General features: G+C 46.9%; 2 protein-coding genes and 1 pseudogene across 2 annotated transcripts in view; 1 reads left to right on the forward strand and 2 right to left on the reverse strand.

Annotated features, from left to right (window-relative positions):
• Positions 1 to 22,999: 22,999 nt before the first annotated feature.
• On the reverse strand, positions 23,000 to 24,417 carry LOC144818017 (heterogeneous nuclear ribonucleoprotein A1-like; annotated as a pseudogene).
• A 50,558-nt stretch (positions 24,418 to 74,975) lies between these two features.
• PAIP1 (poly(A) binding protein interacting protein 1) lies at positions 74,976 to 620,152 on the reverse strand. The gene is made up of 11 exons (XM_078675041.1): positions 619,724 to 620,152; positions 597,876 to 598,093; positions 509,851 to 510,048; positions 456,495 to 456,607; positions 439,293 to 439,404; positions 404,421 to 404,546; positions 350,664 to 350,770; positions 281,863 to 281,980; positions 230,382 to 230,436; positions 138,490 to 138,583; positions 74,976 to 75,634 (listed from the first exon to the last, which is right to left on the reverse strand). The coding sequence occupies exons 1-11, from the start codon at positions 620,007 to 620,009 to the stop codon at positions 75,547 to 75,549; spliced, it is 1,515 nt and encodes a 504-aa protein (XP_078531167.1). The 5' UTR covers positions 620,010 to 620,152; the 3' UTR covers positions 74,976 to 75,546.
• Positions 620,153 to 792,141: 171,989 nt separating this feature from the next.
• Positions 792,142 to 1,153,433, forward strand: part of NNT (nicotinamide nucleotide transhydrogenase) — a 480,843-nt gene continuing 119,551 nt past the window's right edge. The window contains exons 1-17 of the mRNA XM_078675042.1: positions 792,142 to 792,276; positions 815,948 to 816,144; positions 870,647 to 870,876; positions 872,186 to 872,403; positions 921,786 to 921,873; positions 924,021 to 924,109; positions 924,856 to 925,043; positions 926,516 to 926,649; positions 927,518 to 927,709; positions 940,239 to 940,392; positions 965,691 to 965,852; positions 1,020,657 to 1,020,767; positions 1,051,518 to 1,051,663; positions 1,073,465 to 1,073,660; positions 1,093,225 to 1,093,458; positions 1,134,807 to 1,134,967; positions 1,152,654 to 1,152,833. Of these exons, the coding sequence (XP_078531168.1) occupies positions 815,994 to 816,144; positions 870,647 to 870,876; positions 872,186 to 872,403; positions 921,786 to 921,873; positions 924,021 to 924,109; positions 924,856 to 925,043; positions 926,516 to 926,649; positions 927,518 to 927,709; positions 940,239 to 940,392; positions 965,691 to 965,852; positions 1,020,657 to 1,020,767; positions 1,051,518 to 1,051,663; positions 1,073,465 to 1,073,660; positions 1,093,225 to 1,093,458; positions 1,134,807 to 1,134,967; positions 1,152,654 to 1,152,833 (2,634 nt within the window). The 5' untranslated portion in view covers positions 792,142 to 792,276; positions 815,948 to 815,993. The remainder of the gene's footprint in view (positions 792,277 to 815,947; positions 816,145 to 870,646; positions 870,877 to 872,185; positions 872,404 to 921,785; positions 921,874 to 924,020; positions 924,110 to 924,855; positions 925,044 to 926,515; positions 926,650 to 927,517; positions 927,710 to 940,238; positions 940,393 to 965,690; positions 965,853 to 1,020,656; positions 1,020,768 to 1,051,517; positions 1,051,664 to 1,073,464; positions 1,073,661 to 1,093,224; positions 1,093,459 to 1,134,806; positions 1,134,968 to 1,152,653; positions 1,152,834 to 1,153,433) is intronic.

The raw sequence follows: 1,153,433 nt of genomic DNA on the forward strand, positions 1-1,153,433 counted from the left end.
TAAACTTGCTGTTCTTTACGCAGCGTTCATTTAGAAGCAATAATTGCCTTGCAAAAATTACCTGGCCTTAGTGGTTTATGACCCCCCCGTCCCTCTGCTGAATTTTGGGGCAAGCTTCCTGTTCCAATAAATACTTTCGTAGATTCCCCATAAGCCTTCTCCACCCCTCCAGGCCCCCTTCTAAATGATTGGCAGTTAGAGTATACTCCCGATCTTTTAACCAGGAATCAACCTTGCATTTGTATTCATATAGCCTCTTAATTCTTCTGACTAACTTCCCAGACTGTTCACCCGTGGAGAATCCAACATTTATGGATTTATCATCTGGTTTTGGGTCCAGACTCTGCGTGCTCCTTAATGGATTATGGTCATTTTCTGCTCTAATTGAGATATCAAAGTGATTTAATCTTACGGCCAGACCTATGGATAAAAAGGTATAATCAATAGTCGATACATTTTGACAGGTTGGGGAAATCGACTTCTTATTTCTTAGCTCAAATTCTGACTGAGCGGACACTAAGTTGTGATTTTTCATAAACCATTGATTCCATGATCAGCCTTACCGGTAGAAGCTCCCACAGTGTTCTCCCTCAGCCCCCTAATATTAAACGCTCCAGTAATTGTAAATTCACAATGCATATAATCTAACATAAGGTCTTCAAGGCTTTCAAGAAAGTGATTTCCCAAGTCTATCCTTACTTTCCTAGGAGTATTATAATAACAATTTACCACAATCAGAACCGTTTGTTTGGTATTTGGTTTCAACATTTGGTCAGCCAAACAGTTACTATCATGAGCCGTCACTGTTAGGTTGGCAGCATTCTTGATGAAAATTGATAAACGCCCTGAAGGCTGACCGAATGGACTTAGACGGGAGACCATAGAAAAAAATCTCATAGAAACCTGGTAAGGCAAGGGGGGGCCAATGCCCATGTTTCTTGAAGGGAGAGGATGTCACCAGTGTCCAAATACAGACACCCTTCTTTGCTTCCCAGAAGTCTTTTAAGCCCTGCCACATTCCATGAGATTATTGAGATCTTGGAGTTTGACATACGTACTGAGTGTTTTAGGCCTTACGAAATTTTTTAAGGCCCTCACATTCCAATTCCAGGTCGGTTTATATATACTCCCATCAGGACTGAAACATAAGGCCCAATGATCTATGTGTGGTCTTTGCCACTCGTCCTGCCTCCTGCCCAATTGATTATTTAGGACTAAATCTCACCTCTCTCTGATTATGCGAAGTAACTGGTCAAATATTGAATATATATTTCTAGGGTTCATTGATGGTACTTTAGGAATTGCTCTTTTTAGCAAACATTTTTTTAACTTCTTTTTTGCCCTCCTTGAGATTCTTGTCCCTGCTGTGTTCTCTGCAGCAGTGCAGGATGGGATGCCCGCGGCTAGATCATTTGCAATTCGGGGGTAGCTTAGCCTCAACCTTTTTTCTTGATCCGACTTACCCAGTTGAATCATGCCATCTCTCCCCAACTCTGAACCAACTGTATTAGATTGAATACTTCGTAATTCGTACCCCTGACTTCCCTTCGATGCACAGGCCAGCTCCTCTGATAATGAGCTTTATTCCAGTGAAGATGTATCCATCTTGGAGTTCCTAATATCCTTCGCCAATGCGCTCATTACTTCTGGGAGAGCACTGAGCTTATTACTAATAAGGGAGGCATAGGCATGGTTTGTCCAGACCCAGTACACTTAACTTAAAATCCAGTTGGGGTAATTTTCACCCTATTTCTGCCAGATGTGGTGCAAATGACTGGAGCAGATCTGGACTTCCATTTTACTAGACTGCCATAGGACCGCTCTGGCCATTGTATCCTGCTTGGCACTTATATTCCCCAACGTTGAGATCTGAGACAGGGGAGAAATTACAGCCCTTCATCTCATCAATGGCGTTTGACCATGTGTATTCTCTATTTGCGTTTCCATGGCAGTTAAAAACGGATGCAAAAGATTTCCTTGCTCTTGAACCATGACATTTTCACTTACAATCATTGCTGAGGTAAAAGGTGGAGAGTTTGTGACTGTAGTTGCCAATACGTTAGCTCCTGAAAGAGGTTTCAATTTGATGGGTAAAGGTGAGACGTGATCACTCCCTGCCTCCTGGCTTTGCAGCACTTAAGCAACCACTAAGATTTTATTATTCATTGATTCGCTGGGTTCAATCTTGCCGATCTTGTGGGCCAGGGACAGTGAGGTGGATACTTGGTCCATTTTATCCCTGTTATTAATAATGCTGGAGGCTGTGGTAGGGTTCAAGGCAACCTGCTCCACCAGCTTGAAACTTAGATTGTCTCCGACTGAAACTTCATCTACCAACTCCGGACTTGGTTGTGAACACTGATTACTTGTCCCGCTGCCAAAGGAGAATTCCTGCTGGAGCTGTGCAAGTTGGACTCCAGGGATGGAGAGGGGCATGAGCTAGTCCAAATCGGGAGCAGAACACCATTAACTGATGACAAATCCAAAGGCACGCTGGTCGCCTGAAAATAGTTCCTAATCGTCAATTTTGTAGAGCGGGTCACCCGACCCTCTGTATCAATACAGGTCGCAGGCTGAGCCTACCCTTCCGTTTGATGGAACACCTCCAATTCTGGTGCTGTTGTTTCCATACTAGGCTGCATGAGCTTTCGCCTCCCTATTTAAAATTAAACTAGTTCTTAATGCAATGACTGGCAGGCCACCCCCTATCTAAAGTGGTGTGGTGTTGGGCCTCAGGCCCACATGGTGAGAAAAGACGGACACAGACAGTCTGTAGTATAGTGCGATAACTGGGCCCAGGGCACGTGCGCCCTGCCCTTTTTATTGACAGGGGCACCTGGCTGGTGACGCCTGTGGTGGGTGGGTGTCTAGTGTGGGTTACATCAGCAATGGAACACTAGGGATGTATGACGTTACAACGCCTGCCTTTACAACGCGGTTTTTACATCGCATACCATTACAACGCATAGCGCTTTTGGGTGCTGGATAATGAATAGTTTAATTTACTATTCCAACTCCAGTCCCCGTGGACACAAGGGAAGGTTATTGGATAGTAAATTAACCTATTCCCTATCCTAGAGCGCCCCCCAGCGCAATGTGTTGTAATGGTTTGCGTTGTAATGACCGCATTGTAATGGTAGTGCGTTGTAAAAGTTTCGTTGTAAGTGATGTTTACCAAACACTAGAATGTATCCAGCCAGATACTACATCCCTCCCAAACTTTAATGAAAAAAAAACCAAACTAGTCCAACCTGTAATAAAACACATGAATAACACATAGCACCAAGTGACTCAATTCGGGCCGTCAGCCAGGCAGTGCTGGAGCCTCGGACCGCATGGTCGGGATGTTTTCAGTTGCCTTGGCAATGTTCTTTAGACTGGCTCGGTCTCACGGTGTAGAAAGTCTTTGTATAAAAGTTCTGTGCCGTGCATCTGGAGCTGTGGTGAGATCCACTTTGGATTCGGAGACGATCTCTGTGATTGAGGCCTTCCTGTACAGTGACGTGCTCTGTACCCCTCCTTACTCCTGAGCGACATTCGACTTGCCTCTCTCGCCTGGACTCCTCTGCCACTGGAGCCTCTTGGGTGGCTTTCCTTGCTGGCTGTCATGGGACCGTGTGGACCTTGCAGGGCTTCAAGTGAACCGCGCAAAGGCGTCGCTGAGGAACTGCCAATGGATTCACAGCCAAGTCACTCATGTAACCTCTGAGGGTGTTGTCGTTGTCTGGGCGTGGTCGCCATCCGTACTCGGGTTCTGCGCCTTCCTCTGGCGATCTTGTGGGTGACCAGTCTTCTGCCGTGATCTTTGTGTTTCCGGCGCCTGGCGTGGAGCCGCGGCCGACGCATCTCTCCTCCTCGGACCCCCTTCACAAGGTAACTCCGTCGAGGCCCTTGTCCCCTGGACTCCCAAGTGACCGTATGGGCTGTGCAGGCCGTCTCAAAGGCCACGCTTAGGGGTCGCTGCAGAACTCCCAACAGGTCCACGTCCAAGTCTTGTGTAGTCCTCAAGGGCGGATCTTCCAATGGCTGAGTGTGCTCAACTTCGGCAGCCTGTAGGTTGACTGGGGTGCACAGACTGTTCCTGGGTGATTCGCCTCCTTGAGCTCCGGTTGTTCGGGGTGTGTGTGGATTCACTCGGGTGGTGCGATGCTCCTTGGTGATGATGCACGTGGGAGATGGTAACAGGATGTTAGTTTTCTTCAGTGGGCAGACAGGCGGTGATCTTCTGTCGGGGTGACCTTAGGGAGTGAGGAGGACTTGAGGGACTTCGTGGCACTGCTCCGTTGTCTGCAGGCAGGTGCACTGCGAGGTGTGGTGCTATCAATACCAACCAGTGACAAGTGAGAGGACGGTCGAGCTGCGAAGCTTGGGGCCAGGACGCAGATTGTGCTGCTAGCGGCTTACGGTAGGTCCTCCCGCGGGGCTGTCTACAGAGACGTCTCTGCACCCCGGAAGCTGGCTTGTGGGGATGAACACCTTCCTCCGTGCTGGTGCGAGTCCTTGGTCCCGTCGCTCTCCTCTGTTCCATCTTGCACGTCCGTGGTGGTTGTCTGCCCTGTGGCGTCATGCCACTGTTCATTCCTCGCTTGCGGAGTGGCGTCGTGCCACGCTCTTCTTCTTCCGACTAGGCTTTCACGTGGATGTGGCGTCCTGCCACCTGTCTCATGCTTGCTCCACATGGACATCTCACTGGTCTCGTCGTTCTTGTGACGGCCTTTCCTTCTTTTTTGCTTGCCTGTTGCAGGCCTGTCCTCCTGTCCTTGCATGTGCTTCTTGTGAACTTCCGTTGGCACCCTCCCCTCCTCAGGGATTCACTCTCCTCTTCGCTCGAGGGCGTTGTGCTTGCGCCTTGAGGCTGCGTCGGCTTGGCGGCTGCTTCTTCCTTTCTTCTGGTGCGCTTGTCCGGACTAGTCACTCTGTGTGACAGGCTCCTTTGTTGCTGTGCACTGCGATGTCCGGTCACGTGTCGCTGTGCTGTCAGAGCATCAGTTGCTGTGGCGGCCTGCCACGGGGCTGTGTGACTCCTCTCTTGCCTGTTGTGGGTCACTGCTGACTCCGTCTTGAGGCATTGCGAGGGAGGACACTCTGTGTTACCTTTGGCCCACTGCAGGGCTTCGCTGTGGCGGTGAAGACGTGAACGCTCTCCTACCTGCGTTTAGCAGTGCTTCCTTGTGAAGATGTCTCCGTCTACTGGGCGATCGCCCGTGCGTCGGGTTCACTGGCGCTGCCTTCTGCTCGCATATGACGCGTGCTCCATCTTCTCCTTGGGCACTCTCTTCTGGCATCGGGCGTGCCTGTGCCGTAACTTATGGTTGTAGCTGTACACCGGGAGGGGCAAAGGACGTGATCTCTTCGCCGGTGGAGGCGTTTGGTAGCCACGTGTGGTGCGTGTTCTGCACCAGGTTTCCTTTTCCTCTTGGCATTGATAGCCACCTTGAGACGTTGCTGTTCTGCGAAAATGTCCTTACTGCCCTCGCTTGCTGGGTGCAGAGGGCCACTCTCTGAACGTTCTTCTCTGAGGGCACGTCTTGCTGTGTCTGGTGTAGTTCGCCTCGGCCACTGGATGTGAGCAAGCAGTCTTCCTGGTGGTGGCGGTGCGCACTCTGGGATCTGTTGACTGCTGTTAACGGTTGGTTAGCTGGACGCTGTGCTGTGCTGCTGCTGGTCCGTGGGGGTGCAGTGCGGCTACGCTTGTCCATGGTATGCTGCCATCAGTCATGGTGGGAAGTTGGTGTGCTGGATCGCTCTTTGGATGCGCCGGTGTAGATTCCCTTGCTTGGGTCACTTAGCAATTTTCCCTCACTGATCCTGTCACTCACTGCAGGGTAGTGTGGTGTCAGGGTGTCTCCTCCGGTGCTGCTAAGACTGATGGTCGCAGGGTGCACCAGCTGTCCGCACTGGCCAGGCAGTATATCTATCCCTCAGTGCGTTGCATCTTGGGAGCTGCCAGGTGGTGCTTCAGTCGTCGCTGTGGCTTGCCCTGATTTCTGCAGACTTTGGGACCTGGACGAGAAGGTGTAAAGCTCCGTGAAGTGACTGTCAGTCTGTGGTCACTGTGGAGGAGCTGGGAAGACTGTGTTGGGGTCCTAGGCATTTCCGTGCAGCTCAACCTTGGTCAGCCTTGTGTGCTGGCTCTGGGAGGGGGCGAGTGAGCCGGTGTGCACTTGTTGCATGCAGTCTTGGGCTGGTGGCAGCCTTTGTGGTAAAGAAAAAACAGAATCCTTTGGACTCGATGCAACAAAATTATGATGTTCAATCAATCAGCACTTTCCATGCCACCTAGTACCTATTCACTCATCCATCATATACACATTCAACGGGATTATACCATGTAATTCCCACAAAGAATCATAAATCCTGGAGATACCAAAAATATAAATCGATTTATTGAAAAAGATTTCTCCTTTTTAGGTAAAGATAGTATCAAAAAGAGGGGGGTAACACAGAAACTATATTTTATAAGCACAATACATAATTCATACTGTTATAAAATTAACAATAGTCCCAAAAATTCAATAAACAGTCACATATTAAAATACATTTCATGAAAACACAAAAAAACAAACTTAAAGAGAGTACATAGCTCGGACATTAAATTTGTCATTAGTTTGCTACACATCTGTTTTCCACCAATAATTTAGGCATGGATCCTGGTATCAGCTACTCATTGCTACACTTCGTGTTTTTGTGTAAATATTATGAATTGCCAAGGACTTTTTATTTAAAATCTCTTTTAAAAAAGTTACATTTAATGCAAGTACGTCCCCCTCTTCAGGGGTGGGCAAGCATATTTTTAACCACTATGATACTGAACTAAAAAAAAGATGCAAACAATAACTTTGAATCGGGTGGTCACCCATCCCAGAGGTGAACCTCACTATGAACAACTCCAGGGGAGAGCACACTTCTGCACTCAGAGCCCCATTTGCCCATCTCCCAAGGCGGTTGATTTCTCTTACATGTTCAACCTCTAACTTAGCGTTCAATGCGACCAATGTGAGGTAAATTACATTGTGTGTCGTCCGCGGTAGGTGTCTTGGCACCTGGCTCGTAAGATACAGGACATCACCACTGTACCTATTGTTTCCTGACCCATTTTACCCTGTCTCTGGTAGGAATCACTTTGCAGAGCGATTCAAGATTGAAGAAAAACTTACGTCCAAAGACATCCCCCATCTCACGCCGTTGTTCTCTTCCCCCCTCTGATGGACGTCTGCCACGGGCCCCAGCCGCGTCGCTCCTTCAGTTGCTCCACTCTTTCGTCCCTCGAGGTTGACATGTGTCTCGAAGGCAGGGGAAATCTTGAGAACAAAAAGATCCGTGGCTTCTTCTAACTCTGTGCAGTGGAGGTGCTTATTGGCCAACAGGGAAGCTATGTGAAGGGGTAGGTCCATCTGTATTGTATCTGACGCTCCCTCAGGTCCTTAGCGATTGGCCAAAACTGCTGCCTTCGAGCTAGCGTGGCTTGGGCTAGAAGAGTGAGCATGACGTGTTCTGGAACGTTATCTTGTCTCTGCTTCTCGCTTTCTGGAGGACCATTTTTCACTTTGAAGGAACTGAATTTGGCCAGGACATCTCTAGGCCTCCTATTTTCTCCTTAAGGCCGCTGACCAACTCTATGGACTTGTTCCAACTGGATCTCTGGGCTTCCCTCTCCCAGGACTGTGAAGAGACCCACCATGAATGCTTCTAGGTCTAAGAATGCTTCTAGGCCCTTGCAGCTCTCTTCCAGGCCCCTAACCCTGATATTGTCCCTCCGGTCTTCACACTTGATCGCAGTGGCCATGCATGTTGGCGGAGCTCTCCTCCAGGGGTTTCATGCGATCTGACAGCTCCTGGCATTTTGCTCAAGGTCCAATGAACGTGTTCCAACCGAGTCCACATCCGCCTGCAGAGCCACCAACTTTACTCTCATTTCCGCTTGAACGAGACAGCCTTGATGTCTTCTCGCAGTTCCCTTTTAAAGTCCCTTAATGACGTCAATAGGTCTTCACATGCGAGAGCCATGACTCCTTTAGGCTACGTTTCTCCCTCCCCGTCTGCCCATGCACCAGCTGGGGCGAAGTAACTGGAGACTCTGATGCTGTGGGCCTTCTTCCGTGGCATAGGGGACAGGACATTGGTCGGCTCGGGCCGCCCTCCTGGCATGTGCACAATGTGTAGCTCTACGGGTAGGGGGCACCATAATCTGTGACTCAACGCCGGCCGGTGAGGTCATGAAGATCCCAATTGGTCTCTCAGGGGCCTCACTGAGCTGTCAGCACTCACCGCTTCACAGGAGCTCCTTCTCGCTGGGTGATTAGATGCTGTATGTGGGTAGTCTCATTTGTTCCTGTTCATAGGTGTGGGAGGCCTCTCCCCATGCCTATTGGGCCCTCATTTGCTATGCTGTTTTCCTTCTCAGCGCCATCTTGCGGTCAGATAGTGTCTCATGGAGGTTAGGCAGGCCATTCTGAATTATACCCTCATTGCCAGCGAGTGGCCACCACCGGGGGGGGTGGACATTGAGCCTCCCCCGTTCTCCAAACCCTGTTGGGATCTCCACCAAGCAGCCTGCTTCCCAGCCGTGTCTCCCGGCAGTGCCTCCCCAGGAGGCGGGAAGTCTCAACCGGGGTGCACCGCTCGCTGCATACCGGCCACTCACCGCCACCCTCCTTCACCTCCCAGGCAAACGGTTACTTCAGATTTACCAGGCCTCGCTAGTCGCCGCTCACCTCCTCGTTCATGACATGAACCGTGGCCGCGTCCCTGGTTTGCACGGACAGAAGGGGCCCGCCATTTTGGGCTTCTCTGCGCCGCACTGGCTCCACCACTTTAAGGCTTTGGCAGCATGTAAGGACTCTTGACGCTGCCCTGATGCTCTCGCCACCCAGCGCTTCACCTCGGCTCGGTGTGATTTCAAGTGCCTTTTTAGCATCTTCTACAGGGCCCGGAGCGGATCGGATTCACGTCCGGCACCCATGTTATTTAACATGTATACGGCTGACCTAGGGAAAGAGCTGGACTGATGTAGTCTGGTCCCCCCCTAATTTAAATTTAGTCCGATTACAAATAATTCATAAGTTGATGATATTGTGGTCATGGATAATACCAAGTCGGGTTTGCAAAGGGCATTAAATGCCTTGGGTAGATTTAACAAGTGTCTTGCTCCGCCTTTCAGTTAATACAGAATCTCCCACACGGTGGCTCAAACACAGTGAAGCAGGAGACATAAAACACACCAACACCTAGAAAAGGGTTTTATTTTACAAAATGCAAAGACTCTCTTTTAGAATAAGGCTTTGGGTTTTATTTATGCAATGCTCTCTAAAAGAAAGGTTTTCCCAGATGTCAAATGAACCACATTCAAATGTATATAGAGATATATATTTATAGGCCAGCAATAATAACACACTTCGTAAATCCAACAGTTAAATGCATGAATAATACTAACGAATAAACAAGCAACAAATAGTACTGGACGTCCTGCAAGAAATAATCAGAAAGATATATACACTAAATACATCAAATGATTACTTTGGATGTGCACTCTGACTCATTCACACATCACAAAGAAAACACCTCAAATGATCAAAGCCACTGGCCACACATCACAATGTCAATAATCAAAACTCAACACTTACCTAGTGCAAACACTGCATCTTAGCCCACTCCGGACCGGGGATTTAACAGCCGGGAATAAGAGTCTCAGCAACCCGAGTTCTGATGTACCGAAGTAGACATGTCGATCCCCAGTCGGATTCCAAAATCCCGATTTCTAAGTCAACAACCCTCAGCTTTATAATCTCAAAACATACACTAGAAGGTTCGAATATCTTCCCTTCTGCGCCAAGTAAACTTACTGGAACTGGCCAGCTTCCAGGCAAGCATTCCACGGCAGGAAGGCGGTCCCACATTGCCTCTACATTCTCACATGTTCCAGCCTTTATCTTGACAAAGCTTATGTATGCCTTCCAGGGTACATTAAACAATCTCTCACAAAAACAATCCTTTAAGGTGATTAACCCAAGCAACTTGGAGAGGAGTTGGCCTAACGGCTAGTGCGGTCGACCTCGAATCTGGGGAACTGGGTTCGAGTCTCGGCAATGACGCTTAATCTCCCCGTGCCTAACAAAAATGAATGTGTCCTCAAGTAATGCAACTGGTGCTATGTAAAGCACAATGATACCCGATTCAGGTCAAGTTTGTGCTATATATAACTCTAAAAAAACAATAAAAAAAACTTACAAACACTATGGGGGGCCTGTCTGTGTGAGCAGAAAATCTCAAGCAAGGCAGTCAGAATTCAGGATGACATGAGGTCATGTCAAAGCCAATAGTAAGAACGTCATACTAGTTTTCAATGTACAACACAATGCACATTTGTGCACCACTGCCGATAGCATCACATACTTGATCCCTCAATGTACAACACAGTGCACATTTGTGCAACACAGCTCATAACACTGCACTTCAAGACCAAAAAGTGCATTCCACACCTCTCTCATATGCTTTCAAATGAACATCCCACACATTCTGTTCTTGGCAAGTTGTTCTACTCTGAGACAGCTCCCACTTCAAAACTACGAGAAGAAATTTTCAAGAGAAACAAGGCATATGCAGGACGACGTACATTCAGGCTAGGATAAAATAACACACCAAAGTCAATTAAAGTGATGGTAGTCAAAGGTCATCACTGGGTATCAGACCATAAGAGTGCCCGAGCACTACAACAAGGACAACCATTTATTGGTAAATCAGTCCAAAACTAAAGTTCTGAATTTCGGGGGTTACCGAAGGAAGAAGCTGGCAACTGGAGGGTAAGACCATCACCACCGCAAGGAATTACATGGCTGAATGGTTTAGTGAATCTGGTTCTGCTGTTGTCCACATCAAAGATCTTAATAAGAAAGCAGCAGCTATTACTTATGGAATTGGCTAACTGAATCACTTATTAAGTAGCGCTTCTGCTTCCCCTATTTTAAGAGTATTAAAGGCAACCTTAATCCTGGCCCTGCAGAATGGTCATTTTGCTTATCCTGGCGCACTGGACGATGCGTTGGTGTTATGTCACATTAAAGTATACAAAAAAATATTCCACCAACCACGTTACGTCCGATACTTCAGGTTATGACTTGAGCTAGGGTTAGTAATCCAATCAATAAAGTGTCAGGCATCCATGTTAACATAAGGCCTAGGTGTATTTAGCGGAGATTTGATACGCGGATCGCTGCGAAGTTACAAACAAACTCTGAGAAGTTGTGCTGGTATTCCTGCTGCTCGGGTAGAAATTCTACCCGAGCGGCAGCTTGCGCTCCCGAACCTACCATTCGCGCTCCCGACCTTACCGTTCATGAGGGGGGAAAAACAGTGCTGCACATCGCAAAGCGGAGTTTTCTGAACTCAACGAGCTCCGCGGAGTGCAGAAAACTCCCCGAACGGAGCGAAGTTCACCGCCCAGGCGTAGTTAAAATATTTTAGCAAGTGTAGGATGGCTCCTAAGAATTCACTAAACATCTTTTGAAATCGATTTGCGAAAAACCTGGAAACCCATGGTCTAGACAGCTTAATGAGGCGATTCTGATACCTAAGATTGAGAAGTCCGCCTTCGGGGACTGTGATATCCCATTTAGGACATGGAAGACAGCTATTAACAAGCAAATGAAAAAGAGCCTTCCTATGAACAAGATTTGCGTACCGTTAAACGACTGGTACAGCCCCTAACGGAGTTATATCATGTTGGGAAGCCAGCAAATATTTTTGAGACTTTATTAATGCAAATACTAGGGATCAAATCCTAAGAAGCGCTTGCACTACCAATAAGAGATTTTAATCTGCGTTGAGCAGGCTTAGGGGGTAACATCAACTGTACGCTATGCCACAACTATCGAGAATCATGGTTCCATTTGCTATGCATTTGCCCTGCCCTAGAACATCAAAAGAGATTATTGTTAAAACCTATCTTTATGGCAGAGGGAGTTTGTTCCTGAGCACAGGCATCTTACTTTTGCTTTAGCAGTAGTCCACTTGGGGGGCTAGGGAGATGTGCTAAATTTGTGATTATTTTAAATAAATTATTGGGAAACGCCCAGGCGATAGCCTTTCCACTAAAACAACGCAGTTAACAATTACATCATTCACAGTTAGTACTGAGCTACCTGCTTAGGCTGGGGTGTAAGTAAGAGCGAATTTGGAGAAAAGTGGTCCCCTAGGATGGACGATGACCAATAGCAAAGATTAATCTGTCTTAGAAGGAATATTGGGCATTGGTCCCTACAAGAAAATTACGGAGGGTCTTTTTTTATGGCAATATTTGTTTTTTTGGCTTTCCCTGCTGGAGAGGGAGGTACCAGGAGGGTAGGTCAGAGGTAAGGAGAGGGACAAACTCATCAGGCTCTAAGCTCAAGCAAGTACAATAGATGATTTAAATATAATAAGACTAGAGGGCAATAATCAATCTGTCCCCTTAGATCGTACTGACCCATTGGGCCCTATGGAACGGACTTAGACATTATTGTAATCCGGCTCACCGTAACTATAGACCATATCTGTGTACATATCATTGACTTTTTATTATGAATATTTTATATTGAACATGAATTTTAGTGGATATGAGATTACGTTTTACTTTTATAAAAGAAATTGTGTTTTTAGATTGGGGCAGATCGAGGCATGTTGCACTTTAGTAAGGTATATTGTGCTGAATACTTGAAAAATGTATTATCGCTGATTTTTGTGTTTTTGTACATTTAGATTATTGTTGTGGATTGTTTAATTTATGCTTAATTGGTATGGTTTTAATTAACTATGATAACATTTTTATTACTACTTACATATAGGGGCTATCAGCCATCTTTCTTCATCCATTGGTCTGTTGTGCCATTCACATTTTGCTTTCGCCCACTAAAGCATACCGCATGGAGGATTAGGTCAGCCTACCTAAGCCACTTGTTACTTTCACTGTGAATGCATTTTGCTCTCTCACAAGGAGCACATGCACTCACAAGCTAGTTCCCTTTAGCGCCAGTGTTTTTACTTTATAATTACTTTACTGTTGCCTTGGTGTTTAGAGTCTAATGTAATAGCAGAACGCTTCTGCTACACATTCAGATCCCATATTGGGGTTGTTTTCCCCTCACAAAAGTCCCTGCTTAACTTAAAATGGTGGCTCTACCAACAGTTTAGAAACCGACATTATCAGACCATTTCATGGACATGAAAGGAGGACTCCCATGAGCAATAGCATATACATTACTCCAAAGAGATGGCAAACTTGGAATGATGTGGTTTCCTAATTTCTTGGGTAACCATGACATGACAGGTTAGAGTGTCTAAGCCTGTCTCTACACACCCCTCAATCTTAGTTCACTGACCACCACAACATCCCTATGCTCTCTAACAAAACCGTGTACAACCTTGCTTAACTATCAAACAGTTGTTTATTGGACTGTAAAAGTTTCACTACTCTGTCGGTTAACTGTAAATGTAGTTAGTCCCCCCCTCCCCTTCAGGACGCATCTCCTGAACTGCTTCTCTGTCCTCTGGCGGCACCATCTTGGACAGTTTGCGTGCAGTTGAGCGGCAATTGGGACGCTCATCTACCCCAAAAACAGCAGCCAGGCGCCGACGCACAGTGGGCGTGCTGCCACGTGCCATAGGCAAGCCCGTCTGCGCCCGGCTGGGACCAGGAACTCTGCTTCTTCCACGTCTCCCAGAATGATCCGCTCCTCAGATCAACTCGGAGCACTTCGCCTGTGCTGCGCAGATGCCTGCATCTCGTCATTACATCCCGTTACCATCAATGCCTGCTGTAAAACATGCGGTTTCTCCTAGAATCATAAAAGCCTCTTGGTAAACAGTCTCCCTATATCACGCATTCCGCCCTCAGCTGTCAAAGAAAGGAATAACTGCAGTAGAAAGTGCGCAAAAACTATTTATGCTTTAATAGCATTAACTGTAGGTCACTTAGCTATCAACAACATCTTTATGACTTCTTTCAGACAACACACCCAACGCTATTTTCCTGACTGAAACCTGGTTGAATGAGTTATCTACACCTAATATAATTTCCTCTTTACCATATGGATACTGCATAGTTAGAAGAGACCGCAAACATTTACAATGCAACGGTTTCGCCTTTGGAAAAGTTTAAGCTATTGGCATTGTAAATGACAATTTGTATTTATGTGTTGGTTTTGAAAACAGATAAATAAATGGCATTGTCATTACATTGCAAATAGCTCTAACTTTTCCAAAGGCGAAACCGTTGCATTGTAAATGCTTGTTTTCTCAGGTTGTTCTTGCACTCCTTGTGGTTTTCTCCACTTTACTTGTCCCCTTTCACCCGATGCCTCCTCCTATACATGTACAGCACCATCTGCCCAGGAGCCTCTGTGAGATTATCGTGTTACAAGCGCTGGCATTTGATTTTCGCACGCGTGGCACTTGTACGTGCTCTGATTGTGCCGGGGAATTTCTTGAGATTGATTTATCGGGACAACCACGAGCGTAATCAGTTCCTGGGCCCGCCTGTCTGTTTTTTGCAGTGCCTGTTGCCCCAATCACTACGTATCCGTTATCGGGAGATAAATGCCCGCCCTGCCTCCCTCCCTTGAGGCTCTTTGTACCACCGATCGGCCGGTACCATCGGAACTGAGCGTTTTTGGGCGTAAAATATCGTCATCAATTCTATTGTTGGCCGAACCAGTTTTTTTCTCCCCTGCTTGTCGAGTGATTGTGTTCACAATGCATTCTGGGATACGCAACCATAGAGTGGCGCCTTGACTTGGGGACTGGCGGCGACGGGGAGGAGGCGGTTCATCAGTCGGTTGAATACTCCAACTGAAGTGTAAAACTCCTTTGCTGTGAAGCCGAGGAAGGGTAGGCAGCTAAACAAGCCTTTTTGTCAGGGTCCCTGCTGCCTGAAAGAAATTTAAATGTGCGCAATTGTTCGTTCTGGAAACGTAAAGGGTGCTGTGATTTATTAATGGAATCCCTTGAAGCTTCATGACACTAACTTATTATTTTTGAGTGGTACTGTAAGGGAGTAACCATCTGAAATGTTTTTTACAGAGCTAAAAAAATGCACTCGTACAGTCTGGGTAATAATAAAACCTATTTTTTGGAAGCACTTTTATTATCATAATACTTTTTTGCGCAATTTGTAGCAGCCTATCTTTGGTGATAGCGGGTTCGGGTGTTAACAGAGCACGACAGCAGTCAGGTCCCGGGCCGTGCTGTGATTGGCTGACGTCACGGGGGTGTCCCGGCCGGCAGCCAATCACAGCGCGGCCCGGGAAATGACGTCACTGGGGTGTCCCTGGCCTGCAGCAAATCACAGCGCGGCCCGGGACACACGGCAACAAGGGGCGGGGCTTAAAAAATGACCCAGAAACGCCCCCGAATCGCGTTTTCACTGGAAAACGTGATTGACGGCCAATCTCTTCCAATGGCTAGCCTCCATTTATGGAGCTAGCCAATGGAAGAAGGGGCGGTTCCAAGCCCCCACTCTTGAGATTACATTAGATTACGCAGTTGCAACGCCAGGGCGAAACCTAAAAAAAGGAGGGCAGCATCCCTATTGTCTACAAAAACAGGTTCCAATGTAACACTTAGGAACCTTCCTCCTTGGCAGGCGAAGCACTTCTCTTCTCTGACTCTTTTTCAGGGGTATTAATATATCGCCCGCCAAGTCCTGCCAGTAACTGGTGTTCTACTCTTCCTGACCCGAGGTTGCACTATGGAAGTGTAACCCTTTGTGGCCTACCTAACTCGAAGTGGGCGTCCTTTAACCTTCTGTAAGGTCATCAGAGGATCTAAACTAGATAAACACACCATGGTTGATCTGAAATCTCTAAACTGGTTACCATAAGAGGCAAAGATTAAATAACCAATTGCCTGCATTACCCACAAAGCCATACAGTCCAACACCTTGAGATACATTGCACAAAAACTGCAGAACCTCAAAAAGTACGACTTCCTTCCTGGTGAAACCTCAGAAATGTAACAAAAAGAAAATTTGCAATCGAGCATTCTCGGGCATTGCCCAGAGAATTTGGAATTTCCTACCTCCTGAAATCGAAGTGAACCCTTCGACTGCATCAGTCAAAAAAGAAGTAAAAGTGCTAATGCTGAACACATTTCTGCTCTAGCTCTCATGATCTCTACTCTCCGGGCCCCGGATAAGGCACAGTGACTACACCAGTGTTAACCTCTTGCTGCTATGGCCTTGTTTTGTTGAGCGGTCTGTTGGACTTGGGGTGGTTCTCCACCCTCTCCTTCAGAACTGCCACATCCTGTACCGCTGTCTTAATTGTTATTTGTTACTTTTTGCTGTACATGTTTATTCCTCCTTGACCGTTTGTAAAGTGCTCCGATACCCTTTTGCATCATTTTTGCACTATGTATAACGATATAAATAAAATAAATAAATCTCCCTCCAATGTGGTAGTAAATTCCTTTTGGAGTGTTTTCCTTTTCGGACTGCTGCTATTTCACAGCATACTATATTGTGTTCATTTGAAGCTGTGCTGCATGAAGTTATTCTCTTTTTACTTGTTTCCTTCTTTCTCTTTCCTTTTTTTTTGCCTTCTTTCAGTCTTTATTTTTCCTTCTTACTCATCTTTCTTTCTTCCTTTTTCTTCCTCATTCTCTTTCATCCTTTTGCTATTCCTCTGTACTTTTGTTTCTATCTCTATCCTTCTCTTACTCTTTCCTTCTTTTTCATTCATTCTCTTTCCTTTCCTCTTTCCTTCACTTTTACTCTTTCCTTTTGTTTTCCTTCTTTCCTTTTGCTTTCTCCCTATATTGTTCCTTGTTTCCGTTTTCCTTTTTTATTGCCTTTATTTTTTCTCAAAGGCAAGAGACCTGCAGTCAATGGCAGATTGTATGACTTTTTGAGGTCTGTGTTAGCCATGACCTTTACTAAACCTTTACTAAATTGTGTGTATAACATAGTTACTTACAGTGGTGTTGGACCTGGTCCATTTTGCAGGGTCATTCCTAAACTTTTTTTTGCCTTTCTCCTAGCCTTTTTTCTGACATGGTGTTGGTGGTTTTAGGACTCTGGACACTTTAGCACTGCTGTTCAGTGTAGTGTGTGTGCTCTCTGTGTTAAATATGGTAAGATTGGTCTACACCTGTTTTGCCTATTTAATTTACCTGTCAGTCCCTTGTAAAGTGGTATCTCTTACCCAGGGCAGGCAAGTTAAATGCTACTGGTGGGCTTGCAGCGCTGATTGCGCCACACACCAAAGTAGCCTTTCAAACCTGTCTTAGGCCTCTGCCATTGCAGTGCCTGTGCGTAGTGTCACTGCCGCTGTGACGTGGCACCTAAAGTGTGTGCCATATCCGTGATCTCCTTTTACTACATGTCAGTCACCCCTAAGGTAGACCCTAGATAGCCCTATGGGCAGGGTGCATTGTAGGTAAAAGATAGGACATGTACCTTAAGTGTGTGACATGTCCTGGTAGTGACAAACAGCCATTTTGGTTTCTCACTACTGTGGGGCTGCCCTCCCATAGGAATGCATTGGGGATTCCCTGATAAGTGTTTCAGTGGTAATTCCTGATATGAGAGGAGCAGCTTGGTCAAGTTAGGTATGTTTGAAGTAGTGATAATAAATGCTGTGCAATGGTGTGTGCAGATTTATTATAATTATTTTAGAAATAACACTTTTAGAAGTTGGTATTTCTGTGTGCTATGGGCCTGCCATCCTAATGTGAATTGCATGTCTGGCTTGTGAGTGACAGGGGCTGTGAGGTGTGTGTGGCTTCAGGAGGGGCAGGGTGAGTCAACGCTAGGCTGAATGGGGCATCTGCATTTGGAGTGGTGTGAGGAGAAGTTCCTGATCCCTGAAGAGGATGGTGCCTGCCCTAGTGAATGCTGGCTCCGCCCCCCTGTGGTGTGTCTGATGACGAGCCCCCACCTGACAAAGGGGAAGAGGAGCCTGGTAAACAAAGTGCTCCAATTCGCCCCGAACCAGTAGCATCTGGTTCCCGCATACCTTGCACTAAGGACAAAGGAAAATGTGGTATACATGTAGGGGCTGTGACCATGTTTTTGGTTCTGTGCTTGTGCTTACTTGGAGGGGACCCTCTGCCAGGAGGAACTGCCGCGGGACCCAGCTGCAGCTTCTTGGGGTCCCTGAGTACTGGCCTGCCAGGCTGCGCCCTACTGTGGTCTTCCTAGCACCAAGGACTCTTAATTTTTGACTGCTTCCTAGCCCCTCATGAGCGCATTTATTTTAATTAACCTAATGAAGAGGAGCTGGCGGCGCGCAGTGCACTGCTGCAGTGATAATGTAGGGAAACCCGTTGTGGGGATTCCCTCAAGCTGCCAGTGGGAGAGGCTGGCCACCCCGCGTTTTCTGCATTTTTGGCATATTTCAACAGCGAGAGCCTACCCTGTATTGCCACCGCTTAAGGAGAAGCAGGAGAGAAGAAATGGCCGCCGCATTCACGCGGCGACCAGGAAGCCAGGCAGAGCTGCCTGTTTGTGGGCGGGGCAGGGTGCTCCGCGAGCGGAAAGAAGCAGACGGGAGCCTACCCAGCTCCCATTTGACTCAGAGAAGAGCGAGGCAGAGTTGTGCCGAAGAGCGGGAACCTAACCCGCCTCCATGCACACCAGGAAGAGAGGAGCTGAACCAGAAGACCCAGGCGGGAGCCCAGCCCGCGCTGGGACGTGCGCAGGAGGAAGCCTGGAGCCTCACGGGCTCCATATCAAAATCCCGGGTCCCAGGAGGTGGCCTTGGTGAAGTGAGGTGAAGCTAGGCTGCGTGGAGGAAGGAGGACGGGAATCTACCCTGCCCCCCAGGGCATCCGGGTGAAGAGAGGAGAGGGACGGCAGCTGAGCCTCGCGGGACTCCCATAGTGAAGGGAGAGCTCAGCGTGTGCGCCACCAGCCTGGAGACTGGACGAGTCCTGCTGCAGAGTAGTCCCGGTAAGTGGGGGCTGAGTTGGGAGCACTCGTAGTGCTCCCCACTATCTTTTGCTGTTCTTCACAGCTGCACCACAGTTGCAGGCAGCTGCATTAAGGGGGCACTTTTTGGCTGAGAGTCCCAGAGGGGGGCTCCGACGGCCCATGCAGGACCAGGGCCAATTTCCCCAGCTGCCCCACCTGACAGTGGGTAGCAGCATCACTGCACAAGTTAGTTACAGGGTCCCAGTGGGGCTCACACAGCACAGTGGTGCCAGTGCCATTTCCAGTTGCCCTGCGAGAGGGCAGGCATCTGCCACGAGGGGGCCAGTGATTTTTGGCTAGAGGAGGGGTGAGTGCACCCCGGAGCCCAGCACCATTTTTCCAGTGCCCACATTTTTGCCTGCACAGCTGCACTGCAATTAGCGGCAGCTGCTACGTTTAGCCCTGCACAATTGCACACTTTTGGGATTCTGCAGCATTGGCAGCTGCCCTGACATTTGGGACATAGGGCATGAAGCCCTGGAAAAGGCCGGTAGGCCTGGGGGTCATGTCAGTGTGTGATTGGGGTACACTGGGTTTATGCAGGTGATGCTGATCCCCTAATGTGATGTATACACCCTGATTTATGCCTAATGTGAGTTATGCTTGTGATGCCTATGACATAATGTGTTTATGTTTAGGAGTACTGTGTTCATGCTGGTAAGGCCTAGGGCGTAATGTGTTTATGCTAATGAGGTTTGGGTCTAATGTGATTTATTGCCTAATGTCATGTTATGATATTTCAGGATGGGGTCTAATGCCAATGTGATAATGCTTAGGTCATTATGGTACCAGTAGTTACTGGTCGTGTTCTACATTTACTTACCTGTTCTGATGGTTCTGACCGTGGCCCAATTGGCCTAGTCCTGTATATAACCCTTTTGTGAATATTGCCTGTGCCAGTTGGTACAGTGTAAATGTATGATTAGGTTTCTAATAGGTTTATGATAATACAAAGGCTATTTTTCATATAACCTTGTGTGGAGTTTCTTTTGTAGTGTACCTAGTTTCTTTCTGCTGTGTGTGTGTGTTGCGCAAACGCTTTACACATTGCCTCTGAGATAAGCCTGACTACTCGTGCCAAGCTACCAAGGGGGTGAGCACGGGTTATCTTCAGCGTGTAACTCTAGAGTGGTGGTTTCTGCCTGGCTTTGGCGCAAGCCTTAGCCAACCAGAAATTCCATTTCTAACAAGTGGTATCAGCCACATGTTATCCATTAGTCTGTGGTTGGGGTCATTCAAATTTTTCTTCCATCCACTCCAGCATGCATTAGGGGCAATAAATAATCAACCCACTTCAGGCATTGGCTGACTTTCACGTGGAACACATCCACAAATAAAGTAGTTCCCTTCATTGCCACAAAGCAATGCGTGGTGTTTTTGAGACCCAAAAACCTTTGCCTGTAACAAATGATTTTTTGGGGGATAAAGTTTGGCAAAAACCATGACAAAACATATCAGGAGTTGTAAGAAGGCTGGCAGCCAATGCCAGACTAATTGGTTTTGCCAATGCTTGCTACATGTGGAATGTGCTCTAGGAAACACAGGTAAACTGCACTTTGGCGTAACAGGTCTATATTCAGTTAATAATCCAACTTGTAGTGTCTAACTTAGAGGTGGGATGTTCCTTTTGAGGCTTGGCACAGGCTGGAAAGAGTTGTTTTGTATTATGTATTAACTTGATCCTATCAATCCAATACATATGCACCCTTTTAGTATCAAATGTGTGTAAAATTGCCCTTTTTTCCGCTAAGGTGGGCAGGTCAACAGTTTGATTAATGCAAAAAGTTTATACTAGCTTTAGCAAGACTTGGGACTAATCTATCAATGTGAACCTGAATGAAAGGTTCCTCTACTGCTAACGCCTGTAGCTCACTGATGCGACTCAGAAAGGCGATTGCTATTAAGGAGACCACCTTCCATGGCTAGAACTGGAGACCACAGAGGGGGATGGAAGTGTTGACCCATAAGCCATGTGAAAACTAAATTTAAGTTCCAGATGAAGCATGTGAACGTTTTGGGAGGTATAACCGTTTTAAGTGGAGGTCCCTCTCGGTCACTGCCGCCACCAAATGCAGGAGGCGTGCGTCCCGACCCCTCACTTCAACGTTAGGCTAAGGAAGGACACAGTCTGAGATAGCCCTGGTCGCCCCCTTAGTAGCTTGAGACGAGCAGCCAGGCTTATCTCCAAGGGACGAGTGTTCAGTATGCGCAACAACCCTCACAGTAACCCCACGATGTCATCACAAATAGACTCCACACGAGTATGGATAAAAATTAGTATAATCTTTATATAAGCAATTATACAATACAACCACACGATACAAAATCAACATATACGAATGGGTAGTAGGGGCGTGGCTAAGCCGGCTACAATGGCGGATGAGCTTTACTGAGGCTCCGTGATCGGGCCAGCATATTGCTCGTTTTCCAGCGCCGTTCTGGTCGGATGAAGTGACACCCAAGCGTCGGAAGGCACGCTCTACCCAACGGTGTCCCCAAACCTCGACAAACGGGGACCCTTCCGAGAGAAAAGAGCAGGAAAACCTCACCAGGGTACTCGGCGACAAGATGGCGCCCGCCTGCTCCTGACGGCAATCCCGGAGTGACTGACCCTGAGCCGCATGTCGAGCACCTGCGACAAGACCAGCAAACCACCAGGGGGCATACCGGCAGCGGAAGACGGCCCCCGCATTGCAGACAACCATGGTTAACCCCTGGATTCTGCAGGAAGGCAGCCATTACATGCAGATACGGGGGCCTGCGCGCCATGGCAATCGCAACAGCTGCCACCTGATGCGCACGGCCCTGCGACGCCACTGGGAGAGGGTCTGAGACGCAGTTTACAGCCTGCGAGGCAGACCGACCGACCACCGGCAGGGATCCACAGAATCGCCCTGCGCCGATGCCGCCTGGTTCCAAGATGGCGCCGAGAGCCCAGAGACGCTGTCAAGAGTGAGACTGGTCCCCAAGGAGCATCCAGGGATCCCCAGCGACGACGAATTGGAGGTGAGCGGGAAGATCCCCCTCAGCGGCTGGCAGAGCGAGGGTGAACCCCTACTCCTTCCACCTCGGCAAGACCTTCAAGCACCACAGAGGGACGCTGCCTTACCTTAAGATGGCGGCACAGTAACGCTCCCCGCACCAGCCCATATACTCTGCTGCAAGTAAAGCGCGGGAACTAATTGAGGTGAACCAGGCACTGAGGTGGTCGGACTGGGAGTACTTTGTTTCCCCCGCAGGGGGCCCAAGACCACTCCCCCACCATCTCCACGCACAGCACTCCTCACCTTCACCAGAAGCGCCAAGCCTCCTTCCAAACCTGTGGGGTGGTGGACTGGCAGCCAGAAAACTGAGCCTTCTCCCCCCATTAGATGCCCACTGACCCCCACGATTCATCGCCTCGCCAATCGAAGATCAGCCTCGCACTGAAACCAGTAGATCCTGTGTCGGGACATCACAGAGACAGGCCCCACCTCATAACTCTCGACGACGACTGGGTCCAGTGACACTCACCTTGCCGCCGCAATGGAGAAACCACGAGCATCCAAGCAAACTGCAGTGCCCGAGACCGCCCCAGAAAACATGCCCAACACCCGTACATGGGTCATGTCTAAGGCACTATCAAAAGACACGGAGAGGGGCTCTTTTCAACCAAAGGGAATAGAGTGCCCTAATACCATGTAGTAAAAAAGAAAGGTTTCCCTTTAGGATCGCTTTTCTAGAGAATCAGTCACGCCACATCAATCAACTCACATGCGTGTTAATTCACCATAAAAAACAGAAACAATAATACAATAAAGCACTTGCAAAGAAAAACAACTATGTTAAAATGTGTCACAATATTTATTTCTCATTAAAATCAACAGTAATCCCCAATACACAAATTCATTAAAAAAGATTATTCCCAAAAATATATATATATATTTTTTTTAAAGTCCTCAATTTCTATATTCCTGACATCACTAGCACAATTTACAGGGCAATATACCTGATGTAATGAAAAAATCAAAGACAAACTACAACAGATAAAAAAATATAAGACCTCAGGAATGTACATCTAAATGAACACTGCATTGTATTCAACAGCTGCACTTTTGTTTTAGCGAACTGTGGCTATGAGTCCTGAACAAGAAGGTTCTCCTGTTTAAGCTGCAGTAACTTTTCCGCCTAGGATCATCGCTCCTCCTATGGTAGATTACAGTCCTCCTAATGCACATGGACGACTGTCTCAAAGTAACCTGCAGCTTTCCTGACAACTCCTTGCTCTCCTGCTAAGAACTGTAGCCTTATGGCATCTTATTAAAACCTTCTGCCACCATATCCGCCGCTTCCACCACCAGTTCCACCACCTGCTCCGTAGCCACCACCTCTGCCACCACCACCACCATAGGGACTGCTGCCAGAACTTCGTCCACCACCAAATCCGCTTCCACCCTTCATCGGCCCATAGTTGGATTGCTGTTGGCCACCATAATTTCCGAAATCGTTGTAGCCACTACTGCCCCCATAGCCACCGCCTGCAAAGTTTCCTCCTTCGTTGTAGTTATCGTAGCCTCCGCTACCACCACCACCATATCCTCCAAGACCTTGGCTCCCATAACCACCAGGACTACCACCAAAACCGCCGCTTCTTCCACCACCATAGCCAGAGTCGCCTCCATAATTTCCACCGTCCCTGCCATAGCCGTTGTATCCATCTCCGCCACCGTACCCACGGCTTCCACCTCCACCACCGAAGCCTCCTGGGCTGCTGAAGTTTCCTCCTCCACGACCCCCGAAGTTGCTGCCACCGCCACCACCACCACCACCATTGCCGAAGCTGCTTTCTCGGCCACCACCAAAACTGCTTGAACCACCACAACCTCTTTGAGAACCAGCCGTCTGCATTTCTTGTTTGGAAAGTGCCTTCTTAACTTCACAGTTATGCCCATTGATTGTATGGTATTTCTGAACAACAATTTTGTCGACTGTATCATGGTCATCGTATGTTACAAATGCGAAGCCTCTTTTCTTCCCGCTCTGGTGATCTTCCATTACTTCATTTGTTTCGATCTTTCCGTACTCTTCGAAGTAGTCTCTTAAATGATATTCTTCTGTATCTTCCTTAATCCCCCCAACAACGATTTTTTGACTGTCAAGTGTGCAGCAGGCCTTGCAGAGTCTTCGCGTGACACTGCTCGCTTTGGTTCTACGATACGTCCATCAACCTTGTGTGGCCGAGCTGCCATTGCAGCATCCACTTCTTCCACGCAGGAGTAAGTCACAAATCCAAATCCCCTGGAACGTTTTGTTTGCGGGTCCCTCATTACCACGCAATCGGTGAGTTTGCCCCATTGTTCGAAATGTTCCTTTAAGCTGTCGTCTGTTGTTTCGAAGCTTAAGCCTCCGATGAAGAGTTTCCTCAACTGCTCCGGCTCCTTGGGATCACGGCCGTCCATTGCTGCTTGTGCCGCGAGACGCTTCGATGTTAGTCCATTCGCCCATCAAAATAAAAAAGGAACATTTTCATAGAACTACAGGAGACATATAGACAAACTTTGTCTTCAAAGTGTTATTTCAGATACAAATAGAACAACAGAATGCGAGACATTTGTTTCCCAATCACCATAAAACTGTTGGTCTTTCCGAATATAACAAACTAAGGCGTCGACCTTATTGAAATCATACGAGCCAAACAATGATCTGTTGTTTAATTCTGGGCCCAGAGTACGACGTGGTTGTGGCTTTTTAATCCTACAACGAACGTCCTCCGGTGCCGACTTCCCTTGTATACTGGCGGTGACTCGTATGATTTCAATAAGGTGAAATCGGTGACAATACTGGAAATATACATATCCTGACCAGTGATTAAGAATAAATCAACACCGTGGATCAAATATGAAGAGCTAGTCCCCAGGTGGCACGATTGACCGCAAAAGGAAATCGTTTTAAAGAATTTACATTTTCATGGCAAAAAAAGATTTTATTCTCAAAATTGCAGCACCTTCCTTCTTAAAATTAACTCAAGGAGGACTCTTTCATTTAAGTGCGATTGCACTGGTGATACTATGCATAAGGAGATAAATATTACATATGTCTTGAAGAAGGTGGTTTTATAGATCTAACACCATCGAAACGCGTCGACGCCTTAGTTCGGAAAGACCAACAGTTTTATGGTGATAGGGAATCAAATGTCTCACTTTCTGTTGTTCTATTTGTATCTGAAATAACACTCTCAAGACAAAGTTTATTGTCTATATGTCTCCTGTAGTTCTATGAAAATGTTCTTTTCTTAATTTGCTGGTGTACAAAATTCTTTTTTGGAATAATCTTTTTTAATGAATTTGTGTATTAGGGATTACTGTTGATTTTATTGAGAAATAAATATTGTGATACATTTTAACATAGTTGTTTTTCTTTGCAAGTGCTTTATTGTATTATTATTTCGTTTTTTTATGGTGAATTAACACCCATGTGAGTTGATTGATGTGGCGTGACTGATTCTCCAGCAGAGCAATCATAAAGGGAAACCTTTCTTTTTTACTTCACGTCTAAGGCACCGCAGCCTGACCCATCAATCTCGGACAAACTGGACCAGGTAGTAATGGCTAACAAACACTCCAGGATCTCCATTGAGGAGCGACTAGGCACCCTTGCGACAGACATCAACCTCATACGGGACGACCACCGTAAACTCGCCGACAAAGTGAAGTGGGAGAAGAACCTAGCCGAGTTGCAACCTACCGTCAAGGCGCACCAGCAGACACTGCAAGATGTCCTGAACCGCCTATCCACTATGGAAGAACGTACAAACGACTTGGAAGGTTGTTCGCGACACTGCAACATGTGTGTGCTAGGCCTTCCGGAGGGAATCAAAGGCCCAAACCCGCTGGAATATATGGAAACATGGGTGAAATCCTTCACCCCCATGATGGACAGGACGGCATTTTTCTCCATTGAGCGCATCCACCGAGTTCCGGCTCGAAAACCCCCGGCAGGAGCCCCCCCAGACCGATACTGGCGAAATTCCTACACTTTCGAGACCGGGACGCAGTACTCTGAGCAGCCAGACAAGCAGGTCCTCTGCATGTAGAAAACAATCAGATAATTATATTCCCGGACTACGCACGAGTGGTGCAACAACGAAGATCATTGTATCTGAAAATAAAACGACGACTACGCGCGAACAATATACAATACTCCCTCCTGTTCCCGGCCCGCCTTAAAACCCTCTACAATGGCTCCGCTTCCTTTTTCATGAGCACCGAGGAAGCACATGAATGGGCGGACCACCACTGCAAGCAACAATCCAAATCTGAATCCATGCGAAACCCTACATTCAAATCGCCACGTGCCAGGAGATGCAACTCGAAGCAACAACGCGTGGAGACGAAGGGAAAGCTCGGGAATGGCACCCAAGACTCCCCAAACCTGGAACCTGGAACAAATAATGAAGGAGAGACGCGAGGTCTTACAGGTGGTGATTGACCTGCAGGCTTCTCCCCATACAGAGGATATAGGCCGGGCCCCACATATCTTCTCATCAGACGGGGAGGATGATAGCGACGGAACTCTCGCTAGAACAGACTCAAGTGAACCCCCCCATGTCACCCATTAAGACAGCCTATGTTGGATGGCCCAATTAACCCCCTCCCAGCCTGAGATGGCCCCGCCGACAATTCTACACGACTTCTGGAGCCTGAACTCACTCATTGAGCACACATGACAAAGACTTGACCCAGCACGCTCCAGACGACGCTCAATGATCCTACCAAGGCCCGATCGATGGAACGTCTCGCAAGCAAGTACTGTCACCCCCACCATGTACTGTTGCACGCTCCCTCCTTGAGAGAGTGAGTTTGGACGTATCGTGGACAGGGATGGGTCCTCAGCATTGGGAATGTTTCCCGTCCCCAGTTTCACAGTTTTTTGTCCTATTCAGAGACACCCCACTCCCTCATGGAACTTCACATAACAGGGTGCATGAAACATGCATATGAGAGACAAGGGGCATTATACGTGGTCCTCACACAATAGGTAACCCATTGGTCACGGAGCTCCGGTTGTCACAACCCATTCCAGCGAACGCCAATATTACCCTTTGGCTACAACGACACAGTATGCTGACATCGGCCTCTTAACGATTAACGCCCGGGCTTCCATACACGAGCAAGCGTTATGCCGTATACTCATATACAAAATGCCCAAAATTATATTTTTACAGGAGACACAGCTCACCAACACTGAAATAAGCAAGTTACAGACCAAATGGCGAGGAACCATATGCGCTACATCATATTCTGCCTACGCCCGTGGGGCATTAATATTGGTTCGGTCTGGGACCCCTTTTCAGAAGCTCAGACGGGTGGTGGACAAAGGGTAGATATGCACTACTAGAGGTACTCCTAGACGGGCACTCGGTGCTATTAGGTAATACATACGTCCCAAATGTAGAGCAGGACAGGTTCTGGGATCGCCTCACTGAGGTGCTAGCCCAATTTGCCTCCATCACATGGATTCTAAGGGGCGACTTTAATTGCACTCTAGACCTCACTTTGGACCGCTCCCACCCGCACTCCGCCGCCCAGAAGCAGACCGAACGATTCAAGGCCTGGGTCGCACACTGGGCGCTCACGGACGCATGGAGAAATCACCACCCACAGACTCAACTGTACTCGTTCCACTCCATCCCACACAACCTAAGAGTCTGACTAGATAGATTATTATGCTCAGCGACGGTTCTTCCTAAGGTGCAACACACTGACAACATGGGTAGGATCCTTTCTTACCATGACGCCCACATTCTGCGACTGAATTGGAGACCCACACCCCCCAGTTCCCACATGGTGACTGCCACGGGACAGCCTAACGGCCCCAGTTTTCAAACATGAACAGGGGCAAAGCATACAGGACTACTTCGCTAACAATGCAGGGACAGCGACCTCTGCATTGGTGGAGTGGGACACATTCAAGGTGGTGGCCCGCGGGGACTGTATCAAACAAATAGTAGGGGTAAAGCGGAACTGGCGCTTACTACAGCCAAAAAGCAACTGGCTACCGCCCCTAAGCGTGACGACTTAACAGAAGAAGGAGTGCCACAGATAGCCAGGGCCAAGACAGCAAATCTAGCCACATGCGTCGACTTACGTTGATACATCTTTAGGACATATGAAACCCGGATGCATAAGGAACGGGATAAATCTTAATGGCATGGCTAGCCAAACAAGACACAGAGGTAAACCCCATTACAGAAGTGATAGACCCTCACGGCAATCCAATACGGTCCCAAGATAAGATCTTCTCAGCATTCCATCAGTACTACTCCATCAGTACTACTCGGAAGTCTACTGTCACACAACCCAACCGTGCAGGGCACAATAGACCACTTTCTCGATCCCTGGACGATCCCAAAGATTGGTGGATAGCACAATGTTAGATGCGGCGATACAATCTGCGGATATCACTCAGGCCCTTCACGCCTTAGCCCGCAACAAAGCACCAGGGTTGGACGGGCTCCCCTTGGAATACTACACAACCTTCTCCCCCTTACTAGTCCCCCATCTAGTGGCAATGTTCACCACCGTATTGGAAAAAGGGGAACTACCGAGATCCCGCCGGGAATCCGTTATCGTGACCTACAACTATTGGCCTCTTACTGCCCCTTCACGCTCCTATCTACCAACTGTAAGATTTTTGGGAAGATATTAGCGGATAGATATGCTGAAATCATACGGTCCCTAATCAATCCTGACCAATGTGGTTTTGTCCCGGGTAGGGACACCTCTCAGAACATACGCCTACTATTCCATGTCCAAGATCAAGTAGGTGACAAATTTCCCTGGGCAGCCTTCCTAATCCTGGACCTCGAGAAGGCCTTTGACACCCTCACATGGCAGTATCTCTTCTCGGTCCTGCGACGAATTGGGCCTGGCCCTACCCTCTTGGCGTATACCCAAATCTTCTACACCAAACTAACCTCACGTGTTAGGCTAGGACGCTACACATCGTCGGCTGCCCACTCTTCACCCTTGCTGTAGAACCGCTGGGCATACAGTTGAGAAAAGAGGGAGAACATTTGGGCATCTCCATGGCTGGTGACCTTTTAAGATATATTAGAGACGTTACCGCGGACCTTACACCCATCTGGACAACACTGACAGAGTTTGAGGAAGTATCACAGTGTACCCGCTACATCTAAACCTCCCTCCCCGAGATATCAAGTTGGGCGACCAGAGCATAGCCCGGAGCTCGGACACCCCCTGATACCTCGGGATCCGTCTCTACCACACCCCGACCGACATGTACAAAGGCAATCACCGCAGGGCATTGGCCAGCATCAGGTCATCGATTGGTTTCTGGAAGAATCTCCCACTAGTCCCGATCGGCCGCGTATCTCTCGCCAAAATGATAAGAGTCCCACGGTTACTCTATTATTTCACAAATCTACCAATCATTCCGCCCAGAACATTCTTCCGGGACTTGGACTCACTCCTCAGCTCACTAATATGGGGAACACACAGACATTGGATAGCACTAACGAAGCCGCAATGGCCCACCACACAAGGCGGTTTAGGTGCCCCATCCTTCGAATCCTATTTCCTAGCAACGCAACTACAGTGGCTCTCCTACTGGATGTTTGGCAGGTACATAGCGGAAACGTTCACCATGACTGGTCCAGTGCCCATCCCTGAACTCCGTCGTCTCCTACTACCAGGCACCAAACCCAGAAGCACACACCCCCTACAAGTAGCAGTAGCATGCAAATGCATGTAAAGGATACACCGTATGTCATCAGGGAGACCCTCATACTCTCCACTGTTTCCTCTAGTTGGCTCGCCCAAAAGAGACAGTTATTACACATATAATATGCTTCACACATGGACAGAATGCGGCATCACCGAAATGGAATCGCTATTCGAAGACGGACAACTGAGACCATTCCAACAACTTATAGACGACTATGAGCTCCCCCCTTGCCAGTTTTTACTCCACCACCAACTCCTTGAAAATTACCGCCCGCACCATGACCTCTCAACAGGGGAACCGGCCACACATCCGGTTATACACACAATCTTGTGCATGGGAGTAGGACGACACTTGACCACATGGCTATATAAAGCCATCAGGGAACTTATGAACAGACCCCTAGGGACCCTACGGTCCACCTGGAAAACGAACTGGGATGGCCACTACACGAGAAAGAATGGGAGAGAGCCCTCAAACACCCCAAAAAAGTGCCTCGAAATGCACGATTCAAAAACATACAATGCTACATCCTCCATAGCGCTTATCTGACACCAGCACTCCTCCAACTATTCTATCCCGACACCCAGTTTCTATGTCCCAGGTGCCACTCGCAAGCAGCAGATTTTAATCATATGTTCTGGAGCTGCCCTACCATATTGGCAGCACATCCATAAATCACTCAGAGACCTCACCGGGCTCCCACATTTACACACCTGGGAGGTCTCGCATTAGGTGTCTTTCGGAAGCGGAAACAACACAACTCAAATTTACCTCACTGGTCATCTTATTAGCCAACCGGAATATAGCTATGCATTGGCGGTCCCCCACAGGTCCTCCGATCGTAGCCTAGGAGGGGGCGGTACACAAGTGGGCAACCGCAGAGGAAGAAGCACTAAGAGAGGAAGAGGTGAAAGGAATGCGCGAGCACCCTATATCTATGGAATGGGCTCTACTTTTGAATCACTTTAAACGTTCAATAACCTACGCCGACCCTGAGGGTGACCCACCTGCCCCAAGGGCACCATCGCACTCAACAGATGCCTCGACGCTGCTGGAGCAAAGTCACCGAAGACCGGCTAACACCCTCGCCCAGAACCCACCCGCCGACTCCACCAATCCAGACACCGCCGCCAGCAAACTCAGACAATGGGTCGACGACTGCGCCAACACCCTCGCCCCGCTCAAGTCACCCTCCAACAGCCACACCAGCAAGAAAGCCACCTGGTTCACCTAAGACCTCCATGCCTCCAAACAAACTTGCCGAAAATTGGAGAAGAACTGGCTTCGCGAACGATCACCGGACAGCTACACAGCCCACAAGAACGCTACCCACAAACACCATCAACTCATCAGAGCCGCCAAGAGGGCCTCCTTCAAGGATCGCCTAGACAACGCACACAACAGCAAAGACCTCTTCAACATCATAAAGGTACTCTTCAACCCCAGCACCAACACCAACAACATCCCGCCTTCACACGACCTGTGCGACTCACTGGCCACCTTTTTCCACCGCAAGATCGCAGACATCTACGACAGCTTCACGACCACCCCGACAACCCTCACCCCCACCCCCACGACCACCACCCGCACCAACCACCTGCTCTCCTGGACCAGCGTCAACTACGAGGACACCAGCAAGATCATGAGCACCATCCACTCCGGATCACCGTTAGACCCATGCCCTCACCACATCTTCAACAAAGCCAGCACAGCCTTCGCACCCCATCTCCGGAAAGTAATCAACATCTCCTTCGAAACAGCAACCTTCCTGGAGAGCTGGAAGCACGCCGAGATCAACGCCTTACTCAAGAAACCCTAGGCGGACCCCAAGAACTTCCAATCCATCTCCCTGCTTCCGTTCCCGGCGAAGGTCACCAAGAAAATCGCCAACTGACCCGCCGCTTCGAGGAGAACATCCTGGACCCATCCCAATCCGGTTTCCGCAGCAACAACAGCACCGAAACCGCCCTCATCGCCGCCATCGATGACATCAGGAACCTGCTTGACAACGGAGAAACAGCGGCCCTCATCTTCCTGGACCTATCAGCCGCCTTTGACACAGTATGCCACAACACACTACAAACACGCTTACACGACGCCGGGATCCAAGAAAAGGCCCTGGACTGGACCACATCCGTCCTCTCCGGCAGAACACAGAGCATCCGCCTCCCCCCTTCCACTCCAAGGCCACCGAGATCATCTGCGGCATACCCCAGGGATCATCCCTCAGCCAGACGATGTTCAACATCTACATGGCACCCCTCGCCCACATCACAACCTCAACATCATCTCCTATGCCGCCGACACCCAGCTGATCATCTCCCTCACCAAAGACCCACACACCGCCAAAACCAATCTCCACAAAGGAATGGAGGACGTTGCCGAATGGATGAAAAACAGCTGACTGAAGCTGAACTCAGACAAGACGGAGGTCCTCATACTCGGCCCCACCCCCTCAGCCTGCGAAGACTCCTGGTGGCCGCCAACACTGGGAACAGCACCAAGACTCAACGACCACGCACTCAACCTAGGGGTCATCCTCAACGCCACCCTCTCCATGACCAAGCAGGTCAACACCGTCTCCTCATCCTGCTTCAACACCCTCCGAATGCTCCGCAGGATTTCCAAGTGGATCCCCACCAAAATGAGGAAAACAGTCACCCAGGCCCTCATCACCAGCAGGCTGAACTACGGAAACGCAATCTACGCAGGAACGTCGGCCAAGCTCCTGAGACGGCTGCATCGCATCCAGAACGCCTCAGCACGTCTGATCCTCTACATCCCCCGCCACAGCCACATCACACCCCACCTGAAGGACCTGCACTGGCTCCCCATCAACAAGAGGATAACCTTCAAACTCCTCATCCACGCACACAAAGCCCTTCACAAGACCGGCCCAGCATACCTTAACAGACTCAGCTTCTACACCCCCATCCGCCAGCTCCGCTCACCTCGCCCTCTCCACAGTCCCTCGCATCCGAAGCACTACCGCCGATGGCAGATCCTTCTCCCACCTTGCTGCCAGGACCTGGAACACCCTCCCCACCAACCTACGGCAGACCCAAGACCTACTAGCCTTCAGAAGACTCCTCAAGACCTGGCTCTCCATCAGTAGCAGCACCCCCCTACCCCCTGCGCCTTGAGACCCTATCAGGTAGGTAGTGCGCTTTACAAATGTCTTGATTGATTGATTGATTATGACACTGTGAGCCATACATACCAAACTTCACCTCCCCATTATAAACTGACAGGAAACTAGGCTAACAAATAACACCCAGCCTCCCCCATTCTGTCCTATGGGCAGAATGGCCTTTCAGCAGTGAAAAACGAAATGGAGAGTTTTTCACTGTCAGACCATAACACACACCTCAGTTTATGTTCTGCCTTTTACTTACACAGACCCTGCCCAGGGGTTACCTGGTACTTACCGAAGGGTGCTCCATGTGTTTGTAAAAAGGGAGTCAGGCCTGACAAGTGGTTACATTTGTTACGACTACATGCTAACTTAGCATTCTGTGCGCAGGCCCTACACTGAAGGCCTGAGTTCCCTTCTCTGCGCTCCCTCGCATTACTAGCCCTTGGACATCACCAGGGACTTTTACTAGTAAGACAAACATACCAATCATGGCCAACCAATCACCATGACATTTTGCATAGGGAACTTCTGTACTTTGACACTGATCAGCCGAGGGAAAGTACTCAAAGCTTCCAAATTGGCATCTCTAGGTCTAGAGGGAAAGCAAAAAGTGTAGGGAACTTTAACCAAAAAGGCAAGTTCTGCAATAACAATTTTAAAGCCCTCCATGAAAGCTACAAAATAAGATTTTTAAGAAAGATTTGAGTTCCCTATTCTGCATATACGAAACTGCAGTCAAAAGTAGGAGAATGGAAGTGTATTCTAACCCAGCATTTTGGAGATTTAGAAGGTAGCAATGTATATCTTTAACAGACCTTAAGGTGGTCTTTGGGTTTATTGATGTAGTACTGGACTAACCTTTTCCTGTCTGCTGCATACCAGACACACCTAGGTGGCCTCTGTGCCTCATAGAGAGTTAGCATGCACTCCTCCGGTAGCTTGACATACCCGAATACTAGGGCTTCATGTGCCAGATTGCTAGATTGAGTTGTTTGGGGCCTGAGTGTTTGAGTGGGCTCTGATGTAGAGTAAAATGGTACAGCGTCAGGGGCAAGTTCTCATGTGGGCTGACCGAAATCTCAAGGAGCGTGGAGTACCAAGATTGTCTGGAGTGAGTTGGCGCCAATAGGGTGAGAGTCTTCGATGCCTACTTCATTTTCTTGAGCATGAAGGGAATGACTGGGAGCCGAGGAAAAGTATACACAAATATCCCTGACCAGTTCAACCATAATGCATCACCCACAGACTATGGGTACCGGGAGCGAAGCTGTGCATTTTGCAATTTTTGAGGTGGCAAACAGTCAATTGTCAGGGTGCCCCACTGACAGAAGTACCTGTGAAGAAGTTGTGGGTTCAGTTCTCTTTCATAGACTTGTTGGTGCTTCATGTTTCGCAGGACTACAAAATCGTTGTCCACCCCTGGCTACAGTTCTGCTAACAGATGTATGTTTTTGCAATGCGCTCAATGCCACATCTCCTGAGCCATAGTATACAACTTGACAGTGTCAGCCCCCATCTGATTCTGGATGTTATACATGGCTGTTATATTGTCTGTCTTTATTAGGATTGTTTTGCTCTGGATGAGCTTCAGGAAAACTGGGAGTTTAGATAAATGGCCAAGAGTTCCAGGTAGTTAATGTGAAAGGCCCTAGTATTGTCATGCGATGAAGAACAGCTCCAGGAGTGAGGTGTCAGTGGTAAGGGTCTGTGGAAGAGGGTAAGGAAAGGCATTCAAAGCAACATATTGCTGTTTTACCACAGGAAAGCAAGCTGGGTTTTTGTGTTTGATAACATCTTCTCATTGACTCTTTGTGACCATTGCCTTGTGAGGCACTCCTGAAGCAGATGCATGTGCAGCCTGCAGTGCGGCACAATCACAAAGCCATCATCCCCACCTGTTTCACAACAGTCCTTTCAGGGACAGGACATCCTGTTTGAAAAACAATCAGTAGTTTTGGAATGACATCAGTCCCTGAATGGTCCAAGAAGGGCCGGATTTGGCGGGATTAGAGGTGGGACCTTTTGGCATTGATGGTAAACCCTAGCCTGTGCAGAAGGACTACTGCAATCTGCCCGTATGCCTGGCATTGTTTGCTGTTGCTCTTGATGAGTCAGTCGTCTAGGTACAGAAAGATTTTGATGGTGCTCCTGCCCAGATGCAAGGCTATCGTCGCTACATACTTTTGTGGAGACCCTTGGAGTGATAGTGACTCTGAAGGGCAGAACTTTTAACTGGTAGCTTTGTTCTCTTTCCACAAAACATAGGTTCACTTGTTGAGTTGATGTCCTGCAGTTTGGTCATGTGAAAGTGCTCCGACAGGATGAACGAGTTACTTACGTTCCGCAAAACTATATAGACCCATATAGGCCCATGCACGTCTGTATTGTCACAGAACAGCATCAATGCGGAGCCTGTGGGGCCACCTGCTGGCACCCAGGGAGTACTGCTGAAGATTTTGAAGATCTAGTTTAACGCCTGTGGGAAAAATTAAAAGGTGAAAACTCTGCGGTTAGAAGTCTGCTTCAGAGGTAGTAGTTCAGTAGTCTGAGCTCCAGTGGTAAACTGCATCACTGGTCAGGGCTCTAGTTCAATAGCACCTATGGCAAGGAACGCATGCCTTACTACCAAGAGCACGGATTGGTCTGAGGTGATTTCCTCCCAGTAGAGAAGTAAATACTTTAGTCTTCCCCCAACAGCTGTTATGTGACTGAGAAGGATGGTTTGAGAGTCAATGTTGGAAGGTGAAGCCACCCTGTCTGGAACCACCTTGCCCTTTTGCCTTGGCTGTTGCCGCAATACCACCCTCAGTTGTAAAATTGGAGCTCAGGTGTTCCGAAAAGTCTGCTGCTGATACTGGTATCCCTGTCACCGATTAGATGCTAGGGTTTTTGGGCTGTTGCTTCTGAAAAGTGGATCTTGGCATAGAGGAGTGTAGGACACTCATATACTTTGCGGTATTGGTGGATTTTTTTTGTTTAAAAATAAATAATCTTTTCAACCATCTGATTGACCTGGGGGCTGAAAAGATACTCCCCACAGAATGGAAAAGTCAGAAGGTGCTTTTGTATCGAATTGGTACATTGAAGGAAGGAGCAGGATATTTATCAGGGTATTCGGAAACGGGCACGGTAATGCCTTGGGAAATCCCTAATCTACGAGCACACTGAGCTGGAATAAGGATATTGAGTGACCAGTGGAGTTTGAAATTACTAACGTAAATATTTAAGCCCTGATGAAGTTCTCACTGTTTGGAACGAAACGCATTGGCTGAGCAGTATATGTAAATAAGGAATTATGATCGATAAAAAAAAGAGCAAATAAAGGTTTTGAAAAAACAAGATTGACTGGACTTCCTTACCTAGCGCACACCTCTATTTGCTTTATCGACTACAGATCTGGAACACAGGGGCACCATACAACGGCAGGTGCTGGAGTTATTGTGCGCAGGACTCCCGAATAAACAGAACTAGCGGGAGGTGTAGACTGGAAGGTCCGCCGTTGGGTTCTTTTGATTTGCTTTTGTACCAAGGTCTGATTCCAGAGCCATGTGTGGCGCCGTAGGAGGATGCTAGTGGTGATGCCTCAGGAAGCAGTCCCTGCTGTGTAACACAGCTGATGTTAGAGTTCGAAATAACCTTCCCCAGAGCAACTAGCTCGTCCTCCTAGTTAGCTTCTGGGAGGTGCTTCATGAGCTCCTCCTTTTCCTTTCAATGGTGTCTATCGTAACGGGGGGGGGGTGCCCCATGAAATTAATGTACCAGTGAGTGGTGTCACCATGTCTATGCACTTGCTTTCATTATCAAGGGCTGTAGCATCACCTGTTTCATGTGAATTACAAGTGAATTGAATAGGACCTGGCCCCATATGTAAAGTTGGTAAGTGGTAGAGGATTTAAACCTCATTCCAACCTAAGAGATAATTATTTTGGCCTTTACTGGGGCTGTTTTGAGCATGCCCTTTAACATATAAAGGTACTAGATGGACCTCTCGGCATTTGGATGCAACCTCCACGAGGAAATCATCCTCCTCTTGTATGACGATATGAAGAAAGACTCCTTCAAGGATGCAAAGAAGATACAGGGTTAGCTTACAACAAAGTCTTTGTGCACCCAAACATATTAAGCTTGGTGCATAAGGCTGATGTTCTCATTCCGCTTTCATTCTCAGATTACTACATTGACTAGGAGTGATCATCAATATCCTTGCTTGACCAGGGGCGTGGCTAAGCGGGAATGAGATTGGATGTAGCAGATAGAGCTCCCGTCTGAAGAGCCTCCATCCACCTATATCCTGATGGATAATTACCCCCAGTGTGCCCCTCAGAATACATAGGGACCCTCTAGACAGCGGGCCGAGGTTGTTGAGTCCGAAAGTGGGCAGCAAAGACCGAAAAGAAGAATTGGAGATAGGGGGTCTGAGATCTGTGCTGTCATACCAGGGATGGCGGCAGCGAGTGCTGCGACAGGATCGACCCTGAGGCAGCCAGACTGTCGTTCCTTTCATTGGGACATAGGAGTGGAGGTCCGAGTAAAGCAGGTCGCCGCAATCCAGTGAGCTCAGCCAATGTGACCGGGAGAGGCACAGCTGCTGGAAGAAGTGGACTGGGCCGGCCAACTGGTGGAAAGGCACCCTGCTGTCCCGAGGTGCGTACAGGCTCGGGTGAGGCGGAGGAGGAGGCATGCAGAAGGCTGCCTGCGGTGATCACCACTGATGGACATTACCGACAGTCGGGCGGCCACTCCTGCAGTCGAGTGAGCGCCATCCAGACTCTCGTGTGAGTGACATAGGCTAGGCCCATACCTATGTGGGCCTAAATAGCTGGGGTGCATCCAGAGTATCTTCCCTGTGGGGCCTTGACTACAGGGGCACTAATGGTTGCACCACCTCCCCCACCCAAGAACTGAGTGCCAGGATATCTTCGTGGAGCCTACAATTTGAGGAAGGAGCCCTTGGGATGGTCAATGACAGAAGCCACTATATGGGACCCGTGAGAACACTGGCCCCTAATCAACTGCAGGTGTGGTGCGGCCCAGATTATCGACGATTGAGAAGAGCACTGCACCCCGGGAACCTACGAGTCTCCCTCATGGTAGAGTGCTTGTACCGTTGTGGGGCTTGGATGCGAACTATGTGCTCTATTTGGGGAGAGAGATGCTATGAGCTATATTTGGCCTTGTGTTACCTCAGAGGCAGGCCTCCTCCACCAGCTGGATTGGGCAATTACAGTAAAATCTGAGTGACATTTGTTAAGAGCTTGCGAGATTGGGCGACTAGCTCCCGCCTGGGTGCACTGGGGGGAGAACACCGCCGGCCTCTTCCTGCTGCGGGCCCAACCTGGTGGTGGGATGGATTTAGGGATCCCGGCCTTTGGCAGTGCACTGGGTGCCAAGATTTAACTGAGAGGAGCTTTTCACTGCCTGCAGATAACGATGGGGAAAGTAAACAGGAAGCGGAAGCCAGATGCGTCTGGTCCTGTGGTGACAGTGGGCCCGGCAGAGGTATGGGCGGAACCAGTGACGCTCTGTCCAGAGGATGCCCAAGACCAGAACATGTTATGCTCTGTGATATTATGCAGGCTATTACTGCATCTCGTGAAGCACATGAAACAAAGATAGATGCTACTGGGACTCATCTGAACCTATTAAAAGATGGCCACCGACATCTCACAAAAGGAGTCACAACAGCCGAGCACACATTGGCGGAGGCGGAAGTACCTCCGGAGAGCTCTACATTATGATCAGACTGTCCATTATGGAGGAAATGGTCAAAAAGCTGGAACTTCGAGCTGAAGATAGCAAAAACAGATTACGACGGAATAACGTATGAATCACTGGCCTACCAGAACGGATTGATGGTGATAACATGTTGCCCTACCTGGAGACATGGCTGAGGAAGAAAGTGGCACCTAAGGGGTTCTCTGTGTTTTACGCTCTGGAAAGGGCACATAGAGTGCCGGCCAGCCCGCATCGACTGGGGGCGCACCTGTGCCCAATGGTGGCCAAGCTCCTCTATTACAAGGATCGCAATCACATATTGACCCAGGCAACACTGCGAGGACACATGCAAGTGGACAATAGCACAGGTATGATTTTCCTGGACTTTTTAAGAAAGGTCCAAAATCAATGTTACACCTTTCTAGAGGTTAAACACAGCCTCCAATAGCTGAACATTCCTTATGCTATGTTGTTCCCAGCTCACCTATGAGTAGTTACACCAGAAGGCGTGCATTTCATCAGAACTACTCAAGAGGTATGGGACTGGATAGAAACACAGCCGACGACTGTCTTAGCAGGGACTCTTCGCAGCGGCCCTTAAGACGACGGAAGCAACAGAAAATGGGAAAAGGTGCCCCATCTGGAGAGGAGGCACACCAATAACGTCAATGAATGATCAGGGAGGTGGCAGAAATGCGATGGGCCCACGGTCCTGAAGGAGTGAAAGAGGTAGCCCGAACTCTGACTGTACCAAAGAAATCAGTTCAGCCGAAAGGAAAATGCTACTTACCAGTATGCATCTGTTCTTGGCATGTAGAGCTGCAGAGTCGTACACTTTTGCAATAGATCGCCACCTGGTGTTGGGATCGGATGATTGCAGGTTGTTGTCTGCTTGGAAGAAGTCTTTGTAGTCACGAGATAGGTGACTCCTCCCTTGGACAATACTGTGCATGGTCATCGACTCCATCCTCAGATTGTTTTTCGCCATGATGGGAAATGATGGAGTTAGTAGAAGTAAGAGAAAGGATGTCCATGCGTGTGCATCCAAGTAAGATGAGTACTGGAACGGATACAAGTCCCAGGGAGGCGGGAGGGCGTGTACGACTCTGCAGCTCTACATGCCAAGAACAGATGCATACTGGTAAGTAGCATTTTCCGTTCGAGGCATATGAGCTACAGATCGTACACTTTTGCATCGATTGTGCAGCAGTGTCTCCCCCAGCGGTGGTCGCTTGTATCCGTTGCAGTATTTTGAAACAGTGTTCTAAGTACAGCTTGGCCAACTGCAGCTTGCTGCTTGGCTTGCACATCAACACAATAGTGTTTAGTGAAGGTGTGTATTGTAGACCATGTTGCTGCCTTGCATATGTCTTCTAGTGGTATCTTTCCTAAGAAAGCCATAGAGGCTCCTAGTTTGCGAGTGGAGTGTGCTCTAGGAGGAACCGTTAGTGTACGTTTAGCTTTCTGATAGCATATCTGTATACACTTCACAATCCACCTGGCAATTCCCCCCTTAGAGATGGGGTTGCCTTTGTGTGGGGAGAGAAAGATACGAATAATTGTTTTGTCTTTCTGAAGGACTTAGTCCTATCTGTGTAGTATAACAGGGCTCTTCTAACATCTAAGGTGTGTAAAGCCCTTTCTGCAACAGAGTCTGGGTTTTGGAAAAACACAGGTAGCTCTACTGATTGGTTAAGATGAAAAGGAGTGATAACCTTTGGCAGGAATGTTGGATTAGGCATAAGAACCACTTTGTTAGGATGTATTTGAAAAAATGGTTCTTGTATTGTGAATGCTTGTATTTCACTAACTCTTCTGAAAGAGGTGATGGCAACAAGGAAGGCAGTTTTCCATGTAAGGAACTGCAATTCACATTTGTGTAAAGACTCGAAAGGGGGTCCCATAAGTCTTGTAAGGACAACGTTCAGGTTCCATACCGGAGCAGGGGGTAACCTAGGTGGGATTATTCTTTTTAATCCTTCCATAAATGCTTTGATTGCAGGTACTCTGAAGAGAGATAGATGTTGTCTATTCTATAAATAGGCTGCAATTGCTGCCAGATGCAGGCGTATGGAAGAATAATCTAGATTGGACCTTTGTAGGTGTAGAAGGTAACAAATGATATTTTGGATGGAAGCATCCAATGGAGCAATGTGATTATTGTTACAATATATTACAAATCTTTTCCACTTAGCGGCATAAAATGCTCTGGTAGTGGGTTTTCTAGCTTCTTTAATTCTGTTCATACAGTCTGGTGGCAGGTCTAAGTAAGCAAACTCTAAGACTTCCGGAGCCAGATCGCCAAATTCAGTTGGCTTGAATCTGGGTGTCTTATTTCTCCATGGTTCTGTGTTAACAGGGAGGGCGTGAGCCGTAATTTTTGGTGTGGAGCCAGTGAGAGATCTAGTAGTGTGGTGAACCACGGCTGACGTGCCCATGTAGGAGCTACTAGTATTAGTTTGAGAGACTGTAGTCTGAGTGTGCGCCCTACTAGTGGAATGAGTGGGAGAGGCGGAAAAGCGTAGGAAAATCTGCCTGACCAGTTCATCCATATTGCATTCCCCTCCGACCGTGGGTGTGGAAACCTGGCGGCGAAGGTTGGGCATTTTACATTTTCGTGGGTGGCAAACTGATCTATCTGTGGAGGCCCCCCACATTTGGAAGAATGGTTGAAGAACTTGTGGATGTATTTCCCATTCGTGAATCTGTTGTGACTGTCGACTCAACAGACCTGCTATCTGATTGTGAATTCCTGGAAGGTGTTCTACAGTCAGGTGTATGTTTTGAGGAATGGCCCATCTCCAAATGTTCTGCGCGAGCTGGGACAGTTGTAGAGAGTGTGTCTCCCCCTGTTTTTGTATATAGTACATGGCTGTCATATTGTCCGTCCGGATTAAGACAGCTTTGTTTTGTACTTGCAATTGCAACGTCTTGAGTGCTAGGAAAATTGCTAGCAGCTCTAGATGGTTGATATGGAACATTTTTTGTTGGTTGTTCCATTGGCCTTGTGTCGTATAGTGTAAGAGATGGGCTCCCCATCCCGTGAGGGATGTGTCTGTTGTGAGCACCACCTGTGGAACAGGCTCTAGGAACGGCTGTCCTCTTATCAAGTTTTTGGTGTACCACCATTGCAGAGAGCAATATGTACGGCTGTCTACCAACACCAGGTCTGTGAGCTGACCTTCAGCCTGATTCCACTGTTGTGCTAGACATTCTTGTAGTGGGCGCATTTGCAGTCTTGCATGTGGAACTATGGAGATGCAAGACGCCATCATGCCTATTAGTCTCATGAACACTCTGGCTTGGAGAGACTGCTGGTGTTGAAAAACGGAGACTAAGGTCTGAATGCTCTCTATCCTGGCTGGACTGGGATACGCTAGAGCTGTAGACGTGTCTATGGTAGCTCCTAGATACTGATGAACGTGCGAAGGCTCTAGGTGCGACTTAATTTAGTTTATGGTAAACCCTAAGTCGTGCAGTGTTTGAATTGTTTGCTTTGTGTGTTGGACACATTGACTGAATGATTTTGCTTTTATGAGCCAGTCGTCAAGATAAGGGAAGACATGTATCTGTTGTCTTCTGAGATGTGCCACTACTACTGCTAAGCACTTTGTGAACACTCGTGGTGCTGTTGTGACCCCGAATGGAAAGACTTTGAACTGATAGTGCTGTCCTTGTATGACAAACCTTAAATACTTTCTGTGAGCAGGATGTATAGGTATGTGAAAGTAGGCGTCCTTTAGGTCTAGTGTTGAAAGAAAATCGCCTTGTTGTAGTAGTGGGAGTACTTCTTGCAGAGTGATCATGTGAAAATGATCTGATTGTATGTAATGGTTGAGGGGCCTGAGGTCGAGAATTGGTCGCAGTGTCCCGTCCTTCTTGGGGATTAGAAAGTACAGGGAGTAAACTCCTGTTCCTCTAAAGGAACTACTTGAATAGCATCCTTTTGTAGAAGTGCTAGAACTTCCTGTTGAAGCAGAGTCAGATGGTTTGTAAACATTGGACGCTGCCTGGGTGGTATGTTTGGGGGGGTTGCAGTGAGTTCTAGGCAGTAGCCGTGTTGGATAATTTGTCTCACCCACCTGTCTGTTGTGATGGAATTCCAGACATGTAGGAACTGTGATAATCTTCCCCCACAGGAGTGGAATGCTGTAGGGGAGGCAGAGGGAAGTCACTGTTTGGGAGTGGAAGAGGAGCGGTTGTTGTTATTACCTCTACCTCTTCCCTTATTATTATTATTGTCTCTGTATCCTCCTCTAAAGTAGCCTTTGTTAGAGGAGGTCTGTGTGTGCGTCTTGAAAGATGATGTTGTATCTGCACCGGTTTGCTTAGGGCCTCCTCTATAAAAGGAGTAGAGGAGAGAGAGGAACTTGCGGAGTGATGCTGGACAAGGATATTAGCTTTAGTCACCTTGAGCACACCAAATGTGGGGAATACTTAAATGAAGTTATCTTTGGATGTGATATGGGCTTTGTTAATAGGCTGATTGATCATGAGATCCCATTTCTCCCCACTTCTAATGGTAGAGGGGCAAATACAACGATCAACTTTATAATTATGACTGTAAGACACGGGGAAATGATTCAGAAATATAACACACTTGATAATTCGCTAAGTGATCACTATCCCCTTAGTCTAGTCTTAAAAGCCAGAGTAAAAGCTACACACAGAAAAGCCACACCTGAAACGCGTGTAGAAAAAATTTCTATGGCCATGAAAAATGGATACTCTTTAAAATGGACGAAAATCGTCCCTGACGATTTCTTATACAAACTCATTAAGAGTACTATCCCTCAAATTTATGCCTGTACAGATATAAATACCACCGACCCTGACATTAAAAATTTCTTAATAATCATTAAGCAAATTGAGAACTTGTTATGGGTTGAATTTAAAGGCGCCAAAAAAGTAAAACAGGGATGGTTTGACACGGCCTGTACTAAGGCCTACTCACAATTGAAACGTGCCCTACACGCTACAGTAAAGGATTGCTCCTTGATCCGAGCCTGTAGAAATTCTTATAAGCAGGCGCAGAAAAGAAGGCAAGAGGCTTTAAAAAAGGAAGCATGGGATTCACTGTGCGAAGCTTCTTTGACTAGAGATTCTTCAGCTTTTTGGAAAATTGTTAATGCCCCCTTCCTGCAACATAACACTACAGCTAAAATTGAAATAGCGATACCCGGGAGGGAGTGGGTAAATCACTTCTCACCTTTATATTCTGCTGAGTTGCAAGAGGATAATGCTGCAGAGATAGATTTAGCTGGGCACTCTTTATATTTAAAGAGTGACTCAGCTCTTGATATTTCTGTCATAGAAGTAACTGCTAGCATCAATGCAAGCTTGGGGGGTAAGGCACCGGGGCCGGATGGGGTCCCTTTAGACCTATTCAAAAATAACATAGGCCTTTGGGCACCTATTTTGACACAACTTTTATACTATGCCACGTCATAAATGGGTAGTTCCACTATTGAAAATAATGGAAATTAATCGCTGTGGTCCTGCCTTTTTAGCTTTACAGAAATTGGACAATATCTTAACAATCGTATTTATTTCTTCATTTTTAAAGAATGTTTTTAAATCACGTAAATCAATTGTAACCTAAACTGAGTTGAATAGACTTTTTGGTGCATTGGATGATGTTATGTACTTTTACATTTTTGTTTTTATATGTACTTTTATGGTTATTCTGTCTTAATAACCGAATAAAGAATATATTGTATTGTATTATAAAAGGAGCGGCGAAAAAAACTTCTAGTCTGAGTGGATTGTAATGCACCCATACACTTAGCTGTGATCTACTTCAGGCCCAAACAATTGGCTCTGATTGAAGGGCTGGTTCAAGATGGTAGTTTGTACCTCTGTTTTAAACCCTGAAATGCGTAACCATGCATGTCGTCTGAGTATAACACTAGTATTGACTGCTCTGGATGCTGTGTCAGCTACATCTAGTGCACATTTAATTGAGGCATTAGATATTAATTTGCCTTCTTGTATGAGCTCTGTTGCCTGATCTTTGTATTGATCCAGGAGGTGCTCCATGAGTTTTTCGAAATTGGTGGTAGAGAGCCCTGTCATATCGTGAGAGCAGGGCTTGTGTATTTGCTATGCGCCATATATTTGCAGCCTGCGCAGCAATCCGTTTCCCTGACACATCAATGACTTTGGATTCTTTGTCAGGTGAGGGGCGTATCACCAGAAGTCTGGGAATTAGCTCTTTTCCGTGCATTAGACACTACTAAAGAGTCTAGTGGCAGATGTCCCTTAATATAGACTGGATCAGATGGTGCTGGCCTATATTTCTTTTCTATTCTTGGATTTAATACCCTACAGCGTACCGGGTCTTTAAATATTTCTGGAGCATGTTTAATGACTCCTTTGATCATGGGTAGGATTTGTGTAGACCTTTGTGACTGCTCAAATGTATCGAGTAAAAAATCCTCATCAATGGCATCAGAGTGCATTGAAACTCCGTGGTAAAGGGCAGCTCTATTTAAGAGATGATTAAACCCAATACTGTTTTCTGGAGGGGAAGGTTTTGTTGGGTAAGACTGAGGATCAGGATTGTCAGGCACATTGTGTGGTGGGAAACCATATATATCGTCATCTCTAGGGTATTCTGGATTGACATCTTCATCTACAGGGTATGCATGTGGCTCTGAAAAAACTGTAGGTTCAATGTAAGGAGGGATAGGAGAGGAAGAAGGTGAAGGAGAGGAAGGGTGCATTGGAGAAGTTGCACAATCCTTCTTTTTGGCAGGGACCCCAGGTAGAAGTGGTGTGTCTGCTGGTCTCTTCTTGTAAGGAATAGCTTCCACATGGCCAGTTTTTGGATTGATATGGACTCTCCTTTGCTTAGGATCTGGTCTAAACAGTTCTTCTTCTTGTACAACCTTCTTTGGTGTCGATTTTTTCTGTGCCGATAGGGGTTGTTTTGTGTTTTTTGCTGTAGGAGGCGTTAGAGTCCCGTGGCAAATTTTCTGTGTCGAAGATGGTTTCGGCTTGGTAGGCTTGTTAGAGGGCTTAGGGGTCTCTGAATCAGGCCTTGGAGTCTTTGGTGCCGAGGATGGAGATTTTGGAGTGGAGACAGGTCTCGTTGGCCTTGAGGCGTCGGACTCTGGCTTTCCATCTTTATTTTTGGAGCCGGAGCTTTCTGCGGATCCGGTACAGTTTTCGGCTTTGGCACCGATGCACCTTTTGGTTTGGGTGCCGGAGAGTCTTTGTCTCTGGGCACCGAAGGGCGTTTTGGCTTCGATGTCGAAGAATCCTTCGGTGTCGAAGGATGAGTGTGCTTCGGTGCCAATGGAAGAGGTGGAATTGGCACATGTGGTTTTGTCGGTGCCGAGGCACCGGAAGGCGTAGTTGTTTTCCTCGGAGCCGAGCCCGAAGGCGGGGCTTCTGAGGGTATATTTCGGTGTATCCTGGGCCCCATTGGCGGAGTGCTGACGTTTGCCTTTGGCTTGGGTAATGTCTGCTGTGCAGGGGCAAGAGTACTCACGGGTTGACGAGATGGAATCGAGTCATCGGAGTCCTTTGCCTCCGATATGATCTGGAGATCAGGCGAGTCTTCCTCGGCGACGAGTGGAGTCTCGTCCTCGGAGATGTCTTCGAGTGGATCTTCGCCTTCGGAGATGTCTTCTTCGACGATCTCTTCCTCAAAGACGGCCTCCGGTGCTGATCTGCTCATCTCGTGTCGACGTGCCCTCCGATCCCGAATGGTCTTTTTCGATCGGAAGGATGCACAAGCTGTGCAGGTCGACTCGTCATGTTCCGGCGACAGACGGAGGTTGCAGACCTCGTGATGGTCGCTAGGAGGGAATTTTGCTCGACATACCGGGCATCTCTTGAATGGAGTTCTGTCCATGAGGCGTAGGCCGTACGGCGCCGATAGGCCCAACGGCCCGCGTCGACGCACCGGAATGCGGCTGATGGTGTCGAAAGTATTCTATATCGATAAAGTTTTACAACGTTTTTTCGCTTCGAAGTTGCTGGAAAAGTCTTTTCTAGCCGGAGCGGAAAACTTTCATCCGAACCCAGTGGCTGAAAAAAACAATCTGAGGATGGAGTATGACCATGCGCAGCATTGTCCAAGGGAGGAGTCACCTATCTCGTGACTATAAAGACTTCTTCCAAGATGACAACCTGCAATCATCCGAGCCCAACACCAGGTGGCGATCTATTGCAAAAGTGTACGATATGCCTCGAACATACAGATACTGAACTGCCTATTATTACTCCTGACATGGCGGATGACATCATCTAGTAGGCACTGGAGGGCCCTCTGTTGGGAGCAGCACTGGATGAAGTGGCGAGCTGGCTACATGGTAATATGGAACTTGTTTGGGCCTCTAGCATATATTACTGGGGGCGATTTATGTGCTGTTCCGTATAGGGCAGGGGAGATTGGACTGAAAGCTCTGTCAAGCTGTTGGTCACTTTTCTTCCCTCTTGTCCCCTGTTGTAGTTTTGTGGGTGCACCCACAAATGTATGCCTCCTGGTATAATGTTTGGATGGAAGACGTAGTTCTGTTTGTCCTGGGGAATGGGCGTTGGGGTACTTATGTGTTTATGTTTCTTGAGGGGTTACGGGATGCCTGGCTAGTGCAGGTTTTTATGTATGTGCATGAGGAGAACCGCGCTGCGTGCTGTCATGGGTCAGTGGAGATATGTGAAAGCTCATTCATGGAGCCCACTGTAGCATATAAAATCATGTAGTGGAATTGTAATGAAGAAAGTAGGTCCAGTTCCATGTAGATTAGTCAATGTAGGTTTATTCAGGATAGATTTTGCAATGTAGAAAAGCCCCACCAGAAGCAGCCTTTCTGCTGCTCAGTCCATCCACCAACTGACTCCCTCACTCACCAACATTCCACCGCATCACCACACCAACATTCAATCAACCCAGTCACACAGGCTGAGCAGCAGGTATAAAAGGAATGTCAGGAGGCTGCATACCATGCCCAAACGCAATAAGGTATTTGCATATCTTAACCGTTTGGTTACTAAGGAGGGGGCAGCACTTCAGCGTAGGTTGAGGGGACAAGCTTATTTTACTAATTATTCTGCCTGTGAAAGGGGTACATTGGTGTGGATTAGGCCCAAAGACCTGTTTCAGCACACTGGACACATGTTGGACCCTGAGGGTCGTTACGTGGTGGTGATTGGTAGGTTAGATGGCTGTGATGTTACAATTGGAAGGATTTATGGTCCGAATGTAGACAAGGGGATGTTTTTGGCAGGGCTCTTGAGAGTGCTGGTCCCCTACGTGGTGGGCGTGACCATACTGGGGGTGATTATAATTGTGTTGCAGACCCTATTCTAGACTGACCCCACCCTCACAGCAGGGTTTTTGCAGAGTCCCAAAACCAATTAAACCTTATAGATCCGTGGCGACTGTAGCATGCCAGAGAGCAGGACTATTCTTTTTTTCCCACCTACATATGACTTGCATGTGAGTTTCGATGCGATTCTTTGTACACCTGATGCGCATGAGATGGCTATGTCTAGTGAATATTTAACAAGAACGCTATCGGATCACAAGCCATTGCTCCTTGAGCTAAACTGTGAGAGGAACTGGCCCTGTATCTCAACATGACATTTTAAACCGGAAGCCTTAGAGGACTCTGTGTTTCAGGACAATATAGGAACAGTTCTGAGGCACTCCTGCCGACAATGAGGACTCGACTCTCAGTCTTCTGATAGAATTGGGCACATTTAAAGTGATGATCAGGGGCAAATACATCTCCAAATTGGTGGGGGACCGGAGGACACTGCTGCTAGAGACTAAGGCATCGGAGAAAACATTGATGGATATTGAGAAACAGGCAGACCATAGGGAGGAACAGTTGCCATTACTAGTGGCAAAAGAAAAAGTAGCTGAGCAATTTGAACGGTGAGGTGCTTTGATTACAGGAATTATGTGTTACAGGTGCATGCAGAAAGAGAGCCCACTGGTGCGTTACTGGCATGGTTAGCTAACACAACCAAGAGGGGGTCTGCGATATTAGACATACAGGAAGCCAATGTTGTCATCCTCTACCGACAAGAGGATATTAACCTTGCGTTCCACTCCTCTTTGACGATTTATACAAGAGCAAAGTGACCTGCTCTATTAACACATTTCTAGGGGCACTTACATTGTCAGTTGCGGCCCCTTGAGGGTGGTGGATATAACTCTCCCCAAAGTCAGTGCTACCATAAAAAGCATGACCAGGAATAAGATCCCTGGTACAGACCTGTTAGTGGTGGAGTTTTACTCTACGTATGTAGAAGAGCTCGGTCCCCGTCTGGTGGAGTTATATAACAGAGCAAGGAACAGGGGAGTGCTCCCGGGTTGGGGGAATCATCAAATTGGTATTTATCCCCGAAAAACTCGGCCATCCACCTCCCACTGCAGCACGCCATCGGGGGCCGCTAGCTGCATTCACGGGGAGAAAAAGCATTTGAAATCGGGACTTACCGGCACCGAGGAGTTCCTGTAGAAGATTTCCACACTCCATCGCCGACCATCTTGGACGACTCTCGAGGAGACACCGCGGCGCCCTGTTGGGAAGCGAGTCCTCGATCTACTCTGCCAGGGGATCGCCTAGCGAGTCCTAAGTCGGGCTCGGATTGCCCAGGTGAGGAGCCGACCCTGTATACTGAAAAAACGCCAGCCGGAGTCGATACCGATGCTGGGCCCCCTTTGCCTCCAATGCGGAGCCCCTCCTCCAACCGCAGCTGATGCCGGAGCTGAGACCGGCGCTGCAGAGGCCATCTCCTCCTGTGCCCGTCTTGCCGCCCGTTGATGTCCGCCTCCGAGGCCGGCGCTGTGCTGCATCTCTGCCTGCCTTGACGCGGAGCCGGCCCTCCGCCCACAGGTGAGGCCAAGCTGAAGCCGGCTGTCTGCTGCCGGTGGTTGGGCTCGCCCCCGCCCACCTTTTGATGTTCTGCCCTCACGGCGCCTGGATGAAGAACCGGCTTGCCTGCTCTGTATTATCAGCTGACTGACTGCCACTAACGGTGAGCGCAGCCGACGCCTGATTCCAGCAAGTGGTGAACGCTTCGCCATACTCGGTTGTTGTATCGGGGTGGACTTTACTACCTACTAATCACTACTTGTAGACACCCTGGGTCAGAGGCTGCTTGATTTGAGGGTCTTCTAAACTGCTTGTCTACCCATAGTGAGTTTGCTGGCACATCATAATTGAATATATACTAAATTGCCATATTAATAACGTTGGAAAGGGGACTGATCCTCACCCATATAGTAAGTGAAAGAGGACTGCTCCCTCACCTCCATTGAAACAGAAAGGGACTAAACCAGAACCTTCTCACAACAATGGAAAGCGGACTAAGCCAACAGAAAGGAGACTAGCCAGAAGCCACCTGCAACAACTGAAAGAGCACTAAGACAGAAGCCCAATAGCAACAGAAAGAGGACTAAGCCAAAAGCACATCGCACAAAAGCCAGACGCCCCTACTACAACAGAAAAAGGATTCTTACAGTGGTCATCTGAACATGGGCTTTTATTCTACAGCCTCTACTACAGTCGTTTCAACTTCCGACTGCTCTGGATACCCACCTGCACTATTCTTAGCCAGAGAAAGTGGACCGACCACACCTGCCCTTGCACTCTGCTCCTCGCTATTCATCTAAGGCAGGCCTTCTTGTCACAGTAGCACCTTTCTGTAGGCAAACCTTGATTGTAGGGCAGACCTGCAGACTCATCTTGCCACACAAACCGACCACTGGGGATTCAACATCCTCACTCACCACAGCATGGCTGAGCCACGCTTGATCGCCACGGGAGTCAACTATTACACAGGTATCTACCCTCCAAAACCCATAAACACTTCATCCTGAAAAGTCATCCGGAGACACTGATATCCGACCATCGGCTCTGCGTAACCCAGAGCACCGTCATCAACGACCTCATCTTCCATTCCAGGAAAACGTCTCGCTGGCGTAATGCCTTCTCGAGCTGCCTCAAAGTGCAAGAAACAAGGAACATCCCTCACGGAAAAAAACTCACAATTACTCCGTCTGCTAATCTGTGTGCAGACCTCACCATCACCTAATACAATAGCGGCACTATCCTGATTCAAGGGCCTCCCAAAAACCTCATCAAATTTGCGGACCTCTTCACCCTCCTTAAAAAAACACGTTCATAACCCATCTCAGTTCACGCTCCCACCGGCCCCACCCCGCCTAGTATACCTGGCCCCTCACCAACCACTCCTGCCAGGGACCTCGTCATTGGGCGACCCGGCCCTGCCACCCACACACGCCATCCACAGCGCGCTCCTACCAGAGAACCTAGACCCCCTAGGGATCTCCGCTCCGCCAAACTCCGAAACTCCCCCTAGGACCCACCAAACATGTCAACCCAGCCCCGCAATCACGACTCCTGCATATGCCACCAGAAGCTTCCCTAAACCCTTAACCTCCTGCTGCCGGCCTACTAGGGTTCACAGCACTGATATGGAATCGCCCTGACCCTGAACTCTGGTCTAGCTAGCCTCTCCCATAGGGATGCGGATCGACCTAGCGCCCCCTCATCCAATCCCAATAGCTCACCTCCTACCAGCACCCAGCACCGCCTGAATCCACCTCTTGGCTACCTGCACATACCATCAGAAACTCTCCTTGGCAACTGGACCCCAGCCTACCAGAACATACCTTTCTTAGGGAGATCGATATTCTCCACTGCTGATCCTCAGAGTTAACTTTGAGCATCCACAAATCAATTCTGGACCTTAAGCACCTACTTCGCATCACCGAACTCTCCTTCTCTAACTTATGAATCTCAGAGAATGTGACCCACATCCCCCTCACGATGCCCCTCCTCCACCCTCTGCCACTATCCCTGAGACACTCGCGCCCGCGTAAGCAACCCTGCCACCTCTCGCAGGAGGAAATTCTAGCCCTCCTACACCCCGACAAACCTACCCCTTGCACACCTAATCCCTCAGAACTCACGGAGAAAGAAGTGGATAACCTCCTCAGTAGCCACGACTCTGCCCTGACAACCCCTTGCCCCTTAGACCTGAGGGGAGAACACTATCTGCACGGTTGAATCCAACCCTAACAGATCTGCAACCTTCCGCATCAGAGGGGTAGTCAATAGCAACCTAGCTAAAGTTCCCACCTCCACCTCTACCTTTGACACTCACTCCTACCCCTCCCTAGCCGGCCTCCTTATAAACTGCCAGTCAGCTGTAAAGCATGCATCTGAAATCGCCGACCTCATCCTGAGTCATAAATTGGACCTAAGGATCTTGACCGAATCGTGGCTCAAGGATTCCTCATCTCCCTACCTTGACCTCTTAGTTCCTCCCGACTATAACATCGTAAGGTTGGACCGGCCCTCAAAGAAAAAAGGGGGTGGCATTGCTTGTATCTACCGCTCCAACCTCCTTGTTACGGAACTGCTGGTAGACCCCTAGGACTCCAGTGAATACCTTGCACTCGCCATCTCCAACAATACCGCACAACTGTGCAAACTTCAAATTTTTTACCACCCCTCTGGCAAGAACGACGCCTTTACGGACCTCCTCATGGAAATCATCACAGCCAAGGTGTCCCCAAACTAACGACATTTTCCTTGGCGATTTCAACTTGCATTGGAACGATCCGAAGGACCCTCAAGTCAATGCCATCAGAGACTTCTTGGCCAATCAAGCCCTTATTAACATGAATATGGGACCCCCTCTATATCTACTTAACAGGTCAGGGAAAGAGGAACAACAAATACATAACAATATAACAATATTCCCTCACGACCTACACAATTTTGGAAATGACAACCTCTATACTTTGGAAATTATTATTCAACACAGTATGGGAACATCAACTTTTTTTTATTTGTAATTTTTATTATTTTTTATACGTACAAAATATCATTCATTAGTTTATCTTTTTTACATATACATTTTCAAAGTTCATTTGATAAGACATATAGTGATTCATTTAAGACAATAAAAAACATAACCATTCCATGCAGAGGAAACATATAAAACTTGCGTAATAATTTTGCGCCTCAATCTGCGATCCCTCAGACGCAGAATAAGGAGTGAATGGAGTATGAATGAGAGAGTCTGTTTTTGTGAAATTGTAAGAACTGTTTTAGTCTTATATGTTTTCTCTGCATGGAATGGTTATGTTTTTTATTGTCTTAAATGAATCACTATATGTCTTATCAAATGAACTTTGAAAATGTATATGTAAAAAAGATAAACTAATGAATGATATTTTGTACGTATAAAAAATAATAAAAATTACAAATAAAAAAAAGTTAATGTTGCCATACTGTGTTGAATAATAATTTCCAAAGTATAGAGGTTGTCATTTCCAAAATTGTGTAGGTCGTGAGGGAATATTGTTATATTGTTACCAATCAAGCCCTTACCCAAGCCTGCTCCCTCCCCACTCATTTGAAAGGTGCCACCCTAGACTGGATCATTGCCAAGGAATCAGCGGTCAAACTCATCTCCACTGATCCGTGTGATTGGTCTGATCAACACGCCATCACCTTCCTCCTGCTCAGCACCCACAAATCATCGACACCTCAACTTGTGATTCCCAAACGATGTGTTAGGGATACCAAGAACCTCGACCACAAGAAACTGGCAGCCGTTGTGAGTCTGACCGCCCCCCTACCCCATCCCCCCCACAATGCACATAGGTCACCAACCCAGCGGACCATTACTCCGCCACCCTATCCGACATTCTCGATGACCTGGCACCTTTAAAACTAACAAGAACACAGATCAAGGACAGAAATCCCTGGTTCAGCGGATCCCTCAACAAGGAGAGGAGATCCCTTTGACAGACCGAACGAATCTGGACACAAAACCCCTCTGCAGCAGCACATCTAATACTTCTTCGACAGGCCAGAAATGCCTAAAATAAGAAAATCCTTAGCACTAAAAAAAAAGAATTTTTCAGAACTGAGCTGGAGAACGCCAAAAATCGACCTCGCAAACTGTTTGACTTGGTCAAACACCAATCCATCAAACTAGCTAAAACCGCCAAATCACCTAAACCTCTAATTTCAAGCGAGGAATTCTCCTCTTTCTTCTGTGACAAAATCTTTGCCCTAGGAAATGAACTTAAATCTGCAACCCTCCACCAAAATCAAAAGCAACAAGCTCCACCTCTTCCCTCCGCGTTGTCCTCCCTAACCTCACCCAAATACCTAGGGCACTGGTCCAACTTTAAAACCTATGACGACCATGCTATCTCGAGAAATCCTTCCTCCTTAAAACCAAACAATCACTTTAACGATCCTCTCCCCTCTAACTGCCTAGCTGCTGCTCCTCAGGCTATCATCCCCTCCTGGACCGCAATAATCAACGCCTCCCTCCTACAGTGCTCAATTCCTGATTCGCGCAAAACTGGCCAAGTTGTCCACATCCTAAAAAAACCCACGCTGAACCATGCCTCCGCTGAGAACTACAGACCCATATCCAACATCCCACTCCTTGACAAAGTAATGGAAAAATGTGTGCAACAGCAGCTAAGCTTACACATCAATAACTTTCACCTGCTTGATGACTTCCAATATGGCTTCAGACCTGGGCACAGCATGGAAACCACCCTCCTCCACACATATGATGCATTGCCCCGAACACCGGGGACCACTGCAAGCAATAACATATCAAAATATCATTGACAGACTTTTAATAGAAAACAGTATCCCGACCCCCCTCCCGCCCCTCCCCCCAAGTGTGTAGCTGTTGAACTGAGGACGACATAACTGTACAGAAAGCATACGAGTTGAGCCAGGGCACAGAACCAGAAAATCAAATGTCTGAGTGTTAAGGTAACGAGAGTGCAGCTCCATAGGGCGGCGGGTCTAAATCCAGCCCTCGATAATCGGCCCAACGTTTCCAAATCTTAAAGTGCTTACCAGGGCAGCCCCTGGCCAAGAACACAGGCTGCCTCATACCCATGGAAAAGTCCATATCTTTCATCCAGGCAGCCAGAGGCGAGGGCTGGTGCGCCTTCCAGGCGCGTGCAATGTCTCGTTTGGCCAAGGTAAGGCCCAGCAACAGCAAGTGGCGTTTGTACCTGTTACCTCCAATCCCTACCATAACATGTAGCAACGCCAATCTGGGATTTCGAGGAAGCACCCACGCCAGCACCTCCGACAGGTTCCGGAAGACTCCTACCCAAAACCTCTGTAGTGCCGGACAGCTCCAGACAGTATGCAATAAAGTGCCAACCTCTGCTCCACACCTAAGGCACTCCGGGGAACCCACAATTCCCGCCCGCCATAAGCGCTGCCGTGTGAAGTATGTGCGATGTAAATACTTAAATTGGATCAGGCGCAGATGAGTGGGGATTGCGGCCGTCCGCGGACTAGCCAGAGCTTCATTCCAGTCCTCCTTCTCTAGGTCCCCAATATCCTCCTCCCATTTGGCCTTAAGTCTAGAGAAATCAGTTGAGCTGTGATGGACCAGTGTCTGATAGATGCGTGAGAGCTTCTTGTCCGGCAACTCACCCATAAATAATTTAGCTTCCAGTGGGCTAAAGTCGGGGAGCCGTTCCAGAGCAGCCAGATAGGGCGTCAGGGCGTGACGGAACGGAAGGTATTTATAAAATTGGGTACGGGGCATCGCGAACCCCTCTTGCAGGTCTTGAAAAGACTTCAGAGAGCAGCCTGACATCACATCTCCCAAGGAGGAGATACCAATTGCGTCCCATCCCCGGGAGCCCTGAAGTGCAGACAAGTGGGGCAGGCGACCATTATGCCACAACGGAGTTTCCTGGGTGAGCACGTTCCACCAACCCATTCGGCAGAGCGCCTGCCTCCAAATGTAAAATATGACCTGGGTGGCAGAGGGAAGACAGCGCCGGAGTGTGGCCGAATACAACAGCGTATGGACCGAAGCCGAGCCCATGAGAAATCTTTCAACTGCGTATGCAGGGTCTCCTCTGTCGCCATACCACCAGTCATTTAGGACCAGTATATGCGCAGCCTGATAATACGATAGAACGTCTTAAGTGGCCTGCCCCCCAAGTAGGTGGAGCGGAAACAGATTCGTAATGCCACTCGCGCGATTCCACCCTCCCACAGGAACCCACTCAGCGCCGAGTTGACCAATTGGAACCAGCGCGGTGGAATCCGATAGGGGTGGTTATGTAGCTGATCTACTATACGCGGGAGAGTCACCATTTTGAAGAAGGCTGATCTGCCATAGATGGTCAATGGCATGCGGGACCACACTTTCATGTCCTCGCGCGCACGGTAACAGACTGGGGTCAGGTTACGCTCCCGGGAAGCCGCCGTGTCCTCCTACAAGAACACACCCAGGTATTTCACTTCACCCGACGCAATCTGGAGGCCAGACGCCCACTCCCCTAACCATCCCCGCCCACCCAGCATCCACAATGTGGACTTTGCAGGATTCATATACAGGCCCAAAGTTTCACCAAAAATTTGGAGGATACGCAGCAACGGCAGCCCCGAGCGATCGAGGTCAGTGAGAAAGAACAGCACATCATCAGCGTAGAATGCTATCTTATCTGTAAGGCCCATTGACCATCGGAATCCCTTGAGCTGGGCATCTATGCGCACCCACGCCGCAAGTGGCTCCATAGCGAGCACAAATAGATAGGGAGACAGGGGACAGCCCTGTTGCGTCCCCCGTCAAACCGCGTAGGGGCTCGTGATCACCCCCCCGTCGCGCACCGAGGCAGTGAGGTCCGTGTACAGGAGCCGCACGGACGCCAAAAAGCGTGGGCCTAGATTAAGGCGTTCCAGTGGGGCAAACAAATAGACCCAGCTCAGTGAGTCAAAGGCGCGGTCCATATCGGCAAGGAATAGCGCCGCCAGCTCCCCAAGGGTCCGCCATGCGGAGACGGCTACATGAGCGCGCCAAATGTTATGGCGGGTGGCCCTCTGGGGCATAAAGCCCGTCTGGTCCGGGTGCACTAGCTCTGTGATGTGAGGCTTAAGGCAGTTGGCTAGGACTTTGGGTAGAACCTTGGCCTCGGTGTTTAACAAGGATATCGGGCGATAGGACGCATGGCTCTCCGGGGGCCGGCCCGGCTTCAAAAAGACCACCTATTCTGTATGACGGCAATCCGCCTGGAGCACTCCCCCCTCACGCGCCTCCTCTATCACCGGCCGGAGTCGCGGGCCCAGCTGAACGAAAAAGTGTCGAAAAAACTCGCAGGGGAAACCGTTTGGTCCCGGTGCCTTACCGGGGTTCAACTCACCCAAAGCCGTACCTATCTCGTCATCGGTCTATCCAGCAAATCCCGCACTTCGTCAGACACCGCCAGTGGGGGGAGGTCGTCTATGAACCGCTGGACCATAACGGCCGGTAGGCTCTCCCGCAGCGCGTATAGCTCCTTCTAGCAGAGAGCAAAGCTCTCCGCAATTGCCGGGGGTTCGAGTACCGGCCCGCCCCCGGAATCCACTATCCGAGGCAACGGCTGGGCATGTAGCGTGCCCTGGCATAGGCGGTGTAACATTTCACACGATTTGTCTCCCCACTGGTACACCCGACAACGAGTGGCCAACCAAGCTTGGCGCGCCTCATCCATTAGTACTGCAGTGTACTGCTGCTGGGCCAGCAGCAGTCGCCGCCTGCCCGGGCCCCCGTCCGCCTCCCGACAACCGCGCTCTAAGCTCTCCAGCTCCGCCTCACAAGGTCTTTCCGCCGTTCCCTGCGGGCAGCCGCGCACCACGCAATATCCACGCCACGCATAGTTGGTTTAAGGGCCTCCCAGATGCTAGTCTGAGAGTCAACTGAGCCCACATTGGACTCTAGGTATCGATCTAATTCCAGGGCCATGTGTGCCCTATAGTGTTCTTGTGTCACGTGCCATCCCGACAAACGCCATCTAAACGGCTGCCTGGCCAAACCCGCATTAAAGGTGAGAGCAACTGGTGAGTGGTCGGACGAGGCCCTCGGTAGGATGTCTACCGCCATGATTCTAGAGGTCAGTCCCCGTGGAACAAATATATAACCAAGTCTAGAGAACAAATCATGTGCAGCAGAAAAATACGTGTACTCCCTCCCCGCGCAATGCATGTATCGCCATGTGTCTGTCCAGTCCCGTCGCTAGTGCATGCAATTTAGTGGTAGAGCCTCCCACGTCCCCCCTCCCAGCAGCCGCCCCACTACGCCACCTATCCTTAATCAAATCCATCACGTCGTTCCAATCCCCGCCCACAACAGAGAGGGCATCGGGCATGTTACCCCAGAGGGACATGAGCTTCTCAACTAGGGGCCACTGAAAAGGGGGCGGGGCGTAGACACTACCTAGGGTCACCATGTCACCCCCTATTCTACCCTGTACAAAGACATATCTACCCTGTGTGTCAGTCCAGACCCGCCCATGTACGTAGGAGACCCTGCGATGAATCATGATGGCCACCCCCCTCGAGCCCCTAGTGAAGCCCGAATGATATACCTGTGTGTACCCAAACAGTTGGAGGCACAGTATCTTCGTACCCAGCAAATGTGTCTCCTGGATGAGCAGAACATCCGCCCCTACCCTCTTAGCGTGCTGGAGAACAGCTCCCCTCTTCACCTTGTAGTGTAGTTCCTATTATCCCAATAGGCTCTGCGCATTGGAATAATACCTTCAATAGTATAGGCCTAGACCAGACGTTAACTAGGTCTTCTATTGTCGATATTAGACTTAAAGTTTTGGGTTTGCCAGCTAGCTCAGAGTTCACTAGAAACTTTCTCGAATAGGCAAGGAGGAGTTGAACCTCCCTGGATAGACAAGAAGGGATTTAGTTTCTGACAACCATAGAACATGACAACTTTGCTCTCCCCTAATCAAGAGTGTATCTCCAGAGTCGTGTGAAAACAAAAGACAACTTATTTTACTCAGTCAGTACGTGCATTCTTAGTCTCACCAGATTGTAGAGAAAAGGAAGAGACGGGCGTGTTCAATAAAAGATGGTATTTATTGATCAGTCTCTCTTCTCATACAAGAGAAATGGATCGATATTATCGCAATACTTATGGTTAAGTAAAGTGCATACAATAAAAGCAGAAGTATAAAATAATACTGTAAAAACATTTATATGGTTTCTAAGCCATATGCAGGTTTAAAATGGATAAAATATATATATATATATATACATTTGACTAATCATACTCAACTGGTGTTTCTAACTACGCCTACCCCGGTGTACCTGACCTAAGCCTAATACGTGGGCGGGAATAGAAAGTAGTAGTTTAAGTTAAGTTTGTTTTGCCAAGTGACTGACTCAAGAAGTCTCTGCAAGGGGTTATTCAGTTCTGTACCTGGAATTTAGGATGAATGAGGAATGGTATCTCTCGTCTCTGGTCTCGATATTCCAGGCTGCCTGCGAGGGCTACCCGGAAGCGCCGGAGCTGGATTTCTCGGCAGGAGAAAGCAGCGTCTCGTTCTCAGCGCGTCAGGAAGGCGGGGCTGCGCCAGCGGGGTCTGCTCTGGGCTTCGGCAAGTCTGGCTGCTCCGATCTCGTCACCACCGCGTGTGTTTGCTTAAGGCAATACCGGTAATATTTATACCTGTAAGGTGCCGAGATTGACGTAAGGATGGACATAGATACGTCAATAAGGATGTCATACGACTTGGTCGTTAGCACATTCTTTTGCTGAAGTTCTCGATGAAATCAAAACAATGGCCGCAGGGTTTTTCCCAGGTTGTCATAGGTTTGATTTGTTTTGAGAACTCCGTATGCCTTATCAGGGGCTGGAGGAATATCGCTTGTCTAATTAGATGGCAAGCGTTATGACATAATCAGATAACACGTTCCTGTGCCGTGGTGTGGCTTAATCAGATAACCGTTTCTGCATCATGGGATGGCTGCTAGTTAACTTGTTAACCAGAACAGGGTCAGGAATAGGGGGATCGATACAGAACCTATAGGAATACATCACAACCTTGTCTAGCAACCCACGCACATTCCAGCTCACTATATGCAAGGAACCCAGGCCTACCCGTCCCTCCCTACCCGCGCAGACACAAGACCAAAACATTACATACATGACAATCCTCCTGATGACCCAGCATATACCGTATGCATCCAACAAACACAGCTAGCGCACGCAACTACCTCAACCCAACCCTCTTGCCCCTCACCCCCCACCTCCCAAACATGGAAGCACCTATCGCGGCCAGGTGACGGCTCGGACCCCAACGGGGGACCCTGAACCGCCCCTTCCAATGGATCCCCGAGTGGCATCCCATAGAAACAGGACCCCCACTCCCCAACCCCCCTTCAACTAGGGCGGGCAACCAGCCCACGATACCTGAGCACCTGAGCGTCCACAGTGTCCACCAGCAATGTCCCGAGTGAACGTACGAGCGTTCAAGTCCCCTCTTGCCGCTGTCGATCCGGCGCCGGACTCCCATGGTGCCGCTCAGAGCCCGAACCGGAGCCCCGTCGGAGTGTGATTTGCTGCGGCGGCGCTGCTGACTTCTGAGGCCCTCCCGACCCACTCCACTCGCTGATGAATCCGATTCTCTCCCTGGGGCCGTGGTGACGCAGAGTTTCACTATTTCATCGGTCCACTGGAAGACCTACTCGGGGGACTCAAAGAACAGCGTGCGGGACTGGAAGATGACACGTAGCTGTCCCTCACCACCCCATGTTGTAAATATTTTTGTCCACCCTAAGCGTGGAAGGGTTTACTCAGACATGAGTCCCTTGCTCATTGCACCATCAGGATTCAAGCAAGCCGGGCCGAAGACGGCTGTAATGCCAGAAACCGGTCCCCGGAAGCTTGTTTCCTTCCCAGTGTAAGAATTGGCTTTTGTAGTCTGGTCTGCCCTGTTCCCATGATGCACTGGGCCAGGGACAGACTAATTTGCATAAAGCCAGGTTCTGAGCTGGGATGGGGCAGTGAGCTAAATAACGGTGATGGATCAAGCCCTGATCTCTTGACTGGGTGAGAGTATTCTGCTTAATTCAGAGACTCTGTCCCTCACCACCCCTTGTTGTAAATATTTTTGTCCACCCTAAGCGTGGAAGGGTATACTCAGACATGAGTCCCTTGCTCATTGCACCATCAGGATTCAAGCAAGCCGGGCCGAAGACGGCTGTAATGCCAGAAACCGGTCCCCGGAAGCTTGTTTCCTTCCCAGTGTAAGAATTGGCTTTTGTAGTCTGGTCTGCCCTGTTCCCATGATGCACTGGGCCAGGGACAGACTAATTTGCATACAGCCAGGTTCTGAAACTGGGATGGTGCAATGAGCTAAAAAACGGTGTTGGATCTAGCCCTGATCTCTTGACTCGGTGAGAGTATTCTGCTTAATTCAGAGACTCTGTCCCTCACCACCCCTTGTTGTAAATATTTTTGTCCACCCTAAGCGTGGAAGGGTATACTCAGACATGAGTCCCTTGCTCATTGCACCATCAGGATTCAAGCAAGCCGGGCCGAAGACGGCTGTAATGCCAGAAACCGGTCCCCGGAAGCTTGTTTCCTTCCCAGTGTAAGAATTGGCTTTTGTAGTCTGGTCTGCCCTGTTCCCATGATGCACTGGGCCAGGTACAGACTAATTTGCATACAGCCAGGTTCTGAAACTGGGATGGTGCAATGAGCTAAAAAACGGTGTTGGATCTAGCCCTGATCTCTGGACTGGGTGAGAGTATTCTGCTTAATTCAGAGACTCTGTCCCTCACCACCCCTTGTTGTAAATATTTTTGTCCACCCTAAGCGTGGAAGGGTATACTCAGACATGAGTCCCTTGCTCATTGCACCATCAGGATTCAAGCAAGCCGGGCCGAAGACGGCTGTAATGCCAGAAACCGGTCCCCGGAAGCTTGTTTCCTTCCCAGTGTAAGAATTGGCTTTTGTAGTCTGGTCTGCCCTGTTCCCATGATGCACTGGGCCAGGGACAGACTAATTTGCATACAGCCAGGTTCTGAAACTGGGATGGTGCAATGAGCTAAAAAACGGTGTTGGATCTAGCCCTGATCTCTTGACTGGGTGAGAGTATTCTGCTTAATTCAGAGACTCTGTCCCTCACCACCCCTTGTTGTAAATACGTAGCTGCGCCGGGTACAGCAAAGCATACTGGATATGGAGACCACGAAGACGGGCCTTGGCAGCGAGGAAGGATTGACGCTGCTGCTGCACCAGGCGCGTGTAGTCGGGGAAAATGAGGATGGTGGCGTTCTTGTGCAAGAGAGGTTCCTTCGCCCTTGCCTGCCTCAAGATGGTGTCCCGGTCTGCATAGTTCAGAAATCTAGCTATAATGGGCCGTGGGCGCGCACCGGCAGGAGGCTTCTGCAAAGGGGCCCGGTGGGCCCGCTCCACACAAAGCAGCGGGACAGAGCGTCCGCGGGAAGCCAGCTTTCTAGCCACTGTGGCAAGAAGCGCTCCGCATTATTGCCCTCGCATCCTTCCGGAAATCCCACAAAGCGCAGGTTGTGCAGCCGAGCGTGCCCTTCAACCCTCATGGCGCGGCCCCTCTGCGTCTTCTCCATGGCGGCCACCTTCTTCTTAAGCACGGACACGTCGTCTTCAACTTCGGAAATTCGCGTCTCCGCACCCGTGATCCTCTCCACCGCGTTCCTCAGGTCTTGCCGGATCAGCATCACATCGGAGCCGACGACCCCAATCTTGGCATCAAGTGCGTCTCTCGATTGTGTGATGGCCACCAGCAGCGCAGCGTTTTCTGGCGCAGAGGTCTGCGACCCCCCACTGCCCCCTTGCTGCCTGGCCTGCCTCTGTAAATTTATCCAGAGCCCCTTGCTTGGTAGGGCCACCCCGAGTCATCGTGGCCATAGAGAAGACGGTATGCACCTGGACTCCGCACACCGACACCAACGATCGCTGGTCAACCAGGGGGCAGGCGAGCCAACAGGGTAGGCCCCAGACTAGGACTTCTCCCCCTCAGCAGATGTCTCACTCACGTGGCTGCAGCCAGCTGCCCTTTGACCTCCTCAGCGGCGCAGCCAACCGTCCACCGCGCCAGGAGAATGGCCGCCGACCTCACCAGCAGCACCTCGACGCCGTCTGCACCCCACCGGCACTATCTCCGATTTGTCTTTATACCTTTCTTAATCAAACCATTTGTTCTTTCGACAAATTTGTTAGTCATAGGACAATTTAAAACCGTTTTCTAGTGATTAACAAGTTACTTAATTTCAGTAACCCATTATCTGTAAGAGACAGGATCTAGCCGCAGATTCCTTGCTTTAGAATCATCCCCCACGCCTTCTGTGACTATTTTCCCGATCAAAAATTTAGCCACATACAGAAACTGCTAATTTAAACAGTGTGCTCAAATAAAAGATACCTTTGTGTCCAAAAAATCACTGAATTATAATTCAGTATGTGGATTTCATAAGGAAAACATTGCGATGTAAGTGGACTCAATCTGAAATAATCATTCAGTTCTTATTGCAGTATGTGAAGTCTCATTACTAAATTATGGAGACCAAAGAGGACTCAGTTCGCAGAGCGGGGAAGATCATAAGGAATCTGCAGCTAGATCCTGTCTCTACCAGATAATGCATTACCAAAGGTAAGTAACTTGTTCACCTGATCGAGATATCTAGCCGCAGAGTACTTACTTTAGAATCAAATACCAAAGCATACCATCCATGGAAGAGCATCTGCGAACTGAGACAACGAAAAGCCTCTAACTAGAATAAAACTGGTCTACAACCAGAGAAAAAGACCAGACCTTCATAATAATGTAGGTGAGCAATACCCTGGTTTAGGTATGAATCAAAAACCAAACGAAAATAAACAGCTGAAAAACAGACTCCAGCGCCAAGCAGTAAATAGTAATTTAGAAAGCCACTTATCATGGTAGGTACTTTAAAGAATACAACTGTACTGAAAATAATTCTGCTGAATAAATGCAGTACTATAATATAAACTGATTGGAACTAAGGGTCAGGTAAGAACATAGAAAGAACCGTAAGGTTAGCGAACTAACTATAAACTCCTGCAGTAAGCGCAAACAACACACCGGCTGCAACTAGACAAAGTCATATTGCAACTCAGTTATTTATAAACACTTCTGTGTGGCATAGATTTGCAACTATTGCGGAAAAAAAATGAAAATGTAGCGGCATTATTGCAGCACTTTTTTTAACTTGTAATCATTCCTTTTCAGTCCTACATGAATAGAACCTATTTTAGCAGAGTATTCCACGTTGAAATGGGCACGTTTAAAGTTTCTGCAGCTGCACGGAAGCACAGCTCCAATTCTAATCTCGCGGGAGGGAGAAGTATGTCACCCTGGGATGTTTTAGCACCCATGCATGCACCCCTGCTGGGTCGGGAAGATTATATTTCAGTAAGAACAAGGTAGGGGGTGTGTGGTAGGAAATTAGGTTCAAGAGTTGTTCTTGATGATTTGGGACAAGCATTCTTTAATATCAGCAATGTGGGGCAATTAAGTTACATAAAGGGTATTTTCGAGCCTTTTAAGGGACAGTTTGTTTTTGTAGCTTGATGCATATCCGTTGCAGACAGATATGGGGAAATATTCTGTCTGTCAGGGAGATCCTTCATGACTATATACGTTCTCACAGTAGAGTGTGCATGCAAGTAACAATTCCTCTGGCAAGACCCAGAAACTGAGGAATGATTTGGTGCTGTCCAGCTACATCTACAAGTTAGGGTCATCCAGGAGTCTGAACGAATTGGCCTGAGGCAGAAAGTTCAATTATGCGTCAGGATAGGGTAAGATGGCCAGGAGACAGCTGACCGAAATAGCCTAAGAAAGAGGGTTTCATTATAGGGTAGCATAGTGGTAAAAGGTGAACTGACATGGTCAGCAGCCAGTAGTCGGAATTATTAAGTTAGCAATTACTGAGTATTATGAAGTCATTAGTGCGGTATTCAAACTCAATTTTTGTTTCCATGGAAGCTGCTGGCGTGCTTGTCCCAGCCCTGCGAGCAGTAAACTGTCCCGAGCGCTGCCTCCCCGGCGTACCCAGCACAGGCAAGCAGCGTCCTCAATCTGCCTGGGAATTCTAGCGATAAGAGGGACGCAAGCTTGGCTTGGGGAGGGCAGTGGTCTCTGGGTGGCTGCGCTCCTGCTCGAGGCATGCAGCCGGGACCGGTGGTGGCACTGCAGCTTGCACCATGACTTAAACCGCGAATAATTAACCAATCAAACCCCTCAGGGCTCCTATAAGCTTTGGGAGGTAAAGAAACCAAAGTCTGCACAGCGCCCAGTAGAGGACACCCCAGTCCACTAATTAACTAAATGGCGAAATAAACTGATGTTGGATACCAATGAATTTTTGTTTCTTCGCAATCCTGAACCTGTCATTCCGACATTTTACTACCTTCCAAAGGTTCACAAAGATCTTGACTGTCCCCCAGGGAGGCCTATCGTATCCTCAAAGGGAGGATTAACTGAAAACCTCTCTACATACATTGACTTTTTTCTATCAAGTTTTGTGGTTGATCTAAAGTCCTATGTAAGAGATACCAAACATTTTGTAGAACAGCTTGAACTAATCACTTGGGATACCACGTATGTTTTAATAACCTTAGACATCACGAGTCTCTATACAAGTATCAGACACACACAAGGTATAGAGGCAGTCAGGTATTTCCTGAAAAAAAGACCCGCCAAATACATGGAACATAATACCATGTTGATTGAGTGTTTAGAGTTTTGTCTTACGAACAATATATTTCTGTTCGGTACTGAATTATTTAGGCAAATCTCAGGGACGGCGATGGGAACCTGCTTCGCCCCCAGCTACGCAAATCTTTTCGTGGGCTGGTGGGAGGAGCAGGTGGCCCTAGCAGGGGCAAACACCAAGTGGGCAGAACATGTCGTGGTATGGCGTCGGTATATCGACGATCTCTTCTTGGTGTGGAGGGGCTCCACCACACAAGCTGAAACATTCATTGAGGACTTGAACAATAATAGTCTAAATTTGAGATTCACAGCTGACAATGTTTCAGAGGTACACTATTTAGAACTAAAAATCTATGTAAACGGGGAGAGACTAGAGACGGCCTTATATAGGAAACCCACGGCCAGAAATAGCATACTTCATGCTAAAAGTAGTCATCCCCCCAGCCTGATTCGAAGTATACCCTATGGGGAACTTCTCAGATTGAGACGTACCTGCTCACAGGATTCTGATTTTACAAAAGCTGCAGAAGAATGCGTCATGAGATTCCGCATAAGAGGTTATAATCAGGCAGAATTGGAGAAGACCTATAAAAAGGTAGCCAGAATCCCTAGGAAACATCTACTTGAGAGTAATAAGAAAGACCAATCCTCCGAAATTAAAAACAAGTTTCGTATGATAACGACTTTTTCAGATCAGGCTAACATTCTAAGAAGGGTACTCACAAAAAACTGGCACATTCTCCACACAGACCCCATAATAGGGAAAAATGTCCCTCTGAAACCTTTGATAACCTTCAGGAAACTGAGATCTATCAAAGTTAAAATTGTTCATAGCCATCTGACACCAGTAAAACCCAAAGTGAGGGCGACACTAAAGGATTCTTTCCTTGTGGGAAATGCCGAGCATGTGAGAACAGTAAACGGGTCCTCTCATATAGGATCCCAGGGATGTCCCAAAAGAAGTCCATCAATGAGTTTATCACATGCACGACTCCCTATGTTGTTTACTGTCTTACCTGCCCCTGCGGACTCCAATACATTGGAAGTACGATCAAGAATGTGAAAATGCGAATTTTAGAACACCAAAGAGCTATTACAAACAAGGATATGGCATATCCTGTAGCTCGACATTTCGCAGAAGTACACCAAAGTAACAGGGAGCTGTTACAGTACTTCGGCTTGGATCACATACCTTTAAATCCCAGAGGGGGGGGATCGATTACTGAGTCTACGAAGACTCGAATCGCGTTACATTAGACATGCAAACAAAATACCCACTAGGTCTCAATGGTGGGGAAGAATTAACTGTTCACCTAGGAAGATGATTGGTATACACGACCGTAGAAATGCATGTTCAAGAAAATGTAATGATGATGAACTCTCGTCTCCTTTTGTTTCTGTTCCTGTTTCTAAATCTGAACTTTGGGAAAAGCTGATATTTTGATTGACTTTGATAAAATGTGGGTGGCGAGTAACAAGAACTTTACGATAAAATGGTCAGCACCATTACCCCCTAAAATCAGCAATCATGTTTTGACAATTCCGAAAATGTGAACATGAATGATAATTATGGAAATTTCGATTAATTCTTTCGCCCCTAGTCCGGCGAGGAGTGGTGAAAAGCCGATACACGGCCTTATTCTTCTTCTGTTTTTTGTATATGGACTTTATTACCAGCCTTGATTTATGGTATTTAATACAGTATGCATTTATACCTGGATCAGTAATCACCAGATTGATCGATGTGGTTGTGGTATTGTGCATTTATATATGAATATGTTTGTGCTCTTGTACTGATGAGACGGGCAACTTAACAGCGCTCAGGTAAAGATGCCGGTCAATTGCCGATACACGGCAACATATACTTAATATACCGGCTTTAGCGGTTAATGCTATATCAATGTGAAATGTGTTATTTAACTTTCTCTAAGATGGCCGCTATATCTGAAATGCGCTGAAAGAATTGTCCGTTTTCAGTTACCTGTGAAACAATGCATATATGGCGCCGCCAGACAGTCAAACATGTAAACACTGACGAAGGACTCCGTGTCCGAAACACGTCTATTACACAAGGTTGTGGGCTGAAATAAAATCTTGCCACTTACCCCTGGTGTGCGTTATACATTTCGTGATGGAAATGGTTTGAGCTTTAAAATATATATATATATATATATATATATACACACACACACACATATACATATATACATACACCAATCCTGCTTAGCACAGTGAAAAAATGACTCCGTGGGTTGCGGTATTTATTCCTTTAGTGATGGACGACACGTTTCGGCGGACGTGTCTGCCTTGCTATATATATATGTACATGTTGGTGAGGCTGGCCTTGCCTCACCAACCGGCTGTGCTGAGTCTGTATTTCAGCAGTAGCCTAGCGCAGATATATATATATATATATATATATATATATATATATATATCAAAGTTCCAAAACTGCCCCCAGGCAGAGATGCACTCAGAAGGAAACTCGCTGTAGAAGCGTTTGAGCAGGTAAAACTGATCTGCACACCAAACTCGGCCACAGCAGGATGCCGTCAACAGCCTGACGCGTTTCAGAGCCCTTCGCTCTTTCTTCAGAGGCTTGGCATTACCACGTGCCCTGACACACCCACACTTTAAATTACCCTCCAATGGGCTAGCTTGAATAAGCAAAAACGCACAGTCTTATGGACTTTGTAGTGTGTGTCCTTTATTAACAATCCTGGATGGATGCACTTGTAATTTTCGCTGTATCCGATTAAAAGTTCAAATGAACCTCGGGGTGCTGCACGGTCATAAATCCTTGGTTTTCCTTCCCACATAATGCGCTTGCCTGAATGTCAAGCACATGGCTCCAGTCCCAACGAGGTGATGCATCTCTCGCGGCGGGACTGCCGCGTAACATCAAAGCTCCAAAACTGCCCCCAGGCAGAGATGCACTCAGAAGGAAACTCGCTGTAGAAGCGTTTGAGCAGGTAAAACTGATCTCCACACCAAACTCGGCCACAGCAGGATGCAGTCAACAGCCTGACGCGTTTCAGAGCTCTTCGGTTTGGTGTGCAGATCAGTTTCACCCGCTCAAACGATGATGCCCGGTCTACAAGCATTACCGTTACCGGCCTTGCCCAAGCCCCTAACAACATGTACTGTAGAGACTCATTATAAGGGAGTAAGGGCGCCACTTCTTACCGTAGTGAAGAACATCCACCAAAGGTTTGTAGATAATTCCACTGTAGGAAGCTGGCAATCTAAGAAAACAGCTGGCTTCTATAATACCGCAGCATGCGAGTAACTCATCTTTTTTGCCACATCAATTGAAGTAAGTAAATCTAAAACTGGGGAGGGCCCAAGTCAACGAACCTCACCCAGGTCAGACAGCCAATTTTCCACCATGGGAGGCTGGACAAGATTGTCCAAAGGGTTTTGGCCCCTTATATTCTCTCCTGTACCTACCAAACTGTGCATTCCTTAAACAACCTGTATTGGGGCAGATGGAGAGTTGCTTAAAGTAGATGGCTCCATCGGTGCCACTTATGACTCTGTCCGGCGGCGATGCTTTGACGCCAGTTAGAGTAATTTGTGTGGCATCAATCCGCTCCGCCGTCATTGACTGACCGGAGTTAGACGCTGAAGGTGAAGATCCTGAAGGGCTGTGCACTGGCTCAAATCCGATAACCGGTATCCTCCCCGGCGGGTACACCTTCTGTGCCAGCCCGGCCCTCTGAATCTATCAGGGCAACTCCCACCTCCTTTGGGCTAGAAAGCGCGTCAGAGGGGTAGTGAAGCCCAAAGACTTTATGCAGGTAAATGTAATATTCCTGCATTTGCACTAGAGTTGCCCTGGCTCCAGGATATTAGGGAGGTGCAGGTGGACTCCTGAGTATACACCGTAACCAAAGGTTGGGAGACAGCATCAGAAACGAACATACGTTTTGACTGTTTGCACTTGAGATCCACCCTCAACATCGAAGGCCCCTCTCCCGAACGGCTCCTTGACCAGTCTCTGGACTTCGACGAGGAATAACTATGGCAACGGGCCTCAGATAATGGTAACGCTATAAGTTTTATTTGATGCTGTCTGAACGCCTTCGCCCAAAGACGCTGACAGGAATAACTGTCCTCTGAGGCATGGTGGTCTCCCAGGCACCACAAGCAGATGGCATGAGAATCTGTGATCGACATCTGTCTATCACAAGATCCTCAGGGTGTAAAGCCAGAAGGCATTGCAAAAAGCACACTGGCTTTCAAAATGTGGAGATGGGCCCAAAAACAGCCCTTTGACTGCTTCGGATCCGCGTTACAAGCATGGAAAAGAAGAAACTGACATCAGCGAGTGTGCTATATGATCTCTGTGGGCGTCACATCGCGTAATGATGTCGATACGGAGATGTGCGGGCCCTCTTGAGAAGCACGGACAAGATGTAGAAAAAACAAATTCCAGTCCAGCCTGGGGGAGGATTCTAAAGTAAGGAATCTGCGGCAAGATGTCCCTATCATATAAATTGATATGTCCTTCAAGAAGTCTCTCATAAGGTCAGAGGTGAACTGCATCCCATTATCAGTGATGAGTACCATAGGGATACCGTCACAGAACACAGATAGGCAATTAATTAATACATCTGTAGCAGTGCTGTGCACACTTTTCACACTGATCTATCAGGAGTGATAATCGATCAGCAATAGAACATACTTTCTATGGAAACCTCATCTATGGCCCTATACCATCAAAGGATAAACAGTGGTTTACTAGGAACCCTCACAGGAGAATGAGGGGCTTGTTCACTTCCTGGTTTTGTCACAAGCAGCACAACTGTTAGACAAATTGACCTTATTTTTCACATAGGATTTCAGACCAAGCCACCAGTAACTAGACTGAATCTTAGACATAGACATTCATCTGGATTTTGAGGGGGTAATGAATGTTATCTCTGTAAACCTGAACCTCACTCAAACCCGATAATTCAACAGCCAGAACATGGTCTTCACTTGTAGTTTCTTCCTCACACTCCATTCTTAGTGGCATAGGAGAAACACAATCTTTTGCTGTGTATTCAGTTTCCAGTAGGTACTCTATCTTGAAGTTAAATCCATCTAGATGTAGGAGCTAACCGGAAATTATAGGGCAGCACACCAAAAACCCTTGCACTTAACACAAAGGTGCTAATGGCCTGTCCCGATTATAAACTGAATTCTCCACAGGAAAAAAATGGAATGTCAGACTGCACAATAGAACACAATTGCTTTCCTTTCAACTATGAAGCAGTTGCACTTTGATCCCTTGGGTGCTCAGTAGGTAAAAGCTACAGTGTGTTCCTTTCAATATACAAATTGTGTCAAGCTACCGACCCTTTGGTGCTCGCGTTGATGGTCAAAATTGTGGTTTTAAATGCATTACATTTACTCAAGGAAGAGGTTTTGTGCATAGCTGTTTTTCTTCTAATAAAATCCTGACAATCTTGGTGCCACTGAAAGCGGACAAATCGTTTTATTCGGTTCTGCTTTCTCAGAGATATTTTTTTCCCCACAAATCTTGACGATTCGACTAGTCCCAGGAAAGTCCCTAGTTCTTCCTTGTTGGTACAAGGTAGAGCCTTCACATCTGCCTACACCAGATCAAACTTGGATGTAATTCAATCTTGGTATACGGTATGGCCTACGTATTCTACAGACTGCACTACTAAAAGATTCCAGTCTGTTTTAATGATGATGATGCCAGCCTCTAGCTGTCCTCGTAAATCAATTCTGAGTGACCGATACTGGGCACGTTCAGAGGAACCATAAACCAGGATATTGTCCTGGAAACAAAGGACATTGTACAAACCATCAAGCACATGCTGCATGATTTGTTGAAATACAGCAGCACTGGATGCAGGTCCAGAAGGCATTCTGACGTATCTAAAGTTATGAATGATGTGAGAGGTCGAGATTCAGAATGTAACTCAACCTAATCCTACGCTCAGGATAGATCAAGCGTACTGAAGGCATATTGTGCATTCCTGTAAGCGTCTGTCTGTCTACCCATATTTTGCTGCCAAGATTCTATAGGTCAACACATAGCCTGATGTACTTATTGGCTATTACAACTGGAGCCATTCAATTGTATATGGGTTCAATTAAACCCTTCTGTAATAGCTTGTCTAACTTATCCTTGAGAGGAACTGTATAAGAAAGGGACATTTCTGAACCTTGTAAACAGGTTTGCCATTGGATTATAATTTGATGCACTGTTGGTAATTAGTCAGCAGCCCGAGTTAGTTAGTGAATACCTCGAGAAACTCTTTGCAAACCTCACTACCACAGAAGGAAGTGCCCACCAAGAGAATAAGTTTGATTTTGCTGTGGTGTAGTTTGATCTCTAAATCCCCCTGGTTACCCCAAGTCAGCACATTATATCCTTTCTTGGTTACAAATACCTTTCCAAAAGTGGTTCTGCCCTTTAAGGATATTCTCATCTTCACGATTCCTTCAAGAGAAATCCGGTCCAAATTGTACCTTTAACCCTTAACTGATATCAGGATGTTCAAGAATATATAGGTCTGATTAAATACTTGACTGTCTAGCAATGTTATGGAAAACACAAGTCCGTAACTTTTGTTTTCTTCTAACTTAATCTCATAACTATGCAGATTAATACTCCCATTTATCTCACTAACATGGAAAACAAAATGTTTTTCCTCTTGTTCTAATGGTTCTACAAGGTTAAAACTTCTGTTTTCTTGTTCTCTGCATACTCTTGCAAAATGTATTTTTTCCCCCAACCTGCAGCACTCGTCACTTGCCAATATGGATTTTGGACAAGGTGGTTGCTGATACCAAAGCTGTAGCACTTTACCTTGCCTCTGACGTGTATCAACTTATTGGTAGGCTTCTCATTGTTGGTGACAGATGGTGTCCTTTTACTATTTCCTTAACTGCACTAACAATATCTTAATTTCCCTTACACAGTCCACCGCATGTTCTAGTCCCTTGGAAATGTTGAAAGACTCTTTCAGGTCAAGGTTCTAGGCCAGCAAATTGCAGACTAGCTGATCTCGGGTCAGAGAATCATCCAATGGTCCAAGGTCGCAAGAGTCCCCCAACTACTGCAATATATCCAGCCATTTTTTAATTTTTCCCCAGAACTCCTAGAAAGTGTGCCTTTCACTAACTACATATCTTTACACCAAAATGTTCTTCCAACTTTACGAAAGTTATCTAAAGTACAGCTATTCAATCATCATGACCTGCTCCTCCACCTGTGGGTGGTCCTACAAACTGTCATAAACCTTCCCTCCATGCTCCAACAAGATATGTTATTTATGCAAAGGGTTAAACGTATCTTTTCCAATAGAAATGAGGTATGATTCAAATAATTGTATTGATCATTTCCACTGGATAATGGGTTCACACGATTTATTTAGGAAGAGTGGAGGATGGGACATGCTAGTCGGAGCCATAACTTCACAAGGAGATAAAAGAGAAAAGAGAAACAATAGTCTGTGTAAAATTTGTACTCTCATAAGACTCTAAAGAGCACTGTACTGAAAAAAAGTGATGGGAAAAAGTTGAAGCCCATGACAGGAAAACATCCAATGACTATAGGTTATATAGTACTAGTATCTATTAAAATGCAGCTATTAAATCAGTGCTTTTGGTTCGTCTCAGAGTCAAAAGACAATTCTCTATTACAGTGTGGGAAGGAGTACCAGGAAAAGTTGGCGGAGAGCCCTGCCTACATGGGCCAATGCGGAGTAGGGTTCTGGTGTAATGACAGATGGCTCTTACTAGAAGAGCAGCAACAAGGTGAGGTCCCCAGAGTAGCGCTTCATGAGAGGTTCACTTTGCAAGTGGTATAAGAAGCAGTGAAATGGCAAAGTAGCTTAGGAGAATTGAAGAGCGGTATGAAGTTGTCATGTAGCCTACAGCAGTGAGGCCTGAAAATATGAGCAGCACTGAGCTCAATACAAGTTTTATGAAGAAAAACTCACTAAAGGATGAAAAGAAGATTGTGTTTTCAAGTCACTGCCAACTTTCAAACAAATGACCAGCATATACCAGCCAGTCTTAGCTTCCAAAATTCTATGGAGGACATATAAGGGATGATAGGTAAGAATGGGAGAGGAAGGAAAGAGGTTGGAGAGAACAGTAGAATCAGATTAAAAAACAGGGCACAAAATGTACATAATGAAAATATATAACATCCACGTTAAAGCATATGGTGGAAGCCTCAATCATTGGCAGGTGGAGAGGGTTTGGAGAGTTAAGGGTTTAGATGTGGATGCTCAGGAGGGTCAACCCTGGATTCCATGGGCTCTCCCTTGCCAAGGTACAGTGGGCACGTCTTGAGTGTTCTGATGAAGGTAATGACTGCCTGAGGACTCTGGAGACAGTTGTGGTAGTGGTGTTCGAGGGCGCCAAGCTGGCACTGGAGGTGCGTGTATTGGAGTCAGGGTGAGGGGGCGGAGTGGATTTGTGCCGCCATCTCTAAACTTTACAGGTGAGGAGGTATGGGTGTTTCTAAGGTTATCTCTTCTTGAAAAGTAAGCTCGTGATTCTGTAGAATGCATAAAGGTGAAAATGCGGAGGATGCTCAGCTGGAGATTGTGAGGATGTTCCTGGTGAAAAAACAAACTGTTATGGACAGAATCAAGGACAACAGGCAACTGCTGTACAATGGAGCTCACAATGATCTCAGCTGTTGGTTTCAAAGGCACTGGCCTTGATGAAACGTTTAACATCAGTCTCTGAAGGTGGAAGGTCACTGCCTCGGGGCAAAGATGATTCAACAGTATGGATCGACACCCTTGAAAGAAGTCTTTCTGAGTGTTAACAGAGATACTTTGAGTCAAACAGAATCTTTTGTAGGAGCAGGACTGTAAAGTTGGCACCACTCTAGGCTAGACTTTCTTCCTGACTCTCTCTGAAGCAGTGCTCTTCTTCTGCTTGGTTATAAATCCAGTACTTGTATAGCGCACAAATCACCCCCGAAGGGGTATCTCGGCCCTGGGAGCTGTTGGGAAGTTTAAGCGAGCTATTGCCAGGAGTCGCATGGTGCTGGGCAGACCCCTGCCGCTGTGCCACAACTCAAGTGTGAAAGATCGAGGTGTAGGAACCTTGCCATTGAGATCTAGTGTTGTACCTGTTGCCCTGGGTGTATACATGGCTTTCGGTCCAGATAGTTTAAGGGTTCGAGGCTCAACTCTTCCTGTTCATCCTAAGAGCCCTGTTAGGAGACGGACTCTGGGCTGGTACTGCCCTGTGTGTAAGAGCTGAGGGGTCTACCTCTTCTAGATCGATGTTAATGAAGTCTTCTTGTCCAAAGATGTTGGGTTTTAGGTGAACCATACCACTGCACCTAGCGTCTCACCTTCAAAATGTTTAGTTTTTGTTTATTACAGTAAAGGAGGGAGCCAGAATTTGAAAATGGCCTAGTCATTGCTGGAGAAATGGCAGAGGTTGCATATGCCGTGCTGGTCTAGCCACAAATCCTTGTTGTTGCACGTAAGGCAGAACTAAACAACCATTTTTCCATAACAATCGACCTCCAGTCACTCTAAGAAATAAGACCTGAATTTCATAGAGGAGGCCTACATCAGTGTTGGAAAAGTCTCTGCTAAGCAAAATATTGTTTGAGCTGTACATTTATAAACCAATGCTAAATCTAAAAGATCGGTAACATGAAATCACAACTGCATAGACTTCTAAAATGAAGTCTTAAGACAAATGAAAATAAACTGTTATATGACAATGTGGTACTACACACAAACAGGTCTGGGTTTCTATTTCTTATTAATTTGTCCCATGCTAAAATATCTATTGACGCAAGGAATATTAGGTGGTAGAATCTTCTATTTGGCAACCAATTTTCCAAACTAAATTAAACTATTTAGTTATTGTATTGAAACATCTTTAAACGACATACGTGTTGTAAGTTAAAAAAGGGACTTTATTGTAAAAAACCTTAAAACAAAAACTTTCATGATTTTGTCCTTTGACGAAACAATTACTAAAGTTTCAAGATCTGCTTTTTCAAAGTGTATACAACTATGTAAACTGTAGCCTTAGGAGTTACAGTAAATTCAATAATTATGCTCAAATAATCTCCAGTTCTGCTTTTTTTTTTTAAATAACAATGAAATTGCTTTCAACCCTATAGAACTTTTTCTCTTAAGAAATTCAAGGTGTATACTTTGTAAACATCAGTGATATTTACTTTAAACTGCACACTTCTTTCAAATCAAGTTTTATTGCCATGAAAACATCCTGTTCAAGTAACTGTACATAAAATAAACTATATTATATACATACTAATTTTAAACTTACAAGACCATAAGTATACATTTTTGGCAGGCTCGGCAAAGAGATATGCTATGTGTTGTACCTTCAGTATTGAATCAACTGAACATCACTAATTTTGTTAAACTGTGATAGGTGTCCTTGGGTTACATTCTGCTAAACACCAGGCCTACATTCTGTTTACAGCTTTTTAAGTGTTCACTGTTTCCTCTTCCGCTCTGATTCCAAGCAGAATTTTTCAAATGCTTCTTCAATTTCTGGGTCCATCTCATCATCGTCAAAATAACTGAAAAACAATAAAATAAATGTTAATGAAACAAAAAGAGTCTTTACTTTTTAATGGAGGAACTGTTTATAATTCAAAATGGTCTTCATTTTTTTAAACATTTAGACATACATTGACACCAACTGATTTTAAAGGCCATTCAATATTTTGTCTCACTGCAGGGCTTTCTTTTCATTGATGAAGTCATTGATTTTTGTGTGTTTTGATGATCAATTTGCTTCGGTTTTTTTGTAACACATGAACAAAACCAGTCCTGGAGCCAGACGCCCCATGTAACATACAACATTCTGGGAAGAGCCGTCAGCAATGTACATCAGGGTACAGTCAGCTTCATCAAATCTAGTCACAAATATTCCCAACATTTACCACAGATCTTAGACTGTTTCTGTGAATACCCTATTACTGCATCTATAGGTGCTTCCTATTGGGCACACCAGTCCACCCTCTGCGCCACATGGTTTGTGGGGGGTTAATGTTGGTGGTTCCAAACTCAGGCAATATCTTGTTGCGCAACTCACAGCAGCTTACTCTTGCACCGGGGTCTGCCCACTAGGATTTCCAATGAGGCACTATTTGGCAATAGTGTGATGTGATGTTCCAGAACTTGGGATAAAGTTTTGGAGATTCTGTTCCAGAAGCAAGCTATTAAATAAATAAATAAGTGTATATCAATATATACATACACGAATTTGATGTACATACGGACTGTTCCATTCATGAAGAAAATAGATTAGTCATGACTTGCTCCCTCCCCTTTTTAGGTCGAGCCTTGACAGCACATGCGCTGTCGCAAGACCTGTAGTAAACAGAATATGGAGGGTAATTTCTCCTGCCGCCTGCCATTGGTTAATTTGGCATTGCTCTTAGCTGGCTTATTGTTGGCTGGCGATCCGATAAATCACTTCCGTTTTGTAGGAAGCAGCACCGACCAACTACAGTTTAGTTGCGCTGCCGGGCTGTTATCTTTTCATTTAGGGATTACTTTCTTGTAGAAGCCCAGCACCGCCTGGGCGACTCCATTTTCTAAAGTGAGATGTCACACAGTCCGTGCGCCTACATTACGCGATCGCGCTTCCACACGTCGACCAGTCTCTGCTGTCACGGATGAGACCGGGCAGTACAGTTATTTTCTTTGGTTGTTGAACTGAGGATGGCACGTGGCAGCATGCTGGTACCACTCTTTAAACATGGCAGTTCATCGTTTCATTGTTTTCACATCATTTTAATCTGGTGGGTCTGTGTGCCTACTGCCCAGGCACTGGTGTAGGGAATGCGGGGCTAGAGTTTGAACTGGGTGGCTTTGAACGACGAGCAGTAAGTGTTGGCTGTCTTGTGCCAGTCAGTAGTGCCAACATATTGCAGTGCCATGTAAGCTGGTGTGCATGGATAGCTTTAGGTCCTTTCCATGATTAGGGTCACACTGTGCACCATACCGCTCCAGTGGCTAAATGCAGACACTGAAAACATCCACCTGCCCTTATGTGCACTGCCCAAAATGGCGCTTGTAGCTGTCATGTCATAATGCAGCGCCTCGGCCATGGCCCTCCAGGGCGTGCCTGTTACTAGTAACTCAGTGAACACAAAACAATGATATAGGATCTGGGCTCCTTACAATCCAGCTCGCCTGCATTCATGACAGTGCAAGAAGTAAAGGGAGATGCCTGTGTTCTCAGTTTTTAAAAGACCTGGCTAGCGCCGCGTGTCGAGCACCTTCTGCTGAGGCCTTTGTAGAACAGCGATTTACAGGTTTGAATCACTGTGGTCAGTTCATCCTTTAATCCCGGTAAGGTCAGTAAGTGCTGGAGTGGTACACTCGTTGAATGCAGGGATGAAAGATGGACAACACTAATGCAGCATCATGGCACTACTATTTTCTCAGACCCAGACCATGGGCATGAATTGCTAACTAACTTGGTATACGATCCCAGGAGAAACAATAACGACCACTGGATGCACTTGGCAGGGGTTAAAGTATTGGTTAGCGTGGTTAGATTTCCATCGGGGGGAGTAGGTTCCACTGGTACAGCATGTGCAGTGGCATTGGTGTCCAGAGGGGCCCATGAACCCAGATTATTGCTGTATTTTATAATTAAAGCAGGAGTGTGTGTGTGGAGGGGGGGTTTGTTATCCCTTTTCTTGCACAGGGTCCAGGATGGCACTCTGGTTACGCACCGATAGCTACTATTAAAAACCTGCAGTGAACAGACAGGATCTGGGCGTGTGAAATCGCACCAACAGAGTTCGACACTAAAGCAGCATGCAAAACAACTTCACATAGATATCTTGATTTGAGGAGGTCGCTTCTGGCTGGGTGGAGATTATATATACATGCAGAATCCTTTATCCAAGTACATCTTGGTTAAGATTTTTCTTATTTCTACTTTCACTCATTACAATTTATTCTATGGATGCTGATAATCCAATACAAACTGACCCCTTGGTGTGGCCTTTGGAGATTCAATTAGGGGGTCTGAATGTTGTTAATTGGCACCTGCTTCACCAGACCATCATCTCGGTTTGTGTGGTCAATGGGCAGCAGTTGGGCTTTGCATGTCATAAAACTTATTTGGCTTCTTGCGGCGATAATTGGGGGCACTCCACTTTTACTAAAATTCTCTTAAAACTGTGACCAATTGTTTTGTAAATCTCAAAAGAGTTGATTGAAAAGATGTTTTAAAAAAAAAAGTGAAAGTACACCTAGTATACAGCGTCCTTATATGTTTTCAATTGAGCAAAAACAGTACATACCACGTGCAATTGTCTCCTCATCATTTACCCAGTAGCAGTTCTCATTTCTGGAGACCCACGGTGCCCCAATTACATAAAATGAAAGAAGTCACTTAAAACTCTTAAACTGCTATAGTAAATCGTATGCTGTGATTCGAAGCTTTTCAATTTGATGGAAGTGTAGTTAATACATCACGTTTGAAGGAGGCACAGCAATATACAATTCCTTATAAATCGACTAGATGGCCTGGGAGGATTGGGGGGATTATCACCCTGCTATGCAGGGTTGCTGCATAGCAGTTGCATCTGTTTGTAATGAGGGGCTGTTCAAGAGGTCGCAACCTGCAAACAGTGCCTGCGGAAATGAGGTCAGCTAGACTTTTTGTTTGGGTGAAGTGAAGTCAAATGCCTCTGCTTGGTGGCATGGGGAGGCGGAGAGTCTGCTTTCTTTTGAGCAGACCAGCACTGTAGTTCGCTTTTGTACATGACTGGGGCGACTAAATAAATGCTGTGTTCTGTCCATTGCTTTTTGTTCTGTAGAACAGCGAAACTGAGTCCTGTTTGCTGCTGCCAACTTCCGGCAAGTCAGACGTAAGTGTGGGGGAAATCTCGAGATTCTCAACCGCAACACTGGGCAAGAGGCGCCCTTTTATGTGTCCTCATCACATTCTTTCACGACTTAGGTGAAGCCACCTTTGTGGTGCATGTTCTTTTTGCCTTCCTGTGTCACTGTTGCCCCTTAAAGGGGTTTAGTTGACTTGACCAATACAAGGTTATCATACCTACGAATCCCCAACGCCCCCTCCCTCCTGTGCACCACAAGTACTGGTACTTGCATATATGCATGCATGTGTAAATGCATCTCCTCTTGGCAATGTATGTGCATGCTTGCTTAAGTGCATGTCTGTACGTGTGTCTGTATGTGTGGCGCTGCAGGTGTCTGTGTTTCCAATTGTGTGCATGTCTGTGTTAGCGTTTTACTTTGTATCTGTGCTTGCACATTTGTATGTGTCTATTTGTCCGTCTATGTTTATATTTAAGATTTTTTTTTTGCACATCAGAGGGGAAGGGTGTATTAAAAACACGGGAGCCTTGCTTTATGTGCAGCATGGTGCCCACTTTCATATTTACAAAAACAATAGCTGAAAGTCTTGCATATGCGAGACCTATTGCATTGCAAATGCTTGTTTTTATTGCTTGTTAGCTTTTTTGGATGCATGGAGCATGTTGCTCAAGTCTTTAGGTACTAGAAAATATCAGAAATTACAATTAAGCTGATGCAGATATGGTTAGCAGAAGTACCAATCACAATGTATTATCGAGAATACTAGTGTCTGAAGCTTACTTTGTAGAATAAATGCAGCTTTGGCAAACCTCCTAGGTCACACTGCATTAGCACTATTTCCAGACACAGCAACAGCAATACAATCGAGCCGTTTGTAATCTTAGACTCCTTTAGTTCCCTTACCTTTCTTACTTTAACACTACTGAATTCTTATGCATCAAGAAAAAACAGATGGTTCTTCAATGAATAGCGACATCACAAAATGAAATACCAAGTGAATCCTTTTCACTTTAAGTAATAATTCTTTACAGAGAAACCCTGTTTAGAGATGTTCACTGAGGTAAATGGCAAATAATTACAACAGGAGCTGCCAGTAGACTCACAAGTACAGGAATGACTAATCATTTAAGCACTACAGACACAGACTAGATGTCCTGAAATAAAATTGTATTTTATAGTTGCATCGTTATATGCAGCATAAATATCTACAGTAAGTGCTCAAAGTGTTGGGTGAACATGCAGATGAAGAAAAACTGTCAGAGCCTTTTTTTTGTTTTTTCACACATGTATATAATGGTTTCCACAAGGACAAATGTTCCAGGTTGTTACTAAACAAAGTTCAATCAAAGGCATTTTTATTTCAGCTGGGTAGCTGTCACCAATGTTTTAACCTTGGATAATTTAGCATGTCATCATCCGGACAATAAATTGGAATGAATGAACATGGAAATAGCTGCTGCAGATGGTATTTAGAGTAGAGAGCATATCCATGGAACATCTGAGAGTTCCGTTCATAAAGACGAGAAAAGGATATGCAAACACATTCAAAATATATGAGTGTGAGGTTGTTTGAGAACACAAAGGTATGCATACAGTGACACACAAACTAAAAGGGATTCACAAATAAGTCTGAATAGGCTCAGTTCTAAAATAAATACAGGCGGGATGAGTTGACAGAAGGAAAAAACATGGTGGCTACCAAAAACAGCCAACGTGAACACACAGACTACAGTTCATGTGTTCAATCCTGAGATCAATGCACTTCCCATTTTTAAGTTGCTTAATCACCGACTCCACTCTACTGAGATCAATGTACTCAGCAAGGGTATGGTCTTTAGTTTCTACTGAACATAGTGCTTCTTTCACATTACATGAGGACCTTTTGAAATTCTTTATATGAATCAGACTCATGATGGAACTAAACCAATCTTTTAAATATGTCCCGTTCAACTACTCTTTACGAAAAAGGTGGTCTTTGAACATCCTCAGACATGACCATATAACCATTATGAAACCGGCACACAAGGGTGGCAGAATAGTTGTGACGGGCCAGGTGCTGAAATCATGCAGCAACTTTCCAAGTGATCGCTAATGCCTTTTTTCCGGTAACCCATTACATCAAATTCAAAATGACACCCAATGAATTAGTCAATCTGTTCTAGAGACTCGCAACATCAGCAAAAAGGAATATTGTTTCTCGATAATAATCATCCCAAGACCGCTGCAATTTACACATCGCCCAAAATCAACAAGCATTTGCAATGCAATAGGTCTCGCAGTAATTAAGTTTGAGCTTTTGGCATTGATTAATATTGCAACACTAATTGCAACAAAAGTCAATAAATTGTAGGTCCAAAAAAAGTGTCCTGAGGGGTTTGAAAGCATCTATTCTAGTTATTTTTTATTCTGGGAGGGTGAATCCTTTATCTTATAGACAGCCCGGTGCAGATCCTGGGTCCCATCGACACTCTCCATATGTAATCACCCCACAAAAAATCCATTCAAAATGCACCCTTCTATGCACTGGATATGCTTTGCTATAGGTTATGTAAGCTATAACAAGACGGTAAAGTACCCGGACAGACACAGGAAAGTAATCCAAGTACAAACACAAAGAGAGCTGAGACTGGATAGAGTGCGACAAGCGGGCGGCCTGTAGCTGCTATAAGCATCTATGCACCGTTATGCCAGCCCTGCAAAGTAGGCCACGTTAGACAAAAAGATGTCAGTAAGGCTAAACATGCACAGCAACAAAATAAAAATAAAAAATGCACGCAGAGGGAGAGAACGGTGCCTAAACTGTACATAGGGTTTCCTGGCTAGGGACGGTTGTATCTCACCTAAACATGGCTCCAAATTATAGGTGGCCTTTATTTTTAGGTAGTTAACTGTGCGAGAGCCTATGCATAGTAGCAAATACACGCATATAGGCGATTTGGCGCAAACCGCACTTGCTGATTCCGGCCACTTCTTCACCACCGTCAAGAGGACCGCAACCTTATGTCTGCTTCTCGCTATCACTAGCCTCAAATGGCCCCCAATCCAGCAATCCTGCAGGGCTCATACGGGACTCTACTACCCCCGCAGCAGAGGCAGCTTGTCATCCGCTCCCTCTCCGAACACTCGAGGGGGAGGGGGAAACGGGGCTGGAGGCAGCGATAGGGCAGGGAGTACGGCGAGCACGACTACGAGGGATGCGGGGGGACTACCCGGGAGCATTATAACAAACCACCGACCTGTGCTGGGTTCCCAAACTTAGCCATCTTGCTGCAAGGTCACTCTGCTCCGTGCTGCCAGCTGACCGTACCTCGCTTCTTGCTTGAAACGCTGTCAGACTCTGCCCAACTGCTTCCGTAGTCACTTAACTACCCACTCATGTTGACTATTTTAAAATAAAACTTACTCCCTGCATGCTCATCATACCATGTGAAGTTCCTGCGATGTGCTATGGCCTGGGCAGACGGGCTCCAACATGTGCAATTTTGTCATTCTTGCTGAGGTTAGGCCAGCTTGAATACTAAAGCTCGCCTCGGTATGCAGTGACCTGAAGCTCACAAGTTCGAACCGTTGCAAGGTTCTCAGCCTTCCACCCTTATAAGGATGGTAAAGAGAGTGGTCACATTTTATTTGGTAATAGTAGCAATAGGTATGAGCTAGCTGTACCAGTACTCAGTAAAACTTGCTACTAAAAGCACTATGGAGCAGCAAGTATAGGCTTGGAAGGACCATATAACTGAAAAAACTATAGTACAGAAAACAGTGCTAAATTAGTGCAATGCCTGTACTCTAGACGAACGTCAACATCCAGCTGAAGAATTTAGTGCAATATCAAAAAAAGCTTCTTGAGCACATTTAAAAAAAAAAAAAACCTCTTACTGCCCCCGGAATCCCGCCGCGGCCGCACCGGAAGTCAGGTAAGGTCGCCTGTGACGGGGGCGGGCCGCGTCCGGACCGGAAGAGGAGGCAGGCGGAGGAAATGCGTCTCGCGGCCCGGGGCTCCTGTGAGCGGTGGAGAGCCCCGGGGCCGCCAGTAGGATGTTGCGCAAGTGTTGAAGAGCTGCAGCGTGAACGCTGCGGAGGGGGCACGAGGCACATGCCCGGTGCCTGCCCCTGCTGAGAGCGGAGTCCCCCGAGATTGAGCCGGTAAGTGCAAAAGGGCGGGGGGGGAGGGGTCTCGGTGCACTTGTGTGTGTGTGTGCGTGTGTGTGTGTGTATGCGACGGCAGGGGTGGGTTCTCTGTATGTGTGGGTGCGTGCGTGGGCGATCGCCTGTGTGTGTCAATTGAGCGCTCGTACTTGTGCGCGTGACAGTTTCAAATCGCCTCCAAGGCGATGCGCGCGGCCAGGATTGTCTCCTGGAAAGCAGACACGGCGACAAAAGGTTCTCGGCGAGAACGCGCTTCCGCGCGCTTAGCCGAGACCTAAGAAAAACGTAACCGATACCTGGGCTGCCCAGTTGGCTCAGGCTGTGCCTCTATTTTAGAGCCACTAGGTAAGTATGCAGATTTTTTTTATAAAGACTTATAAAGACTTTGGGCCTGACTTACAATTCGGCAGACTAGTTACTTTGTTAAAAACGTGACGGATATCCTGCTGACATGTTAAAAGCACCATTGGATATAATGCACCTGTAATATGGCGGATGGGATATCCGTCACTTCTATGACAGACTAACCCATCTGCCAAACTCTAAATCAAGCCTTCTGTATCAAACACACAGCCATACCTAAGGGACAGTAAGGATTTAATAAGAATCATTGGGAATATGGTCTCTGACAGTGAAATCTTAGTTTGATTCAACAGAGTCACTTCATATTAGCATCCCGCCACATGACGGCATTCTGAATATAAATATAACTGCTGGACTCTACACCACACCCAGTATGTGTACCCTCCTCATTTATTGTGGAATTACTTGAAATAGCATTCCTGAACAATTATTTTCTTTTTAAAGACATCTACTTTCTCTAGAAGAAGGGAGTGCCTAAGGGTGTGTGCTTCGCACCAATGTTTGTGATTCTATACGTGGACAACTGAGTGTAATCAAATCCTTACACCCACAAATCCGGACTTTGAGAGGATTTGCCGCTGGAAATTTTACATAGAATTAGTCTTCCTCATCTGGAAAGGCAACAAGACTCTTTCTGACTTCATTAACTGGCTCACTCATGCACACCAGCATTTGACTTTCACATTTGAAGACAAGAAAAATAATTTGCGCTTCCCAGATCTTACCAAACAGACATCAGGTGGCAAACTGGGTACCTCATTATATCAAAAATCCACACAGAGAAACACCTTCTTACTATATTGAAGTAATCACGAGAGGCTTTGTGATAGAATGCACTATGGACAATTTCTACACATCAGTAGGAATTGTAAATGGCAAAGTACTTGCAGGAGGCTATCCTCACGAAAAAACAACACGTTTGATGTTCCCGGTTTGGTATCAAGGTCTCTCAAACGAGGCTGGTACTGTCCTAGACCCACGTTTCATACCCCAAGGAGGTCAAAAACACACATTTCGTTTTGTAACATTCAATCTTTAAGCAACCAAATTGGCAAAATTATGAAAAATAATTGGTATGGTCTGAGATTTACTTAACTATTTTCTGAACTGCTCCTTTTATCTTACAAAAGAAGTAACAATCTGAAAGACCACCTGGCTCGTACCTTGACATGACAACGTAAAAAGAATATGCATACGCTGAAGATCATGACCAGTTATGGATTATCCCCAATAATCAGCCAATCTAAATGTCAGAATTGCTCAGTGTGGTTACAAACACCAACATTTTCAACATGGGACCGTAACACATATACTCAAAAAAGAACTAATTGCAGATCCAATAAAGGGATACATGATACTTCGTGCTCGTGTGGACTTCTGTATATCGGACAAACAAAGCAAACATAAGGAGATGATGGATGGAGCGCTGAAACTTTTCAGACACACTCCCCCCCCCCCCCCCCCCCCCAGTCACAGATCTGGGTTGAATTCATCATCATTCTTTAGCTCACTTCGCCACCCCAGTTCAGACCAAGCTTTATGCAAATCAGTCTTGACACTGTGCCTCATGGGAACAGTCCAGCCTGAACTGCCAAGCCAGGTCTTCCCTGGTCCGGAAACAAGCATCCTGGGACCGGTTTCGGGGTAACACCCCTCATCAGCCGGGCTAGCTTGAATCCAGTAGCAAGGTGAGCAAGGGACCCACGTCTGGGCATACCCTGCCAACTTAGGGCGAACAAAGCAAACACAAGGAGAGGATGGATAGAGGGACAAACAACTCGAAGGATCAAAACAGATTATCCAACATAAAAACCGAATTTATCACAAGACAGAAAATGCTTCTCATTTGATCTACTGACCTGTGTTACCATGCCGGGAGGTCGCTATTACTGACCAGGAACTTTAAAGGTCCGCGTGGCTGCTGTTTGGATTTGGACGCAGGCCAAGCATCGTCTTTTATACATAGGAGGAAATACACACATATCCAGGACTTCACATCACTATTAGTTATCTCGGCGAATATTGGAAGGGGCAGGAGGTGCTACATATTGTGCAGAGGCCGTTTCTCATTACTCGAATCCGCAGAATGCTTTTGTTTCAGTGCCTCCTTTACTCTTGGTAGTGGACTGGGTTTTCTCCTTCAAAGATTACGTCCATCATTATCAGTTCCCTGATTGAATTCGAGCAAGTAGAGCATCTGCATTTCCCAGATTGGTGGATTTGCGTTCTCTTAATTACGTCCGTTTTTCAACTACAACAGGCTACTAGTTTGAACCTAAACAGTAGAGTATATGCCCTGACGAAGTTGCGACCAGTAACGAAACGCGTTGGCTGTGTATGTGCATTAGGTAAAATTACCTAAATAAAGAAGAAAAAAACTTTTGGACTAAAAGCATTTGTGTAATTCCTTAATGGGTGCGCTTCCCACCTTTTGTTCAGAAAATGCTTCTCTTGTAGCACATTTTACTATGCACAACCACACTAAAATGGACTTTACTTTGCATGTAGCGAAACAACTACAACTAGCTCCGAGAGGTGGCAATCGATCACAGCTGTTCACAAGATGTCAATGTCATTGGATAACCAAAGGCAATTCTGTGAACGGTTTTAATACACTTCATGAATGGAACAGTATGGTTACAACATGATCCATATTATTCGCTAAGTATGTTTTTTTAATTTAAATCATGCTAGAATATAAGCACGGATGCGATAGCTCTCACATCTCTAACATCTCACAATCATGACACTTGCCCTGCATAATTAATTCTACTAATTTCTAGCAGCATGATAATTTTTTTGTTTCTCGAAAGCAGAAATTAATTTATTTACTCAAAACTCCTGGTCATGATAAACTAGTACTTCCCGCTTTTCTGTTGCATGAGCCTTTGCGTATGTATTCTACTTTATCTCGATCAATGTCAAGACAAGCTGCATCATTCACTTGCTGTCCTAATTGCTTGCGGTCAGACCCACCTCTAACTGGGTGATTAATTCAGGATTCCAACACCAGCACTGTAACATCTTCCCCAGCCTGGGTACCCGCCAATGACTATAAAACACACAGAGCTTAGTATTACACGTCTTTCTTTGTCTACGTGTAACAAACTGCAAATTCAACATTCTAAATAATCCTTCTTTTCAGTCCTCTCTACCACTTACGTCACAGCTCTGCGGAGTCTATGTCTAGGATTTTGTAAAGCACATACCTACCCAAGACTGGGCTTCCCAGCACTAATAGGACCCAGTGAGACGCACACAATTGTAGTTAAACAGATCTTTTTCAGCTGTTTCCTAAAGTTCAACATATTTGTATTTGCTCTAAGCCATGCAAAGTAATGACCTTCATCTCTTGCTCTCCTGATTCTGGGGACCGTCAACAGGGAGAGGTCGTTAGATCTCAGCTCCCTGCCACCTCTGTAAGGGATAATGAGATGGTGAAGGATATTGGTGCTGGCAATATGTTATAGCTTGTGAGAAATACATAAAGCTTTAAATTGTGTCCTTTTGGCAGCCAGTGAAGTTTAGCAAAGGAAGGACGCACTGATTCCCATTAAAAAAGAGCTAACATGACACGGCCACGACTTGGATGTCATTCTCATTCAGTTGCCTTGTTTGCCTGACGTAGTCCTTTTGAGTACTACCACTATGGGTGAAACCGGTGGCATGGGACCAGTAGAATGCTCAATGATATGTTTAAGTAATGATTCAAGTTCTTTTTCAACCGCATCATGGAAAGGAAAAGCAATTTAGCTAGGTCTTAGAGCAACAACAAGAACGTCCTCACTAATTTGCAGCTTTACTTTCACAGTATTAAGCTTTCCTAAACCATGAAACAATGAAGGAACTTGACTTACTATTTGTGGAAAAAAATTCATGTTGTAATTAACAGAATCACTCCCATATCAGCAGCTGAGTAGACAGGCACTTGACGTTGTACCGTGAAGCACATTGATGGGTGCTTGCACCTATGTTTACTTGTGTTTCATTGTTGCTACAAACAAACCTTGACTTTTTAAGTGCATCGATGCAGCCCATGTATACACTTTGGTTTTCCACGGCATAAGTTGAGGTAATGGAGACAATTCATTATATTTCTCCTCATGCATAATGTTTATCGAAGCACCACTGTTGATAATGACAGATATCGAATAACCATTTACTTTGGATGTTTGAACAACCTTGGTGCTTTGGTTGTAGTCTTTTCTTTGACTGACATTTTTCTACACATGTGGCTAGTCCAACATGCGCACTCTTTTCTGAGTTACATATATACATGGCACATCCACCCTCTTCACTTTCACTTGATACGGATATAGAAGAACTGTTTGATGATGATTGCCTCAACTGATATAGCCGCTAGGCCGCCTTGTGGGTTGTGCGTCGAACGTTCCTGCGGCCATTTAGGGCTTATACTGTGACGCATTTGCTGTGCAAACAGTCACAAAATGGTTCTCCTTTCCACAGCCTTTACATATACGTCCTATGGTAGGGCAATGACTTTCAATTGGAAATGGAACTCCACATCTAAAAACAACTTATTTTTACGTGTAGACATCACCTTGTGTCCTTCAGTCTTTGGTTTACTTTTCACACTCATGACTGATTCATTCTGGGCACCTCTGGTCTCCATGTCACCAGTTTGTCCATCGGCACGCCCTTCAGCTCTGTCAGACATTAACAATCACTCCAAACTTAGAGTTTATCTCAGCATTCGTCATCTGAATGAATATGACAAGCATCCATCAATAACTCTTAAACGTATAGCTTCTTTGTCAATAAATGTATTGAACTTACAGTGTTTGACAAGTGTGTTGAGTCGCTCCCCAAATTCATTGATGGTTTCACCAACTTTATGTCATTCTTGACTTAAACTGAATCTTCTGGTTACTCATCCCCTATCTTGCCACCCATTGTAGTGTCTTCCCAGCTAGGGTAGCCACCAATGACTAAGCCACACAGAGTTTAGTATTACATGCCTTTATTCATCTGCGTGTAACTGCAAACTGAGCATTCTAAATCAGTCTTGACTGCATTCCGCTCTAATACTTGCATCACAGCTCTACGGAGTCAATATGGAGCCAAATTTTTTCCATCATTACTAACTTGCAAGACACTAGAAGCACCAATTCCCACAGAGAATACTTTGCCTCCTGCTAATAGTCCTTACCTGAACAATCTGTCTGCTAAATTGTGCTTTAAACTCTGACCACTGTGTTGCTACTGCACACAGTTTTTTAGGGGTTCTCTCCATCCATTGGTTTCCATTAGCTGAATACTTATATAATCTCTTTTTGTTGCAATTATCACCTGCTAAATAATCAAAGGTCAAAACGCCATTGACAGCTAGCAGACTAAGGAAGATTTTTCTTTAATTGAATTCTGAGCGGAAACAATCTAAAATATTTATCCTCTTGTACACAATTAACAATCAACAGTTGGAAAAACAAATATATATGCTCTTTTCACGGTTTTTCTTCATTTGTCATCACCTTAATTCACCGCCTGCATGATTCATTGAGCAACAGGTGTGCACCTAACATACTGAGCACTCACTATATATGTATGGTGCATATAAATATACGTTGTTTACGTATTGTTTAAATGGTTATTCACTCTCTAAAATAATAGTTATTAGGATATTGTTGCACATCTACACTGAGGTAAAGGGGACACAGTGGGCATGGTTGATCTGTAGAAAAGAAAGAAATCCAAATATCCAAGCAAGCATAGAGCACTTGCCCGTCTGGGGTGAGGATAACCCTTTCGAGCATCTCTGTAAATCTAACGCAACATAGTTAGGCTAATATCAACAAATCCTCAGTTTCCCTTTGAATCTGAAACAACCAAACTAGAAACTGACGCTCTCAGAAATTCATTAGTTATGTATTGAATGGAGATAGTCTTTAGTTTGCAAAACTCTTCTTAAACCTAAATCAACTTAGTTGAGTATATAGGTGACTCAGGCCTGAAATCCAGCCTCTAACATAACAAGAGTCCTTAAAACACTATGGTAATGTACAGTTTGTGTACTTTAATTTCACTGTTAAAATACATTTTTGAACATTGTCGATAACTGCCATTGACTGGATAACTAGATCAATAGCCCTGAATTCTGACTGTTGCATTAGAAGTTACTTTCATACCATCCAAGAGGGCCTCTTCCAACTGACCAATAGTGGACATAACTGTCCACTTGCAATACAATATGCAGGCAAATCTGGCTCAGTTTGACAGCAAGGACCCCGTCACCTTAACTTCTCAGAGAGAGTACGAATGGCAAACTGACTAATAGCCATGAGTCTATGTATGGCACAGCTTCAATGTTTTTCTATGTGACCAGAAACAAAGGAGAGTTTTGCGTATGCATAGATTACGGAGCAGTGAACTGAGTTACTATACAGAACCAACACTTGCTATGCTGTATTTTAGACTGGTTAGACTAGAAGAATGGAACAAGTTTGGTCAATTAAGATCACAAGTCATGGCTTTTGGTCTATGCCACAGTTCAACTGCAATGTAAAAATTCATAGGTGTATGCATCTTAGCCCTTGATAAGGATATCTCAATTTATCCTCAGAATAAGGACAAACAAACTGGGGAAAAACAACTTACAGTTTCCGATTTATGTTAGCACACAAAAGGTGTTTAAATAGATACAGTTAGTGGCTATGGTAGCTTGAGGATGGTGGCATTCTAGATGCCTCTTCTCTGTGAGCTCTGTCACTCAGGTTGGTGTTGGCAGGCAATGACTAGTGGGAGCAGTGTCTAAACCTCCAGGGCTCCTGATGAGTGTTATTGCAAGCTGTCTCATTGTTACATCTTAGTGAAGGATCGCCCCCCCCCATCTCCTCTGTTTGCACCAAATGCAACGGTGGTGCAAAGAAGTAAGACACAGTTAGGGCTAGGAAACATGGTAAATTGTAAAATGTATTCAGATCCACAGCTGATTTGGAAGCTGTGGAGAATTGGAAAGTAAGGACATCCACTTTCTCCCTTCCACCCAACCTCACACTGGGTGCGCATGGCTGTTCAAGTCACTGAGCAAGGAGAATAGATGCATTCCTGTTGCTAGACTTCAATGGTCAAAGTTTGGAGGAACGGGTCTTCTACCCTCAAAGAGAGGATGCTCACAGTACACTGTAGAAACCATGGAAAACCCATAAAAGGGTCTGCGCACCCATCTGAGGAGCCTCTGTAAAAAATGTAGAAATAAAGCAACTTTGGAGGACTATTATTAGCCCTAACCGAGCTTCAGGATAGTGCAGTTGGGGCCAATCAGATATAAGAGATAGTGCTGATGGCATAATGAATACTTTACAAAGAAATATTGCATGTTGAGACAAGGGTTGAATCCATATCAACAAAGGTTATAGTGACTAAGGTTAACATATTAGAGACTGAGAGCAGTCCCATGCTAGTGGAGGGGGTTTTACCGACCATCAACAGAAAATTAATGACAGATCTTTGTAATCCAATAATGGGTTGTGGATTTGAATGTATTGTATTGTATTGCGACTTATATAGCGCACGTATCACCCGAAGGTATCAAGGCGCTTGCTTAGGGAACCCGTCCTGGTATTCCCCTGTGAGATACCCCGGCAGGGTATCCACAAGGTGAAAGCCAGGCATCCCGCCGCGAGGGGCCGTAGTGGAGATTAAGCAAGCTATTGCCCAGAGTCGCAGAGTGTGACCCCGTGAGTCGAGTAGGCACCGGAGCGAGCCCGAGACCCGCCGAGGCGGGGAATCGAACCCTGGTCCACGGCCGATCTCAGCTTCCGGGTCTGCCGCCTCTAACCACTGAGCCACGCTTCTCCACTTCTGTGCACTTTGGGGGACCGGTTTCTAAACCAGGAAAATGTAAAGTGCATGAAACAAGAACAAATGGCATGCCTACTGCAGAAGAAGACTAAGAAGCCTTTCTTAATTGGGTGCTGAATCTTGCACAACAAAATCAGGTGACCAGATGCAGGAGAGGTTACCCCTGCATCTGCACATTACCCTGTGACTAGAATGACTACATCCTCACAAATCCCTCCTTTCTGACCTATACAATATCCCAACTGCCTTACCTTCTGGAAATATAGTGAACTATGAGCTCAGCTTGTATTAGAGACAGTGGTTCCCAGTTTAAAATATGCACATTCATAGAAAATGTAACAACTTGAGGCCATTTCTAATCCGAGAGGGCCACAGATTATACGCAAATGCAGACATAAGCATGAAAGACTGATGATTTGTGGTTTCAAAATAAACTGTATACAAACATTATTTTGCTAAACTACTGTGAAACTTCACATATCAATTCTCTGAGTTATCATTTAGTAATATATATATATATATATATATATATATATATATATTTTTTTGTACAACCATGGGCAATGTGAAAATTAATTAAGGGCCCAATTCTCAAATAAAGTCACAGACCCGCATGTGCGGGTATATTTCCAAGCATTGGTACAGATTCACAACTTTCAGGAATTCACAAGCATTACAAAAAGTAGGCCTGGCAATCGTACCAATAGTAAACTTTGGTGAATCCAAATTTTACATGAGCAAATACATGCAGGTATATTTTGCTCATGGGAAAAACTCCGGAGTGAACCCAAAATCACAGAAGCTACCTGTGACAATCCGTGTGTTTGTTTCTGATTTGGTTTAGTCTATAACATCCATGGGTACCAAGGAGTCATATGCCAATGCCATTCCTGGAGGAAAATCCCAACAACACTTTCCTCCCTGGAGCCTGCAGTGCTCTCGATTGTTTTTCATATATGAAAGGGGAGGAGTAATTTAATCACTACATTTAACAACCTGAAGGTCCACCCAAAAAGGTAGCTGCACATCTTCCACCTGAATAATCTCTCGATACTGGTCTCAGCAGCTACTGCTCCAGCAACTTCTCTTTCTGCAGCTGAAGGTAACTCGGACCATGCACATAACTAGCTTGGAAGCTATATTAGGAGGGAGATCCCCTGGAATAAATTATGAAGGAAGTGGATATCTCATTAGAGGCACAAGGAGGACTTCCCTGCCAAAAAGAAATGGTATAACGCTCCCAACATGCCACCCAATACAGCATGACAAAACATCTCATCATGAAACACAACTGTTATCCCTTCACACCTTCCATACCATTACACAAACTATCGTCCAACATCAAGTCTAACATTATCAAGCCCAACCTTATACCAAACACAAACCACCACACACCATACAATAACTTAACACTACAACACCCATCATCCCCATTATTCTAACAGTACTGTATCATTTTAACCACAAGACAAATCACTACACTAAAGAGATCTTAAATGTAAACAGAACAGAAGCGATAGAGTGACAGCAAGTAACTCAATGAAGAGAATCATAAGGGGCCTAGAAGCTTACCACTCAAGACTAGATAATTCAAGACTAAGGAAAAATTATTTAAGTGAGATTTAGGTTCACTGTCAGGGGTACTCTCCCTGAATCAATAAGCAATAGAATATCAGGGTGTATTTTCAGGACCCCCACAAAACACCATGTGACATTTTTCTCATAAAACAAAGGAAAACATGCCTATAACATTTTGGTTCCAAAATATGCATACAAATCAACCAAGCTAAACACCTTACTGAAAGAACATTTAATTTTGTTAACCTTTTTTTATTTTAAACAGTGCATACTCAGGACAGGTTATGAAATTGTCATTGTTATATGGTTCTCTCTGATGTCCATAAATAGTAGAATAGAGTAGCAAATGAAAAAAACACTACCTCAGAGGAGGAATCCTACAGTATATAGGTAAAATGCCCTAACTTAAGCACGAGGTCCGGCCATTATGGTATTCTCTCTAGAGTCCCAATCCTTCAAATAATGATTAGCATATGCATGAACTGATCTCTAGGTAATAGCACCTCATTTTCTGACCAGTAAACTTTAGTCAAACAAAGCAGCAGCGGATAACTTCTGCCTCACGAAATGGGCTAGTGGCCTATCTGGTAGCACAACAATGTTAGAGACTATCCATCTAGCTGTGGTTTATTTCTGATTCTCCATATTCCTATGTAGAGACCTAGAGTTAATTATAAGTGTGTCTGAGATGTGTTATCTAGGAAGTATCTTACAAACCCTTTCAGAATCAAAGCATAAGACTGGTGAAGGAGGGTCTAGAACAAATGGCTTGTAAGGATTACTTCTGATCTAGTGGGAAATCATTAGGCGAGATATTAGACACTGATCGCAGCCAAACATACTTTAACATGGCTAGAACTAAAGGCCAGATTTAGTCAAAGTAAGATAGCTACCATCACTTGTCACAGTCTCAGATCTACCAGCATTTGGAAATATTTTATGCAGAATCACTTCCATTGAAGGTGTATGAGGCGCAAGAGGATGCTTGGATTCTCTGAGCAGTTATTTTGATGGTTCAGGTGGCCTTATTGCAGATATTCAGGAGCTAGGCTCCACACTCCGAACTAGAAGGCTGGTATGGGGAATGTTGCTAAACATCATATAAGGAAGGCCTGACCTGCATGCAATCAAGCAGCAAAGTAACAAAGTGGGGCATGTCTGGATAATACCATAGTCTTGGCCAATCTGTAATAATCAAAATCAATGTTTTACATTGCATCACATTGGGAAGTATAGTGATTAGAATAAAAGAATAGGGAACCTATCACCAAGCAGCCTATTAAAATGGCACTCAATATGGACTTGAGCGGAGAACCTGAACACAAATTAGTGGTATTCTGCATTGTTTCCTGCATGCAACATTTGGTGTGCGCCTCAGACGTGCAAGATATCTTCACCAATTATATTATTTAGCACCCTGTCATGCTCTTCTAAGAGGAAGCTTCCGAGTTTGGAGGATTCTGGTTCTGCAAAGCTTAGAGTTTTACTGCCTACTAAAATATTTGTTTTGTCATCTCCAGATAGACTAGACTTTCCTTCAAAGTACTCTTGATCTAGTTCTCATATTTAAGATAATCATTGTTTTATTGTTAGCTTGCAGGATTAGTGATGCTGTAATTGATCATACTGATTCAGTGCACCAACTACCTTGACCAATGAGGGCTTGTTGTGCGATCTTCCGAGTCCCCTGATCCAGGCATTTCTGTAGTGACTGCATATGTGGTCTGGCAGTGGAGACCAGGAAAATGCATGATGTCTAAAGAGATTGTCGCAGTAACAACACTGAAGCTTTCTTACTGAGAGAGAGCAGTTTTGTAGGTTATATGACGGCCATTCTTCTGAAGGGGACACTTTTGCCAGGTTTGTGTGAACATGGCTTCCAGGTATAGGTCGACAGGTTTCAGTATTAACTTTGAAAGAGTGATCTGTATGTCTAAATCTTAGAGAAACTCCAGGATCACTCTTCAAGACCTGCTGAAGTTGTAGCACTAAAATGCCTATTCACAAGTCAGTTCTCCTGTTCTTCTAGAGTTGCTGATATCAGCACTAAGCACTTGTTAAAACACTCTTTTGCGGACCTTAGGCTTGACAGAAGCCGGGAACATCTCAATCAGCCACTTGGAGTTTAAAAAATTAGTAACAAAGACAACAAGGTTAATATTATCAATAGAGGACAAAAAAACATTGTCCAAACGTGCTCACGGTTGGGCTGTGCTTAATAACTATTAAGTCCTCAAACTTCAACCCTACCTTATGGCACAAACAAAGATTGCCACTAAGGAAAAGTTTTTAAGACTTCAGCTGGGAGTTGGCCCGTTCACCCCATTTCTACCGCCTTGGGAAAGAAAGGGAGGCGAACAGACTTGTCGTCTGTGCACCTTCGGCACGGACAATCTCGTCCACATCATATGTATCTGTAAAAACTTAAAGGACATACGGATCTCCTTGTTGAAACCATTCTTTAATCTGCACAGTGTCAGGTCTTGCAGACAGGCGGTGATGCTGTGCCTTAATCCAACTTTAGTACAGCTCAATTGCCATCTTGTAAAATTCTTTGAACTAACAGAAAAAAGGCTGAAAAATGCACCCTCAGTTGTCATTGACTAGATTCGTTCAACGGCCCTGGCTCTACAAGATCTTGCCTAGTAAAGGTATCTCATGGTTTCCTAAACTGGTACTGCAAATTGCAAGCAGGGCTATCAGACAGCTGTCTCATGCCGCACAGATGCTTCTCATTAGCTCAAAGGGATATATTTTATCAAACTGACTTTTCAGTGACTGAGTATTAATTGCACAATTGATTATTTTTTCTTTTAATCTAGTTATTTTAGTTTTGTAAACTCCTCATTTATTGTAATTTCGATTTTATTGCTATGTGCTATATGCAAGGTTTTAATTAATCAAGCATAATAAATTACTTACTTACTTACTCTTTTGCGGACTTGAGACCGAATGGAAGCATATAGGATTGGTGCTCTGAGATTCCTATCTGGAGCCCAAAACATTTCCAATAAACTTTGCAAATGGGCAGCCAGTAGATGCAATTAACATCGCCCAGTCTTTTTGACGGAAATCTGAGCAAATCTGATTCACAGCTAACTAACACAGAACTTCTACCTCTTACCTATTTGTTGCTGAATTACAGCTCCAGGATGGAACAGTCTAGGCTCGTACTCTTCTTTACTAAGTGGAAATAGTAGCACATCAGTGGTGTCACCAAGGTACTGGCTAGTGCATTTCTCCTCCCAGTGTGCCCAATCACCAAAAGTATAAGGCAAAGCAAAAAGCATTTCCAAAGGGAACTCCTGGCAATCCGCATGAGAAGGCAGGGGTTTACAGGAAGAAATAGATAAAATACAAAATGTAAAGAAAATAGAGACGTGAAAACAAAAAATAAATGACGGCAAGAAAAGGACTAATGGGAACATTTCAGGAAAGAGAAGTAAATCAGTAAAAGAATGAATTAAGAGTGTGAAAGGAACAATGAACAAATCAATCAGGAAGAAATGGGATAGTTTTATATTACGTTACCTACCCTGTAGGCATCTGTTCGTGGTATGCAGCTCTGTACATTTACAAGCTTTAAATACGCCTGCCATCTAGTGTTGGGCTCAAACTGTTATAACTTGTTTTCTTCAACGTCGTCACTAGGAATCAGTGATTCCTCCATAATTAGTGAATGCATATGGGAGTGGACTCCATTCTTACATTGCTTTTCACACAGTAGGTGAGATAAGGTAGGAGTAGTGAGTAGGATAGTAAAGTGCTCATGTGTGTTATGAAAAAAAATGATAGAGTTGAATATCTGTAGCAAACACGGACTTCCATGGAGGCGGGTGGGCGCATGTGAATCTACAGACAGACACTTACAGCGTAAGTAACATTATCTATTTGTAGCATGTGTGGCTGTAGATTCACAAGCTGTGCATCTATTAAATGGTGGATAGCCAGTGGATGGTGCATAGGTCTTGCATAGGGCTGAAACAGAGTCCTTAGGACAATTTGACCTTGTCTTGCCTTGCAAGAATATAGACAAAATAATGTTTTGTGAAGGTGTGTGGTCGGCCCAGGGTCACGTTGAGTAGCATTGAGGGCATCTGTTGAAAGGTGTCTGTTCTATCACCCTCCTACTTCTTCATTCATAGCAGTTGATAATGGCTGGGGGGGGGGGGGGGAGAGGCGGGCACCCGAGAGTCAGGAGACCTGGTCTTCGGCTAATATATAAGAGGCAGGTCGAGAGAATAGGAAGATGGAACAATCACCGCACCAGAAATATTCTCGGTAACTGGAAGAAAAGAAACTGGCCTTGCACGTTCAGCATCGATATGGTGAACTTCTTCAACGTTGTACTATGGATTGGCAGTGACCAAGCCAGAGTTTGGGTTAAATGCGTTGTCGAAATAAATCTCTTTGCAATCTAGTTGTTGAGTGCAAAGTTTTCCTTGGGGTTTGATCCATAATCCCTTGGACATTTTGCCCTTTTACTGAGGGCCTTGCACCAGCCCCGCAAGTGTGGAAGAGGCCGGTTTTGCTGCAGGATTCCCTTAGAGAGATATATATACATTATATATTTTACTTTATGAGCATTTATTCTTGGCATGTACTGCTGTAGATTCACATGCTTTCCATAAACCCGCCATATAGTGTTGGGCTTGAATAATTACAAGTTATTTTGTACCAAGAAGGTTTCTTTGAGTCACGAGGCTGGGTAACTCCTACTATTGGTAATACTGCACATGGTCATCGACGACCTCTTCAGATTGTTTTGTCATATGTGGATGAGAATGTAAGGGTAATATATATCAGCAAAGTGATGTCCGTGCAGTAGTGTGATGTGAGCATATAACGTATATAAACTGCAACCTACACAGGGCTTTTGAAGAGGAGGGTAGGTGCATGTGAATCTACAGCACAACATGCCAGGAACAGATGCTTACAAGGTAAATAATCTGTTCGAGGCATGTGTGCTGTAGATACACATGCTTTGCATAGACTGTACAGCAGTCCCTCTTCTTAGGAGTGGTTAACTTGTGGGGATTGTAATCGTCTGAAAAAAAGAGTTCTCATGACCACTTGACAAACATTGACTTGTTGGCTTTCAAATACAGCCACACAATGTTTTGTGAACGTGTGTGAAGTAGACCATGTTGCTGCTTTGCAAATATCAGCAATAGAAATGTTACCAAAGGCATGGAAGCTCCTATTTTCCTAGTGGAGTGAGCTTTATGAGGAACAGGTACAAGCATTTTAGCTTTTGCATAGCAAGTTTGAATGCATTTAACTACCCATCTTGAAATGTCTGATTTAGAAATTGCCATTCCCATGCGAGGCAGAGCGAAGGCAATAAACAATTGCTTTGTCTTTCTAAAAGTTTAGTTCTGTAGATATAATACATTTGGGCCCTTTTGACATCTAAATTGTGTAATGCCCTTTCAGCAACAGAATCTGGTTTCGGGGAAAAAACTGTTAACTCAATGGATTGAGTAATATGAAAACTGGAAACTACCTTTGGAAGGAACTTGGGATTTGTTCTAAGTACTATTTTCTCCCTATGTAGTTGAAAGAATGGTTCCTTAAGGGTTAATGTCTGAATTTCACAGACCCTTTGAAGTGAAGTGATAGCGATTACAAAGGCGAGTTTCCATGAAAAGTATTGCAATTGACAAGGGTGGAGTGGTTCAAAAAGAGGACCCATGAGTTGTGTAAATACAATGTTCAAATTCCATGCTGGTGCAGGAGAAAGCCTGGGAGGAATGATTCTTTGAAGTCCTATCATAAATGCTTTAACCCCTTTGGCGCTCATGGCGGAGCTGTTCTGTCATGAGCATCGGTTGGGCAATGCGCATGACGGAACCGCTCCGTCACGGACCCACCCGCTCAATAGCACCTTCAGCACAGCACGAAAGTTTGCGCCGCGCAGAAGGGGTTAATAACAGGGATCTTAAATAATGAAAAGTGCTGTCTATTTGGCAAATAGGCTGCAATAGCCGCAAGGTGTAAGTGCATAGAAGTGTATGCCAACCCTGTGGTTTGTAAATGCAATATGTAAGTAATGATTCTTTGTACTTTTGCATTAGGAGCGGTAGTGTTTTGTTTCTGACAGAATATAACAAATCTTATCCATTTAGCTGCATAACACTGCGTTGCTGTGGTAGGTTTGAGAGCCTTATTAAGAATATCCATACATTCTTGTGGTAAGTTTAAGTATCCAAATTCTAAGACTTCAGGAGCTAAACTGCAAGATTAATTTCCTTGGGGTTGGGATGTCTTAGTGTTCCCTGATTCTGTGTGAGAAGGTCCAGGTTGAGGTGAAGCTTTTCGTGTGGAACTAGGGATAGCACTAACAGTGTTAAAAACCATGGTAGGAAAGCCCATGTTGGAGCTATGATTTTCAGAGATGTTTGCCTGAGTTTCCTAAGCACTTACATTAGTGGGAGAGAAGCAAAAGCGTAAACAAATATTCCTGACCAATTCATCCATAGAGCGTTGCCCTTGGATTGTTAGTGTGGATACCAGCTTGCGCAGTTTGGGTATTTTGTTGCAAACAGATATTTTAGTGGGAACCCCCATTTTTGTAAGTATAGTAGAACCACCATGGAGTGGAGTTCCCATTTCTGCACCTGTTGCTACATCCTGCTTATAAAGTCTGCAATTTGTTTGCTTGTCCCTGGGACATGTTCTGGTTGAAGGTGGATGTTGTGATGTGTTACTGATCTCCATATTTTCTGCGCTAACTGAAAAAATTGGAGAGTGCGCGTCCCCTCTGCTTTTGGATTTAATACATAGTGGTCATATTGAATGTTCGAATTAGGACAACTTTGTGTTGTAGGTGAGGTAGGAAGGCTTTCATTGCTACGTGAACAGCTTGCAGCTCTAAGTGATTGATATGGAGATCCCTGTGTTTGGCGTTCCAAACCCCTTGAACTGCGAGGCTTTGGAGAGCTGCACCCCAACCAATTAGGGAAGTTTCTATTGTGAGTATTATTTGTGGAACTAGGTCTTGAAACAGCCGCCCTTTCGATACATTTTGTGGATTCCACCATTTGAGAGAGTGATGCGTGCGGCTGTCTACCAACACTAGATTGTGAAGTTGACCTAGTGACTAAGTCCATTGATGAGAAAGACATTCTTGGAGAGGTCTCATGTGTAATCTGGCATGAGGAACTATTCAAATACAAGATGCCATCATGACTAGAAGTATGAGAAATGTTTTGGCTGAGATCGGACTCCGTTTTTGAAACTGAAAGTGTGCACCAAGAAAGCAGTCACACTCTGTTAGGTAAGTTATTTTACATTTCTTTTATTCTCCTGTATTTTGTCTGCATTTGGGTATGCCAATGATGAATGTTAGTTAAACATGGCTCTTAAGTATGACTGTATGGTAGCTGGTTGTGGATGAGACTTCAGTAGGTTCGTGGTGAACCCTAGTTGATGGAAGGTTAGGGTTTCTTGAGTATTTTTTTTGTAAAGGCTGAGGCTGTTTGCTTTTATTAACCAATTATCTAAATATTGGAAGGCATGTATGTTTTGGCTGCGCAGATGCGCTGCCACTACTGCTAGAAACTTTATGAATAACCTTGGTGCGGTGGTAATCCCAAAGTGAAGAACCTTGAATTGATAATGGTTTCCTTGGAATTTAAATCTGAGATATTTCCTGTGTGCGGGATGTCTAGGTATTTGGAAGTAGGCGTCCTTTAAATCTAAGGAAGCCATGAAATCTCCTTTTTGTAGCAAAGGAATGATCTCCTGTAGCGTGACCATATGGAAGTGTTCTGATATGATGCACTGGTTTAGTGGTCCTGAGATCTAGAGTGGGTGATAGCAACCCATCTTTTTGGGGAGTAAGGAAGTATAGTAAGTATACTCCTGTTCACTGAAACTGTTTTTAAACTGGTTCTATATCCTCAAAAGCGAAATAAGAAGGAGTGCACGAGAACGACAAGAAAAAATGGAGCTGGAACTAAATAACCAACAAAAAAAAAAAAGAAAAAATCATGACTAAAATTGCGAAAGAATTTAACATTTTATCATGGAACGTAAACGGACTCAGAACACCAAGCAGGCGTACGAGAATCTTGGAATATTTAAAGTCAGCAGACAACGAAGTGATTATTCTTCAAGAGACTCATCTCCTAGATGTTGAATGGGAACAAATAATAAAGTCCTTGAATTGGGTGGATACCTACGTTTGCACTAATCAAAATTGTAACGTCAAGGGAATCGCAATACTCTTCAAAAAAAATCGCTCAATGTTAAAGTCATACATAAAGTAGTGGACAACAAGGGCAGATGGGCCTTAGCAAGAGTAAAAATATATGACAACAATTTTATTATAGCTGGCTATTATGGACCAAACACTGATGATCCAAATCCCTTACAAAAATTATATACAGAACTTTTAACTACATCTGACCCAATACTTCTGGGAGGCGATTTTAACATTACTATAGAACCCAAATTAGATAGATCCCCCCAGGAAGACAACCCAACTTACCAAAAATGAGAGAATGGCTAAGCATTTATAAAAATGACCTAGAACTGTTCGACGTGTGGAGAGAGAAAGGAAACAAGGAACACCCCTTTACTCTACATAATAAAAAACTAGGCCACAAGTCCAGAATAGACTATTTTCTGATTAGCAAAAATCTCCACAATAACATCAAAGTTCTAGACCATATGCCAGAACATCTATCCGACCATTCGGCGGTACAATTAACCATACAATCAGAAATAAATAAACCTCAACCTAGATGGACAGTAGATCGCACTCTCTTTTTGGACCCAAAAATAAGAGAAGAACTGAGCATAACTTCAGCCAACTTTTTTGAAGATAATAAAGTAGGCACCTCAGTCCAAACAACCTGGGATACATACAAAGCAATCATCAGAGGTAAACTCATAAGCCTGGGGGCTCATAGATCAAAACTCACTAAACAAGAAATTAGAGATAGGGAAGAAATTATAAGCCAATTAGATGTGCAGATTAACACAGAACAAAACTTGGGAATAAGAAATACATTAGAGATGGAGAGAAAAGAACTAAAAGGAAGACTGGCAGATTATCTAGAAGACAGAGTGAAAGCGAAGTGGGAGGCCAGTAAACTAGCCATTCATGAGTATGGAGAGGGATGCGGAAAATTACTGGCTTGGAAAATTAAAACGGAACGAACCAGAAACGAAGTAGCCAGGATACAATTGAGCAATCAAATAGGCGTAACCTCAGATGAATCTGAAATCAAGCAGGAATTTAAAATATTCTTCTCTAAACTATACATGGAAGACTCCCCCTCCTCCTTAGATCAAATAGAAAAGTATCTTGACTCTCTAAATTTACAAAAATGATCGGAATTAGAAAACGAAGAGCTAAACGCAGAGATAACAACCGAAGAAGTAAAAACGGCCTTGAAATCCTTGAAAAAAGGGAAAGCAGCCGGACCTGACGCCCTACCAAACGAACTCTATCTAGCTCTAAGGGAAATTGTAGCCCCCCCTTTAACAAGATTACTAAACAAAATTTATAGGGAAAATGGTAAAACCCCAGATTCCTGGAATGATGCTATTATCAGTATTATTTTAAAACCAGGGAAAAACCCCACAGTTTGTGAGTCATATAGACCCATATCCCTGCTAAACTGTGATTACAAAATCTTCACACAAATAATAGCAGGGAGACTGGTTCTTGTAATGCCAAAGTTGATACACACGGATCAAAAGGGATTCATAAAAGGGAGGCAAATATCCGAAATTAGGCATGAACTTTTTGCTGCAATCGATATAGCAACTAGTGAAAAAATCCCCCTTACAATAGTAACCTTCGATGCTGCTAAAGCATTTGACCGGGTCAACTGGTCTTTTCTTAATAGAGTCATCAACAAATACAACCTTGGTAAAAATTTTAGTCATCTGATAATTGAAACTTACAGAAACCCAAGAGCAAAGATCTTAATTAATGGAAGCCCAACCAACAACTTCATGATACAAAGGGGAACAAGACAAGGGTGCCCTCTCTCTCCCCTGCTATTTAATTTATACATAGAACCTGTGGCAGACACAATTAGAAACAACAAGTCAATAACCCCCTTTAAACACCAGGAGTGGATCAAAAAGGTGGCGCTTTATGTGGACGACCTAATGATTTTAACAGAAAATTACCAAAATTCCTCCCCAGCAATAAACAAAGCTATCACAGAGTTCGGGAAGGTATCCGGGTACCTGACCAATGAAACTAAAACAGAGTCAATGAGTTGGAATTCACAACAGAGTACCCCACACACTATGGATAAAATAAAATATCTGGGTATAACCATAGTGAAAGATCTTGAAAAAATCCCCCAATTAAATCTCAATAGGATTTCACTTGAGACAAAAAAACTTCTCATGGTATGGGACAAGTTACCCCTAAACATGATTGGAAGATCAAATTTGGTAAAAATGTCGATCCTTCCCAAATTTACCTACCTTTTTAATGTTATACCACTGGAGTTTAAAAGAGACTATCTGAAGAAAATTCAGGGAGACATAACGAACTTCATTTGGGCTTCAAAAGGTTCAAGGATTGCCTGGAATAAAATAAGAAGGAAACAACAACTTGGTGGAATAGCCAGTCCAGACATCGTGGAATATTGTAGAGCTTTCCAATTCAAGAATGCGAGACCGCTTGTGAAAATGCATGAACTTTATCCCCAATTTCTCCAAACATTAACAAACAAAACTGATCATTTCCTGTTTAAATTCGGACATCCTAAATTCTTTAAAAAGATAAAACTAAAGGTTCTAAAAAATGCGGCGAAACTCTGGTATCAAATGAGAAGTTCCATAAATATTCCTTACTACAGCTCCTTGGCCCCTATATGGGACTCTCCAGGCACCACTGAGTGCTTAAAAGACGCCCTAGCAATCCCACTAAGAACGGCAGGAATTGACAAATGGGGTCAACTGATGACAGAAAACTCAATAGTGCCCTGGGAACATCTTACAGAAATTACTAACGGAACACTGTCAAAATTTAAATATTATCAGCTCATAAGCTGGGCAGGTTCTCTGTCGGAGAAAAGAACAGGTAACATAGAAATAGAGAAAGAGATTACCAAAAACTCCCCGTTAAAGAAGGAAATCTCAAAATGGTACTGGGCTCTAATTAGTATAGGAGATGACAACGACTCGATATCGGAATCAGTCTGGAGTGAAGATATCACAGATCCGGAACTTCAAAGTTTATGGCAGAAATCATGTGAAAAATGTTGGACTATTATTAAACCAGCACGTCTAAAGATAAATCACTTGTTTACACTGCATAGGGCATACTGGACTCCCAAAAAACTCTCAAAATTCAAAGGAGCAAGTATAAAATCCTGCCCTAAGTGTGGGCTTGAAAAAGCAGACGATATACACATGTTTCAAAGATGTCCGCGATTGGAAATCTTCTGGCAAGAAGTAGGTAACACGCTATGTCGGATACTGGGATCAAACCTAATAGTAAGTACAACATTAATTATTTTTGGGATATATACCGAGTTTAATGTAAGTAACGAGAGGATAACCAGAAAACAAGAACATTTATTATTTATATTGATACTTCTTGCTAGAAGAGAGATATGCCTGAATTGGGTTAAACCAATACCACCTCTTCATGAGAACTGGCTAAACTCCATAATAACGACCCATAAACTAGACAGGAAGGGAAAACACTCTAAAATATTTAACTTTTGGGAAATTTGGGAAAATCACTGCACTAGTAACATGTAAGATAAATTTGACACCTTTCCAACATGTCCGATGATTAATGCGGTGACAATAATTCAGACGGGAATAATTCCTGCCGAGTGGTCAAGATGGCTAGCTCTCACCCTTTCGCTATTGAATTATTGAATATGGTAAAGGATATAAGAGGACTAAATTTGACAGATCCACCAAAGGGATACTCTACGTAGACGGCAAAGTAAAGAACTAGAGTGAAGGAATAAAAGTGGAAGTCTTAAAGTTTCCCTCTGTACTCCTTATACATTCATGCGCAAAATGAGGAATAAAAAAAAAACAAAAACCTGGTTCTATTGCTCATTTTTAGGTCGAGCCTGGGCACTGCATGTGCTGTTCTCCGAGCCATGCTGTATTGGGGTATGTACTTGAAGCCTCGCCCACTCTATGCCCATATTTGTCATTATCCTTCCTAAATTCTGGCTTCTGATTCGTTATTAGGCTTGTTAGTTCCTCCTTAGTACCGCCGTGTCTTTATTTGTAAGCTCTCTTGAGGACTGGGCCTTTTACTTCAGTTGTAACATGGTACCTCTGCTTGCATCTGTAAGTACTATTTTCTTTAACGAGGTTCTCTTACTGCAGGAGGGTCTCTCATGCGCAGTTGTGACCACAGGCTTGTTTAACTTGTAGCAAACGAGGAGCTCTTCAGCGGCCATGGGAGACAGTTGGGAGCAACTCAACAATGCCTTTAGGAGGTCAATTGTGTGTGATGTAAATTACAGAGTGTTAATTTTCTGAACGAACATCTGTGTTAAACATGAATATGCTATAGGTTTGCTCCTCCGCTCACTTGCTAAAAACCATGACTTCAACAAAGAGCTCCTCCTTTCTCAATTTGTTCCTTTGGGAAATGGATCCAAAAAAGAAAGAAACTCTTTGGCTGCAAATGTCTCTTTGGAGTGGACACACTCTCCTGCAACCACAAGCCCGAACCTGACCGGAAGGTATTGGAGCGCTTTATTTATTCCAAAGTGGCAGCTCACTAGGAAAAGTACAAGGTACAAAATTAAACTCCCTGCTGGGCACAAGATCACAAATCTGGCCATGGCACACGGAATGTGGTTCAGTGTGAAGTGTGTCCGAAGATAAATACACTGGATATATAGACTGTGTTTTCCAAATAATAACAATGTATTATTTTCTAATTTTTTTTTATTTTAATCTTAGTAAAGTTAACTGCCTCATTTAAGGCAGAAGTGCAAGGATTTTAATCAGACTACCTCTTGATTTGCATTCAGCATGTATATTCCGAGTCGATGCATAAACGGATGCACCTTCCATTGTCTTGGTGTGCGAGGTTCCACTCACGATGCAGCGCCAGACGGCAAAAAATACAAGAATTTGCAATGCAATAGGTCTTGAATTTGAGAGAGAATAAGCTATTTGCATTGTAAATGACAATGCTTTTTATTTAGGTCTTAAAAACCAACACATACATAAAAAGGCATTGTCATTTAACAATGCCAATAGCCTAAAGTCTTGCAAATGCGAGAACTATTGCATTGCAAATGCTTGTTGTAGTAGAGCTATTATTCCTTGTAGATTTTAATGTTAAATGTACAGTTTTTGTTTGCGAGGTGGGATATTTGGAGGAGCTGTAATGAGCTCTAGACAGTAACCATGTTGGATAAGAACAATAGTTACTTACCTGTAATCTCCAGTATTGGTGTCTTTCATAGATTCACATGCCTGAATCATTCCCCGTCGTCGGAGTGGAAGTCCCACGGTACATAAAGCAATAATTTGCATATAAGAAACCAAAACCCTTGGTAATAACGAACCAGGAAGTAAAGTAGCCCTAAGCTACAGTGTAAAAAACTTCCACACTCATGACTATCCTAGTCATTTTGTATAGACCAAACTGCAGCCAATAAGGCGCCAGCACCCACCAGAATCATCTCCCCAGAGGCTCAGGCTCTCAGATTTTTTCGCACAGGAGTGAAACTAACGCTATCGCCTGAGGGGAGGTGGGCAGGTGCATGTGAATCTATGAAAGACACCAATACTGGAGAACCACAGATTACAGGTAAGTAACTATTGTTCTTCTCCAGTATTGGGGTGTCTTTCATAGATTCACATGCCTGAATCAGAGTAGATAGCAGTACACACCATCCTGCTCATAGACGCTCCTTGTATCATAGTGCATACGCACGCCTTGCAAACAAGAATCACATGTAAAATAAGCGTCTAAAAGAGCATAGAGGGGGGCGTGGCCAAGATGGCGGAGTGAACGGATGTGTTCTGCCCGAGCTCCCGCGCCCGCCTAGGCCCTGAGCCCTAAACATCGCTTCTCTCCCCCCTAGCCGTTCCAGGCGACCGGGTGTGGGCGAGAAGGCTTCCAGGCACTGCTGAGCGGAACTCCGGTCCTCCGGTGAGCCACGGAGCGGACGGCGGAAACCTTTGCCGCTGGAGCACGGAGCGAGGGTGACGGTGCGGGCCGCATCGGAGACCCGGCGGTAGCGGTGCCGACCCAGAGAACGGAGAGACGGGCCTGAATTAGTCCGGCCGCACGCCGGCGGCTTTGCTGTACAGACCACCGGGGCTGGAGGAGACCTGGCCCGACGCCCAGCGGCACAAACCGGTCTCGGCCCCGCCCCAGAAGCTACGCGAGGCCGCGGCCTCGCCGGAGGAGAGCAGAGGCACGGACCGCCGCCGGAGCGGAGTAGCGGAAGGCTGGACCCTGGCGAGATACCCTGAGAAAGGCGGAGGTACACAGGGGGTCCGGTGGTCGGTGGGCCCGGGCCGGGGGCGCCCTAGCCGCTGCTCCAGCGAAGAGGAGTGCTCTGGACCTGATTCCGCCCCAAGATCTACCTGAGGCCGCGGCAGCGGCCTAGCTGGCGGAGGCCCAAGGCCGCGAGCGTCCAGCATCGGCACACAGTCCGGGGCGGATTTCCGGAGGGCAGAGGTCCCGGCGCACGGTAGACACCGCAACCGGGCCTGATCAGCGAACCCTGAGGTGTGGCAGCTGGACGGCGACGGAGCGGGGCCTTGGCCCCCGACCCCCCAGTTCTGGCCGGCAGAGGTGAGGGGTGGACCGGGTGAAGGTTACTCGGTGGAGCGAGGGCCTACGGAGCACTGCACCGGGGAGATCCTACAGTTTTAGCGACACCTGCCTACTTGAACGCGGCTGGGGGGCGAAAGGCATCGCGGACTTACCGCGGGCGGCACCGGAGTCTGAGGGGCATGACATCGGTGCGGGGCTGACGCCGCAGCACCACCGGGCCCAAGAGACAGAGGCGGAAGGGAACAGTGGCAAGGCGGGGCAGGCCCCTCTCGCAGGGACGGCTGCCGGTGGTGGAGGATCCTTGGTGCCCGCAGATTGCGACTGCGGCCGGGGTGCGGCAGGTCGAAGCATCGGAGCCGAGGGGCCAAGGGCAGGGCCCAGGTCAGAGCTTGCCACGGCCTCGGAGACGGAGGTGAGGAGTGGGCTGGGAGTGAACTTTGAGACACGGGGCCCCAGTGGAGCCCACATTGCCCTGAGTGTGGCTGCTGTCTGAGACTTCTCACACCGGCGTGGTCGGGGGACCACTACAAAGCCTGTTATTCACTGAGAGGGCGGTGGAGTACCATCGGCGGCCGAATGGCGCGGGGCTTTCCATGAGTGACCGGAAGCCGGGGGCCCGAACCTGTGTCGCAGTTTTCATCTCGGACCGGCCCACAAAGCGGAGGTCCGCGCAGGTGCATGCCAGGAACTCCAGCCTGATTAGAGTACGGATTGGCTGGGGGCAGCTGGGGTTCGCACACGAGCAGCGGCACGGTGAGGAGGATGGCCTGGCAAAAGGGCGGCAAGGGTGGCAGTCGCACGCTCACGGACATGCTCAATAAACCGCCCAGCAAAGGAGACAAGACTTCGACACCGTCGGGAGGCGCATGCGGATCTCAAGGAGGGAGCAACGGGGAGCCTCCGGTCACCAGATCCTTTTTAGAGTCCCTGTTCGGGACTTTGAGGGATGACTTTCAGGAGCTGAAGAAGGAGGTGGCCGGTGAAGTGCGGGAACTGCGCAGGGAGGTAGATGGACTTGGAGAGAGGGTTGAAGCAGTTGAGAGCTCCACGCAGCGCCAGGATGATGAGATTACGCACTTGCAGCAGGAGGTACTCCGCCTTAGGGACCAACACATAGACCTTCAATCACACAATGAGGATCTGGAAAACAGAGCGAGACGGAACAACATTAGAGTCCGGGGAGTGCCGTCTACAGAGGAGCACTCCGGCATAGCGGCCTATTTGCAGGACCTGTTTCGCACTGTCCTTGGTGAACCTGCGGATTTCCCTATCAGGATTGATAGAGCTCACAGAGTGGGCCCGCAGCGGCGGGCGAGTGGGCCTCCGCCGGATGTACTGGCTTTCCTTCCTGATTTTCCGCTAAAGGAGCGGATTATGCGCGAGGCGAGGAAGACACAATCAATAGCATTTAGAGGTCACCAAGTGGCGCTCTATCAGGATCTCGCTGCGACCACGCTCCAGAAGCGCAGGGCATTCAAGATTGCGACGGACTTCCTAAGGCAACACGACACGCCCTACTCCTGGGGGCACCCATTTCGCCTAATATTCCGATGGAGCGGGGAATCGCACCAGTTGCGGTCTCTTCAAGATGTTTGCGAAGTCTTAGGGATCACAGCAGAGGAAGAGGAGTCGTCCACACCACGAAGGAGGAGGAGTTCATCTGGCGGTGGCTGGCGGAGAGTCTCGAGACGCAGAACACAAGGGGCCTCACGGAGGCCGGATTCACCTGCGGTCAGATCTGGAATGGCGGACGCAATTCGAACGGCACATGAGACCTCAGAGGTCGAGGGAGAAGTGGCGTTGACCGCATAACTGGACTCCGGGGGGAGATTGACAATGCATTACTGATGGAGCTGGCTTGGGGAGGGGGCGGGAGCGGGATTGCGAGGGTGGGGTGCTGGTGGCAAGTCGCCCATGAAGGTAAATCACCGCAGACCTGTCCGTAAGGGGCAGGCCTGGGACTATTTGAACTATGTAAGGTTACGGGGGTTGGGTTGGGAGGTTCATGTTGGGGGACGGGGGAAGGGGAGACAGGGGTCGGGGAGTTGGGGTCCGGGGGTCTTGGGATCCGGGAGGGGGGAGTTCGGGGTAGCTCGGTCCGGTGTCTCAGTTCTGTTCGCTCAGATTAGCCAGACATTAAGGGCGGATCTGCAGAAGAAGTCGGTGTTTGTCGCCTTTGCTTGTCTAGTGCTGGGAGGTTCCATTAATCTGATATGGCTGGTTTGAAAGTAGTGACTTTGAATGTGAAAGGCCTAAACAACCCCACTAAACGAAGGGCAGTTCTCTCATTGTTAGAGGCCACGCAGGCTGACATTTGTCTGCTACAGGAAACGCACTTGCTGGTGGGTGACTGTCATAGATTGCGGTCCCGTTCCTTCCCCACGCAGTTCTTTTCTTCCCACACCACTAAAACGGCAGGGGTTGCTATATTGGTTTCTAAATCCTTTAGGGGTGAGGTGCTACACAAATTGGCTGACCAAAAAGGGAGATTACTGGCGTACAGGTTTAAGTTGGGGCTCCTGCAATTCACGGTGGGGTCGGTTTACTGCCCAAACGAACGTCAGGAACATTTCCTCCGCACCACATTGATAGACGTCACAGCATCCCCTGACCAACATCTCATCCTGGGAGGGGACCTGAACATGGTGTTTGATTCCTCGTTAGACAGATCAGCACAGCGCTTTCCACAGACGGGGGAACTGTCGTACACCATGAAAACGCATTTAGCTGAACTTGACTTGCACAATCTCTGGAGAGGATTTCACCCTGCAGATAGGGACTACTCTTATTTCTCGCACGCACACAAAACATACGCACGGCTAGACTACTTGCTGGTCTCTGGCCCGGTTCGGGACATGGCCTCTGCCTCTGAGATCGGGGTCATCTCCCTGTCGGATCATGCACCAGTCTCGGGTACCTTTCTGCCCCCATCGACCCCGGTGCAGCGCGGAGTCTGGCGGCTACGGGACGCCCTCTTGCACAAAAAACTTGTGGTGCAGCGTATCACTGAGGCTGTGACTGAATTTCAACTTCACAACGCTAACCCCGAGACCACATTGGCAACTCAATGGGGAGCGCTTAAGTCGGTTTTACGGGGAGAGTTTATATCAGTATCGGCAGCCGAAAATAAGGAACGGAAAGTTAAGCGGGAGGAACTCACGCACAAGGTCAGGGAATTGGAGCGGGTGCATCACCGTACGGGGGCGCCTAGAATCTGGAAACAACTTAAGGCGGCGAGGAAACTTCTGTCGTCTCTAGACCTGGATAGGGCTGAATACGCGGCGCTCCGTCTGAAACACGCTTATTACACAGGGGGGGATCGCTGTGGTCGGTTGTTAGCGGCTAAGCTCAGAATTGCACACCAATGCCGTCGAGTCAAAGAACTTGCGGTGCCGGGCGGGCGCACGGTCTCGGAAGACGCCGATATAGCTGAGGCTTTTCGTCAGTTCTACGCTGAGCTCTACGCGGAGGACGGTACAGTGACTGGGGACCCTGATGAATATCTGGACTCAGTGACTCTCCCGTCCTTAGCTCAAGTACAGACTGACTACCTGGACCGGGAGATTAGGATAGAAGAGGTTATCACGGCGATCGCTAGGCTAAAACTCGGGAAGGCTCCGGGACCGGACGGATATACCACCCTCTTCTATAGGACGTTTTGCACTACCCTAGCTCCAATATTGACCAAACTGTTTAACTCTTTTGACTGCCCAGGCGCTATCCCTCCGGATCTCCTGCATGCCACGGTGTCGGTCATACCGAAGCCGGGGAAGGACAGGGCCCAGTGTGGCTCGTACAGACCGATCTCCCTCCTAAACGTTGACCTAAAAATCTACACAGGGATATTGGCTGCGAGGTTGGCGCAATATCTCCCTGGACTGATTGAATCAGACCAGTCCGGTTTTATACCCGGCAGGCAGACGGTGGATAACACTAAGCGGTTGGTGCATGTAATGGAGAAGGCGTCACGGATCCCTGGGGAGAGGATGCTCCTATCGGTCGACGCCGAAAAAGCGTTTGACCGGGTGCATTGGCCGTATCTTGAGCGAGTGATGGCTCGAATGGGTATAGGGGAGAAGTTTAGGTGCATGGTCTTTAATTGTTATAAGTTCCCGTCAGCGGCAGTGCGGGTCAATGGCTGTGGATCGATGCGCTTTAATATTGACCGCGGCACAAGACAGGGGTGCCCACTATCTCCCCTACTCTTTGCTCTCTACATGGAGCCTTTTGCCCAGAGAGTGAGATGTAATGCGGATGCTACGGGAGTGCGGATGGGGGGTTATACCCACACGGTTAGTTTGTATGCAGATGATGTCATTTTTGCGCTAGAGGATCCGCAGAGGGCTTTGCCCGCGTGTATGGAAGAGCTCGGGGCTTTTGCGAGAACGGCCGGGTTCAAGATGAATATGGGGAAATCCACGGCATTGGATATCTCCCTGACGCCTGGGACGAGACGAGATTTGCAGAGGCGTTACCCACTAAGGTGGTCGCGGGACCATGTGCCTTACCTTGGTATCTTGCTGGCTCCCACACTGCCGGCGATGATAGCGGTCAATTATGAGACGTTAGGCAGGAAGGTGAAGGAGGAACTGGGGAGATGGAACAAGGGGACGATATCGTGGCTGGGCAGGATAGCGGCGCTGAAGATGACTGTGCTACCACAGATCTTATACCTCTTCCGGGCACTTCCGCTGCAACCCCCTAAGGGTTGGATAAGGATGATGCAGACGGCTCTATCCCAATTTGTCTGGCAAGGCCGCAAGCCCCGGATGAAGAGAACATTGACGACCCTAGCGCCGGAGGCAGGGGGGCTGGGAATCCCTGACCTTCACAAATATTTCCAGGCGTCTCAACTGAGGTACCTGGTGGAATGGAGCAGATGGGAGTCGGATAAGCACTGGCTCTTCCAAGATCAGGCGGTGGCGGGTCGACCGTTGCAGGAAATACCATTCCTCCGTAGACAGCACAGACCCCCGAACCTCTACGCCTCACAGGTCACTAGGGTTCCGTCACGGGTTTGGGATGCCACTTGCGAACGGTTCGAGCTTACCTCGTTCCCATCTCCGTTCACTCCTATTGTGGACAACCCAGACTTCACGCCAGGGACAGAACCGGGTGCCTTTGCGCACTGGCGGGAGAAAGGCTGCAGAGCGCTTTTCCATGTGTACGGAGAGGATGGGATCCTCCCCTTTGAGGGCCTTAAAGAGAGTTACCAGCTGGTGGAGGCGGACAGGATGCGATATTGGCAGGTCAGACATTGGGCGCTACATCCACAGGTGCGGGATGCAGCGGACAGGGACCTGCTCCCCTATGAGCGATGGTTGGCGACGCGTGCTTCAGATGCGAAACTCATATCGGATCTATATAAAATGCTACAGCCTCCGACCGTACACATTTATAACCCTGGCCGGGAGAGGTGGAACAGGGAGCTGGGGAGGACGCTGAGTCATAAGGAATGGGAGCAGATCTCATACCGAGCGCGACACTCTGCATATCATGTGGGGCTCACGGAAACCTTCACCAAGGTTTCGACGTACTGGTACCGCACTCCCGAACGCTTGCACGAAATGAACAGGCTCTTAGACACTACATGTTGGCGCGCTTGTGGACACACTGGGACACTGACGCATATCTTATGGGAATGCCCCCTGCTACTGGATTATTGGAAGGAGGTGCTCGATGAAATTGATAAATGTTTTGACATAGAGTTACCTCGTTTCCCAGCATACACCCTACTGGGCCTGCCTAATGCCTTGATGTATCCGTTGAAATCCCGGAGAGGGAGACACATAGCCATCGCCTTGGGCTCCGCTGTGCAGAACATTCTAATACACTGGCGCACTCCCACTGTTCCCTCGATCACGGGTTGGTTGCATAGGCTGTGGCATGTACTGGGCATGGAGAAACTTTCGCTTACATTGGCGGGGGAGATGGACCAATTCACGGAGCTGTGGCAGCCATTCCATACTTTATTGGCCACTGAATTCAGGGAGCTTACGCGCCCCAGATACCTGAGACTCCTTAGACTTACACCACCGATCACCTAAAAGGCCTGTGGGGAATGGATGAGTGGGGCACGCACGTTGGGAACATGATGGGAAAGGGCTTATGTGTTTCCGAGAACTTCCTTGCGCAGCACCGGACTGAGAGTTGGGGGGAGGGAAGGGGATGGGAATAGGGGGTTGTTGGGGTAGTTTGTTACATTAACTGTGAAATACAGTGGGATTGTTCTTTGCTTCCTGGTCGACGCACGACTACAATGCTCGAGGGTGCCACCCATAGAGGCTCTTGCTTAGTTCAGACTGTAGAACCTTGAGGGTGGCGGTGAACTCTAGAGACTACATCAGCATTGATTTCTCATACTAGGTGCTATCTGTTATTGCCTGGTCCTTTTCTTGTTTTACATTGCTGTACTGCTGTATTTCCTTAATAAAAATACTTAAACCTAAAAGAGCATAGAGGAGGAGGGAGAACAGAGGCTCATCTTATTTAAAAATATTGCGAAGCACTGCTCGTCTCATTGAAGTATCTGCATCGCTGGCAGCATCTAAGCAGTAGTGCTTGGTGAAGGTATGCTTGCTGGACCAAGTTGCCGCTCTGCAGATGTGATGGAGGCACACCAGCAAAAAGGGCTGTTGAGGAGACCGCTCTCGTAGAATCCGCCCTTGGCAATGATTGCAATGGCCTTCCTGTTTGCTGATGACAGACTGATTGCTGAGGACACCCAGCGGGCTATGGTCTGTTTGGATACAGCGTATCCTTGACGTATTCTCCCGTATGATACAAATATCTGGTCTGTCTTACGCAATGTAGCAGTTCGTTGAAGATAGAATTTGAGACATCTTCTGATGTCAAGGGAGTGCAAGGCCTTCTCCGCTACCGTTCGCGGATTAGGAAAGAATGTTTTTAGATTCACTGGCTCGTTAAGATGAAAGTCGAATGGAACTTTAGGCATGTAGCTTGGATTGGTACGAAGCACCACTGAATTTGAAGTGAATTGTAAAAACGGAGATTTGATGGTAAATGCTTGAATGTCACTGACTCTACGTGCCGATGTCAGTGCTAGAAGAAGAGAAACCTTCCAGCTAAGGAATTTGAGATCCACCTTATGAATAGGTTCAAAGGGGTGACGCATGAGTTGGGAGAGCACCACATTCAAGTACCATGAAGGAGGTGGACGCCGAACAGGAGGGAACATTCGGAATAGACCTTTGAAGAGTTGTTGAATTATTCTAGTGGAGTACAGAGAATTAGAGCCATCTTGACGGAACCTGGTAATTGCTGCCAAAAACACCTTCAGTGTGGCATGAGACAAGCCAGATTTAGCCAATTGAAGAAAGAACGGTAAGATCTGTTCTGGTTTAGCATGGAGTGGATGTAAATTGGCCGTGAGACACCAGGCACAAAACCTTTTCCATTTAAGTTTGTATGTCTCAAAGTAGCAGGCGCTCTAGCATTGGCTAAAACTGCTTGACAGTCCTATGGGATATCTAGATGGGCGAACTCAACGTGTTGAGGAGCCAAGCTGCTAATTTCAAGGAAGCTGGGTCCGGATGACGAATTTGACCCCTCTGCATTGTCAGAAGATTCGGTATTGGTTGACGTTGTATGGGATTGCACAAGAGAAGTAGAAGCTCGGTGAACCAATATTGGCGAGGCCACCTGGGCGTAATGAGGATGGGGCGACATGGTTGCCGTTTCATTTACCCTGGGAACCAAAGGAATCGGCGGAAAGGTGTACGCATATATCCGAGACCAGTTCATGAGTCCTTGTGGGGAATCCAGCTTGCTAAGTGTGGGCATTTGCGGTTCTGATTCGTTGCAATAAGTCCAGGTCGGGATGACTTCACTCTCGAAAGACTCTGTCCAGAGTCGGTTGATGGATTTCCCATTCGTGATTGGACGCTGTACTTCTGCTGAGAGAATCCGCTAGTGCATTGGACATTCCTGGAACGTGCACTGTCGAAAGATTTTTTCTGTGATCTAGAGCCCAACTCCAAATCTCCTGGGCCTCCTGAGAGAGAGAGAGACCGATGTTGTGCCCCCTTGTTTGTTTAAGTAATGCATACTTGTTGTATTATCTGTCTTGATTAGAACTGTGGAACCTTGTATTACTGTTTGAAAGAACTTCAAGGCCAGAAAAATTGATCTCAACTCTAGCAGATTTATGTGCCATTTCTTTTGATGCATATTCCATTTTCCATTGACAGTCATTCCCTGTAGGTGTGCCCCCCATCCTTCCAGGGGAGCATCCGTGGTGATGGTATACCTTGGAAATTCCATCAGGAATGAACACCCTACCTGTAGGTTTTTCTTTTGAACCCACCAAAGAAAAGCTTCTCTCATGCGGTAAGTTATGGTGATACTGTCATCGAACGACCCCGAAACCTGCACCCACTGGAGGTTGAGTTCCTCTTGGAAATATCTCATCCGAAAACGGCAGTAGGGTATGAGAGGGATGCAGGATGATAGCATCCTTAGGAATGACTTGAACATTCGTACTGAAACGTACTCTTTTTGCCACAAGCTGAGGGCCATGTTGCAAATCTTGAGTTGTCTTTCTTTTGAGACGAAGGCTTGAGTGAGAAGAGTGTCTAATGTGGCTCCCAGAAACAATATCCTCTGCGATGGAACAAGATGTGATTTCTCGAAATTGATTGAGAGTCCCAGAGACTGGAATAGCAACAGGCATCTTTGAACGTGTACTCTTGCTGCTCCTATAGAATTGGCCTTGATAAGGCAATCGTCTGAGTACTGGAAAAATTGAATGCCTTCCAAGCAAAGATGTGCCGCCACTGGAGCTAATATCTTTGTGAACACTCGGGGTGCTGAACGAAGCCCAAATGGGAGAACCTTGAATTGAAAATCCCTGCCAGCCACTCTGAACCTTAAGAATTGCCTGGGGAGGATGGGTACGTGAAAAGTAAGCATCCTGAAGGTCGAGGGTGGCCATGTGATCGCCTTTGGAAAGAAGCGAGAGGATTTCTCGAAGTGTTAGCATCAAGGAGGACAGTTTCTTGAGGTATTTGTTGAGGGCACGCAGGTCGAGGATAGGGCGCCATTCCCCTGACTTTTTTCGTATGAGGAAGAACCTTGAATAGAAACCTCTTCCTTTCTGCAATTGAGGAACTGTTTCGATTGCACCTTTCCGAATCATTATATTTATTTGGGAGAACAGCTCCTTGAGGTGAGCTGGTGGTGGAACTTTTGGAGGTGAATTTGGAGGGGTTTAGACCAATTCTAAAGCGTGTCCTCTGGCCACTACATCCAGGACCCACTTGTCCGTAGTAATTTTGGACCAATTTGAGAAGTAATGGAGAAGTAATATTCTTCCTCCAATCTTTGACCTTGGTATGGGCAGTGGTGGTGGCAGGTCTCATTGCCTTTTGGAGGAATTCCGTCCCCGATAAGAGGACTTTATTTTTCCTTGCCTCGCTGTCCGTATGTTTGTTTCTTATACGGCTGGTATCGCTGGTTACCCATTGAAGATTGGTACGAGGATTGTTGAGAGTAGCCCCCTCTATTAGAATAGGACCCGTGTCCTTTGGCACCCCGAAAGGACGATTTACGAAACTGCAGGTTTCAATATCTTTCGTTATGGCCTGCAAGGCCTCATCAATGTGCTGGCCAAAGAGAAATTCTCCATCGTAAGGCATATCTATTATTTTTGCCTGGACTTCCTGGCGGAAGGATGTTGACTTCAGCCAACCCTGTCTCCTCAGTACTGCTGCACCAGCCAATTGTCGGAAGCCTGTAGATGCCACATCTACGGCTGCATCAATTATCTCCGCAGAAGCGCACTCTCCTTCATGTAATACTTCTTTAGCTTCTGATCTTTCTGGTTCCGGAAGCTTTTCAAGATATGGTGAAATATCCGACCACATCTATCATATCTCCCTAGTATTGCTAGGGAGTTTGCCGCACGGATTGAAGTTGCAGCTATCGTCGACAACTTTTTGCCAATGGAGTCCAGACGTCTGCCATCTCTGTGAGGTGGAGCGGTCACTTGTGAAGATGGGTTTCTGGCTCGTCTCTGGGCTGCTTGAGTGACAACCGACTCTGTCTTAGCTTGTCCTATAAGGCATGCAGGTGATGTGAGAGGCGCTTTAAAAACTTTGTCTACACGAGGTAAGACTGCAGGTAAAGAATTTGGAGTCAACATGATTTTAAGGCCCTCCTTCCAAATAAAATCTATTATTGGGATTGTTTTTACTTGTCTTTGTGGCTGATCTTTAAAGTCATACAAAAACAATCATCCTGTTTAGTTTCTATAGCAATTTGAAACCTCTTTGTTGCTCTTTCCATTACTAGATGGAATCCACAGGCGGAGAGTCCGCAGTATATGGAGCAGTAGGTGATGGGGTTTGCGTCTGGTAATCGTCCCACTCCGACAGTACAGATTTATCATCTACCTCTCCTTCCTCTCTGTCATCATCAGTGGTTATATCTTCCTGCATATTATGGTGGGATTGTGCCAGAGAAGGCGGAATTGTGGAACGTACGTCAGGTGCTGGTGCTGGTGTTGGAGAAGATTGTCTTGAGATTCTTAAGGTTGAAGCAGGTGTTTGAGGCATTGGTGTTGCAGGAAGCGACTCGGCCGATTCAGATGGAGGGAACCGGCGGTAATAGTCGTTCAACATATATTGCAGATTGTTAAAGAGATCTAACGGCATCTTTGCTGTTGGCACCGCAGCAGGGGTTTGATCTAAAGACTCAGGAAGCTGTTCTTCCTCCTGATACTTTATCAGCAGTTCTGAAGGACTTCTGGCCGCCCGTAATCTGTCATCCTCGTCAGATTGTTCATCTTCCTCCTCTTCTGAATCTAGAAGCTGCTCAGGCAATGTCAACGGTGAGAGCCGTTAGAGAAGAGCCTCTTCTTTGCAATAAGGAAACCCCCGTAGACGGAGAGGTAAAGGAGGCAGCAGACCAAACCTGCATATCTTTGCATGAAGAAAGAAGAGGTGTCGACGGACAAACCGTCGATGGTATCATCGACGGGGATATTGTATGTACTGTGGTCCGACGATGAAACAGTGATCTTCGTCGTCGGGGCTAACAATGTCGACGATGTTTTTGACGACGAGGCAATCTTCGTCGACAAAGTCTTCGACGATGATGTAGTAGCGTTGGCGACGGTGGAATTCTCGTTGACGATGCAGCTGTCTACGACGGTGGAATTCTCGTCGACTTAGCTGTCGACGACGATGGAGTTCTCGTCGACAGTGAGGTCGTCGACGGCAAGGTGATCTCCGTCGACGAAAGTCATCCCGTCGACGACATCCTTTTTGTCTTCGACGACAGAACGTTGACGCTTGATGGCAGTATCTTCGTCGACGAGATGGGTCTAATTGAAACTGAGACCATCGTCGACGGTGAGGAAGCCGACGACATTATCATCTGAGGTCTTGGTGATGAGAAAGTAACCGTCGACATGGAGGAAACATCATAGACGGTAACCGTCGACGGAGACGAGGTCTTTTCCTGAGGCAACATTTTCTGTGACAGTCTTTTAGTTGGTAAAGACTTAGCAGACTTTCTCGGGGGCATATTAAGTCCGGATTTTGAAGGTGGAGAAACCTTTTTTGCGGTAGAGGAGCAAGGCAAGCTAGATTCCTTCGTTTTTCTCAACACCTTAGCCCCAGGAGAAGATACCTCTTCCTCAATCTTCCTCTTTCTGGAAGAAATAGTAGACCCCAAAGCCAAACTTCCTACCTCAGATAGAGGATTATCCTGGTCCTTGATCTTCTGCAACCATAGTAAAAGACAACCTTCCCTGTCTCTGAGGGTCTTCTGAGGAAAGGTTCTGCGGATCTTACAATCCTTTACCTCATGGTCTGGATTTTGTGGGGATCTTCTTTAAAAAGCCTAAGCTTCCCACAAGACTTACTGAAGAGAGATTTTGAAGAAGACATTCCAAAAAATAGGCAGAAAACCAGTCAGGTTGAGAAGTACTGAGCAGAGCTCAGGGAGACTCCCTTCACACGATGTGCGGTAGAAAATTTGAGAGCCTGAGCCTCTGGGGAGAACATTCTTGTGGGTGCTGGCGCCTGATTGGCTGCAGTTTGGTCTATACAAAATGACTAGGATAGTCATGAGTGTGGAAGTTTTTTACACTGTAGCTTAGGGCTACTTTACTTCCTGGTTGGTTATTACCAAGGGTTTTGGTTTCTTATATGCAAATTATTGCTTTTTTATGTACCGTGGGACTCCCACTCCGACGACGGCGAATGATTCAGGCATGTGAATGTATGAAAGACACCCCAATACGGAGAATATCTGTTGTGATTGATATCCAAAATAGGGAGAACGTTTGGTAGGGGTTGCGTTTGTGGATTTGGTGAAGTTGGAATAGGGATGTGTAATGAGCTAGTGGCAGCCTCCTTCTTCATTGGAGGCTGTAGAGGAACATCCAAAGCCTCTTGGAAAGATAATTGTTTTTAGAATGAGTGTTTACTGGTTGCAGCACTATTTTCTTAGATCCAGGATGAATGTAGAGCAGTTTTTTTTCTTCAGGTGAACCATTCCTGCATTAGATTAAGGATTGGTCGGAAAACTCAGGATTTCAGTGAAGGAAGCTTCGACTTAGTTGGAGCTGTGGTCAGATCCAAAATTGTATGCTTTTGTTTCGGTGCTGAGACCAATGATCGAAGAGTTGTAGACCCAGAGGTCTAAGAGGTGAAGGCCCCTGCCGCAGGCTGAACTTTCGGAGCCAAGTTGTAGAGCAGGGCTTCCGAGTCAGGTTTTTTGTGCACACCATGGCTTTTTTGCAGTGGTGGCCTGTGAATAGTTCTTATGGTCGGAGCCGATGCTTTGGATCAGGGGTTTGAGAACTTACTGTCTAACGCTTCTGTAACGGCTTAATGCTGGAAGAGTCTTGATCAGATTGGGAATCTGAAATATTGGCTAGTTAGAGATTCCTCTTGTGCTGCCAAAGCTTCTTCGTCATCCTCCTGTTGTCAACCAAAGATATCCGGTACATCGTTTGCTTGCCCAAGCTGCATTATTTGGCGTCGATGGTATGTATAGTAGCAAATCACGCAGCTTCTTTACAGAATTGAATCTCTACATTGATTATTGGTAAACCAGTACAAAATAAAAGTAGATTAGATAGCTCCTACAGTTTCTGCACCTTTTGAAGAACATTAAACTGTATAATAAAACAAATACAGAGGTTATATTAACTAGGAATTGGCTTTGAATATTATGGTAAGTGCGCAGCAGGTGCGCCTAAGGCAAGCCTGTCTACGCTCAGACCACGCTCAGCGCCAGACACTGCTGGCTTCAGGATTCATCTTGGTGGTCATGATAACATATAAAGAAGTAAGCTTTTGGAGGCATCTGCTGCAATTCCAAACTGCCCTGGTTCAATTTTAAGCGACAGTAATGACATCAGGACACAGGCATGTCCTAGCTGTAAACTGAAGCTCATAGACTAAAAAGCAAGCTGCATTAAAATGATGACCCCAGAAACAAGGAAGGACCTATCTGGTCCCAGGAGTAAAAGTCCTACACAAGGGATGGCTTGTGAGTTGTTAAATGCAAGCTCACTAATTAAACACAAATACGAATTTGCGAGCTTCGTAGATTCACACAGCCTCAACCTGATTTTCGTTGTGGAAACCTGGGCCGATGAGACCTCAGGCCAGACTTAGTGATATCCGTCCCATCTGGGTTTTTAATAGCCAGGGAAGACCAATTGGGGGAAAAAAGGCGGGGGGCTGGCCATTATCTATCGAGATCACCTGAAAGCACCATTCAAAGGTATTCCTACAGATTCAGAATGTGAGGTGCTCTCTTTCAAGTTAGCCATCAATCCTGTGTACTCGTTTAAGGGGCTACTAGTGTACCGCCCACCAGGATCCAGAACCAATTTTATTCAAACCACGGGTCAGCTACTTGAACACAAAGTTAACTCAAAAGATTACACTATCCTAGGGGATTTTAACTTTCACCTGGATAACCTCTCAGATAAAGATTCCTCTGCCCTCATGGACTTGGTGACAAGTGCAGGCCTAGAGCAGATCACCTCTTGGATGCCGTCTTTACAGACAGTCCTTTTCTGAAATATAATAACTTGCATCTCCACTGGTCTGACCACATAGCAGTGTTGCGAACTCCAACTCTGTCTTCTTCAACGGGCACTAAGCACTGTCCAGTCAGAAGTCAAAAAAGAAATTTGTGGCATCGCGTGTATAGAACAAATTTCATCACTCACTTGGGTCAGAACAAACCCTGTCTCTCTCAAGACCAAGAGGCAGCTTCACTAGAATATCACAATTGGACAGCACCCACTGAACCCTGGTTCTCAGAGGAACGAAGGCTTTTGAAGAGGCACTGTTGCAGACAAGAAAGGTGCTGGTGACAGCAATATTTTCCCAGGGAGAAAGAAACACAAGATAAAATTGGCACAATATAAAGAACTGATCCATAAAACTAAAATCATTTATTTTTCAGAGAAAATAGAAGGTGCGAAGAATAATTTCAAAGAACTATTTGGGATGGTTCAGAAACTTAGCCATTCACTGGAGACTCAACATAATAAAATAGATAAAGCCTTTTGAAACAGTTTAGCATCCTCTTTTGGCAACAAAGTTTCTACCATCTATGATACTTTTGCCTCACGCTCTACAAACAACCAGAGTACATAGGTCTCAATGTCTGATGCTGAAAGCACAATTCCAACAGTTTCCAACTCACACCTCGATCCTGACCCGCCTCAACTCTTAGATTTTACAACTGTATCCCATGAACAAATCACGAAAATTCACTAAATCTGGTTCATCGTTGGATCCTTGCCCTCCCCAAGGTAATCCATACGGTAGGGGAGATAGGTGCCCATCCACTCAGGGAGGTACTCAACACTGGCATTAAAACAGGGATATTTCCTAAGATGTGGAAAAAAACATCTATCTTACCACTATTAAAGAAGTCAAACTTGGGCGAAACAGACCCGAGAAATTATCGCCTTATCTCTCGTCTGCCTCTCCCAGCAAAAGTCCTTGAGAAACATATGAATCAAGAATTAGCCAGTTTAATGACAACAATCACATTTTGGACTCAAACCAGTATGGCTTCAGGAGCAAGCACAGTACTGAAGTGGCCTTGATCACAGCAACAGAATAAATCAGATGCACGGTTGATAAACGTGGCTCAGCAGCTTTGATATTGCTGGATTTGTCAGCTGCCTTCGATACGGTGGAACAGAGCATCCTAATAAATTGCATTCAGTCAATAGGGATAGCAGGCACAGCCCTCACACTCCTCAGGTCATTCCTGTCAAATTGAGAACAATTTGTTAAAGTGAAGGGTCTTAAGTCACTGTGCTTTAGGCTCCCATGCAGGGTGCCACAGAGCTCATCCCTGAGCCCTACCCTATTTAATGTATATGACACACCTCTGGCCCGATTGATTAAAGCCCGCAGCTTTGAGCTGGTATCATACGCTGATGATACGCAGATCTTTGTCTCTGTCTCGAGCAAAAATGACGACAAGGCCCACAACTTTAATGAGCGTATGAGACATGTGAGCAGCTGCATGGCAGAGAACTGCCTTAAATTAAAACAAAACTGAAGTCCTACTTTTTGGTTCAGATACATCCTTCTGGTCCACCGAATGGTGGCCGGCATGGCTGCAGACTCTTCCCACTCCAGCCACCAAGGCCAAAATTCTTGGGGTCATTATTGACATCACTATCTTTCTCTCATCATATAAAGATGCTCACCTCATCTACCTATTTTACTCTGAAAAATTTGAGGAAAATCTTTCAGTTTATATCAGCAGAATTACAGAAAACATCGGTGGCAGCTCTGGTCCTGTCTAAGCTCGATTACTGTAATCGGTTTCTGGTTGGGGTAAACAAAGCAGTATTGCCGAAACTGCAAGTACTCCAAAACTCTGCGGCACGGTCTCTCCTTGACTTAACCAAATATTCATCTGCCACACATACCCTCAATAACCTTCATTAGTTACCCATGGAAAAGCGTATTAAGTTTAGGGCACTCTGCATCGCCTTGAAGGCACTACATAATCTAGGCCCCGTCTACTTGACAGATCGTTTCCAATGGTATATCACAACACGTACCCTTCAGTCGGCCTCTCTGAAGTAGCGACTCCAGAGATGGGTTGGAAAAAGCTTCATGAGCATCACAACTAGATGGTGGAACAAGTTACCAATAAATCTAAAAAACTCACCCGACCTGCTCTCCTTCAGAAAAGTCCTTAAGACTTGGCTATATACTTTATAACCTCACTCCCAGTACTAGAGCCCTCAGCCAAACTTTCGGTGCGTTTGTGTGTTTAGTTGCCAATCGCCTAGACGCCCTAGGGTAGTAGTGCGCTATATAAATATATAAATAGGTAGAATTGTCTGCTGAGCTTGAAGAGTAAGCCTCAGCCAATAGGAAGGCATCTTGGAAAAACTGGCAGATAGTGTACAGCAAATCAGCTGAATTTCTAACTGCTCTGCTAGTATGATCGGATGCCATTCCTTCTATTAAGATGGTTTCAAACGATTGTCTATTATCTGTGGGTAATAGCTCAACAAAACAATCTGACTAGGTACATAACTACCTTTCAAAAAGAGCAGTAGACTCTGCACCTCTACAGACCAAACGTGAAGTAGTGTACATCTTTGCACCAACTGCATTTATTGTTTACTTTTGTTTACAGGTGGAGTAGCGGAAAATTAACTGAAAACATTGTAGCATCTCTTGGCTTCTTACACTACCAGTAGGGAGGCTTGCCACGCAGAAGAAACAGCACAATATCTGGAGACCTGCAAGTCTTTCCATGTTGGCCTTCGACTGGTTTTACAGAGGACCCAGCCAAGAACGCATGCAATGTGGGTTTCAACAACCCTGGAACTGAGGCCACTAGAGGTATTGCTTGAGCTCTAGGAAGAAGAGTATTGAATACACTTGAGGTATCATACCAGGGAGCAATGCTTCTATATTAACTCTCTTCACAGATCCATTGGTGTCTCCATAAAAGCTCAGAACACCATACATGGGAGACGAAGAGGTGTGGCGCAGCAGCCAGAGCGACTGACTCTGGAGCACAGAACTTGCTGTTCGATTCCTGGCTCCGGTGGCAGCTCAGCTCAGCATCACGTGACTATGGGCTCACTTAATCACCCTGACAGCACCCAGCGCCTTGAAACCCTTAGGGGTGATTAGTCTGTGCTTTACAAATACCACATTTATTTATTTAGACACCCTATAAGCAGGTGAGTCTAGAGTTCTGGCCAAAGAGGTGCTCATATCAGATGATAATGAAGTCTCATCTCTTGCGGTTAGGGAACTGTAACGAGACCCCCACTGACATCCTTTCCCATGAATGCCAGGAATGACATTCGTTCTTCTTTATATTTTGAAGTGCCTCTTCTTGACAATGCCCATTGTTCCTAGATTTGACCATTGCAGGTTGTGATGAGAGATCTGAAGGAGACAGAGAAGCAGCTGGACAATTGCTATAAACCAATGCACTCACTTTGTGATAAATTGTCTGTTGGGAGGCCTCCAGATAAGAGAAATCAACACGAAAACCACGTGTTTGAACTTCTGGACAGAATGTCAATCTTGCTCGCTGTATGCAATAACAAACTGTTTTGGGTATAATCCCCCTGCTACCTACTGTACGTGAGAGAATTACACATCATGCCTGGAGTGGACCACCCCATGCTACAAACAACCATTCATTGCACCAAAAGTACTGTATTGATAACTAATGCTGTAAGTACACACAGCACTGCAAGTTTACACCACTAGTGGGTTACTTGCTAAATAAAAGACGCTGTACTAGGTCAATAAAGACTGGTGCACTAAGATTCTGGTAAAAAAATACAAAGCTATAAAATGTATAGTTTAAGCATGATTATTAATTATTATTATTAAAAAGTTCTTATAGACTGAACAGCTACCCACAATGGGCTTCCTGGCACTGAGAACAAGGGAGGACAAATGAGGGCATTGCACTACTTAAATAGTCAGTCAGTCAGTCAAAAAGCTTTTATTATCGGTAAAAAACCATAAAAAGACAAATACATAATTACAGAAAAAAAGTACACAAATACAGCTATAAAGGAGGATTTTTAGAAGATCATACATTACAATAGTAGAGCACAGTAAGTTCATAAAATAGTTAAAAAATGCATCATGAAGAATTTTTAGATGCGTTAAAGTGTAGTGGCACTCCCTAGCCAAGGTATGTATCGCGAACCATGTTCGTTAGAATGATTAGGCTTCTCCAATATTGGTAGTTTGTGGGCTTTCAGCTTTTAGTTTTGCGCACCTTGAGTACCACATGGACAAAAGGAATCTTGCAGTTGCAAAGACTATCAGGGGCGTGGTGTCATATTTAAGGATTCTAAATACCTCCCTGTAGTTCTTAAGTCCCCTGGACTTACAAAGTTGAATGATCCATTTAGCTCTTACCTTAGAGTAAAAGGGGCAGAAGAGCAGAACGTGCAGATCTGTCTCTCTGCTACTCGCACACCCAGGGCAGGAACTCGCGGTGTGTAGGGCGTTTGACCACTTAAGTGTTACGCCCCTAAGAGGCAGTGAACCATGTCTAAACTGAATGTATAATTTCTTAGCCAGGGGAGGTTGGATATCATCCACACATTTCTCAAAATGGGGATGGGCCTTGATATCCAAAAAAGTGTTTGTCAGCCTACCCATGGAAGAATTTGTTGTTATAAGTTCCATTCGGTAGCGCTTAAGTGCCACACTTAATGATTTCTTAGAATACAGGGCACAGGTCTCCTATGGGGATGACCACAAGTCCCCCCTTCCTAGGGCATGGCAAAATTGCTTGATGTGGTTTAACCAAGGGATTATCCCCACGCTCCCCCTAGACAAAAGATCCCCCAAATCCTCCCTATAACTTAGAGCTCGGGGGTCGACCAAAGGCGTCTCCAATACAGGAGGGGACGATTTGATACAATCTCCTGGATGGGTACCAAACCTAGGTCCAGCCGAAGGGGGATCAGGGGGGTACTCATGGGGAGACTCAGAAGACGCCTAAGAAAGCTATTCTCAGTTAGAGACAGGGGGCAGCACTAACGCAACCCCATTAGTCTGCACCATAAAGCGCTCCTCCTCTCGCCTGAACTTTATAGATTTCCACAGGCGGACCCAGCAGTTTAAGCGAGGTGTCATTAAAAACCTTTAAAATCCCACCAGATGATTGAGCCAGCTTCAGGTTAGCCTTAACCATACGAGACCCCAAGCCCATTCTGTCATTAATTGTGACCCCCAGATAGTAGAAGGTGGACACTCGATCCAGCACCGTTCTGTCCAAGTGGGGGTGAGGGCAATTGGCCAGTTTGGTGTTATAAACCATGAACTTGGTTTTAGAGAGGTTGATCTCCAAGTTCCTCAGTCTGCAGAAGGAGCAGAATGCCTCTAATGTGCGCTGTATGCCGATAGAAGATTTTGACAGTAGAAGGGTGTCATCAGCGAACATTAGGGCAGGTATCTTGCGCCCCGCTAAACTTGGGGAATCCAGGTCTTCTGCTCCCAATAGGTGGTCTATCAACCCGTTGAGGAAAAGGGAGAAGAGCGTGGGGGCCAAGATGCACCCCTGCCTCACTTCCTTTTCCACCGGGAACGTAGCTGACAACTCTCCACTCCTCCGATATCTCACCCTTGAGTATGTACCTTGGTGCATACGTTTAAATAGGTGGCACAAGTAGGCTGGGGCACCCATCTCCAGCAGTATTGCCCAGGCTTATCCCTTTGGACCAGGTAAGACTACTTAAATAATAAAACGATGCATTTTAAACTGTTTCCTAAAGCTCAGTAAATTTTTGTCTGATCTAAGACATATAGGAAGGGAGTTCCAGAGTTTAGCGACCGGGTAGATGAATGGGTCTCTCAATTAGCCGATTTCTTTGCCAGTAAAATTAAAAATATCCAGGCATCCTTTTCACCTCCCGGTGATGTTGTAGTTTCCGGTCTCACTCCCCTCTCACCCTCTTTGGCTGCTGAAGGTCCGGTTCTGTCAAGTTTTCCCTCCCTTTCCCACACGGCTTCGCTGGATCTTCTTATTAAGTTGAAGTCAGGCTCCCCTTTAGATCCCTGCCCGGCTAAATATCTCGCCAAAACAGCGCACGTGATCAATCCCTTAATCAACCCAGTGCTTAATCGTTCTTTTAGCACCGGAGTGGTCCCGCAGGTATGGAAGCAGGCCCTTATTCTCCCTCTGTTGAAAAAGCCTAACCTTGATCCTATGATTTACGCCAACTATAGACCTATCTCTCTTCTCCCTGCTTTTGCCAAGATTGCAGAGAAGCACGTTCATTCTTCTCTATCCAATTTTTTGGAGACTAATGACATCTTGCATTACACCCAGTCGGGCTTCCGGGCAAATTTGAGCACGGAAACTGCATTGCTGGAAGTAACTGAGGTAATGAAGGAGGTTTAGGACTCTCGGGGAAAAGTGATGTTGGATCTCTCGGCGGCTTTCGACACCGTACCTCACAGCCGTCTCCTTTTAAGACTCCGTGAGATTGGCCTGAGGGAGACGATGTTCAGCTGGTTTGAGTCCTTTCTAGCTGATCGCCAACAAACGGTCTGGGCCCCCCCTTACTCAGCTGTAGTGCCGCCATTGGAGGTAGGAGTTCCCCAGGGCTCAATTTTGAGCCCTACTCTTTTTAACGTCTATATGGCCCCTCTGGCGGCGCTGGCCGAGTCCCACGGTGCCCGGATTGTTTCGGACGCCGATGATACCCAGCTCCTCTGCTCCTGTGATAAGAACTCGGAGTTTAACGGCGAAAGTATCAGGGGTTGTCTCTGGGCTGTCTTCGAGTGGTTTCAACTCAATAACCTCAAGGGCAATTCTGATAAGTCAGAGGTGCTTTTCTTCGGCTGCCCTCCCGATGCGGGCAGGAAGTCCTGGTGGCCAGAGGCCATGTTTCCACCTCTAGCCGCCACCTCCGTGGCCAAAAACTTTGGGGTGAAAGTAGACAGTGGTCTCACGTTAAAGCCTCAGATCCTCGGCCTCGTTGGTCAGTGCTTTGGTCTCCTTAAAATGCTTAGAAAGTTCATGCCATTACTATATTATGCCCATAGAAGAACTACTGTCCAAGCACTGATAGGCTCACGCCTGGATTATGCCAATGTGTTATATCTTGGCCTTCCAGAATTCCTGCTATCATGACTGCAAACTGTGCCGAATTCTGCCGCGAGAGCAATTTTCGGTCTTCATCGGAGATCCAGTGCGAGAGACCTCCTAAAGGCCCTCCACTGGCTTCCTGTTCGGAAACGTATTACTTTCAAAGCACCCACTCTAGCATTCAAAGCTCTTCATGGCACAGGCACCAAATATATTAGGAAAAGACTGAACTTTTATTTGCCTTCTCGGTCACTCAGGTCATCTTCATTGGTCTTGGCTTCCGTTACGGCAATAAAACGAGTGCGCATCGGAGGTCGTTCCTTCCAACGTTTGGCGCCACAGCGGTGGAATGCTTTGCCTCTGTCCTTGAGGAAGAACGTCAATCTCTTAGCTTTCAGGAAAGACCTTAAGACCTGGCTTTTTGTACAGTAGGTTTGCCATCTCCTCCCACTTCCGTGTCCTCTTTGGGGTCTAAAGCGCCGGGACACTCTTCGGAGTAGCTGAGCACTATACAAGACACATACTAACATAACATGAACGACCCCCGACTCTTGCTCTCCCGATTCTGGGAACGCCCAGAAGTAAGAGAACATTCGATCTCAGTTCTCTGGGGGCACTGTATTGAATGATGAGATGTTGTAGTATATATGGGCCCGAAGAATGCTTTATCCTATGGTCAATACACAAGGCTTTAAATTCTGTTCTTTTATTTATAGGCAACCAATGAACCCGAGTAAGAGCTGAGCGAGCAGATTGCGTTTTGGGCAGGCCGAGCAAAGTTCTGGCTGCAACAATCTGAGTAACCTGCAGCTTTCTGATGGCATTAGAGGGGCTACCTAGGTAGAGAGGTAGAGTGAATTGTCATTGTCCCGACGGGAGAGTAACAGGCCTTGAACCACCGTTCTATGACAATCCATAGGGTGCTATTTGAGTGTCTTCAGAAGAGACCTTAGGAGGCCAAAGCAGGTGCCTGTAACCTTCTTTGCCTGGGAAAAGGACTCCAAGGCTCTTTACTTCACGTTCGAAAGGGAGGCATGCTGCCAAAGCACAGGCCAGAGGAATTGATCTCAGAGTGACAGATTGTTCCCAGTCATCATAACCACTGTTTTATCTCTGTTTAACTTGAGACAGCGTGTAGCCATCCCGCTGGCCATCTGTTTTAGGCAGGTAGTTATTCACTTTAACGCTGCCCCTATAACTGATTTTTCCTACCCTCTAGCCTAGAATGGAGTGGAAAAGCTTGTCAAAAGCTGCACTCAAGTCCAAAAGAATGAGCATAGCTGTCCCGCCCAGGTCCAGTGTCCTAATGAACTCAGTGTTCAATAATAAGGCTGTCTCCGTACTGCAACCAGTGTGGAAACCAACCTGCGACTGGTGCAGTAGGTTATTGTAATCCAAAAAGTCAGAGAGAACACCATCAATCAAATTTTCTACAGTCTTGTTGACCCCAGGAAGTAGAGAAATGGGTCTGTTATGTTCTGCCTCATCAGGGTCCAGGAAATTTTCTGCAACAATGGGCGAATGAATGCATGTTTTCACGCGTCTGGAACATAACCGCTCTCCAGGGAGAAATTGTAGATGACCATTACGGCAGAAGAAACAGCCTCCCCTCCTTACAATAAAATGTCAATGGGAGCCAGGTCTAAAGGTATACCCGACTTAATGGTATTTGCTGCTCTAAGGATGTCCACCACAGGCCTTTCTACTGTGGCATTGTTTTCTGATTTATTGCAGGGATTTGCTGTCCCTGACAGAGAATCATAAATGAATTTGACCTTTCCTAAAAACTGCCAACTGCTTACAATGTTCCTTAGAGAAATGAGGGCCAGCCCCTGCAATATTTGGTTTTATAAACTCGTTGACAATTGCACATATTTCTTTGGAAGGGCTTGAAGATTGACTGATCCTGTCAGCAAGGTCTTTAAGCCTGGCTCTACGGATAGTGTACTGATACTTTTTCAATGCTTTCTTATAGGCTTCCTTGCATTCCTCATCATACTGGTATCTCCTGCTTCTTTCAAGTCTCTTACATTCTTTCTTGAGCTTTCTTATCTCAGGCGACAACCATTTGACCCTGGTTCTTGCCCAGGGCGTTCTGCTGACCTTCTTAGAGATAAGCATCTCTAGTGTCGAATTAACCCACACTTGGAAGTTTGAATAGGCGATGGCCAACAACGCCATCTAACCTGGGGGTTAGCGGTTTTCCAGCATGTGGTGTCCAATTTGGACCATTGTCTGGTGGGTTTCACTAATGCGCTAGTGAATTTAGGCCCTTCCATTTTAGATATACAGAACGGGATCATGGGATGATGTACTTGTTACCAACAAATGGCCACATCCCACACGTAGCAGTGGGGGTGTGTGTGTGTGTATGGCTTTCCAGAAAAAAACATACAATCCTAATTGTTACAAAATCAAATGAAGCTGAGAATGTCTAAGTGCAATAATGTATGATAACAAAGATACCAGTGTACTTGGAGGTAATATGGTAAAAGGTTTTGTAGGATTTAAAGTCTTCTGAAGCAACATTCATTTCTAAGGAAAACACTCTTCAGGTTTTCTTTTTTTAAAGATGTTTTTAACACAGCAAAAAGTAGACTTTTCTAAATAATGTATTTTTTTTTTTTGAAAAGCAAGACTTTATTGACAATATCCAAGTACATTACATTCAGGCGCCTACAACCCTGAGGCCGGCTGAAAGAGCATCGTACGTACGATAAATAAGCAATGGCGCCGGTTTACTCTGGCTGTGAGCCTCCTACGGAACATTAGGCATGTCGGACTTCCAAAAACCACTATTCTACGGACAATACAGCCGCTTGCATTTTATATTTTATGTAAACAATAAAACAAAGAACTAAAAACATGACTCAACATTGACCGACACAATAGTACTCGTGGATCTCTGTATCAGCTTATCGCCGTTGGGTGTCGCCTCTGTGGGCTGCACTCAAGACTACCCCCCGGTGCGTACACCCCCCCTCAGTTGTACTCACTATGTCGCATACTGTGTAATGCCCTCCTGCACAACATTCCACACTCCCCAACAATTAGACATTGTCTATCTCATCGTCAGAACTATCGCTATCATCCTCTGGCAATGGTTCGCATATGTCCCCTCTGTAGGAGTTCCATTGTAGCCAAACTCCATTCCACTTGCGCGGATTGTCTCATCTTGTATACTGCCCTCTCTGTTATCATGAGCGTGTCCATGTTTCTGATCCATTGCGCCAGCGTGGGGAGCTCCGCCGTCCCCCATTTCTGCGCAATGTCCCGTTTGGCCACCATGCAACCTATCGTGACCCACAGCTTACCATAGTGTGTCAAGTCAGTAGGCCCCCAGACATTTAACAAGCATACCCTTGGGTCCTGTGCTACAGTGGTATTTAGTGTCTGTGCGATGGTACGGAGCACCCGTTGCCAATATCCTACGAGGCATGTGCAGCTCCAGAGTGTATGGAGGAAAGTGCCCTCCCCACCGCACCCCCTCAGACAATAAGGATTATCCGCCCTCTGCAAGTTATGTAAAGCCACTCTAGTGTAATAAATCCTATGTAGGACTTTCAGTTGTACCAGGCGGAACCTAGCTGATATGCCGCCTTCACGTGGGGACGCAATGGCTGCGTTCCATTCAGGTTCGTCAAAATCCCCAAGGTCTTCCACCCATTTATCTTTTAGTTTTCCCAGTGGCTCTGGTAGATTATTGAGCAGTTTACCGTACGTTAGGGACGTCACACCCTCCCGTATATAGTCCGTAAGCAGACGGTCTTCCATCGGGGAGGACTCCGGAGGTGTGGTGCCCGGTGGGATCGCTGCCAGAAGGGCATGTCTGATTTGTATGTATCTGAACTGTTCTGTGTTGCCTAATTCATATTGTTGTTGAAGGGAAATGAACGGGACCACTCCCTCCCTGGACCACATGTCACCCACAGTTGATATCCCAATGGTGTCCCACTGCGTGAAGCCCTTAGTACGTCTCAAATGGCCTAAAGCCTTAGTGTCCCACAGCGGGGTGAGTTTCGTGATGATCCCATCCCAATGTAGTTTCGATTGCGCCTTATACCATAACTGCACTGTGTGTTTGGTGGGCCCTATCAGCTTTGCAGCAATACCCTTGTGATACAGAGGCGCCAACATGCTGTTAGTACTCAGTTGGGCCCGGTCCGCCTGAAACGCCGGGTCGTCCTGTGGGGCGTGGATCCATTTATTGAGAATCTTGAGCTGTGCCGCCCAGTAGTACAACTGCATATTGGGTAATGCAATACCACCGTCGTACCAGCTCCTGTTGAGTTTCGTGTGAGCAATTCTCGCCGGCCGATTCCCCCACAGTAGGCCCGATATCAGTGCAGTCACCTTCTGAAAGTAACTGGGAGGTATTAATGTTGGCGCATTTTCGAGCACATACAGAAAACCCGGCAGTGCCATCATTTTGAACAATGCTGCTCTGCCTAGCAGCGTCAGTGGAAGTCTTTGCCAGTGTTGTACATCATTACGCAGTCTGAGGAGAGGGGGTTGTAGATTACGACTAGAGAATTCTGCCGCATCTCGATGACATATATTCCCAGGTATTTGAAGGATGTGGTTGCCACTTCCAGTGTGCACGAGTCCCTTAAGTTCATAAATTGTTGATTTCGACTAATTAATAGTGTACCCTGACACCCGCCCATGTGAGGTGCAGATGGATAGGAGGTTTGGGATGCTGCTTTCCAGATCTGTGAGATAGATCAACATATCATCAGCGTACAATGACACTCTGTCTTCCCAGCTAAGATCCCACCTGATCCCCCTCAGTAGTGGCGTATTCCGAATAGTGATCGCAAGAGGTTCCAAAACTAGTGCGAAAAGGATGGGCGAGAGTGGGCATCCCTGCCTGGTTCCCCGCGCCAATTGTATATCGCGTGATACGTGTCCATTTGCCACCACTCGTGCTACTGGATCTTTGTACAGTAGTCGGACCCACGCGATAAAGTTGGGCCCAAACCCCATGGAGGTGAGGACCGCGAAGAGGTAGCTCCACTCCACCATGTCGAATGCCATTTTGGCATCCAACGATAGTATCGCTGCCGGTTCCGTCAACAGTGGGGTTCTCGCCAGGACCCCTCGTATTCTACGAAGGTTCAAGGTCGTACTTCTATGTGGCATAAAGCCAGACTGGTCTGGGTGGATCAATTGACCTAAGTGGGGCATGAGTCTGTTCGCCAATAGTTTCGCCAGAATTTTTGCTTCAGGGTTTAATAACGAAATAGGTCTATAGGACGTGCACTCATTAGGCGGTTTGCCCGGTTTCGGAATGGCCACGATAGTCGCCATCCGTTGGTCCGGAGGCAGCGTGCCGTTCTCTCTACTATCCACATACATCTGTAAAAGGGGTGTACTTAGAGAGTCAGACATTGTTTTGAACCATTCGATGGGCACCCCGTTAGGGCCCAGAGCCTTGCCCGGATGGATTGCATTAATAGCCAATTGAATTTCGTCAGTTGGTATGTCGGAATCAAGTTCCCGTATCGCCTCCTCCGTCAACGTTGGCAATGCCACATGCCCCAGGGTGGCTCGGGCCTCTTCCTCCGTCACAGCCACTGTCGGTGTGTACACCACACTGAAGTGATCAGCCAGTGCGTTCACTATGTCCTCCGGTCGTGTGTGCACCCTCCCGAGTGTGTCTGTGATTTGTATTATGTTCCTGTTGCCTCCTTGCTTCCTATCTAGCCAAGCCAGGAGCTTACTGGCTTTGTCCCCAATATCATACACCCTGTGTTTGGTGGCCGCAATGTCCGCCATTGTCAGGCGTCTCATATGATCAGCAAGAAGGCGTTGACTTAACTGTAGGGAGTGGAAATTAGCACAGGAGGGATCCGCCATATGGGCGGTGTTGGCTTTGTCGAGTTTTAGTTCCAGCTCTGACGCTTCCTCCCCCTGTGTTTTCTTGTAGTGTGTGATCGCTGCTATCGCTTGTCCCCGGAATACAGCTTTATACGCTTCCCAAAGTACTGAAGGCGATCCCACCGAAGTTTGATTTTCCTCGAAATAGTGTTGGGTAGTTTTCTGCAGGTCCTAACGAATGGACGGGACTTTGAGATAACCCGGGTAGATTGGGTAAAGCCGTCCACGGGTTATTGCACGGCTGGACAGCGTTAAGGTAATTGGCGAATGATCAGAGATACCCCGCGGCTTTATTTGTGTGTCGTCAACGGTGAGGCGACCGTTCCCTAATGTGAGGAAGTAATCAATTCTGGACAGACTATTGTGTGCTGCTGAGTAGTAGGTGTATTGTAGTTGCTCCGGGTGCAGTGCGCGCCACACATCCACCAAACCCTGTGCCTCCAGAAACCCGCTGAGTTTGTTAGGACCATCCGCATGTGGGCGCCCGGGAAATCTGTCACGGGTGTTGTGTAGTACTGCGTTAAAATCACCCCCTATGATTAAATTCCCTTCCAGGAGTTCTAGGAGGAACTTGCCGAGGTCTGGCAGTGCCACGGCATGTAGTGCTGGTGGGATGTATACCGAGACCACGGATAATGACCTGCCTTCCCATTGGCCACAAACCGCTGCGAAGCGGCTTTGATCATCTACTTTGGTGGATTCAATGATGTAGTGTGAAGATTTTCGCATTAGTATGCCCGTGCCACGCGACCCCGGGGTGAACTCCGCATGCGCAACCATGTGGTAGCCTCGTCTATCCATAGCTCGTGTAGTAGTGCCTATCAGATGTGTTTCCTGTAAAAGGACCAGAGCGGGACCCACCCTCTTAATTCCCTGAAAAACCAGGCCTCGTTTAATCTTGTCGCCCAGCCCTCTGACGTTCCATGACATTATTTGCAGCGGGGCCACCGGGATGAATTTCTCTAGTCCGGCCATGGCAGCGGCTTGTGGCTGGGCCAACCCAGGGTCTTCGGATTCGGGCCACGCCGTTCCCCTCGTGGGAGACTCTCCCTGGGGTGGGCCCACCGTCTCATATATGTGCCAGTGCGCCCTACCAGAGGAGAGACATATGGAGCGACAAAGGTATCATTACGTGTACTGTATAGTGTCCTGCCTCGCTGTGTAGTGCTCATGTCGTGTTGCAACGTGTTGTGTTGAGTCAAACCATTAACTTTTGGAACAAAGTAATCTTCATAAAGAAACATCCCTTCACCCCTAACTATCCCCCTCCCTGCTCCCCTGCTGTTCGGACTTGAACCTGCCCGCCTCCCCAACTTAGCAGAGTGCACTACCCAAACCCCAACCAGTGTACTTGCGCGCCGGGGTGAAGGAGTCTCCGAGGTCAGCAGCCCCTCAGTCTTCTCCCCGGAGGCCCCTCGCCCAGTGTCCAATGGCGAGCCTCAGGTGCGCAGCTCAGCAAGTCCAACAGAATGTAAACCTGGAAGTCATTGTTCTTCGTTGTCTTCTTCATCCGCAGCCTCTCTGAAGGGAGAGCCCTCGTCCAAACCACCTCCTCCCGATGCCTGGGATTCCGGATGATGTCCGGCTGTACGATCTTTCTGCTGCCGGCGGGGTCGCCGAGGGTGAGCGTTCGTTCTCCAGCAGTCCAGCCAGTCCCGTGCAGATTCTGGGTTATCGAAGAACCAGGTTTTATTTTCAGCAACTACTCGCAACCTGGCCGGGAAGAGCATGGAATACGGGATCTCTCTCGCTCTGAGTTCTTTCTTCACCTCGAAAAACGTCCGTCGCCTGCGTGCCACCTCCGCCGTATAATCAGGGAAGAATGCTACCGTGGAGTTTTGGATTTTGACAGGAGGGGATGTCCGGGCAGCTTGCAGAGTGACATCTCTGTCCCTGAAGTTGAACAGTCGGGCTACAATGGGCCGTGGGGCCGCTCCCGGTTTCGGCTGGCCTCCCGGCACGCGGTGCGCCCTCTCCACCGAAAAGAAGGTGGACAGTCCCTTCGGCCGCAGTTCGTTTGTGATCAGGTTCTCCACGTATAAGTCCATGACTCTCACACCTTCCGACTCCGGTACACCTATTATGCGGATGTTATTCCGCCTGTAGCGCCCTTCCTGATCGTCGAGCTTCTCACGTAGGACCTTATTGTCTGTTGCCAGCTTCTCCACCGCCAATTGAAGTTCAGACACATCCTCCACTAGTGATTTTGTTACCACTTCCATGGCGTTGACCTTTTCCGTCATTTTGTGGAAATCGGCTCTAATCAATGTAATGTCGGTCGAAATCGTTCCCACCGTCGTTTGTAGATGTGCCAGGGCCTGCATCACATCATCCAGAGTCGCCTTTTTGCTCCCCGGTACGTCCACGGATTTACCAGCTATCTCCTTTCCGGTCGTCGGGGACACAGCGGGCCTGTCGCAGGCATATCGGTCTATTCGAGTCTGTGTAGTGCCACTCTTCAAGCCTTTCCCCGCCATGTTGGCGTTTCCCGCGGTCCCCGGGCACTCCTGCGACGGAGGACCGCGTCTGCCCCTTTTACGATTTATTTTGTTTGCCGACGTTGCAGCCTGTGTCAGTGGCCGGGCAGGAGGCGTAGTATCTGTCCTGGATCCCCTGCGATGAGAGGACCGTGCCGCTGCCCCGTTATGCCCAGCCGGGACTGCGGAATGAGGAATGCTGGACGTGTCCCGACCCTCGTGCCTATGATAGTTGCCAACAGTCAGTTTCCAAACCAGGGATAGAGTGTCCGTGACCCAGCTCTGTGCATGGGATTATGCTTCCCCCACCGTTTGCATCGCTCAGGGAGTGTCCCGGATATGATTGACTAGGCCTACCAGTTGGATGCAGCCTTATTGTGCGAGGCCCCTCGCCTCCGTGCCCCTAGTCGCTGTATGGGCAGCCGCCCGCTGCTTCGTGGGGTCGATCCGCCCCCAGTCAATCCAGTAAAGAGGTCCCTTTGGCCCCGAATGCCACGTGTCCTGTGATGTCAGTGCCGCAGGCGGGGGCCACAACGTAGTACGGGTGGTGGCCTCAGTCCGCCGAATCTATCTCCAGGCAAGTAGGGCCGGTGTGTTTTGCTTTCGCCCAGTTTACATTCCGCCGGTGATTCAGTGGTTTCAATGTCCGCCACTTTTGGGTCTGGGTGCGGCGTCTGAAGTCTGGACTCAGGCCGGGTCCCGGTAGCACTGTCCCTCGCTCCCTACAAAATGGCGGCACACCACCGTATCAGCAGTCTTGTCAGCGGTCCGCCGTGTACTATCCGGCCGCCGAGGAGCGAGGAAGCGCCAGCCTGTCTTCCCCTCCGCGCACTCGCTCGTGAGCCGGGTCCGGTTCCGCCAGCACTCACCCCGAGTCTCGGCGCTCTCCAGCTGGACGGGTGGTCTGCGGGAACTTCCGGTGCGGGTCCCCCGGGGCAGCTGCACTTCCTGTCGGGCCGGACTACCAAGGCAGTCCCCGGCGTTTTCACGCCGTGGACGCCGCTCCGTTGCTCGGTCAGAAGTCGGCTTTCAGGCGTCGGATAGTCATGCCGCTTACACCCTCTGGCACCGCCTGGTCCTGGGCTCAGGTACCCTCCTGCGGGGATGAAAAAATGTAACGGATGATAGGTCGGATCTTTGGAGAGGCCGCCTCAACCACGGAGCCTTTCCTTTATGCTGCCGCCATCTTCGGCTGCTAGCCACGCCCCCCCTAAATAATGTATTTAAAAAATAAATGTAAGTCTTTTTGCAACACAGTTTCAACCATTACATAATTCACAAGTTATTTACAGTGCAAGTAAACACAAAAGCTTACATGCAACATGCCCTATGAATTGGCTCCAAAACACCTCACACCCTCACAAAATAACATGCACAATAGGTTTTCCCACAAAAAATAAAAAATAAACGCAAACCGTGAACTTACAGATCTCCACCAGCTGATAAATCTGTTCCATTTTCTTCAAATTCCGAAAATAAATCTTCTCTATCAAGCAGCTCCTGATACTTCTCTTGATAGTCTTGAAATATAAATCAAAAGAAAAAAATGAGACTTGTTTCTGCCACATGCCGCACAAAGACAACTTCAAATAGTTCAAAAATATACATCATGCAGAAATGTATAGCGTGCTAGCACCCCTCCAGTCCGGACGCTGAGTAGGTGCGAGTCTTGCACACCTAGGGCCTACTGGGACTACTCGAAAAGCCAGGACTTCAGCTGTAAATGTTAATGTATTTCACCAATCTCAAAATCAACTTTGCAATATAAAGAAACTAGTAATCTGCTCCTACAATATAACAAGAGCCGGACCATCACCCCAGATTATTTATTTTTTTGCCATTTTGCGGACTCCTATTTTTGCTGGCTTTAGAACTCTGTGCACTTAACTCCTGCTAACCAGCGGTAAAGTGCTTGTACGCCTCCTCTCAAGATGATGTATATATACCTTTTATTAATATGTTTCACACAACATATATACCTACATATATAGTTTAGTATCTGCTAGAGACATCTAGTCGCAGATTCCACCTTATCTTTGAATTTCCCAGGCATCAGACTGGATCTGGAATATTGGCTTTCAAGCAATACTCCTGAGCACCAGTAGGTGGCATTGGTCGGCTATGCGTGACATCACAGTCGTCATCCACACCATTATGACATTTGCGTCACCTATATAGGCACCAACTCAGCACACTGACGTTATTTTGTCTTCTTTTCGTGCCAGCCAGCACAGATCCATGAAGAGAGCTACCCTCTGTCACTTTTGACAGGCTTTTTTCGTCATATGGTTGACCCCTTTTTGGTGTGTAGGTTTTTTCCTCATGTCAAAGAACTTCTGGCGTCAAGCCGTGCAGAGCCTGGGGGCGGAGCTAGCTGAGCTGGGAATTGGCCGCGCTGTAGGCGAGCTCTCCCGATCAAGCCACCATCCTTCTTTCATCCTGGGTGTCTAGTCACTGGATGCCGACCGAAACCTACGTGACCTGAGAGAGGGAAGTGCCTACCCTACTCCGCAACTTTTCCCGGTGTTTTAGCCGGCCATTAACAGTACTGTTCCGATCTGTGACGGAGGCCAGGTGAGGACTCCTGCCGATGTGCGTCGCTACATTGGCTCCACGCAAGCCCGAGGCTTTGGGTGCATGAGGTGGGCCCGGTGGGGGAGCTGTAGCGGTGGAGCTCAAGCTGCGCTCTGCGACCCACGGCGGGGAACGCAAGCGCGGCGGCCGCCTCTCCCGGGCCGTCATCCTGTGCACTGCCGCAGCAATACCGCGGACCGCCGCCTTTCCGCAAGAGCTCCGGCGACGACAGGCCTACTTACAACCACGCGCCCCGAGGTAAGAGCGGACCGGAGTGCCTCGTGGCAGAGTGCCCCCCCTCTGGTGCTACCTGCTGCTTTGGGGCGGTGTGAGGCGGCGGGTGAGACGGGGACGCTGGCGTAGAGACGGTTCTTGATGCCATCCTCCACAACGCCGGGGCCTGTGCTGGGACTTGAGTGCGGTAGCCCCCGGCCTGCCACTGGGCTGCATGGGCAATTGTCTCTGTTCCCTTGCTGCGTGAGGGCCTGGACTGTGCAGGGTATAGGTGCTTACTATCCTGCCCGAACTGCCAAGCCATGTCTTCCCTGGACCGGAAACAAGCTTCCGAGGACCGGTTTCTGGCATTCCAGCCGCCATAAGTGTGGCAGGGTATGCTCAGACGTATTCAAGCAAGCCGGGCTGAAGACGGCTGGAATGCCAGAAACCGGTCCTCGGAAGCTTGTTTCCGGTCCAGGGAAGACATGGCTTGGCAGTTCGGGCTGGACTGTTCCCATGAAGCACAGGGTCAGACTGATTTGCATATGGCCATGTCTGAACTGGGGTGGCAGAGTGGGCTAAAGAACGGTGATGGATTCAACCCAGATCTTTTGACTGGGTGTGAGTGTTTGATGGATTCAGATGCTCCGTCCATCACCACCCCCTTTTGTACCGCTTTTGGCCACCATAAGTGTGGCAGGGTATGCTCAGACGTGAGTCTCTTGCTCACTTTGCCACTGGATTCAAGCAAGCCAGGCTGAAGACGGCTGGAATGCCAGACAACGGTCCTCGGAAGCTTGTTTCCGGTCCAGGCAAAGACATGGCTTGGCAGTTCGGGCTGGACTGTTCCCATGAGGCACAGGGTCATGTCTGTCATAGCCATGTCTGAACTGGGGTGGCAGAGTGGGCTAAAAAACGGTGATGGATTCAACCCAGATCTTTTGACTGGGTGTGAGTGTTTGATGGATTCAGATGCTCCGTCCATCACCACCCCCTTTTGTACCGCTTTTGGCCACCATAAGTGTGGCAGGGTATGCTCAGACGTGAGTCTCTTGCTCACTTTGCCACTGGATTCAAGCAAGCCGGGCTGAAGACGGCTGGAATGCCAGAAACCGGTCCTCGGAAGCTTGTTTCCGGTCCAGGGAAGACATGACTTGGCAGTTCGGGCTGGACTGTTCCCATGAGGCACAGGGTCAGACTGATTTGCATATAGCCATGTCTGAACTGGGGTGGCAGAGTGGGCTAAGAACGGTGATGGATTCAACCCAGATCTTTTGACTGGGTGTGAGTGTTGGATCGATTCAGATGCGCCGTCCATCACCACCCCCTTTTGTACCATTAGTTTCCAAGACGGCTTATGATCAGAGACACGTTTTGCTCTGGGTGGAGATCAGGCCTTCTATACGCTTGTCTGTCAACATCACTCTCGTCCAGAGTGCTCAAGACGATCAGGTGCGACCGGGCCTAAGTCATTCGTGCGGCTCTAGACTGGGCATGGAGAGTCTGGTATCCCAAACTTCTACAACTGAGCATCGATCCTCCGATCCGGATGCCCCTTCAGGAAGATCTTCGCAGCACCAGCAGGAAAGGGTCCTCCTCTTGCACCTGTCAACTCTACGTCTTCTAGTGTGGAAATTGTGCAACTGCAGTTGATAGCATTCAACCTTCCTCCCAAAGTTGGAAATGTTCTTTTGGCAGGCAGGAGTCCCTCTAGCAAGACTGTGTACGCCTGCAGGTGGCACAAATTTGTAAAATATTGTACAGAAAGGTCTATTGAATCTTTTAGCTTCCCTTTCTGACATTTTGCTATTTATTTTGACCCTTACCCAGCATGGCTCTGCACTGGGCTCTCTCAAAGGCTACTTTTTGGCCTTACTGCCTTCCTGAAGCTACAAGACCGACGCTCATAATTTAAATCTCCCACTGTAAATAGATTCTTCAAAGGACGTGAACATATTTTCCCACTTTCTCCTTTCATTATGCCTTACTAGGACCTTAATTTGATTCTTACCTTTCTAATGTGTGCTCCATTTGAGCCTCTGCAGCTGCCCTCCAGCTGCTTACTATCAAAACAGACTTTTTTTTAGTCGCTATTACATCTGCCAGGAGGGTGAGCGAAATGCAGGCTCTGTCATCCAAGCCTCCTTACCTGAACATCTTCCCATATAAGTTGGTGCTTTGCATTAAGGCCTCTTTCTTACATAAAGTGGTAACCGCATCACATGTAGGATGATCTGTCACCTTGCCGATTCCAAAGTCTGGACCCAAAAAGAGTATTGTCGTTCTACCTTGACCACACTTAAGAGTTCTGAGTGGACACCCAACTCATCGTGGGGTACGCTGGATCAAAGAATGGTCATGCGGTGCAGCAGAGGACTATCTTGTGATGGGTCATCATCTGCATCAAAATTGGCTAGCAAAAAATCAACCTCCTGAAAGCTTGAGGGCTAATTCTACCAGAGCTAAGGAGGTTGCCAAGGCGTTGCAACATGGAATTCCAGTCCTTGACATTTGTCAGGCAGTAACATGGGCATCCCCGCACATGTTTACCAAGCACTACTGCCTGGACAGTCAAGTCCGCAGGGATGGCCTTTTTGGCTGCTTTGTCCAGCAGGAATTCCTGGTCTAAAGTTGTCCGCAGTCCCTCCGCGGGGATAATATTGCTTGGGTATTTAATCAAAGGTAAGGAATCTGCAGCTAGATGTCTCTATCAGATGGACAATTACTTACCTTCTGTAATGTCTTAACTGGTAGAGACATGAACTAGTGGCAGATTCTTTAATCCTCCCCGCACTGCGGACAGGTTTTTAGGGTCCGGGTCGTACCCTTTCAGGGCCCTAGTTGTTCAAACACAACACTGTCAGTGCACTTCAAGGCTCTGGGCTTCTGGCATGAAAAGTCATGGAAAGTAACTGACGTCAGCGTGCCAACGTGGCGCCTATTTAGGTGATGTAGACGTCACAACAGAGTGGGCGACGTCACAGGAGCCGACTGACGCCACCTACTTTACTGCAAGGGTATTGCTGGAATAAAACAATTCTGGATCCGTCTGGAAAATTCAAAGGTAAGGAATCTGCTGCTAGATTAGGTCGCTACCAGATGAGGCATTACCGAAAGTAACTTGTCCTACGGTGCACATATCTAACCATAATTGCAGACCAGATTGTGGCTAGACAGATGCCTGCTCTTTTCGTGGTGGAAACGTGGCTCCATGCTCAGTCCTCTCCAGATATATTAGATGCCATTCCGAGGGCTATGCAAATACTAGGTGGATAGACGCAGGCTGGCGGTGATATACAAGCTACAGCTACGCTGCAATTTCTCAGAAGTCCAGGTCAGTGTGACCGAAGCAGCCTTTTTCTCCCCTATTATCTCAGGCCGTTGCTCTCTCAATGGCCTGTTGATTTAAAGGCCGACAGGGGCGGCGCCCTTGTTCACTTCGGCACTACTTGATACGATTCCGGCTTTTGCTTTACAACATTCAAATTTTCTAATTTCAGGGGACCTTAACCTACACTTTGATGATCTTACCTCACACAATAATGTAGACTTAATGGAGGACTTAAAATCGTTTCAGCTCCCTCAGTTGGTACAGGAACCTACTCGCAAACAGGGGCACATGCTTGACCCCATTTTGCAAACCCTGTGTTAGTGAAAGTTGAGTTCCCGATTCCTATTGCTTGGTCCGATCACTATTATCCCTTTTCCGATTCTGGATACCCTTCCCCCACTAAAACCAACACAGGCCCAACTCATCAAAACTTGAAATTGGAATAAGATTAGTCAGGTGGCGCTTAAATCTGCCCTGAGCTATAGTCCTCCATGCCTAGAAAACTGCCCACAGGCCGCCAACCTGCAAGCCTCGACATGGTTAGAGGAAGCATTAGATAGGATAGTGCTGGGTAAAATAGAAAATCTCCACTAGACCCGGTCCCTCCAGTGATTTGGAATGTGGGGCTACCAGCACTGGCTTCCAGATTATGTTCTGTGTTTAATCTGTCGAATGAAGCCAGTCGACTTCCGGCAGAGTGGAAACATGCAATGGTGATGAGGCTCCATAAAAAAACCCTCGACACCTTCAGAACCAAAGAACTTTAGCCCCATATCTTCACTCCCTTTCCAAGCAAACCGGGCTGAAAAGCACATCAACTCCCAATTGACAAGAATTCATCACAAAGAAGAATATCCTTTATGAGACCCAATAGGGTTTCAGGCCGCAGTATAGTACGGAATTGGCCCTGCTCTTGGAATCATCGACACTACGTAGGGTGGCAGATGAAGGGAAAACTGGGACTCTTATCATGCTGGATTTTAGTGCTGCGTTCGATACAGTCTTGCACACTGTGTTGCTTGATCGACTGTGGACACAGGGCAGAGCTTTTGACAGGATTGTAGACTTCCTTTATAAGCGCTCGTTCCAGTTATCTCCAAAGCCATATACCTCTTACAATATCCCATTACATTGAGGAATCAGCCTACTTTTTTTAACCTACATCTTTGCCCACTGGCCTATGTTATTGAGTGCCATAGAGTGAAAACGGTATCATATGCTGATGACACTCTGCTTGTTATCATACTAGCTAATGATGATGCTAGGGTCGCAGCAAATTTTAAATCTTGTCTCGCTGACCTAGCGACATGGATGCATGCTGGTTGCCTGAAGTTCAATGTGGATAAAACAGAGGAGCTGGGGGTTGGGAAACAGCCCTCTATCTGATCCTTGGCATGGTGGCCGGCGGATCTGGGACCCACTCTGATCCCAAAACACAAATTAAAAAATCTAGGCATCTTCTTTGACGCACAGCTATCTTTTGAATGTCAGATCAGGCCACAGTGGGCACATGTTTTGGTGTGTTGAGACTGTTAAGGAAGTTTCTGAGGCTAATACCGGCCACAGCAGAAAAAACAGTAACTCAGGCCCTGTTGGTGTCGCGGCTCAACTACTGCAATGTGCTCTACTTCGGGTCTTCCAGAGGCATACTGGCAATGCTGTAAAAAGTACAAACGCAGCAGCCCGGATGCTTTTAAGAATACCGAAATGGACCTCCATTAGCTCCGGTTTAGCTGAACTTTACTGGCTTCCAATTAAACACAGAATCTCATTTTAAGCTATGCGTTTCACGGACAGGACAATGTATCGCAGGGGTCCCAGTTATCTTTTCCCCCTGATCAGGGCTAACACTCCTTCCAGAGCACTTAGATCTAGAGAAGTAGCACTGGCAGTGATTCCCAGAGCACATTGTGCACGACTGGGGGACTGCACCTTTGGTCTACGTGCAGCCAAGCTATGGAACTCAATGCCACTTAACCTAAGACTTGAACAGCCTGAGGCAAGTTAAAAAAAATATGAAGACCTGGCTCTTTAGACAGAGTTAGAAGCCTACTCGCTCGTGACTTTCCTGAACCTGATACTGCTTAGCGTGGGGACACTCCTTCGGCATAACCAGGCACTTTTTTTTTTTTGCCAGTCCATTTATTTGCAGTTTATTCTCAAGCTGTTTTGGCCAAGCTATAAGTACTTGTTGAAGCATGAATTGGAGGAGACACACAAATGTTCTTTTTCAACAATGCATACAAATCAAGCGATAGAGAAGGCCATGAATTTTTGCCATGCATGAGAGCCACGCATGAATGAGGGGTTATTCATGTACCCCTCCATTAGCATATTTTAATGCAGGTCAGCACAAATATAGCGCATACAGTAACCAAATTGCTCCTTATTTATATCATTATCAAAAGGTGTAAATGCCCTAAAAGAAGAACAGCATTTGAGGAACAAAATCACACCAGGTAGATATGAAATATTATGGTCCAACAACTCTAAAATAGTTTGCATCAAATTATTGTACAGGGCTGGAGCAGCCAACACTAATGTATAGCACCTGCCTTCCAGCCTTCTCAAATAGTAGCACAGACCTCAATTAAAAAGACAACAACATAATGCAATAAAAATCCAAGGGAATGCCTAACTGAAGAACCAGGTTTTCCAAGCTCTTGATCTTTCTGGAATTATGGCTTTCTGGATGGAGGTACTTCCGAATTTGAAGAACTTGGCTAGGAGCATTTTGCAGAGTATCTCATAATTTTTTTATTGGTTTGGCGAGTAAGGTACGAGACAATACTGCATATGAAGAAAATTCCATGACTGTCCTCACCAGGCTCACAAGGACATACTTGAGCCTTTGTGCAGCCCGTGCATTTTATCGTTAGTTAACTTTTCTGCATTGTTTTAAGTGAGTAGGTGTACATTGATGCTTGGGTTGCCGGTAAAGGGAAGCATTCGCATCTTTAAGACGGTCTAGAACTCCAGTAGCTAGGGTTCTCTGCAGGTTTGAGACCAACAACTTACTGTTGTGCCTTAGGCCACAAAGACTAACTAGCTTTTCCATAGTTGCTATTTAGACTTATATATACAAATGTTCCTGTTGTAAATGTAATTTACAACCCAAAAATATTTTGTGCATCAATCCCTTCGTTCTTCAGGAACGGTTTCGAAGCATTTTCTTCTGTTGTCACTTTGGGCAATTGTTTCCTACGTTGAATCCACCTTTCTCCATGGTGCATGCAAGCACAGCTCTTCTGTGAACTGTTGCTGGTTTACAATTTCTATTGGACATTCGTAGGCCAGGTTTCCCATTAGATAACTTGGGCTGGAGGTACGAATTAGAGAGGAGAGGCTGTCGGGTATATGGCCATACAAGCTGCTTGTCTGAACTCTGAGATGCTTGCCTTTTGGCATCTGAGAATACGATTTTTCTTGTCAAGGTAAAAGCACCTTTTCCAGGTATAGTTCCAACAGCAACGTGCAGATGACACGGTCACTGGCGAGACAGCGTTCCAAGACTATCAGTGGATCTGGAGAGAGAGGTTGCTCTGCTTTGGGCTGAGGTAGGTCTTTTTATGGGCCTAAGACTGAGTTTCCTCTTCATGGACTGAGCAACCAAGGGGAGGTGGAGGGTTTAAGGGAAATTTAGTAGTAAATGTAGGCACGGGCATAAGAGTTAAGATGAACTTGAAAAGGCACATCATACAATCTACTGCAAATTTCGGATGCATTGTTGGTTGGAAAGTCTCATGGATTTTCATAATTTTCCTCACAGCACTTGATGTTAGATTGGCTATTTTTTACAACTCTCCAGGCACAATTTATGTCTATTGTTTTTCAAATAGGATGTTCAGTTATGCTGTCAGTCTGTGGTGTCGCTGGGGATTTTTTTTTTTATAGATACAGCAATAGGCCTTGGATTGAGTTTGGTATACATCAGTTAATTGTTCTGTACATTTCATTTTACAAATGTTTTTTTTAAAATTTTATATAGTTTTACTGCGTAGTCCACAGTTTACACAGATGTTTGCCTACAACCCTGAGGCCGGCAACATGAAATATACGTAAATTTAGCAAACAGTACACAGCTTTTACGCCTACATCCCAACAATCCGGCAACAATGCATAATTCTTGTGCTACGCGGTTCTTGAGTTTAGCCATTGATCTGATTGAAACGGATACCTTAATGATTATACTGTGTAGACCGTAACTAAACAACAACACGCCCCTTCCTACTCACCTGCTTTTCCCAAATTCCCAGTACAACACCTTACATGCCGTATAACCACGTGGTCGTTGTCGTGATCGGGTCTAACTAAAAGTCTCCCTGCCCACACTTGTCAGCGACTAACCTCCGCCTGCAACCTTGTATGTGAAACCATAGATCATGTGGTGTGGGTGGAGGCACCTAACTGATAATGATATTCGTCATTTCACGTGAGTTGGTCATCTCGAAGGTCGGACCCACCCCGACCCCAGCCAGTTCACGAAGGGTTCCCATATATGAATAGGTCTGGATCTACTAGGCCTTAGTTCCCAATAGTGGGATAGTTGGTCCTTGCCATAAATGGCAGCATTCAACCATGCAGCTATCGTAGGGGGCAGTTGCTTCTTCCAGTGTATTGCCATTTGACGCTTAGCCAATAATAACATGGCCCTGAGTTTGCGAGAACTCTTTGGGACCTCAAACACAAAACCCAACAGTGCTATCAAGGGAGTAGCCTGTGTCTGATTATTTGTGATTTGCCCAATATGTCTAAAGACGTCCGTCCAGAACCGTTCTATCAGTCTGCATTCCCATGATAGATGAGAAAACGTGGTGCCCTGAGCTCCACATCTCCGGCATCTTGTATCTGGATGTATGCCCATGCAGTGCAATTGAGAGGGTGAGCGATATATTCTGCAAAAAGTTGAAGTGGATAAGCCAGTGTGTAATTTGGTGAGAGGTGTTCCAGTTGTGAGCAGCAGAACAGCCATTGCTTGTCTGCGATAGACAGGCCAGTGTCTCTCAACCATTCCGCTTTAGATGCAGGAGAGATAATTGGTGACTCCCCTTACGTTATACTGTAAATGCGCGTTATTCATTTATGAGGAGAGGGTTGGATAGTACATTTTCTAACGCTGGCAGCGCAGGAGGTGCCTGGGGAAAGATCTCATACCTAGCTCGGCAAGCGGCCCTGATCTGGTAATACAAGAGCATGTCTGATGCCGTAGGTGTTTGTGATTTGCACATCTGCTGTAGTGACAGAAACGTTCCTTCTGGGTATAAATCGCTCCCCTTCACCAGTGAGTGAGCCTGTGCCCTTATTGTGGCCGCTTTGTCTGTAAATGGAGATAATTGCATGGAGGGAGCATAAAGTTCCTCGTGGTGAGCCCTCTTCGCAGTCCCTCTCAATGCCCAACGCATTATTTCTACTGTCTCTATTTCCAGGTGTGGTCTCTAATAAGGCTGATATACCGCCGTGTTAAGTGGAATGGGAGCTACCCAATTAATTTCTATCGCCACATGAGGTTGAAACGCTGTTGGGTGCTGCCAGAGGTGCAGGTATTGCGCTTGTGCGCTAAATACGTAGAGCTCAAAATAAGGAGTCCTGGGTAAAGGGTAGTGTCAATAAACTCCTTGAGACTCTAGGCTGTTTTCCCGCCCATACCAATTCAATGATGTGAGAGCGGAGTTTTTTTTAAGGAATGGGTGTTCAGCGGCATCAGGATATTGACAAATAAGTATAGCAGTTTGGGCAGAGTACCCTTTTAGTGATGGCTATGCACCCTATGAAGGATAATGGCAATTGTTTCCATCTATGTATTTTACTCTCTAGCCAATCAATCACTCAACCATAATTGGCTAGCCATATTTCCTGCAGAGACCAGCTTACCCATATTCCTAAGTATTTTATTTCGCCACTAGCCCACTGTATGGGAAAATCCGTTTGAAAAGGAATTGTAGTATCAGTTAGCGGCACTATCATGGATTTTGACCAGTTTATTTGAATTCCAGTTAGCCCACCAGTTCTCTCACGACTCATACAAAGTTTTCCTTGGGGTTCGTCAAGTACACTATCATGTCATCGGCATACATCGATATCAGTAGGACCCTGGATGAAAAATCTATGCTCCTTTCTGTGTGGTGTTGTCTGAGCCTAGCTGCCAATGGTTCCATGGTGATTTCAAACAATAATGGCGATAGAGGGCAACCCTGCCGTTTTCCCCTCGTTATGGCAAATGGTTCCGATATCTGCCCATTGATTAACTCTCGCCATTGGATTGGGCAAATTAGTTGAATTTGCTTAATAAATAAAGGACTAAGTCCCATACGGGTCAGCAAGATGAAAAGAAAATTCCACTCTAAGGAATCAAACGCTTTTGTGGCGTCTAGTAGTGCAGCTGCTGCCTGTAAATGGGGGGCCAGGTAATGTAGGAGCCCAAACACTGTTCTCAAATTGTGGGCAGTCGATCGACCCGGTATAAAACCAGATTGGTCCGGCAGTGCTATCTGTGGGAGCAGCGATTGTAGCCTGTTTGCAATTAAATTGGCATAGACCTTAGCATCTAAATTGATTAGGGACAGTGGGCTGAATCAGGCTTAGCTGGATCTTTGGCAGGCTTCAGCAGGGTGATTATGGTGGTCTCACGTAGTGTGGGGAGCGGGGGGCGGAGGATGGCTGTGTCCATAGCCTCCAAATACATCTGCAGTAAACGGGGGGCAAGGATATCTACATATTCTTTGTAAAACGCTCCAGTTAGCCAGTCTGTTTCCGGGGCCTTGCCTGCTGGCATGCTGTTTATTACCTGCATAATGTCTTGCACTGTGATAGGAAGTTCCATATATTCTCTGGCACCATTGTTAAACCAGGCCAGCGCCACAGTAACCAAGTACTTAACAAATGTCTGTCTGGGAAGGGTTAGATTGAGATGTATATAATTGTTTGTAAAATTGGGACATTGTACTTAAGATTTCCGGCAGCGTTCTAACTACCTCTCCTCCGTCTGTTTGCATTTCGGTGATATATTCTGCTCCCCCAGGTGATCTAAGTAGGCCTGCCAGTGTTTTCCCGGATCGCTCTCCCTCACCATAGCGCCTCCCCTGAGCTTGTTTATGGAAGTATGCTGTTTCCCTCTCTGCCTGAAATTCCATCAATTTAGTCCTAATCTGTGCCATGGATGGGCTCTGTAGTTGCGATCGTTGAAGCTCCCCAAGCTCGCGCTCAAGTCTATGCAGTGCGGTGCATATATCTCGGAGGACTCCCGTTTTAAGTGCTATGCAGTTTACCCTCACTACAACTTTGAATGCTTCCCACAGCGTACCAGGTGACTCTACCGTGCCCTCGTTTAGTGTAAAATAGTCATCAATTTTCCCACGTAGCTCTTCTCGGAAAACTTGGTCTAACAGCGCACCTGATGGGAATCTCCAACTAAATGGTGGAATGTATGGTCCCAGAACTTTAAATTTCAACTGAGTGGGCGCGTGAATAGAGAGTGTACGTGGGAGATGTATGGCGTTAGATACCCACATGTGCAGGTCCTTGGATACCAACCAGAAGTCCAGTCTCGACCACGCATTACGATGATGTCACACATGTGCCTTTCCTGACTGTTGGGTCTAGTGCTCTCCAGGAGTCCACTAAGTGTAGGTCTGCCATAATGTCTGTCAACAGTGCTGCCGCTTTCAGGTGATGTTCACGGGACGCACCTTGCCTGTCAGCCACATCCGAAAGTACTACATTAAAATCACCTCCCCACAAGACTGCCGTATTATTCATTGCTTGAACCTTCTGCCATATATGTTGAAAGAATTTCAGAGTGTCTGTGTTTGGGTCATATGTATTTATTATCACTGTAGGCGTGTTGTATAGTCGGCCTTGAAGCATAATATACCTTCCTTCCATATCTGAGATTGTGTGATGTGTCTTCTATTGGAGTCATTTGCGTTTCAATATTGTGACTCCTCTGGAATAATTAGAGTACCCAGCTTCCACCACCTCCCCCCATCTGTTATTTCTAAGCATACCAGCTGCTGCATTCGTCAGGTGAGTTTCCTGTAGTCAACAGATGTCCACCCTATGTCTCGAAAGATAAGAGTGGATCAATCTAGACTGTATGCGATCATTCAAACCCATAACATTTTATGTGAGACATGTCAGGTGCGTCATAGTAGAAGCATGTAACTTAGGTATTTGTGGCCAGTTAGTGATCTACAATCACTAAGAGCATATGAGGACAGGAGCGCAGTACTGGTATAGTGCGAGTTGTCAATACTCTTTTGGCGACATGTAGGTCAGAACAATCTGGAGCATGCCATTCACAGTGGTTTCCGACATCTTTATACATAACATGGCAGGTCCCATAAATAGAACGCCCCACCCCCTCCCAAACCAACCCCCCCAATCAGGTTGTGAAATTCCCACCTCCCCACAACTAAACAAAAACTCCACAGAAGTGAACACAAGGGAATCATCCCATGGGGGTACATGGGGTCGCAGGCAAGACACCCCTGCACTCCTGGCAATCGTGGCCGAGCACACTTCTTGCTACCTCATACCATAGGACCTATTAGTACTCTGCAGTTCCATCTGTTGTGCAGGAGGACTACTCACGTACAGTCAAACAGCATAAACATACTTGTTGATTCGTGGAGCGGACTGCCACTCTAGACCTCCAAGTTTTAATACCTCTATTAACCATACATAACACTTATCTGTGTATCCAGCATAGTAGTCCTTGCCCTACAGTAATTGTCACTTAGATTATTTTCAGCTTGTGGGTCACTTGTCATCGCTCTTTGCTTTTGCTCCTTAGCCATTTGTTTCGCATATGACAACGCAGCTTTGGTATCCATAAAGAAAGTGGGCTTGCCGTGACCTTGAATCCTTAACTTGGCAGGGTAAATCAAAACGTACTTGGTTGTTGTAAAGTTTTCTTTGAGGGTACGAACTCCCTACGGGCCGCTTGGACTTGTGGCGTGAAATCCGGGTACAGTGCAATGTCATTTCCTTTGTACTGTATGGCCCCCTTCACTCTTGCCAACCTAAGGATCATGTCCCGGTCTCTGTAGTTAAGCACTCTCGCCAGTTTAGATCTCAGCGGTGCACCCGATCGCGGCCTAGGGCCCAGTGTTCGGTGAGCTCATTAGATTAGGAATATGGCGGACAAATCTGGCCCGAAGAGGTCTGTCATCATTGTCTCAATATATTTCTCCATATTTTGTATGTCTGTGGTTTCAGAAATACCTGTGATTCTAATGTTATTCCTCCTCGATCTGGCTTCCAAATCCTCGTTCTTCTGTTTGATGGCACACAGCACCCCCATCCATTTCACGCAGTTTCTTGTCCATGTCCATTCGCCCTTCTTCTGTCTCTGCTACTCTCGTTTCCAAGACGCTCATACGGTCCTCCTGTGTTTCCACCGTTGCGTTATCCTGTCCATTCTCTCTGCGAGGGAGTCCATTTTGGAGTCTATAACTTGAAGACTTGTTTTCAGGTCCTTAAACATTGACCGGATGTCCTCCTCAGGCGGCGGAGTAGTGGCATTTTCCTCAGTTTGAGCCTGCTGGATCGTTTTGCCCTGGCCGTTTTGTTGGTCTTCTTATCAAAGGGTATCCAGGGTTGCCACGTGTCTGGCTTTCCCATTTTGGTTAACTGTGGGTGCCGTGTGGTATTGCGTTCTGTAGCCGATACCAACCCCTGTATACGGCACCTTCGCCAGTTGTTCGGCCCGTCGTTGACCCTCCTACTACTGCTTGGGGTCTGGCGACTTCCCACCGCCCCGTACCATGCAGAAAGTTTGCGTTTGGCAATAGTTCACTCTGGTGCAGGGCACAAACCCTATCGCTTGCTCCTCCTGGTCTCCCGCATTCAGTGCCTTCAAATGTACGCTCTACTGTGCCGTACGTCACTTCCACCGGCAGAGTGGCTTGAATCACCAATTTGTAGTGTCACGAACGCAACCGGGCCACGTTGTTGCTCTCCCTGTCGTTCAAATCTTCACAAATCGCCACAGGCTGATCCGCTTGTTGCTGAGCCTCCCAAGTTCTTTTGCGTTGGGCCTTGTTTAGCACCTAATGCTGGTCCGGCTCCCCTGGCAAGCACCGTTCTGTACAGCTAGCAGCTATAGAAGCGCGCCATTGTTGGCTCCAGTAGTCTTCCATCCAGTAGCGACATGGCCGCTCCCATGCCTTTATTGGGCTACAGCTATACACGTCAGCTTGAGCGTGCACTGGACGGCAGTATCAAGACTATGAGCCTTTCCACTCACTGCATGCTAAAAAAAGTCTTAAATCTGCTTTTTACCGCCCACAATAGCAGCCCCTACGACTACGATCCGTGTTTAAGCATGCAACATTTACCCGGATGTATGGCGACCCTTCTCTGTACTTTTCACGTTTCAAGTAGCAGCTTGAAATTGCCGATCATGTACTCAGGTCCGGCCTTTTAGCTGGTCCGCTATGAACAAGCAAATGCAAAGTTCCTCCTGTGGTCGACCGACGCTCGACTTGATCCGCCGTTTAATCACAACCGCAATACGTAACTGCACTCCATAAAATGGCGGCTCCGTCCACAGTCTTCCCTGCGCATTTCAGTTTAGAGCAGAATGTGTGAGAGAAGTGTCTTTGCCATCGTTTTAGGGCAGATGCTACACTGCGCTGCACCCTTAATACTGTAATGCCCGCACCAGCAGTCACTCCGGGCTCCCGTCTCTGCCCCCACGGTCAGTAGCGCAGTTCTTGTCCGACCGCATACAAACTTTTCCAGCCGCTGTGGCACTTGTTGGATGTCTTTCGAGCACACCATGCACATACCAATGACTTACTATTGTGAAAGTCAGGGATTATGTTCCTGCTGTCTTCGTGTCCTCTCGGCCGACGTGAGTGTTATTGCCTCCGCACAACCAGATGCCTCACAGCACGCTCCGGGGTAGCACTCACCCGAGGTCCCGGCGCAATATGGCGGTCTCGTAGGTAGGCCTCTCACCGCCGCGCGTCTTACCTTGCTCCGTTACCTCAGCGTAACGCGCCCCTCCACTGCCGATGTATTCACAGGATGTTTTTATTCAGTAGGCTCATGATTCCAGGTACAATAAACTGATTTTTATCGGATTAATTGGGCTCGGCCAGCGGAGCCGCTCTAACGCGTGGCCATCTCGCTGCTCAGCGAAACCACGCCCTCACCAGGCACTTTATAAATCTAAACGCATTCAATCGTGTGAGCATACTAATAAGCCTCCTGAGAAGTGTCCACTCATTAACCAGTTTTAAAATAAATACAATCATACTAGTGTTAAAGACGCAAAAAAAGTATACTACTGAAAGTACTGTGGAACATTTCCAAACAGGCTTTATGGTACACAGTGATGTAATAAGTTAAAAGAGCAATATGTTATAAACACTTTATTCTGTTGGCATTTGCCAATAGCACAATACTGTAATCTCCATCCAAATAAGTTTACAGCATATTGTCGAAAATACATGCTGCAGACAGAAAACTTTACTTACCTTTAACACTCGCTTTGTGCCTTTAGTGTTGAACATTAACATATAACCAACACTCCTCTCCAAGAGTTTTCAGGAATCTCAATCAGCCGTAGAAATCGATCAAGTTCAAAACCATACAGCTACACTGAGCTCTGAACCTAATAGTGAAAAACAATAATGTAACAGAATATGGAGCACAGCCTCTATAGCGATCCATGAGGGTGCCTGGACTCAAACATTTCAAATTCCCAAAGACTTAAACCCTTCAAAAAACACAAGTTGTCCACTGACCCTGAGGCTGCGTGTGCTTGTTGCATTAAAACCTATGACTTTATAAGCAGAGTTTGTAGTGCCCCCATGGCTTTTGCTGCATTACCATCTTTCTCCATCAAAAGGAACACATTGAGTCATCTGGTTGGTTTCCCGAGAGAGTGTCCGCTGCTTCGGGGGTGCACCTATTGTTGATATTTATTTTCCTATTTAAGCTAATTTCCACACTTTTTGAAAGCATCTGGAGGAGTGCTCTAGTAATTCCTACTTATCCTCCCAGAAGTATCTGTCATACCTTTAAAGCAACAAAACAGTGTTGGCTATGTGCTACTGCATGCTGGCCTCGAAAGCTCTAACTGGCCAGCAGTATCGATAAACTTTGTCAGGTGGAGGGGCATCCCCTAAGCCCCTTGTGTAAAAAGCCGTACTGCGCGCCATACAGACTACAAATACATCTGGTGAGACATAACCTCTAATGGAGTTTTGCCACTCCGCTTTATACTTTTCCTTGACCCTAGCTGTGACAACTCTTGCCTTGACAGTTTTCGGTGAAGCATTTGTACATGCTCCTGAACACAGGCAGAAATTAGACAACTCTCACTAGGACAGTGTCTCAATAAGGAAGCCACCATCTTCCTCTTCCACATAATGCTTCACCTTATGATGGTCTGTCACACACTGGTTGATTGTGCACTACACCGTGGTATCGTCAGGCAGCAACGCCATAATGGGACATGGCTCCAAAGAAGGGTAGTCTGATTGGTTCATGTTATAGTTGTGCCATGGGTCATCATCTATGGGTGCTGGTTCTGCATAAGAGCTTAACTGATCTGCTGTGGGATCCTGATATGAAGCTGTATGGTGTGGACTGCATAGAATTGTGTTTGGGACTGGGATACAGTTGAGCTAATTCGAGATCATCTCCTCAAATGTGAACCTGCCTTTTTTGGCTTGAGGTTGGCTAGTTAGAGAGATGGCTGTGCTAGAACGTGACCGGAGACTTGGTCTATTCAAATCTTACGTCAGGTTATCAGTCTATCTTTTGCAGACGGTGTTCACTTAGGCATGCGGTCGACTTCTAAGTCAATCTCTGTTCTGAGGCAAGCATGGTAGACTCTTGGCACTGAAGTAGAGTGCCTTTGCAGCAAGGTTCGGAGTTCATGGTCTAGAGCCGTTTCTAGAGCCAAGGCTGACTTTCGGGGCCAAGCGGACTAAGAAGCGGTGGCGGGTGCCAACAATTGAGGTCTCTTTGGAGGCTGATTTGAGTTGGAGGCATGGCTTTCTCTGAAGTTCCTTGTCCTGGAACAGAGGCTATGTTTAAGGTCAAACCTCGGTGAGAAATTCCTCTAAATGTGGTGTCTGAGAACTCAGAGATGTGGCCTTTGTTCTTGGCATGGGTTTCATTACGGGCCCTCAAGAAGCATGCTCTCTTAAGTATGAGCCATCGGAAAAAACATACCTTGGACTCTGTCCTAAGTGCAATTGCTTTGATGTTTGTTCCTCTTTGGCCAAAGAGCAAGGGCTGAGGAGCTCGAAACGCCTTAGGCCTGCCAAAAAGAGATCAGGTGTGTCGGTTGCTGGTTTAATTATCTGTCTTAATTAAAGTGGAATCCTACCGCGAGTGCATCTTCGTTCGAGGGCAACTGCTTATGTGACAAATTAACGGCTAGTCCAGCCGTGAGGATGCACCGCTGCGTGAAGTGGATTTCTGGTGACGAGCAATTGGAGTCACCGACAGAACGGCAGGCCCAGAATGTTTGACTTTTTACTGGGAGCAGCTCAGCAATGTGACATTTGAACTGACCCAATGGGGGTGTTGAACTTTTCATCACTGGCGGAACAGCACCAAACCCTAAATATCCAGATTGGATGGTATGTTCCATTTAATTGTTTCTATACCCTCTGTAATTGTATGCGACCAAAAGTGACAGGGCTAAATAATACTTTGATGTTAATATGTGTAGTGTAACACATTCCAAGATGGCGCTCCACTTTGTGCAGAGGGGTGTAGTCCCTTGTCAATTGCCACTGAATTGTGAGAACTTTATCAGCCGGTCACAAGTAGGGTGTCACGGACACCGATAAAGGCTAAACGCCGAAACGAGTTTGTTCGCTTTATCAATAAAGCCTGTTGAAACTGCCCCCTCCGGAGTGCTGTTTTTCTTCTTTAATCTGCGGAAAACTTGAGTGTTATGTTATGCGGCGTTCCACAAGCCGCTAACAGCACACACCTGTGAGTGCACGGGATACCTGTGTGGAAAACGAGCGAACTTGAATTTTCGCGTGCACCGCCGCAGCTGTTGGGCGTTAAGTGTAACCGGAGGACTGGAGCAAGGAACCGACTCACTTGGATCCCGGGCTGTAATCCGACGTGCATGTCCTGTACGGTGAGCCTTGTTTACATCTGTAACATTGGACAACTAGTGATAGCGGCAAGGCGTCTTGGAGTGAGGCTTTTCAACAGACAGTAAATTGTTAATGTGAAGGACTCTATTCGTGACGCTGCGGCAAAGGATATGTTTAAGCGGCACGAGAACTTGCCAGAATTGACAGCTACAGTGACAGAACCTCAGAGCAATAAACTGAAAGACAAAATGTTGAAAATAGAGAGACTATATGAACGTGAAGTTTGGAAATGGTGGGAGGCAACGAGTTTAACCAGTTACATCGAGGAACATTGTGTGCCCCGAGGCTTGAGAGTGTACACGGTACCGTCCTACGAGCATCCAGACCCCCAACTCCTCACTGATTGGGCGGAACACACAGCCCTGTACTGTGAGGGAACATTAAAAATCCTCGTGAAATATGCCTGGAGTGATAGGGAGAAGGCTTTGGCGGAGCTTAAGATCCTGGAGGAAGACCTGGATAAGGAGGAAGATGCAGGCAAAGTAGAAGAACTTAAGGGGCTGATGAAAGCCCGCCTAATCAAATATGAACAAAAAATCAAAGCAAGAAAGCAAGAGAAGTACGTCCGCGACGAGAATGATTATCTACAGGGGTGGGTACTGACTTTCGCCAAGACATTTGACGCTCCCAGAAAAGCACTCCACCAAAATGCGCAAGCAGCAGCAGACCCCAATGTGGTGACCTCTGAATCCGAGGTTACAGAAAATGACTCCAGTGATGACCAGTCAGATCCCAAGACGAACCAAAGGGGCAGTGTGGTCCCTTTTTTACGAAGAGTTCAAATAATAAGACAATCATGGCTACGAGGGGGGAAAAACAAACCACCGGAGGCCACTGCAGGAAGACCAGAAGAGCAGGGGGCGGCAGGAAGAGCAAGAGCTCAGAATTGGACCAGTCGCAACAAAAAGAAAAAAAACAACAAAGAGTTAGGAGATGCGACCAATTGAACTGTGGTCAACTTAACCAAAAGGAAACTTATGGATATTGAAACAGAACTTCTGAGCCTTGGCTTGATATTCTGTCCAAGCAGTAATCTTGAATATACACAGACACAAATTGACCTCTTCCGCTTTACACGGAAGCTCAAGCTTCATAAATACTTCAAACTGAGACCTCACATTAAAGACTCAATGAACCAAGGAATGAGATTGACAGCAACAGACACACTGAGCAGTAAGGATTTACCAGGCTTGGAAGTACTAGAGTATCGGAGACTGGAGCAGGACTCTAATTCAAGTACTGATATGGCGCAGCGAGCATTACTGCAAGGTGTGGATCAAGAAAGAGAAGAAAGTCATTTCAAAACCATATCTGTTTTTGTCCACCAAATGCCTTGGGATGCGATTGATGTTTTTACTGAGGCTATGACCAATGATCTATTCAATAAGGCTAAAAACCACCAAATAATAAATGGATGCAATATAACTAATGCCCAAAGATTGGCATTACAAGATCTGATGAACGACAACCCCATCATTGTGAAACCCTCTGATAAGGGGGGCAATGTGGTCCTGCTCAGTAGAGAATATTACCAGCAAGAAGCAATCAGACAAATGTCAGATAAAAAACATTATGAGGTAACCTGCAATGAAGTATACAAGCAGAGTATCTTAAAGTACGACTTGATACAAAAATGGTATGATCTCTCGATGATGGGTAGTGATGAACACCTTTTCCTACGGAGCGGCAATCCCATGACTCCTACCTTTTACCATCTCCCAAAACTTCACAAAAATAATATATGTCCACCTGGCGGACCGATTGTTTCATCTATTGATGGCCTAACCGAAAACATGTCCAGATTTGTAGACAATGTTTTGTTCCCTTTTGTTGTAAACCTTGAGTCCTATATTCAAGACACTAAGGACTTTCTGAACAAGATCACTGATATCACCTGGAATTCGGATTATCTGCTGATGGTATTGGACATTACCAGTCTCTATACCAGTATAGAGCACCCTAAGCGAACCATCCCGATCACGCGCTGAATGCTAATTGGCTGTCAACATTCGAAACCAGGAAGTGTTGGCAGCCATTTTGTGCCTCCGTAGAAGTGAGGCTGTAGAAGTCAGTGGAACAAGTGTGCAAAACGTATAAAGGGGGCAGGGTAGAAATACCTTGACCCTCTAGACCTGCTTAGGAGGTCCCACAAAAACATATATTTTTTTTAAACGGCAAAATGCGCGCAGGGTGTGCGGATCCTGCCGTAAAAAAAAAAAAACAATAAAACGAAGCACTGGCTTAGTAATTAGTCCCCGGGGGCCAAATCCTGGGGGAAAAATATTAAATTTACGGGGGGCTCAGATGGGCCCCCCAGCCCCGGGGACCGCAACCCCCCGGGGCTACAAAATAAATGGTTGGGGGGCACAAAGGCCCTCCCCCCAGCAAAATACATGGATGGGGGAGCTCAACGCCCCCCCCCAGCCCCGGAGACCGCTACCCCCGGGGCTTTCTAAAAAGTGGTGGGGGTACTTAAAGGCCCCTTCAAGCCCTGGGGACCACCACCCCCCGGAGCTTTGTGTATTGTGGGAGGGGGGGCCGCTTGGCACCCTCGTGGAGCCATCGAGGGCGCTGTGGACCGCCACTTCCCAGGGCCGGCTCCTGCAGTGTCTCGGGTGCCCACCCCCGGGACACTGCTGTTTGCTATGGCAGGGCAGGAGCCGAGGCTCCCCACCTGTTATACCAAACTTGGTTTGGATTGTGAAAGAGAGAGCAGGGAAAACTGCTCTCTCTTTCAAAATCCAAACCAAATTGCTTTTCCAAACGGTGAGCTGCATGTTAGCAGCTCCCCAAGTGGAAAAGCGATGCCGGCTGGGACCGTGAGGGTATTGGGGCTCCCCCCACTGTCCCAAACGTTACATATAGGCCCCGGGGGATGGGGATCCCGGGGATAATTGAAATTAGTGATAGGTGCTATTTTTTTTACGGTAAAATTAGGAGTAGCGCACCTAGCGCGGCGCTCACGCGGCCACCTGGTGTGCACCTGTTGGATGCATGACTCCTAACCTGTAGGGTCCGCGACTCCAGCGGGTTGGGTGCACGACTCCAAGCAAAAAAAAAAAAAAGTAATATTTTTCAGATATACATCAAGCTTATGTGTTTAGATCTTGGGTGGCTCTAAAAAGAGCTGTTGTGTTTATTGATTTTGGTACCTATAGGTAAGTACCTATGCAGAGTCTAAAGATGATGAGGAAGACTCTGTAAAATGTATATAATCAAGGGGGGGGGGGGTAGGGGGGGGGGAGGAGAAGGAAGTTATGATCCGTTCAGCTTCCTTTGTACATATATCAAGAAATCAGGGGGGGGGGAACGGATCACTTGTCCTGGGTCACCAGGGTTTTTGATTTGTCGGTTGGTGGTATCGATAAAAAACCCTCAATCATGTGCCCAGGCTAAATGACGGTATATCTTGATTCTCCATCTTTATTGGTACGTGGCAGCATCATCATTGGGTTAGTGGTTGTGCTTCCTCCACCCGGAGGTTAACCACTGGTGAAACCAGTAGTGATCAGTGACCAAAAGGAAGGAAGTTACTTAAAAAGCTTCAATGGCCAGAATACAAGGATTTATTAAATCTGGGTTCAGGCTAGATAACATTTTCGGGTGTGCAGTGGAAGAGAAGTTAGGGGTCTTCTGCACTAATAAGTAGCCATTAAAAAGGTCGACATGTTTCTGCCTGTTGTCGCCCAGTAGGGGTCAGTTACACTTTCATCAGGACCCAAAGGAAAAAATTAAAAAATTGGAAAAGTGACCTATATATTATAGGAGTGTAAGTCTGGGTATACTGACCTGACTTATTGAGGTCTGCGAGTACCTCTTGGTCAGTAATTACCGACCTCCACGACTTGTGCTGTCTCTGCCGTCAGGTCCCCGACCCCCTGATTTTTTGATATATGTACAAAGGAAGCTGAACGGATCATAACTTCCTTCTCCCCCCCTTGATACATTTTACAGAGTCTTCCTCATCAGCTTTAGACTCTGCATAGGTACTTACCTATAGGTACAAACATATCTCAATAAACACAACGACAAATCAAAAACCCTGGTGACCCAGGACAAGTGATCGGCCCCCCCCCCCTGATTTTTTTACTCTGTAAAATGCACACCATCTCTCCTATAGATGCCATTCAAATTGAAATGCAGATAGTTGTGGTAAATGGACCCCATCCTATAATCTCGGAGAAAACCAGAAACAGATTTATTGACATGTTTCCTAGCTTTCTCAATCTGTGGCCAAATTGATTGGACCAGTTCCATTTCTGCCTTTGGCATATGTTAGAAAAGACAAAGGCAGTTTGGGGGAAAAGTGACATCAATTCTCTAAAGGGGTCCTTCATAAGCATTTCCAGACCTAACCCAAAGTGCCTAGGTCATTGCCACCACAGTGCACAATTGTGAGGTCAGGGTGTTGGAGATGCAAAAAGGATTTAACCAATAGCATCAATTGATGCCACTTTAACCCTCTCTGTCCAATCCATTTAATGTCTACATTTGGCAAAGCTAGGTCTTTGTCAATGCCTTTGTTTTCTGCATACCTTTGGCTCCAGAAAATATAGCTGTGTCCCACAATCCACACTCTAAGCATCTTGAAGGGAGGTCTAGATGCACTTAGAAGGTGTCTGTATGAGAAATGGCAGCTTGAGAAGTGAGATTTTTCTAAAATGGTGGATAAGATGCAGTTTTGAAAAAAGAAAAGAAAGGCTTGGCTGTTTGACAACATTCTAGTCTGAAAAGTAGGCTGCATGTTTTTGTTTTTTAAAGAAAAGACGTTAAGAAAAACTGTTTGAAAGGAATATTGCATAGAATAAGGTGATATTTTGAAAAGTCAAGCACACTTACTGTTTGGATTAGCAACATTGTGTGCTGAACTTGTGACCTGTGTGCTCAGTTGAGTGTTCCATGAACTGTTACCATGGTAACAGGCAGTAAGCAGATTGGGGGTAGGGTTCAAACTTATGTCAATTGGAAAGGGTTGAAATGTGCAACCAATAGAAATGTGTGTTAGCTTTTGAATTAATGTGGGAAGCAATGTAATTTGATATTTACATGTATATGTGTGCAGAATGAGAGGGAAAGTTTGCCATTTTTTGGTTTTCCTAAGAGCAGTACAGACATTCTGTATAATAAAATATGGTGTGTGACTGACATACTTCTTAATCTACAAATTAATTTGAAAGGTGAGTTAATTATTTGTGAGTTTTTTTATTTATTTTTTACTTATGAAAATTTTATTGTACCATTAACGCGAGCAGGGTACATACATCAAGTGCACATATTCATCGACAATGGACAGCAGCTCAGTATTCATAAATCAACGAACAATAACCACCTTGCCAAAGGTTACATTGCATAGTATAACAATAGTCGCACTTCACCATAAGCAGCTTGAGCATAGGTCATGATGCATAGTATCTCACACATCACGTGACAGTGCGTAATGACAAAGTCCGAGGCGTTGCATCCGTCTAGCAGAGCATAAAAGAGATATCCAGTTAGACAAGTTCAAGGTGAGGTTGAGGCGGCACATGATAACAGATACTCCCGCAGAGGGGCCCAGATGTCCTTAGGCCATGACGATCGTGGCAGGTCCTCTGCGTAAGTTTCCAGCTGATCACGACAGTACACCATATCTTTGAGCCAACCATCCGTGGTGGGGCTCCTCCGGCTGTCCCAGGTAAACAGAACACGCCTTTTTGCCAACAGTAATGCAACTTGGACAAAATTCCCAACCTTCCCACATAGTCTCTGCCCATGACCTAATAGACACAGCGACGGGGTGTTACTCAAGGTCAGACCCGTCATGTCATTAAGAAGAGCTACAACCTTCACCCAATATTGAAGGACTGTCAGACAGTGCCATGCCAAGTGCACAAAGCCCTCCGCCCCCAGTCCGCACCGCCTACATTCATCAGTCGCCCTAAGGCCAGCTTTCCACAGTCTGTGAGAAGAATAATATGTCTGATGAAGAAATTTAAGGTTTATTATGCGAAGATTGCTGTTGGGCATTAGACGCCCTGTGATAGAGCATATTTTTGTCCAGTCCTCTTCCGTTAGAGGGGGGTCTATGTCAGTATTCCAACGCTGCATACACGCTGAAACGTCATGTGAAGTGTCTTTCTGAACAGTCCTGTATAACTTAGTGACCAGTTTTCTTTTTGTGGGGGTCGTTATTACCAGCTGCAGCGCTGAAAGAGTCTCTGGCTCAGCAGGAAAGCCCGGGTAGTGTTCCCTAACTGCACGCCTCAGCCTATAGCATGTGAATTGAAACAGTAGTGTAGGGTTATGTATGTATGCTAGGTCATCCCCTGTTAGATATGTGCCCTCTGGGAACAAGTCGCTCATGTGCGTAATACCTGCTTCTCGGAGTGCTCTGACAGAGCCCGGATCCCGAGCCACTGATAACGCAGCGTGACCTTCTATAGGTAGCGCTGGCGCGCATAAAGGAAGTGTCCGTGTGCGGTCACCTATCGCCTGCCACGCTGCCACTGTGATGTCGAGCGTGTTGATTTCTACTTTAGGAGTGTGCCTGCGCGTATGTGTAAGGATACCTTGCAAGGGGACACTCCGACATGCGGTAGAAAGTCATGCGGTTTGTACCAATAATAGGCGTATTGGACCTGGCAACAAAGGTAGTAAAGGTAGAAATCTGGCGCATTAAACCCACCTCTGTCATATGGGAGCGTCAATGTATGCCAACTAATCCGTGGCTGCTTTGCACCCCAAACAAGTCTCAGCAGTTGGGTTCGCAGCAGTTTAAAAAAATGCTTGGTGAGCGGGACAGGCACATTTCAAAAGAGATACAAAAACTTAGGCAGCACTATCATGTTTAGGACCGCTATTCGGTCCGCCAGTGATAATGGAAGGCACATCCATCCGTCAACCTGTGCAACAAGCTTGGTGTAGGCCACCCCGTAGTTCTCAGAGACAACCGTTTTTGGGTCTCTGTGCACCCACACCCCTAGGTATTTAACCGGGTCTGCAGACCAGACCAGTGGGTACTCAATGACAGGAGAGGTGGTTACCTCCGTCAGTGGGATAATCACAGATTTGTCCCAGTTTATAGTAATGCCGGAAAAAAGACCAAATTTCACGTATTCGCGGAGGACCGGGGACAAGTGCCGATTGGGTTCCCTTATATAGAGGACCATATCGTCCGCATACATGGAAATTGCTACAGGCCGGTTACAAAAGGAGAGAGCCGCCTCTTTGTGTAATTGCCGTACTTTGCAGGCAAGTGGCTCCAGTACAATAGCAAAAAGGAGTGGGGAGAAAGGGCACCCCTGTCGCGTGCCGCGGCCGATCCCGAACGGTGCAGACGTGTCGCCTCCCACTCTGACTCTCGCCGATGGTTCTGCATAGAGTATCTGAATCCACTGGATGAAAAGTGGCGGGAACCCCATTCTGCGGAGTATGTATGGAACTCTCTCTTCTGGCCCTCTTGTTTTGGTCCCTCCCCCACTCCTTCCTCCACAGTTAAAACCCTGGGTGTTAAAATAAATAACCAACTCACCTTACACTCACAAATCAGCTCTGTGGTTTCTTCCTGTTTCCTCACTCTCCGAACTATTCGCGCTGTCTCCCGTTTTTTTCCCCCCCAGGCACTTAAGCTGATCATGTCCGCGCTGGTGATCTCGCGGCTGGACTATGCCAATGCCCTGTACAACGGCATCCCAGCATACAGCCTGCGCAAGCTCCAGATGGTCCAGAACCAAGCGGCTCGGTTGGTGTATGGTCTCCCACGTTTTCACCACTCTACACCCCTCCTTAAGGAGCTCCATTGGCTTCCTGTCAAGGAACGCTCCCTCTCTAAAACCGGCTGTATGGTCTTTCAGGCCCGCCAGGGCACCGCCCCAGCCTTCATCTCCTCTGAGATTAATGAATATGTCCCGGTCAGAGAGCTTCGTTCTTCCGCTAAATCCTTCTTGCAAATCCCGCGCTTTAAACGTAAAAAGTGGGGGGGGGAGCCAACTTTTCAACTTTGGCCCCCACCTTTTGGAACTCCCTCCCCGACCATTTACGATTTGCCACACAATACTCCTCCTTCCGCAAAGACCTAAAAACGTTTCTGTTTAAACAGGCCTTTTCCTTGTAACCTGTTCCTCCTTTCCCTGCACCAGGTTCACTCCGGCCTTAGTTGCTGGACAAACTACTATAGCGCCACAAAACCGTAGGGTGAACGCTGCGCTTTACAAATGTTTTTTAAATTAAATTAAATGTACAGCATGTACCTCCACTAGATCGAATCAAATGCCTTGGCGGCATCTAGGAGGACCGCAACAGCAGGTAGTTCCGTATTTAGGACATGTAGCATGGCAAAGATGGTGCGCAGGTTAAGGGACGTAGATCGATCAGGGATGAAGCCCGCTTGATCGGGTAATACTAAGAGTGGCATAAGCGGCTGTAATTTTGTGGCAAGAATTTTAGCCAGTATTTTAGCGTTCAAGTTAATGAGGGACAGAGGGCGATATGATTCACAACAGTCAGGGGGTTTGTCTTTTTTTAGGAGGGTAATGATCAGTGCCTGTCAAAGGGAGGGGGGGAGCCTGCCCGTCTCATACGCTTCTGCATACATCTCCAAAAGATGAGGAGCCAGAATGTCGGCATGCGCTTTATAAAATTCGGCAGTCAGCCCATCAGGGCCAGGAGCCTTGCCGTTCGGAAGTGATTTAATAGCATCCACTACTGTCTCCACATCCACCGGGAGGCAGAGGTACTGACGATGTGCATCTGACAACCACGCACATGCCACGTCATCCAGATAGTCACTCATGGCCTGGTCGTCCATTCCCACTCTGGAAGTGTATAGCGCGTCGTAAAATTGACGGAATTGCTCCACTATGGCAGCATTCGAGACATGAGCCTGACCACTCGAGTCAACAATGCGGTCAACTCGGAGGTAGCCAGCCCTACACTTCAGTCTCCCTGCCAATGTCCTTCCCGGTCTCCCTCCCTCGCCATATCTCCTGGCCATGTGACGTTTGGATAAGTATTTAACCTCCGTCTCAGCTAGGGTATTATAGTCGTCTGTGAGTTCGTGTACATCGGCAAGGATAGTCGGTGAGGGAGATTGGTCGTATCGAGTCTCCAAGTAAATGTAAAAAAATGTAAATTGATACTTGTATAGCGCACTACTCACCCGCAAGGGTCTCAAGGCGCTTGTACGAATACCGCTGTGGAACCCATCCTGGCTTTCCCTGTGAGGTGTCCACTCCTGGTCACCCCCAAGGTGGAGGCCAGGCATCCTTAGCGTTGTGGGGGCCGTTGTGGAGATTAAGCAAGCTATTGCCCAGAGTTGCAGAGTGGGACTCCATGATTGGAATGGGCACCGAGGCGAGAATTATCAGGTCCGTGGAATTTTTGAGCTCAAGACCCGCCGAGGCGGGGAATTGAACCCTGGTCCCGGGCTAGACCTCTGCATCAGGGTCTGCCGCTCTAATCATTGAGCCACACTTCTCCCACGCAGCTGCCTTTCAAGTGCGGCCAGTCTGTCTCGGATGTCTCGTAGTATCCCCGCATCGTGACTTTGAAGGCCTCCCACAGTGTTCCCTGACTGTCCACAGAACCCACATTGATTTCAAAGTACTCCAGAATGGTTTTTTTTATGGTGTCAGCGTAAATCGGGTCAAGGAGAGCCTCGGCGCGGAATCGCCAAGTAAAGGGCTTGTGTGGTGTGTGAGGTATCCTCAGGGACATGAGTATCGGGTTGTGATCCGACAGTGTCCTCGGAAGGTTATGGACGTCCATTACCCAGTCATATGCCCCCCCACTGAGTAGCCAATAGTCTAGTCTAGACCAGACAGTCGCTGGTGTAATGTGTGTCCCTGCCTTGGTATCGGTGTGCCTGTGTCGCCATACATCCACCAATCCCAACTCCAGCATACCATCCCGCACACATTGAGCAACCTTCACCATCCTCACACTTTGCGGGTTAGATTTACCCAGCAAGGGATCCAGGTAGGTATTAAGATCCCCCCCCCCCCCCCCCCGCAGCATCTCAGTTTCAGGCCAGTCCCGCAATATCCTGAACACATCATGATAGGCAGCTGTGTCATCTACCACTGGGCCATATATATTGATGATTGTCACTAGGACGTTATCCAGCTTCCCCACCACCATTGCCCAGCGACCCTCGTGGTCCGTACTAGTTTGGAGAGCTGTAAAATTCACCCCTCGCTTCACTAAGATTAAAACCCCTCTTGCATAGGATGAGTAAGAGGACGCCAGACGATAAGATGCCCATCTTGTAGCTACCCTGGTTTCTGTCACCTTGGTCAGGTGGGTTTTCCTGCAATAAGGCTAGTTGCACGTTGTGCCTGTCTAACTGTGCCAGTACTTGCCTCACTTTTTTCTGTGTATTAAGCCCCCGGACATTCCACGTAATACAGTTATAAGTGTGTCCTGTCACGTGCCCCATGGTTCCGACTCCAAATAATGCACGGTGTACCAGCATATGATTCTGACCAGTAGCTGCAACAGTATTGTGCTCCATTCTCGATGCGTAAGACCTTTGGCACGGAAGAACAAATCTCGAGGCCCCCCTCCCCCAAGACAGTGCCCGAATAAAACACCCCAACAATACCCAACATGAAGAAACATTATTCCCATTGGGGATCACCCATCGGGGGCAGCGGCAGCTCATCCCACTCCCATGCAAAAGAGGGAGAGGTGCCACCGATATGGCAACAGGTTTCCCACCTCCAGCCCAGAGTGATCAACAGCACGTAAGTGTCCGCAGCGGCCTACAGGAGATAGCAGTATACGGAACCAGAAAAATGCACTCAGTAGTTCCGCCCAGTTCCCCCCTCCCCCCCGACAGCCAGTCTTATATGTCTCTCAGCAGGCTTACGTGCACCCTCTGTATAGCTCACTCTGCAGTATCTGATGTTTGAGAAGCAGGAGAATGCTGCCTCTGTCGTCGCAATGTCTTCGCGTGTTTCATTGCGTGCTTGGGATTCGTGAAGATTTTGCCTTTTTCCATAGTGCCGATTCGCAAGCGTGCCGGATACAGCATGGCATACGGTATCTGTTCTTGCTGTAGTAATTTTTTTAACAGACTGGAATCCTTTACGGGCCGCCTGAACATTCGCAATGAAATCGGGATAGAAGGACAGCGCATTGCCATGATAGTTGACCGAGCCCTTAATTCTGGTGACGCGTAGAACCGTGTCGTGATCCCTAAAGTTGAGCAGACGGCCTCGGAGGGGCTCCTGGTGGGGGGCGCGACGCAAGCGATCTGTGCGCCCTTTCAATTGCAAACAGTGGAGAGAGTTCGTCCTTTCCACAAATGTCCTGAAGCATCACCTCTACATAGTCCTCCAAGCGCCCCACATTTGTCGATTCTGGCAGCCCCAAAATGCGTATTTTATTTCTACGCGATCGCGCTTCAATGTCCTCATTCTTGGCCTGGATTACTGCCAGTAATTTAATAAGGTCGGCCGTCTTCTCTGCCACTTGTTGTAGACCATCTTCCGTGTCCGTGATGCGTTGTTCTGCTTCACCAATGCGCGACGCCTGCTTGTCAAGTTTCGCCGAAAACTGATCCATTCTACCACTCAGGGCCTCTATCTTCCCGTCAATGCCCTGGAGACTGACTTGGATGGCGGCCAGTGCATTCTCAATTGCCGTGGGGGGAGGCGTCGACGCGTCCGGCTCAGAGTCAGAGGCCGCTTTGTGTCCTGCCTTATTCCCTTTACGCAACTCAAAAGTCAGCCGGGGCTGGTTTCTGTCAGGCTTCCCCATTGTGCAAAGAATTATGTAGTGTCTCAGGCGTCCCGTCTATGAATTCGCCCTCCTTTGCCTATCTTGTCTCGTGCTTCGACGACTTGAAAGGCAGAATGTGCGTGCCGTGTCACTGCGGACGATGAGATATCACTACCGATCGTGTTCTGTCCTGCAATTGTCCCCGCCAGCCAAGGAAGCAGTGATAGGAGTCCAGCTCGCCGCACCAGATCGCGCTGCGCCCAGTGTGCTGTCCGTCTGCCAGAGGCCGATGGGCGTTCAGTTCAATGTCCACAGGCCCATGCCCCCAGAGAGTAAGGCCCTCTGCGTGTCCGCCCGAGGCCCCAGCCGGCCGCGCGGCAGGGGAGGCCGCCGATAACGTACAGGGGGCAGCCACGGCAGTAGTCCGTGGTCAAGTCAGCTGGGGACGGGAGGCTAAGCGAGGCAGAGCAGGGAGCAGCAGCGTGAATGAAGGCGCCGCTCGGCCGCACGGCTCAGCGTTGCGCCGCGGCCTGTCTGTATTCCCCGGCGCCGGGGGCTTGCGTGGCTCTGCCTGCCCGCCCCCCACCACTCTGCGTCTCCCGCCACCAGTCCCCGCAGCGGCTGTACCTCGGCAGTATGGCTCCACAAGTCCTCCGGGCAGCAGGACAGCAGTCCGCCGGGCACGCCAACCCCGCACTCCGCCACCAGACACATCCTCCGGCTCGGGGGGACACGCCGGCCAGCAGAAGGCCGCCACCACTCCCGGTCCCGCAGCAGCCACATGGGTCTCGGTTCACCGGAGGCACAGCACGGATCCAGCGCCGCCGGGTATCAGCAGAAAGCGCCAGAGGACAGAGATGCAGTCCCCTACAATATCAGCTCCGATTACCAGGCGGAGGGGAGGATAGATGAAGGATAGATTACGGTGGCTGGCAGAGCTACACTATTGTGCGGCCATCTTGCCGAGCTCCAAGCCACGCCCCCTAATTTGTGAGGGGTTGTATGTGGTGTGTTTGTTTTCAATAAAATTAATGTGAACCTGGTAAAGCCCAGGGAGTAGTCTTGCTTGTCTATAATCACATTGTGAGATTGTGTTCATTTGGGAACCATTGTGAGAGAAGCATTTGGTAACTTCATGTGTTTGTTGACAGCTAACTGCTTTAAAACTTGTAATGATGTAACGTTTTAGTAGCATTAGAAGACAGTCATTCTTTATGTATTTGCAAAATAAGTAAGGCTTCTACAGTACAGTGCAGTTCTAAAATATATGGAATGTGTGCAGTCATCTCACCTGCTCCAGACTAGTAAATGTCTTTAGGTAAAGTGCAAGGGATACTGTTATTTGTCTATAATCACACGGAGTCAGTGTGCATTTGGGAAAATTGTGAGAGAAGCATTTGGGCGCTTCATGTGTTTGCAGACACATAATGCTTAAAAACCTTTTTTCGTTAAGTTTTAGTAGAATTAGAAAATAGTCATTGCTTATTTATTTGCAAAATGAGTTAGGCTTTAACACTAAAATGCAGTACTGAAATATGTGGAATGTGTGCAGTCACCTTAGTTTTTCAAGATCAGTAAATGTGTTTTGATAAAGTCCAAGGGATACTGTTGCTTGTCTAGAATCACACTGTGAGTCTGTGTACATTTGGGAACTGTTGTGAGAGAAGCCTATGGGCACTTCATGTGTTTGCAGATATATAACTGGTTAAAAACCTAACCTGTTACCAAGTTTTGGTAGTATTTGAAAGCAGTCATTGCTTATGTATTTTCAAAATGAGTTCGGTTTTAACACTGAAATATCTAAAATGTGACAAAGGCTGGACATATTGTAATGATGCTCAGTTGGTTTTTAAACAACGTTTGCCAAGCGAATTACCCAATTCTTACCTAATATTTATAAAGCCAAAGTTTTAGGAACATAATTTGGCCTCTGAGGAATTTATTAATATGTATTAATACGATTACTATTGAAGAATTTCAATATAAAGGAGTTCAAGAATACCATTTGGCCAAGAGGAAAGGGGTATGTTTGAATTACGGACTTTTTCTTGCACATTCTCTCAGTATATATTTTAAAACAACAACATTTACAGTGTATATAAATTTACGTTAACATTTTTTCTCTGGAGGAAGCATTTTATATATGTGTGATTTGCGTTATATGTTATGTTATTGAGGATGTAGTCTTGTTTTTTTTTAAACAATCTTATTGTTTATTTTTTTGCCCGCTGTTATGTGACGAGTACGATTGAAATGACTATTTCTAGTGAAATTCAATATATTCTGAGAACAGCTAAAATGGCAAAGAAAATAATTTTTAAAATGTTAAAATTATGCTGTATTGTAAAAAATATCTTATATATTATAACTGTATTTGTTGTTCTTTCACAGATCCCAATTCTAAAATATAAATGTTTAGAAATGTAGATGATGAAAAACAACTGAAAAACAATGTGCAGCATTTTTATTTTTATTACTCTGAAGGTAAGTTTAAATAAGCATTAAAATGCACAACGGCCTCTGTCTGCACACAGGTGAAGAACGGGGACATGGATGGAGTAGATATGTGTGGAAAGATGCTCTGTGGGCGTTTTAAGTTACAGGATAAAGTTAACATGAATACTTAGTGTCTCTGGGGGCCAAGAAACCCACCAGATAAGGGCAGAAAGTGCCAGAGACTTGCATTGCAGAGAGGTATAAAATGGGATAGAGCTCCAGAGCACTTCTCTGCAACACAGCTATATGCTGTTCAATAGAGAGACATAGTGGGCTACTAGGGTCTAGGAAGTATCAGGATTAAAAGAGACTAAATTCTTTAACTTAAAACATTTCACAGAGTGTGTTTGCACATGTTACATGAGGTCCCATTCCTTCCCTTCACAACTCTATAAATATGTCCTATGACTTTGCCAAAACCTAAGTACTTATAAATATACCTTATACCTCTTTGCAGTACTGAAATTACACTACTTATTACTCATATAGTTAAGGATTGGCCTAGCCATTACCCTTAGTACAAGTTAATTTCTTTATATACTAAGCCAGCAGATCTGCAAGAAGCTACTAAGTATTAATAAACCATAGTTCTGCGAGGAGACTGTGAAGGGGAAAGGACCCTTGTTACTCACCAGCGCCGGATCATCTCTTTGCCACAACTGTTCGCCGGACCCGCTCCGCAGGTCCCGCTTCACCTTTGACTGTCTGGGGCTGTGGAGGCTCAACGGGGCTGCGAGCGCAAGAGCAGGGACTCCAGTGTCCAGGAGCCCCTGCGAGGTCAATTGCCGTCACCTGGCCCGCTCTCCCCGGAAGCGCCGCCCACACAGCGCGGGACTGTGATAAACCAGCCCCCCTCCTTCCAACAGGTGGGAAACCATAGTTCTGCGAGGAGACTGTGAAGGGGAAAGGACCCTTGTTACTCACCAGCGCCGGATCATCTCTTTGCCACAACTGTTCGCCGGACCCGCTCCGCGGGTCCCGTTTCACCTTTGACTGTCTGGGGCTGTGGAGGCTCAACGGGGCTGCGAGCGCAAGAGCAGGGAGCCCCTGCGAGGTCAATTGCCGTCACCTGGCCCGCTCTCCCCGGAAGCGCCACCCACACAGCATCAGCACTTAAGCAACCCGTTACCCGCGGGACAAGCGCGGACGAAGCGCGGAGCGAAGCCCGGGCAAAGGGCGGGCCCTCTGTGGCCCTCCGAGGCCTGTAGAGTCTGGTCTGGGCCACAGCTCTTAATTTTGTATTTTGTTTTGAAGCTACCTCTCTTTGATAGTTCTCCGGGGTCAATTATTGTGAGTAAATTGCCAACTGTTATATATTATTACTGGCTGCTTTGTTTTGACCACTGCTGCTGTATAGAATATTTTGTATTAGTGGGATTTTGACCCCTGGCATAAGGATGTCTACTCGGGAAACCCGCAGTAAAGCTGCGGCTAGTGCTTCTAAGTTGACAGGTACCTTAGATAATTTTATTGTGCGCACAAACACTCTAATCGATGAGGGGATAGCCCTCATGGAAAGGAGAGTGTCACAGGATCTTGCTGCAGCGAGGAGGTCATCCTTGGGCCTTATAGCTTCTGCGCACACACCAATTAGAGTTCAATGTACTCCCCAATTGGATTCTATTCAGCCTACACCTGCAAGGCTTTCTACTCCCACCACCCAATCAGTACCCACTGATTCTACCACCTCCCAAATTGCACCACCAACCACTCTAATGGCTATTCCGACTGTTACAAATGATCATGCTATAACACTTGTACTAAAAGGTCTGAAGGAGGGCGCTATCCCCAAAAAATCCCAAACATTAAACAAGGATAGTGCTGATCTATTAGGCATAGTTGATGGGATGGGAATTACTAGTGATCCAATTAGTATGTCCGGTGGGTTAGATGTGGAGAGGGACATTGTGGTTATTTCGGAAAATAATGTAGACGAAGCTGAGGGGCGCAGTGTTTCACACCCCCGACCATTGGGTATCCCTGATGACACAACCTCAACCCCAAGCTTGGCAAACTTTCTTTAAGAGAGTAGCCTGGATGAATCTTCTGACGAGGCTGAAGATAGAAAGGGTATTTTTATGAGCTCTATAACTGAGCTGATTAAATCCTTACTATCCCCATTGTAATCTAGATTGCAAGGCATCGAAGACCAACTGCAGACCCTAAATCTGGAATTAAAAGCGAGACCAAAAATTCCGGCAAATAAGACAACTGGTGGACCGGCACCGGCTGGTGCTGTACCCCCACCGTCCAATACACAAGCAGTAGGGAAAAATTTCACCACAAAAGGGTGCCCGTCAAAAAAACCACCAACCAAGGCTAATACAAATAGTAGTAGCAAACTGCCCTCTACTGTGCCAAGTGTACTCCAGAAAGTAAATGGTCCCACTATTGTTGTCCCCACTCCTGGTCCTAAACCACCTCCATCCCATCCAGCGAATATTAAAATTTGGCGGAGTATTAATTTGCCCCCTGATGCCCATCCTTATGTAATCGTTCTACCTGGAGTTCCTGAGTTACTCCCCCCATCAACTGAATCGTACTGGGCTCTTAAAAACAAAGTTTGCCACTGGTTAGATAGAAATTACCCACTCCCGCCCAACACTCGTAGTAATCTACTTATGTTGGAGAGAGCACCTTGGGTGGGTGAGAATCCAAAAAATCTCCAGGGTGACTGTGTAGTTGTTACATTTGAGGACCCACGTACGGTGGAGTATATTTGTGCTAGATCTCCATGTGAGATCAACTCTTCCATCCCAGTCAAACCTCTCTCCTATTTCTATATGCTTGCAGACCATCGCAGCAATAGGTGGAGTTGGTTAAGGACTCCTAATTACATAAGAAGGGGGTTGAGAGAAGAGCCTTTTCTGGACCATAATGTGAATTATTGGGAGGGGGCGAGAAGAGAGGATGGAGCACAGTACAAAAGAGAGTAGGCAGGCCCCCCTTTGGGATTAATCAGCCCCAGAGGGAATCGTTTGGTCATCAGCACAATCCCCCCTCAGTACCTTGTTCTAATCGTTTTAGTGGCCTGTAAGTAGTCGATTGACATTCGATTCTTGCCCCTGGTCACAAGGTTTTGAGGGAGGAGATAAGGCCACCACAGGTTATATCTACACATGGAGGAAAGATTGATGTGTCTGAGGATAATGTAACCATTAGAAAGATTGAATTGGACTGTCTCCCATCTCCTGTAGCCATTGTAACAACTGTTCCTCTTTCTCCAATTAAGATCATTTCTTGGAACATTGCTGGTTTAAGGAAAAATCTTGAAAATCCAGATTGGAATGATTTTATTGATCCCTTTCATATTTGTTTGTTCCAGGAAACCTGGTGTTTGTCCCCACAATATAAAAACGGTTATTCCACATATTTTGTCCCAGCAGTCTCCATAGGAAAAGGTCGACCCTCAGGTGGCCTGCTTATCTGGGTAAAGGTAGACCTGAACTACACCGTTACCACACATAATACACAGTCCAATGACATTTTGCACATTTCTTTGAAAATCCCACATGGGGACATTGTTCATTTGTTCTGTGTTTATGCAAGAGGGGTTTAGGGTGGTCTAAAATCACAAACTATTGAGCTGTTAGATATAAAATTGTCTGAGCTCCCACCTAGGTCTAAAATCCTGCTGGGGGGCGATTTTAATTGTACATTTGAGCCCCTAGATGAGGAGTTTTTGGGTTTGAATTCTGAAGACTGGAGACAGGCCATACCCCCACTAGCGCTGGCCCCTATTAAGAAGTGGTCTGCCAGAGCAATACAGTTGAATGCATTAGCTTTGGAACATAATTTACGGGCATTAAATGGCCGGACTATTTCTGATCGAGAAGGGGCAATGACCTATAATAGGATAAGCTGCCCTTCGAGAATTGATTATATCTTTTTAGATATCTACTCTTGGGCTAGCTTAAAAGATATGGAAGTCAGGCAGTCCTCAGATAGTGACCACAATCCATTGTGAATGGAAATTAATTGGGCACAAGGGTTCAGTGGGAGTTTAGAGATGGTCACGAAGGAAGTTCTCCCCTCCAACTGTAACCGGAAATTAAGGTGGGATGTGATAAAATGTGAAGAGGAGAAAATTAACAACATTAGGGCCCTAGTTGAAGCAGAAATCTCTAGCCTTGCAGCGGTGGATTGGGGAGAGGTCTCTTCAGCGGGGCACAAATTATTGGGTCAGTATAAAAAATTTACAGACAAAATAGGAAATTTTTTCCTTAAATAACCCCCAAGGAATTCCGCAGTGGCCACTAGACCGCCGAAGGTGAACCCGTGGTATACAGCAGTTTGCAGAGCCAAGAGAAAGGCCATTGGTTCAGCGATAAAATTAAAGGATTCTACGGCAGTAAGACTAGCTAGAAAGGAGTATCGCGGTTCAATTACCTTAGCAAAGAAAAACTGGGAGGAAGAGCACTGGCAGCAGCTTAAAATTGCTGCCAGTGGGAAGAATTCCACTATTTTTTGGAAATTGATTAATACCTTAGACCGGAGGGGTACCGATCCTATTTTAAATCATATTACGGAACAGCAATGGCATGCTCATTTTTTTAAATTGTATAGTGACGTTGCCGATCAAACTCCCTTGTCTTCAACAGTGTGTAGCAATAGCAACCCAGGTTTGGGGTTGACTGGTGTTGATTTGGAGCTGACGGGCAATGAAACGTTATTTTCCCAGCAAGAAGTTAAGACCGCTATTCTAAACATACTTCCAGGCAAAGCAGCCGGCCCAGATGGTCTGCCCGGTGACCTTCTATTACATGATCCCTTAATCTGGGCAAAGTACATAGCTAGTTTAATGACTCTTATCCAGTTAGGCCATCCCGTCCCGACTCATGGAAAGGGGCGGAGGTGATTACGATTTTTTAAAAAGGTAATAGAGAGGACCCTGTCAACTACAGACCAATTAGTCTAATTGATACTATCCAAAAGGTAGTTGGCAGGGTCATTATAAATCGTGTTGAGACATGGATAAGGATATTCTTACCCACTTCCAGGCGGGTTTCAGGCGAAATGTCGGCGCAATGGACCAAGTCTTCCGGTTCTGTGTGGTCTACTGGAAGTCAGTATCTGGCTTTCATCGACCTGAAAACTGCGTTCGATGTTATCCCACGTGCCAAGCTATGGGAGATTTTACAAGCTATGGAGTTTCCCGGCCCCTTGTTGCAACTGGTTATCAAATTGCATGAGGATAACTATGCAAGGATACAATGGGGGCGACAGGGCCAATTGACAGAGAGGGTACCAGTCAGCAGGGGGGTACGGCAGGGATGTGTGATGACGCCGACATTGTTCTCCCTCTTTATAAATGGGGTGGTGGACCATTTGAGGGAGGACCCGGCAGATGCCCCCGTCCTTGCCGGGGAGAAAACCCAGACACTTCTATTTGCTGACGATACCCTCCTGATGTCCAAAACCCCTAAGGGTCTCCAAAAATTGCGTGACCGTTTTTCCCTCTTTTGTAATGATCGTGGGCTAACGGTCAATACCTTGAAGACAAAGCTAATGGTTTTAACTCCAAATAGAAAGGTTAGGAAGGTTCACCTTACTTTGTATGGATCCCCTTTGGAGGTTAACGAATTTGATTATCTTGGGGTGAGGCTCTCCAATAATATGAGTTGGGATTCGCACATTTCAAAAATGGTATTAAACCTTAAAAGGGTTTCTGGTGCAATATTAAAGAACCAGCACCTCTCTATTAGCAGACCGGTCGCCCCTGCCTTGGCAGTTTATGAAGGGAAGGCTTTGTCCTCGGCAGTTTATGGCTCCGAACTATGGGGCGCTGAAAATACTAAGGCACTGGCAATTGCGGAAAACAATTTTATTAGAGATCTAGTCTCACTCCCAGCCCCCACCCCTTTGCTACCCTTATTTTACGATATGGGTAAAAATCGATTTTGGATAAAGTTCAACTAAGGCCGCTGTTGTTTTGGGTGCGCCTTAGAAGAACCGAGGAACTAGCTGGGTATGCTCGATGGCTGGATGAGTTAATAACCCTAAATGTTTCTCACCAAATAAAGTGGCTTAACAACCTTAAGAAACTAGTAAAATCAATAGGCCTGGGGGAGTCCTAAGCGTTACAAGTCCCCCCTGCAAAGCAAATTGTAAAGAAACTATATTGGGATTGGGTTGAGTCTAAGGTCAACAACAACTCAAATCTGGGGACCTTAACGTCGAACTTTCTTATTCATAAACCCTCAATGAAGTTGGAACCATTTTTGGATTTTATACAAGTAGCAAGAGATAGAACCTTGTTCTTGAAATTAAGGTATGGCACATTGCCCCTTAAAAAATTTGTGGAAGGATGGAAGTCTAAGGGGGGGACTGATTTAAAATGCCCAGGTTGCCAATGTCCAGAAGAAACCCTTGGTCATTTTTTGTTTGCCTGTTCGGCCTACAAATCTGTTAGGACTAAATGGTTGAAACCTGTATGTAGAGAGTTGGGTGTAAAAGATCATAGGTCAGCCCTCCGTATCATTACAACTAATGCTGTCTCAATGTATATTATTTGTGGGGTAGCAAAATATCTGGGGGGTGCTTGGATAATACGTTCTAGATTGTTGGGAAATGTATAAAAAATTGTCTATATTATGTTTTTACTTGATTTTTTAAAATTGTTAATTGCGGTTCTGGATGTAATTGTGGTACTTTGGATGGATTGATTTTATATATTTGTATACTTGTACTTTTATGATAAATGTCTATCGAATAAAGTATTACAACTATCAAAAAAAATACACCATAGGATCCTATGTGACCTGAAAAAAGATTTGATTGGTTTATAACATTTCCCATTGTACCTATTGAGGGATCGCAACCATTTCAATCATTCTTCTTTGAGCATCTTTGGAGAGATATCTCTATGCTTACCTCCTGTCACTCTCATGCAATTCTTCAATCAACCAACTAGCAATATGTTCTTATTGTAACAGTCTGCCAATACCTAAGCACTTATGGGGCAGATTTAGAAGAATCCTGTACCAACAATATGTCACTTTTTGTAAAATAGTGATAGCGTAAGACACTCCTTCATATTTACAAGTAGAGGAAAAGGCAACCTGTGTAGCTTTTTTTCTCCTTGTAAATACGACCTCTTCATACACATCACTTTGCATTGAAAGGGCGTTCCAAAAGAGTTGCTGTGGGTGTTTCCACACAACACTCATAGAACAAGACATCTTCAGATTTATCATAAATCTGGACGTGTGTGAATTCTGCACCATCCTCCAATTGATGTAGCAAGGCACAACAAACAGAATGTTTTTCATTTTTCCTAATTTTTTCCTCTTTCAATATATGCTACAATGCACAGCATACATTGAAGGAGAAAAATGCCTTCACTGTTTGTTTTTGTGCAGGAAGTTGTGTCTTCCTGCACAAAAACAAACTCCACATGACACAGACATCATTGCACCATGATGCGCCATGTCACCACATGGCTGCAGTTTAAGCAGCAGTGCAGAGGGAAGCACAGACTTGCAATATATTTATGTACATATGTTGCATGCCTTTGCTTCAGAGGTACCAAAGCACACTGCAGCTAAAGAGCTTACAGTGTCATACTGCAGCACTTCCTTATAGTTCTGCACTTATACATTCACCATACACCATAAATGCATTCTTTCAGTCATAGTCATAGTCAAAATACTTTATTCGGTTTTACAAATAGCAAACCATAAAAGCGATATTTCAACAATAAAAAGGACAATTATATGACTAAAAATATGTACGTTAAACTTGTGCAAGTAATAAAAACATTATTTCAGTCAATTATGCACTACACATACATTCATCTAAACTTTCACACACTATCACACAAATACAGCTCTTTCTTTAACCAGAGTAGTAAGTTCTGATTTTTTGAACGATTTTTGAGGTTTTTTTTTTTTTTTAAAAGGAAGAAAAAGTAAACGGGACGAACAAAACAATGAACTTTAGGGCAAAAAAACCCTCTAACAGCGATGGTTATCAAGTGCCATGCAAACTAAATCGACAGACTGCACCCCGTAGTACAGCAATCTATTGAATTTCACGCAGTGAATTTTTGCGTTTGGTTATTGGGGACGTATGTCTAGATTTGAGCTGGAAGTGGACGCCCCAGAAGTGCTCGGAACTTGCGGTGGTAGACTCTCCTGCCGTCTTCTGCACTCCTCTTTGGCTAGGTTCACTGGATGCATACATTGCAAGTGTTTCAGCATGCTTGCTGTGCCACACAACTATTTTTTGTTGGGGTCTCCATGCGATTATACTGCTTTGCAAATTTTACAAGTTACTTTTGTTGTGTTTACTTTTTTAAGTCCCTCTGGATAAGTAAAACATTTTCAGACGATGGAGACATACTTTTGGGGACGTGGTGGTTCCGGTACGAATCCTTCATTGGACTGTTCAGATTCTGAAGATTCATGCTGTTGTGAAGCCATTTCCTTCAGTGAAAACAAAACCAGGTCTACAATCCCCCAAAAAATGTGGTTCTTCTTAGCACAGGTCTTCTCCCAAGGAAGGTCTAAGAAGAGTGATTGAAATGGGTGGGGTCCTTCAATAGTTAGAATAGGAAGTGTTTTGGACCAATCAAATCTCTTTTTTTCTGGTCACATGGGATCCGCGTAGGGTGCGCACACGCACCCATCGCGGGAGTCGCGCACCCACCACGCCCAACAACTATATGACGTCAAGCGGAACTGCGCGATTGTCGCGTAACTTAATACGCCCATGTCGCGTATGCGCCAGGAGTTGCGTACCGGTCGCATAGCGATCGCACAGGAAAACGTGTACCCGTCGCACACCCTACGCTGATCCTACACAACAATCCTAACATGGCGGCTAAGTTCCACGCAGTGATCGAGAAAGGTACGCGTTGGGTGCACGACTCCCCCAAAAAATTGAAAAAAGAAAATATAAATATATTAAAAATATATTTAAAAAAATGAATTTACTTTTTACATTTTTCTATTTGAAAAAACCATAGGTTTCAGACATGTCATTTGAGATATCATCAGTGATGTCACTGACCAGGTCATGAATGATGCAATGTGTGACATCAGCAGTGGATTACGGGCGCACAAGTTATAGTTAGTACAACTAACTACAACGGAGTAATTTCAATGGTTTTGAACGAGTGAAATGTCCAGCAAACTATAACACCCCATAAACCTATGGTTTTTTCAGTTAATTTCTAAGGTTTTTTTAAATGCTAATTCCTAACTATGACGGGCCTGAAACCTATGTTTTTCTCAGTGAATATATATATATATAAATATATATATATGCAAAAAAGAAGGAGAGAACTCTGGGTAGGTCTCAGTTTAGGTGGAAAGCAGCTCCTGTTAGAGCACTCTTAACACCAGCGACACTCTAGATCTGCTCACCTCAAATGTCTGTTTTTCTATCAAAGTTTTTAAGCATAGGATTAGCACATTGCTATCCACGCCGAGATAGAAAATGACAAAGTCTTTTGCCATTTAAACAGCAAAGTCTTTAAGCATAGGACTAGTACAGTGCAGTCCTTGCCGAGCTGTAAAATAGCAAAAGCCATTTATCACTCCAGGCACAATATTACAGCTTTGAATTGGTAAAATACCAACTCAAGCCAACCTGAAATGAGTAAAAGCAACCCCTGACACAGTGTTTCGCTCTAATTAGAGCTCTTCAGAGAGGTATAGCTTTGTCCAGACACAAGGGAGCACCCAGTATTAAGTCAAAACAATACCCTTTCAGGCATAGAGTGACGCATAAATTATGCAAAATAGAAGGAGAGAACTCTGGGTAGGTCTCAGTTTAGGTGGAAAGCAGCTCCTGTTAGAGCACTCTAAACACCAGCGACACTCTAGATCTGCTCACCTCAAATGTCTGTTTTTCTATCAAAGTTTTGGCTTGAGTTGGTATTTTACCAATTCAAAGCTGTAATATTGTGCCTGGAGTGATAAATGGCTTTTGCTATTTTACAGCTCGGCAAGGACTGCACTGTACTAGTCCTATGCTTAAAGACTTTGCTGTTTAAATGGCAAAAGACTTTGTCATTTTCTATCTCGGCGTGGATAGCAATGTGCTAATATTATGCTTAAAAACTTTGATAGAAAAACAGACATTTGAGGTGAGCAGATCTAGAGTGTCATTGGTGTTGAGAGTGCTCTAACAGGAGCTGCTTCCCACCTAAACTGAGACCTACCCAGAGTTCTCTTCTCCTTTTTTGCATAATTTATGTGTCACTCTATGCCTGAAAGGGTTTTGTTTTGATTATATATATATATATATATATATTTACTTTATATCAATTTTCTAACTATTTTACATTCATAAATATGAAGTATATATTTATTTGCAGTAATAGATTTAAAATGTTAATTTATGTAAAGGAAAATGCTACTTACCAATATGCATCTGTTCTTGGCATGTAGAGCTGCAGATTTCAACACTTTGCATTAGATCGCCACCTGGTTTTGGGCTCGGATGATTGCATGTTGTCGTCTCGGAAGAAGTCTTTGTAGTCCCGAGATAGGTGACTCCTCCCTTGGACGATGGTGCGCATGGACATCGGCTACATCCTTACATTGTTTTTTTTCCGCCACTGGGTTCGGATGAAACTTTTCCGCTCCGGTTTGAAATCTACTTTTCAAGTACTTCGACCCGTAGAAATTTCTTCAAACTTCACCAAACAACCTTGATACCTATAAACATCCATTAGACTTCAACTGCTCAATTCCGGCCGTCGACGCCTACCCAGGGCCGTGAGGCCTACACCTCATGGAAAGGACGCCATTTAAAAGATGCCCCAAGTGTGGAGCAAAATTTACACACAGTGACCATCACGAGGTCTGTAACCTGTGCTTATCGCCAGAACACGACGAATCGAACTAGGGATGAATATTGACCACGAGATGCATTATTTCTTGGGTAAATGAGCACCTTGGGGGCACTGGACTGCATTAATACTGTTTATTGCAATATGAATTCTACAATGAATCTGATATAAGACTTATTTAAAATATGCATATGCATCACCTGACCACCAGAGGTAATGTAATCGGATGTTTGAACTACTTATATTATGCATATTGTCGCATAACTGCCAAATGTCACGTACATTTCATAGTCACTGATTTCCTAGTGGATTGCAGGATAGAACATACACATAAACCAAGGACTAATTAGGGAGGTTCAATGATTTGGTAACTACAGCTATCTATAATTAGATATTATGATGAGTAAAGGAGCATGATTGATTTTAGGGTTTAATCATTCACTGTGGTGAGTTTTTATTAGACCAAGAAAATCGCGTTGTGGCGTAATTATAGAATTTTTATCTTTACATTTGTGATGTAGATTTAGAAACTAATGAGTTTGTCATCACTTTCCTTTGGACACCTTTTCCGATGTCAAAAACTATTCAAACACCACTTGTTTCGGTGTTCTATGCGCTATTTCATACTTAGTGATACTCTTCCAAGATGGCGCTGCCTAAAGACATACACGTCATCGCGCATACGTGGTCACGTGTGTGCTCCAGGGCGTCATCATATTTGTTACCATGGCGCCTGTCGGATACTCGCACTCAAGCACCCGGCGTGAATGGCAGAGTACGCGAATTAGGCGTCTGTCGAGTGACTTAAAGGTAAGGAGAATGGGTTCCATGGGTTTACCGATTCAGTTTAACCCTTGCATACTGCGAGGCTCAATGAGTATGAGACACCCTATTTCACCGCATATAAGACCGGGGTGACAACTCACTAAATTATTATGTTTGTAATTGCGCATGCACCTATAGTCAGTACATTCAATCAGTTTTGTTGGCGCTTGTGACTCCGTGGCAGTACATGTAATCTATGACTGCCGATTGTTCGAGGAACACTTACTTTTATTTAAAGTTTGGTATACTAGACTGCCATTACGTCTGCCTTGCCTGTCTGTTTATACACGGAGCAGCAAGCATTTTAAGCGAATAGTCACAAAACATCTCATTAGTCTTGCATGCACACGTATGTGTGGGGTACTCCGCTGCCCTTACAACCACTAATTTGGATGGTTTCGAGTTTACGCTTTGAATTGCGCTGTAAATAGATTTAGTCGGATTTTTTCATGGAACTTGGTCAGTAAACTTGGGCATTCGACTTTGCATTTAGATTTTGGACTCCTGGTATTTGACCTTTGAATATTGTTCCACCCTTTGGGGATTTCCTCAACTCACGCCACGGGACCATGTGGCTTGGAATTATCGCCGCATGAAAGGTATTTGTCCTGCTTTTTACCAATTTGAGTATAGACCTCCATTAAAAGAGCATTATTTTGCCTACCTATGGTTTGTTGAACTGAGACCAATATAATTTAGTTTTCCTTTAAATTTTACAGAATAATACTAATGACCATACTTGCAGTGTGTGTGTTCTTTTGTGTTGGCCTTTGCAGTACTTTGAGCTATACTTGGCTCTGTCACATAACCTCTGGTGGTTTGGATGTTTTAGGGAGTTTTTAAGGTTCGGTTTTGCACTCCTGATACAGAATTGCATTAATGTATGACTCACTTGTGCTCCTCAGTACAGGAAGAATCACATATACTGCTAAATGCTTGGACACATAATAGACAAACTTTTCACGAGCACATCTTGAATGCTGACGTTTGTAACTGTCAGCCTGTATTGTTTGCACTGCATGTATTTTAATATGTCCTGAAGGCAATGTAAAGTTTTATTTAAAAATTTGTTTGAAAGACAAACTAAGGACGACACAGGGTGTTTTTGCCGCTGCGCACATTTGTCAGCAATGAATTTCAGTTTTGTGCATTAAATTCTTAGGAATTAGTTGTAATCCTGACAATTATCACATACGTTTTAACCTAGCTGTGAACAAGTCGCATGTTCTAATGTGTACAAGAAGCGACGAAACATGTGTCGGCTTGGAAAATATGGACCCCGAACTTCGGGATGTCTGATTAAACAAGAAGAAAAGAAAGAATAAGATCCATCAATTGTTTTGTGTTTTACTTCTGTCTGAATAAGATTGTATTGAACATTTTTGTGTGCTAGGGTACCTGAATTGTGGTATCATAGAGCTTCACGGTGGATCTGTGTGCCCTGGAGGTGACAGAGTGAAGCCAAGTATATGCGCCACCCGTCCGTGCTGACATCAACATTCTCATTTCACGCCCTCATGCACAGAGCATGGAACAACATAGCTGACAGTGTCCTGCATTCTACCTTTTTATACAGAAAGGAGGCCACTTCTTACAACCGGGATCCGAGAGGGTTGAGAGGAATTTGTAGTTAGGGCATCCACCAGAAAGATTGTTACAGATGTTAAGTAAGGATTAGTTACTTACCTGTAATCCTAGTTCTCTTCCAGGGGTATCCTCATCAAAGTCATAAGCATTAGAATATTCCCGCCCATGTGCGGGACCCCGGAAACACTATATTATATGTGCCCCACATATATATATACACACTCATATATAATATATATACATATATATATATATATATATATATATATACATACATATATATATATATATATATATATATATATATATATATAAAAACATGCAATAGCAGCCAAATAAATAACAGAGCTGAAATATGCTGAAAAGAATTTCCACCATACATGAGTAATAAGCATTAGAAAACATGAGAAAAACAACACAAAGTTTGTTTTAGAAACTGTTTTAATGCTCAGAAAGCAGTAGAAATTCTCATAACTCACTGGAAGCATAGAAAAGCTCCCAGGCTGCATTGCAAACACACAGTCTAAAAAGACTGAAAAGCTAACCTGTAGCTACATAGCAATAAACTGACACCGTGCCTTTAAGGCACCCATGACCCCCAGTATCCCATCATGCCTCAGGGGTGACAGGTCCGTTGTTCTTTTCGGAGACTGAAAATAAACCCAGTAACAGATAGGTTAACAATATCTCCTTATTAAAGAACGTCCTTTGCCCGGGGAGGCGGGAGGGTGACTTATGACTTTGATGAGGATACCCCTGGAAGAGAACTAGGATTACAGGTAAGTAACTAATCCTTCTCTTCCAGGGGATCCTCATCAATAGTCATAAGCATTAGAATAGAATAGCGAGCCTCACCTCATCTCCCTGCGGGCAAAGGAATAATAATACAGTAATAACCATATTAAGCCTAGTAACTACTAAGCTCGTACAGGCCGTAGGCTACCCAAATATATTCCTCAAAGGGCTTGTCCTACTTGAGTATCGGCCCTGGAATCAGACTCGAGACAGTAGTGTCTCGTGAAGGTATGAACTGATTTCCAAGTCGCAGCCTTGCAAATCTCCGACATTGGAATGTCGTGCAAGAAGGCTACTGTAGCGGCCTTCCCTCTAGTGGAATGCGCTTTGGGTGACTGCAACAAAGGCTTGCCTGCAAGCTGATAAGCCAATTTTATGCAAGAGACAATCCATCTCGCGATGGACCTCTTGGCCGCTGGAAAACCTGTTCGCATCGAACCATAGTTCACAAAGAGTTGATCCGTTTTCCTAATCCCTTTGGTCATTTCCAAATAAAACTTCAGCACTCTCTTAAGATCTAAGGAGTGAAGTGACCGCTCGGCTGGGGTCGTAGGATTTGGAAAAAACGAAGGGAGTGAAATGGACTGATTTATATGAAAATCAGAAATGACTTTAGGCAAGAAAGTCGGATGAGCCCTTAGGACTACCCTATTATGATGAAAGACAGTGTATGGTTGTTTCGCACAGAGAGCTTGAATCTCGCTGACTCTGCGAGCAGAGGTGATAGCCACCAAAAAGGCCGCCTTCCAAGAGAGATGTTGTAAAGAGGCCTTGTGGATGGGCTCAAAAGGCGGTGACATTAACCTGGATAGAACCAGGTTCAATTCCCATGGAGGAGAAGGCTTTCGCACAGGGGGATACACTTTTTTCAACCCCTGGAGGAAGTCCTTAACCACTGGAACCTGAAAGAAAGAAACCTGATCAGGTGATTTTCTGTATGCTACTATGGCTGACAAATGCACCCTAATAGAAGCGTATTTTAAACCAGCAGTCGCTAGGGAAAGGAGGTATGGCAAGATGACATCCTCCTGTCCTGTAGTCGGATCAAGGTGATGATCCCTACACCATAAGAAAAACCTCTTCCACTTGAACGCATAGGACGCTCTCGTGGAAGGTCTCTTAGCCTCCTTTAAAATGTTCATGCACTCAGGAGGCAAGTTCAAATGTCCGTATTGCAGGACCTCAGGAGCCATGCTGTTAGGTTCAGTGAAGGGAGGTTGGAATGCATTATCCTCCCGTTCATCTTGCTCAACAGGTCCAGCCTGCAAGGGAGTCGTCTGTGTGGACACACAGACAGATGTAGAAGATCCGGGTACCACCACTGCCGCGGCCAATCCGGAGCTATCAGGATCATGACCATGTTCGACCTGCAGAGCTTGGAAACTACTCTCGGAATCAGAGCCAGGGGAGGAAACGCGTAAGCGAATGTCCCTGACCAATCCATCAGTAGAGCATTCCCCTGAATCCCTGGCCGGTGGAACCTGGACGCGAAGGCGTGGCATTTGGAGTTTTCGTCGTCTGCAAACAAATCTATGGTTGGACGACCCCAGCAACGAAAAAGCTCTTCCACGACTTCGTCGTGTAGCACCCAGTCTGGCTGATCTTCGAAGTGTCTGCTGAGTGCGTCTGCTTTTACGTTCAACTCGCCTGGAAGGTGCACTGCCACTACCGTGAGGCCTCGAGAGAGGAGCCAAAGCCAGATTGCCTGAGCCTCTCGAGACAGAGGGCGAGACCTTGTGCCTCCTTGCTTGTTCAGATAGAACATGGTGGTCGTATTGTCCGTCTGAACTAGGACTGAGCTGGACTCTATCGCTGGGAAAAAAGCTTTGAGAGCCAGGAATACCGCTCTGAGTTCCAGCATATTGATGTGGTACGTCTGCTCCTGCGCAGACCACTGGCCTTGAATTTGAAGCGGACCCATGTGCGCTCCCCAACCTTGGAGAGAGGCATCCGTCACTATCGATTGGGTTGGAAGAGGCTGGTGAAAACGAACTCCCACCAGCAAATTCTTTCTCCGTGTCCACCATTTGATGGAATCTTTCGTCGCTTGGGAGAGCTTGATGCAATCCTCCCAAAGGCCTGTCGCCTGTTCCCATTGATCCTCCAGGGCCTGCTGTAGAGGACGCATTCTCAGCCTGGCGGTTGGGATGAGAAAGATGCAGGATGCCATGGAACTCAGCAGGGATGCTACTTGTCGGGCTGTTGGAAGCCGAGATTCTAGCAGAATTCCACATTTCTGGTTCAGGGAAAAAAGTCTCTCCTCCGAAGGAAACGCTTTTCCCACTTTTGTTTCCAGAACGGAGCCTAGGTAGTGAATTGACTGTGTAGGCCGCTGGACTGACTTCTCCAGATTCACATGGAGACCGGACCTGTGCAATTGGAGAAGACACAGATGTAGATCGTGTTTTACCCGCACTGGAGATGGACCTTTTAGGAGCCAGTCGTCCAAGTATGGGTATAGGAAGAGTCCCTTCTTGTGCAGAAAAGCCGCCACCACTGCCATGCATTTGGTGAAGACTCGTGGTGCGGACTTGAGACCGAAGGGTAGCACTGCGTACTGATAGTGTTTGTTCCCTACGACAAACCTCAAGTACTTGCGATGTTGTGGAGCAATTGGGATGTGAAAGTACGCATCTTGCAGGTCCACCGAACACATCCAATCTCCGACTTGAAGATGTGGGCATATTTGGTGAAGAGCCAGCATGCGGAACTTTTCTCTGATGATGATCTTGTTTAGAAGTCGTAGATCGAGGATTGGTCTGAACTTGTCCTCCTGATCTTTTTTGGGGACAGGAAAGTACCTGGAGTAAACTCCCTTTCCTCTTTGAGCGAGAGGAACCTCCTCTATCGCTTGCTTTTGTAGTAGGATTTTTACTTCTCTTCGGAGCAAGCTTAGTTGATGAGGGGAAGCGCTCTTTGGAGGTATGTTCTTTGGAGGAGCAAGGAAACGTAGTTTGTATCCATTGCGCAGTATATTCAGCACCCACTGATCCTTTGTGATGCTGACCCACTCTGCCAGGTGTTCTGAAGCACTTCCTCCCACTGGAGTGGGCAACGGCGCCAGAGGAAGCCACTGCTCAGGCTTTTCCTCCTCTGGTGGTGTTAGAGGATTGTTGATGACCTCCTCTACCTCTGCCAGGTTTACCTCGAAACTGGGGTTTCCCTTGGTTCTTATTTTGGGACCACTGAGGGGTTTGAACCCTCTGTTGAGCCCCTCTCCCCCTGTTGGTCTTTAAGCGGCGCTTGAATTCTTTCTTTTTCTCCAAGCCCACCGCTTTCACTGTGTCCAGTTCCGTCTTCATTCGGGTCATTTCCTCGTCAGCATGTTCCCCGAAGAGAGCGGAACCCGAAAAGGGGAGATTAAGGATGCGATGCTGAGCATCCGGCTTCAGGCCTGTAAGGCGCAACCATGCCGACCTCCTGGCACAAACCCCATGTGAATAGGAATGCGCCGCAAGGACAGCAACATCCGCCGCCGTACTTATCATCTGATTCGCCACCAGACATCCCTCAGTCACAGTCTCTTCAAAATCCTGCTGATCTTCTTTTGGCAGCTTGGTTTTGAACCTTTCCATAGAGTCCCATAAGGCCCTATCGTATCGACCCAGAAGCGCAGCCGCACTAGAAACCTTAAGAGTCGAAGCAGCTGAGGTGCAAACTTTCCGACCCCAGGAGTCCTGAGTCTTGCTGTCTTTGTCTGGCGGGACTGAAGAGGAGCCGGCAACTGCGTGTGTCTTCCTCGCCACTGCCACAATTACAGAGTCTGCTGGAGGGTCAGATCGTACAAAAAACGGGTCAGAAGAGGCCGGTTTGTATTTCTTCTGAATGTGGGCTGGCACCGCTCTAATAGCCGCCGGAGTTAGGAATACCTCATTGACAGGAACCATAATCCCCGGGACTAATGGAAGTAGAGGACGTGAGATCGCTTTCTTGTGTAAAGTCTCAAAAATGACTGTCGTTGTAACTTGAGGGACAGACATTTCAATGCTCAGCTTCTGAGCTCCTCTTTGTAAGACATCCAGATACGTGCCAATGTCATCCACTGGGGAGGCCCTGGACGTAGGACTGTCCGTCAACGTAGGGGGGTAGTCCCTCTTGGAAGACTTAGTAGAAGAGGTAGATGAAGTAGATGGCGTGCGTCGACGTCTACGGTGAACACTGTGCCCCCTCTCTTTTGATCTTTTCGAACGCTCTTCCCGTCTAGGAGAGCGAGATCTGATCCGAGCCGATCTTCTGAACGAGGTTCTTGTCTGGGAGATCGGGACCTTCTGGGAGATCTGGTTGGTGTTCTCACAGGTGATTTGAGCCTGGGAGGACTACGCTTGTCCATCTCCTCTACCAGATCCTGAAGAGGAGACCTGTGCTGTGGGCTGGCATATTCTTGCATACGTTTTGCAGCCCCAGAGTCTCTCCAATGGTCCAAAGACCTGTACCATCTAGGTGATAGCCTGATTCGCTCCGCCGAAGGATCTGGCCGACGCTCAGGAGATTTGCGCACAGGACTTCTGGACTTCGAAGATGCAGTTGAGGAGCCAGAGGACCTTGAAGTGGAATGACGGGAAGCTGACTCCGTTACCATAACTACATCTGAACACCTCGACGTCGAGCGATTTTCCCTCGTCGTCGAGTGCTTTCGGGGAGTCGGCGGATCAAACAATCTTGTCTTTGATTGTCTATGCGAGGAGGAAAGGTCTCTCGACGTCGAGCGGCGAGTACCGGCCGTCGACGGAGCCCCCTCTCTCGACGTCGAACGACGATGCCCAGTCGTCGACAGAAGTCTTTCTCTCGACGTCGAACGACGATGTCCAATCGTCGACGGAGCTCTCTGCCTCGACGTCGAGTGACGATGTCCAGTCGTCGACGGAGGTCTTTCTCTCGACGTCGAACGGTGATGTCCAGCCGTCGACGGAGTTTTCTGCCTCGACGTCGAATGTCTATGCGACGACGGCAGAGGGGTATTGGGCACCCTCGATGCCGAGAGCTGACGAGACACCGACGGAGACTGCATCCTCGACGCCGAGCGACTTTTCCTTGTCGACGGCGGAGGGGTCTTGGTCCTCGACGCCGAACGCCATTTCTTTGACGACGGCGGAGGAGTCACACTTCTCGACGCCGGTCGTCGTCTGGATGACGTCGGCGGAGGGGTGACCTCCCTCGACGCCGGTCGTCGCCTGGTTGACAACTGCGGAGGGGTCTTGGATCTCGACGCCGACCGTCGCCCGGATGACGGCGGCGGAGTTCCCTTCCTCGACGTCGGACATCGCCCGGTTGACGCCGGCGGAAGGGATTTCGACGACGGAGCTGGATCCTTCGACGTCGTCGACGTACCTGGTCTTCTCTTCGACGGCGAGCCCGCCGTCGACGGTAGTTTAGAAGCTGAATGATCCACCGGTGGTTCTTTTCTCAGCGCCGAGCCCGACGCTGAAGGTGAAGGGTGTGAAGACGTCTTTCTGGAAGATGTATGAGTCTTCCTGGAGCCCTTCTTCACCGGAGATCTTCCTCTGGATGACCTATGAGCTAGGCCATAAATGCGAATCCTCTCCCTGTCCTTCAGAGTTCTTCCAGACAGGTGTTCACAATGAGGACAGGTGCCTGGATCATGATCTTCAGGCAGACACAGGATACAGACGTCGTGGTTGTCTGATTTGGCCTTCTTGTTGCCACAAGAAGGACATTTGTCAAATAGTGAAGGCATTCTCAGGAGAACATTTTCACAAAAATGACTGAAAAAGGCAGTATCTTACTTAACTAGATGTAAAATGTCAAGTAAGAGGAAAGAATTGTCAAAGTGAAGTATTTTTCTGTCAAAAACAGAAAAAAATAGTGGAGCTGTGTAACCAGGGTCCTTCTCTGAAGGAGCCGGAAAGAACAACTGACCTATCTGTCACCCCTGAGGCATGATGGGATACTGGGGGTCATGGGTGCCTTAAAGGCACGGTGTCAGTTTATTGCTATGTAGCTACAGGTTAGCTTTTCAGTCTTTTTAGACTGTGTGTTTGCAATGCAGCCTGGGAGCTTTTCTATGCTTCCAGTGAGTTATGAGAATTTCTACTGCTTTCTGAGCATTAAAACAGTTTCTAAAACAAACTTTGTGTTGTTTTTCTCATGTTTTCTAATGCTTATTACTCATGTATGGTGGAAATTCTTTTCAGTATATTTCAGCTCTGTTATTTATTTGGCTGCTATTGCATGTTTTTATACATATATATATAAATGTATATATATTATATATGAGTGTATATATATATGTGGGGCACATATAATATAGTGTTTCCGGGGTCCCGCACATGGGCGGGAATATTCTAATGCTTATGACTATTGATGAGGATCCCCTGGAAGAGAACTCATTGTTCAGAAAGCTACTTCTAACTGCAGATTTCTTACCTTTATACAACAAGCATTTGCAATGCAAGAGGTCTCGCATTAGGAAAGTTTGAGCTATTGGTATTGTAAATGACAAATATTTTATTTATGTGTTGGTTTTAAAAATAGCGAAATTAATAGCTTTGGCATTTACAATGACAATATTTTTAACTTTTGCAAATGTGACACCTATAGCATTTGTAATGCAATATGTGTTGTATTAGGGCAGGCAGAGCGAACATCAAGTGATGTAAGATTATTGTACTAGGGCTAGAGGTGGGTAAGTGGATTGCCAAACCATATCACAAACTATACACAGTAAGTTCATAAAACATTTTACATGTGTAAAAGTGATTTTAATACAGAAAGCATAATTCTTTAATTCCTTTAAAAATAGAGGAAACGGACTTCACACTGCTTGCTGCTTACAAACTAAATATGGAACAAACTTGGCAGTCCCTCAAATTGAGAATCATCTTTCATATTTGAAAAAATTACAACATGTATTATCTGTCTTTCCAAACATGTACAAACAACAAAAAAGGGAAACATTATTTTGGTCTATGTTTGCCCTAGTTCAACTCTCCACCTTACATTTGCTGAAGAAACGGTTAAAATTAATTTGCCTTTTTGCTGCAGCAGTGCATTTTTTTTTCTAATGTGGATGTAAGAGCACTTCCGGGTACCCAACTCCACGAAGAGCTTAAGTGCCGCATCATCAAGGATAGTAAATGTTTGCAGTATAATAACCCTGCTGGACGAACAATAATTTTCCTTTCAGTAACGTGATAATGTTGTTGCTTTGCTGAACTCTGAGTTTTCCAAAGAGGCGAGCCGGCTCTGATTATGAGGCCTCATTGAGTTCGAGCCCCCCAGTCCCTGGCCCACACGCTGCGGAGTGTTGGAGCATCGCAGGTGGCTGACCCTGGAGACTGACGCTGAAAGGCTGCCAGCTAAAGGCAGCCTAGGCGTAGCTGGAGCAGGGCGACACATCCGCAAGTAGCCGCGGATTAAATGGGGTATGAATTCTGGGCACGGAGGCCCTGCCTGTGGCATGCCGAACAGGTCACCCTGAGTAGAACAAGTCAGATCAATAGGACATCCTTTCGATGTAGCATTACAACCTTTTTTTTAAAATTAACAATTCTATTATATGCTCGAATCACAGTTATCGAACAAAAACGGTTAGTTTAAAAAAATCTGACAATTATATGCGATAATCAAACATAAGAAAAAAACGAATGTAAAGCTAATTAAACTGCATGCTAATTTTATAGAAAAGAATTAGGATAGTTTGCGTTAGTGTTTAAATCCGGACTTTAAAACTATACCAGCTGAGAGGAGAGGCGGCCCACTGCGGCTGGGACAGTGCACGCACAGCTAGTAGCCAGAAGGAGGCGTGCTCGCGACAGGCTGAGGAGCGCGCGCACACGTTCCACGCAGCCACAGAGGCCTGGCGCGCACGGCCTCCCTGTGCCGTGTTGCGCGTCGTGGGTCTCGTCCCCTTTTCCTCTTCCGTTTCGAAGACTCTGCTCCTGGTAGTGCCACCCGCCCAGTGTGTGCACCGCGGGGCCTGTTTCCTACGCTGGGGGCCTGCAACCGCCGCTCCCTGTGATGTTAGATGGCCGGAGTACAAGGAGGAAGAGGCGGAAGTTCCGCTGACCGCTCCGGCGCCTACCCAGTAAGTACCGATTCGGGGGTATGGCAGATCTCCCGGTGCATGGGGCGTGTGTGTGTGTGTGTGTGTGTGTGCAGGGGGGGTAGGGGGCGGCGGCGGGTGTATGCGTCCGTGTCTGTGTGTGTGCGTGTCTGTGTGTGTGTGTGTGCAGGGGGGGGTGCTGGGGGGCCGGCAGCGTGTGTATGTGTGCGCGCGCCTGTGTGTGTGTGTGTGTTTTAGGGCAATAAAATGCAAGAGACGCAAAGGGAGGAAATGCATAGAGTTAGTGTGAAAATGGGCAAGTGTGAAAGGAACTTGTCTGCTAAATGTCAATGGAAACGAAAGGACAAAGGTGAACTATAGCATGGAAGCAGTTTCGTTACTTAAAAGCGATTCAGTTACTGAGAAATATACACACGTTTTTGTAAAATCGAAACAAAACGTTTTATGGTTATGTTTGTGTCATGTTCATTATTTGAAAAGGCAAAGATGTGATCATTATTTTATAAAATATCAGTAGTTGTTGAAATTGCATTTTTAATTAAACTGAGAGTCTCAAAATATTATGCATATGCACTTTCAAATTTACAATGCGCATGAATGTGTTTACATATGGTCTCAGGCTTTCATGAGCACTCGTCTGACCTTAATGGTACAGTGTGCATTTAGTCATTATGTTTAATGTAGTAATACTGCTAGTATTGCAAATCGTTATGTTTGTGTTATTTTCATTGTTTATAAAGGCAAGGATGTCATCGTTATTTGCTAAAATATCATTACCTGTTGAAAACGCATTTTTACTTCAACAGAAGGCCTGAAAATATTATGCATACGCACTTTAAGCATTAGCAGGCGTATGAATGTGTTTAGACATAATGTTAAGCTTTTATTAGCACTTGCTTGAGCGTAAGCATGTTGTGCGTCCAGTGAGTATTCTCGACGTAGTAATATTGTTAGTATTGATTGTTTACAAGCATTTTAATTCTAGCAGCTTGTAGTAACATTGCTAACGCCTACTGGACTCCGTCATGTAACCTAGACTCTTTCCTTGTAAGGACTATGTGACTGTCAAGAGCACGCCCGAAGCCTATTTGGAATGCCATATTTACAAAAACATACTCTTTAGTGACTGTGTGCCATCGTACTTGCATACACGCATACACAAACACGCACGCTTACACGCATGTAGCTCCGCCTCCCCTGCTTTCCCATTGGCCCTCCCGCCTCCCGGCCGACCCTCCCTCACGGCCCCTACTTATGACGCCCCCTCAGCGACCGCGCAGCGGGAGCGCCGATTGAGCGCCGAAGGTGCGCCAAAAGTAAGCCCGTCTGTGCCCGTCCGCGCCCAGCGCCAGGACCCCTGGCCCCCACCGTCGGAAGCCGATCCTACGAATCTACGACGCCACCGAACTCATCGCACTCAACACTGGCAGGACCCCGGGTTGCTACCGAGCCACACCGAGACGCACCCACGGACCCTTCAGCTGCCACTCCTGCAAGTTCACCTGCAACCGGACCCAAGCCACACCAGCACCCACCAAGTCGAACAACAGCAGCACCCACCTGAAGTGCATCCTGCTCAACACCCGCTCCGTCCACAGACACGCCGTCGAGCTCTGGAACCTGCTCGACACCACAGCCCCAGACGTCGCCTTCCTCACGGAAACCTGGATGAACGCCTCCTCAGCGCCCGACATCGCCATCGCCATCCCGGACGGCTACAAGATCATCCGGAGGGACCGCGTCAACCAGACAGGAGGAGGCATCGCCATCATCCACAGGAACACCATCCGCATCACGACCAACACCGACGACACCCTCGCACCCGCCGAACACCTGCACTTCCAGATCCACATCAACCCCAAGACAACCCTCAGAGGCACCCTCATCTACAGACCCCCGGGACCACGCACACAGTTCAGCGAAGACATCGCCCACTTCATCAGCCCGCACGCACTCCTCTCCGCTGACTACATCCTACTTGGGGACCTCAACTTCCACCTGGAGAACAACAACGACCGCAACACCACCACCCTGCTGGACAACCTCGCCAACCTCGGACTCAAGCAACTGGTAACCACCCCCACCCACTACGCCGGACACACACTCGACCCCGTCTTCTCATCCAGCAAGGACATCGCCTTCAGCCACGCCACGGGACTCCACTGGACGGACCACAGCTGCGTCCACTTCAGCTTCAAAAGGACCACGCTCCACCATCACCAACAACAGGTCCCCCGCAGAAGCTGGAACAAGATCACAGCCTACCAGCTCGCGTCTTCCCTGAGAAAGAAGCCTCCCACCAGCACAACGAACCCCAGCCAAGCCGCCACCAACCTCACGAAATGGATCAGCGACTGCGCAGACGACCTCGCCCCTCTGAAGACCCCACCGAGCAGACCCGGCAGCAAGAAAGCCCCATGGTTTAACGACGAACTCAAGAGCTCCAAGAAGAACTGCAGAGCACTCGAGAAAACCTGGCGCAGAGACCCAACACCGGACAACATGACTGCCCTCAAGCTCGCCACCCGAAAACACCACCAACTGATCCACGCCACCAAGAAAACCGCATTCAAGGAACGACTGGACAACAACGCACACAACAGCAAGGAACTCTTCAACATCGTGAAAGAGCTCTACAACCCCAACGCCGGAAACAACGACATCACCCCGTCGCAAGACCTCTGCAACTCCCTCGCCTCCTACTTCCACAACAAGATCGCGGACATCCACAACAGCTTCAGCACTCAACCGACGCACGCCACGACCGAACCACCGCCCCCCCACCACCACCCTCCGCGCCTGGACTCCGATCAGCACCGAAGACACCATCCGCACGATGAACTCCATCCACTCAGGATCTCCGACAGACCCCTGCCCTCACCACGTCTTCAACAAGGCCGACACTGTCATCGCACCCCACCTGCGGGACATCATCAACACCTCCTTCGACACAGCCACCTTCCCGGAGAGCTGGAAGCACGCCGAACTCAGCGCTCTACTCAAGAAACCATCAGCCGACCCCACCGACCTCAAGAACTACCGCCCCATCTCGCTGCTCCCGTTCCCGGCTAAAGTCATGGAGAAGACTGTCAACAAGCAACTGGCCGCCTTCCTTGAGACGAACGGCTCCCTCGACTTCTCGCAGTCTGGCTTCCGGGCCAACCACAGCACCGAGACCGCCCTGATCGCAGCTACCGATGACATCCGGGCCCTGCTCGACAACGGAGAAACGGCGGCCCTCATCCTCCTGGACCTCTCCGCGGCCTTCGACACCGTCTGCCACCGTACCCTAGTACAGCGACTCAGCAACGTCGGAATCCAGGAGAAGGCACTGGAGCGGATCATCTCCTTCCTCGCCGGAAGGACACAGAGTATGCCTCCCCCGGTTCAGATCGGAGGCCACCGAAGTCATCTGCGGCGTTCCTCAAGGCTCCTCGCTCAGCCCAACACTCTTCAACGTCTACATGAGCCCCCTCGCAGCCATCGCACGCCAGCACAACCTCAACATCATCACCTACGCCGACGACACCCAGCTGATCCTCTCCCTCACCAACGACCCCACCACCGCCAGAGCCAACCTGCACGAAGGGATGACAGACGTGGCCAAATGGATGACGAACAGCCGCCTGAAACTGAACTCAGACAAGACGGAAGTCCTCATCCCAGGATCCTCACCCTCCGCCTGGGACGACTCCTGGTGGCCCCCCACCCTGGGCAGCGCACCCAAACCAACAGACCACGCACGCAACCTGGGCTTCATCCTGGACTCCTCCCTCTCCATGACCAGACAAGTCAACGCCGTCTCCTCGTCGTGCTTCAACATCCTGCGCATGCTACGCAAGATCTTCCGATGGATCCCCTCCGAGACCAGGAAGACGGTCACCCAGGCCCTCGTCACCAGCCGTCTGGACTACGGCAACTCCCTCTACGCCGGAACCACCGCCAAACTCCAGAAGAGACTCCAGCGGATCCAGAACACCTCAGCACGACTCATCCTGGACATCCCCCGCCGCAGCCACATCTCCGGACACCTGAGAGACCTGCACTGGCTCCCGGTCAACAAGAGAATCACCTTCCGGCTCCTCACCCACGCACACAAAGCCCTACACAACCAAGGCCCAGGATACCTCAACAGCCGCCTCAACTTCTACGCTCCCAAACGCCAGCTTCGATCGACCAGCCACGCCCTCGCCGCCTTCCCCCGCATCCGAAGAGCCACCACAGGAGGAAGGTCCTTTTCCTACCTGGCCGCCAAGACTTGGAACTCCCTTCCGACCCGCCTCCGCCTGACCCAGGACCACCTCGCCTTCAGGAAGCAGCTCAAGACCTGGCTGTTCGAGCAGTAGCGGACCCCCCCCCCAGCGCCTTGAGACCCTCCGGGTGAGTAGCGCGCTATATAAATGCTTTGATTGATTGATTGATTGTTACTTGAAAGACAGCTTTGGAAATAATGATTCAAAGCCAGCTTTGGAAATATTGGTCACAGCGAGCGTGTTCATTGAAAGATAGCCTTGGAAAAACGAAAGCATAATAGGCAAACAAATAAATAATCGTGAATGTTTGGAAATAATGATTGAAAGCCAGATTTAAAAATAATGCTCACAGTGAGCGTGTTAATTGAAAGACAGCCTTGGAGAAACGAAACTGATGAAAGGCTATAGCTTTTAAAAATGCCAACTTTGTTTGCGACTGTAATCAACCTTTAATTTAAACGTACCTTTTTAGTAAAAGCATGTCGGCAAATAAGTAATGGTGTTACTTGAAAGACAGCTTTGGAAATAATGATTCAAAGCCAGCTTTGGAAATAATGGTCACAGCGAGCGTGTTCATTGAAAGGCAGCCTTGGAAAAACGATACTGATGAAAGCGAAACTGAAACTGCACACACGGCAAGCAACCAGCAGCGCGCACCCGCGGTCAAAACTGACAATGAACAGGCGCGCGTCTGACTCGTGTCTACATTCCCAAATACGGCTGACAATGGTTGTCGAGCAGACAGCAATCAATGCTTTCGCATTGAATGCAGGTCGAGCTCGACCTAAAAACCATAGCAGTGCCTCCCCCGGTGTTAGGGGTAAAGAGTGGATTCGGAACAAAGTCCTGCAGAAAGGAGCAGGTAAAGTGCCCTTCCCGGCGGGCCAAACTAGTAAGACAGTAGTGCTGCAAATACATATGCACTGAAGCAAATGTTGCAGTGTAAAACATGCACAGCTAAAGCCAATGCTGCTACAGCAACAAATATTTTGTGCAATGTGTCTCAGTGAAGAAAAAAAACATATTTCAAAGTGTAACAGGACAGGTGAAAAGTGAGTTCTGAAAGAACTTGTTTGTGTTTTTTTTTCCCTCAAACAAACTAGTTAATAACTATAAGTCCAATGTCCAATTTTTATTTGTTTTGGTGTGAAAAAGAACAAATGCTTTTCTTAAATATAAGTTATGTATAATACATTATCGTCTGGAGATTGTATTCTTGTTCTGTCATTGAGTGTATTCAAATAGACTGATTATTGGAAAATGAAGTGAATGATACCCATGAGAAACACTGATTAAGAAAGAAAACTTGAAAAGACGTCAGTAATTTCGGCAAAGAGGACACCTTGGTGCTCAACACCAGGTGGTGTAGGGTGGTCACACCGAGATAGCCTGGAGCTCACTCATATGACAAGCTAAATTAACTACAATGAGAAATGAAGTTTTGAGAGTCAGAAGGAGCAGTGAACAGCTGTAAATGGGTTTGAAAGGCGTGTACATGAGGCATTTGAGAATCAAATGTTAAGGTCTCACTGTGGCATCACAAAAGGTTTGGGGGAGGAGGAAACATGTCAAATCTTTAATTAAATGCATCACAATAGGTAACTTAGAGGAGGACAGTTGGTCTGATAAATGCAAAGAGGACAAAAGGGCAGCCTATTAACCCTTGGAATGCCACAGCAAGGCCTAGCTGGGCTCAACACAAAACTAACAGTCACACATCCAAAAGTATGGCTTGCAATTGGTCTGTGTTGCAGATTTCACAAACTGTAACGCCTTGTTTGTCCCAAAGCCTTGCTTAGACGGACTTTGCAGAGGGACGTCTGGATGAGGGGATGGCATCCACAACCTGCAGAGGTAGACAGAAACAGTCAACTGCTACTACCCAAACTCTACCCATGGAGTGGTAGATTGTGCAGTTTTAGGTGCAAAACCCTTGCCTACTGCTGTGACAGAAGATCCTACAGTAATGGTAGCCCAATGAGAGGATAAATGCTTATGCCCAGAAATTCCAAATATCACACTCTCATGGCCCAATTCGGAGCATAAAAAATAACGAAACTATTACTTACCTGTAAGAATAGTTTAGCAGCCTAGCCTCTTCTGGATTCACAAAATGTGCATATTCCGCCATCAGTGGATGGAGTTGGAAGTGTTTTGTATTTTCTTTTTCCTGTGCTGGGAGGTTGCGAAACCGGATCGCCCGGGTCAGGTTACAAACCCCTTTGTGTGTGTGCAAGCTCTCAGATTATTTTTTCCCCTTTTTGCGTTGTGATTGTGACCGTTTGTTGAATAAGTATAATATTGCTTTTGAGTCAGTATAAAATTGTTTATGGAGCTGAGTGTGCAGGGACACTTGTTGCCTTTAATAATTTGTTTTACTACTTTATATCTATTTAAATACATATTGTCATATATACCCACAAGTGTGTGTGTGTGTATATATGTATATATGTGTATATATATATATATATATATATATATATATATATATATATATATATAGGTTGTGTTACTTGTTTGTTGTAAATGAAGTTGCTGTATTAGCAGAGTATGAAAAGCATAGTAATTTATGTTATGCTTATTACTGTTTTGTTATTAATTTGTTTGTTTATAAGCTACATAGGTAGCTTGTTGTGACCTTTTCCAAAAGGTTACCTGTTGTCATTATAGGACAGATGTAGCATATTTACTATGGTTTGTCTTCTATATATTACCCATGTAATATTCAAAGAGGAGATGTATAGCTTTTTGCTAGTTGTTAGCCCATATAAGTACTTATGTTCTGTGTTTATCTTGAGACTATGTTTTGAGTCTGTCGTAACTTACTTATTTATTTTTACTCGGTCGCCGGGGAGGATGGAATGTCGTATGTGAATCTAGAAGAGTCTAGGCTGCAAAACTATTCTTACAGGGAAGTAATAGTATCGTTTTGCAGCATAGACTTCTTCTAGATCCACAAACTGTGCATAGATTGTGTAGCGCTACTTAGCAATTTGTGGAGGAGGGAGTGAAGTGTAGTTAATGTCCACAGGATGATAAAAATGAAAAATGGTATATTGTACCACTTGTTGCTCTTGTGAGAATGTGTGTTCTTCTGTCTTGTGTACATAGTAGATATTCATATAGCTGCTCTTTTAGGAAAGTATACCTATAATAGATATCGATTTAACTGTTTGGTTAGGAAAGTGTATAGATAAAAACGCATATAGCTGCATGTATATTTTTTGTTCTGGAGAGTACTGAACCACCCATGAATCCCGAAAATGTTGACGCTTTAGTTTGCATATATCAACTTACTTATGGGTATACCAAATATATTAATACTATATTCACTGAAAAAACCATAGGTTTCACACCAGTTATAGTTAGGAATTAGCAGTTAAAAATCCTATTAAATTCACTGAAAAAACCATAGGTTTCACACCAGTTATAGTTAGCTGGAAATTTTACTCGCATAAAACCATTGAAATTCCCACGTTATAGTTAGTTGGACTCACTATAACTTGCGCGTGCAATGCACTGCTGATGACGTCACATATTACATCACTCATGACATGGTCAGTGACATCACTCATGAGATCACTGATGACACCATCCAGTGAATGTGTGTGTTTCTGAAAAATAAATATGTTTTATATATGTAAATGTAAAAGTTGATGGAAGAATAAATGTTTAAATAAGTGTTTACATGGATGTTTAAAAAAAAAAAATTGATTGGTTAACTGGTTTATTAAGTGTATCTTAGTGAATACATATATTAGAGAGTAATGTTTAAATATTTAAATACATGTATTAGTGTTTCAATTTGTGTATAAGTGGCTGCATGGGTTGGTGAGTAGCTACATGTGTATGTATATGGGTTATTAGATGTTTTTCTTAGTATCAGTATGAGTGTTTGTATGGTTTGGTGGGGGTATTACTTAGCACATAGATGCATGAATGACTGACTCTCTCTTTGTATGTGTTTTGAAGACAGCATATGTGCAGGACTGTATGGGTGGACGAGTGTGTATATGTGTGTGTTAGTGAGTGAATGACTGTCTCACTAGTGTCTTTATCAGTAACTACATATGTTTTAATCTAGTATATGTGAATATTGATGTATATAAGGGAGTATGAGTGAGGGATTGTAAGAGTTCCTTTTTAAATTAGTATGTGTTTCTATAAGTGATTGTTTAAGAGAGTAAGTATGTGTAAGTTTCCTTAGAAGTAAAGTGGTAGTGTGTGTATAGCTGTATATGCAAATAAATGGATGTTTAATAGTTTATTTGCATATGTGAGTATGTGTGAGAGTATCTTTTGGATGACTGTCGGAGTGTAACAGGATGTATAGGTGTATCACTACATATGATGAGTGAGTATATGTATGAGTGACTATATAGAACTGTTGGTGAATGAGTGGATGTGTATATAGATGGTGGAATTATTGAATTGGTTGTTGTAACTGGCATGGGCATCTCCATTTTTTTGAAAATGTTAGTTTCTATTTTTGAATATGTGTTTCAAGGGTTACATTACAGTGAAAGGAGGTCTGTCACTCTGTCACAAGGATGGTGTCATCAGTGATGTCATGAGTGATGTCACTGACCATGTCATGAGTGATGTAATTTGTGACGTCATCAGCAGTGCATTGCACGTGCAAGTTATAGTGAGTCCAACTAACTATAACGTGGGAATTTCAATGGTTTTATGCGAGTAAAATTACCAGCTAACTATAACTGGTGTGGTTTTTTCAGTGAATTTAATAGGTTTTTTAAATGCTAATTTTTAACTATAACTGGTGTGAAACCTATGGTTTTTTCAGTGAATTTCATAGGTTTTATAAATGCTAATTCCTAACTATAACTCGTGTGAAACCTATGGTTTTTTCAGTGAATTTCATAGGTTTTGTAAATGCTAATTCCTAACTATATATAGGGCCTCAAACCTATGTTTTTTTCAGTGAATTTCAAAGGCTTTTTAATAGCAAATCTCTATAGGTATGAAATGTAATATTTTTTATAATGAATCCTATATGGTATATTTATGTAATACTATTTTTTTTATGTATATTTTTCCCTTTTTTATTTTTATTTTTTTGCCTTGGTGTGCGTACCGGTGAGCGCACAGGTAAGCACAGTGTTGCGGCGCACACCGGAGCGCGTATCGGTGAGCGTCCCGTTAGCGCCCGAGCGCATACGATCGCGCACCGGGGCGCGTAGCGTAAGCGCGTCGGGTCATGTGACCTGAAAATAACTTTTCATTGGTTGCTAACAGGTTTTTTTTTAAGAAGGAATGAAATCCCCACCCATTTCCTTCACTTCTTCTTTCACTTTTGTGACTGCAAGACCTCTCTTTTTGCTGTCGGCTCTTTGCTGAATTAATATCTTGGATTACCATGGCTGCCAGAGCATCCAGCAGTGAAGATGAGTCAGAGGGATTTCTGGATGAAGAGGTTCCTCAGCCGAAAATAAAAGAACACTTCATATGGAAGTTTTTTCCATTCCACCTGATCAGAAAAAGGTAAATGCTCCAAAGGTGGACTGCAGGATTTGTAAAATTGTCCTGTCACGGGGTAACCCCAGAAAGAAGTATTCATTTGGAAACTCGACGATGATTCGACATGTCGAGAGGAGGCACCCCCAGAACTTTGCCCGGGAGGGTGTCAGGGCTCTGGCACGAGAGGCTCCCAGTGATGGGACCTCTACTTCCACCGGAGAAAAAACTGCATCAGGGAGGGAGCAATCACAAGAACAGATTCCCAACATCCAGCCTGCTTTTAATAAAGGCGTTATTAAATGCAGATATTGCGATAAGTTACTTTGCTATGGGGAACAAAGTGTTCTGCTCATGGTTCGAGCATTGGATAACCATCGCTGCCACTCCCAGCCCTAATTTTGTTTTGTTTTTTTGCTCCTGTTGAGCAGTTTCCCATTCACTGTTTTTGTTCTTGTTCTAAAAAAAGATGAAAAAAAAAGTTCTTTTCAGAACTACCTCCAATTCTCATCAAAGAGCTGTGTTCTTAAAAAAATGAAAAAGAGTAAGTGAGTGGGTTTTCCCCATGGTACGCTCCCCGGTGCGCGTACCGGGCGCTCCCCCCGCGAAAATCGAAAAAATAATATTTTTTTGCCCCACGAAGCCCTTTTATGGCCCCCACATCAAACCTATGGGGTCAGGGGGGGGGGGTCTACCCTGCCCCCTTTTGGTCATTTCCCCCTTTGTTTTTGCCACCTCTTGTGTCTCGATCCTACACAAGATGGCGGCCGCTCCGGACTGTTTGGAATGTTGACAGACACCCGAGAGCCAATCAGCTTTCCGCTCGCAAACTTGCGTAGCGCCCTAGTACGCGCCCCGGTGCGCGTACCGGGGCGCGCATATAGATATATATATTTCTTTGAACCTCAATTACTCAAAATCCACTGGAGCACATATCTTGAGACATAGCAAAGGCACATCGGGCTACCAGTCCCTACAATTTTGCAAAGTTTGGTGGGAATCCATTCAGCCGTTCGGGCTAAAAGTGAGTCCAACCGCCCTATGGAAATTAACATGGGGAAAACACGTTTTGGGACCCCCCAAATATCTCGGCCCCCGCTTGACAAATCCCCCCCAAACTTTCAGGGAAGGAGCGGAGCGGGCCATCTTCTTTGAGAAATTCGCGACGATTCGTCCACCGGCGATAAAGTTATCCCCAATAGAATGTTGCGGATTTCCTATGGAAAACAATCCTAACTATAACTACCTACTGACGACCGCCAGTAGGTAATATATATATATATATACACATATATATATATATATATATATTCACTGAAAAAACCATAGGTTATAGACCATATATAGTTAGGAATTAGCATTTACAAAACCTTGAAAATTCACTGAAAAAACCATAGGTTATAGACCATATATAGTTAGGAATTAGCATTTACAAAACCTTGAAAATTCACTGCAAAAACCATAGGTTAGAGACCATATATAGTTAGCTGGACATTTTATTGACATAAAACCAATGAAATTCCATATATAGTTAGTTGCACTAACTATATATCGCGCACCCGCAATCCACTGCTGATGATGTCACATATTACATCATTCATGACATGGTCAGTGACATCACTGATGACATCACTGATGACATCTCAAATGACATCACTGATGACATCACTGATGACATCCAGTGATTTTTTGTTTCTATAAAGTTTAAATATGTCTTACATATTGAAGAATGAGTGGATGTGTAAGTGTCTGGACGAAGGATTTAGTAGGTGCATGACTGACTGTATGAGTGAGTGATTAAATGTGTCTCACTGAGTGCATGGGTTAGTGACTAAACTGTCTTAATTTGTGCATCATTATGTCTGTTGTTCTGTAAACTGCTGCATGTGTTGATCAGTAGCTATATGAGTAACTATATGGGTTATTGATTGATTGCCCAAGTATTTGTATGGGAGACTGAGTGTGTGTGTGGCTAGCTGGGAGGTGTGTGACTCTGTGCAGATCAATCTGTACTTGTATCAATGATTGTATAAGAAGGTAAGTATGTGTTAGTATATGTTTGAAAATGTAAGGTGCTCTATGTTTAACTGTATAGACAAGAAAATGGAAGTGTCATTGATTCTTTACAGGACTGACTAGGTGTGTGAGTAACTCCATGGATGAGTGGCAGACTGTGAGTGTCTGTATAGGTGTATGAGTGCATATGATAGTGTTGTAAAGATGAGTGATTGTATGTATGAATGATTGTATGGGTGAATGAGTGAAGGTGTGTGTAGACGTAGCAATCAGTGAGTGCGTATGTAGTAACTAGTATTGGTGTGTCAATGGTTTCAAAAATTATACTCTCTTTTTAACACTGGGTGAAACAGAGGTTATATTAAAATGTGAGGAGATGCATTGTATTGTCACATGAATGATATCATCAGTGATGTGGTCATTGATGTCAAATGAGATGTCATCAGTGATGTCATCAGTGATGTCATTTGAGATGTCATCAGTGATGTCACTGACCATGTCATGAATGATGTAATATGTGACATCATCAGCAGTGGATTGCGGGTGCGCGATATATAGTTAGTGCAACTAACTATATATGGAATTTCATTGGTTTTATGTCAATAAAATGTCCAGCTAACTATATATGGTCTCTAACCTATGGTTTTTGCAGTGAATTTTCAAGGTTTTGTAAATGCTAATTCCTAACTATATATGGTCTATAACCTATGGTTTTTTCAGTGAATTTTCAAGGTTTTGTAAATGCTAATTCCTAACTATATATGGTCTATAACCTATGGTTTTTTCAGTGAATTTCAATGGTTTTTTAATAGCAAATATCATAAGCTGTCGAATGTCAAGTACGTGGTAAGTAAAAACAATTTCGTGTTTATGCACACTGATCTGCTTTGAATGCTGCCCCCCACCCCTCATTTCTATTAGGAGTACTCTCTCTTTGCAGATAGTGAAGGGTAGTTAACGCAGCCCTTTGCCCCCTTTGTAATCCGTCGTGCCTGCTTCTCTCTCCATTTGATTGATTGTTCTCTTTGGTTCATTCTCTATTTACAAACAAGCACAGAGTCGCAAAACTCTGTTTAGTCTTTGCAGATAGCGAAAAATCGTGTAAAAAAACAAAAGGAATCGAGCAAAATCAGTAGGCCACTAATGGGATCTCTTTTTGACCTCGCTAAAATAGAAACATTAGGAACAACCTGTTGAAAATAGCAATGCGTATGTACATAAGCGGCGTTCATTTGTGTTCACAGTACCCCTTGTTGATTGTTTCAATCGAGCATTGAATTGTTCGAAGTTGGTTCTCTTAAGGATCTTCTCTGCCTGCAAACGAGGAAGAATAGGAATATTCTCTCTCCCTTTGCAGATAGTGAAGGGTAGGTAACGCAAGCCTTTAACACGTCGTACCTATTTCATTCCTCATTGATTGATTGATTGTCCGAACATTGACTGTTTGGGAATTAGTTCTTTTTGGAGGTATTCCCTGTTTGCAAATAAACGTAGGAAAATCTTTGCAAGTAGTGAAAGGGTACGTAATGCGGACCTTTCTCCCCCGTTGTAATCTGTCATGCCTATCTACTCCCCACTGATTGATGCACCTGTTTCACCCGGACCATTTACTAGAGATACGTCATCTGGCCCGACCAGAGAGCACCCCTAGTGAAAAGGACATATGCAATAATAACGAAGTGATCACTGTATCCTAACAGAAACTTTAGCATGAAACAACCTGGAAAGAAAAGAATAGGAAAACGAAAATCAGTAGGCCACTGATGAACATGAACTTTTATTAAACAACGAACAAAGAAACGATAACATAACGTAATGATAAAACCTATTAATGTCCTAGAAACAAGAAAACGTTAAAATATGCCAGTGGTGAGAGACCAGAAAAACAGTAAGAGAAACCAAATCACCCCTCGCTGTCCCACCGCCTGCCACGCCAAAAAAATCGATAGACTAGGGAAAATGCAAGTCAGTAGAACATCCGCCCCCACTCTGGAAACTTCCAAGGTGGGGCAGGGTTGCGGCTACGCCCAGCCGGGAGCAGCCCATATAAGGCAGGTCCTGCTGCCACGCCTCGGCCAGGAGATCCTAACGTAGGGTGTAGCCGGAGGAGAGGCCGAGGCCAGCGGGACCTGGCCAGGGGATTGCCTTTACAACGCTGAACAGTTGCAGGGGGGGGGAATGTCTCCTCGACCCTCCCCTCTCTCTCCCAGTCCGGCCGCGGTGGCCCTTGAGAGTTGCAGGTACTCCCCTCCCCATGCTCTTCCGGTCCGGCCACCAACGGTCGGGGGGCCGAGGCCGACGGGATCCGGCTGCAGCCGATAAACCAAGAAACCCGTTCATGGGGCCAGAGCCAGGGGCGTCCGGCCGACATCTACCGGAAGCCCGGCCCGAAGACGGACGGGACACTTCTTCTTTAATGAATAATGGCTGCGACAACAATGTGGGGGGATGTCTTGCACATGCCTCCGACCCCCCCCCCCTCGTCCTCATCGCCTGGTCCGGCCATAACAAATCTCAAGCGAGACGCCGTGGGGTGCACTGGGAGGGAGAGACGGTGCGAACAGGCCTCTCCCGCCTCCCCAGGTGGAGGCTTCCCAGCTGCACCCTCAGCGCTCCAGGCGCCCGGAAAAGGGTTCTTCCACTGTGGCCATGCTGCAACGTCTCGCCCGGCAGGGTGGAGCCCGTCCGCTCATTTGACCCCGCGATCGCCAGTAGCTACCGAACTCTCAAAATGGCGGTCGACCTGGCAAGAGCGGGCCCAGCATAAAGAAATGGCCCGGTCACTGGTTGACTCCACCACCGTAGTCCTCCACGACCTTGAAGATTCTAGAGGAGCCGCGGGAGTCTCCGACCCCCGATGGGGAATGACTGCCATGATCGCCCATGGAGTGACGAAACTGTATCCGCGGGACGTCGGCGCTCCCATGCTGGCGCCAGCCTCACTTTGAATTACTAGAATCCTGCAGACCTCAGTTCCGGTGAAAGCACAGTGTGACCCGGTAGGAAAAATTGTTGCACCCCCTCCCCTTTTTGACTGATAGTTCAAACCACCGATCCTTTCCTTTGCCCTTTTAACGGAACTTTGGACTGCCTCCCCCTCTTTTACATTTTCTAGAGAAAACAAAACATTAACCACTACATTAGCATAGCAGTTGACACCAGAACTGTTTTCAAATTTAAAACCAACAACATCTTCAACAAAATCCTTTTTGTTTCTGCTGTGACCCTGCTACAGCACAGGCATTGTCCCCAGCAGTAATTCTGCGATGCCGGTAAGAATAGCTGTGGTGCCTACTGGACTCACTCACCCCCGCGGCGCCCCACGCCGTTATTTGCTGGGCGGCAACTTACTAGACATCACCTTCGTGACATCCAGATTTCAGCGCGTTCTGCTGCCTTGGAACTATTCGCACAACAGACCGCTACTGACAAGAATATTTCATTATTGGTGCTGTCAATTTCAATAAATCTATTGGATAATTCAAAAGAAATTGCCACGGTCTCTTCGTTGTTTAAATGTTTTTACTGTTTTTGTTTTGTTGTATATATTTATATGTTATTAAAGTTTTATATTCCTACTACTTTGTTGGAGTGCTATATATTTTTAATGTGACACATAATTGTAAAAACTTTGATGTACCAAGAGTCATTCCTGGAATCTTCCGCTTCAGGCTCGGTCCCCTCCCCAATCACAATACAGGATGGTTTTCAGATAGTAGGAACACGTGTGGTGTGACGGATCTCATCGGGTGTGGGCCTTGATCTACTATAACTCCTTTGAAGAGGGGTGATTCTTTACAGCTGGGCCCATAAACTACATCTGCAGGGCTAGGTGATAGCCTGGACAATCGGACACAGAGGAAGAGGAGTGTCAGAGGGTGCGGTAGTGAATAGGGCGAAAGGGAAGTGTCGGGCGGGCAGAGAGTGTGATTCTCAGGGAAGAGCAGCGCAGATGGGGGGAGGTTTATTACCCATGCATAAGACAGAGAGCGGGGGTGACCAGTGCCTGGGGAAGATGCTTGCGAGGGTGAGGAGCCATGCTACGAATCAACAGCGTGCAGAGAGTGGGTCTGGTCAAGGCATCTAAAATGGCTGCCGTGCACCACAAAAGTGTGGCATTTCAAAAAAGGCAAGATGGCGCAAACAATGTTTTTCAACACTTCCTCATTTCCTTCGAATCGAACGTTAACAGACGTTGGGGCATATTACCAAAGTTAAGCGATATTTATCGCTAACGATGCTTACCAACGAATTTTTTACCGCTAAGCATCGTCAGAAATTATCGAAGATAAACCTTGCTATTATCAAGGTTTATCGCAAATGCGATAATAAACTGCCGCAATGCATGAATATCGCTAAAAACTCAGCGATATTCATGCATTACCGAGCTAATGCTCTTAGCCATGTTATCCACCTCCCATTGGATAACATGGCTAAGAACTGCTCAGGGCAGGTGTTACTTTTTGGAGATATTCGCGCTTAGCGCGAATATCTCCAAAAGTTGGTAATAGGAGATAGATATCTTGCATGTTGTAATGCAAGTTATTGTGGTATATGGAACTCATACCATAATCTCTCAGGAAAGCAGAAACTGATCCTTTTGGGACCGCCTAAAAAGGCCTAGGGGGTGAGGAGTACTCTACTTTGCCCCCTTTTCACGTTCCGAACTATTTTATTTTACTCTCTTCTGTAATTACACAAAATAGCAGCGATAAGATGCATCGGAGACACACAGTGAGAGAAAGGAGGCCGGAGATGAAGAAGAGATGTCAAATACACATTGGAGATAATATAGTGGCAGAAGGGAAGTAAATATGAGTAAACTTACCATGTAACATAAAAATGTTGCACTCTATACTATAAGTCTCATTTTATACTACAATCACTTCGCTACAACCTCATAAATTAAAAATAAAAATGAATAATGTCTCAAACAATTTTTGATTTCTAAATATAAATTTATTCTTCAGAATTTTCTAAATTTGAAAGAACTAGTAACATGTCCTCATCAGCAATGTCCTCATGAAAAGTCTGCAATGATGATTCTTGTAACTCTATGGTCTCCAAACATTCGATAAATTCGCCATCAAGAGATTGATCAAAAAAATCATTCAAGTCATCTCCTCCTTGTGACAATATTTCATTATTGGTGCTGTCAATTTCAATCAATGTAGTGGAATCATTCAAGTCATCTCCTCGTGACAATATTTCATTATTGGTGCTCTCAATTTCAATCAATGTAGTGGAATCATTCAAGTCATCTCCTCCTTGTGACAATATTTCATTATTGGTGCTGTCCATTTCAATCAATCTAATGGAATCATACAAGACATCTCCTCCTTGTGACAATATTTCATTATTGGTGCTCTCAATTTCAATCAATGTAGTGGACAATTCAAAAGAAATTGCCACGGTCTCTTCATTGTGAGCCATTTTATTTTGAAATTGCTTGCTGTAAATTGCAGAAAAAAATAATCACTTTCATTTATCGTTTTTAGTAATACATAATATAAAACTAACTTTATCAAGTATTTAGTATAACAGAAGGACTGCAAATAAATAACAGAAAACATTTTTCAAATTATCTTCAAGTGTACAACATAGTTCCCCTTACAAATTAACAACTCACCTTTTTAAAAGTAGGAGAAGTGTTAGTACTGTGTAAATCAAACACCAGAAATTCACCACCAAAAATTCCTCACAAATGTACCTCAGACAGTAGTATCACAAAATGGCTGTGGTTTCCTCTCATTTGACATATATCCATAACCAATTAACTTTCATCACACACAAATACAAAACCAAACTAACATTTTAATTGGTTCTAAATTTCAACACTTTCAAATGTGTTTTCCCCATGCAATTTTCCATAGGACATTTACATACGTCTACAGCCTGAATGGCTGAACGGAATTACAACAAACTTGGCAAAATGGTACATCAAACCTAAGAGGTCAGGAAGGATCTACTATGCCCCCTTATGGTCATTTCCCCCTTCGCTTTGGCCTCCTCTTGTCTCTCAATCCTACCGAGAGACAAGATGGCGGCCGCTACGGACTGTTTGGAATGTTGACAGACGCCGGAGAACCAATCAGCTTCGCAAAGCTCCGTAACGCGAAAAGTACGCGAAGCGGAGCGCTGTTACAGATATATATCTTTTTTTGAACGTTAATTTCTCAAAATCCACTGGAGCACATATATTGAGACCTAGCAAAGGCACATCGGGCTACCAGTCCCTAATATTTTGCCAAGTTTCGTGCAAATCCATTCAGCCGTTCGATTATTATTATTATTTTTTTTTTTTGCCCCGCGGGGCCCTTTTAAAACCTCCACATCAAACGTAGGGGGTCAGCGAGGATCTACTATTCCCCCTTATGGTCATTTGCCCCTTCGCTTTGGCCTCCTCTTGTCTCTCGATCCTACCGAGAGACAAGATGGCGGCCGCTACGGACTGTTTGGAATGTTGACAGACGCCAGAGAACCAATCAGCTTCGCTTCACAAAGCTCCGTTGCGCGAAAAGTCCGCGTACTGGAGCGCTGCCCGGTCCGCTGTTACAGATATATATCTTTTTTTAAACGTTAATTTCTCAAAATCCACTGGAGCACATATATTGAGACCTACAAAAGGCACATCGGGCTACCAGTCCCTACAATTTTGCCAAGTTTCGTGCAAATCCATTCAGCCGTTCGGGCTAAAAGTGAGGCCAACCGCCCTATGGAAAACTCAATGTTAAAAACACGTTTTGGGACCCCCCTTTTTTCTCGCCCCCCCCTTGACGAACCCCCCCCCAAATTTTCAAGGGCTGCTCAGAAACAAAATGTGCCATTTTCCTGAAAATTTCAGCCAATTCCGTCCACAAACGCCAAAGTTATTAGACATAGAATTTTCAAAAATCCCATAGAGAAAAAATCCTAACTATATATACCTACTGGCGACCGCCAGTAGGTAATACACACACACACACGTATATATATATATATATATATATATATATATATATATATATATATATATATATATATATATATATATTCACTGAAAAAACCATAGGTTATAGACCATATATAGTTAGGAATTAGCATTTACAAAACCTTGAAAATTCACTGAAAAAACCATAGGTTATAGACCATATATAGTTAGGAATTAGCATTTAAAAAACCTTATTTTACTCACACAAAACCATTGAAATTCCATATATAGTTAGTTGCACTAACTATATATCGCGCACCCGCAATCCACTGCTGATCATGTCACATATTACATCATTCATGACATGGTCAGTGACATCACTGATGACTACATCCAGTGACTGTATAATTCTGTAAAGTTAAAATATGTCTTACATATTGAAGAATGAGTGGATGTATAAGTGTCTTGATGAAGGATTTAGTAGGGGCATAGCTGACTGTATGAGTGACTGATTAAATGTGTCTCACTGAGTGCATGGGTTAGTGACTAAACTGTCTTAATTTGTGCATCATTATGTCTGTTGTTCTGTGAACTGCTGCATGTGTTGATCATTAGCTATATGATTAACTGTATGGGTTATTGATTGGTTGCCCAAGCATTTGTATGGGAGACTGAGTGTGTGTGTGGGTGGCTGGGAGGTGTATGACTCTCTGCATAGATGTGTGAGCAGTTGATTGACTAGATGTATGGGTTCAAAAGTGCATGTGGAAACAGCTGTATGGGCAGTTGACTGTGTGCATGAGTGTATTGGTGAGTGAATGGATATCTCAGTGCTACATGTCAAAGTAAGTACATATGTAAAACACAGTACATGTGAGAGTTGACATATATAAATAACTGTGCATAAGAGCCAGTGAATGTGTGAGTGGCTGTATGGATCATTGTGAACTTGTATCCAGGATTGTATAAGTGAGTAAATATGTTTTAGTATATGTTTGAATAAGTAAGGTGTGTATAACTGTATAGTTGAGGAAATGGAGGTGTGATTGATTCTTTGCATGACTGACTAAGTGTCTGAGTAACTCCATGGATGAGTGACAGTCTATGAGTGTCTGTTTACACTGAGTGTATCTAAGGTTATATTAGAGTCTGAAGAGGTTCATCGTATTATCACATGAATGATGTCATCAGTGATGTGATCAGTAATGTCAAATGAGATGTCATCAGTGATGTCATCAGTGATGTCATTTGAGATGTCATCAGTGATGTCATCAGTGATGTCATTTGAGATGTCATCAGTGATGTCATCAGTGATGTCACTGACCATGTCATGAATGATGTAATATGTGACATGATCAGCAGTGGATTGCGGGTGCGCGATATATAGTTAGTGCAACTAACTATATATGGAATTTCAATGGTTTTGTGTGAGTAAAATAAGGTTTTTTAAATGCTAATTCCTAACTATATATGGTCTATAACCTATGGTTTTTTCAGTGAATTTTCAAGGTTTTGTAAATGCTAATTCCTAACTATATATGGTCTATAACCTATGGTTTTTTCAGTGAATTTCAATGGTTTTTTAATAGCAAATATCATAAGCTGTCGAATGTCAAGTACGTGGTAAGTGAAAACATTTTCGTGTTTATGCACACTGATCTGCTTTGAATGGTGCCCCCCCCCCCTCATTTCTATTAGGAGTACTCTCTCTTTGCACATAGTGAAGAGTAGTTAACGCAGGCCTTTGCCCCCGTTGTAATACGTCGTGCCTGCTTCTCTCTCCATTTGATTGATTGTTATCCAAGTATTTACTGTTTTAGAATTGGTTCTCTTTGGTTCATTCTCTATTTACAAACAAACACAGAGTCGCAATACTCTGTTTAGTCTTTGCAGATAACGAAAAATCGTGTAAATAAAAAAAGAAAAGGAATCGAGCAAAATCAGTAGGCCACTAATGGGATCTCTTTTTGACCTCGCTAAAATAGAAACATTAGGAACAACCCCTCATGACAAATACAAAACTAGTGAGATGAACTGAACTCCACACAATGATGGCTGCAAAACAGCTCGGCTCCGCCACCCACCCCGCCCAAAATAACGATAAAGAGCGGCTGCCATGATTGGTTGCGGAATGGCCACAACGGAGCTACGAAATGGTGGTGCTCTCATGCGAACCCCAGCTTCAGTCTGAAACATCCAGAAACACTGTAGACTACCAATTCGATCAGTTCCGGTAGCGCCCCAATCTAGCCCTCCCCTCTTTGACTGATGGTTCTTGTTGCCTGTCCCTTCTGTTGTCATTTAACAGAACTATTTAGCCTGCTGAAAGGGGTTGTGTTTCGACCGCTGGTTGGTGGAGACATTTTGACTATATTCTGGACCTGCGTTGTCGCGTAATGCGTCATATGACGCGCCGCGTTAGCGCATCCGGAAGTCATCCGGGGCGCGCAGCGCGTAACGTAAGCATAACAAGTCATGTGACTTGTTAATAAAACTTTTCATTGGTTCATTTTACTTTTCTTATTCTAATGATGAAAGCCTTGGTCATATCACCTAAAAATTACGCTTTTAATTACTTCCGAACATTATTTTTTCTTAAATATATGTTATAATGTTCCAGGCTAATGTACTTTCCCGGAAATTTTACAACTGTCCTGCAAGTAAAATATATTCTTTTTTCGAGAAAAAGAGCGTTTCTTCGTCCCATGACGGAGCCGTTGAGCAAAAGAGGGTCGACCTGCTGTCTTAGTCGCCGATACGCCTGAATATGAGATTCTTATCGATCACTTTATGTTGAAGGAATAGAAAACACAACAGCCCTTGACCATTTATCTTTACTGCGTTCCTTCGTATTATACCTTTTACCCTTCATGTAATTGGTCTGCTTTATTTCACTTGCCTTTTAATGATTCTAAAACAGTGACTATTATTAAAAACTTTACCAATGTATATACTACTACCATGTTTTCTTTTAAAAACCTTTATTGTGAAAATTTCATTATACAAATACGAGCCTATAACCACGTGGGCCTGCCACGGAGCAAACTGTAATCGTATATGATGAATAGACATTTACACTGTAGAGGAACGTAACGGGCGGGCCATTAGGTTGCAAGAACTAAGGTGTCTAACAGTTACGGAATCGGTGGACGTACATTTTATAATTAAAATACGACAGGGCCAGTTACAATAAAATTATCTAGATATACATTTGCGGGCAAGTACCATGGGTGACGTTAATTCGAACTTTCAACAGTACAGTAATCAATAACACATCAGAACTTAATATCAATAGGGATGTCGAAATATTCAATCAATTCTCGTCCCCGCCCGCCATGTGCTTCAAAACTGCATACGTATCTCGTGATTTCAAGGTTCTGCAACCAGTACACAACAAGGAGTTACGAGTCCCATTTATTCCGGCGCCATTTTGGGCGAGGACGGGCAGGTCCAGGATATAGTCAAAATGTCTCTACCAACCATCGACTATGATGATGTTCATATGCTGTATTTATTAGAGTAACACTCATCTGTCCACATGAAATTAATTTACCACAATCTAAACATGTCATTTTAATCTTTCCAAAGTTCTTCTAAATATTTGGGACCGTTTCCCTTGCCTCTGAAGCTCTCAGTGCCACTTCTTTGATGAATGTACTAGCAGGTCAGGGGTTCTCCTCCAAATCTCTCTTTTATGCAGCACTATAATTAATTGGTGCCACCTCTCCATATGACGATGCATGGTATAGTTACCACAACTATATTTTTTTTCGGTTCCTCTGGAGAGTTCATCGTGGCAGATGAAGCGTGTAACGTACCGGGCATTTACCTTTTTTTGCATGTACAGGAAAGGAAAAAAAAATCGAGCGTCCAAGTTCTAAGGTGTCCCAGGGCCATTTTATTGGACCAGGCCCAAATCCAAAGAACAGGCCGCCATTTTGAGAGTCCTCTTGCAGCCGCCTGTCGCTGTAGCATCAAGAGCAGCCGAAACTCAGCTGAATGGCAACTGAAACGGTAAATGGGCGCCCCACTACATTTCAGCATTGTAGGATGACCACACCAGTACAGCAACTTGCTAGACATCACCTCGGTGCCATCCGGATCTCGGCGCCCCACTGCAGATGAAGTGCCTCTCAACTATGAAACCACCACGGTGACATCCGGATCTTGGCGCGTTGTGCTGCCTTCGGCCTATTCGCACATCGGTCCGCTACTGACGCCATCTCACAGGCTAATGGGGTGACCCACGCCGAGTTTCAGCATTGTAGGATGACCACACCAACTTGCTAGACATCACCTCGGTGCCATCCGGATCTTGGCATCTCAGCGCCTTGTGGTGTCAGTCAGAAAATATTGTTGCGCTGCCTTTGGCCCCATTCGCACATCAGTCCGCTACTGACACCATCTCACAGGCCAATAGGGCGCCCCACGCCGACTTTTACCATTGTACGATGGCCACACCAGTGGCACAACTTGCTAGACATCACCTCGGTGCCATCCGAATCTTGGCATCTCAACGCCTAGTGGTATCTTCCATACAGAAAATCTTGTTACGCTACCTTTGGCCCCATTCGCACAACGGTCCGCAACTTAGACATCACCTCGGTGCCATCCGGATCTTGGCATCTCAGCGCCTTGTGGTGTATTCTCTTCAGAAAATATTGTTGAGCTGCCTTTGGCCCCATTCGCACATCGGTCCGCAACTTAGACATCACCTCGGTGCCATCCGGATCTTGGCATCTCAGCGCCTTGTGGTGTCTTCTACTCCGAAAATATTGTAGAAAATATTGTTGCGCTGCCTTTGGCCCCATTCACACATCAGTCCGCTACTGACACCATCTCACAGGCCAACAGGGCACCCCACGCCGACTTTTACCATTGTACGATGGCCACACCAGTGCCACAACTTGCTAGACACCACCTCGGTGCCATCCGGATCTTGGCATCTCAGCGCCTTGTGGTGTCTTCTATTCCGAAAATATTGTTGCGCTGCCTTTGGCCCCATTCGCACATCGGTCCGCTACTGACGCCATCTCACAGGCCAACGGGGCGCCCCACGCCGACTTTCAACATTGTAGGATGGCCACAGAAGTGCGACAACTTACTAGACACCACCTCGTTGCCATCCGGATCTTGGCGCGTTGTGCTGCCTTCGGCCTATTCGCACATCGGTCCGCTACTGACGCAAACTCACAGGCCAACGGGGCGCCCCACGCCGACTTTCAGCATTGTAGGATGGCCACACCAGTGCTGCAACTTGCTGGACACCACCTCGGTGCCATCCGGATCTTGGCGCGTTGTGTTGCCTTCGGCCTATTCGCACATCGGTCCGCTACTGACGCCGCCTCACGTGCCAACGTATTTTCTCCGCATTTTACACCCTGTGCCGCATAACAGGTCATGTGACTTGTTTATAAAACTTTTCATTGGTTCATTTTACTTTTGGTTTCCTAATGATGGAAGGCTTGATCATGTGACCTAAAAACAACACTTTTCATTGGATGAAAACTTTTTTTTTTTCCCAAACGATGAAAGCCCCACCTTGTTTCTGGATGTTTCAGACTGAAGCTGGCGTCAGCATGAGAGCACCACCATCTCGTAGCTCAGTCGTGGTCATTCCGCGAGCAATCATGGCAGCCGCTCCCCACCAGAAGCCTGCAGGAGTCGGAGCCCCCAAAACTTTTGATGAATTCTCAAGGCGGAGGGGACGCTTTCGAGAATGGGGTCCAAGACCTAGCAGACAAGCGTCCGATTTCCAAGGTGTCCCAGGGCCATTTCAGTGGACCAGGCCCAAAAAGGAAACAGCCTGCCGCCATTTTGAGAGTCCTGTGACAGCCGCCTATCGCTGCACCGCAAGAGTGGGCGCAACTCAGCTGAATTGCGGCTTTTGACACAGTGGACCAAAAACGGACGGAATGGCAACTGAAACGGTAAAGGGGCGCCCCACTACAACAGATGACACTCCACCTGGAGAGGCCCGTTCACGCCGCCTCCCCCGGGGCGCCCCACGCCGTTATTCGGAGCAGCATTGTAGGATACCAAAACCAGTGCGGCAACTTACTGGACATCACCTTGGTGCCATCGTTCTGCTGCCTTGGAACTATTCGCGCAACAGTTTGCTACTGATGACCCATCCCCCGCGACGCCCCATGCCGTTATTTGCTGGGTGGCAACTTACTAGACATCACTTTCGTGTCATCTAGATTTCAGCGCGTTCTGCTGCCTTGGAACTATTCGCACAACAGTTTGCTACTGATGACCCACCCCCCGCGACGCCCCACGCCGGAAATCTGGACGTTGTGCTGCGTTGGGACTATTCGCACAGCCGACCGCTACTTCGTTGTTTTTCCCTAAAAATGTTTATATGTTATTACTATTTTTGTTTTCTTGTATATATTTATAAATTATTAAAGTTTTATAATCTTACTACTTTGTCGGAGTGCTATATATTTTTAATGTGACACATAATTGTAAAAACTTTGATGTACAAAGAGTCATCCCTGGAATCTTCCGCTTCAGGCTCGGTCCCCTCCCCAATCACAATACAGGATGGTTTTCAGATAATAGCAACGCTTCTGCTGTGACGGATCTCATCGAGTGTGGGCCTTGATCTACTATAACTCCTTTGAAGAGGGGTGATTCTTTACAGCTGTGGCCATAAACTACATCTGCAGGGCTAGCTGATACCCTAGGACCAGACTGGACAATCGGACACAGAGGAAAAGGAGTGTCAGAGGGTGCGGTAGTGAATAGGGCGAAAGGGAGGTGTCGGGCGGGCACAGGGTGTGATTCTCAGGGAAGAGCAGCGCAGATGGGGGGAGGTTTATTACCCATGCATAAGACAGAGAGCGGGGGTGACCACTGCCTGGGGGAGATGCTTGCGAGGGTGGGGAGCCATGCTAAGGATCGACAGCGTGCACAGAGTGGGTCTGGTCAAGGCATCTAAAATGGCTGCCGTGCACGACAAAAGTGTGGCATTTGAAAAAAGACAAGATGGCGCAGACAATGTTTTTCAACACTTCCTGATTTCCTTCGAATCGAACGTTAACAGACGTTGGGGCATATTACCAAAGTTAAGCGATATTTATCCCTAACGATGCTTAGCAACGATTTTTTTACCGTCAGAAATTATCGCAGATAAACCTTGCTATTATCAAGGTTTATCGGAAATACGATAAAAAACGACCGCAATGCATTAATATCGCTGAAAACTCAGCGATATTCATGCATTACCGAGCTAATGCTCTTAGCCATGTTATCCACCTCCCATTGGATAACATGGCTAAGAACTGCTCAGGGCAGGTGGTAGCTTTTGGAGATATTCGCGCTTATCTCGAATATTTCCAAAAGTTGATAATAGGAGATAGCGATGTTAGCGACTGTTTCCAGTCGCTAACATCTTGGCATGCCCACTTTGCATGTCATTAGTGATAAATATCACTCACATGCAAAGTGGGGCCCAAGATGGTCGCTATATTCTACTAGCCGTCGCTAACTGGTGTTAGCAACAGCTAGGTAATACACATATAATTTTATCTCCGCGGAGCGCTGTTACAGATATATATCTTGTTTCTGAACGTTAATTTCTCAAAATGCACTGAAGCACATATATTGAGACCTAGCAAAGGCACATCGGGCTACCAGTCCCTACAATTTTGCCAAGTTTCGTGCAAATCCATTCAGCTGTTCGATCCTACCGAGAGACAAGATGGCGGCCGCTACGGACTGTTTGGAATGTTTACAGACACCGGAGAGCCAATCAGCTTCGCTTCGCAAAGCTCCGTAACGCGAAAAGTACGCGAAGCGGTGCGCTGTTACAGATATATATCTTTTTTTGAACGTTAATTTCTCAAAATCCACTGGAGCACATATATTGAGATCTAGCAAAGGCACATCGGGCTACCAGTCCCTACAATTTTGCCAAGTTTCGTGCAAATCCATTCAGCTGTTCGATTATTATTATTTTTATTTTTTTTTGCCCCGCGGGGCCCTTTTAAAACCTCCACATCAAACCTAGGGGGTGAGCGACAATGTACTATGCCCCCTTATGGTCATTTGCCCCTTCGCTTTGGCCTCCTCTTGTCTCTCGATCCTACCGAGAGACAAGATGGCGGCCGCTACGGACTGTTTGGAATGTTGACAGACGCCGGAGAACCAATCAGCTTCGCTTCACAAAGCTCCGTTGCGCGTAAAGTACGCGTCCTGGGACGCTGCCAGGTCCGCTGTTACAGATATATATCTTTTTTTAAACGTTAATTTCTCAAAATCCACTGGAGCACATATATTGAGACCTACAAAAGGCACATCGGGCTACCAGTCCCTACAATTTTGCCAAGTTTCGTGCAAATCCATTCAGCCGTTCGGGCTAAAAGTGAGGCCAACCGCCCTATGGAAAACTCAATGTTAAAAACACGTTTTGGGACCCCCCTTTTTTCTCGGCCCCCCCTTGACGAACCCCCCCAAATTTTCAAGGGCTGCTCAGAAACAAAATGTGCCATTTTCCTGAAAATTTCAGCCAATTCTGTCCACAAACGCCAAAGTTATTAGACATAGAATTTTCAAAAATCCCATAGAGAAAAAATCCTAACTATATATACCTACTGGCGACCGCCAGTAGGTAATATATATACACACACACACATATATACACACATATATATATATATATATATACACATACACATATATATATATATATATATTACCTACCAGCGATAGCCAGTAGGTATATATAGTTAGAATTTTCAAAAATCCCATAGGAAAAAAATCCTATGTCGAATAACTTTGGCGTTTGAGGACAGAATTGGCTGAAATTTTCAGGAAAATGGAACATTTTGTTTCTGAGCAGCCCCTGAAAAATTGGGGGGGGGTTTCGTCAAGGGGGGGCCGAGAAAAAAGGGGGGTCCCAAAACGTGTTTTTCCCATGCAATTTTCCATAGGGCGGTTGGCCTCACTTTTAGCCTGAACGGCTGAATGGATTTACACCAAACTTGGCAAAATTGTAGGGACTGGTAGCCCGATGTGCCTTTGCTATGTCTCAAGATATAGGCTCCAGTGGTTTTTACGAAAATTAACTTTGAAAAATAAATATTGGGCTACATTGGGCTATATATATGTTGGAGCCCAAATGTAGCCCAATGTAGCCCAAAGATGGCCACCAGAGACAAAAAAAACAAATGTAGCCCAAATATCAGCCAGATGTAGCCCAACTATAGCCCAATGACAGAATGTCCCAGAGTGTTCTAAAGAACAACTAGAGTGCTAACAGTCCTACTTATTACAAAGGTATGGCACACCTGAAGCATCTTGATTGGAATAAAGTGGTAACTCTTAAAACATTTAATTTAAAAATGAACAAAATGAGATGGTTCATTTTGCCATAGAAAGTATGATTAGCGAATATATGACGAAATCCCGCATACCATCAGTCCGCAAAAAAAATCCCGCATGTACTATTAGGCCGCAAATTAAAATAACGAAAACTTTTAGAACGAATATGCCTTTAGCATACACTAAACAACTAAACAACCCTAAACCCTAAAACACTACCCCCAGCATGACCCTACACTACACAAACAGTACAACACTACCCTAAACCCTTAAACACTACCCCCAGCATGACCCTACACTACACAAACACTACAACACTACCCTAAACCCTAAAACACTACCCCCAGCATGACCCTACACTACGCAAACACTACAACACTACCCAAAACCCTAAAACACTACACCCCAGCATGACCCTACACTACGCAAACACTACAACACTACCCTAAACCCTAAAACACTACCCCCAGCATGACCCTACACTACACAAACACTACAACACAACCCTAAACCCTAAAACCCTACCCCCAGCATGACCCTACACTACGCAAACACTACAACACAACCCTAAACCCTAAAACACTACCCCCAGCATGACCCTACACTACGCAAACACTACAACACTACCCTAAACCCTAAAACACTACCCCCAGCATGACCCTACACTACGCAAACACTACAACACTACCCAAAACCCTAAAACACTACACCCCAGCATGACCCTACACTACGCAAACACTACAACACTACTCTAAACCCTAAAACACTACCCCCAGCATGACCCTACACTACGCAAACACTACAACACTACCCAAAACCCTAAAACACTACACCCCAGCATGACCCTACACTACGCAAACACTACAACACTACCCTAAACCCTAAAACACTACCCCCAGCATGACCCTACACTACGCAAACACTACAACACTACCCTAAACCCTAAAACACTACCCCCAGCATGACCCTACACTACGCAAACACTACAACACTACCCTAAACCCTAAAACACTACCCCCAGCATGACCCTACACTACGCAAACACTACAACACTACCCTAAACCCTAAAACACTACCCCCAGCATGACCCTACACTACGCAAACACTACAACACTACCCTAAAACACTACCCCCAGCATGACCCTACACTACGCAAACACTACAACACTACCCAAAACCCTAAAACACTACCCCCAGCATGACCCTACACTACGCAAACACTACAACACTACCCAAAACCCTAAAACACTACCCCCCAGCATGACCCTACACTACGCAAACACTACAACACTACCCAAAACCCTAAAACACTACCCCCAGCATTACCCTACACTACGCAAACACTACAACACTACCCAAAACCCTAAAACACTACCCCCAGCATGACCCTACACTACGCAAACACTACAACACTACCCAAAACCCTAAAACACTACACCCCAGCATGACCCTACACTACGCAAACACTACAACACTACCCTAAACCCTAAAACACTACCCCCAGCATGACCCTACACTACGCAAACACTACAACACTACCCAAAACCCTAAAACACTACACCCCAGCATGACCCTACACTACGCAAACACTACAACACTACCCTAAACCCTAAAACACTACCCCCAGCATGACCCTACACTACGCAAACACTACAACACTACCCTAAACCCTAAAACACTACCCCCAGCATGACCCTACACTACGCAAACACTACAACACTACCCTAAACCCTAAAACACTACCCCCAGCATGACCCTACACTACGCAAACACTACAACACTACCCAAAACCCTAAAACACTACCCCCAGCATGACCCTACACTACGCAAACACTACAACACTACCTAAAACACTACCCCCCAGCATGACCCTACACTACGCAAACACTACAACACTACCCAAAACCCTAAAACACTACCCCCAGCATTACCCTACACTACGCAAACACTACAACACTACCCAAAACCCTAAAACACTACCCCCAGCATGACCCTACACTACGCAAACACTACAACACTACCCAAAACCCTAAAACACTACACCCCAGCATGACCCTACACTACGCAAACACTACAACACTACCCAAAACCCTAAAACACTACACCCCAGCATGACCCTACACTACGCAAACACTACAACACTACCCAAAACCCTAAAACACTACCCCCAGCATGACCCTACACTACGCAAACACTACAACACTACCCAAAACCCTAAAACACTACCGCCAGCATGACCCTACACTACGCAAACACTACAACACTACCCTAAACCCTAAAATACTACACCCCAGCATGACCCTACACTACGCAAACACTACAACACTACCCAAAACCCTAAAACACTACCCCCAGCATGACCCTACACTACGCAAACACTACAACACTATCCTAAACCCTAAAACACTATGCCCAGCATGACCCTACACTACAACACTACCCTAAACCCTAAAACACTAGCCCCAGCATGACCCTACACTACGCAAACACTACAACACAACCCTAAACCCTAAAACACTACCCCCAGCATGACCCTACACTCCGCAAACACTACACTACCCTAAACCCTAAAACACTACCCCCAGCATGACCCTACACTACGCAAACACTACAACACAACCCTAAACCCTAAAACACTACCCCCAGCATGACCCTACACTAAACAACCACCACAACTCTACACTACACTAACACAACACTACACTACACAACACTACACTACACAATCACTAACCCACGAAAAAATTAACACAAACCCACTTACCTCTCTCGTCATCGTGGTTTTCACAACGCAAATGCATTTACCATACATGCCTTTAAAACGTAATTCTTTGTAAAGGCATGCGCGATAAATGCACATGCGTTTTGAAAAAATGCGGGATAATGGTATGCGAGGTCAATGACCTTGCGGGATAATGGTATGCGGACTGAAAGTCTGCGGGTAAAAAATGCAGGAAAATGGCTGCAAACCATGATTAGCAGCAGACTTCCCTGGTGAGCACTAGCTTTACTACAGTGATCTAATGAGCAACTAGAGTGCTAACATTCAGAATTCATGGCAAATGTGTGACACATCTGAATGCCTTCTTGATAGAACCAAAGTAAACAAGCATTGAAAATGCAATAGATCTCGCCCTCGTTTAAGTTAAAGCCATTCTGTTTGTAATGAGGTGGCTTTTTAGCTTTGCTTTTATTAGTGTTTTTAAAACTTTCATGTAAATAACATGCATATGTATGCATATATGTATATGTATGCATGCATTTATATTTATATAGATATGCAGATTATATATGTTTATATATGTATATTACCTACTGGCGATAGCCAGTGGGTATATATAGTTAGGATTTTTTCTCTATGGGATTTCTGAAAATTCTATGTCTAATAACTTTAGCGTTTGTGGACGGAATTGGCTGAAATTTTCAGGAAAATGGCACATTTTGTTTCTGAGCAGCCCCTGAAAATTTGGGGGGGTTTCGTCAAGGGGGGGGCCGAGAAAAAAGGGGGGTCCCAAAACGCGTTTTTCCCATTCATTTTTCCATAGGGCGGTTGGACTCACTTTTAGCTCGAACGGCTGAATAGATTTACATGAAACTTGGCAAAATTGTAGATATGGTTTGCCCGACGTGCCTTTGCTATGTCTCAATATATGTGCTCCAGTGGATTTTGAGAAATTAACGTTTAAAAAAATATATATATCTGTGACAGCGCTCCGGTTAGCGCCCCGGTTCGCGTACCTGACGCGTAACGGAACTTCGCGAAGCGAAGCTGATTGGCTCTCCGGTGTCTGTCAACATTCTAAACAGTCCGGATCGGCCGCCATCTTGTCTCTCGGTACGATCGAGAGACAAGATGTGGTGAAAAACGAAGGGGGAAATGAAGGAAAGGGGGCAAGGTAGACCACTCCTGACCCCCTAGGATTGATGAGGGGGATATTAAAGTCCCCCGCGATTTTTCGCGGTAGAGGCGCTTCCCGGTACGCGAACCGGGCAGCTAACCGGCAGCGTAGCGGGAGTCCGCCATCTTGTGTTTTTGGAGCGTCCGGTTCGCGTACCGGGTAGCGTCCCGGTAAGCGTAACAAGGGGAAAACCAAGAGAAACAGTAAAAACAAAAATTAAGGGAATAGATTTCCAGCAAACTTGGCAAAATTGTAGGGACTGTTTGTTTGATGTGCCTTTGCAAGGCCTCAAGATATGTGCACGTGTGGATTTTGTCTAATTAAGGTTAAAAAAAATATATATATCTGTAAGCGTGCTCCGGCACGCTTACGTTACGGGTTTTGTTTGCGCTGCAGAGCCGATACGTCACGGTTATGCGACGCGTCATGAGGCGTCTCACGTGGCTACGTGATACGTCACGTAATAAAGAATATATTTTACAGCTATAGATATTAGCTTTTAAAAAACCAATGAAATTCACTGAAAAAACCATAGGTTATAGACCATATATAGTTAGGAATTTGCATTTACAAAACCTTGAAAATTCACTGAAAAAACCATAGGTTAGAACCATATATAGTTAGCTGGACATTTTATTGACATAAAACCAATGAAATTCCATATAAAGTTAGTTGCACTAACTATATATCGCGCACCCGCAATCCACTGCTGATGATGTCACATATTACATCATTCATGACATGGTCAGTGACATCACTGATGACATCACTGATGACATCTCAAATGACATCTCAAATGACATCACTGATGACATCATGACACACCAATACCAGTTACTACATACGCACTCACTGATTCCTACGTCTACACACACATTCACTCATTCACCCATACAATCACTCATACATACAGTCACTCATTATTACAACACTATCATATGCACTCATACACCTATGCAGACACTCACACACTGCCACTCATCCATGGAGTTACTCACACACCTAGTCAGTCCTGTAAAGAATCAATCACACTTCCATTTCCTCATCTATACAGTTAAACACAGAACACCATACTTCAGTGACATCATTGATGACATCACTGATGACATCTCAAATGACATCACTGATGACATCTCAAATGACATCACTGATGACATCATGACACACCAATACCAGTTACTACATACGCACTCACTGATTCCTACGTCTACACACACATTCACTCATTCACCCATACAATCACTCATACATACAGTCACTCATTATTACAACACTATCATATGCACTCATACACCTAGTCAGTCCTGTGAAGAATCAATCACACTTCGATTTCCTCATCTATACAGTTAAACACAGAACACCATACTTTTCACACATATACTAACACATACGTACTCTCTTATACAATCACTGATACAAGTACACATTGATATGCACAGTCACACACCTCCCAGCCAGCCACACACACACTCAGTCTTCCATACATCCACTCATTCTTCAATATGTAAAACATATTTAAACTTTACAAAAACACACAGACACTAGATGATGTCATCAGTGATGTCATTTGAGATGTCATCAGTGATGTCATTTGAGATGTCATCAGTGATGTCACTGACCATGTCATGAATGATGTAATATGTGACATCATCAGCAGTGGATTGCGGGTGCGCGATATATAGTTAGTGCAACTAACTATATATGGAATTTCATTGGTTTTATGTCAATAAAATGTCCAGCTAACTATATATGGTCTCTAACCTATGGTTTTTTCAGTGAATTTTCAAGGTTTTGTAAATGCAAATTCCTAACTATATATGGTCTATAACCTATGGTTTTTTCAGTGAATATATATATATATACATACACACACACGCACACACATATATGTGGGGCACATATATGATTGTGTTTCCGGGGGTCCCGCGCATGGGCGGGAATATTCTAGTGCTTATGACTATTGATGAGGATCCCCTGGAAGAGATCCTCTGTTGTACCACTGGGGTTTGTGGACTCCATACACACTGTACCTTATTCGGGTCCAGTATATATAGAGCCACTTTCTCACAACAGCCTTCTAGTGCATATCTGTAGCTGATGTAGGTATCGATCGCCTCCATTCTGCCGGCCTGTAAAGACGCGATTGTTTCAAAATCTGGCATGCCCATATAAAAGCGCAGCAGCCGATATGTAATCCTTTAGCAGGTGACGTGCATATCGCATGATTCTCTGTACCTCCGCGTGCACAAACACACCCAGTTTTAAAAGCAGCTTCCCCGGTCATGTCTGTCCCATGCATTGTCCTGATAGTTTACATGCACTCACATACATACATTGTACATTATACCAGTAACTTACATTTCACCACTCCCTTTATTTTCAAATTAGCTTGTATTCACGCTTGTTCTGACATCCTACCAGAAGATAATGTGGGCAGATCTAGACCATGCATCCTTGCACAAGCTACACATGGTCCAATCAATGGTGTACCTCGATTCTCCGCAGCACGCCATCTCCATCGCTACCAATGACAAATCATGTGACTAAGTGTTTCCAAGCGTCATGTGACCAATACGGAGACATCCAAGACCAAATTAGCATAAATACAGAAGAAGGACCAACGGTTGCCATGGGGACTGTGTACACGTGTACCGGTAAACAAGACTCTGACTAGTGGACGCGGCAGCGATGATGCCACAAAAGCGTTTACTTATCAATGAACCTAGTCAGCAGACTGAAAAGAAGGGCAGCCAAAATAATGGCAACATTTTTAACGTTTAGAATTAAGAATCTGAATTTAGAACTTGTGAATGATCTCGAAACTGTTAGTTTATCAAGCACCGACTCACTCATGTTGTCGTACACACAAATATACCCCAAGCCAATGTCTCACTCGTAATTCAACAAAGTATATTTCTCGTCCCAATAGCACTGTATACCAATGCAGAAAACTCTGTTTTTAGATGGAAAAACTTCAATGCCAAGATGGGCGTCTTTTATGGAGTTCAGGTAACACTATAGCTGACGGCCATCTTGAATTAGGCAGCCGACCCCATTCTGACGATTATGCAAATATTACTATGAAAATATATTTGAACTCCACCCATGAGTCTCATGTGATGGTTAGTGAACCCGTTGCCCCAGCTGTTAATTTCACTGGTTGCACACGTCAGTGGAGTCTAAATGTGACAGTGGGGTGGGATATGGGAAGGTGCGAGGAAGGACAGGAGGAGGAGCAGACGCTAGAGAAGTTGGAGGAGTGAAGAGCGAAAGGTAAGGAGGAGTGATGGTGAGTAGGCAAAAAGTAAAGAAGTGGGAGGAGTTGGGGGAGGGCATGCACGCGCGGTGGAGGAGTGATGGTGAGTAGGCAAGAAGTAAACAAGTGGGAGGGGTGGGGGAGTGCATCAAAAGGAATATTTTTTAGAAAAGCACATCTTGGGTACTAAAAGCTGGCGGCTGTCTCGTGCACGCAAGCTCTAGGCCACAGTATAGCATTTTCTGAAGCACTTACTAAAAGTCTTGCCAGAGCAGCGTATGCGCTGGCTCAGGCGAGACCTAAAAAACGAAGTAAAGACTGAGGAATAGAGCGCTCTCTTTTATAGGAGCGTTTGAAGCGCCCTACTAAAACTCCTGCCTGTGTATCAGCATGCTGTTCTAAACACAGGCCCGTTGGATAATTAGCATATATTCCGAATTTGTTTAAAATAAATGCGGCTTACATTCATTAAAGTCATACACTCGTGCATGGAGCAGTTCATCAGTGATGATGGTTTATAATATATTGAAGAGAAAATTCTTACCTTGTTTGTGGTTGAAGCATTCGCTCAGTGCAGAGCATCCCCCTAACAGTTTTGAAAAATGGGCAACCAACGTGTACTTGCCCTGCTGCATGAGAAATAATGTGAGCAATGGCAAACAAGCTGCTTTGCTCAGATTTCTCCCTCGTACAACTTTCTTAGTACCACCTATCTCCTTGGAGTTTCTGGTTGGCTTCCTTTTCTGTCTGGATGAGTCTGCTGCGGCATTTTCACCAAAGGCTTCGGGGCACCTCTGATCTCCATGGCGGAAAAAATAATCTGAGAGCTTGCACACACAGACAACGGGAGTTGTAGCCTGACCAGGGGGGTCACGTTTCGCAACCTCCCAGAACAAAAAATAAATACTAGATGGCGCATATGCACAGTTTGTGAATATAGAAGACATCTATGCTGCAAAACTAAGGCCCAGACATTTCTGATTAGGCCTGGCTGGTAAATTGCGTTTCGCTTGCGGAATTTGGGTAATTTTGCGTTGCTTTACAGACTTCATACCTAATCACAGAAAGTTTGGGAATTTGATTTATTCTTTTTGTTTTGAAGGATCTACCAATGCCTTGTCCAAGTTTCAAAGACCTAGCCCGCAACAGTTCATAATAAACAAATCATTCGTTATTATGAGATAGACATTGTTATTTTCTTGACAGAGACTATGACTGACACCCAGAAAATTACCTGTTCAAACAACTAGAGATTAAAGTGATTCAGTTGAGGAGGAATAGCATTACTGAGATGGGACATGTGACTATTACCTTTCATGCATTTTACAGAAGAGATCTAGGGGTCATCTAAATACAAAAAGCCCTCAATTGGAGATCGTTCAGACAAGATGCATGCTTCTCTCATCCCACAAATACAAAAACACTAGGGGGTCGGGTCTGATAACTCCTTAACAAAACAACAATCAGGAAGGTTGAGGACAAAATATTCCTGTCAGAGACCATGGCACAATTTTAACAATATGACTGAAATGACCTCCGGCTAAGACAAGATTTGGAGGTACATAAAAATAAACGTTTCTAATATTAGATTTGTAAAGTATTGCACATCTAATGCAAAAATAACTACATTACTGTAATGTGCATGTTCTGAAAAAAGATTGACTTTTGCATTCAAGAATCAAAAAAAAATTACCTGGGTCTGCTGCAGTAAATGGGACTCCATCAGATGTATAAAACGTTGGTTCATTCTAAAAAGTAAACAGTTGCCATCAATATGCATCTTTATTGAGCATAAGAAAAATGCAGTTAACTTTGGTAACAATTTATATGGAGGATACTCTATTGGCAAGCGTGTAGCAGATTTCGATGCAAAGGGTGATCCAGCAAAATAAAGTTTGCGGCTGTACTACCTTTCCTTTCCAACTGCCACGATAAAGGGCAAAGATTTGGTTATTCAATTTGACGACTCTGTACTGGGGTGAATGTATGACATTTTGCATTTTTCACCCCGAGTTGGACAGGTAATGCCCAGACGTGGGTCCCGTGCTCTCCATACCACTGGAGTCAAGCTATCCTGGCTGATGAGGGCTGAAAGCCCAAAACCGGTACTAGGATGCTTGTTTCCAGTCCAGGGAGGACCAGGCCTGGCATTTCGGGCTGGATTGTTCCCATTGGGCGCACAGTGAAGACTTATTTGCATATGGCTGGGTTCAAACTGGAATGGCATGGTGAGCAAAAAAACAATGGATTTAGGCCCAGATCTGTACTGGGGTGAATTTATGACATTGTTCTGCATTCTGTCCATCAAATGTTCTTTTTGCTCTAGTGCAGTTAAGGCAGAACTTGACCGGCCACCTGGAGTCCTGCAGTCGCGATATAAGCTGATCCAGGGTCAAGGCAATGCAGCCGTTTCTCCCCCCTTATGGGATGGAGTGGGGTATAGAAGAATGGGAGGGTGATGGACTGACCTAGGTGGAAAGGAGTAACCACTTTGAGAAGGAAAGTAGCCCTAGGGTGCAACACTAGCTTTTCAGGGAATAATGTCCTGAACAGTGGCCAAAGCAGGGGACTTAGGGAGAAGCAAATAAGGTCTAAATACCACATCCACCTTCGCCAGTCTGGGGCAATTATAATTACTTTTCCCGGTCTTGGCAAATCTTTCTCAGAACTCGAGGAATCAAGTGCATGAGGGAAACAGGTAGTGCAACTGAAATGCTTCCTCCAAAGGTCCCCGCAATGGATACTGGAGGGATCAGACCTACTGGCACTGAGCATTTTCAGAGGCAGCAATCAAGTCTCAGACTTAAGGAAGATATCCAGGATCAAGGTGTCGGCACTGAGGGGCAACTGTCTCTTAACCAAATCCCTTGATGTTGTGCCCAAGACCACAGTCTCAACACTCTAGACACAGGAGTTGAGACCCTACTTAGCCTTGTTTGTTAACGTACCACTTCGCAGTCGTATTTGGACAGACCAACCTTGAATGGGTGGGAGGAAAGCCTACAGCATCAGCCGAATGACCAGCAGTTCTAGCAGGTTGATAGAAAGAACCTGCTCCTCTAGAAACCAGAAACCCACCTCCAAATGTGCACCCCATCCTGGAGTGGAGACTTCCACCACTTCTGTAGCTTTGATGGGACTGAAGGGAATCCCTCTGCGAAGGTTAACTTCATTTACCCTACCAGCCCACACATTCCGCAGCATCCCAAGAGCCCACAATGGTGTCCGACAGTGACTATTTTTGTCAAGAAGATATAAGGGACTGAGACTTTTCTAAACACAATTTTAAACCAATGTATTTTTGGGTAAAACCCACATTTTACAAATGGCCAGTGACCGGTGTTCAAATTATATATTTTTATTTTGATACAAGATATGTATTATAATGGTGTGAAAGAACAATTGTTACTTACCTGTAAACAGGTGGTATTCCAGTATTGGTGTCTTTCATAGCTTCACATGCTTGAATATTCACCGTCGTCAGAGTGGGAGTCCCACGGTAAATAAAATAGCAATAACATACTAATAATATGTATATGTATATGTAAAACAGAACACATGAAATACACATTAGAAAAAAGGCAGTAATAGCCTAAACATAATTCCACATAGGAATACATGAAGGGAGAAAAGACACATGTAGTCTATTCCTGTCATTATGTTGGTCCAAACTGTAGCCAATCAGGCGCCAGCAGCCCTCCAGAACCTTCTCCTCAGAGCTCTGTACCTCAGATTTTCGTAGCACAAGAGTGACCACAGAGTCTATGAGGACAAGAGAGCCTCTGAGGGGAGGAGGGTGGGTCGCATGTGAATCTATGAAAGACACCAATACTGGAGAACCACCTGTTTACAGGTAAGTAACAATTGTTCTTCTCCAGTATTAGGGTGTCTTTCATAGATTCACATGCTTGAATATAGAATAGAAAGCAGTAATAATGAACCGACTTATAAGACCAAAGTATATGAATATACATACATATCTAGTCATGCAAATCAAAAAATACCATGGTAAACCATAATGAAGGAGGGAAGACATAGGCTCACCTTATTGAAAAAGACTGCGAAGCACAGCCTGTCCCAATGCAGTATCAGCATCATTGATGGCACCCAGGCAGTAGTGTCTTGTAAAAGTGTGCCTGCTGGACCACGTGGCTGCTCTGCAGATCTGATGCAGCGGCACACCGGCGAACAGGGCAGTTGAAGACATCGCCCTGGTGGAATGGGCCCTCACTGAAGACGGTAGAGGCTTGCCTGCCATTTGATGGCAGAAAATGATGGCCGAGGAAACCCAACGAGCAATAGTGGGTTTGGTAACTGGAAGCCCCTTGTGGAAGCGCCCGTACGCTATGAACAGTTGGTCAGCTTTACGAAAAGGAGCTGTTCTGCTGATGTAAAATTTTAAGCACCTTTTAATGTCCAAGGAGTGCAAGCGCTGCTCCGCCGGGGACTGTGGGTTTGGAAAGAAAGTCTTTAGGAAAACAGGTTAGTTGATGTGGAAATCTGAAGGCACCTTGGGCAGGAAGGTGGGATTAGTGCAAAGCACTATACAGTCCGACTGGAATTGAAGAAAAGGAGGATTTATCGTGAAGGCATGAATATCACTTACGCGACGAGAAGATGTCAACGCAAGGAGAAGAGCAACCTTCCAAGTAAGGAACTTCAAATCAGCCTTGTGTATAGGTTCAAATGGTGCCTTCATGAGTTGTGCTAAAATGATGTTAAGGCGCCAAGAAGGAGGAGTGCACCGAACTTAAGGAACAATCCTTTGAAAAATTGACGGATTATCCTAGAAGAACAAAGTGAAGTGAGCCATCCTGGTGGAAGCGTGAGATTGCCGCCAGAAAAACTTTCAAAGTTGAATGAGACAGTCAGGATAGAGCCAGTTGTAGAAAGAATAGGAGGAGTTGCGCAGCGTGGAATGAATGGGATGGACACCAGTTGCAGCGCACCAATGGCAAAACCTTCTCCATTTCAGTTTGTAGGTTTTAACAGTTGGCGGAGCTCTGGCCTGAGCGAGAATGTCTCTACAGTCTGGCGGAATGGTTAAATGGGCAAATTCAAAGTGCTCAGGTTCCAGGCTGTCAAACTCAGAGATGCGGGGTCTGGATGGCAAATTTGACCCTTGTCCATCGTGAGGAGGTCCATCCGAGGATGAAGAAGGATGGGCTCGCACTGAGACAGAAGGAGCAGCTCCGAGAACCACGCCTGTCGAGGCCATCTTGGAGCAATCAGAAGAATGTGGCAAGGTTGCCTCCGCATCTTCCATAATACTCGAGGCACCAGAGGGATCGGAGGAAAAGCGTAAGCAAACAGATTGCACCAATTGATCAAAAGGGCATTGCCCTGTGACCCTCGGTGGGGATGCCAGCTTGCGTAATATGGGCATTTCCGGTTCTCTGGTTTGGCAAAGAGATCCATCGACGGACGACCCCATCGCTGAAAAATCAACTCGAGTGTTGGTTGATGTAATTCCCATTCGTGGGTCGATGACGTGGACCTGCTGAGGGAATCCGCTAGGATGTTGGAGACACCTGGAAGATGAACAGCAGTGAGAGTGATGTGGTGACTCAGAGCCCAGTTCCAGATCAATTGCGCCAGCTGAGACAAGAGTGGAGACTTCGTTCCGCCCTGCTTGTTTATATAATGCATGCTGGTTGTGTTGTCAGTTTGGATAAGGACTGACTCTCCTTGAAGTACTGGATGGAATGACTTAAGCGCTAGAAAAATTTCCATCAACTCCAGCCTGTTGATGTGCCAAGCCCTCTGAGGCAGAGTCCACTTGCCCTTTATGGACAGACCTTGGAGGCGTGCCCCCCATCCTTCCAAAGAGGCGTCCGTCGTTAGAGTAAGCTCCGGAGTGACAGAGAGGAAGGAAGTCCCCGCCGACAGATTGGATGACTGCGTCCACCATTTGAGAGCCGCCCTCATGTGAGCAGTGACACAGACTTTGTCGTTGAAGGAACCGGTGATCTGACGCCATTACCCATCCAGTTCTTCTTGAACGGGGCGCGTCTGTAGTCTGCAATTTGTGATCAGCGCAATGCACGATGATGCCATTCCTAGAAATGATTTTAATAATCGGACTGAAACGGACTGCTTTGCCCGCAGAAGAGACACCAGTTGAAGTATCTTTTGTTGGCGTTCCTGAGACACAAATGCTTTTGCAAGAGTTGTATCCAACATGGCCCCCAGAAAATTCATGCAGAGAGCTGGTCGTAATTGGGACTTTTCGATGTTGATGGAAAGTCCGAGGGAGCGAAAGACCTTCTGACAAAGGCGTGTGTCCTGAAGCAACTGCGTGCGAGACTGTGATTTTAGGAGACAGTCGTCCAGGTATGGAAATATTTGTACACCCTGGAGATGCAGGTAGGCGACCACAGGAGCTAGTACCTTTGTAAAGACGCGAGGGGCGGAGCGTAGGCCGAAAGGCAGCACCTTGAACTGGAAATCCTTCCTTCCCACGCGGAACCTCAAGTACTACCGATGTCGCGGTAGAATAGGGACATGGAAGTAGGTGTCTTGGAGATCGATAGTTGCCATGAAATCTCCCATCCAGAGCAAGCGCAAGATCTCTGACAGCGTTAGCATGCGGAAGGACTGGCACTTGAGATACTTGTCGAGTGCTTGCAAATCCAATATTGGTCGCCAATCTCCGTTTTTCTTGATAAGGAAAAAACAGGAATAAAATCCCTTCCCCTTTGAGATTGTGGCACCACCTCGACTGCACCCTTCTGTATCATAAGGCGAACTTGATGGAGTAGTTCCTGAATGTGGGCCGGAAGGTGGAGTAGAAGGAGGAAGTTTGATGAACTCTAGAGCATGGCCTTTCTCTACAATGTAGTTGATCAGAACGGAGGGATAAGGGATTGGAACATCCGTTTCTTTCCCCTGAATAAGTTGCAAATTTATCAAATGAAAAACGGGCACTTGTTACACCTTATGACCATTGGTAAAAGGGGTATATTAGAGTATCCTCAAAAACTCAATGTTTTTTGGAATGTGGTATATCTGTTTCATCCGCCCCACATTGAAGTTGTGGCAGTTATCATTGGGTACTCCAAAATAGTGATTTTGCCAGCCTCAACCCGAGGCGCCTCTGGTCTGGGGTGCAGTGTCCAGAGAAGTGAATGAAGTAAAGTGTGAAAAATAAATTGTTGAAAAAAGGAAAAAATGTTAAAAAATGGAAAAACGGCCGATGAATTTTAATGGAGGGTTGATTTCCACTTAGAATTAAAAATATAAGATACTACTCATTAGATCAAGTTACTGGATCTAGCAGTATTTAGATGAAATCGTCGACATGTTTCAGTTCCCTGGGCCCTAGGGGTCTATGGAGCTTTCGTCAGGACTAACAAACAGATTTGTACTTACACAATTTGTGTAGTAATTTGCAGACGAATACCTCAAACCTTTGGTCCAACGAACTCCAGCATACCTAAAAGATACCCGAGACCTTTTGGTGCAGATTAAAGACAAATCATTCGACCCTAATAAAATGCCTCTGGTGGGCCTAGACGTGGAATCATTATTTACCAGCCTCCCACAGGATGACACGCTCCAAGTCTTGGAGGATGTCCTCTATATGGAAGAATGGCAATACAATACACCGAGACATTTCATTCTTGAATGTTGTAAATTGGCATTAAAAGAAAACTTTTTTGCTTATGACGACAATTTATACCTCCAAACCCATGGCACCTCTATGGGCAGTGCCTTTGCCCCATCGGTGGCGGGACTATATGTAAGTCACTTTGAGAGTCAATATATCCACAATGAAACAAACTCTTTCTCTTCCAGTATTTTATACTGGAAGAGATATATTGACGATATCATACTGATTTGGAACACTGCACTTGATTTGAAACTGTTCATGAACTGGCTAAACCAGTTGGATCCCTGGCTCAAATTTACATACAATGCCAGTAACAGCAGCCTAGATTTTCTGGACCTTACAATTTTTGTGGAGGATAATGTCCTACAGACTAAAACCTACACAAAGCCTACGGCTATGAACAGTCTTCTATCTTACCAGAGCTACCACCCGAAGCCACTTAGAGACAATCTCCCTTTTAGCCAATTTCTACGGCTCAAGAGAAATTGTAGCAAGAATGAAAATTATCAATCTCAAGCCAAAGAATTGAGCGACAAACTGAGTAAAAGGGACTACACGGAGAAAACAATCAGGTACTGTAAAAAAAGAGCGAACAAACAACCGAGGGAATGCCTCTTACAAAACTTCCCCAAAGCACAAATAAAAGACCTGACAACTTGTGTTACAACATTTTGGCTCTCTACATATGATATCAATAAAATGATAAATAAAAATTGGCACATTTTGAACACCGGAGTTTTCAACTGGCCGAAACCCAGATTCGCCAACCGCAGAACTAAGAACTTGAAAGATGTCTTAGTACATACCCGACCATTGAAAAAACAGCAACAGGTCACTACGAGGGATGCATTGATGACACCAGTAACGGGGCACTATCCGTGTGGTTCCTGTGTAGCCTGTAAAAGAACAACAGGTTCCAAAACATTACAACTGTCCGAGACCCTAGTATGGACACAGCGCCAGCACACCAATTGTAATTGCCCACACGTTATCTACATGGTAAGCTGCCCCTGCGGAAAGAAATATATCGGGATGACATGCCGAAAAATAAAAGTAAGAATTATTGTTGAACATAAAAGTAGTATCAGACTTAAAAAGAACACTACAAAATTATGTTCCCATTTTGTTGATTCAGGCCATTCTTGTGATGAGCTCCGTTGGACTGTAATTGAAATGCTCACCGACAAAACATTTAATTGTAAACAAATATTGTTTGAAAAGGAACAGAGGTGGGTAGACCGTCTCAAAACCTGTGACCAAGGATTGAACGATTCCATTCCTTGGCATCAGTTTGCTAAATAAGAACATAATCAGAACTGAGCATCCCAGAATCTCATTGAAAAATGCCCCTTTTCATTTCCTTGTAACTGAACATTATCATTTTTATTTAAATCTTGTTCGTAAACACTGAAAAAGACTTCGGTTCTGTAAATGTCCCTGTAATCTGTCAACTTCGATACACAAAGTTACGCGATTGCAAACAAAAACATCGCTTGCCTACGCCAAGCCGTGCCCCTTTAAATCTAAGCGTGTACCTGAGACGACACACCCGGGGGCAGAGTCAGCACAAGGCAGGGAGATTTCCTACACGCGGGTAATGGCGGCGGAGACTCCGTAACAAACAACAAACATCGGTAAGACGCTTGAGCCTGACCTAACTAATGCAAAAAACCATTCTCCAAACAGCTCTGGGCTAAAAATAGCGGGACCCCGATGAAACACAGGGCTCTTCTGAATCAGGTAGGACCAAATTAATTCCTTTTCATTTTTTACTGTTTTGTGCTGCCTTCCGATTGCTTCTTTGTCTGCTGTGCTACTAACTTCAAACCAGTTCCACTTATTTGTCATGAATAAGCAGAGCGGCATACAGTGGCTAATAATGTTGGAACCTCGAACTCTTTTACAATAGATACGCTATTGCAGGCCACTCAGCCCAGGCAGTAGACTAATGTTATACGACATTGCTGAATGTTACTCGACTTTAAAGTTCATTTGGGCAATCCACTTGGCGTGCATATTTTAGTAGCCCATATGTGAATGCCTGAAGGTCACCACTTGGGGATTATACATATGGGTTTTGTAAACACTACCGTTGCTAGATCAGATAGCACTTGACCTAATTAACGTTGTACCACACCTGAGACAAAATCATAGGGGGCATCCCATTAACATATTTTTCTTTTTCTTAATCCTCGTAATAAATACCATCTGTAGTTATGTTTCCCTGGTGATAAAAATGTTAATTCACTATTTACCAGCCCAAACTGAATGCATTTAATAAGTGTGTATTTGTTGGTGTATTTCCTCATTTCATTGCAGAATTTGGAGGAGTTATTTTCAGAAACACTAAATCAGAAAACGACCAAAAAATACTACACAAATTGTGTAAGTACAAATCTCTGTTTGTTAGTCCTGACGAAAGCTCCATAGACCCCTAGGGCCCAGGGAGCTGAAACATGTCGACGATTTCATCTAAATACTGCTAGATCCAGTAACTTGATCTAATGAGTAGTATCTTATATTTTTAATTCTAAGTGGAAATCAACCCTCCATTAAAATTCATCGGGCGTTTTTCCATTTTTTTCCATTTTTTCCTTTTTTCAACAATTTATTTTTCACACTTTACTTCATTCACTTCTCTGGACACTGCACCCCAGACCAGAGGCGCCTCGGGTTGAGGCTGGCAAAATCACTATTTTGGAGTACCCAATGATAACTGCCACAACTTCAATGTGGGGCGGATGAAACAGATATACCGCATTCCAAAAAACATGGAGTTTTTGAGGATACTCTAATATACCCCTTTTACCAATGGTCATAAGGTGTAACAAGTGTCCATTTTTCATTTGATAAATTTGCTTTCTCTACAATGTCCAGAACCCAACGGCCCAAAGTAATTGAAGACCATTGAGAACAAAACAGGGAGATTCGACCTTCAGCTCTCTAGGGCAAAGGCAAGTCATTGTCTCTTGGGAGAAGATTCTCTGTAGGAAGATTTCCCCTATAGGTCTTGGAAGACTGCTGACGAGAAGACTGTTGTTGGTTATTGGAGTAGCGTTGGTTGCCTTGGTTGTAGGAGCGATATTGCTTCCTCCTCGAAAATTTGAAGAGGTGCCGCATCCTCGTGCACCACGAAAGGGCTGCTTCCGAAATTGTAAATTTCCTAAAGAGCGGGTAGTGTCGGTATCTTTTTTGATAGACTGTAATGCCTCATCGACATGTGCTCCAAAAAGTGATTCGCCGTCATACGGCATATCCAATATTTTCACCTGCACCTCCTGCCGAAAAGATGTAGAGCGTAACCAGCCTTGTCTGCGTAGAACAGCCGCTCCCGCAAGCTGCCTGAAACCTGTACAGGCAATATCGACTGCACAGTCAATGATTTCCTCTGATGTTCTCCCACCTTCTTGGAGGAGTTGCAAAGCTTCCGCTTTTGAAGCGTCTGGTACTAAAGCCACGAAAGCCGTCATGTCTGCCCATACCTGGCGATCGTACCGCCCCAAAATAGCCAGAGCATTGGCCGCTCTCACTGTGGTGGAGGCCATCTTTGAAAATTTCCGGCCTATTGCATCCAGACGACGACCTTCGCGATCTGGTGGAGCAGTCACAGTAGACGCAGGATTTCGAGTACGGCGCTGAGCTGCCTGCGTAACCACCGAATCTGGTTTCGGCTGTCCAATAAGGCACGCTGGACTACCAACAGGCGCCTTATATTTCTTCTCCAATCGGGGCATCCGCGCCGGCAGCGAATTTGGGGTTTGCATCAATTTCACCCCTTCAGCCCAGATAAAATCAATAATAGGCACAGTATGGATCTGCTTAAATGGTTGGTTCTTGAAATCATAGAGGAAGCAATCCTCTTCCCTCTGTACTCTTGGCAATTTAAAACGTTGAGCCGCCCTATCCATCAGTTGATGGAAACGTGCAATATCCATAGGCGGAGAATCACCTGGCGTTACCGGAGAGGGAGATGGAGTTTGAGCCTGATAATTATCCCACTCCGCCATATCTTCGTCATCGTCATCTCGGACCTCACCATCTTCACGATCCGGAGTAACGTCACCTTCGTTGTCATACACAGTAGTGTGTATCCGAACTGACGTTTGTATCTGCAGAGCAGATGTAGGTAGAAGCGGCACAGGAGCCGCAGCAGCCACTGCCACAGGCACTGCAACAGGCGTTAAAACAGAAGGAACTGTAGGCACCTGTGGAGAAGGTGGGAAACGCCTATTATAATCGTCTAACATATGTTGGAGATTAGAGATAAGTGACAAAGGAACTGTCGCTGTAGGAGTCTGAACCGTCGTTTCCGCTTGTTGGAAAAATTGGTCCTTATCATCATTGCTATAGTCCTGGCACTTGATTACCAAATCAGATGGACTACGTGCCGCCCTAAAAGACTCATGCACATCTTCCTCCGAGTCCTGATCGGAATCCGTGGCAAACAAGGGTGAGGGAGGTTGCTGGCCACTGAAGATTGAAATTTTGTCAATAGACACCTTACGGCGCTGGTGAAGCGTGTCGACGGTAGCAGAGCCCGTGGACGAGAGTGGCAACAAAGGCAGAGGGGCAAATGCGGAAGATGTCGTCGATAGAACTGACGACGACGATGAAGGTGCTGGAACCACACTAGAAGAATCCATCGTCGATGGTTCTGTTGTCAATGGCAATGGTGCCGTCGACGGAGCTCTCGTCGACTGAGTCGACGAGGAGGATGACTTCTTTTTCGTCGACGGAGCAGTCGTCGACGGGGCGGCCGTCGACAGAGCTGTCGTCGATGGAGCTGGTCTCTTAACACTCTTCGTCGACGAAGATTTGGTCGTCGACAGTTGAGGATTCTTCGACGATGAAGCAATAGGGATGACCGATGGTACAGTCTTAAAACTGAGAGTTACCCTAGTCGACGCCGACTGATGCAGAAGTCGTCATCACTGTCGTCGACGACGAGCCGGAAACGGCAGATTTCGTAGTCGGGACAACCGTCGACGCTCCGGTCGACGAAGAAACATATTTTTTAACAGAAACATAAGTGAAAGATGCAGCAGACCCCTGAGAGCCAGGTCTCGTGGGCGTGGACGTAGCAGCTAGAGGTGAAGACACAGCAGGGGCCAGAGTGAGATACATCTTCTACTTCTTAAGGAATGGTGAAGGCAACTCCTGCACACTACCACGTTTTGAAGCTGCTTGGGAACGACCAGAAATGAGACTTTCAGAATCAGAAAGTATATTACCCTTGTCCTTGAGTCTCTGAAGCCACAGTAGAAGAAGGCCTTCCCTATCTTTTAGAGTCTTTGTGGAGAAAGTTCTACAGAACTTACATTTACCCACCTCATGGTCAGGGTAAAGACAGTAAGGAATATGCTACTTACCAGTATGCATCTGTTCTTGGCATAGAGGACTGCAGAGTGGTACATTATGAATAGATCGCCATCTGGTGTTGGGCTCGGATTGCACTTGTTTTTCTCTTGGATAAGTCATTTGTAGTCACGAGGCTGGTGACTCCTCCCTTGGGTGATAGTGCGCATGGGCATCGGCTCCATCCTTAGATTGTTTAGCCATAGTAGGGTTAGATGGAGTAGTATGATAGAATACAGAAAGAGATGCCCATGTAAGTGTATCTAAATAAGATAATGTTGGAACAGACACAGGTTTCCGGGGAGGCAGGGAGGGCATGTACCACTCTGCAGCCCTCTATGCCAAGAACAGATGCATACTGGTAAGTAGCATATTCCGTTTGAGGCATATGGGCTGCAGATGGTAATTATGAATAGATTACACAGCACTTACCTCCCTAGCGGTGGTCACCAGTGTCTGTTGCAACAGTTTGAAATAAAGCTTTTAATACAGCCTGGCCCACATTTGCCTGTTGTCTTGCCTGCGCGTCAGCACAGTAGTGTTTTGTGAAGGTATGCGGTGTAGACCAAGTTGCTGCTTTGCATATGTCATCTAGGGGAATGTTCCCTAAGAATGCCATAGATGCCCCTATTTTGCGTGTAGAATGAGCTCTAGGGGGAACAGTTAGTGTTCTTTTTGCCTTTATGGAACATATCTGTATACATTTTACAATCCACCTGGCAATACCTGCTTTAGAGATAGGGTTGCCTTTATGTGTTGGGGAAAACGCTACAAATAGTTGTTTGGTTTTTCTGAAAGTTTGTGTTCTGTCTATGTAGTATAATATTGCCCTTTTGACATCTAGTGTATGTAGGGCCCTCTCTGCTACCGTCTGTGGCTTTGGAAAAAGACTGGTAGTTCTACTGGCTGATTGATGTGGAATGCTGAAATTACTTTAGGCAAGAACTTTGGGTTTGTTCCAAGAACCACTTTATTCTGGTGTAACTGTAGAAATGGTTCTTGTATTGTTAATGCCTGTAATTCACTCACTCTCCTGAGGGAGGTAAAGGCTATAAGGAAGGCCACCTTCCATGTAAGAAATTGTATTTCACACCTATGCATAGGTTTAAAAGGTGGCCCCATTAGTCTGGTGAGTACTATGTCGAGGTTCCAGACTGGAGAAGGTGGTAGTCTTGGTGGAATAACTCTTTTGAGGCCTTCCATGAAAGCCTTAATTGCGGGTACCCTAAACAGGGATAGATGTTGCCTGTTTTGCAGTTATGCTGCTATAGCTGCAAGATGTACTCTAATGGAGGTGTAAGCAAGGTTACATTGCTGTAAGTGTAGTAAGTAGCAAATAATATTTTGCGTAGATGCGTCCAGAGGGTTGATGTTGTTACAGTATACAGCAAACCTTTTCCACTTTGCTGTATAGCAGGCTCTGGTGGTGGGACGTCTTGCTTCCTTAATATTTTCCATACAGTTTGGAGGTAAATTTAAGTATCCAAATTCTAAGACCTCAGGAGCCAGATCGCTAGGTTCAGTTGTTTGGGATCTGGGTGCATTATTTCTCCATGGTTCTGTGTAAAGTGCATGGGTGAGATTCTTAATTTTTGGTGTGACACCTGTGAGAATTGTAGGAGCGTGGTGAACCACAGCTGCCGTGCCCACATGGGTGCTACCAGTATCATGGTCATTGAATGCTGTTGCAGTTTTCAAACCACTAATGGAATTAGAGGGAGAGGGCGAAAAGCCTATGCAAATTTGTTGGACCAATTTATCCATAATGCATTGCCCTGCGACAGGTGGTGTGGGTACCTGGATGCGAAGCTTTGGCATTTTGCGTTCTGATGAGTGGCAAAGAGATCTATCTCCGGTTGTCCCCATCTTTGGAAGAATGGCTGCAGTATTTGGATGTGCAGTTCCCATTCATGTATTTGTTCTGACTCTCTGCTTAAGATGTCTGCTATCTGATTTTGAACTCCTGGAAGGTGTTCGGCAAACAGATAGATGTTTTGAGGAATGGCCCATCTCCAAATTTCCTGCGCTAGTCTGGATAGTTGGAGAGAGTGCGTCGCCCCCTGTTTTTGAATACAATACATCGCTGTCATGTTGTCTGTTCTGACTAGGACTGCTTTGTTGAGAATATGCATTTGAAAAGCTTTTAATGCTAGGAACACTGCTAGTAGTTCTAGATGATTTATGTGTAGTCGTTTTTGCTGTACACTCCATCTCCCTTGTACTGGGTATCTCTCCATATGCACTCCCCATCCGGTAAGCGATGCATCCGCTGTTAGTACCACTTGTGGAATTGGTTCTAGGAACGACCGCCCTTTGGAAATGTTTGTTGTATTCCACCACTTCAGAGAGCGATGCGTGCGGTCGTCTACCAACACCAGATCTGTAATCTGACCTTGAGCCTGATTCCACTGTGTTGCTAGACATTCTTAAAGCGGACGCATTTGTAGTTTGGCATATGGGATTAACAGTATGCAAGAGGACATCATCCCTAATAACTGCATGAACACTCGAGCTGTTAATGAGTGTTGCGGTTGAAATCTTTGAATTAAGGTGAGCATTGTCTGAATCCTGACTGGATTGGGGCATACTATGGCTTTTTCTGTATTTATAGTAGCCCCTAGATATTGTTGAATTTTGTTTGGTTGCAGGTGGGATTTTGCGTAGTTAACCGTAAACCCTAGCTGGTGCAGCAGTTGAATTGTCTTTTGTGTGTTTTGAAGACATTCCTTTTGTGACTTGGCCTTTATTAGCCAGTCGTCCAAGTAAGGGAAGACATGTATTTGCTGTCTTCTTAGGTGTGCCGCAACCACTGCTAGGCATTTTGTGAACACCTTTGGTGCTGTTGTGACTCCAAACGGAAGGACCTTGAACTGATAATGTCGTCCTTCTATTACAAACCTGAGGTATTTTCTGTGAGCTTTGTGAATTGGGATATGAAAGTAGGCGTCTTTTAGATCCAGTGTAGAAAGAAAGTCCCCTTTCTTCAGTAAAGGAAGTACCTGTTGGAGCGTCATCATATGGAAATGTCCGAATTTATGTATGCATTGAGAGGTCTGATGTCTAGTATAGGCCTTAGAGATCCGTCTTTTTTGGGAATTAGAAAGTATAGCGAGTATACTCCTGTTCCTTGTTGATGTTGTGGAACCTCCTCCATCGCATGCTTTTGTAGCAGTGATAGTACTTCCTGTTTTAATAATGTCAGATGATCTTGACTCATTGGACACAGTCTGGGGGGATGTTTGGTAGGGTAGCAGTGAGTTCTAGGCAATAACCATGTTGGATAATTTGTCTCACCCACCTGTCTGATGTGATGTTTTCTCAGACAGGTAGGAACTGTGATAGGCGTCCCCCGACCGGTGTTGCATGGTCTTGGGGAGCTGTATGAAATCACTGTTCTGGGGTAGGAGAGTTGCGGTTGTTATTGTTTCCGCGACCTCTACCCTTGTTGTCACCTCTGTAACTGCCTCTAGAATTACCTTTGGGTGATGTTGGTGTAAAAGAGGTTGTTTGCTGGCTTGTGCCTGTATTCTTTGATCCGCCTCTATAGGTGGACCTAAGAAAGGAACCTCTCTGAGATGGCTGTTGCAATGCTCCCATTGACTTAGCCATTTCTGTGTCCTTTTTCATTTTCTCCAACGCCTCATCTGTGCCTGAGCCGAAGAGTGTTTTCTCATCAAAAGGCTGGTTCAATAAAGAAGTTTGTACCTCTTGTTTGAACCCTGAGACTCTGAACCATGCATGTCTTCTTAACATGATACTGGTGTTTATAGATCTTGCCGCAGTGTCTGCTGCGTCTAAGGCGCACTTAATGGAAGTGTTGGTTATTATCTTCCCTTCTTGTATCAGCTGATCTGCCCTTTTTTGATGTTCTTTAGGGAGATGTATAATGAGTTTCTCTAACTCATCATAATGAGCTCTATCATAGCGTGCAAGTAGCGCTTGAGTATTTGCTATGCGCCAGCTGTTTGCTGTTTGGGATGCTACTCTCTTGCCAGAGGCATCTATTAACTTGGACTCCTTGTCAGGAGGAGGAGCTTCTCCTGCTATTAGTGAATTCGCCCTCTTACGAGCGTTTGAGACTACTAACGAGTCCAGAGGTATTTGTCCCTTAATAAATACAGGGTCTTTTGGGGCTGCCTTATACTTTGTCAATTCTTGTGTTTAACACCCTAGCCCTCACAGGATCTTTAAATATGTCTGATCTGTGAGTGAGGAGACCCTTGAGCATTGGTAGGGTCCATGAAGATTTTTGTGCGGCAGGTAGGGTTTCTAAAAGGAAATCTTTTATCTGAGGTTCCGCATGTAAATCTACCTTGTGGTATTTTGCTGCCCTATTAATCAATTGTGCAAAACCCGAATTATCATCAGGGGAGAGGGTTTTGAGGGATAAAGGTCAGGGTCATTATCATTATCTGACAGAGCATCATAATCTTCCCATGGGTCTGTGTCTTCTGGGATAGTATTGTTATCATCCCTAGGAAGGTCCCCATCCCCTGTGTCACTTACTACATCCGTTTGAGGTGTAGATGGGCGTGGTGTAAAAGGTCGAGGGATAGCTGGCAGAGTATGAGGAAGAGGAGAAGAGGGTGTGTCCATAGGCTGTGGAGAAAGGGGAGGAGTTGTATTTGTCCCCATTGTTCTCGTCTTAGGAGGAGCTTTCTCCTCCGACGGTTGAGTCTTCCTCTTTTTAGGTAGTTTTGTCCCCACCTTGCCAGTTTGTGGATCAATTAACAAAGTCTTTTGTTTTGGATCTGTTTGTTGCTCCTGTGTCGCTACCGAAGTCTTTGGGTCCGATAGGTGCTTTTGCTTCTGTGTCTCGGAGTTATGTGTTTTCGGCACCGAGAGTTTGCTCGAGTCCGATTTTTTCGGTGTCGAGGGAGTCTTCGACGTCGAAGCATGTTTCTGTTTCGACATGGAATGTTTCGACTTCAAGCTCTCTTTGGTATGGAGCTTTGGTGCCGATGTCGACGTCGACCGTTTCTCGGATCCGACATAGTGGGAGACCGAGTGTTTCGGTGCCGAGCCAGAAGGCAGGGCGTCGGAAACTTTTTTCGGTTGTCTTACCGGGCTCGACACCAATCGGGGTCGGTTTTTTGGCAAAGGGACGTCGTCACTCACGGTTTGATGAACGTCGACTTCTTCGACATCAGACTTGTCCGCTTCTGACCCCGACCCGTCCTCATCTTCTTCCTCCTCCTCGGGGTGTTCGGTCTCAAACAGTTCTGGGATTACATCTGACTCCATCCTCGACATCTCGTGTCTTCGGGCTCGACGGTCAAGTGCAATAATCCGAGCCCAACACCAGATTGCGATCTATTCATAATGTACCATCTGCAGCCCATATGCCTCAAACATATACTTATTGTGAGGATCTTCTGAATAAAGGTGCAGCTTTCCACAAGAAGAGCAAGGTCTAAAGAGAGACTTCTTACTCGAAGACATGCTGAGAACACAGGAAAAACCTGAAGAGAAGAGAAAACTGAGCAGAGCTCAGGGAGACTCCCTTTCACACGACGTGCGGTAGAAAATCTGAGGTACTGAGCTCTGAGGAGAAGGTTCTGGAGGGCTGCTGGCGTCTGGCTACAGTTTGGACCAACATAATGACAGAAATAGACTACATGTGTCTTTTCTCTCTTCATGTATTCCTATGTGGAATTATGTTTAGGCTATTACTGCGTTTTTTCTGTGTATTTCATGTGTTACGTTTTACATATACATATTATTAGTATGTTATTGCTATTTTATTTACTGTGGGACTCCCCTCCGACGACGGGGAATATTCAAGCATGTGAATCAATGAAAGACACCCTAATACTGGAGAACACTCACTTCTACAATAATTTTGATATCATACTGCAACTTTGCAATGATTTTATTTCATTCATTTGTGTCCGACAGATCTTTCCCATGTTGGAACCACTGCCTGCGGAGAGAGCACTGTAGAGTCCACATATGCCAATGTGCATGCCTGACCAGGAGGAAGCACGAAGCCAGAAGACCTAGCAGGCAAAAAACCCTCAGGACTAGAACTCTTGTCCCTTCCAAGAAGGATGGAACCATCTTCCTCGATGTCGTGGACCCTCTGAAGCTGATAAAAGTCACACAGAAGGGAAGTGTCTAGAAACAATTGTTTTGATGGGAGATGTGCGGGGGGGGGGGGGGGGGAGGTTTGAGGCGGGAATTAAGCATGTTGATTGTCAAACACAGATCAAACAGCATCGCCTGATTTCAGATGGTGTGTAACCAGCTTCAGCGACACAGCTATGAGCAGCCATTCCCTCAGGTACGGGAAAATTAGAGTAGCAAACTATCTGAGGTGAGTCGCAAATACTGCAGTCAGCTTGGTGAAGACTTGAGGAGCCGATATCAAAGCAATCGGGATTACTGCACATTGATAACGAGGGAACTAACAACAAAACGCAGGTGACACCATCCAGTCCTCCCACTTCCAACACCAACAGGACATGTGCTAGGATCAGCATCTGAACTTATGCTTCAGGAGTTAGTTCAGAACCCTCACGTCTAGACTCAGATTGCCATCCTTCTTGGGAACAAGGGAGTGCCATGAATAGTAGCCCTAGCCAATCTTCTGCTTTGGCACTAAGTTTGCTGTTCCTTTTAGAAGGTGCACTGACACTTCTTGCTTTAAGATGGTCTTCGGACAGGTGGGAGGACGGCAGTGGGGGAGGGCTGATAAGGTAGGAAGGAAGGAGCCTGTAGAAAGGTGTGGGTATACCTCTTACTAATATTTGAAGGATCCACAAGTCCGAAGTACTGGTCTTCCAAGCAGGTCGAAAGGAGGACACAGCCTCACACAGGCTCTTATTGTGCTGGCAGAATCAAACTAGGCCTGCTTTCCTTATGGTACAGAGGAGGAAGTGAAGAAGGCTGGGTGGAGGAATCCACTTCCTACGCCTCTGACACTGCCACTGTATTCCTAACAAGAGGGCTATGTGGCTGTTGCGTCTGTGTCTGGGTAGACTGGTTTTAACAAAATATGAATTATCTATAGAAACTTTGAAAGAGAAGAAATTGTCTGTAATCCCGCTGAGGCAGTTGGAGACTTAAAGATCTGGCTGTTGCCTTACTAGCACTGTCAAAAGTTAGGTCGAAGAGAGTGGCTTGCACATATGTGGGATACCCTGAGGTGCAAAGCCAAGTATGAGAGTGGAGTGCTACTCAGGACCCTGTAGCAAGGGACACTGAGTCTGCCAGGATGAGCCCAGATTTGATGTGGAATGAAGTATTCTGGCCGTCTTTGATGACATCTGAAAAATGCGTCATGTCATCAGAAACCTGATGGATGACCAGTTGGGCAATGCCACATAGGGCAAGTGTGTAACTCGGTAAGAGGCGAGCAGCATTCAAAGACTAATGTCATGAGTCCTGCAAAGAAAACATGTCCAAAGCCTCGAGATGTTTGGATTCTCATCTGATGTCGTAGAAAAAGACCCAGACACCTGTCCTAGATAACAAAAAGACTGAATAACTGGGCTCTCTGTGGATGGGTCAGTGAATTGAAAGGGTGGGTCCCCAGATGCAAGCTAATTGCACTTTGATACTAGTCTATTTACCACTGGCACTGATGCAGGCTTCTGTTATGTTGTGAGAAATGGATCCAACATGGAATCATTGATAGGGAGAAAAGCTGCAGAGCTCTGGGTTTAAGCCAAGAAGACCTCCATGAGGATATTATTGTTGACATCCATGAAGAAAAGTGTTAAGCCTAACACCTCTGCAGCCTTCCTCACTACTGAGTAGAAGGAAGTGATTTCAGGGGGCGATGGCCCCTAAGGATGCTCGATCTCCACTTCTACAAATGTATCCAGACCATTGGCTGAAGGGAAGCCAGGACATTCAGTCAGCTGATCCGAGCCCTCCCAATCCCAGCAAAGTTCAGATCTGAATCAGATCCAAATTACTCCTGAATAGTTTGGCCATAGGACATCGCCTCATGGCTGAATGCCTCTTACGGCAAGAGTCACTGGACATCTCTTCTTTATTTGTGCTGTGGCACTGGTTCGTCTACAGAGGTATCCAAGCTTGAGGCAGAAGGACAGAGAGTGAGGAGAAGAGCAGTGTGGGGCACCAGCTAAGGAGTGCCCAACATTTGTATTTCAAGGTGCACACATGAACATTATTGCCACTGCTCTATTTTAATACTGTCTAGCTAGGACCTCAGTGGCCCTAAGAGAGCAAGAGATAACATAAGACGCCCTGCCTAAAACTTTGATTAACAATAGAACCCTAAATCTAAAATATTGTTTAAAAAAACGTAAAGATGCACAGGAACTTGTTTGAAATACAGCGTATTAAAATACTGGTGGCGATATATTGATATAATTGGGGGGTTTTGTGCACGTTGTTTTTTCAGGAAAAAAACCCACAAATACCAGTGGACTTATACTTCCAAAGTTTAATCAAATACTTACAAATAAACATTAATTTGCTTTGCGTTAAAAGACCAGGTAAAAATAACAGAGTAAAAAATATTATTGAAGAAAATTAAAAGCAGCTTTCGGCTGAAATGCAGCGCATTCAAATAATAATACTCACGGACACAGAGTCGGGAGCATCGCCACTGAGGAGACCAGATAGTCACAAAGCAAGATTGAAGGCTATAGACAGAGAAGAGGGACTAGTGACAGGTGTTAGGTAAATAAAAGGACCACATTGTAATTGGACCGTGCCGAACAAATAGAAAGGTAAATGTTTTTTTCAGAAGAAAAAAACAAATTCCAGTGGAATTATCCCACTCCGTGCAGTACATTAGTTTCTGAATGTGAACAGGGACTTATGTGAGAGAACAATGTTAAACATTGTTGCCAAACCCTGTATGCACTTGGACCCTATCTGTCCATGAAAGTGTCGCTTCCCGAGAATCTGCGTCGGGTTGGTAACGCAGGCACTCTGGCAATGCCCGCGGGGCCAGTATCCGAATTCCAGCTGTGGGCTGGTTTTTTTGAGCAGCTGAAAGGGAGGAGGGGCGATTTGGGCGGTTTCTGTGTTTTTCGATGCAGTCAGCTGCCCAGTGGGGCCCGGAGTGGCCTTTCTGGAGGCAGATGGGTGTCCATTACCTCCCTTTTATCAACGGACAGAGGTGTCACTGGGCCGGCCCATTAATGTGTGCATATTGAGCGGGGGCAGGGGGCCTGAGCAAAAGTGGCCTCACTTACTTTCCGGTGTGTTTCACTAAATTTTTTGTCAAAGAAGTGTTTTGCGGAAAGGGAATATGCAAATGTGGGCCACTTTTTCTTAGCGTGCCCGGGCCGATTTTTAATCCCAATCCAACCCTGCAGAGAATGCCTGGTTATTGTCCCTGATCGGGTAGATAGGCACCTAGGAAGACACGTGTGCAGTGAAATATACAGGGGCTGCTGACTGCATATGGCTGCCAGGAGAGTAACGCACTGGAACGGACAACGCACACTGCAGCCGGAGGCTAAGAAGTGCGCTTGAGGGAACCTAAACAGTGGCACTGTCAGGCGAGGCACTGCGAACAGCAGGCTAAGCGTCTGCCAGATCGTGTGCTGCACTGAAGCGGGCAGTGACCACAGCAGGTAAATGCACCCGGTACCTTGTAGAGCGAGCTTGAATACACTGCGAGTGAGCTCTGCTGCTTCAGTTATTCCCCAAGTTGCTTGCAAGTTTCAGAGTCAACAATATGTTGCATTGAAATGAGAGAGGGACATCATAACCTGCGGAAGAAAGACGCCAGCACCGAAAGAGCCGGGGAGGGAGGGTGGCCTTTAGAGGCAGGTCCGCCTTCAAGAGGCAAATGAAACTAGAGACAGGTAGGGGGCAGACACACAGAGAGATGAAACTGAGACATCCTGAGACAGAGGAGTGAGGAGGAGGCCCGAGACAGAGGGGTGGTGGCGAAAGAGTAGGATAAAGCAGACAGGAGGCGAGCCATCACACGCTGTACAGTGTGATGGCCAAACAAAACATTCTGTTGTGTAGTTCCTATATATATATCCTATACAGGATCTGCGCGTTTGGATAACAAACTGTGGGTTTGGTCGCAGACTGGCTCTGAGCACCCCCACCGACAATGTTAGCCTGTTTGCATTTGCTAGCTCACAGTGCCACTAGAATCTCCTCTTAACTGGGAGAGAATATTTTCTGGCAACCTTAGAGCATGATAACCCTGATCCCTCAGGATCATGGAAACAATGTACTACTTTTCGCTCAGTCACTCGTGCTCACTTATTCGATTTCAGAGAGTTACACATAAACAGTAGGGCGTGTTACAATAAGTATTTATTGCACAGTTATTCTTCCAGTGTAAAATAGATGTGCTGCAACAGCTGTTAAGACAGTAGCAGATATATATGGTTAGCAGTACGATGAACATAAAAGGATAGTACAGTTCTACTAGTTTGCAATAAGCAGGAATAAATACCCTCTTTCTACACTCAGGACTAGGAAAAGTTCAATCCTAAAGGCTTGTTACTGTGTAGTGTAAGGGGATAATGTAGGTGACGGTGTATGATATTACCCAGGCCTATATTTGGGTACCTATATGAAACATAACAATTCTCTTAGTTAAATTGCCAGCGAAGGAGCTAAGCCCACAAAGTAGGGACATTTAAACAAATGCACCAATACCAAGCCAGCATTTGTAAATGACCCAGATAACAGCCAGTGACATTTGGTGGGTGTGCCAAACCCCACAGAAGAGATATAACAGGTCAATGGAAGCTCGACCTAAACAAACAAGCATTTACAATGCAATAGGTTTCGCAATGACATTATTTGAGCTATTGGCATTATAAATGAGAATGTCATTTGCAATCCCAATAGCTCAACTAGTAGGGGATGTGTTTTATTTATGCTTTGGTTTTTAAAACAAATAAAAGGTATTGTAATTTGCAATGCTAATAGCTTAAACTTTTGTATATGTGCACCTTTACTGCACATTTTGCACAATTGAATTGACCCAAGGCAGCACTGTGCAGTGTATGTGGATCTTGGCACATTTATTGCACAAGGTCTCTGCTGAAACCGGCATCCAATCCGGCATGGCCAGTCAGGACTTGAACCCCTTCAAGCGTAACCTTTTGAGACCCCACATTCCCGCTTTGAAGCCTCGCCCACAACAGAGAGCAAACAGAGGCTGCGGTGCTTCATATTCCAAACAAAGGCCCGGGACTGGCCGTTTGAGGCCATAAACTGGAGACGAGAGGCCTTTCAACATTAACAAGTTGGATTAATAAATAAAAGATAAAACAAAAAAGGTAGTTTTTTTTTACACTATCACAATGCTCCTACACTGAAGCCCTTCCAGGCTTACACCCTTTCATGCAGATAGTTCACCACAAACGGAGTCGGAGAAGAGTCCATTTAAAAGAGAGAGATGGACGGAGTTTGGGGTGGGAGGAGGGGAGAGCGGGCATTTGAGGGTGAGGGAGTGTGGCGAACGTTAGGGCTTGAGGAAGAGGGGACATTTTAAAAGAGAGAGACAGACAGACTTTTGGGATGGAAGGATGGATGCTGGGATTAAAGCATCTCAAAGTAATACTTTATAAACACCAGAAAACCAACAAAAACGGAGACAGGCTTCTGTCAAGTACACACAAAAAGAAAGAAGTTGTTTACAAGGTGCGGTAACTGCTCCGTGGCACTTCCCCAGGGAGGATCTTCAGCCTCCTGTAAACAAAGCTGGCGGTTTAAAAAGTAACACCAGGAGGTGAGCTTTGCGAAAATCAGTCTATGCTTATGCTGCAGCAACATGCTCTTTACAGTGTAGTCAGGAGGAATCATGCAGCAATATAAAAATAAATAATATGTACATACATAAGAAAAGCTTCTAGAGCGTGCAGCTGAGAGGCGCAGCATGATTTTGGTTCTGATTGTAGCCGATATGGAATACGCCTTGTGGGCAGCAGGGTGGGCGATGGGCACAGTGTGTGTGATACTCCGGTCTCCCTTCCCACTTTATGTCGGTTAAAGGAACTTTGCTGACACAATTTTCGTTGATGATTGAGTCGACAACAATGTCTTCTCTTCCACTGCCTTCAACTTCGTCGTAGGTGACATCGTTGGCGAAGATGACTTCTTCGACGGTTGAGACTTCGTCGATGGCTGTGGCTTCGACGGCAATGACCGTCGACAGCAAAGATTTTGTCAATGCCGGTGGTGTCAATGGTGGTACGCTCGTCGACGGTGACAACCGTCTACTGCTGTAACTTAGATGGAGACGATAACTACTTCACAGACGGCATTTTTTTTAGAACGCCGCTGCCGTCAACTTCAGTTTTAATGGCGCCAACAAATGTTTTGTCAACGAAGGCTCCACCTCTTCAGATGACGATGTGAGAGGAATGGTCGTCGAATTTAGACCCTGCGTCGACGATAAGGATATCATCAACGATGAGAGGGCCATAGAGCAAGTCGTTGATGTCGGCGTGCCCAAAGTGCCACCTCTTGTCGTCAACAGTGCTGAAACTTTTATTCACTGACAGAGAGCTCGCCGACAGCTTGTCAGGAGAAGGATTTTTGAATGTTAATTTGAGCTCTGCAGGTGGTGCTTTTGGCTCAGAAACAGTCTTGGATGGCTGTTCTATTTTTTTAGAACCTTTTTTGCACTCAGGGGAAGATTCATGTGAGGACTTCTTGGCGCATTTTCTGCCATACTCTTTATCGATTGTGAGGATCCCCTTACCCTCTTTACAGAAATTTTAGAAGTAGACTGCTCACTCTTAGAGTCTGATACAGGGTCAGACCTGGTTTTCAATTGGTGGAACCAGATAAGAAGACGTCCTTCCCGGTCTCCAAGGTTTTTGTTCGAAAAGGTGAGATATATCTTGCAGTCTGACGCCTTATGAGATGTGTACAAACAATAAATGCAGTCTTTATGAGGGTCCTCTAAATACAATCTCTTCTTCAAACAAGTGGCAGACTCCCTGACGAGAGCCTTCTTAGCCATGGTCCAAGTCAGATTTGGTAACCACCAACAGATATACAGGATAGAATAAGGAAAATGCTACTTACCAGTATGCATCTGTTCATGGCACGTAGAGCTGCAGAGTTACACACTGTGCATAGATGGCCACCTAGTGTTGGGCCCGGATGTTTGCAGTTTGTTTTTGTTGTAGAAAAGCCTTTGGAAGTCACGGGATAGGTGACTCCTCCTTTGGATGATACTGTGTATGGGCATCGGCTCCAACCCCAGATTGTTTTTCGCCATTAGGGAAGTGATGGAGCTGTACAAGAAGTAGTGATGTATGTGGTTTGTATCTAATTAAGATAATGCTGGAACAGATAAAGGTAGCCGGGGAGGCGGGTGGGTGTGTGTAACTCTGCAGCTCTACATGCCAAGAACAGATGATTACTGGTAAGTAGCATTTTCCGTTCGAGGCATATGAGCTGCAGATTACACACTGTGCATAGATTGTATAGCAGTACCCACCTTAGCGGCGACCACCCGTATCTGTTGCAGTTGTTTGAAACAGAGTTTATAGTACAGCCTGGCCCACAGTGGCTTGTTGCTTAGTTTGCACATCTACACAATAGTGTTTTGTGAATGTGTGCAGTGTAGACCATGTAGCTTCTTTGCAAATATCATCTAGGGGAATGTTACCTAAGAATGCCATTGAAGCCCCCATTTTTCTTGTAGAATGGGCTTTTGGAGGAATTGTTAACCTGTGTTTGGCTTTATGGTAACATATTTGTATGCATTTAATAATCCACCTAGCTATCCCAGATTTTGATATGGGGTTGCCTTCATGTGGTGGTGAAAAAGACACAAAAAGCTGTTTAGTTATACAAAATTGTTGTGTTCCTTCAATGTAGTACAGTAACGCTCTTTTGACATCTAAGGTGTGTAGAGCTCTTTCTGCGACTGTTTGTGGCTGCGAGAAAAATACAGGCAGCTCAACAGATTGATTTAGATGGAATGGTGAAATGACTTTTGGGAGGAATTTAGGATTAGTACAAAGAACCACTTTGTTATGATGCATTTGCAGAAAAGGTTCTTGAATGGTAAATGCTTGCAGTTCACTAAAGTAATGGCTACTAGGAAAGCTACTTTCTAAGTTAGGAATTGCAATTCACATCTATGTAACGGTTCAAAGGGAGGTCCCATTAACCGTGTGAGAACAATGTCTAAGTTCCACACTGGTGAAGGTGGTGTTCTGGGAGGGATTATTCTTTTAAGTCCTTCCATGAAAGCCTTTATAGCTGGTACTCAGAGATAGATGTTGTCTATTCTGTAAGTATGCTGCAATGGCAGCAAGGTGTAGTCTGGAAGACGTGTAGGCTAAATGACACTTTTGAAGGTGTAAGAGGTATCTTACGATGTGTTGAATAGACACATCTAGGGGATTCATGTGGTTGTTTTGACAGTATATCATGAACCGTTTCCACTTACCACATAACGTGCTCTAGTAGTGGGACGTCTAGCTTCTTTGATAACGTTCATACATTCTTGAGGAAGGTTGAGGTAACCAAACTATGACTTCAGGAGCCAGATCGCTAGGATGAGCTGAGCTGGGTCCGGGTGTCTGATCTCTCCATGGTTCTGTGTTAATAGGCGTGGAGATAGGCTTAGTTTTTGGTGTGGTACCACATATAGTTGCAGCAGTGTTGTGTACCACGGTTGTCAGGCCCAAGTTGGAGCAACTAGAATGAGTGTTAGGGAATGTTGCTGTAGTTTGCGTACCACTAACGGAAGTAGTGAGAGAGGAGGAAAAGCGTACGCAAATTGTCCTGACCAGTTCATCCATATCGCATTGCCTTTGGACAATGGGTGTGGGTATCTGGCGATGAAGTTTGGGCATTTCGCATTTTCGTGGGTGGCGAAGAGGTCTATCTGAGGTTGTCCCCACGTTTGAAAGAACGGTTGAAGAACTTGCGGATGAAGTTCCTACTCGTGGATCTGCGGTGTTTGTCAACTTAGCTGATCTGCCATGGTGTTTTGTATACCTGGAACATGTTGGGCTAAGAGGAAGATCTTTAGTGGTATAATCCATTTCCATATCTGCTGTGCTAACTCGGAGAGCTGCAGAGAGTGTGTCCCTCCTTGTTTGTTTTTGTAGTACATGGTTGTCATATTGTCTGTGCGGACTAAGACATATTTGCCTGATATTTGTTTTTGGAATGCTTTTAGGGCTAGAAAAACTGCTAGCAATTCCAAGTGGTTTATGTGGAGTAACTTTTGTTGCGGTGTTCACCTGCCTTGTATGGTGTGATGCAGTAGGTGAGCTCCCCAGCCGGAGAGCAACGCGTCCGCTGTCATGATTATTTGAGGAACTGGCTCTAGAAACGGTCGGCCCTTTGAAAGGTTTTTGGTGCTCCACCATTGCAGAGAGCGATGAGTCCAACTGTCTACCAACAATAGGTCTGTTAATTGACCTTGAGCCTGGTTCCATTGGTGCGCTAGGCAATCTTGAAGTGGACGCATTTGAAGTCTTGCGTGAGGCACTATAAATATGCAAGATGCCATAATTCCTTTGAGCTGCATGAACACTCGAGCTGGAAGCGAGTGTTGTGGTTTGAATCTTGTTAGGAGAGTTTGTACACTTGCTATCCTGGCTGGAGAGGGATAGGCTAGTGTTAATTGGGTGTTTATTGTAGCGCCGAGGTATTGTGAAGGTTGCAGATGTGACTTGGTGTGATTTACTGTGAATGCCAAGTTGTGGAGCAGTTGAATTGTAGCGCGAGTGTGTTGTACACACGGTTTGTATGGGCTGGCTTTTATGAGACAGTCGTCTAGGTATGGGAAGACATGAATATGCTGTCTTCTTAAGTGTGCTGCTACCACTGCTAGGCATTTGGTAAACACCCTTGGTGCTGTTGTGACTCTGAATGGGAGCACTTTCTAGCCCGTCTAGCACAAATCTGAGATATTTTCTGTGCGCTGTGTGGATGGGAATGTGGAAGTAGGCGTCCTTGAGATCTAGAGTGACAAGGAAGTCGTTTTGTAACAGGAGCTGAAGGACTTGTTGAAGTGTGACCATATGAAAATGATACGACTATGTAAATGTTTAGAGGTCTGAGGTCTAGGATAGGTCTTAGAGATCCATCCTTCGTTGGGATTAAGAAATATAGGGAGTATACTCCCTTGTTTTGCTAATGCTTTGGAACTATTTCTATTGCATTTTTCTGCAGGAGAGATACCACTTCCTGTCTGAGCAGTGTCAAATGTTCCTGTGACATTGGTGGTATGTTTGGGGGGTGGGTGGATGTTAGTTCTAGACAGTAACCTGACTGAATTATTTGAAGCACCCACCTGTCTGATGTGATGTTTTCCCAGGCCGATAGATATTGTTGTAATCTTCCCCCGACAGGAGTGGAATGAGGCGGGGAAAGGGGAGGGGAGTCATTGGGCAGGGGTGGAGGCAGAGCAGGAGTTGTTGTGTTTCCCTCTGCCCTTGTTACCTCTGTAACCACCCCTTTGGTAGCCCCGACTATAGGTGGATTGTGTGGGGGCTTTGTACGTGGTGGAAGGTGTATCTAAAGAGTATCCCCTGTTGGCACCTCTATAAGATGAGCGTCGAAATGAACGTTTGGGAACCTGCGACTGCAGGGCTCCCACAGATTTGGCTGTATCTGTATCCTTTTTCATTTTTTCTAGGGATACATTGGGTCCGAATAAGTGTTGCTCATCGAAGAGTTGGTTGAGTATAGCACTTTGGACCTCAGGTTTGAACCCGGATATGCGTAGCCAGGCGTGTCTACGCAACAGAACACTAGTGTTAACTGCTATGGAGGCAGTGTCTGCTGCATGAAGTGCAAAACGAATGGAGGTGTTTGTAATATTTTTCCCTTCTTGGATAAGCTCATTTGCTCTATCTTTATACTTATCAGGGAGGTGCTGCATTAGTGATTCCAATTCGTCATAATGTGCCCTGTCATATCTTGCCAATAATGCTGGTGTATTGGCAATACGCCACGTTTGCTGCTTGGGAGGCAGTTCTCTTTCCAGACGTGTCAAGGAGTTTGGACTCTTCATCTGGTGGGGGAGCCTCACCTGACGTTTGTGAATTCGCTCATTTGCGTGCATTGGAAACCCCAAGCGAGTCTAGTGGAACTGGGTCTTTTATATATGCTGGATCCGAAGGGGCAGCTTTATATTTCTTTTCTATTCGTGGGTTAATGACCCGAGTTCTAACTGGGTCTTTGAAGACTTCAGGATCATGCATAATCACTCCTTTGAGCATGGGTAAAATGGATGAGGACCTTTGTTCATTATCAAATGTATCCCTTAGGAAGTCTTCATCTACCGGGTCTGTATGCATGTCCACCCCATGATACTGCGCAGCTCTGTGTACTAACTGATTAAAGCCCCTAGTGTCTTCTGGTGGGGAAGGCATAGAGGGGTATATGTCGTCCTGAGGGACATTTGGGACATCTGGGGTGTTGTAAAATGATTCAACGGGTCAGGTGAGCCTGGAGGAATATATGGATCATCTGCATAACCCCCTATGTCATCAGAACTATCATCCCTGTTGCCAGCATGTGGTACGATAGAGGATGTAGGGGAATGTTGTGGTAGGGGAAGGGGTGGTGATGGCACAGGTGGAGGAGAAGGGGAAGGAACTCTGAGCGGGGATGTAGCCATGTCCTTCTTCTTTGGAAGAGGAGCCGGTGCAGGTTTATCCAGTGGCCGTTTTTTTTAAACTTAAAGTTAGTAGACCAGTGGTTGGATCTTTAACCAGAGTCTTTTGTACAGGGTCTGGTTGAAATAAGTCCTCTGCAGGAGGCTGATATTTTGGTGCGGAGGAAGGTTTCGGCACCGAAGTGGCTTATTTTGGCAATGTCTTTAACAGGAGAAGGAGGAGTCTTTTTCGGCTCCGATAGTTTTTTCGTCTCCGATGATTTTCTCGGTTCCGAAGAAGTTTTCGGATCCGGTTATTTTTTCAGATCCGAAGCGTGTTTGCTTGATTCCGACGTTGGTTTCGGTGCAGAGGGGATATCGGTATGCTTCGGCGCCGATTGTTTCGATGTCGGCACTGCAGCTCATGTTGTCTTTTTCGGTGGCGGTAGGTGTGCACCGGTACCGTGGGGAGGTCGACTCGAGCCAGAGTCGCCTGAAGGCTTGGGTAGCTTCTTGCCGGGCCCGAAGGTGGGGCAGTAGAAGCAGTGTCTCGGTGTGCACCCGAGCGTGTGACCGGAGCCTTTTATGGGTGCGTCGAGGAAGGGTCGGGGTCGACAGTCTTACTTACGGCCTGCTGTGTTGGAGTAACGTCCTCGACATCGGAATCTTCTGCCTCAGAGTTGCTGTAGACGCCATGTTGTTCTGGGACGTCGACGCCCTCTGCGAGGATGTCGTCTGGAATCGGAGCTGAAGATCGAGCCACTGTTCACCTAGCTCTTCGGACCCAGATAGTCATCTTGGAGCGGAAGGAGGCACAAGCGGAACAGTCTCTGGCCTCGTGCTCTGGGGAGAGGCAAAGGTTACACACCTCATGAAGGTTAGTGTGGGGAAACTTCGACCCATATTGAGGACACTTTTTAAATGGCGTCCTTTCAATAAGCTTGAGTCGAGGCCTAGTTAGGCCCGACAACCGAAATGGAAGTCCTCGGTGTTGAAGAGTAGCGTCGACTGGAAACGCGTTCGTAACTAAATTATAGAAGCTGATGAGGATTGCGCGCCGAAGGAAATCAGTTCCAACACGGAGCGCTGGAAACACATCCGAGCCCGGTGGCCGAAAAAAAACAAAACAATCTGGGGATGGAGCCGATGCCCATGCGCCGTATCATCCAAAGGAGGAGTCACCTATCCCATGACGTCCAAAGACTTTTCTACAACAAAAATAAACTGCAAACATCCGGGCCCAACACTACGTGGCCATCTATGCACAGTGTGTAATCTGCAGCTCATATGCCTCGAACATATGTCTATGAATTTATAATTCAATTAAAGTACTTTCCTGAAGAAAGAAGTCCAGAAATAATCTTTAGATGAAAAAGCTGAGCAGAGCTCAGAGGAGACTCTCTAGCACAACGTGCAGTAGAAAATCTGAGATACTGACCTCTCTGGAGGGTTCTAGAGGGTGATTCATGCTGATTGGCTAAAGCTAAACTTGGGTACCTTTTTTAATAATGACTATGCTAGGTTGATAAACTAAGAGGCCTAGGCCGTTTTCTAGTCTATACACATCAGTGTACTATTACTACTACTATTTTGAAGTACCGGGGACTTCCATAATGATGACGGGGAATGATTCAAGCATGTGAATCTATGAAAGTTCAAATACTGGAGCAATAATAAATGAAACCGAGATCCACGGCAATTATAGAAAAATAAGCTTCTTTTAAATTTTATTTGACGATCAAGATGTATGCAAAAAGGTAAGTACGTTTTTCTGGAAAAATACTGTACACTTTAGTTCAGTTTTCAGGCTGTGCAATGTTAACCCACAGAGGAAAACAAGAATGTAGTTTTTCAGTTAAGTACACTACTTACAGATCCAGTCTTCGTGGTTTCAGGTCAACACCAGGCAAGGTTCAGATTAGCACAAACACTGCACCACCAGCTGCACAAAGGCGGTAGGATGCAGAGGTAAGATTCGGGGTCGGTTGCCCAATGTTAACGAATGGAGACTGGGAGTGCTTGAAGATGCACTGCTCACAGGTGAGTAAAGTGGTATCAGGGGTCGATCTCCTAGAGTTAACGTAAGTACAAGGGGGCCACAAGGCAGCACCAAACTAACACCCTCAGCAGCACAGGGGCGGCTGGGTGCAGAGTGCCAACACAATGTCGGGTGTCCGATGTCAATCCAAGGGAGAGATCGGTCTTTAAGAAAGGCTGCAGGGTCAGGCCCGGAAGCCGGACAAATAAAACCCACAACTGCCCAAGTAAGTGGAGATGCTAGGGAATTACCAGGCAGGTCGAAGTCAGGGGGGGGGGTCTTTGGATTGAGGCTGCAGGCATCGAGGTGGAGTCCGGCAGGGGTCAGCCCACTGTAGACTATAGCTCAGAAGTGCTGGGGTACATTCACAGGACCAGTGAGCCACTTAGACTTGGGCCGTGTGAGTCGGATGCAGAGGTGGATCCGGCGGTGGTTTCGCTGTTCCTCAGGACAGAGGTCTTTGAAGTTGGTTTCTTCTGGACAGATCCGCAGTCCATGGGAGATCTTGGTCTTTGTCGAAGGCAGGCAATCCTCCCAAGGTTTTGGAGGTCGCTGGGATGCAGCATGGGTCGTCTTTTGGCACAGGATTGTCAAGGGCTGCAGACAGGTGGGTAGGGATGGGGTAGTCTTCTCTGCTGGTGTGACGGTGTAGTGTCTGGTTCTTCTTAGGTTGTCAGGAATCTGATTTCAGGGTCTGGGGGTCCCACCTAAATACTAGGTTTAGGGGATTACAGGGGAGTGATAGGTAGGGACCAATGGGTCTCTTACCTGGGTGTCTACACCCACTATTATGCCAACCTCCTGTGAGAGGGGGCATAGCTCTAGCTCTGATTGGATGAGTCCCATTATCTTCAAGATGGTGGGTACTGAAAAATGTGCTTCACTTCGCCTCCTGCACCTGAGGGGATGAGTAGGCGAAGGGGGGCACACCTCCTACTCGTCCTAAGGTTTCCAGTCGGTTTTCCCACCAAAAGTGGGGACTTAAGCCGGGGGCTGCCATCTGCTGCGAGCTGCAGAGGCTAGGTTTGCATTACAAATGTGGCAACGTCTTTGAAGCTTCCCTCTTGAGCACTATGCTCATCCAGGGAGGAGGAAGTGACACATCTCCGTTCAAAATGTGCTTTGTTTCTGGCTCCAGAGAGCAGGGGCTCGCGATCTAGAGGTCCAGAAATATGTCAGATGGTGGCAGCCTCCCTAAAGTGAGTCAGAGACCACACCAGGGTTGGTAGGTTTTCAGGGGGCATACCTCGGAGGTGCCTGCTGGGTACATGTTTTAATAAATCCAACACTGGCATCAATGTGGGTTTATGAGGAGGAGTTGTTTGGTACCAAAGTTGTCGAGTTTCCAGCCCATGTACGCTCTATCCCTGGCACTTATATTAAGAATAGACGTAAACATTGTGGGGGCTTATCTGCTCATGCAGATGTGCCCATGCCTGAGATAGAGAGCACCCTGCCTTAGGGCGGTAAGACCTGTTGATTACATATACCTTAGGTAGTGCTGCTTGGCATGGCACACACATTGTCGTTTTTCTCTGCACCAGGGCATGCAGGCTGCAGTGGCAGTTAGCATGGCCCCAGTGAGGGGTCAGTAGGGGACCCTCTTCAGTTCCAATGCCCTGGGTATCAGGGATACCATTTAATAGGGACTTAAAGAGGGGCCTGAAGTTGCCAAGTGTGGTACAGCTTTAGAGTAAATACACTGATACTAGGAACCTGGACAGCAGGTTCCCAGTACACTTCAGTCAAAGTTCCATCATATGCCAGGCAAAAAATTGGGGGATACTGAAACAGAAGGAAAATGCTACTTACCAGTATGCATCTGTTCTTGGCATGTAGAGCTGCAGAGTAGTACACTTAGCATTAGATCGCCACCTGGTGTTGGGCTCGGATGTTTGCATGTTGTTGTCTTCTTGGAAGAAGTCTTTGTAGTCACGAGATAGGTGACTCCTCCCTTGGACAATAGTGCGCATGGGCATCGGCTCCCTCCTTAAATTGTTTTCCGCCATGATGGGAAATGATGGGAGTTAGTAGAAGTAAAAAAAGATGTCCATGCGTGTGCATCTAAGTAAGCAAAAACTGGAACAGATACAGGTCCCGGGGAGGCGGGAGGGCGTGTACTACTCTGCAGCTCTACATGCCAAAAACAGATGCATACTGGTAAGTAGCATTTTCCGTTTGAGGCACATGAGCTGCAGATTGTACACTTAGCATTGATTGTGCAGCAGTGTCTCCCCTAGTGGAGGTCACCTGTATCTGTTGCAGTTGTTTGAAAAAGAGTTTTAAGGACAGCTTGGCCTACAGCAGCTTGCTGCTTGGCTTGCACATCAACACAGTAGTGTTTAGTGAAGGTGTGTGTTGTAGACCATGTTGCTGCTTTGCATATGTCCTCTAGGGGGATGTTTCCTAAGAAAGACATAGAGGCTCCTAGTTTGCGTGTTGAGTGCGCTCTAGGAGGAACTGTCAATGCACGTATTGCTTTTTGATAACATATTTGTATACATTTTACAATCCACTTTGCAATTCCACCTTTAGAGTTGGGGTTGCCTTTGTGCGGTGGAGAGAAAGACACAGTTGTTTTGTTTTTCTAAAAGACTTAGTTCTATCTATATAGTAGAGAAGAGCTCTTTAAACATCTAATGTGTGTAGAGCCCTTTCTGCCACAGAGTCTGGGTTTTGGAAAAACACAGGTAACACGACAGATTGGTTTAAATGAAAAGGAGTTATGACTTTTGGAAGGAATTGTGGATTAGTTCGTAAGACCACTTTGTTACGATGTAGTTGTAAAAAGGGTTCTTGTATTGTAAATGCTTGTATCTCACTTACTCTTCTAAGGGAGGTCATAGAAATAAGGAAAGCTGTTTTCCATGTAAGGGATTGCAGTTCACATTTATGTAAAGGCTCGAAAGGGGGTCCCATGAGTCTTGTAAGAACAACGTTTAGGTTCCATACTGGAGAAGGTGGCAACCTGGGAGGAATGATTCTCTTTAATCCTTCTATAAATTATTTAATTGCAGGCACTCTGAAAAGAGACAAATGTTGTCTATTTTGTAAATATGCTGCAATTTCTGCAAGATGTAAGCGTATGGATGAATATGCCAAGTTACACCTTTGTAAATGTAAAAGGTAACAAATGATATTTTGGATGGAAGCATCCAGGGGATCAATTAGGTTATTGTTGCAGTAAATGGCAAACCTCTTCCATTTAGCAGCATAGCAAGCTCTCGTAGTAGGCCTCCTGGCCTCTTTAACAATGTTCATACAGTCTGGTGGTAGGTTAAGATAACCGAACTCTAAGACTTCAGGAGCCAGATCCCCAAATTCAGTCTCCATGGTTCTGTGTTAGCAGGGATGGAGTCAGTTGTAGCTTTTGGTGTGGAACTAGAGACAGTTCTAGTAGTGTGGTGAACCACGGTTGGCGTGCCCATGTGGGAGCTACTAGGATTAGTTTGAGAGACTGTTGTCTGAGCTTGCGTACTACTAGTGGTTGTAGTGGTATTGGCGGAAAAGCGTACGCAAATCTGCCTGACCAGTTCATCCATATTGCAATGCCCTTGGACTGCGGGTGTGGAAACCTGCCGGCAAAGGTTGGGCATTTTGCGTTTTCTTGTGTGGCAAACAGATCTAGGTCTGGATGACCCCACTTGCGAAAGAATGGTTGAAGAACCTGTGGATGTAGTTCCCATTCATGAATTTGTTGCGTCTGCCGACTCAACAGATCTGCTATCTGATTGTGAACTCCTGGAAGGTGCTCTGCCAACAGATATAGGTTTTGTGGAATGGTCCATCTCCAAATGTCTTGTGCAAGATGGGACAGTGGTAGAGAGTGTGTCCCTCCTTGTTTTTGTATATAATACATGGCTGTCATGTTGTCCGTCCGGATCAAGACCGCTTTCTTCTGTACTTGTACTTGGAATGTTTTGAGTGCTAAGAATATTGCTAGCAGCTCTAGATGGTTGATATGGAACAATTTGTGTTGAGTGCTCCATTGTCCTTGAGTTGTGTGATGTAGGAGATGGGCTCCCCATCCTGTGAGGGATGCGTCTGCTGTGAGCACCAGTTGTGGAATAGGTTCGAGGAACGGCCACCCTTTTGTTAAGTTTTTGGTGTTCCACCACTGCAGAGAGCGATGTGTGCGGCTGTCTACAAACACTAGGTCTGTTAGTTGACCTTGAGCCTGGTTCCACTGTTGTGCTAGGCATTCCTGTAACGGACGCATTTGCAGTCTTGCCTATGGCACTATGAAGATGCAAGATGCCATCATGCCTATTAGTCTCATGAACACTCTGGCTTGCAGAGAGTGTTGCTGTTGAAAGACTGACTAAGGCTTGAATGTGCTGTATCCTTGCTGGACTGGGATACGCTAGAGCTGTAGACATGTTTATTGTAGCTCCTAGATACTGATGTATATGAGAGGGTTGCAGATGCGACTTGGTGTAGTTGATTGAGAACCCTAAGTCAGGCAATGTTTGAATTGTCTAATGTGTGTGTTGAACACACTGGTTGAATGATTTTGCGTTTATGAGCCAGTCGTCCAGATAAGGGAAGACATGTCTTCTGAGATGTGCTGCTACTACTGCTAGGCACTTTGTGAATACTCGAGGTGCCGGTTGTCACTCCGAATGGAAGGACCTTGAACTGATAATGTTGTCCTTCCAGTACAAACCTTAGATACTTCCTGTGAGCAGGATGTATAGGAATGTGGAAATAGGCGTCCTTTAGGTCTAGTGTTGTGAGGAAATCGCCCTGTTGCAGCAGTGGGAGCACTTGTTCGAAAGTGATCATATGAAAATGATCTGACTGAATGTAATGGTTGCGGGGCCTGAGGTCGAGGATTAGTCGTAGTGTCCCATCCTTCTTGGGAATTTGAAAGTACAGCGAGTAAACCCCCGTTCCTTGTTCTTGTAAAGCAACTAATTGTATTGCGTCCTTTTGTAGAAGTGACAGAACTTCTTGTTTGAGCAGAGTAAGGTGTTCTGCAGACATTGGACGCTGTCTGGGTGGTATGTGTGGAGGGGTTACTGTAAGTTCTAGGCAGTAGCCATACCGGATTATCGGTCTTACCCACTTGTCTGATGTGATGGAGTTCCAGACAGGTAGGAATTGCGTTAATCTGCCCCCCAAAGGAGTGGAATGCTTTTGGGGGAGCAGAGGAAAGTCACTGTTTTGAGGCAGAAGAGGTTCGATTACTGTTACCACAACCTCTTCCTTTGTTGCTATTCCCTCTATATCCTCCTCTAAAGTATCCCTTGTTAGAGGATGTTTGTGTGTTAGATTTGAAGGATATTGTATTATCTGCACCGGTTTGTTTCGAGCCCCCTCTATAAAAGGAGCAACAAAAGGAACCTCTAGTTTGTGTGGACTGTAGAGCCCCCATAGATTTGGCGGTGTCTGTATCCTTCATTTTTAAGTGCTGTATCTACTTCAGGTCCAAACAATTGGTTTTTGATTAAATGGTTGGTAAAATGGTAGTTTGGACTTCCTGTTTAAACCCTGAAATGCGTAGCCACGCATGTCTTTTAAGTACGACACTGGTATTTACAGCTCTAGATGCAGTATCTGCTACATCTAGTGCGCACTTGATTGAGGCATTTGAGATAAGCTTGCCTTCCTGTATAAGATCATTTGCCTGTGTCCTATATTGGTGAGGAAGATGTTCTAGCAGTTTCTCTAACTGGTCATAATGAGCCCTATCATACCGGGAAAGTAGGGCTTGTGTATTAGCTATACGCCATATGTTGGTAGCTTGCGCAGCTATTCTTTTGCCTGAGGCATCTATGACCTTGGATTATTTGTCATGTGGGGGTGCTTCACCTGAAGTTTGTGAGTTTGCTCTCTTCCTAGGATTTGATACAACTAATGAGTCTAATGGTAGTTGTCCCTTAATGTAGGTAGGATGTTTTCTCAATTCTAGGGTTTAAAATCCTAGTACATACAGGGTCTTTAAAAACTTCTGTAGCATGTTTGATGACCCCTTTGATCATGGGAAGAATTTGAACAGATCTTTGAGATTGTTCGAATGGGTCTAACAGAAAATCCTCCTCTGCCTCATCAGAATGCATAGTGACCTTATGGTACATGGCAGCTCTGTTTAATAAGTGCACAAAGCCAATGTTACCTTCTGGGGAAGAAGGTTTTGATGGGTATGACTGTGGGTCAGGAATGTCTGGTATATCCTGTGGGTTTGGGTACTCGCAGTCTGTATCATGTGTAGGGTATGGGAAAGGCTCATCTGTGTCTATCCCTTCTCCTAAACTATACTCATCATCATTTTGAGGTGAGTGTGGAGGTAACAGAGGAGAACGAGAAGGAGACATTTGTGGTGAAATGTTAAGAGGAGCAGGAGATGAAGGAGAATGAAGTATTGGTGAAGAAGAGTGCATAGGGGATGTGGCAGAGTCCTTCTTGGCAGGAACCACAGGTGTGTGTGTGTGTCATCTGCCTTCCTCTTCTTGTGTGGTGTAGTAGACACGTGACCTGTCTTTGGGTCAATGTAGATCATCTTTTGGAGAGGATCTGTCTGGAAGAGTTCTTCTCCTTGAGAAAGCTTTGTCGACGTCGATTTTTTCGGTACAGGACGAGGTTGCTGCTTGTCTTTAGCCTTAGGAGTGGTTACAGAGTCCTTTGGCGTAATTTTCGGCACCGAAGGTGTTGTTTTCGGTGTGGTAGGCTGTTTTGAGGGCTTTGGCGCATTGGAATCAGGCCTTGTCGGTTTCGGCATCGAAGACGATGTATTCGCAGTGGAAGCTGGTCTCGTCAGCTTCGAAGCGTCGGACGCTGGCTTCGTACCCTTGTCTTTAGAAGTCGCCGGTTTCGGAGACGAGACTTCTTTCGTTTTCGGTGCCGAGGGAGCTGGTGGGATCGGCACGTGCAGCTTGCTCAGAACCGAGCGACCGGAAGGCTTAGTTATTTTCTTCGGAGCCGGGCTCGATGGCGGGGCTGTCGAAGTGGATTTTTGGTCGCGACTGGTGTTGACCTTTGCCTTCGATCTGGGGGCTGTGTGTGGTGCAGTAGTACTCACGCGCTGACCTGATGGTATGGAGTCATCGAAGTCGTCTGCATCTGATACGATCTGGAGATCATGGGAATCTTCTTCGGGAACGAGCGGAACCTCCTCATCGAAGATATCCACCGGTTCCAGAGCGGATCTCTGCATGACGTGTCGACGGGCCCTCCGATCTCGGATGGTTTTCTTGGATCGAAAGGACGTGCAGGCTGTACAGCTGGATTCGTCGTGTTCTGGTGATAAGCACAGGTTACAGACCTCGTGGTGGTCACTGTGTGGAAACTTTGCTCCACACCCGGGGCATTTCTTGAATGGCGTCCTTTCCATGTGGTGTAGGCCTCACGGCGTGGATAGGCCCAACGGCCCGCATCGACGACCGGAATTGAGCTGATGGGAGTCGAAACGATGTTAGTCGATATCGAGAGTAGTTTGGAGAGTTTTGGGAAGTTTTTTTGTGCTTCGAAGTGCTTGAAAAGTCTATTTCTAGCCGGAGCGGAAAACTTTCATCCGAACCCAGTGGCGGAAATTAACAATCTAAGGATGGAGGCGATGCCCATGTGAACTATTGTCAAAGGGAGGGAGGAGTCACCTATCTCGTGACTACAAAGACTTCTTCCAAGAAGACAACAACATGCAAACATCCAAGCCCAACACCAGGTGGCGATCTAATGTGAAGTGTACAATCTGCAGCCCATATACCTCGAACACCCACTTCCCACATGCCTAGCCTGTCTACAGTGACGAGAAAGGCGCAGAGTTCTTGATCGCTCTGTGGCGAGATCTCGAAGGTGATGATGGATAGCAACAGAAGCCAAAGGTGGACTGGTTGGCGAGCGTCTGATGTGATGGGATTCTGTGGTAAGGATGCGGATTTAAACCTCAGACCTCTGTGAGTCAGACTACAAGTACTCAATCGAAAAGCACTACAAATAACACTCAGGATAAAACAGCGAGTCAGAGAGAAACTTTGGAGCAGTGGCAAAGGTTTTCAAGTCTACTATGTAGTTGTCCCCTACCTATGGTGAGACACTGAATACTGTGTGCAGACATTAATTGAAAAAGCAATATTATCAGGACATGCTGAGATAATTGGTAGTACTCACCACTGAAGGCTAATGGTAAGGTGTCACCCCAGCAATGGACTCAGCGGAGAGGAAGAGATGGTAGCAGAGGGATCCCAAATGTTGGTTATTTGTGGTAGGTAACTGGTGCACTGAATTGCAGGAGTTAAGCAGAACATTACCAGGGGGAACCCCAAAGATAGAAACCAAAGGGAGGGACCAAAACAACAAAGATGCGTGGAAAGTTAAGGCAAGGTGTTAACTGGTGGGAGAGTGAAGAAACAAAACAGTTACTGGGCAAGGTGTTCTCAGTTGGGCTGGGTTAAATACTGCCTCTTCCACACTTGGAACTCTGCAATGGAAATGAGTACCCCAATGGATTGGGAAGGATGCTAACATTGCCAGCACTTCTAAAGTCGTGTTAGGTGTTTCCAGAGTCTTCATGTCCTTTTCCTATGCATTGTAGCGCAAGAATGCCATGAGACCTCCTGACACAATGGTCCAGATGGTGGCACTGGAGGCACTACTTGTTAATGTAAAGAAGTTGTAGCGGTGGAGGAGGCAGAGGAGTCTTCGCTGGATGATGACGTGTAGGTTGTGGAAATGGAATGGACAATCTGGAATGGTTTCTGTATAAGAGGATATGGGTGGTGAATATGCTCTAGAGTATTTAGAGTCCTTGCCTTCATCCTTTTGAGCCACTTGCAGTTTATTAAAAATAAAAATAAGTTTGTGTGCCTCGACATCATAGTATCCCTTGAAGTCAAAATCTTCCTTGTTCTGTAAAGCCTTGACCTTTTTGACATTGTCAACCCAGAGCTTAAAAGTGAACAGTTTGGTGCTTTACCTTGCTTCAATGTCAAAAAGGGAAGGCCTCCACCTTTCCCGATGCCTTCTCCTCTAGGGGTAGGAGGCAAAATCCGCGCGGAGTTCAGCAAAAAACTCCGCCTCCGTCACGTCACAGAGTCTTAGGCACCCACCCAACCAACAATTTTCAGCTTGTCAACCGTTTTCTCTTTCTATGCTGTCTCCGCTCTCAAACCGCTAGATCTCTATGGTGTTTTGTTTTAATTTTCATCCTAGTCACACCCACACGAGGCCAGACTAAAATGCGCTCTAGGGAAGCAGGAGAGGGAGCGTGAGAGGGCAGCTGGGGAGGAGTGTCACTTCACCCTGCTATTGCTGTCTCTTTGGGTGCATTGTTGGATTGCCGCAGGCTTCTTGGAAGGCTTGAGACTGGCCACCCCCGCCTTCCCCAGCAGTTCTAAGATGGTGACTGCTGAGGCAGCAACGACGTCGCAGGCGCCTTTGGAGGCAGTCAGACACCTGCCCGTGCTCCTTCCTTGGCAGATTTCACGGTGGCCTGCTCATTCCTGGAGCGGTACGGGGTGCTGGAGCTTTCTGAATTTACGTTCCTGTAGCTGGATGGAGTGCTGTGGGATACTGGCCTAGTATTCAGGTATTTGAAGTGTTGTGGACAACCCAGTTAAAGTAGATGACCCATCTTTTAAATGCTAATCACAATTGGCCAGTTACTTCATGCACTGTTCACAGATACAGGCGCTGGACCTTCTGGGCTATCTTAGCAGCCGCAGAGCTGCTGCATTCACACAGAGTGCACACAGGAATCAGAGTCTTCTCTCTGAGGCAGCCTCTGTCACATTATTTTATTATTGATAGGAGTCTGGGTAAAGTACAGCACCGTCCCCGGGCTAGGAGGCACACTCAAGTGGGTGCATGGCCAGAGATGGGATGAAGAAGCCCTGCGAGTGAGGGAGAGCCCCCGGTGTGAATGCGGAGACCCGGTGCTGCACAACATTTTCTTCATCAGGAGCTAAAAAGAGGCACCATGATGTACATCAGAAACCTTAAACTGGGAGCTCACAAAATTGAAAAGAAGGCCTTGCAACACCACAAAATTCTGCAACGCATGTTTGGAAATGAATACTATAGAGCCCCTTTAACTCTCAGAGGTGACGAAGAACACAGGTAGACACTGAATCACAGACATCAGATAAAAGCAGCTGCACCCATCCTGTTTGAGGACTATCCTACCAGTTGCCAATCCCTCCGCCCCTCTGTAATTTTGCCACTAATGCTTCAAGGGTATACTATGTAGGATGGCAGCTCGCTGGCTAGTGCATCCTAGAGCGTGATCCAGGCAATTGTTTTTCCTTCACATTGTGTTTCATTTGTGGGCTGTGTGTTGTCCTAGGGAATTCCAACTGACCTTGGAAAATCCCAGCAAGGGAGAGACGTCAGCAGGCCCTGGACATAGGGCGTGTAGAACGAGTCAGCTTGCATCATGCGGCGTGCTCCATTAATATTAACATACTCTGCTTCCTACCTCTTTCACAACATCTCTTATAACTGTGCATAGTGCATGCATGGGGCCCTTGAAAACAGTGCACACCAAAGAATGGATGTGACCAAGTTAATCGTGTGGAAAATAGTTTTTCCAGTAACTCCACAAAATTCCACGGAGTGAAACTCCATGAGCTCGGCCTAGGCCTATTCTGTTCTTGGATTGTCTCCTTTGGGAATACTCAGAAAGAGGGATAGGAGCACTGATTAAGGGATGCCCCTCTCCTATATATCCTGATCTTCCGCTTTATCCACACATGTACTCTTGCTGCTTGAGCAATTCCTCTCTCCCATGAAGGTAAATCCTCTCACTGTACTTCAGGGTGTTCTTAGAAAAATGCCTGCAGTGCACACATTTGTCAGGAATATGGATTTCTGGAAGTTAAATAATACAGAGACAAGGAAGGTCTGTTTTTACCACTTTCCTGTCACATGCAGGACATTTGTCCAAACTGTATGGCATTTTTAAGGAAATAAAAAATATTTTTTGTCAGAAAAGGAATAGGAAAACTTCTAAACATCAAAAGAGACAGTGCGAAGATATTTAAAAGACACTTCAAAGAAGACATTTTTTTTTTTAAAAAGCAGAGCTCAGGGCTGCATGATCCTGTCACCGGGAGACAAAAAAACCCAGAACTAAGCCAACTGCTCAGTTAACGGCATAATGGGATACAGGAGGAAAACAGCCCTTAAAGGCAGAGTGTCACTCTTTACCGTAGCATAGCTGCAGCCTATATGGTTACATTGTCCTGATTCTTCCATCTTCATTCACATTACAAAAAAAAAGTTGAGTTGTGTAAGTTTTTTTTAAAATGTTGCCTAATTTTCTAGTGATCACCTTTTACATGTAAGTGTTTTAAAGCAAATTAATGATGTTGGTAATATAGTATCCTAAGTATTTCTTACAGTTCTATAATAGTAATTCTGGTCATCTGAAATTGAGGCTAAGATTCAACTAAGAAATTTGGAAGAAGTGCTCTTGGATCTCCATGTGGGAGTATTCAGTGCTTAAGATTTTTGATGGAGAACCACTGCAACAAGAAACAGACTGCAGAATGTCAGTGAATACATTGAAGCAGGTGTTTGCAATAAAAACTGGAGTCAAATAATCTAATGAACCTTTGGGCACATGGCAGAGGAGTGCTCATGGGATTATCCTAGAAAGAGGCCTGGACTTTCTCTCTAGCTATGGCAAGAGCGTACTACGTCTTTGGATCCAGGAGGTGGTGGCCGAACATGTGGTGCCAGTACCCATATTGGTACTGTAGCAAGCAGCAGAGCAATAGAAGCAAAGCAGTTTTAAAACACCGCCAAAAGGGGTTCACCACTGCCAAAGCAGAGACTCCTTACAGTGGCTCAATCGGGGACTCAAAGTATCCTTGGTGCTAGAAGTGAAGGAAGGAGGGACGCGCAGAAGATCTGAACCATGGTCTAAGTAAAAGCTGCCCCTTTCTGGAGCTCAGGCGCCATTAGTGCAAATTCCAGACACGGCTAAACCAACACTGGCACTGTCTCCAAAGAAGTATTTGAGGCTCAAGTCAGGGAACAGCACAACCAACTTTAAGAACTCTCCCTCAACTGGGAACGACATGTGGGGGAGGCCAACTTTTGTTTGGGATGCTTTTAGCGATGGGTTTGAAAGAATGTATAATTAGAGTGCTTACTGATCGATAACTAAATAGTGGAAGGAGAGTTGGCATGGCTTGCACAATGAAGAGTTTGGATACCCTCTTCATGACTACTGGAAATGTATAGGATTACACTGGTAGCAGGAACTGGAGTTGTGATTTTGATCTAAAGACAGAGAGACAAACGCATTCAAGATCGACATCTGTTTGCGACGGGAGCATCGTCGTTTGAAAACTGATTTTAGGGGGGCAACATTTAATTAAAAAGCAGAATAAGAAAGCTAATTGGTATACCTTGAAGGAAGAAGCTCCAGATCTGCATCAAAGTGTGTGGTAATAGAAGAACTGGCTCAAGAGTGGAAGGTGGCATCTCATATGGCTCGGTCACGTCGCATGCAAAGGAGGGTCATGAGCTGTAGCTAGTACAGTGCAGCACAACCTGTCAGCACTTAGGAGTTCTGGCAAAGTTTCAACGTCAATGTGAGGAGTTTGTGGATTGAAGTGTCCATCTGAACAAACAAATATTGTATGCTAGAACACATGAAGAAAATGAACTCTTATAATTGCCTCATATAACAAAGTGAATTTCAGTGCGCATAACTCTGCTATTATTGCAGAAACTGTTGAGATATTGTTTTGTAAAATTGCCCTCTTATGTTGAAGGAAATTTATGCAAAAGAGAGCCAAGAAAAAGGACCAAACCTAGTCTGACGTATACAGAGTGCAAAAAAAATAATAATAGTTTAAGTAAATAAACTTTGTACCATTCATTAGGTTAGTCCAACTAATAAAATGACAATTAGCTGCATAATACCAAATATATAAAATCAATGGGCAAACAAAATTAGTAATGGAAGGGATTATAAAGTAGGGAAAATGTTTGTGTGATTAGCGTTTGCTTTGTAGACTTTCTTGTAAATGTTATTTGCTGGAGAGGGATTCCCAACTCCTTTGTCAGACACAGTCAGTGTCTATTTATGATAACAAAGCAGGATGGGGATCCAAGGTGATAAACAAGGGCTGGGGCCGCACCCTTCTTCTGACAAGACTGTCCCAAGGCTCCTTCTCATTAAGGGAGTTACTAATTTTTTGTGAAGGCCAAAGGCGAATAATAATTTCATCGTAACATTTTTTTAAGTGAATAACTTCTCAATAAAGGAGCCACAAATGCATTATTGTGTCATTGAATAATAATCAAAATATATGGCCAACAAAAATATTGTGGACCCATTTAAAAAGAAAATAGAAGAAAACGTGTTACTTACCTGTAACTTCAGTTATCCAGTATTGGTATTTTTTTATAGATTCACATGCCTGAATCATCCCCACCATCGAGGTGGGAGTCTCACGGTACAATAAAATATATATACAATAGGCTACAATGGACTATAAAGTCACTACACTAGCCTATCCTCGTCCTTCTGTAAAAAGGAACCACATTTGGAACCCAGCCGATCAGGTTCCAGTACCCCCTAGAACACTCCACAGAGAGGTAAGTCCCTCAGATTTTCGTAGCACTAGTGACAGTAAGTATAACATAGCAATAAGGGAAGCCTCTCCGGGGAGGAGGGTGGGTTGCATGTGAATCTATGAAAGATACCAATACTGGATAACTGAAGTTACAGGTAACTAGTTTTCTTATCCAGTTTTGGGACATGTTTCACAGATTTACATGCCTGAATCAGAATAGCTAGCAGTGAAAATCTTAGTCTCTTAGCGGATGGAGGGTACTATATAGACCACGATAAGACACTTTGTGCAATATAATTATAAACATCCTTATCAAATATGCCACATCCTATGAGAGAGACATTAGAAACATTAACAAATAAAAGACAGTATTCAAAAGCATGAAACAAGATAGACATCTCGAAAGAGGCTTACCTCAGTTGAAAAGGTTGCGTAACACTGCTTGATAAACTGCTGACTCTGGTTCTGTAGACAGATCCAGACCGTAATGCCGTGTCAATGTGTGCACATTCTTCCAGGTTGCAGAACGGAAAATCTTCTCCAAAGGCACTCTGGCAAAAAGCGCTGCAGATGATGACACAGCCCTTGTGGAATGAGCTTTAGGCTGCATAGACAAAGGACATCCAGCTTTAAAGTGGAAAAATTGAATCGCTGATGCAATCCATCTTGCAATTGTAGACTTCGTCACTCCTGTACCTGTTTTTTTGACCACCATAAGATACAAACAATTGATCCGACTTCCGAATGGATACAGTTTGTGATAAGTAGAATTTAAGGCACCTCTTAATGTCCAAAGTGTGTAGGGCTTTCTCAGCCGGGGTAGACTGATTGGGAAAGAAGGTACGCAAAATAATGGTCTCATAAAGATGGAAAGAAGAAGGAACCTTTGGAATGAATGTAGGATTCGTTCTTAAGAGAACATAGCCATTGGTGTACCTTAGGTATTGTTGTTTGAGAGTAAATGTTGACTCTCCTAGCAGAGGTAAGCGCTAACAAAAGAGCAGTTTTCCAGGCGAGATATTTAAGCTCAGCTTTGTGCACAGGTTCGAATGGATGCTTCAAGAGCTGAGATAGAACCATATTAAGCCTCCATTCAGGGGGGAGGAGCTCCGATGGGCGGAAAAGCCCTGAAAATACCTTTTAAAAATTGCTTGAACAAACTGTTGTAGCAGAAAGAAAAAGAGCAGCCAGTAGAACGTCTGTACATTGAGATTGCGGCCAGATGCAGCTTAACAGATGCGAACATGAGTCCGGACTTAGCGAATGAAAGAAGATAGGGGAGAACCTTCTCCGTAGAACAGTCCAGGGGATGTGTATCATTATCATGGCACCAAGAACAGAAACGTTTCCATTTTAGAGAGTAGGTTTTTAGAGTAGAAGGAGCTCTTGCTTTTGCAAGTATATCCCTACAGTCTTTCGGTAAATCTAGCTCCTTGAATTCAGTGAGCTCAGAACCCAGGCATGAAGCTGCAGAGGGGCTGGCTGCGGGTGAAGAATCTGGCCCTTGCTCATTGTCAAAAGAGTTGGAGACACTGGGAGACGAAATGGGCTGCATTCTGAGTGTAGGAGAAGCTCTGTGAAACAGTGCTGACACGACCACGGTGGAGCAATGAGAATCATTCGGCATGGTTCGAGTTTTAGTTTCCTTAAAAGCCTCGGGAGCAACGGAAAAGGAGGGCAAGCGTAAGCGAAAATCCCCGTCCATCTCATCATAAAGGCGTATCCCCAAGAGTCCTTTTCGGGATCCCAACTAGCATAGAATGGGCATTTCCGAGTTGTTTTGAAGTCAACGAGATCCAAGTTGGGTCTGCCCCACATCTGAAAAATTAGTTACTCTACTGACTGTTCCAGTTCCCATTCGTGGCAAGAATTTGATGTTCTGCTCAAAGTGTCCGCCAGTGTTGTCTACTCATGGAAGATGTTCCACCTTTATGGTAATGCGATCAGAAAGAAGCTATTTCCAAATGATCTGCGCTTCTTGAGATTGTGGTACTGAAAATTTTGGACCTGTGTCATAAACATCGTCGTATCATGACGATTTTGATATCAGCAGACCGAGAATGGCTAGTACACTATGCACAAGCATTTTCGTCATATTCAAATGACAGAATCACCCTGAAATCAGAGTTTTCGTCCTGAACCCTCGGGTTCCATTTTGTGAACGGCAGCCATTTTGTGATTGCCCTCACATAGGCAGATGACCTAGGCCAAGCGATTCTGAAGGACACGTACACCTTTGCTGACTTCTCTGCGACCTGGGCAAGCTGACTCCACTGCCCAAGGCCAAACCTGTTCGGTCAGTTCCTCTCCCAGTGGCCGAACGAGATAGTATCAAGGCACAACATGTCATAAACCTTTATTTGCACACAACTATGTCTTATCTTACTCACACCTGTCTCTGCTCCCTTCTTTATGGCCTGTTTACGATGGGGATGTGCCGGGTTTTTATTATGGGTTTCTGCAGCTTGTGTAAGAAGGAATGTTGGGTTTTTGCATGTTTGCAAAAGCTAGAACTGCCCCTTTCTTTTTTGTACTGAGTCATGTAACGCTAAAAAACATATAAAAGGCCTCTGTGTTCCTCAGACTACCTCATTCACTTGCTACGGCTTCTGGGTGACGTGGCCTCACTATGTTAAATTTAATAAAGATGTCTTTTCATATTACAGCTTCTGTGCCAAGTTTTTGTTATATTAGTAAGTATTCCCTGAGAACGAAATTTTCTAGTTCTTCAAGATAGGATGTGAGAACGAGTACTCCTTGCTTGTATAGGTAATGCATGCAAGTGGTGTTGTCGGTTCTTATGAGAACTGAGGACCCTTGAAGTCTTGGGAGAAAAGACTGCAAAGCCAGAAATATTGCTCGAAGCGCTAGGAAGTTGATGTGCATTTTTGTAAATGCTTTGGACCATTTTCCTCATTTCCTTGGATGTGCGCACCCCATCCTTCGAGAGAAGCGTCTGTGGTCAAGATGAATTCCGGTGTGGGAGAAAGAAAGGTAAGCCCGGTTGAGACATTGCTGGAGCGCTGCCACCAAAGCAGAGCTACCCGCATAGCCGGGGTTATCCTCAACATGTCGAACGACCCTGTTATTGGAAGCCATTGACTGTCTAGTTCTTCTTGGATAGTTCTCATTTTGAGATGGACGTGAGGAACCAGAAGGATTGCAGAGGACAACATCCCGAGGAAGGATTTTATTTTCTTCACAGAAGCGAACTTTCTTTTTTGTAGGTCTGATGCTAGAGAAACCAGCTGCGATTGTCTTTCTGCGGACAAGGATGCTTTGTCCTGGATAGTGTCTAAAACTGCCCCGGAAACTGAATCCTTTGAGGCGGAAGAAGAACTGATTTTTGGGAGTTGATTGATTACCCCAGAGATTGAAACATGCGAAGGCAGGTGTGCGTTGCTTCTGAAGCCTTTTTTTCAGGAAATCGTCCAGATATGGGAAAAGCTTCAGCCCCTGCAGCCTGAGATGAGCCGCAACCGGAGCAAGGCGTTTTGTAAAAACTCTTGGAGCTGAACGCAGGCCAAAAGGAAGAACCCTGAACTGAAAATGCGCACCTGCCACAGTAAAACGGAGGAACCTTCGATGCTTGGGGTGGATCGGGATGTGGAAGTATGCATCCTGCAGATCTAATGTTGTCATGAAGTCTGCATGGTCTAGGGGCTGTAGAAACTCTTGAAGAGTAACCATGTGAAAGGATTTCTTTGCCAGCTATTTGTTCAGCTTCCTCAAATCTAGGATTGATCTCCATTCTCTCGACTTTTTCTTGATTAAAAAGAAACGGGAGTAAAAACCTCTTCTGGGAGTAAGGCACTCTTTCTATAGCTCCTTTTATTAGCATACTTCTTGCCTCTTTCCTGAGAAGAGCTAGACATGGTGGATGCTTCTTTAAAGGTGGATGGGGAGGAGGGAGTTTTACAAATTCTATGGTGTGACCGAATTTGATTATTTCCAAGACCCATTTGTCCGAGGTCAGCTTTTCCCATTGGTTGAAATGACAATAAATGTTCGGCGTCTTGGTGTTGAAGTGTGGCCGAACTGTTGCAGGTGTTGGGGAAATGTCACAGTTTCCTACCATTATCTCTGCCCTGTTGGGTCTGTATCCTCCTGTTCTGTTGTCTGTAAGGGGCAGTAAGGGACGCTCTGTAAGATTGTTGTTGAGAACCATATCTGCCCTGATTATACTGGGGTTGGTACCTTTGGTAACCTCCACGAAAGGAGAAAGACCCTCTGCCACGGGCGCCTCGAAAAGGAATCCACCTGTATTGCAGTGTACCCAGGGCCTTGGCAGTGTCGGTGTCTTTTTTAATGTCGTGCAGGGCATCATCAATATGCTTGCCAAAGAGTGGATCCCCTTCAAAAGGCTTGCCTCGAATTTTGCTTTGAATCTCCAGGCGTAAAGTGGTAGATTTTCTTCAACCTTGGCGGCGTAGGACCACCGTTCCAGCCAGTTTTTCGGAATCCTAGGGAGGCTTTATCCATGGAAATGTTGATAGTTTGCGATGCTGCTCTTTCCCCCTCCAGGAGAATCTTTCTCACCTCCTGTTTCTTATCCTCTGGCAAAAACTCAAGGTATGCAGCAATATCTGCCACATTTGGCGGTCATACCTCCCAAGGATTGCCAATGAGATAGCTGCACGAACTGAAGCACCTGCCATGGTGGTAAACCTCTTCCCTATGTTGTCGAGCTTCCTACCATCCTTATTAGGAGGCGCAGTGATCAGAGTCGATGGATTTCTCAACCTACGCTGAGCGGCCAGAGAGATGATCGAGTCAGGCCTAGGATGACCGTATAGGTAAGCAGGGGCATCATCCGGTGCCTTATATTATCAATCCTGGGAAAGAATTGCCGGTACAGATAGAGGACTTCTCATAATCTTGACGCCCTCTTCCCAGATATTGTCGCATATGGGAATGGCGCGGACCGATTTCCTGCTCTGATCCTTAAAATCATAGAGGAAGCAATCGGTTTTGTTAACAGGCGTAGTCAGGTGAAAATATATTGCTTCTCTCTCCATGACTATGTTAAGCTCCGATGTCCTCAGGAGGGGAAACAACTGCTTGAGGAACTGGCGAAGATGGTGTAGGGATTACCTAATTCATCCACGGTACTTGGCGATTTAGGGAGTTTGCCCTCTTCAGCGAGCGTTTCCTCGTCATTATCTTGAACCACTTGGTCTTGTGGTATAGGTACAATACTTTGAGACACAGCAGCCAGGGCAGATGAACTTGAAGTATTCAAGACAGATGGAGTTGAAAACAGTCTTTGAACAGGGTCAGTCTCAATCGGAAAACGAGTATGCATAGCTGCTAAGTCCTCTACCATTGCAACGGGCATCTGCACTACAGGTTCCTAATGAGGCATTAAAACTTGAGGCCTTTGCATTGTTTTTTTTCTTTAAACATGATTTATCAAGTTTCATATATTACGCCATTACAGACAGTCAGACCTATACTTTTGGGTCCCTTTTTGTGACAGCATGATCATACAACTCTGAGGCGTTTGCACTATTTGATAATGCTCATAATACTTTTCTTCCTCATCATCCTCCTTGTATTCAACATGAAGCTGTGAGGGGTTGCGTGCAGGGCTGAACAGCCCATCATCCTCCGACTCATCCAAAAAAATGTCTTGGAGGCAATGGTGAAATTTATGAAGGGTCGTGGTAGTAGCCTCTCACAGACGGGAGCGCAGATGCTAATTTTGATGTCAAAACAGGGGTTACTTGCAGTGAAGCAGGCCTTTTCTGTATAATCGTCGACGAGATGATCATGGAAGGGGATACAGGTACAGCTGAAGCTGCAACTAATGATGTCGTTGACGGGAGACCCGTCGTCGACGATGATGTCGTCGAAGTGGAGGTCGTCGTTGAGGGTGAAAGCATCAACGAGCAGAGAACCTTCGTCGACGGTGGGAGCATAGACGAGAATGGGGCCATCGTCGGAGGCGATTTAGTCTTCGTCCTGGAAGGAATAGATCTTAGTGATTCTTCCGTCGACAGAGACAGGTTCGAAGAACTCTGAGGTGGTTTTGTCGTCGACGGGGTATTTTTGGACGATGACAATGACCTGAGAGACACTGACTGAGTCTTGGACTGTTTCAATACCGTTTTCAATGACAATTTTGTTCTTTCCACATTTTTGCCCTCGGAAGAGAAATAAAGCTTCTATTTTTAGAGGAAGAGTGGCCAGTCTCCTGGTGAGACTTTTTTTGATGATTTGCCAGCTCTTTCAGGTGGATCTTCAGATCTATCTCTCTTCTTAGACGGAAGGTTTTAATATCTTCTTTTGACACCACTTCAGATCTCTCCTTCAACTTTTCCAGCCAGATCAATAACCTGCCCTCTCTATCCTTTAGGGTCTTTGAGGAAAAGGTTGTAAAAATCCTGTAGTCCTAGACCTTATGAGAAGGATACAAACAGTATATACATTCCTTGTGGGGATCCTCAAAATGCAGTCTCTTTTTCCCACAGGAACCACAAGGTAAGAATAATCCTTTCTTTGAAGATTCAGACATCCTGTACTCACAGTCTTCAGTAAACTTTGAGAAAAAAAACTGAGCAAAGCTCAGGGAGACTCTGTCACACGACCAGCGGTAGAAAATCTGAGGGACTTGCCTCTCTGTGGAGTGTTCTAGAGGGTGCTGGAGCCTGATTGGCTGGTTTCCAAATTTGGTTCTTTTTACAAAAGGATGAGGATAGGCTAGTGTAGTGGCGTTATAGTCCATTGTAGCCTATTGCATGATATTTTACTACTAATGTATATTTATTTTATTGTACCGTGAGACTCCAACCTCGACGGCGGGGATGATTCAGGCATGTGAATCTATGAAAGACACCCCAATACTGGATAAAGATAGTATCCTTTGTGCCACCTACATTACAGAAAGTATTCAGATTGAGGGTGTTAAACTAATAACAGAAGCTAGGTGACCAGGAAATCAAAATAAACTACAAAACTGATTTCTAATTCTATTTTTTAAGGTATTTACTGAAAAATGTTCATTCTTTTACTAGAGCGTGCAAGTAGTTACGCATGAGAATCACTGAATGACAGTAACATACAAAATACATTCTACATGACTAAATACAAGCATACCATAAAATAGTTGGGATCATTGTCTGGTGTTGCTTCGCTGTATGTGGAGGTTGCATGAACTCTTCCCCAATTGCTGGACCGCAGCTCCACTAACTTCAAAAGCATTTGTTTTACATCTCTGCAGTAAAAAAGGGTTCATTATTGTAAACCTTACGAATAAACAGCTCACAAATCTTTAACCTTTAGATGCACACAAGCTGAAATGAAAGTACAACTTGATGTAGGAATAACACTACAAATGGCTACCAATATGTGAGTACAACATACAGAAAGTTACCGGAGTACTGTAACTTTTTGAATTTCACGTGACATCAACCAAAATACAAATGTTCAGCAAAATTAAGAAGAGAATGACAACGTAGGTTAAACATGCCTATAGTTTGCTTGATATAAAAATACAAGCAGAAATATTTAGGTGTAAAAGGTAAATAATTACCAAACTGTGCTTTCATGATAAATAGCACATGAAGGGGTGTAGGGAGTGCAAAATCTAGACCATAATGGCTCCAAAGGTATACATACTACTGTTGGTTAGGACAACTAGTGGACGTGAGGGGACATTGGTGACGCTCAGGGCAAGGGTAGGCCAGTCCATGCTCAAAATCTCAATGAAGAGTATGGGGATAAAGATACTAAATTTGGTAATTTACCCATTCGATGGGCAAGGAGAGGAATATTTTAGGCATACCTTGGGTTAGAGTTTTGACCTTGCATGTACTGGGTTCTGAGTGACATCAAATGGACAACGAGAGCGTAGCTTGAGTTGTATATGATGTTCCCTTATAGGTTATGTTACATATGGCCCCCAAAATCAGCAGACTGGAATTCCTTTACGACGTAGCAACATTGGTTAAAACGTTCTTTTACCCACTGGCACTACGTCATAGCAGTGAATTACTGGATTTGGAATCCAGTTGTTTCCACTAACGACCCTCTACGAGATCCATACATAACAGTTTCTCATAGACAGCAATTAGCATGAATACCTGGAAACTAAATCAAGTAATTGACTCCTACAACGTGGAAACGGTACATAACAGAACTTGTTACCCACTATTGCTACATCATAAAGGAATTCCAGACTGCTCGGACAGGGCTCTCTAAGAGCACGTCAGGTATGTAATGCAAACAAATCACCCACTGGCTTTGCTAAGGGAGGTTAATAATTTGTTACGTGTACAGCATTGCCCACTGCCGATGCTGGTAATAGTCCTTGCTAAAGGGGCGTGGCTTGATCGCTGATGGGAATGGCGGCGTGAGCTCCGGGCTCCGCGCCGGATCCCCCTGTTATCCTGAATTTTAAAGCGGCTGACCGTTAGGATGCAACAGCCTAGACAGCGACAGGGACCGGGACTGTGGCGGCACCGTCTGGAGTGAGCGAGGGCGCTCAGCAAGCGAGAGAACGAGGGTGCGTGATCGGAGCAGCCTGAGACCGGCGAAGAGGCAAAATGGCGCCTGTGGGCTGATCGGACTCCCGGAGTCAGCGACCCTGGCGGATGAGCAGTGGCTCTGCTAGGATTGAGCAACGGAGAGCGAGACCGCCACATAATTAAGGAGTGCGGGCTGCGCTGCAAGGCGGGAGAGCGACGCGGCCCATCCACGGACGATTCCCGGTGTGCGCCGCCTCCCTTCGTGGCGGAGCTCGAGGGGCGGCGCAGCGGCTGACGGCCGACAAAGAGAGGAGACAAGCGGAGAGTCAGGGAGCTGCGCCCCGCGGTGTGCGGGAAAGGTGGAGCGACGTGGCCGAGACGGAGTGGAGCCTGGTAACGGCAGAAAGCTTGGCGGTAGGAGTGTGGCCTGCTGGGGGTGCAGAGGTCGGTGCAGCGCGCTGGCGCTGAGTGGGGGCCACTAACACTGGGAGAAGGTTGACCGCCTGCCACGAGGCAATTGCTTTCCCATGACAAAGGGGCAGGAGGATATATGAGATGAGCCCCATGCCACACTGAGGCTTATAGACTGGTGGGCTGGAGCGCCCATCGTCAGAGTCCCATTTAGAAGTAGGCAGCCTGGGGCACGACTCAATAGGGGCCTGCCAGAGGGAGTTAAGTGAATTCCTGCGTCGTCCCCCCCTGGCAGAAGGGTCGCGAAAGAGAGTGGCCCCCTGACGGACTGGAGGACGGGCCGAACCACGGGTTACCAGGTTGAGGGGAAAGGAGGTTGGAGACATTGGGGGCCACCAACGCACCAAACTCGAGGAATCTCTTGTCCCGCTGGTGGTTTCCGTGCGTAGGAGGTGAGCCCATCTAAGCACGCAGTGAAGAATGCAGGTGACCGACCGGGCTCGCTTGCCAGTGCTGGGGACCTCTCTCCTGGGAGCGGAGGGGGATGGAGGCCTTAGCCTGCTGCGAAGTATTCCCAAGCTGAGAGCTGCGACTTGAGCCACGAGGTTGGAAGGACCCGGCACTTGGGGGGGTGTGACGGTCACCGATATCAGAGCTGCGCAGTGGAGCGACATTTGGAAGTTCCCCACTGGTTGTGCGATCGGCACGGGGATCCAATCCTACACCCTCGGCCTGGTACTACCCCAGGCGCCACTTACGATACGCTGAGGTAGTGGGAGCCTTGCATCATGGGAAAGCCTAAGGGGAAAGTAGATGCCACCACGACCACAGAGGCGCAGGAGCCTATCACATCTGGGCCCACGGACCTCCAGCAACTGCAAGACCGCATACTGGAGGCCATTGCGGCAACAAGAGATGCATTACAGCAGGACATTGCGCAAGTGGCATCTTGGTTGGGGCTGCTCCGAGCGGATCATGCCAAGCTAACGGATAGGATCAAGCAGAATGAGGTCACGCTACAGGAGTTGACCCCCGCTCACTCAGCCCTAGAAGTTAAGATGGACGCTGCCCTAGTTAGGATACAAACACTGGAGAGGAGAGCGGAGGATGCCGAAAACAGGAACAGGCGTAACAATATCCGTTTGGTTGGCCTTCCAGAAAAAATTAAAGGGGGGGACATGATTGGCTACCTGGATTCATGGCTTAAGACGATAGTGGCCTCAGAGGGCCTGTCGCCTTTCTTCACACTCGAACTGGCACACCGGGTCCCTGCTAGGCCTCCTAAATCGGGCCAGCCACCCAGGCCGGTTATAGCGAAACTACTTCACTACAAAGACAGACTTGCTGCTCCAGAGGGCCCGCAACACGGGTCCCTTCCAAGTAGAAAATAGCAAGGTGACTTTGTTTCCTGCCTACACCTATGAAACGCAGAGGCTCCGAGATGAAGGAATACAATACTACCTGCTCTTCCCGGCCAAATTGCGAGTCGAACTGGATGGCACGGCTCGCTTTTTCCACTCGCCAGAGGAGGCCTGGTCCTGGATTGAAACCTACAAAGCGGGAACCGACTGCACGCGCCGTCAGGACGAGGAGACACAGAGGCAGACAGGTGCGAAAATCACAGAGACTCCGCAGATGGAGGCGGGGCGCCCGTGCACCATCCACATCACAGACAGAAGAACGGAAGGCGGCACTGCAAGCAGTGGTGACGTTCACGAGCGCTAGTCCGCCTCTGTCGAAACACGGCACAGAATCCGAGGGCAATCATACGGGCTCGGAGACGGACTTATCGGAGACGCATGGTGCCAAGGGTCCAACGGTGACGCCGAAATCAGCGGAAGACATCCTAGATGCTCGACACGTGAGACCATGGAACTTTGTCCTTGTTGTAACTGTCTACGGGTGATGGGAGTGGAAAAGATGGGTTGCTAGCACGAACTGGACTGCCGCAAGCTCTTTATGGGGGATTCTGGGGGCGAGGGTTACGGGCTGGCGCAGCTGCCTGTCCGTCTAGGGCCATCCCCTTACGGCCCTTAAGGCCCCTGCAGCAGCGACTGCAGGATAGACGGGAGTTAGAGTTGAATGGTGGCAGTTTGGACGGGGTCTGATGGGTCACTGTTAGGTCCTATTCTGGGGGTGGGGAGGGGGGTACTTGATGGGAGAGTTCCTTTGAGCCGAATGCTGATATTTGTTGTTTGGGGGATGGGAGAGAAGGGGCAGCAGGGGAATTGTTGGGCGGGTTCCACCACTGAAGCAGAATCAACAGCCGGTTTAGTCAACTGTGAGTTGGAGTGGGACAATGTCTGCAAATTAATAATTTGAGATGTATAACCTGGAATGTGAGGGGGCTCCATACGATGGCAAGGAGACACAAGGTCCACTCTTATTTAACCCGTAGAGGAGTCCAGATTGCTTTTCTTCAAGAAACACACCTGACAGCGGCTGAGGGGCTAGCGCTGCAGCGTAGATGGCGAGGTCAGGTGTTCAATACCACCTACTCTGCATTTGCTAGAGGAACACTGATCTGGGTGAGAGCTGGAGTGCCATTTCAAATGGCACGACAGGCGATTGACCCTGAGGGCAGGTTTGTAGCGGTTGCGGGTAAACTTCGGGGCCGTGATATTACACTATGCAGCATATATGCACCCAACAAGGAACAACTGGCTTTCTTGGGGAAATTATCGGGGACACTTGCACACTTCCTGATGGGCCCTGTAATGGTTGGAGGGGACTTCAACTTGGTGACAGACGTCTCGTTGGACAGATCTCACCCGCCGCTTGATGACTCCCCGGTACATCGGCTGGCCAAGGCTAGACTAGAATGGCAGGCACACTGGAGTCTGGAGGATGCTTGGCGCGTGCGACACCCAACAGACCGGGACTACTCCTTTTTTTCTAGTGTACACGAGCTGCATGTTCGGCTGGATGCAATGCTGTGCTCCCCGCTGGCGATACCATCTGTGGTGCGCGCTGAGTATCTCGCCAGGACAATTTCAGATCACAACCCCCTTTTGATCACTTTAGACTGGATGTCTGAGACTCCATGTGTTCCCACTTGGAAATTACGCCCTGACGCCTTAGATGACCCGCTCTTTCATACAATGCTAGAGGAGGGAATACACAATATTTTGCAGATAATGCTGGCACCACCGCATCCAGGGTAAATGAGTGGGACGCCTTCAAGGTCGTCATTAGAGGGCTCTGTATCGGAAAGCAGGCGGGGGTACGGAAGGTTCTCCTAGGAGACCTCGATAAAGCGGAGAAAAACCTGAGAGAATTAGCAAGACCTGGGCACCCTGAATTACAAGAGAGAGTTGGCACAGCTCGGGAGGCAGTGGCTGTCGAAGTAGAGAGACTCCGTAGCTTTGACTACAAGGCCTACTCGGCGAGGGTACATGCAGATGGTGATAAAGCGAGCACACTGCTAGCATGGTTGGCCAACCCCACATGGCGATATTCCCCCTTCCTGGCTTTGAAGGCAGACGGGGATACAATAGTGCATACTCAGGACGAAATACTACAGGGCTTCACTAGTTACTACGAGAAGCTCTATAAATGCATGCTGGTGAACGGAGACCCGGCTCTGGACGCCTTCTTGAGCGAGCTGGATTTGCCACAAATAGACCACTAGCAAGCGAAAGACCTAGGGAAGGATAGAGAGCTAGGAGAGATTCGAACGGCTATAAAAACGCATGGCCCGCAACAAAACACCAGGGCTGGATGGTCTGCCGATAGAATTTTATGGTAAATATGTGGACCTATTGGCACCATGGTTGTTAGTAGTGTATAGGGAGGCTAAAGAAACGGGTCGCTTGCCCCAATCAATGAGAGAGGCACTGGTGGTCCCGTTATTGAAGCCAGGGAGGGACAGTACCAGCACGGATTCGGATAGGCCGTTGTCCATGTTGACGACTGATTACAAAATTCTTAGTAGTATATTGGCAGCCCGCCTACTGCCGTATATGACCTAGTTGGTCCATAAAAATCAGTCGGGTTTTATACCTACGCGCAACACCACCTCGAATTTTCGAAGACTCATACGCATTATGAGCGATGATACCCTGCGGCACAGTTACCTCTGATCCTGTCCGTCGAGATAGAAAAAGCTTTTGACAGCTTGGAATGGATCTACTTCTATAATGTAGTGAAGCGCTTCGGGCTTGGGGAGGAGTATATACAATGGACGAGAATATTATATACCTTGGCGGTGGCGAGGGTGCGGGTGGGGAGGCTGATTTCGCGTCAATACCCGGTATCACGCGGGACGAGACAGGGATGCTCGTTGTCGCCCCTCTTGTTTGCCCTCGCTATGGAACCACTTGCTAGCGATATCAGGACGGGGAGACATTATAGAGGGCTGGACGGCAGGGATGGGCGACACCTTATATCCCTTTATGCATATGACCTTTTACTATTTCTTGAGAATGTGGGGGCGGCTCTGACTTGGGCGGAAAGACTACTTCAACGTTTTGGAGAGCTCTCAGGCCTTCAAGTCAATTGGTCCAAGACGTGTATGTTTCCGGTACAGCAGGGGGAGGTTAGGCTCCATGGCCACCCGTTGATAAAATGGGAACCTACCTGTTTGAAATATCTCGGGGTATACATATACCACACACCGGCGGACATGTTAGAAGGCAATGTGGGTCGCTGTATACGGGCACTGAAGGGCAGTATGGCCTTTTGGGCAACTCTGCCACTGTCATTGATGGGCCGGATCTCCCTCTTGAAAATGGTGGCATTGCCGAGACTTCTGTACTATTTTCGTACCCTGCCTGCGTGGATACCTTGTTCCCTGTTCAGGGCATTAACATCACAGATATCCTCGTATCTTTGGGGCACGGGGAGATGCAGGGTCGCTCAGAACACGGTCCGCCGACCGAGAGATGAGGGGGGACTTGCAGTCCCCGACTTCGAACTCTACTACTTGGCAGCCCAATTGCAGCTCTTTACACAAGAAGTGGTGAGAGTGTTCAGAGGCCCGGAACAGGAAAGGGAGGAAGGCACACCGCGCCATGTATTGGCATACATAACACTTCAACAGAAGCTAGACGTGCGGGACCTAACCATGGAGGAACAAACGTTCCGTCTTTGCTGGAACAGATCCCAACGACTGGCAGGAGTGCGTCACCCATACGCGCCGGATATACCTATTAGAATGGTGACGGCGTTGCCGCATGGTGGGGACTGGTCGCAGCTACAGGTCTGGAAAGAGGCGGGACTACATGTGGTGGGGGATCTGTACGAGGGCGGGGCGCTGCTGCCTTATCATTCGCTCCAGGAAAGGTTTGACCTGCCAAGGGGGGATTCTTATTGCATGCCGCAATTACTAGAGCCATGCAAACACACTGGCAGGAGGGATTACTGGAACCCGCGACATCTATGGCCTGCCAATATGCCATGATGGCAGCGTGTACTTACAAAGCGGTCACATGTCTATGCTAGAATGCTCCGCGAAAACTTGCCGCCTCTGACCGGGTTGAAAACCAAATGGGAAACGGATATATGAAGGGAGATCCTGGAAACAGCTTGGGCGCAGATAGTGCGACGAGCCCGCAAGAGTACTAGGAATGCACGCTTCCAACTAGTGCACTTTTTTATCTTACATAGAGCGTATTTAACCCCAGGGAAGATCCGTAGGTATTTTGGAGCGAATGAGGCCGCATGCCCTAGATGCACTAGAGAGGCGGTCGAACTGTACCATATGCTATGGACTTGTCCAATGCTGGGAGACTATTGGAAGACGATATGAGACACGCTGAACGAGGTGACGCAGAGACAGTTGCATTTTGACATGGCTATCTGTGTCCTACATTGGTTCCCTCATACCCCCAAACACAAGAACACCAGTAAATTTATTGACATGGGCCTAATTCTAGCCAAACGCGAAATCACTCGACATTGGAAGGCAAGAGCTGGTCCTTCGTACAGACGTTGGATGAATGAATTCTTGAAATGGGCTGCGTGTGAAAGCTCCCTTAGATATCAGATGGCGCGAAGGCGACAGGACGACAAAGCGCTAGACGCGGCAACAGCATGGGAGGTGTTAGTACAAGCCCTAAGGGACCTAGAGACGCACGGCGAAGAGGAGGAACAGAATAATGAAGGAGAACCCCTCCGACACACCCAGGACACATCACACTCAGAAACACGTACCGCTCCTGGCACATAGCTTTAGAAGACCGACTATGATGGCACGCAGAAGTGGTGGGAAGTTGGGGAGGGGGGGGGGGTGGGGAAGCCCCATTGGGAGCACTAAGGGACTACAGATTGAACAGCAACACCCCTAATGAACATTGTAGAAGGAACCCTTAAAACACGATACACGACCTCATGAGATCGACAAGGGACACTCTCAAGGAGTGTTACGAAGGTTGTTTCACTTGAAAGGGAGTTTCATTTTGGGCCTAGCTGCCCTCTGAAGGGCACGCCAGATTAAGGGGCGAAGTGCCATGCTAAGCTGCACTAAGGTGCATTCAATTGCTTATGATAGTCTCCTAAAGTTGCTAAAGAGTTGGGAGTTGTTGGGGTGGGGGGTCTTCTGAAGAGGGGTTGTTCATAAATGGAAAAGCGGACTTGAGATATTTCCACTAGATGGCTGCGGTTGACTCTTACTTTGACTCCTTTATTTTCTTGTGATTAACGCCGCCCCGACCTCCGGGATGTGGGCACACGGGCTGTGTAACGAGATTCTGGAAGATTGGTAATTAGCAGCCACTGTGCTTGGAAATGTAAAACGTGATTACATGTAACGTTTCTATTGTCTGCAATAAAAATATATTTAATAAAAAAAAATAGCCCTTGCTAAATGAAGTAAAGAGTACAATGGTGCAAAAAGGCTACACATGTAAAACTACAGAGTGCAGTGGGGGAAATCAGTGTTGCAAGTAAGTTCCAAAAACTGCATTAATCGAAGCTAACATTTGAACCGATATGAGTCAGGCTCATGTACCGAAACAACCAACAAAACAAATCCCAAGATTTCTTTTAATGGCCTAATATCAGAAAGCTGACAAGTATCCAAATACCTGCAACCATGTTCGACTTGAGTTTAAGAAGTCAATATCAGTAGAAAGAGTAAGTCAGGAAAAAGAACCAGTGATACAGCTATCTGTGGGAATTAAAAACGTGTAAGTGGGAGGAAGTCTTTAAGGCCAGATGAAAGTAGAACATTTTCCTACAACCGAAACTCTGAATAAAACAATCAATGTACAATTCGAGAAATGTATTTTCATGGTCTCAGATGAATTTCCAATTTGACATGCTCAATACCAATAAATTGTTTCTTTTATGGGGTCATTGTGCTTGGTTAATAACCAAGCAAAAGCATATATAGTGGTCTGCAAACCTTGACAATATTAGATGAGTGGTATATTTCTTAAAGCCCAAACAGTGGCACAGACCAGGATTTTTCTTACTGGAGGGGTAGACTTGGACGTTAAGGGCAATTGGGTTCCCTACACTGCTTGTGTGTGTCGGAAATATTTAAGCTCAGTGGGGCATATTTTTTATTTGGCCAAAAGCATTCGGAAAAACCTGTTGCCCCCCTTTTGAAGATTTACAAGAGAAAGTGTCTCCCAGTTCTTACATATGGTTCATCTATCTGGGGATACTTTAATACAAGCTTTCTAAATGGTTAGCAAAACAGGGTGCTTAGGCAAATTCTGGGTGTTCGTCCAGCCTGCTCTACTTTTATTACGCACCAGGAGCTGGTAATGAAATATGTGGTGGATTTTATCAAGTTGGCCCCCTTGCTTCTGTGGTGCTCGATATGGGTCAAATCTACATGCCTCAGTTAATAAGGAGATTGTTGAGGATTGTATGAGAGCGCCCTGAAAATACCTTGGTTCATCTATGTTAGGGCAGAACTGGTGAAGCTGGGAATGCCGGCACTTTTTACTAACCCAAGTTCTATAACTAACTCAGACTTGACCTTGGTTACATCTGCTTTCAAGTATGAAAGCCAGTAGGGAGGAATCAGAAAGAAGAAAACTAACTGCTGGAGAGTGTCTGGAATTGTACAGTTTGTTAACCCTGGAACCATATTTGGTATGGATCGATGAGTCCTAAAAAAGACTACCATTAACCAGGTTTAGGTTAATTTGTGAGGAGCCACCTTGGGTTTGCCCTTGGTCAATTCAATGCAACTAGAGTTTTAAATTGCACCTGTGATGAATCCTTCCCACAAAGCCTGTTTCAGTTTACTTTTTCCTGCCGATTTTATCTTGTTTTTATCAAAAGGTTTTCATTCCTATTACTAAGTCACAGGGTATGATAGTTTGACTATCTCCGTTTTATCTGCAGCAACTAAATTCCCCATCCAACAGCGTCAACATTTATTCCTTTCTGAAATGTGCCCTAAATAAAACTAAATAATTGAAATTTTAATAGAATGGATCAATTAGAGGAGGTTAAAACATTTGGTTTGGGGAATAAATGATTTGTGGCTGTTGATGATCTCTAATGAATTGCAACTCGGTTGTGTATGTGGCTTCATTTATGGGTTGCTTGCTATAACTTTTCTGTTATTTGATTTTAAGAACTTTCCTCCTGTAACTAGTACCGGGGCTAGAGCGACAAGAACCGATTTATCTGGCTTAGTAGGCAATGCGGAATGGTGTGGATATCTTAATGTGAATTAGTTTTATTAGCAGCGATCATGTTGTACGCAGTACTGTACATTGTTTGTTTTTATGACCTGAATCTGCAACTCTTTTGCTTTAGATTTTATATGCAACAGGGATTGATTTGCCTGGCTTATTGGTATATGGCAGAATGATGGGGATACCTTAATGTGGATTTGTTTTATTAGCAATGATCATGATGTACGCGTCTCTGTACATAGTTTTTATGACATGCATCTGCAACTCTTTTGCTTTTGATTTTATGTGCTTTCAGGTCTACTTTTTGTATTCAAAATTAATTGATTTAAAATTAAAAAAATTGACATCAAACTTCAAACAAAATAATACAGGACAGCCAGGATTCTTTATACAGAGTTACTATTGAAAACCAACAGGTGTTTTGTGAATAATAGCTTCTTTAGAAAGGTTCAGAAAAATAAAAAAGCACAGAAATTAAAAACAACCAAGAAAACAGATTAGCAACTTATTAATTATGACCACAGTAACTGTTGAACAATACTGTGGTACGTTGCTTCAAAGTTATATAGTGGATGTTGGAACAAGGAGTGTAGAACATGGAATGTTGAAGGCTCCTGAGTAGCTATTGTCAACAATTATCACTGGAACAAAATACCATCTTCCCATTGAACTAGCATCACTCTACAGCATCCATCAAATGGTTCCTTTAAGTTATCTTTAACTTGATATCACAGGTAAAACCATCAAGAATCATGGTTGTCCTGTATTATGTTGTACAAAGAATCATGTCACAAAATGCAAATTCATCTGTGACAATGAAAAATATTTCTATAGTTCAAGATTCATCTGTGACAAAAAGACATTTCTATGAAATATTCATAGTTCAAGGACTTTAGATTGTCTCTTAGATCAATAGTTGTTTCTTCTTGTTGGTTAGATGAAGTTTTGCCACTGGAAGGCAAACAGAGCTTTGAGTGTTTAAGGCAGGGACATTTCCTTTGCCTAATGAAGGGAATTTTATGGGGAAAAACTTCTTGTAGAACCAATGAGACTAAACAATCTTTAATTTTGAAGGCTGTAAAGATTTGAAGAAGAGTAACCACCTTGAAATATTGTCTCCTAAGAAATTTGTTGACAAACATCAGGGTTTAATAAGGGCCATAAACTCCTATTCTTTGAAATAAGGAATTAAAAAGATTAACAGTCGAGCTAACAATAGCTCCCTTGCTTAAAAACTCTGTCAACGCTTTCATCAAGAAGTGAGGGTGGAGAGAGGGATGCTGATAACAGCTGGAGGCTTTGAAGTGAATGACACAGAACCACCCATGGCAATTATTTGCAAGACCCATTGGTCCTAGGAAATCTCCTGCTCAAAAATGTGTCAACAATACGCTGACTGGTGTCTTATAATGTTGACAAGCTTGAAAGTCAAGCTACCTTGCAGTCATAGTTAAGACGGAGATTATGGCTCATTCTGTTGCTGAACTTTCTGTAAACTTCTACCGATGAAAGTGAGACACAGTAGCTTCTGCAATATGTGCTGCAATATGCTTCTACTGGTTTGGTGCTAATAACTTCGGAACCTCAGGTACATTTGTAAAAAACAACAAGTTACTTACCTTTGGTAATAATATAACAGGTAGAGACATCTAAGTTGTAGATTCTTTACCATAGGATTTTCCCCAGGCATCAGTCTGGATCTGGAGATTTTATCTTCAGCAGTTACCCTGCACGTCGTTAGGTGGCGTTGGTCGGCTCAGCATCGGTCGTCAGCATCATGAGCACCGTGATGACATCGCATGACCTACTTAAACTCTAAACGCAACTTTCCAAGCCAGAAGCGCAGAGCCATAAACGACACTAACCACTGCTGCGTCAAAACTATGGCCCTTTCGGGACAGTCCCTATCCCTAGAAATCAGTATGCAGAGCAGGGAGGATGGGTGGAATGGTAAGGAATCTACAACTAACATATCTCTACCAGATACATCATTATCAAAGGTAAGTAACTTGCTCATCTGATACCGACTATTAGTTGTAGATTCCTTACCTAAGAATAGATACCGCAGCAATAGCACACCCGGAGGATGGTCTACGAACCAAGATCATACCATAAAGTCCTGGAGGACCGAACATGGAAAGTACCCATTCCCCCGGTCTTGGCTGTCCAGGCAGTAGTGTCTAGTAAACATATGCAAGGAGGCCCATATTGCTGTCTGACAGATGTCAATGACTGGAACTCTACGTGCCAAGGCCCTGGTTGCCGTCTTTGCTCTGCTGAAATGTGCACGCAACCCCACAGGAGGGTCCTTCTTCACCAAAACATAGCATATTTTAATACAAAGAACAACCCATCGGGAGATGGTCAGTTTATGAACAGCCCTACCTTTCTTGGCAGCCACATAGCCAATGAAGAGTTGATCATTCGCTCGTAAGTCTTTTGTGCAATCAAGATAAAAGGACAATGCACGTTCTAGGTCCAGACAGTGGAGTCTCTCCTCCTCTTTGGAGGGATGCAGGGTGGATAAAAGGAGGGCAGAGTGGTAGATTGTCCCACATGAAAAGGCGTGACGACCTTAGGAAGTAATGAAGGCTAAGTCCGAAGCACTACTTTATCCGGATAGACTGCAGCTCACTCAGTTTTCGAGCAGAAGTGATGGTAACAAGAAAGGCAGTTTTGAAAGTCATCAATCTGAGGGGACTGTTGATTTGGCAGCCTTAGAAAAGCAGAGGTGGCTGCACTGTATCCTTTAAGAGGGCCCAAAGCAGATTCCTGCTGGGCCAAGGAAACAATATACAAAAGGGCTTCAAATAGAGGAGCGGAGAAGGGGTCAACAGCCTTTGCTGTGCTCCATGCCACAAATTAGTTCCATCTACAGGCATATACTGTTTTAGTGGAGGGACGCCTGGCTGCCAAGATAACATCACAGGGTTTGGGAGGTAGGTCGAAATCTGTCAACTGCTGCTGCTCGATCTCCATGCAAGGAGGTGAAGACTGGACAGGTTTGGGCGAAGAACCCTCCCCTGCTGCTGTTACAGAAGATCCTCCCGTAGGGGCAGTCTGATCGGAGGATCGATGGCCGTGCTCAGGTCAGGTACCAGACTCTTCATGCCCAGTCCGGAGCTGCAAGAATAACTTGAGCTCGGTCGCACTTGATCTTCTTGTGCACTTTGGGCAGTAGTGGTACAGGCGGAGAGACATACAGGAGGCCAAAGCTCCACTCACGACGAAAAGCGGCGCAGAGGAAACTCCAATGCGCAAAACTGCTGACACTGCGCGTTCACTTCAGAGGCGAACAGATCTAACCAAGGCTCTCCCCACCGCTGAAAGAGTGAAAGAGAAATTACGCCACCTCAAGATGAGACACCATTCATCACTGACAAGGCACCAAAAGCTGAGTTTGTCCGCCCTGGAGTTCAGGGAGTCTGCAAAGTGTTGAACGGCCAGGGTTATGTCCTTATGCTCCAGCCGTGTCCAGAGGCAGAGAGCCTCTTGACAAAGGGTCCATGACCACACCCAGTTTGTTGCAGTACCACATGGCAGTGAAATGTCTGTGAACACCTGCACCACTTTCCCCTTGAGAGTGGGAAGGAATGCTTTCAGTGCTAGTCTGACCGCCCTGAGCTCCAAAATGTTGATTTAGAGGTATGACTCCGCCGGAGAGCAGACTACTCTGATCTCCGCCTCTACCAGGTGGCCGCCCCATCCTAGAAGTGACAACTCCGTCACCACTGTCAGATCTGGTTGGGGAAAGAAAGGGGATCTGCCCCAAACGCAATCTTGGTTTGTTAGCCACCACTGCAGTTGGTGCGCATTACCCTACGAGATCATGACGTAGTTGGAAAGATTACCCTGATGCCATGAGGCCCAGCAGCCTCAGAATCATTCTCACTGAAATCAGAGATAGAGGCTGAAACATCTGTATCATAGCCCGAAAATCCTGGACTCGCTGCTCAGGAGGATAGGCTCGAAACTGCACTGAATCCAGAACCGCCCCGAGGAAAGGGAGCATCTGAGAGGGAGTCAGGTGTCACTTCGGAACGATGACAGAGAACCCCAGTGAATGCACGAGGTCCGCAGTAGTCTGGAGGTGGGAGACGACAACCTGCAGCGAGCCCGCGTTCAACAGCCAGTCGTCGAGATAGGGGAAGACTGGAAACTCCTGATCTGCGCAGATGAGCTGCGACCACCGCATCACCTTTGTAAACACCCGAGGGGCACTGTCAAGGCCAGAGGGGAGTACAGTGCACTGAAAGTGCTTGTGGGCCCACCATGAACTGAAGGGAACTTCTGTGGACCGGCAGGATGGGGATATGAAAATAAATGCCCTGCAATTCCAACACTACCAGCAGTCTCCTGGGGCAGGTGCAGACATAACTTGGTCTAGGGTGGGCATTTTTAACTTCTCCTTACGGAGGAAGAACTTGCAGGGCCGGAGGGCTAAGATAGGATGGAGGGCTAAGATAGGATGCAGGCCTTTGTCCTTCTTGGGTTCCAGAAGGTAGTGGGAATAACAACCATGACCTACTTCTGGTACAGGGACCAACACCATCGCTCCCTTGGCCAAGGGAAATGATACTTCCTGGCAGAGAAGTGCCAAATGATCCTCCGTCATGCTATCGTAAAAAGGTGGCATGGAGGGAGGGGTAGCCTCAAAGGGGAGGGAGTAGTCCCTTCGAACTAATTGCAGAACCCACCTTTCTGAAGTGATGGATTGTCAGTGGAGGAGGTGATGGCAGATCCTGCCTCCAGCTCGCCGTTAATGGGCCTGAAAAGTCAGACTGGGAAGGTTTGGAGGCTGCAACAGTGAGGGAAGGGTGAACTGGCACGCTTGCCTTAACCCACAAGCACACTAGCTCAAACGCCCGTGGCCATGCAGGGGCCGGAGAGCTGGCGTGACTGTAGCTGGGCTGGATGTGGCTGGGCACCCCTTCTGGAGCCGCCAAAGGCAGACTGAGGTGGACGTGAGGTAGTCACGAGGCCCAAGGATCTGGCCGTAACACAGAATCCTTGAAGCACTCCAACTCTGAGTCAGCCTTGTCGCAAAAAAAGGCGAGTGCCATCAAAGGACATGTCCATCAAAGAACACTGAACATCCTGTGAGAAGCCAGAAGTCCTCCACCAGGCGTACTGTCCAACAGCTACCGACGTGTATGGTGAATTTGGCTCCGTCTCTCCCATCTGCAACTGCTTGAGAGAGAACGGCCCCGGCCTCCTCCAGGCATTGAGACAGCACCCGCACAACCATATTCCAGGAAGTATGGGAGTACTGGCCCAAGAGGCATGCGGTTTTCACCAACCGCAATGCCAACCTGGAGGAAGAGAGCATCTTCTCAAGATGGTCCACCTTCTTGGATTCCCTACCTGGGGAGTAGAAGGGAATGTGCCTTTTGATGAAGAGGCTTGGACAACCAAGCTCTCAGGGGAGGGGTGCTGGGTCAGGAATGTTGGGTCACCGGGGCGGTGGCAGTTGGCAATCATCTTATCCACAGGAGCCACTTGTGCTGGGCTGGACCAAGTGCCTAGAAGGTCGTCCATGATGGCTTCACTGAACGGCAAAAGGGGTTCCAAAGAGGAACCCGCAGGCTGAAGCACCTGTCAGGGGGTAGTCCTGACTGCCAACAAGGGAGCTTGAGGTCCAGGACCTCGGCTAACCTCCTCACCACCACAGTATAGGAAGCATCCTCCTCCGTAGCCACGGTAGGGGGAGAAAGCAAACCAGTGTCAGGGGACGTGTCCATACCTCTGCCCTCACCCAGGTCCATTCGCCAGTCTGGTTCCTGAAGCTAGTCAGTTAACGGGTCCAGTGGCCCCTCCCAGTCCTCTACCTCACCTTCTGACCAAAAAAGGAATGCTAGGAATGAACACAGGAACGACTTCCAGCATTAGAATCAACGCCAGTCCGGCTCCGAGTCCACTTTGTGGAGGAGGATGGGGCGGCGCCAATCAGGGGCACAGTCGAAACCAGGAGCGCAAGTGTCGGGATAGACGTCAGGGAAGGTAGAGTGAGATCGACGGGTATCGATCGGGATCCAGGCCTGGATCGATCAATCAATTTGTGAATTATGGAGCTTGCTACTCACCCGTCAGGGTCTCAAGGCGCTGGGGGGAGGGGTTGGGGTGCAGCTCCGGATCAGTTGAAGAGCCAGGTCTTGAGGCACTTCCTGAAAGTGTGCAAAGTAGGGGAGCGTCTGATTTTGACTAGGAGCTCGTTCCAGGCCTTTGCTGTGACGTAGGAGAAGGCTCTTCCGCCTGCTCTGGTTCTGCAGATGCATGGGGTCTCTGCCAGGGCGAGGTAGGAGGAGCGGAGGTATCTTTTGGGTATGTGAAAGGATACTCTCTCATTGAGGTATTTGGGTCTGATGTTGTGGAGTGATTTGTAGGTGTGGGTGGGTAGCTTGAAGGTTACTCTCTTCTTGACTGGGAGCCAGGGGCAGTCTCGTAGGTGCTGGGTCATGTGCTTGTGTTGTGGGGTTCCGAGGACGAGTCTGGCTGTGGTGTTCTGAATGGTTTGGAGCTTGTGTAGCAGGGTTCTGTTGATTACGGCATAGAGGGCGTTGCCGTAGTCCAGTCTGCTGGTTATGAGATCCACAGGGACCCTCCGGAACTGGACCTGCCAGCGTCGCAGGCCCGACCGACTTTGCTGGGCCTGAAGGCATGCCCAAATATGAGGTACAAGGCCTTATAGAACTTTGGATCTGGGCAGGAGATTCTCTGGCTCACGGAAATGGAGGGAGGCGTGGAGCTGTCTCAATTAGGCTACAGAGACAGAGCGATCAAGGGACAACGCTTGGATCCCCCGTTGTGTCGGCCAGCCGACCGGGAGAAGTCGAACGCATGTGCATTTTCGACTTTTTGTGCTTCCCTGACTAACCCGTACATCTTCCCAATGACTCCGAGTGCAAGGAGTGCGTGTTCCGCTACCGCTTGTGAACTTCTCCTTGATCAAGAAAGGGAGAGACGCAGAGCCAAACGAGGGTCTCCAGAAGCTTTCAGGACCGCTCCAGCAAAGCCTTCGAGTTCATGGCCCGGCACTCGGAGCATGACTTCAGGTAGTGGTCAAGCTCCAGACACCAAAGGCACATGAGGTGCAGATCTGTCATGGACATCATCCAGTGGCTGGAACCGCAGGGCTTGAAGCCGGTCCTTCACTGGGACATCCTCGACGCACCAGGAGTCTGACTCGAAAAGGACGCTGACAAAAAGTCAAAAAACATCAACCAAAAAGTGGCTAGGGGTAGCTATCTCTGAATCTGCACTAAGCTGGCAAGGAAAAAGAAAGAAGTGATGTCAGTGCGCAGTCTATGTAGGTCCCACGAAGTCATCCCGGCACTCACGACAACGGACAAGGAGCCGATCGACGCCACCTAACGACGTGCAGGGATACTGCTGAAGAAAAAAATCTCCGGGTACAGACTGACACTTGAGGGAAATCCTAAGGTAAGGTATCTACAACTAACAGTTTTTATCAGATTCTTTAAATAGTGAATGCACGACCAATCCTCTTTGTCTGGTCTTATTTTATTTCACCCTGCTCTCCAAACAAACTATGACGATCAAATGACATGTCCAGCAACTGAGATAGGACGACCCCAGGAAATCCAGTTTGGCCATTCAAATGTGACTACAAAGTACCCCTGCTGATCCTGTAGCACACAGAATCAGCTGTATCCAATAGAGACGCCATGGACTGTTGAGACATCACTAATCATATTTCATTAACTTTGCTGTGGATTTTCTCGAGTTCAGGCAGACTTTAAACAAGTAAAACTGCCAACCACAAAGTATGTCTTTTTGTTGTGCGTACATGGGTTTTAAAGCCGCACTGCCTGAAGCAAACTTCTTCAGGCCCAAAGTGCCTAATCTTTTCACTGCTATCCATTGAAATAGAAGAAAACACTTCTGATTTCAATTTAGAACCCAAAGGTTAAACTAATAAATTCTCAGGAGTAGGATGAGAAGACAATTAATGTTGATCTGCTGACGCTGCTATATACTTGTAACCACCACTCTTGACAATGCTGCATTCGGCTGCTCTTTTTACCAAGAACAAACACCTGACCTATAGATGCCACATTGAAAGGTAACACACCTTCCAAATGAGTTTAACCAGTCACCTGTAAATACAAAGAATTTTATTCTAAAGAACCAGGTGCATTAAACTTCGGAAACATGCCAAGGCCACTTGAATTCTGCACATCTTCCAACAGTGATGTCTCAGGATCTAATGGTGGAATCCAATTATCAGTCTCACTGTAATCATCATCATTCCCTAAAGAAAAGTGTGACTTCAGAAAAGGATCAGTATCCGAGCTATATTAATCAATCCTTCTCTGCAAAGACGGCTTAACAACAGCGTGAAAATAAGACCCCTTCAGATAAGTCCGTCTTCTTTCTGGCAGTGAGAGTGACTCAGATTTACAAAGTGAAGTCAGAGCCAGACCCATCAGTGAAATTGGTGCTGAAGGCAATTGGGAAAATGAGTCTTTGTAATTGGCATCTCCTCCTTAAGCATCATTATCTAATATATGGGTGGGGTAGTTACAAATACTTTAGCAGCCAACACAGGCGCATCAATGGGGGCCTTGCCAAAACTCTCTAGCATAGCATGCTTAAAAATGGTGATATGGAGGGGTCCCTAGCTTTTGATTGATCTGGCCTTCAAATACTTGAGCTAAATACGGCACATATTAAAATGGTAACCAGTTGTGTTACAGGAGCACTCTCACCAGTCAAAACAAAAGGTAGATTTAAAAGACTAGCTGACCTTAAAATTAGATGAGTAACTTCTCTAAAATACATTGATGCAGAGGATGAGAAGAACAAGTTACATACCATACATAACACTTTCTGCAGGACTCTAATTCCAGATTCCTCACTTTCAGAATAACCCGGAGTGGATTAAGACAATTCTCTGAGCAATGCTTCTACACATTGGTAGGTGGTCCCGTATGGCTCTCCAGACACACTATACAGTTTCAGACGTGATAAAGCAGAGGCTCATATGTGCCACCCCTGCACAATGACGTCAATTTCTTTTCTGGTCTTTCTCCTTCTGCACTGTTGGTAACGTAGACCAAATTGTCTGACAGAGTGAGAGGATTTTTAATTTGAGTCATTTTTAGATGGTAAAGAGGCAATGCCACAGAATCGGGAGGTTGGACCACATTACAGAATCTGCAGCTAGAGAAGAATTAACAGTAAGAGCGTAACTTCTTCTGACGGAAACTTTTAACCTCCGATTCCTCAGCTTTAGAATGCTTAACATAGTAGTACATCCCAAAGGAGGGTGTGGGGAGTGACCTCAAACGAAAAAGTCCTGCAGGACTGGGCAGGGAAAGCGACCTTTCTTGCCGGACGTGCCTGTCTCAGCAGTAATATTCTGAGAATTCATGAATCAGCAACAATATTGCAGCCTGGCAAATGACCAGAACAATAACCTCATGTGGTAAAGTTGTCATATTGGCTTTGGCCCTGGTGGAATTAGACCGTGGGAAAACAGGTGGCTACTTGGCCAATAGGTAGAAGGTTTTAATACATATAGCTATCTACCTTGTCAAGGTCCTCGTTTGCACACCCTACCTTTGGCCCCATATAAACCTGCAAGGAGCTGATAATCCCATCATACGTCTTTTTGCAGTCGATGTAAAGCCCTTTTCGGTGTCAAAACAACTGAGTCTCTCCTCTTTCAAGGGGTGAGGAGGACTACTAAACCCTGGCAGACTGATCAACTGGCCAACGTGAAAAGAAGCCACAATCTTTGGTAGGACTGCCTGATCCTAAGTACCAGTTAGCTAAAAAAGGCAGTTGTACTGATAGCACGTTTAATTCACTGAAGTGTCCCGCAATGAGTCAGATTTCTTTTCAGTTTCAACAGTCATAATGAACAGCTGTGTATCAGCTCAAAGAGCATGAACACAAGAAATGCCAGTACAAAATTTGGGTTCCATTGAGGCACAAGATGCTTTTTTTTGCATAGTGTCACTGAAATACAAAGCCAAACGCCTACAACCCTGAGGCCGGCAGCTTATTTATAGGAGGCACTTTACACAGCTTTATTGGCAACAACCCTTTGGGAAGGCAGAGTCACAAGTGCATGAGTATCACTCATATAGTTCAACGGTTCAAGGCTCATGTGTTCCAGCTATCATAAGTAGTTATGAAATTAAAATAATCTTTTAAACATGGTTTGCTACATTCTGTATCTATCCTTGTCTGGTAACCTGCTAATACATTCTCCCTCCTGTTAGTTATCTCCAGTGTAGTCAATTTGCCACTAAGGTTTAAGAAGCTGATTATAAACGCGAGAGCTCCTCCATTCCCACTGGTATAAATGTGTCCGCGCATGTGAATCACAACTTCCTCCTACAGACCTGGGATATTTGCCTTGTCTCCTGATTCTGTCGCTGTCTTATTAGACGAACCCTCCCCTTAGCGAGTAGATATGTAGTGTATAACCCCCAGAAATTCTTCGGCCTGCTCCTGGGAGGGAGCAGTTCGTTGAAGTTCTGCGACTGCGTACAGCAGTATAGTACATCATGTGACCACTGTTTTATCGTAGGGAGGGCGCCCTTCATCCAGCACATTGCCACTCTGCGCTTTGACAACAGAAGCCCGTGTCGGCAAGTCTGCGTATCGCCTTGGGCAGTCGTTTGGAATAGCCCAACAGTGCCAACGCCGGCTCCGGGGTTATCTCCAATGGTACTTAGCTCGCGAAAGACTTTACCCCAAAAATTGGACACCCCCGGGCAGCTCCACGCCAAGTGCAAGAAGTCAGCTGTTGGTGAATGACACCGGTCACAGGCTGCGTCCTCTCATAACCCATATCTATGCAATATTTTCAGGGTGTAGTACACTCTGCTGATGTATTTAAAATGAATAAGCCTGTGTTTGCCGTGTAGTGAGATGCGTCTCGTGTTGGTCAACAGTAAGACCACATAGTGTCATCAATTGTCACTTATAGGTCTCTTTGCCAGGCTATCCTAGCCTTAGTATACCGATTTGCTCTGTGAGACATCGCCAGCTTGTAAATGTTGGAGACTATCTTTCGAGATGACTTAGTTTTAATGACGTATGACAGTTATTGCACTTCAGGAGGTTCACTCATGTCTTCCCCCACGTGCTGATATAGCACCCCACGTGTTCTGTGAAACAAAGCGTTGCAGCAAGGTAGCAACTTCTGCCGTGTCCGCGACCTGTTCCCACGACTTTGCCACTCCGCCGGCAAACAGTTCCCCCGCCTTAGTGCTGTTCAACGCGTGCAGTACTCATATGACCCCTTTGTCTTTGCAGGGGGCCAACCAGATCATCCATTCAATTGGCATCTCTGGAGAATATAGCATAGTCCCAGCTTGCAGTTGCATCAAGCAGTGCCAAGCGTGCCGAGTCGAGTTGAGGGAGTCCAATATTCCTGTTCTACGATCCACCGGTATCAAATATCGTGGTTGGAAGAGGGAGAAGATCCGTAAAGAGCTTTCCAATACGGAGGAACGGTATGTCCGCCGCTCCATGGATCCAGCTGTGAGCGTACGCTCTTTACGCTGCTCTATAATATAACTCAAGGTCTGGTGCGCCCAGTGCCCCCATGTGACATGGCAAGGTGAGTACCTGGCATTGTACTCGCGCTTGCCTGCCCACCCACGCCAGTCGTGTCCGTAATGAGTTAACTCTGGCGAAGAAGGAACGCAGCAGAACTATAGGGACATTCACAAATAGGAACAGGAATCTAGTCAGTATCACAATTTTCATTATTGAGATCCTACCAATTAAGGACAGTGGCAATTTGATCCAAGTTTCTATGCCCTCTTCCAATTTAGCGACCGCTGTGCCGTAGATCTCCGAGAATACAATCTCCAAGTCAGTGTGTAATCCGATACCAATGTATCGAATCGAGCCTATGGACCATTGCATGGGGTAGTCCATCTCAACTTGTGTTGTGACCGGCGTGATCAGGAAGTCTATTGATTTTGCCCAGTTGACTTTCAGCCCGAAAAGTGCTCTGAAGTGGACCATCTCTCTAAAGAACGGGAAGAGGTTGTTTTCAGGATTCTTCACGTACAACAATGTGTCATCAGCGTGCGTGGACACCACAATGTCGTAGGTAGGGAAACTTACCCCTCTGTGTCTGTGATATTCTCTAAGCGCACATGCCAGTGGTTCGGCAACTAAGGCGTATAGGGTTGGAGACCAGGGGCAACCCAGCCTGGTTCCCCTAGAGATAGCAATGGGTTCTGTTACTAGATTTCCCAGTCGAATACGAGCCGTGGGGGCATTGTACAACACTCCGATCAACTGCAAGAAGACTGGGCCGAGTCCCATCCTCGTTAGCACTTGCCGTATAAAAGGCCATTCTCCCAAATCAAAGGCCTTCTCCATATCTAGGAAGAACGCAATAGCCTTAGTGTCTTGTTTAACATGTTGCATTGTCCCAAAGACTGTTCTCAGGTTGTAAGTGAGATTCCCATCAGGTATAAGCCCTGCCTGCTCCGGCGCCACTAGCTCCGGGGTCAGCAGCGTCAAGCGATTAGACAGAATTTTGGCGAACAACTTGGTGTCCACATTTAACAACGAGAGCGGCCAGTAAGAGATGCATTCCTCAGGGGGTTTTCCCAGTTTGGGGATGGCGACTATTATCGCTTCCCGCATGGTTTGGGGCATCTTGCCCGATACACACAGATTCTCAAACAGTGCTGAGAGGTGGGGAAGCAACAGTTCAGTAAAGGCCTTGTAGAAGCCTTCGGTGAGGCCATCCGTCCCTGGGGCGCTGGATGCTCTCATTCCTGCCAATGCGTCCACAATTTTGTCTTTTTCAATGGGGTGCATAAGAAACTCTCAGTGGGTGTTAGATAGGAAAGGTAGCTTAATATGTTCTAAATAGTCTAGGATTTCGTCGTTCATATTTGAGGAGCGGGAAGCGTACAGGTCAGAGTAATATTTTTTAAACCGGTTTGCTATATCTGCTTCTTCAGTCAATATTTCTCCCTCTTCCGATCGAAGTTCAGCAATCAAGGTTTAACTATGTTTGGTTTTCAAAATGTGTTCTATGACCGATATGGGCTTATCACCCTCCCCATAGGTTCGCGCTGTGGCATACTTACCTAAGTGTCTCACTTTACTATCTGCCACTTCCTGATATTCGGTTAGTAATTTTTTAATTGCCCCTGTAACTTCTTTGTTGTCTCCAGCTGACTGTCGCACCTCCAGCTCCCTCAGCTGTTGTTCCAGAGCAGCCAACCTCTGACGTTTAGAACGTATAACCCCTGAGTGTTTTAGCCATGACCGCCCCCCCTAATGTACACTTTAAAAGCTTCCCAAACCGTTTGGAAACTGTCCACTGATCCTATATTAGTGGCAAAGAACGTATCTACTGCGTCTGCTAGCTCCTGTTTGAAGAGGGGGTCAAGTAATAAATAAGGGGGAAAGCGCCATGTGAATGGTGGTATAGTTTTCTTGAGTGTGCCTTGAGTCAGCAAGAGTGAGTGATCGGACAGGGTGCGTGGTAGTATCTGACAAGAGCGGACCTGGCCCTTGAGAGGCGACGAGGTTAGCCAGTAATCTATGAATAATGTGTGAAGCCTCCCTTCCCTGGATGGCGCTCTCTCCATACGACACTAAGGTCTCTGCTAATAATGACACTTTCTAGGGTTCCAGTCGCCGCGGCCGGTCTCCTCACCGGACCACCATATTTATCCAATTCAGGGTTTCTGACCAGATTAAAGTATCCGCCCCAGAGAATATGTGCGCATTCGCATCCGTTTACCGTATTTGCCAATGTAGTGAAGAACTCCGGGCAATCTTAGTTCGGGCCATACGCATTCACCATCAACAACCCGGCGTGCATGTGTAGTGAAGCCCGAGGCATTGACATTGCCCAACAGTCCCCTGCTGCGAAGCATAGCACTCTGTAGCGGGAGATGAGTCTCCTGTAACAGGCCAACATCAAGGTTATGTCTTGTCAAAAAGTGTAATGCTTTTCGCAATTTGCGATAGTCGTTAAGCCATCTGACATTCCACGACAGCGCACTGAGAGAGTCTATTGTTTTCGGAGCCACAGCCCCACTAGTTGTAGCCATATTACGTTTCGAAACTGGTAGTGCATCCTGCCATATGTAGCATGTTCATAAAGTGTGTATCATACAAAAACCCAACTAACTTCCTTAATACAAAAAACAACATAACCTTAACCCTTCGCTTCCCACACTCCTCCCGCAGAAGACCACTCGCAACTCGGTCGCGCAGCATCCCCCAAAGAACCCTCCCTTCCCTGAGTTCCCAGTACTGGTGTGTGTCACACGAGGGCGGAGATCACTCTTCTGCAAGCGGCAAACTGTCAAATGAAGATAGTCTCTCGTCTCAACCTCCGCTCACCGACTTATGGTTCCACAGCCCCCTGGTTAATGCACTCCAAGTCAAAATATATCGGAGCTGTGACACAGAATATTTCCTGCTTACCTGACCTTTACCCCGCAATTTAAGTGGAGGCCCACGTTACACTCATCAAACCCCCAGATCGCCCAACTATGTCTAATACCTGTCTAGATTGTGCTCAGATTGGCTTTCCTCTGTGACTCAGCCATGCAAATATATCAGTCCGTAAATGACAGTATGGCGTGCGTTGTATAAACTGTCACGGCTCTTCCCTAAAAGGACATCTAGAAAGGGCCTCCCACAATATACGAGGTCAGGATTCAGCAGACCACCAGCGTGTTGTCCCCATTACAAATACCCCCCTCCCGCCGTATTCCCATTATACTTATCAGCCGGCAGTGAGTGCAGCGCCCTCAGTCCGGCTCCTCGAGCGAACCTCCCGCAGCTTCATCCAGCAGTTGTCGTTGCAGACACTGGCATTGCTCTTTGGACCAGTCTTTCAGTGCCTTATGTAATACTCTCGGGTCCGTGAAGATGTAGGAGCGACCTTGCTTGTTCACCCTGAGTTTTGCTGGATACAGCATGGCGTAGTCCAGGCCCAGGTCGCTCAATTACTTTTTCATGGGTACAAACTAGCTGCGTGCTTCCTGCACGCGGGCGGAGAGAGCCGGAAAGATCGAGATCTTTGAGCCCTCGAAAGCCTCTTCTGTTTTTCGCGGGCCAGTCGCAGATCGGCATCTGTCCCGGTAGTTGACCAGTTTTGCAATAATTGTGCACTGCGGGGCACCAAGTGGTGGCGAGGACCCTGAGAGCAGTGCGCTCTCTCCACTGCGAAAATATTGGAGAAGGCACTTTCCCCCAGCAGGTTCACTAGTAACTTCTCAACCAAGTGTTCCATGCTTCCTGTAGGAGTGGTCTCCGGTAGGCCAGTAATTCTTAGGTTACGGAGTCTCGAGCGTACTTCCAAGTCCTCAGTCTTATCTTGCAGGACTCGTATGACCCTCCTGAGTTGTTTGAGGTCAGAGTCCAGCGTGGGCTGCGCCTCTTCCACCTCTGTGAGTCTCCGCTCTGACATATCTAACCTCTCCACATGCTTGTCCAGTCGCTCCACCATTCTGTCAATCCGGTATGAGAGGGCGTCCATTTTTGTGCCTAGTGAGGTGATCCCATTCTGCAAGATTTTAACCATTGAGAGGAGCATGCTCCGGATATCTGGGTCGCCTTCGGCGGAAGTTGGCATCCTTGGGGCTTCTTCGGTCGTGGCGTTGTGCGATTTGGAGCATTTCTGCTCGAAGGTGAGCTTTGGCTGCGTTCGGTCTGTTCTGCCCATGATCTCCTCTGTGCGAAGGTAATCCACTAGATTCTGCACTTTGCCACCACTGGGTCCCGTGCAAGCGCGGGTCAGGCAGAAACTGCGCACCCCAGCCGCCCCCAGCTACGTAGACGGCAGTGATCAGGTAAGTTGTGCTATGGGGCGGAATAGAACAGCCGGTCAATCGGTCAGGGACCTCGCCCGCCACCAGTGTTGTCATCGCTATTCTCTGGGGCCCGTATCCATACGACTCTGTCGTGGTGCTTCCAGCCACTCCTCCAGCTTCAAGCTCTTCCCCGCAGTACCTCACCAGGGTCACACTCCGCAAGTTACACTCTGCGCGTTTCTGGTTCTGCAAGTCTTAATGCCTGGTCAGACCTCCTGTCCCCTCGGCCAAGAGCGCCTTCCAAGTACGGGCTCCTGAACAGAGTCATGCAGGCGCAGCCCACTCAGTGCGCTCTAGCGGTATTTCTGAGGACACAGGTTCACAGGGTATGGGTCATCCACCAGGATGCTTACTTGTGCAGTGCAGCGTGATGCACTCTGTGTACAGCAGCGTCTGGTTCCTAGCTCTGCCCTCCCTGGTGTGGCTTCCGCCTGCCACGGGGGTCCCGGTGCAGGTAACGCATCACAATGTGGCTGGCACCCAAGCTGCTCGGGCGCCAATATGCCTCTCCGCAGTAGGCTGATGTCGCAAAGTCCCCAGCCCTCCTCAACAGGGACACTCCAAGCCTACAATCCTGTGCAGTTTCTACCCCGTGGCCACAAAAAGCTCTGCTCTGACGCCTGCTCACCGGTCGAGGGTCGCCGTATTATCCCTCGGCGGAAAGATCCCGGTCGCCTGAGTTCCTCTATAGTTCTGTCGGGTGTGAGCGGTAGCCTCTCCGGCGCCCCCGCGAAAGCCCAAACCCGATGGCTTAGGTCAGAGGATGGTGGGTGTTCAAGGACACGGCCCACGACCACCCTTGGCACGCATGCTTACGCAGCCCCGCCTCACTCCAGGCCAGGGATCGCAGGCCCAGCAGAGCGCCCACTACCAGCGACGATTTCTCCGGAACAGCGTGGGTGGATTCAGGTATCAAAATATCGGGCAGTAAGTTGTTGTGCCCAAGAAGGCTACCGGATAGATTCAGGATCGTGTGTCGGTGATTAGGAGCTAAAGGCTCAAACGGCTATCTCGGTCGTGAGCAAGCTCCGCGCCTCCCCACCCCCCCCCCCCGAGGCACAAGATGGTTATTGAGGGAGGGGAGGGGTGGGTGGCAACACATGCGAGAAACCTTTTATAAAATGCATCTGAACATGTGACTTAAAAATACAAAAAGTACAGCCCAAGGGGCCAATAAATAGCCCCCTGCAAAAACATCAGAAACTTTGTATTGTAATGGGTCACTGTGTAGCAAGAAACACATTTATCCCAGCACCTAGCATAGATTGACTTTGTGAAAGGATGTGTAGCATCATAGATGATATCAACCATCTCAGCAACCACAATCAGCAAGTCAATAGCATTCAGCTACCACGGCGAAATAGTCAAGCATGGAAATCAAGGTTGTGGAGATTCGTATGCAGGACCCTGCCCTGATGCTGAGACAGCACGTCCTCCTGAAATGGTTGCCTGATCGGAGAATATGTACTCAAGCGGCACAGTCTGGATCAATGAGAATGACTTCAGCCCAATTTTTATTTATTGTATGTATATGGTATTTCCAAAGCACAAAACTAGCCAAAAGGCAACATAGTGTTGTATAGAGTAAAAAATAAGCATAAAGTAAGTTATAGGAGAGAAGTGCTGGGTTGTGGATGGTTATTGCACAGTGATGTTGTGTTCTTTAAAGAGCTGTGTTGAAAAGTCCTGGTGGATGCAGGGATGTTTTCCAGATCCTGGGTGCATATGTGGAGAAGGCCTATGCTTTTTTTTTTTTTACACTTCTTAGTCCGTACTGTCATTGTGAGCTGGCTGCGGGTGTGCCAAGAACCACCAGAGATGGTGAGCTTGTCTCTAAGATTAGCTGGAGTGTTGTTTATGATGCCTTTGTAAATGATGAACAAGTTTCATGCCTCCAGTAACACCTTTTCTGGTAGAGACTGCAGATTCCTCACTGTGCGAATTTCCCTAGGTGCCATACTGGATCTGTAAACTATAGAGCAATTCCCTTGCGTGTCGATAGCTGGCGTTACGTGAATTCACATCGGATCCACTATAAGACCGCCTCCGCATACTGGTTTCTTTCTGACGACCATCTGTGTAAAAGGGCGAAAATCCAATAAAATAGGAAGACCAGTGTGCAGAAGTTTAGATGGGATTTTATTAATGGATTGTATGTGACCATTCCACAGGAACGGGGAGGCATGTGGGTGGGTGAGGAATCTGCAGTTAGAATCTCTACCAGAAAAGGAGTCACCGATGGAAAATAACTTGTTTTTCTGATAAAGATTTCCAACTGCAGAATCCTCAGATTGTGAATGGATACCAAAGCAATACCTCGTAGATGTCCATACCTGTAGTAGATAGTTATGCAAGATGATACAATTTTAACCCAGTACGAGCATACAATAGAGCAGATCGTAAATTGTCTAAGGATTCAGATAAAAGTAGGGTCAGCCTTTAAGAAGTAAGCAAGAACAAATGGGTGGTTTAATAACAAGTGTAGGAAGTTAAAATTGAGAGTATGAAAATGGGAAAGACCGCTAAAGAAAGGGTCAAATAAGGGAACTCTGGAGAGCCTTCGAGGGGCAAAACAGGAATATTAAAATAAGTTGAGGGATAGTAAATTAGAATATATGGCGAAAAATTGAAATACGATGTTAGATATGATAAACACAAATAATATAAGTTCATTTTGGCGCCTGGTAAAAGAGGGAAACGTACAGGAGGAAATGCGGTGCTTAGTGGGCGAAGACGACTGGGCCAGCCATTCGAGTAAACTGTACAATGGTTCAAATAGGGAAACGACCCTGAAAATAAGGTACGAGGAGTCATAACTACAAGGGCTGTTCTTATCTATTCAAAACATAAAAGAAACTATTCAATACCTAAAGCTAACTAAAGCTGCAGGGCCAGATAACCTACCTGCAATTGTATTAAAAAATAGCACAGATTGGTGGGCAAGGTTTCTAAATGCCACCTTTCAGCATATTATTACTTTAGGTGTTTTCTCAGTAAGTTGGAAGGGGCGTGTTGGACTTGGCCCCTTTTGCAGGGTCATTCCTGAGCTTTTTGCCTTCCTCCTATATTTTTTCTGACCGGTTGGTGGCTATTTTATGACTCTGGGCACTTTACCACTGCTGACCAGAGCTAAAGTGCATATGCTCTCCCTACTGTAAATTAATGTATGTATTGATTAGTGGTTCCATGATTGGATGCTTGGTTTACTGTCAGACCCTAGTACAGTGCACTGAGTGTGCCCAGGGCGTGTGATCCAAATGCTGCTAGTGGGCTTGCAGCACTAGTTGTGCCACCCACAGAAGCAGCCTTGTAAAATGTGTCTACGGTCTGCCATTGCAGAACCTGTGTGCAGTCTGGTACTGTCATGCTGACTGGGCAAGTGCACCCACTTGCCAGTCCCTAAACCTTCCCTTGTCTTCATATTAGTCACCCCTATGGCAGGCCCACGGGAGAACATGGTAGAAATTTGAGTTTAGTTTGCCTGGACTCGGAATAATAAAATTCATCTTTTAGTATAGTTTATTTTAATATTCTGTGTTTGCAAATACCACTTTTAGAAAGTAGGTGTTTGCTTGCCTAACCATTTGAGCCCGCCTCTGCTAGGTTGTGAATTCCTTGTCTGAGTTTGTGTGCGACAGGACTGGGAAATTCCAGGAGACGGGCTGGGGCTGCCCGGTGGTGAATAGGGAGATCTGCATCCAAGATGGGAGGGAGGAGTTGCACCTGGGACCTGAATAGGTCTGGGACTTCCCTCTACAATGCTGGCTCCACCTCCTGTGGGGCATCTGATGTGCCTACCCTGTGCTGTGTAAGGAAAGGAGAAGTCTGGTAAACAGAGTGCCTCAGAACTGGCTTGAACTGGGCACAGGCCCCTCTCCCCTCAGAAAACAAAGGATTTTGGGGTATAAGTATTGGGACCCTGAGCCCATGAAATTAGATCACTCCTGGAACTGACAAGAAGAAACCTCTGCTGAGGAGAAAGAACCTGAAGAAACTGAAGAGAGACTATTCCCAAGCTGAAGTGCTGCTTGGGGGATTGGCCTGCAGTGGTTGCCTGGCTGCCTAGAGAGGAGAAAGGACTTTGTGGATTTTACCTTTGCTTTTCAACTTGTGCTAAAAAGATCTCCAAGGGCTTGGAAGAGAGCTTGCCCCCTGACCAAAGTCCCAGGACCAGTGGACTTCACCAGCCTTTGTGAATTGTTACTGTTACAGTGGCTACAGAGGCAGGGAGCTGTGACCGACTTTCATGACCGGTCCGGTGTCCTGTTGGCACCGCACAGAGCAATGTCCGCCTCGAACAACGCAAGCTCTGCCCTCACCGACTCCGTCTCGACGCAGTCCACGAGCCCTAGCCTGCACCGCGACTGGAAGGATACCGCAACGTGAAACGCCTCACTACACCAAATCGAACTGGTCTGACCGAGGCGGTCACTGCTGCTGACTTCGAGTCCTGTGACCGCACTGGAGTTGGGCACCGCCTCACACACTTCGTGACGTACTGCCCGACTCGCACTGCTGTCCGGACTGATCCGACGCCAGCTCCCGAACTCCGGCTCGAACGCCACGCCGTAAAGCTGGAAGCACCGCAACGAGCAACGTCCACCCGAACAACGCAAGTTCTGAGCTCACCGACGTTGTCAACGAGCCGTAGCCTGCACCGCGACGGAAGGGACACAGTGACCTGCAACATTTTCTTTTCCTGCACCGCGACGATCACCGGAACCGGCTCGCACATCCGTGCCGGCCGCCCCAAGGAAAAGGTACTGTGTTTGAGTCTGTCGACATTTGAGTGGGCCTGGACCGCCGCGGTCTGCTGGATTTGTTAGACTCTGTGTTCTTTCAGCACGCTGTAGCCGGACAAAGCTACCGACTCGCACAGAACTTTAATTTACACCGTTTTAACCAGAACTCTTGAAATTTGATAGTACTGTGGATTCTTTTTGTCGTTTATTGGTCTTGTGGTAACTCTATATAATGAATATGCTAGTTACCAGTATGCATCTGTTCTTGGCATGTAGGGCTGCTAACATTCATATCTTAGCATTAGATCGCCGCCTAGTGTTGGGTCCGGATGATCGCACATTGTTGTCCTGGAAGAGTCTTCAAAGTATCCTGAGATAGGTGGCTCCTCCCCTGGACTACAGTGCGCATGGGCATCGGCTCCATCCCCAGATTGTTTTTCGCCATTGTGGCAGAAGATGGAGTGAAAAGTGTAAAGGATGTCCATGCTAATGAATAAATACAATAGTATATCTGCAGCTGCGACAGGCACCGGGGAGGAGGGCGGGCGATATGAATGTTAGCAGCCCTACATGCCAAGAACAGATGCATACTGGTAAGTAGCATATTCAGTTCGAGGCATGTGGGCTGCTAAATTCATATCTTAGCATAGAATACATAGCAGTCCCTCCATCAGCGGCGGTTGCCCGTGCCAGCTGCAGAAACCTGAAAAAGTGTTTTGAGAACAGCCTGTCCTACAGCAGCTTGCTGCTTGGAATGCACATCAACACAGTAGTGTTTTGTAAAGGTATGTGGTGTAACCCACGTGGCTGCTCTGCAAATATCCTCCAAAGGAATGTTCCCTAGGAAAGCCATGGATGCCCCCATTTTGCGTGTGGAGTGCGCCCTTGGGGGTATTGTTAAAGTGCGCTTGGCCTTTTGATAACATATCTGGATGCACTTAACAATCCATCTGGCTATCCCTGCTTTGGAAATAGGGTTGCCTTTGTGTTGTGGTGCGAAGGCAACGAAAAGTTGTTTTGTCTTTCTAAAGGGTTGTGTTCTGTCTATGTAGTACATCAACGCCCTCCGTACATCTAAGGTATGGAGCATTCTTTCCGCCACCGTTTGCGGGTTTTGAAAGAATGCTGGTAAGTCAATAGTTTGGTTGAGATGAAACTGTGACACCACCTTCGGAAGGAATTTGGGGTTAGTGCGTAGCACTACCCTATTTGGATGAATTTGAATGAATGGCTCTTGGATCGTGAGCGCTTGCAGCTCACTAACACGCCTCAGAGACGTAATAGCTATTAGGAAAGCTACTTTCCACGTAAGGAACTGGAGTTCACACGAGTGCAGTGGCTCAAATGGTGGTCCCATCAGTCTGGTGAGAACAACATTGAGGTTCCACACCGGAGCTGGCGGTGTTCTTGGGGGAATGACTCGTTTCAGACCTTCAAGGAAAGCTTTAATGGCAGGCACTCTGAAGACAGAGAGATGCTGCCTGTTTTGAAGATAAGCCGCTATGGCGATAGATGTATCCGAATGGAAGTGTACGCTAGATTGCACTTGTAAAGATGCAACAGATGGCAAATGATGTTGGGGATAGATGCATCTAGCGGGTTGATGTCATTGGCTGTACAGTAGATGACAAAACGCTTCCATTTTGCAGCATAGCATGCTCTGGTAGTTGGCTTCCTTGCCTCCTTGATGATGTCCATGCATTCCGGAGGTAGGTCAAGGTATCCAAACTCTAGGACCTCAGGAGCCAGATCGCCAGGTTGAGCTGTTGCGGATCTGGATGCTGAATTTCTCCATGGTTCTGCGTCAAAAGACTGGGCGTGAGGCGCAGTCTTTGATGCGGCACCACTGAGAGTTCGAGGAACGTGGTGTACCAAGCCTGGCGTGCCCACGTTGGAGCAACTAGGATGAGAGTCATCGCGTGCTGCCTTAGCTTTCTTGCGACCAGCGGTATTAGAGGGGCTGGCGGAAAAGCGTACGCAAATTTGCCTGACCAGTTCATCCATATCGCATTCCCCTGCGACTGTGGGTGAGGGAACCTGGCGGCAAAGTGTTGGCATTTTGCGTTTTCTTTTGTGGCAAACAGGTCTATCTCCGGATGACCCCACTGCTGGAAGTACGGGTGGAGGACAGATGGGTGTATCTCCCACTCGTGCATTTGATGGCTGTACCTGCTGAGCAGATCCGCCATCTGATTGTCCTTTCCTGGGAGGTGTTCTGCCATGAGGAAAATGTTCCTCTGAATGGCCCACTTCCACATGCTCTGAGCCAGATGAGACAGCTGTGGCGAGTGGGTGCCTCCCTGCTTTTGAATGTAGTACATCGCAGTCATGTTGTCCGTCCGGACTAACACTACCTTGTTGCACAGATGTACAATGAAGGACTTGATCGCCATGAAGATTGCCATCAGTTCCAGATAGTTGATGTGCATCTTCTGTTGCTGCGTCGTCCATAGTCCCTGCACTGTGTAAGTGAGCAGATGAGCTCCCCATCCCTGGAGAGATGCGTCCGTTGTCAGGATAATCTGCGGCACTGGCTCTTGGAACAGTCGGCCCTTGCAAAGGTTGTGTGGAGTCCACCAATGCAGAGAGTCGTATGCCCGACTGGTAACCAACACTAGGTCTGTCAATTGCCCCTGAGCCTGTGTCCACTGATTCGCTAAGCACTCTTGGAGCGGGCGCATATGTAACCGTGCGTGAGGGACTATGAAGATGCAGGAGGCCATCATGCCTATCAACTGCATGAACACTCTCGCTGGAAGCGAGTGTTGTGGTCTGAACTTTTGGATTAGAGACTGCATGCTGTCTATCCTGACTTGGTTTGGCTGAGCCATGGCCGTCAGGGTGTTGATCGTCGCACCTAGGAACTGCCGTACATGTGCTGGTCGTAGGTGCGACTTTGGGTAGTTCAGCGAGAAACCTAGATTGTGAAGAAGGTGAATGGTCGTCGACATGTCCGCGGCGCACTGTTGTTCCGACTTGGCTTGAACGAGCCAGTCGTCTAGGTAGGGGTAGACATGGATGTTCTGCCTCCTGAGGTGCGCTGCTACTGTCGCCAGACACTTGGTAAACACCCTTGGGGCTGTGGTGACTCCGAAGGGTAGGACCTTGAACTGGTAATGCTTGCCTTGAATAGTGAACCTGAGGTATTTCCTGTGGGACGGGTGTAGTGGAATGTGGAAATAAGCGTCCTTGAGATCTAAGGTTGCTAAGAAGTCTCCTTGGTTTAGCAAGGGAAGAATCTGTTGCAGTGTAAGCATGTGGAAATGTTCTGATAGTATGTACAGGTTGAGGGGACGTAGATCTAGAATGGGTCTGAGAGATCCGTCCTTCTTTGGAATAAGGAAGTACAGGGAATATACCCCTGTGCCTTCCTCTCCCACCGGCACGAGCTCGATTGCGCCTTTTTGCAGCATCACCACTACTTCCTGCTGCAATAAGAGCAAGTGCTCTGCGGACATAGGCCTTTGCCTTGGCGGGATGTTGGGTGGAGTGGATTTCAACTCTAGGCAATAACCATACTGGACTAGTTGTCGCACCCACCTGTCTGTGGTGATGTTTCTCCAGACGGGCAGGAACTGCTGCAGTCTCCCCCCGACAGGTGTTAAGTGGTCGGGGGGCAGTGACAGAGAGTCACTGTTTGCTTGGGGTAGAGGAGCGGGAGCTGTTATTTCCTCTGCCGCGACCTCTGTTGCTGTTATTTCTGTAACCTCCCTTGTTCTGTTTTGTGAACGAGGATTGTGCTCCACCTCTTGAGAACTGAGATTGTTGACCCATTTGTCCTCTGGTGACTCCACGTGCACCTGAGCGACGAAAATTGCTGCCACGAAACTGTTGTGACTGTAGGGCCCCCATGGACTTAGCAGTTTCTGTGTCTTTTTTTATTTTTTCTAGGGTGGTGTCAACATCTGGACCAAACAGACTATCAGGATTGACTGGCTGATTAAGAATGGTTGTCTGAATATCCGGTTTAAACCCTGAGATGCGGAGCCACGCCTGTCGTCTCAGCATAACGCTAGTGTTGATAGCTCTAGCAGCTGTGTCTGCTGCGTCAAGTGCACACTTGATGGCTGCGTTTGAGATTAGCTTCCCTTCCTCAATAAGCAGTTTGGTGCCTTCTTGGAACTGTGGAGGCAGGTGTTGTACAATCTGTTCTAGGGTGTCGTAATGCGCCCTATCGTAACGCGCTAAGAGTGCTTGTGTATTGGCAATGCGCCAAAAGTTTGATGCCTGTGCAGCTACTCTTTTGCCCCCTGCCTCTAGCACTTTGGACTCCTTATCCGGGGGAGGAGCTTCACCCGTCGTCTGGGAGTTGGCACGTTTCCTGGCATTGGCGACCACAAGAGAGTCCAGTGGCAACTGTCCCCGAATGTATGCGGGGTCTGCAGGTGCAGGTCTGTACTTCTTTTCGATACGTGGATTGACCACTCTTGCTCTTGTAGGCTCCTTAAATATGTCCCCAGCATGCTTGAGGACTCCTTTAAGCATAGGCAGTGTCTTTACTGTCCTTTCAGAGACTGAAAATGTGTCGAAAAGGAAGTCTTCCTCAACCGGGTCAGCATGCATGTCCACATCATGATTGGCTGCCGCCCTCTCAAGTAGTGCATGAAAACCTGCTGAATCCTCAGTTGGGGATGCACGTGCATTAAAAAGCTGCGGGTCATGCCCCACACTTTGGGTGCCCTGGTCACCAGTGTCATCATATGAATCCGGTTGTGCATCTGGTTCATTGATAGGGAAATTGTATTGCTCGTCCTCATCATACCCCTCACCCGCAGAGTGTTCTGGTGAGGGAGTAGGGCTCCGTCTCGGAGGAGGCTGGATTGGTTCCATGAGGCCTGAAGCGTCAAGGGGCACCCTCTTCTTCTTCAGTGGGATGACATATGAGTCCACTGACTCTGAAGTGATTTTTCTCTTATAGAGGGTCAGTTTGCCTGTGTCAGCGTCGATGAAATGCTCTGAATCATCCTCTGATTCGAGCACCCGACGTGGAAGTGTGCCAGCCGTCGAAGAAATCGCCTTCTTTGGTGCCGATTTGGTGGAAAAGGCTTTCGGCGCCTCCTTCGGCGGCAAAATAAAGAGAAGTTTTCCAGAAGGCTTTGCTGGATTGTCCTTTTGCGGCTGCGGCGATGATATCGGAGCCGACGCAGCAGAGGCCTTCTCCCTGATTCTCTGTAGTGATTCGGCGATGGGGGACGTCTCACTCACAGTGTGTTTTGGCGCCGACGAGGACGTCTTGACCTTTCCCTCGGATCCGACGTCTTTGTGGGCCTTGTGCGCTTTGGACGCGGATCCCACTGTCACCGACCCTGATTCCTGGGACCGGGGCGCAGACGTGCCAGTCTTCGATCCGTGCGCCTGCGTAGCCTCCGTGGAGCCGGCTTTGGCGTGCTTGGACGGCGGCGCAGGTGTTGATCCGTGCCGACCGTCTTTCTTAGAGGACCCCTCCTCTGGCGTCGATTTCGATTTTGCAGCAGCGGAATCGACGGACTTCTTCGACTTCTGCGGACCGGAGGTCGACGGAGTCGATGGAGTAGCGGGTACAGTCGTTTTCGCCGGTACGGCAGCCATCTTAGGGACACTCGAGTCCTTAAGTTTCGGTTTCGTTTTCGGGTCGGCCATCTTAGATGTTGTCGATCCCGACGGTTTCGGTTTCGATACAGTCTGCTCAGCAAGTAAGTCCGTGGCCGGGCCAGAAGGCGGGGCTGTGGCTTGCGGCAACGGGTCTTGGGTAAGGCCAACAGGCGATCCCGTGACCCGGTCGGTATCCTCGTAACCTTCGGGGCAGAGCTCGTCCCCCGAGCTATCTGCCGCGGCCCCATAAATCTCTTCGTCGTCTCCTACCTCGTCGACGTATTCAAGGCCTTGACCCACGACTCCGTCGTCGTCTCCCGGATCCGCCTCGACCTCCGTCTCGGGTGGGGAGATTTGAAGATGATGACCTTGGGCCTCTTCGTCTTGGTCGCCGAAGATATTTTCCGGATCCGGGGCCGCTTGTCTAGCTTCCATGCGCACCGCGCGCCGAAGCTTGAGAATCTTCTTAGAGCGGAACTGTGCACAGGCCTTGCACTTGCCGTCGTGGTGGTCAGGCGAAAGGCATTTGTTACAGACGGGGTGTAGATCGATGTGTGGGTACTTGGACCCACAAAGCGGGCAGTACTTAAACGGGCTCCGCTCCATGTCAGAAAAGTTTTGCAGTCGTGTCGCGATGAGAAGGCCTCAAAGTCCGAAGAGCGAAAGAAAACTCCGCCTATTCCGGCTCCAAGAGACGGAAGACTCGAGACCGTACGCAGACAATACCGACGCTAAAAAGCGAGGCCTTTTGGCCGCTAAAAGTTAGTTTTTCTCGGTTTCGACAGAAAGACGTCGAGACCACATCCGAACCCAATGGCGGAAAAAAACAATCTGGGGATGGAGCCGATGCCCATGCGCACTGTAGTCCAGGGGAGGAGCCGCCTATCTCAGGATACTTCGAAGACTCTTCCAGGACAACAATGTGCGATCATCCGGACCCAACACTAGGCGGCGATCTAATGCTAAGATATGAATTTAGCAGCCCACATGCCTCGAACAGTATAACTTATTTTTGATACAAAACCTTGTGTGGTGTCCATTTGTAGTGTTGTCACTGGGTTACTGTATGTGGTCACAAATGCTTAACTTATATCACCTCTGAACTAGCCTTGACTGCTCGCGCCACGCCACCTAGAGGGTGAGCAGGGGTTATTTTAAGAGGGTAATTCCCTTGCCCTGACTACAGGAGAGAGTCCCTGCTTGGCACAAGTACCTACCTGAGAGGAGGGGTGCGCCCTCCCCAGTGGGTAGCAGTTTTTCTGCCCAAGGTCTGTCCCCAGAAGAGTTGGCAGACAGGAAAGAAAACAGGATGCATGAAATGGAGATGGCCAAGCTCAAATTGAATGGGCAACTGGAGCCAGAAAGCAAGAAGATGGCTCAAGAGGTGGAGCTAGAAAGCAAGAAAATTTTCTCTAGAGGAAAAGAAAATGCAGATTGGGCATGACTTGATAATGAGGAAGCTTGATTTGGATCTCGAGAGGCTTGAAGCCATGAGTGTCTCGGGCCCAGCAACAAGAAATTTGTGTGGTTCAGATTGAGCTTTGCTGAGTTGGAGGTGGAGTCCAACACAGATTGAAGCAGCCAAATTGAATTTTCTACTGCTGAGGGAGTAGTACACACACCCAGAGATGAGGCACCTGACTTGGAGGGGGTTAAAATATGCCAGGAGGTTCAAGGACGTGAGGTAGCTCCAATAGTGCGCAGTGACCCTGAAGGGGATAGGGTAACTGGCGTAGGGGTTCATGGTCCTAGTAGTGGGAGGGACACTCTACTGACTCTAGATGAGAGGTGCAGGGAAAGGGGTTCCCCCAAAGTTGAAGTCCTGGTATGTGAGTGTGGAGACTGCCCAGAAGAGTGAGGGTTGTGTGACAGTCAGATACTGTCCTGCCAATCTCAGGAGAATGGTGTGGACCATAGTCTACTGTGGAGTATGTTAACAGAGCTCGGAATCAACAAGGCAGTACTGGCTCTAATCCAGGAAATGCACTTCAGTAACTGGGCCGTGGTTATCTTGGATACCCAGGGAACCATATCTAACAAAATTAAGATAATGAATGGTTTGTGGCAGGGCTGTGTCCTAGCCCCACTGTTATTTTCCTTATTTTTATCAGATTTACCCAATATATTGAGTAGGGCAGGTGGGGTAAGTCCTAAGATGGGAGGAACTCATATCTTGTCTGTTATATGCAAATGACTTAATGATAATGGACATGACGGGGCAGGGCTTGCAAAAAAAAAAAAAAAAAAAAAAGAAGATTTTTCATGAATATTACCTAAAAAAACGCCTCATGAGAAAAGACCAAAATAATGGTATTGGGGGAAAAAGAAGTCCTCCCTGTACTGGAAATTGGGAGAGGTCAGAGTGGATAGTGAATATGCTACTTACCAGTATCCATCGGTTCTTGGCATGTAGGGCTGCTGACATTCATATCTATAGCATAGATCGCCGCCTAGTGTTGGGTCCGGATGATTGCACATTGTTGTCCTGGAAGAGTCTTCGAAGTATCACGAGATAGGTGGCTCCTCCCCTGGACTACAGTGCGCATGGGCATCGACTCCATCCCCAGATTGTTTTTAGCCATTGTGGCGAAGATGGAGTGTAACAGTGTGAGCGATGACCATGCTAAGAGTAAGTGTAAGTGCTGCAGCCGCTACAGGCGCCGGGGAGGAGGGCGGGCGATATGAATGTCAGCAGCCCTACATGCCAAGAACAGATGCATACTGGTAAGTAGCATTTTCAGTTCGAGGCATGTGGGCTGCTGAATTCATATCTATAGCATAGAATAGATAGCAGTCCCTCCATTAGCGGCGGCCGCCTGTGCCAGCTGCAGCAGTTTGAAAAAGTGTTTTTAGAACAGCCTGCCCTACAGCTGCTTGGAGTGCACATCTACACAGTAGTGCTTTGAAAATGTGTGTGGGGTAGACCATGTGGCTGCTCTACAAATGTCCTCTAAAGGGATATTTCCAAGGAAAGCCATGGAGGCCCCCAACTTGCGGGTGGAGTGGGCTCTTGGGGGGATTGTTAAAGTGCGCTTAGCTTTTTGATAGCAAATCTGAATACACTTAACAATCCACCTGGCTATACCTGCTTTGGAAATGGGGTTGCCTTTGTGTTGTGCGGAAAAGGCAACAAAGAGTTGTTTCGTCTTCCTAAAATCTTTGGTCCTATCAATGTAATACATCAAAGCTCTTTTGACGTCAAGAGTGTGGAGCATTCTTTCTGCCACTGTCTCAGGATTTTGAAAGAACACAGGCAGTACAATAGTCTGATTGATATGGAACTGTGAAACCACCTTTGGAAGAAATTTAGGGTTAGTGCGCAGCACCACCCGGTTGGAGTGAATTTGTATGAATGGCTCTTGTACAGTTAGTGCCTGGAGCTCACTAACACGTCGCAGTGACATAATGGCAATCAGGAAAGCCACTTTCCATGTTAAGAACTGAATCTCGCAGGAATGTAGAGGCTCAAAAGGTGGACCCATTAGTCGGGTGAGGACCACATTAAGATTCCATTCAGGAGCAGGTGGGGTCCTGGGAGGAATGACTCGCTTGAGTCCCTCGAGAAAGGCTTTAATGGCAGGCACTCTGAAAAGGGAGAGATGCTGCCTGTTTTGGAGATAAGCTGCAATGGCAGATAAATGTATTCGAATGGAAGCATATGCTAGATTGCATTTGTAAAGATGTAACAGATAACAAATGATGTTGTGCGTGGACGCGTCAAGCGGGTCTATGTTGTGGTCTACGCAATAAATGACAAACCGCTTCCATCTTGCTGCATAGCATGCTCTGGTGGTGGGCTTTCCTTCCTCCCGTATGATATCCATGCAGTCTGGAGGCAAGTTGAGGTAGCCAAACTCTAAGACCTCAGGAGCCAGATCGCCAGGTTGAGCTGTTGCGGATCTGAGTGCTGAATTTCGCCATGGCTCTGCGTCAAAAGTCTGGGTGTGAGGTGCAGCCTTTGATGCGGTACCACGGAAAGTTCTAGAAACGTGGTGTACCATGGTTGGCGTGCCCACGTTGGAGCAACCAGGATGAGCGTCATCGAGTGTTGCTTTAGCTTTCGTGCCACCAGCGGTATTAGAGGTGCTGGGGGAAAAGCGTACGCAAATTTGCCTGACCAGTTCATCCATATCGCATTGCCCTGCGACTGTGGGTGCGGGAACCTGGCGGCAAAGCTTTGGCATTTGGCGTTTTCCCTTGTGGCGAACAGGTCTATCTCTGGATGACCCCACTGCTGGAAGTACGGGCGGAGTACTGATGGATGTAGCTCCCACTCGTGCATTTGGTGGCTGTACCTGCTGAGCAGATCAGCCATCTGATTGTCCTTGCCTGGGAGGTGTTCCGCCATGAGGAAGATGTTCCTTTGAATGGCCCACTTCCACATGCTCTGAGCCAGATGAGAACTGTGGAGAGTGTGTACCTCCCTGCTTCTGAATGTAGTACATGGCCGTCATGTTGTCCGTCTGGATCAACACGACTTTGTTGCACAGATGTACTTTGAATGCCTTCATTGCCATGAAGATTGTCATTGGCTCTAGTTGATTGGTGTGCATCTTCTTTTGCTGCGTTGTCCATAGTCCCTGCACTGTGTAGTGGAGTACATGAGCTCCCCAACCGTGGAGAGATGCGTCCGTCGTTAGGATGATCAGTGGCACAGGCTCCTGGAACGGTCGGCCCTTGCAAAGGTTGTGTGGATTCCACCAATGCAGAGAGTTGTATGCACGACCGGTCACCAACACTAGGTCTTTTAACTGTCCGTGAGCCTGAGTCCACTGACGTGCTAAGCACTCCTGAAGCGACGCATATGTAGTCTTGCGTGCGGAACTATGAAGATGCAGGAGGCCATCATGCCTATCAATTGCATGAACACTCGTGCCGGAAGTGAGTGCTGCGGTCTGAATTTCTGTATCAGCAATTGAATGCTGTTGATCCTTAATGAATTTGGCTGGGCTGTGGCCGCCAGAGTGTTTATTGTCGCGCCTAGATACTGCCACACATGGGCGGGCTGAAGGTGTGACTTTGGATAATTCAGGGAGAATCCCAGATCGTGAAGAAGGTGAATGGTGTGGGACATGTTGGCAGCGCACTGCTGGGCCGACTTTGCTTGGACAAGCCAGTCGTCCAAATAAGGGTAGACGTGCACGTTTTGTCTCCTGAGGTGCGCAGCCACTGTCGCCAAGCACTTTGTGAACACCCTGGGCGCTGTGGTCACTTCGAAAGGGAGGACTTTGAATTGGTAATGCTGATTCTGAATGGTGAATCTGAGGTATTTTCTGTGTGACGGATGTAGCGGAATGTGAAAATATGCATCCTTTAGAGCTAATGTTGCGAGGAAATCCCCCTGATTGAGCAACGGAAGAACCTCCTGCAGTGTGAGCATATGAAAGTGTTCTGATAGAATGTACTGGTTTAGGGGCCTGAGGTCTAGTATGGGTCTGAGGGACCCGTCCTTTTTCGGGATTAAGAAGTACAGGGAGTACACTCCTGTGCCTCTTTCTTCCACCGGCACGAGCTCGATTGCCCCTTTTTGCAGCATGACGAGTACCTCCTGCTGCAATAAGTGCAAATGCTCTGTGGACATAGGACGGTGTCTTGGGGGTATGTTGGGTGGAGTGGATGTTAACTCCAGACTATAACCATACTGGATAAGCTTTCTGACCCTCCTGTCTGTGGTGATGGATTTCCAGACTGGCAGGAACTGCTGGAGTCTCCCCCCGACTGGTGTTGTATGGTCGGGGGGCACTGTTTGTTGTACGTGGTTTGCGCGCCACTTTTAGTGTACTGTGTTTGCTGGGACAGCTGGCCTCTGGAAACACCTCTATTGCCTGAACGACGAAAAGAACCACCCCTGAACTGCTGGGACTGGAGAGCCCCCCATAGACTTTGCAGACTCAGTGTCCTATTTTATTTTTTCCAGGGTGGTGTTCACCTCAGGTCCAAATAAGTGATCAGGGTTTACAGGCTGGTTTAGGATGGTGGTCTGTATGTCCGGCTTGAACCCGGAGATCCTGAGCCAGGCCTGTCGCCGTAACATTACACTGGTGTTAATGGCCCTGACCGCGGTGTCTGCTACGTCCAGTGCACACTTAATAGAAGCATTTGAGATGAGTTTCCCTTCCTGAATGAGCATCTCTGCTGCCTCCTTATATTCATCTGGCAAGTGTTGTAACAGGGTTTCAAGTGTATCGTAATGTGCCCTGTCATATCTGGCCAAGAGTGCCTGAGTGTTTGATATTGGCCGCTTGAGCCGTCACCCTCTTCCCTGATGCTTCAAGCACTTTAGATTCCTTGTCAGGGGGAGGAGCATCACCAGTAGTTTGTGAATTTGGCCTTTTCCGGGCATTGGAAACAACTAGAGAGTCCAACGGCAACTGGCCCTTGATGTAGGTAGGGTCGCCAGGCGCCGGGTTGTACTTTTTTTCAATTCTGGGGTTTATAACCCTGGCACGTGTGGGTTCTTTAAAAATGTCTGCAGCATATTTCAAGACACCCTTCAGCATTGGCAGAGTCTTTACTGTTTTTTCAGAGGTGGAAAAGGTGTCAAACAGAAAATCCACCTCAATAGGGTCAGCATGGAGCTGGACGTCATGATTCTTGGCTGCCCTCTTAATAAGCGCATTAAATGCCGCCGAGTCCTCAGTAGGTGATGTTTTGACATTGTACACTTGTGTCTGGGGCAGTTTGTGGATCTGGGTCCGCAGCATCTGCCCATGTGTCATGTTGATCCTCAGGATCAGTGTCGGCAGGATAGCTGTACTCATCACAGTTACCTTCCCCAGCCTCCACATCTGAGTAAGTGGGGGAGAGTGGAGCAGTGTCATGACCACGTGGAGTTATTAGTTAAACAAGAACGGGTGAATCCGTGGAATCCTTCTTTAAAGGAATTGTGTAGGATTCCATAGGCTGTGCTGGTGTGATCTTTCGCTTGCAAATGGAAAGTTTACCGGTGTCGGCGTCGATAAGTTGTTCCGACTGCTCCTCCAGCAGGGGTCGTCGATGCGTTGTGCCCACAACTGCAGGGGTAGGCTTCAGCCCCGGGGACACTTTGGACGCCTCGAAAACCTTCTTTGGCGAGAAAGCTTTCGGCGCCACTTTCGGCGGCAGCGTGAACTGGATCGGCACCGTCTACTTTTGCGGTTTGGCGGCAGGCTTCGGCGTGGAAGTATCCTTCGGATCGACAGCGGAAGCTTTGTCCTTAATGCGTTTCAATGATTCCGACACCTGCTTCGTGAAGGAGGCGGACGGCTGCGTCGACTGGACAGGTTTCTTCGAGCCACCACCAGGTGTGGACTCGAGTGTTGTAGTACTCTTGGCCTTGTCCGGCCTACGCGCAGGATCGACAACTGTAGTAGCTCCGAGTCCTTTGTCTGTGTCGACGGCTCTCGGCGCCGAAGTCTTCGGCTCGACGACCTTGACAAGTGCTTTCGGTGTCCCAGTCTTCGGCTCGACGCCCTTGAGCGACTTCACCGGTTCGACAACCTTCTTTGGCTTTGTGTGCACCGACAGGTCTGAAGACGTGGAGCCGACCAAGGCGACACGCGCTTTCTGTTTCGACGGCGCCTCTATCACTTTCGGTTTTGTCGACACCGAAGCTTTCTCTTTCGATTTGACTAATGGCGGCTCCTTAGAAGTGTCCGTAGCCGGGCCCGGAGGCGAGACTGTGGAACTTGGTGCAAGATCTTGGGTAAGGCCATGTGGCGATCCCTCGACCTGAGCCGTAGATATGGATTGAACGGGGCATAGCTCCTCGCTTGAGCTATCTTCCGTGGCCCCATAGGCCTCATCGTCGTCTCCTACCTCGTCGACGATTTCTTCTGCCTCGAGCATTTCTACGTCTGCGTCGTAGTTGGAGTCGATCTCTGCCGGTGGATTGGAAATCGGCTCTTTATCTCCCTGCTAGTCTGCCTCTTCTCCCTCGGTATCGAAAATGTTCACCGGGTCAGGTGCCGTCTGCTGGGCCTCCTGGCGCGCCACGCGCCCAAGTCGAATCGTCTTCTTGGAGCGGAAACGAGAACAAGCCATACAGTTGGCTTCATCGTGATCCGGCGACAGGCACTTGTTGCACACCGGGTGGACGTCGATGTGGGATACTTTGAGTTGCACACGGGCACCTTTTGAACGGGCTCCGTTCCATGATGTTTCGTCGAATAAGGCTTGTTGCGTCGACCGGGCCTCGAGCACCGAAGAGCCACGCGACTCCTCTGGATGTCCGACTCGGGAACTGAGCTGGAACAGAGCTGGGCACCGATCGCAAGACAATACCCACGATAGGAAAGGCCCTTGGGCCGAAAAGAAAGTTTCTATTGATTCCGAACTTGAGTGATCAAATATGCATCCGAACCCAATGGCGGAAAAAAATGTGGTTCGACAATAAGTTAAACTGGAAGGATCACATACAGGCAATCAAATCAAAGTCGCTCTCCTCAGTATGGGGCTTTAAACAATTTAAGCAAAAAAACAGAGGTCCCTCCCTGCAGTCAATTCTGTCGGCTTTTAATGCATTGGTACGCCCTCAGTTTCAATAAGGTGTAGAGGTATTATATATGGGAGGTAAATAGGATTGGAACTTAAAAGAGGTAAATGCGTCAAACAGCTGCTAGCACACCTCTCGGCAACAATGATACAGGCCGTACGAGTGGAATGTCACCTTACAGCCTGGAATTTCCGCGGTACGAGAACAGTATTGAATTTATGGCAGAGAATGAATGGAGAGGGGCCTGCCAAAGTAGAAAAACTCTGCAAAAATGCAATAGAGGCTAGTGAACTAAATTGGGCGTCCGAAGCTAGAATCAGGCTAGACAAGTTATGTGTCAAACTATCCTTAAAACCAGACCAATGGAAGTCGGACGGCAGATTCCCAAGTCGGCGTTGCGTGCGATTATTAATTCGAAGGCCTGAGAGGAAGATTTGGGTTATTTGAGGAGTAAATCGTCCTCCCGGTTCTTGATAAACGGGTGGACCAATGACCAAATATTCCCCTATATTGAGGTTATACCTAATCCAAAACTTAGAAATACAATCTTGAAATTTAGAGTGGGCCTGAACCCATGCAACACTGATCGGATGATAAAATCCGCTATGACGAATAAACAAGGTCTGTGTACATGTGGATTACATGTAAAATGAAACGGCCCACATATTCTGTCCGACTGCTTGTGGTTCTTAGAAGAACGGAAACATTTTTGAAACCCCTTTTGACTGCAGATTAAATTTTTAGCAGGGATCAAGCGCTTAGCTTGCTGATAAATATAAGATTTTTAAATGTGACATGTGCAATGGGAAGATTTTCAATTGCTATACAGGAGTAATTGAAGGAATTGGTTATATAATTTATAAGGGGTGGGGCAGAAATGTGATGTTACCCATGCTTGGGGATGCCCCTGTTAATTACGGTGGTCCTACAAAGGTATACCTAATATATAAATGATTCCTTCCCCTTGCTGATGATGAACTAGGTATTCCAAATGGTCTGCTAGAGTTTATTTGATTGTATCAGGATTTTATTGTGTTTTATATGTTTTAACGTTATAGGGTTTGTACAAATCACATTTTAATTGTATGTATTGTAGCTCTCCCTTTTAATGGCTATATATGCCAAATAAAAATATAATAAACGAACAAACGAGATCGTTATGCATAAAAAACAAGCTGGTAATCTTGCTGGTATTTTCTTCTTCGAGCTCTCTTATGGTCAAGTCAGTTAAGTCTTTCTTCCTCCTTAGAGGGGTGAAGTGGAGTCTAGAAGGTCAAACGTAATGGATTGCCATAAGAGGAAGGGTGTAACCACCTCCAACTGAAAAGCCAATTTTGTCCTGACACAGAATTCCTGAAGTTCACTTGCCTAGTGATTGCAACAAGGGCCACAGGCTTGATGGTCAAGAGGAGTGTAATCCTGCTGTTTGCCCGAGCGGGATATCCAAGATGGCCTCCGCAGAATACACAGGGGGCAATGAGGGTGGCGGACCATGTGACCGCCTCGGCCCTAGGAGCGTCCCGGGAAGTCAGGAAGGTAGCCCAAAAACGCTGCATCCAAAGCTGGAGGAGCCGAAGACTGTCTGCCCAGAGGCACTGCTGTTCAGTACAGCTGTCCTGCAGCGGTAGAGTACTCTGTGATTCCCTCTGCCATGACCCCGGAGGGCCGTGGCCCCAGGCAAGTGCCCTTTTTACAATATTTTTTCCTAGGAAGGTGGAGAGGAGGAGTAAATGGGAACACCACCTCTTCACTTTAGTAAACAGAGCACTGGAGCACGGTCACAGTGTTGCTTAGGTGACGGCAACCTTAGGTTTTGTCATTCCCTACTCGGACGGTATTGTGTAGGTCTTTGAGGGAGAGTCCACCTAACTGTTGGGACCTGGACCGGAGAGGGAACTGGGATAGAGACAACCCCTGTATAATACGTAGACTTGTTTGGTTTGTTTTGACTACCTGCCTTGCCTATTTTCCTTTCTTTAAACGACTCAATGTGACCACCATATGATGGAGATCTTCCCCGAATGTGGTGAATTTGTTAGCGTTTCAAGATATTAAAGGACACCTACCTATACAAACCCCTTGGCGTGTGCCTCTTCCTTACCCCTAGTGACCACAGTGATGTCAAAAGCTCCTAACCAAATATAAAAATAAACAAAATAAAAAACTGCTTCCTGCCCTATCATGATTAAGTGTGCCCCTCTCGAGGGGAGGGTGGGTTGTTCATTGTTGTAGTTTCTTTTTCAGGGGTGTGCATCTGGGGCGAAAGGCACTCTGCTAATTGGGGATGTGGGTAGTTCTAAACCAGCGGAGCAGGGCGGTAGGGAGGGGGGATGGAGTACAGGGTGTTGGGGATGTGGGTGGGAAGGGATGGGAGGTGGTTGGGAACAGTTTGGTAACTTCGGCAATGTCACATCAGTCCTTTTATTGTTATTTAACAAGAAGCGCACCTCTGGGCAAGGTATCCGGCCAGACATATTCCTCTGTGCATAGGCAGGTGGTTTGGCGGGAAAATCTAACAGCTCACACACATCTCGATGAAGTGGGATAAGAGTCTAAAGGTACTGAGTTGGAACGTCAACAAACTGGGAGATAAGCACAAGCGCACTATCGTTTTACAGGCCATTAAACGACACCTCCCTGACGTAGTCCTCCTTCAGGAAACACACCTTTTGGGCAACACATGCCAAGCAGTGAACCGATGGGGCTACTACATGGCGAATCACTCAGGCTTCACCTCGGGATCTCGAGGAGTGAGCATATTACTTCGACGCAGCTTCCCCTTAATCATTGAACACTCCGACTCAGACCCCTTGGGATGCTTCGCTGCTAATATCAGGTTCATGGGAGGGCTACAAGATCAACCTAGTCACGGTCTATATGCCACCTGGGCTTCAGACACAGTCATACCAAGAGCTAGGTAAACTAATCCTTTCACTCCCCGAGGGACGCCTTCTGATAGGGGGCAATTTTAACGCAGTGGTGTCGGGTACACTAGATAGATTTCCACTTAGAAACATCCCACAGGGTCACCGATGGCTCACTGATTTCTTAGAGGCTTTTGGCCTTTTAGATCTGTGGCGAACCCGCCATCCATGAGACTCACAGTACACCTTCTGCTCGGGTCTGCACCGATCGGTCTCACGCCTTGATTACTTATTAGCACCACAATACCACAACACAACACTTCGGGAGGTCACTCATCTGGCAAGAGGGGTATCAGACCACTCGCCGCTGTTAGCCCACCTCACTAAGGGCGACAAACGAGAGGGATGCACAGCGCAGATTAATGCGTGGTACCTGAGATGCAAACCCATCAGACGCAGTCTCCTCCTTTCTATAGACCGATACTTTGCCGAAAACGATGGCACCGTGACCTCGTCCATTATGCTCTGGGAGGCCTTCAAAACCGTACTTAGAGGTGAGGCCCTATCGGCGATCTCAGGGCGCCGAAAGGAGCGTGCGGAGCAAATAGCAAGCATGGAGAGAGACTTACTGCAGCGAGAAGGAGTAGTTTCTGTCCTGTAACTCCAGTTCTGTAGTAGGGGTATCTCTGTTATAGTCATAATCTAGTAAATAGTCCCGCCCATGTGCGTGGACCCCGGAGCAATCAAAAATAATCTCTTAAAGTGTCGAAAAATGCAGACCTGCACAGACACTTAAGAGAGAATTAAAGACAGATAATGCAGCCTATAAAACAGGCTACACTGTCCAGTACTTCAACTAGAAATTCCACCAAAAAATCCAAATAACAGCAAATCCTGTACAGATTTCCCTTGCTTCAGCAGCAAAAACCCTCTGGAATGATAGAGATGAGGATCTGGACAGGCAAGCCTCATAGGCTGCCATTATGTGGCTCAGAACAGGATACTGTGCCTTTAAGAGAACTTTCCAGAACTTCACAGTATCCCAGAATGCACTGCAGGTCCCTTTTACTTTCAGTTCTTTTTGAAGGCGTAACACGCCAGACCTGTAACATTCCTTACATGAATATCTCTCTCCACCGGGGAGGTGGGCGGGCGCTTATGACTATAACAGAGATACCCCTACTACAGAACTGGAGTTACAGGACAGAAACTACTCCTTCTGTAGTAGGGGATCTCTGTGTATAGTCATAATCTAGTGAATAGAATGGCAAGCCCGTCCCCACACCAAAGCGGCGGTGGAGAAACGAGAAATAACACCACTATTGTGCGAACAGATTTCGCAGCGAAGCCTGCCCAACCTGAGCGTCTGGTCTGGCATCAGCGTCCAGGCCGTAATGCTTAGCAAAGGTATGAACCGACTTCCAAGTGGCCGCCTTGCAGATTTCTGCAATGGGAACATTACGAAGCAAAGCCGTCGTGGCAGCCTTGCCCCTGGTGGAATGAGCCTTAGGTTTGCCCCCTAAGGTCTTATTAGCCTTTTGGTAACACAATTGTATGCAGGACACAATCCACCTCGAGATGGACTGCTTAGAGGTAGCAAGACCTGTCCTAACCGATCCATAATTGATAAACAATTGGTCCGACCTACGAATATCTTTGGTTTTATCCAGATAAAATTTCAACACCCTCCGAACATCCAGGGAATGTAAAGACCTTTCCGCTGGAGATGAAGGATTCTGAAAAAACGTTGGCAAAGTTATAGTCTGGTTGACATGAAAATCAGAAATAACCTTGGGAAGAAACTTAGGGTGAGTACGCATAACAACCTTAGCAGCATGAAATACAGTATAAGGTTCTTGGCAACACAGCGCCTGAATTTCACTCACCCTGCGGGCCGATGAAATGGCCACGAGGAAGGCCGCCTTCCAGGACAGGTGCTGCAACGAAGCCTTATGAATAGGTTCAAAAGGCTCCTTCATCAATCTGGACAGCACCACATTCAATTCCCATGAAGGCGAAGGAAGCCTGACAGGAGGGAATACTTTCTTCAAGCCTTCCAAAAAGTCTTTGATCACAGGGATCTGGAAGAAGGAAGTCTGTGAAGGGCATCTCCTGTAGGCAGTCAATGCAGCCAGATGGACCTTAATGGAATGGACATTAAGGCCAGACTGCGCCAGATGTAGAAGATATGGAAGGATGACATCTTCCTTACATGTCGTCGGGTCATAGTTCTTGGACTTGCGCCAGATACAAAACCTCTACCACTTGTAAGCATAAGAAGTCCTAGTGGAAGGTCGCTTAGCCTCCTTCAGTATGTCCATGCAATCTTCTGGGAGATTAAGATGGCCATATTGCACTATCTCAGGAGCCATGCCGCCAAACTCAAAGACGAGAGAGGTTGGGGTGCAACATCCGCCCCCCCGAACTTCGTGAGAAGGTCCGGCCTGCACGGCAACTTCATGTGAGGAAGGAGAGACCGGTGAAGCAGGTCCGTGAACCACCACTGCCTGGGCCATTCCGGGGCAATCAGTATCATCCGCGCCCTGGACTGGGACAGCTTGATGAGAACCGTCGAATCAGGGGAATGGGTGGAAAAGCGTACAGAAAGCTGTTCGACCAGTTGATCCACAACGCATTCCCCAGCGTCCCCGGCTGGTAGTACCTTGAGGCGAAGTCTCGGCATTTGCTGTTTTCTGCGGTGGCGAACAGATCTACGTCTGGAATCCCCCACCTTGCGAAGACTTCTCCTAGTACTTCGTCGCTTATGACCCATTTGTGGTTTTCCTGAATCAGTCTGCTCAGTGCGTCTTCCTGAATCAGTCTGCACACCTGGCAGATGGGTGGCCGTTATCGTCAGTCCTCGGGCCAGAAGCCTGTGCCAGATCGCCTGCGCCTCCTGCGACAGGGTGCGTGATCTCGAACCCCCCTGCTTGTTGAGGTAATATATCGTGGTCGTATTGTCCGTCTGTACAAGCAGAGAGTTGGTCTGGAAGGACGGGTGAAAGGCCTTCAGTGCCAAGTGAACAGCTCTGAGTTCCAGGAAATTGATGTGGTACGTGGACTCCGTCGGGGACCACGTCCCTTGAATCTGTAAATCTCCGGAGTGCGCTCCCCAGCCCTGGAGAGAAGCATCCGTCACGATAATCTGAGTGGGAATGTCCTTGTGGAAGGGAACTCCCCTGAGGAGATTCTCCGCTGAACACCACCACTTCAGAGACTGAAGAGCATGCAGAGACAGTCGTATCTTGTCGTCCCACGATCCTCTCCTCTGGTCCCACTGATCCTCCAAGCACTCCTGCAGCGGTCTCATGTGTAGCCGCGCGTGTGGCGTCAGGAAGATACAAGAGGCCATCGATCCCAGTAGAGAAGACACCTTCCTCACTGTCGTAGATGGAGTGGTCATAAGAGCCTGGGCCTTCCAAAGGAGTGATAATCGTCGCTCCTCCGAAGGACACACGCTTGCTGACATCGTATCGATGGTGGCCCCCAAGTACTGAATGCACTGGACCGGAGTCGGGACAGATTTGGATATGTTGATGTGCAACCCCAGTTTGTTCAATAGAACGCACGTCTTCTGGAAGTGCGCTTGAGCTTCCGAGAAGGAGGAGGCCTTGATCAACCAATCGTCCAGGTACGGGTAGACAAACACCTTGTTCTTCCTCAGGTGTGCCGCTACCACTGCCATGCACTTCGAGAAAGTTCTGGGCGCAGACTTCTGCCCGAATGGAAGTACAGTGTACTGATAGTGATTGGTGCAGACTTGAAATCGCAGGAACTTCCTGTGTTTGAGTGCAATGGGCACATGGAAGTACGCATCCTGTAGGTCTATTGCACATAGCCAGTCTCCCTGTTGCAACTGAGGATAAATCTGATGCAACGGCAGCATGCGAAACTTTTCTCTGCGAATCCACTTGTTTGCTTGTCGCAAGTCCAGAATGGGCCTGAACTCGTTCTTGTCCGTCTTGCGGACCAGAAAGAACCGGGAGTACAGACCTCTTCGAGACAGAGGCACGTCTTCTATCGCCCTTTTCCTTAACAGGATATCGGCCTCCGCCTGGAGCTCGCGCAGTTGATACCGCGAGCTGACCGGTGGAATTGATGGAGGCGGGCTGGTGAACCGAAGACTGTATCCATTGCAAACAATATTCAGCACCCACTTGTCCTGAGTAATTTTTCTCCACTCTGCCAGAAAAAATTGAACGCTTCCCCCCACCGGAGCGGGTAACGGATGAAGGGGAAGTAACCGCTCAGTGTCGAGGCCGGGCCTTTGTTAGCTGTAGAGGACTGCTGTCCACCTCTACCCTTCTGGCACTTTTGGAAGGGTCTCCGGAACTGCTGCTGTTGTTGCTGCTGCTGTCCCGAAGACTGTCCTCGCCCTCTGCCCTGTGCACCGAACCGTCTCTGGAACGGTCGGTAGGGCTTCTTTTCTTTGGGCTTCTCCAAGCCCACTGCAGTCAGGATCTCTGCCTCTGCCTTCATGCGGGCCATCTCATCATCGGCATGTTTTCCGAACAGAGTCTCTCCTGAAAACGGCAGATTGGCCACCCGCTGCTGGGCCTCCGGCTTGAGTGACGTGAGCCTGAGCCAAGCATGGCGGCGCTGGTTGATCCCATGGCAGTACCCATGGGCCCCCAAGAGAGAGATATCCGCAGCCGCGCTGATGACCTGGTTTGAAACCAGCAACCCTTCCTTAAGGATCTCTAGGAAGTCCTCCCTCTTGTCTCGTGGCAGAAGTTCCGTGTCGTACCTCCCCAGCAAGGCCGAATCACTGGAGGCTTTCATGGTAGTGGAAGCAGTCCCACAAGCCTTCCTCCCAGCCGAGTCGATCCATCGGCTTTCCTTGTCAGGCGGCACGGTGGAGGACGGGGAGGTAGAGTGCAACTTCCTGGCCGCCGTCACTATAACGGAATCGGGTACTGGATCCATTCGCAGGAATGCCGGGTCCGAATCCGGGGCCCTGTACTTCTTCAGAAGTCGGGAGGGAGCGGCCTTCACCACCGCTGGCGCAAGGTTCCACCAAAGCTGGCACTAGTGGCAGCAAAGGGCGAGACAGATGCTTCTTGTGAAGTGTCTCAAATATCACGGACGTCGTAGGTATAGGCGCCGTCACCGTGATGCCCAACTTCGTCGCCCCCCTCAGGAGAACATCCTGGAACGTGCTGATGTCGTCCACCGGAGACACCCTTGTCCCCGGGGAATCCGACAAGGTCGGCGAATAGGACCGTGTCCTGGAGGAGTCCGTGCGGGACCTGGATCCTCGCCTCCTATGGCGGCGTCTAGATCTAGTGGAGGATCTGCGCCGACTCCTAGATCTTCCTCTCCGTCCGGAGCGTGATCTTGACCTCCTAGGCCTCGGGCGATCCGCTGGTTCCACCGGCGCGGGCGTCTTAGGCTTGGCCGGGGCCTGCGGCTTCGGAGTCCCCTTGGGAGGTGTCGGAAACCTGGGCAATGAAAACGACCTCGGAGGTGGCTTCAGTGGCACCTGAGGTTGAGGAACAGTGTGTGGAATCGGAGGCAAAGGAGGAGGGGTAGGAATCCTCGGAGGAAGACCCCTCGGTAATGGCGGCGGAGGCGTAACCTGCGCAGGCGTATACACCTCGGAATACACTGAGCCCGGTGATCCACCACCAGCCTGGGACGTCGGAGAGCCTCCCATGGCATCAGGCCTCCTCTCCCGCTTCTTCGACGTCGAAGAACGGTGATCAGACGGCGAGCGTCGGCCCCTCGACGTCGAGCGTCTCTTCCTCGGCGTCGACCGCCTTCCATGCCTCGACGTCGATCTCTCGTGTCTTGACGGGGATCTCAACCGCCTCGACGACGACCTCTTGCGCCTCAACGGCGACCTCTTGCGCCTCGATGTCGACCTCGACCGCCTCAACGGCGACCTCGACCGCCTCAACGGCGACCTCGACCGCCTCAACGGCGACCTCGACCGCCTCAACGGCGACCTCGACCGCCTCAACGGCGACCTCTTCCGCTTACACGGCGGACCACTCCTCGACGACGAGGATCCCCTCGACGACGATGTTCTTCTCCTCTTCACCGACGGCGAGCGGCGGTGTCGCTTCGACGGCGAGCGCCGACGCCGGGCACTTCGACGTCGATCACTCGACGTCGAGACTGACGAGGATGACGACGAAATCGTCACCGGAGACTTCGACGGCGGTCTGTGTACATCCCTCGACGTCGAGCGCCGACGGTGCTTCGCCCCAGAGCCCTGGGGGGACAGGGAACAGACCGTAGTCATTCCTCTCGACGTCGTAGTCGCTGCAATCGACCCAGACGGAGAGTGGGCACGTTTGCTGGTCTTCCTGCCCCTGGGGAGCCCCCCAGAGCCCTCAGCATGGGCAGAAGGAGCCCCTCCAGACCCACCTTGTGCCTTCAACCTTCTTTCCTCGAGTCCCTGAAGCCTGATCTTCTTTCTTTCCTTCAGGGTCCTGCCAGAGAAGCCCTGACAAATCTCACACTCCTCTGGGACATGGGAAGAGGGAAGGCAGAGGATACACACCTCATGGGAATCCGATTTGGCCTTCTTCCTGGAGCACTCCGGGCATTTGTCAAATAATGCAGGCATATTTGACATCAAAAAGGAGCAAAAACCAAGAAGAACAGCACTAAAGTACTTTAGAAGCACTCAAAACGAAATTAATAGTGAAAAATCACCAATAAACCCTTGAAAAGGGAGAGCTCAATGCTCCAGGGTCCTGCTTGCAGGAGCCGGAAAAAAACTGAAAGTAAAAGGGACCTGCAGTGCATTCTGGGATACTGTGAAGTTCTGGAAAGTTCTCTTAAAGGCACAGTATCCTGTTCTGAGCCACATAATGGCATCCTATGGGGCTTGTCTGTCCAGATCCTCCTCTCTATCATTCCAGAGGGTTTTTGCTGCTGAAGCAAGGGAAATCTGTACAGGCTTTGCTGTTTTGTGGATTTTTTGGGTGGAATTTCTAGTTGAAGTACTGGACAGTGTAGCCTGTTTTATAGGCTGCATTATCTGTCTTTAATTCTCTCTTAAGTGTCTGTGCAGGTCTGCATTTTTCGACACTTTAAGAGATTATTTTTGATTGCTCCGGGGTCCCCGCACATGGGCGGGACTATTCACTAGATTATTACTATACACAGAGATCCCCTACTACAGAAACAGAGGCTACCGCGGGGGGTGATCCCGCAGCAGTCCACCTTATGGAACTCAAGGCAGCGGAACATAGGGCACTAGTTACCGACGCTGCTAAGGCCATTGCGAGAGACAAAGAGGGTAGATTGTACGACCAAGGGGATAAGGCGGGCAAGCTCATAGCTTGGCTCGACAAAAAACAACAGGCACATAGAGTAGTCGCTGAGCTCCGACTGGAGTCCGGTGAAGTACGCACCGAGCCCGAGTCATCGTTCAAGAGTTCACGTCCCATTACCAAAAGGTATACAGTAGAGGCTCGGATCGGCCGGATGAGGACTCTGTCTCCTTACTGACCGATATACGCATGCCCTCTCTCTCAGACTCGGAGAGGGAGGAATTGGAGGCGCCGATCACGGTTGAGGAATTGACCCGAGCAATCTTAGACCTCCGGTCTGGGAAGGCCTTAGGACCCAAGGGATTACCGATAGTACTCTACAAGCTGAACCCCTCTGGCCTCGGCCCATACCTAAAAAAGATGGTCGAGGAATGCAAGGAACGAGGTATCTTGCCTCAGGACCAGCGTATAGCCACAATAGTGGCCATTCACAAAGAGGGGAAACCAAGGGACTCCTGCGCCTCTTACAGGCCCATATCCCTTCTAAACGCAGAGCCCAAAATATTAGCCAAATTCCTTTCTAACAGACTAAAGCCTGTCCTTCCTGCCTTGGTCCATCCGGACCAATCTGGCTTTATGCCACACCGCAACACTGCGCTCAATCTCCGTAGGTTACATGGAGTCCTGGGCCGCTGCCACACTCGAAGACGCAGTGTTGCTCTCCCTGGACGCTACGATGGCATTCGACACGCTGGAGTGGTCCTATATGATGGCGGTCCTCCGCAAACTAGGATTTGGCCCCAGCTTCATAGGATGGGTGCGCCTCCTCTATACTAAGCCCTTAGCTCAAGTCTCAGTTAACAACAAAATTTCCAAACTTTTTGAACTAGGACGGGGAACGAGACAGGGCTGCCCTCTCTCGCCCCTCCTATTCGCCCTCTCACTAGAGCACCTGGCCGCGTGGATCAGGCAAGATCTCTCCCTGAAGGGGATACGTTGGGCCGATGGCTGGGAGGACAGAATTTCGCTTTATGCGGATGACGTCCTACTATACCTCACCAGACCCAGAAAGTCCTTAATAGTCTTCATGGATATTATAACCAACTTCTGTAAAAACTCAGGCTATAGCATTAATTGGGGCGAATCCGTTCTCTACGTACTGCAGGGAGAGGTTCCCATGCTTCCACGGAACTGCCCTATCACGGTGGCCTCCGAGGGATTCCGTTACCTGGGAGTATTCATTTCCAAAGACCCGGTGGTGAGATACGAGAGAAACCTCCTTCCGCCTCTCCAGCGATTCAAGAAAGACACTGCTTCCTGGCGGCAACTCCCGCTGTCCCTCCACGGAAGGGCGGCACTCTTCAAAATGATGACACTGCCTAGGTTTTTGTACGCCCTCCAAAATCACCCGGACCTTGTCCCGAAGGCGTACTTCGCCTCTATCGAGGCCACTCAGAGAGAACTGCTGTGGGCTGGAATGCCCCGCATATCCATACAGAAACTGACCTTGGGATGGTTTGACGGGGGTATAGCACTCCCTGACATCCGCAAATACTACTGGACCGCGCATCTCTCGGCCATTAACCAGTGCACATATAGCGATGGGAATGACCCGGCGTTTGGAATGGACCGATGGCTGCTGGAGGGCGGAAACTTCGAGGCGGCACTCTACTCCAAACTGGGACTATTCCCGCTTACGGGGCCCACGCAACAATCGGTACAGATTTGGCATATCGCGCAGCGCACACTAGGCTGGGCGGATACCCTCACGATGGCGACCCCCCTGTGGGTCTCGGAGAGGCTCGGCAGGCTAGGCCGAACCAAAGGGTTCCGCAACTGGGACCTCATAGGCATCTCTCACGTGAGGGATCTAAGGGGCCCGAAGGGGATGATACCATTTGCATCACTCCAGCAGACATACGAACTAGCCCAAGCAGAACACTTCAGGTACACTCAGGTCCGACACTCCCTACAAACTAACATTCCTGCGGGCACGCAGCCTCCTGCCTCCTCGCCGCTGGAGTGTGAATAGGGGGTCCCCGCAAGAAGGGTGTGTTGTACTCGCTACACACACTAACAATGCTTCAATGGCTAACAAACAAGTCAAAACAGAAAATCAAAAATGTCAAAAAATTTCAAAAGTATTGCAATTTATTTACAACACCAGCCAACTACAATAATAGAAATTCTTAATATTACTTCATATTGGATGAATAGCCCCAAAGGGAGAGGAAGGAAGGAAGGGGGGTGCTCAAAGGTGTGAAAGTTGAAGGAATAGGCACAGTTAATCAAGGAAACACAATTATTGATACCATAGTCAATAGGGAATCAAACATTTCAAATACAAAAGCCGAAATGTATGGCCTCCATTGATAAATTAATACAAAAAGACATTCTACGGTCACAAACTGTGATGGAAACTGTCAGGGGCATGTGCAGGATGTCCAAAAGGAAAGAGCCGTCGACGTTTCGACCCCTATCTGTAGGTTAAGTTAGATCCTTAGGCGGGGTCTTCATCAGGACATACAAAGGGGGGTGTGGGGCAATTGTATCTGAAAAATTAAAACAGGATATCAAAATATTGAAGTGGCGAAACTCAATTAAAACCGTCGTGTAACGACGGGATAGATCAATTCAGTCAAAATTACCATGGAAATTAGGCCTGGAAAGCTCTAATGCAGGAACTAGAATAGACCGCTCAAAGTAGTGGTCAATCTCAACGATACAGATTCGCAACTGCAGAGGAGAAATAAAATCAGAATAGCAATCAGTTGTCAAAGGGATTTTGTGGCAGAAGTAATTAGGCCAAAAATTCAAACTCAAGGGCAAACTTACACAAAACTACACTCATTCATCCGAATGGTGAGTTTATATCAGATCGCGGTTTTCACTCGCCGTCTGAAGGGTGTGTCACCCAGCATGACGGTTATGCTGTAGGTGAAAGTTCAAATAATATCAAAGTCTAGAGGTTGACTGATGAGTCACACCAGAGTAAGGCCAGTACTGAATAGTTGTACTTACATCTTTAGTCACAAAAGTACTTGAAAGAAAATTCGCCCACCACCTGCAAAAAAATGCCGGCTATCACTATGCTGAATCCAAACACAGAGAGAAAAATTGTTGTAAGTCAAGGGAAATGTTACTTACAATCCACGACTTCCAATTGTGAATAAAGGAAGGGCAGCTAGTTCCTAAAGCGTCAATGCAGTAGGGCGCTGTGAACAAGGGAAATTGAAACCATGTTTTTCTTTCAGCCGCAAAATTATACATACTTAGTCCATACCACCCACAACAACCCAAACATAGCACAAGGGCCGAGGAACGAGTTACTCACATCACTCCAAATTGGAAACACGGCACAGCACGGCAGACACCCCGTAGCCGGCACGGTTTAAAGAGGCAAATCTAAGGTCAGGCAAGGCTCCGTGATGGTAACGCTGTGTGGGAAAACAAAACAAGAACACGGGGCAACCCGTCAAAAAGTGGCTTCTCGTGAAGAGCTTCTATCTAATCATAGCCGGCAGACGTGCACAATGCTACTTTCATTCAATCCAATTGTCGAGGCACCGCTCACGGCACACCAAGTGAACTCCGCCGCCGACTACGCGGAGTTTAAAATGTGTAATCACGTGGCCTATCCCGTGCTCGAAAGTGAAGAGTTACTTCACAGACATTCGGGGAAAGAATTGGAAGAGGTGTAAATATCAGAAAAAATAATGTATGCATTCTAAATTACTCAAGCCAATTCTTATACGCTTCCTAAGTTAACGTACATAGTCAGAGTATGGTTATTTTTATGATGCCATGACCGGGACCACCCATTAATATAAATAAATAATCACGATACCAGCCTTGTATAATCTGAGTCTGCCAATCGTAATCAGAAAGGTATTGTAGGGTGAGAAGACGCGCTTGCTAACAGCAACTAAGTTGGACCTTTACAATCCATTACTACCCAGAATACGGTGGGATGTGGTCAACTTGGTCAAAAAGTCAAAAGGGTCAACTAATGGATCGATACGATGGTAAATTGTCACAGATTGTCAAATAATGAGTCAAATGATCAGTCCCTTGGGGTACATAAGTACACACACAATTAGCCCACCACAAGGTAATCGTGCAACTCTCTAACATGAGGTTGTAGACTATTTACATAGGGCAAGGCATTTATGACATCCAAGATTATCAAATGAAATTATCAATTCTAAATGTCAGTTGCAGGTCGATACTGGAATTCTGGAGAAACCCTCTATTGACACAGGCAGAAATATATATCGGGCACTTCTCTAGCATGAGAGTGTAACCGGATTGCATGGTCTTAACCATATTATGTATCAAGCATTGCTACAACATGAACGATCAGTCATCATCCTTGATTTGGAACACCATCATACTAGCCAAGTGCTGCCATTTGTGATAAACTGCTATCCTGTTCGTTGAGGCCATTTTTTATCGAATCCAATAGGGTCATCTATTTGGATTCACGTGTGTTTAGCACTGTCGTTACAATACCCCCTCTTCTACCCAGGGTTACCTTTTCAACGACCAGCCACCTCAAGTCAGTTACTGCGTGGCCTGCTTTTTGCCAGTGGTCTACCAGTGGAGCACCCACCACATTGCATCGTAGCCTACTACTATGGGATGAGATCCTAGACTTAACCTTTTGTTGAGTTTGCCCAACATACACCTGATTGCATGGGCATTGAATGATATAAATTACACAGGCCGAATTGCAATTTGTGTAGTGTTTCAGGTTGAATGTGCGTCCTCCATGGTCAAAAGTCTTGGTCTGAATTGTGGTGTCGCAGGCAATACATGTGCCACATCTATGATGTCCTAACAGAGGGGGCAAGTTCCACAAAGTAGTGATGGTTGGTTGACTAACTGGTTCCAAATAAGAATGAACCACCATGTCCCGTATGTTTTTCGCCCTCTTAAAGGAATGAAGAGGGGGATTGATTTGGTCAATTTCCTCTGCCACTAAGGACCAATTTTTGTTAATAATTTGTTTGATCTCATTACTTCGTGTCGAGAAAGTTGTGACAGATTATGCGGTCTGTCTCCCCTTTGTTGTTTTCTTCTGGGTTCAACAAATTGTCCCGTGGATTATACCACGCACGTTTCCTAGCTCGTTTCACCATCCGTCCGGGGTACCCGCGAGCTATTAAACGCTCACACAGGACCTCAGATTCCTGAATGTAGTTGGTTCTGGTTGAACAATTTCTCCTAATCCTGAGAAATTGGCCGATCGGTAAATTGTCTTTGAGGCCCCTGGGGTGGTGGCTTCCGTATTGTAGCAGGGAATTTCGTTCGGTAGGTTTCCATCAACATAGATGGAAATATCCAAAAAGGGGATACTCGCATTACTTGATTCCATTGTAAATTGAATATGTGGGTTTCTTAAATTCAGCCATTCATGGAACTCCCGCAATTGCTCTTTTGTCCCATCCCAGATGCACAAAACGTCATCAATATATCTGACCCATAGGGTCAGGTTGATCTGGAACGGATTATCGTTTGCAAAGATATATTGCTGCTCGAAGTAGTCCATGAATATAATCGCCAGGTTTGGGGCAAAAGTGGCCCCCATAGCCACCCCCTTGGTCTGTAAATAGAATTCATCTTGAAAGATGAAAAAATTCTTCATCATGGCGATACTGAGGAGCTCAACTATGAAATCCGTAGGCACCGGAGCTGGTCTTTTATCCAGAGCTTGTCGCATCACCTCCAGTGCATCCATTTGAGGTATACTGGTATACAGCGACACAATGTCGCATGTTACCAAGAGTTCTCTTGCTGGATTGAATGGTCTCTCATCTATAAGGTTGATTGTTTGAGTGGTATCCCGAAGGTAAGCCCTGGTGTTAAGGGCAATGGGCTTTAGGAAAAAGTCAACATATTTACAAAGCGGCTCCAGCATTGACACGCAGCCAGATACAATTGGACGCCCGGGAGGGTTGTCCAGATTCTTATGCACCTTGGGTAGGGTATATACAGTGGCCAACCTTGGGAATTTTTGATTAAGAAATTTGAATTCTTGTTCAGTTAGGAAACCGGCGTCCAGACCTTTCTGTGTAACTGCCAAAATGTTCATTGCGAGTTCACGTGAAGGGTCGCTAGATAATTTCAGATAGCTTACTCCATCCGTTAGTTGCCTATATATTTCTTCTTTGTACTTGCCAAGGTCTTGTACTACAATGGCACGCCCTTGTCAGCGGGCTTGATAACCACCTCTTTGTTGGTACTCAATCCGATTAGTGCCTTTTTCTCCACTTTGCTTAAGTTCAGTTTGGAGAATTTGCGTTGATCCAAAGCTTGGTCTACTGCAGTAGTAACAAGTTCCTCAAAAACCAGGATTTTGTGGCTCATGGCGTAAGTCGGTGGGAAGAAAATTGAGGGTACCCTTAGTCCGGTGGTAGAACTTGACTGTCGAGTTTTCTGATTTCGAAAGAAATACCTCAGTCTAATCTTCCTGAAGAATCTATATAGTTCTGTCTTCAGTAGAAATTTGTTTGCTGGGGCCGTTGGAACAAATGAAAGGCCTCTACTTAAAACCTTTATCTCCTCTTCCTGTAAATTGTAAGTAGAGATGTTGATCACAGGGTTAACAGCGGACCTACTGGAGCTGGGTGTATCCGACCCATTAGCTCTTTCTGGAACGGGGACGTAGTTTACCACCTGTAGGTGTTCCTCCTGGTTGATATCTCCCCATGTACCTCGGGGCGGAATGTCACTCGTTTCTGTTGCTTGCCTCGGTTGCCCTCCCAACCCCCGGGATTCTGTTGCTGGCCTCACGCTTGTCCTCTCGTCCAGTTGTTGCCCCGTCCTCGGGGTGGCCGCCATTGTCCGCGGCCCTGCTCTAAAAAAAGAGGCGGGTATTGGGGAGGATATTGCTGGTACCCAGCCCCTTGTGGTGGGTAGTTGTAAGAGGTGCTGGGTCCTGGTTCACCGTCACTGCCTGAGCTATACGAGGAGTCAGAGTAGGTCGTGAAATTTCGTCTACCTCGGTATCCCCCGCGATTGCGGTTGATAAAACGCCCTTGATTATCCTGTAGGTGTTCCTCCTGGTTGATATCTCCCCATGGTCCTTCGGGGCGGAATGTCACTCGTTTCTGTTGCTTGCCTCTGTTGCCCTCCCAACCCCGGGATTCTGTTGCTGGCCTCTCGCTTGTCCTCTCGTCCAGTTGTTGCCCCGTCCTCGGGGAGGCGGGTATTGGGGAGGATATTGCTGGTATCCAGCCTCTTGTGGTGGGTAGTTGTAAGAGGTGCTGGGTCCTGGTTCACCGTCACTGCCTGAGCTATACGAGGAGTCAGAGAAGGTCGTGAAATTTCATCTACCTCGGTATCCCCCGCGATTGCGGTTGATAAAACGCCCTTGATTATCCTGCTTGTAGTAATCGAGTTGCAGGTACGGATAAACCGTCTTCTTGTCGAAGGTTCTTAAGTCTTCAGCCAGTTTCTCCAATTTCTTGGTTTGTGCTGTGATATCAAAATCTTTAATCGTGGCCTCCAGATTGTCTAGGGCCTCCTTAGCTTTAGTAAGGGTGCGGTCTCCCAAGATCTCAGCTTTAAGATCAGCGATTTCTTTGCTGAGAGAGACTACTTCTTCCGAGGCAGTCTCCACCCCCAGCACCATCCAGTGCCGGGAGCAATTATTGGCCACGTAGCTAAACCCTTCTTTAAATTTCGGCACGTCCACGAAGATGGCTGGTTCTATCTTGATTTGTAAACCAACCGGGATGATGTTCTCCTGGAGGTATCTTGTGAAAAGGTGTCCGTGTAGCCGTGTTCTTATTAGTTTTTTCTCTAGTCTCTCTAATCGGGATATTTTATCATTAAGAGAGAAATCAATAGTTGGGACAGATGTGGACAGAAAAGTGATGGACAAATCCTTTGTCAACTGATTAATATACTCCTCTGTATATGACAATAATTCTTGTTCTCCCATGGTCTGTTTGAACTTAATTCTATGAAGGAACCTCGCAGGTCAGCACCTGCTCAGGAGACGTTACAAAAAGGGGGGTTTTTACCCATGCAGTCACGGGGACCTGGGCGCTATGTGATACATGTAAATAGGGGGTCCCCGCAAGAAGGGTGTGTTGTACTCGCTACACACACTAACAATGCTTCAATGGCTAAAAACAAACAAGTCAAGTTGTTAGCCATTGGCCGGGCGTCCAATTGAATCTGGCTGCAGGTCAATGCTGGAGCCGCTTTGTAAATATGTTGACTTTTTCCTAAAGCCCATTGCCCTTAACACCAGGGCTTACCTTCGGGATACCACTCAAACAATCAACCTTATAGATGAGAGACCATTCAATCCAGCAAGAGAACTCTTGGTAACATGCGACATTGTGTCGCTGTATACCAGTATACCTCAAATGGATGCACTGGAGGTGATGCGACAAGCTCTGGATAAAAGTCCGGTTCCGGTGCCTACGGATTTCATAGTTGAGCTCCTCAGTATCGCCATGATGAAGAATTTTTTCATCTTTCAAGATGAATTCTATTTACAGACCAAGGGGGTGGCTATGGGGGCCACTTTTGCCCCAAACCTGGCGATTATATTCATGGACTACTTCGAGCAGCAATATATCTTTGCAAACGATAATCCGTTCCAGATCAACCTGACCCTATGGGTCAGATATATTGATGACGTTTTGTGCATCTGGGATGGGACAAAAGAGCACTTGCGGGAGTTCCATGAATGGCTGAATTTAAGAAACCCACATATTCAATTTACAATGTAATCAAGTAATGCGAGTATCCCCTTTTTGGATATTTCCATCTATGTTGATGAAGATCGCCTACAAACCACCTTGTATAGGAAACCTACCGAACTAAATTCCCTGCTACAATACGGAAGCCACCACCACAGGGGCCTCAAAGACAATTTACCGATCGGCCAATTTCTCAGGATTAGGAGAAATTGTTCAACCAGAACCAACTACATTCAGGAATCTGAGGTCCTGTGTGAGCGTTTAATAGCTCGCGGGTACCCCGGACGGATGGTGAAACGAGCTAGGAAACGTGCGTGGTATAATCCACGGGACAATTTGTTGAACCCAGAAGAAAACAACAAAGGGGAGACAGACCGCATAATCTGTGTCACAACTTTCTCGACACGAAGTAATGAGATCAAACAAATTATTAACAAAAATTGGTCCTTAGTGGCAGAGGAAATTGACCAAATCAATACCCCTCTTCATTCCTTTAAGAGGGCGAAAAACATACGGGACATGGTGGTTCATTCTTATTTGGAACCAGTTAGTCAACCAACCATCACTACTTTGTGGAACTTGCCCCCTCTGTTAGGACATCATAGATGTGGCACATGTATTGCCTGCGACACCACAATTCAGACCAAGACTTTTGACCATGGAGGACGCACATTCAACCTGAAACACTACACAAATTGCAATTCGGCCTGTGTAATTTATATCATTCAATGCCCATGCAATCAGGTGTATGTTGGGCAAACTCAACAAAAGGTTAAGTCTAGGATCTCATCCCATAGTAGTAGGCTACGATGCAATGTGGTGGGTGCTCCACTGGTAGACCACTGGCAAAAAGCAGGCCACGCAGTAACTGACTTGAGGTGGCTGGTCGTTGAAAAGGTAATCCTGGGTAGAAGAGGGGGTATTGTAACGACAGTGCTAAACACACGTGAATCCAAATGGATGACCCTATTGGATTCGATAAAAAATGGCCTCAACGAACAGGATAGCAGTTTATCACAAATGGCAGCACTTGGCTAGTATGATGGTGTTCCAAATCAAGGATGATGACTGATCGTTCATGTTGTAGCAATGCTTGATACATAATATCGTTAAGACAATGCAATCCGGTTACACTCTCATGCTAGAGAAGTGCCCGATATATATTTCTGCCTGTGTCAATAGAGGGTTTCTCCAGAATTCCAGTATCGACATGAAACTGACATTTAGAATTGATAATTTCATTTGATAATCTTGGATGTCATAAATGCCTTGCCCTATGTAAATCGTCTACAACCTCATGTTACGAGAGTTGCACGATTACCTTGTGGTGGGCTAATTGTTTGTGTACTTATGTACCCCAAGGGACTGATCATTTGACTCATTATTTGACAATCTGTGACAGTTTACCATCGTATCGATCCATTAGTTGACCCTTTTGACTTTTTGACCAAGTTGACCACATCCCACCGTATTTTGGGTAGTAATGGATTGTAAAGGTCCAACTTAGTTGCCGTTAGCAAGCGCGTCTTCTCACCCTACAATACCTTTCTGATTACGATTGGCAGACTCAGATTATAAAAGGCTGGTATCGTGATTATTTATTTATATTAATGGGTGGTCCCGGTCATGGCATCATAAAAATAACCATACTCTGACTATGTACGTTAACTTAGGAAGCGTATAAGAATTGGCTTGAGTAATTTAGAATGCATACATTATTTTTTCTGATATTTACACCTCTTCCAATTCTTTCCCCGAATGTCTGTGAAGTAACTCTTCACTTTCGAGCACGGGATAGGCCACGTGATTACACATTTTAAACTCCGCGTAGTATCGGCGGCGGAGTTCACTTGGTGTGCCGTGAGCGGTGCCTCGACAATTGGATTGAATGAAAGTAGCATTGTGCACGTCTGCCGGCTATGATTAGATAGAAGCTCTTCACGAGAAGCCACTTTTTGACGGGTTGCCCCGTGTTCTTGTTTTGTTTTCCCACACAGCGTTACCATCACGGAGCCTTGCCTGACCTTAGATTTGCCTCTTTAAACCGTGCCGGCTGCGGAGTGTCTGCCGTGCTGTGCCGTGTTTCCAATTTGGAGTGATGTGAGTAACTCGTCCCTCGGCCCTTGTGCTATGTTTGGGTTGTTGTGGATGGTATGGACTAAGTATGTATAATTTTGCGGCTGAAAGAAAAACATGGTTTCAATTTCCCTAGTTCACAGCGCCCTACTGCATTGACGCTTTAGGAACTAGCTGCCCTTCCTTTATTCACAATTGGAAGTCGTGGATTGTAAGTAACATTTCCCTTGACTTACAACGATCTTTCTCTCTGTGTTTGGATTCAGCATAGTGATAGCCGGCATTTTTTTGCAGGTGGTGGCCGAATTTTCTTTCAAGTACTTTTGTGACTAAAGATGTAAGTACAACTATTCAAACTGGCCTTACTCTGGTGTGACTCATCAGTCAACCTCTAGACTTTGATATTATTTGAACTTTCACCTACAGCATAACCATCATGCTGGGTGACACACCCTTCAGACGGCGAGTGAAAACCGCGACCTGATATAAACTCACCATTCGGATGAATGAGTGTAGTTTTGTGTAAGTTTGCCCTTGAGTTTGAATTTTTGGCCTAATTACTTCTGCCACAAAATCCCTTTGACAACTGATTGCTATTCTGATTTTATTTCTCCTCTGCAGTTGCGAATCTGTATCGTTGAGATTGACCACTACTTTGAGCGGTCTATTCTAGTTCCTGCATTAGAGCTTTCCAGGCCTAATTTCCATGGTAATTTTGACTGAATTGATCTATCCCGTCGTTACACGACGGTTTTAATTGAGTTTCGCCACTTCAATATTTTGATATCCTGTTTTAATTTTTGAGATACAATTGCCCCACACCCCCCTTTGTATGTCCTGATGAAGACCCCGCCTAAGGATCTAACTTAACCTACAGATAGGGGTTGAAACGTCGACGGCTCTTTCCTTTTGGACATCCGGCACATGCCCCTGACAGTTTCCTTCACAGTTTGTGACCGTAGAATGTCTTTTTGTATTAATTTATCAATGGAGGCCATACATTTTGGCTTTTGTATTTGAAATGTTTGATTCCCTATTGACTATGGTATCAATAATTGTGTTTCCTTGATTAACTGTGCCTATTCCTTCAACTTTCACACCTTTGAGCACCCCCCTTCCTTCCTTCCTCTCCCTTTGGGGCTATTCATCTAATATGAAGTAATATGAAGAATTTCTATTATTGTAGTTGTCTGGTGTTTTTTGACATTTTTGATTTTCTGTTTTGACTTGTTTGTTGTTAGCCATTGAAGCATTGCTAGTGTGTGTAGCGAGTACAACACACCCTTCTTGCGGGGACCCCCTATTTACATGTATCACATAGCGCCCAGGTCCCCGTGACTGCATGGGTAAAACCCCCCCTTTTTGTAACGTCCTCACCGCTGGAGGATAGACTTCTTGACGGTCACCTTCCCGAACATGCAATCTCATTCACATATAAGAAAATCATCAATCAGTCCTCTGACCTACTGTCCCCCCTCAAGTGTAAATGGGAAGCTGATAGACTAGAGATAGACGAGTAGGAATAGCGCAGTGCACTAGCCTCCCCTCAGGAGGTGGCTATTCCGGCCGGATTTCGGCTCATCCAACTATAAATCTTACACCGTGTCTACCTCTCAGGGACTAGGCTGCAGAGAATGGGCCGGAGCGCGGATGGGCTTTGTAGACGGGGGTGTGGGGAGGCGGGAACCTTCTTTCATATACTCTGGGACTGCCCACGGTTGCGACAATTCTGGACCCGAGTGACCCGATGTATGCAGGTGGTCTGGGGGGTAGAGGTTTGACTTGAAGCCAAGAAAGGCCTCCTGAATATCTGGGAACCTACAGACCTATCGCTTAGTGGGAAAGTTTGGGCCACCCTAGGTTTTGTGGTCGCTAAAAGGATCATAGCAAGGCTGTGGGGGGCGACTCAACCTCCTAAGATTGGACAATGGAAATCTGATATGGACTGGTGCATGCTCCAGGAGAAGACTGTATACGAGGCAAGGGGCTGCCCGGGGAAATGGACACAGATTTGGTCAGCCTGGAACGATTATAGAGGAAATATCTGTGAGCCTCCCCGAACCGCCCTGATTGACGAACCGCTTGAACTGTGAACTCTATTTAATACATGTTTTTTTTTTGCCCTATGCACTGTGATTACTGTATATGTCCAGAGACTCCTTGGGCTACAAAGGTAACCGATTTAATGCTATACTGTGATGATTGCCACCTGTTTTGTCAATTGTTAATAAAAAGATTTTTTTTTTTTAAAGTGTGTCCCTCTCCAGCCCAAATACATATCATAATGGTATCCTATTAAATACAAGTACCGAGAGAATGAATCTCATTTTACAGGGGCCATGCTAGGCTATGGCCTATAACTAATACGTTTCAAACTGGAGTATTTCTTTAGAAAAGTATTCTTTATGGAGTCACAGCTGAAAATGTTTCCTTGCCTGGATTTGCTGGGATTTAATAAAATCTAGCAATGCTGACAATTTCCACTCCAAAAAAGTGACCTTAATCGTTTCTATAGTTATACTCAGTCAAGGTGTCAGCAATAGATGGCGGAAATAAATCGATACTGCACACCATGCGGGAACATCTGCAGCATTCATTACATCTTTGGACAATTACAGCGAAGAATGCTCTTGATTGTCATGTTGTTAAATCAAGAGAATATTTACCATCATGTGACTCAGTCAAACGCTACAGAAACTGTTAAAAAGGAATCGGCTTAAAACACTAGCTAAAGACACAGTGTCCCCTTGGAGGACAATGGAAAAATAGTAACGAAAACAATTTGTATGCTACTCCACTGCTTTGATTTAAAATACATGCATTCCGATCCGAAAATATTTTTAAATACAACTCATAAATCGCTCATTATGAAAAGGAAATCAATTATACATTTTACGTCTCACCTGCTACAATTTGCATCTAATACAACATTTTCCATTCTTTGAATTATTTCGTCCATTTTAGTTTTCCCTTTTTCTTTCCAAGTGTCTTCCAAAACTGACCCAGTCAACTACAAATACATAAGCACAGCACATAAGCAAAGAAAAGTAGACGTCAGGTTACTGGGTTAATTGTTCATCAAGTCTATCCTCCCAATTCAGAAACATTTTATACCAAACCAACCCTTACACCACCTCGTTTCATGGTAGATGGGAAAAAAAAGATGCTTATAAATGACTACAATTCGCCAACATTGGTAACTTTTATAGATTCACAGGCTCGAGTATTCTGTAAGCAAGCTCGGAGCTCTTGGTAGTCAATTTTAACACAGTAATGTATGTACACTTAAGTAACCATATAAACAGCACTAGACTATATGAAGCCGATTCACCTCCTATGTACCCTAAATATGGTTAATGAGGCGGTCAGTGCCAACTCTACACAGAGGAGTAGCTGATCAGATTTTCACAGCAGTAAATATAAAACAGTAAAAAAGATTGACTACTGGGGAAGTGGGCAGGTCGTATATGAATCTAAAAAAGATAACATTGAGAACTGCAGTTACAAGTAAGTAACTTTTTGTGCCAACATTTGATCTGTCAAATTCAAAGGCTAGAAGAATGATTATGTAGCGGTAAATGTAAAATACACTTGATAAAGAAGAAGTAATGGAGCTTACTTTAGTTAAAAAGGGTGCACAACGCAGTCCAACCAACTGCCGCCTCAAATGTATTCTGGCCACGGAGGAAGTAATGTTTGTTAAGGTGAAAGTGAAAAACAAATGCAGCAATCGGCAGCCCAGCAAAGAGTGCAGCTGTGGCTGCTATGTCTGTGATGGAGTGAGCTTGTATGCTGCTACAGAGTTGTCTGCTGAACTTCCTATGGCAGAATTCTAGGCTTGTTCAATTCAACGGACGACACCATGCTTTGATGAGGCACAACCTTTGTTAGCAATGACATAGGTTGTAGAGCTCACCTGGTTTTCTAAGTCTTTGTCCTGGCCACTAAAGGGGGCGTTTTCAATTACAACAGGTACAGAGTAGATCAGTGAATTGGTTCGAATTGACTTCAGTGACTGCAGGGACAGTATTTAACTACTGCATTTAATTAATTAGGAGTTTTTATTTTGTCGTTGTCAATGCGATGTTAATTTTAATGTCACAAAAAGCCCTCACTTCGCGCACCTTTCAGTTTATGTGTGAGCACTGGAACTATTACCTTAAAAGCATACAATGATACTACATTTATGCTGTTAATAAATGTGATGTCATACCAAACCTTGTCTCTACATACATTGCGTAACCAGTCCCGCCTGGACTTTCCTTAAACAACTCCTGATTAACGCTGTTCTAAAGGAATTCCAGTAGCCTCGGCTACACGTGGACCCTTTTGGCCTCTTACTGACCATTGTTCTTTCCAAATACTTGATAAAAATCAAGGTCTGAATAACTGTCCTTTGCACTGAAAAAAGGAGAATCCAGATGATTTATTTCAGCCATTTCAGGAAAGCAAAGCAAGTCAAAGAAACCTTAGCATCCTGGGGTTTCATCGATACATAGACAACCAGCCAAACACCTAAGTTCTTTACTACTGAAGCAGGTTCTGGAAGAGTACCTAACGTCTCAGGCCAATGCTCTGGGCTGCTAAGGAGGGGGTTCTTACCCAACACCATTACCTCAGTCTTCCCACCATTAAGTTTTATTAGGTTGGTGTTCATCCAGTTTGAAGTCTTACCCAGGCAGGAATTCAGGGCCTCAGAATTGTGGGCCTGAGCAGATGATAAAAAGATTATGATTTGAGTGTTATCTGTATAGGAAAACACGGTAAGGCCACAGCTTTCCACCAAGTCTGCAAGCGAACAAACGTGCGAGTTACTTACCTTCGGTAACGATGTATCTGGTAGAGACGATTCTAGCCGCAGATTCCTTAATGTAGAATTATCCCCAGGCGTGCGACTAGATCCGGAAATTTCTTGCCACAGCATCTCTGCCACGACATAACGCGACTCCGCCCAGGCATCGTCCGCGCGCGTGATGTCAGTGAGGTCACATAAGTCCCACCCCGGCGCACCTACATAAGTTTTCTTCAGAGAACTTTTCCGTGCCACAACGCAGAGCCATCAGACAAAAACTGTGGGAGTATGGGAACAGTGTGTGAAAGAGCAGAAAAATTGAAAAAACAATGGTGACTAACACCACCATAAGGAGCAGTGTCAACACTGCAGCAGCCAAAGGCAGGGAAAAGAAGACAGAAGAGAGCACAGCCCTGAGCAGCCACCCTGCCTGGATGTAGACAGCCCCCAATGGAGACAAGGAACACATGCAAAAATGTCATGACAGCATACAGCAGGACTGCAAACTCAACCAGGAACAACGAAAGGAAACTGGTGTCAAGACAAACAGGAACGACAAATCTCCAGGGGAACCCCAGCACAGAGTGCACCAACCCCCACCCCCCCCCCAAGGAACATGGGCAAAGGCACGGTGAGATGACCCCAACCCAGAGTGCAGCAGAGGGACCAGAACCCTTAGCAACCAAGGGGAGAGGAAGAGGAGGGAAGAAAGTGAAGGCCCCTAACCAGGACCAGAGCAGAGGGGCACAGGAGAACATACAACACCATACAACACCATCCTCCAAAGTGTCAAAGAGGAGGAACAAGAAACAGAACAAATCATCTTGTTAAAAGAGCAAAAGAATGCACTCACAGAAGATACAGCCACCCACCTGGAGGCGAGTGCAGAAGACCAAGCCAAAGGCCCTCTATGAACGGGGAGGAAGGGTTGGCCATGAAGGAACCTGCAGCTACAATTGTCTCTACCAGATACATCGTTACCGAAGGTAAGTAACTCGTACATCTGATAGAGACTACTAGCCACAGATGCCATACCCACGGGGAAGGAGGGTCTGCGAAAGGGCCCCGCCATCCTGGACATAACAGAGGGTCCCCACAGGGGACCAGTCCAACGGACAAGGCGAGGAGCCTAGCCCCCGCAGGCAAGGGGAAACCCACAGCAGAACGCCACTGATCCCACGGGGGCCTGGGAAGAAGAAAAGGAGAAAAGAGTAAGCCCATTCACACTCAAACAAAGAAAACAAGGCAAGGGGAGGCCGAAGTACCCCACGTCCTTACAGGGCAACAGAACCTCCATCCAAGGCCAATGCAAGGAAGAGGAAGCAGATCAACCCAGAGGCTCCAAGGAGACAGGGAAAAAGAAGAAAGAGCATCCCGGGGCACCCAAAAAGACCGGCAGGCTGTGCCCGAAAGAGGAAGGAACACAAGAACTATCCCAGCCCCCAAGATAGCGAACATGAGGGTGAAGAAGGCCTGGATACACCCCAGAGAGGGGTGTATGACCCAAAAGGAAGCAGAACCAGAGTCACGACGCCAGGCCGCAGACAGCAGGTCAGATCTGGCGAACAGCGCAGCAAACTCGCAGCAAACTCGGAGAAGGACACCCCGGGGCGCCACCAAGCTAACCCAAGTCAGCAACAACGAAATTGCACCTGCAATGTACATGAACGCCAAGGAGAGCAGAGACCCAAAGGAGACCACAACTCCCCAGCACAGAACGAGCTATACAACAGCTACCATTACTCCACATAGGGTATGTTAGTCCCAAACATGGGAACCCTCTTAGGCAGAAACTTCCGCAGCAGAGGACAACAGAAAGAGCTGCAGGGAAAAAAACCTGCAGAAGGCTTGTCAAGCAGCCAAGAGAATAACAGGAGGCCTAGTCTCAGGGCCAACCTGGTGTGAATAACCTACAACAAAACACACAGCAAGAAGGGCTGGCCAGCAGCCAACAGAGCAACAGTCCGAACAAAGAGGACTCTCAGTCACATGAAGCACACAGATCACACAACTGGGGCGACCCACCCCAACTTAAGTGCAGCTCACAAAAACCAGACCAATCCACAGATCACAGAGGCGGAGAAGGAGGAGGCCGAAGCCCCGCCAAGAACCTCAGGATGGACAAGTCTGCCGGGGCATGGAACAAAAGGGTGCCATCAAAGGGAAGATCCACCAGCCGTTCCCGCACATTCTCCGGGAACACACTGTCCCGAAGCCAAGCATGGCGGCGAAGGGCAACCAAAGAAGGCATGGTACGACCAAGAACCTCCGAGACGTCCAGAGTGGAGCGAAGAATGAACGCCGCCAGCTCCCGGCCATCTAATGCACGGTGCCGCAAGTCAACACCAGCACCCTCCTGAGAAGCAGTATACATAAGGGACTCCGCCGAGTCCCACAAGGAAGATGTAGCCCTAGCCAACACACAAAGAGTTAAGGGCCCACAGAGCCACACTGGTCGAAGCAAACATATTGCGGCCCCAAGAGTCCAGCCAGCGTGCCTCCTGTGAAGGTGGAGCTAACAGCGACGGAAGAATAGGCGGTCCGCAAAAAGGGGCCACCGGCAGAGGGGTGGAGGGAAAGACAAACCGGGTCACACGGTGTTGGAAGGTGTTGGTGCGAAGGTGTTGGGGCACCGGATTCCACGTGGCGGGGCAACCCCAAGTCCCTGTCAAAGAAGAATGGAGCGAACCCTCAAAGGGGAGCAGCAGCTACCTCCCACCAGAGCCCTGGTGAAGAACCGCCAAAAGATGATCTGCGTGAAAACGGGCAGCCGGATTACCCCATGCGCAAAATTCCCACAGCTCCGGAACAGCACAAGCGATGGCCGCACCCGCCTCCGTAGGGCCCCGTGGCGGAAAAAGCAGCTCCTCCATGGGCGACGGCTGCAAACTAAGGCGGCCATACCCTAAACCAAGTGGAGTAGGGAAGGGCCAGGCCCGGAAAGGAGAAAGAGACGCCGAAGAGTGGGGGACCTGTGGTTCCTTCAGCTAAAACCGCGGCTGCTGTGATGACAAGAAGCCGTCTTTTGATGACGTCGGGGAAAAAGCCAGGACGCGGCGGCCCGTCTCCGGCGAGGACGACACCAGCAGGCGCCCAACCTCTGGGGAAGAGGGGGCGCCTAAGGACGAATCCATGACCTGACCCCTGTCCGGTGCTGTAGAATCCACAATCTGGAGCAGGGCGTCGTCATCGTCGTCCAGCACCACAGGAGACGCCGGACAGGCCTCCATCACACCACACGGCGCAGGGGACCGGGGCTGGGCTGGAGCAGAGGTGGCCAAGGGACAGCACCGACTCTACTTTCGACGAGGCAGCCGTCTGCGTGGAGGGACGAGAAGCACCTGGAGAGTGACAAGAGGTCCCCCGCCAGCCTCAACCCATGGGAGGACGAGAGGGGTCCGCCGACCCCCATGGCGGCACCAAGGACGACAACCTCAGGCGAGGCATCCGCCTGTGGGGGGGGGCAAGAGGGACCCGGGGAGTGACAAGGAGTCCCCCACCAGCCTCGACCCATGAGGGGACGAGAGGGGCCCACCGACCCCTGTGGCGCCTCCAAGCCCGACTCTACCTCCGACGAAGCAGCCGCCTGCGTGGCGGGACGAGAAGGGCCCGGAGAGGGACAAGGGGTCCCCCTCCAGCCTCGACCCATGACGGGATGAGAGGGGTCCGCCGACACCTGTGGAGCCGCCAGGGCCAGCAGCTGCTGGCACCGTAGCGGCATCACCTCGGCCTCAGACAGAATAGCCACCTGTCTAAAGGGCTAAGTGGGGCTCAGGATGCGACCTGAGCCCCGGCGATCTCCCGCGACACCACAGGGATTCCCGCAGGAGTTTGCTGTGCAGGAGAGGTGCCGTGGTTCGAAGGAGGGACCCCCGTAGGGCCACAACCCAAACGCACCACATCCTCTGAACCTGGATCCAAACCAGTAGGCGCCAGGCCGAAGTTGCTGCCGGCGCCATGCCGAAGCCGCCAGCAGCGCTGCTGAGGGCCCACCACAGCGCAAGGGATCCGTCGACGTCCCAGGAGGTGGAGGAGGAGAAGCCAGTGAGGCCTGCAAAGCAGCCGCATATGTCTCCATCTGGACTCTCGACGCCCCCTCACTGGGAAACGGTGGATTGGGGGACTATACGCGGGCCACATTACCCGCGGAGAGCCCACGCCCCCAACAGGCCGGAAACCAGGCTTCTGGGCAAACTGCGACACTTACCGACAGGGGAGTGACGCTCTTGTGGCACAGCAGAGGGATGAGGACGACGATGACGGCTGCTCCAAAAACCTTTCGCAGAAGCTGATCGAGGTGACGAAGCCGATCTGGACATGCGAACCGAGAGAAGTTTCATCCGGCGTTCCTGCCGCGACTTCGGCTTCAACCGTTTGGGAATCTTCCACTGTTATCCTTTTCTCCAAACATTCAACCGTTGGCACGCCTCGCAATAAGTGGAGCCATGATCCTCCCCCAAGCACCACATGTAAATGAGGTGAGGATCCGTCGCCGACATCAAGCGCCCACAAGACGAACACGTCTTAAAGCCCAAAGGCATCCGCACACTTCCCACAGCACATGCAAAAGTGAAGGAAAAGGCCTAAACAGGCGGGAGCACAAACCGGATCCGCGTTGCACGCAGAATAGGCAAAAACTGATATAGGCGTGCCGGGGTGGGACTGATGTGACCTCGCGGACGTCACGCACGTGGATGACGCCTGGGCGGAGTCGCGTGATGCCGTCCCCCCGGTGCGCAGGGGTGCTGTGGCAAGACATTTCCAGATCCAGTCTCACGCCTGGGGATAATTCTACGCAAAGGAATCTGCGGCTAGTAGTCTCTATCAGATGTAGACATTAAATAACATTGGGCTGAAGCCTGACCCGTAAGGGACGCCAGAAGCAAGAGCACATGGCTTTGAGATAGTTAGCCCAGAAGATATGGAAAGTGCGATCTTTCAGAAAAGAGTTCATACAAGATAAAGCTGTCCCTGTGAGACCCAGGTATGCCAGCCTTTCTAAGAGAGTGTTATGCTATGATGGATGATACTGCAGAAGAGCGACATTAGAAATATTACTTGCTGCTTTGGTGTTAGTATTAACTTTCTTCTGTTTAGAATCAGACCTTGCTCATTTTGCAGTACTATTGTGGAATTCAGAGCTTGGTTTGTTTATTTGGATTATGGGCCCTTGATGAGCCAATTTCCTTTGTAGAGAAACACCCTGATCCTTGCGACTTCCAATGAGCAATCACCGGGGCCAAACATTTGGTGAACTTTGATGGGAGGTGGGGTCATATGAAGACCAACGGACAATTCCTTTAACTGAAAGTGCTGGCCATTGCCATAAACTGGCTGATGTTCTTGTGCTCAGGTTAAGAAACTAGGCATCTTTCAGGTCGAGGAACACTAAGAACTACAAGTCTGTGATCAATTGTAGTACATCAAGAAGTGACAAATTCTGACGGATTGTTTCTTTATAAATTTTCTGAGAGCCTTGGGTATGGAATAAGCTTCCCATCACCCTCCCTCATTTATTTCATAGTAGAAAGAACCTTGAATAAACTCCCCAATTGCATTTGCTACACCTGAGTGTTGTGATTTCAGCCTGTAATGTTTTCAGATGAAGGCGGTGCTTTTAGTGTTGTTGATTAGGCTTTGAAATTAATTCTATGGTGTGTCCATGCCAGATAATATCCAATACACAGCAGTGGAATGCTGTAACATGTTATGGTGGGAAATATGCTTGTATTGTCCCTTCCACAGACCTGGCTGTCAAGAAGGATGGGTGACATGAGAAGTTAGGCTCATCTATGGTCTTGATTTGCCAGAAAAAGAACCTTCACTGGGCATGGCTGCATGATTGGCATTGAGAGCCATATTAGTAAGGTAGTGAGTGTTTGGTTGAACCATCCTGACTGGCTACAGGGTCAAAACGGTCAGAAGATGAACATTCATGAAGGTCGTGAAATTGTCTTTTTGGTTCAAAGCTCTGTTTGAGCCAAGTGACCAGGGGTGAATCTACATGCTTGCGAAAACGATGCTAGCCTTCAAAAGGCATGTGTAATACTATCAATCTCATTTCAGGACAGGAAGAAGTGCTCCATACCTATCTAAACTAGCCTAACACTGCCCCTATTGCCATCTGCCAAAAACATTATTTGAGACATCTTAAAAGGGGTCTATCAAAGGCGAAGGAAATTTCCCCTTTTCGGAACAAGGCTTTAGTCTTTTCTGTGAAGTCTACCAGTAGATTATCTAGGAATAATTAAAGATACTGCCACAATTGCATAAAGTAAAGTGTCGGAATGGCGCTGGAATTAAATATTCTGAATACCATAGACACGAAGGTGTTAAGGCTTTTACTATGGTGTCAAGGTACCTGCCCACTTTCTCTTGTGGAACCAAGCAGGGTGATGGATTTCTGGATCTCCTTTGAGCAGCTACTGAGATGACCAATTATGTTTTAACCTGGATAAAAAGGGAAGCTGAAGCAGAATATGTTGGTTTATATTTTTTATGGATTGTAGCAATAGAAGTTGTGCCTGTGGCTGGGTTACTCGTGAAACATATGATCTCATCCTACAAATGACTGGGATGGCCCTGATTGACTTACTCAACGTATTCTTGAAAGTCGAAAAGAAAAGATTTTTCCACAGCTGAAGTCGACATATTACATTTATGAGATGCCATCTCAATGAAAATTTGGAAACTGGAACCGTCATCTGAAGATGAATTGCAAAGCTGAGGTTCACAGCTTGGCTCATCATCCATTAACGAACACATCTAATTTGGAACCATTTCACCAGCATGTACACGGTCCTGAACTTCCTTATCACCACAATCATCACTTTGACTATGATCAAAAACATCAGGAACAGTTTAAAGTTGTTGATGTTCTGCCTTCTCCCGTTTTACATGAGGCTTAGTTGGTAGTAGATCGGCAGGCAGTTTTTGTGACCTTTTTTGTGGTGGACGAGGGAATATTGGAGGTGGCTAATGACAAAAAGAATTAGGGTGTGGAAGAACTGGACGAGCTGGTATGCATTTCAGAGCTGTAGGCTGTGCATAATAGCTGAAAGGAGGCAGCCACCCAAATAAATTCTCTGTTACGTGTTTCAAAATCTGTGTGAAGACCGGGGATACTTGAAATACAGAAAATTCGTGGGATGGCAAGCCAACCATCAGATGGGTGTTCACTCATTAGTTCCTTCTCAGAGTCTCTTGGAATGAGAGGACTATCCTGCAGATACAAAGCCTTATATATACATAGGTCAGAGCCTATAATTGAGATCTCATGGCCATTGTCCAGTTCACCTATGCCCCCCCCCCTTCAAGGTCAGAAGGCTCCTTTCAAGTTTCAAACAGTAGCACTGGTGTCATCATGAAGCAGAGCTATTTTGCCTGAAGAGAAAATGAAAGCCAAAGGAGTCTGGGCAACCACTGGAACAGACGTTGACAGAGGAGCAATGTTAAGTATGGTGATCATCAAGGTAGTCAATGATGTGGTCATTTGATTGAAAGTAGTAGTAACAGATTATTAAGCAGTAGGAACAGATTATTAGGCAGTGGTCATTGACAAAGTCAACGTCTGTGTCCCACTATGGACCAGGCATTCCGTTTTGAAGGCTTTGTAGACTTCGTGATCCATCATGCACCTGCTGCTGAGTTCGTCCGCCCTGGCGTGCAGAGAACCTGCCAAGTGTTGAACCACCATGGATATGCCCTGATGTTCCAGCTATGTCCAGAGAGGAAGAGCCTCTTGGCATAGGGTCCACAACCCCACCCGCCCTGTTTGTTGCAGTACCACATGGCGGTGGTGTTGTCCGTGAACACCTGCACTACTCTTCCCCGGACAGAGGGACGGAAGGCTTTGAGTGCAAGACGAATCTCCCAAAGCACCAGAAGGTTGTTGTGGAGCCCGGACTCCGCCTCCTCCTTGTGGCCACCCCATCCGAGAAGAGATACATCGGTCACCACTGTGAACTCTGGTTGGGGAAGGGAGTGGGATCTGCTGTTGACCCAATGCCAGTTCATTAGCCACCACTGCAAATGGCATGCAGTGCCCTCCGAGATTGGACAGGTTGCCCTGATGCTGTGCCCACTGGATCTTCAGGTCCCACTGCAGAGCCTGCATATGCCATCAGGCATAATCCACCAGCAGGATGTAGGAGGCCATCAGGCTCAGTAGCCACAGTGTAACCCTGACCGAAACCCAGAATAGAAGCTGAAAGATCGGAATCATAGTTTGAAGAGGATAGACCCAAATCTGCGTTGTATTCAGAACCACGCCGATGAAAAGCAGCATCTGAGAGGGAGTCAAGTGTGACTTCAGCACGCTGATAGAGAACCCCAGAAAATACATGAGGTCCGCTGTAGTCTAGAGGTGGTAGATGACAGCCTGGGGCGAGCCCGTCTTCAACAGCCAGCCGTCAAAATAGAGGAAGACTGATACCCCTGATCTGCGCACATGAGCTGCGACCACCGCCATCACCTTTGTGAACACCCGAGGGGTGCTGGTAAGACCAATGGGGAGCACGGTAAACAAAGTCTTTGTGGCCTACTGTGAACTGCAAGTAGCATCGGTGGGCCGGCAGGACGAGGATGTGAAAATAGGAATCCTGCAAGTCAGACGCTACCATCCAGGGTCGAGGGCAGAAAGGACTTGAGCTAGCGTCAACATTTTGACCTGCTCCTTCTGGAGGAAGTGGTTGACCTGATATCCAAGATAGGACGCAGGCCTTTGTCTTCCTTGAGCACCAGAAAGTAGTGGAAATAGCAACCACGACCTAGTTCTGGGGCAGGAACTCGCTCAATGGCTCCCTTGCCAAGAGAGCCGTACCTTCCGGTTGGAGAAGGGCCAGATGATCATCCGACATTCGATGGTACTGAGGTAGCATGGCGGGGCGGGGGTGGGGGGTAGTCTCAAATGGGAGAGAGTAGCCCTTTGGACTATTTGCAAAACCCACCAATCCGAAGTGATGGTGCCCCAGTAGGGGAGGTGATGGTGAATCCTGCAGCCGACGGACGACCCTAAAAGGTCAGACTAGGAGTGTTTGTGCCTCTGGGCAGAACGAGGCAGGGCACCCCTTCCGTAGCCACTAAGGGGCAAAAAGCAGACTACGCAGGGCGGGTGGAGAGGGCCAGGGGCTTGGCCGTAGCCCGAGAGTCCTTGAATTGCTTTAGCACATTGTCTGCTTTGTCGCCAAACAGGTGATGGCCATCAAAGGGCATGTCCATAATGGTAGCTTGGACATTCCCGGAAAAGCCAGTCGACCTCGGCTAGGCGTAGCGTCGAAGGGCTACTGACATTGAAATCGTCCTGCCTAGCAAGTCAGCGGTGTCCAGCCCACATCGGATGGTAAACTTGGCTGCATCCCTCCCCTTGGCGACTGCACAGAAGAGCACAGCCTGGGCCTCCTCCGGGCACTGGGGCAGCACCTGCGCTACTGTATCCCACATGGGTTGGTGTAATGGCCCAACAAACATTCCGTGTTTACCGACCTCAGTCCCAAGCTGGAGGAAGAAAACATCTTCTTCCAAGGTGGTCCAGCTTTTTGGATTCCCTATCAGGTGGTGCGTTAGGGAATGCACCGTTGGAAGTTGTGGCTTGGACCACCAAGCTCTCAAGGGTGGGGTGTTGGGAGACGAAAGTGGGGTCGCCCGGGGACAGACGGTGAGGTCTGGCAATCATCCTATCCACAGGAGACCTTGTGTTGGGCCTGGACCAGGTGCCCAAAATGATGTTGGTGAGGGCTTCATTAAACGGCAGAAGGGGTTTTGAAGAGCTCGCAGTCGGGTAAAGCACCTCTGTCAGGAGGTTAGTCCTGACCACCACTGTAGGTTTGCTTGAGGTGGAGCGCCTCGGCCATCCGACGCAACACCACTGCATAAGACGCTCCCTCCTCTGTAGCCATGGTAGGAGGAGACAACATGCCAAGGTCTGGGGAGGTATCCAGACCACTGGCTTTCCTCAGTTCCTCTCTCCAGTCGTAATCCAACTGGTCAGTCAAACGGTCTCCAGATACCTCCCAGTCCCCCTCACCCTCCTCTGGTAGCCAATCTGGCCTGAAAGAACCAGGGTAGAACAGGGGCACAAAAGTAACCGTCTTCGCCGGATCCGGCCTTGGTCGATGTTGGTCCAGCTCTGTGTCTACGTTGGGGCAGAGGCTGGGGTCGACACGGCTGGGGACACAACCGGCGACCTCTGTGGACATGGTGCCGGTGAAGGTGTTATGAGGTCAACCAGATCCAGGGGGACCCTACGGCGTGTTGAAACCTGAGTCGGGTCGGGGACAATCGATATTTGCCCGGCGGTATTGCCTCTGTGACCCTCTAGTTATTTAATCAATGAAGAGGCAGGCGCTGGAGACTGGAAAGCAGGAAACAAGGTTTTTATTCTCTCCGGAGGAGAACACAGCAAAACGGACAGAAGGTATCGTTCTGAGGTGCTCTAACTTACGTTTTGGGGCATGGCCCCTTATATACAGTGTTTGTGGTTTTTATTACAGTTTACATACATATGATAAAGCTTTGATGTACGAAAAGACATTCCAGGAATCCCCCTTCGAGCCCGTTCCCACACATATCTACAGTAGAAATCCCCACCCTGGTCACAGCAGGTGATGACTATCGCGCAGCTGGATATTCCGCCAATTCATGGAATGCGGGGTTCGATCGGATCTCATGGGGTGGGGGGGCTTTGATCAACTCGGGGGTCCTTTGAGGAGGGAAGCTTTCTATTGTACGGGGAGGGGCAAGGGATAGTATCGGCAGAGCTGGGTGTCGGCCTGGGAACGGGGAAGACAAACGGGCACACGGGGAAAAGGGGGTTTGCATCTAAGGGCCGGGGATCATGAAAGGGAAGAAGGGAGGTGTCGCGCTGGGAACAGGATGAGGGCCTGGGGCAGAGCAGCGCCGAAGAGGGGTTTATGATTCAAGGCAGGTGCAAGCAGGGGGGGGTGGTCAGCGTGCAGGCTTAGTGAAGGCGAAGGGCTATGTCAGGGGCCAGCGGCATGCAAAAGGGTTCGTTCTGATCGGGGCGTCTTAAAATGGCGGGTGCGCACGACAAAAGTGTGGCATCAGGGGAAGAGGCAAGATGGCGCGGATAATGTTCACCAAAACGTACTAATTTTCAACAGGCGCCGGGGCCTAAGCCGCCGGCATCAAAGGCCCAGGGCCCCCAGCCGAGTCCATGAGGCCCAAAGGCGAGCTGGCTGAGTCGGGCTGCCCAAAGATGACATGCATCGCTTCGTAGAAACTCCAAAGCTGGGCTGTGGTTGCTCCGGGTCCCTGAAAGGGAGGGAAACTGAGGTGACCCTTCAGGCCTTGCACGCCGAGCCACGGGAGGGGCACCAGCTGCATCCCTTGTCGCATCGGACGATGGACGAGGAGGAGTCAGAGAGCTATGATGCTTCTTCAACTACTTCTTGTGCTTCGACTTAACTGAGCGAAGACTTCGAAGACGAATGGAGGTGGTGGCTCTACGACCAGTCCCCCGACCTCCCGCGCATACAAGACTTTGAACGGCACGGAGCCGACTGCTGGGCCTCGAGAAGCTTTCGGGACCGCTCCCGCAAAGACTCTGGATTCATGGTCCGGCAGTCAGAACACGACTTGGAGTCGTGGTCGTGTTCCAGGCAGAACAAGCACACACTGTGCGGATCCGTCACCAACATCAACCATCAGCAGAAGCCGCAAGCCTTAAAATCGGGCATACCTATGCGTACCAGAAGTCAACAATGTTGACAAAAGTCGATCAAAAAAGTCAGTCAAAAAGTAACTGGAGGTACCGCTCTCTCCGGATCTGCGCTGGCTGGCGCATCCAAAGAAAGAACTGACGTCAGCACGCGAGGATGGGGTCTAAGTAGCTGCTACAATGTCATCCCGGCAAGCACGATGCCAACGACGAACGCAGAGCTGACTGACAACACCTTTCGGCGCGCTGGTGTACTGCTGACGAAAAAATTCTCCGGGTCCAGTCTGATGCCTGGGGTAATTCACAAGTTAAGGTATCTATAACGAATGGTCTCTTTCAGATGACCACTGATTACATTTAGAAGAATACGGTCGATTGATAGACTTTCTAGTTAAGAGTGATCTAACTGTGACAAACGAAACCCGGTTGAAACTCAATCCGGGTTTTGTAAAATGTGTGAGATCCAAAGCTTGTGAGAATGGAAAGAATTTGACAGAACTTATTACTCCACTAGGAAAGAAAATGAAAGTCTAAAGGAGTCTAACATGTAAAACAGAATATGCAGTTTACATACTGGCATGCCCTTGCCCCAAGAACTACGTTGGCAGTACAATTTTGCCCTTTCACAAAGGTATCCTTCAACATCTAATTGCGATAAAGAACAAAGACAACAGCTACCCAGTTGCAAGACATTTTCATAAGGTACCAATGGCGATCTTTAACTATTGGTATTCAGTGCAATAGACAATGTCTCTAAAAGCGCAAGGGGAGGGAGCAGAGAAAAAGAACTAAGGAAGCTAGAGTCCAGGTACATCTTGGAAATGTATAGCAAAGAGCCGAAAGGGCTTAATGTGGATGAAGAATTATATGTACACTTATAAATTGCATCTACCTTCAGTCTTATAATATTACTTGCAGCCCAATTTTATGATCTTAATGTTTTTTAACTAAGTATTTTTTATCATTGTGTTTTATTTCAGAAAAGGACAGCAGTAAGTAATACAAGGTTAGAGGTCATAATACAGCAAGTTGAGTGCGTGGGTGAAATCTACTTATTGTTTAACTTTTACTTTTTTCTAATTATTATTGTGTTTATTGGCAATTCTATGCATCTATTACCATTATATTAATTTCAAGAAATAAGTGATACTCTATAGTGAAAAATGTAAGCCCAATGGGGCTGAATTAGTAGAGAAAAACATACATTGAAGAGTGTTTAATATTTTTGTTTTGAAAGCAATTGATTGCCCACTAGGGCCAAATTTTGTACTAAAATAACGTAATCAATGAATCGGAAAACTTGAATGAATACGGACAAGTAATTGAATGGTGAGTGTTTAAAGAAATGACATATGAAATCTAAGAAGTTGTTAAACCTTTAGAGCGTAAGGGTCACATTGCCAGTGTAGCCCACTTGGGCGAAACATAGCATCAGATGTGTCATGAGACAAAAAAATTATAATAATTACATATTAATTTATGAATTTCATAAATAAACTGGCAAGTTCGCTTCCAAACTTAGTGTAATATAATTTGGTGCCTTGAAATTATGTGAAGTGAAACAGGTTTATAAATGTCAGCCAAAAAACTAGTACTGTGTAAATAAGCCTTGTGGCAGTCATTTCTTGCTGTTTATGTATTTGGTAATCATGTGACCTATGAGGTAAATGCTGCACGAACATGCGTAGGTCCTACTTCTAAATAAAGCATAACAGGATATAGCAGCTCTGGAGTGCCGTGTTTTCTCTTGATACGAGTTGGAAAAAACATACTTTTTGCACCCCCTCCTTTTTTACTCCTAACTTCCTTTTACCTCTACCCACCCCTAAACCTTAATATCATCCCTACTTCCCTTTTCTTCTGCCCACGCCTAAACCTTAAAGTTACATTTACATCCCTTTACCTTTACCCGTCCTCAAACACTAATATTACCCTTCCCTCTAGTCATCACTAAAATCACTCTTACGTCCCTATGCCTCTACCCACCCCATAACACCCAAAATACTCTTACCTCCCTTTACCCCAGCCCAGCCCACCCCTAAAAACTACCCATGCATTGCTTCCCTTTACCCACGGCTAAATCCCAAAATCATTGCTATCTCCCTTTACCTCTCCTTTTATAATATAAAAACATATAATTTGAAAAAGATACTTACCTGCGTGGTAAAGTCCAACGTGGTATCTACCTTTGTGGTAAAGACTGCATGGTAAACGTCCTGTGTGGTAAAGGCTGTTCCCTGTGGTAATTATCACTGCAGGGATTGGTTGCTTAAAATGTTTTTTAATGTTCACCATTCCTTTTAACAACCACTACACCGTCCCAATCCCCTGATATATATGACCACCGGCTACTTTTGCATGGGTTTCGTAGGTAACCTAGCAAATAGTATTAAAGGAATGCATGATGCCATGATTCCCAAAATCTTCATTACGTCATCATTGTAGTGCTCACTGTCAGAGATTGGTCTTTTTGCATTTTTCAAGTTTAGCTCTGCAGACAAAAAGAGCCTTTTTTTTTTACTGGATAAGACCAGTATTTCTTCATGTTCACTGAGAACCACAATATGTACATTGTTTTCATCACCAGATCTATGTTGTTCTCGCATTGTCTGAACAAGTCAGCTTTCCCCAACCAGTTGTCTAAGAAGAGGTACACATCTGTATGCTTCCAATGAAATGAAAAAGTGCTGCCACCATATAAGGGATTTTGTGAACACTTCAGATGCTGTTATCTTAAAGTCTTTCAACTGGAAATGCATTTACTACCATAAACCAGAGACATCTCCTGTAGATCTCGTTTATAGGAATATGGAGGCATGTGTTTTTCATTTTTATAGTTGCCATATAGTGTCCCCTTTGCAGTAGTGGAATCCCTTCCGAAAGTGTAGCAATTTAGAATTTTACATACGTGTTCAGGAATAACACAATTATGACATAATCCTATGGATTTCGTTATTCCCTGGGCATTTCTCTAATGCCTCCTTCTTTTAAAGCCATTGAAATAATGGGTCAAAAAAGAAAAACAAGGGAACCCTACTCACAGTGGAACCAGGGTAATTAAGTATTTTAAGAAAACAGTGGTTCCTGAGGAGAAGGATACTTAATATAATTGGATAAAGTAAGAGCGAAAATTCGCATGTATGGACAGGGTTTAGGTGGGGTGTCAAATAGAAAGGGCCTTAAACGCACTGTTTGGTTAGTGTAATAATTGTATTGAAAGACACAAAGATTTGTGAAGCAATTTTACAATAAATATTAACAATTGTGAATTGTGTCCCAAGTGAAATTTTGAACCAAAGCATATGAATAACATTTGTGAAACAATATGTGCAGGTTTCAATTAAATTTGGTTATCTACAAAAAGCGACCCGTTTCTTTTTTCAAATACACAACATCTATAAAATAATAGAATGTCAGTTTATATAGGTTCACTTTTTCTCAATTGTCGACGGCGTTTCGACCCTAACATGGATGTAGGGTCTCTTCAGGACTTATGATGTGGGGGACATCTGTAAAAAACAAAGATATGTGTTTAGAATCTAGGACCAATTTGTGGCTTAAGACTTGGTCTTAGAGTAAATGCTGGAAAAGTTATAAAAAAAATAATATATATATATATATATATATATATATATATATATATATATATATATATATATATATACCTGGTATTGGAATAGCTCAATGTAGGTGAAGTGCATGAAGCCCATGTGCAAGTAAAATAAAATAAAATTACTCACTAGGAAACCCAGCCGGGTTCTGTTAGGGAGACAAAAAATAGTAGTCCATGTATCAGAATAAGAAGAGAGTGGTGGGGGGGATTTGTGGGGGGGGAGGGGGCGGGGGGAAAAGAGGGGCCTGCACCCTTGCTGCTTCGCCCCGCCCCTTTTTTTATCATTTGCACAGATGTTGTGTCAATGTGACAAGAAACTGCAGTAATATATTTGAAATTACTTTTGAGGTAGGCCTTCTATTTTGCTAAGAGAATTGGACCGTAGCGCAATATATAATTATTGGATTCTCTATTTAAACTTTCTTAAATCCTTTTTTCCCCCCTTTTTCACTTGAGCACTTACCTTTGCACTTCTCCTTACTGCACCTGGCAGTAACCCCTAGCCTTTACTGTACTCATTAAATGTCTCATTAACTTATAATGTAAATAAATTGCAATTTATGTTGCCCCAGCAAACTTCGTGTGCATAAATTGTTTGTGTACTGTAAAATTATACATGCATTTGGCTTTTTGTGTTTTTATCTCCTTTTCACTTGCAGGATTGAATTCCACACAAAATTGAAAAAATGTTTCATTCAATGTTATGATTAAGTTATGTCTAGGACCACTTTTGTTTTCTATATCCTTCTTTTAAAGATCCTATACTTTCTTGCAACAGCGTGAGGTGCTTTCTTTTTAACACTGTCTTTTTCTGCCTTCATGTTAGGGGAATTTTATCCAATCCTATAAATTATCCGTGCCCTATAATGTTCAGAAGTTATTTGTCGGACGTGATCTTTTGCCATTCCTTAAGAATATCTTCTAGTCAAACCTTTAATTTGTCCCTACTAGTTTTTAGTCCATGGAATCATTTATTAGAGTTGCCAGACCGTTCACGGACTGGCTCGTACATCTAGCTCCACCACAAAAGGAATGTTTCACTTATGAATCTTGCTGCCACTGTGGGCTTCTTCAGCTCCTGATCACTGACTAGCAAGGGTTGGTGTTGTTGAAGGCAGGTGATCACATTGGTATGCAGGTGTTTGGTGTAATACCACTACACTAGCAGTATTGTTATCCTTCTTCATTTGTTGTGAAGATTCATTGACAACTGGTCAAAATAGACTCTCCAATGAAAAGGACATGTTTATGACTGCAATACATAGGTGGAGGCAGCACCAGGGATGAAGTCACAAATCGGCCACTTTATTTCAAAAGTTCTTTATTGATCTACATAAAAACATAGAACAGCCAACGCGTTTCGTTCCTGGAAAAGGAACTTCCTCAGGGCAAAAGAATATGTAGACTTGTAGGATGGACCCAGAGTTATGTCCTAGAAAGTGATAATCCCAATCCTATTGTCTATCGCAAGATCCAAAATCTCTACAGTATCTGTACATGGGCGCAGTTCAATAATCTCTTACGCAGGCAAATTCTCCAGGCTCGATAGTACATAGCCTGCGTCAGAATACCATAAGTTTAGATGAACAGAAGTCAGAAGATGGAATTTTAGTAAAGGAACTACATCTCAGTATGATGGTCCGGGAAACATCCTTTACAACGCAACTTTTACAACGCACTACCATTACAACGAAACTTTTACAACGCAAAAACTATTACAACGCATACATTTACAACGCATGTTTTTACAACGCAGATACCTTTACAACGCATACCATTACAACGTAAGTATTGGTAAGTATATAATTATATTTAAAATGTTATCGTTTTGGGTTTTTGGGTAAAGGGGTATTTTTAGGGTTCAGGGTCAGTTTTTAGTTTTTGGGTAAAGGGGTATTTTTAGGGTTCAGGGTCAGTTTTTAGTTTTTGGGTAAAGGGGTATTTTTAGGGTTCAGGGTCAGTTTTTAGTTTTTGGGTAAAGGGGTATTTTTAGGGTTCAGGGTCAGTTTTGGGTTTTTGGGGTACAGGGGTACAGTGTAAAAATAAAATTAAATTTAAATTAAATTAAATACATTAAATTATATTATATTAATTTTAATTAATTTACATAAAAAAATTTATTATATACTTACCAATACTTACGTTGTAATGGTATGCGTTGTAAAGGTATCTACGTTGTAAAAACATGCGTTGTAAATGTATGCGTTGTAATAGTTTTTGTGTTGTAAAAATTTCGTTGTAATGGTAGTGCGTTGTAAAAGTTGCGTTGTAACGTCATACATCCGATGGTCCTGGGACCTGTAGTGTATACAGCTGCGCCAAGTTGTGGCCAGAATTAGATTACAACGAATTTAAAAGTGGTAATTTTGACAGAAGGAACAGGTAAAGATACAGAAGTCCACACCATCCAGACGTCTTTACTGTGGGTCCTTCATTTTATCCAAAAAAGAGATCATGATACATCTCAGACGTTAGAATCCTCCTGTCCTTCTGCGCAGAGTTACGGATGCCACTAACCAAAATATCGGAAGCCTGCCTGTTTATGACTGCAATTCAGGCAGGAAACCGGAGATCCTGAGCCAAGCAGGTGTCCTTATAGGCACCCATGCATATATGCTTGTAACTATCTGCCGCATCTAGAGAGGATTTTAGGTGTGTGTTAGTGATCCTCTTCACCTCTTGGATGACAGTCTTTGCTCTCTTTCTAAACTGTTCTGGTGGATGTTGCATGAGACCCTTGATCTCATCCCACTGCTGGTCATCATAGCTTGTGAGTAGGGCGTCTAAAATGGCAATATGCCATTGGGTGGCTGCTGCCCTTTCCATTTTTGTGCCTGCCGCCCCAACCTATTTATATCCTTCTCTGGTGGTGGCTACCTGGATAAAGGCACCATAGCTCGCTTTCTACCTGCCAAGACAATGGCACATTAGTGTTTAAGTATAGAGGATCCTTGTTTGAGGACTTAGATTAATTATACACACCTCCACCTGACGAGAAGATTATCAGTGGGAGCAAACCCTTGTGCCTAGTTGTCTACAGGCATAGCAAACCGAGATCACAGAGCTCCTTATCAGAGCAAGAACATTACTAGGACTGTAACGGAGGGAACTAGAGAAGGCTAGTGGGGGACCCCCAAGGAGGGCTCCCACAGCAGCTGGCATGGAGAACATTGTGGAATAAGGCCAAACCGGGTTCGGGGGGCAATATGCCCTCTAACCTTGGAGCAATGCCCCCAGGGCGAGAGGAGTTCACGGTCCTATTATAAAAAATATTCCTTCCACATCAAGACAAGTTATTCGTAGCCCTGATCAATTCCATTAAATACACGAAAAGCCTCACTCAAACAATGGAAGCAGACGTTACACTAATATACAAATCAGGTAGGAAAACAGCAGACTATGTCGCATATAGGCCAATTGCACTGTTGACACAGATGCTAAATTCTTCACTACGAACCTAGCTAACAGACTCAAGACACTACTGCTACAGCTAAAGGACCCAGGTCAAGAAGGGCTTCATCAAGTAAAGACAAGACATTGAACAACATTACAATTCAGCTGACTTGGTCAGAAAGATTCTCAGCTGTCCCGTCATCCCTAGATGACAAAAAGGCTTTTGATTAGGCAAGCTGACTGCTTATCTGAACAGTTTCTAAAAAGCTGAACCCTGGTGGAATACAAGTCCCAGAAAACAGCTGTGAGGGACAATGGATAACAATCTAGCACATATCCCCGTTGCAGGGGCGCAGTGAAGGATTGACCAATATTCTCCATGCTCTTCACTCTTGTGGTTGAGCCATTCGTGATCAAATTTCTATCACTTGAAGGCCTCAGGAGAATCCCATTCAGAAAGGAGAACCCCAAGATAAATATTTTCTGACGAACATGGTGCTGTATGTCCGACAGCCTCACGATAATTTGTCACCGTTGATTCAATCATTTGACACAAATGTGTCATTTTCCCGCTTACAGCCGGCACCGTGCCTTGGTCGTGCGAGTTTCCGCTGGAATGGTGCGATGATTCTATTAACTATCTTGGTATCCACATTCATCTTGACACTGCAACGGTGATTCGTCTCAACTATGGCTCCGCAATCGACACATTGGAATCGCATGTCTCCCGGTGGCTCTGCTTACCCCTGTCCATGGCGGGTAGAATCGCAATTGTTAAAATGATAGTATTGCCCTGCTTTTGTAATATTTTAATAATATTCCTGTTCCCTTAACCAAGGTATTTTTCATGCAACTCTGCTCGATTTTGATTCGCTTGATCTGGGGAGACAAGACACCCCGGGTCAGTTGGAATATCTTAACCTTACCACCTGACAGAGGAGGGTTGGGTGTACCAGATTTTTATTTGTCTTATTTAGTTGCGCAGTGCTGCTAAGCATACGCTTGGTTCCATCCGGATGCACGTATACTGTATTTGAGGCCTTAGGCAGATCTGGTTCTCCCGAGACGGCTTCTTACGATTCTCCCCACCGGCTTCCCTCTAGACCCCCGAGACATCCAAACAGTTTCCACCAACTGCTGGGCTTGGATTAGATTGCGTAGACTTTTGGGATTAGATCTTTTATATTCCCCAGCCTTACCCATGCCCAATTCCTCCCAATTCCCTATTACCAGGGAAACTTAGGTAGAGCGCACTTTGGCAAAATTCAACATATGTACCCTCGGTGACCTGTTCCCGGACGGGCATGTATTCTCCTTGTCGGAGGAGGCTCAATTTAGCGATCACTCCTTTATGGACACATTCATTCTCACCCGGATACGCTCTGCTTTAAGGGCTGGATTTTCCTCCTTCCCTTTGGCCCCGGTTGAGACCCCTCCCCTCACTTTGTTGATTCAGAGCCCAAATAGTGCACATCTGATCTCCAAATTGTATAAACAGTGTGGGACACTCAAACCAATAGATGACTAAGCTCAGGGCAGCCTGGGAGAGGGACTTGGGTGGGCCTATCTCTGATGATCAATGGGCGTACTGCTATAGGTCCACAACGGACGTTTCTTTGAACAGTCGTCATAAGTTGCTTCAGTTTAAATTCCTTCGCCGGATTTATTTCACTCCGGCCCACGCACACAGAATTGACAAATCCCGACCACACCACTTTCGGAAATGTCTGGCCCCCTTTGCAGATTTCGCACACCTAACCTGGACTTGTCCCAAATTACACCAGTATTGGCTGGAAATTCACTCCACCTTGGGAGATATAGTGTCCATTCTGCTCCTTCCTACACCTGAGATTGCACTGTTGGGTTATGTGGAGAACTTTCCTAAGAAGGTTCGTAGATTAGCTGCGCTTGGCTTTCTTTTGGCCAAACGGGAGATTGCATTGCTGTGGGGCAGTAAACGCGCTCCTACCCTTCGCTCCTGGTTAAACAGCTTAGCGTTCTGCAATGTGAATTGCAAAGAATTTAGTACTTTACTCTCCAATTCTTCCAGGCCAACGGATATTTGGGGCCCGTATAGAGACTACATCTCCCGGCGCCAATTAGCGCATGATTCTCAGTTACAGTCCGGCATTACCCCTACCGGAGTGGGATAGTTCCCTACAGACTCCGGAGAGGAGCAGCAGGGAGATGATGACATTGCATTTATTTGGCTTTCTGTTTCTGTTTTCGACAGTATATATTGTTTGCAGTTATGTCACAGGATGAATTTTTCATTAAGTATATTATATTGGTCGTTGTCAGTGCTTCTGTATCACATTGCTTTTTTTGTTATCATGATTCATATTTATGTTTTAATTGATATGTTTCTCTGATTCCTCACAAATGTCATTTTATGTTCTCATATTGCAGTTTTATTGGTTTTTTTTTCTCTTTTCATGCAAAAATGGAAAATAAAGTTATAAAAAAAAATGTATCCGGAGCAGTAACTACTGATAGCTGGCGAATTTTGTTACATCAATCTGAAGCAATATCTCGATTTGAGGTCAACAAACAATATTTTAATCCTTGAGGCAGGAGGCACACAGAACCTACAATAAGTCTCGCAGTTTCAATAGGGCATTGAGTCAATACTAAAGTTTGAGCATCACTAGCCAGCTGGAGTCCTGACGAGAAACTAACTGGCCGCCCCTCCAGTTAGCTTTAATGGAAGAATTCAGATGGTGACAGCCCCTATATGTGTCCTGGTTGGGTTGAAATAATGTGGTTAAAATGGCTGCCCTCCCTAGAATCCGCTCTCTCTTTCCCAGTCCGTACTGATAAGTATACCCACATGAGACAAAAGCACTAAAAAAGCAGAATAAATTTTTGTTTGGGGGGGGGGGGGGGGGGGGGGGGGGGGGGGAGACCTTACAGTCTCTAGAAAGATTCAGATGGCACTCAGGGAGACAAAGGCCTGATCATCTGGGGTAATATAGAGCGGCCCACCTTCACTTCATCTCAGAGTGGACAGTGAGATCCTATGAAAAAGTGTCTCTTAGTCAATCAAGCTATGGCGGTCTGCACACTGTGGCATCGTGCGTGCCTAGACAACTTCCTGTCATCAAACATGCCAATCTTTTTTTAAATGGGTGGGGGAAGAGTTAATCTTCTTGGGGGGGGGGGAATTCATTAACTGGAGGGAAGGGAGAATGCTGGTCCCTTAGGGAACTCTTTAGCCAGGCACTATAAAATCTTTTGAACAATGCACGTACAATTTCAAAATTCCTGAAACAAACCAACTCCAGTATTGTCCATTGTAGTAGAGTAGAATCTGCTTACAATGGTTACCCCCACTTTTTGCTGGTGTTTCACTGTTTCTCGACTTTAGTCTGGCTGGGGCCCTGCTATTCAGGACACCAGCCTAGCTGCTTCCTCTCTAAAATGATTGCATGTACTTCAGTTACAATCCAGATTGGTAACTGGTTTACCCTTGTGAGTCCCTAGTTAATGACACCTTAGGTACCAAGGGCATAGGTACCCCAGAGGCCTACCAGGGGCTGAAGCGTGAATTATGCCATCCCTGGGAAGCCTTCCAAATGGCACCACAGGACAGCTACTGCAGCCTGGATAAGGCGGTGCATGCACCCCTTACTAAGATATAGGTTGCCTATATCTACCTTTAATCACGGACACACAAACATACCAGTCACTCCTATGGCAGGCCTTATCAATCCTGAGGCAGAGTGCTTGATTTTGTGTGAGAGGGTGCCCATGCATAAGCAGGACCCCTCTGCAGCTTTTGGAATCTATTCTCTGAGGCTGTTCTAAGATGAAGCCATACCATATACTCTCAAGTGTATTATAACCTCGCGGTAAATGCTAACTTTGGAATGCCTGCATGGAAACATGTGTTTGGAGTCAAACACTTTCGAATCCTCCCCCCCCCCCCCCCCCCACCTTGGAGGCGGGGGTAGAAATGCACCCTTCTAGAGGGAGAGACATGTGCACACTGACCTAACCGGTAATAGTTTAAAAGAACCATAGCAACACAAAATGGATGCTGCACCCACAGACACGAGTCTGACCTGCTGCTGCTGGACGAAACTCCGGCAGGGGAGGCCTGGACAATAGGTTTCCAGTCACAGGGAGGTGTAACCACCTCCCAGACAGGCTTTAGTGTATTCGGGCTGGGTGGGTGCATTCAGAGAATGCATTTCAGACAGTGCTGGGGACACACTTGGTGTCCCTGTGCATACCCCAGGTCAAACCGGTTGCAGGGGCACTCAGTCCCTGCTCTGGCGTGAAACTGGACACAAGAAAGGGGTGTAACCACCCCTCTTTCCTGACCCTCCCATAGGTGGGTCCCCAGAGTATGTCCCACCCCCATTCTTAGTATAAGTATGGGACCCAAGTCCTTAGGACTTCAGATTACACCTGGACGAAACGACTAGAAGACGGAAGAATCTCCCTTGGGGTCAAGGAGTGACTCCCCTGTTCAAACAGGCACCAAAGAAGCATCTTGCCGGTCTGCATTTCCTAAGCTCCCGCTGGACTCCGAAGTATTTGCGACTCAGGACACGTACTTCCAGACTTCTCCGAGGCAGTCATGAGATCCCAGCAAGGCTGAGACCCGCATCCCTCACGAATGACGTGGAACCATAACTCCTGGACACCATGCACATTTGCAAGTACATCAACTTCCCAAGCTTTACCGAAGTTGTGCATTGGGCTATTTGTAGTCCAAGCCCGAGCACCATCTGCACTGAAGATTGTGGGCCTACACTCCAATAGTGTTCTGTGATCCCGCTTCTAGCATTTCCACTCGAGGCCCCTTAGCGATCCCTGGTCCGTCAACTGCTGAGTCCCCACGAAGGAAACTCTTCTTTCCTTTGGGCATCCCTGGTTGCTCCAGACGTGCCCCGACTCCCCACTGAGTGGGGAGTCCCTCAGACCTTGCTGGTCTACACCGATGCCAATCTCTGCTTTCTGCGTGGGTTGCTGTTGTCAAGGCTTGTTGGGTCCAATCTGGAAACCAACACCGCAGTACTCTACATCCTTCGTGTGACAGCTCGAATCCAGCATCTGGTTGTCGTCGACGCCTCCTGGTCCTCGTGGCTGAAGAGTCCAGCTTCAGCTTCTTCACCTGAAATCACCCGACATCGCTAGGCATCTGCTCATCGCCTTCCTAGTCACTGGCTAGTGACCCAGACTCTGTCCCCTCTGCTTTCAGGTTCTATTCATCCTTGATCCAGGCTTGGATCGCTCCGGACACTTTCGACTTGGTCGCCAGCAGCACTTTGCAGCAGATCGCCATTGAAAATCGACGACAAAACCAGACACCTATGCACCCGGCTTCCCTGGGTGAGGTAACTCTGTAGGCCTTGTATCTATGTAAGTCGTGGTTCTTATCTTTCTTAATATATGGTTTTGTACGCACCTAGAGCTCGTTATATTGTGCTAATTTACTGTGTGCTAAATAAGTTTCCTGGCTACATAATGCCTTTAGCATAATAGTACCAGTCAAGAATGTCACTATTAATCGAAATGTCCCTTCAGCTCCCTGGTTTTCAGAGGCTTTAAGACTGGAGAAACAACGGTGCAGAAATCTAGAGAGAAAATGGCGCAAACACTATGATAATAATGCTAAAGACTTATACAAGGATTCACTGACTAAATACAAACTCCCTATTGTGGCAGAAAAAAACAAATATTATCGAACACAAATGGAGCTGGCTCAAAATTCCACCAAGCAGCTATTTCAGGTGGTAACCAAGCTCTCTAATACACCTACAAGTACAGTTACAGATGTGTCACCTGCTCTTTGCTACTCTCTTGCGGATTTCTTTGAAGACAAAGTTCTTCAGATTTATTCAAATTTTGCTATGCAAGTGAAGTCAGATCCCCCTACTATAGATAGTTTGGCCAAAACCCCAGTTACGGGGTTTGCAGAATTTAGTCAGGTATCATCTGAACAAGTAAGAGATCAAATCAAATCAGGATACCCCTTGATCCTTGTCCTCCTTCAATGTTAAAACTCATTCCGGAGTTCATAGTCCCTATTCTTACCAACATTGTTAATTCAATGTTATATACCGGCTCATATCCTTCGATTTAGAAAAAGACCATCATTAAACCCCTACTAAAAAATGCCAATTTGGATCCCACAGAACCCAAAAACTATAGGCCTATTGCATGCTTGCCTTTCCCATCAAAGATTATTGAAAAAATAATGAATATCCAATTATCCCAATACATTGATCACAATAATCTTTTGGATGCCACTCAGTTCGGGTTTAGGAAGGGTCATGGGACGGAGACAGCCCTCATCAAGGTCTCTGATGAGATTAGGATGATATTAGATCAAGGTGGTGTGGCGATCCTCATCCTCCTGGATTTGTCCGCGGCGTTTGACACGGTCGATCATTCCATCCTAATCGACCGTGTCTCGGCCATGGGCATTGGACATAAGGCCAAAATGCTATTAACCTCTTTTCTCGCCAATCGCACTCAGTCAAACTTGGCGAATCCTATTCTCCAATGTTTTCTCTCCCCTGTGGGGTGCCACAAGGATCCTCCATCAGTCCGACTTTAATTAATATATACGTGTCGGACCTGGCCAGGGTCATTAAAGATCTAGGAATGAGAATAACCTCATATGCCGATGACACCCAATTGGTGTTGGCGGTACACAACAATGGAATACAAGTGGCGGCCAGCTTTCAGGAGGGAATGCTAGCTATTAGCTCCTGGATGGCACGTAACTGCCTAAAATTAAACTCGGATAAAAAGGAGGTAATGACTTTTGGCAGTTTAACCCCTAGTTGGTCCTCTGTGTGGTGGCCAACCAATCAGGGACCTCCGCCCCAACCAGTCACTAAGGTCAGGAATCTTGGGGTTATATTCAACGACAAGCTCTCGTTCATTCACCACGTGAATGCGGTTATATCCTGAATGATAGGAAGCTTTTCCCTTTCCTTCCCCCTAGTGCAGGAAAGACTCATGTGTACGCTGGTTTTGGCGAAGATCGACTATTGTAATGGTCTCTTTCTGAACGCCCACGAGAGAGTTTTAAACAAGCTGAAATTAGTTCAGAATTCAGCAGCAAGGATGCTTTCCGGCATGCCTAAATTTAAAATCAATCTCCCCAGTCATTCGCCAACTACACTAGCTGCCAATCAGAAGTCGAATCAAATTCAAGGCTTTATGTATAACATATAAGGCAATCCCAACTCTGGACCAGAGTTCTTGAAAAAAGCACTCTGCCTGTATATACCCACCAGATCCCTCTGTTATTCTTCTGCACGCTGCTTTACCATTCCACGCACAAAGAAATCATCGTGGGGGGACAGATCATTCATAGCTGCTACCGCTAAATTGTGGAACACCCTCCCTCTACACATCAAGGCCAGCCCATCTCTTCTGACATTCAGGAAGTCGGTAAAAACAAGGCTGTTCAACCAGTAAGCACTCCTCTCAACCTATGTTCTTTTATCTTTAGCGCCGAGACTCCTCCGGGTATTTGCGCGCTATAAAAATGTCCACAGCACCACTAGGATAGCTTTCTATAGCTTTCTATATAGGTTGTCTTTAAACCTACCATCAATAAGGGTCGTTTGGACAGGTGCAAAGTGTCCCACTAGAATAGTGGACAGCATATGCCAGGTCAGCTTCTCACATCCATTAAGATAGCGGGCCTCTCATCCACTGGACGCAAAAACCACCAGTAAGGGCCTGACCCTATTAGACAAGCATTGGCATTGCCAATAGGTCTCGCTTGTGGGACCTTATAAGTATTTAGTTTTGCAGCACAATATCCTTGTTGCACCAATGATATTGTGCTGCAAAACTAAATACTTATAAATAATAGTAAAAATTAGTGTGGACGAAGGAACATAAATTAAAACAAGACGGAATGGAAGGCAGAGAAGGGGAGGGGGGAGGAGAAATGCGACACGGCGGGCAGGGGAGGGGGCCGAGTGGGGAGAGCGGCGAAAAAAATGTCAACAAATGCGTGCCCCGGGAAACTGAGCCATGACTAATTAGGGGAGGAGAAGCCGAGAAGCCGCAGAGCGCACGCTGGGCAAAGCCCTTTGATGTGCTGTGCGGCGGCCGTTAAAAAAATGCAATTAGGAGGGAGGGAGGCTGATGCGCGTGCTTGTTTGATCACGTGATTCACGTGAACTTAAACAAAACTGCAGCAGAAAGCCCTTGGTTTGACGAGGATTTTGGCTACTTGAATTCTCGCTCCGCTCGATGTGCGCAGTCGCGAGACCTAAAAAACTGTTCTCTGGCTAAACTGGCTCCGGAGGAATGATCTCTTAGATCTTTACAACTCTCCAAACTAGTAAAGATGTAGTGAAAAGAACCGTATTAATTGAGATAGGACACAGTCCTGGGAGAACAGACGACAGATTCCCAATTGAAGACTATGTAGACATTCCTAAGATTTATTGAAACATTCCCCACTGAGAATCAGGGTACAAGATGATATACCAATATTACATGACACTAGTGCATCTATGTAGGGTCTCGGAAACCGACTGTTCACCATGTAGGAAGGAGAGAAGGACCTTTGAACACATTTGGAGGTCTTCCACACCCATACAAATATTTTGGAAGGAAATACTGGGGCACATCAAGAGAAACTCAAGTTATCTATCCCCAAAAGATCTGGAGTTAACTCGTCTCAGAGCACAACCAGAGGGGTTGACAGACATGACCTTGTGATCCATCACTTACATTGCACATGTTGAGATAGCACAATTACTAACAACTTTGTTCTGGAAATAAAGCATTCTCCCCAACTTACAAATTGCTCTTTGGTTCCATAGAATCAGGCATGTAATGGCAATGCAACAATTGATTCATAAGCTAACAAATTCACAGCTGGGGGAAAACCTTTGCTGGATTACTTCACAAAGTTCAAGCACTTTTGCTTCAAACCCCCTCACTTGAAAGTCCTATAATGCAGCTGATCCGGCCAACCTGACTAGTCTTCTGGGTTTGCTAGCCATCACATTCAATTATAACTCCACACACGGTGAAAAACAGATAACAGGGTTGGCAAACACAAAGTACAGCACAAAGGCAAATCTTGCTAAGTAAATGTTTTACTGTGCATCAATGACAGTTGTAAAAAACCTTTATACCTTGCAACCCGAATTCCTAGCTAGGTTTCACTTTAAGGGTGGAAAGGAGGGGGATCAGAAGAAAAGGTACTTACAAGCTACAGGACGACACTGCAAAAACTATTAACAAAACAAGGGTATGCATGCTGGCATTTACGGAAGACGCAGAGGTCTTCACTATTGGTGACTTGTTTGAGGATGGTAGCCTCCTCCCCTTTGATGACCTATCAGAGCGCCACGATCTCCCACAAGGGGACTTTCTCTAACATTGCAGCATTTAAGGCAGCCATTAGAAAGCACTGGCGAAAGGGGTTGGTGGAACCCAAAACATTCCTGGCATGTCAGTAAATAGTGATGGCAGCGGGGACTATTATGGCGGTTATTTATTTATTTAGAAGTTTGTAGAGCGCGCAGCTACCTCCGACGGAGGTGTCCCGGCGCTGAAGACAACATCTCGTGAGGTTCAGAGAGGATCAGGAGGAAAAGAGTGGACTAGATCAAAGAGAAGAGCCAGGTCTTAAGTTTCTTCCGAAACAGAGGCTCAGAAGTCAGGAATCTCAGTTCTGTTGGTAGGTGATTCCACAGTCTGGAGGTGGCCACTGCAAAGGCCCTTCCTCCCTTTCGTGCTAGACGGAAACGGGGACAGATAATTAGGCGGAGATTGTTAGATCTGAGATTTCGGGATGCTTGTGAGATCTTCAGTCTGTGTCTCAGGTAGGCGGGGCCTCGACCATTAAGAGCTCTAAAAGCAAGGGTCAGGGATTTAAACTGGATACGTAGTCTCACTGGGAGCCAATGAAGTTTGATCAGATGGGGAGAAATGGAGTGACGGTAGGGAACATTGCAGATCAACCTGGCCGCTGAATTCTGTACTGTCTGTAATCGATTTATAAGATATGCCGGGGCTCCAACATACAGGCTATTGGCGTAGTCCAAATGGGAGGTTATGAGGGCATGGACTACTGTCTTGCGTGAGTCTAATGCAGGAAAGGGATGATTTTTTTAATCATACGAAGCTTTCCAAAACAAGACGCTGTGACTTTATTAATTTGGGTCTTGCAGGAGAGGGCAGTGTCAAATTGGAAGCCCAGATTGCGGGCAGCTTGGACAGGTACAGGGGGAGGATCTAATTCAGCCGGCCACCAGAGGTTGGAAGAGATGGGGGATTTCTGATAAAAAATAAGACTTCTGTCTTATCTGTATTCAGTTTCAAGTTGTTTGATGACATCCAGGCGACGATATTCACCATGCAGTGGCGAAGGTTTAGCAAGGAGCTTTCAGAGTGATCTTTGAAGGAGAACACCAGCTGAGTGTCGTCAGCATAAAAGATCACTCTGACGCCCCATGGTTCCACCACTTTTGCCAGAGGCTTCAGGTATACATTGAACAGGAGCGGGCTAAGGGCAGATCCCTGTGGAACCCCCAATGTCAGCGGTTTCTTGGTGGAAAAGAAAGGGCCCAGCATCACTTGTTGGAATCGATCCGTGAGGAATGATTTGACCCAGGCGAGAGAGGCCCCACCAACTCCCACCTCCTGCAAGCGTGTAAGTAGTGTTTCATGGGAGATGGTGTCGAATGCTGCGGATAGGTCGAGGAGGACCAGCATGGCCTCCTCTCCCCTACCCGTGCACTCACGAATCGACTCGGACACTTCTAGAAGAGCTGATTCAGTACTGAAGTCCGGCCTGAACCCTGACAGAGTCGTGGAACAGCAAATTTGACTCAAGATAGTCGGACAGCTGTTCTTGTACCGCCTTCTCGAGCACTTTGGCTGCTTTGGGTAGGAGTGAAATCGGTCGGTAGTTGCTCAAACACGTTGGGTCGACACCAGCTTTTTTTTTTTATGGGAATTAGCAACGCGTGTTTCCAGACGGAAGGGACAACACCTGAATATAGGGAGGAGTTCCAGATTTCAAGCAAGGGGTTAATAACTAGCGGGGCGATCTCATCCAGGACCAGAGCCGGGGCTGGATCCAGCGGTGAGCCTGATTTGCATTTTAAAAATAGATTCAGGGCATACTCCTTGGTGAGTGGTTTAAAAGTTGTAAATGCTTTAGTACAGGTGGTGTCAGGATCTAAGATAATTTCTGTACGATTCTGAAGCATTGTTGCCGTAATGTTGGCTATTTTTTCCGAAAAGAAGTCAGCTAGTCCTTCACTAAGTGCTTGGCAGGGGGGTAACGGGAGCGGACAGAGCAGTGGGATTAGTAAACTCTTTAACGATGTTAACAAGCATTTGCAATGCAATAGGTCTCGCATTTACGAGAGATTAAGCTATTAGCATTGTAAATGACAATGCCTTTTATTTATGTTTTAAAAACCAACACATAAATAACAGCCATTGCCATTTACAATGCCAATAGCTCAAACTTTCACAACTGCGGGACCTATTGCATTGCAAATGCTCGTTAACTTTGTTAACTAAGCATGTACACGTATATGCCATGAACTATTTGCAAATTCTTCCTTAAGGTTCACAGTGATCTTGAGAGGATCGACGCTCGCTCCGAATTCACGGTTTCATGAAAAGTTGTCCAATATTTTCTGAGCAGCAGAGACAGAATAGCTGTCCCCGCGGGACAGAATATCGTGCTGGCGGGGGAGTGGAGGGGGGCGGGGGAGCGCGCGGAGGTCGTTCGTGAGGTCGAAGGCCTCGTTACCACCGAAGACTCAAGAGGCTCGAGGGCGTCATTCGCAAGGGCCTGCTTGTCATGGACGGGCTCATTACTGTAATTCATACACTCCCTGCTCACGTCAGTGACAGCCACCCACACTCTGACCGTCAGACATAAAAGTAGCGCCAATGGAGCTGCGGCGCATGCAGCCGCACCGGAGCGCGCCACTAGCCACACTGGTAAGCCGCAGACGCGCGGGACTTTGTGTGTTAATGCTGCGGCTCGAGGAGGGCTGTCTGCGTCGACATGTTTACCACCTGTACGGCACACTGCTTGTGTGTCTCTGGTGTGCAGTGCCCGCCTGCTCCAGGACAGTAGTCTGTTCGCGCATATTAGGAGGAAAGCTTGTTCTGTGGTGTCCGGCGCGGTTCCCCGCACAGGCTCACGCACCCCAGTAGCCAGCAAGGGAGCGTGCCCGGATGTGGCGGCGGGGATAGGGGAGACGCTGCTGTGGAATGCCAAACGTTCCCGAACAGACTAGACATAACCAGAGAGACAGGAGATTGGGAACGCGCGCGGCCGGCTCCGATCGCTTTCCTGAGCGTGCGCATGCCAGTCTCCTGGGAAGCAGACCGGGCAACTATAGTATCGCGCCTGCGCGATGCGCATATGGCTTCGCCATATGCATCGCAGGCGCGAGACCTAAAAAGGGCCTTAGTGGAGTTTTTTGCGTTAATAATAGTTTCTGCAAAGTATACACTCATGATATTACGTTTGAGTTTGTGAAACTCTTTAAGGGCCTGTCTGTAAAGAGATTTGGTTGCAAAGTCATAGGACCGGCGCCTTAGGCGCTCCAGTTTTTTACATCTGCTTCTGTTTTCCCTTAATTCCGGGGTGAACCAGGGAGCTGACGGTTTTGATCTGCGGGAGGTGAGGGTCTGTAAGGGCTCCACTTTCTCAATGGCGGTCGTGAGATCTTTATTAAATGTAAACACCGCTGCGTTGAGATCGTCAGGATGTGAGTCTGAGCTATTCTTGTTTGTTTGCTTTAGGGCAGTACATGAGATCTTATGCCATTTTCTGCCTTGTGCTCTAATGGCAGATTCCTTCTTAAGAGATTGGAATATAGACACCTCGAACGGAATCAGGAAATGATCAGACCATGTCAGAGGTGTGGAAGGAAGAATTTTAAGCTGCGTACAGTTAGTAAAGATTAGATCAAGGGTGTGGCCTGCCACATGTGTGGGGCCCCTAGCCCCTTGTGTCAGGTTCATACTTTGCATGGAGTCTAGGAGATGGGTAGCGCGACTGCAGTCACTTACATCTACGTGATGGTTAAAGTCTCCCAATACCGTGAAGTGAGGGTGTTTAAGAGACAGATCTGCGGTGACTGCTAACAGTTCAGAAATGGCAGGCTGTGGGGTATTAGGGGGGCTGTAAACCAGGATCCCTGAAAAGATGGCTGAAATGGTGTCCGAGATGGAAAAATATAGTGCCTCTATGGGCCCTATGGAATATGCTACTTACCAGTATGCATCTGTTCGAGGCATATGGGCTGCAGAGTGGTACATTTATGAATAGATCGCCATCTGGTGTTGGGCTCGGATGATTGCACTTGTTTTTCTCTTGGAGAAGTCTTTGTAGTCACGGGATCGATGACTCCTCCTTTGGGTGCTAGTGCGCATGGGCATCGGCTCCATCCTTAGATTGTTTTTTTCCGCCATCGGGTTCGGATGAGGATCGAAGCGCTCCGGACCGACTTCAGCAAAGAAGGTTATATTCGGAGCGTATTCCATTTCCAATTCGACGGTATTGTTATCGAACGCGGCTACACTTCCATTTCGACGCGTTCCGACGTCAACAACAAGAATTCCAACTGCTACGTCGACGAGACCAAGAAGACCATCTCGACGTAGTCCAGCCCGGAGTCCATGGAAAGGACTCCATTCAAAAAATGTCCAACGTGTTGTGCTAAGTTCCCACACAAGGACCTACACGAGGTGTGCAACCTCTGCTTGTCCCCTGAACACGAATCCAGGGACTGTGAGGCCTGGGCAGCCTTCTCCTCCAAGTCGACGATTAGAAACCGTCGAGCCCGAAGACACGAGGTATCGAGAATGCAGTCGCAAGCAATCCCGGAGCTGTTCGAGGACCAGCATCCCGAAGAGGAGGAAGAAGAGGACGAGACGGGGTCACAAGCGGACGAGTCCGACGTCGAGGAGATCGACGTTCATCAAACCGTGAGTGACGACGTCCCCTTACCAAAGAACAGACCCCGCACGGTGTCGACCCCGCCCTCGAGCCCGGTCAGACAACCGAAAAAAGTTTCAGACGCCCCGCCTTCGGGCCCGGCAACGAAACCGAAACATTCAGTCTCCCACCACGGTGGATCCGAGAAACGGTCCACCTCGACACCGAAGCTCCACACAAAGGAAAGCTCGAAGTCGAAACAGAGACATGCTTCGACGTCGAAGACAACCTCGACACAGAAGACATCTTCGACACCGAAAACATCGGAATCGAATAAATTCTCGGTGCCGAAAATACAAATGGACAGTCAGAAGAAAAAACACCTTTCGGACCCAAAAACTTCGGTACCGATACAGGAGCATCAAACAGATCCTAAACAAAAGACTCTGTTTATTGATCCGCAAACTGGCAAGGTAGTGACAGAACTACCTAAAAAGAGGAAGAATGAACAGTCGGACGACAAAACTCCTCCTAAGAAGAGAACAATGGGGACGAACACAACTCCTCCCCTTTCTCCACAACCTAGAGACACACCCTCTTCTCCTCTTCCTCACACTAGGCCAGCTACTCCTTTACGCTCATCTACACCCATAACAGATGTAGAAAGTGATACAGGAGAGTGAGAACATCCTAGGGATGACGAAGACACAATCCCTGAGGATGAAGATCCATGGGAACAATATAATGTAGGGTCAGATAACGATAACGAACCTGACCTGTATCCCTCAAAACCTTCACCACCTGACGATAATACTGGTTTTGCATAACTAATTAATAGGGCAGCAAAATACCACAAGGTAGAGCTACATGCAGTACCTCAATAGAGGATTTCCTGTTAGAAACACTACCTGCTGCACAAAGAACATCAGGGACACTACCAATGCTTAAGGGCCTCCTCAATCACACATCAGAGATATTCAAAGACCCGGTGAGGGCTAGGGTATTAAACCCAAGAATTGATAAAAAATATAAGGCAGCTCCAAAAGACCCAATATTTATCAAGGGACAAATTCCTCTAGACTCACTAGTGGTCACAAACGCTCGCAAGAGAGCAAACTCTTTAACTACAGGAGAAGCTCCACCTCCTGACAAAGAGTCTAAGCTAATAGATGCCTCCGGCAGAGAGTAGCATCAGCGCCAAACAGCTGGCGCATAGCTAATACGCAAGCGCTACTTGCACTGTATGACAGAGCTCATTATGATGAATTAGAAAAACTCATCACGCACCTACCTAAAGAACACCAAAAGAGAGCAGATCAACTCATACAGGAAGGAAAGATAATAACTAATACTTCCATTAAGTGCGCACTAGACGCAGCAGACACTGCAGCAAGATCCATAAACACAAGCATCATGCTAAGGAGACATGCATGGCTTAGAGTTTCAGGGTTCAAACAAGAGGTACAAACATCATTATTGAACCAACCTTTTGATGAGAAAACACTTTTCGGCTCAGGGACAGATGAGGCCTTAGAAAAGATGAAAAAAGATACGGAAACGGCTAAATCAATGGGAGCATTGCAACAGCCAACTCAAAGAGGTTCCTTTCGTAGGTCCACCTATAGAGGAGGATCCAAAAATACAGGTACAAGCCAGCAACCAACCTCTTTTACACCAACATCACCCAGAGGTAATTCTAGAGGTAACTACAGAGGTAACAACAACAAGGGTAGAGGTCGCGGAAACAATAACAACCGCAACTCTCCAACCCCAAAGCAGTGACTTCATACAGCTCCCCCCAGACCATATAACACCGGTCGGGGGACGCCTATCACAGTTCCTACCCGTCTGGGAAAACATCACATCAGACAGGTGGGAGAGACAAATTATCCAACATGGTTATTGCCTGGAACTCACAGCTACCCCACCAAACATCCCCCCCCAAACAGCGTCCAATGAGACAAGAGCACCTGACACTGTTAAAACAAGAAGTACTATCCCTACTAGAAAAGCATGCCATAGAGAAGGTTCCACAACACCAACAAGGAACAGGAGTATACTCCCTATACTTCCTGATCCCCAAAAAAGACGGGTCTCTAAGGCCAATACTAGACCTAAGACCTAAGACCTCAACCTCCGGTCCACCCATAAATTCCTCCTGACTGTTCCTCCGTATAAGAGGAAGCGTCTCGGAGGCAGCTGCTTTGACCACCTTGCAGCTGCCTTCTGGAACTCTCTTCCCCTTCATCTAAAACTGAGCGACAACATCCTCAGCTTTAGACATTCCCTGAAGACCTGGCTCTTCTCTCAGGCACATCACTGAACTGCTTCATCTCTACTAATTGACTGTCGCGCCTTGTTCCTCTCTATAGCGCCATGAAGCCTCCGGGCGTACGAGCGCTCAACAAATGATGATTAACATTAACAATGCATACATAAATTCGGAACATTTCCACATGGTCACGCTCCAACAAGTACTTCCTTTACTGAAGAAAGGGGACTTTCTTTCTACACTGGATCTAAAAGATTCTTACTTTCATATCCCCATTCACAAAGCCCACAGGAAATACCTCAGGTTTGTGATAGAAGGACAACATTATCAGTTCAAAGTCCTTCCATTTGGTGTCACAACGGCACCAAGGGTGTTCACAAAATGCCTAGCAGTGGTTGCAGCTCACCTAAGAAGACAACAAATACATGTCTTGCCCTACTTGGACGACTGGCTAATAAAAGCCAAGTCACAAGAAGAATGTCTTCAAAACACACAAAAGACAATTCAGCTGCTACACCAGCTAGGGTTTACGGTGAACTATACAAAGTCACACCTGCAACCAAGCAACGTTCAACAATATCTAGGGGCTACTATAGACACAGAAAAAGCCAAAGTATACCCCAATCCAGTCAGGATTCAAACAATGCTTACAGTCATTCAAAGATTCCAACCACAACACTCACTAACAGCGCGAGTGTTCATGCAACTATTAGGGATGATGTCATCCTGCATACTGCTAATACCATATGCAAAACTACAGATGTGTCCGCTGCAAGAATGCTTAGCGACACAGTGGAATCAGGCTCAAGGACAGATTACAGATCTGGTGTTGGTAGACGACCGCACACACCGCTCTCTGAAGTGGTGGAACACAACAAACATTGCCAAGGGGCGGTCGTTCCTAGAACCAATTCCACAGGTGATAATAACAGCGGATGCATCGCTCACCGGATGGGGAGCGCATATGGAGAAATATACAGTACAAGGAAGATGGAGTGTGCAGGAGAAAAGACTGCACATCAATCATCTAGAACTACTAGCCGTGTTCCTAGCATTAAAAGCCTTTCAAATGCATGTTATCAACAAAGCAGTCCTGATCAGAACAGACAACATGACTGCAATGTATTATATTAAAAAACAGGGGGGGAGCACTCTCTCCAACTATCCAGACTAGCGCAGGAAATCTGGAGATGGGCCATTCCTCAAAACATCTATCTATTAGCCGAACACCTACCAGGAGTTCAAAATCAGATAGCAGACATCTTAAGCAGACAGTCAGAACAAAAACACGAATGGGAACTGCACCAACAAATACTGCAACCATTCTTCCAAAGATGGGGACAACCAGAGATAGACCTCTTTGCCACTCATCAGAACGCAAAATGCCAAAGCTTCGCATCCAGGTACCCACACCACCTGTCGCAGGGCAATGCGTTATGGATAAATTGGTCCAACAAATTTGCATACGCTTTTCCCCCTCTCCCACTAATCCCATTAGTGGTCCGAAAGCTGCAACAACACTCAATGACCATGATACTAGTAGCACCCACGTGGGCACGACAACCGTGGTTCACCACGCTCCTGCAACTCTCACAGGTGCCACACCAAAAGCTAAGAATTTTACCCATGCACCTTACACAGAACCATGGAGAAATAATGCACCCAGATCCCAAACAACTGAACCTAGCGATCTGGCTCCTGAAATCCTAGAATTTGGATACTTAGATCTACCACCAAATTGTATGGAGATCAGCGACGTGATCGTCAGGTGAGTCTGTAGGATAACCGCGATTCCGCCTCCCGTCTTGGAGCCTTCGCGGCTTATACCTGTAAGGCGGTAGCCTGGGGGCAAGGCGAGGGAAATGTCTGGGTTGGAGGAGTCTTTAATCCATGTCTCAGTCAGGAACAGAAGGTCCCAGGACATAGAAGACAGCAGCAGCCAAATGTCACTAGCGTGGCATGGTAGAGAGCGACAATTCAACAATCCCATGGAGTATGTTTTTATGGGTGTGGGATGAGTGATTAATAAGTCATGGGGGCATTTTGTATAAGGAGAAAAGGAGAAAGGGCAGCTGTTACATTTAAACAGGAGAGGGCTGGTCAGAGAAAGGTTGCACTGTGTGGAGGGAGTGCAAGTTGTCTTTCCTAGATCGATAAGCTGTGATCTAGACCAGACCTGCCTCTGTGCGGGATGGAAACCGGCAGCATGGCTGGCCCTAGGCCCGGAGCTGGCGCGGATGGGTTACATGTCTCTATGGTCAGATCACGCATGACTTACAACAGCCTCTGGTAGCTTTAAGCCTTAAATGGCAGGCAGACTTAGGGGAGGCCCTCGGATAGAAACCATGGGGAGAGATCCTAGAACGGGCTAGGAAGGGCACTAGGAACATGTGCTTTCAACTAATTCACATGTATTGCATAGGGCCTACCTAACACCCAGGAAAATTCATGAGTACTTTGGGGTATTGTCCACCTGCCCAAGGTGTAACCCGGAGGGGGCAGCGTTCCTTCACATGTTTTGGGAGTGGCCCCACCTGGGAGAATACTGGAGAGGGGTGACGACTGGACTGACCACAGTGACGGAGAAAGAGATAGCACAGACACCTGGTTCTTGCCTGTTGCATTGGTTTCCGCACACTGCTAAGACAAAAGTTACTAGTAAATTTATCGATTTGGGGTTAGTATTGGCAAAGAGGGAGCTTACTATTCACTGGAAGTTAAAGAATGCCCCCAACCTGCTGGGATGGAATGGGGAACTAGTGAAATGGGCGGAGACTGAGGGGACCTGCAGACTACAAATGGTTACGCGCACTGGGAATGAAAAGTCGATGGAAATGGAGCATGCATGAGTGGCACTGGTGGACTTGGTGAAGCACCCGCTTAAGGACGCAGAAGACCCGCTGGGGGAGGTGAGCGCAACACCGGGCGACTGAATCCAGCGATTCCTCGCAGGCTTGAGCATAGCGTGGGGCCTGGGAAGGACTAGTTGAGGGCTTCCTTCCACTCTCTCCACGATATTGACCCCTGGATTTCGGGATGTAGGGGACATGGAACAAGGGTGATGCACTAGGTGGATACGAGTGGATTGGATGTATATTTGTAAAGCGCGAATTGCTGCCCGGAGGCGTCCAAGCGCTAAAAATACCGTGGACCCGTACTATGGCCCAGTGGGGAAGAAAAAGTGGAAATTAATTAGACTGGGTGAAATAAAAAGGTTTTCAGCTGTTTACGGAAGGCTAAAAGGTTAGGGTTAGCTCTAAGATGCAACGGAAGGGCGTTCCAGGCCCTGGCCGCGTTGTGTGAAAAAGACCTGCCTCCGGATCTAGATCTTTTTATTCTGGGGGCCACTGCAAGGAAGGTCTGACTAGAGCGTAGGCTTCTATTGGGCGTGTAGTGGGTGATTAGGTCCCGAGTGATCCTGGGGCCAGTGTTCCAGAAGGCCTGATGAGCTATGCACATGGCCTTGAACATAACTCTCTGACGCACTGGCAGCCAGTGGAGGGTTACCAATCCGGCCCTCACTGACTGTCTGCGGGGAATGTCAAGTAAAATGCGGGCTGCGCAGTTCTGGGCTGTTTGAAGCCTTCTCAGAGTGGATTCCGGGGCCCCAAGGTAGAGTACATTATTAAAATCAAGGCGTGACTGAATTAGACCTTGTACAGCTGCTTGTCTGGCCTCCAGGTGAAGTAGAGGAAGAATTCTCCTCAGCATCCTCATGATGCCAAAGCATGTGGCTGAGAGTTTTGTGGCTTGTACACTAAAGGACAGAGATCTGTCGAGCCAGACTCCGAGACTCCTGGACATTTTATTGAGGCAGCACCATGCCTGAGGGGGGTGTGTTTCTTATGGAGAGGGGGAGGGGATGCATGGCGGAGGGTGGCATTCCCATGAGGAATCCTGCTGGGATGTCCACTCTGAGGAGCTGCTCTGGGATAACTACATAAGGCTAGACATGGGAGGGGAGGTGAAATGGTGGGAAGAAATACCTGTTGCCCACCCGATGGGAAGATCGATGCTGGGAAGGGAAGAAGGACCTTATGACACTAAGCGGGGGGATACCTGCACTGGCCTCCAATTGCACCGCTTGATCATCTGTAGTGCCCTCATGGCTGTTTTTCCCATGACGTCAACTTGAAAAAAAAAAATAAATATCGGTTTGAAAAAAAAAATGCATGTTGGCGTTAATGGGAATAATGATTTCTGTTTGTATTTCAGTACAATTCGCTGAGTTAATAAGCAATCTTTTGCTTGTTCATCCTTGAGCTGTACCCTATAGTGGTCTGTATATAAATTAACTACATTTACAACATTTTGACTACCACACCATATTTTGATATATAATCAGGAGGGGACGATCTTGTTGATGGATTGGAGTCCATATTCTCCTCTGATAAACCTTTCTACATCTCTTGCCACACATCTTTCTCCCCATGTTAGCCTTCTCCCCAAGGTGCTCATTTTCGTCATTTAAATATTCCTGTGTTCCTCCTGTGAAGTTGGTTTTACTAAGTGAACCCCTAGGTCTATGGACGCCATTTCACTGTTTTTTTTTCCTGTTGTCTTAGTAAGTATTCTAAAACTCTGGAGCAGTATTGCCATTTCCACCTTATAATAATGTTTTTTTTCTCTTAACCTCGAGAGATTGGTTGATGATGATAACCAACTCACCCTTTGTTTTTCTGCTTTTATTTCCTTCAATCCCATTTTGGAGGCGAGAGAGTGGGAAGGTTCAGCACCTGGTGTCTTTTGTTTTCAACCCATGTGGCTCACTGGCGCTGATACAACTTTTAAATGCTCCAGGCTATTTGTTTGTCTTTAAAAGTACAATTTTCTGAGCTCTGACAAATTATGGTCATGCCACATTGGGTTTGTAAACTTGTTCACCGACAGCAAATAGTTTAATGGTGTTTCTTAGAGAAGTCCTAAATCCATTTTCTAAATCTAATGACGCAAATTCTTGGGTGTTAAACTTTATTTGATCTCCAGGGTCTTAAAAGCAGCATACAATACATAGCAAAACAACAATAAATAGTTATCCTTAAAATTATACATGGCTGCATGGTTAAAACTTTATATAAAATTCTAATTACTAGTCGTGTTAGCCATGATTATCTGAGAGCAGAGATTAATCAACCTAAAAGGACAATCTTTGTACAAATACTCTTACTCAATACAGGGTCTCACTCTTATACGGGTTAACTAGACTAACCTTACAAGTATAAAACATTTTTTTTTTTAAAACAAAGCAAACAACATCTACGACCTGCATCTTGCAACCTTTTAAAAGGATAACTATCACCGAGCAAGTGCAGATTGAAATTAAAAAGTAATAAGACACATGTGCAAATAAGCAGAACATAATCTCTAACACCTAACATGTGGTAGAAGTTTAAAAAGACACCCTATTCAGAGAGTTATTGTAATTAAGATGGAGCTCAGTGAAGGCAACCACTGATGGCCTATTGTTTGATATGTAAGGTCATTACAGTAATCAAGAAACATCAATTGAATAATTTACGCTTCGCTGTTCCTAGCCCAGGTAAAGAGTACAACATTTATATATTAAAATATACACTTGGAGAAAAGTCCCTTCAAAAGTGAGGTAGCCATATCATGAGAACTTGAGTAAAGTTATTCTAAAGTACGTAAATGTTCACAGTCCGTCAAAACCAGAAAGTTGGATAAATGCGAAGTGGTAAGAAAACATCTAAGCAAATAAAAACTGAACAGCATGTTGCCACCACAGGGGATTCCCGATTGCACTCTACAGACCAAATCATGGATGCACGTAGAATGGTGCTAATCAGTAGCAGAGATCAGTCTAGGGTTAACTATTGTTTTTTTTTAGCCTGGTTCCTGTTAATGAACTTTCATTGGAGGATACTAGCTTTACAAATTGAAGCAGCAGCTACTTTTTTTGGGGGGGGAGAACAGATTGTTGGGACCACCTGTGGCAGTTACCTTATTTTCCAGTGATTTTATTGATACTAATGGATTGCTTAAACTTGGGATATGCATGAAGGATAAAGATCATAAACTTAATGTTTAGAGCCGTGTTCTCTGGATTCAAGGCTGCAATGATACCATGCTTGCAGGTACGGACTCCAAGCTTGTTCCACTCAGGCCTCAATTTTGATCTACGCAAGTCCAACAGTGGTGGACAGAGGCATACCACGTGCACCAGACATTCCTCTGATTGACCACAGCCCCTACACACCACCTCACTCGATGTACACCGCCAGGTAGGAATATGTTTTAAAAAATACCACTCACCCAGCCTAAGTGCCAAAAATATCTTTTAAATGTATAGAATATGTGCTAGCAAGGTGAGGCGAAGATGGGTCCAACTAATAAGATTTAATTACTGCCCATGTGTGTTTTCGTTTAGCTAAAATCTCTCTGTCGGACAAACTGGCGCACACTTGAGTTCGCTTCTTGGTGCTTGCTTTAAAGGCTTCTTTACTTTGGTTGAGAGCCCACAGCTCACTTGCTGATCATTTTAGCAGGCATTCATTAAAAAACAGATTGTGTGACTCACCAGAGTTGCTGATGCGGATGTCAGTCCATAACAGGGACCTGAGTGAGCCAGCGCTAGCCTGTCTCAACTTGTGGCACAGGTTAAGAAAGGCCCCTACACTTTGTAAAGAATAATTTACCTGACCAAACCCTAGGCAAATCTGGGCAGCGGACTAGGTTTTTGGTAGCTGTAGAACTTTTTTATAGATTTTAGTCACATGTTGGTTGAGTGCAATACTAAGCTTGCCAAAAGACATCGCATAATCGTACGACAAGGTGAGACCTATCTTGGCCCGCATTACCTCAGGCTAAGCAAGGTCCAGTCACTTTTTTAGCAAGTTTGGAAAGTCTGACTTGAAGTGCCAGGGCTTTCATGGCAATTTGACTACAATGTTTTAATTAAGGGCCTCTTGAATCAATGTAGAACCCCAGATAATTATAGGTTTTACCCATCGAAATTTGAAGGTTGTTGTACGACCAGTCGCCACCTCTATAACACTTCCTGCCTTATATACTTGAGTTTTCTTTAGCTTAACCTGCAAGTTGTTCATGGTGGAGTCCCTATATAATGTATTCAGCAGGCACTGTTCTGACTCTCGTACGATTGAAGAGAGCAAGATCATCGGCATATAGGAGATTGCTGATCTGCCTACCACCGAACTTCGGAGCGTGGCTATTGATTGCATCCAATTCTGCTGAAAGGTCAGACACAAACAGGTTAAAAAGCAGGGGGGCTAACACAAATCCCTGTTTTACCCCCCTGGATGTCGTATTTTTCTGGATAGATGTGAACCACAGCCTATCTTCACTTGAATCCAGGTGTTAGTATGGAGCTGGATGATTGGAGACAGTAAATTGGACAGAATTCCCCATTTCGTTAGTTTAGCCCATAGCACGGGATCAAAAGCAGCTTTATAATCCACAAAGCAGAAAAAGAACGCAGTAGAAGAAGCATTTGCTTTATCAATGAGGATAGATAAGGCTAGAGATTAGTCAATGTGCCGGAGTTAGCCACAAAGCCTGTTTGATATTTTGGTATCAGGTCCTTTGAGTTGGCACAATATCTCAGATCTTCAAGCAGCAAACTGGCGAAAAACTTAGCCTCAGTATCAGTTAAAGCAATCAGCCTAAAGTTGCATGGGGCTGATCTGAAGCCAGTCTTATGTATCGGCTGAAATATTGCACCGCGCCAAGAGTCGGGTATGGTTGAGCTTAGTATGCTGTATTCAAACTGGTTAACTAACTGCTTAGTCCAAAAAGGAATGTTCGTTTTGAACAAGGCCAGTGGTGTTCCATCCGATCTTGCTTTAGTTAATATCTTGCCCAGCTTTGTAGATGAAATGGCGCAAAGTCCTCGCTGTCCTTGAGCATCTTCTGTTTCCTCAACAATATCCAAATGCTCTTCTTCTCATAAGCCCAGTTTTTTAGGGGTGGTACAGTCCCTAGACCTATGGTCTTTTGGAAGGAGCAGATTTTACAACATTTCTGCGATTCCTTCTGTGCAAGTTTATGGTAGCATTTCTGCAGAATCTAAAAGGAGTATTCTTCATCAGTCTCAACTGATGAATTCCGAAGACACCCAGTGAGAGTCAATACAACAAAACTATGCATTCTGACTGCCAAACCTACCCTTCCCACCCCAGCGTAGAAGCTCAAAACAAAACCTGGTCTTATTTTTGCTTAAGATCTCAGCAACTCCAGACGTTCTCAATTCCTTATCGAACTTTGATATCAGTAATTTTCTAAACTTTTAGTCATGGCATCAAGTGCTTTTTACAATGACAGTTAGTCCAGAACTCTTGACACTGCTTCTGAACCCAAAGGCAGGAAAAATAAATCTAAGGGTGGCAGATAAATACTGGGGATTGCAGACTTATTTTCAACATCAGATGAAGTCACAATGACTTATCCTGTGGTGGACACCAGAAAAATAAGGAATATGCTACTTACCAGTATGCATCTGTTCGAGGCATATGGGCTGCAGAGTGGTACATTTATGAATAGATCGCCATCTGGTGTTGGGCTCGGATGATTGCACTTGTTTTTCTCTTGGAGAAGTCTTTGTAGTCACTGGATCGATGACTCCTCCTTTGGGTGCTAGTGCGCATGGGCATCGGCTCCATCCTTAGATTGTTTTGCCATAGTAGGGTTAGATGGAGTAGTGTAGTAGAATACAGAAAGGGATGCCCATGTAAGTGTATCTAAATAAGATAATGTTGGGACAGACACAGGTTTCCGGGGAGGCAGGGAGGGCATGTACCACTCTGCAGCCCTCTATGCCAAGAACAGATGCATACTGGTAAGTAGCATATTCCGTTCGAGGCATATGGGCTGCAGATGGTACATTTATGAATAGATTATACAGCAGTTACCTCCCTAGCGGTGGTCACCCGTGTCTGTCGCAACCGTTTGAAATAAAGTTTTTAATACAGCTTGGCCCACTCTTGCTTGTTGTGTAGCCTGCACATCAACACAGTAGTGTTTTGTGAAGGTATGTGGTGTAGACCAAGTTGCTGCTCTGCATATGTCATCTAGGGGAATGTTTCCTAAGAATGCCATAGATGCTCCTAGCTTACGTGTAGAATGAGCTCTAGGAGGAACAGCTAACGTTCTCTTTGCTTTAATGTAACATATTTGTATACATCTTACAATCCATCTGGCGATGCCCGCTTTAGAGATAGCATTGCCCTTATGTGTTGGGGAAAACGCTACAAATAGTTGTTTAGTTTTCCTGAAATTTTGTGTTCTTACGATGTAGTACAATATTGCCCTTTTGACATCTAATGTGTGTAGGGCCCTTTCTGCTACAGTCTGTGGTTTTGGGAAAAAGACTGGTAGTTCCACTGGTTGATTGATGTGAAATGCTGAAATTACTTTGGGCAAGAACTTTGGGTTTGTTCTAAGAACCACTTTATTCTGGTGTAACTGTAGGAATGGTTCTTGTATGGTCAATGCCTGTAATTCGCTTAATCTCCTGAGGGAGGTAATGGCTATAAGGAAGGCCACACCTTCCATGTAAGGAATTGTATTTCACACCTATGCATAGGTTCGAAAGGTGGTCCCATTAGTCTGGTGAGTACTATGTTAAGATTCCAGACCGGGGAAGGTGGTAATCTTGGTGGAATGACTCTTTTAAGGCCTTCCATGAAGGCTTTGATTGCTGGCACTCTAAACAGGGATAGGTGTTGCCTGTTTTGTAGGTACGCTGCTATAGCTGCTAGATGTACTCTGATAGATGTGTACGCAATATTACATTGCTGTAAGTGTAGTAAATAGCAAATAATGTCTTTTGTTGATACGTCCAGAGGGTTGATGTTATTACCGGTACAGTATACCGCAAACCTCTTCCACTTAGCTGCGTAGCATGCTCTGGTGGTGGGACGTCTCGCTTGCTTAATGATCTCCATACAATTTGGTGGTAGATCTAAGTATCCAAATTCTAGGATTTCAGGAGCCAGATCGCTAGGTTCAGTTGTTTGGGATCTGGGTGCATTATTTCTCCATGGTTCTGTGTAAGGTGCATGGGTAAATTTTTTAGCTTTTGGTGTGGCACCTGTGAGAGTTGCAGGAGCGTGGTGAACCACGGTTGTCGTGCCCACGTGGGTGCTACTAGTATCATGGTCATTGAGTGTTGTTGCAGCTTTCGGACCACTAATGGGATTAGTGGGAGAGGGGGAAAAGCGTATGCAAATTTGTTGGACCAATTTATCCATAACGCATTGCCCTGCGACAGGTGGTGTGGGTACCTGGATGCGAAGCTTTGGCATTTTGCGTTCTGATGAGTGGCAAAGAGATCTATCTCTGGTTGTCCCCATCTTTGGAAGAATAGCTGCAGTATTTGTTGGTGCAGTTCCCATTCGTGTATTTGTTCTGACTGTCTGCTTAAGATGTCTGCTATCTGATTTTGAACTCCTGGTAGGTGTTCGGCTAATAGATAGATGTTTTGAGGAATGGCCCATCTCCAGATTTCCTGCGCTAGTCTGGATAGTTGGAGAGAGTGCGTCCCCCCCTGTTTTTGAATATAATACATTGCAGTCATGTTGTCTGTTCTGATCAGGACTGCTTTGTTGATAACATGCATTTGAAAGGCTTTTAATGCTAGGAACACTGCTAGTAGTTCTAGATGATTGATGTGCAGTCTTTTCTCCTGCACACTCCATCTTCCTTGTACTGTATATTTCTCCATATGCGCTCCCCATCCAGTGAGCGATGCATCCGCTGTTATTATCACCTGTGGAATTGGTTCTAGGAACGACCGCCCCTTGGCAATGTTTGTTGTGTTCCACCACTTCAGAGAGCGGTGTGTGCGGTCGTCTACCAACACCAGATCTGTAATCTGTCCTTGAGACTGATTCCACTGTATCGCTAAGCATTCTTGCAGCGGACGCATCTGTAGTTTTGCATATGGTATTAGCAGTATGCAGGATGACATCATCCCTAATAGTTGCATGAACACTCGCGCTGTTAGTGAGTGTTGTGGTTGGAATCTTTGAATGACTGTAAGCATTGTTTGAATCCTGACTGGATTGGGGTATACTTTGGCTTTTTCTGTGTCTATAGTAGACCCTAGATATTGTTGAACGTTGCTTGGTTGCAGGTGTGACTTTGTATAGTTCACCGTAAACCCTAGCTGGTGTAGCAGCTGAATTGTCTTTTGTGTGTTTTGAAGACATTCTTCTTGTGACTTGGCTTTTATTAGCCAGTCGTCCAAGTAGGGGAAGACATGTATTTGTTGTCTTCTTAGGTGAGCTGCAACCACTGCTAGGCATTTTGTGAACACCCTTGGTGCCGTTGTGACACCAAATGGAAGGACTTTGAACTGATAATGTTGTCCTTCTATCACAAACCTGAGGTATTTCCTGTGGGCTTTGTGAATGGGGATATGAAAGTAAGCGTCTTTTAGATCCAGTGTAGAAAGAAAGTCCCCTTTCTTCAGTAAAGGAAGTACTTGTTGGAGCGTGACCATGTGGAAATGTTCCGAATTTATGTATGCATTGAGAGGTCTTAGGTCTAGTATTGGCCTTAGAGACCCGTCTTTTTTGGGAATCAGGAAGTATAGGGAGTATACTCCTGTTCCTTGTTGGTGTTGTGGAACCTTCTCTATGGCATGCTTTTCTAGTAGGGAGAGTACTTCTTGTTTTAACAGTGTCAGGTGCTCTTGTCTCATTGGACGCTGTTTGGGGGGGATGTTTGGTGGGGTAGCTGTGAGTTCCAGGCAATAACCATGTTGGATAATTTGTCTCACCCACCTGTCTGATGTAATGTTTTCCCAGACGGGTAGGAACTGTGATAGGCGTCCCCCGACCGGTGTTATATGGTCTGGGGGGAGCTGTATGAAGTCACTGCTTTGGGGTTGGAGAGTTGCGGTTATGGTTTCCGCGACCTCTACCCTTGTTGTTGTTACCTCTGTAGCTACCTCTAGAATTACCTCTGGGTGATGTTGGTGTAAAAGAGGTTGGTTGCTGGCTTGTACCTGTATTTTTGGATCCTCCTCTATAGGTGGAACTACGAAAGGAACCTCTTTGGGTCGGCTGTTGCAATGCTCCCATTGATTTAGCCGTGTCCGTATCTTTTTTCATCTTTTCTAAGGCCTCATCTGTCCCTGAGCCGAAAAGTGTTTTCTCATCAAAAGGTTGGTTCAATAATGATGTTTGTACCTCTTGTTTGAACCCTGAAACTCTAAGCCATGCATGTCTCCTTAGCATGATGCTTGTGTTTATGGATCTTGCTGCAGTGTCTGCTGCGTCTAGTGCGCACTTAATGGAAGTATTAGTTATTATCTTTCCTTCCTGTATGAGTTGATCTGCTCTCTTTTGGTGTTCTTTAGGTAGGTGCGTGATGAGTTTTTCTAATTCATCATAATGAGCTCTGTCATACCGTGCAAGTAGCGCTTGTGTATTAGCTATGCGCCAGCTGTTTGCCGCTTGTGATGCTACTCTCTTGCCGGAGGCATCTATTAGCTTAGACTCTTTGTCAGGAGGTGGAGCTTCTCCCGTAGTTAAAGAGTTTGCTCTCTTGCGAGCGTTTGTGACCACTAGTGAGTCTAGAGGAATTTGTCCCTTGATAAATATTGGGTCTTTTGGAGCTGCCTTATATTTTTTATCAATTCTTGGGTTTAATACCCTAACCCTCACCGGGTCTTTGAATATCTCTGATGTGTGATTGAGGAGGCCCTTAAGCATTGGTAGTGTCCCTGATGTTCTTTGTGCAGCAGGTAGTGTTTCTAACAGAATAGGTTCTGCATGTAGCTCTACCTTGTGGTATTTTGCTGCCCTATTAATTAGTTGTGCAAAACCAGTATTATCGTCAGGTGGTGAAGGTTTTGAGGGATACAGGTCAGGTTCGTTATCGTTATCTGACCCTACATTATATTGTTCCCATGGATCTTCATCCTCAGGGATTGTGTCTTCGTCATCCCTAGGATGCTCTCCCTCTCCTGTATCACTTTCTACATCTGTTATGGGTGTAGATGGGCGTAAAGGAGTAGCAGGCCTAGTGTGAGGAAGAGGAGAAGAGGGTGTGTCTCTAGGTTGTGGAGAAAGAGGAGGAGTTGTGTTTGTCCCCATTGTTCTCTTCTTAGGAGGAGTTTTGTCGTCCGACTGTTCATTCTTCCTCTTTTTAGGTAGTTCTGTCACTACCTTGCCAGTTTGCGGATCAATAAACAGAGTCTTTTGTTTAGGATCTGTTTGATGCTCCTGTATCGGTACCGAAGTTTTTGGGTCCGAAAGGTGTTTTTTCTTCTGACTGTCCATTTGTATTTTCGGCACCGAGAATTTATTCGATTCCGATGTTTTCGGTGTCGAAGATGTCTTCGACGTCGAAGCATGTCTCTGTTTCGACTTCGAGCTTTCCTTTGTGTGGAGCTTCGGTGTCGAGGTGGACCGTTTCTCGGATCCACCGTGGTGGGAGACCGAATGTTTCGGTTTCGTTGCCGGGCCCGAAGGCGGGGCGTCTGAAACTTTTTTCGGTTGTCTGACCGGGCTCGAGGGCGGGGTCGACACCGTGCGGGGTCTGTTCTTTGGTAAGGGGACGTCGTCACTCACGGTTTGATGAACGTCGATCTCCTCGACGTCGGACTCGTCCGCTTGTGACCCCGTCTCGTCCTCCTCTTCTTCTTCCTCCTCCTCTTCGGGATGCTGGTCCTCGAACAGCTCCGGGATTGCTTGTGACTGCATTCTCGATACCTCGTGTCTTCGGGCTCGACGGTTTCTAATCGTCGACTTGGAGGAGAATGCTGCACAGGCCTCACAGTCCCTGGATTCGTGTTCAGGGGACAAGCAGAGGTTGCACACCTCGTGTAGGTCCTTGTGTGGGAACTTAGCACCACACGTTGGACATTTTTTGAATGGAGTCCTTTCCATGGACTCCGGGCTGGACTACGTCGAGATGGGCTTCTTGGTCTCGTCGACGTAGCAGTTGGAATTCTTGTTGTTGACGTCGGAACGTGTCGAAATGGAAGTGTAGCCGCGTTCGATAACAATACCGTCAAATTGGAAATGGAATACGCTCCGAATATAACCTTCTTTGCTGAAGTCGGTCCGGAGCGCTTCGATCCTCATCCGAACCCGATGGCGGAAAAAAACAATCTAAGGATGGAGCCGATGCCCATGCGCACTAGCACCCAAAGGAGGAGTCATCGATCCCGTGACTACAAAGACTTCTCCAAGAGAAAAACAAGTGCACTCATCCGAGCCCAACACCAGATGGCGATCTATTCATAAATGTACCATCTGCAGCCCATATGCCTCGAACATATGTTTCCGGGCCAAACCACTAGAGTTCAGTGGAATAATGCACAAAACATGAATCCAGAAGAGATGCACCATGCAAAAGAACAAGTTATAAACTTTTTGTAATGCTCTTTCATTTGGATACTACATCAAACCATAAACCCTTCACAGTTCGAATATTCTGCAGGCTGAAGCTTTTTGCAGTACTACATGATGCTGCTGTTATCTGTGAGAACCTGTACCAGCCTCCCTTCATGGACGGTCGGAAGGCCTTCAACGCCAGGCGAATAGCCTAAAGCTCTAACAGACTTGACGTGTTCTACGACTGACTAAGTCAAAGATAGGCGTTGACCTGCGCCATCACTTTCGTGAACACCTAACGAGACCGGATATGGTCAAAAAGGAGCATGGCAAACTGAAAATTCTCCTAGCCAACACAGAACCTCAGGTAGTGTCTGAGGGACTGCGGGATGGGCAAATGAAAGTATTTGTCGTGCAGGTTCAAGGTTACCATCCAGTCGCCTTTACCCAGGCCAGAGAGAACATGGACCGGTGTGAGCATTTTGATTTTGACCTTCCACAGGAATGCATTAAGAGGGTGATGATCTAAAATAGGATGAAAGCCTCCATACGGCTTCGGTACGGGGAAATAGCCAGGAGTAACAACCCGTCCCTATTTCCCAGTCCAGCACCCTCTTGATGACACCTTTGGACATTACAACTCCCACCTCTAGTAGTAGAAAGGGTATGTGCTTTTCAGAGGTTCTCTGATGTGGGCTGAAGCTGTGGTGGGTTGGCTCTGATCAGTGGTGTCTGGTCATCAGCCTGTTCTCTGGTGAGCAAGAGCAAGGTTTAGACTTCGTGCCAATAAGGGTGTCTGTTTGGGCTTTGTTGAACGATTGTCAGAAGAAGCCGGCCAGGATGAAGGCCTTCAGTGACCAAATTTACTTTTATCACAAGAGTAGAAAGTTGCAGATCCAGGCCCACAGCAGCATGTCTATAACTACAGCAAAGGAAGCACTCTCCTCTGTTGGTGGCCCAATAGGGGAATTTAAACCTGCATCAGTGGAAGTTATCAAGCCCACTGACCTCTTGTAAATCCATATATTAACTGTTGTCATCACTATGGGGAGGTAAATTATATTCATTTTCCTCTCCAAGTGCTGGCAACTCCTTGTCAGATTTGGAACCAAAACGCTAGTGGAGCAACTAAGGATGGGTCTGTGGTAGAGAAAGTGTTTTGTCTGAATCATACTGATCAGGAATCAGGTGCACTGGAGCAGGGTCAGTGTGTGAAACAGTCAACATTGACTCAGATTCAGCTCAGGGTTGGACACAGTCTACAGCAGGTCCTCTGCCGATGCTGGTCCCAAAGCCGTCGGCAGGGGATATACTTAAGGACTAAGAGCCTGAGTCCATTTCCCCCACTGGAATGAAACCCAAGGCAGGTTCCAGAGGCTCGGACCGCGCAGAGGAGAGATACATCACCAGTAACCTAACTGGATATCTCTTCGGATCCATGGATGTGCAAGGCGCGTGAGAGGGACCCAGAGGAATGCCGAAAATCCAAACAGTGGGATTAGCTCTTCATTCGGGAAATAGATTGACTGGCACCATGACATCCTCACAACTTCTCTTTAGACAGAGAATGGTTGGATGGGGTTGAGAACCCATTCACCTCCTTGTGTTTCTACTTTGATATGGACTTCGACTTACTGCATGACCTTGACTTCGGGAAAAGGTCAATATCCTGAACTTTGAGCGTGACACTTCACTGCCTTTGTGTGCATGAAGGCACCTTCCTCAAACAACTGGGTGCTGTGTCCTGAGCCCATCCCAGATGCACACCTTGTGCGAGTCCATCACCAAAATCTGTTTACGACAATGACCCATTGTTTGAACCATGTGCTATTAAGTGGGGGCATCATTTCCCTTGCACCCCAGAAGTCAACCGACGAAAGAGGAAGCAGAGCTCCGATATGTGCTCCAAAGAGCAAAAAGAAAGGAGCTGACGGTGCACAGGAGTGGTGCTTATATGTGGCTCAGCTCTGTCATTTCTGGGGTGAAACAAAGTCAATGCACATTGCATGGGAGCCCTACTGTGAAAACTTCCGTATCCAGCCTGGCACCTGGGAAATATTCTAAAGAGGAGTAATCTGTGGTTACAAGTATCCATCAGAAACCTATTACATGCAGTGAAAGAAGAAATTCAAAGTCCTGGGATTCCAGGAGAGCTTATCCAAACAGCAAAACTCCATATAATGTATGAGAAAAGGAATTTATTTCTGGGACACTGAAATGGAGTTTTTTTTTTAAAGAGGTTAGGTGAAGAAAGCATGGTTAAAACATGGTGAAAAGGAAAATTGTTTCCAGTCAAGCACCTAAATGGAGGTTTACGCCCATTTTGTTTGCCATTATGTAGTTGCAAGTGTGGCAGCACGAAGCACACATAGTTAAATATGTTACTTGAAGCACAAATATAGTTAAATATGTTGCTTGGACACACTATAAACACCAGAGCAAATGTTTATACTAAATGTCATCATTTCTGCTTACCAACTGAAAATTTCTCAAAACATACAGAGTTGAGATTTCACAGGGTTAAATGTAGTCATTTATTGCGCAGTCAGCACTGGGGATGAAGTAGATAGGGCGGTGGGCATCTGAGGAGGTTCTTAACAGCTTACTTTGCATATTACCTTTGCATATTAAGTTATTAAAATAAAAATTAAAAATAATTCAGAAATATCCATACCTTTAGTAACTTTACTGCACAGATTAAATTACTATCCACTGGATTTGAAAAAAGGGCAGTCAGTAAATCCCACAAAGCGCCCTGAAGGACTTCGGCTCGTGCAATCTGCCCTTTTGCTCCCTTAACCTGTAAATTAACAAGTGATATTTACATTAAACTGAAGTTTTTTCTGTAAACATTTCCATAGACATTTAAATTCAAGAGTGGAAAGGATTATATTAGTTTTATAAGTTGCTTATTTACATGCACCTTAACAAAGAACATACAGAACCATCAATAATATTGCTTGATTTATTCCTCACATTATCTTACCACTTGGTCAAACTACACTGTTAATTCTGCAGTTACTGCAAGCGTAAAGATGTGAGTTTTGGCCCTACATCATGTTTGTTGTTGTTTAATAGTCACCAATTTCGTTAAGAAATACCGCAGAGCGCTGGGGAAGTGGTTGGTGAATGTGGAGGGTCCTGCTTAACCTGGTTCCAAATTCCGTCTATGTACTTTTATGGAAAACGTGATTGGAGGGTACAGTGCTTGTGAGAATGAACTCATACTTGTGGTTTCCGTGTATTGGCTGAATTGTTCCAGTGTTTTTTTTTAAATCAATAAAAGTTTGCTTATCAAAAAAATAGTCACCAATTTACATCCCTAACCACGCCTCACTTTTCCCCTTTGCTGGAAGGCAGTCCATTTAATATTTTCCTATAACTCTACATGTACACGTAGCACATTCAAGGCGGCAAAACACAACTCTTAGGATCATAAACAAGGGATTGAACAAAATGAAATTGAATGAACAATATGCCAAAATGAATGAGGTTTTCAACAATATTTTAAAGAGGAAGTTCATAAACTTGACTCGGGTCCCAATAGAACGCCTGGCTTTTGTTTTACTGAGACAGTACGGGATGTAGTTTGGTATCTGACATCAAGCACATATAACTTTAGGAGCTCTGTTGAATTATTTGGGATGAAAACGATCTAAAAATTATTAACACTTTGGTAAATTTGCTTCTCACATCTTGAGACACCTGAACAAATTAGCTGCCAACACAATCATGGGTACTGAATAAATGGATCCCTTTTAATCTGTCATAGAGCAGAAGGCTAAATAGAGACTAATTTATCATAACTGCTTCACATGGGTACAACATGGTGACGCACACTTTCCTCAATTGGCTTTTGTAATCCTGTGTTTATAAGAGTGACAATGTTGTCCTGAAAGCATACACCTCATATCATTTAATTACCTAGGTGAATAGCTTTTGTCTGAAGAAATGAAACACGGCTTATACATTGAACATGTAACTCTAACATGGTTAAAATAATGACTTGCTCTTTGTTTTCGATTTTGTTTCACTATTCAAAAAGTTCATTTTACCTCGCGGCCAGATTTCTCAAAACAGCAGTTAATTCAACTTGCACTTAAGACGAATACTAAACATGTTGTCACTCTTCGCAACCTCTCATACTTCGAATGCTAAAGTACCTTCTATTAAAGTACGACTATAATAAATATAACATGCCCTATTCTGTTCTGCAGCATCCAAAACAGCAAATGACGTGCAAGCAACAGAGTAAGGGGGCTGCAGAGGCTACATTGTGGACCTTCACTGCTATCTACAACGGTAGAGACATGCTTTAGACTAGCTAGCGAGGAGCGGAGTTTAAGTGGTTTCTCTGGGTCCAGAGAGCGACAGGAAAGACAGAATGAGCCGACAAAGGGGACGCAATGCATGGCAATGGCTTACAACTATCAGCAGAAATCCCCAGAGAGGTTTAAGGGACCACAATGCTGTTGAGTAAGGCACAGGCTGTTGTATAAGGCACACCTAATGATCCAGGTCAGGGGGGTCCTGCAACCAGTACAGGCACTGACATGAGATCACCAGCTCCACTGTTTGAATATTGCAGACCCTCTGAGCCTGATTATTTGAGATCGATCTATTACGAGGGACGCAGTGAGAAGGACACTATAGCCTATGTAGGGGGCAATAAATAACTCCGCAGCAAAGTAATATCCACAAAAGCAAGTCTGGCCTGAAGTACCCAATGGACAGATCACGGATAGAAATAGGTGGGATAGGCAACAGGAAGCGGGGGTGAATAAAAAAGATATCCGTAGCTAAAGAACCCAGTGAGATGCCAAGCGACCCTTATAATACTACAAAACTATAAAACGCTGCTTTACATGGTGGTGACTAAGACCAAATAGATCTCTCTATCAAGACTATGCTACAAAAGAAAAACAAGCATTTACAAAGCAATAGGTCTCGCATTTGTGAGCGTTAGAGCTATTGGCGTTGTAAATGATGTGTTTTACCTATGTGTTTTGGTTTGGATTGTAATGGATGTATGAACAGAGATGCAGGTTCAGCACTTTCCAGAGAACTAAGAATGGGAAATTACCAACGAAACCAGATAAGAAGGTAGCAGCACTATAAGAGGACTTAAAATGTGGGAATTCCCGACGGGACCAGAGAAGCAGCTGGTAGCACTGCCTAGAGGACTAAGAATTATGAATTTGCCACCAAAGGCCATAGGCAGCATTATTACAAATCCATTGTACCTTGCTGCACTCCAACAGCTGTCGCGAAAGTAAACAACCCTATTTGAAGCTAGGCCCCTTTATTAATGAGGCTTCTGCTGGTAGAGCTTCCAAAAGGGCTGTGGTGCAGTTCTTGCTGAAAATAGGGATGACCTGTCCAGATCGATGCAGCAAGACATACCATTCATCTACAAAAAGAATGCAGCAAAGTAAGTGCAGTATACTGTTAGTCTGTACTGAATGTTCTGAGCCAATCCTGCACTTTTCTAATGCAGGGATGGCCTTTGAACCTTACCAGAAGCAGAAATATGTTAATTAGATCCACAGACATAATTTATCCTAAGATACGCAGCAATCAATTACTGAGTTTTCCCAAGTAATGGAGTCACTTTGTTTAAATTCCTTGCTAGCATTAAGTGTTGTAAAGTACGAGTTACTTACCTTCGGTAACAATGTATCTGGTAGAGACACAGTCTAGCCGCAGACTCCTTAACTTAGAATATCCCCAGGCATCAGACTGGATCCGGATTTGTTTTGCAGCTGCACCTCTGCGCGTCTGGGGACGGCGCTGCATGGCTCCGCCCGGACGTCGTCTGCAGACATGACATCAGCGAAGCCATACAAGTCCCTCCCGGCGTGCTGACGTCAGTTTTCTTCAGAGAAACTTTTCCACACCACACCACGGAGCCACCACGAAAAACTGTGAGAGTATGGGAACAGTGTGTGAAAAAATTATGAAAATCAGTGAAACAAAAAGAATGAGATGATGAGAAACAATCATAAGAGACAGTAAGAAGCACTGTACACTGAAGCAAATGAAGAGAGAGCCAAGCAGCGCTCCGAGAAGCAGCCCTAAAAAGTGAAGACAATGCCCTCCCGAGAGGCAAACGAAATACGAAAAGAATGCCAAGGCAGACGACAGGCAGCCAGCAATCACAAGATCCGTCCGTGACAAAACAACAAGACCTGAACTATATAATTAAAAACGATCCACCAAAGGTCGGCAAAACTAGGCATCCCTTAACCTCTGTAAGAGAACTATTGGACTGAGGCTCAGTGAAGGAGACCCCAAGCTAAATGCCTGTCGTAAAGTCAAAGACAAGAGCCCTTAAAACAACGAAAAAGGTAGGAGGGAGGAAAGAACAACATTAGAAGACCTCACACTGGAAGAACCAGGGTGTAGGAATGTAGGAGACATGAACCCTCTGCCCCATTACTAGAATGGGCGGAGCAAAACAGGGAAAACAGAAAGAACCATCCTCCCAAGGAGGAAAGATGAAATATGTCATCCCGCAGTAAGACAAAGCAACCCAAAGGGAGGCGAGAGCAGAAAACCCAACCTGAAAAGGACCTCTCAGAACAGGGAGGATGGGCTGGCGTTAAGGAAACTGCAGCTAGACTGTGTCTCTACCAGATATAACGTTACCGAAGGTAAGTAACTCGTACATCTGATAGAGACATCTAGCCGCAGATTCCTTAACTTAGAATAGATACCAAAGCCATACCCCACAGGTGGTGGGTCTGCGACTGAACCCCACCAAGTACCAAAAGAACCCAGCCGTCAACAGGTTGACGAAACACAGTGGGGGCAGCCATGACACAGTGGCCACTCAAAGACCAGAAGCTCTGCAAGGAGCGACAGAGTGGGAAGCAAAGTATCACAAACCGCCGAGGTACGGCATGGAAACTCATGAGTACAAAGTGTAGAAAGTGAGCACAGAACTAGAGGGGCAGTGCGGAACGAGGAAGCCCAAAGCTTCAGGAAAATAAAAGGAAACGATCATAGGAACCGAGGGATCTGCAGGATCCGACGGGTGTGCAAAAGAGAAGGGCCCAGAAAGAGGACAAGACGGTATGACCGAGTCCAAGCACACAGGTTGGACATGCCTCACAGTGGAAGAAGCACTGTGGAAGAGCACCAACAAGTACAGTAGGGACAGCAGCGGTATGATGCTGACCATGCCCAGGAAGAGCCAAGTTCACTAGACTTGATAGTGCGCAATCTCCCCTTCCCAAAAAGGCATTGGAAAGGGCGGACATCAAAAACAAAATCATGACTATAAAAAGCACATGCGTGAGGCAGAAGTACACAATCTAGACCGTGTGTATAGCCAGAACCACTGGACGTAAAGGAAAGGCACAAGAAGTGCAGCGAGAATAGTCCAGATGCGAGAGATGCCTCACCAGGTATATAACCTGTGAAAGGGATCTGGAAGCGAACACACACAGAAAGAAGGACTGCACCTACGAGAAGTCCATTGCAAGCCCACAGACACCGCAGCAAGGACCTAGTGTGCGTGACCCATAGGTGAATGTAGACGCCAGACAGAACAAACATCAGGAGAAGACTCAGCCATAAGGAGGAGTGGCATACAAGAAACAAGAGTGCACCATATGTATCAACAGCCATTTAGCAGCAGAACCGGACAGATAAAGGCCCAAACTATAAGTGACACCAGCCACTCAGCAGCGAGGAGCTACGGTCCCCCGCAAGCCAAACTGGAAGGTCAACCAGTACAGGAGGAACTAGTACGAAACGTTCATAGAGTAACAGGAATTGTATAGAGATGTGCATACCAGAATACAGACAACAGTGAACGTCCTGAGGAGAGCGCCTCTACAGAGAGCAGCAGCAACATCCCGAAATAGAAGTATGCCAAATCTCCTCCTCAGATGACAACAGGGGAAGGGGAAAAACCTGTGCTGGGAAGTACCCAGGAAAGCAAGGCACAAGGCAATGTACATCAGCGGCGCAAGTGGCTAAGATGCCACCATGCGAGAACAAAGTACGAAAAGCACTAGCTACCGCGGAAGAGATGGGGAGAACCAGGAGTCAGAAAGCTTCAGCCCTCCGTAACAATGTATATAGTGGAGAGCAAACCTTTCCGTTTAAAGAAACGTGTGTGTGTATATTGTTTAACAAAAAACTCAAAACCATGAAGTCAAGAAAAACTAAAGACCTGAGTGAGATAACATGCTAATAACATGTATACCCAATGGACCCCATGAGGATACAAACAGAGAATCCTCACCACTAAAACTTGGTGAAGCTACCTAGCTATAACTAACTTTTTTTGATGCTGCTAGCTTCCCAAATTAAAAATTATTTTGTTCAAACCATAATCAATTACGCCGACATGTTTCATTGCCCAAGAAGAATTTCAGGCAGCTTCTTCAGGGCTGCTGCGGTTCCAAGATTAGAATCTAATGGTAGGTTCACATCAAACCTATGACGGTATAAAAACAAGAGGAAAATGCCAACTGTGAACACACTCTGCTTAACACTGATTTAATGTGTTGTCGCTCATAAAATCATACTATCCACCATCTGGTTGCGTCCATCATATATACCTGCAACCAAGCATAAAAAGGAAGGGGAATCTAATATGCGTCAACAGATCGCAATACCCCACAGTGAATGCCCAAAGGTCCTATCACCTGAAAAGACATTTTAAACAGTCATGTAGTAGTAGTGTATACAACCATCTGTAATTATGCCATCACTGATGTCCGCATCCCATATATAAAAGAAGGACACAATGTATGAGTGGCCCCATTGTCATGATGTACATGTACATTTTATGCCCCTGTTTTTACTGGAAATTGCACGCTCTTTCTATAGTTGTCATGACACTCTCCTCACACGGGTGCAAAAATAAAAGTGTTCCAAGGGGCCCCTTTATATTTTTTAAATACAACGCGTCCCAGACTATCGCGGTCGGTAATTTTCTTAAGCACCCAGCCAAATTATTTAACTGGTCGTTCATAGGGAGAAAGTAGCGCGTTTTAGGTTCATTAAGCTAAACGCGGCGTAGGCGAATTGCCGCTTACTCGCAGCTCTCAGTCCACGAGCAATTACTGCTAGCATCGCGCTTACTGCTACCGGATACGTCCGGTCCTTCATTCGGTGCCACACAGGGACGCCATTCAGGTGTGTCTAAATCCCTGCTCATTCGCCCTGCAAACCACGCCCAGCGTGTGATTCTCGCCACTGCTCTCCACTCTGGCAGTCATCTTGGAACAGGTTGGAGTGTCAGAAACGCCGTCGGTCATCTTAGAATGGATATATTTTGCTATTTCCAATATAACGCTGCATCAACTATTTATCAAAACAGCGATAAAATCCATTCCTTAAAAATTTACAGTGTACAACAAACACATGGCTATTCATAGTTTATCAATCAATAATTCGATTACAGCCCTGCCAGTGTGTACACCACCCTCCACCATTATGTACATAGGGGGCTATTTTGCAATAGTTGACATATCGGCCAAAATCATCTGCTGGGTGGTGTAGTGCTCAACTAACCAGGATTCTCGCCCCTGGGTGGCCCACTATGTCCCCTCGCATATCTCCTGTATAAACAATGATTTTATTATTCAGAGTTGAGTGACCTAAAGCATACCTATGGTCCCGTACATTTGCTCCACTCAATGGAATCGTTTAATCCAAACTGGTCTGCTTTCTCTTAAAAGATACATTTCGCCTCCTTCTTAGCCAAGATAGATTCAATATTATGGGTCTCACCCATGATTCTTTCAAGAACAGTCCAGCTCAGATCCCTGGGGTCATGCTGTTTATCTTGAAAATACTGAACCAGCCTTGTTGTTAGCTTCTTAGCCTTAAGAGTACTCAAATGCTCCTGAATTCGGTTCTTAACCTTCCTGGAAGTAAGACCAATATAATGTAATCCACAATTGCATGTTAACCTGTAGATGACATTATTTGTATTGCATTTATCATAATGACGCAGTGGTAAATAGTCTTAAAAACTTCCTCGACGCCCTTGACCTCACCCAAATATGCAACAGCCCGACCCACGAGAAAGGCTCTATCATCGACCTTATCATCTCCAAAGAAGACTCTATCCAACTCTAATCTATCAAACCCTGTGACTGGTCAGATCATCACATTGTCACGTTCTTCATCAACGAAAAAGTCAAATTTAACCCGGTTCAATCCTTCAAGCCCAAAGTCTGGAAAAGAGACCTGAAAAAACTCAACCCAAACTCTCTACCCCCCAAAAGCTGCAATATATTACTTCCTCCCACTGGCATTACGGATGTCCAATCCTTGACGGATCACTATCTCAACGCTATGACCTCTTTAGTTAATGAAGTTGCACCTCTGCAGCTAAAAAGAGCATCCACAAAAATGTCCAATCCTTAGTACAACGGGAGTCTCAATGACGATAGACGGGCCATGCGAATGGCAGAGCGCACCTGGAGATCAGCTCCCTCCGCACTGCACTTAAAAACGCTGAAGAAAAAGAGAAATGCCTACTACAGAAAAATAAAACGCACAAAATCAGATTTCTTCAGCCGTCAACTCGACCATGCCAAAAATCGTCCGAGAAAGCTGTTTGAGCTAATCAGAACACAATCCAAGGAACAACCCCAACCACTCAGTACTCTGGGCGAAGCACCCTCCTGTGAAGACTTCGCTTCCTTCTTTATCCAAAAAACAGACCACATAAAGAACGATCTCCTCATTGACGTAAGTCTCTACCCCAAACCCCTCTGCACAGCACCCACAGAACCAAAAAACAATGCTACATGGTCATCCTTTGCCACCTACTCGGAAGAAGAAATTGGTAGACTGCTCAGTACTGTGAAACCAGCTAATCACCTCACGGACCCCCTTCCTGCCAACGCTGTCAAAGACCATACCCCGTCGCTCCTCCCACTTTGGACTAAAATTATCAACAGCTCACTTCAACAAGGGACCATCCCCGACTCCCTCAAAGTTGGACAAGTCACACCTCTACTAAAGAAACCTACAGCCGACCCCTCTGATCTAAATAATTACCGTCCCATTACCAACATTCCGACTCTTGCCAAATTGCTGAAAAAATGCGCACAAACACAATTGACTAGACACATTAATCAGTTTGATCTACTCAACCCTCATCAATCAGGCTTCAGAGCGGACCACAGTACAGAAACTGCTATGATACACATAATTGACGACGCCCTCCAAATCCTAGATCAAAACGATACCTGCCTCTTTATCCTTCTTGATCTCTCCTCTGCATTCGACACGGTCAAACATGAGAACTTACTCGATCTATTAAACACAAGAATGGGTATATCTGGAACAGTGCTCAAGTGGTTCACGTCCTTTCTACACAACAGAACGCAGAAATTCAAGAGTAACAACTTGATGTCTTCTCCAATACCGGTATCGCTAGGCGTCCCACAAGGATCCTCCCTATCCCCAACTTTGTTTAACCTAGTTATGGAACCTCTCACCACCTTGCTACAAGCATCCAATGTTCAATTCCACATGTACGCCGATGACACCCAACTTTATCTCAAAGTACAATCACCCAAAGACATTATGCTCTTGAATTCAAAGATCAGAAGCACCCAATCATGGTTGGCCGCTAATCATCTCAAGCTCAATGCTCTTAAAACAGAGTTCCTCTTGATCTCACCTCCTGCGAAGATCACGACCACTCAAATCTGGCTTAAACACCTAACCGCACTCAATGTTCATCCCACCATTGTGGACTCAGCGAAATCTCTAGGCATAACACTTGACACCAACCTCAACATGCAGGAACACATCAACAAAGCAACTAAAGGGGCGAACTACCAGATCAATACCTTAAGGAAACTCAAACCCTTCCTTCCAGCCAAAGATTTCCAAACTGCGGTACAAGCTCTAGTCATCCCTCGAATAGATTACGGCAGCATCGCCCTCTGCGGTCTCCCCCTGACTACCACGGCACCCATAAGAGCTTCTCTAAACGCTGCAGCGAGACTCATCACCGGTTCAAGAAAACACTCACACATTTCCCCTGACCTGAGAACCCTGAACTGGCTGCCTTTTGAAGCCAGAATTCATCTGAAAATCGCCTGCATCACGCACAAGGCTGTCCACCTGAGCTCACCCGGATACCTCGCCCAAAAGCTGACGATTTCCGGAGGCTCTAGAAACACTAGAGGCACAAACAACCTCCTGCTAAAGCCCCAAAGATTCCGCAAGGAAAAAACGTATAAACACTCCTTCTCAGGAATGGCACCCAGGATCTGGAACTCACTCCCCCCTGAAATCAGACTCATCTCCTCTACCATGCTTTTTAAGAAAGAAGTAAAAGCTATCCTCATGGCTAAATACACTTGAATTATTACTGGGGATGATATTTACAGACGTTGTACCATTCAGTTTTACTAATCTTTTTTGCATTTTTGTATGACGCGTGTTATTGACCTGCCTGAGTGTTTACGCTATCAATTATTTGTACTTGTATCATTATTGATGTATCTGGCTGACTATGCTCCCACATGTACCTTCCCCACCCCAATTGCTATTTACTCACACGTTGTTCCTTTCGTCTGTAAAGCGCTCTGATATCTGCAAAGATCTTGTTTGCGCTATATAAAACTTTAAAAATAAATAAAATAAATAAAAATTTACTAAAATGGTTAAGGTGCTAGACTTTGCCACTTTCTAATGTAACACATTTGGTTGCTTTTGTACGTCCGCACACTGTACACCATCCACATGGGTAATGACCCGAGGGGAGATTAGAAGCTAATGTAATGATGTTAATGAAGTGCGAGTGTGTACCAGTTTATCTTTGAAACTGGGAGCCCTTTTAAAAGCAAAGCGAGGAGGGAGCATCTTGCTGGCCCCGGTGTCCAGAATGGACCAGTGTTTACGCACAATCTGCCTCAATTTGGTAGATAGTGGATCGAATTTGGCGACCACAGGGAGACAGTCAGTTTTTGTTTTCATATTTCTCTCCAGCAGTGCATCACGGTGGGTATTTAAATCTCGTTTACTTGCATGTTTGATAGTTTTAGATGGGTAACCCGTGTCTCTCAACTTCCCCACCAGCTCATCTGATTGTTCAATAAACTTCTCAGTTGTGGGACAGTTGCGCCGATATCTCAAAAACTGCGCCACCGGGAGATTATCCCGGAAGGATCTTGGGTGGAAGGAGCGATAGTGTAACAGGGAATTCCTGCCACTAGGCTTCTGGTGAACATTGGTAATTAAACCATGTTCAGCAGCTGTAATATCCACATCCAAATAAACAGCGGTTGTGAATCGCAGACACCTATCAGCTTGGTTAAGACAGGCAAAGAATGACATCAGGAACTCCTCCGAGCCAGTCCAGATGCAAAAACATCATCTATATATCGCCTCCAAAGAGAAATATTCTCTTTGAAGAGATTAGAGATGTGATGGATGACATTCTCCTCGAACTGGCCTACATAAATGCAGCCCAGACTGGGAGCAAAAGTTGCACCCATTGAAGTTCCAGAAACATGGAGATACAATTGGTTCTGGTATTCAAAATAATTCTTGGTAAGGGCCAACAAATTGCACTTTAGAACAAAAGATTGAGGGGTGTCAAAAAACCACTCCGATACCCCAAGTGCCTGTGCTGCTGCCACCAGCGTGGCGTCTTGGGGTATACTGGTGTATAGAGATTCAATATCTATCGTAACCAAAAATTGGTTACGAGACTCAAAGGACACTGTTTTTAAAGTGTTCAATATATCCGTAGTGTCATGAGTGATAACAGATTCTCTCAGGAAGAAATCCGAAAACTGAGATAAGGGCTCCAATAATGATTGGATACCAAAAACAATCGGTCGGCCTCGGGGAGGACGCTGGGACTTGTGAATCTTCGGCAACATGTAAAACGCCGGAACCCTAGGTTTTTGATTCACTAAAAAGTCAGCCTCCTTGTTGGTAAACCATTTTTTCCCCAGCGCATCCCCCACCATGGCCTTGATGGTACACTGTAGATCAGGTGTGGGGTCTTGCATTAAAGGATGCTAATTGGTGCAACACCCCAATAGCCTGAGCCCCTCCGCCTCATAATCGCTGGTATTGAGCACCACTACCGCCCGCGTCGGCTTGTTTGATTGTAATGGATTTATTGTCTTGTAAAGATTTAACTGCTGCTCAATCATTCTTACTCATATTATTTGGGCGAGCATTGTCATGTCTGGTGATCAGGCCCACTGTTGAAGGACATTTGCAGCGGCAGAACCATGCAGAACTGAAACAGACAAGGAGGTGAGGCTGAAAGGACTCTCCGTGAAAAAACATAAGAGGTAGAAACCCAGAGAAAGTGAGCCTCTATCCTTGCAAAGGAGTGCCATGGACAAACCGCAGACTCCAACGGATAGGCCATAGAGCGATGCCAACCGGTGGACCGCATGAAAGAGAAAAAGACCATAGTCACATCCGGAGGGCTACACTCTGCGAAAAAGACTCCACAGGAGTCTACCAAGCCTTATGTGTAAGAGAGGCAACTGCACAGTAGCGTACAAATACCCCCCCCCTAGGGTAAGCCTCAACCACAACTAGGGGCACCTCTTGAGCCGGGGCTCATAGACAGAGGATCAACCGAACAGAAGCAGCTGATAAGCTGCAATAAAGGGCAGCAAAAAACGTCGAGAAGCCGTCCAGACAACCTGGGTATTACAGCATGAACCCAGGACCCAGAACAACAGTGCACATGGAAGTAATAGACTGTAAAAGGATTGCAAAAACATGAAATTATGGCATGCTAAACAGGAGGCGGTTAACTGCTGAGTAAGCATGACTGTCAAAAAGGGATACTCCATCAAACGGCAAATCCCGTAGACTCTACTGAATATTTTCAGGGAAACCACCATCGCGCAGCCAGGCATGGCGACGCAGAGCAACGGACCTGGCCATCGCCTGACCGAGTCTGTAGAATCCAAGGCCGATCTAATGGTAAATTGTGCCATGTCCCGGCCATGATGGAGACGAGCCAGGTCAGGACAAGGACTCTCTGGAAGAGAAGGAAAAAAACCTCTACTGAGTCCCAAAGGGCAAATGTAGCCCATGCAAACAAGCAAGTCGTGTTCAAAGCACGGATGCCCGAACTAGTGGATGCAAAAATATGACAACCAGAGGTCTCCAACCAGCGAGACTCCTTGGTGGGAGGCAGTAACGGGAGAGGAGAAGAAGGCTGTGTGACGAAAGCCACCTAGTCGACCGGGCCCTGAACCCTAGGATGAAGGGACAAGCAGACAGGGTCATCCGAGGCTGGACGATGCCGATGTGCAATGGCCTGACCTACAGGGTTACCCGAGGAGGGTCGTGCCCACATGCCAAGAAGGGTGTCAAATAACGACCCACCAAAAGGAAGCAAGGGCTCCCCCTCCACCTCACCCTGGTGGAGGATATGCAATAATGGATCTGAGGACAAAGCGAACAAGGGGATCTGCAAGTGTAAAAGAGGGGCAGTCCCGTGAACAGCCCTTGAAAATGCAGCACTAGCCTTTGTAGCCATTCTAGGGGGCGATAACAGATCATTTGTAGGGGACGGTGAAAGGCTAACTCGTCCAACATAAAAGAGAGACGCCGCAGTCGGATAAACAGGGGGCCCCTAGCCAGGGGGGAGCGGAGCCAAAGGGCAAGGAGACACCCCTGGGTGTTCTGGATCCGCATACTCCTCAAACAGAGGCCAACGCCATCTCCGGCGTAGACAATAAGCAGAGGCGACTGGGCCCGATCTCAGCCCGGCGTCGACTCACCTTCCACTAAGATCTGTGAAGAGGAAGGATGTCGACAAGGAGTTGATACCCGCGGTGCAGCCATCGCCGACGCAGGAAGCCACAAAGGGCTATGCGGAGACATAGCAGATGGGCTCACCGTCCGACTGGGATGCCCATCCAGGCCATGTCCCTACATCGCATGACTCCAGAAACGGAGTTGAGGGACTCAGCCGACGCCTAGGGCGAACCCGCCGGTGAAGAGCCGACCTGAGTCCCTACCTCCACTGCGGGACCCGAAGGCGCGCCAGGGAGAAGAGGTGACCCAAAAATGGATTGCACAGCCATGGAATAGCCTGCCATTTGGGTCCGAGTCGCCCCATCACCCAGAAAGGGTGGGTATAAGGGGGGTCGACTCCTGGGGGCCCGCGCTCACCAAGGACCAGGAGCCGTGAGCCCCGCTGTCACATTGTAGTGAGGCCGACGACCTCTGTGACTTGTGCTTCCGCTTACCTGCGTGAGGCGAACGACGTCCACGAGAACGACTCCGCGACCGGACTCGAACAGAAGCTCCAGTCAGAGATGGAGAGTGGCGCGGAGGTGCAGAGGGGAACTTCCGGGAGGCCTATAGCTTCATCCGGCACTCCCGCAGGGACTTCGGCTTCATCTGCTGGCAGGCGTCGCACTACTCGGAGTCGTGTCCCACTCCTCGGAGTCGTGGTGCGCTCCTAAGCACCACATGCAGAGCGCGTGCGGATCGGTCGCCGACATCTGCCGCGTGCACGTCTCACGCCTTATAGCCTGAAGCCATTACACTGTTCCTGGACGCCTAAAGGAGTCCAGAAGGCCTGGGCAACAGGCCAGGCCAGAGGAAACCCTTACTCCTAGATCCGCGTTGGGATGCGGAAAAGAAGGAAACTGACATCCGTGCGCCGGGAGGAACTTATATGGCTTTGCGGACGTCTTGTCCACGGATGTCAGGGCGGAGCCATGCGGCGCCGTCCCCCGGCGCCCATAAGTGCTGCTGCAAAAAATTACAGGATCCAGTCTGACGCCTAAGGATATCAGGGTCTCATTTCAGTGACAAATGATAGTCTAATTTAAGTCAATTGGCCGTTTTCAAGATGAACGCTTTCACAAAAATACATTTAAATGGCAATGTAAGTTAAAAAAAAAAACAAAAAAAAAAAAACATGAGCAGCGGAGTGAAAACTGTAATGGATCCGGTCTTAGCACGTGACTAAAAACACAGCAGAACAGTAATGTATGTACTGCCCGTGAAATAAATGAATGGTCAAAATGTAATGTCTATTTCAGTATTATACAGCATGAACTATAAATATCTGGTAATTTCTGGCTTGTTTTGGAGATATAACACTACCCGCTGCAAGCATTGTTGCGCATACACTTAGCATCCTTTAATCTGGGATAATGAAGAATGTACAAAACAAGAGCAGCCTGCATGAGAGCGACAATTTTACTTCAAAAATTAATTTTAACACAAAGATGCTTTAAGAGCCAGCAGTGAAGGAAAAGTGTAGACATAGAAATCGGGGCCCTCTCTCTCTTATGGAGTGGAGTGGATGTATGTGTTGTAGATTGGAATTATGAGTGTTGGATTAGAATTGTGTGTTGTGTAATTGTGTGGAGTTGCACAAGTTACTTACCTTTGGTAACGATAGATCTGTAAGAAACAGTAGTTAGTGTTAGATTCCTTACCTTAAAATATCCCCAGGCGTCAGACTGGATCCGGAAAGTTTTCTTCAGCAGTACCCCTGCTCGTCACTAGGCGTCGACTACGGCTCTGCGTCCGTCGTCGTGATCGCCAGGATGATGTCGTCGGAGTACTTAGGCGCCGCCCTCGCGCGCTGACCTCAGTTCTGCACAAAGCTTTCCGTGCGCGGAACGCAGAGCCATGATAGAAACAGACACTGGTGCCATGAAACTAGGGCCCTGAAAGGGATGTCCTTAACCCTAGATATCGGTTCGCAGAACGGGGAGGATGGGTGGGGCGGTAAGGAATCTAACACCAACTACTGTTTCTTACAGATATATCGTTACGGAAGGTAAGCAACTTGTGCATCTAAAAGAAACAGGTTAATGTTAGATTCCTTACCTTAGAATAGATACCCCAGCAATACCAACCCCGGTGGTGGGTCTGCAAACCAAGATCACACCAGAAAGTCCCGGAGAACTGTACGGCCGAAGAAGCCATCTATCCGGACTTAACTGTCCAGGCAGTAGTTTCTAGCAAACGTGACGTAGCTGCCTGGCAGACGTCCTGCAAGGGGACTCCCCGACCCTGGGCAGTAGTAGCCGCCGTGGCTCGAGTGGAATGGGCGCGCAGCCCAACAGGAGGCTCCTTTTCTGCCAACGAGTAGCAGACCTTGATGCACAAAACGACCCACTGAGAGATGGCCCGCTTATGCACCGCCCGTTCCTTCTTTGCGCCCACGTAACCAACAAAGAGCTGGTCGTCCACCCGGAACTGGCGTGTGCGGTCCAGATAGAATATGAGCGCATGTTTTGTTTCAAGATGGTGGAGCCTCTCTTCCTCTTTTGAGGGATGCAGAGGCGGATAGAAGGTGGGCATGGTGATGGACTGCCCGAGATGAAAGGCTGTGGCCACCTTGGGCAGGAAAGAAGGACGAGTCCTTAGAACAACCTTGTCCGGATGGACAGAGAGGAAAGGAGGTTTAGAATATAGAGCCTGGAGCTCACTCACTCTCCTAGCAGAGGTGATGGCAACCAGGAACGCAGTCTTAAGAGTGAGGAGACAGAGAGGACAGTTATGAAGTGGCTCGAAGGGGTGCACATCAGATACATTAGAACAAGATGTAAGTCCCACTGAGGCATCACTAAGGGAACAGGAGGGAACATGTGCGTGATGCCTTTCAAGAATATATTTACAACAGGGGACTTAAAAAGAGAAGGCTGATCAGGAAGCCTTAAGAAGGCTGATATGGCAGAGAGGTAGCCCTTAAGAGTGCCCAGAGCAGAGCCCTGCTGGGCAAGAGAAAGAAGGAAGAGGAGAACCTCTGAAAGGGGGGCAGAGAGGGGATCCAAAGCCTTTGCTGTGCACCATGCCACAAATTTGTTCCACCTGCAGGCGTATACAGTTTTTGTGGAAGTATGCCTGGCTGCCAGAATCACATCGCAAACTTCAGGAGGCAAGTCAAATGGCCTTGACTGCCGCCGCTCAATCTACACGCATGTAGGTGAAGACTGGACAGGTTTGGGTGGAGGACAGTCCCCTGCTGTTGCGACAGAAGGTCCTCCTGAAGAGGCAGGCGAATCGGGGGATCGACAGACATGCTGAGTAGCTCGGGATACCAGTATCTTCGTGACAAGTCCGGAGCCACGAGGATGACTTGGGCCTGGTCTCGCCTGATCTTCTTCAGCACTCTGGGCAGAAGTGGTATAGGCGGAAAGGCGTACAACAGACCGCAGCTCCACTCGCGACGAGAAGCGTCGCCGAGTGAGTGCCACCTTGGAAACTCCAACGTGCAGAACTGATGACATTGCGCGTTCTCTTCGGTGGCGAATAGATGTAACCAAGGCTTTCCCCACTGCTGAAAGAGGCCTTGCCCCACATCCGAGTTTAGACGCCATTCGTGATCCATCATGCACCGGCGTCTGAGATCGTCTGCCATGGCGTTCAGGGAACCTGCCAGGTGTTGAACCACCAAGGAAATGCCTTGATGTTCCAGCCATGTACAGAGGCGCAGAGCCTCCTGACATAGGGTCCATAACCCCACCCCCCCTGTTTGTTGCAATACCACATGGCGGTGGTGTTGTCCGTGAACACCTGTACTACACTTCCCCGGACAGAGGGAGGGAATGCTTTTATTGCAAGTCGGATCGCCCAAAGCTCCAAAAGGTTGATATTGAGCCGGGACTCCGCCGGAGACCACAGGCCTCTGAATTCCCTCTCTCCCATGTGGCCCCCCCATCCCAGGAAGGGACGCATCCGTCACCACTACATGCTCCGGTTGGGGTAGGGAGAGAGATCTGCCGCCGACCCAATCGCAGTACATGAGCCACCACTGCAACTGACTCGCAGTGACCTCCGAGATCAGGACATAGTCGGACAGGTCGCCCTGATGCTGTGCCCACTGAAACTTCAGGTCCCACTGCAGAACCCGTATCCGCCACCTGGCGTGATGCATCAGAAGGATGCAGGAGGCCATCAGCCCCAGGAGGCGCAGCGTCAACCTGACCGAGACTCGGGATAAAGGCTGAAAGATCAGAATCAGAGCCTGAATATCCCAAACCCGCTGTTCGGGGGGAAAACCCGAAACTGCGCCGAGTCCAGAACCGCTCCGATGAAAAGGAGCTTCTGAGAGGGGCACAGGTGCGACTTCGGCTTGTTAACGGAGAACCCCAGCAAGTGCAGCATGTCGGCCGTAGTCCGGAGGTGGGAGCCCACCTTCAACAACCAATCGTCGAGATAGGTGGAACACAAACCCCTGATCTACGTAGATGAGCTGTGACCACCGCCATCACTTTCGTTAACACCTGTGGGGCGCTGGTAAGGCCGAAGGGGAGCACGGTAAACTGAAAGTGCTGGTGGCCTACCGTGAACCGCAGGTAGCCCTGTGGGCCGGCAGGACGGGAATGTGGAAATACGCGACCTGCAAGTCCAACGCTACCATCCTGGGTCCAGGGCAGCGAGGGCCTGAGCCAAAGTCAGCATCTTGAACTTCTCCTTCCGGAGGAAGCCGTTGACGCTCTGTAGGTCCAAGATAGGGCGTAGGCCTCTTTTGCCCTTCTTGTGTACCAGAAAGTAGTGGGAATAGCAACCACGTCCTACTACTGGCCCAGGAACGCACTTGATAGCCCCCTTGGCCAAGAGGGCCGTAACTTCCTCCTGCAGAAGTTGCAAGTGATCCCCCGACATGCGGTGGTTCTGCGGTGGCATGGCTGGAGGGATCAAAGCGATCGCTTTGCCCCTCCTTCCAGATTCCCCCGTTCCCGGCACAGCAAGTCCCACAAGTGGTTTACTGCCACTTTGAAAACCCAGCAACTCGAACTGGGCCAGATGGAACGTAGGTGGAGACGTAACTACTCATCCATCAACAGAGAGCTATACGTCGCTGCACGAAAAAAATACAAAAATGCAATCACAGCAGCAAAAGCTTCACACATCTCGGAAAGGATCCTCACTGCCCCCAATAAATCCAAGGAGATTTTTTCAGTCATGAGGGAGCTCACGTCTGACGCTACGACTCTTCCTTCTCAGACCCCTAAGCAAGAGTCCTACAATGCCCTAAATAGTTTCTTCATCGAAAAAATCATCAAGATCAAGAACACCATTCCTCCTGCCTCCCTTGATGGCACGCTAGCCTCCTCTCCTGGAAACCCACTCTCACTATCATCTTTCCCCGCCCTTGACCCCTGTACTCTGGCCAAACTCGTTGCTCGAGTCAAATCCGGCTCGCCTAATGATTGTTGCCCTCCCTCTGTCTTCCGTGACATCTGCCTGGCTCTGCCGGACTGCATTCTGCCTTTGTTAAACACCTCTCTAGAGGCAGGGGTGGTGCCCAACTCCTTTAAGGAGGCTGTCCTGGTGCCCCTGCTGAAAAAGCCTGGAGTTGACCCAGACGATCTTGCCAACTATCGGCCTATTTCTCTCTCCTGCCCTACTTATCCAAACTTTTGGAGGCACACGTCACCAGTTGCCTCTCTAAATTTATCGAGTGTTCCAACTTTCTCGAACCCAATCAAGCTTGCTTCAGACCAGCCCATTCCACCGAGGCTGTGATTCTGGCAGTCATGGATTCCCTTAGGGCCAATGCCGATAAAGGGGCACCACAGGCGCTTGTTCTATTGGATTTGTCGGCAGCATTCGACACGGTGGACCATAACATCCTTGTCCACCGTGCCGAGCAGGCCGGCATCCGGGGCCTGGCTTCTGCCTGGCTCAAATCTTTTCTGTCGGGCAGAACCCAGGCAGTCCGCTTAGGCCCCTTCACAGCCGCGAAGGTACCATCCACCTGCGGAGTGCCCCAGGGATCATCCCTGTCCCCTCTCTGCTTTTTAATCTTTACCTTCAACCGCTCATTTATTCTCTGAAGAGGTGGAATATCATCGTATTCAACTATGCAGACGATCTGCAAATTATCTTCCCGCTCAACACCCCAATGCAGCTCTCGACTGCCAAGCGGAGATGCTACACATCCAGCATTGGATGAACTACCACCAGCTCAAGTTGAACCCGGGGAAGACCGAGCTAATCCTTCCGGGCAATAGCCCCACTTACTGGGGTCCACAGTTCTGGCCGACTGAGCTTGGCTCCCCGCCCACCCCGGCCAAGTAAGCAAAGAGTCTCGGGGTCATAACTGACACGGAGCTCTCTCTCAAGCCCCAGGTGCGGGCTGCTGTGTCATCATGTATATTCCAGCTCAGAAAAATCAGGAAAGTCTCTCACCTCCTCACACCGGAGGCTTTGATACAAGTCCTGATTGCCCTGGTGCTCTCCCGCCTGGATTTTTCAAATTCTCTGTACCATGGCCTACCTAAATCCCTCCTTTATAGGCTCCAGATTGTACAGAACCAAGCAGCTAGACTGGCCTATAAAATCCCGAAGTGGCAGTCTGCGACACCACTGCTTCGCAAACTCCACTGGTTGCCGGTGGAGCAGAGGACTGCGTTCAAGATCGGCTGTCCGACTTTTAAGGCTGTGTCTGGGACTTCTCCCACCTTCCTCAAATTACTGGTCATTCCTTACTGCCCGGTACGTAACCTTCGGTCTTCTTACCGCCAACTCTTAGTTGTTCCCTCTATTAAACTTAAAAAGTTCGGCGGCCGCAGATTCGCTCACCGGGCTTCCATTCTTTGGAATCAGCTGTCCCTCCCGCTCAAATCTGCCAACTCTCTTCTGGAATTCAGAAAACTTCTGAAAACCTACCTTTTCATGCAGACTGGCTAGACCCCCGTCCTTACACCTCACAGCACTCAACCAGCGCCAGGAAACCTATGGTGTCAGAACGCTATAGAAGAACCCCTTAAGATAAGATAAGATAAGATAAGGGATCGTCTTGAAGGGGAGGGAGTAGCCCCTTCGTACGATTTGCAGCACCCACCTGTCCGACGTAATGGTATGCCAGTGGGGGAGGTGATGGCGGACCCTGCCCCCCCACTGGCGACGAATGGGCCTGAAATGTCAGACTAGGAAGGCTTAGAGGCAGATGCTGCAGGGGCGGGTGTGGACTGACCCTGCCGGTAACCCCCGGTACCGCCACGGCGGTAACCACGTCCGCGACAGTGTTGAGCCTGGGCCTGCGGCCTGTGGGTGGCTGGACGTGTGGGGTCGCCTCTTCCTTGGCCACGAAAGGAGCGAAAAGTGGAAGTTTACTGGCGTTGGCCTAGGCCCAAGGACTTGGCCGTAGCCCTGGAGTCCTTGAAACGCTCCAGCGCACTGTCCACCTTGTCGCCAAAGAGGCGATGGCCATCAAAGGGTATGTCCATGAGGGTGGCTTGGACATTCCCAGAAAAGATGGCGTACCTCAGCTCGGCGTGGCGGCGAACCGCCACTGTCGTTGCAATCGCCCTACCCAGCGAGTCCGTGGGGTCAAGTCCACACCATATTGAGTAGCGTGCTGCATCCTCCCCTTCCGCCAGGGCGAGCTTTGCCCGGGCCTCCGCCGGGCACTGTGGCAGCACCTCCGCAACCGTATCCCACAAAGAGTGGGTGTAATGGCCCAAAAGGCAGGCGGTGTTGACAGACCGCAGCCCTAAACTCAAGGAGAACAGTTTCTTCCCAAACTGATCGTACCTTTTGGATTCCGGATCTGAAGAAGCGGTCGGGAATGCGGTTTGAGACGAAGAGGCCTGGATCACCAGGCTCTTGGGGTGAGGTGAATGGACAGGAAGATAGGGTCGCCCGGAGGCGGTCGGTGACGTCGGGCCACGTTCCGATCTACAGGCAGGCTTGTGGAGGGCTTGGACCAGGTGCCCAGCAGAACGTCAGTGAGGGCCTCGTTAAACGCCTGAAGAGACTCCGAGGAGCTTGCCTGCGGTTTGATCACCTCACTGAGGAGGTTAGTGCTCACGACCGCGACAGGGAGCTCAAGAGCCAAGGCCTTGGCCGCTCTAGGCATCACTACTCTGTAAGCAGCCCCCTCCTCCGTAGCCACGGAAGGAGGAGAGACGAATCCAGTGTTGGGCGAAGTGTCCATACCACTGGTCTCCACTAGCTCGTCTGCCCAGTCCTGGCTCAACTGGCACTGCAGTGCCAGAGGGTCCTCATACCCCTCCCAGTCCTCCTCGTCCTCCATCTCCTGATTGTCAGGGAAAAATTATGGAGCTGGGTCGTAGGTGAATTGCTCACCCATCGACCGGGGCTTGGACTGGGGACGTCGTCGTCTGGGGACGGCGTCGCGGGCGACACCCTCAGGGTCGGCACCAGTGGAGGAGTCGTAAGGTCGACTGGCGACGACCCGGATCCGGGCCCTGCGGTGTCAGGAACGGAGTAGACGCCGGGGCCGGAGCCGCAGGCCCGCTAGGGCTCCCAGACGGACCCAGTGGGCCCGAAGGCACCACAACAGGGTCCGGCGGAGGGAAGGGAGTCCTCATGGCCACGAAGAAGTCACTTATCTCCTCCGCCGTCGCGTGCAGCCCAGAGACCGGCAGGTGTGGGTCTGGACGCGATGCTTGCGGCTCCAGCGAAGCCGCGTAGGCGGTGACGCCCAAACCCCCGGCAGCGTCGCGCGAGCGTCGGGGGGGGAGTCAGAAGAGCGATGATGTCTCTTCGACTTCTTTTTCGAATGCCTCAACTTACCTGAGGACTTGGAGCCCGACGAGTGGTGGTGACTCATCGAACATCGATGACTGCGGCTCGGCGACCGGTCCCTCGACTTCCTCCTAGGCCGGGACCTCAAGCGGCACGGAGCAGACTGCCAGAGCTCGAGCTGCTTACGGGACCGCTCCCGTCTAGCCTTCGAGGTCAAGGTCCGGCAGTCGGGGCACGACTTGTCATCGTGGTCGGCCCCGAGACAGTAAAGGCACCGACGGTGGGGGTCGGTCACCGACATCAAGCGGTGACAGTCCTCGCAAGGCTTAAACCCAGTCATCCCTATCGGTACCGCGAATTAAGGACGACTTGAGAAGTAATCAAAATAGATCAAAAAAGTTAGTAAAAAAAATTACTAAGAGTACTGCTCTTCCCGGATCTGCGCTTGCTGGTGTGGAAAAAAGAAGAACTGATATCAGCGCACGAGGGTGGCGTCTAAGTACTCAGACGACGTCATCCCGGCGATGACGACGGACGCGGAGCCGCAGACGACGCCTAGCGATGCGCAGAGGTACTGCTAACTAAAACTTTCTGGATCCAGTCTGCTGTCTGGGGATATTCTAAGGTAAGGAATCCAACACTAACCTGTTTCTTTCAGATGAGTGAAGTTAAGTAGTAGAATTATGTGGCAAGTAATGCAGTGGAATTATGTGGATAGTAATTATGTGGAACCCAGTGTACTGGATTTATGTGGAGCGGGAATATGAGTTACTGAGTGTAACATTCAATTCTGTTTGGTTTCGGAGGGGTGAAGCAAGTATAAAAGGCCAGACAGAAGGCAGAGAAAATAACCACAGCCTTCAAAACTGGCAAGAAAAGCAGGAAAACTATGTATGTTGTATGTTGTTGCTATTGAAAATATACCACGAGTGTACTGCTTGAGTTAAACATAAAAGTAAATAGCGTTCCAAAAGTACCCAAAACCAAGAACACCTACAGGGGCCTGGCAGGCAAGTTCAGTAGTCACTGCCTTCAAGTATATGCACATTACCGGAAGTTCTTTATGACGCAGCAGTTTTCGGAGTGTAGTGCTTCAAGGTGACAGAGGATGCTGTTTTTTTTCGTCCTGAAGTCTTAAATTATGACAATGGACAACTCCAACCGTCATCATCATATAGCTGTTACGCGTTAGGTGGAGTGTTAAGGAAACTGTAAAGTGGAGAAGAGCATCTTTATATTAGCCCCCTATGTTTTAAACTTGTTGAATGATTTACTTATGCTTGAATACTGCCAACTTGCGATCTGTGTCACACGGCGAGATTTCCAAGGAGAGTAAAACATCATAATTAACCACTTACTAATAACTTGGCACACCATATTGACGAAGTGCCACGTCCAAGAACAAAACATTGCATTAAAATACTGCCATTACCATCAATAACCGGATCAGTGTCTGGAAGGAATCTTATTTAACAGAACACGAAAAGCATGCTGAATCCCGAAAGCAAGTAACAGAAATGAAAATGGGACACCAGTTCTTAAAGTCATTATTGGGATGCCCCACAGGTGCTTTCATGATGAAGTGTGTAAAAGGGTTGTATTTCTCACTACGATGGGAATGTTTCACAGATCAATAGTTATAATCAGGGCTTTCAAGTGGGCTGGGTCCTGTTCCAACAAGCAGCTGCTGAGGGGCGTCCCTAACGGGTTCTCCGTTCTTAGGTCTCGGCCTAGCGTACACTGGCTGGCTTCCTAAATGGAGGCCAGCCATTGGAGGAGAGGGGTATCACTCCGTTCAAGCCCAGTCTTTTTGGGATAGAGGGGTGTGCTTTTGCTGTTCTTTCTCTCCCTGACGTCATCAGGAGAGAGCAGCCCCTCATCACGCTGCCTGCACGCCAAGTCAGCTCTCTGATTGTTGTTCCTTATTAACCAATCAGAGGGCCGAATTGGGCGTGCAGGCAGCGTGAGCAGACATCGCCTTAGATTTGTAGCGCAGATTCCCTGTTCTCCTGGCAGGCCACGTATGTATACCAAACACCTCAGTATCCAGTCAGTATTCCCCAGTGTGACACAGGAGAGCCCTCGGGTCACTATATTGTTAAACAAACATGCCGCGCAGCTCCCCCAGCGTATTTCTCCTAACTGAGGGCCGAGCGCCGATATTCACCCATGTCAGAGGCCCCCACGCAGCTTCCAGGGGCCCACTGGCTCCCATCGCCATCACTCTGGTCCTGCCCTTACACGTAGGCAGTGTGCAGCTTCCACCACTCCTTCACGCTACAGCCACCAGTCCTGGCCAGTGTCCCTCCTCTGCGACCATAGGGGCACCAAGGTGTCACGCAGCTCTCCCAACCACCCACGGCACGGCAGGCCAATGTGCAGCTGTTTCCTCCACATAGGCCGCATCCAGCAACAGCTGGCCCCTGCCTTCTCTCCGTGTCAGTGTTGCTGCACACCACTTCACTCGGCCTCCGACCAGGCATTCAGGAAGGTGTTCGGGATGCCTTCTCAGCCAGGCTCCGCAGTTCGAGCCGCCCGACTTCCTTCACAGTAGGGCACGCCCAGGTACCTTTTTCACTTTTCCGGCCTGCTGTATGCCACCGGAGCACTCGCACCTCACAGTTGTCTTCCGACCGTACATTGGTCGTCACTGTGCCGCAACTAGCGCTAGTTGCGGGACCAGACCCGTCCTGTGCGCCTCAATTGCCCACAGCGCCCCAGGATCCACTTGGCCAGCGCCACCTGTCGCCTCCGGTATCTTCGGGGCCAACTCCTCGCCTCCTGGTTTACTTCCTACCGCCTCACTGAAACGAGGCATCCACAGGGGTTGTGCTCCTTCAGCCACTCCCAACTGGGGCCCAGTCACAGATGCCCGCCTGTTCAATTTCGTAGGTGGCTCTCTGTCGCACCGCTTCAATGGCAGTACACTTGCTGGTGCTACACGATCCGCGCCCCCTACGAGCCATCTCCTTTATTGCCCCTAAGACCTGAAACGAGCTCCTCATCCCCTTCAGAGCTGCCAGCTCCATCCCTCACTTCAGAAGGAGATGGCAATCCTAGGCTCCTCTTAGCACAGCTTTCTCCTTCTGGACACCCTCCTCGGTGATTAGCACGCCATACAAATCTTAACATGACATGACCAGCCCCCTCATTCCCCCGGTTCCGCCTCATGCATGTGAAGTGTGTATGACAGTGCGTGGGCATAGAAGTAGTGGGGAAATCATGCTGGATTCTCATTTTATGTGTGGCGCAACTGCATTGGTTTTAGTTGCGGTCAGTGCCTGTCTTCTCTTCCCCTACATGCAAGTACCCGACCTGTGCCTCCCACCTCTCCTAAAAGTCTTTGTGAAGCAGAGTGCAGATGTATGGCTTAAATCCACATCTTTGATAGAGTAGAGGAACACAGGTTGGCCTATGACCTTGCAACAGAAACACCAAACACAGGTATGTCCTCAAATGATTGCTTGTGCTTGCTCTCCTGCCCCCCCTCGTTGCTTGTGCTTGCTCTCCTGCCCCCCCTCGTTTTATTTTTTTTATTTATTTTATTTTGAAAGTTTTATATTGCGCGAACAAGATCTTTGCAGATATCAGAGCGCTTTACATAGAAAGGGGGAGCATGAGGGAACATAGTCAAACAGGTACGTCAGTACTGCTAATAGTACAAATACGTGGGAACATAGAAAATCACGTAAGTCGTTAATACAGTTAAAACCAATAAGCAAAGGGGTCGAACAAGTAGTACAGATCGGTGCAGAGTCTTAAAAGAGTTCAAAATGGTACTTCAAGCGTATTTAGCCATGAGCATAGCTTTTACTTATTTCTTAAACAGTGTAGTGGAGGAGATAAGCCTCGTTTCAGGGGGGAGTGAGTTCCAGATCCTGGGTGCCATTCCTGAGAAGGAGCGTTTATAAGTTTTTTCCTTCCGGAATCTTCGAGGCTTCAGCAGAAGATTGTTTGTGCCTCTAGAGTTACTAGAGCTGCCAGAGATTGTCAACTTCTGAGTGAGATAGCTTGGAGAGCTCATGTGGACAGCCTTGTGCGTCATGCAGGCGATCTTCAGATTTATTCTTGCTTCGAAAGGAAGCCAGTTCAGGTATTTCAAGTCAGGGGAGATATGTGAATGTTTTTTTGACCCAGTGATGAGTCTCGCTGCAGCGTTTAGAGAAGCTCTTAGGGGTGCGGTAGTAGTTAGGGGGAGTCCGCAGAGGGCGATGCTGCCATATTCTATTCGAGGGATGACTAGTGCTTGTACTGCCGTTTGGAAGTCATTGGCAGGGAGGAAGGGTTTAAGTTTCCTCAGGGTATTGATTTGGTAGTTCGCTCCCTTAGTTGCCTTGCTGATATGTTGCTGCATGTTGAGATTGGTGTCAAGTGTAATGCCTAAGGATTTTGCTGAGTCTACGATGGTGGGTTGGACATTGAGTGCAGTTAGGTGTTTAAGCCAGATTTGTGTGGTAGAGATCTTGGCGGGAGGTGAGCTAAGAAGGAACTCTGTTTTCAGAGCATTGAGTTTGAGATGATTATCGGCAAGCCAGGATTGGGTGCTTCTGATCGTTGAGTTCAGGAGCAAAATGTCATTGGGGGATTGTAATTTGAGATATAGTTGGGTATCATCGGCGTACATGTGAAAGTGTACATTGGACGCTTGTAACAAGGTGTTGAGAGGTTCCATAACTAGATTGAACAAAGTTGGGGATAGGGAGGAACCTTGTGGGACGCCTAACGAAACAGGTATTGGTGAGGACATCAGGTTGTTGCTCTTGAATTTCTGAGACCTGTTGTGTAAAAAGGAAGTGAACCACTTGAGGACAGTCCCAGATAGACCCATTCTTGTGTTTAATAGTTAGAGTAAATTCTCATGTTTAACGGTGTCGAATGCTGAAGAGAGATCAAGAAGGATGAGGAGGCAGGTATCGTTTTGATCTAGGATTTGAAGGGCGTCGTCAATTATGTGAGTCATAGCAGTTTCAGTGCTGTGCCCTGCTCGGAAGCCTGATTGATGAGGATTGAGGAGACCAAACTGATCAATGTGTTTAGTCAGTTGTAGGTGTGCGCATTTTTCCAACAGTTTGGCGAGAGTGGGGATATTGGTAATGGGACGGTAGTTGTTTAAATCAGAGGGGTCGGCTGTAGGTTTCTTTAGTAAAGGTGTGACTTGTCCAACTTTGAGGGAGTCAGGGATGGTTCCTTGTTGAAGTGAGCTGTTGATAATTTTAGTCCAGAGTGGGAGGAGCAAAGGGATAAAGTCTTTTACAGCGTTAGCAGGAAGGGGGTCCGTGAGGTGATTGGATGGTTTCACGGTGCTGAGCAGTTTGCCAATTTCTTCTTCAGAGTAGGTGACAAAGGATGACCATGTGGCATTGTTTTTTCGTTCAGTGGGTGCTATGCAATGAGGTTTGGAGTAGAGGCTTGCGTCAATGATGAGATCGCTCTTTATGTTGTCAGTTTTTTGGATAAAGAAAGCGGAGAAGTCTTCACAGGAGGGAGCCTCGCGCATATTGCTGAGTGGCTGGGGTTGTTCCTTGCATTGTGTTCTGATTAGCTCAAACAGTTTTCTCGGCCGGTTTTTTGCTTGGTCGAGCTGGAGGCTGAAGAAATCAGTTTTTGAGCGTTTATTTTTCCTGAAGTAGGCGTTTCTCTTTTTCTTTAGTGTTTTTAGGTGCAGTGCAGAGGGAGCTTATCAACAGGTGCGCTCTGCCATTCGCATGGCTCGTCTGTCCTCATTGAGGCTCCCGTCGTACCATGGGTTGGAGATTTTAGTAGAGAATCTTTTTAGTTGCATAGGTGCAGCCTCATTAATTATTGAGGTCATTGCGTTGAGATAGTGGTCAGTCAAGGATTGAACGTCCGAAGTGCCGGTAGGGGGAAGTAGGAGATTGTAGCTGTTACTGGGTAAAGAGTTTGGTTTGAGTTTTTTCAGGTCTCTTTTCCAAATTTTGGGCTTGGAGGATTGAGCCGGGTTAAATTTGACTTTTTCATTGATGAAGAATGTGACAATATGATGATCTGACCAGTCGCAGGGTTGGATCGATTCGAGTTGGATAGAGTCTTCTTTGGAGATGATAAGGTCGAGGATAGAGCCTTTCTCGTGGGTCGGGCTGTTGCATATTTGGGTGAGGTCAAGGGCATTGAGGAAATTTTTAAGACTATTTACCACTGCGTCATTGTGATCGTTCCAGTGGAGGTTGAAGTCACCGAGGTATATTTGGGTGAGCTGCCGTCCGGAATTGGTTGAGATCATATCCATGATTTGTTGGGAGAAGATGGGGTTGTCCCCGGGTGGGTGGTAGATGCCGTGAAGAGAGCATATCGGTTTGCCATCACTGATAATATCGAGGCAGATGTATTCACAGGAAGTTGGGGAGGGTAGAGAGGAGGTGACTTTCAGAACAGAGAGGTTGTTCCTGTAAATGCATGCGATTCCACCACCTATTTTGCCGGACCTGTCAAGTCTAATGATGTGGTAGTTTGGAGGAACCAGGATGTTCATTATAGGTGTAGAAGATTCGGTTAGCCAGGTTTCAGTCATGATGATTAGGTCAAGGTCCAGTGATAAGATGAGATCAGCGATGGCGGAGGAGTGTCTAGAGGCCGATCTGCAGTTGGGGAGAGTGCATTTGAGACGGGGTGTGTCGAGGGAAGTAGAGGGTTCTAGAGAGAGGGGAACTATTCTAAGGTTATTAGGTATGGAGCTTCTGTTGTTTAGTGTGGGGGGTCTAAGGGGATTGGAGTGTATCGTGGAAATGGCGAGGTGTGTGGCGGATGTGTGGTATAGGGGAGCTGGGTCGTAGGAGCGGAGGAGGGTGTGAGTGTCGAGCTCCGAAAGGGGGTTGCGTGGGCGATAGGGGCGGTTGTTGCGATTGCGAGCAGGGATTGAAGTCCAGTGAGGGGAGTGTTGAGTGAGAGAATCATCCGGAGGGTGGGGGACATGTTGGGGCGGTTGTTGCGATTGCGAGCAGGGATTGGAGTCCGGTTTGTGGGAAGTTGAATGTGTGAGTCTACCGGAAGGGTGGGGGAACTGTTGGGAGGGGAGGTGGTGGTGGGTGAGGGGTGTTTGGGGTGTGTGGAGAGTAGCTCTTTGATGATGTGAATGTCTTCTTTGATCTGGATGAGGGTGGCCATAATCATGTCCAGCGTGGGATAGGTGTTGGTGGAGGGGGGTGGGTGAGTCAGGGGTGAGTGCCTGACCAGGGAATTGGCATGCGGGTCGGGGGGAGGGCTGGTGCTCGCGCAAGGCTCCGTGGAGTGGGCCCCGAGGAGAGATTGTTTCGGAGGGAGGGGTGTGGTTGAGGTAGGGAGGGGTGTGGTTGGGGTAGGGAGGAGGTTGGTGGTATAGGTGAGGACATTGGTGGTAGGCGGAGAGTGTATATTAGTGGTGGTGGGGGTGCAGGTAGGGTAATGGGGGCTGAGAATGGGGGGGGAAATGGGGTTCGAGATGGTCCTGTTGTGGGGAGGAGGTGTTAAATTTAAGATGGTGGCGTGTTCTGCGTGATTAGTTAGAGGGTGGTAGTGGGGACTGAGAATGGGGGGGGATAACGGGTGGGATTTGTCGTTGTGCGCGTCTGACTGTTGCTGGACTAGGTTAGACGGGCTGTGGGTGGGAGCTGTGATGTCAGGGGTGAAAGGAGTGGGTGTGGTATGAGTGGAGGTCCGAGGGGAGGTAGGGGGGTGGGGGTGCAGATGGTGTATGGGGGGGAGAGATCTGTGTCTGTGATTGCGGAGTGTGTGGTAGCTACAACTGGTGGGTTATTGACTAGGGTGCTGGGGGTAGATGTGAGGTGCGTGTCGTTCTGGTGCTGAACTATGTCAGAAGGGTTGTGTGTGGGGGCTGTGAGGTCGGGGGTGGTAGGACTGGAGGTGATAAGAGTGGCGGTCCGAGGATTGGAGAGGTGCTCTTTGAAGGTGGGGAACAGGTTGTCTAGTAGTTCCAGGTTCCTGTCTCTGGATTGCATTAGGACAATCCCGTTGTTGTAGATAGTAATGGTGGCTCTGCCTGGGAAGAGTTGGGATGGTGTGCTGGATAGTGTTAGGCGATACGCTGATTTCCTGGAGGTGGAGACGGTGAGTAAGGTGAGGAACGCTTTTCTCCATTGAGCTCTGCGTGTGGTGTGGAAGATGATATCGGTGTTCAGGGATCCGTTGACCGGTGAGAAGTAGGAGTCGGCAAAGGGTGTTTCCGGGTGGGACCTAAGGCAGTTGTGTTTGAAGCGTTTAGCGGCTTTCTTGGTGAGTACGGGTGGGTAGTTGATTTTATATGTGTGCTTGCCAACGGGATCCATGGCGGTGTAGGTGCGGGACGGTGAACAGTAATGATATATAGGAATACAGTACAAATGCAAACAAGTTACAAGGGTCAATAGTGACACTAGTGCGCACCCTAAATATATGAGGTAGCAATCGGTGCATTACAGGAGAGAAAGTGAAATGGGTGCAGGTTACAAAAATTTACCAAATATAAGTAGAGGTATAATACTAATAATATACGGGAACAAAATACAAAATGCAAACAGTACCGGGGAAAAAAGTGAAGGAGGTTACAAGAATGTACAAAATATAAGTAGAGGTATAATACTGATGATATACGGTAGCAAAATACAAATGCAAGCAGTACCGGGGAAAAAAAGTGAAATGGGTGCAGGTACCAGAAATGAGCAAAATGAAAGTAGGAGTATAATACTGATGCTGTACAAGAACGGAATGCAGGTGAAAACAGTAAGTTACAAGGATCAAAAAGTGAGACTAGTGAGCCACCAAAGTATATGAGGTAGCAATCTGTGCTTTACCGAAGTATATGAGGTAGCAATGCCGTGGGGCAGGTTACACAAGTGTACAAAATATCAGTAGAAATATACTACTGCACTAAAAGGCAGACAGTCAATCACAGGAAGGGGTGGTTACAGAGCTATGTAAAGTGCGCGGTAGTTGAGATTTGTCCGAAATGGCAAGTTCGTAGTGTATGAACAGATAGTCAAAATAGTCAAAATGACTAGTCAAAATGACTCGTTGCTTGTGCTTGCTCTCCTGCCCCCCCTCGTTGCTTGTGCTTGCTCTCCTGCCACCTTGTGCTTGCTGTCCTGCCCCCTAGTTGCTTGTGCTTGCTCTCCTGCCCCCCCTGGTTGGTTGTGCTTGCTCTCCTGCCCCCTCCCCCCTCGTTGGTTGTGCTTGCTCTCCTGCCCCCCCTCGTTGGTTGAGCGGGCTCTCCTGCTTGCTCTCCTGCCCCGCCCCTCATTGGTTGTGCTTGCTCTCCTTCCCTCCCCTCGTTGGTTGCGCTTGCTCTCCTTCCCTCCCCTCGTTGGTTGTGCTTGCTCTCCTGCCCCGCCCCCCTCGCTGGTTGTGCTTGCTCTCCTGCCCCCCCCTCGTTGCTTGTGCTTGCTGTCCTGCCCCCTCGTTGCTTGTGCTTGCTGTCCTGCCCCCTTGTTGCTTGTGCTCGCTCTCCTGCCCCCCTCGTTAGTTGTGCTTGCTCTCTTTCCTGCCCCCCCTCGTTGGTTGTGCTTGCTCTCCTGCCCCCTCATTGCTTGTGCTTGCTCTCCTGCCCCCATGTTGGTTGTGCTTGCTGTCCTGCCCCCTCGTTCGTTGTGCTAGCACTCCTGCCCTGCTATGGGCATTGTAAACGACAATGCCATTTATTTTTGTTTTAAAAACAAAAACATAAATATAAATGTCATGAGCAATGCCAATAGCTCTAATTTAAGAATGCCGAGACCACTGCATTGTAAATGCTTGTTGCTCTCGCCCTCACCCTCAGGGTGAAAATACATTCTTAAATCTGTGGCAGTTGGTATGTAAACATTTCATCCAGTTACGTGCTTTATGGTCTTATGGATAACCCTAATCTGTCTAAAGGAGTATTTTGGTATTGGGAGTACTGCCTTCCGGTTTTGCAAATTAAACAGGTGATGTGCTGAAGTCCATGATTAAAACCAAATAAGGTGGCCTAGTGATGAAGCAAGAGAGTGCGATCCATGCTAAATCCCATTTGTGACCTACAATCCCCCGTGGCCTCTTCTGTGGCAGTAGTGGGAGGCGGAGGTATGCATCCATTTACCTGCAATGCAAACAGAATGCTGCCCCCTCACCCGCGACAGTTCAGGAAAAGACTCTAAATTGTGCTTGGAGTTGGTCCCACCTTCTGAGAGAGGCCTATTGTTAAATGGGCTCACAGACTAACTCCCGAGTCTGAATACAAATGTCAACACGTGTCTCAAATATTCAGAAGCAGCTGATGTGGCGAACACCAAAGGGAGCTAGGGCTCAAAGGAAACGTCATATATTCTGACTGACATGGCAATGGGGCTGATTGTTCAAGTGGCTGAATGTATTGAGTGCCCTGTAGTCAACCATAATCAAGGTACAGCTTTAGTCACAATATGTGTAACTGCCCATCAATTAACATCCCATGCCAGTGGTGGAACTGGGCGGTGTGCCTTCTAAGAAAAATGTTGGCCACTTGCATTTTTTAATACAATTTAAACTCTGCTCCTGTGTAGCACTACATTGCCTTGTATCTAGATTTGCACTATAGAAAGGTCGCACACATACTTACATATCAGTGGGATGTGTATTGAGGCTTCTGGCGTCGGTGCCCTGGTCATTACCAAAAGAAGCTCCCAAACCAATACTCAAGGCGCCTGCTCCCTTCATTGTGTGACCACAGGCGGCTGGCCAACAGCCAGGACTGGATGTTTCCTGGCAGGCCACGCTATCTGAAAGGCCTGTAGGACTGAGGTTGAGTCAGTGGTATGTGCGGCATCCTGGAAAGTTGGGTTACAGTGCTGCTTATTTACCTTTTGCAACTATCATTGACAAAACCAACAGTCCTAACTTGTTGTAGGTGTAATGTTATTTGTTGTATTGTGTATCTGGATGCAATGACAGAAGCAGCAAAATGCCAGTTGGCGGGACACTATGCTAAGCACATCTTTTAGGTAACTGTTTTAAGCCATGCTTAATTTAATCAGCCATCTTCCTACTTAAAGCCCTGGTTATAACGCAGGCTGCATACATGTCTACCAATGGATAATTTGGTGCTCCCATGTCACTAAATTCAGTGGCCCTGTATAAAATAAACATGCCAGGGCTGACCGCAAGCGACAAACGTACATATTACAGCCCCTTGACGACTAGAGTGTATGACATATGGCAGCCCATAATCATAGGTCAGAAGGTGTTATTCTGCTGTGTGTGAAAACACCCACATTGCGAACCCCGAACTCCCCTAGCACCACGCTACTCTGCATCCCCTCCAAGCTGATGAGGCGCAGCCAACTTTGCTCTCACACTTCCCAAACAGCGTGTCCTTTATTGTCTATACCAACGCCTTCCAACGGGAAACGACTGCACATGAGACTGCCCCACACGTACCATGGCAAATGTAGCATCCGTGACCCAGCTGTGTGGACGCGGCAGCCATTTTGAAAATGTAGTGGCTCTTTATCAGTGTTATCACGCAGAGAGATATTTAGGCAATATATATTTTCATTGTGTTGAACTTTTTTGTGTGGTGTTGTTTAACATAGTGTGAACACTGTCGCCCATAGGACAAGAGCAAAGGTAACGGGCACATTATCCGGGAGCATTTTAAGGTACCCAAGAAAGGTCCAAGTCTCTCGGCACCTATGATTTTTGTTAATACGTGTTTTTTATTTTTACTTCTGCTTAATGTAACTATTCGAAGCGAAACATTATAATTAAAATCTTTCCAAAGATGTTTTTTTGGAGCTCAAAAAAAGTCTGTCATGGAAATATTCAAGAGGCTCCCTAAAGTACTCCTACTACTGTATACATTTCTCCTCTTTAACACAGCTGCTCTCTTGATGTTCCACGGGCTTCCCGGGTGTTAGCAATATATAAGGGCAGTGTCCTATGCATATCAGTCTTAACCCTGTGCCTCAAGGGAACAGTGCAGACCGAATTGCTAAGCGAAGTCCTTCCTGGACCAGAAACAAACACCCTGGGACCGGTTTTGGGGCATCATCCCTCATCAGCCAGGCTAGCTTGAATCCAGTGACACAGTGAGCCCAGGGACGACCTGGCTTAGCAGTTTGGTCTGAACTGTTCCAATGAGGCACAGGGTCCAGACTGATTTGCATATGGCTGGGTCTAAACTGGGGAGGCATGGTGAGCAAAAGAACAATGGATTTAACCCAGATCTAATGACTGGGGGAGAATGTTTGATTTGCTCCGCATTCCGTCCATCATCCGTGTCTTCTGCATTTCCTTAATACAGCATGTCTCGAAGAGACAGTGTAAGCCCTGCTTAAACGAGATCTAATGAACCACAAGAACACTCATAACCAGGGCCACTGAAATGAAGTGGCAGGGTACAGACAAGAGGACTAGGAATCAACAGGCCGACTGCTCATAAACTTGTCAATCTAGGTAGCCCCTCACTAACAGACAGTACCACGACCATGGCCATAAGACTCCAAGAAGCTCATCATTCACGACCGGTAGAGCGATATCTAGAGAAGTAGGAAATAACTCTTGTTCGGGAAAAAAAAAAGTTACTCACAATGAAAGTTGAACCACACTTTGCTTCTAACCCGAGTAGTCTGTGAAAGTATAACCTTCATGTCCATGTTCTTCCTATAAGCTTGAGGCATCCTAGGTGCCAAGAAGAAATGAAAGTTCACCATGGCTCTTAGCCCACGCCCTAAATCAACCCCTCCATCTTTTAGGTAATTACTGGACTGTGTCATGGCATTGCTTGCTTAAATGCCACAGGTATTCCGGGTGAAGCGAAGTAATGGTATTTGAAGATACCCTTGCTAGCTATTCCTGATTACCTCATCTCACACACCCTGCTAGGGGACGGTATCAGAGGTATTACTATCCCGTTTAAGTTTTGTTGAGTTCTTAAACAATAAGATACAGGCATGTAAATGCATAAATACCCTTGGTCTGTATCACTCTACATTTTACCGTGCAAAAACCAAATTATATAAGAAAATCTATTTAGCAGTTTACCATGATAATGCATAACATTTTCCTGCTAACAATTATTTGTCAAGAACCTAAAACAATCTACTGCATTAATACTTGACTTCTGTATGCATGTGTCAATACCTGCCTTAAAAACATCACACAGAGGGTTTCTCACCTCAAGGTTCAAATAGAGCTCCCCCAAGAACAGAATGAATGCATGAAATCTCTTTCGAGTTGCATCATCTCCTTTTGCAGCCTCATCTCTTTTTTCATATTCTGTTTGGCATCTACGAAAAAAAGAGATAGGCGTTATGTATTAAATACATTTTCAGAGGAAAAGGAAGGTAATTTAATTGGAACTCTTCCGTCTCATAAAATTTGCTAGACATATTAAAGTCTTATATCCTTTCTATAGACAGACTCCTGTTTTCTCAATCAAATAAGTTAAACTAATAATGTACACTAAATAGGGACTACCATAAATCTTATCCATTCAAACATATTAAGATTATCAATTAAAAGTCAATTATCAGTATTTTAGGGTACAACGTTTTTTGTGAGCACATTAGACAGAAAAGAATCGTCACTGCTACATTATTGTAACTCATTAGGCTGGTGATTTCTTCAAATTCTGTACAGTCAGAACAACTGCACACTAAATACTCATCCCAAAAACGGAGCTTCATTGGGGTCCTGGTAAGAGCACTGCAGGACCATGTATCAAGGCCTGAAGGATCCCTGGTGCAGACACTGCTGTGTCCTCCGCTCTCCCTAAATCACACAGTGATGCCACAATTCAGCTTCTGCAGGATGTCCAAGCAATTCAGTATTACAGCAATGCTGCCCCACTTCTTCAACGACAAAGAAACCTATGCTATTTTAGTAAGGCTGTTAAGCCTGTTTTCTAATGAAAATAGTTCCCCTCCCCTTACGATAGAAAGCTGAAAGTTGGTACAAATAGTCGTTGTAACAGCAGTCATAAGAGCAAGAATTCTCAAGTGGATCTGGTCAATGAATTCAAGAGGGCTAACAAATATCTTTTTAAAATCCTTATTAATCTTCCAAATTGCGACAAATTTGGCACAAAGGTTCATGTGTACACGTCAGTGCATACTCACTTTAGATCTAGACTGACTTCATAAATATAAAACAAAAGTGGCCTCCAAAATAATGCAGAAAACTTAAAATTCAAATTGGTTATACATTCTATGTAAATATTCATACTTATTGACATTTATCAACATTTATTAGTATGCATTATATATTAGTACGTACCTTTCTTTATTAGTAGCATGTCGAAACAGTACCTTATTGCTAAATCCACAACCAGTAGCCAAGCTGTGCAGCAAGATGATGATGTTGCAACAAATTAGTCCATCTGTTTTCTTTGTCAGGGACGCACTTCATAAAGACTTATTGGCCCAGCAAATGCTACATGCAAACCTTATAGGCCTGGAATTAGTGTTTTAGACCATAAGCTGAAGAAATTTAAAGAACTGGAATGCGTACCTATAAATATCGAACTAGAACTTAATGATATGTAGGAAAGTAGCCCTTTTTGACATGTACCCCCTCTACCCTCAACCCCACCCCCCTTTGCCTGGTAACTAATGTGATTGGACTGGAACTTCACTGCATTTCTGCTAAACAGGTCCCAGTGCCAGAGCTCTTCCCCAAAAGTGGACAAATGTTTCCCCCAATTGGCAAAACCTTTAGCACACTCTGTTAGCCCCTAGAATATGGTAGCCCTTCTATCTAAGGCCTCAGGTACTAAAGAGGGTCTCCAAGGGCTGCAGAACACATTGTGCCACCCTAGGGACCCCTCACCAAGCAAATGCACTGCTGCTATTGCAGGATGCATGTCTTGGCGCAGACAAAAGTAAAAACACATGTCACACATACCTGTATCCCTTAACACTGCATGTGATATTTTGTAACCCACCTCTACAGCAGGCCTAACAGCCCTAAGGAACGGTGTAGAATATTACATGTGACGGTATAGATGCATAAGCAGATGGACCCTTTGCTGGTCAGTCCCATTACTACCAGGGCAATTGGACAGGGAAGCCATTTTAAAACATGTACTGGACACTGGTGAAAAAGAAATCACCAGCTACATGATGGCTTCACTAAAAATAGGGATGGTTGATATCAAACGTCTCGTATTGATAAATCCAAACTGATTCCCGTGATGGATTTACCAATGCATGCACCCAGAGGGCACCTTAGAGGTGCACATGGAAAACCTACCAGCCTCTGGTGTGCTCCTTGACTGGCTTCTGCCAGCCTGCCACCTGAGACACTGTTCTGGCCTCCTAGAGTGAGAGCCTCTCTCTCAAGAGGCCCAAAACAAAAGCCTGTCCGGGCAGAGGTTGTAACAACCCCTCCCATAGGGTGACCTGCTGATTAGCCTCCCAAGGCCAGCAACCTTTAAACAGCTGCCACCTTTGGAATGTGAGTCTGGCTCCCCTTACAGGAGAGTAAAACCCCTCCTCCCCTTTTTCCAGGACCTCTTTGGCATCTGGACAGGTGGGAAAATTAGCAAGTCAGGTAAGCGTGCCACCTCTTCACTAGTATCACCCCCTGAGGTGGACTAAACTGAGGTAGACCTGTTTTGTCAGAAGTAGCCATCTTTGGGATGGCATACTTAGGAATTCTGGTATAGGGTTATGCTGACTTCCCACAGGAAGTGGTCATATACAGGAGTAGTGACCCCAAGAATCAGAAGCCTATTGGCTACTATCCTACATTCCCCTAACACCTCTAAATTCAGTATTTACGTATTAAGGGAGTCCCTGGCACCAGAGAAGCAGATCCTAATGCCCTAAGAAGAGAGAACACAGAAGAGCCGCCAAAGCAGAAGAGGAGAGAATAAACAGCTGTCCTGGTACCATCCCAGCCGGCCTGTCTGCATCCCTCGTCGAAAACTGCACAAAAGTCAACTCGTCCTGCAGCTGTTTACTCCAGAAACTTGAGAGGACTGCCTGCCTTCGGAAAAGAACCTAGATCTCCTGTGGGACAGCGGACCGGTTCCCTGTATCTTGCAGCAACTCCAAAAGAAAGGACTCTGAAGCCTCCGGAACCGCCAAAACCAAACACCTGAAGCCACCATTGCACCTGTCGCTCCAAGCCAGAGTCGTAGTGGACCAATGGTGCCAATAAGCTCCCACAGCCCTCCAGAGACCGATTCCATTGTGGTTTCACCCCTTGTGTACCCTCAGACGTCACCTTTAGCCTCTGCATGCAGGCCCCCTTTACCACTTCTGCTCCAGTAACAAACCCCTAGGGACACCTATGCACCAATCGCCCCTGGGCTATGGCGAAGAGGACCAAAGGTGACTATGTACTAGAGTATTGCGAGGCCTGAGCCCCATTAGTTCAGCCTGACTGGCTTCTTAGCCAGAGCCTGTAGCCTCTTTTCACAGAGACCGATCTCCATAGAATAACATTGGGCTCCCAATGCTGTTCTGCACCGAGCTGCCCTCATGCTGCTGGGGGTGTACTGTTGGTGCTGCTTTGGACCTTGCCCACCACTCACCTTAACTCCTGGAGATTGGTCCAGCGAGTCGCTGTACTATACCGGTTTGCAGAGCTTGTTCTTCCTTCCATAAGATAACACTGCAGAACTCAAAAATTGCACTGTGTCCACTTTTTGAACTGAAAAGAATTTATATTTAAAAATGTACTTACCTGAACGATTTTTCTTTGATGCCAAAACATACATAAAGATTTTTGTAGAGGAGGAGCTACGCAAGCAACCAAGATGGCCGCATAAGCTCCCGGCTCCGTCGACCTCCGTCGCTGGCGGACTTATCCTGAACTTCATCCTGACCTCCCGCCAGACTCCCGTGTGTCTGAATTGTTGCTGAGCCCAGGGGGGCAATCCCGGGGCTTTTATTGCCGAAGTTACACCGTCTTTCATTTTTGGGCCTACTCCAGTATGTAAGCTGGGGCCTCGGGTACTGACCCAGCCGGGTTTCAGTTGAACAACATCGGCCACGGTTACCCGGCAGAGTCCGGTCTCATCGGAGTGGAACATATTCTCTATCCTGGTGGTGGTCTTTGGTCCCTGCGAATACTGGAAGAACGGCGACGAGACGTGGTTGCCGCGGTGGGTGGGGGGCCAGGTCCCGAGACCCTGCAGCAGCCCTCGGGGTCTGCGGGTGGGGCCCCCGCTCCCGGCAGTGGTGTAAAGGTTGCCAAGCCTGTGAGTCGCCAGTCGCTTCCGTCCACTCCGCGCCTGTTTGTTTCCCCGGAGTAGCCAGCCTCCGGGGATGAAGACCTGCTTTGTTATTGTTCACGCGGAGATGGATCGGACGATGTGTGGAACGACCCTGGGGACCGTAATGGCCGCCATCGGGGCTCTTCGCTTGCAAATGGAGGCTGCTTTCCACACTTTGACTGCAAGCCTCGAGACTGTTTGTTTGAGACCGGACTCTAGCCTTGTGTCAGACCTGCAACATACGGTGACCCCCGCGAAGCTTGATCTACCTCGAGAGGAGAACCCCGAATATGATCAGAAACTGGTGCCAATTGTACCCGCACGATTACAGCGGCATGTTATTGGAGCCCCCGAACACCTAGCAAGATCGGTAAAGTCATCGCCCGCGCAGGACTCACTTCTTCCTTCTCTTCTGGAGACCTCCACTAACCCTTTTTGGATTGACTTTCGTGTATCTGATAGACTTCGAGACTTAACCTTTTTGACTCTTTCAGGCTATATTGATCTCCTTTTTCAACAATGCTTTGACTCTTTTGCTACTATATTGGTTCTACTGGATGGGGTCTGTGTTATGGATCGTAAGGGCCAGGGCTGAATTTGACTTGAATTCGGTGCAATGACTTTCTTTTGGCTCTGCTGGGTTGTATCTGTGGGAGTGAGGGCCAGATGGAATTCTTATTGTCTGGGTTTGGTGTGACTGCTATGATCGAAAAGGGATTTGCTTCCTCTGTGGTGCCGGGGGCTGGGCGGGACGGTCTTTTCTCTGTCGGTGGCTCCCCTATTGGTTTGCTTATTTGTCTGTTATAACTTGCTTAATACCACAGTAGGGGTTGTCTGCTTTTGGCGGGTGGGAGGGGAGTCCGGGAGCCCGGGAGCCCGTATCGTCTTGTAATACATCTCCTCCTCCGTCTTTTCCCTTCCTTGGGGTGTAGTTTAGGGGGCTACAGGCACGCTGCTAGTGGGGTTAGGTCGTAGCCATCTGCAGGAGTGCAGACTGGGGGGTTGTGGGGGGGGGTTATTTTTCCTTTATCTTGTTCTATGACCTTTCTATTTCCCTTTTCCCTTCTTCACAAGAGATGTGGCATATTCTCCTGATCTTTTTGTTTTTCATATCCGGGTGTCGAATGTTCAATCTGCATATCCTGTATCCCTGGTGCGCGGGTTCTGATAAGGTTTGCTTATGGTTATCTATATCGTATTGTTTTGCCTCAGCTCTAAGCTGGTATTGATATTTTTTAGATGCCTATAATTATACTGTATTTCCTCAATTCATTTGCCCGTTCGCCGCTGTACTGTGTTCCACCAAATGACACCCAATATGTAAATTTTTACTCTTGTGTTATAATCAATAAAAAATTTAAAAAAAAAAAATGATTTTTGTAAATTACTGTGGATCTTCTTGAGTCATGCGTGTCATTTATTGATCATTGTGTGTATATGCAGATGTCTTGCACTCCTCTCGGTTAAGACTAAGGCTGCTTGACCACACTACCCCATGTATAGCAACTTGGGATTGCTAGAGCACGCCCATGGACTCTTTACATGTTATATCAGATTAACGATATATCACATAAAGAGTGAGCTTCCTACATGATGTTTCTGGTATCGAGCACACATTAAGGACTTATAATGCAGTGTACCATAAACCGTGCAACAATCAAAAGCTGCAAAGGACTCGGGGGAAAAAAAGAAAATTGGGAAGCGGATCTATATGGTAGCCCAGTTAAAACAAGTTCAGCAATTCCAGTTACAAAAAAAATTCCTGGAAGAAAAGCATGTTTTTTGCATCTTATCAGATACATGTGTAATGCATAAAGAGAAAACAGATGATGTGAATGCTTATGTTCATCAGTGTGCCGAGTTAGTTCAAAATATTGCACTTATTGTAAAATTGTCTATGGACGATATGCACACATAGGATACTGAATACCATCATAAATGTTTAGTTGGACTTTATAACAGAGAATGCAGGGTAGGAAAAAAATAAAAACGAATCACCTAGTGAGACCTCAATAGAAGGAATAGCTCTAGTCGAGCTTGCATCTTATCTGAAAGATTCGCGATTAGGATATGTTAAAACAATTTTCAAACTCTATGACTTAGTAAACCATTTACATAAGCAGAGTAAAGCAGTTCGATTCCACTGCAGGTAAAGTAAACTCGACAAGAGTAAGGGAGGCAATTACCAGAAATAAAAGAGGTTTGAAGGCATACAATGAATTAAGAGGTATCCTGTTAGCTTTCGAAGATGACGTAGGATCCGCTTTAGTATTTTCCTGTGACAAATCAGATTCTGACGCCATAAATATTGCTAATGAAGCAAACATTGTTAGAAGGGACATGATGAAAAAATCTGAAAACTTCAATGGAACATTTGGGGATGACTGTAGAAACCGATCAGTTCTGGATTCGCTTCTTGCCCTTGTCAAAATGACAGTTGATGAATCGGACATAAGAGTTCAGTATTCCTGTGAAACAGCCACTGCCAATATGGCGTTATCTATTTCCGAATTACTGATGTCGAAAATTGTAAAGAATCCTAAAACAGGCTTTTTTTCAGTTCATAAAAGCAACAAAGAAACTCCTCTGTCTATATTTTGTGCTCTTTCTACCCACAGTCAAATGAGAAATCGATAACTTAAAGAAAAGTTCCATAAACTAGGTATTTGTATTTCATATGATAGGGTTTTGGAAGTATCTGCTGACTTGGAAAATAGCATTTGAACACTGTATGAAATTGAACAAGTTGTGTGTCCATCAAAACTGAAGTTGGACGTAATCATCAGTTCAAAATATGGTAACATAGACACAACCCAAGTTCCATGACAGCTAAAAACTCCTTCCATAGAACAGCAATAACTCTGACACAAGACCCAGAAAGGGAATTGGAAGAAATTGATCGTGGTATTGTGGTGAATAATCCTAATATGGAAAATTCAAAATAGATTTCAAATCTTCCAAACATGTACATAAATACAGAACCAGCTTCAATGAACAATACAGATTATCACGTTCTATTACTATCTGTAGCAGCTGTTCGCCAAAGTGAGCTTATTGATGCAGCTAATACCTATGAATATAAATGGCTTGAAAGAGTGACGCACAATGTTGAAAGTGGTAATATTTCTTCTGATAAAAGCATATGCTGGGCAGCATTTTATGCATCATTGCTACCAACAATCAACAGATCAATGTCAACTAATGCATTGTTGCCGATGTTCACAGAAAGTCATTATAGAGTCTGCTCATATTTCAATACAGAACAAACTCCTATTTCAATGGACCAACCTCTCTTCGCCCTAGCAAAACAAATTCAATGGAATGTACAACGTCTATTTAGTGAAGATAAATATATTGTGATGATGGGGGAGACTTCATATCGAAATTACCTTTTTACCACTTAACCTTTAAATGTCATGTTCATCAATTTACTTACTGTTGCTGTGCTGTACATATTACAGCTGAAGGCTTACCAAAGTTATCTTGAATCTAGACAGTCCCACTAAGGAATAAGGGAGTTTTCTAACTCATTATGAGGAAATCGAACGAGCACCCACACTTCCAATGTTGGCAGTTGTTGCAGTTACTTGCACTTGAATTTGTTCGTTCATTTAGAGAGGGTAACTGTATGCACAGGTATTTGATCAAATGGTTTCATGGATGTTTTTTACAAATCTATGGCCCGATTTAGATCTTGGCGGACGGGTTCATCCGTCACAAAGGTGATAGATATCCCGTCAGCCAAAATGTAAATTCCATAGGATCTAATGGGATTTGTATTTCGACAGACGGGATATCGATCACCATTGTGAAGGAGTAACCCATCTGCCAAGATCTAAATCACGCCCCGTAGTGATTCTCAAAGGCAATCTATCCACATTCGCGACATAGCGGCACTAGCAGAACGCCACCCACACATTCACTCAGAGTTTCGTAAAGGAAAGTATGTTGTCAATAAAAGCAACGAAGCATACTCATCAACTGCTCTATATCAAATTTATATGGGGGCGGGCTCAGTATATGGTGCACACTTATCAAAGCGAAGTACCCTGCAATAATCCAGGCAACCCTTATAGTTATTATAGTGGTCTTTGATAGCCATAGAAAACTCTCAAAGTGGTAGCTGTGGGGAACTGCAGCCTTCATGCTTTTTTTTAAGTGTTAAGCAGCTCGTTTTACCAGTTTAATCTTATAGTGTATGTTACCCGAAGAAGAACCACACAGTGTTCATATAAAAATATTTATATTAATTACACAACACTCACTAACACACTGGTTAATTTCCTACCTGGAGATATGAACAATACTGAATATGCTACTTACCAGTATGCATCTGTTCTTGGCATGTAGGGCTGCTAACATTCATATCTAGTGCATAGATCGCCGCCTAGTGTTGGGTCCGGATGATTGCACATTGTTGTCCTGGAAGAGTCTTCGAAGTATCACGAGATAGGTGGCTCCTCCCCTGGACTACAGTGCGCATGGGCATCGGCTCCATCCCCAGATTGTTTTTAGCCATTGTGGCAGAGATGGAGTGAAATAGTGTAAAGGATGTCCATGCTAATGATGAATGCAAGAGAGTGTCTGCAGCCGCTACGGGCACCGGGGAGGAGGGCGGGCGATATGAATGTTAGCAGCCCTACATGCCAAGAACAGATGCATACTGGTAAGTAGCATATTCAGTTCGAGGCATGTGGGCTGCTAAATTCATATCTAGTGCATAGAATACACAGCAGTCCCTCCATTAAGGGCGGTTGCCCGTGCCAGCTGCAGAAGCTTGAAAAAGTGTCTTGAGAACAGCCTGTCCCACAGCTGCTTGCTGTTTGGAATGCACATCTACGCAGTAATGCTTGGTAAATGTGTGTGGTGTAGACCATGTGGCTGCTCTACAAATGTCTTCTAAAGGAATGTTCCCCAGGAAAGCCATGGAGGCCCCCAATTTGCGTGTGGAGTGCGCTTTTGGGGGTATTGTTAAAGTGCGTTTAGCCTTTTGATAACAGATTTGAATGCATTTAACAATCCATCTGGCTATTCCTGCTTTGGAAATGGGGTTGCCTTTGTGTTGTGCGGAGAAGGCAACAAAAAGTTGTTGTGTCTTCCTAAAGGGTTGTGTTCTGTCAATGTAGTACATTAGAGCCCTCCTAACGTCTAATGTATGAAGCATTCTTTCTGCTACCGTTTGTGGGTTTTGGAAAAATGCAGGCAGGTCAATAGTTTGGTTGATATGAAACTGTGACACCACCTTTGGAAGGAATTTGGGGTTAGTGCGGAGCACCACCCTGTTAGAATGTATTTGGATGAATGGCTCTGGATAGTGAGCGCTTGCAGCTCACTAACACGTCTGAGCGACGTGATAGCAACGAGAAAAGCCACTTTCCACGTTAGAAACTGAAGTTCGCATGAGTGCAGTGGCTCGAAAGGTAGGCCCATCAGCCTAGTGAGGACCACATTGAGGTTCCACACAGGAGCTGGTGGAGTTCTAGGAGGAATGACTCGTTTCAGCCCCTCTAGGAAGGCTTTAATGGCAGGCACCCTGAAAACAGAGAGGTGCTGCCTATTCTGGAGATAAGCCGCTATGGCGGATAGATGGATCCGAATGGAAGCGTACGCTAGATTGCCTTTGTAAAGATGTAACAAATAGCAGATGATGTTAGGAATGGATGCATCTAGCGGGTTGATATTGTTGTCTGTACAGTAAATGACAAATCGCTTCCATTTTGCAGCATAACAAGCTCTGGTCGTGGGCTTCCTTGCCTCCCGGATGATGTCCATGCATTCAGGAGGCAGGTTGAGGTAGCCAAATTCTAAGACCTCAGGAGCCAGATCGCCAGATTGAGCTGTTGCGGATCTGGATGCTGAATGTCGCCATGGTTCTGCGTCAAGAGGCTGGGTGTGAGATGCAGCCTTTGATGCGGTACCACGGAAAGTTCCAGAAACGTGGTGTACCATGGTTGGCGTGCCCATGTTGGAGCAACCAGGATGAGAGTCATCGAGTGTTGCTTTAGCTTTTTTGCCACCAGCGGAATGAGAGGCGCTGGGGGAAAAGCGTACGCAAATTTGCCTGACCAGTTCATCCATATCGCATTCCCCTGCGATTCCGGGTGAGGGAACCTGGCGGCAAAGCTTTGGCATTTTGCGTTTTCCCTTGTGGCAAACAGGTCTATCTCTGGAAGACCCCACTGCTGGAAGTACGGGTGGAGCACTGATGGATGTATCTCCCACTCGTGCATTTGATGGCTGTACCTGCTGAGCAGATCCGCCATCTGATTGTCCTTGCCGGGGAGGTGTTCCGCCATGAGGAAAATGTTCCTCTGAATGGCCCACTTCCACATGCTCTGAGCCAGATGAGACAGCTGTGGTGAGTGAGTACCTCCCTGTTTTTGGATGTAGTACATGGCTGTCATGTTGTCCGTCCGGATCGACACGACTTTGTTGCACAAATGTACCTTGAAGGACTTTAGCGCCATGAAGATTGCCATCAATTCCAGGTAGTTGATGTGCAACTTCTGTTGTTGTGTGGACCACAGTCCCTGCACCGTGTAGTGGAGCACATGAGCTCCCCACCCTTGGAGAGATGCGTCCGTTGTCAGGATAATCTGTGGCACAGGCTCTTGGAACGGTCGTCCCTTGCAAAGGTTGTGTGGATTCCACCAATGCAGAGAGTTGTATGCCCGACCGGTCACCAACACTAGGTCCGTCAGTTGTCCCTGAGCCTGTGTCCACTGATTCGCCAAGCATTCTTGGAGAGGACGCATGTGCAACCTCGCGTGCGGGACTATGAAAATGCAGGAGGCCATCATGCCTATCAACTGCATGAACACTCTCGCTGGCAGGGAGTGTTGCGGTCTGAACCTTTGGATCAGTGACTGAATGCTGTTGATCCTGGCTGGGTTTGGCTGAGCCATAGCAGTCAGGGTGTTTATTGTCGCGCCCAGATACTGCCGCACAGGGGCTGGTTGAAGGTGCGACTTTGGGTAGTTGAGCGAGAACCCCAGACTGTGCAGGAGTTGAATAGTGTGGGACATGTCCGCGGCGCACTGTTGTTCCGACTTTGCTTGAACAAGCCAGTCGTCTAGGTACGGGTAGACGTGTATGTTCTGCCTTCTGAGGTGCGCCGCCACTGTCGCCAGACACTTTGTAAACACTCTGGGGCAGTAGTTACCCCGAAGGGTAGGACTTTGAACTGATAGTGCCTGTTTTGAATGGTGAACCGGAGGTACCGTCTGTGGGATGGGTGGAGTGGGATGTGGAAATAAGCATCCTTGAGGTCTAAGGTTGCTAGGAAGTCCCCTTGATTCAGCAGGGGTAGAATTTGTTGCAGTGTCAGCATGTGAAAATGTTCTGACAGTATGTACATGTTGAGGGGGCGTAGATCCAGAATAGGTCTGAGGGATCCGTCCTTTTTTGGGATGAGGAAGTACAGGGAATAGACTCCTGTGCCTTCCTCTTCCACTGGTACGAGCTCGATTGCACCTTTTTGCAGCATCACCAAGACTTCCTGCTGCAATAAGTGCAAGTGCTCTGCCGACATAGGACGGTGCCTTGGGGGAATGTTGGGAGGAGTGGACGTTAACTCCAAACAGTAACCGTATTGGATAAGTTTTCGCACCCACCTGTCTGTAGTGATGGATGTCCAGACTGGCAGGAACTGCTGGAGTCTCCCCCCGACAGGTGTTGGATGGTCGGGGGGCAGTGACAGAGAGTCACTGTTTATTGGAGGCAGAGGAACGTGAGTTGTTGTTTCCTCTGCCCCTGCCCTTGGCACTGTTACCTCTGTATCCTCCTCTACCCTGCTTGGGATAGGAGGATTGTGCAGTTCCCTTTGAAAATTGTGATTGTTGACCCAAGTGTCCTCTGGTAACACCACGTGCTCCTGAGCGACGAAAAGTGCCGCCCCTGAACTGTTGTGACTGAAGTGCCCCCATGGACTTAGCAGTCTCGTTGTCTTTCTTAATCTTTTCAAGTGTGGTGTCTACATCTGGGCCAAACAGTCTGTCAGGATTGACGGGCTGGTTGAGGATAGTAGTTTGGATGTCAGGCTTAAATCCAGATATACGAAGCCAAGCTTGTCGCCTCAGCATGACGCTAGTGTTAATTCCCCTAGCCGCTGTGTCAGCCACATCAAGTGCACATTTTATTGCAGCGTTTGATATAAGCTTTCCCTCTTGTATGAGCATTTCTGCTGCTTCTTTATACTCATCAGGTAGATGTTGAAGGAGCTGTTCTAGGGTGTCGTAATGCGCCCTATCGTAACGCGCCAACAGTGCCTGAGTGTTCGCTATACGCCATACATTGGCAGCCTGCGCAGCCACCCTTTTGCCAGATGCCTCAAGCACTTTCGACTCCTTGTCAGGGGGAGGAGCTTCACCCGTAGTTTGGGAGTTTGCCCTTTTGTGGGCATTGGCGACCACCAACGAGTCTAGAAGCAACTGTCCTCGAATATATGCAGGATCTCCAGGTGCTGGCCTGTATTTTTTCTCGATACGTGGGTTCACCACTCTTGCCCTGGTTGGTTCCCTAAAGATCTCTGGGGCATGTTTAAGGACACCTTTGAGCATAGGAAGAATTTTAACTGTTCTTTCTGAGACAGAGAAAGTGTCAAACAGGAAATCTTCCTCCACCGGGTCAGCATGCATGTCCACATTATGATTTGCCGCTGCCCGTTCGATTAAAGCATTAAATGCTGCAGAATCCTCCGTTGGAGATGTACGTGGCCCAAAACCTTGTGGATCTTGTACCACCTGCTGGCCACCTTGGTCCCCAGTGTCGTCATATGTGTCCTGCTGAACATCAGGGTCATTGTCCACTGGGAAATTGTATTGGTCGTCTTCCTCATCATCCTCTCCCCCTGATTGGTTTGGGGAAGGTGATGGACTTCTTCTGGGTGGTGGTAGGATAGGCTCAATAAGGGTAGGAATGTCCTGTGCTGGCCTCTTTTTCTTCAGTGGAATAACATAGGATTCCAGTGGTTGGGAAGTGATCTTCCTTTTGTAAAGGGTCAGTTTCCCTGTTTGGGCATTGATGTAATGCTCAGAGTCTTGTTCAGAGGCTTGATGCGTCGAAGGAGCCGAAGTCTTTGGCACCGATTTAGGTGCAAATGCCTTTGGTTGCACCTTTGGTGGAAGAGTGTAAATAAGCTTGGTTGATGACTTTTGAGGAGTGTCAACCTCTTTCGGAGCCGATGGCGTGGGAGCCGTCGCCGACAAAGTCTTTTCTCGAATCCTTTTCAGGGAGTCGGTGACTTGTTTAGTGAAGGAGGCGGAGGGTGTCGAAGCCGACGTCCGGTGTCCGGTGGCGTCGGAGTCCCTCGGTGTCGACGGTATTTGCGTCGACGATTCTTCAGCTGCAACGTGGCGCGGCTCCGTTGTAGGCTTTGGCGCCGATGCCGATGCTGCATTTCCGACATCTTTGTGCCGATGCGTAGTGGCTGCGGCCTTCGGATCGTGGCCTGTAGTCGATTTTTGTTCGACGGGGCGTTTAGTTGACGGCGCCGTAGGGGCGTCTGAAGGCGTGTGAACAGACTTCGACGTCCGTGCCGGAGCAACAGAGGCCGACTCTTGACGGACGGCCTTCTTGGAGGATGAGTCCTTGTGCACCTTCTGCGGCGCTGTTGGCTCGATAACCTTCTTCGACTTCTGTGGACCGGAGGTGGACGGAGTCGATGAAGGAGCAGGCTTTGATATTTTTTGTGGGACGTCGGCCATCTTAGATGTTGTCGAGTCTGTTAGTTTCAGTTTCGTTTTCCCCTGGACGTCGGCCATTTTAGGTGTTGTCGAATCCGCTGGTTTCGGTTTCGATTTTGCCTGGACGTCGGCCATCTTGGGTGTTGTAGAAACCGAAGGTTTCGGTTTCGATACGTTGGATGGCGGCTCCGCTTGAGTGTCCGTGGCCGGGCTAGAATGCGGGGCCGGGGATAGCGGTGCAGGGTCGTGGGTAAGGCCGAGTGGCGATCCCGTGACCTGAGCCTGTGTAATATAGACGTCGGGGCATAGCTCTTCCTCTGAGCTATCTTCCGCGGCCCCAAAAACTTCTTCGTCGTCCCCTACCTCCTCGACGTATTCAATGTCCTGGTCCTGTCCTTCGACCTGTTCCTCGGGATCGGACTGGACCTCCGTCGACGGTGGTGAAATTTGGAGGTGATGGCTACCGCCTTCCTCCGCAGGGTCGTCGAATATGTTGTCGGGTGCCGGTGTCGCTCGCTGGGCCTCGAGGCGCGCCGCGCGCCGATGCTTGAGCGGCTTCTTTGACCTGAATTTTGACCAGGCCATGCAGTCGTCTTCGTTGTGGTCCGGTGACAGGCATTTATTACAGACCGGATCCATATATCCACAGACGGGGCAGAACTTATACGGGCTCCGCTCCATGTTAAGGTCGTCGGGTCTTGCTGCGACGAGAGGGCCTCGAAGTGCGAAGAGTAACTAGACTCCGTAGATTTCCGGCTCAGAGAGTCGGACGACGCTCGAGACCGTGCGCAAACAATACCGACGCTGGTAACTAAGGCCTTTTGGCCTTAAGAACAAAGTTTATCGGTTCCGACACGGAGACGTCGAGAACCAAATCCGAACCCAATGGCGGAAAAAACAATCTGGGGATGGAGCCGATGCCCATGCGCACTGTAGTCCAGGGGAGGAGCCACCTATCTCGTGATACTTCGAAGACTCTTCCAGGACAACAATGTGCAATCATCCGGACCCAACACTAGGCGGCGATCTATGCACTAGATATGAATTTAGCAGCCCACATGCCTCGAACACAAGAACACTTCAAAGGCAATAAGGTAAGTAGCACAAAATACACTAGTCTCCAGGGAGACCAAACCATATACTTAAGAAAGTGGAATGTGAACTGCAAAAGAGAATGGGACTTGGACTAGAAGACCCAGAGGAGACAGGGACTTAAGGAACCACCCAAGGCAAGTACCCAGGAACCCCATGGAGGCTGTGTGTAGAGTGGGAACACAGTAGCGTGACCACATGAACAAAAATAGCACTTTAAACAAAATTTGTAATATTCATTCAACATAGCTAATGCATGCCAGATGATGGCTATCGGAGATTGCTGACATCATTTACCTCCAGGTAATGCGTTCACATAACCAAACCGCCAGGTAATGCCCAAGCCAACTAACCAAGATAGTACATACACAAGTTGGCAAAACGTTGAGCCACACACAACAGACTTTATAACACAGCAATATCAACAATATTACACGCACATGATCTCAAATTAACTGATACCTGTGTCTGATCCTGTGTAGATCAGACACAGGACTTTGGTTTAATACATGAAACATGTGGTAGAATATAAAAGACTCCATTAGCGCTGCAGTGGCACACTAATTCAATATATATGTGTAAAATAATGTAACAATAAAAACTGACACGAGAAGGCTGCTTGGAGACCGATATTTCCATCCAAACGTTTCCTGTACTTATCATAGCTGTAGCGATATCGTGTACAAGGGAGCGGAAACCGTACTATCTTTACAGACTCCGCTGTTTGCCATACCGTCATGGTACGATGGAGAGCAGCAGAAAGACTACAGCTACCAGCATGCCAAGGGGCAAGATACGTAGAGACTCTGGGCATATCTTACAAAAGCACCTCCTTCTCAATGGAAAGGTGCTTGTCAATCAACCTGTTACTATCGGAAAGGCGGATGGTGTTCCCCGTCGGAATTCAGCTTGAAGATTTTGGAGCCGTAGTCTGATCGTTTTATCGATGTTTCTGGATACTTTGGGATCTCTCCTGGGATTAGTCCATCAGGTACTTTTGCGGATAGAGAGCGGGCTCGCCTCCTCCGCTTGTGTCAGAAAACGTGTATTTAGAAAAGAAAAGCCGCGGTGCTTTTAAACGCGCAGTTCCGCGTTTAACTTGCATGTGCGAGCGAGAAAAGACATTGACTGAGAACGCGTCTGGGAAATTAGACGCATTCTTTACAATTCTTTTCAGTGGCCTTGCTTGTTTTTACAACCGGTGGTTGCTTTGATGAATAAGAATTTGATCACCACATATTCCTCCAACACTATTGCTACAATTTCACTTGCAAGGCATCACTGCTCCTAATTACTGGATGGACAGTTCTTAGAACGTGCGCTGTGAATTTAAACAACGCTCTCATTTCTTTGGAGGGAATTACTACCTGGCGTAGTTACTTTCTATTGTGACTGTAGAAATACAAGTGTTCCTGCGGCCATTTACAGACTATGTATTTTTTTAGGTGTCCTTGCCTGAAAAGGAACCCATGAGTGGTACTGCACTACCTTTTTGTTATTTTTTTTGTTTTGATCCTACGAGTGCACAGTTCTTTTTCTGGCTGTAAGAAAAGTCTGGTGAGTAGGGAGAAAAGAACATTTGATTTGAGTCTTAGAGAAGAAGGAGATAGGTGTTATATCTTCTGCTTTGTCATCCCCTAATGCAGTGTGGACATCCTTCCTGGTACCGAGCAGTCCTTTCGACCAGACCTTGAGGGAAACACAGACCCTAAAGCTAGTTTATTATTTTATCCACTTCCCTTTTCCCCTGGGTACAAATCCACACAGAAGGATTGTCTTCTGCTGTTGGGGGTTGTGCTAGGAGGAATTGGGAGGCATATCTTCAGTCATCGTCTCTGCCAGTCACAAGAAGAAGGTTAGTGGCGTTTATCTATTCATGCGTTACTGGCAATCTCGACAATAGCAAAAACATATAAAAGAGCAGCAATCTATCTTATGGGTCCGCAATCTTTGGTTTTTCCACAGTACTTTTAGAGAAGTATTCTTTAAAGTGAAAAGAGGAAGTATTTTATGAATGCAAAATATATAGTTTAAGAGTATTTGAATACCAGTCTAGCGACCGAGAATAGGTACAATGTAAAGAACGTGGAGGAGAATTCTCTGAGGGCATGACCGATGTTCTCAAATTACTTTTTGCCTACGGAAAAAAGAAAGGACATAGATGGGCGAAAAGTGGATGGGGTTGACTGGTAATAGAAGTGTATTTTCTTGTTTATGAGACTACAAAATAAATATTCAAGAAAAAAAATAAAGAATTTCTGGAATGCTATACATGTAACAAAACACAGCTTTTAAACATTTTCTACAATGCAACAAGAAAAATGTACTTCAATTGCAACCAAAAAGGTCATACATTTCACAGGCATTGAGCTTAGCTCACCTCTTTAGCAATAACTGTCTGAAGTTTCCAGTGGATGGATTGATGGTTAGATGATGAGACAAATAGTTGCACAAACGGGCTCCCATGTAGGAGAAATTTGGAAGAGCTGTTGCCTTTTAAGACATTAAGTGAGGAGAGAAACAAATCAAAGATGTTAAATTAGTTAGTTTTCCAGAAAAAAAGTGAAACAAATAAATCTTGGTGTTAACACAGGATGATAGGTTATTGCATTTTTTACAGCGTTGAATCCACTGCTAGTGTGGTCTGAAATCGCAGACACTCGTCTCGCTATTCTAGATTATTCTTACGTTTTGATCAGTCATTCCATCATGGTTTGTTACATGTATTTTGTTCGGGCCACCTCTACATTTGCACAGTAAGACCTGCATGGTGTTAAGTTTGACAGCACATTCAAATGATAAACAAGCATTGGCAGAGCCAATAATTCAAGCCTATCGGAGAGTGAATGGCTTGGTCAATTTCTTCTAGCCATGTTATACAGCAGCTCGGCTGTCGAGCACCATGGTTTAAAGTAAAAAAAAAAAGATATGATGCAGCCAACACCAACTAGGAGTAGCAGAGATCTGTTTTCTTTGTAAGGGAATATTCTCGGTCTTAGATTTCTTTTACTTATCGTATGTCAGCGCTGAAGTTGGCAGTTTTGGCCCAGCATAAAGACAGAAATAAAAAGGCCATGCATAGTAGGGAGCGCACTGCCATTTGAATCTTTATTGTGTCTTGACGCCTACTTGCGTGACTTTTTGGAGCTTTTTTTTCTGGCGGGACAGTAGGGGGCAAGCAACAAAGAGGGAGGGGGTGGGGTACATGGGCAAGCAACAAAAGGTAGGGTGGACCGAACAAGTAACAGTGCAGGGGGGTGGGGGATAGGGTAAACAACAATGTGGGAGGGGAAAGGAAGAAGGAGGTGCAATTAAAAGGGGGAAAAAGCATCACAGAAGGCAATGAGCAGTGGAAGCACACTTGGCAAGGGAAGCAGCACTTGGGTCATGCTACAAGGGAGGGACAAACGCAAGGAGGAAGTGTGCTACAAGGGAGGGACAAACGCAAGGAGGAAGTGAAGTCTGCACTTCCTGACCAAAGAGAAGAACGAAAAAGAGTGATGAAGCCATCTGGTAAGCAATGGGCGGGCTCTAAGTCCCTAAATAAACTAAATGTCTTGCAAGCGACAGCACACGCGCTGTCATACGTGGGACCTCAAGTATAGTATGGGGTTGGGCAGGGAGGGTGCAAACTGTTAAAGAGAAGAAGGAGCCAGCCAAACATACAAATGGGCATAAATCAACCACCGTGCTCCTAAAACATTTGTGTTCTTTCTGAGGGGAAACAGCCTTTATCTCTCAGTTAAATACCATGCAGGTAAGTATTTGTATCTTTACCATGCAGGACTTTACCATGCAACTATGTATTTGTACTTAACATACTTTTCATGGTATTTAAAAATATTATTAGGGTGTAAGGATGGGCAGAGGTAATGGGACTTGCCTATCCAGGGGTGCGAAGAGGTACAGATAAGGATAAGTTACTTACCTGTAATCCTAGTTCTCTTCCAGGGGTATCCTCATCAAAGTCATAAGCACATGAATATTCTCGCCTATGTGTGGGACCCTGGAAACGTCACAAAACTATATACATATGAGCAATGTTGACAGGAATTCTCATGTACATAAACATATTCCAATAAAGCAGGGAGAAAAGAAGCCTTTGAAAACTGCTTGAATATACAGCAGAAAACACAATCCTGCGAGGAATAATGAGAAAACATTGCTAGCACATAGGCTGCATTGTAGAAACATTAGTGTAGAAAGCTGAAAAGCTAACCCACAAACACTCAGATAAACTAGCACCGTGCCTCTGAGGCAGCCATGACCCCTAGCTTCCCATCATGCCTCAGGGGTGACGGTTAGGTCAGTTCATTGCGGATATCCGCAGACCATTTTACAAAGAGATGAATGTATCATGTTCACTTGCCCGGGGAGGTGGGTGCGTTGCTTATGACTTTGATGAGGATACCCCTGTAAGAGAACTAGGATTACAGGTAAGTAACTTATCCTTCTCTTCCAGGTGATCCTCATCAATGGTCATAAGCACATGATTAGAATAGCAAGCCCATCCCCGATCCTGCGGGCAAGTAAACAGAGTACCATCAAGATACATAACAGCCATTAGACCTAAACTGACTCCAGTAGGTTAGCACTGAAACAGATTCCTCAAGGAGGCCTGTCCCACTTACGTATCTTCCCTGGAGTCCGACTCCAGACAGTAATGTCTGGTAAACGTATGTACCGGCTTCCAAGTTGCAGCCTTGCAAATCTCAGCCAGCTGTACTTTGTGCAGAAATGCAACAGTAGCAGCCTTGCCCCTAGTAGAATGTGCTTTAGGGGAGGCAAACAGAGGCTTATTTGCTACTTGGTAGGCCAACTTTATACAAGATACTATCCATCTTGAAATGGATCTTTTAGAAGCTGGGAAGCCTGTTCTAATGGAGCCATAGTTTACAAACAGTTGCTCAGCTTTTCTAATGGATTTTGTTGCATCGAAATAGAATTTGAGAACCCTCTTGAGGTCTAGCGAATGAAGAGACCTTTCCACTGGTGTGGTAGGATTGGGAAAGAAAGAGGGTAGAGAAATCATCTGATTAACATGGAACTCAGCCACCACCTTGGGTAGGAAGGAAGGGTGAGTTTGCATAACCACCCCATTATGGTGGAAAACCGTATAGGGTTCTTTAGAACAGAGTGCCTGTATTTCACTCACTCTGCGTGCTGATGTAATTGCTACTAGAAAGGCTACTTTCCAAGAAAGGTGTTGTAATGTAGCCTTATGAATGGGTTCAAATGGAGGTCCCATCAATTTAGACAAGACTAGATTCAACTCCCAAGGAGGAGAAGGAAAACTTTTTCAACCCCTGCAGCAAAGTCCTTGAACACCTAAAGCTGAAAGAAAGAAGGCTGGCTAGGTGATTTACGATATGCTGTGATAGCCACCAAATGCACTTTAATGGAAGAATATTTCAAACCAGATTAGACCAAGTAGAGCAAATACTGCAAGATTACCTCCTCTTGCCCTTTAATTGGACTCCAACTATTACAAATACACCACAAGTAAAACCTTTTCCACTTAAGAGAGTACAAGGTTCTTGTGGAAGGTCTCGGACTCCCTTAAAATGTCCATGCAGTCCTGAGGGAGGTTCAAATGTCCGTACTGCAGGACTTCAGGAGCCTTGCTGTCAAGCTGAGCAAGGGAAGGCTGGGGTGCAGAATCTTCCCTCCCATTTTGGTGAGAAGGTCCGGCCTGCACGGAAGTCTCCGATGCGGGCGAACCAAGAGTTGCAACAGGTCCTGATACACCAATTGGCGAGGCAAGTCCGGTGCTATGAGTATCATCTTCATTCTGGAACGCAGAACTTTGTCCACGACCTTCGGAATGAGAGGGAGGGGTGGAAAGGTGTATGCAAACGCCCCTGACCAATCTATCAAAAGAGCATTCTTCCTTGTTCCTGGTGGGTAAAACCTGGATGCGAAGGCGCAGCATTTTCTGTTTTGATCGTCTGCAAAGAGGTCGATGAAAGAATGACCCCATTGATGAAAGATGTCTGCCACCACTTCGTCGTTGAGCACACAGTCTTCTTGCTCTTGGAAGTGACGACTGAGGGCGTCTGCTCACACGTTCTGCTCTCCAGGGAGATGGACTGCCGTGATCGATAGGTTCCTGGCTAGCAGACAGTGCCAGATTTCCTGGGACTCGGGAGACAGAGGGCGAGAGCGTGTTCCACCTTGTTTGTTCAATTAATACATGGTGGTTGTATTGTCAGTTTGTACTAGGATCGATTCAGACTGAATTGACAGCTGAAAAGCCTTGAGGGCTAAATGAATCGCCCGCAGCTCCAGCATATTGATGTGATACGTCTGTTCTCTGTTGGTCCATCTGTGCTGAGTTTGCAGATGACCTATATGCGCTCCCCAGCCCTTAAGTGACACATCCATTATCAGTGATTGCTCTGGCCGAGGTTGGTGAAAAGGGACTCCCCCTAGAAGGTTCTGTGGTTGCAGCCACCAAAGAATGGACTTCTTTGCTGCAGGAGAGAGTATAATCCGGTCGTTCCACTCTCTCGAGGACTGATCCCATTTGTTATCGAGATCTTGCTGTAACGGTCTCATCCTCAATCTGACGTTGGGTATGAGAAAAATGCCATCGACCCCAGCAGAGAAGCCACCTGTCTTACTGATGGCTGATGAGCCTGAAGGATGATGTTGCCTTTGTCTTTCATTGATGACAATCTCTCCTCCGAAGAAAAAAACCTTTCCTTGGACGGAGTAGAGGTTGGCGCCCAGATAGTGGAGTGATTGAGTCGGTTGAAGGATCGACTTGTCCAGGTTGACATGCAGGCCTATGTGCTGAAGGAGATCTAGGCAGATGCGAAGGTGTTTCTGCACCATTTGAGGAGATGATCCCTTCAACAGCCAGTCGTCCAGGTATGGATATACAAACAGGCCTTGGCGATGTAATGCTGCCGCTACAACTGCAATGCATTTGGTGAATACCCTCGGAGCTAATTTTAGGCCGAAGGGTAAGACTTTGAACGGGTAATGTTTTGTTCCCACCATGAATCGCAAGTACTTGTGATGTCGTGTTGTGATTGGGATGTGAAAGTACGCATCTTGAAGGTCCACCGAACACATCCAATCGCCTTTCTTTCGATGTAGGAATATTTGGTGGAGTGTCAACATTCAAAACCTTTCCTTTTTGACTGACTTGTTCAGAGAACGTAGATCCAAAATTGGTATGGACTTGTTCAGTTGATCTTTTTCCAAACAAGGAAGTATCGTGAGTACACTCCCTTTCCTCTCTGGGCAGGAGGGACCTCTTCCATTGCTCGCTTTTCGAGAAGGAATGAATGACTGAATACGCACTTATATAGCGCAGGAATACCCTAGGGCATCCCAGCACATTTTATGACACCTAATCATTCTTCACTAATCATGGAAAAAGAAAGGTTTTCAGCTATTTCCTGAAACGGAGATTGTTAGGTTCAAGACGATTACGGTCAGGGAGCTGGTTCCAAAATTTTGCTGCATGAAGAGAGAAACGTCGTCCACCCATCCGTGCCCGTTTAGTCCTAGGGACTGTCAGAAGTTTTTTATTGTTGGATCTAAGTATCCGGGTAACATGATATAATTGTAGCATAGGCTGAATCAGAGGGGGACCGTTGCCGGTAATGGACTCATGAACAGTGCACATGGCCTTAAACCATATTCTTTGCTGCACTGGTAACCAGTGCAACTGACTAAGTGCTGATTTAGCAGAATTCCGCTTTGGGACATTCATTAGAAGTTGTGCCGCACAATTCTGGACAGTCTATAGAATCTTAATAGTTCCCTGAGGTGCACCCAGATATACAGCGTTGGCGTAATCTAGCCGTTATAAGATAAGGGCTTGAACCAACAAATGTCTAGCTTCAAAAGGAAGGAGAGGCAAAATCTTCCATATCAATCTGAGCAGACCATAACAGGTTGCAACAACTTTACGTGATTGTACTGAGAAGCTAAGATTAGGGTCCAACCATACGCCCAGACTCTTGATTTGTTTCTTTGGTGGGGGAGGAGGGCCAAGACAGCTAGGCCACAAGGGGTATAAATCATAGGGGCCGCATGTCCTAGTATCATGATTTCCGTCTTGGAACCATTAAGTCTAAGAAAAGACAAATCCATCCACTCGGATACTTTGACCAGACAAGAGGTTAGGTTCATGTCACTATTATCATGTCGGCGGAGGGACACCACTAACTGGGTGTCATCAGCGAAGGTGACCAACTGGAACCCCCAGGGGAGCACAACGTCCGCAAGGGACCTCATGTATATGTTAAACATGGTAGGGCTTAATGAAGATCCCTGGGGGACGCCATACTGCAGAGGGATCTGTTTCGAGACAACATCCTCTTCAAACACTGAGAAAAATCTATCAGAGAGAAAGGACTGCAGCCACTTAAGGGCAGTCCTCGCTACACCCACCTCCCTCAATCTTTGAATCATGATTAGATGGTTTACCGTGTCGAAGGCTGCGCTGAGGTCTAACAAAATAATGGCAGCGCAACCTCAAGTGTCCACAATTGTTCTGGCTTCTTCAACCACAGCAAGAAGGGCGGTCTCCGAACCCTCATTGCTTCTAAAGCCAGTCTGAGTAGGGTGTAGGCCTTTGTTTTTCTCCACAAAAGCTGGTAATATGGAGTTAACATGTTTTTCGAACAATTTGCTAATACCTGGTAATAAAGAAATGGGGCGATAGTTAGCCCAGTCCTCCGGGTCTAAATTGGGTTTTTTCAGCAGAGCTTTAATTCTTGCTTGTTTCCATAAAGGCAGGACCAATCCGGTTACAAGGGAATAATTTATTACATCCTGAATAACTGGAGAAACAATCTCTGAGACCAAATTAAGAATGGGAGGAGGCGCAGAGTCGGCCGGAGATCCTGACTTAAGATACGCCAAAAGTTTCTCCAGGTTAGGTAGAGTAAGCGGTGCGAATTCCTCCAACCTAGCTTGTTGAGAAGGTGGAGGTAGTTGAGCATCTAGATCAATTTGTTGACACAGCGAGTAGATGTTGAAAACCTTCGCGGCAAAAAAATATGCTATTTCATAACAACGTTTTTGGGCGTTCACCAGTTCACTAAGAGGACCGGGAGGAGTGATCAGGGATTTAAAAAATTAAAAAATTTCCTTAGGGGAGTTGGATGCAGAGGCGATTTTTTCATGATAGTAGCTGGTTTGAGCAGCTTTTATTTTACTTTTAAAGAGCCTAAGTGCTGCTCTATAATTGCACTTACTGGCCTCAGAAAAGTCCTTCCTCCATTTCCTTTCGGACTGCTTGCACGATTGTTTAAGCAGTCTGAGTTCGTGGAAATACCACGCTTTTTTATTAGAGCCAACTCGATAACAATGGTCGACACTTCCTGACGCAGGAGGCCTATATGTAATGACGAGATTTCACCGGAAGAATGTCTCTTTGGGACGCACAAAAGCATACTGAGCACCCATTTTTTTGTATATTTAGCACCCACTGATCTTGGGTTATGTTGCGCCACTCTTGAATGTAACTTGAGATACTTCCTCCCACTGTGCCAGGAGTTTTTGTTGCAGAGGAGGACTGCTGTTGAAGTCCTCCTCTTCCTCTCGAGGAACGGCGGCCTTGGTACTGAGATTTGCCCTGTATGTTTTGCTACCATTGAGAGGTGTGAACGTTCTGTTGGTAGTTTTTCCGATTGTAGGGCCTGTATCTCTTCCTAAATTCCTTTTTTTTTCTCTAGGCCCACAGCCTTAAAGGTGTCCAACTCGGCCTTCATCCTTGCCATTTCTTCGTCTGTGTGTGCACCAAACAGTGAAGTGCCAGAAAAAGGGAGATTCAGGATGCGCTGCTGCGCCTCCGGTTTTAACGCTGTGAGGCGCAGCCAGGAAGATCGTCGTGCACATATGCCATGTGCATAAGAGTGAGCTGCCAGGGACGCACCATCTGCTGCAGTACGGATTACCTGGTTTGCCACCAGCGCACCTTCCTGAAGGATTTCAGAGAAGTCCTGTTGATCCTCCTTTGGGAGCTTGACCTTGTAGCGCTCCAGTGAGTCCCATAGTGACCTGTCATACCGACCCAGCAGAACCACAGCGTTGGACACTTGTAGAAAAGACGCTGCAGAGCCACAGGCCTTCCGTCGCCAAGAATCTTGTGCTCTACTCAATTTATCCTGAGGAGCAGAGGAGGAAGATGTAACTGCATGCATCTTTTTCGCTGCAATAATAATGACAGAGCCCGGAGTTGGATCAGATCCAAGGAAAAGAGGATCCGATGCAGCTGGCTTATATCTTTTAAGGATTCGAGCTGGAGCTGCTTTAGCCGATGATGGAGCGAGGAAGAGATCCATTACCGGCTCGATGATACCAGGGACCAAAGGGAGCAATGGCCTAGCCCCAGACCTTTGATGGAGTCTAAAAAATGATGGACGTGGTTGTCTGAGGAGCCGACATGGTGATGCCCAGCTTCTGAGCTCCTCTGGTGAGAACATCATGAAAAGTGTTCACATCATCAATAGGCGACACTCTGGAGGGAGGACTATCCATCAAGGTAGGTGAGTAATCCCTTTTGGGTGAATGTGTCAAAGAGGAAGACCAAGACGGTGTACGCCCCCTCTTGTAATGTCCCTGAGATGACCTGCGTTCAGGGGATCTGCCTCTGTGTTCTTTGGCCCGAGTGGTGGGTGAACTGTACACTTCCTGCACAAGAAGCTGCATGGTGATCTGTGCAGCGGACTGGGGTAGTCCCTATGTCGTTGAGCGTGACCTGTGGGCCCTGTCTGCAATGATGGAGAGGTTGTAGCCATCTGGGAGAGAGATGGATGGAAGGAGATCGCTGTCTCCTTGGAAAACCTCTTTGCGGTGATTTTGTAGGCTCCTGTGATTGTACAGAAGCACTGTGTGATGACGCAACCGTCTGGGGTGAGCTCCGAATGGAGGGAGAGGAATCTCTGCGGCCTCTGGAGCGTGATCAGCGTCTTGATGAGCGATGTGACATTGATAGGGAGTGTCTCGACGACGACCTGCTCTGTGTCACCATCACTGGTGAGTTCCCAGAGCCTGGTCGTCTCCTCAACGTCGATCTCTGTGTGCTTCGAATGTCTGGAGCCCACAGACCTCGCCTTCTACGCTGAGTGTGCAGGAGACCTCAACGATGAGCGGGTAAGCTGAGAAATCCTTCTCGACATCGATCTTTTCCTCGACGCTGACTGTCTTCTAGAAGTCAGTGGAGTGGAGAGCGGGACACTTCGTCGCCAACGGAGACCACCGTCTCGACGCCGAACAACGGTTGGTATATTTCACTTTTAGTCTTAACGTTGAATACCTCGCCGGAGACATCGAATGCCGCCTGGACGACGACAGAGGCAATGAGTGTCTAGCCTCAGTTGACGAGGCGTGTCTCGACGTCGACCGTCGACCGTCGTCTGGTTGATTTCGACTGAGAAGTTTGCTTCGACGCCGATCGCCGTTGACCCTGCGACGGTGGAGCCTGTCTCGATGTCGACCGTCGTCTTGTTGATGTCGACAGATGTTTGCTTCGACGCCGATCAATGGTGACCCTGTGACGGCGGATCCTGTCTCAACGTCAAACATCGAATCGACGGCGACAACGGAGATCTGACTATCGGCGGTAGGCGAGCCTGCACCAATGGATAGCGACTCCTCGAGGCCGATTGTCGCTGGGTTGACGACGGCGGAGGATTCGGCGTACCTGCTTTCTTATACTACGACTGGTGTTCTCTTGATGCCAGCCCACCGTCGATGGTCTTCTCGTCGACGTTTTCATTGCCGATGAAGGGATTTGAGGCGCCGAGCCAGACACCGATGGAGCGCATACTGGAATCTTACTTCTAGATGGAGTGGAAGCTCTCTCTTTCCTCTTCATCGGAGACCTGCCTCTAGAAGGTGATGTAGTGTAGTTCCTATTATCCCAATAGGCTCTGCGCATTGGAATAATATCTTCAATAGTATAGACCTAGGGCAGAGGTTAACTAGGTCTTCTACCGACGATATTAGACTTAAAGTTTTGTGTTTGCCAGCTAGCTCAGAGTTCACTAGAAACTTTCTCGAATAGGCAAGGAGGATTTTAACCTCCCTGGATAGACAAGAAGGGATTTAGTTTCTGACAACCATAGAACATGACAACTTTGCTCTCCCCTAATCAAGAGTGTATCTCTAGAGTCGTGTGAAAACAAAAGACAACTTATTTTACTCAGTCAGTTCAGTGCATTCTTAGTTTATCCAGTATTAGGGGTGTCTTTCATAGATTCACATGCCTGAATCATTCCCCGTCGTCGAGACGGGAGCCTCCGGTACATAAAAAAGTAATGTCCTATAGACATACATAGAGAAAATAGGCCTAAGGGTCTCCCCTTAGTAGCCTTTCTTTGTCCTTATGCAAAAAGGACCAAACTCTCACAGTCAGCCAATCAGCTCCGACCTCCCTCTAGAACCTTCCTGGGAGGAGCCTCAGTCCCTCAGATTTTCTACCGCACGTTGTGCTAGGGAGTCTCCAGCCTGAGCTCTTCTCAGGATTCCTTACAAATCATCTACTTTCCTTTGAAAGTGAATCTTCACTCTACAATCTTCAAGGACTACTTCAATAACACTTTGAGGCAGTAAGTGTTTTCTTTCCACTGCTTTCTTCGATGTCTGAATCCCAGAAGAAAGCCCTTTTCAGGGCCTGCTCTTCATGTGGGAAGAAAAGGCTCCATGTGGATGATAAGCATACCTTATGCTTATATTGCCTTTATCCTGACCACGTCCCTGCAGACTGCAAAATATGTAGGTCTTTCCCTAGAAAGACCGTGAGAGACAGGGAAGGTCGCCTTCTCATCTGGCTCGACAGACTCAAGGACAGAGACACTCTGGAATCTTCCGAGGGTAGTGTCTCTAAAGTCTCAGAAGTCTCTCAAAAGAGGCCAAGGGTAACTTCCCCTGGCCCCTCAGACACTCCTCCTAGGAAGACAGCCAAGAAGTCTTCAGAGGCAAGATCTACGACATCTTCTGTGTCTGTTAAGGATAATCAGACTTTTAAGAAGCCTGCTGTCATCTAGCAGACCTGCCCAGAGGACTACCTCAGTAACTACCACTGTGTCAACGACGTCAGCGTTGTCTCTTTCACCGTCGACGATGACATCTCCATCATCGACAGGTAGACCTATTTCCTCTGTTTTACTGCTGAAATCGTCGACGACAAAAACCCTGTCGACGTCGAAGACTACTCCGTCGACGAAAACTACGCCGTCGACGACGACATCCTCTTTAACGAACCTATCGACGACGACGACGAACCCACCATCGACAGCCCCGACGACGAAAGCATCGACGGCGAAGACGTCGACGACGAAAACGTCGACGAGAACGACGTCGACGACGGGCTCGCCGTCGACTAGTGCACCGACGACGTCACGGTCGTCGACGACCAAATTGCCGTCTACGGAGATTCCGTCGACGAAGTTAAAGACGCCGTCGACGGCGGACTCGTCGTCGACGAAGTTAAAGCTGCCATCGACGGAGGACTCGTCGTCGACGAAGACGCTTTCAGAAACATGGAAGAAAACCAAGCTCGTGGAGGTGTCATCCCTCACGCTACCACCGTCGACGACGCCGTCGGCGGCTTCCACCTCCAGTCCTGCATTGGGCAAGACTGCCAAGCCGCATATTACGCCGGAGACCACGTCTCCAAGCAAAGTGGAGATGCAACCGCCTAACGAAATCTTCCAGAGTGAAGACTCAGAAGAGGATGACCACCTGGGCCCCGCTACTTCCATCTCGGACCTACATGTCAAATGCCAAAGCACTGACGAGGAGGTAGAGGAATTCTCTTACCAGGAGCACTCCGTCCACACTAAAGTCAGCACGGAGGTTACCCCCATGATATGCCTACCTGCTGCTCTGGTGAACTACCTGAAATTCCTTGTACAGGATTACAAACAACGCTTCCCGGACGCCGACAGTAGAGATCAGTCGCCGATCGTTCATAACCCAGCGGCAGCCCCAAAACCGTCTCGACCTCCCCCTCAGGCCCACCATGAGAAGATTCAACCTCAGGCCCACCATGAGAAGATTCAATCTCAGGAGGTAGTGTCGTCAGACGAGGATGAGGAGGAGGAAGAATTGGAGGAAGGAGAGGTCCAGGAGGCCCACTCTACCCATGATGAGGAGGATGAGTATGTGGCGTCCTCACCAGCCTCGCCCCAACCGCGCCATGCGGACTCGCCGCCGGTAGACATCGGCGGCTTCCATAAAATCGTGGAAAGAGCGGCAAAGAGATTCCATATGGCTATCGAATCCACAGAAACTGAATGCTTCCTGCACGATTTTAAGGAGCAGACTCAAAAGACGACTAAATCTATTCCAATAATAGAATTTCTGTGGGAACAAGGCAAGAAAATAATGCTGACGCCCGCTTCTGTGTCTGCGGTTGTTCCGCGCCTGGACAAGAAATACAAAGCCCCACTGTCTGCAGCGGTTTGCCTAAATGGGCACCCTAAACCTGATTCAGTGGTCACACAAGCGGCCCAGAAACACTCCCGCAACCCTTCCTCCCCGCTGTCCGCTCCTCCGGACAAAGAAGGCAGAAAACTGGACACAATCGGCAAAAGGTTCACGACGACTTCGGCCATGACCGTCAAGGTGGCCAACTCCATTGCCCTGTTGGGGCGTTATAATCGCCAACTCTGGGAAGACATAGCCCCATATTTGTCAGACCTGCCTGACACAGTCCAAGGGGAAGTCCAGGCTCTACTAGTGGAGGGTCAATCTTCAGCAGCCGAAATAATAGACTGTGCTATCGATGCGGCCATGACTGGCTTTCGTCAACTTGCTGGAGCTGCGGTCCTACGCCGTCAAGGATGGCTTAAGGCAAGGTCGTTCCGCCAGGAGGTGCAATCCAAGGTCTTGGACATGCCCTTCGATGGCCAGCACCTTTTTGGGTCCAAGATCGATGAGGCATTGCAAACCATGAAGAAGGACACGAATACGGCCAGGGCTCTGGGTACCTTACAGTCCCGGAACCAGTCCTTTCGAGGCAACAGATCCAGAGGACAGTCCTCGTATCGAGGTTCCTATCAGAATAGGTCCTCGTACTCCTATACTAACAAAGGTCAATACCAACACAAGCAACCTCAAGGCCGTCAATCGTCCTATGGACGATCGAACTTCAGAGGCAAGAATGCAAAGAGGGGCACTGGCGGCCGCCAGTGACTAGCTACTCCAGCCAGTCCAGCCACCCTATCCCTCCTTACAACTTGGAGGAAAATTGACCCATTTCCTCAACAATTGGCAACTCATAACCACGGACAGGTGGGTTCTCCAAATTATACGTTTTGGCCATTCCCTCGAATTCACCACCATCCCTCCCAGGACTCCTCCACGCAGGCGGGCGCACAAAAACTTACGCCTGCTTCTCCAGGAAATTTCTGTAATGCTGAAGAAAGGAGCTATCGAGCGCGTTCCGGCACCCCTGAAGGGGAAGGGCTTTTACTCCCACTTCTTTCTTGTACGCCAGAAAGAGGACAAGTGGCGGCCCATTCTGGACCTCCGAGCGCTCAACGTCTTCCTACGAAGCCAATCGTTCAGGATGGTGACGATTCAAGAAATACTAGGCATTCTAGAAAAAGGAGATTTCATGACATCCTTGGATCTCCAGGATGCCTACTACCACATCCCCATCCTCAAGTGTCACAGAAAATTCCTGAGGTTCGAGGTTGCAGGGCAACATTATCAATTCAAGGTACTACCGTTCGGCCTCAAATCCGCGCCGCGGATTTTCACGAAGTGCCTTGCACCAGTGGCAGCTTTCCTGCGTCAAATGGGTCACCAGGTCTTCCCCTACCTAGACGACTGGCTGGTGAAAGCACCCTCGGCGAAAGACGCAGCCAAATCCTCCAACGCCTGCACAAATCTTTTTCAGAGGCTGGGATTAACCCTCAATCTCAAGAAATCCTGTGTCGTCCCTACGACAAAAATTACCTTCCTCGGAGCAACCTTGGACACAGAGTGCGCAAGAGCCTTTCCCTCGAAGGAAAGGACAGACAAGATATTGTCCCTGGCCACGGCTGTGGCGAACAGGACACACCTGAAGGTCCGGACCTATACATCCCTCCTGGGCATGATGTCCTCCTGTATACTCCTCGTCCCTCACTGCAGACTCAGAATGCGCCCGTTGCAGGAGGCGCTCGCGAGTCAATGGACTCAAAGTACTGGCTCTTTCGAGGACACTGTCTGGATAACACCCAAAATGACCAAGAGTCTAACCTGGTGGAGGCGTCGCCAAAATCTGACCGTAGGACTGTCATTTCTCCTTCCGGCAACACCTCTGGTGATCACCACGGACGCTTCCCTGGAGGGATGGGGAGCTGTCCTTCAGGACCTTCGGATCAGCGGCAAATGGGACACTCAGGAAAAACAGCTTCATATAAACCTTTTGGAGCTGAGAGCCGTGTATCTGGCACTACAGGCCTTTCTACCACGCATCCGGCACTCCCCAGTGCTCGTCAAAACGGACAACACCACGACGATGCACTATCTCAACAAACAGGGAGGAACGCGTTCGCTCTCTCTATCACGCGATTCGCAGAAGATCTGGAACTGGCTAGTGCTGCATGGAATCACACTCAAAGCCGACTATGTGCCGGGCAAGGACAATACCATCGCCGACGCCCTAAGCAGGCAACGATCACTATCCCACGAGTGGGAACTGAGCGACAGCGCGCTGACTCACATCTTCTCTCAATGGGGAGTCCCAGGAATCGACCTGTTTGCCACCAAGGGGAACGCCAAATGCCCAAGCTACGCAAGCTGGCATCGCCAACAGGGATCACTGGGGAATGCCTTTTCCATCGGTTGGTTCAGCGTGTTTGCGTACGCTTTTCCTCCGTTTCCCATGATCCCGAGGCTCCTCAGGAAGATGAAGGCGGAGCCCTGTACCCTGATCCTGATTGCCCCGTCCTGGCCGAGACAACACTGGTTCTCGGATCTACTTCGGCTCTCTATCAAGACACCGATTCGTCTGCGACAGCACCCGAACCTCCTGACGATGTCCAAGGGGCAGGTGCAACACCCGAACCTGCAATCGCTCAGGTTATCGGCCTGGCTCCTGAGCACAGAGAGTTCGGTGGCCTGAATATCCCGCAGGACTGCAGAGATATACTGGCAAAAGCGAGAGCAGACAGTACCAACAAAACCTACTCTCTCAAATGGAAAAGATTCTGCATTTGGTGTTCGGACCAGGGCCTGCAACCGCTGTACGTCACACCTGAACAGCTATTGCCATACCTGCTGCACTTGGCACGATCAGGACTGGCACATGCATCCATAAAAGTCCACCTAGCAGCTATATCGAGGTTCACCAGAACTTTCACGGGACCTTCCCTGTGGTCCAATAGACTGGTCAAACAATTCCTGAAGGGGCTTTATAGATCCTTTCCGAGGCCTCGGAAAGTCCCCCCGATGTGGCATCTGAACCTAGTTCTCAACCAACTTATGAGGCATCCCTTTGAACCCATTCATCGGGGCATCCATCAAATACGTCTCATGGAAAACTGCGCTCTTGCTCGCTCTAACATCGGCCAGGAGAGTGAGCGAACTTCAAGCCCTGTCCATTCAGGATCCATACATGCAATTCAGACAGGACAGAGTGATGTTAAGACCGAACCCCAAGTTCATACCGAAAGTGCCTTCGGACTTTCATCTCAATGAGCCAATAGTCCTTAGGTCTTTCTTTGCAAACCCTTCCACCGCAGCCGAAAGAGCACTCCATTCTTTAGATCTCAAGAGATGTCTAAAGTTCTATCTGGATAAAACCAAAGCCTTCAGAAAATCTTCACAACTATTCGTGGCATACAGCAATCCAAGAATGGGCCTGCCTCTCACGAAGCAAAGCATCTCGAGATGGATTTCCTCAGCGATTGCATTCTGTCATACCAAGGCCAGACGGCCTTTGACTGATCGTGTCACTGCACATTCCACCAGGGCGATGTCCACATCAGCAGCACTTTTCGCTGGAGTGCCGATCCTGGACATATGCAGAGCGGCGACCTGGAAGTCACCGCACACTTTCTCCAGACACTACTGCCTGGATATCGAACTTCAGAAGGATGCAGCAGTGGGCCAGGCGGTGCTACGCCATCTCTTTCAGTGAGGTGAGTCTTCCCTCATCCCGCCATCCAGGTATGCACATTCTCTGCTATTGTGATGCTCTGCTTATGCTGTCTTTTTACATGCTATAGTACAATGTGTGCATTGTCTAACATGCCTGCAGGGCACCTTTCCATCACGAATGTGCATGTCTAATTGCTAGCTACTCTGATTCAGGCATGTGAATCTATGAAAGACACCCCTAATACTGGATAAGAACTGCGTTACTTACCTGTAACAGCAGTTATCCAGTATTGGTGTCTTTCATAGATTCACATGCAACCCTCCCGCCTCCCCTGGGAAGTCTCACATCCCTCTCTCACAATATTACGCCTAACTAGCTGAGTGCGTACGAAAATCTGAGGGACTGAGGCTCCTCCCAGGAAGGTTCTAGAGGGAGGTCGGAGCTGATTGGCTGACTGTGAGAGTTTGGTCCTTTTTGCATAAGGACAAAGAAAGGCTACTAAGGGGAGACCCTTAGGCCTATTTTCTCTATGTATGTCTATAGGACATTACTTTTTTATGTACCGGAGGCTCCCGTCTCGACGACGGGGAATGATTCAGGCATGTGAATCTATGAAAGACACCAATACTGGATAACTGCTGTTACAGGTAAGTAACGCAGTTCTTCACCAGATTGTAGAGAAAAGGAAAAGACGGGCGTGTTCAATAAAAGATGTTATTTATTGATCAGTCTCCTTTCTCATACAAGAGAAATGAATCGCTATTATTGTAATACTTATAGTTAAGTAAAGTGCATACAGGAAAGACAGAATTATAAAATAATACTGTAAAAGCATTGATATGGTTTCTAAGCCATATGATACTTTAAAATGGATAAAATAGATACATACATATATACATTTGACTAATCATACTCAACTGGTGCTTCTAACCACGCCTACCCCAGTGTACCTGACCTAAGCCTAATACGTGGGCGGGAGTAGATAAGTAGCAGTTTAAGTTAAGTTTGTTTGCCAAGGGACTGATTCGAGAATTCTCTGCAAGGGGTTATTCAGTTCTGTACCTGAGATCTAGAATGATGGAGGGCTGGTATCTCTTATCCCAGGTCTTGATATTCCAGCTGCCTGCGAGGGCTGCTTGGAAGCGCCGGAGCTGGATTTCTCAGCAGGAGAAAGGCAGCGTCTCGTTCTCAGAGCGTCAGGAAGGCGGGGCAGCGCCTGTGGGCTTCGCTCTCTGCTGGGCTCCTCGGCACGTCTCGCTGCTCCAATCTCGTCACCACCGCATGTGTTTGCTTAAGGCAATGTCGGTAATATTTATACCTGAAAGGTGCCGAGATTGACGTAAGGATGGACATATATACGTCAATAAGGATGTCATATGAACGGGCTTGTTCGCACATTCTTTTGCTGAAGTTCTCTGTGAAATCAAAACAATGGCTATGGGAATTTCCCAGGTCGCTGTAGGTTTGATTTGTTGTGAGAACTCCGTATGCCTTATCAGGGGCTGGAGGAATATCGCTTGTCTAATTAGATGGCATGCGTTATGACCTAATCAGATAACGTGCTTCTGTGCCGTGGTGTGGCTTAATCAGATAACGGTTTTTGCACCGTTGGCTGGCTGCTAGTTAATTATTAACCAGACCAGGGTCAGGAATAGGGGAATCGATACAGTACCTATAGGAATACATCACAGTGATTTTCTTTTCTCAGCCAGCCCATAGAGGCGACTCCTCTCCCTGTCCTTCAGAGTTTTCTTGGATAGCAGCTGGCAGGTTTTAGGATTATGTTCAGAAGGAAGGCATAGAATACAGATAGGATGGGAGTCTGATTTAGCCGCCTTCTTGCCACAGGAAGGGCAAGGGTCAAAAATAGAGGGCCTTTCTGACTGAAACATTGCTCAACTCTCTAAAACACAGTAGAGAAATACTCCAACACCAGAAAGATGTTGAAGTAAAAGGTTTTTGACTCAAATATTGAAGTATTTTCTGACAGAAATCAGGAAAAAAAGGTAGAGCAGAAGTAACCAGGGTCCTGACAGAAGGAGCCGGAAAGAACAACTGACCTAACTGTCACCCCTGAGGCATGATGGGAAGCTAGGGGTCATGGCTGCCTTAAAGGCACGGTGCCAGTTTATCTGAGTGTTTATGTGGGTTAGCTTTTCAGCTTTCTACACCTAATGTTTCTACAATGCAGCCTATGTGCTGACAATGTTTTTTCATTATTCCTCGTAGGATTGTGCTTTCTGCTGTATATTGAAGCAGTTTTCAAAGACTTCCTTTCTCCATGCTTTATTGGAATATGTTTATTTACATGAGAATTCCTTGCAACATTGCTCATCATGTCTATGGAAGGCTGCATTGTGTGTGTATGTTTTTAGATATATAGGGCTCAGGTGTGAGTAGAGGTAAAATGTGAGGGTGACTTGAGTGTAAAGGGGTGGGAAAAGGAAAAGGAAAGTGAGGATGACTTAAGGGTTCAGGGTGGAGAGAGGTAAAATTTGATTCTGGGTCTACATAATGGAGAGATCTTCCTTTGTGTGATCTTCCTGTTCAACTTTGTACACCACTCCTAGGTACTATATTTTTAGAATACCCATGTCATGAACAGCAGCTCAAGTTCCACCACAATGTTTTTTTGGTCAAGGAATTGGATTGAGACCCACTGTAAAAATGCTAATGCAGAACAAGCATATTATTGATCAACACAAGTACTGTACCAATGATGTGTACGTTCTCTATAGAAGAAATGATTGATAGTAAACCTGGAAAGGTTCAATGGCTCCACAGGTTTAAAAGTATGTATACGATATCATGGAAAAGAAGGCTGCTGGGAGAACTTTGACTGCATTAAATAGCGTTGTTATCTACGTTCCAAAGCTGAGATTTAATTACATGGCACTCTTAGTTTCTAAAACAATTAATAAAGTAAACTTGTTTTGAACTATATAGGCCCATCAGCCTTCACATATTTAAGTTACTTGATACTGATATTGGCTGATTTCAACTTGACTAGCATATTTTCCATTGTTGTACGCTATTTGACAGGTTCTTAATCAATGCAACACTATCTTAATTTCATATCTGACGATGTTACCTGAAACAATGTATATAACTGCATTTGCAATAGGATTTAAAGTATGCCGGTTTATAGGGTACTTCTTTTACATCTGCAGAGATTTTTCAGCCTGTGTGTGTGTGTTGTAAGTAGCCAAAAGTTAGATGTATGACTTCCGGTGATAGCACCAAGCCAAAAGGTCATGCAATATCACTTCTTTTGATTTCATCAAGTTCAAAGGTCATGTGATGTCAGTCCAATGCAATTTAAATCTTTATTTGTCTATATAAGCAGCCATAAAAGTACACACATAAAAAATGCATAAATAATTGAAAAACAGACAGGTTCTTTTGCGTCAGTCATTATCTTCCTAAATAAAGGAATCTAATGGTCTCTAGATCAGTGTGCTATTAAAACTATAGAGCCGGCATAGACTGCAGTTCATGCACAGAAAATTAAAAAAACAGTCCGACACAATAAAGAATATCCTCGTTACTCTGCTGAAGCAATACTTTAGAAGCTTCTCTAAAATCAGTAATGTGTAGCCTCTTAATGGCAATAAAATACTTTTGGTATACAGTAAATAATCACAAAACAGTAAAAAATGTAATGTTGTACAAAATAAATAGAAGTGGGGCTAAAACACAGCCTTGTCTAGGTGCCGGCGGTGGCCAGGCCAAAGTAGACATGGACATGAATGGCAAGAAAGGAGCCTGCTGGTAGTGAGGTGGGAAACCTCCAAGTGAATAAGCAAGCAGACTCATGGGGCCCACGGCGCACCAGATGAAGTGGCAGCCCTCGCAAAAATGGTAAACATAGAATTAAGGAAGTTAGATGGATCCGAGCACGTTGTCGGGAACGCTAGCTTATAGACCGGATCCTGGTTCGAGTGCTCCAGCGCCGTATGAGAAAACCCAAAATCTGCCTCTGGTTGAGCAATTAGTTCTTGGCTCCGGTGCTGGAGTTATAGGCTTCGGCGCCGGAGGTGGAGTCACCGACTTGAGAGTCGTGTTAGATCGCGGAGAGGGAGACGAAGCAGGAGACATCCCCAGAGTTGGAGTCAGAGATATTTCTTCCCTACGACGCAGTCTTGGACTTGGGGACACCGACTTCGGAGACTCATGCTTGAAAGAGCATCGCAGAGACCCATCACGCCGCTTCTCTTATGCTTCCTCTTAGAAGACCTTGAAGTATGATGATTCGATGACTTCGAACAGGGCCGACTTCTTTGACGACCCCTCTTTGTTTCTTGGCCCTGGCCATAACCTACTTAGCCTCCCTTTCTTTTAAGGCCTTAGGATTCATCTACTTACACAAAGAACAAGCCTCAAAGTCGTGGTCTGATGATAAGCACAAGAGGCAGTCTGGTCAGTAACGGACATTTGTCCACCGCATTCACTACACGGCTTGAAACCAGACTTCCTTGGAAGAGACATCTTCACCAGCTACAAAGTTGCAGCAAAAGATAAAGAAATATTACAGTAATGGAGAGACTGGGAAAAAGGGAATATACGTCAGCACGCCGGAGAAGTCCCCTCAAAGCTCTGTTGACGTCACGCGGAGTAGCGTGCAGAGCCAATACATTGTGACAACCTTGTGGACATGGCAGAGACATAGAGAAAAGTTTCAGTGGAAGGCTGCGCATTGGGATAATTCGAAAGGTGAGGAATCCGCAGGCAGATGTATCCATCAGAATGTGGGGGCCTGGTAAGGATACATCCTTTATCTGGAAGAATCATCAGATGTTTTAGATGAGAGTCCAGTACTTTATGAAGTTTCTTGAGTACTGTTTCTTGAGTGTCTGGAGAATGCCTTGAAGATGTAGTTCCTTTCGGCTCTCATGGCAGTTTAGGTAAAGGTATTTTTGGTGCTGAAAAGTATGGTTTGGAGATTGATTTTTTGGTGCCGCAGAAGTGTTGTTTCGGCTTCAAAGGTTTCAATACCGACGGGTCAGGTCGAGTCCGATGTGGAGGGTCTTCGATCGATTACCTGCTGTTAATGCTGTTTTTCTACATTGAGCCATGGCTGGACGTTTCGGAATCTCTGGGTCGGTGACGACCATGGCCCGAAGGCAGTGGTGGCTTAACGAAAATCTATCTTATGAGACGAGAGAGGTTTGGCGATGCCAGCTATAGTCAGGGCAAAGGTGGAGGGGGCACAATACTCACTGATTGTTGCCCTGGTGTACTGTCCTGTAACTCCATGTCAGACCTGTGTAGTGTAGCTCCTATATTCCCAATAGGATCTGCGCATTGGAATAATATATCCTATAGATCAGACGTAGGACGGAGGTCGACTAGGTCTCTATCGAATATATGAAACTTAATAGTGAGTGCCAGCTAGCTCAGAGGTCACTAGAAATTTTCTTGAATTCACAAAAAGGGATTAGTTTCTGACAACAGCATAAACATGACAACTTTGTTTCCCAAGAATTAGAAATGTATCTCTAGAATCGCGGAAACAATAGATAAGTATTTCACTCAGTCACTCGTGCATGCTTCATTTCTACAGAGTTGCAGAGAAATAGAGAGACGGGCGTTTTCAATAAAAAAGGTTTATTGAACAGTCTTCTTTCTCATGCAAGAAAAGTGAACTGCTACAATCGTAATGCAGACTGCAAAGTATAATGCGTACAGCGAGAACAATATTATAAAATAATACTGTAAGAGCATTATATGGTTCCTAAACCATATATAAATACATACATAAATAACAATGACTAAAAATACTCAACTGGTGCTTCTAAAATACGCCTACCCCAATGTACGTAACTTAAGTCTAGTACGCGGGAAGAAGTAAGTATTGTGTAGCATAGGTTGTAGGTTTCTTTGACAAGAATCTATCCAAGATTCCTCTAGGTTCTAATCAGCTTCATACCTTAGTTTAGAATGAAGGAGGTCTGTTATCTCAGTCTCAGGACACTATTTCCCAACACCCCGCAAGGGGAGCTTGGAAACAAAATAGCTGGATTCTCGGCGAGAGAAAGGCAGTCTCTGGATCAGTGAGTCAGCTGGAGGGTCGGTTTCCTTTGGCACTTGCGGCAGTGAGCTGCGTCGGGCAAGTAGACAGTCAAAAAGCTCCGAACCACTGTGTCTTGCTAGAGCAAGTGAAGGTATATTTATACCTGTAAGGGGTCTAGGAATGCCATGGTTTGACGTAAAGTCGGGCATAATAACGCCAGGAAAGAACCCCTAGGGAATAGTCGTTCTTTGCAAAGTACATGAGTCCTTGGACAAATCAATATTCAAGCAAGGAAAGGTCCCTGACTGCTTAAGCCGATTTTCCAAGAAATCGTTGTGACATTTGGTACGGGTGGAAGTAGTCATGCCTGTATTTTGTCTACATGGGCTATGTCTAAATAAGGGCTTGATTTCTATGCCTATAATAGGGCAATGTGAATTGTACCTACATAAGGGCATGATTCGGGAAAATTCACTCTCAGCCTAACACGCCCCACAACACCCACTCCACTTTATTATGTACGACATTACTAAGTTCTAAACACATGAAACATATCTAAACATGATGTTTTAAAACCCCACCCAAAATACATAAAAATGCATTCGAAAAGGTTGTACACGAAAAGAGCATATGTGCTGTACGCATTTAAAAGCAATATTTCATTCAAAGCATATGGACGACATTTGAAAAAGGCTATCTGAATGAATCATGAAAAAACATTTATGAAATGGCTCTTAAATACAGACCATTCCAAAACAGAATATATAAATTGTTTGAGTGTGGACAAGGTCAAATATTGTCTCTTGGAAGTATTCATAGAATTCTAGTTCTCTAGGAATAGTTCTACTTTAAGCAGATTACTTTGTGCCAAAACAAAAAGTACAAATTTGGAGAAAATAAAAGTCTCATCATAGAAAAATAGAGTTCCAAAGTTAGAAGCTTGTTTTGAAAACTGAAGGCCGGATTCAGAGTCCACAGAACACTGTGTGCTAACTTCAAAAGTCAGTGTCATTATTTGGAGAAAACATCAAATCTTCTAAGCTTGTAAAAAATGTGTCTACTATTGTAAGTGAAAGTTGCACTACCTCATTAAGCAGATCAACCGCACATAGATGAGAAGCATCGCCGTCAGCGTCAGTCGCATTAGCAATATTCGAAGTAGATGGGACCTGTGTGCCTGTTGCTCCACGTATCTCACCGTCTGCATTTTGCGCCTGTGAGATCTCAACAAATGCAGTCACATCAGGATTGGTAGCACAACACAGTGCATGGGCCGTTACTGGTTCAAGCAAAGTATCAACATCCGTTGGCATGACTGATGGGAAAGTGAGACATAAGTCTAGCACGCATTCTTCTCCACATAGCAGTCATCGTAGAACAGGTAAGATGCAATCTTGCCAGATTGGTCGGAATGATAGAAACCACGTGGTATTCAAATCTCTTAAAAGAGTCAATCCCAGTATTTGTATCATGCGCTCACGACACTTATTTGCCAGGAGAGTGTTCTCCAAGGTGATCTGGGTGTCGATGGGGACTTGGCTTGCCATATCGGAGCAGAAGGAGCAAAAAGAGTATCCCGAGTCCAAAAATGAGACGCAGGCCGCCAAACACAGAGTGCACGAAGTTGGGAAATATGCCTAGGACTGCTTCAAAGGGTGCTAACAGTCCTGAAAAAACTGTCTGAAATGCATGTACAATACCACTCGTATCGGACATGTGTAAGATACAACCTAACATGTCTAGGAAATGTATAGGGCAGTTTGTTGATAAAAGCGCATGTATCTCTGCAGAAGTCCTTGCAACTTGCAGATAACACGTCTCTTTGGCCGAGGTCAGTGGCACCGTTTTTTGTAAAAGAATGGCTATCATTCTGCTTAAAGTATCAATTCGTATAGAAGAGATGTTCAGTGAAGGCCATAATGGCGACTCCCAGTCTGTCTCAGTTTTAGGAAACAATACTTGCCTACAGCAAGTGACCCTGGCTGACACAGTTACGAGATAGGGGGTTCCAGGCGACATGCCACAGCAGCTGTGATCATTCAACATAATGTAACTTCCATTAGAAAGCTACCTAAAAATTGGATCAATCACTGCAGCTGGAAAACCTTGCAGGTGGCAGGATAAGTTGTTCGAGGAACCATAGCAGGCCCCGTGTAAATTAATACCCGGACATAAGAGTGAATCGCTTAGTGCATTTTCGCAATTCGTACCACTAAGAAACACTTCTTTTCCCCCACTCCAAAATTTGTGTGTATAAGGTAAATCCCAGGATGTCTTGATGTATTCTTTACCCAACCTTTCATATACACCTGCTGGTATAGGTTTTAAACAATACTGAAAATGGAAAATCATAACAGGTAGAGTGATTGTACCATGTATTATCCATTCTGTTGCTGGTTTCTCAGAAACAGTTAATGGTAATCTTTCCAGTTTTTCAATGCTCAGTACCATATAGTCTGCTCCCCTCTGTGCCAATGTGATTTGTTTATCTGCAAGGTTAAATTCAGAAAACAATGACGTGGTGTTGATTAGACACCAAGGCACACAGCCAGAACGAAGGCTTTGTAACGTCCAGCCTAAAAGCATTATAGAATGCAATTGTGACTGACCATGTTGCAACATGACCAAGTTCTGTTCTATTATGTCTACGGCAGAGGATACTATGCTGTCCAAAGAATATATCCTGGATGACAGTCGTTAACCCATTGTCAACTACAGAGAGAGATCTCTAAATTAATACAATCAATTTCTCGTATACGTTCTGAAGTCTCTGCATGCGTTGTTTTCCATGCTTCATGATGAATGGCATAGATACCGGCGTACATAAAACGTTTATGAACGGTTTAGTAGGTCCTCGTAAGAAGTCCCTCAAATCAAAGCCATCTTTAAGTGAAGATAAGTGTTATTTACTTCTTTTAGTGTAGATTTTTGTAGCCATTCAAGGCACAGTTTTCCCACACTGTATGATGTTACTATCCCTGGATGTGGTCTATGGACATATCTTGGATCTGGCCTAGTGAATGTGAACCCTTGTGTCTTAATCAGGAATCTATCTTGATAGTTGTTTGTGTCTGTGGGCCAGATTAACCATTTTTTCCAATCAGGATCGGTTCTGTTAAGTAAAATAGTATTTACGTCGACCACCCCTTTTGTAGTGTTTTCACTATCCGGTTTAGGTATGGACGGCTTGTTTAAATCTTTTATCTTAGCTAATCCAAGACAAGATGTCTGTTGAACAGTGTCATTCAAAAACATTATTTGTTCTGGGATAATGCAGGCTCTAAATAAAGCTTCTAATTCCTGCACCTGCCAGTATTTTGTGCCCGAGACAGTTTTTGTTTCAATATTGTCCTTCCAAAAGTCAAAGCCTAAAGTAGACAGCTGAACCTAAAAGGCCGCAGAATAAATTTGCTTAGTATCAGCATACTTTTCATACCGGTGTTATTTACATTTTTAAAGTAAAATGTTTCTGGACTTGAAACATTAAAACCTGAAAAGTATGGAAATTTGTCATAAAATGTTTTTGAGCTACCCTTCAGTGGTGTATGACAATGTTCCCATTGGTTATAAGTTAATCTAGGATTTGCAGATTTATGCAAGAAATGATGACCATAGTGATTATAACAGTACATCTGTTCATAATCTGATGAACGTTCTAAGTAATCATGATTTGTAAATTTTGCAGACATTTCCAAGTCTGGCATCATATTATTAACAGTCTCAAAGTCCCAATCATCAGAAAAGGTGCTGGGTGAAACAAAGTCACTCAAGGAAACCTTGAATTGGTGTGGAACCTTCAACAGCTCTGCAGGACCAAAGATGTCATAATCAGTTCTGTCCCAAGCTATACCACCAGGTATAGGAACGGCTGTGATGTTCACTGAGGACAGGTCTCTTTGTTCACGATGGGATGATTTGTGTGGCTTGAGGAGTACGTTAATGTTCTTACTTACTGTGTCCTTTGTACTATATTTCCCATTGATCAGCATTCCCAAGGTAAATACCAGAGTCAACCAAAGTAGCAGAAAAAGTACACCTAAACCAATCAACACTTCAACCCATGGTGAAACCAGATATGTTTTTTCCAGTTGATGAACGAGTTCCGTTGCTTGTTATTTAAAAGTTCTTTTAGCTGGCGTAGTTTCAGGTTCACTTGGATCCTTGGAAAACGTATCAAAGTTAATGAAATAGCCAGAAGCAGTTCTGTCAATTCTAGGGATTGCTTCAGGATTCGATGAAATTGCTGGAACAACTTGTCATATTAGTATATTCTGATGCTATTTCATTGTAGACAGGCATTTCTTAACAAACTGTTAATTGGGTCTCAAGAGGCACTAGTTCCATGGCTTTGTTACAGAGTCCTTTATTCTGTACTGCAGAGTCTTCAAATGTTATCAGTCTCTCAGTTTGAACCTCTTGGATTGTAGCCAGATTCGGGTGTCTGCTATATCCTTGGAGTCCACTTGGCCTACTACTTACAATTGGCCACATGATGTGGTTTTACAAGGTTGATGGATACGAACCTGTTCTCATTTCTTCCAGCAAGGGGCGGCAGTAATACTGTTCTTGATTCGTGGATTGCTAGCACAGGTACTGGTTGTCTGCCCAAATTCCTTCTTGTCGGCGATCTTTTCTCTGACTAGATCCTCAATCTTTGGAATCCAGGCAGGCCTTGCTGGGATATGTGGTTTCTCTTCAGTGGTCGTTGGCTTCTGCAATACGTTGCTTTGACTTTTTCTTGTTTCATTTAAATCCTGCAAAACAGCCAAACGAATTTTGATATCAGAAGATTTTTGTTCTACCACTGAAGTGTGACGATCAAGGTCCTGGACAATCCTCCTAGTTCCAAAAAGGATTTCATATGGAGTGATTCCCCCTAGAGAACTTCTTGGCAGATTGTTAAGACTACGTTGGACACTTATTAGATGTTTGACCCACCTGTCACCCGAGCCTAGTACCCTAGCTGTTATAGATTGCTTTATGTCCCGTTTTTTTCTCTCCACAACTGAATTTCCCTCAGGATGGAATGGACTAGAATACCGCAATGCAATGCCCAGATTGGCCATGGCCTCCTTGTAAGCTTTTGAGCTAAACGCAGGACCCTGGTCAGAATGTAGCGTGCCGACTGTGTATGTGCCAATAAAGACTTGCAAAGGATTGTAACTTTTTGAGGCGGAAGCCGGGAAGCTGTCGTGCTATTTGCTTTTAAACATTTTAAACGCTGTTTTTAACACTTTGCACCATAAGTTTGCTTCTTTGCACTTACTAGCGCGTTCGCCCCCACTTAAAGCCGATTAGGTGCTGGATAGTGGGCTCGAACCGACGATCTTCTCTTTGGCCGCCATCTTGCTGGAGGCTCAAGGTTAGCGGTCTAGCTGTCCTGCCCTCCCGCCCTCTTAAGCATAAAATGATACCATCCATACGGAGGCGCAGCGGACGCACACAGCAGGTGCGCCAAAGGCAAGCCAGTCTGCGCCCGGATCAGGCCTAGGGCCAGGAGTCCTGGTTTTACTCCCACGCAAATGAATAGACTTAACCATCTGCCTGAGGCCGTGACTCAGGCCACTAGTACTCCCAACAAGAGTGATCTCCACTATCTAAGATATAGCTCCAAGCAGCTCATGGCCCTAAGGACCCCGATAGAGCAGAATTGTACTAAACTACATCTGAAGGACGAAACGACTACTTGTTTGAATTGTGGTTTATCAATTACAATCAGGCATAGTTTAATTAAGGAGAGGAAGAGCCACAAGATTAATCACTGGCAACCTAGTTGCGAAACATTCTCCTTCTTGAGCCATAACTGTAGGTCACTACCCAAACATAAGTATGAAATTTTCAACTTACTGGTTGATGAAAAACCGGATGTCCTCTTTTTAACTGAAACATGGCTCCATGAAAGCTCAGGACCGGACATCGCAGTGGCTGTGCCGGACAATTATGCGATTGAGAGGTTTGACCGCCCCAACAAACCAGGAGGCGGCATAGCTGTTCTTTTTAAAAAAAAGAATATAACTGACTTTATGAGTCTTCCCAACAGTAATGGTGAAGCAGCAGTCTTCAAACTCGCTATTACCCCTAATTTCACGTTCTCTAGTTTGTTGATCTACGGTCCACCAGGATCTGCCACAGCCTGGACGACTGCTCTACCGGAAACTATAAATCCCTTAATTTTGACCGCCGCCAACTTTTCTCTTATTGGTGATTTTAATATACATCTAGAGAATTTAGCCTGTACTACCACCTCGGAGTTTATATCTGATCTAGCCGCTTTGAACCTAACATTGTTAAACTCAGGACCAACTCATACTGCAGGTCACTTACTTGACCCCATCTTTTCCAACCTTAAGGCAGTTAAGGTGCTTCTGGCTCTACCACTGAGCTGGTCAGACCCTTATTTAATCAGATTTTCACTCCCAGTAGCTTCTCAGAAGTATAATGTCCCCTTGGATCAACCAAGACAGATTAGAAATTGGAAAAAAATTGGATATGGAAGCTTTGAACTCCTTCCTAGACTCTCACCATCCCTGCTTAAAACAATCTGTACAGTCAATGTTTGTAGCAGTTCAGAGTTGGCTCTGGACGGCAATAGACGCCTGCCTCCCATTGTCTACGGTGAAATGCAAGGGCATACGACCTCCTGCCCCTTGGTTTACCGAGACACTAAAAAAGGAAAAATCTGAATGTAAAACCTTAGAACGCAGATGGAGGAAAAACTACTCCTTGGATATGAAAAAAGAGTACAAAAGTAGCTTAAATAAATATCGGTCCCTCTGTAAAAAGGCACGAGCAGATTATGTATCCTCCACTATTGCGGATGCCTTAAATCGCTCCCAAACCTTATTTAAGTTGGTAAAACTGGCTGGATCTAAAACGACAGCGATACCTCCAGACCTAAACAAATTACAATGCGAAACTCTAGCGTCCTTTTTTATACAAAAGGTGGACAAAATCTACCAAGGAATTACTTTAGCCCAGAATAGTGGTGTCTCTCCTGACACAACACTTTTGTGTCCTTCTGTTCACAATACTTCCAGCAGATTTGACATAGACAGGTTCCAGAATCCAGGAAGTATCTTGGACAATTGGCCAAGACAAAATACTGAGACTCTAATTGAACTGCTTAGTACCATCAAATCGGGGTCACCAAAAGATCCTCTGCCTTGTATGATACTTAAATAGCTTTGCCGACAATCACTCGACATCATCAAAAATTTACTTAACACCTCCTTACAAGAAAACACTGTACCGTCTGAATGGAAACATGCCATGATTCACCCTTTATTGAAGAAGGCTGGAACGGATCCTAATCAGCCCTCCAACTTCCGGCCTATTTCCCTACTATCCATCTTTTCCAAGATTCTAGCGAAACATGTGAATCAAACCTCAACTGAATTTGTTACCACCCAAGATTTACTACCCCCTTGTCAATCTGGGTTCAGAGCGGGCTTCTCAACGGAAACTACACTATTAGATGTTACAGAAAATATCCGGGGCCTTGTGGACAAGGGAGAGACGGTGGCCCTTGTACTGCTAGATTTAAGTGCCGCTTTTGATTCTGTATCGCAGATTGTCCTAATTAACACGCTTCGCTCTCTTGGTATCTGGGGCTCAGCACTGGAGTGGCTTATTTCCTTCCTAACTGGAAGGACATTCCAGGTCTTCTCTCGTACAGCATGCTCAGACACTGATGTTTTTGAGCATGGTGTACCTCAGGGCTCTATAATAAGTGCTCTTCTATTTAATTTGTACAGGAGCCCTCTGGCTAAGGTAGTAGAAGAAGCGTGTCTATTAATGTACTCGTATGCGGATGATTCACAACTAATTTTCTCTCTCACATCTGAGAATACAGACGCCGCATCGGCTCTCAAACGCGGATTAACAAAAATAGCTAGCTGGATGCAGGACAATTTTCTCCAATTAAATGGGGAAAAAACGGAAGTTATCATCTTAGGAAAAAATAAAAACCTGTGGGGCCCTCAACATTGGCCAAATGAAATGGGTAAGCTTCCTGTTCCAGTAGCACAAGCGCGTAGTTTTGGTGTCATCATTGATGACTCTCTCAAGATGCACAAACAAGCTGAAAACACTGCAACTACGTGCTCCGCCATTTTAAATGGTTGAAAAAGATGTGCTGGATGCTGCCGGAGCCAATAAGGAAAACCGTGGTTAATGCCTTTGATTACTTCAAGGATTGACTACGGGAATGTCCTATATTTAGGCTCAAATAAAGCAACCATCCGTAAATTACAAACAATTCAAAACTCAGCGGCCAGATTAATATGTAGTATTCCTAGATACACCCCTACTACTCAATATCTTCGGGACCTTCACTGGTTGAAGGTTGAAAACCGAATCAAATTTAAGACATTATGCTTTATGCATAAAATGAACTCTGCTAAACCCCCGAAATACCTTCTGTCGCTGGCCTTCCCTTATTGCCCATTGTAGGAGAGTAGGGTCTGCAATCCTATGATCACCCAGATTTTTGCTTTTTGCTGCACTGGTTTACGACTTTCCCTGGCTGTGGGCCTGCTAATCAGACCCACAGCCTAGCTGTTCTCTCTATCCAAATTGTACTCAGGTACTGAATTGGCACTGGGCCCTCTCCAAGTCCCTGTACCCAGGGCTGAGGTGCACCCAGAAGTCTCCCAGGGGCTGAAGCATGTATTATGCCACCCCTGGATTGACTAACTAAAACTGACACAACTGGCTGCACGACAGCTGGGGCAAGGTGGTGTACTCACCCTTTGCTTTAGATATAGTATACCTATATCTAACCCTAAAATGGACACACAGATCTCCTATCAGTCACTCCTATGGCAGGCCTTAACAATCCTGAAGGCAGAGTGCTTGGAATCGTGTGAGATGGTGCTCTGGCATGAGCTGAGCCTGTCTGCGGCTTTCGGGATCTATCCCTTAGCCGTTTCCATGATATCGCATACCATATACTCTTAAGTGCATCATAATCCTCGCGGTTAAATGCCAACTCTGGTATCGCTTTATCAAAACATGTTGAGTAAGGTGTCATACGAATTGGAATACTAACCCCTCGCCAATTCTGGCGACGGGGTTAGCATTCCACCCTTCTAGAGGGACACGACATGCATGTAACCTATAACCCGGTTAAAAGTCAGGCAGAGCCTTAGCATCCACAAAATGGATGCTGCCACCGAGACACAAGTCTGCCCTCCTGCTGCTGGGAGTCCTCCCAGAGCAGGAGATAAGGACAAAGGGTTTCCTGCCAGGGGCGGTGCCAGCACCGTCCCAGACAGGGTTTTGTGTATTGTAGGTAGGCAGGGCTTCAGAGGAAGGTGACTGCACGTGGCACCCCGGTGCTCACTGTGCATAGGCTGGCTTAAACCAGTTCCAGGGACACTCCAGACCCTGTGCTGGGGAAAAGCCCGCCAAGGAAGTGGGTGTAACCACCCCCCTCCTGGTCCCACCCATAGGGCAGGACTTAGTCGCGTGCCAGCCCCCTTTTCCCAGATAAAGGTAGGGACTGGCCCCCTTCCAAATCAGATCATCTTTGGAATCAAGATACCACTTTCCACGAAAGGACTTCACGATTTCTTCTTCAAGATTCTCCCTTGTGGCTAAGGAGTAGTCACCCTGCTTCCGCAGGCACCATCTAAGAACACTGCGGTCTGCTGCACGTCCTTCCTCCGGAATCCGACTGCCCAGCTCGACGAGACCCGGCTTCCCTGGCACCTCTGACCTCTACCCACCTCTACAGCACAGCTGAGAACCGTGGGTGCGACGAGACCTCGAGGGACCGGCCATCGCCAAGACTGCACGACTTCTGCACAGCAAGCCCACCGAGTAATTTCCTGGTGAGTGCTTTGGGGTCCGAGAAGCCCCCACCCTGAGCAGCTCCAGCACCGAAGAGCAGCCCCCCAGCATCTCCACGATCGGCGTGGGGCCCTTCTGCTTTTTGCTGCTCACCGCGTTGTTTGGCTACTAGCCCGCTGGCTTGTGGCCTTCCGAACGACGCCCGACGACAACACTGCTGCTGGTCTGGTTGCTCCAGACTGGCCCTTGCTTCCCTCCATCGGAGAAGTACTCTGGACCCTCCTGGTCCGGCTAAGACGCCATTTTAGGTCCACCGCGTGGGCCTTGCATTTGCCAAGACTTGTTGCCCAATCCTGGGTCCAGCGACGTCGACAGCAAGAACCTTCGTGGGACAGCTCGCACCTCCATCCTGGTCGCCGACAACGCCTCCTGGTCCGAGAGACTGCAGAGCCCAGCAGCGCCCACTCACCTGACTGCGGTGACTTCGCCCGGTGCCATCCTGGTGCCCACTTAATCACTGGCTAGTGATTCAAGAACTTGGTCCCCTCTGCTTTCAGGTTTCCTTCTTCCTTGATCCAGGCTTGGATCCATCGAACTTTCCTTCACTGGTCGCCTGCCAGCAACTTCTTCCTTCCAGGCTCCTGGTCCGGCACGAGGATTCCCGACGTCTTTTCAGACCTATGCAGCTGCAGCCCCTGGGCTAGGTAACTTCGGCACTTCGGTGTCCCAGCATAGCCTCACTATCCAAGGGTCAGGATCCACTGTCGTTTTCTCCCTACCAGGTCGGGTTCGCCCGTGAACACTAACTTTGTGAATTCTAGCTCCCATAGACTTTGTCCCGCATCCCGCGTGAGAGTGCACCCTCTGCACCCGAGTCCCCTGGGCCTCCTAGTAGTAATCTAACGATTCCCTAGTCAAGTCCTAGCGATTCCAAAGCCTATTAGTACTGTTACTTACCTGCTAGTAATTCGCATTCCACTTTTAGAGTATATGGTTTTTCGTGCCCCTCGGGCATTTTTGTATAACGTGCTAACTTAAGTATTTTCATAAGAGTTTTGTTGTGTGCTTAGCACCCTGTCCTCATAAAGAGTACAGGGTTGTTGTGATTCTAATAAATACATTGTTTATTTTCATAAACACTTGTGTGGTGTCCTTTTACTGGGTGTTCAAGGGGTAATGTGATGGTAAAACAGCTGGCTTAACACGCCCTCTAGAGTCTTAGCCTTAGACTGCTCGTATCCATGCTACTAGGATAGCTGGTCTATAAGGTTGACTTACAACCAATCATCAATAAGGGTTGTTTGGACTGATATATAGTGATCACTAGAATAGTGAGCACTGCACATCAGGCCAACTTCTCACACCCATCTTGCTCTCTGCGCTCCTCCACACAAAGAAAATGTATTATTCCTAAAATCAAGCTGTCCCGTATGGGAGGCAAATCTTTTTGCTATCAAGGGCCTGTACTATGGAACTCCTTGCCTTTCTCAGTACGCAATGAAGATAACTACCTTTTTTAATCTCTAGGCCCTCTCCATCCTTTGGCTCAGACATCCTACAAATTTTGCGCCGGGAAACCCTTTGTGGGTAGCTGTCGCGCGTAACAAATGCAATAAATAAATAAATAAAATCTTCTAGAACAGTTCGGGCATCAGCCGAGCGCTGGGGCCACATCCAAATGAATCTTGAGTACGAATCCACTGCGACCATGATATATTTATAGTTACCATCCCTCTGTAAGGGACCGCAGTGGTCCAGATAAACACAAGCTAATGGTTTATCTGAGATTAACAGGGGTGTCTGCGCAGGACGTTAAACTGTAGAGACTTTCATCTTTTGGCAGATTTCACATAAAAATAAACATAGTTTCAGGTTTGTTTACTCTTCGCGGTCACTAGCATCACTGTTTTAATAATGATACTGTAGCAGTAACATCTGTGTGTGCAGAGGCGAGCCCTTCATGTGCTGCTAAAATTAGTCCTAATCTATGTTCCATGTTTGGAATTACTCTATACCCCACTCCAGGGATTCAAGCAAACGGAACATTATTTGCATTAGTTATGTATGAGTATTTGAGTGGAAAGCCTTTTGGTAATGTTTTACCACTGTCTTTGCTTGAAGCATTGACAGCTTTTATTATTTCACCGTCTATTTTTGTTTTTGAACGAGTGATTGCAGCTACGGAAGCAGTCTGCAAAGCTGCCTTCGAGGCTTCATCGAAGGCAGCTCCGATGCAATGAATTCCCTGCAACGTGAACGCCATCACGTTGATGACTCACTGTATGGATCACGTGAGCGTTTTGTAGTTCTTTTTGTAACTGAACTACTTGTTCCCAAAGCAACTTATGCTTGATTGTGCCACCCTACGCATCTTTGAAACCGTTTTCAATCCAGTTCTGCAAGTATTCATTATAAGATTGAACGCAATAATAGGAATCGCACACTGAGTGTGGGGAATTCGCAATCAGTATTTTCAAGCGCCATCTTGTATGCTGGTAGTTCAGCTAGCTGAGCTGTACAATCTCTGAGAGATTGCGTTTTTGTGACCTTTAACAATCGCTAACGCAGCACTATCAGTTTGTTTAGCCCGCCGTCAACAACCAATTGTTGAGATAGGGGAAGACTGAAACCCCTAATCTGCACAGAATAGCTGCGACCACCGCCATCACTTTCGTGAACACCAGTGGGGCGCTGGTAAGGCCGAAGGTGAGCACGGTAAACTGAAAGTGCTAGTGGCCTACCATGAACCGCATGCAACGCCGGTGGGCCGGCAAGACGGGGATGTGGAAATATGCGTCCTGCAAGTCCAACGCTACCATCCAGTCTCCAGGGTCAAGGGCATCCAAGACCCTTCGGACGATTTGGAGCACCGATCTGTCCGAGGTAACAGAGCGCCAGTGGGGAAGGTGATGGCGAATCATGCCGCCCACCAACGTGGGGTGCGCCCCAAAGCTCAGACTAGGGAGCCTTTGAGGGGGATGCTGCGGGAGGGGATGTGGACTGACCCGCATGCTGGCCCCGTGCCCCGCAGTGGCGGGAGCCACGCTGAGGTTGGTTCTGGGCAGGCTTCTGGCTGAACTAACATGTCGGGCGCCCCTTCCGTGGCCACGAAAGGACAAAAGGAGACATGGCCGGGCACGTGGTGGAGAGAACTAAGGACTTGGCCGCAGCCCGGGAGTCCTTAAAATGCTCCAGCGCACTATCTGCCTTATCGCCAAACAGGTGAGTACCATGAAAGGGTATGTCCATAAGAGAACGCTGAAACATCCCCTGAGAAACCAGTGGACCGCAACCAGGCGTGGCGATGGAGGGCCACTGTCGTGGAAATTGCCGTACCCAGTGAGTCCGCAGTGTTCAATCTACACCTGATGGCGAACTTTGCTGCATCTTTCCCCTCAGCAACAGTCTGGGAAAGAACTGTCCAAACCTCCTCGGGACACTGAGGCAGCACCTGCGCAACCGTGTCCCACACAGCGTGGGAATAGCAGCCCACGAGGCATGCAGCGTTCACCGACCGCAGCCCTAAGCTAGCAGATGAAAACAGTTTCTTGACAAACTGTTCGAGCTTCTTGGATTCCTTATCCGGCAGAGCGGTAGGGAATGCGCTTTGGGAAGTGGAGGCCTGGATGACCAGGCGGAGTTGGGTGAGTGGGCAGAAAAGCAGAATCACCCGGAGCTGGGCGGGGCCCCTGGCCACATTCTTATCCACGGGAGCCCCTTTGGCTGGTCTAGACCAGGTTCCCACCAAGATATCATTCAGGGCCTAATTGAACTGCAGCAGGGGCTCCAATGAGCTTGCCGCTGGCTGAAGTACTTCAGTGAGGAGATTAGTCTTAAGGGTCACTGTAGGCAGGTCAAGGTCAAGGGCCTCAGCTCCTCTACGGAGCACCACAGTGTATGAAGCGCCCTCCTCCATAGCCATAGCAGGAAGAGAAAGAAAACCAGGGTCAAAGGAGAGGTCAAGGCCACTAGCATCCTCTAGCTCTTCAGTCCATTCCTGTTCCGGCCAGCACTGCCGTGCAAGAGGGTCCTGACCCCTCTCAGTCGTCCTCTTCTTCCACTGCTCTTGGAACAGGTTGCGGAGGTGGGGGAGGGACAGAGGAATACAAATTTTCGAATGGCCCCAGTCCGGCTCTGCTTCCCAATTAGGGTCCCAACCTGGGGCAAAGTTGTCCGGAAACCCGAGCAAAGGCGGTGGCGAAATGAACAGAACCCACTGCGGTGCCGGCGGCAAGGGAGGGCCCTCTAATGGGACGGCGGGGCCCGAAGGCGCGCAGTCGTGAGCCAGAGGCCTGAAGAGGCGATCCATGGCTGCAAGAAAATCTTTCACCTGGGCAGGAGTCGCTGACGGACCCGGATAAGGTGGGTAGGCGTGGCACACACAGGCTTCCAGAGGAGCCGCGGGGGTGGTACCCATGGCCCTCTTGTCCAGGGACCGGATACGCTTCTTCAACTTCTTCTTAGGACATCTCTTACCCGATTCAGAGTGTGAAGACTTCGACCCCGAGGAGCGATGATGGCTCCGCGATCGGTCCCTCGATCGACCCCACGTCCACGGATGGTGTGGAGACGACTGCCGGGCCTCCAGCAGCTGACGGGACCGCTCCGTAATAATAATAATAATAATAATAATAATAATAAAGAGGTTTATAGAGCGCCTGGTGACGCCATCCCGGCGTGTCCCCGCGCTGCGGAGATAGAGAACTTGCGCTGACAATGTTAGACTCCTCAGCCAGCTGTATGTTTAAGATTATACAAGTGTGTTTTTAGGAGTTTTCTGAATTTGATTTCAGAATCTTCCTGTCAGACTAATCGGGAGTCTATTCCAGCTGGTAGCCGCTACCAGTCTGAAGGAGCGACCTAATTTTGCTCTTTTTACGCGGGGAATCTTCAGTAAGCCTGCTCCTGCTGAGCGAAGCGCTCAGTTTGGCTCATAGATGTGTACCAGGTCTTGAAGATATGACGGTGCTTTGTGCCATAGAATCCTGTGGCATATTAGGAGCGCTTTATACAGCACTCTCTTTCTGACCGGAAGCCAGTGTAGCGCCGCAAGAGCAGGTTTAGCGGCTGCTCTTTTAGGGAGTCTCAGCACCAGGCGAGCAGCTGTATTTTGAAGGACTTGCAGTCGCCCCATGCTTTTTAGGGCTCGCCTGCTGTGCACATGTGCACAGCTGGAAGCTCTATAGGGGCTTATCCAGTCTTTAACCACCACTGGCGATTCCACTGGCGATTTCTTTGAGTGCATGTGCTTTTTAGGTCATTGCGCAAGCGCAAGCCCTAAAAAGCGCGTGCACAATGCCACCAGTCGCCTGCCTGCCTGCCTCGCATTACCACATCAAAGGCAGCTTCTCAGCGTGCGCTCAGCCCCTAATTATTCACGGCCGGCCGGCCGTACTTTCAGTTTCACGGCCGCCGGTGCACACTCAGCTCAGGCGCCTGGATTCCTTGCTGCTTGTGGCCTGGACGGATATATTAATCTAACTCTCTCTCTCTTTCCATTTCTCTCCTCTCTCTCTGCTCTGTCTCTGATCTTTCTCTCCAACTCCATACATCTCCCTCTTTCTTTCTCTCTTGTTAAGCTGCCGGCTCTTAACGCTCTGTCTGCAGCAAGGCTGCCAACGATATGCTTCGCTCATTACAATTGCGGTGTAGGAGTGTGCTTGTTTCCGCCCCCTGCCTGCACGAAAAGAGAATCATGACCACAATGGTTTACATAAATATCAACGCGCCAGGTCAATCTTTTGAGAAAATCGCTACCATTATGATTTGTAATGGTGGCTGCAGGGCATTCGCAAAAATATAATTAAAGTCGCAAGACCGTCATGATACTGGCCAATCCTATTCCTGTATATTTACATTCCTACATTCAAGCACATTGGGCTTTACTGAGTGACGCACTAAGGGCCGGTCTCACCAGCCACTTTTCCTCCTGCCCCCCTCTCATTCCTCCTGCAGTGCCCACGCCGCTCTCTCTGCTGTCGCCATGTTGGAGTTCATAGGTCGGTGTTGGCTGTCCTAAATGCCCCAGTCACTTTTTGAATTATATTATTGTAGTTTTCATTGTGTTTTTCTTCTAGCCACTACAGTTAGCCTAGCGCCGCACCATCACCCACCTCTGCAACTCCTCCCACAACACTGCCTGCTAAGTACACAGACTGTTCGCCGGTATGTGATGCAACTGCATTTCCTCTGACAGCGCCGCAGGGAGTTGTCAGCTGCTTCAGGTTACTTTTGACAAATCAGGAGAGGATAAAAGAAACCACCAGTTTAAGCACATGCACAAGTAACTCTACGTTACGTCTGCCCCACAATCCGTTCTTGATGCAGACAGAATAGTTGCTAAACATTATGTATGTGCTACGTACATAACTCTGCCTTATTAAAAAGAATTCCATTTTAAATAGCGCTTGTTACAGTTGTACTAATGTACCATTAGTCTAGACGTTAATTCCATTGGCACAGCTTCTGGGAGCTCGCATTCCATCATCAAAGGCATCAGCCTCGCTCTGGCCTCACTTCTCCTCCCCCCTAATTGCTCTCACTCTCCATCTCTTGCCACACGCATCAGTAGGCAGCCCACCCCCTCCCTCTCCATTTGTTTCTATGCCTACTGGTTTTGCAGCACTTGTGAAATCCTTCTGGTGGGTGATGCAAGCGAGGAACATACGTGGTGCACACTCAGCTCAGGCGCCTGGATTCCTTGCTGCTTGTGGCCTGGACGAATATATTAATTCTCCCATCTGGTAGTTATTGTTTGCTGTTCATTTTTTGGGGGGTGATGGGCTACGACACAGTGGACTTCTCTCTCTTTTTTTTTAAGGTATTAAATGAGAAGAAAATGTGTAGAGCAAGAATCGATCATCTAAAGGAATTTTTGCCCCAGCCGTGAACAGGAAATGCTAATTACCATACATCCCTCCAGAATCATTTGCGCACAAAACATCGTGTTTAGGAGGCTGACAGGTAATAGAGTACAGTTCGGAGTTTTGCTCCTGCTTTCTTATTGCCCATTGACACTGTGGTTTGCACACTCTGTCAATTTGTTTTTTATTCTACCACTGGGCAAAGTACCATTAGATGTGTGCTTAAAAATATCAGCAGTACTTATTCACTCGTGCACGGCTCGCTCTTGGATTTATTTTTATTGGCCATTAACTCTGTGGTTTGCGCACTCTGTCAATTTCTTATATTCTCCCATTAGGCAAAGTAACATGTGCTGTGGGCTTAAAAATATCAGCATTCGTTAATCACTCGTGCATGGCTTACTTTTTTTTATCACTTGTGTTTTTTGTTTCTCTCTCTCTCTCTCTCTCTCTCTCTCTCTCTCCTTCCCTTCCCTTCCCTTCATTTACTCTCTCTCTCTCTCTCTCTCTCTCTCTCTCTCTCTCTCTCTCCTTCCCTTCCCTTCCCTTCATTTACTCTATCTCCCCTTATTTCTCTCTCTATTTGACTCCCCTTCATTCACTCTCTATCACCTTTATTCTTTTTCCTCTTGCTCTCTTTTCTCTCACTCATTCCCACACTTAACAGGGCCAACAGTGGGCGCTTCTTACATACAGGTACAACAGAGCGCGCATCTCACACAGACAGGAACAGGGGCCACATCTCACACAGACAGGAACAGAGGATGCTTCTCACACAGACAGGAGCAACAGAGGGAGCATCTCACAGACAGGAACAACAGGGGGCGCATCTCACACAGGCAGGAACAGGGGGCACAACTCACACACACAGGACCAACAGGGGGCGCATCTCACAGACAGGAACAACAGACATCTATCTATCGCCCTCACTCTATCTATCTATCTATCTATCGCCCTCACTCTATCTGTCTATCTATCTATCTATCTCCCTCACTATCTATCTATCTCCCTCACTATCTATCTATCGCCCTCACTCTATCTATCTATCTATCTATCTATCTATCTAGCGCCCTCACTCTATCTATCTATCGCCCTCACTCTATCTATCTATCTATCTATCTATCTATCAGACTCTATCAGACTCTATCTATCGACCTCACTCTATCTATCTATCTATCTATCTATCTATCTATCTATCTATCTATCTATCTATCTATCTATCAGACTCTATCTATCAGACTCTATCTATCAGACTCTATCTATCAGACTCTATCTATCAGACTCTATCTATCAGACTCTATCTATCAGACTCTATCTATCAGACTCTATCTATCAGACTCTATCTATCAGACTCTATCTATCAGACTCTATCTATCAGACTCTATCTATCAGACTCTATCTATCAGACTCTATCTATCAGACTCTATCTATCGGACTCTATCTATCTATCAGACTCTATCTATCTATCAGACTCTATCTATCTATCAGACTCTATCTATCTATCAGACTCTATCTATCTATCAGACTCTATCTATCTGACTCTATCTATCTATCTATCTGACTCTATCTATCTATCTATCGGACTCTATCTATCTATCTATCGGACTCTATCTATCTATCTATCGGACTCTATCTATCTATCTATCGGACTCTATCTATCTATCTATCGGACTCTATCTATCTATCTATCGGACTCTATCTATCTATCTATCGGACTCTATCTATCGGACTCTATCTATCGGACTCTATCTATCGGACTCTATCTATCGGACTCTATCTATCGGACTCTATCTATCGGACTCTATCTATCGGACTCTATCTATCGGACTCTATCTATCGGACTCTATCTATCGGACTCTATCTATCGGACTCTATCTATCGGACTCTATCTATCGGACTCTATCTATCGGACTCTATCTATCTATCTATCTATCTATCTATCTATCGCCACTCACTCTATCTATCTATCGCCACTCACTCTATCTATCTGTCGCCACTCACTCTATCTATTGCCACTCACTCTATCTATCTATCGCCACTCACTATCTATGTATCTATCTATCTATCGCCACTCACTCTATCTATCACCCTCACAGCATCACTCTGTGCAACTATTCAACAACAACTGGTTCAAATATGTTCTCTCAATGTTTCAAGCTTTATTACAATTGTCACAAAAATGTTAATATTTCACCTCTGTTCTTGGATTTTCGACACAATAAAATACACTGAACATAAGTCTAAGTCACGGACATACAAAACATGTTGCATTACAAATGCTATAGGTGTCACATTTGCAAAAGTTAAAAGTATTGGCATTGTTAATGACAAAGCTATTCATTTTGCTATTTTCAAGACCAACACATAAAAATAAAATTGTCATTTACAAAACCAATAGATCCAACTTTTCTAATGCGAGACCTATTGCATTTCCAATGCTTGTTTCTGTGGTGCCTAAGAGCAGGACATTTCCGTAATCCATACGGGAAGTTACCAGCGCTTGTGTCATAGTGCGTCTAGCCTCTAGCGGGAGTAGATCTAAGGTATGGTTGAGAGTTTTTAGTATCCCAAAACACTTTCCCACCAGTCGGTGCACATGGCCCTCGTACGATAGTTTGGGATCAACCCATATTCCCAGATTCTTTGCCTCCTTACAGGGAGTGGACGTAGGGCCCAGGCATGGTGGCCACCAGTCCGCCGTCCAGCTCGAGTTACTTCCTCCAATCACCATTACCTGTGTCTTGGAGCCGTTAAGCTTTAGACAGTGAGAATTCATCCATCCTGCCAAGGCCTGCATGCAGGCCTTGAAGTTAGATGCTGCTGTAGAAGGCGCTTGGGACAGGGAAATCAGCAGTTGGGTGTCGTCGGCGTAGGAGACTAATTCCACTCCATATGCTTGCACCACTTCTGCCAAGGGGGCCACGTACAGATTAAACAGACTTGGGCTCAGGGCTGAGCCCTGAGGCACCCCTTGTTCTAACTCTATAGCTGCTGATTTAAAAGATCCCCGTTGGACCTGGAAGCTACGGTCAGTGAGAAATGCTTTTAGCCAACTTAGCGCGGACCCAGTGACACCTGCTCTGTTTAGACACTGTAGCAAGATTGAATGAGCTACAGTGTCAAACGTCGCACTGAGGTCCAGCATTATCAGTGCCATAGTGTGTCCTGAATCCGCCCCTTGACGTAGGGTCTCTGTCGCTCTCAAAAGGGCCGTCTCCGTAGAGAAGCCAGATCGGAGGCCTGATTGAGAGGAATGTAAGATGTTGTTCTTCTCTAAGTGTGCCATTAGTTGAATATTGGCCACTTTCTCAGCCACTGTGGCCAGGTACGGCAGTAGTGAGATCGGTCTTAGATTTTCGAGTACATCAAGACTAATATTGGGTTTCTTTTTAATGGGAAGAACAACCGCTTTTTTCCAGTCATCCGGGAGTGTACCGGAGGCAAATGAGACCTGAAGCACATGCCTAATATATGGTTCCGAAAAGGGGGTGGTGATGAACAGAGTGTCTGAATTAAGCAGACCACTCTTACCCAGTCCAAAGATTAGGGCTTGATCCATCACCGTTATTTAGCTCACTGCCCCATCCCAGCTCAGAACCTGGCTGTATGCAAATTAGTCTGTCCCTGGCCCAGTGCATCATGGGAACAGGGCAGACCAAACTACCAAGCCAATTCTTCACCAGAAAGGAGACAAGCTTCCGGGGACCGGTTTCTGCCATTTCAGGCGTCGTCGGCCCGGCTTGCTTGAATCCTGATGGAGCAGTGAGCAAGGGACTCATGTCTGAGTATACCCTTCCACGCTTATGGTGGACAAAATGATTCAGAAAAGGGGGTGGTGATGAACAGAGTGTCTGAATTAAGCAGACCACTCTTACCCAGTCCAAAGATCAGGGCTTGATCCATCACCGTTATTTAGCTCACTGCCCCTGGCCCAGTGCATCATGGGAACAGGGCAGACCAAACTACCAAGCCAATTCTTCACCAGAAAGGAGACAAGCTTCCGGGGACCGGTTTCTGCCATTTCAGGCGTCGTCAGCCCGGCTTGCTTGAATCCTGATGGAGCAGTGAGCAAGGGACTCCTGTCTGAGTATACCCTTCCAGATGTGAGTCCCTTGCTCATTGCACCATCAGGATTCAAGCAAGCCGGGCCGACGACGCCTGAAATGGCAGAAACCGGTCCCCGGAAGCTTGTTTCCTTCCCAGTATAAGAATTGGCTTGGTAGTTTGGTTTGCCCTGTTCCCATCATGCACTGGGACAGGAATAGACTAATTTGCATATAGCCAAGTTCTGAGCTGGGATGGTGCAGTGAGCTAAAAAACGGTGATGGATCAAGCCCTGATCTTTGGACTGGGTAAGAGTGGTCTGCTTAATTCAGGCACTCTGTTCATCACCACCCCCTTTTCTGAATCATTTTGTCCACCATAAGCGTGGAAGGGTATACTCAGATGTGAGTCCCTTGCTCATTGCACCATCAGGATTCAAGCAAGCCGGGCCGACGATGCCTGAAATGGCAGAAACCGGTCCCCGGAAGCTTGTTTCCTTCCCAGTATAAGAATTGGCTTGGTAGTTTGGTTTGCCCTGTTCCCATCATGCACTGGGACAGGAACAGACTAATTTGCATATAGCCAAGTTCTGAGCTGGGATGGTGCAGTGAGCTAAAAAACGGTGATGGATCAAGCCCTGATCTTTGGACTGGGTAAGAGTGGTCTGCTTAATTCAGGCACTCCGTTCATCACCACCCCCTTTTCTGAATTAATATATGGTTCCAGCACCTTGAGGCTCTCCCCCAACACCCGCGGCGGAGCAGGGTCCCGAGGGGAGCCAGATTTGATACCCTGACAGATGCTACTTAGTGTCTCTGGAGGGGGCACGGAAAAGACCCTTAGACAGTTCTCCACCTCACTTGCCCCAGCCTTTTCCCTAAAAACTCGTCCACCTAGCATGTTGCCCGAGAAGGACATATAGATATCTTTAACCTTTCCTGCAAAGTAGTTGGCTATTCTATTACATTCTTCGACTGAGTCATTTACCGGTGTGTTGGTGTTTACTACCACGGAGATCTCTTTAAAAATTCTAAACAGTTCTCTCGAGGAATTTTCTGCCTCCTCAATGCGGTCTTTATAGTGCATGGCCTTAGTTCTACGTAATAGAGTTTGATATTTTCTCTGTGCTTTCTTATATATAGTTTTAGTTTGAGGGCAAAAGTCTGTTCGCCATTTCCGCTCTAGTTTTTTACATTCTGATTTAGCAGCCTGCAACTCCGGAGTAAACCAGGGAGCAGTCTTTTTACTACTGCTTCCTATTTTTGATAAGCATATCGGGGCTGAGGCGTCCAGAGCCGTTAGAATACGACTCACCAGTTTTCTATTTGCGCTTTCACAGTCAGCACCTCCCGGTGGACCCCCTTGTTCTAATAGTTGATTGAAGGTGTCTTGTGAGAAGTGCTTCCATTTGCGTCGTGGGTAACTGTTTTTGTTCCCTCTGTGGGTATCTGTATCTGGACAGTGGATTTTAAAAGGGATTAAAAAATGATCAGACCAGGGTACAGGTAAGGGCGGATTAACTTTCACTCCGTTCCAACTACCGAAAACGGGATCCAGTAAGTGGCCGTGTTTATGGGTAGGGACATTGTTTTTTAGTTCTAATTGTAGGGCCTGCAGGTTTTGCCTTATGTCTAGCGCTTCCTTGGCTAGTTCATCTTCGAGATGGATATTAAAATCTCCTAATATCAGGAGTCTACTCTTCCTAATGGCTAAGTGAGTTGCAGCCTCCACTAGGTTTGAATTAAAGTTATTCAGCTTTCCTGGGGGTCTATAGACAAGGATTCCCGCCACCGAGTGTTGGGGCCCAACTTTAAGAGTAAAAAGGCCAGCCTCGCAGCTTTCGACTTGCAAAGGCGCTAGAGTACATTCAAGCGGAGCCTTTATGGCAATGGCCATTCCTCCGCCCCTCCCCTCGCTCCTATCTAATCTGGTGAGTGAATAGCCTGGCGGGATAGTTTCTATTATAGCTGGGTCAGAATGTTCCCCTAGCCATGTCTCCGTTAAGAAAAGCACATCCATCTTCTCCTCCAACAGGAGATCCCATATCTGATTGCTGTGTTTGCTTAGCGATCTACAATTTAAAAACCTCCTAGGATCCTCCCCTTGTCTGTCTCACTAACCGGTTCTCTTTGATGTTTAAAGGGGCACATCGAGCAGTTTCGAAGTGTTAGTACCTCCATTGTATGCCAGCATGGTCCTGCGATAGAGGGACATAAATCTAGCAGTTCTTGTCTCCCATAATGTATGAGGGTTGGCATAGATTGCACAGGGGTTATGGCCCCGGGCCCCGTCCGGCCGCGGACGGGCGCAGACGGGCTTAACTTTGGCGCAACTTCGTCGCGCCCGCTGCACGCGTCCGCTGCGCGGCCGGTGTCCTATACACATTTATGGGGGAGGGGGAGAGGCAGCTAGAGCGCTGACCTTACAACAATGAGCCCGGAAGTGCTGGGCTCCTCCTCACCCTCCGCAACAAACGCCCAGAATGGACGCGGCGGACCGGGGCGGGAGAAACAGTGAGTGCCCCCCCGAGCTATTAATCAGCCCAAAGTAAAGTGCACGCAGTATTAAAATCAGTTACAAGACGCAGTGATTTTAAAAATAGCTGGATAGGAGGAGGAGCTTAGCGCGCACCCAAGATGGTCGCGTGAGCTTAGAGCTCCCGGACCTTCGCCACCTCCACCGATTATCCTGTACCCTATCCTGCCTTAGAGGACGGGTTCTTATTGGCACGGCCCCGCTGATCGTCTATCCGTTTTCAGACTTCGATTTGAACCCCGGGAGCCGAAATTGTGGACTTTTGAACATTTCCGGCCTGCTCCATGGTACTGCCCTGGGTTTGGTTTCTCTGCCGGCCGGACAGTAATTGAATAACAACGGCTCATGCGGGTCTCCCTTGCCCGGTCTTCTACTTTCGGTTTCGATTCTCGTGCTTCGACCTCTTTGACTTTGCCTTGGTCGCCCTGGTTTATTGCTTTCTGTCTAACCACGCATCATCGACTGGTGATCCGGACTTTCATTACTCCTTGCCTGGTGGTTGTTCCTCATCTTATTCTCCGAATTGCTGCGGGCGCATCGAGTGTAGCCATTCTTACTAGGTCTCAGAATACCCTCCGGGGCGCACGACCTAAAATGGCCACCAAGCCTGAGGGAGAAAAACGCAAGACCAGACCGGCAAGTCGAGGGGGTCCCGTGCAGTCTAACGTTATGGACAGATATACCCTCGCTAAGGGCTCTCCGGGCGGATCGACTAAACCCCCGGTCAATTTTGGAGAAGAATCCCCGATGGGTGAAGATCTGTCGTTGAGGGACGCCATGGGCGCCATTGCCGGGATGAAGGCCACACTGGGTCAACAGTATGAAGCCCTGACCCACAAGTTGGACACGGTCGCAATCGATGTTACCCTGATCCGGGCTGATCTTGCGAAGACTAATGAGAAAGTCAAATCCCTCTATCTAAAGACATCTAATCTTGTTGCCGACGTCTCCGATCTACAGGCAGAGGTCGGTAACCTGCGATCCGCCCGTGACTACCTCTCGACGCTTGGACGATTTTGAGGGCCATGCTCGACGGAACAACATCCGTCTGGTTGGTGTCCCAGAGACGTTGAAACCGGCATCGGTGGACCTGCTGGTGGAGGACTTAGTCCTGAATCATTTAGCGCCCAAGGGCCTCAGCAAGTTTTTTGCAGTAGAACGTGCACACAGGATCCCGGGTGGCCCGCCTAAGCTGGGAGCTGCTCCGCGTCCCATCATTGCTCGGATCTTTAACTTTCGGGACAGGGATGCGATCCTGCAAGCTTCACGCATATCTGGTCCTACGGCGTATGAGAATACCGTAGTCAGTTTCTACCCGGACTTCACCCAGCAGGTTCAGAAGCAGCGACTTGGATTCCAGGGGGTGAAAAAGAGACTGAGGACCAGAGACATGAAATATGCTATGCTTTTCCCGGCCCGGCTACGTGTGGTTTACAATGACCGAACATTTTTCTTTGATCATCCCGGGGTAGCTAGTGACTGGCTAGACACGCTGCCCCCGGGACGGGATCAATCTGATCATTCTGGACACTCCGGTGGAGCAGAGGGCGGCCCGGTGGAGCAGGAATAGGGGGCGAAATCGGCTCCCGGACCAACGTAATGACTTTCGGCTGTGGTTTGATGCTATGCCACTATTGCTTGCTAACGTGTTGTCTGATTGGGGTGTGGGTGGGGGTTGGGTGAGTCTTCCTCCTATGGGGTTCTTTTCGTAGAATAGTTGTATGTTAGGGCGACAGGCACACTGCAAGTTGGGGTGGCTTTTGAGTCTTACGCAGGGGTGCGGGGTGGGGGGTATGATGTCTTGGGGGGGTTGTGGTTCATGTTTCTTTGTTTTTATCAAGGCATAGTATTGATGATCTTCTGTTTTACAGTGACGCGTCTGGTGTGGGGGGGATGGGGGTGGCCTCTGGGATGGGGGTAGGGGATTGAGATTACTGTGTTGGAACGTTAATGGGTTGGGAGACAGGATTAAGCGAGGTGTAGTTTTGCAGCTGCTGAGACGTTTGTCCCCTGATGTGGTTTTGCTTCAGGAGACGCACTTGCTTGGTAATACGTGCCATGCAATGAATAGGCGTGGCTATCGTCTCATTGCGCACTCAGGTTTCACTTCTGGCTCCAGGGGGTGGGCATCCTGATTCGGAGCTCCCTCCCTCTTGCCGTTGACGATATTATCCTGGATGATAGGGGACGATACGCCGCCATTGTGGGGCGCTGGGAGTGGAGGGTTGTCACCCTACTCTCCGTTTACGTACCGCCAGGCCTCCAGACTACTACCTATGCCGACCTGGGAAGAGTGATCTTGGGAGTCCCCGAAGGTTTGCTTGTAGTGGGTGGGGATTTCAACTCTGTAGTGTCTGGGATGTTTGATCGTTACCCTCCCCGTGAAATCGCGAAATCTCAATCCTGGTTGGGGGACTTCCTGGAGGCTCTGGGGCTTGCCGATTGTTGGCGCCTGCTTCACCCTGGGCAATTGCAATATACCTTCCACTCAGGGGCCAACGGCAGTCTTTCGAGACTGGATTACGTGTTGATGCCCTCCTCCCAGGCAACTCTCATACGAGAGGTGAAACATCTTGCTAGGGGAATTCGGATCATTCCCCGCTATGGTTGGTTGTGGACGCACACTTGGGGTCGGAGGGTAGAGTGGCCCCGATAAACCCATGGTATCCCCGTGATCCCATGGTTAGAACGGAACTAATTAAATCGATTGACCAATACTTTGCCGAAAATGTGGGTTCTGTGTCCTCTTCTATTTCATTGTGGGAAGCATACAAAACTGTTATTCGGGGCCAGGCCCTCTCCTTGATTGGCAATGTTAAGAGATGTAGGCGGGAGGAGGTTGTACGTCTTGAAAATGAAATCTCCGTTCTTGAGGGGGAGTTGGAGTCCGAGGTCTCCCCGGAGAGGCTGCACCTTTTGGGTCTGAAACAACTTTACTATAGAGCGCTGGTGACTGACGCTGCGAAAGAGATGGGTCGGGAACAGCAGGGACGTTTGTATGATGTGGGAGATAAGGCTGGGAAATTGCTTGCTTGGTTAGATAGGAGGTAATGTGCGAGTCGGGTTGTCCCTGTTATTGTTGATGTGAATGACGTGAGTATCACTGACCCTGCTGCTATTGTTGAATGTTTCGCTGACTATTTTCGGGTAGTGTACTCCCCTGTGTCAGATAGACCTGAACATGACTCCCACTTGCTTCTACGCGATATCTCGCTGCCATGCTTGTCCGACCCTGAAAGGGATCTTCTGGAGGCTCTGCCCACGGTTGATGAAATCGCGATTGCCATCTGCTCGGTTCGCTCGGGGAAGGCTTCGGGCCCTAATGGGCTCCCCATTGAGCTTTACAAGCTTCGTCCGGATGTGATGGCACCACATCTGCGGTCGATGTTTTTAGAATCACTGGAGACGGGTTCCCTTCCTCCTGACCAAAGATTGGCTTCCGTAGTGGTTATTCATAAGGAAGGTAAGCCACGCGACCGCTGTGATTCCTTCAGGCCCATATCTCTGATTAATGCTGAACCGAAGATCCTGGCCAAAGTGCTCGCCAACCGTTTGGTTTCTGTCATAGGTGATCTGGTTCACCCAGACAAGTCCGGATTTATACCACACCGTAACACGGCACTTAACCTCCGGCGCCTGCATGGAGTCCTTGCGCAAGCGGAGACCTTACGTGAACCGGCCATCTTGGCGTCTTTGGACGCCACCATGACATTTGATACGCTAGAGTGGCTGTATCTTTGGGCGGTTCTCTCTAAATTCGGTTTTGGACCCACTTTTATTAACTGGGTGAAATTGCTCTACACTGACCCTTTAGCCCAAGTGGTGGTGAACGGGCATGTCTAGACCTCCTTTGCTCTCGGTAGGGGTACGCGCCAGGGTTGCCCTTTGTCCCCACTCTTGTTTGCCCTTGCTTTGGAGCCATTGGCGGCCTGGCTGAGGTGGGAGCCATCTTTGAAGGGCATTAGGTGGACCCCGGAGTTTGAGGATCGTGTATCCCTGTACGCAGACGATATACTCTTGTACCTTACGTCGCCTCGGAAGTCGTTGATCGTCCTTTTCGACGTTTTGACTTCTTTCCGTAAAAACTCCGGTCTTGTCATTAACTGGTCGAAGTCTTGCATCTATGTCCTCTCCGGCGAGGCTCCTCTCCTGCCTCGTGGCTGTCCTATCTCGGTGGTGCTGGAAGGATTAAAGTACTTGGGAATCTTTATCACCTTGGATCCCGTGCTTCGTTATGAACGCAATTTCCTGCCCCCTCTCCAGCGCCTCTGTGCTGATGTGATTGCGTGGGGTAGACTCCCACTCTCTCCTCTGGGACGAGCGGCGCTGTTTAACATGATGTCGCTCCCCCGCTTTCTTTATGCGCTTCAGAACACACTCGACATTGTGCCAGCCGGTTACTTTCGGGAGATTGAAAGTCTACAGCGACAACTGATATGGGGGGGCCGTTCCCGTATTGCCCTTTCGAAGCTGATGCTCCCTTGGTATGATGGGGGCATCGCGCTCCCGGACATCCGTCGCTACTATTGGGCCTCTCAGCTGGGGGGCTATTAACCATGGCACTTACGCTCACTTGCCGAACCCGGCTTTTGAGATGGATAAATGGCAGCTGCCCGGTGGAGATTACAACAGGGCTCTGTACGCGAAATCTGCCGGCAGATCTCTTACGGGCCCTACTAAGACAGCAGTACAGGTGTGGCATTGTGCTACAGCAGCCACGGGATGGGCTGACAAGCCGACCCGTGCTACTCCGCTTTATGCGTCGGAAAAACTTGGCTCCCTCTGGAAGTCAAAGGGTTTTGATAGGTGGGACGTGATCAGTATCAGCAGGGTTGATGATGTGTGGATCGGGGGTAGAGTCAAGATGTTTGAGGAGCTGAAAGTAGAGTACGACCTGAATGATAGGGAATCCTTTCTGTATGCGCAAGTCCGACATGCGGTCCTGTCCGTTTTTCCTTTGGGCTCGGATATTCCGGAGGCGTCCCCGCTTGAAGATCGGATACTGGATGGGCACGTCCCTGATAGCACGATCTCGCTCATATATAAAAAGTTAATTAATACCAGGACTGACCTTCGAGAGTTATGGACTAGTGATGGTTTAGATGACTAGGACTGGCAGGCTGCGATCTCTTCCCCGAAGGAGGTGGCTATCCCGGCGCGCCTCCGGTTTGTCCAGCTCAAAATTCTTCATAGGGTATACGTGACAGGTCCTCGTCTGGTACGCATGGGATTCTCGGCGGATGGATTGTGCAGGCGTGGCTGTGGTATGGTGGGCACGTTTCTACATATTATTTGGGAATGTCCTGCAGTGCTGCGCTATTGGACCCGCGTGCATGAAGTTATGAGTGAAGTCACGGGTGTGCAATCAATGCCTGAAGCGCGGAGATGTCTGTTGAATGTCTGGGAGCCGAATAATTATGACCAGGCGCAGCTTCGGTGGGTGACCTTGGGTAACATGATTGCCAAGAGAGACATTGCCCAATTATGGGGCGCGCAGAGGCCACCGACAGTACTGGTGTGGCAACAAAACATGGACTGGTGTATGTTTAGAGAAAAGTCTGTATGTTTCCCGTGGCACGCCCCGCAAATGGGGGAAAATTTGGTCTCAATGGAACACGTACCGTGGTGATATATGCACTCCCCCCCCGTCCGGAACTGGATACTGACCTGTCTTCCTCCCGACCTGATGTTTCCTCCGCAGGAATTTAGATGTTTTATTTGCTTCTGGTCTCCCCCCCCCCCAATATCATCGTATAATTCTGATATTTGATTTGCATATGTACCCCCCCCCCGGTAACGAAGTGACACATTTGTATTGTATTGCCTTGCTTTTGTTTTATTTCTATGTTTTTTGTTATTTGAATTCAATAAAAAGATTTACAAAAAAAAAAATAGCTGGATAATCGCTATTATGTTAAAAACGCTCTCTCAGCGCCCACAGTGCAGTACTTGCATTCACACAGCGCAAAGCAGATAGAGTCAGCCACTGCCACCGGCTTCCTCGTCTCCGCCTTCGGAGCCATGGCCAGACAGTTGGAACATGGCCGGGAGTCATGATAGCGCTCCAGACAGTAGAGAGAACGCCATGGGGGTCAGTCATCCACATCGTACGGGAATAGGCCCCTAGGATTTAAACCCAGGCAGCCCTACGTGGTGCCAGGAGCCAAAAGACTAAAAAGAAAGTGAAGACAAAAGTCTCAAAAATATAGTCAAAAAGTGACTAGGGTATGTGCTCTAACCGGATCTGCGCTTGCTGACACAGAAAAAGAACGGACGTCAGCGTGCAGGGGTGGCGCCTAAGCAGTCTCCATGACGTCATCTCAACGCCTACGACGCCAGCGACGGACGCGGAGCCGCACAACACCACCTTCCGACGCGCAGGAGTACTGCGGACGAAAACTTTCCGGATCCAGTCTGACGCCTGGGGATTCTAAGGTAAGGAATCTATCACTAACGTGTCTCTTTCAGACTGAGCCTCCCATGTTCGCGTAACTGTGCTTGTGCACCGTTATCGGTTTCCTGAGTCAGTCCATTCTAGTGACGGTTTTAGGAAGGTATTAATAGATTTTCCCACTTGAGTAATACCTTTCACTCGCTTTTTGTAGATTCATGGTAAGTGCAGAATACGCTCCCCTCTCTCCTCCCACTATTGATGACTACCAGCAAAGTAGAGGGTTTGAATTTTACTACTCGGCATATTGCAACACTGACAACGTTTTTTTCTCCCATTACATCTCACTTTTTACTCTTTCATTTTTATCGGATCATAGGCAACACAGGTTTCAACTTTTTATTTGCAAGGTTGTAATTAAGAAGCTGCCTACATTGGATTCCTATGTAGACAGATTCTATAAAGGTCTGTATATAATTTCGGCATTTGGGTATGACCGTCATTGAAGTGAGAGGATTTTTTAAAATAAACTCCTCCCCATTGTGAAGGACACTTTGAAGAATTAATAACAATTGGCTTTTCCTCCGAATTTAATTTAGAAGATTTTTGCAAGAAACAGGACCCCTCTTAAATCGTCATGTGTGTCAGCAGCTCTTATAACCTCTGCATGGTCGGCAGCTCCACTGTGTCAGGATCTGTTTCAACATTATACCGTGCATTGTCCTCACACATCCTGCTCTCATCATTGGCGTCTTCCTCAAATACCTGGGGATAACCGAGTTCCTTTCCACCAAGGATACGATCCTCATGTTTCTGTCATATTGTGTGTGGGTGTAGTTGCCCGGTCTCTAGCCTTAGCTGTTTTGGTATGTGGTTTCTGTCATCTTCCTTTAAATAGCTTTTATTTCGATTTATGGACTCAATGTCTCTTCAAAGATTTTTTTTTTAAACTTCAGCTATTTATATTCAAGATGGCATTTTAGTTTTTCAACGCAATATGTTTGAGACATTTTCGACTTATCTTGACGATGTGTACTTTGGAGATGGAAACATTTCCTTTTTTTTACATTTTTAAAGCATAGTCACATTGTGCATATGTGCCCTTACCGGTGTTTTATTATATGCAAATATATAACGATGTGCAGAATATAATATACTATTTATTCATATATTAATACTGGAGAGGTGGCCATGCTGCCCATCCAAAGCCTGAACTTTAATATTAAGTAGAATACTACTTCCTCTGCGCATGCATGACTAACTCATGCCATGCCGGTCTTTCATGTGCGTTAGTCGCAAAAATAATATTGTACCATACTCAAAACGACTGTATAGTCCTCTAGTGTGAAGGAGTGTTGTAGGTTATCATCTAGGTCTCGAACACCCAGAAGATGCAGCTCTACTGAACAAACATGAGATTATTACACTTGCTTTAAAATATCTTCATTAGCATATCACGCATAGTACAATTACAATTATGGCTATGATTATGAAATAAAACCCAAAATAAAATTCTACATAAATCATAATTTGTACTGCAGCCCTGAAAACTACAGCACGTAATCACAAATCGAGTTACCTCACGTGACAAACGTCATTACAAATGAGGTTGCGGACATCACCGGTGACAATACATATTTATATTATCAATATAAACATAATTTCTTCGTGTATATATATTTCGTTATTTAATGATGGTATGCTGGGAAGACCGGTTATTTATTCGCGGGGAAGGAGTTTTATTTTGTAATCTTTACTTCACTTTAACGCTGGGCTTCTACACGTTTAACATACATTGGTGATTTACGAGCAGAAGAACTCATAACTTACCCTTGTAGAGATTTTAATGATTTATTATATAATGACATATCACATCCAGCTTCGACTATATCAACCCTCTCTATGCAGTCGAGGGCAGCGGAGACTGGCATCTGGTTACACTTGGTTTTCAACCTCATTTGCACCCAGTATGACTGGACAAGACAATGTTCATTAACAGACTACTTAAACTATTCCGTAATAAGCATACACTACCTTCTGGTAGAGAAGTTCAACAAGTTCCTGTAAAGTATCTTCTGTAATGACCCAGCTATTAAGGAGTTGTGTAAAATGGGTGATTTCCATTTCAAAAGTGCCTGGTTGTTCACTTAGATGATTTAGAAAGTCTTGAACATATTCTTCAAGGTTAGAATAAGGGAGTGCTGGAACATTATCATATCCATCGCCATAGTCCTACAATTGAAAATAGGATTAGTGTTTATCTGGTTAATAAAAGTGTTTGCAATAACAAAAACAAAAATATTAATTTGTACATTTTCTGCACTATGTATGCGTTAATGCACAAGTTACTTACCTTCGGTAACGATATATCTGTAAGAAACAGTAGCTAATGTTAGATTCCTTACCTTAGAATATCCCCAGGCGTCAGACTGGATCTGGAAAGTTTTGCGTAGCAGTACTCCTGCGCGTCAGTAGGTGTCGTCTGCGGCTTGGCGTCCGTTGTTGGGTGTCGTGGTCAATGGGATGACGGAGTACTTAGACGCCGCCCTCGCGCGCTGACGTCAGTTCTTGTACATAGCTTTCCGCGCCAGGAACGTAGAGCCATGCCAGAGACCGACACTGGTGCCATAAAACTAGGGCCCTCAAAGGCAAATACCTTAACCCTAGATATCGGTTCGCAGAACGGGGAGGATGGGTGGAGGGGTAATGAATCTAACACCAACTACTGTTTCTTACAGATATATAGTTACCGAAGGTAAGTAACTTGTGCATCTGAAAGAAACAGGTTAGTGTTAGATTCCTTACCTTAGAATAGATACCCCCAGCAATACCAACCCCGGTGGTGGGACTGCGAACCAAGATCACACCAGAAAGTCCTGGAGAACGGAACGGCCGAAAAAGCCATCTCTCCGGACTTGGCTGTCCAGGCAGTAGTGTCTAGCAAACGTGTGCAGCGAGGCCCACGTAGCTGCCTGACAAATGTCGAGCAAGGGGACTCCCCGACCCAGGGCAGTAGTAGCCGCCGTGGCCCGAGTGGAATTGGCCCTCAGCCCAACAGGGGGCTTCTTTTCAGCCAAGGAGTAGCAGGCCTTGATGCACAACACGACCCATCGAGAGATGGTCCTTTTGTGCACCGCCCGCCCCGTCTTCGCGCCCACGTAACCAACTAAGAGCTGGTGGTCCACCCGGACCTGGCGTGTGTGATCTAGGTAGAAGAGGATCGCACGTTTTGGGTCCAGATGGTGGAGCCTCTCTTCTTCCTGAGAAGGATGTGAAGGCGGATAGAAGGTGGGCAAGGTTGGACTGCCCGATGTGAAAGGCCGTAACAACTTTGGGCAGGAAAGAAGGACGAGTTTTTAAAACAACTTTGTCCGGATGGACAGAAAGGAAAGGAGGCTTAGAAGAAAGAGCCTGGAGCTCACTCATTCTCCTGGCAGAGGTGATGGCAAACAGGAATGCAGTCTTAAGAGTAAGAAGACGAAGAGGGCAATTGTGAAGTGGCTCGAAAGGAGCGCACATCAGAAATGTAAGTTCAAGTCCCTCTGAGGTATTACGAAATGAACAGGAGAGCACATGTGCGTGATGCCCTTCAATAACCTATTAACAATAGGGGACTTGAAAAGAGAAGGCTGGTCAGGAAGCCTCAAGAAGGCAGAAATGGCAGAGAGGTAGCCCTTAAGAGTTCCCAGATCAGAGCCCTGCTGGGCAAGAGAAAAAAGGAAGAGGAGAACCTCTGAAAGGGGGGCAGAGAGAGGATCCACAGCCTTTGCTGTGCACCATGCCACAAATTTGTTCCACCTGCAGGCATATACCGATATTGTGGAGGGATGCCTGGCTGCCAGAATCACATCACAGACTTCAGGAGGCTGCCAGATTCGCATCACAGACTTCAGGAGGCAAGTTAAATGGCTTCAACTGCTGCCGCTCAATCTCCACGCATGGAGGTGAAGACTGGAAAGGTTCGGGTGGAAGACCGTCCCCTGCTGCTGTGACAGAAGGTCCTCCTGAAGAGGTAGTCGAATCGGAGGATCTACTGACATTCTGAGTAGCTCGGGATACCAGTATCTTCGTGCCCAGTCCGGAGTCACAAGAATGACTTGGGCCCGGTCGCGCCTGATCTTCAGCACTCTGGGCAGAAGTGGTATAGGCGGAAAGGCGTACAACAGACCACAGCTCCACTTGCGACGAAAAGCGTCTCCGAGCGAGTGCCGCCTTGGAAATTCCAACGAGCATAACTGATGACATTGCGCGTTCTCTTCGGTGGCGAATAGATCTAACCAAGGCTCTCCCCACTGGCGAAAAAGGCCTTGCGCCACGTCCGAGTGCAGACGCCATTCGTGATCCATCATGTACCAGCAGCTGAGTTTGTTCGCCCTGGCGTTCAGGGAACCTGCCAGGTGTTGAACCACCAGGGTGACACCCTGGTGTTCCAGCCATGTCCAGAGACGCAGAGCCTCCTGACAAAGGGTCCACGACCACATCCAGCCCTGTTTGTTGCAGTACCACATGGCGGTGGTGTTGTACATGAACACCTGATCTACACTTCCCTGGACAGAGGGAAGGAATGCTTTCAGTGCAAGCAGGATCGCCCGCAGCTCCGTGAGGTTTATGTGGATCCGGGACTCCGCCGGAGACCAGAGGTCTCTGATCTCCCTCTCTGCCATGTGGCCCCCCCAACCCAGGAGGGACACTTCTGTCACCACTACGTGCTCCGGGTGGGGAAGGTAGAGAGATCTGCCGCTGACCCAATCGCGGTTCGTGAGCTACCACTGCAACTTTTTCGCAGCGCCCTCCGAGATCCGGACGTAGTCGGACAGGTTGCCCTGACGCTGTGCCCACTGAAACTTCAGGTCTCACTGCAGAGCCCGTATCCGCCACCGATGCAGGAGGCCATCAGCCCCAGGAGCCGCAGCGTCAACCTGACCGAGGCTAGGGATAAAGGCTGAAAGATCGGAATCAGAGCCTGAATATCCCAAACCGCTGTTCGGGAGTCCAGAACCGCTCCGATGAAAAGGAGCTTCTGAGAAGGACACAGGTGTGACTTCGGCACGTTGATTGTGAACCCCAGTGAGTGCAGGAGGTCGGCCGTAGTCTGGAGGTGGTAGGAGACTGTTTGGGGCGAGCCCGCCTTCACCAACCAGTCGTCGAGATAGGGTAAGACTGAAACCCCAAATCTGCGCAGATGAGCTGCGACCACCGCCATCACTTTCGTGAACACCCGTGGGGCGCTAGTAAGGCCGAAGGGGAGCACGGTAAACTGAAAGTGCTCGTGGCCTACCGTGAACCGCCGGAGGGCAGGCAGGACGGGGATGTGGAAATACGCTTCCCGCAAGTCCAACGCTACCATCCAGTCTTCTGGGCCCAGGCCAGCTAGGACCTGAGCCAAAGTCAGCCTCTTGAACTTCTCCTTCCGAAGGAAGCCGTTGATGCTCCTTAGATCCAAGATAGGGCGTAGGACCCCTTTGTTCTTCTTGGGTACCAGAAAGTAGTGGGAATAGCAACCACGTCCTACTTCTGGCCCAGGAACGTGCTCAACAGCCCCTTGGCCAAGAGGGCCGTAACTTCCTCCTGCAGAAGTTGCAAGTGATCCCCCAACATTTGGTGGTACTGCGGTGGCATAGCTGGAGGAGTCGCCTCGAAGGGGAGGGAGCAGCCCCTTCGGACGATTTGCAGCACCCACCTGTCCGATGTGATGGAGCGCCAGTGGAGGAGGTGATGGCGAACCCTGCCCCCCACTGGCGTCGAATGGGCCTGAAAACTCTGACTAGGAGGATTTTGAGGCAGATGCTGCAGGGACGAGTGAGGACTGGCCTTGCCCGTGTCCCCCGGCACCCCCACGGCGGTTACCACGTCGGCGTTGAGGTGAGTTCTGCGGCCTGTGGCTTGCTGGACGTGAGGGGGCGCCCCTTCCTTGGCCATGAAAGGGACAAAAGGCGGAAGTCTGCTGGCGTTGGCCGAGGTCTAAGGACTTGGCCGTTGCCCTGGAGTCCTTGAAACGTTCCAGCACGATGTCCGCCTTGTCGCCAAAAACGCGACGGCCATCAAAGGGCATGTCCAAGCCGCACAGCTGACGAGAAGGCGCTGGAAAGGGCAGCAGCATGGGAAGCATTAGTGCAGGCGCTTAGAGATAGTACTGAGGAGGAGGACGGAGAGCACACTGATTCAGGTCCTGAAGATCCCGCAGACGCACCAGGGGCACACTCTCAGTGAATAACACATTCCTCCTGGTAAAGGCCACACTAATTTGATAACGGCGGAACCGGGCGTAGGGAGGGGGGAAGGGGGTTTGGGGAGGTTTTGGGAGTTGGAAGTTGGGGGGGAGGAGAGGTAATGGGTGAGGGGGAAGGGGTAAAATGGAAAAGCAGATTGTAGACATGCTAGCAAGAGGAAACAGAACTCAGAGGTTGTTGAGTGACTTAAATTGATGTTTGATGCCGCCCGACCTCCGGGATGTGGGCCATTTGGCTGTGTAGTTGTACCGCCCAATCGAATAATACGCCAGAGTGATAGATGTGGAAAATACTCAACGATGCATGGCATGTGTAAACTTTGGATCTGCAATAAAAATGATGTTACAAAAAAAAAAATCAAAGGGCATGTCCATAAGGGATGCTTGGACATCGCCCGAAATGTTTGCGGACCTCAGCCAGGCGTGGTCGCGAACCGCCACCGTCATTGCAATTGCCCTGCCTAGCGAGTCCGTGGTATCCAGTTCACACCAAATGGAATATCGTGCTGCGTCCCTTCCCTCCGCGAGGGCCTGGGTTAGCTTTGCCTGGACCTCCGCCAGGCACTGCGGCAGCACTTCTGCAACCGTATCCCACATAGAGTGAGAATAACGGCCCAAAAGGCAGGTGGTGTTGACCGACCGCAACCCCAAACTGGAGGAGAACAGCTTCTTACCGAACTGGTCGTACCTTTTGGATTCCTGATCCGGAGAGGCAGTCAGGAATGTGGTCTGGGAAGTAGAGGCGTGGATCACCAGGCTCTCAGGGGTGGGGTGAACGGACCGGAAACTGGGGTCGCCCGGAGCCGGGCGGTGGCGTCGGGCCACGTTCCGATCCACAGGGAGGCCTGTGGAGGGTTTGGACCAGGTGCACTACAGAACGTGGGCTCACCTATCGGCGTCGAAGACGGCGCCAGTCCGACGCCGGACCGGGGTGAGGATCGGTGACGCCGTTCTAGGACGGCGCCGGGGGCGACACCCTTGGTGACGATGCCGGCGGAGGGGTCGTAAGGTCAACCGGCGTAAACACAGATCCAGGCCTGGATCCTGAGGAGCCCTGTGGCGTCGGTACCAAAGTCGCCGATGGCGCCGAGGTAAAAGCCACCGGCCTGCTTGGGCTCCCAGACGGATCCGCGGGGCCCGAAGGCACCTAGACGGGCCCCGACGGAGGGAAGCGCGACCTCATGGCTGTGAGGAAGGCGCTGATCTTCTCCGGCGTCGAGTTCAGCCCAAGGACCGGCGGGTATGAAGCTGGATGCGGCACTTGCGGCTCCGGCGGAGCCACGTGGGCGGTGTCGCCCGCAGACGCGTCGCGCAAGCGTCGGGGGGAGTCAGAAGAGCGATGTCGCTTCTTTGACTTCTTGTGCCTCGACTTACCTGAGGACTTTGAACCAGACGAGTGGTGTCGTCTCGCCGAGCTGTGATGACTGTGGCCCCGCGACCAGTCCCTCGACCTCCTCCTGGACCGGGACCTCGAGCGGCACGGGCCCGACTGCCGGATCTCAAGTCGCTTACAGGACCGCTGCCGTCTAGCTTTCGACGTCAAGGCCCGGCAGTCCGGGCACAACTTGTCATCATGGTCGGCCTGAGGCAATAAAGGCACCGACGGTGGGGGTCGGTAACCGACATCAGTCACAGGGCTTGAACCCGGGCATCCCTACCGGCACTGAAGTCGATAACGGAGGGAGTACTTAAAGTTGTTTCAAGATTATGTAATTCAAGAGAGATTGTTATACATTTGCAACACACGTTTTTATATTACACAATTACACTGCATAAAATGACGATTTTTAATAACCTGGGTTAAGAGACTTTCAAGGACTCTCGAAAACCAACCAGCATACATGGTTTACATTTTATAGTAATCCACACCCTATTGCACTGGTCTGCGGTATAAGGGAATTGATTCCTAAGAAAATTCTATAGTGCTTACAACATTGGCCAGGGATGGACAAAGCATGCTTTCTCTTACATTTGTTCCCTGTGAAACATTACATGGCCTATCGATTTTGGCTGGACTGTGCTGTGTCAATATCAGAATGTTTAATGTAACTTGCATTTAGTGGACGCCAGTCTCCCATAGTATACTAAGCAACATAAATTACACAACCCTGTACTTTCTGAAGTAATTGCTTGTGGTTAGGATTAATTCACATATTTCAATTAAACCCTTTATGCTTTCCATAATTAAACATATGACACAATGGACTGTTAAAAGAGACAAAGAACACAAAAAAGAGAACCTCACTTAGAAGTTTCAAAACTGATTCCCAACCGCAATAATGGATAACTGGTAAGCCCAACACTGTATACCACTATGGATTCATCACAAAATTGTGCACTTGCATTATTACATTATTTTAACCATTAGCGTGCGTTCGTCGCCACCGGCCGTCGCGAGTACTACCTCGGTAGTGCTGCGCACGTCCGTTGGCCGACACGGCCCTGCCCGCACAATGGAACGCCTGCACCGCAGCAGAATTGCCACCGCGTAAACAGGTTGAGACCATATATGTCCTTAAGGGGACTGGGCATGTTTTGGGCAGCTGAATGCTCCACATTTAACTGAAGTTGGCGAGATTAGAACATAGATTGTCTCTGTAGCTGCTGTATAAGGCATCCCATAAAAAGTATAGTGAGGAAAAGGGTGAAGTTGGGAACATGCGTAAGACATCAAGGTGCGCTGCTGGTACAGTGATGTACCTACACTGGTAATGACTGAGTCTTCTGGGATTTCTCAGGGCCCCCCTCTGTCGCCACATCTTGTCTGATAGCAACCCATCCGTATTGCTATGTGACTATAGATGTTGCTTGTTCCCTTTTCATTTCCCCTCTTTCATCTGCATATATAATTTCTGGTCAGCTTGTCCTCCGCAACAGTCCTCGACTCCTATATGAGTTCCTAATCCCCCCCCCCACACCGCCAATCTGTACCACCCTCTGCCCAGCCAGATAAATATCACGTGAAATAGGAGGAGGGCATTGCAGCGATATTCCTCTGTTTACAAAAAATGAGGCGTAAAAAGGATGCGCATTAGGGATTTAATGGCAATATTTGAAAAGACTTTCTACTCTTACAAAAGCTTTAAGGCCAGTAGCCTTCTTTGTGGCGACAGTAAATCTGTTTCGTCTCTAGGCCTTAATGTATCCAGTTTGACAGCGCAGTCAGAATCAGGTCCCTTTTTAGGTCTCGCCTACGCAGCGCGCATGTGCTGCTTAGGAGGGGACCTTTTGGAATCAACCAGCTTTTTGGGCAAAAACGTGCATGTTTTGCACTGCTTTGTATTGCAACGCGTGCACGTTTGGCATTTCCCTTGCGGGAGCGAGCTTTGGCAATATCGGTTTGTAATTATCTTGCAAACAGATGGTGCCCCTGCTCGCTCCCGCAAGGGAAAAGCTGTGTGTGTCTTGTCCCAGTTATCATTCGCCGCGCTTTAGCTTTAAACAACTTAAGCTAAATCGTAGATGCCGCGATTACTTCAAAAGCAAAGAAATGGGGAAAAAACTTTTTTCTGTTTCTTTACTTTTGAAGCATTTTAAGCAATGTCTGCACCCGCGCTTTAGTTGATGATGTTTACAGCTAAAGCACGAATCAGCGATTGTAACAAAAGTCAACAAATGGGGAAAAAAGGCATGGCCACCATTTTTGATCTATTTGCTTACTTTTGTTAGAGTCGCTGACTCGGGCTTTAGCTGTAGACATCATCAACTAAAGCGCGGGTGCAGCCATTGCTTAAAATGTAAAGAAATAGAAAAAAATCTATTTCTTTACATTTTAAGCAATCGTGGCACCCACGCTTTAGCTTGCAATGTTTACAGCTAAAGCACAAGTGCCACAAAGGTCACGCATTTTTTTCATTTTCCCGACAGTTTAGAAAATGCAAGTGCCGATTTGCACCGACATTCTGGCCTACATAGCTTGCACTGCTGCAATTTTCCTTCAACAAAAGCACGGCCTGAAAGTTGTAAGTCTTGTTTTTATCTCCCGTTGTTCACATAATGTGAAAAGTAACAATATAAGTTCTAAAATATAGTGCTGACCTTTCTGAATTCGGCAAAATAAGGTGTCGTTTTGAGGCATAAATGTGATTTGAATTTGTAAATGAGCCGCATTTCAAGAGATACGTGCTAATTAGAGAGCAATCATCTCAACCTGAAGTTTTTCGTGTAAACGGTATAGAGTTGTGTAGTGTGTGCCACCGAGTGCGGAGTCTCACAACAAACTGATCGGGCATTAGTGACTGTACTATTTAATTCACCAAACAAGAGCATTGTCAGCAAACACATTGGCACCAAAAGTGCGTGCAAATACCTCACAAGCACAACATGAAAAGTTTAGTTTCAGGAAATTATGCTCCAACGTTGCCAACGGAGGAGGTGTTTCTGTTACCCAAAGTACCGTGCACATCTGGTTTGTCAACATTAGCAGAGATGAGAGTGCACCATGGAAAAATATAACTCGTTACCAGTTATCACGTTTTTTACAACTAAAATATGCTAAAGCACCTGAGCTTCTCATTGGTTGGAATTTGTAATATACAGTAATCGTGTCTGAGTGAAAGGCACAGAAAGAGGGGCGCAGAGAATGAGGGAGTAAAAGAGAGACCCCAGTGAGCATAGTAAGAGCCTAGGAGGCTATAAGAAACTGTTGGCCTTAAGCTCTTCAGATAAAACCAAGCTTTTTGAAGAGTGCTGCATTACCATAAAAGTTTGTGTGTTCTGACAGATGTCTGTGTTCTGCAGCCCTTTAAAGCAGTGCAGGCACCGTAAAAATCTGATTTATAAGTTAATGACACGGGCGAAATCACAATAAAGCAGATGTGTCGTAGCTCTGCTAAGAACCCCAGGCAGGCCCAGCCGAGATGAATATAAACCGTGCAGGTTGCAAAAACTGCCGCCACGCAAATAAACAGGCAAAATTTAAAAAAGCCCACAATCGAATACTTACATTTCCCATCACAATGTGAGGGAAGAAACACTGAGTTACTGTATAAAAGTAAACGAGGCATGCGCGGCCCTGGTACAGACTCCTGCATAAGATCCTGTGTTTGAGTCCAATCACCAGCAGCAAAGGTTCTCTCGAATTCAGGTACAATGCAGAGCTTTTGAGCCTCTCCTAAAGCCAATTTTATAGGATTCTGTTTGATTGCTTATCGTAGTTCATAACCAATTAAAAACATTTTTTAAACCTGCCTACGCCAAGGACCACTGGAATAAAGGTGTTGGAGCTCTTGGTTAGTGTTTAAAGCATGGATCATATGTAACTCTCACTTCGCACATGGTGTCTGTGTAATTTACAACACTTGCACATCTTCGCTGCACTATTTATTACTACTTTGAAGACGTTGCAGGCCGGTCTCTTACTCCGATATTTACAATCTAACAAGCGGTCGAGAAGGCCCTTTATTGCAATACAATATGTCTGGCATTTGGGCCTGCTCGGCTACTCAGTTTTCGCTCACTCTCCCAGAAAGAGGTTAACAATTTAATTCGATCCATAGAGTCAGGCTCTCCTAACAATCCTTGCCCGCCATCAACTATGCATCTGACATCCTGCCATATCCGTGCTCATCTAACCCCTCTCCTGAATCAAGTTATAGAGTCCAGCACCTATACCGCCATACGGAAAAGAGCCTGCATCAGGCCAGTCTGAAAAAAAACCTGCCCTTGACCCCACAGACACAAAAAACTATCGTCCAATCTCAGCGCTGCCAATGGCAGCCAAGATTTTGGGAAAAGCGGTGAATAAGGAGCTAACCCTATATCATGAAGTCTGTAATTTGCTTGATCCAACACAGCATGGCTTCAGACCCTGCCATTCTACAGATATTGCCTTGATTTCAGCGACTGCGATGATACGGAAAGTGATGGACAAGGGTGGCAGAGCCGTACTCGTTCTCCTGGACCTATTGGCAGCATTTGACACCGTGAATCACAAGGTGTTAGTGCAGCAGCTGAGGGACGTGGGAATCGGTGAAACGGCTCTGGCCCTCTTTCCCTCCTTCCTAACTGCTAGGGAGCAGAGCATTGTCTGGGGCAACCTGCAGTCTGACACCTTTCATCTCCCGCGTGGAGTGCCGCAGGGTTCCGCTCTGTCCCCTACGCTTTTTAAAGTATATGTCACCCCTTTGGCCCAACTTGTCACAAAAGCATGGCTTCTCATTGGTTTCCTGTGCCGATGACTCACAGCTCATAATATCAGTCACAGAACAACCACTGATTGTGGCCAACAACTTTCATGCCTGTCTGTCAGCCATTATGAGCTGGATGAGCCAACATTTTCAGAAAATCAACACGGAGAAAACTGAGGAACTAGAGTTTGGGAAAGGTCACTCACTATGGAATGATGCCTGGTGGCAAACACAGGCAGGTGACTGCCCCTCTCCCACCACCAAGGTCAAGAACCTTGGTGTGATTTTTTACAACCAACTTAACTTTTCAAACAAGGTAAACTGGCTAACCTCATCCTGCGTTTACCTACTGAAAAGTCTTCATAAGATCTTCCCCTTCATCCAACGAGAGTTTCAGAAAAAGGGTGTAGTAGAGCTCTCTCTCTCAAAACTAGACTATTGCAATGCCTTGTTTCTGGGCATTGACAAGGCACACTACACCAAGCTTCAGTCTTTGCAAAACATGGCAGCTCGACTACTGCTGAACATACCTGAGGGTCAGTCCACCTCGGCAGCCATAAGGTCACTCCACTGGTTCCTGGTTCAGCAACGAGTTGAATTCAAGGCCCTATGTACGGTACACAAGGCTCTTTATGGAGGTGGGCCAGGTGAGATCTGGAGGTTGTTCTCTTGGTACTCTCAATCCAGAATCTTCAGATTCTCTAGCTTGGGCCTTGTGAACACTCCAAAAATACAACGAGCTAGGTGGGGTGGCCGGTGCTTATCGTACTGTGCGGCAAAACTCTGGAATCGAATTCCAATGAGCTTGTGACTTCAGCCCAAATCGGTTACTTTTCAGAAAAGCACTGAAAACCTGGCTGTTTCCTGGGAAACTAAGCCTCTGAGGCCACAGCATAGCTCTTTCCTGCTCACACACTCCGCGCCAAGACACTTCGGCATTCGAGCGCTTTACAAGATCCTATCCTATCGGTATTGTAAATGATAATGCCTTTTATTTATGTTTTAAACCCCAAAATATAAATAAAAGGCATTGTCATTTACAATGCCAATAGCTCAAACTCATGTTATTGCGAGACCTATTGCATTGAAAATGCTTATTAGTTCTGACGTTAGTCAAAAACTTTTGATTTTGCTAAAATGATATGTACACAGAGGGCCTTCCAGACAGCCCTACTGTGTCAATCACATTTTTCTTTCGTCCACTGGAGAAAACTGCATGGGGCAATGAGTCAGAACCTTCGCTAGTGGCTGACTTTACTGTAAGTGAAGGCATTTTGGCCTTTCACCAGGAGAAAATTCGCACACAAATTAGATCCCTTCAATGCCAGGGACTACTATGGAAATGTATGCTTTTTGATACCAAATGAATATTTTTGCCTTTTGCCAATTTTTACTTTGGTTTTTTTCGATTGATAAGGGTCTTGCAGCTTCCCAACAAAAGTTTGCAAATCATGACAAACTAGTATTTACAATGCAATGGTCTCGGCATCATTAAAGGTAGAGCTATTGGCATTGTTCATGACATTTCTTTAAATCATAAATAAATGGCATTGTCATTTCCAATGGGCAACTGCAAGACTTTGTAATGTAAGCCATGCTTTGGCAGTACTGTTGAATTTTATTATCCTCGCCTAGTGCTATTTTTCAGGCGTATATAGCGTTAGTTTTGTGGAGGAGCACCATGCACGCTCACACACTGCTCACCCTACACACTCACACACTGCTCACCCTGCGTAATGCGAAAAGACCTAGCTCTGCCCTTTGGGCTGTGTTGTAATCGTACAGTAGGTTGTGAGTAGCTGCGCTTGATTGGTTGAGGCATCCCCTTCTTGCTGCTCCCCTCACGAGGGCCGGCTGCCTCCATGAAGCTCCCACGTGTTCAGCTGTTCTTTGTTTTAGCTCCTGTGTGTCAGTGCACCGTGTAAGCGCACAAGCATACCCTGCTCTCTCTGGAACAGGCACTCTGCGCACTCACCACTCTGTGCACTCACCACTCTGCGCACTCACCACTCTGCGCACTCACCACTCTGCGCACTCACCACTCTGCGCACTCACCACTAGTGGGGTCGGTGTGGACTCTCTCTGGAACAGGCACTCGGCACTCACTACTCTGCGCACTCACTACTCTGCGCACTCACTACTCTGCGCACTCACTACTCTGCGCACTCACTACTCTGCGCACTCACACTCAATTTGGTTTTTTTTTTTAAAACATTGTGCCCCCGAAGTGCACCGCGATTTAAACAGCCTGGAGAGTATCAGTCATGAGTCGCATTTCATGCCATTCGGACTCCCAACTCTGACGGACTTCATCAGGCTGCTATAAGTACATTTTGTTTCGTCCCTTGGTGTTGCGTACTTTGGTTTTTAGCCGTTTGCACTTGGACGTCGGATGCCGCAACTTAATTACTCGTGTTAAACTTTCTTTGCGTTTCAATCACAATGGGTGAAAAGAAGTGATACATTATAACGTAGTCGCTCTGTGAACCATAACAAATGTAATAAACCAATGCCAGAAAGAAAAAGAAGTGAATCAGCGGTGAGCAGAGATTAATCAAACAAAAGACCATGGACTGACTACTAAAGGGTACGCAATGACAACTCAGTGGATGGTCAAAAAGTACCCATCAGTCACCACTCGAGACCGCCCTTCATCATTTGGGATTTTTTGTGAAACCATCAATGCAAGTTGGTAATGCACAGGCACGGGGAGACTAGATGGTTAATAGTTCTCCCTTTCTGAGTAGCAATAGTATGGTTTTACCACTTGTTGAGACTGATAAGTGGTGAAGGCGTGGTATGACTGAGGGAGTGCAGTGCAAAAACCAAAATTAACGTGAGAAATAATTAGAAAAAAGGTGTCCAAAATTGGATAAGGGAACATTTAACAAATTTTATTAGGATGATGTTCGCTTTTCCAGGTTTAAAAATTATTGTGTAGAGACAGTTTGAAAAATGCGCTGTCTGGAGGTGGAATTAGGTCAACATGTTTCAGCAATTTATGGACATAGTATCATTGCTTTCTTCAGGACCTCTTAACACTAAATTGCTACTGCAAAGAATAAATCAAAAGTGAATATAAAAGGACAAATTCTTAAAAATACCTGCAGTCTCCAGGCAAAAAAGTCTTGTCCTATCTCACAGCTCGTGTCTTTCACTGTAAAGTCAGAATAAACAATGGTCAAAAATTCGACCGAATTAGTGCCCACCATGACTCACACAAGTACTAGGTAACCATCGTCTAAGCCTTAGGACAAGTCAAGCATAATGACTAAGGTATACCCCAAAGTGGTATAGTTCAATTATCAATATCAGGATATAAGGTTTATATGCCCAATAGGAAAAGAAATCACATCTTACCATAGTCTGCGAAACGTGAAAGCCTCACCCCACCTGGCAGTGGCTCAGGAGCAGAGTGAAGCACCGCTCTATAAAACATGTAAAACAGAGAAGACATGTTTATCTTAGTGTGCATGTCCCCATCATCACAAGCCCCACATGCCTCAGCATGCATGCGGCAAAAAAAGGCGTAAGGATGGACGATCATTATTGGTTGTTTGTTATTGTTTACAAATCGCTCGAGTGACGGCTAGAGAGTGTGGCCACTAAAGAAAGACGCAGAGTGGTTAAGTGTTGAAGTAACCGGCATCTTCCAACCTCTAATAGATTAGATCGGCATACTGTACAAGCACTCTGTTGATTATAATTTGTAAACTTTTTGTTTTTTAGTGTTTTTTTGTTTAAGATAGTTTGAATATCATAGACAGAGGCGGACAGATTTTGAAGTCCTTTGCAAACCTTTTTTTTAGTGGGATATGAAATAAACTCTGTCTAGTTGTATACCCATAAGCAGGGATTAAGTGATGACATTCCGTGGTCTGCCTTGAACTAGATGATTCAAAAAGAGGGTGGTGATGGACAGAGTATCTGAGTTAATCAGAACACTCCTACCCAGTCAAAAGATCAGGGCTTGATCCATCACCGTTTTTTAGCTCACTGCACCATCCCAGTTCAGAACCTGGCTACATGCAAATTAGTCTGACCCTGGCCCAGTGCATCATGGGAACAGGGCAGACCAAACTACCAAGCCAATTCTTTAGTGGAAAGGAAACAAGCTTCCGGGGACCGGTTTCTGGCATTACAGCCGTCTTCGGCCCGGCTTGCTTGAATCCTGATGGTGCAGTGAGCAAGGGACTCATGTCTGAGCATACCCTGCCACACCTGTAGGGCCCCTTTATGAATCGTTTTGGCCACCACAAGTGTGGAAGGGTATGCTCAGATGTGAGTCCCTTGCTCACTGCACCATCAGGATTCAAGCAAGCCGGGCCGAAGACGGCTGTAATGCCAGAAACCGGTCCCCGGAAGCTTGTTTCCTTTCCAGTAAAGAATTGGCTTGGTAGTTTGGTCTGCCCTGTTCCCATGATGCACTGGGCCAGGGTCAGACTAATTTGCATGTAGCCAGGTTCTGAGCTGGGATGGTGCAGTGAGCTAAAAAACGGTGATGGATCAAGCCCTGATCTTTTGACTGGGTAGGAGTGTTCTGCTTAATTCAGATACTCTGTCCATCACCACCCCCTTTATGAATCGTTTTGGCCACCACAAGTGTGGAAGGGTATGCTCAGATGTGAGTCCCTTGCTCACTGCACCATCAGGATTCAAGCAAGCCGGGCCGAAGACGGCTGTAATGCCAGAAACCGGTCCCCGGAAGCTTGTTTCCTTTCCAGTAAAGAATTGGCTTGGTAGTTTGGTCTGCCCTGTTCCCATGATGCACTGGGCCAGGGTCAGACTAATTTGCATGTAGCCAGATTCTGAGCTGGGATGGTGCAGTGAGCTAAAAAACGGTGATGGATCAAGCCCTGATCTTTTGACTGGGTAGGAGTGTTCTGCTTAATTCAGATACTCTGTCCATCACCACCCCCTTTATGAATCGTTTTGGCCACCACAAGTGTGGAAGGGTATGCTCAGATGTGAGTCCCTTGCTCACTGCACCATCAGGATTCAAGTAAGCCGGGCCGAAGACGGCTGTAATGCCAGAAACCGGTCCCCGGAAGCTTGTTTCCTTTCCAGTAAAGAATTGGCTTGGTAGTTTGGTCTGCCCTGTTCCCATGATGCACTGGGCCAGGGTCAGACTAATTTGCATGTAGCCAGGTTCTGAGCTGGGATGGTGCAGTGAGCTAAAAAACGGTGATGGATCAAGCCCTGATCTTTTGACTGGGTAGGAGTGTTCTGCTTAATTCAGATACTCTGTCCATCACCACCCCCTTTATGAATCGTTTTGACCACCACAAGTGTGGAAGGGTATGCTCAGATGTGAGTCCCTTGCTCACTGCACCATCAGGATTCAAGCAAGCCGGGCCGAAGACGGCTGTAATGCCAGAAACCGGTCCCCGGAAGCTTGTTTCCTTTCCAGTAAAGAATTGGCCTGGTAGTTTGGTCTGCCCTGTTCCCATGATGCACTGGGCCAGGGTCAGACTAATTTGCATGTAGCCAGGTTCTGAGCTGGGATGGTGCAGTGAGCTAAAAAACGGTGATGGATCAAGCCCTGATCTTTTGACTGGGTAGGAGTGTTCTGCTTAATTCAGATACTCTGTCCATCACCACCCCCTTTATGAATCGTTTCTGCCTTGAACTAGATCGTCCATCCTTACGCCGGCTGGGCCAATGAGTGGTTGCAAGGTGCCGATCACGTGAATACCAGACCAATCGCCTTTCTCCTTTTAACTACGCGCTCACTAACCGTCCGGTGCCTCCCCAGTCGGTTCAGATGCCGGCAACGGAGTACCGACGGTTAGGCGAGTTTCTTGTGTGTCTTTTTCTGCTTTGCTCTTAGCATACACGCTTACTTTAGCATTTTGAGCGAGACCCTACAATGTTATTCTGTTTCCTTGGTATAAAACCTCTGGGGGGAACGGCAATACGAGTGTTTATTTAACCTTTAAGGAAGGTGTCAATTGGTTTCTATATCCCATGAGAAAAGTATTAACGGTTGAACAGGCTGGAGCGACAGCGCTCTCTAATGGGTTCTAAGAACACCACCCCTCCTCCCCCCTTTTTTTGCCGCATGTACGCTGAGGCATGTGGGGCTTGTGATGATGGGGACATGCACACTAAGATAAACATGTCTTCTCTGTTTTACATGTTTTATAGAGCGGTGCTTCACTCTGCTCCTGAGCCACTGCCAGGTGGGGTGAGGCTTTCACGTCTCGCAGACTATGGTAAGATGTGATTTCTTTTCCTATTGGGCATATAAACCTTATATCCTGATATTGATTATTGAACTATACCACTTTGGGGTATACCTTAGTCATTATGCTTGACTTGTCCTAAGGCTTAGACGATGGTTACCTAGTACTTGTGTGAGTCATGGTGGGCACTAATTCGGTCGAATTTTTGACCATTGTTTATTCTGACTTTACAGTGAAAGACACGAGCTGTGAGCTAGGACAAGACTTTTTTGCCTGGAGACTGCAGGTATTTTTAAGAATTTGTCCTTTTATATTCACTTTTGATTTATTCTTTGCAGTAGCAATTTAGTGTTAAGAGGTCCTGAAGAAAGCAATGATACTATGTCCATAAATTGCTGAAACATGTTGACCTAATTCCACCTCCAGACAGCGCATTTTTCAAACTGTCTCTACACAATAATTTTTAAACCTGGAAAAGCGAACATCATCCTAATAAAATTTGTTAAATGTTCCCTTATCCAATTTTAGACACCTTTTTTCTAATTATTTCTCACGTTAATTTTGGTTTTTGCACTGCACTCCCTCAGTCATACCACGCCTTCACCACTTATCAGTCTCAACAAGTGGTAAAACCATACTATTGCTACTCAGAAAGGGAGAACTATTAACCATCTAGTCTCCCCGTGCCTGTGCATTACCAACTTGCATTGATGGTTTCACAAAAAATCCCAAATGATGAAGGGCGGTCTCGAGTGGTGACTGATGGGTACTTTTTGACCATCCACTGAGTTGTCATTGCGTACCCTTTAGTAGTCAGTCCATGGTCTTTTGTTTGATTAATCTCTGCTCACCGCTGATTCACTTCTTTTTCTTTCTAGACCCTCTGGAACCCTGTAGTTTGCTATATATTCTTGGGGACTGTTCACAGAGGTGGTCTTTAAACATTCCCCTGGGTCCTATTTCACCGTAGTGTTTATGTTGACAAACCAATGCCACTCAGACATGCGCTGTGAACACTGCATTTTAAGAGAAGCGCAAGGCCCTTCGCGAGGCCAACAAGGACTGTATTTCTTATTCATGATTGGTCCTAAACTCCCTTAAATGACCCATTTTTCCGAATATACCGTGCATATTGCAGGCAATAAAACACGTTGCAGTGGACTGCACACATTGCCTACCGTTACCAATTCTACAAAATGTTGCACGTATGAAACAAAGAAAGCTTTGGCAGGGAGCCAGCATGTGCGCACACACATGTGAAAAAAAGAGTAAGTGCATAGACGTGAATGCGCGACGAGCATCCGGCTTCAATTACCGCAGCCCCTGACAGCTGGTAATTGATGAAATATAGACTTCTGGTGCGCGTCCTCGCACGGAATATGCAGGAAGCGGAGCAGCTCAAAAGCCTATGGCCTATTGCGTGCTGGCTTGTAAAAACACAGCCATGCGAGGGCCAATTGACATGCAGCTGCCATAAATTCCGAACAGAATTCACGCGCTTCTCTGGAATGTCTAGGTTAGCTTGTCGGACCGCTCTCTACAGGACTCTGAAGCCACACCCACTTCGTGGGATGTAGGCCGAGCCCTAAAAACGAGTATTGACTAAGCCAAAAGGCTGGAGGTCAAAGCCAGAACTACTGGCTTTCTATGCCTATCCAATAACTCCTTAAGTGACTCAGCAAGGTGATCGTAACAATTGGTATTTCGAAATGCGGGGAGGCAATATTTCACAAACAACTTGATCACTCACCAGCATGTACTTTTTTTTACTTTTAAAGCATGGCCAGGGTGACTGCTGTGTATAAGGAATAGAAAGACTGGTTCTGCAATATAGACCAAGGGTTGCATTTTCTACATGTAATGTTCTGTGCTATGGGAGCCAGGAAGTTCTGGGGGGCTTCCCAATGACCACACAAATTCACACTTGAAGTAGCTTACACTCATTGGTAGTGTTGAAGCACAGAGAGGCAAACCAATTTCCACACTATAATAATGAACTATTCCACCCATGACCTTGGTACTCTGGAGGGTATGACACGTAATGTGGTAGTTTGTGAACACTTAAAATAAGCTCTGCAAAAGCAGATTTACAGCTTACAATATCTGCAAAATAAATCCTAATTTCTCCTCAAACTACACACAGTACTCTGATACAGGGGAAATTCTGGCACACGTATGTGGGCAACGGGGGACGACAGGAGGGAGATGAGGAATGTACGGTAACTTCCAAATGCTGGCACATTGTGCTAAATCACTAGTTGACTTCTTGGAATGACACCTTGTGGCAGTTGGTTTTCAGCTGCAGCCTTTGATGGATGAGATCTTCTTTTCATGTACGAATAAACTTGAATGTTCCAACATATCCATTACCTTGTCTGATCCCACTTATGGAAGAACACACTGGCGTAGTCGGCAGGCGTAACGCCACTACAGGAAGATCTCAACACATGGAATTCTCCACTTTACTCAGGCCCAGTAGGGCAGCAGCTTTCTGGTGAGAGATAACCATTTATGAAAGGTGTTGACTTTGAAAGGCTAATCGAGTGGTTGATGCCGCATATTTGTACCAACTGCCTCACTTGTCTTCCACTGTACTTTCAACCTGGAATTGAGGGTAACTTGCTAATTAAGGACAACCGTTTCAGGGGCTGTCTGGCTGAGTTATTCAAGCCCTGATCATATCACATCTTGACTATGGGAATGGCCTTTACCTACGCATGCCCAAGTAAGTGATGGATAGGCTGCAGCTGGTCCAGAATGCAGCAGCCCAAACTATTTTCGAGCTCCCCCAGGATGCTTACGTATCCAGCCTTTTTAGGAGTCTTCGCTGGCTGCCAGTGAGAAAAAGGATTATCTTCAAGTCTCTGCTTGTGACTCAGAGAGCCTTTTACGGAATGGGCCATGGCTATCTGAAACACAGGATCTTGTTCTATGTTCCACAGAAGAATCTCTGCTCCACAAATCTTTTCCTAGCCAGTACCCCACGTATCAAAAAGGCTAGGTCAGGGGGAAAGGCCCTCTCCTTCTTGGGCCCGTCCCTTTGGAACAAAGTGCCTCTGACCCTTAGAAGAATCAAGTCAATTTGAAGCAAATGGACAGAATGGCATAGGAGCGGGGGCAGACAATATCAGCTTGCAAAAAAATATAACGCAAACAACTTACCCATCGTGTTCTGAGCTGTACACGATCTTTAAGCAGACTTTAATTATTGGCTTCTGCAAGTTGCCTCCCGATTCCTCATTGGACACTGCGCTGGTCTCATGGATTGGTTAATCCCAGGCTATCATGGGGAGTGGTTTTGTATTCATTCCTGGGCGTGTCATTTCAGATTCATGCATACTCTTCAGATTTCGTGCAAACCCTGGGCATGTCTTAATAAAATAATTTATAAAGCACCTGGTTACACAGAGACTGATGTGTCCCCGCGCTAGAATACAGCTACATGCAAGCCTGGACAAGGTAGGCGGAGCTCACATTTGGTAGAGCCAGGTTTTTAAACCTCTCCGGAAAACACTTTCAGATGATTCCGCGCGAAGTGGAGGCGGTAGTGTATTCCAATTATTAGCTGCTACACGAGCGCGTACCCATCCCTCCCTTTGGATTTTTTGAACTTTGAGCAGGTGGGCTCCTGTTGATCTCAGATGATTAGTAGGATTGTAGGGAGTCAGGAGATCATACAAGTAGCTGGAACCTTTACCCTGTAGACTCCGGTGACAGAAGCACAAGGCTTTACAGAGGATTCTTTTGTAACCAGGTAGCCAGTGGAGGGAATAAAGGGCTTACACTGAAAAGGTTCTCTTAGGTAGATTAAGAACTAGATGGGCTGCCGTGTTCTGAATGAGTTGTAACCGCTCAAGACTTTTTTTTTCGTTGCTCCCAAATAGAGGACCTTTCCACAGTCTAGTTGCGATGTAACAAGTGTTGGGACTAGGGTTTTCCTGGCTGAGGTGGGGAGGATATCCAGAGTTTTCTTTAACATTTTAAGAATTCCAAAGAATGTCCCTGTGAACTTTCTGGTGTGGGTCTCAAAGGATAATTCAGAGTAGAGCCAGACTCCTAGGTTTTTACTTCTTCTTTGGGAATAGGTATGGGCCCCAGCCTCTGGGGCCACCACGCTGAACACCAGATGGAAGGGGATTTCCCCATGACCATAACCTCAGTTTTACTGCCGTTCCGTTTCAGGTGACTGTTTGACATCCAGGAAGTTAGGTCTTTTAAACAGGAGAACTCTGTAGTTGGCTCGTCTGAGTCATGGGCCACAGTGACAAGCTGCGTGACATCCGCATATGACACAATGGTGACATTGTGTTTTTCCACAATCTCTGGTAGGGGGCCGATGTATATGTTAAAAAGGGTTGGGCTAAGAATTGAGCATTGTGGGACCCCTTGTGGGAGTGGCATATTTTGAGACATATGTGGGTGCTGTGCAACCTGAAAACTACGGGCCTGTAAACAAGAGCTCATCCACTATAGAGCTGCTCCATCCAGCCCACCTGACCATAGTCGCTGTAGTAGCAGTATGTGAGATACCGTGTCAAAGGCTGCAATTCGGTCCAGCAAGACCAAGTCTGCCATCTGACCAGCATCCACACGCCTAAGCAATGACTCTGTAGCAAAAGGAAGTGCTGATTCCGTAGAGTAGGTGACTCTAAAGCCTGATTGCGTAGAGTGGAAAAGGTTTTGCTGGTTAATGTGAGCAACTAATTGCTTGTTCACCACCTTCTCTGCTATTTTAGACACGTAAGGAAGTAATTCAATGGGACGGAGGTTATCCAGAAGACCTTGGTCAGCTGAGGGTTTTTTCTTCAGAGGGAGAGCAATAGCGTGTTTCCATTTCCTCAGGACCACCCCACATTGAAAGGATAGTTCCAGCAGTTGCTGCACATAGGGTAGTATATGGTCTAGTCCTTCCGTTATTCTGCTAGGCTTATCTGGATCTATTGGCGAGCCATATTTGATACTTCGGGCCACACCCTTCAGATTGGTCAGTAAGGGGGTCAGAAATTCCAGGAGTTGGTTAGTCCTGGGCACAGTAGTTCCCTCGGACTGCGTGAGAAGACCATTCCGGGCCTCCTCAGGGAAGGAGTTGTATATTTTGGATACCTTCGATGAAAAAAGTCAGCAATCAGATTACATAGCCCAGGCGAGCTGGTAGGCGGAGCCTATGTTATCTCTAGGGAGGATATATCTTTCAGGATGACAAATTTCAGTGATACGCACACTCTTCAAATTTCTTACTGCGAGATGGGAGTCAATTTCGGAGACATGTTCATACTTAGTTTGCGCTTGTCATAGTTGCATGCTTGTCATTTCAGTGATGCGCACACTTTGCCTGGATGTTTTCTTCATTATCGCATGCTGTTCTAGAATGCTTACATTATGGTGTTCATACTCCGTGTGAGCATGTCATTGTTGCGTTCTCGTCATTTCAGTGACGTGCACACTTAGTTGTTTTCATCATTAGTGCGTGCTGGCCTGGAATGCTTACAATTTTGCGACACGCTAGTTCAGAGACACGCACATTGTTGCATTTTACAATTAACATTCTGCTTGCTACTTGATGCACTGTAATGAGGGACGTGCTACTTCTGGATCACGCACACTGGTGGGCTGCATTGTCCATTTAGTGAGTTTGCAATATCGCCGCTGTTCTTGTCGAGTCCTGGAATCCTGCAATTAAATCACAAAAGTGGAGGAAAGTATTTGAGAGGTAGGCAAGGTGTGTGCAGCTGCTTTAAGCATGGAAAGAAAGACTTTATTACTCCTTCATTGCCTGGGTTCTGAGGGGCAGGATGTTTCTGATCATCTTCCAGTACTGCTGGATACGGAAGCGAAAGATATAAAAATAAAAAAAAAAAGAGTATGAAGTTAGTGTAAAAAAATTAGATAAACATTACTTGCCAAAGGTGAGCACTATATTGGAAAGGTATCATTTCGCAAAAAGGACTCAAAGGAATGAAGAAACTGTTGAAAGTTACGTGACTGATTTGAGTAAACTAGCAAATTTGAACATTTGGTAGAAGAATGCATTCGTAATCAATTCATGTTTGGGTGCAATATGGAAAAAGTAAGGGAGGAACTGTGGGATCGAGCACTCCATGCAGTGTGTAGCGGTCATTAAAAGAGTGATAAGGATGTGAAGGAAAAGTTGCAAAAGAGAAGTTTAAAAAGGTGCAGGTTAAGAGTCAAACGGATAAAGAAGTGCAAAAAGACAAAGTGGTTGAACAACAGATTTACAGGTGTGGAAAGGGGGGTGTCACCTGGCCAATGACAAAAGATATCCTGCATTGAAACAGACATGTAGCAAGTGCAAGAAAAAAAGGACACTTTGCGATAGTGTGCAGGAGCAAGTATGAAGCATAGGTTAAAAAATTGATGTGGAAGAAGAATGCGATCGTGGTGACAATAGCAAAGATGAGTTTGAGTGTGGCCAAATGGTTCTACAGATAGAAAATGTTGGCAGTGCCATATCTAGCCCCTTGGACATCATTGTTGTGGATGGTGAAACTACCGGCATCCTGTTTGATTCGGATACCAAGAACACCATTGTTTCCAACTAATTTTTCAGTACTAAATTGAAAGGCATCGTGCTAACAAACCTGACATGAATACCTATGCCTATGATGGTGAACCTATAAAGATGCATGGATACTTTATTGGTTTAATTGAGTAAAAGGACAGGTTATAGTATCAGGTAAAATGTATGTTTCTAAGAAAGGTGACAGCATTATTAGTTGACTCCTTCAGAGCGAATTAGGAGTTATGCTTGACCCGAATAGTGATTCTTCTATTCAACTCAAGGAGAGAGTGTGCACGGTGGGAATTACAGCTGAGCATTGTTTTGTAGATGTCTTGAGAAAGGAATTTCCCAAAGTCTTTAAGGAGGAATTAGGATGCTTGAAAGGATATAAGCATAGAATTAGATTGAGGCAGGACTCAACCAGTCTGACGTAAGCTCAGGAATGGACCCATTTCCATAAGAGAAGATATGTGGTGTGAAATTCTGAATCGGTGGAGGGCATGGAATGGCTTGCTCCGGTTGTTGCTGCCAGGAAAGCCAATGGAGCCTTTGCATTGATTTGAGGCAATTAAACCAGAATGTTATCATGGATAGGTTTCCTCTGCCAAATATTACAGAGTTGTTGGTATTGCTACGTGGGGCTAAAATATTTAGTACAATTTACCTCACTTCTGTGTACCATCAAGTTGAGTTAGAGGAGTCGTGTAGGGATTATAGGGCGTTCATTATTCCATTTGGCACATTTAGAGTCATCAGGTTTTCCTTTGGATTAGTTTCAGCCTTTTTGGTTTTTCAGCATGTTATGGAGAGGATGCTGAAGGGCATAGAAGGGAGCAGCATATATCAGTGTGACATCCTGATTTTTGGAAGAGAGGAGTCTGAATATGATGTACGCCTAAAAGAGGTGCTTGGAAAGTTGTGTGCATGTAACCTCACTATCACGGTTGAAAAGTGCAGATTTCGCACAGGTTCAATTACCTATCTTGATCACAATATTACTGGAGAAGGCATCAAACCCAAGAGTGAGCTGGGTTCCACCATTCATAATAAGAGTTCCCCTTCTTCCAAAGAAGGGTTGATAAGTGTTTGGGAATGGTGGAATACTATGCTAAAATTTGTAAAAAATGTTGCCGAACTGAGCGTTAATATGAGGAACCTTTTAAGAAGAGGTGTGGACTTTGCATGGTCTGAGAAGTGTGAGAAAGAATTTGTCTCCATTAAAGAGAGTATGAATGCTGCATCTAGTTTGAAAAACATTTACCCAAAGAAGAAACTCATACTGACAATTGATGAAAGTGTAAGAGGTCTGGGTGCAGTATTGCAACAACATAGTTCTGATGGTATGAATACCATCATGTTTCTGTCACAAAGCTTGAGAGATGCAGAATCCATGTATTCTGTAGTGGAAAGGGAATCTATTGCTGGCTACTGGGCCGTAAAAAAGTTGAAGAAAGTTGTGTGGGGTGTTGACTTTGAGATCCGCACTGATCATAAACCTTTGATTGAGATTTTTAACAAACAGGGTTTAGACAATCTCAAGCAGGATCACTAAGTGGATCATTGCCTTTCATGAATACAGCTTTTCAATGAAGTATATTCCATGTGTAGACAATGGTGTAGCCGGTACGTTATTTCGGCTCATTCCTAAGGAGTTATCTCCCTTGTTAAGATGATGATGGGGTGGAAAAAATGCCAGAATGGGTATGCTTGTTGGAAAGTGAGGTCCTTTCTGAGGTGAGATGAGGTGTCTGTCGATCCTGTGGTAAATTAGGTGATGTTGCTAATACAGAAAGGTTGGGGTAGCAGGAATTTAGGGTCTGATTTCTCTAAACCTTACTGGAGTATGCAAGAAGAACTTGGTGTGTAAAAGGGTTTATTGTTTCAGGGGATGAGATTAGTTCCTCCTAGTGGTCTCAGAAAGAAACTGATTGATGCAGCTCATGAGACCCATCTGGGCATCACAAAAATAAAGGAGAGGTTACGTACGTCTTATTGGTGGCCCAGCATGGACAAGCAGGTCGAGCGGATAGTGCGGGACAGTCTTCCTTAAATTAAAGAGTCTAAGAGTGCAACCCATCGTTGTACTGAAGAGCCCCACACGTCCTTGGCAAGACATTCCTCTAGACATTTTAGGGCCCATTCATGGTAATGGCCTTCAAGTTTAAGTAGTGGTTGTCATGGATACTTACTCATGATGTCCTGAAGTTTTCTTAACCACTGTTATTGATACTATAGATGTCATTAAGTGTCTCGGTGAGCTGATGTCTGGAAAAGGAGCTCTAGAAACAATACTGACTGATAATGGTGTGCAACTTGTTTCCAAAGAGATCTTGCGCATGAGAGGTATACTACACAAGACTTGAGACGTTTATCATCCTCAATCGAATGGTACGGTCGAAAGGTTCAATAGGGTGCTCAAAGAAACTAGCAGTTTAACTAAATTTAACTCTTTAGACTAGAAAAAAGAGGTCCTTAAGAAAGTAGAGAAGTAGAGATTTATATCACACAGCCCACCAGGTAAGACTCTTTTTTAACTATTCCGGGAAAGGCTTCCCACACCTCTCTTGAGCCGCCTTGGGTAAACAGGTATGAAAGGTATCGGGAAAAGGGATGTGATTAGAGTGGTGTGCACGAGAGAGAAGAATTGATGGCTGCAAGCAGGAAAAGGAGCTTTGATAACAGAAAAGCTGTAAAAAAACCTTACGTTAAGGGGGAGACTGGGTGATGATAAAACGTCCTGGCTTGTGCGGGAATCCTTCTAAGTTTTTGAATCCCTTACAAGTGATTAAAATCCTTCCTAATGCAGTGAAAACGCAAGATCATCGCATTTGGCACCTCAACAGAGTTGCAATCTTCAAAGGGGGCTCGGGGGCGCCCAGGTCTTTTTGCGTTCCTAGCACAGTGTTGGGGATTGGCGATACCTGCCATGACAGTGTCAGATCTGGGAATGATGGAAAGCTGATTGTCATGAGGGGACAAGATCATCATTTGGGAAACTTGGCTGTTAGAAGACGATCTGGCAGATTTAAGAGACGACCTGCGTATCTGAGGGATGATGCTTAAATCACACTTCTACCGTATTAGCTCCTTCCCTCAGTGGTTGAGTGGCCCTTGCTGATTTGTTTCTTCCTCATTATGTAAAGTCCCCCATACAAGTCCATGTTCTCCACAGAGACATCCTGGTGTTCGAGAGAGTCCTTAGATCCCTCCTTACCCTCTCCTGAGCCTAGCACATCTTCAGAGTACTCAGGCGACAACATAGAACCTCTGGGTTCAATCAACGACGGAATCTGCATTGAGCGCGTTGTTCTGGCACCGTGTCATCGGAGATGAAGATGGGGCGACCAATGGGCACAGACTGTGCCGCAGGCCCGGGTCTTACGCCGGGGGAGGTCGCGATGGCACAACTGGCATCAACGCGGACCTGGGATCGAATCCTTGAGGCCCCATCAGCGCCATGGCCGGAGTTGATGGTGTCGTACCCGATGGGGCGCATTCCTATACCAACATGGCCCGAGGGCTCACCAGCGGGGTCATTACGCTCGAATATACGGTGAATGGCCTAATAATTTATTTTTGGGAGCGGGAGTCACTCCAGCTCCCAGAAAGGGGGAAGGCGCGAAGTCGACTCAGGCTCCGTGGAATTGTGCCTAGAACATCGGTGCTCCTTATCTATCCCGTCAACAGACGACAAGATGAAGATGAAGTCTGCTTGCACTTCTTTTTCTTCTTATGCCTCTTCCCTAAGTGTCCAGAGTACCGCGCGTGGGAAGAAGAGGACTAAGGGCTCCAGGAGTGCTCCCATGATCTCCTCCTCTTTGAATGGGACCGGGACCTCCGTGGAGTCTCGCTGGATGGTGTTGACTGCTGGACCACGAGGAGCTTCATCGCCCGCTCCCTCAAGGCCTTCAGTGCCATCACCCAGCAGTCCGAGCGCGACCTCGAATTGTGGTCTACTCGAGACACCAGAGACAGACGAGGTGGGGATCGGCGACCAACATCATGCAGTTGCAGGCACCGCGTGGCTTGAAACCGGCCTTCCTCAAAGTCATCCCTCGCGCACGAAGTTGAAAATCTTTCGAATTAGAAAAAGGTTGAGAAAAATCATAGGGGCGCTAGAGGGCGCATGAGCAGAATGGCTGCCATCGGGTGAGGCTCCCGCTACCTGGAATTAAAATCCGGCATTTATCCTGCATAACTGGAGTAATATTTACTGCCACAACGCTGTCGTGTTTAAACCTATTATCTAACCTCGGTGCAAATTTGAACTGAATTGGACGCTGTGTGGCAGAAAAACAGGGCGCTGAACTTTCGCCCGGGAACTGCTCTGGATCTGCGAGGCTCCCTGGGGCCGGCTACGTGTTGCAGGAAAGACCGGGGATAGCCACAAGGTGTACAGGCCGTAATAACTAGAGCAAATGTTGGATATGCGGCAGATTTTGCAGGAAATGCGACAAGGGTTTGCCACGGTCGTTGACAAAGTGGACCGCATGTCCTCAAGAATGGACGCAATTATTCATAAAGTTGATCAATATGAAGAGCGGATTAGGGAGGCTGAACGACGTATCTCGGACAATGACGACAACTGCTGGACAAGCTGTTGCGAGTTATTGCCGCAAAGAATGAGGATTTGGAAGCCCGTAGCAGGCGTAAAATCCACGTGACGGGCGTTCCAGAATCCACAGATACTGGCCGAATGGAGGACTACGTAGAAAAACTCCTCCTGACGTCCATAGGAGCCGAAGCTTTTTCCACTCAACTCATTGTGGAGAGGGCGCACCGGTCCCTCAGACCCAGACCTAAGCCAGGAGCACCGCCGAGGCCTATTATTGTGCGCCTATTAAACTACCGGGACCGAGATGTCGCCCTCCGTGCGGCGTGCACCAAACAAAACTTGGTGTACAATGGAGTGCCCTTCTCGATCTTCCCAGATTTCACTCCAATGGTGCAGGAAGAACGGCGCAAGTACATTGAGGTGAAAAAGAAATTGCGAGCTGCACAGATAGACTATGCCTTGCTATACCCGGCGCGTCTGCGAGTAACCCACCAAGGGAAACAGAGCTTCTTCACAAATCCACAGCACGTGGAGGAGTATCTACGGTCGCTGAAAAGGTCGCAAAGGAGTGGACATGGACGGGATGCCGGACAACAAGATGATGTTCAAGCTGACGGAGACGAAGACTGATTTGCAGGACAGCCAATTGACTTGATCCGCTGGACACTGCTAGGGGAGTTCCCTTTTTTCTTCTTCATTCTTGGCAGACTCTGCGATGTGTTGATAAGGGGGTCGACAGAGGCATCTAACCAGAGAAGCTCGATGTTCATCCAGTGGTAACGTATTCCAGGGCCCACTAACCTCCCTCAGACAAAGCCTATGGGTCGTACAGGTCCAGTGGCTAGAGGAGAGGAGAGTGGTGGTGTAGCCCTTTAGAATGTCCCCCTATGGGTATTCCTCAATACAGAACTATGTTATTTATGGGGTGCTAAATTTAATGTTTTGTTATTTGGGAGGTGGGAGGGTAGAGTATTCTGGCAAGTTGGGGATGCTTCAGTGTGATGGGGGTATGACAGGCGGGACTTGGATGTTCTATAGTTGTATAGTATGGCTGTTTGTTAACGGGATGATGAAGAACATGGGGGCGCATAGGGGTGGGCGGGGAGAGGAGGACAGTTAGTATGGTGCACTTCGAGAACACATGTTTGAGCTTTGGCTACTATTACGACAGAGAAAATGCATGTTTACTGAGACAGGATATGACATATAGCATAATAATGGCGTGTAATAATATACCGAGATACACCCGACTGTTATTCGGTTCTGCCAGACAGGCAGGCACTGACACAATTATGACCTTTACAAACACATAATGACGAATGCTTTGAACCTTATCACGTGGAATGTGCGAGGGCTGGGACAGGTGCTGTCATATTTGGACCGACATGCTATACACATGGCTTTTCTACAAGAAACACATTTCAAGCCCCAACTCACTACCACATTTGCCTGTAGTCGAGTCATGTGGTCTTCTCATCATATACCATATTCGACTTATGCCAGGGGCACTGCGATTCTTATCAAAAAAGGCACACAGTTTACACTGATGGGTGACAGGCGCGACAAACAAGGCCAGTATTGTATAATGTGGGGACGATTAGACACATGTCGGTAACACTGGTATGTTGCTATGGACCTAATACTGATGATCCTCTTTGTTTCACTGAATTGTGGGAAACTGTGATGGGCACAGGGCCTGATCACATAATATGGCTCGAGACCCGGCTATGGACAGGTCGCATCCGGCCCCCCATCATTACACCAAAGCACGGGCGGAACTACATAAAACACTAGGAATATTATTTGATCGATACGGAGACACCTACATCCTACCACACTCGAGGGCACTCACTTTACAGCGCATGCGAGTTCCTGGGCGAGGCTAGATTACATGTTTAGAACCCCACAACTTTGTTCTGCGATTTCAGGAGTGAAACACTTGGCCAGGACCTATTCGGACCACTCACCAGTACGGCTCACCTTGAGGGCGGAGGATTTAGGCCCACCAAAATCTGCCTGACGACTACAGCCTACAATGCTGCTTGACACTGTCTCCCAGGAGGAATTGAGGGGGGAGGCTTTAGACTTCTTTGCGCGTAACAAGGACTCGGTTAAGGATGTAGAAACTATCTGGGATGCCTTTAAAGTCACATTGAGGGGTATCTGCATGGCAAAAGGTTCTGGTGTACTTAAGAGCATACTGACTAGGCTAACCAACCTCGAAACTGAGCTCAAATCGCTATAAAGATCCCTGCCCGAATGCCCCGATGGAGCAACTCAATCAAAAATCCGAGAAAAGTTCATAGAATATACTGAGGAAGCTTGTAGAGACACCAAATTTAGAGGCCGGCATTGGACAGCTCGCCGATATGGCGAAGGTGAAAGGCCGGGCAAAGCACTTGCTGCAACGGTTAGGTTGACGCGACAACCGAATATTATATTGGCAATCGAGGAGCCTAGCGGGGTGGTATATAGAGATACGGCTAATGTACTTAATGCATTTGTTAAACACTACGCCTCACTATACACTACCACGAGATCTGATAAGCTTAACTTGAATGACTATTTGGATGATGTTTCACGAGGCTGGCTGAGCGACACTCAGAGGCAATTTCTGAGTGTCCCGTTCGAATTGGACGAGGTACGTGAAGCTATAATGCACATGCAGTCCGGTAAAGCTACCGGATTAGACGGAATTCCGGCTGAGTTCTACAAAACTTATATAGATTTCATGGACCCAGGGTTACGAGAAGTATACGAAGACGCATTGGAGGTGGGACATCTCCCCCCCTTGCGCACTGCCCTCATTAAGTCACTAATGAAACCAGGGAAGCCACCAACCAATTGTGACTCATACAGGCCTCTGTCACTACTGAATTGTGACGTAAAGATTCTTGCTAAACTTATTGCCACGCGCCTTAACCTCCTTCTGACCAATTTGATTTTGCCTGACCAATAATTTGCGAACGTTCTTCACAATTATGAATAATGTCTCTGACGACTTACCGATGGCTGCCATATTTTTGGATGCTACCAAAGCATTTGACTCCCTCGAGTGGGATTATGTGTTCGGAGTGATGGAACGAATGGGATTCCCTGCTATATTTATTTCTTGGATTCAGTTGCTCTATGAGTCACCAATAGCTAAAGTGGTCATTAACGGGAGGCTATCCCAAGACATACCCATCACAAGGGGCACGAGGCAAGGCTGCCCGTTGTCGCCTCTGCTCTTTGCGATTGCAACTGAGCCTTTGGCGGCAAGGCTGAGGCAACACCATAAGGAAAAAGCGCTGCAGTATAACATGAGACAAATATTGATTTCACTGCACGCAGATGATATAACCTTATATGTCTGTGATCCCAGCCACAATCTAAATCCCATTCTTAGAGAGTTTATCCGGTTTGGCAAACTTTCAGGCATCCAAATCAACTGGATTAAATCATGCTTATTTCCTCTTACAGCGTCGACGACTAAATTCCCTCTAGATTATCCTATCGCCTGGTGTGAGAATCAATCAATCAATCAAGTCATTTATAGAGCGCACTACTCACCCGTAGGGTCTCAAGGCGCTAGGTGGGGGGGGGTGCCGTTACTGCTCGAACAGCCAGGTCTTGAGCTTCTTCCTAAAGGAGAGGTGGTCCTGGGTCAGGCGCAGGTCGGTCGGGAGTGAGTTCCAGGTCTTGGCGGCCAGGTAGGAGAAGGACCTTCCTCCTGTTGTCGCTCTTCGGATGCGGGGGACGGCGGCGAGGGCGTGGCTGATCTGAGGTGGCGCTTGGGAGTGTAGAAGTTGATTCGGTTGTTGAGGTAGTTCGGGCCTTGGTCGTGTAGGGCTTTGTGCGCGTGGGTGAGGAGACGGAAGGTGATTCTTTTGTTGACGGGGAGCCAGTGCAGGTCTCTCAGATGTCCGGAGATGTGGCTGTTTCGTGGGATGTCGAGGATGAGTCTGGCTGAGGCGTTCTGGATCCGCTGGAGTCTCTTCTGGAGCTTGGCGGTGGTTCCGGCGTAGAGGGCGTTGCCGTAGTCCAGTCGGCTAGTGACGAGGGCCTGAGTGACCGTCTTCCTGGTCCCGGTGGGGATCCACCAGAAGATCTTCCGTAGCATGCGTAGGATGTTGAAGCATGACGAGGAGACGGCGTTGACTTGTCTGGTCATGGAGAGGGAGGAGTCCAGGATGAATCCCAGGTTGCGTGCGTGGTCCGTCGGTTTGGGTGCGGTGCCCAGGGCGGGGGGCCACCAGGAGTCGTCCCAGGCGGAGGGCGAGGAGCCCAGGATGAGGACCTCCGTCTTGTCTGAGATCAGTTTCAGGCGGCTGGTCGTCATCCATTCGGCTACATCTCTCATCCCTTCGTGCAGGTTGGCTCTGGCGGCGGCGGGGTCGTTGGTCAGGGAGAGGATCAGCTGGGTGTCGTCGGCGTAGGAGATTATGTTGAGGTTGTGTTGGCGTGCGATGGCCGCGAGGGGGCTCATGTAGACGTTGAAGAGGGTGGGGCTCAGCGAGGATCCTTGAGGGACGCCGCAGATGACTTTGGTGGCCTCTGACTTGTACGGTGGTAGGCGGACTCTCTGTGTTCTTCCGTTGAGGAAGGAGGTGATCCATTCCAGTGCCTTCTCCTGGATTCCGATGTTGCCGAGGCGCTGTACTAGGGTGCGGTGGCAGACAGTGTCGAAGGCCGCGGAGAGGTCCAAGAGGATGAGGGCCGCTGTTTCTCCGTTGTCCATCAGGGTTCGGATGTCATCGGTGGCAGCGATGAGGGCGGTCTCGGTGCTGTGGTTGGCTCGGAAGCCAGCCTGTGAGGGGTCGAGGGATCCATTCGTCTCGAGGAAGGCGGCCAGCTGTTTGTTGACGGTCTTCTCGATGATTTTGGCCGGGAACGGGAGGAGCGAGATGGGACGGTAATTCTTGAGTTCGGTGGGGTCTGCTGTAGGTTTCTTGAGAAGAGCGTTGAGTTCTGCGTGCTTCCAGCTCTCCGGGAAGGTGGCGGTGTCGAAGGAGGTGTTGATAATGTCCCGCAGGTGGGGTGCGATGACAGCGTCGGCTTTGTTGAAGATGTGGTGAGGGCAGGGGTCAGTCGGAGATCCGGAGTGGACGGAGTTCATTGTGCGGATGGTGTCTTCGGTGCTGATCGGAGTCCAGGTGCGGAGGGTGGTGGTGGGTGGCGTTGTTGCGGTTGTGGCGTGCGTTGGTTGGATGCTGAAGCTGTTGTGTATGTCCGTGATCTTGTTGTGGAAGTAGGACGCGAGGGAGTTGCAGAGGTCTTGCGACGGGGTGATGTCATTGTTTCCGGGGTTGGAGAGCTCTTTCACAATGTTGAAGAGTTCCTTGCAGTTGTGTGCGTTGTTGTCCAGCCGGTCCTTGTATGTATTTTTCTTGGTGGCGCGGATCAGTTGGTGGTGTTTCCGGGTGGCGAGCTTGAGGGTGGTCATGTTGTCCGTAGTTGGTTCCCTTCTCCATACTTTCTCGAGGGCTCGGCAGTTCTTCTTGGAGCTCTTGAGTTCGTCGGTGAACCATGGGGTTTTTCTGCTGCCGGGTCTGCTGGGCGGGGTTCTCAGTGGGGCGAGTTCGTCCGCGCAGTTGTTGATCCACTTCGTGAGGTTGTCGGCGGCCTGGCTGGGGTTCGCTGAGCTGGCGGGAGGGTGCTGGCTCAGGGAAGCGGTGAGCTGGTCGGCTGTGATCTTGTTCCAGCTTCTTCGGGCAACCTGTTGCTGGTGTTGGTGGATCGTCGTTCTTTTGAAGGTGAAGTGGACGCAGCTGTGGTCCGTCCAGTGGAGTCCTGTTGCGTGGCTGAAGGTGACGTCTTTGCTGGATGAGAAGACGGCGTCGAGTGTGTGTCCGGCGAGGTGGGTGGGGGTGGTCACCAGTTGCTTGAGTCCGAGGTTGGCGAGGTTGTCGAGCAGGGCGATGGTGTTGCGGTCGCTGTTGTTCTCCAGGTGGAAGTTGAGGTCTCCCAGGAGGATGTAGTCTGCGGAGGGGAGGGCATGCGGGCTGATGAAGTCGGCGATGTCCTCGCTGAATCGTGTGCGTGGACCCGGGGGTCGGTAGATCAGGGTGCCTCTGAGGGTGGTCTTCGGGTCGGTGTGGATCTGGAAGTGCAGGTGTTCGGCGGTGGTTAGGGTGTCGTCGGTGTTGGTCGTGATGCGGATGGTGTCTCTGTGGATGATGGCGATTCCTCCTCCCGTCTGGTTGGCGGTGCGGTCCCTCCGTGTGATCTTGTAGCCCTCTGGGATGGCGATGGCGATATCGGGCGCTGAGGAGGCGTTCATCCAGGTCTCTGTGAGGAAGGCGACGTCAGGGGCGGTGGTGTCGAGGAGGTTCCAGAGTTCTACGGCGTGTCTGTGGATGGAGCGGGTGTTGAGTAGGATGCACTTGAGGTGGTTGCTGCTGGTGTTCGGCTTGGCGAGTGCTGGTGCAGGGTACGTCCGGATGCAGGTGAACTTGCAGGCGTGGCAGCTGAAGGGTCCGTGGGTGTGCTTCGGGGTGGCTCGGTGACATCTCGGGATGGCGCCGGTGTTGAGTGCGATGAGTTCGGTGGCGTCGTAGGTCCGTCGGGTCGGCTTTCGTCGGTGGGGGCCAGGGGTCCTTGCACTGGGCGCGGTCCAGGCGCGGACGGGCGCAGACGGGCTTACCTTTGGCGCGCATTCGGCGCACAATCGGCGCGCCCGCTGCGCGTCAACGCTGCGCGTTCGCACGGTCGCCATATATGGCGAAGTGCGCGGGTGGGCGGAGCAGCTGGGAGGCGGGAGCGGGGAGGGAACAGAAGGAAAAAAGGGGCGTGGTCAGCGGAGGTGGCGGGAAGCGGGGAGCGGGGAGGGACGACGGAGGGCGGCAAAACAGGAGAAAACAGCGGGATCAACCACAATAATGACTAATACAGACTAATACAGTGGGAGAAATAACAATTATGGCAATACAGTGAATACAGTAAATACACCAGGGGCACACACAAGGAGAGGAGTGTCGATCACGGACCACGCCGCTCGGAGGAGGGGGCGTGGTCACGAGGCGGCAGTCGGGCAGCAAGGCAGGGGGAAGCACACGCAGCAGCTGGTGGCCGTGCGGCGCGGGGGCGTCCTAGGACTAGGACACACTCACCTGCGTCGCACGGTCGCCATATATGGCCAAGTGCGCGGGTGGGCGGAGCAGCTGGGAGGCGGGAGCGGGGAGGGAACAGAAGGAAAAAAGGGGCGTGGTCAGCGGAGGTGGCGGGAAGCGGGGAGGGACGACGGAGGGCGGCAAAACAGGAGAAAACAGCGGGATCAACCACAATAATGACTAATACAGACTAATACAGTGGGAGAAATAACAATTATGGCAATACAGTGAATACAGTAAATACACCAGGGGCACACACAAGGAGAGGAGTGTCGATCACGGACCACGCCGCTCGGAGGAGGGGGCGTGGTCACGAGGCGGCAGTCGGGCAGCAAGGCAGGGGGAAGCACACGCAGCAGCTGGTGGCCGTGCGGCGCGGGGGCGTCCTAGGACTAGATGAGTTTAAATACTTAGGGATTCGAGTGACACGAGACAGAGATGAACTAATGCGGACAAACTATGGCACGGCTATGGTCCGCCTTACTGACAACATCACCAGATGGATCACATTGCCACTGTCCATGGCAGGCAGAGCATCCTTAATTAAAAATGGTGGTTCTACCACAATTGCTTTACTTATTCCTGAACATCCCTTTTTATCCTGGGAAATATTTCTTCAACAACTGCAATCGGAGCTAACCCGACTGGTGTGGGGTGGCAAGACCCCACGGCTTAAATGGGAAACCCTCACTAGGCCCTATATTCAGGGAGATTTTTAATTATATTATTACAGCGCCTAGGCACACTATGCCTACTTTTGGGTACATTAGCCGCGCTATATGCCGCAGGTAGCAGCAGAACACTGGCTAGCTCACCCAGTCGCAATTGAAGGGGCACTATACATCCCTGCCCCCGGTAGAGATAAGACACCCTCGACTATGATGAGTACTGTCAATTCATGGGCCCAGTTCGGAGCAATGTTAGGCACACTTATGATATAGGTGCCGGCTTTGCCACTAACGTATCATCCAGACATGCCCCTACTGCAGGAGGCTATCTTCCATAAGCTAGCAGCACCCTTACATATCACAACATGGGGGGACATATCACGCGGGGACATTTCGCACTTTGGAGAAAAAAAATTCTGATGCACGCCCGTCCCTGCTTGACACCTTTATATACATTCGCCTGCACCAGGGACTCAGGGCACTCACACCTGACTTTCCTAATGAACCCCCAGCTTTTGCACCACTACAGCGAATCCTACAGGATGAAACACCCAAAAAGCTGGTATCGAAGATTTATAAGTTAGTGCATACACTGAGAGAGCTACCAGCTCCGACTGCCAGAGCCAAATGGGACCGGGAGTTGGGTATAGTACTAACGGATAAACAATGGGACTTCTGCGTGCAGCAAACTGAACGAGTCTCGTCAAGCAGTAGATTCAGAATAATACATTACAAGTTTATACATAGACTGTAATATACTCCTGTCCGCATGCACAGGTTCCAACTGCGTGACGCTGACACCTGCGATAGATGTCATGCCCCTGGGGCTGACTTCTTGCATCTGGCGTGGTCATGCGATGGAGTCCAAGACTACTGGCGGCAGGTGTTTACTGCTCTGTCTAAGATGGTGAATGCTGAGTTGACATCCTCCCCAGTGCTTGCACTATTGGGTTATGTAGAGCCGATACAAGCGGTGCACCGTAAATTTATTGCAATGGCATTACTTGTGGCCAAAAGGAGAGTGGCAGAGCCCCCAAATTTAAGGACTGGTTACACGACCTTACATATTGTCAAGAACAGATTAACACCTATGCAGAGCTATTACCGGTCGCTTCTAGACCGACTGATATATGGGCTCCGTTACAGTGCTATTTATTAGAGCAGGACAGACCTGACAATACAGTGGTAACACAATCCTAGCAAACACAATGACGTCTTCACGGTGCAGGCCTACAACCGTCTGTGCGGGTGAAGGGCTGTGTAGGGTGCGGTAGACAGATTGAACATGAAAAATGGCTAATCAGTAATATCCTGCTTAATGCTCCTGTCTGACCCAAGATTCATGGACTTTGATAATTGTATGATATGTGTACGTTACCTCTGTATGCACGTGAAATTGGATGGCGATGTACTAGATATATCCCCAAATTGTGTCCATATGTCACTGACTTGATATTGTTAACCTGTGGAGTTTGACTTTGCGAGACTCACGGAAACATAGTTGGGGCTATTGCCCAAGCCAATGTATCAGACTGTATTGTTATATAGTACATGTCCTGATGCCGTGACCTACGAGAAGTATGAGTAGATGGATTATCACTGCGAGTATGTGGATATCGATGCACCTTTTTGTTGTACAACTAACTAAAAATGTGAAAATAAAGTTGTAAAAAAAAAAAAATTGAGAAAAATCCTGCCAGAAAGTAGCAGAGGGGCGACTCTTCCTGGATTGGCACGGAATGAAAACAACTGACATTTGTGTGCCTGGGTGGCACCTATATAGGCACCGCAGCGTCATAACCAACGCCAACAACGTCAGGCCGAGCCGAATGGGCCACCAGATGCTGCACGCAAGTGGTATTGCTCACCAAAAGTTTCCGGATCCAGCCTGATGCCTGGGAAAATCAAAGGTGATGGATCTGCAGCTAGAAGTATATCAGATAGGAGAAATTTCACTAAAATTATGACAGGACAATAATGGAAAATTTATGGAACGAAAGTCAAAAGACATATTGGAATGGGCTAGTAGTATACCCCAAAACACAAGGGAAGGAAACGGATACTCGGTTAGTATCCCACAGATGAAGCATGACTTAGGGAGACAATTAAAAATGTATCAGGAAGGGGATAGGGGTTATCGTGACATGAACACCAGTGTAAAGGGAATATAGAACACAAGTAAGAGACTAAGTCATATTACTAATGACTGTTCAAATATAAGTAAATCCATATTATTTAAGACCGATGAAAAGTCAGGTGTGAGGGATATGATGTGGAAGTCAAGAATGTCTCTTATAGAATGTGGCAGGAGAAGATGAGGAAGAGATAAACTCAGTGGGGAGTGACACCAAAAGGGTTATTGACCATGAACACCTGGAATTGTGGCAAAAGTCTGAACAGAAATACTGAAATAAACATAAAAAGATAATAGGAACAAATGCCTTTAGAGAGCAAACAAGTAGAGTAGATGTTTCTCAGTAGTACAACATGGTCAGGGCATCCGTTTCGAGCAGAGGGTATGATAGAGTTGGGACAAGGTTCCCCACAGACTGGAGCAAGATCTCTTTATGTACGAAATATGCAGGGAATGATTAGTTTTACACAGAGATAAGAAAGGAAAGGAAATAGTGACTGGACACCCAATGAAATAGTAGGGAAGGGGGGAAATAGTTGGTATAATGGTGTCCCATTCACTAATAACTTTGCAGGGTGGACAGAAGGTATGATTCTGCAGATGAATGTGTTATTATTATTAGTGTGGCCAAACAGCAGGATCCTTTAACCCAGGATTGATAAATATGGCAGATTTATGTATTTTTCAAGGTTATGGGGACCCAGACTGGGATTATGATTAAATGCAACAAAGTATGTGTCTGTGTGGAAGAGGATTATGCTACTTACCCAGTAAGCATCTGTGCTTGGTATGTAGAGCTGTAGATTCACATGTATTGCATACTCCTGCCATCTAGTGTTGGGTACGGATGTTTGCAAGTTGTTTTTCTTCAAAGAAGTCCTTCCAGTAACGAGGTAAGGCGACTCCTCTTTTCGGTGACAGAGCACATGGGAATCGACTCCATTGTTAGATTGTTTTCCCGAAAGAGGGTGAGAATAGAGTGAGTCTACTAAAGAGATGTCGAAATGTATGTAATGTAAATGATGAAAACTGCAATAACTACAGGTGTCTGGGGAGGTAGGAGCGCGTATGTGAATCTACAGCTGCTTACTGGGTAAGTAACAAAATCGTTTCGAGGCATGGGTGCTGTGAATACACATGCTTTGCATAGACTATACAGCAGTATTCTCCCATAGCAGTGGCTAACCAGTAGATGTTGCAGTTGCCTAAAAAAGTGTCTGGCACTGCTTGCCCTACATTGGCTTGTTGGCGTGCTAATACATCCACACAATAGTGTTTGGTAAAGGTGTGTGATGTAGACCATGTTGCTGCTTTACAGATGTCAGCTATAGGAATGTTACCCAAAAAGGCCATAGATGCCCCTATTTTACGAGTGGAATCTAGAGGGTATAGACTAAGTTATTTTTGCTTTTGCATAGCAAGTTTGACTGCAGTTGCTTTGTCTGGGGCGTGGCTTCGGCGCGTACCGGCATGGCTGCCTGCTAAGGGAGCTCCGCACGCCGGAACATCTACTGGGCGATTACCATCCTTTTCCTCCCCGAGATATGCTGTGGAACCCCCTCGGGGCATGTATGAACTGACGAGGCACAGTGACGTGAAGTTTGTGCGTTCCTATCACCAGGATTACGCCTGCAGCGGACAAAAAAAAAAAAAAAGAAGTTGAGGACCGAATTGCAAAATGACGCCGATGTGTGGTTTGGGGCGAGAAGGCCCACTAGCTGTACCCAAGGATTAGGCGATTCAGGGCGGTGGCAGGAGTGCCCGGTGACGCCCCTGAACGAGGACAAGGAGTGCAGATATACTCGGAAAGTGAGAAGCTGAAATAAACGGGAGCGACCTCCGGAGTACTGAGCAGACGCTCGACCCCCGGAAGCTTTGACCGGCGCTGGCCCAGTGCAGCGGACTGCCCGGTGGAACCTGGAAGCAGACGGAGACACAAGAGGGTTCGACGGAGCAGACCAGTGGTAGGTGCAGCGCTATTGTGGGTCGGGCCTAGCAGGTTTGGGCGGTTGCGGGCTTCGCGAGGTGAGGCCCCCCTTTGGGAGTATTGCGCGGGGCGGCGTTCACGGGCGGCTATAGTTGGTGGCTGGTCTGCCCCTCGGCCCTTGAGGAGGCACTATTCGTGGGTCGTCTCATCCTTACTTTGCCTTAATAATAGGCGTGTGAGGGTGGAGGGCCCCGGGAGGCTACTGCTAATCATATTCACTGGACGACCACAAGCAGTGACTTCCTTGATCGGGGGTGAGCTCACGATAGTGGCAAGGAGATTGTTGGCGACTGTAGCAATTATCAATATAGGGGGCCTGTGGCTGAATATCCGGGGTCACCCCACAGCTGAATAGATCTGCGAGGGCGTTGGCACACTGGAAGCTTTTCACTATGGGCAAATCGGAGCCAAAGCAAGCTAAGCTCCAGTTCGAAAACAAAAGAGGGACCCGCGCTGTGGAGGGAGCGGGTGATCAGAATGTCTCTGGCAATGGCTCGGGACAGGCAGAGGGAGCGGAGGACGATACTAGGTCCATCCTGTTGGAACTGCAGGCAGGAATGAAGACCATAGATAGCAAAATCGACGCGTTGGCCTCTGGGCTCGACAATGGTGAAAAAAAAAAGTTGATAAACACGAGCACAGACTGGATGTTCTTGAAAAACGAATGTCTGATGGACAGGATGCACAGGCGGAGGCGCGCATACCATTGCTTCTGATGGAAAAGGTCCTAGAGGTGATGAGAGCTAAGAATGAAGATTTAGAAGCACGCTCAGGGCGCAATAACGTGCGCATTATTGGATTATGGGAGACCACGCCCATAGCTAAGATGGAAACTTTTATAGCTGAGCTGTTGCGCGAACTTTTTGGACCTGTCCTATCTGCAGTAATGATGGTGGAGCGAGCACATCGATCTCCTGGGCCGCGGCCCAAGCCGGGCGCGCCGCCACGCCCAATTATCACGAGGCTTCTGAACTATGATGATAGGGACGCCATTTTAAGGGAAGCTAGAGCCAAGGAACCAGGGATGTATAAAGGAGACAAACCGTTGTTTTTTCCGGACTACACTCCTGCAGTGCAAGCGGCGAGAAAAGAGTTTGTACCAGTTAAAAAACTGTTGAGGGAGGCGTCGACGCCTTACGCCATGTCATACCCAGCAAAACGAAAAATAACTCATGAGGAACAATCCCATTTTTTCACAGACGCGAAGTCGGCGCTGAAATTTACTAAGCATATCTGCAAAGTGAAACCACGACAGAAATCGGTGGAGGTAACGGGGCTGGAGTCGAACCTAGATGATGCGGACTGAGTCTGAATGGACTGCAACAGGAGTGTGGTGTGACAATGCGTAGTCATGATTGCCTCTGGGTGATGATGCTGTCGCCATGAATTGAAATTTATTACGTCTGGAGGGGGGACAGCAGTCACAACTTTGCTCAATCTTACCGTGGAAGTTCCACGGGGAGACACATAGTAAGAAATATTAGTTACATTTGGTTTAAGGCATGTCCGAGAGGAGAATGATGGTTCCGGCAACCGCACTAGGGTGTGGATACACGTTGCTGAGCCTTTTCCCCCAGTGGGTGTTCCCCACATGATACGATGGATGGTTCAGGGTTTGTTGGGGAGGGGGGATAAGGGGGAATATTCTCGACCTAATTGGAAGGTTGGAGTGGGAGGGGGGGGCGAAGGTGACTGCGGGCAAAGTGTTATTGTCTGTTTTGATTTGGGTTTTTTTGTTCATTTTTGATATGTTAAAGGATCACATGTTCGAGAAGATTAAAACATATGGCGCTGGTGGGATTGCTGCCCCTTCGAGGGATAGGCCTGCTGCACTTGCTATTGTGGTTTACACTCTTGTATGATGGGTAGATGTAGGTTAATAACCTGGAACGTTCGTGGCCTTAACTCTCCTAAGAAGGTGAGATAAGTGGTAGCATACCTGAATAGACACACGGTACATATTGTTTTACTACAAGAAACGCACCTGACTAAACACACCGAGCGAGCTGTGGCGAGCAGATGGGCTGGTTTTATGTTAGCTGCGTCTTATTCTTCCTATGCGAGAGGGGTGATGATTTTAATTAAGAAGGGGTGGAGTTCCAACCATTACACACGCACGCAGAGGACGGGAGATGTGCAATGGTGTGTGGAAAGTTACATGGTACGCTGATAACTATAATTAATGTATATGTGCCAATTTTTGATGATCCGTCTTGTGTGGATCGCATGTGTGGAGTGCTGCAAGACTGGCCGAAAGCTCCTATAATAAGCGGGGGGTGATTTGAGCACGTATTTAAAACGCAAAGCTTGATAAGTCCAATCCCATGTCACATCGGACCCCCAAGGTGGCCAAACATTCTGCGAGCTATAGAAGAGTTTGGATTAAGTGACGTTTGGAGTGCGCGACACCCGCAGGCTAAGGAAGGTACGCATGCGACACCGTTGTATGGTAGCTGGTCCCATCTGGATTATTGGTTAGTTGGCAATGAGGTGATGGAATGGGTGGAGGTTGTGGTACCCTTGGCTCGAGCATTATCAGACCATAATCCGGTAAGATTAGATGTTGAATTCCCGGGGGGATGAAACGCCCGTTTACTTGGCGGTTGCGATCAGAGGCATTACTTGACCCCATATTTGAGGCTGCGATTAGGGAAGCAATAGTACATGCTATGGGAAGCATTTATGGTTACCATTCGAGGGGTGTGTAATGGGACGACAGCAGGCATTTTAAAAGACATAATGACCCAACTCGAGACTACGGAAACAAAGTTGCGTGACTTGGAAAGGGATTACTAGACTAAACCTGATCCGGGTGTGCTAGCTCGGATCCAAGAGCTGATCCTGCAGTACGATGACCTGGCGGAAACAGAGATAAAATATATGTCACGTAGGCCCACTGCGAGGAGATATGGTGAGACGGGTAGGCCGGGGCGTACGCTAGCGCTCAAAATCAAGGAGCGAGTGGACTACCCGCCGGTGACCAGAATAGTTGATGACCGGGGGGTGAACATCATACAATGGTGGACATAGTGGAGCAATTTCTTGAGTTTTATTCGGAGCTTTATCAGTCGTGCGGCACGGCCTCCGAGCAGGACTTCGAGACGTATCTGGAAGATATAGCGTGTGCCTGGCTCTCTGATGTGCAGAGACAGTATTTGTGTCTGTCTATTGATGAGCAGGACATTAGGATAGCGGTTGCATCGATGGCTAATGTTAAAGCACCTGGCCCAGATGGGCTCACAGTAGAATTCTACAAAAAATATATTGATTTACTTGCACCGCAGCTTTTAGAAATGTATGCAGAAGCACACGACACAGGAATGTTACCGCCCTCTTTGAGAGAAGCACTGGTCATTGCTTTGCTCAAAAAGAATAAACCCCCAGACAGGTACGACTCTTATCGTCCACTGTCGCTCATTAACGTTGATGCCAAAATTCTGGCAAAAATCTAGGCCACTAGGTTGCAACCGCTATTACAGGGATTGATATTACCGGATCAAGCAGGTTTTATTCCAGACAGATCTACCTCACATAACCTCTGTACAATTTTTTCCATGTTTCATGTACTGGAACCGAATTTGGCAGCGGTATTACTGGACGCGGCCAAAGCGTTCGACTCCGTGGAGTGGAACTATATGTCTAAGGTATTGAGACGCATGGGCTTCCCACCCTTGATTATACAATGGATTGAAGTCCTGTACACGGCACCGACGGCGCGGGTGCGAGTGCGAGTGGGGGGACTGACTTCTGAGGCGTTCTGCATCACAATAGGCACCCGGCAGGGTTGTCCTCTGTCGCCGCTCCTGTTTGCGATAGTGTTGGAACCCCTAGCGCGTGTGATCCGTCAGCGATATAGGGAGACTGCACTTAACTTTAACTATAGGCCAGTGGCGATATCACTATATGCGGATGATATGGTTCTTTTTGTTCGGGAGCCGACACGGTACTTGACACAACTACTCCGTGAATATGTTCGCTTCAGTTATCTGTCTGGTCTACACATCAATTGGGACAAATCGTATTTAATCCCTCTCACGTCTATAACTACACAGCCTCACTTGGAATTCCCCTTGGTACGGTCCACATACCCTGTTAAATATCTGGGTGTTTGGGTACATCGTGACTCAGCCGTAGTACTCAGAGAATTATGGAAGGGCAAGGTCGAAATTAGAACGTATGGTGCACACCTGGATTACATTGCAATTATCCCTAGTGGATCGCATTGCTCTGATTAAAACGGTTGTCCTGCCTAGGTTTTTGTATCTCTTTGCGAATATTCCAATTGTGCTCTTGATGGAATTCTTTAGGAATCTCCGCAGCCAACTAATTTGTTTGGAATGGGGAGGCAAGACAGCGCGAGTGCAATGGACAATTCTGACAAAAGGGTATGAAAGAGGTGGATTCGCTGCCCCTGATTTTTATGCATACTACCTAAGTGTGCAAGCTCAATATGTGTTCTATTGGTATAGACCGCCCGCATTCACACCACATGTTGCGGTAGAGGAAGGAGACGCGGCTCCGATCCCACTGCACAGTATAATTACTCACCACTCCTGAGGCGTCCCATGGTCTGAGATTAACGCAGTAGAGGCCACGGTCTCCGCCTGGCAGAAGATAGGACGGCTAGCGTGCAAATTGCCATTGTGTGCACCAGCACTGCGTCTGGAATACCATGCAGCTATGTCGGTCACATCTGAGGGCCCATCAATGCGATTACTAAGGGAAGCTGGTATTACGCGCATGCAGGATGTTTATCCAACTGGAGTATTTCTTACACATGAAACTCTCCAATATGTCAGTAATCAATTGCTTCTTTTTTGATTCGCTTTACAGACTCTGGCATGCTGCCCGCATTCACTACACTGACTTTCCACTGGAGCCTCCTACACTGTTGTCACTACAATTCGCTCTCACTACTCCTACTAATAAAAAACTGACCTCGAGACTATACAAGCAGATTAAGGAGGAAACTGTGGAGGCTTCGGATAAAAGTCGAGACCGATTAAATGAAACCTATTGCAGAGGCGGACTGGGTGTATATTTGTGGACTGACTGGGAAACTTAGTATGAATGGAAATCTTCGAATCATACATTTTAAATACATACATCAAGTATATTATACTCCGGTAAGGCTTCAAAAGTATGGTTTGCGAGCGTCTGCTTGCTGTGAATGATGTGGACAGGATGAGGCCGACTTTGTGCACTTGGCGTGGGGATGTCAGAAGGTGGGTGAATTCTGGCTGAAGTGGTCAGTTGCTTGAGAGAGATGGTGGCTGCAGATATTCAATGCACACCGCTTGTGTGTCTGCTCTGCTGTGTGCCGCACATTAAGGGAGTAACTGGGGTCTTTGTACGATTGGCACTATTACTAGTGGTGCGCAGGGTAGCGATAACATGGGGCAACAAGAATAGACCGGTGATTAAAGCGTGGCTGACAGACCTGGTATATTGTCGAGACAATTTAATTACATATGCCGAAGAGTTGCCGACTGGTTCGAGACCAAGAGATATTTGGGAGCCACTAAGGGTTTATTTATTACATAAATCTACATAGAGGCCTAGACTGTGGGAAACACTTGGAGGGGCGGCTTACATACCTAGAAACGCGGCGCTTAATCTGTGATTATCTTGACATGTTGCTGAAAGAATTTGTGAAAACTGAATTCCGTGATAGTTTATGTTATAAGTTTTAGTTTTATTTCTTTTCTGTCTTATGGATTTTAGGGTATTTATTATTTGTGTGTTAGATGTTTAATATGTGAGTTTGACATGGATCTGGGTTGTCTTATTTAGCGATTTGTTATTAGCACGATTATCTGTATATCAGCGACAGGCGAGGTTTTTGCTAAGATTGTATTACGTATTTTTTCATTGTAATTCTATATTTGATTTTTTATTGTATGTTTGTCGTTTGTATGGTTGCAATTGGATAATATCAAAAATAAAACTTAAAAAAATAATAATTACTCATATATGGCATAGAAAAAAGAAAATGCACATCAATTTTACATTTGCAAACACAGGAGCAATATTTTAGAATGAGTACATGCTTTTTGGCAGAGGTTGCTGTCACAATCGGTAATTCACCCATATTGTTTTATTTACAACAAACATAATAGGTCTGTAATCCTCCTTGAAAAAATATGATGAACTGCATGATCTCATCACCACACAAATGGATCCACTTAACACTGGGGTAGAAAAAATAGTCAGTTGTAAATGTTTCGCCTTTAATTTCTTAACTGTTTCGTTAACATTGTTTCTGAAATGCTTTAATTTTAATAATGCATAGAGTCACTACTGATAGATTTATAACATTGCACCTGAAACTAAATGCTTAGGTCATATAGAAGTCTTGATAATGCAATGATGATGATAATGATAATGCCACATTTTCGTGTGGTACACTACTATTTTTAAATGGATACTGTTTCTTGTGCTCTGATCAGCTTGCTCCTACTCATCCCCCCCTCCCAATCAGTGTCCCACTGCAAAGCTATCTTTCCTTTTGTCTCCATGGAGAAATCAAGCAAATTAAGTAAATTAATTATCGTTTAATTATATCTTGTTAGAAGTGTGTATTGTGTATGAAGCTTCAATGCTGTACCCAAAGTATCCTTTTCAAAAGCGTCCACTGCAAAATCTGCTGAAGACGTTGGAGTTCTATGAGCCATTGTTCGAGAATTGTTTCATTTTTGTTAAACGTATGCGGAGCGTAGTTGCTGAATAAGCAATAAAATATTTTTTTTTTTAAAAACAGTTGCTTTGTCTTATGAAAAAGTATTGCCCTCTAAATATAGTACAATAACGCTCTTCTGACATCAAGTGTGTGAAGAGCTCATTCTGCTACAGAATAGGTTTATGGAAGAACACAGGTAACTCTACCAATTGGTTAATATAAAAAGCAGAAACTACTTTAGGGAGTAACTTTGGATTGGTACGAACAACTACCCTATCTTTAGGAAGCTGAAAGAATGGTTCTTCTAAGGTTAATGCCTTTAATTCACCAACTCTCCTTAATGAAGTGATTACAATGAGAAATGCACCTTCTGTGAAAGGAACTGTAAAGGACAATTATGCAAGGTTCAAAGGGTGGACCCATAAGTCTTTTAAGTACAATGTTAAGTTATCACTCGCTGACCAGATAGCGATAGTAAAGATGGTAATGCTTCCCAAACTACTATATTTATTCAATAACATTCCCATTCAGCCGTCCAGGGAAGTATTCAAACGAATAACATCAGTAGTACTAAAATTGATAAGGGCAGGCAAACCGGCGCGGGTCGACTTGAATACTCTGACCCTACCTTACTCCAAAGGGGGTGTGGGTATACCAGAATTCTTACTATACTACTTATGTGCCCAAGCACAGTATGCAACCTACTGGTATCACAACATTCCATACATGACACACACAGCTATTGAGGAAGGGGACGCTCTGCCAATACCTTTGACTGCAATAATCACACATCGCCGACCACCGTTGCACGACAGAGACATCAATACAATTGATGCTACCAATGCAGCGTGGCGCCAATTGGGCCAACTAGCACACAAGATGTCGCTCTATGCCCCGGCTCTACCACTGCATCATCATCCTGACTTATCAGTAACCGGAGAAGATGTGGGTATGGGTCTGCTACGACAGGTGGGAATGGGTGACCTATATCGTAACGGAGTATTCATAACAATGCAGGACTTAGCGTACATACAGAATCAGACAGTGCTTTTCCGTTTCACTTTCCACAGACTACAAAGGGCGATCAAGCAGCTATACCCCAAATACCTAAATGAGCCACCGCACTTAAATACATTGCAGCTCATTCTGACTTCACAAAACACCAAACACTTGGTCTCCCGTTTATATACGGTGGCACAAGCTGAAATAAACTGCACTACATCCAGGGCACTGGAAAAGTGGAATGCTGTGTTGGAGTCTCCCCTCACGGAGAGGGATTGAGAAACTACTTGCACCATGATCCAAATGCTTACGCCTAATGGCAATTTGCGAATCATACATTTTAAATATTTACATCAGGCATATTTTACACCTGTGCGACTTCATAAGTATGGTTTGAGAGCAGAGGCGGAGTGTACACGATGCGGTATCGAACAGGCAGATTTCATCCACTTGGCATGGAACTGTGCGAAAATTCATACATACTGGGTGGAAGTCTCGTCAACACTGTCAGAAATGGTGGGAAGTGATATTGAATGTAACATCCGTGTGTATCTCCTGGGGCTCTTACACTGGTTACGAGCTGTGAAACGAAAGTACTGTATGGGGGCATTATTGTTAGCCAAACGTAGGATTTCCATGTGCTGGGAAAGCAAAAATGTGCCAACTACCAGAAAATGGCTATGTGATATGACTCATTGTCAAGATACATAAAGAACGTACGAAGAAGAATTACCTACTCGTTCTAGGCCAAAGGACTATTGGAAGTATTTAACTGACTATTTAAGTAAACATACTGCTGATTAATGAGATTGATTAATTGTATTCCCCCACAGACCCCACCTTCATTGTTGTGACGTGTGTATGAGCAGAAACTGTATAATTATAATGTATTATCAATTGGACGATGAATGCGGTAGTGGAATGGTCCGTTTTGGTTTCTATCTGTTGTTTAAATACAGCACTGTTGTACTTTTTCTATTAAATGTTAAAAAAAAGATTTAGTTTTTTTTAAAAAGCACAATATTAAGTTTCCACACTGGTTCCAGGGGTATCCTGGGTGGCAGTACTCTCTTTAAGTCCTCTATAAAGGCTTCAATAACAGGAACTTTGAATAAGGATAAATGCAGTCTGTTTTGCAAATACGGAGCTATTGCTGCAAGGTGCAAACGAATAAAAGTGTAAGCTAACAAATAATGTTTTGAACAGAATCATCCTGAGGATGAATTTTGTTTTTGTTACAGTGGACTACTAATCGCTTCCACGTTGCTGCATAACAAGCTCTAGTAGTAGGCTTTCTAATCTCTTTTATAATAGTCATAGAGTCAGGAGGCAAGTTTAAATATTCAAACTCTATGATTTCAGGAGCCAAATTGATAAGGTAAGCTCCTTGGGACTTGAATTCCTGATTTCTTCATGGTTCTGGATGAGAAGACTGGAGGTGAGATGCAGTTTTTGAGGAGGAACTATGACAACTACAACAGGGTGATGTACCATGGTTTGGGGGCTACTAAAATCAGTGTGAGGGATGTTAGCCAGAGTTTCCGAACCAGAAACAGGAGTGGGAGTAGTCGAAAAGCATAGGCCAATATCCCTGACAAATGTATCCATAGGGCACTACCTTTGAATAGAGGGTGTGGGAACCTGGAGGCAAAGTTTGGCCATTTTGAGTTGTCCACTGTGGTGAACAGATCTATTTGTGGAAATGACCATTGTTGAAGGTATGGAAGGAGAACTAGGGGATGAAGTTCCCACTTGTGTACTTGCTGCCTCTTTCTGCTGAGGAGGTAGGCAATCTAATTGTTTACTCTTGGAAGGTGCTCTATCAGAAGATGAATTTTGTGATGCATTGCCCAGCTCCAAATGCTCTGAGAGAGGGGGTGACAGTTGGAGAGTGAGTGTTCCCCCCCCCACCCAGTTTGGCTATATAGTACTTAGCTGTCATGTTGTCCATGCAGCCTAGGACAACTTTGCCTACGAGGTGAGACTGAAAAGCTTTCATCGCTAGAAATACTTCTAGAAGCTCTAGATGTGGGAATGTTTGCGCTTGTTTTCTCAGAGACCCTGGACTGTGTAATCATGGAGACAGGCGCCCCAACCTGTGAGAGATGCGTCTGTTAGCACGAAGGGTGGGAGAGGGTCAATTAAGAGCCGCCCTTATGATACATTTTGTGGGTTTCACCACTTTGGATATCGATGGGTGCGGCTGTCTACCAACTCTAGGTTGGTTAATTTACCCTGTGACCGATTACACTGATCTGCTAAGCATTTTTGTAGAGGAAGCATGTGTAGTCTTGCATGGGGCACTATTGCAGTGCATGACGCCATCATTTCTATCAGTTGCATGAAAGTTCTGGCTGGTAAGGTTTGGTTGGTTTGGTTTGAAATTGTAGCAACAGAGTTTGGATGTTGCGAATTCTGGCTGCACTGGGAGAGGCTAGAGCTGTGTGATTGTTGAGAGTGGCTTCCAGATAAGACTATCTGTGAAGGCTGCAGGTGAGATTTTTGCACAATGACTGTGAAACCTAATTGGTGGAGTAGATCCAGCGTGATCTGAATGTGTTCCAGACATTTGTGATGCATGCGGTCTTTGATGAGCCAGTCGTCTAAGTACGGGAAGACGTGAATGTGTTGTCTTTTGAGGTGAGCTGCCACCACGGCGAGGCATTTTGCAAAGACTTTGGGAGCAGTAGTTACCCCGAATGGAAATACTTTGAATTGGTAGCGTTTGCCTGCTATTACAAATCTGAGTTATTTCCGATGAGCTGGATGGACCGGAATGTGAAAGTATGCGGCTAAAGTCTAGTGTAGACATAAAATCGCCTTGCTGCAAAAGTGGAAGCACCTGTTGAAGTGTTACCATATGGAAGTGTTCTGACAGTATGTTTTGGTTTTACATTCCAAGATCGGTCTTAAGGAGCCATTCTTCTTGGCGATTAGTAAATAAAGAGAGTAAACCTCTGAACCTTGGTACTGTATGGAACTGGTTCTAGTACTCCCCTTTCTAAAAGAGATTGCACTTGTTGTTTGAGTAACTTTTAGTGGTCTGGTGACAGTTTGTGAGAGCGAGGTGGAATGTTTGGAGGGTTGTTGGTAAGCTCCAGGAAATAACAATGTTGGATAAGTCTGAGTACTCATTTGTTGGTAGTTATGAATTGCTAAATGGGGAGAAACTGATTAAGTCTTCCCCCATCAGGTGTTAAGTAATCAGGGGGGGAGTGTGGGCAAGTCAAAACTTATTGGGGGAAGGGTCGTATGGGGTGTTATGCGGTGTTGGGCATTTACCCCTACCTTTGGTGTTGTTTCCTCTATACCCTCTTCTATAGAAACCTCTAAAGGAAGAGGAATCGGTGTTGTCTTTTAAAGGGGAAGCATTCAGGTCTGAGGATATAGTTTTAGACCCTGCTCAATAAAAGGAGGAGAGAAAGGAGCCTCTATTTGAAGATTACTGGAGTGCTCTCAATGACTTTACCACTTCAGTGTCCTTTTTCATCTTTTCAAGAGCTTGATCGACCTCAGAACCAAAAAGATTTTCCTTGTTAAAGGGGGTATTTAGGATAAACTGTTGGACTTCGGTTTAAACCCGGAAATCCTAAGCCATGCATGCCTTATAAGAAGAATGCTGGTATTAACTTCTCTAGGTGTGGTGTCAGCAGCTTCTAGAGCACACCTAATTGAAGAGTTTGAAATTAGCTTGCCCTCTTGAACGAATTCCTGAGTTTTAGCCTTGTGTTCTTCCAGGAGATATTGGCGCAATTGCTCCATTTCATCCATTGTGCCCTGTCGCACCTAGCTAGTAGGCCCTGTGCAATTGCGATTTGCCAGTGATTGGCGCCTTGAGCGGCTACGAGTTTTCCTGAAGCATCTATGAGCTTTGATTGTTTGTCTAGGGTGGTGCATCATAAGACGTTTGAGATTAGCTCTTTTGCAAGCATTTGGACACTACCAAGGAGTCAAGAGGCAGCTGACTTTGATAAAGACCGGGTCAGACGACGAAGATTTATATTTTCCATCGACTCTAGGAGTCAAAATTTGTGCTCCCACTGAGTCTTTGAAGATGTCATTTGCATGCCTTATTAATACTTTCAGCATAGGGAGTGTCTGGCTTGACCTGTGAGTGGACCCAAGTGTTTAAAATAAAAAGTCCTCTTTAATGACTCTTTATGTAATGCTACCTCATGGTACTATGCTACTCTAGCAAGGAGTACTTTATAAGCCATATGTTCATCAGGTGGGGATGGCTTTACAGGGTAAAGGTCTGGATCAGTGTCTAATAGGGGGGTCAATTGTATAATCATTCCATGGGACTACAGGTATTTGAACATCTTCATCAGCAATATCACCCCCCCTCGGCCCCCCTCACAGGCTGTGAAAGTGGAAATCCGATGTGTAATGTATAAGGGATCTAAATGTGAAGAAGAGGGTAAAGGTGGAGGGGGATGACGGGGAAGGATAAGCTGGGATGGTAGCCATGTCTTTCTTTTTCTTCAAAGGAATCTTATAGAGTCTTTAGAAGAAAGCTTGTGTTTAAGTGGAGAATTAGCATGAATTTGTCCTGTATCAGGATTGATATGAATGTTCTTCTGTTTAGGATCCAATTTGGGATGAACAATGTCTACTTTTGGATCAGAAGGCTCAGATAAGCCGTATTTTTATTTTGGCATAGAAATTTAAGGTGCCGAGATGGGTTTGCATTTGTGAGCTGAAGATTTCAGCTCCGAAGCATGCTTCTGTTTCGGCGTTGAGGGTTTCGGCTCTAAACTGGATTTGGTCTTGGAACTAGAAGGATTCGGATACAAAGAGGATGTCAGCCGACTCGTTCCCAACCCGGAAGGCTTGACTATATGTCAGGTGGTGAGCCGAGAGGCAGGGCGTCAGAAACCTCATCTCGGTGCCGACCTTGGCCAGAAGGAGGAGGTAGTGCCGAAGCCTTATTTTTTTTAGATGTGTGTTTAGGGGGCAGGGGTCATCGGGTCTCACTGCACCCTGTCCCAGAGGCACATCTACGGACTACTGATCTACCTTGCGCTCCAAATCCGAATCTGGAACAGAGAAGGCATCTTCTTCTTCCGCTGATGCTCAGACTTCTTTATGTTCCGACTCTTTGGAGCATGCTCTATATCAGTGCTGCTTTTCACGAAGTCGAGCTCGACGATCATGAAGAGTCTTTTTGAACCGGAACAATTTACAAGCGTCGCAGTCTTCTTTTTTGTGCTCCGGAGACAAGCACAAGTTACACACTTGGTGCGAGTCGGTTGCACCGAGGACAGAATTTAAACGGAGTCTGTTCCATCGAAAGAAGGCTGGACCAATGCAGTAAGGCCAGAAGGCCGCCCACAAACTTTTCAATGAAAAGTAAAGGATTGGTTGACCGAAACAATACGCGGAGAAGTGTAGTACACGTACGAAACAATACCGTTGAGACTAGAGTGGATTGCACACCAAGGGGAACCCGAAGAACGGTTTCAAACCAGAGCGCAGCAAAACACGTCCAAACCAGAAGGCGGAAAAAAAACATCTAACAATACAGTTGATGTTCATGCACACTATCACCAAAAGGAGGAGTCACCTTACCTTGTGACTGGAAAGACTTCTCCGAAGAAAAACAACTTGCAAACATTCCGGCCCAGGACTAGAAGGCAGGAGTTTGTAAAGCATGTGTATCTACAGCTCACATGCCTCAAACAATATGCTATAAGGTCTAAGATACCTTATGAGGGACATGGTGAGAATACTGCTGTAATGAAGATGACACTGGTGTATAAGACACAGGGAGCACAGCTGGTCTATGTTCCATGGCAACACATGGATAAGGAAAATCTAAAAAAAGGGCCTGCCTTCATTACATGAAGGAGCAGGGAAGAGGAAAAAAAGCTTTCGAAAATGCAAAGGCGGTGATACCTTTAGCTCTAGTAGGTGTGAAGAGCCTGTTGAGCTCTACAGTAGGGGATGAGGTAGACAGCATAATGAGACATGCAGGGATACAAGGAGTAGCTATTACTAAGTGAAAACATGATGTATCCACTCTTGGAGTAGTGCACTCTATGGTGTGGATTGATACCCAGACTGACCAGACATTGGGGCATTGATGACACATACAAGGTCTCCAGGACAGTCCTCTGCAGATTACATAACAATGATGAAGAAAAAGTGGGAAGCAGATATAGATCCTGTATACATGGGAGGTAGTTGTAGATTATTCTATAATGTTTTAAAACAGGAGCTATCGGGAGACATACAAGATAATTAGATTAGGTTGGGGCATTAAATGTAAAACCCTGGGTAGAAATACAAGCACATATTATAAATTTTTGTAGAAAAAAAAGGAAGAAAAGAAGATGAAAAATAAAGACCAAAATGACAGAGCCCAAGCCACACTGCCCACACAAAAAATACAGAAAAATAAATCAGGGAAAGAAATGACTGTGCAGGTTCTCGTTGCGAACAGGGAGCAAGAAAAGGGTCAATGATAGCGGCGACAGATGCCAGGAAGAAGAAACAATTTTAAATGCCATTACTGCTGTAACACTGGGTATTTTATTGCTGAATGCCGCTTTAAGAAGATGCCAAATGCCAATATGTCACGGCCAGCGCCTCAATGTGGTCCTTACCAGTATGTCCCCTACACTCAACAACAAATAACCACTACCTTAATTTCCTCTGACCGGTCTACGACATGTGCAATACCAGGTCGAGCGAAATCTGCTAAATGTGATTGGAAGGGCAGAGCCAGTGCATTATAAGTTACTAGCAGATTAACTACTTAAGGTTCTGAAGACTGAGGAAATGCTTTAAGGGAGAAGGATAGAATTGACACCTAGATTATTTTTTTAGAGACCTGTGGTGAATTAACCAGTTTTAAGAAACTTCTAAAGACATGGCTGTTCTAGATGTGCACGTCCACCAAGTACCTGAGTGTCAAAGCGCCGAGAGATCCCCTTGGGGATGATTCGCCTGCACTGTATAAATGAATAAAAGTAAAGTGAGAGTAAAGTAAAGTTAGTGGTGACGAACTGGGACAGGTAAGCACCTTTTACCCTGAGTGCATGAAAATAAACAGTAAGTGGGGCACCCTGGTGGCATCAGATAATAGAGGGATTTGGAAGGTCCTGATTTTTCTTATGCCTGGTCTGAGACAACAGAACATTTCTGATTCAGAACTCTTTTCAAACGATCCCACCAGGACTGAGGTCACACTCGGACGGCACCATTGTAAGTGCATGTTTTTCGTGCACAGACAATGTTACCAGTTGTGCCATCCCCCTCCTATGATATTGAAGCGATTGCAGCAGTCCCACCTTGTCTTTGGACATCAGCTCCAGGCGAGATAGAACTGCTACTATCTGCAGAACCATTTAAGTTAAAGTTGAAGCCAGGTGCACACCATTAGAGGTTCAATACAAAGATTGAAGGATCAAGGAGTCCTGTATTCCTGTCCATCCCCATATAACACCGCCACTTAGGAAATAAAGCTACATGTAATACTTGGAGGATGGTACAGGATGTTTGAACCCTGAATGCCATAGTATTAGCAGAGTACCCCATAGTGATGGACCCATCTGTGATATTGACTATTCCAAGTGACAGCAAATGGTTTTCTGTGGTGGATCTAAAGAATGCTTTTTTTTTTTTAGCATACTCATACACTCAGACAGTCACTATTTGACTGCGTTCAGTATTTTTTTATTTAAATAGGTTTATTGGTTACCATCTCAGCCATACATACAAATGGGCAATACTTTCCAGACTTGAATAGATACAATATTCGGACAACCCATTGACAGGATCACATAATAACTTCACTTTCTGTACGTCTACGCATTTCCAATTCCACCACTGGGAACACAACAGGATCCCCTCTATACTTATTTCAGTATGACCATTTCCGGTCCCATTTTTTGGGGCACCCCATAGCTAGGAAGACCTCTGTTTCGGCCAACATGCATCTGCCAAGCTCCTTCGCTCATGTGGTGTGTTTACTCCTCCCCACCGTCTCGCTATCTCCCGCTTAACCATTGTGAATCCTAGCTTTGTGAATTGCTTTTCTCCTTCTGTGAGGTCAGTTGCTTCCCAAATATTCAACAATCCTAGTTGTGGCGTTAGCACAATCTCCTTACGTAAAGCTGTCTGCATGTGCTACGACACCCCCTCCCAAAGGGTCCTTATCTTTGGGCAGCTCCAGAGTGTGGTAAAATGTGGCCTGTTGACCACAACCCCGCAGGCAGAGGTTGTCAGGTCTGGAACCTATTTTTGCTAAGGTTTGTCCTGTCATATATGATCGGTGCAGTATCCTGAGTTGGATCAACCTGGATCTAAGTGTGATAGCCGCCTCCCGGGACAGACATGAGGGCCTCCTGCCAATCTTCATCGCTAATCAGTCCCAAGTCATTCTGCGACCGCACCCTGAGTCTCGGAAAGGTATCCGGGAGGTTATGGTACAATTTCCTATATGTGAGCGATATTGCTTTCGAGCTTAAAGGCCGGTCTAAAAACCTGTCCTCAAGTTGTGACGATTCGGTATGTCTGTAAGAGACGGAGAGGCCGCAATAAGTGCATGCCTAATTTGTATATATCTATATGTCTCTCCCTGAGCCAGGTGGTATTGGTTAATGAGATCCTTAAATGTGAGAATAGCCCCTTTTCTGACAAGGTCCTTCACTGCTGAGATACCTAGGAGGTCCCACTTGTCAAACCCGGGCTGGTAGCACAGCATGCCCAATTTCTGTGTATACCAAAGCGGCGCTACCTTTGTGAGGATGCCCATCCAGTCCAAACGAGAATGCACTGTACGCCAGATCTCCAATGTGTGTAAGGTGGGTCCAAAGAACTTCCCCCTATTTTCCTATCACTTGTGTACAGGGCTCCCAAGTAGACGGACCGATCAGTTTGGTAGCGGTCGAGAGCATACGCAGGGTCTTCCGGGAGATGATACATCCAATGATTAAGTTACCAGCTGCGCCTCTCCAATAATAAAGTTGCAGGTCGGGAAGCACAATGCCTCCATCGTACCAGCCTTTAGTCAATTTCTTCGGTGCCACACTTGGTTCTCCCATCCCACAGCAACGTGCGGACCTCACCTTCCACCACTTTAAAATACGAATCCAGAACTTTTTATGGGCAGTTATGGAGAATATACAGGAAACGAGGTGGGCCAACATCTTAAAAGTGCAGCGCGACCCAGCAGTGAAAGTGGAAGGGACCTCCAGTGTTTCACGTCTGCCCGTAATCTAGCCAGCGGGGGGCTAGGTTGGAGCTGTAAAAAAGATTTGGATCTGATGTAACAAACACCCCCAAATACCGAAACACCTGCTCCGCCACCACTATGGCGCAGCCAGCCAGGAGTCTGGGGACCGGACCCCACAACATAAACAATATAGACTTATGCGAGTTGATCGCATACCCGGAGTATTTGCCAAAGTTCGTAAAGATGTCAAGCACTACCGCGATAGATTTATACGGGGAAGCTAGGTATACCAGGATGTCATCCGCATATAGGGATATACGGTCTTCCACTTCTCCCGCCCATCTCATCCCTCGGACCATCACATCGCGCCATAACCAAGCCGCAAGGGGCTCCAGTAGAAGAGAAAATATCAGCGGGGACAGAGGGCACTTCTGTCTAGTGCCCCTCTTTAACGTGAATGTCTGGGACGTGTGACTGTTTACCCTCACTTGTCCCAAAACGTCTGTGTATAGCAACCGGACCCAGGCTATATACTTGGGACCCAGACCCACCCTTTCCAAAACTTCGAACATGTAGAGCCATTCTATGGAGTCAAAGGCCATTGAAGCGTCGAGAGACAACAGCGCTGCATCCTCCTCGATATATTCCCTACACGCCAACACGTTATGTAGACGTCGTAGATTCAGGGCCGTATTCCTGCCAGGCATAAACCCAGACTGGTCTGGGTGGATTAATGTTGTGATCACCGTCACCAGCTTGTTGGCCAGGACGTTCGCCAATATCTTCGCCTCCACGTTAATCAGCGAGATTGGCCTGTCGGAGCCACAGATATCCGCTGGTTTCCCCGGCTTGTGAATCACTACAATGGTGGCCAGTCTTTGGTCCACTGGCAATCGGCCCGCCTCCAGACTCTCCTCATACACGGCTTTTAAATGCGGTATCGTGGAGAGGCAGAGGCCTTTAGAAATTTAATCGGGATGCCATTGGGTTCCAGTGCCTTCCCAGATTTGATCTGTCCTATAGCTTTACCAATTTCCTCATTCGAGAGATCCTCATCTAGAGTTGTCCTACCCGCCTCTGAGAGGGCCGGTATGTTACTGTCTCGAAGGAGCTGACGCATGTCCTCAGCCGTGTATTGAGTAGAAGGAGAATATACCTTTTCTAGGTGAGCAGCGAATTCCTCTGCTATTTCCCGTGGGTGTGTCACGGTATCACCTCCTAATGTTGTCAACTGATGCACCCACCTCAATCCCTGTTCTCTCCTCTCTAACAAAGCCAGCGCCCTGCCTGCCCTATCACCTATTTCATATATTCTATGCTGGGTATGACAATGCTTAGCCATCATGTGTTCCCTAGTATTTATCCTATATTCAAATTGCTTCAGTAAAAGCATTAGGAATTGTCAGGCGAAGAATTCTGCGCATGTTCCCGCTCCAAGTCGAGAAGGTCTGTTTCCGTCTGTGCCAGGAGCTCATGCTTATTAGCAATGTATCCCATCTTCAAAGATAAGGCCTGTCCTTTCAAAACGACCTTGTATGCCTCCCAAATCATCTGGGAGGATTGAACAGAGCCCACATTTTCAGTGAAATAATTCTGTTTCCTCTCTAATGTCTGGTATGTGCAGCAGCATGGGTTAAGGACTATAGTAGTGCGTGCCTGCCTTTCCCAGTGTGTGTAATCTACCCAGACCGGGGAGTGGTCAGATATACCCCTTGGTAAAACTTGGGACCATGCAAAATACCCTGATGACAGGTTCGTGAGGAAATAGTCGATGCGCGATAAGCTTTGGAGCATATTAGAGAAAATATGAACAGCTTGTCCGTGGGCTGAATCGCCCGACCCACATCCGTCAAACACAGTGCATTCGTGAAGTCGGCCATTAAGACATTGGATTTCGCCTTTGGCCTCGGTGGATGGTGATCGACTGTGTCATCTAGTGTCATATTGTAGTCCCCTCCCATAATTAAGGTGCCTTCTCGGAGTCCCGTCAGCCTTGCTCCTAAGTCTTCCAGAGCTGTCTTACCCAGGGTAGGCAGCAGATAAACTGAAATTATGTTGACATCCCTACCGTCCAATTTGGCCTCCACTGCTGCAAACCTTCCCATCGAATCCGCCCATGTCCTATGAACTATGAGAGGTGTAGACCGCTTCACAAGGATCGCCCTCCCTCTTGACCCCGTAGTATAATCTGTATGTATCAGGAGTTTATACCCTCATCTAGTGAGGGCCTTAGTTTTCTGCCCCACCAGGTGTGTCTCATGCAGCAAAACCACATCAGGAGAGTGCCGCTTCAAATACTGTTGCACTATCCCCCATCCCGTTAACATTCCAAGTTAGTACAGAAAGTGTCCAATCTCTATCCCCCCCCCCCCATCTCCAATCGCAATACAGTGAGCAAATACAGATCAGAACAGTCGGGGAGAAAATATTAAACATCCTATCCAATATTGATCGTCCAAACTGCAACATGGCCACTTTATGCGCGAGAATTCTTGATCCACCCCCACATACCAATAAAACAATGAACCCTCAAACACCCCCCTATCCCCAACCCCTCAACAACCACCCCCTCCCTGCCCCTTGCCTGTGGATTTAGAACTACCCACTCCCAAACATGGCAGAGTGCCTCTCGCCTCCCGAAAGGCTGAAAAAGCATGGAGTGTATCACTCCCATCCCGGCATGCACACATCACAATTTACTTGAATTTTAGCCATCCACGGTTCGTATTGGTAAGGCTCAATCAAATCACATCTTTTAAACCCATCAGTCTGCACCGGTGCGTTAGGTCCCCTCTTTAAATCTCACAGTGATGGGTATATCAACCCCCCTCCCATTACTCCCTCTTTGTGCTTCCAGTTGGGCGTCAGCTCTCCATCATTATGTCAAAGGTCGATCAGTCCTGCTCCTTAGGCTGACCTACCTCTGGTGAGGCATTATTTGCGGCTTCCACATGGACACCTCTCTGCTGGCTGAGTCTGCCAATACAGTCTCTTCTTTGGCTTCCCACCGTGCTCCTTCCTTCCATACAGTCCCAGACTGCCTCAGATGAATCAAAAAACCACGATTTGCCATCCCATTCCACCCTCAACCGTGCAGGAAAGAGCATCGCGTACTTTACCTTCGGCCGCGCAGTTCCCTTTTCACCGCCTGGAAACCGCGACGTTGGGCTTGGACCTTGGCCATGAAATCAGGAAAGAAAGCCACCTCGTAGTTGTCTATCTTCAGCGAGGGGCTAGATCTCGCAGTCTGTAGGATAATATCCCTATCGCGATAGTTGAACACTCTAGCGATAAGGGGCCTTGGGGTGGTCCTGGTTTTGGTCGACCTCCCAGAACTCTTTCGGCTCTTTCAATGGAGAAGTAGCTGGACAGTCTTCGGCTTTAGATGCTTCGTGATGAGATCTTTCACGTTAAGTCCGCTGCCGGCCCCTCCGTTCTCTCCGGTACCCCTACGATACGGATGTTATTGCGACGGGCCCAGCCTTCGTAATCGTCAAGTTGCTGTGACATCCTTTTCTGCCTCTTCTGCATTTTGTGCACCTGCACTTGAAGTACCGATGTATCAGTCTGCAAGGCGCTGGTAACTATCTTAAGCTCTTTGACCTTCTTATCTCTCTTTCGGAAGTACGCTCTGATTAGAGAGCCCTCCACCATGACGGACCCTGTTAATAGCCGCCATGACATGGTGTAGGGTTGGCTCTGGCCCTAGTTTTGAGGCGGCCACACCTCCATCCTTTTCCGCCTGCGGCGAATTTCCTTTTTCTCCCGCTTTGGACCATGCAAATTTGGCTAGCTGCTTTTGGGCATTGGCCTTGCGACCCTTCCCGCCTGTCGCCATGGCTGCTCTCTGATAGGTGACCCACCGGATGACGAGCCGGGGAAGCCACGCTAGATCGGCTGCAAAGCGTTGATGGGGGAGACAAAGTTTGTGGGCAGCACTGTTGGAGCTACCGCCCGGCTATCCAGGCTGGACCCCTCCACTCCTCGTGACCTTTGTCAATGTGACGCACTTGCCTACCAAGTCACCACCGAAGGCTTCTCTGTCCTCTATTCGTCTCACTAAGTTGCGATCCTCTCCGTAGGGCTGTAGCTTTCCGCACCCCTCTTCAACCATTCAATCCAGGCCTTGAATGCCCGTCAGGCCCCAGCTTCACCCCCTTTAGCACCAGCATGCCACAGGTCAGGTAGAGATGTTGCAGCAATCCCAGCACCCCGCTGCAATCTAAGTCTTGCAGTACATGCGGACTACGTTCAGTTTTAATGGTGAACAACTAGTTTACTCTCTGTTTCCCCAAAGCTATTGTGAGTGCCCATCTGTTTTCAATAGTGTTGGACCCTTTGCTAAATTTTCAGTCAGACAGCACAGTCTAGCAATATGTAGATGTTTTAATATGTATTAAAACAGAATATGAATGTGTTTCACGTGAAGATGGAGTGTGGTGTGGTCTGTCAGAGGTGGAGCGGTAGGGTGTTTAAGACGCTGGCCACGAGGAAGTAGAAGGTGCAGCCTCTCAATCTGGTCTTTTTGGCTCGAGGGACCACAGCGTAGGAAAGCTGGGCCGATCATAGGGTTCTTTGGGGTGCGTGGAATTGGAGTCAGTTGTTCAGCTATGCTGGTCCAGTGTTGTGGAGGGCTTTGTGCACGTGGGTGAGAATCTTGAAGGTGATTCTAGCCTTGATGGGGAGCCAGTGACGTACGCGCAGGTGCTGGGAGATATGGCAGTGTCTTGGCGGGCTGAGGACCAGACTTGCAGCAGCGTTCGGAATGTTTTGTAGCTTGCGGGTGAGGTTTTTGTTTATTCCGGCGCAAAGTGCATTGCCATAGCCAATCTGCTGGTGATGAGGGCGTGAGTGACGGTCTTTCTGTGCTTGAGGGGGGGATCCATTTGAAGGTTTTACGTAGGAGGCTGAGGGTGTGGAACCAGGAGGATGCGACGGAGTTGTCCTGGCAGTCCATCTTGAGCTCGGAGTCCAGGATAATTCCATGGTTGCGTGCGTGGTCCGTGGGGGTAGGTGGACTTCCGAGGGTGTCGTTCCAGACGTCGGGGTGTGGGCCCATGATGAGTACTTCTGTTTTGTCAGTGTTGAGTTGTAGGCAGCTGCTTTTCATCAATTTGGCAACAGCTTCCATGCCTTCTTGAAAATTGTGTTTTGCTGCATTGGGTTTGTTGGATAGGGAGGGGATGAGTTGGGTGTCATCTGCGTATGAAAGAATGTGGAGTCCATGGGTTCCGACGATGGGGGCGAGAGGAGCCATGTAGACGTTGAAGAGCGTGGGACCGGAGGGAGGACTCCTGGGGGACTCTACAGGTGGTTGGTGTAGGGTCTGAGAAGAAAGGAGAGAGTCTGACCCGCTGCATTGTAGCCGTAGAGGAAGGAGTGGATCCAGTCGAGGGCCTTGTCCTGGATCCCTGCGTTGTGGAGTCTGCATGTTAGGGTGCAGTGGGAGACTGTGTTGAAGGCTACTGAGAGGTCAAGGAGGATGAGGTCTACAGTTTCTCCTCTATCCAAGAGGGAGCGGATGTCGTCTGCCGCGGCGAGGAAGGCGGTATCTGTGCTGTGGTTGTTTCTGCAGCTGGATTGGGAGGAGTCGAGGATGTTGTACTTTTCGATGAAGGTGGCGAGTTGGCTGTTGATGGCTTTCTCAATGATTTTCGCTGGGAACGGAAGCAGGGAGATGGGTCAGTAGTTTTTGAGGGGTGGGTCCGCCAAGGGCTTCTTCAGGAGGAGGAGGATGATCTCGGCGTGTTTCCAGTCGTCGAGGAAGGAGGCGTTCGCCAGGGAGTAGTTGATGGTGTGGCGTAGCATGGGCGCGATGGCGTCAGAGGCTCTGTTGAAAATGTGGTGGGGCAGAGGTCCCTAGAGGCTCCGGAGTGGATTGACTTCCTAGTCTTCAGTGTGTCTTCGGTGGTGAGGGATGTCCAGCTGCTGATCGTTGGCTTCAAGGTGTCGGGTGGCTGGTGAGGGTTCAGTGTGTTGGAGGTCTTTGTCGAAGTTTTTGTAAATGTCAGTTAATCCTGTAACTTTTTTAGTGCACCCACTAGAGCCCACTGAGCAGGACTGTAGTATTACACTGGCATATGAGGACCTCTTGTCTCATGGCCAACAGTTGTTCATTGATGGTTGCTCGAGTATACACCATAAGGCAGGCAAAATGCATACAGGTGCAGCTGCTGTTGAGGCTATTGGTACATCTACTGATTATATCTTAAATACATTGCATATCTTACCCTTCCCATCCCAAGACTCAGCCCAAGTGATAGAGTTAAACATATTCTTAACAGCCCTACAGGCTGGTCAAGGTTAGCCAGTAACGATATATACGTATTCTGCACATGTAGCCTCCACAGTTCACTCAGGACTGATGGGAACGACAAGGCTTTCTCAAATCTGATGGGCCACCAGTAGAACACCAACATCTCTTAGCTGATCTTAGTGCTGCATTTCAAATACCATGTCAAGTAGCAGTGGCTAAGTGCCAGGCACATACAAAATAAATAAACTTGGTGTCTAAGGGGAAATTAAGCTGCTGATACACACCCAAAGGAAGGTTGTTTATATGCAATGAAAACATGAAGTATGCACACTTCAGATGCAGGTGAAGACGTTTAGATCAAACACTACGAGAATATTTCTACAGAGGCATTATTAGATATACATAGAGCAGAATCACAACATGAGAAAGATCTCTGAAATGGAGGGAAGGAGTGACTGGATTTCCACATCTCCTTTATAGATCAGCAACTTCAGGTAACATTATAATGCCCTACTTATAACAGCCCTTCTGCAACTTCATTTACCAACAAACAATTCTAAAAGAGGAATGATGGATGAATTAAATAGAAGCTGGTTTGTCCCTAATCTAGGACCACTAGTTGATGTATTGCTAGCTTCATGTCATGTGTGCTATCCGTACTCCAACAAGAGATCACACCAAAGGCCTTTATCCTCCATTCCAAGACCAATAGGTCCGTTCACAGAGTTACAGATAGACTTAGTAGATATGATACAAAAATGTAACAGATATAGGTACTTGTGGGTAGTGGTGTGTCCTTTTTAGGTAGAGCCTATACCGGCAGCGCGCATTTCCTGCTCGCTTTGCGAGGCTTGCAGTAATGGAGTATGGATTGGAATCTCCGCCCACTCTCCACCCGTGTTTTTAATTGGCTTGTGTCATTGTATTTCGGAAATGCTACCGTCTGATTATGAGGCTTGTTAGTCCCTCCTTATTATGGCCATGTCATCATTTGTACCCTCACATGGCTACTGGCCCCTTTACTTCGAGTGTTACACACTATGGTATGTGTTATTTAACTGTGAGCACTACTTTGTCCGTGTCTTCTCGTCCCCTTCTCCCCCTTCCCCCGCCGCACTCCCGTTGTCCGTGCTTCCCCCTCTCCTCCCACTGTCCATCATGCAATGAAATAGGTCTGGGGTAAATGTGAGTCCTATTGCATTGCAAATGCCTGTTTAAATGGGGTTATGCCTGGACTTGGGTGGTTCGAGCTGTGCAGTGCAGCGCGTCCCTCCGTTGCTGGTGCTTTTTCGAGGCAATGTAGCAGCCACCGCCAGAGCCCTGCCTGTTTTATTTTCTTCCTATATATTTTCACTACTGCATAGCGAGGAAACGCTACATGCTGCACTTTGTGCACCACCCGAGGAATGATGCTGCCTTTTGTGTCAGATAAATGTCACCTTTAAAAAGTTGTGCTAATCCCGGTCCTCGAAAACAGATCGGATCCGGTGTCCCGGATTGCTTATTATTTAATTAACTCAGGCTTTAAAAGACATATGTTCGCAGGTTAAAAAAAAAATCCTTTGAATCCCCAGCCTTCTAAGCAAATCTAACTCCTACGTTAGGACACACTTTTTTCCAAATGATGTGCTTCATGTTATATAGAGGATTTAAAGCCATTTGATAGATACGGTGTTATGCCTTTCGTGCCTAAACTTGTGAAATTGTTACTTAATTGGGCAATTCATTTTTTATCAACGACTTGCATGGTAGATAAGCATAGCATAAACTTTCTATGAGGCAAGGGACCTGGAAAATACCGAACAGACTGTGCAGTCCTTCGCTCATTTAAAATACTTCTTAACCTGTAATACCCAAAAACTACATGTTGGAACAAACATTAATGAGTTGTATTCTTGTATTTTAAAGTTGTGTGAAGCATTACATTTGTAACCAAGAATGCTGAAGAATGAAGTCGGATGCAGTTTAAGCCACTTTGAAGGCAAGGTTGAGACCAAAATATTGCCGATTTTTCCAGAATTGGACACCGGGTGGGAGGAAGGTGTGTTAGAGGGTTCGTTTGTTGGGGTAATGAACTTCAAGAGGGAAAAGCCTATCTTTGGAGGACAGACCCAACTTTTCTAAAGCTGTATACAGGGCTACATTTACAATGACTGAATGATGCGCCCTTTATGGGAGTTTCAAGGCTATCGCTGCTTATGCTACTACGGTTCCAAAAAGTAATTTTTTTTCAGAATGTACGTAGCTGGTAAACTTTTTCTTGAATTCCGACGCATTCCCAAAGGGCATGGGTGGCCATATTACTTAGCATTTTCATTCTGGAGCTGACCTGAAACAAATCTCTGTATTGTGCGAGTTGCAAACTAGTAATGTTTCGCTTCTGTTGGGACAGTTGGGCTAGCACACGCTTTTAGGTCGAGCCAATAGCAGCAGCGCTCATGCGCTGCTCACTCTGCGAGGCATGCAGTAATGGAGTATGGAGTGGAAGCTCCGCCCACTCTCTGCCCATGTTTTTTATTAGCTCGTGTCATTGTCTTTCATAAATGCTGCCTTCTGACTATGAGGCTTGTTAGACCCTCCTTATTATGGCCATGTCGTCATTTGTACCCTCCCATGGCTACTGCCCCCTTTACTTCGAGTGTCACATGGTACGTAGACTGTGAGCACTACTTTATCCGTACCTTCTCGCCCCCTTAACCCCCTAAACTCATGTTGTCCGTGTTCCATCCCCACTCCCGTTGTCCGTGATGCAATGCAATAGGTCTTGCATAAATACGAGTTCTATTGCATTGCAAATGCGTATTTTCTTTAGCTCATCCTATAAGTGTTTTGTCGAGTTAATGGAGGTCTGTTGCTTTAGTGTGCCGCAGGTTTCTTAGCTGTCTTGTTGACGTTGCTCGACGTGAGAGGTGTTTCCCTTTCTGCGGCCTTCATGTTTTTCAGGAACTGTGATGGCAATGGTGTAGGAGGCGGTGCACACGCAGATGCAGTCGAAAAGCCAGCGTCTGCCTGAACGTTAATAAACAGCAAGAGCTTGCTATGTGCCCTGTGGGCGTCAAATAGTTCAGTATGCAACAAGAGAGTGCAGGCTCGGCACGAGAATGGAAACAGTAGCATCGGGTTACAGTTTGAAAATATCTCTGGAACACTTTGGCCGCTGCCACACTATTAACTGGCGGTAAAAAAGGGGGTGGTGATGGACGGAGCATCTGAACCAATCAAACGCTCACACCCAGTCAAAAGATCTGGGATTAATCCATCACCGTTCTTTAGCCCACTCTGCCACCCCAGTTCAGACATGGCCATATGCTAATCAGTCTGACCCTGTGCCTCATGGGAACAGTCCAGCCCGAACTGCCAAGCCATGCCTTCCCTGGACCGGAAACAAGCTTCCAAGGACCGGTTTCTGGCATTTCAGCCGTCTTCAGCCAGGCTTGCTTGAATCCAGTGGCAAAGTGAGCAAGGGACTCACGTCTGAGCATACCCTGTCAACTTAGGCGAACACAGCGGTACAAAAGGGGGTGGTGATGGACGGAGCATCTGAACCAATCAAACACTCACACCCAGTCAAAAGATCTGGGTTTAATCCATCACCGTTCTTTAGCCCACTCTGCCACCCTAGTTCAGACATGGCCATATGCAGATCAGTCTGACCCTGTGCCTCATGGGAACAGTCCAGCCCGAACTGCCAAGCCATGCCTTCCCTGGACCGGAAACAAGCTTCCTAGGACCAGTTTCTGGCATTTCAGCCATCTTCAGCCAGGCTTGCTTGAATCCAGTGGCAAAGTGAGCAAGGGACTCACGTCTGAGCATACCCTGCCAACTTATGGCGAACAAAGCGGTACCCCCTTTTTTACCACCCCCTTATGTACCACACTATTAACTGGCTGCGTAATTACGCTGTTGATTTGTGAAAGATGATTTTTGGCTGACTTTCCCAATTAACGTGGATGCCGCTGCAGGGACCTAGGCACTTCTGTGCGCAGCGTTTTAAAACAAGCAGGAGGTCTAACCCAGGTCAATCACGTAAGTACATGTATTTTTAGGGCTCGCCCCTTTTCTATTTCGCAGAAATAGAAAACAGGGGTGAGCCCTTATGTCGCTGATCTGCTTCTTTCCCCAAAGGCTCTATTCAGACAGCCGATTGGCTCTCTTGAAGCCGGATTCCTAACAGTTCAGGAGAAATAGAATCACGTGACAAGCTCCTCGTAGACGAGCTTGCATGATCCTTCCCCCTGCCAGCAGCATTTGGCACATCAAAGGCTTCGCTGCCACATCCACAATTGAAGCTACGATCAAAGGCTTCCGCTGCCCCGCCCCCCGCCGTCACTTATTCAGGGCCGCAGGCCCTGCCTCGCTTCCCGGCTCTGCTGTAACCACATGCTATTGGACGCCCATCACTTATTCAGGACCGCAGGTCCTGCCTCGCTTAATCCATGCACCTTTTATTGCCTCGCTTCCCGGCTCTGCTGTAACCACATGCTACTGGACGCCCGTCACTTATTCAGGACCGCAGGTCCTGCCTCGCTCAATCCGTGCACCTTGTATTGCCTCGCTTCCCGGCTCTGCTGTAACCACATGCTACTGGACTCCCATCACTTATTAAGGGCCACAGGCCCTGCCTCGCTTCCCGGCTCTGCTGTAACCACAGTGCGCACTAATGAAATGCACCTCGAGAGTCACAGTTAGTTTTTTGTCCTCCATTTGCTTCAAGCACCTAAATAAAGTATTTCTTGTTCAAAAACGGCTAATATGAACAAACGCCACTCAGCCATGCAACGCCAATCTCACCCACGCAGCTCTACTCACCCACGTAGCGCCACACTCACCCATGAAGCGCTACTCACCCATGCCACTTCACTCACACCCACGCAACCCCTCTCAGCCACGCAATGCCACTCATTCACAAAACGCCACTCCCTCACACAACCCAACTCATACAGCGCAACTCTCACCCACGCAGCACAATTCTCACCTACGCAGCGCAAATCACACCCACGCAAGTCCACTCAGCCACACGCCACTCAGCCACGCAACGCCAATCTCAGCCACGCAGCTCTACTCCCCCACGCAGCGCCACTCAGCCACGCAGTGCCACTCAGCCACGCAGTGCCACTCTTAACCACAAGCATGTCTGTGTACTCCCTCCAGCTGGACCCCAGCATATCCGTGTACTCTTTAACAATCACACACACATGCAAATTTGCAACCCCACTCACCCACGCAACGCCACTCAGCCACGCAACGCCACTCATTCACAAAACGCCACTCACTCACGAAATGCAACTCATACAGCGCAACTCTCACCCACAACAGGCACACACACACATCAACAGCCATCAGTGCATACTTTCACCAGGCATACACACCACCGGACGACAATGCACACAAGTGTACATCAAAGTCATACAATGTACATGCTGTATTACAATGACCTGTTATCTATCAAAAGTTAACGACATGCACAGTGGTCAGCCTAAAGAAAAAATGTACAAAACAATATCACAATACGTTCAAGTACTGTACTTCAACATAATTTAAGGTATTCGAAAAACTAGGGAAAGGAAGCTGCCCTGTATACTCGCAAACAGGATATGGTTTTAGTGAACAGAAACCACTTAAAAAATATGAAAAGGCAGGAAACGCGCGAACGTAGCGCTCAACCATAAGTGCAAGTTTTTGCAGCCTTCGGTGTACTGTTCAAAGATAGCTAAATAAAAAACAGTGCATTTACTGCCATCTTTAATAGGAAGCAATGTGTGCTCAAGTCCAAACAGAAGGTGTCACATTTCCACTAATTAACACTATTAGCATTGTAAATGCTAAAGTTAGAATTTTCCACAAGTTAAAATAAAAATAAACTTTGTCATTTACAATAATAATCCCTCAAACTTTACTATTGCGAGCCCTATTGCATTGCAAATGCTCGTTAACATTCCTAGTCGTAGAGTAGCCTCCAGGAATGTTGTCGACCTGTTTGGATGTCTCTACCTGTTTTGCACAAGGGCTTCTGTTCAACAAACTACAAGGGGAAGCGGAAGTGACATTTAATACCCTTCGACCTCTAGGAGCCTCACAGGGGTGGGTACCAACCCTCGTGCCTTCAGAGCATATCTCTTATTTGCTGTCTAAGGACTAGAATAAGAGCTAAGTGTGGAAAATACAGAAAGTAAGCCAGAATCTTACGGCTTCATATTGAGTGCAGTGCAAAACGGGACACAAAAAAACCCTGAGGAAATCGTAAAATCGTATTGTATAATAAAGGTTTTACCAACAAATTAGTTGTTTTCCATTCAGATGGGATTTATGTTTTTGTGACTGGTTCTAACACACATCTTTATTCGCAGTCTCCTTTACAAGTATTTTGGCAATTTCGCTTGTAAATAAACATGGGGCACGTAATTTGTGAAGTTCCAGGTTTGACACACAATTTTAAATCATAGGTAGAAATAGTAGAATGTGAGGAGCCCCCCTCCCCCACCGATCTTTATGCTGCCCTTTAAATTAAAAAAAAAAAAACTACTCGTTTTTCAGTGACACAGACGGTGGCAAAAGCCACTAACGATTTTTTCCATTTGAAAGGTAAACATAAATCTTTATTTTCCAAGACAAAATGATTTCAAAGGTATTTTTTAAGTATCTAAACTGTCTCAAAGTTACTACTAAACAGAAGCAGAATTGGCATGTTAAACAAGCATTGGAAATGCAATCGGGCTCGGATTTGAGTTTGAGCTAATGGCATGGTAAATGGCAATGTCTTTTCGCCATTTGTTATGGAGTGTGTGCATGTGGTGTGTAGTGGAATTATGTGGGTTAGATTGGAATTGTAGCAATGGTGGCATGCTGTGCTTTACATGAATATGTTTAAAAGTAAAGTGTACCATACTGAGATTGCTACAATAGTTAACTGTGGATGTGTTAACAATTGATGCATGCACTGATGGCTGGTGGTGTGTGTGACTGCCTGTAGAAATTGTGCACTGATGGCTGGTGGTGTGTGTGCTTGGTAAAAGACTGTACTGCCGCCTGGAGGTGTGTGTGCCTGGTGGAAGGGTGCACTGACGGCTGGTGGGTGTGTGGTTGGTAAAAGCATGCACAGATGGCTGATGGTGTGTGTGTTTGGTGAAAGCATGCACTGACGGTTGCTGGTGAGTGCGCCTTGTAAAAGAATGCACCGACGGCTGGTGTTGTACGCCTGGTGGTGTTTGTGGTTCGTGAAAGCGTGTATTGATGGCTGAAGGTGTTTGGCCCTGGTGAAAGCGTGCACTGACGGCTGGTGGTGTGTTGTGTGTGTGGTTGTGTGTGTAGTGGTGAGTGTGTGGTGATGAGTCTGTGGGGGTGAGTGTGTGGTAGTGAGTGTGTGACACCAATGTGGCGCACTGGTGCCACTGCACCTGCTGCAGCAATGGTAGCTACGCCACACTGGTGCCACTGTACCTGCTGCAACAATGATAGCTACACCACACTGCTGCCACTGCACCTGCTGCACAATCATAGCTAAGTAACACTGATAACACTACACCTGCTACACAACGCCATCTACCACACACTGGTGCCACTGCACCTGCTGCACAATCATAGCTAAGCAACACTACCACTGCAACTGCTCCACCTATGGTAGCTACCACACACCGGTACCCCTGCACCTGCTGCACTAAACTGGTACCACAGCACCTGCTCCACCAATGGTGCCTACGCCACACTGGTAACACTGCACCTGCTCCACCAAATATACTTACACCACACCGGTACCACTGCACATGCTGCACAAATGATAGCTACCCCACACTGGTGCCACTGCACCTGCTGCACAATCATAGCTAAGTAACACTGATAACACTACACCTGCTACACAACGCCATCTACCACACACTGGTGTCACTGCACCTGCTGCACAATCATAGCTAAGCAACACTACCACTGCAACTGCTCCACCTATGGTAGCTACCACACACTGATACCACTGCACCTGCTGCACTAAACTGGTACCACAGCACCTGCTCCACCAAATATACTTACACCACACTGGTGCCACTGCACCTGCTGCACAATGGTAGCTATGCCACAGTAGTGCCACTGCACCTCCTGCACAAGGGTAGCTATGCCACACTGGTGCAACAGCACCTGCTGCACAATGGTAGCTACGCCACACTGGTGGTACTACACCTGCTGCGCAATAATAGCTAAGTAACACTGATAACACCTCACCTGCTCCACGAATGGTAACTACGCCACACACTGGTGCCACTGCACCTGCTGCACAATCATAGCTAAGCAACACTACCACTGCACCTGCTCCACCAATGGTAGCTACCACTCACCGGTACCACTGCACATGCTGCACCAATGATAGCTACGCCACACTGGTGCCACTGCACCTGCTGCACAATCATAGCTAAGTAACACTGATAACACTACACCTGCTACACAACGCCATCTACCACACACTGGTGCCACTGCACCTGCTGCACAATCATAGCTAAGCAACACTACCACTGCAACTGCTCCACCTATGGTAGCTATCACACACTGGTACTACTGCACCTGCTGCACTAAACTGGTACCACAGCACCTGCTCCACCAATGGTAGCTACGCCTACGCCACACTGGTAACACTGCACCTGCTCCACCAAATATACTTACACCACACCGGTACCACTGCACATGCTGCACCAATGATAGCTACGCCACACTGCTGCCACTGCACCTGCTGCACAATCATAGCTAAGTAACACTGATAACACTACACCTGCTACAAAACGCCATCTACAACACACTGGTGCCACGTCACCTGCTGCACAATCATAGCTAATCAACACTACCACTGCAACTGCTCCACCTATGGTAGCTTCCACACACTGGTACCACTGCACCTGCTGCACTAAACTGGTACCACAGCACCTGCTCCACCAATGGTAGCTACGCCTACGCCACACTGGTAACACTGCACCTGCTCCACCAAAAATACTTACACCACACTGGTGCCACTGCACCTGCTACGCCACACTGGTGCCACTGCACCTGCTGCACAACTGAAGCCACCGTCTATATAAACAGCTGTAGTCAGTAAAGAAAACAAGATCTGCATGAAAAGAGGAAAAGTGAGTAATGTCTTTGTTAAAAGGAGAACACAGAACAAGACACGAACGCGCGCCACTCACTGCAGACTGGTGAACGCGCCCTGACCATCTGGATTCCATTACCACGGCCCCCTGACAGCTCCTAATTGAAATTTATGGACTGCCGTGCTCGTAACCGCAGACAAAATGCAGGAAATGCCCACCGTGAAATATATATGGCCTATTGCGTTGAGCCTACTACAAACACGCCACCGCGAGGACCAATTACCATGCAGATGGTAAAAGTAAAGTACTAAAAATCTCGCGCACTGAGTAATTTTTCCTGCACGATTCAGAACCCCTTAACAATACGGCTCGGAGCTCCGCCCCCCTGCTGATGCAGGGGTGACGTAGGCCGAGCCCTAAAAAAGGAAAAAGGAAAAATAGGGAGTACTTTCCACAAATCTTATATAATTATTATCCCGGCCTTTCTATTTTCTCGAAACATAAACAAGGGTCCACTATATTTCTCTGAGAAAAATGCAACCTTTGGTCCAGAGATATAGCAAGGTCGGTGGTTGGAGTTCCAACTGACAAGGCATGGTTAGCAGTTGATAAATGACATCTATGGAATAGAGATTGTTTTTCGAGATTCTAGAATGGACGTGTAAGTAGAACTGGTACAAATTCACAACCTACATGTTCAACAAGGAACTTCTCCCGGGGTGCAGTAACAAAGATGTAGCTTAGCCACAGATGCTTATGGTATGTTTTGTGCCTAGATAGTTTTTATTTCAAATTGGAAAAAATTATGAGTTTGCAGAGTTTCACAGATTTATTTCTACTGGATTTAGGAAACAACATTTCCCAGTGTGTAACTGATACCTGTGCGTGTGTGGGGGCGGGGACGCAGGGGGGTGTAAGTTGTGCAAGTGAATACCATACACAAGCTTGTACCTAATTTAGTAATTTATTGGCTTGTGAAATTAATGCATTGCGTATAAATCACACATTAATTTGCACCCATTTTCCACGCACTGAAATTGTATAGGGTTTGGGAAAAAAACACCAAAAGACCACTTCATGCTTCCTTCCACATTATTTTTCTTTTTTTTTACGTGCCAACATTCTCTATGCACAATTTTAAAACTCTGTATTAATTAGTGCTGGTTGTTGCACGGTTCACACACACACATCATGCTAGGTACATGCGGATCTGCAACCCTTGCGAACACCCAGAGAGTTGCGACTGTTTGAGTACACACCCACTTTGGATTACATGTCACTCCTCTTTGCACTTTATCTTTTGCACTCCACAATCAATTTGGAAATTGCATGTATGTAATGTGCACGTGTTGGTTGCGTACACTGCAAAACTAAGTAGATCTTACTTTACTTTCCTAAATGAATTAGATCCACTTTACACATGCGAATATTACCATTCCCTGGTATTTCCCTGCCATGTGCTGCTAAATACATATAAGGTCCCAAAGGAGAGACCGATTGAATTGCAAATACTTGTTCACGATGGATTGAAGTGGGACCCTACTCCAGGTGTGATGCTGACCAGGCAGCCAAATTCCTGTTTTAATGCAGTCATACCGGGTTGGGGGGCTTCCATCGGCAATACGCAGCGATACTGGCAAACACTTCGCTGACACAGTTTTTCAGCAAATTACTAAACTACTAGAAGTGGAACAGTGGTTTACCACCCAGAGAGTAACAGAATATTTGAGAGGATGAATGGCTTATTAAAGAGTAAAGTGTTGAAGATGTGAGACATTTAAAAAGAAAAGGCTTTACTGTGTTCCCCTCGGGCTGTATACGTTGAGAAATGCCCCTACAAAGGATCATCCTTATACCCTTCACCAAGTTGTTACAGGTAGGCATTCTAATTTTTCATTTAAACAAGATCAAATGATTTGTTCTGATACTAAGTCTGCATCAGAAAGTGTTTGGCAAGAAATTCATCCATGCAGAGGTGCCTTAACAAATGTTGTACCCCCAAGGTGGATGCCTGGCCTCCACCTTGGGGGTGCCCAGGAGTGGACACCTCACAGGGAAAGCCAGGATGGGTTCCACAGCGGTATTCGTACAAGCGCCTTGAGACACTTGCGGGTGAGTAGTGCACTATAAAAGTATCAATTTACATTTACAGGTTTATTTTTCATATTTTTCATATGATGAGTTCAGGGGGTATGATTATGACTATGATAATTTGCTATTATATTATGTGTTACATAGACGCGAATTACCCCATCCATACGGAAGAGATAGGACACCTTCACAGAGCTGTATTTAATGAGAAAGATACACATTATTTGCATGATTCTTTACTTGATAATATATGGTGTAAAGATATGTATAATATAGGTTCTGATACACAAAATTATAGTTGTATGTTCTCTTATTCCTCATGCCAAAGAAACGTCAACTTTAGTGTATACTAAAGAAGTGCCTGTTCATATAATAAACTATTTACTGAATCTTTTGTTATGTAGGATAAAAGCACAGTTACAGCCAACTCATTTAAGTCCTGTGACCACCCAAGTTAATACAACTAGATTTGATACAACTCCCCTGAAGTTTTACAAATTTTGATAGATATAACAGCGGTGATGAAAGAGATATCCAGATGAAGGGAGCAAGGTACTTTTGTCATGTAAATTGGAAGGAAGCGGTTTGGAACAAGGTATTCTAGGGAGAGCTAATCCATCATCCACATGTAGTAATTATTCTGCCTAACCGCTACCCCATATAGGGCAGTCTGGCCAGTATTACGTATTGAAGGATCAGGAATTCCCAATAATACATGGTTTACTGGAGCCAGGTTCACATGTAGGGCCATATATTGTTAGAATAGCACAGAAACAAATAGTCAAAGACTGAGAGGGGGGCCCCTATCCAAAGAGACAGGGCATCGTGTAAGACTAGCTCATCCAAAAAAGAGACTCTTTTTGGGTTCCTTAAAAACCCTCACACCCGTTTCAAACTCTACTCATGAAATCATTCATCACTTGATCTACACTCCCGGTAACACCAAAATAGGACCCCATATTCATATCTTAAAAAAATCTTTGTACTTTAATCATAGAAAAAACAACATTATGTCTATTATGTAAAATAATCGAGTTGCAATAGGTATATAAAAATGATTGTAAGATCAAGGCTGCACTCGTTTTAAAAATTTGCATAAAAACAATAATAAAAATAAGGTGGTTTTATTGTTTTATCATAATGTTCTCTCTTTGCTTTCAGGGAAATAGGATTGTTAAAGTTGGACGGAATGTCAATTGTGGCTCGACTATATACAATGCCTTGATACAGGGCAGTACCTCCAGCCTTATGGATTTATTCTGGCAGTGTAGTGCTCGAATATACACTCAACTATTAACCCCTCACCCCCAACGATTGGCGTGACCTCTGCTCCTTGGTGATTCTGCGCACCCCATCTTTGGTAATACCAGCAAAAGGAATACAAATAATGCATTTGCATTCTATGAGTAAAGCATCAAATGTGTTGCATCATCACTGAATAAATAGGATTGTTGAATATTTTCAAACTTCAGTGTGGCAGGAGTATAGGCTGTTTAATGAAGCTCCAACATTTTTGGGAGTCTGTTTGACATGGTTCAAGCGTAAGGAACTGCTCACTGGGTATAGATTACCCGTTGGGAATTCATAAAAACAATAAATGCAACTGAAGATGGCTTTAATGCTATTTAAGAGGAACAGAGTACGATCAGACTTATAGTAATGCAGCATCAATATGTATTGGACTTGATGACAGCGATTGAAGGAGGAATGTGCAAGAAGATTGGTTCTATATGCTGTACCTTTATACCAGCAAATTATTATTATTTTTTTATTTCTGCATTTGTAGAGCGCCTGGTTACACCAGCTGGTGTGTCCCCGCGCTATTAAGACCCCTACGCATCCTTAGGAATCTGTGTCATTCAGTTTAAGTGCTATTATTATTCTTGTGTGTACAGCTATGTTTTTAATTTATTCCAGAAGAGTTTCTCTGATGGATCCCCCCCTAAGGGTCAGGGGGAGGGAGTTCCAGCTTTTAGCTACCAGATAGCCGAAGGATCATGCTCCCATTCGTGCCCTCCTAATCCTTGGTACTTTCACCAAATGGGCCCCTGTGGATCTCAGTTGTCTTCCTGTCTCATAAGGAGTCATCGGGTCATTGAGGTACAGTTGACATCTGCCATGCAAGGGCCTTAAATTGGACTAGTTTCTGGATTGGTATCCAATGTAGTGAATTTAGTGCATTCTTTGAGGATGCACTCCTTGGCAGATTTAACACAAGACTGGCCGCCGCATTCTGGACAGATTGCAGCTTTTGGAGCCCTTTTTTGTTTGTACCAAGGTGCAGCAAGTTTCCATAATCTAGCCTGGGAGTGACTAGCGCATGGGTCAAAGTCTTTCTTGCCGTCAGAAGTAGGATATCTAAGTTCTTCCTCAATATTCTCAGGATTCCAAAACATCTACCAGCAACCCTTTTGATTTGAGTCTCAAACGATAGTCTATGGTCTATCCATATCCCCAGGTTCTTCACCTCCGTCTTTGGGGGTGGAATCTGACCTAAGCTTGCTGGCCACCAGGCCGATGACCAGACAGATGGAGTGTTTCCGACTATCAGAATTTCCGTCTTGTTTCCGTTGAGCCATAGACAGTTATCTGACATCCATCCCGCTAAATCTTTCAGGCAGCTTACAAAGATGGTGACCACAAGCTGTGTGTCATCTGCGTATGACACTATTGTCACGCCATGTTTCTCCACTATTTCGGCCAAGGGGGCGACATATAAATTAAACAGCATTGGGCTCAATATAGAACCCTGGGGAACACCTTGTGCGGTTTGATGTGTTTGGAGGTGTGTGGCTTGTGACACCTGAAAGCTTCGCCCATGCAGGTAAGAAACCTTCCATTTCAGGGCCTTCCCATCCACACACCCCCTTCTGAGTCGGCGTATTAACATTTCATGTGACACAGTGTCGAATGCTGCGCTGAGGTCTAGAAGAACCAGCGCAGTTGTCAGACCTTTGTCCCCCCTCTTCCGTACTGACTCAGTGGCATAAAGCAGTGCTGTCTCAGTTGAATAGGATGATCTGAAACCTGATTGTGTTGGATGCAATAGGTCATGCGTCTTAATGCGAGCCCCTAACTGTATATTTACTACTTTTTTCGCTATTTTTGAGAAATAAGGGAGTAGTGAGACTGGACGCAGGTTTTCCATTATGTTCCCATCCGCTGTCGGCTTTTTTTTTTTTTATTGGGCGGACAATGGCATGTTTCCATACGGCAGGTACCTTCCCCTCTTTGATAATATTTCTAGCAGCTGCTGAATATGGGGTAGTATTGTACTTAGTCCAGCACAAACTACCTTGGGTGTTGCTGGATCTAGTGGTGATCCCGATTTTATGCTCCGTGCTATCCTTTCGAGCTCTTCTAGGGAATGAGGGGTAAACTGAGAGACACTTTTTCCCCCAATCCTTAATTTGTTCCTTTTCGTTTGGAAGCCCCTTTCGTGCGCTGTCTGGGAACATGTCATAGATCTTGGAGACCTTTTGTCGTGCTTGTGCCTTGCTGTCTCAGGAGTGCCTCGGAGTCTGAAGTATAGTACCCAATTTCACCCCTATCACCCCTCGATGTCAGGTTACAACACTGACACACAAGTGATAACCAGGGGGAAAAGGGGGAAACACAACAAGGAAAGGTAGGGAAGACACAGCAACCAGCAATCTTCACTCGGGCCAGGTTCTTGAACACCAGAACTGTGGCTAAAGAGAAAGCAACAACGTTTATACAGTTCCCTCCCTTACCTGGTCTATGGTGGTTAATAAAGGAAGAAAGGGGATAGGAGTACCTAGAATATACCAGATGGTTAGCCGTTCCCCCTTGGATTAAAATATAAAGGTATAACTGGCGAGGAGTAATGAATAATCTGAAAGCAAAGGAAAGCGGTCAATACTAGTAGACTAGGAAAATATTCAATGTTAGCCTTTACTATACTTGAACACACCTCATATCACCAGTACACCAGGACCGAATTAATACAACTCCGCCAACAGTGAGCACCTTGTTAATTCACAAAGATCACTCTGCAGGAGCAAAGACACAAGAGAATGACTCAGTACTCTAAACAGTACTAAATGAAAATCGCTAATTGCGGCAGGAACAAAATGCCAATAGCAAGGAGCTCTAGTAATCACACGAACAGACAGAGAGCTCTAACGTAGGTATCGTAATACAAATCAATAACGAAGGTAAAGAAAAATAACACCATAAAGCAAAGGAACAGGTTCGTTCCTGTACCCACGACAAACACTGAGGCAAAGGCAAAAGGAAAAGTAAGCTGTGAAGCCAGCAAGCCAGAACTCACGGTAACGCAGAGAACGCCGCAAACGAGACGCCACCACTAACTCCTCGGACGGAACCCCACCAGTGACCCGGAACGGAACACCGACTCTGGCTAATCGCAAAGCACTTCCTGGAGTGCTAGGCGGGCCTAAGTATGATTACCGGCTTCAGCGCGCATGCGCGCGCATTCACCAGGGACGCTTTTCCGCCAACCACAGTTTTGCCAACCCCGCATTCGAACTCTGCCTGTGCTGGGGTTTGTATGGAGCAGGCATGACACCTTTTCTGCGAAGAATTCTGCGATTTTATTGCAAGATTCTTCTGAGCAAGGGGCCGGTGTTACTGTTCTATCTAATGAGGATAGTTCTTTGAAAATGCCGAACAGTTCCTTAGAAGAATTGTCCGCTTTTTCAATCTTCTCTGTGTAATAGGCTGCTCTTGTTTTCTTTATGAGTGCATGGTACTGTCTCAGCTTTAACTTATACACTGTTTTATCAGAGACTAAGAAGCCCTTCCTCCACTTCCGTTCTAGCTTTTTACATGTCTGTCTTGCCATCCTTAAATCCAGATAGTACCATGGTGCGCTCGTGTTCCTGCGCGGGGTTCTGGTTGTCCATGGGGCCACCACATCCAGTGCACCTTTTATCCAGTTATCTACTTCCAGATTCTGCTGGTTAACATCAGTGTGAAGGAGGGGGGGGATTTGCTGAAAGGGCTCTCGAAAAGCTATTTCCCTCAAAATTCCTCCATTTCCTATGTCTGTTGCTATATGCCAGCTCCTTTTTCTGAGATGCCTTTATTAGCGGGATTGAAAAGGTCACTTGATAGTGGTCTGACCAAGGGACTGCTGCTGGGCAGTCCACTGGCAGTTCGAAAAGATGGGATGTGATAGATGTCCTAGTTGATGCGTTATCTGTGAAGATTTTAATTCTATTTGGATGCCTGCTAAATCCTGGCTCAAGGCTTGTGCATCTCCGCAAGATTTATTATCAAAATGTAGGTTTAGGTCCCGTAGAACTAGCAGGTTGCTATAGTGTAGCGCCGGCTGGATTAAGCACTCCATAAGACTATCTCTAAAACCGGAGGATGATCCGGGGGGTCTGTAAATCAAAAAAAACCTATATTATCTGTCTGGCGTTTGCCTAAATTGTGAAGGAGGCAGCTTCGCAGTGTTCTATCTCTGCCTCTTGCATGAAGCAGTCTATGGATAGTTTATATATCATAGCTATGCCCTCTCCCTTTTTTAGGAGGCGATCAACTCTACAGAGCCCATATAATGGTGGAAGAGCTTGTAGGACAACTGGAGCAGAAAATTCGTCCAGCCAGGTTTCTGTTCAGAATAGGATGAGAATAGGATTCTGAAAATGAAGGAAAACTGACTCGGGCCATACTGACTTTCCATAACTTGCATACGCAAATGAAGAAGGGGGGGTGCTATGAATGAGTGGCTTACTGGTCTATGTGGATCGGCTCAGGAAGACATGCTGCACCTACTATGCTCCTGTAGAGAACTCACAATGGAATGGAAGAAATTTCTGAAACAACCTTTCAATCAACGAAGGATCCGCACCAGGAGGCAAGCTCTGCTAGCATGTTTTGAACCGAGCGACCCACAATTGAACTGTAGAACAGTAAAATATCTGAGACTGTGTGGCAGCAAGATGCCAGAAATACAGACAATAGGAACCTAACCAGAAATAGCACTTGTATAAGTGCCTGAGGTCTGCGAACACTCTGAGTATAGGATTTGGGAACTCAGACTATATGTCTTTTTAAATACAAGAGTTTTAATTATGTACATGACAGTGTTCAAATGAGTATATTTTTTGTATTGCAATGGTTTTAATTAACTATGCAAATAAATTAAACTTGAAACTTGGTTAGTTTGACTGGGTGCTGTTCTGGATGTCTGGGTTGTTTAAGGACTTGTGGCGTTAAATAGTTCTGTTGCTTTTGATGTGGCTAGTATTTCAGATTATCTCAGCATGTTGCAAGAGCGTTACTGCTAAGGTGGGAGGTATGTTTCCTATAACAGGGAAAAAAGATGTGAAATACAAATGTGGGATAAACGTACAGGGGTAGTGAAGAAGTAGTTGAAGAATCGACTAGAGGAGAATGAAAGGAATCGAACCCTTAATTTAGCTTTAGGCCCTTATCATTCTGTTTTACCTGTCTGTCACGCAGAAACGGCAAAGCATTATTATCATGTAAAGAGAAAAGCTTTGTATGAGGCTGGTTAAATGTGTAGTTAAAGGGCATGTATAGGTTTCACATCTATCTGGTAAATAATCTACAGCCTGCTACGGTCGGACTTTTAAGTGTATTTCCTCCATCACATGTGTTTTTCTGGGAACCTTCTTGACTTGGATATTTTACAGGAAACTCAGAGCAGCAGTGGATATTCCAAACTTCGATTTGTAAAGGTAGCGTGACTGCTAGAGTCACGAAAACAGGAAAGCTGCTCTGAGGAAGTGTGTGTAATTAAGAAGTAGAAGAATGGGTGGGGAAGAACGGAAAAGCACAAATCTTTTTCTATGGTTACTATTGTTTTGGAGTGAAGGCTGCTTGCCAAAATAGTATTGTAAGAATGGGCTTTGCAGGGTGTGTAATTTGAGACGGACTCGTGCTTTTCTTATGGTGCGGTAACTCTCCCTGCTGCTTTATTTTGTGCATATGCAATAAACATGCTTGTCCTCCTTTTGTTACAGATGTAGTGATTAATGATTTTAGCTACGTGAAGGATTTTTCCTGACAAACGATCCGACTAGAAACCCCTACACTACCTTCCGACAGCCACTAGAGCACTAAAATTCAGGCCTTTCATCTTCGTGGAATTTTCACAATAAACAACATACGGAAAACAAGCACTACAAAAACATTACCAGACCTGGGTAACAAATTCCACCTACACAAATTCAAGTTTGATTTAGATTTCTTCAACTTAGGCATATACTGGAACCAATGCGACCTGCCATGATAAATCCCCCTAGATTTAGTCCCTTAAGAGTCCAAATTAATGATGGAACCATTGGAAAAAGCTAGAATCTCCAGAGTGCACAGTACTTTGGTGGCAAATACCCCGGACCCATTGGTTTGATTGTAAGTTGGGGGACAATAATTGGAGAGTTGAATGATAATGGAGAAAAGCCAAGCTATCACCCCGCTCACGGCTCATTCAGCTCCGCTACGTTCAAAGGATTTACTATAGAATTTAGCTAGAGAAGCTAGCCCTTAAATCAGGAATTTTTCCAAATTGCACCAGATGCAATGGAGAACGTGGCACATTTATGCATATAATTTGGGACTGTAATAGTATAATAAACTATTGGCAAACATTCAACCACCCCTCACTGAGGTCACTGGGCTACCAACGAAGCAAACTCCTAAAGAGGCCCTGTGGGGACTCATGGACAAAATGGGAAGAGGTAGAGCAGAAGGCACACTCACTTGTCTGGGGTTTCTGGTAGGTGAAGAATTGGAGGGCAGAAGCACCTCTTATTGTATGAATGGAAACAGGGCATAGACAGATGTGCTATGTAAGTGCACACGGGTGGCCAAGAAGTTAAAAAGGATCTGACAGACATGGCTAGTGATGATGTAAAGAGCTGCTAGGTATGTACTTCAAAACTGAGTAAGATGATCAGAGTAAACTTAGTATTGTAACAGGTTTTCAGATGATATTTGATATTATACTGGATACTCTATTGAAGGCAACTGTATTGAATGCTGTCCTGTCAAATGACTACACCTATATTTCTGGTATCTCTCTTGGTTTCTAATTAAAATAAAAACAAGTGTAAACAAGCATACAATGCAACGGTTTCGCCTTTGAAAAAGTTAGAGCTATTGGCATTGTAAATGACAACATTTTTATTTATGTGATGGTTTTCAAAACAGATAAATAAATGGCACTGTCATTTACAATGCCAATAGCTTAATCTTAATCTCTCGCAGATGCCACACACAAACACAGAGACCCACAGAGTCCCACGCACATACATACCTGCAGAGCCACATGTAGAGCCACACACACACACATACACAGAGCCACAGACACACACACACACACACACACACACACACACACACACACACACAGCCCCCCTCCCCCCCCGGTCGGGACGCACCCTCCAGGGCCAGCATGGACGAGAAGTCCTTGTAGTTGGAGATGCCGGTGGAGTCGGTGATGCAGGTCTTCCACAAGTTGGACCAGAAGGTGGCCGTGGTGATGACCGTGCCGTCGATGCCCGACACCTTCCAGGAGTCGGTGGGCAGCGTGGAGCAACAGTTTCCATAAATAAGGCCCAAAGTTTCTATTAAGAGGAAGGCATAGTGCAAGGATTTTTGGACCCACTGGCAAACGTTTTGTGGATGTGGACTCCTCAAGAGGGGTATATTTTCAGCTTCCTGCTGCAATATGGGACTGTTTGAGCTCTATTCTTGGTAGTGCAGTAAGACAGTAGCACACCACTTAAGGTGCATTTGAATAAACACATTTCAGTTTAATATTCACACACAAAATTGTATAATATAATCAGTTTTACTCCTGCTGAATTGTCGAACTTAGAGCACCTAGAGTGTGTGACAGTTATAATTGCCTTTCACCTCTCACGCCTCTCACAGAAAAACAATTCTGGTCGATTAAAATATTGAATTAGGTATTCAAACTTTCCTCTATAAAAACTGCAATTATTTTTTCTCCATAAACAACGTGCCTTCTATTTCGGGGATGGTATTTCTAAAATATATTTAAACACATTTAGACGATTACTTTGTGAGTTGGTCACCTTAATGTACTGGATAGCAAATGCTGTGTTGTGTGGAAGGTTTCTTAAAGTGTTTATATAAACTGGCATTTTTATTGATATAACTGGCATCTTGAATTGTGAAAGAAAATATTTTGATCAGAATGACTCTAAATGCATGTCCATTAATCAAATGTTCAGTTTATTGCACTGTTACCTCAAGTGCACAGACTGTTTTGCCAAAAGTGTTTCTTTTACAGTCACACAAGTTGATCATATCGCATCCTTACTTTATTATGTTGAGTCACGTGTGCTGCTGTTAGTAAATTAAACGAAATATTTTTGCTATACAGTTGTTTTGGATTTCATACCTATTGACTTTAACATGTCTATCTTACAAAGAATACAATATTAGGCAGCATTATTGTTGACGTACGAGAATAATCCTCGGGATTGGCATATGTTTAAAAAAAAAACGCGGTGGTTCTCGGTTTACAGGGTAACCTTCAGTGGTGTAAACAAAGTCTGGTGCGGGGGAGGGGGGGTGGACGGATGGGCTCGGTAAAGGTGATAGGCCCAGGGGAAGGAGGGAGGGCCCATGTACTTTGCAGGGACCCCTTCAAGTTTCGTTACGCCACTGGTAGCCTTGCAGTAAAAAAAAAAAAAAAAATTTAAAACATTGCGGTGCTATCAGCCAATAAATAATTGTATCCCGAGGTTTTCTTTCGCTGTTCCTTCCGCTGCACCATGTGCACTAAAGTTAAACGGGGGGCTTCAGTCCCTTTGTTCGCCGAGTGGTAAACAGGTGAGTTGATGCTTTCTCTGGTGCCTGGACATTTCTTTTTCAATCTTAGTGCCAAGTTTCGCGAAAGCTCCATGTACACCCTAGGGCTAGGCACTGCGTTTAACTTGAGGGTCTGAAGGGGATATGTGTGTGTTTGCCATCGGCACCAAACCTTCTTTACTGGGAGCTGGACCCACTCCTGTTCGCATTTGCAACTAACTATGGAAGATTCCACCTATTTTGCCAATCCCTTGTGTGCGTGAACAGGACAAGAATCGTTCTCTCTGTCGATCTAGTTCTACAGCCAGGTCTGGTGGCTAAGGGGACTAATGCGTCCACTGTAGGGTCCTATGTTCGACCTCATGGTCGCAGGTTGAAATCCCGGGGGTCCCCTCAGCCTTTCATCCATCTGAGGTCCATAAAATGAGTACCATTGAGTTAGGTTATTCAGCGCCAAGATCCCTACCTTATAAATACACGTTATATCCATGCACCTAGACACCCTCGCCTCTGAGATTTACTGTGATTTGCAGATCCCAAGTTTCACCCTACCGTGGTAAATGAACAATTGCAAGGCAGGCACCCACGCCTGAAGGCCTTACACATCAGCGTGTGCTGCGTCTCTACGTTTTCAAGCCCAGAGACTGCAGCTGTGTGTTTCTTCTTCGGCGGACGGCTCGGCCGTCTGACCTCCCCTGGTGCTGTGCGCAGAGTAAACACTGTCCTCTCTCAGCACACCCCCGGACTCCTAGGGGCCGCAGCTTCGTGTGCGATCATCGCTGATGCTCATCCCAGCCTGCACAGGCGGGCTCCGGCTGTTTGTCTTTCAGCACAGCACCTCAAGTACTTGCCCCCTCAGTCAGCTTCCAGATTAATTCCTCAGACCCCAGTTTATTAATTGCAGCCCCCCACCCCCTCACCCCAGTTCACTATCTCGCAATTCGTCACACCCTGGGACACATATATCGCTTCCCTAGCACGGCCTCGACACACATCTCTTTCCAGCGGTGTTAATTCCCCCAGCTCGGTACAAACACCCCCCTATCCACTCTAACTCACCGCCTGTGGCCTGGGCCCAGCTCACCTCCGAGTGATGTTCTTGCTGTGCTTCTCGTTCGCCACCTTCATGCGCTGCACCCCGGACATGGTTGCACTCCGTCCCCTCTCGTGCCCTGCTCAGCCCTTCTACCACTGCCACTGCCCCGACACTGACACCTCATCTCCTCCCCCCTCCGGAGCCTGGCACCGAAGTCCACGCAACCAGTCCGCATGGCAGCCGCCGCCATCTTAGAAGAGGTCTAACATATGGATATTTACAGTTGTGTCACTGGAGTGATCCCTCTACTAAACACTAAAATAATATTTTGTTGTGTACCAATACATTATGTTTTTATTCTTTCTAGAAAGTTATTCAAGTACGTTATTTAAAAAAGGTATTTACCTCTATTTATAAATACTTTCATTAATACTGACATCAGAAAAAATTCATAAATAACTTGTTGTTTATCGCTAAAAGTAATGCCCTGGATGTACAAATGATCAGAAAACAAACGCTCAACACATCACTACTACTTTACACCTGTTATGGCACAATAGTATTTCGCAATATTTTATTCTGATAGGCTGGCTCCGGGTGACGTCCCCTCTCGCTCTATTCCCCATCTCCAAGGAGCACGGCGTCACTCGTACTTTCTCATCCTTTTCCAGCAGCGTTGGCTTGCTTGTAAAGGGCGAATGCAGTGGAATGCTTACAAAGATCTAAAGGTCACAGATATTTTAGCAGCTTGTTTAAAAAAAACATAAGTATTTCATTGTCTGAGATCAATACTGGGCTGCTCTGGAAAAAAACCAACGCGCCATTTTTACAAATATGCTATGCAATTACATTATGCTTGTGTTATTAATCATCATATAAATAAATGTGCCTACTTTAATTGATTTATTGTTAACTACGTAAAACAAGCAGCAGATGACGGGAAATTAAACAAGTCAAGTCCCGGGCCGGCAGCCAATCACAGCGCGGCCCGGGACAAAGGGGCGGGGCTTAAAAAAAGCCCGAGAAACGCCCCCGAATCGCGTTTTCCCGAGAAGGCGTGATTGACAGCCTCTGTCTCCCAATGGCTAGCCTCCATTTATGGAGCTAGCCAATTGGAAACAGAGGCGGTCCGAACATCCCTACTGAAACCCAAAAGTTTTCGATCTGGGAGGGGCACTGCGTGCCCCTCGCCAGGTCGAATTTAATAGCAACAAGGGACCCCAATTTTAGTCTGTAGGGACCATGGGGAGCATACTTTTGAAAAACAACAGTGGTCCCAAACAAAAGTAATAATGAAAGAATAAAATATAGACAGAGTCAATCTATATTTACAGGACAGACATTTCCAGCCGGACAGGGGTCTTCCAGAGATTTTACTCCGTATTTATGTATTGAAGTCACATAGAGAATACCTTCCAACAATCAACCAAAGTGGACAACAAGCCTGTGTCCAGTACTGACAGAGCGAGTACAAGCGGTGATATAGACAGCAGAGAAGGGCTTTGTAAGGCAAACCAACGTTACTCTATAAACAGTACAATTGTACAGAGTATAACATAAATGCACTAGACATTTCAGTAGTAATCACATTTCAGTTCAAGTGCATAAAAGGTCGACGGCGTTTCAGACCCCTATAAAATATCAGGGACCATCATCAGGACAAATACAATGAAAAGCCTTAGATTAATTAAGCCTCTAAATGCCGAGTCGCCTCATGAAGGAGAGGCTGGCTCCTCAGGCAGATGATACAACCGCGAGCCCAGAGTCGGGTTGCGGGAGCCGCGGATAAAGTATTTTCCGTCGGCTGGCCAGGATACCGGATTAGTCGGCTTGAGTGATTTCCTGGCGTCCTCGCCAGGTCGAAACCTAAAAAAATATGCAAGATTGGAGGAGTACTCCATACTATGCGCTAATGGTGCAAGAAGCTGTCTTAATGCAGCTGTAGAGCAGTGTCTGGTCTTATCACTAGTAAGCAACGATACCTACTTGCTGAGAATAAAAAAAAATAAAAAAATAAAGAACTGAGCAAAACAGTGCTTACATTGCCTGTATTTAGAACCAATTATATTATTGATGAAATGAAGGTATTTAAAAAAAAGTATCTTTTTTTGTTGATATTTGTTTCAGAAAATAAACAACAGACAGACATTGTAATGTTTATGAACGTTAAAACACGATGATGGAGAGCAGCAGTTTTTTTGTGCGGCTAACATATTTTAGTGTGTGTTTATCTGAATGAGTGCTGTTTCATCCATTTTATACAAGGCTCAGGAGGCTGGTGGCGTCAAAATTGAGGACAATGAATATACCCTAACACAAATTCACAAATGTTACTGGACTGCTTATCATAGGGTTGTTTCAGTAATCTATCCTTTGGGGTAACTTAGACTCATGTGACATTCTTCATAAAGTTGCTTTTATGGGGCTGAAGCAATTAATCTGGGGTAGCAATACAACTCCCTTAATGGCTTTTGTGTTTTATAAATCTGCTTTAGGGTGACCAAAAAACAGCAGTTGTGAAAAGGGGATAGGAGATCATGTCTTTATTATGATTAATTATGCTGCTTAGCCCATCTTTATAGGTGTTCTGTTCACTGATGAGTGATTTGGCTCTACCCTGAGGCAGGGTCTCGAGATTGTGACCACTCCTGCCCCACTCATCGTTTTAGGGCTCCCAGTCTGTAAATTTGGTGTCCTCATTGGGCATGTAAAAAGGTGGGGGGTAGTATTTGTACCTTGCACAATATTTTACTTAGTGTCACCCTTTTCTAAGGATGCCCATTCACTTTTGTGGGATTAGGATAACAGCATAAAGTGTTTGAAGGGATTTTGCTTGCTCACTTTGGCATTAGACCATCCTGCAGATTTCACAATTGTTTCAAATTGAGATGGTAAATATTTTATGTGCTTTGCATGGTAAGACCAGAGTAGCTAGTAGGTGTGATTCCTTCTTCAGTGCTACAGTTTTGATGTTTGGTTGTATTGTGAACTAATATGAAAAAGTATTTTACTTAGTACTGTATTAATAAAACAGCTTCTAGCCTGCATGCAAAACGTAGTCCAATATCAAAGCTCTGGGAAGGAGTTCAGAAAAATAAACAAGCATAGATCTTCGATACAAGACTTGCTTCAATTCCAGTCAACAATCTTAGAGCGTTGATGAAGAAGATTAAAGTCCCGATGATCCTTTTAACACAAACAAACAATAATACCTTGGAGATGTCCCATTGGCTTCAAAGAATAGCAAACCAATGCAGCAACAAATATATGAAAACACACTGGTACAGAAGAAGATACTTGATGTGTTGATTGTTTGCATATTGTTTAGATCTGGAATAGGTATTTTTTTTTCATACAAAGCTTGCATAATATCTAAACGCATTGCATTTGCCACAAATGACAGATGAACCAATAAATAAAATACATTAACTGTCAAACTGTTGCTACTTACTGTAGAGGCACTGCCATATCCTAGAGGATAGAACTCAGGAGCGTTCACAGACAATTGAGAAGCAACTGCAGTAGAATTTATAATTTGAGATTTAGACAATGCTGAGTTGCCAGAATTCTGTGCTAAAAATATATCCTGAGGTAGAGGACTTGATTGTGAATTCTGGGTTACAAACATATTGTTTCCTGGTGGAGGCGATTTCGGCGATCTCAAACGATCTAAAAAGAAATACAATAAAGTGTTACGATGCTTTGTGGTTCCTTCCTAGAAACATGCTGCCTGTTAGGCTGTAGAAATTCCTATGCCTTAACAGTTTATGTATTACTAGCTTTAAATCCTTATTCCTAATAACTAGAGTGATTTTTAAGGTTGATTTACAGCTCAATCCAATCTCACCTGAATGCATTATATCCTTGATATTGCTACTACAAATCTTTACTCCATTGCATTTAAACCACTGGATTCTAATAAAAATGTACCCCTACATTTAATTAATTCTAACACATAGGAGTATATCAATTAAAGTTAATTACGTACATTTAGCAATACCACACATCCTTTACTACTTAACACTGCGTAGACTCAGAGGTGCCAAATTTGTTTGGTTCACAAACATTGGTTTAAAAATGTATTATCTAGTAGAATGATCATTGAGGCAAATATAAATCAATAAATATTTTAAGTGACCAAGAAACATTTTGATATTTCTAGCTCTGTTTAGACATTATTCAGGTTTCTTTCTGGTCTTATTTACAATATCGGCAGGCTGGGTGGAATCTTCGGCTAATGCTATTACAATCATTTACTAATATTTTTCCAGTGGGTTGGTTTTGCCTCTGGCCTCTTAAAGGTTACACACACATCTGCCTAGATCACTGATGCAGGGCACATCAGCTAGCTCTTGTAAGGAGAGTCTGCAAATTTTAGTCAACACTATTGTAATTTGGTGTTTTTTCCCCCTAGAGAAAAATGAATGCAGTCGGAAATTAGTTCTACCCTACCACAACCAAAGATTACAAAAAGCCAGCCCTATCACAGTCATTACATGATGTCACACAAAACATCTTTCAATGCCTGAAAGAAATTATATAATTTCAGATGACATCAGTGATGTTACCAATACTGACATGAAACATGCCATGGTTGATGTAATATGTGAAGTAAGTCAGTTTCTTCATTTGGATATAATAATATCCATAAAAGTATCACAATAACAAGGCAAAATACATTAAAATACTTTTCCCTATGTTTTACCATTAAAACCTCAGCAGATTTAAAAGAATAAGTATTCATAAGATATACATAAAACTCATACAAGTTCAAAAATAGCTAAAATATCTCAGATTGTAAAACAGTGCAGTGCATAAGCTGCTCTCATAAAAACAGAGCTTCCATGTAAAAGAGGCATAAGCAGCAAAACAAGAATAATTTATGAAACAATATCCATTACATATTAATAAAGTATGCCTTGACATCTTAATGTACGAGTTACTTACCTTCGGTAACGATGTATCTGGTAGAGACTATTCTAGCCGCAGATTCCTTAACGTAGAATTACTCCCAGGCGCGAGACTGGATCCGGAAAACTCTTTTTTGCCACAGTATCCCTGCATGCTGGAGGGACGGCATCACGCGACTCCGCCCAGGCGTTGTCCGAGTACGTGATGTCAGCGAGGTCACATTAGTCCCACCCAGGCACACCTACGTCTGTTTTCTTCAGAGAACTTTTCCGCACCACAACGCGGAACCATCAGACAAACTGTGGGAGCATGGGAACTGGGTGCGAAAGAGCAGAAAAAGGAATGGTGACTAAAACACCATAAGGAGCAGTGTCAACACTGCAGCATCCAAAAGCAGGGAAAGAAGAAAGAACAGAGCACAGCCTTGAGCAGGCACCCTGCCAGCACGGAGACAGTCCCCCCACCCTCCCCGAGGCAAGGAACATATACATATAACTCAAGCAAAAAACACGCTGTCAACAAGGGCCGTCCGGCAGCCAACAATGCCACAGTCCCCGCAAGGAGGACTCGAGTGGCCATAAAACACACAGAACAACAAGGGCAACTAACCCAAAAGGAGGTCCAAGAACCAGATCAACCCACCAGTCACTGAGGGGGTAGAAGAAGGAGGAGGAGGAGGAGGACGAAGCCCGCCAGGACCCTCTGGATGGACGAGTCTGCCGGGTCATGGAATAACAGAGTGCCATCGAAGGGAAGATCAACCAGCAGTTTCTTAACATTTTCCAGGAACACACTGTCCCGAAGCAAAGCATGGCCGGCGAAGGGCAACCGAAGAGGCCATGGCACGACCCAGCACCTCCGATATGTCCAGAGCGGAGCGTAGAATAATAGCCGCTAGCTCCCGGCCATCTAATGCATGGTGCCGCAAGTCAACCCGGTCAGTCTCTTGTGAAGCAGCAGACCCCAAGCACTTAGACGAGTCCCACAAACAAGAGGTGGACCTAGCCAACACACAAGGTGTTAAGGGCCCGCTTAGCAGCGCCGGTCGAGGCAAACATGTTGCGTCCCCAAGAGTCCAGCCAGCGGATCTCCCGGGACAGTGAAGCCAACAGCGGCGGCAGAGAGGCAAAGGCAGTCCGCAAAAGTGGACTGGAGGCAGAGGGGTGTAGGGAAAGACACGCCGGGTCACACGGTGCTGGAAGGTGCCAGTGCAGGAGGCATTGGGGCATCGGGTCCCCTGTAGCGGGACGCCCCCAAGTCCCCATCAGGGAAGAAAGGAGCGGAGCGAACCCTCAAAGGGAAGCAACAGCTCCCGCCCACCAGAGTCCTGTTGGACAACCTCTAGAAGATGATCTGCAGGGAAATGAGCAATCAGATCACCCATGAGCAAAATACCCACAGCCGTGGACACAGCGTAATCAAAGGCCGCACCCGCCTCCGTAGGGCCCCGTGGTGGGGTAAGTAGCTCCTCTGTGGGCGACGGCTGCAAACTAAGGCGGCCGTCCCCGAAGCCAAGCGGGGCGGGCAAAGGCAAGACCTGAAAAGTAGAAGGAGGGACCGAGGAGTGGGGAACCAGTCGGTACTCTGGCAAAAACCACGGCCTCTGGATGATGACGCCGGGGAAAAAGCCACCACGCAGCAGCCCGTTTCCGGTGAGGACACCACCAGCAGGCACCCACCCTACGGAGAAGAGGGAGCGTCCGAAGACGAGTCTGCGACTCGACAGGGATGCGACCCGAGCCCCGGCGACCTCCCGCGACACCACAGGGACTCCTGCAGGAGTTTGCGGCGAAGCAGAGGCGCCGTGGTCCGAAGGAGGGACCCCTGAAGGGCTGCACCCCAACGGCATCAGATCCTCCAAGCCGTCGACGATGGCGCTGGCTTCGAAAACCTTCCGGAAAAGCTAAGCGAGGGGAAGAAGCAGACCAGGAGAGACCGGCTGAGAGTAGTTCATCAAGCGCTCCCTCCGCGACTTCGGCTTCAACTGTTGGCACGCCTCACAATCAGTGGAGCCGTGATCTTCCCCTAGACACCACATGCAAATGAGGTCAGGGTCCGTCGCCAACATAAGGCGTCCACAAAACGTGCAAGACTTAAAGCCCGAAGGCATTCGCACACTGTTCCACACAGATAACCACAAAAGTGAAAGGGAAAGGGCCCAAACAGGTCAGGAGCATAGACCGGATCCGCGTTGCATGCAGAAAAGGAAAAAACTGATGTAGGCCCGCAAGGGTGGGACTTATGTGACCTCGCTGACGTCACTTACGCGGACGACACCTGGGCAGAGTAGCGTGATGCCGTCCCCCCGGCGCGCAGGGATGCTGAGGCAAAAAAGAGTTTTCCAGATCCAGTCTCACGCCTGGGAGTAATTCTACGTTAAGGGATATGCGGCTAGTAGTCTCTATCAGATTTCTATAATTACATCTAGGACATCTCATTTCATAGCACAATAAAAAATTGATTAGCGGCCCTTATATGTTAATACTTTCAAATATGTGAGGTAATTTATTCTAAAGATGATAGATACAATAAAAGTAGAGACAGAGTGGCATATCTCCAGGTTATCTAATGCACATATATATACTGAAAAGCTTGCTTAAAGCAGATATACTTTCCAGCGCTAAACAGTGTTCTTAAAAATTGCTTTTTAAGATCACTGTAATATTTACAATTCAAGATAGAGTTCACTGTAGATTGGTTAGACATGCCATCACCAAAGCAGTCATTCAGCATCTGCAACCAAAACCTCATTCTTGGAATGGCAACCTTAAAGTGCAAAGTGCCCAGACGTAATCAAGTGAGATAAAATCTATTTGGCACATTTAATAATTAGGTATTCCTTCTAGTAAAGGGCCCGAGAGGTAGCTACAAACTGAATTCTTTCTGCTACCACAGTTGTCCCTTTCGGTCTCTCATGTTGCCATTAAAATAGCATTTATTTTCCTTCTAACTATAGCACAAAATGCTAAGAGGGTCTTCAACTCTAATACTCTATGCGTGGCTGCTCTTCAGCTTTGCTTAAAGGAGAGTGAAGTATAGTGGAGTGGCGAAGAGTGGAGTGGTGTAGAGTGTCGTGGATTGTGGAAGGGTGGAGTAGCATAAAGTGGCGCAGAATTGCGCAGAGTGGAGTAGAGTGTGGTTGACTGGTATGGCGTGGGGGGAGTGTCGTAGCGTGGAGTATAGTGGCATGGGGTAGTGTTGTGGAGTACAGTATCATAGAGTTGAGTGGTATAAAGTTTTGTGGAGTGGTGCAGCGTGGAGTAAAGTGGCCTGGACTAGAGTGTTAGGGTGTGCATAGAGAGGAGTATAGAGTACAGTATCGTAGAGTAGAGTGTCTTAGAGTGGAGTCAAGTGGCATCGAGTGCTGTAGAGTGTAGTGGCATAGAGTGCCGTAGAGTGGAGGAAAGTGGCATTGTGTGGGGAGATTCATGTGATATTTGTGAGCTAAAAGCTGGATGGGGGAGTGTGTGTGTAAATTCTAAAAGAATGAAACTAAAATCCTGAAGAATTGTGGGGGGGACTGGTGTGTGTGTCTTTCCATGTAGTCTAAGTGAAACCCACAGCCATCTGAAGAAAAACAGGCCGGCAAAATGAAACCAGCTCAGCTGCCGCTGACCAATGAAGACCGAAGAAGTGAGAAAGACTTCAACAAAGGTAAACAATGGGTGGGCTGTGAGCCCATTTGTAAAGTTTTTTTTAAGGTACAATAGATCTCAGAGGGACCGCGCATTTGAGCTGCCTCAGGCAAAACCTAAAAAGAGAAGAAAGGAACACCTTAGAACGCAAAGAGCATTCTTAACTACCCAGACTCTAAGGTCAACTTACAGTGTATGAACTGTCTAGTGCCCAGACAGACTGCTGAGGCCAAACTGAATAGATCTCCAACACAGTGATTACTCTCCAACTGTGTGTATGCTTATGTTCCGCTGAACTTATAGGGACAGTATTGAGTTGCGTGCTACTTTTACTTTTTCTTTAAAAGAAAAAACTGTCTGGACAACGATTTACTGGCTGAGGATATTCGTTTTACTAAGTTCTTCTAGGTGAATAACTCATACTACCTCCCTGAGTAAGCTTTGAACTGTTCTACTTCAAACTCTGAAGTAGTCCACTTGGTGCTCAATTTAAGGCTCCAAAATAAGGTCAAGCTCCTGTGGTAAAATGTTCTGTTTATAGCAATTTGACCCCAATCGACCCGCTTGCCACAGGACAAACCAAAAGTACCCAAATCTTGCAAACTCATTTTATAATTCTTGTCACTATTATTCTTGTTTCTGTCTATTATTAGAAAATGATCATGGGCAGTAGAAATTCAGCAAACCTGTTGTTGCCTTTGCTCACCTCTTCACGCCCCTTATGCTACCTCAAAAGGGCTTCACCGACGAGACCTGCTTTGTCTGTAAAGCATAGAGGGACTGGGTGGCTTGACTGTCTTGCTGCAGACAGGGTGCTGCACCCTAGACCCCAGACTCAGTAGGGGTCCTAGCGATGCATAGAGCTTGCTGCGGCTTTCCTTGTCACTGCATTTGTCGCCAGCAGTGAACGTTTGAAGTGGAAGTCTACACTGTCTCACTTACCCTGTGGGCTGCTGCCAATATGGAGTTTGTGTGATGGTGTATCCCAACAATAGTCTTCTATTACTAAATATTAATGTAGCTCACTCAAAAGTGCGCAGTGCCTCCAGGTTATTTTTACAAAAATATAATTACGGTTACTATAGAAAAGATGTTCAATAAATAGAATAAGAAAACTAGACCACAACGATGGACCCTTTTTGCTATCAGCACCTGCTATCCTATCCCCCCTAATCCAATGTATCTTAACCTCAAGTTACAATCGGGGTTTGTGTGCACACTGTATGGCACCCACCGTTACTGTGCCTTTTCCCTAAGGAACTGAATACAAGTAAACAAACACAAAGGTGCACCACAGAGTTCTTCAAATAACAATTCTGTTAATAAATTATGCAAAGATGATGTCTTTCTTGTATTTTCAAAATTCTTTATTTTTCCAACGTTAGCACCATACATCCGACGCGTTTCGTCCCTATGGGACTTCTTCAGGGCTTGTGATTTGGAAAAATAAAGAATTTTGAAAATACAAGAAAGACATCATCTTTGCATAATTCATTAACAGAATTGTTATTTGAAGAACTGTGTGGTGCACCTTTGTGTTTGTTTACTAATAAATAGAATACATTTTATCACGGGGTACTAAATTGTGCCGTCTGTTTTCTTCCTGTCTTCATAGGACGTTATAGTGACTACACTTTCTTTTAGTGATATATAAAACTGTACCAAGCTCCTGTATTTCATATGGCGGTTGGGAGTCAGTCGGTGCTTAATGCCTCACCAAATAAGTAGATTATAATAATACTAATAATATTAATCCACATTTGTATAGCGCACAATCACCCGTTGAGGTCTCTAGGCGCTGGGGGCGGTCGGGAAGATTAAGCAAGCTATTGCCCAGAGTCGCATGGTGCTGGGCTAACCTGCCGCCGGAGATCGAACCGTGATCCCCAGATTCCAGCGTCAGTCGCCCTGGCCGCGGCGCCACACCTCCTCCCTAATTATTGCGGGATAAGAACAAGTTCAATAACATTGTCTTATGAATATTAATGTTAAAGAGCCTACAGATGTAAATGTGAAAAGTTGACAGTGGGAAAACTATGCATGACAAGCATTTTATAAATGACTTTTTTCTTCCACCTTAGCCCCCCTCTCCCTCCGTAGTATGACTTGTCTGCTCACGCACTGCATCTTAGTTTCCACTTACCTGCAGACAGTACCACGCTGCCTTTCTTTAATGTAAGTAGGCCGTCGCTTGACCCCACCTAATCGAAAAGCTCGATAAAAATCAACCGGCTCTATTCTGATCTTAAAGCTACAGTGCCTGTTATGTGCGTGGCCTGGGAAGGGCAATTGGAGTTGCTACCTAGACAAACATACAATTTCTAGAACACTTACCAGCTCCAGTAAGGGGTTTTATGACTACATGTTGCAAATGCGTTGCCTACTGATGAGGCAGTAACAGCATATCACACTCATATACATAGGCAAGGTAGAGCAGGTAAGGTCTGTGTGGCCAACATTCAGTGTTTTTCCCGTATTTGCATTTTGAAGCCTTTGCCATTATCTGGAGAGTCACACATGTTTCCAGTGACAGTTGTACTTGGATTGTTAAAGCTTTTGCTTTGCCAGGTGATGTTCTCCGAGTGGGATAAAGGCAATTTATTCTACCAATTTCTTGTACGTGCCTGCTGTTTTAGTGATTTCTTGTCGCATGTACGATGAGTGATTTAATTAAAAGATTCTCAAGTGTGGGGATTAATGAGGTCACACTGCTGAATACAATAGGAGCGTGGTTCCTGCAGCTCCAATGACACAAGTGTTAAAGGAGGGTGGTGCGATGTTTGGCCTTGCCTGCACACCCCTTTCAGTTCCACTCCAAACTAAGGTCCACATGCATCAAGTGTGTGGACTTTGTGCTACCAGGCATAATGTTGCTTCGCACATTACGCAAGATACTCCCTATGCTTCCAGTCCACGCCCGCCCAGAGGTAGTGCGTAGTATCATCTTAAGCAGGCTTGATTACTGCAACGCACTACTTCTTGGGCGCCAGCCACTCTGGTTGGCAAACTGCAGCGAGTACAGAACATGGCTGCTAAGCTGGCTCTTTCACGGCTGAGCTCTGACTCTTCTTCTCTGGCGCTTTCTGATCTCCATTGGCTGCCAATTTACCAGCGCATCCATTTCAAAGCAGCATGCTTGGTTTTTAAGGCCCTTCATGGGCAGGGGCCTGTTCCGCTGCAGAAGCTGTTCTCATGGTACACGCCGGCCAGAGCGCTATGTTCTTCATCAGCATGCCTGGTGGCAGTTTCCAAGATTGTGAGGACTCGGATGGGCGGGCGCGCCTTCAGATTTACTGCGGCTAAACTGTGGAATTCTTTGCCCTTTTCTCTGAGAATCGTCGAGGATCTTTCCTCCTTCAAACAAGGTTTAAAAACTTATTTTTTCCCCTAGGACAGTGTAATTGCCACGACAGCATAACATCACGGTGTTCTAAGTGTCAAGCGCCAGGATACCCTTTGGGTGACAGCACACGTGGTACAAATAGGCGATACATACATACATACATAAATACAGGTCACATGTTTTTGTGTGTTGTGCCCGTGTAGCCAGGAGAGAGACACTCCTCACCTCAACGAGTTCTCTCTAGACCTACTCCAGCCGCTGACTTGCGCAGCAGAGCCATCGAGGGAACCCTCCTTAAGCAAGTAGGGTCGACTTCTCTGGCCAGCGGGGAAACTCACTTGAGAAGTAAGCATGATTTCAAATTTTTTTGCAGTATTTTAAAATGCGTGCTATTGACTGTCAAAATTGCAAGGGTAAACACCAGAGAGAGGAATAGAAGAGGAAATCGTATTTTCTGTAAACCTTTATGTACATGCATGACTTTGTTGGAATTGTTTGTTTTGTTTTTTCAAACAGACTTTTTTTCTCGCACAATTACAATGCTTTTTTACGTGATAAATCCAAAGTGTACAAGATACTGATTTAAATGATGTGAAAAAAACACTTGATGCGCCGTGGTTAACATAAATGACCTCTGTCAAATATCTTTGATATTACCTGATGGTAAACAACTCATTTTGGGTTTCTAGTCCTAGTTCTATTTCCCAAGAAAGTACTCATGCCTTTTTATAAAATTGCCCTTGACTCGGACTAACATTTACATACTGGTGATTGATAAGTGTATCTTCAGTAAACTTCATTACTTAAATAAGCCTCCCATATGCAACCCCTTTTTATGATTTAAGTGATGTTTTTGAAAACTCTAGTGTCATGATTACCCCATCTCCACTTTAATGCATCTGTGAAAATTACAAAAACTAGCTGCTCTCGCACGCACAACGTGCGGTGCGCGCACGCCATATGCTTTCAATTATCGCGCCCGTGGCTGGGCACAATAATTGAAACCACATGGCCTATTGGTATCTATTACGCCCACCAAGCACGTAATAGACACCAATAGGCCATGGGCAGAGCAATGCGCCCGCCTATGGCCAATTGCACGCAGTCTTTTATAAAAAGACGCAGGCAAAAGCCAATGCGGGAGCACAAAAGGAAAAGCACACGCACGAGCGTGTGCGATTCCTAGGTCAGTGCTAAAACCCTGTTTTTCACTTACTAAAGGTCTCACGCTACGCGAGCACTCCTGCATAGTGCAACGATAGGTGCGAGACCTAAAAAGATATAGAAAAGCAATTGAGTCTGCTAAAAAAAAAAAAATGGGAACGCTCACTCTGGTCATTCTTACAATAGGCACTAACAATTAAGGATTCAAAGTCTTTTTGGAGACAAGCGACCTATTTGCTTAAAGGTAAGAAAGACTAAATTGGTGTTCACAGTCCTACCTGAAGAGTGGGTGACTCACTTTGGGGGTCTCTACGCGCCAGGTAATAATGAGGTCGAGAGCCAAATGGAATCATGGGGTGGGGACCATGTGTGGTGCCAGGGAGGACTTGGAGTTCTCTTTGGAAGAAACACAGGTGGCGATTCGTTCTAGCATCCAGACTAGAGCCCCCGGCCCTGACTGAATCCCATGTGATTTGTATAAAGAGGACCCAATTGTCTGGGCTCCATATATTAATATGTTAACAAATGCCATCCTATCGGGAATGAACATTCCCCCCTTGTGGAATATAGCGGAAATAATACCCATTTATAAGAAGGGCGATAGAGCCAACACGGCTAGCTATAGACCTATAAGTCTAATTGACTCAGTGCAGAAATGTTTCTGCAAGCAGGTGTTGTCTAGGGTTTAGGACTGGATTTCAGAGCACCATGTCCAGAGTGATCTCCACGCAGGATTTCGTGCACATATTAGAACATTAGTCCAGGTTTTTCATTTTCTGTGTGTTTACTAGAGGGAGGTTAGTATCAGAAGTGGTAAGTTATATGTTGCCTTTGTGGACCTACGCACTGCATTTGATCTAGTACAGCCAGCAAAGCTATGGAAAGTGGTGGCAGAGATGGGCCTACCCCATCATTTATTAGAAATGTTAGTTTGATTGCATTCACTAAATACAGCCCAATTTAGGGGGGGGGGGGGAGGATAACCAATTCACCCAGCAGGTTCCTATTAAACAAGGAGTAAGACAGGTTTGTGTTTTAGCACCCACCTTAATTTCTCTTTTTATTCATGGGGTGGGAGATTACCTGGATAGAGATGGGTCTGATGCCCCAAAAATATATGAGAGAAGAGTTCCTGCATTACTCTTTGCACAGGACACTCTATTAATCATAAAATCCCCCCCCCCCATCCCCTGCAAGGGCTCAAACAACTGTTAAATGATTTTATTGGGTTGTGTAAGGTGCAGGGCCTGGTGCTGAACGAGGCCAATAAGAAATATAAGACCTTCTCCAAAGGGAATACTAAATCACATAAAAGAACTATGTATGCAGGAAGTACCCCCTAGAGCAAGTATTTGCCTTTGACTATCAGGGTATCCGTTTAAGGTGTAACCTAAATTGCCCCCCCCACCCCCCACACTGAAAAAGTCCAATTGTTGCTAATCCGGCAGACCTCTCATAAATAAAATTCATAAAAACACAGTGTCCAGGAAAGTGGCCCCAGCATTGGAAATGTATAATATCAAAGCACTGGGGCAGGAGGGGCTCTCTACGGGGCTGAACTGTGGTGTATTGGGAATTCAAACTCTCTTACTTCAATAGAAATCCTCTTTCTGAGATCACTTAAATCTTCCCATTATTACCCCCCTGGTTCCTGTGTTTTTGGATTTGGGCCATAAACAGCTGGCGTATACGCTGGACTATAAGCTGCTAATGTTTTGGAATTGTTTGTGGTCTTTTAAAGAGCTCACCCCTTACCGACCAGTGACGATTGAGCTGCTTAAACGACCCCAGGTAAAATCTATTCCATGGTTTAGCTCCCTGAAAAAGCTACTTAAGAGAGTTGGGATGGAGGAGTACTTGTCAACTCCTGAAAGACTGACTGTCCCTTATATCGAAGTGCAGGGTTAAAACAATATACTGGGAAACTACAATGGAGAAGGAGATAGCTTAACTGGTGGGTACACTGACCCAGGATTTTATGAATTTAAAATTGTCCCATTTTAAGAGGAAACCATCTATGAAACTGTTGCACCCATGACACGTAAACTATTTATACAGTTTGATACAAGAGACTCCCCACTAAACGGTTTTGCAATAAGTGGTGCAGAGAGGCTCCCACTGATGATCAGCGTGTAAGGCTAGCCTTGAATCTATAGTCCACTTGTTATTCTTTTGCCACCATTGCAGAAGTTTGAGGTTCAAGTGGATTGTTCCACTGTGTAAATTAATTGGACCTGGCCATTACCTTCAGGTTCTGAGAATTTTAGCCACTGATATTCGCAGGGTGATAGTCTTTGGTTTGGCCAGATTTTGGTATGCATTATGTATCAAACGTTTTAAATGTATTGCATAAATTGTCTTTTGCACTTTTTTAACTATATGAAAATCTTTTGTCTTTTTCATTTATTCCTAAAAAAAATTAAATTAATGATATGCAATCTTTATGATTGAAAATAAAGTTATTTGATGATGAAAGCGACAAATGGTGTCTGAGCATATTATTATCAACATTCTTCCAATTTAGATAATGCGGGTGAGAGCTAATTTTGAAGTTGGAATGATCAAGAAGGGAAGCCTTAAGACCGAAGATAATAGCATAGTGGCCAGTCCAGGTAGAGGGTAGGATCACCTTTAAGATAGTTGAAGTACTATAGGTGAATATTCAGTCTAGTGTATGTCCAGCAAAGCGCGTAGGCTCATTGACCATTTGAAAAAGTCCTGCCGTGCTCATGGTGTCTAACAGTGAAGTGGTATTGTTATCTGCGGCAGCCTCCAAGTGAACATTGAAATCGCCTAAAATATGAAAAGTATTATCGTAAACCCAAGATTCCAATAAGGAGTTGAAGTTAGTAAGAAGGGCATTTTTAGGTGTGCGCGGTCGAGTAGCATCCCTTTAAAGTAGAAATGGTTGGTTATTTTTAAACTGAAAAGGAATGTTTCACAAAAAAAAACATTTAATCGAAAGGAGCTGTGAGTGCGTAAGTTTAATCTTAGAAAAACAACTGTTTCATTCAGCATGCCTCCAGAGAAATCGAAGGTTATTTTCATTCATAGGTTTATTTATTTTTAAATATTTTTTCACTAGAATGGAGATGGAAATCTAACTTTCTTTCATGCAAAAAAGACTAATATAAACATTTAGGAAGCGATGCTCTGAAATCCTAACTTTTCAGGAAACTGTTCCTACTAATGTATCAAATTATCTAAAAGATGTATTTTCTCCTAACTGGGCCTCGTAATTTAAACAGGGAAAATACCGCTTTTAAATACCTTCAATAATAACACTAACATTCACACCATAAATACAAAGGAGCCTGTTACACAAACTTATCTTTAATCATCTGAAAAATAACTGCTGTGTCAATTCTTCCTTCTAAAGATAATTTTTCAAAGTTTATGGTACTTCTACCTTAAGTTCACATTTATCTTAAATACATTAAACAGCTTGAACTCACTATTCTGGTCAAGTTTATGACATCTGGCAGCAAGTTCAACTTTCGACTATGCAATAGTTTCAAGTGCTAACCTTAAGTTATGACTGGTACCTTTGTTAGATTGACTGGGGACTACAATGTCACTAGGGCACAACTATGTTGGTCCAAGGAGTTCTTTTAACAAATCAATTGTTGTGGGTTCCAAGTGAACTTGACAAAAACAACCTTCGACAAACGAAAACCAAAGCACAAACATTGTGTGTCCAGGTTTTATGATAACCCTAGCAGCCAGTGAATGTGTGTCCACAAACAACTCCAAACTACAGGCAAAAAGAACAATTTGAAATTGAAAGCCCATGTCAACGAAAGTTATTTACAAGAGCCATTTATATTTTACACCCAGTTATAACAAGTACCAGCGCCTCACTTTCTCTGAGTTCTCTGTAAGTACTCGACTGTGCTGAAACCTTTAATGGGCAATAACTTGACATTAAAAAAAACATAGCCCCATGATTATACTATACTCAGGGCAAAAGTCCTAAAAAATTTTTTTTAAAGGGGGAAGAAGTGGCAGGGGACTAACCAACTTAGGCAACACGCAAGTGACATTATGGACCATGCAAGACATTGCACATGGTATTGCAATCAATGACCTCACAGGAAGGGATATCAGACCTCACACATATATTTAGCAGGTCTATCATGAGTACATTTGAGCGCATTACAATATTTAACAAATAAGATTTTGCTTCGGCTTATGCCAAAAACATGAAGCTATTTCAAGGAACAGTGGTCCCTAACAAGTAGAAGATGGCGGGAAATAAATATGGATCAAGATTGATATCTATATAATCTGTCCAGCCAGACAGGGTTTAATAACACTAATGCAGGTATAGTCAATCAATTTGGTACAGTATCAAAGTGGGACACAGCCTGTGTCCTATTACTGTATAGAGACAATTGTGACATACATGAACGAGTGAGGCAAGAACAGGCAGTCTGCATGTATTCCAAGTTTTTGCAGACGAATACTACAGAGAGTACACTGTTGTGATTTAACCAATGATACAATCAAATCATCAAGTGTAAGGTGTCGACGGCGTTTCGATCCCCTTGTGACATAGCTGGATCATCATCAGGACATTCAAGATTCATGCCTTTATATAGTAAAAACCAAAATCATGCCCAAACATTTAAGTGAACAATAATATAACACAATAGGAGAAGGAAATAGGGAAAAAACGGGATAGGTAGTGGGAATGAAAACAGGTACAGGGATTAAAGAAAAAATTGTCATTTTAAGGGAAGACAAATAATGACATGTCCACTATAATGGAATATAACCTATTCCAAGTAGTAATGCGAGTTGTTTGGAGTGACTATTTGTGTCGAGCAAATAACAATACGACGCAGTGAAGTTTAAAATACATGATGGGGCACATCGGTTTGTGAAGGTGACTATTCAGTTCAAGCAAATACCAGTGCGACGCAATGATGTTTTGGGCACAATGGATTGTGAAGGTTAAAAACCAGCGGCGAGTGGATGGATCTGTGCAGTGACTAGTGAGATAATAGCTGGGAAGTTGGTTATGTGATCACCAGCGGGAGCTCGGCTTACCGCAAGGGTGTTGTCAAATACGCGATGGGGCACATTGGATTGTGAAGGTTAAAAACCGGCGGCGAGTGGATGGATCCGTGCAGTGACAAGTGAGATAATAGCTGGGAAGTTGGTTATGTGATCACAAGCCGGGAGCTCGGCTTACCGCAATGGTACGAGGTGTTCACATCAATGAAGGTCAACTGTAAATATTACAGTAGCAGAGACCTGTGAGGACAAATAAACCATCAGGGAATCGATCTCAATATAATAGGTGAGATGGGGTAAATATGCTAGGGATGCTTACCGCAGCCGCAGGTCTGCTACAATACGGGGAACTGGGAAGTAGCCCCTGTAAAATAAGCAAGGAGAGCCAGTAAGACGCAAGCCCATGCTTACAGAAGCTTGCTCAGAGGAACCAGGAGGGTGAGGGGCTCTGCTTACCGGGTTTCGTTGTCGGTCCGATTCCACAATGGGATTCAGGGTGTCGGTCCAATTCCACGATGGGATTCAGGGTGCCGCAAGGAGCCAATGCTCGGGTGGAGTAAAGGAATAAGCAGAGGACTCCATTATGTGAGCCGGGCGGTCATGTGATCGACGTCACGTGATACACGGGGTCAGACGGAGGCACTAGGTTAAAAAACCACGGCGGCCATCTTGGGATGTGCAATTTAGTGCAGTAAAGCTGTGGTTCGTTTAAGGAAGAGCTAATTAAAACGTGCACAGAAGGTGACTTGTGCATGCAGGAATTAACACATACAGATAAATCAACATAGTGGCTCAGTTACATTTCCAAAATTAAGTTGACAGGGCTCAGGGAGCCAGGGCTGTAGGTTAGGTGACTGTTTGTACATGGACAAGTCGGAAAGTTCATTTTGAAATTCAAAACATGAAGCAACCCAGAAGGAAAATCTGGGCTTCAACATATACATTTTTTTTCTTTAAAACCTGCCACAAAGAAACTGGCAACAAGGAGAAATGTGGCAGTGCATCTGTTTCGCTAAATTGGTTGAAAACTCTGCATTTTCAAATATCTTACGGGGTTAAGGTACCTACTGCTGATGTCTCTGTGTGCCAACTATATTTCGGAATAATAATGGGAAGATAACTCTGAAGGTGAACGCATTTGCTGGAGTGATCTGCGTTTTGTCTAGAGACAGTTTTCAATCAAAGTAGCTTAGTGGGTTAATATGTCTCCTGTTAAGCACATTATGTAACATGAAAATAATTGATTTTTATTTCAAGAAAATGGGTAAGTGGGTAACTCCTTTTAACAGAGAGATCCATTTGTTACATGAAGTTCATAAACTTTAATCCATCTAAGATAGCACAGTGAGCTATGAAGGACATGTGGCTTGGATCATCTTGTAACCGTTTTATGCAACACATCCTAAACAGTGATTTACACACACATGATTTGTTGTCAATTTATAATGTGTACGCATGATGTACAAGCTCTCAGACACCCTGCAATGGGATGAGCAGCACTACTCAATCAATCAAAGACATTTATAGAGCGCACTACATACCCGTAGGGTCTCAAGGCGCTGGGGGAGGGGGGTGCCGCTACTGCTCGAACAGCCAGGTCTTCAGCTTCTTCCTCAAGGAGAGGTGGTCTTGGGTCAGGCGCAGGTCGGTCGGGAGGGAGTTCCAGGTCTTGGCGGCCAGGTAGGAAAAGGACCTTCCACCTGTAGTCGCTCTTCGGATGCGGGGGACGGCGGCGAGGGCGTGGTTGGCTGATCGGAGGTGGCGTTTGGGAGCGTAGAAGTTGATTCGGCTGTTGAGGTAGCTCGGGCCTTGGTCGTGTAGGGCTTTGTGTGCGTGGGTGAGGAGGCGGAAGGTGATTCTTTTGTTGACGGGGAGCCAGTGAAGGTCTCTCAGATGTCCGGAGATGTGGCTGGTTCGTGGGATGTCGAGGATGAGTCTGGCAGAGGCGTTCTGGATCCGCTGGAGTCTCTTCTGGAGCTTGGCGGTGGTACCGGCGTAGAGGGCGTTGCGGTAGTCCAGTCGGCTAGTGACGAGGGCCTGGGTGACGGTCTTCCTGGTCTCGGTGGGGATCCACCAGAAGATCTTCCGTAGCATGCGTAGGATGTTGAAGCACGCCGAGGAGACGTTGTTGACTTGCCTGGTCATGGAGAGGGAGGAGTCCAGGATGAAGCCCAGGTTGCGTGCATGGTCTGTTGGTTTAGGTGCGGTGCCCAGGGCGGGAGGCCACCAGGAGTCGTCCCAGGCGGAGGGTGAAGAGCCCAGGATGAGGACCTCCGTCTTGTCGGAGTTCAGTTTCAGGCGGCTGGTCGTCATCCACTCGGCTACCTCTTTCATCCCTTCGTGCAGGTCGGCTCTGGCGGCGGCTGGGTCGTTGGTCAGGGAGAGGATCAGCTGGGTGTCGTCGGCGTAGGAGATTATGCTGAGGTTGTGTTGGCGTGCGATGGCCGCGAGGGGGCTCATGTAGACGTTGAAGAGGGTGGGGCTCAGAGAGGATCCTTGAGGGACGCCACAGATGACTTCGGAGGCCTCTGACTTGTACGGTGGAAGGCGGACTCTCTGTGTTCTTCCGTCGAGGAAGGAGATGATCCATTCCAGCGCCTTGTCCTGGATTCCGACGTTGCTGAGGCGCTGTACTAGGGTACGGTGGCAGACAGTGTCGAATGCCGCGGAGAGGTCTAGGAGGATGAGGGCCGCTGTTTCTCCGTTGTCCATCAGGGCTCGGATGTCGTCGGTGGCGGCGATGAGGGCGGTCTCGGTGCTGTGATTGGCTCGGAAGCCGGACTGAGATGGGTCGAGGGATCCAGTCGTCTCGAGGAAGGCTGCTAGTTGCTTGTTGACGGTCTTCTCGATGACTTTGGCTGGAAACGGGAGGAGCGAGATGGGGCGGTAGTTCTTGAGTTCGGTGGGGTCCGCCGTTGGTTTCTTTAGTAGAGCGCTGAGTTCGGCGTGCTTCCAGCTCTCAGGGAAGGTGGCGGTGTCGAAGGATGTGTTGATGATGTCTCGCAGGTGGGGTGCGATGACAGCGTCGGCCTTGTTGAAGACGAAGTGAGGGCAGGGGTCAGTCGGTGATCCGGAGTGGATGGAGTTCATCGTTTGGATGGTGTCTTCGGTGCTGATCGGGGTCCAGGCGTGGCGGGTGGTGGTGGGGGGTGGTTGTTCGGTCCTGGTGTGCGTTGGTTGGTTGTTGAAGCTGTTGTGTATGTCTGCGATCTTGTTGTGGAAGTATGAAGCGAGGGAGTTGCAGAGGTCTTGCGATGGGGTGATGTCGTTGTTTCCTGCGCTGGGGTTGGATAGCTCTTTCACGATGTTGAAGAGTTCCTTGCAGTTGTGTGCGTTGTTGTCCAGCCGGTCCTTGAATGCAGTTTTCTTGGCGGCTCGGATCAGCTGGTGGTGCTTCCGGGTGGCCAGCTTGAAGGTGGTCCTGTTGTCCGGTGTAGGTTCCCTTCTCCAGACTTTCTCGAGGGCTCGGCAGTTCTTCTTGGAGCTCTTGAGTTCGTCGGTGAACCACGGGGCTTTCTTGCTGCCGGGTCTGTTGGGCGGGGTCCTTAGCGGGGCGAGCTCGTCCGCGCAGATGCTGATCCACTTCGTGAGGTTGTCGGCAGCCTGGCTGGGATTCGCTGAGCTGGCAGGAGGGTGCTGGCTCAGGGAGGTGGCGAGCTGGTCTGCTGTGATCTTGTTCCAGCTTCTGCGGGCGGTCTGTTGCTGGTGGTGGTGGGTCGTCGTTCTCTTGAAGGTGAAGTGGACGCAGCTGTGGTCCGTCCATTGAAGCTCTGTGGCGTGGCTGAAGTCGATGTCTGGGCTGGAGGAGAAGACTGCGTCGAGTGTATGTCCGGCGAGGTGGGTGGGGGTGGACACCAGCTGCTTGAGTCCAAGATTGGCGAGGTTGTCGAGCAGGGAGCTGGTGTTGCGGTCGTTGTTGTTCTCCAGGTGGAAGTTGAGGTCCCCCAGGAGGATGTAGTCAGCGGAGGGGAGGGCATGCGGGCTGACGAAGTCGGCGATGTCCTCGCTGAATTGTGTGCGTGGTCCCGGGGGTCGGTAGATCAGGGTGCCTCTGAGGGTGGTGTTCGGGTCGGTGTGGATCTGGAAATGCAGGTGTTCGGCGGTGGTCAGGGTGTTGTCGGTGCTGGTCGTGAGCCGGATGGTGTTCCTGTGGATGATGGCGATGCCTCCTCCCATCTGGTTGGCGTTGCGGTCCCTCCGGACGATCTTGTAGCCTTCTGGGATAGCGATGGCGATGTCGGGAGCTGAAGAGGCGTTCATCCAGGTCTCCGTGAGGAAGGCGACGTCAGGGGCTGTGGCGTCTAGGAGGTTCCAGAGTTCGATGGCGTGTCTGTGGACGGAGCGGGTGTTGAGCAGGATGCACTTGAGGTGGGTTCTGCTGGTGTTTGACTTGGCGGGTGCTGGTGTGAGGCAGGTCCGGGTGCAGGAGAATTTGCAGGCGTGGCAGCTGAAAGGTCCGTGGGTGCGTCGTGGTGAGGCTTGGTGGCAATCTGGGAGTCGGCCGGTGTTGAGTGCGATGAGGGTGGCGGCGGAGTACGTCAGGCGGGTCGGTCGCGGTCGGGGTCTTCGTGGGCCAGGGGTCCTGGCACTGGGCGCGGTCCAGGCGCAGACGGGCTTACCTTTGGCGCGCCTTCGGCGCACAATCGGCGCGCCCGCTGCGCGTTCGCACGGTCGCCATATAAGGCGAAGTGCGCGGGTGGGCGGAGCAGCTGGGAGGCGGGAGCGGGGAGGGAACAGAAGGCAAAAAGGTGCGGGGTCAGCGGTGGTGGCGGGGAGCGGGGAGGGAAGACGGGGGGCGGCGAGGTAGGCGGGCAAACAGGAAGGAGAACGCTAATACGGGCACAAGCTGACAAAATACAGGCACAAATGGATATCAAAAACGCTAACACGGGCAAAAAATACTAATTAAACAAGCACAAATGGAGACCAAACAAATGGCACAAATGGAGACAAAACAAAACAAAACAAACGACAGCAGGGTCAGCCGGCAGCGAGGCAGGCAGCGAGGCAGAGGGCAAGGCAATGGGGCACACGCAGCAGCTGGTGGCCGTGCGGCGCGGGGGTGTCCCACAAGTGGGTCACACTCACCTGCGTCGCACGGTCGCCATATAAGGCCAAGTGCGCGGGTGGGCGGAGCAGCTGGGAGGCGGGAGCGGGGAGGGAACAGAAGGCAAAAAGGGGCGGGGTCAGCGGTGGTGGCAGGAAGCGGGGAGCGAAGACGGGGGGCGGCGAGGTAGGCGGGCAAACAGGAAGGAGAACGCTAATACGGGCACAAGCTGACAAAATACAGGCACAAATGGATATCAAAAACGCTAACACGGGCAAAAAATACTAATTAAACAAGCACAAATGGAGACAAAACAAATGGCACAAATGGAGACAAAACAAAACAAACGACAGCAGGGTCAGCCGGCAGCGAGGCAGGCAGCGAGGCAGAGGGCAAGGCAATGGGGCACACGCAGCAGCTGGTGGCCGTGCGGCGCGGGGGTGTCCCACAAGTGGGTCACACTCACCTGCGTCGCACGGTCGCCATATAAGGCCAAGTGCGCGGGTGGGCGGAGCAGCTGGGAGGCGGGAGGGAACAGAAGGCAAAAAGGGGCGGGGTCAGCGGTGGTGGCGGGAAGCGGGGAGGGAAGACGGGGGGCGACGAGGTAGGCGGGCAAACAGGAAGGAGAACGCTAATACGGGCACAAGCTGACAAAATACAGGCACAAATGGATATCAAAAACGCTAACACGGGCAAAAAATACTAATTAAACAAGCACAAATGGAGACAAAACAAATGGCACAAATGGAGACAAAACAAAACAAACGACAGCAGGGTCAGCCGGCAGCGAGGCAGGCAGCGAGGCAGAGGGCAAGGCAATGGGGCACACGCAGCAGCTGGTGGCCGTGCGGCGCGGGGGTGTCCCACAAGTGGGTCACACTCACCTGCGTCGCACGGTCGCCATATAAGGCCAAGTGCGCGGGTGGGCGGAGCAGCTGGGAGGCGGGAGGGAACAGAAGGCAAAAAGGGGCGGGGTCAGCGGTGGTGGCGGGGAGGGAAGACGGGGGGCGACGAGGTAGGCGGGCAAACAGGAAGGAGAACGCTAATACGGGCACAAGCTGACAAAATACAGGCACAAATGGATATCAAAAACGCTAACACGGGCAAAAAATACTAATTAAACAAGCACAAATGGAGACAAAACAAATGGCACAAATGGAGACAAAACAAAACAAACGACAGCAGGGTCAGCCGGCAGCGAGGCAGGCAGCGAGGCAGAGGGCAAGGCAATGGGGCACACGCAGCAGCTGGTGGCCGTGCGGCGCGGGGGTGTCCCACAAGGTGTCCTACTGCGCTATAAAAGAATTAAAACAGAATAGTGGTATTTAAATTATTTGTGTAAATATTGGAATAGACCAACAAATCTGATATTCTTACAGTGCTTGCATATCGCTTATACACAGGGGCTGAACAAAATCAAAAGTATGTCTTTCTAAAGTACCTGTGAAGTGATAAGCGGTGTGCCTTTGTTTCCCCTACATTGCATTTAAGGGTGAGGCTCCCAGTCATGAAACTCCAACAAAAGCTGGCCTGATTGCCCCTGAACTTCGGTCTTTGTTATGGGCCCTGCTGTAATCTGTTAAGCCTCTTTCCCCTCCTGCAAGTTGCAGCAAACAACTGCAGGCGTAGCTAAACGTGTCCCGGAGTCCGAAAATTACACCGGGACAAGATACCGTGGGGCTTATTTACAAGACTATTGCGCCACTTATCCTATGTTAAAAATGATGCAAAAGTGGCGCATGGGGCTTGTAAATCTGCCCCATATTTCATTGGGCATCAACCTCTCGACAGAGTAGTACCCTCGACTATGAAGAGTGGGTAGACGCCATCTACCCTCGACTTGTGTCCTGATTAAACTAGTCTCTTGAATAAGCAGTTTTGAATCCACAAAAGATTTAAGAACCAGCAATAACAAAAGGTACTTCTGAGACTCAAACCAGACAAAAAGCTTTAAGTTTGTGCCTGGCTTAACTTTCCTTGACACCCCTCAGTACCGTCACAGGAAGTCAACTTCTTAAAATGAATAACAACTTCCCCCTGGCGAAGCTTGTTGGCAGGCTCATGGCACTCGCAGTGCAGTACACCCCCAGTGTCTCTAGCAGACTGAGGGGCGCCTGTCCCACCGGCTACCAGCACCTTGCAAGCAGCTCACCACCAGCCCCAGTCCCCCGGGGCCGTACCTGGCGCGCACTCTGCCGCCAGTGGCGGGGTAGTCTTTGGCGGCCGGAGGGGCTCCTGCTGCTGCTGCGGGGGAGGTCCTGGCTTCTGGTCGCCGCTCAGGGGCCGACAACCCGGGCCCCGACCGCTCTCCAGCGGAGGCGCCGCCCGGCCGCGTCCACCCTCTGGCGAGGCTGCCCGGCCCCGGCTGCTGCCCAGGGGCCCTGCCCGGCCTCCCGGCGGGAGCTGCGAGCGGCCCCGCCCCAGGCTACGGCCCGCCCCCGGGGCCCGGTCAAAGCAGTCCGACATCCGTCCCTAGGGGCTCTGCCGCGGTCTACGCCAGTCAGCCGGCAGGCCCCAGGGACAGCGGCGCGGGGAGCAGGCAGACACGAGACGCGCGGCGCCTCGGCAACACCGCACCGCGCGCACCATGAACACAGGCCGCACCGCAGCCGCCACGGTCTGTCTGCCTCAGCCTGTCACCGGCAGGGCAGCGCCAAACACTGGCGCAGCCGCGGCGCTGCGCCCCCTGCCGGCCGGAGGACCGAGCACTCACCGGGAGAGGGGGGGCTGAGGCTGGAGAAGAGAGGCCAGGCACAGGTCCCGGATTATCCTCAATTGTTTGAAGTTTGCCATTCTTTATGTTCGTTCTTTTCGTGGTGTGTGGGATTTTCCTCCCCAGATAACTTGACATAAAAAAACACAGCCCCATGATTATACTATACTCAGGGCACAAGTCCTAAAAAAATAAAGTGACAGACTTGGACTAACCAATTTAGGCAACATGCACGTGACATCATGGACCATGCATGACATCGCACATGGCATTGCAATCAATGACCTCACAAGAAAGGACATTTCAACTTATCCGTATTCCAGCTTCCTTTGTATTCTCCTTGCTGGAGGTGCATGTATTGAGAGATTTGCACTTTAGTTTGTAAATCAAGCTCGTTTTTTTTTAGGTCGAGCCTAGACAGTCGGGATGATCAGTTTATTTAATTTATTTATTTATTTATTTAGGCGTTTTTATATAGCGCGGACTTTACCCGAAGGCGTCAGAGCGCTTCACACAAGGAACAGAACTGTTACATGAGGAGAACATTACACGTGAACAAATTACAAAAGCAGACGTTAAGTTACAGGAGGTAAAAGTGACAATTGTGAGCAAACAAAATACATGAGGTAGCAAAGGTGCCATGAGGAAAAAGTGACAAGTGTGCAGGTTATAAGAGAAAACAAAGTACAAATAGAGGTATAGTACTGCAAAATAAGCTAGACACTCGGGCACAAGAATAAACGTAACGTAGGCAATGGTGGCACTTGTGCAAGTATCAAAGGCAAACAAAATGTGAGAGGTAGCATACTGTGTGTTACAAGGGAAAGTGGTATGTGCAAGTTACAAAAAGGTACCAAACCAAGTACAAGGATAATACAGCAGTGAATGTTAAACACTCCAACCACAAGAACACACTGGGAAGGCACTTCCATAGTCAAGGAGAATAGAATTTTCAGTAAAGGGAGGTCTTCCTTCAGATAATAGAGTGGGCGTGGATTACTTTTGGAGGTGTTTTTGGAGGAGGAGAACTTTGAGGTCCGTTTTGAAGGCCTCGGAGGAGGTGGTGGTCCGGAGCTGCGGCGGAAGGGAGTTCCAGATTCTCACTGCGTTGCCTGAAAAGGATTGTGCCATCGTTCTTTCCTTCTTGAAAGTGGGAGGTTCAAGCAGAAGATTTTCCGCATTACCTGATGGTCTAGAGCCTCCAGAGAGTTTCAGTTTATTCGCCAGGTAGCGAGGAGAGGAGGAGTGCAAGGCTTTGTGGGTGATACAAGCAGTCTTGTAGATAGCTCTAGCCTCGATTGGAAGCGAGCGGAGGGTGGATAACATCGGTGTGATGTGGTCGCTTCTTTTGGCCCCATAAATGAAACGAGCTGCTGAATGGAAAACAGATTTAAGGGGGGACAAGTGGGATTTGGGGAGGCCAGTAAGAAGAGAATTACAGTAGTCAAGTCTGGAGAGGACCAGCGATTGCACCAGGGTCATAAGGTCCTGCTCCGAGAAGAAGCGACGGATTCCCCAAAGAAGACGCAGATGGTATCGAGCAGACTTTGCAAAGGAATTGATGTGGGGGATTAGATTGAGTTTTTTGTCGAGAATGACACCAAGGGATTTTGCGCTGTCGGCAATGATGGGTTTAGTGTTAAGTAGATTCAACTGATCCATCCATGATTGCACCAGGGGAGGAAAGGTTGAAGAGGAGAAGAGGAGGAATTCGGTTTTGGAGGGATTCAGAATCAGTTGATGAGTAAACATCCAGTTATGAATGGAGTCGAGAGTAGAGCTTAGGATAGAGAGATCGTGAGTGGAGGCAACCTTGAGGTAGATTTGAGTGTCGTCAGCATAGAGATGATAGTGGATCCCGGATTTACTTAGGAGATTTCCTAGTGGTTCTAAATAGAGATTGAACAATGTGGGTGCAAGTATAGAGCCTTGAGGAACACCTTGACCTACCGCTACAGGAGATGAAAGACTTCGCTATTTTGATCATTTGGGATCTATCAGAGAGGAAGGAGGCAAACCATTTAAGCACAGTGCCCTCCATGCCCAGTTGTAAGTACTTTGTGGGCTTGGACTCCTCCGAGCACTTTTGATTTGTCTAGTCTGTTGCCTTCTAAAAATCCTTGCCTGCTAATGGGTAATTTGGCTTCCTGGTCCCTCCTTTTGTCAAGTTGTTCACTCCCCTGAAGTATTCAGTCCTGCCAAGTACCACGCATCAGGCGTTAGACTAAAGCATTTTAGTGCAGTGGTCCCCATCACCGCACTAAAATGAATTAGTCACGCATTTTTAGCAGCTTAACACCACAGGCGCGGCGCTGTGAGAGAGATGTGAGTGATCGCAAGTGGCTATCGCGGCGGGCTGGACTCAGCAAACTGCGTTGTAAACCACTGAGACCCGCTGCATTAATTTCACATGTTCTACAGTTCCATCTTGATCGTAACAGTGAGTGTAGAGCCAACCAAGTGAATCAGGGTGGCGCCTTCCTTGTGTTGCTATTTTTCAGCAACTGGCACCACCCCACTAACTCCCTGTTAGTGCCACTGACATCTTTTGGCGGCGGCCTGCACCACTATTAGCAGAGGATCATAATGGGTACTGTTCTTTCTGTCTTGAATTGGCGTCCTTCTCCAGAGTGGAGCCGCTGGTGCCTGTCAGGTCAGTGCACATGAACAGACTCTGACTATGCTGCAGGGTCCTGACTCGCCGCAGGCTGTGGCAGAATGATGTGTTTTTTATTTCTAGTTCCTGCCAACAGGCCTAGGCCACCAGGAACTGCTACCACCGGCCGGAGTTTGACTGTCCCCCCTGACCTCAAGAGACGAATGCTTCAGGGCAGCCCGATCATGAGACTATGGGCCTGGCTCTCTGTGAAGGTTACTGCAGGGGCCTCCTTTTCCCAATAGTTTTTATATTGGTTCGACTTCTAAGGTAGAAACCAATTTTATTTTAATAATAAAGTATTGTTTGTTTCAGCATTTGAGGTTCAGGGGCCCCCGTGTTGTGTATGCCAAGTTTCCCTCTCCTGACAATGTTTTCAGTTTGCTTTTACTTTGCTTCATGCAGCACAGAGGCCCGTGTGTTCTGTGTATTTGTAAGTGGCTGCAGCCAGTGCTGGGCCTGCTTGCTTTTGTTTTACTGGTTCTGCCCGCGAGTGAGAAGGACATGGGAATAGGCCCTTTTACACAAATCGGCTGTATAGTATCTCTTCCACAAGGTTGTGTGACAAGAATGGGACTGAGTTTTGGAGCTTATGATCACACACCAAATTAAAGAAACCTTTCAGCGACAATGACATTCTCCCAGACTTTTACTTGTTATTGTAGTCATTATGAGGTAGAGGGACTCCAAAACAGTGACTGTGTGCGGGATGTTAATTGCTCAATTTTTGTAGGCTTTCATATGTGTACTACGTAGAGGTAAGTTTCTGTAGACTAAAACAATACAGAGAATGAAGCCCAATTACACCCCAACCTATTTACCCTCAGGTGTCATAGAAGATCGATCCCTTCAGGCATCAGATGCAAACAAAGTACCAAAGCCTTGTATATATTTATGCTTGGTTGGGTGAGCTAGCCTGGCTTTTTTTTAGCAAATACTTTTTTACATAGGTTAGGCAGGCATGTACTAGTGGTGCAGTGTAGTGAGCAATCGATTCTGAGTCAGCAGGATTTCATCACTGCCTGAAGGTCTCTCTCCCAATTTCTCTTGTACGCATATCACCCAACACAAATTTGGTAGAGATCAGAGGAAAGAGGGTTGATTTGCTTTGGGTGGTGCTAGTTACTTCTCCTATGTACATTCCTTGCATGACAGCACCCAACTTTTAACTCGCGTGAAATTATGATAAAATGGCAGTTGGAGAATAGATATGCTCTTCTGACTGTGTTACCTTAAAAGGATGTGCACAGCATGTCAAGAGCAATCACCTACTGCATAATAGCACACCAAAACTCTAAATCACTAGAAATTATTTTAAGTATGTCAGTGATTTGTACTTTTTTTTGTTGCCATTGAGACAACTGAACTGTGCCTGATTTTTGGGGTGGATTTATGTGTTTATTTTAGACTGTTTCTAGAAATTTCTGTCTAATCACTTATAAATTTCCCAAAAGCGAGACCTATTGGCTATGCTAATGGTTGTTTCCTTTACAAATGCCTATGATACAGTGGCCTTCTTATTTCACATGGACCCCTGCAAGACTATCACTAGTTAAATTACAAACACGCAGATAGCTACAGGAATAGAAAAATACAACTCCATATGTGAAAAATATTAGCAGCACTTTGTCACACGAAGGGGCCGGAGTCATGAGTTTGAACTAAGCTCACAGCCAATGCTTGAAGACTATTCCACTGAAATTCCCAAGTACTGCCCAAAATGTTTGCTCACCATAAACACCCCACAAAAGCACCTACCTTCCAAGAGCCCTCGGTCCCCCAGCAATCACACCACAATCACCTCAGCTCTAATAAACGCTTGCTCCCTTCCGAAACACAAATACGTACTTTTAAACCTTTTAGAAAATTATAAACTCGACCTTCTCTTCATAACAGAAACCTGGGGTGACCCATCGTCAGGTCCCGATTTCTCCACAGTAACCCCAGACGGGTTCTGCGTCTTTAGACCCACAAGAAAGGGCGGCGGTTTGGCACTCATTTATCGTGATCATTACTCAGTAAAGACTGAGTTAATCCCCACCAAAACTTGCAATGCCTTTTCCTTCACAATACGTCTCACAAATGCACACTCCTTTAAAGGCATTCTCCTTTATCGCCCATCGGGACCCCTCGCTGAGTTCCTTTCTTCTATAGGACATCTCCTAGAACCCTCAGCTGGAGAAAACAATTTCACCATACTAGAGGACTTCAATTTATATATGGAAATCCATAATGACAATAACACCTCAACCCTCCTAACAGAACTAGAAGCAACAGGACTCTCCAAGCTAGTAACTAAACCCACCCACTCAGCAGGCCACAATTTAGATGGTATATTCACAAACAACAAGCAAATCACATTAGAAAACATCCTCTCCTTACCTTGGACTGACCACTGTGCTATCTTCTTCAATATAAACATAAAAAATCCTACCCCTAATCAACCAATCCTCCCTCCCCCCCAAACAATTCAAAGCCTGGAAAAGCACTCCCCTCATCGCTCTCAAAGCACATCTCCTGTCCTCCCAACAAGACTTACTGCATGAACCTGAGAAAGCTGCCCTGCAATACACCCAGTGGCTCCACTCAGCCGTTAACACAGTGGTCCCGCAAAAAACACACCTCCAAAAAACAGAAACACTCCATCAGCCCCATGGTTCTCGGAAGCACTCAGGATCGAAAAACAAACCTGCAGAAACCTAGAAAGACAGTGGCTTCGCAATTACGACCAAACCGAGAAAACTTGCTATAAGTTAGCACTTACCAAATATAAACAGCTCATAATCACCGAAAAAAGCAAATACTACCTAAGCCAAATTGAAACAGCACAAGATTCCACAAAACAGCTGTTCCAGGTCGTAACCAGACGTTCTGCCCCCAAGCCTGTCCCTTCCATAACACCCACTCAAACACTTTGTAACTCTCTAGCCATATTCTTTCAAGAAAAAGTAAGTCACATCTACACCAACTTCACTGCTTATTCCTCCACCAACAACCAGAAAACGTATGACACTGACACACATCCTGGCATCACCAAAAGTTGCACCCCCCAACCCTTCTGCAATTCACCCAAGTAACGCCAGACAAAATTCTAGACCACATCGCCTCCATCAAATCAGGATTCCCCAACGACCCATGTCCCCCCACGATACTTAAAATGATACCCGAGATCATTGCCCCAGCACTAGCCAATATCTGTAACTCTATGTTCACCACAGGTACCTACCCATTAATCTAGAAAAACAGTCATCAAACCATTACTAAAACATAACCTCGAACCCACAGAAACCAAAAACTATAGACCCATTGCCAGTCTCCCCTTCCCCGCAAAAATCTTCGAAAAAGTAATCTACACACAGCTGTCACAGTTCATTGACGAAAACAACCTCCTTGACAACACCCAATTTGGGTACAGGAAGGGCCACAGTACCAAAACAGCCCTCATCAAAGCCTCCGACGAGATCAGAATGATATTTGATGAAGGAGGAGCCGCCGCTTTGGTGATGCTGGATCTGTCAGTGGCATTTGACAAGGTCGATCACCCCACAACCGTGGCTCAACCATAGGTATCAAAAACAACGCCAAGGCCCTCCTTACATCCTTCCTCTCAAACCATTCCCAATCAGTAACGCTAGCAGATTTCACATCCCCACCCTTCACTCTCCCTTTTGGTTTTCCTCAGGGATCTTTTCTAAGTCCGACCTTATTTATCATATATGTTTCCGACTTGGCGAGGGTCATTAAGTCTCATGGTAGGCGTCTGACTACATATGCCGACGACACACAACTAGTAATAGAGACCCACAACAACGGAGATAAAACAGCTGCAAATTTCGAAACCGGAATGATCGCAATAAGCACATGGATGGCAAACAACTGCCTCAAACTGAACTCCGATAAAACGGAGGTAATGATCTTCAGAAACCTCTCCCCCAGCTGGTCTCCATCATGGTGGCCAACAGAGCTGGGACCCCCTCCATCCCCCGTCACAAAAGTCAGAAACTTAGGTATCATCTTTGACGACAAATTATCCTTTTTCCATCAAGCCAACAATGTTGTCTCCTCCTCATTTTATACCATCAACTAGCGGCCCGTCCCGAAGTTGTCCGGATATAACAAAGAATGTCAGCCTCTGCATCCGATAATGATGGCGCCAACGTTCAGCGTGTGTGGCCTCACAGTGTCCCAAAGCGGCACCGCGATGCTGTGCTCTGCTGATGCCGATGATGTGCATGTCCGGAATTTCCCCCAATGACACAGTGCGGAAATACGCCTCATCCGTCCTGGCCTGCACAATGTGCCCGGGTGCCTCCGTACGCGATGCTGTGTGTGTCCCGAATTTCCCCCAATGACACAGTGTGCACACGCGCCTCAGCCGTCCTGGCCTGCACAATGTGCCCGGGTGCCTCCATACGTGAACGCACTTCTGAAACAGCACACACCTGCACTGGACATGTACGTGATAGGACGCTATTCGCACGCACCATAGGACGCTATGCTCACGTGATAGGACGCTATTCTCGCACACCATAGGACGCTATTCTCACACACCTGCACAGACGCTATTCTCACGCTTTACAATCTTTACAGGCACCACAAATGCTGAACGCATACGCTGCTGGCGGTGTACTCTAGAACGCTATTCCCACGCTGCAGGCGGCGTACGCACCTCAGAGTTATTCTCACACACCTGCACAGACACTTTACTCACGCTTTACAATCATTACAGGCACACGCCCACCACAAATGCTGAACGCACATGCTGCAGGCGGCGTACTCTAGAACGCTATTCCCACGCTGCAGGCGGCATACGCTCCTCAGAGCTGGTGCTACTTCCAACGGACTACTTTGTCCCACAACGTGCTTTGTCCCTTGCAAAGTATATGTTGCGCTGGTGTATAGCCTATGTCCATCTGCTTTGCGTCACCTTTTCAATGCTGCATGCGGTGTCCCGGTTGGCGCTGTGGTTCCGGAGCTTACTTGCCTCAGCGGTTTGGTCTCTCTTTATTTTATTAGTATGGAAATGATAAAGAAACTCCTCCCGTACATACCTTCAAATGCTGGAAAAACCCTCATGAGCACGCTAGTCATGTCCAAGGTTGACTATTGCAATGCCCTTTTCCTCAATGCCCAGGAAAGAGTCCTAAACAAATTGCAAATGGTCCAAAACGCAGCAGCAAGGATCCTGACCAACACTCCCAAATTCAAACCAACATCTAAGATAATATGTCAGCTCCACTGACGGCCCATCAGAAGCCAAACAAAGTTCAAGGCCATGTGTATCGCTTACAAAGCAGTAAACAACACTGGACCTGAATACCTAAAAAATACACTATGCTCCTACAAGCCACATAGACCCCTACGATCATCAGCAGCAAGTCCTATAAATGTCCCCAGAACTAAAAAATCCTCTTGGAGCGACAGAAGATTCACAGTTGCCTCCGCTAAACTATGGAACACACTTCCCCTTCACATCAAAAACGCCCCCTCTCTCCTGGCCTTACGCAAACAACTCAAAACCTGGTTATTCAACCAATAATCCACTAGTCTGTAGCTGTCCTATCCTCTTCTGTCCTCAGTGCCGAAACACCCAAGGGTAATTGTTGCGCTTAATAAATCGCTTAAAATAAAATAAATAAATAAATAAACAACGGCCTCTGGGTGGGGGTGCTTCAGCACCCTCGAACCATCTTCCAGCGCCACTGGCAGCACTTCACAAAAACAAATTAATATAGTAAATTATTACATTCTCTCTAAATCTCTTTGAAACATCCCCACTGTAACTTCAGGTGTCATATATCATGTTTGCACAACATATTTCTTAAATATTGTATAGCAGTGTTGCAGATCTTACTGGGAACTTATTATCACAGAGTAGAGAGGAAATTTATTTTTAGAGATTTTTTCCACCCACCTACATCCAGGCCAGTGGCCTATTTTGGGTATGACTACTTTAAGGCAGTTTCTGCCTTTTTTCCTAACATAACTTTGTACTTCTGGCCTTGTAGTTTTTGTTTTACCATTCTAAGTATGGGTATAAAAAAGCCAAGCATATGATACCGTGAACTGAACCCAAACATTTGTCATCAGTCAGGGTTAAGCCCTGTTTTCCGCCCTAAATCTTTCTTCTTCTTCTCAGTGAAGGACCTTGGAATGTATTAAGAGTCAAGGAGCAAGTTAGACATCTATAACTTCATTTCATTAACAGTTTAAGTTCAGACAATTATCAAAGTTGTAATGTTATTTCAAAACTTTATTTCTTGTTAAGAGAGTAGAAAAGTTATTTTCCATCTGTCGGACCTGGCCCTTTTGCAAGGGTTATCACTAAACATTTTGCCTTCTGCCTCCTATTGTTTCTGACCTGTTCTGTTGGCTTCAGGACCCTCGGCGCTTTTTCACTGCTAACCAGTGCATATGCTCTCTGTCTACATTGAATTGTGATTGGGTTATCCATGATTGCCATATTTGATTCACTAGTAAGTCCCTAGTAAAGTGCACCAGGTGTATCTAGGGCCTGTAAATCAAATGGTACTAGTGGGCCTGCAACACTGATTGTGCCATCCACATGAGTGGCCTGCCACTGCAGTGGCTGTGTCTTTGAGAGCAGTTTTAAATTTCTATTTTGACCTGGTAAGGTTCACCCACTTGCCAGGCATAAACCCTTCCTTTTACTGCATGTAAATTACCCCTAACGTAGGCCTAGGCAGTCCCGTGGGCAGAGTGCAGTGTATTTAAATGGTAGGATATGTACTGGTGTGTTTTACATGTCCTAATAGTGAAATACTGCAAATTTTGTTTTTCACTAATGCAAGGACTATCTCTCCCATAGAGTAACATGGGGATTGGCTTGAAATATCTTTTGAGTGTAATTTCCCATTCGGAGCAGATAGAGATTTGGAGATTGGGGTCTCTGAACTCACAATTTAAAAATACATCTTTTGGTGAAGTTTTTTTCAAATTGCTTGTCTGAAAATGCCACTTTTAGAAAGTGGGCATTTTCTTGCTTAACCATTCTGTGCATCTGCCTGTCTGTAGAAATCATGCCTGGGTTTGCTGACAGTTGGGCTTTTGTGCATTCACTTTAGACAATCACACAAAGTAGGCTGAGGTGTACCTTGCTTATCCTGATGACCCATCACCAGGCTGATGGGCCTTTCTGAGCTAGAGTGGTGGGAGGAGTTGTCACTGACACCTGAATAGGACTGTGCCTGTCCTCACACAAAGCTGTATCCACCCCCCTGTAGTTTTTCTGGAGCCAGGTCAGGGAAAGGCAGGTTCTTGTGGACTACAAAGACTTTCTTTGAAGTTTGCCTACTTCAAAGGCAGAAAGGGGTATAAGTATTGGACCTCTGACATCCCAAAATCAAAATACTTCTGGACTGAGGTAATTCTGTCAGGAAGAAGAGCTGGATGCTATAGGAGGGACTGCCACTCTGCCTGTTGCTTTTTTGTGCTGCCCTGTTGCTTACTGCTTCTGTCCGGGGAGTGAAAAACCTGGACTTTACTGTCTACATCCCGCATCCAAGTTCCCCAAGAACTTGTGTGTGCTTCTCTCCTCTTAAGAAGTCTCAGGGCCATCAATGACCTCACCTACCAGTGCCTGGGCTCTTCTGTTGAGAGTCCTGACTTGCCAAGTGGTGTCAAATCCAACTCCTGGGACCTTGTACGTAGAATCTGGAGACCCTAAGGCGAAAATCCACGCATCGACTCGCAGCGCCTGTTTAATCAACACCACTGCAAAAGATCGACTTCTTCGCGGCTGGAAAACGATGCAGCGCCTAAATCGCCACTGTTGCATCAACGCAATGCGTATGGTTTTATGACGCATTGTTCCTGAGCTCAAATTCTTCATCGTCACTGCACCGCAGTAAGGAACTGAGGCCGCGTGTCTGGAAATCACCCATGAAGAGTTCACATTCGATGGAAAAGAGTGAAATCCAAAGTGCATGAAGCTTCAGAGCCAAATTAGAGTAGCTGAACGTCCCATAAAGAGTAGTTTATAAGACTCTGTCAAGTCTCAATAAATCCAAGTAGGGCAGCATACTGTTGCAGTAGCAAACTGTCAATTCAAAATAGCAAAGTAAGGCAGAGAGGAAAACAGTAGTCGCAGTAGTCACAACAGTCAAAGGTCTGGACCTGGGGCAATCCATCAAAGAAAAGTGTAAAAACTAACAAGGAACACACACACAAATATAAGAGTCTAGAAGACACCTCAAAAACATTGTAGCAGACTTCTTCCTCAACAAACCAGTCAAGAGGGAGAGTTCTTCAGTAAGCAAGTTCCGCTCCTCCTTTTCCACGAAAATGCATGCTGATTAAACTTTTTTTATTGTATGGTTATCTACAGACAGTCTTGCGTGATAAGATTCTGGAAACATCAGGCATAGTTCCCAGAGACCTTAAACCAGCGTTCTTCAATCTGTGGTGCGCGCCCCCCTGGGGGGGGCCCGACACCATCCCAGGGGGGGCGCATACTCCACACCAATCTTATCTTTGTTTCCTGCGTCTGTCCCTCGCAAGCCTTCTTAGAGCCGGTATGGTTGGAGGGGGGAGGGAGGGGAAATCAACCCATTCTTTTGTCTTGATGACTCTCCCAGGAGGGGGTTAATTAGTCGCTGACATGCTCGAGCTGCAGTGGGAGGCAAGGAGTCTCCTCTGCTAAAACCGAAAAGAAACAGACACACCGGTTTTAGCAGAGGAGACCCCTTGCCTCCCACTGCAGCTGAAGCATTTCAGCTGTATGAATTAACCCTCTCCTGGGAGAGTTATCTTCCCAGGAAGCAGACAAAGTTTCCGTAGAAGTTTTAAGGCAGCCCAGGGCCCCAGCCTTTCAAAGGGGGTGGGGGGGGGGGCGTTGAAAGACCCAGCTCTGTTCTACAGAGTCTTGACCTCATTACCTTGAATAATTTTCAAACACAATGTTGTAAATAGCGTTTTAATATTATTCATTTTTAACATGTAAGAGTCTATTACAGACATTTTGCAGTTTTTATGTGTCATGCAACATCCATTAAAAAAGTTTCTTTTAGCTCAATACAGGACCTCACATATGAGAAATGGGAGGGTGCGACAGATTATTTGCAGTAATATTAGTGAAATGCTGTTGTGTTTCCTATATTAGATGTACACACATTTAGTATTTGACCAAAAAAGGCATGAAAGAGCGGAGACTGGATCTTTAAATCAAAGCTGGTCCGAACAGGGGCCCCCAAAATAAATTTGTCCGAGAGCCCCCAAAATCCATATAACGTCCCTGAAAGTTTCTTTTAAAATTAAATTGGCAGGCACTCAAAATGCCAGCCAGCCATGTGTTGTTTAAACAGCCTGCAAATTGCTAAATATGGTTATAAATAAGAAGTATGTATTCATTTTTAATGTTACTTTTCTGTCTTTATTCCTTTTTATTATCAGTCATGGATCATTTATGCAGCTCTAGAAATCAATTAAAAGTTCTTTCAATTTATATTTGCTGTTCAAAGTATGCTCAGACAAGTGCTGAAAATACAGCTTTAGGTGACTGCTTATTTTTTTACCATCTGTGACATCAAAAGAATGAGCTGGCAACCCTAATCATAAGACTGGAAGTTTGTTGAGGGATCAGTACATTATTTCCTCCACCCTGATCCCTGGTTACTGCCATAATAGCAATAGTTTAACACATTTGAAACCCTACACTGCCGCCAATAACATGCTGAGTTACTTCAAGTGTATGGTAATGCACCCTGCATTCAGACCACTCACTCCTCATTCACGCCCTTCACTTTCACCCTCACCCAGCACTTACACTGATCACCCTGCACTCACACTATTCACCCACTTACCCTCCACTCACAGTGATCAGGCACACTTATGTTGGTGGTGTTATTATCAATCCATGTCTTGTGTAAAAAGCATCTTAGTAAAAACAGTTTGTGAACATTTTATCTTGGAAAGTGGTGTTTTGAGCTGTGTAATAAGCCTCTGTCATTTCACCACACTCACTCACAAACCTGCAGTTTGTTAAACACTCTTATTGTATTGAACATTATTTGCTGGCTATGCCCGGAATGTGCGTGTGGCGGTCGATTCCAGAAATTTGTCAGGTGGTGGTGGGGGGGGGGGGCAACATCTAATAAAAATCAGCTGGGGGGGCTCAACGTACAAAAGTTTGAAGACCTCTGTTCTGCCTTAAACACAGATCGACCTTCCACAAATAAATTTGTTTCGCTATGAGAACAATGAATGACTAATTAAAAGGCAGAATCATTGTTAGATAATGTATTCTTTTAAAGTATGGATCAGTTATTATTGTTTAAATACACACATTATTCTATTCAAAGCTTATATGAAACACAAGAAAATAGGAAGTTTATGACATTTTGTTAAAGATTCTGCAGTAATGACAACATCTCTAAGCATGTTTTCCTACGGTCAAGCTTTTAAATTACATTGTGCATATTTCAGCAATATCGAGTTCCCTTCTAGCTAGAAAAAAACCTGCTTCGTGGCCTTTCTATAGCCTACTTGAATAACAATAATTGCCAACTACGAGTTAGCACATTTTAAATGTTAAGTTTGACATTTTATGGCACATTTACCTTACTATGTTCATTCATTTTTCATTATAATTAATTGACTCTATTAATACCCTATCTGATGGTTCATAACCCATCCCACTATCATGGTTTTACATGTGAATTCAGTTCAGCAGGTGCCTTCATCCACCGTTGAATCCTTTCTCTTTCTTTTTAAACTTTGACATTTCAGGGACTTACTAGAGCCATCATTCATGATGTTATTTAGTGTAAAACTCTTTTCAAATCTTTTGTTTATTCTATTTCTATCTTCTTGTGTAAAACCATACTTCTATCACTAGTATAAGTACAGCCTTTAAGATACCTCCTTCAGCAGTTGTGATCAAATTGCCAATTGTATGAATTCCTTTCCCCAAGTTTCCAACTCTTCTAATTCAGGTTTTAAATTAGAAATGTTCTTTGAAAATTTCTCTATTTTCTTACTCTCTTCAGGTATATAGAAGCAGTAATAGGTTAATTTAAGCATCTTACAAACTCCACCTTTTTCTGCAAGTAAAATGTTTAATGCTAAACGCTCTAGCAGAACTGTTGAACGTATGGCAGTCAGCTCAGTGATTACTACTAGCAAAGCTCTAGTAGTGCATGTTGCCAGCTTATCAACTGTTTAATCATACAATATGTACCTTTGGTAGCATTAAGGATAGGCATCAGTGCATTAAGGACGAGAATCCCCACTCACCCGAAGGTGACTTGCTTCATCATTGGGCTCCATCCTCACACAAGGACCGCAAGAAAACTTGTGTGGGCTACAACTCCCATAAATATTGGGAGGAGTTGAGGTGTTTTCGATGAGCAGGATGGTAATATAGGTGGGTCAGGGGCAGAGTGCAAAAAAGAAAGAGGAAATAACAGTGATTAAAAATATCTCCCGGTGGGCAAAACTGTTTTATTCTGGTGCCCCCTTCGGATATAGCTAAAAACAGTGAAGACAGGGGGTAACAACTACCCTGTCTCAAAAGGGTCAACATGTTTCTGCCCCTAGCTGACTACATGAGTTCATGGGCATTCATCAGGACCAGAGATAGACTGTCACTCTGCTTCAACAGTGAAGAAAAAGAAAAATGATTAAAATTGACCATACATTAGACCTGGTGATTGCCTGGGTGTATTAATCTCATCCTCATGTTTCAGCCATGGTACTGTAGGTAACAAGAAAAACAAAACGTTGCAGATATCAGTTCACTCAACTCAATTTCCAAAGGTGTACTGTGCAACAAAATCAACCAACACCATAAAACACACTTGTGCTTGGGTAGTGCTTGTAGGAAGCTGGCTCTGTTTATACTATACCAAAGTGAGGTACAGTGTGCACAGAGTCCAATGGAACCCCAAAGGTAGGCAGAGGTAAAGTTAGATAGCACCTCACTCTCTATTTGTGGTAGTGTGGTCGAGCAGTAAGGCAGTATCAGAGTACAGTGTTAAGCATTTTCTTGTACACACTCAGTCAGCAAATGAATTCATACACTCAAAGACTGAACTTCCGACCAATTGTTTTTGTATAAAAAATATTCTTTTAGTTATTTTATTTTCGTGAACCAAGCAAGCCTGGCACAGGTAAGCAATAAATAATTTACAGTAGTAATGCAGTTTGTAAACACTTTGAATTGTAATTGCATATGCACTTTGTTTTGACTTGCAGTATGGTTGCAGAGAAATGCAATCATTTGTAAATACAGTACATAGACTTGAATGTGACTTTTAGTAAAATACCAGGTACGTTACTTTTTGGATTACTTTTCTTACACAGAGTAGTATACCTTGATACTACTCAGGGACATTTCTTGGAAACAGGTAAGTAAAATTGTTTTTGTTAAACAGTACAAATTTGAAGAATTCCTTTAGGTTTTCAAACTCCACACTTTGAAACTTTTCCAAGAAAAACAGTCAGTGTTATCCTATTGAGGAAAATAGTGTTATTGGTTTTAAGGTAAGTATTTGGTCGTGGGAGTTGAGGTTCTGGGGGTAGACTCAGGGGTCCCCCAGGGTCAAGGATGCACTCTTGGTACACCCTCAGTGGCACTAGGGAGGCCGGGTGCAGAGTGCTGAGGCCCAATGTTTTCCAATGGGGGATAAGGGGCCTCTGGTTGGTGGCTGCTGACGAGCAGGCCACTTGGTTGTGGGAGTAAGGCTCCTGGACTTTAGCTCAGGGCAAATGGGGAAACAAAGTAGCACCAAAGGTGCAACCTCAGCGGCACTAGGAAGGCCGGGTGCAGGGTGCTGTTTTGTCGTCAGGCGCCCTGTTGTTTGCAATGGGGAACCTCCAGTTTGCACTGCAGGCTTGGGGACGAAGGTCTTCTGGGTGCGACCACCACTTTGAGAGGTAAGTTGGGGGTTGGTTAGTCACTGTCGGTTTAGCCACCCAAGGCAGCGGGGGTGCCATTTAGGGTCGGATCTTCTTACCAGCTCCTGGTCACGATTGGAGGGACCTTCCGGATTTAGGCTGCAGGTGTTGGCTGGAGGCTTGAGGTAGGTCAGTGGTCACCGAATCTCGGGTTAGATTGGTTTTACATGTGAATTCAGTTCAGCAGGTGCCTTCATCCACCGTTGAATCCTTTCTCTTTCTTTTTAAACTTTGACATTTCAGGGACTTACTAGAGCCATCATTCATGATGTTATTTAGTGTAAAACTCTTTTCAAATCTTTTGTTTATTCTATTCCTATCTTCTTGTGTAAAACCATACTTCTATCACTAGTATAAGTACAGCCTTTAAGATACCTCCTTCAGCAGTTGTGATCAAATTGCCAATTGTATGAATTCCTTTCCCCAAGTTTCCAACTCTTCTAATTCAGGTTTTAAATTAGAAATGTTCTTTGAAAATTTCTCTATTTTCTTACTCTCTTCAGGTATATAGAAGCAGTAATAGGTTAATTTAAGCATCTTACAAACTCCACCTTTTTCTGCAAGTAAAATGTTTAATGCTAAACGCTCTAGCAGAACTGTTGAACGTATGGCAGTCAGCTCAGTGTTTACTACTAGCAAAGCTCTAGTAGTGCATGTTGCCAGCTTATCAACTGTTTAATCATACAATATGTACCTTTGGTAGCATTAAGGATAGGCATCAGTGCATTAAGGACGAGAACCCCCACTCACCCGAAGGTGACTTGCTTCATCATTGGGCTCCATCCTCACACAAGGACCGCAAGAAAACTTGTGTGGGCTACAACTCCCATAAATATTGGGAGGAGTTGAGGTGTTTTCGATGAGCAGGATGGTAATATAGGTGGGTCAGGGGCAGAGTGCAAAAAAGAAAGAGGAAATAACAGTGATTAAAAATATCTCCCGGAGGGCAAAACTGTTTTATTCTGGTGCCCCCTTCGGATATAGCTAAAAACAGTGAAGACAGGGGGTAACAACTACCCTGTCTCAAAAGGGTCAACATGTTTCTGCCCCTAGCTGACTACATGAGTTCATGGGCATTCATCAGGACCAGAGACAGACTGTCACTCTGCTTCAACAGTGATGAAAAAGAAAAATGATTAAAATTGACCATACATTAGACCTGGTGATTGCCTGGGTGTATTAATCTCATCCTCATGTTTCAGCCATGGTACTGTAGGTAACAAGAAAAACAAAACGTTGCAGATATCAGTTCACTCAACTCAATTTCCAAAGGTGTACTGTGCAACAAAATCAACCAACACCATAAAACACACTTGTGCTTGGGTAGTGCTTGTAGGAAGCTGGCTCTGTTTATACTATACCAAAGTGAGGTACAGTGTGCACAGAGTCCAATGGAACCCCAAAGGTAGGCAGAGGTAAAGTTAGATAGCACCTCACTCTCTATTTGTGGTAGTGTGGTCGAGCAGTAAGGCAGTATCAGAGTACAGTGTTAAGCATTTTCTTGTACACACTCAGTCAGCAAATGAATTCATACACTCAAAGACTGAACTTCCGACCAATTGTTTTTGTATAAAAAATATTCTTTTAGTTATTTTATTTTCGTGAACCAAGCAAGCCTGGCACAGGTAAGCAATAAATAATTTACAGTAGTAATGCAGTTTGTAAACACTTTGAATTGTAATTGCATATGCACTTTGTTTTGACTTGCAGTATGGTTGCAGAGAAATGCAATCATTTGTAAATACAGTACATAGACTTGAATGTGACTTTTAGTAAAATACCAGGTACGTTACTTTTTGGATTACTTTTCTTACACAGAGTAGTATACCTTGATACTACTCAGGGACATTTCTTGGAAACAGGTAAGTAAAATTGTTTTTGTTAAACAGTACAAATTTGAAGAATTCCTTTAGGTTTTCAAACTCCACACTTTGAAACTTTTCCAAGAAAAACAGTCAGTGTTATCCTATTGAGGAAAATAGTGTTATTGGTTTTAAGGTAAGTATTTGGTCGTGGGAGTTGAGGTTCTGGGGGTAGACTCAGGGGTCCCCCAGGGTCAAGGATGCACTCTTAGTACACCCTCAGTGGCACTAGGGAGGCCGGGTGCAGAGTGCTGAGGCCCAATGTTTTCCAATGGGGGATAAGGGGCCTCTGGTTGGTGGCTGCTGACGAGCAGGCCACTTGGTTGTGGGAGTAAGGCTCCTGGACTTTAGCTCAGGGCAAATGGGGAAACAAAGTAGCACCAAAGGTGCAACCTCAGCGGCACTAGGAAGGCCGGGTGCAGGGTGCTGTTTTGTCGTCAGGCGCCCTGTTGTTTGCAATGGGGAACCTCCAGTTTGCACTGCAGGCTTGGGGACGAAGGTCTTCTGGGTGCGACCACCACTTTGAGAGGTAAGTTGGGGGTTGGTTAGTCACTGTCGGTTTAGCCACCCAAGGCAGCGGGGGTGCCATTTAGGGTCGGATCTTCTTACCAGCTCCTGGTCACGATTGGAGGGACCTTCCGGATTTAGGCTGCAGGTGTTGGCTGGAGGCTTGAGGTAGGTCAGTGGTCACCGAATCTCGGGTTAGGATTGCAGGGGGGACCTCCTCTTGGTGTTTGCCCACCCAAGCTAGGGCTGTGGATGGCGGGTGCAGAGTGGTGCGGATTCGCAGTTTCCAGCCGGGGGCAGAGATTACTAATGAACAAATCCGGTGTTCACGGGAGACAAAGTCTTTGTGGTTGAAGGCAGGCAGGTCCTCTGAGGTTTTCGAGGCTGCTGGTTGCAGGACACACCGGGATTTCACAGGAGCAGGTTGGAGGTGGAGACATGCTGGTAGGGCTGGGGCAAGTCAGTGGGCGTCTTCCTCTTGTTAGCTTCGGCATGGCTGTTCGGTCCTTCTTTTTCTTTTCTTGTTGCAGCTTCTTGTCTGAGGAAGCAATGTTCAGGGATGCCCCTAAATACTAGATTTAGGGGCTTTACATGTAGGTAAAAGGTAGGGACCAATGGGTCCCTTCCCTGGGGTGGGTACACCCCCTATTATGCCACCCTTAAGTGGGAGGGAGGAATGAGCCTGTCCCTGGTTGGCTGAGTCCCCCATCTGCAAGATGGCGGGGACTGCGAGTTGTGCTTCACCTCGCCTCCCCCACTCGAGGGGTGGAGTTGGCAGAGGTGGGCACATCTCTCTTCCTCACTTGTTTTCCTGCCAGTTCTCCCGCCCAAAGTGGGGTCAGAACCAGTGGGGACCAGTTGCTGAAAGCAGCAAGTGGCCTGGGGAAGCTCATAAAGACGGCAAGCCTTTGAAGCGTCCCCTGCCCATCCTGGGAAAGGAGGCTTGGCACCTTGTCCCAGGATGTGCATTGTTTCAGGCCCCGGAGAGCAGCAGGTTCTCAACCCAGGGGTCTAGAAACATGTTTGGTGGTGGCAGCTGAAAACAATCACTCAGCCTGGACACTAGTGGTAGGTTAGTTTTCAGGGAGCATCTCTAAGATGCCCACTGTGTGCATTTTTCATTAAATCCCACACTGGCATCAGTGTGGGTTTAATGTGCTGAGAAGTTTGATGCCAAACTTCTCAGTTTTCAGTAAAGCCTTTATGGTGCTCTGGAGTTCATAATGACAATCTCCAGCACCATATCCTCTTAATGGCAACACTGCACTTACAATGTCTAAGAATGGACTTAGACACTGTAGGGAGTCAGGGCTCATGCACCTGTACCCTCATCACTGGTATAGTGCACCCAGCTAGAGTGGTGACTGACCTATGGCAGGGCAGTGGGTTGTAGGCATGGCACACAGAGATGTGTGCCATGTTGACTCTTCACTTTGTTCCGCACCAAAACATGCAGCCTGCAAAGGCAGTGTGTGAGTGTAATGGTACAGGACCTCTAAGGGTGGCACAATAAGTGCTGCAGCCCTTGAAATGAAATGAAATGAAATGAAAACGGGATTTATACAGCGCGATTGCTGCCCTTGGGCGTCCAAGCGCTATAAAAGAGTGGTGCTACCTGCTGAAAACGGTCAGTTCAGAGAGCTAGTTATTTGCATTAAAAAGAAAAGTCTTTAGTTGCTTGCGGAAAGAACGCAGATTAGGATTAGCCCTAAGCTGAAGGGGGAGCAGGTTCCACAACTTGGCGGCGTTATATGAGAACATCCTGCCACCAGCTCTAGTTCTCTTAATTCTGGGGACTATGGCCAAAAAGGACTGGCTTGAGCGGAGTTGTTTGCTAGGATGGTACGGTATAATCAGCTCACGGCTGATTGCTGGGCCCCTTTGCCAGTAGGCTTGATGAGAGCTACACATTGCTTTAAAGGAGATTCTCTCCCGCACCGGGAGCCAATGTAGGCTCCTGAGTCCAGGTTTTGGTGACATTCTGCGCGGAAGCTGGAGCAACGTGCGGGCAGTGCAGTTTTGGATAATCTGCAGTTTCCGTAGTGTGTAATCGGGCGCACCCAGGTACAGAGCGTTACTAAAATCCAATCGAGACTGGATCAGACCTTGAATAGTTATCTGCTTGGCTTCCATAGATAAAAGTGGAAGGACTTTTTTCAACATCCTAAGAAGGCCAAAACAGGTTGCAGACTGCTTGGTCGCCTGGGTATTGAAGGTCAGGGACCTATCCAACCATACCCCCCAGACGTTTCATATTGTCCTTAGGAATAGGTGGTGAACCCAGGCTTGGGGGCCATAGGGAGTCGATGTTAGTTACTGTAGGGGGACCCAGAAACATCAACTCAGTTTTGTCCCCGTTAAGCTTAAGGCAGGATGTCGTCATCCAGCTTTTTACTTTCTCCAGACATTTCATTAGCCCACTCTGTGCCAATTGGCCGTCCTCCTGGGCAAGGGAGACCACTAGCTGATTGTCGTCCGCATATGTAACGATCTTAATACCAAATGGGCGGACAACCTCGGCTAGCGGTCTCATGTAGACGTTAAATAACGCAGGGCTCAAAGATGAGCCCTGCGGCACGCCACAGCTCGGTGGTTTATCAGAGGAGACAATATCTCCCTCAAAGACCTGAAAGGTCCTGTTGCTCAGAAAGGATTTGAGCCAGGTTATTGCCCTCCCTGATATTCCCAGATCAGAAAGACGACACAGCAGTGTATCATGATTGTTGGACCCGGCCTCATGGCGTGGTCCTACCCCTCCCGCATGGCGGGCCCAGGACGACATCGGCCCTCCACCCAGCATCGGGCAGCCCTTTTGCCCGACACTGCACGCCCCAACATTGCTGGTCCGGCCACCATCCCGGACCCCCACTACCGACCTGGCTCCATCGTGGGCCCCTCACGACCTAAGCACGAGGCCGCGCCCGACTCCATCTTGGGCCCACCACGTCACGACCACGTGGCCTCGGCCCCGGCCCAGGCCCCAGCGAAGCCCAGACATTGAGGCACCAAGATCCACCCAGGTGGTCGAGTGGCCACTCGACAGATCCCGGAGAAAAGGGTGTTTCGATGGCCCTCCAGCCGTCCCCGGGCGCCTGGTTTCGATCGCCCTCCGGCCTCCCTGGGCGCTGGCTCCACCCCCCTGCTGGGTGTCTGGACACCATCCTCCCGGCCCCTCTGACCCCCAGGCGTGAGGGTCCGGACATCAAAGGACTCCAGTCCTATATCTGGGCCAGCCCTGGATTAGGACGTCAGTTGTATCCTGGACTGGAAGCCCTGCTGACGCTGTCACGGCGGACACCAGACGAACTCATCTCCGGTAAACCTAAACCATCTGAGAGCCTGCTGGCGCTGCCGCGGCCTACCTTGCTGAAACCATCTTGAGAGCCTGCTGGCGCTGCCGCGGCCTACCTTGCTGAAACCATCTTGAGAGCCTGCTGGCGCTGCCGCGGCCTACCTTGCTGAAACCATCTTGAGAGCCTGCTGGCGCTGCCGCGGCCTACCTTGCTGAAACCATCTTGAGAGCCTGCTGGCGCTGCCGCGGCCTACCTTGCTGAAACCATCTTGAGAGCCTGCTGGCGCTGCCGCGGCCTACCTTGCTGAAACCATCTGAGAGCCTGCTGGCGCTGCCGCGGCCTACCTTGCTGAAACCAGCCTGAGAGCCTGCTGGCGCTGCCGCGGCCCGTCCTCTCGGAACCCCCCAGCTCGAGGATTGAGAGCTGTGCGTAGGGTATCCCTTCTTCCACCCGAGTTGAGACTGTCCCGCTACCCTACCCCCCTTTACGAGACTTTACAGATCCTTCGATCTGCCTGTATATACTGCCAAGAACCAGCAACCTTTATTACCTATAAAAGCTTAAGATCTCGACCTCTGGTGTGGTGTCCGTCTGTAGTGTTGTGATTATTCTGCTGTACGATCCTAGGAGAGGACCCTCACCCAGGAGGCCTCTCGGTAACGCTCGGCTACTTCTCGAAGGAGAGGTGGACCTAGGGGTGGTCAGTCAGACATCTTCTGCCTCCCCCGGGGTCGCCTTTCTAACATTGGTGGCAAGCGCCGGGATCCGAGCCCACGCAGATCGTACAGAGAGTGATTCACTCACTACCAAGAAAAACACACTACGACCATGAGCACAGAATTCCAGAAAGAAAAAATGGAAGACTACAGTCACAAGGAGCTAAAGCAATTCTGCAAAGACCTAGGCATCGCTACCACTTGCTTAAGCACCAAAGAAGACTTTAAATTGGCCCTGCAGGCCTGGGTGGACGCCGGCGAGGCACCACCCCCGAGTGAAGATAACCCGGGCCCGAACGGAGGCCCGGAGGCCGAGACGAACCCAGCGGGAGGGAGACCCGCAAACCCAGACACGGGCCTCTCCCACGAAGACGCCCGAGAACGAGAGAGGAACCGGCTCCACGAGTTGGATCTTGCTCGACTCAGACAAGAAGGAGAAATCCAACTGGCAGAAAGGAAGTTATCCCTCGAGGAGAAAAAACTCATGCTCGAGCACGAGCGCGTCCTCAAAGAAATGGAACTTAAAGCCAAGGCAAACGAGTCTGCCATCGCCGGGGGTAAGACCTCACCCCCGCCGGTGGACCCGAAGGTACACATACCCAAGGATGTCGTCAAAGAGTACTATAAGAACGACGACATCCAACAGTGGTTCAAAGCCTACGAGGTCGCCATGGCCGCCCATCGAGTACCCCTCAAGGACTGGGGCGCCGGCCTGTGGGGGAAGTTTATCAACGAAGGGAGGGACGCCCTGCTGGAGCTCCCTGATACCGAGATGACCTCGTACGAGCACATGAAGACCGCCCTCCTCACTCGCTACGGGCTCACCCCCGAGATGTACCGGCAGCGATTCAGAGACTGCAAGAAAATCCCCGGTACCACGTGGGTGGAGTACGTGAACTTTTACAGCAGAGCCTTCGAGGGGTGGGTCAGAGGCTGCCAGGTCACCACCTTCCAGCAGTTGATCGACCTCATTCTATGGGAACATCTGTCCAATAATTGCTTCATCGAACTCCGGCAACACCTCCTCGACAGCAAATTGACGGAGCCACGAAAACTCGCTGTCGAGGCGGATAGATGGATGAGCACCCGAGTTCCCCGGAGTCCACTGGGAGACTACGGCCGGGGATCCCCGGGAAACCACCGACCACGAGGCGGCGGAGTAGGCCAGAGCCGGGGTCGAGACGTCCCCCAGGGGTCCTCCCCTACCTCCACGTCGCCAGCCCTGGGCCAGAGAGGGGGCCCCCCAGCCAGACCGGGGCCCCGCCCGAACGTTACGTGCCACAGATGCCAGCGACTGGGTCATTATGCGAATGACCCTCTCTGCCCAATGAATCAGCAACCCGGCACCACCGGTCCCCCAACCCGCCAGATCGCAGCCGCTGCCCTGGGTGAAGAAAGGAGTGAGGAGGAGGACGACAACCCCGAGCAAGCCGAGTGGGAGCCCGCCGCCATGACCTTAGCATGCCTGGGTACTCACGACCTGATCCCCCGAGGCCCGATCCCCGGCAACACCCAGAAATACCGCCAGTGGGTCACAATCAATGGACGCCGGACCGAAGCCCTCCGTGACACTGGGGCCAGCGTGACAGCGGTCCGCTGCCATCTGGTGACCCCGGAACAGATCCTTCCTAACGTCCTGTGTCCAGTCCGGTCCGCAGATAACTCAGAGACTTTGTGCCAGATGGCCCGCATCCCCTTCGAGTGGGGGGGAGTGTCGGGCGTGCTGAAAGTGACTGTCCGCGACGATGCCCCCGTGGACTGCCTCCTTGGGAACGACCTGGAAAGTTCCCCCTGGGCTAGCGTTGAATGGAGAGAGCACCTGGGGATGCTAAGCCTTCCCGAGTGGGTCTGTGCGACCACCCGCTCCATGACCGCCCGAGCCTCCCCCCCAGCGGGGGAAGCTCCCACCGAGGAGCCGGAGTGGCCTGCCCCTCCGCCGCCCGTCGTCCCCGAGGACGCCGGCCCCGAACACGGCCCCCAAGGGCCCGACCAAGAAGATCTCACCGAGCTCGACCACCTCCCAGAACTCGCTCAATGGCGCCAAGAAGGTGGCCCCACCCATGAACATTTCCGGCAGGAACAGAAAACCTGCCCCTCCCTCGAGGGGATTCGACAGCAAGCCGCTACCCAAGCAGCTGGAGACCCCGCGGGGTCCCACTGGATCTATTGGGACAACGACCTTCTCTACAGTGAGCAAAAGATTGCTGAACTAGGGGCCGGCCGGGTACTGGTCGTCCCCCTCCGATTCAGAGACTTCCTCCTGAACTTAGCACATGATGTGCCCCTCGCCGGGCACCTGGGGCAGGACAAAACTTACAGCCGCCTGGTGACCCATTTCTTCTGGCCAAAAATGCGTACCGATGTGCATAACCACTGCAGGACCTGCCCGACCTGTCAAGCCAGTGGGAAGAGCGGGGGGAAAGTCAAAGCCCCGCTCCAGCCGTTCCCCGTGGTGACTACCCCCTTAGAGCGAGTGGGGATAGACATCGTAGGGCCCCTGGACCCTCGAACCTCGCAGGGGCACCGCTTCATCCTCGTCCTGGTTGACCATGCTACCCGCTATCCCGAAGCCATTCCTCTCCATACCATCACAGCCCCCGTGGTGGGCCGAGCCCTCATGAGCATCTTCTTCCGAGTCGGCTTCCCCCGAGAAGTCGTGAGTGATCGAGGCTCCAACTTTATCTCGAAGCATATGCGGTCCCTATGGCAACAGTGCGGGGTCGCCTATAAATTCACCACCCCGTATCATCCCCAAGGAAATGGACTAGTGGAACGATTTAACAGAACATTGAAGGGGATGATCAAGGGCTTAGAAGAACCACTCCGGCGCAAATGGGATGTCCTGCTACCTTGCCTCCTGTTCGCCTACCGAGAGGTACCCCAGAAGTCCCTGGGGTTCAGCCCCTTTGAACTCTTGTACGGACACCCGGTCCGAGGCCCCCTTAGCCTGGTCAAGGAAGGCTGGGAGACAGCAGTTCGAGAGGCCCCACCTGATGTCTACCGGTACCTCCTGACCCTCCGCAATCAGACTCGGAAGTTCCGGGAACTTGCCAAGGCCAACCTGGAGGCTAGTCAGGAGGCGATGAAACGCTGGTATGACCAGAACGCCTCGTCCATCGAATTCGAGCCGGGCCAGCAGGTCTGGGTCATGTCCCCGGTCGAACCTTGTGCCCTCCAGGACAAATGGACGGGGCCCTTCAAAGTGGTGGAGCGCAAGAGCCCAGTCACCTATCTGGTGGACATGGAGTCCCCCCGGAACCCCCTCCTGGTTCTGCACGCTAACCGGCTCAAGCCACACTTTGCACGCACTGAACTGAGCCTGCTGCTAGCGAACGATGACGGAGCAGAGGACGACTCATGTTAGAAGGGGCGATCTCAGAGGGCCAGGTTATGCTCACCCGGGCACCCCCAGATCCTCCTCTCCCACAGAACTTGCCGAGTCTTATCGTGAGGTCCTCACCGGGGAGGACTTCGAGTTTGGGATCGTACACACTGAGCTCACACCACACTACGAACTGACACCACACCGTTGGGTTGAAGTAACAAGTTCTTTTACATAAGAAATAAACGAAAAAGGCACTCTTATGTACACAGTGGTCGAGGGACCACGAGGTCGTTGAGGAATCGGGAAGGGGGAAGCGGGACAGTCTTTTAGTCTCTGGGACAGTACGAGGCGTACCCTACGCACAGCTCTCAATCCTCGAGCCGCGGGGTACGGGATGATGGTCGTACTGGCTGCTTCGCCCACGTCGCGTCGGCTCGGTCGTGATGGTGATCTCGATGGTCCAGCCGGACCAGAGCACTCCTCGAGCCGCGACGAGGTCAGCAGGGCTCGATCTGGAGAAGTTCGGGAGAGCCGCGACAGCGTCAGCAGGGCTCCGATGGTTACGAGAGGACGAGCCGCGACAGCGTCAGCAGGGCTCCGATGGTTCAGTTCAGCTGGAGCCGCGACAGTGTCAGCAGGGCTCCGATGGTTCAGTTCAGCTTGAGCCGCGACAGCGTCAGCAGGGCTCCGATGGTTCAGTTCAGCTCGAGCCGCGACAGCGTCAGCAGGGCTCCGAGGGTTACAAGAGGACGAGCCGCGACAGTGTCAGCAGGGCTCCGATGGTTCCAGATGAGTCTTCTTAGGGTCAGCCGCGATCAGATCAGCAGGGCTTCAGGTCCAAGATACAACTGCCCGCCAGCTGTTGGGCGGGCCCAGTTATAGTCCTTTCGCTCATTGATCTCCGGACCCTCGCAGGCGGAGGTCTCAAGCCCTGGGGGCTGGTCGGTGGCTAGGTCCGGCGGTTGGCTCTTTGATCCCTTTGAAAGATGGGTCCGGGAATTCCCAGACGCCCAGCGGGTCTGGAGCCAGCCCTCGGGGAGGCCAGAGGGGTGATCGAAACTGGGCCACAGGGGAGGCCCAAAGGTGTGACAGATACCAGTCTCTCAGGGGAGGCCGGAGGTGCCATCGAAACTCCCTGGCTTATCTCACTCGGGGAGCCCTTTACCCCCCGGCTGGGACTGGCGCGCCTTTGGAGTCTGGGTTTCGCTGGGGCCGGGGTCACGCTAGGCCCAAGGAGACAGGGATGTCGGGAAGGGAAGATGGCGTCCGGGCCTTGTGGGGCATGCCAGGTCTAGGCGCTCGGAGCCGGGAGCGGGACGGGGACATGCGGCCTGGTCGTGGGTTTACGGGGGTTCGGGCTCATCGGGGGTGAGACGACCAGGCTGCTGGGTGCAGGCTATTCTTACGGGGACGCTGTGCAGGGGCTCAGGGTGCAGGTCTACGCTCGCAGAGTTCTGAGGGACAGAGACGGGCCACGCCACGAGGCCGGGTCCAACAACTCCGAACCCCTACCAGATCTCCTCCGCACCACCGAGAAAGACGGCTCCATCGAAGGGGTCACGCTCTCCTCTTCCCTGACCCCAGAGCAGCAACAGGACTGCCGGAAGCTGCTGGGGCAGTTTGCGGATCTGTTTTCCCTCACTCCGGGGGTCACCCGGTGGTGTGTCCACGATGTAGACACAGGAGACAGCCCGCCTGTAAAACACCGAGCTTTTCGAGTGCCCGACCGGGTTCGGGCCTGCATCCAATCCGAAGTGGCCAAGATGTTAGCTCTGGGGGTAGTCGAACCCTCCAACAGTCCCTGGGCCAGTCCCGTTGTCCTGGTCCCTAAAGCCGCCACCCCCGGAGCAGCTCCGGAGCTCCGGTTCTGTGTTGACTACAGGGGACTGAATGCCGTCACCAGGACCGACGCCCATCCCATCCCCAGGGCGGATGAATTGATCGATCGCCTAGGGGCCGCCAAATATCTCAGCACCTTCGATCTCACGGCGGGGTATTGGCAGATTGGCCTTACCCCTGGTGCACAAGAGCGATCGGCCTTCTCGACACCAGATGGCCACTATCACTTCAAAGTGATGCCCTTCGGCATGAAGAACGCACCAGCAACCTTCCAGAGACTAGTGAACCAGGTGCTGGCCGGTCTAGAGGAGTACAGCGCCGCCTATCTCGATGACATTGCAGTGTACAGCCTCCACTGGGATGAGCACCTGACCCACCTCTGGACAGTCCTGACGGCCCTTCGGCGGGCCGGACTCACCATCAAAGCCAGTAAGTTCCAGATAGGCCAAGGGTCCGTGACCTATCTGGGACACCAAGTGGGGAGCGGCCAAGTGGCTCCCCTCCAACCAAAGATAGACACCATCCGGGCCTGGGAGCCCCCGGTCACCCAAACCGCCGTCCACGCCTTCCTGGGGCTCACCGGATATTATCGGCGATTCATAAAAAACTACGGGAGCATTGTGGGGCCCCTCACAGAACTGAGCTCAAAGAAACTACCACAGAAGGTGCACTGGACCCCCGAGTGCCAGGCAGCCTTTGAAACTCTGAAGACTGCCATGTGCACCGCCCCTGTGCTCCAGGCCCCCGACTACAGCAGAGAGTTTGTGGTCCAAACCGACGCCTCGGAGCACGGCATCGGGGCCGTACTGTCCCAAGTTAACTCCGAAGGCATCGACCAGCCTGTGGCCTTCATCAGCCGACGCCTACTGGCACGAGAGCAGCGATGGAGCACCATCGAGAGGGAAGCCTTCGCCGTGGTGTGGGCCCTCAAGAAGCTCCGGCCCTACCTCTTCGGCACCCACTTCCGAGTACAGACCGACCACCAGCCCCTGCGGTGGTTGATGCAGATGCGGGGAGAAAACCCGAAACTGCTGCACTGGTCCATTTCGCTGCAGGGGATGGACTTCACTGTGGAGCATCGCCCCGGCAACGACCACGCCAATGCTGACGGCCTGTCCCGATTCTTCCGCCTCGGCGAGGAGAATCCCCAAGACGATGGGTGACTCTCCCCTGCCTTCAGCTGGGGGGACGCGTGTTGGACCCGGCCTCATGGCGTGGTCCTACCCCTCCCGCATGGCGGGCCCAGGACGACATCGGCCCTCCGCCCAGCATCGGGCAGCCCTTTTGCCCAACACTGCACGCCCCAACATTGCTGGTCCGGCCACCATCCCGGACCCCCACTACCGACCTGGCTCCATCGTGGGCCCCTCACGACCTAAGCACGAGGCCGCGCCCGACTCCATCTTGGGCCCACCACGTCACGACCACGTGGCCTCGGCCCCGGCCCAGGCCCCAGCGAAGCCCAGACATCGAGGCACCAAGATCCACCCAGGTGGTCGAGTGGCCACTCGACAGATCACGGAGAAAAGGGTGTTTCGATGGCCCTCCAGCCGTCCCCGGGCGCCTGGTTTCGATCGCCCTCCGGCCTCCCTGGGCGCTGGCTCCACCCCCCTGCTGGGTGTCTGGACACCATCCTCCCGGCCCCTCTGACCCCCAGGCGCGAGGGTCCGGACATCAAAGGACTCCAGTCCTATATCTGGGCCAGCCCTGGATTAGGATGTCAGTTGTATCCTGGACTGGAAGCCCTGCTGACGCTGTCACGGCGGACACCAGACGAACTCATCTCCGGTAAACCTAAACCATCTGAGAGCCTGCTGGCGCTGCCGCGGCCTACCTTGCTGAAATCATCTTGAGAGCCTGCTGGCGCTGCCGCGGCCTACCTTGCTGAAACCATCTTGAGAGCCTGCTGGCGCTGCCGCGGCCTACCTTGCTGAAACCATCTTGAGAGCCTGCTGGCGCTGCCGCGGCCTACCTTGCTGAAACCATCTTGAGAGCCTGCTGGCGCTGCCGCGGCCTACCTTGCTGAAACCATCTGAGAGCCTGCTGGCGCTGCCGCGGCCTACCTTGCTGAAACCAGCCTGAGAGCCTGCTGGCGCTGCCGCGGCCCGACCTCTCGGAACCCCCCAGCTCGAGGATTGAGAGCTGTGCGTAGGGTATCCCTTCTTCCACCCGAGTTGAGACTGTCTCGCTACCCTACCCCCCTTTACGAGACTTTACGGATCCTTCGATCTGCCTGTATATACTGCCAAGAACCAGCAACCTTTATTACCTATAAAAGCTTAAGATCTCGACCTCTGGTGTGGTGTCCGTCTGTAGTGTTGTGATTATTCTGCTGTACGATCCTAGGAGAGGACCCTCACCCAGGAGGCCTCTCGGTAACGCTCGGCTACTTCTCGAAGGAGAGGTGGACCTAGGGGTGGTCAGTCAGACATCTTCTGCCACCCCCGGGGTCGCCTTTCTAACAATGATTGACCGTGTCAAATGCTGCGCTCAGATCAAGGAGGATCACTGCCACTGATCCCCCTTGATCCAAAATCCTTCTGGTTTCCTCAGTGACTGCCAGTAAGGCAGTCTCAGTCCCATGTCTAGGGCGAAAGCCCGCCTGAGTGGCGTCAAGCAATTGGTTGCTCGAGAGAAAATCCATGAGGTGTATGTTAATATGTTTCTCGAGAATGTTGCTCACCCAAGGGAGCAGGGAAATGGGGCGATAGTTATTGAGGTAGCCAGGGTCTAAGTTCGGTTTTTTCAAAAGTGCGCGCACCATGGCTTGCTTCCAGGTGGAAGGGACTATGCCGGAAGATATGGAGGCATTAAGAAGGTTCGTAATAGTGGGGAGAACAACATGAATTACCAAAATCAATGCATCTGGGGGGACTGGATCACAAGGAGAGCCTGACTTTTACTTGCCGTGCTAGTGATTCGAGGGTCTCCTGTTCTAATAAAGGGAAATGATCCAAGGTTGTTAGGGCCTGAGGGAGACTACTGACGGCGTTGGCCGTTCCTGGGTACAGGGAGCTAGATCCGACGCTGTAAAAGATACATAGATTTGGTGCACTTTTTGAAAAAAGATTTCTGCCAAATCGTTACAATGGGCCGTCGATTTACCAGTGGGCGCGGGGGGAAGAGGGGGTTTGGTGAGGCTCTTTATTATTTGAAAAATTTCTTTAGGTTTCGATTTTGCCCGCATAATTTGTCCTGTGAAATAGGTCGTTTGAGTACTTTTTATCTCTTGTTTGTAGGCTCTTATTGCCTCTCTGTATAAGTTTTTATCAGAAGAGGAGTATTCTAATCGCCACCTTCTTTCTAATTTCCTACAATGTCGTTTTTTTCCCTAAGTTCAGCTGAGTACCAGGGAGGCGGTCTTCCGTGACCGTTTCATAGTAATTTTTCGAAGCGGAAGTGTGGCGTCAAGAGAATTCAGAATCCACTCGCTATATTCCTTATTGGCTGCGGAAGGATCCCCATTAGGAAGGGGTCTAGAAGTCATAAGATTATTGGTCCACTGTTCCACTGGAAGTCTGGACTAATTCCTGAAATTCATTGGAGGCCTTCTCTGGTCACAATGCCCTGGGTACTTGTGGTACAATTTACCAGGGGCTGACATGTGACCAGAGATGCTAATTGGGTTTAGGCTTCAATGCAGTTTTAGGGAAAGAACATAGGCCCCGGGTACCTGATTAGCAGGAGCCCAGGGCACACTCAGTCAAAGCAATTCAGCAATTCAGCAAATAGTAGGGGCAACCATGCAGAAAGAGGGCACGTTCTCACAGTGCTGCATTGTGATGAATAACAATTCAAACAAGCATTGGCATAGCCAATAGGTCTCGCTTTTGGGACCTTCTGAGTATTTAGTTATGCAGCACAATATCCTTGGTGCAACCACAACAACTGTTGCGTGGCTAAACACTTACAAGGTCCCAAAGGCGAGACCTATTGGCCATGACAATGCTTGGTGTGGTTGTGTGTGTGGTTGTGTGTGTGTGTGGTGTTGTGTGTGGTTGTGTATGTGTGTGTGTGTGGTTGTGGGTGCGGTTGTGGGTGCGGATGTGATTGTGGGTGCGGGTGTGAATGTGTAGTTGGGTGTGTTTGTGTGTGGTGTGGTTGTGTGTGTGTGGTTGTGTGTGTGGTTGTGTGTGGTTGTGTGTGTGGTTGTGTGTGTATGTGTGGTTGTGTGTGTATGGTTGTGTGTGTGGTTCTCTGTGTGGTTGTGTGTGTGGTTGTGGTTGTGTGTGTGGTTGTGTGTGGTGTGGCTGTGGTTGTGTGTGTGATTGTATGTGTGGTTGTGTGTGTGGTTGAGGTTGTATGTGTGGTTGTGTGTGTGTGGTTGTGTGTGTGGTTGTGGTCGTGTGTGTGGTTGCATGCATGGTTGTGTGTGTGGTTGTATGTGTGGTGTGTGTGGTTGTGGCTGTGTGTGTGGTTGTGTATGTGTGTGTGCGTGTGGTTGTGTGTGTGAGTGTGGTGTGGTGTGTGTGTGTGGTTGTGTGTGTGTGTGGTTGTATGTGTGGTAGTGTGTGGTTATGGTTGAGTGTGTGTTTGTGTGTGTGGTTGTGGTTGTGTGTGGTTGTGTGTGGGGCTGTAGTTGTGTGTGTGTGTTGTGTGTGTGGTTGTATGTGTGGTGTGTGTGGTTGTGTGTGTGGTTGTGGTTGTGTATGTGGTTTTGTGTGTGGTTGTGTGTGTGTGTGTGTGGTTGTTTGTGTGTGTTGTGTGTGTGGTTGTGGTTGGTGTGTGTGGTTGGGTGTGTGGTTGTGTGTGTGTGTGTGTGTGTGGTTGTGTGTGGTTGTGTGTGTGTTGTGTTTGTGTGTGTGGTTGGGTTGTATGTGTGTGGTTGTGTGTGTGGTTGTGGTTGTGTGTATGTGGTTGTGTGTGTGTGGTTGTGTGTGTGGTTGTGTGTGTGGTTGTGGTTGTGTGGTTGTGTGTGGTTATGTGTGTGGTTGTGCTTGTGGTTGTGTGTGTGTGGTTGGGTGTGTGGTTGGGCGGGTATGCTTGTGTGTGTGTGTGTGTGGTTGTGGGTGTGGTTGTGTGTGTGTGGTTCTGGTTGTGTGGGTGTGTTTGTGTGTGTGTGTTGTGGTTGTGTGTGTGGTTGTATGTGTGGTGTTTGTGTATGTGGTTGTGGTTCTGTGTGTGTGGTTGGGTGTGTGGTTGTGTGTGGTTGTATATGTGGTTGTGTGTGTGGTTGTGGTTGGGTGGGTGTGGTTGTGTGTGTGGTTGGGTGTGGCTGTGTGTGGTTGTGTGTTGGTGTATGTGTGGTTATGTGTGTGGTTGTGCTTGTGGTTGTGTGTGTGTGGTTGGGTGTGTGGTTGTGTGTGTATGCTTGTGTGTGTGTGGTTGTGGTTGTGTGTGTGGTTGTGTGTGTGTTTGTGTGTTGTGGTTGTGTGTGTGGTTGTATGTGTGGTTGTGTTTGTGTATGTGGTTGTGGTTCTGTGTGTGGTTGGGTGTGTGGTTGTGTGTGGTTGTGTGTGTGGTTGTGTGTGTGTGGTTGTGTGTGTGGTTGTGTGTGTGGTTGTGTATTGGTGTATGTGTGGTTGTGTGTGTGCTTGTGGGTGTGGGTGTGTTTGGGTAGTTGGGTGTGGTTGTGTGGGTGTGGTTGTGTGTGTGGTTGTGTGTGTGGGTGTGTTTGTGGTTATGTGTGTGGTTGGGGTTGTGTGTGTGTGTTTGTGTGTGTGTGGTTGTGTGTGATTGTGTGTGTGTGGTTGTGGTTTTGTGTGTGTGTTGCGTGTGTGGTTGTGTGTGTAGTTGTGTGTGTGTTGTTGGGTGTGGTTGTGTGTGTGGTTGGGTGGTTGGCTGGTTGTGTTTGGTTGTGTGTGGTTGTTTGTGTGTGTGGTTGTGTGTGTGTGGTTGTGAGTGTGTGTGTGTGTGTGGTTGTGTGTGTGGTTGTGTGTGTCTGGTTGAGTGTATGGTTTTGTGTGTGGTTGTGTGTGTGGTATGTGTGTGTTTGGTTGTGTGTGGTTGTGTGTGTGGTTGTGTGTGTGGTTGTGTGGTTTGGTGTGGTTGTGGTTGTGTGGGTGTGGTTGTGTGTGTGTGGTTGTGTGTGTGTGTGGTTGTGTGTGTGTGGTGGTTGTGTGTGTGGTTGTGTGTGTGGTTGTGTGTGTGTGTTTGTGTGTGGTTGTGGGTGTGTGGTTGTGTGTGTGGTTGTGCGTGGTTGTGTGTGGGTGTGTGTGTGTGGTTGTATGTGTGGTTGGGTGGTTGGCTGGTTGTGTTTGGTTGTGTGTGGTTGTTTGTGTGTGTGGTTGTGTGTGTGTGGTTATGAGTGTGTGTGTGTGGTGTGTGTGTGGTTGTGTGTGTCTGGTTGAGTGTATGGCTGTGTGTGTGGTTGTGTTTGTGTGGTATGAATCTGTTTGGTTGTGTGTGGTTGTGTGGTTGGGTGTGGTTGTGGTTGTGTGGGTGTGGTTGTGTGTTTGTGTGTGTGTGTGGTTGTATTTGTGGTTGTGTGTGGTTGTGTGTATGGTTGTGTGTGTTGTGGTTGTGTGTGTGGTTGTATGTGTGGTTGTGTTTGTGTATGTGGTTGTGGTTCTGTATGTGTGGTTGGGCGTGTGGTTGTGTGTGGTTGTGTGTGTGGCTGTAGTGTGTGTGGTTGTGGTTGTGTGTGTGGTTGTGTGTTGGTTTATGTGTGGTTGTGTGTGTGGTTGTGTGTGTGTGGTTGTGTGTGTGGGTGTGTTTGTGGTTGTGTGTTTGGTTGGGGTTGTGTGTGTGTGTTTGTGTGTGTGTGTTTGTGTGTGTGTGTGGTTGTGTGTGGTTGTGGCTTTGTGTGTGTGTTGCATGTGTGGTTGTGTGTGTAGTTGTGTGTGTGTTGTTGGGTGTGGTTGTGTGTGGTTGTGTGTGTGGTAGTGGGAGTGGTTTTGTGTGTGGTTGGGTGGTTGGCTGGTTGTGTTTGGTTGTGTGTGGTTGTTTTTGTGTGTGTGTGGTTGTGAGTGTGTGTGTGTGGTTGTGTGCGTGGTTCTGTGTGTCTGGTTGAGTGTATGGTTGTGTGTGTGGTTGTGTATGTGTGGTATGTGTGTGTTTGGTTGTGTGTGGTTGTGTGTGTGGTTGTGTGGTTTGGTGTGGTTGTGGTTGTGTGGGTGTGGTTGTGTGTGTGTGTGTTTGTGTGTGTGTGGTTGTATTTGTGGTTGTGTGTGTGGTTGTGTGTGTGGTTGTGTGTATGGTTGTGTGTGTGTGGTTGTGTGTGTGAGTTTGTGTGTGGTTGTTTGTGTCTGTGGTTGTGCGTGGTTGTGTGTGGTTGTGTGTGTGTGTGGTTGTATGTGTGGTTGGGTGGTTGGCTGGTTGTGTTTGGTTGTGTGTGGTTGGTTGTGTGTGTGGTTGTGTGTGTGTGGTTGTGAGTGTGTGTGTGTGGTTGTGTGTGTGGTTGTGTGTGTCTGGTTGAGTGTATGGTTGTGTGTGTGGTTGTGTGTGGTATGTGTGTGTTTGGTTGTGTGTGGTTGTGTGTGTGGTTGTGTGGTTGGGTGTGGTTGTGGTTGTGTGGGTGTGGTTGTGTGTGTGTGTGTTTGTGTGTGGTTGTGTGTGTGGTTGTATTTGTGGTTGTGTGTGGGGTTGTGTGTATGGTTGTGTGTATGGTTGTGTGTGTGTGGTTGTGTGTGTGTGTTTGTGTGTGGTTGTGTGTGTGTGGTTGTGCGTGGTTGTGTGTGGTTGTGGTTGTGTGGGTGTGGTTGTGTGTGTGTGTGGTTGTGTGTGTGTGTGGTTGTGTGTGTGTGGTTGTGTGTGGTTGTGTGGTTGTGTGTGTGGTTGTGCGTGGTTGTGTGTGGTTGTGTGTGTGTGTGGTTGGGTGGTTGGCTGGTTGTGTTTGGTTGTGTGTGGTTGTTTGTGTGTGTGGTTGTGTGTGTGTGGTTGTGAGTGTGTGTGGTGTGTGTGTGGTTGTGTGTGTCTGGTTGAGTGTATAGTTGTGTGTGTGGTTGTGTTTGTGTGGTATGAATGTGTTTGGTTGTGTGTGGTTGTGTGGTTAGGTGTGGTTGTGGTTGTGTGGGTGTGTTTGTGTGTGTGTGTGGTTGTGTGTGGTTGTATTTGTGGTTGTGTGTGGTTGTGTGTGTGGTTGTGTGTATGGTTGTGTGTGTTGTGGTTGTGTGTGTGGTTGTATGTGTGGTTGTGTTTGTGTACGTGTGGTTGTGGTTCTGTATGCGTGGTTGGGCGTGTGGTTGTGTGTGTGGTTGTAGTGTGTGTGGTTGTGGTTGTGTGTGTGTGGTTGTGTGTGTGGCTGTGTGTGTGGTTGTGTGTTGATGTATGTGTGGTTGTGTGTGTGGTTGTGTGTGTGTGGTTGTGTGTGTGGGTGTGTTTGTGGTTGTGTGTTTGGTTGGGGTTGTGTGTGTGTTTGTGTGTGTGTGTTTGTGTGTGTGTGGTTGTGTGTGGTTGTGGTTTTGTGTGTGTGTTGCATGTGTGGTTGTGTGTGTGTTGTTGGGTGTGGTTGTGTGTGGTTGTGTGTGTGGTAGTGGGAGTGGTTTTGTGTGTGGTTGGGTGGTTGGCTGGTTGTGTTTGGTTGTGTGTGGTTGTTTTTGTGTGTGTGTGGTTGTGAGTGTGTGTGTGTGTGGTTCTGTGTGTCTGGTTGAGTGTATGGTTGTGTGTGTGGTTGTGTATGTGTGGTATGTGTGTGTTTGGTTGTGTGTGGTTGTGTGTGTGGTTGTGTGGTTTGGTGTGGTTGTGGTTGTGTGGGTGTGGTTGTGTGTGTGTGGTTGTATTTGTGGTTGTGTGTGTGGTTGTGTGTGTGGTTGTGTGTATGGTTGTGTGTGTGTGTGTGGTTGTGTGTGTGTGTTTGTGTGTGGTTGTGTGTGTGTGTGTGGTTGTGCGTGGTTGTGTGTGGTTGTGTGTGTGTGTGGTTGTATGTGTGGTTGGGTGGTTGGCTGGTTGTGTTTGGTTGTGTGTGGTTGTTTGTGTGTGTGGTTGTGTGTGTGTGGTTGTGAGTGTGTGTGTGTGTGTGTGGTTGTGTGTGTCTGGTTGAGTGTATGGTTGTGTGTGTGGTTGTGTGTGTGTGGTATGTGTGTGTTTGGTTGTGTGTGGTTGTGTGTGTGGTTGTGTGGTTGGGTGTGGTTGTGGTTGTGTGGGTGTGGTTGTGTGTGTGTGTGTTTGTGTGTGTGTGTGGTTGTGTGTGTGGTTGCATTTGTGGTTGTGTGTGTGGTTGTGTGTGTGGTTGTGTGTATGGTTGTGTGTGTGTGTGGTTGTGTGCGTGTGTTTGTGTGTGGTTGTGTGTGTGTGGTTGTGCGTGGTTGTGTGTGTGTGTGGTTGTATGTGTGGTTGTGCGTATGGTTGTGGTTGTGCGTGTGGTTGTGTGTGTGGTTGTGTGTGTGTGGTTGTGGTTTTGTGTGTGTGTTGCATGTGTGGTTGTGTGTGTAGTTGTGTGTGTGTTGTTGGGTGTGGTTGTGTGTGGTTGTGTGTGTGGTAGTGGGAGTGGTTTTGTGTGTGGTTGGGTGGTTGGCTGGTTGTGTTTGGTTGTGTGTGGTTGTTTGTGTGTGTGGTTGTGTGTGTGTGGTTGTGAGTGTGTGTGTGTGTGGTTGTGTGTGTGGTTCTGTGTGTCTGGTTGAGTGTATGGTTGTGTGTGTGGTTGTGTGTGTGTGGTAGGTGTGTGTTTGGTTGTGTGTGGTTGTGTGGTTTGGTGTGGTTGTGGTTTTGTGGGTGTGGTTGTGTGTGTGTGTTTGTGTGTGTGTGTGGTTGTGTGTGTGTGTGGTTGTATTTGTGGTTGTGTGTGTGGTTGTGTGTGTGGTTGTGTGTATGTAGTGTGTGTGTGGATGTGTGTGTGTGTTTGTGTGTGGTTGTGTGTGTGTGTGGTTGTGTGTGTGTGTGGTTGTATGTGTGGTTGGGTGGTTGGCTGGTTGTGTTTGGTTGTGTGTGGTTGTTTGTGTGTGTGGTTTTGTGTGTGTGGTTGTGAATGTGTGTGTGTGTGGTTGTGTGTGTCTGGTTGAGTGTATGGTTGTGTGTGTGGTTGTGTGTGTGTGGTATGTGTGTGTTTGGTTGTGTGTGTGGTTGTGTGGTTGTGTGTGGTTGTGGTTGTGTGGGTGTGGTTGTGTGTGTTTGTGTGTGGTTGTGTGTGTGGTTGTATTTGTGGTTGTGTGTGTGGTTGTGTGTGTGGTTGTGTGTATGGTTGTGTGTGTGTGGTTGTGTGTGTGTGTTTGTGTGTGGTTGTGTGTGTGTGGTTGTGCGTGGTTGTGTGTGGTTGTGTGTGTGTGTGGTTGTATGTGTGGTTGTGCGTATGGTTGTGGTTGTGCGTGTGGTTGTGTGTGGTTGTGGTTGTGTGTTTGACAGTAATACTAAAAGCATCCTAAAATAAAGGAACACAAACATCGAGTTTGGGGAAAGAGAAAGCAGTTGTAAGTCAAAAGGGTGCAGCAAAGCACTGACTCAACAACAAAACAAGATCACTTAGCGAAGACTGATTGTTGATAATAGATACACACAGCCTATCATCTTAAGAGTTCGATTGCAGCCAATGTACACTCAAACCTGCCCCCTCCTTGTGAGTTGCACCCCATATTTCATGAGTTATAACTGCTGCACCCACCATAGCGCTTTGAGATCTAAAGCGCTACATAGGTGTAATCGACTAACCAGTCGCCAACATGCTGTGCTTTTAAAGAGAATGTGCCAAAAGTTTTCAGCTTCCTCATCATGTCGTCATGCAAGCGCCAACGTAAGGACTGCCTGAATGGTGCAACTGACATGAAGAAACCGCTGCAATCAGAAATAAACACTGTGAACGTTGGTTAAGGGAGGACCTTCACACACACAATGAAAGAAGCCAAATGGCAGCTGTGCACATCACCCGCGCGCTTGTGCGCGTGATAGCAAGCTGGTGGCCTGCAAAGTAGCACTTTTCTAAGCAGCCACTAAATGTCTCGCCAGAGCAGTGCATGCGCTCGCTCAGGCAAGACCTAAAAAGGGGAAGGAAAGATAGTATCCTTACCCAAAAATAATCCATCTTACTCCATAATTGTGTTGACTGATCCCATGAGGATATACAGAGCTTGACAAGCAATATTAAATGGGACACAGAGAAAAAAGAAAAAGAATAGCAAGATGAGTATTTGTCCGATTTGGCTCCACAGAATCCGGTTGTAGTATATAATGATCCACCTCCCAACGTCACAAACACTCTAGTTGTAATTACACAGAGTATTTGAGCCATTAGGCGAGGGAAAAATAAAATAGGAAGGGAAGGGAAGGGACAGCAGGGAAAAGGAGAAAACTTGTAACGACAAAGCACACACTTAGAATCAGAACATATCATATCAGGCTACTCTCGAATGGTCTCACTAGATGCTCATTTATACCTGCTCAACAAAGGAAACAAACTTCTGTTGAGATCCTCCTCATTCACCACCAGCCTTGACTGAGTTGTGCCTAAATGGAACATAAACAATACTCAGGATTCACACAGAAATACATATGACCTACACCTGTGTAATATCAATAACACCCCTCCAGCCTACCATGACAAGAGTGTGAGGATTGCGTTGCATAACCGGGGTCTGATAGTAGCATCACCAAATGAAATAAAAAGCAAGGTAATCCTTTTAGAGGCGTGGAAAGAAAAGTAACTAATAGCACTTTGGCCTTACAGATACGGTAGTGTGTAGGAAGCAAGAACCACAACACTCCGCTCTGTTCATGTTCACAATCAAAGTACTCTTAAAATAAACAGCAAATGATCCTGTGGTAATAAACACGGTTATTGGAATACCCGGTACAAGTACTCTGCTCCCTTAGTCACCGTGATAGTGTGCAAAAGAATGGCCCTCACGGTAGCACGTAGTTGTGACCACTACTGTGCTCCGCTGGTAAACCGCCTGCACTGAAAATTGTCCGGTAAAGTAAATCACCAAATGCCCCTTAGAAGTACGAGCCCACTTCTAAACCGAGGCTGAAAACGGTAACGCGTAGCTTGCACTACCGCGCTCCGCTTCTATAGTCAAAACAAAGAAAAATGCTCATCTCCGAAGGGCAGCGCGGCGGAAGGCAACGCGCTCCGTCTGATGACCCAGATAGCGACAACACCGGTCCTACCTCGAGTCGGGAATATGAAACATCGGCTTCATTTCCTTCGAAGCCAGGAGTCAAAGGGCCACGTGCAGTGAGCTCCCCTACCAGCAGGCAGGGAACAAGGATTCTGAGAATTACACGCAACAGGAAGTGTGTCGTGATTACAGTTAATACCTCCCCTCCTCCGAGGAGTCTGGGTGATGTAGTTTTTACTGGTCTTTTCCCCTACATAGTGCGTGAACCCATGAGCCAGTACACACAGCATTGTAGGCGCAGTACCTGAACCCTGACAGTACGTCCTCCCACCTAGCGCCTCCTAGGACCAGGCCGCATAGGGAATCTACGATGAAAGAAAAGGATGGCAACAGCGGCATGGATGTTATGCACAGGTTCCCAGGAATCATCCTCCGCCAAGTAACCCTTCCAGGAAACCAAATACCACAACACACCCCTCCTCCACTTGGAGTCCTTTATGCTCCGCACCACATACTCAAAACCCCCATCACAGAACACCGGAGGAGGTGCACGTCTCCTAGCAGAGAAGGCAGGTATCAGCAGGCTGCAATGGAACACAGGATGTATCCTAAGAGTACCAGGCAATTTTAGTTTGAAAGCCACAGGAAAAATGCTTTTCAGGATGACATAAGGCCCGATATATCTAGGATGAAAGATACTTCGCAACTTGAACCTGATATTCCTGGTGGACAGCCATACTTTTTCACCCACTTGATATACCGGGCCCACTCTCCGATGTTTATCCTCCCATCTCTTGTACTCCAGCTTTGCTTTCTGTAGATGTACTTTGACCTTCCTATGTACCGCTTGCATTTTCTGCATTTGTCCCAGTAGGTTGAGCAGCCACCCCCTCCGGGATGCTGACAGGAAGTATCCGGGCATCAAACCCATAGGTGGCACAAAAAGGAGACACCCCTACTGAACTATGCTAGGCATTGTTATAAGCTACCTCAGCCATCCACAACAAAGAGACCCACGATACATGAGCATCCGCTGCATAACACCGAAGGTATTTCTTCAGTTTTTGATTGAGTCTTTCTGTTTGCCCATCCGTCTGTGGGTGGAAACTGGTGGAGAGAGAGGGTTGGATGTGCATCGCCTGACACCATACTTTCCAGAACCTGGCGATGAATTGTGGGCCCCTGTCAGACACAATGACCTCTGGCACCCCATGTAAACGTATAACGTTACTCAACAGTAATTGTACAGTTTGTCCAGCAGTGGGGAGATTTACACAAGGAATGAAATGCCCCATTTTTGTGAGGCTATCAACAACCACCAATATGGCTGTCTTGCCCTGATCCGGTGGCAGACCTGTAATGAAATCTATGCTAATGGCTTGCCATGGTCTTTTAGGTGTGGGCAAAGGCATCAACAGTCCTTTCTTCTTTCCCGTCTCGTTTTTTGCACGAGCACAGTCTTCACACTGCTTTACCCAGTTGGAGACGTCATCTTTGTCGGTCTCCCACCAAAAGTGACGTTGCAATAATTGGACAGTCTTGCTCACACCTTGGTGACCTGCTTGAGGGGAATTGTGACACCACTCAAAAGCCTTTTTCTGCAATGCCTTAGTGGGTAAAAACAGTTTGTTATTGTGGAAAGGCAGCCCTTGCTTTAATACTCGACCTTTACCTCTTCTGGCCCACACCACCCATGCATCATGGTCTTTTGATTGACGAATCATGTCCAAAAAACTGTCTGCCTGAATCACACAAATCACTTTTACAGGATCCACTATCGCCTCCAATACCTCCTTGTTATTGGCCTTGTCTGCATGGTCCTGTCTGGACAACGAGTCTGCTTTCCGGTTGTCCGCCTCAGGTCTAAAAGTGATCACAAAGTCATACTCCGAAAAGAAAAGCATCCACCTCATTTGTCTCTGAGTGAGGTTTCTTGCCGTCTTCATAAATTGGAGGTTCCTATGGTCAGTAAATACTGTTATCGGGAAGGCTGCTCCCCACAAATATTGTTGCCACTCTTGAAAAGCCCTTTTTATTGCTAACAGCTCTTTTTCAGCAATCGTATAGTTCTTTTCTGCCATGCTCAGTTTCTTGGACAGATACGCTACCGGATGCATTTGCCCTGTGATCTGGTTTCTCTGCGACAGAATAGCCCCTATCGCTTCATCAGAGGCATCGGCTTCCACAATGTAAGGGTTTTTGGGTTTGGGATGAGCTAGTATTGGAGCTGTAGTAAAAGCCTCCTTCAGTTTCCTAAAAGCTTCTGCGGCCTCACTAGTCCAAATAAAAGACACCCCTTTCCTAAGCAATCTTGACAATGGCACCGCCACCTGGGAGAACTGTAGTATAAATCTGTGATAATAATTTGCGAACCCCAGGAAACTCTGAACATCTTTCACACAGGAGGGGATAGGCCACTCTTGTACGGCCTGCATCTTTCTGTCGGACATTTGTAAACCTGTAGGGCAAAGCATAACCCCCAAGAATTCCACCTTAGGCACGCTGAATTCACACTTGCTCAACTTACAGTAAAGTTTATGTTCTCTCAATTTCTGTAAAACATTAGACACATGCTGTCTGTGTATTTCGGTCTTTTCTGAGTATATTAAGATATCATCTATGTATACTACAGCACAGATGTCCACAAACTCCTTCAAGACGTCGTTTAGGAAGTATTGAAATGCCGCTGGGGCGTTACATAGCCCGAACGGCATGACAGTATACTCATACAACCCATAACGCGTCTTGAAGGCAGTTTTCCACTCATCCCCCTCCCGAACGCGCACCAAATGGTACGCGCCACGGAGATCCAATCTGGTGTAAATTTTGGCATCCCGCACTTGATCCAGGAGGACTGATATGAGTGGTAAGGGATACCTGTTTCGTACAGTATTCTTATTCAACATGCGGTAGTCCACACATGCTCTCAGATCACCATTCGCTTTCTTGATAAAAAACAAAGGAGAGGCAGCAAGAGATCTGGATGGTCTAATGAACCCAATCTCCACATAGTGATCCAGATATTCCTTCAGATGTTTGGTCTCTGGGACTGATAAGGCATATACACAACATGATGGAATGGTGGCACCCTCCACTAGGTCTATTCGACAGTCATACATCCTATGTGGTGGTAACTGTTCTGCCTTGCTTTCGCTAAACACATCCTTGTAACACAGGTATTCAGAAGGTAAAGTAACCATTTTCTCAGCTGCAGTAGCCACTACCACTGGAAACAATAAAGCTGCTGTATGATATGCTTTGTGAGCTTCCAGGTGCTCCTTGCATTCATCAGACATGAACTGTATCTGTTTGGCCTTCCAATCTATCATAGGGTTGTGATGGCTTAACCAAGGCATTCCCAAAATGACCTCATACTGAGGGGTACTATGATATTCAATGACAATTCTTCTCTATGTCTACCCTCAGGCACTTCAACAGACAGTACCACTAAATCAGTCTGTTCTGTAATAAGACTGGATTTCAATGGTGTTGGACCCGGCCTCGTGGCGTGGTCCCACTCCTCCCGCATGGCGGGCCCTGGACAGCATCGACCCCTGTCCCCCGGCCTAAAACTATCCCCTCCAACCTTCACGAGAGCCGCCACCCCTGGCGACCCCCGGCTCTCCCCCTTAGGAGCCCGGCGACCCCTACTCGCCCTACTCTGCGGATCCGACCCCAATCCCAGGCCACCATTTCAGGCCCCGACTCCATCTTGGACCCTCCACGTCCGGACCACGTGACCGCGGCCCGACCTCGGCCACAGCCCCCGCGAAGCCCCGACATTGAGGCACCAAGATCCAACCAGGTGGTAAAGCAGCCACTTGACAGATCAAGGAGGAGGGGGGTTTCGCTGGGCCCCCAGCCGTCCCCGGAAGCCTGGTTTCGATCGCCCTCTGGCCTCCCTGGGCGCTGGCTCCACCCCCTGCTGGGTGTCTGGGCGCTCTCATCCCGGCCCCTCTGACCCCCAGGCGCGAGGGTCCGGACATCAAAGGACTCAGACCTATATCTGGGGCAGCTCTGGAATGGGTCGGCAGTTGTATCCTGGAGTCAAGAGCCCTGCTGACGCTGACACGGCTGACCCTGAGAAGAACTCGCTACTTTGAACCCTGAACCTCCGGAGCCTGCTGGCGCTGCCGCGGCCCAACCTCGCTGAAACCACCTTTGGAGTCCTGCTGGCGCTGCCGCGGCCCAACCTCGCTGAAACCACCTTAGGAGCCTGCTGGCGCTGCCGCGGCCCAACCTCGCTGAAACCATCTTCGGGTCCTGATGGCGCTGCCGTGGCCCAACCTCGCTGAAACCATCTCCGGAGCCTGATGGCGCTGCCGCGGCCCGACCTCGCGGAACCCCCCAGCTCGAGGATTGAGAGCTGAGCGTAGGGTATCCCTGTGCCAGACTGGTACCAAGACTGTCCCGCTACCCTTTTCCCCCAGTTACCGAGACTCTAAGGATCCCTCGATCCGTTTGTACATATTGCCGAAAGAACCAATCGTTATTGCTGATAAAGATTCTAAGAAGTTACCCTCTTGTGTGGTGTCCCTTTGTAGTGGTGTGATTGCTCTGCTGTGACGATTCTAGGAGAGGACCCCCATCCAGGAGGCCTCTCGACGGCGCTCGGCCAATTCCATAAGGAGAGGTGGGTCTCGGGGTGGTCAGTCAGACATCTTCTGCCTCCCCAGGGACCGCCTTTCTAACATTGGTGGCAGGCGGTGGGATCCGAGCCGACGCAAATCGTACAGAGAGTGACTCACCCACTACTGACAGAAACACACCGCAACCATGACGACCAAAGAAACCAGACCGACCGCAGAGTTCCAGAAGGAACGGTTGGAAGAATATAACCACAAAGAATTTAAACAATTCTGCAAGAACCTGGGCATCGCTACCACTGGACTAAGCACCAAGGAGGATTTCAAGTAGGCCCTACAAACGTGGGTGGAGGCAGGAGCAACGCCACCCCAGAGCGAAGACAACACAGTTCCGAACATGCACCCGGAGACCGACGCAACCCCAGCGGGGGAAAGACCTACAAACATAGACACTGGCCTGTTGGACCCGGCCTCGTGGCGTGGTCCTACCCCTCCCGCATGGCGGGCCCCGGACGACATCGGCCCTCCATCCAGCCCGGGTCGGCCTCGGACACACCTCTGCACAACCTACAAACCACCAGATCCGCCACCCGGCGGCCCACAACCACTGACACGGCACACTCGGGCCGTCCCAGCATTACCGGTCCGGTGCCCACCCCGGACCCTCATTCCAGGCCCGACGCCATCTTGGGCCCATCACGTCACAGACACGTGGTCCCGGCCCAGCCGCGGCCACGGCCCCAGCGAGCCCGCCATCGAGGCACCAAGAGCCTCCGGGGGTTAGAGTGGCCACTCAACCAGAGAGAAGGAGAGGGGAGTTTCGATGGCTCACCAACCGTCCCCGGATGCCTGGTTTCGATCGGCCTCCGGCCTCCCTGAGCGCTGGCTCCACCCCCTGCTGGGTGTCTGGACACCATCATCCCGGCCCCTCTGACCCCCAGGCGAGAGGGTCCGGACATCAAAGGACTCCAGACCTATATCTGGGCCAGCCCCGGAGTAGGACGGCAGTTGTATCCCGGAGTCGAGAAGCCCTGCTGACGCTGTCGCGGCTGACCCTGAGACAAACTCACCTCGCTGTTCTACCTGGAACCTGCTGGCGCTGCCGCGGTCCATCTTCGCTGTAAACCACCTTGGAGCCTGCTGGCGCTGCCGCGGTCCATCTTCGCTGTAACCATCTTGGAGCCTGCTGGCGCTGCCGCGGTCCACATTCGCTGAACCATCTCGGAACCTGCTGGCGCTGCCGCGGTCCACACTCGCTGAACCATCTTGGAACCTGCTGGCGCTGCCGCGGTCCACACTCGCTGAACCATCTTGGAACCTGCTGGCGCTGCCGCGGTCCACACTCGCTGAATCATCTTGGAACCTGCTGGCGCTGCCGCGGTCCACACTCGCTGAACCATCTTGGAGCCTGCTGGCGCTGCCGCGGTCCACACTCGCTGAACCATCTTGGAGCCTGCTGGCGCTGCCGCAGCCCACCCTTCCGGAACTCCCCAGCTCGAGGATTGAGAGCTGTGCGTAGAGTCTCCTTGCAACCGACCATCTATAAGACTGTCCCGCTACCTTGCCCTTTGTCACGAGACTTTCCAGATCTCGGGATCTGCTGTATCTATTGAAACGATACTTATTGCCAGATAAAGATTGAAAACTCTATCTACGTGTGGTGTACATTTGTAGGGGTGTGGTTACTCTGCTGTATGATTCTAGGAGAGGGCCCTCACGTCGGAGGCCCCTCGACATCGCTCGGTCCCTTCTCTGAAGGAGGGGTAGACCTAGGGGTGGTCAGTCAGACACCTTCTGCCTCCCCCGGGTTCGCCTTTCTAACATTGGTGGCAGGCGCTGCAATCCGAGCCAACGCAAAATCGTACAGAGAGTGATCTACCTGCTACGATGGAAAAACACACAGAGACCATGACGACCCAAGGAACCAACCTACCTGCCGAATTCCAGAAAGAGAAGATAGAAGAATACAGCCACAAAGAACTAAAACAATTCTGTAAAGACATGGGAATCGCTACCACTGGCCTGAGCACAAAAGAGGACTTCAAATCGGCCCTACAAGCCTGGGTGGAAATCCGAGACAGACCACCCCAAGAGGAGAATAGCCTGAACGGGCAACAGGAAACCAGCGCACCCCCGACAGGGGAAAGAACCGCAACACTAAACGCGGACCTCATCTATGAAGACGCTCGAGAACGAGAGCGCAACCGGCTACACGAATTGGAGCTTGCACGACTCCGGCTAGACGGAGAACTCCAGCTAGCGGAGAAAAAGATAGCCCTCGAGCAACTACGGCTGGAGGGGGATCTAGAAGAGAAACGGAGACAACGTGACCTCGAAGAAAAACGACTAGCATATGAACACGAACGAGGCCTGAGAGAACTAGAAATCAAAGCCAAGATCAACGAAGATAGCACGGCCGGGGCCAAGACCTCGGCCCCTCCCGTGGACACCAAGGTTCACCTACCGAAAGATGTAGTCAAAGAATACTACAAGAACGATGATATCCAGCAATGGTTCAAAGCCTACGAGGTGGCCATGACCGCCCATCGGGTGCCCCTGAAGGATTGGGGCGCCGGCCTGTGGGGAAAGTTCGTCAACGAAGGGAGGGACGCCCTGCTGGAACTCCGACACCGAAATGACCTCCTATGAACACATGAAAACGGCCCTACTCACGCGCTATGGACTCACCCCCGAAATGTACCGGCAGAGGTTCAGAGACTGTAAAAAAATCCCCGGTACCACTTGGGTGGAATATGTGAACTTTTTTAGCTGAGCCTTCGAGGGGTGGGTCAAAGGTAGTCAGGTCACTATCTACCAGCAGTTGGTCGACCTTATGCTATGGGAGCACCTCTCCAACAACTGCTTCATTGAACTACGACAGCACCTCCTCGACAGCAAGTTGACCGAGCCGCGAAAGCTAGCGGTCGAAGCAGATCGGTGGGCGAGCAACCGCGTCCACCGGAACACCACAGGAGAATACGGACAAGGGTCCCCGGGGAACCACCGGCCGCGAGGCGGCGGGTCTGGCATCAGCCGAGGCCGAGACCTCCCGCCGGGGTCTTCGCCCGCCTCCTCTACACCAGCCTCCAGCCCGAGGGGGGCCCATCCAGCCCGACCGGGGCCACGCCCCAACGTTACGTGCCACAGATGCCAGCGGCTGGGTCACTATGCCAATGATCCTCTCTGCCCCATGAACCAGCGGCCCGGCACCACCGGGCCCCCCGGCCGACAAATCACTGCAGCCGCTCTGAGCGAAGAAAAGGATGAAGAAGAAGAGGTCCCTATGGAACCAGAAGAATGGGAGTCCGCGGCCATGTGCCTCGCCTCCCTGGGCGACAAAGACATGATCCCCCGAGACCAGATTCCGATCAACACCCAGAAGTACCGCCAGTGGGTCACCATCAACGGACGCCGGGCCGAGGCTCTCCGTGACACGGGGGCCAGCATAACCGCCGTCCGCTGCCATCTGGTGACCCCAGAACAAATCTTGCCCCACGTTCTGTGCCCTGTCCGGTCAGCGGACAATTCCGAGAGCCTGTGCCAGATGGCTCGCATCCCCTTCGAGTGGGGAGGAGTGTCCGGCATGCTGAAAGTCACCGTCCGAGACGATGCCCCGGTGGACTGCCTCCTAGGGAACAACCTGGAAAGTTCCCCCTGGGCACAGATCGAGCGAAGAGAGCATCTGGGGATGCTAGGCCTTCCTGAATGGGTTTGCGTAACGACCCGCTCCATGTCCACCCGGGACGCCGTCCCAACGGAAGACAATCTGCCCGAAGAACCTGAATGGCCGGCACCTCCAACACCCGCCACTACCACAGCCGAACCCGAACTGGGGCCGCAGGGCCCCAGCCATGAAGAACTTCCCAAGCTCGGGCCCCTTCCCGAACTAGCCCAGTGGCGCCAAGAAGGGGGCCCCACCCGCGAGCAGTTCCGTTGGGAACAAAAGACATGTCCTTCCCTTGAGGGACTCCGACAACAAGCCGCCACGCAAGCCACAGGAGACTCCTCGGGGTCCCACTGGATCTATTGGGACCAGGACCTCCTGTACAGTGAACAAAAGATCGCCGAGCTGGGGGCCGGCCGAGTGCTAGTCGTCCTCCTCCACTTCAGAGACTTTCTCTTAAACCTGGCACATGATGTGCCCCTCGCCGGGCACCTGGGGCAGGACAAAACCTACAGCCGCCTGGTGACTCACTTTTATTGGCCGAAGATGCGCAGCGATGTGTACAACCACTGCCGAACCTGTTCGACTTGCCAAGCCAGCGGCAAGAGTGGGGGGAAAATCAAGGCCCCACTCCAACCGTTTCCCGTGGTGACAACTCCCTTCGAGCGAGTAGGGATAGACATCGTGGGGCCCCTGGATCCTCCAACCTCTCAGGGGCACCGCTTCATCCTCGTCCTGGTGGACCATGCCACCCGCTACCCAGAAGCTATCCCCCTCCGGACTATCACAGCCCCCGTAGTGGGTCGGGCGCTAATGGGGATCTTCTCTAGAGTCGGCTTCCCCCGAGAGGTCGTAAGTGATCGGGGCACAAACTTTATATCGAAATATATGCGGTCCCTGTGGCAACAGTGCGCGGTCGCGTATAAGTTCACCACCCCGTATCACCCTCAAGGGAATGGACTAGTGGAGCGATTTAATAGGACCCTGAAAGGAATGATCAAGGGCCTAGAGGGGCCCCTCCGGCGCAAATGGGACGTTCTGCTGCCATGCCTCCTGTTCGCCTACCGGGAGGTACCCCAGAAGTCCCTGGGGTTCAGCCCCTTTGAACTATTATATGGACACCCTGTGCGAGGCCCCCTCAGCCTGGTCAAGGAAGGCTGGGAGCTGGCCGCCTCCGATACTCCGCCCGATGTTTTCCAATACCTCTTGACTCTCCGCAACCAGACTCGGAAGTTCCGTGAACTGGCCGAAACCAACCTGAAGGCCAGTCAAGAGGAGATGAAGCGCTGGTATGATGAAAATGCCTCGTCCATTGAATTCGAGCCGGGCCAGCAGGTCTGGGTCATGTCCCCGGTCGACCCCGGCGCCCTCCAGGACAAATGGACGGGGCCCTTCAAAGTGGTGGAGCGCAAGAGCCCCGTCACCTACCTAGTGGACATGGAGTCCCCCCGGAACCCCCTCCGGGTCCTACACGCCAACCGGCTCAAGCCCCACTTTGTCCGCACCGAACTGAGCCTGTTGTTGGCTACCGATGAGGGAGCAGAGGACGAATCCGAGCCTCTACCAGACCTCCTGAGCACCTCCGAGAAAGATGGCTCCGTCGAGGGGGTCTCCCTCTCTCCCGCGCTGACACCCAAACAGCGCCAAGACTGCCAGAAACTGCTGGGTCAATTTGCAAACTTATTTTCCCTCACCCCCGGAGTCACCCAGTGGTGTGTTCACGACGTCGACACCGGGGACAGTCCGCCCGTGCGGCACCGAGCCTACCGCGTCCCCGACCGAGTCCGGGCCTGCATCCAAGCCGAAGTTTCCAAGATGCTAGCCCTAGGGGTAGTCGAACCCTCAGACAGTCCATGGGCCAGTCCCGTCGTCCTGGTCCCTAAGGCCGCCGCCCACGGGGTGCCCCGGAGCTGCGGTTCTGTATCGACTACCGGGGACTGAATGCCGTCACCAGGACCGACGCCCATCCCATTCCCCGAGCGGATGAACTGATCGATCGCCTGGGAGCCGTCAGGTACCTCAGCACCTTCTACCTCACGGCCGGATACTGGCAAATCGGCCTAACGCCAGGGGTACAAGAACGATCCGCTTTCTCGACCCCCGATGGCCACTTCCACTTCAACGTGATGCCCTTCGGCATGAAGAATGCTCCGGCCACCTTCCAGAGACTAGTGAATCGGGTGCTGGCAGGGCTGGAAGAGTTCAGTGCCGCCTATCTGGACGATATTGCGGTGTACAGCCTCTGTTGGGACGAGCACCTGACCCACCTCTGGAAGGTCCTGACGGCCCTCCAACGGGCCGGACTAACAATAAAAGCCAGCAAGTGCCAGATCGGTCAAGGGTCCGTGACCTATCTGGGACACCAAGTGGGGAGCGGCCAAGTGGCTCCCCTTCAACCCAAGATCGACGCCATCCAGGCCTGGGAGCCCCCCGTCACCCAGACCGCCGTCCGAGCCTTCCTGGGGCTCACTGGATACTATCGGCGGTTCATAAAGGACTATGGGAGCATTGTGGGGCCCCTCACAGAACTAACCTCCAAGAGACTACCCCTGAAGGTGCACTGGATCCCCGAGTGCCAAGTAGCCTTTGAGACACTAAAGACTGCCATGTGCACCGCCCCGGTGCTCCAGGCCCCCTACTACAGCCGAGAGTTCATCGTCCAAACTGACGCCTCGGAACACGGCATTGGGGCCGTACTCTCCCAAATGAACTCTGACGGAGTCGACCTTCCTGTGGCCTTCATCAGCCGGCGCCTGCTGGCCCGAGAACAGCGATGGAGCACCATCGAGAGGGAAGCATTCGCCGTCGTATGGGCCCTAAAGAAGCTCCGGCCCTACCTCTTCGGCACCCACTTCCGAGTACAGACCGACCACCGGCCCCTGCGGTGGTTGATGCAGATGCGGGGCGAGAACCCGAAGTTGCTACATTGGTCCATCTCCCTCCAAGGGATGAACTTCACCGTGGAGCATCGCCCTGGCAACGACCACGCCAACGCTGACGGCCTCTCCAGATTCTTCCGCCTTGGCGAGGAGAATCCCCAAGAAGATGGGTGACTCTCCCCTGCCTTCAGCTGGAGGGGACGTGTGTTGGACCCGGCCTCGTGGCGTGGTCCTACCCCTCCCGCATGGCGGGCCCCGGACGACATCGGCCCTCCATCCAGCCCGGGTCGGCCTCGGGCACACCTCTGCACGACCTACAAACCACCAGATCCGCCACCCGGTGGCCCACAACCACTGACACGGCACACTCGGGCCGCCCCAGCATTACCGGTCCGGTGCCCACCCCGGACCCTCATTCCAGGCCCGACGCCATCTTGGGCCCATCACGTCACAGACACGTGGTCCCGGCCCAGCCGCGGCCACGGCCCCAGCGAGCCCGCCTTCGAGGCACCAAGAGCCTCCGGGGGGTAGAGTGGCCACTCAACCAGAGACAAGGAGAGGGGAGTTTCGATGGCTCACCAACCGTCCCCGGATGCCTGGTTTCGATCGGCCTCCGGCCTCCCTGAGCGCTGGCTCCACCCCCTGCTGGGTGTCTGGACACCATCATCCCGTCCCCTCTGACCCCCAGGCGAGAGGGTCTGGACATCAAAGGACTCCAGACCTATATCTGGGCCAGCCCCGGAGTAGGACGGCAGTTGTATCCCGGAGTCGAGAAGCCCTGCTGACGCTGTCGCGGCTGACCCTGAGACGAACTCACCTCGCTGTTCTACCTGGAACCTGCTGGCGCTGCCGCGGTCCATCTTCGCTGTAAACCACCTTGGAGCCTGCTGGCGCTGCCGCGGTCCATCTTCGCTGTAACCATCTTGGAGCCTGCTGGCGCTGCCGCGGTCCACATTCGCTGAACCATCTCGGAACCTGCTGGCGCTGCCGCGGTCCACACTCGCTGAACCATCTTGGAACCTGCTGGCGCTGCCGCGGTCCACACTCGCTGAACCATCTTGGAACCTGCTGGCGCTGCCGCGGTCCACACTCGCTGAATCATCTTGGAACCTGCTGGCGCTGCCGCGGTCCACACTCGCTGAACCATCTTGGAGCCTGCTGGCGATGCCGCGGTCCACACTCGCTGAACCATCTTGGAGCCTGCTGGCGCTGCCGCGGCCCACCCTTCCGGAACTCCCCAGCTCGAGGATTGAGAGCTGTGCGTAGAGTCTCCTTGCAACCGACCATCTATAAGACTGTCCCGCTACCTTGCCCTTTGTCACGAGACTTTCCAGATCTCGGGATCTGCTGTATCTATTGAAACAATACTTATTGCCAGATAAAGATTGAAAACTCTATCTACGTGTGGTGTACATTTGTAGGGGTGTGGTTACTCTGCTGTACGATTCTAGGAGAGGGCCCTCACGTCGGAGGCCCCTCGACATCGCTCGGTCCCTTCTCTGAAGGAGGGGTAGACCTAGGGGTGGTCAGTCAGACACCTTCTGCCTCCCCCGGGTTCGCCTTTCTAACAGGGCCTCTCCCACGAAGACGCCCGAGAGCGAGAAAGGAGCCGGCTCAACGAATTGGAGCTCGCTCGACTCCGTCTGGACGGAGAACTACAGCTGGCCAAGAAAAAGATAGCCCTTAAGCAACTACGGCTGCAAGGAGACCTAGAGGAGAAACGAAGGCAGAGAGACTTGGAGGAGAAGAAGCTCACGTTCGAGCACGAGCGTGGCTTAAAAGAACTTGAAATCAAGGACAAAACTGGGGAGGCCAGCGCCTCCGGGAACCGGAGCCCACCTCCTCCTGCGGACACGAAGGTCCACATCCCCAAAGATGTCGTCAAGGAATATTATAAAAACGACGACATCCAACAATGGTTTAAGGCCTACGAGGTAGCCATGGCCTCTCATCGAGTACCCCAGAAAGACTGGGGTGCCGGCTTGTGGGGGAAGTTCGTCAACGAAGGGAGAGACGCCCTGCTAGAGCTCCCCGAAGCAGAGATGACCTCTTATGAACACATGAAAGCCGCCCTCCTTACTCGCTAAGGACTCACCCCCGAGATGTACCGGCAGCGATTCCGAGACTGTAAAAAACTCCCCGGTACTACATGGGTGGAGTATGTGAACTTCTATAGTAGAGCCCTAGAGGGGTGGATCAAAGGTAGCCAGGTCACCACCTACGAGCAACTGTTCAACCTCATTGTATGGGAGCACCTCTCCAACAACTGTTTTATCGAACTCCGGCAGCATCTCCTCAACAGCAAATTGACCGAGCCACGTAAACTAGCCGTCGAGGCCGATCGATGGGTGAGCACCCGGGTTCCCCGGAGCCCGATGGGAGACTACGGCCGAGGTTCCCCGGGGAACCACCGCCCGCGAGGCGGCGGGTGGGGCCAGAACAGGAACCACGACTCCCCCGCGGGACCGCCCCCGACCTCCACTACACCATCTTTGGCCAGAAGAGGGGCCCCCCCAGCACAGCCGGGGCCCCGCCCAAACATTACCTGCCGCAGATGCCAGCGGCCCTGTCATTATGCCAATGACCCCCTCTGCCCGATGAACCAACGACCCAGCACCACCGGTCCTCCAAGCCGCCAGATCGCTGCCGCCGCCCTGGGAGAAGAAAGGGGCGTAGAAGAGGACTATGACCCCTACCAGGCCGAGTGGGAGCCCGCCGCTATGTCCCTGGTATGTCTAGGCGAAAGAGACATGATCCCCCGGGCCCGGATCCCGGGCAACACTCAGAAGTACCGCCAGTGGGTCACCATTAATGGGCACCGGGCCGAAGCCCTCCGCGACACCGGAGCCAGCGTGACGGCCGTCCGTTGACACTTGGTGACCCCTGACCAGATCCTGCCCAATGTGCTGTGCCCTGTACGGTCGGCGGACAATTCAGAGAGCCTGTGCCAGATGGCCCGTATCCCCTTCGAGTGGGGAGGGGTGTCGGGCATGCTGAAAGTGACCGTCCGGGACGATGCCCCCATGGGCTGCCTCCTCGGGAACGACCTAGAAAGTTCCCCCTGGGCCGGCGTCGAACGGAGAGAGCATCTGGGGATGCTAGGCCTTCCCGAGTGGGCCTGCGCGACCACCCAATCCATGGCCGCCCGGGCCACCACCCCGACGGAAGCCGCCCCGACTGTAGACCCAGAGTGGCCCGCACCTCCGCCGCCCGCCGTATCCGAAGACAACGACCCAGAGCCCAACCCACTGGGGCCCAACAGTGAAGAAATTGCTGAGCTTGGCAACCTCCCAGAACTAGCCCAATGGCGCCAAGAAGGTGGCCCCACACGAGAACAGTTCCGGCAAGAACAGAAAACCTGTCCCTCCCTCGAGGGAATCCAACAGCAAGCCGCCGCTCAAGCCGCCGGAGACCCCTCGGGGTCCCACTGGGTCTATTGGGACCACGATCTCCTCTACAGTGAGCAAAAGATTGCCGAACTAGGGGCCAGCCGGGTGCTGGTGGTCCCCCTCCGATTCCGAGACTTCCTCCTGAACCTGGCACACGACGTGCCCCTCGCCGGGCACCTGGAGCAGGACAAAACATACAGCCGCCTGGTGACCCATTTCTACTGGCCAAAAATGAAAAATGATGTGAACAATCACTGCCGGACTTGCCCCACCTGCCAAGCCAGCGGGAAGAGTGGAGGGAAGCACAAGGCCCCCCTCCAACCCTTTCCAGTCGTCAGCACCCCCTTCGAGCGGGTGGGAATAGACATTGTGGGGCCTGTGGAGCCCCGCACCTCCCAAGGACACCGGTTTATTCTCGTCCTGGTGGACCATGCCACCTGCTATCCCGAAGCCATCCCTCTCCGAACTTTGACGGCCCCCGTGGTGGGCCGGGCGCTGCTGGGTATCTTCTCCCGAGTGGGCTTCCCCCGAGAAGTCGTCAGTGACCGGGGTAGAGAACTTCATCTCCCGATACATGAAATCCCTGTGGCACCAGTGCGGGGTCACGTATAAGTTTACGACCCCCTACCACCCACAAGGGAATGGGTTGGTGGAACGTTTCAATAGAACTCTCAAAGGGATGATCATGGGCCTGGAAGAGCCCTTGCGTCGCCAATGGGACGTACTGCTGCCCTGCCTCCTCTTCGCCTATCGGGAGGTCCCTCAGAAGTCCCTGGGATTCAGCCCCTTCGAACTATTGTACGGACACCCCGTCCGGGGTCCCCTCAGCCTAGTCAAAGAAGGCTGGGAGGTCGCAGTCCAAGATGCTCCCCCCGACGTCTACCGGTACCTCCTGACCCTCCGAAATCAGACTCAGAAGTTCCGGGAACTTGCAGAAGCCAACCTCGAGGCCAGCCAAGAGGAGATGAAACGCTGGTATGACCAAAACGCCTCTTCCATTGAGTTTGAGCCGGGCCAACAGGTCTGGGTCATGTCCCCGGTCGAACCCTGTGCCCTCCAGGACAAGTGGACGGGGCCCTTCAAGGTGGTGGAGCGCAAGAGCCCTGTCACTTACCTGGTGGACATGGAGTCCCCCAGGAACCTCCTCCGGGTCCTCCACTCCAATCGGCTCAAACCGCACTTTGTCCGAACGGAGCTTAGCCTGCTGATGGCTACCGATGGTGGGGCCGAAGACGACTCCGAGCCCCTACCGGACCTCCTGAGCACCTCCGAAAAAGACGGCTCTGTCGAGGGGGTCACCCTCTCCTCCGCCCTGACCCCAGAACAGCGCCAGGATTGCCGGAAATTGTTGGGTCAATTCGCAGACTTATTTTCCCTCACCCCCTGAGTCACCCAGTGGTGCGTCCACGATGTCGACACCGGGGACAGCCCGCCTGTGCGACACCGGGCCTACAGAGTTCCCGACCGAGTTCGGACCTGCATCCAATCGGAGGTCTCCAAGATGCTGGCCCTGGGGGTAGTCGAACCCTCCGACAGTCCATGGGCCAGTCCAGTCGTCCTGGTCCCAAAAGCCGCCGCCCCGGGCGCCACTCCCGAACTGCGATTTTGTGTCGACTACCGGGGATTGAACGCCGTCACCCGGACCGATGCACACCCCATTCCCCGGGCCGATGAACTGATCGACCGCCTGGGGGCGGCCCGCTACCTGAGCACCTTCGACCTAACCTCCGGCTACTGGCAGATCGGACTCTCTCCGGGCGCCCAAGAGCACTCCGCTTTCTCGACCCCAGATGGCCACTACCACTTCAGGGTGATGCCCTTTGGGATGAAGAACGCCCCCGCAACCTTCCAGAGGCTGGTGAATAAGGTATTGGCAGGGCTAGAAGGGTTCATGCCGCATACCTGGACGATATTGCGGTATACAGCCTCACTGGGCCGAGCACCTCAAGCACCTCTGGGAGGTCCTGACGGCCCTCCGACGGGCCGGACTGACAATCAAAGCAAGCAAATGCCAGATAGGCCATGGTTCCGTGACCTATCTGGGACACCAAGTGGGGAGCGGCCATGTGGCTCCCCTTCAACCCAAGATCGACGCCATCATGGCCTGGGAGCCCCCGGTCACCCAGACAGCAGTCAGAGCCTTCCTGGGGCTCACTGGGTATTACCGGCGCTTCGTGAAGGACTATGGGAGCATTGTTGGCCCCCTCACCGAACTCACTTCCAAGAGGCAGCCCCAGAAGGTGCACTGGACCCCCGAGTGTCAGGCCGCCTTTGTGACTCTGAAAACAGCGATGTGTACCGCCCCCGTGCTCCAAGCCCCCGACTACAGCCGGGAATTCGTGGTCCAAACAGATGCCTCGGAGCACGGTGTCGGGGCGGTCCTTTTCCAACTCAACGCCGAAGGAGTTGATCAACCTGTAGCCTTCATCAGGCGACGTCTGCTGGCCCGAGAGCAAAGCTGGAGCACCATTGAACGAGAGGCCTTCGCCGTGGTGTGGGCCCTCAAGAAACTCCGACCCTCTCTCTTCGGCACCCACTTCCGGGTGCAGACTGACCACCGACCCTTGCGGTGGTTGATGCAAATGCGAGGGGAGAACCCAAAGTTGCTGCGATGGTCCATCTCCCTCCAAGGGATGGACTTCACTGTGGAACATCGCCCCGGCCACGACCACGCCAACGCCGACGGCCTGTCCCGCTTCTTCCGCCTCGACGAGGAGAACCCCCAAGAAGATGGGTGACTCTCCCCGCCTTCAGCTGGGGGGGACGTGTGTTGGACCCGGCCTCGTGGCGTGGTCCCACTCCTCCCGCATGGCGGGCCCTGGACAGCATCGACCCCAGTCCCCCGGCCTAAAACTATCCACTCCAACCTTCACAAGAGCCGCCACCCCTGGCGACCCCCGGCTCTCCCCCTTAGGAGCCCGGCGACCCCTACTCGCCCCACTCTGCGGATCCGACCCCAATCCCGGGCCACCATTTCAGGCCCCGACTCCATCTTGGACCCTCCACGTCCGGACCACGTGACCGCGGCCCGACCTCGGCCACAGCCCCCGCGAAGCCCCGACATCGAGGCACCAAGATCCAACCAGGTGGTAAAGCGGCCACTTGACAGATCAAGGAGGAGGGGGGTTTCGCTGGGCCCCCAGCCATCCCCGGATGCCTGGTTTCGATCGCCCTCCGGCCTCCCTGGGCGCTGGCTCCACCCCCCTGCTGGGTGTCTGGGCGCTCTCATCCCGGCCCCTCTGACCCCCAGGCGCGAGGGTCCGGACATCAAAGGACTCCAGACCTATATCTGGGGCAGCTCTGGAATGGGTCGGCAGTTGTATCCTGGAGTCGAGAGCCCTGCTGACGCTGTCGCGGCTGACCCTGAGAAGAACTCGCTACTTTGAACCCTGAACCTCTGGAGCCTGCTGGCGCTGCCGCTGCCGCGGCCCAACCTCGCTAAAACCACCTTTGGAGTCCTGCTGGCGCTGCCGCGGCCCAACCTCGCTGAAACCACCTTTGGAGTCCTGCTGGCGCTGCCACGGCCCAACCTCGCTGAAACCACCTTAAGAGCCTGCTGGCTCTGCCGCGGCCCAACCTCGCTGAAACCATCTTCGGGTCCTGCTGGCGCTGCCGCGGCCCAACCTTGCTGAAACCATCTTCGAAGCCTGCTGGCGCTGCCGCGGCCCAACCTCGTGGAACCCCCCAGCTCGAGGATTGAGAGCTGAGCGTAGGGTATCCCTGTGCCAGACTGGTACCAAGACTGTCCCGCTACCCTTTTCCCCCAGTTACCGAGACTCTAAGGATCCCTCGATCTGTTTGTACATATTGCCGAAAGAACCAATCGTTATTGCTGATAAAGATTCTAAGAAGTTACCCTCTTGTGTGGTGTCCCTTTGTAGTGGTGTGATTACTCTGCTGTGACGATTCTAGGAGAGGACCCCCATCCAGGAGGCCTCTCGACGGCGCTCGGCCAATTCCATAAGGAGAGGTGGGTCTCGGGGTGGTCAGTCAGACATCTTTTGCCTCCCCAGGGACCGCCTTTCTAACAAATGGTTTTCCATCTACCGCTAATACCTCTTCCTGAGTGGCGCGAGGCACTCTGTCTAAGGATAAGGTGGATACCAAACCACTGTCTATAAAATTACCCGTGGCCCCGGAATCGATCATAACCCTGACCTGATGGACCTGTAGCTGACTTTCAAGTCTCATGGGAATAATGATATGTGTCTCGGTGTCTTGCAAGGTCAGAATGGTTAAGGAAGGAACCTTCAAAGGCTGTATCTCTTTTACCCTTTCCTGAAGTGTCTCGGTCTTACTCTCGGGTGTACCTAGGACAGAGACTGCTAACTTTTTACTCCGATTCCATATCCCGAGGTCTTTGGTTTGGTGGGGCACTCTTTTACATAATGCCCCTTCTTCCCACAGTACATACATAACCCCAATGCTCAGTGGCTCTCTTTCTCCTCTCTGGATAGAGGCGTTCTTACTGCACCAATTTCCATGGGTTCGGTGCCTGACTCTGACGAGGGTAGGGCTCTACGAGGGTTAACCTCAGAACAGAAAGAGACCTTGTCCCAACGTTTCCTATCACCCCCTCTTTCTGCTAGTCTACCATCCAATTGCAGCGTCAAATTTATCATATCGGTACAGGTGACAGGTTGTGGATCAATTTGCGCTATAATATCCTTTAGTCCGTCTCTTAGCCCTTGATAAAAAAAGAGACATTCTTTTTTCTTCGGGCCAAGCCATCTCCGCCACCAGTCTATTGAAATCAGTAAGATAGGTCACTAAATCTCGTCTTCCTTGTCTAAGGGTGAGAAGTTCTCTGTCTGCACTGAACGTGGTGGCCCTTCGGTCGAACACTCTTTCGAACTCGGTGCGAAATGCCGACCAATCTGATAGTATGGCGTCGTTCTTCCTTACTAAGGGTACCGCCCAGTTAGCCGCATCGCCTATTAGATAAGAAATGGCAAAAGCCACTCGTGAGTGGTTATTAGGGAAGGATGCTGGTTTGCAAGAAAAGTGAAGCATGATTTGAGTAAGAAAAACTTGTGTCTTAGCTGGGTCACCGGAATAGCGCTCTGGGTTGGCCAAAGGGATAGGTGGAGGTACTGTAACCTGTATATGGGGGAAGATGCATCAAAGGGATTTCTGTTTAACTTGTCTACCGTCTCCCTTAATGCTGCTGTTTCTGCTTTAGAAGAGGCTAACTCTTGCTGGACCATAACTAAGGCCTGGAGAACATCCTCCATAGTAGCCATTAGAATGACAACCGGATCGAGTAGAGCTATTTTCTTGGGCGTGTAATTCTGTCCGATTTGGCTCCACAGAATCCGGTTGTAGTATATAATGGTCCACCTCCCAACGTCACAAACACTCTAGTTGTAATTACACAGAGTATTTGAGCCATTAGGCGAGGGAAAATAAAATAAAAAGGGAGGAGAAGGGAAGGGACAGCAGGGAAAAGGAGAAAACCTGTAACGACAAAGCACACACTTAGAATCAGAACATATCATATCAGACTACTCTTGAATGGTTTCACTAGATGCTCATTTATACCTGCTCAATAAAGGAAAAAAACTTCTGTTGAGATCCTCCTCATTCACCACCAGCCTTGACTGAGTTGTGCCTAAATGGAACATAAACAATACTCAGGATTCACATAGAAATACATATGACCTACACCTGTGTAATATCAATAACACCCCTCCAGCCTGCCATGACAAGAGTGTGAGGATTGCGTTGCATAACCGGGGTCTGATAGTAGCATCACCAAATGAAATAAAAAGCAAGGTAATCCTTTTAGAGGCGTGGAAAGAAAAGTAACTAATAGCACTTTGGCCTTACAGATACGGTAGTGTGTAGGAAGCAGAAACCACAACACTCCGCTCTGTTCATGTTCACAATCAAAAGTAGTCTTAAAATGATTAAACGTTCCATAGCGATGGGTTGGGGCTCCCCAGACACTCCATTAGTGGTGAGATGGGTGGCCGCACTGGACCAATGCATGATAGCCGAGAAAACTGTGTATAAACTGAGGGGCTGCCCCGGAGTGTGGAACAAGAAATGGGGACATTGGAATGCATACCGTGGAGAACTGTGTGATTCTCCGACGGCAGAACTGGCGATGCCCCGTAGAGGATCTAGGACCGGGTGTGTGGGCTGAGTAGTGTGGGATTGGTCCTCATTGTGATCTGGCTATTTTCTTTCTGTGAACCATGTGATGCTCCGATAACTATGTTTTTTACCAACAGGGATCTGTAGCGATGTAGCACCACAAATTCGAGCTCGACCCCTTAAATTGGCCTGCAGGCTGGCCTGACTTTCTCTGCTGGACTTCTTTCCTCAATTGTTGTTTTTTGTTTAAATGAAAAAAGTGGTGTGAATATCCTGTTCTGTGTCCACTGCAGGTATTGCTTTGCTTTTATTACGGTTTGCCTCTCTTGAAACGCCGTCCGACCTCAGGGTTGTGGACCGAAAGACTGTGTACTACTCTTTAACTTGTTCTTTGCCCTTTATCATTGCCTACATGTACGCAGATGTGACTACCCATTTGGTTTTCTTTATAATACACCACAATAAAAAGAAAAAAAAAAGTACTCTTAAAATAAACAGCAAATGATCCTGTGGTAATAAGCACGGTTATTGGAATATCCGGCACAAGTACTCTGCTCCCTTAGTCACCGTGATAGTGTGCAAAAGAATGGCCCTCACTGTAGCGCGTAGTTGTGACCACTACTGCGCTCCGCGGGCCTGCACTGAAAATTGTCCTGTAAAGTAAATCACCAAATGCCCCTTAGAAGTACGAGCCCACTTCTAAACCGAGGCTGATAACGGTAACGTGTAGCTTGCACTACCGCGCTCCGCTTCTATAGTCAAAACAAAGAAAAATGCTCATCTCCGAACGGCAGCGCGGCGGAAGGCAACGCGCTCCGTCTGATGACCCAGATAGCGACAACACCGGTCCTACCTCGAGTCGGGAATACGAAACATCGGCTTCTCTTCCTCCGAACCCAGGAGTCAAAGGGCGACGTGCAGTGAGCTCCCCTACCAGCAGGCAGGGAACAAGGATTCTGAGAATTACACGCAACAGGAAGCGTGTCGTGATTACAGTTGATACCTCCCCTCCTCCGAGGAGTCTGGGTGATGTAGTTTTTACTGGTCTTTTCCCCTACATAGTGCGTGAACCCATAAGCCAGTACACACAGCATTGTAGGCGCAGTACCTGAACCCTGACAGTATTTCAAATATATACATCTCTATTCTGCAAACTTTTCTCCTGTACTAATCCTAATCACTTTTGTATAATTACTCCATTGTAATGTAAGTACCTATAGTCTCTAACCATCCTGAACTGGAGAGTGAATTATACACAGTTACCCGAGTGGCGAATCTATACTACATATCACACCATAAAAAGGAGTACATACTCTATTCTACTAGGTGCAGTGGCCTAATCGGGTGCTGTGGTGCCCTTCACAGTGGGAATTCTAAACTCACAAAACAGAGAGGAAGAGGTAAAGAAACAAGGGGATCTTAAACACAGCATAGAACTCGGGGCGCAGGTAAAGTCCGACTTCACAGTGGGAATTCTGAACTCACAAAACAGAGAGGAAGAGGGAAAGAAACTAGAGGATCTTAAACACAGCATAGAACTCCGAGCGCGGGTAAATCTAGCCCGCCAAACTCGAGTCACAATATAGCCTTATAGGCTGCCGTAGCGGGCTATACCGGCTATTAAAGGCCCTCTCCAGCATTAAAAGCCAGAGCCAAAGGCGAGGGCCTTTAACAAGGGAGAAGAACTTTAATAGCCGTATAACCTAGCTACGAAGGGCTATAAGGCTATCAGAACATTCTGCCAATAGAGGGCAGAATGTTCTAACAAATAAAACAAAGCCTTCAGGGAGCGCAAGGGAACTGAAATCCCCTCAGGCTCCCTGAAGCCTTTGTTCACAGCCAGAGATGTGAACAAAGAAACATTGGAATGTTGGAGCTCCGGGCTTATACCAGCCATTATAAGCCTGGTGCACTCCATTGTTTTCAGTGGAGCTACCAACATTCCAATGTTCTAATGCCTGTATTCTATCTTCATTCATCTAGAGGTACCTTCCCTATATTGCAGTTCGTCTCCGTGTCCTTGGTCAGAGTATGACTCAGTCCTCTACCGCATTTATTTGATCATGTACATATGGCCTGGAAATGTATCTCAGGCTGAGCCCGAAGGACAAGGAATGTCTGGAGAAGTAGTTCCCTATTCTCTCATCGTAAAATACATTTTACATAAAAAAATGGACTTTAATCCTGTATGCCACTATCTTATATGATCGTGGCATCTACAGAACATGATTAGTATCCAAATCTACGGCATATGTTCATTCCGCTCAGTGAAACCCGGAACTGTATCTTGGTCTAGATCTTGACCGGAGAGGCTAAGAATGTCGGGGAAACCCATATGGGGCAGGTGGTTGGGCTGGATAGGCTGAAGTTCCATAGACGATGATAAGAAGGCTTAGAGGGGCAACTTGAATCGTGCCAAATATAGGCCCCAAAGGGGAAAATTCTGAAAACGTATCGAATTGTCTCATATGTCACAGTGGCGCTCTGTTTACTTTATTGCTTATAAAATCAATAAAATTGTTTATCAAAAAGAATGGCGGAAAAGATAGATCCCAAATTCACCACGTGAGGTGCGTCTCACATGTATAGTAGACTGTAATGATATGTGCCACAATCATACATGATTATAATATGTATCAAAGGATCGATATTCATAGAAATATTGTGACCTGTCTCTGTAAACTATCATACACCCATTGTACTCTCATGCTCGTACTTCTGTGAATCAAACTATTGGGGCAGAGGTGAACCTGGATAGCTGGAGACATATCGTCACTGATTGTGCATGAACATTCTTGACTATAGCTCACATATCATCTTAGGGTTATTCAAATATGTCTCCTACCCATCCAAAAATAATAATCATAATAGGTGTATAGATAATATGAATACATTTAGGCATATTATACAGAGGCGCAGTACCTGAACCCTGACAGTATTTCAAATATATACATCTCTATTCTGCAAACTCTTCTCCTGTACTAATCCTAATCACTTTCATGAAGTGCAACATTATTTCTAATCTATATCTCTGGGATAGTTACAATTTCAATAAAATAGGAAGCTTTATAAGGACATTTAAGCCTAATTCATACCTATATCCATTTCAAAGGAATGACCAAGGAATATCGTCATTTAATCCTTTAAGATGGCTCTTAAGTCTAAAAATCCAGCATTGTTTTCTGCGGAAGAGTAGGGTATCCAATTCGGCCATCTGTGTGGTGTGAAATGGTTTAGCGAGCCCTGTCCATTTGAGATCATTTTCAGAGTGATTCTGCGCCATAAAATGTTTAGTCAATTTAATGTTGCTTTTTTTTACACCTAATAGTGCTCTTGTGTTCCACTTTTCTTGTTCTCATTTTCCGTGTGGTCTACCTACATACTGCAAACGAAATGGGCATGTGATCAAGTATATTACTCCTGATGAATTACAGTTCATATGTTTATGTAATACCCATACAGTTTGGAGTCCAATCTCTATCTGTGTCATAGAATGCGTTAAGACACAAACCAAACACATGCCACATGGAAAATGACCTTTAATATGTGTTGTTGTCCATAGTCCTTGTTGTGTCTGTTGTTGTCTGTTTAAACGTGTCCTTGAGTGTACTAACATATCTCCAATGTTGTTAGTACTTTTCAACCAAGACCAAGTGTTACCCTTGAAAAGCGGTACCTGGAGAAACAGTACCACTAGAAATTGCTTCAACAATCCTTGTTTTCTCTAGAGTATTTTTGGACCCCTCACAGGGTTGAATCTCATGTGGTTTTTATTAGGATGTTTATATGATGAATGAATGAGTCTGTGTGGTGAGAGTCAGTAATTTTACTGGCGTTACATTTGTTGAATATATTATGAGCTAATTGTATATATGCATGTATCGTTCAACTAGACTTATATAAAAATATACAATGATAAAAATGTCTCTTTTAAAAATTCAAAGAAAATAAAAAAATGAACTAACTGTACCTTGTTTAATTTAGATGTGCTAGTGATCAATGGTAGAGGTAATGGCAGGATAGAACCTGAATAGGTCTGTTAAAATGCAATATAGGTCAGAATAGAGGTTTGTACATGTGTTGGTACGTTTCAATGCAAAAAGGGATGTCTCCCTCTGTTTGTCTCCAATATTCAAAATTTCCCGGTTATTACTGATAGCCTTTTTGACTGTATCTGTCAACTGGCTGTATGTAGTGTAATTGCTCACACTAATCTTTCAATTTTCAATCTGGAGTGTGTTTCAAGCAGGGCTTACCTATTGTTGTTATGGGCCCTTTTGGATGCACGTCGAACCAGATCCTTAGGGTACTGTCTCATCTTCAAATTTCTGCTGAGATTATCTGCGTGTTGTTTGTATTTCTCTAGCTCTGTGCAATTCCGTCTTAATCTTAAAAATTGGCCTATGGGCAGATTATCTTGTAATGCTCTTGGATGGAAACATTTATAGCATGAAAACGAACTCCGTGCCATTAGTTTCTGGTATAGTTCGGTAAAACCCCTCCTTCCTTTGGGTTAAAAAGCAGATCAAGAAACAGCAGTTAAATTCTACAAAATTTACCTGTGAACTTCAAGTTGACATTCAGGGTGTGAAGCCAAACAGAGAAGGCGTCAGAAGATGTCTGATCATCCTCCCAGATGACCAGATCGTCATCAATATCTCTCTTCCACAGTATAACCCCTCCCATGCTCGTGACGGAACCGTTCCGTCACGAGCTTCGGGTGGGCTGTGCTGGTGACGGATTGGTTCCGTCACGGCCCGCTCGCTGCGCCTGCGCTGACGTTCTAATGGGCGGGCGGGTCCGTGACGGAACCGTTCCGTCACAAGCACAGCTCACCCGAGGGCAGTGACGGAGCGGTTCTGTCACGAACACGGGACCGCCGCGCGGCCCCGCCTCCCCCATAGCACTGCGGCGGAATAGCCGCCGCAGCGAAGGGGTTAAGATGTTTCTGGAAAGGATTATTCATAGGATAAATGTGTTCTGTCTCGAAACCATGTATTTACATGTTAGCCATGCTGGGTGCGCATGTTCTTCCCATGGAAGTACCTGTTACTTGCCAAAATAGTTTGACCTGAGCTTATCAACAGTTTTCTAATGTTTTTGTCATTTAAAATTACTCCTACAAGTGGAATGATTGCTCCAAAAATATATCCTACTAATTGAGCTCCCTTGTCTGCACTACAGCTGTGTATGTGTGCTGATGTTATTGTTAATGCATCTATACTAGTCACAGGGTACATTTTAGGCAATAGCATCCCTAAATAATTAATACCCAGTTAGCAGGTAATAGAAAATAAGCATTATTTCTACAAACAAAATAAACTCCTGGAATTGCAGATTACTCTCCATGTAAATTTTGCCATGTCCCTCCTATTTATTAAAATGTGTGATCACAATTACTAATCCCCCCATGTCTGATTTGTTTTAATTTGTTTTCATTCCACATGTGTTGACTGTCTAATCTTAATTTTCGATAAACCATTTTCTTTCTGAATTCCTCTTCCTTTTCGAAAACTTTTTTCAAAACATCCCTAGCCAAAGTCAAACAAATGTTTATTCGAATGTCAAAGACAATCATAAAAGATAATCATGCAGTTCATAATATCATACGTAAAGTTCAGATAAAAAGTACAAACGTATACAAAAAGTGTTCAAGCATAAAAATCAAGACTTTCCTGATAAAGCACTGCTGCCTTAAGAAACTACTCACTCTAAACCTGACATCACTAGTAGGCACTAAATGTAAAAATCTAAGGGCAACCCTACATTGTTAAAAATTAGGAAGTTTAAAAAGAGGTAATAAGCACTGGACTCTAAAATGTTTATATAAAGTGCAAGATATCGAAAAGTGCAACAGAGATTGGTGGAAACATTATCACAGGCGCATTTCATATCTACTAAACTCCCAAAATGCCCCCGTGGGAAGCACAAAATATGGCATATAGTGCTGGCTCAAAATTTTAGCAATAATGTTCTTTCCCAATTAGTATTCACGTACATGGGTAAACGACCTTTAGTGCGCGGCTGCTAGAGCGCATACCATTACTTCGCAAGCGTTACTACGCTTGCGATGTTACAACGCGTACCATTAGTACGCAAGTTGTTACATCGCAAGCGCATGCGTTGTTATGGCATGCGCTATCCACATCGCTGTTGGGAAGTCGCTTCCGTTTCCAAACAACGAAATGCAGATCTGACATCACTGGAAGCTGGAGAAGAGAGAAACGACGTAGGAGAGAGAGGTAAGTGTAGTTTTTTTGGGTTGTGCCGGGGTAGTCTTTTAGGTTGTAGGGTTGTGTTTGAGTAGTGTAGAGTAGTGTATTTGAGTTTGGGGTAGTATCGGGGGTCGTGAAGGGTAGTTTTGTCGAGTAGTGATGCAGTGTTTGTGTAGTGTAGGGTAGTGTTTTAGGGATTTGGGATGTGTCGGGGGTCATGCAGGGTAGTCTTTCAGTGTGGGGATTGGACTGTGGGTAGGGGCAGGGTCGTGCTGGGGGTAGTGTTTTAGGGTTTAGGGTAGTGTTGTGATGTTAGTGTAGTGTAGGGTAGTGTTTTAGGGTTTAGGGTAGTGTTGGGGTGTCGTGCATGGTAGTGTTTGGGTGTAGAGACAGTACTGGGGGTCGGGGGAGGGTTGTGCAGGGTTTAGTGTTTTAGGGTTTAGGGTAGTGCTGTGGTGTTTGTGTAGGGTAGTGTTTTAGGGTTTAGGGTGGTGTCGGGGAGGCCAGAAGTGTAGTGTTAGAGTGTAGGGTCCAGGAGGTGGGAAAGATGAAGGTTGTGTAGTGGGTAGTGTCTTAGGGTTTAGGGTAATGTAGTGGTGTTTAAGTAGTGTAAGGTAGTGTAGTGTACGCATGATTTTAGTGCAAGGTTTTTAATTAGCATAAACCATAGTACATGTATAAACATTCACGTTATAAATGCATGCGCAGTTAAAACTTACGAAGTAATGGTTTATGCTAAGTAAAAACATCGCACTAAAATCATGCGTAGGAATGGTATGCAAAGTATCGACATACATTCACGTACATGAGATGTGGTTCTGGGCCGTAAGTGTTTTTCAAAACGAAATTATTGTAAATGTAAATCAATGTAAATCTTTATTTGTAAAGCGCAAACTACTCACCATTACGGGTCTCAAGGCGCTGGGGGCCGTTGTGGAAATTAAGTGAGCTATTGCCTAGAGTCGCATGGTGCTGAGCTGAGCTGAGCTGCCGCCGGATCCGGGGATCAAACCATGAACCCTGTGCTCCAAAGTCAGCTGCCCTGACCGCTGCAACACACCTCTCCACTTTGAACTATCTGTTTGGTTGATTCTAGACATTCGCTTTCTGCAAGGCCCTTTTCCATAAACAAACAATTACAAATCTTCTTATTAGCCTTACATATAAATAAAGGAGTGTAAAAAAGTAGGTTTTCCCAACAGGCTAAGGTTTAGCTATTCAGATACAGAAAATGAGATCCCCTTATCACAGGAACTCTGTGATGCCCTGGCCGACTACTTCCACAAGATAGCAACCATCTACAAAAGGTTCGATCCCCAACCCTCAAACCTCTCTTATGAACTCCATCCACACTCCATCCACACTCCATCCCCAGCCCCCACCAAATCTTCAACCTCGGAAGAGACGAAATCAGCCACCAACTCACCTCCATGCCCAATGCATTGATAACCACAGCCACCTTTCCTGATGCCTGGAAACATTCCAAAGTCCGACCCATCCTCAAGAAACCCACAGCAGACCCCAACGAACTCCATTATTACCACCCCATCTGTCTGCCCCTGTTCAACACCAAGGTACTGGAGAAGGCCATCAATCTCCAACTCACCGAACACCTGGAGAGAAACAATCTACTGGACCCATCTCAATCAGGCTTCAGAACCAACCACAGCACAAAGACAGCCCTGATCGCCGCAACAGACGCTATGCGCACCCTACTCGACAGAGGAGAATCTGCCGCCCTGATCCTGCTTGACCTCTCCGCCGCTTTCAACACTGTCTCCCACTACACACTTATCTACCGCCTACGCCAGATTGGAATCACAGACAGCACGCTCAGATGGATGGCATCCTTCCTCACAGGATGCACCCAGATAGTCCACTTCCCCCATATTCTTCGCAAGTCAAACACACCATCAGTTGCATACTCCAAGGATTATCCCTCAGCCCAACCCTCTTAAACTTATACATGACACCACTCGCAGACATCGTCAGATCGCACGATAGCAACATAATTTCCTGTGCCGACGATACCCAGCTCATCTTCTCACCCTCAGTCGACCCCCACCTTGACAAAGACCAACTTCCACAACTGCATGAAGAACATCTCAGCCTGGATGAAGAACAACTGCCGGAATCACAACTTAGACAGGACTACGGTCCTGTTCTTCGGCGGACACACAGCCCTCTGGAACTAATCCTGGTGGCTGATGGAACTCTACCTCACCCCCACGTTGAAAGACCTCACATACAACAGCAGCATCATCCTCAACAGCAAACTCTCAATGAGATGTCAGGTCAGCGCTGTCTCCTCAACCTGCTTTCACATGCTCCGCAAAGTCTCCAAGCGTCTCCTCATCAGCACTAGGAAGACTGTTACGCAGGCCCTCATCATCAGTCGACGCATCTATGGCAACATACTCTACGCAGGCACTTCCACCGAACTCATGCAAAGACTCCAGACCATCCAGTCTATTCCTCAACTTGTCCAAGAGAGCCCACTTCACCCAGCATCTGAAAGACCTCCACTGGCTCCCAGTACTGAAGAGATGCCACATCAAGCTACTGACCCACGCCTAAAAAGCCCTCCACAACTAAGAACCTGCCTACATTAACCACCATCTGCACTTCCACCTTCCCCCCAGGAGCCTTCGCTCCGCACCTCTTCCTCGCACAGATACTCCACATACACTGCCGCTGCAATGGAGGACGATCTTTTGCCCACCTAGCCGATAAAGCCTGAAACACCCTCCCCCTCCACCTCTGCACCCTTGCTGACCGACTTTAGGAAGGGACTCAAGACCTGGCTCTTCGACTGAGACCTGCAGCAAGCAACTGGATACCCTCTCAGATGACAAGCCACGCTCTACAAATACTACCTGATTGATTGGAATATTATTATGAGTAAATAAAGCTCTTGGGTTAATCCAAATTGAGAGCCACAACAAAAGGGGGCCTAACTTCATGAGAATCTCAAGATATGGCAAAGCCAATTCCTTGTGGCAGATGTAATGTGACAGGGAAATTAAACACAACTATCATCCCACCAATCTCTTAATCTGTTAAAAATCACTCTGTCCATAACTTTCACAGTGGAATCAATTAATGATTTGGGCCTGTAGCACCTGGGATCATTATGTCTACCTTTTTTAACAAACATTGCCATAGCCAATAGGTCTCACCTCTGGGACCTTATAAGTGTTTATCCATGCATTACATTATCCTGGGTGATATAACATTAATTGTTACTTTACATGGGCATGGTGTAAGCCTAAAAAGTGAATACAGCATGTGCTGCCAAGGCTCAACCTAATAAATGACTTTGGGGATGCCTGGCTGGAAAGGGACCCGCATGGCTCAAAATCTAATGCATGCAGTGAAGTGACAGAAGAAAAGGTGATCGGGAGTATCCCCAACAGCTGCATCTGCCTCGTAGCATCCTCAGGGAAGGTGGTAAAAGGTTGGCATCTTTATGTACACACTTAATGTCTAATAAATAAATATACTTATTACATGCATGTGGCGGCAAGATGGCACACGCCTAAAGAATCGTAAAATGCAATTGTAAAGCAAACTGACGAGATGTGAAAAATAAAAACAACACAATCAACTCTGGACAAGAATGCAGCGCCTATTTTGAAAAGGGACTCTTTCTCCTTGGAACGGGTTTGGGGATTGTCAGGCAAAACAGAGTAACCAAGAGAAACCACAGGCTCCAGTCTCAAATTTGAAATATGCATACAGCGAGCAAAAAGTATCATGTGCGATGTTTTTGTATAGAGCCCTTTAGTTTTTTTTGGACGACAATATTGGGTAACTATTGATCCTGAGGCGTGTTAATTTCATAAAGATATGTAGGGGCTTGGGTAGTAGTGCGAAGTAGCATCTCCTGTAAGGAGTATGCTGAGCGTGTTTGAAGAGAAAGAAGAATATAAAGTAGTAATATGCTGCGCCCTTCCTTCTCGAGAGCAGCCTACAATCTTTCCTGCTTTTAAAGCCGTACACTTGCAACATTTTGCGATATTTGTCCTGCCTTCAACAAAACTTGTGTTGCAAGTCCCACCCAGCAAGGGCGACCAATGCTCCCTAACATACAAGCATGGTCAGAGCAACCTATACAAAGTATGAACTGTACACCCACACAGATAAGAGGGGTGGGTCAATAAGCAGAAAGAGGCGCCGCGAGGCAAACAGTAAAACATGAGGTGCTTCAGGTTAATGGAGAAGACGAAAATTGATTTTAACTCTTGAAAGCACTCCAATGAGAGGTAACAGGTAAACCAGTCTGGCAAGAGAGTGGGCGGAGATTAAAGAAGGGAGGGCTGGAGGGGTAAACAAAAGCTGTATTAAAAGAGAGCCTTACAGGAACAAACAATCCTGACGAAGAATGTGTATGCTGGTGGCATGGAACTAGAAGAAGGATTGCAGCATTTGCTTTCAGGTTTTAGTCACCATGGAGGGGCTAGTGCCTAAGTTTCAATTACTGTAGCTAATCTAGCATCTATGCTGTCAAGGCTATCTTGAGGAACTTTTAAATGCATTTTTAACATGGTTACAAACCTAGTACATAGTACACCAGAATTTGACAGTACAGGAGCACCCACCCCAATATTGGAAGTGCGATGCCAGCCTTGGGACTAGGCGGGGCTTTCTTCCGCACAGTTCCTCCTTTCTTCTTAACGGGAGGTTCAGTATTAAACATGATCAATGCAGGCATTATTATTAGCTCCCTCTAAGAGTGTAGACGAGCCAGCAGAATCTTGAATAATGGGAGAATTGCCCCCAAAGAATCGTCCCGCCTTACACAAACTGCTGGGTCCCCCACTCCCCCAAGAGAAAGCCTCCTTTCAGTTAGTTCAATTTCCTTAGAAAGTACCCCGGCTGGACGCACTAGGAAGGAGTCTAAGCTGGTAATCATGTTGTCCTCTGCAATATTACTCACAGTTTTTATTTTGCTCATGCTAGATGCTAAACACCATTGAAATAAAACCAGGTACCAGAACTAGGGGGGGATAGCCCAGCCTCTTCGGGCCACTGATGGGTGCAGATAGGCCCGCCTTTGGCTTGGGTTTTCCCCTGGCGCACCTCGTGCTACAGAATGTCTCCAGGCGCGGCAGTAGCGGGAGATCGCAACATCCTTGCCCCTCCTGTTTGGAGTGATGTAAAGCGGGGCTTGGAGTCCCCTCATGAAGGGCCACAGCAACACAGCATCCAATGTGCTTTATAGCTTGGCATTAGCAGGAGGTGGCAAAATCCGGCAACAATACAGTGTCCCGTGCCGCAAGATATCTCCAAGCGCTTTATAGCACAGCGGTAGTGGGAGGCGGCAAAGTCCTGGCCACTCCTCTCTCGAACGATGCAAAGTGGGCCTTGGAGTATCCTCACGAAGGACAAAACATCACTGTGTTTGTCTTTAATTTGTGTCATGTTAGTGTTTCTTTCTTCTAATGTAATAATAAAAACTTTCTCTAACAGGCGCATCAAACAGCGTAAGTTATTCTGATAAGCCTCAACACTTTAGTTCTATGTGGCATACATTAATACCAGGTTGTGTCCATTTCTTTTGATTGTGAGTGTAAATTACTGCTTTTTATCAATGGCACTCTAGAAAGTATCAAGTCATAGTTAGAATATAAATTTTCATAGTGTTCTTGTCTATATACAAGTGTAAGTAATATACGACATTAGATTCAATAAGATAAAGGCATGTGGTAATAGGTGACTGCTTTTGATGCCTATGACGGTAAATAAGCACAGACATAGCAGTCCTTAGCTCCCATGGTGTGTGTGTATTCCTGTACTAACGTAGAATAAACGTTGTTGAGTAATCCCCCATATTGTAAGCAACAAAAGAAGCTTTCAATTGCTCTTCATCTTTCATATATCTGTGTGTTTTTACTGTGGTTGTGTTTCTAAAATCTTTCTCAGGTGTTAAGTAAAATCCTACTAACACTCTAGAGATCATAATGACTGTTATTATGGAGATTGAACATACAATATATTTCCACTTATTCATATGGCAACACATGCTCCCTTTGGAAGCACATTACATATAATGCAGTCAAAGTTCAAAATACAAGTTTTTCTTTTTTGGGTTTCGCCTGCCGAAAGGCTGCGCTCTGCGCAGCCTTTCAGCGCAGGTGAAATCCTATGTCGACACTAAGCAGTTCGGGAACGTCCCCCGGCTCTCATTGGCTAGCTCCATAAATGGAGGCTAGCCATTGGGTGCCGGATCTGTCCGTCAAGGCCGGACCAGATTCGGGGGCGTTCCCGAGATTTTTTCCCAGGGCGGAGTTACGTTTTTTCCCGTTCCCTCCCCTTTCACTGAAAGTGAATTCAGATGCGCTGTCCATTCCCGCCCCCTCCGTGTCCTCTCCCGCCCCCTCCCGCCGTCCATCCCGCCCCCTCCGTGTGCCTTTCCGCCCCCCCCTCGCTGTCCTGTGCACGTTTCCCGCCCCCTCCCGCCCCCTCCCGCCGTCCGTGTCCCCTCCCGCCCCCTCCCGCCGTCCGTGTCCCCTCCCGCCCCCTCCCGCCCCCTCCCGCCGTCCGTGTCCTCTCCCTTCAAGAATGCTTCGAAGGGCTCAGGTGCCGCGGCGTCAGGCAAGTCAGCAGAGTCCTGTGGGGCAAGGGAGGGGAAACGGGGGTTAGGGTGAAGCACCGTTGGCATGGTGCGTGGGAGAGAAGGCCGGAAATCCCGCCCCCGCCCGGAGACGCATGGAGCCCCGGAGGAGAAGTGCTGGATGGTGCGGGGCTCCCGTGTGCTGAGGGAGCCCCGGGGGAAGAGACGGCAGGAGCGGAGTTGTGTTCCTCCAGCTGACGGAAGTCCCGCCCGGAGACGCATGGAGCCCCGGAGGAGCCTGCATGACACGCACTGGTGACACTTTCAAATACATAAATTGTTGGCGCCCTAGCCCTGGCACCCTGTCTCGTTGGTCCCTGGGGCGCCCCTGGTCCTTTCCCTTTGCCTGACCTGTCTCACTGTCCCTGCCCTGTCTCACAGTCCCTGCCCTGTCTCACTGTCCCTCTCTCGGTCTCTTGCAGAGAAGCGGCCGAAGCCCTGCGCCGAGAGCAGGTCTGCCTCGCCCCCCATCGCTCAGGTGGAGCTGCAGGGGTCCGAGCTCTGGAAGCGCTTCCACGACTTTGGCACCGAGATGATCATCACCAAGGCCGGCAGGTAGGCACCTGCGCCCCCCCGCCCACTGTCGGGGCCGCGGAGCCCTGTAACACCTACTAATCTCACAACCTCTACTGAAATAAGCACCCAGCACGCGCAGTGCTCACGCTCAGCACGTTCCATTCACATTATCAGCCAGTGAGTGTGTGAAATAATGCGCGACTGAGCTTTGCAAATAATGCGCTATTCGGAACAGAAGAGCTCTTCTGCTCCTAATAGTTTAAAGTGGATGTCCATGTGAATAACTTTTCCTTTGCACGACTTGCCGGAAACCACAAGCGGGAACCTTCAGCACTGTTTACAGCACTGTGCACCTTAGCGCGACTTTATAATACGTCGAATGTGGCCCAGTTCTTATATATAGTAGCAATACAATTATCGGCGTAAATTAAGTCAACGACACTTGCATGCGCATTTGCACAATTCATATAAAGTAGTTTTAAAAGAGAACCGACCATTCTGTAGCCGTGTTTCTCATAGAAGCCGCCCTGTTTCCAGCGTGGACACATATCTGCTCACTGTTGTTATATAAGTGTGCGAGTTCTTATTTCGAAAAATGCTCCCTGTGTACAGCATCACCAGTGAGGTTTGTGGTAGGTTTTCAAATTTCCTACCTCGTGGACACCAATGCACGTATTTGTGTTCATTCGTGCTGCATTAGTGTGTGCACCTGTGTGTTGTGTGGCACTTCTCACATACCCGCACTATTTTGCGCCGGCGGGTAGATTCTCGCCTGTGCTACGCGGTGTGCACTGTTGAGTTTTCGGCCTCTTGAGTTCCCTTTGCCCTGCTGTAGTATCGAAGGTGGATGCTCGCTCTTGTTATTCCAGCGTGTGTGCCGGTATTCCTCAAAGCTGCCCATACTTGTCACCTCGATACTTGTGCTTTTTTCCAGTAAATTCCCATACCTCGTGTGTGCGCTGCTTTTCCCCACAGATACATATATTTGTTACATCAGTGCGTTTATTGTTAATTCTCCTGGGTGATTCCTCTTGTTACTTCGGTGTGTGTGTGTGAGATGCTATGTTTCGTAGATTATCACTCTGATCGTCGTCGTGCGTGTGTTGGTATTTTCCGCAGAGGCTCACTCGTGCTAGCCCGGTGTGCTCAGTATTGTAGTGCCTCTTTCGTTGATGCTCACTCTTGTCAGCTTGTGATTGTGCTGATACTTTTCACACGTACACTCTTGCACGCTGAGCGTGTGTGATTATCTTTGTGTAGGTTCACTCTTGCTAGCTTGGTGCGCGTGCCTGAATTCGGCGTGAGTTCACTCTTGCACGCGCTGTGTCCTGCTGATGCTTTCCGTATATGCCCCCACTTGATTGTGTGCATGCTGGTATTGTTCAGAGATGCTCGCTCTTGACCTTTCAGTGAGCGTGGTGGTGATTTGTGTAGTTCCACTCTTACTCGCTCTGTCAATGTGTTCAAATTTGGTGTAAATACATCATGCTAGCTCAGTATGTGCTAGTATTCTTGTTTGTTTTTTATGCTCTTGCTAGCTCAGTGTGGTGGTATTCCCTTAGGATAATTCTTGGCAGCGCGGTGTGAGTGCTGTTATTCTTCGTAGATTTACTTTTGCCGGCTCATTGTACGCGGTGGTATTCTTTGTTTGTCCATACTTGTTAGCTCAGAGTGTGTGCTAGTTTTGTTTCTTATATTCACTCTTGAACGCTCAGTGGCTAGCTGGTTATATTGTTCCTAGGATTGCTCGTGCCTGCTCATTGTATGTGTGCGTGTTGGTATTTTTCGTAGGTAAACTCTTGCTAGCCCTGTGTGTGCTGAATATGTTCCGTGGGTTCTCTCCTGTAGTTCAGAGAGCGTACCGACATTCTTCGTAGTTTCACGCGTACTGGCTCAGTGTCTCTCTGGTATTCTTCTTCTTAGGTTTGCTCTTGCTAGCTCACCGTCTCCGTGTGTGCATTGGTATTGTTTGTACGTTCACTTGCTAGCGAAGAGTGCGTGCTGGGTATCTGCCAGCACACAGACTGAGTAGTAGGCTCTCTCCTATATATCATTGAGTGTACTGATATCTTGAGTGTACTGATATCCTTGGAAGGCTTACTCTTGCGGCTTACTCTTGCTAGATCAGTGTCTGCCTGGTATTCTCGCAGTGTTACTCTTGCTACCTTATTGTGTGCGTGTTGGTAGGTACACTTTTGCTAGCTCAATATGTGCGCTGGTTATGTATTGTAGTTTCTCTCTTGTGGTTCAGCTCTGCGCAGCTTTTCAGCGCAGGTGAAATCCTATGTCGACACTAAGCACTTCGGGAACGTCCCCCGGCTCTCATTGGCTAGCTCCATAAATGGAGGCTAGCCATTGAGTGCCGGATCTGTCCGTCAAGTCCGGACCAGATTCGGGGGCGTTCACGAGATTTTTTCCCAGGGCGGAGTTACGTTTTTTCCCGTTCCCTCCCCTTTCACTGAAAGTGAATTCAGATGCGCTGTCCATTCCCGCCCCCTCCGTGTCCTCTCCCGCCCCCTCCCGCCGTCCGTCCCGCCCCCTCCGTGTGCCTTTCCGCCCCCCCCTCGCTGTCCTGTGCACGTTTCCCGCCCCCTCCCGCCGTCCGTGTCCCCTCCCGCCCCCTCCCGCCGTCCGTGTCCCCTCCCGCCCCCTCCCGCCGTCCGTGTCCTCTCCCTTCAAGAATGCTTCGAAGGGCTCAGGTGCCGCGGCGTCAGGCAAGTCAGCAGAGTCCTGTGGGGCAAGGGAGGGGAAACGGGGGTTAGGGTGAAGCACCGTTGGCATGGTGCGTGGGAGAGAAGTCCGGAAGTCCCGCCCCCGCCCGGAGACGCATGGAGCCCCGGAGGAGAAGTGCTGGATGGTGCGGGGCTCCCGTGTTCTGAGGGAGCCCCGGGGGAAGAGACGGCAGGAGCGGAGTTGTGTTCCTCCAGCTGACGGAAGTCCCGCCCGGAGACGCATGGAGCCCCGGAGGAGAAGTGCTGGATGGTGCGGGGCTCCCGTGTGCTGAGGGAGCCCCGGGGGAAGAGACGGCAGGAGCGGAGTTGTGTTCCTCCAGCTGACGGAAGTCCCGCCCGGAGACGCATGGAGCCCCGGAGGAGAAGTGCTGGAGTTGGGCTCAGCTGCCACACGAAGCCATTGGTCATCAGAATGAAGTATGTACCAGAGAGAGAGAGTGCCGGTATGTTTTAAAATTAAGACTTCTGTGCCATATGTGTGTTTTTAGACAGCCTGCATGACACGCACTGGTGCAAGTACTCTTAGGTAGAGGCGGTGACATACCAGTAAACCATGGCCAGGGCTGACGGGCGTGCAACTATTTATGAATATAACTGCTCACTCTCTCAAAAAGTGTATTTTTTTTGAGAATACAGCTTACAGTCGGGCTCTGAACTAGGCCATGTGTACTTCAGTCAGCCTCTCTTCCTGAGGCTTGCCCTGCCCCACCCCCCTCCCTCCGATGCCTTACTGTGTCGTATGGTAATGGCTTAGAATAGCAATAACATGTATTTTCAGCCTCGGGTAAATAATAAATAATGAGCGGGGCTGCGAACCCTGCTATAATCCGCAAATTGATTTTTATTAAACTGCTCATTGTGTCTTTTTGAAATAAAGTACAGTCTGTGTCCGGGTTGTGACCCCTATGGGTGTAATGTCTGATATTTATGTTTCCCTCGTTCTAATTCCATGGTTTTGATTTGCGGAAAAAGTGTCACACCTAGTTTTTGAAATGTCACTCATAATTACGCTGAAATTATGAAAATGTCACACAAAGCAATCTGAAACCTTGGCAGCTATGAACCACTACTTTAAAATCCCTTAGTTAGGCATCGTCCACTTTACCACAGAGGGGGGAGAGAAGTAATATACCCATAATCCCTCCTATGCAGGCAACTTTTCTATTCACGAGGAAGGGTGGAAATATTGACACAATCTGGATCTCAGTGGTGGGCTTTTATGAGCTAGATTTGTGCAAGTCGTTCCCTGTCACCCTCCCTTTATATCTTAAAGTGCACAGTAATATTGTAGCTCATTCCAAAATCGCTTCACCTTACACCCTAGTTAGTGAACTCCGTGTGCCTATAAAACAGGACTGACTCATGGAAAGGTTACCAGTGTCACAATAACACCAGTCATCCAATCAAGGCTGCAACACTGCTTCCTGGTCTGTTGTTCTTTAATAATAAGATGGCTGGCACACAATGGCGGGGCCTGTTATTTTGTCTCTTAATTGTGCTCACCGTCCTTTTTCCCCAGCACCCTCCCCTCTTCCAAGGGGCGGCAACCTGAGGGATAGCCCCGGGCGCCACAAGCTCTAGCTACGCCCCTGACAGGTCTTGATGGTAATAGATATGAAGCTTGTAATCTAATAATCTAGGAGAATATTAGTATGAATATTTACCCCTTTGGTCATTTCAGAACCTGATTTTCGATCAAGTAATACAGATTCTCACATTACCTTGTACATAAATCGGAATCCTGGTTATGGTAAATACATTCTTTTTAGTCCTTAAAAGCCAAATATTAATATTCTGAGTGGGTGTGTGTGGCTCTGGGTGGGTGTGTGTGTGTGTGGCTCTGGGTGTGTGTGTGTGGTAGTAATTGCTGTCTGCTGAGCTCGTCCGTAGGGTACAATAGGTCTCACATTTGCAAGAGATTAAGCTAATGGCAATGTAAATGACAATGCCATTTATTTATCTGTTTTCAAAACCAACACATAAATACAAAATTTGTCATTTACAATGCCAATAGCTCTAACTTTTCCAAAGGCGAAACCATTGCATTGTAAATGCTTGTTTCCCTTTTGTTTCCCAAAATCCTTAACCTTATTCCATGTTCTTCTAAAAATGCTATCCCTACTCTTCTACCGCAGATTCGGGCCTAGGTTGATCTTCTGTAAAATAATTAGATCAAATAAAAATAGGGACTTAATCAGTGTCAATCCTTCAGTTTTTCATATTCTCTTCTCTTATCATTTCACAGTCTCTTTGTAAATGCACAGTTTGTTTTTGTCAAATCTCTTTATCTGGCACTGTTTGTTTCGATTGTATGACGCAGGTTCAAACAGTTCAAATCTCACATCACACAATTCATCAACTGGGACATTTAGGAATTCATTTAGATAGTAAGTCCACTCAGGCCTTGAATATCTCCCACAAGGTACTCTTACTCTTTTTGCTCTTCTCAGCTTTGAAGATCAGTCTCTGCTTCTGCTTCATTAGAGACTTCAATGCCACTCGGTGCAACAACAGGTATTTGAATTGGTAAGATTTGTTGCAGTTCTTCACCTCTTTCTTCTCCTTAGTGCTGTTGAGATCCCGGTACCACTGCTCCACACGGTCTGATAGCTTGTGGTGGTGCAGTTAGCAATGCTCTTGGTTCTAAGTGAAAGAGCACAATATCTTTTTTGGGATTTCTCACTTCATGGTATGTGACGCATCCTCCCAGTTTGGAATTTCTCCACATTTCACAGCAGTGTTGGTCAGAAGAATGACCTGGATGGGTCCTTTCCACCCTGGCTCCAGACAGTTTTTTAGAACGTGCTTCTTGATCACAACCCAATACTCAGGATTGAGGTCATGGCACTGTTTTTGGTGTGGAAAATAATGGACAACGCAAAAGCCATTCTGATTATCTGTAAATATTTTAAATCTATTCTGAGTTGGTAAACCGCATGCTCTGGTAAGCAACATGAGCCATCTACAAAAATGAAATGATCAGGCTCATTTAGGGGTTCATCCTATATATCATGCAGATATTTTTGTAAACGAAGTAGGGTCCTTGTAGGTAATTAGTCCAGTAGCCAGCAGTGTAGATTATGTAGGTTTATTCAGTTACAGGTAAGATGGTAAAAAGCCCCACCGGGAACAGCATCCTGTTGCTCAGTCCCACTAATTCCAACTGACCAGTCATCCAAACCATGCACTCATGAAGATTCAATTACATCACACTCACACAGGCTGAACAGCAAGGAACTAGGAGACCCAGGATTTACCAGATAAACTTTTCTTATCTACCTTTATTTCTATGAGGTTTCCATGACTATGCTTTTGGTCCTTGGATTTACCGTGAGTTTGAAACTTTATGATTCTGCACCCTCCCCCTTCTCATGAGATTCGCAGTATTTGTGTCCTTCTATTGGATTCTGGTTCTTGAAATATTTCTTATGACTGAAATAGGCTTCCTAGGCATTTACCTATGTAGTAATAGGGATTCTATGACTCCAGTTTAACGTCTCATCCTTATAATACTGGTGAGTGTGAATCGAACCCTGATTCCCCATTACCCGTGGTCACCATGGTAGGCACAGAAAGTACCATCGAAAGTTGATAGGGTAGACATCCGAATGTATCGTCGCCGTCACGAGTACGTGCGATCGGCCCGAGGTTATCTAGAGTCACCAAAGCGGCCGGGCGTGCCCGGATTGGTCTTGGTCTGATAAATGCATGCATCCCGGGAGGTCAGTGCTCGTCGGCTGGTTGGAGCCCGGGAGCTGCAGGGCTCCCGGGCTCCAACCAGGCCGGGGAGATCAGGGAGTCTGCCCAGGCACGAGGGACCCCTGTCCCGGGCACACGGACCCTCAGGACGCGCCCCCGTTTTCCACCTTTTTTTTCTCCAAAATTCTGCGTAGTGTGCATAGTGGCACTACGCAAACTATGCCCAGCCCTAATGTCAGGTCTTTAGCCATATTTACTAGATACGGCTCTGCAAAATGGCTAGGTTCCACTCTAGCAATAGCTCATAACAGAATGTCATCTGCATTTCTGTCATAACTTGACCAATTCATTTAGTTTTCTGAGTCTAGAAGTTGTGGCAATGAGAGTTCAGTGAATTTAGTTTCCGGCCAAAAGACTTGTCAAATTCTTTGTAGCATCCTGTGAGCCCCAATTCTCTGTATTTCTGAGCTGCTGTCTGGAATTCTGAGGGTGAATGGTGGAATACAATGTTGTTGTGTGTTCTTAAGTTAGTTAGGATTTAGAGAAAGTTTGAGGGAGGATGGTGCTCTAACAGGACTTAAATGCTTTTACGGTGACCTAGGGGCCTAACATGGAATTGAGAATGTATCTCCAACCTGACTGACTCCAGAGTCTATGATGACCTTGCCTTCTGACCATCAATTTGTCAACAAGTTAAGGACATGTGTAAAAGTTTGGCCAGGCTCTGGTGCAAGTTAGGAGCCATTTCTGGCAGAGGAGGTCTGTTCTGAGAAGGAAGATGGCCCTGTAATGATGGAGGACTAGTTTGTGGCTACTTACCCTAAAATCCACCATCAACTGGTGTCAGCTCAGGCTGCTGGGAAGGACGAGCCTAGTGAGGTGGGTCAGCAAGGTGTTGCAAGAGCAAGCAGCCAGCTGAGGCGAATTATAAACTGAGGCAATGTGTCCCAGTGCCTAGTTCAAAGCATAAGGACAATGCTATGAAGACAGTGTTATAGGGACAGCACTGTGGAGCCAGTCGGAAGAAGCAGGATATCTCCTTTTCAGTAAACATAACTCTCAACTTACGCATAGAGTTTCAGACAGGAATACATAGAGCAGTGACATAAGGAGCAACGCTGCAATATAATTTCTCAGTAAAATTCACAGTGGTACAGGCTAGTCAATGCCTTTCTAGGGTCCTGTGTGCATTTTGCCTGCTTTATGGTACTGAGTGACTAGAGGAGATGATACAGCTTATGGCAGCACTGTAGTCAAGATGATGGACAGAGGTCTTGTGACAGTGTTAAGCACCAGGTAAATGGGGACTTTCCTCTACAGCGCAAGTCAGTTAGTGCTTAAAGAAGAGTTTGTGATGTGTGGGGGCATAGAAGAGAAGTACCATGTCATTAGAAGTTGAAAGGGGGAGTACCTCATGAAGTACAAATGTGGAGAAGTGTAGTACTTCGTGGTGGTGGGTGTGTTGGTCTCAAGATTTCCCTGAGCTTTGTTGGTGATAGCTACAAGTTTCACCCAGTCTTTAAAAATGGGAAGATTTGACAGATGTGTGGTAGAGGAGGCAGAGTATGTTTGTGATTGTTTTGTGATGCGTTTCATTCAGTTTGCATATAATGGACTTGGTCAGTGTTATGTTTGAATGTTAGTGTTTGATGTACCTCTAGTGTTTTGCAGGTGAGTGCTTCCTATCTTGCCGATGTGACCTGGTGCCAATGGATGTTTTGTTGGATTGCTCTAGTGTATGATTACTTTGTTGTGTCAAGAATTTGTCAGTATTTCCCTCTAATGGAGGCTGACTTTATTGTGTTAGGAGAAACTCGTGACTTCTTCTCATGCAGTTTCCAGAAGGGCATGGAACTGGGGGCAGATTAAGTGCTTTTCATGGCCTGGCACTTCATCATATTAGTGTAGCCAGCTAGTGTGACTAGTTGTGGGGCATGTTGGAGTGCTAGTGTGCACTTTCGTTTGTGTGTCATAATAGTCATGGTATTTTCCATTTTGGTACTCCCCCTTCTTGCATTGCATATGCCAGTTATTTATGTATATATGGTGAATATAGAATGCATGCTGTTGTTCATTGTCAAGTGATAATCAGGTCTGCTGAATATATTATTATTATTTTGTCTGAAAGAAGTTCTCTGTTCGAATAATTGTTTTGTATTTGTGAATAAGGTTTCATGGAAGCTAAAAAGGTCACTACTCAATTATTATTATTAACCAATGATCACTGTTTACATAGAATGTAAGTATATGAAAAGGTTCCAAAGCATTTTCTGCAACTTATTTATTTCCAAAAGATTCAACAATGATCAGATAAGTTATAAAAACTAACAACTGAGTGTAATAGGTGAGAGAGAGGACCTTCGTACCAGAGAATCAGGACTGAGGCTATACACCTATATCACCTTCCTTTGTTGAGGGCTCATTTAGCTTGCATTCAGCGAGCTTATATGCTTTTTTGCCGCCGCAACTCAGAATAGCAGACACTACTATTTTACTGAACACTGGTTATTTGCTTAAGCAAGCTATGCAGGTGTAAACTATTTTTTTAAAGAACACACTTTATTGATATTTCCTTTGTCCACGTGATTATCACCAACAGTGATGTGATTATACAATATATGAAATGATATTGATCATCATGAGCTACATTATATATTTTACATAAAAAAGGAACCAACTATAATACAAAAGAAACATACATAATAAAGAAACTTCATTTCAAAACATGGAAGAATTGCCACTGGTACATGTCCGGGGTACTAATAAAAAATTATCTAATCTAGTCTCAGCAAACCCCCAATTGCAGTATGTGGACATAGCTTTTAAATTGTGGGGCGTGGCCTCCTATGGGGGGTTATGGGTGACGATGGCGGTGTTAGAATAATTCCTCTGTAATCAGCTCAGTGTTGCCATATGTGTATATGTTTGTGTGGGCACCTGCGGGCCTTAAATACCGGTTCTTCCAACCCCATGCAGAAATCCAATCTGCACTTCCATGCAGTCAATGAGGGCGTGGTGGATGCTTTCCATAATATGGCAATAGTTAGGCCAAGAAACAACAGGTGTCGTTTATATCTGTTGCCCCCGATGTTTTCTGCTATGTGCAGGAGCGCCAGGCGCGGTGTATCTGGTATGGTCCATCCCAATACTTTAACCAAGCAGCTACGTATGCTTTTCCAAAATGTATCTAGAATTGAGCATGACCACACTGTATGGATGAAAGCAGCGTCCTCCATTCCGCAGCAGAGATATTGCGAGGAAGTAATAAGGCCTGCTTTATAAAGTCGGGATCGGGTGTAGTATATTTTGTGTAAATATTTCAATTGTAGAAATCGTAGTCTTGAAGAGATGGCAGTCCCACTGGGGGACTCCAGCGCCTCCCTTCTGTCATCGCTGTCCATGGAACCAAGGTCCATTTGCCAGGCTTCCCTGAGGGAGTCCAGTGTTGACCAGTGTTTGGTATATTTTAGAAATGTTATGGTCTACTAGGTCACCCATGAGCAGGTCACAAGTAGTAAAAAAAAGAAGTGGGGGATGGCTGTCACCGGAAGTGAGGTCACGACAGGAAGTGACGTCACGAAAGGTGCCGAGCTCCTCGTCTCAGAGAGGCCAAAGAGTGAAGTCCAGCTGTTTGGCAGGGGGGACGGCGTCCCCCTGGTAAAATAAGTGGGGGGACGCCGTCCACCCGCATGGTACCCCGACTCGAGCCCTGCACATGAGGAGCTTCCACTCTAGTGGATTGAATTCAGGAAGAACAGAGATTTCTTTAAGATGAGGGGTGTTGGCGTTACGAAACTGAAGATACCTATAAAACTGGGAGTGTGGAATGAAATATTTATTTTAAAGATCAGAAAAGGATTTAAGGGTTGTGCCTTGAACAACGTCAGTGGAGATGCCGATTTGGTCCCACCCCTGTAACCCCTGCAATCGCTGAACCTGGGGAAGAAGGCGATTACACCATAGCGGGGCCACGCCAGTCAAGTGGTTCAGCCAACCAATGTAACGGAGCGACTGGCGCCATAATACTATGACCAACTTGGTGGCCGGAGGAAAGTCCTGAATGCTAACCCGGTCATACAGATATTTATGAAGTGATGAGTCAGCCAGTAGCTGTCGCTCCAGCGCATACGCCGGCTCACCCTGGGGGGAGTGCCACCAATTATCAAGCACCTGTAAATGGGAAGCAGCATAATACGACTGCATGTCGGCCGTAGCAATGCCCCCGCAATAGGTGGAAAGGAGCAACGTACAAAGTGTTATTCAAATCGTACCTCCGCCCCAGAAAACTCATTAAGCATAATATTCAGCTGCCTGAAACAGAGCTGTGGCATGATATAGGGGTGATTATGCAATTGGTAGAGGAGCAGAGGAAGGGAATTTTTTTAAAAAATAGCCAAAAGACCATACAAAGACATGGGTAAGCCCGCTCATGACTTAAGTTCTTTCTTAACCCTGGTAAAAACTCTGTCAATATTTCTTGATCTGGATATGTCTTGTCGGTTGCAGAAACCCCCAAATATTGCAAACCCACATGGGTCTAGGAAAGATCCGAAGCCCAGCTAAAGTCGGTCTCGAGGCCCCGCAGGGGCCACAAGATGGATTTATTAATATTCATATATAGTCTTGAGGTTTCGCCAAATATCCGCATAATATGTGAAATGCGGGGTCCCGATCTACGGGGGTTGGAAAGAAAAAAAAGGACATTGTCTATGGAGAGTGGAATTCTATCAGAGACCTCTGCTGACCACTCAAAGCCCCTGACTAGGGCATTCATGCGCACCCAGGACGCCAAGGGCTCGATGGCTAAGGCAAATAATAGTGGAGATAATGGACAGCCTTGGCCCGTGCCGTGAGTGATAGGAAATGAGGAGGATACTCTACCGGATACACGCACAGAGGCTGTTAGCCCATTATAGAACATTCGGATATAGGATAAAAATTCGGGGTTCAAAATTAAGATGTTGTAGTAAAGTGAATAGATATGTCCAACTGACCGTATCAAATGTGCGGTCAATATCAGCCAATAAAAGAGCCGCTGGGCGACCGAGACGGTCCACTGCAGCTATCACATTGTGGGCACGACGGATGTTATGCCTTGTGGCCCATCAAAGCATGAATCTGGCCTGATCTGGGTGGATAAGGTCAGGGAGGTGCTTTAACAGTCTAGTAGCAAGCATTTTAGCTATAAGTTTAGCCTCAATGTCACACAGAGATATTGGTCTGTATGAAGCATGCAATTCCGGCGGACGTCCTGGTTTATGAAAAAGGACTATTTCTGCATGTCGCCAATCTGGAGGCATAAGTGTGGTCTCTGCCGCCTCCAATATAGCCGTGAGGCAGTGTGGGCCTAGTAGAGTGATATAGGCCTTATGAAAGTCACAAGGAAAACCATCCGGGCCTGGTACTTTATCCGGGTGCAGGTCTGCTATAGCCTTGGTAAGTTCTTGAAATGTTAGTGGTGCATTGAGGGAGTCGCAAGCTTCATCTGAAAGTGCTCGAGGGGAAGATCTACAAAGAACTGGTCAATGACAGATGCATCCAAGGCCTCCCATGCTGTATAGAGGGACTGATAGTAAGCTGCAAAGTTATCTGCAAGTGCATTTCTATCAGTCACGACCGCCCCGGCCGAATCATGGATTCCCAGGAGTGAACGTATGCCTGTGCCTGTTGGCATAGTTTATATAGAAGTCGTTCAGACTTATGTTCCACACTGATAAAATCTGTACTGTGTAGCAAGCCATGCCATCCGTGCCTCGTCTATCAGCATGCTGTGATATTGTTGCTGAAGTAGGTGTACCTGTCTGCGTGTCACAGCTCAATTTGCACCCCAAGTACGAGGCTCCATCCTCACAATTTGCACTTCTAACTAAATTAGTGGTTGTCTACGGGTTTTGCGTGCCGCCAAACAAAAGCTAATATCTATACCACGTAATGTGGGCGTTACGGCCCCCCAGAGCGTGCATGCTGATGTCACCGTCCCCTCATTATTGGAAAAATATTCTGTAAGTGACTGATGTAACTGGGTGCAATGTGTTGGATCATGTAGATTCCATGTCGGGAGCTGCCACCTGAAGGGAGGCCAATCTGAACGTATTAAAATCTGAATGGAAATAGGTGAATGGTCTGACAATTCCCGAGGTAGAATCACTGCCATTGGGAAACTGTGAATAAACATATCTGGAGTGAAGATATAATCTAATCTTGAATATGAAGTATGGGTATGGGAAAAGTAGGTATAGCCAGCACCAGTGGGGTTATGTACCCGCCACGTATCCACCCAGCCCAGCATGTTTACCAGAGTCTGTAGTTTGGTATTAGGGTTCGTGTGGACCCTCTGGCGTCATTCCAATCCCCCCGATTATTGATAAACCTCCCGGCAAGTCTCCCCAAACTCCCACCTCATGATCAATGAAGCCATGACCAAGGAGGGAGGGTTCTATATACTACCAAGGACTACTTGTGTAAACCGTTTTGAAACTCAAATATGGTGTTTTCTCAGGTGATACGATCAGTTTAGTTAGACAAAGAGGTGAGGATGGGATTGTAAATATTGACATTTTATTACCAATATGTTCAATATAATTTGCTTTTCACGCTTCTGGTGAATTTTGTTACTACTACTATATTGTTCATATTCATAATTGTTTCAATTCATATTGTGTGCACTAGGAGGAGGTCCTGATTTTTTTAAAATTCATCCTCCAAACCTACCTATATTTTCCTAGTGTTCTTGAGTGTGTCTTACCATAATGAAAAAGAGTTTGAATTCCACTGATTGTCCTGTGATATCTCATAGGACTGATTGTTACCTGAAACACATATCACTCAGATATGTTTCAGTGTGTTGCAGGGTGGCTGCAGTCCAACTGGCTTTCTGTCTTCGGTTGGCACAACAACAACTTTATCCTTAGGTGTCTAGAAAGGCTATTTCCTGGCCGGGTTCTTTAATATTGACCCAGAAACATATCAAGTGTGTCGTGCAGTGTGTTGTCCTTGTGGGGTTGTGTGTATTGTTTGTGTGAGATGGAGATTGCGTGGGAGCTTGTTCTACTAGGCAGTGCATGCTTGGGGATATCATGTATGAATGTGGTTGTAATAACAGGTTTTGTGTTGAGTATGGTTAAGGGAATTTTTAGTTAAGGTGATGTATGGTCAAAATTTCTGTCCATGTTTAGTTTTGTCCCTTGAATCTGTAGAGTTTGGGATGATGGGAGAAACCCTTTGTCAAAGCAAGCAGATGGGTTCCATGCCTTGGCTGTCACTTGCCTAAGCATCCATAACTACATGCCCTGTGTTCGTAAATGTTGTAAGGTGCCATTGTGAGTGTGTAGACCTGGTGTTAAGGGCTGATGTCTGAGGAGGTGGCAAGCCTTGCACTTCTTGGTCCATTGTGCAGTAGCACACACAACCTAGTTGTTGTCTTGTTTATTTGTTTAATATGAAGTGTGGTGTAACTCATGTCTGGACCCATCACACAGTTTCTATGGCTGATGTCTGAGGTCTTTATATGTCTGCATGGGTACTGAAGAGTTTAACAGGATGATAGGTGAATGTGTCAATCAATCAATCAATCAATCAATCAAGAAATTGTAAGCGCACTACTCACACATGAGGGTCTCAAGGCGCTGCGCGGGATTAGGGGTGGGGGTATCTGTAGATCTGTTTAGCCAAAGAGCCAGGTCTTGGGGGTCTTCCTGAAGGTGTTCAGGGAGGTGGCGCGTCTGATGTCTGCCGGTAGCTAGTTCCAGGTCTTGGCTGCAATGTGAGAGAAGGATCTTCCGCCTGCTCTGTCTGGCTGTGTTGATGCGCAGGGTTTTGGCCAGCGCGAGGTTGGAAGATCGGAGGTCTTTTTGGGGTACATGGAAGTTGGTTCTTTCGTTGAGATATTTGGATCCTTTGTTGTGTAGGCATTTGTAGGCGTGAGTGAGGATTTTGAAAGTGACTCTTGTCTCCACGGGGAGCCAGTGGAGACTTTGTAGCTGTTGACTGATGTGTTCGTGTCTGGGTGGCCGAGGACGAGTCTGGCGGCGGTGTTCTATATTGTTTGGAATTTGCAGAGTAGGGACTTGTTGATGCCGGTGTGGAGTACGTTTCAATAGTTCAGTCTGCTGGTGATGAGTTTGTGGGTGACTCTCTTCCTTGACTCAGGGAGGATCCACTTGAAGGTCTTGTGGAGGATGCGAAGGGTGTTGAAGCAGCTGGAGGTGACGGCGTTGGCCTGTCGGTTCATGGTGAGTGATGAGTCGAGTACGATGCCGAGGTTCTTGGCGTGGGCTGAGGGGGTAGGTGGGCTGCCGAGGGCAGACAGCCACCAGGTGTTATCCCATGCAGAAGGTGTGGACTTCTTTTCTTTCTGGAAGTTGAGTTTGGCAGTGGTGGGGTCTTTGGTGAGGGAGAGAATGAGCTGGGTGTCGTTGGCGTAGGATACGATGTTGAGCCCATGTTGTCGGACGATGGCTGTGAGTGAGGGCCATGTAGATGTTGAAGAGGGTGGGGCTCAGGGATGAACCCTGTGGGACTCCGCAGGTAATTTTCGTGGGGTCGGAGAGGAAGGGTGGGAGTCTGATCCTTTGGCTTCTTCCGGTGAGGAATGATCGGATCCAGTCCAGCGCTGTTGTTTGCATGCCTGCGTTGTGTAGTCTGGTGACTAGTGTGTGGTGGGAGACAGTGTCTAAGGCTGCTGATAGGTCGAGTAGATGAGGGCTGCGGAGTGGCCTTGGTCCAGGAGGGTGCGGATGTCATCTGTGGCGGCGAGTAGGGCAGTCTCTGTGCTGTGGTTGCTTTGGAATCCAGATTGGGATGGGTAGAGGACAGCATTCTCTTCAATGAATCGTCTCAGTTTCCTGCTGACTGTGTTCTCTGCAACTTTGGCGGAGCGAGATGGGCTGATAGTTCTTGAGGTCGGTGGGGTTAGCTGTGGACTTCTTGTGTAAGCTAAACATGTTGGAGACTGAGTGCTTGTGAATGATTATCTGTGTACTTTATATGCACAGTAATGGCTGTTCTTTGTTTTGTTGTTTGCAAGAGAGAGAAGTGTGTAGTGTCTTATGTGTCCCCATTCCGTGTATGTCTGGGTTGCGATCTGGAATGCTGAAAGTGAATGATGTAAAAAATTTGAGTGTGTGGTCTGAAGTGGAAGCTAGGAGACAGACATAGTTGGAAGAAGGACGGATCTGTTACAGGACCTACCTGCTGTTGCTGTAACCTAAGGGCCTAGCATGGAGCTTACCTCCTACCCAAGTGGCTCCAGACTCTTGTATGAAGATCCTGCCCTCTGACATAAACTTTTTCCAATGCAGCAGAGGGATCATCAACTCTACAAGAGGATGGAGGATTGTTGGCCAATCTAACTACTTTAAAGAGTTTTTAGGCCATTTTTAGCAATGTCAATCAGATATGTGATATGGTGGACTTTGTGTAAAATGTATTTTTTGCATAAAGCCTTGTTGCGACTCTAAGTTTGTCTAAATTAGAGATGGAGGGCGATTGTTTCCATTGGTTCTCCAATACTTTCGAAGATTTCCTTTCTTCACAAAGATCTCTAGAAAATCATGGGGCAAAAACATTAGGTCTTTCTCTTGTACTCTTGAGGTGAGGAAGATAGTCAAGAAGTCAGCCTCGTGATAAAAGCATTAATATATTCAACGGGACAGATCGAAGAAAGATAATTTGAGCCTATATCTGCAAGAATGTTATTTTTTTTATAAATCTTTTTATTAACATTGCTCATATCATCATACATTACAGGACAGTATTCATAAAGCATATGGTAGAATTGCAGTTAAGAATGCAGTGTAAGGCATCTGAAGGCACAAGAGGGCATACAACTATTAAGATCACAAACATGGCCCTCCCCCTAGCACCCTGTATTTCTGCCAAGGCCCCCAAATTTTCTTCCATTTCTTAGTGCAGTCTCTACTCTTATAGATAGTTTCCTCATCCCGTTGGCACCAATCTAGGTTGCACATCCATTGGTCCCACTGTGGAGGTGTCTGCGACCCCCAGCTACTCGCTATCTTCCTTTTTGCCACCCCAGCTGCCAATGCCAGCCAGATCTCATTATATCTAGACCAGTCCAAGTCGTTCTTGATCATTAGCAGCAACCACCTGGGCTCTAGCGGGATCGGTGAACCCACTACCATCGACATCGTGTCCGCGACCTTAGTTCAAAAGGGCAGTATCTCGGGGCACTCCCAAAATATATGGTATAAGGTGCATTCCTCCTGACATCCCCGTGCACAGGGGGTCGACTGACTACTTCCCCAGGCATACAGGCGGGTACGGGGTAGTATACGCAATGCAGGATTTTAAGCTGCACTAACCGGAACCGGCAGCGAATTGCTATCTCACGCGGGCTTTGCAGGGCATCCTGCCATTCGTCATCTTCCAAGTCCCCTATGTCATTCACCCACCTTGTCAGCAGTGACGTCAGTGGATCAGGCATATTGTTTATAAGTTTGCGGTATATTGTGGAAGTGGGTTTCTCTATTATTAGGTCAAGGAGCAGCCTATCTTCCATGGGAGAATACTCCGGGATTGACGTGTCACTCCTTATGTGAGCGCGCAGAGCATGGGAGAGGCGTATGTAGTGGTAATGTTGTGAGTCATGGCGGTATTATTCTTTTTAAGGTAGGCGAAGGATTGAGGGGCATCCTCCTTCCAGACATCTCCCAAATATTCAATGCCTATTAGTTTCCATCCCCTGAACCCGGTCAAACGAGTTACTCCTATTAGCTGTTCTCCATTCCATAAAGGGATTCTACCCGTCAGGGAGCCCGACCACCCCAGGAACTTATTTGCCTCCCTCCAGCACTGAACAACCACCCCTGTGTGTGACGGCCAATCTCTTCTTGGCTTCTGGGCATAGAGCAGTGGCTCGCAACTTCCACCAGGCATGACCATCCGGTCAACTCTATAGGCTGGCTATGACCGATCCATGTATACCCAATTGTTGACCACCTGTAGTTGTGAAGTCCAATAATACAACTTGACGTCCGAAGAGCCAGCCCCCCATCGTACACCCCTCTCATCAGCTTATGCAACGTTATCGTTGGGTTGCCACCATCCCAGAGCAACGTCCGTAGCGCTTGTGTTATTCGAGTGAATACCCCATGTGGAACTGGATAGGGCGTGTTTTGCAGAATATAAAGAAGTTGCAGTAGTGCTAGCATCTTAAACATTGCAGCTCTGCCCATGAGGGAGAGGGTCAGCGACCTCCAATGGCTCACGTCAAGACCTAGGCACATCAACTGGGGTTCCAGGTTTCTAGTAAGGAACTCTGCCCTATCTCTAGTGATGTATACCCCCAAATACTTAAACCCGTTTATTGCGATTGAAGCGGGATACCTAGTAGGAATCCGCGGGGGGAACCGAGAGCGGCTAAATCACTGACTTCGCCCAATTAATGTTATAGCCCGGGTAGCTACCGAATAATTCAAAGATTTGTATTGCCTGCGCTATCGAGTGGTACTGTCTTACCATATATAGCACAATATCGTCCGGGAACAGGGAGATACGCTTTTCCCACTCATCAGTCAACGCCAAGCCCCAGAACGACCTATCCCTCCTAATCCAATGAGCCAACGGCTCTAAGGCCAAGGCAAACAGGAGGGGGACAGAGGGCACCCCTGTCTGGTACCCCCCCCCCGTAGAGGGAAGGCCCTGGACACAGCTGCGTTAAGTCTCACACTTGCTACCGGCTGCTCGTACAAGAGTCGCACCCAGCTGCAGAATGTTGGGCTGATCCTAGTCGCTGGAGCACCATGAACAGGTAGGGCCATTTGATACAATCTAATGCCATTGAGGGGTCCAGCGCCATCAATGTTGTCTGGGTGTTCCCCACATCCTCCGTCATACATAGTACAACATAAAGGTGGCGTAGATTGTGATGGGTGCTCCTGCGCGGCATAAACCCCAATTGGTCAACATGCACAAGATCCGGCAGAACAGATAGCAGCCTATCCACCAAGGCCTTAGCCAAGACCTTGGCTTTAACACTAATCAGCGAAATTGGGTGGTAGGAAGATCATTGATCAGCCGGCTTTACTGTTTTGTGGATTACGACAATCGTGGCCTCTTGTTGATCAGGCGGGAGCCTTCCCACCTCACGCGCTTCTAAGTACATCTGAAGGAGGGGGTCAATGATGACATTTGCCTGCTGCTTGTATATTTCCACTGGCAGCCCATTCGGTCCTTGCGCCTTCCTGGTCTGGTGGGAGCTGAGAACCCCTACTATTTCCTCCCCGGTAAAATCTGCCTCCAGGCGGTCTCTTTGCTCCTGGGACAATGTGGGCAACGCAAAGTCTTGTAAGAACTCCGTGCAGTCCTGTTCAGTCCTGGTGCAGACTGGGGTGTATACCCCTTCAAAATAGGATGCGAAGGCTTCAGCTATGTCTGTACTATTAGAGGCTAATGAGCCTGTCCGATCCCGTACCTCGGCTACCCATGAATGCGCTCCCTGTCCCACCGCTCGAGCCACACCAGTAGCTTCAGGGCCTTATCTCCCACATCAGAAATCCGATGTTGCGTGGCAAGGGAGTAAGCGCACGCCTCGCTCTCAGCCAGAGCCGTGAGCTCCTTTTGGTTAAGAGCCAAGGTATGACGGAGATCCCCTGACGACGCAGTTCTGGCCTCCCGTTCGAGCCTCTCTATCTCTCTTTCTAACTGGCTGACCTGTAGGGACTCCTCTTTCTTTTGGGCCCCAATCAGAGCCTGGGCCTGCCCTCACAGAACTGTCTTATAGGCTTTCCATACCATGATATGGGACTCAACCGAACCCCGTTTTTCTTCAAAATATAGCTGGGAATCCTCCCGGAGTTTATCACCTATGGTTTCATCCCGGAGGCGCCACGGATCTATCCTCGGAAAAGACGCCCTGTTGATCACCGGACCCTTAAGAGTGACGCTAACCGGGGAGTGATCAGAAATTCCCCGGGCCAGGATATGAGGCTCTGCAAATTCACCCAGCTGATCAGTGCACGTGAAGAAGTGATCCAGCTGGGAAAAGGACCCGTGTCTACCCGAAAAGAACCTGTAGTGCCTGTGTAAGGGATAGTGTGTGCGCCAAATGTCTCTAAGCACCAGGGCCGCAATGAAGCCTTGTAGCCCACATTCTCCTCTGGATCCCCGCCCTTCACCCGCTCAGTCCAAGTCAGCGTCCATTACGGCGTTGGCGTCACCACCTAACAAGAGGACACCCCAGGCAAGATCTGCCAGGAAGGATCCCAGTCGTGTAAATGTCGAAGAGTGTAGACCAGGCGGGATGTAACAGGAGCCCAGAAACTCCCCTCCCACCTACCTGCCACCGCGACCATACAGCCCATATCATCTGTCCATGTGCCCGAGATTACCATAGGCAGGGTGTTGCGAATTAGAATACCCACGCCCCTTGAGCCCGCCGTGAACCCCGAATGGGCCACCATTTTATAGCCAAATCTGTCAAGGGCCTTACATCTATTGCCTCGCAAATGCGTCTCCTGGAAGAGGACCACATCTGGGGAATGCCTTTTCAGGTGCTGCAGCACCAATGTGCGTATAATCTTATTGCCTAACCCATTCACGTTCCACGTCTGTTCACCCATTTGTGTCATGGGGCTTCCCACTCCTCAGACAGTCAGTGATCCACTGTGCCATGTTAGACCAATTCCCACATGCAAAAGAACTATGCTAATATTGAGCAAAACAAACCCACCTCCCGAAACCAACCCCCATCCCCCCAACCAACTCCCCCCTCCCTGCCTCCGCACTCAGTGGGTCCCCAACCTCCCACCTTATAAACTTGCAGAGTTTCTGTCATCCCATCGCCCCAAATCAAACTTGAAGAGAGAATGTAAGCTTGCAGTCAGCAAAAAAGGTTATACATGACTAACGGAAGTCTCATCAATTATGGTAGGTATATAAGAGCAACCCTCTGCCAACTCCCAGGTCCCACCCCCCATTCCTCCTGGCCGTGATGAGCCGACCTTGTGGATGTTGCATCCAATTATCAAAACATAACATAGCAGAGACAATTGAGTTCAATATCCTGGATTATTCGATAGCGCCCTTATGCAGCCCCAGGTCATAGGAACCCTTGCAGACCCCTCCATCGCTAAGGACAGGTATCACCTCAAGTAACAACGCCGTCTACATTTACTTGAACACACTCTGATCACGTTCCTGGCTGTCTGATGCTTGTCTGGCCAAACCCATTGTGCCTCGTCCCGGTGGGCGCTGTTTGGCTCTTCGCAGACCTCCGTGTCTGCCCACAGTCCACCACCCCTCCAGCCAGTCACTGGTGACTCAAAGAAGTAAGTCTTGCTGCCGTCCAAGATCTTGAGGCGAGCTGGAAAAAGCATCATGTATTTCACTCCTTGTTCCCGGAGGGCTCCTTTAATCCCTTCGAAGGACCTCCGCTGGCGCTGAACATGGAGAGTAAAGTCCGGGAACAAACGAATGGTGGCATTTTTGAGCTGAAGATCACCGGCCACCTGTGACACCTGTAGGATGGCATTGCGAACTCTAAAGTTCAGGATTCGGGCAATGATAGTTAGTGGAGGGGCCCCTGGCTTAGGCTTCCCCTCTAGTGAGCAATGGGCCCTCTCAACCGAGAAGAAGTTGGACAGACACTTCGGCTTCAAGTGGTTGAGTATCAAGTCCTCTACAAACCAGTTCATGGACAGCCCCTCTATGCCTTCCGGGACTCCCACTATGCGGATGTTGTTGCGTCTTGCCTGTCCCTCTTAGTCCTCCAGCCTGGAGTAGATGTTGGTTTGATTTTTTGTTAGGGTGGCTACTTGATCTTTGAGTCTTGGATTGAAGACTATACACAATTGCAAACGGAAAAAAGGGTCTAAGGGAAATATTTACCGACCTCCTCCAGATACAATCCCCAATTCAATACTAGTGCAAACACAAAAGGAATCTGGTGGTCAAAAAAGTATAGTGAAGGAGGAAAAATGCAAAATCTGTATCTAGAGCCACATAATAAGTGTCATACCTAATTACTACTCATACACAAAGACTTATAACGTTACAGTGGAAAAACTATAGGATTTCCATCAACTGCCCTTCGTGGCCAGTGTCATCATCTGGAATTCCTGCATGTCTGCCACCGCACCTCACAATCAAAAGAGGTGCCACCATGGACAAGATAACCTACTAGTCAGACAGCAGTAACCAAATAAGTCAAAACAGACTATGAAATACCTACTACCATGCGTTTAAAGTAGTAAATGGAAAGGAAAACAGTGCAGTGCAAAAAAAGTGAGGTTAAAAAGGATATGGAAACACACAAACACTTTTATTTACGTATTGTTTCCAAACCTACTAAAAAGAGTGCAGGAACGGCTTCTACCAAATATGCCGCTGTTCTAAATGGTCTACTAGTTTCAGCCGCAAAGGGCCACTTTTCCCGGCTTTCTTCAGGACCTTGTCTTTGTTTAAGCTACTTCAAGTTTGTGAATAAAATTGAAATAATTAGACTTGATTAAACAAATACCTCCATACAGGCAGGGTGATCTTCACACCTGAGGAGATAAATGACACATAGGAGGCCCCGCCCTGTAAAAAAGTTAGCTGTGGCTTTTGTGAAGATTTTTAATATATATTGCACCTAGTTTGATGCAATGACACATAAGATCCCTATAATTATAACGGGTCTGCTGATTATGAAAAGCTAACTTTTTTACAGGGCAGGGCCTCCTATATACCTGAGTGGTTACCAGGTGCGCTGAGGCCAATACCTCATAAAGGACAGGTGAGTGGATCTGTCTTGAATATGTATGGATGGAGTTGAGAAATACATTTTCTGTGCTTTATTGTTCACTGTATTTTTTATGTGTCATTTATCTCCACAGGTGTGAAGATCACCCTGCCTGTATGGAGGTATTTGTTTAATAGGGTTCTGCGTAGCTCTCTGATAGCCGCTATGATGTCTCTGAGCGAGGGGTCGAGCCATTGTCTACTGGTTCCCACTGTTGGCTTCCACCCGGATTTCCGTCGTCCCTTCCCATGGCCACCATGTACTTATTGATTTGGTTGGACTGTCCTTGTCCTAGTTGTCTGTTGCGGCCCATATCTGGGTGCGCAGGCCTATCGCACATGTTGTGAGGAGCGCCTCTGAATGTGTCGCTGTGCGCCCGTGGGGCCCTCAATTGTTCACCAGGGGGCAGTGTCCGCTGTTTACATTAGGCAGGTGAGGTATCCGCTATGACAGCCCTCCCTCCGTTTCAGACAATCTCAGGAACTTTGCTGTGTGGTGCTGCCTCTCCACACACCTTCGGTCCGGTCTTCCCCAGTTGTCATTCAAGGCGTGCCCCACCCCTGGCCCCGTGCTTGGCGGCAGCGGAGGACTGCTGGAACCCAAGCCCGTGTTGCTTTAGAATTAGGCCACTCCGATTCCACAGGCCCCTATGCGTGGAGACCTCACTCCCTTCCCGCTCTCCGCACACCTCTCATGCCATGTTCTGTCCCTACCTGTGGCGTTCTGCTGCTCTCCCACCTAGCTCCTGGCAGGGATCATGCCGCCTTGATCGGGTCTCTGCTCCCGATTGTTCTGATTTCGTTAGGGCATCGCTGAAGCAGGTCGCATCTCATGTGTGGTCCGTCCCGCCACACTCAGAGACCAATGGGGCCCGCATCACTGTCTGCACAATGTTCACTGGCGGTCTACCCCAGCTCCTACCTGGGCCCAGATTGCGCCGGCGCCAAACCCCGCCGGCCCCACAAGCCTCCCCGCGAGGAGACCGCTCGCTCTCACTGTTAAAATCTGGTTTGCGATGTCAACATTATCGGCGCCATTTTTTCCCCTTTCAGACTCACGCACACTTGCAGCAGCAGCTATTTTTTTGAAAACCATGGTCTCTCTGCCCACTGCCAATAGCCAGCGCGTCTCTCCCCCTCACCCCCCGGTCTCGCAAGCATCCCCCGCGCACCGACAGCCCCCGGTCTCTCCTGCCTGGGCCATAAACGCACCTCCAGCGCGACCCTGCCTCCGAGCCACATCCCGTGCTGAATCTCCCGCACTCTTTCATTTCATTCATAGAACAGGCCCTTTTGATAACCTCTTCCTCCCTGCCCGATTGTCCGGCCTGATCCCAGGCCATCACCTAGTCCAACAGATACAGTTTATTGCCCCCTACAGTAGGTCCTCGCCTCACATCAAAGGAGCGGGGATTAATCAATGCCTTCACACCCCTAGATCCGACCGATCGCCCGCATTCCTGTTCCCAGCGGAATGTCCAGCTGCGCGATAGCCATCATGCTGAGATTCGGGTGGTGACCCCTACTGTAGATATGTGTGAGAACGGGCCTGAACCGGGGATTCCAAAGATGCCTTTTTCGTACTTCAAAGCCATACCACGGATGTCACGAATGTAATAAAGCCATAAAACCTGTGTATAAGAGGCCAGGCCTCAGAGATGCGGTTAGAGCACCTCGAGAAGATACCCTGTTGTCTGATTTGACGTGTTCTGCTCCGTCGGAATAAACTCCTGTTTCCCGCCTTCCAGTCTCCAGTGCCTGCCTCTTCATTTGGTAACCTTGAGTTGGGTAAGAGGCGGCTATCGCCGGGCAAACGTTGAAAAGGGGTAATCGATCTGACCTGCTTGCGCCCTTTTTTCCACAATTGGCGTCCCAAACGTGGGGCCCATCAGTGACACGTGGATCCAGTGGGAGAGGTCCCAACGACAGTGTGAACGACTGCAACGATCGGGAAAGAGCTCCTGCCCGATAGACCCTCGTCTGGCAGCCGATCATCCGAACTTCACCGGTTCCGAGCAGACCTCTCTCGAGTGATCTACGGTCCTGACTGGGAACCATCAGGAGTGCCACAGCAATTACGGAGAATAGAGGACGATCAGGCGCTGGAAGCGGAAGACGAGAAACTATCCATGCGGTCCGGGTAAGGTCGTGTAACACGACGAATTGCGAATTGATTGTTTGATTGTCTTGGAAAATACTAGTATTACGCATTTGATTGTTTCGTTCTGAGAGATTCTCTGTCTACAAACGGGGAAGGATAGGAGTATTCTCCCTTTGCAGATAGTGAAGGGTAGGTAGCGCAGGCTTTTGCCCCCGTTGTAACTCGTCACACCTACTTCCCTCTCCATTGATTGATTGTTTGTTCGAGCATTAACTGTTCGAAATTGGTTCTCTGAAAGGATCTTCTCTGCCTACAAACGGAGAGGAACAGGAATTTCCCTCTCTCTTTGCAGATAGTGAAGGGTAGGTAGCGCAGGCTTTTGCCCCCTTTGTAACCCGTCGCGCCTATTTTATTCCTCATTTGATTGATTGATTGTTTGTCCGAACATTGACTGTTTGGAATTAGTTCTCTCTTTGGGTATTCCTTATTTGCGAATACTGTAGAATAGAAATATTCTGCCTAGTCTTCGCAAAGTAGTGAAGGATAGGTAGTGCAGACTTTTGTCCCCATTGTAACCCGTCATGCCTATCTTCTCCCCATTGTTCAGTAGTTGGTTCAGCCCGGACCGCTTATTAGAGGTGGATCATCCGGCTCCTCTGGAGGGCACCCCTAATAAGGATATGTTTTTAAAGTATGGACTAGTCGCCGTAGCTTATAGTAAGTTATGGCATAAATATACTAAAAAGGATCAGGAAAGTCAGTGGCCACTGATAGGATCCTTCGATGATACTAAAATAAGCATGCTGGAAACAGCCCTTCGTAACCATAAAACAACGCCCACTATGCTCGATAGTTTTGGCATGTGGCGCAAAGAAACAGAACAGCGAAAGAAAAGAACTAGAAAAAGAATTACGAAAAGCAGCTCATTTAGCCGCGAACAAGTTGAAAGAAGAAATAAAAGAAAGAGAGGAAGCTAAACTAAAACAAGAATCTGAAACATCAAGCCAATGTCCCGTTAGAACGCCCGCCACGCTTTACCCTGAGCTACCTTCGAAGCAGCGAGCGAACGATGATCTACTGCTAGGTCCCCCGATCATCTACATGCCCCCTCCATACGCCCCTTCCCAACCCCTAGTGCAACGCACGCAACCCCCAAGCACAGATGAGAGCGGTACCAGAGCCTCGGTCTTCACGGCCTCCGCGCCGGCCGAGCCCCTTGTACTCAGCGCAGCGCAAGCAGCAACAGTAGATGACCCCGACACTGAGAAGAAAGACTCCGCTAGATTAAATCGATTGAGTAAGAATGAACGAGCAGGGATTGATAAAATCGTAAAGACGCTAGTGGAACGGAAAGAAAGCGAAGATTACGTAACAGATATATGCAATTCGTATGCCAATAACCACAAACGACACTTTGTTACGCGTTTCTGTTACCACACCCTTAATGCTTATGAAGAGCGGTACCAAGCCAAACGTCCTGAAAGCCTAACGACTCTGTATAGAAAAGTCGACATTGGAGACGGAGGTGAGTGTGATGTGACGGACCTCTTCATGCGCACGCTTGAAGTCTCCCGCCACCTCACTGAACAAAGATTAGAAGCTAGCACCACGACCCCTGTAGCGACTGTATCTCAAACCGAGGGAACTAACACCATGATGCCGATAAGAGAAGCAGCTCCTTATTAGGTCCCCTCACGAGGACAGGGAACACACGACGATATTAACCACCAAGATGCGAGGGGGAGGGTAATGTACAACTGGGTCTACCAACCCTGGGATCGGCAAGACATCCTGACTTTTCGAAAGTCCTTGCCTGATCTACGAAAGAACCCCACTGCCTTCTACACAGAATTAGGTACCGCCTTGGGGTCGACGATTATGACCCTAGCGGACATCGACTTGTTTTTCGGGCTATGTCTACCAGGTGATGTGTGGAAGCTAATCCGGAAAGTCGACCACCTTGAGCTGTTCGGACATACCTGGTTACAACTCGATGGCATAGACAAACAACGAGAGCCCGGACAGAAACCTTTGAAATCAATTCTAGACCTGCCAAACAAAATCGTACAAAAACTCAAAACCATAGTCCCAGAAAAGAAGGTGGACTGGTCGATAGTAACGGCCTGCTGCCAGAAACCCCAGGAAGACGTATCAGAATACTTTTCCAGGTTCGAAACGGTGTTCTCCGATTACAGCGGCCAGGACATGACCTCTGCAACCGGACATCACTTATTCGTCCAGAATTACGTAAAGGGCCTGACTCCAGAAGTCTCGCAGAAACTGCAGACTAGTGAAAGTAGTTGGGCTGCCTCCAAACCCGCAGCTATCCTTCAGATGGCTCAATACTACGAACGGCAAAAGAATGAGAACGACAAAGCGACTGAGAGAAAGAAAAAGGACTTGAAAGAACGAGTAATGATCGCTCAATTGCAAGGAGCGACGATAGGTAGGGAACCGTACAAAGGACACTACCAGTCGACTGCCCCTAGAAATCCACCCCCTAAAGACCGTACCCCCGCGGCCTATGCTGGACGGACAGACATTGACGACAACCAGTGTGCGTTCTGCAAGGGATTTGGGCATTGGAAGTCTCAGTGTCCGGTCCTGTTAGAAATGTACAAAAATAGAGACACAAAAGACGTAGCGGATGGGCCGAAAAATAGAGGACAGGGTCGAGGGCACACAAACGACGCTAGCAATGACAGACCAGGCAGACCGAACACTTTTGACCGCCCCCTACAGAACCAATGCCAGCAGGCTGACCGTGACGATGCCCGCGACTTCGCATAGGACTGCGAAGGGCAAGGGAGGGATCCAGTCGAGCTCCATGTTGACCAGCAAGGTCCTTATGTCACCGCTAAGGTCCTAGGTACGAAGTCTCCATTTCTGGTAGACACTGGCGCGACACGTAGTGCGTTATCTAAACGACTGATTCCAAGGGCACCCTTGTCTGGCTCACACATAACATCAATAGGTTTTGATGGAACGCCCTCCACTAATCCCTTGTCCGCACCGATCTCCTTCGACTTGGACAGTAACCCGACTGATACGACGTTTCTGCTTTCCTCCAACACCCCCAATGCCATTATGGGACTTGACTTACTGAAGCATTTCCGAGCTACTATTAGGTGTTCACAGGACGGTGTTCGAGTCATTCTGTACGATAACCCGACTCTGCTCAGACCTTATCCCTTACGACACATGTTCTCCATCTCTGACGCTGACTCATCCTTACTCGACTCTCTACCTCTGTATCTATGGGCCAAAACTGACGCTGACGTAGGACGCATGATGATTGACCCTGTGCACATAACTGTTCGCCAAGATGCGATACTCCCAAAACTCCCACAGTATCGGATATCGCCCGAAGGTGAGAAGGCATTGGTAAAGATAATTCAGTCCTTGGTAGAGGCAGGAGTGGTAGAGGAAGTAGTCGGCAATATTTGCAACAGCCCTATCCTACCCATTGTAAAGAAGCAGGGTGAGGGAGATGAGAAAGCGTACCGCTTCGTCATCGACCTTCGAGAGGTCAACAAAGTGGTTGTACCTCAGTACCCCGTAGTCTCGGATATCACCACCATTCTGACCCTGATTCCTTCCACAGCCACCACCTTCACTGTAATCGATCTCAAGAATGCATTCTTCTCCATCCCCATCCACCCAGACAGCCGCTACCTTTTCGGCTTCACGTTAAAATCCCGCTCATATAGATTTTGTAGAGCTCCCCAAGGTTACACTGAAAGTCCCAGCATCTATAGCCAGGCCCTCAAGAGACAGCTGGTCGCCGTTCAGCTGCCGGATGGAGTGGTGTTGATACAATACGTCGATGATATCCTTTTGGCGGCCGACACCACTCCACTTGCAGTCACTACCACTGTCCAACTCCTGCACTTCCTTGCGGAAAATGGCCACAAGGTCTCCAAGAAGAAGTTGCAATTGTGCCAACCCCAGGTCACCTACCTAGGCCACCTCTTGTCCAAAGACGGGAGAAAGCTTACACCTGATCGAATTCAGGCCATTCTAGAAACCCCTGTCCCAAAGACCCAGAAAAAAGTCCGCTCCCTGGTAGGCCTCACCTCCTTCTGCCGGCAGTGGTTGCCAAACTTCAGCCTCATTGTAAAGCCACTGCTTTCTCTACTAGCTAAAGATGTCCCCTTCCCGCTCCCTTGGACCCCCGAATGCCAATCCTCCTTCAAAGAACTTCGAGACGCCCTTTGTTCTGCACCAGTCCTAGGAACCCCCGATTATACCAAACCCTTCTCTCTCTACACTCACGAAAGGGAGGGATGCGCTTTGTCTGTCCTGACTCAAACCATCAGCCCCAAGCAACGACCATGTGCCTATTTCTCTGCCACTCTTGATCCCGTAGCGAGAGCCTTGCCTGCCTGCCTTCGAGCCGTAGCTGCCGCTGCTGTCTCTATCCGACAAAGTGAGGGGATCGTACTCTCGAATTCCCTCACGGTATTAGTGCCCCATGCTGTTGACACCCTCCTGAACCAGACTAAGACGCAACACCTGACTAGCGCACGACTGACTGGATACGAACTGACTCTGCTTGCACCCCACATCACGCTGAAAAGATGCACCACGCTGAACCCAGCCACCTTGTTGCCTCTGCCCGAAAATGACCCAAATGTCCCCCCTATACATGACTGTGTGACCCTCACGGACGAACAGACTAGGAGTAGAGTTGACCTCCGAGACACTGCCTTCCCAAACCCTGACGGAGAACTATGGGTAGACGGCTCTTGCATTAAACTCCCCGACGGCACCACCTCAGCTGCCTATGCAGTTACCACAGCCCGAACTGTAGTCGAAACCGCCCGCATCACGCAACGATCCGCACAGGCGGCAGAACTGATTGCCCTCACACGAGCATGTATCCTAGCAAAGGGGACGACAGCAAACATTTACACGGACAGCCAGTATGCCTTCGGGGTGGTTCATCATTTTGGGCTCTTATGGAAGGAGAGGGGATTTCTGACATCTCATGGCACACCCATCCTGCACGGAGATCTAGTCTCCGCTCTGACTGAAGCGGTTCACCCCCCCAAACGACTTGCCGTAATCAAATGCCAAGCACACAAAAAGGTGACAGACATCATTGGACAGGGAAATGCACTGGCCAACATCACTGCCCGAACCACAGCTGAGAATAGGACGACGACTCACATGTACGTGACTAGGTCACAAGCAGAAAAATGGACGGACGCTAGAGAAACTATTAGGGACATCCAAATGGCCAGCTCACCACACGAATTGACTGAATGGGCACAGGTGGGATTAAAAGACGATGAAGGCTGCTGGCGGACAAAAGACACGAACAAATGGTTGCTACCCAACTCGTATCTGATCCCCATACTGACTATGGCTCATTCCCCTGCACACATAGGATCTGCCCCTATGACCGAACTTGTCTCCCGAGTTTGGCATAACGATAGAATTGTCTAGTCTGCCTGCAACACAACCCGGGTAAAGGAACTGTCGTACCCCGGAGGAGGGTTCTGGGTCCCCAACCATCCACTTGACGTCCTACAGATGGACTATATCCAATTAGAGAGATGTCAAGGACTGAAGTATGTACTTGTCGTTGTATGCGCTTTTAGCAAATGGGTGGAAGCCTACCCGACGCGTGACAACACGGCCATTGCCACTGCAAAAGTACTACTGAAAGAGTTCTTCCCTCGCTACGGCCTTTGCCGTATTTTATGGAGTGACAATGGCCCCCATTTCATAGCCGAGGTTATCCAGCTTATCCTGAAGGGGCTGGGGGTACGACAGAAATTCCACGCAGTTTTTCACCCCCAATCAGCTGGACTGGTCGAGCGACACAACGCCACATTGAAACTAAAACTGGCAAAAATAGTGGCTACCACAGGACTAAAATGGCCAGACGCTCTTCCCCTGGCATTGCTGTCAATGCGTTCCACCCCCACCAAACACCACTTGACCCCCTACGAGGTCGTTTTTGGCTGACCCATGAGTATCTGGTCTGCACCCAAACCGACATCTATTCACGACGTCCCAGACGTCCTAATGTCTGACTATCTGTATAACCTAACTAAAACACTATCTGTTATTCATCATCAGGTGCTGCAGGCCATCCCCGATGCTTCCAGGGGCCCCGGACATACCATCCAGCCTGGAGATTTCGTCCTAATTCGGAACTTCCAGCGGGAGAAGAGTCTGGAACCCCGTTGGACGGGCCCCTGGCAAGTTTTGATCACCACCCGAACAGCTCTTCGAGTGGAGGGAAAACGCAATTGGCTGCACGCACACCACTGCAAGAAGATCTCGTCGAATTGTGATGTATTCCTATAGGTTCTGAATCGATCCCCCTATTCCTGACCCTATTCTGGTTAAACAAACCAACAAGTTAACTAACAGTCAGCCCATGAGGCAGAAAACCCCCATGATGCAGATACCGTTATCTGACGCAGTCACACTACGGCACAGGAACGTGTTATCTGATTAGGTCATAACGCTTGCGATCTAATTAGACAAGCGATATTCCTCCAGCCCCTGATAAGGCATACGGAGTTCTCATAACAAATCAAACCTATGACAACCTGGGCAAAACCCTGCGGCCATTGTTTTGATTTCACCGAGAACTTCAGCAAAAGAATGTGCTAACGAGCAAGTCGTATGACATCCTTATTGACGTATCTATGTCCATCCTTACGTCAATCTCGGCACCTTAAAGGTATAAATATTACCGATATTGCCCTATGCAAACACACGCGGTGGTGACGAGACGGAGCAGCCATACTTGCCGAAGCCCAGAGCAGAGCAGACCCCGCTGGCGCAGCCCCGCCTTCCTGACGCGCTGAGAGAAGCTGATTTCTCCTGCCGAGAAATCCAGCACCGGTGTTTCTGGGTAGCCCTCGCAGGCAGCCTGGAATATCGAGACCAGAGACGAGAGATACCATCCCTCATTCAACCTAGATTCCAGGTACAGAACTGAATAACCCCTCACAGAGAATTCTTTAGTTATTCACTTGGCAAAAACAAACTTAACTTAAACTGTAACTTTCTATTCCCGCCCACGTATTAGGCTTAGGTCAGGTACACGGGGTAGGCGTATTTATAAACACCAGTTGAGTACGTTTAGTCAAATGTATATGTGTATGTAATATATTTTATTCATTTTAAAACATCTTATGGCTTAGAAACCATATCAATGTTTTTACAGTATTATTTTATACTATTGCTTTTAATGTATGCACTTTACTTAGCTATAAGTATTGCAATAATATCGATCCATTTCTCTTGTATGAGAAAAGAGACTGATCAATAAATAACACCTTTTTATTGAACACGCCCGTCTCTTCCTTTTCTCTACAATCTGATGAGACTAAGAATGCACGTACTGACTGAGTAAAATAAACTGCCTTTTGTTCACACGACTCTCGAGATATACTCTTAATTAGGGGAGAGCAAAGTTGTCATGTTCTATGGTTGTCAGAAACTAAATCCCTTCTTGTCTAATCAGGGAAGTTAAGTCCTTCCTGAACATTCGAGAAAGTTTCTAGTGAACTCTGAGCTTGCTGGCAAAACCCAAAACTTTAAGTCTAGTATCGACAGTAGTAGACCTAGTTAACGTCTGGCCTAGGCCTTTACTGCTGTAGGTATTATTCCAATGCGCAGAGCCTATTGGGATGATAGGAACTACACTACATGGCGCCCAACGCGTTTGGAAAGGGCGATAAAACTAACGTAAGACATTTAGAGTAACTCAGTCGTGCTTTCTCACTCAGACCCCTTTTCCCATAATACTCCAAAGACGTCTGGAGTGGGTGAAAGGTTATATCCGCCAGACCTCGCAGGAGGGAACTCCTATGTATGGTTCTTGGTATAAGTCAACGTTGAAGGATACACTGTTCCAAAATATTGTGCATCTAATCTTTGTTTCCATAAGAAACCTGATCTGCAAACAAAAAAAAAAAATAACCATCCTGTCAGTAAAATGGGAGACAGTGATGAAGAAAGAGAGGCAGTTAGATTAGCAACTGAACTCGCAGCAGCTGATGCTACCATGCAAGAAGCAGACCCGGATATAATACTCATCCCGGTCATCAAAAGGAAATCTATAACCTTAAAACTTATAGAAAATGGACTGACACCTAGAGGTGGTACAGTCATATTCGTAATTGAGGCACACGAATATCGGCAGACAGAGGTATACTATTCATGGATAAATTTTCCAGCAGCAATTCCTGTAACAAAGTACTTCCACTATTACAAAATAGAGGAACCTCCTGAAAATTACACTCCTTTCGAGGAGGTGGAAGTACCACTCAAATTTCAAGAGCATTTGCTCTTATTTGATGGCGCCCTAAAACATAATAATCACATCACCAGGCTCGGTCCTTTAGGTAGACCAGGAGCAACGTGGCCGGTCCTAGCCGGATACACACCACATCCAGACATCGACGGGATGTCTGCAGCTAACCTGTTAACACAGCTAAAACAATTAATAAAAATACATAGACAATTAGTCCAGTATGTGATGCGGACTTCAACAATTCAGCCAGCGATTAAACTCCCACAGCTGACCCCTCACCAGGGGAACACAAATAAAATTACACCACAGAACATCCAGTCCTGCCTAGGTAAAGTACCGGCTAAACGGGAACAAATACCATTCTGGCTAGCGCAGAAAATCACCCAAATAGAGGCGGTGTTTCCAGACACTACCCCGCTAGAAAAGCACAGGATTCTGACTATCTGTCTTCCAATGGGAATCGCACCACACATTGAGGACTGTGACACTTGGGGTACAGTCTTTGCTTCCATCTACACAAAAACGCACGGTGTTCCATCCATTTCGGTAATACCAGATGTGCTAAAACAAATTCAAGATGAATATGGTCCAGAACCCGCTTTAACTCTTGGTATGAAATTACTGAAAGACTTCAAGCAGGTCTCGGCTATATTATTAGCCAACATAAAAGGTGAAGCAGCAAACGTGGCGATCCGCCAGAGGTTAAAAGAGACAGATATAGCAGACCAACCAGCTGAAATTGCCAGAATCATAGAAAAATCCTATGAGGAACTAGGTAGAGATAGTTTAGGTGGAATACCAGTAAAACCGCAACTAATTGAAAGTCCTGAAAAAATATTTTTTAATAATAATTCTACATCACCAAAAAAGAACTGGGATGGAAACAAACAATCCAATCCTAAAGAAAAGAAATTCCAGTCCAGAGGAAGGTCTCCTAGGCGAAGAGAGAAATCTCCGAACCAAAGACACAGGTCACCTCAGAGTGACCCCTCTGGGAAAAGATATAACCTTAGAAATAGGGATAATATAAAAAAGCCTGATAGATATCAAGACATTGATACACGTCCCTCTCAATCTTTTCAGACTTCCTCGCAGAAATCGGAAAGAAGAGGACGATCAGAACAAAGAGAAGAGCACGCCAAGTCCAAAGACAAGGAACCTGCTCAGCTAAAAAAGAAATTACAATTTCCAAAAAAGAAGGTAGCCAGCATTAAAATAGTTAACAATGCCGAGAATACTGAGGACACAACTGAAAAACGGAGAATGGGCTCAGACAATGCTAGACAGCGCAGCAGAAGTGAGCATAGCTCGCAAAGTCCTTATGAATCATCTGGAGACAGTGGACACGAATGAATATCTTCAAGTGGAAACTGCGGACACCAGAGTTAGCAAACCTCACAAAATATACGAAATAACATTGCGTATAGAGGGGGATAAGACTAGAAAAATAAGGGGACTATTTTGGGATAATCTCTCCAAGGGCTATGATATCCTTCTAGCTGAAAAAGACTGGCCACCAGAGTTTGTCAGGGAGTGCCCTCATGGCGAAGAAATAATTATTTCTGAAATGGTACGTGGTAGCACGATCACGACCCTACCTGGCGCACAGCTCTAATTTGGTAATATTTCCTCCTTTTCTATAGTTATCCGATTGTTCCAATTATTCCAACATTCCACAGTTTGTTTTAAATTGTTGAATTTATTTTCAAAAAGCCAACTTTCAAGAAAAACGATCTTTTGCATTCAGATTCATTTCATTTTGCTTTATAGCTTTTTTTATATAGTTCATATTTTGTATTTAACTTCATACAAGTATATATCTGTAAGGATGATCGTTATGTCCTTCAAATACATCCTTCACTTAATTCATTGGCCCGATGCATTTCGGGACCCTTGTCCCTTCCTCAGGGGCCTCTGTAAACAAAATTTTTTTATAAACATTAGTTGTTTCTCACAATTTTTCTGTTACTTAGTTCTTAACCTCTAGACATCAGCCACTATTACTTGAGCTCACCAGGCTCATACGTGTACATTATGTTACTAGATGATGGTATATCCAGTTTATATTTCCAAATAAACAACAATATCTATATACTATTAATGACACTTTCAATGGTCTATACAGATCCAATCATCAATATCTGGGTATTGGTAGCGTCATTCAATAATCATCAATTCTGTAGCTTTCTCAACCAGCTAGTATTGACATTTTCAATAGTCTATACAGATCCAATCATCAATATCTGGGTATTGGTAACGTCATTAAATAATTACCAATTCTATAACATTCTCATCCTAATGTAAGTGCTTCAATCTGCATAATGCCTGCGGAACATTCTGGTTAGATATAGAGAGTAGTAATGTATTTTCAATGACTCACCGATTTGGTGAAACTTGAGCATGTAGACACTATGTTTTGTGCTTTAAACAAACTTCATGTGGATTAAAAATCTGCGTGAAACATGAAAAGGGTTTGTATCAAAAACCTGTGACAATGATAGAGCTTGTGCAAAAACTGGCGCAGCTTCGCTATGAAGTTACCTGCTCTTCGTGAGTGGGGCTTCACCGTTTCTGAAAGGAAACGTGATATTCATGTAAGTATGCGGAACAAGGGCGAGTGATAGAGTTCACTCTAACTTTAACCTATGGGAGCGTGTAGTTCGAATTAAGCTTACCGGGAACAATGCTTTGGCCTTCTTATATCTTCCAGCGCAGTCTGTAGATCTGTGCTCAATGTCGACGATCGAGTGATTGTACCGGGTTCGCGCTGATATTTGCCTCAGCTGAATTGTTACTAAAACTGAAAGACGGACTGGAGACTCTGGGTGAGAGTGTCCGCCATCTTGTAGTGTCAAAATACACAGAATGTTGCCTTTGTGAGTGGAGCTTCACCGTTTCTGAAGGGAAACGTGGTATTAATGTAAATGTGCGGAAAACGTGCGAGTGAAAGAGTTCACTCTAAATTTAAACTGTGGAATCGTATGGGATTACCAGAAACTATGCTTTGAATTTTTCTATATCTTCCAGCGCTGTCTATTAATCTGTGCTGAATGCCGACGATCAAGTTATTGTACCGTGTTCACGCTGATATTTACCTCAGCTGTGTTGTAGCTCAAACTGAAAGACGGACTGGAGACTCTGAAGAAGAGTGTCCGCCATCTTGTAGTGTCGAAATTCAAGTCTAGATGCACAGAGTGTTGCCTTATACGTGGAAACGGGCATATGAGCGGTAGCTCAATAACCTAAATTGCTGAACATGAAACCTTCATTTGGAGAAGGAAAAAAAAAAAAAGAGCTCGGAAAAAATATATATATGTAGTTTACAGGATTTTACCCAATGATGTGGTGTATTAGTATAAATGTTAAAGTTCATTGCCACCTGTCATCACGCTACAAAACACACAGTTTATCAACAAATATTTTCACATTGAACTGTTCACAGAAAGAAGAAATAATTATGCCTGCCTTCTCAAATCAAATTCCTATTCATAAAAAATACACACTTGCTAGAAAGTGGGCAGTGGCTCTAGCTCCTGCTTTATATAAAAATCACGTGGGATGGGATGAGGACTCTCCTCCTCACAAAATCCAGTTAAAATCACAACCTACTGCACAAAGGCAGTACCCAATTAAGCAAGAAGCTAAAAAACAGGTAAATGAAATACTAGATCAGCTAGAATACCAGGGGGTGATTGAAACTTGCACCTCACAAATGAACAACCCTTTGTTTCCGGTCTCCAAACCAGACAATTCATACTGTCTAGTTTTGGATTACCGACACCTTAACACATGTTGCAAAACTTTTGCAGTGCAAAACTCACATAGTGCTGCACTAATGAATAACATAGTGCGCAAAAAATACAAAACAACATTAGACATTTCTAATGGATTCTTTTGTCAAAACATAGCACCAGAGAGCAGATATTTAACTGCATTCTCAATAAATGGCACTCAAAAACAATTCTGTCGGTTAGCCCAGGGGTACAAGAACAGCCCGGGGGTATTCTCAGCGAGAGTAACAGAATTACTACAACTATATGATGATGAAGCATTATCTTATGTCGATGACATATACTTAACAGATAATGACTTGGAGACTCACTTGAAAAGAGTGAACACCATAATACTTGGGTTCGCAGCAGAGGGTTACAAATTCAACTTTAAAAAATCCAGAATTGCCCATCTGACAGTCCTGTTCTTAGGATATGAATTATCAAGTATAGCCTGGCTGACAATTTTCTAGAATATTGTGCCATACTCCAAGCACCTAGAGGAATTAAAAAATCTAGAATATGAAAGAACATTCCCTCTGCCAATCGACATTCTGCCTTTACGACATTACGCCTGTGTAATTTATACAGACGGACATGCTCAACCCCCCGTTTGGGGAGAACAAGCATACAACCCCACATGTGGGATTACAAAAGAAGTGTGGCGCGGAGGTAAACTAAAACCTCTATTAACAAAAACACACTCAGTAGAAACTAATTCAGAACAACAGACTGAAATAATGGCATTGAAAATGGCGCTAGATAATGCGGATCGCGAATTCCCGACACTTATAGTGTCAGATTCCTATTACTGCGTCAAATCATATAACAAGGATTTGCAGACATGGATTCAAAACGGTTACAAAGATGACACAGATGCAACAATAAAGCAGAAAATGCTTTGGGAACAAATAGCTCTTTTACAAAAAGAGCTACCAAAGACTCACGTGACACACTCACTGAGTCATCAGCGTGATGGCGTTCACGTTGCAGGGAATTCATTGGCTGAGACAGCCACAGCGGCAGCCACTAAATCGGCTCCCGTAGTTCGAAAAAAGCGTACATTAAAATACATTGACGGTGAAACAGTACTGGCGGTGAAAACGTCATCAAAAGGCGACTGCTCAGCGTTACCGATCAACTATCCACTCAATTATACATACATAATCGATGCAAACTCCGTCCCTTTTGCTCGAATCCCTGGAGTGGGGGATAGGGTGATTCCAAACATGGACAGGAGAAACTTGTTAATCGCAGACGCACATATGGGCGAGGGTCTCAGACACCTAAAACTAAAAGATTCTCTGGAAGAATTACAATCACGGTACTGGTGGCCAGGCATGGGCCTGCGTCACACCATGTTTGTAAAAAACTGCCCAAACTGCAACAGAGATCGCAGTGGGGAGAGAAACAGTTTAATACCTCGTCGTTTTACTCCAGAAAAAATCAAGAGTAAAAAGAAAGGCTTGCGATTAACATATACAGGCTAGTTTCCACTTATAATGTAGATCACCAGCACTCGGCTGACGTCTGGACTGTTATACAAAGATTTGCGAGTCTAAATGGCATATACGCTAAGAGCATGCTACGTTTGACCATTGTTTTCACTCTAGCCCTCCAGCCTGATGGGAAACATGGCCAAATGAGCATAGCACAGCGGGAATCTTCTCACTTCCTTCCTGAGGGATACGGGATGGTGTAAAGAAAAAACCAAGGCATAAAGCAATCTATAACGGAAAGGATATTAGGTTCGGGAGCTGGGTGGGTCAAACATCTAATAAGTGTCCAACGTAGTCTAAATAACTTGCCAAGAAATTCTCTGAAGGGATTCAGTGCGTACGAATTGCGATTCTCATATTTACATGACTAGAGAATCTGGATTTCATTAAAGACTCGGAGGCTGACATTATGCATAAATCTTTAATGCAGATCCCAGCAGCCGCATCACAATATAACAGTTCCAAAATAGAACAAAGGCAACAGCTAAGAGCCATGAGCCAACAACACACAGCCTCTTTTAAATGAGGAAAAAAGTAGAAAAGTTCAGGAAGAGATCAAAGGCTTGAGTAGAAACTCCACAACGATGGAAGGCAGAACATCACGAAACTTGACTGTAGAAGGTAGAAGGAAGAAATCCAGGAAGGATGTCCCAGGAAGTTCTCTTGAGAGACGAATTCAGGATCAGGCAACATCTGAAAGGACAAAGGAATTAGTCCAAGAAGCCTAAAGGAAACCAATCCAAACATGTCATAAGAGGAAAACAAAGACAGTGAGCATTGCAATACATTACAATAAATTGTACATGGTAAAATGCCAAAATTGAAATGCCTCCGGTGGAGGGAGGGGGGGATAATGTCAGCCTCCGAGTCTTTAATGAAATCCAGATTCTCTAGTCATGTAAATATGAGAATCGCAATTTCATTACAAGACCGGAGGCTACATTATGCATGTTGGAAGCTTCCTAAAACATCATCAGACATGTGTTGGATAGGTTTACAAAAAGATTTATGCATAATGTAGCCTCCGGTCTTGTAATGAAATTATTATTTGGAACTAGGATGTTGATCTCTGACATTGATAGTCAGACTTCAGTGGTGAAAGAAAAAAGCTTTGATATCAAAGACCGTTTGGCTATTTTGCAGGACTTAAACAAAACAAGAAAAGACCTGAGCAACATAAAATTGAAACAACAGCCAACAACCACTGAAGAACCACCACCTGTCCCAGCAAGACCTGTCTGGATTCCAAAAGTCGGGGATCTAGTCAGGGAAAAGATCGCGGTAAAGAAGGAATTTGGGCCTTCTTACAGAAAAGCAGTTCCTGTCTTGTCTGTCAACGGGACAAGATCAGTTGTACTACCGCCACTTGCTGGAAAAAAGGAGAACCGAGTTGTATCCATCGACCTGGTAAAACCACAACATGTGGCCGATAACAAACAGTAGGCCAAGTGGACTCCCAATAAGTAGCAGAACACCAAGGTTTGCTACCAGTACAGAGGTCCTAACGAAGAGGCTCATCACATTCGAAACGCCTACAGAAGAACAACAAGGACTATGCAACAATGCAATAGAACTCAGACCTCTGAAAACCCAAATAAAAACATTTAGCAGAGACACACCAATCTATAATGAAGTACCAAGTGAAAATGCAAGAAACAGAAATCCTGAAGCAATTGGAACAATTGACAGAACTGCATCCGGCTACTTCATAAACTTCGATGATTCCTCTGAAGGCTTCAGTGAATCAAAGACACAGCCATCATCAAAAACCTTTAAAGATAAAGCTAAAGAACTTTTGAAACAACTGAAAGAAACATATCTGATTTCTCCATGGATTGAATTTTGGGTGGGTTTTGGTGCATTTATCCTCATACTTTGGCTCATCATGATACTAACTTTGGGACGCTTCATTGAGGGAAAATATGCAAAAATGGACACAGCAAGTCAGAAAATCAACTTGATCCTCAAACCACACACATCTTCACACATCGAGAAAAGAGAACTTTCTTCAGTCAACTTCACAGCCAATCCGATACCTGGTGGGGTAGCCTGGGACAACACTGACTATGAAATTTATGGTCCGGTCGAAATCCTGAAATATCCACACCAAATTAAGATCTCATTGAGTGACTTTGCAAAACCAAGCTCATTTGCTGATGATTGGGACTTCGAAAGCATTAATAATATGATGTCTGACTTAGTAATGTCTGCTAAATTTACCAAACATGATTATTTGCAGGGTTCTACAAATTATGATAGTATGTATTGTTATAACCACTATGGTAACCATTTTTACATAGATCTGCACAACCTAGAAATGTTTTAAATTATAATTAATGGGAACATTGTGCAACCCCTCCAAAAGGAAGCTCAAGGACCTTCTATGACAAATATTCATACTTTTCAGGCTTTAACACAAGTAATGCTGAAGCATTCTATTTTAAATTGTCAAACAAGACAGGGACAAAGACCATGATAACCAACACAAAATTGATATATTCAGACTCATTCTTTGAAAAAATGAATACTTTTGGTTTTGATTATTGGGACAAGAATGTTGAATTGAAAAGTGTTTGGGGTACAAAAGAATGGCAAGTGCAGGGTATATAATCTATGTTTAGAGCCTGCATGATCCCAGAACAAATGATATTTTTAAATGACACTGTTCAACAAACCACCTGTCTTGGCCTAGCCAAAATCAAAGACTTAAATAAACCGTCTATTCCAAAGCCAACAATGTTCAGCAATAGCTCTACAGATGAAGAGATAGACGTAAATTATGTATTAAACAAAAACAGAACACATCCTGATTGGAAACAGTGGTTGATCTGGCCCACAGATACAAATAACTGTCAAGATAGATTCCTGAACAAAACACAGGGGTTCAAAATGACCAGGCCAGACCCTAGATATCCCCAAAGACATCACCCAGGGATAATAACCACCTACAGTGTGGGCAAATTATGCCTTCAATGGCTACAAACTTCCACACTGGCAGAAATTAAACAACACCTAACTTTACTTACTGATGGTGCTGACTTGCGTGATTTCATTATGGGACCGCGCAAACAGCGTCAAAAACGTTTCATAGCAGCCTCTGTATATGCAGCATACAATGAGGCCTGGAAGGTTACTCAATTTGAAACAGCAGAGAGAATACGGGAAATTGACCGTATTAATTTGGAAAAATCACTTTCTGTAGTGGACAATGGGTTAATGACTCTGTCCTCCAGAATTTTTTCTTTGGACAGCATTGTGTCTTCAGCAATCGAAATATTGTCGCAAGACTTACTGTTATTACAACACGGTCAGTCCCAATTGCGCTCTATTGTACAGCTTGGCTGGACGTTCCAAAATCTGCGTTCAGGCTATGTGCCTTGGCGTTTAATCAACACAACGTCACTATTCCAAATCTTTAACCTTACTGATAGACAAATCAGTATGGCACAAAAGGGTGCTGATTATACAATCTTGAGCATTGAAAAACTCGAAAGATTACCAGTGACAATGTCAGAACGACCTGTCAGTGAATGGATAATACATGGGATAATAAATATTCCAATCTCAACCTTCAGGTTTCAATACTGCCAAAAATATATACAGGCTGGCATGTACGAGAAATTGGGAAAGGGGTACATTAAAACATCATGGAACCTGCCCTATTCACATGCATGTGTCAGTAATAAAGGACAGAAAGTGTTTCTTAGTGGCAATAATTGTGCGATGTCACTAAGTGGCACGCTTCTGTGTAACGGAATTAGTTTGCATGGAGCCTGTGAAGGGAATTCATACAACCTTTCATGTCACCAGCAAGGCGCACCTGCAACAGAAATAGAACCATTCTTTCAAAGACTCTATAATGGGAGTTACATTCTAATTGTAGACCGCAGATGTTGTAGTCTTATGCCCGGAACTCCTTATCTAGTCACTACGACTGCGAAGGTCAAGTGCTGTGGACGCTCATTGTTCCCCAGCTCCTTTCCAGACAGGGAGGCAAGGGCATGGCCCAATTTGAAAATTACTTCTATTCGAATAGATACTTTAAGCAGAATGAAAACAGTGCTTCTTCAGACGCCTACAAGGCTCACGTCATCAAAAGAAACGTATGATCTACAAGTCGCAAGGACGACTGCAGAGATACATTCATTGTTATCAACTAATTCCCCCATACATTTCGCAGAAATACTAAACGAAATCTTAAATATTTCTGATACCAATGGGGTCTCAAAGGTATTTAAGACAGTATTTTCGATGGCATTAACACCATTCAAAGCCATACTGGGTATTTTTCCAGATTTCGTCCATTCGATTTTTGGCGGACTTCCCCTGATCTTGGGACTAATTGCAGGAATCCTATTCTTGGTCCTTATTTTTCGGTATGGCAACCCATGTCACAGACAAAACTCTTGCGACAAGGGAAGAAACAATCCTAGCCATTGGATACCGGGACCGGATATCAAAAATCCTGGGACTCTCCCGGCTTAGAGACCTGAACATGACTTGGTTTCTATCATTTCGACCAATGTGGCAAAGATGTGTTTTACCTGTATTAAGGTGTCTGCTATGCGGAGAAGAATGCGTGTTAGACACCTGTCTGACGCTACAATCGGATGCGCCAATGGATGCAGAAACATTGTTGAGCCCGATCAAGGTTCATGCTTTGTGCTGCCCTCAAAGGCTACCAATCCTGATGACGGCATTCGTGGAAGCTTCACCACTACGATTGATGGGTAGTGAAGTTCAAGATGAAAGCAGCATCGATCAGGTACGACCTTCTGTCAGCAATGCAAATCAGAATGTCAATGGAAACAATCATGCGCACGAATGCATGATTACACCTATTTCCGAGTTAGTGGAACTTTCCCAGGAAGCTGTTGACAGTTTTTTCGAAAGCCTAAATGAAATGATGTTCTCACCAGAGCAGAAATAGAGACTTTTGAACAAGCTCGCACACGGCGTTCCCTGAATTCGGCCTTCAACTTTAAAAATAAAGTCACATGAACAATTTTCCCTCCAGTTCACGGACAGCGATTTTTCAGCAGCCCCAAAATATTTTTTATATTTTTCGGGACACTATCTTCTGCTTAAAGTAGGAACTATTCTTAAAGAACTAAGGTTTCTAAATTTTAGATAGCTTATAGACATTAGCTGCCCGCTGGTATGTTCATAAATATTTTATTCTGTGATGGAATGGTCTCGAACTTTTTTTTCTGTATTAAGAGCCATTTCATGTGTAAATTCTCATATACCAAATAAGCAATAATGTATACAAATGCGTGATTACCTTAGCATTATTATACAGCTTGAGTGCATACAATACATATGATTGCAACTTTTCCGTATATTTGAAAATTTCAAAATGCATTTATGTATTTTGGGGTGGTAAGGTATACACAATACTCTATAGTATGTTGTACTATGTTTTACTATGCATAGATTAGTAAATATGACCATAGTTAGCGTGGAGTGGGTGTGATGTATTCCTATAGGTTCTGAATCGATCCCCCTATTCCTGACCCTATTCTGGTTAAACAAACCAACAAGTTAACTAACAGTCAGCCCATGAGGCAGAAAACCCCCATGATGCAGATACCGTTATCTGACGCAGTCACACTACGGCACAGGAACGTGTTATCTGATTAGGTCATAACGCTTGCGATCTAATTAGACAAGCGATATTCCTCCAGCCCCTGATAAGGCATACGGAGTTCTCATAACAAATCAAACCTATGACAACCTGGGCAAAACCCTGCGGCCATTGTTTTGATTTCACCGAGAACTTCAGCAAAAGAATGTGCTAACGAGCAAGTCGTATGACATCCTTATTGACGTATCTATGTCCATCCTTACGTCAATCTCTGCACCTTAAAGGTATAAATATTACCGATATTGCCCTATGCAAACACACGCGGTGGTGACGAGACGGAGCAGCCATACTTGCCGAAGCCCAGAGCAGAGCAGACCCCGCTGGCGCAGCCCCGCCTTCCTGACGCGCTGAGAGAAGCTGATTTCTCCTGCCGAGAAATCCAGCACCGGCGTTTCTGGGTAGCCCTCGCAGGCAGCCTGGAATATCGAGACCAGAGACGAGAGATACCATCCCTCATTCAACCTAGATTCCAGGTACAGAACTGAATAACCCCTCACAGAGAATTCTTTAGTTATTCACTTGGCAAAAACAAACTTAACTTAAACTGTAACTTTCTATTCCCGCCCACGTATTAGGCTTAGGTCAGGTACACGGGGTAGGCGTATTTAGAAACACCATTTGAGTACGTTTAGTCAAATGTATATGTGTATGCAATATATTTTATTCATTTTAAAACATCTTATGGCTTAGAAACCATATCAATGTTTTCACAGTATTATTTTATACTATTGCTTTTAATGTATGCACTTTACTTAGCTATAAGTATTGCAATAATATCGATCCATTTCTCTTGTATGAGAAAAGAGACTGATCAATAAATAACACCTTTTTATTGAACACGCCCGTCTCTTCCTTTTCTCTACAATCTGATGAGACTAAGAATGCACGTACTGACTGAGTAAAATAAATTGCCTTTTGTTCACACGACTCTCGAGATATACTCTTGATTAGGGGAGAGCAAAGTTGTCATGTTCTATGGTTGTCAGAAACTAAATCCCTTCTTGTCTAATCAGGGAAGTTAAGTCCTTCCTGAACATTCGAGAAAGTTTCTAGTGAACTCTGAGCTAGCTGGCAAAACCCAAAACTTTAAGTCTAGTATCGACAGTAGTAGACCTAGTTAACGTCTGGCCTAGGCCTTTACTGCTGTAGGTATTATTCCAATGCGCAGAGCCTATTGGGATGATAGGAACTACACTACAGAATCTGACAACAACCGAAGGCGTGACCACGCAAGAAGAGCTCCTGAACAAAGATCGACCATCCCTGAGCTGCTACCCGGAAACAGACGCGCTAGAACTGGCAACATATCCCGACCCCACTGTGCCATCCAGAGAAGGGTACAACCTGCGACGAAAGGAGGGAGCTTCGGCTAAATAGACCACTGACTAAGTTTATATTCTCAGAGCGGTGGCCTAACGCTACTAAGGTCACCAGGAGAGAAGCCAAACGAAGTTTGTGGTTCTGCCCACTACCGAGCCCCCTTGAAGATGATGGAAGCGCCCGATACGAAGATGATGGAAGCACCCGACTTGAAGATGGTGGAAGCGACCGGATATCCAAAGACCCACTACAGAAACCCAAAGACTGACAAAATGCACAGTTCAAAGACTATTGCCTTCTTTGTTACCCTTCTCTTCTGCCTCCTCCTCATGACCACCCTCTGGATCTTAGAAGAAAGCTCACCAGCACATGAGACACTTCTAGCCACTGTACTACCTGTCACCGTGAAGGAACATCACCTGATCTCTCTCTCACCTCAACTCCGAGAAAGACGTAAGGAGTTTTGGAATAACTCCTTCGTACAACTTTTGCACCAGCACAACCTTGCCGCCAATGCCACCAACTGCTGGATCTGCGGGTTGCTTCCGCATGCCACTGGTCATTCCATCCCTTTCATCCCCTCACCATTCTCTGTTCATGGCTCCTGCCTCGCCTGGTTGATTCTCCTGCAAGAGAGCTACAGAGATAAGACAATCTCCAGCGAAACCATGTCACACTTTTATCAAGGGGTCTGGCTGAACAAAACAAAAAAGGCGGCTGCATCCTTTTGCCCACTGACGTCCAACACCTCTGTTCACTTGGACATCCCAGCCAAAGAGCGTGTCGAAATGCAGGTGTTCAACAACCCGGCCAGACCTACCTTCTCCTACCTCCGGAAACGAACAGCAGCCACCCTGACTGTGGCCCTATCTGTTGTCAATGTCTCGGGTCTTGTATGCATCGAAGGCCTCGGGACACAATTTGTAGGTCACAGTGCCTGCAACATCATCAGAACCTTGGACACAACTGACCCACCCTCTTTTGTCACTTCTCCAAACATGTACTTTGTCTGCGGTACGAAAGCCTATACCTGGCTCCCAAAAGGCTGGGGAGGTACCTGCTATATTGCCTTCATCCTTCCTCCGACCTATGTGGCATCTGCAAACCACCACCGACAAAAACGAGAGAGAGACATTGAACAAGCCGACTCTGCCGGAGCACAGTTCCTGGACGCAATGAAGGGACTTGTTCCACTCTGGGGTCCAATGGCAAACAGCCGTGCCATCCGACATTTGACCCAGGCAGTTGAAACAACCATGAACATTACAGCTGGCATCCTCACAAATAACACGGCCGAGCTTCAAGCGGTCCGCTTGGTGGCCCTTCAGAACCGCCTTGTTCTAGATGTGGTTCTAGCAGATCGTGGAGGGGCATGCCGCATCATAGGGTCTAGCTGCTGCACCTATATACCGGACAATTCACCCTCAGTGTACAAAGCCATTGAACATCTCCACAGACTTTCCTCAGAAATCCACCAGGAACAAGAAGAATGGTCGCTTGGCGGATGGTTCTGGAGTACTGTAAAGAACTGGGGGTGGAGGTTGTTTACAGTTATACTGATACCCGTTGTTGTGTTATGTGGGTTCTGCCTAGGAATTCAATGCCTGCCGCCTTTGTGCTCACTATGTGCAAACTGTATCTGCCCAAAGACTCTGGACTTTGACAAAGAACGCATGAGAGCATTGTACGATGTCGAGGTTAAGGATTTAATGAAGATCAATATCGACTAGACAAAATGGCTAGATATGTTGAAAAGGGAGGACTGTTAAAATCTGGTTTGCGATGTCAACATTATCGGCGCCATTTTGTCCCCTTTCAGACTCACGCACACTTGCAGCAGCAGCCATTTTTTTGAAAACCATGGTCTCTCTGCCCACTGCCAATAGCCAGCGCGTCTCTCCCCCTCACCCCCCGGTCTCGCAAGCATCCCCCGCGCACCGACAGCCCCCGGTCTCTCCTGCCTGGGCCATAAACGCACCTCCAGCGCGACCCTGCCTCCGAGCCACATCCCGTGCTGAATCTCCCGCACTCTTTCATCTCATTCATAGAACAGGCCCTTTTGATAACCTCTTCCTCCCTGCCCGATTGTCCGGCCTGATCCCAGGCCATCACCTAGTCCAACAGATACAGTTTATTGCCCCCTACAGTAGGTCCTCGCCTCACATCAAAGGAGCGGGGATTAATCAATGCCTTCACACCCCTAGATCCGACCGATCGCCCGCATTCCTGTTCCCAGCGGAATGTCCAGCTGCGCGATAGCCATAATGCCGAGATTCGGGTGGGGACCCCTACTGTAGATATGTGTGAGAACGGGCCTGAACCGGGGATTCCAAAGATGCCTTTTTCGTACTTCAAAGCCATACCACGGATGTCACGAATGTAATAAAGCCATAAAACCTGTGTATAAGAGGCCAGGCCTCAGAGATGCGGTTAGAGCACCTCGAGAAGATACCCTGTTGTCTGATTTGACGTGTTCTGCTCCGTCGGAATAAACTCCTGTTTCCCGCCTTCCAGTCTCCAGCGCCTGCCTCTTCATTTGGTAACCTTGAGTTGGGTGAGAGGCGGCTATCGCCGGGCAAACGTTGAAAAGGGGTAATCGATCTGACCTGCTTGCGCCCTTTTTTCCACATCACTGCCTCTTTCACTTAGCACACCGCCTTTAATCTCGCCGCTTTGGGGCCTCACAAGCAGGGGTTTTAGCGCGGAGCGCGCTGCTCCGATCATATCTCGGCCCCAAGGCAGGCACGGTTAACTCCGGGACTGCGGGAAGTGAGCAGGATCAAGTCGTGGCGTCTCTCCCCACTTGCGCCGCCGCCTGTTACCTCCGTAGGAGCCGGCTGAAATCGCTCCTGGTACCTCGCTCGGCTACTAAGGCAGGGGTCCCACAGTCGCTGCACTCTTAACTGACAGGCGCCATTTTGTCATGACGGCTTGGGTGGCCCGGCCCTCCGCATTCAAGTGTTAGGATGCCCTGGGTTGCCGCCTCAGGTCTCTGCTGCACCCCACCGCCTCCCGACGTCTTCAGACGCCGTTAGGTGCCTCTGTTGCTCAGGATAATGTCGGATTTGGGTTGTTAAACGCCGACTGCTAGCGCAGATCTCCTAGCGTGCGGCCATTTTTGGAGGCTGCAAGCCACGACCGCCAAGAATGTTATCATTGATGTCTTTGGTGTCATCAAATCAATTACGTTTTCTATTGGGCTGCCCAAAGGATATACTGTGCCCAAAAATGAATGAAAAGGGGATCTGGGAGTGACCAAACCAGTCTAAAGTGATTGGGTCTTCAGCAAATCAACCTTTGAGGTGATTATGTCAGGTGTACAGCATGTGATATGAGTAAGATCTTTACTTCAGTGTCACTGGAATCATCTCAATGGATATTGGAAGGCCCTAAGCCAACGTTTTTGAATCAGACAGTATTAACAGTGTTAACATATATGTTCCATGTTTTGTTCAATAAAGTACATATTGTCACCAATAATACCGGTAAACATCCATTACCACGCGGGTATTGCATCGCAATGCCTTTACATTGCGGTTATTACAACACAAGTCGTTACACCGACTTGCACTGGATGGCGCTCTAACCTAAGGAATAGTATGACTTACTATTCCAACACCTTCCCTACTGTACGTAGACTGGTGTTGGAATATCAAATAAACTATTCCCAAGTCCAGCGCCCTCCAGCGCAACTCGTTGTAACGACTTGCATTGTAAAAACTGCGATGTAACGTACCGCCATCATTTTGATCGCGTTGTAACGTCAGATATTCAATAATACCCTGTCTTCATTATAGTAGTTGGGAGGAAGGAGGAGTGCCATATTTTGTGAAAAGTCCTTAAACCATAACTTACTACATACTAGAATGTCAAAATAGTACCTGCAGTCTCTACCCTATGCTTCATGGTTAATCTACAGTTGTGTAAAACATATCACAGCAAACTGTTTACCATTAGGTGCAGGTTCTGATTGGATTTGAATGACATTACTATGAACAATGTTTCTTGGACAGGCATGTATATAGTATGGAGGACTGTATTCACAGGCTGTAGCAGAATCAGGATCAGTAACAGATGGAGTAAAAGTAGAATAATGCCCACTAAAAGGACTGTTACGAGAAGGGTTATTTGAGTCATATCCTTTCATTAGGACCAATTTGTCCCTGTTCAGAGAGGGAGAGACTCTGTGGATACGAATCACAATATTTTCTCAGGGAAGTTTGGCTTGTGTTTGTTTCTATTAAGAAAGTGTGAGAGTGACTAGTGCCCAGAAGAGAGCAGATTTGTATGTAAGTTGGACAGAATACCCGGGGAAAATGGGCATGGCAACTAGGAGGTCAACTTTGTGAGAGAGATTACCCACTAAATGTGATTTGAGGGCACATGGGATACCTCTGCATTGTGGTTAGTGAAAAGTGAGGAAGAAATCAGGATGCAGAAAGAAATATTCTAAGATGCTTTGGGCTATGTCTTCCTCCCTCCTTGGGAAAAGGAACGTCTGCACCTCAACTCATCTGTGGATTATGTGTGTAAGCATATGGTATTTCTGCAGAGCAAACCTAGCCAAAATTCCGTGGTGTGCTGTACATGGTCAAAGAGAGCTTAAAGTCAACAAACATTAGGAGAAGGAACTGGTTTGTGGTTTCTACATGCACTGTGATATAGTGTTCCTCACAAAAAGGTGAGTCTTTAAATCTTTCCTAAAACGGAGCAGCTTTGAAGTGGTCCTGGTGGATATGGGGATAGTTTTCCATATTCCTGGTGCAAGAAATTGGGTTGGTGGTTGATTGGGGTTAAGGCACAAGCAACCCCCAAATTAACCTGTGGTCACCCTCATGGTAGCTTGGCACAGAGCATCCTTTTCGCTGTGATAATGAAGTCCAGAAACTCAACCTCCTCTACATGTAAAATGCACTTTTCCAATTTTGTGAACAACTGATGTTCTCTTAGTTTCATCAAGATGCTTTTAACATGGTCTACATGTTCTTCCATGGCCCTTGATAAAAATAAGAACGTCATCAATATACACCACTGCACACATGTTTACGTTGTCACATAGTACCTCATTAATAAATAATTAAAAGGATGCAGGAGCAATACATAGGCCAAAGGGCATCCCCACATAATCAAATTAACCAAGCTTAGTACGTAACATGGTTTTCCATTTGCCCCCTCTCTTACCCGTACCAAGTGATTGGCTCCTCTAGAACAAGCTTAGTAAAAACAATGTTGTATGGTTCCCTCTAAAAATAGGTAGGACTGAGAATTAGGACCATTAGAGAATGCCGGCCTAATTTCTAGCTAGATTACGGAGCCTCACCCAAAGCCCCTAACCTTCCTAGGGTGGCATGTGATTTTAGCAACATTTTTTCATTTTTTTTTTAACATGACTCTGATCCCCGAGGGAATCATGGAAACAAATCTTACCCCCTTTGTTTGAAAACGTATGCTTGTCCATGGTAAACACAAGAAAGATATTAATAAAGTTTTCAATTCATTTATTGAAACAATTTTAGTCTTGAATAGAAAGACAGAATGAGCTACAATTATTAGGCAGAAGAAACAAAGCAAGGTACCCAGCATTATGAACATGGGGAAAAGAATAAACAGTCCAGCTATGGCAGTCTGATTTCTATATATTTCTACCTATCAATACTCCTACTCTGAGAGCATAGTGGCTGTACCCTCTGCCCAATCTCTTAAGTTAGCCTGAGCCCTCATGCCCGGATAAATGTCCAGGGAATATGTCTGAAGTGTGATTGTCAATCCTCCTCTGCAGGATGGAAGATCAGCATCAGCAGAAGTGCATATCGTACACAAGATATGTTCCAGGACATTTGGGACTGGAGTGCTCCTCTCGCCTGTAAAAGGGCAGTGCACTGTTTATATGACAAAAACCACTGTGTTAGAGGTACAGCTCTGATGTAATATGTCTAGATGTTATAGGCTGTTTCCGAACAGCCACCACAAGCACTAGGATTTCTTGTTCTGTGTTCCTATCCTTGAACGGAGTGTATCGATTACATAGCGAGATAGGCTTTCTAAAATCACGCAAATTGCGCAGCGTCTTCTCAGAATAATATTGTGCAAGCAAAATATATAAAAATCAAAACATGTCAAATATACAACTAAAATGGAGAACAAAGTTGACCCAAAAAGGCCACACGACTAGGGATAGAGGGTATCTGTTCTTAATTGTCAGATGATTAAGAGCTCTATAATCAATACACATTCATAGATCTCTGCCTTCTTTTGGACAAAAAACAGAGGAGAAGAAATTTAGGAATGAGAGGGACAAATGAACCCTATTTTCAGAAGTTCATACAGATATTGTCTTAGATATATATTCTCCTTTTTGGTGAGAGCATAGATCCTACTGCAGGGTAGTTGAGCCACCGGTTGTAGATCTATCCTAGAGTCATAGGTTCTATGTAGGAGCAACACACTGGCCTTTTTCTTGTCAAATATATCCCATAAACTGTTGATATCCTTTGTGTACCATTATGCTTGAATCCTCTAGTGTACCTAGTGTTTGTCCTTAAAACCTAGGAAGGGGTCTGACAGTGTTGCTGCTAACGGAAAGAGAAATAGGTAAGAGAACCTTTCCCCAATCTATAGTAGGGTTATGTTGGTATAACCATGCTACTCCTAGAATAGCCTTAAGTTGAACTCGACTTGTAATGTCCATTAAATATAAAGAGTTGTAATGGGGCTGTACAAGAATTCACAGGACCAGATTGTGAGAAAGTGGCTCTATATACACTGGACAATAAGGTAGTACAGTGTGTATAGAGTCCACAAACCCGAAACATATAACAGAGGTTAAAGTCAGAACTGACCTTACTCTCCAAAGTGGTAGCTTGGTCGAGCAGTAAGGCAGTACCAGAGGACAGTGTAAAGCATTTGTTGTACACACTCAGTCAGCAAAAGGTTTCACACACTCAAGGACTGAACTCCAGGCCAATTATTTTTATATCCACAGATATAGTTGTTTTATTTTTAGAACCAACAGTTATAAAAATATACTTTTCTCCTTATGAGTACTCCAATGTAATTACATTGCAAAGGAGCAATAAAGTTTGTGCACACCATTAATACAGTGTTGACAGTAAGCAACACAATCCTAAAACACACTATAGCATTGAGCTCAATGAGTTTTCCACATGTAAGTACAGTTGATTACTATACAGATTACTTTAGTAGTCCCAGGACCAGATCCTAGATTCAGTCCTGGGGGTCTAAGCTGAAACCAGATTAGCAAAAACTTTTTGTTACTGTAGTGAATTTTCATGAATATAAAGCTGTTTTAAAAGTTCACACTTAAAAACTTTTCAATGTAAATCTGACAATGTTATTCAATGGGTGAAAATTCAGGTTGCAGGTAAAGTACGATCGCGTTACTTTTGTAACCCAGCACTGGTCTCCTGTGGCCAGCACTGGGGTCTTAACTTAAAACAGGTAGGTAATTGCGTTTCAGTATTTCGTATGATTTTTAAAGAATATTTTGAGTTTTCAAAAGTAGACAGAAGAAATTTCATAGAAAAGCAGACAATGGGTTCCTATGGAGAAAATACAGAGAACTAGTAAACCCGGTACAGATTACTTTTACGGTTCAGTATTGGGCTGAAAGGTACAGTACTGACTTCTCCCCTGATCACAGGTGAGTATTTCGGAATTCGGGTGATTTTTTATGAATATTTTCAGTTTTCAAAACTTCACACTTAGAAGAAATTTCATAGAAAAACAGTCAATGGTTTCCTATGGCAGAAATTTAGATTACTAGCAGACACAATTGTGATTACTTTTGTGGGTCAGTACTGGGCTACAAGGTACACTACTGGCTTCTCTCCTGATTACAGGTGAGTACTTCAGATTTCGATATTCGGCTGATTTTAGGTGAATATTTTAACGTTTTAACTTCCGCTTAGAAGAAATTTCACAGAAAAGCAGACAATGTTTTCCTATGGCAGAAGTTTAGATTACTAACTAACACGGTTGTGATTACTTTTGCGGTCCAGTACTGGGCTACAAGGTACAGTACTGGCTTCTCTCCGGATCACAGGTGAGTAATTCGAAATTCGTTATTCGGCTGATTTTAGATGAATATTTTAAAGTTTCAAAACTTCACACTTAGAAGATTTTTTGAGTCAAACCAGTCAATGTTATCCAATGGCAGGAAAGTGAGTCATCGGTTTTCAGGTGAGTACTCTACTGGTGAAGTTCAGGTTCTGGGCTTAGACTCAGGGGTCCCCCAGGGTCAGGTAGGTACAGTTAGTACACCCTCAGCGGCACAGGGGCGGCCGGGTGCAGAGGTAGTTAGGCCCAATGTTATCCAATGAGAGGCAGGGGGCCTTCGGTTGGTGGCTGCTGGCTAGCAGGCCACGCGACTGTGGGAGCTGGGCTCCAGGTCACTTGCTCAGGGCAAATGGGGAAGTAGAATAGGGTACAGGTTGCACTGCCACGGGCACTCGGGCGGCTGGGTGCAGGGTGCTTTTGAGCCGTCGGGCGCTCAATGTTATCCAATGAGGATCTTGAAAAGGGAACAAAGGCTGCAGGCTCGGGGATGGTGGATCTTCAGGAGCGACCAACACTTCGAGGGGTAAGTTGGGATCTTAGAGGATAGGTAGGCACCCAGGAGTTGGGCACAGGGGGCTGTGGGGCGCCGGGTGCAGAGGTGTCTTTTGAGGTTGGGAAATCTTACCCCCTGCTGGTCCTTTGTCCTGAGGCTGCAGGCATCGTTGGGGTCGTCGAGGAGGGTCCTTGGACACTGGATTCCGAGTCAGAATCACCGGGGGGATGTCCTCAGGGTCTTGGTTCACTCCAGCACAGGCCAGGCTTGGCGGGTGCAGAGTGTGCAGGGTTCGCGGTCCCGGGATGATGCCAGGGCTTGTTATTTGCTTTGAGCAGTACCACTGCTCGTGGGAGACCCAGGTAGTCAGAGTCACAAGGCAGTCAGGTCCTCTGGGGTTTTTGAGGTTGCTGACCACTGGAGATGCCGGGGTTTAGCAGGAGCAGGTTCGAGGGTCGCCAGGCCGGTAGGGCTGGGGCCAAATCAGTTGGTGTCTTCCTCTTCTTAGCAGCTGCGCGGCAGGTCTTCTTGTTTCTTGTTCTTCTTTCTTGTTACGGTATCTGGATCTGATGAAGGAAGGTTCAGGGAGCCCCTAAATACTAAATGTAGGGGTGTTACAGGTAGGGCAAGGGCAGGGACCAATGGGCCCCTGTACTGGGGTGAGTACACCCCCTAGCCTGCTCCTCTCCTGTGGGAGGGGGGCAGGAGTCTAGCTGGGATTGGGCAGGGCTCCCCATCTATAAGATGGCCGGAGCCCGGGGTCGTGCTTCACCTCGCCTCCTCCACCTGAGGGGTGGAGTTGGCAAAGGTTGGCACCCCCCCCTTCCTGACGTAGTTTTTCCCGCCAGTCTTCCCGCCAGAGTGGGGGTAGAACGGGTGGGGGCCAGTTGCTGGGTACAGCAAATGGTCTGGAGAAGCTCTCAGAGGCGGCATGCCTTTGAAGCTTCCCCCTGTCCATCCTGGGGGAGGAGACATAGCACCTCGCCCAGGATGTGCATTGTTGCAGGCCCAGGAGAGCGGGGGGCTCTCCACCCAGGGGTCCAGCAACATGTCTGCTGTGTGGCAGCCTCTGCAGCCACTCAGCCCAGACGTGGATTGTAGGTTAGGTTTCAGGGGGCATCCCTAAGATGCCCTCTGTAGTGCATTTTACATTAAATCCCACACTGGCATCAGTGTGGGTTTAATGTGCTGAGAAGTTTGATATCAAACTTGTCAGTGTTCAGTGTAGCCATTATGGTGTTGTGGAGTTCGTAATGACAACTTCCCAGCACCATATACTCTTGATGGCATTACTGTACTTACAGTGCCCAGGAATGGCCCTGGGTACTGAAGGGGCACAGGGCTCAGGCACCCGTGCCCACACCACTGGCATAGGGCACCCAGCTAAAGGGGTGGCTGATGTATGCCAGGGCAGTGGGGTTGTGGGCAAGGCACACAGGGATGTGTGCCATGCGGACTCTTGGTTTAGTTCTGCACCTAGACAATCAGCCTGCAAAGGAAGTGTGTGGGTGTCAAGGTACAGGGCCCCTAAGGGTGGCAAAATAAGTGCCGCAGCCCTTAGGGGTTTTCTCTGGTCACAATGCCCTGGGTACCTAGGGTACCATTTACTAGGGGCTGATATGTGGCCAGAGATGCCAATTGGGTTTAGGCTTTAGTATAGTTTTTAGGGAGGAAACACAGGCCCTGGGTACCTGATTGGCAGGGACCCAGGGCATACCTAGGAAAAGTGCATCAGGTATCAGGCAAAAAGTGGGGGGTACTACAACAGGAACTCACTTTCTCACACAGATAATATGTCCCATCCACCAATTGTGCAAATACTCTCCATGGTAGGTTTAGATATAATAGGAACACCCAATTTACAAGTGAATACAGTGTCCATAAATTTTCCAGAGTCAACCAACATATCTATGTAGACCTAAGGAATTTGTTCCCATTATAAACTTACAGGAATGTGGAAATGCTTAATAGGATATTCCCCATTGGTGTTGCCTAAATAAAAAAAACCTTTGTATCAGCAGAGTCCGGCAATTTGATCTCCTCAAATACCGGGACTAAGTGTTTTTTCCTTATAGATGAATAGAGGAAGAAGGTACCCTAACTCCCTCTTTGGGTTTGCTGGGACAACCTTTTAAAAACTGACATGCTTTACCAGAATATAAAGACAATTACTTATCCCTTTGCTACATGGCATTCTTCAGAGGAAAGAGGGCCACAAAGACGTCCTATCTACATTGGTTCAGGCTTGACCATTATTTTATTTTCAATTTGTCTCTCTGGACACAATAAGTCTTGGTTCACTTCTCCACTTTTCTGACATTTTTTTTCTGCCTAATCTATAATCCCACGTACCACGAAAACAAATCAATTTGTCCCAGTCCTCAAGTGGGTCTACCACCTGAGGTAATAAATCTTTTAACACCTTGACCGCGGCGAGAATTCTGTCAGGGCGCTGGACAATTAATGAGGGAGCAGGGTTCTCCCACGCCCACTGTGACGTCGGATGGCCGGGGGCTGTCCTCAGCATGGGACGGATTAACTCATCTTCCAGGCCTCTATAAAACAGTGGTGACCTTTTTTCCTAAGGCCAACCCGACTCAGCTGCCAACCTATTGATAGTGGTCAAGTAAGTAATTAGGTCTTTATGACCTTGTTTAAAATTGAATAAGTCTATGTCGATCGACTGTATGAAAGTGTGTCTGTCAGAAAACGTTAGCATTTCCAATTTAAACTCATTATAATTACACAACATGGGATCATTTCTCTCCATGAATGGTATAGCCACGTGGCTCGGGTTCCCCCCCAAAAATGAAAGAACAAACTCCACCTTTAATTGATCATTGGGGAAAAAAAATGGATTGCACATGAAGTGCAACTGGCACTTGTTAAGAAATGTAGTGAATTTAGAATGCTCCCCAAAGAAATGTTCAGGTGGAGCCAACAGAACGCTTTGAGGTGTGAATACTTGGACTACAGGACTTTCTGATATGTTCCCACCAGAAGCTCCTTTTTCAACATCTGAACTTTCCACTCAGCATAAACAAAGTAGTAGGAGTTTTTAGATCCCTTTCCAGAAGACAACATTGTGGGTTATGCACCTGGATCAGTTATACTCACTTGCAAGTCATCTAAACGCTGGGTAAATTTCTGAGGTTCACTTTGAGATTGTTGAACTGCCTGTCTCAAGTCCTTAGTCTTTTTAACACTACTGATACTGCAATGACATCAGACAATGAGGGGTTCTGGGACACCATCTCGCTCGGACAACAATACTATTCTTGGGCCTGCAATTCTGTCATGGGTAAAGCCACCAATTACTAATGGCAGCGCTAAATCTTGAGGAGGTGAAAAGAGTACCCAGAAGTTAACTTCCCTAGCCTCTCAAGCCCTGCTATCACTGGAGGAATGTACACTCTCCAAGTCATAACAGACCACAAGGGAAAGGGGAATTGGAGAAAAGAAAACACACAACTTAAGACTTGGTGTCCACACGGAATGTTCGCAAAGAACTTGACTGGGTCCGCAACCTACTAAGTGAGTCTGGAAACTACAAGAGCAAAACTGTTGCTCTTCCCAATCTCTCTGATATCAAGTGCAAAAATGTTTATAACAAAATCATAAATTCCTACCTAAAATTTCCCTTTCCCCGCTGACAACATGAACTTATAACTGTATGTCCAACACTTAGGAGTTGTGATCCTAAAGGAGTACATTAAGCAAAGCCTTACTATACATTCATACATGATACAGGATTCCCCTCTACACGTCAACCCAATCAACTAATAATCATACCTTGTTGGTCTTTAACTCAAGGAATTACTTCATTCCTATACTAACAAAAATTAACAAAAACAGTTTGACACAATATTAGTCTTTTACATAGTCCATGGAGACCAAAGATACAAGAGTTCAATGCTTAAATCAAGTCTTTTTTTAGGTCAAGCATTCGAGGCCTATTGTAATTTCTCTTGTGGGCTTAAAACCATCCCCCTGCTCTTGGTTTGTTTGTTTCAGTGTCCTTTAAAATTCCTTGCTTTCTAGTGACCAGTCCTGCCTCTTTGTCCCTCCCACGCAGCATGGACTAAGTACTGCCTTGTTATGCAATGGTTCTTCATCTGTTCTTCAGGGGTCTATTTTTTCTTGGTTTCCTGCTCCTTTACTGCCTGTGTTCAGCTTTGGTGGCATAGCAGTTTAGATTTAATTATAGAATTTTCCCTCCCACCTCCTCTTAATGCTACAGTTGGGTCAGTGATGCCTCCCACATAGGGCCGCCCACTTCATTGATTGTATTTTTTTACTTTTCTGCAATTTTCCATGTCGATCAACAGTTGGGCTTTTGTTTGGTAGGATATGACTTCTTTGGGCTTCTTTTTAAGGGGGATTAGGTTTGGTTTGTTTCTCTTAACTCAATTTAGTAATGCGCTAAACACTAGCTACATACTTAAACAAAAAAACATATATTTGAGCATTTTTCATCCTCTTGCTCGGTGAGAAGACAGTGCTGTCCTGGTCTGCTTTCAGTTGCGGGAACAAGTACAAGGAGGAGGTGCCCATCTTTCAGCACAAGTAAGAAAATATTCTTGGTTGCGCGACTTGAGCATGGCACTGTTTACATTCTAGTGATAGTTAATATTTAATAGGACGTGTCAGTATAAATGATGATTTCAGCCTATTTTGCTTCCTTATTCTAGCCCACTTCAACATGGCCGCCCTTGTCCATGTTCTTTCCTTTCCTTTATTCAGTTACTTTGTTAACATCACCATAGCTTTACTGTACAATTGCTATAAAACCTTAAAATATGGTATGGTGTGCACTTGATTTCTTTAACTATTCATTCCACTGCAAAAAAACACCCATAAATAAACATTGCCATTTACAATGCCAATAGCTCCAACTCCAGCAAATGCAAGACCTATTGCATTGCAAATGCTTGTTTAAAGTTCATTTTCTAAAGTCTCTCTCTTTCTTGTTTCTTATGTTATAAACATGAACAGCTCTTACAAGATCCAGAGCGGAGGGTCCGTGTGGAATTCCAACATGGAATAAGGAGTATGGTAAGTAATTCTCCTATATGAACTGAAGCATGCGTCTTACCTAATAGTGGCAGGATGATTTGATGTTGGTAATGTCTCTCTTAATAGTTGAACAGGAGACTGTGACAAGAGGCAGCTGCCATAAACACAGTGTATTTTTCCTCATGAAGAACAGCCAGAAGCAGGAAGGCAGCGCAGAACATACAGATAAGCAAAATATCAAGGTAAGTACTAATTATCCTATAGTTTATTTAAATTGCAGGCAAACAGACTCCCAAGTACACTTTTTATCCTGCACTTGGGAGTCTGTAGCGCATCTAGAGTTGATTCCTGAGGGGAAGGAGTCAACACGGAAAACCAAGGAGCTCTTCAGTGCATCCTCCACCTCGGCCTGTCCCACCATAAGGGCTTTGTTGGCCCGCAGCGCGCCCGATAACGGAGCCACTATAGCCGCACCTGTGGGGGAGCACATTCCATTCAAGGCAGGATACCAAATCTATAACTCCTTCGGTGCTTATGACGAGCCCAGCTCGTCATGAGTCACAATAGAGCTGGGCTCGTCATAACGGCTGCGCGCCGCCCACGCGCGATTGATTCCCCGCCTGTGCGGGCGAATTAATCAGTGGGCGGGGTCATGACGAGCCCAGCTCCACTGTGACTTGTAACAAGCTGGGCTCGTCACGAGCACCGCGGCGCTGCGCTCACCCCGCCGTCCCCCGCATAGTGGGGGATTTACCCCCCCAGCAAAGGGGATAAAGCAGAAGCCTCCTTTCTTGTGATAATGGAAATGGTTGCTCAAAATGATGTTGAGGGCATAAGAGCTTGCATGAGTTATTGACAAACCAAGTGCATGATCAAGAGCTAAAGGCAGTTTTATTCTCCAAGAGCAATGCTTTTTTTTGGGCCATTTTGAAAAGATTAGGATGTATTGAGCCTTGCCAAAGATCCTGTATCCCTAACTGAAATAGTGAATTGATAAGTAGATCCAGCCATTGACTTGAGTTGCATAGGGGTTATTTGAAGAAAAAAAAATCTACATGTAGTAGCTTATCATGTTTTGATTTGCAGCTTTTATTTTGTGCACTAGTTTAACAAACACAATGTTCCTCACCAAGTACAGGTTGCTAAGGTCAAACTGCTGCCTGATTTGGCTCTGTGCAGAATTTGTGGGTGAGGAGAAAATGTTCCATTAGATTTTTGCTATTACTGTGCTAAAAAACGATGCTATTCCGGCGGGGAGAACTGCAAGGCCATAGGTAAGCGCCGGATCCAATTTACTTTAGATTACTTTAAGCAGCGGATAAAGAGACCGGTCAAGCAGTTTCCCTTATAATTTTATTTTAATAACCAAGTTATATTGAGTTTATTAGTACAAAGCATCATCCACTGAAATATACATACAAATAACACTAATACATTTGGAGCATAGCCTCAAACCTTTGCAGTCACCTAGCATATTTTGCATTTTACAATGACAGTCCATAGTAAGCACACCATCTTTTTTCCCCCATATATTCCCATATATTTTCCCATATATTCTCACGTTTGCAGGGACACCCTTTGGCCTCATAAACTGGCTGTTCCTGGCGTGCACACCAGTCAATGCCGCTCCACCAGGTCACCAGGGTTCAGGACGCTTTCAAAGTCAAGCAATCTCTTGTTTGGCAACCAGGGATATAACCCCTATAAAAATCCTTTCGAAGCGGGACTCACCAATTGCCTCCAAGAGACCCAGGAGCCCACTTGGGGGCCCAGTTCAACATGGTGGTCCTGTGTCTCTGAGATGTCATGCACCACCTCCCTACAGATTGACATTAAAGCTGGACATGACCAGACCATATGGTGAAAATCATCAGCGGAGGTAGAGCAGCATGCTCATGAAGCCTGGTCCACAGACCTATCCGCTTCAATCGCTGAGGGGATAGATATGTTGCATGTAGATAGTTAACCAGGACCATCTGCAGGTACGAGGAAATTGCCAACTCCCTCAGGACCATGCATGCCTCTCTCCAGTCCTCATCCTTCAACTCACCCACCCAGGACTCCCATCTGCGGCGGAGGGGGAGGAGAAGGTCTGGCGCATTCATCACTAGGGAGCGATAGAGCAACAGGATTGCGCTTCTGCCCATTCGTCCCATCATAAGTTTCACCTCCAGAGGGCTATATTCAGGAATCTGTACACTTTCCGGCAGATGAGTCAGCAGGGCATGACGTAGCTGGAGATCTAGCAGAAGAATTGCATGTGAGATAGGCCATACTGGGTCTGCGTTTCATGAAAGGACACTGGAGACCCATGCTGGCGAATGTCCCCCAGATAAGTAATATCTATGTGGTGCCAGTGGGAGAAGCCTGTGAGGCCTGCTACTTGTCTCAGCCAAGTGCCTCACCACAGTGGTGTCATATCTGTACGGCGGTGTGTTCAATGAATCAGGTGCAAAGCCACCTTTCAACAGAGTAGCGTCACTCAGGTGCAGGAGGACAGGGGGCTACAATAAAGCAGGTCAAGAAGCCCGTCAAACCCAAAAGGTGCAATTCCAGGATATATTCTGGATTGTCCAACTCACCCGTGAACCATTAATTCACAGGGACCAGGTGTGCCGTGAGATAGTAGCCGTAGAGGTCTGGAATGCCGAGGCCTCCATCAAATGGCAATTAACGAACTGAGGAGAAAGCACCGGATGCCATCTGCCTGCCCAGACAAAGGAAGCCAGTCTTGAGGTTACGAACCGCAACCACGTTCGGGGAATAAGATGAGGGTAGGTCATCAAGACGTACATACTGGGGTAGGCACATCATTTTGAATACTGCAATGCGTCCCATCGAGTTAAATGGCAGACGGCTGCAGTTTCGTAAGTCATGGCCAAATGCTCATGCCAGGGGGCAAAAGGTGGGGGCCCAAGAAAGGTCTGTAAGACAGGGATCCCTAAGTACATGAAGGAGTTACATCTTGTCACCAGACACCTCCACCAGTATGGTCTTGCTGGCATTAACACACAGGCCAGAAGCCTTTGCATACGGCAGCTCAGAGGTGGCTTTTTCGACCACCTCCGCTAACGGGCGGATGTATATATTAAATAGCAGCGGACTCAAAACTGAGCCCTGTGGAACACCATAAGGGGAAGTATGAGAATTAGAACAGGCCATGGCTAATGAGACCTGAAAGGTCTATTCCTTAAGAAAGGAGCAAAACCATTTTAAAGCCATTCCCTCCAAGCCTAGTGACTGTAAGGCTTTCTCCAAGATATGATGGGAAACTGTGTCGAAAGCGGCACCAAGATCTAATAAAATAAGTGCTGCAGTTTCGCCTATATCTAAACAATGCCTTAGCATTTCAGTCACCCCCAGCTGTGTGGTTTCTGTAGAGAAACCATTTCTAAAACCTGATTGGGCGGTGTGAAGAAAGTTCGGGGTTTCCATATAGGAGGCCAGCTGGCCATTTACATGCTTCTCCAATATTTTTCAAAAAGTGGGAAGCAGCGCTAGGGGTCGAAGTCAGACGGGATGGAGGGATTAGAATTAGGCTTCCTTAAGGAGGAGAAGGACCATAGCATGTTTCTATCTATGTGGAACTGTCCCGTCCTTTAAGGAGGCATTTAAAAGCTCCATTATCATTACTAAAATGGAGGGATCCAGCCACCCTAGAACATGTAGAGTTAAGGAATTGATTGGGGATCCAGATTTAGTATTTAAAAGAAGGCGATTAAAAGAGGAGAGTCCATGAGGGACTACGTGGACAGTTTGAGAGGGGCACTAGGATTGCGTAGAGAATCAGATATAGCAGGGCCATCTTTTTAATTAAATGTATTAAATGATTCTGCTACTTCTGACCTAATATCGGGTTTGTTTTTTCTTTGTAGCCCATGTGTATGTTATTAACCCCTTCGGTGCTGATGACGGCTCCCGGTCGCGATCAGTTACAGTGGGCGTGTGTTGATGACGGCCGGGAGCCGTCATGACCACGCCGCGATCGGAATGTGCCGCACAGGCGCAGATTTCCGGCCGCAGCCAGGGGGTTAATTTTATCAATAAAAAAGAGAGCAAGTTCTTCACATTGACTATGTGAGAGAACAGGAGACTTTGTCAGTTTTTCGGTGCCAGAAAGTTCTTTTACTACTTTAAAAAGAGTGTTCGTGCAGTTTTATGACTGTAAAATGTATTGTACTGAATACCCTTCATGCCCCACATCCTCCTCTCCGGCCCATGGAATGTCGCTCTCTTCAGCATTAGGCTGCTCAGATAATGCAGCAGAAGCCGAGTATTCCCATTCGGACATCTCTGTATGTGAAGAAGACAAGATTCAGCCTTTCATCCGCCTGACGCTGATACATTAATTACCAGCATTTTGTGTAATAATAACCATCATCAGCTTATTAATGGGTTCATAAATATACAATACTAGCAGCCCGCCCCGACCTTGTCTGGGAGCAATCAGGCTTCCCCGACCCCCGCCCACCCCGACAAAGCAGCCCGTCCCGAAATGAGTGTTCAGGGCCCCCGTCCGCCCCGGCCCCCGCCCGCCCCCCGCCAGGAGTGTTCAGGGCCCGTGCCCGCCCTGGCCCCCGCCCACCCCATCCCCCGCCCGCCCCGACCCCCGCCTGCCCCGACATTGCCCTCGGAGGCTTACCTCAGCCGCCGCTCCTCCCCCGCGCTCCTCAGTTCACCGCGCCGCCGCTCCTCGCCGCTGGTCACCGCTCCTCCCCGCCTGTCCGCCGCTCCTACCCGCCTGTTCGCCGCTCCTCCCCACTTGTCCGCCGCTCCTCCCCGCGCCATGTCCACCGCTCCTCCTCGCGCTCCTGGACGCCGCTCCTCCCCGCGCTCCTGACGTCAGCACGCAGGTCGCGGCCGGCGCTTCTTCCACGGGACTACTTTTTTTTTCGCTTAATTTTTTAAATAACGTATATTTTTTAACTTTATATAGCCTATGTCCATCTGCACACCCTGACGATTACAACGATGTATCGGGTGTGTGGATTGGCGCTGTGGTTCCCGAGTTTACCCGCCTCAAAGGTTCAAAGTTGTTCCTTTATAATAGTAGTATAGATTCTGTACAAGATGCTATGCAGAAGAAATGTTATCCCTACTCTGGAAATGAGGAGCACATGTCCTTTGCAGAGCTGCTCACACCATTAAGATTAGACTGAACGATATTGCCAACTATTTATTTGCATTTTATAGATCTGTGTTTCTTACATAGGAAGCATTTTTCTTAGTAGCACTAATTTAGACAGTGTAAGTTATGTGTTATGTTATGTATTAAAACAGTAACCAATCACAAATGTTACATTTTTTTGAAGGTCTTACGGTTTCTTACGGTTAAGCAAAACATTTTATTACAGGCAATCTCAATAAGAACTTAATCAAAATGGAAAAATTAAAGGTTAACTGTGTCCAATCAGGATTTTAACAGAGTGGTTGAAAGCAGTTCTCCGTAGTAGGGCGCAAATCCACTGAGCTTCCTTGCTAGCAATAACAGAAAGTGAACGACCAATTCAGCACCTTTTTGAACACGGTTGTGATTCAATTAAATTCAGGACATTTGTAAAGCGCAGTTACCTCTCTAGAGGTGTCCTGGCGCTAGCGACCACACGGCAGGCAGGAAGTGAAAAAATTATTTGCCCACCAGATCCGTATTAAACAAGGTTTCGAGATTGCTTCTAAAAGCGGATTCTGAGAGGTTGCAGTGGAGATTTAGTGGCAGAGCGTTCCACAATTTGGAAGCCAAGTAGGTAAAGGAATGACCACCTCGTCTAGCTTTACAAATACGAGGAATATGGAAACGTTTCAAGCTGTTGAATCTAAAGGCTCTGGACTGGAAATAAGGTCTCAGTCTCTTCCTCAGATACAGAGGGCCCTTGTGATTGAAGGCTTTAGACTAAAGTTGGAAGTTTAAATTGAATTCTCTCGATCAAAGGAAGCCAGTGAAGTTGTCGTAAATGACAAGAAATGGAAAAAGGGGATGGACGGACAAATTCTGGATGAATTGAAGCAGTTGCAGAAGAAAGGCTGGAAGACCCAAATAGAAACAGTTGGCATAGTCATAGTCCGATTTAGATGTGACCAAAGCGTGGACAACAGTTTTTTGTGAGTCCATTGGAATGAGGTGGAGCATTCTTGTAAGGGATCTCAGGCTGGCAAAACAAGAAGCAAAGAGAGAGATCTGAGTTGGGGTTCAAAAGTAAACTGCAAATCACATTTTACCCCCAGGTTTCTGAACAAAGTAGGGGTCTCAGGTGCTCCTACCTCAGGAGGCCACCACAAACTAGCATCTGGAACAAGCTTAGTGCCAAAGAAAAGAACCTCTGTTTTATCTGGGTTGAGTTTCAGATACCTTTCCTCCATCCAGGCTACCACCTCTTTAGACACAGCTTAAAAGAACTAAGAGATGAAGGCTTATGTTCCTGGAAAGACTAGTAACCTGTGTTGTAATCATCTTGTTACTTTCTCCCTAGCTGCTCAGCGAGTGTGAATGTCCCGCATGGAATGTTGGTGTAGTGATGAAAGATGGAATGTTTGGCGGCCTAGGAACTGAAGGGTGACAGTTGGAGTATGGGCTGAGCAGCAGGCAGACTGCTCCTGGTGGGGCCGCTTCACAGGAACTCTACAGCTTGCATCTACAACTTAACAAATAAACTTAAAGAACTCTACAGCTTGCATCTACCACTTAACAAATAAACGTAAAGTACATCTCGGCTACTGGACTTCATTACTACAAATTCTTTGGCTATGATTTATGGTAAAGTACCCTCTGTGCTACATAAGAAGTTACAAAAAGAAGTATATTTTTAAGAAGAATAAGGTAACTAAGCGTAAAGAATGACACAATGCCCTACAGCCTTTCAGCTCCACCAGTGACCTCTACATCGGTCGGTCCCCAGCTAAGGCATGTGTCTGCTTACATCGTGTGGATTTTCTTGTATCCAGGAACAAGTTTCAATGCTTTGTCTAAGTCAACCATTGTACGTTTATTTTTAGAGCCTCCTATTGCTATTCAAGAATCTCTTCATGCCACATCGTGGATCTCTCAAACTCATCAACAGGCAGCCCGGATGAATCCTTCTCATGGGACGGTCCCACCTATGGCGTGTTGCGGTCTTACTCATTTATGAGCTTCTACATGAATTGGAGACAACATCCAGCACACTTTCTTGTTGTTTACCCTGCCGTCAGTGTTTATTGTTATTTACTTCAGGGACATTCTCATCAGTGCGCGATATGCACAAAGTATGGACTGTGTTGTCTGTTTAAACTTGTGAGTACTTGGCTACATCTTGCTGGTTAAAGAGCTTGTTATTTCTTTTTTTAACTATGCGCAATGGTTGCCACGCGATTCTTGCGTGAAGCTTACCTGTTTTATAACAACCTCATTTCAACCATCAGTTGTGGAAGAACCGTGATGTGCCCAAGATAAGCAGCAAGGATGATTGTGACGTTGATGTGCTGCGCAAGTAAGGTTGATGCACGTATGCACCAGGGGCCATCCGAACCTGTACTTGCGTGCATGCCACCATTTTTGATCGCCATCATGGATAAGGATGATAGTGTAATCATCCACTGCGCATTTCTGTATCACACATGACTCCCGGATTTTGGTATTGTGTAGTGCTTTTGTTAAAGTTGAAGTGCGCAAGTCCTTTCCACACAGTTAGGCCAGCCAACATCCTGGTCGAAAATACCACGTTCTTTTTGAAGACGATGTCAAGATTATGCTGCCAGCTGGTGTTCATGGAAACATTTCGGAAACACTTATTCCAAACAAGTTTCAGGAGTTTTTTGTGCACACTGGTGTTGTCTGTTTCAAAGGCTTGTGTGTGTTCATGCTTCAAAGGTTCATCAAGCTGCAAGACACTCTACTCCCTAAACTATTAGATGCTGTTTGAAAGTCAACACTCATTTTCTAGTAGCTTTTCCTTCTAAATCCTGTAATACTTCCATATAGTCACTCTGCTGGTAGTAGCAGAAAGATGTGAATGTATTGTGTGTGTATAGCCTATTTCCTCAGACATGTTTTGTGCAGTATTCTCGGGTGAGAGTTCTCTGACCAGGAACTTTCTTTCTTTCTTTCTGCAGTGTTGTGCTGTACCATCATAGAGTTTTTTCTTTGGGTTCACAGGTGTCTGCCCTATTTTAATTGTTGACATGTCTTATAATGTTACATGTCTAGAATTATTTGCAATGTTATACATTATTGTGGTTGCCATTTCAACATTGTACACTAACTTTATTGCTCTATGGGTGTATTCTTGCCCATGTTTCTTTAGGTTTACCTATCTTGCACCTAGGTAAGGGATGAGTATGTGGGTGTATGTCACTCACTACTACTACTCATGGGCGCTAGTTCCATGTGTACAGATTACATTGCATACCCTTTTTCTTGAGGGATGAATGGATTGTGTGTAAGCCTCCCTGCTACTCATTTGTTACACGGTGTGTGTAAGATACTCTGTGCTGCATGTTCGTTGTGTTTGTGTGTAAGTCACCCTGTGCTACACGTTTGTTTTCAGCGTGTAAGTCACCATTTGCTGCAAGTTGTTTTATGGTGTGTAAGTCACCCTGTCTTACACGTTTGTTTTATGGTGTGTAAGTCACCCTGTGCAGCACATTTTCTTTGAGTTGTTATACGGTGTGCAAGTCACCCTGTGCTGCACGTTTGTTATACGGTATGTGTCACCCTGTGTTATTTGCTGCCTTTAGGTTATGAACGGCTCTATTGGTATGAGTCACCCGTCCTTTCACCCCCCTAATCTCTTTTTACAAAGGATGTTGGCTGGGTGTGAGTGTCTCCTGTTGTTTCAGGTGTCTTCACTAGATCCTGTTTTGGGGACGTTCTTTCAGGTGTCCTTCACCCATTTCTTCTATGTTTTATTAAATTTATAGAGGGGGAGGATGTTTGATCATTTATATTGCCTTGTATATTTATCTATGCACCTCCTCTATGCTACTTAATTCTTCATGCATATTTTTCTATGCATTTTCTTCATCTTTAACTTCCTTTATCTTTTGTATAATTTCCTTTCATGCCCACTGTGTGTTTTTTTTCATTGTATCTATGCTGTGGTTCTTTCAGTTTTGGGTTGTTTGTTTCTTGCATTTTCTGTACTGTTCAGGGGTGTGGAAATTAATAAAATATCTATTTGTCCATGGAGCAGGTTTCTTGTTAAATCTACTTGTCCTGTAACAAAATCCCCTTGTCCCATTTGTGCCATGTAATGTGGCAACAAATAATGGGACCAATCTCATTATATAAGAGCTCTGATATAGCCCATTTAATTATGCCAGGGTTTGAATACTAGCCATTCCCTTATGTTGCCACGTTTCCACAGATCCACATACTGGGGCTGAAGTTAGCTTTAAGCAATGATTCCTGAGTTGGAATGCCCAATTGAGTTTGTGAAAACCTACTAACTGTACATGTTTTAAAGGTTTTCATCAATTTTTCTCTAATCTTTTCCCATACTGAGGAAAGTTGGAACTTTAGTCCTGACAATGGAACATGTGAAACTTCTTCCAGGGTTGGGGAAAAAGTGGTTGGAGGGAAAGTGATCTTGTAAACACTCAGATTTTCGCATGAGCAAATTGACACACGCAGATTTGCTCATGGTAAAATACAGTTCACAAATATTTTCTATGAGTACTATTTCTTGGCCTACTTTTGTAAATTCTTGTGAATTCACAAAAGCTGTATAGCTGCACTTAATGCAAAGACATATACCATGGCTGCACTTTTGAGACATTCTTTAATAACTGGGCCCCTAAATAGGTCTTGTGTTAACAATGACCATTTAAGTTTATTAAAAAGACTGTCTCTCTCTCTCTATCTATCTTCACTGTGAGTGACAGCACTCTACTCTTTTACAAGGAGCATAACGACACACACAATAGTTTTGTTCAGTGCCAGGAACTACTGTGGCAATGTGTGCTTTTTGAGACCAAAAACACTTTTTGCTTTTGCCAGTGTTTGTTATAATGGTGAGGGCCCGGCAGTTCCCACACCAATGAGGATTTACTAAAACCATGCCAAAACAAATCACACACTGATAAACTCAAAATGCTGACCATCAATTCCAGACCTGCCCGCTTTGTCAGCGCTTGTTTATTTTTTCCCATAATTTTATTGAAACTAGTTACACTGATTTCCCATTATGAATAGCTTTTGGAAATCTTAGCATTAGCATACATCAACACATTTTACCAAATGACGCTGCAATGAAATGGTACCTACAATTTTACAGTAGTTTAGCTAACTGTTTTTTTTCCTTATTGCATTTTTTTGTGAACATTTTATTTTGAGAGCTAAGAATCAGTCTTGCTTTGAAGCATCCGCAGATATTTGCATCTAATCCGAGAGCATTCTGGGAGCTTTATACATAGCCTCATATTGCTAAACTTTGAAAATGTGTGTACATATTTTTATACTGGAACCCCTGTCAGTAGTGCAGTCTGAGCTTACAACATTTACTTAGAGTGCTCACCCTAATAATAAAGGCTTTGAATTAATGAACCATAAATACAAGTTTGAACAGCATTTACACTTGGGCATAAATATTACCTTAACTGCAGACAATGCCCTTCCCTGATCAATAATCTGTTTCTGTAAAGTGGCAGCCTAAGGGTTTGTGCTGTAGGGGGTTGGGCCTACTTTCCCAAGGACACATTAAAACTTGGTGCCCTTGACCCCAAACAATATGTCCTGGGTGTCAGGCTATAGGAATTCCACATTCCTGACTGTTGCATTTTTCTCTTTCTTTTTATTAACAATGCTCATGAGACCATTCAGTACAAAACAATATTTATATATCATATTGGGAAATAACACAAGAATTGACAAGAAAATAATCGTTGGGGAGCAGCAAGGACAATCAACAATTACCATCTCCCAAACCCCTCCATGACTACCCCCGATTCTCTGTATTTCTGCCAAGGCCCCCACAATTTCTTCCATTTCTTAGTACACTCCCTGCTTTTGTATACAGTTTCTTTGGCCCTTTGGCACCAGTCAAGGTCTCCATTCCTCCCACCGGGGGGGTATCTGCGCACCCTGACAATATTTCGTTGTGCCACCCCCGCTGCCAGGGCCAGCCATATCTCCACATACCTAGATCAGTCAGTGGCCCCTTTAATCATCAATAAAAGCCACTTAGGCTCCATCGGAACTGTCTCCCCCACCACCTCAGACATGGTGTTGGTGACCCTCGTCCAGAAGGAAATGATCTCAGGACACTCTCATAATATATGAAAAAGGTGCCCTACTGATGACAGCCCCTTACACAAGGTCGATTGACTCCTGTCCCATGCATAAAGATGCGTGCGGGGATAGTAGGTGCAGTGAAGGATTTTTAGCTGCACCAGTCGGAACCTTGAATGGATTGCAATTCCTCGAGGACTCTGTAGAGCATCCTGTCAGTCCTCATTGTCGAGACTGCCAAGATCCTTGGTCCAAACTGCAAGAGTGGTCAGAAGGTCGGGTATGTTGTTTACTAATTTACGATAGATGGTAGATGTGGGTTTCTCCATAATGGGGTACAGTTATAATCTATTCTCCATCGGGGAGTATTCCGGGATGGAGGTACCACTTTGTATGTTTGATCGCAGGGCATGTAGGAGTCGTATATGATGGTGTCTTTGCGACTGGTGTAGGTTATATTCACTTTGGAGGTAATCAACGGAGCGGGGGACAATCTCCTTTCCAGACATCACCTAAGTACTTGATGCCAATTAACATCCACCCCTTGAAACCTGTTAATGTATTTACCTCTCGTAGTTGCTCACCTAGCCACAGTGGGGTTCTCCCGGTCAGTGTGTCTGCCCATCCTAGGAGTTTATTAGCCTCTCTCCAGCACTGCAATATTACTCTGGTGTGCTCAGGCCACACCGCCTGCAACCTCCGGGCATAAAGGAGAGGTTCACAATTGCCTCCAGGCAAAACCATCCTATCTAGCCTGTATGCAGGTTCACTACTGTCCATAAATACCCAGTCATTTATCACCTAGAGCTGCGAGGCCCAGTAGTATAATTTGACATCTGGGAGCAACAGTCCTCCATCATATGTATTTTTCTCTTTCTTGAATTCTTCTGTATAGTACGTCATTCGAATTTGCAGTTTCATTTTTGGTGTTATGGAAGGAGGGACGATATGTAGTAACATGTATTGTAATTATTTCGCTACTTTCTCCCTAGCTGCTCAGCCAGTGTGAATGTCCTGCGTGGAATGTTGGTGTAGTGGTGATAGATAAAATGTTTGGGTGCCTGGGAACTGAAAGGTGACAGTTGGAGTATGGGCTGAGCAGCAGGCAGACTGCTCCTGGTCGTGCAGTTTCACATGAACTCCACAAATTGTATCTACAACTTAATAAATCTACTTAAAGTACATCTCGCCTTCTGGACTTCATTACAACACAAAGCAGGAAAGAGCTGGGTGTCATCAGCATAAAAGGCCACTCACACGCCCCAGGTTTCCACCAATTTGGCAAAAGGCTCCAGATAGATATTGAAAAGAGTCGGGCTAAGGGCTGAGCTCTGGAGGATCCTGCATACCAGCGGTTTTGAAAAAGAGGTAAAAGGAGGACGATAAAACGCTTGGGAGCGATCCAATATAAAGGACTTCAACCAGTTCAATGCTTGTCCTCTGACACCAATTCTTTCATTTCTGTCAAGTAAGGTGGCATGGGAAACGGTGTCAAAGGCAGAGGTTAAATACAGCAGTATGAGCAGCACAGGCAAGCCCTGATCTAGTTTTTGCTTGATAAATTCCAATACCTCCATCAGAGTGGACTCAGCGCTATAGCCCGAACGGATGAGAGAAATGGGTTCAAAGTTGATCAGGACCTTAGGATCTGCTGATAGCTTTTTAAGGAATTGGAGCAGCAGAGCATGCTTCCAGCCAAGTGGAACCTCACCCAGTTCCAGTGATTTATTCATCAACATGTTTATAATAGGGTTCACTGTGAGAAGTTGGCCTGGTATATGATGCTCACTAGTTCTAGTGATCACCTTGTACCATGCCAAGCATCCCTTATGATGATTGGTTGTAAGTCAACCTTAATAGACCAGCTATCCTAGTAGTGTGGACAAAGCAGTCTTAGGCTAAACTCTGTAAAGGCATGTGAAGCAAGCTGTTTTACCATACACAATCCCCTTGAATACCAAATGAAAGGACACCACACAGATATATATTGAAAATATATATAGATTTATTTCTACAAATATCCCCTATACTCTTTATGAGCACAGAAGCAAATGCGTTAAAACAAAACACAGTTCAAATATACAAAAGTTGCACAATATGGATGAGCCCTAGGGGGCACCTAAACCATATACTAAAATAGTGGTATAAGAACCACTATGGGGAAAGGAAAGAGGCCTAGGGCCTGGGGAATCGCTGGAGCTGTTCGGGACTAACAGTGATGAAGTCGGGAAAGGCCCGCGGGACTCGGGTGCAGTGCTTAAAGTGCACGCATGCACCAATGTTAAGTCAATGGTGCGTAAAAGTTACAAAGTTAGTGTTTAAGGAACCTTCCGATGGTCCTACAAGGATAAAACTTTAGACACAGGCACTAGAGGTGCATACCAGTGTGGGAACACCGGCGTTGCTGAGTTACCTCACCCACAGGAAGCGGGTGCACAGGTGCGAAGTAGTGTCAGGTTTCGTCACGCAGGTCGATGGTGCTTGGAGCTGAAGATGCTGCAGGCGGGTCGTCGAGGAGAGTTCCGGTGGATCCAAGGGTGGATCTGAAGAGGTGAAGACCTGAAAGCAGAGGGGACAATGTTCAAAGTCACTAGCCAGTGACTACCGTGGAACCAGGATGGAACGAGACAATGTCGGGTGCAAACAGGTGAAGAGGTGCAGCTTGTCTCCTCAGCCACGTGGACACGAAGAGGTCAAGGATGTCCAGGAGTCGATCACGAGCTGTCCCACGAAGGCTCTAGCTGATGGCGGTGTCCGCAACTTGATTGGAGCAAACAGGCCTTGGCTAATGCAAGCCACGCAGGACGTGGAAAAAGCTTAACACTCGGACCAGCAAGGTCAGAGCGAGTGCTCCTTTTCAGGGGAGCAAGGACCAGTCTGGAGCAACCAGACCAGCGTTGCAAATCGTAGTTTTCGTCGCCAAGATGGCCACTAGCCGCGTGGCAAGTGACCGGGATGGCGCGTCGAGTGGCAAAGTGCAAAAGGGCCCCACGCAGATCGTGGAGATGCTGGGGGGCTGATCTTCGGTGCAAATGCTGCTCGGTGTCGGGGCTTCTCAAACCCCAAAGCACAGCGTCGAGGGTGCCTCGGGTGCTGCGCAGTCAGCTCTTCGGGGGTCTTCCAAGATGTCCGGTCCCACATCTCTCAGTGCCTCCACGGGTCTCTTCTTTTCAGGGACTGTGGATCGGGCTCTGAGATGTCTGGGAGTCTGGGTCTTGTCAGGCTCTGGGCTCGGGCTCCGGCAAAGCAGACGTCGAGTTGCTGGTTGGTGCCTGTATTCACAGGGTGGTCACTCCTTGGCCACAAGGGAGATTCTCTTCAGTCTTCTGTGCAGCAGAATGTCGAAGTCCAAACTTCTTCTTAGTTTCAAGTCGAGTTCAGGATGATCTGAAGTCTTGGGACACAGCTCCTACTCTTATTCGGATTCTAGGGGCCAGATTACCTGCTAGGTCCCTCCTCTGGGTGGGACCAGGAAGGGGGGTGGTTACACCCCCTTTCCTTTGTCCAGCTTCGCGCCAAGACTGGGGCTGGAGAGCCCCAGCACCGGTTTGAACTGGCATATGCACAGGGACACCTTGTGTGCCTCAGGCATGTCTGATTCTATTCAGCCCTGTCCTACCCAACACACAAAATCCTGTCTGGGGTGGTGCTAGCACCTCCCAAGGCAGGAAACCCTTTGTCCAAGCTGCCCTCGCTGGAAGGACTCCCAGCAGCAGGAGGTCAGACTTGTGTCTGTGGTGGCAGCATCCATTTTGTGATGCTCAGGCTCTGTTTAACTTTAACCGGGGTTCAGGTTAGGTACATGTCGTATCCCTCTAGAAGGGTGGAATGCTACCCCCGTCGCCAGAACTGGCGAGGGGGTAGTATTCCAATTCGTATGACACCTTACTCGACATGTTTTGATAAAGCCAAACCAAAGATAGCATTTAACCGCGAGGTTCATAATGCACTTAAGAGTATATGGCATGGCAGTATCATGAAACAGCTAAAGGACATGGTTCCGAAAGCTGCAGACAGGCTCAGCTCATGCCAGAGCACCATCTCACATATTTCCAAGCACTCTGCCTCCAGGGTTGATGAGGCCTTCCATAGGAGGGGCTGATAGGAACATATGTGTCCATTTTGGGTTAGGTATAGGCATACTACACCTCAGTAAGGGGTGGTTACACCGACTTACCCCAGCTGAGTGATCAGCCAGTTGTGTCAAATATGGAGGCCAGGCCAGGGGTGGCACAATACGTGCTGCAGCCCCAGGTAGGCCTTGGAAGCACCTATGCCCTGGGTACCTGGGTACACTGTTACAGGGGCCAATAAGGTGAACCAGTTCCAATTGGTAATGTACCTAAGGTACATGGAGTCCATTTTAAGGAGAGAGCAATTAGCCTGGGGCCCTGAATAGCAGGATCCCAGGCCAACTAAGTCAAAAACCAGCTAAACACTAGGCAAAAAGTTTGGGGGTATCCATAGTCAGATATCCACCTTCCTACATTCACCACTTCAGTCGCTAGTTTTAACACCTTCGCCGCGGGGCTAATTCCCCAGCGGCGCTGGGGGTGAAGATGGTGCGCGCAGCGCCACGGTGCTTGTGACGAGCTCTGCTCGTCACGCTGCACGGTGGCGCTGTGCTGATGACGAGCTGAGCTCGTCAAGACCACGCCCGGTTTTTAGAACGCTCAGCACCGCGGGGAAATTAGACCCGCGTGTGATCGCCCCGCGTGTCATGACGAGCTTAGATCGTCACCAGCACACGGCCACCGTGCCTCATGACGAGCAGAGCTCGTCATGAGCATGCAAGGAATTAAAATAGCAGGAGGGCAGGCGTCTTAATGGTGACCCTGAAGTGCATCTTGCTAGTTCCATCGTGGATTCAGCCAAGGAAATGGGGGCAAACTTCATAAATAAAGGGACGGAATAAGTAGAGACCAGAGAGGTCACGACAGAAGAAGTTAAAACAGAAAATTGGTTTAAAAGGTTTTTTACTTTCTCACAGATAAAACTCAAGAGATCTTGACCAAGATTTATCCTGGGAGTAAGTGTCAGGGACTGTCCGGGGCTATGTGGGGAACACAGTCAGGGACTTGGGCAAGGACTGGGAACTGAGTAGAAACGTACACAGAAAGAGTAGTAAAGCACTGCTCAGGATCATACAGGGAGTCAGAGGAGAATAAGGGATCCACAGGGGAAGCCTGTACAAGTGAACAAGATGGGTAATACTCAGAAAGGAAGGGCAGTCACGAGGCAATTTAGCATTCAGAATAACTACACCCAGTACGAATGTGCAAGACATATATATAGGAAACAACATTAACAATAAAGGGGAGTGTGGGGTAAAGCAGTCAGGAGCTCCACATGGTAAGACTGAAGCTCAGTAAGTTTCTCACCCACAATTGCTGTTACAGATACTGACTGCAAATACCCACATAAAGGATATGCATGCAAAGGCTGGGTCTGTGGAGCTTATACCTATGGTGATGTTATAAATGCAACTCAAAGACAATACTCACAGTGAACAAGAAACACCACCTAGGTAGTCAGTTGTGCCTACAGATCCTGGAGATCAAACAGGAACACATAAGGCAGTAACAGCAAGGGGGTAGAACTAAACACAAGCACAATAGACAAGGAGCAAGCAAGGAAAGGAAGGAAATCAGAATGCAGACTGGGCAGAAAGCAGGTAACAAACATAGAAGGCAACAGAAGCAAGGCAGCAGAAGAGAAAGACAGCAAACTAGACAGCAAACTAGGAACTGGAACCTAGGAAAGGGGAAGAAAGGTGGGGACTGGAGAAGGATATACAGAAGGAGCGGCTACAAGATTATACTGGAATAGTGCAGGTTATGGAATCAAGAAAACAAAGTAGCATAGAAGGCAGTGCTGGGGCAAGAACAAGAATTGAGCTAAGGCTCAGGAGTCAAGGTAGCGCTGGCTGCAGGGAGTGCTGGTTCAGGAACAGAGAATTACTAAAGCTGCAGGAGTCAAGTTAGCACTGCAGGCAGTGTTAATTCAGGAGACAGGGAAATTACTAAAGCTTCAGGAGTCAGGGTAGCACTGCAGGCAGTGCTAGTTCAGGAAACAGGGAAATTACTATAGCTCAGGAGTCAAGGTAGCACTGCAGGCAGTGCTGATTCAAGGAAACAGGACTTAGCTACAGCTCAGGAAACAAGGAGTCAAGAGAGTACTGCAAGCAGAGCAAATCAGGAACAAGAAAATAGCTGAAGCCCAGGAACAAAGAAAGCTTATAGCTCAGGAACTTAGGAAATAAGGTAACAATGCAGGCAGTGCTAATTCAGGTACAAGGAATAGCTATAGCTCAGGAGCTCATGAATCACTGGAAACAAGGATATCAAAACTCAGGAAACAATGAAAAGAAGGCTCTGTCTCACCGGAAAACAGCTACAATGACCAACCTTGGCCTGAACGGAGCTTGGCCTTAAAAGAGCTCACAGTAATCATATGCATCAGGTGTGAGCAGGCTAGCAGCAGCCAGCCACAGGTGAGCTGAATTCCTCATGAGAAGACTGGCTTCCACAAAACCCGGCATGGATTGGGAATGGATGTCAATTCCTAAATGATATCCAAATGCCTGGAAGTCAGGATATGCATACAGGGGAGTATCTGGAGGCATATTAGAACACTGGAAAGCCCAACAATTCGCCCCTCTGGTGGTGGGCACGAGAGCCCAGGGAGTGAATCGTGACAGTAAGAGCCGTTTCTGTGGCACAGGGAGAAAGATTTTTTGATTACAATTTTAAAGAGTTTGCTGGGCTTATTAGCTGTTACAGAAATAGAAGTAGCAAAAAACGATTTCTGTGCTTTCAGGATAGAGAAATGGTAGCATTTCAGTGCCTCTAAATATGTTACTTAATCCTCATTATCAAAAGCCCTCCTCCAGTGTGATTCTAACCTTTTGCAGCCAGATTGGTGCACTTTAAGAGCCTCAGAGAACCAAGGTGCGGAAGGAGACAGTCTACTGGAAGAGTTTGTTCTAGTGGGGGGCAATGGTATCTAATGCCGAGATCAACCAGTTGCTGAAATTGTCAACATCAGATTCCAGTATTCCATTATTGATATAGGCACTAGACTGTAGGGCCTGCACAAAGGATGCTTCATTTATCTCAGCCCAGTCTAGATTAGAAAATATGTACAAAATATGTAAAGAGCTTCCCTCTTCCTCGATGCCTGACATCTACTACCCAGAAAGCAGTTTAAAAAATAGATTTCACGGGTGTCAGACAGGAAGTGACACTGCAGGGGCGATTCATGTGGCTAGGGTCCCGCTTTTGTCTGATGTGCCTCAGCTCCCTGTCTCGACTCACCCCGGCCACATAATACTCACAATACACACAAAATTCAAATGTATGTGATGGTAGCTGAGGATTGTGTGAGGATGTAAAGCACCCTAATGCCCTTTGGCCAAGTTCAAATCACTGGTGCCAGGCCTAAAGGGCATTTTTTGCTGCAGTTTTATATAGCGCAAACTTGCCCTGAGTGAATTAAAGCACTTTATATGAGAAGCAGAAGTTTTACATGAAAGCATACTTTTTTTTTGTTTTTATGGCATTGGGAGATTAGGTGATTTGACAAGAATCATGGTATGTTGAGCCGATGCTGGCATTTGACCTTCGCATGCCCTAAAAACAAAAAATATGCTTTCACATAGAATATCAGTTGAAGGGATTTAGGCGCTCTGACAGTCACTGGAAAGTGTATTCTAGAGCTGGGTTGCTGCCTTACATTGTAACTGTCAGCTCAACTGTCCCATTGTCCCACTGGCTCGTTTGTTGCTTAATAACACTGTGACCTCCTTGACTCCGTGCGAAGAGGTCGCTCCCCCACGCTCTCTGCCTGTTCTTTGCAGCGCGTGGGTGCCACTGCCTGCCTGTCCTCATTTTGCTGCCTGGGTATCGTAGCTCCGACTATTTAGACATTTAATTATTAATAGCGCTTGGTTACATTTTTACGCTAACTTCCTGTGCCTGCTGTTGTGCGCTTTAGATCTGTCTGTGCTCGCATTGAAGGCCAGGCGCTCGCACTAGTAGAGTGTAAAATTAATTTCAGTGAGGGATTGTGCTGGTACCTCCGCCCATAGCGCCATCCTTCTGTGTGCCCCAATCTCGTCCTGCCTGAGCTCCGTTTGTTTTCGTAGCCATTTTGTTAGTTGTTCCTCCTCGTGGACAGCCTTCCCGCCCCGCTAACGCCTCCCAGCTGCCCCTCCCTCGACCCCGCCCCCTCCACCATCCATATATGACAGATGCCTCCGCATGCAGCGTTCATGCGCAGCGGTCGCGCCCCATGCGCGCCGAAGGCGCGCCAAAGGTTAGCCCGTCTACGCCCGTCCGCGCCTGGACCGCGCCCAGCGCCAGACCCCCTGGCCCCCGCAAAGCGCTCCCCCACAGCATAAAGTATGACGCCGCCACCCTCCTAGCCCTTAACCCTGGACGCACACCTCTATGCTGCATAGCTGCCCCAGGACTCACCCATGGACCCTTCGCCTGCCACTCCTGCAAATTTACCAGCATCAAGACCCATACCACTTCCACTAAAACCAAACTCAGCTCCGACTCTAACCACCTGAAGTGCATCCTACTGAACACCCGCTCGGTCCACAGACACGCCACCGAACTCTGGGATCTACTCAACACTACATCACCGGACGTCGCCTTCCTCACTGAAACATGGATGAACGCATCATCAACACCAGACATCGCCATAGCCATCCCGGACAACTACAAGATCATCTGAAAAGACCGCTCCATTCAAACTGGAGGAGGCATCGCCATCGTCCATAAGAACACCATCAAAATCACGACCAGCTCCGACGACAACATTACAACCGCCGAACACCTCCACTTCCAGATCCACACCGACCCTAGGACCAGACTCAGAGGCACCCTCATCTACAGGCCTCCAGGAACCCGTAAACTATTCAGCAAATGTGGAAAAAGGGTTCAGGCAGATCAGGTCGTTTACCCCTTTTCTAGGTTTGCCCGGCGTTAGCCGCTTCTCACCCAACTCACGATTACCCAAATAAAGAGGCAGGCGCTGGAGACTGGAAGGCAGGAAACAGGAGTTTATTTCCGACGGAACAGAACACGTCAAATCAGACAACAGGGTATCTTCTCGAGGTGCTCTACCAAGTTTCTCTACGGCTCCGTCTTTTATACACAGGTTTATGATGTACAAACATTCCTTATTGCAATAAAGACACTTTGAAGTACAAAAAGGGCATGTTTGGGACCCCAGCTCCAGGCCCATTCCCATACTGACCGCTCTGATGTTGTTTTCCCCTCCCAAATGTGACATGTGATTGTGATCTGCAGCCGGACATTCCAACAGGACACGAGGACAGGAGGGGGTGGTCAGATCTAAGGTTGGGCGGGTGATAAGATCATGTTTTCGCTATGCGGGGCCGGAGGGGCACATCCACGAGACCTAGTTTTATGATGTGGGACTGGGTCGAGAGGCCAGGTGTAGCCGGGGGGGGCCATCAGAAGAGAGGAAGGGTGTTCCTGGGAGGGATGCGGGGGTGTCGGTCGGGTCTAGGGGTGTGAAAGCCTTGATTAATCACCGCTCCTCTGATGTGAGGCGAGGTCCTACTGTAGGAAGCAATAAACTGCATCTGTTGGGCTAGGTGATGGCCTGGGATCAGGCCGGGCAATCGGGCAGGGAGGAAGAGGTTTACCAAAAGGGCCCGTTCTATGAGTAGAATGAAAGAGCGAGGGGGCAGTGGTCCAGCAAGGAGACAAGGTCGTGTTTAGCGGTGCGTTTATGGCCCGAACAGGAGAGACCGGGGGCTGTCGGGGCGTGGGGTGCTTGCGGGGCTGGAGAGAGGGAGAGAGAGAGAATGGCTATCGGCAATGGGCAGGGAGGTCATGACACAAAGATGGCTACTATCTATGTTCGTGATGGAACCTAAAAGGGAACAAGATGGCGGGGCCACTGTTTCGTGACTTTCTTTACCTTCAACAGTGGCGAGGGTGAACACAAATGAACGCCGCTTATGTACATATACATTTTGTCATTTTCCACAGTCGCCGCTTTTTACATAAGCTAGATCATTTCCGTTTTTATCATACATATAGTCGTGTTTAGTCAATGAAATAGTGTTTGTGAAAATTGGTAGACTTACATATAACCGTGTGTAGTTGATGCAACATACGAGGTGGAATACATATAAATTTACATTTGTTGTACTTAAAAGTGACCGATGAAACATTTTACAGGCAAAAGTGATTAAGGGAGGAATTTAGTCCAATACAAGCAATTAGTCAAGGGGTGTAGAAAGTTCCGAAAAAGGGGGGGGTCTTTGCCACAGTGTCTTTATTAGTAGCGAGTCATCACTGGTAGTTCGTTTTCTTCCGTTGGCGCTGTTGAGCACCGGCGGTGGAGCTATAGGTCCAGCTCGGGTCCTTCTTTACACGTCGCAGGGTGTGATCTGTCCTTTGCCGTTAGGCCACAGTCCTGTTTCCTAGCTAATCTCTCTTAAGGGTGCCTTATGCTGGGCACCTGCATTTCTGTCTCGGAGTCAAAATCCACGTGGAAAGGATAGAAGGGGTTTTGTCGGATAATCGGGGGAGGAGAGGGCGGAGTGGGACCGGATCTTTGAGACGGACCAGGGGAGCAAAAGGGTGATGCGCAGGCAGGTCCATCAATCGGGCTCAAAGGGGCGGGGACTTCTGGCACGCGTGGGTCAACAAGTAGAGGGCTTCAAGGCAGCCCTCCATTCCTTCGTTTTCTGCGTTTGAGAGTGGTGCATCGTCCCGCGTCCCGTTGCTCTGCGGCTCCATCTTAGGTCGAGGTCACACGCGCCTCACGATCTTTGGCCAGGCTGTGCGTCACGTCCAGCCCCTCTCCTCCGGTGGCTGTGTATCCTTGAAGGGGTACAAAACAGGTTTTTAGCGAACTGGCAAGAGAAGGCATTTATACATTTCAATTCCGTCCCAGATCTAGGTAGCTGGGGGTACGTTTCATCGGTCACGGTCAGAAGTTATCACTGTGGAGTATGTATACAGGCGTGTCTACTGATTTTGAACTAGGTCTATTTGGTGTTCATTCATGTCGCATGTGGCTTTCTAACCCTAGCCCTGGCAGTCTTTTATCATCATGAGAGAGGGGTAGAGGCTAAACACTCTTTTCTCGGGGAGCAACAGTTAAGCAGGGTCATCAGTTATACGTCGAGTTTACAGAGCTGGGGTCTAGTGGGAGGAACGGGGACGTTTTGGACATCCGTACTTGGGTGCGGAGGGGTGGGGCAATCTGGGCCTAGGAGATTGTGTTCCTAACGAGCTGAGAGCAGAAGGCCACTGACGTATAGTCCTCCTATAAAAAGGGCCAGATTAGGGGGACATCAGTCGTCTTACCTGTCCTTTCCTTATAGCCAATTCGAGTTCTGTCATTTTTACAGAAAAGGAGAGGTAGTAACATGGCAAATTACAATTGTTTTAGTTTCTGGCAATTTTTGTCGATCACCTTTGTGTTCGAAAAACCAATTAGGCTCGTGCCGGCGGGGCACAACATTACCACACAGAGGAAGAGGGAGCAGGGGTCGTTCGCATTTTAAATGAACTATTCGGTACACGTACAACATGAAGGGAAAGGACGAGAGAGAGAGAAACGTGTACAATAATAGGCCATTTTGGTGCGCACAAAACACAAAACAGTAGGGGTCATATTATATAGAAACACAGACTGAGGGACAACGTAAATCCATATACCACGTACACATGAATTCAGGCGAGGGGGGGGGGTACATGCATTTACATACAGAAATCAAGACAAAACATAGAACAGTACTTGGCCAAAGACATTTCCTCCTGCATGCTGCGCATCCTTAGTTTCCTATTTAATTCGCCTGGCTGTCTTTTGCTGTTCGTCTCTGTTGCAAATACTTATACTTTCGTCAATTGTTCGGGAACTATCCTGGTCGGGCTAGTACTTACGGTGGGATCTTTGAATCATTTTTTTTTTTAGCGGACGGGTATCCAGGCCAAGGCAACGGAGGGTGTTAGTTGGGGGAACAATGGGCAACTTCGAGTTTCATGGCGTAAGAATCTACTCGTAGGTGCACGTCATTCTTGGTTGCATTATTAGAGAGATGGTCGTTTCTAAGTAAGGGTGCGTTATATCTATGTCTGTTTATCGTGTATAGGTGCTATGTTCAGACCCCCTTTTTCCCCATTCCATCGGCCGTCCAATCATCACTCAAGTCGTACAAAAACATCTCTCTTATCAGGTCAACGCGTGCACGTATATCCAGTCGAGTTACACACATTCGGTCATGCACACATGCATTCATATCACCCAAATCCGCGTTGCTTAGGCCTTCTCCACACTTTAGTCGATGTTCTGATGCGACCTGCAGAAAGAAGGGGAAGAAGAAGGGGTGGGGGCAGCGTTTAAAGACACATTCGCGCGCATAAACCCAAAAGGCTTTTTACTTACTACGTATTTCGACCTATCTCCGCGGGGTGCAGTCCCTTCCATCTCGGCGTTTAAGCCCCGTGGGACTGGTGGTGCGGGAGGCATAATCATTTATGGACTGCCCATTGCATAGATCGCCCACGTGTGGTATTGCGGATCTTGTGTGGGGGGGGTCGAAACAAAAGGGCAATCAGGGTAAAGTGGGTGAACTCGTGTTCTTCTTCGAGGAGTCGGGGTGGTCTACAATGGTACTGGGTCTGGTTTAGGGGCATCTGAAACAATTTCCCTGAGATATGTGGCATACAAAGTAAAACAGAACATCGGGACCTTTATCGATTGCCTTAGGTTGCACAAGAGTAAAAAAACACACGCAACAACTTGGATCGTTCGCATTTTCAATATTCCTAGGTACTTTGCCTTTTAACCTTTCAGTAATCGACTTGCTTTATTTCGCCTATATTTTACGTAGATCGGAAACAAGGGCTATGTATTCGAACTTACCAATCCAAAAACTACGACTATTTGTTTGTCACAAAATCTTTATTTTAAAAAAATGTTGACGTACAAATGCAGGCCTACAACCACGTGGGCCAGCCACGGAGCAGACTGGAACTGTACATGAGGGCATATTTATCTGCGGAAAACATAACTGAGTCGGTGGTTGTTTTATTTCATCAAGGTACGATAAGTGCAATAAAATCATATCGAAAATTTATTGTGGGTAAGTACCATCAGTGTCAAAAAGATTCGAACTTTCAATAATACTGTAATCAATGATGCGTCAGAACTTAATATCAAATTCATTGTTCGAATGTTCAAGCAGTACTCATCCCCTCCCGCCATGTGCTTCAAAACTGCATACATATCTCACGATATCAAGTCTGAGCATCCGAAACACAACGGGGAATTGTGAGTTTCGTTTGTACTGGCGCCATTTTGGGTGGGGTCAGGAGGGTCCAAGTATAGTCAAACTGTCTCTTCCAACTCGTGGTTGGATCAGAACTTCTTTTCGGCAGTCCAGAAGTTGCGTTAAGGGGCAACAGAAGGGACCGGTGACATGAACCATCAATCAAAGAAAAGGGAGGGGCAACAATTTTTCCTACCGGGTCATACTGATGTTCCACCGGAACTGATCAAATCGGTAGTCTGCAGTATCTTGGGTCATTCAAAACTGAGGCTGGCGCCAGCATGAGGGCGCCGACGTCCCGTGGCTTCGTCTTGGTCGTTCTGCGGGCAATCATGGCAGTCATTTCCCATCGGGGGGCGGTCGGGGCCCGCGGAGGTCGAGGGCCCTCCGCAACTCTCGTAGAATCTTCAAAGCTGAGGAGAACGTTTCTGGACGGAGGACTCGTTTTTCTAGCTGGCCAGCGACCAGGCCATCCTTGCATGCCAGGTTCGTTCCTGCAAGGTCGACCGCCATTTTTAGGAGTTCTGCAGCTACCGGCAGTCACTGGGTCAAATGAGCAGACGGACTCCAGCCTGTTGGGTGAGGCGTCGTAGCACCGCCACAGTGGACGAGACCCTGCTGGGTGTGTGGAGCGTCCCTATACTGCAAGAGTGGACGAACCCTTTGCCGGGTGCGTGGAGCGTCCCTGCACCGCAAGAGTGGACGAACCCTTTGCCGGGTGCGTGGAGCGTTAGGGGTGCAGCTGAGGGGCCTCCACCTGGGGAGGCGGGAGAGGCTCGTCCGCGCCGCCTCTCCCTCCCAGTGCACCCCACGGCGTCTCGCTGACATTTGTTATGGCCGGACCAGGCGATGAAGAAGAGGGGGGTCGGAGGCATATGCAAGACATCCCCCTCCCCCCGTGGCCTGCAAGGCGCCGGGAGAAGAAAGGAATGGGAGGACCAGTTCATTCCGGGTCGGGCCCATGCCTTCGGCGGCCGGCCGTTCTTTGCCACGGCCCCAGGAACGGGTCCCTTGGTTCATCCCGGGGACAGGCCTTGGCGCGTGGTGTCGCCTCCGGACTATTCGCATAATGGTTCTCCACCCCACGCCGCCGCCGACGGCTTTTGTAGACTTTCTGATGCCCAAAAACCTACTAGAAAGTAGCCCAAAGTAGCCCGACATTGCTACTTTGGGGAAGGAGGGACAGGAACGGCGTCAAGCAGACGGCGAAATGCATTGTGGGTTTGTTGTTGCAGCCGTTTGCCGTGTAAATAGTTGTTTAATATATTTGTGTTCAAAAAAATAAAAACGTTTTAACCTGTTACTTTGCTATAGTGTTGTATATTTCTAATATTTGCCTAGGGTTTGTCGTTAATTGGGCGGGGTGGTCTGTGGAACCGAGCTGTCTCGCCGTCATCATGGCGTTGAGTTCGGCTTTCCTCACTAGTTTCATATTTCCTGAGGGGTTGTTCCTAATGCTTCCATTTCAGTGAGGTTGAAAAGAGATCTCATCAGTGGCCTACTGACTTTACTCGATTCCTTTTGTTTTTCCTAACGATTCTTGTGTTCTTTTATTTGCTAGCACGATACAGCGGCTAATCCGCATTTTCTTTATATACGTCCTTTTTATTAGGGGTGTCCTCCGGTGGAGCCAGATGGTCTACCTTTAATAAATGGTCCAGGCTGAACCAACTACTGAGCAATGGGGGGGAGATAGGCATGACGGGTTACAACGGGGACAAAAGTCAGCACTACCTATCCTTCACTACTTTGCGGAGACTAGGTAGAATATTTCTATTCTACAGTATTCGCAAATAGGGAATACCCAAAGAGAGAACCAATTCCAAACAGTCAAGTTCGGACAAACAATCAATCAATCAAATGAGGAATAACATAGGCGCGACGGGTTACAACGGGGGCAAAAGCCTGCGCTACCTACCCTTCACTATCTGCAAAGAGAGAGATCTTCCTGTTCCTCTCTGTTTGTAGGCAGAGAAGATCCTTTCCAAGAACCAATTCCGAACGATCAAGGTCCGGTCAAACAATCAATCAGTGGGGGATAAAAATAGGCACGACGGATTACAACGGGGGCAAAAGCCTGCGTTACCTATCCTTCACTATCTGCAAAGACTAAACAGAGTATGGCGGCCCTGTGCTTGTTTGCAAATAGAGAATGATCCAAAAAGAACCAATTCCAAAACAATAAATGCTTGGATAACAATCAATCAAATGGAGAGGGAAGTAGGCGCGACGGGTTACAACGGGGGCAAAAGCCTGCGCTACCCACCCTTCACTATCTGCAAAGGGAGAATACTCCTATCCTTCCCCGTTTGTAGACAGAGAATCTCTCAGGACAGAACAATCAAAATGCGTAATACTAGTATTTTCCAAATGACAATCAAACAATCAATTCGCAATTTGTCGTGTTTCCACGACCTTACCCGGACCGTATGGACGGTTTCTCGTCTTCCGTTTCCAGCGCCCGATCGTCCTCTATTCTCCGTAATTGCTGTGGCACTCCTGATGGTTCCCAGTCAGGACCGTAGATCACTCGAGAGAGGTCTGTTCGGAACCGGTGAAGTTCGGATGATCGGCTGCCAGAAAAGGGTCTATCGGGCAGGAGCTTTTCCCGATCGTTGCAGTCGTTCACTCTGTCGTTGGGACCTCTCTCACTGGATCCACGTGTCGCTGATGGGCCCCACGTTTGGGACGCCAATTGTGGAAAAAGGGTTCAGGCAGATCAGGTCGTTTACCCCTTTTCTAGGTTTGCCCGGCATTAGCCGCTTCTCACCCAACTCACGATTACCCAAATAAAGAGGCAGGCGCTGGAGACTGGAAGGCAGGAAACAGGAGTTTATTTCCGACGGAACAGAACACGTCAAATCAGACAACAGGGTATCTTCTCGAGGTGCTCTACCAAGTTTCTCTACGGCTCCGTCTTTTATACACAGGTTTATGATGTACAAACATTCCTTATTGCAATAAAGACACTTTGAAGTACAAAAAGGGCATGTTTGGGACCCCAGCTCCAGGCCCATTCCCATACTGACCGCTCTGATGTTGTTTTCCCCTCCCAAATGTGACATGTGATTGTGATCTGCAGCCGGACATTCCAACAGGACACGAGGACAGGAGGGGGTGGTCAGATCTAAGGTTGGGCGGGCGATAAGATCATGTTTTCGCTATGCGGGGCCGGAGGGGCACATCCACGAGACCTAGTTTTATGATGTGGGACTGGGTCGAGAGGCCAGGTGTAGCCGGGGGGGGGCCATCAGAAGAGAGGAAGGGTGTTCCTGGGAGGGATGCGGGGGTGTCGGTCGGGTCTAGGGGTGTGAAAGCCTTGATTAATCACCGCTCCTCTGATGTGAGGCGAGGTCCTACTGTAGGAAGCAATAAACTGCATCTGTTGGGCTAGGTGATGGCCTGGGATCAGGTCGGGCAATCGGGCAGGGAGGAAGAGGTTTACCAAAAGGGCCCGTTCTATGAGTAGAATGAAAGAGCGAGGGGGCAGGGGTCCAGCAAGGAGACAAGGTTGTGTTTAGCGGTGCGTTTATGGCCCGAACAGGAGAGACCGGGGGCTGTCGGGGGGTGGGGTGCTTGCGGGGCTGGAGAGAGGGAGAGAGAGAGAATGGCTATCGGCAATGGGCAGGGAGGTGATGACACAAAGATGGCTACTATCTATGTTCGTGATGGAACCTAAAAGGGAACAAGATGGCGGGGCCACTGTTTCGTGACTTTCTTTACCTTCAACAGTGGCGAGGGTGAACACAAATGAACGCCGCTTATGTACATATATATTTTGTCATTTTCCACACGAAGACATCACTGACTTCATCAGTCCACATGCCCTCGCCTCCGAGAACTACATTCTACTGGGAGACCTCAACTTCCACCTGGAAAAGAAAAACGACAGCAACACCACCACCCTTCTGGACAACCTGGCCAATCTCGGCCTCAAACAACTTGTTGACACCCCCACCCATGTAGCCGGACATACGCTCGACCCAATTTTCACCTCCAGCAAACACATCTTCTTCGATCTCACCACAGCTCTCCATTGGACGGACCACAGTTGTGTTCACTTCAGCTACAAAACCACCTCGACCCACTACCCCCCACAACCTATTCCCCGAAGAAAATGGAACAAAATCACCACAGACCAACTCCTCACATCGCTCAACCAAAACCCACCCGCCCTCTCATCGGACCCAAACCAAGCCGCCATCAAATTCAAACAATGGATCACTCACAGCGCTGACGAATTAGCACCCTTAAAAAACCATCACACCAAACAAGACAGCAAAAAGGCCCCCTGGTTCAACGATGACCTTAAGCAATCCAAGAAGCTATGCCGTACTCTCGAGAAAACATGGAGAAAAAACCCAACCACCGACAACATGACCACCTTCAAAGCAGCCACCCGCAAACACCACCAGCTGATTCGATCCACCAAGAAATCAGCATTCAAGGACCGACTCGACAACAACGCCCACAACAGCAAGGAACTATTCAACATCGTCAAAGAATTCACCAACCCCACCGCAGCCTCATACGACATCACTCCCTCCCAAAACCTCTGCGATTCGTTATCCTCCTTCTTCTACAACAAAATTGTCGACATACATAACAGCTTCGAAAACAGTTCCACCGAACAATCCTCTCCACCCCCCCCCAGATCCCAATCCGACCTCCAACAACCTCAGCGCCTGGAACCCAATCACCACTGAAGACACCATCCGCTTAATGAATTCCATCCACTCCGGCGCACCAACCGACCCATGTCCCCACCACATCTTCAACAAAGCAGACTCCATCATCGCACCCCATCTCCGTGATGTCATCAACTGCTCCTTCAAATCTGCTACCTTCCCCGAAAGCTGGAAACATGCCGAAGTCAGCGCCCTCCTGAAGAAACTCACAGCAGACCCCTCTGAACTTAAAAACTACCGCCCCATTTCCCTCCTCCCATTCCCGGCCAAAGTCATTGAGAAAGCCGTCAATAGCCAACTCGCCGCCTTCCTAGAATCCAACAACTCCCTCGACCCCTCACAATCCGGCTTTCGAGCCAAACACAGCACCGAAACCGCCCTCATCGCAGCAACAGACGACATCCGAACACTACTGGACAACGGAGAAACAGTGGCCCTCATTCTTCTCGACCTTTCCGCCGCCTTCGACACTGTCTGTCACAACACCCTCATACAACGCCTCAGCAACATAGGCATAAAAGGAAAAGCCTTGGACTGGATCACCTCGTTCCTAGCTGGGAGAACTCAGAGAGTCCGACTTCTCCCATTCAAATCAGAGGACACCGAAGTCATCTGCGGTGTACCTCAAGGATCATCACTCAGTCCCACCCTCTTCAACGTTTACATGAGTCCACTCGCTTCCATCGCGCGTCAACACAACCTTAACATCATCTCCTACGCTGACGACACCCAGCTGATCCTTTCCCTCACCAAAGACCCCAACACCGCCAAAACCAATCTTCACGAAGGCATGAAAGAAGTAGCAGTATGGAAGAAAAACAGCCGCCTAAAACTTAACTCAGATAAAACGGAAGTGCTCATCCTAGGATCATCCCCCTCTGCTTGGGACGACTCATGGTGGCCTTCGGACTTGGGATCAGCACCCATACCCACAGACCACGCACGTAACCTTGGCTTCATCTTAGACTCCTCACTCTCGATGATCAAACAGGTTAACGCCGTCTCATCCTCCTGCTTCAACGTACTTCGTATGCTCAAAAAAATCTTCCACTGGATCCCCGCCGAGACAAGAAAGACTGTCACCCACGCACTGGTTACGAGTCGACTTGACTACGGAAACACCCTATATGCCGGAATTGCAGCCAAATTACAGAAAAAACTCCAACGCATCCAAAACGCATCAGCGAGACTCATTTTGGACATCCCTCGCCAAGACCACATTTCCAGCCACCTGAAAGACCTCCACTGGCTTCCCGTCAACAAGAGAATAACATTCCGTCTCCTCACCCACGCACACAAGGCCCTCTACAAACTAGGGCCCGAATGCCTCAACACTCGTCTATCCTTCTACACGCCCACCCGCCAACTAAGATCCTCCAATCAAGGCCTCGCCGCAGTTCCACGTATCCAAAGATCCACCATGGAGGTAGATCCTTCTCCTACCTGGCGGCCAAGACCTGGAACTCACTCCCCACTCACCTCCGCCTTTCACAGAACCACATCTCCTTCAGAAAAGAACTTAAAACCTGGTTATTCGATAAATAACGAACCCCCTCCCCAAGCGCCTTGAGACCCTCTGGGTGAGTAGTGCGCTATATAAATTCCTGAACTTGAACTTGAACTATTGTCAGGAGTTCTAGCCCTTAGACCACATCATCTCATTACCGTTGCACAGTCAGATAGAACGTAAGGCTGCAACAGCAACCCAGAGCTTGAATACACTCGCCGTTGACTGACAAAGTGCTGCACAGACAGGCTCTATCTGAAATCCTCGTATTCAGCAGCACTGCGCTGTTTGTACCCATACAGAGCCTGACCCCAGCTGCCGCTAGGGGTACAGGTATTCTCCTAGCACAAGAAGAAGTTCAAGAACTCAAGAGGAGAACATTGAAAAAGTGCTGGTACTTAGTACCTGCCAATTTAAAGCACTGGGGTGGTAACTGAAGTAGCAGAAACAATGCCAAACAGGAATGAAGGTAAGCTCAGTCTTCACTTCTGCCTCAGCTGCCTCTCAGATCCAACTACCAAACTCATTTCTTTACTCCCAATTCGAACTCTAGAACCCTGTGAAGTCATGAGACGGTAGCATGTGTGTAACAAAATACGATACCTGCAATGCAAGCAATTAGGAACACCACACATCTTCGCTTCTTAAAACAAAATTGAAAAACAAATTAACAGCTAATTTTTTTTTTTTTTTAAATAACTATATAACATATCGATGTCCTGAGTACTAGCCCATTTTCAGCACTGGGGTGGTAACCTATTTACAAATGGGAAGGGGTCCCTTATGGATCACTTTCCCTCCGGGGGCTGTGGTTAAAGTTTCAAGGTTGTAAACAGTAGTCCAAGGAACCACTGCCACCTCTCAGTGAAACTTTTTTATTAGATCGAGCCTAGAGTCAGCGCACATGCGCTGCTCTGCGAGGCATGCTGTATTCGGAATATGGATTCAAAGACCTCCCATCTTTTCGATTGGCTCTTGTTAGTGCCCTTCAGTAAATGTCTGATATTTATTGGTGTACATGATAATTAGTCATGCCTTTTTCTCTTTCAGACCTTCCCACGAGACTGTTGAAGTGACTGCACCACACAAGTTTCACACTTTGAATATCTTTATTCACTGACACCAGTTGTGGAGTGATTATCCCCTCGCCAGCCACGAAGCAACTGACTAGGGTAGAATCCTGCACACACAACATTCCAGATGACAAATTGATGACCTCACGGATAGTAAGATTTCCACGTACTACACCCCACCCCTTCTAACCAACAACTGACCCAACACAAACAAAAATGGAAACAGATGAACAATGATATACAAAATGAGCAAATAGATAAAGATCCTCAATAAACATCAAAGAGGAAAGAGACAAAGGGAAATTACAAGTTGGAATATACTTTCCATAGAACAAAGGAAAATAAAGCCTCACAGAACTCCCTTTCCAAGAGCAACATCACACCGTTTGAACATAATCTCCCAGACACCGTGGGGGCCTGCGAAGCCTGGAGGAAGACATTCTCTAGCTCTTTTCATGAGTTAATGTGCCCTTAGAATTGGGAGCAGTAAGGTCATCAGAACCAGGAGGATGAGCATCTCCTGCCCCACATTCTCTGCGGTCACCCCAGGTATGGACTCTCCTGCTGGTCAGCTCATCATCACTCATCAACATGGTAACTGTTCAAGCCCCCTTGAAGACTGGAAGAGACAGGGCCACATACCTTATTTTTCACCCCTCCAGCTTTCTGGTATAACGCCACTTTGTGTTTGTTCCACTTGTTACCATTGGTCATGATGACAAAGTTGTCAAATACTTGTTTAACCCTTTGCCGCGGCACAAATTTTGCCGCGGCGTGGGGGGCTAGGGGGTGAGCACGGAACTGCTGTGCTCATGACGGTACCACGCCGTCAAGAGTCACGGGCGGCGTGTGCTCATGACGGTGTGGTTCCGTCACGGCCCCACCCGCTCATTAATTCATCCACACAGGCGGGGAATTAATGCCAAGTGGGAAGAGGATACCAGTTGTGGTGTGATTCTCCCTCACCAGCCACGGAGCAACTGACATGGGTAGAATCCTGCACACACAACATTCCAGATGACATAAAGTGATGACCTCACTGATAGTAAGATCTCTGAGTACTACAGAGACTGCCCCTGTTACAAGTCCCAATACTCTTTGATTTACTTATGGTGTTTTTGGCGCACTCCTTTTTTTCTTTAGTTCAGCCCACCCTCCTCAGTTGTGTCCTGCCACTGTCCCCGTCAAGCTTCTCTGTTGGCGCCCGTTCTCGGCACGCCACTGTAGACCTCCGGCTGGATCTTCCTCATTATCAGACCCACCGTAAGTGGACCACTGTTCCCTAGTATTTGAAAGACAGTTTTACCAATGTCAAGATTCAAACTCAGTTCCCCAGGTCCGAAGGTGGCAGCTCTGGAGGTTAGGCCACAGCCTCTTTCCTGACAAATATACCAAAATAAATATGCAGGAAAATGTATATCTCCCTTCATACCTACACATTACAAAATAAAATTTTGTCAGAGACCTGCTCTCTCCCCCAGCAGCTCAGCGGTTGTGCTGCTGCCACTGCTCCTGGGCAGGTAGGTGTTTGAGGACCTCCTGCACCCGCAGGCTCCTGCCTGCGCCTCATCCCTGATGCTCCAGTGGGAGAGCCTTGCTCTTCTGCTGGCCGCTATTGGCTGTCTCTGTGTTGGTGCCTTTTTCTGCCTTTCTGTGCCCATTTTTCTGTCTTCTTTTTAGCCTCTTCACTGTCTTGTTATTGTGCCTGTCTTGTTACTGTACCTGTGTTTAAATTTGGCATTTTTCTGCCTTTCTGTGCCCGTTGCTCTCTGTGTCCTTTTCCTGCTGCTGCTGCCCCCGCGGCCCGTTCCCCCTGCCGGTTCCTGCTCCCTCCTCCCCTAGTTAATGGCGGCCGCGCCACTCGCATGCCTAAGGCGCTCCAAAGGCAAGCTATTAACAAACAAAATGGTTCTGTTGGGTAGCAAAAACAATTCCTTTAGGAGAGGCTTAGAACAGCTCAAAAGACAAGCAACAAGCACACACTCTCTGATATACAAAGTTTTTATATGTATTAAAAACAGAACAAAAGACAATATCCTGGAATTACTTCATTCCGTTACATTGCTAGTAAATGCATTAACTTTGTGAAAAGGTGACAATGGTGATTAAGGTGACAAGTGTAATGTATACAGTGACACTTATATACACAACAATTATTTACAATAAAACCTTAAAGAGAAATGACCAGGGGCGGTGGGGGGATTGGTTTGGAGAGGAAGGAGGAAAAACGAGGTATTTTTTGTCGTTTAAGAGGCCAGTTTTTTCAAGTAGATATTCCAAGGAAAACAAAATGGTTAATATCCAAGTTCCTGGATTTTTTAACTTGGCCAAAGTAATAGCGTCGACGTTTCGACCCTCGTTGCACCCCAGTTGGTGGTTGGGACGGGGATCGGTCAAATGGTGAAAGTATTCCTGAAGGTAGCCCGATGGTCAACCTTCGATGCAGTATTTGTCTGCAGTTAAACACAGCGACCTGGAAATGAGCGCCAAACCGAGCTGTCCGGGAGAAATGCTCGAGCTAAGCTAGTCTGCGCGCTTCCGTGACCCGACCACAACCAGCGCAAGGAACCCTGCATCTGCGACCTTCCACCGCTACAACTCCGCTGCACTCCTTGCACTCAACCCTGGAAGAAATAAACTCTGCCAGCGGTCGACGCCAAACACAGCCCACGGCCAGCTCTCCTGCCGTCACTACCGCTAATCCTTCACCTCCGACCGCACCCCCGAGGCCCCAGCATCGAACGCCAACACTTCTGAAGCCCTGAGGTGCTTCCTGCACAGACACGCGTAGAGATCTGTGACCTCCTTGACACTCTTGCTAGACGACGCCTTCTTTACAGAACCTGTACCACGCCCTCCACGAAGGAACTGGAGCAAAGTTACTGAGGTACAACACAACTCCATCCTTAACTGCAACGCCCCCAACTCCTCGACTGACGCCAACCTCGCAGCCCAAGGACTCAACAGACGGATCTCCAACTGCGCAGACAAGCTTGCACCCCTACTCAACCTCAACAAACAGCGTCCAAGAATCCAGACGCATCTGCAGACGTCTTGAGCAAAACTGGAGAAAATTCAAAACGTCAGAGATTGCACCACCTACAAAAATGTCATGATACCACCAACGCATCAGATCCACCAAAAGGACCCTCATTCAAAACAAGATCCTCGCCAATGCCTGCAACTCCAAGCAACTCTTCAGCATCATCCAGGAATTCACCAAGCCCCCCAGCGAAACTACGGATATCACCCTTCCCAGGATCTCTGCAAAAAGCTTGGATCCTACTTTCATCTAAAGATATAACGTCAACGATTAAACACCCAACTCTGAAACCACTTCCTTCTCCAGCAGCGCCATCCAGCCAACCATCTCCTCCTGGACTCCAGTCACCACCGAACACACCACTTCGTCCATGAATGACATTCACTCGAGCCCCCACGGACCCCTGCTCCCGCACATGTCCCATAGAGCCGCCATAATTCCCGAACTATGACGCACCCTCAACGCCACCTTCAAGCCCGGCACCTTTCCAGACAACTGGAAACACGCAGAATTCAGACCCCTGCTCAAGAAGCCCTCAGCAGACCCCACCGACCTCAAGAACTACCGACCCTTCTCCCTCCTCCCTTATACCCTTCACGGCCAAAGTCACTGAGAAGACCGTCAATATATAACTAACCAAATTCATAGATAAAACTCCATCCTCGACTCCGCCCAATCCAGATTTTGCAGCAACCAGAGCACAGAGAACGCTCTACTCGCCGCCACAGACTACATCTATGCCCTCCTCGACCACGGAAAGACGGCGGCCCTGATCCTACTCAACCTCTCGACCTCTCAGCAGCGTTCAACACCGTATCCCACCACACACTCACCGCCAGACTCCACAACGCCGGCATACAAGGAACGGCCCTTGACTGGATCCGCTCATTCCTCACTGGCACAACCCAAAGAATCAGACTGCCTCCTTTCCTCTACGAACCCACGTAAATCAACTGCGTAGTGCCCCAAAGATCATCGCTCAGCCCCACGCTCTTAAACATCTTCATGGCCCCACTCGCCGCCATTGTCAGACAGCACAGACTTAGCATAGTATCCTACGCCGACGACACCTAGTTCATACTCTCCCTCACCAAGGACCCAATATCCACCAGACTCAACTTCCAGGAAGGAAGAAGGAGGCTGCATTCTGGATGAGCAGAAACTGCCTGAAGCTCAACTCGGAGAAGACAGAAGTCCTCGTCCTCGGACCCTCCCCCGTGGCATGGGACAACACCTGGTGGCCCACCACCATTGGTAGCCCCCTAACCCCCACGAACCACGCCCGAAACCTCGGCATTGTACTTGACCACTCCCTCTCCATGACCCGACAGGTCAACGCCGTCACCTCAAGCGGCTTCAACAACCTCTGAATCCTCCGAAAGACCTTTAAGTGGATCCCCCGAATCAAGGAAGGCTATCACCCATGCACTCATAACCAGCCGACTGGGCTACGGAAAAGCCCTCTATGCCGGGATCAACAAGGCACTGCTCCGCAAGCTCCAGACCATACAGAACACCACAGCCAGACTCGTCCTCGGCATTCCTCGACACAAACACACCACCCAACACCTACGGAACCTCCACTGGCATCCCTTTTAGAAGAGAGTCACTATCAAGATACTCACCCACGCCTACAAATGACTCCACAACACTGGACCCCAATACCTCAACGTGAGAATCTCCTGCCACATACCCAAGAGAAACCTCCGATCCGCCGACCTCGTCCTCGCCGAAACCCTGCGCATCCGCAGAGCCAGAACAAGTGGAAGAACCTTCTCCTACATCGCGGCCAAGACCTGGAATGAGCTACCGACTGACATCAGATGCGCCCCCTCCTTGAACATCTTCAGAAAGGCACTCAAGACCTGGCTCTTCGACTGAACGGAGCCCCCCCCCCGACCCCCTGCGCCTTGAGACCCTCATGGGTGGGTGGCGCACTTACAATTCCTCTGATTGATTGACATTACTTTGACTGTTTACACATGGCGATGACAACGCCTTTCACTAACTTTACACTTTACTGCAGGGAGTTGTCCGCTCTTTATGTTTATGCCAATCATCTTTCTCTATGATGGCTAGCACAAAGGGTGCCATCCTGAATGCCAGCGCAGATGCTGAAAAGGAACTACTGCCAATTTCCTCACGGTGAACGACTCTTTTCGGGTCTCACGCCACGAAGGGTGTTCTGTTACCTTTGGTTTTTCTTTGCATGTTGTGGGGAGCACCATTTATCCTTGCTCACACACGGCAACAGAAACAAAAGCAATCTTCCATGCTTCTAGTATGTGGAGATCAGAAAAGAGCGCTTTTAGGCAGCTGTAGCACGCTACTTTAAATGCCCAGTCTCTGAAGCAGGAGGTTTGTTGTTTCTATTCCACAGAAATAACTCACTCATTAGGTGCGCAGACCGCAAGCAGCTGACACACGGCATCAGTCACACGCCGTCCACATTGAGCAGTAAATATTCAATCACCTTAAAGGGCTATTTCTTTTGCTTATTTTAACCTTTTATTGGGCCTTTAACCTCCTGATCACTTTTGTTCCACTTGGGGGCCAATTCCGATGTCGGAGGGACCTGAGTCCGTCCGACATCGGCCAGGAGCTGTAACCGACCGACCTGCTGTCGTCGGTTACAGCCTTGCTAGTACGATGCGACCGAACCATGCCTGCATTGTTGAAAGCAGGGGTGCAGTTCATCCCTGCACCCTGTGGCTGGCACCCCAAGGTGCCTGCCACCGGGTGCAGAGATCAACGGAGGGGCACCATAGGTGCCACCAGGGTGCCATCCGCCAGCCTCATACCCATGGGGGCCCTGCTGGGGACCACCAGAGACAGCTTCCGACTGCCTTTTCGTGCCGGCACGAAAAGGCAGTGAAGAGCTGCCATCGTACTCCCTCGGTCGTAAAGATACGACCGGGGGAGTACTGAGGGATTTCCGGACTGCGGACAGGCTCTCTGAGCCTGTCATCCGCAATACGGAAATCAGAGTTGGATTCCTTTCCGACCGAGCCCATGGAATGGTTCGGTCGGAAAGGGCTCCGACCATCGTTCAGAGCCCTTCCGACCAAAATCGGAATCGGCCCCTTTGTGTCCGCTTTAGTTGTGTCTTTCCGTCTTTGTGTTTCTATTCTGTATGTTTTCACGGATCGTTGGTGTGCTTGCCTTAAGCAGTTTCTTACTATGTGCCGGCATCTTTCTAACTGGAGTTGTGGAAGCTTTCATTAAGTTGGAGATAAAAACCTAGTACCGATCATCAGTTAGTTTACAAACTTCCTTCCTTATTACTGAATGCATAATACCAAACGATCATGGGTTTTTCACATCAAATAACACAATGATGGTAAAGTTTCTTCCAACGGGTAGGTGGTCACTGCTGCTTCTTGTTTATACCGCATTCAGCATCACTAACCCCGTTAGTCTTCGCTCTGACCACTCCCTCCCTCCCTCCTTTCCAAAATAATTCCTGTGCCCCTGGTTTGATGTCATTTTTTGCCTCCAAGATGTTATCCAAGAGCCAGTGACAGGAAACAAAAGTAGAACTGCAGAGTAGAAAACTATATTGTGCAAAAACCTATCATAGTGAAGTTGGCCAAAAAAAGGCCTAGAAACTGTGAAGATCTGAATGTTGCATGGTGTCTGGTAAAAGGAACTCTGTAAAAGGAAACAATTTACACAGACAGGAACAGGTCTCACACAGTGTAGGTCTCTCTGTGCAACTTCAGGGCATACTTCCCGCCAACTTGGGTTAACCACTAAATGTGGGTGGGGAAGAATTTGATGTTATGCCGATAAACCTCAGCATTTTGTCTGCCCACCGGTATTCAGGATGTGCTTACTATTCTCTCCAACCACCAAGTTTCGTTTTTCTGCCTCATACAATTCCTCTCTCCATTGTATTTCTACCCAGTTCGCTGTTTCTGAACTGTCTTTTTTCTAACTGAATGGCTTATCACACCGCCTGCAAACCCACCCCTTATGCCTATTGTACTTGGGAGAGGCACATAACTCTTAATCCCTTCTTTGAGGGGACCTATTGAGTTCTTGAATGGAATAGTCTGATTACCCCAGATATCTATTTTATCACAGCTCCTTGTACCAGTTTTTCATTTACTGTGCTGTCTGACTTTGCGCCATAGTTATGCCTCAGCTTTTTGCATTTTGTGCACTGACTGGCCTAATCATGCTTATTCCATGTTAAACAAAGCATTTGCAATGCAATAGGTCTCGCATTACCAAAAGTCTGAGCGATTGGCGTAGCAAATAATGTTTGTTACAATTTTTTTTGTTTTTATTGTTAACAAATACCCCTGCAGTAGCATAAGTAGGGATGCTGTACCTCATGTGGCTAATAGAGGTTCCCTTACAACTTCACAGGGACACCTAGTAACCGCCTGTGGTACTGCATCCTTTTCTTGCTTTGTGAATAAATTGTTGTTACTTATGCTACTTCTGGGATATTTTTTAACAAAAAAAAAAACTAAAAAACATTATCATTAGCAATGTGAATAGCTCAAACTTTCAGTAAAGCGAGACCTATTGCATTGCAAATGCTTGTATAGAAGCAGCCCCATTTCCTTTAGGGAAACATTTATTTTTTGCATTGTGGGGCTTTTATGCTTTATTGTAGGTTAAACAGGATTGCAATTCCTTGTATGTAAAGGAGACAAACATGGACAGGATATGGGACTCACTCACCCAAGGACGTACAAAACTTGAGACCTCTACTAAAATTGTTTTTGATTTAATTTGCCATCCTGCTACAAATGACACAGACAAGATCTATTTCTGGACTGCCTAATGGCCACTAAAGAACACCTAGTCAGGGCTTTAAGTGAGATGAAAAAAAATGAGGGGGGCGGTCCTCTCAAAGGGGCGTGGCTTGTGTAATTAAGAGTGTAGTTTCAAAAACACCCAAGCTAAAAACCTGTGCTTAGCATAGTGTGCCGCTCCAAAAGTTATTTTGCTGTTTTTGTCATTGCATCAAGTAAGTAACATCGCACCTGCAACAAGCAAGGACTATTGGCTTGCTTGTAGCATAAAATACATAAGCAACAACTATGGTTTCATTGGAAATAATATTGAAAAGGCTTCAGTTCTGAAACGATGAAAGACCTAGAACGAATCTCTTCAAAGTTAAACCAAAGGCAGCTAAGAGTGGTACTGCTGCAGTTACGTTTTTTTTTTTTCACCGAGTGAGGAGAATCAATAGAGATCCCAACAGGGACCTGTTTGTTTTAAAGAACGGCCTGTGCCGAGCACCGGCAGGACCCGGCTCATTTAAAGCCCTGCCTGCAGTGCCTTCCGCACTCAGTCTAACAATTCCATATCAAGACGCTCCTCGAACTTTGCGTCGTCTTCTTGCTGTTCGTGGCTACGATTCTCTGCAGCCAGCAGGTGGCACTGACGTTGTCGCCTGGATAAACGCTACATTAACTACAAGCGACATTGTAAAAAGACTCTCCCGCCAATTGCCTAGAATACAACCGGTGCACGTGCAGCTCATACCCTTCCGGAGCGACAGGACGGACATCTCCATAACAGTTGCTTTTTCCGGCGACCAAACGTTCAGTTCCGGGGCGGGTCCTTTTCTTTTTCTAACCAATCGAAGGATTGATGGAGCATTACGGTCGCGAAACATCTCCTAGTACCGCCCTTTAACGCGTCAATCACTATGAACTAGCTAGCCGATTGCTTCTCCTTGCAATCGCTCATTCAAGTGGGGTAATGTCCTTCATCCTTGGAAGTCGGTGAGAGCCGGCAGTTCTGCAGAGGTGGGAGATCTGCTGTCGGGTGGCGGGAGGTAAGGTGCCTGTTTCCGAGGGTTTTCTTGCTTGCTTTGCTCCAGGGCGCCCCCGTGTTGCAGGTGGCATGCATGCGGGCAGTCACCAACGTGTCCTTTGAGTTAGAAGAAGGTGGTCTTAGAGTTCAAGGTGCCCCGTGTTGGATGTGAGGTCACCTGCCATAGTGTTTCATTGGATATAGTTCCTGCGGTGGGAACTCAGTACAACTTAGTAATTCATATTAGAAAGATAACACGATTTGGCACGGTGCTTCTCGTACCTGCACAGTTTTTGCAGGGAAGAAGAGTGACCCTCAATCCTGAAACCTTTACAGTTTGCAAACTCCTGAGTCCTACTCCCAGTTGTGCATGGTTAAGCTCCCTTTTTTAATGGGCCATTTCTTTGTACATTATTTTCAGCTCGCGCACATGAATGTATAAACATCAAAAACTGTGTTGGGAACCGATGCAGTGTGCAAAGAATGGGCACACTTCATTGTTAGGGGCCGTTCTCATAACGCTTAAGGAGGGGGTGTTCAAATATACTTTGCTACTGAGCAATTTAATAACAATTATACTTAAGGTTGTGTTAGTACAGACCCCTAAAGAATAAAGAGTAAACTGAAAGTCTTTTGTGAATTTAATGGGTAAAAAGGGTACGCCGATGAAGTCTTTCTTACTCTATCAGTACTTAAAGAGGGCCCAGCAAATCCTAGAAAACTTGAGACACCCTGTCAAGCCTAGCTTTCTATTTCTGGCCTCTGGCTTCAGGATTGAGATTCAAAGAAAACTGCTCTCCGCACTATGAACAGAAATAGACCGGGGAGGGGTGCAGAGGCCGTGATTGCTTAGGGGTACGGATTTTTATTTGAGAGGGTTCTTTAAGATACCACTTTTCTGCTCTGATTTCCCATCAGTTACATGATGGTCTTAAAAAGGCAATCATTCCTGTCCAGTGAACCAACAACAGTTTCCGTTACTGTGTTGCTGTTCATTAGTTCAGTATACCGCTTTTGTTGCCTATCAGAAAAATGCGTAACACGTCAACCCTTCTCAGAGTAGTGAATTAATGTTTAACAATATGGTCTTTATGTTGCACTATTAGCTATGCACTCTAAATATAAAAATACTTTTTAATCATCTAAACTGGTGCTCGCTTCGTTGACCTTGGAAAAAGATTTTGGGCCTGATTATAAATTGTGCGGTTAATTCCGACCCTTGCATTAACTCCTGTTTACGCACGTGTTGGAATTAAGTTTTTAGGTATTTAGCGCATCCGATCATTACCGCATGCGGTAGATAACTCAACCTTCGTTAAATTTCGTCAGGCCAAATATAACTTGCTGTATGAAAAGACAGACTCACTGCGGGAAGTGAAAAATATACAAAGGCTTTTTCAGTTTCTTTGAAACATAGAATAATTATTTTTTATCATGTCTAATAGAAGTGGAAAAATATGGGGGCAGATTTATGTTAACTGGCGCATCCCCAGGGATTCGCCAGTTAATGTGCGCCACAGTGTGCCACAGCTCCGCCACCCATGGTGCGCCGCATTTACAATGCGGCGCACCATGGGGCGAAAACGGCACAGATGCGTGACGCATCTGTGCCGTAAAGGCGGCGCATTGTTGGAGTTGCGTCGCAAGCGCGACGCAGCTCCAGCAAGGCTCGGGGGTGCCCTATCTGACCAATGCTGCATCAAGACCTACGCCTGCTTCAAGCAGGCGCAGGCTTTTGATGCAGCATTGGCTTGAAAGTGACTGAGTGAAATCTTATAGATTTCACTCAGCCACTTTTGCGAGGCGCACCTGCCCCGGGAACGCCCACAAGCGGCGCAGGGCTTTACAACGTGACGCATCTGCCTAGATGCGTCACGTTGTAAATCGTGCATAGGGATGCGCCACGTTTACGCCGCCTTGCGTGACGCAACAGCGGCGTAAACGTGGCGCAAGGGCCTCATAAATCTGCCCCATGGTATTTTGCAAGTTTTTCTAAAACGCTGCACAAGTCTTAGCTACTCATAAATTGTTAACATTTGTAAAACTATTTCTAATAAACAGTAAAAGAAAAAGACGTTGCTTGACCAAGCATTTCTTTTTCACCAGGTGAAAGGCACAATGCGTCTAGTCAGCTTTTTCCCCCGATTGTCATTTATTTGATGTGCTATTGTTGTGCTGTACCTGAAGTATTGGAATTGTTAATAATTTCCCTTTCAGAACTACATGTGAAACTCACGGCTTGTTAGCTAATGCATTTGTGTAACATTCCAATTACAAGATACCCTTGCTTTGCTATTTGTAAAAATATCTAAATAAGCTCTTATTCTTCGTAAACTGATTTTGTTGTCCTACTAAATAGGACCACGACAACCTCCTCCTTAGTAACAGTACGCATTTATAAATAAACAAGTGAATCACTTAAAAGTGCTCCCTGCTTGCTTCTTCCTCCCCCTCTGATCTACCTCTCCCCCCACCTCCGCTGTTGCTAACACAGCGAGCCCATTTTGCCCTGCCCTGAAAGACCCTACCTCAAAACTTACAGTAACCATCTGTGTCAACTCTTTCCCCTCCCAAACACTTTTTATCACCCAGCGTTAGAAGTGGGCGGGGACGGAAGGGCACGGCGTGCCCCTACTTTTAAATTTTATTTCAGTCCGTTCCCCTACTTCCTACTTTCAAAAATGCATCCCGGGACGGCAAGAATAGTCCTACTTAAAACGAGAACTTTTTTCCATCTTCCAGGGGTTGCTCGCACTTCTCTGTTGAACTCCAGAGGCTGCAGCAGCCCCTCCCTGAGCTCTCACAGACTGTGAGCGGCCCATTGTCATTCCGATTGAGGGTGATTATCCCATTTCCAATGACAATGCGCCCGCCCTCTGCCTGCCGTTAGCATATGCCAGTGATATCTGCATGAGGTGTGTCTGGTATCAGGGTGCAGGCCATGGCTCGTTATGCAACAAATATACGAGATGGGTCCACAAATGTTTAGTCAATACTTTAAAACAATCTCGCTTCGGCGGGGCTATCGTGAGAGGTGCGCTGTGGGCAGTGTAATCTGCTGTTTGGAAAACACAACCCTGACGTCGACGACGCGGAGGAGGCGAGGAAAAGCATTACATTCGATAAAGCTATTGTTTATAGACAGTATACTTGTAAAAACACTTGTGGCTGTCAAAGGCGTGCCCGAGGGTGCTTGCTTCTTCTAATGCGTTTTATGGAATATTTGTTTTGCTGAGTGCTCTAAGCTGTGTTTTTATAAGTGTGTGGTTTGCTGCTCGGTACGTGAAGTATTAAAGGGGAAATCCGGCGAATATTACATTAGTCTCAACACCCTGCAGACGTAATTGAACAAGGGAACATCGTGGGATGTTCCCTTGTTTTACATTAGTCTCAACACCCAGCAGACGTAATTGAACAAGGGAACATCGTGGGATGCCTATTGCTGGGTATTGTTCGAAATACAGGCATTGATAAAGAGAACGGGGTTTTCCTTTAAACTGCCAGACCCCTTTAACTGGAGGACAACGTGATCTTAAGCCCTCCTCTGCGATCCTGTGGCCTTTAAGGCGTGAGTGAGGCTCTGCTCAGGGGAGAAGCCAGAAAATCAAAATGCCCTGAACTTTGAACTACACTTATAATGGCAAGCAGCATGTGACGAGAGTGTGCTTTGCACTCCCTAAAAGAGCGAACTTCACTGCTCCATCCAACCAAGGGAGTAGTCAGAAAATTAGAATGCCCCCCATTTTGCAGTAATTCTCTGATGCACAGCAAACAAAATAAGTAAATGTGCCCAATCCTCCACTCAAAGAGCTCCCTGGTCTCTTTCATCCAAGCATATATCGATCCATCAATTCACCCACTATCTCACCTTTATATTCTGTCATCCATTAATTCATTTATTCATCATTCAATCTATTCCTATCCCAAACATTCACCAACTCTGCAACCCATCCATTCACTCTGCCATCCATCCATCATACATTCTTCCACTGCCATCCATTCATTTGTCTTTTTACCCACTCATCTATCAATCCTTTTACTTTGCCATCCTTTCACCTTCCCATCCACCTATCCATTCACTCATCCTCTTACCCACACATCCATCTATCCTCTCATCCATCCTTTCACCCTTCCTTCCATTCAATATGTTATGTTATGTTAAGATAGTTTGTAAAGCGCACAGCTGCCCCAGCAACAGGTCGTCCCGGCGCTGAGCAACAATAACAAAAAAATACTGCAAAAGAATCCCACACAGATTCGAGAAACAAGGGGGCAGAGACGACAAAAGAGTAGAAAAGGAAAGCTTACTGCGAGAACAAATGGGTTTTTTCATCGCTCTCCGGAAGGTCAAATAATTATCCATGCTCCGGATATGAGACGGAAGGTCATTCCAGAGCTTGGAAGCCAGTGCGTGAAACGAGCGACCACCAGCACGGGCCCTCTGCACGCGTGATATAGAAACCAGGTGTTTACCGGCAGAGCGCAGATGGCGCCGGAGAGTGTAGAACGAGTGCTGACCGGGCAGCAGGAGCAGTGACGGGGGCAGGAGCAGTGACGGGGGCAGGAGCAGTGACGGGGGCAGGAGGAGTGACGGGGGCAGGAGGAGTGACGGGGGCAGGAGAAGTGACGGGGGCAGGAGAAGTGACGGGGACAGGAGAAGTGACGGGGACAGGAGAAGTGACGGGGACAGGAGAAGTGACGGGGACAGGAGAAGTGAAGTGACGGGACAGGAGAAGGAAAGGGAAGTGAAGTGAAGGGACAGGAGAAGAAGTGAAGTGAAGGAACAGGAGAAGAAGTGACGGGGACAGGAGAAGGAGAAGTGACGGCAGGAGCAGTGAACGGGGCAGAGGTGAAGGGACAAGAGAAGTGAAGGGACAGGAGAAGTGAAGGGACAGGAGAAGTGAAGGGACAGGAGAAGTGAAGGGACAGGAGAAGTGAAGGGACAGGAGAAGTGAAGGGACAGGAGAAGTGAAGGGACAGGAGAAGTGAAGTGACGGGGGCAGGAGAAGTGACGGGGGCAGGAGAAGTGACGGGGGCAGGAGAAGTGACGGGGGCAGGAGAAGTAGAAGTGACGGGGACAGGAGAAGTGACGAGTGACGGGGGCAGGAGCGGTGATGCGGGCAGGAGCGGTGACGGGGGCAGGAGAAGGGAGAGGCCAGGGGAATTGATGAAGCAGGAGTGTTGATCGAGCAGGAGTACTGACTGGACAGGAGCAGTGAAAGGGCAGGAACAGGCGTTTCCCAGGGCGGCTTGAAAGGGTAGGGGGCCAGTTTAGTTTGGGGGGGACTGGTTTTGTAGAAGTGCAGGAGTTTTAAAACACTACAAAGTTCTTTGTATATTCAGCAGGTTTCGGTCAACAATACAAGTGCCAAGATAACTTTGGTGATCAATGTACCTGCTGGAGAGAGATGGGAGCATGTTTTGTCTAGTGGCTGTTTTACTCATCTAAGGTAGTGCAGAGGGGTAATATGCCTGCTGCAAAGAACATGTACCATGCATATCAAAGAGCAATATGTTATGTGCATAGTTCAGTGGGTACTGCTTTGTGTTCACTTCCCGAATGAAAGGACACTTGAATACATATGGCCTGGCAGTTCGGGCTGGACTGTTCCCATTGGGTGCAGAATCTAGACTGATTTACATATGGCTGGTTCCAAACTGGAATGGCATGGTGAGCAAAAAACGATGGATTTAAGCCCAGATCTCTGAACTGGGATGAATGTATGACATTGTTCTGCATTCTGTCCATCAATTGTTCTTTTTTGCATTTGTCACCCGAGTGGGACAGGTATGCTCACACATGAGTCCCGTGCTATCCATGCCACTGGAATCAAGCTATCCTGGCTGAAAGCCTGAAACCGGTCCTAGGATGCTTGTTTCCAGTCCAGGGAGGACCTGGCCTGGCAGTTCGGGCTGGACTGTTCCCATTGGGTGCAGGATCAAGAATGATTTCCATATGGCTGGGTCCAAACTGGAATGGGATGGTGAGCAAAGAAACAATGGATTTAGGCCCAGATCTCTGTACCGGGGTGAATGTATGACATTGTTCTGCACTCTGTCCACCAGTTGTTCTTTTTGCTATATTATGATTGAGCAGCTAGCTGGCCGACATGAATATGAAGGAGCCTTTGTGGGTTTCCGTGAGTCTAGATTCTCCTAACGAGTCCCTTTCTCTTCTGAGCCCTTCTTAACACATGTGTACAGGAGGAGCCCTGTATTCATGACCTCAATGTTTGAGACAAAAAATAATCATGGATTTCTGAACAATGATTAAAAGCATTAAGGTAACATGTTGTTCCTGCTTATATTTCACACGCTTTACATAAACCTTTATTCCCTATGAGTGTTTGCTTTTTCCTGAATTAAACCTCAAACATGTTTATCCATTGTTTTAATTAAATAACGTTATAAGCTGTAACTGGTCAGTGAAATGCTAAACGTACAAAAAATTGGTATGTTTTGCTATTTCTAGCCACACCCCTGACTTCGCCCACTGATTCAATCTTCGGTTATTCCCGCCCCCTGATTCTCCACCCACAAATGTCATACTTTTTTTTCCCCACTTCGACCACTGGTATCACCCATGTATTTTATAATGCACAGTTGGTCTGTAGCTATGTTTGTACTTTGCAAATTCTTAGGCTTACTATGTTTAAAAAAGAAAGGACTGAAACATTCTCAGTTTGGCTCAGTTTGTAATGCTTTGTTTGGACGGAGAACCCAGTGTTTGTCTAATCTTTTCACCATCTGAACCCAAAGCTGGCCTCCCTCTTTATATCGTACCTCTGGAAATCCATTAAGGGTCACCCTGTAGAAATGTTTCAAGGTTAGTAGATGCCGCATGTTGCTGCTTTGGCTTGGTATGTTGCGGATACACATGTGGCCAAATTCTCCTACTTTAAAATTGAAAGATTTCTCGGAATGTGCACAATTACAATGAATTCAAGTTGTCTTTATCAGAATGTGCTAGACATCAAGCTTTATTTTACCTACCCAGGGCAATTGTTGGCTGTCATAGCTGGTGGATGCATAGTTTGCAGTTTCTTTGCTCGGCAGTGTGCTCCTAAAGCCACTACCCAATGAAGTGGATATCATTTTTAGCTCTGGCTGGACAGTGCAGCTATTTGCTTACCTATTAACAAGTATTTAAGGTATTCTTTGCCTGTTCATAGAAGAGTAGAGCTTTCTCACCTGATGCTATTGTCTGTTTTATTGGACCAGTCTTCCTCCTTTGGGATGCTTGTTGGGCAATAAATTAGGAAATGTATATTTGAAAGGTACACTCAATCATCACATCCAATACTTTACCTCATGGATTTATCTTCTAAAGAAAGCAAACTTTTTCTTTTTACTTCGGCAGACCTTTTTTTTTTTTATACTTTATTCAGGACTCTGAATGGATTCCGGACCGGTTTGCTTTGCCAATGATTAGCTCTTTCGTTCTTTGCTTTATTTTCCTCCTATATAGTTATCCTTTTTTTAGTCCTAGAGCACATTGTAGGAAGTAGTCATTGTTTTGTTTTAGGAACCTATTTGCTTTCAATACCACCTTTTGGATAATGCTGCAAGGCATCCTAATTGGTTAGGTGCTTTTCCCCTCTGTGCTCTCAAATTGGCTAGCCAGTGAGCTCCATGTGATTCATAACATATCACATGCAGTTCTCAAAATATCAATATGCATTTAGAGTAACTTAGTCACCCAAAACTTTACATACAAACCATATCCAAATTTTTTGATATTCAGCTGCCATTATATTTTAATATCGCCTGGAAACCAGTATGACTGTACAATTTAAGTTTTCTTAAGCATCTAAAGGTTTCAAATAAAATAACTGTCTTGCTAACGGTCTCTGTCACTCTATAATTTTCTCGTACTTGACCCCTCCAGAATTTCTCATACCCAAATGCTTTATTTTTTTATGGCTTTTCTGATTCTTCACCTACCACTGTCTGCTTCAGTCACATCTCTAAAAGTGCTTTTTCTTCCTCCTGTTAGATATTTAGTTTACAAACCTTTCTAACGATTCCTCTTGACAGACAGACAGACAGACAATCACTTTTATTCGATTTTTGGAAATCATAAAAAGACACAGGATACAGTTCATAAATTACACACAAAATATAAAGCGACAATATGTACATAATATGTATACATAATGAATCATAAATCATGTCATCAGGGAAACTATTTTTGAAGTGACAAGTGCATAAACAAACGATATATACAATCCAAGAGTTTAAAAAGACTATTAAAACATCGTCATATCTGGTGTCTATTGTCTATTATAGATACACTTAAGATATTTCGTTTATAGTTAATCCATTATTACATTTGCTTCGCATTTTGTTAATACGTACTCCAGCTACTAAAAAATTAGCAACATGAAAAGTGACTTGTGCATTGTGCAAAAGTTGCAGAAATAAGAGCGCAGGCCTAACCTGTAAAAAGCCAGCCTCTCTAAGGATGGGAACAAGATATTTTCTTCTGATTTTATCGTAGTGATCACAGAACATAATAAAATGTAATGTGTCCTGAGGTGAAAAGTGATCACAGTCGCATGGCTTATTGTTATCAGGAGTATCCCATCTATAGTATGTGCCCAACAAAAAATGTATTAAATTCAAACGAAATCTGATTAAAAGAAAGCGGTGAAATGGTTTATTGACAAATACCAAGTATGGTTCTGGACCTGGAACAGTTTTAAGTGCAAAATTTCTTCTCACCGTTATTTTCTTTAATTCTATTTTCTTCAAGCTCTGCTGTAAAAAAAAAAAAATTCAGTGATGCCTTAATCGTTTTGACATCCTCCTTTTGGATGCCCTCAGGGGAGTTAAAGAGATCAATACGTCCCACCTGGGTTAACATTGTTTTTACGTACATCAACCATGGGATCTTTAAGGCTCCATCCTCTTACATCTTTAACCAAAGTAACAATTCTTTCCCCCTCTCACCAGCTTATGCCCAGTTGTCCAAAGGACTGCACTTTTTTAGACTCACTTATGATAATTCACACTTTAAAATCATCCATTGCTGCATACTCTGCTCCTGGTAGCCATTATTTACGAAATTCGATAATAACTTTCGTCTCTCAACAAATCTTGACTGTTTACCAGTTTGCTTTTCATTTCACTGGCACTTTTTTTTAAAAGCTCGATACTCGAGCTCTGTCTCTGAATGCAGACATCGGATCTGCAACAGCGAATTTTCTCTCAATCCATGTATAAAATGCAGACACATCTCTTCTTAACCTTCTTTGCAGCCAAAATAAGCCTGTAAAACGTTGTACTTTCTGATACTCTCTTCTTTCCTGTCAGTTTGATCTATTTAATTTTTTCTACCCACTCCTAAAATGTGTTCATTAAACTCTTATTATAATCCTGCTTCCCCATCTCAAGTCTTCTTTCTTTTCTCTTAACTCATACAATTGTAGTTCAATTTCTTCTCCAACTTTCTCTTGATATCTTGCTGTAGTGAGTAGCATATATATATGTCACAAGAAGCTCCTTCTGGGATACTGGGACCCAAGAAGGTTGGTGCACACCCCGGCGGAACGTGCCGGAACTTTAATCACCACAACAAAATCCAATAAAGTGCGCTCTCAGGAAGAAAGCAAGCAAAACACAAAATAGTTGTCCAGGTTTATTCCACACAACGCGTTTCGGCGCGAATACACATATATATATATATATATATATACACACACACACACACATGTTCAGTAATGTTACTTACCTTTTTTCAGAACTGCGATCTGCAACAAATCAACATATTTTTTTGAATTCTAATGTTACTCATTCTTTGTTTTGAAAAGTTAATAAAATGACGTCCATTTGCATAATCCAGTCTCTGGGATTTGTGATTAGTAATTCATTTCAGTGTATAGTGAGCAAGATGGAGTGAAGTCAATTGGTGGTTTTCTACTTTGGCTAAGTATTTTATAAGTGTACTTACCATCTTTGAACTCTCAGATGCCACATTCTAATTTCAGCACTCCTTGTGAAAGCATCAAACTATTAGAATCTCTAGTTTTTAGAAATGTTAACATTACTAAATATTAACAATAGGGATAATTTCCATCTGCCTTCCGTTGACCCCCAGGGTTCATTCTTTTATATCAAACCTGTAGAGTAGCAGCAGACTTTATTCCTTAATATCAAATTTAAAAACAAAAGTTGGCACAGCTGGGTCCCTCATGTAGGTGCACACGAGGCACTAATGTCAAAGGGTGGAGAAAGAATCAATCAATCAGTAGCTTTGTAGAGCGCTATTTGTCCCCTGTGAGGGTATCCAGGTGCTCTAAAAAGGGAAAAATTGTGGGATGGCTTCAATAATAGAACAGTGCAGTAAGTGGATGATAGGGGAAGAGAAGAGCAATTAAGGAATGGCGAATACAGGATTTTTGTTTAAAAAAAGTATCCGCTGTGACCGATTTGATGAAGAACAGCGTGGGAAGTGAACAGTGTAAAAAGTGAGCACAAAAGGAAAAGGGTAGTTCATAGGAGCCACTCCTATCCACATGCTAGAAAGAAACCAACATCGGCAAAGCCTCTAGGTCTGGCATTGGCTGCTAGCCCTTTGACTATGTCAGTGCTTGTTTTGTCATGCATTTTGTGAATGTTTATTGTTGGGGGAGCTGCCTGGCCCTAGGCAATTTAAAAATAAAACAAAATTAGCCAAAAACAAATCTATTTTTGGTCTCAAAAAGCACAAGTAAACATAGTAGTGCATGGCACTAAAGGAAACTACACTGAGGTGCTCCTTCTGAAAGAACGAAATGCTGTCACTCACAACGAAGTTAGCCAGTGGCTAAAATGGGCTGTCTCATTACCCCATGCTGTATATTTTAGTGAATGGAAGAACAGTGTGAATGACAAACCGACAGACCAATCGATGTAGAGGGATGACAGAAAGAAAGCCTGTGTAAGTATATCATATGTTTACATTTTAATAACGGTAAAAGGCTTTGCTAATGCAAGACTTAAGAAAGGACAGTGACAGAGGTTTGCCCTGTATAAACACACCAAATATAAATACTTGGTATTAGCAATTGGAACTGTAGACTAGAATCCGCAGGTGGCAAGGTTGCTGCAACACGCCTGAATCCCTCAGTTTACATTCTGTATTCAGGTCACTAGGCACATTTTGGCAAGTGGCCTGGGAGTATGAAAGATGGGCTTTCTTCTTCTCCAGTCATTGCTAGTCGGAAATGGAATGCTCGCTCAGAATTGTAAGTATAAAGTAGCAAGGAAGGCCTTGCTTGCTACCTCCTGCTTACGGAAGTGAGCAGCCTGCTCACGTGGATAACCCGCCCATTCATTCTTGAAGGTCGAATAGTCAGGGTGTTAATGCAACCCAGCTCTCCAAGGCTCTGTAGGTCATTTTGGATGTGCTTTATGAATCACATGCTCTGAGGTGGTCATGTTCACGTAGCTATTGTTTTATTTGCTGTGTAAACTTACTGCGTGTGGTTCAAATATCGCTTAAACATGGAGTTTTCTAAGAGCTGGGAAATTAATGATAAAAAGATAAGCATTGGCAAAGCCAATATGTCTAGCTTTCATTTTGAGTCATGATTAAATATGTTGAAAAATAAAAAACCTGTTGCAGTGAGAGAAAAAAAACTTTCCGTATTCAACACTCCAGTGGGAAAAATAATTTAATGTTTGACAGTTCAATGTATTATTGAGATGTAAAATAGTTAAGCACTGAAATGAATGAGGAATGACTCCCCAAATAGCTACTAGCATGAGGTAAAATAGTTAAGCACTGAAATGAATGTGGAATGACTCGCCAAATAGCTACTAGCATGAAGTGGTAAAGGGATTCTCTTTTTAGGACAGCCAAAGCCTACACAAATTAATTTGAAGACTTGGGTTCAGATGTAGGAACTCACTAGGATTGCAAAACCTGCAATGTGGTTAATCACAGGGTTTGCAACAAGTAAGTTTATTTTAATTTTTTAATGTGTTTTTATTGCAGAATTAGGAACAAAACATCTAGGTCTGTCGACCTTCATATACCCGTAATGTAAACTCTAAACATCCTTAAAGTTGGACACAGCCATTCAGCCCACATCCCAGAGGCCGGGCGGCGCTTTAATGGGGTCCATCCGTTGGTCATCGTACCCATCCAAGGTGTTTCAAGTCCACAACACAATTTACGTATCCGCTTTTCATCCCCCCAACTCCCTCGCCCCCCCCCCCCACCGTCAGTGTCCTTCAGCCATATCGTGTGGGGGCATTCGGGCCCCCCGCATCCGCGTCTCTAAGTCTGTGTTGGCGCCCCACTACGACAACCATCTATCAGCGCTTACCTACCACCATTCCACCGGGGCCCATTTGCGCTTTCGGAATTCCCTCTCCCATACAGGCCAGGTGAACCCCCCCAATACCATACATCCACCCTATCACTACTACGGTGCCCCAGGAGCCCCCCCTACCTCCCCCTCCCGATTGCTGCTGGTGTGGGTGATATCCCTAATCCTTCCAGGATGTGTCGCTGCTTAACAGGGTTAGACCTTCGATCTTCCTAGCCTCAGGAATGTCCACTCTCCAGTTATTCTTCCTCATCATCCACTGTCAGATAATCACTCAGGGCCTGCACAACCATCTCCCAAGCCCTCGCCAATTCCAGGGTCCTCTCATTACCAGTTCTCGTAGCCTGCCGCATTCTGATCACACTCTCACATCTTGACCACTTCAAAAGCTCATTCGTCCACCTCCGGACCGACGGACCCTCCCTGGATTTCCAGTGCCAGGTGATCTCCCTCTGTGCCAGCATAAGTCCCATGTCAATAAACTTGCTCGTAATTTTTGTTTTCGCCGTGTGGGGAAACCAAAGCAGCAAACACGCCGCCATGTCGAACTCTACCTCTCTGTCCGTGACCGCGTTCAGGAGCTCGCCCACCTCAGGCCAGTACGTCCCTAACTTCGGGCAGCCCCACAGCATATGATCCAGCTCGACTCCGATTGCCAGGCATCTCGGACATGCCGCCTCCTGCACCTGAATGTGCCGTCGCAGTTTTCCTGGTGTCAAATATGCCCTATGCAGTACGTAAAAATGCACCAGCTGGAAGCGGGCATTCCTGCAGCCTTTCCATGTTCGATGCAGGATGTGTCCCCAGACCGTGTCTGGTATGGGTTTACCTATACTCTCCTCCCATTTACTTTTTAGCGCCGTGAGCGGTTCAACGCCCTCACTCAGCATTCGCGAGTGAATGCAAGTCACCGCCTTGATCGTACCCGCTGCCATCACCACATACTGGCAGGCCGCGGTCGTGTCCGGCTCGGTCAATCCTGTCTTCCAGTGTTTTTGAATCGCCGCTGTAATGGCGGCATGCAAAAGGTAGCTCCCATCCGGAAGACCAAACTGGTCCTGTAGTACCCCAAAGGGGGCTAACACCCCATCCACGTATAGGTCTCCCACCATCTGCAATCCCAATTCCTCCCATTCCGACAATGGGGACCAGTCGCCTCCATGTGGTAGCGCAGTCAACATCCCGATAGGGATCTCCGGGGCATACGGTCGCGCGGCTTTAGCCCTCGTTAGGCTCTTGCGCCAGCACAGCCGAAGGGTGTTCTCCTCAATGGTGAGATCTTTCTGCCTCAATGTCTGCTGCATGACTATATAAGATAGGATATACCTCTGGATACCCTTTCCGCGCCCATGGTCCGGGCCCCTGAATTCTCTCGCAATGTGCTGCGTCAGGATCTGCAATTGGGCTGCTAAATAATACAGTTCAAAATCAGGAACCGCCAGTCCTCCCTCCAACTTAGGTCTGATCATCGTTTGCAGTGCCACTCTTCGCCTACCCTGGCCCCAAAGGAACGCAATAATCATTGATCTCAGATCTTTGAAGATCCGCTGAGGGATCCATATCGGTAATGTTCGAAAATAATAAAGTAGCCTGGGCAGTGCCACCATCTTCAGCAGTGCAACTCGGCCCTGCACTGACAGAGGAAGGGAGGCCCAAAAGGACATGCACCCCCTTAATGCCCGTATGCAGCGACCTACATTCCCTTCCAGCAGATTCACAGCCTCGTGGTAAACCCGGACTCCTAGGTAGGTGAAGCACTTGTCTTCCCAGGCCACTTCCACCGCGTGAGGGGGATATGCCACCCCCGCCCTCAACGGGAAGACGCAAGTTTTAGTCCAGTTTACCCTGAGACCCGAATACCCTCCAAAGCGAGAGAGCATCTCCATAGCCCCCCCGAGAGCCCGTGTTGTATCCTCCAAATAGAGCAACAGGTCATCCGCATATAGCGAGATGTGATGGGTGTCCCCATCATTCCAAACTCCTGTGTACCACTCTCCTGTTCTCGCCTGTGCTGCTAGTGGCTCCATCGCTAAAGCAAACAGGAGAGGGGATAGCGAGCAGCCCTGTCTTGTCCCCCTGCATACCGGGTATTAATGTAATAAACCCATTTAGCGATTTGGTAAATGTGACCACAAGGGGACCCTTCCCCTTTGTGAATGGTCGAAAAACAGTTTTTTGCGTAGGCAGTAGTCTCAAGGACCACTGTCTCTTAAAAAAGGAATTGTTTTAAACTTTTTTTTTATCGTCCTATTTTTCTTTAAGAACAGCGAGCTGCATTTTTAATTTTTTTTATTTATTTAAAAGCATTCACAGACATAGTGGTCTGCTGACTCCAGCAGGCCACTATCCCTGCGATGAGAGCGAATCGTCGTGTGTTTCAATTTGCATCCTACGTCATCAGTATTCATGAGGTAGATGGGACCATTTATGGGTTCTGGTGATGGTCTTGATGGCTCCTGGTCACACCGGGGAGCTGTGCTGGCAATATAACTGGTGTACCTCAAGCACTCAGCCAGACTGATCATTTGTGCCTTTAACATTTGGCCTTGTTGTGTGAGTTAAAGATTGTGAAATTAAATAACATATTTAAGGAAGAAAGTGGCACTCATGAAGGCTGGAGTAGTGTCATGACAAAGAAATCAGGCTCTACTGTCGGCTTTGAGAAAAGTAGTGGCACAGTTGAAGGGACACTAAAAACATACCATTAAAAAAAATATATATATTGATGTAATTTTAAAGTACCACTTGAACCATAGAGGCTTTAGGTGTTGGGTTAGGCGGGTACAAGATTTGCATGCATAACAAAGAATTATGCAGAAATGTACGTGAAGCGTCTGTTTTAAAATCAATTTCCACATGTGTCCTTGACCCTGGTGAACCAAGGCTTGAGGTTAATGAAGGACTACCAGAAAAGAGCAGTAGGCGTATGTTCATAGAAGATGCTGGGAGATAGGTTCAGTGAGACGAAGGTAAATGGAAAAGTGAGAGCTATTTAGCTTTTTTTTCTTGAATTTAAGGAGGGGCGGCTGGTCTGGGTTGGGGGAAGAGTTCATTCTAAAGAGAGCATGCAAGGGACAAGAAAGCTAGTATTTCTTGTAGGTATTTCAAGAATCAGTTGATTTATCTGGCACACCCTGCTCGAGTGAAATTTTCAGCTAGAAACAGGTTACATTTTTGAATATTTACTTTGTAGATGATGTAGGTATTCACAAGGAACAACACGAATAAAAAGGAACCAATGGAAATGGTGTATGGTGGTGTTAGAAATTGGGTCTTCAGGTGGCAGAGATATGCACTCTGTTCAAGTCAGGTTCACAATCCAAGTCGGGGTAAGGGAGATACGCACTAAAAGATTACCTGTGCTCATCCTCAAGCTTAATTGCTCTGTGCCAATCTACCTATCTCAAAAGGCAGTTTGTAAAGTATTTGACACACACCTACCTACCTCCACTACACACACCTACCTACCTCTACTACGCACACGCACACCTGCCTCCACAGGCTAGCATGCACATCTACCTACCTACCCACCTCCATGCACACCTGCCTAACTCCCCTCCACAAACCTGCCTCCCCACTCCACACACCTACATCTACTCTACACACACACACAGTTACCTCCACTCCCCACACCTACCTCTCTATACACACACACACACCCACACACACCCACACCCACCCCTACCTCTACCCAAACACACACAAAAATCTTATTGACAGGTTTAGAAAAATGGAGAAGAATTGTAGAACCGGAGTTATAAATATTAATAAATACATAAATGTAGTGCTTTGAAGTCTAAATTGCTAAGAGGTTACTTGAGGTCTCGCTGGCCCGGGACAAGCCCAAAGTTCACACCACTGCGATGGAGGGCAGGCCGGTTACAGGACTTGTGTAGGTCCCGCTGAGAAAGTACCTTGGATGGAGGAAAGTGTCTATGCTTCAGTTCCGATCCGTACAGGCGATGAAGAACCCATTTACGATGCAAGTGATGTGTTGTCGTCAGCCGTGCAGTTCATTGAAGCAATGCCGTTGATCAGCTCTTGCAACGGTGTCGAAGAGCAATGCGTTGTTTGCGATTGACTCAAAGTCATCACTGTACCGGTTTTTGATGATTCTGGACAGCAGAAAATCACCTTCAGGGGGCCATGAGTGGATTTGCACCACTTGGCAGGGCTCAGGGATGACAGGGTCCAGCAGTTGTGGAAGAGTTAAAGGAAGTCTTTGATGGCTCTGAGTCTTCAGAACGGGGGGCAAGAAAGCCCTTGGACTCACTCTGGGGTCAAGTGAGATGGGTCCAGCCCTGGTTCTCAGCATGGCAGAAATCAGCAGGGCTGCACAGCAAAGCAGAAGGGCAGTTCTTCCAGAAAAGCAGTGTGGCAATCCTTGTAACGCTGCAGTCTACTTCTGGCAGAGTTCGTCCCAGATCCAGTAGTGCACTATCTTGTTTGGGTCAGAGCCCCAGTACTTATACCCAAATCTGCCTTTGCTCTTGTAGTGCACAGGTGCCCTTTCATCACAGTCCTCTCTGCCAGACAATGTGTGGGGGGTAATTAGCCCTTTGTGTGGGAAACAGGACACTGTCTATTCAGGTTTAAGTGTCTGCTTCCCCCCAGGAACAGCTATCCGAATAAAGATGAGTTCTGTCATACTCATCCTTCCTGTGTGTGTGGCTGTCTAGAGGAAATGCAGAAAGTGTAGCTGTCGCTCATCCCAGATGTGAATTCGAGACAGGCTGCAGATACATGGAGCCAAGTTAAGAGAAGAGAAATGCTCACTTTCTAAAAATGACATTTCTAAAATAGTAATGTTAAATCCAACTTTACCATTAAAAAGGATTTATCATTAGTATTCCAAAGATATGAAACATGATGCAACTACTCCCTTTCTAATAAGAAATTACAGCTTAAAAGTGTATTACAGAATTCCCACTGCTAGACTATGAGAGGAGGAGGCCTCACAGTAGTAAAAAAAGGAATTTAGCTGTTTGTCACTACCAGGACACATAAAACTTACACGTACTTGTCCTACCTTTTACTTGCACAGCATCCTGCCCTTCGGGCTAACTAGGGTCTACTTTATTGGTTACTTGTGTGTAATAAAATGGAAGTTTAAGGCTTGGCAAGTGGTCTAAAATGCCAAGTCGAAGTGGCAGTAAACTGCTGACAGGCGTTGAAACGGCAGGCATGAGACAAGTTTGAAAGACTAATGTGTATGTGGCACAACCAGTGCTGCAGGCCTACTAGTAGCATTTAGATTACAGGCCCTGATATATGGTATACCACTTTACAAGGGACCTATTAATAAACTAAATATGCCAATGATGTATACAACAGTGTTATCATGTTTAGAGGAGAAGCACTTGCGCACTGGTTAGCAGCAGTAAAGTGCTCAGAGTCCTATGGCAAACAAAAAGAGGAGGAGGAAGGGCAAAAGTTTGGGGTGACCCTTCAGGGATGACCATTTTCCAACAGAGTACTATACAATGAATGCCGATGTTTATTATGCTCTATTAAAATGAAATTTTGTGTCTTCACTTTTGTAAACTGTCTTTCTCCGCATTTCCAATGTGATGAGTGTTTAGAGGCAGAAGAATTTCGAACAGAAATTCCCTTTAATGAGTTTATGGAAAGAACGGAGTGGGTTGGTGGAAGGAATTTCTAGTAGGTTCTTATCTTAAGACGTTAGTGGCTTTCTTGCTGTAGCTTTTCCTTTTATTCATTGGGAGTCAAAAAGACTAACTTATGAAATACTTCTTACCTTAACTTCTGAAGTATATGATTAAAATAGTTAAGTAAAAGCATGTGCGTTCTACTTGAGCTTACAAAGCAGAAATACTTGCAAAGAAATCTTCTGTCAGCATCCTGGTCTACTTGATTGGCTGCTAAAGTGTTATATAATTTCTTAATCGAAGCCATCTTGTGCCAATCAAATATTTATAATGAAAGGAAGGGGTCCTAAGACTTAGCACAAAGAAATTTACAAATTCATTCCATTATATTAAATTACTTCAAAAAGGCAAAGCTATTCGATGCAAAAGAAGTTTAATTCAAAATTTGCATATATATCCTGTTCAATGGATTAGAACTTATATTACAATAAACACATTTTCATACATGTTTGTGCCCACATTCACAACAGGGAGGGGTGAAGTGAAGGAAGTGTCGGGGATAGGATAAAAGTGATCTAAGTCATTCAGTGACAAATCTTATTCTTATTCGAAAAAGTACATATAGGTGGTCCCTTAGGATAAAGGCCACATCACGAGGCTCATGGAGAGTCCAAATTAATACAAGCAAAATGAGCCTAACTCCGTTAAAACGATCAGTGTCTATATTGGGACCGGAGTTGGTCGATGGTGTGTAGTCGTCTACGTTTCGACCCGAAAGGACAGTAGGAATCATTTCCTTACAAATGGGTCTTCATCAGGACATAGAAGTTGTGGGCGGGCAACCTCCTAGGGAACAATTGAAAAATTAATTAGAAGCCGACCCATCCAGTTATGTTTTCAATGGAGGGTGGAACATAGTAAACAATTAAAACCGTGTCGTCTATCAGTGTCTAAATCCCACATTGTTAAATCTAACATAAGTACAAAACTAGTTCTCACCTATCGCCAGGGGCGAGAGGAGTTGGATCTACTTCGAGATGGATTATCTGGTCCGGAATAAAGATTTGTGGCTGTAGATAGTCGGGTTGTTTCTACAGCTTATTTGATATCCGCTAATACAAACGAGAATTGCAGAGTAAATGGAGATAGTTAGATCATCTCTTGCCTTAGATCGCGAAAGACATCTAAGCCAATTGGAACATGTACGCACAAGTTGGAAAATGCCACATTATAGTTTTACCTATTGGCCTCTACAAATTCAGGGCTTGGCTGATTCTAACAAAGTTTCTTTATCAGTAGGTTTAGCAGCCTACAAAGCAAAAGAGGTTGATTATTATTTCATAGGCGTCATTATTATAACACCTCATTATATTTAGCATGTCCGTACCAAAGGAAGGGCTCCGAAAAAACATCCAATGAGGCTAGCCACTATTTTCTAGTTTGATTTGGCAGTCCTATTGGGTTCCGCATAGAGTTATTTATTCCAGTGTATTCTATTCCAAAACCATTGTCATGTGAAGAGTAAACAAAACCCTATTCATAAAATGACAAACGAAATCGTACATTAATTTTCATTGCATGCGTGATCACTTAAAAAAGAGCACAACAATGCTATTATTGATCGTACTTCTGGAAGTCACCGCTTCTCATTGAGAAATGGTGGCTTCTGTCAAGTTGGAAGAATAATGGATTACTTATGGAAGTTACCGCTTCTCCTTAAGGAATGGTGGCTTCTGTCAGGTTGGAGGAATAAAGGATTAAGCCTAAAAGTTAAGAGAAAATCCTTTTCAATTATTATTACGCTGAGGTTCGTGACCATAAAAAGAAGACAATGAATTTGACTTGTACCTTCAATAAATGATGGCTATCGAAGAAGAAAGGCTGGATCCTCTGTATTATTCACAGCTTTCTATTGGGCAATAGAACAAACAACCACGGTTTCAAAAGGTGGATCGTGATTTTACCGCGATTCCTAAATGTACGTGGCGCTAACAGTAATTACCTTGGGACGTCTAGAATCCGCCCGAGATTCCGTCGGGGAGTCCTCAATGATATATTTCGACCGCCAGACAGTTGTTAACGTGCCATCTACGCCTCCGGTGACCCTCTCTCAAAGCTGTCGCCGCGATAGCAACACTCCCTAATTGGTTAGGGGAGGGCGGGGCTCGTATCATAGAGGTAGAGAAAAGACTATCCCTGGTTTGGAAATCGTAGTTTAGAAAGCACTCGGGTTGAAGGACTATAAATCGTAAATTCTTCTAAATTTTATCGTGCCACTATTAAAACATGGCCACATGTTACTTGAATGCAATATATTATTTAGATGATTATAGAGGTCAAACGAACTCACTCCATTCCTGGTCGATCCTGAGGTTCATTTTCCTTCATTACATATTTACAAGTATAGAGTGCACTTGACTCACAGGTTAGTGTAAACTCATCAATACAGTAAATGGTGAGGATAAATTATGTGCAAATTCCTATACATAGAAAAATCGATTTTGTCAACATTTTGTTAAGTATTATCAAGTTATTGCACATTTATCTAGCTGTTAGTGTGGAAATAAAGAGTACACAAATCGCATAGGACAGTAAAGACTCCATGAATCAAGTAGTTACTGAAGTCGAAATTATATAAAAATTCACATATGTTTGAAGAAGTGGATTTTCAACATTATATCACGTATTCTTATGTAGTATTCCCTTTAGGAAACTGCTAGTTTGAAAACAGGGAGAGTGCACTTATCTCATAGGATAGTGAAGACTCAACCAGTTTCGCATGGTATTACTGAAGCAAAGTTATACATTACAACTCTCTGTTGTTTGACTTGAAAAGAGCTCAACGTATTTACCTAGAGATTCACTAATTGTGCAAAGCTATTCTCGGATTCATTAAGACCTTCAGCCACAGAGTTAAAAATATGGATCCACTTCAGCTCTCTGATATTCAGAATGCTGGGTAAATCTCCACCCCTTGGGCCTAGTGTGACGTGTTCCAAAATTACCCATTTCAGTGATTCCGGCAAATGGTTGTGTTTCGTGCAATGTTCAACTAGAGGTGCCCCAGGTACCTTGCATCTGATTCTACTGCAATGTGAAAGGAACCGTGCTTTCACGCACTGCTGAGTCTGACCTACATATATGAGATCGCATGGACAGATTATTCCATAGATCACATTTTTAGTGTTGCAGTTCGTGTGGTGTTTGTGCGTATGACGATGGTTTTTGAAAACAAAGTCTTTAGATTGAATAGTCGAGGGGCAAGCCTTACATTTCCCACATCTATAGTGTCCCACTATCTGAGGGAGTTGCCAGCATGAGGCTATAGTAGGTTCAGGTGGGCACTCTAGAAACGATGAGACTACATAGTCTTTAACATTTCTGGCCTTTTTAAACGCATGCATCGGTACGTTTGTTATTTCAAGATCCTTGGCAACCAGGCTCCAATGTTTGTTTATGACCTTCTTAATTGAATTACTCTTCGTCGAAAAAGTAGTCACACAAATCATGCGTTCCTCTGATTGGCTATTGCGTGTTGATGGTTCAAGAAGTGTCTCACGGTGACAAAACCAGGCTCTTTTTCTAGATCGTTTGGTGAGCCGTTTAGGATAGCCTCTCTCTATTAGGCGTTTCATCAAAATCTCAGATTGCAGCATATAGTCTTCTTTTTTGCTGCAGTTCCTTCGGACACGAAGGAACTGCCCATAGGGCAAATTGTCTCGAAGGCTCCTAGGATGGTGACTAGAATACTGTAACAAAGAATTCCTTTCTGCAGGTTTTCTAAACAGAGTGGTATGTAGTGTGCCTTCCTCTGCCACTAACGTGATGTCTAGAAAATCAATCTTCTTATTACTTGCTTGTATCGTAAATTGGATGTCTGGAGACCGTGAGTTAAGCCATGCATGGAAAAGTGTAAGTTCATTTTTGTCACCCTTCCAAAGTAACAGCACATCATCAATGTACCGAACCCACAGTTGTATATGGTGTTGAAAGGGATTTCGGTCACAGATGACAAATGTCTTTCAATAGAAGGCCATGAAAAGAATAGCCAGGTCCGGGGCAAAGGCTGCCCCCATTGCCACGCCCTTTGTTTGTAGGTAAAATAAATTTTGAAAAATGAAAAAGTTTCTCATCATTGCAATTTTCAGTAGGAGTATTATGAATGAAGTGGGCACTTGTACCGGGGCTTCACGACTGTCAAGGGCTTCAGCGGCCACCATAAGGGCTTCCTCCTGCGGGATGCTCGTGTACAGTGACACTATGTCACAGGTTACAAGTAGCTCTTCATCCGGATTAAACGCTTTTCCGTCTACCAAGGTGATGGTCTGTGTGGTCTCTCAAATAGGTGGAGGTAGCTTCTGCTAGTGGTTTTAAGAAGTCGTCTATATAACGACACAGAGGCTCGAGAATAGATCCGCATCCGGAGACGATAGGTCGCCTCGGGGGATTGTGTAGATCTTTGTGCACCTTCGGCAAGGTGTATATCGTTGGTATGCGTGGGTGACTCTGATTGAGATATTGGTATTCCTGATCAGTTAGGAAACCCTGTTGGACACCTTCCTGGGTTACCCGTTGGATTTCAGTGGCCAGACCTCGTGTGGGATCCGATGTTAGTCTTCTATAACTTACACCATCGTTCAATTGGCGCAAGATCTCTTCTTTGTACTTCGATACATCTTGAATGATGATAGCCCCGCCCTTGTCAGCTGGCTTCACAACCACATTAGGATTAGATTTGAGAGTGTCCAATGCTGCCCTTTCAGTCTTCTTGATGTTGTATTTTACGTAAGTTTTTTCTCTCAGAATTTCCTTTACCTCCTCAGTGATGATGTTCTCATACGCCAGTATTCGGTGGCTCATTGCATTGGAATGGGGTACAAATGTGGATGGTATCCTAAATCCAGTTACCGAGATGTTCCTTGGTGGTGGTCTGTTTTTGAAGAAAAATCTGTCTTATTTTCCGAAAGAATTTGGAAAGTTCCATAATTGTATTAAAACAATTTGGTGGTGTCGTGGGGACAAAAGACAAGCCCTTGCTTAGCACCCTGAGTTCGTCCTCGTTAAGTTCATGTGAAGACCAGTTAATAATAGGTGTATCTGTTGTTTCTACCACCTGTAATTCTTGCGCCTGGTGGAGCGTTCCCCGTGTTCCTCCGGTGGGAATCTGACCTGTTTCAAGCCGCGCCCTCTGCCACCGTCGTTGTTCCACTGTATCGGGGGTCAAATATTTATGGCATTGAACAAGCTTGCGCCATTAAATATTCCCCGGTATTTTTTTATAGTTGTGTACTGTAAAATCGGAACCTCACAAAAAGCTGGCAAAGTTTTCAACCACAAGCTACCTATTTATCAGGCTTCTTTCATGTTATACAAACTGGAACCAAAGGTGTGTTCTAATGGGATGTTGTTGCTGTCAGCACCGTCTTCTAGAGGTCTCTTCTCTTAAATTTCAGTTGGCCTGCCTGGCTTACAGAACATTACAATGATTAAACTTAATTCGGTTTGGTTCTCTTAGCAAATAAGTGACATGCCCCATTATATTCAAGATGCGACTTGCTCCAGCTATAAACCAGAACCATTCTTTCTTCTGGGAGACACGTTTTAATTTTTTTCTTCTGACCATCATGTTTATAGAAATTAAACCATATAACAACGTGTAAGGTTTTGTGGTTCTGTCCGAATTTAGCAGATATTTACTCACTAAATAGATGATTTTAATTTTGTTTCAAATGATGCTTAGTTTTGTTTTTATGTCTAATGTTATTAGGTGAAGAACAAGAAGTGGCAGACCTCTGTAAGATCTAGTAACCACCATGGCAGGCCTTCTGCGCACAGTAGCCACAAGCTGCTCCAGTCCTCTTTTCACCGGTGTGACTTCACTTAAGTTGCAGACTGTAAAAATACCATGTTTGCGTACTCTTCGAACCCATCAAGTGCTTTGGTGCCAACAGACTATTAAACAAGGTAAGCCTCTCTTAGCATTGTGGACTTACATAAATGTTATGTGTTTGCATATTCCGCATCTCACTAACATCTATTTCATTAGGGATATGAGGCATTTCATGCGGTGTGTCAGGTATTCGGTTCCAGCTATTGGCCAAATTCCCAATCTAGTTAAATATTGTTCAATTATTTTCTTCTCCAAGATGTAATGAGAAAGGGCGAGTGATTCTCATAGTATTCATTAGGCTACATTTTGTGAATGTTAGGAATCTTTTTTTTCCCTATCACTCATTACCGTTGCTGTAAACTGCTATGTGTTCCAGTATTAACTCGAAGGCAAGGATCAGGTAGCTGTCTGGTTCTGTGCAGCTTTCTCTGATGCACGTCTTCGGGTGTGTGCTGTTCAAGAAGACCCTAGAAGTGTTTTATTTTGTGCAGTGTTCAGCTATATAATGGCTATCATATTTGGAATTTTCCTTCCATTCCCTGCTTAACAAATGTATGTATAATATTTTGTATTTAAATAATTAAATAATGAAGAATGCAGATAAGCCAAGCTGAGTGGGTTTAATAAATCCTCATCCACGAACATCCACAATTAACTGACTCCCTCAGAACCCCAGAAGCGTGTACATTCTTAGAATCAAGAACACTGAGTGGAATGACAACTCTTAAAGAGAGAGTAATACATTAATGTAAAATGAGAGAACATCACACATCTCCCTTCTTTTATAAAATGAAAAAGAACATCACACATCTCCCTTTCCTTATAAACAAGCTAGAAGAAAAACAACAGGCTAAATGAAGAAAAAACAGACTAAACATAATCTTTCAAATAATACGGCGCACTACGAATTCTTTGACTTCTTGTAGAAGACGAAGACACCCTGTCAAAAGAAGCGTTAGAGGGAAGAAAAGAATTATTGCACAAACTATTGTCATTATGAGACGAGCCACAATTCACATTAGGGTTAACAATAACAACACGACTCTTATTCCAAATTCTTCCATCTTCAGTCTTAACAGCATTTTTAAAAATTTTGACAACAGCTCTAACATCAGTATATTTTGACCACGGTTTTCGTCCAACAGGGATCTTTATCTTAACTAGATCACCAACTTTTATCTCATGAAACTTAACACATTTCTTTATGTCAAAATATGACTTACGTGCACTTTGCTTAAGCAATTCTTTTGTCCTCCATTCACCTATATCATTGTTCACCAAACCTTTGTTTAAGCACATCCACCCAGGACACAACAAAGTATTAGGAATCCTCCCTTTGAAAAGCTCGAATGGTGATCTCCCAGTGGAAGAATGAGGGACAAAGCGATAGGTATTTATCCTGTCTTGGAGAGTGGTTTTCCAATTCAAACCAGAAGCCCGAGCAAGTTGAATTGACTCTTTTAGAGTTTTATTGACCCTCTCAACAGCACCATTAGTCTCAGGGTGATAAAGTGAACATTTTTTTTGAGCAATACCACATTTTTTTAAAAAATCAACAAAAAGTGAGGAACAAAACTGGGGACCATTGTCAGATAATATACTATTTGGAAATCCTTCCTTGGAAAATAGAGGCTCTAAAAAGTTAATGATGGAATCAGAAGTAATCTCCCTGACAGCAGAAACTTCAATCCATCTTGAATAAAGATCCATTAAAACAATGAGGTAGGGAGTGTCAGAAACACCAGATAAAGGACCCAAGGTATCAATGGCAACCTCATCCCAAGGGTGACCAGGTAAATTCCTCTTAACCATGGGCATTTGTCTAGTTTTAAGAATCTTGTCGCTAGAACAACACTCAGGACACTCTCTGACCATTCTTTCAGTCTCAAGATCCATACCCGGCCACCAAAATTGCATACGTAAGAACTCTTTGGTCTTAACAATCCCCAGATGACCACAATGAGCTAGGGACAACAACTTTCCTCGTAGCGAAGAGGGAGGAACAAGTTTAGTACCACGAGTCAATAGACCATTACTTACAGAGAGCTCATCTGAAACTAAAGACCAAGGTTTAGACAGGCGTAAATCACCATTTAAAGAAAGAATCACATTGGAAATTTCTTCATCTTTACCCAACTCCAACCTCCATTCATTTTCATTAATTGCACCATCTGTAATTTCACACACATTAGTACATTCATCAGGTTCACACAATTCTTCATGATCAGTATTCTCACTGTTGACTAATCTAGATAAACAATCAGCTGATCTGTTAGCTATCCCAGGGATATATTCTACCTCAAACTCGAATTCCTGTAGAGAAACAATCCATTTCCTAATTCTTGATGAAATGGCATCTAGACCTTTCTTTGAAAAGACCTCTCTCAAAGGTTTATGGTCAGATAACACACACACCTTCGTTCCCCAAATGAGATTCTTGAACTTTCTCAACGCCCAAAAAATGGCAAGGGATTCCTTCTCTATTACAGAGTAATTAAACTCCGATCCTCTGAGGCAACGAGAAGCACAGCAAATAAGATAGTCTTTACCATTTCTCTTCTGAACTAAAACCGCACCCAGGCCTTTATCACTTGCATCTGTGAACATGACAGTGGGTAGTCCAGGAACAAACGCATGAAGGGAAGGAGCTTTTTTCAATTCTTTCTTGATACACTCAAATTCCTCTTTACATTCACAAGACCAGTCAAAAACGACACTTTTTGCAGTCAACTTTCTCAAATTATGGGTTTTGTCTGCGAAATTTGGAATAAATTTACCATAAAATTCCACCATGCCCAAGAATGAGAGAAGTTCATCTTTACAGGTTGGATCCTTAACTTTGTCTATAGTTTCAACAAGTTCCTTCTTCGGAAAGACACCATCACTAGTGATACGATGACCCAAATAATTAACTTCCAAAACTCTAAATTTGCATTTGGATCTCTTTAAGGTCATGCCAGCACTAGCTAACCGCTTTAAAACATCAGACACACGACAATCATGTTCAAGAATATCATTTCCATAGATTAACAGGTCATCTTGATAGCACTTAACACCTGACAAACCTCTTAGGATCTTTGACATGATACGTTGGAAGACCGAGGCAGCCGAAACGAGGCCAAAGGGCATTCTCTTAAATTTAAACGTACCCATAGGTGTAATAAAGGCAGTCAGGTCTTGAGAATAAGTATCTAGCTCTATCTGATGGTACGCGGAAGCTAAATCAAGGGTGGTAAAATATTTTGCACCTTCTAGAGTGCTGACTATTTCATCAATATTGGGAAGGGGAAACCTATCAACCACTACTTCCTTATTTAGGGCTCTCAGGTCAATGCAAAGACGAATTTCACCTGTAGATTTCTTTGCTATAACCACAGGCGCAAGCCACTCCGTCGCCTCCACAGGTACAATAATATCATTCTTCACAAGTTTGTCAAGTTCTTCCTGAACTTTCGCCTGTTCTACAAGGGGAATCCTCCTCACTTTGGCCGCAATAGGAAGAGCATTGGCTTTTAATTTTATGTGAAGTTTATAACCCCGCAAACACCCTAGTTGCTCTTTAAAAACATCTGGAAATTGCTTTGCTAAAGATAAAGACAAACTTTCATCACTCACATTTTTACTTACAGAGTCAGACACTTCTTGAATTTGAACTTGGGGAGTGGCATTTGGATCAAGAGTTACTCCTAAATAGCGTTGATGTAACCAACCTAATAGTGCATCACCTTTCTTTGACACATAAACTTTACCAACAGTAATCCTCGAACCAAGTTCTATTTCAGCCATGAAATAACCCAGCATCATAATGGGTTTTTCACTATAACCTAGAGGAAAAATATCACACTTGAATAGTTTCACTTTGTCTTTAAACAACTCATTATATAACTTTTCATCAATTATGGTTATTTTTGAGCAAGAGTCAAATTTTAAATTAATCATAGAACCTTCTACACTAACTAAATGAGATGGATGGTCTGATTTGTCATCATTAACCTCAAAGCAAATCGATCTCACATGAGGCTGAGGCCATCTTCTTCTTGAGTTATCGCTATTATATGTTTTACTTCTGCATAACTTCGCAAAATGACCCCTCTTATTACATAAATTACATGTTACTTTCAATGCAGGACATATAGGTGAATTAGCCAAATGATTATATTGACCACACCTAAAACAAGAAAACTTGCTAGTAGAGAAAGGCAAAGAAGAATTAAAAGACCTAGCCTGCTTTTCATCACTTTCAAAATGTTCTACTTTTTTTTTTAACTGATAAACAGTCTCATCCACTTTTACTTCATCCTTCGACTCAGGGGTAGCTGGCTTTTCTTTCTCTTTTCTAAGTTCACCAACACATTTCGTCATGTGTTCCACTTGTTTCGCTATAGTTAAAACTTCTTCTAATGGAGGTTCATCTTTTAGCCATAGTTCTTTTCTTATATCATCATGTGCGCATCTTAAAACAAACTGATCACGTATTCTTTCATCCAGTGTCTGTCCAAAATTGCATGACGAAGCAAGTTTTCTCAAGGAAGATACATATTCTTCTACTGTTTGATCTTTCTTTTGCTCACACAAACCAAAATGGTACCTTTCCATGATGGTGCTAAGTCTCGGCAAATAATGCCTATCAAGTTGAACTATGGCTACCTCATACTCATTAAGATTCCTTTGTTCAGCCGCTGTTAAGTCTGGTAAATGTTCGAGAACATCTTGTCCTTCGCCCCCAAGACAATGTAATAGAAGTGAGTGTTTCCTTTCAGCACTCAGATTGGTTCCGCAGACTCTAGCGTAGTTCGCAAAAATTTTTTTTTATTTTTTCCATTTTATATTTGGCTCTCCAGGACTTGTAAGGAAAAAAGCAGGCTGTGTAACATTTTGCATTTCTTATATTATATATAAGTACACCTTATTAGTTTAATTAAATATGTAATCTGTAATCAATCACTTCTTAATGTTTTCCTTCTCCTATTTATGCCTTGTTGAATAAGGGTTTGTATTCTCTCTTTCTTTGTGTTATTCTGTATTAAAACGTAGCTTGAATCACAATTGTTTTAAAATTTCTCTTGATCTCCACAAGATGGCAGTGTAGATAGATTGTGCTTTATTATGACTCAGCGCTGTGACGGCAGTGTAGATAGATAGTGTTCTATTCTATTTCAGCGCTGTCTTCTTGAGTCATTGTATTATCTTTGCCAGAACACTCCAGGAACAATGTACGTTCCACTGGAATGCAGCGCCGCTCTCCTGAAGCGCAGAACACCGTCAGCGCGTAGTGCGTCCTCTTTTTTTTTTGAAACGCATGCGTTTGAAACGCACGCTGACGTAGAGCGTGAGTAGAGGCAGAGACGGAGCGCGAGCCAAGACAAGCCTGTCTTTCTTATTTAAAATCTTTAATAACTCCCCAATCCTGTCAAAGTACCTCCCGCTCTCCTCACCAGAATGACATTCTTTAATCTGCCGCTGGGAAGTCTTCGCTTCCTTTGATATCCGCGTTGACAGCCGCCGGAGGAGAAAGCAGGTCAGGAGGAAGTAATCTGCTTGAAATGTTCGTCGTGTTGTCCTGTTGAGGTCGTTTCCGATCGTCGCCAGTATAATATTTTGTATTTAAATAATTAAATAATGAAGAATGCAGATAAGCCAAGCTGAGTGGGTTTAATAAATCCTCACCCACGAACATCCACAATTAACTGACTCCCTCAGAACCCCAGAAGCGTGTACATTCTTAGAATCAAGAACACTGAGTGGAATGACAACTCTTAAAGAGAGAGTAATACATTAATGTAAAATGAGAGAACATCACAGTATGTTCTAAAACATCAAGCATCTGATATAGGAACAAAGTATGCCTGTATGTCAAAATTAGTTTGATCTTCTTTTGAACCAGGTTGAGATATTGGTGCAGAAAGTAACGGCTAAAGCATGATTGCAGATAATCCTCATAGAGAAAGTTCTGTGCAGGTGTCGATCATGTTTTATAAAAGGGCGAGTATACTGTTTGGAATTCTTATGCACTCCCTGAGACGAACCAGTATCCGAAGTTTAAACTACTCCCTCTCAGAACATGTTTCTCTGGATCCCAAAGGCACTTTGATATGGGATAGCGACGAGCCACTGGCTTCCTTTTTGGTATAATCTGTATCCTTTTCATAAACAAGATAACACGAGGCCCTTTGGATCCGCCATTAATTACTACATGTGTTTTTTTCCCCTAACGTCTGTTCTTGACTTGTGCAAAAAAGTGAGCTCTCTTTTACAGACCCTGCTGCAGTGCAATGTGGCTTAAGTGACTTCTGTGGAAACTTGGCAAGTGTTATCGGAATGACTCTCAGTAGCAGCTGATTCAACTTTCCATTAGCGATCTAGATTTACCTGTTCTGCATTCCTGTTTCAATGTTAATGTGAACAAAAGGCTGTTTTAAGTGTAATTTACAATTTTGAATTATTGAAGTGTGAAACTTTTGCTGCGAATTCAAGATTTATATTTTGACTAACACTTTTTTTAACAACTTGTGCTCCATACAAGCAGCGTGTTTAAGTGAGAGCAATTAAGACGGTTCTGAAGAAGTTGTTCGTTTGTTTGGTTCTAACGTGACTAAAGGTCATTACCTCCTCCCTTTGTCTGTTTGAGCCGGTCTCGTCGGCTTCTGTGGACATCTTTGTTGAAGTGTCGCATATTAATTGCACGTTGTCAAAGTGAAAATATTGAAGTGCTGATAAGCAGGTTAGTTAGTTGATTATTAAACAGCGCTGCACGCGGAATGCCCGTTTTGGAAGTTGCAGCTATTAGTTCAGTGTTGACAAAAGGGCAAGTGAAGGGTAAAGTGTTAGTATAAAGAATTGCTGCTGGAGCAACACAAGTGCTACCGGTTTGTTAAGTCCGTGCTGACCGAAATCACAAAATTGCTTTCAGGTTCTTGTACTAGAGCATGTCTTAACTGTCATCCTTGCGGTATTTTATATGAATAAAAAAGTAAATTCATGTACCGGTAAACAAGCATCGGTGTCTCAATTTGAACTGTTCATTGTCCACATGCCTAACGCGACCTTCAGGGTACAGCAAACGTTCTTTTATTGACTCGCTGCAACTGGGTCTGCCCGACATAACCTCCTGAGGGGAGTGTGCATAGGTGCCAGCTCTTTTACTTTGATCTGCCGAGCGGCACGTTTCCCATGTGATCACATTTGGGATTGCTCAAAAGTGTAGCGTGTCCTTCTACCGGGTTTTTGATTTTTTTTTTGTATACCATCTTACTTTTCGGAAAAATTAGGGTTTGCTACTTCACGAGCTGTACACATTTGTGTAACATTGCAAATTCACCAAGTTTCACCAATGGCAATTGATTAATGCACAATTTTACTATATAAACCGGCACTATTGGCACTGATGTCCATTTGGCCTGAATGCCCTGTTCACAAAGGTCGGTATGTGTCCACATGGTTAGACTTGACTAATGATTAAACGATCAGGGTTAGTTCTAGCTCAGTCATGAAACAGCACACTCTCGTGCTGGAGATATTCTTTAGGCTTTCTCACAATAGAGGGGTGAGATCATTTACCCTGACCTTACTTCTCCCTAAATTACCAACCACACATCAAACAGATCTGGCTACTTATAGTGGTTTCTTTTCCCATACTGAGTTATCTCTGGGAAATGCAAGACCCTCAGCGAAATGTGACATGCTTCATGTTCTGGATTCCCACACCCTGGACCAAAATTAGTTCAAGGTGGACTCGACCTCAGTAAGTGGGAGCAAGTTGGTTTTTTAAAATGTATATTTGTCACTCCACATCAACCAGAAATAAAAAACATGAACTGGCAAAACTACCTAGAGCTGTCCTAACCGTATTTTATTATTGAATGTTCTGATAGGCTTAAAAACAAAAAAGGATGATGCCAGGAGACATTAATTGCTCTACTACCTTATGTTAATGGTCAACATGTTTCGACTGTCATCAAATAGGCCCCAAAGGTCAGCTGCCTCCGTCAATGGTTGTTTTTTAGTTCATCCTACTATCTTATACCATATAGTCAAGAACCTATAATGTCAGGAATCCCTAGAGCCAAAACTCTGTCTGAAATGAAAAAATAACTAAAAATGTAAGATATATACTCACGTTACTGTATTCCGGAGATCATTGCTCTGCAAGGAAGACAAGACAACAAATAGAAAAAATATTTACAAATTAAAACACAAACACACAGTTGGCCTACCTTGCTTCTGGACCCTGGACTCTGGGTTTAGATTACTGGCACACCTCGTCTCCCTCCCGCCGCCGCACAGGTCATCTTTCGCGGCCGCAGTGTGGAGGACGGCAGTAAAAACTACAATTCCCCGGCTCCCTCAGCGGCGGACAGATGCCACACAATCGCGCCGGGCGGCGCATAAAGCACGCGTCACTCCGGTGGAGCGGGGGATGCTCACAGAGGCTCACTTTTGGCCTACCTTGCTTCTGGACCCTGGACTCTGGGTTTAGATTACCAGCACACCTCGTCTCCCGCCACCGCACAGGTCCTCTTTCGCGGCCGCAGTGTGGAGGGCGGCAGTAAAAACTACAATTCCCAGGCACCCTCAGCGGCGGACAGACGCCACACAATCGCGCCGGGCGGCGCATAAAGCACACGTCACTCCAGCTCCGCGGGACGCCGGGCGAAGCCCAGGCAAAGGGCTGGCCCTCTAAGGCCCTCAGAGGCCAAAGGAGGCCGGGCTGGGCCCATTCCCTATTGTTTTTGTAAGGACTATTTATTTGTGCTCTTTGCCTGTGTAACTATGTCCTTGAACCCTGAAAAACTACCACTGGTGAAGTCTGGAGGAACTAGCAAAGGTATACTGGATAGTTACTTTACTAAGGTTGTTCCAGATATTGAAAGGGAGAGTGTATTGGCTGAACGCCGCGCTGAGAGGCGACGCTCTGTTGAAGGCATGAAAAATAGACCTCCCATGAACCTTGAGATACATACTACCCCACTTGATGTAAGCACCCATATCGAAATTGATGATCCTCCTTTAATAGACAGCATTCCTATGCTCCTGCGAGACATATCTCCTTCAGCTGATGTGTCCAATGACTTGTATACAAATGGCATATCTCTTCCTAGTAGTAATTCTACCATAGGATCAGATGTGCCAGTTGAGTCACCTTTACCGGTGGTTGGGATTGCTAAGAAGAGGAATAAGAAATCAGTGATGCTTAAAGTCCATGGCCCACCACCAAGTAAAAGACGAAGGAGCGGTGTTGATCCGCCAAGAACGAAGATTAGCCATTCCGATTTTGGTAAAACCACAAAGGCTATCGAAATAACTGTGCCAACTTTAACGGCCCCTATTGCAATTGTATCAACTCCAAAAGTCTTTACTTCACCTGTATTAGCGCCACCAGGCTTGGCCATCCCTCCACACTGCTTACCAAAGGAAGCACTGTCTGCTGTCTCATTGGAAACTTTGGAACATTTAATTAGGTCATCTATATTACCTATAATAGAGAGGTTGAAGAGGGTTGAGCAACGGTTGGGGAATTTAGAGTTGGCTATTGGTAACAAAGCTGGGTCAATCAAGGACCCTGCAAAGCCGGCACCGCCCGCTGTAGTAACAGTGTTAACTCCCACTTCTGTTCCTCACAAAGGTGTAAATAAATCCAACAAGCCTATAAGTTCTGAACCGCACAGGGCAATACCTCCCAAAGTAGTCAATAAATCGGTATCTCTTGATGCTAGTCAAGCCCAGAAGATAGATAACAAAAAATCTTACACAGGAGAAAATCGAGATGAGAGGGGAAGCACTAGCCCCGTCAGGGTAGGGAACAGTAGGGGCCGTCAAGTCGAATTACCCCCAGAAGCGGTACCTTATGTGGTTGTCCTTACGGGAGTCCCCATATTAGCAGATGGAAAGAGGGAAGGGTTCTTTCAGTTAAAAAACAAAACTATGCACTGGCTTAGCCAAAATCGACCACTCCCTTATAATATTAATGGGGAAATTCTGCATGTTCGGCGACTCCAATGGTTGGGAAGTAGAGCAAAAGATATAAAGGGGGACCTAATTGTAATTAATTTCAGAGATCCTGAAGCCGTTAGATATATTCTAAATTGGTCTCCAGGGAATGCTGGAAATCCAATTGTTCCCTGTGAATTGACTTATTTCTATCCAAGATCTTTAGTGACTTCTAAAACATACCCCGGGGGACCATCTTGCTTGCACATTAATCCAATAATGCCCTTCAATAAATGGCAAGGGTTGCATGCATTTAACCCTGTGAATTTTAATAACTTGCCTGGGTGGGATACTGTACCATTCAGGAGTTATGGAAATAGAAATAGGATGATGGATCATCTGTTGCCATTTACCCCGCTGGAAGTGGCAAATAGATTCAATGCCTTCTCAGGCTTTGATGACTGCGATTGACAAACGGGGCCTCGCATTAATATGCTACCTAATACTGATAACTATCTGTTAATGCAAAATTAAGTCTTTTTGCAAAAAACTTGGCCACCGAACAAATCACTTCGCCCATAATTGCCTCTTTGTTTGAAGATCAACACCCATTGAAATGCGAACTTGACCAAGGTGTAGAAGCTAGCTCCTCTGCCTCCAATGATTTTCCTGACCTTTTGGATTTTGAACATACCAATCAAGATTTGGCTGATGCCCAAGTCAAAATCTTATCCTGGAATGTGGCGGTACTTAAGAGTAAATTGCCCATTCCAGAGTGGGGCTCCTTCATGGCTTCCCACGACATTTGTATGTTGCAAGAAACCTGGGCGCTAAAAGAGAACGTAGCCCAGGGTTTTGCAACTTACGATATTTTGGCAAGCATGGGTGATCGGGGTAGGCCCTCGGGTGGGTTGTCTATATGGGTTGGCACACACCTGGGAGTGAAGGCAATACCAATCCTAACCAACTTATTGGATGTGCAGTGTGTTTTGTTGACCATGCCCAATGGGCCAAATATTGCTCTGATTAATGTATATTCAAGGCCAGTCAGGCGGGGTCTCGAGTCAGAAGTTATCGAATCGTTGTTAACCTTCATGTATTCGATTGACTCCTCCACCATATTAATTCTGGGTGGAGACTTTAATTGTCATTTCAAACCCCTTATGGACCCGAACCTCGGTGATCCGGACGATGTGGATTTGCTTTGGGCTATTCCAGAGCCATTGACCCCTCAGGTCAAGGTATGGACCCCTCTCGTTTTGCAATTTCAGTCATTTGCGCTAGCTACATCACTACGAGCTTGCAATGGGAGGGTGGAGCCTGACAGACCAGGGAGTGCCACGTTTAATCGATTGAACCAGACCTCAATAATCGACTATATTTTTATTGAGGCTAGGCATTGGGATAGGCTGTCTGAATTTAGGGTCATTGAAAGGTTTGACAGTGATCATAATGCCCTATTCTTGTCTCTAAAACCGGGGAGTTTTGGTTTGAAAGCCTCAACTTCGGTTGAGCACTGTGTCACTGTGCCACTAATAATAACAAATTGTAGGCGAAGGGTTAAATGGCCTGATATACAAGCGTCGAACACTAATCTTGCTGAATTATACGAGATCATTATCCCGCTCATTGAAGAGATGGGGAAATCTGGCCATTTGGGCAGGGCTACTGAGATATATAACCAACTGGTTGCTATATTAAAAGATATCCTGTACCCTGTTAGAAGGGCAAACCATCCCCTGACTACGATGTCCCGATGGTTTAACACTACCTGTTGGAAGGCCAAAAAGGCCTTGCTTATAGCACTAAAAACTAATGACAGTGAGGTCATCAAGGTGCATCGCACTACATATAAAAAGGCAATCTGTGAGGCCAAAAGGGAATGGGAATCCACAATGTGGGATGAGATGGGATCTGCACTTGGGCGTAAAGATTCCAAATTATTCTGGTCCATATTTGCAACTGGACTTAGTGGGCATACACAGGCGCTCGCTCCCAATATTGCTCCCTCAATTTGGGAAAGTCATTTTGCAGCGCTATATGGTACCCCTGAGCTTGATGCCTCGCTTGTTAATATCCCTGAACCCCAGCATTTGCAGGGTGTCGATGGGGCTGAAGAGCATGGTTGGTTGATAGAAGCCCCTGCGCTCCTCGCTCCAATCGAGCCCTTTACCTTGTTTGAGGTCGAGACGGCCATAGGTAAATTGCTTCCTAACAAGGCTCCAGGATTGGATAAACTTCCGGGGGACCTATTTAGGGCACAACCTAAAATCTGGGCTCCATATTTGGTCGTTTTATTTAATGGCATTCTGCAAGGAGACGACCCGCCCCCCACTTGGTTAGGAGCAGAAATTGTTCCTATATTAAACAAGCATTTGCAATGCAATAGGTCTCGCATTTACATGAGTTTGAGCTATTGGCATTGTAACTGATTGGGTAAAGATCACCCCGGCCATAAATGCACAAACACAGCATACTAGCTGAAAATGCGCAGCAGGAAGGCCAATTACCTCGCAATTAGATCCTTAGCGGCATAATGTTGACCTGCTTGGGCCTAGAGAAATAGGCCTGCACTATTAATAAAATAAATGTATAAGCGCGATAGTTAGAGCGGACGCACTATAATTTAAATAAATACATTAGTAACAAGCATTTGCCCGCGAACAGAAAACAAAAAAGCATTAGACATAGCGTAGAAATTAGGGTAGTAAAACGGCCTCATGCGTTATCCACTGGGTGTATTATGTGTTCTGTGACGAGACCTGGGAGGGCGGGGGCTGCCCGCGCATCCGTAGCATTTCTAACTTTCATTCTGAGAGCCCCGGCCCCGGTTAGAAATGCCGCGCATGCGCGGGCAGCCCCCGCTCTACCAGGTCCGGCAGCTCCAGTCCCGTCGTGAAGAACATCGGCTGCCAGCCCCCGCTCTACCAGGTCCGGCAGCTCCCGTCGTGAAGAACATCGGAAAGGGCCGAACATGCCTAAGGGGAGAGGAGCCCGGTGAGGGTGGGGGTGTACGCGCGTGTGTCTGTTCGAGTGTGTCTGTGCGTGCGTGCGTCTGTCTGTGTGCGTGTGCGTCTGTTTAAGGGGGGGTGCGTGTATGTATGCAGTGTGTGTGTGCCTGTGTATGCGTATGGCTGTGTATGTGCGCATGCGTCAGTGTAGCGCGTGCACCGCCATGCACGTTACAAGCAGCCAAGACGCCAAAGCGCGCCCACGAGGTCAAATCTCCGGCAGGAGAAGCGCGTGACAGTCTGCTGTCCACATTCCCCCAAAAGTGATAACATAAGTTGTCTCGCCCTAGACAGCAAAAGCTTCGCTTTTGCTTTCGTCTAGGCGAGACCTAAAAAGGGCTGTCCGTTAAGTCACCTCCAGTTATAGACCCATCAGCTTAATTGACACATCACAAAAGCTGATGGGTAGGGTCATCCTTGATAGGATTCTTGGATGAATTGAAGAGAATGGGATCCTTTCTATATTCCAGGCAGGCTTCAGGTCCGGTATATCTACCTTAGACCAGATATTTCGCCTGCAGGTTCTGTACTGGAAAAGAGCAAAGGTAGAGGGTGGCAGCCTCTAGCTTGTGTTTGTGGACCTGCGGACGGCATTTGATCTGGTTCCGCGTGATAAATTGTGGAAGGTGTTGGCAGACTTGGGACTCCCCCCATACCTATTAAATGTACTATCTAGGCTTCATGTAAACAACTTTGCCCAGGTCAGGTGTGGTAGGCATGGCGAACTCACAGACCAATTCCCTGTCCAAAAAGGAGTTCGCCAAGGGTGCGTGTTGCCACCCACACTATTAAGCCTCTACATTAATGGCCTTGTGGAACATTTGAATGGTGTGGTTAACAATGATGCCCCTAAGTTGGCCACGGGTAGAGTGCCCGCTCTGATGTTCGCAGACGACACCTTGTTGTCTAGAACATCATCGGGCATTCAAAAAACACTGGATGGGTTTCGGGGACTGGAAATCAATTTGGGAAAAACTAAGTTTATGATTTTTAATCCCCCTAAGCGGGTACGCCCAAACCCGGTCTTACATGGCATTCCCCTTGAAAGGGTTAAAACATTAGTTTACCTGGGTGTTACCCTAACTGAGAACTTTGATTGGGAAGTGCATACTGCTAAGTCTACACCTAAGCTATCCCAGCTTGCGGGAGGTATAAGCAAAGTTTTTAGGGAATCAACCTTTAGGCCCGTGTCCCCAGTTCTGGAAATATATTGCCGCCAGGCCAAAATGGCAGCAATCTATGGGGCTGAACTCTGGGGTCATAAGCAGATAACGAACCTTAAAAAGGTAGAGCATTCTTTTGTGAGAAACTTAGTTGGGTTACCGCCTAGTACGCCTCTGATCCCTCTTAGACTGGATCTTGGCATAGTCCCAATAGAAGAGATTATCAGTGCAAGGCCAATTATGTACTGGAAGAGGTTGTGGTCAGTCCCTGAACTGGCCGCTTATAGAGCGGAGTTCTCTGAGATTTTGTCTCTTCTACATAAAAAAATTCCTTGGCTTCAGCACATTTGTGCGGTTAGTACCCGATTAGGTCTTTCGGGACTGTGGGAAAACCTCGAGACTTATTGCCTAGGGACAACGAAGAAGGAACTTCTTTCTCACATATGCACGCTGAACGCTCAGATATTATCGAGCACTACATCACTGGGTAGGTTGACCTCTGAATTCCTCTTAGTCAAATCTGAATCTAAGATTGAGGAATTTATGGACAAAATTGAACCGCCGTTTGCTAGAAAGTTATATCTCCAGCTAAGGCATGGCACTCTACCTATTGGGTCTTTTACATCTAGATGGTTAAAACGTAAAAACGAAGCTTGCCCTGCATGTAATTATAAAAATGAGAATGTAACACATGTACTGTTTTTTTGCCCCGCATATTCTGCCATTAGAAAATGTTGTCTGATCCCTATCTGTAAGAATTTGGGATTTGTGCATTTTACACAGGCCTGCAGGATATTGACCTATGACACCCATCCTCCCATTGTGTTTGCGGATTCCCGTTATCTTTTTAGCATGTGGCGTAGAAGACAAACTTTTTTTAACATAATTGTTGTACTTATCGTTTTTACTTTTTTTCTATCCTGATAACTTGCAGTTTAATTCTGTTTTAACATTTTATGATTTTTTGTTTTATCTGATTGTGCTGATGTATTTTATGTACACTTTTATGGTCATCTGACTGAAATAAAGTTACCGATGATGATGATGATGATGATGATGACAAACACACAGAAACCAAACAAATATATTCTTAACAAAAATATGTAGCATAGTTACTGGACAGTCCAAAACGCTTATATGAGCAGATAGGCATGGCATTTCGGACCTTATCCACCTCTTTGACACAAGTGAGAATCAACTTCACAACTCGGAAGCGAACAAATCTACTCCCCAAGTAAAAGACCTTGGTTCAACTCTTAGTGGCACTTCATGCCTCTGCTCTATTCATTCTAGGTGTCCACTCTACAGCGTTATCTTACCCAGGAGTTGTAGGAACAGTTCCCGACCCTGTGAGCCCAAGGGAATGTTGCCCTATTGTTGCACTCTGAAGAGATCAAACTATGCATTACACAGTCATGGTAATTGTAGCAAAGTGCCTCTTTGTGAATGGTTACCCCCCTAACGTTTTGCCAGATACCTGATGCTAATCTGACTGAGTGTGTGTTGGGACCCTGCTAACCAGGCCTCAGCACCTCTATTCATTTTCCCCCCACAATTGTCACACCTCTGGGCCACATGTAAGTCCCTCGTAAAGGGTACCCCTGGTACCAAGTGATAGAGCGCGCAGGTCACCCGACTATAATTTTACCATATACGTATTGGGCCCATAAAATTTAATTCACCATATTTATTAATCGGGTAACCTTACACTCTACTACCAGCAACCCTGTACCTTCCTATTTTATTTCCAATGTACCTGACTTACCACTCCACTGCTACGGGTACCTAATGACCACAATGGATCAGGGAGCTAGCTGTAAAAGAAAGGCAGACACCAAAATACAAATACTATTTACTATGTTTGCACTCATATAATAACCACAGACTCAGGAAGTTTTAAAACCTTTATCTAGAGTTCATCGGATTCAGAAAGCATAAGGTTCACAGCAAGTAAACTGTCAATAACTAAGATTATAAAGAGCACATATCTATATAGGAAGTAAATAAGACCAACCATTTATGAGTCTAAAGGGAAGGTAAGAACAGGGAACATGCTAGTAAGAATTTTCAAGAATTTAGACTTGACGTGGAATAACTAAAGGACGGGGAAAAATGAGGAACATGCTAGAATGTCACAGTTTGTATTCCCCTCAAAAGTGGGCAAAGCACGAGAATTTTAGTCAGTCTTTGGAAACTCGAAGGTAACATGTAACTATAGGGAAGGTAAAAGTGGAACACGCTAATATTCCAGAGCAATCATTTCATTTAGCTAAAGGAGAGTAAAGAAAAAGGAACATCTATATTTCATGAACTGTATGCAGGAACGTACTTAAAGGATGGGAAAAATTGGAACATGCTAGTATAACAACTATAATGTATGACTTTATCATTTATCAGTGCAAAAAAGGAGAGTAAGAGGAAAGGATAATGTGCAAGTACGATTTTATTAAAAGCAAAGAAATAGAGAATGCGAAATGGGTTCCCTCAGATTTATATTTACCTAGAACGGTGTGGAGACCAACCCTGGCCACGAGGCAGTTAAGGACAGGAGAAACCCCAAGGAAAGACAGTCGCCAGTAGGCCACCAGGTGTAGAATGGAACCCCAGGACAGGAAGACCAGATTAGGAGCAGGACAGGATCACCAAGGTAAGACCAGCACCCGCAGTTCGGTAGCAACGCCTGCGCTCCACCCTCTCTGCAGTTATCAGTCAAAACCCCGATTTGGGTTATCGAATTCCCCAGCAAAGTGCTCCGCCAGCACTTAAGGTTCTCAAAACCCCGCTTGGGTCTATGGAAATTACGGACAGAGTGCTCCGCAGCTCTCTTTATCAGTCACCTATTGAGTGCGTTGGGTCAGTGACAGGTCAGCTATTCGGACAATTTCTCTAGCTAAACCTAGGCTAGTTATACTGTTTTCGGGTCAGTGTACCACCCCCTAAATGTTGCAAGTGTAAGAATCGTCAATTTCGATTGGTCCTCAAGTAGGACATGTAAACACACCAACCAGGATTTGACTTTTACAAGCCCCAATTTACATCTTTTGGGACCGCCTATTGAATTTGGGTTTCCCATGATATGTGCTCTTCTCCTAACAAAGGATTATACAAATTTTTATATACAATTGTTTCAAATGTAGTACAGTTCAGCTTCGTCCTGCTGGGTCACAGGTCGGTTCTCATGAGCATCTTGACTGTGGCTGCCAGCTGGCTGGGTTCCACTGGTACAAGGTTTTCTTCCCTCTGCCAGGGTGACATGCGCAGTAGGGACTTCTAAGATGGAGTTTCAAACACCTCCCAGGCCCAAAAGATTCGCCACATGAAAAGTAAAGGAAAACAATTTAGAACATAGAAATAAATGAATACACTGTATACCAGGAATCCCTATATGACTCCCCTTACTTTATACTAACTATAGCATTAATGTTAGTGCAAGACGAACAGCATTGCATAAGCTGCAGGGCAAGCTTCGGCATGTGAGAACACAAAGCGGCCATTTTAAAGCTAGTGTGCAAGCGCAAAGATTTCCCACCAGAACTGCGAGTACGTCACGTCACGTGAGTGTGACCAACGCATGCGCAGAAGAAATTCCCGCTAAGCAGCGGCCATTTTTAGAGGCAAGCGTTACTGGGACACCCCGTGTAATGTAGAAATGTGCAATATTAGTAATACGAACAGGTAGATTACATTTTATTAACGTTATTTGAGGTTCTTGATCCAAGCAAGTCGCTTTACATGCGAATCCTTGCCCCATCACAAGTACCTTTTGACCTGAGCGAGCCTCTGAGGGCTGTAGCATGAAGCATGCCACCCTCCGAGATCCTGCACCTTAATGCCCACACAATGGCATTGCAGACTGCATATTTTGGTGCAACACTGCTTGTGGCATGAGTAAGGCACCCCTCAAGCAAGCCTAACAGCCCTGAGGCAGGGTGCACCATAGCACAGGTGAGGGCATAGCTGCATGAGTAAGATGCTCCTACAGTGTTTGTGCCATTCACAGACATTGTAAGTGAATTGAAGCCATTCTAAGTAAATGGGCTGGGAATTTATCAATGCAAACTCCACAGTTCCATGACTGCTTTACTGAAGACTGAGAATTTTGGTATCAAACTTCTCAGCATAATAAACCCACACTGATGCTAGTGTGTGTATTGGCCAATCAGTCCTTGCCAGCCAGCCACCACCACACAGGTTTCTGACATCATGGGTGAGAGCCTGTGTGCTCTCGGAGGTCAGAAACAAAGCCTGATCTGGGTGGAGGTGCTTCTCACTTCCCCTTAGCAGGAACAGCAATACTTGGCGATGAGCCTCAAAGGCTCTTACCTTGTGTTGGGCTAATTTGGCAGCTCCAACTAGTGGAAAAGCCCTGTTATAACCCCACTTTTTGGCAGCAGGACAGACTGGAAGCTTAATAAGCAAAGTAGGAGTGTCCACCTCACCCAGGCATACCCTAAGGGTCGCCAAGAGCTGAGGGGAAACCCTCTAATGAAAACTCTTCATCTTGCCTTGGAGAATTAGGCCCAATAGGAACAGGGATGTGCCCCTCTCCCCAAACGGGGGGGGGGGGGGCACCCAAAGGGTTTAGTCACCCTAGTGGACAGTAGTCACTGGGTACTGCCCCCTGACCTCAGTAGCTCCCTTAGATTTACTATTTAAGGTCTCACCTGAACCTTGTTCCTCAGATTCGTCGACGTACGAAGAAGAACCAAAGAGGCGTGCAGCAGTGGAGAAGACAACACTGACTTCGCCCAAGCCCTCCCGGCCTGTCTTCCTCCAGCGACCCCGCTCCAAGAAACCGGCGTGGCCCGCGGCCACCTACCTTGAAGAACCCTGGGGACCATTGCTGTCTTTAACAAAGACTTTTGTCTCCCATGGATACCGAATTTGTTCAGCAAGAAACTAACTGTAGGACTTCGGATCCAGGCAGATGTGTGGCACTCACCCCCTCGCACCCAATGCCCATGGCAGAGTCCATGTGGCCCACCGACCCAGTGAATTCTCCCCAGCGATCCTGACCTGGGATCCAGCATTGGACAACCTCTGTTGATGTCCCCCCTCGGTACCTACAGCCTCAACCTGAAGAATCTCCCGCAACCCGATCTGTTGAGAGAAACAAGACTCCTAAAGACTCCATGGCAAAGGGGGAAGCAGGATAGGACAAAGGTGGCACAGCCAGCGGCACTCGGGCGGCTGGGTGCAGGGTGCTTTTGAGCCGTCGGGCACTCAGTGTTATCCAATAGAAAAGGTAAAAAGGGAACAAAGGCTGCAGGCTCGGGGCGGAGACTCTCCAGGGGCGACCAGCAAGTCGAGAGGAAAGTTGGGATCTTGGAGCACAGGTAGGTACCCCAAAGGGAAGCACAGGGGGCTGTAGGGCGCCGGGTGCAGGGGTGTCTTTGGGTGTCGGAAAAGCTTACCCTCAGCTGGTCGCGGTTGGGGGGGCCCCTGGTTCTGAGTCTGCAGGCGTCGTTTGGTTCGTTGAGCAGAGTCTTTGGGCACTGGACTTCGGGTCCCAGTCGCCGGGGGGACGTCCTTGTGGTCTTGGATCACTTGGGCACGGGCCGGGCTCGGCGGGTGCGGAGTGGGCTGGTCTGGGGCTTCCTGGCTGGTACCAGGGGGGTTGTTGCAGCAGAGCCTCTGCTGATGGGAGTCCCAGTCTTTTAAGAGGGTCAAGGCAGGCAGGTCCTCTGGGTGTCCCAAGGTTGCTGTCCGCAGGAGTCGCCGGGAATTAGGCAGGAGCAGGTTCCAGGATTGACAGGCCGGTAGGGCTGGGGCCAAGTCAGTTGTCGTCGTCCTGTTAGCAACTGCGCGGCGGGTCTTCTTATTGATCTTTTTTCTTCTTTTGGTATCGGGATCTGAGGAAGTAAGGTTCAGGGAGCCCCTAAATACTGAATTTAGGTGCGTTACAGGTAGGGCAAGGGCAGGGACCAATAGGTCCCTGTCCTGGGGTGGGTACACCCCCTAGCCTGCTCCTCTCCTGTGGGAGGGGGGCAGGAGCCTAGCTGTGATTGGGCAGGACTCCCCATCTTCAAGATGGCCGGAGCCTGGAGTCGTGCTTCACCTAGTCTCCCCCACCTGAGGGGTGTGGTCGACAGGCTGGCACACACCCATCCTGACGTCGTTTTTCCTGCCAGTCTTACCGCCAGAGTGGGGGTCAGAACTGGTGGGGGCCAGTTGCTGGGGGCAGCAAATGGTCTGGAGAAGCTCACAGAGGCGGCATGCCTTTGAAGCTTCCCCCTGCCCATCCTGGGGAGGAGACCTAGCACCTCGCCCAGGATGTGCATTGTTGCAGGCCCAGGAGAGCGAGAGGCTCTCCACCCAGGGGTCCAGCAACATGTCTGCTGTGTGGCAGCCTCTGCAGCCACTCAGACCAGACGTGGATTGTAGGTTAGGTTTTCATGGGGCATCTCTAAGATGCCCTCTGATGCCCTTTACATCAGTGCGGGTTAAATGAGCTGAGCAGTTTGGTACCAAACTTGTCAGTCTTCAGTGTAGCCATTATGGTGCTGTGGAGTTCGTAATAACAACCTTCCAGCACCATATATTCTTAATGGCATCACTGCACTTACTGTGCCTAGGAATGGCCCTGGGTACTGTAGGGGCACAGGGCTCATGCACCTGTGCCCACACCTCTGGCATAGGGCACCCAGCTAGAGGGGTGACTGAAGTATGACGGGACAATGGGTTCTGTGGGCATGGTACACAGGGATGTGTGCCATGTTGACTCTCTGTTTAGTTCTGTTACTTAGACACTCAGCCTGCAAGGCAGTGTGTGGGTGTTGGAGTACAGGGCCCCTGAGGGTGGCACAATAAGTGCTGCAGCCCTCAGGGGTCTTCTCTGGTCACCATGCCCTGGGTGCCCTAGGGTACCATTTACTAGGGGCTGATAGGTGGCCAGAGATGCCAATTGGGTTTTAGTTTCAACACCGTTTTCGGGAAGGAACACAGGCCCTGGGTACCTGGTTTGCAGGAACCCAGGGCACACTCAGTCAAAGCACGTCAGCAGTTCATAAAAAAGTGGGGACATACCAAGGCAAGAAAGATGGCATTTTCTCAAAGAAACCATACATGAATGCTTTACAGTCAGCCTGAACAAGATTTTCTTGCCACCCCTCCCTTCAGGTATTTGTAGTTCAGCTCCACAATCTCTAAGCCCACTTGCAGCGGTCAGAATTAAGTTTACCCTTCTACTCTCCTTAACGTGAAATTTAGACTTGGACGATTAATTTCTCTTTTTCCAAAAAGATGTAGCTTATTTTTTCTATTTAGATGCGATTCCGAAAATACCAAAGAACAATCACAGAAGCAAATTGGGGTCTAACTGGGGGTCCTTTTTTTTCTTTCTTTTTCTTCTGCTAACTTCCTCATTGAAATTCAGAATTTAAGGTTGTCTTCGGAGGAACCAAATACGAGAGGCGCTAATGCACTAACCTGCGGTTCGTATAATGGACAGAAGTAGCTGGAGCTTTAGGAAGCGGTGAGAGAATGATAGTCTTGGGGTGAGGGGGACACGGCTGCGCTGGCTGAGCATCCTGGTTCCAAGGTTCAAGGTCTTAAAGTCTATCAATGGGACCAGTTTCCAAGAGCTGTTGCAAGACCCCAGCTTCCAGACATCAGTGTCCAGGTTGATCTTGATGTAGGCCATAGAGCTCAGAACCCATGGGTGTTACAGGTGGGAGACACAGCTGTGCCTGCAGACAGATTAACAGCACAAAGGGCACCTCTGAACTCAGCTTGCAAGTACTTGTTTGCTATATGTGTTTTTCTCAAATAGGATAACATTGTAGCGTACAAGGGGCATGCCTCAAAAACTATTCTAGCTATTTTTTTCTATTTCCTTTCAAAATTGATATCTCCGCTTGTACTAAAGTTATTCTAAAGATCTTGGTGTGTTAATTCTTATATCAATCTGCTTTATTTAAAAAAAAGTTTTTGACTTTCTTAGAGTATGTGAACCATTTATTGACTGTGTGTACAACAAATGCTTATCACTCCCTCTAAACCGAAGCTGCACAACAACACTACCACAAATAGAGCTCTTGAGATTATTAAAGAAAGCCCTGTACAACACACGAGGGTTACCTACGCTTTCTACCTGGTGTGCCCTTACATTGGCATCGCTACATCAAAAGCCAGCTTCCTACATCCCTTTAAGCATTTCCAATGCCAGTTCCTTCCCAAAATCCACGTGCAGTTAGAGTACTGTTTATGGTGAAATTATTCCTCATTTTAGATTTTGGTATCCTTTCTCTTGAACACCTTGTGATGACGAGTAGTCACTTTAAAAGTTCTGATGTTGTGGAGGTAGAGTTGGTGGGTTTATTCATGCAGAATTTAAAAAGTTGAGTGGAAGATGATGGCAGTTAGATCACGCTGCATGGCCTGAGCAACATCTACACCTTGCCTTGGTAGAACCATAAGCCCCTACTCTTGCTACTTTTTTCCTCCTTTATGCATACTTAAGGGTTGAGTACACCTCTTAGTTGAGTCAATTGATAGTGCTATTCAGACACTGAGAAGTGCATCCATTAATTCAGACTTTCTTACTTGTTAATTTCTTAAAGGGATGAAGAACTTCACCTTAGGTTCCAAAAAGAGCATTTTCTCTAATGTGTTAGCTGAAAATTCATCCTCTAAGCCTCTCTTTGAACCTGACTGTTATTTTTAGGTCAGGACAATGAGGGAGTAAAAAGAATTACTTTCGGTTTATGGCCAAAAAGGTATCTGTGTATAATCAATATATTTAAGATGGATGCTGCCTCTCATCCACTCCGCCCAGAACAGTCACAAATTGCTGGTCTCTGGAAGTTGAAATGGTCCTCTTCCTCATCGTCTTAATGAGAAACAAGTCAAAGGCTTAAGACCCATCTGGTAATCCACATTGCCAGCATGTCACCATTGGTTGCTATTTCCACTTCTAAGGCCCTGTCTAACAGCATAGTACATGAGTGTTTTTGACAAAAAAAGCAGATTAAATGGTTGTTTGCTTTCAGGAGTATTTGAATCATTGGCCATTAAAAAAAGATGTTCAGGAGTAAGATATCTTCCATTTGGCAATGATCCAATTTGTTACATCGTATTCAAAGAAAAAAAAGTTCCAAGTCCGGGTTTCCCTTCTTGCATCACTTTAACCTAAATCTTTATACTGCACTTGGGCTTCTTTGGACTTTCTTTTTGCTTTAAGACCTAAAAGGTTAAGGGCATTACAAAAACAAAAAAGTGAAAAAAAATAGTCTGTCCGTTATTTTAAAAGCTGTACATAGTTATTTAGCATTACTCAAAATTCGCCAAATAAATTGAATATCTGTCACCTGATGCTGGGATATCTCCTGAGGCCAGAAGTCTTTCAATGGGGTGGGGCTTTGTACTCCAAGTAATAGTAGTAATTCCAAATGCTTAATTTACAAGCAGTCAAGATGATGTCCTAGTCGCATTTCCAGTCTATTTTCTAGAGATTCCAAGTGACTACTTCCACATGACACCTTGTAAGCCTCAGCACAGTTCTGTGGTACCTGGGATTGCATTACTATTCAAAGACCAAGTTTCAGGGTACTGTCTAACTATTGTTAGTAGCTTTCTTTAACCAATGTCTTTCCATATCTCATGGAGACACTTTCATTTTGGATTGAATTAATGTTTTAAAGCCTGTCTGACTACTACCTCTGACCCGGAGTCCTGTTGGCCATGTGCTTGTTTGTAGTAAAGCTCATGAAATACCCTAATGCAGATGCTTCTACCCTCTAGTTGTGTCAAAATGCTCAAAATCCATTCATTTCTTTTATGACCCGAAAGGGGATTCTGAATTCAAGGCCTTTCCCTACAAGAACTTTATGCATTTAAGTATTTAAATGCGGTTTCTTCTTGAGGCCAATGTTCCCTGTTCTCAACAGGGTAAGAATGTGAAGCTGAAGTCTGTATGTTTGTTACAGCAGCATTTCTAATCCACTTTAGGGAGCACTCAAGCACAGAATCATAAAAAATTGACAATTTTTTTTATTTTATTTGAAGACTTGGTGTGAACGAACCCAGAAAGTGTACCTCATCAGCAGTAAACTCAACGACTTATGGGTGGAATCCGAAAGGTCTGTTTTGCTAAATTATGAAGGGCCATAACTGATTTTGGTTCTGGTGCACATTTTAAGTTTATCTTTAATTCAAATTGATCGTATTTCTTGAGCACTCAAGGTACATGTGGCTTTATCTGAGTCCAGGGTTGGGCGATTGACCTAAAGGTGACTTTTGTGGGCATCGATTTAACGTGCCTTGATTGAACCTTACCCTCCTTCGTTGCTTGCTCTCTTTCATATCTTGCTACTGTGTCCTGCTAGCACATATGAGAGCTGACCTGCTCCTGTGATATCCATACTGTTACTGCTGCCATGAACTTCTCCACTTAACCCCCTGCTTGGAACTTCACCCATTATTGCCTCCTACTGTCAGTAATCCAGTGCGTAAAGTACAAAAACGGGAAAAAGAGAAGTCCGAAAGCGAGAATCAATTAATTTACTTTATTTCCCAGCTGCCAGTAAGTTCCTCAGTACATGTAGAGTGCTTTGACTCCCTGTCTTAATATTTTCTCCATATTATAAGCACTGCCTTCAAACCAGACCATGGAGAGATAGCGAAGGAGGTACACTGCAGGGAACAGTGGTGCCTTACATTGAGCCGCTCCCATATCTCATCTGTGTGCCAGCATTCTAAGCATTACTGAGCCATCCAGCAGTCCATGACTGAGGCATGCAAACAATGGTACATCTAGTGAAGTACGGTTGGGTACATTGTGTGGCATGTCAATAAGGTGTTAGGAATCATTAGGGTATAGAAAAGTCAAATACTGTGTCCGTGTTAATTTGAACCAAAATAACCTGAAGATCAACTAAAACATAAAAGCTACCAGTCAAATCCAATGCTAACAGTACCTGCAAATCCTCAAATATAGGAGAGAGAGAAACTACTACATAGTTCAGTTTCATTAGAACTACTAAAATGGACATTAAAGACAATTCGGTAGATCAACGCTGTATAGTAAACTACTTGGATTTCAAAGGTAACCAGATGTATGTAGGGATATATCTAAGAATGTTTTTATATTGCCACAATTCTAGTAATATCTGATAATAGAAACCCTGAGAATTTTTATGGAGATTGTTGTATTCTCTAATTTTAAGCAACATATTATTGAATGTATCGTGATTGGTCGTAAACAATCCAAAAGCCCCAAGTTTTGGACAAATTGCTAATAAAGTAAAAGGTGAGACAGGAAAGTAGTTTTTGAGGTCACACAAACGCTTTCAGCTAAGAATGAAAGGCCTAAATGAATTTATCAGTGTTATATATCTCAAAGAGGCAGTTCCATGAAAAACATAAATCCTCTTTTGTGTGGCTAACACCTCCCTGCTTAAGTTAGCCCACATGCAAACAGATGTTTGGTTTGGCTACTTAATCTTTGAAAAGTTATTTTTCAATGCAGTTTAAAGAAGAAGTCTGTGGGCCATTGAAGGGAGTTATGAGCATCTAAACCTGGTGTTTTTGGATAAGTAGAGTGACGTGAAATGGGGGTTCAATCTTTCTTTGGTTGTTTAGAGAGATCTACCTAGCACCTCTATGCTACCTACAGCAGCATGGTATTTAACTCCCCTGTTTAGATATCTGAACTGTTGATCCTACACAAATACCGCTTGTCCGTCCGTGGCCTTAAAGCAGCTTTTTTGATCTTAGATGCTTGGGCAGTTTGGACATTGATTTACTCCCTACGTTTAGCATAATTTTTTGTCTTGAAGGACGTTGTTTGATTTTTGTAACCCACTAGCTATAAATGTATTTATTATTGATGAAAGTGGGAGATTAGTTTTATGAAGCCATTTTATATAACTAGGACCAAGCACACTGTAGGTTCATGCCATCGTCCTTTCAGTACAGTGCAGAAACTACCTAATAATATGATTTAGAATCCATTCAGTGCAGCGATATGCAACATTCTATGGAAAATACAGGAGTAAGCCTCTGTACTTAAAAGGACGTTACTGCAACAACTTCTTTGTTTAGGAATCCAAATGTGCTGCTGCTCCTGCTGCAACATACTTTCATCTGCCTCTACACATGCATTCTAAGCAGAACTCAGGAGGGCTATTGAACGCAGAAATCTATCTCAAGCAATAAACCCATAATGCACAACTCCACATTTCCGCTTCCCAGCCCCTGAACACCATCTCCCCAAAAAACTACCCATCAGTTTTATACAACTATGAATGAAGATAATAGACAATTCAACAATGTATAAATTCAAAGGGAACACCATAAGTACAATGTAAACATATTAGTTGAATATGGAATTGCTCACAAATAGTCATCCATTCACCACGTTGTAACCATAGTTCTACCAAATCTTTCTTACTTAACTACTTGCTCATCACTTGCACACAGCATTTCTGTCCCTGCAACCAGAATTCACCCTGCCATATACTCATTGCGTTTTTTTTTAGTGGCTTCCTTATCCATCCAACCAAAATCACTACCGCTTTGGTCAGTGTTGATTAGCACTTCACTGCCACACCTACATGTCAATTAATGACCTGCATGCTAGGCTGTTGAATTCCACAATGTGTTTCTGCAAGCAATGCTGAGGAGTACTTGCTCTCCCATCACTTCACCAGGTCACCTTTCATGACCATGACCAAATCGCTTACCGCCAGATTCAATTTTTGAGTCTGTGTACTTTCATACCTAATTTTGTGTGCTACTTGGGCACAAGTAATTGTCTTTTTGATTTCCCCCTGCAAATGTAACAACCCTTGATATTTACATTTACCCAAGATTATCGTTTCCGAGGTGTGTCCTACCCTTCATCAACACAAAACGGCTATTACTTGTACTTTCAGAAGATGTGAGCCCGTAAGCCAACAGCATGCACATAATTTGTGATGTATTTTGTGAGGTTAGAAGCAGTGCATTGCAGGAGGGCGAGTTATAGTTAGCTCAGCTAACTATATAGGCTGATTTTCTCTGGCTTTTCCTTACTATAATGTCCCTGTAACCTTGTTTTTTCCAGTGAATGTATAAAGTTTTCAAATTCTATTTCCTACTATAACGTCCATGTAGCCCCGGGGTCTCCAACCGGTCGATCGCGAGCTACCGGTAGCTCGCGGAGACCCCGGGAGTATGTTATGTTATGTTATTTATTATTTAGTATAGCGCAACGGTTACTCAAAAAGAGAATCCCGGCGCTTTAGGTAAGGTGAAGCTGGTTTCAGAATAACACAACACAGATAAAAACAGTTTAAAAGTCCACAAAAGAAACAGGGCTACTGGCAAACCTATTGAGAGAACAGCCAGGTTTTGAGGCCTTTCCTAAATTCAAGAAGACTGGTCGCCCCCGCAAGGGGAGCGGTAAAGAATTCCACATCTGTGGGGCCAGAAGACTGAAGGAGCGGCCACCTAGGCGAGCCCTCTTCACACGCGGAACAGCCGCGAGAAGTAAAGATTCCGATCTCAACGCGCGAGTAGGGTGGTAGAAAGTGAGTCTCTTTCGAAGATGTTTGGCTCCCACCGCATGGAGAGCTTTATAGGCCAGGGTCAGCGCCTTAAAGGCAATCCGTTTGCGGATGGGTAGCCAGTGTAGTTTCACCAACAACCCAGAGGCGCTGGTACGTCTACTTAGGCCAAAAATGGCCCTGGCCGCCGCGTTCTGTGCCACTTGAAGCCTCTGCAGCAAGTACTCTGGTAGGCCCAGGTACAGACTGTTGGCATAATCCAGCCTGGAGCCTATCAGGGCCTGCACCGTCAGCCTCCTGTGATCCTCGGACAGGAGAGGCAGAAACTTCCGCAACATTTTTAGCAAGCCAAAACAAGTGCCAGTTACCCCCAGAATCTGGGCTTTCATCGTCAGCCCCTTGTCCATCTTGACCCCCAGGTTTTTAGCCATGGGAGAGGAGCCGGACGGAGGGAACATGTCGATGGGCCACCAGGCCTGCCAGCTAGGCTCCGAATCGCACCCGAAGAAGAGAACCTCCGATTTATCGGAATTGCACTTGAGGCTGTGCAGTTGGAACCATGCAAACACAGCCCCAAGGCAATTCTGGATACTCTCCCCGTCAAAGTCAGCCCCCCTCTCACATGAGAAGAGGAGCTGAGTGTCGTCGGCATACGACACGATCCGGGCACCAAAAGACTCCGCCACCGCCGCCAAAGGGGTCATATAGATATTAAAAAGGGTCGGGCTCAAAATAGAGCCCTGAGGGACCCCGACTCCCAAAGGCGGCATTACAGCGGTGTCCGATGATGTCCAGATCGTTTGCCGGCGGCCGGCCAGGAAGGAAGAAAACCATTTGAGCACCGTCCCCCGCAGGCCAATCTCAAAGAGTCTTGCGAGCAGGCCCTCATGGGGGACGGTGTCAAAGGCCGCCGACAGGTCCAACAACACCAGCATGACTTTGCCCCCGGAATCCAGCACCCCTTTGATGGTTTCCGAAACCTCAAGGAGCGCGGTCTCGGTGCTGCGGTTTGAGCGGAAGCCTGACTGGGAGTCGTGCAAGATCGCATGAGACTCCAAAAAGTTGGTGAGCACCGACTGAACGTGCTTTTCCAAGATTTTTACAAAAGCCGGCAGCAGCGAAATAGGCCTGTAATTAACAGGGGCTTTCGGATCAAGTCCCGGCTTTTTAAGCAACGGGATCACCATTGCCTGCTTCCAGGATAGCGGCACCTCTCCCGAGCTCAACGAAAGGTTGAGAAGAGGGTGAGCCAGCGGGTTAACCACCTCCGCCAATTTACCCAGAAGCTTAGCTGGGCAAGGGTCAAGCGGAGACCCAGATTTTAAATTGCCCATGAGCGCAAGGGAGGCGGAGGCTGGCAGAGATGGAAACTCAGCCAATATGGCGCCCTGCATGACTGGGGGGGCATACCCTCTGGCCCCGGCAGCGTAACCGGTCCACTCGAAGGAAAGGAGTCCTGGATGAGTTTGATCTTGCCTGTGAAAAAGCACGCCAGATCTGCTGCCCAGGATTCTACAGGGCCCACTTCCAAAGCGGTGGTCCGGGGTGAGATGAATTCGCGAACGATCGTAAAAATCTCCTTACTGGAGTTCGAAGCTGCTTCGATTCTCCCCGCGAAGTAGGCTTACTTTTTAGCTCGTGTAGCCCTTCATGGGCTATTAGCTTTTCCGGCTCCATTCGCCCGCCCTCACCCAAACCAGCTGCTCGGATTGGAGCTAAGCTGGGGGTGGGGGCGGGCGAAGAGGATGACGCTCCTGTCCTGGAGTTGCAGACTCCTCTCGTGAGAGTCTGACTCCTGTGATGTCATCGTCGGCTGCCAGCGCGGAGCAGTACAGAGCAGAGACGTGACTTGACTTTGACCGCAGGTAAGCTCAATGGACGAGCAGATAGATAGTTTAGTGACGTTGGATTCTGGTTTTTTTTTTATGCATCTGATGTTGAACAATGTTGAATAATTCCCGGTGCTACACTGATTCGCCAGGCACAAAAAACGCGTGGAACAGAGGGCAGAAGGGCACAAAAAACAAGGGGAAAACGAGTGAAACAGGGTAGAAGGGCACAAAAAACAAGGGGAAAACGAGTGAAACAGGGCAGAAGGGCACAAAAAACGAGTGAAACAAAGGGCAGAAAGGCACAGTATGGGCTCTGATGAAATTAGGCTTAAAGTCAATGAAACTGGGCGTGGGGGGTGTCTCTCGGGAAAATGCGCGAGTTGCTTCGGGTTCAGTAGATCACGACGATTTTCACTGGCCAGACTACACAAAAGGTTGGAGACCCCTGATGTAGCCTATGATTTTTTTTTAGTGAATTTTTAAGTATTTATATTGTATTTCTGTCTCAAATGGTTCAATAAGAGGTATTTTTAGAAGATTGTATTTTCTTCAGTGGATTAATAAGAATTAATTTTTTATATTCCCTGCGGAAGAGTCCTGAATATGGAAAAATAAAAGCAGACATTCATGACCCCCAACATATCCAAAAATATGTTAAAAAAACCCTTCTGGACCTTTCTGTACACATATTACTAAATACATACTTCTGTAAGAACATGTTTAAACTCATGTTTTTTGTACAGTTTTTTTTTAAAATCCATCTTTCAGACGTTTTTTCCATTTTTGTGGTTATTCAGGACGTTGCGATAGCGTAGTTAACTGCGACGATCGTGCCTTTTCCATAAAGTGTAAAACACATATATCCACACATACTACAATATTTTACACACTATTGGTTTCTTACAGTATTCTCTAAAGTCAGGTTCTAGTAGAGTTTCTAAAAAAAAAAAAAATCCCATAAACCTATTTTAACTTTTCGCGGTGACTCCGGAGACTGCAATGACGTCTGTAATCGTGTTCCCCGTGGACACATCGTGAAAACAGAAAACAAAAGTAGATGTTCAATGACCAACAACACATATAAAAATATGTAAAAAATAAATAAATCCATTCTGAACATTTTCCTACACATATTACTATATACATACACCTTTCAAAGCATATTTAAACTCCTATTTTTCTGCTAAGTTTTTAAAAAAAACCATCTTTCAGACCTATTTTCCTTTTTAAGGGTTATGAGGGACGTCAGCACTTTGGGACTACGCGACGTCGCCGTTAACTGCCACGATTGCGCCTTTCCCATACAGTGAAAACACAAATATGCACGCACATTACAGTATTTTTACACTCTAAGGGTTTATTACGGTACACTTCAAGCTCATGTTTTTCTAAAACAACCATCTCTAAAACCTATTTTCCATTTTTGCTGTGAGACCGATGATGTTGGTGGACGCTAACGCAGAGGTTATGTCGCGAATGAGGTAAACAAATCAGGAATTCAATAGCCACCACCACATTGAAAAATGATAACTGTATAATAAATTCTAACCATCACAGTAGATAGCTCACTATATAAATAACTTTATCAAAACATTTATCAATATCTCTAAAACAAGGCTTATTAATGATTCACCTATATATTATTTATATTTTCACCAATATTCGCGACAGCGTTGATAGTTAATGGTATATGGTGGGGCGGGCGGCTTGAGGTCGCAACAGCGCCGCGAATATCGCGCACGATTAAAACAAAATCCAATTTGGACACAACTTTTATCACTAACACCCCCATTACTCAAACATAGGGTCAGAGTACCTCTACTCTGACCCCTTATGTTAGCTTTTTTGGAAATTTTCAGCCAAGGGAACCGTTCCAGATTACTTAAAATGACAGCTGCAACTTTCTGTTCAGATTTGCAGCTAGCCAATCGGAGCATTCCCGTTGGCACTTGTGATTCATCGCAAAATCACTGCGAAATATCCGCTGCCAAGATATCATTATAATTTCAAATTTACATTTCTTAAACTACTGAATGGATTTACACCAAATAAGCAAAAGGCAATTCTTTGAACCGACATCTAAATTTGGTGCGAGTCCGTTGAGCAGTTCGAGCTGCAGGTGTATCTAAAGGTTCCTATAGGAATTAATATTACAACCGCAACCATATGCCATGCCACAAATTCTTGGTCCATACTGCACAGATCACCCCCAAACTTTTCATAACAATGGAACCCACCTTGACACTTTTTTGGGAAAATTTCATGAAGATTGGTCAAACAACACCATAGTTATAGCCAAGTCAAAAAATACTTTTCCTATAGAAACTAGGTCCTAACATAACTGCCTACTGGCGACCGCCAGTAGGCTTCCCATCCACTCTGGGCCACCACTACACGTCCTTGCTGCTACACTTCGTTTTGTTGCTTGGCACTCTTGAGACCAAGCAAATTTACATTCATGCTTCAACATTTGCTATAGAGGCTATATTTTGTCAGGAAAGTAATTTACAGATTTCAAATAAAATACCGCACAATCTTTGTGGTTCGAGGAAGGAGTTTCCTTGATTCCTTCAACCAGTTTTTTTTTTGTCTGATCCCTGCATAACTGAATTCATGCAAGTATGTGATGCTCTCCTAGCAAATTCCACTTTCAGTAATCTGCTATCAACCCTTTCTTCTCCAGGACCTGCAAGAATTCTCTCAGCTTGGAATGTTGTCTCAATGAAAAGAATGTAAACGTATGGTACATTAGCCTGCTGCTGATTCTAACCCAAAAAAAGAACCCTGTAAAATACGGAAATACCGAAAGTGTAAAAAAACATGGTCTCTGAAAATCCAGATACAGAGGGATCTGATTGTAAGCAGCGGTTAAATCAGTAGTAGAAAACCAACACATACCCTTGTTCATTGATAAAAGTTCACTAATTCTTGACAGAGAAAGCTTACTAAGAATTTACTTATTGAGCTTTCTCAGTTAGAGAAACCATCTTACCTGGCTGTTGGCCCTGCGTTACTACTAAATGCGCCACCCAATAAGAGAATGCTATTTGCTCCATCATGCCACCATCCTCCAGTTTCCTTAACTACTGTTTGACTTCTGATAGAGCGCGCAGGTCACCCGACTATAATTTTACCATATACGTATTGGGCCCATAAAAATTCAATTTACCATATTTATTAATCGGGTAACCTTACACTCTACTACCAGTAACCCTGTTCCTTCCTATTGTATTTTCTAATGTACCCGACTTACCATTCCACTGCTACGGGTACCTAATGACCACAATGGATCAGGGATCTAGCTGTAAAAGAAAGGCAAACACAAAAATACAACCACTATTTACTCTATTTGCACTCATATAATAACCACAAACTCGTGAAGTTTTAAAAACCTTTATCTAAAATTTGTCAGTTTCATTAAGCATAAGGTTTACAGCCAATAAACTGTCAATAACTAAAATTATAAAGAGCACGTATCCATATAGGAAGTAAATCAGGTCAACCATTTAGGACTCTAAAGGAAGGTAAGAACAGGGAACATGCTAGTAAGAATTTCAGGAATTTAGGCTAGACGTGGAGTGACTAAAGGACGGGGAAAAATAAGGAACATGTTAGAATGTACCCCTTCAAAAATTGCACAGTACGAGAATTTTAGTCAGTCTATAGAGACTCGAAAAGTAACATGCGACTACAGGGAGGGTAAAAAGTGGAACACGCTAATATTTCAGAGCAATCATTCCATTTAGCTAAAGGAAGGTAAAGGAAAAGAACACCTATATTTCATGAACTGTATGCAGAAACGTACTTAAAGGATAGGGAAAATTGGAACACGCTAGTATAACAACTATAATGTATGACCTTTTCATTTGTCGGTGCAAAGAAAGCATGGAAAATCAATATGCAAGAGTACGTCTTTATTAAAGCAAGGAAAAGAATGAAAGATGCAGAATAGATTTCCCAGCACTATGTTTACCTAGAACAGTGTGAAGTCCAACCCTGGTCACGGGTCAGTTAGGACAGGAGAAAACCTCAAGGAAGGACAGTCGCCAGTAGGCCAGCAGGTGCAGAATGGACACCCCAGGACAGGACAGGAAAAGCAGATTAGGATCAGGACAGGACCACCAAGGAGATACCAGCACCCGCAGTTCGGTAGCAACGCCTGCGCTACACCCTTTCTGCAGGTTATCAAATTCTCCAGCAAAGTGCTCCGCCAGCACTTAAGGTTATAAAACCCCGCTTGGGTCTGTGGAAATTACGGACAGAGTGCTCCGCAGCTCTCTGTATCAGTCACCTATTGAGTGCGTTGGGTCAGTGACAGGTCAGCTATTCGGACAAGTCGGACAATTTCTCTAGCAAAACCTAGGCTAGTTATACTGTTTTCGGGTCAGTGTACCACCCCCCAAATGTTGCAAGTGTAAAAATCCCCAATTTCGATTGGTCCTCAAGTAGGGCAGGTCAACACACCAACCAGGATACATTTCTACAAGTTCCAATTTGCATCTTTTGGGACCGCCTATTGAATTTGGGGTTCCCATGACATATTCTACAAAATACAATGGAGACTACAAAGATTATATACAATTGTGTCAATTGCAGTACAGTTCAGCTTCGTCCTGCTGGGTCGCAGGCCATTTCTCATGAGCATCTTGACTGTGGCTGCCAGCTGGCTGAGTTCCACTGGTACAAGGTTTTCTTCCCTCTGCCAGGGTGACATGCGCAGTAGGGACTTCTATGATGGGGTTTTGAATCCCTCCCAGGCCCAAGGATTACGATACATGAAAAGTAAAGAAAAACAATTTAGAACATAAAAATAAATGAATGGACTGTATACCAGGAATCCCTATATGACTCCCCTTACTTTATACTAACTATAGCATTAAGATTAGTGCAAGACTAACAGAAATGCAGAAAGCGACAGTGCAAGCTTTGGCATGTGAGAACACAAAGCGGCCATCTTAAGTCGAGTGCGCAAGCATTCCCACCAGAACTGCGAGTACGTCACGTCACGTGATTGTGACCAACGCATGCACAGAAGAAAACCCCGCCAAGCAGCGGCCATTTTAGTGGCAAGCGTATTAAGGTTAATAAACACATAGGCAAGCATCACTAGGATACCCAAAATGTCAGAATAAATGGGAAATTAGTAAGACAAACATGTTGGTTATATTCTATTAATGTTATTCGAGGTTCTTGAATACAAGCAAGACGCTTTACGTGCAAATTCTTGCTCCATTACTTCCTCCATTATTCCCATGGGAACGCTCCTTACTTTAAGAATACAGGGCTGGATACCCTCCTTCACTATAATCCTATGCTTTAACCTATCCGTTTTCCCAATATTTACAGAAATAAAACATGGTAAATGCACCTGGCCTATCCCATCCAATTTGCTCCCATTCACCCTATACCAAAACTGAGTCAGACTGTTGGGCGTAGTTATCATCCCCACATCCCCTTGATTCCAGCAGCTCAACCGCAGTGGCCCTTTTAAAAAAAGAAAAGTTGCCTGAATCTTAGCATCTCTATGTATTTGCCTGTAAAACTGTCCTAATATCTGCGGTTTCTATCCCCACCTCCCCCCCAGTTTGTCAACATAAAGGTTTCTCCACTCGCCCGTGTTTATTTTGTAAGCAGAACTGCAGTCCGCTACTATGTTCACCTTAACTTCTCATAAAATAATTTCACAAATTAGATTTTTCCTAATGAGACCAGCCTTAAAACCTCCTTGACGCTTAACACAAGTGCCTACTATTTGCCATTGTCTGTATCACTAACCCCAGTTTTATGAATTCTTAATAAAATTTTGCACACTGGTATCTCTTCTATCCAAATTACTCTTTAAACAAAATACAGTGCCTTAGTTCTACAAGCTAAAAACTTGTGATTATAAACTGAGCATTTTTTAACATAAGCAATATGTTCCAAACTCCCAAAACTGTAACAGTTATGCCTTAAGTTTCCACCTATTTGCTTGCCCCCATTTTAGGTTTAAAGTATTTTATTCAGCACAACATACAAGGACAAACATACATCATCACGGAGCATCTTGTTAAGGCGGGTGGAGCCCCATCCCCAGCTGGAGCTGTCAAGTGCAGTGTGTGTTTACCAGTCCTCCATAGCCATACATGGTATGCATTGTCGCCGTATGAGATAACATTTCCATTGCAAACGCCCCCCCCCCAAAACCCCAACATCCCAACTCCCGGATCCCAGCCCCACACTCCCATGTCCGATCCCGAGACCAACGCATGCACCGGAGACGTGATCAGCAGGTGGTCCAGCCTCGCGTACGTCTTGTGTGCGTGGGAGTAGTACGAATAGTCTCTGTCCGTGGGGTGCAGGTGACGCCAAAGATCAAGGAGGCCCACCTCCACCAGCCACTCCTTACAGTCGGCCGAGAACGCCCCGACCTGCGGGTAGCGCTGCGCCGACCTGTCTGTAGCAGAATCAAAGACCATGTTAAAGTCTCCTCCGATAATATGTCTGTCTTGCGAGGCAGTAATATCCTCAACCGCCGATCGCAGGAAACGTTCCGGTCATTCATTAGGGCTGTACAGAGACCCAATTGTAAAAATAAGACCCCCAATCCTAAACCGATATGCTAAGTCTGCCCCTCTGTTCAGTGAGCTTGTGGAGGACCTCCCCTTTAAAGCGACTGGCCACCAGTATTGCTACCCCCGCCGTCTTAGTGGCGCAGGATGAGAAGAACTGTGGAGGTGCGTCTCTTGAAGTAGACATATGTCCGCGTGTGTATTCTCAAGGAGAGAGAGCACTGCCCGCCGCTTGACAGGATTATTCAAACCCCTGACGTTCAGGGTAACTACTTTAAAAGTGTCAGGGGGCATAGAAAGGAGTGTGGAAGAAGGCGTGAGGGTCCCGCCCGTATAAGGCGGGGTGCATGGGCGCCCATAACGTTACCAGAAGCAGCAAGGCAAAGAAGGAAGTGTATGTGTGCGCGCAGCTTCCCGGTCTAGGCAAACTAAGGTGTATGGCCGTCACTAGAACATCCAACAACCGTACCGTGCACTGGACGACCCTCCCCCTCCCTCCCAACTCCCGGATCCCCCCCCCCCCTCTCAACTCCCCAACCACCCCCGACCCGCAACCGGAACCCCCCCAACCCCCCCCCCCCCCCCCCCCCCCCCCCCAGGTTCCCCAACTGTTCCCAAGATCCCATTGTCCCAGTCCGGTCCTCAGCGGACATGTCTGTGGAAAGTTACAAAAGTGGACGTCCAGCCACCACGCACCAACCCATTACCCCCCCATCCCCCCCCCCCGGGGCCCTCAAACCTGCATTACAGTGGAAGCGATGTCGATCTCCCCCCGGAGTTCTTCTCAAGCTGTCAGTGCAACATCGTCGGACGCCGTGTCCCTGGCCACTCCCCGCAGTGCACTGTCCATCTCAGCTCGAATAGTGGGTGAATCCGGCCGCGTGGAAGAGGTAGAGGACAGTCGACCAGGGACCGAATGCCAGCCATCTCTGGTGACGCGCCCTCGGCGCGGAGTGGGTGCTTCTTCGTCTGTCGCAGTGATTCCCAGCACTCCACAGGTGTCCTGGAGAGAGCGTAGCTGATGCAGGGTCCCGTTCCAACGGAAGATGATGCGGAAGGGGTGACCCCACGAGTACCGAGTGTCATGCTCCCGCAGGAAGTCAGTTGCGATTTTGAAGGCCCGGCGTTTCTGCAAAGTGACCGCCGACAGATCCTGAAATATGGCCACCCGATGACCTCGGAATTCCAAGGATGGCTTCGATCGTGCTTCACGGGGGATCCTTTCCTTCAGAGGGTAGTCCGGCAGGAAGGCTAGGATATCAGGAGGAGGTGCCGAAGACCGGCGCCGCAGGCCCACTCTATGCGCCCTATCTATCCGGATGGAGAAGTCGGCCGGCTCCCCCAGAACCTCTCTGAACAAGTCTCTCAGGTATCCAGCCACGTCTTCTTCCTCTGCTCCGGAGGGAACTCCCCGGACCCGAATGTTGTTTCTCCGGGACCGGTTCTCAAGGTCCTCGGCATGTGCCTGAAGATCGATTTGCTGGTCCCGCAACCGTACCACCTCCTGCTGCAGCTGCGAGATCTCTTCGTCCCGGGCGTGTCCGGCCTCCTCCATTGTGGCCACCCTCTCACCCAGACCGTCGACCTCCCTCCGCACCTCTCGCACTTCTCCAGCCACCTCCTGCTTCAATGTCTGAAAGTCTTCCCTCAGGGAGATGAAAAGGGATTCCAGGAAAGATCTGGTGACCGGAGGCTCCCCTCCACTCGCTCCTTGGAGCCACCCGGTGGGCTCGAGGATTGCTGCCCTCGATCCTGTCTCGCATTGCTTCTGCTCAACATGTCCGGCAAAGTTCGCTCCCCCTTCTTGGTCCCTTTGTTGCCGGCCATTCCGCGCGGGATAGCGCACTCCCGGGCCGTCTGTGATGTCGCCGGTCAGTCGCTGTTGCTCACCTCGCCCCTGGGGCACCACCAGGCCGGCCGACGCCGCTCTCCAGGCTGTGCAGCCCCTCAGCCACGTGCACAGCGTCCCGCTCTCCTCCACTTCCAGGCCGGGTACTGCTTCTGAGCCCCCAGTCCCGGTGCCGGGCCGGCCCCGGTGTCGCCACAAGAGGAGCCCCCCTCCGTCTCCACTGCCCGCACAGTGGTCGCTGGGCTCTAAGGCGCTCTGCTCACCAAGCTATCGCCACCAGCGCTCCAACCGGTCACCAGCCCCAGGGCAGTTCCCTCGCCGTACCGGCCTCCTCCAGATCCGGCCGACTGCCAGAGGCCCTCCGGCGTTGCAGGTCAGGCGCAAGCAGCACGCCTCCACTTTTGATGGCGATCGCTTAGGGGGGTAGTCCACACCACGCTGTCCGTCCTCCGCGCCACCCCACCTGTGTAGGCAACCGCTGGGCAGGCCGATTCAGCGCCGAACCGCCCTCGGGCCTCGTCCGCCCAAAGCATCGGCATCGTAGCCAGGGTCGTTCTCTATGGCGGGGAAGCCGAGCGGACCCTCTCTGCCTCAACCGATGAGGTCCGCCGGGCCGAGAGCCACCCACGAAGCAACACCAGGATCCGAAATGTAGGCCGCAGCGTCTCGTGGCACCACTCGACCACTCGACTAGCGGTGCTGTAGACCTTGATTGACCCCCTGGGCGTATGTTCCATCGTCGGAATCATCCGCTGCTTCAGGGATGCTGCAGGCCCCCCCCTGGTCCTTCAGTAGCGTGCGGCAGGCCGAGGGCGCTCCCGCACCCCACCAAGGTCCGGCGCACAGGCCGCAGCCCCGGCCTCACGTAGCGTCCCACGCTGGGGCCCGCACCTCAGCTCCTCCACTCCCGGGTGCTGGTCGTCTCGGACCTCCGAAAGGCCGAGCCGGCGCCGCTGTCACCGCCAAGCAGGCCACGCAGGTCCAAGGCACCTCCAGGCAGCGCCACCGCCACCGCCAAGAGACAGATCCCGTCTCCGCCTCCGGCCCGCGCACAGGGCCGCCGCCGCTCCCGGCAGTGTCTCCGGAGACTTTCACCGCAGCCACGGGTCCGCAGCCGACCCAGGCGACGTCGTTGGGGTCCCCCTACCTCCTGCTGCTGAGGCTCAGCAACGTGGGGGGAGATAAGTGCAGAATAGCGGTCAAAGGGCCCAGGCTTGGAGGAGCTCGCGGAGAGTGCGACCACTCACTCCGCCATCTTGGCCACGCCCCCCTGCTTGCCCCCATTTTATCTGCTAGTACATCCTGTTTTCCTTGAGTCTTTCAGTTGCACTCTGCGCAATTCTACTACATATTTGTTTTCATTGCCACTCAAAACTGCCCTCACTCACCTTCCTGTTAGTTATACTTTCTTAATACAAACTTCATGGTCCCCGCATAGTTTTCATCTTTGTCTGAACTCTATATTGTTGCTTGTTTTAGAACTCTGTATACTTTACCCCTGGCAACCAGTAGTAAAGTGACTGTGCTCCCCTTCACATTGTTGAATTAGCGCAATCCTGATTGTTCTATTTAACTTGAATATAAATCCCTAGTATATGGTACAAAATGTACCCCGATCCTTCAAGTTGAATGTCACTAGCGAACTGCAGCACTTATTGTGCCATCCACTACAGTGATCATGTAAAACATGATTGTGAAGTCCGATTTTAATAAATATTTATGAAATGTAATTTTTAGTGTATCCTCTGTTTGCTGGAAACCCCTGTTTTGTTTTACCAGTCTTTGGTCTCTGGATATATTGGGGAGGGGGACTTGACTTCCACAAACTGGATTTGAATGTTACAAATGGGTGCCCCCTTGGATTACCATGGTACTCTCCCTCACACTTCCCCAGCTCTCAAAGCCCAAGTTTAGTTTGGCTGAAGAACTTTTACCTCTTTGGTTCGGGCATGCCCAGGAGGCCTTCTCATTGCTAGTTTGCGCTATGCATAAAAGTTCCACCTCCAGGCATCTTCTTCAGAACACTCCTGAACTAGAAGAAGAACGGAAGAGGAATGGGTCTTCGGTCTGTAGCCTGAGAAGAACCCTGATGGACAAGACCTGCTCTCTCTTGTACCCAGGACAACGAAGTGGACTCCATAGGTCATAAGGCTATCCTAATGTTAAAGTTACAGGGTTACAACAAGCTACAGTACGTCTTTTCCTGCAACTAACCAGCTGACCAGTGACAACTGGACCGTACTGTTTTTTGTTTTGCCTGACACCTTGTGAGTCTCTAAGTGCTTCCCCTGAGAAGTATACATGTGTAGTGGATTGGGACTTGAAGGACCAAAGTCCGAAGGTAAAATCTTTGACCAGAATGAACCGGCTTGGATATCAGACCTGTGGTCCATCGGAGTCGGTGCCAAAGTTCTGATCTACTGCAGTCATTAACTAACATTTGCATAATATGCTTCTTGGTGCTTAAAACTTTAAAAACCCATTTCTCTGGTACCCCATATTGGAGTTTTACTCTATTTTTCAAATTCGTTTGAAATATTGTTTTGCTTTTCAAATTTATTACTGTTTTTCTACTACAAAAATGCGCTACACATTCCCCTACGTTAAGCCTGTCTGCCCTGTGCCATGGCTACCAGGGGGTTGAGCTCAGGTTAATTTAATGACTTTGAGGGTTCACTCTTACAAGGGTTGTGTCAAGTCAAGAATACTTTATTTTGACTCTAAAAGAGCCATAAAAGGTTGTCCAAACACAACTTGATTTGAAAACAGCACACCCACATACAAAAAATTTACAGATCTTAAAATGATCAATATCAACTACGATCTTAAAAGCAGTAAAATGATAATTTAAATTACAATATATGATCTAAACTGTCCCTAGAGAGAATAAAAAGTCCATTGCCAATTTATAATTCATAATCCCTGCTGAAAGTAATAAAGGGTGTGGGATGAGGGCGGATGTAAAATCTACAAAAAAGAATAAAGTGCATAGTGCTTTGAGGTGAGCAGTTATCACATGGACAAACAGGAAGTGAGGCAAATCACATGCCTTGGGTAGGGAAGCAACTAGAAAATGTACAGTTTTATTTTATTTATTTTATTTTTTTGAAATTCTTTATTGACATGAAGGCATTTGAAGCATACACATATTGTTATTAAAATTGCCGGTTCAGTAATCATGTAGTCTTGAAGTTGTGATGCATTATTTTGTAACATATTTGTCTCATAAAGTGAGTACGATTTAAACAGTAATATGCAAGGCAGTAAGTATGTGTCCATAGTCCAATGTTTGCAGCACATTGTATATGTCTTCTATTACCTGCGTGACATTATTCAAATCCTAAAGTAAAGTAAAGTCCGCATTTGTAAAGCGCACAATCACCCGTAAGGGTCTCTAGGCGCTGGGGGCCGTCGGGAAGATTAAGCGAGCTATTGCCCAGAGTCACATGGTGCTGGGCTAACCTGCCGCCGGAGCCGGGGATCGAACCGTGGTCCCCAGATTCCAGCGTCAGTCTCCCTGGCCGCGGCGCCACACCTCTTCCTGACTTTAATACTTACAACTAACAAGAGTCATCACAATGTAACACTCAGCATGTTTGTACACCAGGTTGTCGGCCATTCCTTAAGGTCCATATCATACCAGTCAGTACATCCAGTACATAATGATGTCATAGACGGTCCCGGAAATCCAGCAAACCATCACCCCCTGATCTATTCATCCTCCCCTTCTGAGTCCAGGTCCTCTCCCTCAGGCAGGGGTTCACAGAGTTCTCCCCTATACATATTCCATGCCGCCCACACCTTGTTCCACTTGCGGGGGCACGCTCTGAGCACGTACACCACCCTCTCCGTTACCATAAGCACGTCCATGTTTTTAGCCCACCTGCTCGTTGTTGGAATTTCTGGTGCCCCCCACTTCTGTGCGATATCTCGTTTCGCTACTGTAATGGCTAGTGTGGCCCATATCAACCCGTATCTATTCAGATCATTGGGGTCCCAAATGTTTAATAAGCATTTGCGAGGTTCAGGTAGTACTGAGATCTTAAGTGTTTGCGAGACAGTGCGCATAACCTGCTTCCAGAATTCCTGTATTTTGGGGCATTCCCACAATGTATGAAATAGTGTCCCCTCCTCCCCGCAACCTCTAAGGCAAAAGGGATGGGGTGCTCTATGTATTTTGTGAAGTAGCGTCCTAGTGTAGTAAATGCGGTGCAACATTTTTTATTGTACTAACCTAAATTTAGCTGAAATGCCTACTTCTCTCGGGGAGGCCAAAGCTTCATTCCATTCTGACTCGTCTACTCCGCCCAGTTCACTAACCCATTTCTCTTGTAGTTTCAATGTGGGATCTACCAGGTTGTTAACCAGCTTTTTATATGTGAGGGAGGTTGCACTCTGTTGCATAAAGTCAGTCAGTAGTCTATCCTCCAGCGGAGAGGATTCTGGTATGTCAGTGCCAGTTGGGATCGCCTGTAGTAGTGCGTGCCGAATTTGTACATATCTAAACGTTTCAGTGGGGCTCATGCCATACTGCTGTTGGAGCTGTGGAAAGGAAATCACCGTTCCTTTGTCCCATAGGTCCCCTACTCTGGAGATTCCTATGCAGTCCCATTGTGTAAACCCCTTACAGGATCTGAGGTTCCCCAGAGACTTCGTGTCCCAAAGCGGTGTCAGTTTGGTGATTTTTCCCGACCAGCCCAACCGCATCAGTGCGATATGCCACAGGGTTGCCGTGTGCTGTCTCGGGCCCACCAGTTTTTTGACGTGCGTCTTGTTGTAAAGTACCCTGAGCATGCCTTCAGTCCCCAGCTGTGACCAGTCCACCTTGTGTGCCGGGTCGTTTCTCGGGGCGTGTATCCACTGGTTAATTGTTTTAAGCTGGGCTGCCCAATAGTACAGTTGAACGTTAGGTAGAGCAATTCCCCCTTCATACCAACTTTTTACTAGCTTGTCATAAGCTATACGTGCCGGGCCATTATTCCACAGCAGGTTCGAGACTAATGCTGCTATTTGTTTGAAGTATCTTGGCGCGACAAGATATGGGGTGTTTTCTAACACGTATAGGAATCGGGGGAGCGCCATCATCTTATATAAAGCTGCTCTCCCGAGGAGGGTAAGCGGCAGGGTTGCCCAGTGTTTAATGTCTGCACGTAGGCGCTCCAGAGGCGGTTTCTAGTTGTTGTCGAAAAAGATCGTGTCATTACTTGTAACGTTGATGTCCAGATATTTGAAGGAGTGTGACGTCACTGCCAGGGGGCAGTCCGCATGAAGCCACGGTTCCGGACCCTTTAGTACATAAATCACCGATTTGGACCAGTTTAGGGTATAACCTGAAGATATCCCGTGCGTATTACAGAGATGTAGCAGGGCTGGGATCCCGTTGTCAGGGTCAACCATGTAGATGAGCATATCATCTGCGTATAAGGAGAGTCTGTCTTCCCATCCATCCTCCCATGCGATGCCCTTAAGCAAGGGCGTTGTTCTAATCAGGATGGCCAGGGGTTCCAGCACCAGTGCGAAAAGCAAGGGCGACAGTGGGCACCCTTGCCTAGTCCCCCGTCCCAGCGGGAATGTGTGCGAGATGTGCCCGTTCGCTACCACTTGCGCCACCGGTTTTGTGTAAAGTAGACGTATCCATGCGATATATTTGGGTCCAAACCCCATACGCGTTAGGACCGCGAAAAGGTATTCCCATTCTACCAGATCGAAAGCCATTTTGGCATCAAGGGAGATAATTACCGCCTTTTCGGAGAGAAGGTGTGCACGCGCCAAGACCCCATGGACCCGCCTGAGACTCAATGCCGTACTTCTGTGAGGCATAAAACCCGACTGGTCAGGATGGATCAGCGTCTGCAGGTGTTGTCAGACGGCTATCCAGTAATTTTGCCAGAACCTTGGCCTCCACGTTCAGCAGGGAGATTGGGCGGTATGAGGTGCATTCGGTCGGAGGCTTACCCGGCTTCGGTATAGCCACAATCGTGGCTGTACGCTGGTCCAGCGGTAACTCCGCCTTATCCCGGCTGTCCATATACATGTCTAGGAGCGGTTTACTGAGAACGGGCGCCATTGATTTGTACCATTCCACGGGCAATCCATTTGGGCCCAGCGCTTTACCCGACTGTAGCGCCTGTATCGCCAACTGAATTTCGTCTTCTGTCGGGTCAGCCTCTAGTTCTTGCTACCTGTGGGAGCTTGGGGATATCAATGGATTCAAGTGAGAGTGACGCCGCCGAGGCGGTAACGCCGTGTTCCGGGGTATATATTTCTTGAAAATATTGCACCAGGGTGCGCACTATTTCTTCTGGATGGGTCTGTAACTGTCCATCATGCGTGTGGAGTCTTTGTATCCCTCTATTGCTTCCCCCTCTCTTGTCTAACCACGCCAGCATTTTTCCGGCTTTATCGCCCACATCATAAATTCTATGCGCTGTGCTTGCAATATAGCCTTGGACCGACGTTTTAAGGTGGGCCTGGTATTGCTGCTGTCGCAGTTGTAGTAAGTGCGCTGTTTCCTGGGTTGGATTTGCCATGTGAGTGGTGTTCGCGTTTTGAAGTGTCAGCTCAAGCTCTGTGAGGTCTCGATGGGATTCTCGTTTATGTCCCGTGACCGCTGCAATTGCTTCCCCCCGAAGGACCGTTTTGTACGCCTCCCACAGGACTGCCGGAGAGGAAACCGTACCAGTGTTTTCTGCAAAGTAGTGTGAGGTTGCCAACTTAAGTTTTTTCCTGATCTGAGGGATTTTTAAATAGTTCGGGTATATTGGATAGAGCCTGGCGCATTTTTTCTCCTTGGTGGTGAGTGTGAGAGATATGGGTGAATGGTCAGATATGCCCCATGGCAGGATCTCCATCTTGTCTATCTTCCCCAGTCCAACCCCTAGGAACAGAAAATAGTCTATACGTGACATGCTATTGTGTGCCGCAGAGTAGAATGTGTACTGTGTTGCTGTGGGGTGTAATTGCCTCCACACGTCTGTCAAGCCCATTGCTTCTAGAAAGCCAGGGAGTGTTGCAGTACCTCGGGGGCGGTCCCTGACGGGGTAGGTATCTAACGTGGGATCGATAATAGCATTGAGGTCCCCTCCTATGATTGTGTCTCCCGCTGGGAGGTCCAAGAGAAATTTACCTAGGGCAGGCAAAGCAATGGAATGAAGTGCCGGGGGGACGTATACGGACACCACATTGAGGGGCCTCCCCTCCCATTGACCGATCAGTGCTGCAAAACGACCCTGGTCATCCGTCTCGCGGTGTTTTACCATAAAGGGTGACGACTTTTTCATAAGTATCCCTACCCCCCTGGAGCCTGTCGTGAATTCTGCATTCACTGCCATTACATATCCGCGCCTGTCAAGCGCTTTACAGGTTGTTCCGGAGAGGTGCGTTTCTTGGAGCATCACTAGGTCAGGGCTTTGGCGCTTAATGGCTTGCAGGATCAAACCCCTCTTTATTTTATCCCCCGGACATTCCAAGTGAGCAGGCGCAGTGGGGGTACATTTATCGTTGGAGGGGCGCCCTCAGTGGGTGCATTGTGGAACCTCTGGGCCATTGGATCGTCTGGTCAGTGGTTTGAGTGGCATGCTACTGGACTTAACGTGGGTTTGGCGTTCCGGGACAGTGCAAAGGAATAGCCTTGTGTCTGGTGCAGTTGTGTACTTTGTGGCGTATGTGATGACTAAGAACAGTAACGTGAACTGTAAAACTCCCCTCCCTACCCCCCTCCCTGCTCCCCTGCTCCACGGACATACCCCCGCCCGCATCCCAAACTTCGCAGAGTGCTTTAACCCATTCCCAACTATCTTACTTGCTCGTGGGGTTGGTGAGTCCCCTACAGGCACCGGCTCTTCCCACCCTACTCCGCTTCACCAGGCCCAAGTTCCATTGCAACGCATACGGCCCTTCCCGCCTTCATACTGTCTTCATACTGTCTTCAGACTGGGGCCTGTTGTCCAGAGTCAATCGGGTTCTGATCTATGTCAGACTCTGCAGCCGTTGTGCCGTCTCGTTGTCCCAGGTGGTCGGTCCGCCCTTCTGTGTGGTTGCCGCTGTTCCGGTTTGATCGGTCCCTGTGTGGACGGTGAGGTTGTCCCACTTGTCTCCAGCCGTCAAGCCAGTCCTGGGCCACTTCCGGCTTGTCAAAAAACCACGTCTTTCCATCGGCTTTAATCCGCAATTTGGCAGGGAATAACATTAAGTACGGCAGTTCCCTGTCTCGCAACGCCTTCTTAACCTCGTTGAACGATTTCCGGCGTCTGGCCACTTCTGCCGTATAATCCGGAAAGAAGGCCAGGTTGAGTTCTGGAGTTTGATGGGCGGCGAGACTCTTGCCGCTTGTAGAATTGCATCCCTGTCTCTAAAATTGAACAGTCTGGCCAACACAGGCCGTGGCGTTGCTCCTGGTTTGGGCGTGCCGCCAGGCACCCTATGGGCCCTTTCTACTGAGAAGAAGTGCGACAGTCCCTTAGGTTGCAGTTTATTTTTGATGAGATCCTCAACGTAGAGGTCCATTGCCCTCTTCCCTTCTGTCTCCGGAAGGCCAAGTATGCGTATGTTATTTCTTCGAGAACGCCCTTCTTGGTCGTCCAGTTTGTCCTGCAGCTGCTTGGTGACCTTTTCCAAACGTTCCATAGCTATCTGCAGTTCCGAGGTGTCCTCCACAAGAGACTTTGTGACCACCTCCACCTGCGACACCCTTTCAGCCATTTTTTGGAAGTCCGCTCGCAGTAGAGTCACCTCAGAGGAGATGGAGCCCACTGTCGTTCGCACTTCAGAGAGGGTTTTCATAATGTCCTCCAATGTAACCTTCTTGGTCCCCTCCGTGTCTTGAGTAGTGCCCGTTGAATTGCGCCCATTGACCTGCGATTGTCCATGTTGGCTATAGGCGAATTTATCCAGTTTGGCCTGCGTTGACCCACTCCTGGTTCCTTTGCCGGCCATGGCTCGCTGGAGCTAGTTACAGTTCCTAGTTTCAAGGAGGATTTCTGGCACTGTAGTGCTAGCTGTTGGTCGTGCTCGTCGTAGGCCAGGGAGGGGCAGCGCACCGCGATCCCAGTAGCCCCGTGGGTGCAGGTGTGCACTGCACTACGGAAGTCTGTATTGCCTTTCAATTGGTGAGTTCTCACCAACGTGGCCGCTGCGGAAAATCACTTAAGATGGAGTCGCTTGTGTGACTCGGCCACACCACCAGGCGTGTGCGACGGTTACTGTGCGTGTCTTTAGGGCTTGCACCGGTATGCAGTCTGAAAGTCTGTGCGTGGTGCTTGCGATCCCCAGTGCTGCCCCTTGTATACGTTTGTCACGCAGTGTCGCAATAAGGCCTGAATTGCGTTGCAGCGGTGACAACCCCGGTGTGCGCCGAGCCTTTTGAGTTAATGTCAGCCCCTTACAGACCCAGCAGATCCTGAGGGCGCGCCGCGTTGGTCAGTGTCGGCTCATCAGTTTGGCCACCCACTGTGCTAGGCTGGTGTGGGCCTGGCAGGTGGGTCAGGGAGTAGAGACACACCTGTCGGTTGTTGTAAAGCAGGCTTTATTGGAATACCCCGTTTAGCGTTTAACATTAGGGTCCTTCTTGTCCTGAAAGTTAGTCTCTCTTTTGCGAATTGACTCGGATCTGTTTTGGCGGTGGTAGGTATCCCCTCTGAGCTGTCGCGGTGCGTCTCTTCTCTGGGCTGTCCTGACGAGGCGTCTTCTCCACAGGCTCAGGGTTCTCCAGGAAAGAGAAGACCAACAGAAACGGGGCCGTTAGTGTTATTGTCCTCGGGGGGGGGGGGGGAGGGGGGGGGGTTCGTGCACCTTGGGACCGTGTGGTGTGAGAGGGGTGCACCCGGTGAGGCTGTACACTCAGCACAAGTGTGAGATAGTGAGTACAGAAAGTGAGGGGTATACGCGGGGTAAAGAAATACGAGGAGGGGAGGACTATGGACAGAAAGGGGCTATTTACACTATCTACACGCGCTTGCTTCCCACCCAGGCCGCCATACGCTGCCGTACCTGAGTGAGCCACATTCCTCGCCCGGGAGTGTGGCACGGCGGCTCGCGATGTCGTTGGCCTCCTGGCTTTCCTTAGGACCCTTCTCCGCTTTCCTCGATCTCTTCCTCCGTTATCCGCCTGATTTCTTCGCTCCGTCCTCCTCTCCGCATTCGACTCCGCTCCTCTCCTGCTCCACCGGGGTGTCGTCACCCGCTCTGAACCAGACTTCCTGGGTTTGTCCATTCCCGCTGGGCTGACGTGGTCCGGAGGTTGGGCCTCCTCCTCAGAAAACGCCCAGTTAAAGGGACCGGGTTCTTTTTCCTCAGGTCCGTCCTGTTCGATTTCCCAAGGAGACGTCTGTAACGAAGGAGGCATCACAGGGTCAGTTCTGGGGGTCCACCACTCCTTGTCACAGCTGGTCTGCCCGGTGAGGGATTCGCAGAGGCAGCAAAACTGTCTTGGGGATCTTTCGCTGCCCAATTTCCAGGCTGTGACTGTCGTTGCACCTGCCACCCTCTCGGCCGTCGCCGGCCCTTCCGAAAGCACCCCTTCGTCGTCTATGGAGTTTACGGGACCCCGGGGGCACCAGCACGCATCTTTGATTGCCGGTCCTCCGCTCAGAGTCCCGCGCCGCCGCTGGAGGCGAAAGGGGGAGTTCCGCTGGTACCCGGTATGTAAGCGCTGTCCCTGTCTTGCGCCAGCCTCCTCCGGGTCAGTACATGTTTACGCGGGGTGCCGCCGGCAGTCCGGTCTCTCTCGCTATCGTGCCGTCGTCACAGCCCGCATACCTGTTCCATGGGCTCCGGTAGGCGTTCCTGCCTGTCCACGTTCCTGTGGTGCCCCAGAGGCTTATTTCGTTCCGTGTGGTGCTCCCGCTGCGCCTATCTGGTCCGGGGGAGCGGGAGGTGTGTCCGCGAGTAGGCCGACCAGCCCTCACTTCCGTCAGGGTTCAGCTGCCACTTGAGGTCGGTGCTGTATTTCCGTTTTAGGCCCCAACGGCCGCAGAGTGCGCCAATGCTGTTCCCGGTCCTCGTTTTCCACCTGGACTGGGTCGGACGGCGTCGCTCCGGTTTCAGACCTGGTAGCCGCTTCTTCGGGTGGGAATTATGACGGATCTGTGTATCGGATTTCAAAAAAGGCCGTGTCGCCTCAGGGAGCTCTCACATCACGCCGCCGCCATGCTTGGCTGCTAGCCACGCCCCCCAAATGTACAGTTTTTAAACACAGCCTTGTCAACAAAAATGTCCTCCTTTCGTTTAAGTCAGTTTGCAGGTACAGGGCAGGCTCTCTCTGTGGTTGTGGTAGGCGCTCGGGCTGACCAGTCACTCTACATATAGAGCCTACCCGGACATAACTTTGATAAAAAGTGACTCTATAGTAACAGATTAAACATGTTTTAACATATCAGGGTTTGAATAATATTCTGGGACACCCATTTTAACAAAACTCATTTTAAGATGCCTAATCCACGGTATGTCTAAAATATTGTCCAGCTTCATACAGTCTGTCAATATTATTTTGCAGAGGGCAGCCTCTGGGTTCTGCCAAGTTTTTTTAACTAGAGCAACAGTGGTTGAATCATTATGTAGTCTTTCAAATAACTCATGCCAACTTCCTCATGACGGAAAGAGACAGCAGGACTATGAGGCACTGAAAGAAGTCTTCTTAGAAACTTATTCTCTGCTACTTGGAGTGATTTACAATTTACGTGTCCCCACACCCCTAAAGTCACTACAGAAAGACTTTTACTCTTTATATATATACATAAAATCTCCTTGGTTGTTTTATGTCCCAATCTTTTAGCGAATCTAAAAATGGCATCAATAGATTTCTGAAATTGCATGATTCTAATATTTAAAGCATGTTTCCAACTAAAATCAGCATCAAATGGCACCCCCCAAGTAGGTAAAATATGGAACTTTCTCAATTTCTTCGCCCACCCAGTAAAAATGTTCCTGATTTGGCTTTCTTGGGCCACATTTCATGATGACAGATTTTGTGTGATTTTACTTTTAGCCCTAGGTTGTTCATAAAATCAATAAATAAATCTAAAAACAGTATATAGGAGAACGGGTATTTGGCACATATTACATTTTGGAATATCTTTTTCCCAACTTACATAGTTGGTCTCCCAACTCATTAATGTATAATAGAAAAAGAAATGGAGCCAGGACATCGTCCTGTATTACTCCTATATCTGAGGGGAATCCTTCAGTCAAATCTCCCTGATTGTTGTAACGTACTGAGGCTGAGGTGTATTCATGTAGCCTACTGAGCAGGGAGATGATTGCTTCATCGATCCCCATTTTAAAACACTATGGACCACAGTTGACTGATTCACTGTGTCAAAGGCACAGTGAATCTTATTAGGTCCATAAACGCCAAATGAACAAAGCCATTTTGTGCTTTAGTATACTTTTGAACAATTAAAGCCAGTTTTAGAGATTGTTCTACTGTTCCAAGTCCTGGGCGAAATCCAAATTGATAGAATGTAAGCGCCTGTGTTCCAGTGTCCAAAGTTCTAATTTAGCCAAAATGACCCTGCCCAATATTTCAAATGAACTATCGAGCAGGGAGATTGGGTGATAACAATGACGTTTGGTTTTACCCCCTTTTTAAAAATCTGTAAATAATGGCTTTTTTTCCAGGTCTGGACTAAGGGGCCCACTATTGCAGCTTTTAAAACATTTGTGATCAATGGGCCTCAAGTCTGGCAAATACTTGTAAAGGTCCACATGAATTTTTTCGGGCCCCAGGGCTTTCTCTGGGCGACTATTTTCTATGGCTAATAGTACCTCACTCACCTCTATTGAGTCACTTAAGGCACAGATAGATCATATATAACAAAAGGTTTCTATGACCGGCAGTGGGCTAGCAAGGCTTGTGATTATTCCTTGAGGTGGGTTGTCACCCACCCAAATTATAACCCAATTTCTTACAGCCTCCTGCAACGTGACCCTGCGGAATGACGTCTGATGTCATCCAGCCCCACATGTGCACACTCATTGATGTAGGATGCACTGTATAGTTCCGTGCTTGCTGGACTTCCAAGGAAGTGCACGCACAGCACTGAAATAAAGGTAGGCTTAAAGTACTAGAGAAAATGTGTGAAGTAACCACATTCAAGATTAGTTGCCCACAAATCAGAGCTCAGTCGACTTCTTGATTTCACTTACCACACCAATGAATCCACCTCTGACGAAGTACAGAAGAGCACACATGGGTTTGCGGATTGGGTCTCACCTTCTCGCCAAAATTGTTGTGGTCCACTGAGGTAAAGATGAGAAGGTACTGCAACGCCTTATTTTTATAAGAACCAAGGCCAGCACACCACAAGCGCTGCTATTACTACTGTACCATGCAGTCAACTACCTTTAGAGGTGTATTCTAAAGGCAACCCTGGAGGGCTCTAGAATGCAGCCACAAAACCGTGCCCATTCAGCAACCTCTGCGCGGCCATGGGCACGGCCTATTTCGACCCTATGGATGTCCCCCCGGCAACCTCCGCCTCCTAACCCTCATAGTCAGGCCCTTCAAGATCATGGTGGGGCAGTTGGTGGCAGGATCCACCATCACTCCCCCACTGGCAAAACATCACGTGGGACAGGTGGGTTCTTCGGATAGTCCAAAGGGGCTACTCCCTCCCCTTCAAAACTAACCATCTCTCCATGCTTCCAACTTACGATTGGCTGACTGAGGATCACTTGATTTTGCTTCAGGAGGAAGTCATGACTTTTTGACCAAGGGAGCCATACAGTGTGTTCGGCGCTGGAAGTAGGCTGTGGTTATTTCTGTTACTTTCTGGTCCCGAAAAAGGACAAGGGCCTTCGTGCTTTCTTCTATCTCCGAGCCCTCAACTACTTCCTCAAAAAGGAAAAGTTCAAGATGCTCAAACTGGTTCAGGTCTTGTCTGCCCCGGACCCAGGTTACTGGATGATACCGTTGGGTCTGCAGGACACTTATTTTCACATGTGGCGATCAAGCAAGGAACGCACAATACACAATGAAAGACTAAGGGGCCCATTAGATGTCGGTCGGTAGCCACCGCCGGCCTGGCGGGGGCAATCTGCCTGACATCCTCACCAGAATTCCCCCACGCCATATTAGAATGGCGGGGGGGGGGGACCGCGGCAGACGGAAAGAACGTCCGCCGCTTTTCCGCCCCGGTTGCATGGCGACCGGAGCGGAAAGGGTTTATATGGTGGTGTCTGTCGGACACCGCCTGCCATATTAGGATGCCTCATTACTAATGCCTTTCCATGACAGCAATGCTGCCACGGAAAGGCATGCGGTCTTCACTCTGGGGGCCCCCTGTGGGCCCCCAGAGTGAAGGAGGGGTGAAGGAGGGGGTGGGGCTGCACCGCGCGGTGCCTGCGCTTTGTTTATGCAAATGCTGAAATGCATTTCTAGCATTGTGACGGGCGGTGCTGAGAGCACCGCCCGCCACAATGCTAGAAATGCAGGATGTGCCTGCCACTGTGGTGGGCACATCCTAATGACCCCCGCCCTTATGGCGGGCGGTCCCAATCCCCCTATGATGACGGGCGGACAAAGTCCGCCCGTCATCCTAATGGACCCCTAAGTTAGGTGAAGAATCAATAGATAGAAAGAATATGCTGTTAAGTGTCCTTGCATGCTTTCCAATGACTGAAAAACGATGTACCCCTGCCATCATGTGGCAAAAACTTTCTGAGTAAATGCACTTTAAATCTACCAATAGATTTTCAGGTCTCGCCTATGCAGCGCTTGCGCTGTCTCTTCGAGACGTGTTGTATTCAGAATTTGGCTTAAAGCTCTGCCCATGTTCCGCCCATGTTTTTAATGGGCTCCTTTGATTGTCTTTCGGAATGCTTTTTTTTCTTGGACTAACTTCTTTTAGTCCTTCCTTTTCTACTATTGGAATCTCCCATAAAGACTGCCCATATAACATGTGACAATACTCTGTAGTTTCATTTTCAGTTTCACAGCACTCTTTTGTTAATGATTTCGTTGTCAAAGCTGCTGTTCCAGGCACAACAGCTATGCACTTTCCCGACATGTTGGTCCTGTAACTAAAGTGGTGTGTTTCATTTGTTTGTGCTCCTTAGCATTCCCTGCTTACTTAGAGTGCTGCATTAATATATATTTTTTTTGCAGCGCTTTTACTTTTTTTTGTGCACTGCTTGCCGTATTGATGCTAGAAAACATATTTTTTCTTCGCGCTTTCACTTAAACAATGCAGACCCTTTAACTGGCAGTACAAAGTATCCCATTGGGCCAGAGATCTCCTTCATCAGCATGCGATCACCATAATACAGACCACCTCCTCATCGCACAGCATCCGTCGTGACAGCATCTTTAACACATCTCTTGTTCGCAATCTCACTTCTTCGTAGAAGCCTATTTATTCTCATGTGTAAGTTGTGCTTTTGTGGCACTAGCATTTCAGCAAAACAGCTGCTCGGTTTAATAACAAGCGTATTCAATGCAATAGGCGTCGTATTAATGAAAGTTTGAGCTATTGGCTTTGAAAATGACTGTTGGTTAGATTTTTTTTTCCCATGAAAAAATATCCCAGCAGTAGCATACATATGCAATAGATCCACAAAGAAATAAAAGGGTGCCGTACCACAGGTTGTTACTAGGCGTCCCGGTAGAGTTGTAATGAGACCTTTATTAGCCACATAAGGTACTGCACCCTTAATGCAATTGTAGACCGAAAGATTGCTAGTGAGCATACGTTTCCTTCTGTTTTGATAGGAAGTGCGATTCTTGTTGTCTGGTGTTTTAAAAATGCAACATTGCTGTTTATTTAGCTAAATAAACAACAATGGTTAATTTTTTTTAAACTCAAGCTAACAAAAATCTTCCATTTAAAAAAAACTACTGCACCCTTTCGTTGCTTCATGGATTTTCTTTTATTGCTCATGCTACTTTGACAAAAAAATAATCTAACCAACATTGTTTGCCATGCCAAAAGCTCAAACTTTCACTAATGCTTGTTCTGTTTTGTGTTGAGGCTAAAAATGTGCCTTCGGTATGTTTGTCCAAACTCGCCTATATTTAACATGCTGCCTTTTATAACATCCCGTCTTATTAATCACAAGACGCTTTTCTACAATTTACAGGATGTAGAGGATTTCAAAGAGAAAAGTTAGCCAGCATGCAATGAAACTTTCTTTCCTTAGAGAATCTTGTTTAATATGGTCTCTGTTTTTTGCATGTGGTAAGTAAAGAGTTTGTTCAGTGTTAAGTTCAGAAATGTTTTTTGTGTTGGTATGAAGTGAATGCGTTTGATGTAAGAAGATGTTAATGATTTGTGTGTATGGTTTGTGAGTGCCCAAACTAAAATTCTGTACAATATTCTTAAGAGGCGTTCAGCCAACCCTCTTCATTCGTTGCCCTTTTATTGGGTCATACAGCATGGGGCAACGGTTCAGCTAACTTCAGCTATTTGCCATCTTCCCTGTGATTGTTAGCTTTCAGCCCTTTTACCAAAAGCACATATACATATATATACACACACGCACAGGTTTCCTTAAGTGTGAGGGACTACTATGCCAATGTGTGTTTTATGAAACTTAATCTGTGGTACGCACTTGACCCTAAGTAAATCAGTGATAGTTCAGGGCACGTTCCTTGCCAGTGCTCATATCCCGGTTTGCCTGGTTCAGTTTTTTGTTTTTCTCTGCAATGATCTGCTGCACTGTGATGTGTGACCAGCACAAACATTTTGCCTACGAGGGGGTTCACTCCTTTGTATTCTTTCTGCAGAGCTTGTACAAAGGGTTTCCTTTCTTTCTTTTGCAGGTGTTCCATATAAACAACTGACTGTAGGTGTTCCAAAAGAAATTTTCCAGAATGAGAAGAGAGTGGCTTTGTCACCAGCTGGGGTCCAGGCACTGATTAAACAGGGCTTTAATGTTGTGGTTGAAAGTGGAGCAGGTGAAAACTCAAAATTTTCTGATGACCACTACAAGGAGGCGGGTGCCAAGATCCTAGGGACCAAAGAAGTGCTGGCATCTGACCTCGTTCTCAAAGTATGCTCTTTTCATTGTCCTGTGCTGTTGATGTAAATGCTTTAATAAAAAAAAAAAAAAAAAAAAAAATCAACATTGTAAGAAACAACATATTTGACAGTAATTAGTACAGTTGTGCATTCAAGCAGTACAGACAACGTCTATACTATCACTGAATGGGTTTCAAAATGATTAGACCTTATACAGTCCTTCATTATACATGGGTTTAAAACGTTGCGGTATCCATAATGGGCACAAAAAGATAAAACATAACCCGAAACAAACAATGTGAAAACAGTTTCAACTGTGCAGATGTAATAGTGTGACTACCCGAAACCTCAATGTGGTATGTCGGGTGGGATGGAAAGGGGAGGGGAAAGAATAGTGGTCCCCCAAGGGAGCCTCGCAGGACCTACTCTGCCACTACAATTAGGGGAAACTTGTGGGTGGGCGAGATGGAGCGCTCTGATCGTAGAGCCGTGAACTAAATCAGCACGGTAGAGCTGTTCAGGGAAGCGCGCCAGCAAATTTGGTCTCCACCACCTCCAAGTATCTGTCATCCTAGGGGGCAGACGGGGCAGAGCGTTCAATCACTTTATTGTGCAGTGCTCCCTGCTCTGCCACTATGCCAGCTCGTAGCTAGGATAGCCACAGTCCAATGGGGGGGATCGCAGTTGACTTCCAGCACATGGCTATTCTGCACTTGGCAAAGACCAACACTAAACCGATACATTTATTGACTGGTTTATGCGCTGCAGAGCGGGAGGTGTTACCCAAGAGATAATGAAGTCTGACTTTAAGGAGTGGTGTGTCCAAGGCCTCGGAGAGAATGTTGGTTATCTCGTCCCAGTATGGAACAAGCCATGTGGATAATGAGTGTTGTACCGATCTTATGCTGTATATCTGGTTATAAGCTTAAGTTCTAGTATTTGAGGAATACATGTTTCAATCTGAGCTGGCATCAGTAAATAACTTCCGAAATTTTATGGTAACTATGAAGATTCTCTTCAGTACGATTGAAGGTAGAGCCCATGCATGAATGTGTGTAATGCTGCAAAATATTCTTATTTCAGTGGAATAGAGTTGATGCTCATCAATTTCTATATTGGGGGAATTTTTATGTAGTTCAGGTGTTTTTATTTTATTCAGCCATTTCAGAAACGTCTAAAACCATTTTTAATGTGTGCAAATGGTACAGATGTTTAACCAACCACAGAAAGCTATAAATGGTTTAAAATATTATCATTATTTTTAAATATTGGAACGGGCTTCTTAAATGTGGGTGTATAATTTGCGTATCTTATTGGCGTTCTTTGTCTCGATTCCATAGGTGAGGGCACCCATATTGAACCCTGTACTCGGCGCCCATGAGGCAGACCTTTTGAAACCTGCAGCTACGCTTATTAGTTTCATCTATCCAGCTCAGAACCCAGAGCTGCTGAATAAACTGGCTGAACATCGAAGCACTGTCCTAGCCATGGATCAGGTACCCCGGGTCACCATCGCCCAAGGATATGATGCACTTAGCTCCATGGCCAACATTTCAGGGTATGGTTTGGCACTCTTGTATGTTATTGTCTGTGTTTTGAGCCCTTGGTTCCCCGAAAAATTTACTTTTGTATAAATGAGTATACATAAGAAAAGATGATCTTAAAGTAGAAGCAGTGGACCAGGACTCTAATTTACTAGCAAAGACGGTGTACAGCATGTAAATGAAAATGCCAGAGCTCTATGCAAATACACAACTTCCTTATCTAAAGTGGTTACCTTGAAGAAGAGAGTCCAGGAATGAACAGCATTTGTGAAAGCACAAAGTTAGCATGCACAAAGAGTTTAGTTCTGAATGCTGAATTGCTAAATGTACCTGCATTGTTGGTCCTGTTATATAGCTTTGTTAATTAATAGTTCTTTGGTAAGATTAAAGTACTTATGTGTTTCACTGGTGTACTGTTTGTGGAAAACTATCATTCAAAAATGAAGGAAACAGTGGTATTTGATCTTTTTAGTATTGGTATATGTTGCAGGTGCGTTCAAACAAGGTACTTTAAAGTGCAAAGAAGGATAGCCACAGTTGTTTGCAGAAATTGTTGGCTTTCGTGGTAAACCCAGGAATACCTCTGTTTCTGCAGTGATGCCTTAGTTCTCATACCCTTTTCCCACGCTCTTGCATAGACGCTGGTTGCATGCGTGCAATGCCCAAAGTTGAGCAGTCATTCCCGTACACACTCCACATCTTAACACTTCCAACATAGGCCTCAGTGCAGTCGCATACTTTCTGTCAATTCTCACAGTAAAAACTTAGGCTTTCGTATCTGCTCTACCAATCCAATTCAGCCATTTGCAACGAAGCTAAATGAAGTTAAGTGTGAGGGAGACAATTTATCTTACTGAAGCTGAACTGTTTTTCAGAATCCCTTTGTTATTATCCAGACTAAGATAATTTCCTATCTCCTACCCAATTCCTATCCACTCGGATCTGCCTAGCGGTACTTCTCTCACCCCAGGACGGTCCGGTCCGCACTACCATTTTGAGAATCACGTTTCCTGACCTCTGAACAGCAATGACTATAGAACTTTCCAGACCATATAACCTGTGATTTTAATCTAATACGTTATATGACGTTTTCCTGGTTCTCATAGTATGTTGCTATGCACCATTCAGACCACAATGCATTCGGTCTCTTTAATCCATACATTTGCGTCCAGCTCCCTATCAGATGTGAATCCTGTTTCACTGTATGCACTTAACACCAACCTGGAATTTGACAGTTGCAATTCCTATAAAATTGAATACCCGCCTAATCTAACAAAAAATGCCTCCAAGAACTTTAAACACAGATTTCTCAATATACACCCAGAAACCCTAATTTATGACCCCTACTTCTGCGCATCTAAAGGAATCTTAATAAATGATCTCATCTTCTACACAAAAAAGCTCAATGGAGGAATGCCCTCTACTAGATGCTCTTGATCTCTACGTCCAGGAAAACCCCACATAGCCTTAGACTGTCCGTATATCCCTTACCCACCTTCAATGCAAAAATAACCATCTCTATTTATAACAGTGGGATTATCCTCTTCCTGTCATCAGACCGCAACCTAGATCTTTCAGACAAATTCTTCCCTATCATCAAACATGCAGTATCTAATAAGTACTCATCCCCCACTCTAGATCATCCTAGATTTACACGCGATCCGCAGGCGCCCCAAATAGTGTCCTTGCATATCCTAGCCACTTTAAACGGTTCACCCTTATTGTCTCCACACTCCACCATAACAATCCGCCCACATAATACCAATTCTTCCACACCTCCTGATGGAACAGAGTAATTCCCACCGAATCACAAAACCAATACGCACCCATGCGTTAATGCTGCAATAAAGGTCACCAAGTCACCCAATGACTAAAATATCTTCACAACCCGGACTCCACCCCCAGTCTCCGAATCAAAGCCTAATACCTTCTCCAACCACACCCCCCACCATCTCTCTCAGACCAGTACCAACCCAACTACACAATTTAGAGCACCCCTCACCTCACGGCCCACTGCCTCAAACCACGGCCACCTGTTCCCACAACTCGATAGAATCAATCAATCACCTGTTTGTTAAGCGCGACTACTCACCCATAAGGGTCTCAAGGTGCTGGGGAGGAGGGGGGTGCAGGTTCCAGCCCATCAAGGAGGGGGTCTGTCGAAGTGCCAAGTTTTGAGGTTTCTGGTGAAGATAGGGATTGATGTTGTCTGTCTGAGGTGGAGCGGTAGGGCGTTCCAGGCTCTGGCCCTGAGGAAGGAGAAGGAGCGGCCTCCCAATCTGGTCGTTCAGGCGCGGGGAACCACGGCGTAGGAGAGCTCAACTGATCGTAGGTTTCTTTGGGGTGTGTGGAAATTGAGTCGGCTATGCTGGTCTGCTATGCTGGTCTGGTGGTGTGGAGGGCTTTGTGTGCGTGGGTGAGGTTCTTGAAGGTGATTCTAGTCTTGATGGGGAACCAGTAGAATGTGTGCAGGTGCTGGGAGATGTGGCAGTGTCTTGGCAGGTTGAGGACCAGTCTTGCAGTGGTTTTTGTTTATTCCGGTCTAGAGTGCGTTGTCTTAGTTGAATCTGCTGGTGACGAGGGTGTGAGCCATGTTTTTTCTGTGCTCGAGGGGGATCCATTTGAAGGTCTTGCGTAGGAGGCGGACGGTGTAGAAGCAGGAGGGTGCGACAGAGTTGAGCTGACTGTCCATGTTGAGCTCGGAGTCAAGGATGATTCCAAGGTTGCGTGCGTGGTCCTTGGGGGTGGGCGGGGGTCACCAGGTGTCGTTCCAGGCTTTGGGTTGTGGGCCCATGAGGAGTACTTCTGTTTTGTCGGTGTTGAGTTGTAGGCAGCTGCTTTTCATCCATTTGACAACCGCTTTCATGCCTTCCTGAAAGTTGTGTTTCGCTACGTTGGATAGGGAGAGAATGAGTTGAGTGTCGTCTGCCTATAAATGAAACCATGTTGAGTCTGTAGGTTCTGACGATGGGGCGAGTGGAGCCATGTGGACGTTGAAGAGCGTTGGGCTGAGGGAGGACCCCTGGGGACTCTGCAGGTGGTTGGTGTAGGGTCCGAGAGGAAAGGAGGGAGTCTGACCCGTTGCTTTCTGGCAATCAATAAATCAATCAAGAGTATTTGTAAAGCGCGCTATTCACCCGCTAGGGTCTCAAGGCGCTGGGGGGGGGGCTGCTACTGCTCGAAAAGCCAGGTCTTGAGTTGCTTCCTGAAGGAGAGGTGGTCCTGGGTGAGTCGTAGGTGGGTGGGGAGGGTGTTCCAGGTCTTGGCCGCCAGGTAGGTGAAGGATCTTCCTCCTGTGGTGGTTCTGCGGATCCGTGGGATGGTGGCGAGGGCGAGGCTGGCGCAGTGTAGAACGTGAGGCGGTTGTTGAGGTATTCGGGGCCCAAGTCGTGGAGATCCTTGTGTGCGTGGGTGAGGATTCTGAACGTAATCCTCTTGCTGACGGGGAGCCAGTGCAGGTCCCTCAGGTGGGCGGGGATGTGGCTGTGTCGGGGGATGTCCAAGACGAGTCGTGCTGAGGCGTTCTGGATGCGCTGGAGTCTTTTCTGTAGTTTGGCGGTGGTCCCAGCGTACAGGGCGTTCCTGTAGTCCAGACGGCTGGTGACGAGGGCCTGGGTGACCGTTTTCCTGGTTCCAGTGGGGATCCAGCGGAAGATCTTACGGAGCATGCGGAGTGTGTTGAAGCAGGAGGAGGTAACGGCGTTAACTTGCCTGGCCATCGTGAGGGAGGAGTCAAGGATGAAGCCCAGGTTGTGTGCGTGGTCCGTGGGCTTGGGTGGGGGGCCCAGAGCAGGGGTCCACCAGGAGTTGTCCCAGGCGGAGATGGATGGGCCGAGGATGAGGACTTCCGTCTTGTCTGAGTTCAGTTTCAGGCGGCTGAGCTTCATCCAGTCTGCGATGTGTTTCATTCCGTCCTGGCAGCTGGCTCTGGCGGAGGTGGGGTCGTTGGTGAGGGAGAGGATCAGTTGGGTATTGTCGGCGTAGGAGATGATGTTGAGGTTGTGCTTGCGTGCAATGGCTGCAAGGGGGCTCATGTAGACGTTGAAGAGGGTGGGGCTGAGCGAGGAGCCTTGAGGTACGCCGCAGATGATCTTGGTGGCTTCTGCGAGGGAGGGCGGGAGACGGACTCTTTGGGTTCTGTCGGAGAGGAAGGAGGTGATCCATTCCAGGGCCTTTCCTTGGATCCCGGCGAGGCGGAGGCGGGTTGTCGGGGTGCGGTGTCAGACCGTGTCGAATGCAGCCGAAAGGTCGAGCAGGATGAGGGCGGCGGTTTCTCATTGTCCAGCAGGGTCCGGATGTCGTCGGTGGCCGCGATGAGGGCGGTCTCGGTGCTGTGGTTCGCTCGGAATCCAGACTGCGATGGGTCGAGGGAGCCGTTCGTCTCCAGGAAGGCTGTCAGAAAAAAACACAGCTCAGAAACCACCCTCCTAGCCGCAACAGACAACGTCCGCTCTCTACTGGACAAAGGAGAAACAGTAGCCATCATCCTCCTCAACCTCTCAGCGACCTTCGACACAGTCTACCACCGCACCCTAGTAGGGAGCGGACGTTGTCTGTTGCGGCAAGGAGGGTGGTTTCTTAGCTGTGTTTTTTTCCGAAGCCGAATTGGGACGAGTCGAGGATGTTGTGCCCTTAGATGAAGGCGGCAAGTTGGCTTTTGATGGCTTTCTTTATGACTTTCGATGGGAATGGGAGCAGGGATATCGGTCTGTAGTTTTTGAGGTCGGTGGGGTCTGCCGAGGGCTCCTTCAAGAGGGGGTTGATCTCGGCCTGTTTCTAGTCATCAGGGAAGGAGACGTTCGCCAGGGAGCGGTTGGTGGTGTGGCGGAGCATGGGTGCAATGGTGTCGGCGGCTCTGTTGAAGATGTGGTGGGGGCACGGGTCCGTGGGGGCCCGGAGTGGATTGACTTCATCGTCTTCAGTGTGTCTTCAGTGGTAAGGTTTGGCCAGCTGTCAATTGTTGGCTTCAGGGTGGCTGGTGAGGGTTCAGTGTTTTGGTTGTCTTCGTCGTAGTTGTCATAGATGTTCTTGATTTTGTGGTGGAAGAAGGTGCTGAGTTTGTTGCAGAGGGCTTGTGAGGGGGGAATGTTAGTAAACTCGCTGGTGGGTTGGGCGAACTCCTTGATGATGAAGATTTCTTCGCTGTTGTGTGCGTGTGGAGATTTTGTCTTTGATCGCTGTTTTCCTTGTGTTTTGATGAGTTAGTGGCAAGCATTGGTGGCGGTTTTGAAGTTGTTGTGGTTCTGTGGATTTGGAGTTCCTCCAGGCCTTCTCGAGGCGGCGGCAGGTGCGCCTGGACTCTCTAAGTTCGGTGGTAAACCATCTGGCTTTCTTGGTGTGTGTTCTTGAGGGGGGCTGTGGTGTTGGCGCTGTCGGGGATCCATCTGTGCAGAGTTTGGGCTGCGGTGTTGGGGTCGTCGTCTTCCGTGGTGGTTGGGGTAGAGTTGCAGAGTGAGGAGGTGAGCTGGTCGTCTGTAATTTTGGTCCAGTTTCTCCGTGGGAGTAGGTGCTGGTGTCTGTGGATGGTGGGTGTTCTGAAGGTGAAGTGGATGCATCGATGGTCTGTCCACATGATTTCCGTGGTGTGGCTGAAAGTGATGGACTTTCCTGTTGTGAAGAGGGGATCATGAGTGTGTCCTGCTGTGTTCGTGGGTTCGGACACGATGTGGCGTAGTACAAAGTTGTGGAGGTTGTCCAGGCGGGATTTGGTGTTGGGGTCTAGTTGATTGTCGAGGTGGAAGTTGAAGTCTCCCAGCAGGGTGCAGTTGGTGGATGCGATGGCTTGCGGGGAGATGATGTCCGTGATGGAGTTGGTGAATGGTCCGCGGTGTCCAGGGGGTCGGTAGATCAGGTTTCCCCAGAGGGTGGTAGAAAGGCTGGCCTGTATCTTGAAGTGTAGGTGTTCCATCAGATCTGTGGGCTCGTCGGGGAGTGTGCTCAGGCAGAGGGTGAATTTGTGGACGATGACGAATCCTCCTCCCGGGCGGGTGGCGCGGTCCTTCCAGGAGATCTTGTATCCTTGGGGAATGGCGATGTCCGATCCCAAGATGGTATTCGTCCAGGTTTTGGTGAAGAATGCTATGTCTGGGGTGGTGCTGTCGAGGAGGTCCCAGATTTCGGTGGCATGTTTGTGGAGTGATCGGACGTTGAGGAGGATGCATTGCAGTGTCTTCGAATCGGTTGTGTTCTTGTGAGCGGGTTGTGCTGGGTCCGTGTTCATGGCGGTGCTCTAGGTGTGCCGGCAGTGTTGATATGAGAGAAGCATGCTGATCTATTCCCATCACTTCCACTTAGTAGCATCCGTAATTGCGCTGCAGTGCCTAATTTGTTTCACGAAGTGCTATATAAATGTAACTGTAATATGGTGCTGCGTATTACCTAAAAATTATTTATTCTCTCAGCCAGAAACTATACCACAAGGTCTCTTCCTAATACTTGTGCTCCCTTGCACACGGTTTTCCCAGTGTCAAATGACTTAGTATTGTTCCTCTAAAATCTCTACAGTGTTAACACTTTCAGTCTTCTACCCACGTACACCCTTCTCGACTGTCACCACCTGCCTGGGGTCGTTCAGTTTTACCTCACCTGTGAAATGCATCCCAATACTTAAGACAGCCAACTCCTCCTTCCACATCAGATTACTTTACCCCTCAACTATTTTTCCTCAGCCCTTCGACCCCCTTTTTTTTGGTTTCGCTTGCGCTGTGCTTGTGAAATATCTTGTATTTAATATATCTTGAAATGGGACTCTTATCACTTCCCATCACCGAATTACTGTGTTCATTTGCTTTTATGTGGAACTTTTTTTGTTAACTTCCCCTGGCTGCACGCATTTACTATACTTCTACTAATGCTGTTTACACTGTTTAAGCCCCATTCGCTGTCAAGAGGTCTCATCCCAAGGAAAAGGCAGACAACTTCTAACCGTATGCTGGATGCTTGCTTCTTATGACGTAGTTGTGTACAGCAGATGCTTTAGCTTTAGAACATTTGTGGTATTTCCTATTCATGCCTCAGTATCGTTCTTTGCACTTTGTAGGCATTTTCGGATTGATTTATTTCACCTTAATTTATTTGGTCATTATGATCAAATTCAAAATGCTGTAATAAACATTGCAAGTTAAAAATAAAGTGAATGTACTAGAGCTAAGCTATTTTTTTTACTACTAAACGGGAACCCACAAGTGTATTTACTTTGTAGGCAGCAGGGGGGTAATGATTTGAGTGGTGCAGCAGGTGCAGTAGCACCAGGTTCAAAAGTTGTCAAAACTCTTAACACTTAATATGGCTATATTTTACAACTAAACAGGCAGTCGCATGTGCAGTTATGTAGCTAGCTCTAGGGCCATGATTTCAGAAGTGCAGCAGATGCAGTGGCACCAGGGTTCAAAGCTCTTGGAAGCCCTCTAAAAACCAAATATTGCAATATTTTACTACTAAACAGGCAGTCACGGGTGCAGTTACAGGGTCTAGATTTAAATACGGCAACATGTAAAGTGGCACTGGGGCCAAAAGCTCTAGGGACCTCACTAAACCCAGATTTTTTGCTAAATTTTACTACTAAACAAGACAGTCACAAGTGCATTTATCTAGCAGGCAATACATAGTCATGATTTGAATTGTTCGGCAGATGCAGTGGCACCAGGCCAAAAATCGTCAGAACTCCCCACAATACTTAATATTGCTATTACATCAATTAATTATATTTCCTTCTATAATTTGTGAAAAATTTGCTATTATTTAACCGCACTATACCACTAGTAATGGCACAAAATATTGCCTTTTTGTACAAAAACAAGTCATAACACTTTAACATGCTCTCTGTAACTTATATTGTACAACTACTCAGCAGGCTGCAACCTAGAACAAAAAACAGCTTCTTAATCGCATGAGCAAAACCTAATGCAATGCTTGTTCAGTGATTCTTTTGACTCCTAACAAGAATGCTTCTAAAGGTAGTACATTAACTATTTCTCAGTTTCATTTATCTACAACTTATTTTATTCTCAAATCCCTTGAACAATGTCTGTGTTCCTTATACCTACTAAACCCTCTGCAGTCCACGTGATGAAATGGAGGAGGTAAATGACACACATTGAGAGGAGTGTAGTTGATGTGCCATAGTGAACGAAATCCCCCCCCCCCCCTATACAGTATATTGAGACTCTAGGTTGGGGAGACTATCTTAAATTCTCCCCCTACCCAGTTCAATTACTAGGGGCCAGATGTAGGAAGGCAAATACCGGTTGGTAACGGCCGATTTCGGCCGTTACCGACCGGTATTTGGAGTTTGGAATGTAGGGGCATGGTAAAATACAGATTCGGTAATTTTACCGAATCGGTAAAATACCAAATCGGTAAAATTACCGAATCTGTATTTTGACATGTAGGTAGCACTGTAATCAGTGCTACAGGGGTTTAAGAATTCGTTATTTACCACCAACTAGAAGTTGGTGGTAAATAACCCTTTAAAAAGCATTTCTTTTGCTTTTTAAACAGTGCCATATTGCAGACATACATGCCCTAAGGGCATGTATGTCTGCAACATGTGCACCCATTCACAATTGAGGGGTGCAACAGGGTGTCAAAGTGACACCCTGCCACCCTTCAATGTTTCCCCCAATTACCAAATCGGTATTTACCGATTCGGTAATTGCCATTGATTCCAATGGGCCTCAATGCCCATAGGAATCCATGGCAATTGCCGAATCTGTAAATACCGATTTGGTAATTACCGATTTTTACCGATTCGGTAATTGAATCGGTAAAAATACCTACATCCCGATTGCCAGTTCTTTAAATACCGAATCGGTATGGTTCGGTATTTAAGAATCGGTAATCTGGGATTACCTACATCGGGCTCTAGATGCCTTGCTAGTGTCTGAATGCAGGCAAGGCCCTAGGTGGGCCCCCCTTTTCTCAACGTTAAAGGGAAGGAGAGAGACACCTCACCCTAACCCTTCAGACACTGCAATATTCATATTAGATAGACAGATGAACCCCTGGGACAGAACAGTTGGTTTTAATACGAGTTTCATTAGATACATATTTTGGCTACCACAAGTTCACTAGGACGACTTTGTAGGTCTTAAACATGTCCACATCATTCGCCAAGGGGAGGCAATTAATACAAAGGCAGGAATCAGTTTGTGGGTGAACGAACATGTTGGGCTTTAGCTATCATATATTGGATATGAAATGTGGTATGCCTCAATCCGTAAAGAAAATGTACTTCCCTTGGCAGACCTTACTTGAGAAACCCAAGTTAATCTTAGATCTCTTAGTCCTCTTGGTAATGAACCCACTGCATTCCTTCACTAACTCACACACTAAACAACATTGATGTGATTCATTATTTATTTATATAAAAATATATTCGTACAAATACAGTTCAATAATTAAAAAACAGCTCATCTGGAGCTAGTACTTAAAATTATTACAAAAACAATTTCATAAAATACAATCAGCAATACACATGAATTTAAAAACAAATGCAATTAATTTACAGTTATGAACCCAAAGATAAAGAGGGGATAAGAAAAAGGAAAGAGGAGAGACATACACACGACATACAACTTGTCAATAGGTGTTTGCACGTTTTTAGGATTTTATATACACACAATCCTGGCACTATAAACTTGTAAATCTACAGGATCGGTGTTAGTCTCCCTTGATCGTGCAGTAGGGCGTCGACGCGTTTCGATGGTTTCAATGATGAATTACCATCTTTATCAAGACTCTGGTGATGAGTCTCTCCACCTTGTTTGGCACTGGTTGGTTGCCAGCTAGGAAACCCTGCAGATAAACATATTGTCATCAGTATCTGACACATAATCCCTTCTATTTGGAACAATTACCCTTATGGATATTCACATTCCTAATCTCATTACATGTCTGCAGTGCTCACAATGCCACTGTCCTGAAATTTCTCTTATGGCTTGGGAGCATTAGAATGAGCTTCAAGTCCTGGTAGTCAACATTTGTATGTTCTAGATATTATTGCCATACAATTGAAAAGTTCTAATAACTTCCTCATGCAGTTAAAATAGCTTGCTCCCTCGCTATTCGGTCCCTCAATCCTCCAAATGTCCTATATAGTATAAGAAACCCTAAGTGTTAAGCTGGAACTCTTTGCCATAATCTCAGATTTTTCTGTTATCAGGAATATTCTCTCACCTTTACTTTGAGCATTGATGTAGCAAGTAGGCATGTACACCTCTACAGGTTGAACTGGTGTAAAGATATTCACATCGATTAAAACTGTGCGACCAGTGCTTACATGATCCATACTTATTTATAAAAAATGCCAATAAAAATAAGTTTAAAACCCCACTACAGGGCACGTCACTCCATTAGAACTGGTTTGCTATAAGTCTTCAGCTTCCTCACTGCTGTTTACCAACACCACACTTTTTGTCCATTCTTATCCAACTCTACAGTTTGGTAGTGTTTGGCACAGAAAACAACATCTCCCTCTTTGTAACTAAACAGCACAGGAATGGAACGTGACTTGTTCAACTCCCAATAACGATAACTGCTTGTACTCCATCTCCGGATTGCTTTTCTTTTGCAGTTGGCTCCATAACCTGTCGACACCCCCCTCAGCCCCACCCCCTTGAAATGTGCAACTTCTTCAATGCTGTTAGAACAAATTTCTCTATGGCTTGGTGAGGCTGCTTATTCCTGCAGTAGTCGACTTTGGACTACAGTTTTTTTCTGTGGACCCAACAATCATGCAAAACAGTTAAAGTACTCAGTATCACATTTAGTCACCATCAACAATATGTAATAAAACAAGGCTCCCATCTGTTCATCTCCCAGATAAGGTTTATTTACACCCACCAGATCAGACCACACCAGCAGCAAACCCCGCAACTAACATTCTCCATCTGAGGTCCCCACATTCTGCTGCTGATGTACTTATTATTCCCAGAAAGAATCTCTCATTAAAGGGCAAGTTAGAAAACCTCTTCCCTTTACAATATTAATGAGCGGTAAAAAAGGAAAATGAAGGGACAAGAAAAGGAATAAATGAACTGCAGAATACAAACTGTGTGCTGAAAAAATATCATCAGTAACAATGAAAAGCAAACATAAAAGAGCACATGCAAAAAATTACACCATTCCTTAAAAATGTAATCCTGGAGATATAATGATGACCTCCTTGGTCCATTATTGCGACCAAACGAATAAGCTTGAATATTTCCATTACTACACTGGAAATGATTAGCCTGGGGCCCTACATTACCTTCCTCTCTTCCACCTTTTGACAAACAGTACATGCTCCAAACATCACCACCACTGAATATGACAACATTTCTCATAACCTTGATGAGTTTGGGACCCAAAAAATTTGTTTCACCTTTGGGAGACGCACAGTTTTTTTTTTAACAAAAACCAAGATCACCCACCTTCCAAACACACTTGCGTACACTCATCTTGGCATCAAATCTTCATTTATAATTCTCTTGATACCTTTTCACTCCAAATATTCACTACACCGCTCCTGTCTTTTACACTCAACCACATTGGACTGAGTTTTGAACTGGCTGTTCTACCCTTGAATTTCTTAAATGGCGTCTCCACAGCAGTTTGGACAGAAGCTCTTACAAGCCTATTCATGCTCACTACTAAGCCATTAGCTTGTGGTGTATAAAGAGCAGTCCAGTGATGAGTGATGGGGAGATCCTTAAAGAAATCCATCATCTCCTGAGAAGTGAACTGCACCCCCCTTATCAGAGACTAAAATATCCAGTATGCCCTCACACATGAATGCATCCTTAAGAAATTCAATTATATTCTTTGTAACAGAACTCATGCAGCAAGCTGAGACCTATTTAGATGTGCCACAAACCTGTCAGAGGAAGACAAGATATCCAGGTCCAACAACGTCAATAGCAAGTTTGAACCAGGGACGTTCAGGTATTGCCACAGGTGAAAGAGGTGCAGCACTCACTTTTCTGGATTTGTCATTTCCAGCACATATAATACAATCCCTAACGGCTTCTACTAACGGTCGGTCATCCTCCGTCCACCAGTAGGATTCCCTGACTCTCGCTTTGGTTAAGCTACGTCCGAGATGACCTTCATGCGCCAAATTGATTATAAAGTTCCCCCTGCACAATGTTCAATTAATGCACATTTCAGAAACCTTTAGCACAACTGGGAACATCATGAATTGCAGGCCACCCATTGACCACAAACTTCATAACTGGTCCCTGGACTTGTCACACTCAGAGCTGACTTTCCATTCCTCTTCATTAAGTAATGATTCCTTCACCCAAGATACGGAACAGTATGAACTGTGCAAAATTATTTTTTGTCTAAAGGCATCCTCAATAGGAAATCAGCTGAAATATTTTTAAGTCCAGGCAGGTACTCAACAGTGAAGTTGTATTCCCAGAGTCCTTCAACTCATCTTTTAATTCTGGGAGTAATACTCTCAACATTCCTACAAGCAAACATGTGGACAAGGGGCTTGTGGTCAGTCCTAACCAAAAATGGTAAACCCCATAAATGAAATCTGAAATGGTTGTTAGCCCAAGAACAGGCTAACGTCTCGCGCTCAATTACTGAGTAATGCTCTTCTGCTACTTTCAAAGAGCGTGAAGCAAAACCAATGACCTTTTCATTGCCATCGACCAATTGTGAGAGAACAGCGCCCAAATCCCGTACACTGGCATCAGTAGTCAAGATAGTCTATTTAAGTACATCAAAATGGCCCAAAGTTTCCATGCATGCAATCTCATTTTTAACTTGGTTAAAAGCATTATCACAATCGTCTGTCCATTTGAAAACCACACCCTTTTTTAACAGTAATCTTGAAGGTTGAACAACACTAGCAAAGTTGTACACAAATTTTGAATAATATTCAGATGCACCAAGGAATGATTTCACTTGGTCTTTGTTTAATGGAGCTTATGCCTGTAATATTGCCTCTGCAAGATCAGGTTTTGGACTAATGCCTTCGCTGGAAATAGTGTGTCCTAGGTAGGATGCAGACCCAACTCTGAATTTACATTTTTCACTTTTTAAAGTGCGACCACGTTCTTGTAGTCTAAACAGTACTTTGAACAATACTCCGTCATGGTTGACTCTATTCTGCCCATAAACAAGTATATCGTTCTTAAAAAACAAGACTGTATCAATTCCTGTTAATACATTTGTCATCACTCTTTGAAAGCATGCAGCAGCACTCGCCAACCCAAATGGCATTCTGATGAATCTATAAACACCAAAGAGTGTTACAAAAGAAGTTAATACCCTTGAGTCTTTGTGTAGCATGATCTGATGATAAGCTGATGATAAATCCATCACGCTGAAAATGCATGCACCACCCAATTTTGCCAGATCTTCATTAATGTTTACCAGTGGCTGCCTGTCGACCCAGATACAGTTATTTAAGATTCTTAAGTCCACACACATCCTAATTTTGCTGACTTTGTCCTTGGGGGCTAAAACAATTAGAGCCAACCATTCTGATGACTCTATTGCTTCTATGACTCCCAACTCAAGTATTATTTTGATTTCTTCTTGAAGTGGTGCGCATTTCTTTTACCCAATGAGAGGTGTGCTCGATGCTCTCAACAATAGTGAAAGCTTCTTTAAGATTCAGATTTTTTGTTTATAACAACTTTATCTGAATCTTTGAATCATTTGTGCAATGCACCAGTTGGTCATGTATGAAATAATCAGTCAACTGTTCAAACTCACATGTCTGAGCTAAAGATTTTAATGCCGCTACATAGTTACCAACTTTCTCCTTTGGCCTGTACACGCATGAAACATTTGTGTCTTTCCATGACAACATTCAAACGTGGTCCAAAATGAGTTTGTAGAAGTAATGCACTCATTTCATAGACATTGTTAATTTAGCCAGCCCCTCTGCCAGTTGGTTTGGGTTTCAAACTATCCTAGATATTTCTGCCTTCAATACCAAGATTGTGAAGCAAAACTGCCTGTTTCCTAGCAGCAGAGAATGTTTTGTCACCAATGGCTATGAGATATGAATCAAAAAAGTGGCTTTCATTTCTTCCATGGAAGAGTAGGTCACCACACTCACATAAAAATGGAGTTGGTTGGCTCATGCCACTGGACTTTGACATGCTGAAAGGTAAAGTAACTAAACAAAACAAGCTAATAGAAAAATCTAAAACAGTAGTCTAATACAATAAGATAAAGCAATAAGCTAACTGAAATGCTAGTTTTTAGTAATATTAGTTTGTCAATAAATTCCTTGTCTGCTCCACTCCCATTAGGTACTCATCAAAAGAAAAACGACTCTATATTGCTGCTGGTGTTGCTAGAAAGTGAGAAACAAATATTAAACTAACAAAATACATTAAAATAATTAACTTATCTGTTGAGGGAGTTTTCTCTTTCAGTTTCCAGGATTCAGTGTTCTTCTCTTTACATTTTTTTTATTTATTACTAACACGCCTATGCAGCAAACCGATGATGACACTGCGTGATAGAGCTGAGTCACACATTCACTGGAGTCAAATGACAGCTCGGTGCGTTAGCGTTGTGTAGGAATACACGGTCCAGTCTTTAACTCGTGTCCGTACGTAAAGCGTACATGCGTCACCACCTTTCCTTCACGAAACGTGCACACTTCCGCAGCGCGTCTGGTCTTGCGCCTTGATAACACTCTCAAGCTCTGCTCTGACCACGCATCAGAAAATGCCTGCTCATAGTGGAATCTGCCTCGCTGTAAATTTATTTTCAATTTACATGACTCGTGCGCTAAACAGCAGCATCACAGTCCAACAGTGAATCAAAGTACAATTTTGACTCAACTTCGCTCAAATCCTCCAGCATTCGATAGATATGTTATGCGATCCACAGCCAATACAATTCAAGAGTCTGGCAACTTCTTATGTAAAAATAAAAAAACGGAAAACCAACCTCCGTTATCAATATCCTCGCAAATCTTGACCGTCCAAGCACACGGAGTTCTTCAGTGGGTGTAGCCAGCCAGTTGTCGCCAGTAATAAAACGAGGCTCTCATCTGTTCATCTAAAAAATAAGGTTCTTTTACACCCATCAGATCAGACCGCACCAGCAGCAGACCCCCCAAATGACACACTCCACCTGAGGTCCCCAAATTCTGCTGCTCATGTACTTAACATTCTAAGAAAGAATCTCTCATTAAAGGGCAAGTTACAACACTATGCTTTGATGACAGTATATGCTTTAAGTTTGCCTACATCTTGAGTGAGGGTGTCCACTGCCCTGTCAGCTCTGACTGTACAGTGACTGACTGTAGTGGTATTATGATACTTTTTACCTGTTCTCCTGAGGAGCGAATCCCTACCTGAGCCTCCGAGTACAAGGTATGCCTGGTCGACATAACTGGGATCCTATGCCTTCAGGATGTCCAGGATAAGTATGTGTAGATGTTATTCAGACTAGTCGGGGGCCATTTAGACCTCCCATGTCGTACAAAAGATGTGTTTCCTGTGTACATCTTTGATAGACCATCATCTTCCCAAGACAAAAAGTTGTTTAAAAAACGATTTTCACTTTCTGTTTTTACTGTTTTTGCCTGTGGTTGTCACAGTTAAAATTTTTAGTTTTAGCCTGCCTGTAATTGCATATTTGATCACCTGTGTTGTGTTTTAAACTTGTGGTTTTCCCTGCTCATGATTACCTCCATTTAGTGTGTTGAATAGTGGGATTTGCAGTCCAACCTCTGTAGTTTGTCCCTCTCATTACTTGGCGACAATTCTGTTTTCCCTCCAAATTTCTCCTTTGCTCTGTGCTAAGGCCTGTATGTTAAAACAGTGCACGCCGATCCACCATTTGTGTTCACAAGCCAGTGAGACCAGCCCCCCTGCCTCCCCCCAGCAACAGGGATTTTCTACATCAGAGGGTGCTTCTGTGAGCTGTTTAAACGGTGTTTACCAGTACCTGTGCACTTCGTTTTTTGGCCAGCAGAGAGAGTAAAGTTTTATTCAAACAGTATTGTTAGATTTCAAGTTACTGAGACCCTTACCTGCTGAAGTCCAAAGTGTGGATTGAGCCTGTCTGTCTCCTAGGAGATTCTGAACAGGAGAAGCAGCTGCCCAGCCCCCACTCCCAGGCAAGCAGAGCATTGGCTATTCAGCTACCTGGCAAGTCTGAGCCCTCCTTTCACACATGCCCAGGCCCATTAAGGCTTTTCTGGGTGCACCCCAAATCATTCTCCTCCATCTTGTGAGTTACAGCCTACCTGTGGCCCAGAGTGCCCCAGATTGCAGTGAGCAGAGTCCAACTCCCTGGCCAGCAAACCTTGTCTGAGGTCGCTGGGACCTTATATGGTCTGCTAGTGGTTGGTACATGTCTACACTGATTGGTGGTTGTATCTGGTGTTTCTATTGGATTAGGGTTAATGTCCTCATTAGTTGGGTATTTGAGGGCTCTGATTGGTTTCTGGGTCTGTGATTCAATCATTGTAGGGTTGGGACTAGGGCTAGGATTTCTATTGGAAGTAGGGACTAGGGTTTCCTATGTTATTGGTTGTTGGGAGTAGGGTGGGACTAGGGCTCGGGTTAGACCTTTAATTGGAAGTAGCGATTAGGGCTTCTGGTGTGATTGGTTGCTGGACTAGGTGTGGGACTTAGAGTAGGCTTAGGCTTTCTGTTGGAAGTAGGGACTAGGGCTACCTGTGCCATTGGTTGAATGGACTACTGGTAGGGCTAGGGCCTTTATTGGACGTAAAAATCAGTGTATTTGTAGTAAACACAGGAAACAGGATGATGAATCCATTTGTATTTAATTGTAGAAAGCACTACACAGCTCATAATCTGCTGGTCACATCTGTTCCCTATTCAGTTGGTTCCAGCATTGAAAACATAACAATCCACAATAGACCAGATGCGTTGACATCATAGATGCATTGACTAAACCAAAGTCTAGTTAAAGCTATAACACATGACTTCGAATGTAACATACCTCCCTTTCTTCAAAGTGAACAAAAAAAATATAAACCAAATAAAGAACATGCGTTGGAACTATAAAACATTTTCTTCCTTTCAGTAGACATAAAACAAACATACCTATACATGAATAAAACAGTAAAAAAACTATATTTAATCACAATATCTTCGAGGAATGATTGAAGCTTTTGTACTCTTCCTTCTTTGTGGAACAAATGCATTCATGTTACCACCCTGTCCACTTGAACTAAGATTATCTGAAACAGAACTTGTTTTTTTTTTTAACAACTTTTGAAAGATTCCACCAACACCGCCTTCTACTTGGACAGCATTGTTACCAATTCTTGTAACCTTAATAAGTTCACTAAATTTACACTTTCCTTTCTTGGTATGTCAGGACTCCTGATTCCAACAAAATCACCCACACACAATGAAACCTTATTCATTTCCAATCTTTATTTCGGCCATTTGGCCATAAAAGATGAACAGTACACATATACATCACAGATAAATCAGTTCATAAAGAGATAAAACCATTGGAATGCATATACAAAAATGCTTAAAAACTGTGGATCTAAAATTTTAAGAAGGACCCAACATCTTTAAAATACGATTACGCGTATGCCAAACCTTGGTAAAAAATTTTGTTAATGCGAAAACAGTTGGGCCAGAGACATCAGATTTTAGAATCCTATACATTGGTGCATATTCCCTGCAGCCCATATTCCTTATCAGTGGGAGGAGCCAGTATTTTCTAGCTACCTTGTAGGCTGGACAGAAGAAAGCCACGTGTAAGTCGGTTTCCTCCATAGCATCACAGGCCGGACACTGCTTTGTAGTGGAGGATGATGACCAAGTGCTTGTAAAGGACCGGAAGGGCAGCGTGCCGTATCTCCATTGGAGAAACAGCTTTCTAGCGAGTACAGGGGAGATGGGATCCAATACCTTCTCAAACCTATAAAGGTCCTTGCTTTGCAAAAACACAAAAGATAAAGACCCTTCTGCCTGTATAGCTTGGGCCCTAGCTAGTTTTTGTTCATGGTATATATTAGCCAGGGACCTTTTGGAGATGTTTAATGCGGCATTCGCCGGCTCCGTCCATAAGTCAGGGAGCCCTAATTCCATACAAGTGGCTTGGATGTTTTTGACCCAGGGGATGCAGAGCGCTTTTGGATGGTTCAATAATTCGACCAATTCCGCCCTGTATTCTGCCAGATCATTACTGCTCCACAGCCTACGCCAGAAGGCTATGGGTCTCAGGCTTATTTCATCGGCTAGCGGACGTAGGCCCAAATCAAGCCTCAAGGGGAGGAGCGGGGTACTGGGCGGGAGTGCGGCTATCTGTCTTATAAACTTGTTTTCCGTTAATGACAGACTCCGACAAGGTGTATGACCCCACAATTCCGCCCCATACATGATCGCTCCCCTAGCCTGGGCCGTGTATATCTGGATTAGTGCCCCCAATGGGCGGTATGATGAGCCGGTCATCATCCGGGCGATACCCCCAGTAGTTTGTGTGAATTTGAGGTTTGCCCTAGTCTGGTGGGATCCCCAAGACATGGTTTCGTTAAGAGTCACACCAAGATATTCAAAGGTGGCTACTCTCTCGAGTCGTACAGCTCCCAGTTGCGGATTCGGCCGCAATTTTTGGCTCGGATTCAAAACCATGAATTTGGTTGGTTTTTGCCGCGTTGATTTCTAGCCCCCTGTCTGTACAGAAGGCTACAAAGGAATCGAGGATCCTCTGTATCCCCATTGGGGTTTTGGAAAACAGCAGGGTGTCATCCGCAAACATAATTGCGGGCACCCTGCTGCCATTCAATTTAGGGGCGTCAGTATAATCAGTGGCATTCAGGTGGGCGATTACCCCGTTGACGAAGAGGCAAAACAGGGTCGGTGCCAACACACAACCCTGTCTTACCCCCCGGCCAACGGGGAATCTATCGGTCAGTTCCCCCGACCGCCCACACCTCACTCGGGCGTAATTATTGTGATGCAGCCTCTGTAAGATTAATAGGATGTCCGGGGGAACGCCCATCTCTGCCAGGACGCTCCAAAGTTTCCCCCTAGGCACCAGGTCGAAGGCGGCCCGTAAGTCCACAAAAATTGTGTACAGACTACCGCCCTCGAATTTTGCTGCCCTCCAATAGATAAGGTTCAATCTGAAAACCTGGTCCACTGTGGATACCCCCCTCCTGAATCCCGCCTAGTAGGGACTAAGGGCACCCACCTCCTCCATCCAGTCTTGGAGCCGATTCAGCAAAACCCTACCAAACAGTTTCTGTGCTACGTCTATTAAACTGATGGGTCTGTAGTTGGCTGGGAGCAGAGGCGAGCCCTTTTTGAAGATGGGGACCACCTCTGCCCCCAGCCAAGTACTAGGGATTTCCATGCCGCCAAGGACTCCATTGAAAAGGGCAGTGAGGTAGGGCGCCCAGACAGTGGGCTCCTGCTTAAACATATCCCCAGGTAAGCCATCCAGTCCCGGCGCCTTTCCAGAAGCCAGACCTGAGATGGCAGCAGTGACCTCACCCAGCGTTATTGGCTCCCCCTCGTAGCCCGGCCAGCCCGCCTCACTGACAGCAGGAGATTCTCCCGGCTCAGAGCTGTATAAGGACTGGAAGTGTGCCTGCCACACCCCTGGAGCAATGTTAGGCTCTAATGCCGATTGTAAGTTCCCCGACCCCCCCGCTCACTATCCTCCAAAACAGACGATGGTTTTGGATCGCTAGGGCCTTGGTGAGTTCTTCCCACTGATTTTCCTCCCATTCGGCCTTAGCGTGGGCAACAAGTTTCTTGTAGGCTCGCCTACTTTGTTTTAAGCTATCCCCCCCTAGCCCCTCCTTAATTAGTCTGAGGAGTTCTGCTTTTGCCCTTCTACATGCTGGGTTGTACCATGATATTTTGCCTTGCCGCGCCTCTCTGGGCTTTCGTGAACTACAAGAGAGATGAGGGGCCGCAGCTTTTATAAGGTCCTCGTGAGCCTTGTACAATTTGGCCTGGGAATCTATGTTGTTTGCCTCGGTATCCAAGCTCCCCACAGTTTCCAAGATGGGAGTTATCCCATCATAGAGCATGGGGAGTTTGTTCTTGCTTGTAACCAAGTGCTCCCACCTGATTCTTCTCCTGCTATTATCCAGGAGAAGAGCAGGTTTGTTCCCTTCCGCATTGATCGCGAGAGCTTGGGGACCAGGGTGGACAAGGTCAAGCTCAAGCGGATTGTGGTCACTATCGGTCCTCTCCGTCACCCTAAAGTCCTGTATTGTCGGCCACTTCACTATTTGGGCCAGGACATAATCCAGGCGAGACTCTCTTCCCAGTCTGTTATAGGTGGTTTTACTGGGTATGTCAGATTTCATTCGCCCGTGACAAGCTCTGATTCCAAACTTTAGGGTAAGGGCTGTGATTTGTAGTGCTAGTGGGGTCCAAGCCTTCGGGGGGGGGAGCTTCCACTAGGGGCACTGCCCATCTGGCCTCTTCTTCCGATGAGAACCCCTCCAGAAGACCAGGTAGTGGCTCAAAGTGGGAATTAAAATCCCCTCCCACCACATAAAATGAATCACTCGGTAATTCAGATATGTAATTCGAGAGTTCATCTATGGTCGGTGATTCCTTTACATTTCCCACTGGCCTAGAATAGATGTTAATAAACACAAGTTTAGCTTGGTTAGGCCAGGATAATGAAACCACAAGGATGTCTTCAGAATTGGCCGACAGCCGTGTTGCCACGCAGCCCAGATGAGATGCAACCCAGGTCGTAAGCCCCCCTGATGGACGGCCTTTGCCTTCCCACCTAGCTGGAATGAAAAATGACATGTAGCCTTGGTGACCATAATCCTCTCTGGCCCAGGTTTCCTGGAACATACATACGTCTCCAGTCTCGATGTAATTTACCCAGTCCGGGTCACCCAATTTATTGGCCAGTCCAGCAACATTCCAGCAAATTAACCTCAAGTGTTCAGGGGTGTTAGTTGTCGTGCCAGAAGGGTTGAAGGGGATGGTTTCAGACACTGTTTCAATCAAGAGTTCTGACGCATTACCAACAATAGGGGCAGGTGGCTCAGGAAGTCTGCCGGAGCCATTATCCACAAGCACCGGCTCATTCAGTATTCCAGATGCATTGTCAACATTATGGACAGATGGATCAAAAAGTCCGCTTGTGCCATTATCCGGAGTCACTGGATCATTCAGTGGTCCCGGAGTTTTGCCAACAGTCGGGGAAAATGGCTCAAAGAATGTGCGGGAGCCGTTATCCCGGGGCACTGGGTTGTGAGCGGAGAGTCAATCAACCCCATCCAAGCCGTTCAAGCAATTAAAACGGTTGAAGTGGAAATAGGGTGTGTCCGGCAATTGAAGATTTGGGCGTTGTGCATAATCCTTGAGTCTGCGTCTATGTTCCACCCTTATCCATTCATCATGCGATGTGCATTGTGCATGCGAATAGGAGGGAAGAAGAAGGATACTGGAAGGGTCTGAATAGTAGAATCCAGTGAACGATTTACGCCTTCACAGATATGCAAGACAGTGCCCGGATCTTTAAAAGTTACCAAAATACAGTCCCCTATTATTGTTTTTCTGGACCTCCCTAACCAAGGGACCCTTCTAACCATAATGATCTCATTGTTAAAGTGTGATGGTAGGGGTCGGTTCCAATTTAGCCATTTAATGACCTTTTTCTTTAGGGATTGGTAATCTTCATGTTCTCCTGTTCTTAGATGGGGGGCGCCTGCTAGTACCACCGTTAGACTATTAGCTTCTGGCGGGAGATCTGGTCTCCGTAGTCTTGGGGCTGGCCGACCCGGGGAGAATGCAAGGGCGCTGCCAGCTTCTTGGTGGCCATCATTGGTCCCTATCTGGGAGCTTTGAGGGGCAGAGACTGTTGATTGTGAAGGCCTACTGGATGAATTATTGCGCGGGGCCTCGACTGAAATAGCCATTAGTGGCTGCAAGGGGGGAGCGGTAGGCGCGCTCGGAGGGGGGACTTTATTTGCACCCTGTGAGGCTCCTGTTTTAGGAGGGTTTCCTACGGGGAGATAAGGTCCCACATTTTTGGATTGATTACTAACTAAGGTGTTCAAAGTAGTAAGGGATGTCTCTAGTAGAGTGAGCCTAATCTCGACTTTTTTAAGGCTATCGCTAATGGGCTGGAGAAGGGAACGGAATAAGAATTCTATACTCCCTATAGATATGGGCGGGGAGTTTGTATTGGATGTATTGGCCACTGAATCGCTGTTAATAATAGCTATGTTAGAGCTTGGGACATTAGAGGGGACAGCAATAGGCGCGGTCTCATTATCCTTCCCAAATTGGAATACGTTTGTATGTTTTTTCCCAAAATCTAAATGGGATAGTTTGGTTTTCCCCCGCCCCCCCATTGACTTCCTACTGCGTTTGCTAGGTGGAGGCCTATGCAACTCCACCACAACACTTGGTTTTGACTTGCTCTTCTTATTTATATTCAAAGCGGGAGTTTGAGTAACCAGATTCACTGGGGTAGCGCATGTCATGGGAGGAGTTGTGTCTGTGATCTTTTTAGGCACCATACCGGGGGTGCTTGGAATTTCCCGAAGTAAAAGGGGCAAATCCTCAAGAGGCGGGGGATTTGAGCTATTGGGGGGCGTACCTTCCTCTTGAGAGATAGGATACGGGATAATTTCTGTCAAGGATCTACTCTTCATGGATTCAATGGAGCGCCGTCGCTCCGCCCTACGTCTCTCTAGGGAGTTTTCTTTGGCCCCATCTCCTTTGGCAGATTTAAAATAATTGTCCAGCGTCCCTGTGTTGCTGCCCCCCTCCCTTGATGGAGTTTCACATGCTGCCGGCGAAGGCATCACCTTAGTCAGAATGGAAGTTGGAAGTAAAAGGTTAGGGGTATGGCCCAGCCCGGCCTCCTTTGGCCCCTGACGGCCACAGACGGTCCCGCCCTTGTCCCGGGCTTCTCCCGGGACGCTCCCGCACGCTCCCGCTTAGCGGGTACTGACCTTCCCTTAAATGGATAGTCCGTAGGATTGCAGGCGGGGCGTGGTGGCCAGGGAGAGCGGCCAGGTGACGGGAGGTGCGGTGTGCAGAGGCTTCTGGTAATCGAAGTCCTGCCCCGCACGCTCGCAGCCCTGGACCTGCCCACGCAACACAAACAGGCTCCCCTGTAGCTCCGGTGCGCAGCGGGACCCGCGAAGCGGGTTCCGCAAGTAGTATGCAGGTAAGAGGGGTCCAACAAAGTCCTCGGCCCTCAGCAGACAGACGGCAACAAAAACAGATGATGAATCAATTTGTATTTAATTGTAGAAAGCACTCCACAGCTCATATGCTAGTCACATCTGTTCCCTATTCAGTTGGTTCCAGCATTGAAAACATAACATGCCACAATAGACCAGATGCGTTGACATCATAGATGCATTGACTAAACCAAAGTCTAGTTAAAGCTACAACACATGACTTAGAATGTAACCGTATTTGAAACTGATTGGGTGCTTGGACTAGGGCTAAGATTGGCTATAAGGTCCTGGTCTCCTATTGGTTCTAGATTTTAGGACTAGAGTTGTGATTGGATAGTGTGAGGGCTAGGGTTCCCACTGGCTGAAGGGGTCACCTGATTACTAGGGCTATAAAAAAGGCCAGAGTTAGGGCGTCTCAGCTAAGGCTCAGTCTCAGTCGAGGCTAAGGGCAGAGAGGACAAGGGCAGTTGCCTGATTGAGCCTGTTCGAGACTGGGGCCAGAAATGCTGCCCTTTTTCTCATTTAGCAATAACCAGACCATACCATCCACATCCACATCCACAAACAGAGCAACACACTCCCACCAAATGTGTACCACGCACAACACTAGGCACAGAATAATGTACCAGCATGCACTACAAACCAAACAAACCACATCTACACACCCTACTATCCCAACTACCACACATATCCACCATCACCTACAAACAGTACACAACTCTATCCTATACCACTAACCAATACACTCATCACAAACACAACGCCAATCAACCCCATACATAACTACTTCCCATTCAGACACACTCTCCCTGCTGTAATTACCCCTAACAGACCACCTATTATCACTAGCAAACATATAATCATCCTTCCATCAGTTGTCCAACAAACACCCTCCTCTCCCTTCTACCATAATAACACTAACGCACAACACATACACTGCACAACACCACACTTTGTAACTCTTGCAACAAACCAGTCTAAGATAAACACTCTCACCTCTACTTCATTCCCTCCTACACACAACATACACTACTCATAAACACATCACCACCCCCTCTACGTTACAACATCCTCTCACAAACAATACTACACAACCAAATCCATTGCATGAAACATATACATCCGCACCCTTTTTCACTACTCCTCAAAAGCAAAACATATCGCACACACCAGCACAACAAGATCTTCAAAGCGCAACACCTCATTATACTTACCATCACAAAATACAAACATATACCCACCTTTCAAACACACAAAGGAACAAACTCCAATGCCAAGCTTTCACTCTTCCACCACACCTAACACCGATACAGCAATACAGCTCCTCTCGTCTAACCGCCTCTCATCCATTGGACAATTTAGAACATTACTACATGACCCACATGCTGCACCACCTCCCCGGACTCATACACCTTCCGCCTTAAACACACACAAAAAATAAAAGCAACATGCCACACATCACAACTTTGCTTCCCCATGTCTACTTCACAACAATGTTATTCCACAAAAGCAACACAGCACTCCAATTCACTCTCAAACACCATCTCCAACACATACACATGCAGACCCATCAAAATACCTTCTTAGCATGCTGGATGAGGAACACGATACAGAACAGCTACACGATTGCTATCCTAATACAGCTAATACCAGCATTAAAAACACACCTGCTACAAACCCACACAATACTGATCACTCTTCTACTAAACAAAGTCCCACTATCACCAAAGACCACTCACTAAACTGTCTACTAATAAATGTTCGATCCCTCTCTAAAAACAAGCATCACATCTACGACCTTCTCACCGATGCAAAACCAGACATACTATTCATAATCCTGGTTGGGAGAAGATATGGCTCCAGTCCTGCATGAAGCCATTCCTCTAGGCTATCAAATAATCACCCAAAATCGTATAGCCAAAAAAGGAGGTGGTCTAGCTGTTGTATTCAGGCAAACAATACATATCACTAAGATTGACAACATCTCCATAACGAATTGTGAGGCTGTTCTAACAAGGTGCAATCCTATACCGTCTTCCTCCTGTAACTTCCTGCTCCTTTGCAGACCTCCACCTAGCCAGGCAACATTCCAAGACGCACTTCTAGACACAGTTTCAAACCTGATAACGATACACTCCAACCTATGCGTTCTGGGTGGCCTGAACATTGGGTTTGATTAACCCAATATGACCCATCCAAAAACTATAATCACCGGCCTAGATGCATTGAACCTGCATCAGATTGTCCATAATCCGACACACATCGCTGGACATATCCTAGATGTCATTTTTGCTAATACTGAACTAGTTACCTTTCAAACTATAACTCCAGTCACATGGTCAGACCACCACTTGCTTGCCTTCCAACATAAAACAACGCTGAGCGACTCTCCTAAAACTACCTTACATCCATCCACCTATCGGCTGTGGAACAAACTCAATTTGGCACACTTGGAAACACAACTAACATCCAGTACAAATCTGGAAACCATAATTCTGTTTACAATCTGAGTGGCTACAGGATGCTTTTGACATCCTGATACCACTCAAAACCTCAGAACAAAAGAAAAAAAGCGCCTTGGAGAAACATAGAAATAAAAGACATAAAACAACAAATTAGAAAGCTACAACGTACCTGGCTCAAAACAAACGCCAAACAAGACAAATTTCACCTACTGAAAATTAACGGATTATACAAGTCTGCTATCAAAAAAGCTAAGAAAAGGTACTATTCAGACAGAATTCAAAACGCTAAATGTGAAAATAAAGAATACTATAAAATACTCAATAAATTTCGCTTACCAAATTGCCTAGAAGGAACTCATCCTGTTACTTAAGATTTCACAGACAAAGTGGCAAATCATTACATGGACAAAACAGACACGTTGGAATCTCACTTTAAAACAGAAACAAAGCACCAACACTAACCCTTGTACAAAACAACAATACAAGAATGCTCTAATCAAGCCTCTCCGTTCCTTCCAACACATCTCACACGATCCCTGCTAAACCTGGACTATAAAATTCTAGCGAAGGTGATCGCAATCCAGTTATCTTTATTAATGGAATCCATTTCTCCGGCCCAGTCTGGGTTTGTTCCTCACAGATCCACATCTCTCAATCTGTTTACGGTGTTGCACAGAATTAACCATAGCACGCCGGCCGCGTCGGTGCTCCTCGACACTGAGAAAGCTTTTGACTCCCTGGAGTGGCCTTTTTTTCTGTCTGTCATGCGTCGTATGGGAATGCCCGAGCATTTTGTCTCCACTGTCGCTCTTGTATACCGAACCTACAGTGCGATTACGCCTGAATGGCACTATTTCTGAGCCATTTCGCTTATCTCGCGGCACGAGGCAAGGATGCCCCCTGTCCCTATTACTTTTTATTTTAGCTATGGACCCCCTTGTTAGACATTCTCAAGAAAAACATTTGCACCGCAGCTTACAGTTTCGCCCAGGACCTCTTTTAGTGTCCTTGTATGCCGATGACACCGTTTTGTACGTCAGGCTGCCCCACATTAACCTCGAACCTCTTATTTGGGAAATTATTAGATTTGGCTGTTTTTGAGGTCTCGGTGTCAATTGGCACAAATCGGTTATTTTTCTTTTGACTGACAGCACTTCCGCCTGGGAATGCGAATTTCTGCTGGAATGGTGCCATGATGCTGTCATATCTCAGAGTTTATATACTTCTTGACACCGCCACTATTATCAGGCTCAACTATGGTCGGGCAATTAGCCTCCTGGAAACACAAATTGAGATTTGGATAAGGCTGCCCTTATCGCTGGCCGGGAGAGTGGCCATTATTAAAATGGTGGTCCTCCCTCGGTTTTTGTATGTTTTTTAACAATATTCCCATTCCACTCACTCAGAACTTTTTTCGCCAGCTGCGTACGCTCCTCCTGCGACTCGTTTGGGGAGACAAGAGGCCGCGTGTGACAGATCTTGATCCTGCCGTATGAGAGGAGGTTTTGGGGTTCCTGATATGTATTTATATTTCCTGGCCGCACAGTGCAGCTATGCTTACGCATGGTACCACCCAGACGCACGTGTTCCTTACCTGAAACCAGAGGCTGACCTAATACTCCCTAACAAAACTATCCGCCGTTTTACCCACAGGCATCCCCAGAGACCCTCGGGACATTCAGACTGTATCCACCACTTGCTGGGCTTGGGACAGGTTGCGCAGGATGTTGGGCCTATCCCAATTGTACTCCCCGGCGTTGCCTCTTCCAAATCCTTCATTACTCCCCATAACGGGTGAAGTTTTGATCCAGCGTACACTTGCGAAATTTCACATTTACACGATGTGTGACCTGTTTCCAGATTACCATATTTTCTCGGTATCGTAGGAAGCTTGGTTTAGGAACGCTCCTTTATGGACACCTTTGTATTGAAGTGCATGTATTCCATGCTGCGGGCTGCTTTCCCTTCATTTCCGGCTGAGCCTGAGCCGACCCCACCTCTGACCTTAATTATAGAATGCCCCACAAGCGCACACTTGATTTACAAATTGTACAAACAATGTGTGATGGCCCGCCCGTTCTCTGATGATAAAACACGCACAGCCTGGGAGACTGATTTATGTAGGCCGATCACTGATAACTAGTGGGAACAGTGTTGCAGGGCAACTAGGGAGGTGTCCCTGAATAGGGGGCATAAACTGCTTCGTTTTAAGTTTCTTCGCAGAATGTACCACACCTACATGTTCCCGCAGAATAGACCCCACTAGACCCCACCGCTGCCAGAAATGCTCAGCTCCATTTGCCGATTTTTGCCCACCTTTCTTGGAAGTGTCCTAAAGTGCAGCGATACTGGGTTTAGGTTCATGACACGCAAGAGACATACTCTCCATGACATTGATCCCGACTCCTGAGATTGAACTATTGGGGTATATGGTCAACTTTCCTAAGAAGGTTAGGAAATTAGCTGCGCTTGGCCAAACGAGAGGTGGCGTTACTTTGGGGCAGCAAGAGAGTCCCCTCACTGCAGTCGTGGATTCGCAGTTTGGTGTTTTGTAATGTGAATTGCGAGGAATACGCCACATTGGTTCCTAGTTCCTCACGGCCTGTAGACATTTGGGGACCTTACAAAACATACATCGCTAAAAAGCATGTTGCCTCTTACTCTCAGATTGTTAATGGCATCGTCCCTGAGGGGATTGGTTAGAAGCACAGGACTATAGTGAGTACCCATGGCACAGTATGATTTCCCTAAATGCCACTCGCTCTTCATCTTTACTTATATCCAGGAATCCTTGGGGAGGTAAACCATTCCTAATATTACCAGTGTTCTGTGGATTGGCTGTTGTACCTTTGATTATCCCCCACGTTCCACTGTCCATTTATGCTATGCTTTGTTTCATAACCGCTCAAATCACATTGCATTTGATTTTTTTGGAGCAAATACTATTTGTCGCAGTATGCTCTGTACTCTGATTGGGAATGTAGAAAACTGAAAAATAAAGTTTAAAAAAAAAAACCAAAAACTTCTCAGACGATGAATTTATGGACCTGGTCAAAGCAAGCAGGCATGCCGGCTGCCCTTCTGACCCCTGTCCGCCACAAACTTTCAAGACAATTCTTTTAACAACCTCTGCTGCCACTCCTAAGAAGAATCATCAACGATCCCTTAACTACTGGAATATTTCCAGAAGAACTCAAAAAGTCATACATGCGCCCTTTACTGAAGAAAACAAACTTGGACCCACTGAACCTGGACAACTACAGACCCAATACAAATGGACCGTTCCTGGGCAAACTGATAGAAAGAGCAGCGTTTGCCCAGAGATCACATTTCATTGAAGAGCATGACATTCTTACGGACTTTCAAACAGGATTCCGTCCGGGAAGAGGCACTGAATCTGACCTCCTTGCCATCTGGGATGACCTAAAGAATACAGTTGACCCCAACGGGCTTGCTGCGCTACTCCTCTTGGACCTCTCAGCTGCCTTTGACACAGTTGACCATGACACTCTGAAACAAAGACTCTATGAAGCCGACATAGAGGGAACTGCTCTAGACTGGATCGTGTCCTACCTTCGAAACAGAACTAATGTCATGCATACCCCACCTTTCTCGTCCAAACCGTACTCCACAAAAGCAGGGGTCCCTCAAGGTTCTATCATCTCGCACATGCTTTTCAACATCTACATGAAGTCATTACCAGTACTGATCAATAAATTTCACCATCTGAAAGAGACACGTTAGTATTAGATTCCTTACCTTAGAATATCCCCAGGCGTCAGACTGGATCCGGAAATTTTTGCGTAGCAGTACCCTTGCGCGTCGGTAGGCGTCGTCTGCGGCTCCGCGTCCGTCGTCGGCGTCGCCGTGATGACGTCGTCGGAGTCGTTAGACGCCGCCTCCGTGTGCTGACGTCGGTTCTTCTTTTTTCCACGCCAGCAAGCGCAGATCTGGAAAAAGCAGTAACCCTAGTCATTTTTTGACTAACTTTTTGATCACTTTTGATTGTTCTCGAAGTCTATCGACTCCGACGGTGCCGTAGGGTTGCCCGGATTTAAACACTGCGAGGATTGCGACCGCCTGATGTCGGGCACGGATCCTCACCGCGTGTGTTTATCTTGTCTCGGCGTCGACCACGACAACAAGGCCTGCTCCGACTGCCGGGCCCTCTCTTCGAAGGCCAGACGGGAGCGGTCCTGCAGGCGGCTCGAACTCCGGCAGTCGGTCCCGCGCCGCGAGAGGTCCCGATCCCATGGGAGGTCGAGGGACAGGTCGCGGGCTCGGAGCCACCACAGTTCCGAGGGTAGGCCGCACTCCTCCGGGTCGAAGTCGTCGTCCGGTAAGCGGCACAAGAAGTCCAAGCGGCATCATCGCTCCTCGGACTCCCCCGACGCTCGCGCGATGCGGCCGGGGGTTCAGGTGACACCACCCACGCGGCTCCGACTGAGTCGCAGGCGCCGCGTCCGGCCCCATACCCTACGGTCCCTGGGCTCAACGCGACGCCGGAGGAGATCGAGCACTTCCTCATGGCCATGAGGAAACTCTCTCCTCCGACGGGCTCCGCGGCGCCTTCGGGCCCAGCGGACCCGTCTGGGACCCCTAGCGGGTTGGGGGGATCTGCCCCGACACAGTCGGGTGCTTCGGCCCCGGCGCCGCCGACGCCTTCGGGCCCGGCCCCGGCGCCGCCGACTCCTTCGGGCCCGGTGCCGCAGGTTCCCGTTATCCCGACGCCGCCAGCGCCTTCGGGCCCGGCGCCGAGGGGTTCGGTTGTTCCAGCGCCGCCGGCGCCGCATGACGCCGCTGGACCTCCTTCGGGATCTGGTTCGTCGCCGGTGGACCTTACGACCTCCCCGGCGTCGGACCCTCAGGTGTCGCCTCCGGCGCCGTCCTCGGGCGGCGCCGTCCCCGGTTCCACCTTCGTTCCTGTTCGGGCGCCGGGACGGCCCCGATGGGCGCCGCTCCAGACGTCGTTTGGGGAGTTTCACTTCAATGAACAGGCCCCATTAGCTGAGAACCCTGAGTTTCAGGAGATGGGTGATGAAGAGGACTGGGAGGGGTCTGAGGACCCTCTGACCAGGGAGTGTCAGTCTCATGAGGACTGGACAGGAGACCTTGGGGAGGCCAGTGGTCTGGACACCTCTCCAGACACTGGTTTTGTCTCCCATCCTACCGTAGCTTTGGAGGAGGGGGCAACATATAGTGTGGTGCTGATGAGGGCTGCCAAGGCCTTGGGCCTTGAGTTCCCCGTCGCGGCCGTGAGGACTAACCTCCTCACTGAGGTCCTTAAACCGCAGTCAAGCTCGGCCGAGCCTCTGCTGCCCTTTAATGAGGCCTTGACCGACGTTCTTCTGGGCACTTGGTCCAAGCCCGCTACGGGTTCGCCCGTAGATAGGAACGTGGCCAGACGCCACCGCCCAGCCCTGGGCGACCCATGTTTCCTGTCCTCCCACCCTACCCCCGAGAGCCTGGTCATCCAGGCCTCCAATTCCCAGACCGCAGACAGGAAATCCAAGAGGTATGACCAGTATGGGAAGAAGATCTTCTCATCCCTTAGTCTAGGCCTGCGGTCTAGGAGAAGTGTGGCTCACTGGTTAGAGGAGGCAGACCTGGAAGCAGAGGTCAGCCCGGGACCAGGGTTCAATTCCTGGCTCGGCGGGGTCTTGAGTCCTAAAATGTCCATGGACTTGACAATTCTCGCTCCGGTGCCTACTCGATTCACGGGTTCACACTCTGCGATTCTGGGCAATAGCTTGCTTAATCTCCACAACGGCCCCTCGCGGTGGGATGCCTGGCTTTCACCTTGCGTATGCCCTGCCGGGGTTATCTCACAGGGGAATACCAGGACGGGTTCCCTAAGCAAGCGCTTAGAAACCGCTTGGTGATTTGCGCTATATAAATTCCTTTACATTTACATTTACATTTACATTAGGCCTGCGGTCTTCCAACACCGCCTGCCTCTTGGGACGTTACACGCACTCTGTGTGGGATAAGGTCGCGGAAGTGCTGCCAGAGTGTCCGTTGGAGGTACGGGCCAAACTCTGCCAAGCCCTTGTGGAGGGCCGGGATGCAGCCAAGTATTCTATCAGGTGTGGGCTGGATACCACCGACTCGCTAGGTAGAGCGATGGCAACGACGGTGGCGGTCAGACGCCACGACTGGCTGAGGTCCGCCAAGTTCTCGGCAGATGTCCAGAGCACACTCATGGACATGCCGTTCGATGGCCGTCGCCTCTTTGGCGACAAGGCAGACCATGCGCTTGAGCGCTTTAAGGACTCCAGGGCTACGGCCAAGTCCTTGGGCCTCTCGGGCCAGCGCCAGCAATCGGCTGCCTTTCACTCCTTTCGTGGCCACGGAAGGGGTGCGCCCACACGCGCCGCCAGCCACGCTCCGCAGGGCAATACCCAACGCGGTGGCAGCCGTGGGAACCGCCGTCTGGGCTGTCGGGGGCAGCGGCGAGGTCAGTCCACACCTTCCCCCGCAGCATCCGCCTCAAAACCCTCCTAGTCCGTGCTTTCAGGCCCATGTGACGCCAGTGGGGGGCAGGGTTCGCCATCACCACCTCCACTGGCGCACTGACACACAGTGATTGAAATGCTCATGGACAAGTCACGCAACCCAGAAAAAACTTTACATGAGAAAGAACAAAGGTGGGTGGATCGACTTGCCACCCATGAACATGGCCTTAACGATTCCGTTCCGTGGCACCAGTTTGCCAAAAAAATGATAGAATGAAACATAAGTGAACTGTACGTAAGAAAAAGAAACACCAACGAATCCTTCTGACTTTTTGGTTTGTTTGGGGGCACCATCCAAATATTTCATTAATTAACATCCCTATTAATCCACCAACCAGCGTTTCAGATCCCGCAAGAGAATATATAGTAAAGATAAACTTTCTACCATCCCCCTGTCTCTTTAAACAATAGGACCAGGAAACTAGGCTTGCCCCTTTAAATATATGGAGCCTCAGCCGTCCCTTTGACATCCGGGGGCAGAGCCAGCACAAGACTGAGGAACAGCCTCGCCGCGGGTAATGGAGTCTGCACAGTCTTTATACCTTCCCGGGTAAGGGGCGCGAGCCATTCTCTAATCTGGTCTCCCTCTCCACCTAGCACTGCGCTTTTAATAGCTGCAACCCCGCTGATGAGAAGCGTTTCTAGAATACAGGTAGGACCTGTTTTGTTTTTCTACTTTTCAACTTTGCACTTTCTTGATTCATTGAAGCATAATGCGCGTTCCATGGAATCCTTGTGGCTATAATAACTGAGACCTTTAGCTTTGTGCCTACATGAGGCGCGATCACTGCGTTACTGCCACTCACTCCTACTGGGGTTAGTTACAGGCCAGCCGCTTTTGTTCGTTGTGCACGCAACGCTGCATGTTTATGTTTATGTTTATATTATTCCTCGCTTTTTAAAATATTGCCCCACATATATAGCGAGCGATGGGATTATCGTCTGGGGGTAATTGCCAAACAACCGTCACCTTCCTAACGGGGCTGCATGCAGGCTAAGTCGCTGTTGTTCGCGATGCATGTAACGTTGCACGTTTAAACTTTCTCTCGCCATTTTTGATACTGCTTCATACATGCAGCGAGCAATGGAACTAACGTCTGGGGGTAATTGCTAACCAGCTGTCACTTCCCCAGATGCACGTAACGTTGCCTAAGAGATCATTCCACGCATAATTTCTACTTTTTATGATATAGCGGGTTACGAAGGTAACACGATATAATAACCTATCCTGTTAATAATAATAACCCATACTATGAAACAGTAGACTATTCCTACCAAAAAAACTCTACACTACGTCACTGCCAATGTTCAAAATGTTTATTGCTCACATTCCTTGAGTCCAACTAACAAGCGCAAAAGCTTAATGAATACATAAAAATGTTATAAATTATTATAAAAAATAATCATTGTCCCACAAAAAACAGATTATGAAGACAATTTTCCCTACAGCACAACCAAACTGTATAGACAACTATGAATTGTTGTATGTCTATGTATCATTTTCTTTCAGAAAACGCTGATCCTAGCATCACGATTGGTAGAGACTGACCAATTGCAGCATACCGCACAAATCGTGTGAGTACCAGTACCTGTTTGTTAGTCCTGACGAAAGCTTCATAGACCCCTAGGGCCATAGGAGCTGAAACATGTCGACAATTTATTAATACCAATAGATCTAGTAACTCGATCTTTTTCAAGTATGAACATGTTTTAACTTGAGGGAGCTCACCCCCATTACACTTTTTTGGGTGCTTTTTCCTCTATTTTTAACAATTTTTTCCTTTTTTGTAAAGTTTGTTTTGTACACTTTTTTGTGGGAATAAATCCTCTATCTCTGACACTGCACTTTGAGACTGGAGGTACCTCTGGTTGAGGTCGGCACCTACCACTTTTTGGAATACCCAATGATAACTGCCATGACTTCAATGTGGGGCGGATGAAACACATATACCGCACTCCCCAAAATTACATTGTTTTCTTTGAGGGTTTCCAATCACTTTTTCCGCAACCAACGGTTTTAAAGTGTTACAAGTGTCCTTTTTTCCTTTGATAAATCACTGCACTGTCACATCGGACAGGTGGGTGCTGCAAATCGTCTGAAGGGGCTACTCCCTCCCCTTCGAGGCGACTCCTCCAGCCATGCCACCGCAGAACCACCGTGTATTGGGGGATCATTTGCGACTTCTGCAGGAGGAAGTTACAGCCCTCTTTGCCAAGGGGGCCATCGAGCGCGTTCCTGGGTCAGAAGTAGGGTGTGGTTGCTACTCCCACTACTTTCTGGTACCCAAGAAGGGCAAAGGGGGCCTGCACCCTATCTTGGACCTAAGGAACGTCAACGGCTTCCTCCGGAAGGAGAAGTTCAAGATGCTGACACTGGCTCAGGTCCTGGCTGCCCTGGACCCAGGAGACTGGATGGTAGCGCTTACTTTCATATCCCCGTCCTGCCTGCCCACCGGCGCTACCTGCGGTTCATGGTTGGCCACGAGCACTTTCAATTTACCGTGCTCCCCTTCGGCCTTACCAGCGCCCCACGGGTGTTCACTAAGGTGATGGCGGTGGTCGCAGCTCATCTGCGCAGGTTAGGGGTTTCAGTCTTCCCCTACCTCGACGACTGGTTGTTGAAGGCGGGCTCGCCCCAGACAGTGGTCAGCCACCTCCAGACGACGGCAGACCTCCTGCACCAGCTGGGGTTCTCCATCAATGTGCCGAAGTCACACCTGTGCCCCTCTCAGAAGCTCCTCTTCATCGGAGCGGTTCTGGACTCGGCGCGGTTTCGGGTTTATCCGCCCGAACAGCGGGTCCGGGATATTAAGGCTCTGATTCCCATCTTTCATCCGTTATTCCGGGTTTCGGTCAGGTTGATGCTGCGGCTTCTGGGGCTGATGGCCTCCTGCATCCTACTGATGCATCACGCCAGGTGGCGGATGCGGGCTCTGCAGTGGGACCTGAAGTTTCAGTGGGCCCAGCATCAGGGCAACCTATCCGACCACGTCCTGATCTCGGAGGGCACTGCGAGACAGCTGCAGTAGTGGCTTACGGACCGCGATTGGGTCAGCGGCAGATCCCTCTCACTTACCCAACCGGAGCACGTAGTTGTGACGGACGCGTCCCTCCAGGGCTGGGGAGGCCACATGGGAGAGGCGGAGATCAGAGGCCTCTGGTCTCCGGCGGAGACCCGGCTCCACATCAACCTGTTGGAGCTCAGGGCGATTCGTCTGGCACTGAAGGCATTCCTCCCCTCTGTCCGGGGGAGTGTAGTGCAGGTGTTAACGGACAACACCACCGCCATGTGGTACTGCAACAAACAGGGCGGGGTGGGGTCGTGGACCCTTTGTCAAGAGGCTCTTCGCCTTTGGCAATGGCTGGAACGCCAGGGCGTGACCCTGGTGGCTCAACACCTGGCAGGTTCTCTGAAAGCCAGGGCGGACGAGCTCAGCTGTCGGTGCATGATGGATCACGAATGGCGTCTGAACTCGGACGTGGCGCAAGGCCTCTTTCAGCGATGGGGAGAGCCTTGGTTAGATCTATTCGCCACCGAAGAGAACGCGCAATGTCATCTGTTCTGCGTGTTGGAATTTCCAAGGCGGCACTCGCTCGGAGACGCTTTTCGTCGCGAGTGGAGTTGCGGTATGTTGTACGCCTTTCCGCCTATGCCACTTCTGCCCAGAGTGCTGAAGAAGATCAAGCGCGACCGGGCCCAAGTCATCCTTGTGGCTCCGGACTGGGCGAGAAGGTACTGGTATCCAGAGCTACTCGGTATGTCAGTCGATCCCCCGGTTCGTCTGCCTCTTCAGGAGGACCTTCTGTCGCAGCAGCAGGGGACGGTCCTCCACCCGAACCTGTCCAGTCTCCACCTCCATGCTTGGAGATTGAGCGGCGACAGTTGAGGCCATTTGACTTGCCTCCTGAAGTTTGTAACATCATTCTGGCAGCCAGGCGTCCCTCCACAAAGTCTGTATACGCCTGCAGGTGGAACAGATTTGTGGCATGGTGCACGGCAAAGGCTGTGGATCCCCTCAATGCCCCTCTTTCTGAGGTCCTTCTCTTCCTTCTTTCTCTTGCCCAGCAGGGCTTTGCTCTGGGCACTATCAAGGGCTACCTTTCTGCCCTTTCAGCCTTTCTCAGGCTGCCTGATCAACCTTCTTTGTTCAAGTCCCCTATTGTTAATAGATTTCTTAAGGGCATCACGCACACGTTTCCTCCTGTTCCGTTTGTGATGCCTCAGTGGGACTTGAACCTGGTTCTTACATTTCTGATGTGCGCTCCCTTTGAGCCACTTCACAACTGTCCTCTTTGCCTTCTGACTTTGAAGACTGCTTTCCTGGTTGCCATCACCTCTGCCAGGAGAGTGAGTGAGCTCCAGGCCCTTTCTTGTACTCCACCTTTCCTTTCTGTCCACCCGGACAAAGTGGTGCTGCGTACCAAACCTTCTTTCCTGCCCAAGGTTGTCACGGCCTTCCACATTGGGCAGTCTATCACCTTGCCAACCTTCTTCCCGCCACCGCATCCCTCTAAAGAGGAAAAGCGGCTCCACCGTCTGGAACCAAAACGTGCGCTCTCATTCTACTTGGATCGCACACGCCAGTTCCGGGTGGATGACCAACTCTTTGTTGGTTACGTGGGCGCGAAGAAGGGGAAAGCGGTGCACAAGAGGACCATCTCCCGGTGGATCATCCTGTGTATCCAGGCATGCTACTCCTTGGCTAGAAAGGAGCCTCCTGCTGGATTGCGGGCTCATTCTACCCGAGCCACGGCAACTACCACTGCCCTGGACAGCCAAGTCCGGAGGGATGGCTTCTTTGGCCGTTACGTCCTGCAGGACTTTCTGGTGTGATTATTGGTTCGCAGACCCACCACCGGGGTTGGTATTGCTGGGGTATCTATTCTAAGGTAAGGAATCTAATACTAACGTGTCTCTTTCAGATGCACAAGTTATTACTTGTGTAACAATATATCTGTAAGAGACATTAGTTAGTATTAGATTCCTTACCGACCCACCCATCCTCCCCGTTCTGCGAACCAATATCTAGGGTTAGGGTTGTCCCCTTTCAGGGCCCTAGTTTCAATGGCACCAGTGTTGGTTTTTAACATGGCTCTGCGTTTCTGGCGCGGAAAAGCTGTGTCTAAGAACTGACGTCAGCACGCGGAGGCGGCGTCTAAGTACTCCGACGTCATCACGGCACCCACGACGCCGACGACGGACGCAGAGCCGCAGACGACGCCTACCGACGCGCAAGGGTACTGCTACGCAAAAATTTCCGGATCCAGTCTGACGCCTGGGGATATTCTAAGGTAAGGAATCTAATACTAACTAATGTCTCTTACAGATATATCGTTACACAAGTAGTAACTTGTGCTTACGTGCTATAACTATGCAGATGACACGCAAATACTCCAACTAGAATGCCCCAAAGACATTGGAAAATCACCAATTTTCAACTGTCTCAGAGCAGTGGATCAGTGGATGACCTGGAGCCATCTCCAATTGAATGCTTCAAAAACGAAATAGTCACGTGTGGCGATTGGAAACATTACAACCCGCTTGCCGCATGGCCTGATGCACTGGGATCACTGCCTAAAGTATCAAAGGAAGTAAGAAACCTCAGAATGACCATGGACTCCAAGCTGTGGATGAATGCCCAAGTGGATAAACTAGCAAGATCAAGCTTTGCTACTATAAAAACGCAACACATTTTCCCTCATTTGGGCTTTCCACACAGGTCCAAGCTACCATCTCCCTTGTTCTCTCCAAACTCTATTCCGCCAATAGCCTCTACCACGGATCACCTTTAACGACCATGACAAGACTACAACGGATTCAGAACTCTGCTGCCAGGCTACTCTTGCATATCAAACCACGAGACCACATCGCCCCTGCCTCGAAAGCCCTGCATTGGTTACCAGTTGCCAGAAGATCCATGTTCAAACTGCTTTGTATCACCCACAAAGCAATACATGGAATTGGGACCACTCTTCAACAGGAATAAAATCACCGAACACATTCAACAAAGGAACCTCCGCTCTAAAGGAGCAACTCGCCTCAAAATCCCACCATACAAGAAAAAAACCATGGGTGACACATCCTTTTTATTTATTTATTTATTTTTGTGTTTTATAGAGCGCGAACGTGACCCGTGAGGGTATCAGAGCGCTTTACAAGGTATACATTGTTGAACATACAAAAGGTGCAGGGACAAACAAGAACAACAAGTATGGTTACAGTCATGGTCAGAGTCAGAAGCAAAAACAATGTTCCAAATGTTCTCGTCGAGGGCAGTTGGTGATTAGGGAGGCGGTAGTCAAGGTGTAGCACGCTCAATGGGGTGATTGAAGGCAGGCCTTAGGCGAGGAATTTCCCATGAGGAAGGTTTTGGTCTCATTTTTGAAGCGTGCTAGAAGAGGGATTTTCCTGATGGAGGGTGGAAGAGAGTTCCAAATTCTTGGTGCTACTCCGCTGAACGCCCTGTTGTAGGTTCTTTTTTTTTTTTTAAAGGTGGCAGGTTGGAGCAGGAGGTTTCTGGCGGACCTGGAGTTCCTGCTTCCCCCGGATATCACTAGTTTCTGTGCCAAATAAGCAGGGGAGTTTGTGTACAGGGCCTTGTGTATAGTGCAGGCCAATTTCAGCTGGATTCTGGCTTCCAGGGGGATCCAGTTCAGCTCCTTCATGTGTGGAGAGATGTGGTCAAACTTCCTGGTACCTGTGAGTAGTCTGGCAGCCGCGTTGAGGCAGGCTTTTAGAGGCGCTAAGGAGGTTTTAGGTAATCCTGTGAGGGTGGAACAGCCGTATTCCAGTCTGGAGATGACCAGTGCCTGAACTGCCGTTTTTAAGTCCGGTGCTTCGATGAAAGGTTTCAGCTTCCAGAGGTAGCTCAAGTGGAACCTGGCTGCTTTGGCCATCGAGTTAATGTGGTCTCTCATATTGAGGTTACTGTTGAGGATAATGCCCAGGGATTTGGCAGTCCACAACGGTCGGTGGGCAGTTCAGGGCTGTGATGGTCTTAATCCAGGTCTGAGTCTCCGGGTTGGCTTTTGATGGGGAGATTAGGAGAAATTCAGTTTTCTTTGCATTCAGTTTGAGTTGGTTATTGGCTAGCCATTGGACAGTTAATTTCAGGGTCTCGTTCAGGGCGACGATCTCATTGAGCGAGGAGATGTTGATGTATAATTGGGTGTCGTCAGCATACATATGGTAGGAGATGTTGGCGGCAAGAAAAACTTCAGTGAGTGGCTCTAGGTAAAGGTTAAAGAGGGTGGGGGAGAGGGTTGAACCTTGGGGTACTCCGACAGTGACGGGGGTGGGAGCTGATAGTTTGCCGTTGATGAGGAATCTCTGAGAGCGGTTGTGGAGGAAGGACCTGAACCATTCTAGTACCACGCCATCCAGACCCATCCAGACCCATCCTGAGTCTGAGGCGTTCAAGTCATTTTTCATGGTTGACCGTATCGAAGGCGGAGGATAGATCAAGGAGGATTAGAAGGTTTGTTTTGCCTTGATCTAGGGCTAAGAGGGCATCATCCACGATGTGGAGCATAGCAGTTTCGGTGCTGTGCCCTGGTCTGAATCCAGATTGGAAGTCATCTAGTAGGTGGAAGTTGTTGATGTGCTGGCTAAGTTGCTGTTGAACACACTTCTCCAATACTTTGGCTAGAAGCGGGATATCGGAGATAGGTCTGAAATTGTCAGGGGAGGCTGGGTCCAGTGAAGGTTTTTTCAAGATAGGGAGGACTTGGCCGGCTTTCAAAGGGTCCGGGATCAATCCCTGCTGGAGAGAGGCGTTGATAATTGTAGATCAGCAAGGAACGATGGATTGGGAGGCAGCGGCGAGGCAGTTGGAGGGTAGCGGGTCATTGAAGTGGTTGTTTGGTTTTAATGTAGAGAGTATTTTTGAGATGGAGTTTTCATTATAGTATTCAAAGTCAGTTCAGCGGGCTTTGTTTTTAGGAGAGGCCGGGATGGAAAGAGCGGAAGAGTGAGGCAGAGCAGGCGGGGGTTGGGGGCAGGTGGTGGTACTGAGTTCAATTCCTAATGTCGTGATTTTATCAGTGAAGAAGGAGGAGAATTCATCTGACGATATTAGTGATTTAGGGGGGATTCTTTCGGTGTTTTAGCCAGTTTATTAGATTGGAATTTGACCAGTTCAAAGAGCTTTTGGGGTCTATTCTTGGCGTTCCCCAGTTCCGATCTGAAGTATTCTTTTTTGCAATTGATGATGTGCTTGTTGTATGCATTTCTTGCCTGACGCAGAAGTTTTAGATGAGCTGCAGAGGGGTGTTGTCTCCAAATTCTTTCAGATTGACGTAGGGATCTCCTCTCCATGTTAAGGGAGCCAGTAAACCAAGGGTTTCTGTCTTTGCATTGTGTTCTTTTTAGTTTTAGAGGGGCAAGGTCATCCAGGATTTTTGAAATGGACGATGAGTAGTGTTCATTGAGATCGTTAACCTTGGTTATGTGCAAGGGGGGGGATAGTTCAGATCTGCAGCGAGCCTCGAGTTTCATATAGTCTAGGTTCTTAGTGTCTCTGGTCCAGCGTTTGGGAATCACCGGTTGAGATGACTTTGTTTGCGGGTCCCGGGTAAAATGAAGGATATGCAGTGATGGTCAGACTAGTCACAGGGGTCTATGAGATAAGCTTTACAGCGAACTCCTTTGAAACGATCCAGTCGAGGATGGCTCCTTTTGAGTGTGTTGGCATAGAACAGGCTTGGGTCAGGGCTTTGTCAGTTAGAAGGTCTTTGATGGCATTGACGTAGGGATCTTTCGCGTCATTCCAATGCAGGTTAAAATCACCCAGGAAGACCTCTGTGGCCTTGGAGGAAATTCTTGTTGTCATGATTTCCAGAAGGTGATCAGTGAAAGCGTCGTTTGGACCTGGTGGGTGGTAGAAGATGTGCAAGTTGCAGAGGTGTAATGAGTTGCTGCAAACGGAGAGTGCAAGGTATTCGCAGGAGTCTGAGGTGTCCGTTACGAGTTCTGTGACAAGCAAGGAGGAACGGTAGATGCAGGCTATGCCTCCTCCTTTCTTATTGGAATGTCTATCCAGTCTGGCGATGTTGTAGTTGGGTGGGACTAATATATCCAGGCAAGGGGAAGAGTATTCCTTTAGCCAGGATTCGGTTAGTATGGCTAGGTCTAGGTTTTTGACCAGGATGAGGTCAGCAATATCAGCGGCATGTTTGACTGCTGAACGGCAGTTAATTAAAAGACCAGATAAGGGGATGTCGGGAGGAGAGTGAGGAGTCTGGTCAGATAGAACTACAGGCGCCAGATTGCTTTTTACCACACTTCTGTTGTGTAGGGTAGCTAACCTGTTTGGGTTGATGGTGACCGTGCTGATGGGGTGTTCGGGACTCGTATTTAGCGGACGGGGGATGGCTGGGGTAGAGTTGTGGTCTTGGAGGATGTCTAGGATTTCGTTACCGGTGAGGTCCAGAGCGTTGGAGGAGGTTATGGGAGCGTTGTATGCCAGTGCGAGAGCCCGGGATTCCTCTTCAGAGAGGAGGCAAGGTTGTTTGCGTGGGCGAAGATGTCTCAGAGGTAGCGGGAGAGGTTGCTTGAGAGGTTCGGTGTTCAGTGGGGGGGGGAGGTGTGCGGTGACTTGAGGTTAGCCGGTGCGACCTCTGCAAGGTGAAGGAGGTTCATAAGGTCCAGAATGGAGCTATGAATGTTCTGGGTGAGTTTGGTTGCTCTGGAGTGCAAAGTTTCAAGATTGGTATAAACAAGGGGTACGAAGGGATGAGGGTTCGATGTTTCCAGATCAGTTGAAGGGGCATGTGACAGTGGCAGTGGGTTGGCTGGAGCAGGCTCAGGGATCTTTGGAGGGGGGAGTATCTAGCTCGCGATTTAGGTGGATGACTGGCGGGGAGGGGCTTTGAGGTCTAGGGGTGGTTCTGTAATGGGTGCCTTGGTCAGGGTGACTAGTGAAGGTGGCCATTAGAGGTCTGGCTCTCTCAGGGGCAGGGGGCATAGGGAGCGTATCAGTCTCCTCGACCGAGGGGGGCACTGGGTGGGCGGAGATCGCAGGTGTAGGGGAAATGCTGATGCCAGGGACAGGAGACATGGTAGGGTGGATTGGGTGAGCCGAAGTGGGGACCCTCGGAGGACTAGTGAAAGTGTTGCTGGCTCTGTTGGGGACAGGAGATATGATAAATCCTTCTTTGTTCAAGCAGCCAAACTATGGAACTCTTTACCCCCCAATATAAGGTCCACCGACAACCACCTTATCTTCAGAACATTACTCAAGATTTGGCTCTTCCCCACATAAGCACCATACGCAATCAGAAATTTACAGCATATCCCCCTGCATACAAGCATTTTTTTCACTATACATATGTACCTATTTGTGTGTATTACATTGTATAAACTTGTAAAATAATTATGTTGTTGAGAGAAAGAATAATAATAATAATAATAATAATAATAAATCAATAAAAATCATCTTTGGTCTACATGCACATACTTCCATTGTGCATCTATGTACCTTCCATGTACTTGGATCTGTGTGTCTGTTACTTTTCTCCTGAAAAAGCATATCCAATGCACTACCCTATTTCTCATCCTGTGCCTCTATCAATATCTTTAATCTACATATACTTACTTCCTTTATGTATCTATATACTCTCAATGTAATTATGGATCTATATATTTGTCACTTACTTCTAATTTAGCATTTCCAATGCACTACCCATCTCAGCCTACATTTCGCTCAATATATCTTCTAGCCCAACCTTCTGACTCATCTCAAACTTCTTCTGCTACCCTTTCCAATGCACTACCCTATCTCTCATCCTATAGAATTATCAATATATCCTCTACGTCCACTCTCTCATTTATCTCAAACCCCATACCACCTCTGATTGCCAAAAAAAACCTTTCTAGACTCTCCTACTCTACCCCTCCTTGCATCTTTTTAATCAACCAAAAGCCTCCTCCTACTGCTAAGACCTTAAAAAAAAAAATCTTCACTCTTTTATCCCTCCACTATCCTTTTCAATCGAAATGAACAGACTAACATGTTCACTTCTCAAATTCCATATTAAACTATACTAATATACTACCCAAATAACTGAATAACCTATCCACTAATCAAATTATTTCATATTTTTTTACTATACTAATTTTCAACAGTAATCCTTTATGGGTTCCAGGGTGGCGTTCTACTCGCCAGAAAAGAGCTTCAACACCCATCAGGGGTAACAAGTGCTATATGAATGCAAATCTTTCTTCCCCTTTTATCCCTCCGCTATCCTTCTCACTCCAAGTAACTGACTAATATCCACCACTGAAATTACCTCCTATTTCACCATATTAATTCACCACTAATCCTTTTTAGGCTTCCTGAATAGCGTGCGTCAACAAGCGCTATATAAATACAAACCTTTGTCCTTCTCTATCCTTCTGCCATCATTCCAAATCCAATTAAGTGACTAATCGATCCACCACTTAAAATGTACTTGCATGTTTCACTATACTAATTCAACACTAATCCTCTATAGGTCCCGGAGTAGCGCGCTACTCGCCGAAAAAGCGCTTCGGCGCCTCGTCCGGGGTAGTAAGCGCTAAATAAATGCAATTACAATACAATACAATACTTAGCACAGGTGAGTAAAATATACTCTCAAATATAGGATTTCACAAGTAAATGCAGTTGTGGTTACATTTGCAATAGTTACAGGTTGTTATTGATTCAAAAAGCAGATTACATTACACAATTACTTTTAGAATACTTTTCGGTTACTTTTAGATTACTTTGTGTACTGGGGTGGTATGCCTAGATACTACAAATAAGGAACTCACAATACAAGGTAAGTAAGACTTTCCTTGGCTAGAGTTATTGTTACTCGTTTCCCAATACAAAACAGTTCAACACAACATTTTAGGCCAAAAATCACGTAACATGGGTTCCTATCTGAGAAAAATGATCGGTTTCACAGGTAAGTAAACTTCCTACAAGTGGAAGTTTATCGTGGTTAGGACCATGGCTCCCCAAGGTCTAGGTAGCCACTCTAGTTGCACCACCAGCGGCACTGGGAGGGTGGGTGCAGAGTGCAGGCCAGTCTGGTGTGGGAGCAAAGCTCCTAGGGTTATGGTCGGCACTGCAAGGGCCAACAATCAGCACAGGAACTTCACCACCAGCGGCACTGGGGCGGCTGGGCACAAGGTGTCAGGGAGATGTCTGAGACCCTGTAATTCTCAATGGAGCTGCAGGCTCGGGAAGGTTAGAGATGTAAGTTGGACTCTTGGAGGATGCCTGGACACAGTCGGTTGAGACACCCAAGGCCGTGGGGCGTCTGGTGAAGGGGTGTCTTTTGGTGTACTTTTTTTTTTTTTTTTACAAGTTCCGGTTGCAGTCAGGGGGTACCCTTCAGGATGATGCTTCAGGAGTCCGTCTTGAAGGAGGTTGCAGATCACCATATCCCAGTTTAGGATCGCTAGGGGGACTACCTTGGGGTTTTGAGCCTTTGGGTGTCTAATGCAGAATCGAGGAGTCGACGGAATCCGGATTCTGGTCTTGGAGTTTTTGTTGAGCAAATCCAGTGCTCATGGGAGACAGTCTGTAAGGTGAGTGCGGGGCAAGGCCTCTGGGGGGCTGCTGGCTGTTGGACACACCAGGTTCTTCTCTGTAGGCATGTTGTAGACGGGACAGGTTGGTAGGGCTGGGGCCAAAGCTGTAAGTGTCCTCTTCTTCCTGGGTCAGCACAGCTCTTCAGTCCTGCTTTTTTCTTCCTAGGATCTGAGGAGGCACGTTTCAGGGTGGCCCCTAAGTACTAGATTTAGAGGTGTTAAAAGCGGTGTGCATGTCAGGACCAATGGGTCCCTTCCATGGGGTGGGTACACCACTCTATAGTGCCACCTTCCAGTGGGAGGGGGGGGCATGAGCCTGTGCCTAATTGGCTGATTCCCCCTCATTTGCAAGATAGAGGGGAAAGAGATTTATACTTCACCTCACCGCCCAAGGTGTGGGGTTGGCAAAGGTAGGCACACCTCTCTTCTTGCTTGGATTTCCCACCAAAGTGGTGGGCAGAACCGGTAGGAGCCAGTTGCTGGGGGCAGCAAAAGGCAGGGACAGCTTCCAAAGGCGCCTCTGAAACTTCCCCTTTGTGGACCCAGCTCATCCTGGGGGAGGAGGCATGACACCAGGATCAGCTTTGTTTCTGTACCCAGAGATTTGAGACTCTCTACCTAGGGGCCCATACACCTTTCTGGTGGCAAATGTCGTGCAGCCATTTGGGAACCACACCTGGACTGGTTGTTTTTCATGGGGCATCTCTAAGATGCCATCTGAGTGCATTTTACATCAAATTCCACACTGGCGTCAGTGTGGGTTTAACGTGCTGAGACGTTTGCTACCAAACTTCCTTGGTTTTAGTAAGGCCATTATGGAGCTGTGGAGTTCACAATGACCAACTCCCAGACCATATACTCCTTATGGCTTTACAACACTTACAATGTCTAAAAATGGTGTTAGACACTCTGGGTGTACAGGGCTCATTCCACTGTACCCTCACCTGAGTGCAAGTGGACCATGCTAGAGGGGCGCCTTACCTAGGCCTCAGGCAGTCTATTGTAGGCATGACACAACGGGATGTGTTCCCTGTCGAAACATCAATTTTCTCTGCACCAAAACATGCAGCTTGCAATGGCATTGTGAGGTGTCAAGGTACAGGGCCTCTTAAGGGTGGCACAATAGCTGCTGCAGCCCTTAGAGGACTTATCTGATCACATTGCCCATGGTACCTATGGTACCTTTTACAAGGGACTTACCTGTGTCCAGAGATGTGCCAATTGTGGGTACAAATTTACAGTTTTGGGAACAAACACAGGCCCTGGGAGCCTGAATGGCAGGGATACAGGGCACATCGTCAGACTGCATCAGATGTCGGGCGAAAGGTGTGTGGGGAGGGGAGGGATAACCATGTAAAAAGGGGCATTTTACTACACTGGTTATCTGGATTGATGACTGGATAGATCTCTAGTCAAATACTGCTCTGGGGATATCATTTTCTCAGTCACCATACTGACACTTGCTCCTGTATAGTGCTTCCATTCTAACCCCAATAATAAGTGGTTGGTGTCTGTATTTTTCCACATTACTGGGCCAGACTGCCAGGGCAGCTACACCTGCCACACCATCTGAGATTAAAGTGGCTTCCATGTGCTCTCTGACCTGGTCAAGGCACACCAAGGATCCTATTTGGAGACTCGCCACCCCAGTATAACTGGGGATGCACTAGAGAAAGCTGTTGACAAGATGAGTCTCCAGTTCATTGTTCTTTGGCTTTAAAATTCAAACACCAAACCTTTTTGAAATCCCAGTTCTTACCCTGGTACCCACCCTTGGTTTGTGAAGTGTCTCAGGGGCCCATCCTCTTGAACAGGTTTTTGGGGGTCTTTGGAAGAGAGACTACTTTTTTCTTAGACTGTCCCACATCTTTCCCTTGGGGTGAGATTAGCAACCCCTTTCTTTTGGTCACCTATTCCATGAGACTTTTTGGACACTCTAGTCTTGACCCAATGCCACCTTTCTTCCCCTAACTCCTGGGCAGAAATCAATCCTAGGCCCACCAAGTATTGGTGCAACTTTTCAGAAGTACAGATAATCAACAGATGCTCTTTCATAACTAAAATTATAAAGCCCCTCATAATCTTGCACCTGACTTCCTTTGAACCAACCATCTAGTGTTTTGACTGAGAAGTCTACGAAGCCAGGCCAGGACTGACTCCAGGTTTTCTGAGTCTCCCTGCACTTAATTCTATACTGCTCAGTGGTGAGTCCAAAGCCCTCAATCAGGGTTCCCTTCATGAGGTCATAGGACTCCGCATCTGTCTCATTAAGTGTCAGGAGTCTATCCTTGCATTTGCCTTAGAAAAGCTCTCAGAGTTGAGACCCATTGCTTTTGACTGAGTTTCCTCATCTTATAAGCCCTCTCAAAGGCTGTAAACCATTTGGTGATTTCAACATGTTTAGGGACAATCTCTTTGGGGATATTGGGGGCAAAAGCTTCATTTTTCTCCCTATTTATGATTTTGCTGCCACTAGCGATTGGTACTAGGCCAATCTCAGCCCTTTCATTTTCGATGGACAAGATTTTGGCCTTGAGGGCTACACTTCTAGCTAGTTTTTTAAGCTGATGGTCTTCGTCTTCTGCTTCTTCTGGGGTACTGTTAGAAGTACTCCCAGTTAGGGGTATCTGAGGAATCATCATCATCATCATCATCCTCACTGAAGTGTTGTCTCCTGTATTAAAATTGTGTTCCATTGCCAAGGCTGTATTGTGTTTAGCAAGCAACTCCTGGAGATGTGCCTTAAGGGGTTTAGGCCCCATGTCCATGTCACAAGCTTTACAGGGGTTCTCAAGTTGCACTAACTTAAGGTTTTTGTAGGGGGCCAGGTTGAGCTCCTGGCTAGTACCCTGTGTGTCAGACATGTTTTTAAAACAGTTATTGTGCTATTTCCTCACTTTTGGTATTTCTTTAGCACTGGTCGGTCTCATCGGGCTTTTCTGGCATTTTACGGTTGTAAAGAGAATTTAATTTGTTTTCTGATTTACCGGGATATTCTTCGTTTTTCCTCTTTAAAGCATTGAACTTTGCTCTACAGACTTATTTTTAGTATACTTTTATAGTTAATTTCACACGTTATTGACTCTGTAAACATCATGGATGGTATATTTTGATTTTACATCTTTGCATTTGACATAATTTAAAGAGTTGTGATGAACATATTTCCTGGATCATCGATTATTGGCATTTTGGCTAATTTTCCCCTTGATGAATGGCGCTGACCCGAAATGTATTAGGATGTATGTTATGGGATTCCCTTAACAAAATGAATAGCTGATTCATGTCTTCACGTGTGATTTCGCAGCACGAACAATATGATTTGTAGGAAGCGAGGCGAGAGGGCGGGTAGCAGCTCAGTCACTCCCCCTCCATCATCCCCCCCTTTCCCCCCCCCACCCCCCACCACCCTTTCATTCTACTCCCAGAGGAAATCAACTGGGAGATGGGTATTGAAAGGAAGGACTAAGGCCCTTGTCAATCCCCACTTCTTAGTTCATTTCGTACAGCTTCTTTGCCACAAAATGATTGTGGCAATGAAAATCATTGTGAGAGGAAGGAGCTGTGTGTTCGAAGATTATTGGATTTTTTTTTTTATGCAAAGAAAACCTTCAGATCGGGTCGGGCTCGTTCCTGAGGCAAAGAACTGTGTCTATGCCTACCACTGAGCCGGAGGCTTATTGGAATCTGATCTTGGCCGTTGAAAAAATTAAAACCGGTGTGACTTTTTTTTTCCAGGTTTACAATTTTGTGCCCCAGCATGGAGCCAGATGCTGTTTGTATTTTTTCGTACCATAAAAATAAAAGTCCAAGCAGCATTGATTGACCGCGTTTCTGAGGCACAGACATACAGATCCTTCATCTCACAATGTTACTCTATCGGTGACCCCGTTAGAGTTATTGTGAGATGAAAGATCCAGGTGTCTGTGCCCCCCAAGAAATGCCAGATGTTTGGATTTTGTCTTAGCCTAAGAAAAATTAAATACGCCTCAGACTTCTTTCTGAGGCACAAACATCTGCAATCTCTTTGCTATCATTTGTTTTCCTCTCCTGTGTTATCTCTAATCCTCTTGCCCATCCACAGTTATTTTCCTCCACCTGTGACTCCTGCTTGTGGGGCAGAACTGGAAAAGCATGGAGCTGCAGAGGAAAACAAGTGGCCAGTACAGTAACAGATTGATGCTCAAAACCAGGAGAAACAGAGAAGGGCCTGACTGACGGAAGGAAGCAGCAGCAAAAGTAGCACAGCTGGTTTCCGGTCTGTGCAGTAAAACCTTCTGCTTACCGTAGTTTTCTTTCAAAAAGGCCCTCGTCTAATGTTTGTAGGTACATCCCATGCGCAAAGAGAAATGACTGCAAGGACACATATTAAAGGAAACCTAACGTGGAACACTGAGCTTTACTGCAGGTTGGATAGCGCTCATATTTTCAGATTGAGTTCCTTTTTGACACCCATATCGATCACCTTCAGCTTTTAACATCGGATCTGGTGGATATTGAAATAAAAAAGGCTTTCAAATGCTTGGGAAGTCGAAGACGAGTTCCTGTGTTAAGTACTTCGTTTCAGTATTGGGAATCGGTAGACATTAAACCTTGGCAGTACGTTTCATCACAACCCAAGCATTCTACAGTGAAATTCATCCTGTTTTCTTTTAAAGTTCATACTCTATGATCATAATGCGATCATGAAAGTATACTGAACTTTTGTTGTTTCCCTTAACAGTTACAAGGCTGTGGTGCTTGCAGCAAATAACTTTGGTCGTTTTTTCACCGGTCAGATCACAGCTGCTGGCAAGGTCCCTCCAGCTAAGGTATGTCTCTTTTATGTAAGGGTTCTAATGCTAAGATTTCTTTCTGCACTTTTCACATGTGAATATTCACACACCACGTATTTGTAATGTGTGCTCTGCTTAAGACGAGCTTTCATTTCAGGCTGACGTGTTTGAAATTTGGTAAGCAGGTGTTTTGTATCCTCCTCCCCCATTTCAATATTGTGCTTCCACCAGGGCACTGGTAAGCAGGTTTTTTTCTTTCTAGCAGCTGCCTCTTTTCATACTCCCCAGTACTACATCTTAGTGTAAAAATTTACTCCAGTATCTATGTTGTTCTGGTTTTCAGGCTGCTGAACATTTCTAAAATTCACTGAAACCTTCCTATATTAACTCTTTGAACATGAGAGAGTTTATCAGTCTCTTATTCACCTGCCAGAGGTATTACCCATTTCTTTCTGCAAATATGAGAAACTAAACTGAACTGTTGACATGCACTTCAGCTTTGCCTAGCATACTTGAATTGCCCCTATCCGGATCACGTTGTCTGGTTTGCTGACTATCAGCACAACTTACAACATCCTGTCTCAGTCCATGCTGAATATCCCCAGCTGCGCCCTCACAGCATGTGCTGTTGTGCCTCTCTACGAGCATTGCAATCGGATATCTTTAATCCTCTCTATATTTCTGTCAAACGCTCTCCACTCCCCCCCATCTTCTGATACTTTCAGCTTATGTGTCCCTTCCTCAGTAATGTTTTTTTGTTGTTCTACTACACGCTGAATCCTCCCTTCTTGCTTTTAAGTCCACTATTAAATCCCCCCTTCTCGGTGTGGGAGAACTGCACAGCTTGCCTTCCTTAGCTCTTTGTTCTGCTCCACCTGACTTTCCTGCTCTGGTCCTTTGTCTTTATTATGATTTCTGTGTATTGTACTCCTACTGTTTGTTTAATTAAAACAAAAAAAAAGGATTTTCACTATTGATCTGTTGCCAATTTGATGTTTATGGCCCCTTGAATGGTCATGGTTCATAATACAGGGTTTCTGCTCAAGTTGCTTCATTCTAAAGGAATACAAATAAAAATTCAAGCAAAAATGTATATTATGTAATGAAGAAGGAATTTGAACTTTGCGGCTTTGTAAAAGTGGGGTTCCGAAAGATTCATATCTCTTGTGCGGTTTAGAATGTGGTTTAAACTTACATACATTGTTTATTAAAGTTGTGTTGCCATTAAACACTTCCCCTGGTTATCATGGCACTTACCACGTGTGGGATTACTGCTGTTTTGTTGCATGAGGGCAGGTTAAACCACTTCACTGAAATTCCTGTACGTTCTCAATATATTGACCACAAAAAGAAAGTAAACTTGTTAAACATATACACTAGTGAGTAGTAGTCCCTGCCTGCCATTCCAAGAGAAGGCGAGTGCTTGGTCCCTATTTTTGAGGTGAGCAGTTGTGTGCTGAAGTGGAGGGGCTGCAGATTCTTTCTGGCCAGCACAGCCGTCGAGCTAGAGCGGGCTGTCTGACCCAAACACACGTCCCTATGGCACTCTTCCAATGACCCATATACTTGTTTTGGAAACTGGCCCTTATTACTCCTTTGCTTCTTGTTGACGTGAAATGGATCACAGACCCTTGCCACGATCATCTCTGCTGGAGCTCTGCTTGTCCCAAGGTACCGGATTCGACTGAGTGATCTACCAAGGATACAATCCAGACTCCGGAGAATAGAGTTGTTCGTCAAAGTAAACATGAAACTGCAGTTGTTTTTGCCAGACTGTAATGAAATGCAGAACTATGCAGTCTTCCCTTTCCAGCGTGTTTTTCATAGCCCTAAGAATAAAACTGATTTAACGAGGTATAGTGTTGTCGAAGCTGTTTGAGCCAAAGTGGTCACATTGAAGAATAAATCTAGGACATTGTGTTCCCCAAATGTTGCATATCACTACGTAACACATTTGCAGCGATACTCCATATTTGAGTCGCGCCCCTTCATGCCATGGGTCTTGATTCGTATGCGGTTATAAAATTGTAATTTGCAGTTGGACAAATACTTTCACATTTGTACAGTATAAGTTATAAAACTTCATTGCTGTCTTGTTTTTATTTGTTCCTTGATACGTTGGAATAACGCAACAGTGTAAATGAGAGCGCCCATGTGTTTTTTTTCTTTCTTTTCAATAATAGGTTCTCATCATTGGTGGTGGAGTTGCTGGATTAGCTGCAGCAGGAGCGGCTAGGTCTATGGGAGCCGTTGTGCGTGGTTTTGACACCAGGTAGGTGGAGACTTATTTTTTTTTTTACATGAAACGGAACTGGTATTATAAATTGAGTTTTAAACTGTGTATAATTAGAGCTGCCTGGTACTGCATCCTTTCAGACTTTTAAATAAATACAGACCAGCCTTTTCTCCCTCACGTCCAGGCAAGTATAATGTTTAAACTTTATATACATTGGTGCAGATATCCTTTGATTTGGGTATTGTAGCAAAATACATTACATATATCTCCATCAAAGTAAAGTGCCTTTTGTGTTCTATGTAGCTTGTAATGATACCTGATTTGTAGATTAGACCATTTGATGAACCTGTGCACAAATATATGAACCAGTATGATTTTTTTCTTTGGTGCTGGTTCTTTTTCTGAGAAACTGAGTAACTTTTCTATATAGATAAAAATAAATTATTGAAGTTTATAGCCTATCCTATTCTGGGCATTTTTTATGGACTTTGGTTCACACAGATAGAATAAAGCCAGTCTTTACACATCACCGAGTGCCTAACATTGATAAGTATTCTTTGTCTTTAAGTTTTGTGAATATGTAGTAGAAGATGGGTTCATACGGTAAGACTAGACTCAAGTTTATTGTGGACTGTGTTTAACCAGCCAGGCATCTCTGTGCTTTCTATAGGTTTCTTTTCTAGAATGTTTGCAGTACTGTGTGTGCTACTAGGCTGCATTCCTATAGCCTGCTTTCTTTCCCACAGCAATAACTCTTACTTTTTTTTTTAATGCAACATTAGAGCAGCTGCTTTGGAGCAGTTCAAGTCTCTCGGTGCTGAGCCATTGGAGGTGGATCTGAAAGAATCTGGGGAAGGACAAGGAGGCTACGCCAGGGAAATGTCCAAGGAATTCATTGAAGCAGAGATGCAGCTCTTCGCTAAACAGTGCAAAGAAGTTGACATTATCATCACCACGGCTCTTATTCCTGGTATGAGTCGTAAAGGCGTCTTATTTAAAAAAATATAAAAAATAAACCTTTTACTGTCTTTTAGAGAAAAGGAAAATTATGTTTTCAAACAAGTGTGGACTGTAAAAGATTGTGGTTATTTTTCTGAAATGCTCTTCTCCATTGTGGGACCTAAATTGTAGTAATTTTCTAACCAGTTGCATGTGAGATTCTGTTTTTTAAAATTATAAGACTTTGGTCTAAATTGGGAAAAAAAAGTCTGTGTGGGAAAAACTATTTTCTGACGTGGATAAAAACATATAGCTTACATTCGAGATGTAGTTGGCACTGTTGGCAATACGCGTTAGGGTGTGGAAACCTGATGCTGTGCTTGCTGATGAGGACTGTCGTATGGTTGGGCGCTAGTTTGAACACTTAGTGCTGTTTTTCTCGTAGGAAGTCTGAGATATGGAGATGCCTGGGCTCAGATCCCCCCTGTGTGAAATGGGAGGGTTGTGCCTTGATGGCAGTTGGTTTATGGTGTTTGGAAGCACAAATCTTAATATGTGCCAGAAGATGCTCGGAGCTTAGCTTAAGCACACTTACCTGCTTTGGCCCATAGTCAGGGGGAGTGTTGATGTTGGCAGCATTAGCAGGCCCATTCATTGGTGGCTGTGGGGGGTGGAGATTCCTAGCTGTTAGCAGCAGAGGAGAGTGGATAAATAGGTAATGGTACGTGAATGGTGTGTGGGTGAGAAGGGGTTTATGTGCACCTTTGTGTTGGTGACTGGTACAGAACGATTTTATACAATGCTTAAATTATTAAACATTGTTTTCAAATGGCCCTGTGTGCTACATATGGTATCTCTGCAATGTATTTGTAGCCCCGTTTCAGCTTTTTCACTTTTGGCAACGTAGATGTTTCAAACACAGTTTACTGGTTGATTTGTGAGCCTCTTTCATAAATGCTGATGTTCTGCTGTGGTAGCAACTGGAAGTGGTCATCTGTATGTAAACCAAGTCTACTCTAGCTTCATTTATATTGTGTTTGTTTCGAGCTTGCTTGCATGCATGTAAGAAAGCAGGGTGAATTTGGGAAGTGCAAATGGTAGAAGGTTTTCACGTATTAAAAGTACTCGGCTAACATTAACTCCTCTTTATGCTATGTTCTGCTTCAGTATTCTGCTCAAAGTGATGATTAGATATTTTTTCTTGATATATTTTTACCCCCGGCTCAGTATAAGATGCAACTCTTGGTTGGGTTAAATTGTTTTCTCTTGTTGCTCTTAGTGTGACTTCACTTGTATTAAACGTAAGGTTTCTCTAAACCTTTTTAAAGGCGTTTTTTCCCCGATTTTTTTCTTAATGTATCCTCTGAACTGTCTTGGACAGTTTTATCTGCTTTGCTTCCCTTACCAATAGTACACTGGTGTTTCCACTGATTCTCATTTCCCTCATGTATGCAGTGTTAAATATAGCTCCACTATAACAGTAACTTTGTTTTTACTTTACAGGTAAGAGGGCCCCCATTTTGTTCCGTAAAGATATGATTGAATTGATGAAGGAAGGCTCTGTTGTTGTTGATCTTGCTTCTGAAGCTGGAGGAAACATTGAAACTACCAAGCCAGGAGAGTTATATGTGCATAAGGTTGGTGTTAAAAAACTTTGTGTGTTTGTCTTCGTGCTTTGACACATTTCACAAGAAAACCTCAATGTATGCAGTTAGGTCGTAGTTTATTTTAAAATACATTTTTATTTTATTTAGCATCAACTGTAAACATTGACATAACTGCAACAACAAAATTGCACTTAGACCTCATTCTGCCACCGGGTAATTCCCACTTCTGGTGACCTTCGGAGGGACACAAATTAAAGTACAAACATAATTACATCTAAGACCCTGGTTCACATAACGGCAGGGCCGCCTCTCACACCCCACCCACCCTCCCTCCCTTCCGGGTCCAGCAAGGTACTATTTAGCCGATACCCCAGTTGCAGTGGATTGGGTGTCCCCGTCGTTCGGACTCAGACCATCGTGTCTCATCGAACTACCCCATATTTTCTTGACCTTTTTGGGGTAACCTCTACTTTTGTATGTCACCCCCTCTGCAGCCATGTACAGATCCATACCCCCCTTTCCATTCTTATAGTGTAGGGGGTACTTGTGCGCCCCAGTGACCAGCAATATCTCGCTTGTCCACTACCAGGCCCAGTGCGTTGAAGAGAAGTTTGGGTCGGGGAGCATCTCAGTTAGGTCATAGTTAAACCCTAGATCAGACCTTTCAATAATTCCTACCTTTTGGCAGATGCGATAAACTTGTTGGTTTTTTTTCCTTTTAACTTTCTCCTCTAGTTTGATGGGCTTTTACAAAAATTCTTATTTTGGCATTCATACTTTTTTGTTCATTAGCTCTGATGGTTTCAAATGGTTTAGATCTATGAAAATGTGTTTAATAATCTGCTCTCCTGCACTTGCACTGTTATATATTTTTTTTTTGCCTGAATTTTCTTAATAGGGTATCACACATGTCGGTTATACGGATCTTCCAAGCAGAATGGCTACACAAGCAAGTACATTGTACTCCAACAACATTACCAAACTTCTGAAGGCCATAAGTCCGGATAAAGACAACTTTTACCTGGACCTGAAGGATCAGTTTGATTATGGCACCATGGACCATGTGGTCAGAGGAACTGTGGTGATGAAGGTTTGTGATTTGCATTAGTAAATCCTTTAGATGTATACATCTTTCCCCAACATGGTTCCAATTTCCCATGACACACTGCTGAATCGTGCCGTGCCAGCCTCTTGGAGTATCCACTCATGGCCTTGAATATCCTAAGGAAAGGCGTCACTCGAGTGTACCAGAAATATTTAGCTTTACTGCTTTGCTTATGAAACAAAGATTTAGATAGTGTGCACAATCTAGATATGCATTTTGACCAGGGTCTTGGCCACGTATTAAGTCCATTGTTGGCTTCAATAAATGTAATAGTTTCTTCCAGATCAACCCGTGTGAATTCTGGCAGTGTAAGGAAAAAAGCTGGTGCCTATGAACTACATCATACCTGTGAACTACATCATAGTGTTACCACCACCAGTCACTGCATGGCTGGATGGAATGGACTGTAATGGAGGTACATGGACTCTGCAAAGGTTATATAATGGTAGAATTTGCCTAGAACTTTGCTAAATTATTGGTACCTTGGAAGAGCTTTCACAGGGTGAACTGAAATCCTCAGTGGTTTTTAATAGTCTGTAGGATGTGTAACTGTAGATAAATATTCTCTGTGTACTCTTGTCATCTAGATTTGGACCTGGGCGTTGCAAGTTGTTTTTGTTGAAGAAGTCTTTCAAGTTAAGGGTTTTCAAGTGACTTCTCCCTTAGTAGATTTTTTGCTCATGGGCAGCGACTCCATTGTTAGTTTTTCTCCGATATATCGGGTTCAGACGTGTACCGACCAGTCTCCTGGATTCAACATGCACCACGTTTGTTTTTTAGTCTTTTGTTGTGCAGCCCTGCCACTCCTGCTTCCAAAATACACTTTTGTGGTGACTGCCACTTTCCTCGATTTCTCCTTCACAATAACGAAAATCTTAGACTGTTCTGCAGCATTGGATCCCCAATCCTGAAAGTGCATGCTTTCTGTTTCCAGCCTTGTACATCGGAGAATGTTGGTGCATAGTAGGTGATGGAACAGATGCCTTCAAGAAATGCCCTCGATGCCACGCTAATTATCCTTGAGCTGACCACCAAAGCAACTGCAAACTCTGTCCGTCCCTAGATCATAACAAGGCTGAGTGTTTTTGTGTCTCACATTTCGTTATCTGAGACAGGCTCTGGGCCCACATCAAAATGTAGAAACAACCAGCTGAAGAAGCCCCATGCATCTTCAGGACACCTGGTGCATAAGTGGAAGATGACGTGGAATCTTAGGACGTCCCGGACTTCCATCCCAGCCTTGACGTCGCGTCCTGTGCATACGAGACTGATGACAAAGGAGGTGTGTCATCTACCCTAGCTGGTGCTGGTCCCCACACAAAGACCACTTCCAGACTTTTTTTTTTATAAACACAATTTTATTTGAGTCGACAGGTATGTATTTACATTATGCATTCCAACAATTTCAAATACAGTATACATCCATATTTGTGGCTTCATTCTTATACATTTACTGATTAAGTCGCATGTTACATCACCATTCAGGTAGTCTAACCAAGCATAGGTATCCCAATATGCTTGGAGGTGCACACCCGGATAGATCAGTCCATTGTCATTTATAATCCCCGAACACCCACCCTAATAATCCCACCCGCAATACTACCCTCCCTCCCTCCCAACTGTAAACTTAGCCGCTTCTTTTCCAATCGTCCCCTTCCGGGGCGAGTGCCCTGTGGGCCAATTATACTAATAATGAGCGAGAGAACTCCGGGGGGGCTAAGCTGGGGGAGGGGTGGGGGACGGGACAGGAATGGAAAGAAAAGCGGGGGGTAGGGAGGGGGAGGACAGGACAGGAATGGACAGGAATGCAAAGAAAAGCAGGTGGGGAGAACCCCTCTATGCCCAGACTGCAACTCACTCGAGAACCAGGCATTATTTATCTAGTCTGTCAACAGACCCATAGGCTTTATTGTGTCCCCGTCTGTTTCCACTTCAAACTGCTCTATTAACTGAGCCCACTCAAGAGAAATCGGCCTCTTTCTCAGACGTCTATATTCTTCGCGTCTGAGCGCTTCCACTTCCTCTGCCGCCCATCTGATGACCTCCTCCCTCCATTTGCCTTCCTGTGGCGCTGTGCGAGATTTCCATCGCTGCGTTAATCGTTTGGCGAGCATCAGGGCCAAGCCCGTGAATCGGCGAAGCAATTTCGCTTTCTTCGGAAGCAGGAAAAGTCCTAGCAAACACGCCTCCATAGTATCCCAAGGGGAGCGTTCAGTTAGCTGGGATAGACCTCGGGTAACCTCTGACAAAAACCTCCCCAACGTAGAGCACGACCATATCCTGTGAGTAAAATCAGCGGGTTGGTGGGAACATCGGGGGATAGTGCAGAGGCAGCGGGATACATCTTCTGAATTGCCTGCGGTGTTAAGGTAAGCCCTGTGACCACACTCAGACTTGAGTATGGTCAAAGCAGAGGCACACAGTAACACTCATAACAGAGCAGTCCGAACCAGAGGATCACTGTTGAGTCGGGCTTGCAGTCCTGTACAAAAGAAATGATACCAAAGGCATCCGAGCTGAAACTGGACTCTCCTAAAGGTGTTGATCCCGGTCTGCCTTCAGATCCAAAGAGCGCTTCCAGCACTTAGCCTAGACACTCTTAGAAGCCAGCGGCACATGTCCGTCTGCACCTTTGTAGTATTGCACCATCAACAAGACGTTTTTTCAAACTCTCAGGAGGAATAAGCCTACCACACCGCAAAAGAATACCATCCTCTACAGTGAGCTAATCAGCAACCTTAACATAGGTTTGGAAATGTCCAGAAACATTCTTTTCTTTTGGCCAACCGGATTTCAAGTAATTTATAACTTGAACAAGTACCTCATCCTTTAACAACTCCTTTTTCCACTCAACTTCATTGATAGCACACATTCCTTCAAGATCCAAAGCAGCAACAAAACAATCCTCTAGATCATCTTCCTTTTCAAAATCACAATCATTCCCAGATATAGGAAAACGTGAAAAATAATCCGCCCTAACATTTTTCGAACCAGGCAGATAGACGATGTCAAAATCATATTGTAGTAACTTCGTAGACAACCTAGCAATCCTAGGAGTATGCTCCTTAATCTTCTCCCCAGACAAAATAGAGACTAGAGGATTATGGTCCGTACGAATCACAAAATGACTACCCCAAAGAAAAGAGTTGAACTTCCTGACTGCCCACCAGCAAGCCAAAAGCTCTTTCTCAATGACAGAGAAATTCACCTCATCCCCACGCAACACTCTCGAAGCATATGCAATGGTATTGTCAATTTGGCCATTCCTTTGAGTGAGCACTGCCCCAAGACCGAAACCACTCGCATCCACAGTCACTACACATTCTTTATTAGGATCAAAAGGTTTAAGCACACTGTCACCCACTAACTGTAATTTAATCCATTGAAAAATTTCTTGACAGTTCTTATCCCAAATAAATGGCACATTCTTCTTTAACATGTTTGTGAGGGGTTGAACTTTAGATGCATAATATTTGATAAATCAGGAGTAAAATTCACTGAGCCCAATAAAAGACTTCAACCCAAATTTATCAACAGGGGGAGAAGCATCTACAATGGCTTTCACCAAACCAGGTCGTGGTTCCACCCCATCATGTGAGACCACATGTCCTACAAATTCCATTTTTTCCTTTAGGAAAACCCATTTCCCACTCTTAAGTACAATACCTTTATCTTGCATGATTTCTAAAACTTGATTCAAAGAAATGTCATGATCCTCTTTGTTCTCGCCAAAAATCAAAACATCATCCTGGAAAACAATTACTCCAGGAGTATCTTTAAACATTTGACTCATTAGTCTTTGGAAAACTGCTGCCGCCGACGCGAGGCCGAACGGCATCCTGCAGTATTGAAAACTCCCGAAAGGAGAGACAAATGCCGTCAAATGTCTAGAGGATTGACTCAACACCACCTGGTGGTAAGCGGAAGCTAAATCCAACTTTGTGAACCACCTTGCACCTCTAGTAAGAGACAACAAATCTGTAATTTTAGTCAAGGGGTGTGAATCTATCCAGATGTTTTTATTGAGACTGCGCAAGTCCACACAGACGCGCAGATCACCATTCCTTTTCCTGGCGACAACAAGAGGAGACAACCACAAGGATGACTCTATCGGTTCTATGACCCCTTTCTTGCACAACCCACTCAACTTCTTTTCCAAACCATCTCTTACGCTGAAAGGGACACTCCTGACCTTATGTTTAACAGGGATAGCCCCATCTTTCACTCTTATCTCGTGGTTAAAACCTTTAATGATTCCAAGACTGTTCCCAAAAACAGTAGGAAACTTGGAAATTAATTTCTCAATATAGTCATTTGACTCTACGACTGCTAACTTTTCAATGTAGTCACAAGATTCTGCGATACTAACCTGTTCTTTGGTACCTGGTCTAAGGATCATCTTAAACAACCCCTGGTGAAACCACCCCAAAATGTTTAACCCCTTTATAGAAACATATATTTTTCCAAAAATGTTCCTTCCCCTGAACTGAATGATATCTTCAAAAAAACCAAGAAGAGCTTTCCTGCGTCCTTCATAAGAAACGGGAGCTCTATCAGGTGGCAGGAGCTTCCTTTCAGGCCAAGTTTCATCAAACAATTCTTGGGTGATCATTGTTACTTTAGCGCCTGAATCTACCAACAGGGAAATAACTTTGTCACCAACACCGAAATCTTCATAAGGGTCAACACATTCTGAAGGGTCCCCAGTGATAACACCATCATCCCGTACCACCACAACCATGTCCCTAAGGTCGTCTTGGATACTGTTAATAGGATCTGAGTCCCTTCCGGTACTTTCACAATATTCTGTGACATTTCCTACCACATTAACATTGTTCTGTCCCTGAGATTTAGTGGTGAAGGTAGAGTTTCCCTGTTTTGAAACTTGACAAATCTTTGCAAAATGACCAAATTTTCCACAATTCCGACAGGTAGAGTTCCTGGCAGGACAAAATTTGTTGTTCTTGTTATGTGAAGGATTACCACATCTATAACATATGTCACTCCTAGAAAAGGCATTTCTCTCAAAACGTTGTGAACTGGGAAAATTGTTTTTCTCAAAACGTTGTTGACCAAAAGCCGCTTTATTATCCTTGTTCTCCTTAGTTCTAACTATGGAAATTGCTTCTTCACATTTCTTCTCAAGTTCCTTCACTTCCTTTTTAGACAACTCTATACTCTTGGCCATACGGATAGTCTCTTCAAGTGTTGGGTTGCCCAACGTAAGTAGTTTTTGTTGAATAGACTTGTCGGAACATTTACAAACATATTGATCTCTAATTAATTGTTCTCTAAAACCCTCAAATTCGCATTCTGCACTCAGCTGCCTTAAACTAGAGACGTATGTTTCAACATCCTCCTCTGGTAGCTGTTCTCTTTTGAAGAATTTGTGTCTAATCACAACAAGACTAGGCTTAACATCAAATCTCAACTCCAGTCTCATTCTAGTTTCGGTGTATTCGTCTACATCTTATTCTGCGTTGTTTCTTGTCAAGGGGATAAGTGTTTATAGATCTCTCTCCCCTCAAAACCTAAAGAATGTAATAATAGACATTTCTTCCTCTCTGCGCGATATCTTGACGCGCCTATTGCACCCAAATAAGTCTCGGATGCATCGAACCATTTTTTCCAAATTATGGGTGGATTTCCTGGGGTCTCCAGAAATGGAGGTGGAGGAGAAACTGATTGCATGCTGAGTAAAATGTGTTTTTTTTTTTTTTTTTTAATGGAGTGTCAGTTAAATCCAAAACTTCATTGGCCTGCCCTGTCGCTGACCATAAGAGATTGAAAATGTGATGAGAAAGATTTTATTTAATCTATACTTCTTTTGTGCAAATGAGTGTCTATGTTTTGTTTTCCTTTAAATGGCATCAGCGTGCAAAAATGGACAAACAGCGTAGACTTCGTTTTATTTACACAAGCGTTGTTATGGTAATGCTTCCTCGAATACATGAAGAGCAGAAGGCATTCAGTATTCAGCGTGCGTGGTGAAGTTTACTGCAGTGTTGCTAAGGTAACGCTTTCTCCAATGCGCGAAGAGCAGACAGGATTCGCCGTACGCGGTTGAGTTTACTGTGTTACCAAGGTAACGCATCAAAATGGCAGACACATGCGTCAGTTGCGTGGAAACGCGCTGCCAACCACCCGCGTCAGAATCTTCAAAGCGCAGTTACGTTGCCAACCACACATACGCGCTGATGACAAGCTGATGACGTTAATTCCCAAAATACGCTTAGGCCTTCTTTTAAACGAAAAATGCCATAAACGCGCTGGAAATAAAGCGGAATAACTTATCTCGCTTTTCTTCAACGTCTGCTGGCTAAATGCTGGTTGGAAAACGGCAAGTCTTCGTACTCCCACGAAGCTTTAACATACACGCTGGAACTCGAGGAAAGTCGAGGTAAGGCAGGTTCTTTACCTTCTCCTGAGCATCGTCGCCAACAATTTTGTAATATTTGTTCAAGGAATACTCGATTAAGTGCTTGAATTAAGAGTTTATTCTGCTCAGGAGAAATACAGCGACATGAGGCAGAAACAGTTGTCAACTGCCAAACAACTAACATTCTAACATAAAGCATGGAACCATCATGAAACAAGGTTTTACCTACAGGTGCCTGAAAGGCACAACACAGAGAATACTACAACCTTCTTTCGCGCCAAAGTCTGGACTGAGACTTCTTCACTGAGTTCTCAAATTTCTAGAACGAGCTCGACCAGAAACAAAAGTAGATTTTCATTTACCCTCACACAGGGAGATTTCCACTGAAGTCCCCCCCCCACACCCCGATCCAATCCCCAAAGACTGTCGCCCTACCAAGGAAAAGGAGGTTCATCTTTGAAGAGGAATTCACTTCACACGTCCCGTTAGAGGCAACACCAACATCCAGGAGGTTTAAGGACACCGCTAAACTCCCTCCTCCTTTCAGTTCACTCCTCCTTCCCTTTCCCCGGCACCACTACCTCCTCCCCCTCTTCCGCAACCCCCCCACCCCCTCTCCATCAACCACATCATTTTTCAATAAGGGGTCTCCAGAATCCTACTTATATGCAGGTAGTCCCTTCAACCAGAGGCTTGTGAGGGCCGGTCCATTCCATTTGCAACTTAAAGGTGACCCATGAGAGGACTGGCATTGTTCCACCATTGAATTCAGACTTAGATCATATCCCAATAAAGGCTTAAAGGCTCCCCCTCAGACAATATTATCGCCCATCACAAGGCAGATATGCATGTCATGCCCGAGAAGGAAGACTTCCAGTCCTGGTGCCAAATGGGCCTCCGGGCAGGCATCCTCCAGGTTTAGGAGAAGCCAGGTTTGCATACCTAAGACTGTGTACTATTTGAGGCGCCCTGCCTTGACATGCTAATCTACTAGCCATCCTGTTTAGAGGAGGTCTAAACACCTCTTGCCAGAGCAGTTATTGTTTCTGACCTCTGAGAGTGGGTCTCTCACCTAGGTGGTCAGAAACTCAACAATGGTGGCAGGCTGGACGGAACCGGTCAGCCAGCACCCTAAAAGACTAGTATGTTTCAGGGGGTAGCTTTAAGGTACCCTCTATATGCACGTATTAATAAATCCCACACTGGAATCTGTGTGGGTTTATTAATATGAGGTGTTAGATACCAAACACCATATCTTTCAGTGAAGCCATTATGTAGCTGGGTAACTCGTTTTGACCAGTGCCGAGTACATACTTTACGATGGCTTCCCTTTTCACTTCAAATATCTAGTATTATAACTAGACATTACAGGGGCATATCTGCTTGTCCAGATATGTGCTCATTTAAAATACAATGCACTCTGCGTTAGGGCTCAAATGCCTACTGTAGAGTTGACTTATATTAAATGCAGTGACTTTGAGATGGTACACAGGGATGTGTCCTGTCATGTTTTCACTTTATGGTTTGCACCATGTCACACAGCCTACACTGGCAGTCTGTGGAATTTTTGTGTGGGTCAGTTAGGGTGGCATAAGATATGCTGCATCCTTTAGGAGCCCTCTTTAGTATCCATGTCCTAAGTACCCATTTACTAAGGTACTTAATGCAGTGCTAAAGTCTTTTGCCATTTTGTTTTAGAATTAGATTTCACCTTGTTTTAGGGAAAGAGCATTGGCACTGAAGTCTTGTTGGAGGGCATTAGTGCACTATTGCAGTCCGAAACCAGCATCCAGTAGCTAAAATAAAAAAGACAAAGGTGGGGTGGGTGGTGGAGGAGGGGAGGCGGGTGTGGGGGTCAGCTGCAACAAAATCCAGTTTCTTACACACCTGATATTTCCTTATCCCCCAGAAAGGACGACACCATCATGCCAATCCACAACCTCAGGCCCCTCAACTAGTACATCCTCTTGGAACATGTCCACATGCCAACCATGCAGGATGTCATTCAGCTACTACAGCAAGGTGAATTCATAACCGCGCTAGACCACATGTACTCTGCCTTCGATATACCTATCCACCTTGTGCCTCTGCGCTACCTCCACTTCCTGGTAAGTGGCAGCACTACCAATTCAAAGCGCTACCTTTCAGGTCTTCACAAAATGTCCAGCGATGGTAGTCACCCACCTCAGACGGGGGTATCAGTGAGTTTCCCTTTTTAGGCGATTAGCTCATCAAGAGTCCGTGCAGGCAGGCAGCAGTGCCTAGGGAACACTCGCGCTGCTATTTCTATCCTCCACAGCTTGGGATTTACCATAAACTTCTCCAAGTCTGATATCCAACACCTCTAAGTGTAGCCTTTTCTTGATTCCAGTCTAAATCCATTCCTTGACAAGTAGTGCTGGCTCTTCAGTAACTGCTGCCCTGTTTACCGGCAAATTTCTATTCATAATCATAAGTTATGCTCCTCCTGGGCATGATTGCCTCCTGCATAGCTATAGTTCCCCATCCACCCCCCTACAAGAGTACCTTTCAGCACAGGGATTGCAGGTAAAAGATCACTGGGGAGATCTACTGTTAATTGTGCGAATAACCGTTGCTTTCTGTAACTGTGGAACCGTAACCACTTACTACAGGGCAATCCCTACATAGACCCATTCCGCAAGTGACCATCACCTCTGACGCCTTTGTCCCGAGACATGGGGGGTACAACCTCTCCAAAGCATGACAATTTAGGGGCTGTGGTCCCCTCATCAAAGTGGTCTCAATATCAAACACCTAGATCTTCTAGCTAGTGACCTACGTCTCTAAACCTTCTTTCAGGAAATACAGGGCAAGGTAGTCCTGAACCAAACAGACATGACTTCCATGTAATACCAACAGAAACAGGGGACACTCACTCTCTGCAGCTCTCAATGTTAGCGAATATAGCAGTGGGCCATAAGTGATTAGACACACCTTTAAGTAGAGCATCTTCCAGGTGTAGACAACGACTTTGCAGACCTGCTCAGACAGATGCGTCAACATGTTCAGAAGTAGGAACTTCACCCACAAATCCTGCTCTTACTTTCATCCCGGGGGTTTTCCAGAAACAGACCTATTCACCACATACAAAAATGCAAAAATTGTTGCCTCCTCTTGGTCCTCGCATTCTCAATTTGAGGGCAATCCTGGTTAGGGATATTTGCTTAGTTTTTTCCTCCTCTCCCATGCGTGGTGAGGAAGCTCCGGCAAACATCCCTCACCCTCGTTTGAGTATCCCCCATCTGCGTCAGACAACCCTGGCTCTCAACGCTCCTGGAGATGTTTGTCACTATCCATAAGACGTTCCCAAACAGGCCAGATCTTCCCAAACAAATCAAGGCAGGATCACACACTCAGATCCCAGACTGCTCAAACTAGCAGTCTGGCTACTGAGGTCTTAGAGTTTGGTTACCTCCGTTTTGCCACAAGAGTGCATTGAGCAAGCTGGTAGATCTATACTTTTGTCCGAAACAAATATATCCTCTCAAACCCACTGTTGAGTCAGGGTTAGGTTACACATCTACACGTCTTCACTTAGCGTTTGTGGTCACTTTTTTGCAAAACAGGGAATGTTATTTGCTATTTAGAGTCCCTGTCATTAACACTTTCATGGAAGGCCTCAAAAGAATCATTCCACCCAGGGTCTAACCAGCTCTTGTCGGGAACCTCAATGTCGTTCTTACAAGCCTAATGAGACCTCATTTCGAACCAATCATTACACCCTTACCCTTTTCAATTCCTCTCTTGTAAAATGACTCTTCTGCGAGCTATTACATCTTTAAGGCATTTTGGTGAGCTACAAGCTCTTACTTGGTTAAAGCCTTTCTTTCAGATGTGCAATGACATTGTCTCCTTAGGACTATCCCAAAGTTCCCTTCCAAGATTCTATTTCCTTACAACTTCATCCAAACAATTGAGTTCCCAGTCTTTTTCCTCACCCAGACTCTAGCTGAAAGAGCCCTTCATACATTAGATGTTAAACACGCTCTAAACTATTACATTGAGAGACCCAAAGCTTTTTGTAGAACTTACCTATGTTTTGCATTGGCTAGTCCTCATAAGGGTCAGTAAATATCTAAACTGGCATATATAGATGGATTGTCACATTTATCCAAATCTGCTACCACAAAGCCTGTAGACACCTGCCTATCCCTCCTAGGGAAAACGCTACCCAATTGAAAGGTGCAACAATGGTTTACTTCGGAATTATTCTGATAGTCAATAATTGCAATGCAGCTACATCCAACTTCATATACTTTCAGGAAAGCTTATTATGTTGCTGTTTTAGCCTGCAAACTAAAGTTGCCAAACAGTTTTGAGAACCAGATTTCCACCACTTTCAGGGATAGTGTTTTACAGTCTACACAGAGCATGTGTATCAACAGCCACACATGCTATGAATAGAAAATGATACCCAGTAAGCTTCTGTTCATAGCGTGTGGTGCTGTAGGTGCACATGAGCCCATCCACCTCCCCCGGGAGCCACTGTCATTTTCACAGGTCCACATCCTCCACATTTAATCCTCACACATATAATATGCATGGTCATCATACTATCCTGACTTTCCACTCCATATGTACGCTTACCCTCTGTGCGACAAACAGTCTAACAGTAGAGTTGATCCCCATGTGCAATACTTACTATGGTATGAGTCACTCAGTACCTCGTGACTTGAAAGACTTCTTCAAACAAAATCAGTGTGCAACTTCCGAGGCCAACACTAGATGGCAGGAGTATGCAGAGTATGTGAATCTAAAACGCAACAAGCTATGAAAAGATGCTTACAGGATAATTAACATTTTCTTTATTTCACACTCAGGGCCTTATGGGGTGCTTAAAAAGTAGTGTCTTTCCCATTTTTAGGGACTGACATCCATCTAGTGTGTTGGAACTTTGTATCTACTGATACAAATTTAGTTCATGCGGTTAATCAACGTTTCATTTGTTTATATCAACATAAAACATATTAATCAATTATTTCTATATATATTCATTTTATAGGTATATAATTTTCCTTTTGATAGTAATTTCTTAAGTGCAGGATTTACTTATACTCAGAGCATTTTGGGATATAAAACCGTATTTAGCAATTACATTTTAAGTTACTGCATCCCCACAAGTAAGCTATAATCATCACATTTCCGTTGATCCCGTTTCAAACCTCATAGTGTTTAGAATTTACCGTCTGTTTCTAGTGTTCAGGTCAGTTTTTTTTTTTATAGCAGAGAGCGTGTCCTAATGGCTTTTGACAATTGGCTCTTCTTTTCTGGTATTACTACACTGTGTTGCCTGTTGAATAGTACTGTCTCTTTGCTAGTTCCATTAGTGTAGTTTTTTTTAATCCCTTTTCAAATCATTATTCACAACCTGAGCCTATTGTATTATTTGTTTTGTTGATTTGTATTTATTTGTAAATGTCTGATTTGTTCATTATTCATTTTCAGGAACAGTTTTTTATTTCCCTTTTCCCACATCCATAATTATTCACTCCTGTTCTTTCATTTAAGCTTTTCTGTATGTAATGTTCCTAAAATTATATTGATTTTTTCCCTATAAGTATCATGGTAGCTGTTACTCATTGAGGCTCTTCAGTTCAAGTCATGTTAAGCCCTATATATCGTGATTCATTCTGAGCCAGCATGCTTCAGTCACGGGCAGTAGGGAGCTGTTTCACAGTTTAAAAAAAGTAAATGTAATTAAAGGTTTGTCTCTTGTGAAATGCCATGGTATTGATGATTTCTTATTTTGTCGATGAATGTTAGTTGGGTCTTCTTCAACGGCATTCATGTCATAAAAGCATAATGTGCACAAGGGTAGAAGATAATAAATACAAAACAAAGATTCACAAATGGTATGTTGTTGCAGTTTAACTTTGTCTATATGGGCGAGTTGTCCTAGAACTCCATTGAATATGTACAAATAGTATTTATATTAGAAACAACGGTTTTAATGTATCACGCATAGTTTTCTTATATGTTGACACTATTGCTCTGCTTTTTTCACCATAAGCTTTGTGTTTGCATCTCTTATTGCAAGTGTATAAGATCACTGATATTTAAGTGTTGGTTTACAAGTGTTTACATTTCCTTAACTGATGCTTGTATTCCGTGTAGGATGGTAAAGTGATTTTTCCAGCACCGCCGCCAAATAACATCCCACAGGGTGTCCCAGTAAAACCGAAATCAGTGGCTGAGTTGGCAGCAGAAAAGGCAGCTGTAGTCACACCATTTCGGAAGACCATGACGACTGCCTCTGCCTACACTGCTGGTGGGAAAATAATTAATTTCACTTAGCGTTATATTTCTCTTCCTGTATAAACCACTATTTGTTTTCGTATAATTATTGATATTTGTAGAAGGCTAACCTTTGTTATTTATGCTGTTCCATTTTACGTTTTAGATTTCTTCAAGAATTTTTAAGTTTTCCAAGAACTAGAAAAGGCAAATGTTTGTTTTGGTATCATGTTTTAGATCTCTTTATGTGGTATTCTTATATGCCATATGGTTTCCCAGTAATTAAATTATGTACAAACCTTGTTTGATGTAGATAGTTTATTTAAAATGTCTTTTTATTGAATTTCCCAAAGAGAAACAAAACAGCCAAACACGTTGCTTACTTTCGATGCTACTTGTTAAAATCAGTGAGAGTATCAGACAGTGATTAATTCCTTGCATCGAAACTTGGCGGGTGTCCAAATATCATTTAACTTCTGGCTATATTCTGAGGCATCCAACTTCCTGAAAAGTACCAGGTGACATTCAAACTACAAAGAGAGGAGAGAAAAAGAAAGATGAAAGAGGGAGGCGGGGGAATGAAGAGGGGAGGTGGGGAGGAATGCTCTCCGGCCCTCACCGGGCTGTTTATGCCAGGCGTTGCAGCATGCACGGCACTTCTGTAAGTAGTTCACGCGATCCATTCACAGTGCCTATATCTCCTCAGAGGTAGTCTCCCTACGATCGAGAGGGTGAGAGTTAAGATAGCTTTGCAGCGGCACCCAAATGTTCTGCAGGCGTGATTGTGCGGGAATTAGTTCCCAGTAATCAGACAACTGGTTGTGGCAGAACGCTGCGCTCCTGAGCCATTCAAACACTCGATGGCTACGCCTGCAGCCCCAATAGATTGCAACTCTTCGCTTTGCCAGTAAGAGCAGCATTGCCACCAATTTCCTGCGTTCCACAGATAATCTGGGCACCTACCCCAGAAGGGCCCCCAGTGGGGAGCGCTCAAGTCTGCATTCAGTCACTGGGTCCAACACATCAAAAATGCATTCCCAGAATCTTGCCACCCCCCGACACTCCCAGGCCAGGTGCAAAAAGGAGACCTCAGGCGCTCGGTAGCGCCCACACTGCGCATCCTCACACAACCCAGCTCTATTCATCCACGCAGGGGACCTATACAGCCTATGAAGAAACTTGTAGTGGATAATTTGCAGCCTCTAATTGGGTGACATCTCCTTGGCAATAAGCCCATGTGCCCTCCTCAAAGGGACCTCCCAGGATCTTCTCCCATTCGCGCGCGTGGGGGGGGGGGGGGGAGTGGGAGTGGGGGGTGGGGGGGTGAAGAGACACTTATCGGCGATGCGCTCTGCATTCCAGCGTACAGACGGGTGATAAGTTTCCGTGGCAAGGGATTTGCGAGAAAATCCTCCAGCACTTGGAATGTTGGTGGCGCCACAGGAAAGGAAACAAACAGTGCACGCAATGCTGATAATATGTCCGCCTGTCCAGCATTCCGGTGTTGTCATTCCCAAGTATATCATCCATGGTGAATACACCGTCGGGAATGCCCGCCCCCATCGTATGGAGCTGGTGCTTCCTCAGCCTTTGGCACCCCCCGTCTCCTCTTGATACAGATAGTTGTACTGGTCCGATGAATGCCTTAACAACTTATTAAAATGTTACATTGTTAATAGTGACTTTAATAACAGCATGGCTTTAAGTTATTCTTTTTCAACATCTTTTAACTGTCTATATCCTTTCAAGGAAGGTCCAGTTTCTGGGTTTTGAAACCGAGCTGCCTTTGGAACCTGGGACCCGACTTCAGCGCTTGACTAAACATCATGTGATTCTGGGCAAATCACTTAATCTCCCTATGCCTAAAAATTTGAAATGTAATGTGTGTGAAATGTATGATTGTAAAATGTATGGCTATGGATACACATGGTCGCCATACTCTTGCCATCTAGTATTTGATTTGGACGTTGGCAACTTGTTTTTATTTGAAGTCTTTCGAGCCATGAGGTGTGGTGACTCCACCACAAGCTGGCAACGCACATGGGCATTGGCTCCATTGTAAGATTGTTTTCGAGGCATGTGAGCTGTAGGTCACATGCTTTGTATAAGTCTGCCATCTAGTGTTGGGTCCGGATGTTTGCACTTTGTTTTTGTTTCGAAGAAGTCTTTTCCAGTCACGAGGTAGGTGACTCCTCCTTTCGATGATAGTGCGCATGAGAATCGACTCGATTGTTAGATTGTTTTTTTTCCGCCATTCGATGTTAATTGCTGCGCTACAGTTCGATAACGTTTCGGGATCCCTTTGGTGTGCTATCCTCTACCCTCAACAGTATGGTTTCTCGATCACATACATAGCTTTGTGTATTGTATTCATTTCTACAACTTCGATCTGAAAGTCTTTTGCAAGACCCTTGGACCTAGTCGCATTGACCAAGTTCGCAGTAGATGGAACGCACTCAATTCCATCTCTGCCTCCGGTGCCACCCTAACTACCCCCGCACCGATCTACTTGACGTATGCAATTTGTGTATCACCCGAAAACAACAAAGAAAATGGCAAAGCCTGCATATCGTTCCAAACCAAAAAAACGCTCCATGGCCGTTGGGCTCGACGTCACGAAATGTTTCGGCAACAGAGAGACTCCGCTCTGGATCTCAATGGAGAAGAGGTTGACTAAGATCTTCGAAGCACAGGGAGCCGAGGCAGAGGAGGAACAACACATCTATGTGTCCCATGATGACTCAGAAATTGAGTAAGACATCATGCCCGGTTCGCGTACCGTGAGTAAAGATTCTCCTCTGCCCCAAAAGGTACCCTCGAAAAAGGCTCCTGTCCCTCCTCTGCCTTAGGGCCAAGGTCGGCATCAAGATAAAGTTTCCAACGCTCCGCCTTCGGGCCCGACACCAAACAAAAATTGCAGCCTTCTGGCTCAAGACTGAGTCGACCTCCTACGGTGACTGAACCCAAAACTTTGGCACCGAAAGGCAAACCAAGTGACCCCTCAAACACTTGGGCACCGTAACACACTTGGGCACCGAAACACACTTGGGCACCGAAACACACTTGGGCACCGAAACACACTTGGGCACCGAAACACACTTGGGCACCGTAACACACTTGGGCACCGAAACACATTTCGGATCCAAAATCCTTGGCACCAAAATCCTCGATCCGAAATCACCGGCACTAAAAATGTTGACCCCAAGAGACAAGACTGCTCCTACACCATCTAGTAGCCTTGTTTGGATATTCTGTACATGCAACAATGGTCCCATGCATACAAGCAATTTTGGAGAAATAAAATATAGACAGAGTCAATCTATATTATGAGTGACATGTCCAGCCGGACAGTGGTCAGCAGAGTTTACTCAATTTACACTTTGTTATACCACAAGGAGTACTTTCCACAAATCAACCTGTGTGGAGCACAAGCCTGTGCCCAGCACTAACAGAACAGGTACAGAGGGTGGATATAGGGAGTAAAGAAGGGCTTTTTAAGGCAAAGCACGTTTTTCTGTCAGTAATACAGTTGTACAGAATACTTAAACAAAGCACCATTTAAAACACATAGTAATCACGTTTTTAAGCATTTGGTGCCCAAAAGGTCGACGGCGTTTCGGACCCCTTAGCAAATCACGGGGACCATCATCAGGACATTACATTGAAAGCCTTAACAATGATTTAGCCTCTAAATGCCGTAATTCCTTGATACGGAACGGCGGTAGATTAGTAAGGATTACGTGCGCCCACAATCGAGCGGAGGGTACCGCGGTACACGCTGGTATCCGTCGGAGTCAGGGGAACCGGATGTGTCGGTAGGAAGTTGTGCTCCCTGGCGCCAGGGAGCACAACTTCCTACCGACACATCCGGTTCTTCTTTGCTCCCTATATCCACCCTCTGTACCTGTTCTGTTAGTGCTGGGCACAGGCTTGTGCTCCACACAGGTTGATTTGTGGAAAGTACTCCTTGTGGTATAACGAAGTGTAAATTGAATAAACTCTGCTGACCACTGTCCGGCTGGACATGTCACTCATAATATAGATTGACTCTGTCTATATTTTATTTCTCCAAAATTGCTTGTATGCATGGGACCATTGTTGCATGTACAAAGTATGTTCCCCGAGGTCCCTGCTGACGTATTTGGGGTCCCTTTTTTTTTTTTTTTTTTTTTTTTATATTTCAAAGTTTTATATAGCGCGAACAAGATCTTCACAGATATCAGAGCGCTTTACATAGAGGGGTACATGAGGGAACATAGTAAACAATAAATCACTAGATCATACAGTACAAATAGGTGGCTACAAAGCCCATCACGAGAGTAATAAGACAGCTCATACAAATAAGTAAATGGGTCAAGCATGTAGTACAGATCGGTGCAGGGTGTTAACAGAGTTCGAGATAGTAGATCAAGTGTATTTAGCCATGAGGATAGCTTTTACTTCCTTTTTAAATAGTGTAGTGGAGGAGATAAGCCTGGTTTCGGGAGGGAGTGGGTTCCAAATCCTAGGCGCCAATCCTGAGAAGGAGCGCTTGTATGTTTTTTCCTTCCTGAATCTTCGAGGTTTCAGCAGAAGATTCTTTGTGCCTCTCGTGTTTCTAATACCCCCAGAGATTGTCAGTTTCTGAGCGAGGTAGCCGGGTGAGTTTAGGTGTACCGCCTTGTGTGTCATGCAGGCGATTTTCAGTAGTATTCTGGCTTCAAAAGGCAGCCAGTTCAGGGATTTCAAGTCGGGGGTAATATGGGAGTGCTTTTTTGACCCAGTGATGAGTCTCGCTGCAGCATTCAGAGAAGCTCTTAGTGGTGCGGTAGTAGTTAGGGGGAGTCCGCAGAGGGCGGTGCTGCCGTATTCAATACGTGGGATGACTAGCGCTTGTACTGCTGTTTGGAAGTCTTTGGCTGGGAGGTAGGGTTTAAGTTTCCTCAGAGTATTGATCTGGAAGTTCGCTCCCTTTGTTGCCTTGCTGATATGTTGCTGCATGTTGAGGTTGGTGTCAAGTGTTATGCCTAAGGATTTTGCTGAATCCACTATGGTCGTTTGGACATTTAGTGCTGTTAGGTGCTTAAGCCATGTTTGTGTGGTAGATATTTTCGTGGGAGGTGAGATCAGAAGGATCTCACCTCCCACGATTGTTGTTGTTAAATTGTTTGGATATTCAGCCTGCCATCACAGACCCCAAACAAAAGTAACTTGTTATTAACCCTAAAACAGGACTCCTTTCTGCAAAGTTGCCAGCAAAAAGGTAGCAAGAATTGGAGGACTCTTATCATATCCCTTTAAAGAGAAAGAGTATAGCTACTAACACTTCTCCACCACCTCTTTCACCTTCTTCACCATCTCCACCTATTGATTCTAATTTGCTCAGAATACCCACAAATTCCCCTCAGCCACAATCTCCAGATTATCAAGATGATTGGGCTGGAGATCAAGATAGGGACACACATGGGGATGTAACACAAGACAATGCTCCAGACCCATGGGTCGACTAGAACACTTATCACAATAATAACGACCCAGACCTATACCCATCTAAGCCTTCTCCTCCAGATGACAACGTGGCGTTCACTGAACTGCTAAAAAGAGCTGCTCAGTACCATGGAGTACAGCTCCATAAGGAGCCTCTTGAGGAAAATGTTTTATTTGAGACACTAAATGCATCGCGAAAGACTACATATACACTACCTATGCTTAAAGGTATGTTAAAACATGTAGATGAGTTATTCAAAGATCCAGTGCGAGCTAGGGTCCTCACACCTAGATTTGACAAAAATATAAAGCCGCACCTACATACCCAATTTACATCAGGGGTCAGGTTCCATTAGATTCTTTAGTGGTATCAAATGCTCGTAAACAAGCTAATTCTCAAACAGGAAATGCCCCGCCTCCTGACGAATCTAAATTAATAGATGCCTCAGGCAAAAGAGAAGCAGCGCAAGGAGCCAATTATTGGCGCATAGCCAATATACAAGCACTCTTAGCAAGGTATGACCGAGCTCATTACGATGAGCTAGAGAAGCTAATCCAACATTTGCCTGATGAGCATAAAGCTAAAGCTCATAACCTCATCAAGGAAGGAAAGCTTATTTCCAACACTTCAATCAGGTGTGCTATTAACGCAGCAGACGCTGCTTCACACCAGTGTCCTACTTTGACGCCACAAATGGCTACTGGTATCTGGGTTTAAACCAGAGGTTCAAGCTTCCATTTTAAATTTACCTTTTAACAAGGAACATTTATTTGGCCCTACAGTTGACACTTAATTTGATCAAATGAAGAAAGACACTGAGGTAGCCAAATCGATGGGAACACTGCAGACACCATCAAAAAGTGGATCATTTTGCCGCTCCTTTTACAGGGGAGGTTTAAAGACCATACCTACTGACTGGTCCTCTACCTCATATAGATGCAATAGTCCATCCCCTCGACCAGAAGTTATGTTTGAGGTGGTTTTTTGGGGAAGCCATGGCAAAGGAAGAGGGAGAAGTAATACACCTGTACTTCTCCAGCCACAAATAAACAGTGACTTTCCTCCACTTCCCTCCACTCGTTCAACACCTGTCGGGGGACGTCTCACTCAATTTTTCCCAGTCTGGAATATCACCACATCAGACAAATGGGGTTTACACATTATCCAATGTGGTTATTGCCTGGAGCTTACCAACATCCCTCCAAATAGAATCCCTTTACTTTCTGATTCCCAAAAAGGATGATTCTCTCAGACCTATATTAGACCTAAGAGAATCAAACCTATACATTCATTCATATCACTTCCATATGGTGGAGAAGTGTGGCTCAATGATTAGAGCGGCAGACCCTGATGCAGAGGTCTGGCCCGGACCAGGGTTCAATTCCCGCCTCGGCGGGTCTTGGGCTCAATTTCCCCGGACCTGATAATTCTCGCCTCGGTGCTTTCTTTGTTACAGCAAGGCAACTTTATGTCCACTCTGGACTTAAAGGATGAATACTTCCATATTCCAATACATCCAGCTCATCGCAAATACCTCAGATTTATGGTAGCCGGACAACATTACCAATTCAAAGTGCTCTCATTCAGAGTCACCACTGCTCCCAGATTACTTACCTAATGCCTGGCTGTAGTGGCACCACATCTGCGAAGACTACATGTTCACGTCTTCCCATATCTAGATGACTGGCTCAACAAAGCCAGCACTCTCACAAAATGCATACCATGCACCCATTTACTGCACAACCTCGGATTCACAGTATATCTGTTGAGGTCTCATCTGCAACCTTCCAAAATGCAAATGTACTTGGGGCCCAGTATAGATACATAAAAAGATCCAGCTTGTCTCAATCCAGCCAGAATCCACAATATTGAGGTTCTTCTTTCCAAATTTCAACCCAACCACGTATTAGCAGCTCGGGTATTTATGCAGCTACTAGGAATGATGGCATCTTCCATCGTGATAGTTTTGTGTGCAAGTCTTCAAATGTGTCCCCTTCAGGAATGCTTAGCACGTCAGTGGAATCAGTCTCCGGGTCGATTGACAGATCTAGTGTTGGTGGACAGCCACACTCATTGCTCTCTGCAGTGGTGGAATCCACAGAACCTTTCCAAAGGGCTGCCTTTTATCGACCCAGTTCCACAGACGGTGCTAACAGCAGACGCATCGCTCAATGGTTGGGGAGTTCATCCCCAAACTCGAAATTCAAGGATTGTGGAGTCCAAGGGAAAACAACTCCAAATAAACCATCTAGAGCGGCTAGAAGTCTTTCTAGTGCTCAAACAGATCATAAAAAACAAATGGAAAACTAAAAACCCAGATCCAAATCTATATGGAAAATAGTTTAGATAGTATCAAAAAGACAATTAGTGCACAAAACCCATGATTAATGTACATAAATAATTACGTAGTGCAAAATATTTTTTTTTATAATTATCAAATTTTTTTCATAACAGAGCAGTCCTCCATCTGAAAAATAACGAAATGGGCCTGAATATTCAATCACACTTCCACATTCATTCTTCTTAGGTAGGTAGTAGATTTGTGAACTTATACAGAAAACAACCAATTGAATATACATAACATTCTTAATTTTTAAAAAAAAATTTAAATAGAGAAGTATAAACAATAGTGTGTACCAGTTTACAACTTCATGGATTGGATTGCAATGACCCTCATATATTTGAGTTCCTATTATGCTAACCAAACATTTTCAATTATGTTGCTCTTTGCAATCAGGTGGAACAAATAAAATTTTGTTCGGCTAATAAAGTAGCATATACAAATACAGTATTTCTGATAAATTTAACCATTAGTGATCTTGTCACAATCAAATGGAGTGAATATAATGCTACTCAACTTAAAGTTATAATGTGCAAAAATAACATGGCTTATAGATTAGAGCAATAAGAAAATATTGATAATTATAAAAAATTATTTTGCACTATGTAATTATTTATGTACATTAATCATGTGTTTTGTGCACTAATTGTCCTTTTGATACTATTAAATTATTTTTCATTTAGATTTGGATCTGGGTTTTTAGTTTTCCATATGTTTTTTCTGATAAGTTTGCCCATTTTTAGGTCTCGCCTGAGCCAGTGCATGCGTTGCTCTGGCAAGACATTTAGTGAGTGGGCTTTAAAAAGCCAACTACAGCTTTTTGTGTGGCCCAGAGGGTGCGGTTACACGCACAGTAACGCGCATTCCTCGCATCGCTCGATCAGGCGCCTTCTGGCTTTCCTCTCGCGTGCTCTCCCAAGCGTGCGCTTCAACGCTCCTCCCCCTCCCCCACCACAGAGCGCATCTTGCGGCTGCGCGTCTTGCTTGCAATGATTTAAGCTTATTAGCATTTGTGGCTTGCATGCTCGTTGTGGCCGCTCTGGTTTCCTCTCCTCGCTTCAACCGCCACAAAGCACACATGTACAGAAGGCAGGACCGCTGCGCTGCAAAAACATCACGTGACTCATGCCGCGCTTTTACTTTCACAATAGACTGAGCCTTTCCCTTAATGAGGCAGCAACGCGTCTTCAATTCTCACTGCTCCTCCCTCCCGCAGCATTCGCTGCTGTGGGTGAACTCATTCCTCTACTCCCAGGGATCTCCCCACTTCACCATAGTACTAATGTACCGACCTGCACTTTGTAAGTGCTGAAACAGCATGTACACATTTCTTAAATGGACGCTGTACTTTTTTTTTTTTTTTATTGCAGCACAGGCATGCCCAGCTTTATCTGCAACTATCAACCATGCCATTCTTTTGTCTAGCACGGCGCGGCTCACACACCTCCATTTCACCTCCCGCTCGTTCCACCTCCTCCCCAGACCCCTATCACGGAGTGCAGTCTTTTGACTCTGTACCATGCAGATTGGGCATACTATTTCATAAGTGGATGATGATCAAACTAAAGTGGCTGATCTCGTGGTGCAGGTCTCCAAACAAGGTTATATGAAATTACCCAGTACTATTCTTCTGTGGATCCCAACGCATGTGCCCTTGACATGGTTTGTTAGATTACTGTTTTTCCATGAATAACAGCAAAGCCTCAGCCTGTGCTACTCTACTTCCAGAATCTGTCAAGCAGCAAACCTCGTATTAATGGAGACGGGGCAGTTCTATACACCTTGTCAGGCAATCTCCTTGCCCTTTTTCTGTTTCCAATTTAGTTTTTTGTCTTATAATGGTCCCCACAACTCGCCCTTTTTGTGTCTCCTGTAAATTGTATTAACCTGACAGTCCATTTCGTCAGGTAATTAACAGTTCGCTTTTGATGACAGTCAGTTTCTACACAGGCCTGGCGGGGGTAGTATCAACCTCCTATACATTTCCTAGATGTATCTCAGCAATTAGTGGTTCATTGGGGGTTCATTGCAGATACGGAACACCATATTTTGGCCTTCCATTAGCATTTGCCAACTATTCATCTCAGCTGTAATAAGAACTAGCACTTGCAATGCAATAGGCCTCTCGCATTACTGAAAGCTTGAGCTACTGGTGTCGCATTATTATTTGCAAAGCAAATAGCTCAAACTTTCAGCAACTTCCTCAAGCATTCGCATAGCCAATAGGTCTCACATTTGGGACATTAAAAGTGTTTAGCCATGCAACAGTTGATGCTGTTGTACCAATGATATTATGCTGCATAACAAAATACTTATAAGGTCCCAAAATCGAGACCTATTGGCTATGCCAATGCTTGTTACAATAGTATTTATCTATACATTTGTTGTTTAATCCCTGACTTAAGTACTTCACTTAATAAAGCTTTATTGCAACAGTATTGTCATAAAAGCAACACAGTATACATAATTTGACTTATGGATTGATCTACAAATCAATATAAACAGTTGTAAAACCAATACAATTAATCATTACATCTTAGGGAATTTAAAAGTTGGCAATTTCATCAATGGTATCGCCACAGAATCATATATCATACACCATATAATACAAGCACGATGTATAATGTGGTAACCCACAACTCGGGGGCGATGGGGGCCCAAAACACAGGGTTATTCAAATAAAAGGTAATCTTTAAAATATATTGAGTCAATACTATCAACATTTCATAAAACTCCATACATAATACAGATAAAAAGTTATTAAACCGATTTAAAATACAAGTAATAAAAATGTACACAGTGAGGTTCAATAATACCATACAAAGATCAAATTGATGCTTCACCGGAGGGAGAACCTGGTAGCAAGGGTGCTAAGTTATTCTCGGTTGGTGCGATTTTTGATCTGATGCACCAAACCCTCTTTAGATATTTGGATAGGGGATAATATAACAAAACGAGGGATCAGTCCTCCGAATTCTTAAGGCTATGCTGCTTTGCCTGGTGCCCAATTTTTGACATATAGGCACTAGCCAAATCTTTTGTGGGATAGTGTAGGCGGGGCATACAAAGAGAACATGTTGGTACGTGTTTAGCATAGTATGGGCACTTTCTATCTCCTGCTTCTGACCTTGTAGGTTTTTTTTTTTTTTTTTTATAGGACGTTTATTAAGTTCTTTCAGCTATACACAGCGTCTTGCCCACAACCCTGAGGCTGGCCGCTATTTACCATAGGTATATATCACTTGTAGGTTTTTATAGGCAAGGTACTGACTCTAAATTGGAAGTAGAGTTTATGGTCAAGGGTCTTGGAGATAGTATCCCTGTATGGTTCAAGATAGGGGGCGAAGTTTAACTAGCAGCAAACTCCCTGTCCCCTGACTTAGCTGCTTATCTAGTTACAGGGGTACACATTTTTTGTACAATTGTTTCTAGCGCTCAAAGCCTTCCAAACTCACCTAGTAGGCAAAGTTGTCCTAATACGCACATACAGCATGACAGCCATGTGTTACATACAGAAACAGGGGGGAACACACACTCTCCAGCAGTCGCACCTTGCACAAGCCATTTGGAGATGGGGCCCCTCATCAAAAAAATATATCCTCTAGCGAAACACCTTCCAGGAGTTAACAATCCGATTGCAGATCTGCTCAGCTGACTGAGACAACAGATCCATGAGTGGGAACTTCACCCTCAAGTTCTCCTCCCGTTCTTTCAGATGTGGGGCTTCCCAGACATAGATCTGTTAGCCACACACCAAAATGCCCAAACTTCGCCTCCAGGCACCCACACCCAATATTTAAAGGCAATGCTCTATGGATGAATTGGTCATGGATATTTGCGTATGCTTTTCCGCCTCTCCCACTCATTCCACTCGTGGTTCGGAAGCTCAGACAAACATCCCTCATACTAATCCTGGTAGCTCCTACTTGGGCCCGTCAGCCCTGGTTCACTACCCTGTTGGAACTCTCAGTAGTTCCTCATCAAAAATGACATCTTACATCCAGTCTCCTCACGCAGAGCCATGGAGAGATAAGACATCCAGATCCCAAACCTTGCGATCTGGCACATGAAGTCATAGAGTTTGGTTATCTGAATCTTCCACCAGACTGTATGAATATCATTAAAGAGACCAGAAGACCTACTACAAGAGCTTGCTATGCAGCAAAATGGAAGCAGTTTATTTATTGTGATAACAACCATATCAATCTGCTTGATGCTTCCGTTCAAAATATCATTTTCTACTTACTACATTCACAACACTCAAATTTAGCGTACACATCTATACGCTTCTTGCCGCAGTAGCCGCATACCTTCAAAATAGACAACATCTGTCTCTTTTCAGAGTGCTTGTTATTAAGGCCTTCATGGAAGGACAAAAGAGTTATTGTTTGAGGTATTTGTAGAGCGTGCGGCTACTCCAGAGATTGTCCCAGCGCTGTTTAAAAACCCTTGACAAAGCAGTGTAAACAGAAACAGCAGACGCCTCTTTACTGTTGAAAGAGCCAGGTTTTAAGAAGGTGCCCAAAGCCAAGAAGGTCATGCACTTGTCTCAAAGACGGAGGCAAGCTGTTCCAAAGCTTTGCGGCTACTACCTGAAAAGAGCGCCCCCCCTTTCGAGACCGAAAGAACTTTGGCATGATTGTCAGGTGCTGTGTTGAAGACCGCAAAGTTCTAGATGGAGTGTAGGATTGAATTTTATTCCTGATGTAGGGAGTTCCAATATTGTGTAAAGCCTTGAAGGCTAGTACCAGGGCTTTAAATGTAACCCTTTTTCCACTGGGAGCCAGTGCAGGGACTTTAGGCAGGGAGTAATGTGTGTCCTAGAACCGACCCTAAGTACGGCCCTGGCCGCCGCTTTCTGTACAACCTGTAGGCGGCTTGATAGGTATTCGGGGAGGGCCAGGTATAGCACGTTGACATAGTCCAGCCTTGACATGATCAAGGCGTTAAACTACAGTCTTCCTATGCGAGATGGAAAGCATGGGGAGAAAGTTCCTCATCGTTTTTAGCAGCCCAAATCGGGTGCCTGCCACGGATTGAACCTGGTACTTCATGGACATATCCGCATTCAGTTTCACCCCAAGGTTTTTTACAGTGGTAACTGGGCTTACAGGGGGAGACAAATTCTGGGGCCACCATTGTCGCCATTCGTCACCAGGAGTGAGACTAAAGAATATGATTTCAGACTTGTCCGAGTTGAATAGCAGTTGATTTTGTTTCAACCAGGCAAACACCTTTGCCAAGCACGTGCTGACATCATTTCTTCTTAACACCTCATCTTTCTTACAGGTAAACAACAACTGGGTGTCGTAAGCATACGATATAACTTTAGCTCAGTGCTGTGCTGCTATGAGTGCAAGGGGGGCCCATATAAACAGGGTTGGACTTAACACAGAGCCCTGTGGTACTCTTACATTCAGCAGAGGGATGGTGGCCGAGAAGGGGGGGGGCAAACTGTTTGCTGGCGGCTATCCAAAAAGGAGGAGAACCACCCAAGAACCATGCCCCCAATGCTGCAGTCCTGGAGTCTGCGCAGAAGTAGCTTGTGTGGCACGGTATCAGAAGCTGCTGATAGGTCCAATAGTATAAATTCAACCTTACCTCATCTGTCGAGTCACTTTGATCGTCTCCGAGACTTCCAGAAGGGCTGTCTCCGTACTAAAGTTGACTCTAAACCTTGACTTGCTAGGAAGTAAGACCTGGGTACTCTCTATGAAGTCATTGATGACGACATTGACATACTTCTCTAAAGCCTCGTAGAAGTAAGGCAGCAGTGATATTGGTCTGTAGTTTCTGACTACAGAGGGGTCTGCTGAGGTTTTTTTTTTTTTTTTTTTTAGAAGCGGGAAGATCTTTCCATGTTTCCAACTGTCTGGCAACAGACCTTCAGATAGGGATAGGTTCAGGACTCTGTTGACTGCTGGATTTAATACCTTGGCAATAGATGCCAGAGTTTTAGCCGGACAAGGGTCTGCTGGGGAGCTGGATTTCAATGCCTTCAAAATTTTCAGTGAAGTTGCCGTGGGAACGGGAGGAAACTCCAAGAGAGTCTCTTCCAAAACAGGGCAGGTGGGGGGGACATATCAGAGATGCCCTTGTCAAACAATCAAAAACCCCATGGATGTTAAAAGAGCATTACTTCATTACATAGAGAGGACAGAACCTTTTTGTAAAACTAAACAACTTTGTCGCTTTTGCTCCACCACACAAAGGCAATCCCATTTCTAAATCTGGTTTTGCCCGATGGATAGTCATATGCATTCAAACTTGCTATGCAAAAGTGAAGAGAACTTTACCATTTCCCTCTAGGGTGCATTCCACTCGCAAACTAGGGGCTTCTATGGCTTTCTTAAGAAACATTCCCATAGAGGACATCTGTAAAGCTGCAACATGGTCTACGCCACACACATTTACAAAACACTATTGTGTAGATGTGTTAGCTAAACAATAAGCTAATGTAGGCCAGGCAGTTCTACGTACACTATTTCAAATGCCTGCAACTGCTACAGGTTAGCCACCGCTTTAGGAGATTACTGCTGTATAGTCTATGCAAAGCATTTGATCTACAGCTCACATGCCTCGAACGGAAAATGCTACTTACCGAGTATGCATCTGTTCTTGGCATGTAGAGCTGTAGATTCACATTCCCCCACCCACCTCCCCGGATACCTGTTCCAGTACTATCTTACTTAGATACATACACTTGGACATATCTATTCTACTCTTACTAACCCCATTCTCATCCTCTGCGGTAATGCAATCGAACAATGGAATCGATGCCCATGCGCAATATCACTGAAAGGAGGAGTCCCCTATCTCGTGACTGCACTTTGTTTTTGTTAGAAGAAGTCTTATCCAAACATCCGGACCCAACACTGGATGGCAGACTTATGCAAATCATGTGAATCTACAGCTCTACATGCCAAGAACAGATGCATACTGGGTAAGAGGCATTTTCCTTTTCTCCGCCATCAGGCTCTGATGTGTTTCTACGCCGCTCCCTGATTCAATGCCTTTGATGCTCCTGGGGCCCGCTCTTCTCTTCTCCAGTCATTGGAAGAAATGCTTGACGGTCATTCATTTTCTCTCGACGCACTTCGAAGACTGTTGCCAAAGCCCTTGTCCCCATTACTCTGGGTGCCCACACCCCACAGGACTCATCCCCTTTCATAACGACTCTGAAGGATGGCCTCATATGAAGTCATAGTGCCCCGTGCCAACCTTCACATGTGCCCATTGCAGGAGCGCCTTTCTGCGCAGAGGTCACAAGCTAGGGAACATTGAGAAGATTCAGTGTTGTTGAAGGCCAATGCCCGTCACGCTCTTCAGTGGTGGAACAGCAACAATCTGTTCCAGGGTAGGCCGGTCTTAGAATCTGTCCCACAGGTGACTGTTAGCACGGATGACATCCACGGTCTGAGGGTACATATAAACGATATGACAATGAAGGAGGTGTGGCCCCCTCAATACCAGGTTTGACATCTACTATAAGCAACTGGCCAACCGCCTAGCTCTCAAAGCCTTCTTTGCTGTCATTTAAGGCAACATCGTCCTCAACCAGGCACACATGATTACCTAGTATTTCTGTCAACGCTTGTGCACTAGATCTGGCATTTGACCAGATGTCAGTGCATAAATCTGTTGGAGTATCTTCAATGGAGTACACCACAGCTTTGCAGACCTGCTCAGCCAGCTTATCAAGTCCCACCAGTAGGAATTCCAACTGCAAATCCTGCTTGCTCCCTTCCAGCTTTACTGCACCCCACAGATAGACCTATTTGCCACCCAGCACAATGCAGAATATCTAAACTTTGCTTCCAGGTACCTCAGCCCATGTGCAGTACTCTTGAAATTAACTGGTAGGACTATTTTCACTATGCTTTTCCTCTTCTCCCACTCCTTCCGTTAATGGTAAGGAAGATGCGGCAAACATCCCTTCCACTCCTCCTCGTGGCTCCCATGTGGGTGGGGCATCCACGGTACTAGGCACTGCTTTAGATGTTCTTCAGCCCTCGTGAGAAGCACCTGAACATGTGTGCCGTCACGCACACAACGAACGCTACGTGAGTCACCCAGACCTAGCGATCTGCCATCTGAGCACTTGGAGCTTGGCTGTTTTCCTCTTTTATAGGAGTGAATTACTAGTTTGGGAAGCCCACATAACTACACTGCTGGGCTGTTATGCTGTAAAGTGGTAAAGGTTTGTCCACTATTGCATTGCCAAGCACCTGGACCTTCTAAATCTTACAGTCTAGGGCTTCATTTGTTACCTTTAGCACCTACAAACATCTTGGCTCGGCTGCACTTCTAATTAGCTGCCCCTATCATTGTTGCTTCCTACATGCAAAAGAAGGAACATTCTTCCTTATTTTGTACTCCTGTCAAAAACATTCATGGAGGGTCTCAAGAGGATTATACATCTTGGGGGTGCACCCGTTTCTACATGGAACCTTTAATGTAGTTCTCACCAGACATGTGGCTCCTTCTTTTCACCCCCTACACATTTTCCCTTTACAGTTCCTCTCGTGGGGTGTGGCATTCCTCATAGCCATAGATTTCCTCAGAAGGGCCAGTGAGCTGCAGGCACTTATCCCGCATGAGCTATTTATTCAGGTTCACTGGGGCAGGGTTGTTTTCAGAACTAATCTTAAGTTCTCTCTGGACCTCAGACTAGAGTGCTTCCAGTCTTCTTTACTCAGCCAGATTCTTTGGTGGAGAGAGTCCTTCATACTCTAGATGGTGAACAGGCTTTTGTACTGTGTTCATAGAACGAAGGCCTTTCGCCAGTCTGACCAGCTCTTTGTAGCCTTTGTCAAATCCCACAAGTGCCAGCCCATCTCAAACGCTGGTATACCTAGAACGGTCAAGTGTGTCCACACCTGCTATCTCAAAGTGAAAACACTCCTACCTAGTCCTAAACACCTCTCTTTTTTGACCCCCCCCCCCCAATCCCCTGTGAAATTCTCCATGGAAAAAAGGCGCAGTCATAATTTCTTCAGGAAGTATCCTGCTAGCTGCATATACTAGGCAAAGAAGCCATCTGGTCACACAACACACGTTTATCAAAAACAATTGTGTGGATATCTTGCCTGTTGACGCTATGGTTGGACAGACCGTTCTAAAAACTGTGTTCCAGACCTCTGCGCCATCCATCAGCTAACCACCGCTTACAGAGGTACTACTTTACAGTCTATGCAGAGCATGTGCATCCACAGTCACACATCGGAATTCTTTCCCTGTAAGCATCTGTTCATAGTGTGTAGTGCTATAGATTTCCACACGCCCACCCCCCATCCTGGAGCCGGTGTCTGCTGCAGAGTTCTCCTCGTGGCACCTATTTTACACTTGAATTACATATATTGCACCATACTCACCTGGTGTGTAAAAAACAGTCCAAGCACATTGCCCAATAAGGGAGGAGTTGCAGTGCATCCCGTGACTTGAAATACTTATTTGAAGGAAAACAACTTGCAAATATCAGAACCCGACACTAGATGGCAGGAGTGGGCTACATCACTACTAACGCCGTATATAGTTATATTGTAACATTTTCCTACCGATGGATGCTGTTCTACCTGCAGTTTCCTCACTAATCTTACCCACCGCTCTGTTAAGGGTTGGCTGGGCCACATTGAAAAGCCTCTATTTAGATTGATTCTCTACCCTGCCACGATTGATGCCCCTTTTCAATGCCTCAAAGATGCCTCAAAGAGCATGGTAAAAATGTGCAGGGGACTGATGCGTGAGTGTGCTATAGGGCTCCATAAGCCGCCAGTGACAACTTTGCGGCGTCGGTTCCTGTGGTGAGGTGTTCTATGTAGAGATAAGAAAAGCCCGATCCCGTCTGCTGCCTGTGGATACTGCCTTGTGAGGAATCTGCAGCGAGGCTGACTTCAGGTGTGCTTGGCCCAGCCTCTTGGAACCGTCCTGCCACTGATGGGAAGAAACCGACTCTGCGGGTGCAGTGACGTCAGTGTTCACCCACACACCACTGCGGCAGTCTATTCGTTTTTGGAACCGGCAAGCATTTAAAACATACATAAATAATTAAGCATCCCTGGCGTGGGAGGAAAAAAATAAAGCGAGAGGGGGGTCCGTACAGTGCTTATCATTGCAGCAGCCACCTGATTCTTAACAAACAAAAACTATATGAAATTGCCAGTGGTGTGGGGAAGGACACAAAACGGGGCGGCTGTGGCCCACTGGCTCCTGTAGAGCATACACGCTTTTGACAACAGGCCAGCTCTGGTTAGGAAGTGACCAGCACGCGTCGCGAGCGGGTGGGGCCCATGCAAGCACCAGCTGTAGACCGCGACGAAGGTGGCGCAGACCTGAGGGCCGCAGGAGTCCCTGCGCCGCCGAGCTTCCTGCACTCGGCCGAGGGTCCCCGGGTGGGTGAGCAGCAAGAGTGTGGGATAGGGGAGCGCACACAGCCGCAGCAGCAGCGAAGAGCAGCGGGGGAGCGGCCAGTTAGGGTGACCAACTGGCATTGGTGCAAATTCAGGACGGTGAGTGTAAAAATTCAGGACAAAGGGTCAAAATTCATGACACAAATTCAGGACAGGAGGTCAAAATTCAGGACAAAACTTCAGGACAATTGGTAAGTTTTACAGACACGTCAGAGGTCGCGCGATAGTATATAGGTAAGCCCAGCCATTTCCAAACATATTCAACCATTTGCAAACCTATCCATCTTGTATCCTTCCATCTATCATTTCACTCATCCATCCCTTCATCCATCCTTTCACTCATCCACCGCCCTTTCACCCTATCCATCTGTACACTCATCCATCCACTCTTCATCCCCTCCATCCATTCACTCATCCATCCAGCCATTTACCCTTTCACCAATCCAGCCATCCTTTCACTTACTAATCCTTTCACCCATCCACTCTTTTAGTCATCCATCCATTCTCCCTTTCTCTCTCCATCAACCTTTTCACTTAGCCAGCCTTCCTTCCTTCCATCCATTCATCCACCCACCCATCCATCTACTCATCCACTCATGAATCCATCCATTGACCCTATCACTCATCCATCTATCATTTCACTCCTTCACACATCTATTCATCCTTTTGTCCATCTATCCTCCCTTTCATTCACTCATCCATCCTTACATCCACCCTTTCACTCATACGTCCATTCAATCACCCTTGCACTTATCAATCCATCAATCTATCCATCATTTCACTCACCCACCCACCCATCATCCACCCAACCATCCACCCACCCACCATCCACCCACCAATCCATCCATCCTTTCACCCACCCACTATCCACCCACTCATCATCCATCCATCCATCCTTTCACCCACCCACCATCCATTTTTTCACCCACCCACTCCATCCATCCTTTCACCCACCCACTCATCGTCCATCCATCCATCCTTCCCCTTATCCATCCTTCCCCTCATCCATCCTTCCCCTCATCCATCCATCAATCCTTCCACCCACCCACTCATCATCCATCCATCCCCTCATCATCCATCCTTTCACCCACCCCCTCACCATCCATCCTCCCCTTCATCATCCATCCTCCCCCTCATCATCCATCCATCCTCCCCCTCATCATCCATCCATCCTTTCACCCACCCCTCCATCCATCCATCCTCCCCCTCATCATCCATCCTCCCCCTCATCATCCATCCATCCTTTCACCCACCCATCCTTCTTCTCCATCCATCCCCTAATCCATCCATCCTTCCCCTCCATCTATCCCCTCATCCATCCATCCTTCCCCTCCATCCATCCCCTCATCCATCCCCTCATCCATCCGTCCTTCCCCTCCATCCATCCCCTCATCCATCCATCCTTCCCCTCCATCCATCCCCTCATCCATCCATCCTTCCCCTCATCCATCCATCCTTCCCCTCATCCATCCATCCTTCCCCTCATCCATCCATCCTTCCCCTCATCCATCCATCCTTCCCCTCATCCATCCATCCTTCCCATGGGGGGACAGGAGGCATCACAGGCGGGGGGAGGGGGACAGGAGCCACCACAGGGGGGGGACAGGAGCCATTGCAGGCTGGGGGAGGGGGGACAGGAGCCATCACAGGGGGTACAGGAGCCACCACAGGGGGGACAGGAGCCATCACAGGAGGGGGAACAAGATCCACCAGGGTGGGCACAGGGGTGGGCATGCAGTATTCTAATATCATCTTGGGCTCCTCACCCCCTCCTGCACAAGACAAGGAGAAGACAGGCTCTCTGTCCAAAATGCCACCCCCACTGTGATGTACAGTACTTACAGGAGATACTCTAAGAGAACTGATTGAACTGGTTGTCCTCCATACTTTGCTAATCAGTGTGGGTGCGATTGTGCCATTTCTTTATTTTATTACATTATAGACTGCATGTTTGAAGAACCGAGGTTTGCTTACAATGAGGACCACGTGCTGCCTCCGTGTAATCTGGTGGAGTCTAGGATGTTTGGGGCCCTGGGTAGAAATGGAATGTGTGAGGCTCCCTCTAAATTGCAGAGCGCATTCAGGGCTCTTTGCATCTGAATAGATGCCCCTGCTCCTGAAGGTGCAGCTCCTCCCTCTCTGTCACCTCTTCGAGCACCTCTTAACAGCTCATCAAGTGCTGGAGGTGTGAGGATTGCCATCCCGCTGCGCCTCTCCAATGCTGCTGGGTATCTGAGGAGCTTTGGTGCAGCATCGGAGTCAAGAAGGGAGGTGGGGGCAAGCTGTGCCGGCTTTAGGGTAGTACGGTGCCTGGTTAAAATGACGGACAAATGGCGTCCGTTAAAGAATCCTTCACGGACAACGGACAGATGGCCGAAATTACGGACTGTCCGTGAAATTTACGGACGGTTGGTCACCCTACGGCCAGTGACTGGCTTCAGTCTGTGGTCCTTCTTTCGGAAGACGGACCTGTGGCACTGGAGCAGCAGCCGGGCTCTAAGATGCCCTCCTTGAAGCTGGAAGGGCACGAGCCCAGAAACCAGCTGCAGCCCCTCACAGTGGACAGCCCCTGGCTGACGTGGGTTATCATTGCCCCATTCTGCATGGTCGAGCAGGCAGAAGTGAAGTATGATTGACAAGTGAATAGACCAGTGAGCAAACGGTCCGGCAAAAAATTATATATATATATATATATATATATATATATATATATGTATATATATATATATATATATATATATATATGCTCACAGGAACCTTATTATGCGGTAAGATGAAAGCAGCACTCCGGCAGTATATTAGACACAGCGTTTTATTAACAGCAAAAAACAAACGTTTCGGCGGTTGCCTTCCTCGGTGTTTTCTCACCGGTACCATGCAGTTAGGAGCTTTAAATGCACTTTTGCCAGAAACGGTAGACAACAACAAGGGACTTGCCCTCCCTTGCACCACAATGGGCGCCATCTTGAAATGGGTTTATATATTTCCGAAAATCGGACTTTTCAAGACAGAAGGGTCACAAAAGCGATAAAGCCGTGGATCGGCTTATGTCCCTAACAGTATGAGTACCTACTGGCAAACAAAATTATAGCATATACAACTACAGAGTAGTGTTCAGCAAATTTCATAACATAACTATCAAAGTTAATTTCATTTCATCTTTCTTAAATTATTAAATGTACTTAAGATTGCAAGTTACGAAATACCCAACATGCAGTGAAGGCCGCACTCCCACCGAAGCAACAGAATAAAGAACACAAATCCAAGAGGCAAAGAAAAAATTGCAGCAAAACATGATACAATTCCTGGTCAAATTTTCAGCTAAGAAACTAGAGCGGAAAGCGAAATGTGAAAAAGGTCTGTGCAATATCTGCAAAATATCAGTTTCAAACACATATAAAATCTCCGTTCAACAGGTGGACACTGTAAGTACTCTAATCATGAAGACCCATAGATTCAATAATGAGTGGCAATATATCTATCAGAATCGAGGCTGATGCAATAAATAGGTATATACATATGATTAACATGATTAACATGTTTCTAGGTGCACAATCGGCCTAGTATGGCATATGGCATACAGTCATCGATAATAATAGTAATGGTGGTAGTAATTACTTTCCCAGATGTACTGCCATTTCTTCCCCGCTGTTCATACCTTTCGGGTATTTGGTGGACAGGTCGATGATGTACCTTGACTCAAGGCGTCGTAGCCTCCTGAGTCTATCACCACCACGTGGATTATGTGGTACATGATCTATACCAAAAAACTGCAATTTACTACGATCTTTGTTATGATATTCCGCGAAGTGTCGCGCCACTGGGTATGAGGGATCGACTTTGTCGATTGCCCTCATATGCTCTAGCACCCTCAACTTCAGTTGGTTGATGGTGCTCCCAATGTAGCGTGAGCCACACGGGCACACAAGGCAGTACACGGCATAGGTGGTACTGCACGTGATGAATTTCTGGATTTTATTAGTTCTGCCTGCGTCTGGAATATCATAATGAAGTACCCTTCGACTGTTGGCACATGCCTTGCATTTGCCACAAGGAAAGAATCCACTCATAGCTCTTAAGGTGTTAACTTGAGCAGAGGGCACCTCCAAGTGGCTATGTACCAACATGTCTCCTAGAGACCTGGCCTTGCTGAAGGTTACCAGTGGATGTGGTGGAAGATCTTCCCTCAATACTTCATCAGTCTGTAATATATGCCAGTTTTTACGCATTAGAGCTTTAAGTTTGTCCGCCCCCTGGGAGTATGGTGTAATCATCCTAAAGATGTCTTTTCTAGGGGTCTCACTCTCCTTGGGTTTAGCTCTAAGTAAGTCATTTCTAGAGATCTTCCAGACTTTAGTGAGAGTACTCTGCAAAAGTTGCTCTTCATAACCTCTTGAGCGAAAGCGTGCCAGGCAATCCGAAGCAGCCGCTTCGAATTCCCGGTCTTGGGTACTGTTCCTCTTCAACCTTAGGAGTTCCCCATATGGGATACTCTTGATTAGCTTAGGTGGGTGACCACTTTTGGCATACAGAATAGAATTACCCGCTGTTTCCTTGCGGTACAGCGAGGTCTGGACATGGCTATCCTCAACATATACTCTAAGGTCTAAATAGTTGGCTGCCACCCCACTAATAGTACCAGAGAGATGAATATTATAGATGTTATCGTTGAGAGATGTAATATACTTTTCTGCCATATCTTTGGTGCCCTGCCACACGATGAATAAATCATCTATGTAGCGGTACCAGTGTACCACCCTGCCGCTATCCTGGCCTTCCTTCCAGCTCCTGGGCACCTGCTCCTCCCACCAGCCAACGAACAAGTTCGCGTAGCTGGGAGCAAAGCAGGTGCCCATCGCCGTACCGGAGATCTGTCGGTAGAATTTGTCTTCAAACAAAAAAATGTTGTTAATTAAACAAAACTGCACAAACTCCATCAACATAACATTATGATGTGCAAAACGTATTTGGCGTTTGCCCAGATAATGTTCGATAGCAGCCAAGCCATGACTGTGGTCGATGATCGTATAGAGACTGGTGATATCCATCACCAGGAACAGATAGTCAGGTTCCCACTTCATCATATCCACTTTGCTCAAGAAGTCCTTAGTGACTTGAATATAAGACTTTAATTCCAAGACCAGTGGAAAGATAAAATTATCCACGAATCTAGACATATTTTCAGTCAGTCCATTGATGGAAGCTAATATATATATCCCCCCTCCCAGAGATGGAATGAGCCGCACATGTCACGAGGCAACCATCAGGTTTTATTTCATGTTTTTAAGAGCGCTGGCATTTCTCAATCCCTAATGCATTTCGGTCTGTCACAGACCTTTTTCAAAGGGGAGCCAGGAACCTTCAATGGGTGAAACCAAACAAACACCAATTTGCTTTATTTAAAGTATTTGCCCCCTGGTGGGCGTCACGGTAGACATCACTTTCAGCTCTGTGGTACTTGTAGTTCGATTGCAGTCCTAAAATATATCCCTCCAGTGGGTGAAGCATGAAATTCTTTCCGCTTTTTTCTCAATAAAAAGTTCTTACTCATGATCCCCTCACAGGCTATTTTCGAGTCAGTTGGGGCCCAGAACCAAGGTCCAGTCCTTGGTAGCGCCGCTGTTATATATCTATATCTATCTATCTCTATATATATATATATATATATATATATATATATATATATATATAGATATATCCATCTATATATATATCTATATATATATATATATATATATATATATATATATATATATATATATATAGATATATATATATATATATATATATAGATATATATATATATATATATAGATATAAATATATCTATATATATATATATATATATTTATAAATATATATATATAGAGATAGATATAGATATATAAATATATATCTCGAAAACAAGAAGAAGCAAGACTGCCGTCCCGGATCCCCAGGAAAGCAGGCAACTCCACGAATCCAGTATTCAGGCAAAAGTTTTATTAAGCAACGCTTAACAGAGAAAGAAAACTGACGCGTTTCGGGCGGGGTGCCCTTGATCACAGTCAATTAAAACCCCTCACACCTGAACTTTTTAAACTGCGTGTGCAAACCATGTGACACCTATAGACATGGACAACATACTATCACTACATATATTCTGGCAATTGTTCGGGAAAAGAGGGAAACAAAGACACATGAAATTAATGTGACTTAAAATTGCCTGACACACAGTAAAAATTTGATTTCTGAATAAATTCAAAGTAAAATAGTGACACAGATTCTAACCGCTATATATATAGATATATATATATATATAGATATAAATATATCTATATATATATATTTATAAATATATATATATATATATATATATAGAGATAGATATAGATATATAAATATATATATATATATATATATATATATAGATATATCTATATATATATATATATATATATATATATATATATATATATATATATCCGTGAGACAGCTAAAGCTTTTTCCAGGGCTAGACCTAAAACGCAGTAAAAGACTTTAAAAATAAAAGGCATTCTACGGACTGGTTTTAATTCTAATTAAACTGGATAGGTGAAATTGTTTCTCAGAATTGGCATTCTGGGAATATATTCTTCTGGTAAATCACGTACACCCAGATCTCCTAGCTTGTACAGTGTGCAAGTACACTTCTGTGCATAATTATAGTTTTAGTTACCATATGTTGGTATAGATTGCAGAACTGGCGGTAGATGCATTTTAACAGGGATTTTAGGATCGAAGAGGACACTGGGCCTGTTGGTCAATTAAAGATTCTGTTTAATGTGACATTGGGGAGTAAAGAGATGTAATTATTAGCAAACAAAATGTAAACCTAACTACCTCGCATGGCTTTGGTATCTAATGACTGGTGAGTAACCCATGTTTCACAGGCTTCTGCCCTGTAGCAGCAGCCATCGGTTTGTGCAGGTATTGGCTCTTGTGTGTCAGTAAATCTATTGATGGGAGTTCAAGCATCTTGGCCAAACATTGTATTTGCCTTGAAGAGTTGACTCATTTGTGTTACAGTATTGACGTGATGGGATTGTTTGTCTAGAAAAGTTGAAACCTCATGTATTTTTCTTTTTGTCCCTTAGGTTTGAGCACCTTGTTGGGCCTGGGCATTGCTTCTCCTCATTCTGCTTTCACACAGATGGTGACAACTTTTGGTCTAGCTGGGATCGTAGGATACCATACGGTGTGGGGAGTGACTCCAGCACTCCACTCTCCGCTCATGTCTGTGACTAATGCTATATCAGGTATGGGACTTTAAACTCTTACATGATAAGATATGTTCACATTTTTTTCTCTATTACATCCACCTTGCACAACTAACGTTCATAGAGACTCTGCTCTAAATTATAATGGCTGAGACCTCGTGCCCTCTTGCGACTGTGCTTGGGCTTTCACGGTGAGTGTTTTCCCTGTCTTCCAGTTGGGCTTCATTTACAGCGCCCAGTGCTGACGCGAGCCATCTCTGTCTCTGCTGCTGCCCCATCATCTTGATGGCGAGCTTGTAGATGTTGTATTGGGCCCATTGAGTGCTTGATAAAACTACTACAATTCTATAGAAAGCAAACCCTTCCGAAACAAGCAAACAATGAACAAAGAGTCCTAATGGCATCTCTGTCCAGTCAGTCTAGGACTCGTGCAAGCATTACGTTGATTCTTAGCCAGTCATCTATTGCATGCAGTCAGTAGTTGGCATATCAGGCTCTAGTCTTCCAGTTTTTCACTTAACACGATGATATATTTTGTAGAGGTTCCTAGTCGTGAATACAGTGTTGATGGGGATTTGAAGGGTTTGGTGTTCTAGCAGGGTGTGGGATCAGAACAAGTGAGAGTGATTGTAAATGGCTGGAAGCCTCCTGCAGGGGTAGGAGAGAGATGTCTAGATCATAAAGTGGAGGTAGGGGATATAGTGGAGTTCACTAATAGGAGACTTTTTAGAAGGGCTGATGTCACAATGGAAGAGAAGGTTGAATTAAAAGTAGAATGACATGCCAGATGAATTTAGGGGACAGCCATCATAAGTGTTGTGGTAGATGTGGTGTTAGGTAGAATAGCAGCAAGCTGGAAGGTGAGCGGGATGGTGCTGTGGAAAGAGGCACAGGGGAGGCACGGAATATAGGTAAGTAGAATGAGGAAGTGTGCAAAGAAAAATGCTTCTCTTCCAGGGGATCCTCATCAATAGTCCTAAGCATTAGAATATTCCCGCCCATGCGCGGGACCCCGGAAACACTATATTATATGTGCCCCAGATACATATATATATATATCAGGAAAGTCGATTCAGAGATGTTTCCAAAGTACGACAGCGGACCCAAATTTCAAAGGTGCAATTTTTATCCGTGCATGGAACCCCGCACCTCAGCCACGACGCGTTTCGGGCCTCCTTGGCCCTTGATCACAGGATATGTATATATATATGCAATTGCAGCCAAATCACAATAGAGCTGGATTATGCTGTAAAGAATTTCCACCACACCTGAAACATATGCATTAGAAACATGAAAAACAACATCAAAGATTGTTTTGAAACTGTTTTAATGCTGAAAAAGCAGTAGAAATTCTTGTTATATCCTGAAAGCATAGAAAGCTCCCAGGCTGCATTGCAAACACAGTCTAAAAAGACTGATTGATGTACCTGTTTTACTATGCTCCCCCATGTACCTACCTCACCCCACTTATTACCTACAACCACGCTATGCCCAATGGACTGTTATCTTCTCTCCTGTTGGTATCCATGCTTTGTAAAGCGCTCTGATATCTGCAAAGATCTTGTTCGCGCTATATAAAACTTTCAAAATAAAAATAAAATAAATAAAACTGAAAAGCTAACCTGTAGCTGCCTGCTACAAAAATTGACACCGTGCCTTTAAGGCACTCATGACCCCCAGTATCCCATCATACCTCAGGGGTGACATTGGGTCAGTTGTTCTTTCCGGCTCCTTCAGGAAGGATCCTGGTTTCACAGCTCCACTCTTTTTCTGTTTCTGACAGAAAATTCTCTCAGTTTTCTACATTTGTAACCTTACTTCAACGTTTTTCAACTAGTCAAGTAGATTTTCTCTGGTTGTTTGGCATTTTCATCTTGATATGCCATCCCTTTTTGACAAGTGCCCTTTTTGTGGCAAGAAGAAGGTGAAGACGGACAGCCATCCTTTGCCTACCTGAAGAACATGACCCAAGGACCTGCCCTCACTGTGAGTCCCTGTCATCGAGAACTTTGAAAGACAGGGAGAGAATTAGAGTCTATGGCCTAGCCCATAGGTCTTCTAGAGGGAGGTCCCCAGCCAAGAAGAGCTCCAAGAGGTCCAGAGAACCTTCAAAGGGCAAGTCTTCTCGTCCTGCAGCTTCAGCGTCGGGCTCGGCGCTGAGAAAGGAGCAAACGGTGGGTCATTCTTCGAAAAAACGACGTTTATCACCGTCGACGGCGGGCTCGCCGTCAAGAAGATCAGGTATGTCGTCGTCGAGATGTCAAGACCCTCCGCCATCGTCAACTCTGCGACGATCGGCGTCGAGGGGCGTTACACCTCCGCTGTCATCAACCAGGCGACGACCGGCGTCGAGGTGCGACTCCTCCGCTGACGTCAACCAGGCGACGTTCGGCGTCTAGGGGTAAGGAGCCTCCGCCTTCGTCGTCGTCACGACGTTCGGCGTCGAGAGCTGGCTCACCTCCGCCGTCGCAGGCTAAGCGACCGACGTCGAGAGCCCCAAGTCCTCCGCCGTCGACAACCAGGCGTCGATCGGCTTCGAGGAGGAGATCTTCGTCGCGTCGACGTTCGGCGTTGAGGGCGACCAATACCCCTCCGCCGACGTCACGTAGACATTCGAAGTCAAGGGAGGAAGCTCCGTCGTCGGCCACACAACGCCGCTCGACGTCGAGAGACCATTATTCCTCACGCCGTTCGCCGTCGAGGCATACGACGTCGAGATCGCCTGATCCACCGGCGCCACAGAGAGAGTTGTCGTCGAAGGAAAGGACTCCGTCGACAGTGGGGCAGGACCGGTTGACGTCGAGAGGTCATCATCGCTCGGAGTCGAGGCATGCGCCTTTAGAGCATTCGACGTTGAGGCGCCATGAACGGTCTAGGTCGACGTCGAGACACCATGAACGAGCTAGGTCGAGATCCAGGGAGGGTTCAGTGATCCTAGTGACTGAATCAGCCTCCCGTCACTCTTCTGGTTCTTCCAGATCCCCGTCAAGATCCAGAAGTCCTGCCCGCAGATCTAGAAGTCCTGCCCGCAGACCTCCCACTGATGATGTGCAGTTGTCTCCCAGATGGAATATGCCTCTGCACAGTTGGCGAGACTCAGGGGCTGCAGGAATATGTCAGCCCAGTACACAGATCTCCTCTGCAAAGACTGGTCGAGGAAGTAGGCAGTCGCAGCCCTCCCAGGCGCAGAGAAAGATCGCCTGTGAGGCGAGCTGCATCTCGTTCCCCTGCACGAGAAGAGCGCTCAGGGAGGTCTCACGAGAGGAGGCGCAATCGTTCCCCTAGATGGGAGGTACCCGCCAGAAGATCTCGCGAAAGGAGAGCTCGAACACCAGCTACTTCTCCTACCTCCTCTACCCGCTCTTCCATACGGGATTACTCCCCCACTTTGGTTGATAGCCCTGTCTCTAGGGTTTCCCCGGTGGACGATATCAACACCTATCATGATGTCCTACAGAGGGGTGCACTGAAATTAAACATAGAGCTGTCTGTGCCACATGTCTCCACAACAGTGATCTTTGAGACTCTTCACCAAAAGTCGGGGTCTCGTCCAGTGCTACCGTTGGTCCCAGGGATCATGGATCCTGTCAATGATGTGTTCCTGGCTCCAGCATCGGCAAAAGCGGTGCCGGCTCGCATCCAAAAGAAGTATAAGGCCGCACCCTCTGACCCGATCTTTGTGAAAGCGGACCTGCCCGCCGACTCAGTAGTCGTGGCGGCGGCTCGAAAAACCCACTCAGTCTCTCCCTCCTCCTCAACTCCTCCTGATAAGGACAGCAAGTTGCAAGACTCGTGGGGCCGCAAGGTCTGCAGTTCTGCCGCTTCGACGCTGAAGGTTTCTAGCGCGACTGCGCTTTTAGGCAGGTACGATAGAGCCTTATGGGACTCAATGGAGCGTTTTTAAATCAAAATTGCCTAAGGAGGACCAACAAGACTTCGAGGAGACCCTGACAGAAGGAAGTCTGGTGGCTAACCAGATAATTAGCACTGCTGCAGATTGAGCAATACTGGCGGGACATACATATGCCCATGGGGTATGTGCCAGACGTTCATCGTGGCTGCGCCTGACAGGCCTCAAGCCCGATGCGCAACAGCGCATTCTGAACCTCCCGTTTACCGGAACATCTCTTTGGCCAGCACACGGACGACGAGATGAGTCGGATGAAAGCCGAGCTCGACACCATCAAGGCAGTCGGCTTAGAAAAAAAGAAAGAGTTTAAACGCCGTTTCAAGTCCAACCGAGGCAGAGGGGCTCAACAGAGGGTGCAAACCCCTCAGTGGTCCCAAAACCAGACCCAGGGCAAACCCCAGTTTCGGGGTGGTGAAGCCAGCCGAGGTAGAAGAGGTCACCAGCAGTCCTCTACCTCGACGAGAGGAGGAAAACAATGAGCACTGGCTTCCTCTAGCGCCGTTGTCCACTCTAGTGGGAGGAAGTGTTTCAAAACATCTGACAGAGTGGGGCAGCATCACGAACGATCGGTGGGTGCTGAATACACTGCGCAATGGATATGCTCTTCGTTTCCGTGCGCCTCAACAGGACATTCCATCTCTTCCGCACCAACTCGATCTGCTCCGAAAAGAGGTGAAGGCTCTTCTCCAAAAACGAGCTATAGAAGAGGTGCCTCCCTCACAAAGGGGAAAAGGAGTCTACTCCAGATACTTTCTTGTCCCCAAAAAGGATCAGGAAAACCAGTTCCGACCTATCCTGGATCTTCGTGTTCTGAACAAGAACATAGTCAAGGAGAAGTTCCGCATGCTTGCTCTTCACCAAATATGTCCACATCTGCAAGTAGGAGATTGGATGTGCTCGATGGACTTGCAAGATGCCTACTTCCACATTCCAATTGCCATGCGACATCGGAAGTTCTTAATGTTTATGGTAGGCAGCAAACACTACCAGTACAGGGTCCTGCCTTTCGGGCTAAAGTCAGCGCCGAGAGTCTTCACCAAATGCATGGCAGTGGTGGCAGCCTTCCTGCACAAAGAAGGATTTTTCGTCTATCCCTACCTAGACGACTGGCTCCTAAAAGGTCCATCTCCTCAACAGGTAGAGAACGACTTCCACCTTTGCCTGCTACAATTGCAGAGGCTTGGCCTCCACGTCAACATGGAGAAGTCAGTACAACTACCGACCCAATCCATTCAATACCTGGGCTCCGTTCTGGATACAAAATTGGGAAAAGCGTATCCTTCGGAGGAGAGACTATTTTCTATGCAGCAGAAGTGCAGAGTTCTACTACAGTCCCAGAATCCAACAGCGCGTCAAGTAGCGTCTCTGCTGGGTTCCATGGCGTCCTGCATCTTCCTGATTCCTCACGCCAGGCTGAGGATGCGTCCTTTGCAGCAGGCTCTGGAGGATCAATGGGATCAGTCGACGGTGCTCTGGGAAAACCGGATCTATCTTTCCCAGGTGACGAAGACCTCCATCAAATGGTGGATTCACCCTCGCAACCTTCTGGTGGGAGTGCCTTTTCACCAACCTCTCCCGACACAGTCTAAAGTCACAGACGCGTCTCTCCAAGGCTGGGGAGCACACATGGGGTGTCTGCAGATTCAAGGAAGGTGGTCAGCAAAAGAACAGACCTACCATATCAACATGCTGGAGCTTCGAGCAGTCCATCTGGCTCTAAAGTCCTTCCTTCCTGCACTTGAATCACACTCAGTTCTGATCCAAACGGACAACACGACGACCATGTTCTACCTGAACAAGCAGGGCGGAACTCGGTCGCGTCCTCTCTCTCTGGAGGCACAAGCCATATGGCACTGGCTGCTTGCCCGGAACCCCACAGTAGTAGCGGTGCACCTCCCAGGAGAGCTAAATATCAAGGCCGACGCTCTCAGCAGGCACTTCGAAGATCAGCCAGCCTGGGTGCTGCACGACGAGGTGGTGGCAGACCTCTTCCATCGCTGGGGTTGTCCAGAAATAGATCTGTTCGCGGACGACGAAAACACAAAATGCCACGCCTTCGCGTCCAGATTCCACCGTCCAGGGACAAGGGGGAATGCCCTTTTGATGGACTGGTCAGGGACACTTGCTTACGCATTTCCTCCTCTGGCCCTGATTCCGAAGGTGGTGTCCAAACTCATCAGATCCAGCATGACCATGATCCTGGTAGCCCCAGACTGGCCTCGGCAGTGGTGGTACCCGGACCTTCTACAGCTGTCGGTGCTTCCACCCAGGAGACTGCCCTGCAGGCCGGACCTGCTGACCAAGATGGGGGGGAGGATTCTTCATCCCAACCTTCCCTCACTGCACTTAACAGCATGGCTCCTGAGGTCCTACAATACGGACATTTAAATTTGCCACCTGATTGTATGCACATTTTAAAGGAAGCGAAACGACCCTCCACAAGAACGTGTTATGCGTTTAAGTGGAAGAGGTTTTTTCTTTGGTGCAGAGAACGTCACTTTGATCCCTCATCAGCACAGGAGGATGTGATTCTGCCTTACCTGTTGTACCTAGCAAGATCTAGTCTTAAATATGCTTCGATCAGGGTGCACCTCTCGGCCATTACGGCTTATAGGAAGTCTCCTACTCAGCCCTCCTTCTTCCAGATGGAGGTGGTCCAGGACTTCTTACAGGGGTTGAAGAAAGTGTACCCCCTGTTAGAAACCCTTCTCCTCCGTGGGAATTAAACCTAGTGTTGTCTAAGTTGATGGGCCCCCCTTTGAAATAACCACAGAGCTTCCTTGCAACACCTATCGTGGAAGGCCGCTTTTCTAGTTGCGATTACATCAGCGCGCAGAGTAAGTGAGATACAAGCGCTGTGTACAAAAGAACCCTACACTGTTTTCCATCACAACAGAGTAGTCTTAAGGGCACATCCATCCTTTTTACCCAAGGTTGTCTCTGATTTTCATATAAATCAGTCTATTTCTCTTCCTTCCTTTTTTCCAAACCCTACGACCCCGGCTGAGCGGTCGCTGCACTCTTTAGATCTCAAAAGAGTCCTTAAATTTTATTTGGAAAAGACCAAAGAGAGTAGGAAGACGGACCAATTGTTTATCAACTACGGTCCACTGAGAACGGGCTTTCCAGCTGCCAAGAGATCCATCTCCAGATGGATCGTCTCCTGTATTAAATTGGTTTATCAGCTGGCAGGCAAGCCCTTACTTTTGTCACCTAAAGCACACACTGCTAGGGGGAAAGCGGCCACGGTAGCTTTCCTGCTTGATGTCCCTATGTCAGAGATTTGCAAGGCAGCAACCTGGAGATCAGTTCATACCTTTACAAGGCATTACTGTCTAGAATCTGATTCCAGGACTGATACTCAAGTAGGACAAGCCTCTTTGAGGAATCTATTTGGGTAGCCTGTGGCCTGTACAAGCTTAGTTTTTCTAGGCTTAGTAATGTCATTACTGTATTGTTACTCCTTTGCCCGCAGGGAGATGAGGTGAGGCTCGCTATTCTATTCTAATGCTAATGACTATTGATGACGATCCCCTGGAAGAAAAGGATTAGTTACTTACCTGTAATCCTAGTTCTCTTCCAGGGGTATCCTCATCAAAGTCATAAGCAACCCTCCCGCCTCCCCGGGCAAAGGATCTTTATTAATTTGGAGATATTGTTAAACTATTTGTTTCCATGGTTTTTCAGTCTCCGAAAAGAACAACTGACCCAACTGTCACCCCTGAGGCATGATGGAATACTGGGGGTCATGAGTGCCTTAAAGGCACGGTGTCAGTTTTTTGTAGCAGGCAGCTACAGGTTAGCTTTTCAGTCTTTTTAGACTGTGTGTTTGCAATGCAGCCGGGGAGCTTTCAATGCTTTCAGGATATAACAAGAATTTCTACTGCTTTTTCAGCATTAAAACAGTTTCAAAACAATCTTTGATGTTGTTTTTCATGTTTCTAATGCATATGTTTCATGTATGTGGAAATTCTTTACAGCATAATCCAGCTCTATTGTGATTTGGTTGCAATTGCTTGTTTTTTTTTATATATATATTATTTATAAGTAATGTTCAAGATGGCCGCCTGGTAGGAGCTCTGGTCCGGAGCTCCGAGTGCTGGGGACCCCTCTCCTGGAATTATCCCCGTTAGCACGCACCACCGCCGGCGGGAAAAAAACGAAAACTAACAATTGGACCATAACGAGTAACTGGAGTTATTTCAAGTAACTGGATTCAAAAGTAACTGGATTACCGCCGAAATACACGTACCTGCAGCAGAGACGGTTGGACCCCCTGCAGCCTCGGCGGAACACAGGACGGCAGGACGGGAGCCGAGTTGAGAACGCGACCGGAATCTGGCTTGCTGAGGAGCTTCCTGACAGAAGACGGCATCTCAGTGCCCTCTTGACAGCGGAGCTACCCTGCTGGTCCGTGGACACCGCCGGCAACTGATCTGGGTCACTGGAGCCGCCGGGGCGAGTGGCAGGCGGACGGGACGGGAGCTGGCGCTAACCGTTCTGGCTGACAGACCCCCATTCCTATGCACACACGAGAGCGGGACAGTCGGCACCTGGAGCGGCTCCGACGTGCCCCCGCAGGAGTGCTTGGGGCAGCGTTTTGCTCTGGGAGGCTCCGGAGCCTACAGCGTACAGAGCTGGGTATCTGAGGCGAGTCCGGTGTGCAAGGCGCACGTTGGGGCTGCCCGTGAGTAGACTGTTGCTGCCGAGGTGACGGGGGATAGCGGCAAGAACTGGTAAGATTGCCCGGCGGGAAGCGGGAGGCAAGCGGAGGCGCGATGCGCCGCTTCAGGACCGGCAGCTGAAGGAGTGGAACCCAGAGGCAGGAAGGATCCGGAGGAACGTCGACCCACGACATGAGCCTGCACCGCCTGTGACGGGAGCGGGCGGCGACCGGAGACCGGAGCTGGGACGCCACCACACAAGGAGCAACAAGAGTGGAGCCTGAGGCGAGCGGGACCCGGGGGGACAACGGACATCCAGCAAAGTGGTGACCGGAGGTTGCAGCGCTGCCCGGCGGAGTTGCCTGAGCCCCGAGATGGTTGGGGAAACAAATCAAAGCAAATCACACGACAACACGTCGCTGCCCAGGGGATCCACAGGGCAGGAGTGGAGAAACCGGCAATCTGGTCTCATTACTATTATAAAAAGCAACGCCTAACGGATGTGAAAGGGTTGCAGCACAGCTGATCCAGTCTTGCACGCACTTCTACCTGCCAGCAGGCGCTGCACATTAGAGCTTTGTTCTTGGTGTTATCATTGTCTACACCTCCAATAAATGCTTCACCTTTGCGCCACTTTGCTGGCAACATCATAATACAGGCTGAGAAGTTCTACAAGAAGGTATTGTACACTTTTTCCTTCCTTCCTTTGTTCAAAATGGCTGGGGCCATAAAGCTGTAGTAATAAATCTCCCTCCTCTACCTTCGACGCCCACAAGGCTCCCCAGCTTGACTCCTCCACACAAGACCACCAAAACAGAGATAAGACTCCCTCCCAGCAAGTCAGAGCTGGGCTTGCTCAAATAGAAACTGAAATAGCCCTTCCTTGGTCTTCCTTGGTCTTAAAGCAACAACAACTGACAGAGGACTATCAGCTATATCTACCCTATTTGGCGGCCATATTTGACTAATATTTCTCCTTCTTCGGCGGCCATCATGGACTAGTCACTCTCACTTCTTGCCCAGACCCTAAGAACTGACTACCTACATAGCTCTGTATCTAAACACTGTAATTAAGTATCTGCCTTCTATTGCAGTACTGTATTTTTATTTTAATTTTATTTTTCTATTTTTGTTTTTCTACTTTATCATACACATTTGTTGTACTTCTATTGGTATTCTGTGCACTGCTGTACCCTGTACCCACATCACTTTATCTTCACCTGTAATTCACCGATTACTACCTCATATATGTGTGATTAAGTATCTGCCTCTTATCGCAGTACTGTACTCCTACCTGTACTTTGTAGAACCTTTTGGTACCCTGTACCCATGCCACTTTATCTTCACCTGTAATTTCATAGATTATTACCTCATATAGGTGTGATTAAGTGTTCGAGGCATGTGGGCTGCTAAATTCATATCTTAGCATTAGATCGCCGCCTAGTGTTGGGTCCGGATGATCGCACATTGTTGTCCTGGAAGAGTCTTCGAAGTATCCTGAGATAGGTGGCTCCTCCCCTGGACTACAGTGCGCATGGGCATCGGCTCCATCCCCAGATTGTTTTTTTCCGCCATTGTGTTCGGATGCGGTCTCGACCTCTGTCGGAACCGAGAAAAACTAACTTTTTAAGGCCAAAAGGCCTTGGTTTCATAGCGTCGGTATTGTTTGCGCACGGTCTCGAGTTCTTCCGTCTCTCGGAGTCGGATTCAGCGGAGTTTTTTCACTCTTCGGACATCGAGGCCTTCTCATCGCGACACGACTGCAACTTTCCAGCATGGAGCGGAGTCCGTTTAAGTACTGTCCGCTCTGTGGGTCCAAATACCCACATATAGATTTGCACCCCGTCTGTAACAAATGCCTTTCACCAGACCATGACGACGGAAAGTGCAAGGCCTGCGCACAATTCAGGTCTAAGAAGACTCTCAAGCTTCGGCGCGCGGTGCGCCTGGAGGCCAGACAAGCGGCCCCGGATCCGGAAAACATTTTCGGCGACCAAGAAGAGGAGGACCAGAGTCATCATCTCCAAATCTCCCCGCCCGAGATGGAGGTCGAGGCGGATCCGGTAGACGACGACGGAGTCGTGGGTCAAGGCCTTGAATACGTCGACGAGGTAGGGGACGTCGAAGAGATTTATGGGGCCGCGGAAGATAGCTCAGGGGACGAGCTATGCCCCGAAGGTTACGAAGATCACGATCGGGTCACGGGATCGCCTGTTGGCCTTACCCAAGACCCCGTACCGCAAGCCACGGCCCCGCCTTCAGGCCCGGCCACGGACACACTTGCGGCGCAGCAGGTTTCGAAACCGAAACCTACGGTATCGACAACACCTAAAATGGCCGACCCGAAAACGAAACCGAAACTTGTGGACTCGAGCGTCCCTAAAATGGCGGCCGTACCTATGAAAGCTACCGCACCGGCTACTTCATCGACTCCGTCGGCCTCCGGTCCACAGAAGTCGAAGAAATCTGTCGATTCCACAGGGTCGAAGTCGGCGCCAGAGGAGGGATACTCTAAGAAGGGTGGTCGGCACGGGTCAACCGCTGCGACACCGTCCAAGCACGCCAAAGCCAGCGGCACGGCTCCGGTTCCGACTGGGACTTCGTTAGTCGGACGCGTGGTGGACACGGAGGCGACACATGCACACGGATCGAAGGCGGGCACATCTGCGCATCGGTCCAAGGACTCTGGGTCGGCGGCGGCAGCATCTTCGTCCAAGACTCAGAAGGGCCAAGACGTCGGATCCGAGGGGAACGTCAAGCCATCCTCGTCGGCGCAAAAGGCCACTGCATGTGAAGCGTCCCTCATCGCCTCTTCACTACAGAGAATCGGGGAGAAGGCCGCTGCTACGTCGGCTCCGATGCCATCGCCACACACTCCGGCAAAGCCTGCGAGTAAACTTCTTTTCCTTCTGCCACCAAAGGAGGCGCCGAAGGCCTTTTCAACGACATCGACGCCAAGGAAGTCGGATTCTTCGGGGGCACTTTCAAGTCGGGTACTCGACTCAGAAGAGGATTCTGAGCGTTTTATCGACGCCGACACAGGCAAATTGACCCTTTACAAAAGGAGGATCACTTCAGAGCCAGTGGACTCCTATGTCATCCCCCTGAAGAAGAAAAGGCTTCATCAAGACGCTTCAAGCCTCATAGAACCTATCCAGCCTCCTCCAAGGAGGAGCCCTACACCCTCACCAGATCACTCTGAGGGTGAGTGATATGATGAGGATGACCAATACACCTTCCCCATCAATGAACCAGATGCACAGCCAGATTCATATGATGACATTGGTGACCAAGGCACCCAAAGTGTGGGGCAAGACCCACAGCCTTTCAGTGCACGTGCATCCCCAACAGAGGACTCTGCAGGTTTTCATGCACTCATTGAGAGGGCAGCTGCTAATCATGATGTGGACATGCATGCTGACCCAGTTGAAGAAGACTTTCTATTTGACACTTTTTCAGTCTCTGAAAGATCAGTGAAGACGCTGCCTATGCTCAAAGGGGTCCTCAAGCATGCTGCGGACATCTTTAAAGAGCCTACCAGAGCGAGAGTGGTCAATCCACGTATCGAAAAAAAGTACAGACCAGCACCTGCAGACCCTGCATACATTCGGGGACAGTTGCCACTGGACTCTCTTGTGGTCGCAAATGCCAGGAAACGGGCCAACTCCCAGACGACGGGTGAAGCTCCTCCCCCGAACAAAGAGTCCAAGGTGCTAGAGACAGGAGGCAAAAGAGTAGCTGCACAAGCTGCCAATTTTTGGCGTATTGCAAATACACAAGCACTCTTAGCACGTTACGATAGGGCGCATTACGACACCCTAGAGCAGATTATACAACACCTGCCTCCGCAGTTTCAAGAGGGCACCAAACTGCTTATAGAGGAGGGAAAACTGATCTCCAACGCAGCCATCAAGTGTGCACTTGACGCCGCAGACACAGCAGCTAGGGCTATCAACACTAGCGTCATGCTAAGACGACAAGCTTGGCTCCGCATATCAGGGTTTAAACCAGATATCCAGACAACCATACTTAATCAGCCAGTCAATCCTGATAGACTGTTTGGTCCAGATGTTGACACCACCCTAGAAAAAATTAAAAAAGACACCGAAACTGCTAAGTCAATGGGGGCCCTACAGTCACAACAGTTTCGTGGCAATAATTTTCGTCGCTCAGGTGCGCGTGGAGTCACCAGAGGACAGATGGGTCAACAATCGCAATTCTCGAGAGGTGGAGCACAATCCTCGTACACCAAACAGAACAAGGTGGGTTACCGAGGAAACAGCACCAGAGGACGCGGCAGAGGGAACAACAACTCCCGCTCCTCTACCCCAAGCAAACAGTGACTCTCTGTCACTACCCCCCGACCACTTGACACCTGTCGGGGGGAGACTGCAGCAGTTCCTGCCCGTCTGGAGAAACATCACCACAGACAGGTGGGTGCGACAACTAGTCCAGTACGGTTATTGTCTAGAGTTGAAATCCACTCCACCCAACATTCCACCAAGGCAAAGGCCTATGTCCGCAGAGCACTTGCACTTATTGCAGCAGGAAGTAGTGGCGATGCTGCAAAAAGGCGCAATCGAGCTTGTGCCAGTGGGACAGGAAGGCACAGGGGTATATTCCCTGTACTTCCTTATTCCAAAGAAGGACGGATCTCTCAGACCCATTCTAGATCTACGTCCCCTCAACCTGTATATACTGTCAGAACATTTCCATATGCTTACACTGCAACAGATTCTTCCCTTGTTAAACCAAGGGGACTTCTTAGCAACCTTAGATCTCAAGGATGCTTATTTCCACATTCCACTACACCCGTCCCACAGGAAATACCTCAGGTTCACTATCCAAGGCAAGCATTACCAGTTCAAGGTCCTACCCTTCGGAGTCACCACAGCCCCAAGGGTGTTTACCAAGTGTCTGGCGACAGTAGCAGCGCACCTCAGGAGGCAGAACATCCATGTCTACCCCTACCTGGACGACTGGCTCGTTCAAGCCAAGTCGGAACAACAGTGCGCCGCGGACATGTCGACTACCATTCACCTCCTTCACAATCTAGGTTTCTCGTTGAACTACCCAAAGTCGCATCTTCAGCCGGCACATGTCCGGCAGTTTCTAGGTGCGACGATCAATACCCTGACGGCCATGGCTCAACCAAACAAAGTCAGGATAGACAGCATGCAGTCTCTAATCCAGAAATTCAGACCACAACACTCGCTTCCAGCGAGAGTGTTCATGCAGTTGATAGGCATGATGGCCTCCTGCATCTTCATAGTCCCTCACGCACGGTTACATATGCGCCCGCTCCAGGAGTGCTTAGCAAATCAGTGGACACAGGCTCAAGGACAATTAACAGACCTAGTGTTGGTTACCAGTCGGGCATACGACTCTCTGCATTGGTGGACTCCACACAACCTTTGCAAGGGCCGACTGTTCCAGGAGCCAGTGCCACAGATTATCCTGACAACGGACGCATCTCTCCAGGGATGGGGAGCTCATCTGCTCACTTACACAGTGCAGGGACTATGGACGACGCAGCAACAGAAGATGCACATCAACTATCTGGAACTGATGGCAATCTTCATGGCGCTCAAGTCCTTCATTGTACATCTGTGCAACAAGGTAGTGTTAGTCCGGACGGACAACATGACCGCGATGTACTACATTCAAAAGCAGGGGGGCACCCACTCGCCACAGCTGTCTCATCTGGCTCAGGGCATGTGGCGGTGGGCCATTCAGAGGAACATCTTCCTCATGGCAGAACACCTCCCGGGCAAGGACAATCAGATGGCGGATCTGCTCAGCAGATACAGCCATCAAATGCACGAGTGGGAGTTACACCCATCTGTACTCCACCCGTACTTCCAGCAGTGGAGTCATCCGGAGATAGACCTGTTTGCCACAAAAGAAAACGCAAAATGCCAACACTTTGCCGCCAGGTTTCCTCACCCACAGTCGCAGGGGAATGCGATACGAATGAACTGGTCAGGCAAATTTGCGTACGCTTTTCCGCCAGCCCCTCTGATACCGCTGGTGGCAAGAAAACTAAGGCAGCACGCGATGACTCTCATCCTGGTTGCTCCAACGTGGGCGCGCCAAGCGTGGTACACCACGTTCCTCGAACTCTCAGTGGTGCCGCATCAGAGACTGCGCCTCACGCCCAGACTTTTGACGCAGAACCATGGGGAAATTCAGCATCCAGATCCGCAACAGCTCAACCTGGCGATCTGGCTCCTGAAGCCCTAGAGTTTGGATACCTTAACCTGCCTCCAGAATGCATGAACATCATCAAGGAGGCAAGGAGGCCAACTACCAGAGCATGCTATGCTGCAAAATGGAAGCGCTTTGTCATTTATTGTACAGCCAATGACATCAACCCGCTAGATGCATCTATCCCTAACATCATTTGCTATCTGTTGCATCTTTACAAGTGCAATCTAGCGTACACTTCCATTCGGATACATCTATCCGCCATAGCAGCTTATCTTCAGAACAGGCAGCATCTCTCTGTCTTCAGGGTGCCTGCCATTAAAGCTTTCCTTGAAGGTCTGAAACGAGTCATTCCCCCAAGAACACCACCAGCTCCGGTGTGGAACCTCAATGTGGTCCTCACCAGACTGATGGGACCACCATTTGAGCCACTGCACTCGTGTGAACTCCAGTTCCTAACGTGGAAAGTAGCTTTCCTGATAGCTATTACGTCACTGAGGCGGGTTAGTGAGCTACAAGCGCTCACAATCCAGAGCCTTTCATTCAAATTCATCCAAATAGGGTAGTGCTACGCACTAACCCCAAATTCCTTCCGAAGGTGGTGTCACAGTTTCATCTCAACCAAACTATTGACTTGCAGGCATTCTTCCAAAACCCACAAACGGTGGCGGAAAGAATGCTCCATACCTTAGATGTACGGAGGGCGTTGATGTACTACATAGACAGGACACAACCCTTTAGGAAAACAAAACAACTTTTTGTTGCCTTCGCACCACACCACAAAGGCAACCCTATTTCCAAAGCAGGAATAGCCAGGTGGATTGTTAAGTGCATCCAAATCTGTTATCAAAAGGCCAAGCGCACTTTAACGATACCCCCAAGGGCGCACTCCACACGCAAATTGGGGGCATCCATGGCTTTCCTAGGGAACATTCCTTTAGAGGACATTTGCAGAGCAGCCACGTGGGTTACACCACATACCTTTACAAAACACTACTGTGTTGATGTGCATTCCAAGCAGCAAGCTGCGGTAGGGCAGGCTGTTCTCAAGACACTTTTTCAGGTTTCTGCAGCTGGCACGGGCAACCGCCGCTGATGGAGGGACTGCTATGTATTCTATGCTAAGATATGAATTTAGCAGCCCACATGCCTCGAACTGAATATGCTACTTAACAGTATGCATCTGTTCTTGGCATGTAGGGCTGCTAACATTCATATCGCCCACCCTCCTCCCCGGTGCCTGTCGCAGCTGCAGATGTACTATTGTATTCAATCATTAGCATGGACATCCTTTACACTTTTCACTCCATCTTCTGCCACAATGGCGAAAAAACAATCTGGGGATGGAGCCGATGCCCATGCGCACTGTAGTCCAGGGGAGGAGCCACCTATCTCAGGATACTTCGAAGACTCTTCCAGGACAACAATGTGCGATCATCCGGACCCAACACTAGGCGGCGATCTAATGCTAAGATATGAATGTTAGCAGCCCTACATGCCAAGAACAGATGCATACTGGTAAGTAGCATATTCATTCTGCCTCTTATCGCAGTATTATACTCCTACCGGTACTTGGTAGAATTCTTGTACCCGGCACCTATGACACTGTTTCTTCACAGGTAATGCACCGATCGCTACCTCATATTTCTTTTGGATGCTCACTAGTGTCACTTATGACTCAAGCAGCCTCTATCTGCACCTACACTCTGTTAGTATTATATTAGTATTTGTATTTGTATTGTATATGTATCTTCGTGTGATTAAGTGACCGCCCTATATTGCAGTTTATACCTCTACGAGTATTCTATACATTCTGCGTAAACTGCACCCATTTCACTTTTTCCTATCATTCAATGTTCGCTACCTCTTTTATTTGGTTCTTCGATGTCAGCTACTTCGCGATGTTGCACTGATCACTTCTACCTCATTCACTTCGTTTATTCAAGTTAGCTGCACCCAGCCACTTTCTACACCTAGACTACACCGCTGCTACCTCGTACACTCTGATGGGTAAATTTGATTCCACCTAACCTGTTCTACCTCTCATATCTTGTACATGGTGTAAGCTGACTGCTACCTCGCATATAGGATACATTATGTAAGTTGCACCTTCGCACTGTTTGTTCCTGGATGCACTGACTTCTACTTCTTATACTTTTGGTCACTCACTAGTGTCACTCCTCTGCCAACGGCCGACAGTTGTTATTGTCGTTCTATCTCCCACACCCAACATCACAGCCTTTCTAATATGGAACTCAATGGCAAGCACACGTTTAGAATTAACTACCCTTCCACCCTCACCAAAAAAGCCACTAAACGTTTTCAACATAACTTCCTGAGGTCGCACCCTGACACACCCTTTGCCGACACCTACTTCTCACAGGGCAATGGAGCCCAGAATACTGATATCATCTTCCACACCTCACGCAGAGCCCAATGGAGAAAAGTGTTCCTAACCCTACTCACTGTCGCCGCCACCAGGAAAACAACTCATGGCCTAACTCTCTCTATCACACCTTCCCACCTCTTCCCTAGCAGGGCTACCATTACTATCTACAACAACGGGATTGTCCTAATTCAATCCACGGACAAGAACCTGGAACTACTAGACAACCTGTTCCCCAAGTTCAAAGAGCAACTCTCCAAGCTGCGGACCCACACCCAGAACTCCACCAGCACTATCACCCCATACGTCGCAGCCCCCACCTACAACACCTCTACCCCCAACACCCCAGTAAATGGCCCACCTGCTGTTAACGCCCCACACTCCCCAAGAACAGTCACTAATGTCTCCACCTCCTATACTAACCGCCCCACTAACTTGCCCCCTTTTACCCCCACTCATACCCCCCCCCATCCCTCTCCCCCTTTACATAACAACCCCCACCCACAACACGCCACCATCAGAACACACCACCGCTCGGAGTTTATCCACCCCCTCCTCCCATCCCCCCCACAGCAGACTCCTCTCCCTCCCCAGCTCCCGCCCCACTCTCACCCACGACACTCTCACACCTGACATAACAACTATCACCCACAACACGCCACCACCGGATCACACCACCATTCGGAGCTTATCCACCCCCCTCCCATCCCCCCCACAGTGGACACCTCTCCCTCCCCAGCCCCCTCCCCACTCCCACCCACGACACTCTCACCCTCCCAACAAAACATACAGAACATACCGCCTCCCCTACCTTAGCATCCCCCTCTCTCCTACCTCCTATTCTCAGCCCTCACTACCCTCCTGTCTCCCCCACTGTCCTCAGCCTTCACTCACTCTTCTACTCACCAGCACCGTCTCTCACTGACTGCACTACCTATGCCTCCCACCCACCGCCTTCACCGCCTACGTCACCCACACCCCTCGCCCACAAACACGCCCACACATTGAATGCCATCCCACTCATTAGCACCGCAGAACCTCCCAGCAACGCTAGCATATCCCCCCCTCGATACCCTGCCCGCTCTCCAGCTCACTACTCAACCAGTCATCAATAGCTCTCACCACCAACCCCATCCCCAATCCACCTCCTGACCTGACTTTATCCACCCTCCAACAAGTCAAAGAGGATATTCTACAAATCAAAAAAGATGTCCACGCAATTAAAGACCTTCTCTCCTCACAGCCCAGTCTACCTCCCACCTGCCCTCTACCCTACAAACGACGCACCCTCCCTACATACCATCGCCTCCAACGACACCAGCGCTGGCCGACTATCCCCGTTCGCAATAACTCCCAGCGCCCCCGTCGTGTCCTCACCCCACTGTTGGACCGCGACATATGCTCTCTCCTACGCTCTTATGGCCCAGGTCCGGTAAAACACAGATCCAACACACACATCCCCATACCCACAATTCTTACAAACTCTCTGAGGCTCCCAACACTCAACAACAGAGGTTCCGTCCCTAACAACCTCAGAAAAGTTCCACTCACCCTAGAAAGCTCGACCACCCTTCTCTCTCCCAAACTCAAATGCATCCTACTCAATTGCAGATCGGCCCAGAGACACTCCTCCGACATCGCTGATCTCGTCTCAGGTATGGATCTGGACCTAGCCATTCTAACGGAAACATGGCTTACAGAAGCCTCTACCCCGATTATGGACATACTAGTCCCCCCTAATTATCACATCATTAGGCTAGACAGGTCCCCTGGCAAAACGGGCGGGGGAATTGCATGCATTTTTAGGAGCAACCTCTCCGTTACTAAAGTCAACTCCCCCTCCCTTTCCTCCTGTGAACTCCTCTGCCTCGACATCACCAGCGAGGGCAAACAAGTTTGTGCTTTACATCTCATCTATCACCCGCCTGGGGACAACCTCATATTCACCCAACAATTCATGGACATGATCACTTCCAATGCTGGTCGGCAGACCACCCAAGTCTACCTGGGCGCCTTCAATCTCCACTGGAACGATCAGAAAGACACAGTGGTGAATAGTCTCAAAACTTTCCTTAATGCGCTTGACCTCACCCAAATATGCGATAGACCAACACACGACAAAGGCTCTATACTTGATCTCATCATCGCCAAAGAGAACTCTACACAACTGGAGGCGATACAACCGTGCGACTGGTCAGATCACCACATTATCATCTTCTTTATCAACGAAAAAGTTAAACCTAACCCAGCTCAACCAATCAAATCCAAAACATGTAAAAGGGACATGAAGAATCTTAACCCCTCTACCCTGCCTCCACACATCGGCAATCTCCTCCTTCCCCCCTCAGGTGCCTCGGATGTTCAATCACTGACCGACCACTACCTTGACTCTATGAATACAATAGTCAATGAAGTCGCCCCACTGCAACTGAAGAGAGTCTCCACCAAAATTTCTAACCCCTGGTATGACGATAGACTCAATGACGACAGGCGTACTATGCGAATGGCAGAGCGCACCTGGAGATCGAACCCTTCAGCACTGCACCTCAAAAGGCTTAAGAACAAGAGAACTGCCTACTTCAGGAAAATAAAGCGCACAAAGTCGGACTTCTTTAGCCGCCAGTTGGACCAAGCAAAAAACAGGCCAAGAAAGCTGTTCGAACTAATCAAGACACAAACAAAGACACAACCCTTACAATCAAACAGCACAACAAGCGACACCCCACACTGTGAAGCCTTCTCTGCTTTCTTTAAGCTAAAGTCTGACAACATAAGAAATGACCTCATCATGGATGTAAGCCGATTCCCCAACCACACCAGAATGTCTAACAATCAACCTAAAAACAAGGCATCCTGGCTGTACTTCGATACCTACTCGGAAGAAGCAATACACAAACTGCTCTGCACCTTGAAGCCCTCTAATCACCTCACAGACCCCCTACCTGCTAATGCGGTAAAAGACTTCATCCCCTTGCTCCTCCCTCTCTGGACCAAAATCGTCAATAGCTCCCTACAACAAGGCCTAATGCCAGACTCCCTCAAGGTGGGGCAAGTCACGCCTATACTCAAGAAACCTACAGCTGATCCGTCTGACCTAAACAATTACCGACCCATCACCAACATCCCCACCCTGGCCAAACTGCTGGAGAAATGTGTCCAACTCCAACTAACAAAACACATTGATCAATTTGACCTCCTCAACCCTCATCAATCAGGCTTCCGAGCGAAACATAGCACGGAAACAGCTATGACACACATAATTGATGACGCCCTCCAAATTCTTGATCGAAATGAGTCCTGCCTCCTCATCCTTCTTGACCTCTCTTCAGCATTTGACACGGTCAAACATGAGAACTTGTTGGAGCTGCTAAGCACTAGAATGGGTCTATCTGGAACTGTTCTCAAATGGTTTTCTTCCTTCCTTCACAACCGGTCTCAGAAGTTCAAGATCGACAATGTGCTATCTACACCTGTGCCTGCAGATCTAGGTGTTCCACAAGGATCCTCCCTCTCCCCCACACTGTTCAACCTCGTCATGGAACCGCTCGCCACCTTGCTCCAAGCATCCAATGTTCAATTCCATATGTACGCCGACGACACACAACTTTACCTAAAGCTACAATCCCCGGAAGATATCAATCATCTGAACTCCACACTTATTAACACTCAATCTTGGCTGGCCGATAATCACCTCAAACTAAATGCTCTGAAAACTGAGTTCCTACTCATCTCACCCCCGGCGAAAATTTCCACCACCCAAACCTGGCTCAAAAATCTATCAGCACTCAATGTCCAACCTACCATCGTGGATTCGGCGAAATCCCTAGGCATCACACTTGACGCCAAGCTCAACATGCAGCAGCACGTTAGCAAAGCCACAAAAGGAGCTAATTTCCAAATCAACACACTAAGGAAAATTAAACCTTTCCTCCCTGCCAAAGACTTCCAACCTGCTGTACAAGCTATAGTCATCCCTCGAATAGACTACGGAATGGTGGCCCTCAGCGGACTCCCGCTATCCACAACAGCACCCTTAAGGGCCTCCCTGAACGCTGCCGCGAGACTCATTACTGGCTCAAGAAAACACTCGTATATATCCCCAGACTTAAAGTCCCTAAAATGGCTGCCTTTTGAAGCTAGAATACAGCTAAAAATTGCAGTTATGACACACGCGGCCGTGCACCACAATGCACCCAATTACCTCGCTCAAAAGTTGTCTATATCAGGAGGTTCGAGATCCAATAGAAGTACAAAAAATCTACTCCTGAAACCTCGTAGATTCCGGAAAGAGAAAACATACAAGCGCTCCTTCTCAGGAATGGCACCCAGGATCTGGAATGCGCTCCCTCCTGAAATCAGGCTTATCTCCTCCACTGCACTCTTCAAGAAAGAGGTGAAAACCATCCTTCTGGCCAAGAACTCCTGAACTTTATAGGTGCAGGATTAGAGACTCTGCATTGCTCTGTATCTCTGTCAACCTGGTCCTTTGGCACTATACTCCTACTTGATGGGGGACATTATTACGCTACTCTCTTAATACCGACCAATATATGATACACTTTGGTATACTGATTCACTCTCCCGATGCCCCCTCTCAGTGTTCTCTCTACACTAAGTCATTGGTTTGTATATTGATATGCTTGATGTATGTTATTTTTATCCTACTATGTCAGTGACTATTATACTGCTTCCATTATCGCTGTTCACTCCTACGTCCCCTACCCGGTCATTGTGAAGCGCTCTGATATCTGTAAGGATCTTGTTCGCGCTATATAAAACTTTGAATAAATAAATATATAAATATAGGAGTATATATATGTGGGGCACATATAATATAGTGTTTCTGGGGTCCCGCGCATGGGCGGGAATATGCTAATGCTTATGACTTTGATGAGGATACCCCTGGAAGAGAACTAGGATTACATGTAAGTAACTAATCCTTATGAAGGGGTCAGCAGGCAGGCAGCTAACTGGTTACAGGATGCTATATGGGACCGTAGGAAAGTACTTTGAGGAGAAGAGCACATGAGGGCGATTGGTAGGATAGTCTGGGAATAGAATGGGAGGTGGGGATGAGTGGTCAAAGGGATCGCATATGTATGCGAGTGGAGGTTTCTTGACACATAGATACCCATACAACACTCTTATTCTGGTCCGGAAAGTCTCCATAGGGATTATTAGGTGATCAGTTTGATCCGTGGTGGCAGATAAGCCAGTTCTTTCATGGAAGTGGAACTAAACTGACAGACCATAGATCATTGAAATGGACATTTTGTAAATGTATGTATGTATAAGCTGTAGCACACACACTCAGTAGTCCTTGTGCAGCAGTGCCTTTTTGAATGGATGGTCAGAGGTGATTCCATTGTGAATATATGACTGCACAATGCATGCCATTACGCCGTTGTAAGAACGCAAGTGCTGTTACAATGCATTACCATTACAATACAAAAATGTTACTGCGCATATGCCTTTGCAATGAATTTTGTTGTAATAGCATAATTGATAAAGTCATATGCATGATCAATTCGTGGTAAAAGGCAGGAATGGGAATGCCATATGTTTTCTTTAAAATCAGAGATAAGTACAAACACTTTAAAAAAAATATTTTATACATATAGGTGTGTGTGTGTATATGTATATGTATATATATGTATATATATATATATGTGTATATATATGTGTGTGTGTGTGTGTATATATATATATATGTGTGTGTATATGTATATATATTACCTACTGGCGGTCGCCAGTAGGTATATATAGTTAGGATTTTTTCTCTATGGGTTTTTTGAAAATTCTATGTCTAATAACTTTGGCGTTTGTGGACGGAATCGGCTGAAATTTTCAGGAAAATGGCACATTTTGTTTCTGAGCAGCCCTTGAAAATTTGGGGGGGGTTCGTCCAGTGGGGGCCGAGAAAAAAGGGGGGTCCCAAAACGTGTTTTTAACATTGACTTTTCCATAGGGCGGTTGGCCTCACTTTTAGCCCGAACGGCTGAATGGATTTGCACGAAACTTGGCAAAATTGTAGGGACTGGTAGCCCGATGTGCCTTTTGTAGGTCTCAATATATGTGCTCCAGTGGATTTTGAGAAATTAACGTTTAAAAAAAGATATATATCTGTAACAGCGGACCGGTTAGCGCTCTGGTTCGCGGACTTTTCGCGCAACGGAGCTTTGTGAAGCGAAGCTGATTGGTTCTCCGGCGTCTGTCAACATTCCAAACAGTCCGTAGCGGCCGCCATCTTGTCTCTCGGTAGGATCGAGAGACAAGAGGAGGTCAAAACAAAGGGGGAAATAACTATAAGGGGGCATAGTAGATCCTCGCTGACCCCCTAGGTTTGATGTGGAGGTTTTAAAAGGGCCCCGCGGGGCAAAAAAAAATAATAAAAATAATAATCGAACGGCTGAATGGATTTGCACGAAACTTGGCAAAATATTAGGGACTGGTAGCCCGATGTGCCTTTGCTAGGTCTCAATATATGTGCTCCAGTGGATTTTGAGAAATTAACGTTCAAAAAAAGATATATATCTGTAACAGCGCTCCGCTTCGCGTAACGGAGGTTTGCGAAGCTGATTGGTCATTCTGTCACTGGGCTATAGTTGGGCTACATCTGGCTGATATTTGGGCTACATTTGTTTTTTTGTGTGTCTGGCGGCCATCTTTGGGCTACATTGGGCTACATTGGGCTTCATTGGGCTACATTCGGCTAATTAGCAAATAGCTCATCGCAAACTAGGAATGGTAAAGAATCGCTATTTATTCCTTAAAGTTCGCTATTTAGGAAATGCAAATAACTTTGATGATACATATGGCGGTTCATCTCTAACAAGATAAGAAGCATAGGGATAGATTTATGATGACTGGCGCATCACCAGGGATGTGTTAGTCATTCTGTGCCGCTGTTCCGTCACCTATGGTGTGCTGCATTTACAATGCGGCGCATCACGGGGCAAAAACAGCACAGATGCGTGATGTATCTGTGCCGTAAAGGTGGCGCATTGCTGGAGTTGTATCGCAAGTGTGATGAAGCTCCAGCAAGGGTCGGGGGTGCCCCTGTCGCAGGGTTTCTGTTCTCACACAGAACTGTGGACAGAGGATTGGAACCTCGGCGAATTAGGGTGTCCCAAAACTCACGTTAGTAATCAAAAACTATTTAGCAAGCTAGGTACAGTGTCACATTGGATATAACAAACTCTCAATGTTTAGACAATCCAGAATATGAACTTATAGTACCTCAGGATACGTGGAACTCATGAACAGTCGGTCGTTATATATTTCTTAGAAACCAGAACATGCAGTTAAGAAGAACACATGTGTATTTGAAATGTTTATTTACTAATGCCGTCTTCTCAGGCGTAGTACCTTAGATAATAAAAGTACACATATTATCAGTAGCAAAATTACCAGCATAGTTACTAGTACATAAAAAGTGAATGGTGATAGTATGTTAACATGCTGTAAATGAATAAGAGTTAGCAACACTTATAAGCAGCCGCGGGCCGTGGAGGGAGTTACGGTGAGGCAGGGAGGCGGGGAGGGGGAGAAGCAGGGTGGAGAATACAAGTACACATATTATCAGTAGCAAAATTACCAGCATAGTTACTAGTACATAAAAAGCGAATGGTGACAGTATGTTAACATGCTGTAAATGAATAAGAGTTAGCAACACTTATAAGCAGCCGCGGGCCGTGGAGGGAGTTACGGTGGGGCAGGGAGGCGGGGAGGGGGAGGGGCAAGGTAGAGAGGGCTCCACCCTGCTTCTCCCCCTCCCCGCCTCCCTGCCTCACCGTAACTCCCTCCACGGCCCGCGGCTGCTTATATCTCACCCTCCCTAATACACATATTATATTATTTGCTAAGAAGGTCTCTTTGTGTTGGTTTAGGGCGTGCCCATACTTTAGTGTCTTAGATTTGAAGGAATCACATCAGCATACACCAGCTCTCTCTTCATGTGAACCGCATCAACTGTTGTGTATGTGTGTTCGGCAAAGCAATATAAAACCCGCCTCATGCCCAGAATTGGCAGAAGTTGCACTTATGTTATGAGTATGAAGTCGTGGAGATCAGACCTCATAACAATTCTGTATCGTGTTGTTCTTGAAACTTTAGCACTCGCTGTACAGATATAGTTTAACAAGTAAAGCAGATAGTAGACCAATAACATATTATTCTCATGTAAACCACGATGAACTACTAGGTGGAAAGCTAAAGCAACAACTAAATGTCGTGTGCAGAAGTTGCAAAAAAGGAAAAATGGCGTTTAAACCGGTAATGAGCCCATGCTAACTTAACACGGTGTAAAGATATCCAGGACCTAGATGACACCTCCCCATGATCCGGAAACGAACTGAATAAGATAATAGAAGTGCCATCTCATGAGAGCAGATTGCAAGTTTATATGTGGACGGTCCGCAAGGTAAAGCATTAAAAACTAGGAAAATTCAATGCTAAAGAAAAATAAAACAGCCAAGTACTTTATCGAGTCTTACGCCAATAGGCAAGGTAAATAATAAAAACTTGACAATTAAGTCAATGAATTGTCAATGAAATGCTAGTACTCAGCATATGAAACATGAAAAAGGTCTATGACATAACTGTGTATGCAAAATAAGCTGCAACAGCCTCCAACAGGAAGTCACCGTCTTCATCCGAAAACAGTTCAGCCATCCAATTTAAAAGCGGAAAAGAACATACGTGCTCTCCCAGCACCGGATCCTCTATCACCATCAGAGGACAGCTCGGTGGGTTTTCAAGAAAGCTGTGTTCCAAGAAAGACTGTGCTGCCGCCAGTAAATTCCAGGGACCAAGTAGTCCATGCATCAATGCCACAGCCATAATCCTTTCGCCAGGACAAACCAACTCGTGAGTAATGATAGGAGTCATCAGCTGATTAAAGTCGACGTCAGGAGAAACCGGTCCGCAGAGACACAAATCAATGGCCCAATCGAAATCACAGGTCAGGCAGTGAAATACAGGCTGGACACAGGTGAAGTAGGAGAACCGAAAAGATAATCCATATGCCGTGCTTAATATCGCCAACGGCATTGTGCCATAATATTCTAGCATGCGATTGCGGAACAGTGTCAGCAGCTGCAGGGTCGGAGGTTGCATAGGAGGGACATCCATATTTAAAAATGTAAAAAAGCACAAGAGCGTCCGCTGGTAATGCAAGTAAAAATGCAATCCACGAACCAGAGTGGAGAAAATGGAATGAAAGGGAGCAGGGATGACTCCAAAGATTTTCTCAAATGAAGTCACGAGACCACTGGTAACAACTTTAAAAAAGTGTGCCAGGGATTTTGTGGAGGATGCGTTAAAGATAGTCGGAAACATGTTGCTGAAATTGAAAGGCAAACCTGTGTACGGGTGTTCGCTATGTGAAGTACGAAAGTTTCACGGGCCGAACTCAAGGCCACCTCTCTCTGAGACAAAAGAGCTCTTATTCTTGTCATGCCGTTGAAACGTGTCCCAAGGTTGGTATTTGTGGCCAGATTGAAAACTCCCTATGTTCATGTGTGGGAGGAAATAGAACATTTCTGCAGCAAATAACCCGTTCACTTACTGTTACGATAAAAGGAATACTTTTAATTAACTCAGAACAATCTTCATTATTGAGCATCAAATAACTACCATTTTCCAACAACTTGAACGTGGGGATGATAGCAGGAACTGGCGTGCCTTGCAACACGCAAGCCATATTTGGTCGGTGTTTGTTGCATGAATCGTGTAACTGTATGTGCCTACACATTAGTGAATGATCTGGCGTCTCAGTGCATTCCTCTCCATTCAGATAAACTTCTTGATCATCTTTGAAACATCTGTATGTGTATGGAAGCGACCAGACCTCATGAACAAAAGCACTACCTAAAGGTTCATAAAGACCTATTGGTATATATTTCATACAATTTGAAAACTTATATAAAGCAAAAGGCAGCGTTATTAAACCGTGGATAAGGCATGTTGCCAAAAAACCCGCAATCCTCTGCTGATGATGTCACTGAGCATGTCATGAATGATGTAATATGTGACATCATCAGTAGTGGATTATGGGTAATAGTATCTCTAGTTTACTCCCCTATAGCTGTCTTTCTTTTAACATAAGTGTGTGTTTCCTTCCCTTATACTTACTGTTTTTGGTTCGCTTCCAGTTCGCGTACCAGCGAGCGAACTAGGAAGCGAACTAAGAGAAATAGAGGTTGGCACAGTTCCAAATATTGTACCAATTTTTTAATAACGGGGAGGTAGTTCTGAAAAGAACTTTTTTTTTTATTTTTCTGAACATTTTTTTAATGTTTTTGAATTTTTCGGAACAGTTTTATATTTTTTTGGGTTTTTCTTGGAGGGGGCAATGAAAACGATTCATTGTAAAGGGCTCAACAGGAGCAACAAAACAAAAAAAAGAAGTATTTATTATTTTGGGCGTTTCGGACAAACTTGCATATGATAGTCAATAGCTCTGTTGATCAGAGTGATGCTTCTTTCTCCGTAGGAAATGAATCCATCGCAAAATACGCAGGTGTGTTTTACTTCACCAAATCTCATTTGTATATTTGGCACCATCTCCCTGCCCTCTGGTCCCGTTACTTCCGGTACAACAGATCTTCTGGCCATAATAGGGAGATTATCTAGGTCGTTCCGAAACTGTGCAGCACTGTAGTTGTTAGGATGCCACCTAGTCATATGGCGATGCATTGTGTAGTTTCCGAAACTGTATTTTTTGTCGGTCCCTCTGGACAGTCTATCTTGACATATAAGGCAAGTTACGTATCTTGCATTTACTTTTTTCTGACCTTTGGGAATTTTAAAAAATTGCCAAATGAAGTTTTCTTTCCGGTGAGACGTCTTGGGCTGCTCAGGCAAAAACTGCCTCTCTTCGTGCTCGTCCTCCTGTTCCTCTTCTTCTTCTTCTTGTTGAATTACAACTTGAGCAGGTGGTCCTCTCTTCCTTGGAGGTGGTGGAGGTGGTGGGGAAGCACCAGCTGAAGCTACTAAAGAAGCCATTGCTCAGTGATCACAAAGGGTCTTTCTCTCACAATGATGAAAGTCAGAGTGAGGAAAGAAGGAGGGATTTTCATCATTTGGGAAAAACAAGAGTTCTCAACCAATCAAAAGTGTTCATTTTAGATTATATGACCTAGTCTTACATCATTAGGAAACCAAAAGTGAAATGAACCAATGAAAAGTGTTATTACCAAGTCACATGACTTGCTGTGTTTACGTTAAGCGCTTTGCAGGGCCTCCCGGTTTGCTTCCAGAAACCTGCGCTTTGGCACTCGCTTCGCGTACCAGTTCGCTAACGTAGCACGTCATATGACGTATCACGCGACAACGTGGAACGTCATGCGGACGGGAGGCGTCACGATGTTGTTTTCTAACGCGGCACTTGCGGTAAAGAAACGTTTACCGGCTCGCGGTCTATTTCGCGGCATCAAGGTCAGCTAACGGGAAGCTTCCCGATTCGCGAAGCGGGAACGAAGAAAAAAAAATATTTAAAAAAAAAATTATTCATAAACATATAAAATATATTTTTGGATTTAAAGAAGAATACATTTTACAGCTACAGATATTAGCTGTTAAAAAACCAATGAAATTCACAGAAAAAACCATAGGTTATAGACCATATATAGTTAGGAATTAGCATTTACAAAACCTTGAAAATTCACTGAAAAAACCATAGGTTATAGACCATATATAGTTAGGAATTAGCATTTAGAAAACCTTATTTTACTCACACAAAACCATTGAAATTCCATATATAGTTAGTTGCACTAACTATATATCGCGCACCCGCAATCCACTGCTGATGATGTCACATATTACATCATTCATGACATGGTCAGTGACATCACTGATGACATCACTGATGACATCTCAAATGACATCACTGATGACAACATCCAGTGACTGTATGTTTCTGTAAAGTTAAAATATGTCTTAGATATTGAAGAATGAGTGGATGTATAAGTGTCTGGATGAAGGATTTAGTAGGTGCGTGACTGACTGTATGAGTGAGTGATTAAATGTGTCTCACTGAATGCATGGGTTAGTGACTAAACTGTCTTAATTTGTGCATCATTATGTCTGTTGTGATGTAAACTGCTGCATGTGTTGATCATTAGCTATACGAGAGGCTATATGTGTTATTAATTGGTTGCCCAAGTATTTCTATGGGAGATTGAGTTTGTGTGGGGGTGGCTGGGAGGTGTGTGACTCTGTGCATAGATGTGTGAGCAGTTGATTCACTAGGTGTATGAGTTCAAGAGTGCATGTGGAAAAAGCTACATGGGCGGTTGACTGTGTGCATGAGTGTATTGATGAGTGAATGGATATCTCAATGCTACATGTCATAGTAAGTACATATGTAAAACACAGTACATGTGAGAGTTGGCATATATAAATAACTGTGCATGAGAGCCACTGAATGTGTGAGTGGCTGTATGGATCATTGTGAACTTGTATCAGGGATTGTATAAGAGAGTAAATATGTGTTAGTATATGTTTGAATAAGTAAGGTGTGTATAACTGTATAGTTGAGGAAATGGAGGTGAGATTGTTTCTTTGCATGACTGACTAGGTGTGTGAGTAACTCCATGGATGAGTGACAGTGTGTGAGTGTCTGTATACACTGAGTGTATCTAAGGTTATATTAGAGTCTGAAGAGGTTTATCGTATTAGCACAAGAATGATGTCAAATGAGATGTCATCAGTGATGTCATCAGTGATGTCATTTGAGATGTCATCAGTGATGTCATCAGTGATGTCACTGACCATGTCATGAATGATGTAATATGTGACATCATCAGCAGTGGATTGCGGGTGCGCGATATATAGTTAGTGCAACTAACTATATATGGAATTTCAATGGTTTTGTGTGAGTAAAATAAGGTTTTCTAAATGCTAATTCCTAACTATATATGGTCTATAACCTATGGTTTTTTCAGTGAATTTTCAAGGTTTTGTAAATGCTAATTCCTAACTATATATGGTCTATAACCTATGGTTTTTTCTGTGAATATATATATATATATATATATATATATATATATTCACTGTAAAAACATAGGTTTCAGGCCTGATATAGTTAGGAATTAGCCTTTAAAAAACCTTAGAAATTCACTGAAAAAACCATAGGTTTCACACATGTTATAGTTAGCTGGACATTTTACTCATACAAAACCATTGAAATTCCTCCGATATAGTTAGTTGTACTCACTATATCTCGTGTGCCCGCAATCCACTGCTGATGTCACATATTACATAATTCATGACATAAGTATTATATATATATATATATATATATATATATATATATATATATATATATATATATAGCAATGTGCATTGAAGACTGAGTGGATTTATAAGTGTCTGGATGGAGGATTTAGTAGCACTGTGATTGACTGTCTAAGTGACTAATTTCAAGTGTTTCTCTAAATATATGGGATAGTGAATAAACAGTGTGAATATCTATATCACTCTATCGCTTGTTGCGTAAACTAGTACACAAGTTGGTTACCAGCTATTTGAAAGTCTATATTACTTATTAATTAGTTAAGTGAGTATTTGTATGGGATAGTGAATGTGTGTGTAGTTGGGGGAGGGGGGAGGTGTGCGACTGTCCAAAGATGTGTAAATAGTTGATTTAGTAGGTATATGAGGTTAAGACTGTATGTGGAAACAGTTGTTTGGATGAGTGTATGTCTTTATGGGTGTGGTGATGAGTAAATATATTTCTCACTGATACATGTTCAACAAACTAAAAATATAAAAGGCAATGTATGTGACAGTTTTTGTATATAAATAAGTATACATAAGACTCAGTGATTGTATGAGTGTCTATCTAAAACTTTATACATGCAATAGCGATTTTATAACACAGTATGAGTTACTACCCGAGTTACTATATTAATAATTAAAGTTGTGTTTGTATAAGTGTGTAGCTGAGTAAATGTAAGTATGATCAATTATTTGCATAAGTGAGTAGGATGACTGCATAAGTCAATATGATGTGTGCTGGTGTGTAATGTCGTTGTAGGTGTATAAGTATATTTAATAGTGTTCTATTGATCTTTGTTAGCATGTATGAGTGAATCTGTAGGTAAGTGTTAAGATGTGTGTGTGTGTGTGTAGATGTGGTAATCACTGAGTGGGTTTTTAGAAACTTGTATCTCTGTGGTAATGGTTTCAAATATGGTACTCCATATTTTATAATGAGTGTTGAAAGGTTATACTAGAGTATGATGAGATGTATCAAATTGGCACGTGGATGATGTCATCAGTGATGTCATTTGAGATGTCATCAGTGAGGTCACTGACCATGTCATGAATGATGTAATATGTGACATCATCAGCCGTGGATTGCAGGCACGCGAGTTATAGTTAGTACAACTAAGTATAATCGTAAAAATTCCCCATAGGGGATACTTTTCACTAGTTTAGATAGATGGTTACTAGCCGCATGAAGTACCGAATTCCCAGCTGTGGGTTTTCGGGACAAAGACACATTAGGTTTATTGTCAGTCACACTTACTTTCAGATCTACAAAGATCTAAAAAGTTAACCGAGCTGGAACTGACCCCCCAGCTCAATTCCAAATTCATGACATTGTTATTAAGATCTTTTATGAAAATCTTCGAGTTTGATATGACATAGAATGTTGGGAGAATGCGATTAATTTTTTATTTATATTTAGGCATTTTGACTTAAGCAAGCATAGAACTGCATAGAACATGTTACAAGATGGCGCCCATGAATGGAAAGGGTTACAGTCCTTTTTGTTTTCACATCTGTGTGCATCATGTGCCTTGATGTTGATTTCTTTTTCAAAATGGTGTTTGAGCGCGAAACATTATAACATAAGAATAAGTCAGTAGCCAAAACGCATCATGTTATGGCTCGCGAAATGAATTAAAAGAATTTTGGAGAAAAACCAACACCCCTGTGAGTGCTTCATTCACCCTGACGGAAGGAGGAGGGAGCGTACATTTCAGAACGCGCTTTTGCATTTCTGCGCTAAAGCACCCATTCGTGAGCGCACCAAATTTAAATGCAGAGGAGCTTTTATTATATATATATATATATATATATATATATATATATATATATATATATATCTGTAATCCATAGATTACAGGTGGCACAAAATGCTGCAGTCAGGCTACTATGTAGAATTCCTAAGACCTCATCCATTTCAACACACCAACATAAACTTCACTGGCTGAAAATTGAGAGCCGAGTAAAATTTAAGACACTCGCCTATATGCATAAAATTAAATCCGGAATGGCCCCCTGTTACCTTCTTGCTCTGGCTAAACCATATATCCCATCGCGTAATCTATGATCAGCCACGCAAGGAAGATTTGTCGTCCCCAAATTTAAACTAGCCCGGATGGGGGGAAAATCCTTTGCACATTTAGGGCCCACACTCTGGAATTCACTCCCTGTCACGCTCCGAATTAAGACAAATGACATCACTTTCCGCAAATCACTTAAAACCTGGTTGTTTGATAAATACATTTCTCTGGTTTCCTGCTACCTCTACTATTCTGTCTGCGCCGGGAAACCCTTTTTGGGTAGCTGTCGCGCAATACAAATTCCAAAAACGAACTAAATATATATATCTATATATAGATATATATTTAATTTCCTTAAAACTCTCATCCACACTAAGATTACCCTTCCTACCTAAAATTACCCTTGCCTGCTCAAAATCCATACCAACTCTAAAAATATCATTGCCACCCGAAAACCCATACCCTCCCAAAATTACCCTTGGCACCCGAAAACCCATACTCTCCCTAAACACCCATACACACCCTTATATAAAACCCTTAATACTTACCTAATACTTCCATTTACAATGCATATGTCTCTACCATTCATGCCTTTACAATGAAATTCGTAGTAAAGGGATATGCGTGTTAAAATTTTGCCTTGTAATAGTAATGCATTGTAACAGCACTTGTGTTATTGTAACCTCATTGTAATGGTAACTTTGTAATGACCATGTTGTAATGGTTGTTTCCCTTCCATTGCATTCTCACTATAAAGCTGAATGACAACTTATTTAGATCGCATCTTCTTAAAAGCAGTGTTAACAAATTAACCAGCTGTGTGTGAGCGGGAGGGCATCAAGCTGCTTCCCCTGCAGCCGGTATCCTGTAACCGGTGACCTGCTGTGGTCAAGCTCTCAGCTCCCGACTTCTGGCACCCCCGCCGATATTTGCCTCGGACACTACTTTTGGCTTTTTCGCGGGGGGGGGGGCGGCATCGAGACGCTGTTCGGCCAGGGCAGCGGGCTCTATCCTGCTGCATTTTCCTGTATTCCATCGCAGCCAAGTGCAAACCTGTGGGTCTAAGCCTCAGTACTACACCCCCAGAGTTCTAGTCAGCCAAAAATATCCTTGGGACTTACTTGGTGACAAGAAGACGGAAAGTGCGTGGCTTCCCTGCGAGGCAGGACAGGAGGCAAAGGAAAGGCAAGGCAGACGGAGTGTTTTGATTTACTACCGGCTGACCTGGTAATTCTACTGTTTGCACATTTCAGCATATCAGCTGTCTGCCAAGCTGATAATCGCTGAATGCACGATTTCCTTCGTGCTGTGGAAGCGCTTCAAGGCAACTCTCTTGTCGCGCTGTGGAAGCGCTTGGACCTGCTGGAAACTACAAGTACCAACTCCTCGCTAGGACACACGCGGGAGCTACGGTATAATGAATGTCATATATTTTTGATACTTGGTGAGCCAACAGGATTTAACGCTAGGAAGCGTTCTTTTACAAATCGCAGAAGACTTTCCTAAACAAGCATTGGTAACACTTATGCTATGAGTGATTACTATTGAGAATACCCGGAATAAACAAACAACCAAAAGGATTGTGTGACTTTCAACACAATAGGATTATCTTCAGCCAGATAAGTACCTCATGTCTTCGACATAGACTGTTTTAGTTTCGTGAAACCCCACTGCCACTGGTAATGGTCTGCATGTCCCAGGAGGCTCTTTGCTAAACAGCCCTCACCTGTGATCTTCCGGGGGCTACAAAAGGATCTCGCCCGTGAAGGCCAAGGGCGGGGCCGTTTGAGCCCGTGCGAGCACGGAAAAGGACGGGACGGAACCCCCCTCTAATCTCTTGATACGGAAACCATACAAGGTTAGTGTACGCACATTTTGGCCGCAAGACTGTCGCTAATCAAGTCATCGCTATATATTGCGGGCCCGTGTTGCACTATTTGAGTAACTGTTGTGTATCCCCCTCAAATTAAGATGATGTGCAGAGGAGGGCAAGGCAGGAAATCTATCTCTGGTGGGACGATAGTGGGCTCTTTGGACCAATTTATAATTAGGGCATCCTCTGTACTGGCCCACGAGATCGAATTGACGGAAAGGTGGCTGTCTTTAGACCCCATCCTTGATAAAAGCTCCTCTTTGGGCAGGCTGGCAAACGCAACTTCACCTAAATGACCTCCATTTAAAGCCGTTGATTCCGCTTCCAATATAGGCAATGGTATCCAGCAGTCTGAGGATGTAGGGGGCCAGCCCAGTTAATCAGCTTGTTCAAATATTACAGTAGAAACCCCTCAAGTCCGTCCAACAAACCAAGAGCATCTTAGAAATGTCACGCAAGGAGCACAAACGAGGTCTGCGTGCAACTCTACCCGGACAGCGGCAACTAAACGGTGTGCACCAGACCCAGCTACCAAGAGGAAGCGTGGTGAAACCTCGCAAGGGAACGAAAAAGCCAAAATCTCAAAATGCACCAAGCCAGTAGAACTGATAACTACTGGATCTAGCCCTGAACCCCGTAGCCCACGTAACCACATCAGATTAGGGTGATGGTAACTTGATACAGTTAGAAACAGACTTTTGGGTTAAAATGGGAGTCCTATTCACCAATTCCTGTCTTCCTCTATATGATAGACTTAAATCTATAGAGGCTAGACTAGCGCATCTTGAGCATCTCTTACCATCAACACATGCCAAGGACACTGCTGGAAAACAGAGACAATGGGACTCTAGAGAGACCACTAACCAACGCGCACGTTGCGATAAATGTTATAACAAGGGGCGGTAAATGGCGGGAGTGGAGGAACTAAGGACACTAATCTAGTACTATTGTCCAAGGAGGGTGGTATGATGTCTGAGACAGCAAGAATAACAGGCCCTCCTGCCCCCTTAAGGGGTGTTGGGATCGGAGATACATCAAAGTCAATACTACCGTCTATAGATCTCCCCCCCCTGAGTCGACGCCATATGTTTTGGTGTTGGCTGCGGTTCCTGTATTAAGCAAAGGCAAAGACGAGACATTTATCGATCTTAAGAACAAATCTATCTATTGGCTGAATAATAATAGGCCTCTGTAGGAAAAAAAAAGGCACCCCCTACGGTAACTAAGGTCAGGGGAAAGGGGGAAGCAAATACCAATACAAACTATCAAAGGATAGTGTCCCTCTGGACCTATATTTCTTTAGCTGGTGGCTAGGTTAGCTCACATGAAGGGCACAGTACACAATGAACCAAGATTTCATTAGTAAATTTTTTTTATTTTATAAATTTGTCTTTTTTTAAAATTCATTACCACAAAGTATTCTCAGTATATATTGTTTGCACACATTGTACAGTCAATTCACACAATCATGATGGATGTTTTATATAACAACATATTAATATTATTCACCTCTGTACAAAATATGCTGTTATGATAAATCAACATGGTTAATACATTATTTACAAGAAAAACAATTGTTTTCATGAACCCATCCACACTGTCAAACACCCTCATACAAACACACCTCTTGCTACGCTACATACGCATCACTTTCATTCACTACACATTCTCAGCACCCCAATACCACACTACATACACAGATGGAACCAAAGTGGTGAGACACTCAACCCTCCGATGCTGTGCTGTATAAGAGGGGTGCGACACTCAAACTGGTCAACGCGCGTTTCTGCAGCTTTTCTTTCTTTCTTTGCCACCTTCTTCAGGACCTGTTACTTTGTAGAACTACTGCGGGCTGGATGATGGGGAAGGACAGAGGGTTCTGGAAAATCATAATGCAAGACGTTACTCAGTTACTATGCAGTGCCCCTCCAGGAGAAACTAAAATTTGCACTCCTATATGTACTGTTTAACGTTTAAAATTAGCAGCATGGTGCCACACTCTATATGTTCTCATATGGAAAAAAGGCTGTTCTGTCAACTTTCACACTATTTACTCCACTCCGACAAAGAGAGAAAGTCCAGACAAAGAAGAGAAGAGAAACCAAAGACGAAAACCGAAAAAACAAGGGAAAGAAAGAACAAAGGGAAAAAAAGAAGAGAAAAAGAGAGAAGAAAGGAGAAAAGAGAGTAAGATACCAACTAAGGAGAGTGAGTTAACAGACCAAACCGAAAACGGAATGGACATAAAAAAAGAGGAAAAAAAGAGGAAAAAAAGAGAAGAAAAAGAAAAAATCTAGCAAAAGGGAAAAAGAGGACATAAACAGAGAGGGACTACTCCAATTTTGTTACAAAAAGACTTTCTATTTTTGCGGTTCTTTCAGAGGGATAGCACGATGTCTGGATTGCATTCTTTCCAAAACCCAATCAATCAGATAGTCTGTTCACAGGAAGGCACAGATTTTATCCTTACATACTCCTAGTCCTAGGACCTGTCTCTGCTGGTTTATCAAATCCAAGAGACAGGATGCTATGCCTACACTGCTCTTACCTAGACCCCACATCCTAATCCACTCTAAGGCCTTAATACCTGAATATCTGTGTGGGGGTTGGCATCCCCTACTGCCCACCGAGTTGGAATGGTATTCAGCTTGTTTGTCGCCACACTGGGTTTCTTGTGGCCACACTGGGTTAGCATTCATTGCAGGCTGAACTGTAGAGAGGGGGAAATAATAGGATACATGGTCCTACATAGTACTCGACTTAACACGTGGCATGTACACAGGCTTTTTTTTTTTTTTAAAACCAACAAAACAAGGTTAAACTTTACCTTTGCTCTAAGAACTGCCAAGCACCTCGTGTAACTACTTGCTGTCTTAGATTCCATGGTACTGGGCGCACCTCTGCTGGCGTTACTGAGGGGAAGTCACTTCCATAGGGGAGCACATGTTATCTGTAAAACATCGGTAAAACACAAAGGATGTCCTCCACTTAGTTGTTTAACTACCAAAAGAGATGTCTTCGGTTTGACTGCTTACTCTGTATGGTGAAGAGTTGGCAGTACTAATAACGTTACATGCCTACCTGTGCTTATTCCCCAAAGGGGTTCTCCTTTACGCGAGAGCTCCGTATTCTGCTGTGTGGTCTACGTAATTTGTATAATTTGTTTGATTTTCAAAAACCAACCTGCACGTTGCAAGGAAACAAAGGGGAAGGGAAAAGTTACTGCTCCTTCTAGTCCGGTGCTTTGTGTCTACCTAGCGGGCATGCTGGTCCATTTCCCTATGGCCTAATTTCTACCCCTTTAGGGCCATAGGTCTCGAGGGATGCATACTTTAATCTGGTACAACCTCGATCACGGGTGTACTCCCATGAGAAAATGCCATGCTATGGGTAGGGAGCGAAGGCTGACGGAGTTAAACACCCCGGTGTAGAGAACAGGAATATGGACACTTGGTGTGATGCACTTATATTGCCCCTCAAACCCACCGCCGTACGGGCGCGCACTGCGCTGCCTTTCCGTGTGAGGCGAACTTCTTATTGGGGTAAGCGCCTTCATACATATACGATAAGACCCCCATACGCGTGTGCAGGCTGATGGCGGGCGAGTCGTTTTAACAACAGGAAAATGCCCAGCCTCCCTTCCCCCCCCTGCTTAATGATAAAGGCTTTCGCCTACCCCAGTATACGGGGAGCTTAACACAGGTCCAATGGAACGCCATCTCCCTCCATGAATGCCGCTAGCACTTCGCCATACTGCTGGGTTCACAATGCAGATCCCGGTCCTGTACCCGCCCTTTGCTTACCTCAATAAGGCACGTACTGCTACCGTCTCCTTCGACTTCTGCTTCTATCAGTGGGAGTACGGCGAACACTAATTTCTGGCTTTTAAATGTTGCCGCGATGGGAGGGGCTGGGTCACGAGGTCATATTTTCAGCGTGACGCGATCCCAGTATGCAACGGTTTATCTGTTACTCTATTCGCATTACGGCGCCATATTGGAATGGTGTACATACCTTAAGGACTCAAGCTATGATCCATAACACTTTTCCATATACGGTTTCAGACTGCCTGCTAGTGTAATTTACAAAGAGCGATATCACCTAAGTAAGTAGATTTTCTGCAGCCTCGCTAGAAAATTATTGGCAGCACCCCGAGTTTGCATTACAGCTAGATTGTCAGAGGAGCGTGTGGTGTTGAAACGGTATGCGGCAAGAGCCTGCTGCTCTCAACATTTTGACGCCATATTAGAGTGGTGTCTATGGCTTGGAAACTCAGGCTATAGCGTCTAGCCCTTAACCATATGCAAACCTAAGGGTACATGCTGGTGCGATTAGAAAGTCACGATGCATCGCATGGATATATAGACTAGTCTGCCGCTTCGCTAGGATATAAAGACTCAAACCCTTAGGTTCACTATCTGCATGAGTTTAGGCGAAAGAATGCCAATTGCCAATACCCCTATCTATGCCAGCAGACTCAACATTATTTCTACTAGGGTACTGCGAGGCAGTTTCTAGATTCACAGTGTGAACTGCTACACTCGGCCACTACAGACTGTGACCCTGGTGTTGGCCACGCTTATGGGCATTTCAAGGTATCCCCCTAACGGATTTTTTTAAAAATAGAGGGGTATCCTATGCAGAGAGTGTGGCCTCTGCGGGCGTCATACACCTCCTCGGAGACATTCATAGCTGGTGGAATGGGCTACACCACGAGAGAACTGTTACACCAGAGATACTTTCAAATGGTAAGGCACTACCCATGAGGCTAGTCTATATATCCATGCTTATGTCCTCTTCTTCCCTTTTGCTATATTTTTTCTTTTTCTTCTCTTTTTTTCCTCTTTTTTATGTCCATTCCATTTTCGGTTTGGTCTGTTAACTCACTCTCCTTAGTTGGTATCTTACTCTCTTTTCTCCTTTCTTCTCTCTTTTTCTCCTTTTTTTCTCTTTGTTCTTTATTCTTTCTTTCCCTTGTCTTTTCGGTTTTCGTCATTGGTTTCTCTTCTCTTCTTTGTCTGGACTTTCTCTCTTTGTCGGAGTGGAGTAAATAGTGTGAAAGTTGACAGAACAGCCTTTTTTCCATATGAGAACATAGAGTGTGGCACCATGCTGCTAATTTTAAACGTTAAACAGTACATATAGGAGTGCAAATTTTAGTTTCTCCTGGAGGGGCACTGCATAGTAACTGAGTAACGCCTTGCATTATAATTTTCCAGAACCCTCTGTCCTTCCCCATCATCCAGCCCGCAGTAGTTCTACAAAGTAACAGGTCCTGAAGAAGGTGGCAAAGAAAGAAAGAAAAGCCGCCGAAACGCGCGTTGACCAGTTTGAGTGTCGCACTCCTCTTATACAGCACAGCATCGGAGGGTTGAGTGTCTCACCCCCTTGGTTCCATATGTGTATGTAGTACGGTATTGGGGTGCTGAGAATGTGTGTAGTGAATGAAAGTGATGCGTATGTAGCGGAGCAAGAGGTGTGTTTGTATGAGGGTGTTTGACAGTGTGGATGGGTTCATGAAAACAATTGTTGTTTTTCTTGTAAATAATGTATTAACCATGCTGATTTATCATAACAGCATATTTTGTACAGAGGTGAATAATATCAATATGTTATATAAAACATCCATCATGATTTTGTGAATCGACTATACAATGTGTGCAAATAATATATACTGAAAATACTTTGTGATAATGAATTTAAAAAAAAGACAAATTTATAAAATAAAAAAAATGTACTAATGAAATCCTGGTTCATTGTGTACTGTGCCCTTCATGTGAGCTAACCTAGCCACCAGCTAAAGAAATATAGGTCCAGAGGGACACTATCCTTTGATAGTTTCTATTGGTAATAATAGGCCTCTTCCTGCACAAGTATCCTATGAAATCCTCTTTGCTCGAAGGGTGAACTGGGTGGGACATCAAAAGAAAAGCATTAAGGGTGATTGCATTGTGATCAACTTTAGAAGTAGGCAGGCTGTTGAGCACATATGTGATTGGTATCAAGTCAGCCAAACCACACAAATTTAGCCCCTTCCTCTAACCTATTTTTATCATGCCACTCAAAACCACACTAATTATACTCCCAATGTAAGAAAAGGGGTCAGGCAGATCAGGTCGATTATCCCTTTTCTTGGTTTGCCCGGCGTTAGCCGCTTCTCACCCAACTCACGGTTACCAAATAAAGAGGTAGGCGCTGGAGACTGGAAGGCAGGAAACAGGAGTTTATTTCCGACGGAGCAGAACACATCAGATCGGACAACGAGGTATCGTTTCGAGGTGCTCTAACCGCATCTCTGAGGCCTGGCCTCTTATACACAGTTTTATGGCTTTATTACATTTATGACATCCGTGGTATTGCTTTGAAGTTCACAAAGGCATCTTTGGAATCCCCGGTTCAGGCCCGCTCTCACACATATCTACAGTAGAGGTACCCACCCAAATCACAGCATGATGGCTATCGCGCAGCTGGACATTCCGCTGGGAACAGGAATGTGGGCGATCGGTCAGATCTAGGGGGGGGGGGCATTGATTAATCCCCGCTCCTTTGATGTGGGGCGAGGTCCTACTGTAGGGGCAATAAACTGCATCTGCTGAGCTAAGTGATGGCCTGGGGTCAGGCCGGACAATCGGGCAGGGAGGAAGAGGTTATCAAAAGGGCCTGTTCTATGAATGAGATGAAAGAGTGAGGGGGGTTCAGCACGGGATATGGCTCGGAGGCGGGGTCGCGCTGGAGGTGCGTTTATGACCCAAGCAGGAGAGACCGGGGGTTGTCGGGGATGCTTGCGAGGCTGGGGAGTGAGGGGGAGCGAGAGAGAGACGCTGGATATCGGGAGTGGGCAGAGAGGCCATGGCAATCAAAATGGTTGCTGCTTATGCGCACGTATGGATCTGAAAAGGACAAGATGGCGCCGATAATGTTTACGCCACAATCCAGATTTTAACAGTCCTCCCTTTTCAACATATCTAGCCAGCTTGTCAATTTATGTCTATCCCCATTAGATTACGTATTTCGATATCATACAAAGCGTTCATACGTTCAGTGTCGAAATTCGGAGTCTTAGGGCACATGCAGTTAGCGATGAGTGATCACAAAGGTGGCAAGCATTGAATACCTAGGCAACACCCACACAGTACCACGACCGGTATCAATATAAATGTAAACAACCTCCATCCCCAGTCCTTCAAAGTACCCCAAAACCAGCTCCCAAGCGACCATCCTTCTTGCTCCTGGTGAACCTCTGAGGAAAGTCTGTGGAGGTGCTCGATAGCTTTGTAGACTGAGGGCGAGTTATCTGGCACGTAGGTGCAACAGCTGGATCCGATGATGCGGCATGCTCCTCCACGGTCAGCTAGAACCACATCTAGAACAAGGCGGTTCTGAAGAGCCACCAGGCGGACTGCCTGAAGCTCGGCCGTATTGTTAGTGAGGATGCCAGCCGTGATGTTCATGGTCGTTTCTACTGCCTGGGTCAGGTGTCGGATGGCGCGGCTGTTTGCCATTGGGCCCCACAGAGGAACAAATCCCTTCACTGCATCCAGGAACTGTGCTCCGGTGGAGTCGGCTTGTTCAATGTCTCTTGCGCGCTTCTGCCGGTGATGGTTTGCTGGGGCCACATACGTTGGAGGGAGAACGAAGGCGATGTAGCAAGTACCCCCCCCCCCCAACTTTTTGGAAGCCAAGTGTAAGCTTTGGTGCCACAAACAAAGTACATATTCGGAGAAGCAACAAAGGAGGGGGGGATCAATTGAGTCCAATGTTCTGGTGATGTGGCAGGAACTGCGACCCACCAGCTGCGTTCCCAGGCCTTCGAGGCACACGAGGCCCGTGACATTGATGACAGACAGAGCCACAGTCAGAGTGGCAGCAGTTCGTTTCCGTAGGTAGGAGAAGGTGGGTCTGGCTGGATCATGGAACACCTGCATTTCAACTCGTTCCTTGGCAGGGATGTCCATATGAAAGGAGGACCCAGAGGTCAAAGGACAAAAGGGAGCAGATATCCTCCCGGTTTTGTTCAGCCAGAACCCATGGTAGAAGTGTGACACTGTTTGACCAGAAGTGGCGTTGTCCTTGTAGCTCTCTTGCAAGAGGATCAACCAGGCAAGGCAGGAGCCATGAACTGAGAAAGGGGAGGGGATGAAAGGGATGGAGTGTCCGGTGGCATGCGGGAGTAACCCGCAGATCCAGCAGTTTGTGGCGTTGGCGGCAAGGTTGTGTTGGTGCAACAGTTGCACGAAGGAATTGTTCCAGAACTCCTTACGCCTTTCTCGGAGCTGAGGCGAAAGGGAGATCAGGTGATGCTCTTTCATAGTGGTTGGCTGTGCAGTGGTCAGCAGCATCTGATGAGCGGGTGCACTCTCTTCCACGATCCAGAAGGAAGTCATGAGGAGGAGGCAAAAGAGGAGGAAAATGAAAAGGGCAATTGTCTTTGATTTGTGCATACTGTCAGTCTTTGGGTTCATATAGTGGGTATTTCCGGTTGCTCCCGTCATTTTCTTATCTGGCGCTTCCATCATCTTCTTATCTGGCGCTTCCATCATCTTCGAGGTGCTCGGTAGTGGGCAGAACCGCAGACTTCGTTTAGCTTCTCTCCGGGTAACCCTTGGTTGTGTTTTAGGCTACCATTCAGAGATTCAACTTAGTCTGTGGTCTACTTAGCCGAAGCTCCCTCCTTTCGACGTAGGAAATACCCTTCCCTGGATGGCACAGTGGGATCTGAGAATTTTTAAAGTTCGAGTGCCTCGGTATCAGGATAACAGTTCAGTGATGGCCGGTCTTTGTTCAGGAGCTCTTCTTGGGTGCTGACGTTTTCTGTCGTGGCCAGGGTCGAGGAGACCTTCTTACAGTGGTGTGCGTGCAGCCAGTGTCGTTTCCCCTCCACTCGAAGAGCCGTCCGGGTGGTGATCAGTACTTGCCAGGGGCCCGTCCACCGGGGTTCCAGACACTTTGCCCGTTGGAAATTTCGGATCAGCACATAATCCCCCGGTTGGATATCGTGACCCGGACCCCTGGAAGCATCGGGGATGGCCTTCTGCACCTGCTGATGAATGACAGACAACGTTTTAGTCAATTTGCACAAGTAATCAGACAGTAGGACATCCGGGACGTCGTGAATGGAGGTCGGTTTAGGGGCAGTCCAGAGGTTCATCGGTCGCCCAAATACAACCTCGTAGGGGGTCAAATGGTGCTTAGTGGGAGTGGAGCGCATCGATAGTAATGCCAGTGGGAGGGCATCTGGCCATTTAAGTCCTGTGGTGGCCACTATCTACGACAGTTTTAGTTTCAGTGTGGCGTTGTGTCGCTCAACTAAGCCAGCAGATTGGGGGTGAAAGACTGCATGAAACCTTTGTTTTACACCCAACCCTTTCAAGATTAGTTGGATAACTTCAGCTATGAAGTGGGGGCCGTTGTCGCTCCATAGAATTCGACAAAGGCCGTAGCGAGGGAAAAACTCTTTCAGCAGTACTTTGGCAGTGGTCATGGCAGTGTTATCACGGGTTGGATAGGCTTCTACCCATTTGCTGAAGGCACACACAATGACTAATACATACTTCAGGCTTTGGCATCTTTCTAGTTGGATGTAGTCCATCTGAAGGACCTCAAAGGGATGGTCGGGGACCCCAAACCCTCCCCGGGGTACCACAGTTCCTTTCCCAGGGTTGTGTTGCAGGCAGATAAGGCATTGCTTGACCAGGCGTCTGGCTGAGTCGGGAATTTTGACGTTGTGCCAGACCCTGGAGATGAGTTCGATCATGGGGGCAGATCCTATGTGTGCGGGGGAGTGTGCCATAGTCAGTATGGGGATCAGGTACGAGTCAGGCAGCAACCATTTGTTTGTGTCCTTTGTCCGCCAGCAGCCTTCATCGTCTTTCAATCCCACCCGTGCCCATTCAGTTAATTCGGGTGGTGAGCTGGCCATCTGGATGTCCTTAATCGTTTCCCTAGCGTCAGTCCATTTTTCTGCTTGTGACCTGGTCACATACATGCGGGTCGTCGTCCTATTCTCAGCTGTGGTTCGGGCAGTGATGTCGGCTAGTGCGTTTCCCTGTCCTATGATGTCCGTCACCTTTCTGTGTGCTTGGCATTTGATTACGGCTAATCGTTTGGGGAGGAGAACTGCTTCAATCAGGGCGGAGACTATATCGCCGTGGAGGATGGGCGTGCCGTGGGACGTCAGGAATCCCCTTTCTCTCCACAAGAGTCCAAAATGGTGAACCACTCCGAAGGCGTACTGACTGTCCGTGTAAATGTTTGCCGTGGTCCCTGTCGCTATAATACATGCTCGTGTGAGGGCAATCAGTTCTGCCGCCTGTGCGGATCGTTGTGTGATGTGGGCTGTCTCAATTACTGTTCGGGCTGTCGTTACTGCATAGGCAGCTGAGGTGGTGCCGTCGGAGAGTTTGATGCAAGAGCCGTCTACCCATAGCTCTCCGTCAGGGTCTGCGAAAGCGGTGTCTCGGAGGTCAACTCTACTCCTAGTCTGTTCGTCTGTGAGGGTCACACAGTCATGTATAGGGGGGACATTTGGGTCGGTTTCGGGCAGAGGCAACAAGGTGGCTGGGTTCAGTGTGGTGCATCTTTTCAGCGTGATGTGGGGTGCAAGCAGAGTCAGTTTGTATCCAGTCAGTCGGGCGCTAGTCAGGTGTTGTGTCTTAGTCTGGTTCAAGAGGGTGTCAACAGCATGGGGCACTAATACCGTGAGGGAATTCGATAGTACGATCCCCTCACTTTGTCGGATAGAGACAGCAGCGGCAGCTACGGCTCGAAGGCAGGCAGGCAAGGCTCTCGCTACGGGGTCAAGGGTGGCAGAGAAATAGGCACATGGTCGTTGCTTGGGGCCAATAGTTTGAGTCAGGACAGACAAAGCGCACCCCTCCCTTTCGTGAGTGTAGAGAGAGAAGGGCTTGGTGTAATCGGGGGTTCCTAGGACTGGTGCAGAACAAAGGGCGTCTCGAAGTTCTTTGAAGGAAGATTGGCATTCGGGGGTCCAAGGGAGTGGGAAGGGGACATCTTTGGCTAATAGGGGAAGTAGTGGCTTTACAATGAGGCTGAAATTTGGCAACCACTGCCGGCAGAAGGAGGTGAGGCCTACCAGGGAGCGGACTTGTTTCTGGGTCTTTGGGACAGGGGTTTCTAGAATGGCCTGAATTCGATCGGGTGTGAGTTTTCTCCCATCTTTGGACAAGAGGTGGCCTAGGTAGGTGACCTGGGGTTGGCAGAATTGCAACTTCTTCTTGGAGACCTTGTGGCCATTTTCCGCAAGGAAGTGCAAGAGTTGGATGGTGGCTGTGACTGCAAGTGGAGTGGTGTCAGCCGCCAAAAGGATGTCATCGACGTACTGTATCAACACCACTCCCTCCGGTAGTTGAACGGCGTCCAGCTGCCTCTTGAGGGCCTGGCTATAGATGCTGGGACTTTCTGTGTAGCCTTGGGGAGCTCTACAAAATCTATATGAGCGGGATTTTAACGTGAAGCCGAAAAGGTAGCGGCAGTCTGGGTGGATGGGGATGGAGAAGAAAGCGTTCTTGAGGTCTATTACAGTGAAGGTGGTGGCTGTGGAAGGAATCAGGGTCAGAATGGTGGCGATATCTGAGACTACGGGGTACTGGGGTACAACTACCTTGTTGACCTCTCGAAGGTCGATGATGAAGCGGTACGCTTTCTCATCTCCCTCGCCCTGCTTCTTCACAATGGGTAGGATAGGGCTGTTGCAAATATTGCGGACTACTTCCTCTACCACTCCTGCCTCTACCAGGGACTGGATTATCATTATCAATGCCTTCTCACCCTCGGGCGATATCCGATACTGTGGGAGTTTTGGGAGTATCGCATCTTGGCGAACAGTTATGCGCACGGGGTCGATCATCATTCGTCCTACGTCAGCGTCGGTTTTAGCCCACAGATACAGAGGTAGGGAGTCAAGTAAGGATGCGTCAGCGTCAGAGATGGAGAACATGTGTCGTGCGGGATGAGGTCTGAGCAGATTCGGGTTATCGTACAGAATGACTCGAACTCCGTCCTGTGAACACCTGATAGTAGCTCGGAAATGCTTCAGTAAGTCAAGTCCCATAATGGCATCAGGGGTGTTAGAGGAAAGTAGAAACGTCGTGTCAGTGGGGTTACTGTCCAAGTCAAAGGAAACCGGTGTGGATAAGGGATTAGTGGAGGGCGTTCCATCAAAACCTATTGATGTTATGTGTGAGCCAGACAAGGGTGCCCTTGGAATCAGTCGTTTAGATAACGCACTATGTGTTGCGCCAGTGTCTACCAGGAATGGAGACTTCGTACCTTGGACCTTAGTGGTGACATAAGGACCTTGCTGGTCAACATAGAGCTCGACTGGATCCCTTCCTTGCCCTTGGCAGTCCTATGCAAAGTCGCGGGCATTGTCGCAGTCCGACTGTTGGCACTGATTCTGCCGGGGACGGTCAAACGTGTTCGGTCTGCCAGGTCTGTCATTGTTGGTGTCGTGGGTGTGCCCTCGTCCCTGCCCTCTAGTCTTGGGGCCATTCGTCATGTCCCTCGTCTCTTTATTTTTAATCATTTCCAGAAGAACCGGACATTGAGACTTCCAGTGGCCAAATCCTTTGCAAAACGCACACTGGTTCTCATCGAGGTCTGTTCGTGGAGCGCCGGGTGTGGGTGTGCGGTCTCTAGGGGGTGGATTTCTAGGGGCATTCGACTGGTAGTTTCCTCTATACTGTTCCCTTCCTGTCGTCACTCCTTGCAATTGAGCAATCATCACTCGTTCTTTCAAGTCCTTTTTCTTTTTCTCAGTCGCCCTATCGTTCTCGTTCTTTTGGTGTTCGTAGTACTGAGCCATCTGAAGGATGGCTGCAGGTTTGGAGGCCCCCCAACTACTCTCGCTTGTCTGTAACTTTTGGGAGACCTCTTGCGATAGACCCGTTACGTAGTTTTGCACGAATAGGTGTTGTCCGGTTGCAGTGGTCATGTCTTGGCCACTGTAGTCGGAGAACACCGTCTCAAATCGGGAGAAGTATTCTGATACGTCTTCCTGGGGTTTCTGACGGCAAGCCGTGACTATCGACCAGTCTACCTTCTTCTCTGGGATCAATGTCTTTAGCTTCTGAACTATTTTGTCCGGGAGTTCCAGTATGTCTTTTACAGGTTTCTTTCCGGGCTCTCGCTGTCTATCTAGTTCACTGAGTTGATTCCAGGTATGTCCGAACAGATCTGTGTGGTCGGTTTTCCGGATTTGCTTCCACACGTCAGCCGGCAGACACAACCCGAAAAACAAGTCAATGTCCGCTAGAGTCATTATTGTTGAATCCAAGGCTGTACCTAGTTCGGTATAAAATGCTGTCGGGTTCTTTCTTAAATCGGGCAGGGTTTGCCTAAAAGTTAAAATATCTTGCCGATCCCATGGCTGATAAACCCAGTTGTACACAACCCTCCCCTTCGCATCTGCGTGGTTGATATCGTCGTTTGTTCCCTGACCTCGCGGGGGAACCCAGTAGGGGGCGGCTTCTCTGATAGGCATCATAGTGTTGGCTACTTCTGATGAGGACCCAGTCGTTTCAGGGATTGTAATCTTAACTTCTGGTTTCTGTTCCGTGAGGTGGCGGAAGACCTCAAGCGTTTGCATGAAGAGGTCCGTCACGTCGTGCTCAGCCTCGTCTCCAACATTGACTTTTCTATATAAAGCTGTCAGTTTAGCAGGACCCTGATTCTGATACCTATCCTCATATGCGTTCAGGGTGTGGTAGCTAAACCGTAAAATGAAATGCCGTTTGTGGCTATCGGCATGTGAATTGTGCATATCTATCGCGTATTCTTCGCTCTCCTTCCGTTCTACCAGTGTCTTTACTATCTTGTCAATTCCATCCCGCTCATCTTTGCTCAATCTATTCAGTCTGGCTGGTGGCTGCTTGCTAGTCTCGAGTTCATCTGATGTCGTTACTAATGCGGCCGGTGCGGAGGCCGTGAGGGCTGGGGTACTAGCTCCAAGGTCATTCTCATTTGCACTCGGAGCTGGCAGGTGCTGTACTAGAGGTTGGGAGGGGGCATGGGGGGGGGGGGCATGTAGATGATCGGAGGACCTAGCAGTAACTCATCGTTCGCCCGTTGTTTGGAGGGCAGCTCAGGGTAGAGCGTAGAGGGGGTCCTAACAGGGCATTGGCCTGCCGACTCAGATTCCTGCTTTTGTCTGACCTCCTCTCTTTCTTTTATTTCTTCCTCTAGATTCTTAGCGGTCAGGTGGGCTGCCTTTCGTAACTCTTTTCCTATTCTTGATTCTTCTCTCTTCTTTCGTTGCTCTGCTTCTTTGCGCCACATGCCGAAACTATCAAGCATAGTGGGCGTTGTTTTATTGTTACAAAGGGCTGTTTCCAGCACGCTTATTTTTGCGTCATTGAAGGATTCTATCAGTGGCCACTGACTTTCCTGATCCTTTTTAGTATATTTATGCCATAACTTACTATAAGCTACGGCGACTAGTCCATACTTAAAAACATATCCTTATTAGGGGTGCCCTCCAGAGGAGCCGGATGATCCACCTTTAATAAGCGGTCTGGGTTGAACCAACTACTGAACAATGGGGAGAAGATAGGCATGACGGGTTACAATGGGGACAAAAGTCTGCACTACCTATCCTTTCACTGCTTACAAAGACTAGACAGAATATCTCTATTCCACATTATTTGTAAGCAGAGAATACCTCCAAAGAACCGATATCGAACAATCAATGTCCGTTCAATCAAACAATCAGTGGCGAGAAAGAAATAGGCACGACGGGTTACAACGGGGGCAAAAGCCTGCGTTACCTATTCTTCACTATCTGCAAAGGGGGACAGAATACTTTTATCCTTCCCCGTTTGTAGACAGAGAATCTCCAAGAGAACCAACAATTCGGAGAGTAATACTAGTATTTTCCAATCAATCAATCAAATATTTCACAGTTTGTCGTGTTACACGACCTTACCCGGACCGCATGGACAGTTTCCTGTCTTCCGATTCCAGCGCCCGATCGTCCTCTATCTTCTGTTGCGGCACTCCTGATGGTTCCCAGTCAGGACCGTAGATCACTCGAGAGAGGTCTGCTCGGAACCAGTGAAGTTCGGATGATCGGCTGCCAGACGAGGGTCTATCGGGCAGGTGCACTTCCCGATCGTTGCAGTCGTTCACTCCGTCGTCAGGACCTCTCCCACTGGATCCACGTGTCGCTGATGGGCCCCACGTTGGGCGCCAATTGTAAGAAAAGGGGTCAGGCAGATCAGGTCGATTATCCCTTTTCTTGGTTTGCCCGGCGTTAGCCGCTTCTCACCCAACTCACGGTTACCAAATAAAGAGGCAGGCGCTGGAGACTGGAAGGCAGGAAACGGGAGTTTATTTCCGACGGAGCAGAACACATCAGATTGGACAACGAGGTATCGTTTCGAGGTGCTCTAACCGCATCTCTGAGGCCTGGCCTCTTATACACAGTTTTATGGCTTTATTACATTTATGACATCCGTGGTATTGCTTTGAAGTTCACAAAGGCATCTTTGGAATCCCCGGTTCAGGCCCGCTCTCACACATATCTACAGTAGAGGTACCCACCCAAATCACAGCATGATGGCTATCGCGCAGCTGGACATTCCACTGGGAACAGGAATGTGGGCGATCGGTCGGATCTAGGGGGGGCATTGATTAATCCCCGCTCCTTTGATGTGGGGCGAGGTCCTACTGTAGGGGCAATAAACTGCATCTGCTGAGCTAAGTGATGGCCTGGGGTCAGGCCGGACAATCGGGCAGGGAGGAAGAGGTTATCAAAAGGGCCTGTTCTATGAATGAGATGAAAGAGTGAGGGGGGTTCAGCACGGGATGTGGCTCGGAGGCGGGGTCGCGCTGGAGGTGCGTTTATGACCCAAGCAGAAGAGACCGGGGGTTGTCGGGGATGCTTGCGAGGCTGGGGAGTGAGGGGGAGAGAGAGAGAGAGACGCTGGCTATCGGGAGTGGGCAGAGAGGCCATGGCAATCAAAATGGTTGCTGCTTACGCGCACGTATGGATCTGAAAAGGACAAGATGGCGCCGATAATGTTTACGCCACAATCCCAGATTTTAACACCAATTTAACAAGAAGATCCCACCGCTTGTCTTATTGGGACACCTGGGGACCAAGAGCCCAGCCAACAAGTGGAAATTGGGGGGAAGAATTTAACACCCCCCAACTGTGTCCATTTCCCCATAGCAATAGATTCAGTGCCCTGGATCAGGTAGATTGACAGGCGAGGAATGATGATAATGGCCTGGGAATGCTGGAGGACTGTGAGGGAGTGGAGCCACATAAACAGATTTTTTTCCCGAAACAGCTGCCAGGGGTGTGAGAGCCCCATGCTGGGGTCCAGTGATGAGACTAGGGTTGATATAGGGCCGGTGGGGATGACGGTCTGTTGCCTGGTACTGGTTTATCAACCAGAGAATGTGCTGCTAGAGCTGTATCTCCTGTAGCAGTCAGGAGGGTTATAGGCCCAGACATAGAATTGGTGGAGGGGGTGCACATGCAAAATCAAGTGGAGTCAAACAGCAATGACACCATCGTCACAGTTGATAGACACAGCATAGTATCCCAGAACATCCGAGGGGCGGAGGTTAATGCTAACATAAGCATCCTCTGTTGGAATTTGGCGGGTATTAAAAATAAGCTATCCTGCCCAGAATGGGGATCCTTTGCAGAAGATTTTGACGTGTGCCTGTTCCAAGAGACCTGGGCTCGGGAGGACTACCAAAGATCAGGCTTTGCCACTTATAATATAATGGCCTCCGTGAAGGGCAGGGGAAGACCCTCGGGTGGGATAAGCATTTGGGTAGGTACTCATCTCGGTGCTAAAGCTGAGCAAATTAAACCGAAATCCGAGGATGTAGAATGTGTTCTCCTAACTATGCCCGATAACACACAAATTGCCCTACTTAATGTTCATTCTAGGCCAGTACAGAACGGGCAGGAATCCGGGACGATTGATCACTTGAGACAGTTTATACAAACCCTTGATCCATCAGTTGTTTTGATAGTAGGGGGCGATTTTAATTGCCAGTTCGAGCCTCTATCCACTTCAACTTTAGACGGCATTGCCCGACCCTCAGATTCCACCTGTTAGAGCCTGGACACCACTGGTTCTGCAAAGAAACTTGTTTACCCTGTCATTTTCGCTCAGGGCCTGTAATGGGAGGGGGAAATCGGATAGACTGGGCCAGTTTACTTTCAATAGAGAAGGACACAAATTGTTTCTGGACTACATTTTAGTCGAAACTAGAACATGGAGCAGGGTCCTGGACTTCCAGATCCATAAAAGAGGGAACAGTGACCATAATGCACTGGTAATGACTCTCAAACCAGGGAGCCTGGGCCTGTCCAACCTTGCACCAGTTTCAAACTCACTACAGGCTCCACTGTCCTTGGCGAACAATAGGCGGAGAGTAAAGTGGTGCCATATCCAGGGCTCGCCAACCAAATTGGCAACTATTTACCAACAGGTATTACCATACCTTATAGAAATGAGAGAGGCAGGTGAAGTGAACACACAGCTGGGGAGTGACGGCAGGTCGGTTAAATTCCATAAACAGCTGACATCCAAACTAGTAGACGTGTTCTACCCGATAGGGAAAGAAAGGGTGAAAATTCTTCCTGCCCACCCCTTGTACAACGCAAACTGTCGTAAAGCTAAGACGGAACTGCTAACAGCAGTAAACACAAAGGATAGGCAAAGTATCAACTTCTGCAGGACCAAGCATAAGCAGATTATTCTCCAAGCCAAGAAAGATTAGGAAGCTGATCAGTGGGAAGATCTCAGGATCGCCCTTCGCGATAGAGACCTGAAAACATTTTGGGCTATAGTGAGCTCTGGGGGCGGGGAGGGGAGACCTGTGGTAGAGCCTAATATCGCCCCAGCCGTTTGGGGAGCATACTTTGGGGCTTTGTATGCTGAATCAGGTAATGATGGCAATTCTTCTTCGCTTCCGAGCCCCCTCCATGAGCATCGATTGGAGGGGGTCAGTGAGATTTCCTTACGCGAGGTAGAATTTGCCACTGATAAATTACAACCCAACAAAGCGCCGGGCTTAGATAAGTTACCCGGGGACCTTTTCAGGACGGTACCAAAAATCTGGGCCCCATATTTATGTGCCCTGTTCAATGATATCCTAAAGGGCATGGATCCCCCGGATACTTGGCGAGGGGCAGAGATAGTCCCGATCTATAAAAAAGGCTGCCCAATTTTACCGTCCAACTATAGGCCCATCAGCCTAATAGACACCACCCAGAAACTTATGGGACGGGTCATCTTGGACAGAGTTCAGGGATGGATCGAGGAGAAAGAGATCCTGAGTCCCTTCCAGGCTGGTTTCAGGACGAGCACATAAACAATCAACCAGATATTCAGACTTCAGGTCCTTTACTGGAAGACGGTGAGTGTAGAGTGTCATCTTCGTCGACCTGAAGTCTGCGTTTGATCTGGTGCCTAGAGAAAAGCTTTGGAGGGTATTGCATGATCTTGGAATCCCACCATACCTCCTAGATGTGATTGAGAGATTGCATAGGGAGACCTACGCACAAGTCAGGTGTGGGAAGCATGGGGAACTGTCAGCACGCTTCCCGGTGAAACAGGGGGTTTGCCAGGGGTGCGTTCCGGCACCAACTCTGTTTTGCCTCTACATCAATGGGCTCATAGACCACCTACACGGTATCAAGGACAGCGACGCCCCTAAATTAGTTCCTGGGAGGGTACCCGCGCTGATGTTTGTGGACGACACTCTGTTACTGTCCAAAACATCAACGGGCATCCAGCGTACTCTGGGTGGCTTTGCTGGTTTTTGTACCTTGAGAGAATTGGAGATCAATTTATCCAAGACTAAATATATGATTTTCAATCCTCCCAGGACTACTCGCCCAAACCCAGCACTTGAAGGGAACTCCCCTGGAAAGAGTGAAGACGTTAGAGTATCTAGGCATCACTCTAACGGAAAAATTTGAGTGGGAGACCCAGACTGCTAGGGCATCTTTGAAATTATCTCAAGTAGTGGGGGGAATATTGAAAATGTATAGATTGTCCAAACATTAGCCAGTTGCTCCCAGTGTTGAAATCTACAAAGTACAGGTCAGGGCGGCCACTTTATTTGGGGCCGAACTATGGGGGCATTCTAGCACCGCCAACCTCATGAAGATAGAGCATGCACTCATGAGGAATTTGGTTGGACTTCCGGGGAGTACGCCTCTTGTCCCCCTTCGCATGGATTTGGGGCTTTACCCACTGGAGAAGAAGCTGCGTTGAGGCCACTGATTTTTTGGAGAAGGCTTTGGGTAGTCCCAGAGTTATCTTCCTACAGAGAGGAATTTAGGGAGGTACTACCAACTTTGAGCAGCAGGAAAATCCCATGGCTCAGCCACATAAGAGTACTCAGTAATCGATTAGGAAGGTCTGAGCTCTGGGCACAGCATGCCCATTAATAACTAGGGTGGACTTGGGGCGCCATAACAGGCTCCACAATCTGTTGACTTTGCAAGCAAGTTCCACTGTTGGTCGCTTCACATCATAGTTTTTCCAAGTGAAAGTGGATTATGGAAAAGAAGAGTTTCTAGACTTGATCTACCCGCCTGCGGCTAGGAAATTATATATCCAATTCAGAATAGGGACTCTCCCTCTTAAGCCGCTTACTAGCAAATGGGACAGTGAAAAGAATATTGAATGTCCCGCGTGTAATTAGAAGTCAGAGTCGGAAATTCATGTATTTTACATCTGTCCCGCATATTTGAAATTACGGAAAAGATGGGTAATTCCAATTTGCAGAAACTTGGGTTTGAGACACTGCTTGCAAGCTTTTAGGGTTTTAAAGTACGATACCCATCCCCCTATTGTTTTTGCCGTCTCGCGTTTTCTTAACGTGCTGTGGCACAAGCGTAGGAGCTTTTTAAAGTAACTAACTATGGAACTTCATATTTGTTTTTTAGGAACGTGAACCAGCATGAAGGTATCGATGTACTGGTTATTTGGAATACGTTTTTAAACCACTTAGTTTTCTCGAACTCTTAATGAATTTTTCTGTGTTAAAACTGGGATGGTAGAAGCGTTATTTTAATATGGTAAATGATTGTAAATATGATTGTTTTATACTCTTTACATGCTATTTATTAATTTGGTTGTTGTCTGTATGTATGTCATAAATGTGCTTTTATGGTCTGATGTGACCGAAATAAAGTTATCGAAGAAGATTAACCAGCTAGTGTTACCAGCTCAGGGCCTTCCTGAGAGAGTACTTTTTGATGATCTAAACTTCAGAACAGCTGACCACATTCCAAACTTTCAGGATCCTGTGCATGTACATTTGGTATGAAAACAGATGAAACTGGAGTCAGTGAATATTTGAATTTGCTTAAATGCTGACGTTGATTGATACGATGCCTAGGGAGATGCTATAGCCTGATCTCAATTTCTGTACCTCTGAAAATATTTACTTAGGCTTCAGGATGTAATTAACTTATTCATTTCCCTCCTTGCTCTGTGTCTGTATAGGTTTGACTGCTGTTGGTGGATTGGCGTTGATGGGAGGAGGCTACTTGCCGTCAAATGTAGCTCAATCTCTGGCTGTGCTTGCTGCTTTTGTGTCTTCAATCAACATTGCAGGTATGTGTGCTAATTTCTTTTTTGTTGTTGTGTTATCCTGTATATTGCTTATTTAATTCATATTAAAAGCCTAGCAGAGTCACTAGTTTCCTTATTTTATTTGGTTTCAGTCTTTCCCAGCATTCAGTCTTTCATAGATGCACATGCTTGAATCATTTCACATTGTCCAGCTTGGAGCATTCTGCAACTTTCAAATAGCAGTGTGGTAAAAGGTCCAAAGACCCTAAACACTTGACCCTTTAGTAATCTGTTGGCCTCTGAAAAATACCCGAACATCAGCCAATCAGAATGAAGCACACTGCACTTAACTCTCCCTAGCGGCCACCATACCTTAGTTTGTGTGGGATTCGTTCAGAGGTCTGCTGCATCTTTTTACATTGAATGTTATCCACTGTGGAATACTACTATCCCTTCTAGTGTGCTCTTTGGTAGTTCAACTGCCTTTAGCTTTGGTCCAGCAGAAAGTGAATTTAAGTGAATATCTTATGACTAAGGTGAATTCTCCTAAGAAAGCTCTATTCAAGGGAGGGGCGCTAGAGAGCCCGCGGAAAGATGCCGCACTTTTAGTGTGGCTCTGCCGGTCAGGCGCAATAGTCTGTCCTTAATCCTCCTATACGGAACCACATAGCTAAGAAAAAGGCAACAGAGGCTTGGCGAAAACAAAATACAATCACAGGGACCCATATTTATCACAGAGGAAGTCGAATCGCCGCTGAAACTGCCTGAGAAGAGTGGGGCCTAGGGCTAGGCTGAGAAGGAAACTGGGCAGCGAAAAGAACGAGCAGGAAGCAGCGGAGGAGAAACCAGAGCGGTGAATGTAGGCAGCGAGATGTAGTGTGAACCACTTACCGGGCCTGAAGGGGGAGGCTGCGGCTCGACAGCACCGGTACTGAGGGCACAAACAGCAATAAGAGCAGGTGGTAAACTCCAGCGCCACCAACGAAGAAGGAGAACACACACACACACAGCCTCCGGCGGTGAAATGAGACCACCGGTGAGTGGCGGCTGATGGACGCTGTGACTCGGTGGCGCACATGGGTATCCTTTCGCCCGCTGTAGACGGATGGCCCTCTGACTGAGCCGGCTCATAGAAACGACACCGATACGGGGAGCGGCGGTGCGAGGGGGGCCAGAAGCGGCAAGTGAAAGCAGAGACTGGGCCTGACCGACTTGAAGGTCTGAGATGGAACCAGAGTGCAAGTAGAGGATAAATAGGAACTTGGCCCTCCTGTCACAAGGAAAAGAGGAGCACGGGCGCGCACCGTAATTACACGCATGGCCTGCTGCTGCACCTGGGAGATGCCAGGAAGGAGAGGTCGGAGGGTGCGGATGTCCATCAGAGCACATCAGGAGCTGGTAAGACAGACGAAGGGCTCCCCTGGCATTGGATTGGCCCGTTAGGGAAATAATGCAAAGTCTGGCGCTGTAACACACAGTGATAAACAAAAACCAATGGCCGGGCAGGTTCAATTTTAAACAGTACACCGCCTAGTCAGACAAATTACTAGGTTGGACAACCATTTAGTTGAACAATTGGTACTTTATAAAAAATTGTTTTTCAAAAGTATTTTCTTATGTCATCAAAAACAGACAAAATAGTTAGCAAATACATACATACATTCAATAATGACTTTCCACCCAAGACATAAAACACAAGGGGCTTTATAGGAACCAAATAACGCATTTTCATTGCATATTCCATCGTGTTCAATCCCTATAATTAGCACCCTACTCTGAACTAAAATATATGTCTTGGGTTGGTGTAGACAAGTAGGCGGATATAATTATCAGAATGTCCACTTGTCTGTTTGTATTTTCACTAAGGACTGGTGCCTCATAATCAAAATACTAGAGGCATTACACAGTTGTCTATGTGATTTTTTGTGACATTTATTCTGTGATGTATATTCACATTTTTGTTTCACTTTATTGAATGTATGTATGTATTTGCTAACTATTATGTGTGTTTTTGATGACATAAGAAAATACTTTTGAAAAACAATTTTTTATAAAGTACCAATTCGTTCAACTAAATGGTTGTCCAACCTAGTAATTTGTCTGACTAGGCGGTGTACTGTTTAAAATTGAACCTGCCCGGCCATTGTTTTTTGTTTATCACATTGTAGCGGTCCAGGCCAGACAGTGACAGGACCCAAGCCTTTCTCTGTTTTCCCTGGCTGTAACACACAGGGCAGGAGGCTGCGGGCAGGCACCGGACCGAGCCATGACTATCTTGTACTATCTATAGCAGAACTCATGAGTAGGGCAGCGGGAAGAAAGTAACCTGCTCACCCAGTAGATGGGAGTTGTGAGAAGGTGGCTCTATATATTCTGGACAATAAGGCAGTACAGTGTGTATAGAGTCCACAAACCCCAAAGGTTTAACAGAGGTCAAAGTCCGAACTGACCTTACTTTCCAAAGTGGTAGCTTGGTCGAGCAGTAAGGTAGTACCAGAGGACAGTGTAAAGCATTAGTTGTACACTCAGTCAGCAAAAGGTTTCACACACTCAAGAACTGAACTCCAGGCCAATTGTTATTATATCCTTAGATATAGTTGTTTTATTTTTAGAACCAACAGTTATTAAAATGTTCGAGGCATGTGGGCTGCTGAATTCATATCTATAGCATAGATCGCCGCCTAGTGTTGGGTCCGGATGATTGCACCTTGTTGTCCTGGAAGAGTCTTCGAAGTATCACGAGATAGGTGGCTCCTCCCCTGGACTAGAGTGCGCATGGGCATCGACTCCATCCTTCGATTGTTTTTTTCCGCCATTGGGTTCGGATGTGGTTTCGTTAACTCCGGTTCGGAATCGACAAAAACTTAGTTTTTCAAGGCCAAAAGGCCTTCTTTGACCCGTCGGTATTGTCCGCGTTCGGTGCCTCCCTTACATCCAACTTTCCAGTCGGATATCCCGTGAGTCGTGATACTTCGAGGATCGAGGCCCAGTCGACGCAGCAAGACTTCGACGGCATGGAAAGAAGTCCATTCAAACACTGTCCCGTGTGTGGATCCAAATACCCACACATCGACGTCCACCCGGTCTGCAACAAATGCCTGTCGCCGGACCACGACGAGGCCAACTGCATGGCCTGTTCCAGGTTTCGGTCGAAGAAAACCATCAAGCTTAGGCGCGCGGCCCTTTAAGGCCCGGCGATCGGCTCCGGCACCGGTGGACATCTTCGTCAATGAAGAAGCGGACGAGCAACAGGTCCATCTTCAAGTTTCGCCTCCTTTGGTGGTCGTCGAGTCCGACTACGAAGCGGACGCAGAGGGCCAAGACGTGGAGGAAATCGTCGAGGAGGTAGGAGACGACGAGGAGGCCTACGGGGCCATGGAAGATAGCTCGGAGGAAGAGCTATACCCCGTTCGTACTTTTACTAAGGCTCGGGTCGAAGGATCGCCACATGGCCTTACCCTAGACCCTATACCAACATCCACGGCCCCGCCTTCCGGCCCGGCCACGGACACTTCGGCCGAGCCGCCATTACCTAAACCGAAACCGAAACTGTCGGTATCGACAACAACTAAGATGGCCGATGCACCATCGAAACCGACTGCTCCCCCATTGACGCCGTCGTCTTCGGTGGCCTCGAAGCCAAAGAAAAGTGTTGCACCCTCAACGGCGGCGAAGGTGGTCGAGGACCCCAGCTCACGAAGGGCCGTCGATTCGGTGCCGAGCGCAACAGCCGACCCGAAGCCAAAGAAAACGGGTGAGGCCGTTCACCCTAAGGCCGTCAAGTCGAAATCTACCAGGCCTGTCGACACAACGGATGCCAAGGGCGCGAAGCCGAAGTCTGGCACTACGGCGCCAAAGGTCAAAGTTGCCGGGTCGAAGTCGTCGGCATCCACGTCCACTGCTGTGGTCGGGGATCGCAGTGCACCTCCATCGGATACGCAGAAGGTGTCGGCGCTCGAGTCTTCCTCTGGAGGTGGACCGAAGACATCGGTCGGGTCTACGAAGCCGTCCGCTTCCTTCACCAAGCAGGTCTCGGACTCCCTAAAACGTATTCAGGACAGAGCTTCCGCATCGGAACCGAAGATCCCTTCCGCCGCAAAGAAGGCTGTCCCAACGCCACAGACTTCAAAGCAGATCCTTTTCACGCTACCACCTAAGGTGGCGCCGAAGGCCTTTGCACCGCGACCGGTGCCCAAGGACCCGGAGAGGTCGAAGTCGACTCCCCCTGCGGGGGGTTTCACGCGTCCGCAACACTCTTTGTCTGAGCAGTCGGAGCAGTACATCGACGCCCATTCCGGGAAGCTAACGCTTCTGAAGAGGAAGATTACGGCGTCACAGCCTTTGGAGGCCTTCAGGATTCCCCTGAAACGCAAAAGGCCTGAAGAGGATACTCCTGTACTGGTTGAACCCAGCATTCAGCACCCTGCAAGGGGGGCAACGCCATCACCCACCTATTCAGATGGAGAAGATGGGGAGGAGCAGGATGAGGAATATAATTTCCCAGCCCACACTGAGCCTGATGAGCAACAGGACTAGTGGGTGGACACAGGTGATCAGGGGGATCAGCAGGCAACCCTTGACCCTCAGGTGTTCAACATCAAGACGTCTCCCACCGAGGATTCAACAGCATTTCATGCTTTGATAGAAAGGGCAGCTAAGAACCATGATGTGGATATGCATGCTGACCCTGTGGAAGCTGATTTCCTTTTTGACACTTTCTCCACTGCGGAAAAAACTGTGAAAACTCTTCCCATGCTAAAGGGGGTCCTAAGGCATGCTGCGGACATTTTTAAGGAACCCACGAGAGCAAGGGTTGTTAACCCTCGTATTGAGAAGAAATACAGACCGGCACCTGGCGATCCAACGTATATAAGGGGCCAACAGCCGCTGGACTCTTTGGTGGTCTCTAAGGCTCGCAAACGAGCTAACTCTCAAACCACGGGTGAAGCTCCTCCCCCGGACAAAGAGTCAAAAGTGCTAGAGGCATCAGGGAAGAAGGTAGCAGCACAGGCGGCCAACATCTGGCGCATTTCAAACACACAGGTGCTGTTGGCCAGATACGACAGGGCACATTATGACACCCTAGAGACCCTGTTGCAACACCTGCCAGACCAATACAAGGAAGGGGCTGAGATGCTTATACAAGAGGGCAAACTCATGTTCGAGGCATATGGGCTGCAGATGGTACATTTATGAATAGATCGCCATCTGGTGTTGGGCTCGGATGATTGCACTTGTTTTTCTTCTGGAGAAGTCTTTGTCGTCATCAATGACTCCTCCTCTGGGTGTTAGTGCGCATGGGCATCGGCTCCATCCTTAGATTGTTTTTTTCCGCCATCGGGTTCGGATGAGGATCGAAGCGCTCCGGATCGACTTCGATAAAGAAAGTTATATTCGGCGCGTAACCCTTTCCAATTCGACGGTATTCTTATCGAACGCGACTACACTTCCATCTCGACGCGTTTCGAAGAACGACTACTACGAGAAGACCAGCTCAACGTAGTCCAGCCCGGAGTCCATGGAAAGGACTCCATTCAAAAAATGTCCAACGTGTGGTGCTAAGTTCCCACACAAGGACCTACACGAGGTGTGCAGCCTCTGCTTGTCCCCTGAACACGAATCCAGGGACTGTGAGGCCTGTGCAGCATTTTCCTCAAAATCGACGATTAGAAACCGTCGAGCCCGAAGACACGAGGTATCGAGAATGCAGTCACAAGCAATCCCGGAGCTGTTCGAGGACCAGCACCAAGAAGAGGGCGAGGCGGGGTCTGAAGCGGACGAGTCCGACGTCGAGGAAATCGACGTCCAACAAACCGTGAGTGACGACGTCCCTTTACCAAAGAACAGACCCCGCACGGTGTCGACCCCGCCCTCGAGCCCGGTCAGACAACCGAAAAAAGTTTCCGACGCCCCGCCTTCGGGCCCGGCAATGAAACCGAAACCGAAACACTCGGTCTCCCATCATGGTGGTTCCGATAAACGACCCACCCCGCCATCGACACCGAAGCTCCATATCAAGTAAAGCTCAAAGTCGAAACATTCCATGTCGGCACCGAAACACGCTTCGACGTCGAAAACAACCTCGACACCGAAGACACCCTCGACACCGAAGACATCGGATCCGAATAAAATCTCGGTGCCGAAAATACAAATGGACAGTCAGAAGAAAAAACACCTGTCGGACCCGAAAACTGCGGTACCGACACAGGAATATAAAACCGATCCTAAACAAAAGACTCTATTTATTGATCCACATACTGGCAAGGTAGTCACAGAACTACCTAAAAAGAGGAAAAATGAACAATCGGACGACAAAACTCCTCCGAAGAAGAGAACAATGGGGACAAATACAACTCCTCCCCCTTCCCCACAACCTAGAGACACACCCTCTTCTCCTACTACTCACAATAGGCCAACTATTCCTCCCACACGACCATCTACACCTACAACAGACATAGAAAGTGACACAGGGGAGGGAGAACATCCTGGGGATGATGAAGACACAATCCCAGAGGAGGCAGACCCATGGAACAGTACAATGTAGGGTCAGATAACGATAACGACCCTGAATTGTATCCGTCAAAACCTTCACCTCCTGATGATAATACTGGTTTTGCGCAACTCATTAATAGAGCAGCAAAATACCACAAGGTAGACCTACATGCAGAACCTCAAATAGAGGATTTCCTATTAGAAACACTATCTGCTGCACAAAGAACATCAGGAACACTACCAATGCTTAAGGGCCTTCTCAATCACACATCAGAGATATTCAAAGACCCGGTGAGGGCTAGGGTACTGAACCCAAGAATTGATAAGAAATATAGGGCAGCTCCAAAAGACCCAATATTCATCAAAGGACAAATTCCTCTAGACTCACTAGTGGTCACAAACGCTCGTAAGAGAGCAAACTCTTTATCTACAGGAGAAGCTCCACCTCCAGATAAAGAGTCTAAGCTAATAGATGCCTCTGGCAAGAGAGTAGCATCTCAAGCGCAACAGCTGGCGCATAGCTAATACACCAGCACTACTTGCAAGGTATGACAGAGCGCATTATGATGAGTTAGAAAAACTCATCACACATCTCCCTAAAGAACATCAAAAGAGAGCAGATCAACTCATACAGGAAGGGAAGTTAATTACTAACACTTCAATCAAGTGCGCCCTAGATGCGGCAGACACTGCAGCAAGATCCATAAACACAAGCATCATGTTAAGGAGACATGCATGGCTCAGGGTTTCAGGGTTCAAACAAGAGGTGCAAACTTCATTACTGAACCAACCTTTTGATGAGAAAACACTTTTCGGCACAGGGACAGATGAGGCCTTAGAAAAGATGAAAAAGGATACGGAAACGGCTAAATCAATGGGAGCATTGCAACAGCCGACCCAAAGAGGTTCCTTTCGTAGGTCCACCTATAGAGGAGGATCCACAAATACAGGTACAAGCCAGCAACAAACCTCTTTTACACCTACATCACCCAGAGGTAATTCTAGAGGTAGCTACAGAGGTAACAACAACAAGGGTAGAGGTCGCGAAAACAACAACAACCGCAACTCTCCAACCCCAAAGCAGTGACTTCATACAGCTCCCCCAGACCATATAACACCGGTCGGGGGACGCCTATCACAGTTCCTACCTGTCTGGGAAAACATCACATCAGACAGGTGGATGAGACAAATTATCCAACATGGTTATTGCCTGGAACTCACATCTACCCCACCAAACATCCCCCCCAAACAGCGTCCAATGAAACAAGATCACTTAACACTGTTAAAACAAGAAGTACTATCTCTGCTACAAAAGCATGCCATAGAGAAGGTTCCAAAGCAACAACAAGGAACAGGAGTATACTCCCTATACTTTCTAATTCCCAAAAAGGACGGGTCTCTAAGGCCAATACTAGACCTAAGACCTCTCAACGCATACATAAATTCGGAACATTTCCACATGGTCACGCTCCAACAAGTACTTCCTTTACTGAAGAAAGGGGACTTTCTTTCTACACTGGATCTAAAAGACGCTTACTTTCATATCCCGATTCACAAAGCCCACAGGAAATATCTAAGGTTTGTGGTAGAAGGACAACATTATCAGTTCAAAGTCCTTCCGGTTGGTGTCACGACGGCACCAAGGGTGTTCACAAAATGCCTAGCAGTGGTTGCAGCCCACCTAAGAAGACAACAAATACATGTCTTCCCATACTTGGACGACTGGCTAATAAAGGCCAAGTCACAAGAAGAATGTCTTCAGAACACACAGAAGACAATTCACATGCTGCACCAACTAGGGTTCACTGTGAACTACACAAAGTCACACCTGCAACCAAGCAAGGTTCATCGATATTTAGGGGCTACTATAGACACAGAAAAAGCCAAGGTATACCCCAATCCAGTCAGGATCCAGACAATGCTTACAATCATTCAAAGATTTCAGCCACAACACTCACTAACAGCAAGAGTGTTCATGCAGCTATTAGGGATGATGTCATCATGCATACTGCTAATACCATATGCCAAACTACAAATGCGTCCGCTACAAGAATGTTTAGCGACACAGTGGAATCAGGCTCAAGGACAGATTACAGATCTGGTGTTGGTAGACGACCGCACACACCGCTCTCTGAAGTGGTGGAACACAACAAACATTGCCAAGGGGCGGTCGTTCCTAGAACCAATTCCACAGGTGACAATAACAGCGGACGCATCGCTCACGGGATGGGGAGCGCATATGGAGAAATATACAGTACAAGGAAGATGGAGTGTGCAGGAAAGAAGGCTGCACATCAATCATCTAGAACTACTAGCAGTGTTTCTAGCATTGAAAGCCTTTCAAATGCATGTTACCAACAAAGCAGTCCTGATCAGAACAGACAACATGCAAGCAATGTATTATATTCAAAAACAGGGGGGGACGCACTCTCTCCAACTATCCAGACTAGCGCAGGAAATTTGGAGATGGGCCATTCCTCAAAACATCTATCTGTTAGCAGAACATCTACCAGGAGTTCAAAACCAGATAGCAGACATCTTAAGCAGACAGTCGGAACAAATACACGAATGGGAACTGCACCAACAAATACTGCAACCATTCTTCCAAAGATGGGGACAACCAGAGATAGACCTCTTTGCCACTCATCAGAACGCAAAATGCCAAAGCTTCGCGTCCAGGTACCCACACCACCTGTCGCAGGGCAATGCGTTATGGATAAATTGGTCCAACAAATTTGCATACGCTTTTCCCCCTCTCCCACTAATCCCATTAGTGGTCAGAAAGCTACAACAACACTCAATGACTATGATACTAGTAGCACCCACGTGGGCACGACAACCGTGGTTCACCACGCTCTTGCAACTCTCACAAGTGCCACACCAAAAGCTAAGAATTCTACCCATGCAACTTACACAGAACCATGGAGAAATAATGCACCCAGATCCCACACAACTGAACCTAGCGATCTGGCTCCTGAAATCCTAAAATTTGGGTTCTTAGATCTACCCCCAAATTGCATGGAGATAATTAAGCAAGCGCGACGTCCCACCACCAGAGCATGCTACGCAGCTAAGTGGAAGAGGTTTGCTATATACTGTACCACTAATAATATCAACCCTCTGGACGTATCAACAAAGGAGATTTGCTACTTACTACACTTACAGCAATGTAATCTCGCGTATACATCTATCAGAGTACATCTAGCAGCTATAGCAGCGTACCTACAAAACAGGCAGCACATATCCCTGTTTAGAGTGCCAGCGATAAAAGCCTTCATGGAAGGCCTTAAAAGAGTCATTCCACCAAGATTACCACCTTCACCGGTCTGGAACCTCAACGTAGTACTCACCAGACTAATGGGACCACCTTTCGAACCTATGCATAGGTGTGAAATACAATTCCTTACATGGAAGGTGGCCTTTCTTATAGCCATTACCTCACTCAGGAGAGTAAGTGAATTACAGGCACTGACAATACAAGAACCATTCCTACAATTACATCAGAATAAAGTGGTTCTTAGAACAAACCCAAAGTTCTTGCCTAAAGTAATTTCAGCATTTCACATCAATCAACCGGTGGAACTACCAGTCTTTTTCCCAAAACCACAGACGGTAGCAGAAAGGGCCCTACATACACTAGATGTCAAAAGGGCCATTTTGTACTACATAGAAAGGACACAAAATTTCAGGAAAACTAAACAACTATTTGTAGCATTTTCCCCAACACATAAGGGCAATCCTATCTCTAAAGCAGGCATCGCTAGATGGATTGTAAGATGTATACAAATATGTTACATAAAAGCAAAGAGAACATTAACTGTTCCTCCTAGAGCTCATTCTACACGTAAGCTAGGAGCATCTATGGCATTCTTAGGAAACATTCCCCTAGATGACATATGTAGAGCAGCAACTTGGTCTACACCACATACCTTTACAAAGCACTACTGTGTTGATGTGCAGGCTACACAACAAGCCAGAGTGGGCCAAGCTGTATTAAAAACTCTATTTCAAACAGTTGCGACAGACACGGGTGACCACCGCTAGGGAGGTAACTGCTGTATAATCTATTCATAAATGTACCATCTGCAGCCCATATGCCTCGAACGGAATATGCTACTTACCAGTATGCATCTGTTCTTGGCATAGAGGGCTGCAGAGTGGTACATGCCCTCCCTGCCTCCCCGGAAACCTGTGTCTGTCCCAACATTATCTTATTTAGATACACTTACTTGGGCATATCTTTATGTATTCTACTACACTACTCCATCTAACCCTACTATGGCAAAACAATCTAAGGATGGAGCCGATGCCCATGCGCACTAACACCCAGAGGAGGAGTCATCGATGACGACAAAGACTTCTCCAGAAGAAAAACAAGTGCAATCATCCGAGCCCAACACCAGATGGCGATCTATTCATAAATGTACCACTCTGCAGCCCTCTATGCCAAGAACAGATGCATACTGGTAAGTAGCATATTCCTTCCAATGCTGCTATCAAGTGCGCCCTTGACGTTGCTGATACAGCGGCTAGGGCAATCAATACTAGCGTGATGCTGAGGAGACAGGCTTGGCTCCGAATTTCCAGGTTCAAGCCCGAAATACAGACAACCATCCTCAACCAACCAGTCAACCCCGACAGGCTGTTTGGTCCTGAAGTCGACACTACACTGGAAAAAATAAAAAAAGATACTGAGACTGCCAAGTCCATGGGGGCTCTACAGTCACAGCAGTTTCGTGGGAACACTTTTCGTCGCTCAGGCAATCGGGGTGTTACTAGAGGCCAAATGTCACAGCAGTCGCAGTTCAACAAAAGTGGGGCGCAGTCATCCTACCCCAAACAGAGTAGAGGAGGATACCGGGGCAACAGCTCAAAAGGCAGAGGCAACAACAGTTCCCATTCCTCTGCCACCAACAAGCAGTGACTCCCTGTCACTGCCCCCCGACCACCCAACACCTGTCGGGGGGAGACTCCAGCGGTTCCTGTCAGTGTGGCACTCCATCACCACGGACAGGTGGGTCAAGCAACTTATCCAGTTCGGCTATTGTTTAGAGCTGACAGACACTCCACCCAACATGCCCCCAAAGCAACGTCCTATGTCACAAGAGCATTTGCACTTATTGCAGCAGGAGGTTCTGGCCATGCTCCAAAAGGGCGCAATAGAGCTCGTGCCGTTGGAGGAAGAAGGCACAGGGGTATATTCCCTGTCCTTCTTAATCCCGAAAAAGGACGGCACACTCCGACCGATTCTAGACCTACGGCCCCTGAACCGGTACATCCTCTCAGAACATTTCCACATGCTAACACTGCAACAGGTTCTTCCATTGCTGAACAAAGGAGACTTTCTCGCGACCTTAGACCTCAAGGATGCCTACTTTCACATCCCACTCCACCCCTCCCACAGGAAATACCTCAGGTTCACCATTCAAAACAAGCATTACCAATTCAAAGTCCTTCCTTTCGGGGTGACCACAGCCCCCAGAGTATTTACCAATGTCTGGCGACAGTGGCGCGGCACCTCAGGAGACAGAACGTCCATGTCTACCCTTACCTGGACGACTGGCTTGTTCAAGCAAAGTCGGCCCCGCAGTGCGCGGCCGACATGTCCCACACCATTCACCTTCTTCACAGTCTGGGGTTTTCGCTCAACTATCCAAAGTCGCACCTTCAGCCAGCACATGTGCGGCAGTATTTAGGCGCGACGATAGACACGTTGGCGGCTACAGCTCAGCCGAACCCAGCGAGGATAAGCAACATGCAGTCGCTAATCCTACAGTTCAGACCACAACACTCGCTGCCTGCGAGAGTGTTCATGCAGTTGACAGGCATGATGGCCTCCTGCATTTTCATTGTCCCACACGCGAGGCTCCATATGCGTCCGCTCCAAGAGTGCTTGGCACGTCAATGGAATCAGGCTCACGGGCAGTTGAAAGACCTAGTGTTGGTGACCGGTCGGGCATACAGCTCTCTGCATTGGTGGAATCCACACAACCTTTGCAAGGGCCGACCGTTTCAAGAGCCTGTGCCACAGATTATCCTGACGACTGACGCATCTCTCCAGGGGTAGGGAGCTCATGTGCTCCACTACACGGTGCAGGGACTATGGACGACGCAGCAACAAAAGATGCACATCAACTACTTAGAGCTGATGGCGATCTTCATGGCATTGATGGCGTTCCACGTACATCTGTGCAACAAAGTCGTGTTGATCCGGACGGACAACATGACGGCCATGTACTACATTCAAAAGCAGGGAGGTACACACTCTCCACAGTTGTCTCATCTGGCTCAGAGCCTGTGGAAGTGGGCCATTCAGCGGAACATCTTCCTCATGGCGGAACACCTCCCGGGCAAGGACAATCAGATGGCGGATCTGCTCAGCAGGTACAGCCACCAAATGCACGAGTGGGAGCTACATCCATCAGTGCTCCGCCCGTACTTCCAGCGGTGGGGTCATCCACGGATAGACCTGTTTGCCACAAAGGAAAACGCAAAATGCCAACACTTTGCCGCCAAGTTCCCTCACCCACAGTCGCAGGGCAATGCGATATGGATGAACTGGTCAGGCAAATTTGCGTACGCTTTTCCCCCAGCGCCTCTAATCCCGCTGGTGGCAAGAAAGCTCAAGCAACACTCGATGACGCTCATCCTGGTTGCTCCAACATGGGCACGCCAACCATGGTACACCACGTTTCTAGAACTTTCCGTGGTGCCGCATCAAAGGCTGCGCCTCACTCCCAGGCTTTTGACGCAGAACCATGGCGTCATTCAGCATCCAGACCCGCAACAGCTCAACCTGGCGATCTGGCTCCTGAAGTCTTAGAGTTTGGCTACCTTAATCTGCCTCCTGAATGCATGGACATCATCCGGGAGGCTAGAAAGCCCACTACCCGAGCTTGCTATGCAGCTAAATGGAAGCGGTTTGTCATTTACTGTACTACCCACAATATCAACCCGCTAGATGCATCCATTCCAGATATCATCTGCTATTTGTTACATCTCTACAAATGCAATCTGGCATATGCTTCCATTCGGATACACTTATCCGCCATAGCGGCTTATCTCCAAAACAGGCAGCACCTCTCTGTTTTCAGAGTGCCAGCCGTTAAGGCCTTCCTGGAAGGCCTGAAGCGCGTCATCCCTCCCAGGACCCCGCCAGCTCCTGTGTGGAACCTCAACGTGGTCCTCACCAGGTTGATGGGCCCACCTTTTGAGCCTCTCCATTCCTGTGAGATTCAATTCTTGACATGGAAAGTGGCTTTTCTCATTGCCATCACTTCTCTACGGCGAGTCAGTGAGCTGCAGGCGCTCACTGTCCAAGAGCCATTTATTCAGATTCATTCCAACAGGGTTGTGCTGCGCACTAACCCTAAGTTTCTTCCAAAGGTGGTGTCGCAGTTTCATATCAATCAAACCATAGAACTGCCCGCATTCTTTCCAAACCCCGAAACTGTCGCCGAAAGAGTGCTCCACACTCTTGATGTCAAAAGAGCGCTAATGTACTATATTGACAGAACAAAAGATTTCAGAAAAACACAACAGCTCTTTGTTGCCTTCTCAGCCCAGCACAAAGGCAACCCCATTTCCAAAGCAGGAATTGCCAGATGGATCGTTAAGTGCATTCAAATTTGCTATCACAAGGCTAAGCGCACTTTAACGGTCCCCCCCAGGGCCCACTCCACTCGCAAGTTGGGGGCCCTCCATGGCGTTCCTAGGCAATATTCCTTTGGAAGACATATGTAGAGCAGCCACATGGTCTACACCACATACGTTCACTAAGCATTACTGTGTAGACGTACATTCCAAGCAGCAGGCAGCTGTAGCGCAGGCTGTTCTTCGAACACTTTTTCAGGCTTCTGCAACTGGCACGGGCAGCCGCCGTTAGTGGAGGGACTGCTATGTATTCTATGCTATAGATATGAATTCAGCAGCCCACATGCCTCGAACTGAATATGCTACTTACCAGTATGCATCTGTTCTTGGCATGTAGGGCTGCTGACATTCATATCGCCAGCCCTCCTCCCCGGCGCCCGTAGCGGTTGCAGACTTCTTATTCTTACACATACTCTTACACATGGTCATCGTTTACACTATTGCACTCCATCTTTGCCACAATGGCTAAAAACAATCTAAGGATGGAGTCGATGCCCATGCGCACTGTAGTCCAGGGGAGGAGCCACCTATCTCGTGATACTTCGAGGACTCTTCCAGGACAACAAGGTGCAATCATCCGGACCCAACACTAGGCGGCGATCTATGCTATAGATATGAATGTCAGCAGCCCTACATGCCAAGAACAGATGCATACTGGTAAGTAGCATATTCAATACTTTTCGAGATAAGAGTACTCTCAGGTAAATACTTTGCAGAGGAGCAATAAGTTTGTACACACAATAATTACAGGTTAGCTAATAGCAATACAGTTCTGAAACACACTCTAGCATTGAGCTCAATGGGTTTTCATAGGAAAGTACAGTTGATTACTTTATGGATTACTTTGGTAGTTCCAGGACTAGATCTTGGATTCAGTCCTGGGGTCTAAGCTGAAACCAGATTAGCAAAAACGTTTTAATTACAGTGATGATTTTTCTTGAATATAAAGCTGTTTTAAAAGTTCACACTTAGAAACTTTTCGAGGTGATTCTCACAATGTTATTCAACGGGGGCAAATTCAGGTTACAGGTAAAGTACGATCGCGTTAATTTTGTAACCCAGCACTAGTCTCCTAGGGCCAGCACTGGGGGCTTACCTCAAAACAGGTAGGTAATTGCGTTTCAGTATGTCGTACGATTTTTAAAGAATATTTGCAGTTTTCAAAAGTAGACACTTACAAAAGCAGACAATGGGTTCCTATGGAGAAAATACAGGTTACTAGTAACCCCACTAGGGATTACTTTTGCGGTTCAGTACTGGGCTGAAAAGTACAGTACTGGCTTCTCTCCTGATCACAGGTGAGTATTTTCGAATTCGGACTTTGGCTGATTTTTATAGGAATATTTTCAGTTTTCAAAACTTCACACTTTTCGAGAAAATTTTCGAGTAAAAAATGGGTCAATGTTATCCAATGGCAGGTAAGTGAATTACCGGTTTCCAGGTGAGTACCTGGTTGGTGAAGTTAGGGTTCTGGGCATAGACTTAGGGGTCCCCCAGGGTTAGGTGAGTACGGTTAGTTCAGTCCCAGCGGCGCAGGGGCGGCCGGGTGCAGAGGTAGGTAGGCCCAATGTTATCCAATGAGGGAAAGGGGGCCTTCGGTTGGTGGCTGCTGGCTAGCAGGCCACGCGGCTCTGGGAGCTGGGCTCCTGGTCACTTGCTCTGGGCAAGGGGGGAAGTAGGATAGGGCAAAGAGGTCACAGCCACTCGGGCGGCTGGGTGCAGGGTGCTTTTGAGCCGTCGGGTGCTCAATGTTATCCAATGAGGATCTTGAAAAAGGAACAAAGGCTGCAGGCTCGGGGACGATGACTCTCCCGGGGCGAAAAGCACTTTGAGAGGTAAGTTGGGATGTTGGAGCACAGGTAGGTACCCCAAAGGGAGGCTCAGGGGGCTGTAGGGTGCCGGGTGCAGGGGTGTCTTTGGGTGTCGGAAAAGCTTATGGTCGCGGTTGGGGTGGCCCTTGGTTCTGAGTCTGCAGGCGTTGGCTGATTCGTCGAGGAGGGTCTATGGGCACTGGACTTCGGGTCCCAGTTGCCGGGGGGACGTCCTTGTGGTCTTGGTTCGGGTTGGCCTGGCCCGGCTGGTGCAGAGTGGGCTGGTCTGGAGCTTCCTGGTGGCACCAGGTGGGTTATTGTAGCAGAGCCTCTGCTGATGGGAGTCACAATCGTCGAGAGGGTCAAGGCAGGCAGGTCCTCTGGGTGTCCCAAGGTTGCTGTCCGCGGAGGTCGCCGGGTTTAGGCAGGAGCAGTTTCCAGGATCAACAGGCCGGTAGGGCTGGGGCAAAGTCAGCACCCTGCACCCAGACGCCCCAGCGTCACTGTGGGTGCACTTTTTGTGCTGTGCCTTGAGCGTAAAACCACAAGCTTTGCTCTCACAACGCAGTGGCCTGCTCGTAAGCAGCCACCAACTAGAGGCCCTCTATCCTCAATTGGATAACATTGGGCCTCAGCACTCTGTACCCGGCTGCCCTAGTGCCGCTGAGGGTGTAACAAGAGTGCATCCTTGACCGTGGGGGAACCCTGATTCTAACCACGGAAACTCAACCCCAAAGACCAAGTACTTACCTGGTAATGGATAACTTCATTTCTCCCCATAGGAATCCATTGACTGTTTTTCTCAGAAATTTTTTCTAGGGGTGGAGTTGATCTGTATGGAAACCTGAAAAATTAAAATTGTGCAAAACTGATTTTACTTACCTTTTCTTTAGGAAATGTCCCAGATATCTAGGCATATCACACTGAGTAGAAAAAGTAACTTGAAAAGTAATCCTAAAAGCAACAAAGGTAATCTGTTCAGTAATTTCAATACCTTGACTTACCTGTATTTCAAACACCTGCATTTGAACATGCATTCACTGGTATCTACTGCATAATATTTTGCAAAGTATTTGTCACTTACCTGTGCCAGGCTTGGCTTGGTTCTAGAAATAAAATAACTTAATATTTTTATACAAATAAATTGGTCTGGGTTCAGTCTTTGAGTGTGTGACATCATTTGCTGATTGGGTGTGTACACCACATTCTTAACACTACCCTCTGATAAAGCCTTACTGCTCGCCCACAAATGGAGAGTAAGTTGCTTTCTACCTTTACCTCTGCCTACCTTTGGGGTTCCACTGGACTCTGTGCACACTATACCTTATTTTGGTATGGTATATACAGAGCCAGCTTCCTACAGTCAAGTATGACAAAGATCCCTAGGATGAACCTTGGGATGATTGTGAAGTTGTTCCTCGAGGGCCCAACGACCCTGACCTGTACCCTGCCAAACCCCCCCTCCTATTGACCCACCTCATACTATGAGGCTATTCAGTGAGCAGCCACCTTCCACAAAGTGGCTTAAACTCTATACCTGAAGAGTACTTCTTGGCGGAAATGCTATCCCACATACAGTGGCCACCCAATTCCTGCCAGTACTTAAGACAACGCAGGAGGTCTTTAAGGGTCCAGTGAAGGCCAGAGTTGTCACCCAAGGGGTTGACAAAGTATAAGCCCTCGTCATCTGACGCACCCTACATTAGAGGCCAAGTCTCTCCAGACTCGTTGGTGGTACGTGCTGCCCTCAAACAAGCCAGTGCTCCGAGCACTGGGGATGCCCCGCCCCCTGGTTAAGAAAGTTTATAAATGTGTTGTGAAAGGGAAAAGCATTGCTGACCAGTCAGCGACTCTAGGAACATTGCTAATTAAGTAGGGGTATTAGCAAGGTATGATGGGGCCCAGTGGGTGGAATGAAATGGTGAAGCTCATACAACATCTCCTTGATTAGTACAGGCAGTGGGCTCAGGAGATTGTTTCAGAAGGGCAGAGCATCTCCAACATTTCCATTCAATGCATCTTAGATGCGGCTGACACTGCTACCACGGGAGTAAACCCCAGTGTACTCATACACAGGCATGCTTGGCTTTGTATCTCTGGCTTTGTCTGAAGTTCAACAGCATTTTATCAACATGCCGTTCGGTGGAGAACACTTTTTCGGCCCACAAGTTGATGAGATGCTGCAGAAAATCAAAAAAGACACATACAGCTAAATCGATGGGGGCTCTCCTGTAACCAGACCCTTGTTTAACTTTTCGCTGCGCACAGTTTTGTGGCAATGTCACAACCACTTCACCAGAGCATTCCTTCTCCTAGCAGAGGCAGCAACAGTAACTCCAAGCATCCAGAGGATACTCCAGTGCTACCTGCAGGAGAAAGAATTCCAAAGGCAGGGGTAGAGGTGGAGCGGCTAAGACAGCTGCCCCCTTAAGCAGTGACTCCCTCTCCCCACCCCAATCACACATCTGTCGGGGCGTTTGCAGGGGTTCCTTTCACAATGGCAAAATGTCACCAGTGGATGCTGGCCATGGTAGAGCACAGTTACTGTCTAGAGCTAACTGTCACACTACCAAACTTCCCACCACACAAACATCTCTTTCCCCTCAACACCAACAGCTCCCCTATTTAGAACTCCCCAAAAAAGACAGGTCTCTTGGGTCCATTGTAGAACTTTGCCCCCTCAACAACTACATGCTGTCTGAGCAGTTCCACAAGGTTACTCTCCAAGATGTCATACCACTTCTACCCACCTCAATCCACCCTGCACATCATTACTACCACAGATTTATGGTAAGTGGCCAGCACTTTCAATTCAAGGTTATACCCTTTGGTGTTATATCTGCGTCCAGAGTTTTCAAGAAATGTCTGGCTCTGGTCGCTTCTCATCTACGGAGGGGTGGTGTTCATGTCTTCCCTTATCTTGATGACTGGCTGATGAAGAGTGAAAACAAGCAGCAGTGTCTCGCTCACACAGTAATCCCTTTAGATCTCCTTCACTATCTGGCTTCACCATCAATGTGGGAAACTTCAGATTTGCCTTGCCATAATATTCCTTGCTGAAGAATCCACAGGTTTAAAATCGAACTTTTTGAATACAGAATCCGATGACCAATCGGCTGCAGCCAAAATCCCAGTTAGCCCACTTCCTATTAGAAGTGCTTTTGAAACCATCGCCCCTCTCATGGAATGAACCCCAAATTTAATCAAATCTATTCCTGCTTTCCCCCCAACTTCTTTGACCCAACAAGGTAGGGTAGGGGTGAGGGCTTCTAAAAGAAATTAACAATTGAAGGTTTGACTACTTCTGAGGTTCTCAGTCCTTCTTTCATACTCACGTAAGCATCTCACTACACACAGTTTTTACACTTATCCAACTTAGGGTAAAATATTGTCCTAGACTTTGTTTTGGTTCTCCTTGTGACAAAGCAGCACACCCCTCGCCAGTATGAACCTACGTCCTGCAATATCAAGAGCCCGGACGTCTGATACCCTTATAAAAGATATTGGTCACAACAGCATAACCAAATTTAAAGAAAGTTCTTTACAGTTTAAGAATTCCTTCTCAGTCCAACTAGTTGATTCTCTAAGAACAAGATCCACATCCCACATGGACGAATATCTAGGACCCGGGGGTACTTTAATCCTTCTACTTCTCACTAGTCTTTTCACAACATCATGTTGACCCACAGGTAAGCTATCTATCAATTTGTGCCCTGCTGAAATCACCGATCTACCAACATTACCTGTACTATAGGATCTTCCTTCGAGGAAGACTGCTGTCAAAAAGTTCACCACCTCTACCAGAGGTGCTGATACGGGATTCAAACTCCTTGAAGTACACCAACTAAACCAACTTCTCCAGAGCACCCTCTACAATTTTGACGTTCCTGGAGACTAAGACTCTTTAATGAGTTTAACGCCTCCAGTGATAGCCATGACACCTGCCAGACTCTCCGGAAATCAACCAGGCCTTCAGCCTTAAATGGCCCTGCAGAACCAACTCGCTATTGTCCCCTAAAGCGTTCATTAAAAAGTCTGGGGAACCCGGAAGAAGTAGTGGGTCGGCAATCAACATCTCCATTGCATCTGGATACCATACTTGGGACGGGCAGAAGGGGATATCAAAACGATCTCTGCTAGCTCCTTTTTTGCTTCAGTAATACCCTCTGAATCAAGGCAAAAGGCGGGAAAGCATAGATCCTCAAACTCCCCCAGTCCAGCAGTAAGGCATCTACTGCCTCTGCCCCTGCATCTGGTCTCCAACTGTAGAATCTGGGAAGTTGAGCATTCACCCTGCTTGCAAACCGGTCTATCCCCTTTGGACACCAATAGGAATTTATTGACGAGAAAACCTCCCTGTTCAACCTCCAGTCGCTGAAATCCTACAGCTGTCTGCAATTCCAATCGGCTATAGTGTTGCTTATTCCTGGAAAGTATTGCGCCTGGATCATAATGTTGTTGCTCAGACTGAAGTGCCAAAACTCCTTTGCCAAATCTGCTAGAGCCTTCGAACGTGGACCCCCTAGCTTGTTCATGTACATTACAGTTGAAATATTGCCCATAATCCAAAGGACACAGCATCTTACCTCATCCCTGATAAAACTCTGCAATGCAAAGGAGCCTGACAACAGTTCCAGGTTGTTGATGTTCATCTCTCTTTCCTGACTTGTGTATTTTCCCCCTTTCGTCAAAGAACCACATCTTGATCCCAAACCCTGAAGGCTGGCATCCGACTGACTACATCCTGGGTCGACCTGAAAATGGCCCTTCCATTCCTCTAAATTCTCTAGCCACCACCTTAATTCCTCCCTCGTTTCTGAATCTGTCTGAATATCTTACTCCTCTGTTTAAATATATTGGCTTTAACCTCTGTAGTGCACGATAATGAAGGGGAGCTGGGAATACTGCCTGGTTGGAGGCAGAAAGGAGGCCTAGAATTTTCTATTTGTCTCAGGATTACCCACTCGCTTGCTAGCACCCTCTGAACCTCTCTGCAGATGTTCCTCACTTTCTCCATGGCAACCTCAATACACAATCTGAGGTTCAAATCTGAAAACCAAAAACACTTTCCTGTCTTGGCTCTAAGCAAGACTTCTTCCTGTTCACTACGAAGCCCAAGTCCTCCATTACTCGAACTGCCAATGTCGTATGATCGCGAGACATAATTAGAATGTCATCTAAATAGACTATCAGCCTCACCCCTCTTGTACGCAGCCACGCAACTATTGGCCTCATCATCTTTGTAAAGCACCAGGAAGCTGAAGTTGGACCAAAGGGAAGGGTTTCAATTCGCCACTTAGTCCCTTTCCATTGAAATTTCAAGACATCCCTCTGATTTAGACAAACAGGAACAGTCAGGTAAGCATATTTCAGATCTAGGCAGGTTAACTAATTTCCCTTTCCTTAGGAGGTTCCTCATCATGTGAATTCCTTTCATCTTCCACCCACTCGTTGAATTCCTTGAGATTAATTTCTGGTCTCATGCCCTTGTCTTTTTCTCGACAAGAAACCGATAGATAACAAACCCTGCAGAGGAATCGTCTGACTTTTCTATTGCTCCCTTCTCTGCTAAATCCTGAACCTCCTGGTCTACCATTTTTTCCTCCTCCTTCGCAAACCTCAAGGGGATAGGTTGTCTTATATGAACTGGCATTGCCACAAAATCTATCTGATAACCACTTAGTTTGTAACACCCAAGGGTCGGAAGTTATCTCTTTCCATCGTTCTAAAAAATGGGTGAGTCTGCCGCCCAGTTTTCCCTGTGTGGACTAATGGTCTTTTCCAAACATACCTTGTTGCCTTGGCCTTCTATCTCCTCTAAAAGTCCTCTTCTTCTTTGCCATAGGGGGTAGAAACTAGGTGAAAAGTTTCCTGATGACTGGTAGCCACTGGGTCTATAACCACGTGAGAAAGAACTCGGTGTAATTTCAAACCCCCGGCTGGGGAATCGACCCCACATTCTCCAGACCATTCAAAAAACCTTTTTGATATATTTTTGTACCTTCTGTATAGAGTTAAAGGCTCCTGTATACCGGTCACCTCCTTTAGAAACTGACCTGATTCCTTTCCTGACAATTCTGCCAGCATGGGGTCAATCTTCATAATCAGGCTCTTCCTGCATTCTGAGCAAAGAGAAGCATTTGCATTCCCCAGTAAACAAACCTCTCTATCTGCACCCGCTGCCTCGGCTCTAAGACATTTACTGGGCTCACTTGGAGGTAAGCCTCCTCACAAAGGTAAAAAATGTTGGGAAGAGGGCCAAAAACGTTTAGTAGGCGATCATGACAGCCCTTATCAAGCCCCAGTCTAGGGTCTCTACCCAATTTATTAAGGAATGTCAACCTCTTTGCATCCAAAGTGGGGGTGTAGCCCACTTTATTAGCTAAAAGAGGCGACAGGCACTCGGAACGGAGTCTAGTCGGAACCTCCTTTGGCAAACCTCCCTCCTTATCCAGAACTACATGTACTCAGCCACATGCTTTTTTTGGGACCCATTGAGGTGATAGTGGGTGCTCAATCATATTAGGATCAAACATAAGGTCGCCTAGCGGCTCCTTGACCTGCTCCAAGCTTTCCTTCTCTCTCTCCTCTCTTTTTTAACCCTCTTCATTTCAACCCCCTCATCCTCTGAGCTATCAAAGTCGGAAGAGCAGGATATTACATTATCCCCACTGCTGGAGGATTCATCACAGGCAATAGCCCTGTGATCCCCTTGAGCTGCCTTTTATAGCCTTACGATGCGCCTCTTTTTTAGGCCAGCTTGTGTTTGCCTTTCTGGTTAAAGGCCCCTCATTCCTTGCTGAGTTTCTCCTTAGAGAGGTGTTTCCTCTTTTTTGGGTGGCCTTCTTACCACTGCCACTTATCGTGGCCCCATCTGCCAACCCCTCAACTGACCAATATTGCTCCTCGTTCCAAACCTACCTTCCAACTTATCAATACAGTCATCCAATTTTTCCCCCAACTGTGTAGCCAACACAGAGACTGCCTTGTCAACACACCCTTGAACTTCCCCCTCAATGTTACCATCATCAGCTCTATCCTTCTCCATTTCCCTTAAGATAAACTGCCACAAAATAAAAAAAACCCTTCCTTTCCTTGTTCAAACTACCAAATTGCCACAAAAATTATCCTCACAGAATTGAGATGAGTAACACTGAAGCCGGGTTGCACTTGTGACCTCAAGTATAACTGACGGTTCACAGCCTCTTTTGTCAGCCCAAAAGATGGATGTCTCAGTCCAAATATTAATTCCTTAAGAAGGACCATTCCAAGATGGCCGCTGCATCATCTGACGCTAGAACGGTGGCCTCATAGGTTCAGAAACCTGAAATGACCCAGAGATGATAGGCGCGAGGGGCCGAAAATGGTGAGTAACCCTTTGTTTTATTAAAAGACGGCTACCTAGGCGAAATCTATAGGCTGTATACATCAAATATGTTTTCTGCGCTGGGAACGAAGGAATCTTGTGCTTTTTTTTGGTTGCGCGCGAGAGCCAGTTGCCGATCGCGATATCGGCGGCCCTCACGCACTCCAACTGTCATTGGAGCAAATGCTTTTCATAAAGTGTGGGGTGCATGAGTCCCCAGTGCCGATGTCCGCATTGGGAGAGCTCACGCACAAACAACGCTAACACTGCTCAAGGGCCTCCCGCTGAGGGCTCGGGAGTCCTTGGGTCCGATTACCGCCAGCAACTCAGGCGCACCGGAGCCTATGTCCTGTGCAGTTGAGCTGTCTGAAAACGGTTCCCTTGTACAAGTATAGGCCTGCAGGAACCAGACATGCGGGAGGTAACAAAAGCCCATCTAAACATGCTAATAATAAAGGAATTAAAAACGTAATAAAAAATAATTAAGCACTAGGGAAACTATAATCCAGATCCCTTAGGCAAGCTAGCCCCATGCAGACCTAACGCTAGCACACGGGTACAAATACAGCGTCATCCAAACCCCAAATGAGCCTTAGCAAAAGCGTACTTATCTGTAGCTGTGAGCAGCCACAAAGAAGGAAGATGGCTGCCACACAGGGAACTAAGTACCTATAAGAACACTAATAGGTTACTATTCTAAGTTCTTTGCATTGTTATGTAGTTGCTGCTGTGAGTTGGCAATTAAAGAGATACGTGTAATATCTGCCTCTGTGCCTTGCCAAAAAATACCATGTTCAGCCACTGCAGATACAACCTTGTTAGGGGCAATATCTAATGCAATCACTGGAAAGGCTTACCCCAGTCCTGCTGGAGAACAAGCCTTTCAGTTTCTGCTGCCTTTTTTTCAGCAGGTTCACCAGCTATGGGTAAGCCCAGTCATGCCCTTTCTTAGCACAATGGCTTCTTGCATCGCCATAGTTCCATTTGCCCGGTCACACATGTGTTTCCGCTGCAAGAGTTCTTAGCAGCAAATGGTCAAAAGCGAAGGGCCTGTGGGAAGACCTAGTTTTAATAAAAGCTAGCACCCAACACTCTCTGCAGTGGTGAAACAGCAACAATTTGTTTTGGGTCAAGCCTTTCCTAGACCCCGTTGCCCAAGTGACCATCAACACGGGTGCCCCTATTACGAGATGGGGGTGCACCTACAGACCATCTCTGTTCAGGGCTTATGAACTCCCCTCAAACAAACACTTCACACAAACTATCCGGAGTTGTTGGCAGTCCAAGTGGCTCCCAAAGCATTCTTCTGCCACAACCACAACAAAACAGTTATGATCAAGACAGACAACATGTACTACCTCCAGAAACAGAGAGGCACGCGCTCCTTCCAGGTGTCGAGGTTGGTGGAGGACATTTGGTGACGAGTGATTCACCACAAATCCACTTCCTAGCGGAGTACCTTCCGGCAGAGGACAATTACTATGCAGACCTGGTCAGTAGAATGCAGCAACAAGTCCACAAGTGGGAACTCCTCCTAGAAGTCTTGCTCCCCTACTTTCAGCTTTGGGGGTTTTCTGATGTAGATCTGTTCGCAGATGCCTATGCTTCGCCTCCAGGTTTCCACACCCAAAGTCCATGGGAAATGCACTGTTGATGTATTGGTCAGGGATATTTGCCCTCGCTTTTCTGCCTCAACTCAGCCTTCTGTACGGGATTCAGAAGCTTTGGCAGACCTCCTTCACCTTAATACTGGCGGCTCCTAAAGGGACAAGACAGTCTTGGTTCACAACACTCCTCGAACTCTCTGTAGTTCCTCACGAGAAACTCATCAGGCCAGACCTTCTAACGCAACATTAGGGTACTATGAGATATCCCAACTTCATAGAGCTCAATCTAGCTATCTGGCTCCTTAAGTCCTAGAGTTTGGTTATCCTAATCTATCCCTAGTGTGCATGGCCTTACTCTGGGAAACCCATCACCCCACTGCTAGAGCCCGTTTTGCCGTGAGCATTCCTCTCTGTTCAGAATCCCTCTTATTAGAGGTTTCATGGAAGGGCTCAAAAGAGGTATCCCTCCCAGAATACACCCAGTCCCATCCTGGAATCTCAATATAATTCTCACAAGACTTATGGTGCCTCCTTTTGAGCCCCTTCATTCTTGCCCGCACAATTTTTATCCTGGAAGCTGGCCTTCTGAGTTGCCATCACTTCTCTTGAACAGGTAAGCGAGATTCAAATGCTCACTTTAGGGGAAGCTTTTTTTAATTTTTTTTTTTTTTTTAGGGTACACACTGATCGGTTTGTCTTTAGAGCTAATCCAAAATTTCTAACCAGGGTTATCTCCTCTTTCGACCGTAACCAAACAATGAAACTACCAGTGTTCTTTCCTCATCCTCACTCCGTAGCAGAGAGGGCACTTCACTCACTAGATGTAAAGAGGGTCCACATGTACTATACCGACTGTAAAAAACAATATCTGTAGCCTTCTCAAAACCACACAAAGGCACCACCATTTCAATAGCAGGAATAACTTACTAGTTAAGTGTATTCAAACTTGCTATGCCAAGGGCAGCTCCCTACTCCTTAAAGGCTGCATTGTACATGTATAAAAGCAGTCTCAATGGCATTGGTAGGCAACATTTCAATAGCTGAGATCTGTGAAGCAGCTACCTGGTCCACACCCTACACATTCACCAAACACTATTTTGTGGATGTCCTAGCAAGTAAGCAAGCCCAATTGGGCCAAGCTGTCCTGCGTACACTTTTTCAAAGTTCTGCAACATCCTCCAGCTAGCCACTGTCCTGATGGAGGGGAACTGCTTAACATTCTGGAGTGGCATGGTGAGCAAAAGAACAATGGATTTAACCCAAATCTCTTGACTGGGGGTGAATGTATGATTTATTCAGCATTCCAGCCATCATCTGTTTGTGTAGCACTTTTCACCCCAAGTGGGATGGGAATGCCCAGATGTGGGCCCCTTGCTCACTGTGCCACTGGATTCAAGCTAGCCTGGCTGATGAAGGCCTGGCTGATGACACAGAAACCGGTCCCAGGATGCTTGTTTCCCGTCCAGTGAGGACCTGGTTTGGCAGTTCGGTCTGGACTGTTCCCATGAGGAACGGGGTCAAGACTGATTTGCATATGGCTGGCTTTAAACTGGGGTGGCATGGTGTAGGAAACGTGGCTCTATATATACTGCACCAAAGTGAGGTACAGTGTGTATAGAGTCCAAGGGTCTCCAGAGGTTTGGCAGAGGTTAAAGTTAGATAGAACCTTCCTCTCTAAAGTGGTAGCTTGGTCGAACAGTAAGGCAGTATCAGAGGATAGTGTTAAGCATTTGATGTATACACTCAGCAAATTAATTCACACTCAAGAACTAAACTCTAGGCCAATTGTTTTTGTATATAAAAAAATATATACTGTTTATTTTTAGAAACAAGCAAGCCTGGCACAGGTAAGCATTAAATTACTTTTCAGATATGAAATGCTGTTGTTGAATACGGTCAAAATACAGTAGAAGTTTGTACAAATTCGAGTTTACAGGGGTTGCAATGCAATGCACAAACTTAGTAGACTCAGTACATAGGATCCTAGATTCAGCACCGGGGCATTTCCTGAAAACAGTTGAGTAAATGCGTTTTAGTTAGTTGTACGATTTTCAAAGAATGTTCTTGTATTTCAAAAGTTGACACTTAAAAACTTTTTCACATAGAATCCCCAATGTTATCCTATGGAAGGAAATTCAATTCGCAGGTAAGTTACTTTAACGTTACTTTTCTTACTTAGTGCTTTATACCTAGATTCAGCACTGGGGCATTTCCTGAAAACAGTTGAGAAAATGCGTTTTGGTTATTTGAGTGATTTTTCAGCAATATTCTTAGTTTTCAAAAGTCGACAAACTTTTTGGGAGAAAAAGTGTCAATGGTATTCTATGAGGAAAAACAGGTTATCGGTTTCGAGGTAAGTAATCAGTCTTTGGAGTTAGGGCTCTGGGGTTAGACTCGGGGCTCTCCCAGGGTAAATGATGCACTGTTGTTGCACCCTCAGCGGCACTCGGGCCGGGTAAGAGTGTTGAGGCCCAATGTTATCCTACAGAGGATAGGGAGATTCCAGTTGGTGGCTGCTGGCAAGCAGGCCATGGGGTTATGGGAGCAAAGCTCAGGGCAAGTTGGGGACCAAGTTAGCACAAAAAGGACACCCTCATCGGCATTAGGGCGGCCCGGTGCAGGGTGCCCTGTTGATTTCTGTGGAGATTCTCCGGGACAAAGAAACACTGCAGGCTCGGGGATGAGGATCTTCCAGGAGCGACCACCACTTCGAGGGGTAAGTAGGGATGTTTAGCACAACATTGGAGAGGCAAACATAGATGACAGGAGTAATTGTTTTCCAGTCGGTGACGTGATTTTCAAATGCTTTTATTGTGTATCATAAAATCCACAGCCAAACTCCACATCCTACGCGTTTCGCAAACCCCTTCCACACTTCCGGAAAGAATACCGAGGGAGAAGGGTCCTGACGTAGGAGATACTGTGCCCTAATCGGCATGGTATAGCGACACGGCTAAATTCGAAGTTTTCATCTCATCCTCCTAAATATAGGGGTTTGATAGCACATAAAGGATCAGGAGATAATACCTGACCTGACTTAAGCGTGGTCTCAGGGAAAGGTGACACATTCGCTAGTCCTTTGGAACCGTATTCATGGAATTACTCAGTTTTCGGAGCCAAAACAGTACTGAGATACGATACTAAGCCCTGAAGAAGCCCGTGTTGGGCGAAACGCGTAGGCTGTGGAGTTTGGCTGTGGATTTTATGATACACAATAAAAGCATTTGAAAATCACGTCACCGACTGGAAAACAATTACTCCTGTCATCTATGTTGATTTACATGGCATTTAAGGCTACATATTTGTATTGATACGCTTTGCCTCTCCAATGTTGTGCTAAACATGTTTATATGTTAAGACCATTTTTTGGTGGCTGGTCTTAGGAGGTGGGCAAGAGTGATAAATTTAAACGCTTACCAAAGAACGGTTGAAATGACTGTTTGTTAGTGCAGCAACAGTACCTGCCACCTTTTTTGTGTTGTAAACGGGTAAGTAGGGATATTGAGAGTTGGTTAGGCACCGCTGGGTTGGGTACACAAGGCCGTGGGGCGTCGGGCGCAGGGCTGCCTTGGGACGTCTGATTTTTCTTACCCGCTCTGGTCGCGGTGGGGGGGGGGGGGGTGGGTCCTCTGGATTGAGGCTGCAGGCGTCGTCTGGAGGCTTGAGGCAGGTCAGGGGTTGCAGGATCTCTGGTCAGGATTGCCGGTGTGATCTCCTTGTAGTATTTTTCCGCTTGGGCCGGGTTCGGCGGGTGCAGAGTGGGCTCGATTTGCGGTTCCTGGCTGGCACCAGAAGCTGCAGTTCAAACATGTTCGGTATTCATGAGAGAAACAGCATGGAAAGAGAAGGAAGGCAGGTCCTCCGGGGTTTTGGAGGTTGCTGGCCACTGGACACGCCAGGATTTTGCCTGTAGAGCTGGGGCCAAGTCAGTGGGCGTCGTCCTCTTGTTAGCTCTGCACAGCTTCTCGTCCTTCTCTTCTTTTCTTGTTGTTGCTGGATCTGAGAAAGGAAGGTTCAGGGTGCCCCCAAAACTACATTGAGGGGCGTTGGAGGTAGATAAAGGGCAAGGACCAATGGGTCCCTTCCCTGGGGTGGGTACACCCCCCTATTTTGCCACTCTCCAGTGGGATGGGGGCAGGAGCCTGTCCCTGGTTGGCTGAGTCACCCCCATCCTCAAGATGGCGGGGACTCAAGGTTGTGCTTCACCTCGCCTCCCCCACGTTAGGGGTGGAGTTGGCAGAGGTGGGCACACCTCTCTTCCTCATTCGTTTTGCCCGCCGGTTCTCCCGCCCAAAGTGGGGGGGTAGAACAAGTGGGGACCAGTTGCTGAAAGCAGCAAATGGTCTTGAGAGGGTCACAAAGGCGGCATGGCTTTGAAGCCTCTCCTTCATGACCCCTGCCCATCCTGGGAGAGGAGGCTTGGCACCTCGAACCAGGATGTGCATTGTTTAAGGCCCCCGAGAGCAGCAAGCTCTGGAATCAAGGGGTCCAGAAACATGTCTGGTGGTGGCAGCCCAGGCAGCCATTCAGTCAGGTCACTATGGGTTGGTAGCGTTTCAGGGGGCATCTCTAAGATGCCCTCTGTGGAGCATTTTACATTAAATCCCACACTGGCATCAGTGTGGGTTTAATGTGCTGAGAAGTTTGATACCAAACTTCCCAGTCTTCAGTATAGCTAATATGGTGCTGTGGAGTTTGTAATGACAAACTCCCAGCACCATATACTCTTAATGGCAGCACTGCACTTACATTGCCCAGGAATAGACCTGGGTATTGTAGGGGTGCAGGGCTCATGCACCTTTACCATCACCACTGGCATAGGGCACCCAGCTAGAGGGGTGACTGTTGTATGCCATGGCAGTGGTTTGTGGGCATGGCACACAGGGATGTGTCCCATGTCGACTCATCACTTTGTTCTGCACCAAGACACGCAGCCTGCAAAGGCAGTGTGTGAGTGTCTGGGTACAGGGCCTCTAAGGGGGGGCACAATAAGTGCTGCCGCCCTTAGAGGCATTCTCTGGTCACAGTGCCCTGGGTACCAGTGGTACCATTTACTAGGGGCTGACCTGTGGCCAGAAATGTCAATTGGGTTAGTTTTGGGGAAAGAACACAGGCCCTGGGAACCTGATTGGCAGGGACCCAGGGCACACCAAGAAAAAGTGCATCAGTAGTCTGGCAAAAGGTGGGGGGTTTACTGCAACAGAAACCCACTTCCCTACACATGGTGAGCAAAAGAATGATTGATTTCACCCAGATCTCTTGACTGGGGGTGAATGTATGATTTATTCAGCATTCTGTCCATCATTTGTTTGTGTTGCATTCTGTGCACAGCATGTGAATCTACAGTTAAACGTGCCACGAACGGCAAATGTTACTTAAACCTGTAAGCTTCTGTTTATGGCATGTAGTGCTGTAGATTCACATGCACCACCCTCTACCCCTGAAGCCGTTAGCTGTTGCAGATAGCTGCCCTGTCCACTTTTGTTTTACTGTTCTGTTCTATTGCATGGACATATTTACACATTCTCATTTTCTATCTCCATCCTAACCCGGCATCATGGAATCAATACCCATGAAAATGTCCAATTAACAGAAGAGTCTCTATACCATGTAACTCAAAAGACTTCTTAGAAGAAAAACACGTGGTACAAGTTCATGTGCAACACTAGATGGTAAGAGTATGCACAGAATGTGAATCTACAGTTCTACATGCCACGTACAGACACTTAGTGTAAGTAATATTTTCCTTTCTCCAGAATCTGAGGGTGGGGCTGTTTAATCATGTTTGAATATTCTTTGAACCCTCGTTTTGTTTTTGAAGTCCATTTTTGTGTTCATATTTTGTATCTTTTCTTATTGACAGGAGGTTTCCTAGTTACCCAGAGAATGCTTGACATGTTCAAGCGTCCCACAGATCCCCCAGAATATAACTACCTCTACCTTCTTCCTGCTGGCGCCTTTGTAGGAGGATACGGAGCTGCTTTCACCAGTGGTTATAATATTGAACAGGTAAGGGGCCATTTATCACTTTATCCTGAACTTATTTTTTGCAAGTTAACCTTCACTTCGTTTTGTAGATGTACCTTAATGATAAAGGACTATTGAAAGGGCTCTAAGCTTTTTTGTGTAATAGTGTTTTGCAGCTTAGTCCGTTTTTCCACTTCTTCCCATAATTATGTGCATTTGGTACTTAAGATATTTTTGTTCCATCTCTTATGGAATTTGAGGGTCTGTATAAGATGTGTGTATATATAGCTCTGACGGTGGGTCCAGGGTTTTCTGGTGCTGAAAGGGTAGCAATACTATGGCTTCTTGTTCCAGGTGCTGACATGCTTGGCACTGCTGCTTGGTAACTCGTATGTGTAGGGCCCACTGGTAGCTTCTTTCACCTTGTTAACTTGTGAGATAGCTCATTTTATGGTAGTAGCATAACATAATTGAGTGTGAGTATATGGTTCTATAGTTAGATGTTCACGACCTGTTACTTACAATGGCCCAATCAACATTACATAATTTCCAAGTGTTTTAAAACTATGACCATTAAAGTGAGTAATGGTAAATCTAATGGATACTGTTGTCTCGGCTTAGTCTTTATTCTTTAAATATTACAGCTTGTGACCATGTAAACCATGAAGTGCTGCTGTGCCTCCAATTGGTTTTGCTTATCTCTTGACCAGTGTGACAGCAGTGTTCATAATTGATGCTGCCCTGCATTAATCCTTCAGATTTGTTATCTTACCTCGAATTTTGGGACTGTGGAATGTGCTAATGGCAGTGTCCTTTAAAAAAGCACAGGATTGATAAAAGCTGGCTTTGCCACACACACACTACTCACTCAGCTCATGAGGGAGAGACGAAGAATATTGAGGAGAATAATATCTTAATTACAGGTCTGCTGTTGTGCTCAAAATATACACTAGAGCACAACTTTTTTTAATACCAAAAAGAGCTGCGACAATAATTCAGATGGCAAAACATTAAAAGACTTGTGTAGTTGTTGTCTAGTCTGCATCTGATAATGAGAGCAGAACTATTTGCTCTAAAAGTAGGAAATACATAAACAATACAGTAAGCTCGATATATGGCTCAAAAATACCCTGGGCTGAAATTAACACAGGTGAATGAGGCTGACGCGGTACAGCTGTTGATCATTGATGAAATTGAGGCTTCGGACAGGGCTGAATTTCCGGAGAAAATGGAAACCCCTAATCTCATCACAAGCAGATAAGTCTGTGTTCATAGATGTGTTACAAAGAGCACAAAGAAAAGTTTCATATAATGTTGGCCCGAGAGGAAGGATTTGTTCGAGGCATATGGGCTGCAGATCACACACTAGTGCATGGATCGCCATCTGGTGGTGGGCCTGGAAGATTACACTTTGTTGTCCTGGAAGAGTCTTTGTACGGTAGATGACTCCTCCTATGGTGCATAGTGCGCATGGGCATTAACTCCGTCTTCAGATTGTTTTTTTCGAGCCATCGGGCTCGAATGTGTTATCGCTCATTCCTTTCGACTCCCATTCCTTGATTCTGCGGCCGGTATCGTCTTCGATCGCGATTTCCTTCATGCTTGTGCCAAAAAATCTTGCACTTCTCGATTCCGGCCATCGTTGGGGCCGTTGGACCCAACTGCGCCAATGGGCCTTTGGCTCATGGAAAGAACACCCTTCAAGAAGTGCCCTCAGTGTGGACACAAATTTCCCCACACTGATCTACATGAGGTGTGCAATCTGTGCTTGTCCCCAGAGCCCGAGAGCCGAGATTGCCAGGCCTGTACTTCGTTCCGGTCTAAGAAAACTATCAGGGACCGTCGAGCTCAAAGAGTCATGGCGCAATCCTCTTCATCAGCACCAGACATCATCGTCGAAGATACTCCAGTCGATCTAGAGTCCGAAGAAGAACAGCAGGAAGAAGTCGCCATTACCGGAGCAGAGGATTCAGCTTCCGGAGCCAAAAGACAATCAGACGATGACGATCCCCTTTCAGTTGGTCAACCCCCATACCGGGCCAGGCTTCGGATCCACCTCCACCTTGGGGTCCAGGTGCACACTGTTCACAAACTTCCGATGCCCCGCCTTCCGGCCCGGCAACGAAAATTACCAAAAAACCTCTAGGCGACTGGCTCGAGTCAGCCTGTCAGTCCAGATAAACAGAAAGTCCTTAAACCAAAACTAAGCCCGGCACCAAAGCAAACCTCGGTACCTAAATCGGTCGAGCCGAAAACAAGCTCAGCGCCGAAACCAATTTCCACACAAATGACTATCAAACCGAAGTCAACTCCAATACCGAAAGATGTCGAACCAAAGTCCACTTCGGCACCTAAAGATGTCGACCCGAAACGTGCTTCGGAACCCAAAACTCCGTATCCGAAAACATCCGATCCGAACAAAAAACACGACCCGAAGAAAGCTTCTGACCACAAGTCTTCGAAACCAAAATCTGCTCCAAAGCCTGTAATAGACACTGCTAAACATTCTAAACAACTCTGCCCCCCCGCAAGAAAAGTCGGTGCCGAAAAAGGATGCTTCCACAAAAGAGCTTTTCCATCCAGACCAAAAACAAAAGACTCTTCTTATTCATCCAAAGACTGGACATGTCGTTACTGTGCCTGCTAAAAGGAAGTTGGACCCTACCACTACACCTACAGTCCCTCTCAAAAAGCATGCTCAAAATTCTCCTATAAGGGTACCTGCACCACTTCCAGAGGTGCCAAACCTTGACATTTCCCCTGCACATTCAGAGCCCTGCACCAGCAGATGATGATGATGATGATTCTCAGGGGGCTAGAAGATGAGCAACACCTAGATGACCCAGATGATATTCCTGGACCATCCGATGATCCTTGGGACGATTATTATGCACCAGATGCCCCAGATCTGCCACAAGATGACGCATACCCTTCTAGGCCATTTCCTCCAGGTGACACTATATGGTTTACGCAACTCATTCATAGAGCAGCAACCTTTCATTGGGTCGATCTACATACTGATCCAGTAGAGGACGACTGCCTTATGCACACACTATTACCATCACATAAAACCACAACCATATTACCAATGCTTTAAAGAGGTTGTAAATGACGCACCTGAGGTATTTCAAGGCCCCGTCAGGGCCAAGGTAATTAATCCCAGATTGGAAAAAAGTAGAAAGCAGCTCCAACTGACCCAGCCTATATCAATGACCAGCTGCCTTAGACTCATTAGTAGTCTCAAACGCCAGGAAAAGAGATAATTCACAGACAACAGGGGATGCTCCACCTCTGATAAAGTCCAAACTTTTAGATGCTTCAGGCAAACGCATGATCTCTCAGGTAGCCAACGTCTGGAGAATTGCTAACACCAAAGCTCTATTGGCAAGGTATGATAGGGCTCACTACGATGAGCTTGAAACCCTTATGCAACATTTACCAGGCAAATATAAAAACCAGGGCTTCTGACTTAATACAGGAAGGTAAGGTCATTACTAATACTTCCATCCGTTGCACTTTGAATACTGCTGATACAGCCTCAAGGGCAATAAATACCGGCATACTTTTATGTAGGCATGCCTGACTGCGTATTTCTGGGTTCAAACAAGAGATGCACACCAGTATTCTTAATAATCCTTTTGACAAGCAGCATCTTTTTGGTCCTACAGTTGTTAATGCACTAGAGAAAATGAAGGATGCAGACACTGCAAAGTCCATGGGAGCATTACAAACTCAGACTCCCAGAGCATCCTTTCGTCGCTCCTCTTACCTGGGCGCCTCCAGAAATTTTCCAAAGGATACCGCCTCCTCTTCTTACAAAGCACCCATCCAATCCTCGCCCAATGGAGGTTATTACAGAGGAGGATATAGAGGTAACAACACTAAATGTAGAGGCAGAGGTAACCACAACCGCAATGCCTCCACTCCCAAACAGTGACTTCCCTCCATCCCCCCAGACCATTCCACTACTGTCGGGGGGAGATTACAACAGTTCCTACCTGTCAGGAACTCCATCACAACAGACAGGTGGGCGAGACAAATACCACCCAGACAGCGTCCCATGTCACAAGAGCATCTCGCACTCCTAAAACAAGAAGTTGCCACTCTACTGCAGAAAGATGCAATAGAACTAGTTCCAGTACACCATACAAATACAGGAGTTTACTTCCTATATTTCCTTATTCCCAAAAAGGACGGCTCCCTCAGACCTATTCTAGACCTGAGACACCTAAATCTTTACATACAATCCAACCACTTCCATACGGTCACATTACAGCAGGTCCTTCCTCTGTTAAAACAAGGCGACTTCCTTGCTACCCTAGATCTCAAGGACTGCTACTTCCACATTCCCATCCACCAAGCTCATAGAAAGTACCTTTGGTTCGTACTGGACGGTCAGCACTACCAGTTCAAAGTCCTCCCTTTTGGAGTGAGTACAGCACCTCGAGTTTTCCCAAAATGTCTCGCTGTGGTGGCGACTCACTTGAAAAGGGAAAACATCCATGTTTTCCCATATCTTGACGACTGGCTAATAAAAGCCAAGTCATACCACCAGTTCGTGCGGCACACATACCAGACCATTCACCTGCTACACAAACTCGGGTTCACTATAAATCAAACAAAGTCACATATCCAACCATCCCTGTCTCAATAGTATCTGGGTGCCACAATAGATGCCTCCAAAGCACTTGCATCCCCCAATCCCGCAAGAATACAAAGTATGCAAGCTCTTATACAAAAATTCCAACTGCAACACTCACTACCAGCTTGAGTGTTCATTCAATTAAGTGGAATGATGGCGTCTTGCATATTCGTAGTACCGCATGTAAGACTCCAAATGCGCCCCTGCACAAGTGCTTAGCAAGCCAATGGAACCAGGCTCAACAATAATTAACAGATATGGTGGTGATGGACAGCCGGACCCATCGCTTTCTGCAGTGGTGGAACACCAAAAACCTTTCCAAAGGACGGCCGTTCATAGAGCCAGTTCCACAGGTGGTGGTACCCACGGATGCATCCATCACCAGCTGGGGAGCTCATTTAGCAGAGCACCCAGTACAGGGCACATGGACACCTCAGCAAAAGCTACTCCACATAAACCATCTGGAATTGCTAGCCATTTTTCTAGCTCTAAAGTCATTTCAACATTACCTATCAGGCAAGGCTGTCTTAGCCCACATCGACAATATACAGCTATGTACTACATCCAAAAACAGGGAGAACACACTCCTTACAGCTCTCCCGGCTGGCGCAGAGCATATGGAGGTGGGCCATTACTCAAAAAATCTTCCTATTAGTACAACATCTACCATGAGTTCACAATTATGTTGCGGATCTGTTAAGTCGTCAGAGACAACAGATACACAAGTGGGAACTTCATCCTCAAGTTCTTCAACCTTTCTTTCAAAAGTGGGGACAACCGGAGATAGATCTGTTCGCAACACACCTCAACTCCAAATGCCCAAACTTCGCCGCCAGGTATCCACACCCATTGTCCAAAGGCAATGCGTTATGGATGAGTTGGTCAGACAGATTTGCGTACGCTTTTCTGCCTCTCCCACTTATTCCGTCAGTGGTGCGCAAGTCACAGCAACACTCCCTCATATTGATTCTCATTGAACCAACGTGGGCAAGGCAACCGTGGTACACCACAATACTAGAGCTCTCAGTGGTGCCACATCAGAAACTAAAACTATCTCCACACCTGCTAACACAAAACCGTGGAGAGATCATGCATCTAGACCCTATGCAGCTCAACCTAGCGATTTGGCTCCTGAGGTCTTAGAATTTGGAAATGTCAATCTCCCGCCTGATTGCATGAATGTTATAAAAGAAGCTTTACGTCCCACCACTAGGGCATGCTATACAGCCAAGTGGAAAAGGTTTGTTGTGTATTGCACCAATAACAACATTAACCCACTAGATATTTCCATCCAAAACATCATATGCTACTTGCTCCATCTACAAAGATGCAGTTTAGCATACTCCTCAATCAGGTTACATCTTGCTGCTATAGCAGCTTACCTTCAAAACAGACAACATCTGTCATTATTCAGAGTTCTGCCATCAAAGCATTCATGGCCTCAAAAGAAAAATTCCTCCCAGAGTACCACCCTCCCCTGTATGGAATCTAAACATTGTTCTCATTAGGCTTATGGGTCCTCCATTTGAACGCTTGCATAAGTGTGACTTACAATTTCTTTCATGGAAAGTTGCTTTTTTAATTGCTATTACTTATCCAGGCATTAACAATTCAAGAACCATTCTTGCAACTCCATCACAACAGAGTGGTTCTGAAGACCAATCCCAAATTCCTTCCAAAAGTCATTTCACCGTTCCATCTCAATCAGTCTATTGAGTTGCCAGTATTCTTCTCCCAACCTCAAACAGTTGTTGAAAGAGCTCTCCATACATTAGATGTCAAAATAGCTCTCCTCTACTATATTGATAGGACAAAGCCATTTCGTAAAACAAAACCGCTTTGTGTCCTTTTCTCCTCCACATAAAGGTAATCCCATCTCAAAAACTTGGATTGCAAGGTGGATTGTCAAATGCATTCAAATTTGCTACCAGAAAGCAAAACACTCTATCCATTCCCCCTAGGGCTCATTCCACCCGTAAACTAGGGACATCTTTGGCATTTGTAGGGAAAATTCCCTTAGATGATATATGCAAGGCAGCTACTTGGTCTACACCGCACACATTCACGAAGCACTACTGTGTGGATGTGCAAGCAAAACAACAAGCTAGTGTGGGCCAGGCTGTACTCCAAACACTATTCCAAACCACTGCAACAGATAACTGGTAGTCGCCACTAAGGGAGAGAACTGCTATGCAATCAATGCACTAGTGTGTGATCTGCAGCCCATATGCCTCGAACGGAAAATGCTACTTACCAGTATGCATCTGTTCTTGGCATGTAGGGCTGCAGATTCACACACGCTAACCCGCCTCCCTGGCTACCTTTTATCTGTTCCAGTAATATCTTAATAAGACACACTATACATGGACATCTCTTTCTGTTCTCACACAACTCCATTTTCCCTAATGGCGAAAAACAATCTGAAGGTGGAGTAGATGCCCATGCGCACTATGCTCCACACGAGGAGTTATCTACATACAAAGACTCTTCCAGGACAACAACAAAGTGTCATCATCCGGGCCCACCATCAGATGGCGATCTATGCACTAGTGTGTGAATCTGCAGCCCTACATGCCAAGAACTGATGCATACTGGTAAGTAGCATTTTCCTTTTTTTAATTGAAACTTTAAATCAGCCAGTGGCATTTGGCAAATATTTACCTACATTGAAATAAATGGTAAAAAGGCTTATTTAAGAGTATTTGGTTTTCGACTAAGAGTACAGCTGCAGGTTCAAAACATGACATTTGAATATTCATTGTTCCGTGGTAAGTGACTGCATTAAGATCTAGAAAATAAAGATTTAACTAAACCACAAGTTGTGTGCTAGTATTGTCCTCCAGTATGAATCGCTCCAGTAATGTGAAATCGCCTGTACTGCAGCTCACACTTGAATGTGTTGTTTCAAACGCTACAGGTAAGGTTGCAGAATGTGATTTATACCCTAGTAGACTAAAAGTTAATCAAATTACACAAGAGGACAAAGAAGCAACCCAGGGAAAGATAGATGTGTCCCTAGAAGAGGTTTCAGCTCACAAAGGCTTTCGGTATTAGCTCAAAAAGGCATCGACTCAAACTAACTCACCTCGTTCCTCACGATTGCATGCTGAGGTGGGTGTAAACACACGCATTGGGCGATGTAAACCTCTTTTTCTGCATTTCTCCCTTCCACCATTATTTCAGCACAGTTTATGGTATTTATGACTCTGGACACTGCAAGATTCCTAAACACCTCCCCAGATACATTTGCTCTGACCCTTTAAAGCATAGTAACAATGGATCATTCTGATTGGCATGCCTGGCTCTTTAATAAGTCAAAATAACATTACCTGTGGCTTTATAGGCGGATGTCACATGAGGGCTTCAGTGTAGCTTTTAAATAGTATGCAGGCACGTCAGCCATTGCAACCCTGAATGACCCGAGTCAAACTGCAGCCAGCATATATCAAACGTAACAAAAGTAAACCATTTTCACCTTGGGGATATCTCATTGTCAACCTAAGTAATTAGTGCTTTGAAACCTGCAAGGCCTGCGTGTAAGTTAATATGGAACCGTGAGATTAGTCTGTCCCTATAGTTATAGTAATTAAAATACTTGTTTCATCACATTGTTGTAGTAGCTTTTCAAACTTGTGAATACAAGTTAAATTTTTCCTAAGTCGATTTAAGGAACATTTGGTAACCACTCATGCATTGTTGGAATATTTATCAACGATCTAATTCAATACTGAATATATATTTGTATTATGTAAATGTACTTGAGGGATGATTTTCTTAAAAGGGACAGGTTTTGCAGGTAGAATAGGGATACCCTTGAAGCCTACAGCTCTTGAACAAGGCTCTAATTAATTAAGTTATGTTCTGATATTTCCCATATATGGGTATGTCAACTATGCCCACAGAAGATGGTATTATTTGCTAAGTGATTCAGGCGATGTCAGTACAGTAAAGTACAGGAATAAGATTTGCTTATCAATAGGTGGTCACTGATAGGTGAAATCTGGACACTGATTAGGCCAGTGCTTCAGCCTCCTTCTTCCAGTGACTGTAGTCAGCTCTGCTGATTAGTTGTGGCCAGAAGGCATGCGGAGGTTAATTACTGAACAGTTACTTTGGAATATGAGGCTGAGAGAGTGTACACTACAAAAGATTGGCAGTCACATGTAGGAAGTTATACTGAATAGGGGTCTAGTGTTACGTTATGCATTGAACCTACTCTAGCTCTCTGCCTGTTCCACGTGGGCACTTGGGCCTACACACATTTTCCTAGAAAGTGTGAGGTTTCTCATTTTAATATGCCCAATTCTAGTAGGGCAGAGATTCTGCCATTTTGAAAGACGTCTAGAGTAGAGATTTCTGGAATAAGCGTACAGTAAACTGGGAGTAAGTGGTACAGATAAGAGCGGGTTTGATTCTGTAGACTTACAGGGAATAGGATTAAGAACCACTTGCCAATCATCATTTAGTAACCATTGAAAAGATGATGTCCGCCTTAAGCACTTTAGATACATACCTGACAAAAATCATAGGAGTCCGATTCTGCTATCGATAAGTGCTTGGCAAGGGTCAGTCCAACTTCGCCCTAGGTTGTGCAGGGACATAAGAAAAGAAGGGCATCTGAACGGAAGACCGTTTGAACCGGGAACTGTACTGGAGTTCTGGCTGAAGAAGGATGTTGATTGTGCCTTACACTGCTCTCTGTGGTAGCCAGTAAGCTATCACTCAGTTTTGAAACTTTAGAAGTTGCCAAGATAAAGATGGAAAGCAACCTGAGATATTTGCAGGCAGTAGAGTGTACTCGTCTGAAGAAAACGGACTCTGCCCGTGTCCCCGCAGTCTCTGTGAGGCAAAACAGTTTATTGGTAAACATTTGTTCGTAGCATGTGCTGCTGTAGATACAAATGCTCTATATATTCCTGCCATCTAGTGTTGAGCTCAGATGTTTGCAACTTGTTTTTCTTTGAAGACGTCTTTTGAGTCACGCGGTATAGGGACTCTTAGTTGGCAATGGACTCCATTGCGAGATCGTTTTTTTCCAGCCTTCGGTGCAGACACACATCAACAGGCTTCTGTGTTTGGTACAAACAGCACTGTTCGATTTGTCTACTTTTGCACATCTTCGACTCAGTTACCTTTTGAAAAACACTTGAATAAGAACTATAGTTTTTTGTATCTTTTGGTGTAGTCAACCGTACAGAAGAACTTAGACCCTTAAGTACCCGCTAGTTAGGGCTTTGGGCCCACTTTGGGACTTACGTCCTTTCTCTCAAGCATTCTTTATACAAAGGTGCTTGGAGTGATGGAAGGGGCGCCTTGTCAGTGTTGTACTCATTGCCACTCCCTATACCATTGGACTGACCATCACCAGATCTGTAAACTGTCTCTCTCCGGAACATGACATCCCCACGTGTTCAGCCTGCTTTACCTATCGGTCTAAAAAGACCCTTTGACACTGACAGAAGTGCATGTGGTGTCATAAGCAAATGCAGCAGCTGGAACCACAACCAGCTGATCTTTTCAGGGAGCAAGATGTTGAGGCAGAGCAGCCTGGGCCATCAGAACAAGATATCACCTACTTATCTCTCACCGTCCAGGCACAAGTATCCTCCGAGTCTGAGGAAGAGCTGCACGGAGAGGTTGACGTTTTCTACACAATGTCTAAGTCACCCGCCATGCGTACTGTATCACCTCGAGCCAAGGGCGATTTTGCTCAACGTAAAGGCCAGGTGTCCGCACTTGGAGTACAGAAACATCCAGCCGCACTACCAAGGCCCTCGAGTCCTGGTTGGCACTGGACAAAAACGTCCGAGCCGAGACAGCCCCAGATGGCGGACATGCAAACGAGCCAGCCTTGAGCACGAAATGCCATTCTAAGCGTTCAAGGACTCAAGACGTATTGGTTTGAAGGGAATGCTAAAGATGCCAACAGAGGCTTTCATGGAGCCCTTAACGTAGTATTGTCATTCCTCAATTTGATTAAAAAAAATATAAAGCCTTCCCAAATGATTCACCTTGCATCTGGGGACCGCTGCCACATGGATTCCTTACTACACGCATCGGGATCTAATTCCGTGTGACTGGTCACACGCATACATCTGCAATGATCACATCAGCCAGCTGAAGTTTCATAGCGGGTTTTCATCTTAGGAGTGTGTTACATTACATGCAGTTACCTGAAGGTGAAAAAAAAGAGGCTGAATATTTTTATTGTTTTTAGCCATGCTTTTGACCCCGCCTCCACACTTACTGACTGTGCCCATGGCACTAAGCGTTACAGTTCTAAAACTTTTTCTTACAGACTTCAACTGCTGCATTTTTTCATTTACATGTAATAGCAGATGCCTTTATGCCCCCCCCTCGTAATACACTCAGAGATCCTGAAGGAGGGGCGGGAGTGGGGGATGCCACCCAGCTTGAAATCCTCTGATATGACCACGATAGTCATTTGGGAAGGGCACTTTAATTGTATGCTGATATGGCAGCTTGATAAATACCTTCATAGGCACCAAACCGGGCATTGGAAGTATCCCTCAGTAACATGGGGACGAACTTGAATCTGTTGGCGGTCTAGAGAGCATAGGCTCCCTTCAGAATGTGTTGGGGTTATTCCCATGTTGGGAATGGCAGAGTAGATGTTGAGATATTTTTGAATGCAACATACCTTAATAGATTGCTCTCTCGTTATTCTCCTTTGTTTATAAAGTTGATGCTGTTTGGGCTAGGACGAGTATCCTGTTGTGGTTAATAAAAACCGAAGCACTGATAGGGCATTTCTAGATCATAATAAAGAATACACAGCTCACTTTTTCCAAAGGAATTATAACTTGGCGACCCACGGATCTATGGAATGCGAGCCACAAGGTTATGCTGAGAGTAGAGTGTCAGTCGTAATCCTTTTATTTCGGCGTATGAGAAACTAAACCATACAGGCGCAATAAATATGCACAACTATACAATGATAAAACAATCTAAAAATCCAGCTACAGTCAATACGTTTATAAAAAAAAAAAAACATGCTTAAACTGTACATAACTAATCTATGCAAGCAACGTTTAAAATAATTAACAATTCATTAATAGCCTCAATTGAACAGATTCCCACAGAAAACTAGCCATAAAAAAACAAATGTGCTCTGTAGATAATAATTCAAAAAATATTAGAGCTAGTCTGTCTTGAGTAAAGTTTAAACCCTTTAAAAGTGGAACTATATATCTCTTCCAGAAAACACATATCGATGTCACCCGGATTCTCAACTAGGTCATATTATTTTTACACTTCTATTTTCTTTCCTTCTTTTTTCCTGCTTTCTCTATCTTTCCTTTGGGTTTTAACCCTGGATCTCTCACCGATGCAACTCTCTCCTGGCAAATTCACGGGACAGTTACAATGACAATTCTCTAAAGAGAAAGGACCTCATGATAAACAAAAGAATCCAGGGGGTAGGGGGAATAGTCTTTGGGGAAAAGTTTGAAATAAGTTGTGTAACTCATGGCAATATACTCTCTAGCATTCACAGAGAAGATTTTTCCGCTTTAACGTTAGACTGTAATACAAAATAGCTACACAATGGATACAAGCAAAGACAACGATTGCATGTATTGCTATGTATGACATGAAGAGTATGGAATGTGAATAAAAACAAGTTTGACAAAAAAGAGGAAATATAAATTTGATCCTTAAAAACACATAAAATATAAAGTTGAATAAAGTTCGTTTGTAAATCTTTATTTCGGCAATTTTATAGCCATAAAAGATATTCACATAATACAGATAAATAAGTTTGTTATAAAAAACATGATATTAGGTAAAAAGAAGCAATATCTACAATACAGGAGCAAATAAATATCAAAGCTGCACCGTACATGATTTAGCATGAAGGCCCAGAAAATACAATTTGTAGGTCTAGTCATCTGTAGAAATTAGTTTAGCCATTTGGACATATAGGTGATTATTTTTACGCAGAAGTTGTTAAAAACCTACGCTTATGCCACATGGCTGTCAAAAATTTTGCTACAGCAAATACTATAAAACCGGATAAGTCTGTTTTGAATATTCTATAGGCCTGCATGCAATTGGTAAATCCCAAGTTTTTGCATACTGGTATAATCCAGTACTTTCTAGACTTTTGATAAGCTGGGCAGAAAAACAGCAAATGCAAATCGTTTTCAGACTCACATGTACAACCAGGGCAATTTGTCGGTGTAGATGGAGCCCATTTGCTAGTGAGAGCTCTAATTGGTAAAGTGCCATATCTCCATTGTAGGTATAGTTTTCTTGTTAAAATTGGGAAGATATTATCAAAAACATCTTCAAAATGATAAAAATCTTTAACTTTAAAAAAAGATTCTGTTAGGGTGCCGATCTGTGAGTTATACAGAACAGCAGATAGTTTGCTTTCATAAAAAAGTGCAGCCAAATGCTTGCGTGAAATGACATTACAGGCAGATTCAGGGTCGGACCACAGGAAGGTATTCCCAGCCTCCCACATTCTTTCTTAATGTACATGAGCCAGGGGATTCTCCCAAGATTTTGTAGGCTTGGAATTTCCTGGAGTTCCTGCCTGTAATTATGAAGCTCGGGTGTTGTCCACAATCTCAGCCAAAATCTCAATGGTTTAAGGCCCAATTCCTCCTCTGTCGATTTGATGCCCAGATCGAGCCGCAAGGGTAAGAGTGGAGTACTTGACGGCAGCGCCAGAAGTTGTCTGAGGAATTTATTTTCCGTGACGGTGATCTCTGGCCTACATGAGTAGCCCCAAAGTTCGCCGCCATAGAGAACCGCCCCCCTTGCCTGCATTTTGTATATCTCCAGAGGTGGACCGATGGGTTTGTAGGTGGATGTGTTGTAGAGCTTCACGATTCCCCCTGTAAGTTGGGCCAGTTTGAGCTGAGATTTAATTTGATGGGGCTCCCAGGTCATGTTCTCATTCATGGTTACCTCTAAGTACTCCAAAGTCTGGACCCGCTCTAGTCTTATGGAGCCTATACTGGGGGTTGGACGAGTGGTTGATGGGGGATTGAAAATCATAAATGTAGATTTTAAAGCATTTATTTCCAACCCCTGTTCCAAGCAAAATGCCTCAAAACCATCCAACACACGTTGGATTCCCATTGGGGACTTTGAAAGCAGAAGGGTGTCGTCTGCGAACATGATCGCAGGCAACCTTCTGCCGGCCAGCCTTGGTGCGTCCGTATTTGATACGCCATTCAGATGAGAAATTACCCCGTTGATATAGAGGCAAAACAGGGTGGGTGCCAGAACGCACCCCTGCCTTACCCCCCTGTCAACGGGGAAACTGGAGGACAGCAAACCGTTTTTCCCATACCTGACTCGGGCATAATTCTTCTCGTGGAGCCTCATCAGAATGTTCAAAAGTTGGGGAGGGATGGCCAGCTCAAGGAGTACCGCCTAGAGTTTGCCTCGTGGAACCAGGTCGAAGGCGGCACGCAAATCCACGAAAACCGTTGATAGCGAGCCGCCCTCGATCCTGACAGTTTTCCAGAATAACAAGTTCAGGCGGAAAATTTGATCCATAGTGGATGTGTTTTTTCTAAACCCCGCCTGAAAGGGACTTGGGATTGAGTTGTCATCTATCCAATCTTGTAACTGCCCCAAAATTAACCTTGCAAAAGTCTTCTGCGGTACGTCAATAAGACTAATATGCCTGTAGTTGGCCGGGAGCAGAGGGGAGCCCTTCTTGAATATGGGGACAATCTCTGCGCCCAGCCAAGTACAGGGTACTGCCATTCCTCTCAGTATTGCATTGAAGATGATTGCGAGGTATGGAGCCCAGATAACCGGTTCATGCTTAAAAAGGTCACCCGGGAGCTTGTCCAGCCCCGGGGCTTTACCAGTCGCAAGTTTGGATATTGCGGCGCAAACCTCTTCTATTGTGAAATCAATCACTTCAGACTGTTGGATGAGATCTGTGCTCATCCCCCTTGGGCCCCCAGTTGTCTCTCCGTTCTCCACAGCATACAGGGCCCGAAAATGGTCTTCCCACACTTCAGCTGCTATATTGGGCTCTATTGCCGAACTCGGTTCGTCGGACCCAGTGTTCACAATTGACTAAGATTTGTGTGAATCTCTGCTCGCGAGGAAGGTAGTTAGGTTAGCCCACTTGTCTTGGCCCCATTCTATTTTAGCAGAGTTGGTTATACGCTTGTACTCTAATCTCCTGGCTCGGATTTGTATCTTGTTATTAGTTTGCTTCAGAGCCAGGAGTAACTCCGCTTTTGCCTGGCTACAAGCGGCATTATACCAAGATGTTCTATTCCCCCTTGCGATCCTCTTGGTCATGCGAGGATTGAATATGTCAGCCAATCTACTTGTAAGGTCCCCATGAAGGGCCAAGAGCTCAACATACCGGTCTGGGGAAAAAGGTTGCGTGATTAGAGCACCAACATTTTCCAATACAGGGACCGCCCGTGCATATAATTTACAGACATCCCCAGAGTGGGTTACTAACTTATCCCACCTGACTCTATGTCTGTCATTTGATAGTCATCCTCATGTCCTGATCATCACAGCCATTATGTGTGTCCTTACCAAATCCGGGGAGAGAGAATTCCAAGACCAGCGCATCATGGTCGCTCTCCACTCTGACACAAAAGTCAATAACTTTGGGCCAGAGACTGGTCTTAACCATAATGTAGTCCAACCGTGACTACTGACCATGCTTGTTAAATGTGCATTTCGGCGGGATGTCAGATTGCACACGGCCATTGCAGGCCCTAATCGAGTGGTTGAGCGTAAGCGCCGTGATTTGGACAGCCAAAGGCGTCCATGACCTTAGCGGAGGGGCCGCCGTACCTGGTATCCACCAATAATCGTCCTCTTCCAGTAGTGCCCCATCCCGCAGACCAACCAGTGGCTCAAAGTGGCAATTCAGGTCGCCCCCAACCACGAGCGGAGTGTCACCAGGGATGGTATTTAAAAATGAAGACAACTCCTCAATCGTTCTTGAGTCGCTAGTGATGTTAACAGGTCTAGAATATACATTGACCAGCGCTAATTTGGAAGCGTTGGGCCACTCAAGAACTACACATTGGACGTCGTCTGACTGGGAGTTCACTGACTTTGCCTTACATCCCAGATGTGAGCCCACCCAGATAGTGAGGCCCCCTGACGGGCGCCCCTTCCCCCCCTCCCCCATTGTGCTGGAACATTGAATGAAACAAAGCCACTACGGGGTTGGTCCACTCTAGCCCATGTCTCCTGAAAAAGACAGACATCGTTCTTGTCTATGAACGAACCCCACTCAGGACAGGCCATTTTGTTGGGCAAGCCTGCCAGATTCCATAACAATATCATCAATGTCCCTGGGTTAGCATTGCAAGTGGGACCCCCTTTTTGAACACTAGTGGCCCTTGTTTTTGATATGGCATTGTTCACTACTCCCCATATAATGGGTTGGTTATGTAGGTCAGAATCCAGGGTAGGCTTGACTGGGGTAGCTGAGGATGGACAGGCTAAGGAGGTTGGGGGGTTACTTACACCTTGATTGCTCCCTATACTCCCTACCACCTGATTAGCCGTGGGTGTCCTATTAGGCGTGATGCTTAAATTGTTCGGTCCATCCCTCAACCTTGATCCCTTAACTGCCTCATGCTTATATTTAAGCTGAAGCGATTATGATGAAAATATTGGGAAAGCAGAGGGGGTTGGTCGGGCCTTTCCCTATACGTCCTATTTGCCCTCCTTCGTTCCACTCTTGCCCAATCTGCATCCATCCCTGGATTGTGTGACACAGAAGACGGTGGGTAAAAGTAAGCCAATGGGAGTGACAAGATGGAAGTCGATGGGTCACAATGTGACCAATCACATATATGTGAAACAGTCCTGGAGTCCCTAAAGTTAACCAGGATGCAATCACCATTGACATTTTTTGTTGTTGGGCCCACCCACGAGACTCTTCGGACCATCAGGATTTCACTACGAATCTGGGCAGGAAGCGGTCTATTTTTGTTCAGCCATTCCATCACTTTATTTTTAAGGGAGGTGAACGATTCTATGGCTGAGTCATTTAGCTTAGGAACCCCCGCTAGATCCACTACCAGCGGACATGCATCTGGCGGTAGGTCAATTTTCAAATCCTTATTGGGATTACTGCGATCTTGAACTTGAGGGATGGTATTTAGCATGGGTTTTTTGGCCACTAGAGGGGCACCAACTAGAGAGGTAGAGGTCGCATTGCTGTTGGAAGAGCTCGCCGCAATGGAACCAGAGACTGGTAAGAGATTAGAATTCAAGGATGGCAACCCCCCTGATTATTAGCAGACCCCCACCACTGTTGATTTGTCTGATTTCAAATTATCTGATGTGGCTGTTACGACCTTTTCTATATTTGATAGCCTTAACTCTATCTGGGTGAGTCTGGCTACTAGGGGATTGAGCATCGTTTTCAGAAGGCAAGTCAAATTTACTAGTGAGGGGTCCTCCCTTTCCCGAGGGGTAATACTGATATTTGAGTCACCTAAGGTATGCATGTGCGGGCTGGGTACTGTGAGGATGGGTGGTACAGTAGTAACTATAGGGGCCTACAACGCCCTCACACAGACCGATTAAACACACTGGAGTCAATTTTATAATATTTAGTCTAAGATCAGTTATTTGACATTTTTAACTAATCTTTCACATTTCAAAAAGTTATTTCCTCTGGCCAATGAACCATTAGTTGAACTAGTTGAGGGGGGAAATTAATATAAATAGATTCTGATTTCTCGGTAATGCAATCACCAAAGACTCGGGAAAGTTTTAAATGTTTGTCTAAATAAAGTACAGTGAGCGAAGTCAAAATACAGAATGACTGCAGTCACCCATGGAAGGAAAAGATTCAATTAATAAGACTTTTAATTACGGTACTTTGAAAAGAGAGGATGGAGAGAGCAGCACAAGTTAAATCTCCAGAACATTATATTTACCTAGGATGGTATGAAAGCCAGACCCCTCAGCCAAGGAATCGGGAAAGTACCCCAGGACAGGACAGGAAACAACCGCATCAAGTTTCAGCACAGGATTCAGGACCCCTTCTAGATCCGACGCCTGCGTCGTACCACTCTCTGGCACTATCTTCCGCCTCGATTCTTCTGCGATCTTCTTCTAATTATTTGGCTTATCTCCCTCCTCGATTCTTCTGCAATCATCTTCTAATTTAATTTAGATTGTCTAAGTCTGCAATAGGAGTCTTCAGCATTCGCTTGTCACTCCAGCAGCATCCCAAGCTCTGCAGCATTCCGGTCTCTCTGCTCCCCTAACTAAACTACCTCAATTATACTTTCCTAATGTCATGTACCACCCCTTAATGTTTCTTTTTCATAGAATTCCTAATTCTGGTTGGCCGGGCGAAAACGATGATCATCACACCATGCTATGGTTCTTAATTTTCTCTGTAGATCATTGTCTAATGATCCCGCCCCTTAATTTTTATTCATAAAACTTTATTCCCACCAGTATTCACATTTTTATCACAATAAAGTATACATTTTCGAACATCGTTCTTCCTTTCTCAGGACATTGACCGGGTTCCCAGGGTGTGTTTCCTTTCATTATTCTTGGATGCCATTGAAGGATGCCCCTCCTGCTTCTGGCTTTTAGACTGTGCATGTTTTATGGTCACATGGGATTTAGAATTCTGACTCCGACAGAGGTCCAAATACGAACTAATAAGAAAAGTGAATAAGAAAAATATTAATTTCAAAGTAAAATGATTTCACTGTATACCACCTATCCCTACTCTAATACCATTTCCCCTCTCCCTGCATTAGCAGTAGGTAAAATAGCATCATTTAGTTCAAGCAAAGCAGATGCTTAGCATGCGAGTTTCAAGCGGCCATTTTAGATGCACATCATCGGCATAGAGAAATGCCAGATTGAGCCTACAGCCCACTTTGGGTAGATCCTTAGTGTCCTGAGGTATGGCCAATTCTAACTGATTAACCCCTTCCATGCTTGTGACGGAACCACGCCGTCACAAGCCCCAGGTGGCTTGTGCTCATGACTGCATGGTTCCGTCATGCCGCGGCCGCTCCACCCACGCGGCACTGATTCCCCGCCTGTGCGGGCGAGTTAGTGAGTGGGCGGACTCGTGACGGAACCACGCCATCATAAGCACAGCCCACCTTCCCCATATCCCCCCTCCCTTCCCCATATCCCCCTCCCATATCCCCCCTCCCTTCCCAAGATCACCCCTCCCTTCCCAAGATCACCCCTCCCTTCCCAAGATCACCCCTCCCTTCCCCAGATCACCCCTCCCTTCCCCAGATCACCCCTCCCTTCCCCAGATCACCCCTCCCTTCCCCATATCGCCCCTCCCTTCCCCATATCGCCCCTCCCTTCCCCATATCGCCCCTCCCTTCCCCATATCGCCCCTCCCTTCCCCATATCGCCCCTCCCTTCCCCATATCGCCCCTCCCTTCCCCATATCGCCCCTCCCTTCCCCATATCGCCCCTCCCTTCCCCATATCGCCCCTCCCTTCCCCATATCGCCCCTCCCTTCCCCATATCGCCCCTCCCTTCCCCATATCGCCCCTCCCTTCCCCATATCGCCCCTCCCTTCCCCAATTCGCCCCTCCCTTCCCCAATTCGCCCCTCCCTTCCCCAATTCGCCCCTCCCTTCCCCAATTCGCCCCTCCCTTCCCCAATTCGCCCCTCCCTTCCCCAATTCGCCCCTCCCTTCCCCATATCGCCCCTCCCTTCCCCATATCCCCCCTCCCTTCCCCATATCCCCCCTCCCTTCCCCATATCCCCCCTGCCTTCCCCATATCCCCCCTGCCTTCCCCATATCCCCCCTGCCTTCCCCATATCCCCCCTGCCTTCCCCCTCTCCTCCCTACCCCCCTCTCCCGCGGCGGTAAGGGGTAAATGTACAGCTTAAAGAGGAAAGGGGAAAAAAAAAAATACCCGTCTGACACCTCTTTTGACCTAAAACTCATCGAATACTGGCCATTAATAACGTATCTTAAAGTGGCCGACATGTCTTTCTGCAAGTCTCCTAACAAATAAATAAAAGAACAATGTCTTACTCCTACTCAATTGGCAACAGAGGCCATGGTTTGTCCCTGCTAACCCGATCAAATGCAGAATTGAGGTCCATAAAAGCCGTATGTGGATTCTCCCACTTAGCAGCAACATATCTGTTTATAATTAGATGTAGATTCAGGCATTGATCAAGGGTGGTCCGTCCAGGCCTTAAATAATTTTGATGATCATAAATAATCCTATCCCCAGGATGGAGTCTAGATAAAACCACCGACTAACTACATTGACAGTCGAGTCTATTAAGATGGGTCTATAACATTGTGTATCCCTTTTTTTAAATCGGGCACATTAGTGGAGTGTGACCGGGAGCTAGGTAGACCCTCTCTGACTGCATTAAGGACTGGTGCGAGTATTGGGACTCAAAGGTTAGGTTCCTTTAAACACAGGGCTTTGTTCCTCGCTACCCAAATAAGGACTTTGTTAACTTCATCTAAACAGAAAATATTTGAGACATTCTCCAGCTCATGTTCCGACTCCAGAATGGAGACTTTAAGAAAACTATACACCCATTCAGAATGCTTGTCCCACCTGTCGGGTGAAATGCGAGAACATGCAGTATGGCCGGCATCTTGTTTGAGCAGGGGGCACTAAACAAATTCCCAAAAATGGGCGCTCTGGGAGAGCATGCTAGCCTGTAAAAGTTGGCCCCATGCGGCAGCCTACAGGTCGCTCTTCCTCTCCCTGATGGTCTTTTTTGTAGTTCGGTCAACAGATTGCAACAAGTTTTCCATCCCTTGGGTTAACACAAGTGACATCTCCGTGACCTCAGTGTCTTGTTTCCTGAAATGTCAGGTGTTATTGTGTAGTTAGAGGTCGCAAACATAGAGCCAAAAAAGTAGCCCTCAGAGAACAGTTTAGTGCATAGGTTTTCAGGCGTTCTAGTTAATGTTGATTTTGTATCCCCTGAAGTCCTCTCCAGAACAACCCACAGGACAATGTTGTATGTCACACTGGTATCAGTGTGGCAGCCTTCTTTAGGAGGACCTATTAAATGCATTTCTCAATGTTGATTTTTTTTTCCCCACTACTAGAGACAATGTGCACTCTGGCAGTGGAGGTCGGAAAACAATACTAATATTGCACACTCGTCCACTAATTAAGTGCCTGGCACGTACTGGTTCGATTTGGAACGAGCGCAAATGTAATTTTCAAATTGCATATGCTATTAACGGGTAACCCTCATTTAATTCAAAAGGCAGATTTCAATGTCAATAAGATAATTAGAATACTGAACCTGTGACTTGCAGCTCGTGAGCTGTAAATCCCCATGAAGGCCTCAGGCACGTTATAGTCCATTTAAACACCTTTCATGCGTGACAATGAAATCCATTCACACCGCAGGTCCAGCACAAAACTCACATCAACAAACTGAGCCATTCGAGGGACCATCAATTTTATGCACCCACATGACTGACACCAATCAAGCCACCACTCACCCAGTCATCAGCCAACTTGCATCCAGCAAATCACTACGCACACACTGCCAGCCGGCACAGTCATCAGAATTGAGCTCCATGCCACTTTCATTTTTAAAATACTTATGAAATGAGTGCATTACACACTCACAAAACGTAAACATTTGTTTTAAAATTAACATTCAGCTAAAGACAGACTTCATATAGATGTATATAGTATGTCACATTTGTATCATCCTTCTGGTCTAGAGAAAACCAGTTCTGCTCAATTTAATAGTAGGAAAAATAACTTGAATACAGAAGTGTCAGGTGAGGGATGGAAATTGAGTAATAAAATAAAAGGGGGCAGCTAATGCAGATTAGAACAAGGAGAAAAGAAAGAAGGGAATATGTGAGTCGAGACAATGAGTTTGAGAAAAAAAGAAATAGATGTTTAGAATTGTCAGAGAGATGAGTGTGGAAAAGGAGCAGATGGAAGCCATCGTTACTACACACTACTAATGTGTTCCTATTTGGCACAATCCTCCTGTAACTGTTTTAAAGTCCGCATGTTATGTCTGCTCCTATGTTGGTTGATAATATTTAATGAATATGAAGTAAATAGGTGAAACAACTTTAAGCATTTATTCTTAAGTACTGATTTCTCATTAAATGTACTTTTTAAGACACCTCATTCAACATGTAGGGAATAAAACAAATGAGAAATTGATATTAGACCGTGTCTAATTCATGTTGTTTTTGTACTTAGATGGTGTACCTTGGCTCAGGTCTGTGTTGTGTTGGTGCCCTGGCTGGTCTATCCACGCAGAAAACTGCTCGTCTTGGTAATGTTTTGGGTATGATCGGTGTTGCTGGAGGTGTTGCAGCTACATTTGGAGCTCTGAAGCCCAACCCTGAACTGTTGGCTCAGATGTCTGGTGCAATGGCACTTGGTGGAACAATTGGTGAGCAATGCATAACATGCCAAGTGTTAATGTGGCTTTGATTTGAATAATCTACTTTTAGTCGCAACTGTGGGTGTTGATGCCCTTGTCTGTATCAATTGTTTTGACATTGATGGACTAGCCAAATTTGGTTTGTTTCAGGCTGTAAAGTAGGGTACCCAAATCCACCCATAGAGATTTTCTGCATTTCACCGAATGCAAACATTACATGTAGTTCCTGATGCAGTAGCATGTGCCATCTTGATCAGTTTTTCTTCTTTTTCTTTACATACTTTTTTTTACTCTTCAAGGGAATCCTGTTCTCGGTCAGGTAATGCCCATTACTTTTGTATAAATGATTCTCCAACAAATAACTCTGCACAGTTAAAGGCTGCACCTGAAATGGAACTACTCGTAACAGATGGCCATTGTTCCCATGTTTAGGGCAAGACACAATTCCATTTTGGTGGCATCTGATACAGGGGCGGATCCTAGGCTATGGCAGAGGAGCGTCGCCCCACTACTTTTAAGCAGTGCAGAAGCAAAAATATAAAATGATAATAACAATGTTATTATCATTTTATGTTTGGCTGCTTTCTGGGTGGGTGGGGCTGCTGTGCTCTGCGAGCAGGGCAGTGGAGGAGTGGTTTGCCTATTCCTGAAAGTGCGCAGTGACTGTTTGGTTGGCCCTATCAGGTTGCCCAGCCAGTCATGCACACTTTCCCACTTCTCCATGCAGGCTGCATTACAGCCTGAATGGAGAACAAGGCCACCCCTACAGCCCCTGGCTGAGTGCCGTGTCACGGCACTCGGACCATTCACAACACTGCAATTGCAGCATTGTGATTGGCTTAGGGTAGGGAGCCTGGTTGCCTGCTTCCTGTTCCTGAAATCGGAAGCAGGAGCAGCGACGCGGGCGGCGGCAAGGAAAGTGATAAAAAAAACATTTTTTTTTTTTTAGTTTTTTCTGTCTCCCTCCAGCAATCACCACCTCCTGTGACCCTACCCGCGAGTCATGCCGGCCGCTGCTGATCTGACTGTGAGTTACAGGTCTTTTCACCTGCATCCTAAAGTGGGTATGCTGCCTGCTGCCCTTCCTGATAAATCTGTGTATTAGTAATATTTGCATCTACCTTCTCCCCAGAGGATGGGTGTTTGTTGTTGGGGAATGAGGATGTGTTCATGTGATGTAATGAGGGGTTGGGGATATCCTATTGTGGATGGTCTTTCACTTTGTGTAGCCCCAAAAAGATGCATTGCCTTTGTTGATAAGATAGGCTTAGAGATGGTGGTCTTCCCTGCTCACCATCCCCACCTCCAGGCCATCATGTTGATTGTTGTACAGTTTTGCTCATTTGTGATTTGCCCATGTGGATAGGTCAGCATGTTTTACTTCAAAAGTGCAAAAGCTGCACCTCTTGATACTACTGGTGGACTTGACACCAGTTGAGTTTATTTGCTATTGCAGGCTTTCCCTCTGAGTTAGATATTATTTTTGAATGTTCACCTCAAGCAGAGGCTCTGATCTCTAGCCAAGAGGGTGTATTAGACCGTTGGATGATGTTTGGCTTCTTTTTCAACAAAGCAAGACCTGTGCCAAAGGAATGACTAAGAAAGCTTGTGTTTCTGAAATCTGAAGAAGTCTTTAGATTATTTCGCTTGCTGAGAAACTGCCCTAACTTATATCGGTTCAGGAAGTTAAGTCAAACTGTCTAAGTGATGGTGTAAGGAGTGCTGCCCAAGTAAGAAAGGTAGCAAAATAGATAGGCTGCAGCTGCCTAGCAAAGACCCGAGAACACCGTCTTTGAGAGTGAAGTTATGAATATCTTCTTTGGTGCTGCCAGGAGCTAGTGGGAAGAAGAAAGTAACTCTGCTGTGAATTGTAATGCTTTGTGACCTGCCCAAGGTACTCTTCCTTCTTCCAAGATTGGTATTTACCTTTGTGTGCCATGCAATGCTGTGAATCTGGTAGCTCTCTTTGTCTGGTTACTCTAAGGTCGTGTACCTCTTCACCCTAAAGGTGCTCACCACCCCCTTTTGCATTCCACAAACCATCCATTCAGCCCTCGTTTGACTGCTTCCAGGTGGATGGCTGAGTAATGGAGACATTTGTATTTCGCTGCTGCAACCCTGGTGTCTTCACATTTGTTGCCGCTGGTGAGAGCACCTAATCGGTCCATGTCTGTTGACTTCTTTAAGGATAACTGTAGGAAAGTAGGATCTGCTTTCATGGTCAACCCCACTTTTTGCTGGTGTCATTATGTTTTCCTAACTAGTCTGACTGGGGTCTTGCTTATCAGGACCCCAGTCTGTGCTACTTCCCTACATTCAACATGGTGGGTATCTAGGTACACTCCCGATTGGCTACTGGGGTACAATTGTAAGTCCCTAGTACAGTGGTTCCCAAACTGGGTGCCGCGGCACCCCGGTGCGCTGTTAGGAGTCGCCAGGGGCGCCGCACACGATGTGGGAAGATAGCCTGTGCTGAGGAAGCTTCTAAGCATGTAGTATTGGAATTGTGAGACCCTTTTCCTTCCAGCCTCAGTAAAAGCGGCTCCCTCTTCTTCCCTCCATATACTTCAGGAGTTTGCCACTGAAGTAATTTTATGGTCGGACTTGCTAGAAATAAACACACGGTTCGAGGCATGTGGGCTACTGAATTCATATCTTGTGCATAGATCGCCACCTAGTGTTGGGTCCGGATGATTGCACATTGTTGTCCTGGAAGAGTTTTTGAAGTATCACGAGATAGGTGGCTCCTCCCTCGGACTACAGTGCGCATGGGCATCCTCTCCATCCTCAGATTGTTTTTTCCTGCCATTGGGTTCGGATGTACTTTTCTTTACTCAAGTTCGGAAACTTTCTAAAGGGCAAAAGGCCTTTGGGGTCGTCGGTATTGTCTTTCGATCGGTGCAGAGTTCTTGTTCCAGTTCTTTTCGAGCAGGACGTAGAGGAGAGCCGTGTGGCCTTTTCGACACCAGAGGCCCGATCGTCGATGGAACGGAGCCCGTTCAAACGATGCCCCCTCTGTAACTCTAAGTACCCGCACATCGATGTACACCCGGTGTGCAACAAATGCTTATCACCCGACCATAATGAGGACAACTGTCTAGCTTGTGCTCGATTCCGGTCAAAGAAGACGCTTAGGCTCCGACGTGCGGCGAGGCAAACTATGTCGAAGCCAGCGCCCGACCCGGTGAATATCTTCGGTGAAGAAGACGGAGGTCGTCGAGGCTCAGGATACAGGACAGCAATCGGATCCCGGTACGGAGCATGACTCCACCTATTATGAAGACGTCGATGATGACGGCGATAATGAAAACGACGTCGAGGTAAGGGCCGACTTATCCCCCATCGGAGCCGTCGATGACGACTCAAGCGATGAACCAGGCCCAACTGTGGGTACGGAGCTCAGAACAGACACTGAAAGGCATCCAGGGGCTCAGGTCGAGGCATCACCGGAAGGCCTTAGCCAAGATCAAGGGGAACGTTCGATAGCCCCACGTCCTGGCCCGGCTAAGAACATATCACACGAGCCATTGGTCGCACTACTGAAAGCGAAACCGAAAGCCATAGAGTCAAAACCGAAACTGCTGAAGACAGTCTTCGGATCGAAGAGTTCGAACATGTCGGATTCTACAAAGAAAGCAAGTGTCGACGACCCTGCGAGGTAAAAAATGAAGGCCGTCGAGCCAAAGATCGGTGCGCTGAAATCCATCACCAAAGTCAAGCAAGTCGAACCGACGAGGTCGACGTCGACGGACAGCGACACTAACAAGGGACCCGAGTCTCGAAAGGTTCTGGATCCGAAGCAACGAGTCGACAGGCCGAAGCTCGTCAAAGCCCTCGAGCCGAAAACCAAAGGCGCCTCGAAGGAGCACGTCGAACCGAGGCAAAAGAGCGCTCCTCCGACGCCTCAAGCACCAAAGTCAACGCAGAGCCTGCGGCATACTGACGAAAGGGCTACGTCGGTTGGACCTCTATCGACGCCGGCCCCGAAAAAGGTCGATCTGTCTAAAGACTCGCAGCCACCGATAAAGTTTGGACTGCCACCAACTACACGCCCTAAGGCGCTCGATCCGAAAACAGGGGTTGAGGCACCCAGGTCGGTGTCAACTGGAAAAAGAAGTCATCCCCCAGAGGAAGACATTGTATACCAAGAGCCCTCCTATGATGAACAGTCGAAGCTGTATATCGACTCCGAAACTGGCAGACTTTCCATCTACCAAAGGAAGATCAGGTCGGAAAATCCACTGGAATCATATAAAATTCCACTCAAAAGGAAAAGGGATTCTTCTACATCACCTGTCCTTTTTGAGACTTAAAGCTACCATGGCCAAGACACTTCTGCATACTCGCCCACACACACTAATGAGGATATGGGGTATGACTATAGTGGACAATATGATTACCCTGCGGACACGGATCAAGATGACCAAACTCCGCCATGGGCAGACACTATTGACCCTGGGGAGTCAGACTATTCCTGATACTCCTTCTTATCCTGTCAAAACTTCCCCGACAGAAGGTACAGCTGCGTTTAACGCATTAATAGAAAGGGCAGCACTGAATCATGATGTGGAAATGCATGCTGACCCAATTGAAGAGGACTTCTTGTTTGACACTTTCTCCGTTTCAGAGAAATCTGTTAAGACATTGCCAATGTTGAAAGGTGTTCTTAAACACGCAGGAGACATTTTCAAAGAAACCACAAGAGCAAGGGTTGTTAACCCCAGAATTGAAAGAAAATACAGACCGGCGCCTGTGGACCCTACATACATTAAGGGACAGCTGCCATTGGACTCTTTAGTGGTATCAAATGCTCGTAAGCGTGCCAACTCACAAACTACTGGTGATGCCCTCCTCCAGACAAAGAGTCTAAAATCTTAGAAGCATCTGGGAAAAGGGTAGCTGCTCAAGCAGCTAATATCTGGAGAATTTCAAATACACAGGCCCTATTAGCCAGATACGATAGGGCGCATTATGACACACTAGAGCAACTGCTACAGCATTTGCCTGATGCCTACAAAGAGGGAGCAGAAACACTTATACAAGAAGGGAAGCTAATATCCAACGCATCCATTAAATGTGCGCTTGACGCAGCAGACACCGCAGCCAGGGCCATCAACACAAGTGTCTTGCTCAGGAGACATGCTTGGTTGCGCATCTCTGGCTTCAAACCCGAGATTCAAACCACATTATTAAATCAGCCTGTGAACCCTGTTTTTTTATTTGGTCCTGATGTGGACACAATCTTAGAGAAGATTAAAAAGGACACAGAGACAGCCAAATCTATGGGTACTTTGCAGTCACAACAATTCACAGGCGGCTCCTTTCGTCGCTCCGGTAACAGAGAAGCTACAAGAGGCCAGGCATCCCAGCAGACTCCATACAGTAAAGGGAGCACGCAAACCACCTATAATAAGAACAATAGAGGTGGATACCGTGGCAACAGCAACAAGGGCAGAGGACGAGGGAATAACACCAGATCCTCCGCCAATACTAAACAGTGACGCCTTGTCACTGCCCCCAGACCATGTAACACCGGTCGGGGGAAGATTACAACAGTTCCTGCCAGTCTGGGAGAGCATTACCACAGACAGGTGGGTGAGACAACTTATTCAGTACGGCTATTGTCTAGAGCGAACGTCCACTCCACCCAACATACCCCCAAGACACCGTCCTATGTCCCCAGAGCACATAGACTTTTTGCAGCAGGAAGTCATCAGCATGCTGCAAAAAGGGGCCATAGAACTCGTCCCTATACAGCAACAGGGTACCGGGGTGTACTCTCTCTACTTCTTAATCCCCAAAAAGGACGGGTCTCTCAGACCAATACTAGACCTCAGCCCCTAAACCAATACATCTTGTCAGAACACTTTCACATGCTCACTTTACAGCAGGTTCTACCATTACTCAGTCAGGGAGACTTCCTCGCAACGTTAGACCTAAAGGATGCGTATTTCCACATACCAATACATCCAGCACACAGGAAGTATCTCAGATTTACCATACAAAATCAGCACTACCAGTTCAAGGTACTGCCTTTCGGGGCGACAACTGCCCCAAGGGTGTTTACCAAGTGCCTAGCGACAGTAGCGGTGCACCTGCGGAGGAACCATATTCACGTCTACCCCATCTGGACGACTGGCTTATCCAAGCAAAGTCGGCCCAGCAATGTGCCGACCACATGTCCCGCACTATTCACCTCCTGCACAGCCTCTGATTCTCATTAAACTACACAAAGTCTCATATCTAACCCGCCCACGTACAACAGTACCTGGGAGCGACAATAGACACTCTGGCAGCAAAGGCTCAGCTAAACTCAGCGAGAATCAACAGCATTCAATCGCTGATCCAGGGATTCAGACCCCAACACTCGCTCCCGGCACGGGTATTTATGCAGTTGATAGGCATAATGGCCTCCTGCATCTTCATAGTCCCCCACGCCAGACTGCACATGCGTCCGCTTCAGGAGTGCTTAGCACAGCAGTGGAACCAGGCTCATGGACAATTGAAAGACCTAGTGTTGGTGACCGGTCGCGCATACAACTCTCTGCATTGGTGGAATCCACAAAACCTTTGCAAGAGTCGACCGTTCCAAGAGCCTGTACCACAAATAGTGCTCACGATGGACGCGTCTCTCCTGGGATGGGGAGCACATCTCCTCCATTACACAGTCCAGGGGCTGTGGACAACCCAACAGAAGAAGATGCACATCAACCTGCTGGAACTGATGGCAATCTTCATGGCAATGAAGGCGTTCAAGGTACATTTGTGCAACAAAGTAGTGTTGATCCGGACGGACAACATGACTGCCATGTACTACATACAGAAGCAGGGAGGGACACACTCTCCACAGTTGTCACATCCAGCGCAAAGCATGTGGAAGTGGGCCATTCAGAGGAACATCTTCCTCATGGCGGAACACCTCCCAGGCAAGGACAACCAGATGGCGGATCTGCTCAGCAGACACAGCCACCAGATGCACGAGTGGGAGATGCATCCCTCAGTGCTGCACCCGTACTTCCAGCAGTGGGGTCACCCAGAGATAGACCTGTTTGCCACAAGGGAAAACGCAAAATGCCAAAGCTTCGCCGCCAGGTTTCCACATCCGCAGTCTCAGGGCAATGCGATATGGATGAACTGGTCCGGCAGATTTGCGTACGCTTTTCCACCAGCCCCGCTCATACCGCTAGTGGCACGCAAACTGCGACAACACTCAATGACACTCATCCTAGTTGCTCCAACGTGGGCAAGGCAACCATGGTACACCACGTTCCTAGAACTTTCTGTGGTGCCTCATCAAAGGCTGACATTAACACCCAGTCTTTTAACGCAGAGCCATGGCGACATTCAGCACCCAGATCCGCAACAGTTGAACCTTGCGATCTGGCTCCTGAAGTCATAGTTTGGTTACCTGAACTTGCCTCCTGACTGTATGAATATTATCAAAGAGGCAAGAAGACCTTCTACCAGAGCATGCTATACGGCGAAGTGGAAACGATTTGTCATCTATTGCACCAATAATGACATAAATCCGCTAGACGCATGTGAGAAGTTGGCCTGATGTGCAGTGCTCACTATTCTAGTGATCACTATATATCAGTCCAAACAACCCTTATTGATGATTGGTTGTAAGTCAACCTTATAGACCAGCTATCCTAGTAGCATGGATACGAGCAGTCTAAGGCTAAGACTCTAGAGGGCGTGTTAAGCCAGCTGTTTTACCATCACATTACCCCTTGAACACCCAGTAAAAGGACACCACACAAGTGTTTATGAAAATAAACAATGTATTTATTAGAATCACAACAACCCTGTACTCTTTATGAGGACAGGGTGCTAAGCACACAACAAAACTCTTATGAAAATACTTAAGTTAGCACGTTATACAAAAATGCCCGAGGGGCACGAAAAACCATATACTCTAAAAGTGGAATGCGAAATTACTAGCAGGTAAGTACAGTACTAATAGGCTTTGGAATCGCTAGGACTTGACTATAGAATCGTTAGATTACTTCTAGGAGACCTAGGGGACTCGGGTGCAGAGTGTGCACTCTCACGCGGGATGCGGGACAAAGTCTATGGAAGCTAGTAACGCTAAAGTTAGTGTTCACGGGCGAACCCGACCTGGTAGGGAGAAAACGACAGTGGATCCTGACCCTTGGATAGTGAGGCTATGCTGGGGCACCGAAATGCCGAAGTTACCTAGCCCAGGGGCTGCAGCTGCATATGTCTCAAAAGACGTCGGGAATCCTCGTTGCCGGACCAGGAGCCTGGAAGAAAAGATGCTGGCAGGCGACCAGTGAAGATAGTTCGAGTTGATCCAAGCCTGGATCTGGAAGATGGATGACACCTGAAAGCAGAGGGGACCAAGTTCGTGACTACTAGCCAGTAGTCAGTGGGCACCAGGAGGGCACCGGATGGTAGTCACCTCGACTAGGTGAGTGGGCGACGCTGGCTCTGCAGATCTCACGGACCAGGAGGCGTTGTCGGCGACCAGGATGGAGAAGCGAGCTGTGCCACGATGGATGAAGCTGTCGGCGTCGAAGTTACCCAGGATTGGGCAACAAGCCTTGGCTAATTCAAGCCCACGCGGTGGACTCAAAATGGCGTCTTGAGTGGACCAGGAGGGTCCGGGGTGCTCCTCTTCGGAAAGGGAGCAAGGGCCAGTTTGGAGCAACCAGACCAGCAGCAGTGATGTCGTCGGGCGTCGTTCAGAAGGCCACAAGCCAGCGGGCTAGTAGCCAAACAACGCGGTGAGCAGCAAAAAGCAGAAGGGCCCCACGCAGATCGTGGAGAGGCTGGGAGGCTGCACTTCGGTGCTGGAGCTGCTCAGGGTCGGGGCTTCTCGGACCCCAAAGCACTCACCAGGAAATTACTCGGCGGGCTTGCTGTGCAGAAGTCGTGCAGTCTTGCAGATGGCCGGTCCCTCGAGGTCTCGTCGCACCCACGGTTCTCAGCTGGGCTGTAGAGGTGGGTAGAGGTCAGAGGTGCCAGGGAAGCCGGTTCTCGTCGAGCTGGGCAGTCGGATTCCGGAGGAAGGACTTGCAGCAGACCGCTGTGTTCTTTAGATGGTGCCTGCGGATGCAGGGTGACTACTCCTTAGTCACAAGGGAGAAATCTTAGGAAGAAGTCTTGAGTTCCTTTCGTGGAAAGTAGTTTCAGGATTCAAAGATGATCTAATTTGGAAGGGGGCCTGCTCCTACCTTTATCTGGGAAAAGGGGGCTGGCACGCGACTAAGTCCTGCCCTAGGGGTGGGACCAGGAGGGGGGTGGTTACACCCACTTCCTTGGCGGGCTTTTCCCCAGCACAGGGTCTGGAGTGTCCCTGGAACTGGTTCAAGCCAGCCTATGCACAGTGAGCACCTTCCTCTGAAGCCCTGCCTACCTACAATACACAAAATCCTGTCTGGGACGGTGCTGGCACCGCCCCTGGCAGGAAACCCTTTGTCCTTATCTCCTGCTCTGGGAGGACTCCCAGCAGCAGGAGGGCAGACTTGTGTCTCGGTGGCAGCATCCATTTTGTGGATGCTAAGGCTCTGTCTGACTTTAACCGGGGTTAGGGGTTACATACATGTCGTGTCCCTCTAGAAGGGTGGAATGCTAACCCCGTCGCCAGAATTGGCGAGGGGTTAGTATTCCAATTCGTATGACACCTTACTCGACATGTTTTGATAAAGCGATACCAGAGTTGGCATATAACCGCGAGGATTATGATGCACTTAAGAGTATATGGTATGCGATATCATGGAAACGGCTAAGGGATGGATCCCGAAAGCCGCAGACAGGCTCAGCTCATGCCAGAGCACCATCTCACACGATTCCCAGCACTCTGCCTTCAGGATTGTTAAGGCCTGCCATAGGAGTGACTGATAGGAGATCTGTGTGTCCATTTTAGGGTTAGATATAGGTATACTATATCTAAAGCAAAGGGTGAGTACACCACCTTGCCCCAGCTGTCGTGCAGCCAGTTGTGTCAGTTTAGTTAGTCAGCCCAGTGGTGGCATAATACATGCTTCAGCCCCTGGGAGACTTCTGGGTACACCTCAGCCCTGGGTACAGGGACTTGGAGAGGGCCCAGTGCCAATTCAGTACCTGAGTACAATTTGGATAGAGAGAACAGCTAGGCTGTGGGTCTGATTAGCAGGCCCACAGCCAGGGAAAGTCGTAAACCAGTGCAGCAAAAAGCAAAAATCTGGGTGATCATAGGATTGCAGACCCTACTCTCCTACAACGCATCTACTCAAAACATCATAGGTTACCTGTTGCATTTGCACAGATGGAATCTGGCTTACAGTTCCATATGTATACATTTAGCTGCTGTGGCAGCTTATCTTCAGAACAGGCAGCACCTTTCCCTCTTCAGAGTGCCTGCTATTAAAGCTTTCATGGAGGGACTCAAACGAGTAATTCCTCCTAGACACCCACCTTCACCTGTCTGGAACTTGAACGTAGTTCTCACCAGACTAATGGGACCCCCTTTTGAACCTCTACACTCCTGTGAGATACAGTTCCTAACGTGCAAAGTGGCTTTTCTAGTGGCGATAACATCCCTTAGTTGAGTTAGTGAGCTGCAAGCTCTAACTATTCAGGAGCCATTCATACAAATTCACGCAAATAGGGTTGTGCTACGAACAAACCCTAAATTTATGCCAAAGGTGGTATCCCAGTTTCACATCAATCAAGCTATAGAACTGCCAGTGTTCTTCCCAAATCCAGATTCAGTGGCAGAAAGAGCTCTACATACCTTAGAAGTTAAAAGAGCTCTCCTGAACTATATCGACAGGACAAAACTTTTCAGAAAAACTAAGCAACTGTTTGTTGCCTTTTCACCACAGCACAAAGGCAACCCCATTTCCAAATCAGGTATAGCCAGATGGATTAAGTGCATACAAATTTGTTATCAGAAAGCTAAACACACATTAACAGTACCCCCAAGAGCGCATTCAACACGCAAATTAGGGGCATCCATGGCCTTCCTAGGAAACATTACTCTAGAAGACATATGTACAGCAGCCACATGGACTACCATACATACATTTACCAAACACTACTGCGTAGATGTACACTCCAAATAGCAAGCGGCTGTAGGACAGGCTGTTCTCAAGACTCTTTTTCAGACTGCTGCAGCTGGCACGGGAAACCACAGCTAAAAGGGAGACTGCTATACATTCTATGCTCAAGATATGAATTCAGCAGCCCACATGCCTCGAACGGAATATGCTACTTACCAGTATGCATCTGTTCTTGGCATGTAGGGCTGCTGACATTCATATCGTCCTCCCCGGTGCCTATCGCAGCTGTAGCACTCAGAATTAATCTCTAGCATGGACATCACTTACTGTATCATACTCCATCCCTGCCACAATGGCGAAAAACAATCTGAGGATGGAGATGATGCCCATGCGCACTGTAGTCCGAGGGAGGAGCCACCAATCTCGTGATACTTCAAAAACTCTTCCAGGACAACAATGCGCAATCATCCGGACCCAACACTAGGCGGCGATCTATGCACAAGATATGAATATTAGCAGCCCTACATGCCAAGAACAGATGCATTCTGGTAAGTAGCATATTCCTTCCCTTTCTAAGAAACAGCTCCTCCTCCCAGCTGCCTCGTGTGACCCTCATTCCTTTCCCGAAGGGAAGACTTGTTCTGCCTCTGACGTCTCCCAATCCAGATCGGGGAAAAGTTGCCTTTTCCCTATAATTTGCCTCGTATTGGACGACCCCTCTATCACTGATGTCAGGGATCAAGATAGCGTCAGGGAAGGACATTTGCACGTTTCATTTCTAGTAGTGTCCACTGCTTGCCCGTGGCAGCTGATGGGAGGCTATAGAGGCCTTGGCCTGGGCATGGTTCACCCTCGCTGTGAAGGATACCTTATTCGTGCTACTTCTTGCTAAATCAGCATTTACGGAGAGTATTATTTTTTAAAATGCCATTATCTCCAGCATCACGTGCTCAGGAGAGGTGTATATATGAAATATATATTGTCACAACAGTGAGTGCTCGTCTATTCTGCTTTGCTGTTAGTGAATGCCAACATTTTCCTTTTTGCAGGATTCGCTCCCCACTGCCCCAGGAAGAGACACAGGTGCTAACAGGCAAAACAGCGCGAGTACAAAGTTACAGCTGTTTACTTTACTTATTATTTCAAAGTGTTTGTTTCTCGTGATACGTGGACATCTCAGTGTGATTCGCCTCAAGGAAAATATGTTGTTTGGTGGTAATGTGCACGGAGTGCAGCATATCAGCCGTGATAGGAGAGCTCAAATTCACACCCTCCAATGTTTAAGTTTATTCTGTCCCTGCCAGGACCATCGCATTACAAGACAGCCAAAAAGTCTCCCACATGCAGGTTAAGACTGTGTTCTTTTGTCTCTCTTGTGTCTCAACATTATGAGCTGAGACTGAGCTATGGCGAGGACTCAGAGAGGACTTACAACTCATAGGCTGGCTATTGCAAATGTAAACAAACTCGATATATAATCGGTAATATAAAAGAAAGCAGCCGCTATGCAGGCATGCTTGCCAAAAGTTAGCCGTTGCACATGAACAGCTGCGTATATAAAAGGGGTCATCAGGTGTCCACTCCTCATCCCTTGCTTTGCAATGCAAGCAAGAACTAAAAAAAATGTCTCCGATGTTTTTTTTAAACACCGTTTTCTTTATCTTCGTTGCAGTTTTTTGTGTCATAGTTAGTAACAAGAGTAAGGCCTCCCAAATAAAATGAGTATTTTCAAACCTTATCTACAATCACAACCTGAGGCGATGTCAGGGCGAATATTATTTTGCTGCAACAAATATCTAGATGGGCCCTAATTACAGGAAAAAAGAATATATGTAGAATAGATTGTTCGCCTGTTTGTTGAAATGTGAGATAAGACATGCACCACTTATTTATCTGGAACTGGCACTTCCACTGCTCTGAAGCTATTTCTTAAAGCTGAAGTTGCATTTCCCTTAGAGAAAATGTAGGGTTTCTGCTCACATTTTCACTTGCTGAAAGCAAGTGGGAAATATAAACCGAGATGTACCTGGAATTCAAGGAATGCACGCTATTCAATCACCCCAGACTGGGCCACCTAAAAGTGACAACAAGACAGTTTATTCATCGGCTTCATCCCAATTAATCTCAGAGCGAAAATTGGAAGTACTCCTGAGGTCTGGTTTACATCCTCCCACCGGTAAGAAAAAAGTGAGATGATGGGGAGCCACGGCCAACTGCCAATTTGGTCAAGGGAGCCACAGGTTGAATACGTTTGGGAACCACTGCCCTAGTATATGGTCCACCAGGGGTCTCCCATGGGCTGCAGTCTGTATTATGCCACCCATGAGAGACCACTCAAATTGTGTCTACAGGCCTGCCATTACAGCCTGTATAATCTGGTGCTAGCACCTCTTACGATCGATATAGGTTTCTATATCTGAGGCCACTACACCTAAAACCTATAAGTCACCCCTAAGGCAGGCCTTTCAATCCTGAAGGCAGGGTGCTGGGCCGTAAGTGTGAGGGTGCCCCTGCATGCGCAGGGCACCCCTACAACCTTCGAAGTCCATTCTCCTGGGTTGTAGGTGCCACCTGCAAATACTTAGCCTTCATCCTTGGAGATGTTGACAACACCTCCGACCGGAGAAGGCACTATTTCTGCCATCGAAGAGCACGGGCACTCATCTACAGGGGATCAGAAACTTGTCTGTGGTGGTAGACTGATCTACACCAGTCTGACAGTACACTAGTAGTTGGTAGGTTTTCAGGGGACACCTCGAAGGTGCCCTCTGAGTGCATGGATTAATAAATCGATCATTGGAATCAGTGTGGGTTTATTAACATGTGGTGTTTGAGTCCAAACAGCTCTTGTTTCAGTGAAACCATCATGTAGCTGGAAAACTTGCAAAACTACCATTTTATACAGACCACTCTAGGGCAGGTAACAAATAACTTCTGGTGGTTCTTTGCCCCCTACAACCTTAAGTCCAGAAGTATACCCCCCACTCCAACTCCCGATACCAACAGTATTTACCTATATGCCACATATGCGTTTTTTCCCAAAGGGAAACATTGCTGCGTAAAGGTTCATTATATTTTGAGTGAACGGTTTACTTACCTGTGAAATTCAGTATTTAAAAAAAGTACTTACCTGATAACTAAGTTATTGGTTTCAAAATTTATATACAAAACACAAGTTATTTTTCCAAATTGGTCTCAGATTTATTCGAGTGTCACTAGCATTGCCCTCTGATAATCTTAAACTGGTAGTCCACACTAACACAAAGGAGCATTTAGTGTTCTCATTTTTACCTCTGTAAACCAGTAAGGGTTGCCTGAACTCTACACACTGTAGTTCACTATACAAAGAGTCCGCTTCCTACACGAAGTCTTCTTAACCACTATCATAATAAGTGCAATCTTCTGAATACACCAGAATGGAAGGTAGTACACCAAATAGATACTGAAAGATAGTAATTGGTTAATTCTCCAAATTTCTAGGGCGATATCCTCTACGGATGATTTTCTTTTCTGTGTATATTCTCCTCTGTTATGTTCCTTTTTGTTGATACCTGAATCTGTGGACATTCATAATTCGTAATTGTTGCAAGTAAACCGATTGGCCTGTCCAAGCTTTGCCATGACCCTCCACCCTCCTTTTAACAAATTTATGGCAGCAGACTGTCTGACAAAACATGAATATAAATTCTAGAACATTGTTCTGAACTCCTTGATCATGCCTCCACCATCTTATTCAAAGTAGTTTTAAAGAGACCTTTACATCATTCTGTACATACATTTTAATTTTTAATGTTCACAAATACTCTTATTTTGTAGGTGTGCTTATGTTAACCCCAGCACCTCTTATAGCCCTCTCCTTCCTACACTGGGCAAGACTGACCCACAATTAATGTGAGAAAGTGCCTCTTTAGACATGGTTAGCACCCACACTGTGCCGGGACATTGATGTAGTTTTGTTTGTAGTGCACCTGGTCCCTGCCAACCAGGCACTCCTGTGCCAGTGCTTTTTCACTAAAAACATATCCACGATTGGTACCTCTGCTCCCTGTAAGTCCCTGTTAAGTGTTATCATTGGTACCTAGGGCCTTGAAGCTGAAGAGGGTCCCCTGAGATCTCCTCACTAGGATCACGCCACTGCCCCTGCAGCTTGCCTGCCTCTGTGAGATGACAAACAACAAAGTTGACGTGGCACCCTGCCTTTGTGCCATGCCAGCCAGCACTGCCTGAAGGTATAGGTAAGTGACCCCTCTAGCAGGCCTTACAGCCCTAAGGCAGGGTGCACTATGCCACAGGTGAGAGCCTATCCGTATGAGTAGATATGCCTCTACAATAGTCAAATCTTAAATATTGCAAGTGCAATGGAAGCCAGAAGGAGTACATGGGCTGGAAACGCAACACCTCAAGTTTCCCAGCACCACGATGGCTTCACTGCAACCAGGAGTGTGACACCAAGCAATTCATTTCTAATAAACCCACACTGATGCCAGTGTGAGATTTCTTAAACTATGTACTCGGAGAACCTACCGACCCTGGTATGGTAACTGACTGGCTATAAGCAGGCTTCCACACGCAGACATGTTTCTGGATTACTGGGTGGAGAGACCCTGCTCTCTGGGACCACAAACGGTGCACCCCTCTCCAGAGTGCAGGGACCTAATATTAGCCAATGGGGCTAAGAGGGCCTTCGGTTCGGGACTGCGTACTAGCAGGCCACTCGGGTGTGGCAGCAAAGATCCTGGGGTTAAGGTCAGCACTGGAGGGTCCAACGATCAGCACAGGAGCTACACCACCAGCGGCACAGGGGCGGCTGGGTGCAGGGTGCCAAGGGTCGTCAGGTATCCTGTGAATGCCAGTCGGGACCTTCGGTTTGACAAAGTTGCTGCAGGCTCGGGCAGGGAGATTTCTGAACGTGACCACGGGCTGGAAAGGTACATTGGGTTCTTGAGGGATGCCTAGACAGTCTGTTGGGCCACCCTGAACCGTGTGGCATTGAGTGCAGGGGTGTCTTCTGGCGTCTGGTACACTTACCAGCTCTGGTCGGGGGGACTTTTCAGGTTCAGGCTGCAGGCTTCATCGTGCGGCTTGAAGGAGGTCGGGGAAAGGAAGAAAGACCTTCTCCTGATGTTGGGCCACTCAAACTCAGGCTGTGGGCGGCAGGTGCAGAGTAGCGCATATTCGCGAGTTGCTGGAATCCAGATTCTGGTCTTTGTTGAGCAAATCCGGTGCTTACAGGAGACAGTCTGTAAGATGAGTGCAGTTAAGTTCTCTGGGCGGGGGCTGCTGGCTGCTTCATTGTAGTTCTTCATTGTAGGCAGGTTGTAGTGGGAACAGTTGGTGTCCTTTTCGTCCTCAGTCAGCACGGCTCTTAGGTCCTTCTTACTTGAATCTAAGGAGGCAAGATTCAGGGTTGCCCAAAATACTAAATTTAGGGCTGTTTAAAGTGGTGTGCTGGTCTGGACCAGTGGGTCCCTTCCTTGGGGAGGGTACACTCCCTGTTATGCCACCCTCCAGTGGGAGGGGGGCATGATTGTCTCCCTAATTGGCTTGGTCCCTGCATCTTCAAGATGGAGGGGACTGAGATGTGTGCTTCATCTTGCTTCCCCCACCTGAGGGGTAGGGTTAGCAAAGCTTGGCTTTTCCCACTGATTCTCCTGCCCAAAGTGGGAGAAAGAACCGGTGGGTGTCAGTTGCTGGGGAAAACAAAAGACACGGACAGCTTCCAAAGGCGGCCGGCCTTTGAAGCTTCCCCTTTGTGGACCAAGCCATCCTGGGGGATGACGCAGGACTCCTTTGCCCAGGATGGGCTTTGTTTCTGGACCCAGAGAGCGTAGGCTTTCTACCCAGTGGTCCAGAAACCTATCTGGTGGTGGCAAATGGTGGGCAGCTATTCAGGAACCACACCAGGGCTGGTCTATTTTCTCCAAGATGCCCTCTGAGTGCATTTTACATTAAATCCAACACTCATCAGCGTGGATTTAATGTGATAAGAAGTTTGCAACCAAACTTCTCAATGTTTAGTAAAGCCATTATGGAGCTGCAGAGTTAATATTGAGCAACTCCCAGACCCTGCTAGAGGGGTGACTTACCTAGGTCTCAGGCAGTATGTTGTAGGCATGGCACACATGCGTGCCATGTCGACTCTTCACTGCAGCAAAACCCGCATCCTGCAATGGCAGTGTGTGGGTGTTAAGGTACAGGGCCTCGAAGGGTGGCACAATAGGTGCTGCAGCCTTTGGGGGCCTTCTTTGGTTACAGTGCCCTTGGTGCCCATGGAACCGTTTTACAAGGGGCTTACCTCTGGACACGGAGGGGCGAATTGTGGTTGCAACGGTACCGTTTTGGGAAAGAACACTTGCCCTGGGAACCAGGTTATCAGGGAACCAGGGCAGAGAAAGTCAGGTTGCATCAGATGGCAGGCAAAAAAAAGTGGGTGGTTACCAGGCAAAAATGGGCACTTTCCTACAAAGCCGTGCAGCGAAGCTTGACTGCAACTACTGACTTGGCCTGAGCCCTACCGGTTTCCAACTTCAAAGACCCTGCGAGACCCTGTCCTACAGCCAGCGAGTTCCAGAAACCCGAGAAAAACTGCCCGAACCTTGATAAAGACCAGAAATCCCGAGGACAGTGGTTCTGTCTCCAAGAAACCAACTAAAAGGACTCCGGTGCCCTCCAGATCTGAGAGTCCTGGCTACTCTGCACCCGACACCTCTGGCCTATGTTGAGGTGGTACAAAAGGGGATGATGGACGGAGCGTTTGAGCAAATCAGACTCCCCCCCCTCCCCTCCGCACCCCCCCCGAAACTGGTCCTAGGATGCTTGATGCCGGTCCGGAATGAATGTTTTGCCATTGTGCAACATTCCGTCCATCATCTTGTGTGTTTTGCTGTTCACCCTATGTGGGAAGGATATGCCCAGACGTGGGTCCCGTGCTCACTACGCCACTGGAGTCGAGCTATCCTGGCTGAAGACGGCTGATAGCCAGAAACTGGTCCTAGGATGCTTGATTCCGGTCCAGGGAATACATAGCTTGGCAGTTCGGTCTGGACTGTTCCCATGAGGCACAGGGTCAAGACTGATTCGCATATGGCCATGTCTGAACTGGGGTGGCTTGGTGAGCAAAATAACGATGGATTAAACCCAGATCTGTGACTGGGAGTGAATGTTTTGCCATTGTGCAACATTCCGTCCATCATCTTGTGTGTTTTGCTATGTTGAGGTGGACCACAAACCCAGACCAGGTTACCCTGTGATCCTGACCACCAGTCCAGCGTTGTCTGATCTCTCCTGGACCTCTCGACGACGCCTACAGCCTGAATACAGAGGCTCCCCCTGACCACGACTGTCTCTGGAGAGAAGAATCTGACGTCTAATGGCAACCTTGCACCTGACGCCCCTGTGGCTTGTTTAATTGAATAGACAGTGCCACTACAACCCCTTACATCTCTTTTTAACTCTGCTGTTGCTGGTTTTCTTCCTGCTGCCTCTGGTTCGACGTCTGCACCCAGTTTTTTTAAAGCAAACTCTCCATTTAAAAGAATTGGACATCTGCTGATTTTGCACCCTGCACCCGGCTGCCCCTGTGCCGCTGGTGGTGTATTTTTGGTGCTGCTTTGTGCGCCCGCCCCCCCATATGCTTGCTATAATCCCCCCCCCCCCCCAAATAAATGGCTCCTGCAACCGAATTATCTATGTGCAAGCAGTGTGGCTTTGAGCACCAACAATCTCCATTGAAACACATTGGGCTGAACTCTGATTTTGATCATTGCATCTGGCCGCCCCTGTGCCGCTGATGGTGTAGTTTTGGTACTCCCTTTACCCTTGCTGACCTTTGCTCCCAAAGACTGAAACAGTAAGTTGCATATTTACCTGAATAACCACATTACTGATTCCTCCATGGTATAACATTGAACTGTTAAAAAAATGCACTTTGTCAACTTTTAAAAGCTTTAAGTATTTTTCCTGCAAAACTTCCTTATCTTATTGCGAAGATCTTAAACTAAAACTTTAACAAAGCTTATTTTTCTAAAATTGGTGTGGATAGTCTTTTTGATTAGGGTCAGTAATTGGTCAATTTTGTGCAATAAATGTCTTGGCTTCCTCTTTGTTGGGCATAATGCTGCTTGCCCTCACTGCCACTAATAGAGCACTTTGCGTTTTACATTGAGCCCTGTACACTTCTGGAGAATCTCTAGACCATGTGCACGGTATAACCATCAAGTGGTAAACCTTATGCAAAGCCAGCGTCCTCCAATTAATTAAAGCATGCAAGGAGGAATATTAAGATGATGATTATTCTTAACTAACCCATCCTGTCTGCTACTGCTGTAGGGTTCAGGCCAAAAAGCTTCAGTCCATATATCACACTGATTTCCCCTTTAACTTTTCATTGGACATCACACTAGTGCTACGCATCAGTGAGGTTTGTGCTCTAGAAAACATGTTAATGAAATCATTAAACAGAAAGTTACGTTGGTCAGGTAATGTGAAGTGTAAACAATGTGACAAGTGAGCTTTTTTTAATTTCATGTTGACGTTTAACATTGTTTGTTCTTTTGACACTTCAGGGCTGACCATTGCTAAGCGCATTCAGATTTCTGACCTGCCGCAGCTCGTAGCTGCTTTCCACAGTCTGGTTGGTTTGGCAGCTGTCTTCACCTGTGTCGCAGAGTACATGATTGAGTACCCACATTTTGCGACAGATCCAGCAGCAAATCTTACTAAAATTGTGGCCTATCTGGGTACCTACATTGGTGGTGTAACTTTCAGTGGTTCGCTTGTCGCATATGGAAAATTGCAAGGTCAGTATGCTGAAATCTGTTATTAATGTCAGTCTCTTCTTCAGCTCTTCTGTTTTATTTTATAAGGTAGCTAAATGCAGTCTCCTGGCCATACACTTTGTTTCCACACACCATTCACGATTGAAGTCCCTATTTGACAGTCTTCAATCAACCACATCATATGCACACAGACTAGATCCTTTAAATTGCTCAGCTTGGGAGAACTTAATGTTTATTCAGTACTTTAAAATGTAATCTCCTGTATTTGCATCTATTAGCACCGTCTTGATTGATGCCTCAATAAGAGACCGCATCCATCAGATCTCAGTGCAAAAATCCATAATACTACGAAACTTAGAAGGTCTCCTTTTGGTCCTAGTCTAATACAGCCTCTTCTGAAACATGCCTGTCCTGAATGTAAATGAGACAGTGCTCCTGTGCAGCTTTGTCACATAGAAAACCATGGAGTCTTTAGTGGCTTGAGACTATTTTGGGATTTAACTCCGGGAGAGGTATGGTTATATACTACATGTGTAATGAAATGCAGAGAATGGATTCCCGGTACATTATCTCTAATTCACTTTGATTTGTCGTGTTTAAAAAATGGTCATGTATTTATCTTTTCTGAGCCACTTGTAATCTGTGCTGTGGATAACTTAGCCGATCCTTTTTATTGTTCTGATTTCAGATTGATGGTCCATTTTGTTTGGTTTTATAACCATTACCTCTCTCACCAATAACCTTTGTGCGATTGTTTGTCGTATTTGTTTAAGGTTCTTTTTATTTAATTTTGTGTACTAGTGCAACCAATAAAGCAATACAGAACAGTCTGAGGAAATCATATTGTGAATGTGCATCTCAATACAGCTGTTTAGTACACCAACATCGTTAGAATAATGATGTACAAGGAACACCTCCTGGTTTCAATAACCTGCTTGATTAGCAGTCTGTTGGTCCTAAATCATAACATTTCACTGCACATCCCCTCCCCTTATAAATCTTTTTCAGACGCCGCGTAATAGTGTATGAATTGGACCAAGAATGGGTGTGAAGCAGCTCTGCCAACATGAGTTTCATCTCTTTTAGCAATCAGGAACCATGGACCTGCCATCTTGAGGTCCAGTTATGTGTTTTGTTTCTGCTGCCAAAGAATTAACATTTGCTGTACCCCCTGTTGAGGTGACAACTCCAGACCATATAGTAGAATGTACCTTCGTACCTCCTGCAGCATGTACATTTTGGAATGCAGGCACTACCCTCCTTCCATTGCCTGTTGTGGCTGTAGTACACTCTGAAAATAATTAAACTGCATGAATACAAGATTGGCAGGGATAGCCCGCAGCTGCACTCCCATTCTGGTGTCTCACCACTCCTCTTCTACTTCGCCCAGATCTCTACCCTGTGCAACCCCAAGCTTTGAGCTCTTCTGGGATATTCAGTATGAGAGACTTATACAGTTTAGAGATCCCTGTATACCCAAGATACTCCGTAATCCGCTTTATTTCCAGAGGGTTGCAATCCGGGACCCTTATGGGGAGATTTATGTATTTAGCTGGTTCTGGAATGCAAGGTGGTTAGATTCCATGCGAAGGGTGAGCAGGAGGGAGTTCCAGAGCTCGGCAGCGTTGTATGAAAAGAGACGGCCACCCGCTCTGGATCTCTTGATTCTGGGCACTTCTGCTAGGTGGAGCGAAGACTTCTGGTGGCCTTGTGGTTGTCTTGTGGGGTTTGATCAAGGCTTTGATGATGGGTGGCCTATTTCCATCTAAGGACTTGTGGGCGATGCAGAGAGATTTAAAATGGATTCTCTTCTGTACCGGAAGCCAGTGAAATGAGTGTAGGGCGGGCTTTTCTGAGCAGTGATTGTGTGTGTTTGTAAGCAATCTAGCTGCCGAATTTTGAGCGATCTGCAGCTTTATAATTACTGAGTTGGGGGCCCCTAGGTAGAGAGCGTTGCCATAGTCCAACCTAGATAAGATCAAGGCCTGGGTAAGCAACTTTTTCGCTTGGCAAGGAAGTAGAGGGAGTATTTTTTGGGTCATTCTGAGTAGGCCATAGCATGCGGCGGCCGTCTTCCTGGCTTGAGCCTTGAAGGTAAGGCCTTGATCTAGCCAGATTCCCACGCTCTTTATCTCAGTTTTCAGGACTGGTGCTGGACCCATGTAGACTGGCCACATGGTGTTAGATTTAAAAATTAAATGGTTGCCAAGCAGCTTAAGCTCAGTTTTGTCTCTATTGAGCTTTAGGTGGAATAGGCTCATCCAGTTAGCACCTTCCTCGAGACAGGAGTGGAGATCGGTGGGCGAGCGTTCAGCCTGATTCAGTGCTACGACCAGCTAAGTGTCCTCAGCATATGTAACCATATGGATTCCAAAGGGGGAGAACTATATTCACCAGAGGGGCCATATGTACATTAAAAAGAGTCCGGCTCAGGGATGAGCCCTGGGGGACTCCGCATTGCAGCGGGAAGGGCTTGGATAGAATATGACCGTCGAATACCTGGAAGTATCTTTCTTCAAGGAAGGATTGGAGCCAGGATAGGGCCGTACCTGTCACTCACAACTTCTGGAAACGGTGAATCATAGTGCGATGGTTCACCGTGTCGAAGGCTGCGCTTAGGTCGAGGAGGATTATGGCAGAGGATCCTCCGGAGTAGAGAATCTTTCTTTCTTCTTCAACCACCGCTAACATGGCTGTCTCTGTGTCTTGGCAGGGGTGGAAGCCTGTGTGTGAGGGGTGGAGCAGTTTGTGGGATTCGAAGAATGCAGATAGTGTGTAGTTGATGTGTTTTTCCGCAATTTTGCGGACTCCTGGGAGGAGTGAAATAGGCGGGAGTTGCCCAATTCAGCTGGGTCTAGAGAGGCTTTTTTAGTAGCGCTTTTACCATTGCTTTTTTCCAGTCCTGTGGTACTATTCCCATAACTAATGAAGCTTTAATCACATTGGTGATAAGGCGGGCGACTGTCTGTGCTACCAGTGTCAAAATGTTTGGAGGAGCCGGGTCAAGTGGTGACCCACTCGTGACAGAAGATAAAATGGGAAGGATTGATTCCTGAGTGAGCGGGGGGGGGGCAGGGGGTAGGTCTGAAGGTGAAGATTACTCTCAGGTGGTTCAGTGTCCATGGGCTTGGATATAGAATCAAAGTCAGGTTGGGGGAGGTGCCTGAGAATATTTTAGACTTTGGTGCCTGAGAATGTTTTAGACTTTGGAAAAGAATTCTGCAAAATCATTACAGCGGCGTCTGGAAAGATCTGGTGCCACCGGGGGGGAGGTCGGGGACCTTAAGAAGTTTTTTTGCGATGAGGAATATTTCTCTAGAGGAGTTGGATGACAGTGAGATTTTTTCCTCATAATAGGCGGCTTGGACTCTTTTTATTTCTGCTTTATAAGTTGCAATGGCCGCTCTGTTTTAAGATTTTATATTGAGTGAGAAGTCTTTCCTCCACCTTCTCTCTAGTTGCTTGCATTGTTTTTGCAGGAGGCGTAGTTCCGGGGAGAACCATATTAGGTCCTTTTTCTTCTGAACTGATTGTTTACGTAACACATAGTTGAGTGAATTCTCAATCCAGATGGAAAAGCTTGTGTTGGCTACGACTGGGTCGGAGTCTTGATTTGCTATGTTTTTTTTCAAGCTCATGAGTTCTGTCCTCTACTGGGAGTTTAGACTAGGGGCGTATTTGGGTGTGTGTAGAAAGGGTGTGTGAGCCCGTGATTGGTGGGGAACATGTAAAGGGGGCTAAAAAAATGGTCCGACCATGGTATTGGAATGGGTACTTCCCCTTTTAGTTCACCCAGATTGGAGAAAATTGGGTCGAGTAGATGTCTTTTGGTATGTGTTGCTTGGGGGACCTTCTGATGTAATTGGTATGTCGCAAGGTCTTGGGCTAGGTCGGTAGCAGACCGATCTGAAGGGTCGTCGAAATGTAAGTTAAGGTCTCCAAGGAGAGTGAAATTGGCAGAGATGCTAGTGAGATTCGTAGCGGCTTCCTGCATGGATTTACAAAATTGACTGTGTGCTCCTGGGGGTCGATAAATAAGAATACCTACGAGAGTAATTGAGGGGATGACTTCAGTCGAGAAGTGGGCATTCTCGCAATCTGATAGAGGACTACCCAGCAGGCGGCAGATCATGAAGTCTTTATAGATAATTGCTATTCCACCACCCTTGCCAGTTGGTCTATCTAAACGGTGGATCAGATAGCTGGGGGGAAGAGCTTGTACAATGTCCGGGGAAAAGCCAGGTCTCCCTACGAAACAGATCATCTGGTTCTGAATCTTTTAGTAATAATGAGATCTCTATCACGTGTTTTGGTAGAGATCTACAGTTAAGCAGAAGGAGTTTGAGAGTTTTCCCTGCAGAAGATGAGTGGGGAGGGGAAGCAAGTGAGGAAAATTCATAATGGCAATGAAGGCATTTGTCCTGGGGCTCCGGGAATGACATGGAATGGCGCAAATGGGCCAGAGGGTTCTGTTAAAGTGTCTCATTCTGCCTTGGTATAATAGAGAAAATGTGGGAGAGGAGATGCCGGGGTACTGGCCTCTGGGCCCGGTCTGGCGCGGACGGGTGCAGACTGGCTTGCCTTTGGCGCGCCAGCGGCCTGCCCGCTGCGCGGTTGCGTCAGCAGGTGCCTTTGTATACGTCTGTGGTACAGCGGGTTTCAATAACTAGACCGCTGACCCGGCGCATGTGCACCAGAGCCCCTCCTCTGAATTGAACACAGTTCTCTTTGTGCACTTCAGTTTCCTATTAAAACATGTGGCAGCAGGGGGCGTGGCTTGGCGGGCGAAGATGGCGGTCGCAGCCTTGTAGAGCTCCCGTCGGCCCGGACTTAATCCTTCCAGTTATCCTGGCCCCCGAGCCCGCTGCTGATACCCAGTGCCTGGCGCTAACCTGGTGGAGTCCCCTGCCTGCTCCGGTGTCTCGATCCGGTGCCTTGCTCGATCCTGTGACCGCGGAGAGGAGACGGCGACGGGCGGCCCAGAGACCGGCTGGGAACCGGGGTCCTTGAGTTTCGGGACGCCCGGTGGCGGTAGCGGACTGGCGGGTGGCGGTGGCGTCCGCTGCGCCGCTCTTGGCCCAACTCTGCTGCGGAGATAGCCTACGGACTGCTGAGACGCAGCTTATCCTTGCACCTGGGGCGAACAATTTCCTCTCTCTTTGGAGGTCGGGAAGAGGCGAAGGCGACGTGAGGCCTAGTGCCCGGCTGGAGACCGGGGTCCTCGATTTTCGCGACGCCCGGCGGCAGCTGCGGGCTCACGGGCGGTGGTGGTGCCTACGACGCTGCGCGTGGCTCAGCTTCACGGCTACAGTTGCCCACAGGCCATAGCGGCGCAACCGTTCCCTGTGGCTCGGACGGCTGCTAGTGGCAACGAGGGGTGGTGGAGGCCTGTTCCGCCTTGGTGAAGCCGGGGCCTCGATTTTCGCGACCCCGGGCCTGTGCTGGCCTGCCCACTTCCTTCTTGGGGACGCTGAAGTCGGTGATCCGTCCCGGGGCCTGGAGCCTCCAGTACTAGTGGCGGTGCCCAGGAGTTCCTGAACCTGGTCGGGAGTGGTGCCCACCCTACCTAGTGTGCGGTCCCGGTGAGCCTGCGATCGGCCATGACCAGAGGAGGCGGACCGCCTAAACATGGCCCTATAGATAAGTTCACGGGGCCTAGCAGTGGCTCTGGGGCGGCTGGTGGCAGCGGCGGCCCTGGGCCGGACAATGCAGCGATCCTGGCGGCCATCACCCAATCCCGGGACATGCTCGATGCCAAAATTGGGGCGATCGGAGCGGATGTTACGCTGCTGCGCCAGGACCTCCGCAATGCAGTGGAGAGGATCGCCGGGGCCGAATCCCGCATCGCAGTGACTGAAACGGACGTGGGCGCCCTGAAGAAGAGGCTGGCGGAGGTGGAGGGTATCCAAAAGACGCTGGCGGCCCGAGTGGAGGACGCCGAAGGGCGCGCGAGGCGGAACAACCTCCGCTTCATTGGCTTTCCGGAGCGGTGCGAGAAGGACGACATGGCGCGGTTCTTGACCCAGTGGTTGGAGGGCTGGCTCCCCGAAAGGACACTGTCCGCGTGCTTTATCGAGAGGGCACACAGGGCCCTGATTCAGCGGCCACCGGAGGGTGAGCGTCCTAGACCAGTCATCGCCCGGCTGCTCAATTATCATGATCGCGATGTCATTCTGCGGGAGGCGAGGAACAAAGGCTCGCTCACCTTTGAGAATCATACCATCATGATCTTTCCTGATTACACGAAGATGGTGCAGCAGCAGAGACAATCCTTCGTGGCCGCTAAGGCCAAGCTGAGGGGCCTGAAGCTTCAATACTCTCTCCTGTATCCGGCCCGCTTGCGAGTGGTGCACCAATCCCGGACGCACTTCTTCGACTCCCCCGAGGAGGTGTTCCGCTGGACCGACGAGACGGTACGACTCAGACCACATGCCCAGCCGGGGCTGAACCCGGGCGGGTCCCAGGGATCGTCGCCGGAGCGGATGAATCGCCCGAACAGGAAGGGTCGCCATCGGAGGTCCCGCTCTAGGAAGAGGTCGGCCTCTGCCAGTGCATCGCAGACGGGTGGTGCGGGGGACTCGGAACACTCCGATGCCGGCAGCTGAACAATGCTGGGACTAGACCTTTCTTGCCGAGTGCTGAGTCGCCCTACATTGGCTGGTGAGACTGTTCTATTATGACTTCCTAATGCCAGTCAGTTCTCCTTGAGAACTCCTGTTACTCTCTCTGGGTACGCGGTGGGGCTCGGGGGACGCCTTTTCTGGGCCTTAGACCCCCGCGGTTGAGTGGGTTGGGGGGGGGGTGGTGAGTGTGTCTTGATTGGGATGTTGGGATCCATTGGTATGGCGGGCCCTGGGTTCTCGGTTCTGGACCCGGGTCTCTCCATGCCGCGACAGATACTTCAATGTTCTCTGAGGTATTGGGGTGGGGGGTGCGGGGCAAAGGGGGGGGAGGTTTGTTTATTGCTGCTGTTTTGGGGGGTTTGGGTTTGGGGAGGGTTGCTGAGTGTTTGGGTTGGGAGGGTGGGACCACGCGTGTGTATAGCTTTTGATTCTGTTGCCTTGTGGGTTGCGCCAGGGTGGGACGAGGGGCTGGATACTGGACACTGTGTTGGTAATGGCTAATAATATGACTGTGTCTCCTCAAAAGACCCTGCGCGTTGACATGGAATGTGAGGGGAATTCTGGATAAAATCAAGCGTGGGGCTGTACTGCGCTGGGGGAAAAGAGAGTTGGTGGATGTACTGATGCTCCAGGAGACCCACATGCTGGGTACCAAGGCCCTCAGCCTCCAGAGGTTCGGATTTCAGCAAGTGTACCATGCAGGCTTTACGAGGGGCTCGCGGGGAGTGGCTATTCTGGTGCACCGCAGGGTGGCGTATGTCCATGAGAGGCAATGGGTTGACCCACAGGGCCGTTATATCTTCATCAAGGGTCTGTTAGGTGCTGAACAAGTGGTGTTTGGCAGTGTGTATGCCCCCCCCCTGCAGTGGGCCTTGTCTGAGCGGCTGTTCGCGCTGTGGGATGAGATTCCGGAGGTGCTGACTATGGTGGGGGGCGATTGGAACGAGGTTATTGACGTGGGCTTGGATCGCTTGAGGCGGGGGCCTGTTGCATCGGATCCCCCCTCTGCTGTTGCTCTTACCAAACTTTGTGCGACTGTGAGTGGCCTGGGCTGGGTTGATGTGTGGCGACACCTTCATCCCACGGTGCGTGAATTTACGTATGTGTCGGCGGTGCATGGGTCCTTTTCGAGACTAGACTATCTGTTTGTGCCGGGTGCCTGCTTGAGTCGAGTCAGCGATGCGGCGATACTCCCCAGAGGCCTGTCCGATCATTCCCCTGTCCTGGTTACCATGACCCTCCCCTCCAAAAGACAGCCGTTTCGTTGGCGGATGTCCTCTTGGCAGCTGCAGCAGCCTGAGTATGTGCATCACCTGCGTGAGGCGATTGATCATTTCTGGCGCGAGAATCTAGTGGGGGATGTGGACGCAGTGGTGGTGTGGGAGGCACTGAAACCCACGATTAGGGGCATTGATATAGCTTGGTGCGTGGCTGCTCGGCGACGACGTCGGGAGGCTATTGTGGCGGCCGCGGCCCGCGTGGAGGAGCTAGAGCAGCGTGGTCGGTTTGGGAGCGACGAAGGCGTTGTGAGGCAGCTCCTGCAGGCTCAACAGTCGTACGCCTCCGTTCTTTATGAGGAAGCCCGGCAGGCGTGGCTCGCCACGCGCAGCAGGGTGTATCAGTGGGGCGACAAGTCCTGTACCATGCTGCATAGGTTGTGCCAGGCGACCTTCCAGCCCCTGGCGTTGCCGGGTCTCGCGGCGAGTGACGGGTCGATCATGACCGATCCGGATTTGCTGGCGGCTAGCTTTGCCCGCTATTACGAGGCGCAATACGCTCCGAGCGATCATTTGGAGACGGACGAGATATCTGCATATCTTGACGACCTACTACCGCAGGCCGTCCCCGATGAGACAAGGACCGCCCTGGACGCCCCGCTTACGGCTGAGGAACTAGGGGACGCCCTTGGTCAGTTGAATACTGGTAAGGCGCCCGGCCCGAGTGGCTACCCAAGCGAATTCTATAAAAAATTTCACGTTCAGTTGGGGCCCCACTATCGCCGCGCCTTAGAGGCGGCACGGGATCGGGGAGAGCTGCCACCAGACTGGCGTCATGCGGAAATCGTGGTCTTCTTGAAGCCGGGCAGGATGCCGGACAGGCATGACTCGTACAGGCCGATTTCCCTTCTTAACATCGAGGCCAAGATTCTGGCAAAGGCCTTGGCAAACCGCCTCTTGCCCCACATTGCTGACCTGGTCCACCCCGACCAGGCTGGATTCATGCCTCACAGGGCCACCCGGCATAATGTCCGACGAGCACAGGCGGCGGTGGATGCCATGGGTGCTAGAGATGAACAGGCGGCACTCTTCCTGGCGGACATGGACCGTGCCTTTGATTCGGTGAGTTGGGTGTATCTGTTCACGCTGTTGGCTCGTCTCAACCTGGGGCCGGTCTTCCTGTCGTACGTTCGTCTTCTCTACACCAATGTAACGGCCTCGGTCCGCGTGGCCGGAGCTACCTCTGGGCGCTTTCCTATAGGTCGTGGTACTCGGCAGGGTTGCCCCCTGTCCCCGTACCTATTTGCCCTCGCCATGGAACCCCTGGCGTCGCGGGTACGAGCAGATGCCCGGTTGCGTGGCTTTGTCTGGAATGGGACCTGGTGGATAGGATTGCACTGTATGCTGATGACGTCCTCCTCTTCCTTACTGATCTGCGGCAGTCGGGTCCCCGGGTTCTGGAGATTATGCGGGTGTTTGGCGAGGTCTCGGGTCTCCATCTTAACTTGAATAAATCAACCCTGTGGGTGCTAGGTGGCGGAGTAGTTGCCGACCCCTGGGCGGCAGAGTTGCGAGTGGCGACGGATGGCCTAAAATATCTGGGCGTCTTTCTCTCAGAGTCGCGGGCCGTGGCCTGGGCGCGTGGAGTCTTGCCGGTGTGGGAGCGGGTCCAGGCTGATATTAAGACCTGGTCTAGAATGCCGCTCACTATTTTCGGAAGATCGGCCATCTTTAAGATGGTGGCGCTGCCGCGGCTCCTATACCAACTCCAGAATTTCCCTCATCCCATTGGCCTGGAGTGGTTCCGCCAGGTTAATTCAGTGTTGGGCCGCTTCCTGTGGGATGGCGGTGCGGCCAGAGTGGCGTTGAAGACGTGCTTTCTATCCACATACTGTGGTGGCTTGGCCACGTCGGACCTCCTCTCCTACTACCAAGCTTCACAACTACTTGTCCTTAATGAATGGTGGCATTGTGATAGGGGTGATCCGGCTTATGCCTTGGAACGATTGCTTATGGGTGAACGCACGCTCCACACCATCCTTTATTCGGCCCGTCTACGCCGTGGGTTGCCATCTGTCACCAGAGTGGTCTTTGCGGTGTGGAGACAGTCGCTACGCCGCATGGGATGGTGGGGCAGATTGACGGCTGAGACGCCGCTCTGGCATAATGGTCTACTCCCGGAATTGGCGGCCCTGACCGGATTTGAAGGTTGGGAGGCCATTGGGGTTACGCAACTGGGCCAGGTCATGTCCGGCGCCACCCTCAAGTCCTTCGAGGAGCTCCGCACGGAGTTCCAAATGCTTCAGTCCCAGTTCTTCCGCTACCTCCAGCTGCGGCATGCCCTCGCCCCGAGCATCGCGGGCCTCGACTCCTTGCCGGAGTTCAGCCCTATTGAGGCAAAGGTGTTTATGGGGGACCTGGGGGAAAAGAAGGTCTCTAAGATCTACCAGACACTTGTGATCCATTGCTCCTCCACCCTACACTCCCTTCGGGAAGCGTGGGAAGTAGACGTGGGCCCCCTTGATGAGGACGACTGGAGGGAGGCACTGGAATCCCCACGCGGAACAGCCATTGCAGTCCGGCTGCGGCTAATTCAATTTAAATACTTGCACCGCGCCTATTATACGCGTGAACGGTTGTGGAAGGCTGGTTTGATTGCATCTCCGGAATGCCTGCGATGTGGGGCGGTGCCTGGCTCCTTGTTGCATACGGTGTGGTCGTGTGGCCGGCTGACTGGATTCTGGAGGGGTGTGTGGAGTTGCCTGGCTGAGGTTCTGGGCTGGGACCTACCTCGTACCCACCGGCTGGGCCTGCTACATGTTATGGAAGGGATTGGGGGTAACGTTTATAAGCGCCACTTATTGCTCTTGGGGCTGGTTGTGGCTAAGCGGGACCTGGCCCGGGCGTGGAAGTCAGTGAGGGCTCCCCCCCTGTCTGCTTGGAGGGCTGGGCTGGATTATTTTATGGGTCTGGAGAGGCCGATCTTTGAAGCACGGGGCTGCCCGCGCAAACACTACAAAATCTGGAAGCGCTGGGCTGACTACCGTGGTCTGTCCTTGGACCCCCCGGCGGAGCAGGAGGAGGACGTTTGATCACAGTGACATTTCTGGCCCGCAGCGGTAAAGCCCTGGTGGCATTTCACCTACTTTCTTTTTCTATTGCTTCTGTACATGTGTGGTAGGGGGGGTTGGGGGGGGGCGTTTTGAGGGGGGGGTAGAGTTGTGGGTTAAGGTAGGTTGCTGGGGTGTTTCTATACTGAGCATATTCTGAGCCTGTTTTTACCTTTTTTTGCTGCCTATGGAACTGCTATATTGATACTGTTGTGGTGCTCTTCGTGTGTGGAGACGCCGCATTCTTGGTGCTCACTTGCTCAATAAAATTGGTTGTGAAAAAAAAAACATGTGGCAGCAAGCATCAAATTCAATTAGAAAACGAAGCAGCAATACGTTTTTTAAAAATGTTTTTAAACTAAAAAAAATCAGGAGGTGACCTTTGCCCTATCGTGACGAGGGCAGAACCCCTCTGGCATTGTACCTCTTTTAGTACCGGACCACAAAGGGGTTTGAATAGTAAGAGTGTTCATCAAATTAATGTTTCAGGGCATCCCGCCAACATAGGTTTGGGATTCTCTGACCTGATGTAGCACACATCTGAAAGAAACAGTGATAGATTCCTTACCTTCTAATTACCCCCAGGCGTCAGACTAGATCCGGAAAGTTTTCGTCCGCAGTACCCCTGCACATCGGAAGGTGTCATTGTGCTGCTCGGCGTCCGTTGTTGGTGTTGTGGTTGCCGAGATGATGTTGCACAGCTACTAAGACGCCACCCTCGCGCGCAGACGTCAGTCCTTTCTTTTTCCGCGCCAGCAAGCGCAGATCCGGAGAGAGCGGTACCCCAAGTGATTTTTTTGGCTGAGTTTTTCTAGGCCTTTTTGTCTCTATTTTTCGAGTCGATCGACTCCTGGTGCTGTAGGGATGCCCAGCTTCAAGTCTTGCGGGGACAGTCATCGTATGATGTCGGTGACAGACCCTCACCGCCCGAGTCTCTATGCCTGGGGCGCGACCACGACCCCAAGTCGCGCCCCAGGCAGTCGCGCCGCTCAAGGTCCTGGTCCCGTGCGAGGTCGAGGGCCGGTCACGTAGCCATCACAATTGTTCCTTTCGGGATCGAAGTCTTTGCACTCTGGGTCAGGTAAGACAAAGCATCACAAAAAGTCGAAGACGCGCCATCGCTCACGGACTTCCCCCTCGCCCGTCGCGCAACGCGGCTGAGGGTGCGGGTGGTGCCTCACCCGCGGCTCCGGCAGAACCTACGGTGCCGCAGTTGGCCTACCCGCCCTTCCCGGGTACGTCGGTGACTCTGGCCCAGCTGCAGGAATTTCTGTCTGCCATGACCCGCCTCTTTGGGCCTCACTGGGGGTCCTAGCCCTTCACTGTCGGCTTCTCCGGCATCGCTCCGACCCTGGCGCCGCAGGGCCCCCAAGGATCCAGGCCTGAATCCCGTTCGACGCCAGTTGACCTCGTGACACCTCCACCGACGTCCCCACTGGCACCACCTCGGATGTCGCTCATGGCACCAGACGACGTCGCCCCTGGATACAGCCCCGATGTGGACTTGGAGCCGTGACCGATGTCACTTGACACCGATTCCGATGCAGATGGGGCCTGTCTACCCCTATGTCCAGCCTCCTTTTTTAGGCCTGTTCATCAGCCTTCGGAGGAAGGGGAGGACTGGGAGGGGTCTTAAGGCCCTCTCACAGCTCAATGTGAGTATGACCCGGACTGGGCAGAGAAATTGGGGGATGCCCGTGGTCTGGACACCTCTCCTGGCCTTGGCATGCTCACTCCTCCTACTGTGGCTACGGAGGAGGGTGCAAGTTGCGTAGTTGTATTTGGTAGGGAGGCCGAGGCCCTCCACTTCCCTACAGTGGCCGTCGGGACTAACCTCCTGACAGAAGTGCTTCAGCCGGCCACTACCTCTGCAGAGCCACCGCTTAATGAGGCACTTTCTGACGTCTTTTGGGCAACTGGTCCAGGCTCAACACAGGGACTCCTGACGAAAAGCGTTTGGGTAGAGCTTGAAATTAGTCGACCAGAGAAACTTGGGGGGCATCATCCCAGTAGTCGCTGGTGGTATTGTACCTACCAAAAGATCCCTAAGAGACTGAAGGTGGTTCCCATCCCTAGATGAGCAAGTGGAGCGGGAATTAGAGTGCCATCTTTGCAGCTACTTTCCACCAAAGTTGCGCAGCATCCACTGACAATTTTGGACCATCCTGCACATGCTTGGGAAAGAGTTGCAGTTGATTTCTTTGAGCCTTTAGGAAACGGACATAATCTCATGGTAGTTGTTGAGTCGTCACTTTTTCCTCTAGTAGAGAAGTTATGAACAACCCATGGCAAGATAATCGAGCGGCTGCATGACATTTTCCCCACCATTTTCAAATCTGACTCGGGTGTGCCGTTAAAGATCAAAGAATTCAAGGAGTTTCTATTCAGACTAAATATCAAGCATCAAAAGAGTACACCTGTGTGGCCCCCAGCTAATGGTGTTGTGGAACGATTCATGGGTACCCTCCAAAGGGTAATTCAACAAGCCTCAATGGAGGAAATCTAGTTAAACCACGTCCTATGTCAAGCCCTCTGTGTGTATCGTTCAACAGCTCCTAACGCCACAACTGGTGAGAGTCTTGTCACCTTGGTATTTGGGCGAGCCATCAGAACCAAACTACCACAGTGGACAGTAGACTGAACTGTGAGTGCTGATCAGGTTCATTCACAGACACTTTGCAAAAGTGCATGATGAATACGTGCCGATCGGCGTCGACGAGCTCAGGAACCTGTTTTCGATGAAGGGGACAGCATCCTAGTCAAGCAGACACAAAAGCAGAAAACGGATATCCCATTTGCTGTCGATTCTATGAGGGATGTGACGTGCAAAGGAAACATGGTGACAACATATTGTCCTGGAAAGTCTGTCACATGGGACTTGTCAAATTTAAACACCTACCTCATGTTAATCGGCTCATGCAATATTTAAAAATGCGACTCACCTTATAGTCCAGATCAAGCATCTGACCATGTGCCATTGGAGCACAATGTGATTGTCTCAACTGTCTCATACCCCTCGATCTGGTAGACTAGTGCGAGTGCCTTGGCGCCTTATTGTGGAAATGTAATGTGACTGTTTGTACTTTTTCTTTAACTAAGGGGGAGATGTAGTGTCGTGAGACTGTGCGCTCGAACCCTTGCTGTTCTGGGCGGCCTCAACATAGGAATTGCATAATTTGCTGAGAGGTGTTAAGGTGAGTTTATTAACGGTTTTGAAGGTCACAGTGTGCAGTATCTCATTGTGTGCTAAGGAATTAAGACGTCTGTTACAGAGTTCAGTGGCATATTCATTTGCATGCTTCTGGACTGGGGAGGACGCTACAAGCAGAGTAGATGATAGCGTAGTGCTGCAACTTCGCCCTTGGACTTAATCCATGCAGTCCTCCTGAAATGTGCACGTCTCTTTAGCAGACATGCCGTTTGATGAGAAGGCAGATTCAGCAGAGGAACTCTTTAAAGGCTTCTCAAATGAGTAGCTTGTGAGTTACTGGTAGATTTCCAGCTTCTTGTAACAAGCTCACAATTTGGAGCTTTCGCATGGCTGAATTAATAGATGTATCCCCAAATTAAGAAGTGTGCCTTCTAGATGAAAATGTATGTATTTTCAGAACTCATTAGGTGACGTTCAAAGAAATATGGTTGAATTTCCAAAATATGATATTTGTGTGCAAAATAACGTGGCATTGAGGGAGACTTATTACTAATATTATTGCCTTGTTGCCTGGGGGATTGCAGCTATGGCTGTGATGTATTTATTACCCATGTAAAGGCATTGCAAACTGACAAACCCTTTTTAAAATTTCCACCTGGCATCTCTTACTGGTAACCCGGGGGATCCCTGCTGATAATCTTGCATAGAGTGGCCACTAATGTAATTTTATCTGAAGAAGTCACTATTGCATCACTAATAATGTTACTACCCCTGGATGATTTTACTCAACATAAATAGCTATTATTAAAGAAAAAATTGGAGGCTACTCCTTTAAAGAAAGCTGGGCACAGTGTGTTCTCTAGGCCCCTCTCCACCACATCACAAAATCCTCATTATTTTTGCCCTTTTCGAGACTACTTCAGAAGATTGGCATACAGCCCAAAGTGAAGGCGCACTGCCCCCGCAACAGGTACCCCAGTCATTACGGATGCAGGGATCAAGCACACTATATCCGGGCCATCATGGGCAGTGAATTTTCCAGCCCCCTGACCCTCCTGTATCCACCTCCAAGCTGCTTTAGTTTGCCCTTAGCGGCACATGACCATCCTGTGTTAGGGAGGATCAGATACTTCTTTCAGAGTCAGCAGACTAGACCATCCCAAAGGTGGGTCCTCCATAGCATCCAACGGGGCTATCCCCTGCCATTTCTTTGACTCATCTCACCTCCCACCGATGTCCGAACCTCACTCTGAGTAGCAATTGTCCATCTTAATCGAAGAAGTGCAGGCTGTTTTGGCCAAAGGAGCCAAAGAGAGGCATTAGCTGCTACTTCTGTTATTTTCTTGTGCGCAAGAAGGATGGAGGCCTTTGTTGCATTTTATATTGCTGGTCTTGCAAAAGTATAAATTCTAGATGCTCACGCTGGTCCAGGTTCTTTCTTCCTTGGATCCAAGAGACTGGAGTATTGTTTTGTACTCGCAGGACACTTATATTCATGTACTTGTCTAGTAGTCCCACAAATGCTAGTTGACGCTCAAGGTTGGTCAGGAGTATTTTCAATTTGCCATGCTTCTCTTCAGCCTTACAGTTCTGCTCAATTTTTAGTGAAAATGATGCAAGTGTTCGCTGCACACCTTTGGATTTTGGGAATGCCATTCTCCCCTACCTCGACAACTGGGTGTTGGAGCCAGGCTCGGCCCAGCCAGTTGTAGACTACCTCCAGACTACGGCAAGCCTCCTGACATCGTTTAGGTTCACTGTCAAAGTGCCGAAGTCACACCTGACTCCTTTGCAGAGACCTTTTTCATTTGAGAAATCCTGGTCACGATGCAGTTTCTGGCCTTTCCTCCAACACTAGAAATCTTGGACATTCAGGCTATGATGCCAATGTTTAGGCCTCTATCCTGGATCTCTGTGAAAACATTAAAGGTTCTGGGCCTTTTGGCATCATGCTAGCCCATATATGCAGGCTCTGCAGTGGAACCTGCAATTTCATTGGGCTCGGCACTAGACAAACCTTTTCAGATTTCATTCATGTTTTGTAGGAGACTGCAAAAGACCTGCAGTCATGGCTCAACTGCATTTGGACCAGCAGCTGACTCCTTTCCATGCCCCACCCAGAGCCGACTGTGGTGATAAATACGTCACTGCTGGTATGTTGAGGACATCTGGAAGTGGTGGAGATCAGAGGACTTCAGTCTCTCATGGTGGCCCATCGCCACATCAATAAATTGAAGTTGTGGGCCTCTCGCCTGGTACTGAAGGGCTTCCTTCCATCCTTCTAACGGGGGCTGGTTTAGGTTCTCATGGACAACACCAACGCCATGTGGTACTGCAGAAAGCAGGGTGGGGTTGGAGATCCCGTGTCGGAGGACACTTCAACTCTGGAGCTGGCTAAAACAGGGCATTTTCCTAATCGAGAACAACCTGGTGGGATCTTTGAACACCGGGACAGTACAGCTCAGCTGAGCCTAGCGAAACACAAATAGCAGTTACACTCCAAGGTCGCACAATGTATCTCCTAGCAAAGGGGACAAACCCAGCTAGTCCTTTTTCCACTGCAGAGAAAGCATGCTGGAGTTTCCCAGAATGTGTGAAACTGGGGAGATAGGTCCTGGGACGTAGGGTCAGCTGGACCATATAATGCTGGGAAAAGGCAAAATGCTGACCCCACTATTATCTTTACACGCTCTTGAATGTGAGCAACAAATCAATACTTAATTCCGATTTGTACGGTACTATTTATTTATACCATTTACTCCTTCTTTTTTAAGTTTTTAAACAAATCCGATTGTGTGATAAAGATATCACATTGACATTACAATTAAGACATTAACATGCAAGGTTAACACGACAATTCATTATATACACATATATACATTGCATCATTATTGCACCTTTGCTATGCAGCAAATTCAAATCTTCGCATTTGTGATTGGACAAATCATATTTTCACAATGCTTATAAAGGATAAAGTTGCTTTAGGAAAAGGAGGTAAAATCAATGTAAATGACACGAAACTTTTAAATCAAAACAATCCAACTGAGACTAAACAACTTAATCTGATTTCTAGTCAGTCCAGTTATTTGGTTTGTTCTTTCTATCAACTATCAATTGCCTCCTTTATTGCCGACGCGTTTCAAACTCGCTGATTCATTTGGCGAGTTCTCATCAGGGCTTTATCTTTTGAGATCTGCAAATTAGGTACAAAAGGAAAAAAAGGGGTGGCTCAGTGTCTGAATATCTGAGACTACCTTTCTCTGACACATTGTCTCTTAGATGGAACAATGCATACCTTTATCCTGGAAATGTAGCAAGTTTCCGAGGTTCACTAGTTTTTCGTAGTTGTCAGTTCTAAAAGGAATCAAAAGAATTTACAAGATCTGATTTGAGTGATTTTCTACAAGTGGTGCATACAAACAACGCAAACGCACTCCTAGGATCTACCTGTTTAATTAGGGTCTTGCGCTCTCGAAGGTGTTCTAGCGCTGTATGTGCCTGAGTTCAGGCCTCAAGTCAAGGAAGCAGCAGAGGTTGTTCCCCACCTATAGAGAAAACAATATGTTGCTTCTAAATATCTTATGTCTGTTTTCGACATAACGCACCCCAAGTGTTCGTGCTTACATAAAATATGTTGTGTTTCTACCTTATATTGGTGTGCCCAATATCGTGACCGGCTCTCTTTGTGGTGCTGCTCACTTTGCACTGTATTTTCCAATTCTGCTGCACTGGCTCGTATTTTCAATTCTAACGGGAAAAGGAGAAACGGCAATCACTCTCCGTTGCCCTTTCATGTCTCAGTATCAACCCGTCCCCACCGCGAGTAGACTTACCCGGAGAATTCAATTCCCTGTTTTAGTTCGGTAACCGTCACCCTCGTCTCTCACGTTTGTATGCAAACACCGCACCTTCACGTAAGTGCTCATTATCACGGAGCGTGTGGGATTTGCCTGCATCACATGACCATTTGGAATTCTGGGAGATGTAGTCCATCGGCCTGTTTCTTACTGTATGCTTGCTGTTTATAAAGCGCGCAGCCCGGTGAGCATTGCCAATTCGAGCATTCTTACAGTCTCGCAATTTCGGACATTGTATTCAGCCCTGTTTGCATGCTATTGAAGCGCAAAATTAAATAGGCCTCCTTTCTCAATAAGACATCATCCAGGTCAGTGGTGTACTTAACATGTGTTGTGGTGAAAAGAACAGTCCATTTAAATTCTGTTTCAGTATGGCCCTTCTCTATAAAGTGTTGGACCATTGGGGCAGTTATTACTTTGTTCTTGATACGGGATCTGTGTTGTGTTATGCGGGTATTAACCTGCTGGTTGGTTTTGGTAGAGTTCCACCAATGGTTGAACAATAAACATCAAGACATTAAGTTCTCCATGGAGTGCAGTAATTCAAAAATGACATTTTTGGATGTTGAAATTAGTTGTGTCAATGGTCATCTCCAGTCATCTCTTTTAAAAAAAAAGAGCGACAAAAATACTATTTTACATCACCGAAGTGCTCACCCAAGGAATTTGAAAACCAATCTACCATATGGGCAATTACTCCGAATTCGAAGGAACTGCTCGGAAGTAGAAGAGTATGACACACATGCAAAGAATTTTTGTGAAGAAATGACAACTAGGGGCTACCCCAGAAAATTACTTAAACATGCCTATAAAAGAGCCCGCTACACGCCGAGAGAGTGCTTACTACAAGGTAGAGAGAAACAAGAATTGGACAAAATGGTCTGTCACAACATTTGGTCCTCAAACCCATCAAATCAGACAAGCAATACTCAAAAACTGGCATTTATTAGAAGAACTAGAGTGCCCGTTTCCCAGACCGATCTTTGCATACAAAAAAAGTCGCAGCATTGGACAACAAATTGTGCGCGCTGATGTGAAGATTCAAAAACCCAAACATGACTTACTTGCTATATGGGGCCTCAAGCCGATTGAGGGACACCACAGATGTGGCAATTGTGTCATGTGACACAACGATTGAAGGCAGCGAATTTTTTCACAAAAATGTCCGATGGAAAAATGAGGGGTTCTCTAATTGTAGGACCAGAAACGTTGTATATGCCATCGTTTGTGGATGTGGGAAACTGTACATAGGCAAAACCAACCAGCAGGTTAATACCCGCATAACACAACACAGATCCCGTATCAAGAACAAAGTAATAACTGCCCCAATGGTCCAACACTTTATAGAGAAGGGCCATACTGAAACAGAATTTAAATGGACTGTTCTTTTCACCACAACACATGTTAAGTACACAACTGACCTGGATGATGTCTTATTGAGAAAGGAGGCCTATTTAATTTTGCGCTTCAATAGCATGCAAACAGGGCTGAATACAATGTCCGAAATTGCGAGACTGTAAGAATGCTCGAATTGGCAATGCTCACCGGGCTGCGCGCTTTATAAACAGCAAGCATACACTAAGAAACAGGCTGATGGACTACATCTCCCAGAATTCCAAATGGTCATGTGATGCAGGCAAATCCCACACGCTCCGTGAAAATGAGCACTTACGTGAAGGTGCGGTGTTTGCATACAAACGTGAGAGACGAGGGTGACGGTTACCGAACTAAAACAGGGAATTGAATTCTCCGGGTAAGTCTACTCGCGGTGGGGACGGGTTGATACTGAGACATGAAAGGGCAACGGAGAGTTATTGCCGTTTCTCCTTTTCCCGTTAGAATTGAAAATACGAGCCAGTGCAGCAGAATGGAAAAATACAGTGCAAAGTGAGCAGCACCACAAAGAGAGCCGGTCACGATATTGGGCACACCAATATAAGGTACAAACACAACATATTTTATGTAAGCACGAACACTTGGGGTGCGTTATGTCGAAAACAGACATAAGATATTTAGAAGCAACATATTGTTTTCTCTATAGGTGGGGAACAACCTCTGCTGCTGCCTTGACTTGAGGCCTGAACTCAGGCACATACAGCGCTAGAACACCTTCGAGAGCGCAAGACCCTAATTAAACAGGTAGATCCTAGGAGTGCGTTTGCGTTGTTTGTATGCACCACTTGTAGAAAATCACTCAAATCAGATCTTGTAAATTCTTTTGATTCCTTTTAGAACTGACAACTACGAAAAACTAGTGAACCTCGGAAACTTGCTACATTTCCAGGATAAAGGTATGCATTGTCCCATCTAAGAGACAATGTGTCAGAGAAAGGTAGTCTCAGATCATTCAGACACTGAGCCCCCCCTTTTTTTCCTTTTGTACCTAATTTGCAGATCTCAAAAGATAAAGCCCTGATGAGAACTCGCCAAATGAATCAGCGAGTTTGAAACGCGTCGGCAATAAAGGAGGCAATTGATAGTTGATAGAAAGAACAAACCAAATAACTGGACTGACTAGAAATCAGATTAAGTTGTTTAGTCTCAGTTGGATTGTTTTGATTTAAAAGTTTCGTGTCATTTACATTGATTTTACCTCCTTTTCCTAAAGAGACTTTATCCTTTATAAGCATTGTGAAAATATGATTTGTCCAATCACAAATGCGAAGATTTGAATTTGCTGCATAGCAAAGGTGCAATAATGATGCAATGTATATATGTGTATATAATGAATTGTCGTGTTAACCTTGCATGTTAATGTCTTAATTGTAATGTCAATGTGATATCTTTCTCACACAATCGGATTTGTTTAAAAACTTAAAAAAGGAGTAAATGGTATAAATAAATAGTACCGTACAAATCGGAATTAAGTATTGATTTGTTGCTCACATTCAAGAGCGTGTAAAGATAATAGTGGGGTCAGCATTTTGCCTTTTCCCGGAGTTTCCCAGAAGGCTTTCTCTCCGACTTATTCTGGCTCGAGTGTCCCATGGAACTTTTTCCACCACTGCCTCTCCTGCCTAGAGTTCTGAAGATGGTCAGGAATGACCAAGCCCAAGTCATTCTAGTGGTTCTGGATTGGACAAGGAGAGTATGGTATCTGGGACTTCTGGAGAGGAGTATAGATCCTCAAATTGGGGAGACTCTCCTGTTGAAGCAGCAGGGCAGTGTCTTGCACCCAAACCTGCACAATCAGTACCTCCATGCATGCAGATTGATTTGTGGCAGTTGGCTGCATCTGATCTTCCTTCCGAAATTGTGGATTTTATTCGAGCTGCCAGTTGTCCACCCAAGTCTCTTTCCACTAGCATTGTGTGCCACTCGCAATACATAGCTGGCCAAACTGCTAAATGTCATATGGTTTGTATTGCTTTGGACACTGTTAAAGGTTATCTTTCGGCATTTTTACTTCAACCAAATCAGCATCCATGTTCCGAAGAAGAAATACAATCCTTCCGGTAGCTCGGGACCGAGCAAACCGCATGTAATCGTCCCACCGGCGCCTTCGGCACCGAAGCTAAAAGAACACTCTGCTCCAAAATCAGCCCCGATTCCTTCGGCAGCAAAAGACAAACCAGCCCCGAACACAGGGGAGAGGAGTTGGCCTAACGGCTAGGGCGCTCGACCTCGGACCTGGAGGAACTGGGTTCGAGTCTCGGTAACGACGCCAAAACCTCCTGTGATTCTGGGCAAATCACTTAATCTCCCCGTGCCTAAAATGAAAGTAACTGGAAAAATATAAAAATGTAACGTAACTGGAAAAATATGTAAAGCGCTCTGATACCTGATTCGGTTCGGGTCTAGTTCGCGCTATATAAAACTCTGCAAAAAAATCAGGCCTACAGATAAAACTGCTTTGAACACTTACAAACCTAGAGATCACACTTCGACCCCGAAACCCAAACCTTCGGAACCGAAGAACGAGCCAAAGGATTCTATTACTCCTCCTAAGGCCAAAGAACACAAAACTCAACCCCGCTCAGAACCCAGAAAAACGGCCCCGAAAGCGGTTATCGAGGAAGAGGAACTTTTTCATCCAGATCCTGTAGATCTCAAACAAAATAAGATCTACCTTAATCCCAAAACAGGACAACAGCTGTACTATCCAAAATCTCAAACACTCCAGTGCCTGTCAAGAAGGACTGTGCCACCTCACCTATGCATCCTTCTTCTCCTGTCCTTCCTTGTAGCCCTCTTCCTCTCCCTAGGCCTGTTACACCACCTCAACCTGTTACATCTCCACCACATACACCACCACAAGATGATGATGATGACTTAAGGGGGGGGGGGGTGAAGACAACCTACTGCCCCAGTTCACAGATCCAGACAGTATACCACAGGACGATTGGGATTACAACGACCCAATAGACCACCCAAGCCCCCCACCATACCCAACAAAACCATCCCCAACAAAACCATCTCCCCCAGACGATATTATTGGTTTGGGGCAACTCATTTAACCGCATGCGCGCTAGCGGTTTTCCCGCTGCGCGCTGTGATTCGCAAAAACCCGCGTTACATGACGAGCTCAACTCGTCATCAGCGTACGGCAGGTTACGCCCATGACGAGCTGAGCTCGCCATCAGCCCCGAAGGGGTTAATAGAGCTGCTGTTTTTCACAGGGTGACCATGCACCCAGACACACTGGAGGAAGATTCTCTTCTAGACACATTTAACAGTCCCAAAAAACTGTACAAATGTTACCAATGATTAAAGGGGTCATTAAACATGCCCCAGACATATTCAAAGGTCCTGTACGGGACAGAATTCTTAATCCCAGAATCGATAAGATATAGACCTGCCCCTGGAGACCGTGCCTATATTAAAGGACAGCTGCCCTTAGATTCACTAGTGGTTTCCAATGCTAGAAAGCGCATTAATTCACAAACCTCGGGAGATGCACCACCCCGGATAAAGAATCCAAATGACTAGATGCATCTGGCAAAAGAGTAGCTGCACAGACGGCCAACCATTGACGCATAGCCAACACTGAAGCACTGCTGGCTAGATATGATGGGGCCCACTACGACCAATTAGAGACCCTATTACAACATTTGCCGGACCAATACAAAACTCAAGCAAATTACTTAATACAGGAAGGTAAATTAAGAACCAATGCCTCAATTAAAAGCGCACTTGATGCAGCAGAAACGCCTGGGTATGTATTTTAGGCTTTAGGCAAGAGGTCCAATCAACCATTCTAAATCGGCCTTTCAATCAAGAACAACTTTTTGGACCGGCTGTGGGCACTGCGCTCGAAAAGATGAAAAAAGACAGACTGCAATGTCCATGGGAGCACTGCAGTCTCCACATACACGTGGCTCCTTTCGACACTTCTTTTATAGAGGATCCTCTAAAAACATGGGTACTGATACCTCCGCTTCCTTTAAAAACACCACCCAAACATCCCCCAGCAGGGGATATTTTAGAGGAGGTTACAGAGGAAATAACAAGGGGAAAGGCCACAGTAACAATAACACTTGCACCTCACCCGCAGCTAAATAGTGACTTCCCTCCACTCCCCCAGGCCATTCCACTCCGGTCGCGGAAAGATTATCACTGTTCCTACCTGTCTGGAACTCCATCACAACAGAGAAGGGGGTATGACAAAATATCCAACATGGTTACTGCCTCGAACTTACAGCCACCCCCACAAACATACCACGTAAGCAGATTCCAATGTCCACAGATCATCTTACGCTTTTGAAACAAGAAGTTCTCTCACTGCTTCAAAATCAAGCCATAGACCCCGTCTCCTTACTACATCAGGGAACAGGAGTTTACGCCCTATACTTCCTACTCTCCAAGAAGGACGGTACCCTAAGGCCAGTACTCTACCTCAGACCCCTCAATCTGTATATACACTCAGATAATTTTCACATGATCACTCTCCAACAAGTGCTTCCACTGCTCCCAACAAGGAGACTTCCTTGCTACACTAGATCTCAAGGACACCTACTTCTACATTGCCATACAGCCTTCTCACAAGAGGTATCTAAGATTCGTAGTAGACGGACAACACTATCAGTTCAAAGTCCTTCCATTCGGAGTCACCACTGCACCAAGAGTGTTTACCAAGTCCCTTTAGTGGTAGCAGCACACCTAAGAAGACAACAAATCCATGTCTTCCCATATCTCTACGACTGACAAATAAAAGCCAAGTCATTCAACCAGTGTGTTCAACACACTCATCAAACCGTCCAAACACTGCATAACTTGGGATTCACAATCAACTACACCAAGTCGCATCTCCAGCCCTCTCATGTCCATCAATATCTAGGGGCCACAATCAACACTTTCACAGCACTAGCGTATCCCAGTCCAGCCAGGATAGCCAGTATACAAGCTCTCATTACCAAATTTTAAACACAACACTCTCTCCCAGCCAGAGTGTTCATGCAACTCATAGGCATGATGGCATTTTGCATATTTATTGTACCTTATGCAAGACTCCAAATTCCTCCCTTACAGCAATGTCTAGCACATCCGTGGAATCAGGCTCAAGGACAACCTACTGATCTGGTGTTGGAGGACAGCCGTGCACATCGTTCTCTGCAGTGGTGGAACACAACAAACTTAGCCAAGGGACGGCCGTTCCTCGAGCCGGTTCCACAGATAGTTCAAACAGACGCATCGCTCACAGGATGGAGAGCCCACCTCCTCAATCACAATACTCAAGGCAATAGAACGTGCTCCATATCAATCATCTGGAACTACTAGCAATGTTCATAGCACTAAAATCATTCTAAATCCTTGTACAAAACAAGGCTGTCCTCATCCGGACGGACATGACAGCCATGTACTACATACAAAGACAAGGAGGCACACATTCTCTGCAGCTGTCCCAGCTTGCACAGAACATTTGGAGGTGGGCCATTCTACAAAACATACCTGCTTGCAGAACACCTTCCAGGAGTTCGCAATCAGATTGCCGATCTGCTAAGTCGACAGACACAACAGATTCACAAATGGGAACTGCATCCACAAGTTCTTCTACCATTTGTCCAGATGTGGGGCTAACCAGAGCTAGATCTGTTTGCCACACACGAAAACGCAAAATGCCCAACCTTCGCCGTCAGGTTTCCACACCCGCTGTCTAAGGGCAACGCAATATGGATGAACTGATCAGGCAGATTTGCGTACGCTTATCCGCCACTCCCACTGATTCCACTAGTGATACACAACCTCGACACTTCGACAACTCCAACTTCGGGACCGAAGTTTTCCAACTTTCCACCTCTAAAACTTTATACTTTCTACGGTATTGTTTCCACTCGGTATCCCTTGACTCAACAAAACTTCCTTTTCTCTCCGGTCATCGACACGGGCCCTTGGGCCTTTTCGATGCCACTTGGACCTTCTGCTGATGGAAAGGACTCAGTTTAAAAAATGCCCAGAGTGTGGAGCCAAATTTCCACACAGCGACAAACATAGGGTATGCAACAGGTGCCTATCTCCGGAGCACAACGAAGAAAACTGTCCAGCTTGTGCTCTGTTTCGGTCCAAAAAGACTATCTGGAACTGAAGAACTGCTCGACTAGAAATGCAGAGGCTGGCACCAGAACCGGAAAACATTTTCGCCGACTAACATGAACTCCCAGAGGCAGAGGGCTCGGAAGATCTCGAAATAGTCACCGTAGAGGACCAGTCAGACTCCGATGACCAGATCACACCGGGGCAAACCGTGAGTACCAAACCCCCTACCCCGCCTCCACCTCGACACAAGGCTCCGGTCAAAGCATCGCACAAAAGCCTTAGCCGCGACCGAAACACCGCTTCAGAAGCCCCGCCTTCCGGCTCGGCTCCGAAGACCACACCCAAGCCTTCCGGTACCCCGGGACCGAGCAAAGCCACTCAACCCCAAAAGGTCGTCGACCCCAGTAAAGTCGTCGATCCGAAAAAGGCCGTCGAGCCAAAGAAGGCCGTCAAGCCGAAGAAGGCCGTCGACCCTAAGAAGGTTTCACATGATAAAAACATCCAGCCTAAAGAGACACTCGACTCAAAAAAAGCCGTACAGCCAAAAAAAGCAAAATCTTCGGCGCCACGGACAGTGGAGGAAGAACTCTTTCACCCAGATCCACAACAAAGACTGTATATAGACCCTGAAACAGGAGATATAGTCTACAATAAAAACAAAAGAAGACTGGACACTGAAGCTCCTTCTCCTGTTCCTCCTAAGAAAAAGGACTTTGACACATCCCCTTCAAGACCTTACACACCTCCTCCTTTCACTCCCAACATGCCTTATGTTCCATATTCTCCTTCACTTGTAGATTATGATCAGGAAGAAGACATGGGGAAGATCCTCAGGATTTTTTTATACCACCTGACGATCCAGGGAACCCAGATGACATATGGAGTAACCATAATGACCCCGATGACACAGATTACACACAGCCCATACCCGATCCCACTACATACCACACAAAGCCGTCTCCTACTGATGACGCTGTCGCATTTAACCAACTAGTGGACAGACCAGCTCAGTATCATGGTGTACACATGCACACTGACCCTATAGAGGAGGATTAACACCTTTCCAACATCAGAGAAGAATGTACGTGTACTCCCTATGCTAAAAGGGGTACTAAAGCACACATCAGACATCTTTAAAGACCCAGCCAGGGCGAGTGTCCTCAATCCAAGGATTGAAAAGAAATATAAAACGGCCCCTACAGACCCCTCTTATATCAGGTCTCATCTACCACTAGACTTCCTAGTTGTGTCTAACGCTAGGAAAAGAGCAAACTCACAAACAACGGGTGATGCTTCCCCTCCTGACAAGGAGTCAAACATTCTGGAAGCATCAGGGAAAAGAGTGGCCTCTCAGGCAGCAAATACCTGGAGGATTGCCAATACACAAGCTCTCATAGCACGATATGACAGAGCACACTATGACGAACTGGAGGGATTACTACAACACCTACCAGAACCCTATAAGGCAAAAGCTAATAACCTAATACAGGAAGGGAAATTCATTACTAACGCATCCATAAAATGCGCCCTTGATGTAGCTGATACAGCCGCTAGGTCTGTCAACACTAGTGTATTGCTTCGCAGGCATGCCTGGCTTCGCATTTCAGGTTTTAAAAATGAAGTGCAGTCTACCATACTCAATCAACCTATTAACCAGGATTTCTTCTTTGGACCTGCGGTGGATACCATCTCAGAAAAGATGAAAAAAGACACTGAGACCGCTAAGTCCATGGGTGCACTTCAATTTCAACAGTCTAGAAGCTCTTTTCGTCGCTCCTCCTTTCGAGGCTCAGGCAGAGGCAACACATCACAAACATCTTCATCATATAAAAGTACTGCACAAAGCACCTTTAATAAAGGCTCCAATAGAGGAAGTTATATAGGAAACAATAACGAGGGCAGCGGACGTGGTAATATTAACACCCGAGCCTCCACCGTCACCAAACAGTGACTTTCTCACACTCCCTCCAGACCACTAAACACCAGTCGGAGGGAGATTAACGCAATTCCTACCAGTCTGGAATACCATTACTACAGACAGGTGGGTGAGACAAATTATCCAGTATGGTTACTGCCTGGAACTCAAACCTACTCCACCCAACATACCACCCAAACGCCGTCCAATGTCCAAAGAACACATCACTCTGTTACAACAGGAGGTGAAATCCATGCTAGAAAAAGGTGCCATGGAGCCAGTCCCATTACAACATCAAGGGACAGGGGTATACCCTCTATACTTCCTCATTCCCAAAAAAGACGGCTCTCTCAGACCAATATTGGACCTCAGACCTTTGAACCAATACATCCACTCAGATCATTTCCATATGATCACTCTACAACAGGTACTCCCACTACTCAAGCAAGGCGACTTCCTAGCAACATTAGACCTAGAGGATGCATACTTTCACACACCCATACATCCAGCTCACAGGAAATACCTCAGGTTCACAATAGAAGGTCAGCACTATCAATTCAAAGTCCTCCCCTTCGGGGTAACCACAGCACAAAGGGTGTTTACAAAATGCCTAGCAGTAGTGGCAGCACACCTCAGAAGGCAACACATCCATGTGTTCCCCTACGTCGACGATTGGCTCATAAAAGCCAATTCGTACTTACATTGTGCCAGCCATACCTCACAGACGATCCAGCTACTGCACAATCTAGGATTTTAAATAAATTACCCCCAAATCACATCTGCAACCCTCCCACATACAGCAATATCTGGGAGCAACAATAGACACCTCCGTAGCAAAGGCATATCCAAATCCAGCCAGGATAGCCTACATACGCTCTCTCATTCAAAAATTCCAGCCACAACACTCCCTGCCAGCTCGAGTGTTCATGCAGCTTATAGGCGTGATGGCCTCTTGCATATTCATCGTCCCTCATACTCTGCTTAAAATGCGCCCTTTACAGGAATGCCTAGCACGCCAGTGGAACCAAGCTCAAGGACAACTAAAAGACCTAGTGTTGGTAGACAGTCGCACTTACCGCTCTCTGCAGTGGTGGAACCCACAAAACCTTTCCAAGGGGCGACTGTTCCAAGAGCCGGTTCCACAGGTAGTATTAACAGCGGACGCATCACTGACAGGTTGGGGAGCCCATCTCCTTCAATATACAGTCCAAGGTCTCTGGACAGTCAAACAAAAGACTCTACATATAAACCACTTAGAGTTACTGGCAATATTCCTGGCAATGAGAGCTTTTCCGAAATAGTTGTGCAACAAGACTGTGTTGATCCGGACGGACATGACAGCCATGTACTACATCCAGAAACAGGGGGGCACCCACTCTCTGCAACTATCTCACCTAGCACAGAGCATATGGAAGTGGGCGATTCCTCAAAACATGTATCTCCTGGCAGAACACCTCCCAGGGACAGACAACCAGATAGCAGACCTACTAAGCCGACAGTCAGCAAATACACGAATGGGAAATTCATCCTCAAGTTCTCCAACCATTCTTCCAAAAGTGGGGACATCCAGACATAGATCTTGCCACAAACGAAAACTCAAAATGCCCGTTCTTCGCCGCCAGGTTCCCACACCCGTCGTCACAAGGCAATGCGATATGGATGAACTGGTCAGGCAGATTTGCGTACGCTTTTCCACCAACCCCAATGATTCCATTAGTGGCACGCAAGCTAAGGCAACAGTCACTCACAATGATCCTGGTTGCTCCCACATGGGCAAGACAGCCATGGTACATAATGCTCCTAGAACTCTCAGTAGTTCCTTACCAAACACTGCGCCTCTCGCCACAACTGCTACCGCAGAACCATGGAGAAATCAGCCACCCAGATCCCAATCGGATGAACCTAGCGATCTGGCTCCTGAAATGTTAGAATTCCCATATCTTAACTTGCCTCCAGATTGTATGAACATTATCAAAGAAGCAAGGCGTCCCACTACCAGAGCATGTTACGCAGCTAAATGGAAAAGATTTGTTATTTACTGTAATAATAATCAAATCAATCCATTGGATGCCTCCATCCAAAATGTAATCTGTTACTTGCTACACCTTCAGAGATGTAACCTAGCATACTCATCCATAAGACTACACCTCGCTGCTATAGCAGCATATCTTCAAAACAGACAACACGTGTCCCTATTCAGAATGCCACCTATCAAAGCTTTTATGGAAGGATTTAAAAGAATTATCCCTCCAAAGCATCCACCTTCTCCAGTCTGGAACTTAAACATAGTACTTACCAGACTCATGGGACCTCCCTTCGAACCACTTGTGAACTACAATTCTTAACATGGAAGGTGGCATTTTTAATTGCTATTACCTCCCTCAGGCGAGTGAGTGAGCTACAGGCACTAACCATTCAGGAACCATTCACCACAATAAAGTAGTGCTGCGTACAAACCCGAAATTTATGCCAAAAGTTATATCCACTTTCCACATCAATCAGTCCATAGAATTGCCAGTTTTCTTTCAAAACCCGCAACCTGTAGCTGAAAGAGCCCTACACACACTAGACGGTAGAAGAGCTCTCTTATATTACGTTGACAGAACAAAATCATTCAGGAAGACAAACTATTTGTCGCTTTTTCACCACAACATAAGGGCAATCCCATTTCCAAAGCAGGAATAGCCAGATGGATAGTTAAATGCATTCAAATATGCTATCAAAAAGCAAAGCGCACTTTAACAGTTACCCCTAAAGCACACTCTACGCGTAAAATGGGGGCATCCATGGCTTTCCTAGGAAGTATTCCCTTAGAAGTCACATGTAGGGCAGCTACATGGTCTACCATACACACTTTAACAAAACACTACTGTGTTGACGTGCAAGCCAAACAACAAGCTGCTGTAGGCCAGGCTGTCCTTAAAACTCTATTTCAAACCACTGCAGCTGATACAGGGGACCACCGCTAGAGGAGAAACTGCTATACAGTCTATGCTAAGATATGAATTCAGCAGCCAACATGCCTCGAACAGAAAATGCTACTTACCAGTATGCATGTGTTCTTGGCATGTAGGCCTGCTGACATTCATATCGTCCACCCTCCTCCCCGGTGCCTGTCGCAGCTGCATGGTTATCATCTTTACATACATTTACATGGTCATCTCTTACTTTACTATACTCCATCTTTGCCACAATTGCGAAAAACAATCAGACGATGAAGAAGATGCCCATGCGCACTGTAGTCCAGGGGAGGAGTCACCTATCTCGTGATACTTCGAAGACTCTTCTAAGACAACAAGGTGCAAACATCCGGACCCAACACTAGGCGGCGATCTATGCTAAGATATGAATGTCAGCAGCCCTACATGCCAAGAACAGATGCATACTGGTAAGTAGCATTTTACTTGCTACTTACATTTGCAAAGATGTCATTTAGCGTACTCATCCATATGTTTACATCCAGCAGCAGTTGTCGTATGCTGATGACACCCAGCTCCTGTTTACTTGCAGGAAGGGAGAGGTTTTTAATGGCGACAGAATCAGAGACTGCCTGAGTGCTGTTTTTGCATGGTTTCAGCACCAGAACCTGAAATGTAACTCTGATAAGTCAGAGTTGCTCTTTTTTGGCTGCGCTGAGGACCCTGGCTGGAAATCGTGGTGGCCTTCCGACATGTTCCCCCCTGAGAAACCCTCTGCCCAAGTCAAAAATCTGGGTGTGGTGTTCGACGACAGTCTTTCTTTTTGTCCCCACATCACGGGCTTGGCGGGGAAATGTTTCGGCATTTTGAAGATGGTGAGGAAATTTCTCCCACTGCTTTCCCTTCAATATCGCAAGAACATTGTGCAAGCACTCGTGGGTTCGCGTTTAGACTACGCTAACGCACTTTTCTCAGGTCTGCCTAAATATCTGGTATCCAGACTTCAAATTGTCCAAAACTCGGCGGCCAGAGCCATCTTTGGCCTTCCACGGAGAGCTAGTGCCTCTCTATTGCGCGGCAGGCTGCATTGGCTGTCTATCGCTTGCAGAATTAGGTTCAAGGTCCTCACGTTGGCATTTAAAGCCCTCCACTGTATTGGCCCAGTTTACCTTAGGAAGCGGATTGCTTTTTACGTTCCCCGGAGGAGTCTGAGATCTGCTGACCTGGCTAAAGTGGAGGTACCAGTGATCAAACGTGTGCGGATGGGAGGCCGGTCTTTCCAGTGCATGGCGGCTAGTTTGTGGAATGAGCTCCCTCTGTCACTCCGTAAGGCTAACAATCTCCTGGCCTTTAGAAAGGAGCTCAAGACGTTCCTCTTTTCCGCCTAACCAGTGGGTCTACAGTGTTTCTGCCTCTGGGTTTTTCTTGGTTGTGTTTAGGACTCTGCCAAAGCGCCGGGACACCCGTTCTGGGTAGCCGTGCGCTCAAGAAATATAGTTTTAACATAACATAACATAACATAACAGTTGCAGCTTACTTACAAAACAGACAACACTTTTCCCTTTTTAGGGTACCAGCAATTAAAGCCTTTATGGAGGGCCTTAAAAGAATAATTCCTCCCAGATTACCACCTTCTCCAGTGTGGAATCTTAACATTGATCTTACCAGGCTCATGGGACCCCCATTTGAACCTTTACATAAATGTGAACTTCATTTAATTACATGGAAAGTAGCTTTCCTAATCGCAATCACCTCTCTCAGAAGAGTAAGTGAGATCCAGGCCTTAACCATACAAGAACCCTTCTTACAAATACACCGTAACAAGGTAGTTCTTAGAACAACTCCAAAGTTCCTTCCTAAAGTTTTCATCTTAACCAATCAGTTGAATTACCTGTGTTTTTTCAAAATCCAGACTCTGTAGCAGAGAGGGCTCTTCACACGCTAGATGTCAAAAGAGCTCTACTTTATTACATTGACAGGACTAAATCATTTCGAAAGACAAAACAATTGTTTGTCGCTTTCTCCCCACCACATAAAGGTAATCCCATCTCTAAAGCTGGGATTACAAGGTGGATTGTTAAATGTTACCAAATATGCTACCAAAAAGCTAAACGCACATTAACAATTCCCCCTAGAGCGCATTCAGCACGCAAACTAGGGGCTTCCATGGCCTTCTTAGGAAACATCCCCCTAGAAGTCATTTGTAAAGCAGCCACATGGTCTACAACACACACCTTCACTAAACACTATTATGTTAACGTGCAGGCCAAACAACAAGCTTCTGTAGGCCAAGCTGTTCTTAAAACACTTTTTTAAACTACTGCAACCGATACAGGTGACTACCGCTAGAGGAGATACTGCTGTACAGTCTATGCAAAGTGTGTGATCTGCAGCTCATATGCCTGGAACGGAAAATGCTACTTACCAGTATGCATCTTTTCTTGACATGGAGAGCTGCAGATTCACACACGCTCACCCGCCTCCCCGGGACCTGTATCCGTTCCAGTAATATCTTACTTAGATATACACACATGGACATCTTTCTTTTCTACTAACTCCATCATTTCCCATCATGGCGAAAAACAATCTGAGGATCGAGTCGATGCCCATGCGCACTATTGTCCAAAGTCACCTATCTCATGACTACAAAAACTTCTTCCAAGACAACAACAAGGTGTAACCATCCGAGCCCATGCAAAGTGTGTGGATCTGCAGCTCTACATGCCAAGAACAGATGCTTACTGGTAAGAAGCATTTTCCTTCTACCTTTGCGGGCATTTGTGATCACACCCTTATGGATTCGAGCCTGTGCCCCCCCCCCCCCACCACACTGCTGGCATTCAAACACACACGAAGATATTCTGAAAGCAGCGCACAAACCCCTGTGTAATAGCTGCGGTAGCTGGTTTCCAGCAGCTTCAGGCAGCAACACAACCATGACCTGCCAGATTCTGGGTAGATGCCTTACTATGACAAAAACTAGCCACATTGATTAAGTAAGAAACCAGTATAAATTCTGTGTTATAGAAAGCAGCGGTACGTGTAACATGCATTTAAATATCAGTGTGAGTGGAATTACTTCCTAAACACAGTGGAAATTAAGTCTTAATGCTCGTATAAAATAAGTATTTTCACCTGCTCGACTGCATAACTGACAAAGCCGGGATTCTAGCCCGTTTCTCTGGGTTCCAAGGTCAGCAGCTGTTACCACGAGACCACATTTCTTTCTCGGTATGTGAACCGCCTAACGAGATTCTGCCTGGGTCGGCCTACTGCTTAACTACAGCAATCTACATAACTCTTACTAGCCTTGTCTGCTGGCGCAGTGAGTGTCATCCAAAGGTCCTCGAGGGGATTCTGCCTCCATTTGCCTTATGGCACTGCTACAGGCTGGACGTCCCGCCCGATGTGCCTCTTGACGGGTAGACAGATATAAGAGAAAAATAGTGCAATAAATGTTAGGTACACTTGTACTATTGCAAAATATTTGCAGTTACGCTCCTGGTAGTCCCCTCCCTCGCGCCCCTCCATTTCCCATACTCACCATGTAGCATGTCCCGCCGGGATCATGTTGAGCGGATGGCGGAATTCGAACCTGAATCCCGGTTCCATTGTAGGCCGCGCTGAACATTCGCATCATCTGCTTGGTCAGACACTGAATGCTGTGGCTCTTTGTAGGGTGCACAATGGAGAGATGAGCGGCCGATCATATGCCTTGTCATGCCTTATGCAGTGCAGCACCCCCAGATGACGTCACACATGCCGCCCCTTCTCAAGGCAAAATAGATGAAGGACTCCTGCCCCTGGATCGACTAAGGGAGCCCCATTACTATTTGTCCGGGGCTCCTGGTCAAGAGATCCGTCGCATGACCAGTGGGAGGAGCTGGGGGAGTGGGACACGAAGAACAGATTGTGCATCGCCCTCAGATTAACAATAAAAATCTGTTTATACTTTCACAAAACTTTCATTTTTTTTTTTTTGTTTTTTTTTTTGGGGTAAAAACTTCTATTGAGCAATCAAAGAAAGGTTACAAGGATGGGCCTACAACCAGACGGGCTGGCCGCTAAAATCAAGGCACAATGTAAAGATCATACGATCACTCCCGTGGTCAGGCACAGATCAGATACCAAATGTTACTCGAAGTATAGAACAGGACACAACAATTTTCTGTTATATACATACAAAAAACAACAAACCACAAAAAGGCGAATGCATACTAATCAAAGTCAGCCCAGAAGGCGGAGGGGAAAATCACTAATCAGGAAGACTGAATCACAATCGATAGGACTCGGCAAGGCGGGGCGGGGGGGACAGCGGGGAGGAAAGGCAAATCATAAAACAGCATAAGAAATCTCGGGAACACTAGCTTAGGGAGACAGGGTGACATCGGGTGCGTCAACCAAGGGAGGAGTACAAATATTTCCACGATATTCGTTCCACTGACCCCAAATCTTCGTCCACGCCCTGGGTCTGCCCCTAGCTACATAGACGTTCTTCTCGCGGAACATGGACCAGTCCATGTTGTCCTCCCACACCGAGACGTCGGGAGGTCTAGATGCGCCCCAGAGTTGCGCAATGTCTCGCTTTGCAACCATGTATCCCAAGGTCGCCCATCTGGTCTGGGCCACAGAATAGTCGGTGGGTTCCCACACATTCAACAGGCATCGTCGGGCCTCAGGCCGTAAGGCAATCCCAGTCACAACTGTCATCACCGCAAGTACTTCAGTCCAGTAGGCCGCCACCCCCGGGCACTCCCAAATAATATGTAGAAACGTCGCACTCATTCCACATCCACGTTTGCATAGACCATCCGGGGAAAAACCCATCACAACCAGACGCGGACCAGTAACATACACCCGGTGGAGGATCTTAAGCTGAACCAAACGGAGACGGGCAGGGATGGCGACCTCTTTCGGAGAAGAGAGTGCCGATTGCCAATCTTCGTCATCTAAGTCCAGCCCGTCGCCGACCCAAACCTCCCTAAGTCGGACAAGTAAGTCAGTGCGATTATTGATCAGCTTCTTGTAAATCAGGGAGATAGTGCTATCGGGAAGGTGGCCATCCAGAATGCGATCCTCGAGGGGAGAGGACTCGGGGAGGGCCACATCAGGAGTCAAAACAGAGGCCAGGGCATGTCGGACCTGCAGATAACGAAAAAATTCCCTATCACTCAAGTCATATTCGGCCCGAAGGGCCTCAAAGGACTTCATTCTACCATTCACACAGACATCACCCACTCTACATATCCCAATCATATCCCAGCGGTCAAAGCCCTTAGTAGACCAGAGACATCCCAAACGCTCGGAAGCATAAAGCGGCGTCACCAGTGTCAGACGATTCTCCCATCCCAGACTCACATTCGCGGCGCGCCACACACTGACTGCAATCTTGGACGGGCCCATAAGATGGCGCCCAGCCGACCTGGAATAAAGCGCTCTATTAAAATCCCCTCCCGGCAGCTGGAGTCTGTCCCTCTCAAAGGCCGGATCCCGACCCGGGGAATACATTGCATGGTTAATGGCCGACAGCTGGGTAGCCCAGTAATATCTCTTGATATCAGGGAGCGCCATGCCCCCGTCAAACCAAGGGATGGTAAGTTTCGCAAGGGCGATACGTGGACGCCCGTCCCAAATCAGCTGCCTTTGGAGACTCTCAATCTCTCGGAAATAGGTAGTGGGAACGTCATCATAGGAATTCTGAAGTGCGTACAGGAATCGTGGCAAAGACATCATTTTGAAAAGGGCAGCCCTGCCCAGAGGGGACAAGGGCAACTTACGCCAGCGAGCCACATCCAGTCGCAGTCCAAGAAGCGGGGGGAGGAGATTACGTTCAAACCGGAGTGAGGAGTCCAGCGTAATAAAGATCCCCAGATATTTGAAGCCAGACTGGACAACCTGGATAGGGAATCTATCCGGCAACGGGGGCAGAACACCCGAAAGAACATACACACAGGACTTAGCCCAATTAATAACCAGACCAGAGTTAGCGCCAAACGAAGTAAGAACGTCAAATAGAACATTTAAAGATTTGCGCGGGGAAGTAAGGTAAAGAAGAATGTCATCCGCGTAAAGCGAGACGCGGTCCTCAAAATCTGGTGACCAACGGATCCCTTTGAGTGAAGGTTCCCATCGAAGCCACGCAGCTAGTGGCTCCAAAGCAAGAGCAAAAAGTAGCGGAGACAAGGGGCACCTCTGTCTGGTCCCCCTACCAAGGCAAAAGGGAACAGAAACTCGACCGTTGACCACAACCTGCGCCAGGGGTTCGGCGTATAGTAACTTCACCCAACCAATAAATCCAGGGCCGAAACCAAATTTCTCAAGAGCTGCCCAAAGATAGGGCCACTCTATCGTATCAAAGGCCATCGAGGCATCAAGCGAAGCCAAAATGGCCGGCTCCGTCAGAAGCCCCGCCCTCGCAATGGCTCCATGGAGACGACGCAGATTAAGAGCCGTGTTACGATGCGGGATAAAACCGGACTGCTCCGGATGAATCAAACCGCTAATAACCGTCAGGAGGCGGGTAGCCAGGAGCTTAGCCAGAACCTTGGGCTCAACATTCAACAGGGAAATGGGCCTATAAGACGAACAAAGGTCCCGGGGTTTACCTTCCTTAGGAATAACAACGATCGTAGCCAGCCGCTGATCATATGGGAGAATACCCCGTTCCCGGGACTCCAAAAACATGGTACGAAGATAGGGCGCCACCCTATCAGGACGTAGCTTGTACAACTCAATTGGCAATCCATTCGGGCCCAAAGCCTTGCCCGAACGGAGTGAGCGAATGGCAGTCGCTATCTCGTCCGTGGAGAAAGGAGACTCCAAAGAGACTCGGTCTAAATCGGAGACACAGGGCAGAGCTATATCACGCAACAAGAGGCGAGAGTCATCCACATCCCGTTCAGACACAGGGGAATAAACCACACGAAAATAGTCTGCAAAACATTCCACTATTTCAACCGGGTCAGTCACTCTCACACCATTCAAAGTCTGAATCACCGGTACCACACGATTCGCCCTCTCCTTCTTGTCCAACCACGCCAGCAATTTACCCGCTTTGTCCCCCACATCATACAAACGACCCTGTTGTTCCCGAAACATCATTTTAGCCGCATCCGTACCAAAGACCTATAAGCAAATTGTTTCAGACCCAGGGCGTGAAGTTTATCAGGAGTAACAGTCAATTCCAAGTCAGCCTCTATCCCAACAATCTCCCTCTCGAGTTCCACCACCTCCCGATTCCTCGCCTTTTTGGATTCAGCAATAAGGGAAAGGGCCTGCCCGCGGATCACTGTCTTAAAGGCCTCCCAGAGGGACACCGCAGAGGAGACGGACCCCTCGTTGTCTAGAAAATAATTGTCCAACGACTTAATCAAGAGACCACGGGTCTCGGGGGAGGTTAGATACCATGGATTGATAGGAGCCACCCGGCCCGCCGCCGCCACCCCCATCTCAAAACAAAGCCAAAGCGGAGAATGGTCAGAGATGCCCCGGGGGAGGTGTCTAATCTCCCGAACAGCCGACGACTGCGCCGCAGGCATCAGGAAATAATCCAGTCTAGACAGACTCCCATTGGCCCCAGAATGGAAAGTGTATTGAAGCTGAGTAGGGTGCATGAGTCTCCAACAATCCACCAACCCAAAAGTATCCAGAAACCCACCCAGCCATTGTTGGGCCGAAGGAGTGTCCCTAGGGAGGTGACGATCATGTAGACCGGAGAACACAGAGTTGAAGTCACCCGCCATGAAAAGAGTACTATCTGGGAGGCTCAACAACACTCGGCCCAAATCGGAAAAGGTAGAGGTCTGTAGACCGGGGGGCACATAAACGGCAAACAGGGAAAGGGTCCGACCCTCGTAGCGCCCCACGAGGACGGCGTAACGCCCCCGATCATCAAGGATCACATCATCAATCGCCAGGGGGAGGGAAGCCCGGACAAGGATGCCCACCCCCCTGGAACCCGTGGTAAACCCCGAATGTGCGACGAGGCGATAGCCCCACCTGTTCATTGCACGACAAGTATTGCCCACTAGATGAGTCTCCTGCAGAAAGACAATATCAGGAGACAAACGTCGTAGACATTGCAACACCACACCCCGCTTTATACGATCCCCCAGACCATTGACATTCCACGAAATAAACCTCAACCCTCTACCCCCCATCCCACACAGTGATGCCGGACCCCTCCCCCAGTGAGCATGACATCGAAAATACCATTAGCAAAATAGAATCGCCTTGAAAAAACAAAACACAAACATCAAACTTCCCATCAACCCACCCCCCAACGACCAAGAAAACACCCCCCACCCTGCACCCCTGCAAGAAGCTAAAAAGCCACCCCAACATGCAGTGTGCCTGTCGCCCAGAAACCCCCATTCTACAAAAAGACCCCGGAGGAGGAAAGGCCCTGTCCCACCCACCACCCCGAACAAAATAAGAAAGAGGAGAACACACAGAAAATAGAGGCACTTAGGCATAGAATCACAGAAGAAGTGACGTGGCACGGTGACCGAGGCATAGACCACAAGTTCAGCTCTCTACACCACCCTCGGCACCACCCAGGTGTTCGGCGGGCTCAGTCCCAGGAGGTCGGTCCGGCAGAGAGTCCAGCCAGTCATTCACGGAATCAGGCCGATCAAAGAAAAAGGTCCGGTCGTTGTATTCAACTCGCAGCCTGGTTGGAAAAAGCATAGCGTAGCGCAGTCCCAAGTCCCGGAGACGCTTCTTCACTCCACGGAAGCCCATACGCTGTTTCTGCACCAATTGAGAAAAGTCCGGGTAGAAGTTCACCGTGGCATTCTCAAAGGCCACCGGGCCCTTCACTCGCGATGCCTGCAGGATAGCGTCCCGGTCCCTATAATGAAAGAGTTTCGCAACAATAGGCCTCGGCGGGGCGCCAGGCTTGCCCTGGCCTCCCGGAACACGATGGGCACGTTCCACTGCGAAGAATTTACTCAACCCAGACGGAGAGAGGTAGTTCTGTATCAGGTCCTCGACCAGGAGATCAACAGAATGCGGGTCCGGATTTTCCGGAACGCCAACCACACGCACGTTACAACGACGTGCTCTGTTTTCAAAGTCCTCCAAGCGCCGGGTCATAAAATCGTTCACCCTTCGGAGGTTGCCAATCTCCGTCTGTATCTCCGAGACGTCGGCCGTAAGGCTGGATGACTTGAAATCCAATGACTCCACCTTCTCGTTGGTTTTAGATAGGTCGGCCCGAATCAAGTTCACGTCAATGGCCACGGTGTCGATTTTGTGGGCCAAAGCTTCATACTGTAGGCCTAATGTTTCCTTCATGCCAGAAATGGCGCCCATGATGTCCTGCAAGGAAGGCTCCGTCGACTCTTCCACAGTGTGGCCAACTGCACTCGGGCCAGGCAAGGCGGCTCCAGGGGACCCCTTCGAATGGGTGTACCGGTTCATGACATTAGACTGGACCGGGCCCCCGCGAAGGGGCGTTTTGGTCTTCCGTGTCTCTCGGTCCCCTCTGCCCGCCATGTTGGAGACCGCGTCCCAGGGGACTCACTCGACCCGGTGAAAACGGCCACAGGAGAGCAGGGCGTTGCAGCCGAAAGGCAGCGGCGAGGGTACCTCTAGGTGTGAGCCAGCCTGGAAGGACAATAAGCTAGCCAAAGGCACAACAGCAGTCTCGTGCCGCCGGACCCAGCAAGGGCCAGACTCCTTTGCCAGATGCACAGTCTGAGGCAGAATCGAAACCGAAACTTAAGAGGGGGACCCACCAGTCGAATCCCCCTGCCGTTGTTGTTCAACTCAGACACGGCCACTGTGCCCCACCCAGACCCGGGCGCACCTCCAGGGCGGACCCCGAAAGTTCGAGTCGTCGTATCTTCGGTGTCCCTGGTCCAAATCAAAATTCAAAACCACAGGAAGATCAGCCCAGTGTCCTCTACACAAATCCTCGGGAAAAATCAGGATATGTTCAGGATATTATGCAGGGAGTGGCGGGGGTCCGGAGAGCGCTGTGCTCACGCGGCCATCACGGATGCCCGCCAAGCTCCTCCTCCAAAAACTTTCATTTTTAATCTAATGCATGTCAAGGAGAAATCAAACCAAGCATTTGTGTTGCTGTTTGCTACGTGTAGCTGCTTCGAAAGTGAAAGCAGACATGGCCCCCTGAATGTAAGCGAAGCACATTGTAAAGAAAATAGTATAGCTACCATGTAACAAGCAAGTAAAGGGTTACAAATGACAACATGTCGGTACTAAGGATGGACTTACAAGCCCATTTGGGAATCAGAAGTCAGCATTTTTGAAGGACAAACGCACAAGCCAAACAAAAATGTGGGTGGGTCTTCTCTCCCGTACTGTACCACAACAGATCCTCGCCAGAGCAGTGTTTGCGCACTGGCTCAGGCATGACCTAAAAATCTCTGGATCCTGTCTGACACCTGGGGTATATTCTAAGATGAGGAACCTATGGTTAGATAGAGTATCCACCAGAAAGAGCGTTGCCGAAGGTAAGTAACCCTTTCATCTTTAATATTTCAAGAATGGATAGTGCACACATTTATCATGGCTGAAAAAATATAAATGTAATTCTTTTATGATTTCCAAATACGCTATACATAATACATATATCCAGACAGCATTCTAACAAATGTAATCAGTTTTAAGAATTGATATTATTCAGTAGATGCTGTATGATTAAGGATTGCTTGTGGCATAATTGTCCACCTACATTTCTTATCATTTTGAAAGCAATAAATAACAGAATGTGCTGCTTAGTTATAATCTATAAATCCAATAGCTGTCTTCAACTAGAATCCCCATTATGTTTTTTCAGCAGACTTGTAGACCAGGGTGGAAGCTCGATGTTAAAAACTTAAATTTGCATATTGTTCCTGAGAGGTGGGCAGCTGCTCTTGCCAAAGAAAACATCCAAGTACATCACAAAAAAAAACATGGTTGCCACTTTGAGGTGTTTGTTTGTACATGGTAACGTAGCATTATGTACATAACCTGGAACTGCTAAATATTTGATTGAGGATTACATAAATCAGTTGGGAACTATTAGTCCCATGACTTTAAAAAGAATCAGTAGCAGGTATCCATTCTTCAGATTAACGGTGTTCCTTCGGTTGCAGGTGTACTGAATTCTGCAGCCCTCCTGTTGCCAGGCAGACATTACCTGAATGCAGGCCTGTTAGCAGCCAGTGTTGGTGGAATGATTCCGTACATGCTGGATCCAAGCTATACTACAGGTCTCACCTGTCTAGGTTCGGTGTCTGCACTCTCTGCTGTCATGGTGAGTATGAACATTCAGGGGGGCTGGCCAGAGAGAGTAACTGTCAAAGCAGTCAATTCTCAGGGTTCAAAAACTGTACAGTATGTTCGACCTGTGCTGTTGCCTTCCACTCCTGATATTAATTGTTTATAGATGTTATGTTGTGATTATTGGTGTTGTCACCTTTGCATTTAAAAAAAAAAAAAAAAGAACGGGGCAACGAGAGTTTGTGTTTCTGTTTTCAGCCTGAACTATAGCAATGAAGCCACGACTGGTTATAGTCTGCATATATTTAAGCTTTTTTGATACGCTTGTGCAGATCAAGAAGCCCCTTCCGACCGTGGAATGTGTAAGCTTGTGTTTGTTGCATTTCAAGAGCTTGTCTTGTTGCACATCAACTTTCTGTTAGCAGGTCCGGGCTCCACATGCAGCCCAGGTCTCCCACCTTGCTGTGAGTAATACGATGCCTGGGCAAGGTAGCCCACTCGGCTTAAACAGTAAGCAGCTGAACACGACCCCTTCTAAGATGACACCCTAACAACAAAGGAGGGAAACCGCTAATGAAGCCCTAAACTATTACAAAGTGTAGCAATGAAAAAGCCAACCCGCGCAGTCCTGCCCCCAGCGTGTGGCCAATACCAGTCCGTTCTGATGGCGGTGATGACACTCCTGCTGCAAGAAAGTGTGGGAAATTGAAATGACGACAGCAATTGCCAAATGCATTCTGTACTAATCTGGAGCACTCCGAATAAACGAATCAAACGGATACTGTTTAATTACAAAATGTGTTCTAATGTATTAATACACAGAAATTGGAAAATGTAGAGATCAATAGTAATGTGGCAAGTAGTATATAGACCAGAAAGCATAAGATAATGTGCTGGCATACACGTGCCCGCAGTAAAAAACAAAACGATGCTCTAAGTTTACACAGTTGGTTCCCTCCCCGGTAGCCCTACCAGCCAGCGAGTTTTCGGGACAATTGACACTCGTACGACCCCTGAACCTCTATTTGGATAGTTTTGCTCGGTTTCTTTGTTCTTACTTGATCATCATTACCCACTATGTTCCCGGAGGGTTAGCTTTGCTTATCTTTCCTCGAATTAAAGGTAGTCATTAATTAATATTTATCTATTGTGGTAGACCCCCTTTCTCTGGTCCTCTTGGTTCGGGCTGGTTTAATGGTAAGGCACTAATCCTCATCCCACATATCGTTGGCTCCTCACCCCACGTACCGTGGACTTCTCACCCCACGTACCGTGGACTCCTCACCCCGCGTACCGTGGACTCCTCACCCCACGTACCGTGGACTCCTCACCCCACGTACCGTGGACTCCTCACCCCACGTACCGTGGACTCCTCACCCCACGTACCGTGGACTCCTCACCCCACGTACCGTGGACTCCTCACCCGACGTACCGTGGACTCCTCACCCGACGTACCGTGGACTCCTCACCCGACGTACCGTGGACTCCTCACCCGACGTACCGTGGACTCCTCACCCGACGTACCGTGGACTCCTCACCCGACGTACCGTGGACTCCTCACCCGACGTACCGTGGACTCCTCACCCGACGTACCGTGGACTCCTCACCCCACGTACCGTGGACTGCTCACCCCACGTACCGTGGACTCCTCTCCCCACGTACTCCAAACTTTACCGTGCTGTGCAAGTAATTGGACTGACACCTAGTTTTCTGCCTTCTTGTCGCTGGGTACACGCCCTAGAATCTACGCTGTGCTCTGACCACTCAATTGTACAGCACTAGTTAATTTGTAGCACTTTATTTGCAATATGTTTGCAGTATGTCAACATATATTTATTGTCTTATAATGTCTCCATTGCATATATGTTTAGAAAAACAATTTAATGCAGATTCAAGTGTTTGGAATATTTGTACATATATTAAGGATACTCTCGTACGTAAGAAAGGAGTAATTATTGTATCTAAATTTTGTTTGAATGTTCTGTGTGATAATTGGTATCAGGTTGGACATTGTTTACGTTTAGTGCCAATAAATAGAGACAATGGAAAACCTGCCAAAGTGATTTAAAATTGCAAAACAGTGGTGATAAGTGCTACATAAAAATTATTTCGATTTTTACTGAAATAATTTGACTTAGTAATGCGGTTGATTAATGACGTATGCAAACGTTGGCTTTTTTGCCAGACATTCACCCAGATAGCAGTTACACCAAGGCATGAGTTGATTAGGTCCAGTGGGCATTGTTAATACTGAACCCTTGGCTCAAGAGTGCAGGGAAAACCTAAGAATCTCGTGTGTAAGATGTTGCTAACGCCAGTGGAAGATGAAGGCAGTCTGCAAGGTTTGAAAGAAGTGCTGAAAAATGAAGGAAAAAAACCAAAAAGTAGCGCATTGTATCTCAAGGTGGAGAAAGCACTAAAACACTTCAGAGGTTTCTACTTTGTTCTGGTGCAAAAAATATGCTATATCCCCTACCCTTAGGTAATGTCTCAAGCATATGCGCTGATGTTGTGGAAGGCCACTTCAACCAATAGGATCCATCATTATCATGCTGGTGAAATAGGTAATGACTGCATAAGTAAGGATTGTGTTAAATGGCGAGCTAAAAATATACCAGTCTCCGCTCCGTTGTTATGGGCCAATTGTGCTGTTGAATGCAATAGGAGAAATCCCAGGAAAGCTACTATGGCAGGGTGGCTAAAAGGGGGCAACTAAAAAAGGACACTTCACCAAGGACATCTAAAATCCTCATACAGGCCTAAACATGGCCCAATTATTTTTGGAACCTGTTCTGCTATCCCTAGTGGTGTCTGCTTCAAGAGGAGCAGACACCACAAGCCACACAAGTACAGGTAAAAAAGACGGGCCTTTTTCTGCCACAACTAGAGCTTCTCATCTCAAGTTTCATTTTTCTTGTTAATGAGCATTTACAAGATCGACTGCGGTCATATGCATGTAAATCCCCACAGTGAAAGTGCTTTAAACATGGTAATTTTTCCCCCGAAATAAGTACAAAAGGCATGTATCTCGCACTGAAGGTGTGTGCACCACACAAAGACTCCACCTAAACAGATTTTCTCATTTTTTTTGTTGACATTTTTATCAACAGTTTTTCAATAACATCACATTACATCTCGTTGTGCTTATTTGGGCGACAGTAGTACTGCTGTTCAGCCATAGGACATACATCCGGCACTCAGAGGGGGTATCTGTCGTTACAGTCCACTTGTCCTCTCTGTAAAGTGATGTCGGGAGGGGGTGGGGGACTGGGGAGAATAAACTGGGGGTACCTTGAAGGGGGGGGGAGAGGAGTCTGGGTGTGTGCATCGGGTAGGGCGTCTGGGTCATGTCAGCTACAGTCTGTGGGTGTGTCACAGCGTTGTTTGTGGGCTTTCATTTGGACAACATTGCCAGTTGCAGTGTACGGTGCAGTACATTGTGGAGTCATTGTGCATTACATGTTGGTTGGGATGGTGGGGGCGGTGTCATGTGTACTCCTTTTGAGTTTTGTGCTTCTGGGTCTGTGGGTTGCGTTGAGAAGTGCTTGGGTCGGTACGGGTGTGCAATTGTTTGAACTAGTGGGATAATAGGGCCCATTCCATAGATATGGGATGTTTTCGTAGTCCCTTCACCTCCTCCTGCCACAGTGTTTCTTCTGTGGCCCATTTCTGTACTGCTCCCACCCACGCCTCTATCGTGGGGCCCAGTGTGGCTCACCAGTTCATGGCGAAACTTCTTTTAGCTAGGAGCGTTGCTAGCGATGCGAAGCGGACGGGTACTTTGTGTGTTTTTAGTCTTCGGAATATTCAGTGAGCGACTGCCTCCCACGTGTGTATATCTTTGAGACCTGTGAGTTCTTTGAGTGTCTCAAGGACTATGGACCAGTACGGTTGTAAGGTGGGGCAGCTCCAAAACATGTGGCGAAAGTGCGCATCTGGTGAATGACATCTAGGGCAGTGAAATTGGGTGTCCGGGTAGGATCGCTGTAGGCGTGCTGGTGTTTGATACGCTCTATGTAGGACATAAAACTGTATATTTCTTAAAACTCGCATTCCTTGACACTTTCTTGGGTAACTCTAGAGCCCTTTCCCACTCACTGTCGTGTAATTGTAGCTCAAGTTAGTCTTCCCATTTGGCTCGGAGAGCAAGCAGTGGTTTGTTTCTAAGTTCTTGTATGGACTTCTACAGGCATGTGACTAGGTGCCGGCCTGTACCCATATATAGGATGATGTGGATGACCGGGTGTGGTGTTGGCTCGCCTGTAGAAAGGTCAGAGTGCGGCCGGTAATTTTCTAGGAGCTGTCGGTGGGTCAAAAACTGTCCGTGAGGGGAGATCGTAGTCCTCCCAGAGCTGGTCATAAGGCCTAAGCTGCCCATCTGTTAACAGCAATTCAGCCTCCATTATCTTGCGGTCCGTCCACCTATGGAGCATGGTAGTTGTGAAGTATTTATCCTGTTTGGGCCAACCGACCAGCGGCAGCCGAGGGGTGTAGTGTGGGGTCTCTGCCGACATACGGAGGATTCTTTGCATGCATCGACGGGCCACCAACACTTGCAACAGATATGTCTGTTGTGGTTTGGTACCTGTGGGCAGCATATAATGGAGTTCCGGGGTAGGGACCGGGCCTCGAGTCGTATGTGTTTCACCTGTATGCCTACCCGCCGTCCAGTACGAAAGACATTGTAACTGCACTGGCAGAAAATACGATTCAAAGGTGGGGCTCCTAGAACCCCTTGTGCGGTGGGCAATTGCAGTTTAGTGAGGGCTATCCGGTGTCTGTTTGCCCCCAGATGAGCGAGCGGAGGAGCGAGTCTAGGTCATGAAAAAAGGCTTTGGGTGGGATTACCGGTAAGTTTGTGAAGTTGTACAGCAGATGGTGGACCATGATCATCTTAGCTATGGCCATGCGGCCAATCGGGGCAGCGGGATATTCTTCCAAAATCCCACGACGATCTGATGCCGGCCAGTACTTTGCGATGATAACCCTCATAAAGGTCGGTGTGGGAGTGGTACAGGCGGACGCCGAAATATCGGGGGGAGTTTGTACTCCAAGGTAGGCTCTGCGTACCAATTTGTACCTCCTCCGGCACGAGGTTAGTTTGCAGTGGGTAGATTGTGGATTTGTCCCAATTTACTTTAAGTCCAGACGCTTCCGCAAACTCTGTCAGTATTGTCCAGATGGGTATGAGATCCGCGGTAATATCACGGATGTATAGGAGGAGGTCGTCCACGTACATGGAGAACAGATTGCCTCTCATTACCTGGTCAGTCTCCTGTAAGCCGACTGTCACCTAGTCTTTAACTCTCACATCCTGTGCCAGAGAAGCCACCAAGCCAAGGATGCCAGTTCTAATGGAGCTGTCACTTAGGACAGATATTTTGCTTTGTATTCTGGAACCTGTAGTCCTGTTTTAAAATGGGATAAACAACACTACAATTTCCAGCATACAAAGGAAAACCTGAGCTTGATGAACTGCTCACGGCTGAGCATAGGGAGCTTTAGAACTGTGGTATGACCGCTTTAGCCAGTTCTGACTTTGGATGCAGCAGCGTACCCAAGCTTTTTTAAATCAAGATTGCTGTACATTATTGCAAAGCACGACACATGCTAAAGTGGACTAAATGGAAAACATGTGAACAAATTGTGGGGTTCTTCCGACCAAAAACAAAATTATTGCTTTACAAAACAGTCAGAGGTGTGGGGAACAGTTAAAATCATGTAATTGCCAAAGGGCCTCTTCTGGTCCTCAAAGTCTGTACGGATCCACACCCAAAAGACAAATATAGTTGAGGCTGGAAAGAGGATTGGGAAACGAGAATAAAAATACTTTAAAATATGAAGTTGTTTAATGGTAAAAACCTATTTTTGTCCCAAAAAGTGCACATTGCTGTAGTAGTCCTTGCATTGAAGTTAACTGTTTTGTGAGCAAAAGTGCCACCGGTAAAAGTGGCTGAAGTGAGCGGACCCATTGCTGCATGCCGTATAGTATAATGCCGGTTGAAAATATGTATGAACCAACAGACCATTGGATGGAAAGGGCTGGGGGAGAGGGAGAGGGAGAGGGAGAGGGAGAGAGAGAGAGAGAGAACGAACACATGTACACATGTTTGTGTATGTATAAAAAACACTTAGACACTCATACCCACTCACACACCCAGTGAGACACTCATGTACTCACACACTCCCTCTCAAAGGTTGCAGTTAAAAAATCAAATTTTAAATCCTTAAAAATTCACTCCAAAAAACAAAAGCTTGCAGGGACATTATAGTTCAGATCTAGAATAAAAAAATGCTTAGAAATGCGCTTATAAAACAAAGGTTACAGGGAAGTTATAGTTAGGCACAGATTTTACTCGTACAAAACCATAGAAATTCCACAGTTAGTTACCTGAGCTAACTAACTTACGCCCCTCAATGTAATGCTTATGATCTCACATATTACATCAGTCCGTGACATCACTGACTACATCACTGATGACATTATCCCGCAAGTGTTCATAAACGTTTCTGAGATGTAACTATATTCTAAGCTACAGTGTAAGTTTAATTACTATTCTTTCTGTACTAGTAATTAGTCATACTATTTCTAACATATCTCATCTGAGTGGCTGTGTGACTATCAGTGTGTGACTGTATGTCTGAGTGGGTGTATGAGTATGTGAGTGAGTAAGTGACTGTATGGATGTGTTGGATATGGGAGTTACTGTATGGGTAAGTGGGTGTGTGAGTGGCTATGGGTCAGTTAGTGGCTGTGCGAGTGGCTCCATAGGTGTGTGTGTGGGTCTGCGAGTGACTGTATGGGTGACTGAGTAGCTGTGAGAGTGACTTTATAGGTAGGGAGTAGCTTTTGTGTATATAGGTGAGTGGGTATGAGTGGCTGTATCGGAAAGTGAATGTCTGTGTGACTGGCTGTAAGAGTGAGTGAATGTTTACGTTGTTATATGGAGATGTGAATGGGTATGTAAGTAGTTCTGTGGGTGAGTGGCTGTATGGGTGAGTTAGCGGCTATGTGAGTGGCAGCATGGGTGTGTGTGTGTGACTGACTATGTGTGACTGAGTAGCTGTGAGAGTGGCTATATAGGTGAGGGAGTAGGTGTGAGTGGCTGTGTGGGTGAGGGAGTAGCAGTTTGAGGTTATAGGTAAGTAAGTGGGTGTGAGTGGCTATATCGGAGAGTGAATGTCCGTGTGACTGAGTCGGTGTGTAAGTGGTTTTATGGAGGTGTGAATGGGTATGTAAGTAGTTCTGTGGGTGAGTGGTTGTATGCGTAAGTGACAAGGTGTGTGAGTAATTGTATTGGTGAGTAGCTGTAAGGGTGGGTGTGTAAGTGGTTGTATGGAGGTGTAAATGTGCTTGTAAGTAGATCTGTGGGTGAATGGTTGTATTGGTGAGTGAGTGGCCGTGACAGTGGCTGTATTGGTATGTGACTGAGTGTGTGAGTAGTTGTATTGGTGAGTGAATAGAAGTGTGAGTTGCTTTATGGGTGAGTGTGTGGCTGTGCAAGTACCTTTATGGGTGAGTGTGTGGCTGTGTGTTTCTATATGGGTGATTGAGAAGGTGTGCAAGTGGTTGTAAGGGTGTCTATGAGTGGGTGTATTAGTGTCTGCATGACTGGATGTGTGAGCGGCTTTAATGATGAGTGAGAGGGTGCATTAGTGGCTGTGTGGTTGAGTTATTGGGTGTGTTAAAGGCAGTATGAGTGAGTGCACGTGTGAGTAGCTGTATGGGTGAGTGATTGGTTGTGTGAGTGGATGTATGAGAGGATCTTTGGGTTTGTGAGTGGTTCTGTGGATGATGTCATCAGTGATGTCACTGAGCATGTCGTGAGTGATATATGTGAGGTCAAAAGCAGTGCATTGTGGAGTCGTAAGTTGTAGTTAGTTTAACTACAACTGCTGACTTTCTATGGTTTTCTACGAGTGAAATCTGAGCCCAATTCTAACTTCCCTGTAACCTCTGTTTTTTCCAGTGAAATTTCATTTTTTTTAAAAATTCTATTTACAAACTATAACGTCCCTGTAATTCCTGGTGTGTTTAGAGTACTTGATACGTTTAAAAAAATTCTATCTCCTAATTATAACTTCCCTGTAATCTTCTGTTTTTAAGTGAATTTCTAATGTTTTAACATTTTATTTCCTACCTGCAACCTTTGAGAATAAGTGTGTGAGTACATGAGTGTTCGAGGCATGTGGGCTGCTAAATTCATATCTATTGCATAGATCGCCGCCTAGTGTTGGGTCCGGATGATTGCACATTGTTGTCCTGGAAGAGTCTTCGAAGTATCATGAGATAGGTGGCTCCTCCCCTGGACTACAGTGCGCATGGGCATCGACTCCATCCCCAGATTGTTTTTTTCCGCCATTGGGTTCGGATGTGATTTCGACGTCTCCTGTCGGAATCGATAAAAACAGTTCTCTAAAGGCCAAAAGGCTTTCTAACCTCGTCGGTATTGTTGGCATTCGGTTCTCGTGTATACTCCATCTCTTCGAGTCGGTTTTCTGGGGAGTCGTGTGACTCTTCGGTCATCGAGGCCCTTTGACGCAGCAAGACCCCGACGAAACTACAATGGAACGAAGTCCGTTCAAAAAGTGTCCCGTGTGCGGTTCGAAGTACCCACACATCGACGTGCATCCTGTATGCAACAAGTGCCTGTCGCCGGACCACAACGAGGCCGACTGTATGGCCTGTTCGAAGTTCAGGTCGAAGAAGACGCTCAAGATTCGGCGCGTGGCGCGCCTTAAGGCCCAGCGATCGGCACCGGCCCCGGTGGACATCTTCAACGACCCCGAAGCAGACGGGCAAGAGCTTCAGCTTCAGATATCGCCTCAATCGGCGGAGGTCGAGGCCGACTACGGAGAGGCCGTGGAGAGCCTGGACCTAGACGAATACGTTGAGGAGGTAGGGGACGACTAGGAAGTTTATGGGGCCGCGGAAGATAGCTCAGAGGAAGAGCTATGCCCCGTCCGTACCATAACTAAGGCTCAGGTCACGGGATCGCCACTCGGCCTTACCCAAGACCTTCCACCTAAGTCCTCGGCCCCGCCTTCTGGCCCGGCTACAGACATTTCAGCGGAGCCTCCGTTACAGAAAACGAAACCGAAACCATCGGCTTCGACTTCTTCTAAGATGGCCGACGCGCCATCGAAACCGAAGACGGCAGAGACGGCTTCAAACCCGTCGTCTACGGAGGCTTCCAAGCCGAAAAAGGCAGTCGAACACGACAAGGCACCCAAAGGGGCCAAGGAGGCAGGCTCCCAGAAAGTCGTTGAGCATGTGTCGAGTAAGGTGGTGGAGTCGACGTCCAAAAAGAAGACTGTCGATACACCTTCACCCAAGACTGCCGTGCCGACCGATGAGACCACGACGCAAAGGGGAAAACCTGCCGATCCGAAGCCGGCGGCGTCAACGCCTAAGGCCAAGACAGGGGACCGGACCCTTGCTGTCCAGGGTGCGTCCGCGCACAAACAGAAGTCGTCAACGCTCGGATCCTCACCTGGTGGTGGATCGAAGGCCTCGGTCGGATCGACGAAGCCGTCCGCTTCTTTTACTAAGCAGGTCGTGGACTCCCTGAAGAGGATACGGGACAAGGCGTCGGAACCGATATCGTCCTCGGTACCAACGGGGGATGTCCCGCTGTAGAAGACCTCGACGCCAATCCTCTATACTCTGCCGCCGAAGGTAGCGCCGAAGGCTTTCGCACCTCGTACGGTGCCCGATGCCTCAGAGGGGCTGCAGCAGACTCAGCGTACTGGCAGCTCTGCTAGACAACTTTCGCAGAACGACAATTCAGAGCATTTCATCGACGCCGACACGGGCAAGTTAATGCTCTACAAGAGGAAAATTACATCCCAGCCAGTGGACTCCTATGTAATCCCTCTAAAAAAGAAAAGGCCTGCACCAGATACTCCAGAGCTTGTGGAACCCATTCCTCAACAGCCTAGGAGGAGTCCGACACCTTCACCCACCTACTCCGATGGGGATGGAAATGAACAGAATGATGAGTATAGCTTCCCTGCCAATAATGACCCTGATGTACAGCAGGACTCATGGATAGACACTGGTGACCAGGGTGACCAACAGGTGGTTAGTGACCCACAGCTTTATGGAATAAAGACTTCTCCTACTGAAGACTCGGCGGCATTTAATGCCTTAATTGAACGGGCGGCTGCAAATCACAAGGTGGAGATGCATGCCGACCCTGTGGAGGTTGACTTTTTGTTTGATACATTCTCTGCATCCGAAAAGACTGTCAAAACACTGCCAATGCTTAAAGGGGTTCTCAAACATGCCAATTACATTTTCAAGGAACCCACCAGGACTCGGGTGGTCAACCCACGTATAGAGAAGAAATACAGGCCGGCACCTGGGGACCCTGCTTATATACGAGGCCAGTTGCCTCTGGACTCTTTGGTCGTTTCAAATGCCCGCAAGAGGGCTAATTCACAGACAACGGGTGAAGCTCCTCCCCCGGACAAAGAGTCAAAAGTGCTGGAGGCAGGGGGCAAAAGGGTGGCAGCACAGGCTGCAAACATATGGCGCATATCCAATACACAAGCCCTGTTGGCTAGGTATGATAGGGCGCATTATGACACCTTGGAACAGCTTTTGCAACACCTTCCAGACGAGTTTAAAGAAGGAGCTGAAATGTTGATCCAAGAGGGCAAGCTCATTTCTAATGCTGCGATTAAATGTGCGCTTGATGTTGCAGACACAGCTGCAAGGGCGGTGAACACTAGTGTTATGTTGAGGCGTCAGGCTTGGCTCCGCATCTCAGGGTTCAAGCCCGAGATCCAAACAACTATCCTCAACCAACCCGTCAATCCAGACAGACTGTTTGGCCCGGAGGTTGACACCACCCTTGAGAAGATTAAAAAAGACACTGAGACGGCTAAGTCCATGGGTACACTTCAGTCTCAGCAATACAGGGGCAACACTTTTCGTCGCTCAAGTGCAAGGGGTGTTGCCAGAGGACACTTGGCACAGCAGACAAGTTTCCATAAAGGAGGCGCCCAGGCCTCTTACCCCAAACAGAATAGAGGTGGTTACAGAGGAAACAGCGCCAAGGGCAGAGGCAGAGGCAACAATACTTCCCGTTCCTCTGCTGCCAACAAACAGTGACTCCCTGTCGCTGCCCCCCGACCATCCATCACCTGTCGGGGGCAGACTCCAACAGTCTGGAAAAACATCACCACAGACAGGTGGGTAAGGAAGCTTATCCAGTTCGGGTATTGTTTGGAGTTAACGTCCACTCCCCCCCAACATACCCCCAAGACAACGTCCTATGTCAGCAGAGCACTTGCACTTGTTGCAGCAGGAGGTTCTCGTAATGCTGCAAAAAGGAGCAATAGAGCTCGTGCCAGTGGAGGAGGAAGGCACAGGGGTTTATTCCCTGTACTTCTTAATACCAAAGAAGGACGGCTCACTCAGACCCATTCTAGACCTACGCCCCCTCAATCGATACATACTCTCGGAACATTTTCACATGTTAACAATACAACAGTTTCTTCCACTTTTGAACCAGGGAGACTTCCTCGCAACCTTGGACCTCAAGGATGCTTATTTTCACATACCACTCCACCCATCCCACAGAAAAGTACCTCAGGTTTACCATACAGAACAGGCATTACCAGTTCAAGGTCCTACCCTTCGGAGTGACCACTGCCCCCAGAGTGTTCACGAAGTGTCTGGCGACCGTGGCGGCGCACCTCAGGAGACAGAACATACATGTCTATCCTTACCTAGACGACTGGCTCGTTCAAGCAAAGTCGGAACAACAGTGCGCCGCGGACATGTCCCACACTATTCACCTCCTTCACAGTTTCGGGTTCTCCTTAAACTATCCAAAGTCGCACCTCCAACCTGCCCACGTGCGGCAGTATCTGGGCGCGACCATCAATACTCTGGCTGCCACAGCACAGCCAAACCCGGCGAGGATCGACAACATCCAGTCGCTAATCCAGAGGTTCAGACCCCAACACTCACTCCCAGCGAGGGTGTTCATGCAGTTGATAGGCATGATGGCCTCCTGCATCTTCATAGTCCCGCACGCGAGACTGCATATGCGTCCGCTCCAGGAATGTCTAGCACATCAGTGAACACAGGCTCATGGACAGTTGAAGGACCTAGTGTTGGTCACCGGTCGGGCATACAACTCTCTGCATTGGTGGACTCCACACAACCTTTGCAAGGGCCGACCGTTCCAAGAGCCTGTACCACAGATCATCCTCACGACGGACGCCTCTCTCCAGGGTTGGGGGGCTCATGTGCTCCACTACACGGTGCAGGGACTATGGACGACACAGCAAAGGAAGATGCACATCAACTGCCTGGAGTTGATGGCGATCTTTATGGCGTTAAAGTCCTTCAAAGTACATTTGTGCAACAAGGTCGTGCTGATCCGGACGGACAACATGATGGCCATGTACTACATCCAGCAGCAGGGGGGTACGCACTCTCCACAGCTGTCTCATCTGGCTCAGAGCATGTGGAAGTGGGCCATTCAGAGGAACATCTTCCTCATGGCGGAACACCTTCCGGGCAAGGACAACCAGATGGCGGATCTGCTCAGCAGGTACAGCCATCAAATGCACGAGTGGGAGATACATCCATCTGTACTCCGCCCGTACTTCCAGCAGTGGGGTCATCCGGAGATAGACCTGTTTGCCACAAGGGAAAACGCAAAATGCCAAAGCTTTGCCGCCAGGTTCCCTCACCCACAGTCGCAAGGCAATGCGATATGGATGAACTGGTCAGGCAGATTTGCGTACGCTTTTCCCCCAGCACCTCTCATTCCGCTGGTGGCAAGAAAGCTAAAGCAACACTCGATGACGCTCATCCTGGTTGCTCCAACGTGGGCACGCCAACCATGGTACACCACGTTTCTAGAACTCTCCGTGGTACCGCATCAAAAGCTGCACCTCACACCCAGGGGAGAGGTGTGGCGCCGCGGCCAGGGCGACTGACGCTGGAATCTGGGGACCACGGTTCGATCCCCGGCTCCGGCGGCAGGTTAGTTCAGCACCATGTGACTCTGGGCAATAGCTCGCTTAATCTTCCCGACGGCCCCCAGCGCCTAGAGACCCTTACGGGTGATTGTGCGCTTTACAAATGTGGACTTTACCCAGGCTCTTGACGCAGAACCATGGCGACATTCAGCATCCAGACCCGCAACAGCTCAATCTGGCGATCTGGCTCCTGAAGTCCTAGAGTTTGGCTACCTTAATCTGCCTCCTGAATGTATGGACATCATCAGAGAGGCAAGAAAACCCACTACCCGAGCTTGCTATGCAGCGAAATGGAAGCGTTTTGTCATCTACTGTACAGAGCATGACATAAATCCGCTAGATGCATCCATTCCAAACATCATTTGCTACTTGTTACATCTTTACAAATGCAATCTAGCGTACGCTTCCATTCGAATACACTTGTCAGCCATAGCAGCTTATCTTCAGAACAGGCAGCACCTCTCTGTTTTCAGGGTGCCTGCCATTAAAGCTTTTCTCGAAGGGCTGAAGCGGGTCATTCCTCCCAGAACCCCACCCGCTCCAGTTTGGAATCTCAACGTGGTCCTCACTAGGTTGATGGGTCCACCCTTTGAGCCTCTACATTCATGTGAGATTCAATTCCTGACATGGAAAGTGGCTTTCCTCATTGCCATCACGTCTCTCAGACGTGTTAGTGAGCTACAGGCGCTCACGATACAAGAGCCATTTATTCAGGTTCATTCCAACAGGGTGGTGCTCCGCACTAACCCCAAGTTCCTTCCAAAGGTGGTGTCACAATTTCACGTCAATCAGTCAATTGAACTGCCCGCATTCTTTCCAAATCCAGAGACAGTAGCGGAAAGAATGCTCCATGCCTTGGACGTTAAAAGGGCGTTGATGTACTATATTGACAGAACACAACCATTTAGAAAAACACAACAACTATTCGTTGCCTTGATTAAGGGAAATGAACAACCATTCAATAGTAACATACATTTCCGATGCATTATAATGTTACCCATCATACAGCTAGCAGTGTGTCTAGCGAGGCCTGTGTGTTATGCATGGCAGTAAATCACAAACAAAATTAGTTAATTTGTCAGCTTCTACCTTGTGTGTCTCCAGGCCTCGGAAACATTCACTAAAAGATAGGATTTTTCAAACGTCTTTAATGCTTATTGCGCGTTTCCAGCTTCCGCTGAGATTCCATAGCAGAGAAATTCTGTAGCAGTTGCTGGGCACAGGGCAAGCAGGAGGGCTAGGCGGGTGCAGGCAATCAATCAATCAATCATACCATTTGTATAGCACACTACTCACCCGGGAGGGTCTCAAGGCGCTTAGGGGAAGGGGTATGCTACTGCTCGAACAGCCAGGTCTTGAGTTGTCTCCTGAAGGCGAGATGGTCCTGGGTCAGCCGAAGGTGGATGGGGAGGGAGTTCCATGTCTTGGCAGCCAGGTAAGAGAAGGATCTTCCTCCGGCGGTGGCTCTTCGGATGCGTGGTACGGCGGCGAGGGCGAGGCTGGTGGACCGTAGCTGGCGGGTGGGCGTGTAGAAGGTCATGCGGTCGTTGAGGTACTTGGGGCCCAGGTCGTGGAGAGACTTGTGTGCGTGGGTGAGGAGCCGGAACGTGATCCTCTTGTTGACGGGGAGCCAGTGAAGGTTCCACAGGTGGCTGGAGATGTGGCAGCGTCGGGGGACATCCAGGATGAGTCGAGCGGAGGCGTTCTGGATGCGCTGGAGTCTTTTCTGTAGCTTGGCTGTGGTTCTGGCGTAGAGGGCGTTTCCGTAGTCGCTACAGGGGTGGGGTGAAGGGGATGTTGAGAACTAAATGGAGAGAATAAAGAAAGACGACAATAAAACAAGCAGGTCTCCATTTTCAGACAAGTTGCAATGGTAAGTAATGGCACTTCGGTTCCAGGTTACAATGTTGTTTATATGATAATATCGACCATGTGCAGTGATGAGTATCAGTATTTGTCAATCAGTTTCTAAAAGCATTTTGCGGCACTGTTGCAATACTGAACTGATAGTATACGAGTGCAGATGCTTCTCGGCATGATTGCAATACATGTATCTGAAAATACCGACCCTGCTTAAGAATTGTTCTAGTTTTAGATGACAGTAGGGACATTTCTGCGTGGCTTTCAGTGGGATTTAGGAGTTGAGATGCAATATTCTCAATACCCTCATCGCAGCAACAGACGACATTCGAACACTACTGGACAATGGAGACACAGTCGCCCTTATCCTCCTTGACCTCTCCGCAGCCTTCGACACAGTCTGCCATAGCACCCTGATACAACGACTCAGAAACATCGGAATTCAAGGAAAAGCATTGGACTGGATCATTTCGTTCCTCGCTGGAAGAACTCAGAGAGTCCGCCTCCCCCCTTTTAAGTCAGAGGCCACCGATGTCATCTGCGGCGTCCCGCAAGGATCTTCACTCAGCCCCACCCTCTTCAACATCTACATGAGGCCCCTCGCAACCATCGCACGTCAACACGACCTCAACATCATCTCCTACGCTGATGACACTCAACTGATCCTCTCACTCACCAAAGACCCAACAACCGCCAAAACCAACCTACACGAAGGGATGAAAGAAGTAGCCGAGTGGATGAAGCACAGCCTTCTGAAACTGAACTCAGACAAAACGGAAGTCCTCATCTTAGGCTCATCCCCTTCCGCCTGGGACGACTCTTGGTGGCCAACGACCCTAGGAAAAGCCCCCATACCGACGGACCACGCACGGAACCTGGGCATCATCCTGGACTCCTCACTCTCGATGACCAGATAAGTCAACGCCGTCTCATCTTCATGCTTCAACATCCTACGCATGCTCAAAAAAACATTTCACTGGATCCCCACCGAAACAAGAAAAACGGTCACCCACGCACTGGTTACTAGCCGTCTGGACTACGGAAATACCCTTTACTCCGGTTCCACCGCGAAACTACAGAAAAAACTCCAACGCATCCAAAATGCTTCAGCCAGACTCATACTAGACATCCCCCGCACAGACCACATTTCCGCTCACCTGAAAGACCTTCACTGGCTCCCCGTCAACAAGAGAATAACGTTCCGTCTCCTCACCCACGCACACAAAGCCCTATACGAACTTGGACCTGATTGTCTCAACACGCGCCTTTCCTTTTACACCCCCACCCGCCAGCTGCGTTCGTCCAACCAAGCGCTCGCCGCTCTTCCGCGCATCCACAAAGCCACCATGGGAGGAAGATCCTTCTCCTACTTAGCGGCCAAGACCTGGAATTCCCTTCCCATCCACCTCCGCCTTACTCAAAACCACCTAGCCTTCAGAAAACAACTTAAAACATGGATATTCGATAAGTAAACCCCCCCCCCTTCCTCAAGCGCCTTGAGACCCTACGGGTATGTAGTGCGCTATATAAATTCTGACTTGACTTGACTTGGTACTTTTACGCTGCTCATTTACAAGCACTGGCAATTCAAGAATAGGTTGGAAATACCCACGTTTCCCTGCTGGGCTACTATACTCATAACATACTGGCATCACCATTTCTCAGCTGTTTAAAAATACGGATACTATGCGAACGCAAACGTGTATTTTAATACTGATTAAAGCTTTGCCATGTTGCCGAAAATTAAAGAGAAAAGTCACAAGCAATGGGAGAGATTACTTTGTAGATGAGCAGCCTTGTGGCTGGTCTGCCCCCTGCAGGGAAGGGTTATAGAGGCAGAAAGGCACATTTAACCGAGACGAGGAAGGATTTTGAAAGGATAGAAACGTGAAGTAATTCAGTAAATAGCTAAGAACAGCACGCTGGGGGTCACACGTACCTTGCCACTTTTTGTGTGCTTTAATGGACAGTGCGGTTACAGAGCTTGTTTATGCATGGGTGGGAATAGGACTCGCACAGAGGCAGCAAGACCACAGTGGATGTTGGGCAGTGCAAACGAGGGTGGTAAGGGAATACTGACTGCAAAGCACTGCTAGGAGAAACGAGTGAACACAAGTACGTGTTTCATATTGAAAGACTCTTTTGTCCCTTAAAGGGTTGTTACAAATGTAAATGGTCTGTTTAAAAGTAAAGACTCACTGAGGAGCAGAGCACCCCAGTCGCAGCAACTCCGATCTTTAACCATTAATGATGAATGCGCATGGGTTCGTGCACCATTGCTATGTTGTGATATAGTGGTTAATGGACACGGAGATGGTGCCGGTGAGAGCGTCCGACTCATGGCAATACTGCTGTCCTTCCTCAGTGCCTCAGATGAATCATCCAATACGAGCAAAGCACTGAGCTTAAAGAAAATGGATGTGAAATTGACTAAACCGTTATTGAATCAACATTGACCGTTATTGAATCAACATTGAGAAAGGCACTAATCGCCGAAACGCGTCTGTTGGCTGCAATAAATAATGTCTACAACGAGAGAGACTCACTCTTTCCTCTCTCTCTTTCCCTCTCTCCGTAAAATAAAAGATCTTGACTGCAACAATGGCAGGGATGTCCTAGCAGCACTGTCTAGAATTTTTTGTCCTCCCATACCCAAAAAGGCTATTATCACCACGAACATTGTCAAGGCATTTGCAAACCTTGGAACATTTACACACACAATGTTTGAGCAGATAGTGAAATGTATTCAATTTTTTCTGATGTGTGTCAGTTTTGCATTAATTACAAATCAGTTTCCTTTATAACGTGTATATGTAAGTATTCAGTCCCATTAATGACAATTTCTTTTTCCTCAGGGTGTGACTTTAACTGCTGCCATCGGTGGAGCGGACATGCCTGTAGTTATCACTGTATTGAACAGTTACTCTGGATGGGCTCTTTGTGCAGAGGGCTTTCTGCTTAACAACAATTTGCTGACCATTGTTGGCGCTTTGATTGGTTCATCGGGAGCCATCCTCTCTTACATCATGTGTGTGGTAAGTTAAGTGATGTTAAAATTTTGCTCCGCTTCCAAAACTGGCACTAATTTTCAGAAGATCGGATCATACAAAACCAGGATTAGACTCCCTCAAGTATTCCAAGTGAGTAGCCAGGCTTTCTCTTGTAATGGAATGGAATGCATGGAACCGTAGAAACTGTTCCCATGATGCACCATAAAATAAGTTCACCAGAAGCATTGTTACAGTAAGTGCAGAATAACCGCTAATTCGATACTCATTCAGTCATTAGAGTTTAAATCTATTATTTTAACATTTTTAGTTTTGGACCAGAGTAACAATTTTCGTGGTATTCCTTGGCAAAACAAATATACACCTTTTCTATCAGGATTAAAGTTTGCAGCAACGTTTGAAGCTGATGTGATCATACTTGGTATTTAACTATTTTATTCCCGTAACTGGAACTGCAGAGCTTCATGTCAATGTGAACCTTGTTCTGCAAAAATGGTACTGTCACTATAGGTAATGCTGAAAAAACGTGTTTTTTTACTTATCTATTGCTAATGGTCAGTCAGTGTGATATATAATATAAACCTTGTACTTGTAAATTGCACATTCACCCCTTAGAGCATCTTTATG

Source organism: Lissotriton helveticus, chromosome 2_1 (assembly GCF_964261635.1).
Source record: "Lissotriton helveticus chromosome 2_1, aLisHel1.1, whole genome shotgun sequence".
Classification (NCBI taxonomy): domain Eukaryota; kingdom Metazoa; phylum Chordata; class Amphibia; order Caudata; family Salamandridae; genus Lissotriton; species Lissotriton helveticus.

Excerpts from the sequence above, each read along its gene's own strand:
- PAIP1 (XM_078675041.1), bottom strand. The coding sequence starts at position 620,009 with ATGTCGGACTGCTTTGACCGGGCCCCGGGGGCGGGCCGTAGCCTGGGG. Across the intron at positions 404,547-439,292 it reads AGCTCTATTTGAACCTTGAG|GTTAAGGGAGCAAAAGGGCA; the intron begins GTGAGAAACCCT and ends GTTAATTTACAG. Across the intron at positions 75,635-138,489 it reads TTATCAGCTGGTGGAGATCT|TTATTTTGACGATGATGAGA; the intron begins GTAAGTTCACGG and ends ATTGTTTTTCAG.